The sequence below is a fragment of the Pinus tabuliformis genome, chromosome X (genome assembly GCF_031772625.1).
Source record: "Pinus tabuliformis cultivar Carrire ecotype Pingquan chromosome X, CPIR1, whole genome shotgun sequence".
Classification (NCBI taxonomy): domain Eukaryota; kingdom Viridiplantae; phylum Streptophyta; class Pinopsida; order Pinales; family Pinaceae; genus Pinus; species Pinus tabuliformis.
This window is the reverse complement of record NC_142308.1, coordinates 1,524,069,686-1,525,223,118: the sequence shown is the minus strand read 5'-3', so window position 1 is coordinate 1,525,223,118 and position 1,153,433 is coordinate 1,524,069,686. Positions and strand designations below refer to the sequence as shown.

Genomic DNA, 1,153,433 nt, shown 5'->3' with positions numbered 1-1,153,433 from the left:
AAGAAGATGTTGCTGATGTATAGAAGAGTCCCTAACTAAAAAGGAGACCTGACAGGTCCCTGATCAAGAGGGAGCTTGGATTATATCACCCCTGATTAAAAGGGAGTGACAATTGTGTTTTTCCATTTCATGTGTCATGCGCTAGACCAGGACTAACAACCATAAGTCTAGGTGAAGGCCATGAATGGAAATATCGACACATGATAGACACAACATTCTTGTCTTCACCTGAGAATAAAGAATGGAGGATTGGGTAATCATCTAGCATCTGATGCTCTTTGAGGATGTGTAGGGTATGCAAGGTAAGAGTAGGCAAGAGGACCGATATTCATTTAGGCTTAGGGACCCAAGATAAGAATAGTCCTAGTAGGTCATACTCAGTGAACACCTGGGTGGGTATGTACCTTGAGAGACAATGATAAAGGTGTCTATAAATCATTTGTCTCGCCTACATTGTGTTATGATCTTATGAGAGATAGAGCTGTTAGTCAAGGCATTGCTATAAACAATTTTGGTTACTATGATGATATAATAGATGGGTTACCAACCCGATTCTTCTTATGGGAAATTATTTAGATTGAGAATGACCAAGTACTATTATAAATACCTCCCTAGTTAAGAGGGCTTGTTGAAGAAAGTGTAACTAGGTTTGGTATTTACAAATGTAATTTTGATCTTTGTACTTGTAAAGAAAAACAAATATTATTTTTGTAAATTATAAGAATGAGTTTCTTGCTCTTTGAGTTTGGGAAAGTCAAAGACTCAAATACATGTAAATATATCTTCTTGAGCATATGTGTAAATATATATACTAGTCTAAAAGGCCCTCCAAGACAAGCACAGTCCTCCAAGACAAGCTCAAAGAAGTTTACAAGAAAAACGTTGAAAGAGGATAGTCATGTTGGCCTCAAAAGTATATTTGATGACACGTCAGCTCAGATGACACAAAAGTTCAAGATGACATGTCTTATTTGGGGAGATGCAACAACTATATATACCCATCTAGTTTCACCACATAAGTTCAAATTTTGAGACAAGTTTGCAATCTTGGATGAGTACAGGAAGGAACAAAATTTCGGTGATAAGCTCAGTAATCTCCTTTCTTCACTACAATTTCGGTCTAACAAAAGGTTCATTGTGATATAGCCTCCACATAATTACAGTGGACATCATTACAGGAAGAATAGGTCTACAATCTTGGTGAAGGTTATAGTGTAGGAGATGATGAGATCATGACCTTGAAATTCATGATACATGAAATATCTTGGTGCAATATATATATCCTAGACACAGTAATCATTATGATTATGACAATAGTCATGATAATAATGAAGATGAAGATTTAAGAACAACCATATATATATGAAGACCTCATTGATAAGATAAGGTTCTCGGTGAAGTTAAAGAATTGGTGCATCAAGGTCTTAATGAAGGTATAGCATTGATACAACACTAAGAAAGAATTCAACATAGGAGCTGTGGTGCAACAATGATCTAGATGAAGAAGAAGTCATGGTGCAAAAATGATGATTATGATCTCAGCAGTGACTAAGAAAAGGATTGGTGTCTTGGTCTTGGAGTGGCCTAGTAGGTCAAGGATCAACGTCTTGGTATTTTTCAATTGGAACCTCTATAAGAATAATTTTGTGTGGGTTTTCCTCTCCAAGAGGGAGAGGTTTTGGCCTTGGCAAGATGCGAATATCTTGTGTTCTTGTCTCTTTGTTTTGGTAGCTATTTGATGAACTAAAGAAGACACACACTAATACTAATAAGTGAATATTTTTTTTTTTGTAGGCTTGGTAGGACTATCTGATTTTCGAGTTTACATGTCCATTATTCACCCTGCTATAGGGGGAGGGTAGCAAAAGATTCGAACCCAAGATCTCTGGTTCGGTGAGAATTCATTCCACGACCATCGCCACTTGAGCTACCCCATGCGGACAATAATAAGTGAATATTGATAAGAAGAAAAATTGAAAACACTTTACAAATATTTATCATGCTAAGAAGAATGTAATCTGCTCTAACTACCCTAGATTCTTCAATAGTTAGGTCAATGAATTATTGGGTTCTAGGTTCAAGGAAACATTAAATTGGTATTAGAGAAAAAAACTCTTAAAATTGATCTCTGAATCACATAATAATCTAAGTTCATATAGGGCTGACCATAACCAAGTTTGGTCGTGATCATACAAGGCACACATATTTTTTAGTAAGTTGAAGGAAATCAATTGTACGAGTTGAAAAAATCAATACATTATATGAAGTGGTTGGGTAAATATATTTTTGGGACTGTTTTTTTCTTTTTCTTTTTGAAAGAAAGAAAAAAAAAACGAGAAACGAGGATATGCCTAGTAGTGGTTGACATCTTAGTCGTTAGCCAACCAACCAAGTGTACCCAATAAAAAATCAACCAGATAGGAATAATAGTGGAATAAGGAGGCCAAAGATGACGAGTCTAGTGTGTTCCATGGACAAACCAACACACAATGTGTTAGGAAAAGGGTTCGACAGGTGTAGAATGACAAGGATGCTTAATGGATAGGGTTAGAAGATGGTCAAGATGAGCTAGTGAGGGTGTGGTGCAAGTGGTAGGGCCATGCATAGAAAGCAGAGAAATGCCATCAGTTGGTTGTGACAACACATATATTAGGTTGAGGGTAGGAGACCAAGTGGCATAAGGTTGACGCTGCGACACACCTGTCCATCCCTCAACATAGCGACCAAAGGAAATGGGATGTTGGGTTGAAGTTTACATAGGGGTGACCACGCATGGGCAAACAATCACAAGGGCTTAATCACAGGGTTTTGGTGTTGGTATTGCATAGGTGGAAGATGAACATAAATGCATCACAACCTTACCCAGTCAAAGAAGACTTGGCAGAGAGCTCAAGGTTGCGAGTGGAAATCGGTAGGGAATTGGAGAATTTGTGTCGAGTTGGATCCAATTAGACAAGAAAAGGAGTGAGGCAAGATTTATAGTTGGATCGACAGGGAAAAAAGGGAAGGCAATAGGACAAGTGCAATCAAATTGCAGGAGTTGGGCATTGGTAACCTAACCAGAATAACTACCAGGTAGCTAGGAAATAGTAGTTGTAGATTCGAGAAGTAAGCAAAAGGTGTGGTCAGGGCCCACAAGTGTTTGTCAAAAGAGATGGAAATACATTAGAAGAAATTTCATCCTAAAAGTGGCCTCCTAAGAAAAAATAATAAAACAAAGTTATGGATTTTGGAGGGAAGAGAAGAAAAATGCTTTTTATTGTATTTTTGGCTTATCTCCTTATAGGTTTGCTAAAATTTCAAGTGTAGGCAGTCGTTGGATGAAAAATTAAATTCCACATCCAATGAGCACCCATTTTTTCATACCTTTGAGAAGACTTGCATTGATAAAAATTGATGATACATTAAAAAAATGTGTTGAACACACTTTGTATCTTCAATTTTTATCAATGCAGGTCTTCTCAAGTATGCATAATGGTTACTCATTGGATGTGGAATTTAATTCCATACTTCTGAGAAGACCTGCATTGATAAAAATTAATGATACATTAAAAAAGTGCGTTGAACACACTTTATAATGTATCTTAAATTTTGATCAATGTAGGTATTCTCAGAAATATGCATAATGGTTACTCATTGGATGTGGAATTTAATTCCACATCCAATGAGTGTCTACACTTGAAATTTGAGCAAACCTATAAGGAGGTAAGCCAAAAGTACAATTAAAAAAGGGTATCTTTCTTCTTTCCCTCCAAAATATTTACATATATCTCTTTTTAAATGTAAAGGATTTTGATGACATGGAAATTATATGAAAATTGCATGGACACTTTTAGGTTGAAATTTTCTCTAATGCCAATGTGATTGGTGGAGGTCAACCCTCAAAGGCAGAGAGGGAGACCGTACCAATCAAGGTAGGACAATAAAACTTTTTAGCTAATATTTTTGATTTGGAGATGGTATCAATCGGTCTAAGTTTTGAGGACAGGATGGAGGTCACCTATAATTTCAGTCCATGGAAGGAGAGAATAACATTGGTTCTCATGGAGACAACCTATTAGAGTTTTTAAAAACTCAAGTTACGCCTCCTATAGATGCTATAACACTGACCGTCTATAATTTGAATGACAATAAAGCTACAAATATCATCATCTATGCAGTGAAGGACCATGTGAGCCCTCAAATATTAGGAAAGAATAGTAACCATGAGATGTGGTATGTTGTGATGAGTTTACATATGAGTGATAATTAGAGCAATAAAATGGTGTCGAGGGAAAAGTTAAAAAAACACCAAGATGATTGAATCAAACAAAGTGACATCATATATCACTAGGATTTAGCAAGTTTGAGATGATCTTGGAACTATTAGGGTAGTCATATTAGATAAGGAGCTTGAGTGGGTTCACAAAAAAATGCGATACCTTTGTGACAGGTGTTTTAGTATGAGAGAAACTATCCGATTGGAGCAGATTATGGGATGATTTCATTTAGAAGGAAATCTTGGAGGAGTCATTGTTTAACAAACAACATAAGAATGGGGAAGAAGAAAATCATGCTCTTGTAATCAAGCAACAAGGAGCAAAGGAAAATGTTTGAACAATAGGAATGAGGAGTCAACCTCGCAACCAAATAAGGAATTGAATAAGGTCAAGTGCTTTACCTGTCATAATATGGGACATTATTATTCATAGTGTCTAGAAAGGAAGAAGGGTGGCAAGGGGACTGCTATGATATTAGTTTGTAGTGCTAAGATCTTCCTCATAGTATAAACAAAATTCTTTCATTGTGCTTAAGGATTCATGAATTTTTGTAAGTGAAATGAAGAGTTTTTATGCTAATTTTATGAGAAATTTAATATAAATCAGAAAATAAACAACATAAACATGTATAGAACATCACCAAAAACACACTACAACAAGCACATGATAAAGGAGTTCACCCCTCCTGGGCTACGTCTCCTTGGTTCATCTTCCAATGGCATGAGTCTCTCTATTATGCTCAAAAGTGTAAAAATATGTGTTTACAATGCTCAAATACTTCTGAAACCTACTGTAATTAGTCCAGAATGCCCAAAAATGATCATCTAGCTTATTTTTACAACCCATTTGGTGGAAAATCGAAGAATTTATGCCTCCCCCTTGTTTTTCCATTATTTTCTCCACAAATTACTCCACATCCAATAGGAACCCACAATTTCGCTCCAAAAATTCGCTAATTGAGCGAGAATTTTGCTGCGCAGAGGGCCATAATCCATTGTCACCGAATGTCCATCGTAAATCACAACGATGGAGTACTGCGGTCTTATGGACTGTGAACCAGGGGGTTGATATGAAATTGCGATTCGACGGGCCCGACAAAACTCTTAATTAGAGCTTATAAATGTATTGTGTCCGAGATCCTTTCGCAATCGGCGGAGTACCAGGGCCTTGTATATGCAAGAATTTGCATCGTGATGTGATTTTCAATTGTGATATTGCATCGAAACCCAAACCTGAAGGGGATGATTCTGTAACGCCCACCTGCTTCCCTGTTGCGATGTGCGATATGCAATTATCACATCACAATCTTGATCTTACTGGGGGCCGATTTTGTAACATCTCCCCCTGACGATGTGTGCTTTGAAAAATAAGGGGGACCAATGGTGGCTTGACAGTTGGCTCCTCCCGATTCGTAGATGGAACCTGCTACCTCATCTAATCCTGCCATGTGAGCAAGTCAAACCTGAAATTTTACTTGCTCTAACTTCTGCATACGAGCTCGGATTTGAGTTCTGTTCACACCATTGGAATCAGAATGACTTGCTATTTGATTTGGAGATAAGTTTAACAAGATTATGACACTTTCATTTTTTGAGCCTAATTTTGGGGACCTGATCACTCCTCCCCACTCGAAGCCTTTTGGATCCCAAAAGGATCACTTTCAATTAGTCAACAGGTGAGGGTACAGTTCCCTCACCTTTCCAACTTCTATCCATTTTGATTTTGAAGGAATTGTACCGTTGATCTCCACTCAAAGATAATCGATACTCCCCCTTTTGATGTCCTTGTTCTTCTGTCAAGTATAGTGTTTTGTTGAAGCACATCAAGGACTTTTGGAGAAAAGTCTTCAATAAATGGAATTTGAATATTCTCTCCTTGACCTTGAATCAAATGAGGCTCATACAACCTTAAATTTTCAACATTAAAAAAACATAATTTGCATATATGAAGGAAAATCCAATCTAGAGGCATTGTTAGAATTTTTTCCCAAAATTCTGAATGGACCATATCTAATTGGTTTGAGCTTTTTACCTTCTCCTTGGAGCCTCTATTTTTTAATGTGAAGCCAAAATTCATTAGAAACTTGGACCTTGTGATTTTTACGATGCTTGTTGTGCCTTTATTTGTACTTGCCTTGGATTTTCTCAAGCTGTTCTTGAACCTTTTGGTGTACTAATTGTATTTGTTCAATGAAATTTCTTACTTTGTCTATGTCGTTATGAGCTTCAATAGCAACATCTTTGCCAAGAATAAAATCCAAAGGATATTTAGGTAAGTATCCCATGCATGCCTCAAATGGCGAAGTTTGAGTGGAAGAGAGCTTGGCTCGGTTGTAAGCATGCTCAATATAGTGCAACTGTTCATCCCACAACTTAGGATGCTTGCTGCAATACCCAAGCAAAAGATGTATCACTATTTTGTTCGCTACCTCTGTTGGACCATCTGGTTGTGGATGAAAGGTTGTACTATTTTTCAATTTGGGGTCCATGAATCCCCACAAGTTTGACAAAAAATTTCCCACAAAGCGAGAATCTTGATCACTAACAATGGATGTGGGCAATCCAAAATGCACCCAAACATTTTGAAAGAATAACTGAGCAGTTTTTTCAGCTGTAACTTTCTTTTTACATGGCATCAAAATACACATTTTTCTAAACCTATCCACAACTACATACAAATAATCATGGCCTCTTTTTGATAATGGAAGTCTTCCTAAAAAATCCATAGAAACACTCTCCACAGTCGTGATGGAACCGAAAGTGGTGTGTACAATCCTAACTTCCTATTACTAGGCTTACTGATTGCTGTAATATCCCTTATTAGGAATATTCCTCAAACACAAGCAAAGTCCAACCAGAGATGGACTGAGAGGGCATTTACCAGATATGTCGCTTATGAAAAGAGGATGAGATCCGGAGGCTACTTGGCCCTTTCCAGACTCTGTCTAAGAGTATAGGAGAAAACACACAAGTGGTATAATAGTTGAGAAGTTCAAAGAGATAAAAATGAAAATGGTGCAACATATAACAATACAACCATAAGCAGATACTCAAGAAATGCAGAGAGAAATGTTAAGCCATTTTATTATACTGAGTAATAGAATGAGTACAAGAGGTGATCAGAAAGATGGCACCTCAACTTGCACAAGGCAAGTGAAGAAATACACTTAGAATAGCAAAGGAATGGCCCCTCTCTAAACTGTTTCCAAGCTGCTGGAGAACTGGCGTGCTACTGCTGCTGCTAGAAATCAAATGAGGATTTGGGGCTGATCCCCACCTTAGAAAATGCTGAAACTCTGGAATCAGACTCTACTCTAGAAACCCAAAAAACCCAGAAAGATTTTCTGAAATGGCTGACCCCCGAAAATCACCCCCTTAGGGTTCTGTGCAGTCCCTCAATGCTCTACACTGCCACTGAATGAAACCCTCCAGAAATCTGCCTGAAACCACTGCCAAAATTCCCCAATATGCAAGGGCTTCCCCTGCTCTATCTCTCAACACAAATCCTACTGCAAACCCTCAACCCAACACCCTTGCCAGAAAGAACTGCGTCATCCCTCTCAATGCTGCATAGTCCTCCAAAATTCCAATGAAACTGCTGCTAAAATGCTGATGAAACTACTACTGAAATGCCAATGGAAATACCTTGCTCGAGCAGGCACTCGAAGTCCCCCGGGGCTAAGGGTGAGATCTCTGAACGGAGACACTCAATGCACTAAACAGTGCTACAGACTAGCTAAACAGCCAGCGCGCTCTAAGTTGAAACGACTATCACAAATGCTCATAAGTAAATGATCAAAATGAGGGGACTTCTCTCTCCTTTATAGCCTTTGCTTCTCTCAATCCCTAGGCTCACCTCCTCCAGCGTAATTCCTCCCTTGCCACGTGTTTCTTCATTTCTGCGCAGTCCCTCCAAGTGTCTGCGTGGGCTCTATCTCTGTGTCCCCTTTTTGGCCCCCTCGGCTCCCCTTTAAGTCACAACATTGTGCTACTAGGAAGTGACTTTTATTCTAAAAGTGAATTATGTTCCCCTTCCTCACCTTTTTATTTATAAATAACTATAGAAGGCAAAAATTGAGCAAAATCGAATATTCCAATAAGCCATGGCTAATTAGGAATATTACAGTCTCCACCGACAAAATGTTGCTTGTCCTCAAGCAAACGAAGTGATGGATGCTGCAAGATTTTTTCACTCTCCCAAGTGGCATCCTCATCTGGCAAATTCTTCCACCTCACCAAGAATTCCTGGATCGTCCTACTCCGCAACTGTCTCTCCCTGGTATCAATGATAGCCTCCGGTTGCAACACGAAATGCCCCTCATCATCCATGGGTGGTAGCTCATCTGTCACTGTCACTTGCTGCCCCAATGCCTTCTTTAGGAATGATACATGAAAAACGTTATGAATCTTGCTGCCTTGGGGCAGCTCTAACACATATGTAACCTGTCCAATCCTGCGTATCACCCTGTATGGCCCATAAAAGTGGGGCTTGAGCTTCTCAACCCCCTTCTGCTTCAGTGACAACTATCGGTATGGCTGTAATCGTAGGTAGACCATGTCCCCTACCTCAAACTGTCTCTCCACCCCACCCCTGTTAGCACACAGCTTCTGCTGGTTCTACGATTTAGCCATATTATCCTTGAGAGCTCAGAGGATATCTTCACTCTCTTGGATCCAAATCTTGGCTCTAGGAGCCTTGCTATCACCAAACATCACGTCAGCAAAAGATAAAGGATGATACCCATATAAGGCATAGAATGGTGACATACCAATGGACATGTGATGTGAAGTGTTGTAGCAATACTCCCCCAGATGCAGCCACTTTAGCCATGCTCGCTGCTTCCCACTGACATAGTTATGCAAGTAGCCCTCCAGCCACTTGTTAACTATCTCTGTCTGCCCGTCCGTCTATGGGTGATAACTGGTACTCGGTGTCATCTCCGTCCCCACCAACCAAAAAAGCTCCTACCAAAAATTTCCCATGAAACGACTGTCCCTATCACTGATGATGGTCTTAGGAAGACCATGTAGTCTGAAGATCTCTCTGAAGAACAACTCGGCCACCTGTGCTATTGTATAGTGTGCGGATATGGCAAAAAAATGTGCGTGCTTCTTCAGTCGATCAATGACGATGAAGATAAAATCCTTGCCCTGTACCATGGGCAACCCTGAGATGAAGTCCATCGAAATACTCTCCCACTTCCCCTTCGGAATGGGAAAAGGCTGCAATAATCATGCGGGATGGCTCATCTCTCCCTTGTTCCTCTGGCAAACATCGCACTCTCGGATATGTTGGAGTACGTCCTCCTTGAGGCCCTTCCATGAGAAACTCTCTCTAATGGCCCTGTAGGTTTTGGTAAACCCCTGATGGCCTGCCAATGGTGAATCATGTGATGCCTGGAGTATCTTCTTCTTGAGCTGAGACCCCTCAGTCAAGAAGATCCGTTCCCTGTAATATATGATCTCATCGACCAACCTGTACCTGTCATCTACCACCTTCCCATCTAGAACCTCACATGCAAACCTGTCCTTGGAGTACTCTACTAAGAGTCGAGCCCTCCAGTCTGTATCCAAGCTCATAAGAGACAATGTGGCTAGTCTACGTGAAAGGGCATCTGCTACCATGTTGTTCTTACCCTTGACATACTCAATGTCAAAGTCATATGCTTGGATCTTACTGATCCACTTCTGCTGCCTCCCCTGTAGCTGCTTCTGATCTAAAAGGAATCTGAGGCTGTTGTGATCAGTCCTCACCCTGAACCTGTTACCTACCAAATACTGCCGGAACTTGGCCAATGCATGCATGATGGCCAACATCTCCTTGTCGTATATAGAATACAGCCTCTCGTGCAGAAGGAGCTTCTGGCTCTCATAGGCTATTGGGTGACCTCCTTGCATCAATACTGTGCCGATCCCCTCTCCCGACGCATCACATTCCAAAACGAATGGCTGCGTGAATTTGGCAATGCAAGCACTGGACAATTGCTCATAGCCTCCTTGATCCCGTCAAAGGCTCGCTGTGCTGTATTAGACCAACTGAAAGCCCCCTTCCTTGTCAAATCTATCAGGGGTGCAGCAAGCTGGGAGAAACACTTGACGAACTTCCGGTAGTAAGTAAAAATGCCAATGAATCCCCGAAGTTCTGTCACGTTTCTCGGCTCTGGCCATTTTCTGATGGCCCTGATCTTCTCCTCGTGGATTCTCACTCTTCCCACCCCTATGATGTGTCCCAGATACAACATCTTCATTAACCCAAACTCACACTTGGAGAGTTTGGCATAGAACTGCTGCTCCTGTAAGATACGCAATACTATCTCAATGTGCTGGAGATGCTCCTCCCAAGTCCTGCTGTAAATGAGAATATCATCAAAGAATACCAACACAAACTTCCTCAAGTGACTACGGAAGATGTGATTCATGCAGGACTGAAATGTAGTGGGGGCGTTGGTTAGCCCAAAGGGAATCACCAAGAACTCAAAGTGCCCAAAGTGACACCTGAAGGTGGTCTTGGGAATGTCTTGCTCCCTCATGTGAATCTGATGGTACCCAGATCTTAAATCATTCTTTGAGAAGAACCATGCTCCTCTCAACTCATCCATCAACTCATCCATCCTAGGTATGGGGTAACTGTTATTCAGGGTCTTCTTGTTCAGGGCCCTGTAGTCAATGCACATCCTCAATGTACCATCCTTCTTCTTCACCAACACCACGGAAGAAGCAAAAGGACTCGTGCTCGGTTGAATGTGCCCAAGAGCTAGCAACTCCTGGATAGCCCACTCAATCTCATCTTGATAGGCCTTGGGGTGCCTATAGGGGGTGGTAATTACTACCTCTATGCCCTGCTCAAGCTTGATGGTGTGCTCAAACCCCCCATCCGGTGGCTGTCCTGATGGAATCTCCCCAAACACTATGGCATACCAATCAAGGATGGATTGTATCTCTAGATGTACCATCTTCCCTGTAGTCGCTACCTCTGATGCACGCAGCTCAACTTCCCACTCTATGTCTCCCTTGCAGAAGACTGCCTCTATTTGATGAGCCGAAACAGTTTGAGGCGGATATGTGTGCTATCCCTGTATCTTCTCATGCCTCCCTGTCTTCTCATCTTCCACTCCATATCTAGGGTCTTCCAATCTGTCATGACCTTCCCTAGAGTGATAAGCCACTGAACACCAAGTATCATGTTGGTGTCTGGAATATTGACCACGAAAAAGTGGTCAGTCAATGTGTAGGTGCCATCGTCGCTGAAAGCTCTGGAACATAACGAGAACACATCATGGTCTGATCTCCTGGGACCAAGACTGAAAACCGATCGAACCTCTCTGTCTGTATACCTCTCCGCTCAACCATCTGTGCATCAATGAAGTTGTGGGTTGCCCCACTGTCAACAAAAACTGATACTCACTGGCCACGTACTGTCCTCGGTACACGTAGCGTTAGATACTTGGGAACTCCTCGTAATGCTGCAAGGGCCCCTCCGATGGGTGCAAAGGATGCACCACCTACTGCTGGTGGTGGAGGTTCCAAAGGTCCCTGTACAACATGGCTCTCTCCTGCCTCCACATCATCCTCATCATCCTCTTCTCCATTGCTCTCGGAGAAGACCTCAATAAAATGTGCTTTTCCAGTAGCACATCTATGTCCTGGTGCCCACGACTCTTGACAGGTGAAGCACAACTGCTTCTTCTTCAGCTCCCTCCTGGCATCATCGTCAATCTATACTTGTCCTGGATTCCCCTTTGGAGGTGGAATCCTCACATCCTTCCCCTTAGACTGAAAAGTCTGTCTTTGGGGTTAAGGTGTCCGAGTCCTGAGTAAGACATCCTGTAAGTCCAGGGTATTGCTGATAGCATCCTAGAGTGTGGTTGGTCTAGCGGATTGGACTAAACCCTGAAGTGGCTCTGCTAACCCCTCAACATACATATAGACCCTCCGCGCCGTGGATAGGTCTGGCACCATCATGGAGAACCTCAAGAAATCTGCAATGTAGGTCTCTGGATTCCCTGTCTGTTTGAGCCTCGTCAGCTCAACAAAACGCTGCTCTGGATCCCTCCGATCAAATTACTCCATTAATCTCCTGGTAAACTCAACATATGTCATCACTTTGGAGTGCCCGAGTGTAACCATCCCATGAAACCACCAATCCTGGGCCTCACCATACAAATGCAATGTTGCCACCTTGATGGCCTCTGTCTCCGACATCTGGTTAAGTTGGAAATAAATGTCCAGCTTCTCCACAGAAGACTTTTCCGAACTGTTTGATGAACCATCAAACATAGGCAAGTGGAATCTACTCGCTACACGGTGGGTGTCACCATCATGGTAATGCCGGTACCCTCTGTGATGGTCGCGGGGTCTACTATCCCGCTGGAGCTGAACAAAATCTCTGAATGAGAGAGATTCCTTGAACTCCTGGCCATAGGCCTGATACTCTACAAAATAATCGCCCATATGTCCGGGATCTGCATCCTGCTGGGCTATGGCCCCCATGTCGGCTCCTAAGAAAGTGGGCATGGTAGAGCGTGTAGGGGCATGTGAGGCCACCTGCTGCGCAATATCACGCTACTCTGGAAAATGGTGGGATGCACCCGATCCCTCACCAACCTGGAAAACCTATGGGCTCTCACGCTGTCTGGCCTCTACTACTGTGAATCTTTGCCCCATAGCCTCAATCTGCCTCAACAGATCCTGCACTGATTTGAGGAGCATATCCGCAAATCTCTTCCCATAATCATATGCCATCAGATCCTCCTGCTCTGCGTCCACCACAGTCTCTTTCTGTTCTACGTCTACCACAGGCTCCTCCTGTTCTACGTCCACCACCGGAACACAGTCTTCCCCTCTGTAAGTGTTCTCCAACCTACATTCAGTGTCTCTGTATCTTCGACCTCTGTAACAAATGTAGGGTTTTTCCCCCGGTGTCATAGATTTTAGCTCCACACGCTGAGCCAGATCTATGCTCTATCAGGAATATTCCTCAAACACAAGCAAAATCCAACCAGAGATGGACTGGGAGGGAATTTACCAGATCTGTCACCTCTGAAAAGAGGACGAGATCCAGAGGCTACTTGGTCCTTTCCAGACTCTGTCTAAGAGTATAGGAGAAAACACACAAGTGGTATAATAGCCGAGAAGCTCAAAGAGATAAAAATGACAATGGTGCAACATATAACAATATAACCATAAGCAGATACTCAAGAAATGCAGAGAGAAATGCTAAGCCATTTTATTATACTGAGTAATAGAATGAGTATAAGAGGTGATCAGAAAGATGGCACCTCGACTTGCACAAGGAAAGTGAAGAAATACACTCAGAATAGTAAAGGAATGGCCCCTCTCTGAACTTCGTCCAAGCTGCTGGAGAACGACTATGCTGCTGCTACTGCAAGAAATTAAATGAGGATTTGGAGCTACTCCCCACGTCAAAAAATGCTGAAACTCTGGAATCAGACTCTACTCGAGAAACCCAAAAAAACCCAAAAAGATTTTCTGAAATGGCCGACCCCAAAAATCACCCCCTTGGGGTTTTGCGCAGTCCCTCAATGCTCTGTGCTACCACTGAATGAAACCCTCTAGAAATCTTCCTGAAACCACTGCCAAAACTCCCCAATATGCAAGGGCTAATCCCCTGCTCTATCTCTCAGCACAAATCCTACTGCAAACCCTCAACCCAACACTCATGCCAGAAAGAACTGCATCACCCCTCTCAGTGCTGCGCAGTCCCCCAAAATGTTGATGAAACTGCTACTGAAATGCTGATGAAACTACTGCTAAAATGCCAATGGAAATACCTTGCCCGAGTAGGCACTCGAAGTCCCCCGGGGCTAAGGGTGAGATCTCCGAATAGAGACACTCAATGCACTAAACAGTGCTGCAGACTAGCTAAACAACTAGTGTGCTCTAAGTCGAAACGACTATCACAAATGCTCATAACTGAATGATCAAAATGAGGGGGCTTCTCTCTCATTTATAGCCTTTGCCTCTCTCAATCCCTAGGCTCACCTCCTTCAACGTGATTCCTCCCTTGCCATGTGTTTCTTCCCTTCTGCGCAATCCCTCCAAGTGTCTGCGTGGGCTCCATCTCCGCATCCCCTTTTTGGCCCCCTTGGCTCCCCTTTAAGTCACAACGCTGTGCTACTAGGAAGTGAATTTTATTTAAAAGTGAGTTATGTCCCCCTTCCTCACCTTTTTATTTATAAATAACTATAGAAGGCAAAAATTGAGCAAAATCAAATATTCCAATTAGCCATGGCTAATTAGGAATATTACAATTACACACAATGAACATCCTTTAATAAAACGAGACGCACTTTCAAGCATATGAGGCCAATAAAAATACGTTTGTAGATGTGCCACCATCTTACTTACACTGAAATGACCAACAATAAGAGAATTATGTGGCTCTCTTATGATGTTAAATCTTTCTCCTTGCAAAATACAAAGCTTTCCAAGATGGTACAACAAGTTCTGACACAAATGATAATCCAATTCCTCTACTTGGTTGCCTTGAATCAAGCTTGCATAAACATATTGGAAGTCATTATCTAATGCATATTAATCAATATAAATTTCATGTAAAACATAATTATGCTTAAGTAGTTGCACTAACAATCGGCCTAGAAAGCATATCAACAACTTTATTGTATATACCTTTCTTATACCTCATAACCAAGTGGAATTGTTGAAGGAATCCCATCCGTCAGAAGTTCCTTGATTGCTACAACTTTGATTGAGATTGCATGTATTACAATGTTTGATGATCAGTTTGAATGACTGTTTCCTTACCCATCAGGTAGTGTTTTCATTTTTTCACACTTTGCACCAATGCATACAATTCCTTGTCATATGTAGGATAGTTAATCACTGCACCATTAATAATTCTCGAATGAAAACAGATAGGCTTACCATGATGCATGAGGACTACACCCATAGCGTAGTCACTAGTATGTGTCTGAATCTCAAATGACTGTCTCAAGTATGGAAGTGTGAGTACGGGAGATGTACTGATCTTTCCCTTCAACACATCAAAGGATTTTTGTTGTTTTCCTCCCCACTGGAAAACCTTTTTCATGCTTGTCAACGCATGCAAAAGAGCCGCTATAAGAGAAAACATAGCAATGAATTTCATCTAATATTGGGCTGCTCCCAGAAAACTTCTTACCTCTGTAACTATCTTGGGCCTCGGCCAATTCACAATGATATCATCCTTGGAGGGATCTATTTTCAACTCACCTCCTCCAACAATATGACCCAAGTAAACTAAATAAGTCTTTCCAAACTTGCACTTTGACATCTTAAGATATAAATGTTCTTTTTTCAAGGCATCAAGTACTTTTCTTGCATGCATGACATCTTCAACACAGGATTTACTTAAAATTAAGATGTCATCTAAGTAGACTATAACAAATTCATCAAGAAATGGCCTCAACACATCATTCATCACACACATGAATGTAACAGGAGCATTACATAAACCAAAAGGCATAACTAGCCATTCAAACAAACCCTGTTTTGTTTTGAACTCTATCTTCCAAATGTATCCTTCAACTATTCTAATTTGATGGTAGACACTTCTTACTTCCAACAAAGTAAAATACTTTGCATCTTTCAATTGATCCAGTAAATCATCTATTCATGGTAGTGGGTAATGGTTCTTTACCGTAATTTTGTTCAATGCACGAAATTCCACACAGATGCGTCATGTTCCATCCTTCTTTGGAACCAAGACAATAAGTGAACCACAAGGCAAGGAAGATGGTATGATCATCTTTTTATTCAACAACTCTTGGATCTGCAGCTTAATTTATGCGCTTTCCATCACTGACATCCTATACATGCCAATGTTAGGAAGAGGACAATCTTGTTGCAACTGTATCTTGTGTTGGATTCCTCTCTTGGGAGGTTTGGTTCCTGAAACATCTCATCATATTAGTTAACTACGTCAACCAATTCAGATTTCAAATTTGAATCACAACCTTTAAATGCTTCATTATCAATATCATTTTTTGGTTTGATCATGAGAAGCACAAAATTCTTTCTCGAATTCACCAATTTTTTCATTTACCCTGCATTAACAAGCGATTTTTTTTTTTTTTTGCTATGAGCTCTCACAATATATTCTACTCCATTTTTGAATAAATGATATTTATTTTCATGTCGATGGAAGATAGCCTTTTTGTCATAAAGGTACGGGCTGCCCAAAACGATGCCACAAATATCTAATGACACAACGTCAAGCTCCACTTCATTTATGAATTTTGCAGTGATAGCAAATTTCAGTTTATATTTTCTCGTAACTTGCAATTGCGCATTGTCACAATCCCATCCAAGTGGATAAGGTTTATGATGTGGAACAATTTCCAGATTTAAACTCTTGACCATGTTTTCAAAGATAAGATTGTCTTGAGATTTTCTATCGAACAATGTATCAATCTTGTTATGTTTTGAGATCACCCTTATGTGAAACAATTATATTCTCCTCTTTTCATTTGGCATTTCATTTTGTGAGTCTGAAGAACTAGTGTTGGCAATGGATTATTTTCCTTTTAACCCCATGGCTGTGATTTTAGTTTCATCACTCGAATCATAGCCCAAATCCTATTGAGTGGTTGTAGTTGTCTTCTGTTTTCCCTTGTTGTTGTTTATTTTTGGTCTCATTTTAGGATGAAGCTTCCAATAGTGAGCTTCATCGTGACCCTCTCTGGAACAGTGTTTGCATGTAATTTTCTCTCATTTTTTGATAGACGCATTTTTCTTTGCCTTCCCTTTGAAAGCCTTTTCTTTTCCCTTACTCTTAAATGGCTTTTTACTACCTTCTTCTGGGGCATTTTTCCCTCTTGCCTTAAGATCAGTGGCTTGCACAGACACATCATCTAGATTATTGGGATTAAACATTAAGATAGTATGCCTAAGGTAACTGTGTAAACCCCCTATGTACTTTAGTAAAGTGTCCTATGACTGCAAATCTACACCTAACATGAGAGACCTTTTTCTAAATTCTTGGGTATAATCTTGCACATTTTGATCTTTAATTTGTCTAAAGTTCTGCCAATTCATGACGTCTTTCTACATATAGGCTAGAGGGTAGAATTGTCTTTTAATTGCAACAATGAAATCATTCCAAGAAATTGAGATCTTACCATGTTTTTTTTATCTCCTCTTGGGTATTTGATTCCCACCACACTAGTGATACACCCTCCATTATCAAGGAAGCTAACTGAATCTTTATGCCATCCTCTTGAAGGTTTTGAATCCTGCAATAGACCTGTTGGGCACCAAATTGGCCTATCTTTTCCCTGCATTTCCACTCCTCTTTTCATCCCTTTTGTATTCATCCACATATATTTACTGTGTAAAACTATGAGGTAATTCCCTTTTATCGTCTCTTGGGATATTTAATTAATGAAGTAGAGTCATGAGGGTTTTACCTTTGCGAACCACCAAAACATGTGATGACCGCAAATTATGGAGCATAGGTGTTGACCGCATGGAATATCGCAACAGTTTTGCGATTCACAACAACTGATCGACCACGACGAAAAAACATAACTAATTTGCAGCTGTTCTCAACCCGTTTTGGATCATTCTTGTTCTTGCTCTCTTGGCACTAGTGCTGTGATGAAACTGATGTATATCTTTGGGCATATAGTTGCCAGGTTTTGGGGAGAGATGTTATTCTCCTTTGTATTGTATAAAAGATGGGTCATTCCTGTATCAAGGGTTAGTCAGACCCTGCATTGTATTGTAACAACATTATTCAGATTAATAAGATACAAACCTTTTTGCTGATCTATCATTCGCTGTGAGTAACACAGCCCTGATTAGAGAGCTAGGCCCGCTCTTCTGATCAAGTGCTGCGTGTTTCCTTGTTTTGTGTGTATTGTTTATCGCTGTGTTTATTTCTTGTTTGTTGTTGCAGATTCCTTAGATAACTGTGAATACCTTTTTAAGTTCTACAGTTGAGTTGTGATTTCTGTTTCAACAATATTTTGATTAGTAATCATGAACCCTTGGTCGATGACAGACTGTAACCTTGCCCCTGCATATACCTTGCGTGTTGCCTTGAAAAGAATACGCACCCGGATTGATACATTAATGTAGGAAAAGGGGTGGATAAATTGTTCATAATTGGACACCAACATTTTTGCACCATTTCCGGGGAGGCTAACGAGGTGCAAGACACGATCTGTATAAACCAGAGGGTCAATCTCTCGTCTTTGGGAGAGAATGAGCTTTCTCACTCTGCTCCAAGTCCTGAGCGTAGGTATTTCATTTATTTCATGCTTTTTATTGTTTTCCTATTTATTAGGGCCGATCCCTTGTCCTGGGGAGGGAGGAGTCCTTTGACACCCTGCTCCAGTCCCTAAGCTTAGATTTCCCTAACATTTTCGTTGTTTTGATTTCAAGAAACCCAATCTCTCGCCTTGGGGAGGGAGGGGTCCTCTGACACCCTACTTCAGGTCTTGAAGTGTTAGGTTTTCTCATGTGTGTGTTATTTTCTTGGTTGGGTTCTTTTCCCGGGAGGGAGGAGTCTTTTGACGCCCTGCTCCAGGCCCTGGACCCTAGGTTCCTGTTTTCTTTTCTTTTTTCTGTTAACTGCCCTCTTTTCAATGTGATCTCTTGTCCTGGGGAGGCAATGGTCTTTTGACGCCCTACTCCAGGCCTTGAGCATTGTGGTTTGATCACAACATCTGTTGTCACACCAACTTGTATGAATAGAGAGCCAAATAAAAGGGGTAGAGGGAGAGCCCCAAAGAAGGGACGACAGGATTTGGGAAAGAACACCTATATCTAACAAATCATTAGAAAAGATGAGACAGAGGCATCTTCCCGTGCAGCCTTGAGGCCAGGTGCGTAGACAAAATCTGAGGGACAATCTGTAGATCAACTAGTGGTGTTAATAGCACCCCCTATTAATTCGATACAACAGACCCTTCTAGCACCCGGAGAGACAAGCAACAATATGTCTGTTAAAGGGATCTCGTTGCTTGTAATAGAAGAAGAAGAAGTTGCAAGTAAAGCATCCGAAGGAATGGTCCATCCCAGTAGGGAAGAAGGAGTTGCAGAGAGAAGATCCAAAGGGTCCAACCACTATGACAGGGAGGAAGAGGTTATAGAGACATTTCTATCACCAAAGCATAGAGGGAGCGTTGTTAAGGCAACTCGATCCCCTGTGATAAAAGCCCTTCCTGCGAAGCCTGCTGAAATCCCTAGTGAGTACTGGAGGATATTTGTGGCACCTACAACCTCTACTATTGACTTCCCAATTCGGGATTTAGGGACTGGCGCATCAACAAAGCCCATTCCTTTAACAACTTTACACAATTTCCATGGGCTTACTTCAGAAGAACCTGACACGTTTTTGTTTGAATTTGACATCATGTGTCGAGGGTATGATTACATAACGGATGCTAAGAAATTGAAAATCTTTCCTGCTATGCTAAAAGGGACAACCTTGCAGTGGTTTATGGGTCTTGGGGGAAGGTCTATCAGCACATGGGAGGAGATGAGAGTTGCTTTCTTGGAGAAATACTAGGAGTATTGTAAATCACGGGATATTAAAGAAGAGATTTTTAAATTTACACAGAAAGAGGATGAAAATATGGAAGACTATGTGGAATGCTTTAAATACACATTGCAGAGATCAGGTCACTCTGACCTGGATAAGGACATTTTGAAAATTATCCTTCTTCGGGCCTTCCGAGAAGACTCTTTGGAATTGTTGAATATAGTCGGAAAGGGAGATATATCAAAGGAGGACTTTGATACCATCTGTGAGTTGTGTATCCAGTGCTCAAGAGGAGTTGCAAGAAATAAACAAGGGATTCGATCAACAAAAGTATCTGGTGGAGGTGTTACAAAAGCAGAAATTGGGAATCTGTTGGACAACCTGAGGACTGATATCCTGAGTACCTTGTCTGAACAGATAGACATGCTATAGGTAAAACAGAAACAACTGGAATTGGAAAGAACTATGGCCATATTTTTCCCAACATGCAGGAAGAAACACCCACAGAGGGAATGTCCATTAAACTCTGTAGAGGAGTGTGAAATCTGTGAGCTGAATCATGTGACAAGTTCATGCCCATCCTTGCCAGGACTAAAAGCGGTTTTTCAAGGGATAGGCGAAGAGATGGAGCAACTGTACTTTATGGGACCTAAAAAGCCATGGAAACCTCGACTGTCAATGGGAAATCAAGGTATGTTTCCGGATCCATCTCAATACTTTAGAAATTTTAATATGGGTCCCCAGACCATGCCTTATCCGCCCATGTGGCCCCAATACCAGTTTCCACCTTGGCAGCAGTGGGCTCCTCAAGTTAGTTCAAGTTCCTCGTGGGCTCCGAACTAGTAGGGACCTTCTCCTCCTGGTCAGTTTCCCTAGTCAATGCACAACAACAACTTCAGTTTCCCTCTAATGTGACCCTTGGTAATCAACCTCTTCATCCCCAACTCCCTATCCAACCCAATCCGAATCCTAACGATAAAAGGGCTCAACAAGTTGACACCCTCAACCTACCTTCATACAACATCTCTACCATAGAATTCTATGAGATGCATTTACAATATGGGTGGACAAGATGCTCAACCCTCACCAAGTATCATTGAAAAGATTGAAAGTGAGGAGAAGGAACCAAAAATGGTTGAAGGGGAACCAAACCGAGTCAACAAACATGATACACCTCCTCAACTGCCAGTTACTCAAAAAAACCAAGCTGAACTGCCATATCCAGAAAGGTTGGCTGTGAGTAAACCAACCCCTCAAGTTGAGTTTGATTTGTTAGGGGACTTATAGAATTTATTTGTCAAGATTCCCCTGTTTTAAGCTATGAGGGACATACCTGTATATGCGAAAAATCTTAGGGAATATTTTGCTAAGAAGCCTAAAAAGAAATCAAGAGACCCGCTCACCATTCACATAATGGGGAAGCTATCAGATTTCATGATGGGAAGGTCCATGCCTGTAAAGTATGGGGATCTTGGGAACCCAATTTTAACTGTGCAAATTAATAGGGTAGAAATTCCAAATGTACTGGTAGATTTGGGTGCTGCCATAAATGGCATCACTACTGAAACCATGCATGCATTAGGACTTCATAATTTGAAACACACACCTACAGTGTTAGAACTAACAGATCGATCTATAGTGAAACCAGTAGGGAAGTTAGAAGATATCACGATTTCGGTTGATTCATGGCACTACCCTGTGGAATTCCTAGTAGCAATCTCCTGCTGGAGGCCATCCCCTGATTCTGGGAAGACTGTGGCTGGAAACCAAAAACGCTTATATTGGGTGTCGGTCTGGACATATGATCATTTCGAATGGTCAAATCACTAAGAATCTAGTGTTATATCCTGCCACATAACCTAACCCATCAGCAAAATCAGCAGGCCACAAAAAATCTTTATACGAGAAAGAGTCTGAATTAGAAAATGAGGAGTTAAGACCAGTTCTCACTATTGGACAGGCCCTCCAGTTGAAAGCCAAAACAAAACATGACACAATTACTACCTTTATCAGTGATCCTTGTTCTGTTTTAGATTTGAATAAGCAAATCCTGGAGTCCTTCTTGAGCTGTGAGACTCAGGAAAGTATTGGAACAACAGATGGATTTGACAAGCTACCTACAGCTGCACCCTATGACAGTATTTCCGTGGAAATAGAACTAGGAAAAGCCCTGAATATCAATCCAGATCTGTTAGATTCCCAGAAAAAACAAATCTTGGATGTTATTTGGAAACACAAAGAATCCTTCACCTAGAACTACTCATATATGAAGGGAATTATTGCTAATATATGCACCCATCACATATACATCAAGGAGGACTGTCGTCCTGTGAGGCAACCCCAGAGAAGAATGAACCCTGCTCTGAAAAACATTGTTAAGGAAGAGCTCCAAAAGCTGCTGGACGTGGGATTTATCTACCCCATTTCAGACAGCCAATGGGTTTCTCCATTGGTAATGGTCCCTAAGAAAAATGGTAAATGGCGAATATGCGTGGACTACAGAGAATAGGTTAAGGCAACTCAAAAAGATCATTTTTTGATACCATTCATTGACCAAGTCTTGGATACATTAGCTGGGAAGAAGTTTTTCTCCTTCCTGGACGGATTTAGTGGGTACAACTAGATCCAAATAGCTCCTGAAGATCAGGATAAGACCACATTTACATGCCCTTGGGGAATGTTCACATATAGAGTCCTCCCATTTGGTCTTTGTAATGCACCTGCAACATTCCAAAGGGTAATTTTAGGGATTTTCTTTGATCTGATGGATGATAGTGTTGAAATTTATATAGACGATTTCACAGCATATGGAGATTCATTTGAAGATGCATTGGGGAAGCTATAAAAAGTTCTTAAAATATGCAAGCAGGCGCATGTCTCTTTAAGTACAGAAAAATGCCATATGATGATGAATGAAGGAATAGTCTTGGGACATTTGCTTTTGACTGTAGGAATCCGGATGGACCTAGCCAAGATAAAGGTAATACAACATTTTCCAATACCCAAAACACCCACTCAGGTACGTAGCTTTATCGGTTGTGCTACTTATTATAGGGGCTTTATAGAAAATTTTGCTAAGACAACACATCCACTTTTTCAATTACTGACAAAAGATGCAGAATTTGTGTGGACAGATGACTGTGATGCAGCCTTTGTGAAGATCAAGGAACTGGTATGTAGTGCTTCGATCCTTAGAGGACTAGACTGGGCATTACCATTCCATATTCATGCTGATGCTTCCCAGACAGCAGTTGGGGCAGTAAGTGGATAAGGTACCATATGCAGTTTACTATGTTAGTAAGAACTTGGCTCTTGCTGAGTTAAACTACACAGTGACTGAAAAAGAATTCCTTGTTGTCATCTACACCATCAACAAGTTTCGACACTATATCACTGGTTACCCCACCTTTGTACACATGGGTCACGCAACCATCAGGTATCTAATGAATAAACTCGTTACTCCTGGTTTCTTAACTAACCACAAAGCTCTCATCGATCTGCTCTGATCGTCTTTTGTCGTCTCTGGGATGCTTACTATATTTCCAACCATATCGTATTCCTCACTAACCGATCTTCCTCAACTACCTCTAAAGGCTCCATCCCACATGACAAGGTGTGAGTGTCGAATCTTAAGACTCTTAGATCACTATTGTTGGATTATATGAAACAAGATATTCGTCTGTTAGGTGGGGTTATGCAGAAAGCTCAAGAGATTTATTGGACTCAATACAAAGTGGATATCACCACTTGCTTGACATTGTCAAGGCTAGCTCTTAGCATTTATCGTATGAGCTATTACGATCCAAAGAGTTGGCCTATCTATATCCCATCTATTTCGTCATCTACCTAGTTGTCTGCTACTTCAATAATTTGATATTACCATAATAGATAAACCAGGGAAGGAAAACATGGTTGCTGATTTTCTGTCTAGATTAGAAAATAATGCCAAAGGTACACCTATCTAAGATAGCTTTCCAGATGAATATCTTTTTGCAATTTCCGCTAACTCTGTGGTATGCAGATATTGCTAACAATCTTGCTACAGGGAAGGTACCTCATCATTTGTCATATAAGGACCAACGGAAAATTATTCATCATAGTACCCGATATTTGTGGATGGAAGGATACCTCTTTCATACAGGGGTTGATCAACAGAGTTGACACTGTGTATCAGAGGATGATATCTATGAGATATTGAAGGCTGCCCATAGTGGACCTTGTGGAGGACATTTTGCAGATAAAATAACAGGCCACAAGGTGCTGCAAATGGGATACTACTGGCCTTCTATCTTTCGTGATGCTAGAGATTATGTCCGAAGATGTGACAGTTGTCAATGGATGGGACAACCTAGGAAATCAGATGAAATTCCATTATAGCCCTAGATAGTCCTTGAACCTTTTGAGAAGTGGGCCATTGATTTCGTTGGACCCATCAACCCACCTTCACATCAGAAGGTTCACATCCTGGTTTGTACTGATTATGTGACTAAGTGGGTGGAAGCCAGAGCAGTTGCAAAAGCAACAGAACAGGTGGTGGTAGATTTTCTGTTTGAAGAGATTTTTGCCCGATATGGTACCCCGAGATAATTTGTTTCAGATGGAGGAGCACAGTTCACATCCCACATGATAGAGAGGCTTATGCAGAAATATGGGGTTAAATACAGAGTGAGAACTCCTTACCATCCCCAAGCGAATGGATAGGTAGAAAGCACAAACAAGGTATTGGAAAATATCTTGACAAAATTTGTAGCAAGTCATCGCTGGGATTGGTCACAGAAACTTCCAGAAGCTCTTTGGGCATATAGGATGACATGGCGGAATACAACCGGGTTTTCACCATTTGAGCTAGTCTATGGGAAATCCCCCTTGTTTCCAGTTGAATTGGAGATCAGTATGCTTAGAACAGCTTTAGAAGTGGGATTAGACTTATTAAAGGCCCAAAAACACCAGTTGGAAGAGCTCAATGAGTTAGACGAGATACGTTAAGTAGTTTTCTAGAGAACCACTGCTATCCAACAACAGAGAACAAAATGGCACGATAAATTTATCAAGAATAAGGTGTTTCATACAGGGGAGTGGGCATTGTTATATGACTCCCAGTTCAAAGATTTTAAAGGAAAGATTCGCACTTGTTGGATGGGACCCTATGAAGTGGACGTTGTATTTCCAATGGAACAGTTAGATTGGTTACAATAGATGAAAATCATACTTCCTTCCTAGTGAACAGACACTGTCTAAAGTTATACCACCATGCAACTTCTAAAGATGCCTTCATCAAACATATTTCTGATACATCCAGTTTGATGGTTGTTGGTGCAGAGAATGCTCCCTCTGCCTTCAGTTAAAATATATAATAATAATAATAAATATATGTTGTTACTACTTACTTGTTTGTCTTTTTGTAGGAATAAGAACTGAATTATGACAAGGAGAAACTGAGAAAATTTTCAAGTAACAGTCGTTGCTATTACTCCGTCGGTGCTGTTACTCTGCCGTTGCTATTACTCCATCGATGTTACTCTTCCATTGCTGTTACTTCGCCATTGCTGTTACTCCACTATTGCTATTACTCTGTCGATGCTATTACTCCGCCGGTGTTGTTACTCCGCCATTGTTGTTACTCCATTAGTGCTGTTACTCTGCCGTTGCTGTTACTCCACTGTTGTTGTTACTCCGTCGATGTTGTTACTCCACTGTTGCTGTTACTCCGTCGGTGCTGTTACTTCGCCGGTGCTATCACTTCACCGTTGTCGTTACTCCGCTGATGCTGTCACTTCGCCATTGCTGTTACTCTGTCGTTGTTGTTATTCCATCGGTGTTGTTACTTCGTAGCTGCTGTTACTCCACCGTGCTATTACTTCGTCGGTGCTATTACTCTGTCGGTGCTGTTACCCCACATTTCTGTTACTTAGCTGGTGGTGTTACTCTGTCGGCGTTGTTACTCCACATTGCTGTTACTCCACTGGTTATTTTTGCTGTTACTCCACCGCCAAGTACGCCTTCATTGACTCTTACAGATTTAATTAAAATATTCCAAAGAAGAGACTAGTACGTGCCTTAGATGACCGCATTTAAGTTGGGGGATGTCCCGTCATAAAGAAATGATGTCATACCTAAAATCATAATCATATCATATCATTACCAAATATAATGAGAACGGAAACCAAAAATTGTGCGATTTTGTAATCATGATTCCTACGCATTGGGATTTTAAATCATACGCCAAGAAATTTACCGGTCATTTCCCCAGTAGGCTGTATTCAATTACCATAATCATTCACTTGTACTGCCACACCCTGCCATTATTTGCTATGTTTTTCGAGGTGTACCAACCATTATTATCATTCTTTTACCTCGCGACCACCATGATAACAATATTGTCATCGTCAGTTGGGTTGTTGTTACTCTCCCCCTACCAACCGACTGTATCCATCGTGTTGATCCAGTTCTTAGAGCGATGGGTGGATTGGTTGTGCGCCATGAGCCGGAGGGCATGACAATGGTAAAAAACAATCCAGAAGTATGGCAGGTTTTTGAAAATTCCGGGTGGAACGTATATTTCGACAAATTGCAAGGGTGTAACGAGGTGATTGCGATTGAATTTGAACTCAATTTAGAGGAAGGGATATCTCGGGCTTGGGGAATAGAAATCCCTATTATAGAAGAAACCATTGTAGAGGTCAGCAGGATACCCCAGTAGGGGCATAAATGGTTTTCATGAAGAACCGCCATTCTGGAGTTCCCCAAAGCGTTCTTGCAGGCCGGAGAAAATGTTGTTCAGAAACGTCGTGGGTACGACCAAAGTTCATTACCACACCCATGGGGTGAGGTAGCAGGTTTTGTAATGAGATACATAACCTGCGAGGGGAGGTATACCACCATGTTTAAATACCATTTCAGAATATTGGCTCACCTCCGGTTCCCACAGGCGGAAGCCTTCTCATTGAATATGCCTTTCTTCTTGTTAAGGAGTCTCTAGATGATGGTGTACTCTGCTTGGCGTTCGCGATAAGTGGCAGCGGTAATTACCAACCATGTTCTGGTCTGGATGTTAGTCATGCATGCAATTGATCGATTTCAAATCCTGTGGGAAACATTCTGGGATTCTATAGAGGAAGAGATAGCAGCTGCTAGAGCCGCTAGAGAAGAAGAGTTGTAAGTGATGGAGGAAGGAACCAGAGCAGAGGATGAATACATAGATCAAGAGGAACCATAGGAAATGGAGATGGAACTTGAGCGGCTGGAACATAATCAAGAGCGTGAACCAGGGAGGATAGTCAAGGCTGCTCCACAAGAACCAGCCTCGACCACAGAATGAATGGAAGAATAAGCGCTGCAGTAAGGGGCTAATATAGAAAGTTCCACCAGCACCATGACCGAGGTTGTCCCTCAACAACCAGCCTCAACCATGGAGCCAATGGAGAAAATCAACAACACTATAATAAGTGAAGAGGGACCACATCAGGCTAAGGTGGAGGAATTCGTTAATATTGCGGCTGGGGGTGTCCCACAAGAACCACCCTCAACCATAGAACCAATGGAGGAAGACGAACCAGAACTAGAGGGGCCAAAAGCTAAAAGAACTGTGGGGCCAACAGAAGAAGAGGCTATGGGTATAATAGATGGAATTGATGTGATTATGCAAGAATCCATCTGTATCAATGCTGTGCTGGAAGAAACAATTCCAGCATCATTTGTTCAAGAACTGTTGGACACAGAAGGTGGTGTTACACAAGAATCACCATCAACTTGTATGACCCTGGAGACCACATAAGAATTAAATGTTGGGATTGACGCTATTCCAAAAGAAACAACGTCAACCTCATAATAGGGGACTGCACAGTCAGGGGTTTTAACCCAGAGCAGAGACCGTGTAGATAGAGGGAAAGAGCCCGAGGCCACAACTGGGGCTGAGATAGATCAGGTAGGAAAATTCTTTCATTTTTCCTCTTATTTCTCCATTCCAAAAGGGGAAAGGGTGTCTCGCTCCGCCTGACACATAGAGGAGGATGTGGCCTTTCCACCAATTTTGAAGTATGATGGGTTGAAGAATGAAGCATTTGCCATAGGTTTGTTGGTCGCAGATCCCCACAAATACCTTTCTCAGGAACCTAGAATAGAGGAAGAGGCAGATGTTTTTGAAACGAGGGAACCTAGAAGGGAAAGTCTGGCTGAACCACTGATGGACATCCATCGAGTGAGCCCGCCACCTATCAAGATAGATTTACAATAGGATGAGGCAGGAGACAGCGAGGAAATGGCTACTCCCCAGGAAGAGAGACCAAGCAAAGAAGCCCCGTTGATTAACCCTGTGGATACTCCCTCAAGTAATCCACCACCTTTCGAACCGACTGCAGTACCAGATGAGGTGGTGGTCAAACAAGAATGGGTAGAATTGTGTGAACAATGAAGGCTGCCTATGAAGCAGAAATATCAGCTTCAATTCAAAGAAACGATGTGGCTCAAAACATAGGTTAAGAGGCTGAGAAAACAGATGCACCGGTTGAAGAAACAAGTGAAGAAATACAAGTGGTGGGCTAAGAAGCCCAAAACCATGATGGCTGAAGCAGGGACACAGGTAGATGAAGTGGCAACAACTTCTGTTGCCACTCAGACAGACCCGATAGAATATTTGTTTGAAGGTTGTGAGTTTTCTTTGATGGTTGAGGTACAAACCTGGAAATCCTTCGCGATGCGATATTAGAATGAAGTGAAGAAAGCCAAAGAATGAGCATCCACCACTATATTTGAATATGTGGAGCACATTGATGTAATGAAATTGAGGCATGAAAAGCAGCAACTCAAGGTGGAGCGACTGGAAAGGCAAGTAGTAGAGTTAAAAAGCGATAAAGAGAAGATGCTCAATTTAGCACAGGAAGTGATGGCATGTCGCCCTCCCGCTTCTAGTTACTCTTTATTTTTTCTTGAATGCTTTCTTTTCTTTTTTTTGGAAAGCATATAGAAAGAAATTAGTCATGGGATTGAGGATGGTGTACAATTCCTCCAGATATTGAGAGCCCATGATGTTCCAACTTAGCATTTGATGTGTGAGCTTTACATGCATGGGTATCTCTTGCGTGTTGAGAGAGAATTTAATCTGGTTCCGTATGTAGGGGACATTAATTTAAGGGTCCTCACCTCTTACACTTTTAATCAGATAAGCTGGCAGAAGGCTTCTGACATGTTCGAGTCAAATCAGGCCTTGAAGCCTTTTATGGTAATAGGAGAACCCAAGAGATCAGTGACTATGTATAATAAGCACACTACATTTTTGGAAATTATGGGAAATAAGGAACAGATGTTGAGGACACAAAAGTGGTGCATCGATCTCTGTGTCATTCAATTGGTCACATTTCAAGCTAAGGCCCTAGATAGTTGCCAGAAAAGATGGATGATGTCACCTACATCTGTCCAGAATACAGAACCATTTGGAGCACCAAATTTTGCACGAGCACTCAGCAGGGTGCCAAGATAAGTGGCATGCATCCAAACATGTGGGGTCTGGTGGATGGGAATTTGATTTCAGTACCCTATCCTATGGTTACCAGCAAAACACTACACCCCAACATATAATGTACCAAATGATTGGTGGAAGAAAGTTGTCCTCTCAGAGGGGTTTAAGGTCCTAGGAACAGAAATGGCCGAGGAATATGATCTTGCCTGGCTTTAGGAAGCACACAACCTATCCAACCCAGACCTGCGGAGACAGCAAGCTACATGAGGGTGTGTAGAAGGATAGTTGGGGGGGAGATGTTGGGCACCAAATTGGCCTATCTTTTCCCTGCATTTCCACTCCTCTTTTCATCCCTTTTGTATTCAATCACATATATTTACTGTGTAAAACTATGAGGTAATTCCCTTTTATCATCTCTTGGGATATTTAATTAATTAAGTAGAGTGTTTTACCTATGCAAACCACTAAAACATGTGATGATTGCAGATTATGGAGCATAAGTGTTTACCACACGGCATATCGCAGTAATTCTGCGATTCACAACAACTGATCGACCACAATGAAACAACATAACTGATTTGCAACTGTTCTCAACCCGTTTTGGATCATTCCTATTCTTTCTCTCTCAGCGCTAGTGCTGTGATGAATCTGATGTATATCTTTGGGCTTATAGTTTCCAGGTTTTGGGGAGAGATGTTATTCTCCTTTGTACTATATAAAAGATAGGTCATTCCTGTATCAAGGGTTAGTCATACCCTGCATTGTGTTGTAACAACATTATTCAGATTAATAAGACACAAACCTTTTTGTTGATCTATCGTTCACTATGATTAATGTAGCCCTGATCAGAGAGTTGGGCCCGCTCTTCTGATCAGGTGCTGCGTGTTTCCTTGTTTTGTGTGTATTGTTTATTGCTGTGTTTATTTCTTGTTTACTGTTGCAGATTCCTTAGATAACTGTGAATACCTTTTTAAGTTCTGCAGTTGAGTTTTGTTTTCTGTTTCAACAATGTTTTGATTGGTAATCATGAACCCTTGGTCGATGACAGACTGTAACCTTGTCCCTGCATATACCTTGCATGTTGCCTTGAAAAGAATACGCACCCGGATCGATACATTAATGTAGGAAAAGGGGTGGATAAATTGTTCATACCTGGAAACCAACAAGACCTCCAACTAACAAATCCAATTATCAAGCTTCTTTGCATTCACATCACCATTATACATGGAAAACTCAAATTTAACATCAAGTTTTTAAAAAGGTGATTTACCAGTTCCTTTTGAAGAATGATGATGAGCATGAGTAAGGGTTGTGTTAGTGGAAGAGGGTGAAGATGCTTGTGAAGAAGAAGACGAAGAAGGTGGTGGAGAGGGTGGAGGCTTCTCTCCATTCCCATTACCTCCTTTTCCATTACGTCCTCTTGAAGAGCCTTCTCCTTTGGGAGGTTTGGAACTTTCTCCTTGAAACCTGGTATTCCTCTCTTCATAGAGGACCTTCACCATATTTGTCATATCAAATAAAGCCTTTTTGAAGGTATTCTCATATTCTGTCATGTTTGTAGGTTCTCCTTCATGAGACATGATCTATGGAGTCTCAACTGCAACTTGAGGCTGAAATGGTGTTGGATATTGTGCAACCTTGCTCTTCTTCCCCTTGACCCAACTTCAGGGCTTCCAACCAACTTTCCTTCACCTCTTTTGAGTTATAACCATGTAAGCATGACATAACTTGCAAACAATTAAATCATTCTTTCACAAAGAAAACCTAGTGCTCTGATACCAAATTGATCTGATTTAGAATATTAGTTTGCAGTGTTAAGATCTTCCTCAGATTATAAACAAAATTCTTTCATTGTGCTTAAGGATTCATGAATTTTTTCAAGTGAAATGAAGAGTTTTTATGTTAATTTTGTGAGAAATTTAACATAAATTAGGAACTGAACAACAACATAAAAATGTATAGAACATCATAAAAAACACATAACAACAAGCACATGATAAAGGAGTTCACCCCTCCTAGGCTACGTCTCCTTGGTCCGACTTCCCATGGCTTGGGCCTCTGTATTATGCTCAAAAGTGTAAAAATATGTGTTCAAAATGCTCAAATGCTTCTGAAACCTATTCTAATAAGTCCAGAATGTATAAAAATGGCCATCCAACCTCTTTTTGCAACCAATTTGGTTGAAAACTGAAGAATTTATGACTTTCCCTTGTTTTCCCATTATTCGCTCCACAAATTGCTCCACATCCGACAGGAACCCACAATTTCGCTCCAAAAATCTGCTAACCGAGCGAGAATTTTTCCACGCGGCGGGCGATAATCTGTTGGCACTGATTGTCCATTGTAAATCATAATTGGCAGAGTCTTGCGGTCTTATGGACTGTGAACTAGGTGGGTGATATGCGATTGCGATTTAGCGGACCTGACAAAACTCTTAACTAGAGCTTATAAATGTATCACGTCCGGGATCCTTTAGCAATCAGTGGAGTACCGTGGTATTGTATATGTGGGAATTCGCATCATGTTGTGATTTGCGATTGTGATATTACATTGCAACCCAAACCTACATGGATCGATTTCGTAACGCCGACCCGCTTCCCTGTTGTGATGTGCAATATGCGGTTCTCGCATCACAACCCTGATCTTGTTGGGGGTCAATTCTATAACATCTCCTTTCACCGATGTATGATTTGCAAAATTCGGGGACCAACAGCGACCTGCCACTTGGTGCCTCCCGATTCGTTGAAGGAACCTGCCACGTCATCCAATCCTGCCATGTGAGCAAATCAAACCTGAACTTTGACTTTCTCTAACTTCTGCATACGAGCTCGGATTTGAGTTCCGTTCGCACTGTTGGAATCAAAATGACGAGATATTCGATCTGAAGTTAAGTTTAACAAGATTTTGACACTTTGATTTTTTGAACCTAATTTTGAGCACTTGATTAGGGACACAATTAACTATAATTGCATCAAAAAAATATCAGGAAGAGTTCTCTAGGAAGTTTGAAATTTAGTTCACACTTATTTCCTACCTTTCCTTAAGCACCTTACATGTTGGTGCAGGGCTACTAGATAATGGACCCATATGACATATGAAAGAGGCATGAGAGCTAATTAACAACTTGACTGAGTGGGACTTAGAATTGCATGTGGAGTTTAGTTTTGATACCAAACATGCAGTTGAAGGGGGTAGGAACAATGATATTCCAACTTGAGTTAGGATCCAGGTTGGAAGTGAAGGATGTGCTATGCGTGCTAGAACTTAGTTAGATTTCTTCTTAGTCTCTTTGATATAGAAGAAAGGGAAATGTTCCAGAATGAAAAAACACTAATCAAACCCATGGGATCTAACTCTGATGAGGACCATGTCCTTGGAGTTAGAGAGAGAAACATGTATAGGCTAAAGGGATAGCCTATTCGAGCAATGGAAAGAAGCAAAGTAGTGATAGGGAATAAGGAGAAGGTAGCTTTGAAGGTTGAGCAACTTAAAGGGAGTCAACCTTTAGGTTCAGGTTTGGAGGAGAAATTAGTAAACTACTACAAGTTTGTCAAGGAGGTATCTTAGTATGAGATGACCTGATAGGATGTTCAAGTGATCGGGATCTCGTCAGCTACCAGAATTAACCAAGATTTTTTACTTCGATGATTGTAGCAGAATTGCATATGAAAGAGCATGAAAAACCACACGTGCATACTGTAAAGAAGACGAAACATAAATACAACCATCAAATCAAAGAACAAAAACACATTGATAACGAGGTTCACTTAGTGTGGGTTACTTCTCCAGGCCCTGGTGTCAAGAGTGGGGATGCAATTTCATTAAATGATGCAAATGGTGATGATTATATACATGGTATGTTCTTTTTCATTACAATGATGAATACCCTCAACCATAGTGGCATGTATCTCCATGAGACGTTCTCAGGAACTCTCACTCATATGGGTAAATTCCCTCAACAAGAGTGGCATATCTATCCATGAGACATTCTCTCTATAGGAAATATCGCTCGTATGGGTCCTACTTCAGTATGACAAGCTAATAAAATCTCACATGATGTGGCATACAAGTATCCATCAACATAATGATAATCAGGGATCTCGACAACAAAAACATCATCTCAATGAATATGAAGAAAAGCATGACATAACTACATCATATACCTCCATTTTTGGGGATGGCCTAAAAATGCAAAGCTCAGTTGCTGAAATGGAAACCACTGGTAAATTTGTGGCACGAAATCGTGTCAAATGACTATAAACTTGGCCCCTTTCTGACATCGTCAAATTCTAGACCCTCAAGCATCTTGAAGATTCCCTTAAAGATTGCTACCTAAAGGTGGCCAAAACATCCGCTGCTCGGATGAAGATTATGAACACATCCTTGTTCTCCCTGTGAAATTATGTGAAAAATGACTATAAAGTCGGCATCATTCTCTCTCGATAAAAAATCAGCCTCCAAGGGAAGCTTTTAGATCCCACAAGATTTTTAAAAGATTCCTTTCTTCTGGATACCTGAATTTTTGGTGCTCAAATGGGGAAACAAATTGCACGGTTGGACTCCTGTCGAGAAAATGTGCAAAAATGACTATGATCTTGTCACATTTTGGCACAGGCACCTCTAGCCCTCTAAGGGAATTTTTTGGCATCAATTGATTCTCCTTGCTCATGGTTCCACTTCTCCTCTTGGGAAAGGCTCTATGGCTCCTCCAATTCGCCACACCGCTGCGTGGTCAACTAAATGATTAGAGTTTAAATACACTTTTTCTTGGCAGAGCCATGAAATAACGAGCCCGTGGCTCATTGGTAGCAGAGTCAACTAGGTCGGCAGAGGTCTCGGTTTCGAATCTCCCACCTCCCATAATAGTCGATTGTTTTATTAAATGCGGTAACAATTGGTTGGCGTGGTTGGCATAGACCCAACGTTACGATACGCTGTCTATCAACAGTCACAAATGCTTGTAACATTAAACAATGGTTATACAGTTTCATTTTACGTGGTGGCATGTGGTTTGGTTGCACATATTGTGGTTTGTTTGTTGTAACGGTTACATATGGAGCCGTTCGAGTGGTGGGCCGACCCATCAGGCCAGGCGGGTTCAAACCGCGTTGGCTCCGCTCCTTGCCACTTGTGGAATTATACATGGCATATGGTCATGGGTGGGGATCAGGTCACCCGTGGCCTCGACCCATCGCAATTTTATTTTTATATAATATATACCATAACAATGTTGACAGGGGTGGCAACTCGCCCCCCATTTAATATTTTTTTTTGTTCTCTTATAAAACATTAGTTTAAAATTTTCAGCCCAAAAATAAGGGCCACTGGGAAAATTAAGTTGGTGACAAATTCACCCATTTCGGTGGCTAGATTCCATGTGCTAGGTCACTGCCAAATTGTTGCGTCATTAAGCATGCCACTTGGCCAAGTTTGACCGAAATTTTGACCACGAATATTTGGAGCATACAAACTCATATTTGTGTTCCATTTTTACCATTGGAATCAGGGTGACGAACACTATGATCTGGTTCTAGTTTCACTTCAATATGAGGACTTTGATTTTCGACCTATTCTAAGCCCTCTTTGACTTTTGAATGTCTCTAGAGCCACCTGGATCATTCCTCCCCACTGAGGAGCTTTTGGTCCTCCAAAACCATGAACATAATTCTCAACTTTTGTGTTACATTTTTTGCACCATAAAGTTTCCTGATAGGTCACCCTTCCTTCTCCTTCCTCCTTGTTCTTCGAAGCCATAAGTTATGAGCTGACATCTGCATCCTCTGCAAACTTGTATTACAATATTTGCAATTACATGCTCAATTAAATGACCAATCATGACCCAAGCATCCCCATACTTGCTAAGAGTTCATAGGACACTCTTTGGTCAAGTTTACATCAGAATATAATTCAATACCCCAACTATCAACAAAAGGCCAAAACACTGTTGTTGCTTTAATAAGTGATGGAAAACACATCATCACAATTACATTTTAAGTTTAAACACATTATTTACAAAATGTTGCCATGACAAGATACCATATCTAGTAAAACCATCTCTTACTCAACAAAGTGAACCATGAGGAGTGTGGTGGTTTTGCTTGTTGAACATCTTCACCAATTGGTTTCTGCATGGGCGCTTTGTCCTTAAGATGCTGCTCTAGATGGAGCCTCCAACATGTAGCTCTTCGATGACCACCTCTGTTGCAATGACTACAAAAAGTCTTCTTCCTCCATACCCGCTTTACCTTCTTCCTTCCATGATGTGGAGAAGGCCTTCCATGCCTCATCCTCTTTCTTGCTACCATTCTCTTCTAGAACTCCCCAACCACATGATTATGTAAACCACAAAAAACTTGGTATTTTACGCCATGATTTCTGCTCATCATTAAGGTGGTTGTAATCAAAATGAACCTTAGAGTAATGAAACTTGTTATACCTATCTGGACTGTCTATGATGCGATTATGGTGATGAGATCTTTCCTTAGCTCTCCCTTTGCGATGTGCACTGTCATGGGAGGATGGTGATGTGTTCCCATCATTCTCTTTCCTTGACTATTTCAATAATGTCTTGGAAGCTTCTAATACCTTTGAGAACTCTCCTTTGGTGTACCCCAAACTTGGAAATTTATGTCTTTGTACAACCTCTAATGGCTAAGTCATACCTTGGCCATTAATTGCATCATTATATACCTCCACTTTCTGGGATGGCCGAAAAATGCAAAGCTTAGCTAGTGAAACAGACACTGCCACTGAATTCATGGTGCGAAATCGTGTCAAACGAAAATAAAATTGGCCCCTTTCTGACATTGTCAAATTCTAGACCCTTTGGCATCTTGAAGATTCCTCCAAAGATTCCTTCCCGAAGATGGCTGAAAAATCCACTGCTCAGATGAAGATTTTGAGCACACCATTGTGATCCTTGAGAAATTATGTGAAAAATGACTATACAGTCGCTACCATTATGTCTTGGTTAGAGATCAACCTCCAAGGGAATCCTTTATATTCCATAAGATTCAACAAAGATTCCTTGCTACTGGACAACTAGCTTTTTGCTGCTCAAATGGGGAAACAAATTGCACGGTTGTAATCTTGGAGAGAAAATGTTAAAGAATGACTATAATTTTGTCACATTCTGACACTTGTACCTCTAGCCTTCTAATGGAATCTTTTTGGCATCAATTGATTCTCCTCGCTCATGGTTCTACTTCTCCTGGGCAATGTTCCCCCACTCCTCCAATCTACCTCTCCGCTGCCCGGTCGTTTGAATGATTAGAGTTTAAATACATTTTTCTTGGTGGAGCCACCATGGAACGGACCCGTGGCTCGTTGGTGGCGGAGTCAACTAGGTCGACGAAGGTCTTGGTTTCGAATCCCTCACCTCCCATAATAGTCGATCGTTTTATTAAATGCGGTAATAATTGGTTGGCACGGTTGGCGTAGACCTGAGAGTTAGGATACACGGTTTGTCGATGGTCATAAATAGTTGTAACATTAAATAATGTTTAGATAGTTGCATTTTATGTGGTGGCATGTGGTTTCATGTTGCACGTATTGTGATTTTTGTTGTTGTCACGAGTACATATGGAGCTATCCTAGTGGCGGGCTGGCCCACCAGGCCGGGCGGGTTCAAACCCCACCGGCTCCACTCCTTTCCACTTGTGGCATTCTAAATGGCGTATGGTCATGGGCGGGGTCCGGGTCACCCACGACCTCGACCCACCATAATTTTATTTTTATATAATATATAACACAACAATTTAGGTAGGGGCGATAGCTAGTTCGCCATTTAATATTTTTTTTGTTGTTTTCTTATAAAACATTAGTTCAAATTTTTCGCCAAAAAATAAGGGTCATTGGGAAAATTAAGTAGGTGACAAATTCACCCATTCTGGTGGCCATATTCCATGCCTCAGGTCACTACCAAATAGTTGCCTCGTTAAGCCTGCCACTTGGCCAAGTTTTACCAGAACTTTGACTGCGAATATCTAGAGCATACAAACTCAGATTTGAATGTCGTTCACACTGTTGGAATTAGGGCGATGAGTACTACGATATGGTTCTAGTTTCACTTCAATTTGAGGATTTATTTTTATTTTTGACCTATTCTAAGCCCTCTTTGACTTTTGAATGTCTATAGAGGCACCTGGATCATCAAGAGTAGTATACTTCTAGGAACTAGTTTAGGGGGAGCATGAATTCGAGAATTTTTCTAGACTAGGTGATAGGGAAGGCTTTCGGTTCATAGGGATTAGCTATGGAAGCTGATACAATTCTAGAATTGAAGCAAGTTTTAGGGGGAAGAAGTATCTCCCTCATTAAGAGAGTGTTGATGTTTGTAGCTTAGGCAAGTATTTGTACATAATCCTAAGTGTCTAGGTGTGTAGAAGTCACCCAAGATCTCCTTAAGACACTTGCCCGAATGTAAACAAGTCGCTAATGTAACTTAGTCTAAGTTTTAAACTTAGGAAAATCTCATAATTGTTGTGGGGAAAAGTATCCAACACGGAATGACCCTATCCCACTCTAAGGGTGATAGTTCGTTAGCAACAGCTGAAGCAAAGCTATCTAAAGTTACTTCTTTATGACATGCAAGAGATGAAAGGAAGAGATCCACTTACCGATGTCTTGCGCAAATGGTCGATCCAATCTCCTCTATTTGCCGCTCGCTCCCAGCTCCAAGTCTTCTCACGGGCCCAGCTACACGAGATCCTGCGAACAAGACAAGAAAAGGAAACTACAAGAAGCATGCATTCATAATTGATTCAAGGATTAGCATAAATCAAATACGCAAGTAAGACAATACACCATTGAAACACATGCGAACAGAAGAACCTCAAATTCTTTATTAATATAAGGAAGTAAGGTTCAGGCGGTGATACAACCATGAGAGGTCCAATCCAGCATCACCTTCCCGACGGAAAGAAATCTCCTCTTCACCTCCCTCAAGCAATCACCCAATACTCTCAACTGTAAACCAACATCAATTCTTTGCACAAAATTCCGGCCTCTAGATCCCATGGGATGAGATCCTTATATAGAGTTTTGGAGTGAAGATAAGTCAGCTTGATGTGTGACTTGTTGTCCTCTTCAACTCCAGTTGTTCTTCAGTCCTTGAGTCCACTCGGAGTTTCTACCTTCCACTTGGAGTTTTAGAAGCTCTTAACTCATCATTAGGCGAATCTTCTGATCCAAGTGTCATTTTGGAAGCTTCCTGGGCACTGGCACATTGAGAAAAGATTCCTCCACATGTCAAAGTACGCCCAGCGCAGGTAGCCTTTGTTGCACTTGCTATGCAGCGCAGGTACACCATAGAGCTTTTGACATTCATCGCAGATGCTTAGTGGAGCAGCTGCTTTGATCCAAAATTGACCTGTTTTTGAGTGTTTTTCAGTGGAGAACTGATCTGTAGTGCTGTGGTTTGCTGACCTTGTTCCTCTAGGGGTAGGAACAACATGTTTAGGGACTTTGGATCCCTCAAATTATTGACATTTCATGCTCTATGCTGTAAGGCACAAAAATGTCTATAACAGTTGCCCCCTAAAGTATGAGGTCGTTTATCGGGTGAAATGCTTTATTAGGAGGATCCGAAGTTCATTCAATCGTCGGGAGGTGACCTGTAACAAAATACAATACAATACATTATCTTTTCATACTTTCTTTTCATGATCTAGCTGATGCGGGCATTTCCCATGCTCAGCTTTATAAATACATTTGCTGTACATAAATAGACGATCGTCTGATAATAGACTGATAATTCTCTGCTTTTAATTATCATCCTTTTAGTAGGATGATCATCTGCTGCACATGTCTATGTTTTTATCTCCTGAATATATATCGCAGCCCGGATGGATGAAACTAGATCTGGGGTCTTCAAACTTGTCCGATCTTCACTCTAGTACAAGTCGATCCATGTGAGAATTTCTTGAAGTCGAACATGGAAAGACATCGCTTGATTACCAGTCAATAATGTAAACTGTTAACAAGCGCGAGAGGAATCACCGATAATGATGATGACCCTCAAGGTACTGCAGCACAATTCACGTGGCGTGAATATAGGATCTGACGTCGAACACCTCGCAAAGTCTCCTGGTCGAAGGTCATTAATGTATACCTATCGCCGGAAGTGAGAAACTTGCCATTGAGGCATGCAAGCTTCAAAGTACTGAGTGGGTGTTCCTAGATCAACTTCTTGGATAATGAGCTGATGTCGACAAGAAGTGATCCGTCAAAGGAGGGCCTTAATGAATCCCACATCAGTGACATGGAACGAAGCTAGTGATGATGGTGAAAACGATCTGTGAAATATGATTCAGGGTGGCGGTCATGGAAGGATGAAAGATGATGTATGGTAGTGGATGGGACCCGGTTGACACTTTCTGAATGACATCTCTTGAACATATAACGACACTGATGTGATGGATCGGTAGCATTACCCCATGTATGGATGGTATGGCGAGACCATGGTGAAGGAACCGGCGAATGATAATAACCCAACCCGATATTTACGGAGGCAAAAGTGTCATGTTAAAGAGCGACTTGCTACCATTAAGCTTTGAGGTTCTCCCAATTTTTCCCCAGTCATTTCTGACCAGTACCTCTTTATTTTTGTCAAGCTTGAGGAGGATAACATATGCTTGTTCTATAACCTGCCCTTCGGGCAAGCCCATCGCTATGTTTTAACGAGCCTAGCGATAGGGAAACTCGTTCTCGTCTAAAGACAAGTTTGTCGCTATCTAATATTTTTAACAAGCCCAGCGACAAAGACAACTCGGTCCTTTTCATCTTTAGAGAGTCTGAAAAGGGTACATAAAGTGGACTCCAGGGGTCCTTTTTCGTCATCTAATCCCTTAAGTCCGAAAAAGTATAAAACAATACAGAAGGGATGAATGTTCGATATCTTTATCGAGCCGAACTAGACAAGCGCTCGATCTTTTTGTGCAATAATCCCTCAGGTCCAAAAAGATTAAAATCTAGAGGAGGGATAGCTCTTCCGGTCCTTTTAACGAGCTGGAAGGCCAAAACTCGGCAAACTTTTCATATTTTACAAGTCAGTGAAAAGAGCTCAAAGAAGACTCGTCTTTTGAGGAACGAGTGATAAACAAGGATAGCAGCAGATTCCAGGTACAGGTTGGAATTTTCCAATCACGGTAGTATTACAAGGATGGCTAAGTGAAATCACTCTTCGCAGCTGTTCCTCAAAATAGGTAAACAATCAAGTGGATGTGAATGATCGGCCAAATGAAAAGTGGAGGTGACGGTGCACAAACACGACCAAGGCTTTTATGGCTGATGAATTTACGGTCTCAAATGGTTATTTACCAGTTCATTTTTTCTGGATGAGCTTGAACTCTGGGGGGAAGCCTGCTCACATGCTTATGTTTATTTTTTAACGAGCATGAAGTCCGCGTTAAAACTGCTCGGATCTTGCGTTTATTTTTTAACGAGCATGAACTTTGCCAAAACTGCTCGTTTTTACCAGTCATAAAGTAGGAAGGTCTCCTGGTAGGTTGCTCGCTATTTTTTAAGGAGCTTCATCTCGCTATGCTTTGTTCCATATCCTCTCTTTATGCAAGCTAGGTATCGGCTAATCCTACGAGTTTAACGGGTTAGACCTACAGGTTTAAAGGGGGGACCTAAAAAACTAAAAAACAAAATAGCCGCCCGTGCTTGCATTCCAAGAGGTTTGCATGCCCCCAGGTGTAAGTCTAATTTCAAGGTCGCCCCTACTTGTCCGTCAAAAACCCTTGTTTTCAACGGGTGAGGCTTACCTCTTTCTGGTTACCCAAAGAATGGTTTTGTTTGCTGCCGCAAATGAAACTCTTCCTTCGGCGATGTCTATCATTAGGTTACACAAAGATGGTTACAATTTGTTGCAGCAATAGAATCTCTTTCTTTGGAGGCTGCCCCTACTTATCCTTTAAAACATTTGTTTTAACGGGTGAGGCTTGCCTTTTACCCAAAGATGGTTACTACTTGCTGCCGCAAACGGATCCCCTTCTTTGGCAGAGCCTACTTATTTAGACAAAGGTGAATGACCTTTGTCAAACAAGTAACCTTGACAAAAGAATCCTGTTCCAGAACAACCCCATTCCTAACTGCCCCTTCTTCTGCATGAGAGCTCTTGCCGGCTCTTCTGTTTTACGAAGATGAAGGAGGGGATGGGGTACGGACTAGTCATATTCTCCCGCGGAAATTCTACTTTACACCCAAGGTTTTTTCTGACCCCAGCAGACCAGGATGCATGCCCCCTGGGTTTCGGCCCTACTTTCCCGAATCACTCGCACTCATCAGGAAGAAGAACCGGAGGTAGAGACCTTTCTTGATCAAATAGACCATTCAGGATAGGTATGTGACTATTTGCGATGCGTGATCCCGGAAATGAAAGTTGGTCTACGAGCTTGACCATTCTTCCTTCGTATGGAAAACACATTATTCAAAAGAGTGAGGAGACTATTGCTTCCATGCAATATATGTAGTCTCATCCAAGGAGTAGGTTATAATCCAAGGGTCCTTGGATGACCATCAAGTTCATCTTGATAGCCTTCCCTTTCAAGGTAATAGGCACATTAGGTAGAATCCCTAATGGTCGACTGGTTCCTTTGTCAAAACCCGAGAGATTCCTTATCTCAGGCAAAAGCGCTGGGCAACCCAGTGCTTTCCAAGCAATAGAGGACAGGATACTCACAGATGCCCCTTCATCAATGATAGTCCCAGCCATCACCATTTTGTATATTTGGACTATAATTCTAAATGGTATACTGGCTGGTAACCGGGGTCTGCCTAGTTGGTTCCAATCAAAGGACGCAACCAGGTTGCTTGGTGGTGGGACCGAATATACGGCCGGGTATGATCCTGACGATGCTCCTTCCTGCGATAAAGGAGTGGGCACATTGCCCTGATGTTCATCAGAATCGGTGTTGATGAAAAGAATCTGGACGGTGTCATCCTTACTCTCTTCGGTAGGGGTGTCAGCTGAAGATGAATCCTCAGTGACCGTGGTATTTGAAGATGAAACTTCTGAAGGGAGAACCGGGTCAACTGCCGTTTCGACCTTCGGACTTTCGTCCGGTCCGGATTCAGTAGGTTCACTTTCAGTGACTGACACTTCAGCTGGCCCTATGAGCGGGGCAGCTGTATTTTCGACCAACGAAGGACTTGGCGCGAGTTTTTGGTATCCAGGAGGAAGTAGCAACGGTGCAACCGGTTGATCTTCCAAAACTCTCTTTGCTTCGTCTAAAAAGGGACAACGGTGGAGGGTGTGATTGCCTTCACACAGTTCGCAGGGGAATCTCATTCCCCTTCGTCGTCTAGAACCTTCACTTTCGTTGGTCGACGGTAAGCATTCAACCTGGTTGTCAAAGGTTGACGCTTCCGAACTGTGCAAACGAGGGGACCAGTCCCTTAGTATCCGGGGAATACTGGGACAATCATGGTGGAGGTGGTCCCCTCTACATATGACACATGGCGATTTGGGCCCGGTCCATGCTGTGTGTGGATTTTTGTTAGATGCCTTTTGCTTGCCCCCAGGCGCCTTTGGCTCCTTCTGCTTCTTTTCTTTCTTCTTCTTTTCCTTCTTCTTTTCTATGGGAGCTCCGCTTTCGGCGGCCTGACCTTTCGAAGAAGAAGGATTGGAGGAAGGCTTATAAGAAGTGGAAGGCTGGAGGGTAGCTCTAGACTGGTCTAACTGTTGACTCGACTGTTCAGGAACCGTGGTGTTCTGAACTACAGTGGTTGAGAATAGCCAAACTGGCAGGCCATTTGTCAGTCCTGGAAGCGACAACGTGGCCATGTGGGGCGCACCAACTTCTCCCCAAGAGGAGAAAGGGCTAGGGTTCCCATCATGTGGAATCCCTTGGTTGGCGTGTTCCATGTTCTCAACCTCAAGATCAACGCAGGAATAAGGGGTGATTATGTTCCGTTTAGAATGAATTTTATATGACGACGCTTTAGACACAACTTGCTTTTTCAATTTTTAAGAGTCGAGAGAAAGCTAAAGATGACTCTAGTCTCCTTCTATGTATTAACGAGCCCGAAGTGACAAATGCTCGGATGGACTTTTTCAGTTATAGAGTTTGAAAAAGGCCAAAAGAAACTACTCTGGAGTTCTAGGCAGAGGGTGTGCCAAACCTTTCGCGAAACCACAGAATACGTTTTACGGTACGAGTGGTCGATCTTCGTGAATGCTGTGTTCACTGCATCGCGATCAGTAGGGCAGCCGACACGGCTTCCTATGGATAAAGGCTTTGTTCCTATAGGGGTCCCCCAATATACGCGATGGTACGCGGGGGCACAAGTCCGTATTAGTGCTATCGTCCCTCAGGAGGAATCACCCACCTTCGTAGAGATCGACAGTCACTATGTTTAATGATGTCGGTTCACGTCTCTACCTAGACCTCTACTGTGTTTCGTTATGTTTCAAAGCGTTGTTATGTAAATTCAGTTCGTTTTAGGTTGATCTTGCTTAGCAGTTTGCCTTTATGGATCACCACGTGATGTATGATACAACTCCTAAATGCAGTCTAAGAATGATAAGAAAGCTTTTTCAATTCTTTCAACTTATGAAAATCTTAACTACTGAAGGAAAAGAAAGACATCATCTTTTCAAACAGATCATAGAGCACACACTGATGCACTTTCCTAAATCGACATGCAAACTGTCAAAATGCACATGCACAATGCAAGTATTTCTTTTCTTCTTCCTTAATGTTGATGTATTACAAAAAGAAAGCTGTTGTATAATTTCGAATTCAATTTCAAGCGAAAGCAAACAAGTTTTTGTCCAATAATCAAAATAACACCTTAAGATTCACTCGTTTCAACACAAGAAATACTGAAATTCGAACCATATAACGAAAGCAAATGTTCAAGCAGCTATGAACAGCAATAAACTAGCTCTTAGAATCACAACGACACTTTCTTACAGGCCTAGATCCAAGAGGTCACAACAAGACTAGTTCACTTTCGCTACGGGAAACTGTGAATGAAAGCAAGAAATACAATAAGAACAATCACGGTTTCTTCATACAACTGAGGCGGAATGAAGGCAAAGAAAGGTAGTTTCAGCTGGGTATACAGGTTGACAACAGGCTGCAAAAACAATATTGAAAACTGGGCAACAGACAGTAGGGAACCCCAGTTGCACAAGGCAAAACTGGATCAGCGCAGGTACTGCACTGTCAATCTGACATGCAGCGTAGGTAGCCCCTTCGGGACCTGCGTTGCAGCGGAGGTAGCCTTTGCTGCAGCTGCACTGAAGAGACAACTCTCGTCTCTCTCAGATTCCGGGTCACAGTTTGCTCAAAAATCAACTGTTTTTGGCCAAATCAGAGGCTATCAATCAAGTATACTCTAGAGGATGATTGAGGAAGATGAACACTATCACAAAGAGCTAAAAATAGTCCTTGTGGATCATCTCTTCAAATCATAAACATGCCCAGCACTGAGCTAGAGTAGCTGCCCTCTACTTTGCATTCGAAGGATTCGAATGCAGTTCGATTCGGTACTCCCTTTGTTTAGGAAATGAATAGCAAGAAACACAAGCTACCAACAAGACACGATCCCCAGCGGAGTCGCCAGTCTGTTGTGGGGAAAAGTATCCAACACGGAATGACCCTATCCCACTCTAAGGGTGATAGTTCCTTAGCAACAGCTGAAGCAAAGCTATCTAAAGTTACTTCTTTATGACATGCAAGAGATGAAAGGAAGAGATCCACTTACCGATGTCTTGCGCAAATGGTCGATCCAATCTCCTCTATTTGCCGCTCGCTCCCAGCTCCAAGTCTTCTCACGGGCACAGCTACACGAGATCCTGCGAACAAGACAAGAAAAGGAAACTACAAGAAGCATGCATTCATAATTGATTCAAGGATTAGCATAAATCAAATACGCAAGTAAGACAATACACCATTGAAACACATGCGAATAGAAGAACCTCAAATGCTTTATTAATATAAGGAAGTAAGGTTCAGGCGGTGATACAACCGTGAGAGGTCCAATCCAGCATCACCTTCCCGATGGAAAGAAATCTCCTCTTCACCTCCCTCAAGCAATCACCCAATACTCTCAACTGTAAACCAACAACAATTCTTTGCACAAAATTCCGGCCTCTAGATCCCATGGGATGAGATCCTTATATAGAGTTTTGGAGTGAAGATAAGTCAGCTTGATGTGTGACTTGTTGTCCTCTTCAACTCCAGTTGTTCTTCAGTCCTTGAGTCCACTCGGAGTTTCTACCTTCCACTTGGAGTTTTAGAAGCTCTTAACTCATCATTAGGCGAATCTTCTGATCCAAGTGTCATTTTGGAAGCTTCCTGGGCACTGGCACATTGAGAAAAGATTCCTCCACATGTCAAAGTACGCCCAGCGCAGGTAGCCTTTGTTGCACTTGCTATGCAGCGCAGGTACACCATAGAGCTTTTGACATTCAGCGCAGATGCTTAGTGGAGCAGCTGCTTTGATCCAAAATTGACCTGTTTTTGAGTGTTTTTCAGTGGAGAACTGATCTGTAGTGCTGTGGTTTGCTGACCGTGTTCCTCTAGGGGTAGGAACAACATGTTTAGGGACTTTGGATCCCTCAGATTATTGACATTTCATGCTCTATGCTGTAAGGCACAAAAATGTCTATAACAATAATTATTATGTTGCCTAACTAAGCTAAAGAAACTTAGGAAAATTAAATTAAATTACATTAATGATTATGGTTTAATCTGAAACATTGATCTCAAGTGAGGCAAGATCTAATTTCGACCATCAATCACTTTGGAGATTAGGGTTAGGGATTTATATCAGTGAAAAGTTATAGAAGTAATGTTAAGGAAAGGAGAAGACATACCATATAGTGACACTAGCATTTGAGAGGGATTATCTCAAGTGAAGGGTGTGATACTCTAGTGTTTCGTGTTAGAGGAAGTGCAAAAGGAAAACATTGGAGATTCAAATTAGCCAAGGAGATTGAGGGCACATTTGAGGATTTCTCTACTAGGTTCAAGGAAAAATTAACATCTAACCCACACCATGGCCTCCCAAATCGAAATCATTGTATTGAAGATAAGCATCCTATGCACAAAACTTGTTATCTCTTAACAATGTTCAAGGAAAAATTATCAACCCTTGGCCAAAATAATGTAAGCTACCTCCAGTGAAGTGATAGGTCTCCATTCCCTTATGGTGTCTCTAGAAGTATTATTGGGACATAAACATCTAGTTGATGTTTTGATATAGGTTACTAGGTCAATTCCCTTACTATTCAAATTGTTATATTTGTGGGAAACACAATGGATTCAAAAGCATATTCTTTGTTTATGCTTAATTTATCACACTTGGAGTAACCTAACGTCCATAGTATTTTCCATTTTCTTTCGAATCTCTACTATGAGGAGTCACCTAACTTCCATGGCCTTTTCCATTATGTTTGGAATCTCAACCCTTGTTATATGAGGTGATAAAAGTTAGCTTTTTTGTTGGACATTTTTCTCCATCACATCGTCAAATTCATGAGAGGATGATAGAGAATGATATCTTAGATGTTATTGGGTGTTGAAATAATCTAAGTGGACTTTGGAAGAGGTGGGTATCTTTCAACTAGAAGATATTCATAATACTATTCTCTAAGAAGACATTTTTTTTGAAGTTGGAGGTGCAAAATAAAAAGTAGTGCATTGTCACAATGGTTAGGATTTAGCTTGTTACCATTTAGGGATTTCAATTATAAGGTGATCCCTCATTCCCAGATTGGGGTGTCTGTGGCAGAAAATGAAGTGATGGGTGGTAGATGTGGCTTGGATTATAACCACCTCCCTTCTCCACATGCCACCAACTATGATTAACCTTTATTACTTGTGTCGATCAAGATTCCACCCTCCTCGAATTATGCCCCACATTAATCTCCCTCTTTTAGGTTCCTCCAACACCTTCATTGAGGTTGCTATCTCTAGGATTGTGGACATGGCTTCGATTTTTACTCTGGTCCACTTATCCATGTAGTTTCATCCTCCCACCACGAATTTCGACTGTGATTATCCTTCTCCAGATTCCTCACATGGTCTCCTCTCCCTTTCCTTTCTCTCACCTTCATTGGAATTGACATAGGGGGTTTGCCCCCCTTTCCTTTTTCTCGCCTTGACTGAAATTGACAAAGGGGGATTGTTTCATCTCTATAATTTCTAAATCCAGCCTCTTTATTTAGGATAACATCACTCTCTTCTTCGACTTGAATTTCATGTTCCCCCCTACTCTGGGTCTCCTTAGACCTGTAAGTTTCTTCCTCCCTTTGACCACTATGACAAAATAGGGTGCTTGTTGCCACATAGAAGGTGGTGGTTAAGACAATGTGGGAGGATGATGCACTTTATTCCACAAAGATGTAACATCCTCCTCCAAAATCTACCCAAGAAACCGAACAGCCTGGGTAAACATCCCACGAGAGGCCACTATGATATGATTCAACATCTTAAGTCACGTTAAGGAAGTGGAACCGACGGAAACACACCATACATACATTCAATATCAGCATTAGGACCCTAAGGAACCAATCCAACCTTTCTACCAACCAGCCCTTGGGTGCCACTAAGATTTTGGACCACTTGACCTCTGGACGCTCTCATGCTATGGGCATTCCAACATCCAGGGACCTTTGGACGCTCTCACAGGCTTGCAAGCCAATGCCCAGGGATTATTTTGCACAATGCTGTTCCATTGTCCTCGGGATGAGCCACATTTTCAGGCCCAGAGCCTAAGTCACTGCCCAAAACTTGTGATGTCTTTTGGAATCCATTAAACACATGATGACAATAATATTAAATCAAAACTAACTCCAGGACTAGGCTTGACCATCCCCAACTGGGACTAACATTCTATCAATCACTTGGCATCAATGCAATCTAAAGGTGTAAACAATAGATCTAAGCATAGGGGTTTCATACTTATCACATTAGCTGCAATTTCATCCATTAGGCCATAGATACACTGTTCATTCATATACAAGTAAAAACATGACGGGAGCCATACATAGCCACTATCATAATACACATTCATAACCATCATAATAACAACATAAATACCAATGAAATAACAACCATATAATCCACATATAAACCAATATAATACTCATGAGATAAAAAGGATAAATAATTTCATATTAATGATGCAAAAGCCAACCCGGTATGGGACTACCAAGTTCCACCTGACCGTAGAATGGCCAAGCCAAATATCTCTTCAACCATTCACCCCCGTGCCATATTGGAAGAATGAATGTGGGATCTCATAGAACACATCAATCCAAAATCATCCAGGGCTTCTAGAGGCCATCCACCTCAACCCATCAAACAGTGATTCCACCTCATGACCGGACATCACAAAACCAACATCATATTGGTCTCTATCCAAGCCTTCCAGGGCTTCTAGAGCATTTTACCAACCAAGGGTTCTAGGACTAGTAACTCAACCCACAAATTTTACCGGGCTTCCACAACGTTTTTCTAACCAGGGGTTTCAGGACTTGTAACTCAACCCACAAAAGTCTTCTAGAGCGTTTTTCCAACCAAGGCTTCTAGGACTAGTAACTCAACCCAAGCTGTTACAGGGCTTCCAGAGTGTTTGTCCAACCAAGGCTTCCAGGACTAATAATTCAACCCAAGCTAAGGAAACATGAGAACCAACTAAAACAAAAACAATGAAATAAACCCATAGTCTCCATGGCTATCTGAGAAATGGAAAGGCTAGGAAATCCATTATCAATCCCAACCATCCTCCATGCCAATGAAAAATCATAACCAACAAACCAAATGCAAATGCCACGCATGTCAAAACTAGTGAGGGAAACATACATGAAACTTGGTACCTGCAAGAAAAACCCGTTGTAGTTGTTGATCCCGATGTCCTCTTATGATTTCTTGCTCTTCATTTGCCTTCTTTCTCTAAAACTACAAATATTCCACACTCTTCAAGGGTGCTCCATGAAAACTCTAAGTGTCCAAGAGTATGAGAGAGAGAGAATAGAAAGAGCTCCAAAACTAAACTGACATAATCTTACCCATTGATCCTCATAAGCCTTTTTATTAATGACGCCTCTATTTTCTTAATTTTCCATTATTTGCTTCATTTTCCTCCTCACATGAAACATGGGACCTTTCACCTCTCTTTTCTCCTAATTTCCATTATTTTCATAAATAAAATGCTAGTTAATGCCTCTTGCCTTTCCAAAGCCTTTGCCATTGCCTTTTCTAATTTCCTTAGCCATAATAAACCAAATGAACACCCACTAGGATGTTTTACCCACCATTCATATTGGAATATGTGTCCCATGACCGTGGTATTATATATTTTTACATGGATATTTAACCAAGGATGTTACAAAACCCTCCCCCTTGGGAAAACACCGTCCTTGGTGTTCAATGACACCTATAACCAGAAAGACCGCTGAAAACAAAACATACTAACCATGGAGCTTTATAGCATAGCTCATTGCAGTATTTACAATGATCGTCTGCTAAAACATAAAAAAACATACCGTTTATTGGAGCTTTATAACACAACTCATTACGATATTTTCAATATCAACCACATATACTTAAGCACATTTTCTTCAACCAATAATAACCATACTATTTGTGGAGCTTTATAAACTAGATCGATATAATATTTACAATAATATACACATATGTACATATACACATTTTATCATCCAACAAATAAAAGGATATGATGCTTGTATCAATCAATAAGGGAATCTAGAGGCTCACACCTCCACCCTCAAAAGTAGTTCCATGGTTCAAATCCTTCCCAGGAAGTCCATAATCCACTGCCAAAGTCAAAGTTGCATCCAATGTCCAATACTATAATCCTGCGCCAGTTTTCCTCTCAGTGAATAGTTATTGGCACATTGTTCTAGGGCGCATTCCCAATGTGCATATGATTCCATCTGGAAATTCTAATTACCCAAACAAATCCATCCTCAACCTTCCCTTCTCTACTACACAATCCCTCTGGAAATCCAGCCACCCCCTTCGTGATGTCGCACACCTTCCAAGTTTTGCTGGCACCCCGATTCCAGGCAATCCATCTCTTGGCAAGGATTCCTCACATCGGAAGATACAAAAACAAAGGCATACCCTTCCTAAAACCATCATACTAAACATAACATGCTCATGGAAATCAATGGACATTATTGGGTACCAGTGTCCCACAATGACCCTGCTCCTGAATACTTTACCAACATACTGTTGCATTTTCCAATTCCTTTTGTCGTTACAAATTCTTGTAGTTGATTTCAACCACCCAACTGGGCATGTTCATGCATTCTTGTACCAAGCACATAATTTTCATTAGATTTAAAATAAATTGAAATAACTTCAAATGATACCTCATTGGTAGCTCATCAATAAGGTACACTTGCAATTCTCTTCGCTTCTTGTCACAACAAGTCAAACTAGCATCTTCGACCAAATCATCGTGTATAAACATATCACCTCAGGTTAGCTCAATATACAAGCATCATAGATCAAAATCATGAATCACATGCAATCATCATAAACCATAATCATAGATCACATGCATAATAAAACTAAAATAAAATGTTGATACTTATCCTTTAATCTATAATTAGCTTTTACCTTTGTATTTATTCCATACACACTCCAAATCGGTTTTCACACTTGACAAACACCCGATGACTTCTCCTCAACAATCTGCACATACACATAGTGTGCATCACACACATACAACCACACACGACATACAACACCATGCCATACATGCATCTACACCTGACACAACATATAGACATACATCGAATGTACAACACAACACAATAAATGCGCCTACACTCGATGTACACCACCACACAGTACATACACCTACATCCAATGTGCAACACATCATAATACATGCGATTACACTCGGTTTACACCACCATACAATATATGTACTACACAAAGTACAACACAACGACTACACATGTCGCGATACCACAACTACGTCATGCACATACATAGTACCGTATGTACACAACAAAACATGTACGACATGCACATAATACCACTAGTACACTAATACCACATGTAAAAAATGTACACATTACCACCTATACATAGAACCACCTGCACAATATGTACACAATATCACATATACACGATACCACCTGCTCAACGTGTACACAATGCCAGATGTACATCGTACCACCTGTACAACATGTACACAATACCACATGCAGAACATGTACACGACACCAGATATACACAACTTCCACATGCACGACATGTACAAAACATCACATGCACACATCACCACATGTACAACATGTAAACAACACCACATGCTCACAACACCACTTGTACAATCATGCATATCACACCATATGTACATAGCACCATATGTCCAACATGAACGCAACACCATATATACATAGCACTACATATACAATATTCACATAGCACCATATGTACACTACATATCCAACATGCGCACAACACCATATGCACGCTACACCACATATCCATCACACACACAGTACAATATGTACACAACTCCGCATATCCAACATATACATAGCACCATCTATACCCAAAACTGCATATGCAACATTCACACAACACTATCTGTACCACCCTGTAGATAACATTGCATAAACAACATGTAAACACACTATATATGCACAACACCGCATGCACACAACATCACAGATGCAACATGTACAACATATACAACATATGCACAATAGTATTACCACACATCAACAACCACATTGTCTCTACCAAGGAACCTTGCTTCCAATGTCTCTCTGCCATCCATGCTTATATTAGCATGCCACAAAGCACATTGTTTTCATTCCACTGAAGTATCCTTCAACGTTACCTGTCATAACATGAACATATGAATAATACAAGCATACAATATTAATTCATATCCACATGATACTGACCTCATATATTTGTCATGACTACTCTTCCCACTTGATTCCTCATAAACCAAGAACCTCTTCATACCATTCATCTGCATAAGAAATCATTCCTCCAGAAGAATATTCCCTGACAACCCTTTCAGACAATGGTATGCATATACATATATACATATAAACATTAGCATAAAAACAATCATGATCCATGATGACCCTGTCAGACATGACATATATACATACATACATACATGTATACATATAAACATCAACATAAAACAATCATGATCCCTGATGACCCTGTCAGATAAAAACATGCATACATACATATATGCATATAAACATTAGCATAAAGCTATCATGATCACAACATAATTACTAGATATCAAGGTCAAGGTTAAGAGAACTTCCTTTATCTGTGCACACCATGCATAACATTGAGAACAACTATTCCCAACATAGCCAAGGAATTTGATGCCTTAAATCCATTTACTTCACCTTTCCTATTACCTTTCTCATGACTATACTTCCACTATCCATTTACACCAATGGACCGAACCAATCCAACTGATGGTCATATTCTTACCTTCAACTTCCTTACTCATACACCGAGCTTCATCCAGGTCTTACATTACCTGCTAAGTTTCATTCAACTCTCCCTGAGCTCCATTAACTTTCCTCTTTCACAACCAATTCCCAAGGCTTTCAAAACAATAAAGGAAATATCGAGAAAAAAACAAGAAGAAAACCATGGAAAACCAACAACAATATGCCACCACAATAAAGTGGCATGGCCATGCACAAGAAGCAAACACAACCGCAATAAAGCACAATAAATCACCAAAAGACCAAAAGCACAAGACTGGCAACAAACACCATGACTCCATCCCTATGGTTCCCAGTGCTTCCAAGGGAAAACTAAACCTAAGCCTTCTTCAAGATTTCATGGCAGCCTCTTTTACATGTAATCGCTTGCATCATATTACCATCAACATATAACTGTCAGTGTATAAATAAATATAAAAACATACTAGTTATCTTACCTTGCCATGCCAAGAAAGTTACCTTGTAGATGAACACATTTGTGCCATATCTCAAGGGAATTTGATTCCCTTGACATATCCACCTGTAACTAGAGACTAGCTAATATACCTGTCAAATACATGTTCATGAATATAGCACATACCCACATAATGTCAGACGAAATCAATGTTAAGAAGACTTTCAATATGTAAAACACTCATTCGTTTGGAATTAGGATTTCCAAACATAGCCAAAGGAATTATTTCCCAATTCCTTTCTTTTACCTTTTTACTTTGTTGTATTGAGTCTTACTATGCATTGTCACATCACCCAACTGTTAGTTATATAAACACATCAACTATTACCTTGGCAAGTTAATACCAAGAATGTCTCCCTGCAACTGCTCACACATGTCAACTACATGTTCCTAATATAAAGACAATCATATCTATCAATTTGAAAACATTTACCAAATATAACAACCATGTCATAATCCATAGTTAACTCATAGTTATTAGACATAATGCTACAACTGTCACCTATTATAATCAAGTTCATATCAACTGTCTCAACACATATGTATTAGTACAATCATCCTAAAACAATATCATTTCTGCAATAAATTTTATAGACACATACTGATATCATTCAAGTAATCAAACATTCAAACAATAGATAGACATCATAATAGACATCAAACACTCAAGCAATAAATAAATGACATAATCAAACATTCAAGCACAAAGTAGACGAAATAAGCAAGATCATATCTTAATGTATCTAAGGGGATGCTATCTTGTCTGCACAATAAATCCATATTAGCATGAATCAACTCAAATATAAATAAGGTCATGATATCCATAATAGTCACTAGCTAACATGTTCACATCATAAACTCATAAACAATTATCATTCATACATAATAATCACATCTACACAGTCAATCTAGACTAGTATGACATAATATCACATCATATTAACTCATACCTAAATTTCATAACCCTAACCATTTTCATATGCCAATCCAACTTCGTATGATACATATAACAACAAGATCTTAATGTAATAACCCTAACCATCAATTTATCTAACCTAAAACAACAATAGCAATGCATACCACCACAAGTTACTATCATTCATGAGTATCTGACACGTGCATATAACTACACTAATCAAATAGCATCTATCATGTATGTAACCATAAAATCAATGGAATAAAAGGAATACACATAACCATAATGCATATAACTATCCTTAACCTACATACCTGCAAGCCCAACATATAAACTTGTATGACGACATGCTCTTGGCTCGAGGTCCAATGCTGCAACTTCACTTTAATGATTTGCATCTCCTGTTCTATCTCATCTAACACATTAGCATCATAACATACCAATATCATCATGATGACCTAATTGCATCCAATGACCTCATAATGCTTTTTTGACCTACTATACATGCATAAATATAACCATGAAAATGCATGCATATAAACACCGACATGCATGGCAATGCATATACACCCATACACTCATAACGAAACATCCCACAACAACACCACCAACCTTTGCATGGCGCATCACTACAACCATGATCAACACCATGCAAATGCAACAAGCACATGGACTACAAGCACAAGAAATACATATGCAACCAACATGAATGCATGACCAATACACAAACCATCTAGTCGAAGGGGTGAACCATGCTCTGATACCACCCTATAACACCCTCCTCCCACATCTACCCAAGAAACCAACCAGCCGAGGTAAACATGCAATGAGAGGCTACTATGATATGATTCAACCTCCTAAGTCATGTTAAGGAAGTGGAATTGATGAAAGCACACCATACAGAGATTCAACATCAACATTAGGACCCTCACAAAGCAATCCAACCTTTCTGCCAACCAGCCCCCGGGTCCCACTAAGATTTTGGACCACTTGACCTCTGGACGCTCTCATGCTATGGGCATGCTAGTGTCCAGGGACCTTTGGACGCTCTCACAGGAATGCAAACAAGCGTTCAGGGATTATTTTGTATAGTGTTGTGCTAACTTCCACGGGATTTGACCCACTTTTTTAGGCTTAGAGCCCAGGGCACTGCCCAGAAATTTTGGTAACTTTCGGAATCCATTAAACACATGATGACAAGACTAGTAAACCAAAAACTAACTCTAGGACTAGGCCTGACCATCCCCAGCTGGAACTTACATTCTGTCAAACACTTGGCATTAATGCAATCTATAGTTGTAAACAACATAGCTAAGCATAGGGGTTTTATACTTATATGGGATTCACTATGAAGCATTGTTTCCTTATCACATTAGCTATGGTTTCATCCATTAGGCCATAGATACATTTTTCATATACAAGTAAAAATATGATGGGATCCATACATAGCCACTATCATAATACACATTCATAACCAACATAATAAAAAAAAATACCAAGGAAACAAAAACCATATAATCCACATATAAACTAGTATAATACTCATGAGATAACAAGGAGAAATAACCTCATATTAATGATGCAAAATCCAACCCAATATGGGACTACCATGTTCCAACGGACCGTAGAATGGCTGAGCCAAATATTTCTTCAACTATTCACCCCATTTCCATATTCCAAGCATGCATGTGGGATCTCATAGAACACATCAATCCAAAATCATCCAGGGCTTCCAGAGGCCATCTACCTTAACCCATCAAGCAGTGATTCTACCTCACAGTCAGACATCACAAAACCATCATCAAATTGGTCTCTATCTAAGCCTTCTAGGGCTTCCAAAACATTTGTCCAACCAAGGCTTCCAAGACTAGTAACTCAACCCATAACTTTTACTGAACTTCCATAGAATTTGTCCAACTAGGGCTTCCAGGACTAGTAACTCAACCCACCAAGGTCTTCCAAAGTGTTTGTCCAACCAAGGCTTCTAGGACTAGTAACTCAACCCACACTATAATAGGGCTTCTAGAGCATTTGTCCAACTAGGGCTTCTAAGACTAATAACTCAACCCAAGCTAAGGAAACATAAGAAACAATCAAAACAAATCAATGAAATAAACCCACAGTCTCCATGGCTATCTAGGAAATGGAAAGGCTACGCAATCCACTGTCAATCCCGACCATCCTCCATGTCAATGAAAGATCATAACCAAAAAACCACATGCATATGCCACGCATGCCAAAAATAGTGAGGAAAACCTACATGCAACTAGGTACTTGCAAGAAAAACCCACTGTAACTGTCGATCCTAATGTCCTGTTGCACTTTCCTACTCTTCCTTTTCCTTCTTGCTCCAAAACTCCAAATATGGCACACTCTCCAAAAGTGCTCCAAGAAAACTCTAAGTGTCCAAGAGTATGAGAGAGAGAATAGAGAGAGAGCTCCAAAAATGAACTTATATAAGCTTACCCATTCATCCTCATAAGCCTTTTTATTAATGAGGCCTCTATTTTCTTCATTTTCCTCCTCACATGCAACCTGTGACCTTTCACCTCCCTTTTTTCCTAATTTCCATTATTTTCATAAATAAAATGCCAATTAATGCCTCTTTCCTTTCCAAAGCCTTTGCCATTGCCTTGCCAATTTCCTTAGCCATAATAAACTAAATGAACACCCACTAGGATGTTTTACCCACCATTCAACTTGGAATATGTGTCCCTTGACTGTGGTCTTATATATTTTTACATGGATTTTTAGCTAGGGTTGTTACAATAGAATCCTATTCCTATCGTTATCAAGCTCACATCTTTCTTGAAACTCAATTGAAAATCAATGCAGTTGAAGAGGAGGTGCTCCAAGATTGTCAGGGAATTATCGAATCTAATATTCTAAATGGTGTTGCATCATGGAGTCCAAACACTTAGAACACTAGGGGTTTTTAGAATTGCTAACTATATACTGTTGATTTATATTTGCATGTCGAATTACTTCTTGGGAAGGTTCTTATTGATAGGAGGGAGGCACAGGACAACATCATGCACACGTTGGAGGAGTTGACACTGTTGATAATGGATGTGGAGGTTCATCTGGCACGTCTATAGATGGGTTTGCCTCTAGGTTCTATGGCGGCGCTCCCTTGCAAGGCCGCATACCAACCCATAAATTTGGACACCTCCATGTCTTCTTGATTTATATGTTTCTCCTTACTATTGTTATGTTTACTCCTTTAAGAAAATTGATCTCCATGATGTTCACTCTAAAGGGTGATTTTCCCACATGTGGGACAATATTTTTTCCTTTTAGTCATATGTGTTTAGTGTTGGACATGCAAACATACATAGTTAACTATCCATAATTTCGTGTTTTTATTCATTGGGTTTCCCCTCTACAGGGCACCAAATCTCTCTAAACTCTCTATATGTTGGGTGTTGTTTTCCTTAGAATTTTTTTGGACAATGATTGACTAGCAATTATTCTATCTCTGGTCTATTTTTCTATGTGGTAGGCCAAAAACAATTAGTAACTTTAATAGGCAGTAAATTCTTGTCAATAAAAATTTACAAAAGGAAAAAAAAAGAAGTAGAAAAAGAAAAGAAAAAGTGATCCTCATAAAGTTTATAATGTGACAAGTTATTGAATGACTTTATAAAGGGCGAGCTTCTTTGTTATGAACCTTTTTTTCACGGTATCTGGTGAACTAGTAACTTTGAAGGACTGTTCTGGGCAAGACACATGATTGAATCACAATGACTGCTACTATTCACCTCAATATCAAGATATTAAATTTTTTTTGCCCCTTCAGGCTTGTAGCAATTACTCATCACTATTTTGAACCTGTTCTAATTCTTACCATAGAAGCTAACATGTTTTCAGAGAATAGAACCCAACTAGAGAAGAAATTAAACCTATTAGCTACCACTCAAATTATTGTTATTTGATATATATATATATATATATATATATATATATTTCACATTTCCATTTAAAAATATTTTATAATAAAAAAGAAATGTTATAATTAATAGAAATCTATATTTTAATTATATATACATAATTTTTTAATGAGTTTATTTTTATTTTTATAGTTGAATATTTATGTAGGAAAGTTACACAAAGTAAGTAAATTTAGAGGCATATTTTTTCTTACTTTAGTTTGTTTATAGAATCACTATTTAAGAGTACTTAAGCTGTTAAAATAAGTAGATGATGGCACTTTATTTAAGTTGCATCAAATTTTAATATAGTTAATTTTTTATTAATTATAACTGTAGGTTTTAATCCCGTATAGAAATTACCCGCATACGAATTCTAAAACATAGAAAATAAACAATGTGAGAGCATAACACATAAAACACATATACACAGAGATTTTCCCCTGGATCCCAAAATTGGGACTACCAGATTGATTTTTCATTATGTTCCTTTCAATGTTACAATACATATATATACATGCTGAAGCATCCAATACCATGGACCGAAAACCATCACGCCCAAAACCATGTTGAAAACCATGCACAAAACCATAGGTAGGTTTTCCCATCTAATATAGGGTTCAAAAAAATTTCCTTGGGGCGCTGTCCTGGACCTCGTAGAGGGGGGCTACCCGCCCCCCTCAAACCCCCTAGACAGGGGGGGTTGCCGCCCCCCTTGTGACCCCCCCATTGCGCAATTGGTGCAACAAAGGGGAGGCTCCGCACCCCCGTGACCCTCCACTACACAATCAGCGCAATTAAGCGGGGGCTTTTCCCCCTAACCCCTCAGTTAAATAGGAAAGTTAATCGTGGAAATAGTATAACACAACCCAACACTAATTTGAATTATAACCATTTTATATAAAAAACTTTAAAAATCAATAACATCAATAATAAAAATTATATTTATATATAATTTTTTTACATTTTATTTTTACATATATAAAATTTTAACAACATAAAAATATTTATAGATAAAAAATATAAAAAAGGGTCTATTCACATAATTTTTGGTGTACTTTGTATCAAATTTAAAACAAGTTCATAGAAGTTGAAGTTAATATATGATAAAGTTTGTTTGATTTGTTTTTAAATATTAAATATTATTTTATATTTTAATAATATATTGGTAGAAATTAATTTATTAAAATTTGATTTTATATTTCATAATATATGATGTATGAGAAAATTGTTTTAATAATAAATGAATAATATATATATATATATATATATATATATATATATATATATATATATATATATATATATATATATATATGAGATAGCTTTGGTCGAGTTTTTGTTGCTAAGTATTTTGTTATAAGGGAAGTCATGGGTCAAATCTCCTCGACGCCCTTGGGATTAAGATCGACATATTAGGTTGGTGGGTAGATCTACCCAAAGTATTGCCCGTGGATGTAGTGAACACTCAATGACCGTAAACCACAATTGAAATATATATATATATATATATATATATATATATATATATATATAGTTTTTCCAACCAAATCCAATAACATTGTAGTGTGTGAATTTGCATTTATATTATAAAATGAAAATTATAATAGTGATAAATTTGGATTCAATATAAATTAGTATGATTTAAATAAAATAATTTCAAAAGAATATTTGTAATAAAATAATAAAATTACTTTTTATTAAAAATAATTTTGTATTTTAATATTGAGAATTGGGGTAGGGTGATGGAGGGGATGGAGTATGATGATGTTATTGAAATTATGATTTTAAGTAAAAAAAATATTTATAGCTATGAGAGTTTTAGTGGATACAACACTTTTTTTGTGGTTAGATGGCCACATCAGTTAAATCTTTGTCTTCACTCCCACTCCATGCTCCGAATATCACTTCTTTTAACTCATTGGTTGCAAATGGGCCGTAGTACCGGAAGGAAATGCCTTCTCGCTTTGTCAAGAAGTTGGAAGAAATTCGAAAGGTCAAGGTTTTTGTGACAAAATTAAGAGCATGAGCCTTGCAATCGGACAGATGTGGCTTGGTAGGGCAATTCATGTGGATATGGTCCTCCTCGTGTTATGTGAGGTTGGGGGTTGAAAAACATTGGAAACCCATGATCAAGGGTTTTTCACTTCACCTTTTTGCGGAAAAAGTATTTCTACCTTTTTTTTCAAGAACAAGGATGATTGAGACTTGATTTTTTGAAGTGGGCCATACTTCCACAAGGGTTATATCTCAATCGATAAGCCCAAATTTTAACTTTGAAAGTGAAGTCCCATCTTCCATCCTTTTTTAAGTGAAGCTCCCTTTTTCCCCTGCATTGCTAGAATGATACTACTTTCAGAATATCAACAATACACTTGGAAATCATACATTGATCCAACTAAGCCACCAAAGGGGCTCCTCTCCTATGCAAGGATATACATGGAGGTATATCTAGATAAGGGGCTCCTAACAATAATAACCCTAAGTATGGATAATTGGACCCATATTCAAGAGGTTAACTATGATCAAATTCCTTTTAAATTCAAAAATTTCCATGAATATGGCCACTTTGCAAGAAGCTAAAAAAGGAAGTAGGAGAAACAAAAAAAAAGGGAATAAAGGAGAACAATGGGAATAGAAAAAAAGGAAAAGAGGATCAACTAAACAATAGAAAAATCCACCAAAGTAGCCAGTCCAAAAGGGTAACAAAGGGAAAGGACTAGCTTCCCTTACGCAATCCATTATGTGGGGAGGGGAGGATCTAGTAAAGGCCAAAATGAGGAAAATAATAGTTTTGAAGCTCTCAATTTGGTGACCAAATAAGGGGAAATTCTCGAAACCCATGTACAAAAACATGTACAAGATTCAGGACTAGGGTGTGAACTAGAGAAAAATGATGAATCCATACTGCCATTCGAAAATGACCCAATATCAAAGAAACAAATAGTAGAATCTTCCTTAAAAGAGGAACAATTCTTATCCTCTAAAAGCTCCAAATTGGGGCCTTCCTTTCCAAGCTTAGTTGACGAGAAGTTGGAGGTAGAGAAGGAAAAAGAATTAGAAATACTCCAACAAAAGGTTGGTCGGTGGACCAATAGAAAGAACATGCACGAAAAAACAGAGAAAGATAAAGAAATGGGAACATTGGAAATCTCAGATCCAAAAGTAAGAGGATATATAAACACAAGAAAAAGAGGAATCTCAACCCCTCAAAAGGGGATACTATGACACAGTAAAAGGCGCAACCCAGAAGACAATGCAGACGTGACTACTTCGTGACTGTTAGAGAATAAATAGCGACAACCTCAGATCAAAGGAAAAAAATGAAAGTTGGACTGGAGCAAGGCCAGATCTATCACTCAGAAGGGTGGGAAGGCTACAGGAGTAGTCTAACAACTTCTAGAATAGAGCATGCTACCCAAACAATAAGGAAGACAATAAACAAACAAAACCAATCAACACAAAAGACAAAAGACAAGTCCCCAGTGGAGTCACCAACTTGTGACACAGGTAAGTTCCCTCTACGGATAGAGGCAACCCCTCTAGCCCTAGAGTGGGTCTAGTCACTGCAAAGACAATACCAAAGCAAATTTCCTTAGAAAGTTGGTGTTATGAAGGCCTACCTTCAGTTCAATGTTCGGTGAAGTCCTTGTCGTGTTGCTCTAACTCTTGTTCTTCTAGTCGCTTATACCTGAAAACAACATATAGAGAAACACCACAAACACAGTAGAAAACAACCAACCAATCAACTTGAAGAGTCAAGGAACCTCAAGCTATCGACATACAATTTAACACATGATATAGGAAACAAGCTATTGATTTGTATTAATATAAATCAAAGTAAAACTTACAACCGAGCCTTGATGTCGTAAGCCTCCTCGAAGGGTCCTGTCGGAATGTCTCCGTAAGCATTTACTTGTGAACCGTCTCCCAAGGGAACATATAATTCTCTCTTTTGTCCAAACTCAATCCAACTCTACTCAAACATCCCTCAAACCAAAATACATATGAGGCTACTTCCACACTCCAATAACACTCTCTACCTCTACTCCTCTCTTAGGAACCTGAAGCTATCATATTACATCTAGCTATCATCCAGTTACATCCAAGCTAGCTGATATCATTCATGGAGGAGATATTTATAGGAGGGAGAGGTCCCATAAGAGATGGAAGGAAGAGCTTATCTCTTAGGGAGGTTGCACAAAAGGTGGAACAACTATCCCAGAGGAGAGAGGTGAGCTCAACTGACCCAACAACCAGCCCTAGGACTGCCCATGAAGCAATTTCATCTCAAATTTTCGACGAGTTGTTGAAAAACTTTCCAAATCTGGCTCGTCGTGGGTGCAACATAGGGACAGAGCGAAGACTTCGCTAGGGCTAGTGTTAACTTGACCATCTTTGTGGGAGGGATAACTTCTGACCTACGATGACCCAGAAACTTAGGTAAAAAGGGGTCTTCTTCAGGGATAATGAATTGAGACATTCTTCCTGAGATTGCAAGGAAGGTAGTGACACATAATTGGAAACATGACACAACACAGATGTCAATAACATGGACCGACAGTATTCGAGATTAGGGAATGTAGAGTTAGTTAAAAATTACTATGTAACAGATGCCCCCTAAAGCATGAAGGCCGAGAGAGTGGGAGGGGTGAAATTCTTTACGAATCCATAACCAAAACAGAATGTCCTCACAGAGAACTTGCAGATGCAAGTACAACTGATATCTATGATACATGAGTACATAGTGAAAGGAAATACATGTTCATAAGGCATGGGCATAGCCATCCAGAAGATAAACATAAATGGTCTGTGGTATGGACGCAACCACCCAATCAGAAAGACCACAAAAGAGACTTAGGTATGGTCACAACCAAACAATCAAACGAGTCATGTATGAATCAATCCACGCAACCTGGACTTGTGTAATCCGAGCCGAGGGCCTTGAATCCCAATTTGACCATGGTATAATTTCTAATATGCGAATAGGTGTGTTGAAGTCAAGCATACTAGAAAATCACTTGACTACCAGCCAATGATGTAAACCATTAACAAGCGCGAGAGAGACCACCAGTAATGTCAATGGTTCTCAAGGTGCTGCTAGTACAATCCACAACATGTGAAGAATGATCTGAAGTTGAACACTTGTGAAATCACTCGATTGAAGACTAATGATGCAAGCCTATCGTCGAATGCGAAGAACTTGCCATTGAGGCATGCAAGCTCTAAGGTACCAAAAAGGAGTCTCTAGATCAACTTCCTGGATAATGAGCTGAAGTCGACAGGAAGCGACCAGTCGAAGGAGGGCCATAATGTTTCAAACATCATCCACGCGAGACAAAGGAACAATATGAATGTGAATGAGACAGAGAATCTGAGGAAGGTGTGTAAGGCTACAAACTACAGAAGGATTAAGCTCTTGAACTTATCATCGACACGACTCCGGAATTTGGTAGCATTTTGGTACCAAGGGATCAAAGGTCATGACGATGTAGCAAGGATCAGATGGAAGGAGGAAAAATGAATAATCCAAAACCTGAAAGGCCAACGATAGAATGAGGATATCCCAACCCGACTTGAAGCAGAAAGAGTGTCGATTTCCAAGAGTGACAAGTTGCCGTAATAACTAATACTATCAACATAATGTTTCCAAATTCCCCCCCCACCATTTCTAGGGAGTACCTCATTTATTTTTGAAACATAAGATTGAAGGGGTTAGCATATGCTTGTAATGTAAGTTCATCCTTCAGACGAATCTAACTTAGCGATTTTTAACGAGCCCTAGGAAGGAGAAGCTTGATCTTGTCATGGTGACGAGTCCAATGTCGTCAGGGTTTAACGAGTCCGACATAGGTAAAACTCAAAGTCTTTTTCATGTTTAGAGAGTTTGAAAAAGACACGGAAAAGAAAACTCCAAAGGTTCCTTTTCATAAATTTGTCCGTCGAATTTGAAAGGGTAGAAAACAACACCCAAGGGAACCTATTGACCATGAGAGATCAATGTATACCTTTTTTGTAAATAATATATCCCAGCCTGAAAAAGGGGTAAACTTATACTGGGTAGATGATGCTTTGCAACCTTGAACGAGTTCAAAGCGACAAAAGCTCGATGACCTTTTCATGTTTCGAGAGCCAGAAAAGGGCTTAAAGATGACTCCAAAAGGGACTTTTTCGTGTTTTTACTGAGTCCAAAAAAGTATAAAATATAACTCGCAAGTTAGTCACCAGAGCTCGTGAAACCTGTTGCTACAAAAACACAAGCGTAAGATCCATCTTTGATATAAAAATACGTGAAATATTAAAAAATAGACAAAAACCCTAATTTACAAATCCTAATTTGACCAAAAAGGCTTATAAAAGAGTCATTTGGTAAAAATCAAATTACTTTTCACTGTTTTACCTAAGAGTGAAAAAATTTACCCTTGTGCATTTGAAATTTCAACGGTCGACTGGAGGAAGATCAGAACCTTGTCAGCAAATTCGTCCGGCCCAGGTAGGCACTAGTCGATTTCTTGTACATTTAGATAGATAATATTTCATTTTTAATGGTATGAGCCACCACTTAGGAAGGATTTAGGGCCGACATATTCGTGGCGGTCATTGCGAGTCGCCAGCTCGGGACCGCGACGACCCAAAATTTTCCACAGGGAGAAAACGGGGTCTTCGCGACTGTACACGAAAAAGTCGCGAAGATCTTGATTTTCCTAAAAGGTAGATTTTGGCTCGACGCACCTGTTAGAAAAATAGGCGCGCCGAGTGCCGATTCTTGATATTTCTCAAAACTTAAGCAATTTCCTTGGATTTTAAGCACAAGTGGAGTACTTATAATCATCTATGTGTGTATGCAGGAAGAAAACATGGTGATTGAGTGGAAGGAACCAGAGCACAGTGGCAATGATGAATTAGACATGGGGGACCAAAACTGCCTGGACGTACTTCGGAATTGCGGTCTGCTGGAATTCTTCATGGTGCCCTGTCTGAGGGCGCAACCGGACCTACTCCAATATCTGGTTGAAGTGTGGGATTCGAATGAGGGGAAATTCAACATTTGAGGACATAAGCTGGAGATTGAGGCAGCAAACATTTACTTCTTGACGAGGTTGACATGGAGGGGGAAAGGCCCCACATGACTAGGACCCAGATCACTAGAGAAACCATGGATATGATGATGGGAAGACTGTGTCTAGAGGAAGAGAAGTCAGATAAGGGAGGAAAACTCAAGATTGCAACCATTAGAGACTTGTCTCTCCGAGTCCTCCTCTCTACCATCACTAGAGAAACTGGCTCACAGGCCCCACATGAGGCCACCAAAACCCAACTGTGGCTGGTAGCCGACTGTATGGATCCCACCGTCTTCAACTGTGCTGAGGTCGTGGTTGATAACTTAAAATGGCAATTAACAAAGTGCCATCGAGGGGATGTCAAAAAGTTCAGGTATGGGTCCATTACCGTATCATTCATCCTTGAGCATCTTCCTATCTTCCAGAGACAGGAAGCAATCGTAGCATGGATGACTCCGCGGGAGCCATGGATGACTCGGTGGGCAATGCTGATGCCTCGAGGAGGCGGGGGTCAACATATGTCATGGAGACCCGAGTTTTTCCAATGGTTAGATCATCAACTTGTCATTGTTAAGGACTAGCCATATGCTGGGATAGATTTCAGGGGTGATCCAGATTTAGTACTTCCCCCTGGGGAACACCGGGACAACATAGGTAACAAATTTTTATTTTTAAATATTTTGTAAATTTTTATCATTTTTTACATATGTTCTGATCACTATGTTTCAATCTTGCAGATGTTGGGTCGAAAAGGCCTGCAGGTTTGTCTTTGATTGCTTGGAGAGCTGAGCGGGAGTTTGAGATTCCTCCTCCCGGTGGAGATGTAGAGGACGAGATTGCTTGTGACCTAGAGGGGTTGACGAAGGGGATCCCAGACTACGTGAGATTCGAGGATGTCCCTCGACAGTACCAATGACACATAGTAGGGGTGTCGGGCAAGATTCACCGACTACTCAGATGTGTTGTCCGAGTAGTCGTGTGCTATAGAGAGCACCACGTAGATTAGACTCCTAGGTTTAATTTCTGCAATTTTGAAAGACATGTTGTGTTGCGATGTAACCCAAACATATATTTTTTGAGCACTGCAATGTGCAACAATTGATACACACACATATATATATATACCTTTGTTTTTCTATATTGACATATTATGTCTTTAATGATTTACTTTTATAAATGTCGCAAATGTTTATCTAATACATGATGTACTAATGCATCAGTTAATGTATTTAGTCTTCTAGGAATGTGTCGATACGTAACATAATCAAAATTCCTTTCCACTAAATGAACATGTAAATACGACCTTAAAATTTGAGGGTTTCTGACGAAATAATGTCTGTTGAGTTGAAGAACAACAAGCTGTGAATCCAGATTCATGATCAATGCACGAATATGGAGGGTAGCAACCTCGGTTAGTAATTCAATGACTGCACTATATTTAGCGACATTGTTTGTAGTAACTCATATACAAACACCTTGAAGATCTACCAACTCACTATGAGGATCGTAGATAACCCATGCTGCGGAGGAAAGATTTCGGGTACTACGATAGGCACCATCAGCAAAACCGACATAAGGTGCGACATACATCTGCATAAGAAGAAAAAAGGACACAATAAGGGGCAAACACTTACACATGAAGCCGAACATGTACAAAATGAAAAACACATTTATGTACATGGAAATTCATGAAAGACTCATGCATACTAGAAGTTTCATTGCATGCCCCCCAGCATAATGACTCAAATCGAGGTACATGGCCCTAAGCTTCATTTCATTCAGCGAGATGGATGGAATGAAGGTTCACTTTCGAGATCCTGGAAAGACTCGATTGGGATGTTATGAGATCTTAATCAAAGAATTGATTTACAATAGGGAGTTGTTTCATTTTATAACGAGGTTGATACATTAAAAGAACTATCCTCGGACACCTGTTTCATTTTTTAACGAGCTAGACATAAGACAAGGAACTATGCTCACGTCTCGTGTTTCATTTTTTAACGAGGTTGACACCAGACCAAGGAATCTCCTCACTGATGCCATTCATGGACCATATGAGAACATGGCTCCCAAGAGGTCTTCACTAGACGGAAGGATCATGCTCCAGGAGGAATATATGTCATTAGGTACCAATGACAGATCGGGTTCCAATGCCCTCAATACATGATGTACGAGACCATCTGCGTGATCATTAAAAGATGTGGAGACGGAACGGGTAGCCACATAATGGACCTGTGGCGTAGAAGGTACTGATTGAAAACAAGATCCGATAGGGGATGATGGTTGCAAAGGAGGTACCTGGTGACCAATGAACGACAATTGATCAATAGTCACAATTCTTCCTTCGTGCAGAAAACAAACCACATGGAAAAGTGAAGAAACAAGAGCTCCCATGACATAAATATAGTCACGTCCAAGGAGAAGATTGAAATCTAACGAACCTTGGATGACCATCATGTCTATATAGACGGTCTTGCCTCCCAAAGTAATAGGGAACTTTGGAAGGATCCCTAAGGGTTGACTAGTTCCTCCGTCGAAAGCCAACAGATTCTGGGTGACAGGCACAAGCTGTGGGGAACCTAAAGCTTGCCAAGTAGTGGAAGACATGAGGCTAATAGACACACCTTCATCCAATAGAGTGCCAGGTACTGCCATATTATAGGCGTGTACTGTGATCTGGAAAGGCACATAAGATGGGAGGCGAAAAGTAGTCAAGTGAATCCAATCGAAGGAAACAACATAACTACTTGGTGGGGGTATCGTATGATTGCCCCCATGCTCTTCAGGAATAGAAGAAGGACTCTCCTGAGCAACCGGGACAAGAGGATCACTCTTTGATTCATGAGAATCTAAAGAGATGAGAAGAACATGAGCAACATGATCATTATGCACTTCCGGAAGAGAGTAAGCAACTGGTGGTGAAGCCAAGTCGACACTCTCTTCGACCAATGGTTGGTCGGGAACAAACACTAGAGATTCAGGCTCAGGAAGAGCAGGGTGGGTAAGAGATGAATCTAAGTCAATCTCTTTACCAACCAGGGGAGGGTCAGAAGAAAGCCTCTGATAACCAATAGGGACTTGGGGATGAGAATCCGTAAGGTTTTCTGAAACTTTGGAGGCTGTATCCATAAGAGGACAAAGGTGAAGAAGATGTTCTCCTTCACATAACCTAAAAGGAAATCTAGTATTCCCTTTCTTCTTACCATCTCTAGCCAAGAGCGTAGCATCGACATGATCTCTAGAGGTCAATGAGGATGGTCGATCGAGGTTTTGAGACCATACCTCTAAGACTCTTGGAATGCCAGGACAGTCTCAGAGGAGATGATCACCCTTACACAAATTGCAAGGGAATTTGACCTTCCGTGGAGGTTCAGAAGGTTTGCCGATAAGAGGTGCATTTGGAGTAACATTTGCATGGTTGGCCCCTCGCTTAACCGACTTCTTCTTCTTCATCTTATTTTTCTTATTCTTAGACTCCTGGTTACTAGATTTGAAACTTTCATCAGGCGAAGTAGACGAGGAAGGTGAAGAAACATGGGAATAAGGCAAGGAGTCAACTTTAGAATCACAATGGCATGATTTGAATGAAGGAGATGGTGGGGCTAGAGTTGAGACACTAGGGATTACTAAGGTTAAAAATAACTAGACGGGTAAACCAATGGTTAACCCAGGGAGGGACAACGTTGCCATATAAGGAGCACCAACGTTTCAAAAGGAAGGAAAAGGACCATGATTCCCTTCTAAGGGGAACCATTGACTGGTAGATTCCAGAAATGTTGCCATTAGAATCGGCTCTAAATAATCACTAAGGAAATCAACTGTTACCAGGAATGTTTCGTGGGAAGTTAATTTTAGAACATTGAAACAAAACTTTGCCTTTTCATGTTTTAAGAGTCGAGAAAAGGACAAAAGGTGACTCTATCACTTTTGATTGGAAATGAGCTTGAAAGGACAAGTGCTCAGATGATCCTTTTACTTTTAAAGAGTCGAAAAGGAACAAAAGTGACTGCTTTGGAATTCTAGGCAAAAGGTTTACCAGACAAATCGTAAAACTGCATATACACCCTGGTAATAAAATGAAAGAGAAAGGACCAAGGACTTCCCGTATGGCAGTCAATCATCCTGAATGCTGTGTTCAGTGCGTTGTGATCCGTAAGGCGGTAGACTCAGATTCCTATGGATAATAGAATGATAACCTGGAGGGGTCTCCCAACATATACTTGATGGTAAAGGGAGCACAAATCCGTACTAGCATCTATTGAATCACAGAAGGAGGAATCACCCAACCTTAGTGAAGACAATAGCAACTAGGTTTAACAACGTAGGAACACGTCTCTAGCCCAGACCTCTAGATATATGAGCATTAGGTTCCAATGTGTTTTTAAGTCCATTCAATAAATTTTAACAGTTAATATTGAATTAAGTCTCGGTTTTAAGGCCCTATCAAATGTATCTTTATGACACTAAATGAGAAAAAAGACCATTCTCGTTGGATGAACAACTAGCTAAGGAAGAGTGAGAGGTTCAATGCATAACAGCTGAATGGCAAACAAGCAAACCAATCAAAGAAAAAAGAACACTTCTATCATTTACTCAAACTTGCAAGCAATCTGAACAAGAAAAAATGAGAAACACACTTTTTGCTGCAAAAATCGTCTTCCAAACCTTAATACAAGATGAATGAAATTTTTAATTTTTTCAAGTAAATGATAAGCAACTACATGCAAAAATGAATCAAGGACTCAAAACTAAGGAAATAATCCTTTTTACAAAACTGGAAAACTGTCTCATTGACTGGGAAGCAAAGTGATTTATGCCAATAAAAGGAAGGAGACCGAACAAACAAGATAAGGAAGTTCGGTGACCAAATGCCACACACCAATCAAGAGGATGACAAACAATGAAAAGGAAGAAGCCTCAAACAACGTGAGAGATTATACCAAGCAGAGTCTAAAGATCTCAATGAATGAGTGACCCAAGCAAACCAAGCATTCGAGAAACCCTAAGGTATTTAGGTCACACAGTTCAGGAGGGAGGATTTGAAAAGACTTGAAAATCGGAATCGAAAATCTTAACAAGCAACACTTTTGACACAACAAAGAGGAGAAAAACAAGCTTTGAGGATAGAACACACTGGCCGATCAACCAAACAAACTTGAAAATTTGACTTACAGGAATCATCTCAAGTAAAACAATAGCAACATGCGCCGAAAACAAATCATTGCACGTCCCTAATTAAGCACTTTGCGAAGTCATCGCGAAAGTACATTAGTTAGCTGCGTTGAGCTGATTTTAGGACTCGTCACGACTGTTAGACAATTCAATCGCACCGTAAAATAAAAGACGCAACCCAGAAGACAACGCAGACACAACTACTTCGCGACTATTAGAGAATAAACAACGACAACCTCATATCAAAGGAAAACAATGAATGTTGGACTGGAGCAAGGCTATATCTATCACTCAGAAGGGTGGGAAGGATACAGGAGTAGTCTAACAACTTCCAGAATAAAGCATGCTACTCAAACAATAAGGAAGACAATAAACAAACAAAACCAATAAACACAAAAGACAAAAGACAAGTCCCCAGAGGAGTCGCCAACTTGTGACACAGGTAAGTTCCCTCTGCCAACAGAGGCAACCCCTCTAGCCCTAGAGTGGGTCTAGTCACTGCAAAGACAATTCCAAAGCAAATTTCCTGAGAAAGTTGGTGTTATGAAGGCCTACCTTTAGTTCAACATTCGGTGAAGTCCTCGCTGTGTTTCTCTAACTCTTGTTCTTCTAGTCGCTTATACCTGAAAACAACATATAGAGAAACACCACAAACGCAGTAGAAAACAACCAACCAATCAACTTGAAGAGTCAAGGAACCTCAAGCTATCGACATACAATTTAACACATGATATAGGAAACAAGCTATTGATTTGTATTAATATAAATCAAAGTAAAACTTACAACCGAGCCTTGAGGTCGTAAGCCTCCTCAAAGGGTCCTGTCGGCATGTCTCTGTAAGCATTTACTTGTGAACCGTCTCCGAAGGGAACATATGATTCTCTCTTTTGTCCAAAAGGATTGATGCTAGAAAGTTCTCAATCCAACTCTACTCAAACATCCCTCAAACCAAAATACAAATGAGGCTACTTCCACACTCCAATAACACTCTCTACCTCTACTCCTCTCTTAGAAACCTGAAGCTATCATATTACATCTAGCTATCATCCATTTACATCCAAGCTAGCTGATATCATTCATGGAGGAGATATTTATAGGAGGGAGAGGTCCCATAAGAGATGGAAGGAAGAGCTTATCTCTTAGGGAGGTTGCACAAAAGGTGGAACAACTATCCTAGAGGAGAGAGATGAGCTCAGTTGACCCAACAACTAGCCCTAGGATCGCCCATGAATAATTTTCATCTCAAATTTTTGACGAGTTGTTGAAAAACTTGCCAAATCTGGCTCGTCGTGGGTGCAATATAGGGACAGAGCGAAGACTTCGCTAGGGCTAGTGTTAACTTGACCATCTTTGCGGGAGGGATAACTTCTGACCTGTGACGACCTTGATACTTAGGTAAAAAGGGGTCCTCTTCGGGGATAATGAATTGAGACATTCTTCTTGAGATTACAAGGAAGGTAGTGACACATAATTGGCAACATGACACATCACAGATGTCAGTAACATGGACCAGCAATATCCAGGATCAGGGAATGCAGAGTCAGTGACAAATTACCGTGTAACAACTACCCATACAAGAAATATTTAAGTTGTTAAAATAACTAGATAATGACACCCAATCTAGGTTATATCAACTTTTAGTATGTTTAATATTTTTCTTGTTTCCTCTCAATTATAATTTAAATTATGATCGTCTTATAAAATAAACTTTAAAAATCAGTCACATCAATAATCAAATTTTACTTTATACACAATTTTCTTACATTTTACTTTTACATATATAAAATTTTAATACAATATAAACATTTATAGATAAAAATTATAAAAATGGTCCATTACCATAATTTTTCTAACCCAAAATTTAAATGTTTCTATACTTTCCATCAGATTTAAAAAATAGTTCATAGAAGTTAATATATGATTAAGTGTTTTTTTTTTTAATTAAAATTAAAATTTTATTTTATATTTCAATAATATATTGATAGAAATTAATTTATTAGAATTTGATTTTATATTTCAATAATACATGATGCATTTGAAATTATTTTAATAACAAATGAAAGTTATTGAGTTTATAATAATAATAATAATAATTTATAAATATACTTGTCGAGTATATATATTGTGTGGATTTTAATTTATATTATATAAAAAAATTATAATAATGATAAATTTGGATTTATTATTGATTAGTATGATTTAAGTAAAATAATTTAAAAAGAATATTTGTAATGAAATATTAAATTTACTTTTTAATAATAGTGAGTATTGGAGTATGATAGTTGATAGAGGGAATGAAGTATGATGATGTTATTGAAATTATGATGTTAAGTAAAAAAAGAAAAAGTATAGTTCTGAGAGTTTTAGTGGATATAACACTTTCTCTTTGGCTAGATGGCTAGATCAAGTGGATCTCCTTCTCCACTCCCACCACATATTCTGAATATCACTGCTTTCAATTCATTGGTTGCAAATGGTCCATAGTACAAGAAGGAAAAACCTTCTCATTTTGTCAAGAAGTTGGAAGAAATTCCAAAGGTCAAGGGTTTTGTGCCACGATTAAGAGCATGAGCCTTGCAATTTGTTAGATGTGGTTTGGTAGGAAAATTCATGGGGATATGGGCCTCCCTGTGTTTCGTGAAGTTACGAGTTGAAAAAAATTAGAAACCCGTGATTAAGGGTTCTATCACTTCACCTTTTTGTGGAAAAGGTTTTTTACCTTCTCTTTCAAGAATAAGGATGATTGGGACCTGATCTTTCGAAGTGAGCCTTACTTCATTGATCCAACTGAGCCACCAGAGGGGCTCTTCTCCCATGCAAGGATATGCATGGAAGTAGATCTGGATAAGGGGCTCCCAATAACAATAAACCTAAATTTGGATAGTTGGACCCATATTTAGGAGGTTGACTATGATCAAAATATTTTTAAATGCAAAGTTTTCCATGAATATGGCCACTTTGTAAGAAGTTGAAAAATGAAGTAGGAGGAACAAGAGCAAAAAGGGAATGAAGGAGAACAATGGGAATAGAAAAAAGGAAAAGAGGCCTAACTAAACAATAGAATGATCCATCAAAGTAGCTAGATCAAAATGGGAACAAAGGGAATGGACTAGCTTCCCCTAAGCACTCCACTTCAAGGGTAGGGAAAAGATTTAGTAAAGGAAAAAACAAGAAAAATAACAACTTTGAGGCTCTCAATTTGGTGACTGAAGAAGGGAAATTCCTTGAGACAAATGTACAAAAACAGGTAAAAAATTCAGGACCAAGGTGTGAACCAAAGAAAAATGATGAATCCATGCCACCATTATGAAATGAGCCAATATCACACTAACAAATAATGGAATCTTCCTCGGAAGAGGAACAATTCCTCTCCTCTAAAAGATCTAACTTGGGGCTTTCCTTTCTAAGCTCAATTGACGAGATGTTGTAGTTAGAAAAGGAAAAATAATTAGAAACGCTCCAATAGAAGGCTGGTTAGTGGACCAATAGAGAGGTAAGGCACAAAAAAACGGAGAAGGAATATGGGTCCAACTATCCAGATTTAGGGATATAGAAACACAAGAAAAGGAAACTTAGCCTCTCAGCAAGGGGCTACTCATAAAAGAAGTATTTATGTTGTTAAAATAACTAGATAATGAAACTCGTGTAAGTTACATCAACTTTTAGTATGGCTAAATTTTTTCTTGTTTCCTCTCAATTGTAATTTGAATTATAACCGTCTTATTAAATGAAATTTAAAAATCAATCGCATCAATAATAAAATTTAACTTTATACTAACTATTTTACATTTTATACATATCTTTTGAAGAAGAAGAAGAAGAAGAAGAAGATTTTTCTCAATGTTTCTGTAATTTGTATCAAATTTAAAAATAATTCATAGAAGGAGAAGGAGAAGGAGAGGGACAAGGAGAAGGAGAACCGCCAAGAATAATAATAATAATAATAATAATAATAATAATTTACATGATTTTTCTGTTATGAAACCAACTCACAAAAAGATAGAAAAGATAGATCAACACCTTATAAATAAGCCTCTTCGAGGGGGCAACCTCCTTTACATTACACAAATGAATAATTCTTGGATGATACACATGACAAGAACTCCTTTCTATATATAGGAGTCTAAGGGGTCATAATATAATCAAAGCCGACATAACAATGATAATGTAAGGGCACAACAATAACAATAGCGAGCTTCTATGGGGCACAATAATAGCAATATGAGGACTACATGGGCACAACAATATAATAAAGGGGTTTTACTAATAACAATAAGGGGTTACACTAGTAGTATAGGGGCCTAACATCCCCCTCTCCTTCAAAAAGTGTTGTCCTCAACACTTGAGTAGTTCTTGATGCTTCTATATAAAATTCTTGTCCTCCCATGTCAAATCTTCAGCGGGTAAGTTCTTCCACTTGGTGAGATACTCTAAAATTGATCAATTTCGTAGCTCTTGGGTTCTTGTTTCTGTGACTGCTCCAGGTTCCAATATGATTTTTCCTTCCTCATCAAGTTTTGGAAATATTTTTTGAACTGAGATCTTCTGCAACTTTTGAATGATTGGCCACACTTCTTCGTCCTTCTTCCATTCATCACTTGCCTCATTTATCCAATCTGGTTGGATAATAGAAATAACACAAAACAATGCTTCCGCATCCTCATCCTTTCTTGAGAGTGAATCTGCAACAACATTTTTCTTCCCTTTTTTGTAGATGATTTCAAAGTCATAACACAACATATTTGTGACCCATTTTTTCCGTTCTTCTAAAGATAATCTTTGTTCTAAAAAGTATTTAAGACTATCATGATCCATTTTTACCTTGAAGTGTCTTCCCCTTAGGTAAGGTTTCCATTTCTTAAGTGCATGTAGTATTGCCAACATTTCCTTCTCATAAATAGCTTGCTTGAGATATAACTGTAAAAATACCCAGTCACCTACATCAAAACTTCTTTCACTACGATGTTGATATGCCTGTTGTTTCATTCGATTCTGCACCAAAGTGGCGCTATCCTTTAAAAGTTGGAGAACTTGTTGATGCTCGATGTGATCTTTCACTGCTTGAATCTTTTTCTTCTTGTTATGTCCTTCTAACTTGAGAGTTTGAGGAGTGGTAATTTCTTCCAATGCATTACAAGATATGGTTGAATTCATTTCTTGATGCTCGATGTCATCTTTCACTTCTTGAACATTTTTCTTCTTGATATGTCCTTCTATCTTGATAGTTTGAGGAGTGGTAATTCCGGCCAATGCATTACAAGATATGGTCGGATTCATTTCTTCTTTTTTGATGTGATCTTTCACTTCTTGAACCTTTTTCTTCTTGATATGTCCTTCTATCTTGAGAGTTTGAGGAGTGGTAATTTCTTCCAATGCATTGCAAGATATGGTCAGATTAATTTCTTCTTTCTCTGGGGTTGGTTCCTGGTGTATATACTCTTCTTTTGATGTTTCTTGACCCTTTTCTTCCTCCTCTCCACAATCATTGTAAAATAATTTCTTCTCAGCACACTTATGACCTTTAATGTTTTTGTTATCACAATTGTAACAAAGCCCTTTTTCTCTTTTTTCTTCCAATTGTTGTGGTGTAACCCTTGTAGGTTGTGGAAGGCTAGGAGAAACAACACTTCCATCTTTATAGTTGTGAGGGGTAGACTTCCTTGTTGCCATAATTTTTCTTTCCACTTTGTAACAAAGCTATTTTTCTCTTTTTTCTTCCAATTGTCGTGGTGTTGCTCTAAAGAAGGTGTTGCTCTTTGTATCCTCATAATGTGCAATCATTTCCTCCATGAAAATTGACCACGTAACAAGTTGTTTATGAGAACAAAGCCCTTTATACCATAAAAATTGATTTGGTTCTAAATATGAAGATGTAAAACATACCTTTTGTAATAGTGGTACACCATGTAGATCAAAATATTGCTCCATCTGTAGTATCCAATTTACAAGATCCTTGCCATCAAACTTCCTCATATTGCCTTTTCTTGATTTTGGGATCTCAATCTTGAAACGACTGTAACTTTGTAATATCGGATCTTCTAGTTCTAAAATCGCGACCTATAGTATCCGTCTGCATCCTCCTTCCAATGCCACAAGTCTGATCGAAATTGGATTCTCCAAGAAAGAGTTATGCACAATCTCCCAAGATGACCTGATTATATACCTTTTCAGAAGAGCGAACATGTATGAAGTGCCACGTGTCACTTTTTTGACCTTCGGATCTGAAAAGTATACACAAAAAACTATAGTCCGTCCTGTTTCTGTAACTTCTTACAAAATTTCAATTTGAAGAATTTGAAGAAGAAGAAGAGCCAATTTACATGATTTTTCTCAATGTTTCTATACTTTGTATAAGCCTTAAAAATAATTCTTAGAAGTTAATATATGATTAAGTTTGTTTGATTTGTGTTTTTTTTAATATTAAGTTTAAAATTTTATTTTATATTAACTAATTTATATTTCAATAATACATTATGTATGGGAAATATATTTTAATAATAAATTAATTATCTCTCTCTCTCTCTCTCTCTCTCTCTCTCTCTCTCTCTCTCTCTCTCTATATATATATATATATATATATATATATATATATATATTATATATTATATATATATATATATATATATATATATATATATATATATATATATATATATATATATATATATATATATATATATATTATTTTAATAATAAATGAATAATATGCAATAATTTATAAATGTAGTTGTTGAGTATAGCCCCAAGGGTTAGCTTAGTTGGTCAAGTTTTCGTTGGTAAGTACCTCACAAGTTGGGAGGTCACGGGGTAAAATCTCCTCTACGCCCTTGGGGTTAGGCCCTGCTTGTTTGGCCGTCAGGTAGATCCCTTCGGGTTGATCTGCCTGGATTTTTCTCGTGGATGTAGTGGCCACCCAGTATCTGTGAACCACCCTTAAAAAACAAAATATATTTGTTGAGTATGTATATATATATATAAAATCAATAACATTATGCATTATAGTGTATGAATTTGAATTTATATTATAAACTGAAAATTATAAAATGATAAATTTGGATTTAATATTGATTAGTATGATTTAAGTAAAATACCTTCAAAACAATATTTATACTAAAATACTAAAATTATTTTTTATTAAAAATAATTTTGTATTTTATTTTGAGTATTGGAGTATGATGGTCAGAGGGAATGAAGTATGATGATGTTATTGAAATTATGATGTTAAGTGAAAATAATATTTATATCTCTGAGAGTTTAGTGGATAGAATACATTTTTCTATGGCTAGATGAATAGATCATGCAGATCTCTGTCTCCACCCCCACCCCATGCTCTGAATATCACTGCTTTTAACTCGTTGGTCGCAAATGGCCCGTAGTACCAGAAGGAAAATCCTTCTCATTTTGTCAAGAAGCTGGAAGAAATTCCAAAGGTTAAGGATTTTGAGCCACAATTAAGAGAATGAGCCTTGAAATTGGATAGATGTGGCTTGGTAGGCCAATTCATGGGGATATGGCCCTCCCCGTGTTCTATGAGGTTGTGGGTTGAAAAAAATTGGAAACCCATGATCAAGGGTTTTGTCACTTCACTTTTTTGCGGAAAAGTTTTTTTTTACCTTTTTTTCAAGAACAAGGATGATTGGGACCTGATATTTGAAGTGGGCGTTACTTCATGGGGGCACAAGGGTTATACTTGATCAATGAAGCCAAAATTTTAACCCTAAAAGTGAAGTCCCATCTACCATCCTTGTTTAAGTGAAGGTACCTTTTCCGCCCTTCATTGCTAGAATGATACTACTTTTAGAAATATCAACAATATGCTTGGAACTCATACATTGATCCAACTGAGCCACTAGAGGGGCTCTTCTCCTATACAAGAATATGCATGGAGGTAGATTTAGATAAGGGGCTCCCAACAACAATAACCCTAAATCTAGATAGCTGGACCCATATTCAGGAGGTTGACTATGATCAAATTCCTTTTAAATGCAAAGTTTGCTATGAATATGGCCACTTTGCAAGAAGCTGAAAATTGAAGTAGGAGGAACAAAAAAAAAATGGAAAGAAGGAGAAAAATGGGAATAGAAAAAAGGAAAAGAGGCCCAACTAAGCAAATTATAGAACAACCCATGAAAGTAGAAAAATCAAAATGGGAACAAAGGGAAAGGACTAACTTCCCCTAAGCAATCCACTCTGTGGGTAGGGAAGGGATCTAGTAAAGGTCAAAATGAGAAAAATAGTAGCTTTGAGGCTCTCAATTTGGTCATTGAAGAAGGGGAAATTCTCGAAACCAATGTATAAAAATAGGTACAAAATTCGAGACTAGGGTGTGAACCAGAGAAAAATGATGAATCCATGCCACCATTATAAAATGATCCAATATAAAAGCAACAAATATTGGAATCTTCCTCAGAAGAAGAACAATTCCTCTCCTCTAAAAGATCCAAATTGGGGCCTTCCTTTCCGAACTCAGTTGACGAGAAGTTGGAGGTAGAGAAGGAAAAAAAGTTAGAAAGGTTTCAATAGAAGGCTAGTTGGTGGACCAATAAAGTGGCAAGGCATGAAAAAATAGAGAAGGATAGGGAAATGGGAACACTGGAAATATCATATCCAAAACTAAAAGGATATAGAAACACAAGAAATGAGGAAACTCAACCCCTCAGCAAGGGGATACTCATACAAGAAGTGTTTAGGTTGTTAAAATAACTAGATGATGACACCTGGTCTAGACTACATCAACTTTTAGTATGGTTAATTTTCTTCTTGTTTCTTCTCAATTATAATTTGAATTATAATCCTATTATAAAATAAACTTTAAAAATTAATCACATCAATAGTAAAATTAATTTTATACATAATTTCTTTAAATTTTACTTTTACATATATAAAATATTAACACAATATAAATATTTATAAATAAAAGTTATAAAAAAAACCAATTTACATAATTTTCCTAACCTAAACTTTAAATGTTTCTGTACATTGTACCAACTTTAAAAATAGTTCATAGAAGTTAATATATGATTAAGTTTATTAGATTTGTTTTCTCTTTTAAGTTCATAATTTTATTTTATATTTTAATAATATATTGATAGAAATTAATTTATTAGAATTTGATTTTATATTTCAATAATACATAATGCATTAGAAATTTATTTTAATAACAAATGAATAATATATAATAATTTATAAATATAGTTGTTTAGTTAAAATATTATAATTAAAGTTCACAGGGTTTTGGATAAACGGTGATCAAGTGCTTTGTTAAGGCACTCGATGTGAAGTTATCGGTTCAATTTCCCGTTTTGATCGGAGTGATATATTGGACATGATGAAGATGTAGTCCTGCCAAGCTTACAATTTTATTATTATTATAATTATGTGTGTGTGTGTGTTGTTCTAATTAAATTCAACAGCATTATAGTGTGTGAATTTGAATTTATATTCTCAAATTCAAACAACTTATCTCACCAAAGCATTAATGGTAAGAAAGATACTTGAACATAAAAATAGACTAATCCCTAAGCCTAAAAGGAACGAGAATATTTATAAATGAAGATCTCATTCCAGAAGACCAAAAGGTCAAGGAGGAAAGAAAAAAGGAAAATGGGAAATCATTAGGAATAGAAAAGCTATTATTAGAGACAAGAGTCCCAAACACGAGTGATAAATAGGGAATAACATCACTCCAGATCCTCTTCTGGAACAGTCGTGGTTTTCCATGGTGTAAAGGTCGTATGTTAAGTTGGATTTTGAGTGATATTGATCTTATTATTTTAGTTGAAACTTGGGAGCATGATGAATCTAGGGTCCCTCACCTTGACAGATTCACTCTTTGGTAAGCTTGGAATAAGAAATCCTCCAGGAGAGGTTTTGGTGCTATAGCCTGTTATATTAGAAACACTATTTCCTCTCACATCCGAATTCATAAAACTGACCCCTTAAATCAATACATTTGGATCGAGATCTCTGATTCTACAACTAATAGGATCTTTCTTACCCCTATAAACTCTACATCCTATAAGAAAAACAACCTGGATAAGAATTTTCCTTTCAATACCTTAGAAAACGATATCTACAACCTAAGGAATGAAGGTAATATCCTTTTTCTTGGGGACTTTAATGCTTAAACTGCTACTAGCCAAGATATTATGTTAAGTAACAACTTTAACCCCGACCCCTTGTGCCTTGACAAGGATGGTAACCTAGCTAATATATGCAAGAGAAACTCTGAAGACATAATCAAGAACTTATTTGGCGCTAAGCTCCTCAAACTTTGTAGTTCTCAGGACCTAATCATTTATAATGGTATTAACAAGTGGCCTCTCTCTAGTCAGATGACCTGTTTCCATGGGTTGGGTAGCAACGTCGTGGATTATGCAATTTATGACACCCATGTCCTCTACTGTATTACAAAATTTGAGCTACTTATCGGGAGCGAGCCTGACTCTGACCACATAGATTTGTCTTTATCCCTCAATCTTGTTATGCATACCACCCACTTGCAGGAGACTAGTGAAAGCAAAAGACACATTCACTTCGATATAGTAATGCTGACCTTTTCTTAAGGGATTTAGAAAGGGACATAGGCTCCATGAATTATAGTAACAACATTGATCAAATATACTACCATTTTACTACTACCCTTTCCACTACCATTAACAAGTTCTCTAATGAGACATTGTATAAGAAGAATTATAGAAATTCCAATCCTTGGTATGACAAAGATTGTAAAATTTCCAGGAAAGCGATTAGAGACACCCCTAATGAAATAATTAAGCTCCAGAACATAAGTATATACAAAGTTATCATCAAGAGGAAGAAGATGTCATATATTAAAAACAGACAAGTGCATCTTCTCCACCTTTCTAAAATTGCACCCAAAAAGTTTTGGCGGAATGTGATTGTTCATAAAACTAAAGATAATCATTCTATCCCCTTAGAAAATTGGGATAAATATCTTAAGAATTTATATGACTCTCTAGAAACCATGGGCACTGTTATCACTCTAGGAAACTCTCCTAGGTTGCAGCTCGGAGATGCCTGATAACATATAATCTTCAATATTGTTCTCTGAACTATTGGAATAAATGATGGTTTGGATCAAGCTAGATAACCATTTCAACTATGTTTTAACTCAAGACATGCATGAACACCCTCAGCTTCAAGGCTTTAGACCACTAATGCTCAATAGTTTGTAGATTCAATGAATGGATGGAGAATACTGACCATACCGGTAGATACATACATAAACATAAATGAATAGCTAGCCACATGCAACAAATGAGAATACTGACTGTACCGGAAGACGCATATATGACCACATATGAATGGTTAGCTACAAGCAGTAAAGAAGTTTGCAAATATAATTTATCAAAGCAGAGATAAGATGACAGTTATCTGGCCTTAGACACAAAAGAAAACATGAACGAATTATTCAAGTGCAAGCTTAGAACAAAAGATAAATGGACATTGAACATATAACATCAAAAGAAGCTTGTACTACTAATGAATGAAGATGAGAATCTTGAGTAACAAAGTCTCTATAGTCTCTAGAAGTTTGAACCTGTATTACATCTTACTAATAGCTATTTATAGCCTGTTTACAATGCTCCTGAGCTCTAAAAGGCTCAGAGTCTTAATCTGTCTAATCTGTCCCTTAACTGTTTGATCTCCTCAATGGGAAAGCATGGCTCGGAGGTTTTCACCTTCTGACAGACGAATAACCATCTTCAGATATTCTGGATATTTTGCTGCGCTGTTTGGGAGCTCTCTTATGTCAGAGATGCTCCATGACCATTCTGTTTGTTGGGATGGGCTGCGCTGTCTGCACCATGATCTATTTTTTTGTTGTGGTTATGCTGTGCTGTAGATGCCCATGATATTTGTATTTACGGGCTAGTTGCGTGTGCTGTGGCTCCATGATCACTTTCTGACCTCTGTTTTCCCTGCAAACTATCTCCCAGATTATACTATGTGGTGGAAAGGTTCCTTGGGCTTCTGTTTTCCCTCTAACGGTTGAGAGTGACTGTTTCTTTTGTTAAACACAGAAAAACACAGAAATACTGTAAAAATCACGCCAAGCTGTTCCTTTCAGACTTCAAAAGTCCTTAAACGTGGCTTATTATCCTATTAGGTCTGCCCTTTGGGTCGCTGTCGCCTATCGCAGGTGGCCTGGTCCCTTTATATTTTCCCCGTATTCGGAAATACGTAAAACACTGAAAAACATGAAAATTGGCTTTTCCTGAATCCCAAATTTTATATATTTCACTTCCTGGACCCTTTTGGGTCTGGGCTTTATTGCATCGGCGCTGCCCAAGGCTCCCTTTGTATTTTCATTTAAACAATGAAAATACACAAAAACATTAAGAATTGGGCTTTCCGCGGACTTGAAATATGATACAATATTGTTTATAACCCCATGGGGTCCGGTTATCAGGTCGCTGCCACATATATGTAAAGGCCCCACCCCTTGGTCAATGCCGATGCGATCTGATTTCAATCGCATATCGCTCCTGCCCCGGGCCGTTTGTAAGCGCTCCATGCTATCTTCGATAGCGATCGTCGATAGCAATCGCCATTTCCTTTGGACCCGGGCTGATTTTTGCTGATTGCCTATGCCGATGTGACCCACCGATCAGATCTGGACTGTTGATTGGACAGATCTGATGACTACTGTGCTTTGACTGTTTTAAGCCTGCGCTTTTGGTTTTTCACGATTTTCAAGCATTTTTTGCCTCCCGCTAGTGTATTTACGCCCTTCCAAGGGCTCTCCTCTTGCGCTGTTTTTGACCTTGGGGTGATTTTGAGCAGATGCTGAAGATTTCAAGAGCATTTAAATCATCCCTTGGGATGATTTTAAGCAAATTTGGAAATTTTTAAGAGCATATATGGATCCAATTTTGGGCCTTTTTCTAGCGAGGCTAACATGCACCATATTAAACACTCCTATTAAGGAAGATATATTTTCTCTGGAAGATGTTGAGCTTGGGATTAATAAGCTCTCTAATGGGAAAGCTAAAGATATTGAAGGATAACAAGCTGAGATATTTAAAATGGGAAGATTTGTTCTCATTCCTCATCTCCACAATCTTCTCAATTTGGCTGTAAAGCATGGCTTCCATAGGCTTTGGAACAAAGCCTTGTTGTGCCTATCTTTAAAAATGGGGACAATATTGTTCCCTCTAACTACATGTCCATTATGATTAGCCACATCCTAGCCAAGCTTTATGGGCTCATTTTAGAAAAGAATCTTAGCCTTTGGCTTAAGAACCAGGATAAAAGGGCTAAAGGGAAAGCTAGTTTTAGGAGACAAAAATTGACTATCGACCACCTTGTCACTCTCAAGATAATTGCAGAGAATGTCACAATACTAAAACCGATCTCTTCTGATGTCTTGTGGAATTTAGAAAAGCTTTCAACATTGTCCCTTGAGATTAGCTCCGGGAGAGACTTGAAGAGATCATGGTTCCTCCTGAACTGAGGATTGCTATGATCCGCCTCTACAGGACTTCATTGCCAATCTTAATGCCAATGAAGGGTGGTCTAAAGATATTAAATTCAATATCAGGTTTAAGCAAGGGTGTCCCTATCCCCTACCCTTTTTGGTATTTACATCAATAAGCTAGAGGAGTGTCTAGAAACTGCGGGTTGCAAGGGAACCGAACTTGGTGGAATAATCATTACTCTTATCCTTTATGCTGATGATATCATTCTTCTTGCAAAAAGCTATGATGACCTAGACAAGAAGCTTAAGACTCTTCATGTCTACTACTCCAAGATGGGTATGACTATTAATACCAAAAAGACTAAACTCATGATCATTAAATCCAAAAAGATCACCCATAGTAGTTTCATCTATGATAACCATTGTCTAGAGAATGTTTATTCTTATAAATATTTGGGTATTGAATTTCCTCATAAGTTCAACTGGAATTATAGCATCGAGAAAAAAGATGTTGGAGGTTGGAAAGCTTATTATGAGCTTGAAAAAAATTGTAAATTGGTTGATCTTTACATTTGGAGTAAAAAAAGGTTCCTCTTTGAGACTCTCGTCACTCCTGTTGTCTTATACGGGTGTGAATTTTGGGGTTACAGTATATCTGGAGAGTCGTGGAGAAATATTGAGATGATCCAAAATAAATTCATAACCTATAACGTCAAGATCAAGGGAAATACTCCCTATCCTATCCTCTTTATTGAAGCGAGCTTGTCCCCCATTGAAAGTACAACCATGTTTAAATATTTGATGTATAAGAAGAAGCTTTAAAACATGGAATCCAAAAGGCCTTCAAAAATTTCTTCTAACTTTAGTCAAAACCCCCACCTACGCTTCAAGTGTGGGTGGGATATGGATGCCTAATCTTGGCTCAACCTTTGGGGGATTAAGGAGGAAATCATAATGGGAAGCAAGGATAATATCAAAGATACTATTAACTCCAATTTTAAGGACAAGATGTGGGATGGTAAGGAGATGGAGGGTAAAAGGAAGCAAAGATACTATAAGGAGGTGATAAACCCCACCCTTGATAACCAAAATGATCTCTCCATGTTGATTAGCACTAAGAAGAAAATGAAAATCACTAGGATAAGAACTAGTTCTCATGAGTTTCGAAGTGATATTGGGCAATGCTCTATTCCCAAGACTCCCTGGGATGATAGAATCTGTCAGATTTGTGATACTAAGAAGGTGGAAGATGAAAAGCACTTCCTTTTAGACTATCCATATTTTTCCCACATCTGCTCTTAATTCCCTATCATCAGACATACCTCCTATCTTCTTGAATTATTAATCCAACCCAACTATAACGAACTTGGAGCGCTTCTTTCCCTTCTCCTTGATCACAAAAGCAAGATTTTGAAGAATGACAATTAAACTCTTTCTTTTCTTTTATTTTCTTGAAGTCCGATAGACCACATTGGTCTTAGTGGACGTTAATCATCATCATCATTATAAAATGAAAATTATAATAATGATAAATTTGGATTTCATATTGATTAGGACGATTTAAGTAAAATAATTTCAAAATAATATTTGTAATAAAATTATTTTTTATTAAAAATAATTTTGTATTTTAATATTGAGTATTGGAGTATAATAGTTGGTGGAGGGAATGAAGTATGGTGATCTTATTGAAATTATGATGCTAAGTAAAACAATATTTATAGTTGTAAGAGTTTTAGTGGAGACAACAATTTTTTCTGTGACTGTATGACCAAATCAATAGGATCTTCATCTCCACTCCCACCCCATGCTCTGAATATCATTGCTTTTAACTCAATGGTCACAAATGGGCCACAATAACAAAAGGAAAATATTTCTCATTTTGTCAAGAAGCTAGAATAAATTCCAAAGTGTTGGGTTGTGTTATATTCTTCCCACGACTAGCCCATGTAGTTAACCGGGGGGTGGAGCCCCCCTTCATTGTGCCGATTAAATAGCCGGGGGGGGGGGCGGGTCATAGGGGGTTTGAGGGGTGCAGGTAACCCCACTCTATGGGGTCCGGGGCAGCGCCACGGAAAATTTTGGTTTTGGAACCTATGTTAGGTTGGGCGGACCCACCTATGGTTTTGTGCATGGTTTTCGCACATGTTTTTGGACACGATGGTTTTCGGTCCATGTTTTTGGACGGGATGGTTTTCAGTCCATTGTATTGGTTGCTTCAACATGTATAAATATGTATTATAACATTGAAAGGAACATAAGAAAAATTCAAGCTGGTAGTCCCAGTTTTCGGATCTAGGGTAAAATCTCTGTGTATATGTGTTTTATGTGTTATGCTCTCGCATTGTTTATTTTATGTGTTTTAGAATTCATATGCAGGTAATTTCTGTATGGGGTTAAAACCTACATTTGATATCAGAGCTATTTTGGCTTCAAGGGGACGCCTTTGTTGTTGAGGGGTTTTGCTTAGGCCTGTGGTAGACCCTGTTCAGTGGAGATCTGCGAGATTGATTCTGGTGGTGAAAGAAGATGGCGGGCAGTGGAAAGATAGAGATCAAGAAATTTAATGGTCAGAGTTTTGAGTTGTGGGAACTCAAGATGGAGGATCTGTTGGTGGATAAAGATCAGAGGATCGTGGTAGATCCGGGTACTAAACCAACAAGAATGTCCAATGAAGAATGGAAGAAATTGGATCGGAAGGCAAAGAGCACAATACGATTGTTTGTCTCAAATTCAGTATTACTAAATGTATCAGGGGAAGCTACGACGAAGGCTTTGTGGAACAAGTTAGGGACTTTGTACCAATCTAAGTCTTTGGTGAATAAACTGTTCCTACAGAAAAAGCTATATAACCTGAGGATGAATGATGGAGACTCGGTGACAGAACATCTAAATGCATTTAATACTGTGGTAAGTCAGTTATCATCTGTTGATATCAAAATTTCAGATGAAGATAAGTGCATTAGTTTGTTGTGTTCTCTACCAGATTCGTGGGATAGTCTGGTTATTGTAATAGGTAGCAATGAAACTGCCTTGCAGTTTGATGAAATAGTCTCATCCTTACTGATGGAGGGTATGAGACGGAAAAATATGGAGAGCTAGAGTGGTGATGCCTTATCTGTACGAGGACGGTCCTAGAACAGAAACAAAAATAAGTCATCGAGTGGGAGATCTAAATCTCCAGGAAAACCTGTAAAGGTGGTGTGCTGGAAATGCGGAAAGGAAGGGCACTACAAAAGGGACTGCAAATCTAAAGCTCCTGACAAAGGAAATGGATTTGATGATGCTCCTTCTGTAGAGGCGAAAACCACCTCAGATGAAGGTGGGGATGTGTACTTGGCTTCTTCAAGTACACATGTAGATCATGAGGCATGGTTTATTGACTTAGGTGCATCCTTTCACTTCACTCCCCATATAGAGTGGTTTTGCGAGTATGAGAAATATGATGGTGGTGAAGTCTTCTTAGGGGATGATAGGAAGGCTAGAATCGTTGGTCGCGGAAAAGTAAAGTTGAAGTTGCAAGGTGGAAGGGTTAGAACACTTCTGAGTGTTATAGATATTCCTACATTGGCCATAAATTTGATTTCTGTAAGCAAGCTAGATGATGTAGGTGTAAAAACAGTGTCCGAGAAGGATACTTTTAAGATGGTTCGGGGAGCATTGGTACTGATGCAGGGAGTTTGGACTATAACTCTGTACAAGATACAAGGTAGCACTGTTGTTGATGGGTGCAACAGTTCTGTGGTTCCTGAAAGTGGAGCAGAAAATCTAGTGGTCTCTGGAGAGAAGACCATGTTGTGGCATCAAAGGCTTGGACATATTAGAGAGAAGGGCCTTCGAATACTTCATGGTAAAGGTATGAGTAATAGCTCTTTGGATTTTGATTTCTGTTAAAATTGTGTATATGGGAAGCAGAATCGGGTGATTTTCCCCTCTGGTGGTAAGAGGTCAAAACATATATTAGAGCTTGTGCACAGTGATGTGTTTGGACCTATGAAGATTCCATCACTGGATAAGTTTGTGTACTATGTATCATTTATAAATGACTTCTCAAGGAATACATGGATATATTTCCTTAAGAAGAAATCTGAAGTCTTTGACAGGTTTAAAGAATTTAAGGCTCTAGCGGAAAACCAGACAAAGAAGAAGATAAAGGTGTTGAGGACAGATAACAGTGGAGAGTTTTGTAGTAAGGAGTTTGAAGAATTCTGTAAGAAGTGTGGTATAGCACGACAGAAGAATACTCCATATACACCTCAGCAAAATGGAGTTGCAGAAAGAATGAACAAGACGTTGATGGAAAGGGCAAGAAGCACGCTCAGTGGTGCCAGGTTAGGATAGGAATTCTGGGCAGAAGTGGTGGAGACATCATGTTACCTGGTTAATAGATCACCTTCATCAGCGTTGGAGGATAAGACTCCAAAAGAGGTATGGACTAGTAAGAAACCCTCTCTTTCACATCTGAGGTATGTGATGCATATGTACATGTTCCAAAGGAGAAATGAACCAAGTTGGATAGTAAATTTGAAAAGTGCATCTTTATTGGGTATAAGGATGGTTTAAAGGGTTATAAGCTTTGGAACCCAACAACAAGGAAGGTTGTGTACATCTGAGATGTGGTGTTTAGAGAGGTGAAAGATGTTATTAAACATGAAGTCCAACCAAAGGAACCTGAGAAGATAGAGTTTGAGCTAAAGGAGGAAGAATTAGACTCTATAGTAGAGGAGGAATCAAAATATGGAGAGCCACAAAATCCGGGTGTAAGAAGATCAATTTGAGAAAGAAGGCAACTAGAAAGGTATAGTCCATATGCTTTCTGTTCAAATTTTGCTTTATCTATTACTGATAATGATCCCAGAACTATGAAGGAAGCAGTAGATTTAGAGGATGGAAAACTCTGGAAAGAGTCCATGGTTGATGAAATGGCATCTTTGCACAAAAATGAGGCTTTGGATCTGGTGGAGTTGCCGGCTGGAAGGAAACCCATTGGAAGCAAATGGGTATTCAAGAAGAAGACAAATGCATAAGGAAAGGTGGAGAAATACAAAGCTCGATTGGTAGCAAAAGGTTATTCCCAAGTGCCGGGAATCGATTTTGGTGATATTTTTTCTCTTGTTGCCAAGGTAGCTTCTATTAGATTACTTTTATCTGCTGCTGCTACTTTTGATTTTGAGGTAGAATAGATGGATGTGAAGACAACATTTCTTCACGGGGATCTAGAAGAGGAGATCTACATGAAGCAACCTGAAGGCTTTACGGTGAAGGGTAAGAAAGAACTGGTATGCAAGTTAAAGAAGTCTCTGTATGGGTTAAAACAGTCACCAAGGATGTGGTATCAAAAATTTGATACATTTATATGGGGACTTGGCTTTACCAGAAGAAAAGTAGATCACACTGTGTATTTTAAATTAATTGGTGACCGTGTTATTTATCTGGTCTTGTATGTGGATGATATATTGCTTGTTGGAAATGAAAAAAGAAATTATCGTGGATTTGAACACCCATTTGTCCTCCAAATTCGACATGAAAGATCTTGGTGCTGCAAACTATATTTTGGGCATGGAAATTAAAAGAGATCACGCAAAGAGGAAGCTCTGGTTAAACCAGAGGAAGTATGTCGAGACAATATTTCAGAGGTTTAATATGCAGGATAGTAAAACGGTGAAGGTTCCTATTCCTGTAAGGGTAAAATTATTTGTTGAACAGTGTCCCAAGACACAAGAAGAGGAAGAGGATATGTCGAGTGTTCCATATGCAAGTGTAGTCGGTAGCCTGATGTATGCGATGGTCTGTACTAGACCATACATTGCACATGCAGTGGGAGTATTGAGCAGGTTTATGTCAAAACCAGGGAAGGAGCATTAGACAACAGTGAAGCGGGTTTTTAGGTATTTGCATGGCACTAGTGATTATGGTTTATGCTACCAAGGAAGACCAAGATTGGACAGAGTTTTAGATATCCGTGGCTTTGTTGATGCGGACTGGGCTGGATATCTAGATCAGAGAAAATCTACAAGTGGGTATGTGTTTAACCTATTTGGAGGTGTAGTCAGTTGGATGAGTAAGAAACAATCTGCAGTGGCACTATCAACTACAGAGGCAGAATACATGGCAGCCACTCATGCAAGCAAGGAAGCAGTTTGGTTACAGAGATTGTGTTGAAGTATGGGGTTAGTACAGGGAGCTATAAGGATAGACTGTGACAACCAAAGTGCAATTTTCTTGGAAAAGAACCCTGCGTACCATTCAAAGACAAAGCACATTGATGTTCAGTATCAATTTGTGAGGGATATGATAGAAGACAAAAAGGTGTTGCTGGTAAAGGTGGACACTTTGAAGAATACTGCAAATGCATTGAAAAAATCTGTGAGCTCTGAGAAGTTCTCTTGGTGTAGAGAAACAATGGGTGTTGCAGGGCTGGATAAATGACTAAGCTCTCTTGTGGCCCCCCGTGGAAAGAAAACAACAAGTGGGAGAATGTTGTGTTGTGTTATATTTTTTCCACGACTAGCCCACGTAGTTAATCGGGGGGTTAGAAGGGGGGCGGAGCCCCCCTTTGTTGCGTTGATTACTTAGTGGGGGGGTCATAGGGGGTTTGAGGGGTGTAGGTAACCCCACTCTATGGGGTTCAGGGCAGCGCCCCAAAAAAATTTGGTTTTGGAACCTATGTTAGGTTGGGTGGACCCACCTATGGTTTTGTGCATGATTTTTGCACATGTTTTTGGACGCGATGGTTTTCGGTCCATGGTTTTGGACGTGATGGTTTTCGGTCCATGGTATTGGATGCTTCGGCATGTATAAATATGTATTATAACATTGAAAGGAACATAATGAAAAATCAAGCTGGTAGTCTCGTTTTTCGGATCCAGGGGAAAATCTCTATGTATATGTGTTTTATGTGTTATGCTCTCGCATTTTTTATTTTATGTGTTTTAGAATTAGTATGTAGGTAATTTCTGTATGGGGTTATAACCTACATAAAGGTTAAGGTTTTTGTTCCACAATTAAGAGCATGAGCCTTGCGATTGGCTAGATGTGGCTTGGTAGTCTAATTCCTGGGGATATGGCCCTCCCCATGTTCTATGATGCTGTAGGTTGAAAAAAATTGGAAATCCATGATCAAGGGTTTTGTCACTTCACCTTCTCATGGAAAGGGTTTTTTTACCCTTTTTTTTGTGAACAAGGATGATTAGGACTAGATCTTTCGAAGTGGGCCTTCCTTCATGGGGGCACAAGAGTTATATATCGATCAATGAAGCCAAAATTTTAACCCTGAAAGTGAAGTACCATCTGCCATCCCTGTTTAAGTGAAGCTCCCTCCCCCAACCCCCCTACATTCCTAGAATAACACTACTTTAGAAATATCAGTAATACACTTGGAACTCATACATTTATGCAATTGAGCTAACAGAGGGGATCTTATCCTATGAAAGGATATGCATGGAGGTAGATCTGGATAAGGGGCTCCCAACAACAATAACCCTGAATTTGGAAAACTGGACCCATATTCAGGAGGCTGACTATGCTCAATTTCCTTTTAAATGCTAAGTTTATCATGAATATGGCCACTTTGCAAGAAGCTAAAAAATGAAGCAGGAGGAGCAACTGAAAATGGGAATGAAGGAGAATAATGAGAATAGAAAAAATGAAAAGAGGGCCACCTAAACAATATAAAAATCCACCAAAGTAGCTAGATCATAATGAGAACAAAGGGAAAGGACTACCTTCCCTTAATCAATCCACTACGTGGGGAGTGGAAGGATCTAGTAAAGGCCAAAATGAGGAAAACAATAGCTTTGAGGTTCCCAATTTGGTGACTAAATAAAGGGGAAATTCTTGAAACCAATGTACAAAAATAGGTATAAAATTTGAGACCAGGGTGTGAAGCAGAGAAAAATGATGAATCTATAACACCATTATAAAATGATTGAATATCAGAGAAAAAAACAATGGAATCTTCCTTGAAAGAGGAAGAATTCCTCTCCTCTAAAAGCTCCAAATTGGGGCCTTGTTTTTCGAGCTCAGTTGATGAGAAGTTGGAGGTGGAGAAGAAAAAATAATTAGAAAGGCTCCAACAGAAGGCTAGTTGGTGGACGAATAGAGAGGTAAGGCATGAAAAAACAAGGAAGGATAAGGAAATGGGAACACTGAAAATCTCAAATCCAAAACTAAAAGGACATATAAAAACAAGAAAAGGAGGAAACTCAGCCCCTCAACAAGTGGATTCTCATATAATAGGTAAGTAATGAGGGATCTCTTCTAGAATTATAGGGGATTGGTGTTAACAAAAAGGTTGGAGGAAGTGAAATATTTGATCAAGAAAGAGAGACCCTTAGTTCTCCTACTCAAGGAGACAAAAATATGTGATCTAGAGGTCTGCCAAAATCAAAAAAGGATTTGCAATGGTAGTGGTATTCTTTTCGTTAGTGCAAGAGGAGCTTCACATGGGATATACACCATGTGATCTCAATCTTGGCTTAGATTGTTGGAATCTAGTTCAACCTCTCACTAGTTGGCTACTTGTTTTATACATATTCCTTCAAATAAGGTATGCTACTTTGTTAATATTTACATTCATATTCAATTCAGAGAAAAACATGATTGCTGGAATTCCTTAATGGCCCTTGGGGACATGATTTTTGGATCAAAATTCATATTGGATGGCTACTTAAATACAACTCGGTATTAGTGGGAGAAAAAGGGGTATCTCACATTCAATATTAGTTCCAGTAACATTTAGAAGACCTTATCCAAAAATTAAATTTGTTAGATATATCACCTTCCCCTAACAAATTCACTTGGAGAAATAAGTGGACTAGACCAGGCCATATTATTACTTAGTTAGACATATTTTTAATTTTATATTCATTCTTATCCCAAAAAATATTGGTTAGATCCATAATCCTTCCCTGGATTAACTCAAATCACACGTTGATTTCTCTTGACATCTCAAAAGACATTGACTTTGGGCCACTACACTTTCATTATTTTTTGATTTGGGAAAACTCACCAAAATTCAACAATATGGTAAAGAAGGTTTGAAGTGAGTGGGTATTGTGAGGCCAAATTATGATATGGGAGAAAAAGATCAAGAACTTGAAGCTTTCATTAAAACATTGGGCTCAATACCAACAATAAAAAAGACAACGAAAGATACAAGTACATGAAAATAATGGAAATTATATAGGATAAGATGGAGAATGGGTTAGTGACACATGATTTACTACAAGAAGAAAGAGAAGAATTTGCATCCTATCATAAAGATGTCAAAGAAGAATAAGAGATTTTGCGTTTAAAATATCAAAGAATTATGTTAAAGGATGGATTTATGAACACAATTTCTTTCACAAGCAAGAAAAAAATCAAGTCTGGAAAAACAATATTAAAGAGATTGTTGAAAGAGGTATACAAATTTTAGATTTTGCATCACTAAAAGAGGATGCGGTCCATCACTTCAATGATTTGTTAGAGACACAATCTGTGGTATCCCTGAAGCGAAACAATTAATGCTAGAACATATGCCTGCATTTATTTCACAGGAAGATAATGCCATGCTCAGAAAAGAACCCATTGAAGAATAAATCCACCAAGTTATATTTTCCTTCAATCCGAACAAAGCATTGGGACTAGATGGATTCTCTGCTCATTTTTACAAAGAATATTGAGAGATAATAAAATTTTATTTTTTGCAGAATGGTGGGTTATACTTTAAAGAACAATTGTATGTGTTGGGGGGGGGGGGGTTAATTCTTCCTTTTTATGCCCGATCCTAAAAGATCTAAATCCTGATTCCTTTTCAATATTATGGTCTATATCACTCTGTAATGTCTCTTATGAAGTGATCTCAAATATTTTGACCAAAGTATTAAGCCTATTTTGCCTAGAATTATCTCTGAAAATTAGGGAGGATTCATGCATCAAAGACAAATATTTGACAATATCATGTTTATTCAAGAGACAATCAAATGCATCCAAAATAAGGAAGACAAAGGCATGATCATCAAACTATATATGTCAAAGGCCTTTGATAGAGTAGGTCATGAATTCCTCTTCAAATTAATGTACAAATTTGGCTTTGATGCTAAATTTATTCCTTGGGTTTCTTTCTGTATCAAAGCACCATGAATTGCCCTTTTGGTTAAGGGAAGAGTGGCTTGTTTCTTCTGAGCCTTTTGATGGCTTCATCAAGGATGCCCTCTATCTCCTTTCTTATATATTATCTTGATAGATCCTCTTAGCTGCATGTTGGAATATAAAAGGAAATGTGCGAGCCTTATGAGAATTAGAATTGCTAGAGGTATCAAAAAAATCAATTACTCTCAATTTGCTGATGATACACACTTGTTGGGGGGCACGTCCACAATAATAGCTAGAAGGTTTTTTTTTTTTGGATTCCTTTCTTGAAGCCTATGGAGGCAAAACAAACTCAAGGAAATCTCATATTTATACATGGAATGTATCATTAAGGAAGCAAAGAAAAATTGGAAGAATTTTGGGTTTTCAAATAGTTGAATCATGGAAGGAATTCAAATATATAGGAATTCCAATATGCTTGAAATCACATTCATCTCAAGCATGGGAAGGAGTCCTAGAAAAATTTAAAGGGAAATTTTCCTCTTGGGGATCTTGATGGCTCAACCTTGTTGGGCGTGTTGTTCTTATGAAGAAAATTCTCTCTGATTTGGATTTATACCAATTTTTACCTCTCCTTGCTCCATAGTACATCCTTTCAACTTCAGCGAAAGAAACTCACAAATTCCTATGGGAAGATAGTAAGGAAATCTCCAAAAAATTCCATTTGCTTAAATGGGCTCTGATGAAGGCCCCTAAAAATCATGGGGGTTTGGGAATATGAGATCCATTGCTAATGAATAAGGAAATAGGAGAAAAACTAGTTTGGATATTTTTCATCCAAGAAGAAGACTAGTGGAAAGTAGTCTTGAAGAAAAAATATGTTCAAGGAGAAAGAGCTCGATGTCTAGAATCCATATAGATAATTAAAGGATGTTCCTTGGTCTGGAAATTATTTGTTTCATCATTCCCCCTCATCCACTCAGGGATGTATTGGAATCTAGGAAATGGTAACAATATTAATCTATGGACTGATAAGATTATGGACCAACGACCTCTTGAGCGATTTCTTGAATTCCTTCCCTTGTGAGAATATTTTTGTGCTCAAAGGAAATTTACATTGGTTGACATCTCCAATTGGGACGAAGATGGAAATTGGATGAATTCAAACTTAAGGAATGTTCTATCAAATCTCTAGTGTTTGGATGCCAAGCTCCATGAATGATTGATAGGTTGTGCACCTTGGAGAAAGGGGGATAAAGATCAAATTGGTATGAATGCTTCAAATTATTTAGAAAAGGAAGAATACGTGGCTTTTCTCTTTTAATCCAATAGTGCCTCCAAAGCTCAACATTTGGAAAAAAATATGGAAGACTAATGCTAATCCAAAGGTGAATTCCTTCAGTTGACTCCTTGCACATAAGAAAATATTGATAGTTGAGAACCTTAGAAAGAGAGACATCCATTTCCCCTCAAGATGCTTTCTATGCAAGAATAAAGTGGAAGATATCTCTCATATTTTTTTGGAATGTGAGTATACAAAAAAGGTATGGATGGAGGAAACATCTCCTCTCCACGGTAGGGTTAAATGACACTCTACTCTGCAAGAAATCTTCCCCTCTTGGGAAAGTACAAAGGTAGTCTTACATGAAAACCTCTTCTCAAAACGTAATTGGAAACCCTTCCCAAATTTATATGCTAGAAATTTTGGCTTGCTAGGAACAATGCAATATTTAATAATAAGCATACTCCTCCCCAAAGAATTACAATTAAAGGATTATCATTGCGTGTCGAATTTGAATCTCAAAAGAAAGATCTTATCTCCCCTACGAAAGAGTTGGATTAGACGAAGCATGTATGGCTCAATAAATTGGTAGGTATGGATAACAACCCAAAAATTACTCATTGGAATCAACAAAAGATGAGATAATGCTGGAATCTTAGAATGACAGATATAGAATTCAAACACTAGAAGAATAGTAGACAAGGATGGATTCTCTATTTGATGGGGCATCCAAATGAAATCTAGGAGTGGTAGGAAGGGGATCTTTGCGGCTTTGAAGATGATGAAGTGTATAGGTACTCATGGGGACTTGGTCATATGAAAAATAATCAAACATAACTTCATGGTCTTTATCAAGGTCTCTTGATTGCTAAAGAAAATCAAGTGCAAGAGCTCACAATCCTGGGAGTTTCCCTCATTTTGCAACATTTAGTTAAAGGCTTAACGTTGAAGGAGAAATCTATGGAAAATATCATGAAAAGAGCACGAAAAATGGTGAAACACATTCCATCAATAGCATACTCATGTAACATATGACCATAACAAAGAAGTAGACACACTTGCTAATGATGGATGCAAATTGAAACCAGTGGAATTTTCACATCAATGGCCAAATTAGACAATCAATTATCCCTTAATGGAGCCTCCTTAGGACTCTAGCAAGTTCATAATCACCAAGGACTTTATTATCGATCAATAGTTTCATGTTTTGTAAATATGTATTATGTTGCGACACTTCGGTAAGGTTTACACCTACAAAAACCCTAACTTTGTTTCTCAATAGTTTGCCCAGGAAAAATTAACATATCTCTTGAATAAGAGAAAAGTGATAGAAAATTTGAAAAAGTTACTATTTAATTCTTAATGTATTTGCAGCGAGCCAAACACATTTATGTAATATAAATATTATTTTCTGTTAAAAAAACATTTTATACGATGAATATATATATTTTAATTTTTAAAAACCATTTTAAATAATAAAACTCAAAAAAATTATAAGAAATATTTATCATACAAACAACAAACAACATATCACATGTAAAAATTAAATTATGGGGAAGAAAATAACAATATTTATTGAAGTACTTATTCTAAATTCAATATATCGAGAATTGATTTTAAATACAGAAAGTAACAATATTTTTTTCAACCACAAAACCTGAATTTATTTTTAATTTTTTATTAAAATAATTTAAAAAATTATATAAAGAATATTATCATTATAAAATATTAAAATAAAATATATAATATCAAACATAAATATTCTAGAATTTTATCGAGCCTAAATGTTTGAGGGAATTTTCAATTTGAAAAAATAAATACTTCAAGGTATTCAACTAATGATGGCACTCTTCACCTAATGCCATAAATCGATTCATGCATATTAATGTGCTATTAAAGGGAAGGGAAATTTGGATACTTTTCATTTTGTAAGAATTTTTATTTTATTTTATATTTATTGAAATGTTCAAATAAGTTTTTTTTATGATCGTAATGGAGTTAATGAAACGAGATGTATGATGGTTTTTTAAATGAGTTATGATTTATTTATATCTATATATATAATTATTTTTAGAAATAATAAAAATTAAATGTTTTAGAATTTAATAGAGACGAGATGTGTAGGCGTAATGTAATGTAAATATCTCAATATTTTTAAAAGTTGGGAAAAATACGTATAGAAAAAAAATTAAAAATAATTGTTGGCTTCATATGTTTTAATTAATATTCAAATTAAAACATATATAAATATAAAATGTAAAATGTAAAATATAACATAAAATGTAAAATGTAATGTAACATAAAATGTAAAATGTAAGGCAAAATGTAAAACACAAAACTACCAATTTGACAAGAAGGAATTGGTTTATATCTAATGTAAAGCTAACATACTATTGTTTCTTTAACATGTTATTTCTTTATATATTATTATAGGTGTAATAATCAATAATATTGTTTATTATTAATCGAATATATTATAATAATAATTATCTCCATTGCAAGTATTAATATATTAGACTTTACATATATTATTGATTACATAGAGTGACAATTCTCAATCATATGGATGGAGGGGGGAGGGAGAGGGAAAAAAAGAGATACAAAGAGAGGGAGAGATATATAGAGCAGGAGAGAGTGGGGGGCTGTTAATTCAGCAGTTCAAGGAAAACTTCCCTCCTTTGTACAATCTTCCTCATCGAGAGAGACCCTTCCTAGCTTTTGGAAGAATTTAATTTGCTTAAGGAAAAATGTATTTTTAAGGAGGAAACCCACATGTGCACAAAAGTACAGGTCAATTTTAAGAGGAATTGGACTTCCTTGGAAGCATATAAACATAAGACAAATTAACCTCATTTGGACATCATCTTCTAGAATTTTCTCTCTTTCTTCTTTGGACTGGTTCGTATAGGTTTGAAATTGGTTTGTGTAGTGCCCTGCTTTAGTTGACTAACAGTGATATGACATTAACATTTGTTTAGCCCTAAGGCCCACAGTTTATTCTTTGAGGACCTTAGGTTGAGGATCCAGACACATGAATCTATTGTTAGTGGTTGTGATGTTTATGTGTGTTCTCCATTGATATTATGACGATGATAGCATTAATGGTTATGTATGTTCTCTATTGGTATTGTGATGATTGTAGCATTAATGGTTATGAATGTTCTCTATTGATATTGTGATAACTGTAGCATAAATGGTTATGTTTGTTCTCTATTGGTATTGTGATGATTGTAGCATTAATGGTTATGCATGTTCTCTATTGATATTATGATAACTATAACATAAATGGTTATGTTTGTTCTCTATTGAAATTATGATGATAATAACAGTAAAGGATATGGATGGTCTCTACTGATATCATGATGATGATAGCTTTGATGGATATGTATGTTCCATTGATGTTATGATGACTATAGCCATAATAGATGTGTCCCCTATGTTAGCTACTTACATTAGTTCTGGTTCACAATGAACAATGATGCGAATGACTATGTGATGTTGATGATGCTATTATGGAAATGACTAACAATGAGAAACTTTGTTACTGATGATTATTGCGTATGACAGGAAACCACTAGAGGCACTCACATATGATGAGTTGACGACACCTGGTTTGATGAAAATTAATATTTTTTCTTTGAAATTCTAAGTCAATTTTAAAACCTGCTATATATATATATATATATATATATATATATATATATATATATATATATATATATATATATATATATATATATATATATATATATTCTGATGATATGTTAGTGTTTGCAGGCACATATTAGTTTCTCGGCCGAATGACTCACATATGGGTGATGGGGTTGTACACTTGGATGGAACTACATGGGAGGGGTGGGACAGTGTCCCTGATCATACCCGCTAGCACTCCTGCTGTGACTTGGGTTGGAATGGTTGAAACACCTTCGCCTTGAAGATCACGATGTCGTGAGGGAAGGTTCCAAATTTGGGTCACTCATGAGGATATCACTGGGGGGGCGCACATCAAGGCAGATTCCTTGATCCTCGACACCATTAGTCTCACTATGGCATGCAACATAAGAGATGATTGTGGTCTACATCATTGCACCTATAATTTCTCCTTGTTGCCACTAGATGCTTGAAGGCCAAGTGGCATGGAACCCTTGGAACTTCAAGGGAATTTCTTGAAGGGCATGACCAACTTGGAACCATTGGAATCACAAATAAACTGTTAGGCGTGGCACCCTTGGAACTTCAAGGAAAGTTCTTGAAGAGCACGACCAACTTGGCACCCTTAGAATCATTAAAAATAAATAAATAAATAAATATAATCAAGATATGAAAACTCTGTAAATTCACATCAAGCGGTAATTGATGTAAGAACCAAGGTAATTAAATCAAGAATAAAATTTGGGTTAAGGGGATCATAGGAAGAAATAAAATATTTTACCTTGAAAAATCTACCTTCCCATGTCGGAAAATATTAAGTAGATAATGTACTTAAGTAACTTAATTAGGTAAAAGGGGGAAAGAGGGACATAGATGTAAGTATAAATATTAATCCTAAAATAATTAAAACTAATTAAGAGAAGAGGGTGGTGAATTAAAATAAGATTAATAAATTAAATTTTAGAGGAATTTAGAGAACCTCCATGTGGTAACATTGAACATAAGAATATCCATCTAAGAGGAAAATTGAGTTAAATTAGGGAGTAGTTAGGTGATCAAATATGCGACTTATCAATTGACTTTAGTAATGAACACAATCGAAGAAGTAGAAAAGGGGGATCAAGAGACAACTAGGAGAAGAAATAGGAAGTCTTGTTGGGGGGGAGGAAAAATATATTTCTAAATTAAAAACAAGAAGAAGTGGGGCAACTAAAGGGCACAACATGGCACCACCACAACAACCAACTCCTACCACCCCACCCAATGATGGGGAAAACATCACAACACTAGAACAAATACCAACTGGAGAAGTGTTGAACTTAATGAGATCGTTCCAACACATGTCTGAGGCATTAATAAATCGTTTGGAACGGGAGCATGGAGGACTTGTCATACAAAACTAAGTACCCCAAAACACTACAAGAAATGATGTACGTCGAGATTTGGAAAAAGTGAAATTTCCAGAGTTTTGGGGGTCCACGGATGGTTAATCTGTAGAGGCCTGGTTAGAAAACATGGCTATGTGCTTTACCCTGAGAGATTACACCTCAAACATGAAGGCGAAGATGGGTATATTCCAGCTAAAGGGAAACACACTACTTTGGTGGAAGACAATATTAACCCAATTGGGGATGGATATATCAGAAGTAACTTGCGAACTTTTTGAAGAAAAATTTAGAGAACATTACTTTCAGAGGAGTTCCTTGAGAGGCAACTAAATGAATTCAATGCATTAAAGCAAGGGAGTCACTCACTACCAGAGTATGAGGCCCGTTTCAAGGAATTACTCCGTTATGACCCTCACTTAAACATAGAGAAGCTCAAGGTGAACAAAGTTGTGTATGGAATAAATGTTAAAATTCGAGTCAAGGTTAAAATCTTAATGCCTCGCATCTTGCACAAGGCAGCTCAATGGGCGATCATTGTAGAGGAGGAGATGGTGAGTAGTGGACCTAGTAAGTCAACAAGGCCCACAGGATGAAGAGTACTAAGTGGAAAAAATATGGAACATAGAAATTTGCAAAGGGGTCCTGTGCTCAATCATTAAAAGTGGTCAACAGGAAATCAAAGAACACCATATAGGCATCTAGCTCAGCATCTACACAGGGTAGCTCAACAAACTTGTCAACCACAACAACATCGACCTATGCGACAGTACCAAGTCACACCACCTCAACACCAATCCCAACAGTCTGGCTCTTTCCAACAGAGTTCCAGGCCAACTCCCAGTTTAGTTGGTAGTAGGATCCAAGCTCCTAAGTGGGGATGTTGGACTTATGAAGGTCCTCACTACGAGAGGGATTGCCCTCAAAAGACAGGAAATACCAACTCAACTAAGAAATAAAGTACAGTGGCGGATCTGGGGAAGGCTCATCAAATCCATGCAGCGGTGAACAATTGCCAGGTCGAACACCAGTCCAATGTGTTGGAAACCTTAGGTAATATTGATGGTATGAGTTTTGTCATTTTAATAGATCCAAAAGCTACTAATTCCTTTATTTCTCTAAATGCATTATCAAGGATTAAACATAAAGCAATTTCACAATATGAATTTATACATGTAGAAATGGCATGTGGTATGAAAAGAAATGTAGGAAGGATGGTAAAGGATTGTGAGGTGGACCTAGGTGTACGTAAGACCAAGATATCCTTGTACTCTACAATTTTAGGAGTCTACGACGTAGTTATAAGAATGAATTGGTTGGAACGACATGAGGCCCTCCTAGACTGCAAATACAAGATTCTACATTTCACAGATGATGACAACCAAAGAAAATCATTGAGGGGAAAGAACCGAGGTGTGTCCCTGAGGTTCATCTCCTCCATGCAAATAATGAAATATAGGAAAAAGGGATGTCAAATGTTCTCGATGGTAGCTCTAAATGATAAGGGTGATTCTGAAAACCTTGATAAACATCCAATTCTTGTTGAATTTAAGGATGTATTTCCCGAAGAACTACCTGGGCTACCCCCAAAAAGGGAAATTGATTTCACCATCGACCTTAAACCAGGCACTGAGCCTATTGCAAAGGCACCCTATCGTATGTCGGCTCCAGAGCTAAAGGAATTGCAAATCCAATTAAAGGAATTGTTGGACTTGGGGTTCATACGACCTAGCATATCTCTATGGGGAGCCCCTGTGATTTTCGTTAAGAAGAAGGATGGGTCTTGGTGACTATGCATTGACTACCTCTAGTTGAACAAAGTGGCGATAAAAAATCAATACCCTCTTCCAAGGATATATGACTTTTTTTATCAAATGAGGGGGGAAGCTATGTTTTGAAAGATAGATCTAAGGTCTGGATATCATCAGTTGAGAATCAAGGAAGAAGATATCTCAAAGACAACCTTTAAAAAAAGATTTGGGCATTATGAATTTGTACTTTTACCCTTTGGACTGACAAATGCCCCGGGTGTTTTCATGAGTTTGATGAATGGAATATTTCAGGATTACTTAGACAAGTTTGTACAAGTCTTTATCGATGACATCTTGATCTACACAAAGACCCCAGAAGAGCATGAAGAACACTTGAGGACAGTTCTACAATGTCTTAGAGAAAACCATTTATACAGGAAGTTGTCAAAGTATTCCTTTTACCAAACCAAGATTCATTATCTTGGGCATATTATCTCTGGGGATGGTATCACATTAGACCTGACAAAGATCGAGGCCATCATGGAATGTCCAACACCAACCAATGTTCATGAAATACGAAGTTTCATGGGCATGGAAGGGTATTGTCGTAGATTTTTTGAAAGGGTTTTCAAAGGTAGCAAGCCCCATTATCGAGCTCCAAAGAAAGAACAAGAAATTCATTCGGACTGAAAAATGTGAAGAGGCATTCCAAAGGTTAAAGATGTTATTAACGACAACACCAATTTTGACGGTGCCGAATATGGAACAAGAATTTTTGGATTTCACTGATCTACACAAACCATGACCTAGAAATGGCAGCAATTGTTTATGCATTGAAGATTTGGAGACACTACCTTCTAGGAAGGAAGTTTGATCTTAGGACTGACCATTGTGGGCTACACCACATATTCACTCAAGACCAATTAAATGCAAGACAAAGACAATGGTATGAGCTAATTAGTGAATATGGTTTTGATATTACTTACATGAAAGTAATGGTAAAAAGGGTGGATGATGCTTTAAGTAAGAGGCCTCAGATATTTTTAGTGATTCCCTTAAAGACAAATTTGAGGGAGAAATTGCTTGACTTACAATTTAAAGACACTTGGTATCAAGAGGTTAGCAAAAGTTTGAGGGAGGATGAAATGAGGGTCCCAAAATATGAAGAATACTCCCTTGATAATGATGGGCTACTACGATTTTGGGGAAGGATATATGTGCCACCGAATGAAGATATACGCCAATTAATCTTGAATGAATCACATCGCGCAGTATACATGGCACACCCTGGTGTTAAGAAGATGAGTGTAGACCTAAAACCACTCTTCTTTTGGAAAGGGATGAAGAAGGACATCGTAAACTTGGTAGCAAGATTCTTAGAGTGTTAACGAGTAAAAGCTGAACATAGACATCCAGTAGGGTTATTACAACCCCATGAGATACCAAAATCTAAATGGGAAGTTATATCAATGGACTTCATTGTGGGACTACCAATGACCTCAAGAAGACATGATTCCATATTTGTAGTGGTGGACACATTGACCAAGAGCGCCCATTTTATACCAGTTAAGACTACATATAAGGCACCAAAGATAGCCAAAGTTTTTATTGATGAGATTATGAGATTGCATGGAGTGCCTAGGAAGATCCTATCAGATAGGGGAGCAATGTTTATAAGAAGGTTTTGGACCAGTTTCTAAGAAGCCTTGGGAACCCAGTCGAACTTTAGCACTACTTATCACCCTAAGACAGATGGGCAGATGGAGAGGATTAATCAAATCCTCGAGGAAATTCTATAGATGTATGTGATGGACCAACAAAAGAGATGGGAGGAGTTTTTACCCCTCATGGAATTTTCTTACAATAATAGTTATTAGAGTTCCATCAATATGGTACCATTTGAGTTTTTGTATGGAAGACCTTGCAGAACACCTCTTAGTTGGGATCGACTAGAGGACCAAGTATTAATAGGACTAGAAGTGGTGCAAGAGATGGAAGAATAAATGACTATGATTAGGGGGAGGCTAAAAGAAGCACAAGATCGACAAAAGAGCTATGTTGACGCCCATCGGGTAGACCGAAGTTATGAAGTAGGAGATAGGGTTTTCCTGAGAGTAAGGCCCCTAAAAATCTCTATAAGATTTGGAAAGGGAGAAAAATTATCTCCATGATTTGTGGGACCTTTTGAAATCTTGGAAAGGAAAGGGCTGGTGGCATATAGGCTTTCCCTACCCCCGTATTTAGTGCATATGCATGATGTGTTTCATGTTTCTACGTCATTATATTTCAGATCCTTCACATGTTATTGCCTTTGTTTATTTGTAGGTTTCGGACGAGGGAATCCTAGTGGACAAACCAGTTCGCATACTAGACCAATGAAATTTGTAGCTTAGACGACAATTAGTGGACTAGGTTAAGGTCTAGTGGGACAATTATAGTCCTAGTTCAACGACTTGGGAGGATGCCGAGGAGATACATCACCATTTTCCTTACATATTTCAAGTACTTCGAGATAAAGTCTATTATTAAGAGGGGGTGTATGTAGTGCCCCGCTCTAGTTGACTGACAATGCTATGACATTAACATTTATTTACCCTAAGGCCCACACTTTATTCTTTGAGGATCTCAGGTTGAGGATCCAGACACATGACTCTATTATTAGTGGTTGTGATGTTTATGTATGTTATCCATTGATATTATGATGATGATAGCATTAATGGTTATGCATGTTCTCTATTGGTATTGTGATGATTGTAGAATTAATGATTATGCATGTTCTCTATTGATATAATGATAATTGTAGCATAAATGGTTATGGTTGTTCTCTATTGGTATTGTGATGATTGTAGCAATAATGGTTATGCATGTTCTCTATTGATATTATGATAACTATAGCATAAATGGTTATGTTTGTTCTCTATTGAAATTATGATGATAATAGCAGTAAAGGATATGAATGCTCTCTACTAATATCATGATGATGATAGATTTGATGGATAGGTATGTTTTCTATTGATGTTACGATGATGATAGCTTTGATGGATATGTATGTTCCATTGATGTTATGATGATGATAGCCATGATGGATGTGTCCCCTATGTTAGCTACTTACATTAGTTCTGGTTCACAATGAACAATGATGCAAATGACTAGGTGATGTTGATTATGCTATTATGGAAATTACTAACAGTGAGAAACTTTCTTACTGATGATTATTGAGTATGACAAGCAACCACTAGAGGCACTCGCATATGATGAGTTGACGACACCTCATTTGATGAAAATTAATATTTTGGCTTTGAAATTCTAAGTCAATTTTGAAACCTTATATATATATATATATATATATATATATATCTATATATATATATATATGTGTGTGTGTGTGTGTGTGTGTGTGTGTTGTGTGTGTGTGTGTGTGTGTATGTATGTATGTGTGTGTGTGTATGTATGTATGTATGTGTGTATGTATATGTGTATATATATATATATATATATATATATATATATATATATATATATTCTGATGATATGTTAGTGGTTACAAGCACATATTAGTTGCTTGGCCGAATGACTCACATATTGGTGATGGGGTTGTACAATTGGATGGAACTGCATGGGAGGGGTGGGACAGTGTCCCTGATCACACACGCTAGCACTCCTGCCGTGACTTGGGTTGGAATGGTTGAAACACCTTCGCCTTGAAGATCACGATGTCGTGAGGGCATGTCCCAAATTTGGGTCACTCATGAGGATTTCACCGGGGGCGTGTGCATCAAGACGGATTCCTTGATCCCCAGCACCATTAGTATCATTATGGTAGGAAACATAAGAGATGATAGTGGTCTGCGTTGTTGCACCTATACTTTCCCCTTGTAGCCACTGGATGCTTGAAGGGCAAGTGGCATGGAACCCGTGGAACTTCAAGCGAATTTCTTGAAGGGCATGACCAACTTGGAACTGTTGGCATCACAAATAAACTATTAGGCATGGCACCCTTGGAACTTCAAGGGAAGTTCATGAAGGGCACGACCGACTTGGCACCCTTGGAATAATTAAAAATAAATTAATTAATAAATATAATCAAGATATGAAAACTCTATAAATTCGTATCAAGTGGTAAATGATGTAAGAACCGAGGTAATTAAATCAAGAATAAAATTTGGGTTAAGGGGACCATAGGAAGAAATAAACTATTTTGCCTTGAAAACTCTACCCTTCCCATGTTGGAAAATATTAGGTAGATAATGTACTTAAGTAACTTAATTAGGTAAAAGGGGGAAAGAGGGACATAGATGTAAGTATAAATACTAATTCTAAAATAGTTAAACCTAATTAAGAGAAGAGGGTGGTGAATTAAAATAAGATTAATAAATTAAATTTTAGAGGAATTTAGAGAACCTCCATGTGGCAACAACCAACATAAGAATATCAATCTAAGAGGCAAATTGAGTTAAATTAGGGAGTAGTTAGGGGATCAAATATGTGACTTATCAATTGAATTTAGTAATGAACACAATCTAAGGAGTAGAAAAGGGGGATCAAGAGACAACTAGGAGAAGAAATAGGAAGTCCTGTTGGGGTGGAGGAAAAATATATTTCTCAACTAAAATTTAAGTAAATAATTTTGGAGATCCTTGGTGAGAGAGTGACACATGGGTGGGCGAATAATCAAACTATTGGATTAACAAAAATAATTAATTATGCATGAAATGCCAAGTGTCACCTATGAAGACTCATATAAAAGAAGGGGCAGGCCATGGGAGAAGGGACTTTTCTTTTACCCTATTGTTGGATGGATGAGACTATGTCAAAGTAGTGACTACGAGCTATAGTGAGTTTGGTGAGGTAGAGGACTTTAGAGAAGGGACTCTTGAGCCAAGGAGTGCTCTCCTCTACCAGCTAATACATTTCCTCCATTGTACAACCCCATTGCAGCTCGGGGGTCTGCGGGGAAGGAGAGTACCCAAGGAGTAGGCTGGGAGGTCAACCAGTGGGTCATTGCATTCGGATTAAGCACGTCAACATTCACACTTGGAGGTGACTGACAACAAAGGAGTGCAAGTAGCGACAAGTCAAGATTGAATCTCATCTCCTGGTGAATGGTACCTATGTTATTATAATGTTCTTTTATATGACTTCATTATGGCTTTAGTTAATAACATGTAAAATAGATGATATGTTCAATGTAGTGAAATTCATGGATGTTTTATATAAGTGCTTAATATTTTTGAGTTCCCAATGCTAGTTTCTTATGGTTGTATTCTTAGTTAAATAATAATAATAATAATAATAATAATAATAATAATAATAATAATAATTAAAATTAAAATTAAAATTAAAATTAAAAATTAGGGTTGGTCTCTCCAGTTTGTACAAGTCTGAAATTGTAGTGTTCGAGCTCACACGTGCGAAAATATATTGTTCTTGAGTTGTAGGTTGGTTTTTGGAAATCTTGGCTGCAATCACTCACTTGATAGGGTATTTCCTATATTTGGAGAGCTTCAGCCACACTCACTATCACTGAGTCTGTGCAACTATGATCTTTATTATGTTGACCGTTGACCATAAAATTTGAAGATTTTGACTTTGATTAGACTTGTCTACAGGGTGCATCTATTGGATATTGTTTGATTGGATTTTGGATTGACTTTTACTCTTCATTGGTGAATTGGAACATTGTACTCTCTTTATTGAACATTTTATGACAATCTAATAATAAGAATAATTTGAAAGGGTTTTCCCTATTGTGGGGTTTTCCCTGTTGTGGGGTTTTCCCTGGTATTTGACCAAATCCTTGTGTCTCTTATTGTTCTTGATTGCCTTCTACTGTATATTGCATTTACTGCTCTATATACAATTTCTATTGATCATTGGAAGATTAAAACATGTTGAAAGATTACTAATTAAATAAAATGATTGGGCTAAAGTGATTGTAACAACATATAACAATGGAAAATTAACAGGGGGGAGAGAGAGAGAAGGAGAGATGGAGGGAGATAGTGACAAAGTTGGAGGGAATAGGGGGAGAGAGAGATGGGGGGAGAGATAGAGGGAGGAAGGAGACAGACAAAGAGAGAAAAAGGAAGAGAGAGAGGAGGGGAGATAGAGAGGGAGAGAGGGAGGGAGAGAGAGATGAAGTTGGAAGGGGAGAGACATGGCAAGAAGAAAAAAGACATATAGAGATAAAGGTGGAGAGAGGGGAGGAGAGAGAGACGAAGTTGGAAGGGGAGAGACATGGAAAGAAGAACAAAGACATAGAGAAATAAAGGTGGAGAGAGAGGGAGGGAGACAAGGGGAGGAGAGAGAGATAGGGAGATATAGAGATGGAGAGGGGAGAGAGGGGGAGAGAGAGAAGGAGAGATGCAAGAGATATTGAAATATTTGGAGGGAAGAGAGAGAGAGGTGGGAGAGAAAGGGAGAGAGAGGAGGAAAGAGGTAGGGAGAAAGAGATGGAGTAGGAGGGGGAGAGAGGGAGGGAAGAAGAAATACATATATATAGAGAAAGGTGGAGAGAGAGAGGGAGGGAGTGACAAGGGAGAGATGAGAGAGAGGGAGAGAGAAAGAGGGAGGGGGAGAGAGATAAATATATATGGAGAGAGAGTGTGTATGTTTTAGGGGTGAGATAGAGAGACACAAGAGAGATGGAGGGAGATAGAGATATAGATGGAGGGGGAGAGAGGGAAGAAGAGAGAGAAAAAGGGAGAGAGGAATGAAGATAGACAAATCTTGGGAGAGAGAGTATTTGTATTTAGTGGGGGTGAGATAGAGAGATAAAGAAGGAGAGATGGATATATATATATATATATATATATATATATAGATATATATATATATATATATATATATATATATATATATATATATATATATATATATATATATATATATATAGATATATGGCAGGGTGAGAGTGTTAATTTAGCATATCAGGGAAAATTCCCTCATTTCGACAACCTTCTTCATTAAGAAAGACCCCTCCTAGCCCTTGGAAGAATTTCATTTGATCAAGGAAAAATTAATTTTTAATGTGAAAATCCAAAAGTGCACAAAAGTTCAAGGTATCTTTAAAGATAGATTGGGTCTCCTCCAATGCATATAAATAGAACTCATTAGCACCTCATATGGATACATCACACACTCAATAATTTTTCTTCTGTTGAAGGTTCGATCTATTTGAAAAATTGTAGGTCTTAATCCACATGTGCGAAGAGGAGAGAGAGAAAATTTCAGAGGGCTGAAATCCATCTTTGACTAATGTTGAATTTTTGTGTTTGGGCATAGTTTGACATGGCACTTTTTGGACTGTTTTGGAGGCCGAATTCTTGGGCACAAAGATCGAGGTTTTTTGGGCACTTCGACTGCAGTTGACTACATATGTGACAATTGACTTTCTCTCTATATTGACCAAGTTAAACCAAGTTGTTTGGCACTGTTTTGAATTCAATTTGACTAGCTTAGAAGGCTGAATATTTTGACCTTTGGCCGAGCTATATTGGAGGTGTTTAACCACTTAGTTTTGGACTGGTTAGGGAATCTTTGACTACTGTTGACTTTGACCAAAATTGTAGATTGCACTGTTTGACTAGATTTGACTTTTGGGCTCATCTCTTGGATTTTGTATATTGGTTGGTTGGAAAGTCAAATTTGTTGACCTTTGACTCTTGATTGGTGAATTGGATCATTTTACTCTCTTTACTGAACTTTTTATGACAATCTAATAAGAAGAAAAAATTGAAACGGTTTCCCCCATGTGGGGTTTTCCCCTAGTCTTTGACCAAATTTAGTGTCTCTTGTTATTGCTCTTGATTGTCTCTTACTGTTCATTGCATTTACTGTTCTATCTACAATTTCTATTAATTATTGGAAGATTAAATTGCTTTGAAAGATTGCTAATTGAAGATAATAACTGGGCTAAAGTGATTGTAATAACATAGTACAATGGAAAATTAACATGGTATCAAAGCTAAGGTGAGGACAAGCCCAAGGAGACAAGAGATAAGAGCAATCATCTTTGAAAGAAGCTGAAGGAGCCTATTTGACTTGGTCAAGATATCTACCTCTTACTTTAAGGATTCTGAGAAGCTGAGTGACTCATGAAACTTTGTTTCTTGGAATATTAGGTTGGAAGTGATATTGGATGAAAATGATGTCTTGGAATATGTGGAAGAAAAGCTTCTTGTACCTCCAGAAAATTCTCATGTTGCTGTCAAATTCAAGTACAAGAAAGGTGAGCTCAAAGCCAACAAAATTCTCATTGATGGTTTGCAAGATCATTTTGTTAGGTAAACTTGACTCAAGATAGAGTCAAAGTTGATCAGGTTAAACAGTGATGGTTTTGGGGCACATGGTATTGTGCACCCATAGTATTCTGCCCGTGGTATTATATGTAATGGAGCTTATAAAAGGCTAGAAGGACTTCATTGTAATGCAAGACCTGGAGGTGAGCGGTGAAGGCTCACTTGGTTGGATTGGCCAAGGTTTTGGCCAATGCTAATGAGATCTTATTAGGTTTGGTTTTTCCCCGGATTTGGGGTTTTTCCGGATAAACATTTGTGTTTATGTGTTTATGGTTGTTGCTGGTTATTTTTATATTTATTACTCTCAGTAATTATTTATGTTATGTAATTTATTCCTCTCACTCTAGCTCTTACCCCCCTTAGAGTTTTTACCTGGGGTATTGTTAACCCGATACCCCCCTATCACCTAGGTCTAACCCAGACTTTACCAGTGATCACCGAGGGGTACACATGCCTTACCAGGTCTTATAGTAGTATGCCCATTTACATGCAATAATTTTGACTTCATTAATTTTTTTTTTTTTTTTTTATTGTTGCGGTGATTCTAATCCATCCTCTCTCAATTTGATTTGCTCAAAAACTTCTATCAAACCACTCCAACTGTGAGGCCGATGAGAACCTCTTAGATTCCAGCACCGGTGGCATCAAGTAACACAAAACGAACAATTTTCAAAGCCGCATGAACAATTTTCTTCTGCTGACCTTCTTTAAATAGCCGCATGAATCCCGAACAATTCGTCAGCATGTTCCAAACCGGTAAATATCGCAAATGCACTGTGATCCCTGGCAGTTACGACACTATCTTCCGCACATTCTCCTCAAGGTTCTTCCGCGTACGATTGTTCCACCATTATTTTCCAGACCCAGATCTGTAAAAAGGCTGCATTGATCTCATCAGGCACTATAAACCCCTGGCATCAAAGAATCCCTTTGAAGCCAATATCTGGCTCTGATACTAGTTGTTAAGAAATTTACTGCATAACATAAATAATTACTGAGAGGAATAAATATAAAAATAACCAGCAACAACCATAAACACATAAACACAAATGTTTATCTGGGAAAACCCCAAATCCGGGGAAAAACCCAACCATAATGAAATTTCATTATCCTTGGCCAAAACCCTGGCCAATCCGACCAAATGAGCCTTCACCGCTCACCTCCAGGTCTTGCATTACAATGAAGTCCTTCCAGCCTTTTATAAGCTCCATTACATATAATACCACGGGCAGAATACTATGAGTGCACATTACCATGTGCCCTAAAACCATCACTGTTTAACCTGGTCAACTTTGACTCTATCCTCAGTCAAGTTTACCTAACACATTTACTTGTTTATGTTGGCAACATGGAGAAGTATAAGGATATTTATGACAAGCTGGTTGGGATGTATGAGGTCAAAAACTTTAATCACATCCTCTCCTTGAAAAATCAACTCAAAGAGATGAAGATGAAAAAGGGAGAATCTATACAATGTTATGTCATGAGGGTATCTCGCCTGAAGGTTCAATTGCAGATTGCATGAGAGCCTATATCTGTTAAAGAGCTAGTGATGGTGACTCTTAAAGGTCTTCCTCCTATTTGGGAAACCTTCATTACTACTATAAGAAACGATAATGTACTTAACATTTCATGAGCTCGTTGGTAAATTAACTCAAGAGGAGACCATGATGATTGCCAGAGGAAGGATTCAAAAGCATGAAGAAGGAGATCCCTCTGCCTTTTTTGCTCAAGACAAGAAGAGAAAAGTAAGAGGAAGACCATATGGTTCAATAAGGCCTTCCCCTAAATCAAAGGGATCCAAGAGAGGAGGAAGTGTAATTTAATTCTTTAACTGCCACAAGCATGGTCAATATGCTTGAGAATGTTTGGAAAAGAGAAATGATTCAAGATCCAATTGCAACAATAATCGAGGCTTCAACAACAACAAGTTCAATAATCGAAGAAGAGGAGATGATTGAATAAGAGGAGATGATAGAAGAAGGGATGATAGAAGAAGAAGAGATGCTTCGAATGATCACGTAGAAGGCCATCATCCTCAAAAGAGGTCAAGAAACTTCACGTATGAAAATAATGCGGCTATTAGTCAATTTGAATATATACTTTCTTATGCTCTTTCTCAATTCCTCCCCTTCAAATTTGTATGATATTTGGTTTGTAGTGTTGATGGTCCTGGACCCGCCAACATTCAGGGGATCACCCCGGTAGGGAGTCCCAACTAGAAAACACACCATTTGGTGAGGGAGTCCCATCCGGTATGATGGTCCGATTTCCATTGTCTTAAGGATTTGCCTCAAATCTTGCTTATCAGCACAGGAGAGTGGTTTTCTATTCGAGAAGTGAGGTTCGTGTGCCTGGTGAGTGCTAGTGTACTCGTGTCGATGGTTCATTCACTGTAAAGGGGGAGGGTGAAAGTGAGTCCCAAGTTGGTTGGGATGCAGTCCCAACTCGGCTAGGAACACAAAACACAACAGGACATGCACAACTTTTGGAGAAGCAGTCCACACCGATGCGCTAGTCACAACATAAAAGGTAAGATAACACGTACAACACTCAACAGATGAGTCCGAACGAGTGCAATGGTTGTTACAACAAGCTTCATGTGAAAGGTCTGTTTGATGTCCGTGAGAGTAGTCTACACAGGTGAGAAAATGTTAACAACATATACAACACATTTCCATTAATAGATTATGTACTACAACAAGTGAAATAGTTTAGCTGTAGAACATAAGTTGAAGCAACATGCATTACAAGTGTTAAATATTAGTCTTACAATAGATACAATACATGTGTGAAAACATGTTAGCTCGTTAACATGCTTCTGAATTAAGCGAAAGTTCCAAGACACATCGTTACACGATACATCACTAACCCTGAGTGTGGGGCGTTGGAGCCACTACTTACTCCTCAAAGAAAAGATAACAAACTCTCTTGGCTATGTGGGAGGAGCTGAGGTGAAAAGTACCTTGCATGTACAAATGAGGGGGTATTTATAGCCAAGAGTGAAACTGACCCCTGTGGTTGTTCGACTACCCTCATGACTATTTGACTTCCATGAATTTTTGACTTACATGACTCTTTGTTCAAAAAGTGGGTTTCTTGGACTTCCACGTTACATTACATTGATTGACAACATAGACCATAGTAGATATGTGGGTGACATGACTCATGACATGACTCGACATGACAGTGCTGGTACATTAGTGCTATTGCTGGAGTGCATGTTGAGCTTCAGTGCTGCTGGGTGATGGATGTTTTCATGGTGTATAACAACTTCACCTTCGCATGGTGAAGTGCAGGAGTCTTCGATGGTCTTTGGTTTTCTTGATGAAACTTTGGCATGTTGTTCCTTGCTTGCATGTTGGAAGGCTTGATAGGTTCATTTGTTCAACAAAGGTGCATGTTCGTCTATTCGTTCGTTGGTGAGCACATCTCTTCACATGCATCGTTTGTTTATCCATTGGTGAACTTGTCCATCTACATGTGCTCCCTTCATTCATCCCATTCGTTGTCTTTCCATGTTTGTTGGTGTACTTGTACCTGAAGTCACTCATGACGAGACGACATCAAATCCAAAACCTCCTAGTCTACCATGACACATGGTCATTTTCGAATATAGGTGTCAGGGAGAGGTAGCAAGGTTGTGAAGCAGGATGATGGGTTCGGGCAATGCTGATGAAAAATGCGCAAGAGTCACTGAGTGATGGAGACGGGTGATTTGATTCGGCAGTGACTGCCTAGAAGGTCTGGCTCGGCTGGGAGGCAAAATTGTACAAATTTTTGGAGGGACAGTCCGGGCTCTAGGAAGGCAAGGTAGGTAGGATCTGCGCAGTTTCTAGAACAAGAGGACAACAGGGGCTGGAAGGCAAAATTTGTGCAATTTTCTGGAGGAACAAACTGGGTTGTAAGGAGGGTCAGCAGGCAGGGATTGCACATTTTTTTGGGAGGAACTGCCCAGGAGACTGGCAACCAAAACTGTGCAATTCCCAGAGGGAACTGACAGTTGGCTATTGGGGTCACTAGCAGCCAAAACAACACAATTCCCATAGGGAACAGGCAGTTGGCTGCCTGGTCACTGGCAACAGAAAACTGTGCAATTCCTGGAGGGAACTTGCAGTCTGCTGCTAGGAGCTGCTGGTAGAAGAAACTGCACTAAGGTCGGGAGGCCGACTTGTTGATTATCTCTCTGCAATTTCTAAGCTGAGCTAACTGTTGTGCAACAGAAGGTCTACTCATGAAAACTGCGCAATTTCAAATAGTTGGTCAACTATCAAGATGTCTGACTGGGAAAACTGCGTAATTTTCTAAGGGATACAAGGACAGGAACTTGGTGTCTGTCCAGCTTATCTGCACAATTTCCTCAGTCAGCTGAGTGAGTAAGGTCAGTGGCCTTTGTGCAGTTTTTGAGGGGAGTTAGTCCAGGGGTGACTACTGGGTCTGACTGTTTGGGTGGCCAGCATGAGAGTTGATTGAATTGCTTGTGGGTAGCACAGCTTGAAAATACTAGCTTGGTGCTTCTGTGTTGTTCTGGTTGACATTCGATCGACTCGATGGTAGGGTGATGGTCCGACTGTCAAAGGAGGGTCTGGTCATCAGAACTTCAGTAAAAATTATTAAGTGTGTGAACGATCGAAAGATGCATAGGTGATCATACACACTCACATGACTCAATGACAAAATGACTCAAACCATTCAGACACACGTGTTCAACATGACTAACCGACGGTGCAAGTGTCAAGTGTGATACTCGTGATTAACCGTTCATTGATCAAGACGACGCTTGCACGAAAGTGAATGTGACTCTGTGTTTGAGTGCGATATATGCTTTCATAGCGAACACAAAAAGCACATACAAAGTGAAGGCTTTGAGCATAACTAGAACATGGTCGCAAGCATAACTTAGACACCATGATGCAGAAAATTGAATGAAATGAACAAGCAAGGCGGATGAAAAGACTCCCACGGGCTCAAGGAGTGATCCTGAGGGTGTGCAATCATCAAGTGAAACTCTCAAGGGAGGCTCCGAAATTGGTGCATACCAAAATTTTGGAGTGTGGTTGTAGCCACTATAACACTTGGCGACACATTGGTAGAACTCTAGCTTATCTGTTTCGGTCCATTGCTAGCGCAGGGCCTTGGTATTTTGGGGAGTATTGAATCGCTGTGCAGGTTACTTTAGCTTCCCCATTTACCCCATGGATGTACATGGTTCACCCTTTGCCAACTGGGTCAAACAAAATCAAAAGTTTAGCTTAGATCTCAGCATTTCGAATCCAGGAAGGGTAGTTTAGCTCGTGAGTTGAAGATTTTCAGAGTATAAGTTTTCATCTCTGGTGTTGCTCTGTTGCTAATAGGCCTGGAAAATACCCCGGTGGAGTCACGCAAGAACACACACATTTCTCCACTGCCAAGGAGCCTAGTCAGTACCCCGATGGAGTTGAATGCTACACCTCTCTGCGTAGGAAGCCTTTCTCTTCTTTCGCCTTTGTATTTTTCAAGAGCACTATACATAGGCACTTATTTATTTTTGGGGCGGAAGAGGGATCTTGACTTATTGAGAGCAGAAGAGGTTGTTCCTTTAAAGAATCATGTAAGACCTCTGACATAGGTTTGCTCGTTTAGATTTTCCCCTTCTCCATTTCTACTAGTTGGATGAGCTTGAACACATAGAGTAGAAGGCTGAGTACAGGCATGGGGCTTCCCAGTGTGGACATAGGTTCACGGTTGGATCAAAACTTCCCTTGCAGATGGTTCATATTTTCCATCAAGACTTCATTGGCTGAAGGTTACAACCAAGCATAGAGAAGGCAGACACAAAATTTTCCAAGTGTTGCAGTGTCACAAGTTTCTTTCAATTTCAGCCACATACTCTATTCAAAAGCCAAAATGTAGTAGTCAACAACACTTTTTTTTGGAAACAAAAATAATAATATATAAAACAAACAAAACGAATGTGAACAAAAATAGTAAGTAGAATCAAACAAAGCAAAAACAAAGATAATATGCAAAGAAAACAGGACGAAAACAACAAGTAGCAAGCAGAATATGTACATGGCACGGGCGCAACCTGACCTACTGAAAATAATGCTTGAGATCTTGCCCATTGATAGGAAGGTTGTCAATCCTCCTGCTAAGTGGTTGCAAATGATATTTGTGTGGGCCAAGCTTCTCGTAGACCAGTGCAAGTCCACCAGGCTCCGCTACCAGAACCTGGTGGCATTTCAAAAGACCTTCAAGTGAAGACAACACCACTGTTTCAGGTATTGCGTGCAACATGGGATCAAATGACGCACGGGTTAGTTGTTTTTATTTTGGGAAGAAGTTTCGAAAGTCAATGTATAAGTGGATTTTCCTGGATTACTTACGTGCAAGATTCAAACTAGAAAACCAAGTATGATGACAAACTTTGCGAGTAATCCAATCACCCAAAATGTTAGTCCATTTTTCTGTAAAAGGAGTGAAAACAACATGTATGTGTTACCTGGTCTTCGCTGCAATGGCTTGTCTCATCCTTTACTTGGGATCTCATGTTGGATTTCTTGCATTTAGTGTGTACTCAGGTCATCATCTACCCATGCAGACCCATCCCGGTACTGTTTGGTCAAGAAGTCAAATATTTGTTGTTGTTGCAGCGTGTAAATTGCATCGAGGTTGGCCATCTTATGATCATGATAGGTTCCTAGGATGCTTTGTTCATTCGTAGCATTGGTCCTTTGTATGTTTAGCACGATAGCTTCATACTCAACATCGTTGTTTTTTCATTTGAACTTCAAACAACTCGAAATCATGCATCGTCTGTTGTCTTGGATGGCTGAGATACACTCGGTCCTTAAGCCATAATGTGTTTCCGATTTGTCAAGACTCATGGCCCACAAATCATCTGTACATGGACCATTTGGCGTATTAGTACTAATGCTACTACTGCTACTATCGGAAAAATAAACTGTACAAGTTTCATTACGATCAATTTGGCAAGGAAGGAGTCCCAACTGTGTGTCTGATGAGGTTGGAGCTGGCTGTGCAGGATAACACTCCAATGTTGTTTCCAGGAGGCAGTTGCCAAACATGAGTTCTGCAAAGGCCAATGGTTTATTCTCGCCATTAAGGGGAGTGACATTGTGTTTCATATACCTCTCTGATAACACACGGATTTGGTTGCATTTTCCCTTGTACAAAAGCCACATGTGAGACTAGTCTGTAGCAAAATATCCATCTAGCTTGCTGGACCAGTCTCTGCTGAGTAGCAAGCCATATGCTTTTGGTATGTCCACAACAAATATGTTGATGCATTGGTGGACTTGACTGTCATGAGATAGTCGGATGATCACGTCTCACAATTCACCAATGGCTGGTACTAATGTTCAGTCGAGTTGGATGATTCTCGTGGATGTTTTGCTCCATTGTGCATTGATCTTCTTAGCAATGGAGAGTGGCATGATGTTAGCTATCACACTAGAATCAACCAAAAATTTGTGAACATTGTAATTGAAAACTTAAAATGAAAGCAGGAAAGGGGGGCAACCTGAGTTTGCTTCTTCCATTCGAAGTGTATTGAGCACAGTGGAAAGTGACCCGGGAGGTGTGCCTGCTCCCTTGCTGGTAGAGGCTGCACTGTCTACTCCCGTCTATCCAAACACACTTAACAGGATATCTCATTGACTCTGGACTTTGGCTAACTCAAACAAACTGATGTTAACTCGATTTTTCTTCATGTCATTAGCTATGTTGTAGTCCAGAGGTGGCAGACTCACTGAGGTGTCCGGGGCAGAACAAATGTTTGTGTTGTCTGGCGGAGTGTTTTGCAACTTGCTACTCATGCATGTACTCTTATCTACTACTGTCTTCTCGGACTTTCTTTGTGTTTTTTGCTTTGAGGTGGCCGGTGGACTAGCCTTCTTTATCAGCAGTCTCACCTTCTCTTGCATTTCCCCAAGTGTAGGGGGAGCCCCTTTACTCCTAAGGTTGTAATGATCATTTTTCTTTTGGGGCTGCTTCTTGGTGTTCATCTTCGAGATTACTTGTGAGCATTGATATGTGTTCACCACATGCCCAGAACTTGGTGTTTCATTAGGTGCAACCACTTCGTCATCGTCAGTGTCTTCTGCCTGCTCCTACATATCACCTTCCACATCAAGTGTATGACTGCAGGCAGAGCTAACGACTCGCTTCTAATACGAAAAAGAGTTCTCAGGGTGATACTCTTCATGGAAGGAACAAAACTTAGGATCTGCGCATTGATCGAGTTGGAACACAGGTTTTTGCACAGTTTTTGAAGTGAACCAGTTGTTGCTTGATGAGCCAGTTGATGAATTGTTTGCCTACCTCTGTTTGGGCAGATGGATGCTAGCAAATGTGTCCATTTTCCATTGCTTGAGTTCGGACATTTCATTGGTCAAGTTCTTGACAAGGCGAGTGAGAGTCTCAATATCAGTTGCTTCCTTGTCTTTACCCTTGTTCGTTGTTGCTTGGGGCTTCTTGCTCGCATCCTTAGATTCTTTCATTGATTCATCATCTTTGATGCCTCTGACTGTGCGCAATTTATTTTCAACAGCAATGGCCTCTTCGCAACTTTCCAAAAGTGTTGGTTTCACAGCTTGCTTGACAAACTGTGCAATGGTGGTTGGCAGTGTGGACATGTAATAGTCAACAATGATGGAGTCATGAGGTTTAATGTTTGATGCAAACTTGTTCAAAATACGCATAAACCTCTGATTGAAGTCTTTCACTTTCTCTTTTCCCTCCATCTCAAGGCTTCCCAATTATTTGAGTAGCATGTTTGGGGTCTTGTCATCAACAAACTTTTCAAGGAACATACATTTCAAAGCACCCCAGTTCTATATGGAGTTGGCTAGAAGGATGTGATACCAAGTAGCTACGTGGCCATCCAAGGTACATGGGAATAATCTACATGCTACGTCATCATAACATACCTCAAGGGTCTGCAGATGTAGGCAGAAGTTGTCTAAGTGGTCTTCTGCCTTCACCGTGCTATCAGGGTTGAACTTGATGTTCATTCTCTCTGCTCCCTTCGGCATCTTGTGCAGAACAACTGGGAGAGCCAATGGTCCCTGAGTCATCCATTCAAGATTTGGATGAACCATCTCTTCTTCTTCTTCGTCCTCTTCCTCTCCTTCAGAGTCTGATGGTTCCAGATTTGAGTCTGTCGATTCATCTCCACCTACACCTCCTCTGTTTCCTTCCCCTTCGCCTCCAATACTAGAGTTCGATCCCATGATCACAAGAGTGCCTTTTTCGTCTTGCGGGAAGATTGGAGGTTCCTCTTCGTATTCAATAGATTCTTCTAGACCTTCAAGCGTGGCAAGGACTGCTTCTTCCACCGATGATACAACAACTCATGTGGGAGTGGCTTTTGGCTGTCTAGATGTTTGTAGAATATACTGTATGCCTGGGATCAATCCGAATTATTTCGTGAACTAGCGAGTGATGGGATGGACAGAGCGAAGGTGTTGATATGAAATCTCGTGTTCAATTCTAGGAGGTGAGGAGTAACCAACTACAGAGTCACATGAAGTTGAGAGGGAGTGCAAGTTACTGCCTTGACCAGATGGTTGATGAATGAGTTTGAGGTGAATTTCAGCCATGTACAACTGGCTGCCCTCCTTCTAGCGCTAGAAATGTTGATGGTGCTGGACCCACCAACATTCAGGGGATCACCTCGGTATGAAGTCCCAACTAGACCTCACACCGTTTGGTGTGGGAGTCCCATCCGTTATGATGGCTCGGTTTCCATTGTCTTAAGGATTTGCCTCAAGTCTTGCTTGTCAGAACAGGAGAGTGGTCTGATTTTCCTTCGAGAAGTGAGGTTCGCGTGCCTAGTGAGTGCTAGTGTACTCGTGTCAATGGCTCTTTCACTGTAAAGGGAGAGGGTGAAAATGAGTCCCAAGTTGGTTGGGATGCAGTCCCAACTTGTCCAGGAACACTCAACACAATAGGACATGCACAACTTCCAGAGGAGTAGTCGACACGGATGCGAAAGTCACAACATACAAGGTAAGATAACATGTACAACACTCAACGGATGAGTCTGAACGAGTGCAATGGTTGTTACAGCGAGCTTCATGTGAAAGGTCTGTTTGATGTCTGGGAGAGTAGTCTACATGGGCGAGATGAAGTTAACATCATATACAACACATTTCCATTAATAGATTATGTATTACAACAAGTGAAATAGTTCAGATGTAGAACATAGGTTGAAGCAACATGCATTATAAGTGTTAAAGATTAGTCTTACAACAGATACAATACATGTGTGAAAACGTGTTGACCTGTTAACAGGCTTCTAAAATAAGCGAAAGTTCCAAGGCACATCATTACACCATACATCACTAACCCCGAGTGCGGGGCGTTGGAGCCACTACTTACTCCTCAAAGAAAAGATAACAAACTCTCTTGGCCATGTGGGAGGAGCTGAGGTGAAAAGTCCCTTGCATGTACAAATGAGGGGGTATTTATAGCCAAGGGTGAAATTGACCCTTGTGGTTGTTCGAATACCCTCATGATTGTTTGATTTCCATGAATTTTCGACTTACAAGACTCTTTGTTCAACATGTGGGTCTCTTGGACTTCCACGTTACATTACATTGATTGAAAACATAGTCCATAGTAGAGATGTGGGTGACATGACTCATGGCATGAATTGACATGACAATGCTCGTACATTCGTGTTGTTGCTGAAGTGCATGTAGAGCTTCAGTGTTGTTGGGCGATGGATGTCTTGATGGTGTATCACAACTTCACCTCCACATGGCGAAGTGTGCGAAGTCTTCAATGGTCCTTGGTTCGCTTGATGAAGCTTTGGCATGTTGTTCCTTGCTTTCATGTTGGAAGGTTTGATAGGCTCATCTGTTCGCAAAGGTGCATATTCGTCCGTTCGTCTGTTGGTGAGCACATCTATTTGCATGCATCGTTCATTCGTCTGTTGGTGAACCTGTCCTTTTGCATGTGCTCCCTCCGTTCATCCCATTCGTCGTCTTGCCATGTTTGTTGGTGTACTTGTACCTACAGTCACTCATGACGAGATGACATCAAATCCAAAACCTCCTAGTCTACCATGACACATGATCATTTCAGATGCAGGTGACTAGGAGAGGTAGCAAGGTTGTGAAGTGGGATGATGGCTCCAGGAACTACTGATGAAAATTGCGCAAGAGTCACTGAGTGATGGATACGGGCGATTTGAGTCGACAATGATTTTCTATGAGGTTTGGCTCAACTCAGAGGAAAAATTGCACAAATTTTGGGAGGGATAGTTCGGGTTGCAGGAAGGCAAGGTAGGCAGGATCTGCATAGTTTCTGGAACGAGCGGGCAATAGGGTTTGGAAGGCCAAATTTGTGAAATTTTCTATAGGAACATGCCGAGATGTAAGGAGGGTCAGTAGGTGGGGACTGCACAGTTTTTGGGAGGAACTGCTCGGGAGATTGGCAGACAAAACTGTGCAATTCCCAGAGGGAATTAGCAGTTGGGTGCTGGGGTCACTGGCAGCCAAAACTGTGCAATTCCCAAAGGGAACTGGAAGTTGGCTTTTGGGGTCACTAGCAACCAAAACTGCACAATTCCTAGAGGGAACTGGCAGTTGGATACCTGGTCACTGGCAGTAGAAAACTGTGTAATTCATGGAGGGAATTGGCAGTCTGCTGCTAGGAGTTTCTAGTAGGGGAAACTACACTGGGGTTGGGAGGCTGACCTGCTGATCATCTCTATGCAATTTCTGAGTTGAGATGATTGCTGGGTAGCAAAAGGCCTGCTCATGAAAGCTACACAATTTCTGAGATGAAAAATTGGTCGACTGTTCGGATGACTTACTGGGAAAAATACGCAATTTTCTAAGTGAGACAGGGATGGGAACTTGGTTCTGTCCGACTTGTCTGTGCAATTTCCTCAGTTAGTTGATGATTAAGGTTAGTGGCTACACAATTTTTGAGGGGAGTTAGTCCCGGGGTGACTGCCGGGTCTGACTGTCCAGGTAGCCAACATGAGAATTGATTGAATTGCTTGTGGGCAACGCAACTTGAAAAGACTAGCTTGGTGCTTTAGCGCTCTTCTGGATGACAGTCGATCGAGTCGATGGCGGGGTGATGGTCCGGTTGTCAGAGGGGAGTCTGGTTGTCAAAATTTCAACAAAAATGACTAAGTGTGTGAATGATCGAAAGATGCATAGGTGATCATACACACTCACATGAATCGACGACGAAACGACTCAAACCATCTAGATACACATGTTCAACATGACTAACCAATGATGCAAGTGACAAGCAGGAAACTCGTGATTAACTATTCATTGATCGAGATGACGCTTGTGCGACAGTGAATGTGACTCCGTGTGTGAGTGCGATAGATCCTTTTATAGCAAACACAACAAGCACATATGAAGCGAAGACTTTGGGCATAACCAGAACATGGTCACAAACATAACTTAGACACCAACATGCAGAAACTTGAATGAAATGAACAAGCAAGGCAGATGCAAAGACTCCCATGGGCTCATGGAGTGATCTTGAGGGTGTGCAATCATCAAGTGAAACTCTCAAGGGAGGCTGTGAAATTGGTGCAGGCCAAAATTTTGGAGGGTGGTTGTAGCTGCTACAAAAGGTAGATAATGGGGCTTTTAAACATTTCCCTAGATATCTAGAAGTCATCTCAAACCTAGTTGAGAGGGAGTAAAATTTTAAAATCATCCTTGGAGACAACACTACTCATCCCGTGAAGGGTTTTGGTTCCATCAAATTTCATTTGGACTCTGGCGAGTTCAGTATTCTCCATGATGTGATGTATGTTCTGGGACTAAAGAAGAACTTGGTATCCATATCTTCCTTGGATGAAAAAGGTATGAGAGTAACATTCATTAAAAAAAAATTCCTCACATGGCCTATGGAATCCTGCATGAGGGATGCTTTTACCTTGGGATCTAGAATTAAAGGACTTTATAACATCAATGGAAGATCTATGCTAGCAATGATCAATGACATCAATCATCAAAGTAAGCCATGGCACTAAATATTGGTACATCTACATTATGCAGCCATACCGAAATTGAAGAAGTTTTTTTTTGGGATGTGCCAATGGAAAGAAGACAAGGGGACCATTCCTCTCCAACAAGAACAAGATTAACGATATTCTTCAACTCATTCATTCTGACCTCTATGGACCCATGCCAATGCACTCTCTTGGTGGCCATCTCTACTACATAATCTTTATTGATGACTTCTCTAGGAAGACATTGATATTCTACTTGAAACATAAGGATGAGGCTTTTGATATGCTCGAAGACTTCAAGGCGCTGATAGAAAATCAAACGTGGAAGAAGATCAAAGTCTTCAAGTCCGATAATGGTGGAGAATATACATCAAATGAGTTTTTTGAATTTTGCAAGAAGGGTGGAATCAAGAAGGAACCCAAGCATAATGGTGTGGTTGAAAGAACGAACAGGTCTATCATAGAAGTTGCTTGAGTTATGCTTCATGATGAAAAGTTGTTGAACTTCCTCTGGGGAGAAGCTATGACTACAATGGTCTATGTTCAAAATTGAGTTCCTCATCAAGCTTTGGACAACAAGACTCTCGAAGAAGTATTCATAGGTGTGAAGCCTAATATTGGACATCTTAGGATATTTGGTTGTCCTGTATACTTTCATGTGCCAAAAGATAAGAGGAACAAGCTGAAATCCATCGAAAAGAAAGGTATGTTTGTTGGATATTGTGAAAATTCTAAAGCATTTAGAATATATATATCTTCCCAAAAAAGGATCGACTTTAGCAGGGATGTAACTTGCGATGAGGATGCTGACTTGGAAAAGCAAGGGACCTTCCTCTGCCTCATTTTGTTGAGAAGAGAGATGATGAAATGAACCTACTAGAAGGTCATTCTATGAACGAGCCAGAAAAATAGGTTGAGGATGATCCTACAAAGCCTATGGACCCCTTGGATCCTCCTCCAAGTAATCCCCCTTCCAAGAAGAGACCATTGTGGTTTCGTGACACCTTACATGATGTTGAGAGACATGTTCTTGCCACATGGACCTTTAGAGAAAGTAAGAAGCCATCCTAGTACTAGGGATACGTTTTAGCTACGAGCACTATCATCCAGCTAAAGCTCCTACTTTTGAAGAAGTGAAATAACAGGATTGGAAGGATGCCATGGCCAAAGAGTATGAATCGATGGGATGTTGTTCTAAGATCTAAAGGAAATTCTGTAGTAATTTCAAAGTGGCTATACAAGATCAAACATGGAGATGATGGAAGCATTGAAAAGTATAAAGCAAGGTTCATGGCTCAAAGTTTCTCCCAGAAAGAGGGAGAAGACTATGATGATATATTTGCTCCTGTTTCCTGCTACACTACGATGAGATCGATTATTTCCATTGCTGCTAGTCAAGGATGGACCCTTCACTAGATGGATGTAAAGATGACATTTCTTCATGGCATACTACAAGAAAAAGTATATGTTGAGCGACCTCAAATATTTGAAGTAAAGGGCATGAAGATCCATGTTTGCAGGTTGATGAAAGAATTATATGGTTTGAAGCAAGCCCCCAGAGCTTGGCATACTTGCATTGACACTTACCTGGTGAAGCTTGGATTCACGAGAAGCAGTTTTGACTTGAACCTGTACTTCGAATTGGTCCAAGGTATGCCTTTGATTTTGGTTCTATATGTTGATGATCTATTCTTGACATGTAGTGAGCCCCTGATGCTTGAGTGTAAGAGGGAGATGGCCTTTGAGTTCGAGGTGAAGGATCTTGGTATGATGCATTATTTTCTAGGATTATAGGTGTGGGAAAGACCTGAAGAAATTTTCCTTTCTCAAGGAAAATATGTCGTAAATATATTGGAAAGATTTGGAATGGTACAATGCAAGTCCCTAGACACACCAATGGAGATGAACTTCAAGAAGTTGTGAGGAGATGCTGCTGGACTTTACTTGGAAAACCTTCTGAGTACTAACAGTTGATTGGGGCGATGATGTTCCTTGTGAACACCCATCTAGACATATGCTTTGCAATGAACACTTCAAGTCAATTAATTACTGAGCTCCTTCATGCACACTGGATTGCTTCCAAACACGTACTAAGATATCTACATGGGACGATTAACCTTGGTTTGAGATACACAATCGAAGATGTATGACTTCATGGGTAGACCGATGATGACTTGGTTGGAAATGCTATTGACAGGAAAATCACATCTGGATGATGCTTTAGTTTGGGTTCCACCATGATATCTTGGATGAGCAAGAAACAAAATTCCATGGATTTAAGAACAACCGAGGCAGAATACAATGCTGCTAGCATGGGTAGATGTGAGGCATTTTGTTTGAGGAAGCTCTTTAGAGAGTTGTTTGAGTAGGTCCTAGATACAACCGTGACATATTGTGACAGCAAGAGTGGGATTTGATTGGTAGAAAATTATGTATTTCATGATAATTCCAAGCACATCGATATCATGTATCATTATATTCGAGACATCGTGCAGAGAGGCGCTGTGAGGATCCATCACATTTCGATTAATGAGCATATATCAGATATACTCTCCAAGGCTTTACTGAAAGGGAAGTTCTTGGTCTTTAGAGAGTATCTTGGATTGAAAGTTGTGACCCTCCTTGGTAAGGATCCCCACTGATCGAGAACACTGAGCATGCTCTTCCCCCCTATTGAGTTCCCAGGGTGGGAATGTAGCAGTAAGGGACACTAGGGTTGAGGGACCTCTAGAAAATAGGATAGGGCATAAATCCTTATCCTTGTGGTAAAACGATCTCGCTTATTGTCGCTTTGACAGAGTATATTCAAGTTGCTATCCTACCCACAAGCTTGGCTTATTGGGATTGGACCTCCCCATCTGAATAATGGGTGGAGGTGACTTGAGATAGGGTGTGTATCCTTACCCATGTGGTAAGTTGATCTCACTAAAGTCTTGGATGTAGGTGTTCTACAACTTGAGTCTTAAGGGTCTTGGTGGAGGATCAATGAACAATAGGACAAAGTGTGATCCTCAAGTCGATATTTCCTATTGCCACTAGACGATAAGATAGTGTGTGATCCTTGGGTAGATCTTGCCTATTGTCCCAGGTCAATAGGATAGAGTGTGATCCTTTCCTTTGTGGTAAGTAGATCTTGCTTATTAATAGAGCGTGGTAGATGTAGCTCCCCTATGATGTCAACTTCTTCTTCTTGTAGATTTGAGAGTGTTCAACATAAATGAGCAAAGATGAGCAGAGATGAGCAATGATGACATTTGAGTTGACGATGATGAGATATTTGAGATGGGACATATGTTTCCATCGATAATTTCTCCCTAACTAAGAGGGAGTGTTAATTTGGTAGATTAGGGAAAAATTCCCTCCTTTGGACAACCTTCCTCATAAAGAAATACCCCTCCTATCCCTAGGAAGAATTTAATTAGGTCAAGGATTTTTTTTTTCTTAATGTGAAAACCCAAAAGTGCACAAAAGTTCAGGCTGGCTTTAAAGACAAATTGGGTCTCCTCCAACGCCTATAAATACAACTCATCAACACCTCATTTGGACACATCATTCACATATTAATTCTTCTTCTCTTGGAGGTTCGATCTATTTGAAAAATTGTAGGTCTTGATCCACACATGCGATGAGGAGAGAGGAAATTTCAGAGGGATGAAATTTGTCTTTGACAAATGTTGAATTTTTGTGTTTGGGAATAGTTTGATATGGTTTGATTTGGTATTTTTTGGACTATTTTGGAGGCCGAATTCTTGGGCACAAAGATCAAGGTTTTTTGGGAACGTTGACTATAGTAGACCACAAAATTTGACTTCATATGTGATAGTTGACTTTCTCTCTCCATTGACCAAGTTTGATTGAGTTGTTTGGGGCTATTTTGACTTCAGTTTAACTAGCTTGGAAGGCTGAATATTTTGACATTTGACTAAGCTCTTTTGGAGGTGTTTGACCATTTACTTTTGGATTGGTTAGGCATCTTTGACTACTGTCGACTTTGGCCAAAATTGCAAATTAGATAGTTTGACCATATTTGACTTTTGGGTTCATCTCTTTGATTTTATATATTGGTGAATTGGATCATTGTACTCTCTTTGCTGAACATTTTGTGACAATCTAATAAGAAGAAGAATTTGAAAGGGTTCCCCCCTCGTGGGGTTTTTCCCTAATCTTTGACCAAATTTAGTGTCTTTTATTATTTCTCTTGATTGTCTCTTACTGTTCATTTCATTTATTGTTCTATGATCTATCTACAATTTCTATTGATTATTGGAAGATTAAATTGCTTCCAAAGATTGCTGATTGATGATAAGACTTGGGCTAAAGTGATTGTAACAACATAGAATAGTGAAAAGTTAACAAAGAGAGAGAGAGAGAGAGATGGGGGAATGAGGGAGGGGGAGAGATACAAGGATATATGAAGGGAGATAGACACAAAGATGGAGAAGAGAGATATAAGGAAGAAGAAAGAGACACACATAGACAAATATATATATATATATATATAGATATATATATATATATATATATATATATATATATATATATATATATATATATATATATATTATAATATTGAACATTATTAACCATAAAGGAAGAGGAATTAAGACTTTTACAAAAGGTAAAAGAAGTTGGATTTAGAAAGTCATAAATATTTTTGTTTTTCACTAAAATAGATGCATTGATTTTAGTGTAAATATTGATTTCTAATCCTATTTGATTGCTTGCACTAGATGCATTGATTTCAGTGTAGTTGTTGATTTTTAATTTGATGTAACTAGATGTATCATGTAAATTAATTTCAAAGTAATTACGCCGTAAGGCGTTCCCATTTGAAATGAATTGCCCCAGCCGCCACCGTGTTTTATTGCTGATCGTCGATTTGTGGTGTTAGAAGATTGAATGAACTGTGATCATTGATCCAAAACTGTTCAACTGAACGGTTAATGAGGAAGCGAAACTGAACGGTTAATGAGGAAGCGAAACTGAACGGTTAATGAGAAAGCGGAAGCGGGACGGACGCACCGCCAGCTTCGCAGCTGATATGTGCTTGGCTCGCACTGCCAACTAGGGCTCTGCCTGGACTCGACCTCTGGTTTTGCTGTCAATCTTGTTGTTGGTAGGGTGTGAAGACACAGAGAGTACGTTGTGCAGGCGGCGGAAGATCGCGCGTTCGAATTCCAGTAATTTATGTGTTACTACTGGTGTCATGAATTTCATATGTTTTCCCCTTTTATTTTCCTTATCGATTTCGACCATATTATGATAACTGGGGTTGGAGTTATTATAATTATCCTGAATCACCGACGGGTTTGTTTGCATTGCACATTCTTCTGTAAATACTACAGATGTTAGGAGAAACCTTGAGTGTTATTGAGGTACTGGTTTCTATTCCGGGTTTTGTTAGAGAGGCTGGAACTCGGGTTTTACTCTTTATATCACGCATTGAAAATCCCTTTGTGGCGAAGTTTAGTAATATTACTGTATTTTAATGCACTTGGAAAACTATTAAATTGTGTGCTGAAGATTACAAGTGATGGAATAAACAATTCCTTTCATTTTATTCTGATCAGCGAAAACAATCGCTCCCTGGCTTCGGAAAATATGCTCTGGTGTCGATGGTTGAACTGCATAATACGGACTTTCTTTGGCTTACGACACAGGCCTGTTAGGTTTCTATTTTGCACGAACGTAACCCCATCCTTTTTGACATGTCCCCATCCTTCCTTTTTGACGTGCCATTTGAATGGGGCAGGGCACAACCAGAACGGAACCCTGGCGGATGGCTTAACTCACCAATGGTCCATTAGAAACAACCCGAAATTGTGTTATAAGTGGCGTTAAAAGTTTTGGAAAATGCTAATTTTGATTGTTGGTATCTTTTGCTCAACAGTTGGTTGGTATGACTTCTGTCCTTCTGCAGAAGGACAGTAAATCTGTCATCAAAGATTAGACTGACCCTGCAACTGTGGAATTCCCTGTCAGGTAAAACCCACATGTTAACATGCACTAAGCTTCCTAGCTGCACCGCAAAGCACATTCAGTTTCGCTTGGGGGGCAGGTTTGAGGAGTAATGATTCCACCAAATTCTTCTGCAGCTTGCACCCTTCTTCAGCACATTTTGACGTGTCATTATGGTGGGGTGGACCACATTTAGAATGAAACAATGGGAGATGGTCTAATGTTCTGTCAACCTCACCAGCGAACCAATGTCCTGTTGGTGAATCCACACTTGATTTTGGAAAAAAAGAAACCTAATATTGTCTTCTGTGATCAAGGTAATGTCCTTCCTCAGGCAGAATCCACACTTGATTTTGTAAAAGATCTTAAGAGTAGCAACTGTGGAATGCAGAGAGAGTTAAGGAGTTTGGATGTGCTCCTGGCATGCCATGTGATATAGAACTTTAAATGCTTAATTAGTGCAATAAGTTAAAACATGATATGTTCTCGGAGCCAACTTAGATTAATGAAAATCTATGGAAGCAGGGGCATTGAAATTGGATAGCATAAAGAGACTGGGATCTCTTTGATTGCACTTATGTAGAAGCCATATAATTCTGACATGAAGCACACAAAGATTTTCTGGCACCAACCAAAAGAAGCACCAACCTCCTAAAATGACTTTCTGGCACCAATCAGGATGAGGCACCAACCTCTTAAGAAATATAGGCACCATCTTGATAAATGCTTAATAGAATTCCTTGATGATGACTTTAGCTTAGTTTTGTACTGCTCCTCTATTCTGTTTATGTTTTGCAGTGAGATAAATTTCTGCCTTGATCTACTTTTTTTTCTTTCAAATATCATTTTCATCTTAAAATAAATCTAAACTCCTAAAAACAATGCTCTGTAATTAAAATTCCCATCAATCAAATGGAACTATAAATTCCAACAAAGTTCTTACTAGATTTAAAAAGAATTTGTAGAGTTTTACACTATTTAACTCACTTCTTGACACTTCATTAATCATCGACCATGCATTTGTAATTAGTCCATTTGCGTACTAAAAAGTCATCGAGCCTATCAACAAACTCATCCTTGCCACCATGCCCTCTTCATCCTATAATTCTTGAAACCAGGAGCAGAAATTACAGTAAAATAATAGTGAACTGCCTAAATTTGGACTCCGCATAGATCAGAGCCCAGGTTTGGGCCTCAATAAAAGGAAGGCCTCGTACACAGAGAGAACTGCAAGAAAAAGGTTTCCATTTAGATATGAAAGAAACTAACATACATGTCTGCAATATTCCACCCTAACTTCAGATTCCAGCACACCACCTTCACAAATAGTGAGACCGGGCCAGCAGAACAATGCCAATGCAGAATCACTGATAAAAATACCATATGCAAAGCACAGAAAATAATCACAGAAAACAGAAGCTTATAAACCCATCTGTAGCATCCACCCATGCTATTATGACAATTGGCAACAGATGGGTGGGGCACTAGGCCATGGATAGGAATTCGATTAAGCCAAGGATGGATACTCACAGATGGGAATGGTATTAGGCAAAAGATAGATATTCATACATAGGTATCCAACCCTGATTAAGAATGGAAATCATAGATGGGTATATGCTTGCATTTTGAGATAGTCATATTACAGACTGGGGATGGAAATTCAGAGTGGGTATGAATGGGACCAAGTATGGAACTTTATAAATTGGTAGACTGCCAGAAACCTGATAATTATATTTTATAGACTGATTAAACATAAAACTTTGATTGAGACATCAATTAGATTATTAGACTATGCCAAGGATGGATATAGAAAGATGGGCATGATATTAAGTTAACTGGGGATGGATATCCAGAAATGGGTAGTGCATTAGGCTGAAGTTAAACAAATTTAGGATCCACTGAAGCAAGTTTTGTATGGACTGATTCATATTTGTGTAGTCACTTTATAAAATCCATTTGAAACCCAATCTTTTAGGTAAACAGGGTCTATATTAGCTAAAATGCACCTTCAAAGATAGAAAGAAACTACAACTCACTCGACAGCAAATATTAGTAGTAAAGGAACATGGAAAGCCCATTTCCACTGCTCAAGCACTGATCAGTTTATTTATTTGGCACTGAGAAGCAGACATGAATCCGACTTGAATGAACAGGGCGACTGATGTTTGTACCTTTAAAAGCGCCTTGTGTGGGGAAAATTCCTAACATCTATTGGACACCATCTATGATTTGTCATTGAAAAGGAATTCCTGGTGGAGGTGATGTGGGCCTTCTGAAAGAACTTTGAAACCTACATTGCCTCTACGGCTTTATGAATGCTTTCTTCTAAAGGCGATGGGGTATAGTCGTTTCAGTAGTCCAATCTTTTCATGGTTTTTTGCCGAAATGAATCAATCAAATTCCCATAATCCGCTGTTGGACCCCTAACTTGTGGCCAGTAAGCTCTCACCAATCCATCCCTTGGTTACAGTGCAGATTTTACTATTCGATCTATTTCAGGGTCTACCCTAAGTTTAGTTCAAACGCCCCGCATTTCCTGTGAATTTTTGTTTCAATTTTCTAGAAATCCGAAACACTGACTCCATCCCAGAACATTTGAAATTTTGTGCAACTGCTAACTACCCCATGGGGATTCGGGGATCTCTAAAATTATCGCGATGCCAGATATTTCAAATCAAGTAAGGTATCAAAAACTGTAAATCGATAATCCGAAGAAACTGATACGTCTCAGTGAGCGTTTAGATTATCTGAAAGAAACTTAAACGTCTCAGTGAGCGTTTAGATTAGGGCTCTATTTCATGAGGTTGACAAAATATAGTATAGATAAAATGCTGCTTTTTTCTTACCCAATAGGTGAGATTAATAAACGATTTTACCTTGATATACTTGTAATTTCTATTGATTTGAGTGGCTGGTTTCATTGAACATCATCAAGTACATTAGTTCACAGGAAACCCAAAAAGATGAGATGTTCATTGTCGTTGAGTACATCATTACAATACATTTGGTGGAACTTTCACTTTGTTGGGACAGTGTTTTCGTTGCTTAAGAGGCCCACACCAACCCTCATCTACAAGATGTCAGGGTTTATCTGAGTAAAAACATGAATTGGGTGTTTGACCTTTCCACATTGGTAGGTAATTGATGTTTTGATAGATAGAAGATGGACGCAGAAACATTTTGTTTTTTTTTTTTTCCTTTGTAATTTGGCGATATGATTTTTTTCATGAGCCATTGATGGGCTTTTATTTAAATTGTATGTTTTAATCCTAAAATGAATTTAGTGTCTTTTTTGTAAATTTATATCATAAAACTATAATTTTCTGATTTGTAAAATAGATAAAATATAAATATATTTACTCTAAAAATAACAAACAAACAAAAAATATGTAAGAAGAATACAAAATATATAACACTGAATATATTTGAATGTGGATGCAAATATATTTGAATTATTAGTCATTTGCACAAAACCGAGGTACATATTATGTAAGCTGAATATATAATATATAATACTGAATATATTTGAATGTGGATGCAAATATATTTGAATACAACTCGAATTATCAGTCATATGCACAAAACCGAGGGACATAGTGCGAAGGAGTTGATAAATCATTCTTAAAATTTATGTTTAATATTTTTTATTTTATAAAATTTTTATTATTATATTAAATAAAAACTTATTTTATATATATATATATATATATATATATATATATACGCCGTAAGGCGTTTCCATCTGAAATGAACTCTCCCAAATGCCCTTCTGTCCTAATCGTAGCCGTTAGATTTTTTGTTAGACGATTGAACAAAAATCATCCGTCTAATTTAATAAAAAATGTTTTAAAACATTAAAATACCCTTAAAAAAACTCCGCTCGACATCTGTGCGCTTTTTACGGAGGAGTTACAGGTAGAGTCCATTTGAATTCTTAGTGGAGTTTATGGCAATGAACAATGCTCTCCGCTCCACATATGTGCGCTTTTTACGTAGGAGTTCCAGGTAGAGTCCGTTTGAATTCTTCATGGAGGTTATGGCGATGAACAATGACGCCACTAGAATGCTCACAAGGAGAGAATTCCAGCGAAAGGAGCTCAGAGAAATGTGGCGCTAGCGGCCTAAGGTCAATGGGAGCAGGCCCAGGGCTGTGGTGTTGCAGAGCTTCAAACCACCAAAGTCGGAATGCCAGAGACATCCACCCTAGCTTTCAACAATGTCCATTCACATGTTGCTATTTTTCCACACACTACTATTATTTACAAAATATCCATATTCAAAATACACATAACTAATACTTTCAACTCTAACTCATTATCATCCACCCTTTCTTTCAACAATGTCCATTCACATGTTGCTATTCTTTCACAAACAATTATTATTTACAAAATATCCATTTCCAGAATACACATAACTAACTATTGCAATTGTAACTCATTATCATCAACCCTTGCTTTCAACAATGTCCATTCCCATGTCCCTATTATTCCCCACTCTATGCTATTCTTCCCCACTCTATACATGTCCCTATTCTTCACCACTCTATGCCTTACGGCGTTTCCTTTGCAACATAAGGTGCAAATGCTAGTTATATTAATATTTCACATTGATTTCAGTGTAAGCACAAAAAATTACTGATAACATTCATTGATTTATGTGTTACAATGATCAACCATAAATAAAATACTTAATTTTTCATCTTAAATAAAATATTCGCTTACCTGAAATGTTTGATTCTTGAAATTGTAAAGTATTTGTAAATGAATACATTCTTATTATTCTCATTTTCCATCAATCAACATTGTTAGTCACTTTGCATTCAAACGAGGTAATAGAAAACAACTACCATTTGAAACTTTGGGTTTAACGCTCCATACATCACAATGATGATTTTGGAGAAAGCGATTATTAATATTGGAGAACAAGAGAGACAAGGTATGATGTTTTCTACAATGTTGAATTAAAGATTTGAATAGTCTATGATTTCAACCACCCTTTTCATATGATTGGTATGAAAATATGACAAAACTAACAACATGACAATACAAACATTAGAGGAAAATAGTTTGATATTGATCACAATGAAGACCATTTTTAATTGACTACATTCTTATTATTCACATTTTCTATCATTTAAAACTGTTATATTCACTTTGCATTTAAAATTTTTATTTAATTGTTTTTCATCATTCAAGATATTAACAACCTCTATCATTGTTGAATTGAGGCTTCTGTGATCCATATCAAGTTTATGAGAGACTTTTCGGCATAAATCACAAGAAATTTCATTTGTCGATGCGTTTCAAACCAACTAGTGTGGTTCATAATCAGGACAAGTTGAAGAGTCAGATCTAGATTACAAGTTAAATAGTCAGAGTAGAACATCCAATAGTAACTAACTAACGGCTATATTTGACTAGAAACGGCTAGTTAGACGGGACCCAAGGAAAAAGGGGGGGGGGATAACATGTTTATTTATTTATTAATTTATAATTAATAAATAAATAATTTATAATTAAAATAATTGAACAATTTAACATATAAGTATATCTAAATATTTAGAAATTCTAGAGGTTTATTCGTATACGTAAATTTATAATAAGATATATATGTATATTTATAATAATTATTTAATAGTTAACTCGTCTTTTAATTCATTAATACTTTAACCCCTATTATTTGATTAATTATTTAAATCCTTAATATTAACTCCCAAAAATTTTAAAAAATAATAAATAAATATGTTATCCCCCCCTTTTTCCTTGGATCTCGTCCAACTAGTTGTTTCCATTCAAATATGGCCGTTAGTTAGTCATTGTAGCTGTTTCCTAGTCAAATATAGTCGTTAATTAGTTACCGTTGGATGTTCTGCTTTGACTATTTAACTTGCAATCTAGATCTAACTCTTCAACTTGTCCTGACGATGAACCACACTAGTTGGTTTGAAACGCGTCGACGAATGAAATTTCTTGTGATTTACGCCGAAAAATCTCTCATAAACCTCTATCATCTCAACAAATTGAGGTAACTAAGCAAACTTAAAATTAAAATGACTAGATTAATCTTAGACATATTTAACATATTCAAAGTGATCAGAATAATTAATTTTGACCGTGCATGACTAAAAGTAGCCTAGATCCATCTTAACCCCGAATTTATCAAGCGTTGAGGAGGATCAAATCTCTCAAGGTGCAAACCTTCCTCAAGTTTTACACTAAAAAAAGGGGTTTGCAGGTCGAGAGATTTGATCCCTTTCAACACTTGATAGATCCAATGTTAAGATGGATATAAATAATATATTAATTTTACATGTTGGATATATTAATGTTATTATTGTGAATATATAAAAATATAATGCATGTATAAAAGTCAAGTTTGTTATAAAAATATGTTGTATTCAATTACGAGAAATGAGAAATGGTATGGTATTTTAAGCTTAGTTTTATTTTTATTTAAAATTGTTGGAAATACTGAGAGGGGGGTGAATCAATATTTCTTTTCAACTGTTATTGTTATCAATTTAGATTATTTACAATTTTAATCAAAGAAATGATTTTATTAAAATATAGAAAAATATTAAATACAATATCAGATGAATTTTGCCAAGAACCAACTCGGACTTTGATGAGGCTCCAACCTCTAGGGCCCCAACACTATCTTACCAAGGCACCGACCTTGAATTTAGGAGCACCAACTCCAAGGACACCAACCTTCCAATTCTGAGGCACCAACCCCAAGGGCTCTGACCCTATAGTGTTACTCTGTCAAGAAATGTTTGATTCCATTATACTGCTCCCAAGGACTTCTTTACCAGACCCTGTCCTTATAGTCTTTGTAACAGGTCGTTGTCTACCTTATGGCTTCACTTCGGGTTTGAGCCTTCCAAGATGAACCCAGTCAAAAGATCTCTCTATCTTTAGCTTCCTTCTTCACTCAAACTTTAGCTTCTGCTGCACCTTCGACATCTCCTAGATCTTCACCTTTCTCTGTTTCTTCAAGTTCACGACTTGTGAGTTGTTTCACTTTCTCTGTAATGGATACCAAAGATCAATGTTCTTCAACTTTAATGTTCCGGTGTATTTCTCCTCTGATCAACCTTTGGCTTCTTCTCCTCTGTTACTACTCGTCCTTTGGTTTTCTTTGAGTTCACAAGTTGTGAACTATTAATTCCTTTTCTATGTATTCTAATGCCAGAGATTGATGCTTAAGGTGAGGTATTTAGCTTGTATTTATATGGGTTTCGTCAATACCTAGAGGACACATCCATTTGGAAGGAGAGGACGACTTATCCAATTACTCATAAACTTGTTTATTTATCGAACATTTCATAGGAGAGACCATACCCATATGAGGTCCCACATCCATGCCATCAATCAGAATCGGAACTCATGAAAATCCCACAATTGCAACCCTATGGCTTCACGATATAACATCCTGATACCCCTACTGTCGATGGAGCAGATGAGATATAATATCAAACAACTTGTTAATAAATCTGTTGGGTCCATAGCTTCATCGCAATAACAACTTTCAGAGGTCTCTTACAAGTCATGCTCATAACATAGCTGATTGCCCTACTGCTGAAGGAGCGGATATAATATTAAACAGTCATTAATAAATCTGTTGGGTCAACAACCTCTATTGCAATCGGCAGTTTGGCTGCGTCAACCCTTAAGACTTGAGAAATGACTCTCGATGAGGCAGGCACGATATTACATAAAGGTGTATTCTAATGGAGCGGTCGGGTCCGCATATTATATCGCAATCAATGTTTTGAATGAAACATCCCTTTATGGTTTGCGATTATGTGACGGATGCGATATTATATTGAGTTGTATTATAATGGTGCATCAGGTCCGAAATGATATCGCAATCGCAAATTTTGGGCAGTGATACATGATAAAGCCGTCGATAAACTGCTGATATAATTCCTTCGATGCATTGTGGTCTTTAAAGAGTTTTCACTATTTATTATTGTTAACTCCTCCGTTATGGCTCTTACTCTTGGGTTCTCGCTCCTATGACTTCTCTTCTCTCTTCCACTCTTCCGATAGCTCTTTCTCCGCTACGTGTTCCTCTTTTCTCCTTTAGATGAACTTCTTCCTCTCTCTTTGGCTTCACGATGATTTCTAATGGCTTCCCTAATGGCTTTCCTCCTTGGCTTCTTTCTCCTGTTGCTTCACAGATCTGCTCTCCTTGGCTTCACATCATCATTTAGTATCCATAATATTGCCATATTGACATCAATGACAATCTAGAACAACAATCTCCCCCTTTGTCATTGATGGAAATTTTCTTCTTCTCCCCCCTTTGACATCAATGGAAAATGGAGTACACAAGGACTCCCTTGTCTAACTGCTCCTCCTGTCAAACTGCTCTCCCTATCACACGACATTTTAAGAATTGGTTTAGTGTGATGCTAAAGAAATAACCCCCATATTTTGATGAATATGTTCAAATGCTTCTCGAGGAATAAGTTTGGTGAAAATATCTGCAATCTGTTCCTTGGTATTGATATATTTCAACTTGATATTCTGTTCAACCACTTGTTCATGGAGAAAATGATAGTTTACTGGTATATGTTTGGTTTTTGAGTGCTTCACTGGATTTTTAGTGAGACTGATAGCACTTGTGTTATCACAATAGATGGTGATTGGCTATTTAGTTTCTATGTTGACAACCTTCAAAGCTTCCTTCATACATAGTATTTGTGTACAACAGTCAACTGTGACTATATATTGAGCTTCAATTTTAGAGAGAGATATAGATGATTGTTTTTTGCTGAGCCAAGCTACTAGGCAATCTCCCATAAAAAATGCACTTCCACTGGTGATTTTACAATCATCCATGCTTCCAGCCCAATCAATATCGGTATAAGATGTCATTGTAGTATTTGTGCTTTTGGGATACCAAAGACCAAAGTCAAGAGTTACTTTCAAGTATCTGAGAATTCTTTTCACAACCAGCATGTGGGATTTCTTAGGAGCTGATTGAAATCTTCCCACCATTCCCACTGCTTGCATAATGTCGGGCATTGTAGCAGTTAAGTATAAGAGAGCTCTAATTATTGACTTGTAAAGAGATGCATCTATGATATGAAAATGGGGCTCTTAGGCTTCTTGTTTAACTTACAAGAACCTCTCCCACCTCCAAAGCTTGAATTATTCCCAAGTATATTCGATTAACCAATAAGGAAATATGAAATGCTTGAAAATATAGGAATATGCTTGTATTTATTGTTGGCTATTTGTTTGCTTTAAAATCTGCTATGTATGCTGATATTTAAATGTGCTTGAACATATACATAAATGCATATAATAGCAAAAAATGTAGCAGTAAAACAAACACATGAGACAACAATTTAATTAGGAGTTCACCCAAAACTCTTGGGTTTCATCTCCATGAGCTCTAGTCAACTTGACTAGGCTCTCTGGGATTATGGTATTAGTATTTTACAAGTCTTGACTCAACTCCTGTTGTTCTACACATAGACAGTGGGTTCAAACACCATTTAATCCCCTCTGGCTCTTGAAGCTCTGGCTCTTGGCTCCTAGCTCTTGGCTCTGGCTCTTTGGCTCTGGTTCTGGCTCTTGGCTCTAACTCTGACTCTTTGGATTTTTGGCTCTCCACTCTGGCTTCTTTCTGCCTTCTACAACCTTCAGCTCCTGGCTTCACTTTAACTTCAAGTGACCCCAAAGGCTCCCTCAGCTGCTCCTTTTTCTTCCTCATTGCCTCCTTGGGCTTCTGTGCTGCTCCTTTTGCCTTGGCTTGGCTTTCAGCAACAGACCGTCTTCAAAAAAAACTCGGCCACCAACATTAACTCAGCAACAAACATAATTTGGCCACCGTTCTACAACCCAGCAGTCCTGTTTCTTTGCCGTTCTATGGCTTTTAAGCCAAATCGCGCTGCCTGTTTATCTCCCCTCTTGAGCTCTCTATCTTCAAGTCATCATCCCTTCATTTTCCTCCTCTGAGCGTTAGTAATCATTGCTAAATGCTTCTTGGGATGGATGCCACCTATTTGGTAACAGACAGGGCAATCGGTGCTTAAAATTCCTTTGAGCAATCATTTTCTGTTTACACAGAGAAACGCTGCCAAACACAGGAAAATCCTCAGAACACACAGCTCTGGAATTTAAAGTTTTATAATCCTAATTTATATCCCTATCGGGTCCGGTTAGGGATCACTTATCGCAATCGCAATTGGACTGCCCTCTTATTTTTCATTTAATAAATGAAACAGGCGAAATACATTAAAAATCGCATTTGGTGGATTTAAAAATATATATATATTTGCATTCCAGAATTCTATCGGGTTCGGCCATATCGCATCGCTAGTCGCAATGGCCCTTTGGCTACCCCTTTGGTATCGCCGACGTTGATCCACCAATATTGGCGATCACAGTCGTACTATCACGCGCACACACACACACACATATATAACATGGCCACTCCATTGTTTTCACCGATGGTGATCACTCCATCACATCACCCCAGTCCAGCGCACTATGCCTCTGATCAAACCCGTCGATCACCGCCGATGCGATATGCTGATTGGATTTGGACCTTTGATTGGCTAGATCTAATGACCCCTGTGCATTCATTGTTCTAATCTCCGATAGGTTCATTTTCATTGTTTTCTCATGGTTTTGGGGTCCCGATAGTGTAATGCGATAAGTCCAAGAATAATCCTCTCTCGATGGTCTTGCCCTTTGGGGTGATTTGGAAGACTTAGAGGGTTTTTAAACCCATTATTCAAGGGATTTTTGCCTTTTTTTCCTTTGAAAAAGGGAAACTTCATTTTATGATAGCTTTCCCATCTGAAGTCCGTTTTCGCCCATTTAAATTGCGTTGGATTTAAAATAAAGGGATCCCTACCATGAGACTATGTCTGAGAGCAACCTGCGATTTTAATTTTCCTCTGATTTACAAAGGATTTGTGCCATTTGGCACCTTTCACCTCTTGCATGAAGTCTTTTAGACTTAGAGGTTTATCCGGATCCATTTTTGGATCACGCCTTCCCACTAAAATAATTTTTGGTCTCCAATAGACTGATTTACTTATCTGAACAGTAAATGAGAGTGACTCACCCTCTTCTTTAAACCTCCTTACACTTGCCTATGCATAGTGCCTCTGAACCAGAGTTTCTGACCACTTCCCTTCTTTGGATGGGTTGGTCTTTTTGAGAAGAACTGTCTTCCTCCTTGCCTTCCTACAGAACTTCTACTGAAATGGTCATAGAAGGTAGTGTGAGATTCTTTGCCTTAATCATTGATCCAAGGTGGCTCAACAAATGTGAAGTACATCTGCTCCACAAAACTTTCATTTGTACTTGTTTGACAAGCTGTGTTACACAGTAATTTGTCACTGTCTTCATACTAGTCTTCCTACTGTGTCATGAGTCCAAATCATTCATGCTCATGCTCTCTGATGTTGCTAAATGACCCACTTTGCCAAAGTTTTTTCCATCATCGCGATTGTTGTAAAAATAAACACGCTGATGAGCGCTCCAAAACAGACCAAACGCGCTACCATCGCGGAAGTACACGTGATTCCTGCGATGGTCGAATTTCATGAGATAGCGCGACTGTTGCTTATATTTGATCGCGCTGACATGACTTTCTCCGTTATGCAGTAGCGATGTCAACGCTCCAGTATAGTTATGCACCCGCGATGATCCAGTCTGGGCAAGTTTGTTCTAACAGCCGGCCTTCCAGATGACTCCAGACTTGGTTGTTGGCCTTGTATATGTCGCCCACCCTTCTCTGGCATATCTGTTTCGTCATTTGAGCCACCTTCCTTGGAGATAAGCTCATCCTCCCACCATTCATGGAGACTCCTTCTCCTATTTAAGCCTCCACCATTGCTATGAGCTGCTAGTTTTGGAATTCATAGTGTTTGGAGTGTTGCTGAGAGTGTGTGAGCTTGATAGGTAGCTGGTGTGACAAGTGTGGGATTGTTAGAGAGCTTAAGGAAGGTTGTGAAGTGTTTTGATCTTGTATAAACTTGTGAGTGAGAGAGTTTTGTCTTGGGAGATCTACCTTCAAGGGTGAATGCTTGAGGAACTTGCTGGCTGGACCCTCTTGAGAAGGATTTGACGTCAGAACTATGGTTGTATTCTTCTTTGTTTATCAATAATAGACGATTATCATTATGGTTCCACTCTTATTGTCTCTATGATGGTTTTTGAGTTATATCCTTTCTGACTGATATATAGTTGCATCCATTGGATTTTATGCTTGTGTTTGTATCGTTCTTTGTATGTGCAGGTGTCCATGCACGAGGATCGTGGGGATTGTGACCGGCCAGAGCAAAGGAACGGGAGCGACGACTCTTCTACAAGTACTAGCGTTGGAATCCAGGTAGGCCCTCATCATCGGTCTTTGATTTGCAATTAGGAACCTGCGTGTTAGCGTTGTTTGATTGTTGCTAGACCCCATTTGGGCTAGTAGGGATCACCTCAGTCCGCAGAGGGGATTTACCTCCACAACAATTTGGTGACTCCACTGGGGATTTACCTTGTTGTTTGATTTGTAAACTTTAGATGGAGCCTGAAGCACGGCCAAGTAGCCTTCGAAATGCTATTTCTATGCATTAGCGAAGTAGATCAACGCCACTTCAGTCAATCTCCGGTTTGGTTTACGAACTGAACAACTTGGAGCTGGATTTTGTCCTTTTATGTTCATTCTTTCCTTGAGCTTGTTTTTGGTCTCTTTTCAAAGTTTGGGGATTAGTTCTCTGTTTCTTGGTTTCCTGGTTCGGTCTGGGAGATGCCTTGTTTGTTTAAAGATTGATTGTCTTGGTTTGGGAGTTTTTGGCTTGATTGTGGCTGTTTTTGAGCATCATCGCGGTTTATAATTAAACAGTCGCGCTGTCATCGCGCAACCCTTTCTGTGACCTCCTGATCATCGCATTAATACACCAAACAGTCGCGACAGTTCTGTAAATCGGACCATCACGGGTAAGGCGTGTACTTCCGCGCTGACATCGCATTGTTGCTACGCGTAGTTCTTTATCAGCGCATTGTTGCTGTGTATCACCCGCGCTGATTCCTGTAGAATTGAATTTCTTCAATTCTACCTCCTGAGCCTGTTGGTCTTGCTATCCCCTACTGTCCTCACTTGGTTTATGACTTGTTCTTCACTGTCTGGAGGTTGAAGCACTCTCTTGTGAGTCTTGTTGAGCGAATCGTGCCTTTTTGCTTTGTAATCTAGTTTTATTATTCCAAGTTTGTTGGATCAGCTTTGCTTGGTTACTCGTTTGTAAAGGTTCGTTTACTGCTTTCTATTTGTTTGATTGAGCCTTCCTCTTTGCTTGCTTTTGCTTGGTTGTTTAAGTGATCGTTATTGAACCAATCTTGACATTGTTTTGATTTCTTTTCACTACCTGGACACGGATCACAATTGTTTGGGGTCAACCGGTTTTTCACATTTGTTTGTTATTATTTCTCAAAGTTTGTTTAATGCACTTTGCCATCAACAAAAAGAAAAATCTCTTTTGCTTTGTATTAGTTAATGAGAACTAGAAGCTTTTCATTTTGATTAGTGATTAGTGATCTCAAAGAAAAGTTTGTTAAATTCCATTAGCTGCATTAGGGAAGTTATTTGTTGTTTTGTGATCATTTCGTTTGCGTGAAAGCCTTCAAACCCTCTTGTAACTAGCATTCATCGAATGGAATGACGTATTTTGGCATATAGTTTGCATTTAGGAAATTTTGAGAGATTTCATACGGTAAGGCCTGAAAACCGAAACCTAATACAAGATCAACCTTAAAATGAACTGAATGAACCTAAAAACGCATTGGAACATAACGCTCACTGTTTAGAGGTCTAGGCTAGAGACGTGCTCCGGCGTTGTTAAACCTAGTCACTTTTGTTTCACTTAATGTTGGGTGATTCCTCCTTCCGTGATGCAATAGTGGTCTAGCACGGATTTGAGCTCCCACGTACCGTTGAGTATATGGGGAGACCCCACTAGGTTATCATCCTTTATCCATAGGAAGTCGTGTCTGCTGCCTTACAAACCGTAACGCACCGAACACAGCATTCGGGAAGATTGACTGCCGTACGGAAAGTCCTTGGTTTTCATATGACTGCCAAGGTGTATATGCAGTTTTACGGATTTGTTTGGTAAACCTTTTGCCTAGCTCTCCAGAGTAGTCACTTTCATTCCTTTTCGGACTCTCTAAAAGAAAAGGTCCATCTGAGCACTTGTCACTTCAGGCTCATTAAACACTCGAAGGTGACTAGAGTCATCTTTTTGTCCTTTTCTCGACTCTTAAAAAATGAAAAGGTCAAGTTATGTCCTTGCGTCCTAAAATTTATTCGGCCACGATTCACATTTACCTGGTTAGATCTTGTTTGCGTTAGTTTGAGTAGGGTTCTTTCTCGTTTGGGATGGCAACTTCCCCGGAGTTTACCAACCCGGGCATCCCCTCTGATGGGAATCCTGGTCATTTCCCTCCTTTTGGAAATGTTGGCGCTCCTTACATGGCAACGTTGTCCCTTCCAGGGTTAACTGTTGGGTTGCCTATTTGGTTGTTCTCAACATCTCTGGTCCCTACCATCTCAACTACTGGTCAATCAGTTCCTCCACCCGAAAAACATCATGTTGATTCTAAGGTGGACCTCTCCCCTTCTTCGCCTGTTTCTACGTCCTCATCTTCTACTTCGCCTGGTGAAAGTCTGGATTCAAGTAACTAGGTGGCTAAGAAGAAGAAGAAGAAGACGAAGAAGAAGAAGTCTCATCAGCGAGAGGATAAAAGTGCAGTGACTACTCCAAATACACCTCAAGTCGAGCCACCTTCTGCTCCTCGGCGGAAGGTCAAATTTCCTTGTAGATTGTGCAAGGATGACCACCTTCTTCGTGATTGTCCTGGCATTCCCAGGATCCTTGAAGTATGGTCTTGCGATCCGGCTCGTCCCTCATTGTCCTCTGAAGTTCATGGCGATGCCACCCTATCAACTGACAACATTCAGAAGAAAGGGAAGATTCGAATCCCCTGTAGACTATGTGAGGGCAATCATCCCCTTCACCTTTGTCCGCTCATGGATAAAGCTTCCGCTATCTTGGAAAGTCTTACAGCTTCCTCACCCCAACTTCCTGTTGGTTATCAGAGGCTCTCTTCTGACCCCCTCCTTGTGGACAAAGAGATCAACTTAGATTCTTCTCTTGTCTGTCCTCCTCCTTCCGAACCTGGCTGTGCCAAGCCTGTTCCAGACCAACCATTGGTCAGAGAGAGTGTTGACTTGGGTTCACCACCTGTTGATCACTCTGTTTCGGAAGAGCATCATGCCCATGTCCTTCTCATCTCCTCAGATTCCCCTGAGTCCAGAAATGACTCTCCTATCGCAGCTGCTCCCGAAAGTCCTTCTTCGGTTCCTAGAGAGCATGGGGGCAATCATACAATTCCCCCACCAAGTAGTTTGGCCATCTCCTTCGACTGGAGTCACCTGACTGCTTTCCGCCTTCCATCCCATGTGCCTTTCCAGATTACAGTACTTGCCTAAGATAAGGCAGTACCTAGCACTGTTTTGGATGAAGGTGCGTATGTCAGTCTTATGCCGTCCACTACTTGGCAAGCTTTAGGTTCCCCGCAGCTTGGGCCGGTCGCACAGAATCTGTTAGCATTTGACGGGGGAACTAGTCAACCTCTAGGGGTCCTCCCAAAATTTCCTATTACTTTGGGAGGCAAAACCGTCTATATGGACGTGCTGGTTGTCTAGGGTGCTTTAGATTTTAGTCTTCTCCTTGGCCGTGACTATGTTTATGCCATGGGGGCCCTTGTCTCTTCGCTTTTCCATGTGGTTTGCTTTCCACACACCGGAAGAGTCGTGACTATAGATCAATTATCGTTCTTTAGTCCCCCGGTGTCTCCTGCGCAGCTACCACCCCCTCCTGGTTTTTACCCACCGGTTGTGTCTGCCCCACCACAGGTCAACTACGTGGCTACCTACCCCGTGCCTGTATTCCATGATGATGCCGTCGTGCATAATGTCCTGGGGGCATTGGGTCCTGACTTCCAAGATGTTGTCCTTCCACCGGGAGTACCATTCTTGGAAGTGACGACTTCCTGTTCATTATGATGAAGTTCGTTTGGAGCACAGTTCCTTGTCTTGTGTCAAGCTCGTTAAAAAATGAAACAAGGGTTATGAGGATAGTTCTTTCACTCGGTCAACCTCATTAAAAAATGAAACAACTCCCTTTCCAAATTGAGTCTTTGATTAAGATCTCGTAAAATCCAAAGTCGAGTCTTTCCAAGATCTCGAAGTGAACCTTCATTCCATCCACCTCATTGAATGCAATGAAGCTTGGGGGGCATGTACCTCGATTTGCGTTATTATGCTGGGGGCATGCAAACTTATAACAAGCATAGTTTTTCGTTTAAAGCTTGTGTAAACATGAAACCAAATCCAAGCAAAGTTCTCCATGGTTCAAGCTTATGTAAAAATGAACCCATACCTGATTTACATCTCGTGATTTCCACTTTATCCTTTAAATTCTGCTAGATGAGCCTTGGTTGTTTCATTCCATTGCTACCCTCTCTTTGGCCGATCATATACTCTTACTTGGTTGTTTTTCCTTTCCTGAGGAACTGCAGCGATGAGTGGTTTTAATAGCCAGCCTCTTGACCATTACATGTTTTGAGCAGTTCCACCATTGCCGGAACCAGTTGCTACCCTTTATACCACTCGTTCCTCTAGGACGAGTCACCTTTAAGCTCTTTTCTGACTCGTAAAATATGAAAAGATTACCGAGTATTTTTCCCTTTTTGACTCGTTAAAGAAAATAAAAATTGAGGTTTGCTTTCAGCTCCTTTCCGACCATTTAAAGACGAAAAGATTGCCGAGTTTTTCCTCTTGACTCGTTAAACGTAAATAAGAGGCGTTGTCTTTAAACTCTTTTCCGACTGTGTAAAAATGAAAAGATTGTCGGACCTTTGTCATTTCAGGTTTGTTAACGGTGACGAAGCGACGTGGTTTCGATCGCTTTTTTACTTTTTCAGATCGAAATCACTAATGAAAAGTACTCCTCGATCGTAATGATCGGGCGGTTCTTTCGAGAATTGTTTCATACTTTTTCGGGCTTGAGAGACACAACTTTACGAAAAAGGACCCCCCTTGGAGTTTACTTTTCTGCTGTCTTTTCAAACTCTCTAAACATGAAAAGGCGCCGAGTTTTTCCTTTGTCAGACTCGTTAAAACTTAATGACATCGGAGTCTGTCAAAATGACGCTTTTCAAGCATATGCTATCCCCGTCATGCTTGTCATCAAAAAATAACCGGGGTACTCGCCAGCAATGGTGGGGAAAATGGAACCACAATCATTGTCATGTCGGCGGTATGTCGCTCTTGAACATGGCACTTGTCTGCATTCGTGTTTGGGTGGGAACATCTCATCTTGTATTTACGCTTGCCTCCGTGGGTTTGGGTTACCCTGTTTGACCTCTCATCTGCTCATTGCCTTGTCACCATGACCCCTGATCGTTTAATGTCAAATACTGCCAAGTCCACTATTGTGCCGTCGATATGTTCAAGAGAAGTTGACCTCTGCAGAATACTCAACCTCCCTCTGATACCTCACACAAAACATCTTATCCTTATTTGTCTCGTGCCGATGATGTGGGAAACATTATGGCCCACCTTCGATCAAGGTCACTTCCTGTCGACTTCAGTACATTATCCAGGAAGTTGACCGAGAGACTCCCTTTAGGTGCCTTGGAGCCTGCATGCCTCAATGGCAGGTTCTTCGTGTTCGACGCGAGGTTTTCATCATTGGCCTCTGATCGAATGATTCTACGGGTGTTCGATGCCAGCTCACTGATTCGCACGTCGTAGATTGTACCTATAGTACCTTGAGGAACATTGTCCTTATTGGTGGTACCTCTCGCGTCTGTTAACAGTTTTCATCATTGACTGGTAATCAGACGATGTTCTTGCATGTTCGACTTCAACTCCTATATTCACATGCTTGAACTTGTACTTTGTTCGGGTCGAGATGGAGCGCAAGACCCTGGATTTTGTCTATTGAGATCCAGGTTGCGATTTTGTGGATTATTATGATCATTACATGACTCGTTGATGGATGGCTACGACCATACCTGAGTTTTCATGGATGACTGCGACCATACCTTTATTATCATTATGGTCTCACTAGCTGGGTGGCTGCGTCCATACGACAGACCCATTTCGTATGTCTTTTGGATGGCTGCGCCCATGCCTAGACTACATGTACTTGATTATCAGAGATATCAGTAGTACTTGCGTGCAGGTTATTCCTAGTGGTGTTCCAGTTCAGTCAGTTTCGTAAAGCATTTCACCCCTCCCACTCTCTTGGGCTTCATGCTTTAGGGGGCATCTGTTACACAGTAATTTGTCACTGTCTTCATACCAGTATTCCTACTGTGTCATGAGTCCAAATCATTCATGCTCATGCTCTCTGATGTTGCCAAATGACCCACTTTGCCAAAGTTTTTTCCATCATCGTGACTGTTGTAAAAATAAACGCGCTGATGAGCGCTCCAAAACAGACCAAACGCGCTGCCATCGCGGAAGTACACGTGATTCCCACGATGGTCGAATTTCATGAGACAGCGCCACTGTTGCTTATATTTGATTGTGCTGACATGAATTTCTCCGTTATGCAGTAGCAATGTCAGCGCTCCAGTATAGTTATGCACCCGCGATGATCCAGTCTGGGCGAGTTTTTTCTAACAGTCGGCCTTCCAGATGACTCCAGACCTGGTTGTTGGCCTTGTATATGTCACCCACCCTTCTCTGGCATATCTGTTTCGTCATTTGAGCCACCTTCCTTGGAGATAAGCTCATCCTCCCACCATTCATGGAGACTCCTTCTCCTATTTAAGCCTCCACCATTGCTATGAGCTTCTAGTTTTGGAATTCATAGTGTTTGGAGTGTTGCTGAGAGTGTGTGAGCTTGATAGGTAGCTGGTGTGACAAGTGTGGGATTGAGAGAGATCTTAAGGAAGGTTGTGAAGTGTTTTGATCTTGTATAAACTTGTGAGTGAGAGAGTTTTGTCTTGGGAGATCTACCTTCAAGGGTGAATGCTTGAGGAACTTGCTGGCTGGACCCTCTTGAGAAGGATTTGACGTCAGAACTATGGTTGTATTCTTCTTTGTTTATCAATAATAGACGATTATCATTATGGTTCCATTCTTATTGTCTCTATGATGGTGTTTGAGTTATATCCTTTCTGACTGATATATAGTTGCATCCATTAGATTTTATGCTTGTGTTTGTATCGTTCTTTGTATGTGCAGGTGTCTGTGCACGAGGATCGTGGGGATTGTGACCGGCCGGAGCAAAGGAACGGGAGAAACGACTCTTCTACAAGTACTAGCATTGGAATCCAGGTAGGCCCTCATCATCGATCTTTGATTTGCAATTAGGAACCTGCGTGTTAGCGTTGTTTGACTGTTGCTAGACCCCATTTGGGCTAGTAGGGATCGCCTCAGTCCGCAGAGGGGATTTACCTCCACAACAAGCTACCAACAACAATTGTTAACAAAACAGGCATAGGACAACAACTGGATGGACTAACTCCTTCTTCAACAAAAGAAACATATTTCACATCTTGTGAACACCTCCATGTCTTACATCTGCATACAAATGATGGACTAGATGACAAGTCCACAAAACATGCCTTTAAAAAAATGGCCCTTCAAGACAAGCATGTAGAAAAAGACCATTAGGACTCTTTTTCCAAAATATGAAACTTTCATCATTTTCTCCATTTGGAGACCAAATTAACTTCTTTCAAGTCAACATGGCATCCCATGCAATGCATGCATTTCATCCCTCAACTTTCACTTAAGCACGCTGTACTTTCGAAGTTGAAATGAAATATAATGTAGATGCATCAATAGACATGCAGTCTTAATCAGATAAGAACTCTAACTATTCCTTACCAATCCATTTCAAAGGTACTACCTTTGCTTGCACATCAACATCAACATGTGAATCATTTTGAGACACATCATTCATGGAATCTTCACTTCTATTTCTCTTTCCACTTTCTTCAGCTTGGGTGGAAGCATTGTTGGATTCAATGTCCAACACTTTGCAGCAAGATGTCCTTGCTTATGGCAGTAAGTGCACTGCATGTGCATCCTCCTGATAGCATGATTTACCTTGTCCAATGGACCTTTGGATACTTGCTTCTTTTCCTTCTTCTGCTTCCTGTATGCGGCCATTTTCTTCCAACATCTAGAAACATCATGGTTATCCAAATGACAAAAGGAACATGCAACTCTTTCCCCATACTTATGTGGAAATTTATCATGCTTTGAAAAATCAAAAGGAATATGATTAGAACCAGATTTATACCTGCCTCTTTCACCTTTATTGCCTTCATGAGGAGGTGAAGCAAATGATGAAGTGGCCCCCTTTGGAACACCATCAAACTCTTCAAGGATGTTAGAGTCTCCCCAACTCTCTGGTCCAATTGTGTGCTTTTGAACACTTGCATCCTGCAATTGATGTTTCAAGCTATTGCATTCCTCTTGAATACAACCTTCACACTTTTGAGGTAGAGGACATGAACTGAAACTCCTCCTTGGGACTCTTTCAATGGCTTTCATGGCAGATTTGGAATTCTCTCCGTAAGACTATCCATAGCCAAGGCCCAAATATTTAGGCCTTTCCTCAACCATTATTGGTTCAACAATACCTTGTGCATGCTTTCCCAAGCCCTTTCCTTCATAGCCCATCTTGGACATTAGCTTGGAACCTATGCCTTTAGTATGTTTCTCAAAAGAACCAATACAATTATTCTCAGAAGAAATTGAAGACAAACTGGAATGGCTTACCTCTTCTTCAAGCTGGTACTTGAGTAAGGCTTCTTGGGGAACAAAGAGCTGTGTTTCCAACTCATGCATCCTCTTTAGGTTCATATTTGCAATATGAAGTTGCCTCTCCATTTCCTGCAATTTGTTAGCAAGCAACTGCTTCTCTTCCTTCAAGACCCACTTATAGAAGTTGTCATTATGCCAATGAACAAAAAAAAATTCAACAAGATAAATAAAGAGCTTATTTAAGCAACCTCTTGCAATAAACCTCTTATGCTTTGGATTGTTTTGAGGTCCTTGGGATAGAAGAATGCCTTCAGCTCATCTTCCTTCTACAAACTCAGCAAATAGTCAGTCTGCAAAGAAGCATACAGTCAACCTCTTGTTGTTCAAACACCTTTCAGACAAGCAATCTTTGCTCTGTCAATCAAGCATTCTGATATAATCCTTCTTTGAAGGTGTGGTTAACCAAACTTAAGCTTTGATACCACCTGATCTGAAAATGGGGCTCTTATGCTTCTTGTTTAACTTACAAGAACCTCTCCCACTTACAAAGCTTGAATTATTCACAAGTCTATTTGATTAACCAATGCGGAAATAAGAAATGCTTGAAAATATAGGCATATGCTTGTATTTATTGTTGGCTATTTTTTTGCTTTAAAATCTGTTGTGTATGCTGATATTTAAATGTGCTTGAACATATACATAAATGCATATAACAGTAAATAATGCAGCAGTAAAACAAACACATGAGACAAAAGTTTAATTATGAGTTCACCCAAAACTCTTGGGCTACGTCTCCGTGAGCTCTAGTGAACTTGACTAGGTTATCTGGGATTATGGTATTAGTCTTTTACAAGTCTTGACACAACTCCTTCTGTTCCACACATAGACAGTGGGTTCAGACACCATTTAATCCCCTCTAGCTCTTGAAGCTCTGGCTCTTTGGCTCTGGTTCTGGCTCTTGGCTCTGACTCTGGCTCTTTAGCTCTGGCTCTTTAGCTTTTTGGCTCTCTGCTCTGGCTTCTTTCTACCTTTTGCAACCTTCAGCTCCCTCGCTTTTCACTTGAACTTCAAGTGACCCCAAAGGCTCCCTCAACTGCTCCTTTTTCTTCTGCGCTGTCTCCTTGGGCTTCTGGCTGCTCCTTTTGCCTTAGCTTGGCTTTCAGCAACAAACAATCTTCAACAACAGCTCAGCCACCAACATTAACTCAGTAGCAAACATAATTTGGCCACCATTCTACAACCCAACAGCCTGTGTCTTTGCCATTCTGTGGCTTTTAATCCAAATTGCGCTGCCTGTTTATCTCCCCTCTTTGGCTCTTTGTCTTCAAGTCACTGTCCCTTCATTTTCCTCCTCTGAGCGTTAGCAATCATTGCTAAACGCTTCCTGGGATGGATGCCACCTATTTGGTAACAGACAGGGAAATCGACACTTAAAATTCCTCTGAGCAGTCATTTTCTGTTTACACATAGAAACGTTTCCAATCACGGGAAAATCCACAGAACTCATAGTTCCGGACTTTAAAGTTTTATAATCCTGATTTATATCCCTATCGGGTCTGCCTGGGGATCACTTATCGCAATCGTAATTGGCCTACCCCTTTGTTTTTCGTTTAATAAACGAAACAAGCGAAATACATTAAAAATCGCATTTGGCGGATTTCAAAATATACATATTTGCATTCCAGAACCCTATCGAGTCCAGCCATATCACATCGCTAGTTGCAACAGCCCTTTGGCTTCCCCTTTGGTATCACCGACACTGATGCACCGATATCGGCGATCACTGTCAGACTATCGCGCGCACACAGACACACACACACACACAGATATATATATATATATATATATATATATATATCTAACATGGCTGCTCCATTGTGTTCGCCGATGGCGATTCGCCGATTTTAGTAATCGCTTCATCGCATCACCCCGATCCATCGCACTATGCCTCTGATCAGACCCATTGATCACCGCCGATGCGATATGCCGATTGGATCTGGACTGTTGATCGGCCAGATCTGACGACGCCTGTGCATTCATTGTTCCAACCTCCGATAGGATCATTTTCGTTGTTTTCTCATAGTTTTGAGGTCCCGATAGTGTAATGCGATAAGTCCAAGACTTCTCCTCTCTCAGTAGTCTCGCCCTTTGGGGAGATTTGGAAGAATTAGAGGGTTTTTAGACCCATTATTCAAGGGATTTTTGCCTCTTTTTCCTTTGAAAAAGAGAAGCTTCATTTTATGATAGATTTCCCATATGAAGTCTGTTTTCACCCATTTAAGTTGCGTTGGATTCAGAATAGAGGGATCCCTGCCATGAGACTATGTCTGAGAGTAGCCTGCGATTTTCATTTTCCTCTGATTTACAAAGGATTTGTGCCATTTGGCACCTTTTACCTCTTGCATGAAGTCTTTTAGACTTAGAGGTTTATCTAGGATCCATTTTTGGATCACACCTTCCCACTAAAATAACTTTTGGTCTCCAAAATACTGATATACTGATCTGAACGGTAAATGAGAGTGACTCACCCTCTTCTTTCAACCTCCCTACACTTGCCTTTGCATAGTGCCTCTGAACTAGAGTTTCTGACCACTTCCCTTCTTTGGATGCGCTGGTCTTCTTGAGAAGAACTGTCTTCCTCCTTGCCTTCCTACAAAACTTCTACTGAAATGGTCATAGAAGGTAGTGTGAGCTTCTTTGCCTTAATCATTGATCCAAGGTGGATCAACAAATGTGAAGTACATCTGCTTCACAAAACTTTCATTTGTACTTGTTTGACAAGTTTCCAATAACAACTGTTAACAACAACATGCATATAGACAACAAGTAGATGGAATAACTCCTGCTTCAACAAAAGAAACATATTTCACATCTTGTGAACACCTCCATGTCTTATATTTGCATACAAATGATGGACTAGATGACAAGCCCACAAAACATGCTTTTAAACAAATGACCCTTCAAGTCAAGCATGTAGAAAAAGACCTCTTTTTCCAAAAGATGAAACTTTCATCATTGTCTCCATTTGGAGACCAAGTTAACTTCTTTCAAGTCAACATGGCATCACATGCAATGCATGCATTTCATCCCTCAACTTTCACTTAAGCACACTGTACTTTCGAAGCTGAAATGAAATATAATGTAGATGCATCAATGGACATGCAATATTAATTGAATAAGAACTCTAACTATTCCTTACTAATCCATTTCAAGGGTACTACCTTTACCTGCACATCAACATCAACATGTGAATAATTTTTAGACACATCATTTATGGAATCTTCACTTCCATTTCTCTTTCCACTTTCTTCAGCTTTGGTGGAAGCATTGTTGGATTCAATGTCCAACACTTTGCAACAAGATGTCCTTGCTTATGGCAGTAAGTGCAATGCATGTGCATCCTCTTGATAGCATGCTTTGCCTTGTCCAATGGACCTTTGGATACTTGCTTCTTTTCCTTCTTCTGCTTCCTGTATGTGGCCATTTTCTTCCAGCATCTAGAAACATTATGGTTATCCAAACCACAAAAGGAACATGCAACTCTTTCCCCATACTTATGTGGAAATTTATCATGCTTTGCAAAATCAAAAGGAATATGATTAGGACCAGATTTATACCTGCCTCTTTCACGTTTATTGCCTTCATGAGGAGGTGAAGCAAATGAAGAAGTGGCTCCCTTTGGAACACCATCAAACTCTTCAAGGCCGTTAGAGTCTCCCCAACTCTCTAGTCCAAGTGTGTGCTTCTGAACACCTACATCCTACAATTGATTTTTCAAGTTATTGCATTCCTCTTGATTACAACCTTCACACTTTTGAGGTAGAGGACATGAACTGAAACTCCTTCTTGGGACTGTTTCAATGGCTTTCATGGCAGCTTTGGAATTCTCTCCATAAGACTGTCCATAGCCAAGACCCAAATATTTAGGCCTTTCCTTAACATTTATTGGTTCAACAATACCTTGTGCATGCTTTCCCAAGCCCTTTCCTTCATAGCCCATCTTGGAAATTAGCTTGGAACCTATGCCTTTAGTATGTTTCTCAAAAGAACTGATACAATTATTCTCAGAAGAATTTGAAGGCAAACTAGAATGGCTTACCTCTTCTTCAAGCTGGTACTTGACTAAGACTTCTTGGGCAACAAAGATCTATGTTTCCAACTCATAAATCCTCTTCAGGTTCATATTTGCAATATGAAGTTGCCTCTCCATTTCCTGCAATTTGTCAGCAAGTAACTGCTTCTCTTCCTTCATGGAATTCAACTACTTTCTAAGCATGATGTTATTCCTTCCATCCTCATACATATCTCTCACCATATCAATCATGGTGGACAATTCTTGCTTCATGTCTTCATCAAAGAGTCTCATGAAGAATGTAGAATTTGAGGACCCACTTGTAGAAGTTGTCATTATGCCAATGAACAAAAGAAACTTCAACAAGATAAATAAAGAGCTTATTTAAGCAACCTCTTGCAACAAACCTCTTGTGCTTTGGATTGCCTTAAGGTCCTTGGGATAGAAGAATGCCTTCAAATCTTCTTCCTTCTGCAAACTCAGCAAATAGTTAGTCTGCAAACAAGCATACAATGAGCGTCTTGTTGTTCAAACACCTTTCAGACAAGTAGTCTTTGCTCTGTCAATCAAGCATTCTGATATAATCGTTCTTTGAAGGTGTGGTTAACCAAACTTAATCTTTGATACCACTTGATCTGAAAATGGGGCTCTTAGGCTTCTTGTTTAACTTACAAGAACCTCTCCCACTTCCAAAGCTTGAATTATTCCCAAGTCTATTTGATTAACCAATGCAGAAATAAGAAATGCTTGAAAATATATGCATATGCTTGTATTTATTGTTGGCTATTTTTTTGCTTTAAAATCTGTTGTGTATGCTAATATTTAAATGTGCTTGAACATATACATAAATGCATATAACAGTAAATAATGCAGCAATAAAACAAACACATGAGAGAGAAATTTAATTAGCAGTTCACCAAAAACTCTTGGGCTACGTCTCCGTGAGCTCTAGTCAACTTGACTAGGTTATTTGGGATTATGGTATTAGTCTTTTACAAGTCTTGACTCAACTCCTTCTGTTATACACATAGACAGTGGGTTCAGACATCATTTAATCCCCTCTGGCTCTTGATCTTAGCTCTGGCTCTTTGGCTCTGGTTTTGGCTCTTGGCTCTGACTCTAGCTCTTTAGCTCTGGCTCTTTGGATTTTTGGCTCTCCGCTCTGCTTCTTTCTGCCTTCTGCAACCTTCAGCTCCCTAGCTTTTCACTTGAACTTCAAGTGACCCCAAAGGCTCCCTCAATTGCTCCTTTTTCTTCTGCACTACCTCCTTGGGCTTTTGCGCTGCTCCTTTTGCCTTGGCTTGACTTTTAGAAACAGACAGCCTTCAACAACAGCTTGGCCATCAAAATTAACTCAGAAGAAAACATAATTTGGCCACCGCTCTACAACCCAGCAGCCCTGTGTCTTTGTCGTTCTGTCGCTTTTAAGCCAAATCGCACTGCCTGTTTATCTCCCCTCTCGAACTCTCTATCTTCATGTTGTTGTCCCTTCATTTTCCTCCTCTGAGAGTTAACAATCATTGCTAAATGCTTCCTGGGATGGATGCCACCTATTTGGTAATGGAAAAGGAAATCGACGCTTAAAATTCCTCTTAGCAGTCGTTTTCTGTTTACACAAAGAAACGCTACCAAACACGGGAAAATCCGCAGAACACACAGTTCCAGACTTTAAGGTTTTATAATCCCGCTTTATATCCCTATCAGGTCCGCTTGGGGATCGCTTATCGCAATCGCAATTGGCGGATTTAAAATTATATATATTTGCATTCTAGAACCCTATCGGGTCTGGTCATATCGCATCGCTGGTCGCAATAGCCCTTTGGCTTCCCCTTTGCACACACAGATATATATATATATATATATATATATATATAGAGAGAGAGAGAGAGAGAGAGATAGATATAGATATATATATATATATAACATGGTCACTGCATTATGTTCGCCGATGGCGATCCGTCAATTTCGGCGATCGCTCCATCGCATCGCTCTAGTCCATCATGCCATGCCTTTGATCAGACCTGCTGATCACCACCAATGCAATACGTTGATCAGATCTGGACCGTTGATCAGCCATATCCGATGGCCCCTGTGCATTCATTGTTCCAACATCCGATAGGCTCATTTTCACTGTTTTCTCATGGTTTTGGGGTCCCGATAGTATAATGCGATAAGTCCAAGACTTCTCCTTTCTCGGTGGTCTCTCCCTTTAGGGAGATTTGGAAGACTTAGAGGGTTTTTAGACCCATCATTCAAGGGATTTTTTCCTCTTTTTCCTTTGAAAAACTGCAACTTCATTTTATGATAGCTATCCCATCTGAAGTCCATTTTCGCTCATTTAAGTTGCGTTGGATTCAGAATAGAGGGATCCCTGCCATGAGACTATGTCTGAGAGCAGCCTCTAATTTACAAAGAATTTGTGCCATTTGGCACCTTTTAACTCTTGCATGAAGTCTTTTAGACTTAGAGGTTTATCCAGGATCCATTTTCGGATCAATATACCATGGGAGGGGGGGGGATTCATCATTTTTTCTTAATTTGCAGTTTGTGGTCATTGGTGTGCTCATAGGTGCTCATTCTTCCATTTCGTATCTTTTACGCATGTCTTTGATATATTTTGTTTGAGAGATAAACATACCTGCTGTGGTTTGTGATACTTGTAGTCCAAGGAAGTAGGATAGCTCACCAATCATTGACATTTCAAATTCTTTTGACATATTTTGAGCAAACTCATGGCTCATTTAATCATTATTGCTAGCAAAAATCAGATCATCAACATATACAAGGGTGATTAGTAGTTTATCCTCATCCATCTTCATGTAGAGATTACTTCCTGCCACCCCCTTTTTGAAGTTTTCTTGTTGTAGATAGTGATCCAATATTGCATACCACACTCTAGGAGTAGGTTTCAAACTATATAATGCCTTTTTCAAGTTACATACAAAGTCTTTTCCTTCTACTAGATCAAAACTTTCCGGTTGCTCCATGTAGATTTCTTCCTTGCGTTCCCCATTCATAAATGTTGATTTTACGTCCATTTGATAGAATTTGAATCCTTTTGAGCATGCAAATGCCAAGAACATCCTTATAGCTTCCATACGAGCTACTAGTACAAAGTTTTCTTCTAAATCGATTCCTTCAATTTGTGAATAACCCTTACAGACAAGTCTTGCGTTATTTCTAATGATTTTTCCATCTTCATTCATTTTGTTTTTGAAAACCCACTTAGTTCCAATTATTTTTTATCCTTTGGATGAGGTACCAGCTCCCATGTCTCATTTTTCTCAATTTGAGACATTTATTCTTCCATGGCTTCCACCCAATGAGGATCCTTACTTGCTTGAGTAAAACTTTCTAGTTCTATCATAGATAGGAGAGAAACATCATTTTTCTTTCATGTACTTGTCACCCTTCTTCAGGTTTGTATTCCTTCATATACATTGCAAATAATCTGCTCTTCTGGGTGATGTTTTTGGAGGAATTCCACTTTTGAAGGAGTTTGAGATGGTTCTTTTTATTTTTGTTTTTCTTGATTTTTTCCTCCTTTTCAGGTTCTTCACTTTCTTCAATAAAAGGGGTCAACTTCATGATCTTTAATTTTCTTTTCTGGAAGGCCTTCATCAATCTTTACATCAATTCTTTCCACTATTTTCCATAATCGATTACTGTAGCACTTGTAAGCATTTCTTCTGGTAGAATATCCAAGAAATATTCCTTCATCAACCCAAGAATCAAATTTTCCTGGTGAGTCATCATTGATCTTTATGAAGAATTTGCTTCCAAAAATCTTGAAGTATTTTACTGAAGCAGGTCTTCCTTTCCATAATTCATAAGGATTCTTCTCATTATTTGGTCTTAGTTGAGTTCGATTCAAGGTATAAACTGTTGTCCCGATTGCTTCCTTCCAAATTTTTGGCTACAAGTCAATTGCTAGTAACATAGTTCTTGCCATTTCTTGAACAATTTGGTTTCTCCTTTCAACTACCCCATTTTTCTTAGGTGTTCTAGCAATAGAGAGTTCTCTTTCGATTCCATGTTCGTTACATAATTCATCAAATTCTTTGATGTGAATTATCCCCCTCTATCCATTCTAAGACATTTAATTTTTGAGTCCTTTTCATTTTCTACAAGAGTTTTAAGATTCTTAAAGAATTCAAAGGCTTCAAATTTATATTTTATGAAATATACCCACATCATTCTAGTATAGTCATCAATAAATAAACCAAAGCACCTTTCTCCTTGGAGTGCTAGAGTCCTGGTTGGCCCACATAAATATGCATGAATGATCTCAAGAGGATTTGATGTGGAGAATTCCTTAGTTTTGTGGTTTGCTCTAGTTTTCTTTCCATGTTGACATGGGCCACATACAACTTGATCTGGTTTGAACATTTTTGGAATGTCGCTTATTGCATTGATTTTGCTGATATTGATCAAGTTATCAAAACTTGTATGCCTCAGTCGCTTATGCCACAATCGGATTTCATTTGTTTGACTTAGATAACATTTATCTTCTTGAATTGTGTTCAGAATGTAGACATTATCTGATGTTTTAACTCCTTTTGCCACAAGTTCTCCTGAGGAAGAGTTCCTTATTTCACAATTTTTAGTGTCGAAGACAACATTATGTCCTTGATCATAGATTTGGCTAACACTAAAGAGATTGTGTTTGAGCCCATCTACCAGCAAATCATTTTGAGCCTTTCCTTTTCCATTAATAAGGGCAATGGTCCCTTTTCCAACAATTTTGGCAGACCCACTCCCAAAGGATATATTTCCTTCATTTTCGTTTAATGAGACAAACTTCCTTTTTTCACGTGTCATATGTCTGGAGCACCCACTATCCACAAACTAAAGATTTTCATCACTATGAGCACATAGAGCTAGACAACATTTATCCTTATTGGGATTTTCATCTTTTGCTTCTCTACTTTTGAAGGGGAAATTTTGTTCGTTATGTCCATTATCATTACAAAATGAGCAAATTGGATCAAATTTGGCCAAAGGATCAAAAGAGTTGAAGGTATTGATTTGTCCTTTCCCTTTGACACTACATGGTTTGTTTTTCTGATCCTTCAATCTTGGTGCTTCATTCTTACGAGCCATGCAATCTTTAGCTTGATTACCAAAATTTTTACAATAATAACAATGCCCAAGATAGATAGTTTGGTACTTGTTATAATAGCCATGATTTGAATAAACCTTCTTTCTTGGAGTTTCTCTTTCTTCATTCTTTGGATTTGAATTGGGCCTTTGATGAAACGATTTTTCTTCTTTTGGATTGCTGCAAAGTACGTGGTGTAGCTTTTTGCATGATCCTTAGCACTTGTTGATTCTTCTTTAAAACCGATCCGAGACTTGTCACTTTGAGATTTATGAGTATTGAGAATGTGATCAAGTGTTTGAGAACTTTGCCAAATTCTTTTGATTTGTTGCATTTCCTTTTTGGGAGATACTATTTCAGCTTCATGTCTTTCACATATAATGTCCTCCCTTCTTTTAGCTTCCCCTTTGTCCATTTTAAGAGAGATAACCTTCTTCCGTAACTCCTCATTTTCTTCTATGGTAATTATCATTAATTCATTTGTATCTTCTTGGTTTTCCTGTCTTGGTTCATCATCTACAATGAATTCCATAAATAGTACTTCCTTGCTTCCAACATAGTCATTCTCTTCATCTAATTCATCATTACTTTCTTTGTGATGCAATATATATTTGGATGATTTCTTCTTAATGACCACATATTCATCCTCATCATATTCATCATGTTTAGAAAGGAAATTCTTCTTAGTAAATCCTTTCTTTTTGTATATCCTTCCTTCCTCATCATCACCATCATGCTTATGAGGACATTTTGCAGCATAATGACCTATTCTTCCATAATTGAAACAAATAATAGGATGCTTACCTTTTAGCTTGGATCCTTTCTTTAGTCTTCATACAAATTGCGCCAATTCGGATTCAACATTAGTCATCACTGCTGTTATTCCATCATTTTCTTTTTTATTTTGAGGCCTTGAATGTTGCATCTTTGGAACTTGGGATTCCTTTTCTCATCTCATAGGCAATGAGGATTCCATGAAGTTCATCCATTTTGATTGTCTAGTTCTCACATTTCTTCTATAACACTTATTTTGGAGTCAAATTTGTCTGGGAGAGATCTTAAGAACTTTTGAACAAAAATGCTTTCTTCAATATTTTCTCCCAATCCTTTAAGAGAGTTGACTATTTCAGCTACTCAGAGGAAGTATGATGCAATATCTTCTTCATCATCCAATTTCAGACTTTCGAACTGCCTCCTATGAGTTTGAAGCTTTGCCTTCTTAACCTTGGAGTCCCCATCATATAAGATAACCAGCTTATCCCATACTTCTTTGGCCGAGTCACAATTCAAGACTTTCGTAAACTCAGAATCAATAATTCCACTAATAATGGAATTTAGAGCTTTGGCATTTGCAATGTACACTTTCCTTTCATCTTGATCAGTAGGAAGAGTGGGAGGGGCATTGTACCCATCAAAACAACATTCCAAATTTCAAGTCCAAGGGAAATTAAGTAGTAAGACATTCTCTTTTTCCAAAAACCAAAATTAGTACCATCAAGCAAGGGAAGTGTTCCTATCATTTCTTGATTCTTCATTGTAACTAAGAATCCTTCTTCCAACTGTTAGGCTAATTCTGAAGAAGCTGGCTCTGATACCAATTGTTGGAAATACTAAGAGGGGGTGAATCAATATTTCTTTTCAATTGTTATTATTACCAGTTTAGATTCTTTACAATTTTAATCAAAGAATGATTTTATTAAAATATAGAAAAATATTGAATACAATATCTGATGAATTTTTCCAAGCAACAACTTGGATTTTGATGAGGCTCCAACCTCTAGGGATCCTACCCTATCTTACCAAGGCATCAACCTTGAATTTAGGAGCACTAACTCCAAGGACACCAATCCTTCCAATTTTGAGGCACCAACCCCAAGGGCTCCGACCCTATAGTTTTACTTTGTCAAGGAATGTTTAATTGTATTATATTGCTCCCAAGGAATTCTTTACCAAACCTTGTCCTTGTAGTCTTTGTAATAGGTCGTTGTTTTCCCTATGGCTTTACTTCGGATCCAAGCCTTCCAAGATGAACCCGGTCAAAAGATCGCTCTGTCTTCAGCTTCCTTCTTCGCTCGGCCTTCGACTTCTGTTGCACCTACGACGTCTGCTCAACCTTCGGCTTACTCTGTTTCTTCAAGTTCACGAGTTGTGAGCTGTTTCACTTTCTCTATAATGGATACCTGAGATCAATGTTCTTAAACTTTAATGTTCTGGTGGATTTCTCCTCTGATCGACCTTTGTCTTTGTGAGGACCACATCCAGACTATATACATTTTTTTTTTTTTTAAACAGCAAATACAACCAGAAAAGAAACGCATTGAAATTCAAATTTATTTAGCACACGCATTCCTGCCACTCCTTTCAGGAAACATATCATAACATTTTCATACTTTTAACTAAGATTAATAGTAATGAACACTACAACAAAACAAGCAATTTGCGCCAGATTTAGCACCAGATTTTAGTGTATTTTTCTCTCCATTGGGATGATCAACCTGGCACTAAATCTGGCTCTATTGTACAATTTTTAAAGCGTCCTTTTTTGCACCAAATTTTGCATCTTTTTTTACGCCAAATTTTGCATCATATTTTGCACCAAGATTTGCATTTGGTTTTACAACAGGTTTTGCTTCTAGTTTTGTGCCATTTTCTGCATCTATTTTTGCATCATTTTTTGCTTCCTGTTTTGTGCCATTCTTTACTTCTATTTTTGTGTCGTAATTTGCATCGCGTTTTACACCATCTTTTGCATCTGATTTAGTGCCCATTTTTGCATCGTTTTTGTGCTAGTTTTTGCCTCTACTCTTATGCCATTTTTTGCTTCTAATTTTGTACTTATTTTTACATCTATTTTTGTATCAATTTTTCTGCCTTTTTTTCCACCATTTTTTGCATCTAATTTTGCACCATATGTTGGATCTGATTTAGTGCCAATTTTTTCATCCATTTTTGGACCATTTTTTCCATATGCATTTTCATTTCGTTTGTCTCCCTTTTTTGCATCCTATTTTGCACCTGATGTTGCATCATTCGGTGCATCTAATTTAACATCATTTTTAACAACATTTCTTACATCCAATTTTGCATCCTTTTGATCATCTAAATTTTCACCCTATGTTAGACCATGTGTTGCATCCACCTTTCAATCCCATTTTGTGCCTAATGTTATGTTCAATTTTGAGCTATTTTTTTCATCTACGTTTGCATTTGTTTTTTCACCAAATTTTGAATCATTTGTTGCACCTCATTTTTCATCCAATGTTGCATCCGAATTTGAGCCATTTTATGCCCATTTTCGCACCATTTTTTCTACTTTTATGTCCAATTTTCACCATTTTTTATGTCCAATTTTCTATCCTTTTTGGTATCTAATTTTGCATCCTTTTTGGCATCCAAATTTGCATCCTTTTTTCTGCCACATTTTGCGTCCACGTTTGCATCTTATTTTGCACCTAGATGTTGGTCTAAATTTTCATCTAGTTATGCATCATTTTGGGCATCCTTAGTTCCACCCTTTTTTAGTCCCATTTTGCTTCTTGTTTTGTGTCTTTTCTTACATCCTTTTTTCACCCAAATTTTCATCCTAATTTTACACCATTATTTGATCCTCATTTTAGTGTCCATTTTTACATCCTTGTTTGCACCCAATTTGGTATCTTTCTGTATGCCCTATTTTGTTCCCTTCTTTGTGTCTAGTTTTACACCCTTTTTTAATTCTACTTTAAAACCCTTTTTGTCTCATTGTTTGCATCTTTTTTTTATGGCTAGTTTAACATCCAATTCTACTCTCAAATTTGCATCGATGGTTACATCCACTTTTGGCTTCTTGTTTAGAGTTTTACTTTTACTTCCATTTTACTAATTTTATTACATAGTGAAATATATTACAGTTTCTAAATATCATTTTGCTATAGGATTTAATGCACAGTTAGATGAACATAAAACCCTCTCAGTTTATCACAGAAACCTAATATAGACTGATTAAGAGAAAGGTTGTTCTAGGGTTCAAGATTCTTAGTAGATCAAGGTGTAGAGTATAGATTAAGAAAAGAAGAATGAATTCATGTCAGTCCTCGCATGCAGGTCTTATTGGAGTTTTTAGTGTTGCTGGGAAGCGCTCCTGGATAGCTCCAAATCATGGTCCTACACACAAGAGAGAGAACAAAGAAAACTTCACAACATAATATCTTGATAATTGAAACTATCGTAAACATATAAATATTACTGAATAAAGAAATATAAACCAAAATGCCATACATTCATTAGTTAAATAGGATAAATACAGAATGAATAGTAGCATATGGAAGGAAGAACGACTAATATATATTAATAAAGGAGTTGGAGGAAAGTTACAACCATCAGATACAGTTGCAACAACACCTTCCCCCAACTCCTAGCTCCAAAACTCTCCATCTCAAGATATATCTCAGCAGCATGACAATACATGAATTCCCATTATTTCCTCAATGGCCAAGCCTCGAATATATAGGAATGTGAAGGCTATGAAGCTTTCCCAAATTCCTCATTAGTTCAATCTTGGCAAAAGCTTTTGGGTGAATAATGTTTCCTCATATAAAAATGGAATTTTCCACTTTTTAGATGCTTTTGTGCTTAGGAAAAAGCTTCCCCATGCTTTATGGCTCTTTCCCACTTTTGTATGCTTTTATTTTTTAGGAAAAATCTAAATATGAGGATAAAGAGATCACATTCCACCATATGAGTTTCCGCAAGTGAACAAGAGAGTGTAGTTAACTCAAGCTTTTTTCATCACATTAGAGGAATTTTCATTTGAAAATGTTAACATTGAATTTCCATGTCATAATGTGTAAGCCAATCAAAATCCTTTAAAATTTAAAAGACATATAGTTGTGACTAGGCAGTGGATTTTTTTAATAATATAACTTACCTAATTTAACTATGAATGCTGCCCAAGTGACCCAAAACTATATTAAATATTAAAAATAAATTTAATATCTTAATCTATAAAAGTTAGAATATCTAGAATATTTTTAATGAAGGGTAAATCATGGCATGTTAAATAAATAAATTTAAATATAAAATCCTAAATCCTAAATTTAATTTAAATTTTAAATTTACTTTCTTAATTTAAATCTTATGTATTGATAAATTAATTTAAATATAAATTATAAATATATGGTTCTTTTGATAAAAGTGCATTTATTTGAGTAACTTAAATTTATATTTTAAATTTTCCTTTTAAATTTAAATTTTCTTAAATCTTGTGTTACTAAATTAATTTCAATATAAAATACATGTAGATGGTTATTTTTTATAAAAGTGACGTTTATTTTGGTAAATTAAATTTAAATTTAAATTTCCTTTGACTTTTAAATTTGCTTTTGAAATTTATATTTTATTAATTCTTGTGCTAATATATTAATTTAAATATAAAATACATATACAGTTATTTTGATAAATGTGACAATCTTTTGGGTAGTTTTGGTAAAAGAATATAAAATGATATATTAAAAAATTGTCTACATGGCATAATTTTATTAGTTTCTTAATTTTTTCTTAGGTGGTTATTATTTTGGTAACAAAAGTTAGATGAAGGGGACAACTTGTTATAGACTAGGATCCCGTGGTCCTCATGGTATGTAACTTGTAGGCTTATATAGTTTAGGAGAAAGGGGTATTTCAACTAACAACATAGTATTCTCCTCCAAAATAATGAGGAGGTATTTTCATGTATAACACATTTAAGAATATATCACAATTCAAATTCATAATTTAGTATTTGTAAACAAATTTAAGGGTAATTGACAACATTCATAAAAAATATATCAGTATCCTCATATATAACAATTCTCCATGAAAAAATCATTGACAATTTTCAATATACATATATTACTACTAAATCAACATCTATTGCAGATATCATTATTCCAAGGTAAATTCACAACATTACATCCAAAAATAGTGATGTCATCATACATAATCATTCTCCATAAAAAAACATTGATAGGTTTCAACACATATATAAAGTAACAAGATAATACTAACACTATCCTCATCATCCTTAATCAAATCAACTAAGATTCAAATTTGTGATTATCATATCAAAATATTTCATGAACACCATTATTCTAAGGTAAATTTACAACATCTATCAAAAGATAGTAATATCATCATACATAATAATTCTTCATCAAAATAATGTTGATAATTTTCAATATATACATAAAAGGACAAGAGAAAAATGATAATATCATCATCATATTTAATCAATCAACTAAAAGTCAATGTAAGATTACCAAATAGAAATTTTTGATAGATATCATTATGATAAGATAAATTCACAACATCCATAAAAAAATAGGAATCTCATCATACACAATAATTCTTCATAAAAAAATTGTAAAAAAATTTCGACATATTCACAAGGTAACAAGATAGTATCATCATCATTATTCAAATAAACTAAAATTCAAATGTATGATTACCATATTAAGACATCCAACTAAATATAAAAAATAACGCATGGCTAGCTAGCACCACGAAAATCATAGCCAAACTCATCCTCATGATCATCATCGTGACCATCTTGATAATGTCATCCACATAATCATCACCAATGCCATCACCATCCTCATCATCATGATCTCTAATATATGATGTAACCTAAACATAGTCTATATCATCATCTTCGTGGTCATTACCTATAGTGTTCTAGAAAAAAACAATATTAGATCTTAGTACTAATTCTATAGCAAAATGCATATTTTTATTACAATGCTAACAATAAAATGAGGTAGGACATAATAACATTTAATAGTACTAAAAATAAAATGAAAATATGGCTTAAGATGTATTGGAGATCCAACTAAGATTACACTTGTAATTCACATTAAGTAGTAGAAGCATTTTTTAATCCATATGAAGTAGGTACCCATTTGTTCTTCATATTATATTGTGAATATAGACAAATATAGCTTAACACACAAATATAACTTGTTAAGTTGAATTTATGGATTTAATTAACACAAATATATTAAACTACACTACAATAAAAATTCGAATTATTAAGGATATTTGGATGGGTAATAAAGGTGATTCAAATTTTCTACTGAGTTTATTCATTTTTGTGATCAATAATAACTTTCCCACACGCAGGTAATATTTTCCCCATATAGGGAATCCCTAATGGCATAGGGTCCCTATCATTGTATTGTTGTCATCGTTATCATCATTTAATCATCATCCTCATTGCCATTGTCATCGTCATCATATTCACCATTGCCACCACTATCATAGGTCATTTTTGATGACGATTATCATCATATCTTCCTTGGTTTCTAATATATATTTGTATATGATGATGATGAGAAAAAAAAATCATTGGTCATAAAAGGTTACCATACTAGACTATCTTTAAAGGTAGATCAAATTATTTTTTTGCACACTTCCAAAACATATGGTTTCTATTCCAAGGTAGATCTTGAACACATTGATGAATGCAACTTTGTCTTGGATGTATCATCCAAGCATTCGGTATATTTACAAGTTCACTTGTCATTTTCATTGTTTTTTAAAATGTTAAATATTTTCACGCATGATATACTGAATAGTTAATGGACACTACAAATAGTTTCCAGTACGGTTGATATTATTCTACTTATATGCTCTTTGTAACTGAACAAAATTATTAATTTTGTCTTGAAAATTAGACTTGTAGCACAAAGAAAATGGTTGGGAATTATTTAATGACTATATCAATTCACAACTACTAACAATTGTTTTTTCTTTCTCCTTAAGTTTTGTAACCCAATTTGACTTAAATTTGCTTAACAGTGAAAAACCATTTGTCAATACTTCAGGTTTTACAAAATTCCTATAAACAACTATATCTACTTGGTAATCTAAAAAATATCAACAAATTCACAATCTCATATATTAGTCAGAAGAGGCCATCGTCAAAGTGAATCAAATACCAAGAATGATCTATGTCTGCTAAAACCTATAATCACATTGTTTCCTTAATAGCAACTAAAAACTTCTATACCCAGTTGTTGAACTTTTGCAACCAATTATAAACCTTCAACAAGAAGTAGTTTTCTAACGAGTATTATTGCCATATCTTCCTTGGTTTTACGAGGAAAAAGAAATAAAATTTCATGTGTTATCAAAGGTAAACCAAATTCATTATTTGCATACTTCCAAACCTAGGGTTTCGTATCCAAAGTAGATCCTAACCACATCAATGAAACAAACTTTGTTTTTATGTATCATCCAAACATTATGTACAATTACAGACTCACCTCTAATCCATTGTTTATAAAAATGTTGAATATTTTCATACATGATATACTGAACAGTTGGACAATGAAAATAGTTGTCATCGTTATTCTTCCATTTATATGCTTTTTGCAACTTATTTGAAAGAGCAATTTTGTCCCAACAATTATACTTGTAGCATAAAGAACATGGTTAATACATATGATTAGACCAAAAACTAGTTACTACCAAAATTCAACCAAAAACAATATTACTTCATAAAAATAGAATTAAAAACAAAAAATATAAAAACAAAAATTTCCCAAATTAAAAATAAATAAACGATAAACTTTTTTTACCAAAATTTAGTGATTTTTTTAGTGCTAATACTAACATCACCATTACAACAAGATATTTTTCTAGTGCTAATATTGCCATTACCACAAGATATAAGAGGGATATAATGCAAAAAGTTTAATAATAATATGTATGTAGAAGATGGTCTTCAGACTGGTGAATTCATGATAATCAATGGGACTACAGTCAAAATAATTGGATGTTATTTACTTTTTTACATAGATTGTCAAAATAATTGCATAAATCGATTTTTTTTAACCAAAATTTAACAAAAACTTTGCTAGTGCTAACATTAGAACCACCATTACAACAAGATATCTTTCTAGTGTTGACAACACCATTATAGTAAGATACCTCAAGAGAGACAAAAAATTTAAAAAGTATGATAGTAATACGTATCCAGAAGATGGTATTGAAACTAGTAATTGTTCACGAATCCATAAGATTGTAAGGTCATTCTCATTATCATAATCATTGTCATCATCATCACCATCATCCTTGTCATTGTTATTTCCATCATTACATTATCATCATAATCACCATTCATGCCATCATCATCATCATTATGGACATTGTTTGCAATTGTTCATAATTGTAGATGTTGTAAGAAATATCATCAACCCAAAAAATGTGATCAGTGCTAGAAAAGGGTTGTTTAGGACACATTGATATACGTAAGAGAAATAACAACTCTATTTTTGACAGATGATCGATGATGATCATCATCACCACCATTATCATCGTCATTGTCATTTTTATCATCCCCATCATCATCATTAATGTAATTTCTATCGACATTGTTGTAATCATGCATCATCATCATTCATGCGATTATTGTTTTTGATGATGACCTAGATGAAAATAATGATCATGACACCAAAGATAATGCTTATGATTATGACAATGACAACATCTAAAATTGGGAAGATTCGCCAACGTCATTAGCATCGTCATCATCATAATCATTGCCATCATCATCATTGTCATTGTAACCACTATCGTCTTTATCATCATAATCACAATTCATTTCATCGCCATCATCTTCATTTTCATCATTGTCAATATTATTGACATTGTCATCAATTGTTCATAATTGTCAATGCCATAAGGAATATCATCAATGCAGAAAATATGATGAGTGTTGGAAAAGGGATGCAAAAGCGAACATAGAAATGGGGGCAACAATAGAAGTAAAATTGGATGAAAAGTGGATACAACATAAGTAGATGCACAACAACATGAAAAACCTGACACAAAGGTGGATGCAAAAGTAGATGCAGTTGTCAATGCAAACTTGGATGCAAACATGAAGGCAAAAGTGGAAGCAAACATGGGTCCAATGGTAGGTGTAAAACTTGGCACAAATTGTGGTGAAACAAATGTGGATGCAACAACGGAAACAAAAGTATATGCAAAAATGGATGAAACAAAAGTGGATGCAATAGGGGATGCAAACGTGGAAGCAAATGTGGTTGCAATGGTAGGCACAAGATATGGTGCAACAAAAGTGGATGTAACAATAGACAAAAAATATGCAAAATAAGATGCAAAAATGGATGTAAAAGTGGAAGCAAACATTGATGCAACAAGCAAAACAAAATTGGATCCAAAAAATGGATATAATGTAATTAGATGCAAAAGTAGATACAAAACGAGATGCAAAACCCAATGCATAAACCTGACATAAAAGTGGATGCAAAAATAGATGCAATATTTGATGCAAAAGAGGATGTGAACATGGATGCAAAATTGGAAGCAAATGTGGATACAACAGTGAGTGCAAAACATGGTGCAAATTGTGGCATAACAAAAGTGGATGTAATGATAGATGCAAAAAAAGAATCAAAGTATGATGCAAATGAAGATGTAAAAAGGGATGCAAAAAGTGAAATTTAAAATGGGTGCAACAGTGGATGCAAAATTGTGTGCAAAAGTGGATGCAATAGAAGTCGATGCAAAAGTAGATGCAAAACGAGACACAAAACCCGATGCAAATCCCAGTCCAAAATTGGATTCAAAAAGGGATGCAAAAATAGATGTAGTAGTTGATGAAAACCTAGACGCAAATGAGGATGCAAACGTGGATGCAAAATTATAATCAAAAGTGGGTGCAAAAGGAGGTGCCAAACTAGGCGCTAATTGTGGCACAAAAATATTAGATGCAATAGTGGGTACAATAATAGATGCAAAAGAGGATGTAAATATGGATGCCAAACAAGAGGGAAAAGTGGATGCAACAAAAGTAGATGCAAAATTTTATGCAAAACTAGACACAAAACTCGATGTAAAACTTGGCGCAAAAGGGATGCACAAATGGATGCAAAAAATGATTTAAAAAAGGATGCAAAAAAGGATGAAAAAGTCGATGCAAAAGTTGATGCAAGTGTAGGTGCAAAAAGTGGATGCAAATGAGGATGCAAAAGTATGTCAAACAAATTAGGTGCCAAACTTGATGCAAAACCTGGAACAAAACCTGGTGTAAAGGATGACACAAAACTTGGCATAAAATTTGGTGCAAAACGTGGTGCAAAACCTATTGCAATACCTGGTGCTAAACTTGGTGTAAGATTTGGTGCAAAACTTGATGCAAATTTTGTGTCAAGTTTTGCACCATATTTGATAAATGGATGCAAATAGCACCAAAAATGGGCTCTAGATGCAAAAAAAGAAGTAAAAAGGGACGTTAATCGCTGGTTTTGTTGTAGTGGAAATACATATGTACCATTCACCAGAAGGCGAGACTCCACTTGCTCAGCTGTTGCTGGTATTCCCTTGTAGTTGGTCACCTCCGCGAGTGAATGATGACGCACTTGATTCGAATGCGAAGACCCATCGGTTAACCTCCCAGCCTACTCCTTGGGTACTCTTCTTCCCCGCGGACCCCCGAGTTGCAATGGGGTTGTACAATGGAGGAAAGCACTAGCTGGTAGAGGAGAGCACACCTTGGCTCAAGAGTCCCCTCTCTAAAATCCTCTACCTCACCAAACTCACTATAGCTTCGTAATCATTGCTCTGCAATCATCTCATCCATCCAACAATAGGGATCCCCCCAAAAAGTCCCTTCTCCCATGGCTTGCCCCTTCTTTTATAGGAGTCCTCATAGGTGACACTTGTCATGTCATGCATAATTAATTTTTTTTTATAATTAAATAGCTTGATTATTCACCCACCCATGTGTCATTCTCACATCAAGGGTCTCCAAAAATTATTTACTTAAATTTTTATTTAAAACTAATATTTTCCTCACCTCAAAAAGATTCCTATTTCTCCTCCTAGTTGTCCCTTTATTCCCCCTTTATATTCCTTAATTTGTGTTCATTACTTGAAGTCAATTAATGAGTCAAGATTTTATCCCCAATCTACTCCCTAATTTAACTCAGGTTATCTCCTAGATGGATATTCTTATGTTGGTTGTTGACACATGGAGCTTCTCTACAATTCTCTAAATTTAATTTATTATTCTCATTTTAATTCACCTTCCTCTTTTCTTAATTAGGTTTAAATTAGTTTAGGATTAATCATTATCCTTACAATTATGTTTGTCTTTCCCCTTTTTCCTAATTAAACCACATAATCTTCCTAGTATTTTCCAACATGGGAAGGGTAGAGTTTTTAAGGTACTCTATTTTATTTCTTCCTATGATCCTCCTTATTCCAAGTTTTATTTTTGATTTAATTACCTTGGTTTCTAATCATCATTTACCCTTGATGTAACTTTACCTAGTTTTCATTCCTTACTTATATTTATTTATTATTATTTATTTTTACTGATTCCAAGGGTGCCAAGTTTGGTTGTGCCCTTCAAGAACTTCCCTAGAAGTTCCAAGGGTGCCACACCTAATAGTTTATTTGTGATGCCAAGGGTGCCCAGTTTGGTTGTGCCCTTCAAGAAGTTCCCTAGAAGTTCCAAGGGTGCCACACCTAGTAGTTTATTTGTGATTCCAAGGGTGCCAAATTGGTCATGCCCTTCAAGAAATTCCCCTGAAGTTCCAAGGGTGCCACACCACTTGCCCTTCAAGCATCCAGTGACTACGAGGGGAAAGTATAGTGCAACGTCATAGACCACTATCATCTCCTATGTTTCTTGCTATAGTGAGACTAATGGTGTCGGGGATCAAGGAATCCGCCTTGATGCGCGCCCCCCGGTAAAGTCCTCATGAGCGACCCAACTTTGGGACCTGCCCTCATGGCATCGTGATCTTCAAGGCGAAGGTGTTTCAATCCTTCCAGCCCAAGTCACGGCGGGAGTGCTAGTGGGTGAGATCAGGGACTCTGTCCCACCCCTCCCATGTAGTTCCATCCACCTGTACAACCCCATCACCCATGTGTGGATCATTCGGTCAAGCAACTAATCTGTGTGTACAACCATTAACATATCATCAGAATATAGTTAAACATATATGGCAGATTTCAAGATCGACTTAGACTTTAAAAGATAAACTAATATGAATTTTCATCAAACCAGGTGCCATCGACATGTCATATGTGAGTGCCTCTGATGTTTTCCTGCCATACTCAATAATCATCAGTAACAAGGTTTCTCAATGCTAGTCAATTATCATAATAGCATCATTAACAATTCCTGGTCATTCAAATCATTGTCCATTGTAAGTCTGAACTAAAGGAAGTAGGTAACATAGGGGACACATCCCTCATGGCTATCATCAATAATCATTAATGGAAACATACATATTCATTAAGCTATCAACATCGTAACATCGTAGAAATATACCTGTCCATCAAATTTATCCTCATTATGCTTTTGGTAGAGCGCATACATATTCTTTACTACCCTCATCATAAATTCAAATAGAGACCAAATTAACTATTTAATATTGCAATCATCAGAATACTGATAGATAAGATACATAACCATTCATGCTATCATAATATCAATGGAAAGCATTCATAAACATCACAACCATGAATATCTCAATCGCTAATAATAGTGTCATGGGTCCAGATCCTCAATCTGAGGTCCTCGAAGAATAAAGTGTCTAAGATAATGTCGTATTAAGGTCAGGAAACTAGAGTGGGCACTACATACACCCCCTCTTAACAATGGACTTCGTCCCGAAGTCCTCGAAACATAAAGGAAAACGACGACACATATACTAGGAATCCTTCCTGAAACTATTGCTAACCTTCTGGTAACAGGCATCTCTGATTTTTTTAAATTAAGCACATTTTTTCTTAAGGAATTAAAATCAATTAACAAATTCGTTTTCATCTTCTGGATTAAGTAATTTTCTCAACTAATTTATTTATTATTATTTTTATCATTTTTACCTAATTAGTTCTATTAGGCCCTCATGAAACATTGTCATAAAATCTAATGCTTCTCATTTTCATTCCTTTAACCTCTTGAATATTCAAGAGTGTCTTTCAAGTATAGTTCCTTCGAACATGAGCTTGAGATGTAATGCCCAACAATTGTCCTTGTTATGATCATCCTTCATACTATGTTCATAATGCAAGTCTTTTTTTTTTTTTTTGAATAATTTAACTTTAAGTAAAATGTCAATATGTGGATTTACTAGCACAAAAATACAAATAACAAAGCACCAATGAAGAGAATAACATGCCTTAGTTTTCACTAGATCAAAACATATTAGACTGTCATATATCCAGGAAACATGATATCAAGGTCCACACAAACTAATTGCTTTGGATTTACAAACTAACTGAATTATCATCGCATTACACCTCTTACTTACTATACAAGTCCATGCTGACACTGATCATTTCAAAAGAAGCACGTGTTACTCAAACATCTCAAGGAAAATAACTTAGAGCAATGTTTTTCAGACTATAAACGCTTAAGGCACATTGCTCTTGCCATTGGTAGCAATAACATATCCTTGATCAAAGAGACTGGTTGAGGATTTTGAAATTAATGAACCAAAATTCCCATTCCCGGTTCCAATTCATCATCTTAAAAGGAGATATCACTTACAAAAGCTTTGATATAAATTTTCATTCTGCAATACAAATTTTATTTCCTCAGGCACTCAAAAATAAGCAGAATGTTTGTATCATATTTTAATAGCCACTCCCAATGACTACTTTGTTGTCTGAAATAATATGTTTATTTTATTTTTCATTTATCATCTAACAACCCAAAAATTTGTACAAGGAACAAACCAAAAATAGATTGCTTCAGTTGATAACTCTAAAGCACTGGTGTAGAGAATTGAAGCAAGATAATATAGATTCAAACTGTATTAGTTAAAAGCATAGAAAGGATTTTTAACGATTAAGGGTGTTATTTAATACTAACATTGTTTTATCCCCAAAAACAAGATTCATTTCAAAGCTTTATCTAGAGAGGAAACGAATAGACTCATAAATACCACAACTCCCTAATGGAAGTAAGACTCATCAGTATTAAAAATCTGTGTTTTAAATCAAAGGATCACCATAGCAGATTGAAATAGGGAATAGAATAGACAGCTTGGGATTTATTTTCAGCGATAATAAGAGACATTAACAATCAAGGTTCATAAGCTATGTTATTAGAATCATTTAACATGTTAAGAAACTCTAGCATAACAGAGGAATACTTTAGCAGAAATGACATTTCAGCATATCTGGAATCTTTTAATCATATGATAGATGAAGGAGCTAACAGTAAAGGCCTTAAATTCAACCTCAATGACCAAAACATTCGAAAAAAAAAAAAAAAAAAACCGATTCCAATATGAAACAAGATTGTTGGCGAACATATAAACAGGCTGCATTTTCGATAGATTGAAAATTAGCAAAATCATGAAGTCAGCATTTGGCATGCATCTACCCCATGCCAAATGGAATGTCTTAAATGAAAACCAAATAATTTTAGAAGTATTTCTACACAACTGGAAAATTTTACTGTATAACAATCTTTATTAGACTATATGGTCTATTTAGCAAAGCAGTAATTTTAACCACGCATCGTCTTTCATGCTAAAGTAAATGTCCTTAATGATTGGATGAAAGGGTGGTGGTGAGGTGGGAAGCCCCTACACTTGCAAATAGTACAATAATTGGGACGTTGGTGATGTGAGACCGGGTAAAAGTACTTTGTCAAACAGCAGAGTACGATACAACATGCAAATTCCCAATATGGTTATGCTAAACCTGCTACTTCTATGGTGGACGCTTTAACGCCTTCTCAAGACCTGGGAATCACTCAAAGCTCGTAGATTCTCACTCTATGATTTTACATAACACAAAACCATGCACTATATGTATATATACATCTAATATTACGTTGTGCTATAATGCCACTAGCCACCCCTTCCATCATGTTATGCACTTTCCGAATTAATTCAAAGCACTATGACTTATCATAGGTTACCAATCTACTTTTAGTGTGACTTTGGATTAACGTTGAGTATTGTTGTGTTCTTATGTGGAGTTAGTTTAAATCATCCATCCGACATGTTGTCAAATATCTCACAATTTCATATAACCAAACAATAGACCCATGTCTAAATGTAAATGTCTAGAACGCTATGACCTACGGTTCCTTGGAACATCTCAAATTCCACATGTCATGCATAGGAGGGGCTAGTGATATGTTTTCACTCGACAGGTGTTTGATCCTTTTCGTCACTTCTTAGGGTTTTTAATCGGACGGTCCTGTTGCGAGCATCACAGTTAAGGTAACCAAACCTTTCCCTCCGCCGCAGCAGAATCTCCTTTACGATCATTTGCGATTTTCATTCTCTGTGGGAGAACTCTACAATTATAAACCAAAAACTAATAGGTATTATCACTTAATAATGCATGTCGGTGTATATAATGCTTTCCTGCAAATGCATTTATCCAACTTTCCATTATCTTGATATATCTACCTTTAACTATGTTAATTTTTTTTTTGTCATTATATTTTTGACATATGATCATCCTGTTAAGTTGTCATGAAACAGCAAATCCTATCGAAAAGGGAAAATGCCATTTCCTTGGATAATTCAACAACTGAAGGGTCAAGCTTGTGGATTGAAAGTATTTGATAAAGGGCCAAATAGCCAAATGACATACAAGCATTATGAAATAATCTTCACAGAACAGATATATGATACAAGATCATTCAGAATTTAAGAGGACCTTTCAGGAAAAGATATGCACAGAATGTAAAACAATAGAGAGAAACCCATGTCTAAAATGATCATTGACTGTATCGAATGGCATTGGTAGAAGTATGGTGCTCCAGATAACCATAAACCAATACTATAGCTCTATTTCTGCATTAAGAACTAGCAAAGAATCCAAAAAGTCATAAAGGCAAAGTTTTCTTGTTACATTACAAAACATTGAACAAAGAAGTCAATCAAATCAAACAAAGAGAAGCTCAAACTCCCTGTGAGATTACAGGAAGAGAGCAGAGAAAGAACGACTAAGTTTGGCATCTAACATTCAAGGTGATGTAATTGAAAATCTGTTGCCTATGGTGGACAATTTTGAAAGAGCCAAAACACAGATTAAGATATAAATCATAAATATTACAATGTATAATATTATCATGATTGTAATATGCTCCTATGTTGCTTCTTGTTGTTCTGGTCCATTTTCAATTGTTCTAATTGGAATTAGTCTCAGTTAATCCTTTACCATTGATAAACAATAAGACCTATTTAGACATTGCATGTACATAATCACTCTTTGCTGGATCATTCTTTGTTGTTGGATAAAATTAATCTTAAATAAGGCTGAACTCTTGGAATCAAACTTCATCTACCAGCAAGGGGTTTATTCCATTATAAATTTGATAAATTCTTTATAGAAGTTTCAAGAATAAATATAGTTCTATTACTACTATTATGATTTAAGTTTATATATTAGATTACTTTTTATTGTATCAATTTATAGGGAACCAAAATGAGCAAGCTAAACATCAAGAGAAAAATCACAATAAGTCAAGAAAGTTGAATACTTAATAGAAACTAAAATAATTAGAATTACACTATAAATTTTTATTGGAAATTTTATTTCAATTAAAAATAATACCTTCAATATATCTCACTTAAATTCTCCATGGCAAAACAACCTGCTCGAAAACATTAAAATATCAAATAATTTACAGACCAAAATACTCGACCAACCGCACAGAATCCATAAAATTGTAAATGCAATTGAAATGGAAAATCGTTGCAAAGAAAATTGAAATACAAATATCGAAGAAAGATATTTTAAATATTCTAGATTTACCCAATTTTAATGAATGGAAAATGTCGAATGTATATGATTACATGTTCCATGTTTTAATGAATGGAAAAGGCTTCTGAATACTTTTCAACAACTTTATTTTTCTTTGCCAATAAAGCAGAGAAACAATATATGTAGGAATTAATTGTGACAACTGAGAGTTCTACGTCACCATATAAACTGGTAAACCCAGAATACAAAGAGAAATATGTTCAAGAATTCCTTAAAAAGAAAGCCAGTAAGATGGCTAATGTCAGGCAATTGGAAATTGAATTGAAAATATAGAAACTGTTTAAGATATGCCTTGAACCCCTGTTATTTTCTTAAACTGTTTAAGATATGCCTTAAACTTTTTTATTAAATATTTTTATAATGCTTATTATTACTTTTATGAACCCCTGTACGAAAATAGTTTAGCAATGTAGGCACGAAAACAATTTAGAAATGAAGGAGTCGTCAATCCTATCATTCCAATTTACTTTACAGATTGGCTTCCATTAGACGCTAATAATGCTCCTAATTTGCCTGGAGTATTTATAAACAGTTCGTAGAAATCATGAAAGGATTTAATGTTAATGTGGTCAATACTGTTGGAAAACCATTTGATCCCATGCTACACGAAGCAATTATGCGTGAGGAAGAAGACTGTCACTGACTACCATTTTTATGTACAAATATCTCACTTTAAGTCATGACAAATACAATCACCTCCCTCGAAATTAATGACTGCCAGATCTACCAACTTCTTACCCTCATTGGGCCCTAAAGCACTGAACGTTTTTCTCCATTTGTCCAAAACAAATTTGCATAGATCTTGAGCATTGAGTCAAATCAAACACTTAACAAACAAAGCTAGACATCGCTTTGTTGTAAAGAACAAGCAATATGTTCCTTAGGTCAAGCGTAAGTAGGACGGTTATATAATTGCCCATAAAATAAGGTTGTATCAGGGCCAAATATAAGTGACATACTGTCAAATAGAAGTGACAAACAATATGTTTCTTAAGCCTGCGAAGAACATAGATTACTACCATTTTCAAGTCCAAATATGCAAAGTCGAAAGACTGCCAGAGCCATCAACTCATTAAGCCTTCGGTCCTCCCATACATTTGTCCAAAACAAATCTAGGTGGAAATAAATCTCGACCATTGAATCAAATCAACCACTTAACAAACAAACCAAGGCGTGGCTTTCTTGTAATGAACAAACAATATATTTCTTATCCCAACTAAGTGTAAACACTACAGTTATACAACCGGCCTATAGAGTAAGATTGTGAGACCTGTAACAGCATAGCAGGTTACAAATTCTACCATAACTGGATGAAATATTACCACCTCTGACACATCTAGGTGACCCGGAAAACGCAATTTTTTTTTATCATCACACCTTATCGGAGGAACCAAGGAATGTATTGTTCCTGTAATAATATATTATTACAATGCATCAGTGCCAAATAGATTTCATTATCTGGTTATGTACCTGTTCACCAAATATATTTAGGACTCTGTTTATGAAATCATTCAGCCACTAGTTACATCACACAAGTAGCCGATGCCTGTAAAGTTTTTCTTTTGAGTCTTGACACATATTACTAATTATATCTGAGCAGCAGGTCTGTCATTACTCATTCTGGAAGTATAAGAATAGAATGTTAGTCACATTTCCGAAAGATCTGCTCACATTTATAAGAAGAATTCCAGTCAATGCTTATTTTCAATAAAACTATCAAGGTGCCATGCTTCCGTGATAGATGGTCTTTAAGTCTTCACACTATGATCCTTATGGAATTAGGAAACAGTATACAAAGGATATTATTGTTGGATAAACAGCTGATGAAGTACAGTTAATGAGATGGGATGACATATTGTGTTAATTGAGCACACTAAAATATTTGGGCCATGCAATGATCAATCTAGGTGTTTGGAAACACGGAAGAAATTCAATCAGACATACTATGTGCAACAAACCAAGGCTTTGTTGTTGACATGCACACATCTGTTCTGATAATTCCTTACTATGTGGAAATGATGATGGATGTCAGTGTGCAAGGTGGAATTATGGAGCCAGAGCTGTCATTTCTGTTGCAAGGAACTTCTTTCCAGGATTGGTAAAAAGGTGAAGGTGTGAAGAAGAAGCTGGCTCTTTTCAATTTTGTGAACCTTCTTGTTGTTTTGCACAGTGTTGTGGGCCTAGTTGTAGTTTTTAAACAATTAGGTTGCCTTATACTCTTGCTCTTTTAGAAAATGATAAGCCATTTTAAAATATTGTTAAAAACAGTGGCTGTGAAAACTTCAATTCGAGTCTATATAGAAATGTTATAATGAGAATTGCGAAATTCTGCAAGCACTCAGAGTCTTCTCTGTGGAAATCAGTGTTACAATACAGCTAACCAGATCTTTTGCTGCTGCTATATAAAGACAGGAAGGGAAGGAAGTTGGATTATACGGATGGAGAGGAACCATTGGGTAACTGTTGGTGCTGCTTTATTCAGTGTGTTCCTTGGATGGTCTTCTACGGGCTGGAGCATGTACAACAGATCTGGTTGCTTTCTGTTACAGTGGCAGAGGATCCGTACAACATTAATTCAGATCTGTAGGTGACGGTACATCACGAAATTTGGCTTCCAGCAGTAAGGGCTCATACATGCATGCGCCAGCTTTAGATAGGATAAGGTTATCAATATTCTTAATCTCCAGTCATGCATGTAGGTTATCATTATCCTTAATCTCCAGTCATGCGTGTGCCACAGCTTTAGATAGCATAAAGTTATCATGTCTTTAGTCTCCAGTCAAAGTAGATAGATTGCTGAGTTTAGTTCAGTCGTACTTTTAAGCAATTTATCTACTTTGAAGTTTGACATTTAGCTTCGGCCCAGATACCAAGATAATCTAAAGTCTTTCCTTGGATTGCACTACCTCATCTTCAGGTTGATCCATATATCTAGGAAATAGATCTAATTTTGAACACGTAAGTGCGTCTTCTTAATTTGTATACCAAACCAGAATTCATGAAATTTAAACAGAGATGTTTTAGATTTCCTCGGCGGATATAATTTCAAAGAAAAAAATAGGGCAACAGTGAAAATTGACGAATTTGTGAGCAGAGATTATTTAAAATCCCCCGCCAGACGAAATTTCAAGGGATAAACGAAGGAGGAGGTCGGAGTTCATCACATTAGTTAGAGATTTTCATCATATTATTTAACAAAACTAGCCATACATGCATGGGCCCATAGGCCTCAAGGGTTCAACATAGCTCTGATACCAAGTGTGAGGACCACATCCAGATTATATACATTTTTTTTTTTAAACAACAAATACAACTAGAAAAGAAACGCATTGAAATTCAAATTTATTTAGCACACACATTCCTGGAAACATATCATAACATTTTCATACTTTTAACTAATATTAATAGTAATGAAATACATATGTACCGTTCACTAGAAGGCGAGACTCCACTTGCTCAGCTATTGCTGGTATTCCCTTGTAGCTGGTCACCTTCGCGAGTGAATGATGACGCACTTGATCCGAATGCGAAGACCCACCGGTTAACCTCCCAGCCTACTCCTTGGGTACTCTTCTTCCCCGCGGACCCTCGAGCTGCAATGGGGTTGTACAATGGAGGAAAGCACTAGTTGGTAGAGGAGAGCACACCTTGGCTCAAGAGTCCCCTCTCTAAAATCCTCTACCTCACCAAACTCACTATAGCTGCGTAATCACTGCTCTGCAATCATCTCATCCATCCAACAATAGGGATCCCCCCAAAAAGTCCCTTCTCCCATGGCTTGCCCCTTCTTTTATAGGAGTCCTCATAGGTGACACTTGTCATGTCATGCATAATTAATTATTTTTTTATAATTAAATAGCTTGATTATTCACCCACCTATGTGTCATTCTCACATCAAGGGTCTCCAAAAATTATTTACTTAAATTTTTATTTAAAACTAATATTTTCCTCACCTCAACAAGATTCTTATTTCTCCTCCTAGTTGTCCCTTTATTCCCCCTTTATATTCCTTAATTTGTGTTCATTACTTGAAGTCAATTAATGAGTCAAGATTTTATCCCCAATCTACTCCCTAATTTAACTCAGGTTATCTCCTAGATGGATATTCTTATGTTGGTTGTTGACACATGGAGCTTCTCTACAATTCTCTAAATTTAATTTATTATTCTCATTTTAATTCACCTTCCTCTTTTCTTAATTAGGTTTAAATTAGTTTAGGGTTAATCATTATCCTTACAATTATGTTTGTCTTTCCCCTTTTTCCTAATTAAACCACATAATTTTCCTAGTATTTTCCAACATGGGAAGGGTAGAGTTTTTAAGGTACTCTATTTTATTTCTTCATATGATCCTCCTTATTCCAAGTTTTATTTTTGATTTAATTACCTTGGTTTCTAATCATCATTTACCCTTGATGTAACTTTACCTAGTTTTCATTCCTTACTTATATTTATTCATTATTATTTATTTTTACTGATTCCAAGGGTGCCAAGTTTGGTTGTGCCCTTCAAGAACTTCCCTAGAAGTTCCAAGGGTGCCACACCTAATAGTTTATTTGTGATGCCAAGGGTGCCCAGTTTGGTTGTGCCCTTCAAGAAGTTCCCTAGAAGTTCCAAGGGTGCCACACCTAGTAGTTTATTTGTGATTCCAAGGGTGCCAAGTTGGTCATGCCCTTCAAGAAATTCCCCTGAAGTTCCAAGGGTGCCACACCACTTGCCCTTCAAGCATCTAGTGACTACGAGGGGAAAGTATAGTGCAACGTCATAGACCACTATCATCTCCTATGTTGCCTGCTATAGTGAGACTAATGGTGTCGGGGATCAAGGAATCCGCCTTGATGCGCGCCCCCCGGTAAAGTCCTCATGAGCGACCCAACTTTGGGACCTGCCCTCATGGCATCGTGATCTTCAAGGCGAAGGTGTTTCAACCCTTCCAGCCCAAGTCACGACGGGAGTGCTAGTGGGTGAGATCAGGGACTCTGTCCCACCCCTCCCATGTAGTTCCATCCACCTGTACAACCCCATCACCCATGTGTGGATCATTCGGTCAAGCAACTAATCTGTGTGTACAACCATTAACATATCATCAGAATATAGTTAAACATATATGGAAGATTTCAAGATCGACTTAGACTTTAAAAGATAAACTAATATGAATTTTCATCAAACCAGGTGTCATCGACATGTCATATGCGAGTGCCTCTGATGGTTTCCTGCCATACTCAATAATCATCAGTAACAAGGTTTCTCAATGCTAGTCAATTATCATAATAGCATCATTAACAATTCCTGGTCATTCACATCATTGTCCATTGTAAGTCTGAACTAAAGGAAGTAGGTAACATAGGGGACACATCCCTCATGGCTATCATCAATAATCATTAATGGAAACATACATATTCATTAAGCTATCAACATCGTAACATCGTAGAAATATACCTATCCATCAAATTTATCCTCATTATGCTTTTGGTAGAGCGCATACATATTCTTTACTACCCTCATCATAAATTCAAATAGAGACCAACTTAACTATTTAATATTGCAATCATCAGAATACTGATAGATAAGATACATAACCATTCATGCTATCATAATATCAATGGAAAGCATTCATAAACATCACAACCATGAATATCTCAATCGCTAATAATAGTGTCATGGGTCCAGATCCTCAATCTGAGGTCCTCGAAGAATAAAGTGTCTAAGATAATGTCGTATTAAGGTCAGGAAACTAGAGTGGGCACTACAGTCTTCTTCTCCTCTGTTTATGCTCGTCCTTTGGTTTTCTTCGAGTTCACAAGTTGTGAACTATTACTTTATTTTCTATGTATTCTAATGCCAAAGATCGATGCTTAAGGTGAGGTATTTAGCTTGTATTTATACAGGTTTTGCCAATACCCAGAGCACGCATCCATTAGGAAGGAGAGGCCGACTTAACCAATTAATCATAAACTTGTTTATTTATCGAACATTTCATAGGAGAGACCATACTTATATGAGGTCCCACATCCACGTCGTTAATCAAAATCACAACTCGTGAAAACCCTGCAATCGCAACCCTGTGGCTTCACGATATAACATCCCGATACCCCTACTGCTGATGGAGCAGATGTGATATAGTATCAAAGAACTTGTTAATAAATCTGCCAGGTCCACAGCTTCATCACAATCACAACTTTCACAGGTCTCATACAAGTCATGCTCATAACATAACCGATTTCCCTATTGCTGACAGAGCGGATGAGATATAATAATAAACAGACGTTAATAAATCCATCAGGTCCACAACCTCTATCGCAATCGACGGTTTGGCCGTTTCAACCCTTAAGACTTGCGAGATGACTCTCGATGAGGTGGACACGATATTACATAATGGTCTATTCCAATGGAGCAGTGGAGTCCACAAATTATATCCCAATTGACGTTTTGAATGGAGAATCCCTTTATGATTTGTGATTATGCGATGGATGTGATATTATATTGAGTTGTATTACAATGGAACAACGGGTCCACAATGATATCGCAATCACATATTTTGGGCGGTGATACATAATAAAGCCGCCGATATAATTCCTCCGATGCATTGTGGTCTTTAAAGAGTTTTCATTGTTTACTACTGTTAACTCCTCCGTTATGGCTCTTACTCTTGGGTTCTCGCTCATGTGACTTCTCTTTACTCTTCCGCTCTTTTGATAGATCTTTCTCTAATACGTGTTACTCTTTGCTCCTTCTGATGAACTTCTACTCTTTGGCTTCACGATGATTTCCAATGGCTTCCCTAATGGATTTCCTCGACTTCTTACTCTTGTTGCTTCACGGACCTACTCTACTTGGCTTCACATCATCATTTAGTATCCATAATATTTCCATATTCACATCAATGACAATCTAGATCAACAAAAATTGTGGTTCTAATTTTTTTTTTAAGGAAGAGATGCTTTCAAGTTCCAACATTTTGATATTTAATTTGAAATTATAAAATACATTTAGTATTTATAATAGTATAATGTAAATAAATTATATTGTTTATTTCTTTTATATAATTTATTTTTGTTAAATTAAATATTATATTTAATATTATTGAATAAATTAATGATGATATTTTATTTTATTTTAAATTGTCGGTATTGTTTTTGTTTTTAGTGAGAAAATTAATTTTCTCTTTCTGTTTAGATAATTATTTCCTTCTTGTTATGCACACAAATTGAGTTTGTTATTATAAATGTCTTATATGGAATAATGATAATTCTTTTGGCTTTCAAGTTTAAAGTGGCTTTGATTTTATTTGAGATTATGTGAATTTTTGGAAGATATTCCTTAATAGACATGGATTTGAGTGTTTTTATACTCAAATTTGAGCATTATAATATGTGTTATATTTATTATGATGAGGTGTACATAAAGATGATACAAAACATTACTTTTTAATAATCAAGCCTTAAAAGGAAAGCCTTGGTAAATGACTTACTATGTAAAAATGTGGAGCTTATAAAACACACAAATTGACCAAACACTCTGCAACTTCCAAATCAATTGCCCATTAAGTGTTACGAATATGGCCAAGCTTGACTCAATGGTGTACAATAGAGTATACTTTACACAAGTTTTATAATTTTCACTCGAAACTCCACTCCTAATCACACCATGTAGGTCTCGACAAATGTTCATTTTGAATAATACTTTTATGAAATGACACCAATTATCTCTATGATGGTGCACTAATCAATGGAGAATAGGACATACTCACATGCCAAAGTTTGTCAATCATTATACGAGTGTCCATTTTCATTCCATAAGTCCCTCCAAAAAAAACCTTTATTGCTTAATCATTGTCCCTAAAAACATGGAGGATCAACAATATTGGTGTCTTGAATTCCCCACCTCCAAATATGATAGCCAACAAAATCCCATCCAACACCATTACTAGTGCTTTGCCATCAAACCAGCATTACCACCTTCCTCCAAGCAAACCAAATAATTGTGAAGATAAAAGTGTCTATTATTTTAACCTATTGGGGTCTTGAAATAATATCACATAGAATAAAGGTCCCTCGAATCTTCATAATATGTTGAGTTATGAGAAAATTGTGTCTTGGACAAAACTTTCCTATAATGACACCATTTTGACCCCTGATCAATATGTAATTAATTATGTGTAGCATTATTATATTTTGGCATGCATATTTTATTTACATGACAAAGTTGATTTGGATAGGACAAAAGCATTTTATATGTACTTATTTTTAATTAATGAAATATATAGATAGCTGCCAAGGCACAAGTACCCACATGAACCCTGATACCATGATTGGGGAATAGTCAGGGGTCCTTGAAGGGTTCAACTTGTAACTAAATCGTAAGCCACCCTTTACTAAAACACTTTGAGCTGATTTTTGAATTTGAAATACCTTTTCCCCCTTTCCCACAATCTTAATTAAAAATATAGCAGTTAGAAATATCTCCCCACACAATTATGGAGGATGGTTTGGTGGCAAAGTTCCATTGGGAAGGGTTTCCACTGGTGGATCCACTTGACATACTTGTTAAGTCATCCGCAACTCTGATGGACCATTAAATTGGGCCCTGACTATCATATTTCCCAAACCACACTACAATGTTCAATACGCTCGATCCAACATGAATAATTTACGAGCACCGACTTGCCGGGACTAGACTCTTCCTTGTGAAAATGTGTAGCAATCACAATACCCATCGATTTGGTTACTGGTAAAGGAAAATTTACCCAGCGTCAAATTTCTGCACATGATAGGGGAAACTGTCCTGACATTAAGGTTCGTGAGTTATGGCCCAAGGGCCTAAAGTTGTGATTCTTCACAATCTGGTTTGGTGATCAATAGAGGAATAAGCACCCATAGCACCAATTCATACATTGTTGAGACAAAAAAAGGAGCAAATCCCTAAACCAAATTTCACATAATTTGTCAAAGCTAGACATGAAATAAAGTACTAGTCAACCCTGTTTCGTTCCCCTCTTACATACACTGCTTAAAAATGATTCAAGGAGATTAGTCTACCAATTTGTCTAAATGTGAAACTCATAGGTGACATATCTACAACTAGTCAAAGAGTGCTACAACCTGACCATTAGAAATCCTCAAAGCAATATGAGTCAGTGATCCTAGATCACTACTATCAAGTAAAAGAGAAGATATAAACACTGTCATGACCATAGCATTAACCAACATAGCCCACATCTTTATTTCAACCATAGGCACGCAAGGTAGTTGTAATTCATAAGTGTGGTAAAAATATTCCGAGTTCAAGCATTCTATACAACCATAGATTTATGAGGTAACTTGTCACCTTAGAGTGTAATAGTAAATTTAGGAAATTATTTACAAACATTTGAGATATTCTACAATTATGCATATGACAATGCATTACATAGTTCAAGCATACAATCCATATTCATAAACACATAAGACAACTGGTCAGTCATTAACATAACAATGAGTTTCAAGCAATCACTCAGGAACATACAAGATTATGCATTAATCATAAGCACAATAAGGAATCTCAAGTAGGTTCTTGCACAACCACTGCTGTGTTTCACCTGGTAAAGCGTAAGTAAAGGTTGGTCGGGTGCTACCACATGTATTCTTGTTGACAGTGCTAGACCCGCAAAGTTGTCAGGGGATCTCCCTGGTAAGACCTCAAACTGTTTGAAGTAGGAGTCCCAACAGTGGGTAGTAAAGATATGCCTTGACTACGATAGTGTGCAGAGGCAAGCAAGATATCCTTATCGAAAGCAAGTGTGTGACCTTGTAATGAGTCAGGGGAGATGCATGGGGAGGTTCTGACACAGAGTGGGGGAAAATAAGTGTATCCCTTAGAAGCCTGTAGTAGTACGCAGCCTGAAAGGAACACATGAACTAAATGACATCACAAACTAGAAACCATAATCGTCGACAATCCAAAGTGATGAGTTAAACCAACAACTCACTTAAATAAGATTCATACAATCACATATGGAATATTCGATACATAAATGCGTAAGTTAAAACTACATACATTGCTAAAGTAACCAGAATAATCGCACTACAATAACAACATATGCATGAAATGTGTTGGCTCTGTTATATTATATAAAAGTGAAAGTTCCATCCATACATACAACCATGACAACCACTAGCCCCAATAGTGGAATGTTACAGTCAACACCACTTCCTCCTCCAAAGAGATGTACTCGCTCTGCACTAAAGCCAAGGCCTGTCACTATACTCTCCAAGCCATCTCTAAGAAATACCTAGCAAAAATTTGGCTCCCAAAAGCCCCTGTTCTATGAGATATGAGGTTCTATTTATAACAAAGGGTAGGTTGACCCTTGGCATTGCCCTTTGTGACTCTTGGACTACCCTCATGACTCTTAAACTTCATTACATAACTCATTACATCACATGTGATTGTTTGCACTCCACTAATAACACTTGGAATTTCACTTTACATCATGTTTACAAAAACAATACATTTTTCCACATATACCCATGGGGACAAAATGGCTTGATTCAACCAGACAAGACAACACTAAGACTCAAACAGTTGTGGAAAGACCAACCGTATCAACATCCTCTCCATGATCCTCGATGACAAACTAATGCCATGCTTAGTAGTACGCAACGGTATCTGCATACTCTTTGATGATGTCTTTCTGGAAATGAACTCTTACCTCCATTGCTCTCAGGTATACTTATTTGGAACCTCTGTCCAACTTGTCCTGCAACAAGCGAAACTTACTCCTGAGAAAGGCCGAACAAACGATGTACATCCAGATGTTATCTGTGCTAGTCGTCATGAGCATCCCCTGATCAAGGTACACGTCGAGCTCTAGTCTGACTTGGTTCTTCTTTTTGGCCTCACTGAGCATACCAATACATTGGTGATGAGCAACATGAGTTCTTCATAGTTCCGGATCAGACTCTGGGTGCGCGCTTTGTCCAACTCTACTTGCGGCTTCATCATCTTGTGCAAGTGAAGCGAGGCTCCCTTGTATCTCATTGTCCAGGTCTATACATGATGAACAACAACATGTATATTTATGAGTGTTCATGCTATCTTGGTGTAGCGCTGCTGATGACCATCTAGATGGAAAACTACCTTGTGCAAGGTGATGAACCTGTCATACAGTTTCCACGTGACTGCCTCAAGAGCCAATACTTCAGCAAGTATCAATTTCTTCATTTCTTCCCCGACGGATCCTGTTGATTGTTCCTCTTTCTGATTGGCTGCTTGCAACTCCTTAGCCATACACTCATTTTATGCTGTCAAAAACTTCACACTCGAGCTCGTGGCTTCGGCATAATCCTTTGTAGCATCTGCCAAGGCAGCTGGTTGTCTTCGTATATCTGACACCCTCACCCATTATTCAAAGTGCACAGGTGATGCATGCTCATTCGGAGTGTGTGATCTACGTGCTTGTACAAATTTGTGTTGTGATTCATCAAAGGCTATGTTGTACACATCTATTACTGGATTATCCTCAAGGAGAATGGTATCCCCTTGCTCACTTGGGAGTTGCTCTGTTGCTAGAGCCGGGGAAGCCTGTGGGGTGACCTTGGTTGCTTTTAGCATGAGGACGGTGTCCTGATCCTATTCCGGCTGCTCCATCTCCATGTCCATATTTCTACTATCAGTTCATCTTGTGGAGCAAGTTCCTATTCCTGTGGCTACTCATCCTGTTCCTCATTTGTTGTTGGTTTATGGTCTTCAACCTATATTGGCGTAGTTTGCACTGTCTCTGTGCCTTGCACTTCCTCCTGTTCCTGTTCATGTTGTGCTTCCTTCTCTCTTCTGCGCAACTCTTGTTCTTCTTTGAGATTCTACTATACTTCCTGCAAATTCCTCTCTACCTCTTCCAGCCTTTGCTTCTCCCTGTTTCTTTGCACTATTCCCTTGTCGCATTGTCGCTTTTGTTAGGGTCCTATGATTCATAGGATCAAATTATGATTGAATATTTTCTTTCAATGTATCCAATTGCAAATAATATTTCATATTGCAAATGATTTCCAAAAAAATATTTAAATAAAAAAAATGAAAAGAGGGTATATGAAAAATAAAAATAAAAAAGAGGAAAGAAAAAATAGAAAAAAAGAAAAAAAATGAATGATAAAAGGACCCCATAAAAAAATAAAGTGTGAAAGTGATGCAAATTCAAATGCCACTGAAATGAAATAGTTTGTTTTGTAAAAAAATTAGGATGTTGTGTGCAGCTTGTTTAGAAATGCCACAATCATCATTCCTTGTTTGAAACATACAGTCTAATCATGTTCAAACAAATTTCAATTTTGGTTGTTAGATTAGAGAAAATAATTTGGCCAAACTGTTTAAACTTGGCTAAAAATAGTTAGGTAGATTAGGTGAATAAATTGATCCAACAATTTAATCTGGATCAATGAATTAGTAGGGTTAGGTTGCAGTTAGATTAGATGATTTTCCCTTTTAAAGAAAATAAAACAAGGGTCTGCACCTCTAAATGCACCCTTTGTCAGTCAAAATTAACCTTAGTCTAGGGGAAAATGGAAATGAAAGAGGTTGAAATAAACAAAATTCATGTTTTGGATCGTCCTAGGTTTGGCGCAAAATACATTTTATCCAAAGTTTGGAGCTCACGTTATAAAGTCACAAGCAACAAAAAGGCTTGTTGTGGAGTGTTAACCTCCCCCATGATCAAGCCGCAGAACATTATTTGCAGCTAGATCAACGACGCTGAAGGCCTTTCCCCCTCGGCCTTGTCTATCTTTATCGATGAAGGGGAAGGGGTTCGAAAAGGTGGTTTCCTCATCTGACCCCATGCCTATGTGTCGCCCTCCCGTTTTTTCACACCCCCCACCATACTGTTGGCATTATGATACAAGTGTTGTCCTTGATGGAAACTCACTCACAGGTCAGTTTAGTTTTGATGCAAGGCAACCCATAGTGTAACATATCCATTTAGATGTAATAGGGCATTGGTACAGAAGAAAAGGAAGATGGAACTAAAGTCTACTAATCAGAATGAATAAGTTGAAGGTAAAGGATGTTGAAAAGAAGTTTAAGATTTATACGTAGGTCCACTTAGTCAAAACAACGTATACACGCAGTTCCATAGAACAAAAAGAGCATATATGTATACACACACTCCCGCAAGAGGAAAATCAAGTACATGTTGGAAAATCAAGGAATTTCAAGAGTAGAGAATACCAGGGGTCAATACCATGGTATTAGCCCACAATATTGAGCGGAGTAACGACTATTTGATTCCGCCCAAGAATACCATAGTCCTAAGTGGTTGTGGTCCGAGGTACTGAGAAAGGCCTAAAACTCTATAAGGAGGAGAAGATCATAAGGCCAGTGTGTGCAAGTGAAAAGGGTTTCAAAGGAATACTTCTATCTGAAGTATATTTTATGTTGCAGGGGCTATGTTGGTGATTTGATCTGAAATATTTTGTGCGCCTTGAATTCAATGTTAGATCAGCATCATGAGATCTGAAATGACTTATCATTGAATGATCTGATATTGGTTGGGCCAGATCTAATTGTGTGCACTTGTTTTATTCTTTAAATGTCATGACTTAGGTTTTTCTGAAGCCCGGAATAGCAGTGAAGTTATGAGTTGATATTTGCAGATCTGTATGCTGGTTTGTCTCGATAAAAGCGCGTGTACACGTAGGTTCTACTCTTCCAAGTAGCATATACAAAGGAAAAGCCCTTTCTTAAGGTCTGACTCGTCTATCTGATTAGTTCTGTTGTTTTACTACTGTCTGTCAATGAAGTCTTCTTAGATTTGAATGAAAATGTGAATGCATAAGGAGTATGATATCTGATTGTTTGATTGTATAAGTGAGAAGGGTGATCTCTGCTATTGCCTATATAAAGCTCTGTAAATTGACAATAGATGTTCAATATATTGCTGGTTGGTACAAACTTGATTCAAAAGTTTTGATTTTTAGTAGTTTTGAACGTAAACGCAGATTTGATTAAAGGAAGCAGCATATACACACAGGTTGGGTTCAGTAAAGTAGTGTATACATTTTGATGTATGATTTTTGAGGTTGCAGCTGGTTCTAAATGATGATGCAAGTTTATGGGTTCAGCACAGTGTTCTGGTGACAGTGATCTCACTGTTCAGATTAACTGATTATTGGTTGATGCAGTTTGAAAGGTCTGATGGGTCTAGTATGAAAATTTGATGAAACGAGGCCTTCATATTTATTGTTTTGTACCAGGAGTGTACACTCTGAAAATTTATGAAACGTGGTCCCTGGAGGAATAGAGAGAAGGTCGTAGCCTTCTGTAGGCCGACGCCTACGTACTAGTAAACACATTGGCTAGAACAAGAGCTAAGGGGTTGTAGCTCCCTTCCAGTAGAAGCTAGAAAACAAGAGAAGGTTGTAGCCTTCTGTAGGTGGGTGCCTACGTATTGGTATGAGTCTGCACCAGTACAAGATTGTAAACAGATTTTCTTATTATTAAAAGAAGACAGAGATGACAACAACAGGTGGTTTTCACCCACATTGGGTTTCCACCTTAAATCTTCGTGTTCATGTGTGTTGCTTATGTGTGATGGTTTGATCTTTTTTTACTGCACTATTTAATAAGTTACATATGCACTGGTTATAGATCAACACATGATAAATTAGCTAAATCACAAGTTCTCTAGGTATACGCTGGTTTCACTCATCATAGTAGCATGTACATGCTAGTTCACTTCACAGAAGTAGCATATATAAATCTGTTTGGGAAATGAAAAATTATTGATCTGATAATACTGATTCACCCCTCCTCTCAGTTTTATTTCCAACAATTGGAATTAGAGCAGGTCCTTCAAAAGAAGCTTGATCACTTGAAGGAAGATATTTCAAGATGAATAATCACGAAGGCATGGGATTCATCAGACCACCAATCTTTAATGGGAGCAACTTAGTATATTGGAAAATAAGAACCAGAGCCTATCTACAATCTCTTGGAGCTGATGTTTGGGAAATTGTGGAAAGAGATATCAATTTCCAGCAGAAATTCCTACAAAATCTGCATTTAAGAAGCTATACGAAACCAATGCCAAAGCTGTCAATATGTTACTGGGAAGTCTCTCAAAATCAGAATTTGTCAAAGTCATGCAGCTCAAGGCAGCCAAAGAAATATGAGACAAAATCATTCAGAGCTACGAAGGAGACTCTCAGGTAAAACATGCTAAGCTTCAAACTCTCAGAATTCAATACGAAACTCTTAAGATGCATAGTGATGAGAGTGTTGCTAGTTACTTTTTACGTATAGATGAGATTGTTAATTGTATGAAGAATTTGGGTGAAGAGATAAAGGAAGTTACTTTAGATGAGAAACTTTTGAGATCTTTTTCTTATAAATTTGAGTCAAAAGTGTTTGCCATAGAAGAAAAACAAGATCTTCAAACTATTACTGTGAGTCAACTCCATGGAATCCTAATTGCCTTTGAAATGAGAAAAGGAGGTCCATCAGATATGAGAGAAGCCACTTTTAAAGTGTCAGCAAAGGGAAAATAAAAGGAAGAGCACAATGAATCAGAACACATTTCAGAAGAAGAAGATGAGGTAAATTTTGTTAAGAAGCTTCAACGGGGTTCCAGAAGATTCAGAGGTAAGCTACCTTTCAAATGCTTTGCTTGTGGTAGAGTTAGCCATTATGCTACCAAATGTCCTCATAAAGATAAATATGAAAAAGGAAAGGAATATGCAAAAGGAAATAGAAAACAGGTTGTGAACAAAAGGAGTTACTATACGCATGAAGATAGTGATGGCTTATCCAATAGTGATGTAGATGAAACTGGCCAAGATTATAGACTACTAATGGCTTATGACAATGATGATTTCTCGGATACCTTAGAAGAGGAAGAAATTCTTGAAGAAATTACTAAACTCAAAATCTGTTTAGAAGAAAAGAATATGATCATCGATACCTTGACTCAACAACTCACTGAAAGAGAAAAACACAATGAAAATCTAGAATGTGAAATTGTGGGTCTAAGAAAAGAACTTGAGAAGACAAAATCTCTTAATCTTAGATTTTCTAAAGGATCTGAAACTTTAAATGAAATCATCAAAGTTCATCATTCTCCTCTGATCAAGACAGGTTTTGGATATACTGAAGAATCATCTCAATCACAAAAGCCGTCAACCTCCACCAGAAGTTATCTTAATGCAAAAAAGACCAGTGAACAATATGTCAATCGTCAACAAAGGCCTAAAATTACTCATTAGGTAAATCATACTCAATTTAATCCAAGGATGAATATCAGTGGAAGCTTCAACCAACAGGTAAACAATGCCAAAAGATTCTATAATCGCAAAAACTTCTTTAATGGGCAATGTTTTTCATGTCATAACTTTGGGCATAAGGCTTCTCAATGTGTTGCTTACAAAACCATCATGACTAGAGAAGCACGAAATCAAAAAGGTGTAATAGGAATCAAGAAAAGTTCATATAATAACTTTTCTCCTCTTGAAAATGAAGTATAATGTTCGATATGTAACAAATTTGGTCATGAAGAATCTGAATGCAGGAGCATATTTTGGCCATCAATTCAAAAGGAGAAAACATCATTAAATCTAAGATATGGAGAAAGAAGGAATCTCAATCAGAAAGATATGGCTTAGCTCTGTATGCAGAAGGACAAGAAAACCAGTGGTACATCGACAACAGATGCTTCAAACACATGACATGTGATAAAGAGAAACTTCATTCATATAATGCTTTAGAAAAAGAAAAGAATATCTCATTTGGAAATGACACTCCAGCTATCATTAAAGGTAAAGGTTTTGTCTTCCTGAAAGAAAAGGTTAAAGCTGGAAATGTCATATATGTAGATGGTTTAAGGCATAACCTGTTGAGTATCATTCAAATGTGTGATCAAGGAAATGAAATTATGTTTCGATCAAACAGAAGTGTGGTTCATGAGCTTGATACAAGAAAGACCATGATTAAAGGAACAAGAACTCCAAACAACTTATACATACTCAAAGGAGGACAACAACAATTCTATCTAAGAAAAACCGATGAAAACTGGCTATGGCATAGAAGATTGGGACATCTAATCTTTTCTCAAATAAGAAAAGCATGCAGGCTCAAGGCAGTTCGTAATCTTCCAGATATCAGCGTCCAATAAAATACCATATGCAAACCATGTCAAGTCGGTAAGAAAACTAGAGTTCACTTCAATGAAAAAGAAGGATCAACAAGTAAGCCTCTTGAACTCATCCATATTGATTTATGTGGACGAACAAGGAAAAAGTCACCTCGTGGAGAAGAATACTTTATTTTATTTATTGATGATTTTTCCAGGATGTGTTGGATAGGTCTACTAAAGCATAAAGATGAAGCATTGAAAAGTTTAAAGCCTTCAAAGTTTTAGTTGAAAATGAATCAGATCGAAAAATAAAATGTCTCAGATCTAATTGAGGGGGAGAATTCATATCAGACGAATTCTTTGACTTTTGTGAACAACATGGAATAAAGAGGCAATTCTTCGTTGCAAGAACTCCTCAGCAAAATGGCATGGTGGAAAGAATGAACATAACAGTTCAACAAATGGCTCGAGCAATGTTTGATGAGTTGGGAACTCCTGCAACCTTCTGGGGTGAAGCTGCATTTTCTGCCGTGACTATTCTCAACAAAGCAAATGTTTGGATAAATAGCAATCAAACTTGTTGAAATATGGCAACAAGTATATTCTAATTTAAGTTGTCCTTGAATTAAATTTTTAATTAAAACCAAATTTAGCCTTAACAGCTACTTGGAAATAATTAATTAATTTATTTTTAAATTAATTAGTTAGAGAAATTCAAGTTAGAAGTCTTTCTGAAGTCATGAAAGAGTTATCCATTAAATTAAGGAGATAAGATTGAGTTGTATTTGAGTTGTAATCAGTTAACTCAGTTTACTACGTTAAGTCTAGTTAAATTAGTTCCAAACTATTTGAGGAACTAATAGTGAGTTAACAGTCAGTTGATGCATTAATGCACTCAACTAGAGCTACTCCAGTTAACTGAAGATTCCCTCATCAGAAACTCATGCATGTCTATTATGAGAAAGACCCAATTGATATTAATGTTCAAGGACAATGTACTATCAGTTGCATGTGTTTTCTCATGGAGAAAACTCATGCATGTAGTCAAGGATTCATCCTTGAGGATTGCACAGTTTTGAAGGCTTGTTTTTCCACTTGGTAATAGGCTAATCATCCACAAGGAACAACGCAAGGAAATAGGAGCTTGGAGGGTAGAGAGGAAGGCTAGATAGAAGCCAATATTGCATGTGAACATCTGTGAGGATTGTACTGAGAGTTGGCTAGCTGTGAGAGCTAAGGCTTTGTATAATTTCTATGTATTTCCACCATGTATGATAATACAATAGTGTGGGGTTTTTATTTGAGACTTTCCCCAAAGTATTTTCATGTGTATTGTGCCATTGATTCTTCTTCTTCTAATTATATTGTTCAACTCGATCTTTAAGCTTCCACAAATTGATAGTAGAAGTAGGTTATAGTATTCTGATTTGATTTATATTGCATTATCGGGTTAACCTATCACAAATTTTCTACATGGTATCGATGCTATGAACAGTATACTGAGAAGAGAATTCGAAGTTTGAAGTTGGGGATTGCAGGTGTAAATCAAATTCATATCATACTTCAAGGTTAGCCAATGGTGTTCTATGGCTTGAGACTCGAGTGTGCCTTGGAAGATAGCTCGAATTACATAGCATGGAAAGATAGAATGGAGGCTGCATTAGAAGACAATGGCTTGAAGGAATTCATTGATCAAGAAATTCCAAAGCCAGCTTCAACTAATGCACAAGAGTTGGCTGAGTGGAAGAAGTGTGTGTCGAAGGTGAGATGGATCATCCTTGAGGGAGGTCGATACCATATTATCTCGAGTCTCCATGGGAAGGATACTCCAATTTCAATGTGGAAGACATTGAAGGACCTCTACCAGAACAATAGTGACCAGAGGAAATTGGTGCTCAAGGATAAGCTTCGAAGAATCAAGATGGAGAAGGGCGATATTATTTCCACATATCAGAACAATTTCACGACCTGCAAAGATGAGCTTGGTAGTGTGGGAATAACTACTGCCGAAGATGATATGGTGAGCCTCGCTCTCCTTGGCCTTCCAAAGAGTTGGAATAACTACCAGGACTCTGTGAATGGAAGGGAGAAACTACCAGATTGGGAACAACTATGGTCAGATCTTATGCAGGAGGAGATCAGGAGGAGCACACGAGATGGTTCTTCATCCAAGAATGATGATGAAGAAAATTTGGCCTTAGCAAGTGAGGCAAGGAAAGGGAAGGGGAAGGCTTCCCATTTCAAATCGAATTCTTCTCATGGAGGGAAGAAGGGTGACATGTCTAAAGTAAGATGGTTTAATTGTCACAATATGGGACATTATGTGGCTAATTTCCCATTGAAGAAGTCCAAGAAGGGATCCTCGAAAGGATTGGAAGGCGAGGCATTAGCCTCTCAGTTTGAAATGGACTTTACCCTCATTACATGCATGGTGTCATCGATAATGGGTTGTGTCTGTATCTTGACAGTGGAGCCTCATTCCACATGACCCATGATAAAAATTTATTCAGTGCCTTGGAGGAGAAAGACATCAAGATGTGCATAGAGATGGGTGACGAAGAAAGGTATAGTGTTTCAGGAGTGGGCACAGTTGCTTTTTAGAGGGAGCATGGATCTCCTCTCACCTTGACATATGTGATGTATGTGCCTGGACTGAAGAAGAACTTGGTATTGGTCGTGATATTGGAGGAAAAAGGCTACGATGTTGTCTTGAGTAAAGGAAAGGCGTTCCTAAGACACATAGACACGGGTCAGACCAAGAGGATAGGGATTCAGGTGAAGAAACTCTATAAACTAGAGGTAGATGATTGTGCAGAATTGAGTACGAAAGCAGAATTGGTGAAAAGACAAGACATTGATGAGTTGTGGCACAGGCGGTTGGGCCATTTGCACCATGGGGCTTTGAAGATAATGCAACAGATATCTACAAGACTTCCCAAAGGTAAACTTGAGCAAGTTAACACATAAAAGGTTGTACCTTGGGAAAGTACACCAAGTCTTCCTTTCATGATCGAGACAGTCGAGAAGAGGCTATCTTAGCAAGTTCATACTGATTTTTGTGGACCATTCTCGACAGAATCCACAGCGAAGCAAAGGTATCATGTGATTTTCATTGATGACTATTCTCGTAAATGCTAGATTTATTTCATGCAAAAGAAGGACCAAACTTTCACAAAGTTTTGTGATTTCAAAGCTTTGGTCGAGAAAGAGTCAGGGAAGAAGATCAAGGCCTTGAGAAGTGACAATGGTGGAGAATATGTCTCTCAAGAGTTTAAGGACTTTTGTGCAGCAAAAGGAATTAAACGAGAGTTTATGGCACCTCATAACCCACAACAGAATGGGGTGGCCGAGAGGAAGAACAGAACTGTTGTAGGGGCAGCACGGGCAATGCTGCATGACCAAGGCCTACCACTTCACTTTTGCGTTGAGGCATGAAACACAATAGTCTATTTGCAAAATAGAAGCCTGTGTCACATACTTGGGATGAAGACACCAGAGGAAGCTTTCTCCGGTAAGAGACCAGATGTGGGTCACTTTAGGATCTTTGGCTCATCAATATATTGCCATGTGACAAAGGATGCACAGAAGAAGCTTGAGCCGACAGCAGAGTTTGGGATATTTGTGGGGTACATTGATACACCTCACAATTATCGGGTGTACTTTCCCACCAGTCAGAGGACAGTGGTTCGCAGAGATCTCAAGTTTGATGAGCAGAAGGCCATGCGAGTTTCCTTTGAGAGGGAGCTCCAACTACAGGGTGTGGAGGAACTGTTGGTTCCTAAGGAGGAGGAGGAGCCTCAGACTGATGCAGAGCAGCCACATGCAGAGGTTCAAGGAGTGGAGACATCCACTCAAGCAGAGTCTTCCAAAGATGGATGGAAGTGCACAAGAGAAGCTGACAGATTGTTGGAGGATGCGAGAGAGAATGTGGGAGCACCATCTTCTCAGCACAGACAAAGGAGGTCACTTGAGAGGTACACTGGATACATGGCCCTTGCTAGGGAATGTGCTGAGACCGAGCCATCTTCCTTTGAGGAAGAAATGCAACAGCCAATTTGGGTTGATGCTATGGTGGGGGAGTATGAATCCATAGTTCGTAACAGTGTTTGGGACATGGTTCTGAGACTAGAGAACAAGTCAATTGTGAGTTCCCATTGGATTTACAAGGTAAATCAAGCTGTTGATGGTAGTGTGGAGAAGAATAAGGCAAGATTTGTTGCCCGTGGCTTTTCACAGGTCGAGGGGATTGACTATGATGAGAATTTTGCTCCTGTCGCAAGGTACTCATCTATCAGATCTATGTTGGCACTATCAGCACAGATGGGTTGGAAGATCCATCAGATGGATGTGAAGATTGCATTCCTCAATGGCCAGATTGAGGAAGAGGTGTACATAGAGCAGCCGGAAGGTTTTGAGACCTTTGATTGTGAGTCGCATGTGTGCTGACTCAAGAGAGCATTGTACGGGCTGAAGCAAGCACCTCATGCTTGGTACACCACGATAGACAACTACTTGACTGGGTTGGGCTTCACAAAGAGTGAAGTGCATGCGAACTTCTACCACATTGTGGTGAAAGGTAAACTGTTGATCATCGTACTTTATGTTGATGATCTCATATTGACTGGTGATGATCAGTTGATCATGTCTTGCAAGGATGACCTTGCAAGAGAATTCGAGATGAAAGACATGGGTTTCATGCATTACTTCCTTGGCATGGAAGTGTGGTCGAAGGATGGGGAGTTGTTTGCGTCTTAGGGAAAGTATGCCAACGAGATACTCAGGAGATTCTACATGGATAAGTGCAAGCCCATGCAGACTCCTTTAGCAGGTAACTGGAGGAAGGATATTGCTACTTCAAGAGAAGTGGTAGAGGCTACCATGTACAGGCAACTTGTGGGTTCACTGACGTACTTATGAACACACGACCAGATATGTGCTATGTGGTGAACCATCTGAGTCAAGCGATGGTTCAGCATACCAAGATGTTTTGGAAGGCGGCAAAGCATGCATTGAGATACCTCAGAGGCACATCTCAGTATGGATTATGGTGCAGACGGATAGAGGGAGTGAAACTACATGGCTTCATTGATGCAGATTGGGCAGGGAGTCCATTAGATCAGAAGAGCACATTAGGAGGGATTTTCAACCTAGGGTCAGGGACAGTTTCTTGGTACAACAAGAAACAGAGGTCGATTGTGCTCAGCTCGGCAGAGGTAGAATACATGGCTGCAAGTCAGGCAGCATGTGAAACCATCTAGATGCAGAAAATCCTAGTTGGTTTGTTTGATCAGAGGATGGATCCAACTGTGATCTATTGTGATAATCAGAGTTCTATCAAACTCTCTGAGAATCCAGTATTTCATGATAGGTCCAAGCATATCGACATCCGGTATCATCATATCAGAGACTGTGTAGCAAGAAGGATCATGTTGCTACAGTATATTTTGACAGAGGAGCAAGATGCTGAAATTTTGACAAAGGCATTATCAAAGTGTAAATTTGAGTTCCATAGAGACAAGATCGGGGTGGCAGATAATCCCTTTCTTGTTGAGAGGGAGTGTTGAAATATGGCAACAAGAATATTCCAATTTAATTTTTCCTTGAATTAAGTTGTGAATTAAGATCAAATTTAATCTTAACAGCTACTTGGTAATAATTAATTAATTTATTTTTAAATTAATTAGTTGGAGAAATTCAAGTTAGAAGTATTTCTGAAGTCATACAAGAGTTATCCCTTAAATTAACGAGATAAGATTGAGTTATATTTGAGTTGTAATTACTTGACTCAGTTTACTAAGTTAAGTCTAGTTAAATTAGTTCCTAACTGTTTGAGGAGCTAATAGTGAGTTAACAGTCTGTTGATGCATTAATGCACTCAACTAGTGCTACTCCAGTTAACTAAAGATTCCATCATCAGAAACTCATGCATGTCTATTCTAAGAAAGACCTAGTTGAGATTAATGTTCAAGGACAATGTACTATCAGTTGCATGTGTTTTCTCATGGAGAAAACTCATGCATGCAGTCAAGGTTTCATCCTTGAGGATTGCACAGTTTTGAAGGCTTGTTTTTCCACTTGGTAATAGGCTAATCATCGACAAGGAACAGCACAAGGAAATAGGAGCTTGGAGGGCAAAGAGGAAGTCTAGAGAGAAGCCAAGATTGCCTGTGAGGATTGTACTGAGAGCTGGCTAGCTGTGAGAGCTAAGGATTTGTATAATTCCTATGTATTTCCACCATGTATGATAACACAATAGTGTGGGGTTTTTATCTGAGACTTTCCCCAAAGTATTTTCATGTGTATTGTGCCATTGATTCTTCTTCTTCTAGTTATATTGTTCAACTCGATCTTTAAGCTTCCGCAAATTGATAATGGAAGTAGGTTATAGTATTCTTCTTTGATTTATATTGCATTATTGGGTTAACCTATCACATATTTTCTACAAAACTCCATATGAACTTTGGTATGGTAAGCCTCCTACTATAAAACACTTTAGAGTGTTTGGAAGAAAATGTTTCATCAAAAGGATTGATGAAAAACTTGGTAAGTTTGAACTGAGAGCAGACGAAGGAATTCTTCTTGGTTATTCATCCATAAGTAAAGGATACAAATTTTATAATAAAAGACTTCGGAAAATTATTGAAAGCATTGATGTCATAATTGATGAAGCATGCAGAAATCTGGAAAAAGAGAAATCAACTGAGGAATATGACAGTGAGGAAGTTGGGGAATGTTTTCCCGCATCAAATCAAAATGATATAGAAGAAGCAACCAATGAAGCACCAGAAGAATATACAATAGACAGGGAAAAGACTCCATCCAGGGATGTTCAAAAGAATCATCCAGAATCTCAAATTCTAGGAGAAAATGGGGCTAGAGTAAAGACAAGAAGAACTCTTACAGAGACCTCAAGCTATCTAGCATTACTATCCTCCACCGAACCTCGAAATGTAAATGAAGCCTACAAAGATGAATGTTGGGTCAAGGCCATGGATGAAGAACTTGACCAAATTGAAAAGAATGATACTGGGGAGTTAGTTCTTAGACCTCATGATAATAATGTTATAGGAACAAAATGGATATTTAAGAACATGCTGAATGAAAATGGAGAAGTTATTAGAAACATGGCCAGACTTGTTTGTAAAGGGTATTCTCAACAAGAAGGTATATATTTTGAAGAAACTTTTGCACCTGTTGCTAGACTTGAAGCCATAGGGATGTTTCTTGCTCTTTCTAGTTTTAGAAAATTCAAAGTATATCAAATGGATGTAAAAATCAACCTTCATTAATGGAGATTTAGAAGAAGAATTTTATATTGAACAGCTAGAAGGATTCATTCTTGGAAATGATGCAAAATTCATATGCAAGCTTAAAAAGGCTCTCTATGGCCTGAAACAGGCTCCAAGGGCTTGGTATTACTGCCTTGAAAAATATCTACAAAAACAAGGTTTCACAAAAGGCTATGTAGATAACAATTTATACACAAAGGTTGAAAATGATAAATTGCTAATTATTGTTGTTTATGTTGATGATATCATCTTTGGTAGCAATGAAGAATCCATGAGTCAAAATTTTGCTTCAGTAATGTAGCAAGAATTTGAAATGTCCTTACTTGGTGAACTTCAAGAAAATCCAAAACAACATTCCTATAGGTCCTCAACCTTGGGTGTTTGGCAGAGTATTCCCCTTTAATATGTTTTATTATTAGTTCAGAATCTCCATGAATTGAAATTCTCTTGGCACCTAGATTCTTTAAAAGTTGTAACCCTAAAATTAAGGCTTCATATTCAGCTATGTTGTTAGTACATTGAAAGTTTAGCTTATATGAATGGCCTTCTGAGTGACGAGTTTGTGAATTTGAAACCCATACACATGCCCCTAATCCTTCTTCATAAACAACCCCATCAAAACTTAAATTCCATAAAGGTTCAATTTGTTTATCATGCTCTATCATATATGTTTTGCATTTCTCAATCTCACACAAATCAGTTTTTGCATTGGCAATTTGTTCATGTATGTTTCCATCATTGTACAAAATAAAAGAATCAAGGTCTGAATGGATTGAATATAGGATAATTGTGGGGTTTTTCCTTACTAGTAACCACAAATTTCATAAGCTTTTCCCTGTACAGTCTCCTCTACTCACCAAACACTAGAATGTAGCATAGGTCATATCAATTTGGAGGGTCCCTTGGAGTTTAGCTCCCCATGAGCGAGACAGTAACATGATGTATGTTAACAAAAAATATATCCATCACCATGCTCTTGGCTGGTATTTGTACTAAGTTAACACATAAATCCTTAATGAGCCCAAGGCATTTTACTTTACTTGAATCAAACGAATACAGATCCTTGTATCGTCTAGTGATATCTAGTCCCAATTTTTCCATGATAACCTTAGGCATGAGATTGTGAGAGGCCCCTAAGTCAAGCATTGCGTTGTGTAAAATTTTATCACGAATGTTTAAACTAATGTAAAAAGGAGGTACATATCCATCTTGGATTTTTCCATCAACTTGAGGCCTAGACAGTATTTCTGGTTGATCATCAGATACTTTGATTGTATTTGTATCTTCTCCTATATTTAAGGCTTTCATCTCTTGTGATCTATATGCAGTTTTATTCATAAGTTTTGTTAGAGGAATGGATAGTTTAAGTTTTTCCAATTCATGTTCTATATTGAATGATGTTTGAGTATTGTTTAAATTGAGGGAATCTTGTTTTTCAACCAAGTCCTTTTGGGAAACATCTCTTTGTTGGCTTGTAGAGGGACTATCAGTTTGTGTTGCTTTGAATACAATATCATATGTTTTTTGGGTTGGAACATCTGCATTCTTTTTAGCATGAATGTCAAGATTTTTCTTAGTAGGGGTATCAAGTACCTTTTTATTGGGAGTATCAACATTCTTTTTAATGGGATTATCGATTGTTTTCCTACTCCTTAGATTATATTGCCTATGGACTTCCATAACTGTATTTCCAAACTCTTTCTTATAATCTTCGGATTCCTTGGGATCTACTTCATCCTGTGACAGTAAGAATAGGACTTGTTCATGTTGAGTAAGCAATGTAGAATCATTGTCATTTACTCCCATTAAGTTGATTTGAGTATCATTCATGTCTTCAGCTATTTCTCCCTCATCATCTGTATAGTTCTCTCGAAATGGAGGTCTAACCTGCTGATTTGGACATTTTTGTTCCCTTTGTTTGATCTGGGGTGGGTTTCTCCTAAAATTGGGATTTCTGATTTGGGGAATAGGTTGGTTTTCTCTAGGAGGAGCCCTATCGGTTTTACTTATCTTATCCATCTCTCCATGGGTCTAAGTAGATTATCAATTTTATATTAGATGGAGAGAAGGAGGAAGGTTCCTCTTTGATAGTAACCCTTCTTTCAGTTTTTAATTTGTCTCTTTTGGTTAATAAATTAGCATCGACTTTAAGGGCATTAGCTTAATCTGAATTATTCAATAGAAATTTGAAGGAGATAATTTATTTAGACGTACACTCTGATCTTGGTTATGAATAGTTTCAATGTTTTCAACTAAGATTAAGTAAAAGAATTCTTAATTGCTCTTTACTTGATTGAAATATTTTCTCTTCTTCTTACTCATTTCATTTAAAATTAAAGAATCCAATTATTTTGGCTACCTCTCCCTGTGAAATCTATCTGCAAAATACTGAAATTGATCCATACTTTAAGGAACAGACTCCATAGCCCAATGGTAATCTAGACATCAACCAACCATACAATACAAACCAATTCACAAATCAAACCTTAAACTTCATAACTAGCCTAAGATCTAAAAACAAGCAAATCTAAATTTTACAGAGAGATCCCTCTCTGAAGTTGGCAAGGCTAGATCCCAGCTTCCAAAGTGGTTTTGTGGTTACCTGTTAAGATTAGGTGTGTTCTATGCTAGAGCAATTTATTTAAATTTTCATAGTTAGCAATCACATCAGCATTACGATAAACTACAGATAGAACATAAATATAAAACGCAGAAGACAAGCCAAGACAAGAGGACACAAGATATGGCGCGAGCCAGGGACAAACCCCACAATGTGTGGGGAAACCCTTTGATCAAATCTTCTTTTATCTTCAAAGTTCAGCAGAGAAAGAGAGAGAGAGAGATAATACATTTACAATAGAAGTCAACACTTTGACTTATCTGGATCTGAGCATAGTTTATTTCCTATAACAATGAGATCAGTTGAAGACATTCTGCTTCAACTGAATCTCCCAGGTGACGACTTCACCTATCCATTTCGTTCATCTGCTGCACCTTACCGTGTAGCACCATCATGCTGCATCACGCATCTTCATGCTGTTCATGATCATTGTACTGCCCATACATCGAATTGTCCATGACTTCATACTTCATGCTGCCCATGTGTCATGCTACTTCATGATTTCATCATACAACCCATACTTGTGATTACTAACCATGACAAGTGTATATATAATCATGACTGCCCAACGTATATACATGTCCAACGTATATATATATAACTTATGTACTATAGCGTATATTGTCCAACGATTACTGCCCATCGGCTGTACAGTCTAGCGTATATATAAAGACCATACACATAAAGACCAGATACATATTAAGACCCTATATACTACTGGAGCAAGATCATACATATCGAGACCCTGTCATATAACACTAATGCCATACATCTTTGTATCAATTTTCACACCAGAGCAATATCACATACCATCACAGTATCGCAATCATATGCCATTGATGGATGCCATTATAAACAGGGATATCATGCGAATGTCATACCACATCAAAGAGACGAATGTGAGACCATATACCAATGCGATTGTATAAAACCTCCGCAGCCTCGGCGAATATACATAAGAGACATTTGCATACTCTGTTTGTATATATAAGAGTCTTTGGCATCCTCTACGTGTATATATATAACCTCTGCGATGTGTACAAGACCTCTGTGACTTATATAACATTGCATAAAACCTTCGCGGCTAATATCACTCCTCTGCCATGCATACAAGACTTTTGCAATGTGTATAGGACCTCTGTGAGTTATATAATATTGTATAAAACTTCCGCGGCTAATATAACTCCTTTGCGATGCGTACAAGACTTCTGCGACGTGTACAGGACCTCCATGACCTATATAATATTATATAAAACTTCTGCGGCTAATATAACTCCTTTGCAATGCATACAAGACTTCTGCGATTTGAATTGATGCCATAACATGATGTGTGAACTCAAAAATTCCAGGTCATTATCCATAGATGCAAGAGTCCTGTAGCAAGCTAATCCATAGATGCAAGAGTCCTGAAGTGTTAATTTTGCTTCATTGCACTGGTTTCATAACTGCGTATATATCCATATTATATGACTGCGTTGAATGCCTACGTGTAAAGTATAGGGCATGCTGTGCATGTAACATGTTTGCTGCATTGTATGCCTGCGTGTAGTAGGGCTAGCTGTGCGTGTAAAATGTTTGCTGCGTATATAGCTAGGGCATCATCCACGCATAAGCTATGGCATCATCGAATGTATCTTCTTGTGTGTCTCTCCTTCACCAAAAACCCAAGACGTGGTGAGGAGAAGATCACACGAAGAGTGTGTAAATGATATCAAATCCTCATCTATTTGTACCACAACGAGGATGATGAATAGAGACGTCGGTTGGGCTTCTAGAGCCTACATAAGGGCTGGTCGGCTTGATAATAATTACATAAACAAATAAATTCATATCTCCATAAATACTTATCGGAATCGGATGATCTTTGGATCAATCCTACACCTCTCGACGAGAGGGATCCAATAAAAATATCAGCTGCCATAAATAAGCCGACCCACATGGAGTTTGGCCCTAGTTGCCAATTTAACACTCCCTCTCAACTAGGGAGAACTCCATCCATTGATCCATAAGTCCGACTGTAGTATCTCTGCCATCAGTGCCCTGCACTGTTCTGCCCAACTCTGCTCAGCTCTGTTGGCTCTGCTCTACTCTGCTCTGCTCTGCTGGCTTTGCTCTACTCTGCTCAGCTCTGCTGGCTTTGCTCTACTCTGCTCAGCTCAGTGCTGCTGGCTCTACTAGCTCTGCTCAGCTTTGCTAGCTCAGCTCTGCTCAGCGCTGCTGGCTCTGCTCAGCTCTGCTGGCTCTGCTGGTTCTGCTCTGCTCAACTCTGCTCAGCGCTGCTGAACTATGAAGAAGAAGAATTGATCGAGAATGTCTCATACCATTCTCCACTGACACGAAGTCAGACTCAGAGTGCGTACCACTGGTCCCAGACCAGTCTCAACCGACCCAAAGTCAGCGTCATAGTAGGTACCACTCCTACTACTGGTCTCAGACCAGTATCGCAGTCTCAGAGAGTGTACCACTAGTCCCAGACCAGTATCGCAGTCTTAGAGAGTGTACCACTGGTCCTAGACCAGTCTCAGCGGACCCGAAGTCAGCGTCATAGAATGTACCACTCTCACTGGTCCTAGACTAGTACTGCACTGACACGAAGTCAGTCTCGAAGTATGTACCACTGGTCCCAGACCAGTCTCAGTCGACCCGAAGTCAGCGTCATAGTATGTACAACTCCTACCACTGGTCCCAGACTAGTATCACAGGCTTAGAGAGTGTACTATTGGTCCCAGACCAGTCTCAACCGACTCGAAGTCAGCATCATAGTATGTACGACTCTCACTGGTCCCAGACCAGTATCATTGATCCCGGATCAATGGAGGACATCCTAGTGTGGGGAGTACGGTAGATACAACGATGCATCCATCGGTAATACTATGGTCCCTAACTTCATTTCCCTGCTCATTGATCAGATGAGAGGTACTTCCCATGAGTCCCAGATTGCATGGGTAGGATGCCTCGACAGGAGAACTTAATCAATCTTGTCCTCACAGGAGAACACATCAATCCTGCTACAATCACCATGGAAAACACATCAATCCAGGCTGCCATGGAGAACACATCAATCCAGGCCTCACAGGAGAACACATCAATCCTGCTACAATTGCCATGGAGAACACATCAATCCAGGCCTCACAGGAGAACTAATCATCCTGCTACACAAGAGAGCGAATCATCTTGTCCCACAAGAGAGCAAATCATCTTGTTCCAGCGCGCACCACCAGGGGAGGGTGAGTCACCCTGTGGTCGTATGTTGCTCCATTAGAATTGCAAGCCCCCCAAAGCTCCCAGAGCTCAATGTATGCAACATGCAAGACCCTTTTACAAAGGCCTCTCGACGACTCCAAGTCATTCGGGAAAATCACAAATTTGGTCTTTCCTCAGGGCTCTGTCTTGTACATCATCTCAGTGCAATGGAGCCTCCTTGATCATCGACTTACCATATCCCAGATAAGGCAGTATTTGATGTCTATCTGCTGGAGCAATTGTCAAATACAGGATTCCTCAATAATCAAATCCCATCTCTGGTTGTCACAGAAAATCACAGTGGTATTCATCATATGTACAAACAGCTCACTGAAGAGCTTCAGAAACCATATTGCCTCACAGAAGGCCATACTATCAGCAATGTATTCTGCCTTGGTGGTGCTCAGAGTCACCGACTTCTGCTTCCTGCTCATCGAGGCATATTCAAAAGAGAAACAACACTGAGAAGTGCTCTAGTGATCCTCCATACTGCCTGCCCACTCATTATTCGAATAATCATGTGGTTTCATATTTCTGGCAGTGTATCTCAATTCATGAGAGATTGTGCCCTGAAGATATCTTAGAAGATTCTTAGCACCAATCTAGTGAGGCTCAACCAAATATGAGCTCACCATGCTAACTGCAACATAGATGTCCAGACAGAGGTTCTCCAAGAACATCAACGCGAATGAGTTTATGAAACTCAGAGGCATTTCCAAAATCTGGTCCGACATCATTACCATATAACTTTTGAAAGTTAAGATCCTCGAGGCAGTCACAAGCTTGCAGCTTATCTTCCCACATTTAGAATCCAACTCCCTCTATCTCCTATAAATGAGAGGGTCTGCACCTGTCAGACATAGGTGTCGGTACGAGAGGTTTATCATCCACAACCTTCGAGTAATGGTTTGGATCGGTTTCACTCCTAGTGAATCTCAGCTGCATTAGATAGCTATCAATACTCTCGTACTATGCCCGAGGTGTTTTTCTTCAAGCCATAGAGGGCTTTCTTCCACCTGTACACATGAGATTCCTTGATCATGATTCTCAAACTCCTCGGGTTGTTCCAAACCTGTGAACCTGCTGCATGAGGGGAATGGTCCCCTTATAATATTTTCCTTCGGTACATGTACCTTCATAGTTATTTTTGAATTCAGGCATCCTAGTCACCATCTGACTCACAGACCTCCGGTGCTGAGTCAATGGACATGGTCCCCAGTGGACTTCCTGCAACTTGATACAACCCTGAACTCAAAAACATCTTTAAAAGATCTATTTTCAAACACGTACCTTTCCATTGATAAGTGCCACCCTGTAACCTTTGACTTCCATTTCCAAGATGGACATCAAGTTCGATCAGGTACATAAAAGAGATTTTGGGGTTCCTTGCTTTCGTGGAAGAGTCGACCATTTCCTTGATGACCTACATTACCAGTCATTCTTTTGATCATTGAAGATGTCCCAGGAATGATTGTTATCTTCATCAAGAGATGTGTCTCTGCCATTCAGACACTCCTTCGCATAACGGCTGAACTTATTTCAGCAAGGCATTCACCTTTCCTTCCACCCTTAGATCCGAACTTCCCAATGAAGTGATCTTAAGATGGACCATCAGAATCTTCCGCTGCGCCATTATAATAACATTCTCTACTTTGACTTCACCCTAGGTGAATTATGAGGAACCCATTGATCCTTCTGTCTTGTCCCAACTCTCTTCGATGATTGCTCTTTCACTCTTGCTTGTGTATTGTCTTCACCTCAGCTCTGATACCATGTTAAGATTAGGTGTGTTCTATGCTAGAGCAATTTATTTAAATTTTCACAGTTAGCAATCACATCAGCATTACGATAAACTGCAGATAGAACATAAATATAAAACATAGAAGACAAGCCAAGACAAGAGGACACAAGATATGGCACGAGCCAGGGACAAACCCCACAATGTGTGGGGAAACCCTTTGATCAAATCTTCTTTTATCTTCAAAGTTCAACATAGAGAGAGAGAGAGAGAGAGAGATAATACACTTACAACAGAAGTCAACACTTTGAATTATTTGGATCTGAGCATAGTTTATTTCCTATAAAAATGAGATCAGTTGAAGGCATTCTGCTTCAACTGAATCTCCCAGGTGACAACTTCACCTATCCATTTCGTTCATCTGCTGCACCTTACCGTGTAGCACCATACATCGAATTGTCCATGACTTCATACTTCATGCTGCCCATGTGTCGTGCTACTTCATGATTTCATCATACAACCCATACTTGTGATTACTAACCATGACAATTGTATATATAATCATGACTGCCCAGCGTATATACATGTCCAGCGTATATATATATATATATATATATATATCTATATATATATATATATATCTTTTATATATATATATATATATATATATATATATATATATATAACTTATGTACTATAGCGTATATTGTCCAGCGATTACTACCCATCATCTGTACAGTCTAGCGTATATATAAAGACCATACACATCAAGACCACATACATATTAAGACCCTATATACTGCTGGAGCAAGATCATACATATCTAGACCCTGTCATATAACGCTGATGCCATACATCTTTGTATCGATTTTCACACCAGAGCAATATCACATACCATCACAGTATCACAATCATATGTCATTGAGGGATGCCATTGTAACCAGGGATATCATGCGAATGTCATACCACATCAAAGAGACGAATGTGAGACCATATACCAATGCGATTGTATAAAACCTCCGCAGCCTCGGCGAATATACATAAGAGACATTTGCATACTCTGTTTGTATATATAAGAGTCTTTAGCATCCTCTGGGTGTATATATATAACCTCTGCGATGTGTACAGGACCTCTGTGACTTATATAACATTGTATAAAACCTCCGTGGCTAATAGCACTCCTCTGCGATGCATACAAGACTTCTGCGATGTGTATAGGACCTCTATGAGTTATATAATATTGTATAAAACTTTCGCGGCTAATATAACTCCTCTGCGATGCGTACAAGACTTCTGCGACGTGTACAAGACCTCTGTGACCTATATAATATTGTATAAAACTTCTGCGGCTAATATAACTCCTCTGCAATGCATACAAGACTTCTGCGATTTGAATTGATGCCATAACATGATGTGTGAACTCAAAAATTCCAAGTCATTATCCATAGATGCAAGAGTCCTGAAGTGTTAATTTTGCTTCATTGTACTGGTTTCATAACTACGTATAGATCCATATTATATGACTGCGTTGAATGCCTATGTGTAGAGTATAGGACATGCTGTGCGTGTAACATGTTTGCTACGTTGTATGCCTGCGTGTAGTAGGGCTAGCTGTGCGTGTAAAATGTTTTCTGCGTATATAGCTAGGGCATCATCCACGCATAAGCTATGGCATCGTCGAATATATCTTCTTGTATGTCTCTCCTTCACCAAAAACCGAAGACGTGGTGAGGACAAGATCACACGAAGAGTGTGTAAATGATATCAAATCCTCATCTATTTATACCACAACGAGGATGATGAATAGACACGTCGGTTGGGCTTCTAGAGCCTACATAAGGGTTGGCCGACTTGATAATAATTACATAAACAAAATAAATTCATATCTCCATAAATACTTATCGGAATCAGATGATCTTTGGATCAATCCTACACCTCTTGACGAGAGGGATCCAATAAAAATATCAGCTGCCATAAATAAGCCAACCCACATGGAGTTTGGCCCTAATTGCCAATTTAACATTACCTTTGTAGTTTCTTTAACAACCTCAGAAATTACAGAGTGATAACAACCTCTTTGCATCTATCTCCAAAGATACTCTTTCCACAAGTGGGTCTTCCTTAAACTTGTAGCTTTGCTTCGTCTCTGTGCTTTCGACAATCTTCCTCTTGCCTTTGTCTTGCACAGGTTTGCTGCTTGCTGCTCCCTGTGGTGTTGTTGCCTTGAGTGCTGCTAGCCATTCTATTGCCATGCTGACCAGTTCATTGAGCCTAGAGGAGTTATAACAATATATCCATGGGTCTTCCTCTGGCTAATGACACGCCCTGTGGATCCAAGAATAGTACACTCTCGCACAGTGGTCCCTGCATAAGCCATGTGGATCATACAGATTGAAACTCTTGGTGCCGAACTTAAACTTATTAAAGTTATTGACCTCGACATCTACGTCTTTCAAACTCCGGATCGCGTACAACCAAATTTGTAAAAGAATCATAGGCCATGGTGCCTTCTTCTCCCTATGCAATCCAGCTGATAACCTTGTCGAGATGTTTTATGTAACCTCCTACATGACTAGCATGTCCATGGCAAACTTCGACAACACATGCGGAACCTTCTCCGCTCTATACATCTTGATGAAGGTGCCATCAGCTGAGGCATACCAATCTACATTGTTCAGGAATGCCTCTGTTGCTGCCTGGGACATGCAAGGCGGATCTTGTTCAAAGATCATAGTGTATAGAGGGGTGATGAAGTGGTCAAATAGTCTAGCCATGACTCCTCGGTAGCTGCAATCTGAGAGCATCTTGCAATATACGTTTACAACATTCTCTGAAGGTGTCCATGCCAAACCCATGCCAAGAAACTGTTGACGGGCACATATTGCATCGAGAAGGTAGGTAGACATGAAGAATCTTGCTTGCTGATCCTTGGGCGGACTTCGGGCGCTGCATACATGCACGTTCAGCTGAAGAGCCAACATGTCGAACCAATTGAACAATTTTCCTTCACTTGTTAGCTGATACTACATAGCAACGCAACTCTACGGGAAGGTCACGGTACCCCCTTGGCAACACAAGCGACATGCAAAGATGACCAAGAATTGATAAGCCTTCCTGAGTGTCTTCGTCTTGTAGATTTGGTTAGGTGCCGTCTTGAACTTTGATGGCTCCCTTACACAATGATTCAAGATGTCTCTTGTATTCATACTGCTGTTGGGAGTATAGAACGGTGCATCCATCCTATTCACCGGCTGTGGCAAATGATATATCTGTTGATAATATTCCATCCTGAAGGAAGCAAGCTCTGCTCCACTAACACTGCTCAATATCATTGTCTCAGGATTAGTGTGTGAGAAAATCTAGTGGATCACGTCTGTGCATGGGAAGGTGGGATATGTGCATACAACCTTGTACAATCCTGACTTATGAATATTGACATAGACTTGTCAGTGCTCCAGATTCTCCTCAAAGCTTCATGCGAAAACAATGTTGATGTCTTTCCATGTGATCTTGATGTCTTTCTCAATGAACAAGTGTGTGTCTGTGTACATGAGCAAACTCATAGACCCCTACTCAACCACATCTCCAGTACTGATTTCCACTGTCTTTTGATCCAACTCTCTTAGAGGCCATGATACATGTACTACTGAGAAGTTGCTCAAACACCTGTGGTACCTAGAGATAGAGAAGACACTCACGAGAAGAAAATGTTAGCTAAAAACATAAATCAACTTGAGAATCAATCGGGCAACAAACTGGTGACTGTTGGGCAAGATTGTGCAACATTGACTCCAGGAGGTTGGGAGACTGTCAGATGGAACTGTGCATTGCATAATGTCAGTTTCTAGTGATGCTCACTGCCCAATGGAATTGCACAATGCATAGTCCAGTGAGGCTCACTGCTGACTAAAACTACGCAATGAGTAGAATCAAGTTGGGTTGCTGGCTAGAACTGCACATTGTGCAGTTCCAGTGGGTAGGACTAGGGTACTGCCTCCCAGGATTGCCTAGAGCACAACCGGGAGGCAGTGTGGGAAGTCTTTGCGCAATTCCTAGGGGAAAGACAGAGCCTTGATTGCCAAGAATGCGCAGAGCATGTTGGGAGACACAAGATCTAGGCCAAGACAACCCAGATCTTCCAAATGGAAACTTGAAAACGCGAAGGACTGAATGTGTGTACAAAGTTGGTCCAAATCTGAGTGAATAGACATGCATGCAATTCAAGCAAATGCAGAGGTGTTTTGCATTACCTTTCCTTAGTGTTGCATGAATAACACTTTTTCTGCACTAACGATCGTCGTTGCGGAAACTATCTTCATGAGCCTCATTGTTTTCTCGTTTAACTGATTTTTGCACTTGCTTGAATTGCATGCATGTCTATTCACTCAGATTTGCACCAGCTTTGTACACACATTCAGTCCTTCGCATTTTCAAGTTGCCATTGGGCAGATCTGGGCTGTCTTGGCCTAGATCTTGTGTCTCCCAACATGCTCTGCGCATTCTTGGCAATCAAGGCTCTGTGTTTCCTCCAGGAATTGCGCAGAAACTTCCCACACTAGCTCCCGGCCATGCTCTAGGAAATCCTGGGAGGCAGTGCCCCAGTCCTACCCACTGGAACTGGGGCACTGCCTGCCAGGATTGCCTAGAGCACAGATGGGAGCTAGTGTGGGAAGTCTCTACGCAATTCCTAGAGGAAAGACATAGCCTTGATTGCCAAGAATGCACAGAGCATGTTGGGAGACACAAGATCTAGGCCAATACAGCCCAGATCTGCCTAATGGCAATTTGAAAACGCGAAGGATTGAATGTGTGTACAAAGTTGGTCCACATCTGAGTGAATAGACATGCATGAAATTCAAGCAAGTGCAGAAATCAGTTAAACAAGAAAACGATGAGGCTCATGAAGATAGTTGCCGCAACGACAACCGTCAGTGCAGAAACAGTGTTATGCATGCAACACTAAGGAAAGGTAATTCAAAACTTGAAACAACACTTCTACAAGTTAAAACACATTGAAACGCCAACAATCGTTCAATAAAACAAGGAAAACAACACTCATACAAGCCGAAAAATAAAAAGCGAAAAAAAGTGGCAAAAGGCATGAAAAGAAAAACTTACCCGAAAAAGTTGTGCCGACTATGTTGAAGGTTCCTAGATGCCTCGGGAATGCTAGAGCTCCAAGATCAAATGTGAAGAATGAGCTCTAAGGCATTGTTTAAATAGATTTGGCGAAATTAGGGTTTATGACGTGCATGCCACAAATCTAGGAAAAAGCGACACTTGGCAGGGAGTTTCTAAAATCGACTTTGCATGTAACTCTTATTGCTAAAAATAGATCCCTAAAATCTAGGGATGCTTTTTCACTTTTTTCTTTTTTCTTTTTCAGGAAAAGTTGCTCGACATGCAAGGAAGGATTGCACAATTCTGGAGGGAATTGGACAACCTGTCGGCACATGCAACAGACAATCACTGAGGGAAAAATTTTGCGTTGTTTCTAGGTTGAGTGGTCTTGGCTGGCTGGCCAACTCTGCGAAATTTTCTAGAGAAGTGTTGTTGGCCAATTCTGCACATTTTTTCAGAGCAGATAAGCTAGCCAGTTTTGCGCATTTCTGGAGAGAAGTGCAGTTGACCTGGCTTGCTCTACGCAATTTTTGACTGGAGAGAAGTTGTTGGGTTGCTCTGCGAAATTCCTGAGGGGAAGATAGACTGCCCTCCAGGATTGTGTTGTTTTACCTAACAACCCATTGACCAGATGTGAACCAAGTGCTGGGTCAACTTGCAGTTGACCGACGGGACAAGTGAGCAAACACAAGTTGTTAAGTGTCAGATGAAATCAAATAAACACAAGTACCAGATCAGTGTAGGATAACTGTTATGATTTCGAGGAGGGTGGTTGTAGCTGCTACAATAATTTTATAATTCAACATGCATAAAAATTATACTTATTTATGTGTGTTAAGGTGGTTGGAAACTAAATTAGGGATTTCCACTCTCCACCCAATGATAAGCCAGCTACATCACAACTCTCTTGCAGCTAACCACCCTCGAGCCAGATCCAAAGTCTGAGGGGATGTTTCTCAAGGAAATTCATGCCAAATATTGGTTTAGATGGGGTATTGCTCAATCCAAGAGATTGAATCCATTGTCTAGGTGGTTTATCAACTATCTTTTCATAGAAAGCATCGAAAGGGTTTGCATTCCACTATCCTAGTGGTTTATCAACTACTCAACAAGCACCATAGTGACTCATATTTCCTTGTCCAGGTGGTTTATTACCACAATGCTTCAACCATCCATTGAGCCTCCCAGAGACCACACAAGCTTAGACTACAAGTCCAAAGACCTCAAACAATGCATCAGGATGACACTTGAATACTCAAAGCTCAAATCAAGCACAAGCTCCATAAATCAGTTACAAAATGTTTCAGCCTCCCACTAATATTGCTCCATAGATCCACATGATTCCATGAATAGTCTTGAATTTTTATGTCCTATAGTGAAAGGGAGAGCTCATGCACAAGAACCAACATTAGAGTTTCCTCAACTATGCATTCCTCTCTTGCTGAGCACACTATTGTTTCTCATTGTCTCTCCATGTGTCCAATGTCTCTCTCTTCCCTTGTCGTTGTCACTTCTACCCTTTTTCTCTTTTGGGTCATTTTCCTCTTCCCAATCTCATCTTGCCATTCTAAGTGGCAGCTCCTTCACACTGCCTTTTTCTTTTGATTATCAAGGGCTGCTTAGTTTCCTCCTCAATTTTTTTATGGTGATGGGCGTCAACCTCCCTTCCCCACCACCCCAATCTCGTCTCTTTAATTATGTCAAGCGGTGGTGGCTTCAATCGACATACAACTAACTTCTCAAATTTAATTCAAGCTAAATTGTGGCTCTACACTTCTTGTAGCAAGTCCCCTCCCTCAAACTTGGATCTGTGCATCCCTTCCTTCATGCCAACATTCGAAATTCAACTACTAATATTTTTAATTATACACAAGTTTTGTCCCAACCAGTTGTGGCTTTCATGTTCATAATTACAAATACAAAAACAAGGGTAGACACGGGGTCATGACACATGTGAGTGCAGTAGTCAAAGAGAAAAGGTATGGTCCACAAAATGTTCTAATGACTCACACGTGTGGAAATCGAGTGGTAAAAAACACAATGATATTTTTCACACAACATATTTGAACAACAACATAACTAGGTCAATTCTTTATCGATTTTATGTTATATGCCCATTTCAAAAATCTTATGGCCATTTTGAATCTAATGATGTTGAGCTGGCAGAATTCTAGGTACTTTGTCAAAATATAGTTTCCCCTGAAGTTAAACACCCTAAAAAATGTTTTGTAAGCACCTCAACAACCTTAAGAAATGGTTAGTGTAGAAGTGATGATGTCAATACCTTTGTGATGATGTCAATGCATTTTAACAAATCCTTGGGAAGTGACACATATCCAATGCAATGTCATGGATCCCAAAAAATATTGCACAAATCCCAATGAATACATATCCATTTACCTATTGGTACATGGATCCAAAGGAAATATCACATATCCCAATGCAAGTTTATAGATCCCGAGGGATAGTGCACAAATCCTTATTGGGGAACCCACCTATAACAATGAATCAAGTCCTAAAATGCAAGTCATTATGTAATGCACACTAGGTAATCTCTTAAAGCATCATAACATAAGTTAATTTGGTAAATTGCATAAGTTTACCATGGTGGGACATTCCTGTCCTTATTACATTTGGTAATTCCTATGCAAGATCTATTTCCTAATTCACTTAGTTAAAGATAGGTAAAAATGACGAATACAGAAAAGGGAGAGGGACTTCATGTATTGACCCTTAAAGTCAAATACTATGATGTAAAAGGTCTTCTAGCTTATCCAATTATCTTTTTGGAGCTATAAATCTTAATTTTATACATGCAATCCTCTTAGGGGAGGATTTGCTTAGAGTTACATGTTAATTTTTCTTAGGGATATATTGTTCTTTGCTTTAGATACTTGCATTTCATTATATACACATTAGATTCACTCCACAACACCATAACATTATTCAACAACATATGCAGTTATATAAAAAGAACAATATCATCATCAATGCAACAAAACATAAAGGAATAATAGAAGAAAAACATTCACACATAGAGACACTAGTGATTGGTCGGAGACTAGGGAAAAACCCCACAAGGGGTGAAACCCTTTCAAATTATTCTTATTAGATTGTCATAAAATGTTCAACAAAGAGAGAGTACAATGATCCATATGTTCAACGACAAAACATATACAACAAAATCAACTAAACAACATCCAAGAGATGAACACAAAAATACTAATAATCAAAACCATGATCTAGAGACCCGCAGTCAACTATCAAACTCTGTAGTCAACAAATAAAATGAAACCCTAGTTTCCAACCGCACGAACAAAGTGTACGTGTGTGCAATTGAAACTCTCAAACCACACAAATAAGCCTGTGTGCCTACAGTTGCAACCAAAAATTCCCTGTGGCAACCTTGCGGTTGCAAATCAAAACCCTAGATCACATGTGCGAGCTTCAAACCCTGCAATTTCAGACCTGTACAAAACAATCTCAATGAACCAACCACAGAACCATGCGAGGAAAAACAAATAAAGAAGAATGATTGATGATATCTAAATGAGGGTCACTTGACTTGTATTTATAGCCATCCAAGGGTGTCCAGTTTCCTTTTGGGTTGACTTGTTCTTTTTGTGCACATGGGGGTTTGCATATTAAAATATAATTTTCCTTAACTGAATTAAATTCTTCCAAGGGATAGTAGGGGTATTCCTTGATGAGGAAGATTATCCAAAGGAGGGAATTTGTCCTCGAGCTGCCAAAATTAACACTTCCTCTCAACTAGGGAGAAATTACCGACTGCAACATATGTCTCATCACAAGTATCTCATCATCATCAAATGTCGTCTTTGTTCATCTCTGCTCATATATGCTTATCCTTGCTTATATTTAATCATCCCATCTCATATCTTCTTATCCCTACTTATCTCTACTTATATGCTAAACACTCTCAAATCTAAAAGAAGAAGAATTTGATATTGGAGGGGAGTTCAAGCTACCACCCTCTATCCATCGAGGAGAACATCTCAACCCGTAATCCAATGAAAATGAGGAAGGTCCTATGGGACACTCTCACCTCAAATAATCTCATAGCGGAGCATACATCTTCCACCCTATTCGAGCAATAGGTGAGGTACAATATCTCATCCATCCTATTGTTTCCCGATCTTCCCAACAATGACCCTCAAGAGTCATGTGGTAAAACACCTTGCATCATAATCCAACTTGGGTGAGTGTTGGGTCCCTATAATACTAGTGATTACCCCATTACTATTGTAGTTATACCCCTTATTTATATTGTTGTGCCCCTATTACCCCCATGTTGTTATTTCTGTGCCCCATGGAATCCCTCTATTGTTATTTTTGTGGCTTTATATTATTATTGTTAGGTCGGCTGGATTATATTGTGACTCCTTAGACTCCTATATATAGAAAGGAGGTTTTGTCATTTGTATCATCGAAGAATTGTTCATTTATGTAATGCAAAGGAGGTTTCCCCCTCGAAGAGGCTGAATTATAAGGCGTTGATCTATCTTTTCTATCTTTTCTTGAGCTGGTTTCATAACATTTGGTATCAGAGCTTTGGATTCTAGGGTTTCGCTGCTCCAAACAGGTCATCGTGGAATTTTCACTATAACATTTTTTCTGTGACGTTTCAGAAGTCGCAAAAAAAACCCATTTGAGAAGAAATCGCACTTAACCTTGGGTGCGAATTTCAGAGATTTTCGCGTGATATTTGCAGAGATATGATATGAGGAAGTTGGTCTTTTTGCAGACTCCTGAATTACATTCAAAACAGGTGACCTGAGGAAAATCATCATAACTTTCTCTCTGGGGATTGGATTGAAATTTTGTAAGAAGGTACAGAAATAAGACGGATTTTAGTTTCTTGTATGCATGTTTCAGATCCAAAGGTCAAAACAGTGACTCGTGGAACGTCGTACAAGTTCGCTCTACTGAACTAGTCTATAAGAAAGTCATTGTGGGAGATTTCAAATAACTCTTCCTTGGAGAATTCAATTTGGGTCAGACTTGTGGCATTGGAAATAGGACACCGAGGGCTACTACAGCTCACAAATTCAGAAGTAGATGATCGGAAAGTACAAAGATACATCAGAGGCAATATCGAGCTCCTACAAAGTGAAAAAAGGTGTGTAGATTTTCTTAAATTTTTGCTTAAGCTTGGTTTGAAAATTTATTTTGAAGGAATTCAAAGGGCATAGTAGAGCATTATTATTGGTAAATGATGCCCCAAGGAAAGAAAATGCAAACACCTAGTAAGGAACCTGAAAGCTCTAGCATGACTCATGAAGAAGAGGAAGAAATGCAACATGATATATCAAAATTACAAGACCAAGTGCAACAACTGTCCCTTGCACAAAAAGGAACATAATCTAAGATGGATGGTTTAAAGAAAGATGTAGAAGCTAAGATGGATGGTTTAAAGAAAGGTGTAGAAGCTAAGATGGACTGTTTAAAGAAAGGCGTAGAAACTAAGATGATTGACGTGGAAGCTAAGATGGATGATTTGAAGATAGATTTGAAGACAGACATGGACGAATTAAAGATAAATATGAATAAGTTGCTACAAGAAATGGTACCTAAGGGTGAAAGGGTACTAAAGGAAACTCATGATGAGAAAAAAAGAAATGTTAATCATGATTCCATAGACGCTAATGTTGGATTGAAGACTCACCATATTCCAAAAATCGATATGAGGAAGTTTGATGGCAAGGATCCCGCCACATGGATATTACAGATGGAGCAGTTCTTCGATCTCAATAATGTGCAAAACACACAAAAGGTACGTATGGCAACTGTATATTTGGAACCAAATCAGTTTGTATGGTATCAATGGCTTTTCTCTCGTAAAAAATTTATCACTTGGGAAATTTTTACGGAAGAATTGATAGCACATTATGAAGATACAAAAAGCAACACTTTTTTTAGCCAATTGATAAGTCTCAAACAAAAGGGTTCAGTAATGGAGCACATTGAGGAGTTCCAAAAATTGAACATAAGGGTAAAAGATATTCCAGAGGAGCATAGGATTGATGTGTTCATAGGGTCTTTAAAGGATAATATCCAACATGATGTTCGCCTTTGGGAACCTGATTCATTAGAGAAGGCATTCAGGTTAGCAAGAAAAATGGAAAGCAAAATTATGGCAACTAGGAAGCATACCACTCACAACTATAAAGACGGAAGTGTTGTTGCCCCTAGTCTTCCACAACCTATAAGGTTGACACCACAACAATTGGAAGAAAAAAGAGCAAAAGGGCTTTGTTACAGTTGTGATAGCAAATACACTAAAGGTCATAAGTGTGCTGAGAAGAAATTATTCTACATAGATTGTGAAGAGGAAGAAGAAAAGGAGCAAGAAAGGTCAAAAGAAGAAGATATACTCCAGGAACAAAGCCTAGATGAAGAACAAATAAATCCGACCATATCTTGTAATGCATTGGTGGGAATTACCACTCCTCAAACCATCAAGATAGAAGGACAAATCAAGAAGAAAAAGGTAATAGTGTTGATTGATTCAGGAAGCACCCACAATTTTATTCATTGTAGGGTAGCAAAAGAATTGAATTGCTTCCTATATCCAGCACCAGAGTGTCAAGTGATGATTGCAAATGGAGGAACAATAAATTGCTCTGGAAAGTGCCATAATATCAAGCTATCCATGGGAGAATATGTATTGACTAGCCCAATGCTTTCCATTCCAATGGGAGGTGTTGATGTTGTACTAGGAGTCCAATGGCTACAATCCTTGGGTACAATAGCTTTTAATTTTCATCAAATTTTCTACGGAAGGAAAGGAAGTTGAATTAAGGGGTATTGCAGGGAAACCAGGAAAGATAATCAGCTCTAATGGTATGACAAAGCTTCTAAAAAAGGAGCAAAGAGGTGTAATTGCACAATTATGTTCGCTAGATGTTTCCACATCGGAATCATCTATTTCTCCAGATCTCCAAAAAGTCCTGGACAATCATTCCAAGGTATTTGAGACTCCCAAAGGTCTCCCACCTATGCGTGATCATGATCATGCTATTCATCTGATTCCAGGAAGTGTTCCTCCAAACATCAGGCCGTACAGATATCCCTATGTCCAAAAAAGTGAAATTGAACGTATGGTTGCAGAAATGCTAGAGGCTGGTATAATTCAACCAAGTCAAAGTTCTTTCTCTGCTCCAGTAGTATTGGTGCACAAGAAGGATGGATCATGGCGCATGTGTTCGGATTATAGGGAGCTCAACAAGCTCACTATTAAAGATAAGTTCCCCATTCCTGTCATTGATGAATTACTGGATGAATTGCATGGATCAATTTACTTCACCAAGTTGGATCTTCGTTCAGGATATCATCAAATCAGAATGAAGATTGAAGACATTCCGAAAACGACATTTAGAACTCATGAGGGTCATTATGAATTTTTGGTCATGCCTTTTGGCCTTACCAATGCACCTTCAACATTTCAAGGTTTGATGAATTCAATTTTCAAACCATTCCTTAGAAAATTTGTGTTAGTATTTTTTGATGATATACTAATCTACAGCAAGTCTTGGAAGGATCATGTTGAACATGTTGACAAGGTGCTACAACTATTGGAGGAGAAACAATTATATGCAAAAAGATCCAAATGTTTCTTTGGAGTCCAGGAGGTGGAATATTTGGGTCATATTGTATCTCATGAAGGAGTTAAGGTAGACCCTAGCAAAATTAAAGCCATTAAGGAATGGAAAATCCCCACATCCATAAAGCATCTGCGAGGATTTCTTGGGTTGACAGGGTATTATCGCAAGTTTGTTAAGAATTATGGGAGAATAGCAGCACCTCTAACAACATTATTGAAGAAAGATGCATTTTCATGGACTCCAGAAGCAACAAAGGCCTTTGAACATCTTAAAGAGGCAATGTGCCAAGCACCGGTCTTAGCTACACCGGACTTCACAAAAACCTTTATTGTGGAATGTGATGCTTCAGGAAATGGAATTGGTGCTGTTCTAATGCAAGATGAAAGACCCATTGCTTTTGAAAGTCGTCCAATCAAGGGAAAGTTTTTAAGCAAAGCTATTTATGAGAAGGAAATGTTGGCAATACTCCATGCACTTAAGAAATGGCGACCCTACCTAATGGGAAGACACTTCAAGGTAAAAACGGATCATGATAGCCTTAAATACTTTTTAGAACAAAGATTATCCTCTGAAGAGCAACAAAAGTGGGTCACAAAGATGTTGGGTTATGACTTTGAAATCATCTACAAAAAAGGGAAGCAAAATGTGGTGGCAGATGCACTCTCAAGAAAGGATGAGGATGTGGAAGCATTGTTGTGCGCCATTTCTATTATCCAACCAGATTGGATAAACGAAGCAAGGGAGGAATGGAAGAATGATGAAGAAGTGTGGGCACTTATTCGAAAGCTACAACAAGATTCCAGTACGTCTGATACATTTAGCTGGAAAATGATTCGTTATGGTACAAAGATCGCTTATACCTCTGTAAGAATTCCCAGCTAAAACAAAAGATTCTTATGGAATTGCACACTTCTCCCTTAGGAGGGCACTCAGGATTTTTAAAAACTTACCACAGGGTTAAGAAGGAATTTTTTTGGGATGGCCTTAAATCAGATATTCAAAAGTTTGTGGCGGAATGTTTGGTTTGCCAACAAAATAAAGTTGAAACAATTAAGACACCGGGTCTATTACAACCTTTATCCATTCCAAGCCAACGTTGGGAGGAGGTTTCAATGGATTTTATCACAGGTTTACCCAAGTCTGAGGGAAAGAGTGTCATCATGGTGGTAGTTGACAGACTTACCAAGTATGCACACTTTTGTGCATTATCACATCCATTTAAAGCCAGTACAGTTTCTACTGCATTTATGGAAACAATTCAAAAGCTACATGGAAACCCAAAGATTATTGTAAGTGACAGAGATCCCATTTTCCCTGGAAATTTTTGGACAAAATTATTTTCTTGTCTTGGTACTCAGTTAGCTCATAGCTCATCTTATCATCCTCAATCTGATGGGCAAACTGAGATAGTAAACAAATGTTTGGAAGGATATCTTCGTTGCTTTGTATCTGATAAACAGACACAATGGGTCAAATGGTTGCCTTTGGCTGAATGGTGGTATAACACTTCCTTCCATACAGCAACAAAAATGACCCCATTTATGGCACTTTATGGGTATCAACCACCATCCATCACATCATATTTAAGAGAAAATTCTAAGGTTCAGGCAGTGGAACATCACATCGAACATCAACAACAAGTCCTCCAACTCTTAAAGGATAACCTCGTGTTGGCACAAAATAGAATGAAACAACAGGCAGATCAACATCGCAGTGAAAGAAGTTTTGATGTAGGTGATTGGGTATTCCTACGGCTACAACCATATAAGCAAATGTCCCTAAAGCAAGCTAAGAAGGATAATAAATTATCACCAAAGTATTATGGTCTATACAAGGTGTTGCAAAAGATTGGTACTATGGCATACAAATTGGAGCTTCCTGCAGCTTCTCGATTGCACCCAGTTTTCCATGTTTCATGTTTAAAGAAGGTTATAGGCAACAAGCTCCCAGTTCAAACAATATTTCCAAACTTGACGAGGAAGGAAAAATTATATTGGAACCGGAAGCAGTCACAGAAACAAGAACTCGACAGCTACGAAATCGATCAATTTCAAAGTATCTTATCAAGTGGAAGAACTTATCCGCTGAAGATTCCACATGGGAGGATGAGAATTTTATGCAGAAGTATCCAGAACTACTCAAGCGTTGAGGACAACACTTTTTTGAAGGAGAGGGGCATGTTGGGTCCCTATAATACTAGTGATTACCCCATTACTATTGTAGTTATACACCTTATTTATATTGTTGTGCCCCTATTACCCCCATGTTGTTATTTCTGTGCCCCATGGAATCCCTCTATTGTTATTTTTGTGGCTTTATATTATTATTGTTAGGTCGGCTGGATTATATTGTGACTCCTTAGACTCCTATATAGAAAGGAGGTTTTGTCATTTGTATCATCGAAGAATTGTTCATTTATGTAATGTAAAGGAGGTTTCCCCCTCGAAGAGGCTGAATTTTAAGGCGTTGATCTATATTTTCTATCTTTTCTTGAGTTGGTTTCATAACAGTGAGATACCCAACTTACCAAAAGTAAGGATCACACACCCCCAATCCCTCTCAACTTGTTGGCCAAACGAGGAGCCACAGTCCAAACAAGCCCAACTTCTGGGTATGATGCAAACTGGGGTATACTCTACCAGACCAAGATAGGGGAGCAACATCTTCCACCCTATGGGGAAAATACCCTATTGTCCAAAGATCCCTTAACCCTAGGAGCCCTAAATCTCAATTCCTTACCCTGGGAGCTCAGACAGGGGGGGAAGATATGGCTCAGTATCCTTGATCAACCTTGCCCTCTCTAGATCATAAACATATCAACATGCTCATATATGGTACTTGCTTAAACAACTCACGAAAGAGTTCAACGATACTTCCTCATGCATTATCAAGAGCAAAAATCCTTTGATTTCATGTTCATGCAGTACATTACATCAAATATCATGTTAGAATAAATACATGCCACAAAAGAATACCTTATTCATCCTCCCTCTCACAGAGGTAGCAATCACAAGCCTAATCTTGTCTCATACAACAACAATGTCTCAACACAAGGAGACATCTCAGTCCTCGCAAATTACAAGCTTTTTTGCCAACCAGATTCCACTCTTTATTGTCACAATGTATCACTGTAATATCCAAACCCTGCTCCGACAACTCTCCAAAGAGCTTACTTAGCCAAACTGCCCCACATCTAGCCATGCCAGCAACAATGTACTCAACCTCAACCATGGTTAAAGTTACAAACTTCTATTTCCTGGTCATCAAAATGCCATGGCAGATCCCAAGCTAAGGCAACACCCATATGTGATCTTTCTATCAATAATGATTTCCAGCCTAGTCAACATTAGTGCATCCATGCAATCGTACATCTCCTATAGTATATCTTAGACCAAGAAAGATCATCCCATGCAAATATCTCAAAAAGTGCCTGTCAAAAACCAAATGTGTATGAAGTGACTTAATCATGAATTGACTCAGATCGTTCTCTGCACAACATATGGTTAGATGGTTGTTACAAGGAACAACAATGCTTAATCAACTGACGGTTTCCAATTCAACAATATCTCTGCATAACTTCTTGAAATTAAATTTCATCGAGGTGTCCAAGGATTTTCATTTCCACTTTCCAAACTTCTCTCCAATAGCTTAACGATATAGTTTCTTTTTCCAAACTTCTAATCCCATAAGGTAATTCATCATGCCAAGATTCTTCAACTCAAACTTCAGAGGCCAACTCCCTCTTAGTTTGATCATCATAGACTCATTATCTGTCAAGAATAGGTCATCAAAATATAAAATCAAAATCAAAGTCATACCTTAGACCACTTTGATTGACACATCTTTTAGGATTTACCAAGTAACTGTCAACGGAGACATACCAGGGTTGGTGCTTGCTTCAAACCATACAGTGTTTTTTACAAACATAATACTAACCAAAGCAATATACTCAATATCAAAAAAATCAATATTGTGCAATTAATTTTGTTTATCAAACCAAAACTAATATCAAAACCATAAAAGTTTCTGCCAATATCACAAACTCTTTGGACCAAGTGCTAGGAAGATCTCACGCTGAAATATTAGGTTACAATCTTATCTATTTGTTCTGTTAGCAATTTCATCAAGAAATTTCAAACTTCATCAGGCCATCCACATAATCATGACATAAATTATATACATCAAGGATAATTGCTATAAGTTTCATCCATTCATTAAGATTTTTGCAATAAAAATCACTACATACTGAATCGTAACAATTTATACTTCAACCAATGTGCCAATTCCAATGATGCCAATACAATATCAATTACTGAATAATATTAATCACTGAGAGTTACTATGCCCATGCTATCATGTCACATCAAGTCAAATCACCATTATCAAATACTAATTTTGATCAGTACCCTAACTTGTCATCATAGTGAATTCAATCAAGCCATAAGCCAAAACATATCTTTGAATTGTTAAGCTTCATGTCAAAATCCTAAGTCATCATCAATTATCCATGTCAATATTGCTCATCTATACTAAGTCAAGTAAATAAACCAAATATTGTTAAGCCTCTGCAACTGTTACCAAATATTGTCATATACTAGCTCTAATGATCAAGTTAAGGCAAACAACATATTGATATGCATATTTTGTTGATCAGTGGTTGTCATTAATGTCAATCCAAGCAGCACTAGGGGTTACCCTGATCTTGCATGGGAATTTTGACTTGAAAACTTACTCTATTATGAGTCAAGGATCTTCTAGATGGATTATACTTGTCGAGATGTTTCCATTGATATATGCCACGCCAAGTAATTCTTCACGATTTGAGAGATATTCGTGTTTGAAGTTAGTAGCCCCAGTTAGTGGGCTAAAACCGTATGGGGTTGTGGCATGGCACTCATAATTGGTTGTGATCATTGAATAGTCAATAATTAATAAAAGAAAAATTCTCCTAAAATCCCTCCAATGTTCACTTGTTGAAGACCCTCTCAATTCAAGACATTCATATAAATATTGACCCTCATATCCTCCTCTAGTAGGGATTTTGTGGCTTCAAACAAGTCATCGTGGCATTTTCGCTATTTTTTTTTTTTGTGAAGCTTCAAAAGCTGAAATTAAAACCCATTTGAGCTGAAATCTTGATGAACCTCGTGACTGAATTTTAGATCTTGGTTCGCTATATTTTCAGAGATATGATCTGAGGAAGTTAGGTTTTTTGTAGGCTCCTGAATTCCATGTCAAATAGGTGACATTGGGAAAATCGTCATAACTTTCTCTCTGAGCATTGGATTCAAATTTCGTAAATATCCATAGAAAGAGGACGGACTGTAGTTTGTTGAGTAGATTTTTCAGGGCCGAAGGTCGCAAAAGTGACACGTGGCACTTCGTACAAGTTTTCTCTACTGAACTAGTCTATAATCAGGTCATCATGGGAGATTGGGAATAACTCTCTCTTGAAGAATTCAATCTTGATCAGACCTGTGGGGTTGGAAAGAGGACTCAGAGGGATACCACAGGATGAAATTTTAGACCCTCGAGATCTGAAATTACATAGATACAACAAATTCAATATCGAGCTCCTAGAAGGCAAGAAAAGTCATGCATTCAAGGATCACTGCAGTAAGGACCACACGTCAACAGTCAAGGGTAAGTCTCCTACATCAAGGTATGTATGATTAGTGTTTCCATTTGAAATATGAGTATCATCTCTGACATATGTTTTTGTAGGACAACGTAAGTATATACAGGGTCTCAATTATATTTCTATGTCTCTATATGTCACACTTAGTTTTGATACCACATTTCGGATGTCCTATTCTTGATACTACACATTTGATGCTACACCAAGTCTGCTAAATCTATATGATGTTGTAAGTTCATGTTACTTGTCTTGTCATAGTCGATAGAATGGTCTTTGTTGTTGTACTTATAACTTGGTTCATCACAAGTCCAGGGTTTGTCATTAGTTTTTATTGTATATATCTTTAGGTTAGTTTTAGATATAGTCGTGCATAGAGTCCAAGCCTATATCAAGAGTGGGAGTCTTTGTCTACTGCTGCAACAAGTCAACCAAAAAAGTGACAAGCACACTTCAGGTACACATTGTAATTTTAATTTGTATTTATTCATTATTATGCACTTACATGTGTTTTGCAGGCATAGGTAAGTTGAAGGATATTTTGTTTTGTTTTGGGATTGGTTTTGGTGGACAAATTTTGCATGCAAGTAGAAGAAGATTCAAGTACAACTTCAAGAAATAATTCAAGAGCAGAAGTATCAAACCAAGGGAAGCATTGCAGTGGGACATCCTTTGAAGACATGACAACCATCCGTATATTGTGAAGAAATGTCAAGGCCAAGAGTCATCATTGTAAAGTTGTAAAAGAGTCATTTGTAAAAGTGTCATCATTGGAAGAGTCATTACCATAAAAGAGTCAATCTGTCTAAAGTTGAAAAGGCATTATTGGGAGCTATATGATTCTCTGTTGGGATGATGTCATGGTTGGGTTGCAGGTCATAGTGTGATTGGGTGTTCAGTCAAAATCATTGTAAATCATATTGTATCATGGATCGTTGTCCCTGGTGTTGACATAGCAAATCAGATCAGCTTTCCTTTGGAATGGCTAGTTTCGACGAGTTTTAGAGGATCCTGTAAGCTGTTATATATGTTGAAAGATTACTTCTCGGAGGAAGACTTCAATTAAATCAACAAACGAAACAACTAACCTATATGTCTCAAATCCTATCTACACTAATTCTAACTACTTATGCTAGTCCTAACTATTCTAATCTATCCTGCAGGAGCATAACAAAAGGAAGTTAAACATCATATATAAATTCCAAGTCCTAATGAATCAGTTACTGGTTCACATATGAACAAGGTTGTATTAAATCTTAATTGCAATCTAATTACTTATACAGGAATACACATTCCTTTCCATACAAATAAAACTTGCAACTGATGCTTAACAAGGTCTCGAATCAATTATTGTTCATGAATTAACCATGGTAACAAATCATATTTGAATAACCAAGACTAGTCATGAACTGCCCATTATCAATATGCACAAAACAAATCACATTTATATTTATGCCAGCAATGACACCCTGATTCTAAACACACCAAACAATCTTATTTATTCACAATAAATCAAAGCTATTCTGCCCAAAGGAAGTCCTCCCCTCATTTCGGAGGTAATACTTATACAAAAGCAACTGACCCTCAGTCTTCCCCTGACTTTTCAACTCCCTCCTCTTTTCAATATACAAATTAAAATATACAGGCATAGACCCGATCAGTGAAACGACTGACCCGTAAAGGCCATATCTGTTGAAGCATTTCATTTCCTGGGGAAATGAATAGATGTCGGTTGAAAGGAGGAGGTATGCGTGTCATTTCTTCAAGATAAGGCTCGAGACCGCATAACCTTCAGAACACACAGTTAACACGTGGAAACATGACTGCCAATGACTAAAGCCGAATCTTTAGATAGAACACACCCGCATATATAAACTCTTCGGATCCGCTCATGCATCTTTTACCTGGAGCCATACTTGATTCTTATGCATCTGTTCTTCGAACACGTTTGCCTTCTCTCGGTCCTCTCCTACAGAGATAACCAACATCAGCTATGTTTATGAAAATATGATAGAAATGCTTAAAAACACAAATCTTACCTTCATTAAAACGTTTATAACATCAAAAGGAACAAGTGTGAAAGAATCGGCCCCTGGTTTTTTATTCATGCATTGATTAAGTCTCGCAAGCATAAATCTGATTTACATTGAAAATCGTCGCATAACACAGAACTAGATCCAAAATCCGGACTTGAAATATTATAGACGGGAACCCATACCCTATCGGGTTTGTGAAACACTATCACATCGCATCGTTTCAGTGGGGAGGAATTGGGCTTATTAAATTGCCAAACTCTGATATTGCGATGGTGAAAGCGGACCCGAAATCATATTATGCTGCACGTAATCACCTCGACGGGTCTGTTAGATTACAGAGTGCCTTGTGTATGGGCCTTGGGTTCTGCTGATTACAATATGCGATAGGCCGGACCCGGAAATATATATGCCGCGGTTAATAGTCCCAGCGGGTCCACCATATCGCATATCGCCTTATGTATAAGCCCTGAACTCTTCCGATTGCGATTTTCGATTGGGGAAGCAGACCCGACAAATGCATGTGTTATGTTTAATAATCGCGGCAGGTCCACCATATCGCGGAATGCCTTATGTATGGGCCTTGGCTTCTGCCGATTGCGATTTGTGATTGGGGAATGGACCCGACGTCATATGTGTTATTGTTAATTGCATTTGAAGTCCGGAAGGTCCTTTCTTAGCGGATGCGAAAGAGGAAGGCGCAGTATAACCGTGGAAATGGAGAGATTGCAATAGCAATAGAGGCAGGCATTGAGAAATGTATAGAGACCGAAAGAGCGCTGAAAAGGTAAGTTACATATGTTTGCAAAGTATTTCTGTTACAAAAGTATTGTAATAGAAATAGCGGTGTGATAGAAGGTTTTGTGGGTTGAGTCCACATTCGACCATGGTAAAGAGTGGGGGTTGGTTATATGTGCGGGCATAGAGTAACATGAATGTTTATGAGGATTGAGAAAAGTCCCAATGACAGAACATGAATGGAGGGCTAGACTGGGTTAATGAATCATGCCACAGAGATTTATTCAAGGGGTCTTACCATTAAGAATTGAAGATTTGACTTAGCACAGATTTGAAATCCCTGGGATAAAAACAGATCATTTGGAGAGTTATCATCGGAGAAATTAAAGATCAAACTTCTATGGGACCCATTCAAATTGGCTGCCAGAGCGTGTTTTAATAGGGTGGTGATTGTGGCCACAACAAATGGTGAACCATTAGGCGAACCGGTTATCTCTGTTTCCAAATAAACCTTGGATCAATAGAACATCAGGGTGTTAAGATAAACTTGAAGCAAACTGTATAGATGGACAGACATGGGTTCCACTTCAACATTAATTGCTTCAGGCGGGATACAGACAAATAGCTTATACTCACTGATAGGGTTTTGACAGGAATTCTCCAAAGGTAGAATTATGGGATTTATTGACCCTCTTTTACTTGTTTTCTACTTTCAAAAATCCTTTTGGGGCCATCACTGGTCTGTCAATACCTATTTAGGTGTGTACCTCAACTCTTTATCGCTCATCAAATTTGATGTAGATCTGTTTATCTGCACTTTATGTAAGAATTTAGTGCTATACTTTTGTGTGATTGAATGGGGTGCAACCATGGATCATGCCATATTTTTAAACTGCTTAAGCAAGGTTGGGCTTGCTGTGTCAATCGGTACTCTGAGTCCAGCAACAGTCCCTACTCTAACCGGCTTCCCAAACAACCTGTTCTTCTAGATTGGCACAAAGACTTAACATTTCATTTTTTTTTTTTACATAAGTCCTTCCAGTTTCAGGCACAAGGACTAGAGCACAATTGGATTTACCACAGGATATATGAAAATGAGCTTAGCCCATGAAAGGAGGTTTACTTATAGATGACAAGTATTGTAAAACTTAGCATGGTGGACAGGACCAATGGAGAATAATTGCAAACCTTACAGGCAAGTATAGGCTAGGTCTGAGTGGGATTTTAAAAATGCAGCGTTCCGCCATGCCAGTCCAGCTATGGTTACACATTTTTTCGTTTTATAAAGATGCCCCTACATGCTCCAGGTATCCAGGTTATCAACAGATCCTACCTAGTTCCCAACAGATGCTAATGAGTGGCCTCGATTTAAATTCCACCATTGATTTTCCAGTTCTCATAGGCTCATTGAAATTTTGCTTGATTTGCAAGGTAACGATGAATTTAGGATTGGTCGGCTCATCAACAGGTTAATGAGGGAGGCGAAAAGCTGAAGGTGGTGAATGAGGGAAATCTGGAGAGAGTTGTAAAGGTGAAGACGAGGCTAAAGGACTGAAATCAATTGGCTGAAAAGAACTGAAATTCAAAAGGAAAATAAACTTTGTGTAAAACAAGAAAGGATAGGACGAAAATGTAACTAAGCTAACAACAAAAATAAAATGAATCCTAACCTACTCAAGAGGTAACCACCATGTGGTGGCTACTGGAAGTATCTCTTAAGATGCTGGCTATTAGCAGGGAGTTTTTCAGTTTCTCCCTGTAAAGTTTTTAGTCTGTAAGTTCCCTGACCGATTTTTTCTTCCACTTGGAATGGACCCAACCATAAGTGTTGGAATTTCGTGTGCTTACCTTTTAGCTCACTCAGCTTGTCCCATTTCAAGACTAGCTCTCCTACTTGGTAATCTTTATCACCTACCAGATGACGGTCAAACCATCTCTTTACAATCATTTGGTGATTTCTAAATTTATTTTTGGCTTTATCTCTCAATTCCTCCAACCTCACCAGTTGGTTGATCCTTTTCTGAAGTAAGACTGAAGGGGTCCCTCTCGAAGCTTGGGAGAGCTGTAAAGAGGGAAGGGTAACGTTAGGAGGTAGGATGGTTTCCTGTCCATAGACGAGGAAGTATGGGGAGTTTCCTAATGCTACTTTTGGGGTGACCTTATCGGCGCAAAGGGCGTTTGTTAGAGCATTGTGCCAATTAGTATGGTTGTCGGCGACAGATTTACGGATTATGCAGATGAGGTTTTTATTTGAGGACTCTGCAACTCCATTCCCCTGGGGGTAATAGTTTGATGCATACCTTATGTGAATTGATTTATCAATAGAAAATTCAGTCAATTTCAGTGATGCAAAGTAAGAAGCACTGTCAAATATGAGAGCGTCAGCAATGCCAAACCTGCTGATAATAAATTTCTCAATAAATGATATTACCTCATCTTCATTTAACTTCTGAAGCGGGATGGCTTCGGTCCATCTGGTGAAGTAGTCGATCGCCATGAGTATATATTTATGCTACTTTGAAGAGTTCAGAGTGATCTCACCTATGACATCTAGGCCCCATTGCTAGAACGGGCGATAAGTCATAACTGGCCTGAGAGGAACGACTGGCTTTCTTTCTCGTATTGCGGCAGTTTGACATACCTTGCATTTCCGAGCGTAGGCATGCGAGTCTCTGAACATTGTGGGCCAATAATATCCAGCTCTTAATATTTTGTGAGCAATGATCTCTCCTCCATAGTGACCACTTGTTGGGCCGTTGTGCATTTGTTTCAAGACATGATCGACATCATCCTTTTCCAAACATCCAGCCAGATTCCATCATAATTTTTTCTGTATAATGTGTCATTGGCCAAGTGATACTAATTAGATTTGAATCTGAGTGCTCTCCTTTGTGATGCATCCATGTGTTCAGGACATGATCCCTGTGTGAGATAAAAGTGTATGTCGTAATACCATGACTCAGGATCCAAAAGGGCTTCTGACGTTTCGCGCTCACACATCAGCATCTCATTAATCCATAGGGGCTCCTCCCTGAATTCCACTTGTGCATTCTGTATGCTCTGCGCTTCTTGTTCTTCGGATGCCCCTTCTTTATCCACCAAAGCTTTTGCCACGAGCTCACACAATCCCTGCCCTTGAACTATGTTCGTCGGCTTAATCTCGAGGTCGTATCCTTGAAGGGTGGTTATCCAATTCCCTCTCCATTCACCCATTTCCTTATGCACAAAGAGGGCTCTTATATCAGGGTGGAGAATGATTTAGTCCTGGCCTTTAATAAATAAGGGCGGAAATTTTTTACGGCTTTAAAAACCACAAAACCTTGTTTCTCCATGTTTGGGTAGTTTAGTTTTGCTCCCTGAAGATTAGAGCTCAAATAAGAAATAGGGACTTCATCGCCATCATCATTTTCTTGGGTGAGGATTGAGGCATATGAAACATCGAAAGCGAAAGTGTACAATAAGAATTCCTTGTCGAAATTGGGGCTGACCAACGCAAGAGCTTCTGCAATGGACTCCTTAATTCGCTGAAACGATTTCTTGGCTTCATTGCTCCACATATAGACAACGTCTTTCTTCATCATTAGTTGTAAGGGATGCACTATTTCTGCGAAACCTGAAACGAATTTCCTAACGAAATTAATTTTCCTGAAGAAAGATTGCATTGCCTTTTTGTTTGCAGGGGGTTGTATTATCATGATGGTCTCTATTCTTTTGAGATTGATAACAATCCCTTCTTTAGAGAGGATGTGACCCAGTAGTTTCCCTTCTGTAACTGTGAAAACGCTCTCCTTGGGGTTCAACGATATTCCATACCTTCGACATCTTTCAAAAATTTGTTTCAGGTGATAGGTATGATCCGTTTTGTGATACGAATACATAGTAATGTCATCCATGTACACTACTACTGATCTGTTAATCAATCCTTGAAAAGCTATGTCCATAGCTCTCTGGAATGTGGAGCCCGCATTAATAAGTCCAAAAGACATTTTACGATATGTGTAAGTGCCCCATTTAATGTTGAAGGTTGTCTTGAGTTGATCTCCATTCACCACCAACACTTGATTATATCCCGAAAAACCATCCAATAGGGACAACATTTCAGACCCAGAAATGCACTAAAGAATGTGTTCCATACAAGGGAAATGATAGTTATATTTCTGCGATGCTTTGTTCAGGTTTCTGAAATTGATACATAACCTGATGTCTCCATTTTTATTTCTTATTGGCATGAGATTAGCTACCCAACAGGTGTGCCTAACAGGAAAAATGATTTTGGCATCCAGAATTTTGTTTAATTCTTTCTTCACCAACGGTTCCAAGCTTGGATGTATCATGCAAAGCTTTTGTTGGTATGGCCTAGCATCCTTCTCCAACAGAATCACATGCTGCATAACGTTGGTATCAAAGGTTTTTAAGTCGCCATATGTCCATGCAAAGACATCCTTGTACTCTTTAAACAAATTAAAAAACACAACCCTTTCTTGTGGAGAGCATCCTAAGCCCAAATGAACAATTTTTGGGTCTTCTTTGGTTCCAAGGTTGACCGATTCATACTTCATGGATGAGCTATGCATTTTGCAGTTAATTGGCTTCTTGAATTTATCATGTAGGTCATACAAGTGCTCCATCTTGACAACTGACTTGGGAATTATATTGGACTGATCCTCTTCCTCATCTTCCCTTTCATTCATAAGCTTGTCATGCTCTTTTTCATCAATGACTACATTTTTGAATGTCTTCTCGTAGTGCAGGAACTCAAGGATTTGCTCGTCATCTTCGAACACCTGCCAATTCGAGATGTTATCAGGCATGGATGGTATGAAAATCAATTCAACATAATATTTATTCTTGTTTAATCTAAGATCGGGCAAAATTTTTGAAGCTATACTAGCCATCAGATCGGCATCTCATTTTTTCCCTCCAGGTATGTATGTGATATTAAAAGAATCAAAATTGTCATTTAAGCTCCATACCTCATGTTAGTATATTACCAGGTGTGGCAAATTGCAATGTATCCTTTTCCTTACCTGGTCTACAATTATCTGTGAGTCACCAAAAACTTTAAGATTTTCACCTTCATATCAATGGCTTTCTTCAGGCCCTGCAGCAAGCCTTCATATTCTACCGTTTTGTTGGTGCACGCGAACTCCAACCGGCTGGCCATCAAATGTTGGTTCCCTTGCAGGTCAATGAGAATTCTCCCAACACCTGCACCTTCAAGGAAGTTAGAGCCATCAAAATAGAGTGTCCAAAATATAGAATCTAATGTTACATCAATTGAACTGCTTTCTACAAAATTAGTCCTATCATCTACTATAATACAGGATAATTCATCAGTTGGATTGTAGGGGAGAGCTTCCAACTGTGTGTTTGTCACAGTTTCTTCAACTGTCTCTGCATAGAATTCTCCAAAACAGGTTTCCATGGCACAAACGTCGAAACTATAATTCCCAAGGATAGAGTTGGTAAACATTACAAGTTCATTGGGGCCATTTAGTTCCGTCACCACATACTTCATGTATCTCTCTCGATCAACCCTCAGCATATCACCTTTTCCCTTCTAAGGCAGCAAGATATGGGACCAATCAGTTGAGAAATATCCATTCAATTTCGCTGTCCAGTACCTACTGAGCAGCATTCCATAAGCCTCGGGTATGTCGACTACCACTATGTCAATGACTTGTGTGTACTGTGGTTTGGTAGCCATCCGAACCAACACATCTTTCAATTCCCCAATTACTTTCACATTCGTTCTGTCCAATTGCATAATTCGAGTTCCAGTTTTCTCGGGTATTACGCGAAGCCTTTTAGCAACAACATAAGGCATAACGATGGATGAGGCACCAGAATCTACCAAGCAATTGTGTACGTTCATGTTGAAGATTTCAAATGTGGTAAGGAAAGGTGGAGTCATGGATTTTTATTTCCTTCCTATCATGGCTGCACTGACATCTTGGAGCGTTTGATTTATTTTTGACAGAGTGGCTTCCATGGCTGGTGGCTTTTGGGATGTACTAGAGGTACTAACGGGTCTGGATACCAAAGTTTTGGTTTGACTACTTGGATTGGTGAGAGATTTGCAATTATGTTCATTCATTGCTTTCAAGAACAGATCTCTTTGCTACGTTAAGTTTAGCAAATTGAAGTATGTGATATTAGCTCTGGATTTCTTAAGATCATCCATAATATTGTTGTAAGGACCACATCCAGACTATATACATATCTTTTTTTTTAAATCACAGCAAAATGCAACTAGAAGAGAAACACATTAGGAATTCATTTCAAGAAACATATCATAACATTTACATACATTTAACTAAGACCAAAATAGTATTGCAACACATATGTACCGTTCACCAGAAGACGAGACTCTGTTTGCTTTGCTGTTGCTAGTATTCCCTTGTTGTCGGTCACCTCCGTGAATGAATGGCGATGTACTTGATCCGAATGCGATGACCCACCGGTTAACCTCCCAGCCTACTCCTTGGGTACTCTTCTTCCCCGCGGACCCCCGAGCTGCAATGGGGTTGTACAATGGAGAATTTCAATAGCTGGTAGAGGAGAGCACTCCTTGGCTCAAGAGTCCCCTCTCTAAAATCCTCTACCTCACCAAACTCACTATAGGATCGTAATCACTGCTTTGACATCATCTCATCCATCCAACAATAGGGTTCCCAAAGTCCCTTCTCTCATGGCTTGCCCCTTCTTTTATAGGAGTCCTCATAGGTGACACTTGGCATGTCATGCATAATTAGTTATTTTTTTTATAATTCAATAGCTTGATTATTCACCCACCCAAGTGTCACTCTTTCATCAAGGGTCTCCCAAAATCATTTACTTAAATTTTAATTTAAAACTAATATTTTCCTCACCTCAACAACATTTCTATTTCTTCTCCTAGTTGCCTCTTTATCCCCCTTTTTATTCCTTGATTTGGGTTCATTACTAAAGTCAATTAGTGAGTCAAGATTTGATCCCCTATCTACCCCCCTAATTTAACTCAAGTTATCTCTTAGATGGATATTCTTATGTTGGTTGTTGCCACATGGAGGTTCTCTACATTTCTCTAAATTTAATTTATTATTCTTATTTTAATTCACCTTCTTCTTTTCTTAATTAGGTTTAATTAGTTTAGGATTAATCTTTATCCTTACAATTATATCCCTCTTTCTCCTTTTACCTAATTAAACCACATAATCTACCTAGTATTTTCCAACATGCGAAGGGTAGAATTTTTAAGGTAATCTATTTTATTTCTTCCTATGATCCTCTTAACCCAAGTTTTATTTTTGATTTAATTACCTCGGTTTCTAACATCATTTACCCTTGATGTAAATTTACCTAGTTTTCATTTCTTGATTATATTTATTAATTTATTTATTTTTAATGATTCCAAGGTGCCAAGTTTGGGTCGTGCCCTTCAATAACTTCCCTTGAAGCTCCAAGGGTGCCACGCCTAACAATTTATTTGTGATGTCAAGGGTGCAAAGTTGGTCGTGCCCTTCAAGAAAGCCCCTTGAAGTTCCAAGGGTGCCATGCCTAACATTTTATTTGTGATGCCAAGGGTGCCAGGTTGGTCGTGCCCTTCAAGAAATTCCCTTGAAGTTACAAGGGTGCCACGCCACTTGCCCTTCAAGAATTCAGTGACTACGAGGGGAAAGTATAGGTGCAACATCATAGACCGCTATCATCTCTTATGTTGCCTGCTATAGTGAAACTAATAGTGTCGGGGATCAAGGAATCCACCTTGATGCGCGCCCCACGGTAAAATCCTCATGAGCAATCCAACTTGGGGGCCTGCCCTCATGGCATCGTGATCTTCAAGGCGAAGGTGTTTCAACCCTTCCAGCCCAAGTCATGGCGGGAGTGCTAGTGGGTGAAATCAGGGACACTGTCCCACCCCTCCCATGTAGTTCCATCCACTTGTACAACCCCATCACCCATATGTGATTCATTCGGCCAAGCAACTCATCTGTGCCTGCAACCATTAACATATCATCAGAATATAGATAAACATATATAGCAGGTTTCAAAATCGATTAGTATTTCAAAGATAAAATAGTATAAATTTTCATCAAACTAGGTATCGTCAACTCGTCATGTGCGAGTGCCTCTGGTGGTTTCCTGCCATACTCAATAATAATCAGTATCCAGGTTTTTTCAGTGTTAGTCATTGTCATAATAGCATTTTTACCATCACCTAGTCATTCACATCATTGTTCATTGTGAACCAGAACTAATGTAAGTAGCTAACATAGGGGATACCTCCATCATGGCTAGCATCATCATAACCTTAATGGAACCATACATATAGATCAAAGCTATCATCATTATAACATCAATAGAAACATGTTTATCCTTTACTACTATCACCATCATGATATCAATAGAGAGTACACCTAACCATTAATTATATCATAATCATAATATTAATAAAGAACATACATAACCATCACATTCACTGATAATAGAGTCACGTTTCTGGATCCTCAGCCTGAGTTCCTCAAAGACTAAAGTATGTAAGATAATGTCATAATAGAGTCAGGAAACTAGAGTGGGAACTACATACACCCCCTCTTAACAATGGACTTCGTCCTGAAGTCCTTAGAACGTAAAGGAGAAACGAGAACACATAATCTTAGGAACCCTTCTTGAAACTCTTGCCAACCTTCTGATGGGCAAGTTATAATTTTACCAAGGTATCTATACCACAAATTCCGTTATAACTAAAGGACTATATCTGTGATCATTGCAACCCATAATTATTTATGTATTGAGAGACAACAAAACAAGAAGTAGGACAATCACAATCAATATTCATCTCATGGTACAAATTAACATATGATGCATTCGACCAAGTAAAGTCATTCACACACTGTACTCTTGTAGCTTCCAATTATAGTAGTTCATTTCAAACTACGTCTATATGACCCTATAAGTGACAATGTCGGGGATAATATGTAACAAAAAGTGATTTGTATGCTCATCATTGCATCTGTCAAAGTTCATTGTCATAAATGTTGCAATAATATTGTCGTATAAGAAAAGAGCATACAAGTATTATTATTATTATTATTATTATTTTAATGGTTGCGAATGAATTTCCAATCCTATTTCAAGATTGAAAAGAAAAGTCTCTTTTCAAGCTAATATATGGTATTGATAATATATAGAGGTATTGCTTGAGTATCAAAACTCACTCGAGCAATGTATGAGACCCTTAAAACAAGCTCTTGCTTGGTTGTATATTTCACCATTTTTATGCTTTCACCTAAATTTTCCGAAGTGGAGAACTTATGGGACATAGGTCTCAAGTTCAATTCTTACTGATGATAGAAGGTACTCTTGCAGCAGTCTAGTCAACTGCGTGAAATAGTTGCCTAATTTAATTTATTTGCTGGCGTAAGACTTATTGATCACTATCTACTGAATATTTGGCCAAATTATTTCTGAATACTTCAATAAAAGTAAGGGGAATTTGCAATAAGATATCTTTTCTCAGTAATAAAATAATTCTAGAGCATACAGAGGCCTGGATATGAACTGAGCAACAAAACTTAACAATCATAATCTGAAGCTCCTGTACCAAATTATGCCGAGAGAATCCCTTTTTGGATGATTCACTCTTACAAATCCCGATGTCTGAATATTTGACCAAATTTATCCGCCAAAATGATTCTCCACATTTTCACATACACCTCATATTATCAAAGTACACAACCCTTCAGCTGTGAACTTAAAAATAAAAATTTCACTACTAATATTGTTTCATAAAACCATGAGAAAAATGCTTTATACAAATCACAAATCATTGTACACATTGTACACTTATGAATAACTCATTTCGTGGAAAATAAATGGGGCATAATCTGGACAGCAGTGATGGCCATAGAAACCATTTGCTCATTCCTATGGCCAGTTCGTCGAGTTCTCCAACAAGAGAGACACCTGTTTTTCAAAAAACGATATTCAGTCTCACAATTATATTGCAGAGACTTGGTTAACCTTATGTCCTATTTATTTAATTTTTGTTATCCACTAAACATTAAAATCTACTTCAACTACATCGCGAGATGTAGGTTCAGTTTTCGGGGATACAACGACGTGTTGTCAGTTCAATGGAGGGATGGTTCTTTTGAAAAAGCCTAATCATTGGTCAATGATTTTGATATATACATGTGATAATTTATAAATTCAGGTACCTTTTAGAAGAAAATAAAACTTATGTACAACAGTCATTTATGGTATAAATTAAAATATGTTATTCTCTGATGGTGTTTCCCATGTCCCAATTCAACTGTATTGAGAGACATATTTATTTTAACAAACAACACATGGCCCTTTTGCAAAATCAATGACAACTAGTTTTGAATTGGCCTGCAAGATTGGCGTCAGGGGATCTATATCAAAGCTAGTCTGGCTCTACCATAGTGCGGTAATCTCTGCTACAAAGTTGCCATATATCAAACACACTTGACCTTCTGAGTAAAAGAAATTAACAAGACAGGTTCCTTTTGATGAAAGAAGCTGCGCTGGTTAAATGTTTTACAAAACCTTTCAATGCTCGTTTTATACCATCCCAGCACTGGGTTTTATGGGAACTATGTCCATAGTGCAAGTATTCACACTGGAGCAAAATATTACATGAATCACACTACGCTTTCAAACTAAATGTCACGTCATTAGTTACGGCTAAATGTTACTTCAATAGATATGTTGAAGAACTGTAAATAATATAGCATTCCTCCAAAAAAAACAAACACAAACTATATTTTGAACATGAGTCTACCGTCTTCTACTGCAGATTTTGTGTTATCTAGACTCTAGGATTTTAGAGGGGCAATTATAATTTCTCAAATAATAATATTTCTTACTAATCCAGGCATCGTTTTCAAGAAAAATAAAATAGGACAAAAGAAAACCTGCTCCGCCATCACTAAAACAAAACAAGATGTTCCGACGAGATACAGACTTGATTACAGATATGATATGTTTCAGCCATGTCAGCAAAGGACAACCATCGGTAAAATGGTACACTTTAGTCACTTTCTTGTTCTTTGCATGCTTTAATTGATTATCTATTTGAAGCTTTTATATTTTTGCAGTGCTTTTCCCTCACTCCGCCTTGAGTTCGAGGCAATCTCGAGAGAGCTCTTCCCTGTCCGCACACAAGTTTTTCTCCATAGCAATGCCCAAAAATACTACTTACTTAATCTATTAATGTTTTGAGTAAGCCAAACAAAATGGAAAACCATGATCGCAATAAATTGACATAATATCTCATTCTACATCGAATATTAGAATATTTGACAAAGCTTTCAGAAATTACAAATACATACTAGAAGAGCGTCACATACAATACATGAATATTTTTGCATCAAGGGACACATTTAAACTTCAATTATTATTTACAAGTTGTTTATGTGATATGCATTCACAACTATCTTCGGTAGTCAGAAGAAACTATGCTTTGTTGCTTGAAACTAGTATTAAGAAATATACAAGAGATTGAAATTTTTTTACAGTCTCTTCAAAACACACAAATACAAGAAGAGTGTCACATATAATACATTATTTATTTATTTATTTATTTTTGCCTAAGGACAAACCTAAACTTGAATTATCATCCCCAAGGTGTCTTCATTTGGTATGCACTACACAGACAGTTACTCCCTATCAGCTAGAATAAATATGTTTGTTTATTCGCTATTCGCATTAGTTCTCAATTTTTGTGAAGTCATTTTGAGAAATACACTTCAAGGTTGGGCTGCACTATATAAGATGGATTTCTTTTAGCTTTCGTTCCAACTTTGAGGTATTTATTTAAATTTCACCGAGACTTACATATTACCTGGTATATTTTAGAAAATGCCATTCAGATGAGGCAGACCACAACAAGAATAGAACCCTTGTATACAGTTTTATATTCTGTCAATCTCACTACTCACAACTGAACAGTTGCCTTATTAGTTGGTTCTCGATATTTACAGTTTGGGAAAAATGTGTTTAATTAAAAGGCACAACGATCAAGGTTGAATGTTCCATGACTATGCCAAGACCGTATTATAGGTTTAGGCAACTTAAACTTGCTCAAATAACAACAGAGATAGCAACATTCAGAAAAAAAAATATGAAGTTTAATAGATATTGGTCTTGTATCAAAGTACTGCTATACGAAGAGAAAGCAAATTGCTTAAAAGATGCAAATCCTAAGAAGAAAAATTATATGCTGTTTACTTAAAATCCATATTGGTTGCCAATAATACACACGAACATAAAAGTCGAGGTGTAAATGCACTGAATCAGCTCACTAGCACCTTTGAAGTCACTTTCCTGTATTTTTCATTTTCGTACATCCTCAATATATGCTTCCCTATTAGTGTCTTTTTTAAAGAAAGGTTAACTTCAGCCACCTCCGATGGAAGTTCTTCTGTTGGTACTAGATAGGTGCCATATCCCACTGCGCATAGTATAGGACCAGCAAGTGTAGCAAATGTCAAGTCAGCTGTAAATTTGTTGCCACAAATGAAAGGCCGGCCATCAGCAAGCACATTATCTACATCCATATGTTGCTACTGGAAAATTATTTTTTTACTAGCACCTCTTGAAATATACGATGAATCTTATCAAGAGAATGATCTTTTGTTGCAGGCCTGCTGCAACCAACAAATCTATATATCGCCGACTTTAACGATGGCATTAAACACCAAGTTAACAACCTTTCCCCAAAATGCAACCCTTGACTTAAATCTTGAAACTGTGTCTGTCATAGAGCAGATAACAATATGCAAATTGCCTGACATGAGGACCCAATATCTCATTGAATTTTGAATCCCATTTTTGCACAGACTGCTCAAGGTTCAACGGATACAACCAATCCGAAATATGTTCAAGATTGATTAATCAATGCGATCTGAAATATGATCAAGGTTAATTAATCCAGTTAAAATCAATTTAAATAACGGTTCGAAGTACATTTCTCAGCTCGGTTCTAGATCTGAGATGAGATCAAAACTGCTGTTACACAGTTTGTTGCATGCTAATCAAAATCTGCAAACACCGCCCATGTAGTTCAATACAAACTGTCCACGTTGCATTTTGAAAACGTAAAGTTGTGAAATTTATATAAAAGGATATGCCAGTGATTTTATTGTCATCTTGATTACACTTAATCGTACACTGTCCACATACCATTTTTAATCTCGGAATAGTTTGTCAGCACGATCTCATCGCGTGGTTTCCGGAACACTTTAAAGCGATTTCGTGCTTTGATTTATCTGGAATTCTGCAGATCTTTTAAGCAGAAGCTTATATTTATTGAAGGTTGTCAGACAGCTCAACTTCCATTGTAATAATTAAGATTTGGCTTGGGTTCTTCACCGTCATGGGAGAACGTTGAGGGCCAAGTGTTTAATGCTCAAACAGAACTAAAAGTTTTAGTTTTCATTAGGTGGCACCGAATTATCCAGGTCAGAGAAATCCATTGAAACCATAACATAGAAGTCCAATTGTATGCCAACCTAAGGAATGGCACAAATGGCAAGGTATGAGTTCAAGTGTTTGATGCCACAAGTGTCAGAGCGTCGATTCCCAAACAAACACGCAGATCACCTTCAGCGAATATCAAAGTGGGGTTTTAAACAAAGAACATATGTTACCGGGTTTCGTATCCAAATTTCATAGTAAGCGTTGCAAGAATCGTGTTAATATATGGACCGTGAAGGATAATTTTCAGAACATATGTGCCCAGGTGCTAGTTTACAAGCAATATCGAACGTCAGTTGTGCATTTGAATGCCAAATGACATGTACTCATCTTTCTGAAGGGGGTGTAGATTTAGTACAATGCCCAGTGTTTGTAAATAATTATCAAATGCCCAATTATTGTGACCTTTGTAGCGATATCTACAGAGATTGTCCCACAAATGTTCTCTTATATGAGATGGTTCTACATCAGGAAGAACTTGTGATAGAAACACACAAGACGTCAATTAATCTAAGGGGCATTTATGACAGATAAAGAGATGAAGGAAAATGCATAGTTTTCCAACCCCAGCCATCTCGAGGCAGTGGATCCTGTCGTTATAGGAAAAACTAGGGCAGAGTCGTATTATTCTACTGACAAGGATCAGATAAAGAATATGGGGATTTTGATTCATGGAGACGGATTTTTTTTTTTTTTAAACCAAAAATAAATTTGCAGCTTATTAGAGAGAGCCTTGAAAGGTTACCATACACAATTTCAAGGTAGAGTGTAGTAGATATTTAACAACTAGTCATGCATGCATGGGCCCATAGGTCTCAAGGGTTCAACTAAGCTCTGATACCAAGTGTAAGGACCACATCCAGACTATATACATATCTTTTTTTTTTAAATCACAGCAAAATGCAACTAGAAGAGAAACACATTAGGAATTCATTTCAAGAAACATATCATAACATTTACATACATTTAACTAAGACCAAAATAGTATTGCAACACATATGTACTATTCACCAGAAGACGAGACTCCATTTGCTTTGCTGTTGCTAGTATTCCCTTGTTGTCGGTCACCTCCATGAATGAATGGTGATGTACTTGATCCGAATGTGATGACCCACCGGTTAACCTCCCAGCCTACTCCTTGGGTACTCTTCTTCCCCGCGGACCCCCGAGCTGCAATGGGGTTGTACAATGGAGAATTGCAATAGCTGGTAGAGGAGAGCACTCCTTGGCTCAAGAGTCCCCTCTCTAAAATCCTCTACCTCACCAAACTCACTATAGGATCGTAATCACTGCTTTGACATCATCTCATCCATCCAACATTAGGGTTCCCAAAGTCCCTTCTCTCATGGTTTGCCCCTTTTTATAGGAGTCCTCATAGGTGACACTTGGCATGTCATGCATAATTAGTTATTTTTTATATAATTCAATAGCTTGATTATTCACCCACCCAAGTGTCACTGTTTCATCAAGGGTCTCCCAGAATTATTTACTTAAATTTTAATTTAAAACTAATATTTTCCTCACCTCAACAAGATTCCTATTTCTTCTCCTAGTTGCCTCTTTATCCCCCTTTTTATTCCTTGATTTGGGTTCATTACTAAAGTCAATTAATGATTCAAGATTTGATCCCCTATCTACCCCCTAATTTAACTCAAGTTATCTCTTAGATGGATATTCTTATGTTGGTTGTTGCCACATGGAGGTTCTCTACATTTCTCTAAATTTAATTTATTATTCTTATTTTAATTCACCTTCTTCTTTTCTTAATTAGGTTTAATTAGTTTAGGATTAATCTTTATCCTTACAATTATATTCCTCTTTCTCCTTTTACCTAATTAAACCACATAATCTACCTAGTATTTTCCAACATGGTAAGGGTAGAATTTTTAAGGTAATCTATTTTATTTCTTCCTATGATCCTCTTAACCCAAGTTTTATTTTTGATTTAATTACCTCGGTTTCTAACATCATTTACCCTTGATGTAAATTTACCTAGTTTTCATTTCTTGATTATATTTATTAATTTATTTATTTTTAATGATTCCAAGGTGCCAAGTTTGGGTCGTGCCCTTCAAGAACTTCCCTTGATGCTCCAAGGGTGCCACGCCTAACAATTTATTTGTGATGTCAAGGGTGCAAAATTGGTCGTGCCCTTCAAGAAAGTCCCTTGAAGTTCCAAGGGTGCCACGCCTAACATTTTATTTGTGATGCCAAGGGTGCCAAGTTGGTCGTGCCCTTCAAGAAATTCCCTTGAAGTTCCAAGGGTGCCATGCCACTTGCCCTTCAAGCATTCAGTGACTACGAGGGGAAGTATAGGTGCAACATCATAGACCGCTATCATCTCTTATGTTGCCTGCTATAGTGAGACTAATGGTGTCGGGGATCAAGGAATCCGCCTTGATGCATGCCCCACGGTAAAATCCTCATGAGCAACCCAACTTGGGGGCCTGCCCTCATGGCATCGTGATCTTCAAGGTGAAGGTGTTTCAACCCTTCCAGCCCAAGTCACGGCGGGAGTGCTAGTGGGTGAGATCAGGGACATTGTCCCACCCCTCCCATGTAGTTCCATCCACTTGTACAACCCCATCACCCATATGTGAGTCATTCGGCCAAGCAACTCATCTGTGCCTACAACCATTAACATATCATCAGAATATAGATAAACATATATAGCAGGTTTCAAAATCAATTAGTATTTCAAAGATAAAATAATATAAATTTTCATCAAACCAGGTATCGTCAACTCGTCATGTGCGAGTGCCTCTGGTGGTTTCCTGCCATACTCAATAATAATCAGTAACCAGGTTTTCAGTGTTAGTCATTGTCGTAATAGCATTTTTACCATCACCTAGTCATTCACATCATTGTTCATTGTGAACCAGAACTAATGTAAGTAGCTAACATAGGGGATACCTCCATCATGGCTAGCATCATCATAACCTTAATGGAACCATACATATAGATCAAAGCTATCATCATTATAACATCAATAGAAACATGTCTATCCTTTACTACTATCACCATCATGATATCAATAGAGAGTACACATAACCATTAATTATATTGTAATCATAATATTAATAAAGAAGATACATAACCATCACATTCACTGATAATAGAGTCACGTTTATGGATCCTCAGCTTGAGTTCCTCATAGACTAAAGTATGTAAGATAATGCCATAATAGAGTCAGGAAACTAGAGTGGGCACTACAATTGTAATCAATGTTATAAACAGGGTGGGGCTGAGTAAACATACTTGTTTTTCCATTCTTAGGTGGTATTTTACCATTTTGATGTTGGAAATAATACTGAGAGGGGGGGGGGTGAATCAGCATTATCACATTTATAAAAATTTTCATTTCCAAACTCTGATTCATATATGCTACTTCCAAAACTTCTTATGATTATGTTAATTGATCTTCAATGAGTGCATTAGAACATTATCAACCATATTATCAGTTAACAAATGCAGTAACATAGAATAGATCATCACACATGAGGCACACACATGAACACCATGATATACAGTGGAAACCCAATGCGGGAGAAACCCACCTGCTGCAAGTCATCTCAATATTCTTTAATAAGAAAATCCTTTTACAATATTTTGTACTGGTGCAGTCTTATACCAGCACGGGAGCTACAACCCCCTTTGCTCTTGTACTAGCCGATCCATTTACTAGTACGCAGGCTGCTACCTGCTACAATGCTCCAAAGATTTCCTTTAGCTCTTGTACTAGCTTAGATACTAGTACGTAGGTGCTGACCTACAATCTTCTCTCCTCCAGGTACCACGTTTCATCAATTTTCAGACTGGATACACTGAAGCACAACACATAATCTGAAAGGCCACATTTCATCCAATTTTCATACTGGACCCAACAACAACATAAACAAGCTTCTGAATCACCCAAGCACTAGATCCATACATATACAAGTGAGTCATCAACCAGATCTAGTCCATCAGATCACATGAAGATAAGTCATTATGAACCTGATCCATTCATCTATCAAAAACTGAAACAAACTCTATCACTTCTCAGAATACTGTCATAATATCAGAAACCAGACATCACTTCAAAACCCAGAACACAACAATGATAAACATGGACAGCTAAATATATTTCAAGAGAAGTACGCAGCTTCACCCATGTAATGCCTGCGTACAGTACGCACTGTTCCCAACTGAGCACCTGCGTACCCACGCACTGTGCCTCAAAGACTTCCTGCGTACCTGCGCTCTATGTCCAATGAACTGCATGTGCACCTCCGCAGCTGCAGCGCTTCTGGTCCCGCGTATCTGCGCACTTGCGACGCTTCTGTGCCTGCGTATCTCCGCTCTTTTCTTTCACTGTACCTGCATACCTTCGGGTATAGATAATTTCAAGACTTCAAGAATAACCCAGACAGTCAGATCTACAGATCTGATCATGCGCCGAAGAGATCTCAATCTATCAGTAGATTTGCCTTATTTAGATCTAGACATTACTCCCAAGAGATCATAATATTTCAGATCTAGCTCTCATAAGATGTTCAACCCAAAAGCATACACAAGCCAAATGGTCTCCTTTGCTTTATATAAGCAGGCTCTTTCTCAAATCATGGATCAATACCACGGGCCAAAACCATAATAACACAATACCGTCGGCTAAATACCAAGGGTTCAACATAAGAAACCCCACGTGTGCTTTTCTCTTCCTTGAAGTGAGTGCACTGGGGGTACGCACCTCCTGAACGGGATAACTGCGGGTATGTATGCACTTTATGTAACACCGGCCTGCGTGTACGCATCTTCTGAACTGTGCTCCTGCGTACTTCTTAATTTTCAACATTTTGAGAGCCTGATCAGAGCAATGCCACGGGTGTTGCCATCAAGTACAACATCTGTAACGTAGAGCCATACCAGAATCATAATGCCAACAATCTCCCCCTTTGGACTTGATGGCAACCTCAAAAACTTTAGCTTCATTCTCCCCCTTTGACATCAAGGGCAAAGGGTTATGCTCCCCCTAAGAACATGCTCCCCCTGAAAATGAACCATGAAAGAGATAGAGACATATTGCAGCTATATTTAGACCAGCATCCATGATCTCCTCCTGTACATCCTCCATAATGCCAACAATGCATTATATGCTCCCCCTGAACCTGTGCCATTTTATCTTCAATCAAACCGCAACCCAGCACATGTACGCATGTACCCCAGATGAACCTTGCGTACAACCATCAATCAGAAGAGTTTCAATAAGATGATGCATCAACAACCCCCAGCTTTTGCCTGAGGTATTCAAAAGTCTCTATGGGCAATGGTTTGGTGAGTATATCAGCAACTTGTTCCTTTGAAGGAACATACTCCAACTTGACCTTCTGTTCAAGCACTTGTTCTCGGAGAAAATGATACTTGATTGGTATATGCTTGGTTTTTGAACGCATGACTGGGTTCTTTGAGATGCTGATTGCACTTGTGTTATCACACAAGATGGAGATAGGTGGTGTACAAGTGATTTGAAAATCCTGCAAGGTTTGCGTCATCCAAAGGAGTTGAGTTCAGCAAGATGCAGCAGCAACATATTCTGCTTCAGCTGTAGACAAGGCAATCGAACTCTGTTTCTTGCTGAACCAAGATACTAATCTGGAACCCATAAAGAATGCACCACCACTTGTGCTCTTCCTGTCATCCACGCTTCCGGCCCAATCTGCATCTGTATAAGCATGAAGTGTGAGATCTGTATCTCTAGGATACCATAAGCCATAATTTTGTGTCCCTTGAAGGTATTTGAAAATTCTCTTCACTGCCTGAAGATGAGTCTCCTTTGGATTTGCCTGAAATCTTCCAACTATTCCTACTGCATGCATGATGTCCGGTCGGGTACCTGTCAAATAAAGTAGACTTCCAATCATAGATCTGTAGGTTGGTTGATGTACTGCTGCAGATTCATCATTTGCACTGAGGCTACATCCTGTGACCATAGGTGTACATACCGGTTTTGCATCTTCCATGACATATTTCTTCAAAATCTGTTTGAGATACTTGGTTTGAGATAAAAAGATTCCTCCTTCTTTTTGTTGGATTTGCAAACCAAGGAAATATGTTAGTTCTCCCAGCAAGGACATTTCAAATTCTTTCTGCATGACCAAGGCAAAGCTTTGACTCATAGCTTCTTCATTGCTGCCAAAGATAATGTCATATACATACACAACAAGTATTAGCAATTTGTCATTTTCAACTTTTATATAAAGATTTCTATCTGCTGATCCTTTTGAAAAACCTTGTTGATGAAGATATTTGTCCAAACGATAGTACCAAGCCCTTGGAGCTTGTTTGAGACCATAGAGAGCCTTTTTCAATCTGCATACAAGATTTGGATCATTTCCAAGAATGAACCCATCTGGCTGCTCAATGTATATTTCTTCTTCCAAGTCTCCATTCAGAAAGGCTGATTTCACGTCCATTTGAAATACTTTGAAGTTTTGAAAGCTTGAGAGAGCAAGGAACATTCGGATGGCCTCAAGTCTTGCAACAGGAGCAAAGGTTTCTTCAAAGTCTATTCCTTCTTGCTGCGCATACCCTTTACAAACAAGTCTGGCCTTGTTTCTAATTACTTCTCCATTTTCATTCAATTTATTTTTGAAGACCCATTTTGTATATGCCATGGTGCTCCAATCTGATAATGCTCTTTCTGAGAACAAGCTGAGATGTCTGCTCTGCTATATAGTGTTGTTCATGCTCAAGCTCCCCCTGACTGCAAAAAGATGTTCTACAAGAAGAACATGACTCTATATATCATAAATGACCTTCCTATCACCAAAAGACTCAATACATACATTCATCACAATGGTGATACATCAAAAGTTTACATATGATAACATCATTCATCCCAGGCATAGTGGGGAAACATAGGCCTTTACATGACCTGAAGAGATAACTACAAAAGAGACACACTATTACATAAAGACCAATCACCTAAGATAAATATCAGCAACAATACTGTATGATTTGCTTCATAGTATCTGTCAACAACAAGGTATGTCTGCATCAACTCATTCATAACCATCCAGATCTACATGAACCAAGAATCATCAAATGGAAGCATCTGTTCGAAACAACCTATCATCATATAGGTAAGATCATGTCTCCAACAATGCAACTTTGAATAATCATCCATGTATCCAGCCAACAATCCTCATCCTTATATGTGTCAAGAACAATAAAGACTCCATGCAAGCATCATTAGAGAATCAACCACAAATCTGATCCAAGAACCATGTGAACAACTCATAACCATAACAAGATGAAACATAAGCATTGTCACCAAGGACCATAATTCCAACAATGCATTAAGAACATATGCTCCCCCTAAACAGGTGCCATCTGTCAGATCTGATCATGCATATCAATAAGAAGAGTCAGCCAATAAATGCCTTAAGACAGGTACGCAATTTTTCTTTATCTGCCCTGCGTAGCCATGCACTTCACCTTCTGCTCCCCTGCGTACACCCGCAGAGATCCTTCTGGTGTACTGCATACATACGCAGACAGTCTTCAACTACACCACGTACCCACGCATCTGTTCCATCAGTTGCGCCGCGTGCTCCACGCACCTCTTCTTCTATCACGTCGCGTCCTTCCGCATGTGCTCTTCTGATAAGCCACGTACCTCCGCACAGGGACTGTGCCTTAACTTGCATACATCCGCACCCGGTCTTATGCTCTGCTGCGTACACCTGCACTTTCACAGTGAATGATCTACGTACCTTAGATTAGGACCCAATTCAGATTTCCAGATCTGATCTTGTGCTCGAGAGATCATACTTCATAGATCAATTTCACTTTTCTTACTGCCTTTCTTCAATCATATACGCGATTGTGCAGTATCCAACTCGCGTATATATGCGACTTCCCTTTATGGAGTTTGCATATGAGATTCAGGACACTGAAGTTTTGTACTTTCAGCTCCCTCTGATTCTGGTATGTCTGTACATTGTGCTGTACCACCTTTTTCTGACTGTACTTCCTTTTTCCTCCATATCTTCAAGCGTGATGATGACATTTTCTCCTTTTGATATGGTGCCCACACTTTGTTCCTGCATTCCTTAGCTATATGTCTAAGCTTGTTACATGAATAACATCTTACATGTTTCATATTCCTCCTGTAACAATCAGCAGCTTTGTGACCAAACATATTGCAAGCAAAGCAATATCCATAAAAGTACCTTGATTGAGATGACCTTTCTGCATAATGGTCTTGAACTCTTCTTCTTCTACATCTAGCTGCAACATGTCCTAGATTATGACATACATAACATTCAACATTATTCATAGGAGGAGTAAAGGATTTTCTTTGAGGAATCTCTTTCCTTGGTTGATGATGAGATGGATCTTTCATTTCTTCGTTGATCACTTTAGATTTCTCTTTAGAGTTCCTTGCCTCACCTTGTGAACTAGATTCACCTTCAACAGATTCATGGAAACCAAGACCAGTCTTTATAGCAGGAGACCTTTGACTACTAAGAATATCATCCAAGACTTTAGAGCTATCTTGAAATCGTAAAAGCTTATCCTTTTCTTCTATTTTACCTTTCAAGATATTTACCTCAACCTGAAGCTGTTTTTCCTTTTCAAGAGATTGCTTTTTCAAATCTTCTTCAGCTTTTCTTCCTTCTTCCATTTGTTCCCTTAGTTTGAGAATCTCCTTTTCTTGTTTTTCATTCAGATCCTGCTGTATTTGATGAACTCGGAAGGCACATTCCAGGCTGATGACTTCGTTGTCTTGTTTTTCAATTGCTTGATGTAGATCTTCAATCTGCTTCTTTGATTCTTCAAGATCTCCTTTTAGTGAGAGGATTGTAGCTTCAAGACTTTCATAGTAGCTGGATCTATCTCTGAGTTTCTTGATGGTTGTGTCCTTTTTATTGACTTCATTTCTTAGAGATGTTACTTCATCCTGCAACTTTTGACATTGGTTTTCCTTGTCCTTAAATAACTTTCGTTGAGTCTTAGCAACTTCTTTGAGGGCACCATCCTTTATGTCTAAAAGTTCTTCTTGAGTTCTAATTTTGTTTTTCAGATCTTTAAATTCTGCCTCTATTTGATATTTTTCTTGTTCACCCATAAGAGCAAATTCAGTAGTTTCGCTATCACTTCCATCTCTTTCACAAGGAAATATAGCTGGAACATCAGAGGATAACACATTCATACCTGATAATGATTCTGAATCTGAAGAGCTTCTTATGCCTAATCCCCAATCGATTCTCCCACTGTCATAATTCTTCTGAGATGCCTTCCTTTTCTTAGGTGCTTTCTTCTTAAGCTTCTTTCCCATTGTTCCACAGATCTCCTTCAAGCGATCAAGCTTTTATCAAAGGACCTGCTCTGATACCAATTGTTGGAAATAATACTGAGAGGGGGGGGTGAATCAGTATTATCACATTTATAAAACTTTTCATTTCCAAACTCTGATTCATATATGCTACTTCCACAACTTCTTATGATTATGTTAATTGATCTTCAATGAGTGCATTAGAACATTATCAACCATATTATCAGTTAACAAATGCAGTAACATAGAATAGATCATCACACATAAGGCACACACATGAACACCATGATATAAGGTGGAAACCCAATGCGGGAGAAAACCACCCGCTGCAAGTCATCTCAATCTTCTTTAATAAGAAAATCCTTTTACAATATTTTGTACTGGTGCAGTATTATACTAGCACGGGAGCTACAACCCCCTTTGCTCTTGTACTAGCCGATCCATTTACTAGTACGCAGGCTGCTACCTGCTACAATGCTCCAAAGATTTCCTTTAGCTCTTGTACTAGCTTAGATACTAGTACGTAGGTGCTGACCTACAATCTTCTCTCCTCCAGGTACCACGTTTCATCAATTTTCAGACTAGATACACTGAAGCACAACACATAATCTGAAAGGCCACATTTCATCCAATTTTCATACTGGACCCAACAACAACATAAACAAGCTTCTGAATCACCCAAGCACTAGATCCATACATATACAAGTGAGTCATCAACCAGATCTAGTCCATCAGATCACATGAGATAAGTCATTGGAACCCGATCCATTCATCTATCAAAAACTGAAACAAACTCTATCACTTCTCATAATACTGTCATAATATCAGAAACCAGACATCACTTCAAAACCCAGAACACAACAATGATAAACATGGACAGCTAAATATATTTCAAGAGAAGTACGCAGCTTCACCCATGTAATGCCTGCGTACAGTACGCACTGTTCCCAACTGAGCACCTGCGTACCCACGCACTGTGCCTCAAAGACTTCCTGCGTACCTGCGCTCTGTGTCCAATGAACTGCCTGCGCACCTCCGCAGCTGCAGCGCTTCTGGTCCTGCGTATTTGCGCACCTGCGACGCTTCTGTGCCTGTGTATCTCCGCTCTTTTCTTTCACTGTACCTGCGTACCTTCAGGTATAGATAATTTCAAGACTTCAAGAATAACCCAGACAGTCATATCTACAGATCTGATCATGCGCCGAAGAGATCTCAATCTATCAATAGATTCGCGTTATTTAGATCTATACATTACTCCCAAGAGATCATAATATTTCAGATCTAGCTCTCATAAGATGTTCAACCCAAAAGCATACACAAGCCAAATGGTCTCCTTTGCTTTATATAGGCAGGCTCTTTCTCAAATCATGGATCAATACCACGGGCCAAAACCATAATAACACAATACCGTCGACTAAATACCAAGGGTTAAACATAAGAAACCCCACGTGTGCTTTTCTCTTCCTTGAAGTGAGTGCACTGGGGGTACGCACCTCCTGAACGGGATAACTATGGGTATGTACGCACTTTATGTAACACCGGCCTGCGTGTACGCATCTTCTGAACTGTGCTCCTGCATACTTCTTAATTTTCAACATTTTGAGAGCCTGATCAGAGCAATGCCACGAGTGTTGCCATCAAGTACAACATCTGTAACGTAGAGCCATACCAGAATCATAATGCCAACATTTGAGTCGCCTTTGTTGCAGTCGGAGATGTATTATCTTTCTGTGGACAGATCACAATTGGACTACTCTTGGAATCACCACTAGGTCTACCCTTCTCAATAGGAACTTTAGGAGCGGATGCCTTCAAAGGGTGAAATTATTTGTCTGGTCTACAGGCTTCATCACGCCCACAAGTGGCCCCTTACTTCGTGTGTGGATTTCATTAGTGTGGATTTCTGCGGTACCATTTCCTTCGTCATCATCGTTCTCATTTGTATAGAAATCCCACAGTACATTGATTTGAGATTCTTCATCCAAGGGCTCTTCTACTTGGTATTCTTCCTCATTTTCTTATTCTGGCTCCAGCACCACTATAGGTTCTTCGTTGTTAAGGAGTGATCCGATAAGAGCTAGCTCTTCCATATTTAAATTCCCTTCATTGGGTGGAGCAGGCAGTGCAAGTTGACCATGACCACCTTTTGTCTTCTTACGATAGAAAGGTTTGAAGGATTTTTTGTTGTTATAATCTCCTCCATTCCCACTTGTACTCTCTCTAGAATTCCTTTTCATATCGATGACTATGTTTGTCAATTTCTTAATGATCTGATGCAAACCCTCCACATCTGTGGTATCTTTTTCTTTGATTTCAGCCCCTTTGTTATCACTTCCATTATTATTCTTGGATGATTGAGAGGCTTTCTTTTCTTCGGTTGTATGATGACATGTTGTGAGACTGATCATTTCATTCTCGACTTTTACTGCTTCATCGATAGCACCCTGTAAGGTTTGTGCGTTACTCCTTTTGACCCACATCGTAGTAGGGACAGGGAGAGCAGTGATGTAGAATTCCATGAGCACCTCCTCAGTAGGTCTAGCATTAGCTGGGATTCTGTTGAACCGGATGTTAAAATCCTTGACCTTTTCTTTGGCTTCCATTTTCAAACGAGATAGTTCTAAAACTAAGGCCATAGGTGTTTTGTCATCACCAAACTTGTCTAAAAAGGCCTCTTCAAAGGCAACCCATTAGGTGATCGATCCTATTCTCAAGCTAAAGTACCATGTGAAGGCCACACCAATCAGAGTAAAAGGGAATAAGCGACATACTACATCTTCATCGGCTACTCCTAACATGCGCACAACCAGGAAGAAAGAGTTAATATGGTTATCAGCAATGTCTCCCCGCTCAGGGTTGAATTTACGTAGTACTCTTTCTGCATTCTTGGTTAAGGGATGTTGCTGCCCAGGTACCGCTACGACATCTTGAGCGAGCCAGGAAGGGAGTGCTCCTGGAGGAGGTGGGAGTTGGTTCCCACCAGGTTGAAGTTGATTCCCACCTGGAAGAGGAAAGTTAGCCATATTATGGATATGGAGGTTTTGGTTGAAGGTTTCTTCAAGGCGCTCATTATTAGGATTACCCAAATCGGGCCAGGGATTACCTTCAGAGAGTGGACCCTTAGGAATTTCTTCCCAAGGAGTTTTGATACTTTGCAAGGACTCTAGCACAATATCTTCAAGAGACGGGGCTGCAGATGTCTCTTCGTTTATGGAACAGATCCTTGGCTTTCTTTTAGTTGTAGGAGGTAAAGAGTGAAAGATGGAGAGTTGAGAGAGGGAACAAGCGTAAGCCCGAGTAAGTACTCTGACTGGTTGTTCTTGAGTGACAGGATACTCCCACAGTGTCTCTTCTTCGGGTGACCCAATCACGTCACCTAGAGGGATCTCTCTTTCTTTGAAATGAAGCTTTTCCAAATGGGAGGAAGGATCTTTTCGACCTTTATGATCCATGCATTAATCTTTTCGAGTCCATGCGCGAAATTTATAGATGAAATCATAAAAAGTTGTGGACAGTGGTTCAGGCCCTCCTTCTAGCGCCAATTTGTTGACGCTGCAAATGTTCGCTATGTCAACAAGGGGAACTAACCCGATTGTAGACCCCAATCAGATCTTCTTTCTTTTGGAATGGCTAGTTCCGACGGGGTTGAGAGGATCACATAAGCTGTTATATATGTTGAAAGATTGCTTCTCGAAGGAAGACTTCAATTAGATCAGCAAACGAAACAGCTAACCTATATGTATCAAATCCTATCTACACTAATTCTAACTACTTATGCTAGTCCTATCTATTCTAAGCTATCCGGCAGGAGCATAACAAAAGGAAGTTAAACATCATATATAAATTCCAAGTCCTAATGAATCATTTACTGGTTCACAGATGAACAAGTCTGTATGAAATATTAGTTGCAATCTAATTACTTATACAGGAATACACATTCCTTTCCATACAAATAAAACTTGCAACTGATGCTTAACAAGGTCTCGAATTAGCTATCATTCATGAATTAACCATGGTAACAAATCATATTTGAATAACCAAGACTAGTCACGAACTGTCCGTTATCAATATGCACAAAACAAATCACATTTATATTTATGCCAGCAATGACATCCTGATTCTAAACACATGAAAGGAGAGGCAAATGAATCTGAAAAAGGCTCTTTCCCAACCAAACAATGTTCTTTATTCATAATAAATCAAATGTTGTTTTTCCCAAAAAAGTTCCTCCCCTCATCTTCGGAGTTAATACTTATGCAGAAGCAACTGACCCTCAGTCTTCCCCTGACTTTTCACCTCCCTCCTCTTTTCAATATACAAATTAAAATATATAGGCATAGACCCGATCGGTGAAACGGTTGACCCGTAAAGGCCACATCTGCTAGAGCATTTCATTTCCTGGGGAAATGAATAGATGCCGATTGAAAGGAGGAGGTATGCGTGTCATTTCTTCATGATAAGGCCCAAGACTGCATAACCTTCGGAACACACAGGTAACATGTGGAAACATGACTGCCAATGCCTAAAGCCGGATCTTTAGATAGAGCACACCTGCATATATAAACTCTTCAGATCCATTCATGCATCTTTTACCCAGAGCCATACTTGATGCTTATGCATCCGTTCTTCGACCTCGCTTGCCTTTTCTCGGTCCTCGCCTGCAGAGATAACCAACATTAGCTATGCTTATGAAAATATGATAGAAATGCTTAAAAACACAAATATTGCCTTCATTATAACATTTATAACATCAAAAGGAACAAGTGTGAAAGAATCGGCCCCTGGTTTTTAATTCATGGATTGATTAAGTTTCGCAAGCGTAAATCCAATTTACATTGAAAATCGTCATATAACATAGAACCGGATCCGAAATCTGGACTTGAAATATTATTGTTGAGTCCCAAACTTGCATCTTCCCTATACACCTTTTCAACCTTATTTTCCATTTACTTGACCCACCAAGCTGTCAAATCATTGCATATTAGTTTAAAAAGAGCTTATAAAATGGTTTCCTAACTATGTCTTGTGACTGCTATTTGATTTATATTTTTGTTCAATCAGTTGCAGAAACTTGTCACTTTCCGCAGCCAGCTCAAGTTTCCGTAGCCATTTTGTTGAAGACTATGTTACAGGTGTCCACTGGAGAATCCGGCCACATGGGCAAGCTGCAAATGATGTGTACATGGAGCGTGTCCCCTTGGTTCAGCCGAATCACTCACAAACAGCCATGGTCAAGGGCAGTCAAAGCAGTGGTCAAACCAAGAGTTTTGCAGTGGCACGACTCTGTTTTTACCACATGAAGATTTGCATGGCAAGTTCCTCAATCTCCGAAGGTGTGCTAACACCTGTGGATCGATCCGTGAACCAAATCGAACAGCCACCACTCCTTAGATTTAATTGTCACGACTACCATACTCCTAGATCTTAGGACGTGGTTATTCATGTGTCTGTTTGGCAGCACAAAATTTAGGAATTAGTTATAGCATCCTCAGTTATAAATAATGCGTTATCATACACTTGATAGTTAGCTTTTTATCTGTAATCTTGAATGTTTTTACGAGCCCACTATGCCGTGCTCTATCTTTATCTTATGACTGCACTTTAATATATGAGAAGACAATGTTCTTAAGTTCAATTTGTGACTGAGTATTGATTGGCCGAGGTTGCAGAGGGCCCCTGTACACCAAGGCTCTGTAACTACTGTATAGTTTCTCGCTTTCTTTCATTATGTTACTTCTTTCATAATCGTTTGCTTGTATATATTACACTGTTCTGATATTCATGTTAACTGTTGTCCATATTTTCTTTTATGCTTTCTCATGATTGTTAACTGATCAGTGTTTTTCTTTCAGGTTCTTGTAGATAGCCCAGGCAATTTCACATAGTTTTTAATGACTAATGACAAGAAATCATCTTGTCCTTCTGCTGATTTATGTTCTGAGTTTTAATTCCAGCATTGTCATTCCTTTCAATTTTGTTTTTCTTATTTACTTTCCTGCAATTTAGATCTCATATTACTCCATTTGTTTATGATTACCTCCTATAGCCAGAGCAACTCAAATAGTGAGGAATCAGAATATTAGTTGATGTAGTATGATTTAGTTTACTTTTTTGCAAGTTAGTGATTAGATTACTCATGTCATTTTCAGGGATTGAAATATGAATGTGTAGTTTAATCTTAGTTTCATTTTATGCAATTTCATTTCATGTAATTTAGATATCAGATTACTCAATTTGTTTATGATTACCTCCTATAGCCAGAGCGAGTCGAATGGTGAGGGGTTAGAATATGAGTTGAAGTAGTGTGATTTAGTTTGCTTTGCTTACAGTCTTTGAATTGCTTTGAGTTCAGTTTTTATTTTCTTTTTATACAACAGTAAGGATACTGGGCTTCATTGTTACTAGCCCACTGTTTTGGTACAATTTTATTTTCTTTTAGGAATTGATTTCATCACAGCAAGTTTTGAAACCTTTTTGAGAACTTTAAAGTTTGGAAAATCATTGTCGAAGTCACCATTTCCATCCATACTTGACTTTCAATTCTGCCATCTCACATCAGGAAATCAACAAAAGATAAACCCAAAAACAAACCAAAAACTCAAAAACGACAAAGAAATAAGAAATTGGTTATCTTGCATATACAGTGCATTTCACTTCAGCAGTTTACGACTCTCGGATTGACATTTTAAATAGCAATTTAGGACACACTAAATTGACCAAACATTTTGGCGCCGTTGCCGGGGAAGTGAAACTAGGTAGCCAATTTCTTAAAAAAAAACAAGAAAATTTCAAGGAAGGTAAAAATTGATAACTTCTCAAAGTATGCTCTCCTCTTGCACCCAGTGTGATCTGGAGGATCAGAAAAGAGAGTTATTGGTTTAATAATTTCTTAAGTATGCTCTCTTCTTGCACCTAGAGTGACCTGGAAGATCAGAAAGAGAATTATTAGCTCGACATGAAGAAAAATTAAAAAAAAATGACATGCGTAGAGCAAGAGATTCTAGGGGAAGGTTTTTACCTAGGGCCAAGAGTTCGATTTTTACAACTCCATCTACTTCAAGGAATAAACAAGAAACACCTCCATCATCTCCAACTCACACTCCTAGCCTTAGGATTCCTGGAATTCAAGAGGCAATAGTTGAATTAGGAGACTCTCCCACACTATCCACCGAATCTGAGTTAGGAAAAGACCCTTTCTTTACTTCTATAGGAAAACACATTGTAATTGAGGAAGTAGAATCACCTGAAGAAGAAGAGGGAGAAATTCCTCCTCGTTCACCATTGGTAGAAGAACCAGAGGACTCTGAGGTCTTTGAGGAAACTATCATGACAAAGGAAGTAGTAAACGGATTTGGTAGAGGTAGAGGTAGAGGAGGAGGAGAAAACAATGGAGGAGGTAGAGGTAACAATGGGGGAAATAGGGATGGAGATAACTCATTTGGATTTCCTATAGTTGATGAGCATTCTCGAGCAACAATGAAAAACATCTCACCATCTGTCCTCCCAAACTTTCATGGGTTACGAAACGAGGATCCTGAAACATTTCTATTTAAGTTTGAAGTTGCGTGTCGAACTTATGATTATCTGGAAGACTCTCAAAAACTCAAATTGTTTCCTTCAACATTGAAGGGAGCTGCTTTGAAATGGTTCATGGGATTAGTCACTCAATCCATTAGAACTTGGAATGATATGAAACAAACATTTTTGGATAGATACCTGGACTATTGTATGCCCACAAATCACAAGGATGAGGTATTCAAAATGGTGCAAAAAGAAGATGAAAACTTGGAGGATTTACTTGAAAGATTTCAATACAACCTGAAAAGAGCAAAAATGAATAACTTAGATGAAAAAAACTTGAAATCCCTTCTATTAAAAGCCATTAGAGATGAATGGATAGATATTTTGAACATGATGGGAAAAGGAGATATATCTCAACTTCCACTTCATGATATAGCAGAGCTATGTGTCCATCTCTCAAGGGGAAAATCTAAAACTGGAAAAGGGCCTAAAGATCCTTCTCTCATTAGAGCAAACAAATCTGCAACTGGATCAGTAAGTAGGGCTGGGATTGGAAACATGCTTGATGAATTCAAAACTAATATTTTAGGGAATCTTAGTGAGCAACTAGACACCCTTAAGATACAAAACAAGCAGAAAGCAGAAGCTGAAGGTTTGGCCATCTTTTGTCCAAAATGTAGGAAGAAACATGCTCTAAGGGAATGTCCCTTGGATGCAAAAGTTGTAGAAACATGTGTGATTTGTTCAGAAAACCATGAGACCAAGGATTGTCCTTGATTTCCTAGGCTCAAAGCTGTCTTTCAAGAAGATCCAAATTCAATTGAGTCTCTCTGTTTTGTTTCAAGGAGACCTTGGCAGGGGCAACAAAATCAAGGGTTTAACAAATCTATGAACTTTCAACCCCCACCAAATTGGAATCCTTGGCAACAACCTTGGTCCCAACCTCAAAATCCTTTTCAATCATGGGTACAAGGTATGTAAAATCCTTATGGGAGATTTGCTCAATTTTATCAATATCCTCCGTCTTCTCAAAATCAACAAGCTCCACAACTTCCAAATAAAAATCCACAACTATCATTGCCATTTCCACAACAACAACAACCTTCTCAACAGAATCCAAATTCTCAACTCCTGCTTCCATTCCAACAGAAGACAAACCAACTACCTTCCCAGCCATTGCGAACCCCAACAATAAAAACCCTCAAAATGCTTACATGGTAGAAGGACAACAATTTCCTACCTATATGATTGTTCCTCTTAATGATGTACAACTCAGATCTGGTAGAGTTTTAGACAAGCCTTCTATAGATGCTCAAAAGCAAAGCATTTCTGAGGAAGATTCTCTTGAAGCCAATAAAGGTTCTGAAGCACCTCTTCAAAACCCAAGCACTCAAAAAGAAAAAGAAAAAGAGTCAACCCTCACAACTCCTATAGTCGAGAAACCTGCATCTTCATCCACACCTCCTTTTCCTGAAAGATTACAAATTGACAAAGGGGTGGAAAAACAAATCTTGTTGCCTGACTGTGATTTTCTAGATGAATTAAAGAATGTTTGTATCAAGATTCCCTTGTTACAAGCCATTAGAGAGATTCCTATTCTAGCAAAAACAATAAAGGAGTTGAGTTTTAAAAGACCAGGAAGGAAACCAAGAGATACAAGAAGAATCCACTTGGTAGGAAAAATTGCAGATATCATGATGGGAAAAATTACTATGCAGAAGTATGTAGATCCCGGTAATCCAATTGTCAAAACACATATCAATGGGGTAGAGATTCCAAATACTTTGATTGATTTAGGGGCTTCTATCAACATTATGAGTAGACAGACTATGGAACAGCTAAAACTTCCTAATCTTCTTTTTACACCTACTTTACTACAACTTGCAGATCGATCAATTATTAAACCAGATGGTGTATTAGAAGACATTTCAGTCTCCTTAGATTCTTTGGAATATCCAGTAGATTTCATGATTTTAACTCCCAAGAGTAATCTAGGAGGACACCCACTCATTTTAGGAAGACCTTGGCTAGCCACAGCTGATGCTTTTATCAGTTGTAGATCTGGGGATATGTATATTTCTGATGGTAATTCGACAAAGAAATTCAATTTGTATCCTCCAACAAAAGCAATTACAGAAGTAGGAGATAATGAATGGGTTGACGATGAGGACACTATACAACCCGTCTTTACCATTTCTGAAATCAGTGAAGATAGTCAAATTCTGAACACATTAGAAAACTTTGAAACATCTTCAGAATATGACCACACACAATTTCAGTTAGATTCTGACATTGAGTATCTATCATCTAGACAAATGTCTCTTTACTCTATGGAAGAGTTTGGTAGTTCTGCCATTGAGATCTTTCCAGGTAAAACACTGAATATCAACAAAAACTTGGAAAAATCACAACAAGGAGAGCTAACCAAAATCTTGCAAAAACATTCTACTGCATTTGCATGGGAGTATACTGATATGAAAGGTATTGACCCTAAGACTTGTATTCATCACATCTATATTGAGGAAAACAGTAGACCAATCAGACAATCTCAGAGAAGGATGAATCCAAACCTTAGGGAGATAGTGAAAAAAGAGCTCCAAAAACTACTCAATGTAAACTTCATTTATCCAATTTCAGATAGCCGATGGGTTTCTCCTTTGGTTATAGTACCTAAAAAGAATGGTAAATGGAGGGTATGCATTGATTACAGGGAATTGAATAAAGCAACTTTGAAGGATCACTTTCCTTTACCCTTTATCGATCAGATATTAAATACTCTAGCAGGCAAAAAGTACTTTTCATTCTTGGATGGTTTTAGTGGCTATAATCAGATTTAGGTAGCACCTGAAGATCAAGATAAGACCACATTTACCTGTCCATGGGGAACTTTTGCCTATAGAGTGCTTCCTTTTGGATTGTGTAGTGCACCCGCAACATTTCAAAGGGCAGTACTAGGAATCTTTTCTAATCTAATCCATGATTGTGTAGAGGTTTATATGGATGATTTTACAGTTTATGGTGATTCATTTGAAGAGGCATTAGAGAATTTAGAAAAAGTCCTTATAAGATGTAAAGAAAAAAACCTCTCATTGAGTCATGAAAAATGCTTTATGATGTTTACTGAAGGTATTGTTTTGGGACATCATATTTCAGGGGATGGGATTAAAGTTGATAGATCAAAAGTTGAAGTCATCTCCAAATTGCCTATTCTAAATTGTCAAAAATATGTTAGAAGTTTTCTAGGGTTTACTGGATACTATAGAAGATTTATAGAAAAATTCACCAAAATAGCATCTCCACTCTTCAAATTACTTACAAAAGACTGTGAATTCAAATGGGATCCTGATTGTCAATCAACATTTGAAACTTTGAAAACAAGAATATCTGAAGCACCCATTTTGAAAGGACCAAATTGGAAACTTCCTTTCCATATTTCTACAGATGCTTCAGATACAGCTCTAGGAGCTGTGTTGGGTCAAAAGGATTTAGTTCCTTATGCCATTTACTATACCAGTAAAAATTTGACTCCCACTGAGTTGAACTATACTGTGACTGAAAAAGAGTTCTTAGTTGTTGTTCATGCAATCAATAAGTTTAGACATTATATCACAGGCTATGAAACTTTTGTCCATACTGATCATTCTGCAATTAGATATCTAATGAACAAACCTGTTACTAATGGCAGAGTTACAAGATGGCTCTTACTTTTACAAGAATTCAATATTACTGTATTGGATAGACCAGGGAAACAAAATACAGTAGCTGATTTCTCGTCTAGGATCCAAAATACTAATGAAGATTCTCCTGTAGAGGATAAGTTTCCAGATGAATATTTATTTGCAGTAACTACTAAGACTCCTTGGTATGCAGATATTGCTAACTATTTGGTTACAGGGAAGCTACCTCCACATTTATTTCCTAGTGAAAAAAGAAGAATTATTCAGGAGAGTTCAAATTATTCATGGATTTCTAACGAATTGTTTAAAACAGGGCTAGATTGTGTGATCAGAAGATGTGTTCGGGAAGATGAAATTCCTGACATTCTCAAGGCATGTCATGATGAACCATGCGGTGGACACTTTGCTGACAAAAGGACGACCTATAAAATCCTTTCCTTAGGATATTATTGACCTTCCATTTTCAAAGATACAAAACAATATGTCAGAAGGTTTGACAGCTGCCAAAGAGTAGGGAAATCGACTCTTTCAAATGAAATGCCATTACAACCACAGGTACTCATCGAACCCTTTGAAAAATGGGCTTTATATTTCATTGGACCCATTAATCCACCAACTAAACAGAAGAAGTATATATTGGTATGCACTGATTATGTCACTAAATAGGTAGAAGGCAAAGCATTACTTTCTGCTACTGAAAATTCAGATGTTAATTTTCTTTATGAGGATATTTTTACTCGTTTTAGTGTCCCAAGAGAAATTGTGACAGATCAGGGAAGTCAATTTACAGCTAACTTGATGGAGATTCTGATGGAAGAATACAAAATCAAGCACCGAAAATCTACTCCTTACCATCCGCAAGCAAATGGCCAAGTGGAGTCTACAAACAAAGTTATTGAGAACATCATCACCAAAATTGTTCATCTACACAAAAGAGATTGGGCAAAAAGGCTTCCTGAAGCCTTGTGGGCCTATAGAACTACATGGAGGAATACAACAGGACATTCTCCCTATGAACTCGTTTATGGGAAAGAAGTCCAGCTCCCCATTGAGTTTCAAGTCAAGACTTTCAAGATGGCAATTCAGTTGGGGATGAACCTATCAGAAGCCCAAAAGCACAGAATGGAGCAGCTGAATGAGCTAGATGAGATTAGACAAGAAGCAATCTTAAGAACTGATCTAGTTCAACATCAAAGAGCTAAGTGGCATGACAGATACATCAAAGAGAAAAAGTTTCAAGAGGGAGATTGGGCACTACTGTTTGATTCCAAGTTTAAAGACCTCAAAGGTAAATTTCAGACCCATTGGCTTGGGCCATATGAGATTGACAAAGTCTTTAGCAATGGAGCGGTAAGAATCAAGACCATTGATAAATTTCAAACTCCTCTTATTGTGAATGGCCACAGATTGAAAATTTATCATAAGCCACTCTCAAAAGAGAAATTTGTCAAAATGTTTCAAGAGAATTCTGCAATAAGGCTGGTGAAGAAGAACCCTTCTTCCCCACCAGCCTAACCATTGTTTCTTTCAGTTCAAAAAAAATAAAAATAAATAAATAAATAATAATAACTTGTATAAGCCTGAAAACCAATCACTGATTGGTGGTCTTCCACAGAAAATGTAGAGTGAAAATCAGGGACACCTAACACTCTATATTTTCCAAAAAAATTCTCCCCTTCTTTTTCACTCCACTTCAGTTGCCATTCCACTCCATCTCCATCTCATTTTCATTTCACTTCTCTATGCTTCATCTCACTCCATTTCATTCATTTTATTTCATTTCATCAATAAATGTCTCTTTCAGGACCATTTCCACTCAGTTAGTTATTATCTAACTATCTTTGTTCAGCCAAGTGGGTGCTCTGTCAATTTCCGCAGCTGGAAGCAATTTCCGCAGCCAGAAGCAGTTTCCGCAGCCACCGCTCTGTTTTTCAAATTTATAGTCAAAGTGTTAGTGCAATAATCATAAAAATGCAGGTGTGATTGAGCATATGCTATGAAGACATGGAGCATCTCCAGACATCAATAAAGAGCAGTTGATTAAAGGCTAATGGACAACAAATGACAAGGATTCCAAAGGTATGAGAAAAAATTTCTTTCAAATAGCAATTAAAGGCACAATTTTGCATAGTTGTCAAACCATAAAAGCTCTACTATGTGCAATTATTATCACGATAGCTCCATTACCCATTATCATCCCACAACATTATTCCATAAACCATACATTTATTCCTTAATGGTCTCATGATTGATTTTCGAGTTTAACTCATAGTCGACTGCACTTTCATACCCCACTTGTAATCATGAGATGTGACCTATTTCATTACGGCTCCTCTCCACTGCATTTTTTCGCAACCATTCATTAAACGTGTAACATTTCGTACGCAGCCGTTCAATTCAAAATCCCGACTCCACTCCATTTCCTTACCATTCTGTTAAAACCATCTTTTTCACATACGTCTGCACTTCATTTTGTGAACTCACCTCAGCTGCTCATCCTCTGTTTCCGCTTGCAGTTCCGGAACATTCCCGTTACCTGTTATCCTCCAATTGCAGCCACTGTATTTTTGCCATAAACCCTGCAACCGAGCCACCTTACCTCTGCTAAACCCTCACACGCAATTGAATTTTCAGTTGAATTTCAAAACAGAGGAAAGAATGGGACGATTACTAAGGGCAGAACCAGAAGGACCTAAATATCTAGAAGGTTACCCCCAAGTAAAAGATTTGTTGAAGAAAGCGAAATGGCTACGCTTCATTCAAAAATTTAAGGGCCATAACAAGGAGGTAATGAAAGCCTTTGCACGATCTTTCGACAGCCAGATGGTGGAAATTGGAGACTTGAAGTTCACAGTCACTGAAGCAACAGTAGTAGCTGCCACAGACTTGCCCCAGGAAGGTGAGCGTTGGTTTAAAAACAAAAGTGTGGACGGGTGGGCATGGAGAATTATGCTACGTAACCCAGGTATGGACATTACTGTGTTTACAAAAGGAATTCATGTTCATGCATTGAAAGAAGAATGGTCCAGCTTACTTTTAATCATCCAAAAGTTTATCACTTGCGAAGGACGCTTTGGAGCAATGTACATGTATCATGCTAGGCTATTGATGAACTTCTTAGAGAGTCAAACTCTTAATTTGCCTTATTTCTTACTTCTGAGTTTGAAAAAGATGAGTACCACAGTCCAAAATAACATAGGAAATATAGAACCTCATTTATACCATCATGGACTTGTAAGGATTCTCATTGAAGACCAACTAAAGAAAAACAAAGATACTTGGGAACGGTTCTTAGTAAGAAATTACTTTCAAGAGCCATCTGAGGCACCTGAAAGTAGTACACCAAAGACACCGAGAAGGAGTAGGAGAAAAGAAAAGAGTGCCATAGTCCAAGACTCTCCTATTACCAAAACTCAAGAAGTTGGTCAAAAAGAAAAGGAGAAAAGAACTAAGGACAAGAAACAGAGAAAATTGAAAGGCAAAAGAAACATAGAAGAAGTCTACCAATCACCTGAGCCATCTATAGAGGAAGACTATCAAACATTTTTTGAGAGACTAGTGCATCTTCAAAAACAAGCTGCTACAGCAAAGAAGAAGGAAAAAGGAAAATAGAACATAGAAGAAGGGAGTACTAGTCCACAGTATTTAAGAAGAAGCAATAGGCTTAGAGGAAGGGGGAGTAAAACACAAGTAAAACGACCCCACTTCATTGACTTGGGTGGGGAAACACCCGAGAAACCTCCAGCTGGCCGTAGTCCACCTCGTCCTTAGCCAAGTATTGAAACTAGTCCTCCACATGTTGATGAAAGCCCTTCTCGGCCAGAGCTAGAAAGCAGTCCTCCTCCTCAACAAGACTTTGAAGTCAGTCCAAGAAAAACACCCGAAATAGATCCAAGTCAACAAGAGGTGTATGATTACCTTGAATCTTTAGAAAAGACAGCTGCAGGCCCGAGTACATCAACCACTCTGCCCCACATGACACAAGATGCACAAGTCCAATCCTTAAAGCAAGAAGTGTTTGAATTAGAGGTTCTAAACAGGCATATTAAGCAAGAAAATGAAGCACTTAAGGAGCAGAGCAAAGTGGACAAAATTATTCATGATAATACTATGCTTCATTTGGGACTATGGCAAAAGAAGAACAAGAAACTAAAGAAAAAGTGCAGAAAGTTGAGCAGAGAATTAATCAATCTCAAATTCAGATGTTTGATAAGGAAAACCAGGGTGGTGGTAGCACCAAGAAAGAAAAGAAGAGGACTGGATGTACTAGTAGAGGCTTCAAAACATATGGATTAAAGGGGAATGACTAAAATTTTGGTTGCATGAGGACATGCAACACCTTCACAGTGGCCCAAACTTGCATCTTCCCTATACACCTTTTCAACCTTCTTTTCCATTTACTTGACCCACCAAGCTGTCAAATCATTGCATATTAGTTTAAAAAGAGCTTATAAAATGGTTTCCTAACTATGTCTTGTGACTGCTGTTTGATTTAGATTTTTGTTCAATCAGCTGCGGAAACTTGTCACTTTCCGCAGCCAGCTCAAGTTTCCGCATAAATTTTGTTGAAGACTATGTTACAAGTGTCCACTGGAGAATCTGGCCACATGGGCAAGCTGCAAATGATGTGTACATGGAGTGTGTCCCCTTGGTTCAGCCGAATCACTCACAAACAACCATGGTCAAGGGCAGTCAAAGCAGTGGTCAAACCAAGAGTTTTGCGGTGGCACGACTTTGTTTTTACCACGTGAAGATTTGCGTGGCAAGTTCCTCAATCTCCGGAGGTGTGCTAACACCTATGGATCAATCCGTGAACCAAATCGAACAACCACCACTCCTTAGATTTAATTGTCACGGCTACCATACTGCTAGATCTAAGGACGTGGTTATTCACGTGTCTATTTGGCAGCGCAGAATTTAGGAATTAGTTATAGCATCCTCAGTTATAAATAACGCGTTATCATACGCTTGATAGTTAGCTTTTTATCTGTAATCTTGACTGTTTTTACGAGCCCACTGTGCCGTGCTCTATCTTTATCTTATGACTGCACTTTAATATATGAGAAGACAACGTTTTTAAGTTCAATTTGTGACTGAGTATTGATTGGTCGAGGTTGCAAAGGGCCCCTGTACACCAAGGCTCTGTAACTATTGTATAGTTTCTCGCTTTCTTTCATTATGTTACTTCTTTCATAATCGTTTGCTTGTATATATTACACTGTTCTGATATTCATGTTAACTGTTGTCCATATTTTCTTTTATGCTTTTTCATGATTGTTAACTGATCAGTGCTTTTCTTTCAGGTTCTTGTAGACAGCCCAGGCAATTTCACATAGTTTTTAATGACTAATGACATGAAATCATCTTGTCCTTCTGCTGATTTATGTTCTGAGTTTTAATTCCATCATTGTCATTCCTTTCAGTTCTGTTTTGCTTATTTACTTTCCTGCAATTTAGATCTCATATTACTCCATTTGTTTATGATTACCTCCTATAGCCAGAGCGACTCAAATAGTGAGGAATCAAAATATTATTTGATGTAATATGATTTAGTTTACTTTTCTGCAAGTTAGTGATTAGATTACTCATGTCATTTTCAGGGATTGAAATATGAATGCGTAGTTTAATCTTAGTTTCATTTTATGCAATTTCATTTCATGCAATTTAGATATCAAATTACTCAATTTGTTTATGATTACCTCCTATAGCCAGAGCGAGTCGAATGGTGAGGGGTTAGAATATGAGTTGAAGTAGTGTGATTTAGTTTGCTTTGCTTACAGTCTTTGAATTGCTTTGAGTTCAGTTTTTATTTTCTTTTTATACAACAGTAAGGATACTGGGCTTCATTGTCACTAGCTCACTGTTTTGGTACATTTTTATTTTCTTTTAGGAATTGATTTCATCACAACAAGTTTTGAAACCTTTTTGAGAACTTTAAAGTTTGGAAAATCATTGTAGAAGTCACCATTGCCATCCATACTTGACTTTCAATTCTGCCATCTCACATTAGGGAATCAACAGAAGATAAACCCAAAAACAAACCAAAAACTCAAAAACGACAAAGAAATAAGAAATCGGTTATCTTGCATATACAGTGCACTTCACTTCAGCAGTTTACGACTCTTGGATTGACATTTTAAATAGCAATTTAGGACACACTAAATTGACCAAACAATTATAGACGGCTATGTTGCAGGAAATGTGGGGCAGGGGTGCGTTTCCGTACGAAAACGAGTACGAAACGCTGAAACGCATTTGGTACGACCGTGAAACGCGTTTCCAGCCGTACTGCCGCATTTCACGAAACAGAAATGTGCCCAGTACGACCGGAAACGTGTTTCACTGCCGTACGACCCACGTTTCAGCATTTACTTGTGTGTTTTTTTTTTAATTTATTCCTAGGTTATGCTAGTGACTTCTAGCTACTTCTAGATGGCTGTCTAAAGTTATAGAAGTGAACTTTTTCCCTAGTGTTGATATGCAGTTCATCAAGAAGTTTGAGGCATATGCAGTTCATGGTAATGTTAAATTCTTTTTATTTTCATCCTTTTACTTAAATTTTTAACATTACCATGAAATGACTCAGGATGTTTGAGAGTGGTTTCCCCCTCATTGGATTTTATATGGAGAAAGTAGAATTTTAGATCTCACTCAAAATCCAGCAGACTTATCTGTTTTTCAGGATTTCAGGATTGGGGGGATTGCAATGCTTCCATTGGATTTTATCATGTACTAGGGTATGGAACTTGTATTTAATCAAGAAAACCAAGCCCTCTATGCAGGGGAGACTCCCAATAATCAAGAGCATGTAGGGTACTAAGGTATGAAATTTGTATTTAATCAAGAGCACTAAGGTCGTTCGACTATATAGGAGGAGACTCCCAATCAAGCACGAGACAAGAAATTAGAAATTTCTCGTGGCTGATTTTGGATATTTCTATTTTCATTATGTGATCATTCATGAGTAAATGTGATGTAAATTTAGAGACTTATAGTTTATGCATTTACAATTGACAATTTTATCATAATGTAATAAATTAGAATGTATCATATATACTTTATGATTGCACATATTTCTTAAATGTCCTAAGATATATATATATATATATATATATATATATATATATATATATATATATATATATATATTAAATTTGGGGAGGTCGCGTTTTGTATTGCTTCCCATTTTGGAAACTCGCACCTGTTTCCCCGTTTTGTGCAACCTAGATATACGGGAACCCATACCCTATCATGTCCGCGAAACACTATTGCATCGCATCGTTTCAGTGGAGAGGAATTTGGCTTATTGAATTGCCGAACTTTGATATTGCGATGGCGGAAGCGGACCCGAAATCATATTATGTTGTGCTTAATAACCTCGGCAGGTCCGTCAGATTACGAAGCGCCTTGTGTATGGGCCTTGGGTTCCGTCGATTGCGATATGCGATAGGCTGGACCCGAAAATATATATATTGCGGTTAATAGTCCTGACGGGTCCGCCATATCACATATCGCCTTATGTATAAGCCCTGAACTCTATCGATTGCGATTTTCGATTGGGGAAGCGGACTCGATAAATGCATGTGTTATGTTTAATAATCATGGTGGGTCTGCCTTATCGCAGAACACCTTATGTATGGGCCTTGGGTTCCGCCGATTATGATTTGCGATTGGGGAACGAACCCGACATCATATGTGTTGCTGTTAATTGCATTTGAAGTCTGGAAGGTCCTTGCTTAGCAAATGTCAAAGAGGAAGGCGCAGTATAACCGCGGAAATGGAGAGATTGCAATAGCGATAGAGGCAGGCATTGAGAAATGTATAAAGACCGAAAGAGCACCGAAAAGGTAAGTTACATAAGTTTGTAAAGAATTTCTATTACAAAAATATTGTAATAGAAATAGCGACGCGATAGAAGGTTTTGTGGGTTGAGTCCACATACGACCATGGTAAAGAGTAGGGGTTGGTTAAATGTGTGGGCATAGAGTACCATGAATGTTTATGAGGATTCAGAAAAGTCCCAATGACAGAACATGAATGGAGGGCTAGACTGGGTTATAAATGAATCATGCTGCACAGATTTATCAAGGGGTCTTACCATTAAGAATTGAAGATTTGACTCGGCACAGAGTTGAAATCCCTGGGATAAAAATAGGTCATTTGGAGAGTTATCATCGGAGAAATGAAAGATCAAACTTCTAAGGGACCCATTCAAATTGGCTACCAGAGCATGTTTTAATAGGGTGGTGGTTGTGGCCACAACACCTGGTATGGGAATCCACACTCTTGTCTCATTTTAGTGATTATAGGGTGGCAGGGAGGTGTTAGGCTAGTGCATGAAGTCGCTTACAGGTTGGATCTTATGAACACTTCAGGGTGGTAGGTTGGTCTAGGATGTTGGGGCATCCATTCAATTGACTACTGAAGAAACCAGGGCATTGGGATGTCCTTCCAGTGGGAGCTGGAGAAGAATTATTTTTTAGAATTCTAGGATGTTGTTGCTTTCATTTCAGTTGGGGCTGAAGATTAAAAAATTTATTAGAAAAACGTTTGGTGGTTTTTGACCTGGAGGGGTTTTCCACCTAAAATTCTTGTGTCTATTGTGTCCTTTTATTTACTGTTATTACTGCATAAACATTAATAATAATTGAAGATTAACTAATGCCTTGAAAATATTTAAAAGTGCTAATTGCTAAGAATTATTGATTCACCCCCCCTCTCAGTATTTCCAACATATTTCAATCCCCTGCAAACACAAGATTAGCCAAGAAATTAACTTTCTCTATAATAAGTCAAACATTATATAGATCTTAAAAAATTCCCTGCTCATAGAACTATCCATCATATGCTCCATGTTTGAGATTATGTTTTAATCTTGGTGTGCTCCTAGTCTCATGCATAAAATTGTAGCTTTTGAATCCTACAGGCTCAACCACACCCATAGGCCTTCTTTCGTGTGGTTGGGAGGCTTATTATTGTACTCCTAAGAAACCAAATTCATCCTCCCTATCCCTTGTCTCCCTAATCGTACACAATTCTCTAGATATGTGTTGATTCATGACTCTAGCGTGCCTTGGCACATGGAATTCGATGGGCACGCAAATTTGATTTCGAGACATGTGTCCCTCTAAAAAGCATGTCTTGCAGCCCTTAAAACCCGATTTGGGCCATTTCTCACTCATGCTTGAGTGTCTCTCTCATTGTGGTTGTGTGGAAGTGACTAACAAAGGGTTTGAGAGCATTTTGGAGGTGATTCAAGCAACATGTAAGTGCATTTTTCTTTTTCTTTTTTGCATTTTTGCTGTTAGCAGTTTGCATGTCCATTTTTTTACAAGTTTGTGCATTTTTTCTTTATTTTTTTACAACATTCATGGCTCAATCAAGGGAAACAGGGAAGGGGCAAAGGAAGGGGAAGAATGTCCCCATTGGTGATGCCCCTCCTGTTCCAATTTCATAATGGTATGCAAGTGTTCCTTCTATTGGTAGTGGGGTTACAACAACAACTTCAATGTGGAGGGAAAAATAAATTTAAAAAGAAAATATGCTCAAGAAAGCAAATATCCCTTGTGGAAGTATGTCACAAGAGATCAAGGGCCAAGCATCAAGTTGAAGGGAGGAGGAAATGTTGCTTGGATATGACTCTACTGCAAAAATCATTTCAAGAGCACTTACAAGAATGATGACCCCCTTCCATTCTTGAGGAAAAGCAACAAAAAATTTTCATTTGAGAGTTTTGGTGGGGGTGTGGGTCAAGTAGCAAAAAGAAAGGCAATGGCACTTGGTCCAATGGACAAGATTTTTCAAAAAGAGGGACGAGAAGAGCTTGATATCACCATTGCATTCTTTTTCTATCTGAACTTCATATCCTTTAATGTTACATGCTCACCTTTATTTCTTGAGAGTGTCGAGCTCTAACTCAAGGGGCTCCGTCAGGGTATGTGCTTCTTGGGTCAGAGAAGCTTAGAACCACATTGTTAACTAAGGCAAAGAAAGAGGTGGACAAAATGCTTGAGCCTATTAAATCAACATGGCCAACATCTAGGGTTAGTATTGTTTTTGATGGATGGATAGATCCAGAACACCACCCGCTCATCAACTTCACGGTGTCTTCCTTGAATGGACCCATTTTCTTGAAATCAGTGGATGCACTTGGACAAAACAAGGATGCACAATATATTGGTGAGTTGTTCATTAAAGTTATTGAAGATGTAGGTGTTGATTCTTGTGTGCAAATCATTACAGACAATGCACCTGTTTGCAAGGTCGCTGATGTAGGGACCAACCCTATACTAAAAAACAATTTGACAAATACTAAAAATACAACCATAAAAATAACATTGGGAACTCAAAAATCATTAAGAAATATATACAACTTTCTTGAAATTCTCTTTATTGAACATATCATCTAATTTACACGTTGTTAACTAAAACCATAATGAAGTCATACAAAATAATACTATAACAACAGATACCGTTCACCAGGAGACGAGATTCAAACTTGACTTGCTGCTATTTTCCTTCCTTCGTTGTCGGTCGCCTCTAAGTGTGAATGTCAATGTGCTTAATCCGAATGCAATGACCCACTACTTGACCTATCAGCCTACTCCTTGGGTACTCTCATTCCTCGCGGACCCCCGAGTTGCAATGGGGTTGTACAATGGAAGAATGTATTAGTTGGTAGAGGAGAGCACACCTTGGCTCAAGAGTCCCCTATCTAAAATTCTCTACCTCACCAAACTCACTATAGCTCGTAGTCACTACTCTGACATAGTCTCATCCATCCAAAAATAGGGTAATCAAAAGTCCCTTCTCCCATGGCTTGCCCCTTCTTTTATAGGAGTCCTCATAGGTGACACTTGGCATTTCATGCATAATTGATTTTTTTTTTATAATTCAGTAGTTTGATTATTCACCCACCCATGTGTCACTCTCTCATCAAAGATCTCCAAAATTATTTACTTAAATTTTAATTTAAAAATAATAATTTTCCTCACTTCAAGAAGATTCATATTTCTTCTCCTAGTTGTCTCTTGATCCCCCTTTTTTTTACTCCTTAATTTGTGTTCATTACTAAAGTCAATTGATGAGTCAAGATTTGATCCCCTATCTACTCCCTAATTTAACTCAAGTTATCTCTTAGATGGATATTCTTATGTTGGTTGTTGCCACATGGAGGTTTTCTATATTTCTCTAAAATTTAATTTATTAATCTTATTTTAATTCACCATCCCCTTCTCTTAATTAGGTTTAACTATTTTAGGATTAATATTTATCCTTACATTTATGTCCCTCGTTCCCCTTTTTACCTAAGTAAACTACATTATCTACTTCATATTTTCTAACATGGGAAGGGTAGAGTTTTTAAGGTAAAATATTTTACTTCTTCCTATGATCCTCTTAACCCAAGTTTTATTCTTGATTTAATTACCTCGGTTTCTAGCATCATTTTCCTTTGATGTGAATTTACCTGGTTTTCATTTTTTATTATATTTATTAATTTATTTATTTTTAATGATTCCAAGGCCACCAAGTTTGGTCGTACCCTTCAAGAACTTCATTTGAAGTTCCAAGGGTTCCACGCCTAACAGTTTATTTGTGATGCCAAGGGTGCCAAGTTGGTAATGCCCTTCAAGAAATTCCCTTGAAGTTCTAAGGGTGCCACACCACTTGCCCTTCAATCATTTACTGGCTACAAGGGGAAAGTACAGGTGCAATGATAGAGACCCTATCATATCTTTTGTTGCCTGCTATAGTAAGACTAATGGTGTTGGGGATCAAGGAATCCGCCTTGATGCGTGCCCCCCGATAAAATCCTCATGAGCAACCCAACTTTGGGTCCTACCCTCATGACATCGTGATCTTCAAGGCAAAAGTGGTTCAACCTTCTAGCCCAAGTCACGGCAGGAGTGCTCATGGGTGAGATTAGGGACACTGTCCCACCCCTCCCATGCAATTCCATCCAATTGTACAACCCCATCACCCATATGTGAGTCATTCGGCCAAGCAACTAATCTGTGCCTGCAACCACTAACATATCATCAGAAAACATATATAGCAGGTTTCAAAATTGACTTAGAATTTCAAAGATAAAATAATATAAATTTTCATCAAACCAGGTGTCGTCAACTCATCATATGCGAGTGCCTCTGGTGGTTTCCTGCCATACTCAATAATCATCAGTAACAAGGTTTCTCAGTGTTAGTCATTGTCATAATAACATCATTAACATCACCTAGTCATTCGCATCATAGTTCATCGTGAACCAGAACTAATGCAAGTAGGTAACATAGGGGACACATCCATCATGGCTATCATCATCATAACATCAATGGAAACATACATATCCATTAAAGCTATCAACATCGTAACATTAATAGAAAACATACCTATCCATAAAATCTATCATCATCATGATATCAATAGAGAGCATACATATCCTTTACTACTATCATCATCATAAATTTAATAGAGAACATACATAAACATCACAACCACTAATAATAGAGTGATGTGTCTGGATCCTCAACTTGAGGTCCTCAAAGAATAAAGTGAGGGCCTTAGGGCTAAATAAATGTTAATGTCATATCACTGTCAGTCGACTAGAGCGGGGCACTACATACACCCCCCTTAATACTAGACTTCGTCTCGAAGTCCTTGGAATAGGTAAGGAAAACATTGATGCATCTCCTTGGCGTCCTCCCTAGTAGCTGAAATGGGACTATAATTGTTCCACTGGAGCTTAACCTGGTCCACTAATGCTCGGTCCTCTAGTCGATGCCAAATGAGAGGTGTTCTGCAAGGTCTTCTGTATAAGAACGCAAATGGCGCCGTCTTGATGGAACTCTGATAACTATAATTGTAAGCAAATTCCACGAGGGGTAAAAACTCTTTCCATATCTTTTGTTGGTCCATCACATACATCCGAAGCATGTCTTTAAGGATTTGATTAGTCCTTTCTATCTTCCCATCTATCTCAGGGTGATAAGCAGTGCTGGAGTTCAACTGGGTTCCCAAGACTTCTTGGAAACTGGTCCAAAACCTTGCTATAAACACTGCTCCCGTATCAGATATGATCTTCCTAGGCACTCCATGTAATCTCATAATCTCATCAATAAAAGATCTAGCTGTTTCTGATCCCTTATATGTAGCCTTAACTAGTATGAAATGGGCTCTCTTGGTCAACGTGTCCACCACTAAAAATATGGAATCATGTCTTCTTGAGGTCATTGGTAGTCCCACAATGAAGTCCATTGATATAACTTCCCATTTTGATTTTGGTATCTTTCCACTTTTACTCGTTGACATTCTAAGCATATTGCTACCAAGTTTACAATGTACTTCTTCATCCCTTTCCAAAAGAAGAGTGGTTTTAGGTCTACACTCATCTTCTTAACACCAGGGTGTGCCATGTATACTGCGTGATGTGCTTCATTCAAGATTAACTAGCGTATATCTTCATTCGGTGGTACATATATCCTTCCCTGAAACCGTAGTAGCCCATCATTATCAAGGGATTATTCTTCATATTTTAGGACCCTCATCTCATCCTCCCTCAAAATTTTGCTAACCTCCTGGTACCAAGTGTCTTTAAATTGTAATTCAAGCATTTTCTCCCTCAAATTTGTCTTTAAGGAAATCACTGAAAATATCCAAGGCCTCCTACTTAAAGCATCAACCACCCTATTTACTGTTCCTTTTATGTAAGTGATATAAAAATCATATTCACTAATTAGCTCAGACCATCATCTTTGTTTTTCATTTAAGTGGTCTTCAATGGATATGTGTTGTAGCCCACAATGGTCAGTCTAAGATCAAACTTCCTTCCTAGAAGGTAGTGTCTCCAAATCTTTAGTTCATAAACAATTTCTACCATTTCTAAATCATGGGTTGTGTAGTTTTCTTCATGGGTTCTGAGTTTCCTTGATGCATAGGCTATTACTCTTCCTTCTTGCATCAACACACAACCCAACCCTTCCTTGGAGGCATCAATGCAAACCAAAAATTCTTGTTCCATATTCGACACCTTCAAAATTGGTGTTGTCGTTAATAACACCTTTAACCTTTGGAATGCCTCTTCACATTTTTCAGTCCAAATGAATTTCTTGTTTTTTTTTTTTGGAGCTTGGTAATGGCGCTTGCTGTCTTCGAAAACCCTTCGATAAATCTACAATAATACTTTGCCATGCCCATGAAACTTCGTATTTCATGAACATTGGTTGGTGTTGGCCATTCCATGATGGCCTCGATCTTTACCAGGTCTACTGTGATACCATCCCCAGAGATAATGTGCCCAAGATAGTGAATATTGGTTTGGTAAAAGGAACACTTTGACAACTTCCCGTATAATTGGTTTTCTCTAAGACATTGTAGAACTATCCTCAAGTGTTTGTCATGCTCTTCTGGGGTCTTTGAGTAGATCAAAATGTCATCGATAAAGACTTGTATAAACTTGTCTAATTAATCCCGAAATATTTCATTCATCAAACTCATGAAAACACTCGGGGCATTTTTCAGTCCAAAGGGTAAAACTACAAATTCATATTGCCCAAATCTTGTTTTAAAGGCTGTCTTCGGGATATCTTCTTCCTTGATTCTCAACTGATGATATCCCGACCTCAGATCTATCTTTGAAAACACAATTGCCCCCCTCATTTGATCAACAAGTCATCTATCCTTGGTAGAGGGTATTGATTTTTTTATTGGAATTACCAAAAACCCTAATATTAATAATAAGCATAGGTAATTATTGTGTTATATAACATACCACTAGAATAGGGTAATTATTATCTTACATGCATGTATAATAGGGATACCCATTCAAAATCATACTTAATTTGGGATTACATTAATGACTATTTATATATAAGTGCTTATGGTATGACACAATGTTATACCTTACTATATAAGATATCTAAGAACAAGTATTAATATTGAAATAATATATAATAATAAATTCCTTTATTATATGGAAAAATAATTAAATCATTAAAAAAATGTAATGATTTTGAGAATGTTAAACTAGAGCTATTTGAGATATTATTTACATTCAGGTAAAGAAGCATATTTACCGATAGTTACTGTCCACCATTTTTTATAATAAAAAAAAAAATTATGTGTGGAAGAAGAAATTTCGAAAATTTGGAATGTCTTTTAGAATGAAGTAAATGAATGTAAAGAATATTTAAAAATAAATAAATTTCATAAAATTTATAAGATGTGAATTTAATTAAATTCCAATGGTAAAAAGTAATTTTTATTCAATATAATAACTTACTTTCTTCTTTTACCCAAAACAAACTATAATAACTTGAAACTTTCCATTACTTTATTTTAATAGTTAAAAACAATCTTTAGTTGAAGGTTTGAGTTCTCACATGCAAATACAATAATTTTTTGTTACCCTGTCCACACAAACTGGGAGCGCACAAGCCAATCATTTAAAACCAAAATAAGAGCAAATCGATTATAGGAATTCTGAGCAGATGTGCATTGCAGTTTTTCCAAAAACTGAAATGCTCAAGGTTTTGAATTCTTGAAATTTTAGAAACGTCAGTTGTTAGCTAAACCTCCCCTATCCACACACACTGGGAGTGCACAAGCCAACCATTTAAAACCAAAATAAGAGCAGATCGATTATAGGAATTCTGAGCAGATGTGCATTGCAGTTTTTCTAAAAACTGAAATGCTCAAGGTTTTGAATTCTTGAAATTTGAGAAACGTCAGTTGTTAGCTAAACCTCCAATATAGGAAATGGCACCTGCTTGGTCAAGCAATCCATTCTTGGTAAATGGAATTCAGAAACAAGTTTCTCTTACCCAAAACTGTTTATTGACTTTAAGAAACACATTTTTATCTCTGGATGAATTTTTACTCAATTTTATTTAACATTTAAATTAGATAAATATTGTTTTTATATTTCTCAAGTATAAATCGATTATTTAAACACAAGTATAAAAAGAATTACAGTGTAAAAATTGTGTTCAAAACATACACTTACAACTTGTAAAACTTGTTAAACTCAGAAAATGGCACCGTATTACAGCAAAAGCAACTTTTCAGCGTGAAATCTCAAATTCCTCTGTTTGGTAGTTCATGGATTCCTGTACATTATTCTCAGTATTAATGTTGGCATTGCTTTTGCTTACGTTAATTTCCCCACTCTTGGGTTCTAATGCATTTCGCATGAACTTAAAAAATCTGTGCTCCTTTGATGTCGCCGATGTCTACTTCTTTAGCCCTGGAATAAATGTTAGGAATTGCACTATTACTCTTTTGTTTGTGCTTGAAGATTGTTCTCAGGTTCCTTGGAGATAGGAGATCCCCTGCTACATTCCGCCCAGTGAGTCATGAAATCCCGAAAGGAAATCTCGTCTGAAATAACGTGATGAATACTGGCTCCGATAGAGAATCCGCCTCCGAGAAAATTGGTCACCTCCAAAACAGAAGTGCATGGAACAAATCAATTGATTTCCATACTTAGGTTTGGTTAAAGGTTTCATGAGCTTAATCAGGCATATTGACTTCTGAAATTTTCTCTGTTTAGCTAATCTACCTATAGGCTGTCCAAGATTTGGGCTATCCCAAGAAAAACAGATGCACTATGAGTATCTACGAGTTAATTAAGAACAAAGGGTTTGGTTGTTGCATTTATCTGAGGCCATATCTTAACAACAGATCGTTACAGTCAGCATCATGAGATCCCAGATCCATTACCACTAGTTGGCAGCGTTCTTTCATTTTCTCGTCGGTTGTCTTCACAGATTTAACTGATCATAATTAAATCCTTCCATTTGAAGTGTGGAAAATTTATTATTTTCAATCTAATTCTTTTTTAATCCCTTGTAGGCAAGCAGGCAGATTACTCAAGACTAATAGGCCAGGCTTCAGCTTGACTATACTACATTGCACCTTTTTTTTACACTCTTCTTGCCCAAAATGCCCCCAACTTACAGTGTTGAATGAATGGAAGAACGAGGGAGGCTTACAATAAAGAAAGAGCTGAAGATTTGTTGGATGGATGGGTGGGCATACAACAAGCATTCACCAGCCTTATATTTAGGAATTCCTCTAGGTAGGGTACCACTATGAATATTGTCCTAGGTCGGATACGATTCAGGATGCGCAAGCAGGCTCTCCTAAACAATAGTGAAATAATTCCTTTCGTTGCATTTCCTCTCCTGAATGACTCCAAAACACATTAGAGTTGTGTTATTGCATGGTTCCATAAGCTATGTTTCGCTATTGCAGGGTCTTCCTTACTTCAAAGTCCAATTCAAATGCTTTATGGGGGTGGCCTTCGATAGACTGGAGTTACAGAGAAGGCCGAAAGCTAAGGCCAGAAGGTAAGCCCTTTTTTTTTCATTCTCATTCCAAGGGTTCGCCTTTCCCACTGGCAGAGGCCTCAGAGTTATGGGATGAGGGTAATCCTGTGAGGAAAAGTCGGAAGCACAAATGCATCAGGGTTAAGCCGGATAAGGTGAATAAGTAACCGCAAGATTACATTGGAGTCTGTGATTCTTCTGAGATTTTTTTTTTTTTTATTGATCGTCCTTATGACTAGGATATTCAAAAAATAAAAAGCTATGGAACTTTTAGGAGACTTGAATATTCGTGAATTCAAGTTTTTAACTAATATAATGGCTTAATAATTACTCAATAACAAATTTTTATTTATTTACTAAGCATTTTATAAAATCCTTTAATTTAATTGTTTTTAAATGAAAATTAAGCTAAATAACTTTTGAGATTATTAAAATTATATATATATATATATGTATATGTATGTATGTATATATATATTTTTTTGTATAAATTTTTTACAACTTTTGAATTGTAGAGACCACAAAACTTAAATCTATAATTACAACTTATCTTTTCAAAATTTAAAAATTTACTTTAAAATATATCAAAAAGTTAAAAATACACAAACTAAATAATCTTTATAAAAATATCAATCGAATATCAACAACACGAAAATAATCCAAAATTTTAACTATCATGAAATTTTCATAACCGGTAACCTGAAAATGAAACTCCAAGCATGCTCTTAAGATTCAGAATTCTATCCATGTCCATGAAATTATTGATATACTTTTAACTTAGGGTTTCGATTTTGACATTTTCACCATATTCTGGAGAGGTTTCCTTCATAGATAGAAAGGTAAACTTTGAAGACTCATTTTGGAATAAATAAAAATATGCTTTGTTGAGATTAGGTAAAGGTTTTTTTTTTTTTTAAATAAAAGTCCAAAGAGTGAGCTTTTGAGCTTAAAATAATTAGAGTATGCAAGAGGAGAGAAATTAAAGAAACAAGTTGAGAATGAAGCCAAAAAAAAGGGTCCATAGGTCCTAGAGGTTGAACCCGATCTAATAACAAGTGTAGGGACCAACGCTATACTAAAAAACAATTTGACAAATACTAAAAATACAACCATAAAAATAACATTGGGAGCTCAAAAATCATTAAGCAATATATAAAACTTTCTTGAAATTCTCTTTATTGAACATATCATCTAATTTACATGTTGTTAGTTAAAACCATAATGAAGTCATACAAAAGAATACTATAACAACAGATACCATTCACTAGGAGACGAGATTCAAACTTGACTTGCCGCTATTTTCCTTCCTTAGTTGTTGGTCGCCTCCAAGTGTGAATGTCAATGTGCTTAATCCAAATGCAATGATCCACCGGTTGACCTCCTAGCCTACTCCTTGGGTACTCTCCTTCCCCGCGGACCCTCGCGCTGCAATGGGGTTGTACAATAGAAGAATGTATTAGCTGGTAGATGAGAGCACACCTTGGCTTAAGAGTCCCCTCTCTAAAGTTTTCTACCTCACCAAACTCATTATAGCTCGTAGTCACTACCCTGACATAGTCTTATCCATCCAAAAATAGGGTAATCAAAAGTCCCTTCTCCCATGGCTTGCCCCTTCTTTTATAAGAGTCCTCATAGGTGACACTTGACATTTCATGCATAATTGATTATTTTTTTTATAATCCAATAGTTTGATTATTCACCCACCCATGTGTCATTCTCTCATCAAGGATCTCCAAAATTATTTACTTAAATTTTAATTTAAGAATAATATTTTTCCTCACCTCAAGAAGATTCTTATTTCTTCTCCCAGTTGTATCTTGATCCCCCATTTTTTTTACTCCTTAATTTGTGTTCATTACTAAAGTCAATTGATGAGTCAAGATTTGATCCCCTATCTACTCCCTAATTTAACTCAAGTTATCTCTTAGATAGATATTCTTATGTTGGTTGTTGTCACATGGAGGTTCTCTATATTTCTCTAAAATTTAATTTATTAATCTTATTTTAATTCACCATCCCCTTCTTTTAATTAGGTTTAACTATTTTAGGATTAATATTTATCCTCACATTTATGTCTCTCATTCCCTTTTTTACCTAAGTAAACTACATTATCTACTTAATATTTTCCAAATAGGAAGGGTAGAGTTTTTAAGGTAAAATATTTTACTTTTTCCTATGATCCTCTTAACCCAAGTTTTTATTCTTGATTTAATTACCTCGATTTCTAACATCATTTGCCCTTGATGTGAATTTACCTGGTTTTCATTTCTTGATTATATATATTAATTTCTATATTTTTAATGATTCCAAGGCTTCCATGTTTGGTCGTACCCTTCAAGAAATTCCCTTGAAGTTCCAAGGGTTCCACGCCTAACAATTTATTTGTGATGCCAAGGGTGCCAAGTTGGTCGTACCCTTCAAGAAATTCCCTTGAAGTTCCAAGGGTGCCACGCCACTTTCCCTTCAAGCATTTAGTGGCTACGAGGGGAAAGTATAGGTGCAACGACAGAGACCCTATCATATCTTATGTTGCCTGCTATAGTGAGACTAATGGTGTCGGGGATCAAGGAATCCGCCTTGATGTGCGCCCCCTGATAAAATCCTCATGAGCGACCCAACTTTGGATCCTGCCCTCATGACATCGTGATCTTCAAGGCAAAGGTGGTTCAACCTTTCCAGCCCAAGTCATGGCGGGAGTAGACACTGTCCCACCCCTCCCATGCAATTCCATCCAACTGTACAACCCCATCACCCATATGTGAGTCGTTCAGCGAAGCAACTAATCTGTGCATGCAACCGCTAACATATCATCAGAAAAATATATAGCAGGTTTCAAAATTGACTTAGAATTTCAAAGATAAAATAATATAAATTTTCAACAAACCAGGTGTCATCAACTCATCATATGCGAGTGCCTCTGGTGGTTTCCTGCCATACTCAATAATCATCAGTAACAAGGTTTCTCAGTGTTAGTCATTGTCATAATAGCATCATTAACATCACCTAGTCATTCGCATCATAGTTCATTGTGAACCAAAACTAATGCAAGTAGGTAACATAGGGGACACATCCATCATGGCTATCATCATCATAACATCAATGGAAACATACATATCCATCAAAACTATCAACATCGTAACATTAATAGAAAACATACCTATCCATAAAATCTATCATCATCATGATATCAATAGAGAGCATACATATCCTTTACTACTATCATCATCATAAATTCAATAGAGAACATACATAAACATCACAACCACTAATAATAGAGTCATGTGTCTGGATCCTCAACCCAAGGTCCTCAAAGAATAAAGTGTGGGCCTTAGGGCTACATAAATTTTAATGTCATATCACTGTCAGTCGACTAGAGCGGGGCACTACAACTGACATGATTGTGGAAGCTAAATATCCACAAGTATTTTGGACACCTTGCATTGTCCATTCCTTGAATTTAGAACTTAAAACCATTTCTTATGATGTTCCTTGGATTGGAAGTGTTATTGAGGACACACGACATATCCATAACTTTGTACAAAATCATACAAACACCCTCACAATCTACAAGGAGTACACCCATCTATCATTGTTAAAGATTGCAGATACATAGTTTGCCTCTTTATTCATAACGTTGAAGGGGTTGAGGGAGGTCAAGACCACTCTTGGGGCCATGGTTATTTCAAAGTTTTGGTCTTTTTGGAAAAAGAGAGATCAAGCAACATCAAAAAGAGTCAAGGACATAGAGTTAGATGATTCTTGGTGGGAGAGGGTAGATCTCACTATTAAGATCATGGACCCTATCATTGCTTTGCTATGATTTGTAGATACAGACCAACCCATCCCAGGAGAAGTTTATGAGGGATGGGATTCCATGATTGAGTCTATGAGAACCATTATTTTACAGAGTGAGTGCCCTAAGCATGAGACGTCATTAGAGGCCTTCTTCACTACCATACATGATATTCTTGTCATCAGATGGGACAAGAATTGCACACCTTTGCATTGTTTGGCTCACTCATTGAACCCAAAATACTACAACCATGGGTGGTTGAATGGTGGACCTTCTTGCAGATTCCCTCCTCACATGGATGATGAAATTTCACAGGGGAGGAAGGATGCATTGAGACAGATATTTCAAGATGGAGCATCCCTTGATGAGGTGGAGGATGCCTTTGCAAATTTTTCCATTGGCACTGGGCAATTTGCAAGCTATGATATGATTAGAGACAGGGGGCTAAGAAGCCCTATTCTTGGTGGGAAACTCATGGGGCAACAAACCCTCCTCTACAACAATTAGCCATGAGGCTCCTCTCTCAGGCAACTTCATCCTCTTGTTGCGAGAGGAATTGAAGCACATATGAGAATTTGTATAGTGTCAACAAGAGCAAGCTTGAGTAGTCCAGGGCAAAGACAATGGTGTATGTGCACACCAACCTTCAACTTATTTACAGGTAGAGGGATGAGTGGTTGAAGAGAAAGACAAAGATGTGGGATGTTTTTCTTGATGAAATGGGTTTGGACAACAATGTTGAGTTGGCATTGGCCAACTTGGATCTTAATGAACTAGTGCTAAAGTCTATCACTTTTGATGATGGTGATACTCTTGAAGGGTCATCCTCCACACCAGCAGGTGCAAAGATTACATTGGATACAAAGGAGGAGGATGCAACAGAGGAGAATAGTGGTGGCCATGAGAGTGATGCTAAGTTTGATGATGATGATTGATGAGCTACCTACTACTTTGTAGTTGTTTTGTATTTTCTATTTCTATTTTCCATTAGCATTGCTACTACCTATGTAACTTATTTTGATTTTGAGGACTTAATGAGAAAATTGTAGTTTCATGTCTTTTAATTAATGAATGGATTGAATTGATTTACAATGAGCAATAAAGCTCAATAAATAATACAACTGTATTTACAGAAACAACAAGTTTCTACTAAGAAAGTAGAAACAAGAAGTTTCTACTAAGAATATAGAAACAAGAAGTTTCTAACAAGAAACTTCTAATTACAATCATAGATGAGCATTAAACACTAAAATAGCATTATTCTAATACCCTCCTTTAATGCTCAATCTATTTACAACACCTATAGACCCTCTGAATTTTACAAACTTATCAGGACCAAGAGGCTTGGTGAAGATGTCTGCTGGCTGCTCCATTGTGGGAACATACAACAATTGAATGGATCCGTCTTCAACACGCTGTCAAATGTAGTGACAATGAGTTTCCACATGCTTTGTTCGTTCATGGAAGACTGGATTCTTGGCGAGTTTGAGCACTCCCTGATTATCACAGAACAAGGGAGTAGGACCTGCCTGGGAAACATGCATATCTGCAAGCATACGTCAAAGTCAAACTGCCTTGCAAGATGCCTTAACTGCTCCCCAATACTCTTCTTCTATCGAGGAGAGAGCCACTGCCTGCTTCTTCTTACTAGCCCATGTGACAGCGCTGGATCCTAGACTAAACACATACCCAACTGTAGATTTATGGTCATCAACCGAACCAGCCTAGTCTGAATCTGTGTAACCACTGAGTGTAGGATCTGAACTCCGAGTGTACAGAAGTCCATAATTAGGAGTGCCTCTTACATAACGCAGCGCACGCTTTGCTGCTATCCAATGATCAGCCTTAGGAGCTAACATGAAGCATGAAATGTAGCTCACTGCAAAACTGATATCAAGTCGAGTGGCAGTAAGGTAGATGAGGTTGCCCACTAACTGCCTGAATAAAGTTTGATCCACAAGTGGTGAGGATGATTGAGCTGAAAGTTTGAGCCATGGTTCCATAGGAGTCGTGGTAGGTTTGCAATCCTGCATTCTGAACCTGTCCACAAGATTTCTGGCATACTTGGACTGAGAGAGAAAGATGTTGTTCTCAGTCTGCCAGAATTCCACCCCTAAATAGTAATGAAGAAGTCCCAAATTTTTCATGTCAAAAGTGCTGCAAAAATCCTGTTTAATCCCATGGATCGAATGTGCCGAACTGCTAGTAATGATAAGATCATACACATAGACAACCACAAACAGAATATCATCACCAGTATGTTTGATATACAGGTTTGCATCAGATGGACTCTGCTGAAAACCATGATCTGTTATGTACTTGTCAATTTTCATGTACCAAGCCCGAGGGGTTTGTTTCAGACCATAGAGTGCTTTGACTAATCTACAAACTTTCTGTTCTTGACTGACAACCTTGAATCCTGGAGGCTGCGTCATGTAGACTTCTTCCTGTAAGTCACCATTCAGAAAAGCACTCTTTACATCCATCTGATGGACTTTCCAACTGAATTGAGCTGCTAAGGCAAGAACAAGCCGTATGGTACTCATCTTGGCTGTAGGAGCAAAGGTCTCCTCATAGTCTATGCCTTGCTTCTGTGAGAATCCTCGAGCAACAAGGCGAGCCTTATACTTGTCGAGGGTCTCGTCAGCTTTGTATTTCACTTTATACACCTATTTGCAGTGAATGGGCTTCTTCCCTGTAAGAAGATTAGAAAGGGTCCAAGTGTGATTCTTTTGAAGACTCTGGAATTCTGCTTCCATAGCTTGTTCCCACTCAGGTATACCCTTAGCCTCTGAATAGGTTTGAGGCTCAAAAACATTGTGTAAGTTAGCCATAAGAGAAAAATTTACTGTGGGCTGTTGTTTGCTCTTATTTCAGGAAGTTCTACCTTTAATGAGCTCATTATCCCGGAGATCACCAATAGTTTTAGCCCACTATTTAGGCTGGAGAGTAGAAGAACCAATATCAGGAGTGGGTGGAGGAGGCTCAGGAACAACAGGAGCAACAAGAGGAGGATTATTTTCCGGAGGAAGCTCAGGTAGTGCATCATCAAATACTGATGCTGCATCATCCCTCCCATCAAGTGGACCTAACGGAAGAAAAACAGTGTGAGGCTGATCCTCAGAACACTGCTCAGAAGGAGGAGACGGAAAGAATCCTCTGTCTTCATCAAACACTACATTCCAACTAAAGCTAAGATGACCAGTGTCTATATCTATCAGCCTATAGGCCTTGTGGTGATCACTATACCCTGTCATCTGTTGGCATTATGATACAAGTGTTGTCCTTGATGGCAAATCACTCAAAGGTATGATACAGGGGATGGAAACTCAATCAGAGGACATATCTTAGTACAACAGGTCAAGAGAGAGATATAAGCAGGTTAACCTTGATAAAAGCGCGTATACATGCAGGTGAGAAGAACAAAAGGCGTGTATGTGTACACACGCAGGTTCACAGAAGGAAAGGCGCGTACATATTGGAAAACTAAGTTTTGGTCCGTGGTATTTGGTCCATGGTATTTTGGTATTGGTCCGTGATATTTGGTCCGAAGTGTTGATCCCAGGTATTGGGTCCAAGGTATTGTTTCTACATGGTTTTGGACCATGGTATTGAGAGAAGCCTAAACCTATATAAGGAGAAGATCATTAGATCAAGGGGATGAGCAAGAAATGTATGTCGGACAAAAGGGTGAAGATCTAGTATGCTAGTTATGGGTTTGTGATGCCTGGCTCGATTTGAATCAAGTTGGAAATGGCAGCGAAGGTATAAGTAATTATCTTTAGATCTGTACGCGGGTTCTCTCTGGTGAAAGCGCGTGTACACGCGGTTTTGACATAGTCAAGTAGCGTATACATTATGAGATTTGATGTTTCAGGTTCTAGTGGTTTTGGGCTCTAGTTTGTGTTTTGGTAACTGTGTTTTGGTGACAGGATTTCAGTGATTCAGTATTGGGTAATTCAGATGATGCAAGTATAAGTTGATGATTGTATTGCAGTGGTGATTATTTTGTATTTATGGATCCAGTCTGAAAATTTATGAAACGTGGTCCCTAGAAGAAAAGAGAAGGTTGTAGCCTTCTGCAGGTAGCAGCCTGCATACTGGTATAAGACTGCACCAGTACAGAAACATTGTAAAAAGAAGTTTCTAATTGAAAGAAGATAGAGACGAATTGCAGCAGGTGGTTTTCACCCACATTGGGTTTCCACCTTATATCATGGTGTTCATGTGTGTTGCTTATGTGTGATGATCTGTTCTGTTATACTGCTTCTGTTTACTGTTCATATGGTTAATAATGTTCTGATGCACTCATTAAGGATCAACTAACTGAATCATAAGTTTACTTGATATACGCTTGTTGCATTACATACAGTTGCGTATACACGCGGTTTGTCTTATCTAAAGTAGCGTATATGAATCTGAGTATGAAAATGAAAAAGTCATATTGATTTGATAATACTGATTCACCCCCCCCCCCCTCTCAGTATTATTTCCAACAATTGGTATCAGAGCAGGTCCTTTAGAAGAAGCTTGATCGCTTGAAGGAAAGATCCATCAGAATGAGTAATCAAGAAAGAGAGGCATCCATCAGGCCACCAATCTTTGATGGGAGCAACTTTGTCCACTGGAAGATAAGAACCACAACATATCTACAATCACTTGGAACGGATGTTTGGGGAACCATGGAAGGAGGATACACATATCCATCAGCAATTCCTACAGATACAACAGAGAGAAAGCAATATGAACTCAATGCCAAAGTTGTTACTGTGTTATTGGGAAGTTTGTCACAATCAGAATTTATGAAGGCCATGCATTTCAAATCAGCCAAAAAAATTTGGGACAAAATAATTCTAAGCTACGAAGGAGATGAACAGGTAAAACGAGCAAAGCTTCAAACTCTCAGAATACGATATGAAAATCTTAAAATGCACAGTAATGAAAGCATAGCTAATTAATTTCTGCGTATAGATGAGATTGTCAATTGTATGAGGAATTTGGGTGAACAATTTAAGGAAGTTTTCTTAGTTGAAAAGGTTTTAAGATCCCTGTCTGCTAAATTTGATTCCAAAGTTTCTGCCATAGAAGAAAAGGAGGATCTGCAGAAAATCACTATGTCGCAGCTTCACGGAATCTTAACTGCTTTTGAGATGAGAAAAGGAGGACCATCAGATATGAGAGAAGCTGCATTCGAAGTATCAGGAAATGAATCAGGATACATTTTAGAAGGAGAATATGAGGTAAATTTTGTCAAGAATCTTGAACGAGGATCTGGAAGGTTCAAAGGTAAGCTACCTTTCAAATGCTTTTCATGTGGTAGAGTTGGTCATTACGCTGCTAGATGTCCTCATAACAAAGGAAAGATGTCTGAAGAAGGTAATAGAAGTTATTATACTCATGTTAAAAGTAATGACTCATCCAATAGTGATGAAGACATTAGACTTCTCATGGCATATGAAAATAAGGACGTAGAAACAGAAGAAGTTACCAGATTAAAGGAACAATTGGAGTTAGTAACCAGAGTAAGGGAGCAATTGCAGGATATAGTAAAAGATCAAGGCATAACAATTCAGAGACTTGAATCAAAGATCCTCTCTCTAAAAGAAGATCTTAAAGAATCAAAGAAGAAGAATGAAGATGCTCTTGAAGAACAAGAACATGAAGTGATCGAATTAAGGCAACAAGTGGAAGAAGGAAGAAAAGCTGAAGAAAACATAAGGAAGCAGTATCTGGAAAAGGAAGAACAACATCAGGTTGAGGTAAATATCTTAAAAAGTAAATTAGAAGAAAAGGATAAACTGTTACAATTTCAAGATAGTACTAAGATTTTGGATGACATTCTTGGTAGTCAAAGATCCCCTACTATCAAAACTGGTCTTGGCTTTTATGAATCTGTTGAAGGTGAATCTAGCTCACAAGGTGAGGCAAGGAACTCTAATGAGAATTCTGAAATGCTCAACAAGGAGAAGAGAGGACAACCTCATCAACAGCCAAGGAAAGAAATTCCTCAAAGAAAATCCTTTACTCCTAACTATGGACGTGACAGACAATTATTTCCTTCATTGAATAATGTTGAATGTTATGTATGTCATAATCTTGGACATGTTGCAGCCAGATTTAGAAGTAGAATGGTTCAAGACCGTCACACAAGATCATCACATTCCAAGTACTTCAAAGGATATTGTTTTGCTTGCAATATGTTTGGCCACAAAGCAATTGATTGCAATAGAAGGAACATGAAACATGTAAGATGTTATGCATGTAACAAGTTTGGACATAAAGCAAGGGAGTGCAAGAGCAAAAGTCAAACTCCAAAGCAAGAGCACTATACATCATCACAATTCCAGGAATTGAAGAAGACAGAATTAGAGACAGAAAGGTGAGACATAACTCAGTTCGCTGCCATAATAGACACAGGGGAAACTGAAAGTGAAGACCTTCATTATTCCATTTTGCATACATTGATATAATGAAGATAAGTCGCGTATATACGCGATCTAGAGGCTGCAGAGTCGCGTATATGGAGCTCAGAAGAAAAAGGCAGCAAAACAGACTTAGGAAATGGTTTGGTCATGGTATATGATGGTTGGCACAGGTTCAGGGGAGCATATACTTCAAATAATGCATTGTTGGCATTATGGTTAGAAGTCTTTGGTGATGATGCTTATGAGGCTAAATGATACATCTTGCTGTTTGATCAAAGGAATGGTATTGCAGGTTTGGATGCTGATGCTTATGGTGCAGATCATATATGGTGTATGATAGTGGCTAATGACTATCATGGTCTTGAATGGATTGTTGGTCTTTGTTATAAAGACCTTGCATGTGCTCAGGGGGAGCATGGACAAATTGATACATCTTGGCATATACAAAGGAGGAGCTCAATTAGGGATTTCAATAGGTACTCAGGGGGAGTATGGACAACAGAGGGAGAGAACTTCTTGGTCTGCCCATTGCCCTTGATGTCAAAGGGGGAGAGTGACTTGGTGTGGTGGTTGCCATCAAGTCCAAAGGGGGAGATTGTTGGCATTATGATACAAGTGTTGTCCTTGATGGCAACTCACTCAGAGGTATGATACAGGTGATGGCAACTCAAATAGAGGACAGATCTTAGTACAACAGGTCAAGAGAGAGATATACATAGGTTAACCTTGATAAAGGCGCGTATACACGGGGGTGAGAAGAACAAAGGCGCATATGCATACACACACAGGTTCACAGAAGGAAATGCGCGTACATGTTGGAAAATTGAGTTCTGGTCCGTGGTATTTGGTCCGAAGTGTTGATCCCAGGTATTGGGTCCAAGGTATTGTTTCTACATGGTTTTGGACCATGGTATTGAGAGAAGCCTAAACCTATATAAGGAGAAGATCATTAGGTCAAGGGGATGAGCAAGAAATGTATGTCGGACAAAAGGGTGAAGATCTAGTATGCTGGTTATGGGTTTGTGATGCTTGGCTCGATCTGAATCAAGTTGGAAATGGCAACGAAGGTATAAGTAATTATCTTTAGATCTGTACGCGGGTTCTCTCTGGTGGAAGCGCGTGTACACGTGGTTTTGACACAGTCGAGTAGCGTATACATTATGAGATTTGATGTTTCAGGTTCTAGTGGTTTTGGGCTCTGGTTTGTGTTCTGGTAACTGTGTTTTGGTGACAGGATTTCAGTGATTCAGTGTTGGGTAATTCAGATGATGCAAGTATAAGTTGATGATTGTATTGCAGTGGTGATTATTTTGTATTCATGGATCCAGTCAGAAAATTTATGAAACATGATCCCTATAAGAAAAGAGAAGGTTGTAGCCTTCTGCAGGTAGCAGCCTGCGTACTGGTATAAGACTGCACCAGTACAAAAACATTGTAAAAAGAAGCTTTTAATTGAAAGAAGATAGAGACGAATTGCAGCAGGTGGTTTTCACCCACAGTGTGTTTCCACCTTATATCATGGTGTTCATGTGTGTTGCTTATGTGTGATGATCTGTTCTGTTATACTGCTTCTGTTTACTGTTCTGATGCACTCATTAAGGATCAACTAACTGAATCATAAGTTTACTTGATATACACTTGTTGCATTACATACAGTTGCGTATACACGCGATTTGTCTTATCTGAAATAGTGTATATGAATCTGAGTATGAAAATGAAAAAGTCATATTGATTTGATGATACTGATTCACCCCCCCCCCCAGTATTATTTCCAACATCATCATGAGTTTCTGGCTTTTGGAATCCAACTTAGAGCACTTAACGGCTGGAATCCAAACATATGCAACTGAGCCAAACACTTTGAGGTCACTGATCTGAGGCTTATGTCCAGACCAAACCTCTTCTGGAGTCTTCCCCTTAATAGCTTGAGTAGTTGATCGGTTAAGAAGATAGACAACAGTAAACACTACTTTAGGCCAAAATTTGTTTGGAACACTCCTGTGTTGTAACATGGAATGAGCCATTTCAACAACCGTACAGTTGAGACGTTCGACAACATTGTTCTGCTGAGGAGTGTAGGGTGTAGTTAACTGGTGTTTGATGCCATGGGTATCACAGAAGTTGGAGAAAGCAGAAGAACAAAGTTCCCCCCCCGTTACCTATCCTAAGAGTTATGATATTACAACCAAACTCTTTTTCAACGAAGGACTTAAACTTCTGAAAGATACTAAATACATCAGATTTATGTTTTAGAAAGTACACCCACATCTTTCTACTGAAATCATCTAGAATAAGCAAAAAATATTTGCAACTAGTAACTGAAGATGTATTCATAGGACCACAAATATCAGCATGAATTAACTGGAGTACCTTAGATGCGCGCTAAGGTTCTCCATCCTTGAATGAAGACCGATGTTGCTTGCCAATTTGACACGCGCCGCACACTCCCAACTGCTGAGTCTGAATATCAGGTAACCCTGACACAAGTCCCTCCCGAGAGAGCTAAGAGAGATACTGAATGTTTAGATGCCCATATCGCTGATGCCACAGAGTGTTGATGGAAAAAACATGAGCTGCTAGAGCCACTTCTGGAGAATCACCAGTGTTAAGAAGCCTGTATAGACCATGATCCTCTAGGCCAACAACGACTGTAAGACGAGTCTCCTTGTCAATAATGGAGCACTTGTGCGCACTAAACACTACATCAAGTTGAGGAGAGTTCCTCATAATTTGGTTGACAGACAACATATTAATTTCCATACTAGGAACATAGTACACATTCAGGAAGATGAGTGTGTGCCGACTAGACTAGATGTGAACTATACCTTTGCCAACCATTGTGTACTCTTCACCTCCACCGAATACCACGGAATCACTGAAAGGTGAGAAGTCAATAAACCAGTCACACCTGTGAGAAAAATGACGTGATGCACCAGAGTCAATGTACCAGGCAGAAGACGGGGGATGATCTGAGGACCTCTTAGCCATAAAGGCGTAAAAGGCAGAGTCCTTCTACTCAGAATGTTATGAAACATTCATTGTCTGATGAGACCCTCCTTGTTTCTTCTATTCAGAAGCAATCCTCTGTCGGCAATCTTTCTACATGTGGCCGAACTTGTGATAGTAATTACACTACACAGTTTTTTTCTTAGCGGGATTAGACAACTGAGAAGAACCTTTCTGTTGAAAGGACTGAGAGGACTGATATTTGGCAGCAAAAGCATTTTCTGAGGAGGCTGATGAAGCACCACTACCAAACCACTGTTTCCAACGATCCTGCTGCAGGAATTTGGTGCATAAATCTGGAAACTTCAGATCAACATTAGTGGTGGTAATGTTGAATGTTTCTATGAAGTGTTCATAAGATTTCGCTAGACTTTTCAGGGTGATGACTACCATATCTTCTTCCTCCATGGTCTGACCAATGGCTTTGAGCTGATCTCGAATGTCTTTAATCTTGTTAAGATGTTCTTGTAAAGACATATGTTTGTCCATCATGATGGAGAACAACTGATTCTTTAGAAAGAAAGCTCTGCTCTTGTCGGATGTCTCATGCAATTTCTTCAAATGTTGCCAGATTTCGACAGCTCTCTTGTCGGAACGAATCTATGGTAATTGATCATCAATCACAGAGAGTTTGAGAAGCATAACAACCTCTCGATTTCGATCATCAAATTTATCTTAATCGGCACCAACTGTACTAGGATGGAGCTCTTTGCCCAAAACGAGCTAGTCAAAATGCCTATATTTAAAAATGGTCAACATTCTTTATCTCTAGATGTTATAATTGGTACCATCAAAGCGTTGAATGCCCTCCAACATCAGATTGGTTAGCAAGGCCATCTACACATTTCCCAAGACATGGAAAACAACAAAGGAGCCTGGCACAGATTTCAATGCAGATGCCGGCTGATCCGGACAAAATTTGAAAAGTGTTGGAAACAAAATTCAAATCTGTTGAATAAAAAATTGAGGCATGGAAAACGATGCACCCAGAAAATTCTGACAGGTGCGTTGCCCAGGAAACACTGAATCTACTGCTGGGACCAAAAAAAAAAAAACCAAAATTGACTTCACCGCCTTCTCATACAACCGTAAAAGTGACAATAGAGGCCTTCAACATTTCGTTTCAGCCTTTGGTAATGAAGACATCCCCCATAATTAAATACGCTAGCACAGAACTACACAACGGTCCTCAGACTACCAACCAACACATGAAATACACAATAGAAATAACGATTTGGCACCTCGCATTTGTGGCTATTAACAGATATAGAAATGTCACTCCCGCACATATAAAAATATCATACACTGCTAAGAAATTGTTGGGGGTGTGACCCATTTGCATACTAAGCCATGCGACTGCTACACGCTGTCCAACACAGCCTCAGACAACTCCAGCAACCAACATGCTGTTGGAACCATAGTGTATGATGGCACAGATATCCGTCTAACCCTCACTCAGCTGAAAGCGCTTGCCGTGGTAATTCCACAGTGAAGAAGACAAGGGCAGGTAACAATGGATTCGGGGGTAGGAGGTTCAGTTGGGACTCGCATGCCGTCTGCGAAGCCAGAGATGTTGCCTGCGCTTGGTTAGGGAGCTCAAGAATGAGCTTTGTCGGAGAAGCTCAAATCTCTGTTGGCGCCTAAGTGTAACGGGCACACGATGGCAGCCCACGAGAATGTCATGGCCACGCTGTTCAACGTCTTAGCGCTGGATGAAAACAAGATGAAAATCGTTGCCTCTAGCGCAATTCCAGCGCTGATGGGGCTGCTCTAGGATAGCAAATTGTGCGGAAAGAAAGATGCGACCTCGACATTCTTTAATCTTTGCATAAGCCACAAGAACAGGGGGGCCGCGGTAAAGACTGGCCTTGTGGCGATGCTCTTGAAAATGAAACAGGCAAAAATGAACCGCTTCAACACCGCACCAAGAAAACTTGCAGAGAAACATATCACCCACCAAGGAGTAGAATGCGCTACCGTACTCGAAGACGTCCCAGATTCTAGAAACAGGTACTCTCGGATCGAACAGGAAATTCAATGACCAAATGTAGAGAGAGAGAATTATCAGAGACACACAACAACAGTTGAAGTTCCCGCTGCTATAATAATGTATCGATCCAGTAGAGAGCAATTTCGAAAAGAAGCACAAAATTTTTCAAACAATGAAAAAATTATTTCGAAAAAAATACTCGAGCTCCAATACCATAATTAATGAATGGATTGAATTGACTTACAATGAGCAATAAAGCTTAATAAATAATACAATTGTATTTACAGAAACAACAAGTTTCTACTAAGAAAGTAGAAACAACAAATTTCTACTAAGAATATAGAAACAACAAGTTTCTAACAAGAAACTGGTAATTACAATCATAGATGAGCATTAAACACTAAAATAGCATTATTCTAATATCTTTCTCCTATTGGATAATTGATGAAATAGACACGATTGTATTTGTATGCATACTGTTACATTGTACAACTTACAAATTTTAAATTTACAATGCAGAATATAGATCTATGTCTGAATTTATATATATATATATATATAAATGTGTCCTATGTGTCATGTTTTGGGGGGTCTACGTGCCCCGTGTCAGACACTCAAATTTGCGCGTCCCGTGTTCCCGTGTTAGGTGACTTAGCCACACCCTTAAGTCTTTCTCCTAATGATTGGGGCTTGGACTAGGAGAAACCTTCTTTGCTAAGTTCAAAACTTGCCAAAACCTTTTTCCACAACATCAAATGTTTATTCATGACCAAAATTCTTCCTTTTGCAGTCAAATGTCTTCTTTTCAAATAATGATAGGTGTTAAAATATCATGAAGAGTTTCTCCCTCTGGATGGGAAACCACTTTAGTGATCATCATTCAAGACATCAACCTATCTATCATAATACTGTCATGCATCAACAACACTGTCAGGTTATGAAATCAAACTATATGCAACATAGTCATAACATATTAGCATCAACTACTTCATCATCACATATGAACATGACATCAAATTTTCATCAAGTGTTAGTGTCATATAATTAGGGCAACTAACAAGTGTATCATCATACTTCAAGGATCATAATCACTTCTTTATCAAGTCAGGGCATCCATTCACAATTTTTAATCTTATCAAAAACTAAACAAGTTCAACAAGAAGACCCTGATTATCACAAGCATTTAACAATAGTATTAAGTTACAATATATCAAAATTAATGAACCTAGGAAGTTCATGTCTAAAATGTAAGATATCACATGCACTATAGATCAAACTTACTTTCATATGCATGCATAAGTCACTTATGAAGGTGATATTCCCATCATAAATGAGGGCATAACTTGCCTTCCAATCTTGCAGCTAAATCATAACATTGAGACAATACACCATACATACCTTGCAATATTTAGATACTTGTGCAACTTGTAACTCTTATTTGTCATTGGCAGTTGTAATTTCTGGATGCTACTTTGAAACCTTTTCATCAGATACCACCAATTCCTTTCACTAGCTTTCCTTTCCTGCACCTTATATGCTCCTCAAAAGGTTCTACTTATCACATCTCATCTAGAGGTTATTAGATGCTCAAATATTCATGCAAGAACTATAAGCAATGATCAAAACAATAAATCTAAACAAGAACAATATGACAAAGAATTAACATAAATCTAAAAGGCATGTATCTTTCAATGAGAAGTGATTATCCCCCTCTTGAACCAAACTTCAAGAATCATTATTGTCCATTATCCATGTAACAATGTTTCCTTCAATGATTCCATCCACCTCATCAACAATTAGGCCTAATTGAGGCTATCCCATCTAGGGTTACGCTTAAATCTAGCACAAGTGCTAGAACAACTTCTCATTGATCATGCCAGGGTTTCCAAACTACAAAATTCAAGCCTTTATCTTATCCCAGGGTTTCTTCCAAATCCTTACCTCATGATATCCATCAAACCCTAATAACCAAATTCCCTAGGGTTTCCTTCAAACCCTAGTATTGTTTTAAGTTTCCTACACCTTCTCTTACTCTCATTAACGGTGTCTTAACAAGGGTGATCTCAATGACTTTCTTCAACTCAACTTTGATACCATGTTAATTTTTCTTAGGGCTATATTGTTCTTTACTTTAGATAATTTCATTTTATTATATACACATTGAATTCATCCCACAACATCATAACATTATTCAACAACATATGCCATTATATAGAAAGAACAATATCATCATCAATGCAATGGATAATAAAGGAATAATAGAAGAAAAACATTCACACATAGAGACACCAGTGATTGGACGGAGACTAGGGAAAAACCCCACAAAGGGGGAAACCCTTTCAAATTCTTTTTCTTATTAGATTGTCATAAAATGTTCAACAAAGAGAGAGTACAATGATCCATATATTCAACTACAAAACTTATCCAACAAAATCAACTAAACAACATCCAAAAGATGAACCCAACGATACTAATAATCAAAAGCCTGATTCATAAGCTTACGATCAACTGTCGAACTTTGTAGTCACTTGATAAAATGAAACCCTAGTTTCCAACCGCACAAAGAGAGTGTACATGTGTGCGGATGAAACATTCCAACCACACAGATAAGCTCGCAGTTGCAACCATAAATTCCCTATGGAAACCCTGTAGCTACAAATCAAAACCCTAGATCACACGTGCGAGCTTCAGACCCTGCGATTTCGGACCTATACAAACCAATCTCCATGAACCAACCTCAGATTTGTGCGAGCCAAAACAAAGAAAGAAGAATGATTGATGATCTCCAAATGAGGGTTACTTGACTTGTATTTATAGCCATCCAAGGGTGTTCAATTTCCTTTTGGGCCAACCCGTCTTTTTTGTGCATGTGAGGGTTTCCATATTAAAATATATTTTTCCTTAACCAAATTAAATTCTTTTAAGGGCTAGTAGGGGTCTTCCTTGATGAGGAAGATTGTCCAAAGAAGGGAATTTGTCCCTGAGCTGCCAAAATTAACATTACCACCTCAAAACTTCATTTTATTCCCACTTTTTGTATTTTGTATTTTTTATTTCTTAGTCCTTTTCTTTAGATATGTAATTTTTAACATAAAACTTGGCAGATGAGCTTATAAATGAGGTGGCATAACTCTAACTTCATTATTTTTTTATTTTTTACTTTTCATGCTCTTTACCTCTAGTGTATTTTTGACTTTATTTGACTTTTTCTTACATTGTTCTTCAATTTGTTCTACTAAACCTTGCTGGATGACATATAATAAGTAAAAATGAGCAATGTTAATATCCTTTTCTGAAATGATATAGAAGTGAAAAGGGAAAGATGAGAAGTGTCAAGTATGAATAGGATATGAAGTATGCTAACTAAACTAGATATCTCATAGTACAACTTGGCCCAAGTCTTGACGCCACTTATTTAAGAATAATTATGTGCCCCCCATGGCATAATGTGACAAAAGAATAAAATATATATTTTTAGGAATTGCTATTAGATCATATCCAATGTTTATTATATTTGTGACTAGTTAATAAACCATCACACCATGTCTAAGCAAGAAACCAACACATGACAGTATAACACATCAACTAAAATAAAGGTCATGCCTAAAGTACGTTTGTGAATGCACACATCTAATGTGTAAGGCATAGGAGCCAATATACCATGGCATTCATTTGAATGAACTTATCAATGTGGAAAAAGTCGAAATCAAGATTAAATCGGCAAGGGTCCAAAAACTAAAAAAGTCATTAAAGTTGAGAGGTTTTTGAAAAAGTTAGCAAAATTAAAAAATACAAAAATATTCATTTAAAAAAAAAATTAAAAATTTGTTAAAGAAACTACCCCTCACGATTTTTTGGAAAAAATCCCGATTTTATCCTGACTTTTTTGATAAAATCCTGATTTTATCCAGACTTTTTCGATAAAATCCCAATTTTATCTTGACTTTTTCGATAAAATCATGACTTTTTCAAAAACAAATTAAAAAGTCGTTAACGAAACTACCTCACTCACGATTTTTTGGAAAAACTCTCGATTTAGTTCCGATTTTTCCGATTTAATCCTGGCTTTTTCGATTGGGAAAAAATCGCCAAAAAGTCGACTAATAAAATTGGCTAGTCCAAAAATCGGACTTTGCCGATTTTATCGCAACTTTTTCCACATTGGAACTTATGAATGATGTCAAGCATAGATTGCCATGTATCCAATAGAATAACTAAATGAACAAGCCTACAATAGAAAGAATAAGTACGAGAGCTCATTCAAGTAGCATCATCACACCTACTCTTATTTCAGTCCCCAAGCTCAAACAGTCAAGGATCCATTATCCTAATGTATTTTCCACACTTACAGATTGCTTTAAGGAAACTAAATATGTTTTTCTACATTTTTTTGTGTTATTTTCCAGATCTAGAGATGTAGGACAATGTCAAGCTTCTCCAAATCAAGTGGCAATCAAGGGTAGATCATGTCACTTGGTATTTGTACCTTTCCCTCACTATCAAGCATCCAAGGTAACCATTTATTGAATATTTTGAGTGAATTTTGCTTATTGGTTTGTATTTTCTACAATTAAATATCACTAGTCTTTTAAGATCATTGGTGAACTGTGTAGATTTGGATACTCATCGTAATATCTAGTTGGCCTAAAGTGAGAGGAGAGTGCATTGAGGTGACAATGGGTGCATTTTCTGTGTGCTTACCATTTAGTACCTTGACCGAACCTTGCCAAGTCTGCTAGTCCATGCAATAACATGAGTCAACACCCTTGAAAGTTCATTATTGAAACCTTGAATCACTTACCCCAAAGGTTCATTACTAAAACTTTGAATCACCTACAGATTTCCACATGAAGATAGTGGATCACTAGCTCAGACTGAGGGGGATTACAAAACGTGAAAATGAAACTTTCCTTCGAATTATGCAGACTCCTTTGGTTCATTTAAACAAAGGTATTTCCAAGTCATAATACGGAGTAATGCAACTATGCTTATCGGTGCATGAAAACCTTTATAAGATATAGAGAGTACGTCTGATTAGAAGTTCCTAGTGAGTTTCCAATAGTTCTTATAGTTGATTATAAAGATTAGCAACTTGAAATATATATATGTTTGTGCTTACGTAATATTAACTACAACTAATAGGAATGCTTGACAATACATTATTCAAATTGATGTACAATTATAGTAAGTAGAAAAAAACCCAATTTCTTTTCAGGTACAGTATTATTAAACTCTATTGTAGAATAAAAGTGAGAAATTCCCCTCTAGTAATGAATCTTCACCAATTTAGTGAACGAAATTGCTCATTAACAAGTACAAAGATGTCGATGGTACAACGATGGCTACTAAAATTGCTCATTAACAAGTACAAAGATGTCGATGGTACAACGATGGCTATTATTTGTTGGAATGAAGAACGTCATGTGCTTCACAATACCTGCATAGAACAACATATATTTTTTGAGATGAAAGATCAACAAAGAGCGATTGTAAGTAATCTCCAAAATACAACATGTGATAAAACATGAGTTTAATTTGTGTTTAAAATAAGATCGATAAACCATTCCACCATTATATAGACGTCCTCCTAACAAATAGTGGATAATTTGATTCAATTAGTACAAGTGTTTTTCCTCTTCTTAGCAATGAGGAACAACTAGACAACAATAAATAGAACTAGGAGCACGTCTTTAGAGAAAATTCCAACCTGAGTACATCAATTGATAACATATCATTGCATGTGACATCTAATTAAATGTGATGCCATAATATGATAGTGATGAAATGTCTCGACATTGTGAAAATTTTCAGTTCTCATACAAGGATCATGACAAACATACCTCATCTTTATTTAATGAAACGTATTAGGGAATCTACGACCTTCCCTGGCCTGAACGATGGAGAGTACACACGATACACAAAACATTAGATGGAAAATCTTGTTAAATATATCATCGAGTGAGTATTTGCTAATGAAACATTTGTAGCCAAGTTAATTCCATTACTGGAAATAAAATAGTTTCAAGCACACTGAAGACTTTCAAGATATACTTACCAATCCTCTTGTGGCATATGGCCAACTTCCTCTAGCATATCAACTGTAATGGTACTGATATTGTTTTTTTGAAACGTTTCTGCTTCTGATTGACGCAAATACTTATCTAATTTCCCCCATGCTACTAATATTGGAATATCCCACCTATGCGACATGATACCAGAGACACATTAGTTGAAACTTGATATGCATGTATGTGTTAAATAATCAAAAGAAAAATTTTCACAAAGAATGATGTACCTTACTGAAAAGATAACAATAGGATTATAAGAAAATCATTACCCCATAAAAGTTCTACGACTTACACTTTCATTCTTGAAATTGACAAAGATGACATTGTAGTTTAGACTTTAACATTTTCTAATGATTCTTATATCCAATGTATCAAAACCTTCATTACATCTTAAATTTTAGTTACTGTGTTACCTATCATATTGTATGAGGAGATTGTGATTGTTTAGAAATCTAGAGGCAGCAAGTGTAGTTGATTTCTCTTGTATTGATAATTGTTTGTGATGTGATTTTATTTCTTTAGATTAGTTTTTTTCTTCTTCATTATTATTAGTGTTTTCTTCATCAAACAGCTACCAAAATCATAAGGAACAATGAAACAAAAGAAACAAGATATAGGCGATTAGCTAGGGCCAAAACCTTTCCAATCTTCAGAGGAAAACTCACAAAATTCATCTTATAGAATCTTCAATTGACGAATTCCAAGGCCTAAACCCTTGATCGAAAACCCCTCCCAGACCAAGTCAATGCCTTTCCTTGAAATACCCTTCTTCCACAAGATCAAACTAACTTTCCAGTAGCAACAACTTCTCCTTCGACCTCCTTTTTCAGACCTGCAACTTCTTGACTGTAATTCGGCCTCATTGCAGAAACCCTAGGCTGCACATGTGAGCAAGAACATGGAGGAAGAGTCTTCCTTTCTTCTTTGCTTGATGTGATATCTCTTCTTCAATGTCTTGGCCTTCAAAATGATCCTTTTTCCACCCAAGATCGGACCTCTAGAGTGACTGTAGTATTCGGTCTTTTTGCAGCAGTGAAGCCCTAATTTTCTTCGCACGCGTGAGATATTTTAGCCCAGAAATAGATCCAATCTTCTTGGTCTTCTTTTTCCTCCTTCTCCGCACTTTCTTCCTTAACTTTAATGCTTGATCGATGATTTATTGAGGGAGGCCGAGTACTCCTATATATAGGTTTTTCTCCATGCTTGTAGGCCGCTTAACTTCACTCCTAGGCTGACATGATCTCTTGATAGGCCGACTTGTATGTGGCATATTGACAAGGTCTTGGAGGGTTTGTTTGACTCATTCTTTGACTTCAATATTTTTCTTACAATATGTAACATGCCCACATGGGTCTCTCATACATGACAATGACTCTTAATGACTTGATGACTCTGTTGTCGCACAAAGTGTCTAGACACCGTGACAATGCTCAGAGTAAGGGTTGTCACTCTAATCTTTACTCACTCTGTTTAGACTCTCTTCTAGCAAGTCAAGGGGGGGTAGTCCCTAAGGTTAATGTATGAGGATAGCCTATGGAACACAGGCTTTAGGAGATTTTAAGGATGAGCAACTTGATGAATTTAGAATAAGTTTCCGTCAATTGGGATAGATAGACCCAATCACAAAATAAAAATGACTACAGACCAGTGTCTTTAATTTGAATTAACCAAAGACTAAATAAATGACAAGTCACCCAGAGAAATTTATAATGTGGCAAAGTGACGATCATGAACAATTAAATATAACATGCTCAAAACTTTAACATGCAGGATAATCTAGCGAAATTATTTTTCTTCAATAGTCAATATGATTTAAAACATTTATCGCACTTTGACCATAGAAAAATCATGAAAATGCTTTTAATCACTGAATAACACCAAGGAACTTTAAATTAGTATTTTAATTATTCCTTAGGCAATTAGTTAAATGAAGAAATCGAAATCTATTAATGTGATAGAATTAAAATGAATCGAAGTTAAAATGAATCAAAAGAGTTAAAAATTAAAATTTTAATGGGCTATACGTCACATTAAAATATTAAATGTGAAAATGAAAATCCCTTTTAATTTAATTCCTTAGTCTTCAGAATTAGATTTTTTTTCGTTTTTTTAATTTTTTTTAGAATTTTTAAACGTTTTGGATTTTTAAAATTTCTAATTTTTTTTTTTTAGAAATTTTTAATGTTTTGGATTTTTAATATTTTTTTGAATCACAATCAAAATCATAAATTTAAAATAAAAAGGTGAAATGTGTTGGGTATTGAAAATGTCATTCATTTCCATTACATTTTTACTATTATGTCCATTATATCACCTCCATTTCACTACTATGTCACCACATTCATCTCACTTTCATTATCATTGGACCACATTTATGCTTTTCCAAACTTTATTAATTCTAAGCCTTTTTAAGTGAATTTGTGGTTAAAAATTAGAAAATAATGTGCATATGCTTATACCTAACAAGTGGGTTGAGATTGTTGACATGTGTAGGTCAAAATGAGACTTTTAGAAAACCTATATGTGGACCCTATGGCCAAATTCGAATTTGAATGGAAAGAATAATGAGATCATGAGGATATGTGTCACATCTCCTAATTGTATTGAAACTCTAAAAAGACGTGTTTTATTAGTTCTTATTTTGATTAGGACTCTAGAGGTAGAGAAAGAGATTCATGGACTCTCACTAATGAGATGACTTCTCATTTTTTTGTATAAATAAGAGATTTCACTCTTTCATTTGTTAGCTTAGTTTGGCTTTTTAGTTCTTTAACTTGGAGTTTGTAGTTCTTCCTTGATGGCTTTGGAAAGTTTTGGAGAGCTTTGTTGTACTTTATAATTTTGAGGAATTTGAATAAAGCTTTGATGTTCTCAACATGGAAGGAGATGTGAAGTAGATGTCATGGAGCATATTAGAATGTAAGGTAGAGTAGATTTTATTTTGCAATTTTTCTTTGATTTCATTTATGTATGTCATTTTATTGCTTTCAAGTTTGATAGTTTAGAGTTTCCATTCATGCAAGTGTGTTCAACCGGTTGATTGTAGATTAGTTTTTCTTTACATGTTCTTGTATTTGCTTATTAGTTTTTGCTTGAGCTTTTTAATGTAGTTTTTGCATCAAGTAATGATATGGGATTTGCTTCTCTGCTGAACTTTAGCTTTTAAATTTCAGCCGTTATGCTTTGATTTTAATGAGATTTGTTTGCTGCTATTAGCTAGTTTAGATATCAAGTTCTTCATGTTATTTGACGTTATCTCCGGTGCCATGGCTTAATCCGAGAAGTTAATTGGCGAGCTATCGGATTATAAGTGAAGTAATTTGATTTTTCTTTAATCTGCAAGTAGGTAATTTAGATATCAATTCTTCATGTTATTTGACGTTATCTCCGGTGCCATGGTTTAACTCGAGAAGTTAATTGATGAGCTATCGGATTATAAGTGAAGTAATTTGATTTTGCTTTCATTAATCTGCAAGTAGGTATTTTAGATATCAATTCTTCATGTTATTTGATGTTATCTCCGGTGCCATGGCTTGACCCGAGAAGTTTATTGGCGAGCTATCGGATTATAAGTGAAGTAATTTGATTTTGCTTTCATTAGTCTGCAATTTTTGGTTTTCAGTGTTGTAGTTTAGATTTTATTTCTGTAATTAGATAGACAGCAAATACAGTGACCTCATTTTCAGTACTTCATCTTTAGCTTGATTTATGCAGCTACATGTTTACACTTTTGTTCAAGTTTTGATTTTATAGATAGCATGTTTTGAGATCTTTGAAGTGCTAAATTCGAAAATTATCATAAGAAGCATAAACCTTGTTTTCAACTATACATCTACACTTGATCTTTAAAAGCATTCTTAAAACTTTCAACTAAGATTTCCCTTGCATTAGAATACTTTAGGAGACCAACAAAAACAAAACCCCAAAACAACATAAATTATAAAACAACGAAGTAAGAAAAAGAGTTAACTAAGCACACATGGTGCACCACACTTCATCAGTTTACGATACCCGGATTGATAATTTATGTAGAGCAATTTAAGACGTTAAATTGACTAGACATTTTGGCGCCGTTGCCGGGGAAGTGTAATTAGGAGACCTTATTTCTTACATTTAAAAAAAAAATAATAATTTCTTGAGTATGCTCTTTTCCTGCATTTTGTGTGATCTGGAGGATCAGAAAAAGGATTGTTATGTAAAAAAAAAAAAGAATGAGACAAAATAAACTTCATCATTTCAATTGATTCAATAAAAAAAATATAAAAAAACAATAAAAAACAATTAAAAAAAAATGAAACCCAACTGCTTTGATAGATTCAGCTGTCCAAGATTGACTGGTTATGGTTTGTAGTGGTCCTCAAAACATTGTGTCCTATTTTAATAAGATTTTGCAAATTAGTTGCGGAATGCAGCTTGATTCCGCAGCTAACTATGAATTTCGCAGCTAATTCCAAGGTTTAGCAGGTTATAGGCATCCAATGAAAAACCCGACCACATGGGCATCTCCAGAATTGTCCTGACATGGATCATATCCTAGTCACCCAACCTAGATTGATAAAAAATTAGCTTAAGACCTCAGTCAAAGTCCTGTTTTTAATATATTTTACTTGAAGTCTTTGCTGCCTGAAATCGAAAATCATTAATCATTCTTATAAAATTTCACAATTTTAGAGAAAAAAAAAGAAATAACCAATAGATATCCCCAATTCCAGTTTCCATTATGGCCTCAATAGAAAATCTGCATTCCTGTTTGATGCTTTGGCCTTAAAACAAATCTGCAAAGAACATTAAAAAAAAAATCAAAAGTGCAAATTCAACAGATAGAATTGTTTGCACTGTTGTAAAGAAAAATAAGATGAGGCCAATTGAAATAAAGAAAAAAAACTCTTGTAAGGCTTTCAAAATAGTGTTTGCAGTTTCCTTGGGTTGGTGTTATGAATCGCTCTCAAGCAGATATCAACAAAAGTGTTGAATGGGTTGTTGCAAGACGAAGAGAGCTGGAATATTTTTCAAATAATTCAGACTATAAACATATAGCACACAGAATGAGATTAGAACATCTTGCGAAGATGTTCTCAAAGCATCTTGAAACTGTAATTAAGTCACCATTCCAAGCCTTTAGTCATTTACCAACAAAACTATTGTTGATATTGAAATAGAGTTGAGTCGACTTGGGAAACTGATTGCTTATGATGCTGAAGGACACTTGTATGCCATTTTGGAGATTTGTTTCACTGGTTCATACGCTGAGAATACATCTGAAAACAATTTTTCTCTCAGAAATTCATTTCACAGCCGAATGCAGCAACTCAGGAAAAAAGTAAAACACTGAAAAACATCAAACTTCAACTGCACGATCTGGCCAAACGGAGACGAATTTGAGAAAAATAAAACATGAGTTTTTTCGGGGACAGGGTCAATTAAATAACCCAGAAATGGTTTTAAGAAATTCACAGTATTTTGGGAGAAATTCTCAGTTCTCTAAAGTCTCTTTTTGCATGCCGTGTGAAGAAAAATGAGTTTAAATTAATGAACAGGCTATTGATTCAATTCGGCGTGATTGGAGAGGGGAATTCCGATTTGGGAATCAATTGTGTGGTGGCATTCAAATCCTCATTACACGCCTTCTGTATTTAATAAACTCATACTTCATCTCACACCTGTCAGACGTGATCTGTTTAACGACTATCCCTATGCTCGGCGTTTTACTTGCTAAAACAACGACACAAGAGTTGGTACTCATGGCTAAATTGGGTCAAAAGAAAGGATCCTAAGTTGGTGCTGTAGAGTGAGTTTACTGGCCTCCTTCCCAGAGATATGGTCGGGTGAGCGATCACTTGTTATACTTTCAACCTAAAACGAAAACGTTTACATGTTTGATTTTATTATGACGTGCAAAAACACTGCAATGAAACGACCTCTGTCAACCTGTAATCCCATAAAAAAACTAATCAAGCTCATGACTATTTTCCACTTCATCTTTATCAAACTACACTTACAGCTAGGTTGGATTATATGCTTTGGTTTTAAGCAATTTGAGTAAATCAACAATTAGCATACAGTGGAATCCAGTTTCTAGAATTCCTTTAATCAGTAGTCTTGAAAACTATGCTTTGGTACCAATGGATCTTGCTACTAATCATACAGAAGTTGGAGGATTGCATGTTGCATTTCAAAACTGATGGTTTACTGTCTTTTAGCTATGGGATGCAGCCTGATTCCGCAGCCATTTTCATACCTCTATAGGTTATAGGTGTCACGAAAAAAACCACATGGGTAGCTGGGAAAATGTCAGTACATGGATGGTGTCCTATCCATTTGATCCAAATCAATGGGGAAGACCCCGGTGAAAAGGAAGTCAAGGTGTGTGTTACCACTAAGTCACCACACTAAGTCGCCGCATGTCAAGAAAAAAATAATAATTTTGAATCAATGAAATGAATAAGTTATTTGCTCACTTTTCTGAAGGTATTGATTAATTTTGAACTAATGGTGAAAGATGAATGGCTAACTTCTATTCAATATTTTTAGCTACAGATATTGCGCACATTCTGCAGCTAAAGTCATTCCGCAGCTAAAAGATCTCATTGTTCAAATCAGTCTAACTTTCTTATACGAAATCAGATTTTGATGATTCAAGTATCATTGGAAAGATCTCAACAAGATCTACACAATGAGAAATCCATCATTAGAGTTTGAAACGGTAAATAATGAAATAAATTGCTAAAAATAAGCAACATTCAATTGGAGGCACTAATTCCAAAGCAGGTATAAATTCTTTTGATTTTTCCTTTGAGAACTTGTTTCATTAATACAAATTCTTAGTTTTGTGTGTAAATATCATAACTAGAGAGATTGATCACCTCTCTCCTTTGATAATCTTACATTCCATTGCAGAACAAGTATTAGTTTTTTTTTATAGGTTCCAGGAGGAAGGACAAATGATTACAAGAGAATGATGTCTCTTTAAGAGACCAATTTGTTTCATAAGAGGATGATCAGCAACAAAGAGGAAATGCATTGATGCAAAATCAGATTCAAACACTTGAAAAACTTTCAGATACTATTGTCTCCATCACATCCATACCTCATAATAAACCATTCATCTCATTTTCCTCCATATTTTCCATTTACATTCACATACACTTTCCATCTCTTTTTGTCCATTCATAACCCACAAATAAAAGCAAGAGACTCATTCACATGCTTATTGCCCATTGCCATTTCTGCTCTCCATTGCCATCTTCCATTTTCATCTTTCCTTTTCTGTCATTTTCATTCCGCAAATAAGCCCTGCTTCAATGCAAATTATTGAGTCCATAGTCTTTTGAGTCTAAGTTCCTTGGAAAGACACCTTGAGGCTTGCATGCCTTAATGGCAAGTTTTCATGCTGACAAACAATGGGAATACATTAATGTCCCTTGTTCATCAGATCTTCTAGGTGACTCGACATCCACAAAACTATTCGTACCTAGCAAGATGTGTTTGGGCATCTTGACTCTCATTGTCATCAATGGTGAGAGTTCTCGTGTTGACTAGTGGCATCCATCAATGGCCACTAAGTCAACAATTTCCTGCTATGTTCAACATTAGAATATCTTTTCATATAGTAGGAATTGTGCTAATGAGTTTTGATGACATGAAGACTATTATTTTCAGCATTTTGGAGCAGATTCAACAAGTTTTAATAGAAGCAATAAAAAGTCATCATAACTCTTTATCCATGACTCTTCTTGTTCAGCCACTTGAAGAAGAATATGATCAGAATTTTGCAGCTACCACACATACAACTCATCCATTCCAAAGGGTAAGTTAAGGTACATCATTTTTTAACTTTTGAGCATAGAATTCCATAAAAAGCTAGAATGATAATTGTTGGAAAACGTCTCTTCTTCATTTCATAAAATTTCCAATACCATCAGTTGGGGGGGAAATGCATTCATCTTCACATTTTGCCATGTCCATATCATATTCAAGAGTCCACATACTTCCAACATATATTACTATTACATTGTTATTATGAGCATACAATGGCTTTTCAAAAAGTGCCTAAAGGATAAATTGGATACAAACAAAATTATGGTTGTCACACAAGAACCAAACATCATGCAATCCAACAATAAAGATATACTTTGTAACAATAATCAAAATATCATTACGCAAAATTCAAAGATCAAAATAGAATGCAATAAAAAAATGGTTGTAACACAAGAACCAACCATGTTGCAATTCAAGTAAAACACTTTGCAAAAATATGAAGTTATCAAATGATATCATGCAAAGTTAAGCCAGAGCTCAACGATCAAAAGAATTAATGTAATATATATGCATGAGGACATGCAATAGCTTCAGTTGGGGGGTATGTTGCGTCTTGAAAATGTCATTCATTTCCATTACACTTTTACTATTATGTCCATTATATCACCTCCATTTCACTACTATGTTACCACATTCATCCCACTTTCATTATCATTGGACCACATTTATGCTTTTCCAAATTTTATTAATTCTAAGCCTTTTTAAGTGAATTTGTGGTTAAATATTAGAAAATAATGTGCATATGCTTATACCTAACAAGTGGGTTGAGATTATTGACATGTGTAAGTCAAAAGGAGGCTTCTAGAAGACCTTTATGTGGCACCCTAAGGTCAAATTCGAATTTTAGTGGAGAGAATCATGAGATCATGAGGATATGTGTTACATCTCCTAATTGTATTGAAACTCTAAGAAGACGTGTTTTATCAGTTCCTATTTTGATTAGGACTCTAGAGGTAGAGAGAGATTCATGGACTCTTATTAATGAGATGGCTTTTTATCTTTTTTTATAAATAAGAGATCTCTCTCTTTCATTTGTTAGCTTAGCTTGGCTTTCTAGTTCTTTAGCTTGGAGTTTGTAGTTCTTCCTTGATGGCTTTGTAAAGCTTTGGAGAGCTTTGTTGTACTTTGTAATTTTGAAGAATTTGAATAAAGCTTTGATGTTCTCAACATGGAAGGAGATGTGAAGTAGATGTCATGGAGCATATTAGAATGTAAGGTGGAGTAGATTTTATTTTGTAATTTTGCTTTGATTTCATTTATGTATGTCATTTTATTGCTTTCAAGTTTGATAGTTTAGAGTTTCCATTAATGCAATTTTAATTCATGCAAGTGTGTTCAACCGGTTGATTTAGATTAGATTTTCTTTACATGTTCTTGTATTTTCTTATTAGTTTTTGCTCGAGCTTTTTAATGTATTTTTTGCATCAAGTAGTGATATGCGATTTGCTTCTCTGCTGAACTTTAGCTTTTAAATTTCAGTTGTTATGCTTTGATTTTAATGAGATTTGTTTGCTGCTATTAGCTAGTTTAGATATTAAGTTATTCATGTTATTTGACGTTATCTCTGGTGCCATAGTTTAACCCGAGAAGTTAATTGGTGAGCTATCAGATTATGAGTGAAGTAATTTGATTTTGCTTTCATTAATCTGCAAGTAGGTAATTTAGATATTAATTCTTCATGTTATTTGACGTTATCTCCGGTGCCATGGCTTAACTCGAAAAGTTAATTGGCGAGCTATCAGATTATAAGTGAAGTAATTTGATTTTCCTTTCATTAATCTGCAAGTAGGTAATTTAGATATAAATTCTTCATGTTATTTGACATTATCTCTAGTGCCATGGTTTAACCCAAGAAGTTAATTGGCGAGCTATCGGATTGTAAGTGAAGTAATTTGATTTTGCTTTCATTAGTATGCAATTTTTGGTTTTGAGTGCAGTAGTTTAGATTTTATTTCTGTAATTAGATGGACAGTAGAGACAGTAACCTCATTTTCAGTACTTCATCTTTAGCTTGATTTATGCAGCTGCATGTTTACACTTTTGTTCAAGTTCTGATTTTATAGATAGCATGTTTTGAGATCTTTGAAGTGCTGAGTTTGGAAATTATCATAATAAGCATAAACCTTGTCTTCAACTATACATCCACACTTGATATTTATAAGCATTCTTAAAACTTTAAACTAGAATTTCCCTTGTATTAGAATACTTTAGGAGACCAACAAAAACAAAACCCCAAAACAACATAAACTATAAAACAACGAAGTACGAAAAAGGGTTAACTACGCACATATGGTGCATCACATTTCGTCAGTTTACGATACCCGGATTGATAATTTATGTAGAGCAATTTAAGACGTTAAATTGACTAGACAAAATGAAATCAAGTATAAAAAAAAAAAAACCAAGACAAAATTGAATTGTTAAAAATTTAAAGTCCAAACAAACAATCAAATGAAAATATAAAAGTCGGAAATAAAAAAAAGAAGACAAATCAAAATTGAAATTGAAACTCAAATGAAAACGCAACTACATTAACCCTAACCATATCATAAAACGAATAAAAAAAGGAAAGAAGGAAAAGTCGAATGAGTAAAAGGAGCTAACTCTAACATACACAAAATACCAATGTTCCACCTGTTGAAGTTTTTAAGTTTACTTAATTAGAAACCCTCCATGCACTTTATCTGATTTATTCCTACCTACTTGTTATTTTCCTTAACAAGTTATTTACAATGTAAATACTGAAAATAAACACTAGTGCATGCTCAACATATTACAAATCGGCAACTAAAAGAAATAAAAACAAACATACCATATGACGCCATTATTTTTGAAATAATGTCCCCAGACAAACCCAATGTGAGAAAACCAGTGCAACTATTTGAGGGTTTTCTTATTAAGCAATATCAGAGTACAATCTGGGTGCCGAAATTGGCCTACCCAACAAAGAATTTCCTTGGTAGTAATACCTCTCAATTTCTGACAAATTTTCTAGTTGAAACCCCAGATAATCCTTCCGGCAGCTACTCAGCACAAATCTGCTCCAAAAACCCCAACATCAGCCTCTCTCTAGACTCTGTCAGCCCCTCTCTGTCTCACGCTGGCCCTGCATCAGCCCTGGGATGCCTTGAATCAGCTCTCTGTCCCTCTGCGTCAGCTACGCTGGCCTCTCTAAGGCTTTGCGTAGCGCCTGGCTACCTCTGTATGGCCCTGCGTGAGCCCTGGCTGGCTCTGCGTCACTCTCCTTGGCTACTGCGCTGCTATCTCGACACTATCTCTGCCTCTCTGCCTCTTTGTACTCAAATGCCCCTCAGCTGCATCTCCCGATCACTAATTCTATCTCTCTTAGTAAACCATGCTCTAGAGAATAGAATGACTAATCACTCTGGTGTATTCTCCAAGTGACCCTCAAGCCTCCTCTTATACTTTTCCTGTTGACATCTCAATGGCCGAGATTAAGTCCTTAATCAACGGCTAAGATTAGATCTGGCTTGATCCATGTCATTTGGACCGTTCTAACACAGATTCATATTAATACATATTAAGATTTTATTTTCCCTAAAAATATTAACTATTTTAATATCTCCTGATCTGTTTAGAATCTGCCCAAACCCTTTCTAGGTATTGGAGATCTTATGTGCCCCAATTTCTCACCAAATTTCGTGGCTAGAGCACATCCGATGCTACCCCAAATCAACACCACCAAGACTCCGGGACGGGGAGATGCCAGTGCGGGGAGACGCACAAGGGGGACGTGTGGGAGTACCTTCAAATTTTATTGAAATTTAAGGGGGACGAGGGGATGTCGGGGTATATAATTTTTTTTCCTTTTTAATATTTATATATATTTCAAATTCCTATTCAATAATGAAAGCATATATATATATATATATATTTCAAATTCATATTTAATAATGAAAGCATAAATAGAATGACACATACATAATTGAATTAAGAAATGAAATACTCTGATCCATATTTATTATTCATTATTCACCATTCTAGAATCTAAATTGATTTAAAATTAAAATTCATCATTTATCATTCTAGAATCTAATTACTACTAAGAAAAATAGACTATAATAGATGCTGAAATACTAAATTGATATAACTAAAACTCAAAAACAATGTAGTGACGAGTCTAAAAGTCACTCTAAAGTAGACAGAGGGCTTGGTGCGCTTGATTAAAGACTAATTCTATACCCTTGTACATGACAAAATGCAATGGAAACATTGTAATCCATCAAATCCTGAATTCTTGAAAAATTGTTGAGTCTGCTGGATTTTGAGTGAGATCTAAAATTCTACTTTCTCCATATGAAATCCAATGAGGTCGAAACCACTCTCAAACATTCTAGGTCATTTCATGGTAATGTTAAAAATTGAAGTAAAAGGATGAAAATAAAAAATAAAGGAGAATGCCACTTTTACTCTAAGAATTTAACATTACCATGAATTGCATAGCATTAGTAGGGAAATATGGTCAAATACTAGGTTTTCCCTGTCATAAATCATTGTGTACAAGCAAATTTAAGTGGGGATGCATAGACCATTTTGAGGGGGGACGTCTAGGCATCCCCCTTTTGGGGAGTCACGTCCCCCACATTGGGGAGGCATCCCCCTTTTGGGGAAACGTTTGCCCAGACGTTCCCTTGTCCCGGGTGCGAAGGGTGCGCGCACCCGACCCTGGGGGACGCATCCCCATGGAACACTGCAAAATACAAATGAGATCAATAGAAAAGGGTCGATATGTCTTATTGTTTTTGCAGGTTGGAATGGCGGCTAGTAGCTCGAAGCTTCGATGGTAGCGTTGGAGAGGCGGAACTGGACTGACGATGGGTTTGAAGGATGTAGGTTGATGTGGGCAGAAGGAGACAACAGACGCAGCAAGGAGGTCGGACAAATAAGGAGGATGTGGGCAGCGAAGAATCGCAGAGGATGAAGGATGTTGTGGGTTAGGGAGTGAGGGTGAATGGAGGGTTTGTTGTGTTGGCATTATGATTCAAGTGTTGTCCTTGATGGCAACTCACTCAGAGGTTGGTACAGGTGCTCAGAGACTGGTACAGGTGATGACAACTTAACTAATGGACAGATCTCAGTACAGCAGGACAAGAAAGAGATATACGCAGGTTCAGCAAGGCGAATCAGCGTGTACACGCAGGTTGGCTTCAGCAAAAGCGCGTGTATGTGGAAACGTACCTTTGGTCCATGGCGGTTAGTCCTTGGAAGTTGTGCCTATGGTTTCGGACCATTGTGTCTTGACGGGCGTGTCGATCCCTAGTATTGAAGTTGATGGTATTGTGTTACTATGGTTTTGGCTCTTGGCATTGAGCAAGGCCTAAGGCTATATAAGGAAAAGATCACTAGGCCAAAGTGTGCAAGTGTGAGCAAGTGTGAGTGATGAAGATCTGAGAAAGTGTGTGATCCAAGTGCTGGTTATGGGTTGGTGATCTGAACCAAGGTTTCACCCATGTGGAGGATGATGAATGATGGAACGAGATCTCAAGGCTTGGAATGATTATCTTCATATGGTTTGACTCTGGATAGACTAGATCTACTGACGCATGTTTATTATTATGATCTGGGTATGCTTTGATGTCTGATATAGCTGCAGAGTTTTAAGGTTGAATTTATAGATCTGTACGCGAGTTGGTTTTGGTAAAAGAGCGTATACACGCAGGTTGGGGTCATCCAAGTAGCGTATACAATGTGAAGTATGATATTTGAAGATGGAGTTGGATCTGGTTGTTGTTATGTTGTCTGGTTGTTGTTGACAGGGTTACAGTGATTCAGAATTGGGTGTTTCAGTGATTGATGATGCAGGTTGTACTACAATGATGATTGTCTTATGGATCTAGTATGAAAATGTATGAAACATGGTCCCGGGAAGATCGTAGGCCGGCACCTACGTACTGGTAAACATATCAGCCAGTACAAGAGCCAAGGGGGGTTGTAGCTCCCTTCCAGGAGCAGCTGGAAAACGAGTGAAGGTTGTAGCCTTCTGTAGGGTTGGCACCTACGTACTAGTAAATGGATCGGCTAGTACAAAAGCTATGAGGGTTGTAGCCCTCTGCAGGTTGCAGCCTGCGTGCTGGTAAATGACTGCACCAGTGCATTGTAAAAGAAGTTTCTTATTAAAGAAGAAAGAGACGAATTGCAGCAGGTGGTTTTCACCCACATTGGGTTTCCACCTTATATCATGGTGTTCATGTGTGTGGCTCTTGTGTGATGTTCTGTTCTGTTATTCTGCACCTGTTTACTGTTAATATGCTTAATAATGATCTGATGCATTTACTGAAGATTAAGATAACTGAATTATAAGATCTCTGGATATACGCGGGTTTCATTAGACACAGTAGCGTGTACACGCGGGTTCACTTAATTGAAGTAGCGTATATGTTTCTGAGTATGAAATAGAAAAGTTTGATTGATCTGATAATACTGATTCACCCCCCCTCTCAGTATTATTTCCAACAATTGGTATCGGAGCAGGTCCTTCAGAGAAGCTTGATCGCTTGAAGGAGATTCGTAGAACAATGGGGAAGAAAGCACGTCAAAAGAAGAAGACAGCTCAAAGGAACAATGACAACCTGTCGTTGAGTGGAAGCAAGTATTCAGATCCTGAAGCACCTCAGATTGAAGATGGACAAGCAAATGAAGCATCAGATCAAATCATAGATCAACAAGATCTACCTAGCAAAAGGGAGAATGCCCTCAAGGAAGAAATCATCAGATTAGAAAATCAGTTGGAATGTGCCTCCAGAATTCGAGAAATGCTGCTAGCACTGAATAAAGAGCAAGAAAACGAGATCCTCAAACTAAGGCATCAGTTGGATGAAGAAAGGAAAGTTGGAGAGACCTTGAAGAAGCAATGTCTTGAAAAAGAAGAACAACATCAAGTTGAGGTAAATATCTTGAAAGGTAAACTAGAAGAAAAGGATAAGCTTTTACGATTTCAAGATAGTTCTAAAGTCTTGGATGATATTCTTAATAGTCAAAGATCTCCTGCTATCAAGACTGGTCTTGGTTTTCATGAATATGTTGAAGGTGAATCTAGTTCACAAGGTGAGGCAAGAAACTCTAATGAGAAATCTGAAATGCCCAAAAAGGAACAACCAAGGAAAGAAATTCCTCAAGGAAGATTCTCTACTCCTAACTATGGACGTGATAGACGATTATTTCCTCCACTGAATAATGTTGAATGTTATGTGTGTCATAATCTTGGACATGTTGCAGCCATATGTAGAAGAAGACGGTTTCAAGACCATCATGCAGAAAGATCATCACATTCAAGATACTTTAATGGATATTGCTTTTCTTGCAATATGTTTGGCCACAAAGCTGTTGATTGCTACAAGAGGAATATGAAACATGTAAGATGCTATGCATGTAACAAGTTTGGACATAAAGCAAGAGATTGCAGGAACAAAGCTCATGATAAGAAGAAATCATCAACATGCGTGAAGATATGGAAGAAGAAGGAAGTTCAGTCAGAAAGATGTGGCACAGCACAGGGTACTCAGCACAGCACAGACATAACAGACTCAGGGGGAGCTGAAGGTATAGAACTTCAGTGTTCTGATTCTCATACGCAAGTTTCATGAAGACAAGTCGCGTATATACGCGAGTTACAGGCTGCAAAGTCGCGTATATGGAGAAAGGGCAGCAGAACAGACCCAGGTTCAGTCATGGTTGGCTCAGGCTCAGGGGGAGCAGAACAGACTCAGGAAATGGTTCAGACATGGTTGGCTCACACTCAGGGGGAGAATATTCTTCGAATAATGCATTGTTGGCATTATGGTTAGAAGGTGTTGATAAAGTCTATGAAGCTAAATGATACATCTTACTGTTTAGGAATGGTATTGCAGGCTGATGCTTATGGTACAGATCATGATGCTGTTGGTGGCTTTCATAAGTCTTGGTCTAGATATTTCATCACTATGTCATGTATCTCTTTTATGATGTCAAGGTCATGTAACGGCCTATGTTGGTTTCCCCACTATGCCTGGGATGAATGATGAAATGTTCATGTATTATCATGTATCTTCACATGGTTAGGTGAATGAGTCAATATTGGGATATCCCCACTAGGTTGGGTGATGAATGTATGTTGAGTCTTTTGATGATAGGAAGGTCTTCTATGATGTATAAGTCTTTGTTCTTTTTGTAGAACATCTTTTACAGATCTTGCCTACAGTCAAGGGGAGCATGAACAGCACAATTCAGCAAGAGCAGGATGGATAGATTGGTACACTTTGGCATACACAAAGGGGGAGCACATTTGGAGATTTCAGCATGTACTCAGGGGGAGTATGGACAGCAGTATGGACAGCAGAAGGTATACCAAGGAAGAGAATATCTTGGTCCACCCTTTGCCCTTGATGTCAAAGGGGGAGAGTGACTTGGTGTGGTGGTTGCCATCAAGTCCAAAGGGGGAGATTGTTGGCATTATGATTCAAGTGTTGTCCTTGATGGCAACTCACTCAGAGGTTGGTACAGGTGCTCAGAGACTGGTACAGGTGATGACAACTTAACTAATGGACAGATCTCAGTACAGCAGGACAAGAAAGAGATATACGCAGGTTCAGCAAGGCGAATCAGCGTGTACACGCAGGTTGGCTTCAGCAAAAGCGCGTGTATGTGGAAACGTACCTTTGGTCCATGGCGGTTAGTCCTTGGAAGTTGTGCCTATGGTTTCGGACCATTGTGTCTCGACGGGCGTGTCGATCCCTAGTATTGAAGTTGATGGTATTGTGTTACTATGGTTTTGGCTCTTGGCATTGAGCAAGGCCTAAGGCTATATAAGGAAAAGATCACTAGGCCAAAGTGTGCAAGTGTGAGCAAGTGTGAGTGATGAAGATCTGAGAAAGTGTGTGATCCAAGTGCTGGTTATGGGTTGGTGATCTGAACCAAGGTTTCACCCATGTGGAGGATGATGAATGATGGAACGAGATCTCAAGGCTTGGAATGATTATCTTCATATGGTTTGACTCTGGATAGACTAGATCTACTGACGCATGTTTATTATTATGATCTGGGTATGCTTTGATGTCTGATATAGCTGCAGAGTTTTAAGGTTGAATTTATAGATCTGTACGCGAGTTGGTTTTGGTAAAAGAGCGTATACACGCAGGTTGGGGTCATCCAAGTAGCGTATACAATGTGAAGTATGATATTTGAAGATGGAGTTGGATCTGGTTGTTGTTATGTTGTCTGGTTGTTGTTGACAGGGTTACAGTGATTCAGAATTGGGTGTTTCAGTGATTGATGATGCAGGTTGTACTACAATGATGATTGTCTTATGGATCTAGTATGAAAATGTATGAAACATGGTCCCGGGAAGATCGTAGGCCGGCACCTACGTACTGGTAAACATATCAGCCAGTACAAGAGCCAAGGGGGGTTGTAGCTCCCTTCCAGGAGCAGCTGGAAAACGAGTGAAGGTTGTAGCCTTCTGTAGGGTTGGCACCTACGTACTAGTAAATGGATCGGCTAGTACAAAAGCTATGAGGGTTGTAGCCCTCTGCAGGTTGCAGCCTGCGTGCTGGTAAATGACTGCACCAGTGCATTGTAAAAGAAGTTTCTTATTAAAGAAGAAAGAGACGAATTGCAGCAGGTGGTTTTCACCCACATTGGGTTTCCACCTTATATCATGGTGTTCATGTGTGTGGCTCTTGTGTGATGTTCTGTTCTGTTATTCTGCACCTGTTTACTGTTAATATGCTTAATAATGATCTGATGCATTTACTGAAGATTAAGATAACTGAATTATAAGATCTCTGGATATACGCGGGTTTCATTAGACACAGTAGCGTGTACACGCGGGTTCACTTAATTGAAGTAGCGTATATGTTTCTGAGTATGAAATAGAAAAGTTTGATTGATCTGATAATACTGATTCACCCCCCCTCTCAGTATTATTTCCAACATGTTGTAGCAGGAATGGAGGACGCTTTTCGAGCAAGGAGGGACGGATTAGGAAATGGAAAGGAAACAGAAATGGCAACAGGCTATGGGAGGATCTGAGGTGAGGGAAAGAGATCCGAGGGCAAGGCGAACGCGGATCTGTTGGGACAAAAAACCACAGAATGAGGAGGAAATAATGTCGCAGAGGTGGGAAGTGGAGCGAATGGATTGGGGTTTGCAGATTCGGCAACTGCAAAAGCTGTGGCTCTTAAAAAAAATTCGAAATATTCTAGAAAAGCTTAAGATGAAGATAGTAAAAACAAATTCGAAATAGTCTGTTCAGAAAACCCCAGGAAACAAAGAAATTGTAGCCCAAAACTTACGATAAACCCAAAAAAACGAATTTCAAACCAATGTATTTTTATGCTTTAGTTTATCAATGAAAACCCTCATTAAATTGTTTCCAGATTTTTAAATTTAAATTTTAAAACCCTTGGACTGCAAAAGATTGGATAATATTTCTGCAAAATGATGTTGATGAACCTCAGAGATTCAAATCTTACCCTCCAGGGCCTAGATATGGACTCTACGCAGTTTTCTTATTCAGATCTGTAGCTGCACGACAAGAAGAAAACACCCAAATGATATATACAATGATAAAACTAAAACCCAGAAAAACCCAAGTCAGAAAATCAAAAATAATTACAGATCTATGCACAGGAGTGGCACATCTATCAGATATGGGGAGTGTGAGTCCAACTTCGCTCCTAGATTTGATAATCGAAGGCTCTCAAAAGCCAAATTTATCAATTTCGTACATAAAATAATGTTTTTTTTTTTTTAGATTTTAAAGGAGGTGCTTAGCTCAAAGCCCTTCACGCATCACCAATAAAATTCTTATGATAAGCCTAGATTAAATTTAGCTGGGCTCTTTAGAAAATACGGATTGGGAGTTGGCTAGTCCAACTGAAAACTTCTCCGAAACACCGATGATCTAAAAATCAAGACTTTCTTGCAAAACTCAATTCAACCATCAAAATAGAGCGAGAAAACAATAATAAAACTCAAACAAACATAGATATCTGCTTTTACGTTCAGAATTTAGATTATTATTCAAACCCCAGCGATTGAGAAAGATACCTGTACTCAAATCACCCTTCAGAAGCTATTATCAATGGCTAAAAAAAAAATTACACATTAAAAACGACACATCTTACAGTATTTCCACGAAGAGTAACACCAAAGAAGATTAACCCCAAAGTCTTTCTTTATTATTCAAAAACGATTGCACGAGAGTTGTTCACTTAGCACACGACTCAAAGGTCGGATGAATTGACTGACAAATGACTTCCTATTTAAAGATAAATCCTCCAACGGTTAGTTTGAGTGATCCTCGTTAAAGCAATTTTTGAATTAATTTCCCCAAAATTTTGACTTTGACTTAGCCCCAAGTATCAAAGGCTTAAAATTTATCAAAACAATTAATTTACCTTAGTCCTTAGATCTCTTAAAATTTATTTTTTAAGGACCACCGAATTTTGCCTTTGGAGAATTTAAATTCACCTAGGACTTAGAATTAATTACATTTCTAGCTTAGGATTTTAATTAATTTTTGGCCAGAAAATCTAATTAATTAACTTATGAGGGGATAAATTAGTTTTCCAATCTTAAAGACACTTTACATCATGATTTTCATATTTTTTACATCTCAAGGGGGAAAACCTATTTGTAAAAGACTCTCACAGACTACCCATTTCTGCGACACAAATATAATTCAACAGACCAAGCAATTTGTCATAAAATAACCTAACCAAATAGTTAGGATATTCCCAAATCACTTTTACATAGACTCAATCTAGAACACTAGGACTCACCTAAGATCCCAGTGACAAAATCCATTCCCGCTTTGGGGTAAGACTGGAGGAAAACTCTGCCGACCATTTGAGAATGGATCGGTGAGACAAAAAATCTTCCGAAATGTAGATCATCATCAGAAAAGTAGGTTTACCTAGGCAATTACATACATGACACAAATTTGCTGAGATTATTTACATCATATACATGCATAATGGGTTTACATTATAACATGATAATCAGGCTGATGATGATAGTTGGATGGCACATCGATTAGGCACTATCCCTTTTGCGAAAGAAAAGGGGGTGTACTGCTATGGGTCGTCAAAACGTAGTGGTCAATAGACTCAATGACAAATCCTAAGAGCCCTCAATGGGAGTTTGACCTAAAAAATAAATCTTCTTGAGCATTTAACCCATGCCTCAAGATCAAAAATAATAAATTTAATTTTCTCATTAAATCAAATACATAAAATCATGATTACATATGTCATTATAAAGACCGAACCTAACTACATATTTCAACACTCCCTCTTAACTAGGGAGGTGTTCATAATCCATACAAGGTACTTGGACATTCTCAATCTGAAGAATTCTCATAAGAAGAGTCAGATTCGTAACCCATCTGTATAACATCATATCATTCAGCATTGTCACATAGCAAGGCCTTGACTAACAATGCTATCTCTCCACAAGATTAGAGCACAATGCTAGTGAGACCAATGATTTATAGACACCTTCATCATTGTCTCTCAAGGAGCATAGCCCACCCAGGTGTTCACAGGGTATATCCTTTTAGGACTATTCTTATCTTGGATTCCCAGTCCTCAAAGAATATTGGTCCTCTATGACTACTTTTATCTTGAATGTCCTACCACATCCTTAAAGAGTATTAGATGCCAGATGCTCACCCAATCCTCCATTCTTCCTGCCCAAGTGAAGACAAGAATGATGTGTCTATTTTTCTCTCTCAACTAGGGAGGATATACCCATTCCTATGAAGGAATGTACCCAAGCTCCCTCTTAACTAGGGACATATTTCTAGCAACAACTCTTTCTAGGTGGAGATCATGGGGAAATCAGCTGCTTGAGGGGCTCCCTCTTTCGATGTCATGAATTTAATTTTCTTTGTGATGGAGCCTTGACCTTTGGGACTTTTTCTAGGTCACAAACCATCCATCACTTTTATTTATGAATCTGTTAGTCATGTCATTATTCCTTTCATCGGAAAGTGATCCATTAGTCCATATCTTTCCTTCATACCTTGCTACCTTCTTCACATCATGTTTCCTTCAAGATATCCCATCCTTCCACGCGAGTATGAGTTGTATATGACATCCGCACTTCTCTTTGGGTAGCCTTGTATTAACCCATCCAGATATTGTTCAAAAATCAGAAATTAACATCAAATAAAAAATTACCTTTTGTTATGGCCCTTCAGCATGACATTTGCTTACTGCAACATCAACATCCTGCATTCATATTGACACATCTCCAAGATATTTATTTGTCAAGGGTCTTCTTTTTTTCAGTCTTTTCTAAGGCCTTCATATTCTTCCCATGTGTGAAAATTTCAAAACTGAAATCCTATTGCAGCAACTGGTATTATCTATCCTAATTGTTAATTAATTTAACAATTTATCTGCTAGTTTATGATAGATTTTTCGGCGAAAATCACATGAGAAACCATTTGTCGACGCGTTTCGAACCAACCAGTGTGGTTCATCGTCAGGACAAATTGAAAAAACAGATCCAGCTTCGCGTGTTAAAAATGAAGCTGGATTTGTTTTTTCAACTTGTCCTGACGATGAACCACACTGGTTGGTTCGAAACGCGTTGACAAATGGTTTCTCATGTGATTTTCGCCGAAAAATCTATCATAAACTTGTTATGGATCACAGAAGCCTCAACTCTACAATTTATCTGCTACGAAAAATATTGAAATAAACATACTGCAACCTTCACAAATAAAATACTGTGGAAAAATAATGTGCCGGACACTGAGAAATGGTGGCAGACACATAAATTATGAGACAATTATTTTTGGACAAATGTCCTCGGAAAATCCCAACTTGGGAAAACCGGTGCAACAATGAGGGTTTTTATTATTATACAACAGTGAAAATTGGAGTACAATCTGGATGTCTGAAATCGGCAATCACAACAAGAAAATCCGCGCAAAATTATTGAAGGGAATTTACCCTTCCTCCACAAGCAATCTCGACAAAACTTGCCTACAGAAAACTTGGCCTCCTAAAGCTTTTGTGTCACCATCTGTGCTAGATTGCACAGTCACTATGACGTCTAGTCTCTGACTGATCTATGATGAAGTCGTTCTTCCTTCTATTGTTGAGAAATTCGTCTCTTCGCCCTCTGGATCTGAGAATGATTTTCTCTCCAGCAAATCGAATTGCCGTCTCTGAGGCTACTGCGCTGAGCTCTGCACTGCCTCATTGGGATAACTCGGCCCTCTTGCTTCTTTCTCTCCGGATCTGGAAAACTTCCTCTAGATTGTTGTTCCTGCCCCTCCTCACTCACTCCTTCGATCTCTGGCTCTCTTTGACCACTGATTGTTGCTACTCTGGAAATCGATCTGCCAAGAAATCAAACTACTCAAGTAATGTCTCCATCACCACATCGACCTCCTCTTGGATTCCACTATTGGAGCACCAACGACCAAGATTAAAACATAATCGATGGCTAGGATCATATCTGGATCGATTTGTGTGAGTTTCTAAACTATTCTCGCATTATCTCAATTAATACTGATTAATTAACAATATTCCCTAAGTTTAGACTTCAGAAATATTTAAAAAACGGTTAATAATCTAATTGAGACAGTTCTATGTGGAATTTCCAAAAACGATTTCTGCGTTATGGAGATCTCATGTATTCTAGCCTCTCCACCAAATTTCGTGGCTAGAACACATTCGATGCTACAAAAACTAACACTCCCTCTTAGCGAGGAATGTATTCTAGTGCTGCACACCCTGCCACAACACTTTGTCTCTGTATCATCTCCTGTCACGCTACTGATGTTTGGTTGTTGCTGCCCACCAGCGATTGGATAACTTTGATATACGTTGCATCTGCGTTGTTGCTGACACTGCCATACAGCATCTGCACTGTAACTCCCTCTCATCTGTTGCTGCTGCAACTACAACATCTGCGACTGAAAATCATCCAAAACACTGAATCCACTGTGTTCAGTATGATGCATCTGTCTCCCGGGTCTTTGATTGCTACTAGCATTTGAACTGCCACTGAAGAATCTGCACTGCTGCCAACTTTGCATTGAGCCACCTCCTTTGCTGTCAACACTGTACTACAGTCCCCACCATCTAACTGAAACTAATCTAAAACGTAGCCAAGTACTGATCCATGAGGTGGACTCCTCAAGGACCCTGCTCAATCGCTGTAGTTCTCTGGGACTACAATACCAAATTTCCCCACCTCACTCTTGGAGGTATATTTGCAAACATCACAAAGTATTCCTCCAATGTGGAGGACAATTTATCAATTTCTGCAGAAGTTGCCTGCTGGTCCTGCTTCTCCTTGTCCTTCTTCCTGAGAGGACACTGGGTATTGTAGTGACCAAGCTCACCACAACTGAAGCATTTGACGTTTGACAAGTTTGTTTTCTTTTTCCTCTGCTCCCCCTACCCCTAACTGGGAACCTTTGATGCGAGGGCCACATTCTCCTCCTTCATCACCTTCGATCCACTACTGTTGTTACCATTGATGGACCTCTTTAACATAGCTCGTCTCAACTCCTCCCGTTGCAAATCGGCCACCATCCTGTCCCACTCTGCTAGCCTATCTCTACCCAATATGCGTTGGATAAAGACCTGCCACTCCTCTGAGACATTGTTGAATGCCAATCGCACTAGTTCCGTGGGTTGAGGTGCTACCCCAATAACTGACAACTGATCTCAGACCCCCTGAATCTTGGTAAGGAAGGGATCTATGCCTTCCCCTTCTACATCCGGATGCATCTCAACTTCTCCTCAAGAAACATCTTCCGCTGCTCGGAATTTCCCTAGTATAACGTGGAGAGAGCATCCCACATCTGCTTGGCAGTATCTTTGCCAACTATATGTGAGACTATATGATCCCGGACTCCATCCAGGATCAACTGCTTTGCTCGCGCCATCTCCTTCTTGTATTCTTTTTGTTAATCTACATCTTGGGGAACTGCCACTACGTTATCAATGTAGGCTTTCAAGCCATATTCATCTTACAAGGAAGGACATCCTAGCCTTCCATATGACATAGTTGGAAGCTCCATCCAACCTATCTTGATCTGTTAATTTTTGGTATGTTCTATGCTTAAGAGCAATTTACTTCAATTTTCTTATTAGCCCAATATCAATATCCAACTTAGCAATCACATCAACATGATAGTAAATGCAGATAGAACATAAACATAAACAGTAGAAGGCAAGCCAAGACAAGAGGACACAAGATGTGGCACCAGCCAAGGACAAACCCCAATGTGGGGAAACACTTGATCAATTCTTCTTATATTCTTCAATAGTTCAGCAGAGAGAGATAGTAAAAAATTTAAAAATCTGATAATTTATGACAATAGCATTAAAGCCCTCACCAGAAAAGTCAACGTTGGTCAAACAAGTCAGATTTGACCTCCAAATCAGCTTGGTCAAAGTCCAGTCAACTCGGCCTTCAACAACAAGATGAATCGGCCCAAAATAGTCCGAAAATACTCAGTGAAAGTCTAGTCAACTGAAGTCAACCCTACGCTAGCCCTAGGACAACCAATGTTGGTCAACGCAAGGTCAAAGAAACCTCAGAATCTATGCCCAGAACAACAACCTGCCAAGGAGAAGACCCTCACCCACTCACAATCAAGAGGAGGTCAATGCTGTCAAAACAACACTTAAATTCAGTCAAACTGGTCAATGCCACCCAAATAGAAAATGCCCTCCTTCCTTCGTACATGTGAGAGAAAGTTGCCCTTATCTGTGAACCCAATCAAGTGAGGAGAGAGAGAGAGATGTGTGAGGATGAGATGGTGAAATAGTGCCATGAGGTCTCCTCCTTTTATATGCAACAATGAGGTTAAGTTGGAGGTAAAAATGTTTGTTTTGCTTGCTGGGCGACCTTCACAAATTGTCAATAATATAAATAAATTCATATCTCCATATATACATGTAGGAATCAGATGATCTTTAGATCAATCATACACCTCTCGGAGAGAGTAATCCAAGAAAAATATCAGATGCCATAAATAAGGTGAGCCATATGGAGTTTGGCACCAACTGCCAATTTTAACACTCCCTCTCAAATAAGGAGAACTCCATCTGCTAGTCCATCTGTCAATCGGTACTATCTCTGCCATCAATGCACTGCTCTGTACTGTTTTGCTCTGCTCTGTTGAACTATGAAGAAGAAGTGATTGAGAATGTATCATACCATTCTCTATTGTCTCGAAGTCAGTCCCAGATAAAAGAGAGTGTCTCATACCACTCTTACTAACCCAAAGTCAGTTCGAATAAAGAGAGTGTGTCATACCACTCTTACTGATCCGAAGTCAGTTCCAATTGACCCCAGATCAATATCATCCTAGCATGGGGAGTACGGTAGTAAATGATGCGTCCATCTGTAGTACTATGGTCCCTATCCTCATTTCCCTACTCATTGGTCAGATGGGAGGTACTTCCCATAAGTCCCAAACTGCATGGGTAGGATGTCTCAGCAGGAGAAGGATGAACCACTCATCCTGCGTACATGTCGCCACGGGGTATCACAGGGTAAGGCTGAACCACTTACCCTGTACACAACAAACCACTAGGGGAAGGCTAAACCACTCACCCTATGGTTGCTCATCGCTCCAAGAAGTACCCCAAGCCCCTCGGAGCTCAATGTCTATATCATACAGGACCCTCATAAGAGGGTCTCTCCACGACTCCTAGTCGTTCTCGGAAAGTCAAGAATTTGAACTTTCCCAGGGGCTTTGTCAGAATATCGGCGACCTGCTCATCAGTCCCAATGTGTTGGAGCCTTATTGCTCCTCATTGTACCATATCTTGGATAAAGTGGTACCTGATGTCTATGTGCTTGGAGTGATCATGAAATATCGGATTCTCTGATAATCGGATCCCACTCTGGTTGTCGCAGAGGATCACGGTGGTAGCCAACACATGTCCAAATAGCTCACTGAAGAGCTTCCTCAACTAGACAGCTTCATAGGAGGCCATAATCGCAACTATTTATTCGACCTCAACAGTGCTCAAAGCAACCGACTTCTGCTTCTTGCTCATCCAGGATATCAAAGCAAAACCCAAAGAGAAACAACACCCAAAAGTGCTCTTGCAATCACCACACTGCTTGCTCAATCAACATCAGAATAACCATGCGGCCTCACATCTCTAGCAGTGTTTCTCAGACATGAGTGATTGTGCCCCGAAGATATCTCAAAAGATTCTTAGCACCAATCCAATGTGTGTGATGAGGCTCAACCATATATTGGCTCAACGTGTTAACTGCAAAACATATATCCAGACAGGAGTTCACCGAGAACATCAGTGCTCCTATGAGTTGACTATACTCAGAAGCATTTCCCAATTCAGGTCCGGCAACATGACCGCATAACTTCTTAAAGTTAAGCTCCATCAGGGTAGTCATGGGCTTGCAGTCCACCATCCCAAATCTTTCCAATATCTTCACAACACATTTCCCTTGAGATATGAAAATTTCTCCTATCTTTTGCCCAACCTCCAACCCTAGGAAGTAGTGCATTAGTCCTATGTCCTTCATCTCAAATTCGAAAGCTAGCTCCCTCTTACATTTGTGAATGAGAGGGTCTGCACCAGTCAGAAAGAGGTCATCCACATAAAGCACTAGTATGAGAGGTCTATCATCTTCAACCTTAAAGTAAAGGTTCGGATCGGCTTCACTCCTTGTGAATCCCAACTTCATCATATAGCTATCAATCCTCTCATACCAAGCCCGAGGTGCTTGCTTCAACCCATAGAGAGCTTTCTTCAACCTGCACACATGAGATTCCCGATCATGAATCTCAAACCCCTCAGGTTGTTCCACATAGACTTCCTCTTTAATCGAACCATGCAAGAAAGCTGTCTTGACATCCATCTAATGTAGGTTCCATCCTTGCGATGTAGCAAGGGCTATGATCGAGAGGATGGTGGTGTATCGAGCAACAGGTGCAAATATCTCATCGTAATCTACACCTTCCTTTTGAGAGAAGCCTCGAGCAACAAAGCGAGCCTTGTACTTTTCTACACTCCCATCAGCTCCATGCTTGATTTTGTAAAGCCATTTAGAGGTGACAACCGATTTTTCCTAGGGTCTAGGGACCACATCCTAGACATCATTCTTCATAATGGACTCGTATTCTTCATAACATCCTTCCATACTTGATGCTTCACGGCTTCTTCGAATGATGCAAGCTCATTTTGAATGATAGTGCTCATAATGGTCAAGTATCTCTGATACCTAGTCGGCTTTTTGCTTTCATGGAAAGTCCCCCTTGGTGCAATATGTCTCTAGGCATCTTCGAGAGTCTCCCTAACCCAATAGGGCCTCTTCTTGGAGGAGGAGGGCTCTTGAGGAGGAGGATCAATAGGATCCAAAGGTTCATCAACATCAGGCATCGTTTCATCTTCTTTTTCACCTTGCTTTCTGGTGTCAGCGTCTTTATCCTTCCTTGGTATAGGAAGGTTGTCAACCTTGCTAAGAGCCATATCTTCGTCAAAGGTGACATCATGACTTATCTAAACTTCCATTTGATCAGCCACAAAAATTCTATAGCCCTTAGAATTTTCGCTATAGCCCACAAAGATGCACCCAATTTGCTTCTTTTCTCTTTCGGCACAGAAATTATACAGGACTTCCAAAAATTTGAAAATGAGAGACATAGGGTTTCTTACCAGTGATCATTTCTTCAGGGGTCTTGGAGTCCAATGCTTGATGAGGGCATCGATTTTGAACATACACGACGGTATTCACAGCATCGGCCCATAGAAACTTCGAAAGCCTTTGATGAAGCATAGCACGCACAACTTCCATAATAGTATGGTTCTTCCTTTCAACCACACCATTCTTCTCAGGAGTGCATGGTATGGTAGTCTCCCTCTTAATGTCAGCTTCTCTGCAATAGTCATGGAATTCATTGGATTCATACTCGATCCCATTATTAGTCCTCAATATCTTGATTCTCTTCTCGGATTGATTTTCGATCATGGCTTTGAAGTGACGGAACCAAGTGAACACTTCATCCTTCTTTTTCAAGAAGTAGATCCAAGTCTTGCGAGAATAATCATTCGTAAAAGTGAGATAATATAAATATCCTCCCAAAGAGTTTACAGGCATCATACTAAAGATGTTGGAATGGATCAGCTGCAATATATCAGTGGTCTTCCTATTACTAGAGGGGAATGGTCCCCTTGAAATTTTTCCCTCGGCACATCCCGTACATATACCTTGATGCTCTACTTTGAACTCGGGCATACCTGTCACAATCTGTCTCACATCGGGAAGAGCCTTATAATGAAGATGGGCAAACCTTTGGTGCCATAGTTCAAATTGTAGAGATGTGTCGCAAGACAATGCCCCTAATGGAATTCCTCCAACTTGATACAAAGTGTCAACCCAGAACCTAAGAGTAAAAGCATCGTTAAAATTCATTTTCCGAACACGCACCTTTCCATCGATGAATGCCACCTTGTAACCTTTGTCTTCCATTGCCAAAATGGACACTAAGTTCTTCTTGAGATTAAGTACATATAGAACTTATTGTAAATGAATCGTGTTACCTTGATTCAATTGAAGGGTAACATTCCCTACACCCTTTACGGAATAGGTGGCATTGTTTCCAAGAATAATCTCCAGGTTTGTCTCATTTTCTATCAAATTAGAGAGAGCTTCCTTGTATCTGGTGAAGTGCCTTGAAGCACCACTATCAATAAGCCAATTCCCCCAAGTGTCTGGAGGAGAGGCAGTGGAGATGACCGATATAAGATAATACTCCTTTTGCTTATTGTTAACAACATTAGATTCTTCATACCTGGAGTTCCTTGCTTTCTTGGAGGGTTGACCATTTCCATGATGTCCTGCATTCCTTTTTCCTTTGCCACTGAACCTTCCATTCCTTTGATTGTTGTTGAAATTGCCCCTAGAATGATTGTGATCATCATCATGTGATGTGTCCCTTCTATTTGGACACTCCCTTGCATAGTGGCCAAACTTATTGCAAACAAAGCACCTACCCTTCCTTCCACCCTTAGATCTGGGCTTTCCATTGAAATGACCTTTAGACCCTGCATTATTTCTCCTTTTGGCATGAGCGAAGAAAGCAATGGGGTTGCCTCTATTAGAAGGCATTTCTTGCTCCACCATTCTTGTTTCTTCTTGAATGCATCTTGACATCAATTATTCAAATCTCGAAATTTGATCATTATTGAGAATAGTGGTTCTAAATATATACCGCTTGGGTGGGAGCCCTCCAAGAGTAGTGATAGTAAGTTCCTTGTTAGGAATGCCTTCTCCAATTGATAGAAGATCATTCTTGATCTCAGTGATCCTTAAGAAGTAGGATTGAATATCCTCGCCCTTGCCCTTCTTAATATCCTTCAACTTATTTTTGAGGAACAAAATTTGATTTGCATCACTAACTTTGAACATGCTTACCAATTTGTCATATATCTCCTTGGAGGTGTTCAAATCAGAGATGTAGGCCACCAGACGCTTGTCAATGGAATCTCTAATAATCTTCTTAGCTTTGACTTCAGCCTTGTTGTACTTGCTCTTTGTAGCAGCTGGTGCATTTGATGGAGGCTCAACGATTTTACCCTTTACATAATCCAACATTTCTTGTTCTTCCAATGTTAGATCAAGAGACATCTTCCATCCGTGATCGTCAGACTTTTCACAGAGCTTGTCTTCTGCCGAGAAGTGGGATGAGGAACCCATTGAGCCTTTTTTCCTTGTCCAACTGTCTTCGGTGATTGCTCTTTCACTCTTGCTTGGGCTTTGTCTTCACCTCACCTTTGATACCATGTTAATTTTTGGTATGTTCTATGCTTAAGAGCAATTTACTTCAATTTTCTTATTAGCCTAATATCAGTATCCGATTTAGCAATCACATCAACATGATAGTAAAATGCAAATAGAACATAAACATAAACAGTAGAAGACAAGCCAAGACAAGAGGACACAAAATGTGGAACCAGCTAGGCATAAACCTCAATGTGGGGAAACCCTTGATCAATTCTTCTTATATTCTTCAATAGTTCAAAAAAGAGAGATAGTACAAAATTTACAAATCTGATAATTTATGACAGCAGCAGTAAAGCCCTAACCAGAAAAGTCAACGATGGTCAAACAGGTCATATTTGACCTCCAAATCAGCTCGGTCAAAGCCCAGTCAACTCAGCCTCCAACAACAAGATGAATCAGTCGAAAACAGTCTCAAAATACTTAGTCAAAGTCTGGTAAACTAAAGTCAACCCTACGGCCAGCCCTAAGACAGTCAATGCTGGTCAACACAAGGTCAAAGCAGCCTTGGAATCTGTGCCCAAAACTGCGGCCTGCCAAGGAGAAGACCCTCACCCAAATCCATAGTCACGAGGAGGTCAACACTGGTCAATGCTGTCAAAACAACACTGAAATTTGGTAAAACTGGTCAACTGTGCCCAAACAGAAAATGCCCTCCTTTCGCACCTGTGAGAGAAAGCAACCCTTATCTGCGTACCCAATCAAGTGAGGGGAGAGAGAGATATGTGAGGATGAGATGGTGAAATAATGCCATGAGGTCTCCTCCTTTTATATGCAACGTTGAGGTTAAGTTGGGGGTAAAAATGCATGTTTTGCTTGCTGGGCGACCTTGACAAATTGTCAATAATATAAATAAATTCATATCTCCATATATACATGTCAGAATCAGATGATCTTTAGATCAATCCTACACCTCTCGGAGAGAGGAATCCAAGAAAAATATCCGTTGCCATAAATAAGGTGACCCATATGGAGTTTGGCCCTAGTTGCCTATTTTAACATAATCACGAAGCGTCGCAATGGCCATCTCAACGAGATTTCGAAAACTCCCTCTTTCCTTCCGCTTGGTCTTTGCTCTGCTATTCGCACTCCCTTCTAGAGTGAGAAGATCTGCTCACAACTACTGCCAATCTGCAAGGAAAATCCAGTGTTTGAGACTAGAAGTTCCCTGAGGAAATTTTTACCTCAAATGTGTTTACTTCTCTCTCTTCCACTCGATGGTAGCTCTGCTCTAGCGAACTGCAACAAAACCCTCTGCGTCTAGCTAGAGATCTACCCAACGAAAAATCTGAGCTGCTCCCTCTGCCTCTAGAATTACTCGATCTAGAAAATCATTTTTTTCTACTTTGAAAAATCGAGTTTCCTCAAGTAACTTGGCCTCTTGGAAAAACACTGCGCTGCCTTTGGGAATTTCGGCCTACTGCTCTTACTGAACAAGGAAATTCCTTCTTTCACTTCTGAGCTCTCTGACTGATCAAATACGCTCTAATACCATGTAAAAATTTCAAAACTAAAATCCTATTACAACAAGTGGTATTATTTCTCCTAATTGTTAACTAATTTAAAAATTTATCTGCTATGACAAATATTGAAATAAAGACACTACAACCTTCACAAATAAAATACTGCGGAAAAATAATGCGTTGAAGACTGAGAAATGTTAGCACACACACATAAAATATGAGACAATTATTTTTGGACAAATGTCCCCGGAAAAAACTCAACTTGGGAAAACCGGTGCAACAGTGAGGGTTTTTATTATTATGTAACAATGAAAATCAGAGCACAATTTGGATGCTTGACATTGGCAATCCACAGCAAGAAAATCTGGGCAAAATTATTTAAGGGAATTTACCCTTCCTCCACAAAAAATCCTGACACAACTTGCCTACAGAAAATGCGGCCTCCTAAAGCTTCTGCGTCACCCTCTACGTTGAATTGCGTAGTCACTATGATGTCTAGCCTTAGACTGGTCTTTGATGAAGTTGTTCTATCTTCTGCTGCTGAGAAATTCGTCCCTTCCTTCCTTTGGATCCTCTGCCTGACCTCTGGATCGCAGAACGATTTTCTCTCCAGCAAATCGAACTACCCTCTCTGAAGCTAGTGCGTAGAGCTCTATGTTACTTCACTGGGATAACTCGATCCTCTTACGCTGTCTCTCCGGATATAGAAAACTTCCTCCAGATAACTGTTCCTGCTTTGATCTTTGGCTCTCACCGGCAATTGACTGCTGCTACTCTGGAAATTGATCTGCGAAGAAATCAAACTACTCAAGTTCCATCACCACATCGACCTCCTCTTATAATCCACTGTTGGAGCACCAACGACCAAGATTAAAACATAATCGATGGCTAAGATCATATTTGGATCGAACTATGTGAGTTCTAGATTACTCTCGCGTTATCTCAATTAATACTTATTAATTAACCATATTCCCTAAGTTTAGACTTAGGAAATATTTAAAAAACGGTTAATAATCTAATTGAGACACTTCTAGGTGGAATTTCTAGAAACGATTTCTGGGTTTTAGAGATCTCATGTATTCTAGCCTCTCCACCAAATTCCGTGGCTACAATACATTCGATGCTACAAAAACTAACACCATGGAGATATCAATTCTAGCATCTCCACCAAATTCCGTGGCTAGAATACATCAGATGCTACAAAAACTACCACCATGGAGATATCATAGTCAATTGTTTTTAGTTATAGGATGTTGATTGCCTTCTCCATAGTTGCATTTCATGGTCTCTTTCCTTTTTCTTTATCCACATATTACTTCCCAGGAATCCCCAATCATAGTTCCTTCATTTCGTCAACCACCTCATATTCCTTCTAAGGATATATTATGTTGATTTCATCTAGTTAATATGTGACCCATGCCTTTATGCATCCTGTTACCCACCACCTGTGGGTAGTGTATATAGGAGGAAAATTTTCTCCTAGATGTTCCTCAGCTGGCAACCAACAACCCCTTGCAGCCTCCAAATAGCTAGATGTGCCATTTTCTCCACCACCTGAGCCAGCCATGCAGCCCCTCACCCATCTGTTATGAATGCATGTTTGAAGGTGGGCCTCGCATTCCCAACGATATGATTTTTCATTGGTATGTTGATTTGGGGTATCATCGGATGCGCTCTAGGCCTCAAGTTTTGAAGGGAGGCTTGGGCACATGTATTCCAAAGAACCCAGAAAACGTTTTGGGAAATTCCACCCAAAAACAATTTTATTAAAATAATTAATAATTTTTAATGGGCCCCTAAGTTTAAATTTAGGAAATTAAAAATATTAATGAATATTAATCTAATTGTGGGTGTAACTTCTAGAAGAAGACGAGGATCAAGCTAAAATGATCTTAGCCATTGATTAGCTTTTAATCTGGGCCATTGAATGTCAACGAGAAGATTATTTAAGGAAGCTTGAGGGTCATTTGTAAGACACACCGAGAGATCAAGAGATCAAATTTCTAAAGTGAGAAGTTCTCAGGAGGAAATTCTGATAAAGTATATTTCTTGCAGTGAAGGGCAGTGAGTATCCAGAAGAAGGAAGTTTTCCTGGGCTGGAGAGTACAAGGCAGAGAGGGGGTAGAACAATGTCTGGAGAGAAGCAAATGCTAGCCCATGCAGAGTTGACGGAGTGGCAGTGCAAGCCTTAGAGGGAAATCGAAGTCCTATTGAGGAAATCGAGTTTCAGTAGCCAGGAGCCGGGGTATGAGATCGGGAGGTAGAGATTCAAATTTTCCAGCCAGCAAAGGTTCTAGAGAAGGAGCAACGTGATACCCAGTAGGGGTGACACAGGATCTGTGTGGGAGTGATGCAGTTATGTGCAGAGGCTATGCAGAGGGTATGCAGAGGCTCTTGTTTAGTGTGATCGGACTCAGATTCTCCCAATGACAGGGTGAGAGCACTTCACCATTCGTTTTGTCCAGTTTCTCTCTGTATCGGGTTGCTAGTTGAACATCTAAGAATTGTACTTAGATTTACTACTGCATAATAATAAAACCCCCAGAACTACTGCACCAGTTTTCCTGCATTGGGTTTTTTCGGGGACATTTGTCCAAAAATAACAGTGTCATTTGTGTTGCATTTTCTTTCTTGCTCAGTGTCTTGTTTCCGCATAATATTTAATTAAGTGAAGGCTGCAGTGTATATGTTTCGATATTTGCGGTAGGAAACTGCAAATAATTTGGTTGATTAATTTAACAAATAGAAGAAACAGTATTGGTTGCTGCAGTAGGGAATCCGGTTTAGGAATTTTCACATGGTATACTTGAGTAATTTTCTTTACTTGTCATGGGCACTTTTAGGCATGAATTGGTGGGGGGATTCAGCGGAAAGAGTGGGTTAGGTTTCTATTCTTGTCTCCACTACCCAATTTTGCGGTTACCCTTGTATCCTGGTCCCGTGGGATCTCCTTTACTGACCATTTGGGTGTTGTGTTGGAACCACATGAGAAATCCTGATTTTAGTTGCATGATCCAGCTTCCCAATACCACATACATCACTCATGTTCCACTCATTTTAGCCCCATTCATCTATTTTCCCATTTGGGTCCACATGTGTCCACCGGGTCCATGTAGCATTAGCCTCCCCCTCCCCTTGTCCACACCTTGGGTCGGGCCTGTAATGATGCCCCGGAGGTTGATGCCGCTAAAAAGAAAAGAAAAGCATAATTTGGCCACTCTCAAGCAGGACATGTACCACAAAATGCAAAATATGGCCAGGACATACAAATTTCGCACGTGGGAAAAAGCCAAACATAAGCTCTACCCCTTTTCCATGGCTATCACCCTGGTTCCTATGGGCCCTACATGAACCCTCTCTATCATTAAGGAATCCATAATTGTCCCAACCCCTGGTGGGTGATGAATTGCCCCAGTTTAAGGGGGTATCCATTGCTACATATTACACATCATGCTCTCATCCCCTGGAGCCTTGAGTAGTTATGAAGAAAAGTCAATTAAAGGAAAAAGACATATGAAGGAGGGTGGAAAAAAAAGGTCGGGGTAACTCATGTACCATGATTTTCTCCCTCCTACACTCACATACTCAGGTGTGGGCTTCCCTTATTATAGCTACCCATGAACCTTGACATGTGGTCTGGATGATTCCCCTGATCCCCACTCCATTCCATTATTATATCACTTTCCACCTACCACTTAAAGGATGTACCATGGACATGTCACCCCCCCTTTAGAGGTTGAAATCACCTAATAGGTGTTGATTTGGGGTAGCATTGGATGTGCTCTAGCCATGAAAATTGGTTGAGAGGCTAAAGCACATGAGATCTCCAAGACCCAGAATGGTTTGGGAAAATTCTACTTTGTGAAGGAGATATTAAAATAATTAATATTTATAATGGGTTCCTAGGTCGAAACTTAGGAAAAAAATATTAATGGGTATTAATATAAAACTGAGTTAGAAGGTTCTAAATGACATGGATCAAGCCAAACCTAATCTTAGCCGTTGATTAGAGAATTAATCTCGGACGTTGAAGACTCAACAGAAAAAGTTTAAGAGGAGGCTTGAGGGTCAGTTGGAGATACACCAGAGTGATCAGTCAGTTTGATTTTCTAGAGCGGGGTTTGCTAAGAGAAATCGAACTAGTGATCAGAGTTGCAGCGAGGGGTAGTGAGTACGAGGCAGAGAGGCAAAGATAGTGCCTGAAGACCAGTGCAGAGGCAGACGTAGAGCCAGAGGGAGCCACGCAGAGGCCAGTAGTGACTGCGCAAAGGCCAGAAGGGCCTGCGTCACCCACACAGAGGCTGCAAAAGTGACACAGAGGGCCAGAGAGGTTGCGTAGAGACTAAGAGGGCTAACGCAGAGGGTTTTAGGCTGACGCAGAGGCTAGGAGGGATGACACAGTGCTTCAGATTGTGCTGGAGAGGGTTTCGTGGGGTAGACTTTCAGAATATCTGCTTTCGAAGAGAGGTATTACTGCTAGATTATTTCTCTGTTAGGTGAGCTAGTTTGGCACCTAGTGTACTCGAGAAAAGTTGCTTAATAATAAAACCCTCAGAACTGCTGCACCGGTTATCCCAAGTTGGGTTTTTCTGGGGATGAATGTCCAAAAATAACGGTGTCCCTTGTGTGTTTGTCTATTTCTTTCAGTTGTTGATCTGTAGATGGTTGAGACTATATTGTGTTTATTTCAGTGTTTGTATGGTTAAATAACTTGTTAGTAATTAAACAAGTAGGCAAAAAAAACCAGAGAATACAAATAAAATTTCTAACAGGTAATACTTAGAAATTTCAACAATAGGGTCCTTGGTTAAATCCATATTGAGCTTGGAGACACTTGTACATGCCAAAGCCCACTGTGGAAGGGCATGCCACCATGAAGTGCCCTATTGATCCCATGACTTGTAAGTTTTGTTACTTGAGTATTCTAATGACATGTTGTATTGGAGGGCAAGGGGACACATCGGATCTTATACAAGATTGCAAGTGGGTTTTCATTTGGGGCTTGGTCTCCCTATATGCGGTCCTAGCCCTCCAAAGGGCCACATTGGCACTTGTAGGGTGGGCGTTGAGAGCCATGGGCCTCCACCATAGCTGATATTACTTCATGGATCCCCAACGATGATAATTGATTGCTCGTGTTCCACCTTTTTGGATGAGGACAATGCACCTGCTTCACAACGCCCAGTTGGCTCCACACTTGCACCATACACTTGGCAGATGTTCCAGGGTTTAGAATATGTCGCCCACTACAGAAGGAGGGCTTACATCACCATCTTAGCCCTTACAGATGGTCTACAGGAATTTTTGATCCACTTGGAGACCCATGAGGATATCCTTGTGGCCCCCACACCCACTGGAGAGCACCATAGGTTCTTGCTTAGAAAATAAGGGGCCAACCCCTTGTCAACTATGTTGGGAGTCCATTTCTACATCATGGCACCCTTGGACTTCATTAGGTCTCCTCAAAGGCCCAATGACTTATTTTATTGATCATTTGGCCCTCTCGAGAGGATTATTTATGTATTATTGAGCTATTTGGTGGGCTTGTCACTAAAAGTATTGTTATGATGCATATTATTTTATTTTTGGGACTAAATTAGACCAATTTCACTAAATCGAATTCATTAGAGAGTGTATAAATAGAAGTGAAATGAATCATTTGGATCATCATCACTTGGATTGGGTCTCTCTCTCTCTTGTGAGATTTTCGCTATCCTTCTTGGAGGACGAATTTGGATGTAATGGATAAATTTTGATGTTTGTATATCTCTCTCTTGTCTTGGTGCTTCATTATCGACATACTATGATCATTGGATATACTCTTTTTGCACATGTAAGTACTCTTTTCATGCTTATTCTTGTTATTTACTTTATGACATTGATGTTGCTGGGATTTTCGCTATACTAGATCTGAAATTTACTGCTTTTCTTATGCGAAATTGTGGAAATTTAGTCTTTATAGCGTTGCATCATCTTATGTATCATGTGTAAAGGGGTGAATGTTCCTAGAGATTGTTTCTATTGAACATATCTTGATAAGTCATCTATTATTGCACATTGAAGTATAAACTCTTCTAGCAGCTACTCTCATGCCCTTATTGCCATGCGAAGTTGTCTAGGAGGCTCCTTGATTGGGTGAAGTTCTTCTAAAACACAAATTTCATCTTGACTCCATATTCCCCAAAGGATTAGGCACTGATCCTTCCATAAGGTGATCATTTTCAAAGAGAATTCCTCTCACCTTCCCCTCTCTTTCTAGGCCTAGCCTCCATAGGTGACCTAGGGCATCGATTTTCTCACGATTCACCCATCCAAAAAGTTCGATCTCTTGCCCACTACTACGTTGTTGTGTTTTCTAGAGGCCCTCCAAATTTGAAGCAATTCTAACAGTGGGATCTTGAGATATTGCAAGTCCTAGATTTGAGATTGATTATTTCCCTTGGTTTCCCTTGGCTAGTAAGCTCATTGGGATCATTGCATCAAAATCACCAAAAACTTCTCCTTTGATCCCCTTCTCCCCCTCAATTAGGTCAAGCACACCACTAATTGATCAACTCTACCCCCTTGACCTAATTTTGGGTCTGTTGCATTCATTTTGTCAAAGTTTTGAGGAAGCAGATGTACCAATTTTTTCAAAGGATGGATATCATCAACCATCATCATATTGTGTCTTTGTAAACCCATTATGCAAATTTGCAATGTAAATGATGCTAGCAAGACCATGTATGTATGTAACAACCTAAGTAAGCCTATTATTTTGGCAAAAATTCCATCCTAGGAGGATTTTCGTCTCACTAATTGATTTGTGTTTCTAAACACAGATGGTCGACAATTTTTTTCCTTCTAGCCTCACCCCAAAGTTAGAGTGTCGTTTGTTGTCAAAGTCTTAGGTGAGTCCTAGTTTTTTAGTCGAGTCTTATGTAAAAGTGATTTGGGAATAATTTAAGCTAATTCGCTAAATTATTTTATTACAAATCACTTGATCTACTAGATCATGTTGTGCGGAAAAGTTGGGTGTGTAATTTGAGGGTCTATATCGAACGGGTGAACCCCCTTTGAGGGTTGAAAATGTAATCATCTTATGTAAAAAATATTTTTGTGCATGGCCCCTCATACTTAGACACCATGGCTAAAATATTAGAGGGTGGAAAAAATATTTAATCCCTTCAAGTGTCAATTAATTAATTTTTTTGGCAAAAGATAAATTAATACTAAGCCAAGAAATTAATTAATTAGAGTCAAGTTTACAATCTTAGAGAAATTAAATTCTCCAAGTGTAAAAATTCGTGAGAGTCAAAAAAAATAATTTTTGGAGGTCCCCCACCAAGGGAATATTGAAAATTTCAAGAAAAATTGGACCCTTGGCACTTTGTGGTCAAGTCAGTGAATTTTTTGAGGAAATTAGCTCAAAATAATTAATTTTGAGCTAATAAAAAATGGGTTAAATGAAAAATTCGAAAATTCTTCAAAAATAAATATTTGCAGTGGTGGAGATTAAAATATGATCAAATATTTTTCGATAGACGAGATTATTTTCACGGGGATCAAGCCAACTAGCTGTTCTTTTTCCACTTGGAAGATTTATTTATAAATTGAAAGTCATTTGTGTCTCAAGACATCTGATGTTTGGCTAAAGAAAATTCTGCAGAAAAACAGATGTAACGCTACTGTCCTGCTAGGAACATTTTTTTTGAATCGTAATAAATACTTTGGGTGCAGTTCATGATGTTTACTATTTACTGATTTGTGGTATGTACTAGGTATGAGCTTTCCTATATTGTGCTTAAAATTTTAAAAGTTTTTTATTCATTACATGGTGATAAGAACATTCTATTGGTATATTTTGGGTATATCTTATGTGATCTGATTCGCCATATGTATAACAAGCTTTCTTGAAGAAAATATAGTGCTTGTAGGTTCCCCAATCCTTGAGCTCCAAGTTCGAAAACTATGGACATAGGCTGACCTTATTTGGACTCTAAATATTTTTATGGTTTATCCAACTTCGTTAAGGCTATAACTTACATTTATTTTCAAAAGTATACTTAGCCATTTATCAAAAAATATCTAAAAAAATTATTTCTCAAAATTCCTTTTAAAAAACATTGTATATTTGTACATTTGTAAATAAATTTGTATAATATATTTTGTAAATTATTTTTTCTATTTGGGGTTTTGAGATTTTTTTGTATATATTGGGGTTTTGGGTATTTGTAAATTTATTTTTGCATTAGTGATCAAGCAAAAAGTGTTGGATTAGAGCTAGATTTAGGCCCTTGAGTGTAAGATCTAGTCTCCAAAATTTTTCTAGAGCCATCTATTGAAGGAAATCTGAATCAAATAAAATTTTCAGAGTTGGGGTTTCAAGATTTAGGGCTCCTAAGCCCGGATCTACCGTCTCTAGGGCCAACGTCTTCCTCCTAAACCTTTGCGTTAGCCCTTCTAGGGTCTGCGTCACCCCTTCTAGCCTATTGGAGTTTGGCCATAGCCCCTAAGGTCCCCGACCTGCCCTCTTTCCCTTGGCTGTAGACCTTGTGGGTTGTAGACCTTGTGGCCCTCTCCTAGCCTTTGTCCCTCCTCCTCGTCCACTCAACCTCCCTTCTCCTCTCCGTTTAACCTCCTAGCCTCCTCCTTATCCCTCTGCTCTCTCTCCTTGGCACTCTCCTTTGCCACTTTCCCCTCTTCTCCTTAGCCGCAACCTTCTAAGGGCTTGTGATAGGCCCTTTTGGCCTTAGAACCCTAGGTCGTAGGCCTTAGGGTCTCTCCTTAACCCTCGACTCCCTCCTTTATCCATGTCGTGCCTCTTGTGGGCCCCACGACAACCCTTTAGGGCTCTTACCCTAAGTCGTTAGGCCTTCCTGGGTCTCCTCCCTTAAGCGCATGCTTATCTAGGTCTTTTTCCCTTCAATGCTAGCCCTTTAGTGCTTAGCGTTAGCTTCCCTTGGCTATGATTTTCCCTCTCTTCCATCCCCGTGGGAAAGTTTCATTTTGGGACTGAATACTTGGTGTGTTTTACAAAGAAATTGGCTCTAAGTTGGCGTTTTCAAGTGCCAAGTGCTTTGAAATATTTTGGGCATTTTGGGAAAATGATCTACAAGGCTTTGGGCTTAGGATTTGCTCTTTGAACCCTCACTTTATCACTGTTCTTCAGCTGTCATATTTATTTTACAACAGTGATCTAATGCTGAAATTTCTAACTCTGACACATTAGAAATCCTTCATGCACTTCACTGATTTATTCCTACCTACTTGTTCTGTTAATTAACAAGTTATTTACCATGTAAATACTGGAAATAACTACCAGTACATGCTCAACACATTATAGATCATCAACTGAAGGAAATAGAAACAAAAACACAAGTGACACCGTTATTTTTGGACTAATGTCCTCGAAAAAATCCAATGCGGGAAAACTGGTGTAGCTATCTGAGGGTTTGATTTATTAAGCCGTTTCAGAATACAATCTGGGTGCCAAATCTGGCTCACACAACAGAGAAAAATATCGGTAGTAGCACCTCTCTACTCGGAAGTAGATATTCTGACTGAAACCCCAGATAAACACTCGACAACTTCACAGCTCTAATCTGCCCCACGAAACCCCAACGTCAGCCTCTAGGGATTGCATTAGCCTTTCTCTGGCCAGTTCCAACTGTTCCCGGCAGTTCTAGCTTCTGCCCTCTGCGTCAGCTTTCCCGACAGTTCCGATAGTTCCCAGCAGTTCCGGCTTCTGCCCTCTGTGTCAGCTTTCCTGGCAATTCCGGTAGTTCCTGGTAGTTCCGCCTGTTCCTGACACTTCCAGCTTCTTCCCTCTGCGTCAGCTTTCCCTGCAGTTATGGATTTTGCCCTCTGCATTATCTTTCCCCGTTGTTCCGGTTGTTCCCGACAGTTCCGACTTCTTCTCTCTGCATCAGCTTTCCCGGTAGTTCCGGTTTCTACCCTTTGCGTTAGCTTTCTCGGTTGTTCCGGCAGTTCTGGCTTCTGCCCTCTATATGGCTACTGCGCTGATCCTCCTGGTGCTATCTCTACCTCTTTGCTTCTGCATTCACTGCCCCTCAGCTGCAACTCTGATCACTCTCTCAACTTTCTCAACTCTGATTGTCCAATTTGCCATTTCCAACTTCTGCTGCAACAAGTCATTTTCAGCCTTTTGTTGCTGAATGATCTCCTTTAGCTCTAAGCTAGGAGAGCTAATATCAAGGTCAATAATATCTATGTCCGGATCACCTGATGGCCCCTCATCAATCATGGGCTGCTTGCCTCTCTCTTGTACCTGTGCTGCTGTCGAAAGCGAGGCCCCTTCCACCTGATGTGGAGATAACACTCGCTGTGCTGATGAAGAAGGCGAGACCCCTTCCCCCTGGTGTGGAGATAATACTCGCCGTGCAGATGCAAATAAGGCCCTGTGGCCTCTCTGGTATGTAACACATGCTGGAGTGCTGACATGCTCGGGCTCTGGAAAGTGAAACTGATGTGAAGGCCCTCCCTCATCATGGACAATCTCAGGAGGTGGCTGTGGCACCATGAAGAAGTCGCGAGAAATGAAATCCTCCCAAGCAATACCCTGCTGTGCCAACTGATGCATCACTATGATCTCGATAAGTGCATAATGATATATACTTTTGTGTTGATGTGCGGGGTTCTTCCTTTGCACTACGGGCACCATCTTCTCTTTATTTCGGCACATGAAAAATGGAATGTTCATCATTCGTACCCGGGTGAAATGCATCAACAAACGGATATGGTACGAATATAAACGTGAAAATCTGCCCTCGCAAGTGAAATAGCGCATAATGAGCCTCATCAAGGGTGCATACTCATCCCTTAGGAATCTGAAAGGAAAAACAACAGTTAGGTGTCTCATGCACTCGGGTTTGATATATGGTTGATAATGAAATCTGTCTAGCTGCTGGCGCTTGTTCCACTCCTCCCCAACATTTGGTATCCCGGTGGCTTGAGCAACAATTTCAGGTGATAGGGTGAAATCCACTCCTGCAAGGTTCACATGACCATTGTGCAAATGTAGGACAAACAAGCGGACTAGTTCTTTGTGGTGTTGAATTTGTGAGATCCTCTCACAATATCCAAAACATGATTGATACTGAAAACATGTCATTGCAAGTGGACAAGCTTGCAACTGAGCCAAAGAAGTGGGCTCCTCCCTGACATGCCGACCACCTTTACCACCCTTGTGATGCCTCCTTGGCACTTCTACCTCCGGTGTTGAATCACTGTCATAACTCTGCTGATAATCTGATTCGGTTTCTGACATGGTTTTGAAGGCAAGATGGCTGAAATGTATTGCTGACTTTGCACCCAATTAACTGTTGTTTGACTTTTTCAAATGTTGTCACCAAGGGGACATAAATACAAGGGAATTGTTAGGGATAGGGGAACATGAGGGAATTAGGGACAATAAACATAAAGAAGGAATTTAGGGAAGGCAACATGGGAAATCACAAAATTGTGGGATTTTAAGGTGAAGTAGGGTTTGGGAATTTAGTAGGTTTTAGGGATTTTAGAGAGGAAAATTATGAAATTTTATTGGGAAATTTGAAGGAGAATGTTGATGAAAATAAGGGAAAAGAGAGATCACAAATGGGCAACCTTGGACAGCAAAAAAAATTTGAAACCCTAGCACCATTAAGTTTTTAAATCTTCCACAGCAATGTAGGGTTTTGACTTCTCATTTTCATGGCATTTAAACATATTAATTTCTCATTCATCTTGCAAAACCAAATCTAGCCATGGAGGAGAGGCCTACCTGCAATTTGTTTGAGAGAAAAGACGATTTGATAGCTTGCTGGCAGTTTGTTGGGCGAAAAACCCAACGCGTAACGCGCCTCGCCCAACGTGTAGCGCGCCTCTGACGTGTAGAGCACGAGCAATTTTGCTCTGAGAAAGGCAGCCTGATGCGTAGCGCGCCCCTGACGCGTAGCGCGCCCTCCCTGACGCGTAGCGCGCCCCTGACGTGTAGCGCGCCCTCCTTGACGCGTAGCGCGCCCCTGACGCGTAGCGCGCCCTCCCTGACGCGTAGCGCGCCCTCCCTGACGCGTAGCGCGCCTCTAAAACTGCCCAATTTGCTCAATGACTCTTAAAATCGCCTTTGCAAGGATTCACTTAGCTTGTGAGAGGCAAATGAGTTGCTAATGAAGAGTGATGTGCTTTTATAGGCTTCCTTTAGATTTTTATTTGCCCAAAACCCACTTTATAATGTTTGAGTGTTGACATTTTTTTGAATTAATTGGCTCTGACTTCTAGTTTCCTTTCTTTGAAAAAAAAATGGTTGAAATGATGATTTCTTCTGAAATTTTTTGCAGGGATAGCTTCCAAGATGCTTTGGCAAAGGAGACCAAGGTTGCGCTTCAACATTTGGATAATTTGAAATTTTGACAATTTTTACAAAAACAAGATAATGACCTTTGTTTTTCAAAAACAGAGTTTTGAAAACAAGGTGAAAATTTAGCTGTACAATAGTGAGAATTATTGAAATGATGTTCTATGAAGGACATCCCTCTGGCCTGCTGGTCCTTTATGACCTCTCAAGACAAAAATTGACTCAACCCTAGACCTAAGACCTCGAAACTTAAAGCAAGATGAATGACCCTTTGAAGATTTTATTAACTTAAAAAAACCTGAACCAGCAGTGCCAAACAGGAGGGGAATAAAAGACACAAACTCCCTCCACCAGGATTATGGCATGCCTAACAGAATGCAACATGATCACACTGATGGGACACCTAATCATGAAATGCAAAGAGCTTTGATCTCTGGTGGAGGGCTACTAGACCGACTCTAACATTGGCTCCAATGGGGATGGTAGCTCCTTGGAGATGCCAAGAACCTCAGACCTCTGGGAGAGCAGGCCAGTGCTTTCAACCATTGGGCGATGGAGTCATTATTTACTCATTTGACACAAGCTCTGACAGTTTTAGTGACTGCAGATTTGACTGAAAATTGGACACAACTTTGACCCAAACTAACTCAATTGTAGACAGAAAATGGACTGATAAAAACACCTTGACAAACCTCAAACCAACCAATCTTCATCTTCAGAATTATAGCCTTCACTGCGGGCCCCAGACTGAGGATGAAAGATCAGTACACACATACGATAAAATAAGAGGAAAACTGTATGTACAATGATGGTGACAAGAACAGAAAATGCTCAGACATGGTACCTCTTTAGCAGCCGACCATTGATCGACCCTCCGGGATAATCATCTCCGTTCATTTCCTTGAGAAAAAAAGCATTTTGGCCACGATATGCTGCAATCTTGTAGGGACCCTTCCATAAATTGTCAAATTTGCCGTGCTTCCCTTTGTCTTCATTCGGAGCATCCCACTTCAAAACCACATCATCTATTTGGAAGTCATTTGGTTTTGCTTTCCTGTCATAAATCTTCTTTATGCGCTCTTGCAACTTGAGAGTATTGTGAAGAACCTCCTCCCGTGTCTGCTGTAAATGAATCATTTGATTAATCCGCCTCTACATGGGATCTTCCTCACTACCAGCTTCTTGAAGCAATTTGACCACCGGAATAGCAAGCGAAGTAGGAAACACTGCATCTGTCCCATACACCAACTCAAAAGGAGACATGCCAATTGACTTTTTCTGACTTACCCTATCAGCCCACAGTGCATTCACTAACTTTTTATGCCAGCTCTTCTTATTGATTTCCAACAACTTTTTAATGATATTTACCAAGGACTTATTTGAAGATTCTGCCAACCCATTTCCTTGCGGATGGTAGGCGGTAGAATGCCCCAAGCTGATATTGTATTTGTAGCAAAAGTCAACCATTCTTTTTGATTTGAATGCTGCTGCATTATCTGTAATTAACTTGGACAGCCAAAACGTGACAGTATATTATTTTCAAGGAAAGAAATAATTACCGCATCCGTGGCCTGCCGGGTGGGAATGGCTTCAATCCATTTTGTGAAGTGATTTGTAGCTGTCAATATCCATCTATGTTGTCCTGATGATGCCGGATGAATCTTGCCGATAAAATCCAAACCCCACTGCTGAAATGGTGCGCTGACTTCAATTGGTTTGAGAGGCAATGGTTGTAATTTCTGTTTCCCTTGAAAAATTTGGCACTCGTGACAATTCTTGACAGCTTTATATACATCTCAAAACAATGAAGGCCAATAAAAACCTGCCCTTAGGATCTTATTTGCTGTAGTCTTCCAAAACAAATGGCCCCCGCAGTCACCTTTATGAAAATCTTCCACAACTGTTTTGGCTTCCTCCTCGACCAAACAATTCAGCAATATTCCACCTAGGTCTTTCCAATATAGTGCAGATTTGAGAATGCAAAACTTGGCTGCTTTCAACTTCAATGTCCTACTTTTATTTCGAGGCATCCCGGGAGGTGAAGACAAATTTTGAAGTACATATATAATATCAGCATACCAAGGAGAAGAAATAAAGATGTCAGATACCTGTTGTGCTGAATTCTCCTCATCTTCATCGGACATGGCAGCTATCAAATTGATATCTAGGACGTGGAGATTAGTTTCAGTCATCAATTTGGCAAGACCTTGACCTTTGATCAGCTTAGTGGGTTTAATTTCCACATCATACTCTAATAGTGCAGCAATCCACCTACCGCGCCTTCCTTCCGGTTCTTCCTATACTAAAACATCCTTTACTGCTATGTTAGGAACATATGCGATAATGTGGGAATTTAATATGTACACATGGAAATCCTTCAAGGCCTTCACAAGCGCAAGCGCTTGTTTTTCGATGATGTTATACTTCAATGCTCCATCCCTTATAATACGGCTGAAGAAAGCAATAGGCTTCTCAACTCCATCTCTTTTTTGCATTAGTACAACTGCCAATGTGTGCTCAGAAGAAAATGAAAATAAAATAAAATCTTGTGTGTAATCCGGACTGATTAGAGTAGGGGCTGAAGATAGAACCAACTTTACCAAATTGAAAGATTTTACCACCTCTTCGGTCCACTTTAGCTGGCTGTCCTTTTTCAGCATGCTTGTGATTTCTCTAAGATGTTCGGCTAGATTCGGAATGAAGCGATGCAGAAAATTCAACTTACCACTAAAGGACTGTATTTCTTTTTTGTTCCGAGGCTGCTCGATTTGCTGAATAGCTTCAACACGTGCAGGATCTATACGGATGCCATCTTTGGAAATGATGTGGCCCAAGAGCTTTCCTTCACTCATGGCGAAAAGACTCTTCTTTGGATTCAGCGAAATACCATATTTTCTGCACTTTTGAAAAACCAATTTCAAGTGATATAAATGTTCTTCATCAGATTTCGAAAATACAGTCAAATCATCAAGGTAAACAACTAAAAAGACATCTTTCTCGTTGGCAAAGGCCATATCCATCGCACGCTGAAAAGTGGCACCTGCATTTTTCAAACCAAACGGCATCTTTGCATAATGAAATGTTCCCCATGGAGTAGTGAATGCAGTTTTGTCACGATCATCCTCATTCACCAAAATCTGATTGTACCCGGAATAGCCATCGAGTAGCGACATCCTTGATGCTCCAACTACTCGCTGCAGTATATGATCCATCTTGGGCAACGGATAATTGTCTTTTAAAGACACCTTATTCAAATTTCTGAAGTCAATGCATAAACGGATCTCACCGGTCTTCTTTCTTACGGGTACCAAATTGGATATCCAATCGGAAAATCTGATAGGTACTATGATTCCAGACTTGTACAACCTATTCACTTCTTTTTCTATCAATGGCAGCAATTTAGGATTGGTTCTCCTCAATTTTTGACGGAAAGGTTTCTGATTTGGCTTTATAGGAATAGTATGCTGAATGATATTAGTGTCATATGTTTTCAGATCTGAATAATCCCATGCAAAGACATTAGAAAACGAAGATAACAATCTGACATACTCCTTCTTTACCTTTGGTGACAACGACTTTGATAGCTTTACCATCTTGGGATTCTCAGCTGCTCCAATGTTTACCTCTTCAACACCTTCTTCAGTTGGTCTCAATGTCGGTTTGCGGGCCACATCATCTTGATCAAACAGCTCTTCCAAAGGAATCAATCCTTTAGGAATAAAATTGTCCTTAAGTTGCAGCACATCCATTTGATTTACTTCATCTAATTCTGTATCTATGGAAATGTCTTTAAACTCACCTTCAATCTGCAGAAAATCTTTAATTTCTTCATCATCCTGGAAGACTTGCCAACATCTTTGATTATCCGGAACTGTGGGGCGGTGTTTCACATAAATCTCAAATTTGTTGCTGGAATTCATTGGAATTTTTAAGTTACTTGCTGCCTTGGCCAGCGCATCCGCAACACCATTTTGTATGCGGGGCACACATGTCAAAGTATGTTCAGAAAATAATTTCAAAATATCTAGGACAGCATTTCGATATGTCCTCATACGAGGATGCTTGGCCTGAAACTCACCTTTAACTTGCTTTATCACCAACTCGGAATCACCATAAACTGCAATCTTCTTTTCTTTCAACTTGCGAAGAATTTTAAGGCCAGCAATGAGAGCCTCATATTCTGCCTCATTATTTGAACAATCGAATGCTAGTTTATAAGAACACACTCTCACCTTGCTTGGGACTTTGTCTCGGGCAGAAAAGGGACTTCGAATCCACACACCAATACCAGCACCATCGCTGCCCACAGCGCCATCGAAATCCATGGTCCAAAGACCATCTTCATCTTCTTCCAACTGCTGAAACTGTGTTGCCTCTGTTTTTTCTGTTTGCTGCCCCTTAGCTTCAGCTGTTTGCTTCATGGCAGCTGGCTTTTCTTCTCTTTCCTTTTGCAGAACTTCTCTAAAATTTTCAGTAATCTCTGGTATATCCTCTGCCTGAACTAACTGACTATCTATCTCATTAAAATTATCAGCAAACAAAACAAACGACTCCAAATCTGTATGTACATAATTTACAGGATGATTTATTGGCTTTTCTTTGCTAGTTATCATGTATTTCATCTTTTGCTCCCGATATAACTTTCTCATTTGACCGAAGACTGGAATTGTAGCATAAGAAAAATCTAGCTGAAGTGTACCTTTCAACTTAGCTCCCCAAGACCTTGAAAGAAACATACCAAACCGCGGAGGAATATCCGCCACAACCACATCCATCAAGACATTCTTAGCTGGAATTTGATCTAGGCTTACCACCAAGTCCTTGATCAATCCAATACACTTTACCCGGCTGGAATCAAATGAATACAAATCATGATATTTTCTTGTGATGTCTAATCCTAGCTTTTCCATGATTTCTTTCGGCATCAAATTGTGCGAAGCACCCGAATCAAACATAGCATTATGTAAAACATACTCGTGCAACCTCAAACTGATATAGAAGGGAGGAACATCACTTTCAGGAGACTCACCATCTAAAGCAGGCCCAAAAATTAATTCCGGCTGATCATCTTCTACATTTACCGTGTCAAGCATTGGATCAATATTCAGAATTTTGGAAATTTGTCCTCGGTAGCTGGTGTTTTTCATGATTTCAGTCAATGGAATAGACACTTTTAGCTTTGAAATTTCATTTTCCAAGCTAAATGCTGAAACCTTTTCACCTTCTTTGGCCGGGACTTCTCTTCTTTCAACTTTATCCCTCATTGTGCTTGGTGGCTGATTTACCTTATCTGCTGAAGATGATTGACCTGCTGGGGGATCAATTATCTCTTTTCCTTTTCTCTGTGGGGAAGCTGAATCATTTTTTGCTGAAGTATCTTTCTTCTTCTGAATGGGATTTATGGGAACAGCTCGATTTCTTAATTTTTTCTGCTGAGCGGACAAAGCATTGGGATATCCTCTTTGGCACTCCTCCGATTCTTCCTCAAGTGCTGCATCATTTGATAAGATATAATTCTCATCTTGATGGATGATGGAGTTTCTCACAAATTCTTCTTCTTCTGTAATATAGGTAGGCAAATCATCAGGAGTGAAAAAATGATTTTCCGCCCCGATAGCATCACCTTCATCCTCGTATTCTTGGCTAACAAAATTCTGCTGAAGAGGAGGTTTTATTTGCTGCTGAGCTGCTAACTCTTGTGCCCTTGTTTCACGCTGCTTAATTCTGTATTGTGGCTGCTACGGACATCGGAAATTAGGATTGCGAATCTGCGGTTCCGGCTTGTCGAGATGAGCGTTTTCAAGCATCCTTTCTACCTTTTCTACCTTGCGAAGGAGCTGATCTGATGTAGAAGCTTCTTCTTTGATTGTCACTCTTTTTTCGGCTTTCATCCTTGCTCTTTTATCATTCAAATTTGCTTCAACACAAACAGCGATTTTCTGCATATCCTCCAAGGTAGGCGGATCTCTATCTCGCAGTGAATAAGCCATCTCCGGATCAAAGCCATCCGGGAATTTGAGAAGAGCTGATTTTCTAGATGGTCTTAAATCATCTGGAATAGCATTGTAAACTGTGTTAAATCTGATAATGTAATCTTGGACAGACTCACCATGATTGTGTTTGAGATTGTTGTACTCGGCATTGATCTGAAGTGGATCCTTTATGATTTCCCATCGATCTAGAAACTACTTCTGAAGTTCATCCAATGTGGGTATGCTTCTAACTATCAAACCTCTGAACCATTTTCTTACTTCTCCTCCGAATGTTTGCACAAACAAACGCATAGTTACATCTTCTTCATCTATCTCATATAGATCAAAGAAAGTTGTCATTCTGTCTATATGCTGCTGAGCGGAAACACCTTGAGGAGTGCCATCAAACATGGGAATTTTACTCTGATAATCAGCTGGCATATCATGCAGATTTTGAGGAAGAGCGAGAGGGGAAAACCGGGCAGCCATTGCTTTAGGTAGATTGGGTCTAGGAGTAGTAGGTGGAGTAGGTGAATGAGGGGTATAGGGAGGTGTAGGCGGAGGAGAAGCGATATGGGATGAAGAGGGAGAATTGACTGTAGATTCAGGATGTGTGACTATAGGGGATATAGAAATAAAAGGAGGATTGGTCTGTTCATGCGGAACAGAAGCCGTGATAGTAGATCCAGTATTGACAGATATATTTTCGAGGAAATCAGCAAGATTAGTGACTTGGATATCTGTCTGAAGGTGTCTTAGGATGAAATTTTCAACCAATTTATTGTGTCTCTCGATTTCAAGGGCAGCAGCAAAATCAGGGTTGAGAACTAGAGAATCAAGTGCACTTTCAGATTTGGTTTTGAACAGGGACAACTCAAAACTCTCGTCAAAATCAATGTCTTCAAGATACTTAAAAACAGCTGGACATGAGTGAGATTTGAATATATGACTAGAATCTGAAGCCAGCTTGGATATCAAGGAACAAATAACCAATCAGCCTGTGAAAACTCTCAACTTTATCATCAAAAGTTTCAGAGTTTACAAATGTACTGGGGTAAAATGCAAATGAAGTGCTGTATTCACAAGCTCACGGAGATGGACTGAAGAAGCGTTTATCTACTTCCGCTTATGCAAAGCAAAAGCGTTTCGAAGGCTACCTAGCATAACTTCAGGCTCCGTCTAAGACTTATGAAATAAACACATCAACCCACAAACAAGTTGTTCTCCCCAGTATGGTCGCCAATATGTTAGCGCTTGAATTTGGCCTCAGGCTGAAAAAGACAAAATCCAGGGCAACATCAAACCACTTAGCCTCGTAGCTAGCCCTACGGGGACAGGAGAGGGCTCTCTCCGTGTCTATCTCGGAAAAAGGTCTTCAAAGGGCTGAGATGACCAATAAAGAACACTAATTTTAGGCTAGTAAACTGATAGGGAAAGTTTGATTTTAAATTTTTAGGGTTTTGTTGGAAAACTGAGCACGGCAATTTTGGGTGCGGGGATGAGACACAGTTTTTGCAGAGGTCTTTTTGGGGCAAGGTAGGAGATTGTCTTGATGCCTTTGAAATAAATGAATGGATAGATATGACCGGTGAGGAGCTAAGGAGAGCAAGAAACCATCGAGAGTTCTCCTTAAACAGATGAAAACATAGATATTAAGCAAACTTAAAGGCAGAGCATAGAAACCATGAATTCTACCTTAACACTTCATTTACTTAATTTGCAGAAGAGAAGAGCAGGAAAATGATGCACATAACAAACTTACAAGTACATGAGAGAAACACACCATCAACACAAATCACCACAGGAATCCCAAATAGTGCTGCAAAACCCTGGTCTTTCCTTTGCCAAAATTGTAGAGATACAAAGAGTAATACAGTCTAAGCTTATCCCTCAAGAGTCCAACCATGAAAATGACTAAGAAAATACATAATATAGGCAAGCTAACACATTCCCTTGCTTCTAGGGGTCGAGCTCATCATCCTAGGAGCTGTTTCAACCAATTCTAAACTGAGCACTACAATCTAGGCAATCAAAACAACTTGCCTCTATAAGCTAGGAAACCAATTCATTCATTAATTTTTTGCCATTTTATGAATGAATCTTCTAGAATAAGTAAATAAGTGTCATGTCAACATGAAATTACATTAATTACATCAAGGAGGGTGAAAAATCCCACCAAAAGTCAAAACTGGTCAAATGCTGTCTTTTCCTGAGCTGAAGGTGAAAAATTGAGAAAATGTCCTGATGCGTAGTGCGCCATTTCTCAACGCGTAGCGCGCCTTTGAGCCCACTTTTGGGGCACTTCCCGGCATCCAAATGAGGCACAAATGGGCTTGTTGGAAAGGTCTAGATGTCTACTCTCCAGCCCAAGGGAAATTTCTCAATTTGGTGGCCATTTGCCCCTCCAAAAATGCAATCTCCCAAGACTGCTTCCTGTGTGTCCAAAAAGTGGTAGAAGGTCATTTTTTGCTTGTTTTTTGACCTTTTGGGGGCCCAAACCTCAATGCAATGTCTTGGCAGTGGCTGAGCAAGTGTAATTTGTCATGACAAATCCAAAAATGCTGAGTTTTTGTGAAATGGACCTCCCCAACTTCAGGGTAGCGCGCGGCGCGCTACGCGTTGAGGGCAAAAACCTGTTTTTAGCAAAAAAAATTCAAAATTGACCAAAATTGCTCCAAATTTTCTGAATTTTGAGCTGGGGGTGTATCATTGAGCACCATGCTCCTTCAAGGTGGCTTTAGCCAAAATCTGAAGTGGATCGGGCCTTTTCCTCTGTTTTAGTGCCTTGGCCAAGCGTGCTTTGAGTACCTTCATTTTCGCTTTGCACACATGCATGCGGGCCCAATAATGATTCTTCATGTGGCGGAGCATATCTTTGTCCCTGTTTGCCTTGGCTAGCAACTTCTCTAAATGAGTGTTCACCCGAATGAGCATAGACCCTTGCTCAATAGGTGTCAAATCACCGGGTCTCTTGCGAGCCAAGTTCCGGTCTTCTCGGATCCTCCGCAACTCATCAAGAGTGTGTTCATCCTCTAACTGTTTGTTGCGCTGCTCTAAGTATGTGATTGTCCAATTTGCCATTTCCAACTTCTGCTGCAACAAGTCATTTTCAGCCTTTTGTTGCTGAATGATCTCCTTTAGCTCTAAGCTAGGAGAGCTAATATCAAGGTCAATAATATCTATGTCCGGATCACCTGATGGCCCCTCATCAATCATGGGCTGCTTGCCTCTCTCTTGTACCTGTGCTGCTGTCGAAAGCGAGGCCCCTTCCACCTGATGTGGAGATAACACTCGCTGTGCTGATGAAGAAGGCGAGACCCCTTCCACCTGGTGTGGAGATAATACTCGTCGTGCAGATGCAAATAAGGCCCTGTGGCCTCTCTGGTATGTAACACATGCTGGAGTGCTGACATGCTCGGGCTCTGGAAAGTGAAACTGATGTGAAGGCCCTCCCTCATCATGGACAATCTCAGGAGGTGGTTGTGGCACCATGAAGAAGTCGCGAGAAATGAAATCCTCCCAAGCAATACCCTGCTGTGCCAACTGATGCATCACTATGATCTCGATCAGTGCATAATGATATATACTTTTGTGTTGCTGTGCGGGGTTCTTCCTTTGCACTACGGGCACATGAAAAATGGAATGTTCATCATTCGTACCCGGGTGAAATGCATCAACAAACGGATATGGTACGAATATAAACGTGAAAATCTGCCCTCACAAGTGAAATAGCGCATAATGAACCCAAGGATGCATACTCATCCCTTAGGAATCTGAAAGGAAAAACAGCAGTTAGGTGTCTCATGCACCCGGGTTTGATATATGGCCGATAATGAAATCTGTCTAGCTGTCGGCGCTTGTTCCACTCCTCCCCAACATTTGGTATCCCGGTGGCTTGAGCAACAATTTCAGGTGATAGGGTGAAATCCACTCCTGCAAGGTTCACATAACCATTGTGCAAATGTAGGACAAACAAGCGGACTAGTTCTCTGTGGTGTTGAATTTGTGAGATCCTCTCACAATATCCGAAGCATGATTGATACTGAAAACATGTCATTGCAAGTGGACAAGCTTGCAACTGAGCCAAAGAAGTGGGCTCCTCCCTGACATGCCGACCACCTTTACCACCCTTGTGATACCTCCTTGGCACTTCTACCTCCAGTGTTGAATCACTGTCATAACTCTGCTGATAATCTGATTCGGTTTCTGACATGGTTTTGAAGGCAAGATGGCTGAAATGTATTGCTGACTTTGCACCCAATTAACTGTTGTTTGACTTTTTCAAATGCTGTCACCAAGGGGACATAAATACAAGGGAATTGTTAGGGATAGGGGAACATGAGGGAATTAGGGACAATAAACATAAAGAAGGAATTTAGGGAAGGCAACATGGGAAATCACAAAATTGTGGGATTTTAAGGTGAAGTAGGGTTTGGGAATTTAGTAGGTTTTAGGGATTTTAGAGAGGAAAATTATGAAATTTTATTGGAAAATTTGAAGGAGAATGTTGATGAAAATAAGGGAAAAGAGGGATCACAAATGGGCAACCTTGGACAGCAAAAAAAATTTGAAACCCTAGCACCATTAAGTCTTTAAATCTTCCACAGCAATGTAGGGTTTTGACTTCTCATTTTCATGGCATTTAAACATATTAATTTCTCATTCATCTTGCAAAACCAAATCTAGCCATGGAGGAGAGGCCTACCTGCAATTTGCTTGAGAGAAAAGACGATTTGATAGCTTGCTGGCAGTTTGTTGGGCGAAAAACCCAACGCGTAGCGCGCCTCGCCCAATGCGTAGCGCCCCTCTGACGCGTAGCGCACGAGCAATTTTGCTCTGAGAAAGGCAGCCTGATGCGTAGCGCGCCCCTGACGCGTAGCGTGCCCTCCCTGATGCGTAGCGCGCCTCTAAAACTACCCAATTTGCTCAATGACTCTTAAAATCGCCTTTGCAAGGATTCACTTAGCTTGTGAGAGGCAAATGAGTTGCTAATGAAGAGTGATGTGCTTTTATAGGCTTCCTTTAGATTTTTATTTGCCCAAAACCCACTTTATAATGTTTGAGTGTTGACATTTTTTTGAATTAATTGGCTCTGACTTCTGGTTTCCTTTCTTTGAAAAACAATGGTTGAAATAATGATTTCTTCTGAAAATTTTTGCAGGGATAGCTTCCAAGATGCTTTGGCAAAGGAGACCAAGGCTGCGCTTCAACATTTGGAGAATTTGAAATTTTGACAATTTTTACAAAAACAAGATAATGACCTTTGTTTTTCAAAAACAGAGTTTTGAAAACAAGGTGAAAATTTAGTTGTACAATAGTGAGAATTATTGAAATGATGTTTTATGAAGGACATCCCTCTGGCCTGCTGGTCCTTTATGACCTCTCAAGACAAAAATTGACTCAACCCTAGACCTAAGACCTCGAAACTTAAAGCAAGATGAATGACCCTTTGAAGATTTTATTAACTTAAACAAACCTGAACCAGCAGTGCCAAACAGGAGGGGAATAAAAGACACAAACTCCCTCCACCAGGATTATGGCATGCCTAACGGAATGCAACATGATCACACTGATGGGACACCTAATCATGAAATGCAAAGAGCTTTGATCTCTGGTGGAGGGCTACTAGACCGACTCTAACAGGAAGCAGGACCACACAACCAAAATCTGGGTTTCCCATGTAGGGTCATCCCTAAAGCTAGTATCCAGTAAAGTAGATCCCACGAGACTAGGGTACAAGGTTAACCATAAAATTGGGCAGAGGAGATAAGAGTACAGACCTAAGCCAGTCACTCCGTCGAATCCCCCCACTAATCCATGCCTAAAAGTCTCCATGACAAGTAAACAAAAGTATCCAACAACATAATGAAAAGTCATACCTTCAAGTTTGGCAAGCCCACCTTTAAACATACGATCATAATAGATTGGCGAGGGACCACATGGCTGGCTCAAGTGGCAGAGAAATGGCACATCAAGCTATTTGGTGGCTGCAAGGAGCTGCTGGTTGCCAGCTGAGGACCATCTAGGTGAAATTTTTCTCCTATGGTGTTCACCCACAAAGTGGTGGATAACAAAACCAACATAGAACCAACCAAGGCTTCCAGAGGCCAAACCATCTCAACACTCAAGCACAATGATCTCACTTATATGGTCCAGAAATCACTAACATCAACCAGATTGGTATCTATCCAAGTTGTCCAGGGCTCCAAGAACTAGTAACTCAACCCACAACCTCCAGGAAACCTAAGTTGTTTCAGGGCTTCAGAGCACTTGTCCCAACCCATAGGCTCCAGGGACTAGTAATTCAACCCAGAGCCTCCACGGAACCCAAGCTGTTTCAGGGCTCCAGAGAATTTGTTCCAACCCATAGCCATAGGAAACCAGAGAACCATTCAAAAAACCAAAATGGGGAACCCACTACACCATGGCTATCCAAGAAATGGCAATAAAAGGCTAAAACCATTGTCAATCCAGGCAAATCTCCATGCTAACGACAACACATCACCAAGGAACCACATGCATATACCATGCATCCAAAAACCAGCAAGGAAAACACATATTCAACTTGTTACCTGCAAAATAATCTTGTTGTAGCTGCTGATCCAACTGTCTCCTTGCGCTTCCTTGCTTTCCTTGCTTGCTTCTCCAGATCCAAGTGAATGCTAGAGTGCTTCAAGAATACTCTAAGTGTGTAAGAGTGTATGAGAGAGAGAATGAAAGCATAGAGCCAAAACTCAACTAACAAAAGGTATAATGACCAAAAGCTGTGAACTTATTCTTTGATGCCTTTTTATTATTGATGTCTCATTTTTCTTCATTTTCCTTCATTTTTCCTCTAATTTCCCTTGCATGCAAGTTTGCGTCTCTTCACCTTCTTTTTCTCCTATTTTCATAATTAAATGCCATTTATTGCCTCTTTGCCTTTGCCAAATTACATAGCCATTAATTAGCCACAAGTGATGCCCACTATAATGTTTTCCAAACATTCAACTTGGAATATGTGTCCCATGACCTTGTTTTTATTTGATTTACATGGAAAATCAACTAGGGGTTGTTACATTTGCATTCACAAAATTGGGAGCATTATAGAAACTTAGAAACTGGGAGTCTCTTGGATGAAGAATAACCCCAAAAATATCCTTCTCAATTACTGTTGTTGAAACCCTCTTGTTGTCTCACTAAAAATTCACCCAAATCAATGTTTGATTTGTGTCCAATGTTTCCCATCAATTTCCCTTTATAATATCTCATTCACTAATGAATGGGTAAGATTAGAAGTTATCTTGTCCCAATCAATGGCTAAGATCACCTTAGAAACTCTTAAGAAGCTTCTAGAGGTGAATTGGTCTTATCCCAACTAATGACAATTAATTAACCACTTTCCCTAATTTTTAACTTAGGAAATATTTAAAAATCACTAATTGGCTTAATCAAGACATTTTCCCTAGGTGAAACTTAGGAAAAATTACATGGGATTGGAGATAATTAATTCCTCCATGTTCCTAGCCTTAGTGACACCTCTCAAGGCTAGAACACTTGTCCATGCTATAATATTTAACACACATATGCTCCTATAAATAGCAAAAACACAAATACCTTATGAGTGGAAACCTTTAAGGAAGATAGCAGATAGTTTTGCAATTATAGTAGTGAGAATGTAATGCAAATACTACAATCCTATGATGCAGGAAACATTGGCAGAGGGGGCGTTTCAGAGGGGGAAACGAAACGAAACGCGTTTCCCCGTACCGTACGGCCTGGAAACGCGTTTCTGGCCGTACGGCCACGTTTCCCGAAACGAAAACGTGGCCGTACGGGCCGTTTCCAGGCCGTTTTCCCCCAAAAAAATACTTGTTTTTAATTTTTTTTATTTTTTTTAATTGGTTTTTAAATTTTTTTAGGGTTTCTAGGTTATTCTAGAAACCTAAACTAAAGTTATAAAAGAGCAGCTTCTATCATTCTCTCATCACACTATTCAGCAAGTCGTTTCTCTTGGAGATTGGCAGTTGTTTCAACTAGGGTGTTTTGAGCAGTGAGCAAAGTAGATTTCAGTAGCAGGAGAAAGAGATTTCAGCAGCAAGAGAAAGAGATTTTAGCTGGAGATTTCAGTAGCAGCAGATTTGGGTCAGCTACAGCCATATTTCTCTTCTCTTTTCTGCCATTTCAGGGTAGTTTCAGCCACAGATAATTAATTTGGGTAAGCCACATTCATTTTTTTAGTTTTTTCTTACTATTTCTTCAATTTTTCTAGGGTTTAGGCAGCCAAAAATATGAAAAACGTTTTTTATTGATAGATCTGTTTTTTAAATTTATTTTTGCAGCAGATTTGGCTCAGCTACAGCCATATTTCTCCTCTTTTCTGGCATTTTAGGGTAGATTCAGCCACAGAAAATTAATTTGGGTAAGCCATATTCATTTCTTAGTTTTTTTCTTACTATTTCTTTAATTTTTCTAGGGTTTATACAACCAAAAATATGAAAAACGTTTTTATTATTTACAGATTTTTTTTTTAATTTATTTTTGCAGCAATGGCTTCCAGCCAATCTGCAGCAGCAACTTCAAGCCCTAGGGCCAACCCAAGGGCTGAATATTATACTCTTTGGAGGCATGTGACGAAGCTTCAAAGATGTGGAGGTGGTGGCTCATGGGAATGGCGATGCAATCTTTGCAATAATACGTACAAGGGCTCCTACCCAAGAGTGAAGGCGCATCTATTGCATGGAGGAGGACAGGGGATTGCAGGTTGCACAAAAACATCAGATCCGTTGGTAAGGAGGGCATATCAAAGAGAGCAAGATGAGGCGGATGGTACTAAGAGAAGGCATGATGACCTTACTCAAGCTCCATCTAACATTGAGCCAAGGATTGTAGTTGAAGCAAGAAAGAGGAGAGCTGGTCACACTCAAGAACATGAACAACCAGCACCCAAAAATACCAGAGGCCCAACATCCCATTCAGTTCAGGATAGCAGAATTGCTAGATTGGTGAATGTGCAAGCAAGAGAAGAAGCTGATTCCAGAGTGGCCAGGTGCATTTATGCATGTGGTATCCCATTCAATGTTGTTCGCTCTCCTTACTGGAAGGATATGATAAGGGCAGTTAACAAAGCTCCTCAAGGGTACAAGGGGCCCAACTATGAGAAAGTCAGAACCCAGCTTCTCAAAAATGAGAAGGAACTTGTGGAGGACGTTTTAGCTCCAATTCGTTCTTCCTGGACTAGCTCTGGGGTTACCATAGTCTCAGATGGTTGGACAGAGATTAGGCGCAGACCATTGATAAATATCATTGCCACTTCCCCCAAAGGAGCAATGTTTATCAAGGCAGAAGACTGCTCAGGAGAGGTGAAAGATGCACAGTTCATTGCTGATATTATTATAAAAGCTATTGAACAAATAGGGCCTAACAGGGTGGTGCAAGTTATCACGGATAATGCACCAGTTTGCAAAGCTGTAGGTTTAATCATTGAGGGGAGGTATGACCACATCTTTTGGACACCATGCATTGTCCATAATCTGAATCTGATCTTAGAGGAGATCGACAACAAAGTTTCCTAGATAAAGGAAGTCACAGGGGAAGCAAGGGAGATTATCAAATTCATCACCAACCACCACCAGTCTCAGGCCATATTTCGAGAGTACTCCAAATTGGAGTTGTTAAAATTTGCTGAGACAAGATATGCCTCAAACTTCGTGATGTTGCGCCGCCTTGTTGAGGTTAAGCATGCATTAGTTTCTATGGTGGTGAGTCAACTTTGGATTGAGTGGAGACAAGCAGATTCAGAGCGGGGATCTATGGTGTGTAGATTGTGCCTTGATGAGGATTGGTGGAGCAAGGTAGATTTCTTGCTAAAGTTCACAACCCCTGCATTTGAGCTTCTCCGGAGTGCTGACACTGACCAACCTTTCTTGGGAGAGGTATATGATGGCATGGATTCCATGGTTGAGAAAACTATGGAAATCATTTCGCAGGAGTCTCCACAACTTTTGTTTGTTGATGATCATTTTGCTAGTTTGATCAAGAAAATCATTGTTGACAGATGGAACAATTTCAATACACCATTGCACACTTTAGCACATGCTTTGAACCCCAAATTTTATGATGAGGAGCTTATTGCTAAAAGCAATGGGAAGAGGAAGGCACCCCATAAGGATAGAGAGGTGGCTACTGGGGTGAAAAAAGCACTTATGAGAATGTTTCCTTCTCATCTACATAGGGAGGTAAAGGAGGAATTTGCCAGTTTTGCTGTAGGAATAGATGATTATGCAGATATATCAGCTTTGGAGGAGAGAAGCACCATGAATCCAGTTAGGTGGTGGATTTGTCATGGAGCAAATGGTGTACATTTGCAAAGCCTTGCCATTCGTATTCTTTCACAAGTGGCAAGCTCTTCATCAGCAGGAAGGAATTGGAGCACTTATGGTTTCATTCATTCTGTGAAGCGCAATAGGTTGGGCTCACAGAAAGCAGAGGATCTTGTTTATGTGCACTCCAACCTTCGCCTTGCATCTCGTAGGGCTCCAGAATACAATAGTGGTCCTTCTAAAGAATGGGATGTGGATGCAGAAAATCCTGATTTGGATCTCTCTCTTGCTGCCCTGAATATTGAGGACGATTCTGGAAGTGGAATTGGTGCATCATCTTCTTCAGCACCACCATCCACTGTTGAGCATTCTGCTGCTTCTATTTTTGATGAGGATTGTTATGATGAGGATTAGTCTTTTGTGACTTGTCTCTATAGTTCTTGCAGCCTTATAGTCTTTATTGTACTTGCAGCCTCATATACTAATATAAATAAAGGCTGATTTTGGATTTTCCAGTTCCTATATTTTTATTTTCATTATGTGATTATTCATGACTCATGAGTAAATGTGATGTATATTTAATCTTAATGTTTAAATGTTATAATGTAAAATTGTAAATGTATCATTAATGCTTTATGATTGCACAATGCACATATATATATTAATAATTTTTAAATATTTTTAATATCTATATATATATATATATATATTCGCTTTTCCCCGTTTCCAAAATTTGGGGAGGTCGCGTTTCGTATCGCTTCCCGTTTCGGAAACTCGTTTCCATTTCCCCGTTTCGTGCAACTTAGCTACAATCTCAACAAAAATATGATATATAACAAAGATAACACCAACACAAAACAAACATAATCAAAATTATTGGTAGCTTTTCCAATAAAAAAATGGTTAAAATCATCATGAGCACTGTACTCAATAAAGGAGGGGTGAATCCACATGAAAGACTCATCCCCAATCTCTAAAACCAACTAAAATTCTTTAGATCAATTTGAAGTCCTTAAAATTGAAGTAGAAATTCAACTATAAAACTCTTCAAACTTTCTCAATTGCTAAAATCAGTTGAAAGCCAATATTCAAAACAACAAACCCTAGAGAAATCTTGAAACAATACAATGAAGAAGAAAACCACACTATAACCTTCTAAAATGAAAGAGAAAACAATTTCAATGATTGAAAATAGAAACTGAGTTTCCAAATGAGTTGTATCAAAAGATTGAAGACAGTTTCTTTTTGGTAGTGGGCACAAAAACATGTGGTTATTTTCTCCAAAATGCACTTGGAGTTATGATTTTTGCAGAACCCCGCTATGCAATGGCAGAATTAGAAGAAGGAGATATATCGGCCCATTTGAACAATTATGAGGAATTGAAAACGCTTTGTATTCGGATAAGAAAAGATAGAGACCCCAGCGTCATCATATGGATAGGGACCTGTACTACAGAAATAATAAAAATGGATTTGGAAGGTATGGCACCCAAATTGGAATATGAAGTTTGATGCTAAGTTTTCGAAAAACATACAAGTTTCTTGGTTGTGCACAAGTGCGTATAAATACTTACAAGGGTTTTTTAGGTTTGGTTGAATTTTAACCAAGTTGTTGAGATTTTTGAGCAAGTCACTTGTATGGTTGGTAAGACAACTATTCTCGGTGAGTCCAATTCTCGTACCTTAAGATAGATCTTAGAGTGGAATTCAAGAATACTATAAACGAGAAGAAAAAGATGACCGTATCTTGTGTAAACACCTCAAAGCAAATTTATTATCAATATATAATTTGAGAATATCAACTAGGATCAAATACATAGGCGAGACCAATAAAACACATGCCCAAGGGCTCAAGTGAATTATTAAACAAAGCAATAGTGGATATGAATGATGTTTTCTCTCAAGAAAAGTACCCTCTTTTATGGTCATAGTACAAGGAGGAGAGTATTTATGTGTAACAAAATCCCAACATAGGGATATGGTACTATACTAGTAAGACTTGCAATTATGGACATCACATAGAGAACCACAAGCCAAAAGAGGGCCCATAAGACATGATAGTCGAAATGGGAATCAATTCATCATTTATTCATGTAAACATTTCAAAGGAAAAAAACATTTATAGGAATTGAGAGCTACCTAGTTATTGCATATATCCAAATTCATGACAAAGTGAACATTATGAAATTTGAAATTAACAAACTATTTTACCTTCCAGAAGAAAATCCACCTGCAATTCGCGATGTCAAATCCTTGAAAGTATATTTCCGTGTAGCCTCAAGAAGAGCTGCATGTTGAATCCATTTATGTATAATATGAGCAAGGATTCAAAAAAAACAAATAACAAGTATAGTTAAAGAATGTTGATTTCATACAAGATCATAATTCATTGCATATGATAACGACTCTTTCCATCTATCTACACACATATACAAGCATATATTCCTCCCTTTAGCATTGGGAATAGAAAAAAAACGTATGGTAGGAAGACTCATCACTTTATTACCTTGTTTTCTCCTAGGCTAAGAAGTTTCCATGGATCAAGAATCAAGATGACTACTTCGTTTATGTCGACTATATGGTCTACCTTGTTACAGAGATGTCATATGATTAATAGTAAATCGTTATATTGTGGTTTTTAAAAATATGGCATTTGTAAGAAAATAGCAGCCCCGAGAGATAAGTGCTATATATATATATATATATAAACATGGTATATATCAAATTCTCCCTAGAGGAAAAATCTTGACTTGACTTCACCAAGGGGAAAACTTGAATAAACTATTTGGAAGGCTACCCATTGTCATTGTTTTTTCCTAACTCCACACGTACGGTTAGCATGGAGAAAATATCTAACTCCACTTGGTGTCTCCTTGGGGGCAAGCTGTGAGTTGGGGTTGTTACCCAGTTTCAAACTCCTCTATCTAGGCTCTCTCCTAGTCAAAGCCAAGGGCGGTAGACCCTAAGGAAAATCTAAGGTTTAGTTAGTGCTTCAATAAGCAAGTTCTAGAAGATAAATGAGAAGTTAGCCAAGAGATACATCAACCACTTGAACCATGTAAATACTTCAACAAGTAAATAAGATCACCATGAGCATATAGAGATAACCATTTATGAACAAATATATAAAGCAATGATACCAATATGAAAGATACTTTGCAAGAAATAAAATGATGAGACCAGTGCCAAATAAGTAAACTTGCAAAATGAAATGCTCAAGGGAAGAAATAGTACTTGTAAAGTAAGAACATGCAAGTGAAAAAGATAGCAAGTAAAATGCTTGAGATACAATTGTACTTGAAAGTAAGATTTGCTCACATGAAATATACTTGAAAGTAAAATTGCATCAATAAAATAAGAGATACTTCAAGATAAGCGAGCTTCAATAAAAAATATTTCAAGTACAGGAATGTAAATGCTTGGAAGTAAATTCAAAATATTTGCAAGTATAAAATGCTACTTGAAGATAAATAATGCTTGAAAATGAAACTTGATCAACTATGACATGGGATAACTTCAAGATAGCATATATGTTAAATTTTAGGTATGTTCTATGCTAAGAGCAATTTATTTCAATTTTCACAGTTAGCTCCATATCTTTTCCAGATTAGCAATCACATCAGCGTTAAAATAAACTGCAAATAGAACATAAACATAAATCGTAGAAGACAAGCCAAGACAAGAAGACACAAGATGTGGCGCTAGCTAGGGACAAACCCCAATATGGGGAAACCCTTGATCAATTCTTCTTTTATGTTCTTCAAAGTTCAACACAGAGAGAAAGATTGTACATTTACAACATAAGTCAACACTTCGACTTATCTAGATATGAGCATAGATCATCTCCTATAATGATGATACATGAGATCAATTGAAGACATTTTGCTTCAACTAATTCTCCAAGGTGATGGCTTCACCTAACATAGTGTTGCAGCTTGTGCTCATGTTGCACTCGTCACTATGCTGAACCGAGTCACTGAGTTACTCCCATCTGCTCCCATCATCATGTTGCTCCTTACTAATATGCCCATCATGCTGCATCATCCATCATCATGCTGTCTCATTCATCATCATGCTGTTGGGATCATCATCCTTGCTGCACCTCTGAGATCATCACTACTGCATCAAGAACTTCATTGTTGCTGCAAGGTTCTTGAGAGCATCATTGTTGCACCATGACTTCTCCTTGAGATTATTACTCAGATGATCTCTGCACCTATGAAGATCACGACTGCACATTACTGTAGGATGAGATCATTGTGAGATCATGATCCTAGACACTGATCCTTACCAAAGCTGACTCTCCTTGACTTGGTGACCATTGCTTCTTTCATCATGCTGAGACTGTAATGATCATACTACTTATGATCCTTATCATCTTGACTGCCTCCGAGATATTTATTCATATCAACTATTGACATTGTATGTTTCCCTTTATAGGTATGCCAGGAAGCTCTTGATCAACACTGAAACCTACTTCATCATTGTGGTTATGCCGAGACAGTAGCATATACATATATGAGACTGAGATGACACCCAACGTAATCCTCATTAAGCCGAGACAATGTGCAAAAGAGTAGATTTGCTATAGGTAATTTGAGTCACTGTTGTTCATATCTAAACAGCCACAGGGATACCACCGAGATCTATATGTCAAGACTGATCCTTGTCTGCCGAGATTGTCATCATGAGGATTAGATCTATTCCGAGATTGTATCTAGCCCAAACTTCAACTCACTACAGCGTCCTCACACGAGGTCATTTCTGCTCCATTTATCCGGGATCATGACTGCACCTAAAACCCAAACGAGGTGCAGTCAAATCCTTACTGCGGCTCTACACCTTCATGCGAGATTTCAGAGGTAAATGCGAGATTCTTTCTTTGCGTGAACATGTCTCCTTGACTGCGTGAACAGGTCTCCTTGCTGTGTTTAGATGTCTCCATTGACTGCGTATAAGGTGTCTCCATTGACTGCGTTTTAGTTGTCTCTATTAACTGCGTTTAGATTTCCTCATAAGCCTGTGGCTTACTGCGGCTAGGGCATCATCTACTTAGCCCAGCGTACTCTTAGTGTCTTTCTCCTTCACCAAAAACCCAAAGACGTGGAGAGGAGGAGATCACATGAAGAGTGTGTGTCCCAAATGACTTCAAGTCCTCTCCTATTTATACTAAAACGTAGCTGATGAATAGACATGACTATTGGGCTTCTGAGCCTACACTAGTTGCTGGCCGACACAAATAAATTCATAACTCCATGAATACTTATCGGAATCAGATGATCTTTAGATCAATCCTACACCTCTTGATGAGAGGGATCCAATAAAAATATCAGCTACCATAAATAAGATGACCCACATGGAGTTTGGCCCTAGTTGCCAATTTTAACACTCCCTTTCAACTAGGGAGAAATCCAGCTGCTGATCCATATGTCCAACTGTACTATCTCTGCCATTAGTGCCCTGCACTGCTCTGCTCAGCTCTGCTTTGCTTAGCTCTACTCAGTTCTGCTCAGCTCTGCTCAACCATGAAGAAGAAGAATTGATCGAGAATGTCTCATACCATTCTCCACTGACCCGAAGTCAGTTTCAAAGTATGTACCACTCTCACTAGTCCCAGACTAGTATCATTAATCCCAGATCAATGGAGGTCATCCTAGCATAGGGAGTACTGTAGATACAACGATGCGTCCATCAGTACTACTATGGTCCCTATCCTCATTTCCCTGCTCATTGATCAGATGAGAGGTACTTCCCATGAGTCTTAGACTGCATGGGTAGGATGCCTCGACAGGAGAACTAATCATCCTATCCACAGGAGAACGAGTCATCCTGTCCAGTGGATGCCACGGAGAACTAATCATCTTGGTCTACAGGAGAATGAATCATCCTGTTCCACAATCGCCACGGAGAACGAATCATCCTGGCCCACAGGAGAACTAATCATCCTGTTCCACAATTGCCATGGAGAATGAATCATCCCGGCCCACAAGAGAACTAATCATCCTGTTCAGCGCGCACCACCAAGGGAGGGTGAGTCACCCTGTGGTCGTATGCTGCTCCAATAAGAACCCCAAGCCTCCAAAGCTCCTAGAGCTCAATGTATGCAACATGCAGGACCCTTTTACAAGGGTCTCTCGATGACTCCAAGTCGTTCGGGAAAATCACAGATTTGATCTTTCCCCATGGTTTTGACAAAGTGTAGTGACTTGTACATCATCTTAATGTGATGGAGCCTCCTTGCTCATCGACTTACCATATCCCAGATAAGGCAGTATCTGATGTCTATCTGCTGGAGCAATCATCGAATACGAGATTCCTTAACAAGAGAATCACAGTGGTATTCATCATGTGTACAAACAGCTCACTTAAGAGCTTCTGCAATGCAACTTCACACGAGATCATACTTGTAGCTATGTATTTGGTCTCAGCAGTGCTTATAGCAACCGACTTCTGCTTCCTGCTCATCCATGATATCGAAGTAGAATCCAAAGAGAACCAACACTGAGAAGTGCTCTAGTGATCCTCCACACTACCTGCCCAGTCAACATTCGAATAATCCAGCAGTGTATCCCAATCCATGAGAGATTGTGCCCTGAAGATATCTCAGAAGATTCTTGGCATCAATCCAGTGAGGCTCAATCAAATATGAGCTCACCATGCTAACTGCAAAACATATGTTGGATGGAAGTTCACAAAGAACATCAACGCGAATGAGTTTATGAAACTCAAAGACATTTCCCAAATCTGGTCCAACATCACTACCATATAACTTCTGAAAGTTAAGATCCACGAGGCAGCCATAGGCTTGCAGTTTATCATTCCGCATCCGGAATCCAACTCCCTCTTACTTCTGCAAATGAGAGGGTTTGCACCTGTCAGAAATAGGTCATCCTCATAAGGTGCCGGTATGAGAGGTCTATCATCTACAACCTTCGGGTGACGGTTTGGATTGGTTTCACTCCTAGTGAATCTCAGCTTCATCAGACAACTATCAATCCTTTGATACTAAGCCCGGGGTGTTTTTGCTTCAAGCCATAGAAGGCTTTCTTCCACTTGTATACATGAGATTCCTGATCATCAATATCAAAACCCTCGGGTTGTTTCAAACCTGTGGACCTACTACATGAGGGGAATGGTCCCCTTGTAAGATTTTCCTTCGGTACATCTCAGATATGTACTTTCATGCTCCTTTTGAATTCAGGTGTCCCTGTCACCATCTGACTCACAGACCTTCGGTGCTATGTGTCAATGGACATGGTTCCCAGTGGACTTCCTGCAACCTGATGCAACCCTGAACTCAAAAACATCTTTGAAAATTCTATGTACCTTTCCGTCGATGAGTGCCACCCTGAAACCTTTGACTTCCATCGCTGAAAACGACACCAAGTTCTTCTTGCGATCAGGTACATAAGAGAGATTCTATAAATGAATTGAGTTACCCTCATTTTCTTGAGGGATAACATTGCCTACATCCTTTCCGGGATAGGTGGCATCGGTTCCAAGTATAATCCCACAATTGTTTCCATCTCTACCAAATTAGAGAGTGCACCCATCTATCCGATGAAGTGCCTTGAAGCACTATAATCAATAAGCCAGATTCCCAAAGAATCTAAAGGAGAGGGCCAATACAAGATAACACTTCTTTATCTTATCATAAACAACATTTGATTCTTCATACCTAGGGTTCCTTGCTTTCTTTGAAGAGTCGACCATTTCCTTGATGACATGCATTACCTGTCATTCCTTTCATCATTGAAGATGTCCCAGAATGATTGTTATCTTTATCATATGTGTCTATGCCATTCAAACACTCCTTTGCATAATGGCCGAACCAAGGCATCCGCCTATCCTTCCACCCTTAGATCTGAACTTTCCAATGAAGTGATCTTTAGGTAGGCCATCAGAAACTTCCGCTGCGCTATTCTGATAATATTCTCTGCTTCGACTTCAACCTTGGTGAATTAGAAGAGGGATGAGGAACCCATTGACCCTATTGTCCTGTCCCAACTGTCTTCAGTAATTGCTCTTTCACTCTAGCTTGGGCATTGTCTTCACCTCAGCTTTGATACCATGTTAAATTTTAAGTATGCTCTATGCTAAGAGCAATTTATTTCAATTTTCACAGTTAGCTCCATATCTTTTCCAGATTATCAATCACATCAGCATTAAAATAAACTGCGGATAGAACATAAACATAAATCGCAGAAGACAAGCCGAGACAAGAGGACACAAGATGTGGTGCTAGCCAGGGACAAACCCCAATGTGGGGAAACCCTTGATCAATTCTTCTCTTATGTTCTTCAAAGTTCAGCAAAGAGAGAGAGATAGTACATTTACAACAGAAGTCAACACTTTGACTTATCTAGATATGAGCATAGATCATCTCCTATAATGATGATACATGAGATCAGTTGAAGACATTTTGCTTCAATTGATTCTCCAAGGTGACGACTTCACCTAACATAGTGTTGCAGCTTCTGCTCATGTTGCACCTAGTCACTGAGCTGCTCCCATCTACTCCCATCATCATGCTGCTCCTTACTAATATGCCCATCATGCTGCAGCATTCATCATCATGTTGTCTCATTCATCATCATCTTGTTAGGATCATCATCCTTGCTGCACCTCTCAGATCATCACTACTGCATCAAGAACTACATTACTGCTGCAAGGTTCTTGAGAGCATCATTGCTGCACCATGACTTCTCCTTGAGATTATTATTGAGATGATCTCTCCACCTATGAAGATCACGACTGCACATTACTGTAGGATGAGATCATTGTGAGATCATGATCCTAGACACTGATCCTTGCCAAAGCTGACTCTCCTTGACTTGGTGATCATTGCTTCTTTCATCATGCTGAGACTGTAATGATCATACTACTTATGATCCTTATCATCTTGACTGCCTCTGAGATACTTATTCATATCAACTATTGACACTGTATGTTTCCTTTTACAGGTATGCCGAGAAGCTCTTGATCAACACTGAAACCTACTTCATCATTGTGGTTATGCCGAGACAGTAACATATACATATGTGAGACTGAGATGACACCCAATGTAATCCTCATTAAGCCGAGACAATGTGCAAAAGAGTAGATCTGCTTTAGGTAATCTGAGTTACTGTTGTTCATATCTAAACTGCCACAGGGATACCACCGAGATCTATATGCCGAGACTGATCCTTGTTTATCGAGATTGTCATCATGAGGATTAGATATATTCCGAGATTGTATCTAGCCCAAACTTCAAATCATTGCAGTGTCCTCACACGAGGTCATTTCTGCTCCATTTATCCGTGATCATGACTGCACCTAAAACCCAAATGTGGTGTAGTCAAATCCTTACTGCGGCTCTACACCTTCATGCAAGATTTCAGAGGTAAATGCAAGATTCTTTCTCTACGTGAACATGTCTCCTTGATTGCGTGAATAGGTCTACTTGTTGTGTTTAGATGTCTACGTTGACTGCGTATAAGGTGTCTTCATTGACTACGTTTTAGCTGTCTCTATTGACTGCGTTTAGATTTCCTCATAAGCCTGCGGCTTACTACGGCTAGGGCATCACTACAACTAGGGAATCACCTGCGGCTAGGGCATCACCTGCGGCTAGGGCATCAATTATTGTGGCTAGGGCATCATTTACTGCGGCTAGGGCATCATCTACTTAGCCCAGCGTACTCTTAGTGTCTTTCTCCTTCACCAAAAAACCAAAGACGTAGAGAGGAGGAGATCACATGAATAGTGTGTGTCCCAAATGACTTTAAGTCCTCTCCTATTTATACTAAAATGTAGATGATGAATAAACATGACTATTGGGCTTCTGAGCCTACACAAGTTGCTGGCCGACACAAATAAATTCATAACTCCATGAATACTTATCAGAATCGGATGATCTTTAGATCAATCCTACACCTCTTGATGAGAGGGATCCAATAAAAATATCAACTGCAATAAATAAGATGACCCACATGGAGTTTGGCGCTAGTTGCCAATTTTAACAATAAACATAAGAGATATTGGAATGATTTTATGTGTGATGTAAAGTGCTCTTGGTTTATTTTATTACCTATTTTGAGGTGAAACTTCCTCTCTAGACCTTCACCCTTATAAGGATAGGGATGGTTGCAAGGAGCCTCGAGTGGAGAATATTAGCTTCATTAGTGAGTATCCACCTAGTCTACCAAGTCAATTCACGTGCAAGTGCTCCAACGCTGGACTAAGACAACCCTAAATTGCCAAGTCACGTGTTTAACTTTCTCCAAACTTGGGTAAATGAATATTGAGGAGGGTGTCCTATTTTCTATACAACCAACTTATGTTGGAGGTTGATTTTAGTGAACAAAAATGATCAATTGCAAATACTTCAGATTTGAAGAGTGCTCAAAGAAAATTGCAAATGAAATGAGACAAATTGCAATGAGTTAGTAAGCAATCTAAATCAAATGAAAGCAAAACTATCTATAGAGCATGTAATTGGAAATTAGAAATTTTGCATGTAAATGAAATTAAACTAGCATGAAAGAAGATACTTGCATGGAAATGAGATCAAACTATGAGAGCATTAACATGTAAATGATCAAGTAAAACTTAGCATGTAGTGATAGTCAAGTGAGATAAAGCATAAAATAACCAACTAGCTCAAGATAAAATGCGCGTTAGTGAATGGATAGAGCATGCAACTAGATCATGAAAGTCTCATAAGCATAACATGAACATTAGCATGAAACAAAAGAAAATGTAAGCTAGTCAACTTACGAGAAATGTAAAGGAATGAAAGAGGAAATTACAACAAGCACATTCAAGACCTCCTTTCCCTCAAAATAGAGAGTGATGTGATGCCAAGGGGAAAATCCCCAAGCTCCCAAAGAAAAATAGTTTTTCTTTATTAATGATGTGAGTGCCCTCTTATAGAAATGGACTATTTTGGGAAGTTTTTTACAATATTTTTGAAAAGCAAGACTACTCTTTCCCAAGAGTTACAACGAATGATCAAGAACTACTTTTGAGAAATGTTACAAGAAAACTCTCCTTGAGAGAGACTTGAAAGTCTTGAATGAAAAAATGAAATGTAAAAGTTACAACTCCTCACAACTTGTGAGGCTTTGGAACAAGAAAATGAGTAGCGAAAAGAAGGTGGTAGTCTTGAAGGGTTTGGATGTGAGAAGGCCTCCAATATATGCACTTTAGTTCTCCTTCTCCAATCAAGTTTGCTTCCAAACCTTCTCCAATTCGAATCTATCTCCAAACCCCTATACAACAGCGAGAGGATAAGTTAGCACACAAGAGAAGCAAAAGGCTGAAATATGCAAGGAAAACTTGAGTGCATGTGATGGAAAAAACTTATGGATTAAAAGTTAATTCGAATGCACTTATAATACAACAAATTCCTCCACTAAACCAACTCGCATGAGCTGATTTAATGAATGAAAGTTGGGACTAAGCCAGGGTTGCGGGTGAGAGGCCCCCCCCACTCCCCCCGCAAATCCACTTCCGATTCTCACTCCCTACCTTTTTTCGCAATTTTTTTTTGCAAACACGTTCCAAACGCAATTGTTTTTCAAAGAAACAATAATTTTTTAGTGGGGCAACCTAATGATCAAGCCTATGGCCCTAGTATTGATATGCAATTCATGGTAATGTTAAATTCTTAAAGTAAAAGTGACATTCTCCTTTATCTTTCATTTTCATATAAAGGAGAATGTCATTTTTACTTGAATTTTTAACATTACCATGAAATGACTCAAAATGTTTGAGAGTGGTTACGACCTCATTGGATTTCATATGGAAAAAGCAAAATTTTAATTCTCACTCAAATCCAACAGACTTATCAGTTTTTAAGGATTTCATGATTTGAGGGATTGTAATGTTTCCATTGGATTTTGTCATCTCTGTATGGAAATTGTATTTATTCAAGAGCACCAATCCCTCTATGTACCTTAATGTTAGTAACATTGGTTGTCGAACTCCTCTATCATGACCCTGCTAAAAATGTGCCCATCACTCAAACAAAGCCTTGACTTTACATGCTATGTTTTTTCTATCTTATGTTAATGCTTAGAGGGTGATATTAATGACAAAGAACCCATGATAAGCAATGATTTTGATGATATTTAGGTATTTGTTGTAGCATGATTTTTTGGATGTTAGAGGCAAAGCTTGTGCCAATTGTACAATCTTTGTCGGTTAAGGTGCCTCCCCAATGACTGCAAGCTTAATCACGAACCTCCTGAATCTTGGTGAGGAAGGGATATATGCCTTCACCCTTCTGCATCTTGATGCTTCTCAACTTCTCCTATAAGAACATCTTCCGTTGCTCAGAAGTATCCTGATATAGTTGGTCAAGAGCGTCCCACATCTCCTTAGCAGTGCCTTTGCTAGATATATGTGAAACTATATGGTCTCAAACTTCATCCAGGATCAACTGTTTTGCCTTCGGTATCTCTTTCCTATACTCCTTCAGTTGATCTGTGTTAAGTTATGGTATGTTCTATGCTTATAACAATTTACTTCTTTTTCTTATTATATTCCACCGATTAGCAATCACATGTACGTAAAGTAAAGTGCAGATAGAACATTAAACAATCGACAGAAAACAAGCCAAGACAAGAGACACAAGATGTGGCGGCTAGCCAGGGACAAACCCCACAATGTGTGGGGAAACCCTTTGATCAAATCTTCTTTTATCTTCAATAATTCAGCAGAGAGAAATAGTACAATAAATCTGATTCATATCAGCAGTAGCAAACCCTAGATCAGTAGTATCAGCATTAGCGGCTTCATTATCAAACTAGGGCAGACCATATCTCACAAACCGACCGTCGGATTGACTTCATTCCACCAACAAAAGTTTCGACTTCCAGAGCAGGTTCAGATGAACCTACAGCGCAGTTCAGATGAGGAGATCTTCTAGGCCACGCAAGTCAATCTTTACTTCTGCAGTTGCAACTTCAGTTTCAGCAATTTCCGGCTTCAAACTAGGGCAGTCGATATCTTGCAAACCGTTTGTCGGATTGACTTCATTCCACCACCAAAAGTTGTGGCTTTCAGAGGAGGTTCAGATGAACCTACAGCGCAGTTCCAAAGAGGAGATCTTCTAGGCCACGCAAGTCAATCTTTACTTCTGCAGTTGCAGCTTCAGTTTCAGCAATTTCCGGCTTCAAACTAGGGCAGTCGATATCTTGCAAACCGTTCGTCAGATTGACTTCATTCCACCACCAAAAGTTGTGGCTTTCAGAGGAGGTTCAGATGAACCTACAACACAGTTCCAAAGAGGAGATCTTCTAGGCCACGCAAGTCAATCTTTACTTCTGCAGTTGCAGCTTCAAATTCAACAGCTTCCGGCTTCACATGTGTGAGAGAGAGAGACCCATTTCAGCGCAGTAGAGAAGAGACTCATATCTGCGCAGTAGAGAGAGAGAGATGTGATGAGATGAGTGAGACCAAATGAGGAAAATTCCTCTTATATTTATACACAACGTTGGTGGGTGAATAGATGCGACTGTTAGGCTTCTGAGCCTACATGAGTTGTAGGTCGGCTTGATAATAATTCCATAATCAAAATAAATTCATATCTCCATGAATACTTATCGGAATCGGATGATCTTTATATCAATCCTACACTTCTCGACGAGAGGAATCTAACAAAAGTATTATCAGCCATGAATAATATGACCCACATGAAGTTTTGCCCTGGTTGCCAATTTTAACACTCCCTCTCAACCATGGAGAACTTCATCTGCAATCTGTCTATCGGTCGTTACTGTTCATCCATCAAATGCACTGCCCTGTACAGCCTGACCCTTGCCCTGCTCTGCTCTATTCTGCATGTTTTGCTTTGTCTTGTTCTGCCCTACACTGATCTGTACTGTTTTGCTCTGTTCTGCTCTGCTCTTGCATTGTTCTGTTCTGCTCTGTTTTTGTCCAAATTATGAAGAAGAAGAAAGGATCGAGGATGTATCATACTAACTCAAAGTCAGTCTCAGAGTATGTACCACTGGTCCCAGACCAGTCTCAACCAACCCGAAGTCAGCGTCATAGTGAGTACAACTCCACTGGTCCTAGACCAGTATCATCCTCCACTGACTCAAAGTCAGTCTCAGAGTGTGTATCGTTGGTCCTAGACCAGTCCCAGCCAACCCGAAGTCAACTTCATAGTAAGTACCACTCCTACCACTAGTCCCAGACCAGTATCATTGATCCCAGATCAATGGAGGTCATCCTAGCGTAGGGAGTACAGTAGTTACAACGATGCGTCCATCGGTAATACTATGGTCCCTAACTTCATTTCCCTGCTCATTGATCAGATGAGAGGTACTTCCCATGAGTCCCAGACTGCATGGGTAGGATGCCTCCACAGGAGAACTAATCAATCCTGTCCTCACAGGAGAACACATCAATCCTGCTACAATTGCCATGGAGAACACATCAATCCAGGCCTCACAGGAGAACACATCAATCCTGCTACAATTGCCATGGAGAACACATCAATCCAGGCCTCACAGGAGAACACATCAATCCAGGCCTCACAGGAGAACACATCAATCCTGCTACAATTGCCATGGAGAACACATCAATCCAGGCTGCCATGGAGAACACATCAATCCAGGCCTCACAGGAGAACACATCAATCCTACTACACAGGAGAGCGAATCATCCTATTCCACAAGAGAGCGAATCATCTTGTCCCACAATAGAGCGAATCATCTTGCTCCAGTGTGCACCACCAGGGGAGGGTGAGTCACCCTGTGGTCATATGTTGCTCTAGTAGGAACTGCAAGCCCTCAGAGCTCCCAGAGCTCAATGTATGCAACATGCAGGACCCTTGTACAAGGGTTTCTTGCCGACTCCAAGTCGTTTGGGAAAATCACAAATTAGATCTTTCCTCGGGGCTTTGACAAGGTGTATCAACCTGTACATCATCTTAATGTTATGGAGCTTCATTGCTCATCGACTTACCATATCCCAGATGATGTCTATTTGCTGGAGCAGTTGACGAATACGGGATTCCTCAATAATCGAATCCCACCTCAGGTTGTTACAGAGAATCACAATGGTATCCAATGTAAATCCAAACAGCTCATTGAAGAGCTTTCGCAACCAGACTGCCTCACATGAGGTTATGCTAGCAACGATATATCCTGCTTCGGTGGTGCTCAAAGCCACCGACTTTTGTTTCCTGCTCATCCAGGATATCGAAGCAGATCCCAAGGGGAAACAACACTCGGAAGTGTTCTTACGGTCCTCCACATTGCCTGCCCAGTCAGCATCTGTGTATCCAAATAGTCTCACATCTCTGGTAGTGTATCTTAATCCATGAGAGATTGTGTCCTGAAGACATCTCAGAAGATTCCTGGCATCAATCCAGTGAGGCTCAACCAAATATGAGCTCACAATGCTAACTGCAAAACATATGTTCGGACGCAGGTTCACCAAGAACATCAATGCGAATGAGTTTTTGAAATTCAGAGGCATTTCCCAAGTCTGGTCCGACATCACTACCATATAACTTCTAAAAGTTAAGATCCTCGAGGTAGTCACAGGCTTGCAGTCCATCATACCGAATCTTTCCAATATATTTACCACATATTTTCCTTGAAATAGGAAAATTTCCCTTGGCTTCTGCCACACTTCAAGTCCTTGGTCCTTCATTTCAAATTCAGAAGCCATCTCCCTCTTACATTTGTGAATGAGAGGGTTTGCACTTTTTTAAGTTATGGTATGTTCTATGCTTATAACAGTTTACTTCTTTTTCTTATTATATTCCACCGATTAGCAATCACATGTACATAAAGTAAAGTGCAGATAGAACATTAAACGATCGACAGAAAACAAGCCAAGACAAGAGACACAAGATGTGGCGGCTAGCCAGGGACAAACCCCACAATGTGTGGGGAAACCCTTTGATCAAATCTTCTTTTATCTTCAATAATTCAGCAGAGAGAAATAGTACAATAAATCTGATTCATATCAGCAGTAGCAAACCCTAGATCAGTAGCATCAGCGTTAGCGACTTCATTATCAAACTAGGGCAGACCATATCTCACAAACCGACAGTCGGATTGACTTCATTCCACCACCAAAAGTTTCGGCTTCCAGAGGAGGTTCAAATGAACCTACAACGCAGTTCAGATGAGGAGATCTTCTAGGCCACGCAAGTCAATCTTTACTTCTGCAGTTGCAGCTTCAGTTTCAGCAGTTTCCGGCTTCAAACTAGGGCAGTCGATATCTTGCAAACCATTCGTCGGATTGACTTCATTCCACCACCAAAAGTTGCGGCTTTCAAAGGAGGTTCAGATGAACCTACAGCGCAGTTCCAAAGAGATCTTCTAGGCCACGCAAGTCAATCTTTACTTCTGCAGTTGCAGCTTCAGTTTCACCAGTTTTCGGCTTCAAACTAGGGCAGTCGATATCTTGCAAACCGTTCGTCGGATTGACTTCATTCCACCACCAAAAGTTGCGGCTTTCAAAGGAGGTTCAGATGAACCTACAATGCAGTTCCAAAGAGGAGATCTTCTAGGCCATGCAAGTCAATCTTTACTTCTGCAGTTGCAGCTTCAAATTCAACAGCTTCCGGCTTCACATGTTTGAGAGAGAGAGACCCATTTCAGCGCAGTAGAGAAGAGACTCATATCTGCGCAGTAGAGAGAGAGATCTGATGAGATGAGTGAGTCTAAATGAGGAAAAACCCTCTTATATTTATACACAACGTTGGTGGGTGAATAGATGCGACTGTTGGGCTTCTGAGCCTACATGAGTTGTAGGTCGGCTTGATAATAATTCCATAATCAAAATAAATTCATATCTCCATGAATACTGATCGGAATTGGATGATCTTTATATCAATCCTACACCTCTCGACGAGAGGAATATAATAAAAATATTATTAGCCATGAATAAGATGACCCACATGAAGTTTTGCCCTGGTTGCCAATTTTAACACTCCCTCTCAACCATGGAGAACTTCATCTGCAATCTGTCTATCGGTCGTTACTATTCATCCATCAAATGCACTGCCTTGTACAGCCTAAACCTTGCCCTGCTCTGCTCTATTTTGCCTTTTCTGCTTTGTCTTGTTCTGCCCTGCACTGATCTGTACTATTTTGTTCTGTTTTGCTCTGCTCTTGCATTGTTCTGTTCTACTCTGCTTTTGTCCGAATTATGAAGAAGAAGAAAGGATCGAGGATGTATCATACTGACTCAAAGTCAGTCTCAGAGTATGTACCACTGGTCCCAGACCAGTCTCAACCAACCCAAAGTCAGCGTCATAGTGAGTACAACTCCAATGGTCCCAGACCAATATCATCCTCCACTGACTCAAAGTCAGTCTCAGAGTATGTACCACTGATCCCAGACCAGTCTCAACCGACCCGAAGTCAGCGTCATAGTATGGTACAACTCCTACCACTGGTCCCAGACCAGTGTCATTGATCCCAGATCAATGGTGGTCATCCTAGCGTAGGGAGTATGGTAGTTACAACGATGCGCCCATCGGTACTACTATGGTCCCTAACTTCATTTCCCTGCTCATTGATCAGATGAGAGGTACTTCCCATGAGTCCCAAACTGCATGGGTAGGATGCCTCGACAGGAGAACTAATCAATCCTGTCCTCACAGGAGAACACATCAATCCTGCTACAATTGCCATGGAGAACACATCAATCCAAACCTCACAGGAGAACACATCAATCCTGCTACAATTGCCATGGAGAACACATCAATCCAGGCTGCATGGAGAACACATCAATCCAGGCCTCACAGGAGAACTAATCATCCTGCTACACAGGAGAGCGAATCATCCTGTTCCACAAGAGAGCGAATCATCTTGTCCCACAAGAGAGCGAATCATCTTGTTCCTGTGTGCACCACCAAGGGAGGGTGAGTCACCCTGTGGTCATATGTTGCTTCAGTAGGAACCGCAAGCCCTCAGAGCTCCCAGAGCTCAATGTATGCAACATGCAGGGCCCTTGTACAAGGGTTTCTTGCCGACTCCAAGTCGTTTGGGAAAATCACATATTAGATCTTTCCTCAGGGCTTTGACAAGGTGTATCAACCTGTACATCATCTTAATGTGATGGAGCTTCCTTGCTCATCGACTTACCATATCCCAGATGATGTCTATCTGCTGGAGCAATTGACGAATACGGAATTCCTCAATAATCAAATCCCACCTCTGGTTGTTACAGAGAATCACAGTGGTATCCATTGTAAATCCAAACAGCTCACTGAAGAGCTTTCACAACCAGATTGCCTCACACGAGGTTATGCTAGCAACAATATATCCTGCTTCAGCAGTGCTCAAAGCCACCGACTTCTGCTTCCTGCTCATCCAGGATATCGAAGCAGATCCCAAGATGAAACAGTACCCGGAAGTGCTCTTACGGTCCACGACAATGCTTGCCCAATCAACATCAGTCTATCCAAGTAGTCTCACATCTCTGGCAGTGTATCTTAATCCATGAGAGATTGTGTCCTGAAGACATCTCAGAAGATTCCTGGCATCAATCCAGTGAGGTTCAACCAAATATGAGCTCACAATGCTAACTGCAAAACATATGTTCGGACGGAGGTTCACCAAGAACATCAATGCGAATGAGTTTTTGAAACTCAGAGGCATTTCCCAAGTCTGGTCCGACATCACTACCATATAACTTCTAAAAGTTAAGATCCTCGAGGTAGTCACAAGCTTGCAGTCCATCATACCGAATCTTTCCAATATATTTACCACATATTTTCCTTGAGATAGGAAAATTTCCCTTGGCTTCTGCCACACTTCAAGTCCTTGGTCCTTCATTTCAAATTCAGAGGCCAGCTCCCTCTTACATTTGTGAATGAGAGGGTGTGCACCTGTTAGAAAGAGGTCATCCACATACAATACCAGTATGAGAGGCTTGTCATCTTCAACCTTAAAGTAAAGGTTAGGATTGGCTTCACTCCTAGTGAATCCCAGCTTCATCAAGTAGCTATCGATCCTCTCATACCATGCTCGGGGTGCTTGCTTCAGCCCATAGAGAGCTTTCTTCAACCTGCATACATGAGATTTTCGATCATAAATCTCAAATCTTTCGGGTTGCTCCACGTAGACCTCTTCTTTGATCGAGCCATGCAAGAACGCAGTCTTGACATCTATCTGATGTAGGTTCCATCCTTGTGAAGCGGCAAGGGCTATGATCGAGCGGATGGTCGTATATCTGGCAACAGATGCAAATATCTCATCATAGTCTATACTTTCGTTTTGGGAGAAACCTCGAGCAAAAAAACGAGCCTTATACTTTTACGTGCTTCCATCTGCTGCATGTTTTATCTTGTAAAGCCATTTGGAAGTAACAACAATCTTGTCCTGGGGTCTGGGAACTACTTCCCAAACATCATTCTTTATGATAGACTCATATTCTTCGGTCATAGCATCCTTCCATACTTGATGCTTGACGGCATCTGAGAATGACGAAGGCTCATTTTGTATGATCGTGCTCATGATGGTCAGGTATCCTTGATACCTATGGGTTTCTTACTTTCACGAAAGGTTCCTCGGGGTGTAGCATGTCCTTCAGCATCATCAAGTAACCCCATAAGCCATGAAGGCCTCTTCCTAGAAGAGGAAGGCTCATATGGAGGAGGATCAATCAGATCCATGGGTTCTTCTACATCAGGCATTGATTCATCATCCTTTTCTTTCGATTCCCTGGTGTCGGCTTCTTGAGAGCTCCTCAAAGTCGGAAGATTGATCACCTTGCTGAGAGCCATATCTTCGTCAAAGGTGACATCATGACTAATTATGACTTCCCTTTGACCGACTACATAGATTCTATAGCCTTTAGTATTTTCACCATAGCCCACGAAAATTCCCTTCTTTCCAGATGCTCCCAATTTATTTCTTTTCTCTTTCGGCACATGAAAGTATACAAGGCTTCCAAAAATTTTAAAATGAGAAACATCAGGTTTCTTACCGGTGAATTTTTCTTCAGGAGTCTTGGAACCCAATTCTTGATGAGGGCATCGATTTTGTACATATATGGCAGTTTTTGCAGCTTCAGCCCATAGAAACTTAGGAAGACTTTGATCATGTAGCATGGCCCGGACAGCTTCCATAATTGTGCGGTTCTTCCTTTCTGCCACACCATTTTGTTCAGGAGTATATGGTGTAGTAGTCTCCCTCTTGATGCCAGCCTCTTTACAAAAATCATGGAACTCATTAGATTCATATTCAGTCCCATTGTCAGTTCTTAAGATCTTGATCTTCTTTTCGGTTTGATTCTCGATTCAGGCTTTGAAGTGTCGGAACCAAGGGAACACTTCATCCTTCTTTTTCAAGAAGTATATCCAGGTCTTTCGAGAATGGTCATCTGTCCTCTTTTTTGATTTCCCGCATTCCTTTTTCCTTTGTTGTTGAATTTTCCATTCCTTCGATTACCATGAGAGGGATTTTGATCATCGTCACAGTGAGAGTCCTTTCTATCAGGGCATTCCCTTGCATAGTGACCTGCTTTATTGCAAATGAAACATCGTCCTTTTCTTCCACCCTTAAATCCAGCCTTTCTTTTCGATTTAGACCCAGAATTATTTCTTTTCTTAGCATGAGAAGAAAAAGCAGCAGGAGGACCTTTAGGCAAGGGCATTTCCTGCTCTTCTACCCTTGTTTGTTCTTGAATGCATCTAGCCATTAATTCCTCGAAACTAGGAATTACATTATTGTTCAGAAGAGTAGTCCTGAACACATACCATTCAGATGGTAATCCTCCGAGAGTTGTGAGTGCCATTTCTCTGTCAGTAATGGTTTCCCTAATAGATAGGAGATCGTTCTTGATCTCGGTGATTCTTAAGAAGTACGCTTGCATACTTTCATCTTTACCCTTCTTGATTTCCCTCAACTTATTTCTAAGAAACAAAACTTGATTTGCATCATTAACTTTAAATAAACTCACCAGTCTGTCGTAGATTTCCTTGGAGGTGTCTAGATCGGAGATGTAGGCCACCAAGCGCTTGTCGATAGAGTCCCGGATGATCTTCTTTGTTTTGACTTCTCCATTTTTGCATTTGTTCCAGGCAGCAACAGATGCATTTGATGAAGGCTCAACAATATTGCCTCTTACATGGTCCAGCACTCCTTGATCTTCAAGGGTTAGATCGATAGACATCTTCCATCCGTGATAGTCAGTTTTCTCACGGAGCTTGTCTTCCGCAAGAAAGAGTGTTGAGGACCCCATAGTTCTTTTACGATAGCCTTGCCAATCTTCTCTTCAATGAGTGCTCTTGCTCTTGCTCGGGCTTTGTCTTCACCTTAGCTTTGATACCATGTTAAGTTATGGTATGTTCTATGCTTATAACAGTTTACTTATTTTTCTTATTATATTCCACCGATTAGCAATCACATGTACATAAAGTAAAGTGCAGATAGAACATTAAACGATCGACAGAAAACAAGCCAAGACAAGAGACACAAGATGTGGCGGCTAGCCAGGGACAAACCCCACAATGTGTGGGGAAACCCTTTGATCAAATCTTCTTTTATCTTCAATAATTCAGCAGAGAGAAATAGTACAATAAATCTGATTCATATCAGCAATAGCAAAGCCTAGATCAGTAGCATCAGCATTAGCGGCTTCATTATCAAACTAGGGCAGACCATATCTCACAAACCGACAGTCGGATTGACTTCATTCCACCACCAAAAGTTTCGGCTTCCAGAGGAGGTTCAGATGAGCAGTTCAGATGAGGAGATCTTCTAGGCCACGCAAGTCAATCCTTACTTCTGCAGTTGCAGCTTCAGTTTCAGCAGTTTCCGGCTTCAAAATAGGTCAGTCGATATCTTGCAAACCGTTCGTCGGATTGACTTCATTCCACCACCAAAAGTTACGGCTTTCAAAGGAGGTTCAGATGAACCTACAACGCAGTTTCAAATAGGAGATCTTCTAGGCCACGCAAGTCAATCTTTACTTCTGCAGTTGCAGCTTCAGTTTCAGCAGTTTCCGGCTTCAAACTAGGGCAGTCGATATCTTGCAAACCGTTCGTCGGATTGACTTCATTCCACCACCAAAAATTGCGGCTTTCAAAGGAGGTTCAGATGAACCTACAGCGCAGTTCCAAAGAGGAGATCTTCTAGGCCACGCAAGTCAATCTTTACTTCTGCAGTTGCAGCTTCAAATTCAACAGCTTCCGGCTTCACATGTTTGAGAGAGAGAGACCCATTTCAGCGCAGTAGAGAAAAGACTCATATCTACGCAGTAGAGAGAGAGATGTGATGAGATGAGTGAGTCTAAATGAGGAAAAGCCCTCTTATATTTATACACAACGTTGGTGGGTGAATAGATGCGACTGTTGGGCTTCTGAGCCTACATGAGTTGTAAGTCGGCTTGATAATAATTCCATAATCAAAATAAATTCATATATCCATGAATACTTATCGGAATTGGATGATCTTTATATCAATCCTACACCTCTCGACAAGAGAAATCTAATAAAAATATTATTAGCCATGAATAAGATGACCCACATGAAGTTTTGCCCTGGTTGCCAATTTTAACACACTTGTTAGAAAGGGGTCATCCACATACAACACCAGTATGAGAGGCTTGTCATCTTCAACCTTAAAGTAAAGGTTAGGATCAGCTTCACTCCTAGTGAATCCCAGCTTCATCAAGTAGCTATCGATCCTCTCATACCATGCTCGGGGTGGTTGCTTCAGCCCATAGAGAGCCTTCTTCAACCTGCATACATGAGATTTTCAATCATAAATCTCAAATCCTTTAGGTTACTCCACATAAACCTCTTCTTTGATAGAACCATGCAAGAACGCGGTCTTGACATCCATCTGATGTAGGTTCCATCCTTGTGAAGTGGCAAGGGCTATGATCGAGCGGATGGTCGTATATCTGGCAACAGGTGCAAATATCTCATCATAGTCTATACCTTCCTTTTGGGAGAAACCTCGAGCAACAAAACGAGCCTTATACTTTTCCGTGCTTCCATCTGCTGCATGCTTTATCTTGTAAGGCCATTTGGAAGTAACAACAGTCTTGTCCTGGGGTCTGGGAACTACTTCCCAAACATCATTCTTTATGATAGACTCATATTCTTCGGTCATAGCATCCTTCCATGATGCTTGACGGCATCTGAGAATGATGAAGGCTCATTTTGTATGATCGTGCTCATGATGGTCAGGTATCCTTGATACCTATTAAGTTTCTTACTTTGATGGAAGGTTCCTTAGGGTGCAGCATGTCCTTCAGCATCATCAAGTAACCCCTTAAGCCATGAAGGCCTCTTCCTAGAAGAGGAAGGCTCACTTGGAGGAGGATCAATCGGATCCATGGGTTCTTCTACATCAGGCATTGATTCATCATCCTTTTCTTTCGGTTCCCTGGTGTCGGCTTCTTGAGAGCTCCTCAAAGTTGGAAGATTGATCAGCTTGCTGAGAGCCATATCTTCGTCAAAGGTGACATCATGACTAATTATGACTTCCCTTTGACTGGCTACATAGATTCTATAGCCTTTAGTATTTTCAACATAGCCCACGAAAATTCCCTTCTTTCCAGATGCTTCCAATTCATTTCTTTTCTCTTTCGGCACATGAAAGTATACAGGGCTTCCAAAAATTTTAAAATGAGAAACATCAGGTTTCTTACCGGTCAATTTTTCTTCAGGAGTCTTGGAACCCAATGCTTGATGAGGGCATCGATTTTGTACATATACGGCGGTGATTGTAGTTTCAGCCCATAGAAACTTTGAAAGTCTTTGATCATGTAGCATGGCCCAGACAGCTTCCATCATCGTGCAGTTCTTCCTTCCCACCACACCATTCTGCTCAGGAGTATGTGGTGTAGTAGTCTCCCTCTTAATGCCAACCTCAGGTATGCCTGGGTGAACCAATTGTAATATATCGGAGGTCTTGCTTTGGCTTGAGGGGAATGGTCCCCTTTTGAGATTTCCTTTGGCACATCCCGGACATACACCTTCTTTCTCTACTTGGAATTCGTGCATCCCTGTTACCATCTGTCTTACATCGGGTAGAGCTTTCTAATGAAGGTGGGCAAACCTCCGATGCCAAAGTTCGGACTAAAGAGTTGTGTCACAAGACATGACACCTAGCGGACTTCCATCGACCTGATATAATGAATCAACACTAAACCCAAGAGTAAAGGCATCTTTAACATTATTTTTCCATATACATACCTTGCCATTGCTGAAGGTTACCTTGTAGCCTTTGTCTTCCATTGCCAAGATGGACACTAGGTTCCTTTTGAGGTCAGGTGCATTTAATACATCCTAGAATTTCTAGCCTTCTTGAATGCTTGTCCTCTTCCTTGATTCCCAGCTCTCCTCTTACCTTTGCTGTTGAATTTGTCATTCCTTTGATTGCCATCAGAGGGATTTCGAGTTGCACCACTGCATACTGTACCATGCTTCTCTAATCATGATTATCATCATGTTGCCCATGTCCATGATTTTATCCATCATAATGCTGCTCAAAATAGTGTGCATCATCATCATGCTATCCTATATGTCCATGATCTCATGTTGCCCTTTATCGCAAATGTAACATCGTCATTTTCTTCTAGCCTTAGGTCCAGCCTTTCCTTTTGATTTAGTCCCGAAATTATTTCTTTTCTTTGCATGAGAAGAAAAGGCAGCAGGAGGACCTTTAGGCATGGGCATTTCTTGCACTTCTTCCCTTGTTTCTTCTTGAATGCATCTAGCCATTAATTCCTCGAAACCAGGAATTACATTATAGTTTAAAAGAATAGTCCTGAACACATACCATTCAAATGGCAATCCTCCAAGAGTTGTGAGTGTCATTTCTCTGTCAGTAATAGTTTCCCCAATAGATAGGAGATCGTTCTTGATCTCAGTGATTCTTAAGAAGTATGCTTGCATACTTTCATCTTTACCCTTCTTGATTTCCCTCATCTTATTTCTAAGAAACAAAACTTGATTTGCATCATTAACTTTAAATAAACTCACCAGTCTATCGTAGATTTCCTTGGAGGTGTCCAGTTCAGAGATGTAGGCCACCAAGTGCTTGTCGATAGAGTCCCGGATGATCTTCTATTGTTTTGATTTCTCCATTTTTTTCATTTGTTCCAGGCAGCAGCAGATGCATTTGATGGAGGCTCAACAATATTGCCTCTCACACTCCTTGATTCTCAAGGGTTAGATCGATAGACATCTTCCATCCGTGATAGTCAGCTTTCTCACGGAGCTTGTCTTCGGTATGAAAGAGTGTTGAGGACCCCATAGTTCTTTTGGGATAGCCTTGCCAATCTTCTCTTCAATGATTGCTCTTGCTCTTGCTCGAGCTTTGTCTTCACCTCAGCTCTAATACCATGTTAAGTTATGGTATGTTCTATGCTTATAACAGTTTACTTCTTTTTCTTATTATATTCCACCGATTAGCAATCACATGTACATAAAGTAAAGTGCAGATAGAACATTAAACGATCGACAGAAAACAAGCCAAGACAAGAGACACAAGATGTGGCGGCTAGCCAGGGACAAACCCCACAATGTGTGGGGAAACCCTTTGATCAAATCTTCTTTTATCTTCAATAATTCAGCAGAGAGAAATAGTACAATAAATCTGATTCATATCAGCAGTAGCAAACCCTAGATCAGTAGTATCAGCATTAGCGGCTTCATTATCAAACTAGGGCAGACCATATCTCACAAACCGACCGTCGGATTGACTTCATTCCACCAACAAAAGTTTCGGCTTCCAGAGGAGGTTCAGATGAACCTACAGCGCAGTTCAGATGAGGAGATCTTCTAGGCCACGCAAGTCAATCTTTACTTCAGCAGTTGCAGCTTCAGTTTCAGCAATTTCCGGCTTCAAACTAGGGCAGTCGATATCTTGCAAACCGTTCGTCAGATTGACTTCATTCCACCGCCAAAAGTTGTGGCTTTCAGAGGAGGTTCAGATGAACCTACAGCGCAGTTCCAAAGAGGAAATCTTCTAGGCCACGCAAGTCAATCTTTACTTCTGCAGTTGCAGCTTCAGTTTCAGCAATTTCCGGCTTCAAACTAGGGCAGTCGATATCTTGCAAACCGTTCGTCGGATTGACTTCATTCCACCACCAAAAGTTGTGGCTTTCAGAGGAGGTTCAGATGAACCTACAGCGCAGTTCCAAAGAGGAGATCTTCTAGGCCACGCAAGTCAATCTTTACTTCTGCAGTTGCAGCTTCAAATTCAACAGCTTCCAACTTCACATGTGTGAGGGAGAGAGACCCATTTCAGCGCAGTAGAGAAGAGACTCATATCTGCGCAGTAGAGAGAGAGAGATGTGATGAGATGAGTGAGACCAAATGAGGAAAAGTCCTCTTATATTTATACGCAACGTTGGTGGGTGAATAGATGCGACTGTTGGGCTTCTGAGCCTACATGAGTTGTAGGTCGGCTTGATGATAATTCCATAATCAAAATAAATTCATATCTCCATGAATACTTATCGGAATCGGATGATCTTTATATCAATCCTACACCTCTCGACGAAAGGAATCTAATAAAAATATTATCAGCCATGAATAAGATAACCCACATGAAGTTTTTCCCTGGTTGCCAATTTAGGTGCCTCCCCAATGACTGCAAGTTGAATCACGAACCTCCTGAATCTTGGTGAGGAAGGGATATATGCCTTCACCCTTCTGCATCTTGATGCTTCTCAACTTCTCCTATAAGAACATCTTCCGTTGCTCATAAGTATCCTGATATAGTTGGTCAAGAGCGTCCCACATCTCCTTAGCAGTGCCTTTACTAGATATATGTGAAACTATATGGTCTCAAACTTCATCCAGGATCAACTGTTTTGCCTTCGGTATCTCTTTCCTATACTCCTTCAGTTGATCTGCATCTCGGGGAACTGCCACCACATTATCCACATAGGCTTTCAGGCCATATTCATCCAGCAGTAAGGGCATCCTAGCCTTCTAGATGACAAAGTTGGAGGCTCCCTCGAACCTATCCAGATCTCTAAGCCTAGCTATGGCCATCTCTGAATCTGATAAAAAATCTCCCTCTTCCTCTGCTTTGTTGTTGAATCTGCTATTCGCACTCCCATCAAGAATGAGAAAAACTACCTGCAGCAACTGTCGACTATAACTGGGAAAATCAGATTTCTGGGCTAGAAACTTTGTTAAAATTGGCAACTAGGGCCAAACTCCAAGTGGGTCATCTTATTTATGGCAGTTGATATTTTTCTTAGGTCCCTCTCATCGAGAGGTGTAGGATTGATCTAAAGGTCATCTGATTCCAATAAGTATTCATGGAGAGATGAATTTATTTGTGGTATGGGACAATTTGTCAAGGTTGGCCAGCAACCAAATAACCCCCATGTGTGCTCAACGTTTTAGTATAAAAGGAGGTGACTTGATAGTCATTTGTACACACACTTCACTCTTGATTTCTGTCCACTTGTTTTGGGTTTTAGTGGAAGACAAGTCTAAGAGGAGGAAGCCCTAAACACAGGTCTAGAAGGAGACCCTATTCGTAGTAAAAGAAGTATGCCCTAGCCACAGGTCTTGTGAAGGTTTGGCCGCAGTTCAAAGGGAGATATAGCACGATGAAGGAGGCCTAACAGTTGTCCCTAAACGCAGTCTTATCATACCCTAGATGCCCTAATCTATACGTTGTTTGAGACAACCCTTAGATGTTGGAAAAGAGATACCCTAAACGCAGTAAAGAGGTTCCCTAAATTGTTGTCTAAAGGATGCCCTAAGTAGCAAAGAAGGCAGGGATAACGTGGGTGTCTTAGGGTTATTGGAGCCTCTTGGTGACTGCGTGGAGGGTAGTTCTATGCTACAGCCAAGCCGAGTTTGAAAAAGGTAACAGGCAAGTCTGTGAGGGCAGAAAGAGGTAAGGTATCACTATTTTGGAGGGTTGTCAGGGTGCCATAGAGATCTATGGTAGGTCGTAGGCCTAGCCACTACAAAACAGGGCTGCGTGTAGGCTTGAGAGGCTGCCATATGCCTAAAGAAACAACATATGGAGGCAACACTTTACCTTGACTAGGCCACAGTTATTTGGAGGTTGTTTGTGTGGGTTGATAAGGATTGTTGCAGCATGCACATGCCCTAACCAGGAACAACAATACAACAGTATTGCAACAATGATCGTGTAGAGTGTTGGATCAAAGTTTTGACGCAGTCAACCCTAATCCTATACAGACTTGGAGCAGCATAGCAGGATGTATAGTGCACATAGGAGCAACAATGAGTACATGTTGTACAGTGCAACATAGTGCACATAGGAGCAACAATGCATAACATGATGTACAGTGCAGCATATGATGGTGCAGCATGGTGTAGATCAGTGTTGCTGGACATTGGAGCAGCAATGGGACAACATGGTAATGATGGGCATATAGCAGCAGCGAGAATGCATACAGCAGCAGGATGATGAGGTATTGCAACATCAGGATGATGAGGTATTGCAGCAGCAAGATGATGAGGTATTGCAGCATGCATTTGGGTGCAACATAGTGCAATGAAGAGCTCAGCATAGTGTAGCAATACAATGATGGGTACAGTCATGATTAGTGAAGCATGATGAGATGTAGCATAGTGATGATGGGTGCAGCATGGTGCAGCACAATGAGGTGCAACATGATGATGAGGTGCAGCACAATGATAGGTTCAACATGGTGATGGAGTCACCTTGGAGAATTAGTTGAAGCAACATGTCTTCAACTGAGTTCAGCTACCTCATGTATCATCTTCTTAGAGATGATCTATGCTCTTATTTAGATAAGTCAAAGTGTTGACTTATGTTGTATATGTACTATCTCTCTCTCTCTTTGCTGAACTATTGAAGAACATATAAGAAGAATTGATCAAGCCACATTAGGGTTTGTCCCTGGCTAGCCCTACATCTTGTGTCCTCTTGTCTTGGTTTGTCTTCAGCGATTTATGTTTATGTTCTATTTGCAATTTACTATTATGCTGATGTGATTGCGAATCTAGAAAAGATATTGAGCTAACTGTGAAAATTGAAATAAATTGCTCTAAGCATAGAACATACCTAAAATTTAACAAACTCCCTGAGAGAAATTCTCTGTGTGTGCACTTTCTCTTCCACCCAACATTGATTCAGCTGCAAAACCCTTCTACACCCAAGCAAGGAATCTGCTGAGCGATATTCTGAGCTACAGTTGCCCTTCTGCCTACTAGAATCCCTCGAACTAGCAAGCCAATTTTTCTGCCAACCTGCACTGAAAAATTGAATTGCTCAAACAATTCGCACTGCCTGGCTAGGCTCTGTGCAACCCTAAGAAAATTTCTCCTGCTACTCCCTCTGAACAACGAATTTCTGCTTTGCTTCTGAGCTTCCCATCTGATCAAAATCGCTCTGATACCATGTGAAAATTTCAACTATCGCAGGAACTGGAAATTATTCTTCTAATTGTAAATTAATTAATAGTTTATTTGCTACGACAAATATTGAATAAATCACATTGCAACCTTCACAAATAAAAATACTGCAGAAGATCAACTAGAAACTAAGAAAATACTGGCACACACACAAAAATATGACACTATTGTTTTTGGACAAAAGTCCCCAGAAAAAACCAACTTGGGAAAACCGGTGCAGCCACTGAAGGTTTAAATTATCAAGCAGTAATGAAATAATCCGAGTACAATCTGGATGTCGAAAACTAGAAATCATGCACACAACATACTGGGCAAAAATCTAGTGAGGAATTTTTCTCATCCCACAAGCAATCTGGTATTGAAGACTGGCCTCTAAAACCCCTCCACGAATTTCCCTATGTCATCCTCTGTGTAGGCACAAATCCATATGGCTAGATCTCACACTGAGTTGCCTCTTCAACTTGCCACTAACTCTGAACAGTGAAAATGTTTCTCCCGGCCTATGCGAAATTTTCCTGCCTTGGGAACTTTGAAACGACTTCCCAAATTTGCAAATAGAACTGCCTTTTAGAGGCTTCTACGCAACCCTTGCGCATCCTCTCTGTAGTTGTCTCTGCCTCTCTGCAAAGTACTCTTCGAAACTAGAAAATATTCCTTCATATCACTATCCCTATCCCTCTCTATCTCTGCTTCCCTTCTTTGGCTCGAACTCTTATGGCAACTACTACTGCTCTCTGGGAAATCAATTGCCCAAGGAAATCGATCTCAAGTGTGTGTTCTCCATCTACCCATCGACTTCTTCTTATAATCTTATGTTGGGACTCCAATGGCCAAGATTAAAATTTTATCAAGGACAAAGATTATTCCCTAGTCGATTCGTGTGAGTTTCTAGATGATTCACACCTTTCTTAATTAATATTGATTAATTAAACCCTTTTCCTAAGTTTAGACTTAGGAAATCATCCATAAAAGATTTATGGGTTATGGAGAACTCCTGTGTTTTAGCCTCTCCACAAAGTTTCGGCATTACAACACCTCCGATGCTACAAAAGCTAACAAAAGTAAGGTTGCGGGAACTCAATACAAATACTTCAATGATTTCAGCCGAATGTATATGTTTGTTGCTTCATCACTCAAGACAAATGTTGAATGCTACAAATGCCATAACTATGGACACATATTTTGTTTTTCCACAATAATGGAATCTAGGTTAGAGTCTTAGAATTGCTGACACTACCAATCCAAATATCACAACAAACTACTTTGCACAGTGGAATATAAACAACAATAAATCAACACATGCACAATTATAGAAAACCTTTTACAATTTTAACAACCCGATTTCGTTATATTAACAAACTCTAATATACAATTGTTTAGGGCTCCTGTACCATGGATAATGGCCCTCATATATCCACTAATACAAGGAATACAAACTAGGGCTTTGTTGTCAACAAATATGACAACCAAACTGCCCTGAACAAGATACACTAATGGTCTAGTTGATGTAGTGCACAATCATAGCTCCTCTTGTCGTACCCTGAACACAACTTCTAGTCCATCTACTCCCAATCTGCAACTCTGCCTTTATCAATGGTCTTGCTCCTTTAGGTCACTGAACATGACCCATAAATCTGCCCTCTAGTTGATCATTTGTCTATCAATGCATCAACACTTCGGGTCTTCTGTTGAGTTGTTCACAACTCCATTTGTGAACAACTCTCAATTGCCCACTGCTGCTCCTCAGCTCCTTTGGGACTTCTTCCCTCTAATGCCTTCTTGTGATGCTCCAATGAAGACAAATTTTGGGCTAGAGGGTTGCCACCTATTGCTGTCAAATATCCTTCTTCAACAATGAACCTGGGATGGTCAAACTGCTCCCTTTGACCTCTTTCTTTAGTCCTTCAAAGATTAGTCCCTGAGCATCCAAATCCGCCTCTCCTAGCAGTCCTCTCTGTCCTTCAAGGGACTGCACTGGTTAGGGCACACATGTAGCTTATGCTAGCCCTTCAACTGTGGTTTAATCACCTTCAAAAGTCTGCAGTCTCCTTCCCTTTACAAGCCTCTGCAATCTGCCGCCTTAGAAAATTGCGACAACCACCTGTTTAGGCCTTTACGACCCTCTCAAACAACACTATAGTGGCTCGACCCTATCTCCTCAAGTCACTGTGCTTCTTGGCCTATACAAACAGAAAGATCCTCCACAGAAAGATGCACAGAACTACTCCTCCCTTGCTCTGTCTGATCTGTGTCCTACTCGGCTTAGACAGTCATGAAAGATGAGCCCAAAACAGATCTATCTCTCCTCTTCAATAAGCTCCTAAGTTTTGCGGCCAAGGCAAATGTATTCCTCCTATCTGAGTTGCTCTTGTGTTGCACTTGGATGTCCCTCTAAGCCTCAATGACTTCCTTTACTTATATGCTTCTCTTTGGGCTTGAACAATCTGTCATGAGGGCTACTTCTACCCTAGCCGACTTGTCTTTTCTTGTGCAAGCCCAACTGTCACACAAATAAATTATTATCTTACAAACTACATGTCCTTTCTTGGTGTTTTTTGTGTCCCCTAGCTCCTTTTGGGTCCTCTACAATCTCCAAGGGCTACATGTCCAAAACTCCTAGTGGTTTCACACCCAGAAGCTTGGGAACAAAGACCAAATCTTGGGTTCTAAGCCCACAAACCACTTTTGTTGTGCCCATTCCTCCAATACCCCGAACCCTAGGGCATGGAGTACCTCCCAAGCTACCAATCTCAATTAGCAAGGGAGGTACTTCCAAGACTAGGAAGTAAGTCATCATCACTATCATTGTTGGCGACACTAGCCCAACTCCTGCCACTCATAATTGCAACAAACACTGTAGCATGAACTATGGCCTTGGAAGTGTCATTGCCACTGGAAGCCTCTGTCTTCTTCTTCTGAAATTCTTTCAGGCCATTCCATAGTTCCTTCTTGCTAGTTGTACAAGCACCCTTGCTCCCCATTGATCACGCACTCTTCTTGGGCTACACATTCTCCCTTTGAACCTACAAACCTCGATTAGAACTTGGTTCCCTCTAAACCTCTGGAACCTAGACCTTCTCTTCCTTCTTCTTCTCATGATCTATAGGCTTGCCTGTTAGCCTATATAGACCATGCTCTCTAACTCCAATTACAACACCTGTGGAGCTAGAGCCTTTGGGCCAGAGTCTTGCTTTCCCACCCTAGAATAGCACCTCAAACCCCTTCTACTCGATTGCTGAGACAGAAAACCCACTATATCTAAGTTCTAGTATGAACAGTACATCCTGAACTCGCTGGCTTGACTCCATCTTGAATGGCACAACACCTGATCCTATTATCTCTTTCTGACTCTTGTCGCCCAACACCATGTGCAACATTAAGTCCCACTCAGATAGTCTTGAACATGTCCTATGAACCTGTTGTGTGCTTTGATGCACTACTGGCCACACACCATGTAGCCTCGTCGATGGTACCCTGAGAGAAATGAGAAATCAAGGGAAAGTCCTCACTCTCCAATCTCCTGGGGAGGTTATCAATCTCGGGAGAAGTGGCAACACCTGCGACCTTCTTCCCCTTCTTCTTTTGATCATCTCCCAACTTCTTCCTCGGACACTTCGTCGAATAATGACCAAAATCACTGCAATTGAAACACTTGATCTTACTCAAGTCCTTCTTGCTGCAAGAGCCACATCATCATTAGAACCCTTCTTGTCCAGATGAAAATCCTCATCTCACAATTCTTGCCAAGTGAAGTCATCCCACAATCTGTTCCAGTTTGGCATCTGGTCCCTGGAATTGATCCCCTTGATGAACGACTTCCACTTTGGAGTAAACCCCTTCAAGGAAATCTTCACCATCTCAAAATCTAAAACAATCTCATCGATGGCGGCAAGCTCATCTCGAAGCTGAGACAACCCTATCAGATACAAAGTCACTCCCTCACCCTATATCATCTCGGTGGCCTTCAACTTATCCTGTAATACCAATACCCGGTTCTCATTCTTATTCTGGATCAGATTCTGAAGAGCTTCCCACATTTCATGAGCAATGTTCTTCCTGGATAGATGAGGCATTAATGAATCCTTGACACCATCTAGGATGGTCAACTTCGCCTTCGTATCCAACTCTTACTACATTTCCAACTCCTTAGGGTCAGACGACTTCTTGATCACTTTCTCGGTAAAGTCCCAGATCTTGTTCACCATCAGAACCAACTTGATTATTTCCTTCCATGGACTATAGTTGGACAACCCTTCCAACCTGTCCTCATACCGTAGACCAACAGACAACTTCGACATTGTTGTGAGCCCTTCAACAACAATGTGACCAACTCCCTCTTAAGTTGTACTTCGTTGCGCACAGTCTAATTCACTGGCCCTTTAAAGTAGTTCTGAAACCATGTTGTTTCTCCAAGATACTAGAATCTAGGTTAGGGTCTTAGAATCACTGACACTACCAATCCAAATATCACAACAAACTACTTTGCACAGCGGAATATAAACAATAGTAAATTAACATGTGCACAAATATAAACAACTTTTTACAATTTTAACAATCCAATTTCGTTATATTAACAAATTGTAATACAATTGTCTAGGGCCCATGTACCAGGGATAATGACCCTCATACATCCACTGATACAAGGAATACAAACTAGGGCTTTGTTGTCAATAACTATGACAGCCAAATTGCCCTGAACAAGATACACTGACGGTCTCGTTGATGTAGTGCACAATCATAGCTCCTCTTGTTGTACCCTGAACACCATTGCGGGTTTGTCTGCTCCTAATCTACAATTCTGCCTCTATCAATGGTCCTGCTCCTTTAGGTCATTGAAGTCGGGTTACAAATCTGCCCTCTAGCTGATCATTCGTCCATTAATGCATCAACACTTCAGGTTTTCTATTGAGTTGTTCACAACTTCGTTTTTCAACAACTCTTAATTGCCCACTACTATTCCTTAGCTCCTTTGGGACTTCTTCCCTCTAATTCCTTCATATGTTTCTCCAATGAAGACAAACTTTGGGCCAGAGGGCTGCCACTTATCATTGTCAAACATCCTTCTTCAACAATGAACTTGGGCTAGTGAAACTAATCCCTTTGACCTCCTTCTTTATTCCTTCAAAGATTAGTCCCTGAGCATCCAAATCTACCTCTCCTAGTAGTCCTCTTTGTCCTTCAAGGGACTACATTTCAGACTCCCTTGAGAACCTATTTTTTGCCCTCCAACAACCTTAAGATGCCCAACCACAAACCATCCAAACTAATCCAATCTTGGACCCAACACCTAGCAACAATACAAGAATAACATACCTTGCAAAATCTTGTGCATACCTTTGAAGTTTTGCTCACTGGTTAGGGCACACTTGTAGCTTATGTCAACCCTCCAACTGTGGTCTAATCACCTACAAAATTCTGCGGTCTCCTTCCCTTTACAAGCCTCTGCAATCCGCTTCCTTAGAAGACTGCTACAACCACCTGTTTAGGCCTTTATGGTCCTCTTAGACAATACTACAGGGGTTTGGCCCTCTCTCATCAAGTCATTGTGTTCTTGGCCTATACAAATAGAAATATCCTCCACAAAAAGATTCACAAAACTACTTCCCCCTTGCTCGGCCTGATCTGTGTCCTACTTAGCTTAGACAATTATGAAAGATGAGCCCAAAACTAATCTATCTCTCCTCTTCGCTAAGCTCCTAAGTTTTGTGGCCAAGATAGATTTATTCCTCCTATCCCAACTGCACTTGTGTTGCACTTGGATGTCCCTCTAAGTCTCAACGACTTCCTTTACTTTTATGCCTCTCTTTGGGCTTGAATGATCTGCCATGAGGGCTACTTCTACCCTAGCTGACTTGTCTTTTCTTGTGCAAGCCCAACTGTCCCACAAATAAATTATTATCTCACAAACTACATGTCCTTTCTTGGTGTTATTTGTGTCCCCTAGTTCCTTTTATGGTCCTCTACAATCTCCAAGGGTTACATGTCCGAAACTCCTAGTGGTTTCACACCCACAACGTTGGGTGCAAAGCCCACAACTTGGGTTCTAAGCCCACAAACCACTTTTGTGATGCCCATTCCTCCAAAACTTCGAACCCTAGGGCTTGGAGTACCTCCCAAGCTACCAATCTCAACAACATAGCTCGCGATTGTAGGTACAAGATAGAACCTTCCATGAATGACAACCCTAATATCAAGTACAAGATGATCTAGAGAAGAAAGCAAATGCAAGAAGACCAAGAAAATGAGAAAGTCTCAGCAATCATGCTTTCAGATTTTGTAAATCCAAAAGAGCATGATCAATCTTCGATAGAAGATGTTGAAGTTCAGGATGATCCGGCCAAAGAGTTGGTTCATACGTTATTTTGAAGAATTCAACATGTTGACTCCTTGTCCTATGAATGTTGAATAGAGGGAGTCTATGTAGCAATAACTATGATTTTAAGGATCTATATTTGACAGGTTAACAATTAACAAATATAAAGAAGCTTATATTCAGCACTATGAGTAGTTTCAGTGGGGTAACAGTTTTGGCAAGAAAAGTTGATCCATATTTACAAGTAGAACCAACAATAGAAATTTGTATGAAGCATAGCATGAAAAGGGGAGATAGATTGTTTATTACAGTAAGCATTAAGGAGGAAAAATAATTAAAGGAAGACAAAAGAATGCATTTCGTAAGGGGGAGCATAGGCAGGTTACAAGTCCACAAAATTAGGTATTTTGTTAGGGGGAGTCACCCTTTGTCATTGATGTCAAAGCGGGAGAGAAATCAAGTGAAGAAGATTAAGGTATGAAGTTAGGGGAGTTGTACTCGCAAAAGAAGTAAGTGTGTTGCCATCAATGACAAAGGGTGAGATTGTTGAATGGTGTTGTCATTGATGCCAAAAATAGTTAATGAACACTCTTAATATCTGTCTGGATTGCATTAGTTGGAAGCTCCAATTGAAGGATGGTTGGAACCCTAGCTCTAGGGTTTGGATTCCCTGGGCGATGGACATACCCTACACTTGTTAGAGATTTTTGAAGAAGCAAATAACTAAATTGGTCTTAGAGATCATCGCCATTTGATTCTCCTTGTCAAGCAGATTCTGGTGGTATGTGGCATGCCACAAGAGCCTGTGCGGTTTGGGAAAAATGCTTGTTTGAAGATAAAGGACCCAACTTGCGGGCTAAAACCCCAACACCATGATGATGAGTGTGCTAGCATTTCTCAACTTCCATCGTTTTATTTTTCCACGGAATTTTATTTGTGAAGCTTGCAGTGTATTTATTTCGATATTTTCTGTAGTAGATAAATTGTTAATTAATCAACAATTAGGAGAAATAATATCAATTGCTGCAATAAAATTACAATTGGGAATTTTCTCATGGAATCAGAGTGCAATTGATGAGCCAGAGAGCTTAGAATAACAAAGGAAAAGAACTTCACTGCTCAGCAAGGGCACCAGGCTGAAATTCCCAAGGGCAGCATAGTATTCTGCCAGGAGGCCGAATTGCTTGAGGAAAGTTTGATTTTTTTTTAGAATGGGGCAAAAAAATTTGGTCCTCCTAGATCGAGTATTCTAGAGTCAGGGGGATTAGCTTAGTACTTTTGTTGGGCAGATCTCTAGCTGGACGGAGAGGTTTTTGTAGCAGTTCGCTAGTGCAGAACCAATGCTGAGGTGGAAGAGAGAAGACCGCACAGAGGGAAAATTTTCCACAGGGAACTTCTAGTCTCAAGAAGTTTGATTTTCCTCAAGCCACAAACCTAGTGTGATTGGCACTCAACAGTGTCTTAGAGGAGTGGTAGGTCTTTGTCCAAAGCATATTGGGCAGAGATAGGCTACTAGACTAGGATAGAATGTGGGCCGATTTGCAGCAGGAGGAGTTGAGAGGAGCTTTTTTAAAGAGCTCCATTAGTGGTAGCAGTAACAAATCGAAGCAGGTAAAGGAGGAGGAGAATGTGGCCCTCGCATCAAAGGGTCCTAGTCAGGGACAAGGGGAGTAGAGAAAGAAGAAGAAAATGTCAAAGGTCAAGTGCTTCAGGTGTGGTGAGCTCGATCACTACACTACCCAGTGTCCTCTCAAGAAGAAGGACAAGGAGGAGAAGCAGGACCAACAGGTAGCTCCAACAGAGATTGATAGGCTTTCCTCTAGGCTGGAGGAAGACTTTGCTATGTTCGTTGATATCCCTCCAGGGGTGAGGTGGGGAGATTTGGTGTTGTAGCCCAGAGAGCTAAAAATAATTCGCCACAAATAGATCTACAATAATGGTGCAATGGACCTTCCAAAACAAACTAAAAATCAAATCACTGCAACCTGTGAACCCTGAATGGATCCACCAAAGGAAGAAATGGGTACCCGCCCACACTCACTGAATCACCTGAGAGTATCTGTCCCGGGGCTATTGTTGAAGTAGAGAACCACGTTCTCAAACCTCTCCACAAGAAGAAATCTCAAATCCAAGATGTCCTCCCATGGCCTACTCTTCCTCTTTTATAGATTTGGTGGATCCCTCTAAAACCTCCTATTTTATTACTATTTTAATCATGCAGTACTTTTCCCTCTTTTATTTTAATTAAAATATTATTTTTAATGCAGGAAAATGGTAAATTGGCCATCATGTCTCCCTATGTCACTGAAACTCTAATCTAACCATCCCATCATGTAGATCTTCTCGTTCCAGTCCCAATGAGCTATTACACTAAGGTGTTCTGCCACGTATTCCTCCTGGAATGCCACCTTAAACATAATTAATTGAGTCAAGCCCATTAATAACTCAGTTTTCTGAAAGTTGTCGGAATGTGCCAGAACGAAAGGCAAACCGTGCAGATGATGGAATATACCAAGCGAATGCCATCAAACCTCATAGAAACTCCTCAAAACTCCATTAAAACCCCTAATGACATAACCTGCTCCACTAACCAGGCCATCACCTGCCCTGGAAATCCACCCTGGCTGTACTACGAAGAAGAATAAAATGGGGACATGACAATCCTCTCGCCTGAAGATTTTTTGCCCTCAAGCAATTCAAATCTATGGACCAATCTGGTGGCCCAAAACAACTGAGACCCAATGCTTGGATCCCATACGAACCACTAGTCCACGTCACGCCTTCAAGCTATCAAAACATGACTGAGACCTTAATTGCGGGGACGAGACATCTTGGGTCAATTCCGACTTAGGCGCTAAAGTTTTTGACCACACTGGGATACCTCTGACGCAACCACCGTGTATGGGCAAGATCGTGGTTTTCATGATGTCGCTAGGCTGACTACTCCATCAATACCAATTGCCCGTATGATGAAAATGATCAACGGTGGACATGCAATAAGCAAGTGTCAAATTTGTCTGAGCCGCTGAAGGGTGAAATTGCTTAATGTATTTGCTCCCTTGATTTGGCGTTGGCTTGAACCACTGAGGGAGGTTACTACATTGATCGACTTGTTAGCCGAGTGGGGCAACGGAGACACCCATTCAAAATCAGTTATCTGTGGATTCAAGGACTCTGTCAAAATTCCCCATGTCATATCTCCATTTTGAGACGACAAAATATGTATATACCTCTGACGGTAGTTGCAAAACGAGTGATTTAGTGCCATCACCACCGGTAGCTGATCGTTGAAGCCATGATTGTTGTAAGTGTGGCTTGATCGCTACGACAAAATTGTCACATTGAAAGCACTGAATTAGTAGGCCAATTAGACCAGTTAGATGTGGGACAAACTGTATTGAACCTTGGAGGCCGAGATAATTCCTTGTGGTTTATTCCGTGGCTTGTCTGGAAGCCGAGAAAATTCTGTGGATTATTGCGCACATAGAGAAGGGTGCAAATGAGAGCGTATTATCTCCGTCAACATTCGTCGATGCTGCGGCGACTAAGATATTGTGCAGTCCGGTTGCAGTTGGATGTGAGGAGAAGGGCCGAGACCGATTTTCAATTACCTGTGGAAACCAAATGCGTTGTGCCTCACGACCACAAGTGGGGGCCACACGTTAATCTGAGACAAGACAGAGAATCCCAGGTCTGAGTCAAGCAAACATCTAGATCCAAGTTTCCATTTGGAGCCAACAGAGTTTTTGGACATCCATCGAATGCTGAATATTGATATTTATGGGTCGTGGCATTCTCCAGGGACATTACAGTCATCATTGATCCTTCACTGTTTTAGAATTGATATGTATTATAGGCTACAAACCAGAGGTATTTGTGGGTATGGCTAGACTAAGGTCGAGCTTCTCCCTTGATAGCTGGTGGCGAGGAATTTGAACGTCAGTCAACTTGATCACATAGAGTGCTATTATTTTGGATGTCAAAATATCATTGGTGCCAGTTAGAAGGCCGAGAGGCTCTTGGTCATAGTCCGAGATTATAATTGGAGGAGCATGACGTTATTGAGAAATCAAGGTGTTGTACACTTACGCACTTCAAAAATCAAAACGAAGTTGCATTGCCTAACTGAAGATTATCGTTTGTGGCCAAGTTCATGATGTGAGGATCGAGTTCCTTTATGTGACCAGAACGAGTTCCTAAAGGAGGCACAACAAGCTAGAAGACCAATATTTGTGGCTGCGTCCATTTCAAAAAGAAAACATTGTTGGTCGTTTCGGAAGAGCTAAGGCACTAGGTTCCTTTTTCCTTCCTATGTATTGATAAAACATATATATCTGCTTTATATTCATATTTATGCTTGTAGCAACAGTGAATTGTTATTTCTGGGTTATGAGTTTAATTACTCAACTACTTGTAGAATTTCGTATGGTTGAAATATCATTTGCATATGCTTTCACCTACAACAACATGTCTTTAAAACTGTTTGACAAAAAATCCTAAAAGCAATACATCGAATACACAAAAAATAGTGGCATAACAAAGCTATTTCACAGAGGAATCTTGCAGTAGGCAGATTTTTGAAGACAATTTCTGAAAGTAGAGATTTCCTATAGCATCTTGAGGATAGATTGTTTTAAAAAAAATAAAAAAATTGTTGGTCCAAATAGGTTGATATACTTGTCATCATTCAGTAAAACATGGATCAAGCCTTCCTAAACTCCCTTGATAACGTAGCAGCAGCAAACAATAGACCCTTCTCAAAAGGGGTCTATGCCATTCTTCAGAGAGAGCAACCAAAAGATGTGCAGAAGGGGCAGGAAAGAGGACACAAAACATTTGCACTTGGGACAAATTTGAAGCACATGAGGGGCACATGGAAAGTTATCTTCAAACTTAAGGAACTAGATGCCCTCCTTTCCAAAGTCAGTCAATTAGAGGGGAGAAGTTGATGTGGGCTTTGAAACGAGCCATGCTAGCTTTAATGCATCCCATGTTCTTGGAGGAACCTTCTGAAGGGGTTAAACTTCCAGTTGTATCTTGTCTAAGTAACATCATGAGACTAAGCGCCCCTATAGCTCCTTACAATGATGATGCTATGAGGAGAGTTTTCAGACTGATGATAGAAACTTTCTGAGACTTGGACAACAGTGCAAGCTCTACCTTTGGGAAGAAGCTTGATATTTAAGAGGCATGGCCATGAATAGGACTTATGAGATCCTGTTTGATCTAGAGTGTGATGATTTGATCATAGAGATGTTCCAATGCTTCTTCAGCGCTAGGAAACATCATCCTGACAGAGTCATAGCACACATGCAGTCCATCTTGTCCTCATGCATGAGAGGTTGTGATGCATTTGGCGGGAATTGTAGTTTTGACTGTTATCTGTTTGGAGGAGAGAGCAATTGGCATCACCTGCTACTTATGAACTAACCAAGAGGTTGGTTGAGCGGAACATTGGGCTGTTCAGGGGGCGGTTGACCAGGGAGGAGCTGCTCACGTTTGGGGGATCATGTAGTAGGAATGAGTTGAGGAGGAAGGGACTTTGCTTCATCTGCAAAGGACCTTGGGGACTAGACCACTCATGTTTGGGTGACGCTGAGGAGGTGATAGAGGTAGAGAAGGAGAAGATTCCTCCTAATTTTTAGGGTGAGGATTCTTCTTTGGACGAGTCCATGGATTCATACGATGATACCTCTGAGGAGCACGAGCAGTCATATAGAGTTAATGACAGTAGCCCAGATATGCATCCATGTGTGGTAGAGGAGTATGATGAGTAGCCAATTGTTCCCATGAGGGGAGGAGATCCGAGAGAAGAAGAGCGATTGATGATTCAACATAAGGAGCACATAGAGGAGCATGAGACAGATGATACACACAGTGTGCGAGATGGGCCAGTTTTGGAGTGTCAGGTAGTGGCTCATATTGAGCCCATGATGGAGGAGGAGCAGACACCCTTGGGGCCAGCCATTGGAGTGGACTAGACAGATGTGCAGGCAGCCTCCAGGGAGGCAGTATTTGCAGACACTTGTCCTCAGGAGATGTTGGAGATTGACAGGGTAGTCTTGTAGGAGGCTAGTAGATGGCAAGAGTTGTTGGAGGTGGCAGTGCATCCATCTTTGGGTCTACCCATTGATGAGGTGCAAACAGATGTAGTGGCAACTAGCAAAGCTGCAACATATTCAGGCAACAACCCTCTCTAAGAGTTCATAGACAGGGCTTGCAGCACAGTTTGCCCACTTTTTCCCATTAGAGGGAGAGAGGCAAGATTTCTTGGACATGTTTTGATTGTCCAAGTAGAGCATCAGGAGTTGAGCATGGACCAGTATCAACATAGCAGATGTATTCCTTGCACAAGAGTCCATGCATTGGATTGGCAAGAGATCATGAGCTGGTACCCTACTAATGGATTACCATTTTTAGTCAAAGGCATTGTATTGTAGGAGCCCTTAGAGGTGAGTGATATTACATGCTTCAATTGGCAATAGGATGTGGGTTGGGCACTCATCAGTGATTCAGCATAGCATCAACATGATGAGATTGACCTTGGTTTATGCGAAGAGTTGGATTGGAGAGAGGTGATAAGTTGGTATGCAGTTGGTGGGGCAGCATTCACAGCTGGAGCCATGGAGCATTGATGCTCCTTCTTGGTGGCATTGGGATCCAGGTGGATCTACTAGTAGTAGGTTGAGTCAGAGATGGACATGGGATCCAGGCACTGGAGAATCCAATCATGTTCCGATAGCTTGGAGGCGTGACAAGGACCAGTGGTTCGTATGGGATCCAGGCATTGGGTCTCAGTTGCATTGGGCCACCAAATTGGTCCATAGATTTGAATTGCTTGAGGGCAAGCAATCTTGGGGTGGGAGGACTGTCATGTCCCCATTTTTATTCTTCTTCATCGTACAACCAGGATGGATTTCCAAGGTAGGGGATGGCCTGGTTAGTGGAGCAAGTTATGTCATCAAGGTTCCGACGGAGTTTTGAGGAGTTTCTATGAGGTCCAATGGCATTTGCTTGGTATATTCCAACATCTGCACAGTTTTCCTTTCGTTCTGGCACATTCTAACAACTTTCAGAAAACTGAGTTATTAATGGGCTTGACTCAATTAATTACGCTTAAGGTGGCATTTCAGGGGAATACGTGGCAAAACACCTTAGTGTAATAGTTTGTTGGAACATGAACGAAAAGATCTACATGATGGGATGGTTAGATTAGAGTTTCAGTGACCTGGGGAGACATGATGGCCAATTTACCATTTTCCTGCATTAAAAATAATATTTTAATTAAACTAAAAGAGGGAAAAGTGCTCCATGATTAAAATAATCATAAAATAGGAGGTTCTCGAGGGATCTATCAAATCTATAAAAGAGGAGGAGGAGGCCATGGGAGGACATCTTGGATTTGAGATTTATTCTTGTGGAGAGGTTTGAGAACGTGGTTCTCTACTTCAGCAGTAGCCCCAGGACAGAAACCCTCGGGTGATTCAGTGAGAGTGGGCGAGCACCCATCTCTTTCCTTGGTGGATCCATTCAGGGTTCACAAATTGCAGTGATTTGATTTTCAATTTGCTTTGGGAGGCCCATTGTGCCATTATTGTAGGTCTATTTGTGGTCAGTTTTATCTCAGGTATCTCAGCTATTTTGTTATTCCAGTGTGTAAAACTCCAGTTTATATATTATAATAAAGCTGAGATTGTTTTTGCTTATCGTGTTATGGAATTGCATGCATTTTATCTGTTATATTTTACATGGCAATCTTTTGTTTATGAGTAGAAATTTTATGTAAATGGTTTGTTCCAAATTTTCTTTAGTTGGGACATTACAGAAATGATCGTAGCCATTGATTAAATTTTAATCTTAGCCATTGGTGCTCCAACAAAGGATTATAAGAGGAGGTCGATGTAGTGATGGAGAATACACTTGAGAAGTTCGATTTCTTGGCAGATCGATTTCTAGAGTAGCAGCAGTCAATTGCTAGAGAGAGCTAGAGATCGAAGCAGTGTGAGAGGGTCAGAGATAGTGAGTCTAGAGGAAGTATTCCAGATCCAGTGAGTGCATTTGTAGAGAGGTAGAAGAGCCATAGAGAAGCTAACGTAGAGGCAACACAACAACGTCTAGAGGAAAGTTTGATTTGATGAGAGGGAGAGATGTCTTCAGTTCCAGGGCTGGGAAGGAGTCCCAAAGTGCTAGAGAAGCATCTTTCCAGCTAATATAAGGCAGAACAACTTCATCAGAGACCAGTCAAAGGCTTGACGTCTAGATGGCTACGCAAAGGCTGATGCAAAGGGTCAAGAAGGCCGAGCTTTTGACGGCAAGTTGTGTCGAGAGTTTTCCTGTGGGGTGAGGAAAATTCCTCACTAGATTTCTGCCAGTATTTTTCTTTGTAGGATTGCTAGATTTCAGCATCTAGTTGTACTAAGAATTTCTCACCATTGCTTAATAATAAAACCCTCAGTTGCTGCACCGGTTTTCCCGCATTGTGTTTTATGGGGAGTTTTGTCCAAAAACAATTGTGTTAATTTTATGTATGTGTGCTAGCATTTCTCAGCTTCCAACATTTTATTTTTCCACAAAATTTTATTTGTGACGGGTGCAGTGTATTTATTTTGATCTTTTTCATAGTAGATAAGATGTTAATTAATTAACAATTAGGAGAAATAATATTAGTTGTTGCAATAGGATTCCAGTTGGGCATTTTCACAATATGAATTCATCCTCCAACCTAGAAGACAAATTGTCAATCTCTGTCAAAGATGTTGCTTGCTCATGCTTCTCCTTCTTGTCCTTCTTCGTCTGAGGACACTGGGTACTATATTGACCAAACTCACCACACCTAAAGCACTTGATCTTCAACAAATCCTTCTTATTCTTTTCTCTTCCCTATGAGCCTTGTCCGAACTGGGACATTTCTTTGCCTTTCCCTTCGATGTAAGGGCTACATTTTCCTCCTCCTTCAGACTCTTCGATCCTTTGCTATTGCCACTAAGACTACTTTTGACTAGAGCAAGTCACATCTCCTTTCCTATGTGAAATTTGCCCATAGTTGATCCCAACCTAGTAGTTCATCTCGTCCAGTGATACCTTGGACGAAAGTAGCCCATTCCTTGGTAAGGCAATTGATAGCTACACACACCAGCTCATCATCTTGAGGTGTCTCTCCATTTGCGGCAAGCTCATTCCGGACATCGTAAATCCTGGTGAGGTAGGAAGTAACGCCTTCTCCCTTCTGCATCCTAGTGGTTCTCAACCTCTCCATTAGGAACATCTTCTGATTTTCGGAAGAATTTCGGTAGAGTGATACGAGAGCATCCCACATCTCTTTGGTCGTATTCTTGACCACTATGTGTGAGACTACATGATCTCAAACTCCATTGAGAATCAACCGCTTCGCCTTGGCCATCTCCTTATTGTAGTTCTCTAGTTGTTGTGGGTCTGTCAGTACAGCTACAACTCTCTCTGCGTACATCTTCAGACCATGCTCATCTAGTAGGAAAGACATTCTGGCCTTCGAGATACAATAATTCGAGGCTCCATCTAGTATATCCTCATCTTGAAGTCCTGCTACTGAACAAATCAAACTCTTCCTGCCACCTGCAACTGGAAAATTGAACCCTGTGTAACAATTCGAATTATCTGGCCAGCGTTTGCGTAGAGTCGCAGACCCAAAGGAAATTTGCTCAGACTCCCTTTGAATTGCGAAATTTCTCTCTCCGTCTTTGAGCCTTCGATTTGTTAAACTTGGTAATGATACCATGTGAAATTTTCCTTAAATTGCAGGATCTGGAAATTTATTCTTCTAACTGATTAATTATGCAGTTGATTTGTTACGATAAACAATGAATAAATCGCACTGCAATTCTTCACAAATAAAAAATGTTGCGGAAATAAAATGCTGGAAACTAAGAAATATAGAGCACACATACAATAAAATTGACAGTTATTTTTGGACAATTGTCCCCGGAAAAGTCCAATGTGGGAAAATAGATGCAGCAAATGAGGGTTTTATTATTATCCAACAGTGAAAAACTAAGTACAATCTGGATGCCAAAAACTAGCAATCCTCAGTAAGGAAATCTGGCAAAATTATTAAGGGAATTTCTCCCTCCTCCACGGGCAATTCCAATACAACACCACTCAAAAAACTGGTCATCCAAAACCCCTGCACAGGCCTATGCGCAACCTATAACTCATATGCCTGGAATCTACCCCTGAGTCTGACGTCCTGCCTGCTGCTGCTACTGGAAGTGATCCTCTGGTCCTCTGGAAAATTTTCTCAGGCTCTTGAAGCTGAATCGACCCCCTGCTCAGCGAAATTGATTTGCCACTCTGAAGCTACCTATGTAGTTCTTGCGCAACCTCTAGTGGAATAACTTGGCCTCCTACTGCTGCCTCTCTGGAACTGGAAATCTTCCTTTGGACTCACTGTCCCTGCGTCACCTCTCGCTCGAACTCTCTCTGCTCAGTTGTTGGAAGTTCAATCTCTGCCAAGGAACTTGATCTCTTGTGTGTATTGCTCCAACCCCATCAACCTCCTCATATAATCTCTCGTTGGCTCACCAACGACAATGATTAAGTCCTCATAAATGGTTAAGATCATCTCTAAGTCAATCAATGTGAGTTTGTAAAGAAATCTCACTTTTCTCAATTAATTCCTGTTAATTAATCACTTTTTCTAAGTTAAACTTAGGAAATATTTAATTATCGACTAGTTAACTTAATTGAGCCATCTCTAGGTGTTTTCTCCTTAAACCTTTTCTAGGTTTTGGAGTTCTAGCATTTCTAAGTCTCTCTTACCAAAGTCGAGACTAGAACACCTTTCCAATGCTACCGAACCATAAAAAACTAACACCCTACAAGGATGAAACATATTAAGTCAGTTTGCTATCTTTTCTCCTTGGATTGCCTAGAAGATTGGGATGTTAAGGATTGAAATATTGTTCTCGTTATGTTGTTGCTTTGTTCCCTCAGGCTGAAAATTCACTAGGTTAAGATCCATGAAGCCTCTAGCTAAAAAAGTTGATATTTTTGTTTTGCATCAAGTTATTTGTATTAAAAATATCCATAGTGTGCATACCTAGAGGAAAACATACAAATAAACTATGTAGATATGTCTTATCCATTGGTATTTATTGTTGGAAATACTAAAGGGTAAGTGAAGGGGGGGGGGGGGGGGGGGGGCGGAGTTGAATCAGTGTTTCATAAATATCAACAATTTAAGTATCAAAGCAATTAACCAATAACATCACATCAAAGGAACACAAAATAATAAATATATATGAACAATATATTTATATTACAAGGGAAGCTACAACTTCCTATTTACCAACCACTACTGGAAGGAGTTACAACCCCTCGTTTACCAACATCCATTGGAAGGAGGCCATAACCTCATGAAGGAAGCTACAACTTCCTTCACTAGCACCACCCTGCCACCGTATAGAATAAAAGAAAATAAAAACTTCTTGGTCTCTTCAATTTACCAACCACTACTGGAAGGAGTTACTCGTTTACAACATCCATTGGAAGGAGGCCATAGAAGGAAGCTACAACTTCCTTCACTAGCTTATAGAATAAAAGAAAATAAAAACTTCTTGGTCTCATGTACCAAGGATAATGACAATTACAACAACATTCAATCACTACTATCTCTCCTAGAACAAGTTCAATTTTAGATCTGCTCCAATAAGTATGTCATTGTAATTCTGACCTATGCAACTACATGTGCTCTTACATTGAGTTTTAATTCTGTCTCACAACTTCTTCAACAAAAGTTGTTTCAAATCTGCTACAAGAGCAACTTCCACAAGACTTAGTGATACGTCAACAAGAGTTTCTCCAAATTTACTACAAATATGCTACAAGGACAAGTAACAAATACTACTCTAGAACATGTACAAGGCACACACCATCCAAAGTTTCCTTAAGCGAATTACTAGAATGCCTCCTCCTCACACCTGTATATAGTGCATTCTGACTGTAGAGTAGACTGACATGTCCATTGGCTGGGCCAACATGTCCATTGGTTGCACTGGCTTGTGCAATTAGCAAATGTATAGTGAATATTCAAAAAATCATTTCTTCTCAACTGTGAGGAGTTAGAGGGAGTTCCATATACTGTTAGAAAGGTCTTGGAATAATCTTTCCAACCATGTATGTTATACTTTCATTTGAGCTAGGTAAATGGAATAAAAAAGCATTCAAGGATAGGGTATCCAATGTCGCATCAAAAATCCAAAAATCATTTCTCTTCAACAGTGAGGAGTTAGAGGGAGTGCCATATACCGTTGGAAAGGTCTTGATCAGTGCTACATGATGATGTAGTCCTTCCTTGAAATTATTTTGGCTTTGACCACCTTTTCCTTGTTTTTATTTTGACTATCAATTTTGCATTTGAGGGCTTAAACCCTTGTACTCTTTAGGGCTTATTGAACTATTATCACATGCTTTCATCATCCCAAAGCTAGGGCATCATCCCTAAGATTATGGCTTTGACATCAATGACATCATTACTCAACAATGACCTGTTCACCTTTTGACATCAATGATCTCCCCCTTTGTCATTGATGTCAATGCTCATGCTCCCCTCATCTCCATGTTTCACTTCCTTCGTCTCCATGTTGCAGTTCCTTTTCTCTCCCCCTTTGACATCAATGGCAAAGGGTGACTCATGTCTTTGGGGTTGCTCCCCCTAAACATATGGCACGCAACATGACTTTTGTCTTCTTATCTTTCCCTTCTTTATTATCCTTACGGTTCTTTTGCTTTGTTGCAATCTTTTTTTGCTCTACTTGGTCTAGAACGTATATGTTATTTGGTCTTCTTGCCGTTGTTGCAACCAATCTTCTTGAGACTTCCTCTCTAATTTCACACTTCCAAGAGTCAAACAAGAGATTATACCCTTGATCACACATCTTGCCAACACTGAGAAGATTGTGCTTCAAATTTTTAACTAGCAAAACATTTTGTGCTTTCATATGTTTGCTTCCAAGACTTGCTACACCTTTTCCAAGTATCTTGACAAAAGATTTGTCTCCAAATGCAACAATGTTGCTCTTCTCTTTTTGGCTGACAAATTTCTTTTAATCTCTAGTCATATGTGTCGAGCATCCACTGTCTATGTACCATTCATCTTCTTTATCTTCAATGATCAATGTTAGATTGCAATTTTCCTTTTTTTTCTTCTCCCATGTCATAGTTGGCTTCTTTGTCTGCATGATTGGAGCATTCTCTTTCACAAGCCTACAATCTTGTGCCTTGTGTCTAATATTATTGCACTTGTAGCATACAATGTTTTGGTTCATTAGTGGTTCAAATGGATTGTAGTTTATGTTGGCAAATCCATGAAAAATCCCTGATCTATGGTCATTTCTTGCAAATCCATAATCATTTGTGCTTCTTACATAATTATATCTTGTACTGATCTTATAATGGATTGCTTTATGTCTAAAATTTCTGCAAGAGTAACAATGACCAAGAAAAATTTCTCACACCTAGGAGAGTGGGATGATATTCTGAAGTTGTTCTGTCTTGGAAGAGCTTTAATCCACTATTGATTAGAGGCAACAACATTTTTAGACTCCCTTTGAGTTTCTTCCATAGGAGGGTTGGAGCTTGTGTCTTCCTTGCTTGAGGATGCACCTATATAGCTAGGACCTGTTTTATCACTTGATGGTCTTTGACAGCTGAGAATGTTATCCAACACTAGTGATTTGTTTAAGTTCTTGTTAATCTTATCAACTTCAGCCTTCAATGTTACAACTTCCTCTTCAAGCTTCTTACATTCTTCTTCTTTCTTCTTCATCTAGGTCTTCATCACTTCCTCAATTCTCTTTGCTTCTTCAAGATGGACCTTTAAAGAAATATTTTCTTCATCACACTTTTCTAGTAGGATTCCCAATTCTCTATTTTTATTTTCAAGCTTGGAATTTTCTATTTCACTATTCTTCAATTTCTCCTTAAGGTTTTAATCTTCTTGTTTAGACTTTGAATATTTTATGAGTCCCCATAAAGAATTTATTCTCATATTTGATTCTTCATCATCTGAACCATTGACCTCTTCATCATGATGATCATTATCTTGATTTTCTTGGGTTATGAAGAGAACTTCTCTTGCATCTGGTTCTTCTATATCACTTTCATTTGAAGAGTTGTTGTCTTCTTTGGAATAAATATTTTTCTTGTGGAAGTTTTTATTTTCCTTAAAAGGACATCTCTTAGCATAATGACTTATTATGCCACATTCAAAACATTTAAAAGTAACTTACCTTTGTGTTTTCTGGTTCCCCTTTTTAGCTTCCTGATGAAATTTTCTTCTTCTACATCTGAATCATCATTTGGAGTTCCTTCAACCTTGAGTTCTTTATTTCTTGTCTTCCTTGTGGCTTTAAAAGCTTCTTCTTTGGTTGATGGTTTGTCTTCTGTATCTATTCTCATTTTGTATCCTATAAGAGTGCTATGTAATTTTCCATTGTCTTCTTAATCAAGTCCTTGGTTTCTTCTATGGCAGATACTTTGGCATTGTACCTCAAGGGAAGCGATCTCAGAACCTTTTGTATGATCAAGGGATCTTCAAATTCTTCTCCTAATCCTCTGATGGAGTTGAAAACTTCATCTACTCTGAGTAACTAAACCACAATATCTTCTTTTTCATCCATTTTCATGTTAGAAAATCAGAAAGGCAAAAAGATTTTCTTATATTGATAATTACTTGTGATATTCTTGTAGTCTTATTAACTTTCTTTATGTTCTTCTTTTATTTTCTTTTCATCAAGCAATCATCAAATCAAAATATGAAGATCAATGGCACCAGATATAGGCACCTAGCTAGGTCTAAAACCCCTCTATAGGGGAAAACCCAGTCAAACTCTTCCACTAATAGACTCAAATCAAGTTGAGACAAACCAAGACCTTAGATCAAACCAAAAGACCTTCCTCCTCCACCAAGTCAGCTTTCCAAGATGATTCTGCAAGCTTTAGTATTTTCCTCTTGCATCCCAGCTTCAACTTAGCAACAACACAGATTTTCAACCCCCAACTTCTAGAATTTCAGTCCTACTGCAAATTTGAAATTTCGGCCTCGCTAGCAACCCAGAAACTTTGCACGTGTGGTAGTAGAGAGAGAAAAATTTGACTTCTTTTTTCTTGACAAAGACTGCATTCTCCTTCGCTAGGGTTTTCTTCTTCTTCCTTGAATTTCGCACTCTTTTTCCTTCACCAACAATGACAGATCGAACTTGTTGTGAATGTGCTCCAGATGAGATCGAGTTGATGTCTTTATATAGTGGTTTCTGCCTCTTAATTAGGCTGACTTGTCCAGGTTAAAGCTAACTTGGTGGAGGAGCCCTAGACAACCTAATTTACATCAAAATAAATTTCTTTATTGATAGATAAAGCCCAAGAAGGGTCTTTTGCATGATGACAAGAACAAGGAATCTTGACATAAACACTAGAAGCCTACAATGGAGGCTTTGACCTAAAAATCATTGATTCAAGCATGAAACCCATGCTTTAATAAGTTAATTTTTTTTATAATAAAAAATCTTTTTCTTTCTTTTGATAAGTACATTACGTCATGACTCAAATACAATTATGAAGACCGACACTAGTTATATTTTTTCAACACTCCCTCTTAACTAGGGAGGTATTCATAATTACATATATACAAAGGTACATGATATATCTCAAAATGATATGCTCTATGAAGAGTCACAACACACACAATGCTCCAAATTAAATAACTGACCAAGGTACTCTAATTGGGTGGGAGTCGGGACTAAGGTTTACTCAAGCTTTAGCCACTCTAGGTACCATCGAGCTTTTAATATCTAACACCAACCTAGGAATCTAGGTGCATATCCAAAGTCAAAGCTCCAAGACTAATGCCACTGTCCCTACTTCGGGATCTATACATCAACCAGTTAGGTCAGCTAGATGTCCTCCCAAGCATCTTGTCCCCACAAGATGCTTTATCTCTCCTTATCAACTAAACCACATATATCCATCAATCCAAGCATGCTTCAAACGTTCAACCTTTTATGGAGAGATCTTGCACAATCACAACCCTAATCAGTAATAAACCTTCAAATCTATATACAAGTAAACAAACCTTCAAGGTCCTTAATCATTCTGATGCTAACTTATATTATCATCAAGTTATTCAAATACATCTGTCGGAAGCTTTCTTTCTTCTTTCACTTCTTTAGTAGCACCAGATACAGCGTCAGTGCTTCTCAAGCCTTTTATTTGAAAATCTATTTGTAGTACTTTCATTTATTCTACAGTTTCATTCTTTCTTCAAGGTATTTACTATGACTGTCATAATATGTCCTCTCTCTTAACTGGGGAGATATACCCTTTCTTCTATCTAACCTCCCTTTCAACTCAATAATTTCCTTCTTTTATAGCATTAGAGAGACTTCAACCTTTCAAGGCTTCACTTCTTTCTCATGGCATCAAGGTCATCTTGATCATCATCATTCTTATAACTTCATAACACTCATTATTATTATTGTCTTCAATTATGAGCATATTCAACATCTTGAAGAGTATGTACCTACAAAACTTAAATAGCAAGTACAACCAAATACAAATATACAGAAACATGAAATCAATTATTACAATGGAAGCATCAAAACATTGAAGCTTTTAGACATCAAATACCTAAACCTAGTTAGGTTCATGATCAACAAGGGTTACATTCTTTATCTACTAGACTTCAGCATCTTGCTAGAATTTTGTCATAAACCATAGACTCCATCTATGAGGCATAAAACCTTAGATATTAGAAACTCAATCAAAATATCAATCTAATCATAAAGTTTCAACAATGTGCTTTTAGAATTACGTGTAAAACTCTACTATGGTTTATTGCAAACCCTAGATTTCAAAAACTAAAATATCAATAATTAATTTAGCATACCAACATTTCATTTCTATGGTTTCATTTTTATTTCCTTATATCAATTTCTTTCTATATTGTAAACCCTAGATCCAAGCATCAAATTCCAAAATTAGATAACAATTTTGACCAGGCTATGGTTTCGATCATATGGAAGAATATACCCCTAGGTTTTCATTCCTAGGATCTTATTATAGCTATTACAAAGGGTTTTGTTCATAAAACATAATTATCCAAACCCTAAAAATCCAAGGTTTCATTATATCTCCTAGACATTAACAACAAACCCTAAAGGACTAGGGTTTTAACTATGACATTACCAAAATCCTAAACTTCAAAAGAGTAGGATTTCTTTATATGTTCTAGACTTTATCAACAAACCCTAAAAGGAATGGGGTTTCATAATTAACATTGACATACCCTTAGCATTAAGAGGCTAAGGTTTTACAGTGAACCCTAAAGGTTAGGGTTTCACAAAAATGATCAAATAACAAGAGATAGTATAACAAGGATAGATTCAATCTAATGATTAATTACCCTAACAAGAATCTTTATGATTCAAAACCCTAGACATAGGAATGTTTCCTATGTTAGTAATATAACACAAATTTCAAATGAGAATGATCATACCTATAGTATGAAGAAAGCCTTGCAACAAATCTTGTAATCTATGACATACCTTCAATTTTCTTTAACAAACCTTCTAGGACATCAATTCTTAAAGGGCTTCCTTTGCAACATAACTCCTTTCATGCCTTAAGTTTATCCTTTGAAGTTTCCTACATAACCTTTGTGTATTCTGCAAGCTCTCCTACCAAGGAAAATATAAAGAAAATATTATGAGTATGCAATACAAACAAATCTCAATGTGAGAAGGAAACCAAACATAAAAGATGAAACAAACAACAATATACTTATCTTTTGGTAAAATGGCGAAGGATTCCTCTTAATCCAATCCTTTTGAGGGATACCTACAACCTTTCAAAATCAATTCAAGAATTCCTAACAAGACATATTAGATCTATGAGCTCTAGAAATCAAAATATAAGAGAAAACATTGCAAAACTTAAAGTAGAAGGATATGTATCACTAAGAGACTTTAGCAAATAAGTCCTTGACTTCAGATTCTTCAGTCTTGTTTTTCAAGGGTGGAGCTTCATCGACAACATTTGCATGTTCTCTTTCCCTCTTTTTATTTCTTGGATTTTTCATGAGTGGAGCTTCATCGACAACATTTGCATGTTCTCTTTCTCTCTTTTTCTTTCTTGGATTTTTCCTGGGTGGAGCTTCACCGATAACATTTGCAGGTTCTCTTTCTATCTTTTTATTTCTTGGATTTTCCGGACATTGACTTTTGTAGTATCCCGTCTTATGACAATTGTAGCACTCAATCTTTGATAGATCAACTTGCTTCTTTGGTCCTTTGAACTTTTTGTATACACCCTACTTGTGATAAGCAGAGTAGGCATTTCAAGTGTTGTTTTCTTCATCTTCCTTTTTGTTACTTACTAATGAGATGTGGGCTTCTTCTTGACTGCATTCATTTCACATTTGTTCAAAGATTCGAGTATCCTTCTAACTGCTAATTCCTGATGCAAAAGAGCTCCAAGATTTTGGAAGACCTAGTAGTGCAGCAATCACAAGTTCTTTTGGTTAGAAAATTGGAAAGGAAAAAATATTTTTTTATATTGATAACTACTTGTGATATTCTTATGATCTTTATTATGTTCTTCTTTTATCTTTTCATCAAGCAATAATCAAAGCAAAAACATGAAGATCAAGGACACCAAAAGTAGGCACTCATCCAGGGCTAAAACCCCTTTATCGGGGAAAACCCAGTGAGAATTCTTCCTTCAGTAGATTCAAAATGAGATAGACCAAGACCATAGACCATTGAATTTCCTCCTCCATGGATACAACAACTACAACCATCAATAGTCTCTTCTTATCCAACAACTATAACACAACATCAAAACAGAAATTTAAGCCCCAATTTCACCAGAATTTCGGCCCAGCTTCAAATTTTCGGCCTCCCAGCTTCTTCAGAATTTCGGTCCTGTGCAATATTCAAGAACTTTGCACGTGTGGGATAGGAGAGAGAAATTTCAACTTCTATACCATCAGAGAGACCACCTTCTTTTCCCTTAGAGTTTTCTAGCTTCCTGCAACTGCAGATCGAACTTGTTGAGATGCTCCTTCAAATGAGGTTGAGTTGATGCCTTTATATAGGTGATTTTGCCCCTTAGTTAGGCCGACTTGTCCTTCTTTGTGGCCGACTTGGTGAAGGAGGCCTAATTGACCTATCTTACATTAAACTAAATTTCTTTCTTGACAAATAAATCCCAGGAAGGGTCTTCTACAATATGACATGGACAAGGACACTTGGCATAAACCCTAGAAGCCTACAACTGAGGCTTTGACCTATAAACAGTTGACCCAAGCATGAAACCCATGCTTTAATAAGTCAATTTTATTTATAATAAAATTTCCTTTTCTTTCTTTTGACAAATACAATACATTATGACTGAAATACAATTATGAAGACTGACACTAGTTACATTCTTCAACAATCCCTCTTAACTAGGGAGATATTCATCATTACAAATATATAGAGGTACATGGAATATCTCAAAATGAACTACGAAGATTTGTAGCACACTCAGTGTTGCGGACTAGAAACCTGACCAGGGTATTCTATCCAGGTGGGACTAAGGCGACTCAAGATTTAGCCAGACTAGGTACCATCAGGCTTTTAAACTCTACAACCAACACAAGGATCTAGGTGCATATCCAAGGTCGGAGCTACATGACCAACGCCACCCTCCCTCTTTGAGATCTAGACATCAAACACATAGGCCGACCAGATGTCCTCCCAAGCATCTTGCCATTAGATGCTTCATCTCTCCCTAATAAACTAAATCAGATATATCCATTTGTCCAAGCATGCTTCGAAAGTGTTCATCTTTCTTATGGAGAGATTTACCTATACAAACACAACCCTAATCAATAACATTCAAATATATATATACAAGTAAACGCAAAACTTCAGGGTCCTTAATCATCCTGATGCTACTTATATCCATATACATCTTGTCGTAAGCTTTTCTTCTTTTATTTCTTCAGCAACACCTAATACAACCTCAGTACTTTGCAAATCCATATGTAGACTTTTATTCAATCTTCGGTTTCCTTCTTTCTTCAAGTCATTTACTATTCCCTCCCTCTCAATTGGGGAGATGTGCCCTTTCTATCCAGGGTCCCTCTTAACTTGGGAGGTCAATAGCTTCCTTATTTTATAACATCGGAGAAACTTCAACCTTTCAATGTTTTATGGCATCAAGGTTTTCTTGATCATCATCATTCTTATAGCTTCCTTCATCATACTCATCTTCAATTACAAAAATCTTCAGCATCTTAAAGATCATGTACCTGTAAAAACTTATTAGCAAGTACAACAAATTACAAATATATAGAAGTATGAAGATAACTAAATTATATTACTATAATGGAAGCATTCAAACATTCAAACTTTAGGCATCAAATACCTAAACCTAGTTAGGTTCATAATTGATAAGAGACACATCTTTTACATACTAATCTTCAATTTCTAGCTAAGGTTTTTGTCATGAACCCTAGACTCCATCTTTGAGACATATAGACTTAGATATCAACAATTTAATAACAATCCAATCATATTACAATATGTCTAAGGTTTCAATAATATACTTTTTAGAATTACATGTCAGACACTAGTAGGGTTGTTGCAAACCCTAGATTTTATCATCAAAACTAAATCATATCAAAAACAACATCATCATATCCTAGAATATTAATCTCTACTAGAGTTTTGTTACAAAACCTAGATTTTTTTAAACTAAAACATGAGCATCAACAATTATGTTAGCATACTCGCATATATCTGGAATTTCATAATCATGCATTAGTATCTCACAACAATATCTACTTAGTAAACCCAATACAAAAAAAATAATACATCAAAGTTAGATATACAACAATTTTGACTAGACTAGAGTTTCGATCAGACAGATGAATATACACCTAGGATTTCATTCCTAGGACATTATTTTAGCCAATACAAGGGTCTTGCCTATAAACCCTAATTCACCAGACCCTAAAGATCAATGGTTTTAATATAAATATATAACCTAAACATTAACAACAAACCCTAAAGAAATAGGGTTTCTATCATAACAATACCAAAACCCTAAACATCAAAAGAATAGGATTTTTAGACTTTATCAACAACCCTAAGAGGACTAGGGCTTCAACATTATAGACTTGCCCTTAGCATCAAGATGCTAGGGTTTTATAGTGAACCCTAAAGGTTAGGGTTTCACAAGAATGTCAAAATGATGGAATGACAAGGGTAGATTTAATCTAAAGATTAATTACCTAACAAGAATTTTTATGATTCAAAACCCTAGGCATAACAATGTCAGTAATGTAAAGCAAATTTCAGAAGGGAATGAACATACATTTTCTATGAAGAGAACCTTGTAACAAAACTTTGTAGATTAAGATATACCTTGAATTGTTCTTTAACAAACCTTGTAGGACATCAAACCTTGACGGGTTTCAATAAAACTTCTTCTATGGTTCAAGACTATCCTTTGAAGTCTCCTCAATAATCTTGAGCATTTAGTAACCTTTCCTAGCCAAGGAAAATAGAAGTAAAAGGTTATTAGCATATAATATGAACAAATCTTGATCTGAAAGGGAAACCAAACATAAGAGAGGAGACAAGGAGCAAGATACTTATCTTTGGTAAGATGATGGTGACTCCCTCTTAATCAAATCTTGAGGGATACCTATAACTCATCAAAACAATTCAAAAATGTTCTAACAAGATATGTTAGACCTAAAAACTCTAGAAATAAAAACATAAAGGAAAAACAATTCAAAACTTAAAATAGAAGACTAAGAGAGATATGAGAGAGAGGACTCAATAGTATAAGTCCTTGGCTTCTGATTCTTCAGTCTTGTTCTTCTTGGGTGGAGCTTCATCGGTAACATTTGCTTGATCCCTATCTCTCTTCTTATTCTTTGGATTCTCCGGACATTGATTTTTGTAGTGACCCATCTTGTGACAATTGTAACATTCAATCTTGGATAGGTCAACTTTCTTCTTTGGTCCTTTGAACTTCTTAAAGGTTTCCTTCTTCTTGTGATGAGTAGAATAGGCATTAGAGGTATTTTCTTCTTCATCCTCCTTCTTGTTAATTACTAATGATATTCGGGCTTCTTCTTGACTGCATGCATTCCACATTTGTTCAAATGTTGGAGTATCCTTCCAACTGTTAAGTCTTAACGCAAAGACACTCCAAGATTTTGGTAGTTCTAGAAGAGCAGTAATTACGAGCTCCTTTTCTGGGACAACTTCATCTATTGCTTGGATTTCATCTTTGATTCTGGATATCCTTATAAAGTAGGATGATACAGTATCATCTTTCGTCATCTTAATAGTCCTTAATTCATTCTTGAGGCTTGCTATTTGACCAATGTTCTTGATAGTGAATAATTTGGAGAGAGCCTCATACATTTCTTGAGCGGAATTTATGTTGGATATGTATGGAATTAGGTTTTCCTTAACTCCATCCACTATTAGGTTCATAGCCAAGATTTCAGTTTCTCTGAACTTTGCTTTCTCTGCTTCATTTGTTTCATCTGTAGGCTTCTTGATTTTTGTTTGAACAAGATCCAAAACTTTGTTCTTTTCGAGGATAAGATCTTGTTAATCAAGGTTGTCATTGATGACTATATGACATTATCAAGATGGCAAAGATTCTTATGATTCCTAACCCTAACCCTAGTTTATGTTACCCTAATCCTAGAACTCTCAAACCCTAACCCTAGCTTTACTAAACCCTAATGGCTAAATGAAAACCCTAATATGCTCAAACCTATAACCCTAACCCTAAAGCATATTAATAATAGGATACACTAATAAAAGTAGTATTGATGGGTTATAAGGACATGAATAAATAATAATAAAAAAAGGTCCCACACACAATACACAATACACGTTCACTCCAAAATAGACAGCGAAAGTGGCACGGGATTTTTCTTTGGCTAATACGCACAATATGAAAGCCCCGTGGTAATATTTTAATTAAATTAAAATTGTTTTGTCGGCTTTCCAAATTTGACTGGTCGGTTTCAAAGTTTGAACGTGGCTAGCATATATATATTACGGCACAAGTTCATTTGGATGAGACAAGATTTTCCAACGAAGATATCGAAGCATAGAGAAGAACAGTTCACATCTCGTGAACTAAACTATCGAGGAAGCTTCCAGAAAAAGACTGCGTCTATCTGAGGTTGACCAAAGAATCAGAACGCGTGGTTCATTTTTTTGTGCAGATTGGACTAAGGACTGCGTCTATCTAAGGCTGACCAAAAAAAATCAGAACACGTGGCTCATTTCTTATGCGGATTGGACTCGAAGTTTAACGTGGAGCGTTGTTGCAATCAAAATGTGTGGCACATTTTCTATGCGCATCAAACTTAAAGATTAACGTGGCGCATTGTTGAAATCAAAACGTGTGGCTCATTTTGTATGCGGATCAGACTTGAAGACTAACGAAGTGCACTGCAGTAATCAGAATGATTGGCTCATCTTCTATTCGGATTAGTCTTCAGAACGGTTGGCTCGGATCTCTATGTGAATCTGTTAAAACAATACAGTGGACTCAGACAGTGCCCCCATGGTCTCATCACCTATCGGACAACAGTGCCTTTAAATGTTGAACAAAGCATTCAATTTTGGTATTGTTTCTTTACACAAATTTATGTGACAGTGATTCAATCATTGTACAGAAATCATTGTGATTGTTGAGCAATGAACAAGTATATTTGATGGACAGTGAACAATGAAGTAAAACAAGGACGAGTACGCAACAAATCCAAAGAGTTTTTAAAGTAATGAAGATAGTGAAGAATATGCCAAGAACATTCAAGTAAGTACTTTATACATTCTCTATTAAACAAAAGGATTGGTGTCCTTTGGGTAGGTGCCCATAAACACAAGGTTGGTGCCTTGGAGAAGATAGGTTCGAAGCCCTAGAGGTCGGAGCCTCATCAAAGACCAAGTTGGTGCTTGGCAATAATTGTCATACAATGTATTTATTTTTTATTCAATAAAATTATTCTTATACACTTCTCTGATTAACTTGTGAAGAATTTAATTGTTAATAATAACAATTGAAAGAAAATTTTGATTCACCCCCCTCTCAGTATTTCCAACAATTGGTATCAGAGCCAGCCAACTTCTTTATATCAATCTAATAGCTGGAAGAAGGATTCTTAGTCACAATGAAAAATCAAGAAGTGTCAAGAAGAATTCCTCTGTTCGATGGCACAAATTTTGCTTTTTGGAAAAAAAGAATGTCCTACTACTTAATGTCCCTTGGACCTAAAGTTTGGCATTTAGTTTTTAATGGGTACACACCTCCTTCCACTCTTACAACAGATCAAGACGAAAGGAAAGCTTACATTGCAAATGCAAAAGCCTTAAATTCCATCACTAATGGAATCATTGATTCTGAATTTACAAAAGTCATGAATTGTGACTCGGCCAAAGAAGTATGGGATAAGTTGGTTAGCTTATATGATGGGGACTCCAAAGTTAAGAAGGCAAAGCTTCAAACTCATAGAAGGCAACTTGAAAGTCTGAAAATGGATGATGAAGAAGATATTGCACCATACTTTCTCTGAGTAGTTGAAGTGGTCAACTCTCTTAAAGGATTGGGAGAAAACATTGAAGAAAGCACTATTGTTCAAAAGGTCTTAAGATCCCTCCCAGACAGATTTGACTCCAAAGTGTGTGCTATAGAAGAAATGAAGGATCTAGATACTCTCAAGATGGATGAAATTCATGGAATCCTCATTGCCTATGAGATAAGAAAAGGAAGCCCAAGTTCCAAAGATGCAGCATTCAAGGCCTCAAAATCAAAAAAGGAGAAAGAATGGAATACCAACAATGATGACTCTGATGTTGAATCTGACTTGGCGCAATTTGTACGAAGACTAAAGAAAGGATCCAAGCTAAAAGGTAAGTACCCTCTTCTTTGTTTCAAATGTGGAAGAAAAGGTCATTATGCTGCAAAATGTCCTCTTAAGCATGATAGTGATGATGAGGAGAATTCTAATAGAATGGTATACAAAAAGAAAGAGTTCAATAAGAAGAATTTCTTCTCTAAGCAAGAAGAGTCCGATGAAGATGAATTTGTAGTCATCAAAAGAAAATCAACTAATCGCAAAGGAGCTAATGATGATGAAAATGACTACGCTGGAAGCCAAGAAGTATTATTCATGGCTTTCACAAATGATGATGATTTAGGACTAGAAGGAAATATAGATGAATGGTTAATAAGTGCCATTGAAGAAAATGAGAAATTACGAAATAAAATTATTTCTCTCAAGGTAGAAAAGGAGGAAGCAAAAAGAAGGGAAGATCTCTTGGAAAATAAGCTAAAAGAAAAGGAACAAATATGTGAAAATCATGAAGTTGAAATAGTATCTCTAAGGAAGGAATTGAAGCAAGTCAAAAGGAGTTGGGAAAGCTCTCAAACACTTCACGTTATCCTAAATGCTCAAAAACCTCAATATGACAAATCTGGGATAGGTTATAAAGGAGAATCATCAAGTACTAAGGATAATGCGAAAATCTATGCAGACATACCTTCCAGCAACCCAAAAGGAGAAAATTCATTTCAAAGGCCCATCTCAATTCCAAAGAATGAAGAAAGAGTAACTCCAAGGAAGAATGCTGATTCAAATCATGGCTATTACAACAAGCACAAAACTATCTTTTTTGGGCATTGTCATTATTGTAAAAATTTTGGTCATCAAGCTAAACATTGCTTGGCTCATTAAGAATGAAACACCAAAATTGAAAAATCAAACAGACAAACCATATGATCTCAAAGAACAAGGACAAATCAAGACCTACAACTCTATAGATCCCTTGGCCAAATTTGATACAATTTGTTCATTATGTAATGATAATGGACATAATGAACAAAATTGCCCCCTCAAAAGAAGAGAGGCAAAAAATGAGAATCCCAATACAGATAAATGTGGCCTAGCTCTATGTGCTCACAGTGATGAAAATCATTGGTTTGTGGATAGTGGGTGCTCCAGACATATGACAGGTGACAAAAGGAAGTTTGTCTCATTGAACAAAAAAGAAGGAAATGTATCCTTTGGAAGTGGATCTGCCAAAATTGCTGGAAAAGGAATTGTTACCCTTATTAATGGAAAAGGGAAGGCTCAAAATGCTTTGCTAGTAGATGGGCTCAAACACAATCTCTTAAGTGTTAGCCAAATCTGTGATCAAGGACATAAAGTTGTCTTTAGCACTAAAGATTGTGAAATAAGGAACTCATCCTCAGGAGAACTTGTGGCAAAAGGAGTTAGAACATCAGATAACATCTACATTTTGAACAAAATTCAAGAAGATAAATGTTACCTAAGTCAAATAGATGAAAGTTGGCTATGGCACAAGCGATTGGGACATACAAGTTTCGATAACTTGATCAATATCAGCAAAATCAATGCAGTATGAGGCATCCCAAAGTTTTCAAGCCAAATCAAGGTGTATGTGGTCCATGTCAACATGGAAAGCAAACTAGAACTAGCCACAAGACCAAGGAGTTCTCTACATAGAAACCTTTGGAGATCATTCATGCTGATTTATGTGGACCAACTAGAACTCCAACAATCCAAGGGGAAAAGTACTTTGCTTTATTTGTTGATGACTATACTAGAATGATGTGGGTATATTTCATAAAATATAAATATGAAGCATTTGAATGTTTTAGGAATCTTAAAGCTCTTGTAGAAAGTGAAAAAGATTCTAAGATTAAATGTCTTAGAACAGATAGAAGGGGAGAATTCACGTCAAAAGAATTTGATGAATTCTATAAAGTACATGGAATCGAAAGAGAACTCTCTGCTGCTAGAACACCCAAGCAGAATGGGGTAGTTGAAAGAAGAAACCGAATTGTTCAAGAAATGGAAAGAACAATGTTAATAGCAACTGAATTGCAGTGAAAATTTTGGAGAGAAGCAGTCGGAACAACAATTTATACCTTGAATTGAACTCAACTAAGGCCAACTAATGAGAAGACTCCTTATGAATTATGGAAAGGAAGACCTACTTCAATAAAATACTTCAAGATTTTTGGAAGAAAATGCTTCATAAAAATCAATGATGACTCATGAGGAAAATTTGATTCTCGGGTTGACGAAGGAATATTCCTCAGATATTCTACTAGGAGCAAAGCCTACAAGTGCTACAATAATCGACTACGGAAAATAGTGGAAAGCATTGATGTGAAGATTGATGAAAATCTTCCAGAAAAGGAAATTGAAGATCATGAAGTTGACCCTCTCATTGAAGAAAACGAAGAAGAACTTGAAAAAGAGGAAAAAGATCAAGAAAAACAAAAGGAAAAAGAACCATCTCAAACCCCTTCAAAGGTAAAATTCCTCCAAAAACATCACCCTGAAGAACAGGTTATTGGCAATGTAGATGAGGGGATACAAACCCGACGAAGGATGACATGTACACCAAGGAAAAATGATGTTGCTCTCCTATCTATGATAGAACCAGAAACTTTTACTCAAGCAAGGACCCTCATTGGGTAAAAGCCATGGAAGACGAAATGTCTCAAAACGAGAAAAATGAGACATGGGAGCTGGTATCTCGACCAAAGGACAAAATATAATTGGAACCAAGTGGGTGTTCAAAAACAAAATGAATGAAGATGGACAAATAATCAAAAATAAGGCAAGGCTTTTTTGTAAAGGTTATTCACATATTGAAGGAATTGACTTTGAAGAAACCTTTGCACCAGTAGCTCATATGGAAGCTATAAGGACGTTCTTGGCATTTTCTTGCTCAAAAGAATTCAAAATCTATCAAATGGACGTAAAATCAACATTTCTGAATGGGGAACTCAAGGAAGAAGTCTACATGGAGCAACCAGAAGGGTTTAATCTAGTAGAAGGAAAAGATTTTGTTTGTAAGTTGAAAAAGGCATTATATGAGTTGAAACAAGCTCCTAGAGCTTGGTACGCAAGATTAGATCACTATCTACAACAGCAAGGGTTCAAGAAAGGGGTGTCAGGGAGTAATCTCTACATGAATATGGATGAGGATAAGTTATTAGTCACTCTTGTCTATGTTGATGATCTGATTTTTGCTAGCAATAATGATGATATGAGCCATGAGTTTGCTCAGAATATGTCAAGAGAGTTCAAAATGTCGATGATAGGAAAGTTATCTTACTTCCTTGGACTACAAATATCTCAAACCACAGTAGGCATGTTCATATCTCAAGCAAAATATCTTAAGGACATGCTTAAAAGATATGGAATGGAAGACTGTACACCCATGAGCACACCTATGACCACAGATTGCAAATTAAGCAAAGATGATGACTCTCCTCCGGTAGATGCAACTCATTACATGTCAATAAACGGAGCCCTCCTATACTTAACTGCTACGAGACCTGACATTATGCAAGCAGTAGGAATGGTGGGAAGATTTCAATCAACACCTAAACAGTCCCATTTGCTAGCTGTAAAAAGAATTCTCAAATACTTGAAAGGAACTCCTAATTTTGGACTTTGGTACCCTAAGAGCTCAACTCTTACTATGATTGCATACACCGATGTTGATTGGGCCAGATGTGTCGATGATCGAAAATGTACTAGTGGAAATGCATTGTTCCTAGGAGATTGTCTAGTATCTTGGCTCAACAAAAAACAAACATCCATATCACTATCTACAGCTGAAGCCGAGTATATAGCTGCTACAGATTGTTGTAGTCAAATATTATGGATGAAGGAAGCTCTGAAGGATGTCAATATAGCTACCAACCAACCAATCACCATCTATTGTGATAACACAAGTGCTATCAGTCTCAACAAAAATCCAGTAATGCACTCAAAGACCAAACATATACCAATCAAGTATCATTTTCTGCGTGAACAAGTAGATGAACAAAACATAAAGTTGGAATATATCAATACCAAAGAGAAGATTGTTGATTTTTTCACAAAACCTCTTCCTCGAGAAGCATTTGAACATCTTCGCCAAAAAATGGGGGTTATTGCTCTAACATCACACTAAGCTGATTCATAAAGATGCTGCATGACAGGGGGAGTATTGGGGCACTTCGTTTGCCATTGATGTCAAAGGGGGAGAGATTGTTGAAAGAACAAGAATATTGTCATAAATGACAAAGGGGGAGATTGTTAATCAAGGTTGTCATTGATGACAATATGACATTATCAAGATGGAAAATATTCTTATGATTCATAACCCTAACCCTAGTTTATGTTACCCTAATCCTAGAACTCTCAAATCCTAACCCTAGCTTTACTAAACCCTAATGGCTAAATGAAAACCCTAATATGCTCAAACCTATAACCCTAACCCTAAAGCATATTAATCACAGGATACACTAATAAAAATAGTATTGATGGGTTATAAGGACATAGATAAATAATAATAATAAAATGGTCCCACACACAATACACAATACACGTTCACTCCAAAATAGATAGCAAAAGTGGCACGGGATTTTTCTTTGGCTAATACGAATAATATGAAAGCCCCGTGGTAATATTATTAAATTAAAACTGTTTTGTGGGCTTTCCAAATTTGACTGGTTGGTTTCAAAATTTGAACGTGGCTAGGATATATATATTACGACACAAGTTCATTTGGATGAGACAAGATTTTCCAGCGAAGATATCGAAGCATAGAGAAGAATAGTTCACATCTCGTGAATGAAACTATCGAGGAAGCATCCAGAAAAAGACTGCGTATGTCTGAGGTTGACCAAAGAATCAGAACGCGTGGTTCATTTTTCTGTGCACTTTGGACTAAAGACTGCGTCTGTCTGAGGCTGACCAAAAAAAACAGAACGCATGGTTCATTTCTTATGTGGATTGGACTCAAAGTTTAACGTGGAGCATTGCTGCAATTAGAATGTGTGGCACATTTTCTATGCGGATCGAACTTGAAGATTAACGTGGCACATTGTTGAAATCAGAACGTGTGGCTCATTTTGTATGCGGATCAGACTTGAATACTAATGAAGTGCACTGTAGTAATCAGAACGATTGGCTCATCTATTCGGATCAGTCTTCAAAACGGTTGGCTCGGATCTCTATGCAAATCTGTTAAAACAAATACAGTGGACTCAGACAGTGCCCCTATGGTCTCATCACCTATCGGACAACAATGCCTTTAAACGCTGAACAGAGCATTCAATTTTGGTATTGTTTCTTTACACAAATTTATGTGATAGTGATTCAATCACTGTACAGAAATCATTGTGATTGTTGAGCAATGAACAAGTATATTTGATGGACAGTGAACAATGAAGTAAAACAAGGATAAGTAAGTAGCAAATCCAAAGAGTTTTTAAACTAATGAATACAGTGAAGAATATGCCAAGAACATTCAAGTAAGTACCTTATACATTCTCTATTAAACAAAAGGATTGGTGTTCTTTGGGTAGGTGCCCATAAACACAAGGTTGGTGCCTTGGAGAAGATAGGGTCGAAGCCCTAGAGGTCGGAGCCTCATCAAAGACCAAGTTGGTGCTTTGCAATAATTGTCATACATTGTATTTATTTTTTATTCAATAAAATTATTCTTATACACTTCTCTGATTAACTTGTGAAGAATTTAACTAGTAATAATAACAATTGAAAGAAAATACTGTTTCACCCTGTTGACCACTACGTGTCAACTACCCATAGCAGTACCCCCCTTTTTTTGCAAAAGGGATAGCGCTTGATCGACATGTCCATGCCATTCGACTATTATCATCAACCTGATCATATTATTTTGTAAACCCAGCCTACATGTCTAAATTTGTAAATAATCTTAGCAGATCTGTGTCACGTATGTATTTGCCTAGGTGAACCTAATCTTCTAGTGATGATCTACGTTCCGGAAGGTTTTTTGTCTCACCGACCCATGGTCGGCAGAGTTTTCCTTCAGCGTAACCGCAAAGCCAGAATGGATTTTGTCATTAGAATCTTAGGGGAATCCTAGTGTGCTAGGTCGAGTCTATGTAAAAGTGATTTGGGAATAATCCCAACTATTTGGTTAGGTTATTACAAATTGCTTGATCTACTAGATTATATTTGTGTCGCAAAACTAGGTGGTCTATAAGGGTCTATGTCAAATGGGTTTTCCCCCCTTGAGATGTAAAAATGTAAAAATCATGATGTAATGTATCTTGAGGGTTAGAAAATGTTTTATCCCCTCATAAGTCCTAGGTCCTAGGTGATTTTTCCAAAGGCTAAGTTCGAAGGTCCAGTTAAAAAAATAATAATAATAATAATAAATAAAAATTAAAAAAAAATGAAATAAAATAATAATAAGTCAAAGTTTTGAGGAAATAAATGCAAAATTCTAAACTTTTATATTAAAATGTGAAATTTCCTCAACATTTAAAATTTTCGACGGATGAGATTAAAAGAGATTTTGATCCTCATCGACGGTCGAGATCACTTTGACATGGATCGCTTGAACTAGCCGTTGGGAAATTTACCTTTAAATAGGGTGTCAGGGGTCATTTGAGATCATTCGATCTGTGAGTCTTGTGCTAAAGAAAGCTCTCTTGTAATCTTTTTTCCTGTGCAATAAAGAAAGACTTTGGGGTTGAAATCTTGCTGGTGTTACTCTTCTGGAAATGTTGTAAGATGTTTTATTTTTTTGCATAAATTTAGTTTCAGCCATTGATGATAGATTGATGAAGAGTGATTTTAAACACAGGTATCTTGTTTAGTCGCTAGGGTTTGAATGATAGCTAAATTTCTGAATATGATGGCAGGGATCTCCATTAGATTTGGATTTTATTGTTGTTTTCTTCCTCTTTGTTAATGGTTGAATTAAGCTATGCAGGTAAATCTTGATTTTGAAGATTAACGGGCATTTGGGGAAGCTCTTGGTTGAACCAGCGAACTCCCGAGAAGCGTTTCCTGAAGAGCCCAACTAGTTTTGATTCTGGGCTTGTCATTAGAAGAAAAAAATTGTGAATGCATGAAAAGTTTTCTAAAGCACCTCATACTGAACTTAAAATTTTGAAAATATTTCTGTAGCATACTAATAAATCTGGCTATTTAGAGCCTTTAAACTGTGAATATTGTAATTTCTTTTTACTGGTATTAGGGTTTTTAGTTTTTGCATATTTTATCTCTGGGTGTTTTGTTTTGCCATTGTAGGTTGCAGGTCTGAGGAAAATTTTTTGTTTGAAGCCAGATCTAGGCCCTAGAGGGTAAGATCTGGCCTCGGGATCAGCGCTTGCAGGGTTTTTCTAAAAAAAAAAATTTGAGGGTTTGATCAGCTCTCTGCTATTGCTCAGGGTTTCATTGTGTTACTGGAACATTTTAAAATTTTTAGGGAAAATCTGCGTTCTGTTTTATATATTTCCACAGTCATTCCAAGATCCACATGCAACTCAACTCCTCCCTCTGCGGCTATCATCCAGCACTCCGCTCCCTCCTTTGTTGAGCCAGCCATCTGTCGTCACCACCATTCTCCCTTCACGTTGCCTTCCCTACACAGCTACCTCATATCCATCTTTAGGCAGCTCCTTGCTGCCCAACATCCAACTGTGAAGAGATCACAGTTCTACCATATAGCTCATTGTGCTTACCTCCAAATCTCACGCAGTCTACTCCATTACAAACCCCTTCACTCTGCGTTTTGCCCTTGGTTGTGTCCGTTCCATCTCCACGCTATCCATTGACTGGCCATCGGTCTCCACTCAATCTACCTTCAAGCTTCAGACCTGTGCGCAATCACCTATCCCTTTGCTGCCATTCATGTGCTTCTACGTCCGCCCGATCCCCAGCTCTCCTCGTTGTTGCCCATCCTCAAACCCGTCGAGCTGCTAGCTACCATCTTCCAAGCTCCCAACGCTGCCATCGAAGCACCCTTCCACAGGCTCCTTGCCCGTCACACCTGAACATAATCAAACGACAATAATACACTTCAGCCCCTTTTCTTTATTTGCATTAAGATAGTTTCGTTTTACATTTTTTTTTTAAGAGTTAGGGTTAGTGTAGGTTTGGTTTTATAAAAAAAAGGAAAAAATTTAAAAGAATTCGATTTTCTTTTTCTGTTATATATTTGATTTTATTTTAGGTCTTATTTTTAGAATTAAATTTTAGTTTAGAATAAAATTTTAGTTAGATTTTGGTTTTAGGTTTATTTTATTTTATGTTTTGTTTTAATTTTAAATCTAGAACTTTATATCATAAAATATATATATATATCATAAAAAGTTTATTTTAGGTTTTGGTTTGGTCTCATTTTAGAATTTTATTTTATGATTTTGATTTTAATCATTAAAAGTAAAAAAAATTGAAATATTTTGTCACATTTAGTCTTGGCATATTCACTCAAGGATTTGTCACATTTACAATTTTGGTGTATCTTTTCCGCTAAGGCTAAAAATTTTAATGTGGGATTAATATTTGTCATTTTTATATAGTTAAATGCGCTTAAATTTTATCTGAAGATTAGCTATCTGAAAGTGGTGAATCATTTTATGAACTGGTTAGCATTTGAATTTCATGGTTGAATAATGAATTTTGATCCTTTGAAATTTAATTACTAGAGCTCTATGCATCTCTTGAATACCTTACATCTGGTGAAACTAATTATTGCTTGATTGATTTAGTGTTTATCATATGCTAGACATTCCAGTAAATATCTTCAAGCAATTGCTAAAAGGTTTGTTTATATTTATATTTCCTAAGCATCGAATCAATTATTCGATTCCACTTCATCTAGCAAAGGCACTAGTACTAAACATTTAAAGATCCAATCAAGTTTTAAAATCAATCAAGTGCTTGTTTCCCTTGCTGTGTCTCCCAAGCCAGTTGATTATTAGTTGGTCTTCTTTTATCCCATAGGGTCTACCCCACTTAGCCTAGGGAGACGGCTTAAATGGAGAGATCGGGGATCAGGGTGACAGCCCTCGGTCTGAGCATTGTCGCGTTGCCTAGACACTTTGCGCGACAACATTTTTTGACGCCGCTGCCGGGGATAGAGTTTTTTCTGTTCTTGGTTTCCTCAACATTCGACTCGTTTCTTTCCTCTCATCCTTTCTTGTCTTTGACTCCCTTCTTTCGAGTTTTTTCCGTGTTATATTCTCCGTCTGGGTGGCGACTCTACTTCATTTATCCTCTGCAAGAGAATATACTAGAAGACATCCAAGCAGTTTGTTTAATCCTACTCCTGATCCTGAAAGGGCTCTCAAGGTACGATTACACAAACTCTCTTCTCGAACACTTCTTGTTAACCTCGGACAAGAAGCCCTCTCTAATATCCGCTTGCTTTTTACTAGCCTGGTCGAGCACGACGTCATGGACATATTCGCCCCGTGTAACTTTGCTAACATTCAGGGTTATCCTAATGATATTCCAAAGCATGGAATGGATAAATTTCCTATCTTTCAGGGAGATAATGCAATTAGTGCTAATTCACATCTGAAAGCTTTTAGTTCATGGTTGGGGAAGTACGCAAGGGCTGCTGATTTTAATCATGAAGATGTTAAAATGACCCTTTTTGTTTTGACCTTGGAGGGTGATGCTTTAGATTGCTTTATGGAAAAGCCTCAAAATTCATTTGATTCCTTACAATCGATTGTTAATGCCTTTAAGGAAAAGTATGGAGATAAGAGAGAAGGAAGACACCTCGTGAAAGCTATCAGCATAATCAAAAAGAGAGAGAATGAAATTGCTGAAGAATTTAATAAAAGGTTTAATGATATTATTAAAGAGTTACCTCAAGATTATAAACCTACCGACAAATCTCTTCGAGAATTTTATATTGACGCCTTTAGCCCTGAGCCTTCCTATGAGTTGAGACGCGCGAAACTTCATGATTATAGGGCTTGCCAAGCCTTAGCAATAGAACTTGAAAGGACAAGGCAACATCCGGGAAGTCTGAGATCCCAAGTTTCGATGGGGTTGCTACGAAACTAAAAGAACCTAAAGGAAAAGCGGTTCAAGAACTTGATAGCGAGCTAACTCAGAAGATCGAAAGCATGGAAATTAATCAAGCGAAAATAACATCTAACCATGCTAAGGAGATAGCTACTCTGCAATATAGATTGGTCCAAATGGAAAGAGCGCAAACTCAAAATTTCCAGCCTAGAAATAATAATAATAATCGAAATAATAATTGGCGAAAGAAGGGTCAATCTAGTGAACAGAAACCTCCTAATTTGCTTACTAATTTGGTCGATGATGCTCCGCCTTACTGTCGGGTTTGTGATGCTCTTCATGAAGAGGCTACTTGCCCCATTGTTAGAAGAATTTTGGATAATGGAATGTTTGGGGTAAGTGATCAAATAAACGTAGTGGGTAAAGAGTTTCCTTTGTCCATGAACGACTGGATTGAGGTTAAGGAAAATAGTCGAGATGTTATGCATCCTTCATCAGTTTTTGGTATAAATAATCTTGAAAATGAAGATGACATTTTGGCTAAGCTATATGGCGAAAAGCCCTCTCCAGAGCAAATAATGGAAATTGCTAGAGACAAAGGTCTAACTTATCAAAGAAGGGATAAAGATCAGAGCCGGAATCCAATTCCTCCTCGAACCTTTAACCCAAGTTTAGACTTTGGATTAGATGTCGATTTGGGAAGTTGGTTTAATAATGCGAAAATATGGGTTCCTGTCTCCGAGATTGTGAAAATCCCTTCCCAGAGAGATAAGTTACTAAAAGCTATTCAAGGTCCTCAAGCAAATATTTCTCAACAGAAGACCCCGGAAGTTGATTTTCACGATGCTCCCATATATTTGCAAAGTTTAGATTCAAAGAACAAGGATCATCAGCCTTTCTTTATCACTTTGATGGTTAATGGGTATAAATTGAATAATTGCATGCTGGATTCTGGTGCATCAGCTTGTGTCATGACTAAGAGGGTCATGGAACAGCTTAACTTAAGAGTTTCTAGACCCTATTACAATATATGTGCCATGGATTCTAAAAAGATTGAAGTTCATGGTCTAATCAAGGATTTACAGGTTCACTTATCAGTTTACCCTGACATTATGATTGTTATGGACATTGTTGTTGTTGATGTGCCTGATGCTTGGGGTATGCTTTTATCCAGAAAATGGGCCTCTGATCTAGGAGGAAGTATTCTGATGAATTGGTCATATGCTATGATTCCTTCTCCTAAAGGTGATGGCTTTGTGAGACTCAATAGAAAGCTCGAGAGAAAATTCCATGTTGAAGATCCTAAGAGACCTCATAATGAGATAATTAAAGAATAATCCGACATTGGGAATTATGCTATCATGTCTAATTTCATAGTTCCTCCTGGTGATAAGGTCGAGAAAAAGATTAGGGATCTCAATGATAAAGTTTCGTACATGTATTTTGATGGTGCATCGTCTAGACATGGTAAAGGTGTGGGTATAGTTTTGAAGTCTCCCCTTGGTCATATTTTCAAGTTTGCCTATCGATTGGAATTTGAAGCAACCAACAACATTGTTGAATATGAAGCTTTGTTGTTGGGTCTTGAATTGGCAAAGGCTCTGAGGATTAAGTTGCTTAGCATTAAGGGGGATTCTGACTTAATTATCATGCAACTTAAAAATAAATTTACATGTAAAAATCAAAGGTTAAGGAATTATCGAAATGCTATATGGGATACTATGGAACACTTTGATGCCCTTGACCTTGAGGCAATCCCAAGAGAGCATAATAGTTTGGCAGATGAACTTGTCGTCGCTGCTTCTACTTTGCAATTGTCTAATGAGCTAATAAAGGATAAGATCAAAATGGAAGTTATAATTAGACCGTCTGTTCTAGATAACTCATAGCATTGGCAAATCTTTAATGATGAAAAGCAAGTGATTCGTTTTCTTGATAATTTGGATGAGTTTGAAAATTTTCGAATAGATTCCAAGGAGGATGGATCTAATGATCATGAAGATATCATAAATCCTACTCCTAGTAATGTGGTTGCTTTAGAACAACACTTTGATCGGCATGATGCCACAAAGTTGAAAGAGGAAAACAAAATGGATCTAGGCGAATACATCGAGGTAAACATTGGTACTCCTGGGGATCCAAAGATTGTTAGAATTGGTAAGGGTACTAATGTTGAGGAAAGAAAAAAGTTAACCAATTTACTTTATGAGTATCGGGATGTTTTAGCGTTTTCTTATGATGAGTTGAAAGGTTATAGGGAGGATGTCATGGAACACACTATCCCTCTGAAAGATGAAAATGCTAAACTCTTTCGCCAGAAGCTTAGGCAGATTAATCCTAAATTAGCCACTTCGGTTCACAAGGAGCTTTCGAAGATGCTTGCGGCAGGAATTATCACTCAAACGAGGCATTCAACATGGTGTTCCAACCTGGTGATTGTTAGGAAAAAGAACGATACAATAAGGCTTTGTGTCTACTTTCAAAACCTTAATCTAGCATGTAAGAAAGATAATTACCCTTTTCCAAACATGGAGACTCTATTGCAAAGAGTAACTGGTTCTGGAATGATGTCATTGCTAGATGGTTTTTCTGGGTATAATCAGGTACGGGTTAAGAAGGAAGATCGTCACAAAACCACATTCACCACACCATGGGGTACTTTCGAATACATTAGAATGTCGTTTGGATTAACCAACACTGGGGTTGCGTTTCAAAGGGCTATGGATTATGCCTTCAAGGGTTTTATAGGGAAATTTATTGAAAATTACCAGGATGATCTTACTGTTTTTTCTAAGGATGGTATCAGTCATATAAATCATCTTAGGCAAGTTTTTGATAGATGTAGAGAGTACGGGATTTCCTTGAACCCGGCTAAGTTTGTTTTTGGAGTAACTGAAGGGAAGTTACTTGGTCACATCATTTCTAAGGATGGAATCAAGATTGATCCTGAAAGAGTTGAGGCAATCCAAAAGATTCTTCTTCCCCATAATCTTAAATCCCTTCAGTCTTTCCTTGGAAAAACAAACTTTCTTAGAAGGTTTATTCCAAATTATGCAGAAATAGCTAAGCCTATTCAAAGTCTTTTGAAGAAAGATGTAAATTTGTTTGGCAAGAAGATGACAAAAAGGCTTTTCGAGAAATCAAAGGCGCTATTACAAGAGCCCCTGTCTTAGTTAGTCCCGATTACTCTAAAGATTTAATGATTTTCTCTTTCGATTCTGAAGATACCATTGTTGGTGTCTTATTACAGAAAAATAAAGATGGTCATGAGCAGCCTATTGCTTTCATGAGTAGAGCACTTCAAAATTCTGAATTAAAATACAATACCATGGAAAAGAAAGCCTATGCCTTAGTCAAATCTCTTAAGCGTTTCAAAACTTATATGGGTTATTCTAAAATCATTGCTTTTGTCAGATGCACATGGAATGTGTACAGTCAAATAAGGTAAAGCATGAATACATTTTCTATTACAAATGATATACATTTATAATACATGGGAGTGACCATTGGATTCCATATTCCAAGGTCTCTTGGACTCCCTTTGACGGTTTATCTTCCACACCATAACCCTTAGAGGATTAGGTGTCCAACATTACCCCCCTTAATCCAAAGGGTTATGTATGAGTCCAAGAAGAGAGCTGTAATACAAAATGTGCAAAAATGCATGGTAGCGCTAGGTTGAATGTGCTCTTTGAAATGTTGGTATAAAGGGCGGTGGTTTAAGGATGACCACCAACACTGGAACGCTTAGTGCAGTTCCTAGAACTCTTCCAATTCTGGCATGAAGCTGAGGTCTTCTACTAGAGGAAGTGCTCCTAATGTTTTGAAGAGGGAAACCTTCAACCATGAAAGGGAGGTATCACTCTGCATAAAAGGTAGAACCTCAACCTGAAAAGGGAGGTCTCAACCTGTGATGGTTTAAGGATGACCAACAACTCTGAAATGCTTAATGCAATTCCTAGAACTCTTCCAAAACTGGCAAGAAGCTGAAGTCTTCTGCTAGAGGAAGTGTCCCCAATTCTTTGAAGATGTATCATCGACTGAAGGCATGCTCATGGGCATATTTGTCTCAAGCTACAAACCTGAATCTCGTATGGAAGGTTGTGGCTCAAGCTCGCTTGATGTGGCTTTGAAGCTTGTAGATGACCATCATTCCCCCCCCCATCAGATACAAGGTGAGAAGATGAAGAGATCTCAACTGCAAGACTTTTCAATATTCAACAACAAATCTTGTTGTATGAGCGAAATATCTTCTTGGCTATTCAAGCCCATTGCCAAGAAGTGATCCATCCAAGACGAATCTTTGTTCTTGCAGGAGGTTTGTCTCTGAAGCATCTATTTGAAGAATGACTAGTTTTATGACAATGCTTACATGGATGAAGATCAAAACAATGATCTTTCATATGGCCAACTCGGTCACAGTGTTGGCATTTCACAATTTGTTGTTGTTGTTGTGGAAGAAGAGCAAAATCTGGAACAGCTGAAGGTGAACTGTCATGAAGGAATCCAGCACTCTGAAACTGGATGGGCTTTGAGTAATCTGGAATCTGAAAGGACGTGTCCTTGTCATATCCAAGACCAGTTTTGTGCTTGTTATGGAGCTCTTCCCAAGGTCCGATGATGGGCTTGGGAACTGCAGACTGAACTTCTACTTCTGCATGCAAATCTGCTTTTGAACGGGGCACTAAATGTGATTCAACCTCAACTTTATATTCTTGATGCTCATGGGAGTCTGTTTCAATATTCTGAACGGGTTCAGAATGACTACGCTTATGTTGAAGCTCATCTCGTTAGAACTGAGATTCTAGTTGCAGAAAATCAATCTTTTCCTGTGCATTCTACAGACAATTTTTGATATCGGAAAGATGGTCCTTGTTGATGTTTACCATCCCATCATCATTGGACTGTATCAAAGTATTTAATAAATCTAGTACATCATAAATTAGAGCCATTTTCTGGGCTTTAACAAGCAATGTTCCAATCAACTAGCAGCAATCACTGTGATGCTAAAAGAACACTACTTTCATGAACCATACATACTTATGCAACAGTCAATATAGCAAGTAATCAACAACTCTGGAATCAACAAGTCAATACCTCTTTTCTTCAAAACTATAATGTCATTATCCTCTCAAGAGCGGGTTCGATCCATACAGAGTTCAAATCGGGGCCTCAGAAGATGTTGAAATCCCGTCTCAAGTCAGTCGATGTAGAACATAGTCGTAATTCGATAATCTGGCTTTGGTTTGGGCATACATCCAACAGATTTCTTTGATCTGATACTATTAAGTCACTCAAATTTAAGCCTTTAATTCTCACAAACTAGCGCAAAATTTTATGATCGTTTTCTTGTAACAATCAACACGTTGATCTGGAGGCTTTATCAAAGAAGTGGCAATGGAAAAGAAAACATGTATTTATGTCCAGCAAGTGTAGAGGAATAACAATTACTCGAAAATTCAAGCTACAACAAGAGTTACTTTCCCCACATCTACAACTAGCTTCACTTTATTCAAGGAATACTTATTAACTATAAATTATGCTTGTTATTCTACAAATACTTCAGGTTGAAATACATTGCAAGTGACATTTATTCTCGCTGTCGAATTATAAGGATTGATGTAGTCAAACTCCAGGTCTGATAAGAATAGAATCTGGTATATCGCACAAAACCGATTTCATAATGCACAATATAAAATGAATCCCCAGAAATTTACACACAGAACCAATGAGGCTCTAGCCGCGAGTCTAGAGATCGCTATAGAATCTGGTCGGGTCCAATACACTCCTGTACATTTGGCCATAGCTCTTACCAAGGACAAAGGTGGTAGTCTCCGTCAAGCGATTTCATCTACTACAGGTGGAGAGGAAACTGTGGAAGCAGTACAAAGAGTCCTTTGATAGGCCTTGAATCAAGGATGCTTATACCCCTCAATTCACGTACCAACGATACAACTTCAGCAAAGCAATCATTATATATAAGAAAAAACCTGTGCAAAGTGTCAAATTCGCTTCGATCCCATATATCTGTGACAAATACACCATGCTTCATTTGTTCCTTGCAGCATCGAGACGATGAACCACACTAGTTGGTTCGAAACGCGTCGACAAATGATATTCTATGTGATTTACGCTGAAGAATCTCTCATAAATTGATATGGATCACAGAAGCCTCAACTCGACATTTAATGGTTGTTTCACATCCCATCAAGATGATAATGCATGGAATCAATGGCAGGAGCAACGAAATGGAAAATGGTTCGTCGTCACCCAGCTTTGCACTGCCAAAGTAGACACAGCGCTTCTTGCAACGGCAACAACTGCTTCATTCAGATCAACCTTCCTCTAGTGACAATGCTAAAGAAGAGGATGAGGATAAACTGGGTTCTCAGAATAGGCACCAACTAAGCAAATGCAAAGACTCCAAGGACTTACCCAAGGAACTTGTTGAAAATCTGGAAGCTACGCCAAATATTGCAACTTTACCAGGTGGTCACTTTGATATTCAAAACATGAGTGTGGACACATTAATGGATGAAGTAGTTTCATGTATAGTATCAAGTATGGATGATTGCACTGACTCCGCAGATCTTGTATCCGTAAAATCTTCGGAACATCAAAATATTGATGCTAATTGTATCACAAAGGGTATTTCTGAAGTACTGCATAGCTCAGATATTAGAACTGCAAGCAGGTATTTTGCGGATGCCCATGTTCGTGCCACCAGTTTTACTATCATTAAAAAAACCAACATGGTTGCTAGAAATGGTGACCAAGAGATATGTAGAAGAATAGGTGAAAGTTTAGATGTGGATCTCATGGAGTAAATCGGTAAATGGAAAATGAAGCTCTGAGAAGTACATTCCACGTGAAATTCTTTCCATTCTGAAGAAAGCGAATACACTTAATGGGTCTTGCCAAGTGCCTTTAACAGAAAGTGAAAGAAAGGACACTCCTAGTAAAGAGGTGAAAGGGTAGAAGAACAAATCCAACGAGGTAAGTAAAAGTGGTTCTCAGAATTCATGTGCTACTCCTGTAAATTGGTAGCTGATTGCTACTCAGGTGCATTTGAAGAATGAGAAGATACAATGATAGTTCCAAGAACTAGTTAGTGCCGAGCCATCAAAGAGCAGAAGTGCCTAGGTGCAGCAGAGCAGCAATAGAATTTCTATAAATAAGGAAATGCCAGACAAATTCTGGAAAGAATGCAGCGCTGACAATCTCTGAAAATGCCCAGGCATGGCTTGTGCTCTAATACCATGTCAGATGCACATGGAATGTGGACAGTCAAATAAGGTAAAGCATGAATACATTTTCTATTACAAATTATATACATTTATAATACATGGGAGTGACCATTGGATTCCATATTCCAAGGTCTCTTGGACTCCCTTTCACGGTTTATCTTCCACACCATAACCCTTAGAGGATTAGGTGTCCAACAACTTTTGTCCCACATTCTGTTGTTAAAGATATATTAACTCAAACTGATTACCTAGGGACTCGTGCTAAGTGGGTTACTAAAATACAAGAATATGATTTAGAGATTAGACCCACCAAGCTAGTCAAAGGCCAAGGCTTGGCTCAAATGTCGACCGAAGGTAATGAAAAGGCTCTTGGTTTGATTTGTCTTAATGATCTATCTTCGCCTAAGTTGCAAAGATTAGGAGAGCATGAGTGGTACAAGGACATTATTTATTACTTGTTAAATCTTACATGTCCTAACCATTTAGTTGCTCATAAGAGAAGGGCTCTTAGATTAAAAGCCACTAAGTATTGCCTTATGAAGGATGGCCTTGGATGGAAAAATCCTGAGGGCATAGTACTTAGATGTGTTGATGAAATTGAGTCCAAGAAATTAGTTTCTGAGTTTCATTCAGGATTTTGTGGTGGTCATTATGCTGCTAGAACTACTGCCCACAAAATTCTAAGAGCTGGTTATTATTGGCCTTCAATTTTTTCTGATGTGCATAAGTTTGTTAGAAGTTGTCAAGCCTGTCAACTGTTCACTGGGAAACAAAAGCTTGCTGCCCTGCCCTTACAACCTGTCGTTGTGGAGGCACCTTTTCAGCATTGGGGTCTGGACTTCATCGGGAAGTTTCATGAAAATTCTAGCAATGGCTACTCATGGATTTTCACTGCTATTGATTATTTCACTAAATGGGTCGAAGCCATCCCTGCTAAGAATGCCACTGAAAAGGTCATTATGGATTTCATTGAAAATAATATCATTGCTAGATTTGGTGCCCCCGCTAAGATCACCACTGATAATGCCAAGGCTTTTAGTTCTTTTTTCATCCTTTTGTTTTAAGTATGGCATTGTCTTATCTCATTCATCAAATTACTATCCTCAGGGTAATGGTTTGGTTGAATCAAGCAATAAAAATCTTATAACCATTATCAAGAAGATAGTAGGAGATAATAAGCGATCTTGGGATAGCAAAATCAAGTATGCTTTATGGGTAGATATGATTACTAAAAAGAAAGATACCGATAAAAGTCCTTTAGAATTGGTTTATGGCTTGGATGTAACCTTACCTGTGCACCTGAAATTGCCAGCTTAACAGCTCCTTCAGCATTTTTCCACTAATAACGATGTTGTTCAAAATAGAATAGATCAGATTGTGGAGTTAGATGAAGCTCGTAGGACAGCTTTTGATACTATATGTAAAAATCAATCTAACATTAAGAAAATCTTTGATAAATCCTCTCGATCTAGATCTTTGCAGGTTGGAGATATGGTACTTCTTTGGGATCGCAAGAATGAAAAACCAGGAAAACATAAGAAGTTCGACCATTTGTGGCTGGGACCATACATTATTCGAGATATCGCTGGACCAAACTCATTCCACTTGAGCAGATTGAATGGCGAACCACTTGATTTACCTGCAAATGCCCAAATGCTCAAGTTGTTCTTCAAAGATAATATCTGATGCCATGGGGCATCCTCTGTATTGTATTTCTAACCCTACTCCTTGTTTTTTCAGCATTTTCATTTCTATTTTAGGATTAGATTTACTTTTCATGTTACTAGATAGTTAATAAATGAAGAGCTTATATCTTTCCTGTGCTTAATGTTATATGATGATTTTTGGATGGACGCTACTTATGTTTTATTGTGTGTTGCGTGGATGTAGATTCTGGATTCTCACATTCCTACAGTGTAACAACGTGTCCCCAAGTAGAGCCAGATGTTGACCACTACGTGTCAACTACCCATAGCAGTGCCCCCCCTTTTTTTCGCAAAAAGGATAGCGCTTGATTGACATGTCCATGCCATTCGACTACTATCATCAGCTTGATCATATTATTTTGTAAACCCAGTCTGCATGTATAAATTTGTAAATAATCTTAGCAGATCTGTGTCATGTATGTATTTGCCTAGATAAACCTAATCTTCTAGTGATGATCTATGTTCTGGAAGGTTTTTTGTCTCACTGACCCATGGTTGGTAGAGTTTTCCTTCAACCTAACCCCAAAGCTGGAATGGATTTTGTCATCAGAACCTTAGGGGAATCCTAGTGTGCTAGGTCGAGTCTATGTAAAAGTGATTTGGGAATAATCCTAACTATTTGGTTACGTTATTACAAATTGCTTGATCTGCTAGATTATATTTGTGTCGCAGAATTGGGTGGTCTATGAGGGTCTATGTCAAATGGGTTTTCCCCCCTTGAGATGTAAAAATGTAAAAAACATGATGTAAAGTGTCTTGAGGGTTAGAAAATGTTTTATCCCCTGATAAGTCCTAGGTCCTAGGTGATTTTTCCAAAGGCTAAGTTCGAGGGTCCATTTAAATAAAAAAATAAAATAAAAAATAAAAGTAATAATAAAAAAATAAAAAAATAGTAAATAAAAAAATAAAAATGAAATAAAATAATAAGTTAAAGTTTCGAGGAAATAAATGCAAAATTTTAAATTTTTATATTAAAATGTGAAATTTCCTCAACATTTAAAATTTTCGACGGATGAGATTAAAAGAGATTTTGATCCTCATCGATAGTCAAGATCACTCTGACATGGATCACTCAAACTAGCCGTTGGGAAATTTACCTTTAAATAGGGTGTCAGGGGTCATTTGAGATCATTCGATCTATGAGTCTTGTGCTAAAGAAAGCTCTCTTGTAATCTTTTTTCTTGTGCAATAAAGAAAGACTTTGGGGTTGAAATCTTGCTGGTGTTACTCTTCTGGAAATGATGTAAGATGCTTTATTTTTCTACATAAATTTAATTTCAGCCATTGATGATAGCTTGATGAAGAGTGATTTTAAACAAAGATATCTTGTTTAGTCGCTAGGTTTGAATGATAGCTAAATTTCTGAATATGATGGCAGGTATCTCCATTAGATTTGGATTTTACTGTTGTTTTCTTCCTCTTTGTTAATGGTTGAATTAAGCTGTGCAGGTAAATCTTGGTTTTGAAGATTAATGGGCATTTGGGGAAGTTCTTGGTTAAACCAACCAACTCTCGAGAAGCGTTTCCTGAAAAGCCCAGCGAGTTTTGATTACGGGCTTATCATTAGAAATTTTTTTTGTGAATGCATGAAAAGTTTTCTGAAGCACCCCATACTGAACTTAAAATTTTGAAAATATTTTTGTAGCATACTGATAAATCTGGCTATTTAGAGCCTTTAAACTGTGAATATTGTAATTTTTTTATTGGTTTTAGGGTTTTTAGTTTTGCATATTTTATCTCTGGGTGTTTTGTTTTTCCGTTGTAGGTTGCAAGTTTGAGGAAAACTTTTCGTTTGAAGCCAGATCTAGGCCCTGGAGGGTAAGATCTAGCCTCAGGATCAGCTCTTGCAGGGTTTTTCTAAAAAAAAAAATTCGATGGTTTGATCAGCTCTCTGCTATTGCTCAGGGTTTCATTATTTTACAGGAACATTTTAAAATTTTTAGGGCAAATTTGCATTTTGTTTTATATATTTCCATAGTCATTCCAAGCTCCACACGCAGCTCAGCTCCTCCCTCTGCGGCTATCATCCAACACTCCTCTCCCGCCTTTGTTGAGCCAGCCATCTGTCGTCACCACCATTCTCCCTTCACGCTGCCTTCCCTACGTAGCTACCTCACATCCATCTCCACGCAGCTCCTCGCTGCTCAACATCCAACTGTGAAGAGATCGCGGTTACGCCATATAGCTCATCGTGCTTACCTCCAAATCTCACGCAGTGTACTCCATTACAAACCCCTTCACTCTGCGTTTTTCCCTTAGCTGCATCCGTTCCATCTCCACGCTATCCATTGACTGGCCATCAGTCTCCACTCAATCTACCTTCAAGCTTCAGACCCGCACGCAATCACCTATCCCTTTGCTACCATTCACTTGCTTCTACCTCCGGCCGATCCCCAGCTCTCCTCGCTATTGCCCATCCTCAAATCCGTCAAGCTGCTAGCTGCCATCTTCCAAGCTCCCAACGCTGCCATCGAAGCACCCTTCCGCAGCCTCCTTGCCCGTCACACCTGCACGCAATCAAATGACAATAATACACTTCAACCCCTTTTTTAATTTGCGTTAAGATAGTTTGGTTTTACATTTTTTAGAGTTAGGGTTAGAGTAGGTTTGGTTTTATTAAAAAAAAGGAAAAAATTTAAAAGAATTCGATTTTCTTTTTTTGTTATATATTTGATTTTATTTTAGGTCTTAGTTTTAGAATTAAATTTTAGTTTAGAATAAAATTTTAGTTAGATTTTGGTTTTAGGTTTAGTTTAGTTTAAGTTTGTTTTAATTTTAAATCTAGAACTTTATATCATAAAATATATATATATATATATATATATATATATATATATATATCATAAAAAGTTTTTTTTTAGGTTTTGGTTTGGTCTCATTTTAGAATTTTATTTTACGATTCTGATTTTAATCATTTAAAGTGAAAAATTTTGAAATATTTTGTCACATTTAGTCTTGGCATATTCATTCAAGGATTTGTCACATTTACAATTTTGGTGTATCTTTTCCGCTAATGCTAAAAATTTTAATGTGGGATTAATATTTGTCATTTTTATATAGTTAAATGCGCTTAAATTTTATCTAAAGATTAGCTATCTGAAAGTGGTGAATCATTTTATGAACTGGTTAGCATTTGAATTTCATGGTTGAATAATGAATTTTGATCCTTTGGGATTTAATTACTAGAGCTCTATGCATCTCTTGAATACCTTACATCTGGTGAAACTAATTATTGCTTGATTGATTTAGTGCTTATCATATGCTAGACATTCCAGTAAATATCTTCAAGCAATTGCTAAAAGGTTTGTTTATATTTATATTTCCTAAGCAGCGAATCAATTATTCGATTTCCACTTCATCTAGCAAAGGCACTGGTACTAAACATTTAAAGATCTAATCAAGTTTTAAAATCAATCAAGTGCTTGTTTCCCTCGTTGTGTCTCCCAAGCTAGTTGATTATCAGTTGGTCTTCTTATATCCCATAGGGTCTACCCCCCTTAGCCTAGGGAGATGGCTTAAATGGAGAGATCGGGGATCAAGGTGACAACCCCCGGTCTGAGCGTTGTCATGGTGCCTAGACACTTTGCGCGACAACACACCCCCCTCTCAGTATTTCCAACAGATCTATCCTATTTTTCCAGGCCTTGTAGTTGAAGTAACATTGCACGAAGCGGGGATGAAGCTTGGATGTTTTTTTGAAGTGGGAACGTGGAAGCGTCATTGTGAAAATTCGGAAACCCAAATCCTATTGCAGCAACTAGAAATAATTCTCCTAATTGTTAAATTAATTTTAACAAATTCTTTATTGTGTGCTATAGCAAATACTGAATCAATCACACTGCAACCTACAGAAATAAACTGCGGAAGAAATAAATGTTGAAAGAAATACTAGCACACACACATAAAATAACACAGTTATTTTTAGACAAATGTCCCTAGAAAAACCCAACTTGGGAAACCAGTGCAGCAGCTGAGGGTTTTATTATTATGCAGCAGAGAAATAATTTTACAACTAGATGCTAAAACTGGAAATCCTACAGAGAAAAAATTGACAAGAAAAATCTAGTGAGGAAATCTCCTCACCGCACAGGCAAATTCGGGCTCTGACCTCAGCTCAAATTGAGCTGTCCAAACTAGCTCTGCGCAGCTACTACATCACCATAGCGTAGTCACTTCTGCAATCAACTTGGAACAACTTCTCCTCAAGTTGTCTGGTCTGCTACTGTCTGGGAAAATGTCTCTCTTGGCCTCTGGAACCTATGCCCAGCTTCTGGCATTGAAACTCTGCTTCTCCCCAGCAGTTTCGAAATTGCCTCCAGAGGCTACTACAATACTTTACATCAACCTCATTGTGGCTCCTTTGCCTCTCTGCAAACGCACTCACCAAAACTAGAATTCTTCCTCTGGCTTCACTGTCCCTGCCCCTCTCTCACTGCTTCGATCTCACTAGCTCTCTCTCCGGCAACTAACTACTGCTACTCAAGAAATCGATCTGCTCATGAAATCAAACTGCTCAAGTGATTTCTCCAAGCCCCATCGACTACTTATAATCCCCTGTTGAGACTTCAATGACCAAGATTAGATCTTAATCGATGGCTAGGATTAACGTGAAGTCGATATGTGTGAGTTTCTAGAACATTCACACCTTAACTTAATTAATTATGACTAATTAGTCATATTTCCTAACTTTACACTTAGGAAATATTTAAAAACTGAGTAATAATCTAATTAAGTCATTTCTAGGCGGAATTTCCAGAAACGATTGTTGGGTTTTGGAGATCTCATGCATTCTAGTCTCTCCACAAAATTTCAAGGCTAGAACACATTCAATGCTACATAAGCTAACAGTCATTTCCCAAAAATCCAGGAAGTGAAACATCTCGGAAGCGCACACTATATATATATATATATATATATATATATCATGAATACCAAATTAGTTGTAGAAGACATGAAAACATGCATATTTACATAAATTAAGATAGATATGGCATCCATAATTCCATTGTGCATCAATGATTAATTATTTGAGCATCAACCATCTAGACTCTACCAATTACAAACATACATCAAATTTTTAAGCATATTATAAAACATAAAACATTTAAAAGATAAGATCATCAAACATTCAAGTAACTTGGTCAACATTAGTCATGTCCAAAATTCAAATAATAATGTTTAGAAAATAGGCCACTTGGCCACCACCAAGACTCAAGTACACACTGAACTAAGAAGAGTAAGACAAAAAAGGTCAAATTCACAACAACCCTACAAGTCTAATCTATGAGAAAAGTAGTAAACTATGAATATATCTACTAATCTCTCCCCCTTCCACCATGAATAGCACATGAGCCTCCATGTGGTGGCAATGGAGAAGATGGTGGCTCTGGAAGTTGTGGCAGTGACTGTGGAACTAATGAAGATGAAGCCCCTACTGTTGGTGTTGAAGCATGGAACCTGGAAACCAAGGGACCGGATGGGGGCAACATCTCAACTCGATCATCATCATCCTAGATGAGAGCATCCTCCAATTTCTCTAATCGCAACACTCCATCCTTCAAATTGGGCCCCTCTAGATTTCTGTCCCAAACCTTAAGGTCTTTATTAGTCTTTGCATCATCACAGTAATGGGACAACAATCGCAAGTTGCAGTGAACACAAACCAAGCTCTCTACTTGGTCTAAATTTAACCTATTCCTTTTAACACTATGGATGAAAGAATAAGAGCTCCAACATCTCTCTAAAGAAGAAGTGTTTACCACCTGTGATGTTAAATTGGCAACTAGGGCCAAACTCCATGTGGGTCGGCTTATTTATGGTAGCTGATATTTTTATTGCATCCCTCTCGTCGAGAGGTGTAGGATTGATCCAAAGATCATCCGATTCCGATAAGTATTTATGGAGATATGAATTATTTTTTTTAATGTAATTATTATCACGCTGACCAGCTCTTATGTAGGCTCTAGAAGCCCAAACGTCATGTCTATTCAAACCATACGTTTTTGATATAAATAGATGAGGATTTGATGTCATTTGAGAACACACATTCTTGATGTCATCTCCTCTCCACGTCTTGGGTTTTTGGAGAAGGAGAGTCACAAAAAGGAATACGTTGACCTAGTTTGATGATGCCCTAAATCCAACATAGTCATAACCTTATTCGCTGTTCATGGTGAAGCCGCAGATGGAAGGAGCCCTACCACAACTATACGCAAGGCATAAAGACTCCTTATATGCTATCACATACACAGTTCATGGAAGACAATTATATGTTGTTCATACGCTGTTCATGATGACCTCTTATACGCAGTTCTTGGAAACATCCCTAATACTAATACGTTGTCCATACAAGTCACAACGGGTAGCCGTTGTAATATGGTAAAGCCGCAGTTTCTACAAGTTGATCAGACAATCGATACGTTGTTCAATGAAGACCCTATCCACACAGTCTCTACACGTTAAGCGGAAAACTCATACGTTGTTATGTATATGCGGAAAACTCATACGCTGTTACTTATATGCGAGGACTGATATATAACACTGTCATGGCAACGACATTCACTCTGGTTTATGCGCAGGAAATGGACATATATACGCTGGGCATAGAAACGTTGGTCATAGGAATATATACGTTGGGCATAAATAATGGAAAGACAATATATATTGGAACGTAGGTAATATAATGCCACGCATTCAACACAATATATATTAGAACGCAGTCACATATATGCATGTAAACGCAGTCATTGGAACACAGTCATGGATAAGTTGTGCAATCATATATACGGTGCAGTCATGGATACACTGGGCAGTCAAGGCTCACAGGTAAGAAGGAATATGCTGTTCATCATGGAGTCATATAGACGTCATATATATATATATATATATATATATGGAGTGCGGTCAAGACAGCAAGTGTAAGGAATATGCTGCCCAGTTCAACGTATGGGATACAGTCATATCCCTCAGCAAACCCTATATGGAAATAATATAGCCTAGCTGCTTTGCTAGGCTGCAAGCCATAGCAAGCAGCTAACGCTGATATGTATATGACCTCCATAATGAAGCAACAGAAGGGTATTATGAGCAGCATGATGAGCTGCATAATGGGAAGTAGTATTGCATGATGCATGAGCAAGTAGCTAAGTCTGATATCAACAGAGGCAAATTGTTGCAGCATGATGAAGCAACGAGAAGGCAGAGGCAGCAGCATGGTGGGCAGCACTATGAGATCATGTGCATGGGCAGTACAATGATACATTAGCAGGGGCAGCAGCATGATGATGATGCACATTAGTTTGAGCAGCATTATGATGGATAAGATCATGGACATGGGCAGCAGCATGGTGCAGTATGCAGTGGTGCAACTAGAGGACCAGATGCAGCACGATGATAGGTATCAGTTGAAGCAGAATGTCTTCAACTGATCTCATCGTTATAGGAGATGATCTATGCTTAGATCTAGACAAGTCAAAGTGTTGACTTCTGTTGTAAATGTACTATCTCTCTCTCTCTCTTTCTCTGTTGAACTTTGAAGATAAAAGAAGATTTGATCAAAGGGTTTCCCCACACATTGTGGGGTTTGTCCCTGGCTCGTGCCACATCTTGTGTCCTCTTGTCTTGGCTTGTCTTCTGTGATTTATATTTATGTTTTGTCTACAGTTTACTTTATGCTGATGTGATTGCTAATATGGAAAAGAAATTAAATAAATTGCTCTAGCATAGAACATACCAAAATTTAACATGGAATCAGAGCTGAGGTGAAAACAATGCCCAAGCAAGAGTGAAAGAGCAATCACCAAAGACAGTTGGGACATGACGGAAGGATCAATGGGTTCCTCATAATTCACGTAGGGTGAAGTCGAAGCATAGCATATTATTAGAATGGCGCAGCGGAACTTTTGTTGGCCTACCTAAAGATCACTTCATTGGGAAGTTCGGATCTAAGGGTGGAAGGAAAGGCAGATGTCTTGGTTACAAGTTCGGCCCCTATGCGAAGGAGTGTCCAAATGGCAGAGATGCAGCTCATCAAGGACACGGCCAACTCTTCAAGGAAGCAAGGAACCCCAGGAATAGAAGTCGAAGTTTTTAAGGTGGCATTCGTCGATGGAAAGGTACATATTTGAAAATAGAATTTTCAAAGATGCTTTTGAGTTCAGGGTTGTATTAAGTTACAAGAAGTCCACTAGGCACCATGTCCATTGACACATAGCACCGGAGGTCTGTGGGTCAGATGGTGACAGGGAGGCCTGAATTCAAAAAGAGCATGGAAGTACATGTCTAAGATGTTCCGAAGGAAAATCTTACAAGGGGACCATTCCCCTCATGTAGCAGAACCCACAGTTTGAAACAACCCATGGAGGTTGAGATTCATAAACGAGAATCTCATGTATACAGGTGGAAGAAATCCCTCTATGGCTTGAAGCAAAACACCCCGGGCATAGTATGAGAGGACTGATAGTTGTTTGATGAAGCTGAGATTCACGAAGGAGTGAAACCAATCCAAACCATTATCCGAAGGTTGTGGATGATAGACCTCTCATACCAGAACCTTATGCAGACGAACTATTTCTGATAGTTGCAGACCCTCTCATTTGCAGAAGTAAGAGGGAGTTGGATTCTGGATGTGAAATGATAAACTGCAAGCCTGTGACTACCTCAAGGAAGTTATCCGGTAGTGATGTTGGACCAGACTTGGGAAAGTTCTTGGTGAACTTCCATCCAGACATATGTTTTGTAGTTAGCATGGGGAGCTCATATTTGGATGAGCCTCACTGGATTGTGCCAAGAATCTTCTGAGATGTCTTCAGGGCACAATCTCTCATGGATTGAGATACACTGCCGGAAATATGAAACTACATGATTATTCGAATGCTGATTGGGCAGGCAGTGTGAAGGATCACTGGAGCACTTCTTAGTGTTGTTCCTCTTTGGATTCTGCTTCTAAGTAGAAAGCAAAAGTCGGTTGTTATAAGCACCACCGAGACCGGATACATATCTACGAGTATGATCTCGTATGAAGATGCCTGGTTGGGGAAGCTCATCAGTGAGTTGTACACATGATGAATACCACTGTGATTCTCTGTAACAACCAGAGGTGGGATTCTATTATTGAGGAATCTCGTATTCGACGATTGCTCCAGCGGATAGACATCAGATACTACCTTATCTGTGATATGGCAAGTCGATGAGCAAGGAGGCTCCATCGCGTTAATATGATGTACAAGTCGATACATTTTATCAAAGCCCTGGGGGAAAGATCAAATCTGTGATTTTCTCGAATGACTTGGAGTCGTCAAGAAACCCTTGTACAAGGGTCCTGCATGTTGCATAAATTGAGCTCTGGGGGCTTGCGGTTTTTAGTGGAGCAACATACGACCAAAGGGTGACTCACCCTCCCCTAGTGGTGCACACTGGAACAAGATGATTCGCTCTCTTGTGGGACAAAATGATTCGCTCTCCTATGGACAGGATGATTCGTTCTCCTGTGAGGCCTGGATTGATGTGTTCTCCATGGCTATTGTAGCAGGATTGATGTGTTCTCTTGTGAGGCCTAGATTGATGTGTTCTCCATGGCGATTGTAGCAGGTTGATGTTTTCTCCTGTGAGGCCTGGATTGATGTGTTCTCCATGGTGATTGTAGCAGGATTGATGTGTTCTCCTGTGAGGCCTGGATTGATGTGTTCTCCATGGCGATTGTAGCAGGATTGATGTGTTCTCCTGTGAGGCCTGAATTGATGTGTTCTCCATGGCGATTGTAGTAGGATTGATGTGTTCTCCTGTGAGGCCTGGATTGATGTGTTCTCCATGGCGATTGTAGCAGGATTGATGTGTCCTCCTGTGAGGACAGGATTGATTAGTTCTCCTGTCGAGGCATCCTACCCATGCAGTCTGGGACTCATGGGAAGTACCTCTCATCTGATCAATGAGCAGGGATATGAAGTTAGGGACCATAGTAGTATCGCTGGATGCATTGTTGTATCTACCGTACTCCCTACGCTAGGATGACCTCCATTGATCTGGGATCAATGACACTGTTTTGGGACCAGTGGTAGGAGTTGTACCATACTATGACGCTGACTTTGGGTCAGTTGAGACTGGTCTGGGACTAGAGGTACATACTCTAAGACTGACTTCGACCAGTGGAGAATGGCATGAGACATTCTCAATCAGTTCTTCTTCATAGTTCAGCAGAGCTAAGTTGAGTAGAGCAAAGCAGAGCCAGTAGAGCTAGCAGAGCTGAGCTGAGTTGAGCAAGCAGAGCTGAGCAGAGCTGGGCAGAGCAGTGCAGGGCACTAATGGCAAAGATAGTACAGTCGGACTTATGGATCAACAGATGTAGTTCTCCCTAGTTGAGAGGGAGTGTTAAATTGGCAACTAGGGCCAAACTCCATGTGGGTCGGCTTATTTATGGCAGCTGATATTTTTATTGGATCCCTCTCGTCAAGAGGTGTAGGATTGATCCAAAGATCATCCGATTCCGATAAGTATTTATGGAGATATGAATTTATTTTGTTTATGTAATTATTATCAAGCCGACCAGCTCTTATGTAGGCTCTAGAAGCCCAAACGTCATGTCTATTCAAACTATACGTTTTTGGTGTAAATAGATGAGGATTTGATGTCATTTGAGAACACACATTCTTGATGTGATCTCCTCTCCACGTCCTGGGTTTTTGGAGAATGAGAGACGAAAAGGAATACGTTGACCTAGTTTGATGATGCCCTAAATCCAACGCAGTCATAACCTTATTTGTTGTTCATGGTGAAGCCGCAAATGGAAGGAGCCCTACCACAGCTATACGCAGGGCATAAAGACTCCTTATATGCTATCACATACGCAGTTCATGGAAGACAATTATTCATACGCTGTTCATGATGACATCTTATGTGCAATTCTTGGAAACAACCCTATGCATCCCTAATACTAATACGTTGTCCATACAAGTCACAAAGGGTAGCTGCAGTTACATGAAGGGTGGCCGTTGTAATATGGTAAAGCCGCAGTCTCTACACGTTGAGTAGACAATAGATACACTGTTCAATGAAGACCCTATCCATGCAGTCTTACACGTTAAGCGGAAAACTCATACGCTATTATGTATATGCGGAAAACTCATACGTTGTTACGTATATGCGAGAACTGATATATAACGTTGTCATGGCAGCAACATTCACTCTGATTTATCCGCAGCAATCGGACATATATACGCTGGGCATAGAAACGCTGGTCATAAGAATATATATGCTAGGCATAAATAATGGAAAGACAATATATATTGGAACGTAGGTAATATAATGCCACACAATCAACACAATATATATTAGAACATAGTCACATATATGCATGTAAACGCAGTCATTGGAACGCAGTCTGGATAAGCTGTGCAGTCATATATACGCTGCAGTCATGGATACGCTGGGCAATCAAGGCTCACAGGTAAGAAGGAATACGCTGTTCATCATGGATTCATATAGACGTCATATATATATATATATGGAATGCAGTCAAGACAGCGAGTGTAAGGAATATGCTATCCAGTTCAAGTATGGAATACAGTCATATCCCTCAGCAAACCCTATATGGAAATAATATAGCCTAGCTGCTTTGCTAGGCTGCAAGCCATAGCAAGCAGTTAAGGCTGATATGTATATGATCTCCATAATGAAGCAACAGAAGGGTATTATGAGCAGCATGATGAGCTGCATGATGCATGAGCAAGTAGCTAAGGCTGATATCAACAGAGGCAAATTGTTGCAGCATGATGAAGCAACGAGAAGGCAGAGGCAGCAGCATGGTGGGCAGCACTATGAGATCATGTGCATGGGTAGTACAATGATACATTAGCAGGGGCAGCAGCATGATGATGATGCTCATTAGTTTGAGCAGCATTATGATGGATAAGATCATGGACATGGGCAGCAGCATGGTGCAGTATGCAGTGGTGCAACTAGAGGACCAGATGCAACATGATGATAGGTATCAGTTGAAGCAGAATGTCTTCAACTGATCTCATCGTTATAGGAGATGATCTATGCTTAGATCTAGACAAGTCAAAGTGTTGACTTCTGTTGTAAATGTACTATCTCTCTCTCTCTTTCTCTGCTGAACTTTGAAGATAAAAGAAGATTTGATCAAACGGTTTCCCCACACATTGTGGGGTTTGTTCCTGGCTAGCGCCACATTTTGTGTCCTCTTGTCTTGGCTTGTCTTCTACTATTTATGTTCTATCTGCATTTTACGATCATGTTGATGTGATTGCTAATCTGAATATTAATACTGGGCTAATAATGAAATTGAAGTAAAATTGCTCTAAAGCATAGAACATACCTTTGTTGCCTAAAATTAACATGGTATCAGAGTTGAGGTGAGGACAAAGCCCAAGCAAGAGTGCAAAAGCAATCACCAAAGACAATGGGACAAGGACAAAAGGTTCAATGGGTTCCTCATCCTACTTCCCGGTTGAAGACAAGCTCCATGATAAATCTAACTATCATGGATGGAAGATGTCTCTTGATTTGACCTTGGAAGAAAAAGAAGTGATGGACTATCTGCAGGGTAAAATCCTTGAACCTCCTTCAAATGCATCGGCTGCTGTGAAGACCAAGTACAATAGGGCAGAAGTCAAAGCAAAGAATATTATCAAGTATTCAATTGATAAGCATCTAGTGGCCTACATCTCCGAATTGCAGACCTCCAAGGAGATCTACGACAGGGTGGTCGACATGTTCAAGATTAGTAATGCTAATCAAATTCTATTTCTCAAGTATAAGTTGAAGGATATTAAGGAGGAAAAGGACGAGGATATTCAATCCTATTTCTTGAGGATTACTGAGATCAAGAATGATCTACTCTCGATTGGAGAAGTCATTCCTGATAGGGAACTTACTCTCACCACCCTTGGAGGACTCCCACCTGAGTGGTATGTATTTAGAACCACCGTCCTCAACAATGATCAAATTCTGGGGTTTGAAGAATTGATGTCGAGATGCATTCAAGAATAAACAAGAATGGTGGAGCAGGAAATGCCTTCTAATAGAAGTAACCCCACTGCATTCTTTGCTTATGCCAAAAGGAGAAATAATGCAGGGTCTAAAAGTCATTTCCATGGAAAGCCTGGATCTAAGGGAGGAAGGAAGGGTAGGTGCTTTGTTTGCAATAAGTTGGCCACTATGCAATGGAGTGTTTGGGATACATTGCATGATGATGATCACAATCATTCTAGGGGCAACTTCAACAACAACGATCAAGGAATGGTAGGTCCAATGGCAAAGGAGAAAGGAATGTAGGAAATCAAGGAAATGGTCGACCCTCCAAGAAATCAAGGAACTCCAGGTATGAAGAATCAAATGTTGTTAACAATAAGCAAAAAGAGTACTATCTTATATCGGCCCTCTCCACTGCCTCTCCTCCGGACACTTTGGAAATTGGCTGATTGATAGTGGTGCCTCAAGGCACTTCACTGGATACAAGGAAGCCCTCTCTAATCTGATAGAAAAGGAGACAAACTTGGAGATCATCCTTGGAGACGATGCCACCTATCCCGTGAAGGAGTGGGGAATGTTACCCTTCAATTGAATTGAGGTAACACTATTCATTTGCAAGAAGTACTATATGTACCTGACCTCAAGAAGAACCAGAAATCTATCTCAACGATGGAGGACAAAGGATTCAAGGTGGCATTCATCGATGAAAAGGTACATGTTTGGAAAAGAAATTTTAAAGATGCTTTTAATCTTGGATTCAGGGTTGACACTTTGTATTAAGTTGGAGAAAGTCCATTGGGAGCCATGTCTTGCGACACATCTCTACAATCTGAACTATGTCACCGGAGGTTTGCCCATCTTCATTATAAGGCCCTTTCCGATGCGAGACAGATGGTGATAAATATGCCCTAGTTCAAAGTAGAGCATGAAGGTGTATGTTCAGGATGTGTCGAAGGAAAACTTACAAGGGGACCATTCCCCTCGAGTAATAGCAAGACCACAAATATATTGCAATTGATCCACTCCAACATATCTAGTATGATGCCTGTAAACTCTTTGGGAGGGTACTTATATTATTTCACCTTTACGGATAATTATTCTCGCAAGACCTGGATCTACTTCTTGAAGAAGAAGGATGGAGTGTTCACCTATTTCCGACATCTCAAAGCCTTGATCAAAAACCAATTCGAGAAGAAAATCAAGATATTGAGGACTGATAATGGGACCGAGTACGAATCCAGAGAAGCTGGCATTAAGAGGGGGACTATAACACCATATGGAATACACCCCCAAGCATAATGGTGTGCCTAAAAGGAAGAATTGCTCTATTGTAGAAGTTGTTCATGCCATGCTTCACGATCAAAGCCTTCCGAAGTTTCTATGGGCTGAAGCGGCAAATACTTCCGTCTATGTTCAAAACCGATGCACTCATCAAGCATTGGATTCCAAGACTCCCAAAGAAATGTTCAATGGTAAGAAACCCGATGTCTCTCATTTAGAATTTTTCGAAGTCCCATATATTTTCATGTGCTGAAAGAGAAAATACGCAAATTGGGTGCATTTGGGAAGAAATGAATCTTTGTGGGCTATAGTGAAAATTCCAAGGGATATAGAATTTATGTGGCTGGTCAAAAGGAAGTTGAGATAAGTCATGATGTCACCTTCAACGAAGATATGGCCCTTAGGAAGATAAACAACCTTCCTATACTAAGAAAGGACAAAGAAGCTGACACCGTAAATCAAGGTGAAAAATAGGGCAAAACGATGCCTGATGTTGATGAACCTATGGATCCTATAGATCCTCCTCCTCATGAGCCCTCCTCCTCCAAAAGGAGACCCTCATGGCTTAGGGAGACTCGAAGATGCCGAGAGACACATTGCACCAAGGGGGACTTTCCGTGAAAGTAAGAAGCCAAACAAGTATCAAGGATATTTGACATCCATGAGCACTATTATTCAAAATGAGCCTTCATCATTCGAAGAAGCCATGAAGCATCAAGTATGGAAGGATGCTATGAATGAAAATAACGAGTCAATTATGAAGACTCATGTATGGGATGTGGTCCCTAGACCCCAGGACAAATCGGTTGTCACTTCTAAGTGGCCATACAAAATCAAGCACGGAGTTCACGAAAATGCAGACCCTCTCATTCACAAATGTAAGAGCGAGTTGGCTTCTAAATTTGAGATGAAGGACCTAGGACTGATGCACTATTTCCTAAGGTTGGAGGTCTGACAAAAGCCAGGTAAAATTTTCCTCTCTCAAGGAAAATATGTTGTGAAGATATTGGAAAGATTTGGGATGGTGGACTACAAGCTGTTGAAGTTTCTAAGTTTACTTAGTTAGAAACCCTCCATGCACTTTATCTGATTTATTCCTACCTACTTGTTATTTTCCTTAACAAGTTATTTACAATGTAAATATTGAAAATAAACACTAGTGCATGCTCAACATATTACAGATCAACAACTAAAAGAAATCGAAACAAACACACCATATGACACCATTATTTTTGGACTAATGTCCCCAGAAAAACCTAATGTGGGAAAATCGGTGGTTTTCTTATTAAGCAATATTAGAGTACAATCTGGATGTCGAAACTGGCCTACCCAATAGAGAATTTCCGTGGCAGTAATACCTCTTAGTGTCTGACAAATCTCCTAGCTAAAACCCTGGATAATCCTTCCGACAGCTACTCAACACAAATCTGCCCCAGAAACCCCAACGTCAGCCTCTCTTTGGACTGCGTCAGCCCCTCTCTACCTCACGCTGGCTCTGCATCACCCCGAATGGGTCTGCGTCAGCCCTAGGAGGCCCTGCGTCAGCCCTCTAGCCCTCTGCGTCAGCTACGCTGACCTCTCTGAAGCACTACGCAGCTCCTGGCTGCCTCTACGTGAGCCCTGACTGCTACTGCGTCACTCTCTGGCTCCTGCGCTGATCTCCTTGCACTATCTCTGCCTCTCTATATTCACTGCCCCTCAACTGAAACTCTGATCACTAATTCTATCTCTCTTAGCAAACCCTGCTCTAGAGAATAGAATGACTGATCACTCTGGTGTATTCTCCAAGTGACCCTCAAGCCTCTTCTTATACTTTTCCTGTTGACATATCAATGGCCGAGATTAAGTCCCTAATCAATGGCTAAGATTAGATCTGGCTTGATCCATGTCTTTTGAACCATTCTAACATAGTTTCATATTAATCCACATTAATATTTTATTTTCCCTAAGTTTAGACTTAGGGACTCCATTAAAAATATTAATTATTTTAATATCTCCTGAACTGTTTAGCATCTGCCCAAACCCTTTCTGGGTATTGGAGATCTCATGTGCCCCAACTTCTCCACCAAATTTCGTGGCTAGAGCACATCGATGCTACCCCAAATCAACACTACCTCTTAGCGAGGATTGTGCTCTAGCAATACTCCTCACTGAGTATTGCTTTGATCATCCAACATGGTCCTTGTGCTGATGTTACTAGGGCTGCTACCCACCATCCTCTGCACTGCTATATCTTGTATTGCTAGCCATGGTTTTGCCACTGCCTCTGCTGCATCTGTACGACAGCTCCCTCTGCATCCGTGTTGCTGCTGGTCCTTTCTCCCAGCACTGCATCCACACTGCACCTCCTCTCATCATGTTGCATCGTGTTGCCCACTACTGCACTGCAACTCAGTTACTGAGAAGTAAGTAACTGATATCCCAATCTGAACCTCTCTATTGGGCTAGAGACACCCACTGATGCTGACACTCCCTCTACCGCTGACAAGTGTTCCCTCTCCAACCCCTGCACTGCTGCAACAACTCCCTGCATCTCGTATCGTTGCACACCTCTCTGTGCCATCCTGCAATGGTGCAACACTCCTGTGCCTCTCGCACTGCTGCAGCTTGCTAGCCTCGCGTTGTCCTGGGACTCCTGCACTGTAGCACTCTTTGCCGCTCCATCGCATCCGTCTCTACCCACTTAGCCAGTCTTGCTACTCCTCATCGGGGCTCCCGTAGCAAGGTCTAATCCAAAAGGTTGGGTACCTTGAGGATCCAGCCCCTCATCGCTTGTAGTTCGCCTGACTACAGCTCGATGTCTCCCCACGTCTTCTCAAGTGGTGTGTGTGGACTCATGGTACAGTCATTGTCTGTCAAAACTTCCTTCTCTGCCTCTGCTGGCACCGCCTTAGTCTCAGAAAAGTCTCCCTTACTCTTCTTCCTTGGAAAGTGGGTCGCATAATGACTCAGCTCCCCACAGTGGAAGCACTTGATCTTAGAGAGATCTTTCTTCTTCCGCTTTTCCTGCTTTCCCTCAGATGTTAGGGCCACGTCTTCCTCCTCCTACTTGACTTTGATCCCCTTGCTGCTGCTACCTGTCTTGTTAATTTTATGGTATGTTCTATGCTTAGAGCAGTTTACTTATCTTTCTTATTATTATCCACGGATTAGCAATCACATGTACATAAGTAAAGTGCAGATAGAACATTAAACGATCAACAGAAAACAAGCCAAGACAAGAGACACAAGATGTGGCGGCTAGCCAAGGACAAACCCCAATATGGGGAAACCCTTTGATCAAATCTTCTTTTATCTTCAATAATTCAACAGAGAGAAATAGTACAAAAATCTGATTTACATCAGCAGCAGCAAACCCTAGATTAGCGACATCAGCATCATCGGCATCAACGGCATTAGTATCATCGGCATCAGCTGACTTCACCAGCATCATCGGCTTCACCGACATCACCGGCATCACTGGCATCATCGGCTTCACCGACATCACCGGCATCACTGGCATCATCGGCTTCACCAGCATCATCGGCTTCACCGGCTTCACTGGCATCATCGGCTTCACTGGCATCATCGGCATCACCGCTATCATCGGCTTCAGCGGCATCATCGGCTTCACCAGCATCATCATCATCGGCATCACCGGCATCATCGGCATCATCGACATCATCGACATCAACTTAGGATCTCTCCTCCTACTAAAACCCAAAGACAAGTAGAGAGAGGAAGAGATCCAAGTGTGTGCTGAAATGACTTGGAGTCCACTTCTATTTATACTAAAACGTAGAGGTTGAATAGACATGACGTTTGGGCTTCTTGAGCCTACATAAGTTGTAGGGGTCGGCTTGATAATAATTCCATAATCAAAATAAATTCATATCTCCATGAATATTTATCGGAATCGGATGATCTTTAGATCAATCCTACACCTCTCAACGAGAGGAATCTAATAAAAATATTATCAGCCATGAATAAGATGACCCACATGAAGTTTGGCCCTAGTTGTCAATTTTAACACTCCCTCTCAACTAGGGAGAACTTCATCTGCAATATGTCTGCCGGTCGCTACTATTCATCTATCAAATGCACTGCTTTGTACAGCCTGACCCTTGCCCTCCTCTGCTCTATCCTGTCTGTTCTTCTTTGTCTTGTTCTGCCCTGTATTGATTTATACTGCTCTGCTCTGATCTGCTCAGCTCTGCATTGTTCTGTTCTGCTCTGCTTTTGTCTGAATTATGAAGAAGAAGAAATGATCGAGGATATATCATACTGACTCAAAGTCAGTCTCAGAGTATGTACCACTGGTCCCAGACCAGTCTCAACCAACCCAAAGTCAGCGTCATAGTGAGTACAACTCTTACCACTGGTAGTGCTAGAAGCACGGGAGTGTTTCACCATTGCAGGATGGCACAGAGAGGTGTGCAACGATGCGAGATGAAGGGACTTGTTGCAACAATGCAGAGGTCAGAGAGAGAGCACTTGTCAACGACAGAGGGAGCTTCAACATCGAGGGTGTCTCTAGCCTGACAGAGATGTCAGAGTTGGGAGATCAGTTACTTACTTCTATAACTGGGTTGCAGTGCAACAGTTAGCAGTGACAATGCTATGGGCAACATGATGCAACAAGATGAGAGGGAGTTGCAGTACAGATGCAGCAGTGGCAGTGGCAGGGCCATGGGTAGCAGTACAAGATGCAACAGTGCAGATGATGGGCAGCAAGACTAGTATCAGCACAGGGACCGATGCCAGATGATCAAGGTGATGCTCAGTGAGGAGTATTTCTAGAGCATAGTCCTCGTTAAGAGGGAGTGTTGATTTGGGGTAGCATTGGATGTGCCCTAGCCACGCAATTTGGTGGAGAGGCTAAATCACATGAGATCTCCAATACCCAGAAAGGGTTTGGGCAGATTCTAAACAATTGGGGAGATATTAAAATAATTAATATTTTTAATGGATTCCCTAAGTCTAAACTTAGGGAAATTAAAATATTAATGTGAATTAATATAAAACTGTGTTAGAATGGTCCAAAAGTCATGGATCAAGCCAGATCTAATCTTAGCCATTGATTAGGGACTTAATCTTGTCAGTTGATCTGTCAATGAGAAAAGTATAAGAGGAGGCTTGAGGGTCACCTGGAGAATACACCAAGAGATCAAGATTTCAACTTTTTGGGGTTGGCTTTGCTGAGAAAGTTGAGAGTGATCAGAGTTGCAGCTGAGGGCGGTGAATATAGAAGTAGAGAGGCAAAGATAGCATCGCGAGGATCAGAATAGTAGCTGGAGAGAGGGACGCAGAGGGCAAAAGCCGGAACTGCCAGGAACAGTCGGAACTGTTGAAACTGCCATAACTGTCGGGCACTGCCGGAATAGCCGGAACTGCCAGAACCGCTAGGAAAGCTAACGCAGAGGGCAGAAGCTGGAACTGTCGGGAATAGTCAGAACTATCAGGAACTACCGGAATAACTAGGAAAGCTGACACAGAGGGCAGAAGCCAGAACTACAAGGAATTGCCAAAACAACTGGGAAAGTTAACGTAGAGGGTAGAAGCCGAAATTGTCGGGAACAACTGGAACTTCTAGAAACTGTCGGAACTGCCAGGAAAGCTAACGCAAAGGGCAAAAGCCAGAATTGTCGGGAACAGCCAAAACTGTCGGAACAGCCTGGAAAGCTAACACTGAGAGCAGAAGCCGGAATTGTCGGGAACAGCTAGAACTGCAAGGAGAGATGACGTTGGGGTTTCGTAGGGTAGATTAGAGCCGTGGAGTTGTCGGAGTGTTTATCCAGGGTTTCAGCCGGAATATCTGCTTCCGAGTAGAGAGGTGCTACTACCGAGATTTTTCTCTGTTGGGTGAGCCGGATTTGGCACCCAGATTGTATTTTGAAACTGCTTAATAAATCAAACCCTCAGATAGCTGCACCATTTTTCCTGCATTGGGTTTTCTGGGGACATTGGTCCAAAAACAACGGTGTCACTTGTGTGCTTGTTTCTATTTCCTTCAGTTGATGATCTGTAATGTGTTGAGCATGTACTTGCATTTATTTCTAATATTTACATGGTAAATAACTTGTTAATTAACAGAACAAGTGGTAGGAATAAATCAGTAAAGTGCATGAAGGGTTTATAATGTGTCAAACTTCAAAATTCGAATAGATTTCCCTCCCCTGTTGCTAGATCTCTACTCTGATACCACGTGAAAAATTCTGAACTGAAATTCTACTGCAACAACTGATTTATTTCACCTACTTATTATTCACATTAAGTTATTTACGAAATCCCTTCAACAAATATTAAAATAAATTCTACTGCAATTATCACACAAGTACCCAAAGAAAAATACATGCACAAGAACCAATCACATCAACACAGTTGTTTTTAGACAATTGTCCCTGAAAAACCCAATGTGGGAAAATCAGTGCAGCAAATGAGGGTTTTATTAATCTTCAACATCAATTTCTTTTACAAGGAATGATTTTATAGAGAAACTGAAAGAAAACACTTGAGACTTTCCCTTTGAGACTTTCTGACACTTTGGAGACCCTGCTCCCACTCTTGTGTCACTCTGCGTGGCTTAGCATGGCCCTGAGTGGCTTTGCATCCCTCTGTGTCAGCCAGCGTGAGGGATGCGTCTCTCCTCTAGACTGCATTGTCTCTCACTGTCCTTGCCTCACATCCTCCTCAGTCACTTCCTACTGCTAATGCGCTCCTCTACCTCCACCCTACAACTCTCCCTCTGAAATCAATCTCATTTACTTGAGAATCGATTTTCCTAGAGATACTAAGTATCTGCCGGTGTGTCCCCAAATGATCCTCAAGTCTTCTCTTATATTTTTCCTATTGATGAATCAACGACTGAGATTAAGTCCCTAATCAACGACTAAAATTAAAACAGACTTGATCCTTGTTTCTTAGAAGCTTCTCACCCTTATATTTATTAATACCCATTAATATTTTTATTTTCCTAAGTTTAGACTTAGGAACCCATTAAAAATATTAATTATTTTAATAACTCCTCATTCAAGTGGAATTTCTCAAAACAATTTCTGGGTCTTGGAGATCTGATGTGCCTTAGCCTCTCCTCCAAATTTCAAGGCTAAAGCACATCTGATGCTACCAAAAATCAACAGCCAATGAGTAGGGAAATGAGGATAGGAACCATAGTACTACCGATGGACTTCGGGTCAGTAAGAGTGGTATGAGATACTCTCTTTTGATTGGAACTGACTTCGGGTCAGTAAGAGTGGTAATGCATCTTCTTCTTTGATTGGACTAACCTCGGGTTAGTAGAGAATGGTATGATACATTCTCAATCACTACTTCTTCATAGTTCAGCAAAGCAGAGCTATGCATTGATGGCAGAGATAGTACATACTGGCATGTGGATTAGTAGATGGAGTTCTCCCTAGTTGAGAGGGAGTGTTAAAATTGGCAACTAGAGCCAAATTCCACATCGGTCATCTTATTTATGACAACTGATATTTTTTTGGATTTCTCTCTCCGAGAGGTGTAGGATTGATCTAAAGATCATCCGATTCTGACATGTACAAATGAAGTTATGAATTTATTTTGATTATGGTCAAATTGTCAAGGTTGGCTAGCAAACTTACGTAGGCTCAGAAGCCCAACAGTCACATCTATTCATTCTCAATGTTGCATATAAATAGAAGGCGACTTAGTCTCATTTGGACACACTCATCTTCACACTTCTCTCTCTCTCTCTCCTCATTGATTGGGTACGGATTTCTAGGCCTCTCTCTCTCTCCACGACCAAAATTTGAGGAGAGAAAAATTTTAGGAGGCCGAAATTTCAGGGGAGCGAAATTTCAAGAGGTCAAAATTTCAAGAGGCCAAAATTTCATGAGAGAGAGACTTCAAAAGGCCGAAATTTCAGGAGAGCGAAATTTCAGGAGGCCGAAATTTCAGGAGACCGAAAGTTTCAAAGGCCGAAATTTCAGGAGACCGAATTTCTGGACAGTTTGACTAAGTGTTGACCAGCGTTGACTGCAGCTAGCACTGACCGCAGATGAGCTATTTGACCAAAGTTTGACTGGGCTGAATTTCACTGTTTTGAGGGTTGTTTTATCTTGTTGTTTGGAGGTTGAAGTTGATTGAGGTTGACCGATTTGTTGAGTGTCAAATCTTCCCTATTGACGAGCGTTGACTTTTCTGGTTGGGCTCTTTTGCTGCTGTTATAAATTATAAGATTTGTAAATTGTACTATCTCTCTCTGTTGAACTATTGAAGACTAAAAGAAGATTTGATCAAGGGTTTCCCCACATTGGGGTTTGTCCCTAGCTGGTGCCACATCTTGTGTCCTCTTATCTTGGTTTGTCTTCTACTGTTTATGTTTATGTTTATGTTTATGTTCTATCTACATTTTACTATCATGTTGATGTGATTGCTAATCTGAATATTGATACTGGGCTAATAAAGAAATTGAAGTAAAATTGCTCTAAAGCATAGAACATACCATTGTTACCTAAAATTAACAAAAAGAATACCTCCAAGCAAAGTCAAAGACATCCCCTTGTAGCGAAAGCCTTCAAGCAGCAAAATCGTGAAGAAATAGATAAGTCGGCCTCAACTCTTCATGTCGGCCTCAAGTCAGCTCAAAAGGAGGAGACAAACTCCGATATAAGGAGCCATTAGACCTCCTCAACGTAGAAGATAATCATCTCTAAAATCAGCGAGATAGAGGACATAGAGGACAAGTAAAGGGTACCAAAAATGGAAAGTCTAAGGGTCTCTAAGTACAACGAAGAAGAAGGGAAGAAGAGCGAAGGCTTGGATTGTTTATAGGGCTAGAAACAGTGACCCGTGTGAAGAAGAAGGACTATATGTGGGTATAACAGCAGTAACATAACAGTCAAGTATCCATCTTTGTTTGGGCTAGATCTTAGGCCTACAAGGCCTCTCACTCAAGCGATGAAGTCCCTCTCTCAAGCGAAGACAAAAAGGGCCTAAACTACAAGCTAACCTATCACACGTGCGAGAATTTATGGTTGTTGTACAGTCATATCAGTTTGCATAAATATCTCAAGAAGTATTTCTTTGGAGCAAGAAAAGGGTGTCTCCATAAGCAAAGGACATCACCAAGAATTGAAGGAACACCTCATCTAGAAGCTCACATAAGCAAGGTCTATCTCTAGACAAGGAACGAAGAAGAAGGTCAAAGTGTTGGGGAGCAAAGTGTCGGAAGAAGGAAGACTAAGTGTCGGAGAACAAAGTGTAGAAAGGAGGAAGGACTTGACTTGTGCTTGGAGGCCATCCTAGTCAAGGGTCTAGGGTTTGGCATTGATCAATACAAAAGCTTCAATATGATAAACTTACCAAATGGTTTTCCTCTCTAAGAGAGAGGTTTTGGCCCTGGCAGAGAACCAGCATTTGTTCTTGTCTTTATGTTTTTGGTAACAGTTTGATGAAACACGCACTCTAATATTAAGAAGAAGATCAAGCTAAGATAATTGTAAAAGTGCTTCACAAATTGTTATCAAGTCAAGAACAATCCTAATATACATACTAGCCCGTGATTCTTCAACATCTTCTTCGATGCTCTACAGTTGGAGGCTCCTTCTAGCTTGTTGTCTGACTTTATTGAGGTTGCCATTGACTTTCTAATGTTTTTCCTTACTAGATAATAGGTCCTCCTCTTCTTATATGATCCTTCTCTTTGATCCTTTCAATAGATCTTTAAGCTGCCTTTTTCTTTCCTCCTTCACCTGAGATCTGATACCATGTTAGAAAATAAAAAAGGCGGAAAGATTTTCTTATATTGATAATTACTTGTGATATTATTGTAGTCTTTTTAACCTTTTTATGTTCTTTTATCTTCTTTTCATCAACCAATCATCAAATCAAAACATGAGGATCAACGACACCAAATATAGGCACTCGACTAGGGCTAAAACCCCTCTATAGGGGAAAACCTAGTCAAACTCTTCCACTAATATATTCAAATCAAGTTGAGACAAACCAAGACCTTAGACCAAACCAAAAGACCTTCCTCCTCCACCAAGACAACCTTCCAAGATGATTCTGAAAACGTCAGTATTTTCCTCTTGCTTCCCAGCGTCAACCGAGCAACAACATAGAATTTTCAGCCCCAACTTCCAGAATTTCGACCCTTCTACAGATCTGAAATTTCGGCCTCCCAAGAACCCAGAAAATCCACACATGTGGTAGTTGAGAGAGAAGAATTCAACTTCTTTTTGCTTGACAAAGACTTCCTTCTCCTTCGCTAGGGTTCTCTTCTTCTTCCTTGAATTTCACTCTTTTTCCTTTACCAACAACTGCAGATTGAACTTGTTGTGAATGTGCTCCAAATGAGGTCGAGTTGCTGCCTTTATATAATAGTTTCTGCCTCTTAATTAGGTCGACTTATCCAGGTTGACGCCGACCTGGTGGAGGTGGCTTAGAAGACCTAATTTACATCAAAATAAATTTATTTCTTGATAGATAAAGCCCAAGACGGGTCTTTTGCATGATGACAAGGACAAGGACTCTTGACATAAACCCTAGAAGCCTATAATGGAGCCTTTGACCTAAAAATCGATCCAAGCATGAAAACCATGCTTTAACAAGTCAATTTCTTTTATAATAAAAAATTCTGTCTTTATTTTGGTAAGTTCATTATATCATGACTCAAATACAATTATGAAGACCGTCACTAATTACATTTTTTCAACATCTCAAACTTTCAAACTGAGCTCTATACTTTTGAAGTTTGACCTTATCTTCATACAGATTTTTTAGATTATCCCATACCTCTTTGGTTGTGGTGCAGGACATCACCTTGAACTTAATGGTTCTTGACAATCCATCCATGATGGTATGAAGAGCTTTTGAATTGCAGCTAAACAACTTCTCCTCATCAGGATCAGTTGGAGGATATTTAGGAACTTTGTATCCATTTACAATGGAGAGCAAAACATCCACTCCTAAAGCCTTCAAGTAGGTTTCCATGCAATTGCTCCATAGTGGATAATAATTTCCATCAAACACTGGAATTGTTCTTGAAGAGATGCCTTCCATTTCCCTATTTGCTCACGATTTTCCCTCCAGTGATTAGACTTATAAAGGGTAACCGACTCTGATACAAATTGTTGGAAATACTGAGAGGGGTGAATCAGTATTTCATAAATTTCAACAATTTAAGTATGAAAACCTAAGTCACCTGACACGGGGATTCAGGATTCGTAGGATTCGGGATTCATGGTGTCGGATTCGGACACGTTGACCCCCCGGAACAGGACACGTAGGATTCGTTATATATTATTTTATTAAAAAATATATATGTATATATATTAAAAATTAGATATTTCTTACACAAATTTTAATTAATGATACAAATTTATTGATTTCAAACATAGATCTTCATCTATAGCTATTAGCATGCATAGTACATACAAAATTCAAATACATGTCAGTGGTACTGGTCACATAAATCATGATTCATAATTCATAACTAAAAGACAACTTACAACTACAAGATAGTAAGGTAAACACACTGACAACTGTAGTTTTCTCATTAAGTCATCAAAACAAAATATGTTACATAGGTAGTGTTGGTGCAATGCTAATGGTAAATAGAAATAGAAAATATAAAACAACTACAGGTATACAAGCCTCAAGGCATCAATCAACATCAATGTCCTCATCATCATGGTCCCCATTGCTCTCCTCTCTATCCTCCTCCTCTCGTGTATCCATAGTCGCCTCTGCATCTGCTGGTGTGGAGGATGACCCCTCTAAGTCATCAAATCTAATAGGCTTTAGCACTGGATAATTGAGATCCATGTTGGCCAATGCCAACTCAACACTGGTGTCCAAACCCATATCATCAGGAACAATGTTACTTGGGAGCGGGAGCGAAAGCGGGGAGCGGGAGCGACATTTTCATAAGCTCCTGGTTTGGTGCTTTTGATTAAATACGAGTTCCATACCCTAATACATGACAAAATTCAATGGAAACATTGCAATCCCCCAATCCTAAAATCCTGAAAAACTGATAAGTCTGCTGGATTTTGAATGAAATCTAAAATTCTACTTTCTCCATATGAAATCCAATGAGGCCGAAACCACTCTCAAACATCCTGAGTCATTTCATGGTAATGTTAAAAATTTAAGTAAAAGGATGAAAATGAAGATTAAGGAGAATGTCACTTTTACTTTAAGAATTTAACATGGTACCATGAATAGCATATCAATACTAGGGCCTAGACTTGATCATGAAGCTGCCAAAACGCTTGCCAAATGAAAATATGCGTGGCTGTAATGACCAAAAGCAGTCTTTTCATACCTGCGCAGGTCACTTTTTGAGCCTAGCGAGTCCTGGAAAACAGGACACGATTCCCAAAAACGTGATACGCTGAGAAAATCGTGACACGCAATCGAATTCAACGTGTCAAAAAAGGGCACGACATGTCATGGGTTTTGGACACGAATCGGGAGAGAATCGCGTCGGACACGATGGATTCGGGATTCGTGGGACCTATAGGACGAATCCGGTTACTTAGATGAAAACAATTAACCAATAACATCACATCAAAGGAACATATATAAACAATGTATTTATATTACAAGGGAACCTACAACTTCCAGTTTACCAGCTACAACTTTAAGGGCTACAACCCCTTGTTTACAAGCATCCACTGGAAGGAGGCCACAACCTCCTAAAAGAAGCTACAACTTTCTTCCCTAACACCATCTTGCCACCCTATAGAATAAAAGATAAAATAAAAACTTCTTGGGTATTGGAATTTTATAGGTTCGGTCGGTCTTCATAATTTGTATTAGCCCTCCAAAATTGACAAAATATAAATTGGCTTCAAGTTGGCTTTAAAATAAGTGAAATTTAAATTTTCAAAATATAAATTTATGCCTCCAAAATTGTAAAGTTGGCTCCAAGTCGGCCCAGCCAAAGGGACGTGTCCATTCAGGCTCCCTTGATCACTATATATAAAGGCAATTTGACCTCATCTTTTGGACATCCAATTCAGATGATCTGAGGCTTATTTTGGATCATCATAAGGATGAGTTTGAGGCATAATCTAAGGGAGGAAGAGGATGAAATCTGAGGCAGAGAGAAGAGGATGAAATTTGATGCAGGAGGGTAAATTTAATCTTTGTTTGATCACTAGTCAGTTTGATTTGTTTTCACTGGAAAATTCAGATTTATCTCTTGTTGAATGGACAAATTTCTCTAAAGAAAGGCTGTTGGGTTTTTCCCCTAGTTTGGGATTTTCCGTGGGTAAATTTTGTGTTTCTTGTGTTTGGTTGTCTCTTCATGTTTTTACTGTCATCATTGTTTTAATGTTGAAGATTTCCTATGTATAATTTCTTAATGATGAAGTAACACAAGATAAACAATGAAGAAAATAATTGGAAGTAATTATTTCTTAAGGAAATCCTAAAATTTCAACAACGGGCTCCCGTACTAGGGACAATGACCCAATTACAACTACATTCAATCACTACTATCTTTCCTAAAACAAGTTCAATTTCAGATCTGCTCCAATAAGTATGTCACTGCAATTCTAACCTTAAATGCAGCTACAGGTGCCTTTACACTGGCCTTTAATTCTGTCTTGCAACTTCTTCAACAAGACTCGCTTCAAATTTGTTACAAATCTGCTACAAGGGCTACTTCCACAAGACTTAGGGATAGGTCAACAAAATTTGACCCAAATCTACTGCAAATATGCTACAAGGACAGGTAGCAAACACTACTCCAGAACATGTACAAGGCACGCACCAAAGCTCTGCTTTAGAGTACTCCAAACTTCTACAAGAACACCTTCAAGAGCTGCTCCAAACTTCTACAAGAATAACTTCAAGATCCACTCCAAAATCCTACAAGAATAACTTCGAGATATGCTCCAAAATTCTACAAGAATGATACCAACAAAACTTCAAAAACTGAGCCAAAATCCATTAAAAATGTGCCAAAAATCCTTCCATTGATAGCCTTCCCAATCCAACCTCTCCTCACTTCCAGTTCATGAGATATGAACCCTGTCCCAATCCAATCTCTCCTCACTTCCAGTTCATGAGATATGAACCCCAGAAACACTTCTTTTCTTCGATTGTTTCAACACATCCAAATTTTCCTTGAGAGAATTACTAAAATGCCTCCTCCTCATGCCTATATATAGTGAATTCTAGGTCTAGACTGGGCTGACATATCTACTAGCCCAACACGTCCATTGGTTGGACTGGCTTGTGCAACTGGCAGAATGTATAGTGAATATTCAAAAAATCATTTCTCCTCAACTGTGAGGAGTTAGAGGGAGTTCCATACACCATTGCAAAAGTCTTGGAATAAAGTTTCCAACCGTGCATGTTATACTTCCATTTGAGCTAGGTAGATGGATTAAAAATGCATTTAAAGATAGGGTATCCAAATGGAGTATCAAGAATCCAAAAATCATTTCTCTTCAACCGTGAGGAGTTAGAGGGAGTGTCATTTACCATTGGAAAGATCTTGATGAAGGCTATGTGATGATAAAGTCCTTACTTGAATTTTCTTTGGCTTTGACCACCTTTTCCAGGATTTTATTTTGACTGTCATTTTTGCATTTGAGGGCTTAAACCATTCTGCTCTATAGGGCTTCCTGACTATTATCACATGCTTTGATCATCCGAAAGCTAGTGCATCATCCCTAAGATTAGGACTTTGAAATCAATGACATGATTACTCAACGATGACCCATTCACCTTTTGACATCAATGACAACTTTCATCCAACATTTATACTAGTTGCAACTCCCAAAATTTCTTCCATCACAACTAGATCAATGATCCCAAATGGGAATTATCATTGTTTTATTGTAAGCCAACTTGTCTCCCCAAATATCAACATTGTGATACAGTATGTAAATTGTCCGAGTCCTACATTAATTGCAATCATGCTTCCAACATGATTTTGGTTAATATATTCTCAAACAATGCCTTTCATATGTAAATATTCTCATATTTTAAAAGGATTTAAGGTATCCTTCAATATTCAAAATATACAAGAGTTTTGTTCATTAAAGATATTTCAACAAAAACCATCATTTCTCAAGGCATTCTCTTTTAATAAGTAACCAGTTTAAGAAGGAAACAATACCTAATAAATACAACAATACACCTTTGGTTCTTATATCTAGAATACATACTAATGAGTCGCTTGCACTCCTAGAGGTGAATAAAATGGAAAGAAACTCTAAAGTTGGTAATATTTCCAGTTGGAGAAAAAGAAAATTAGTATAAAAGATAGCAGAAGAGAAATTTCAATAAAAGAAAGATGGATCGTAGTTGATTAGTTTGTATCCTCAAATCGATTACAAAATGATTCCACTTCCTTGTGCTTAATTGTCTTCCAATGACATATAGATCTGTCTGAGAAATATGAGGAATCCAGAAAACAAAAATAGGCAAAGATAGAATTAAGAAGCAAGATCACCTCTAAAAAACTATGTCACAATATCTATCAAGGCCTCATACCTTAATGAGCCATTATAAATGACTACAAAAAATTCTAAAAATGCAAGAAACCTCAAATTGATCGATGTAAAAATCCGTATTTTAACATTCATTTTTAATTGGAAGATAAGGCAAAGAATGAACATACAAAATCCAGGGCCACTGCTCGATAGATAAGGTAGTCGATACACATCTGCCTTTTCATCTTTAAGTACGTAACTGCAAGAACATCATCAAATTTCATTTAAATATCTACAAATATTTTCAATGATTAGAGAAATGTCTATAGGATAATTATAAAATTTTAAGCTTTTCAAATAAATTCTATCAACATCAATGATTTCTTGGCATCAGCAATGATTAAAAGGCACAATGCATGCATAGAATCAGTAGATATTTGTTATTCAATATCCTTGTCATTCTTTATATCCATCTATGATTCATAAAATGAGAGACGGTAAAACCAACAAATGCATAGATAAAGGTGTGAAAGCAATAGTCCCATTTCATATATAAAATCAAACAGATTTTAAAGCAAGAAAATATATAAGGAGTTTTAAGGGGCCTTACTAAAGTGCCCCATTCAAATTCATTGATTTTTGAATGATTATGTGGTCTTTACTAACACGTGTAGTTTTTAGTAACATGACTTCAAGGTTAAACATATATGTTGAGAAAATGTTAACATGAAGAAACAAATAGTCTTACATTTACCCTACATTATTTGACCTTTTCATAAACTATTTTCAGCATCACATACAAACAAAGAATTCATCATTCATTTATTGTTGCGCACTCTTAAGCCATAAAAGAATAATCCAACTATAGGGAAGCCCTTGCAGTGACGATCTTAGATCACCCCAAAGAGTGGAAAGTGTTGGCGCTTTGTATAGTCTGACCTGGGTTAATGCGCAAAGTGCATCCAACAAACCCCCACTGGATAGTAGCCCTTTTAGAATCACTTGCAAAACAGGTGAAGTCTCACCTAAGGCATCAATAGGGACTTCAAGAGCCAGGCTTTTGCAACAACAAAGGGAATTGGAATCAAAGATATATGAACATCTTACAATGCTCAACTCATGATTTGTATGCTAACTCATGTGGTAAATACTCAGAACTAAGAACGAAACATTGACAAACAAAAATAAAAAAATTTAAATAGGGGTGCCTAAATTATTCATTGTGTTGTAATATGCTTAACATTGAGCCATAACCTACCAAAATCACATATGATTAAAACAACATGCAAACATCTCATAAACACAGGAAAATGGGACACGACAGCCTTCAACTATCTTCTATCACTGATAAAAAGGATTGTTGGGCACAAGGTTACAACATTACAAAATCACTCCATCTCGACTCACAAGCCTAAATATTATAACATTACAATACTACAGTGACAACGCGAAGCCAGCAAAGACAAATCAGGGACCAACTCAGGGTTATACGACTAACCAACCCCTTAGTTATCCAACTCTCTAACCTGAGTCCCTTTGGCATCCGCCTATTTATACATAATGACATAGTCCCAAGCCGACTTTGATACCATGGAAAATACTAGGGACAACAACTACCATGGGCAAATAGATTAGTATTGATAATTTGGACCAAATCAAAAATTCGTTCGAAGATGCAGTCAAACTTAACCATTCTTTCCAATTTGCTTCGCGCACTGCTCCTCACTGCAAGTTCTCCTTTTTGTGACAATTTTGTGCACTACCAATGTGCATGCTAGTCTCTCTGAGCTATTTCTACTCCAACTTTCTACGCACAACTCCCAAGACTACCTCAAAACTTCAACATTTGTTCAACTTCTTCCCAAAACTAGCCCCAACAAGCTCCCAACACTCACCTATGGCTCATCCCGAGCCACTCAACCCTTTTGCGATTCCATAATTCTCTTAGAACCCCTTCCTTCACAAGGCTCAACACTTATCACATCCTGCACACTTATCTATTCAATGTTGTTGCTTATTCTTGTGGCATGATCTCCTACAAAAGCTTATACTCTTGCACTTTTACAAAGATCTGCATGCCACCTCTCAGCGCATGTAGGGTCGATTCCTTTTGGATATTTTAGTCAATACAAGATCGGCCAAGGCGACACGACCATTTGAAATCCATCCACAAGTGTGGGCTATGGGCAACATCACTATAAGCTATTTGAACCAATCTTGAACTTGGCTTCCTTGTTGACACCTCTCCATCTAGAACTTCTCTCTGAGCTACCTCGCCTACAACTGACAAGCTATGAAACTTCTCCACAAACTACATAACCACAATCGGATCTCTTGACACCACATCTCCAAGCATCTCTATTCTCAATCCTTCTTTCCTTGCAACCAACTAAAATCTCCAGCAGGGCCTTACATTGTATGGCACAACAATGCTAATTGTCTCCTCTCTCACAGTATCCCCCATATCTCTCTAATAGAATGAAATAACATAATTGCTCCCATGTGCTATATAGGCATCCCGATGTACTATGACATAATTTAAACGATATCTCCTTAGATCTAATTTGATGTGACAATTAATGGCATTGAGCTAAGGACTTGTATGGCATGTGCTAAAACCGATAGTTGTCTCATCCACAACCACGACTGCCATATACACTCTCGTAAAGAGACCCTTAGTATGCTAACTCACTCGTTGAAGTGATGATAACATGGCTCATCATTCCTCCCGCAGGCATGTCATTTTGCTGACATAATTCGGACTCACTTTCATGTACTCTATCGGCATCCTACTGCATGTTGCTATAGTAACCAAGCAACACAACACATGGTCATTCTCGGTCCCATCCATGGTTTGTTCTCTCCTCAACAATTGTCACCCACCTAGTCGCACTATCCCCCAACACTGCATGTTGCACGCATCTGCGATGTAACTACACACTAGACTCCTGTGCACAGTACTTTCCGTCGTGTAGTGGTTTTATTTGTCTACAACAACAACTACAACTATGACTTTTGTTGAATGGTGTTGTCATTGATGTCAACCCTGGAGTTTGACTTTGACTAAACACCTGGTATTTATGTCAAACTATTAATGAACGCTCTTAATATTTGTCTGAATTACATCAAGTTGGAAGCTCCACTGAAGGATGGCTGGAAACCCTACTTCTAAGGTTTGGGTTCCTTGGACTAAGGATATACCCCTTACTTGATAAGGGTTTTTGAAGAAGCAAATCCTAAGTTTGCTTTGGAGATCCTCATCATTGAATTCTCCTCGTCGAGATGTTTCTGACAGTATGTGGCATGCCACGTAGTTCTTCACAGTTTGAGAGATATTTGTATTTGAAGTGGAAGACCCAAGTCAATGGGTCAAAACCCCACATGGAGTTGATGTGGAAATCCTCCATTTACCAACATATCATTCAAACCATGGGTATTGGGTTTTCATCAAAATTTAAGGTTAATATAATTTTTGAAGGGCTTTAAGGACAATTTTTTTATCTACAAGGGGTTTTTGGTTTAAAATTCCATCTATATCCTTGGATTTCATCCATCTCCTAAAGGTATAGATTGTATCCTTAAATGTCAAGTTAAAATAAAAATTAAATTTCAAAAGAGCGTATACCTTCCTAAAATACCCCCAATAGCCACTTAACTAGAAGCTCCTTTCCTATCCTTGAAATCTATAAAAGGGCATAGGTTCTTCCTCAAAAGATAATTGCTTCAACACACAATTTGATGATACTATTCTGAAATAACTTTGGCCTTCCTAGTAGACAACGAAAATCAAAAGCTATGGTTTCATGGAAATTTGTTGAGAGTTTTGGTTCTTTGTCTTTTATTTGGTCTTTGGATATTCGTTGGGTTTACCTTTGGCAGGGATTTGTTTTGGGGTTTGTTGTCACCATCGAAAGTAAAGAACTCTAGATCTCAACCCTCAATTAGGGCATCATTTCTAAAGCTCAATTGTTGCACCCTCGACCTAGGGTTTCCACAAGCTTAAGGCTCAAACAACACATGAATCTCTGCGTTCTAGGCCTTAGAGTTCTTCGAATTACAATAGCAAAACAAGGCCTCAATCTTGGAAGAAGTTGCTAAAGCATTCGATTCTTAAAGCCATTGTGGCATGTTTGCATTCAACTATTGTTGTTGTCTCAAGCATCCTCGGTAGTACCTTTCTTGACAATCAACACACCTTGTTTTAGCAATAACAAGTATTCAACTGTCATACCACTGAAGTGTAAGTTCCAGGGACACACACCACCTGTAGTATTTCAATTTTCGACATGATTTGAGACTACCTTGTATTACTGTTGGTATCATATCAAACGCTGAGGATGCTGGTATATACATAAATATTTGCCTACACACCTAATTTAGTCAAAATATTTAAAGTCACTAAGTTATGTTAACACTACTTAAATTATGTGTAGATTTGATTGAACGTAGTTTTCTAGAAGTGATCCTTGAGCTGAGTTTATTGTAGATATGAGATTCTTTCATATTGCACCTTCATTGGCTAAATTTATGACTGTCTCATTTTATAGCAGCCTTACTACTTCCAAAGGTTGTAAAATTTTGAATTGCCACAATCTTGGGTCTAGGTTAGAATCTTAGAATCTCTGACGCTACCAAACCAAGAATCTCAACAAGAACTGCTTTGCACAGTTTAAAATATAAAGCAGTAAATCACATGTGCACAAGTATACACAATTTTTAACAAAATTGTTCAATAACGTACAACCCAATCTTCATTATATTAAACCAAATTTGAATAATACAAGAGTCTATGGTATACAAGATATAATGACAATCTTCGCTGAAACTTCTTTGTCGTATCTTGTCATGTCGGTCCTGTTGACCACTAGAGTGGCACTATAGATTTTTTTGAAGACTCCATGCCCAAGGATGTACCAAAAGGCTACTTGTACCATCAGAGATCATCATATTACCATAGTTTCTAAACTCTACTTCTTCTTCTTCTCACTTTCTTCTTCAGTCCTCAGATTCCGCAGCCCTATGGGGATATTGTAGAAATGTCACTAGCATGATGAATAAATCCATGTAACAGGCCTAGGGTGTTGGGACTCGATCAACAAGCAAATACACCTTGGAGTGTTATTTTTACTTGGTTAATTATTCCTGCTTTTTAGCGGCAAATAATTTTCTAGGTTTTTTCACTCACTACATTACCCCAAAGCCGGGGTGATGGCTTGAAGGTTGAGCCCCTAATGCATCTTAGTGTCTAGAGTCAATGTATATTACCATGCTAGGTCATCTCTAAAATTTTACGGAATTTGACTAAATCTAAGTAGGATCTTTTAATAATTAAAAATTTTCTACAAAACGGGATTTTTTAATTAATTTCTATGTAATGATGTCAATAAATGGTCTTAGGCAATGTTACTTGGGAGCGGGAGCGGAAGCGGGGAGCGGGAGCGGAAGCGGGAGCGGGAGCGACCATTTTCAGAAGCTCCCGGTTTGGGAGCGAATCCCGGAGCGATTTTTTAAAAATATATATATATATATTATATTTTTTTAATTTTTGATACATATATGTCAACAAAAACATGTAGAATGATGAATTAGATATAAAAAACATAAAAAAGCATAGATTGAACCATATAACAACAATAATCTAGAAGTTATTATCTTCATCAACCACGTCCGCAAGTTAGTAACATAGTAACATACAACATATTGAGTCTCATGATTCATCAATCTTAAAGTTTCAAGCTTTCAAAATTCAATATATAACATTTATCATCATTGATCACCAAAGTTGTACTTGTAAGCTAAGTGTAACCATTACAACAAATAATATCTAACATGAAATGAAATGTTATAAAATGAAATGAAATGAAACAACTTTCAACTTTCATGAAGCATCATATTCATAATTCATTACTAATGAGTTATAATTGCCAACTTCAAACTTAAATTGTCATATATTGTTTAAAAAAATATCATAATAAATATGAAAGAGTCAATAGTTATAAAAGCTACTAGAAACTAGAAAAGAGAAGTAAATCTATTATCTATTTCTTATGCTTGGGCCTCTTGCCACCACGAGAAATGTCTAATTTTTTAGTCTTGTTGCAAAATCAGGATCTTTGTCATTAATATCACCCTCCAAGCATTAATATCCAGAGGTATCTTTGTCATTACCTTTGTATCTGTATAGGGATCTTTGTCATTAATATCACCCTCTAAGCATTAACATAAGATAGAAAAAGCATAGCATGTCAAGTCAAGATTTTGTTTGAGTGATGCATACATTTTTAGAAGGGTCATGATAGAGGAGTTCGACAACCAATGTCACTAACATCAAGGTACATAGAGGGATTGGTACTCTTGATTAAATATGAGTTCCATACCCTAATACATGACAAAATTTAATGGAAACATTGCAATCCCCCAATCCTGAAATCCTGAAAAACTGATAAGTCTGCTGGATTTTGAATGAAATCTAAAATTCTACTTTCTCCATATGAAATCCAATGAGGACGAAACCACTCTCAAACATCCTGAGTCATTTCATGGTAATGTTAAAAATTTAAGTAAAAAGATGAAAATGAAAATTAAAGAAAATGTCACTTTTACTTTAAGAATTTAACATTACCATGAATAGCATATCAATACTAGGGCCTAGACTTGATCATTAAGTTGCCCCACTCAAAAACTATTTGTTTCTTTCAAAAAAAATTGCATTTCGAACATTACTACAAAAAAAAAAATGCAAAAAAGGCAAAACGCTCCCGAAAAGGCAGGGAGCGAAATTTTTTTTAGGGAGCGCGCTCCCGAAATCGCTCCCTTTTCGGGAGCGCGCTCCCGACCCGCTCCCGAGTCACTCCCGCCCGGAGCGCGGATCGGGAGTGGGAGCGAGGGGGGGGGGTGCTCCCCCGCAACACTGGTCTTAGGAAATGCTTGGGGCGTGTGACTACTCGAAATTCATCCTCAGAGACTCATCATTATTTTAGGACCCACTTTGAGGGTCCAAAATCGAATTATAGTCCCTCTGAAGCCCATTTTTCTAATGTCAATGGCAAAAATGAGAAAAAAATTCAAAAAAAAAATTGCAAAAATTTACAATTCTTTCCAAAGTCAAAATAAGTCAAATTTTGATGTGGAAATTAAGTGGAAGCACAAGAAACTTATGTAATGGATTTGATTTAATTCATTAAGCCAAAGTATAAGTGGATGGGGGTAGACCCTACCTTACTCCTTGTGTACGCATAAGTTGGGAACTTTGCACATGTCGATTTAAAAGGCACACACTGGATTGATCTACGTATACAAGTCAACACAAGAGCAAAGCATCTCAACGTATGGCATGGATTTGATCAAGATTATTTGGGAGTATGTCTTCACTTCACTCCACACATGTGCGTAGCCCTAATTCATTACAAGCAACCAACTCATACAACAGATTGCACAGTCACGCACAGCTCCACGCAGCCAATAAAAGTTCAACACAGGTGTCAAAGAAATCAACATTTGCAATGAAGGAATCAGTTCAGATTTGATTGTGAATATTGTGGAGTTTGTCTCCACATCTTACACATGTTATGTTGCCCATCTACTTCATGATCCATGCAAATCAGATCAACCTCTACGCTGGCAGCTATATACAAATTTGATTGGCAGCGTTGGTTGTAGAGGTCTCAAATCACAGGTTTTAGTTGGAGATTTGTGTGGGAGTTTGTCTCCCTTTACCCACTCGAAAGACATACTTGGCAAATCACAGAGGTATGCATAATGGAAAGTGAGATACGTTGGCCTGAACAAGAGTATACACTACCACATTTCATATTTAACATCACATATGTTTTGGTCTCTCATACACTTGGAGTTCAATTTGGCTTTGTGATCTCCACCATTTCTCCACTTGTCATTTGATTTCGCAGTGGGATTTTCTCCCAGGTTCTTATAAATGTAACCCAACTCTCATTGTTGAGGATGTGTTAATTTTAGGTATGTTCTATGCTAGAGCAATTTATTTCAATTTTCATTGTTAGCACATTATCTTTTCCAAATTAGCAATCACATCAGCATTAAAGTAAATTGCAGATAGAACATAAATATAAATCGCAAAAGACAAGCCAAGACAAGAGGACACAAAATGTGGTGCTAGCCAGGGACAAACCCCACAATGTGGGGAAACCCTTGATCAATTCTTCGTTTATGTTCTTCAAAGTTCAGCAGAGAAAGAGAAGAGAGAGAGATAGTACATTTACAATAAAAGTCAACACTTTGACTTATCTAGATAAGAGCATAGATCATCTCTAAGAAGATGATACACTAAGTCACAGGACACGTCCTCCAAGGTCCCGTGTCCCGTATTTTACATGCCGGACACGAAAATGGCCCTAAAACGTGTCGAAAACGTTTTTCATCGTGTCCTGTAAAACGTAAAACGTATTCGCCGGTTTTCGTCGTGTCCTGCATCTGGAAAACGCGTATTCCGTTGATCGAAAACGTTGCCCTAACGTTTTTCTTCCGGTTGAATACGTACCCCACTAAAAAGTGTAGTTTAAAGCCCACGCAATGGATTTTTCCCGGTTCTTTTCGTCGTGTGTTGTCGTGTGGAGCTGTTGTGTGTGTGGAGCTGTCGTGTGGAGCAGCGAGTTGTTGTTTGAACTGAGTTTGGAGCAGAGTGTGGTGCCGATTGTGCTGTGCAGCGTTCAGGCTTCAGCGTTCAAGAAAACCGGCTTGTAAACCCCTAAACCCGTGTTCAAACTTCACGTTTACGGTTTTGTAAATTATTTGATTAATCATTATATAATTTATATATGATTGATGGGGTTTCCGTTTACTGTTTCTAAGTTATAAACTTATAACTTATTTGTGTTGCGGCTTCCGCTTGCCCCATTTCTGAAATCTGCAAACTCAGAACTGTTTTCAAAATTAAATGCTTGTGGGATCGTTTTCTAATGCTAGTATGTCTACCAGCTTTGCAGCCATGTCCATGTGCCGTAAATATCCCCTTGTTTGATCCATTCTGTAGGTTAAGGATGTTTTTATTATGTTTGTCATTAAACTGACCTGCTCCTTCATTAATATCTACATTGTTATCAGCCTGCACTTCCTTATGTGCTTTCATCACTAAGGGTTTCCATTGTTAAAAATGACATTTTTCCAAAGGACATTTCCTAATCTGGAGCTTATTCTGAAAGTTGGTCATTACAAAGTATAAAGGAAGTAGATACTGGAATAATGAAAATGTTCTGAAAAACTTGAAAATAAAAAATAATACCACAAACACAACTCCATGACAACACTCCAATGGCAAACCTCAGAAAACAGGATTTCTGTGCATACAAGGTCAATTTATAAGATGGAAATTCTTCAGCCACCCTGTAAGTCCTAAAAATGCAGTCACTAAAACATAAAATACAAGTTAATCTGGAAGTCATCATGACATGCACTTCCTGGGAGAAAACCATAATTAATAGAAAATTGTAGGCAAGCTACTGGTTTTCAGGGTTTCACAGCCTACAAGCATCGCAGTAGACAAATTTAAATGGGCCTTGCTTGAAGGCTTCCAAATGGTCTCTCAAAATATTGACTGCGCCTTGTAGGCAATTTTTAGCAAGGATAGAAAGTTGTTGTTTCACTTCTGAAATGCCCTCATCTGCATGTTTGACATCAACAGCTTCATCTCTGGGGCAATTTGAGTTGTTTTGCTCAATTTGTATGCACAAGTCTGCCCCTGGAGCAGCAGATCCATCATTCGTTTGTGTGAGGGTAGAGGTATCCTAACAAATATCACCATAGCTACCATCAAAATGTATCCCCAAAGGTCTGTCTCAAAATCAATCTTAAAATATCATGCAGAGTTGCCACTAGTGCTCTTATTTGTCTTCTAGTGTTCACTGTTTTCTGATATTTGTTGAAGGTCCAGATTAAGGTCTAGGTGAAGTTAAAATGACATGTCAAGCATCTTAGAAGCTGTGGTGCTTTGTGTGGTGTTTGAAGGTCTTTTGGGTATTTTCTAGTATATAATATAGCTAATTGTTTAACTTTAAATTTTAATTGTTTTTTTTTTGTAGGTGAAGGTGTGTGGACTTTATAACAGCAAGAAGATTAATGGCTCAATCATCCAAGGCAGCCAGCAGAGGTCAAAGGAAGGGTGGTGCTTTTCGTAGTCCCCCCACTCCAAGTGTTTCTGTTTCACCTTCTCTTGGTCATAGTGCCCCAAGTGCTTCAAGTGAAGCTGTAGGTGCTTGTCAGCCGACATTAACATATGATGCTGTTGCAGCAAGACAACAAGCACAACTAAAAAAATACCCTCTCTGGAAGTATGTAACCAAGAAGCAAGGGCCAAAGGCTGGTGCGGGAGGGAATGTGCTTTGGTCTTGTAATTTCTGCAAGGGTGAATTTAAGAGCACTTACTTTCGAGTTAAGGGCCATTTGTTGGGCCTTCCTTGTGGAATTGGAGCATGCAAAAAGATCAGTCCTAGAGAAAGAATGGATTTGGAAAGGGAGGATGCAGCTGGCTTTGGGAATGTGGTGGCAGCAAGCAGGAAAACTAGTAAAAATGAAGATCCTCTTCCATTCTTGAGGAATGCTAATAGTAGTAGATTTGGGAGAGAAGCTGAAATTCAGCCAACAAAAAAGAGGGCAGCCCAAACTTGTGGTGGTCCAATGGACAAGATTTTTCAGCGTGAGCAGCGAGATGAGGTTGATCTTACATTGGCATTCTTTTTCTATCTCAACTTCATTTCTTTTAATGTTGCACGGTCTCCTTTGTTTATTGAGGCTTGTCAAGCTCTAGTTGATAGGGCTCCAATTGGGTATGTGCCTCCAAGTTCAGAGAAACTTAGAACCACATTGTTAGTTAAGGCAAGGAAGGAGGTGGATAAAATTCTACAACCTATTAAATCATCATGGATCTCATCTAGTGTCAGTATTGTTTCTTATGGATGGACAGATACAACACGCCATCCTCTCATCAATTTCATGGTATATTCTCAAAATGGACCGGTTTTCTTGAAAGTAGTTGATGCTCTTGGACAATACAAGGATGCACAATATATGGGTGAGTTGTTTATTAAAGTTATTGAAGAAGTAGGCGTTGAAAGTTGTGTGCAAATCATCACAGATAATGCACCTGTTTGCAAAGTAGCTGGCTTGATTGTGGAAACTAAATATCCACAAATATTTTGGACACCATGCATTGTTCACTCTTTGAATTTAGCACTCAAATCTATTGCTTCAGATGTGACATGGATTGGCAATCTTATTGAGGATGCATGCCATATCCGAAATTTTGTGCAAAACCATACCAATGCTCTCACAATATATAAAGAGTACAGACATCTATCATTCTTGAAGATTGCAGATACTCAGTTTGCCTCCTCATTCACCATGCTTAAGAGGTTGAAGGAGGTGAAAGCCGCTCTTGGGGCCATGGTTATTTCAGATCTTTGGCATTTTTGGAGAAAGACAGATCAAACAACTTCAAAAAAGGTAAAGGACATAGTGTTAGATGATGGTTGGGAGAGGGTGGATCTTACCATAAAGATCATGAACCCTATCATTTCTTTCTTGCGGTTTGCAGACACGGACCAACCCATCTTAGGAGAGGTTTATGAGGGTTGGGATTCCATGATTGAGTCTGTGAAGACTATTGTTATGGAGAATGAGTGCCTTGCATATGAGACATCAGCAGAGAGCTTATGGTCCACCATACAGGATATTCTTATCTCTAGGTGGGATAAGAATTGCACACCTTTGCATTGCTTAGCTCACTCTTTGAATCCCAAGTACTACAGTCAAGAGTGGCTCTGTGGTGGGACCTCACACAGATACCCTCCTCACATGGATGGAGAGATTTCACAAGGGAGGAAGATAGCATTTAGAAGGATATTTCAGGATAACACATCTTTTCTTGAGGTGGAGGAAGGCTTTGTAGAGTTCTCCACTAGCACCAGGAGATTTGGGGGGTATGATGTACTTGGAGATAGGGGGGTCAAAGGTGCCTATGCTTGGTGGGCAACTCATGGAGCAGCATGCCCTATTCTACAACAATTAGCCTTGAGGGTCCTCTCTCAAATTACTTCATCTTCTTGTTGTGAGAGGAATTGGAGCACTTATGGGAATCTATACAGTTTGAAAAAGAGCAAGCTTGAGCAAGCCAGGGCGGAGACAATGGTGTATGTGCACACCAACCTTCGTCTTATTTACAGGCAGAGATAGGAGTGGTTGAAGGGAAAAACAAAGATGTGGGATGTGTTTCCCGATGATATGGGCTTGGATCACAGTGTTGAGTTGGCATTAGCCAACATGGATCTTAATGACCCGGTGCTAGAGCTAGTGACTTTTGATGATGAGACACAGTATCTTGAGGGGTCATCCTCCACACCAACAAATGCAGCAGCAAATCTTGGATTGGGCATAGAGGAGGAGGATGGAGTACAGTCAGATGGCAGTGGTAGTGATGGTGACTATGACATAGAGGACATGGACTATTGATAGAGTGATGAGTCATGGACCAGTACCAAGCTATGATATTCCTACTTATTTTGTATCTACTCTTTTGTATTTTCCATTGGCATTCTCTCAGGAGTCAGTATCTACTATCTATGTAAACACTGAACAGTAATACATTTTGATTTTGATGACTTAATGGAAAATCTGCATTTTATGGTTTTAATATCTAAGTTCTAAATTTATAGTTAGTAGTCAGTACTTAGTAGTTTACTAATTTCTTATGTGATTGTAAGTTGTACATGAACAATGAACATTGAATATTCAAGAATCAAGACCAAGCATATCACATTCTAATTTCTAAATAGTAAATTTTGATTCTATTTATTTTTTTAAAGTGAACTATGAACTTTGAGAAGTAATTATATTTTAATTTGATTAGATAAGATGCAACCTGCAATTTAATATGGATAAAAAACTATATATATCTATATATATATATATCTATATATATATATATATATATCTATATATATATATATATATATATATATATATATATAAAACGTGTCCCCCGTGTCCTATTTCCAGGTCGTTGCATTTCGTATTGAATACTCGCATTTACGTGTCCTCCGTGTCTCGTGTCCTCGTGTCATGTGACTTAGATGATACATGAGATTAGTTGAAGACATGCTGCTTCAACTGATTCTCCAAGGTGATTCCTTCACCTATCATTGTGTTGCATTTCGTCATCATGCTGCACCTCACCGCGCTGCACCATGATACACCCATCATCACTGTACTACATTATGTAACAATGCTGCACCATGTTGCCTTCCCGGCAGTTCGGGTTGTTCCCTATAGTTCTGACAGTTCCGGCGTTCTCGGCAGTTACTGCAGTTCCAGCAATTCCGGCTTTTTCGGATTTTCTGGCAGTTCCGGCTTTTCCAACAGTTCTGGCTTTTCAACTTTTTCGACATTTCCGGCAATTCTGACTTTTCCGACAGTTCCAGCTTTTCTAACAGTTCCGGCTTTTCCGGCTTTTCCGACTTTTCCGGCTTTTCCGACAGTTCTGGCTTTTCCGACAGTTCCGGCTTTTCCGGCTTTTTCAGCTTTCTAGATCAGGGCAACGTTATCCCTTAGGATCTCTCCTCCTACTAAAACCCAAAGACAAGTAGAGAGAGGAAGAGATCCCAAGTGTGTCGAAATGACTTGAAGTCCTCTATATTTATACTAAAACATAGATGATGAATACGCATGTCTATTGGGATTTTGAGCCTACTCAAGTTGTTGGTCGGCTTGATAATAATTCCATAATCAAAATAAATTCATAACTCCATGAATACTTATCGGAATCGGATGATCTTTAGATCAATCCTACACCTCTCTATGAGAGGGATCCAATAAAAATATCAGCTCCCATAAATAAGCTGACCCACATGGAGTTTGGCCCTAGTTTCCAATTTTAACACTCCCTCTCAACAAGGGAGAACTTCATCCGCTAATCCATATGTCCGACTGTACTGTCTCTGCCATCAGTGCCCTGCACTGCTCTGCTCAGCTCTACTAGCTCTGTTGTCTCTGCTCTGCTCAGCTCTACTCAGCTTTGCTGGCTCTGCTTTGCTCGGCTCAGCTTTGTTGGCTCTGCTCTGCTGAACCATGAAGAAGAAGAATTGATCGAGAATATCTCATACCATTCTCCACTGACCTGAAGTCAGTCTCAGAGTGCGTACCACTGGTCCCAGACTAGTCTCAACCGACCCAAAGTCAGCGTCATAGTGGGTACCACTCCTACCACTGGTCCCAGACCAGTATCAACTGACCCAAATTCAATGTCATAGTGGTACCACTCCTACCACTGGTCCCAGACCAGTATCATCAGTCTCAGAGTGTGTACCACTAGTCCCAGACCAGTCTCAACTGACCTGAAGTCAGCATCATAGTATGTACCACTCTCACTGGTCCCAGACCAGTCCTCCACTAACCCGAAGTCAGTCTCAGAGTATGTACCACTGGTCCCAGACCAGTCTCAACCGACCCGAAATCAGCATCATAGTAGGCACAACTCCTACAACTAGTCCCAGACCAGTACCATTGATCCCAAATCAATGAAAGTCATCCTAGCATAGGGAGTATGGTAGATACAGCGATGCATCCATCAGTACTACTATGGTACCTATCCTCATTTCCTTGCTCATTGATCAGATGAGAGGTATTTCCCATGAGTCCGGGACTGCATGGGTAGGATGCCTCGACAGGAGAACTAGTCAGTCCTGTCCTCACAGGAGAACTTATCATCCTGCTACACAATCGCCATGGAGAACACATCATCCAAGCCTCACAGGAGAGCTAATCATCCTGCTACATAATCGTCATGGAAAACACATCATCCAGACCTCACAGGAGAACTAATCATCTTGCTACATAATCGTCATGGAGAACACATCATCTAGACCTCACAGGAGAACTAAACATCCTGCTACATAGTTACCATGGGAGAAATAATCATCCCAGCCCACAGGAGAACTAATCATCCTGTTCATAGCGCACCACCAAGGGAGGGTGAGTCACCCTGTGGTCGTATGTTGCTCTAGTAAGTACCCAAGCCCCCAGAGCTCCTAGAGCTCAATGAATGCAACATGCAGAACCCTTATAAGAAGGTCTCTCAATGACTCCAAGTCGTTCGAGAAAGTCACAAATTTGACCTTTCCCCGGGACTTTGACAAAATGTCTGCGACCTGTACATCAGTCTCAATGCGATGGAGCCTCCTCGCTCATCGACTTACCATATCCCAGATAAGGTTGTATCTGATGTTTATCTGCTAGAGCAATCATCGAATACGAGATTCCTCAATAATCGAATCCCACCTCTGGTTGTCACAGAGAATCACAGTGGTATTCATCATGTGTACAAACAGCTCACTTAAAAGCTTCTGCAACCATGCAGCTTCACACTAGATCATACTAGTAGCTATGTATTCGGTCTCGGCGATTCTTATAGCAACTGATTTCTGCTTCCTGCTCATCCATGATATCAAAGGAGAATCTAAAGAGAACCAGCACTAAGAAGTGCTCTAGTGATCCCCCACACTGCCTGCCCACTCAGCATTTGAATAATCATGCAGTTTCATATTTCCGGCAATGTATCTCAATCCATGAGAGATTGTGCCCTGAAGATATCTCAGAATTCTTGGCACCAATCCAGTGAGGCTCAACCAAATGTGAGCTCACCATGCTAACTGCAAAAAATATGTTCGGACGGAAGTTCACCAAGAACATCAACGCGAATGAGTTTATGAAACTCAGAGGCATTTCCCAAATCTGGTCCAACATCACTACCATATAACTTCTGAAAGTTAAGATCCTCGAGGTAGTCACAGGCTTGCAGTTTATCATTCCACATTCGAAATCCAACTCCCTCTTACTTCTACAAATGAGAGGGTCTGCACCTGTCAGAAATAGGTCGTCCTCATAAGGTGTCGGTATGAGAGGTCTATCATCCACAAACTTCGGGTAATGGTTTGGATCGGTTTCACTCCTAGTGAATCTCAGCTTCATTTGATAGTTATCAATCCTCTCATACTACGCCCGTGGAGTTTTGCTTCAAGCCATAGAGGGCTTTCTTTCACCTGCATACATGATATTCCTGATCATCAATCTCAAACCCCTCAGGTTGTTCTGAATCTGTGGACCTGCTACATGAGGGGAATGGTCCCCTTGTAAGATTTTCCTTCAGTACATCTCAGACATGTACTTTCATGCTCTTTTTGAATTCAGGCATCCCTGTCTCCATCTGACTCACAGACCTTCGGTGCTATGTGTCAATGGACATGGTCCCCAATGGACCTCCTGCAACTTGATACAACCCTGAACTCAAAAACATCTTTGAAAATTCTATTTTCAAACACATCACTTTCCATCGATGAGTGCACCCTAAAACCTTTGACTTCCATTGTTGAAATGGACACCAGGTTCTTCTTGCGATCAGGTACATAAAAGAGATTCTGCAAATGAATTGAGTTACCCTCATTCAATTGAGGGATAACATTCCCTACACCCTTTCCGAGATAGGTGGCATCAGCTCCAGGTATAATCCCACGATTGTTTCTATCTCTACCAAATTAGAGAGTGCACCCATCTATCCGATGAAGTGCCTTGAAGCACTACAATCAATAAGCCAGATTCCCAAAGAATCTGAAGGAGAGGGCCAATACAAGATAACACTTCATTATGTTATCAGAAACAACATTTGATTCTTCATACCTGGGGTTCCTTGCTTTCTTTGAAGAGTCGACGATTTCCTTGATGACCTGCATTACCTGTCATTCCTTTGATCATTGAAGATGTCTCTGGAATGATTGTTATCTTCGTCAAGATGTGTCTCTGCCATTCAGACACTCCTTCGCATAATGGCCGAACTTATTGCAACCAAGGCAGCCGCCTTTCCTTCCACCCTTAGATCCGAACTTCCCAATGAAGTGATCTTTAGGTAGGCCATCAGAAACTTCTGTTGCGCCATTCTGATAATATTCTTTGCTTTGACTTCACCCTCAGTGAATTTGAAGAGGGATGAGGAATCCACTGATCCTTTCGTCCTTTCCCAACTGTCTTCGGTGATTGCTCTTTCACTCTTGCTTGGGCAATGTCTTCACCTCAGCGCCGATACCATGTTGATTTTAGGTATGTTCTATGCTAGAGCAATTTATTTCAATTTTCACAGTTAGCTCATTATCTTTTCCAGATTAGCAATCACACCAGCATTAAAGTAAACTGCAGATAGAACATAAATATAAATTGCAGAAGACAAGCCAAGACAAGAGGACACAAGATGTGGCGCTAGCTAGGGACAAAGACCACAATGTGAGGAAACCCTTGATCAATTCTTCTTTTATGTTCTTCCAAGTTCAGCAGAGAAAGAGAGAGAGAGAGATAGTACATTTACAATAAAAGTCAACACTTTGACTTATCTAGATAAGAGCATAGATCATCTCTAAGAAGATGATACATGAGATCAGTTGAAGACATGCTGCTTCAACTGATTCTCCAAGGTGACTCCTTCACCTATCGTTGTGCTACATTTCGTCATCATGCTACACCTCACCGCGCTGCACCATGCTACACCCATCATCACTGTACTACATTATGTGCCATTGCTGCACCATGTTGCCTTCCTGGCAGTTCGGGCTCTTCCCTGCAATTCTGACAGTTCCGGCTGTTCTTGGCAGTTCTTGCAGTTCCGACAATTCCAGCAGTTCTGACATTTCTGGTTGTTCTCGGCAGTTCCGACAGTTTTGGTTGTTCTCGGCAGTTCCAACAGTTCCAGCAGTTCCGACTTTTTCGGCTTTTCCAGTAGTTCCAGCTTTTCCGACAGTTCCGGCTTTTTCAGCAGTTCCGGCTTTTCCGAGAGTTCCGGCTTTTCCGGCTTTTCCGACAGTTCCGGCTTTTCCGGCTTTTCCGACAGTTCCGGCTTTTCCGGTAGTTCCGGCAGTTTGGCAATTCCAGCTTTTCTAGCAGTTCCGGCTTTTCTGGAAGTTCTAGCTTTTCCGAATTTTCCAGTAGTTTTGGCTTTTCCAGCAGTTCCGGCTTTTTCGGTAGTTCCGGCTTTTCTGGTAGTTCCAGCTTTTCCGGCAGTTCCAGCTTTTCTGGCAATGCCGACTTTTTTGGCTTTTCCGGCAATTCCAGCTTTTTCAGCATTTCCGACTTTTCCGACTTTTTTGGCTTTTCTGGCAATTCCAGCTTTTTCAGCAGTTCCGACTTTTCCGGCTTTTCCAGCATTTCCAACAATTCCAGCTTTTCTGGCTTTTTCGGTAATTCGGGCTTTTCTGACTTTTTTGGTAGTTCCAGCTTTTTTGGCTTTTTTGGCAGTTTCGGCTTTTTCCAGCTTTTTAGACAGTTTTGGCTTTTTCAGCAGTTCCGGCGTTTCCGACTTTCTAGATCAGGGTAGTGTTATCCACTAGGATCTCTCCTCCTACTAAAACCCAAAGACAAGTAGAGAGAGGAAGAGATCCCAAGTGTGTCGAAATGACTTGAAGTCCTCTATATTTATACTAAAACGTAGATGATAAATAGGCATGTCTATTGGGCTTTTGAGCCTACTCAAGTTGCTGGTTGGCTTGATAGTAATTCCATAATCAAAATAAATTCATAACTCCACGAATACTTATCGGAATCAAATGATCTTTAGATCAATCCTACACCTCTCGATGAGAGAGATCCAATAAAAATATCAACTGCCATAAATAAGCTGACCCACATGGAGTTTGGCCCTAGTTGCCAATTTTAACAAGATGGTTTTTGAAGCTTGTTCTTATTGTTACTATGTTGAAATTGTTATTGAGCTAAATAAAGTGAAAGTCTTTGGAGTTACTAGCTTCTCTTGTGGTGCATTCAATCGTTGATGAGGTATACATGTTTCATTTGATGTTGTTGTTCATTTGATTTTACATTGCTATCTAGTTTTTTTTTGTGCATTTTCCTGAGGGCACTATTATCTAGCGAGGGGAGATTTGCAACTATCTCAAATTTCCTTTGGGCTTGGTATATTTTGTGCTCTTTTTGTAGCTTATTATTTTCAGTTGAATGACAAACTCGACTTGGCCTCTATATGCCAAGTCTCTTTTGCACTAAAAATTGGTTTGCAGACATTTGTGTGTTCAAAGGATAGGTTGCGAAGCCTATTGGAGTGTGAGGACTTCTTCGGTTGGAATAGTCACCTCCAAGGATATCAAAGATCCCACAAGTTGTTCAAGCCAACAATCTCATAAGACATCAAGAGATTTATTTAAAAGGGGGTTTCATGAGCCCTTTGCTTCTTTTCCATCTCTAAAAAATCATATATTTTCTTCTCTCATTTGTGCACATATTGATTTTATCTAGCATTTGAGGCTAAGTTGTTGGATTTAAATCCTAACTCTCACTCACTAAATCAACTCTTTCAAGCTGATCTTAGTGAGGGAATTTGTAATATAAAGTGTATTTTATACTTGCATTGGGTTTCTAACTCTTTCTTTCTCATGCATGTGATTTCCTCTCACATATTTCAGCACTATTTCTTTTGCATGCTAACTCTTTTGTTTGCTTGCCTATAGGTGTTCTTGGAGGCAATTCAAGTTTGAAGAAAGGGAGCTGAAGCATAAGCTAAGGAACCCTTTTCCATTTGGAACCTCAAGTCCAAGTACCTCTTTCTTATCACTTCACCTCTTCTTCTAAAGCCTCATTCTTTTGAGGAATTGTAACCATTATTCACCTCAAGGGTTTAGGCCTTTACTTTGTAACATCTCACAAGTAAATCTTTAAAATCTTACACTTGTAACTTTGGGAAAGAGTAAGTTTAAAGTGCATATTGTAAGCTCTTCCCAAGCCCCTCATTTCTATAAGAGGGCCTCATTTTCTAATAAAATAAAATTTATGTTTTGAGGGAGCTTGGGATTTTTCCCATGGCATCCCCCTTCCTCATTTGAGGAGGGAATTCTTGTGGGTGGACTAATTTTTCTTTTAGTTTTTCTTAGCTTTCTAGCACTTAATTTCATTTTGCACATGCTTAAAATTAACACATTTCACTCCACATGCAAATTTTCCTAATCTTGTATTTAAATTATCACATGCATAAGCTTCAAACTTGTAAACTTGAGCTCATGTGTAAACACTTCATACTTTGGCAAGTGGTAATTGTTTCATAATTTCTTCATGTACATGTTCCACTACTTGGTCAATTTATGATATATGTCATGGAAACTATTGGAGCATTATCATTTTTTTGAAACAATTGTAGCTTAAAGCAATCTATTTCATTTTACTTGCATATTTTCCATTTAATGGTGCAAACACATATAAGCTCCTTTACATTTTAGTCTCTCAAGTTTTGCAACTCTCTTATTTCTCTTTGAAGCATGTAGTATTATTTTAATTGGGGAATTAACATAATTTGCACTTCATCTAAGCATTTTAGTATAGGGAGGCCCCAAGCCTCACTAAAATTTTACCTCCAACATAAGTTGGTTGAAGTAAACATCTTAGGAACCCTCTATTCATTTATGGACTCCTCACTGTGAGACCCAAATCTTTGGGCGAGGGTGAGGTCTGAGAATTGAAGAGTTTAATTGCAATCTTGTTGTAGAGGTAGTTAATAAAATTAACCAATAACACTTCCCATCACTTTTACTTTATTTGTCTCTTGATGTTTTGAGTTGTTATATTGCAAAATTTATTTTCAAGAAACATTTCAAAGCAAGTATTGTGATTCTTCAAAATTGGTAATAAGTGTTTTCATTTCATGCTCAAATCTAATTCCATATTGACATCTTGATTTAGCATTTAGCATCTACTATTTTACTTTTTTTAAAGTAATTTTTCTAATTGTTGAGTTTTGGCAAGATAAGTTTTGATTCATAAATTGATTTTATATCTTGCAAATATCTTGTGCTAACATATTTTGTTTGCATTTCAAGGTTACTTTGCTTTCATTATTGGAAGCATTCCATCTTTACTTTGAGTAAATATATCTTTTATTTTGTCAAGCAAATTCTTTATAAGGCACTGGCTTTATAGTTTCCTCATGTTAATGATTTTCATTGTTATTGCTCATATCATATTTTTCTCATATATCATTAAAAGTAATCCATTTTCACTATAACACTCTCCTAGAACCTCATATTGTTTTTAACTTAACTTTTCATTAGGGGCCACCACCCCTTTAGCTAACCTAAGAGATAGCTTAGACGAAGAGAGAAGGGATTTAGTGTGACAGCCCCTTCTCTGAGTTCCTTGCCACCAACCACACTTTGTGGGGTTGAAGGCTTTTCTCACCAACCTGTAGGTAGGTGTAGGCGGCAAGGTCAACAGGTCCTTCGCACCCATACTACTCAATAGTTGCCCCTTAGTCCTTCAAAGGACAACACATCGAGACTCCAAGAAGGCTGTCACCTAACACTACTGCAAGTCACTTCTGTTGCGTGTACATTGGCTGATTCAATCTACTCTCTAGGTTGGCCAATACTCGAGCTCCAAACTGTCAGGTTAGCAGTAACCTTTGTCCATCAAGGTACTGCACTTCGGCACCAATATTCACGCAACCTTCAATTCCTCTTCGTCATTTCAAGATAGCTTGCCAAGAGCTACTTTGGGCTATCAACACATTTTCCTCCACCAGACCAATGATTCTTGATACTTCACTGCAAGTTCTTCTCCTAGGATGGACTTTTGACCACCATGAAAAGTCCTCCAAATGGCACCCACAGGCTGCAAGGTAAACTGATCCAAAATATGACCCAAAAACAAGGATCCAACACACATTAAAACTATTGTCTCAAGTCTACAATAATGTTGTGGTGACTGTGACTGGTTAGGGCATCTTGGACTGTTGCAGCAACCCCTAAACAAACACCCAAACAACCCTTCTTGGCTACGACCTACCCTTGGAAGTGTTGACTCCCTTGGTTGTTGTTTTGGGCATAGACAACACTCAATACAACCTACGCTACCCTCAAACAGTCAGGTAGTTCTTGCAGCTTACCCACAACAACCTATGCTACCCTCCCAAGGCTTCTCCACCCAAGAAACACCTCAAACAACCCTAAAACAACCTTCCTTTGCCTCGACCCTTTAGGGAGGTGCCTCAGCGTCCCTTCCAGTAGCTCGGCCCTCTAAAGAGACCCTGAAACAGGCTTCGTTGGCCCACATTGTTCAGTCCTCTTTTGCTGCGGTTAAGAAAAAGTTATTCCTCCTCTCCAACGGGTTTATCTTCAAGTGTGTGTTGCACTTTTGGATGAGGAAATGACTCCTCCATCACCTTCTATTTATACATCAATAGAAGGGCTCCTCCAACTTCATAATAGGGTTTTAACAGCTGTCACATGTCTTCTTAACACCAAGCTGACCTAGACATACATGTGCAAAACCCAATTATAAACTTAAAAAATTCATATCTCCATTTCTACAACTCGGAATCGGATGATTCTCGTTACATTAGATTCATTTCGCCGAGAGATATCAACCTCATCTATCACATGTCAAAATGTGCTCATGGTTTTGGCTCAAATCCTGATGGGTGCAAAACCCCTACCTTCGGTTCCAAGCTCACAAGTGACTCTTGTGGTGCTTTGTCCTGCAATCCCCTAACCCTAGGGCTTGGACTACCTCCTAAGTTACTCAAAAATCAACATATATATATATATATATATGATCATTGGTGGATCTTGTATACAAGAAGATAATGAAAAATTGGAAGTGAATTGTTGACAATGAGACCTTCGTGTATTTTTGACTGCATCACCTTGACAGTGACATTATACCCCTTTGACAATACCTTCTTAATGTTGTAGGATTGCATGATCTTGTTGACAATAATGAATTTGTAGTAACTTTGTGATACCATTGTAAGTTGTCTTGAAGATGTCATCTGTATGTAAAACAATGACAATACTCTTGTATTTTAAGCTTGTTGGGAAGATGAGGCATTGACAATTTGACAACCTTGATATAGACAAAGAAACAAGTTGACTGATACAACAATAACCTACAATGACCTCTAACTATGATAACAAGACAGTGACTTTTGGTAATATCTAGTAAGTGCCCTTCACAGTGACACTTGTTATGCCTTGACTTGCCAAGCATTGATGACAGTGATCATCATGATAATACCTTGAATACATGACAGTGATTAGGGTTTTGGTAGTTGATGCTTTGTGATGGTATGACAACAGTGTTATGACAGTGATCTACATGAGAGTGCATTTGGTAATTGACAGTGTATTTTGGTACTTGACAGTGTTCCTTGTACATGACAGTTTCCTTGTGATGATAACAATTACCCAGGGACATCGTGTGGATGTCAGCTTGATGGCATGACAATACTTGACTGACATGACACAGTGATACTTGACAGAGTTGGGTTTGGTATATCAATAGCTGTGACAGTGTGAATACAACAGTATTGTGTAGTAGTCATTTGATGTGGTAGCTAGGGTTTGATGTGTAGATTGTGCAGTGGTTTGATTTGTGTTTGTGATTGAGTAGAGGTGATGCAGGAAAAACCTGCGATACCCACAGTGTGCATATAAAATGCATAATCTCATCTGTCCCAGGAATTTCAATGGCCAACGTGGTCAAACCTTCATTACTTAAGGTTTAAGCCCCTTTAATTAAATCTCATGCAGAACGATTTAACAAATAACCCCAATTTGACCTTTAGTTAATCCTTTGGTGAAAAACCTTATATCTCAACCCTTCAACCTTTATAACACCCTTGGTTAATTCTTTACCCGTGCATATTAACCAAACCCCACTCTACGTGCCAACTCATCCTTTATCGCAATCGCGGAGTTTCAAAGGATTCAATAGAATTTGTATTCAGAACTCCCGATTTGTGATATGCGATTTCCCTTTTCCACCATTGATTTCGTCCACCAGATCAATGGTTGTCGCAATATCACATCACACCAACATGTGACTTCATCACCTCTCGCATGCGATATGCGATAACACAACCGGTCTTCAAATGAAATAAAACCGTGCCTATAACATTCTCGAGTCCGCTCTCCACAAACCTTATCACTTCAATCTCCATCGCCGATCTTACTTTTAATCCGACAGTTGATGTCTTCTCCAATTAACAGAGTTGCTCGGTGATCCTGGGTCATAGATCAAAACCCATTTGATCCGACGGTCTGTAATGATATCGCATCGGGAACTTGTGCGACACTTACTCGCCTCACGGAGCCGATAAGGATTATACAACCTTAATCTATAAATGTTCGGGTCCGCCCTTGAAGTTAAAGTTCGATCTCTTTACAGCCCAATATCCGTTGGATGACGGAGGCCATTAAATCCTACGGTCTGCAGCCCTTCAACTAGCACGCGGGTTCACAAGCTCTCAACCCCCGTAGTTGACTATGACATAAGCATTGACTGTGGGATCAACAATTAGGATTTACTATGGGACTTCAACCACAATCAAGGGAATTTGTTCTCTCCTACCCCATACAGTTGTTGATCACCGTCGATTCACCAGATCTGATCTGACGATCCAGATCGATTCCCACCTTTCACCTTCCGTAGGTACTTGGATTTAATCTTCGTCGTTCATTTCTTTCTCTTATGTTGTACGACTTAATCTTGGTTGCCCATCGCCTTCAGCCTTGTTCATTGATGTTTAGGTCCAACGACTCCTATGCATCGCTACCTCATTCCTTCGTCCTTCGCTTTACTTTGTTTTTACATCATTTCTTCAATGTTATTTTGTGGTTTCACTTTCTTCAGAGTTCTGGTCCTCCGTTGTTCTGCTCCATAACTTCCTGCTTAACTTAGCTCCGCTTGTGGCTTTATGCTTCCTTCTCCTTACTGTAACATTAAGGGCTTCCTCCTGTACTGTCTGTGTGTACAAAGCTGTAACACCTCTCTGTTATTCTTCTGTATATTTCGCCTCTGATGCTGCACATGCAACTTCTGTTACATAGAACTTACTCTAGTTCACACACGGATTATAACTAAATTACTCCACACACCATAAACTCAGAATCGAGTTGTTTGTGTTAATAAACAGGTATTTACATAGTTTCTTCTCTCATGCCTGATTTCTAATATCATTGGCATAGTTTCTTCTCTCAGGCCTGATTTCTAATATCATTGGCCTCTGTTTCACAATCTGCCCGTAGGCTTACAATCAAACTCTTCACACTCTAACTCCTAACTAACTAGCTAACCCCTGACTATGCCTTTTAGGCTTACATTTATACAAAAGGAGCCTATAACCAATTCCTGGTTTAGATCCATAACCTTCTCAACAAAACCCTAAAATCTATTCCTTATCTCTAAGGATCCGCTCTAATCCACAAAATCATGAACTAACTCCTAATCTAATTTTTACAATTAATTCTCAAATCTCTCAACTATCCTGATTCTCTCATGTTCTCCTACATGCGAGAATATTTACTAATATGCCTCACTATACTCAATTAAATCCCTATTCTAGCTTCTCTCATTAAAATCACTCAAAACCTTAATAATTACATTAATTCAAAACATAGGAAACCAACTTCCTTGAAAACACAAGACCCCCTATGTCTACTAAAATACAATGATATTATTGAGTTGAATGCTCCTGCATCAAGAGGCAGGATTGTGTTTGAGGTATGATTGTATAGTGGTTAGTTTGAGCAATGTTGAGCATTGAGGTTTCCAGGACTTGACAATGATATACATATTGAGCAGAGCAACAAAACTTTCATTACAGCGTCTTCATATTGATATTTTAGTGCAGGGGGTCCAATCTAAAAATTGTGAAACATGGTCTACCGGCTGAACAGGGTGGTTGGGTGGTGCAAGGCAGGTGATTGGAGTGACCCTTAGGTTGGAGCCTAAGAACACATCAATTTGGTGTTGGAAATATAACTAGTTCCAGTGTTCATAGTTGTTACTGTATTCATTTCAATATGTATCTTATGTAACAAACAAAAGAAGAAAAAGAAAAGTTATTATTTTAAAGCATAGGTTTCATGCTCATTATTGATGGTCTTCTAGGTAAAAGCATGTTCTTTGTGCTTCTAGGATTTGTTAGGTCATAGGATTTATTGTCATGAGTCAAGAAAGTCAACATCATGTTTATAAGACCCTTTCGGGTAAGATGTACATTGTAAAAGAATATATTTTTGAGTTTAGAAAGTCCTGGAAGCTTCCTAGTACAAGTCAGGCCTAACAGAGACATGTCGGCCTAGAGAGGGGCTATTTGATCTCTTAGAAAGGCTATATATAGAGGCATCTTCGACCTCAATTGGGAACTCATCATCTCAAATTTGATTTGCAATAAGAAGGACAAAAAAGTAGAGTGAAGGACAAGGAATCAAGGAGAAAACCTAGCGAAGGAAAGAAGACGGGTTTTTGGGCATTTTCTCTCACACGTGCGAGTTTCTGAAGCAGTGGCATGGGCTGAAATTTCTGAAGTAACTGCAGGTCCGAAATTCTGCTATAGGAGGGGCCATATTTTGAGATTGGCGCAGTTTTGGAAGGGTTTGTCTCTAGTTGACTTGGTTTGACGTTGACCTAATTGGAAGGCCTATTTTGAGGGTTGACTTGGTGTTGGAAGTTTGGGTCTTTGTTGTCTCATTTGAAATAGATTCTATAACAAGAGATGAGTTTTTTTGGGTTTTCCTCTTGGAGGGGTTTTGCCCTAGATTGGAGCCTAATATTTGTGTCCATTGCCTTTACTGTCTTGATCTTGATATTTGTTTGATGAAAGAGATCTAATACAGAAACACAAGAAGAAAAATAAGATTCACAAGTATTAAGGAATAAGGAAAATCTGAATTAATAGCTGCCACATTGCATTTTCCAACATGGTATCAAAGCTAAGGTGAACAAGAAGGCAATTGGAAGGATCATATTGTGGACACAAAAGGGATTGTTTGAAGAATTAGGGTTTCAACAAGCCTCAAGTAAGGCTGAAAATTGTAGGTCTGAGTAGCAAGAGACCGAGTCGTTGTTACAAGTTGATAGAAGAGCATATATTTTGTTTTAACCTCGTTGACCTTGGAAGGATCTGTCTCACTCAAAGGAGGAACTTTTAAAGAACTATCTTGTACCAGAACTAGGGTTTCTGAAATAGTTGTAGAATCGAAGGTGCAGTTGCAGGATCAAAGCTAAGGGTCGAAGTTGAAGATGGTAGTTAGCTGATGCAGGATTGAATCTTGCTAATTTGACCTACTTCGAAGACATGCTTGAAAGAAACATCAAAGAATCTTGGTATCATTCATTAAGCTAAAGGTATCTTAGAAGCGCATCTTGCTAGGACATCATTGAAGTCCCTTTGAAGATCTTGAAAGCCTCAAGATAGTTGGAGACATCATCAGAGAAGTGAAGATTCTTGATTGACAAGTAAGTATCATATTGTTGCTCTATGTCTAAATCTAAAGGTCTTATGGGTTCTTTCTGCAAGGAAAGCAATAAGCTCATTGGCTCAACAAATTTCCTAGCATGGAAGAAAAGGATTGACCTGACACTTACAGAACATGAAGTGATGGAATATGTCCTTAGTGAAGTTACTGAACCTAGCAAAGACAAGACTCAAGAACTAGCAAAATATAAGAAAGGGGAAGTAAGGGCACAAAGGATCATTGTTGAATCCATTAAGGATCATCTAGTTCCCTTTGTTGCTAATTTAAAGACTTCTAAGGCTATGTATGACAAGCTAGTAAATTTGTACTCTATAAGTACATCAGGGCAAAAGATGTCTTTGAGAAATAAGCTATACAAAATGAAGAAATCAAAGGATGAGGACATGGCCTCCTTTCTTATGAAGATTTCTCAAATAAGAGATCAGTTGTAGGAGTTTAAGGAGACAATTTCTGATTCTGAAATGACCATATGTGTGCTAAATGCTTTGCCACCAGAATGGAGTAGTTTTGCAACGAGAATTAACTCTAAGAAGGACTCAACTCCTTTTGATGAGTTGTGGGCTTAATGCATCCTAGAAGAGACTAGGATCAAGGGAAAGGATGATATTGAATCAAATGAGCAAGCTATGTCCAAGAAGAAGCAAGATATGACCAAGGTTCAATGCTTTGGATGCAATAAGTTTGGACACTTTAAGAGGGATTGTCCAAACAAACAGAACAATAACAAAAAAGGAAAGAAGGAAATCTCACAAAACTAAGGAGATGAGAGAACCTAAGAAGAAGCCGAAGAAACAAGACATCAAGGATCTTTACTATTGAAGAAGGTGTTGAAGGAAGTGTAACTAGGTTTGGTCTTCATAAATGTACTTTTGATATTTGTACTTATTCAAGAGAAGAAATATTATTTTTATAATATATGACAATGAGTTTCTTGCTTATTGTAGTAGGTCTAGCACATGTCAAAGTGCTATAGGTTAGTCAAATAGTCAAGAGAAAATATTGAAGGCATTAAGGGAATGCTACACTATGTATAAATATGTATTAAAGTCAAAAGAAAACCTCCAAGCAAATTCAAGTCTACTCCTAGGCAATAGCACCTTCAACAAGCTCCTTCAAGCATTCTACAACACCATGGAAGCTATCCAAAGTTTGCTCAAAAAGTCAGCCACCAAACTGCCCTCAAAGTCGGCCTACAATTAAGAAGACAAGTCAGCCTAAATGCAGTCAGTCAAGTCGGCTTAAATGGAGGGACAGTCCTCTATTTATAGAGGTTGTCCACTCCAAAGACAATGCATCAATTGTGCTCTGAAATCCGCAAGAGAAAGAGATCAAGAAGGTCGAAGGAAGCCAAGGTAAAAGGGGCTACTAGGGCAGCGAAGAGAAGAGGAGGAACAACGAAGAGTAAGGGACTGTTTCTAGGGTATACACAGTCACACGTGCGAGGGAATGAAGGACAGTCTGCAGCCATAATAGCAGTAAGATCATAGTTGGATATTTTTGTTTGTTTTGGGCTAAAACTAGGCCCATAAAGGCCTCCTACTCCAACGTGGAAGAAGGACATCTGTTTGTTTGGGGCTAAAACTAGGCCCATAAAGGCCTCCTACTCCAGCGTGGAAGAAGGACATCAAGCAAAGTAAGAAAGAAGGAGACCGAAGTATAAAGAATTGTTTCTAGGGCTAGAAACAATCACACATGCGAGGTATAGTAAGGGTATGCTTGAGCCATAACAACAGCTAGTGAACAGTTCATTGTTTGGATGAGAGATCAAGCCTACAAGGACTCCCAAGCCTAGCGAAGGAGCCTATCTCTCTAAGGTAAAAGGACTCTAATTAGAAGACGAAGTGCTAGAAGACAAAGTGTTGGAAGAAGTGCCGAGGTATATGGTGTAGAAAGGAGTAAATACTTGACTTGTGCTTGAAGGATCTCTTTGTCAGGGGTCTAGGGTTTGGCATTAATCAATAGAAGCTTCAATAAGAGAAATTCTCTAAAGGGTTTTACTCTCAAGAGAAGAGAGGTTTTGGCCCTGACAGAGAGCCAACATCTTGTGTTCTTGTTTTTATGTTTTGGTAGCAGTTTGATGAAGTACACACATATGCACTAATAAGAAGAAGAAGAAGAATAAGCTAACAAGAAAAGTAAAAAGACTCCACAAATTGTTATCAAGTAACGAAGAATCACACTACACTACTTTGCCCTAGATTCTTCAACATGGTTTCAGAGCTAAGGTGACACATCAAGGAAAGGGAAACTCAAGAACACTCATCAAGGAGAAGCATCTACAAGATTGAAGCATCAAGCCTAGAAGTCTCAATCACTTCAAGGTCAAGAAGGGTCTACAATCCATCATTCATCAAGAAGGTCTACAAAGATAGAAAAAGAGCCTTATATAAAGGCACCCACAAAGAAGAGTGGATTGAAGCAAGACCAACATCAAGCTACAAGTCTTCAAGCCAACCTCATCACCAAGCAAGTCCACTTGAAGAAGGCAACTTGAAGAACATCAAGATCCAGGGAAGACAAATCAAAATCCTTCAAGGAGGAAGCAAATCCATTACATCTCAAAATCTATCAAGTACATGTCCACTTTTGAATATATATCAATGTCTTTTTGCAAGGAAAGCAACAAATTGGTAGGTACTAATAACTTTCTTGCATGAAAGAAGAGGACTGATCTACTACTCAAATAGAATGAACTCCTAGACCATGTCAAATGAAATATCACTATCCCTGCTAAGGAACAGACTCAAGCCTTTGCCAAGTACAATAAGGATGAGACAAGAGCTCAAAAGATTCTGATAAAATCAATCAAAGACTCTCTCATTCCTTATGTCTCCAAGTTTGAGACATCAAAAGAAATTTATGATAAGCTAGTAGCGCTATTCCCGATATCCACAACCAGAGAAGTCATACCTCTGACGAATGAATTATACAAGATGAAGATAATGAAGGAAGGAATAGCTCCCTACTTCATGAAAATCTCTGAAATGAGAGACCAACTTCAAGAGCTTGGCAAAGTCATGTCTGACAAAGAGATGACAACTAAAGTACTCAATACTCTACCTGAGGAGTGGGGAAACTTCACATCTAGCATATATGCCAAGAAAGAAGCAACCACTCTCAGTGAAATGTGGTCTCTAAGCAGGACATAGGAAACCAGACTTAAGACAAAAGAAGATGTGGGATCAAAGTAGCAAGCATTTGCTACCATGGCCAAAAGAAAGGGTAAATTTGGCAAGTTTGGTCCAAGAAAAACAAACATCAAAGACATGTCCAAGAACCAATGTTTTGGATGCCAAGAATATGGACATTACAAAAGGAATTTCCCTAAGTTTAAGAAGGACAACAACAACAAAAGAAAGATGGAAGAAGCTCACTTGACTCAAGAGATGAAAGAAGAAGGAAAGAAGCAAAATCCTCTGGATCTCTACTATGACTAGGTCAAACTCTTTACTTCTAGACTTCTTTCGAAGTTTTGAGAAGGATAGGAGCATCTAGGAATAAATTAAAATTGCATGGCTAGAATCATCCTCTAGAATCTAGAAGCATGATGTACATAGAATTCTAGATACTCATGAAGATGTAGCATTTAGAATAAGAATAAATCATGCATGGGTGAAAATATCTTCTAGAATATAGGAGCATGGTAGATATAGCTCAAGATATTCATGTAGAAGAAGCATACCTAGTATAGACCTCATACATGATGAAAGAAAATTGATCATGATAAGAATCTTAGAAGACCTACATCATCAAAAGAAAGGAAACGTTTGCAAGGCAAGGATCTTTAAGATCCTATGATGGAATCTTCAAAAGAAGGTTCATGGACCAAAGCAAATGTCTCATTGGGAATCCCATTCATGGGTTTCAAGAAAATAATGATATGCAGGCAAGCTAAGATGAAGCAAGAAGGGCCACACCAAAGGATGATCAAAGGAGAATCAAGATGAGGTATGTATGCATCAAAGTTTAAGTCATGTTTTCATTTGTATATTATTGAGTCATGGGTATAGTTCTATAACATGATCAAGCATGAAAGAATCTCTTTCACCAAGAATATGCTCGAAGGCATGTACCAATGCAATGAAGGTCAATAAAAGAATATGCTCACATAAGGAGCATAAGATTGTTGACTAAGAAGCAAGAAGAAATGTTGACAAGTCCAGAAAGAAAGCAATGAAAGAATGCTCTCACAAAGAAGCATTAGATGGTTGACCTATCTATCTGAAAATAGGCTAATGAAGAAAGAGATCAAGCATGTGAAGAACACCATGATCACCAAGAATCACTATCCAACAAAATGCCTTAAAATATATCTCCCGAAAGAAGGCAAGACAACTTTGATAAAGGAAGAAAGGACCCTTAACATCTATGAAGGCCTTGGAGATGTAAAAAGTGCAGATAACTTATTCTACTCCACAAAGATGTCGTGACGAAGAAGCCATCCAACAAAAGAAAAGGCAATGTTGAAGCAATATCAGGATGAAGTCATGATTGGCTACTACATCAAAACATGTAATCAAGCAAGTACAATGGAGCATCCATGAGAAGAGTATTCCAAAGCATGGACAAGATGACAAAGGAGTAGCCAAGATGACAAGAAAAACCTAATAGTCATTTTCCACGAAGCAATGACATGACAAACCAAGAAGGACAGTGATCAATGGATGGTGCCCTACCTAGAAGAAGTTCAAACAAAGACTTCATGACATCAATAAAGGAAGGAGATCAAGCAACTGAATAACCCATGAAGAAGAAGCTATTGATGAAGGAAAGAGTCCCCAGTTAAGAGGGAGCTCTGACAGGTCCCTGATCAAGAGGGAGTTTTGGATCACCCCTGATTACAAAAGAGTGACAATTGTGTTTTCCATTTCATGGGTCATGCACTAGGACTAACAGTCGTAAGTCTAGATGAAGGCCATGAATGGAAATGTAGACACAAGTTAGACACAACATTCTTGTCTTCACTCAAGAAGAAAGAATGGGAGGATTGGGTAATCATCTAGCATCTGATACTCTTTGAGGATGTGTAGGGCATCCAAGACAAGAGTAGGCAAGAGGACCGATATTCTTTGAGGGTTGGTGTTAATTTTAGGTATGTTCTATGCTTAGAGCAATTTATTTCAATTTTCGCAGTTAGCGCAATATCTTTTCCAAATTAGCAATCACATCAGCATTAAAGTAAACTGCAGATAGAACATAAACATAAATCACAGAAGACAAGCCAAGACAAGAGGACACAAGATGTGGCGCTAGCCAGGGACAAACCCCAATGTGGGGAAACCCTTCATCAATTCTTCTTATATGTTCTTCAATAGTTCAGTAGAGAGAGAGAAAGATAGTACGTTTACAACAGAAGTCAACACTTTGACTTACCTAGATAAGAGAATAGATCATCTCTAAGAAGATGATACATGAGATCAGTTGAAGACATGCTGCTTCAACTGATTCTCCAAGGTGACTCCTTCACCTATTGTTGTGTTGCATTTCGTCATCATCTTGCACCCCACCATGCTGCACCATGCTACACCCATCATCACTATGTTGCATCTCATCATGCTTCATTAATCATGACTGTACCCATCATTGTATCGCATTATGTGCCATTGCTACACCATGTTGTTGTACTAACCTATGCTTTGGCTGCACCTTTCTTGCTTGTTGTCCCTAGCATACTTGTTGTACCTAGAATGCTTGTTGTCCTTAGCATGCTTGTTGTTGCATGCTAGTTGTCCCTTGCATGCTAGCTGTAACATTGCATGCTTGGTGTATTTGCTGCTAAGCACCATACAACTGTCCCAATGTTAGTTAGTTGTCCCTTGCATGTTGCTCTCCTTCGGAGACAGATGCTCCGACAGTTCCTGGTAGTTTTGCCAGTTCCGAGCAGTTCCGGCTGTTCCCAACAGTTCCGACAGTTCCTGGTAGTTCCGGCGGTTCCAGCAGTTCTGACAGTTACTGGCAGTTCCCGTACTTCCAATAGTTCCGGCTGTTCTCGGCAGTTCCCGGTAGTTCCGGTAGTTCCCCGCTATTCCTAGCAGTTCCAGCAATTCTCGGCAATTCCGACTTCTGCCCTCTGGATTAGGGTAGCGTTATCCCTTAAGATCTCTCCTCCTACTAAAACCCAAAGACAAGTAGAGAGGAAGAGATCCCAAGTGTGTTGAAAATGACTTGAAGACCACCTCTATTTATACTAAAACGTTGAGCACAAGCGGGGTTTATTTGGTTGCCGGCCGACCTTGACGAATTATCCCATAACACAAATAAATTCATATCTCCATGAATACTTATCGGAATCGGATGATCCTTAGATCAATCCTACACCTCTTGATGAGAGGGATCCAAGAAAAATATCAACTTCCATTAATAAGATGACCTACATGGAGTTTTTCCCTAGTTGCCAAATTTAACAGTTGGGAACCCAAGATAAAATAGTCCTAGAATGTCATACTCGGTGAACACCTGGGTGTGTATGTACCTTGAGAGACAATGATGAAGGTGTCTATAAATCATTGGTCTTGCCAGCATTGTAGCTTACGGTCTCGTAAAGAGATGGGGTTTTTAGTCAAGGCCTTGCACTATGACAATGCTGATGAATATGATGCTATAATAGATGGATTGCAAATCTGGTTTCTCTTATGTGAATACTTCAATATTGATAATAGCCAAACACCTTGTGATGTTGTATGAATACCTCCCTAGTTAAGAGGGATTGTTGAAGGAAGTGTAACTAGGTTCGGTCTTCATAAATGTACTTTTGATATTTGTACTTATTCTAGAAAAGAAATATTATTTTTATAATATATGACAATGAGTTTCTTGCTCATTGTAGCAGGTCTAGCACATGTCAAAGTGCTATAGGTTAGTCAAATAGTCAAGAGAAAATATTGAAGGCGTTAAGGGCATGTTACACTATGTATAAATATATATTAAAGTCAAAAGAAAACCTCCAAGCAAATTCAAGTCTACTCCTAGGAAATAGCACCTTCAACAAATTCCTTCAAGCATGCTACAACACCATGGAAGCTATCCAAAGTCTGCTCAACAAGTCAGCCACAAAACTGCCCTCCAAGTCGGCCTACAATTAAGAAGACAAGTCAGCCTAAATGCAGTCAATCAAGTCGGCTTAAATGGAGGGACAGTCCTCTATTTATAGAGGTTGTCCACTCCAAAGACAACGCATCAATTGTGCTAAAATCTGCAAGAGAAAGAGATCAAGAAGGTCGAAGGAAGCCAAGTTAAAAGGGGCTACTAGAGTAGCGAAGAGAAGAGGAGGAACAACGAAGAGTAAGGGACTGTTTCTAGGGTATACACAATCACACGTGCGAGGGAATGAAGGACAGTCTACGGCCATAATAGTAGTAAGATCACAGTTGGATATTTTTGTTTGTTTGGGGCTAAAGCTAGGCCCATAAAGGCCTCCTACTCCAGCGTGGAAGAAGGACATCAAGCGAAGTAAGAAAGAAGGAGACCGAAGTATAAAGGATTGTTTCTAGGGCTAGAAACAGTCACACATGTGAGGTACAGTAAGGGTATGCCTGAGCCATAACAGCAGCTAGTGAACAGTTCATTGTTTGGATGAGAGATCAAGCCTACAAGGACTCCCAAGCCTAGCGAAGGAGCCTATCTCTCTAAGGTAAAAGGACTCTAATTAGAAGATGAAGTGCTAGAAGACAAATTGCCAGAAGACAAACTGATGAAGAAGTGTCAGAAGAAGTGTCGAGGTATATGGTGCAGAAAGGAGTAAAGACTTGACTTGTGCTTGGAGGATCTCTTAGTCAGGGGTCTAGGGTTTGGCATTGATCAATAGAAGCTTCAATAAGAGAAATTCACTAAAGGGTTTTCCTCTCAAGAGAAGAGAGGTTTTGGCCCTGGCAGAGAGCCAACATCTTGTGTTCTTGTTTTTATGTTTTGGTAGCAGTTTTATGAAGTACACACATATGCACTAATAAGAAGAAGAAGAAGAATAAGCTAACAAGAAAAGTAAAAAGACTCCATAAATTTTTATCGAGTAACAAGGAATCACGCTACACTACTTTGCCCTAGATTCTTCAATAGAAGGTACCCTTCCTATCACGTTCTTTAGGAAATTGGTCTTTCCTTTTGAATAGCATGCATTGTTGATTAAGAGAATCTTGTTTTTGTAAATGCATAGCATCATGTGATAGTAGCATATTTAGAATATATTTGATTAAGTTGCTTTGTAAAAATCATCTAGTCTTTTAAAATTGAGAAGATTGGGACCATGTTGCATAATGTTCATCCATGCATTGCCTAACATTATTTTAGAGGTAGTCATTTTGCTAAGATGGATTATCAAAATCCTACAAGAGCCATCATCTTGGAAGGCTCCTGGAAGAAGCATTATGACTAGGAGTCTAGGATAGTATACATTCCATATAGTATGGAAACAATACTTTTGAAGGATGAGGGGATGCGTTGGTCAAGTTACTGGCTCACTATAGCTAGATGATTGTATAAGAACATAGGAATGCATATTTGAAGTAATTTTTGGGTAGGATTCATATGTATAAAATCTTATAAGAAGAAGTTGGTCATGAAATATGCTTTGTATATATGATGCTAAAAAGATGAATTTGACTTTCTTTAGAATCAATAATGGATCAAGACTTTCTCTCTAGATTGTATAGAATAATCATCAACATCCAGTATAGTCTCTGGAAGAAAAATTGTAACTTGGTAACCAAGTTCGATCCTTGGGCACTCTAATGCATGAAGGAGGGTTCGTGTGGAGATGGGCCATGAGCAAGTTAATGCCTTGGTGAGAAAGCTATCACGATGAGGTAAGTCCATGTTGGGTCCCTATAATACTAGTGATTACCCCATTACTATTGTAGTTATACCCCTTATTTATATTGTTGTGCCCCTATTACCCCCATATTGTTATTTCTGTGCCCCATAAAATCCTTCTATTGTTATTTTTGTGGCTTTATATTATTATTGTTAGGTCGGCTGGATTATATTGTGACTCCTTAGACTCCTATATATAGAAAGGAGGTTTTGTCATTTGTATCATCCAAGAATTGTTCATTTATGTAATGTAAAGGAGGTTGCCCCCTCGAAGAGGCTGAATTCTAAGGCGTTGATCTATCTTTTCTATCTTTTCTTGAGCTGGTTTCATAACATTTGGTATCAGAGCTTTGGATTCTAGGGTTTCGCTGCTCCAAACAGGTCATCGTGGCATTTTCGCTATAACTTTTTTTCTGTGACATTTCAGAAGTCGCAAAAAAAACCCATTTGAGAAGAAATCGCGCTGAACCTTGGGTCCGAATTTCAGAGCTTTTCGCGCGATATTTGCGGAGATATGATCTGAGGAAGTTGGTCTTTTTGCAGACTCCTGAATTACATTCAAAACAGGTGACCTGAGGAAAATCGTCATAACTTTCTCTCTGGGGATCGGATTGAAATTTCGTAAGAAGGTACAGAAAGAAGACAGACTGTAGTTTCTTGGGTGTGTGTTTCAGATTCAAAGGTTGAAACAGGGACTCGTGGAACGTCGTACAAGTTCGCTCTACTGAACCAGTCTAAAAGCAAGTCAATGTGGGAGATTTCACATAACTCTTCCTTGGAGAATCCAATTTGGCTCAGACTTGTGGCATTGGAAAGAAGACGCAGAAGGCTACTACATATAGCAATTTCAGAACTGGATGATCCGAAATTACAGAGATACATCAGATTCAATATCAGGCTTCTATAAAGTGAAAAAAAAGGTGTGTAGTTTTTTTTTAATTTTTGTGTAAGCTTGGTTTAACGGAATTCAAAGGGCATAGTAAAGCATTATTATCGGTAACTGATGCCTCGAGGAAAGAAAATGCAAACACCTAGTAAGGAACCTGAAAGCTCTAGCATGACTCATGAAGAAAAGGAAGAAATAATACATGATATATCAAAATTACAAGAACAAGTGCAACAAATGTCACGCTCACAAAAGCTAACAGAAGCTAAGATAAGTGGCGTGGAATCTAAGATAAATGGCGTGGAATCTAAGATAAAGGGCATGGAAGCTAAGATGGAGGATTCGATGGCAGATTTGAAGATAGACTTGAAGACAGACATGGAAGAATTGAAGAAGTTGCTACAAGAAAGGGTCACTAATGGTGAAAAGGTAGTAAAGGAAACTCATGATGAGAACAAAAGAAATGTTAATCATGATTCCATATATGCTAATGTTGGATCGAAGAATCACCATATTCCAAAAATCGATATGAGGAAGTTTGATGGCAAGGATCCCGCCACATGGATATTACAAATGGAGCAATTCTTCGATCTCAATAATGTGCAAAACGCACAAAAGGTACATATGGCAACTGTATATTTGGAACCAAATCAGTTTGTATGGTATCAATGGCTTTGCTCTCGTAAACAATTTATCACTTGGGAAATTTTTACGGAAGAATTGATAGCACATTATGAAGATACAAAAAGAAACACTTTTTTTAGCCAATTGATAAGTCTCAAACAAAAGGGTTTAGTAATGGAGCACATTGAGGAGTTCCAAAAATTGAACATAAGGGTAAAAGATATTCCAGAGGAGCATAGGATTGATGTGTTCATAGGGTCTTTAAAGGATAATATCCAACATGATGTTCGCCTTTGGGAACCTGATTCATTAGAGAAGGCATTCAGGTTAGCAAGAAAAATGGAAAGCAAAATTATGGCAACCAGGAAGCATACCACTCACAACTATAAAGACGGAAGTGTTGTTGCCCCTAGTCTTCCACAACCTATAAGGTTGACACCACAACAATTGGAAGAAAAAAGAGCAAAAGGGCTTTGTTACAGTTGTGATAGCAAATACACTAAAGGTCATAAGTGTGCTGAGAAGAAATTATTCTACATAGATTGTGAAGAGGAAGAAGAAAAGGAGCAAGAAAGGTCAAAAGAAGAAGATATACTCCAGGAACAAAGCCTAGATGAAGAACAAATAAATCCGACCATATCTTGTAATGCATTGGCGGGAATTACCACTCCTCAAACCATCAAGATAGAAGGACAAATCAAGAAGAAAAAGGTAATAGTGTTGATTGATTCAGGAAGCACCCACAATTTTATTCATTGTAGGGTAGCAAAAGAATTGAATTGCTTCCTATATCCAGCACCAGAGTGTCAAGTGATGATTGCAAATGGAGGAACAATAAATTGCTCTGGAAAGTGCCATAATATCAAGCTATCCATGGGAGAATATGTATTGACTAGCCCAATGCTTTCCATTCCAATGGGAGGTGTTGATGTTGTACTAGGAGTCCAATGGCTACAATCCTTGGGTACAATAGCTTTTAATTTTCAAGAACTTTTCATCAAATTTTCTACGGAAGGAAAGAAGTTGAATTAAGGGGTATTGCAGGGAAACCAGGAAAGATAATCAGCTCTAATGGCATGACAAAGCTTCTAAAAAGGAGCAAAGAGGTGTAATTGCACAATTATGTTCGCTAGATGTTTCCACATTGGAATCATCTATTTCTCCAGATCTCCAAAAAGTCCTGGACAATCATTCCAAGGTATTTGAGACTCCCAAAGGTCTCCCACCTATGCGTGATCATGATCATGCTATTCATCTGATTCCAGGAAGTGTTCCTCCAAACATCAGGCCGTACAGATATCCCTATGCCCAAAAAAGTGAAATTGAACGTATGGTTGCAGAAATGCTAGAGGCCGGTATAATTCAACCAAGTCTTCTCAGCTCCAGTAGTATTGGTGCACAGGAAGGATGGATCATGGCGCATGTGTCCGGATTATAGGGAGCTCAACAAGCTCACTATTAAAGATAAGTTCCCCATTCCTGTTATTGATGAATTATTGGATGAATTGCATGGATCAATTTACTTCACCAAGTTGGATCTTCATTCGGGATATCATCAAATCAGAATGAAGATTGAAGACATTCCGAAAACGGCATTTAGAACTCATGAGGGTCATTATGAATTTTTGGTCATGCCTTTTGGCCTTACCAATGCACCTTCAACATTTCAAGGTTTGATGAATTCAATTTTCAAACCATTCCTTAGAAAATTTGTGTTAGTATTTTTTGATGATATACTAATCTACAGCAAGTCTTGGAAGGATCATGTTGAACATGTTGACAGGGTGCTACAACTATTGGAGGAGAAACAATTATATGCAAAAAGATCCAAATGTTTCTTTGGAGTCCAGGAGGTGGAATATTTGGGTCATATTGTATCTCATGAAGGAGTTAAGGTAGACCCTAGCAAAATTAAAGCCATTAAGGAATGGAAAATCCCCACATCCATAAAGCATCTGCGAGGATTTCTTGGGTTGACAGGGTATTATCGCAAGTTTGTTAAGAATTATGGGAGAATAGCAGCACCTCTAACAACATTATTGAAGAAAGATTCATTTTCATGGACTCCGGAAGCAACAAAGGCCTTTGAACATCTTAAAGAGGCAATGTGCCAAGCACCGGTCTTAGCTACACCGGACTTCACAAAAACCTTTATTGTGGAATGTGATGCTTCAGGAAATGGAATTGGTGTTGTTCTAATGCAAGATGAAAGACCCATTGCTTTTGAAAGTCGTCCAATCAAGGGAAAGTTTTTAAGAAAAGCTATTTATGAGAAGGAAATGTTGGCAATACTCCATGCACTTAAGAAATGGCGACCCTACCTAATGGGAAGACACTTCAAGGTAAAAACGGATCATGATAGCCTTAAATACTTTTTAGAACAAAGATTATCCTCTGAAGAGCAACAAAAGTGGGTCACAAAGATGTTGGGTTATGACTTTGAAATCATCTACAAAAAAGGGAAGCAAAATGTGGTGGCAGATGCACTCTCAAGAAAGGATGAGGATGTGGAAGCATTGTTGTGTGCCATTTCTATTATCCAACCAGATTGGATAAACGAAGCAAGGGAGGAATGGAAGAATGACGAAGAAGTGTGGGCACTTATTCGAAAGCTACAACAAGATTCCAGTACTTCTGATACATTTAGCTGGCAAAATGATTCGTTATGGTACAAAGATCGCTTATACCTCTGTAAGAATTCCCAGCTAAAACAAAAGATTCTTATGGAATTGCACACTTCTCCCTTAGGAGGGCACTCAGGATTTTTAAAAACTTACCACAGGGTTAAGAAGGAATTTTTTGGGATGGCCTTAAATCAGATATTCAAAAGTTTGTGGCGGAATGTTTGGTTTGCCAGCAAAATAAAGTTGAAACAATTAAGACACCGGGTCTATTACAACCTTTATCCATTCCAAGCCAACGTTGGGAGGAGGTTTCAATGGATTTTATCACAGGTTTACCCAAGTCTGAGGGAAAGAGTGTCATCATGGTGGTAGTTGACAGACTTACCAAGTATGCACACTTTTGTGCATTATCACATCCATTTAAAGCCAGTACAGTTTCTACTGCATTTATGGAAACAGTTCAAAAGCTACATGGAAACCCAAAGATTATTGTAAGTGACAGAGATCCCATTTTCACTGGAAATTTTTGGACAGAATTATTTTCTTGTCTTGGTACTCAGTTAGCTCATAGCTCATCTTATCATCCTCAATCTGATGGGCAAACTGAGATAGTAAACAAATGTTTGGAAGGATATCTTCGTTGCTTTGTATCTGATAAACAGACACAATGGGTCAAATGGTTGCCTCTGGCTGAATGGTGGTATAACACTTCCTTCCATACAGCAACAAAAATGACCCCATTTATGGCACTTTATGGGTATCAACCACCATCCATCACATCATATTTAAGAGAAAATTCTAAGGTTCAGGCAGTGGAACATCACATCGAACATCAACAACAAGTCCTCCAACTCTTAAAGGATAACCTCGTGTTGGCACAAAATAGAATGAAACAACAGGCAGATCAACATCGCAGTGAAAGAAGTTTTGATGTAGGTGATTGGGTATTCCTACGGCTACAACCATATAAGCAAATGTCCCTAAAGCAAGCTAAGAAGGATAATAAATTATCACCAAAGTATTATGGTCCGTACAAGGTGTTGCAAAAGATTGGTACTATGGCATACAAATTGGAGCTTCCTGCAGCTTCTCGATTGCACCCAGTTTTCCATGTTTCATGTTTAAAGAAGGTTATAGGTGACAAGCTCCCAATTCAAACAATATTGCCAGAACTTGACGAGGAAGGAAAAATTATATTGGAACCGGAAGCAGTCACAGAAACAAGAACTCGACAGCTACGAAATCGATCAATTTCAGAGTATCTTATCAAGTGGAAGAACTTATCCGCTGAAGATTCCACATGGGAGGATGAGAATTTTATGCAGAAGTATCCAGAACTACTCAAGCGTTGAGGACAACACTTTTTTGAAGGAGAGGGGCATGTTGGGTCCCTATAATACTAGTGATTGCCCCATTACTATTGTAGTTATACCCCTTATTTATATTGTTGTGCCCCTATTACCCCCATATTGTTATTTCTGTGCCCCATAAAATCCTTCTATTGTTATTTTTGTGGCTTTATATTATTATTGTTAGGTCGGCTGGATTATATTGTGACTCCTTAGACTCCTATATATAGAAAGGAGGTTTTGTCATTTGTATCATCCAAGAATTGTTCATTTATGTAATGTAAAGGAGGTTGCCCCCTCGAAGAGGCCGAATTCTAAGGCGTTGATCTATCTTTTCTATCTTTTCTTGAGCTGGTTTCATAACAGTCTAATATTTGTGTTATTGGTTATCTGATTAACATACTATTTTGCTACCTAGAAAGATAATGCAGGAAAACTTAGTGACAATTGTGGCGAGTTCAACGGTATGGATTGAAGATATGATCCTTGCAACTATGAAGTCAAGATGTTTCCATCTTGGGATTGAAAGGTAGTAGTGCGAGAAGATAACCTGAAGTTCGAGTTCGTACAATAACAAGGAGATCACTTTCAAGAGGAAGCTATGATCAGCCTGAAGATTGGAAAGGCTCAATATAATAACTTCATTGTTGTTGACGAGATGAAAGTGATGTGCAAGATTGATGACCTGGATCCTATCACAAGATTGAAGAAAGAAGATGGCTCCATGATACCTCAGAAGGAAGCAATCTCGATATAATGAGATGTGAAGGAAAGAGGGAGCCATGCAGCTGTAAAGAACATGCAGTTGATACTCTTATGAAGACAAGCTATAAGGCTTGTCGTGTTGACTTCCCAAATAGAAAGGAAGTTTGGAATTTCCTCTAGATTTGAGGAGTGAAAGAGTCTCTTTGAATAGGAGCATGGATCTATTCCCTGGTCAAGAGAGAATAGGGATATCCTCTCTATGTGAGAGGGACTGAGGTTGGACATCACATATGCATTCTCTTCTTCATGTGTCAAGCACATGACTAGGACTAACAGTTGTAAGTCTAAGTGAAGGTGTTAAAATTGGCAACTAAGGAAAAACTTCATGTGGGTCATCTTATTCATGGCTGATAATATTTTTATTAGATTCCTCTCGTCGAGAGGTCTAAGATTGATATAAAGATCATCCTATTCCGATAAGTATTCATGGAGATATGAATTTATTTTGATTATGGAATTATTATCAAGCCGACCTACAACTCATGTAGGCTCAGAAGCCCAACAGTCGCATCTATACAAACACCAACATTGTGTATAAATATAGGAGGAATTTTCCTCATTTGGACTCACTCATCTCATAACATCTCTCTCTCTCTCTACGGCGCAGAAAAGAGTCTCTTCTTTACTGCGCAGAAAAGGGTCTCTCCCTCACACATGTGAAGCTGGAAGCTGCTGAAACTGAAGCTGCAACTGCAGAAGTAAAGATTGACCTGCGTGGACTAGAAGATCACCTCATATGATCTGTGTTGTAGGTTCATCTGAACCTCCTCTGAAAGCCGCAACTTTTGGTGGTGGAATCAAGTCAATCCGATGGACGGTTTGCAAGATATCGACTACCCTAGTTTGAAGTCAGAAGCTGCCAAAACAGAAGCTGCAACTGCAAAAGTAAAGTTTGATCTGCGTGGACTAGAAGATCTCCTCATCTGAACTGTGTTGTAGGTTCATCTGAACCTCCTTTGGAAGCCGCAACTTTTGGTGGTGGAATCAAGCCGATCCGACAGTCGGTTTGTGAGATATCATCTGCCCTAGTTTGATGATGAAGTCGCTAATGTTGATGTCGCTGATCTAGGGTTTGCTACTACTGATGTGAATCAGATTTATTATACTATTTCTCTCTGTTGAATTATTGAAGATAAAAGAAGATTTGATCAAAGGGTTTCCCCACACATTGTGGGGTTTGTCCTTGGCTAGCCGCCACATCTTGTGTCTCTTGTCTTGCACTTTACTTTATGTACATGTGATTGCTAATCTGTGGAATATAATAAGGAAAAGAAGTAAACTGTTATAAGCATAGAACATACCATAACTTAACATGGTATCAGAGCTAAGGTGAAGACAAAGCCCGAGCAAGAGCAAAAGCAATCACCAAAGAGAAGATTGGCAAGGCTATCCTAAAAGAACTATGGGGTCCTCAACACTCTTTCCTGCCGAAGACAAGCTCCGTGAGAAAGCTGACTATCACAGATGGAAGATGTCTATCGATCTAACCCTAGAAGATCAAGGAGTGTTGGACCATGTAAGAGGCAATATTGTTGAGCCTCCGTCAAATGCATCCGCTACTGCCTGAAACAAATGGGAAAATGGAGAAGTCAAAACAAAGAAGATCATCCGGGACTCTATCGACAAGCACTTGGTGGCCTACATCTCTGACCTGAACACCTCCAAGGAAATCTACAATAGACTGGTGAGTTTATTTAAAGTTAATAATGCAAATTAAGTTTTGTTTCTTAGAAATAAGCTGAGGGAAATCAAGAAGGGTAAAGATGAGAGTATGCAAGCATACTTCTTAATAATCACCGAGATCAAGAACGATCTCCTATCTATTGGGGAGACTATTACTGACAGAGAAATGGCACTCACAACTCTTGTAGGATTACCATCCGAATGGTACGTGTTCAGGACTACTCTTCTGAACAGTAATGTAATTCCTGCTTTCAAGGAATTAATGGCTAGATGCATTCAAGAAGAAACAAGGGTAGAAGAGCAAGAAATGCCCATGCCTAAAGGTCCTCCTGCTGCCTTTTCTTCTCATGCTAAGAAAAGAAATAATTTCGGGACTAAATTAAAAGGAAAGGTTGGACCTAAGGGTGGAAGACAAGGATGATGTTACATCTGCGATAAAGCAGGTCACTATGCAAGGGAGTGCCCTAATAGAAAGGACTCACACCGGGACGATGATCGAAATCCCTCTGATGGCAATCAAAGGAATGATAAATTCAATAGCAAAGGTAAGAGGAGAGCTGGGAATCAAGGAAGAGGACAACCATTCAAGAAGGCTAGAAATTCCAGGATGTATTAAATGCACCTGACCTCAAAAAGAACCTGGTGTCCATCTCGGCAATGGAAGACAAAGGCTACAAGGTAACCTTCATCGATGGCAAGGTATGTATATGGAAAAATAATGTTAAAGATGTCTTTACTCTTGGCTTTCGTGTTGATTCATTATATCGGGTCGATGGAAGTCCGCTAGGTGTCATGTCTTATGACACATCTCTTCAGTCCGAACTTTGGCATCAGAGATTTTTCCAACTTCATTATAAAGCTCTACCCAGTGTAAGACAAATGGTGACAGGGATGCTCGAATTCCGAATAGAGAAAGAAGGTGTATGTCCAGGATGTGCCAAAGAAAAGCTCAAAAGGGCACCATTCCCCTCAAGCCAAAACAAGACCTCCGATATATTACAGTTGGTTCACTCAGGCATATCTAAGGCTGGCATTAAGAGGGAGACTACTACACCACATACTCCTGAGCAGAATGGTGTGGCGGAAAGGAAGAACAATATGATCGTGGAAGCTATCTCTATGGATAGATGATGCCTGATGTGGAGGAACCCATGGATCTTATTTATCCACCTGAACCTCCCTCTTCTAGGAAGAGACCTTCATGACTTAGGGGGATACTTGATGATGCTGAAGGACATGCTGCATCCTAAGGAACCTTTCATGAAAGTAAGAAACCTAACAGGTATCAGGGATACCTAACCATCATGAGCACGATCATACAAAATGAGCCTCCATCATTCTCAAATGTCGTCAAGCATCAAGTATGGAAGGATGCTATGACCAAAGAATATGAGTCTATTATGGAGAATGATGTCTGGGAAGTAGTTCCCAGACCCAGGACAAGACAATTGTTACTTCAAAATGTCTTTACAAGATAAGGCTGCAATAGATGGAAGTACGGAATAGTATAAGGCTCGTTTTGTTGCTCGTGGTTTCTCCCAGAAGGAAGGTATAGACTATGATGTGATATTTGCACCAGTTTCCAGATATACGACCATCCGCTTGATCATAGCCCTTGTGGCTTCACAAGGATGGAACCTACATCAGATGGATGTCAAGACTGCGTTCTTGCATGGTTCGATCAAAGAAGAGGTCTATGTGGAGCAACCCGAAAGATTTGAGATATATGATTGAAAATTCCATGTATGCTGGTTGAAGAAGGCTCTCTAAGGGCTGAAGCAAGCACCCCGAGCATGGTATGAGATGATCAACAGCTACTTGATGAAGCTGGGATTCACTAGGAGTGAAGCCGATCCTAACCTTTACTTTAAGGTTGAAGATGATAAACCTCTCATACTGGTGTTGTATGTGGATGACCTCTTTCTAACAGGTGCATGCCCTCTCATTCACAAATGTAAGTGTGGCAGAAGCCAAGGGAAATTTTCCTATCTCAAGGAAAATATGTGGTAAAGATATTGGAAAGATTCGGTATGATGGACTGCAAGCCTGTGACTACCTCGAGGATCTTAACTTTTAGAAGTTATATGGTAGTGATGTCGGACCAGATTTGGGAAATGCCTCTGAGTTTCATAAACTCATTTGCATTGATGTTCTTGGTGAACCTCCATCCGAACATATGTTTTGCAGTTAGCAATGTGAGCTCATATTTGGTTGAGCCTCACTGGATTGGTGCCAAGAATCTTCTGAGATGTCTTCAGGACACAATCTCTCATGGATTGAGATACACTGCCGGAAATATGAAACTGCACGATTATTCGAATGCTAATTAGGCAGGTAGTGTGGAGGATCACTGGAGCACTTTTTAGTGTTGTTTCTCTTTGGATTCTGCTTCGACATAATAAATGAGCAAGAAGCAGAAGTCAATTGCCACAAGCACCGCCGAGGCAGGATACATATCTACAAGTATGATCTCGTATGAAGCTGCCTGGTTGGGGAAGCTCTTCAGTGAGCTATTTGATCACATACCACTATGATTCTCTATAACAACCAGAGGTGGGATTTGATTATTGAGGAATCCTATATTCGTTGATTGCTCCAGCAGATAGACATCATCTGGGATATGGTAAGTCGATGAGCAAGGAGGCTCCATCGCAATAAGATGATTTAAAGGTCGATACACCTTGTCAAAGCCCCAAGGAAAGATCTAATCTGTGATTTTCCCAAACGACTTGGAGTCGTCAAGAAACCCTTTTACAAGGGTCCTACATGTTGCATACATTGAGCTTTGGGAGCTCTAAGGGCATGCAATTCTTACTGGAGCAACATACGACCACAGGGTGACTCACCCTCCCGTGGTGGTGTGCACTGGAACAAGATGATTCGCTCTCTTGTGGGACAAGATGATTCGCTCTCTTGTGGAATAGGATGATTCGCTCTCTTGTGTAGCAGGATTGATGTGTTCTCCTGTGAGGCCTGGATAGATGTGTTCTCCATGGCGATTGTAGCAGAATTGATGTGTTCTCCTATGAGGACAGGATTGATTAGTTGTCCTGTCGAGGCATCCTACCCATGCAGTCTGGGACTCATGGGAAGTACCCCTCATCTGATCAATGAGCAAGGAAATGAAGTTAGGGACCATAGTAGTACCAATGGACGCATCGTTGTATCTACCGTACTCCCTACACTAGGATGACCTCCATTGATCTGGGATCAATGGTATTGGTCTGGAACTAGTGGTAGGAGTTGTACCATACTATGACGCTGACTTCGGGTTGGTTGAGACTGGTCTAGGACTAGTGGTACATACTCTGAGACTGACTTCATGTCAATGCAGTACTGGTCTGAGACCAGTGAGAGTGGTACATACTATGACGCTGACTTCGGGTCGGTTGAGACTGGTCTGGGACTAGTGGTAAACTCTCTGAGACTGCGATACTGGTCTGGGACCAGTGGTAGGAGTGGCACTTACTATGAAGCTGAACTCGGGTCAGTTGAGACTGGTCTGGGACCAGTGGTACGCACTCTGAGACTGACTTTGAGTCAGTGGAGGATGATACTGGTCTAGGACCAGTGGAGTTGTACTCACTATGACGCTGACTTCGGGTTGGTTGAGACTGGTCTGGGACTAGTGGTACATACTCTGAGACTAACTTTGAGTCAGTATGATACATCCTTGATCATTTCTTCTTCTTCATAATTCGGACAAAAGCAGAGCAGAACAGAACAATGAAAGAGTAGAGCAGAACAGAGAAGAACAATACAGATTAGTATAGGGCAGAACAAGACAAAGCAGAACAGGCAGAATAGAGCAAAGCAGGGCATGGGACAGGCTGTACAGGGCAGTGCATTTGATGGATGAACAGTAACAACCAATAGACAGATTGCAGATGAAGTTCTCCTAGCAACTAGGGCAAAACTTCATGTGGGTCATCTTATTCATGGTTGATAATATTTTTATTAGATTCCTCTCGTCGAGAGGTGTAGGATTGATATAAATATCATACTATTCTGATAAGTATTCATGGAGATATGAATTTATTTTGATTATGGAATTATTATCAAGCCGACCTACAACTCATATAGGCTCAGAAGCCCAACAGTGGCATCTATTCAAACACCAACATTGTGTATAAATACAAGAGGACTTTTCCTCATTTGGACTCACTCATCTCATCACATCTCTCTCTCTCTCTCTCTCTACTGCGCAGAAAAGAGTCTCTTCTCTACTGTGCAGAAAAGGGTCTCTCTCTCACACATTGAAGCTGGAAGCTACTGAAACTGAAGCTGCAACTACAGAAGTAAAGATTGACCTGTGTGGACTAGAAGATCGCCTCATCTGAATTGCGTTGTAGGTTCATCTGAACCTCCTTTGAAAGCCGCAACTTTTGGTGGTGGAATCAAGTCAATCTGACGGACAGTTTGCAAGATATCGACTGCCCTAGTTTGAAGCCGAAAGCTACCGAAACTGAAGCTCCAACTGTAGAAGTAAAGTTTGACTTGTGTGGACTAGAAGATCTCCTCATCTGAACTGCATTGTAGGTTCATCTGAACCTCCTCTGGAAGCCGCAACTTTTGGTGGTGGAATCAAGCCAATCCAACGGTCGGTTTGTGAGATATCGTCTGCCCTAGTTTGATGATGAAGCCGCTAATGCTGATGCTACTGATCTAGGGTTTGCTACTGCTGATATGAATTAGATTTATTGTACTATTTCTCTCTGCTGAATTATTGAAGATAAAAGAAGATTTGATCAAAGGGTTTCCCCACACATTATGGGGTTTGTCCCTGGCTAGTCGCCACATCTTTTTTCTCTTATCTTGGCTTGTTTTCTGTCGATCGTTTAATGTTCTATCTGCACTTTACTTTATGTACATGTGATTGCTAATCTGTGGAATATAATAAGGAAAAGAAGTAAACTATAATAAGCATAGAACATACCATAATTAACAGAAGGCCTTGGAGAGAGAATGGTGGAGGATTGGATAAGCATCTGTGGTTTCCTTGAGGATAAAGCATCCAATAAAGCAAAGATATTATTGTCACTCAAATTGTACACTAGATTGCAACAACGCTCAGGACAGGGCCTGTCACTCTAATCCCTACCCTCTCTGTTTAAGTTGTCTCTTAATTGTAGACTAAGAGGGGTAGTCCCTATGGATAAATAGAAGAACTACTTTTTGGAAATAAACAAGTGAAGGAGACACAACTAAATGGCCTAGCAACTTGGTTTAGATTAAAGACAAGTATGATTATTTAAGCACAACTTAATTAGATTTATTGAAATTGTTAGTTAGAGACCACTGCCTTAGGAGTTAATTTCTTGCACAATATGAATTAAACTTCCAAGTTACGGATGAACATTTGTTGCAACATGCAAATCTATCCTGTATGAAGTGCGAGATCTAGATCTAAGTGAAATGCAAAATCTTGGTAGATTTTAGTTAAATTCCCTATCTAGGTGAGTCCATTCTCTCAATTGTTTTGAAATTAGTCTCGAATGTAGGTTGTAGAGAGGAGTCCAAAGGAAGGGGGCTAAGGCATCATTAACAATAACTCTCGTGGAGTTATAACCACCCAAGTGCCTCTGTTTCCTACAAGCGATTGCCTGTAAGAAAACTGGAAGGTCACCTGTGTTAACCACAAACAAGGGTCTAAACTTCACAAATTGGGTGAGAAAGGTTGTCCTATCTTCTTATAACAAAGCTTGCACTTGGAGATACATTTTATGAATGCACTTCTAGTCCTAGAATGAAATGCAAGATGTAAGTGAATGCCTTAATGAAATTAATTCACCGAAATAAGTTCCTCAAACAAGATTTATTTGATTTCCAAATACTTATTATCATGGACAATTAGTAAGAGGAACTTGGAATTGCAATTTTATAAAGGAAAGTGCTTTAAGATATGATACCCAATTTTGCAATATCAAAGTGACAAGGTCATTCAAAAGGAAAACACTTTGAATTACTCCAATAAATCAATGCTTAATATGAGAGCCATGTAGAAATTTCTCATTTCCCACCCCGGTTTTCAGTTTCTCCTTATTTCTCCCATATAGTTAATTGTCCTTTCCCATAACCATACATTTAACAAGCTGGAAAAAATAAATTTGCTGAAAACACAAATTCTGGAAATTTTACAGAATGCTGGAAATTGCATAAATAAAAATCAGCAGTAATAAATAGCCATTAAAACACATTTAAACACTGAGATTTTTGGTCAATGTGACCCTGGAAAAACCCCCTACAACTCTTGGGGAAAACCAGTTTGAGAGCTCTTTTTTATTTCTGAAAAATGTCTTTTTACAGTAAGAGAAATATTCAGCAAAAATCAGCAAGAAAACTTTTACAACTTATCTCAGCCTTGCTGAAACTCAGCCTTGCTGAAACTCCGCCTTGCTGAAACTCCGCTCTGTTGAAACTCCGCTGCACAGACTTACTGAAACTCCGCCCTGCTGAAACTCCGCTGCTGAAACTCCGCTGCTGCAACTCCGGTCTGCTGAAACTCCGCTGCTGAAACTCCGCTGCTGAAACTCCGTAGCTCACTGTCTAGAAATCTCCCTTGCTCTCTTGCTCTCCTTCTCTCAATCTGCTCATGAAAGAATTAATGACCTTTTCCTTCTTTTCCTCCTTTAATCTAACCCCAAGGGACTTTTGGGTGATCCCTAAATCCAATGGCTGAAATAGATTGAGATCTAAGGCTAAGATTAAATGTTCATTTAAATCTCACTTTTTATTTTTTAATTCACCCCTTTAATAAAGACCCACTTAGTCATTTATTTCCAAAGTCACTTTTCCTTTCTAATTTTTCATTGACTTTATAAAAATCACTTTAAAATTAGACTTAGTAACTTTATCACTTAAAGTCACTTTTAAATTAGATTTAACTTTATAAAATTATAAAGTCACTTTAGGAGAAAAATTAAATTCTTTTGGACACTTTTCCCTAGGCCAAAGATCAAAGCCTAAGGGAACCACCTGTCCTCCGGTACCAAATTTCAACACTCCCTCTTACCGAGGAAGGTGTTCCTCACCACACCCATCTTGTCTCTGAAGTAGACATGCTTGCCCCGTGGTAAGGCTTTGGTAAGAATATCTGCAACCTGCTCATCAGTGGAAATATACTCAAGCTTCATAGCTCCCTTCTGAACATAGTCTCTGATGAAATGATATCTGATCCCGATATGCTTTGACCTGCCATGAAATACTGGATTCTCCGTGAGTTTAATGCAACTCTGATTATCACAGTAAATCACTGAAGGTCTCAATGGCTGACCAAATAAGCCAAACAACATCTTGCGAAGCCAGATAGCCTCACAACTAGCTAGACTGGCTGCCATATACTCTGCTTCCGCTGAACTCAGTGCTACTGACTGCTGCTTCCGGCTGAACCATGACACTACTGCTGAACCCAACCCAAAACAGCACCCTGAAGTGCTCTTCCTATCAAAAGCACAACCTGCCCAATCAGAATCAGTGTATCCTGCCAATCTCACTCCATCTCCCTGCCTGTAGTCCAGACCATAATCCATTGTCCCCTGCAAATACCGCAAAATGTGTTTTGCAGCCACCCAGTGAACCTTCCTAGGCTCACACATAAACTGACTCATCGTGTTGACTGCAAAACAGATATCTGGTCTAGTGTTGACCAAATACATCAAGGAACCAATCAGCTTCCTGTACAATGTGGGATCCACCAACTCGGAATCCGAAGCATGAAGCTTCTTCCAGTTGGTGATCATCGGTGTCGACATGGGTCTACAATCCACCATGTGGAATCTGCTAAGGATGTCCACAATATACTTCCCCTGCCCCAGGAAGACATGCCCCTCCTCCTGCCACACCTCCAAGCCCAAAAACTAATGCATCAAGCCGATGTCCATCTCAAACTCCGTCGCAAGATCTCTCTTGCAGTGCTCTATGAGTCTCTGTGCACCTGTAATGACCAAGTCATCCACATACAACACCAGAATGAGAGGCTCCTCACCAATCACAATAAAGTAAAGGTTCGGATCTGCCTCACTCTTTGTGAAACCCATCCCCTGCAAATATGTATCTATCCTGGAGTACCAAGCTCTGGGAGCTTGCTTCAGGCCATAAAGGGCCTTCTTCAGTCTGCACACATGGGACTCCTTCCCATGCACCTCAAAGCCCTGTGGCTACTCAATGTACACCTCCTCTTGTATGAAGCCATTGAGAAATGTAGTCTTCACATCCATCTGGTGGATCTTCCAACCCATCTCTGCTGCTATCGATATAATGGAGCGGATCAAAGTATATCAAGCTTTGAATTTCTCAATGCTGCCATCTGCAGAATGCTTTACCTTGTAAAGCCATCTGGAAGTAACCACGGATTTGCCCTCAGTCCTCGGCACCACCTCCCAAACATTATTCTTCATGATAGAAGAATACTCCTCCTGCATGGCCTCTCTCCAGACCTGCTGGCTAGCTGCCTCCTCATAGCTAGAAGGCTCAGAGTCAAGGATGCTGGTAACTATCGCCATATAGCTACAAAACCTCTCAGGTGGTCTACTCTCTCTAACCGGCCTCTTCGGCTCAACAACAGATGAGGCATCTCTCAAGGTGTCCTGAAGCCACTTGGGCTTCCTCTTCCCTGAGCGCACTTCTCCCACCGGAGAATGAAACTCCTCCTCCTCATCATCATTAGGAGCCTGAACTCCTGACTGTCTGTCTACTATCCTCCTGCCTGCACCTGAACCTGTAGAAGCTGAGGTACCGTGTGAACTGTCCATCAGTGGACTCCCTAGTGAACTGCTCTGTGAACTGCTCTGCATGCTGCCTGGAGCACCACCCCTCTGGTTCGGTGAGCCATTGCTCACTGACGGACCTGACATCCTCATAGATGTACCTCTTGATCCTCCTGATCCCTGCGACTGACTCAACTACTGCTGAGGGTCTGGCTGATCCAGATACTCCAACTCCCGTGACCTCCTAAAGGCCCTGTCCTCCTCGAACTTCACATCCCATCTGACAACAACTCTCCTCTGTGCAGGAATGTAAATCCGAAAGCCCTTTGAGGTCTCACTGTAGCCCACAAAGATACCCTTCTCTGCGGTGGGCTCTAGTTTGGTCCTCTTCTCCTTGGTATATAGGAGTATGTAATGCATCCAAAGATATGAAGATGACCAATATCAGGCTTCTTCCCAGAGAAAGCCTCCTCCGGAGTCATGTGCCCCAAGGCAGGATGCGGACTCCTGTTCTGAAAGTAAACAGCTGTGTTGCAGGCCTCTGCCCACAAGAACAATGGCAACCCCTGATCATGTAACATGGCTTTGGCAGCCCCTATGATGGATCTGTTCTTCCTCTCTGCAACCCCGTTCTGCTGGGGGTTGTAAGGAACAATGAACTCCCTCCTAATGCCTGCCTCCGCACAATAGTCAACAAACTCTCCAAGGGTGTACTCTCCTCCATTGTCCGACCTCAAGGACTTGATCTTTCGACCTGTCTGTGTCTCCACAAGAGCTCTGAACTCCTGAAATCGCTTGAAGACCTCACTCTTGGTCTTCAAAAAATAAATCCAGGTCCTCCTGGAGTGATCATCAATGAATAAAACATAGTACTCATATCCACTCAAGGAAACATGAGACATCCGACCGCTCACATCGGAATGAATCAAATCAAGTATCCCAGTTGCTCTGCTATCACTGCTGAGAAAAGGGGATTTGGCAAACTTGCCCATCGCACAACCTCTGCAAGTATCAAAGTGATCAGTACTGAAATCTGGCACACATGTAGTGATCTCCCGCAATGTCCTCAAGGCTCCATGATACATAAGTCCCATCCTGCGGTGCCAAATCTCACACAGCTCAGAACTGCTAGCTCTGCTGTCAGTACTACTGCTCAATGCCAAAAGGGGTTGGAATGCAAACTTGTACACCTTTACATGGCGTACACCTATCACTCTAGCCGAATCAGCTGGAGTGCCCCTGGGATACATCAACACCTGTCCTCCCCTGAACAGTACCTCATATCCTCTGTCCTCCAAAGCTGAGACGGATATGAGGTTCTTCCTCATCCCTGGCACATAAAGAACATCTGACACTTTCAAGGGAGGTTTGGACTCCCTCTGAAATGTCAATGTCCCCAACCCGACTGCTCTAACAACTCTGTCATCACCGAGTACTACCTCTATATCAGTGCCACTCTCTGAAAGCTCTGAGAAGTACTCACAGACTCCTGTCATGTGACGTGAAGCCCCACTGTCCACATACCAGACACCTGAAGATGCTCTGCTAATCGAGGGAAAAGCATGCTCCCTCTGAACCTGTGTGGCAGGTGATCCTGCACTAGAGGACTCACACGTAGTGAATGCAAACTCCCGGTCAAAACAACCTGCAAAGTCCTCAATCTCTACTGAAGCTGCCACGTCCTAGTTCTTCCCCTTCTTCTTCTTCTTCTCCGGACACACAACTGCATAGTGTCCCATCTTTTGACAATTCCAACACTTCACCTTGGAATAGTCCTTCTGTGTGTTCCCCTGTTTACCTTTACCTTTGCCTTTGCCCCCACCACTGCTTGTGGAAGCCTGCTTCTTCTCTTTGCCTTTCTTGCCTCCTCCCACCAGTGCTACATCCTCATCCTGCTCAACTAGCTTGGCTGCCCCAAGCTGACCTTTCCTGATCTCTGTCTGAATGCAATCATCCCAAAACCTCTCCCATGTGGGAAGGGTCTCACGTGCACAAACCCCATCAGCAAAGTTCAACCATGAACGGGGGAGGCCATTCACTGCAATCCGCACCAACTTAGTGGGTGGAATGGCCTCTCCAATCGCTGCCTACTCATCTCTCACATTAGTAATCTTTGTGAGATATCCAGCTGCACTATCATTACCCATCTTAATATTCGTCAGCTTCTCCTTCAGGACCATCTTTCGGTTGTCATTAGTACTCTCGTAGAGATTGGACAATGTTGTCCACATCTCATGGGCATTGCTCTTTCCTCTCACATGACGAATGCAATGGTCTTTGATTCCGTCTAGAATCAACCTCTTACCCTTGTTGTTCTTTTTATTATAAGCTGTCAACTGAGTAGCATCAGTAGGCACAACAACAAGGTTCTGTGTGGTATGACCCATGATATCTCAGACTTCTGCCTCCTCAAAGATACTCTGCATTCTCTCCTTCCAAACACTGTAATTTGTATGCCCATCTAGCCTATCCTCCACCCTCAATCCCAATGACATCCTGCTGTCCTAAAACTGAAAAATAGCACTGTTGTAGTAAAGATAAAACTGTTATTTATGAAAAAAATCAGCTTGCTGGAATTTTCTGAGTGAAAAATCAGCCGCTGTAATTTTTCCTTTTGCTGTCCCAAACTGTCCTTCAGCACTCAACCTCTGATACCATGTAGAAATTTCTCATTTCCCACCCCGGTTTTCAGTTTCTCCTTATTTCTCCCATATAGTTAAATGCCCTTTCCCATAACCATACATTTAACAAGCTGGAAATAATAAATTTGCTGGAAACACAAATTCTGGAAATTTTACAGAACGCTGGAAATTGCAGAAATAAAAATCAGCAGTAATAAACAGCCATTAAAACACATTTAAACACTGAGATTTTTGGTTAATGTGACCCTGAAAAAACCCCCTACAACTCTTGGGGAAAACCAGTTTGAGAGCTCTTTTTTATTTCTGGAAAATGCCTTTCTACAGTAAGAGAAATATTCAGCAAAAATCAGCAAGCAAACTTTTACAACTTATCTCAGTCTTGCGGAAACTCCGCCCTGCTGAAATTCCGTTGTACAGACTTGCTGAAACTCCGCCTGCTGAAACTCCGCTGCTGAAACTCCGCTCTGCTGAAACTCCGCTGCTGAAACTCCACAGCTCACTGTCCAGAAATCTCTCTTGCTCTCTTGCTCTCCTTCTCTCAATCTGCTCATGAAATAATTAATGACCTTTTCCTCATTTTCCTCCTTTAATCTAACCGCAAGTGACTTCTGGGTGATCCAAGTGACTTTTGGGTGATCCCTAAATCCAATGGCTGAAATAGATTGAGATCTAAGGCTGAGATTAAATGCTCATTTAAATCTCACTTTTTATTTTTTAATTCACCCCACTTTAATAAAGACCCACTTAGTCATTTATTTCCAAAGTCACTTTTCCTTTCTAAGTTTTCATTGACTTTATAAAAGTCACTTTAAAATTTGACTTAGTAACTTTATCACTTAAAGTCACTTTTAAATTAGATTTAACTTTATAAAATTATAAAGTCACTTTAGGAGAAAAATTAAATTCTTTTGGACACTTTTCCTAGGCCAAAGATCAAAGCCTAAGGGAACCACCTGTCCTCCGGTACCAAATTTCAACAAGCCAATTAGAGCACAATTATCTTGAAATGAGATTGGTAATAGTGATTTCCCAATGTGTGATTAGATGCAAAGAGAACAAGATCAAGGCATTCAAGGGTTCTTTTTACCACCTTAGAGATAAGCAAGACTTCATAAAAGCAATCATTTTAGCACTTTACCATTAGCTTAGAAAGAGATCATAATGTTCTCAAGACCTAGAAATGAGTTCTTATGAATGTTAAGCTTTAGAAAGGATTTTTCTTACTACTGTTAGCTAATATATCAGACTTCTAAATGTTCATATCAGACCTCAGAAAAATTATATCAGACCTCAAAATTTTATATCAGACCTTAAGGTACATGTATAATGTCATCAAATGAAAAGCAAAAATGTCTATTTAGCTTATGTAATGTCTTAAATGCATCTTAGGGCTATTATAGATGATTAAGTTGAGGTATTTGACTGCTGTTAAGAGCTACTTCAGATTTGATTATCAAAACAGAGAGGAAAAGAGAAGAAGAGGCAAAACCTTAGGCCTTGAGGCCTTGTTGGATGGATAGATGAGGTTCTTATATGCACTATAGCTCCTTCAAACACCTGCAACACAAATTTTAGAGTGATAAAATCCCAAGATGATAGATCATCCCTCTTATGACTGAAGTTAGGGCTTCAAGGGTTGATTGATGAATTAATGAGACCTCGAACCCTTGAAATCCTTCCTCAAACTAGAGATAGGTCTGCAAAACAAAGTGTTAGCTTGAAAACCAATAGATTAGTGGCAAAAATGATATAGAAATCAACTTCAAACCCTTGCCAAACTTATCACAAGCCTGCAAACACCAAGATTAGTGACAAAACCAAATGCCAAAGCAGTGTTGTGGGGGAGCGCTCCCCCCCCTCCCCCCCCCTGATCCCGCTCCCAATCCGTGCTCCGGGCAGCAGCGACTTGGGAGCGGGTCAGGAGCATGTTCCCTAAAAAAAAAATGCTTCGTGCCTTTTCGGGAGCGTTTAGCCTTTTTTGCAATTTTTTTTTGTAGTAATGTTCCAAATGCAATTTTTTTTCAAAGAAACAAATAAGTTTTGAGTGGGGCAACTTCATGATGAAGCCTATGGCCCTAGTATTGATATGCGATTCATGGTAATGTTAAATTCCCGTTAATCTTCATTTTCATCTTTTTACTTAAATTTTTAACATTACCATGAAATGACTCAGGATGTTTGAGAGTGGTTCCGAGGATGTTTGAGAGTGGTTCCGACCTCATTGGATTTGATATGGAGAAAATAGAATTTTAGATTTCATTCAAAATCCAATAGACTTATCAGTTTTTCAGGATTGCAATGTTGCCATTGAATTTTGTCATGTATTAGGGTATGGAACTCGTATTTAATCAAGAGCACCAATCCCTCTATGTACCTTGATGTTAGTGACATTGGTTGTCGAACTCCTCTCTCATGACCCTCCTAAAAATGTACGCATCACTCAAACAAAATCTTGACTTGACATGCTATCCTTTTTCTATCTTATGTTAATGCTTAGAGGGTGATATTAATGACAAAGTTCCCTATACAGATACAGAGGTAATGACAAAGATACCTCTGGATATTAATGCTTAGAGGGTGATATTAATGACAAAGATCTTGATTTTCCTACAAGACTAAAAAACTAGACATTTCTTGTGGTGGCAAGAGGCCCAAGCATAAGCAATAGATAATAGATTTACTTGTCTTTTCTAGTTTCTAGTAGCTTTTATAACTATTGACTCTTTCATATTTATTATGACATATTTTTAAACAATATATGACAATTTAGGTTTGAAGTTGGCAATTATAACTCATTACTAATGAATTATGAATATGATGCTTCATGAAAGTTGGAAGTTGTTTCATTTCATTTTATAACATTTCATTTCATGTTAGATATTATTTTTTGTAATGGCTACACTTCATTTACAAGTACAACTTTGGTGATCAATGATTATAAATGTTATATATTGAATTTTGAAAGCTTGAAACTTTAAGATTGATGAATCATGAGACTCAATATGTTGTATGTTACTATGTTACTAACTTGTGGACGTGGTTGATGAAGATTATAACTTCTGGATGATTGTTGTTATATGGTTCAATCTATGTTTTTTTATGTTTTTTTATATCTAATTCATAATTCTACATGTTTTTGTTGACATATATGTATCAAAATATAAAAATATAAAAAAATATATATATTATATAAAAAACGCTCCGAGATTCGCTCCCAAACCGGGAGCTTTTGAAAATGTCGCTCCCGCTCCCCGCTTCCGCTCCCGCTCCCAAGTAACACTGTGCCAAAGCCACAAATAAGCCCACAAACAACTACAACTATGCAAAAAGGCCAAATAGGCTTGTGGCCTAGGGTTAGAAGCCCTATAAGGCCTGTGGTGGCTACCATGAAAAGGCCTCTAAGGCCTACAGCAAGGAGGATTAGGGTCTCTAAGGCCTGCGGCCAAGAGGAAAAGCCCTCAAAAGGGTTGCTACAATGGAAAACAAGCCCTTTAAGGGTTGCTGCCAAGCGAAAAGTCCCTAAAAAGGCCTGCAGCTAGCCTTCAAGAGGCTAGGTACCCTGCAACAACAAAAAATTTAAACCTTTACCTTAGAAACACTACAAAAAATGCATCCAAGGGTTGCGGCCTCCTTTTCTGAGCTAGAGATTGAGCAAATTGAGCTTGGAAAGGTTGGATCTAGCACTCGAAACCTCGGATCGGGACCTCACACTTGGACGTCTTGCTTCTTTGGGTTGGACAGCTTCTCTAGAGGCCTACAAACCCACAAAACCCTAGCCGTCTAGGCTAGTGAGGCTAAGGCTCTCCAAAAAATTGATTTCTACTTTTGGGATTGCACAGTAATCAACCACAGAGAATTGTGCAATGACTGTGTTGACCACTCCATGTCAACTACCCCATAGCTATACATATTTTCGCGCATGGATTTCCATCATGTCCGAGCACTCAGATGATCCACAGATTCATCATTATTAACTATATGTACACTGGAGTTTTGTAAACCCATTCTGCATTTTGTAATGTAAATGATCCTAGTAAGACAAATGTATGTAACAACCTAGGTAAATTTATTTTTCTGATGATGATTTCTATCCTAGGAGGTTTTTAGTCTCATCGATTCATGTGTGTTTCTAAACACAGATGATCTGCAGAGTTTTCCCTCCAGTCTCACCCCAAAGCTAGGGTGGATTTTGTCGTCAGGATTTTAAATGAGTCCTAGTGTTATTTATCGAATCTCTGTAAAAGTGATTTGGAAATAATTCTAACTATTTGGTTAGATTATTTTATTACAAGTCACTTAATCTAGTAGATCATATTTTGTGTCGCAGAAATGGGTAATTATTAAGGGTCTATAACAAACGGGTGTTTCCCCTTCATGGGTTAAAATTGTAATATTTCATGTAAAAAAAATATTTAGTGCATGGTCCCTCATAGTTAGACATCTTGGTTGAAGATTAGAGGGTTGGAAAAATTAATAATCCCCTCATGGGTCAATTCATTAAAATTTCTACCAAAAATAAATTAACAAAATATTCTCCCAAATTCTCACAGATGTGCATTAACTTCACAAATTCGAATTTCCAAGTAAGAAGCTTTCTCATTTAATGCTAGAAATTCGATTTTATTTGAGCACGTCCTTTCCTTGATTTTAGGAGTCCACATCACCTTGGGACTTCACTTTAACTCTCCCGTAATTTTCCACCTCATTTCCACAACATTGAGCATGTGTGGATATTTATTTTTCTCCATTTATTGAATTTTTGGCTTAATTAATTGCCAGATTTTCCACTAAACTTAAGAAAACTGGGTTTTGAGGGTTAAAAACATATTTTTAACACCTCAAAGTGTGTCATAATAGAAAGTTGAGGGTGAGAGGTGTAAATTTCATTACTCATATCCAATACAACTTCTCTAGACGTCACTTATTACATTACAAGTACAACTTTTATTGCAATTTCCGTAGTGCAGAAAATTTTAAAAATTAAAAAATGACTAACTGGACCTAACCAAATTCCACGAAATTTTTTTTGTTATCTAGTATGGTAATATACTTCAACTCTAAACACTAAGATGTGTTAGGAGCTCAACCTTCAAACCGTCACCTCAGCTTTGGGATAAAAAGTGAGTAAAAAAACCCAGAAAATTATCCGCCCCTGAAAAAGAAGAGACAATTAACCAAATTAAAAAAACACTCCAAGGTGTACTTGTTTGTTGATCGAGTCCCAACATCCTAGGCCTGTTACAAACTCAAAACTCATCATTACTAGTATCACTTATTACAATTCCCCGTAGGGTGTGGAATTTGGGTACAAGAAAAATGATGAGAAGATAGAACTAGAGTTAAAAAAACTTTGTTGACTGATGATATCTGATGGTACAAGTGTCCTCTAGATCATCCTCGGGCATGGAATCTTCATTTAATCATCAGGTGCCACTCCAGTGGTCAACAGTTCCAACAAGTTTTCCTTTTTCTAACCATGTTTACGGACTACCCCCCTAATTTGTCTAAGAGAGAGCTTAAACGGAGTGAGTAGGGAATAGGTGACAACCCCTACTCTGAGCGTTGCATCGTAAAATTACACCTTGTAGGGTTGGAAACTTTTCCCACACTTGAGGTGTACATTTTAGGTGACAACACAAAGTATCATTTGATTTGACATCATGTAGAGGCCAAGACTATTCACCTATGACATTGTTCCATAAATGAGCAAATTGCAAACATCTTCACCAAAGCACTTGGAAGATAAAAGTTTGAAAGATTTATAATGATGCTTGGACTTACAAACACCCCTCTCAGATTTAGAAGGGGGATGTTAGATACCTAATACTTTGAGATTGGGTGAAATTATGCAAATATCTAAATAAAGAAATTCCATTGGTTAGAATAGGTAAAGAACTTGGAATCTAAATCCCAAAGGTCACCATTCTACTTGTATATAAAAATATTTATCTTAATGGAAATACAAACATTGGGAACCTTCCTAGCCTGACAAACAATGACAACACTTACATAAGAAAGCAAAATGCAATAAAGAGTTTGTCACAACTATAGAAATTGTACACTCTATATTCCATTAGATATCTACACAAGTACACGGAATCAAAATTGGTATATATAGATGGACTTATTGGTCTAGTGGTTGGAGTAATTGTTAGAATTGGCAACTAGGGCCAAACTCCATGTGGATCATCTTATTTATGGCAGCGGATATTTTTCTTGGACTCCTCTCATTGAGAGGTGTAGGATTGATCTAAAGATCATCCGATTTCGATAAATATTCATGGAGATATGAATTTATTTGTGTTATGGGACAATTCGTCAAGGTCGGCCAGCAACCAAATTACCCCCATGTGTGCTCAGCATTTTAGTATAAAAGGAGGTGACTTGATAGTCATTTGTACACACACTTCACTCTTGATTTCTCTCCACTTGTTTTGGGTTTTAGTGGAAGAGAAGTCTAAGAGGAGGAAGCCCTAGACGCAGGAGGAAAGGAGACTAAGGGAGCTACCCTAGAGGAGATGCCCTAGCCCTAGACACTATCTAAAGAGACCTAGACACAGGCACTATGGACACAGTCATGAAGGATGATTATCATTGGAGAGAAGCACCTACACTGCCCTAAAGGAGGCTCTCCTACGCAACCCTAGAAGAGGCCTTATCACAGATAAGGAGACGTCCTAATTGCAGTCACGAAGGAGAAACCTTATCACAATCATAGAGACCTTAACGCAGTCACAAAAGAAGACCTTAACGTTGTCTTAAAGGAGAAGCTTTAACGTTGTGAAGGAGGCTTCCATAACGTTGTATGGAGAGGCCTAAACGCAGGTCTAATGTTGTTGTTCTAGAGTGCCCTAGACGCAGTCATGGGAAGATAAAATCACAGTCATACGCTATCACAAATGAGGCTATTCGTCACAGCAAGGAGAGGCTTAAATACACGACCTTAGGAAGACTCTATACGTTGTCCAATGAAGGTCTAAAAGAGCCCTAGCCGCAGTCAATAAGTAGAGATCAACTTACAGCTAGCCGCAGTCCTAATGAGGGGATTCTAGTCTCACCCTAACTGTTGGTTGTGGAGAAATCTGGCCGCGGTCCTTATGGGGTTGATTTGTTGACTATGGGATAACATTAAGGCTACAACCATGTGCCCTAACAAACAGGGTTGGAGTAGCATGGACTGCTAATGTGTGAGGGTAGGTAGGACTGTTGATGGCCTAACCTATCCATGATAAAGGTTGTCCAATCTACTGTTTGAATGTCATCCAATGTAGCAAATAGAGAATCCTCTAAACAACATGATGATGCAGTTCAGCAAGGAACAGCAGTATGAGATGTGACAACATTGTGATAAGGTGCAGCATGATGTGGAATGTTGTTGCATAATAATGGGCATCGTGACAAAGTGAAATACAACATGTTGTGTGTAGCACTTGCAAGGTACAGTAGGAGGTAGCATTGGTGAGTGCAACAAGATGATAAGGTACAACAAGATGATGTTGTACAGGGAGGTTCATCATTAGGTGCAACAGTATGATGGGTGCAACAATGGTACAATGGTACATGGTTGAGCAATGGTACATGGGACAACAATGGTACATGGTGCAGCAATGGTACATGGGACAACAATGGTACATGATGCAGTACAGGCATAATGATGATCGGTGCAGCATAGTGCAGCACAGTGAGGTGCAGCATGATGATGAGGTGCAACACAATGATAGGTGCAACAGGGTGATGGAGTCACCTTGGAGAATCAGTTGAAGCAGCATGTCTTCAACTAAGTTCAGCTACCTCATGTATCATCTTCTTAGAGATGATCTATGCTCTTATTTAGATAAGTCAAAGTGTTGATTTCTGTTGTATATGTACTATCTCTCTCTCTCTCTCTGATGAACTATTGAAGAACATATAAGAATAATTGATCAAGGGTTTCCCCACATTAGGGTTTGTCCCTGGCTAGCGCCACATCTTGTGTCCTCGTCTTGGCTTATCTTCTACGATTTATGTTAATGTTCTATCTGCGATTTACTATTATGTTGATGTGATTGGTAATCTGGAAAAGATATTGAGCTAACTATGAAAATTGAAATAAATTGCTCTAAGCATAGAACATACCTAAAATTAACATGGTATCAGAGCTAAGGTGAAGACAAAGCCCAAGCAAGAGTGAAAGAGCAATCAGCAAAGCCAGTTGGGAAAGGACAAAAGGCTCAATGAATTCCTCATCCCTCTTCAAATTCACCAAGGATGAAGTCGAAGCAAAGAATATTATCAGAATGGCGCAACGGAAGCTTCTGATGGCCTACCTAAAGATCACTTCAATGGGAAGTCCGCATCTAAGGGTGGAAGGAAAGGCGGATGCCTTGTTTGTAATAAGCTCGGCCATTATGCTAAGGAGTGTCCGAATGGTAGGGACACATCACTTGATGATGATAACAATCATTCCCGGGACATCTTCAATGATCGGAGGAATGACAGGTAATGCAGGTCATCAAGGAAATAGTCAACTCTTCAAAGAAAGCAAGGAACCCCACGTATGAAGAGTCAAATGTTGTTTCTGATAAGATAAAGAAGCATTATCTTATATTGGCCCTCTCCTCTAGATTGGGAATCTGGCTTATTGATTGTAGTGCTTCAAGGCACTTCATCGGATAGAAGGGTGCACTCTCTAATTTGGTAGAGATGGAAACAATCGTGGGATTATACATGGAGTCAATGCCATCTATCCTAGAAAGGGTGTACGGAATGTTACCCCTCAATTGAATGAGGGTAACTCGATTCATTTACAAGAATCTCATTTATGTACCTGATCGCAAGAAGAACCTGGTGTCCATTTCGGCAATGGAAGTCAAAGGTTTCAAGGTGGCATTCTTCAATGGAAAGGTACGTTTGTAAATAGAATTTTCAAAGATGCTTTTATTCATGGGTTCAGGGTTGGCAATTTGTATCAAGTTGCAGGAAGTCCATTGTGGACCATGTCAGTTGACACATCTCATCTATAGCACCGGAGGTCTACTTATTATGGGGCCCTACCCAATGTGAGTCAGATGGTGATCAAGATGCCGTAATTCAAGAAGAGCATGAAGGTACATGTCCAAGATGTACCGAAGGAAAATCTTACAGGGGGACCATTCCCCTCATGTAGCAGGTCCACAGGTTTGGAACAACTCGAGCGGTTTGAGGTTCATGATCGGGAATCTCATGTATGCAGGTGGAAGAAAGCCTTCTATGGCTTGAAGCAAAACACCCCGGGCTTGATATGAGAGGATTGATAGTTGTCTGATGACGCTGAGATTCACTAGGAGTGAAGCCGATCCAAACCATTGCTTGAAGGTTGTGAATGATAGACCTCTCATAGTGGCACCTTCTAAGGGTGACCACTTTCTGCCAAGTGTAGACCCTCTCGTTTGCAAAAGTTAGAGGGAGTTGGATTCTGGATTTGGAATGGTGAACTGCAAGCCCGTGACTACCTCGATGGAACTTAACTTTCAGAAGTTATGTGGTAGTAATGCCGAAAGAGATTTGGGAAATGCCTCTGAGTTTCATAAACTCATTTGCATTGATGTTATTGGTGAACTTTCATCCAGATATATGTTTTGCAGTTAGCATGTTGGGCTCATATTTGGTTGAACCTCACTGGATTGGTGCCAAGAATCATTTGAGATATCTTCAGGGCACAATCTCTCATGGATTGAGATACACTACCGGAAATGTGAAGCTGCATGATTATTCTGATGCTGATTAGGCAGGCAGTGTGGAGGATTGCAAGAGCACTTCTGAGTGCTGGTTCTCTTTGGGTTATGCTTCGATATCCTGAATGAGCAGGAAGCAAAAGTCAGTTGCTATAAGCGCCGCTGAGACCAAATACATAGCTACGAGTATGACCTCGTGTGAAGCTGTCTAGTTGCGGAAGCTCTTCAGCGAGTTGTTTGTACACATGATGGACACCACTGTGATCTTCTGTATCAATGAGGAGGATTCGATTGTTTAGGAATCTCGTATTCTATGTTTGCTCCAGTTTATAGACATCAGATACTACCTTATCTGGGATATGGTATGTCGATAAGCGAGGAGGCTCTATCACATTGAGACTGATGTACAGGTCGCAGACATTCTGTCGAAGCCTCGGGGAAAGGTCAAATTTGTGACTTTCCAGAACGACTTGGAGTCATTGATAGACCCTTTTATGTGAGTCTTGTATGATGCATGCATTGAGCTTTGGGAGCTTCGGGAGGCTCGGGGTACTTCTTGGAGCATCAAGAAACCATAGGGCGACTCACCCTCCCCTAGTGGTGCATTGTGTAGAGGGTGAATGGTTCAGCCTTCCCCTGTGATACCCCGTGGCGACCTATGGACGGATGAGTGGTACTCCTGTGTATTGAAGTTTCTAAGTCTACCAGTTAGAAATCCTCCATGCACTTTACTGATTTATTCCTACCTACTTGTTCTATTAATTAACAAGTTATTTACCATCTAAATACTGAAAAAAAATCCAACATATTATAGATCATCAACTGAAGGAAACAGAAACAAGCACACAAATGACACTGTTATTTTTGGACTAATGTCCCTGGAAAAACCCAATGCGGGAAAACCAGTGCAGCTATCTGAGGGTTTTATTATTAAGCAGCTCTTCTCTGAGTACACTGGGTGCCAAACTAGCTAACCCAACAGAGATAAAAAAAATCTGGCAGCAATACCTCTATTCGGAAACAGGTATTCGGAAAGCCTGCTCCACGAAATACCTCTCCAGCACAATCTGAAGACCAGTGTCAGCCCTGTTGGCCTCTACGTCAGCCTGAAACCCTCTGCGTCAGCCTCTTGAGGCTCTGCGCAGCCTCTCTGGCTCTCTGCGTCATTCCTGCAGTCTCTGCGTGGATGACGCATGCCCTTCTGGCTCTGCGCAATCTCTACTGCCTCTGCGTGGCTCCCTCTGGCTCTGTGTCTACCTCTTTCTGCTTCTGCACTGGTCTCTCGGCACTGTCCCTGCCTCTCTACCTTGTACTCACTGCCCCTCGCTACAACTAATCACTGATTCTATTTCTCTTAGCAAACCCCGCTCTACAGAATAGAATGACAGATCACTCTGGTATATTCTCCAAGTGACCCTCAAGCCTCCTCTTATACTTTTCTTGTTGACACATCAACGGCCAAGATTAAGTCCCTAATCGACGGCTAAGATTAGATCTGGCTTGATCCATGTCTTTTGGACCATTATAACACAGTTTTATATTAATTCACATTAATATTTTAATTTCTCTAAGTTTAGACATAGGGACTCCATTAAAGATATTAATTATTTTAATATCTCCCAAACTGTTTAGAATCTACCCAAACCCTTTCTGGGTATTGGAGATCTCATGTGCCCTAACCTCTCCACCAAATTTCGTGGCCAGAGCACATCCGATGCTACCCCAAATCAACATTGTCGAGGCATCCTACCCATGCAGTCTAGGACTCATGGGACGTACCTCTCATTTGGCCAATGAGTAGGGAAATGGGGTTAGGGACCATAGTAATACCGAAGGACACATCGTGTATCTACCGTACTCCCTATGCTAGGACAACCGACATTAATCTGTGATCAATTGGAACTGACTTCGGGTCAGTAAGAGTGATGTAACTCACTCTCTCCTGGAACTAATCTAAGATCAGAATGAGTGGTTTGAGACACTCTTTTGATATTGATCTAGGATCAATGAAACTGACTTCAGGTTAGTATGAGTGGTTTGAGACACTCTCTTTTGATATTGATCTAGGATCAATGAAACTGACTTCGGGTCAGTAAGAGTAACATAAGTCACTCAATTTTGGAACTGATCTGGGATCAGTAAGAGTGGTATGACACACTCACTTCATATGGGACTGACTTCGGGTCAGCAGAGAATGGTATGAGACATTCTTGATCAATTCTTCTTCTTTACGGTTCAACAGAGCAGTGCAGGGCACTGATGGCAAAGATAGTACAGTCTGGCAAATGGATCAGCAAATGGAGTTCTCCCTAGTTGAGAGGGAGTGTTAAAATTGGCAACTAGGGCCAAACTCCATGTGGGTCATCTTATTTATGGCAACTAATATTTTTCTTGGACTCCTCTCATCAAGAGGTGTAGGATTGATCGAAAGATCATCTGATTCCAATAAGTATTCATGGAGATATGAATTTATTTGTGTTATGGGACAATTCGTCAAGGTCGGCCAGCAACCAAATTACCCCCATGTGTGCTCAACGTTTTAGTATAAAAGGAAGTGACTTGATGGTCATTTGTACACACACTTCACTCTTGATTTCTCTCCATTTGTTTTGGGTTTTAGTCGAAGACAAGTCTAAGAGGAGGAAGCCCTAGACGCGGGAGGAAAGGAGACTAAGGGAGCTTCCCTAGAGGAGATGCCCTAGCCCTAGACACTATCTAAAGAGACCTAGACGCAGGCACTATGGACGCAGTCATGAAGGATGATCATCATTGGAGAGAGGCACCAAAGGAGGCTCCCCTATGCAGCCCTAGAAGAGGCCTTATCACAGATAAGGAGACATCCTAATTGCAGTCAGGAAGGAGAAACCTTATCACAGTCATAGAGACTTTAACACAGTCACAAAAGAAGACCTTAACATTGTCTTAATGGAGAAGCTTTAACGCTGTGAAGGAGGCTTCCATAACGCTGTATGGAGAGGCCTAAACGCAGGTCTAATGTTGTTGTTCTAGGGTGCCTTAGATGTAGTCATGGGAAGATAAAATCACAATCATACTGTAAGAGCCCTAAATTCAAAATACCAGAATATGTAATTTAAATACAGAATTTAAATTATTTATCTAATGAATACCAACCAGTCTGCTCTGCTACAAATCTTTCTGTTCTGCTACAATTCTTGTTCTAGCTGCGTTACCAAAACAGCCAAAACCTCCCTGCCGAACTGGGTACAACCTAGGTACTCAGTCTCAGAATGCTTTCCAATCGAAGCAATCTGATCCCCCGTGCCCAAAAACTCCAGTACAATCAAGACTCCTTCCTATCTGTGCCTCTGTGTTAAAATTGTTCTCCTTCCTCCCTTCAATACTATGCTCCCAAGCAGCAAAAAGATCCCCCATTCAGTCCTACTCCCTTCTCCCTTTTATTTCTTAGAACCACCGCTTATTTATCTTTCATTTACTTGGCTGTGTGCCCCCTGTCTTATTACATGGCTCCTTACCATTAATTAAAGAGGGAATCATGTTCTATTGACACTCATCACTTATGTAGCATTTTTGTGATTAATATTTATTTAATATTTTATTATATTATAACTTTTAATGTTTAACCTTTAGTATAAAGTTACTTCTTTTATAACAATATACTCCTTTTAAAACTTAAGTAATTTAAATTTAGAACCTTTGGATAATATTCTATGGTTACTTATTATGATTACGACACATACGAAAATACATATTCTAGTATATTGTTTTTTTGTGAGTTAGATATTTATTTAATATCTTCAATAATTACATCATTTATCCTCTGCTTAAAATGTCTTATAATTTAATATGACTACTAGTGCAGTGTAGATGACGCATGCATGTGTAGCTATCATATGCATGCATTGTCTACATGCTAAGAATTCCCATTCTGTTTATAGTGGTAGATGGGTCATTACACATACGCTATCACAAATGAGGCTATTTGTCACAGCAAGGAGAGGCTTAAATACACGGCGTTAGGAAGACTCTATACGCTGTCCAATTAAAGTCTAAAAGAGCCCTAGCCACAGTCAATAAGTAGAGATCAACTTACAGCTAGCTCCAGTCCTAATGAGGGGATTCTAGTCTCACCCTAACTGTTGGTTATGGAGAAATCTGGCCGCAGTCCTTATGGGGTTGACTTGTTGACTGTGGGATAACATTAAGGCTACAGTCGTGTGCCCTAACAAACAGGGTTGGAGTAGCATGGACTGCCAATGTGTGAAGGAAGGTAGGACTGTTGATGGCCTAACCTGTCCATGATAAAGGTTGTCCAATCTACTGTTTGAATGTCATCCAATGCAGCAAATAGAGAATCCTCTAAACAACATGATGATGCAGTTCAGGAAGGTACAGCAGTATGAGATATGACAGCATTGTGATAAGGTGTAGCATGATGTGGAATGCTGCTGCATAATGATGGCCATCATGACAAAGTGAAGTGTAGCATGTTGTGTGCAGCACTTGCAAGGTACAGTATGAGGCAGCACTGGTGAGTGCAGCAAGATGATAAGCTACAGCAAGATAATGTTGTACAGGCAGGTGTAGCATTAGGTGCAGCAGTATGATGGGTGCAGCAATGGTACATGGGACAGCAATGGTACATGATGCAGTTTAGGCATAGTGATGATGGGTGCAGAATGGCGCAGCACAGTGAGGTGCAGCATGATGATGAGGTGCAGCAGGGTCATGGAGTCACCTTGGAAAATCAGTTGAAGCAGTGTGTCTTCAACTGAGTTCAGCGACCTCATGTATCATCTTCTTAGAGATGATCTATGCTCTTATTTCATAAGTCAAAGTGTTGACTTCTGTTGTACATGTATTATCTCTTTCTCTCTGCTGAACTATTGAAGAACATATAAGAAGAATTGATCAAGGGTTTCCCCACATTGGGGTTTGTCCCTGGCTAGCGCCACATCTTGTGTCCTCTTGTCTTCTGCGATTTATGTTTATGTTCTATCTGCAATTTACTATTATGCTGATGTGATTGCTAATCTGGAAAATATATTGAGCTAACTGTGAAAATTGAAATAAATTGCTCTAAGCATAGAACATACCTAAAATTAACAGTGATACAATATGTCACCATGATATAAGAGTTACAAATAGAAATATAAATGTCTCTCAAAATTAGAATTACAATTACATTAATGTGTGTTTTCACTTTACCAAGGTAATTCCCATCACTAGTGAGTTTGCAAATTAAAGTACATAACCTAAGAGCAAAGTAATGTATCAAATCATTTTTAAGCACAATGACCATGCCAAAATCAATGGTTACTAATTAAGTGCTAAAAGGGGGGAAAAATTCAAGATAATGAAACTACAGTTTGAAATACATACGGGCTGCCTCCTTCAACAAATCTCTCAGCAATTATTGGTGTTTGACATGTGAATTCTCCAAGAAATGGAAACCTAATGAAACATTAATCAAGACCAGGTCAAAATCCAAAAATAATATAGTTCTCAACAAATCTCTTTGCAATTATTGACATTTGAATTGTCCAAGAAATGGAAACCTAATGAAACGTTATTCAAGAGTCAAGAGTAAGTCAAAATCCAATAATAATGTAGTTCTTAAGTTATGAATACAATTTCTTGCAATTGAGTTAAATGCAATAAATAATTGACATCTTGACAAACCTCCCAAGCAATAATCTGTGATAACAGTCTTACAACTATATTGTGAAATACAGTTAATACCTCACAAGAAATGGAAACCTATTGAATCATTATCCAAGATCAAGTCAAAATCCAAAATTAATGTAGTTCTCAAGTTATCAATACAATTGAGATTCCATACTTTTTGATAAGCCTCCCAAGCAGTAATCTGGGACAAGTGTTGCAACTATTTTATGAGATACAGTTAATACTGCACACTGATACATATTGCTTACAATTTAACAAGACTTCGTATCAATATGTAACATGTAATCTAAGTTCTTCAATTCTCACACAGTTATTTAAGCTCATCAAATTCATTTAGTTATGATGCATAGTCTTGTTCGTTTTAAAGATAGCGTGCACATTCATAGTAATCCATATGCATAGAATATGCAATTATATTATATTAATGCTATTATGGCTAAACAATGCAAGACTACGCTGGGATAGGATTCCCAAAAACAGACCTACATATCATGCTCTGCCACATCATTTCTCAAATACATTACTGATAATGTTACAGGCCCAGAATGGCAGTATAATCAAATGACATTTAGCTTCACCTTAGTGTTACATAACAGTCACGTGTCATGTCACACACATTAACATTAAATTTTGCATGATATAAAAGTGCATTTAAGATTAATGCAGGAGCTCAATATCCCCCTTAGAAAATCTCTAAAAGGGCTCTCAGCATCTCCAAAATCATTCTGTTGTAAAAACTATTGTTTGTTGCAAAAGATTCGAGCACTTGATGTTTGTGTTCTTATCTCTCCCTTTGACAAGCTACAGTTGCTGTGAAACATAACACATGATATAAATCTAAGTGCCCTTTTCCCTGTTTTTGACTTTCTTTCTCAACTATTAGGTAAATGACCCTTTTTCTATTTTCTTCCTCTGCTATTGTGTTTTTCATTACCCCAAACTGTCTCTCTACAATAACTGGAGGATTTCTTCAAATTACCCTCGACCAAAAGGTTTTTAAGTTACCCCCTTTTAATTTTTCTAAGCCCTGGAAATCGATTTAGAGTGCCAATGAATTTTAAACCCATAATTTAATTTTTGGTTTAATGTTCTCTTGTGCAAATTATTAAGAGTTTCCAGCTATTTATTTGGTCAATTTTCCACTTAGATACGATTTTTTCTTGCATTGTTAGTGGCACCCTTTGGACCACACATGTGAAGTGATTAGTGTATATTAGAGTTGGTTACACTTGATTTGACAATTTGTTGAGGTTTTTCTGAGTTAGTTATGGCCACACATGTGATGGAGTGACTTTCCTCTTGGTATCGTTACTCCACATTGTTGAGAAACCAAGAGCTAGATAGATTAAAGCTTGATTCCTCTTACTTGATAATTACTTCGAATATTAGTTGTCTTCTTTTTTAATTTATGTTCTCTTTATCAAACAATTATACAATACTTCAAAGCATAAAGATCACAAAGAAACAAAGAACTGTTGAAATATGTAACTAGGTTTAGTCTTCATAATGACATATGTAATCATGATCTTATGTATTTGATGTAAAGAGAAAAATAAAATTATTATTGTCATTCTTGAGGCATGGGTTGCTGCTCAAGGTTATTTGATTTATAGGTTGAGCACTCATTGAGTGCTTCTAGGGCTTGTCAATGAGTCTACAAGTCAATTGAGCCAGTGTCATGTATGGAAGACCCTTTTGGGCATGTTACATATTGTAAAAGAAAAATTTAGAAGTCAAATTAGAGTCAAAGACTCTCCAAGACCTTGTCATGGTGCTTGTTACCGCTCAAACTAGCAGGGGTCCTAGGAGAGGATCCTATAGAACACCTACTAGGTCAAGGAACAACAATGGAGCGATAGCCCACTGTCACCTCAGCTAAGGCTCTCAGCTCTTTACGAACTTTCACCGATGGGAGGAGACCCAGTATAGGGGGAATCACTAGGAAGGATGGATATATGAATGGATAGAGAGTGATTCCTAAGGCCTATTCACAAGAGAGGCTCAATTAGATAGCTTACTTGCTTAAAAAGCAATGTGATGGGCTCTCTAGGAAGGGCTAAGAGGATTCTTAAGCCCGGGTTTTGGAGGATATGCCTTAACAAAGGGCCTCCTAGACCTAAGGATCCTTATGGAGAATTGGCCTTTATGTGATCTTTGTGAAATCAAAGTTGTAAAGTTGCGGGACCACACACGACCAAGTGGACCCAAAATTAGGTCAAGGGTATGGAGTTGATCAACCAAGGAGGGACTTGACCTAATTAGGGAAGAGAAGAGGACAAAAGGACAAATTTTCTTTTAAAGATTGAATATAATGATCCAAATCAGGACACTAGCCAAGGGAAACCTAGGGCAAGAAATGGTCTCTGAACTAGGGCTTGCTATATCTCAGGATCCCACTGTCGGAATTGCTTCAAATTTGGAGGGCCTCTAGAGATAACCCCAGCACAGTAGTGGACCAAAAATTGAGGTGTTTGGATGGCTACAATAAATTTCGTTGGATGCCCTAGGTGACCTATTAGGGCTAGGCCTAGAAAGAGAAGGAGAAGGTGAGAAAGATATTCTTTTAAGTGACCACCAATGGTTGGATCAGTGCCTTGCCTTTGGGAGAGATGGAGTCAAGGTGAATTTGTGATTTGGAGAGACTATACCCAATCAAGGAGGCCTTTAGGCAACTTCGCATGGCAATTGGGGCATGAGAGCAGCTACCCAAGGACTTTATACTTCGATGTGCAATGTTTGATGACTTATCAAGGTATATTCAAATAAAATAACCTTTAGGGACATTCACCCATTCATACATGATACATAAAAAGATGCACACTTCAAAAGATCAAAATTCCCACAATTTCGCAATGAATAGTAGTAAATTTCAGACCTAGAAGCGAAAATCCTAGCAACATTCATATGATATGATAAGTACAGGAATAAACACTAAAACGAGATCACTTAGATGTGCAAAGAGTATATCCAATCATCAAATCACGACAATAAGAAAGCAAGGTGTAGCGAACACATTGGTCAAGATGGAAACATGGTGCAGCAATGGCACATAATGCAGTAATATGATGGGTACAGTCTTGATTAATGAAGCATGATGAGATGCAACATAGTGATGATGGGTGCATCATGGTGTAGCCATAATTTTAAAAACCGGTGGAAAAAACTGGTTACCGGCCTAACCGGCCGGTTGGAAGGCTGGCCGGTCGGAACCGGTGGAAAAACCCGGTTTAAAGCACCATTTGCCCGGAAATATGCCCTAACCGGTAAAAACCGGCCGGTTTAGGGCGGAACCGGCCGGTTTATTGCTAACCGGCCGGTTTATGGACAGGCCGCCGGTCAAGCAAAAAGCGCAGCGGTTTTTTGGAAATGAGGGCGGTTTAGGGGTTTTGGGGGTGAGGGAAAGGGATTTTCCCTCCAAAAACACCCTCACACTTGCTATAAGACACCCCTCTCACTCTCATTTGTCTCACACAACTGATTTGGAGTGTTTGTGAGTGTTTGTGAGTTTGTTTGTGAGCTTGGAGAGTGTGGAGTTTTTGCTGAAGTAGTCATCTTGGAGTTGGAGTTGGAGCTATTTTGGAGATAGTGTGTAGCTATCAGTGGAGTTGCCATCATCAAGAGGAGGCTAAGGGAGCTACTTTGCATTTCCAGGTAAGGATTTGCACTTGATAATTCCTCATTTGGGTCTACTGTCCATGAATTATTTTTTTTGTGCTATAAACTTCTCACTTCAATGATCTATCATCTATGCTAAGCCCATAGTTTTAAAAACCGGTGGAAAAAACCGGTTACCGCCTAACCGGCCGGTTGGAAGGCTGGCCGGTCGGAACTGGAAAAACCCGGTTTAAAGCACCATTTGCCCGGAAATATGCCCTAACCGTAAAAACCGGCCGGTTTAGGGCGGAACCGGCCGGTTTATTGCTAACCGGCCGGTTCCGTCCTAAACCGGCCGTTTATGGACAGGCCGCCGATCAAGCAAAAAGCGCAGCGGTTTTTTGGAAATGAGGGCGGTTTAGGGGTTTTGGGGGTGAGGGAAAGGGATTTTCCCTCCAAAAACACCCTCACACTTGCTATAAGACACCCCTCTCACTCTCATTTGTCTCACACAACTGATTTGGAGTGTTTGTGAGTGTTTGTGAGTTTGTTTGTGAGCTTGGAGAGTGTGGAGTTTTTGCTGAAGTAGTCATCTTGGAGTTGGAGTTGGAGCTATTTTGGAGATAGTGTGTAGCTGTCAGTGGAGTTGCCATCATCAAGAGGAGGCTAAGGGAGCTACTTTGCATTTCCAGGTAAGGATTTGCACTTGATAATTCCTCATTTGGGTCTGCTGTCCATGAATTATTTTTTTTGTGCTATAAACTTCTCACTTCAATGATCTATCATCTATGCTAAGCCTATGAACTCTCTAGCTCTATGCTATCAATTTTTGTAGCTTGCATGTGCATTTTTTTTCCTACATTTATCATTGGTTTTCCATGTTCCTTAGCTGCAATTTTTTTTTTAAATGGCAGATTTCTTTGCAAATTGTTATTATTTCAAGCAAACATGGCTCCAAAAGGAAAGGACAGTGCATGGGTTCATTGTGATGTAATTGAGGGAAAAATGATATGCAAATTATGCCATAAATCTATTGGAGGTGGGGGTATTCTTAGGTTGAAACAACACTTGGCTGGGGTAAGAGGCCAAGTAAAGCCATGTGATGCACCAAAAGAACTATTAGGTCCTATTAGGGCAGAATACATTGCCAAGCTTGAAAAATTTTATGAGGATAAGGCTAGGGAGAAGGCCATCCAAGATGAAATTGCAAGGAAGAGGGAATTAATGGAAGCCATGAATCTTATGAAAGAGAGTGGGTATGATGATTATGAGATTCAAGACTCCACTTCTATCCCTTCCACCAATGACCCCTTTCACTATGTTCATCCTTCTGTTGGAGTTGGCTAACCATCAAAAGGAGCAAAGAGACCAAACATCCAAAGTTATTTCTCATCTTCTGCCAACATTGCCTCTTCTAAATCTAATCCCACTTCCTCCCAGCCAAGTTCTCAACCCACTTTGGATCAGCATTGGAAAAAACAATGCAAAGAAACTTCTCACCAATACATTGCTAGATGGTGGTATGATTCAGATATCCCATTTAATGCTGCTCGCTCACCTTATTACCAAGCTATGTGGGACTCTGTTATAGCTGCAGGAAAGGGCTTCAAAGGCCCTAGTATGCATGACTTGAGGGGAGCTCTTTTGCAAAAAGAGATATCTTCCATTGATGAGTATTTGGCTGAGTTTAGAGAGTCATGGGTCAAAACAGGTTGTTCCATTATGTCAGATGGATGGACCGATGGAAAGAACCGCACTATCATTAATTTCCTTGTTTCTTGCCCTCAAGGAACCATGTTTTTGAAATCAGTTGATGCATCTGATAGGGTAAAGGATGCAAGCCTTCTATTTGAGCTTTTGGATAACATTATTCAGGAAGTTGGGGAGCAGCATGTTGTGCAGGTCATCACTGATAATGCCTCAAACTATGTTCTTGCTGGAAAGATGCTTGAGGCCAAATATAACACCATATTTTGGACTCCATGTGCTGCACATTGCATAGACCTCATGCTTGAGGATATAGGCAAGGTGGAGTGGGTAAAAAACACTGTAGAGCATGCCAAGTGCATTACAAAATACATTTACAACCACTCATGGGTATTGAGCCTAATGAGGAAACACACTGGAGGCAAAGAGCTTGTTAGGCCTGCAATTACGAGATTTGCAACTCACTTCCTCACGTTGCAATGTCTCAATGGTCAACATAGAAACTTGCAGAAAATGTTTTCCTCTGATGAATGGTCTGAATCTCGGTGGGCTCGTAGACCAGATGGAAAAGGCACCAAAAAGAAAGTGTTAGACACTTATTTTTGGAAAAGGTCTGTAGAGCTTGTGAAAATTACCGAGCCCCTTGTTAAGGTGCTAAGGTTGGTGGATGGGGAAAGATTGGCCATGGGCTACATTTATGAAGCTATGGATCAGGCAAAGGAGCAGATACGGGCAGCTTACAATGACAGGTTAGCTAAATATGGCCGTATATGGGAGATCATTGATAACAGATGGAACAATCAACTCCATCGTCCTATACATGCAGCCGGGTATTTTTTGAACCCAAGGTATCACTATAAAAATCGGCTAGGAGATCAGCATGATGGGGAGGTCAGAGCTAGATTGATTGATTGCTTGGAGCGCATGGTCCCTAACCATGTAGACCAGTTGGATATACATAGACAGCTTACTATTTTCAATCAAGCAAGTGGTACTTTTGGCAAAAACTTGGCAAAGATGGCAAGAGATGTGGACCAACCAGGTAAGCAATTCCAATTTCCATTTTGTTTTTCATTTCAAGTTAAAATTGTTTACGTTCTTTACAATTCAAATTATAAACTAAGTTACTAATTATTGTCTTTTTCTTTGCAGCACATTGGTGGGAGTCATTTGGTGGCCAGTGTCCTCAATTGCAAAGGTTTGCAATTAGAGTCCTCAGTCAAACTTGCAGTGCTTCAGGTTGTGAGCGCAATTGGTCTGTTTTTGAGCGCATACACACGAAGAAGAGAAACCGTTTGGAACAAAAACGGTTAAGTGATCTTGTTTTTGTGCAATACAACCTTCGACTGAGGAGGAACCAAATGATGAGCAAATCACCTGATCTAGATCCCATTGTGTTGGACGATATTGATCCAACATCAAAATGGGTGGAGGAGACTGAAGATCCTGTGTTTGAGGCTGATTTTGATATCGACATGGCTTTAGCGGAGGATGAGGCAGATTATGTGGCGGCATCAGAACCAGGATCAGTAGCGGCATCAAGGAAAGGCAAGGAACCAATGGAAGGCACTAGTCGTGCAGGTCGAAAAACTCGTGCTTCCATTAGGTCCACTTCTATTGTCATTGGTGGCATTGATACTGATGTTGCAGATGAGGCAGAGGCATCCTCAGACTCTGAACCAGATGATGTCTATGTAGCTCCTGATGATGATCCTGTGTCTAGTAGTGGTGATGGACTTGATGATTGATCATGTGTACATTGTAGACTTGTAGTAGGCCAATGGCCTCATAGCTTGCAGCATTGTTTTTGGACTTTATAGGCCATTTAGAGCCTCATTTCTTATGTATTTTGCTATTTTGTCGATGATATGTATTGCACTCGGTGCCATTTTGATATATTCACCTTTGCATGGTATATAAATGAGCAAACTTTGCATATTTTGTCTCTATTGGCTTGGAATCATGGTTTTACATCTTAAAAATAGTTTTGTTTCATTAAAAATTAATTATTTAATGTATTTTTTAAAAACCGGTTCGTTTAGACCAAACCAGTCCCGGTTAGACCGGTTCCGGTCGGTAAACCGGTTCATTAGGTGGACCGGTCCGGTCACCGGTTCCGGTTTTAAAAACACTGGGTGTAACGCGGTGAGGTGCAACATGATGACGAAATGCAGCACAACGATAGGTGAAGGAGTCACCTTGGAAAATTAGTTGAAGCATCATGTTTTCAACTGATCTCATGTATCATCTTCTTAGAGATGATCTATGCTCTTATCTAGATAAGTCAAAGTGTTGACTTCTGTTGTAAATGTACTATCTCTCTCTCTTCGCTGAACTATTGAAGAACATATCAAAAGAATTGATCAAGGGTTTCCCCACATTGGAGTTTGTCCCTGGCTAGCGCCAAATCTTGTGTCCTCTTGTCTTGGCTTGTTTTCTGCGATTTATGTTTATGTTCTATTTGCAGTTTACTTTAATGCTAAAGTGATTGCTAATCTGGAAAAGATATGGAGCTAACTGTGAAAATTGAAATGAATTGCTCTAAGCATAGAACATACCTAAAATTAACATGGAACCAGAGCTGAGGTGAAGACAATGCCCGAGCAAGAGTGAAAGAGCAATCATCGAAGACAGCTGGGAAAGGACAAAAGGATCAGTGGATTCCTCATCCCTCTTCAAATTCACCAGCAGAGAATATTATCAGAATGGCGCAGCGGAATATGGCCTACCTAAAGATCACTTCATTGGAAGACCAGATCTCAGGGTGGAAGGAAAGGTAGATAACTAGTTCGGCCATTATGCGAAGGAGTGTCCGAATGGCAAGGACACATCACTTGATGATGATAACAATCATTCCAGGGACATCTTCAATGATCAAAGGAATGACAGGTAATGCAGGTCATCAAGGAAATGGTTGACGCTTCAAAGAAAGAAAGGAACCCCAGGTATGAAGAATCGAATGTTGTTTCTGATAAGATAAAGAAGCGTTATCTTGTATTGGCACTCTCCTTCAGATTCTTTGGGAATCTGGTTTATAGATTGTCGTGCTTCAAGGCACTTCATCGGATAGATGGGTGCACTCTCTAATTTGGTAGAGATGGAAACAATCATGGGATTATACTTGGAGTCGATACCACCTATCCCGGAAAGGGTGTAGGGAATGTTAACTCTCAATTAAATAAGGGTAACTCGATTCATTTACAGAATCTCTTTTATGTACCTGATTGCAAGAAGAACCTGGTGTCCATCTCGGAAATGGAAGTCAAAGGTTTCAGGGTGGCATTCATCGATGGAAAGGTATGTGTTAAAAAATATAATTTTCAAAGATGCTTTTTCTCATGGGTTCAGGGTTGGCAATTTCTATCAACTTGCAGGATGGTCCAATGGGGATCATGTCAATTGACATATCGCATCTATAACACCGGAGGTCTACCTATGGGGCCCTACCTGATGTGAGTCAAATGGTGATAGGGATGTCTAAATTCAAGTAGAGCATGAAGGTACATGTCTGAGATGTACCGAAGGAAAATCTTATAAGGGGACCATTCCCCTCATGCAGTAGGTCCACAGGTTTGGAACAACCCAAGGAGTTTGAGATTCATGATCAGGAATCTCATGTACACAGGTGGAAGAATGCCCTTTATGGCTTGAAGCAAAACACCCCGGACATAGTATGAGAGGATTGATAGCTGTCTGATGAAGTTAAGATTCACTAGGAGTGAAACCGATCCAAACCATTACCCGAAGGTTGTGGACGATAGACCTCTCATAGCGGCACCTTATGACGACGACCTATTTCTGACAGGTGCAGACCCTCTCATTTGCAGAGGAAAGAGGGAGTTGGATTTCAAATGTGGAATGATAAAATGCAAGCCTGTGACTACCTCGAGGATCTTAACTTTCAGAAGTTATATGCCATATGGTAGTGAGGTCGGACCAGATTTGGGAAATGCCTCTAAGTTTCATAAACTCATTCGCGTTAATGTTCTTGGTGAACTTCCGTCCAGACATATGTTTTGCAGTTAGCATGGTGAGCTCATATTTCGTTGAGCCTAACTGGATTGGTGCCAAGAATCTTCTGAGATATCTCTGGGGCACAATCTCTCATGGATTGAGATAAACTGCCAGAAATATGAAACTGCATGATTATTCGAATGCTCACTGGGCAGGCAGTGTGGAGGATCACTAGAGCACTTCTCAGTGCTGGTTCTCTTCGGATTCTGCTTCAATATCATGGATGAGCAGGAAGCAGAAGTCAGTTGCTATAAGCACCACCGAGACCGAATACATAGCTACGAGTATGATCTTGTGTGAAGCTACATGGTTGTAGAAGCTCTTAAGTGCGCTGTTTGTACACATGATGAATACCATTGTGATTCTCTGTGACAACCAGAGGGGGGATTCGATTATTGAGGAATCTCGTATTCAATGATTGCTCCAGCAGATAGACATCAGATACTGCCTTATCTGCAATATGGTAAGTCGATGAGCGAGGAGGCTCCATCGCATTGAGACTGATGTACAGGTCGCAGACATTTTGTCAAAGCCCCAGGGAAAGGTCAAATCTGTGACTTTCTAGAACGACTTGGAATCGTTGAGAGACCTTCTTATAAGGGTCCTACATGTTGCATGCATTGAGCTCTGGGAGCTCTAGGGGCTTGCGGTACTTACTAGAGCAACATACGACCACAGGGCGATTCACCCTCCCTTGGTGGTGCGCTATGAACAGGATGATTAGTTCTCCTGTAGGCTGGGATGATTAGTTTTCCTGTGGCAACTGTGGAACAGGATGATTAGTTCTCCTATGGGCCAGGATGATTTGTTCTCTGTGGTGACTATGGAACAGGATGATTAGTTCTCCTGTGGGCCAAGATGATTTGTTCTCCGTGGCGACAGTGGAACAGGTTGATTAGTTCTCCTGTCGGCCAGGATGATTAGTTCTTCGTGGCATCCACTGACAAGATGATTCGCTCTCCTGTGAACAAGATGATTAGTTCTCCTGTAGAGGCATCCTACCCATGCAGTCTGGGACTCATGGGAAGTACCTCTCATCTGATCAATGAGCAGGGAAATGAGGATAGGGACCATAGTAGTACTATCGATGGACGCATCGCTGTATCTACCGTACTCCCTATGCTAGGATGACCTCCACTGATCTAGGATCAATGAAACTGATCTGGGATCAGTATGAGTGGTCTGAAACACTCTTGTGACATTGATCTGGGATCAATGAAACTGATCTAGGATCAGTATGAGTGGTTTGAGACACTCTCTTGTGACATTGATCTGGGATCAATGAAACTGATCTAGGATCAGTCTGAGTGGTTTGAGAGACTCTCTTGTGATATTGATCTAGGATCAATAAAACTGACTTCGGGTAAGTAAGAGTGATGTGACACACTCTCTTCAGATGAAATTGACTTCGGGTCAGTAGAGAATGGTATGAGACATTCTCGATCAATTCTTCTTCTTCATGGTTCAGCAGAGCAGAGCAGAGCTCAGCAAATCAAAGTAGAGCAGAGCAGTGCAGGGCACTGATGGCAGAGATAGTATAGTCGGACATATGGATCAACGGATGGAGTTCTCCCTAGTTGAGAGAGAGTGTTAAAATTGGCAACTAGGGCCAAACTCCATGTGGATCATCTTATTTATGGCAGCTGATATTTTTCTTGGATCCCTCTCATCGAGAAATGTAGGATTGATCTAAAGATCATCCGATTCTGATAATTATTCATGGAGTTATGAATTTATTTGCGTTATAAGACAATTTGTCAAGGTCGGCCAACAACCAAATAAACCCCACATGTGCTCAATGTTCTAGTATAAATAGAGGTGGCCTTCAAGTCATGTCAACACACTTGGGATCTCTTCCTCTCTCTACTTGTCTTTGGGTTTTAGTAGGAGGAGAGATCCTAAGGAATCATGTTACCCTGATCTAGAGGGCAGAAAGCCGAAACTGCCGGAAAAAACGGAACTACCAGAAAGTCGGAATTGTCGGAAAAGCTGGATCTGCCGGAAAAGTTGGAACTGCGGGAAAAGCTGGAACTGCCGGAAAAGCCAGAACTACCGGAAAAACCAGTGGCGGAAAAGTCGGAACTGCCAGAAAAGCTGGAAAAGCCGAAACTGTCGAAAAAGCCAGAACTGCCGGAAAAGCTGGAAAACCCAGAACTGCTGGAAAAGCCGAAAATGCCGGAAAAGCCAGAAATGCCAGAACTGCGGGAAAAGTCGGAACTGCCGGGACTGTTGGGACTGCCGAAACTGCCGGGAACAACCGGAACTGCCGGGAACAGCTGAAACTACCAGAACTGTCGGGAACTGCCGAAATAGTCGGAGCATCTGTCTCCGAAGGAGAGCAGCATGCTTGGGACAGTTGTATGGTACTTAGCAGCCAATACACCAAGCATGCAATGTTACAACTAGCATGCAAGGGACAACTAGCATGCAACAACAAGGGACAACAAGCAAGCAAGGTGCAGCCAACACATAGGTCAAGATGGCAACATGATGCAGCAAGGGCACATAATGCAGTACAGTGATGGGTACAGTCATGATTAATGAAGCATGATGAGATGCAGCATAGTGATGATGGGTGCAGCATGGTGCAGCGTGGTGAGGTGCAGCATGATGACGAAATGCAGCACAACGACAGGTAAAGGAGTCACCTTGGAGAATTAGTTGAAGCAGCATGTCTTCAACTGATCTCATGTATCATCTTCTTAGAGATGATCTATGCTCTTATCTAGATAAGTCAAGGTGTTGACTTCTGTTGTAAACATACTATCTCTCTCTCTCTCTCTCTCTCTCTCTCTCTCTACTGAACTATTGAAGAACATATAAGAAGAATTGATCAAGGGTTTCCCCACATTGGGGTTTGTCCCTGGCTAGCGACACATCTTGTGTCCTCTTGTCTTGGCTTGTCTTCTGCGATTTATGTTTATGTTCTATTTGCAGTTTACTTTAATGCTGAAGTGATTGCTAATCTGGAAAAGATATGGAGCTAACTGTGAAAATTGAAACACTGTTTGCAGGTCTGATCAAGCAAAAAATCACCCCATCTATGCAATAGATCAGGATTTTGGTTGCTTTCAGTTATCATTGCAAAATTCATCAAACACTCAACTTGCCATCGAAAATACAATTTCCAAACCTAAAATTGTAAAATCAGATATCTGGAAACTTTATTTTGATGGCTCTTGCTCAAAGGAAGGAGCAGGAGTAGGGATTGTTTTAATCTCACCAAATAAAGAAAATATTACTCAGTCATGTAAACTTGAATTTGAAGTCACCAATAATGTGGCTAAGTATGAAGCTTTTCTTCTTGGTCTTGAACTAGCTAAGAGTCTAAAGGTTCAAAACTTGAGTGTCTTTTCTGATTCTGAACTAATAGTCAAGCAAGTTAGAAACCTATGTCAAACAAAGCACCCAAGACTTAGATCTTATAGAAATGAAGTTTGGGATACAATTGAAAATTTCTTTCAAGGATTTAACATAACTGCTATACCCAGGGATGAGAATATGCATGTTGATTCACTTGTTGTTTCAGCAAGCTCTTTCAAAATCCCTGAGCCAATATTGTTGGAATATCAGATTCAAGTCAAGTACAAACCATCAATTCTCGATAACCTTAAACACTGGTAAAATTTTGAGGATGATGAGCAGTTAAAATCTTTTCTTCAAGTCATTGATGAATTTTCAAATATGCAAATTGAAGAAGATCAAAAAGATGTCCAAGAATCAAATCAACAGAGCCCAGACACTTCATTTAGTCCTAAAATTCTTGATCATGATATCATTCAGTTATCTAATAATTTTATTCCCAAAGGATTAGTTCCATTGGAAAAACTATTTGATAATAATGATGTCTCCAAAAACCCCTTATCTAATTCACCTGAAGAAGAAATTGAAGAGTGCAATATTGGGACTTTAGATGAAGTTAGAAATGTTAAAATATCATCATCTTTGCCTTTGGATGTTAAAAAGAAATACTTGAATCTTCTTAAAAATTACAAAGATGTTTTTGTCCGGTCTTATAATGAATTAAAAACTTATGATACATCTTTGATTGAGCACAAAATTCCATTAAAACCAGAGGCAAAACCCTTCCAACAAAAATTAAGAAGAATTATTCCAATACTTCTTCCAACCATTGAGAAAGAACTTAAAAAGTTGCTTGATGCTCATATCATAGTACCTTTGAGGTATTCTGACTGGGTGGTGTTGACCCTACCGCCTACACCTACCTACAAGTTAGTGAGAAAATCCTTCAACCCCACAAGGTGTGGTTGGTGACAGGGAACTTAGAGAAGGGGCTGTCACACTAATCCCGACTCTCTCTATTTGAGCCATCTCCTAGGTTAGCTAAGGGGGTGCTCCCTAATGAAAGGTTAAGTTAAAAGATGTGAGCTTCTAGGAGAGTGTTATAGTGAAAATGAATTACTTTTAAGGATTTATGGGCAAATATGGAGTGATGTTAAAATTGGCAACTAGGGAAAAACTTCATGTGGGTCATCTTATTCATCGCTGATAATTTTTCATTAGATTCCTCTCGTCGAGAGGTGTAAGATTGATATAAAGATCATCCGATTCCGATAACTATTCATGGAGATATGAATTTATTTTGATTATGGAATTATTATCAAGCCAACCTACAACTCATGTAGGCTCAGAAGCCCAACAGTCGCATCTATTCAAACACCAACATTGTGTATAAATACAGGAATTTTCCTTATTTGGACTCACTCATCTCATCACATCTCTCTCTCTACTGCGCAGAAAAGAGTCTCTTCTCTATTGCACAGAAAAGGGTCTCTCCCTCACACATGTGAAGCCGAACGCTGTTGAAACTGAAGCTACAACTGCAAAGTAAAGATTGACCTACGTGGACTAGAAGATCTCCTCATCTGAACTGCGTTGTAGCTTCATCTGAATCTCCTCTGAAAGCCGCAACTTTTGGTGGTGCAATCAAGTCGATTCGACGGATGGTTTGCAAGATATCGACTGCCCTAGTTTGAAGCCGAAAGCCGTTGAAACTGAAGCTGCAACTGCAGAAGTAAAGATTGACCTGCGTGGACTAGAAAATCTCCTCATCTGAACTACGATGTAGGTTCATCTGAACCTCCTTTGGAAGCCGCAACTTTTGGTGGTGGAATCAAGCCGATCCGACGATCGATTTGTGAGATATCATCTGCCCTAGTTTGATGATGAAGTCACTAATGCTGATGCTGCTAATCTAGGGTTTGCTATTGTTGATATGAATCAGATTTATTGTACTATTTCTCTCTGTTGAATTATCAAAGATAAAAGAAGATTTGATCAAAGGGTTTCCCCACACACTGTGGGGTTTGTCCCTGGCTAGCTGCCACATCTTGTGTCTCTTGTCTTGGCTTGTTTTCTATCGATCGTTTTGTGTTCTATCTACACTTTACTTATGTACATGTGATTGCTAATCTGTGGAATATAATAAGAAAAAGAAGTAAATTGTTATAAGCATAGAACATACCATAACTTAACATGGTATCAAAGTTGAGGTGAAGACAAAGCCCGAGCAAGAGCAAGAGCAATCACCGAAGAGAAGATTGGCAAGGCTATCCTAAAAGAACGATGGGGTCCTCAACACTCTTTCCTGCCAAAGACAAGCTCCGTGAGAAAGCTGACTATCACGGATGGAAGATGTTTATTGATCTAACCCTTGAGGATCAAGGAGTGCCGGACCATGTAAGAGGCAATATTGTTGAGCGTCCATCAAATGCATCCACCTCTGCTTGGAACAAATGGAAGAACAAAGAAATTAAAGCAAAGAATATCATCCAAGACTCTATCGACAAGCGCTTGGTGGCCTACATCTCTAAACTAGACACCTCCAAGGAAATCTACAATAGACTAGTGAGTTTATTTAAAGTTAATGATGCAAATCAAGTTTTATTTCTTAGAAATAAGTTGAGGGAAATCAAGAAGGGTAAAGATGAGAGTATGCAACCATACTTCTTAAGAATCACCGAGATCAGGAATGATCTCCTATCTATTGGGGAGACTATTACTGATAGGGAAATGGCACTCACGACTCTTGGAGGATTACCATCCGAATGGTACGTGTTCAGGACTACTCTTCTGAACAATAATATAATTCCTGGTTTCGAGGAATTATTGGCTCGATGCTTTCAAGAAGAAACAAGGGTAGAAGAGCAAGAAATTCCCATGCCTAAAGGTCCTCCTGCTACCTTTTTCTTCTAATGCTAAGAAAAGAAATAATTCCGGGACTAAATCAAAAAGAAAGGTTGGATCTAAGGGTGGAAGAAAAGGACGATGTTACATCTGCGATAAAGCAGGTCACTATGCAAGGGAGTGCCCTGATAGAAAGGACTCACACCGGTACGATGATCAAAATCCCTCTGATGGCAATCAAACGAATGGAAAATTCAATAGCAAATGTAAGAGGAGAGCTGGGAATCAAGGAAGAGGACAACCATTCAAGAAGGCTAGAAATTCCAAGATGTATTAAATGCACCTGACCTCCGAAAGAACCTGGTGTCCATCTCGGCAATGGAAGACAAAGGCTACAAGGTAACCTTTAGCGATGGCAAGGTACGTGTATCAAAAAATAATGTTAAAGATGCCTTTACTATTGGGTTTCATGTTGATTCATTATATCAGGTCGATGGAAGTCTGCTAGGTGTCATGTTTTATGACACATCTCTTCAGTCTGAACTTTGGCATCGGAGGTTTCCCCCCTTCATGTAAGACAGATGGTAATAGGGATGCCCGAATTCCGAGTAGAGAAAGAAAGTGTATGTCCGGGATGTGCCGAAGGAAAGCTAAAAAGTGACCATTCCCCTCAAGTCAAAGAAAGACCTCTGATATATTACAGTTGGTTCACTCAGGCATATCTGAGGCTGGAATTCAGAGGGAGACTACTACACCACATACTCCTGAGCAGAATGGTGTGGCGGAAAGGAAGAACCGTTCGATTGTGGAAGTTGTTCAAAGACTTTCGAAGTTTCTATGGGCTGAAACTACAAACACCACCGTATATGTACAAAATCGATGCCCTCATCAAGCATTGGGTTCCAAGACCCCTGAAGAAATGTCACCGCAAGGTGAACAATCTTCCGACTTTGAGTAGCTCTCAAGAAGCCGACACCAAGGAACCGAAAGAAAAGGATAACGAATCAATGCCTGATGTAGAAGAACCCATGGATTCGATTGATCCTCCTCCACATGAGCCTTCCTCTTCTAGGAAGAGGCCTTCACGGCTTAGGGGGCTACTTGATGATGCTGAAGGACATGCTGCACCCCGAGGAACCTTTCGTGAAAGTAAGAAACCTAACAAGGAGCAGAGATACCTGACCATCATGAGCACGATCATACAAAATGAGCCTCCATCATTCTCAAATGCCGTCAAGCATCAAGTATGGAAGGATGCTATGACCAAAGAATATGAGTCTATTATGGAGAATGATGTTTGGGAAGTAGTTCCCAGACCCCAGGACAAGACAATTGTTACTTCAAAAGGGATTTACAAGATAAAGTTGCAGTAGATGGAAGTACGGAATAGTATAAGGCTCGTTTTGTTGCTCGTGGTTTCTCCCAAAAGGAAGGTATAGACTATGATGTGATATTTGCACCTATTGCCAGATATACGACCATCCGCTAGATCATGGCCCTTGTGGCTTCACCAGGATGGAACCTACATCAGATGGATGTAAAGACTGCGTTCTTGCATGGTTCGATCAAAGAAGAGGTCTACGTGGAGCAACCCGAAGGATTTGAGATTTATGATTGAAAATCTCATGTATGCAGGTTGAAGAAGGCTCACTATGAGCTGAAGCAAGCACCCCGAGCATGGTATGAGAGGATCGATAACTACTTGATGAAGCTGAGATTCACTAGGAGTGAAGCCGATCCTAACCCTTACCTTAAGGTTGAAGATGAAAAGCCTCTCATACTGGTGTTGTATGTGGATGACCTCTTTCTAACAGGTGCATACCCTCTCATTCACAAATGTAAAAGGGAGTTGGTTTCTGAATTTGAAATGAAGAACCAAGGACTTGAAGTGTGGCAGAAGCCAAGGGAAATTTTCATATCTCAAGGAAAATATGTGATGAAGATTCAAAAAAGATTTGGTATGATGGATTGCAAGCCTATGACTACCTCGAAGATCTTAACTTTTAGAAGTTATATGGTAGTGATGTCGGACCAGATTTGGGAAAGTGCCTCTGAGTTTCAAAAACTCATTCGCATTGATGTTCTTGGTGAACTTCCATCTAAACATATGTTTTGCAGTTAGCATTGTGAGCTCATATTTGGTTGAGCCTCACTAGATTGGTGCCAAGAATCTTTTGAGATGTCTTCAGGACACAATCTCTCATGGATTGAGATACACTATCGGAAATATGACACTGCATGATTATTCGAAAGCTGATTAGGCAGGTAGTGTGGAGGATCACTGGAGCACTTTTAGTGCTGTTTCTCTTTGGATTCTGCTTCGATATAATGGATGAGCAGGAAGCAAAAGTCGGTTGCCATAAGCACCGCTGAGACCAGATACATATCTACGAGTATGATCTCGTATGAAGCTGCCTGGTTGGGGAAGCTCTTCAGTGAGTTGTTTGAACACATACCACTGTGATTCTCTGTAACAACCAAAGGTGGGATTCGATTATTGAAGAATCTCGTATTCGTCAATTGCTCCAACAGATCGACATCATCTAGGATATGGTAAGTCGATGAGCAAGGAGGCTCCATCGCATTAAGATGATGTACAGGTCGATACACCTTGTCAAAGCCCCGAGGAAAGATCTAATCTGTGATTTTCCCAAACGACTTGGAGTCGTCAAGAAACCCTTGTACAAGGGTCCTGCATGTTGCATACATTGAGCTCTGGGAGCTCTGAGGGCTTGCGGTTCTTACTGGAGCAACATACGACCACAAGGGTGACTCACCCTTCCCTGGTGGTGCGCACTAGAACAAGATGATTCGCTCTCTTGTGGGACAAGATGATTCGCTCTCTTGTGGAACAGGATGATTCACTCTCCTGTGTAGTAGGATTGATGTGTTCTCCTATGAGGCCTGGATTGATGTGTTCTCCATGGCAATTGTAGCAGGATTGATGTGTTCTCCTGTGAGGCCTCGATTGATGTGTTCTCCATGGCAGCCTGGATTGATGTGTTCTCCATGGCGATTGTAGCAGGATTGATGTGTTCTCCTGTGAGGGCAGGATTGATTAGTTCATCTGTCGAGGCATCCTACCCATGCAGTCTGCGACTCATGGGAAGTACCTCTCATCTGATCAATGAGCATGGAAATGAAGTTAGGGACCATAGTAGTACCGATGGACGCATCGTTGTATCTACCGTACTCCCTACGCTAGGATGACCTCCATTGATCTGGGATCAATGATACTGGTCTGGGACTAGTGGTAGGAGTTGTACCATACTATGACACTGACTTCGGGTCGGTCGAGACTGGTCTGGGGCCAGTGGTACATACTCTGAGACTGACTTCGTGTCAGTGCAGTACTGGTCTGGGACGAGTGAGAGTGGTACATACTATGACGTTGACTTCGGGTCAGTTGAGACTGGTCTGGGACCAGTGGTACACTCTCTGAGATTGCGATACTGGTCTGGGACCAGTGTTAGGAGTGGTACTTACTATGAAGTTGACTTCGGGTCAGTTGAGACTGGTCTGGGACAAGTGGTACGCACTCTGAGACTGACCTTGAGTCAGTGGAGGATGATACTAGTCTAGGACCAATGGAGTTGTACTCACTATGACGCTGACTTCGGGTTGGTTGAGACTGGTCTAGGACCAGTGGTACATACTCTGAGATTGACTTTGAGTCAGTATGATACATACTCGATCATTTCTTCTTCTTCATAATTCGGACAAAAACAGAGCAGAACAAAACAATGCAAGAGCAGAGCAAAACAAAGTAGAACAATACATATCAATACAGGGTAGAACAAGACAAAGTAGAACAGGAAAATAGAGCAGAGCAGGGCAAGGGTCAGGCTGTACAGAGCAGTGCATTTGATGGATGAATAGTAACGACCGATAGACAGATTGCAGATGAAGTTCTCCCTAGTTGAGAGGGAGTGTTAAAATTGGCAACTAGGGAAAAACTTCATGCGGGTCATCTTATTCATGGCTGATAATATTTTTATTAGATTCCTCTCGTCGAGAGATGTAGGATTGATATAAAGATCATCCAATTTCGATAAGTACTCATGGAGATATGAATATATTTTGATTATGGAATTATTATCAAACCGACCTACAACTCATGTAGGCTCAGAAGCCCAACAATTGCATTTATTCAAACACCAACATTGTGTATAAATACAGGACTTTTCCTCATTTGGACTCACTCATCTCATCACATCTCTCTCTCTCTCTACTGCGCAGAAAAGAGTCTCTTCTCTACTGCGCAAAAAAGGGTCTCTCCCTCACACATGTGAAGCCGGAAGCTGTTGAAACTGAAGCTGCAACTACAAAGTAAAGATTGACCTGCGTGGACTAGAAGATCTCCTCATCTGAACTGCGTTGTAGGTTCATATGAACCTCCTCTGAAAGCTGCAACTTTTGGTGGTGGAATCAAGTCAAGCCGACGAATGGTTTGCAAGATATCGACTGCCCTAGTTTGAAGACAAAAGCTATTGACACTGAAGCTGCAACTACAGAAGTAAAGATTGACCTGCGTGGACTAGAAGATCTCCTCATTTGAACTACATTGTAGGTTCATCTGAACCTCCTCTGGAAGCCGCAACTTTTGGTGGTGGAATCAAGCCGATCCGACGGTCGGTTTGTGAGATATCATCTGCCCTAGTTTGATGATGAAGCTACTAATGCTGATGCTGCTAATCTAGGGTTTTCTACTGCTGCTATGAATCAGATTTATTGTGTTATTTCTCTCTGCTGAATTATTGAAGATAAAAGAAGATTTGATCAAAGGGTTTCCCCACACATTGTGGGGTTTGTCCCTGGCTAGCCACCACATCTTGTGTCTCTTGTCTTGGATTGTTTTCTGTCGATCGTTTAATGTTCTATCTGCACTTTACTTTATGTACATGTGATTGCTAATCTGTGGAATATAATAAGAAAAAGAAGTAAATTGTTATAAGCATAGAACATACCATAACTTAACAAGTGAGCAACTTGAAATAACAATGCCAATCGCTAATATGATTAAAAACCATAAAACCAATGCCTTATAAGGAATTTGCTCAGCAATTTAAAGATATATTTGCTCAAAGTAAAATGCAATGCTCTCAAAAGAGAAAACAAAGTAACCCTGAAATGTAAATAAGAATTGTTAACACAAGATATGTAAGATACAAAATTCTTTTGAGATAATCAACTTTATAAATCAAAACATGTGAAACATATCTTGCCAAAACCCAAAAATTAGTAATTAACTTGGAAATGTAAAAGAAAGGAAGTGCTAAACCAAGACATCAATATGCAATTATACTTGAAACATGAAAAGAAAACACTTGTTTGAAATGATTACAATAATTGTTTTTGGAATAGACTTTGCATATGAAAACTCAAACCATCAAAAGACAAGTAAAGTAAATGTAATGGAAAGTGCTCTTGGTTAATTTTATTAATTAGCTCTACAACAAGATTACAATTTAACTCTTCAATCCTCAGACCTCACCCTCGCCCAACGATATGGATCTCACAGTGAGGAGTCAATAGAAGAGTAGAGGATCCCTAAGATGTCTACTTCAACCAACCTATGTTAGAGGTAAAATTTTAATGAGGCTTGGAGCCTTCCTATACTAAAATGCCTAGATGAAATTCAAATTTTGTTAACTCCCCAAATTAAAATAATGATACATGCAAATGCTTCAAAGAGATTGATTTGCAATGCTTGAAAATGAAATAGTGTTCAACATAAGTTGCAATTATAACTTCAATTATAGGAATAAAATTAGCTTTCAAGTGTTGCATGTGTTTCATCAATGAATTAAAATGATACAAGTAATTTCTTGAAAGTAAATTTTTTTTGAAATAACCAATGACAATAAATTGCTCCAATATTCAAGATAACAATGTAGCATAAAATTGAAGCATGTATTCAAGTGCTCATGAAACAACTTACCAAGGTAAATGGAAACGAATCAAAGTTTGTTAAGAATATAAAATGCTTGCATGTAAAGGATGAATTGCTCAAAGTAAAGTGTAAGCTTGTAGCTTCAAGCAACAATGACATAGAGAATGCAAAGCTCAAATGAAATTGTAACAAACTTTAACTTAATGAAATGTGATAGTGAGGTTGTGTTAATTCCCAATTAAAGCATGCAAGTGAATGAGGTATGAAAGCCTAAACCATACAAATATCTATCCACCCAAGAGAGGCCTCCTTCTAAATGGCGAGATAGGATACCATGGGAGAAATCCCAAGCTCTCACAAGCAAGTTAGATCTTTTATTAATATTAAAATGAGAAGAGGACCCTTCAAAGTTCTCAACTATACTTCAAGGAGAGTCCTCACAAAAATTGCTTGAAACTTGGACACTAGACCTCTTTTCTTGAGAAAATAGTGACAAGATCTCACAAAACTTATGCAAGGGAAACAAGGTGTGAGTTTCCTCCAAATGCACACGGCTTAGAGAGGAAAATGGGCAGCGCTCTGGTGAACTCGACTTGGCCAAAATAAGCCTCAAAAGGGCTCACGAAATCCTTGGAAATCGAACCCCCAACACTTGCCAAAGGTCCCACAAACACTTGTTAGATGTTGTGGGAAGTTGCTCTTCAAAATCTGCCACACAAGAGTTAGCAAACAATCCAAACAATGGCTGCAAAATAAGTTAAGTATTAATGGAAAAATCAGCAAGATAAAATGTATATGTATAATTATAATTTACAAAAGGCTAAACTAAAGAGTGAGAGTAAACTCTCGTCTTTGCTTAGCCATCTTCAAGCTTTTAGATAGCAAATGAAAGAAATGAAGTACAATGTTTTTTTTAAAAGAGATTTAAATTTAGAAGTTTTCGGCTTGTGTAAAAACTATGTGCCGAAATCCCTGCAAAACCACTTTGTAAGATAAGACTATGAAGCTTCAAAGAACAAATGAGAGCTCCTTTAAGAATGTATCAAGAGTGGGAGGGTCTCTCCAAAGACTTCCCCTCATGCTTGATTTTGTATTCCCAAAAAGATGTTCCCTCTTCAAAACTTCAATCAAGAATTAATTCCAATAGATTTAGCAATAAACAATGATAAGAAACTCTAGAGATTTATTTAAAACCAACTAGAGCATTCTATACCTAGAACATACTTCTAAATCAAATGTCAATGCAAGATAGCTCTACATTAACAAATCTACAAGAGCATATGGAAACAAATTAAATCAAAGCATGAGTAAAAGGAATTATACCAAAGCTCAACAATTCATCACATTCGAAAAAGAGGAACACCTCATGAATGAAACCCCAAAGTCTTTATTGATATTTCTAGAAGTGTACAAGGCAGCAACGCTTCCGCAAGCACAATAGCTAGTTACAATATTATACAATGTGAAAGCTCGTGGCTCTATTATATAGAGAGTTGGGAGCAAATCCCAATGAAGAATGACAATGACAAATGGCATTGGAGCCAATCCCAATGTAAAAGTGATTAAACAAGTGGCATGAGGTGACAATCCCAAAGAAAAATTCGAGTTTGTTGAATGGAGCTCCAATGGCAAGTGTAAAAATCGAATTCTGGCAAGTGGACATCATTTTCTTCTTCCCTTCTCTACCAAATTCAAATTTTATGGTGGAATGACAAGTGTATATGGGTGGTAACCCATGTGGGGACAATTTCTCACAAAAATCTCCACCAAATATTCTCCCAAATCCTCCCAAATGTGCATTAGCTTCACAAATTCGAATTTCCAAACAGCTTTTTCATTTAATGCCAGAAATTCGATTTTATTTGAGCACATGTCCTTTCGTTGATTTTAGGAGTCCACATCACCTTAGGACTTCACTTTAACTCCCCCATAATTTTCCACCTCATTTCCACAACATTTAACATGTGTGAATATTTATTTTTCTCCATTTATTTAATTTCTGGATTAATTAATTGCTAGATTTCCCACTTAATAATTTTAAGGATAATAATAGTAATTATAAAATAATAAATAACAATAATAAGATTCACAATAATAATAACATTAATAATAATATTAATAAAGATAATTATGATAATAATATTAACATTTATAATATGAGTGGTATTAGCAATGGTAATAATAAGGACTATATTAACATTGCCATTAATAATGATATTAATAATAAAACTAATTTCTTTATTGATAAGGAAAATATTAACACTACTAACAATGCCAATATTGATAATAATGATATTAACATTGGAAATAATAATGGGATAGTAAATAAATATTGTTCTAGGATATTAATGAATAATGATAATAGGTTAACTGGGCTTAACTTGCTTAGAGACATCAACTCTAAATCGAGGAAGAGTCATTCAAATGGTGTTAAACCTCACCCTTCCTCTCAGAATAATAATAATAAAGTGGTGAATTTATCTAGCTTTTCTTTTCCTCCTTCTGTTTTTAGTGTTTTAAGCAAAGGTCTAAACTTTGCCTTGGCCCCTAAGAAGATCCCTGTCGATGATATTATCTGTGACGTGGAATTTGGGATTCGGGGTTTACCTAATAGTATTAAGAATACTATTAGGCGGGATTGTGTTGTTATCCTAAGGAAGGCTAAGCCTCCTAAGAGTAACCTTAGCAGGGATGAATTTGAAGCCCTTAAATCGTTAAATCAGAACAAAGATATTGTTGTTCTGAAAGCTGACAAGGGTGGGGCTGTGGTCATTCTTAATAAGGTAGACTACTGCAATAAAATGCTAGATCATCTTCATAATAGCGGTAGTTATAAGAAGCTTCCCAAAAACCCGTTAAAGAGGATCTCCAGGATTGTGGCCCATGCCATTAAAGCCAGTGACTCTGTGAGTCCACTGCACCATAAACTCATTGAGAGCAATCCTATCACGCCTAGAATCTATGGGCTCCCTAAAATCCATAAGGAAGGAGCTCCCCTTAGGCCTATCGTCAACACCATTGGAGGTCCTACCTATCTTCTTGCTAAGTTTCTTGCCTTGAAGCTTAAGCCCTTAGTTGGTCATACTCCGTCCTTCGTTAAAGACTCGGCTTCCTTTATTGAGGAGCTCAAGGACATCAAGCTTGACTCTTGTGACATTCTGGTCAGTTTTGATGTTGTTTCCCTCTATACTTGCATCCCTATTAATGAGGCCTTGGACGTGATCTACCGTCTAACTGATCCTGATACCGCTCGGTTAGTTGAGATCTGCCTCACCTCTACCTTTTTCAGTTTTGAAGGGGAGTTCTTTGAGCAAACTTGTGGGGTTGCCATGGGCTCACCCCTATCCCCTATTGTTGCTAATCTTTTTATGGAGGATTTTGAATATAAGGCTCTGAACTCAGCCTGTCTCCTTCCCAAGCTCTGGAAAAGGTATGTAGACGACACGAATGTCATCTGACCTCATGGTGTGAGGAGTTAGATCTCTTCTTCGATCATCTCAATAGTCAATCCTCGGCTATTAAGTTCACTAAGGAACAAGAAGTCGATGGTTGCCTCCCTTTCCTTGATATTCTTATCTCTAAGAATGAGGATGGTTCCCTCTCCCACCAAGTATTTCGCAAGAAAACTCATACGGAGCAGTATCTTCATGCTAGTTCCCATCATTTCCCGGCCCAGAAGTTGGGGGTTCTCAACACCCTTGCAACTCGTGCCTTAAGGATCTCTGACAAAAATAGCTTCGATGAGGAAAAATCCCATCTCCTTAATGTCTTTGTCGAGAATGGTTATAGCAGACACTTGGGACAAAAGGCTTTCCTCAAAGCAGCTAAGAATTCGTTTACCAGGAAGGAGCCTAAAGAGCGAATTCCTGGAGTCCATCTTCCGTATGTTCAGGGGACCACGGATAAGATTGCGAGGGTTCTTAAGAGGCATAATATCCCCGCAACGTTTAGACCTCTTAACACCATTCGTAAATCCCTAAGATCTGTAAAGGATCCCATCGACCCCAAAGACATGAAAGGGGTTTATATTATTCCTTGTTCTTGTGGGACCCCCTATATTGGTGAGACTGGTCGCTCCATTAATCAAAGGATTAGTGAGCACGTGGCTGACCTAAAGCATATGAGAACTAAATCTTCCGCGTTAGCAGAACATGTAGCGAAAACCAATCATCATGTCTGCATCGAGGAGGCTAGTGTGATTGCTAGAGTGTCTCAATTCCATCACCGGAAATTTAGTAAAGCCCTTGAGATTGAAAAAAGGCCGATCAATCTGAATAGAGAGGATGGCTGGAAGATTAGTAGTTGTTGGGTCCCAGCCCTCTCCTCCTAGTCGTTTGCCTTCTTTCTCTCCCTTAATATTTGTTTTTTATTAAGTTTGTGATTTCTATCAATTTATTTTTTATTATTATTACTATTTATTTATTATATATATATATATATATATATATATATATATATATATAGATATATTTTAACTTTATCTATTTATTTATTTATCTATGTTATTATTATTATTTATCTTTATTATTTTATCTATTATTAATATTTATTTTAAACTTTGTGTTTCAATTTTGATTTAATTATAATTTATTCACTAAAATTAATTTCATATTAGTTAATTTATTTAAACTATTAATGGTTCTTAATATATTTAGTTTTATTTATAATTATGTATTTTACTTATTGATTTTTGTGTAGTCTCTTTGCGTATTAATTTTATTTTAATTTTTAAAAACTAATTTTTAAAATTAATCTAATTTTTAATTTAAAACTAATATACTTTTGGTTCCTTAAATTAATTGTTATTATTGTAATAATTTTATTTTATTATTATTATTAAACTCTTTTTCTTTTTCTTTTTTTTTGACAATCATTTATTACTCCATGTTTGACGTTTATAAGAAATAAATAAATAAAATAAAATAAAAAAGTAATTCATTTTATATAATTTTTAATTTAATTCATTTTAATTTTTTCAACATATTTGAAATTATTTATTTTTTGATTTACTTATTAGTAATTTTAATTTTAAAAAGAAAATATTATTGACTAACTATTAAAAAAATTTAAAAGTAATTCATTGTATATAATTTTTAATTTAATTCATTTTAATTTTTTCAACATATTTGAAATTATTAATCTTTGATTTTCTTATTATTAATTTTATTTTTAAAAGAAAATATTAATAATAATAATAATATTATTATTATTATTATTAATTTCCCTTTATCTCGGTCAAACTAGCCGTTATCATGTCATTTCTAGCTGTTTTTTTAGTCGTTAAGTCATGGATTCTCTGCCCTGTCTATTTAATGTGCTAAATGTGATCTGCTCATTCAACTTGTCCTGATGATGGACCACACTGGATGGTTCGAAACGCATCGACATAAGTTTTTCTATGTGATTTTCACCGAAGATTCTTCAAAAAAAAATTGATATGGATCACAGAAGTCTCAGTTCAATAACCTTCTCAAAATTTAGAAGAGAATCCACAAGAACCTTCTTCTTTAGATCAAACCATTCTCATTCATATAGATCAGAAATATCTACTCTTTGATTGGCATTTTGATATTGTGCAATTTCTTAGAGATTTTCAATGTCCAGCTGAACTTGACTTAAAGCGGTGTGAAGCCATGAAGCTCAAAGAAGTTAAATATTGTATTATCAATGGTAATCTATACTAGAAGGATCCTCTCAATATCCTTCTACTCTATTAGACTGAAAATGAAACAGACGGAATTATAGGTCAGTTTCATGCGGGGTTTTGTAGTGGACACTATGCCTGGAGAGCAACAACTTACAAAATTTTAAAAGGAGGTTTGTACTGGCCCATATTGTTTAAAGAAGTTGGAGCAAGAGTTAGAAGTTGTACCAAATGTCAAATATTTGAAGGAAACAGAAGTTGTCAGCACTCCCTCTTGTTCCAGTATTGTTTCAGGCACCTTTTCTACAATGGGGGTTGGACTTCATAGGAGAAATTCATCCACATTCAAGTAACTAACATAGATGGATTCTAACTGCTACAGACTATTTTACCAAATGGGTAGAGGCTATACCTGTTAAAAATGCAATTGATATTGTCGTAATTAAATTCCTTGAGGAAAATATTTTATCGAGATTTGGATGTCCTCAACAGATTGTTACAGACAATGCAACAGCTTTAAACAGGTTAAAATGATTGAGTTCTATCAAAAGTATTCAATTCTGTTACATCATTCTACACCATACTATCCACAGGGTAATGGACTAGCAGATTCCTCCAACAAAAGCTTAGTTAAGGTCATTAAGAAGACTCTTGAAGACCATAAAAAGAGTTGGGATAGTCATTTGATCTATGCAATTTGGGCAAACAAAGTTTCTCCCAAGAGGTCCACAGGCAATTCTACTTTCCAATTAGTCTAGGTAAGGAAGCGGTTTTTCTCACTCATTTAGCTTTACCAGTGATGAGATTCCTTTAGGAATCTTATGAAGAAATAGATGATTTTTCAAGAAGGATTAGTCAAATGATTTAGTTAAATGAGAATAGGGATGAGATTGAGTATAAGCTAAGGAAATATCAAAACAAGATGAAGAAGTTGTTTGACAAAAAGGCCAGAGAAAGAAATTTCAAGAAAGGAAACCCGGTGCTTAGATGGGATACAAGAAGGGAAGATAAAGGCAAGCATGCAAAATTTGACAACCTCTGGTTTGGTCCATTTAGCATCGCAGAAGTCAAAGGAAATAATACATTCATCCCGTAGAATTTGGAAGGACAGTGTTCCTCATTGCCAGTCAACGAGAAATACTTGAAACATTATATCCAATATTAGATTTTCATCCATTCATTCATCATTTGTGAATATCCTAAGAGTCCATTTTATTTTGAAAAATTGCAAGTGTGTAATTATTTCAGCAAAGACTCCATAGCCCGAGGAGAAGGCACTTGGATCTACTTGTTCTCTGCATCCCACAGGAGGAAGCAGTCCCTAGTTGGAGCCAATGTTGTAACATTATTTGGTTTTGATAAGTTAGTATATTTATCAAAAATAAATTCAAAATGTTAAGTTAGGATATGGATGAAAAAAAAAATGTTCGGACAGTTGTACATTTTATATATATCCATATCAAATAAATGTTAGGAGTTAGTTTCCCTAAAGAATGAAGGCAAAAGAAAACAAAAAATGTTATGGAAGCAAAAAGAAAATAAAAGCTTTGGTTTCAAAAAGAATAAATTCAAAGGCTGCTTGTTTAAATGCGCCACACTAGAAATGTTAAATTTTTATTAATTGATGATTAATTTCCCCTAAAAAGGTATTAATCTTTGTTATAATCTTTTGACATTAAACTTTATGTTATATGGCGCATATATTTTTGTTTAGGCCAAAGTCGCTAGTCGACAAAACATCTTGTCGGCTTTAGATAAAAAGCACGCATCATCAAACAGTGGATTTACTCCCTGCCCAAATCAACGGCGAGGAGAGACTTCACACCCCCCTCGCCCATTTCTCGTTAACGCAGGGGGGAGGGGAGGGGGTCCGAAAAGTTGTTTTAGTGGCGGACACCCCAACCTTACGTGTCACAACCTCACAACTCCACACGCCCCCCTTCCCCCCCACTCAAAACCACAAACCATTTGTTACCACCTCTGAAATCCGTCAATGGTTTTCTTCCGCCAATGGTTCTCCACCCCACGCTTTGACCGTTATCCCTTGACCAATCCAACACCGCCACCTCACAATCATGGGTTCCTTAATGTGGAGGGGGCTCATCTAGGGCCCAAAGAAACCAGGGTGATGGCCATGAATGAGGGGTAGAGATCATGATCGGCTTTTGCCCACGTGCTAAATTTGTATGTCCCAGACATCTTTTTCATTTTGTGGTACATTTCCTGTCGAGAGTGGCCAAATTGTGCTTTTTCTTCTCTTTTTAGCTGCATCAACCTTTGAGGCATCTTTCCAAGCCCGATCCAAGCTGTGGACAAGGGGAGGAGGAGGCTAACCCTATGTGGACCCAGATGGGAGAAATGATGAATGGGGTTAGAATGAGTGGAAGGGAGCGATGTATATGGTGTCAGGAAGTGGTACCATGCGACCAAAATCAAGATTTCCCACGTAGTGCCAACCTTAAAGCTAATGGCCAGTAAAGGAGATCCCACGGGACTAGGATACATGGCTAACCACCAAATCGGGCGAAGAAGACAAGGGTACAGACCTAGCCCATTCTAAGGAAAATTACTCAACTATACCAATGAAAAGCCATACATTTGGGGTCGGGAGGCCCACCTTCAAACATATGATCATAACATATGGGTGAGGGACCATATGGCGGAGATTGCACAAATCCTGAAGGACTTAGATTCTTCGAGTTGCCGGCACTAAGGGAGCTGTGCATATTTTGATTTGTGGAGATGGTGGGACGCTGGTTCTGTAAGTGCAGAACAATGTCTAAGGAGACTGAACGAAGGTATAAGGAAGCACTACCTTGACAGATTTCTAGCCAAGAAATCTAGATCTGGGGTGCAGCGGCAAAGGAGGATTGGAGAGGAGTGATTCGACGGTTGACCAGAGGATTTCCAAGAGGGAAATCAGGACTCAGAGGGAGTCTAGAGAAGAGGAGCAGAGATCAATGTTTTAAAAAACGGCCGAATCGAATCCGAAACGGCCGAGTTGATCCGAGTCGTTGGGATTTTTTGTGACCCGGCAGAAAAAACGGAACGGGAGGCCGAGTCATGACTGACTCGGCCGAGTTATTGCATGACTCGGCCGAGTCAGTCATGACTCGGTCAACCCGGCCATTTCCGCAATAACTCGTCCGAGTCAATGAATGCGGCCTGTAACTCCAAAAAAAATGCGATTTTTCATATTTAAAAAAAAAAAAAAAAAAAAACTGTTAGCTGAGTGTTGGGGACTCCAAGGTGTTTTCTAAATTAGTTAAATGCTATTTGGGGTCCATTCCCCTCTCCTAGTATTGATATGCTATTCAAATTTCATGGTAATGTTAAATTCTTAAAGTAAAAGTGACATTCTCCTTAATCTTCATTTTCATCCTTTTACTTAAATTTTTAACATTACCAGGAAATGACTCAGGATGTTTGAGAGTGGTTCTGGTCTCATTGGATTTCACATGGAGAAAGTAGAATTTTAGATTTCATTCAAAATCCAGCAGATTTATCAGTTTTTCAGGATTTCAGGATTGGAGGATTGTAATGTTTCCATTGAATTCTGTCATGTATTAGGGTATAGAACTCGTATTTAATCAAGAGCACCAATCCCTCTATGTACCTTGATGTTAGTGATATTGGTTGTCGAACTCCTCTGGGATTCGCTCCCAAACCAGGGGCTTCTGACCACCTTATACCAAGACTCTTCCGTGCAGCGGAAGATGTTATTAGAGAATCAGCTGACGCAATATCAGATGCAGAAAGGGGAGGAGATAGATCCATTTCTTCTCAAGTTGCAAGGGATTCATGACCATCTTACTTCAGTGGGGTCTACACTGGATCTAGAGTTCATGGTCACGACTGCCCTGAATGCAGTCACCGAGGACTAGGAGATGTTTGTCCAAAGCATTTTGGGCAGAGCGACTCTCCCCAGTTGGGAGGAGATGCAGGAAACTCTTCAACAAGAAGAGCTCAGGAGATTGACCAAGGCAGGGAGTAGCGGTAAGGGAGCCTAAATCAAGAAGGAGGAGGATGCAGCTCTCGCATCAACAGGACAGCAAGGGCTACAAAAGAGGAAGAAGAAAGACATCTCCAAGGTCAAGTGATTCAACTGTGGGGAGTTGGGACATTATGCCTCTCAGTGCCCCAGGAAGAAACGCAAGGGAGAAGCTTCTGACTCAAAGGTTTCTCTAGCAAAGGCGGAGAAAGATGTCGAGACTGATGACGATTGTGCCATGAGTGCTCATGCGCCTCTAGAGAAGAGGTGGGGTGATCTGGAGTTGTAGCTGAGCGAACTACATGCAGGGGTAGGATCCTTGAGGTGCCCAAACTCTTGGAACACATCCGGCTACGGGAGCCCTTAACGACAGTAGCATAATCATGGGTGTCAGTTGGAGCAAGGTGTGATGGAGTGACAGTGGCAGAGCTAGAGTGCCAATGTCTATAGCAGCGCAGCGGAGGTTGCCGCAGCGCGAGAGGCACAGAAGAGGTTGTAGCAAAGCAGTGTCAGCAGAGGGAGCACAAGATAGCAGCAGAGGCAGCTTCAGCTCACGAGGCTTCCAGACTGACCAGGATGTCATTGTTTGGGTGAAATCAATTACTTACTTCATGGTAACTAAGTTGCAATGCAGCAGTTAACAGTGGCAGTGCTATGGGCAGCATGAGGCAGCATTTTGAGAGGGAGCTGCAGTACAGATGTAGCAGTGGCAGTGGCAGTGTCATGGGCAGCAGTACAAGAAGCAACAGTGCAGTGGATGTGGGGCAGCAGGCCAAGCATCAACACAGAGGACCGATGCAGAGGATCAGTGTGATGCTTCTATGGTGAAGCATTGTTAGAGAACATTCCTCACTAAGAGGGAGTGTTGATTTTGGGTAGCATCAGATGTGCTCTAACCTTGAAAATTAGTGGAGAGGCTAAGGCACATGAGATCTCCAAGGCCCAGAAATCGTTTGGAGAAATTCCACCCAGATGAGGAGTTATTAAAATAATTAATATTTTTAATGAGTTCATAAGTCTAAACTTAGGAAAATAAGAATATTAATGTGTATTAATAAAATATGGGTGAGAAAGTTCTAAGTGACGAGGATCAAGCCAGTTCTAATCTTAGTCATTGATTAGGGACTTAATCTCAGTCGTTGATTGGTCAACGGGAAAAGTATAAGAGGAGGCTTGAGGGTCAGTTGGAGATACATCAAGTGATCAAAGAATTCGATTTTCTAGGGCGAGGTTTGCTGAGGAAATCGAGTTAGTGATCAGAGTTGTAGTGAGGGGCAGTTCAGCAAGGGATTTTCATCTGAGGCTGAGGAATACATAGTAGAGAGGCAACGCAATGCCAGGAGAGAGAATGCAAGCCCTAGAAGGGTTGATGCAGAGGATGCAGAGGCTGGCACTCGGCCTCAGAGGCAGCGCTAGGGAGATTCTGTGGGGCAGACTGGGAGCATATCAGCGAATTCTGAGTCGGGATAGGATGATGTAGCTCCTGGAGGAGTGACGCAGTTCCAGAGAAGCGCTTGGAGCAGCTTTCCCTGTCGAGCATAAGGAACAGTCAGAGTCGTTGTGGGGTTTGATGATTGATCATCTGTTTGCTGATTTGCCGGAATATCTATCTCCGGATAAAGGTACTACTGCCAAGGATATTTTCTGTTGGGTGAGCCATTTCTGGCACCCTAGTTGTATTCACGAAATCTGCTTAATAATACAAACCCTCTATATGCTGCACCAGTTTTCCCGAATTGGGTTTTTCCGGGGACAATTGTCCAAAAATAACATTGTCCCTTGTGTTATTGTCTCTGTTTATTTCAGTGCATGATATGTATATTTGTGAAGGTTTCAATAGTGTTTACTTCGATGTTTATGCAATTAAGTAACTTGTTAATGTAAAGAACAAGTAGGAGATTGTAAACCAGTAATTGCAGTAGTGGTTTCTGATGTGTTAGATTCAGGAATTTTCACACTTCCAATATTTCTACATATTTAAGGATTAAATTTGTAACACTTGGTGAACACATTTCATGGCATGATTCAAGTTTCTAGTGCAACTTTATCGAACGTTACATTTATCACTTTGAGCAAGAATAAACCTACTTCTTAATCACATCTAGATCTGGTTCATATTGCTGATATGAGTGATTATTTATGAGCATTGTCATAATGATTTTGGATACATTATATGATAAAATCTGCAATCTCGAATTTATTTTAAAGTTTTGTGGATAACTATCTCATATCATTATTATATGTTTAACAACAATTGCTCATACATACTCTTGAATCATTCAAGGACTCTCTTTTGTGACCGCATTATTGGGATCTAGCACATTGATCAAAACTGAATTAATCAGACAAGAGTGACAATCACAATTAATCTTTACATGGAGTATGTCACTCATGTACTCTCATACTTGCTAAATGAATGAAGTTTTGTCCAATGTTCTTGGTTTCATACTTTTCCCTTAATCTTCAAGCAATAATGTGGCATATCTAAATATTCATTTGGCAAGCATTTTCCTCATGGTTGAATTTTCATGCACAATATTTACACACTTAGGATTCTTCAATTTATATGTTCATAGGCTATCTTATCTTGGTAAATTAAGCATCTCATGTTTTTCATGTGGGCATAATTTCCTTGATGCAAATTAAACATTTTGTGGTATATTGTACAATTGAATCAAATCCTTTAAGCAAGTCACACTACAAATTTCACTCCTCCTAATCTTAAGACAATCTTGCATGCTTCATGATGCTTTGATCGCATAACTTAAAGCAACCGACTTGATTGGATTAATCACATCAATTGAACTATTTTCATTCTGCCACACTACAATGTTTGGTTTAGTTGATCCTTTAGGGCACCCCCTAGCCTACGACCCTTTTTCCTTAGTCGAAACTTCAAAGTGAGAGGCAAGGCCATTGAAGTGATAGTTGGCAGCTTTCTTAGTAGTTGTCTCTAGGCTCTCATGTTTTATAGTAAAACTTTTTCACATTGAGAGAGTTTGAATGGTAATAGCAGGCATTCTTGGTGCATATTAGTAAGTTTATATTGCAGGTTTGGATTGTCAAAGTCAATTAGGGAGCCATGGAGGAGGAATCTTGATGCCTTGGAAGAGGTATTCATAAACCCTCTTTGTCACTTTTTCTTAGAGAAGAAACACATTTAGCCAATTACATACCCTGCTGTCCATCAAACTGTCTTTTTGACACTTCCTTGGCTAAACATTTGCTGTTTACGAGTATCAAGAAAGTCTGTATATTGGTTAACCCCTGGTGCAGTGCCACCTGCTGTCCAAAAATCATTTCCAAAGGCGTGCATCCACATGCTAATCTCTTCATTTGGCTGACAAGGAAAATGTGGATTAAACTGCATTACAGGATTCTCATACACAATGTGCTGGACCCAAAACTCAGTGTATATGGATATCACATGACCCTTCACCACAAGATGCAGCCAACATGAGTTACAGTCTAGGTTTCCCCTTAAAATATTTTCCTCATGTAACTGGCCACTTCTATTAACTTCCATAAGAACAAGGCCAGCCTTGAAATTTGATGTACCATTTTCATCTGAGGGCTAGATTGAGAGCCTCTCTCTCTTGCTCGAAACCAAGGTCTTCCACCTTTGACCTCAAACTTTTTGACTCCATATACCCAAGATTGATAAGACACTAGTCCTTGTGTGTCAATCTTTTAAAATTTTATCTTTTTCTTCTATTTTATGATAAACTAGGGTTAGGTTATGGCAAAATATGCATTAAATAGCATAAAACACCTTAAATATCATAGTCCTAGGGTTAGGTTTTGCATCTCTTAAATTGAAAAAGGAAAAATATCATTTTTATGCATTTTTCAGCCATAATTCTAGGGCTGACGTCTAGGGTTTAATAGTTGTTTTGTGCATTTTCAGCCATTAAAAATTTGTTGTAATCTTTTCCCTTGTTTTCCCTTTAAATAGCCTTTGATAGTTTATTGTTTATCATCAATTGTGGTCTGTTTTGACTATTGCTGTCATAAATTTTGCATGCTGTAAATTGTCCTTCTTTTAAACACTAATTTATAACAACAATCATTTAATTAAGGTAGCATGTGTTTGGAATCTATTTGAGTGTATCCAAGACTTATCTCAGGTTCTTTGAACTCACTACCTCATTTCACCCAGAGCGTTATCTTATCAGATATTATTTTGGGGTGTCTAATTAATAGAGTCCTTAGAGGGTGTTTAGCCTACCAATCCTTGGGTTACTTACTCTTCAAGACCTGTTGAGGAAGCCTCCCTTAAGGGGATAATATCCATCCACAGAACAACAAGGGAACAGCCCCTAAGGTGACAATGGTGGCTGATCTTCTTGTTGCCATTAACCTGGAATGCTTAGTGAGACTTTGCACTAGGCTGCTAGATTTTGTGGCAACAAGTACTTAATATAATGAAGTAACAAAATATATCAAAAACACATCAAAGCTGACATGCAAAAATGAAAGGTTAGGCAGATATGTTAAAGAATAGTCTACTGATTGCAAAACTATTGATAGCAGGACATTTGAAATATAGTGAGCTGGATTTAAATAATGGTCATTTATTTACATTCAGTTTCCCTTAAAACAAAACATGAACAGCTTTATGATCAATCGTCATATAAATAAATAATACTTCAGCCCTGATACAAGAACCTGGTTCATATGCCTCAAAATAAGGATGCATTCAGGGAAAAGTATGAGACTTGTACATGTAACTCAAAGCTTCAAAATGATCTCAATTGAAGTAACAAGAGAATCTGATTTCCTACCTTAACTGCCAGAACAAATTTGGAATAGAAGCTGAAGCAGTCAGTGGGCTATTTAAGATGACAAGCTTCGATATCCTGTTCGGATTCTTCAATGCCCATGTCAATCCATAAGAGCCTACAAGAAATCCCTGCAGGAAGAATGTTTCCTTCTATAATGAGGATATTCTCATTAAAGTGTACCAAGAACAGCAAGAAAGCACATGTATCTGATTGGATATAATATTTACCTAGCACAAGTGTTTAAGTGGTCTGTGATTACAATGGCATTAAACCCAAGAACAGGTGATGAAATTTATAGAAACTTAAAATGTTCACATTTTCAAGGAAAAAAATATTTTAAATAAGAGCATACCGTCTACTTAAAAATCAAACTAGACACACCTGAGTTACCAAGAAAAAAGGTGAATCAATGCACAACTCACTCAACAGCTTGTCAAATTCTTCATGATATGCCTCCTCTGTAACATTACATAATACAAGTGATTATAGCAATGATTCAATTTTAACACCTTATTTATCATCTCCCATTCGAGGAGTACAGATATTCTGAAAATTGGGAAAAGAGAGCATAACAGCAGCTATTAACTGACCTGTGTAGGGAAAGCCATATCCTGGTTGAGGTTTTGAACTGAATCCAAATCCAAGCCAATCTGGCGCATAGCAGTGGTAACCAGCATCTCCCATCTAATATACAACAAATTATGCACAGAACATGGTGGAACATTTTTTAACAGTGTACAGAGAGAGTCTCGCCTTACAGATTCATTCAAACAGAAATCAGATAGAGCACTTTATAGTTTCAACACATATTAAGATATCTTCTAAATGGCACATCATGTCAAGGTCTATATATATGCATATTGGATTTGCATTATAGGAGTCGGCCAGGACAATTTTTCATTGGATGGTTGTTAGGTGTGAATGTCCATTGGTTTGTATGTTGGTTGTAATATTCCCTTTATTTATTATTTAAATTCCCAAAAAAAATTCAATAAATTTCCTTTAGAAAACATTCAACGATTTCTTCCAAGAACTTTAACCAATTTAAAAAAAATTATAGAGCCAGCAATCACAAAGATTGTAAATAAATCCAGTGCAAAAACCCAGCTATTTTATTTATATTTTTAAAAGGAAAATTACATCAAATGTTATTTGGAAGGAAACCTGGAGAATAGGTACACTATAGAAACTCGGCCCTCTTCAGAAATTTTTATCTGGCTGGGCTCCTCTGTCTACAATTGCACCCTGCTTCAGCCCTGTTACCCACCAAAATTAGGTGACCCCATAGGAGAACTTTTCTCCTAGCTATCTCTTCAGCTGGCAGCCAGCAGCCCCAGGCAGCCACCGATATAGCCTATATATTGTGCCATTTGATCTCCGCTCCCAGCACCAATCACATGTCCCCTCACCCATTTGTCAAGATTATATGTTAGAAGGTGGGCAATCCAAACCAAAACATATGTTTTTCATTGTGCAATCGGGTGCTTATGCTTGTTTTTCTTGGACATTTTGGGCATGGATTATTGGGTGACTTGGAAGAAGGGCGGGCTTTGACTGTGGTTTTGCTCCTTCACGTTAAATGGGGTGTTAATCCTCAATTCTAGTCCCGTGGGATCTCCCCTACTGGGATATAGGCTTTAGGAAGGGCACTACTTGCGAAACCCCGATTTTGGTAACGTGGTACCATTTTCTTGTTTCACATTTTCCCTCCGCACATTACAAGCCCTATTACATCATGTTCCTTCTCTGGGTCCACATGACCACTGAGTCCACAAGGCACTGGCACTCCCCCTTCCCTTGTCCACATATATGGGTCGGGCCTGGAAATGTTGCCCCAGAGGTTGATGCAGCTAAAAGAAAGTTAAAAGCATATCATGGCCACAAGCAAGAAACAAAAGAAAAGAATATTATAAAATGCAAAAGATGGCTGGGACATTAATTAGCACGTGGGCAAAACCCAAACATGAGCTCTACCCCTTATCATGGCCATCACCCTGGTTCCTAGGGCCCCATGAGTGCCCCCACATCATTAAGGAACCCATGCACGTCCCAACCCTTGGTGGGCGATGAACTGCCCCACCTTAAGGGGGTAATAACTGCTTTACATCATTCACAACATGCTCTATATTCCTGTCGCCTTGAGCAGTAATACAAAGAAAAAAAAGGCAAATAAAGAAGGGTAGAAAAACAAAGGCTAGGGTAACTCATGTATCCACAATTGCTCCCTCCTACATCTATATACCCAATATGTGGACATCCCTCATTATTGTTATCCTTGTACCCATGGCATTTGGCCTTGAGACCCCTGTGACCCCATCCATTTCATCATCATTCATATGCCACCTATCAATTAAAGGATGTACCAAAGACCTATATTTCCCCTTAGGGGCTAGGAACACCTAATAGGGTTCATTTATTAACCACTCCTACGGTCCTACCTAGGGAGGTAACACTACTTCGAGATCAAAGCCCCAAATTTGGTATGGAAGCCCCATATGAAGTCACAACGTGCCCTTGATTACAAGCTTGGTTCAATTAGATGCACTGATGAATTATTGTACCTGTTGGTGAGGATGCAACACTGAATATTATATGTGATTGGCAAGTAGTTTCATCATGGGTTGGGCAACTTAATTGGGGCCTTATTCCACCAAAGGATCATATTGACACCCTTGGGTAAAGCATTGAGAGCCACGGGACTCCCATCATGTGCACAGCATCATTTCATGCCATGGGCACCTTCAACACCCTCAGCGATCTACACGTTGTCCCACATTATTCACGAGATGATGCACTTGGACCCGTGTGCCCCAGTCGGCTGAGCATTTACCACGTCGTGTGGCAGTTGATCCAAGGCCCAGAAGAAGTTTGTCTCACCCCTTGATACATGGGAGGGCAAGCACCATTGTCAGAGCCCTTAGTATTTGAGCATTACAAGCTATTCTATCATCAAGAGACCCATTAGACCAATCCTTGTGCCCCAAACATAAAATCGAGGCCCACATGATGACTTACATGGAGAATTGGAGGTCATCCCCTAGTTCGAGATTTATGGAGCCCTCTCTCACATTTTGGCACAAAGAGGACTCAACATTGCCTTCCAACGACCCTACATCAGCATGATGTCATCATTTTTAGCTTGCATTTGGATGGCTAATTCATATTTTTGTAAAGCTACTTGGTTGGCTTATGACCAAGGGATGTATCTTGCCCATTTTTATAATGTTGAGGGGCTTGTAGGCATAATTCAACCTAGTAGAACACATATAAATAGAAGATCATTTCATTTGGATTGAATCATCATCATCACTTGGGAATTTCAGCCTCTTAGGCTAATTCGCACTTGTTCTTGGATTGGCTATTGGAGTATCCTGGATGCATTTTGATATTTGGAGCTGATTTTTTATCTTCTTTTGGAGCTATCTCTTGGATTATGGATGGATATATTGCATGTCATCTTGTAAGTGACTTTTGTTGAAATTTTGCTTTTGAAATAATGTCTAATCTTTGGAATTGTTGCAATTAGATCAATGTTACATTATGCATTTTGTGAAGTTAAATTTTGAAAGTTATTTGGATGGAAATTGCATATATTATTCATGTCATGACATGCAATGAATGTTCCTAGTGGTGTTACATTGATTTTCTCCATAAAACTCTATATTTCTGGAGTGGGTAATTATTGAGGGTTAGTACCTAGGGCATCAATTCTTGACCTCCTTAAAGATAATTTTGGCTAATCTAAAGCATCTAGGACTCCATATGCCCAAAGGACAAGGCACTAGTCCAAGTCGTTGGTGATCAAACTTAGATTTTCTCCATAAATTTCCTTTTCTAAATTTCGATCCCCTAAAATAGAACAGCTAGGCTAGGGCATTGAGCGAATTGCACTAGAGAGCGATTTGGTGGATTCCAAGAACCTAGACACCAAGACTAAGGTCTTATCTTCTTGACCTCAAAGTTTGGTGGACATTTTGTTACCACTCAAACTAGCAAGCGACCTAAAGGGTCAAATGTTAGGCCAAGGGCAACAAATGGAGACTTAGCCCACTGTCACCTCAGCTAAGGCTCCCTACTATTTATGGACTTTCATCGATGGGAGGAGACCCGGTATATATGGAGTCACAAATGAAGGATAAATCAACAAATGGATATAAAGTGATCCAAACAATCCATTTCCAAAAGAGAGTCAAAGATGGAGCTTGCTTGCTTTCTAAGAAAGGTACAATGCCTTCTAGGAGAAGGATGTGGGGATTTGAGAGTTAGGTTTAGGGAATATGACTTGTAAAAGAGTTTCCCAATCCCTAAAATCCTTATTGAAATTGGTATCCCAGATGGTTCTTGAAGAATTGTCTTGTCAAAGGGGTGGGACCACACGGGACCAAGTGGACCCAGCCTAGGCTAAGAGGCAAGAATTTAGCAACCAATGATGTTCTTAACCTAGACAAGGAAGGGAAAAGGATCAAAGCAAGAATTTTCACTTAAAGGTGTCAAATTGATCCTATGACGCACTAGCCTTGGGGATACCAGGCCAAAGTTTGATCTCAAAGCTAGGGCTTAGGTTATCTCACAACTCTACCATCCGAATGGCTTCAAAATTGGAGGAGGGACACACCAATGCAGAAGAGGCTAGGAGATCGAACTTTTTGGATGGCTACTTTGTCAGGAAAATGATGCCCTAGGTGACCCAACTTGGCTAGACTTAGAAGAAGGTGAAAAGAGTTGATTTTGGAGTGACCATCTAGTTGATTTTTGGTAGCATCAAATGTGCTCTAGCAATGAAAATTGGTGGAGAGGCTAAGGCACATGAGATCTCCAAGAACCATAAATCATTTGGAAAAAATCCACCCGGATGAAGAGATATTCAAATAATTAATATTTTTAATGAGTTCCTAAGTCTAAACTTAGGAAAACTAAAATATTAATGTGTATTAATATAATATGGGTGAGAAATTTCTAAATAATGAGGGTCAATCCAAATCTAATCTTATCCGTCGATTAGCGACTTAATCTCGGTCAATGAATCGTCAACATGAAAAGTATAAGAGGAAGCTTGAGGGTCAATTGGAGACACACCAAGAGAGATCAAGAATTCGATTTTCTGGGGCGAGGTTTGTTGAGGAAATTGAGTGAGTGATTAGTTGCAGCGAGGGGCAGTTCAGCAAGGGATTTCGATCCAAGGTTGAAGGATACATATCAGAGAGGCAACAAAATGCCAATAGAGGCAGCGTAGAGCCTAGGAGGGCTGACGGAGAGGCAACAAGGGCTAACGCAGAGGCTAAGGAGGCTAGCGCAGAGGATGCAGAGGGCTAAAGAAGCTAACACAGAGGCCGTAGAGGCTAACACAGAGGATGCAGAGAGCTTCAGAGGTTGCGCTGAGGTGATTCTATGGGACAGACTGAGAGTTGATTGGCTGACGCAGAGCCAGAGAGGGTGACGCGGTTTCGAAGAGGGCAATGCAGTTCCAGAGGAGTGCGTGGAGCAGCGTTTGTTGATCAGTGGTTGTCATTGATGTCAACCCAAGCAACACCAGGGGCTACCCCGATCTTGCATGGGCATTTTGACTTGACAACTCATATTATTTTGAATCAAAGATCTCCTCAATGGATTCTACTCGTCAAGATGTTTCCATTGATATATGGTATGCCTCCCAGTTCTTCACAGTTTGAGAGTTATCTGTGTTTGAAGTCGGAAACCCCCATTAGTGGGCTAAAACCCTAGGGGTTGAGACATCACCTTATTCCCCAACGATTGTCAATATATGACAGGGATTCTCACCATAATCTCACCTCGTATAAGTTGAATAAATTGAAAATCCAAAGATAGTAAACCAATCATTGACTTTACTCTCGGGTAGGACCATATGCACTAAGCCAATCATTGACTTCAAAATTTTAGTGGACAAATATTAATAAGCGTTAGTAATTAATTAAATTAAGGGTAATTATGAAAGCATCATCTTAGGAAGCATTTTAAATTAATTCTATCCCATAAAAAGTATCCCTCCTACCTTAACAAATACTATCTCTTCCCATAAGGCTCACGGCCTCCCTTCCTTAGCACAGAAGACCTAAATAAATAAATTAATCTTTTAATATAATTAATTGAAACCCTCTAATATGATAATATCTAACGAACGGTTACCTATAGAGCCCCTTTAAATCAAACATTAGCCTATAAAAAGAAGCATTACATATTATTCTTCGTGATGCACCAAAAATGAATATCAATTAAGGGGCTAGCTCTGAAATATTTTTCGCTAACCTTTGGGCTACTAACGCAGAATTCTATTGAGGATAAGGTCTGACATTGTGAGTTGTTTGGAGGTTCGTTTCATCACAGGGAATTCTGTTGTGGACATCAAAGGATTAAATGACCTCTTAGGACTGTTTGAGATATGATTCTCTATACTTGTGGCTCGTTGTTATTTCAGGTCTGCATTAAAGAAAGAGCGAGGGTTCTGTATAGAGTGTTGGCACAAATTTGTTTTCATTGCAGGTCTATTTGTCAAAGAAGAGCGAAGTTTTTGTGGGAGTATATAGTGTATTGGCACACAAAAAATTAAGTTGTGTTGTACCTTTCGGTCTTCATCTAAGGAATAAAATTACTACAGAACAAAATTACTCAAGGATCTGAAATCTGTGAAAAAACAGTGACTATTTACATTAAGGCTTCGACTGGTATCTTGGATGTATCATCTTTTGGCATAAGATAAGGGCATCATTACTGCAGCACATTTCAAGCTTATGACAGTGCCAAGTTAGGGCTTGTATCTGTGACATAGACAATACTTCAGACATCCCTTTTGCAGCATATTTCAGAGATAAGGTAAGTTTGTTTGCATTTATTATTTCATAGTGTATTTGTATTTGACCAAATTTGTACAGATAAGAAGATCAATTTAGCATTTCAAGTTGTATCAAGGTAATCCTTTTGTGCTTTAGTTTAGCAAACACTTTTATAGTATTTATTGCAGACAGGTCCGTTGTCCTATTGTCCTTCAGTACTATTCACTGCTAAGCCTTCAATGATATTTATAATTTAAGGGGATTTTGTATACAATTTTTTTGGTCTTTCAGGATTCACATGAGTTTTAGGTATTCTTGCATTAATCATTTGTTGCAGGTAAAGGTAAGTATTTGGGCATAAGGTATTTACATTTTACTTTTTAAAGTTGGGGTTTCGCTTGGATACATCTTACTTGCAGGTGCAGACCTTCTCCAAGAACAGATCATCCACATTGCCTACAGCTGTGAAGACATGAGATGATTCAAGGACAACATCAAGTGAGCATTCAAGAGCTAAAGTATCAAATCAAAGGAAGCATTGCAGCAGGACATCCTTTGAAGACATGACAACCATCTGTATATTGTGAAGTGTCAAGGCCAAGAGTCATCATTGTAATGTTGTAAAAGAGTCATTTGTAAAGTGTCATCATTGGAAGAGTCATTATTGTAAAAGAGCCAATCTGCCTAGAGTCGAAAAGGCATTATTGGAAGGTATAGGAGTCTATGTTGGGATGATGTCATGGTTGGGTTGCAAGTCAATCTGCCTAGAAATTCTTCCTGTACTATCTGGTTTATTTCTTCCTACTTGATTAATTACTTATCAAGTTATTTACCATGTAAATACTGAAAATAATCACAAGTACAGTATCGACATCTACAGATCATAAACTGAAAGAAAACAAGCACACAAGTCACACCGTTATTTTTTGAACCAATGTCCTTGGAAAAACCCAATGCGGGAAAACCGGTGCAGCTATTCAGAGGGTTTTATTATTATGCAGTTTTCATAATACAACTAGGGTGCCAGAAATGGCTCATCCAACAGAGAATGCCCTCGACAGTAGTACCTCTCCTCAGAGACAGATATTCCGGCTGAATAATCACTGGATGAACAATCCCACAGCAACAATCGCAGCTCCCACTGCTCTGCATCACTCTGATAGGGACTACGTCACCCTACCCGGCTCACCAGCTCCCATTCTGTCCCATGAAATCCTCCCAACGCTGCCTCTTGGCCCTGTGTCAGCTCTGCTAGCCTCTACGTCATCTTCTGGAGCTTTTGCGTCAGCCCCTACACCCTCTACATCTCACATGTTGGCCTCCTCTGGCTTTGCGCAGCTCCTGGCTGCCTCTACGTCAGCCTCTCCTAGCTCTCCACTGTCTCTCTCGTACCAACTTTTCCCTTCTGCTCTGTATTCACTGCCCCTCGCTATTGATCATTGATTCTATCTCTCTTAACAAACCCCACTCTAGAGCATAGAATTACTGATCACTCAGATGTGTTCTCCAACTAACCCTCAAGCCTCTTCTTATACTTTTCTCGTTGGTCCATAAACAGTCGAGATTAAATATCTAATCAACGGTTAAGATTAGATTTGGCTTGATCCATGACTTTTGGACCCTTCTAACCTAGTTTTATATTAATACCCATTAATATTTTATTTTTCCTAAGTTTAGACTTAGGAACTCCATTAAAAATATTAATTATTTTAATATCTTCCAAACAGGTTAGAATCTGCCCAAACCATTTCTGGGTCTTGGAGGTCTCATGCGCTTTAGCCTCTCCTCCAATTTTCATGGCTAGAGCACATCCAATGCTACCCCAAATCAACATTCCCTTTTAGCGAGGACTATGCTCTAGTAATACTCCTCACTGAGTATCACCCTGATCATCCAGCATCGGTCTCTATGCTGATGCTAGGCCTCCTTGCCCAACATCCTCTGCACTACTGCATCCTGTACTGCTACCCATGGCCCTGCCACTGCCACTGTTGCATCCATATGGCAGCTCCCTCTGCATATGTGTTGCTACTAGTCCATACACCCAGCACTGCATCTTCAATGCATCCCCTTCTCCTCACATTGCATCGTGCTACCACATACTGCTACTGCACTGCAACCTAGATATTGAGAAGTAAGTAACTGATCCACCCAATATTTGACATCCCTGTCAGGCTAGAAACACTCCCGATGCCGAAGCTCTCTCTGCTGCTACCAAGTGCTCCTTCTACTGACCTCTGCACTACTACAACAACTCCCTGCATCTTGCACCGTTGCAACCCTCTTTGTGCCATCCTACATCGTGCAACACTCTCGTGCCTCTCGCACTGTTGCAGCCTGCTAGCCTCGCGCTGCCCTAGGACTCCTGCACTGTAGCACTCTCTGCCGCTTCATCTGCCCACATCCACAAGTCCTGCTACTCCTCTTCGGGGCACCCGCAGCAAGGTATAATCCAAGAGGTTGGGTACCTCAAGGATCTTGCCCCTCATCATTTGTAGTCCTCCTGACTACAGCTCGATGTCTCCCCACTTCATCTCAAGTGGCACACGAGAACTCATGGCACAATCGTCATCCTCCTCGACTTCTTTCTCCGCCCTCTCTGGTGCTACCTTGGTATCGGAAGCCTCTCCCTTGCTTTTCTTCCTTGGACACTAGTTCGCAAAATGACCCAGTTCCCCACAATGGAAGCACTTGACCTTGGAGAGGTCCTCCTTCTTCTGCTTCTCCTGCTTTCCCGCAGATGCTAGAGCTACATCCTCTTCTTCTCCTTCTTATTGAAGTTTCTAAGTCTACCAGTTAGAAACCCTTCATGCACTTCACTGATTTATTCCTACCTACTTGTTCTGTTACTTAACGAGTTATTTACAATGTAACTACTGGAAATAAACACTAGTGCATGCTCAACATATTACATATATCAACTAAAGGAAACAGAAACAAGCACACAAAATGACACAGTTATTTTTTTACCAATGTCCCCAAAAAAACCCAATGTGGGAAAACCTGTGTAACTATCTGAGGGTTTTCTTATTAAGCAATTTCAGAGTACAATCTGGGTGCCTAATCTAGCTTACCCAACAGAGAATGCCCTTGGCAGTAGTACCTCTCATGCTGAGACAAATATCCCGTCTGAAACCTAGGATAAACCCTCCGGCAGCTCCTCAGCTCCAATCTGCCCCAAAAACCCCAGTGTCTACCCTTCTGGACTGCGTCAGCCTCTCTCTACCCAACGCTGACCTCTCTGAAGCATTTCACAGCTCCTGGCTACCTCTACGTGAACCCTGGCTACTATTGCGTCTCTCTCTGTGGCTCCTGCATTGATCTCCCGGCACTATCTATGCCTCTCTCTCTCTGTACTCACTGCCCCTCAGCTGCAACTCCGATCACTGATTCTATCTCTCTTAGCAAACCCCGCTCTAGAGAATAGAATGACTGATCATCTGGTGTATTCTCCAAGTGACTCTCAAGCCACCTCTTATACTTTTCTCATTGACATATCAATGGCCGAGATTAAGTCCCTAATCAACGGCTAAGATTAGATCTAGCTTGATCCATGTCTTTTGGACCATTCTAACACAGTTTTATATTAATCCACATTAATATTTTAATTTCCCTACGTTTAGACTTAGGGACTCCATTAAAAATATTAATTATTTAATATTTCTCAAACTGTTTAGAATCTGCCCAAACCCTTTCTGGGTATTGGAGATCTCATGTGCTCCAACCTCTCCACCAAATTTCATGGCTAGAGCACATCTGATGCTACCCCAAATCAACACTCCCTCTTAGGGAGGAGTGTGCTCTAGTAATACTCCTTACTGAGTATCACCCTGATCATCCAGCATCGGTCTCTGTGTTGATACTAGGGCTGTTGCCCATCATCCTCTGCACTATTGCATCCTATACTGCTACCCATGGCTATGCCACTGCCACTGTTGCATCCGTACTGCAACTCCCTCTGCATCCGTGCCGCTGCCCATGGCTCTGCCACTGCCACTGTTGCACCTGCATTGCATCTCTCATCATGTTGCATCATGTTGCCCACTACTACACTACAACTCAATTACTGAGAAGTAAGTAACTGATCTCCCAATTTTGACCTCTCTGTTGGGCTAGAGACCCTCCTAATGCTGAAGCTCCCTCTGTCGTTGACAAGTGCTCCCTCTCTGACCTCTGCGTTGCTGCAACAACTCCGAGCATCTCACACCGTTGCACACCTCTCTGTGCCATCCTACACTAGTGCAACACTCTCGTGCCTCTCGCACTGTTGTAGCCTGCTAGCCTCGCGCTGTCTCGGGACTCCTGCACTGTAGCCCTCTTTTCTGCTCCATCTGCATCCATCTCTACCCACATCAGCCACTCTTGCTACTCCTCTTCGGGGCTCCCATATCAAAGTCTAATCCAAGAGGCTAAGTATCTTGAAGATCCAACCCCTCATCACCTGTAGTCTGCCTGACTACAACTCGATGTCTCCCCACTTCTGCTCAAGTGGCGTGTGTGTACTCATGGCACAGTCATCATCTGTCTCCACTTCTTTCTCTACCCTTGCTGGCGTTGCCTTAGTCTCGTAAGACTCTCCCTTACTCTTCTTCCTTGGACACTGAGTCGCATAATGACCCAGCTCCCCACAGTGGAAGCACTTGATCTTGGAGAGATCCTTCTTCCGTTTTTCTTGCTTTCCCTCAGATGCTAGGGCAACATCTTCCTCCTCCTCCTTTTTGAATCTGATCCCTTTACTGCTGCTTCCTACCTTTGTCTGTTGTCTGATCGCTTCTTGGCAAAGAGTCACCCACATCTCCTCCTAAGGTGGAAGGGTCCCTCTGCCCAGCATATTCTGGACAAATAGCTCCCAATCTTCTGAGACTGCATTAGAGGCTATCCTCACCATCAATTCCTGATCTGGCATGGCTACTATGGAAGTCAACTGATCTCGAGTCCCATTCAGTCCTCCGAGGAAGGTGTCAATCAGTTCTCCCTTCTTCATCTGATATGACCTCATCTGATTTTCTAGTAACATCCTTCTCTGCACAGAAGTATGCTAATACAATTTCTCTAGGGCCTCTCACATCTCATTTGTCGTTTCCTTCTCGGCAATGTGTGGTACTACACGGTACTTGACCCTGTCAATGATGATGCTTTTGGCCCTCGTGATTGCCTCCTCATACTTGTCGTTCTGATCTGGGTCAACTGGGATAGCTATCATCCTCAAGGCGAAGTGCTTGACATGATTTCTGTCAAGTACGGATAAGATTCTGGCCTCCCAGACTGTGAAGTTTGAGGCTCTATCCAGTTTGTCCTGGTCTCTTACTCCGTGTAGTGCCACGCTGCTCTGCTACTTCCCTCCTGGAAGTTCTCGATGTGACTCCCTCTGAGTCTCGATTTCCCTCTTGGAAATCCTTCTGCTGATTTCGAGATGCCCCTTACTCTGATCGTCTGTGCAACCGCACCACTGATCCGGATTTCTCGGCTAGAAAACCTCGATAGCAACTCCCTCTTCCTTAACCTTGCCCTGTCAGGTACTGTTCTGACTACAGTACCTCACCAGCTCCACTCTGCAATATTCCCACAACCTTCTAAACCCCAATAACCTGAAGGTGAGAGCTCCTAGGCTTTGCGCAATCTCAGCCCAACAACCCGGCCTCCTCGGCCAATTGCATCACAGCCCTCCCAGCTTCTGCGTGGCTCTGCGTGAGGCTCCCTTTGCCTTCCTTAGCCTTTGCGCTGCCACTTCCCGTCTCACCCTTGATGACACAGGCACTGCGTCACCCTCCCCTTGTTGTTGCTCTGCTAAGAACAGCTTCTGTCACTCGGGACAACTGTTTTCTGTTGTTATTGCTCCGCTTGGCTGATGTCCTTAGTTCTCTTGTGATCTGCAACCACGCTCTGATACCATGTTTTAGTTTCTAAGTCTACCCGTTAAAAACCCTTCATGCACTTTATTGATTTATTCCTACCTACTTGTTCCGTTACTTAACAAGTTATTTACAATGTAAATACTGGAAATAAACACTAGTGCATGCTCAACATATTACAGATCATCAAATGAAGGAAACAAAAACAAGCACACAAAATGACACTGTTATTTTTGGACCAATGTCCCCGGAAAAACCCAATGTGGGAAAACCAGTGCAGCTATCTGAGGGTTTTCTTATTAAGCAATTTCACTATACAATCTGGGTGCCTAATCTGACTTACCCAACAGAGAATGACCTTAGCAGTAGTACCTCTCAGTCTGAGACAAATGTCCTGGCTAAAACCCCGGATAAACCCTCCGACACCTCCTTAGCTCCAATCTGCCCCATAAACCCCAACGTCTGCCCTTCTGGATTGCGTCAGCCTCTCTCTACCCAGCGTTGGCCCTGCATCACCCTGAATGGGTCTGTGTCAGCCTCAGGAGGCCCTGCGTCAGCAACGCCTACATCTCTGAAACACTGTGCAGCTCCTAGCTGCCTCTGCGTGGCCCTGCATGAGCCCTGGCTGCCTTTGCGTCTCTCTCTCTGGCTCCTGCGTTGATCTCCCAACACTATCTCTGTCTCTTTGTCTCTCTGTACTCACTGCCCCTCAGTTGCAACTCCAATCACTGATTCTATCTCTCTTAGCAAACCCCGCTCTAAAGAATAGAATGACTGATCATCTAGTGTATTCTCCAAGTGACCCACAAGCCTCCTCTTATACTTTTCTCCTTGACATATCAACGACCGAGATTAAGTCCCTAATCAACAGCTAAGATTAGATCTGGCTTGATCCATGTCTTTTGGACCATTCTAACATAGTTTTATATTAATCTACATTAATATTTTAATTTCCCTAAGTTTAGACTTAGGGACTCTATTAAAAATATTAATTATTTTAATATTTCTCAAATTGTTTAGAATCTGCCCAAACCCTTTATAGGTATTAGAGATCTCATGTGCCCCAACCTCCCCACCAACTTTCGTGGCTAGAGCACATCCGATGCTACCCCAAATCAACACTTCTTGATCCCGATCCCTTTATCGCTACTCCTCGCCTTGGTCAGCCATCTAATCTCTTCTTGACGAAGAACCACCCACAGTTCTTCCCAATTTGGAAGCTTCGACCTACCCAATATGCACTCGACAAATACTTCCCAATCCTCAGAAACTGTGTTCATTGCAGTCCTCACCAACATCTCTTCATCCAGTGTGGCCCCTATGGAAGTCAGCTGGTCCCGGATCTCCTTCAATCAACCGAGGAAGATATCTATCTTCTCTCCCTTCTGCATTTGGTATGACCACAGTAGATTTTCAAGTAACATCTTTCTCTGCACGGAAGTATGCTGGTACAAGTTCTTCAGAGCCTCCCAAATCTCATTTGCCATATCCTTTTCGGCAATATGCGACACCACATGATCCTTGACCCCATCAACGATGATGCACTTCGCCCTGGCCATTGCCTCCTCGTACTTCTCACATTCAGTTGGGTCAACTGGGATCGCTATCGTTTTCAAGGCGAAGTCCTTGATGTGATATCTGTCTAGAATGGAAAAGATCCTAGCCTTCTAGACCACAAAGTTGGACGCTCCGTCCAACCAATCCTGATTTCTCAGCCCATTCACGACCTTCTCGTTGCTCCTCTTTTGACTCCTCTGAGTCTCTCAACTTCTCGTCTGGAAGTTCTCAGTTTGACTCCCTTTGAGTCTCGATTTCCCTTCTAGAAATCCCTTTGCCAATGTCAAGTTGCCCTGCTTCGATCATCTATGCAACTGCACCACTAATCCGGATTCCGTGGCTAGAAATCCACCTCGACAACAACTCCCTCCTCCTTGGTCTTGCCCTATTATGTATTGTTCTGACCACAATACCCCACCAGCTTTGCTTCGCAAATTACCCACAGCCTCCTATGCCTCAGCAACTAAAGGATTGAGCTAGTTGGCTCTTCGCAATCCCGGCAGGGGCAAATCAGCTCCCCCATCCAACTGCGTCAGCCCTCCTGGCCTCTGTGTGGCTCTACGTGAGCCTGATTCTGCCTCCCTTAGCCTCTGCGCTGCCTCTCTCTAGTCCAAAATGATGACGCAGTTCCTCTGCATCACTCCTTCCTTTGTCGCCTTCTACAATGATCAGCTTTGTCACTCAGGACAGCGAATTCTGTTGCTAATGCTCTGCTCGGCTAATGCCTTCAGTTATCGTTTGATCTACAACCACGCTCTGATACCATGTTGGAATTTCTAAGTTTAACTTGTTAGAAATTCTTACTATATTATCCGGTTTATTTGTTCCTACTTGATTAATTACTTATCAAGTTATTTACCATGTAAATACTGAAAATAAACACAAGTACAATATCAACATCTACAGATCATCAACTGAAAGAAAAACACACAACTGACACCGTTATTTTTGGACCAATGTCCCCGAAAAAACCCAATGCGAGAAACCGGTGCAGCTATTCAGAGGTTTTCTTATTATGCAGTTTTTAGAATACAACTAGGGTGCCAGAAATGGCTCACCCAACAAAGAATTCCCTCGGCAGTAGTACCTCTCCTCGGAGATGGATATTCCGGCTGAATAATCACCGGATGAACAATCCCACAACAACAATTGCAGCTCCCACTGCTCTGCGTCACCCTACCCGGCTCACCAGCTCCCAGTCTGTCCCACGAAATCCTCCCAGCACTGCCTCTTTGCCTTGCGTCAACTCTATTAGCCACTGCGTTAGCTTCTAGAGCTTCTGCGTTAGCTTCTGGCGCTTCTACGTCAGCCCCTAGACCCTCTATGTCTCACACGCTGGCCTCTCCTTGCTCTCCGCAGCTCCTAGCTGCCTCTGCGTAGCACCTAGTTGCCTCTGTGTGAGCCTCTTCTAGCTCTGTGTTGTCTCTCTCGTACCAACTCTGCCTCTCTGCTATGTATTCACTGCCCCTCGTTCTTGATCACTGATTCTATCTCTCTTAGCAAACCCCGCTCTAGAGAATAGAATGACTAATCACTCAGGTGTGTTCTCCAACTAACCCTCAAGCCTCTTCTTATACTTTTCTCGTTGGTCCGTCAACGGCCGAGATTAAATCTCTAATCAACGGCTAAGATTAGATTTGGCTTGATCCATGACTTTTGGACCCTTCTAACCCAGTTTTATATTAATACCCATTAATATTTTATTTTTCCTAAGTTTAGACTTAGGAACTCCACTAAAAATATTAATTACTTTAATATCTCCCATACCGGTTAAAATCTGCCCAAACTATTTCTGGGTCTTGGAGATCTCATGTGCTTTAGCCTCTCCACCAATTGTCATGGCTAGAGCACATTTGATGCTACCCCAAATCAACAGGATGTCATTGTTTGGGTGAAGTCAATTGCTTACCTCTCAGTAACTGAGTTGTAGTGCAGCAGTCAGCAGTGGCAATGCTATGGGCAAAATGATGCAGCATGTTGAGAGGGAGTTGCAGTACAGATGTAGCAGTGGCAGTGTCATGTGTAGCAGTACAGGAAGCAGCAGTGCAGGGGATGTGAGGCAGCAGGCCAAGCATCAGCACAGGTACCGATGCGGAAGATCTGTGTGATGTTTCTATGGTGAAGCATTACTAGAGAACATTCTTCACTAAGAGGGAGTGTTGATTTTTAGTAGCATCGAATGTGTTCTAGCCATGAAAATTGGTGGAGTGGCTAAGGCACATGAGATCTCCAAGAACCAGAAATCGTTTGGAGAAATTCCACCCGTATGAAGAGATATTAAAATAATTAATATTTTTAATGAGTTCCTAAGTCTAAAATTAGGAAAATTAAAATATTAATGTTTATTAATATAATATGGGTGAGAAAGTTCTAAATAACGAGGATCAAGCCAGATCTAATCTTAGTCGTTGATTAGGGACTTAATCTCGGCCATTGAATCGTCAACAGGAAAAGTATAAGAGGAGGCTTGAGGGTCAGTTGGAGACACACCAAGAGAGATCAAGAATTCGATTTTTTGGGGCGAGGTTTGTTGAGGAAATCGAGTGACTGATTAGTTGCAGCAAGGGACAGTTCAACAAGGGATTTCGATCCAAGGCTGAAGGATACATATCAAAGAGGCAACAAAGTGCCAGTAGAGGCAGCGTAGATCCTAGGATGGCTGACGCAGAGTCTAAGGAGGCCAGCGCAGAGGATGTAGAGGGCCAAAGAAGTTGACGCAGATGCCGTAGAGGCTGACGCAGAGGACGCAAAGAGCTTCAGAGGCTACGTTGAGTTGATTTCGTGGGACAGATTAAGAGGTGATGGGGTGACGTAGAGCCAAAGAGGGTGATGCAGTTCCGAAGAGGGTGACACAGTTCCAGAGGAGTGCATGGAGCAACTTTCGCTGTCCAGCACACGGAACAGTTGGAGTCACTGTGGGATTGTTCATCCGGTTGTTGATCAGCCGGAATATCTGTCTCCGAATAGAGGTATTGCTGCCAAGCATATTCTCTAAAGGGTGAGCCATTTCTGCCACCCTAGTTGTATTCATAATCAACTTAATAATAAAACCCTCTATATGCTGCATTGGTTTTCCAGCATTGGATTTTTCCATGGACAATTGTCCAAAAATAACGGTGTCCCTTGTGTTGTCTCAGTTTATTTCAGTTGGTGATCTGTATATTGTTAGGATATTCTGACACATAGGAAATAGTTAAGTATAACTTGGTCTAATATAGAGTTAGGTAAAGTGTGTTTATTTACTATGTACTTTTGTAACTTACAATCCGACAGTCACGATATGTTCTAGGCATGAAGCACTCTGACGGTTCATTCTCTCCTCGGAATTACCGACACTTGATCCGTGGCTTAACACCCGATTGGTCCATGATCTCTATTTAAAGAGCATGGAGGGTCATTTGTAAGGTGATCGTTCATGAGAGAAGCTTATGTAAATTTTCATTCTTTTATTAATAAATTGCCTGAAGTGGCCGCGTTGGCTCAGGTCGTGGACTGTTTCCCTCTTTGAGGGTTTTAGCCACGTCAAGAATACTGGTGTATTGATTTGTGATCTGTTTGTAAGCGGTGCCCTCTGGTGTTTTATCTGACGAACTTACCCTGTAAATCCCTACATGGTATCAGAGCTATTTGAGGGCCGCATCCATTGGTGATCCAAATCCGAAGCCGGTAGAACTGCATCCGACTGTCGTGTCCTAGATCTATTGTTTCTAACCGCTTTCGGGCCGAGAGGACTGCTCTATTGTGTTAGGAGTATCTGTTCCAGTGAGTAACCCCTTTCATTTCACGCCTAAAGGTTTCTGGTAGCCATAGCTACGTCATTTTTAAGATTTGGAGGTATACAGTGTTTATTTGCAGTTTCAGTTATTCATCTCTCTGTTTATTTCAGTTTATTTAGCTCTATGTTTTTTTTATTCCCTAATCTATACCTTTCATTTCTGCATATGCTCTTTGCTCTGCGACTCTGTGTGATCTAGGCAAATCAAAAACAAAAAGGAAGGATTTTTCTCATGCGCGTGCTCTTTTCCGCCGCGCCTTAGTGTGATCTCAGAAAATCAGAAACATTGAGGAAAATATTTAGGTTTTGGCAAAAGCTAACTTCAAGCCATAAGGTTTTTTTTTTGTATGTTTCTGTTGGGTTGTGTGGTTTTTTGTTTTGTAAGCAAAAAGAACTTTTTCAAGTAAACACGCACCCCAAAGCTTCAGTGACTAAAAAAAAACCCTTTCCTCTTTTTCAAAAATTACTAACCTTTTAAACTAGCTCACTTGGTCCAAAGTTACTTTATGAAAATAGAGGTCTTGAGTTCAAGTCTTTCTTTTTGTTGAGTTACTTTTTCAAAAAGCACATGTAACTTATGTTTTGAAGTTACTTTATGTAAAAGTGTTCTCACCCATTGTAAAAAGTGAGTCACTTATATTTCTAAAGTCTCTTTATCTTTTATTTAAGTTACAATTTAATGGGCAGCTCATAAAGTACCATTGTAAAAGTGACTTTCATTTATTTATAAAAGTGGGTCACATAATTTTTTTTTTAAAGTGAGCTAATTAGATTAAGTTTGGAAGGAGGGGGGGATTTTTTTTTTAAATATAACATTATCATTTACTTCTGCACATTCACTCACTTCATGGGCATCTTCAACAACTTTTCTTCAAAAATCCATAACTTCTTCATCCGGAAGCCGTTTTCAGTGCCGTTTTTTTAATCAGCCTAATTTTTCGAGATCTTTCCATTGGAACACTTAGTTGCAACATCTACAGCTTAGTTTCTGTTAAAATAGAAAGTCCATGCCAAGTTATTGTTGACAGCACCAACTACTTCCAATGGTGGTCCTATATTGTGGATTTACTTAGAAGTAAAGGTCTTTACAGAATAGCCTCAGGCCAAAAAACTAAACCTAAAGATAAAGATATTGCAGCCAAATGGGAAAATAGGCAACGTCAAGCACGTGAGTTGATAGGGATGTTTATTTCTCCAGACCTTAGATTCAATATCGCAGAACTTGATACCCCTAATGAAGCAATGAAACAACTCACTAAAGTTTTTGGAATTAAAAATGAAATTAGAGCCCATCAACTCGAAAATGAGTTGCTTACTTTGAACCCCAATAATTTTTCTTCCATTGAATTTTTTTGTCCAAATTCAAGACCCTTAGACTTCTCTTCGAAGGTGTTAAGAAAGAAGATAGTAGCCTTATCTATTCCATTCTTACTAATTTGGGACCAGCCTACTCTGTGTTTGTTTCCACTTTCCATTCTACTAGAGAAGCTTTTATTTCTCAAGGACAAAACTACAAGGCCCCCACTTTTGATGCCTATTGTGATTTTTTAATAAGAGAACAAGAAAAACTCTTACATCTTGGTCTTCTTAATCTTGGAAACTCTTCTAAGAAAGCCTTAGCCACCCAGCAACATCCAAATTCAAAGAATCCTAAGAAGCAGTATCCTAAAAAGACAAACAAGGGTCCTAAGAAATTTCAGACTCAAAATGAAAAATCATTTCAACAAAATGATAAGAAGGCTGATAGACATTGCGACTTTTGTAATTGAGATGGCCACTTAAAATCCAAATGATTTAAGAAGATGGAAGCCTTGGAAGCAGCAATGAAGAAGCATAACATCCATTTGGAGCACTCTTCAACTTTAACTTCATCTTTAGAAATAACACTTTTTGCATGTGGTTGTCAAGAATCTCGGTCTGGTTATGCACTAAATGTATCTTCTTCTTCTCATTCTCATGAGTGGCTCATTGATTCTGGAGCTTCTTATCACATGGCCAAAAACAAAGCCATGTTTTATTCTTTAAATGATTGTAACATCAAAAATATATATGTTGGTGATGATAGATCTCTTAGTGTTGTAGGGACTGGAACTATTCATCTAGACAATGGTCAATTTAATGATGTATTATGTGTTCCAACCTTATCCTACAACCTTCTATCTGTATATCAGATAACTCATTCAGGTGAAGGTAAAACCGTTGAATTTTCACCTCACGATGTTGTAATTAAGGACCTAAGAGATCCTAAACAGATTTTAGCTACTGGCATTGCTGATGATTCTACAAGGTTGTATAAGTTTAACAACTTTGGGTCATCAACTCTTCCCTCAGTATTTGTTGCTCATAATGATGAAGTGAGCAAACTTTGGCATGAGCGATTTGGTCACTTAAACTATCGCTCCCTTCAAAATCTATGTAAAGAAAATATGGTGACAGGTCTTCCTATGGTATCTTGCAGAGATGGTGTTTCTTCCGGATGTGTACTCGAAAAACATCATCGAGATAGTTTTGAAAAACCGTGCCGCCTCAGCCCTGTTGACCACTACGTGTCAACGACCCATAGCAGTGCACCCCCTTTTTTCGCAAAAGGGATAGTGCCTGATCGATGTGTTTATGTCGTCCAACTATCATCATCAGCTTGATCAACATTCTATAATGTAAACCCAGACTGCATGTGTATAATGTAAATAATCTCAGCGAATCTATGTCGTATATGTAATCACCTAGGTAAACCTACTTTTATGGTGATGATCTACATTCCATGAGGTTTTTTGTCTCACTGATCCATTCTCGAATGGTCAACAGAGTTTTCCTTCAGCCTTACCCCAAAGCCGGAATGGATTTTGTCACTGGGATCTTAGGGGAGTCCTAGTGTTCTAGATCGAGTCTATGTAAAAGTGAATTGGGAATAATCATAACTATTTGGTTAGGTTATTTTATTACAAATTGCATGATCTGCTAGATTATATTTGTGTCGCAGAACTGGGTAATTTATGAGGGTCTTTTGCAAATGGGTTTTCCCCCTTGATATGTAAAAAATGTGAAAATCATAATGTAAAGGGTCTTGAGGGTTGGAAAAATAATTTATCCCCTCATAGGTTAATTAATTAAATTTTATAGCCAAAATTAATTAAAATCCTAAGCCAGAAATTTAATTAATTCTAGCTCCAAGGTAAATTTAAATTCTCTAAAGGCAAAATTCGTCGGTCCTTAAAAATTAAATTTTAAGAGGTTCAGGGACTAAGGTAAATTAATTATTTTGCTAAATTTTAAGCCTTTGGTCCCTGGGGTTAAGTCAAAGTCAAAATTTTGAGGAAATTAATTCAAAAATTTAATTTTTGAATTAATTACAATGCATTTAATTCAAAATTTCGAATTTCCTCAGGAATTTAAAATTTCAACGGATGAGATTAAAAGGAATTTTGATCATCATCAACAGTCGAGATTGCTTTGACGAGGATCACTGGAACTAGCCGTCGAAAGATTTATCTTTAAATAGGAGGTCATTTGTCAGTCAATTCATCCAATCTCTAGATTGTGGACTAAGCTCTCAAGCTCTCTTGGGGTTTCAACGTGTTGTGGTGTTTCTCTTCATGAATTTATGGTAACATTGTTTTAATTTCTGTCAAATGTTATATGAAAACCATCAATCAATAGCTCTCTTAGAATAATCTGAATACAGGTATCTTATTTAGTTTGTTGGATCTAGGATAACATTTTTAATTTTGATTGAAGTAGCAGGTATCTCTATTTCTTCATAATTTTATTGTTGTTCTATTTCTCTACTTGGTCTGATGGTTGATCTAGTGTTTGCAGAAGATCTCTCAGGTTCTCATTGAGCGTTTGGGGATAGTCCTCGGTTGGACCAGCCAACTCTCAGCACATATTTGTTGAAGAGCCTACTTCATATAAGCCTCGGGATTTATCTAACGATTAATCTTTTTTTCTACAGGGCATTTTGGGGCTAGAACCTCACTAAAATTTCAAAATCTTTTAAATATGTTGTAGAAAAATAGCTAGCTCTGGTTAGAAAGAGCCTTAGATCTACAGATCTGGGAGTGGAGTTGGACTCATACTCAGATCTGATAGATTTGTAGATTATTTGTATAGATCTATAAATTATTTTTATAGATTTATAATTTACTTTTGTAGATCTGAGATTTGTGTAGCATAATTTTGAATTCTAACATTTGGGTTTGGGGATTTTCTCTATTTTTGTATATATTGGGTCTTGAGTATTTCGATTTTGCCTGTGCAGGTATAGATCTGAAAAATTATCCAAGGATATCTTCAGATCTGAGCCAGATCTAAGCCCTGGAGGGCAAGATCTGAGCTCAAAAAATTTGTTTGCAGGGTTAAAAGCGACAAAATCACTCATTTAAAGCTTCAGATCCAGATCTTTTTCTCATAAAAATTGCAAGTGATTGAAGACTGAATACATCAGTTCAGAAATAAAGTTTTGGGCATTTAAATCCTCCAAGCCCTGTCGTGGATCTGAGCCTCCTCCTTATCTTCCATCTGCAGCCCCTTCCTTGTTGTTCCAGCCCTCAACCGAGCCTCCTTATCTCTGTTGCTGCTCCCTTAAGCCTCTCACTGCCTGCTGCAGTTTTCATCACACTCTAGCTATGTTCCCTGTTCCCTGTATCATCTTCCTAGACCTTCAACACAACCTTCATTTGTTGCCATAGCCCCAATGCAGGCCTTGGAGGGCCAATAAAATTCACTTTTCTCTTTCTAACCCTCATTTTAGGCTTATTTTAAGTTGACAGTGATTTCTGGGCACTGTTGATTCGTTTTGCAGAAGTCTCATGTGGTCTTGGAGATCAAATTTTATGATTGCAGGTGGGATCGTCAAAGGAAGGCCTTGGGCCAAGTGGTTTGAGTTTTGGCCATCCTCTTCTCATTACTTTTTCTCATTTGCAGTATGAAAACATTTGTTTGCAGTGGTATTAAGCTCATGACATTGGCCTAAAAGTCAAATTCTGCATTCATCTAATTTCATTCTCTAATTGCTGTTTGGCATCTTCATAATCTGCATTTTGAGGTTTGATATACTGCTTCTGAGGTCTGAAAATATTTGATCTGAAATACTTTATTGCAGATCCTAATCACATTTAATAATCATGATAATCAGTCCTAAAAATACTAAAAAAATCAAGTAAACATCCTAGCTCCTATCTCATGCATTTAATCATTATTTTGTTTTCTATTAGCCACTGTCTTGAGTTGTTACAAACTTTGTCATCACAGTTCTGCAACACTGTTTGGAAAGAGACATTAAGGACACTGTTCATTGTTGCTCATTTGTATTTAGTTGCAAGGACAACATTGTTGTTTCAGGACTAATGCTTTGGGGAAGTTTTTTGATTTCTGGGATGATCATTGTTACTTGAGCATTGCTCTTTTCTCTTTTAAAAATTATGCTCAAGTCTAAAATATAATCAAAGTTGATCATACATTGCAGCATGCTAATATGAAACATTAATGCCGTGGATTGATCTCTCTTGAGAGTGATGTATTTAGGGAATTGGATAGCTGAATTGGTTACTTCTAAGAGTCAAAGATAGCCTTGTTACTCATAGCTGTGAGGATATAAGGATTGCTCTTATTCGCTTTAAGACTAAGAATTGTGGTTGTAGGTTTGCCTTGGTCATTGGAAAAGAAAAACACTTCTAATCTAGCTCATATTCGTTTAAGGATCTGTTAGCACTCCAAAAACTCTCCTAGGTTGTAGCTCGGAGATGCCTGGTAACATATAAATCTTCAATATCGTTCTCTGAACTATTGGAATGGATTGGGGTTTGGATCAAGTCAAATGACTGTTTCAACTCTGTTTTCACTCAAGACATGCATGAGCACCCTCAACTTGACAAGGCTTTCGACCACTAATGCTCAATAGTTTATAGATTTAATGAATAGATGGAGAATCCTAACTGTACCAGCAGATACATACATAAACACATATGAATGGCTAGCTACAGAAAGTAAATGAAGCTTGCAAATCTAATTTATCAACGCAGAGATAAAATGACAGTTATCTGGCATTAGACACAAACAGAAACATGAATAACCTATTCAAGTGCAAGCTTAGAACAGAGGAGAAGATGGCAATTGAACATGTAACAACAAAAGAAGCTTGTATTACTGGAATGAAGATGAGACGTGTTGACCTCTACTGGTCAACTACCCATGCAGTACCCCCCCCTTTTCTTTGCAAAAAGGGGCAGCACCTGATCAGCATTTCCGTACCATCCTGCAGTCATCAGCAGCTTGATCATTTTGATTGTAAACCCAGTCTGCATGTATGAATTGTAAATAATCTTAGCAGACATGAGTCGTGTATGTGTATTGCCTAGGTGGACCTAACTTTCTAGTGGTAATCTACGTCCCGGAAGGTTTTTTGTCTCACCGATCCATGGATCGGCAGAGTTTTCCTTCAAACCTGACCCCAAAGCCGGGATGGATTTTGTCATTAGAACTTTAGGAGAATCCTAGTGTGTTGATCTGCTAGATTATCGTTGTGTCGCAGAACTGGGTGTTTTGTGAGGGTCTGTATTAAGTGGGTTTGTCCCCTTGAGATGTAAATTGTAAAGAGTCATCATGAAATGTGTCTTGAGGGTTGAAAATGTTTTAAATCCCCTCGTGAGTCATAAGTCCTAGGTCCTAGGTGATGTTTCCGAAGGCTTAGTTCGATGATCCATTTAAAAAATGAAATAAAATAATAAAATAAATAAAAATTAAGAAATTTAAAAATTTAAAAAAAAAAAAATAATATTAATAAATAATAAAAAATTTAAAAATTTAAAAAAAATGAAATAAATAAAAAAAATTTAAAAATTTAAAAATAATAATAATATTTTAAGTGAATAAATCGACGGATGAGATCAAGAGATGTCTTGATCCTCATCAACAGTCGAGATCATTTCTACATGGATCATTCGAACTAGCCGTTGGGATCATTTCCTTTATATAGGGTCTTAGGTGGTCATTTCAGATAATGAGATCTGTGAGTCAGATACTGAAGAAGCTCTCTTGTAAATCTATTTCTGGTTAATAAAAGAAGACTTTGGGGTCCATATCTTGCTGGTGTTACTCTCTTGAAATGCTGTGAGATTGTTTAAATTTTCTGCATATTTTCTTTTCAGCCATTAATAATAGCTTTTTGTAGAGTAGTGTGGGCACAGGTATCTTGTCCACTTGCTAGGGTTTGAGTGCTGTTAGGGTTTCTGAAGTAATGGCAGGTATCTCCATTACTGTTTGAGATCTAGCAGCATTTTTGCCCTCTTTATTGACGGTTGTTTTGAGCTGTGCAGAAAGCATTTTCTGAAGGAATTTTGTGGGCGTTCGGGGAAGTTCTCGGCTGAACCAGCCAACTCCCGCAAGCATTTTTTTGCTGAGCCCAGTTGGATTTGATCCTGGGTCTATCATTCGGTTTATTTTTCTAATTTGCATGAGAGATTTTCTGAAGTCCTTCACATTGAAAATCTGAAATCTTTATTTCTTTAAAATTTTCCTGTGCTCATTGCTGAATCTGGCTATTAAGGGGCCGAAAATCTGTACATTAATCAGCTGTTTTAAGGTTTCAAATTTTTTTTTTTCTGATCTAGGGTTTCAAATTTTTTGCTTTGCGCAGATTTAAGATTAGGGTTTTTTTTATTTGTTGTGCAGCTGCTCAGCCAACAGATCCAAGCCACAGGAAAATACCCAGCACGGAACCAACCTCGATGACCTGTCATGCACTGGATCTCACACGTTTTCAACCAGATCCGTCATTTTCTTTTGGGTTTTGTTCAGATCGCATGAGTTCCGGGGATGCAGTTTTATTTGATGATTAGAGCTGTCTCTGTTTACATATCAGAGTGTGGATAAAACCGAACGAGTTCTAACACTCTGGCATCTGGAGACTAACAACCCAAAATCATATTTGCCGTCGAAGGCCGTCAGAATGTCCATTTGAAGCAGAGAATCAAATCGATTTTAGGGAAGCCGATGAGTAAGTATCAAGGCGATTCAGGATTGACTGTCAATATCCCGCCATCAACCTGCGCACACACAAGGTGATTAAACGACACGGCCCAGGTAAATTTTTTTTATTTTGACTGCGTTAAACCTTTAAAATCGATTTTTTCACTGCAACTGTCTGTGCAATCGTGTTTATACTCTTAATCTGTTGTGTTCTGGTCGAAGCTAGTCTACGCATCAGGGTTACGATTTATGTTTTTTTCTGACAATTCAGCTCATCTGAAATCGATCCGCAGACCCATCACCGTCAGTTCCTCTCACTCATTCATCGATTTTTGTTGACTGCGTATTGTTGAAAATTCTCCAGCGTATGCTTCAAGACGGATTCGCGACCTTTTTGGACTGTATTATTTTTCATTGATTTGTTGAAGGTCCGTGGCTCAGTGCGTATTGCAGCCGTAAGGGTTGTAGCATTTCCGCCTTGCCAGCGTTTTCCCGTGGGTCGTTTAGGGTTCCATCTGAATATGCTTGGCACTGTTGCGTCGTTCTTTTTATGCTTGAAGTCTTATTTGCGTGAGCAGACAAGTGAAATTGTATTTTGTTTGAGTTTTTTTGGATAGGCTAGCGTAGATGTGTTAGATTTTAATTTGTTTCATATAGTTACGATTTCAGATTTTAGATTTTGATTTAGTTATTTAGATTATAGTTTAGGTTTATATATATTTTTGCATAATTTATTTATTAGATTTTAATTAGATTTTTAATTAGATTTAAATTTTGGTTTTAGTTTGGTTATAAAATTTAAAAAAATAAAGGGGCTTTTTTATTTACGATTAAATTTTGTTTAATTTAGTTTAGTTCTTTTTTTAGTTTTGACTTTGATTTTAATTTAGGATTTTATTAGGAATCATTTTATTTAGATTTTATTTAAGTTTTTTTAGAGTTTAGACTTAATATTTGTATAGTTTTATATAGATTCAAATTTTATGTTTTAGATTTGTCTTTTAGTTAGATTTCAATTTATTTTTTAAAGTTTAGTTTAGAGTTAAGCTTAGTTTTAATTTGATTTTGATTTAATTTTTGTTTTAATTAGATTTTATGTTTAAAGTTTTTTTTCATAAATTTTAGATTTAGATTTTTTATAAAAAAATAAAAAAAATTGAAAAAGATTTAAATTTTTTTTTTTTTTTTTTTTGTGGAAAATTCTCTTCGTCAGATCCAGTCATTTTCGGGAATCGTTATATCTTTTATGCTGAGATCTAAAATTTTCAAGTCGAGATACGAATACGATGTCTGGTTAATAATTCATGACTCGTGGTGGTTTTAGGCTTTCATCTTTTCAAAATTTTCAGTTGTTGGATATCGTTTTGGTCATTTTAAGAGCATTGTGATTTAGCTGATGACAAATGATTGCTGTTCACAGTTTATATTTCTATATCATCTAACAAGTAATCGTTTTAATAACAATCTCTTAAGGCACTGGTCTGCTAAATTAATCAAATCCATCGAGTGCTTTTTATATCGTATCTCGTGTCTCCCAACCAACTGGTCGACAGTTGGTCTCATCATCTCACAGGGACTACCCCCCTTAGCCGCGGGAGACAGGCTTAAACGGAGGGATCGGGGATCAGAGTGACAGCCCCCGGTCTGAGCGTTGTCGTGTCAATCCGCGCGACAACAAGACGCTGGGAGGAACAAAGTATCCACAGTCTCCAAAAGTTGAACCTCTATTACTCTGAACTTTCAACCATTTATAGGCTTTTTACAATACTCTCGAACTCTCTAAGGCTCGAGATGTCTTAATCTATCCCCTCTGTCTTCTAACTATTTGATATCATAACTAGACAAACATGAGCTCAGAGAGCTCTATTTCTAACAAACACAGTAACAAAATTCTGGTAATTTCGCCATGTTGTCAGGTGGTTCGCTCATGCCAGCGATGTTCCATTATCATTTCTGTTGGTTCGGCTACATTGTGCTATTGTTTTTTCCCCTTTCGGCCATGCATTCTGTTATTTCATTTCAACTGTCCGACTATCAAAAAAACTGACAAAGCCAACAAATTTCCTCCTCGGGTGACTGGTGGGAAGTGGGGTACGGGGGCCATTGGATCGGGAGGAATGGGCAGAGGAGATCAATCGCTAGAGGCTTGAAGTCGTGGCGGGAGCGGAATAAGTCTGAGCCGTCAGATCTTAGATGGGTAGATCGAACAGCTATCGGGCGGAGGAGGTGCTCGAAGGATAACGCACGAGAGCGATTTACTCAAGCGAAAATGGTTTATATCGGGCTGTCATCGGGCGGTAAGTGGTAAAGGTCGGAGCCCGCCCGATTCCATTCATCGAGCACCACGTAGCAACGAAGGAGAGAGAGGAAACCGCTTTATCGGGCAGGTATCCCTCCCTCTTGTTGCTCGAGCGATATGCGCGATAGCCGTTAGATCTGGCAGAAATGACCTAACGGTGGTGATTGGTCGAAGCAGGTGAGCATATAAAATTGGTCGGATGAAGTGTGGACCGTCAAATCAGTGGGAAGATCGACAGTGGGGGACACGAAGGTATGGGACGACGTCGATAAATGTGCAAAGGGGCGCATATGGACAGAAAGGTAAAGTTTTTGGGGGCTTTTGCGCATTAGTGCATGTTTTCATGCGCTCTGAAAAATAATAATCCATAGGGGGCAAAAATGGATTAATTCGCGTAGGGCCAAGGCGAAAGTGAGTTTTGTTATGATGTGAGGGTTGGGTTAAGACATGAGTGAACGTGGATGGGAGTGGATGAGTGAGAAAAGTGAGGTGATGGACCGTATGGGAACCTCTCCACGTTAGCAGAATAGACCATTTCCCTCTTTTAGTCTTCAAAATAGCAGCACTGCACCTCAGGGCTAACATGATTGACTATAAATGTTTAACTATCATTGCATGCATTTTTGGATGACTTAATTTCACGATTAGAAGTCTAACATACTTGTTGCAGAAGTCTAATATATCATCTGACATTACTATCTCTTGTCATTTGCTCAGTGAAGTGCTTCATTGGTCACTCATGCTTACACCATTTGATATTTTTACTTCCTAATCGCTGCATCACATGAGCAAAATCATCTTTAATAAAAGCATTTGAAATTGTCTCCAGCAAATCTAAAATTAATCCTTGTCGATTACCTAATGTTTCATTGAGTAAATGGATCTTGATTATTTCAATTGGTTATTGAAGCATATGGTATCATTGTTATCTAATTGAAGCCTTGTCATTTGCTGCGTCCCTCATCTGCTTGCCAAGTTATACTTTTTTGTACTTGTCACTTATCTTATAGCATCGTTGTATCATTAAGGTGAAAGTACATTGTTTTATTCTGCAATTTATCCATTGTGCATCTTGTGCTAACTTTCCCTTGCAACATTGTTTACCTTGAAATTTGAAGTTATTCTCATTGTTCATTGAGCACTATTGTTTAAGGCACCGGTCTCACAACATTAATCCAAATTGTCTAATCTAATTGATATCCTAAAAGCATTTCTCAATCAACCTCACTTGCATCTAATTTAAGTCAAGTTATTAAGATAATCCTCAATGCATCTCCTCGAACTTGTTGGCTCCCAACAAGTTTTCCTTCATCATCCATCTTTCACCCCCTAGGGACTACCCCCCTTGACTTAACTAGGAGAAAGTCTAAATGGAGTGAATAAGGATTAGAGTGACAACCCTTACTTTGAGCGTTGTCGCAGTGCCTAGACACTTTGTGCGACAACATGCCCCTTTACAGCTTGTGCATAGTGATTTATGTGGTCCACTTCCAGTTGTTTCATTCTTTGGCTACAAGTATTTCTTAACTTTCATTGATGATTTCTCCAGACGCACTTGGGTATACTTCTTAAAACTCGAGTGAAGTATTTAACATGTTCTTGGCCTTTAAGGCCTTTGTTGAAAAACAATCTGGACATCAAATTCTTAAGCTAACATCTGATAATGGCGGAGAATATGTTAACAACAAATTCATCAATTTTTGCACTGAGCATCGAATTCAAATGCAACATACTGTTCCAGATACTCCACAACAAAATGGTGTAGCTGAAAGGAAGAATCGCACCTTAAAGGAAATGGCTAATTGTATGCTTCAATCTAAAAGACTTAGTCTTAATTTTTGGGCAGAAGCAATTAATTTTGCAAATTACATAGTAAATCGCACTCCTACTAAGTTTTTAAAGAATATCAATCCAAAAAAAGCATGGAGCTCAATTAAACCAGATGTAAGTCACTTTCGTGTTTTGAAGTGAAGAATGGGCCCATATTCCATATGAGAAACATAAAGCTTTAGAAACTAATAGTGAAAAATGTATTTTTGTTGGATACTCTGAAGATGTCAAAGGATATAGACTTATTCCACTTAAGTCCAAAAATGTTATCATTAGAAGAGAGTTAAAGTTTGCTGAAGAGAATATATCGGCCTATAAGCCTAGTTCGGCTAATGTGCCAGCTCTCTCTATCCCTTCTACTTCTGAAAATATTTCTTCTTCAAATGATGACAGAGAGGATGACAATCCTCCCCCACCTTCTCAGGATCATCCTTCGGCTCCTCAGCTTCCAAAATGGGCCTGTGCTTCTTGGGATGCAGCAGGTGCTCTTGTAGGTGATCCTACAAATCAGCTACGTACACGTTCTCACTTCGATAGAGCCTCTTCTTCACTGGCTCAAGCTTCAGAAAATTATGATCCTGACACCTTTGCAGAAGCTTTATGCCATCTAGATTGGGATGCAGCTATGAATGAAGAATATCTTTCATTATTGGCAAATGATACATGGGATCTTCTTCCTCTTCCAAAGGGACAAAGACTTGTTCCATGCAAATGGGTTTACAGAACCAAGTTTGGACCGGATGGAAAAGTTGATAAACATAAAGGCTTAAAGCTCATCTTGTTGCTAAGGGTTTTTCACAAGGTGAAGACATTGACTATACTGAAACCTTCTCCCCTGTTTCCAAAATGAACTCTATCCGCCTTGTTCTTTCCCTTGCTGCCGCTTTCAAATGGGAAGAGTCCATCAGATGGATGTTAAATCCGCCTTCTTGCATGGGGACTTGCATGAAGAAATCTATATGGAACAACCTCCTGGCTTTATACAAACAGACTCCATCCTTGTATGTCGGCTTAAGAAATCCTTTTATGGTCTCAAGCAAGCCCCTCGGGCTTGGTATGCCAAAATGGATAGCTTTCTTTTAGATATTGTCTTTTCTAGGTGTCATTCTGACAATACTGTCTACACCAAGAAAGTGGGTAAGTCTCTTATCATTCTTGTTCTTTATGTTGATGATCTTATCCTTACTCGTAATGATCCCAACCTTATAAAACATGTGAATTCTAGCCTTAAAACGCAGTTTGAAATGACAAACTTAGGACACTTGCATTATTTTCTTGGTCTTCAAGTCTTGCAATCCAAGGAAGGTATTTCCCTTTCCCAGTCCAAGTATGCCTGTGATCTTCTGCGCCACTTTCACATGGAATACTATAAGTCAACCCCTTCTCCCTTTCAGTCTGGAGCGAAACTTTCAGTCAGTTTTACTTCCCCTGAAGTTGATGCTACCTTATATCGTCAGCTTGTAGGAAAACTTTAGTATCTGACCCATACTCGTCCTGACCTTTCCTTTGTTGTTGGCCTTATTGCTTGGTTTATGCAAAAACCACATGAAAGTCATTGGAAAGCAACTAAAAGAATACTTCGTTATGTTCGAGGTACAATTCAGTTTGGGATTCATTACAGTGTAGAAGCATCTCCTCTATTGGTTGGTTTCACTGATTTCGATTGGGTTGGTGACCCTGATGATCAGAACTCTACTGCAGGTTATGTCTTCACTCTTGGTTCTGGGCCTATTACATGGGCTTGCAAGAAACAAAGTGCCATTTCTCTTTCTTCAGTAGAAGCAGAGTATTGTGGCACCATAGAAGCTAGTAAGTAAGCCCTGTGGCTTCGTCAGATCCTGTCAGAGTTTGGCTTTCAACAACAACATCCGACTACACTTTGGTGTGATAATCAAAGTGCCATTCAACTATGCAAAGATCTAGTCCAACATCAGCGCAGCAAACACATTGAACTACACATGCACTTCATCAAAAAGCTCATTCATGACCATGTTCTTGAAGTGCAATATTACTCAATCGATGATCAAGTTGCAGACATCTTTACAAAGGCTCTCACAGAGGCGAAGTTTACTAAACTTCGATTTATGGTTGGAGTTCAAAAATTGTCACTAAGGGGGGATAGGCTCTAATGCCTCCTTCCTTCTCCTATTGTGTCATATTTGTACATCCTTCAATCCTATCCCAAGTTGTTCTTAAGGGGGTATGTCAGGATATTCCGACACATAGGAAATAGTTAAGTATAACTTGGTCTAGTATAGAGTTAGGTAAAGTGTGTTTCTTTATTATGTACTTTTGTAACTTACAATCCGACGGTCACGATATGTTCTAGACATGAAGTGATCCGACAGTTCATTCTCTCCTCGGTATTACTAACACTTGATTTGTGGCTTAACACCCGATTGGTCCATGATCTCTATTTAAAGAGCATGGAGGGTTATTTGTAAGGTGATCGTTCATGAGAGAAGCTTATGTAAATTTTCATTCTTTTATTAATAAATTTCCTGAAGTGGCCGTGTTGGCTCAAGCCGTGGACTGTTTCCCTCTTTGAGGGTTTTAACCACGTCGAGAATATTGGTGTATTGATTTGTGATCTGTTTGTGAGAGGTGCCTCTGGTGTTCTATCTGAGGAACTTACCATATAAATTCCTACATGGTATCAGAAGGTTTCATTTGTGTCACTTCAATATTTATGCATTTAAATAACTTGTTAATGTAAAGAACGAGTAGGAGATAGTAAACCAAATATTGCAGTAGGGGTTTCTGAAGTGTTAGATTCAGAAATTTTCACACACCTCTTGGTAGATCAGTGCCTTAGTCTTGGGAGAATGGAGTCTAGGATAAATATGAATGAGGACCTTGTTTCTTAGTCAAGGAGGCCTTAAGACTACCTCACTTGCCTTCTAGGGAAAAGGGAAGCAACCTTACAGCTTTATACTTCGACTTGCAAAAGGTGATGGGTTATCAAGATGAATTCGTTGATAGAATTATCCCTAGGAAATTTCATTCAAAATTACATGGCCCATACATTGAGAGATGCTATATAGAGACAAAATTCCATAATTTAAGCAGTAAATGCATGCAACAGTTAGCCCTAAAAATAGTGAATCCAATCCAATGTATAGGACGATAAAATAAGAATAGCATTAAAAGCATGTACTTACATGTAATAGAACATATCCAGCCATCCACAATTTGACAATAGAGAAGCTCCAAGATAAGCTAAATCAAATCCAAACATCAAAATTCATCCATAAAGCTCCAATTCATACTCCAAGAAAAGGTGCAAAATATTGATTTCTAGTAGCATCGGATGTGCTCTAAGCCTCAAACTTTGTAGGGAGGTTTGGACACATGTATTCCAGAATACTCAAATCATTTTGGGAAATTCCATCCAGAGACACTTTTATTAAAATAATTAATTATTTTTAATGGATGCCTAAGTCTAAACTTAGGAAATTAAAATAATTAAAGGGTATTAATCAAACTGGGGGTGAAACTTCTAGAAAAAAACGAGGATCAAGCCAAAACGATCTAAGCCATTGATTAGAATCTAATTTGAGCCGTTGGTTCTCAATGAGAAGATTATAAGAGGAGGCTTGATGGGCATTTGAAAAACACATCGAGTGAGAGATCAGAGATCGAATTTCTCAAGAGAGCAGTGCAGCAATTTCCGAAGAGAGATCGAAGTGATTTCTTGCAGTGAGGGGAAGGGATAGTTTCCGAAGGAAGGGTTCCTGATCCGGGAATACATTGCAGAGGAGGAAAAGAGAGATCTAGAAGAGGCAGCGCAAAGGCCACGTTGGGTAGCATAGAGCCATGCAAAGGCAACGCAAAGCCTAAGAGGAGATCCAAAATTTGTTGGAGAGTCGAGTTCTAGAGCCAGAAGCCGGGGTGTGAGACTGGGAGGGCAGAAGTCGAAGTTCCAGAAGCAAATCGATCAGCCAGAAGGAGTGACGCAGGCCCCAAAAGCTATGACGGAGAGCAATGCAGTGATTGCGCAAAGGCAGCTACGGGCTCTCCATTCAATCGTTGGATCAATGTTAGATAACCAGTGATAGTGTGAGGTATATCTCACTCATCTCTATGACAGTCAGATTCTCTGTATTGGATAGCCAGCAAGGCATCCTAAGATTGTACTCAGAAATTACTGCTTAATAATACAAACCCTCAGTTGTTGCATCGATTTTACCACATCAGGTTTTTCCAGGGACATTGATCCAAAAATAACGGTGTCACTTATGTGTTATTTATTTCTTGCTCAGATTTTTGTTTCCGCATATTAATTTAATTAGTGGAGGTTGCAGTGTATTAGTTTCGATATTACTGTAGAACACAGTAAATAATTTGTTCATTTTTTTGACAAATAGAAGAAACTAATCAGTTGCTCAATAGAAATTTGGGTCTTCCAAATTTTCACATGGTATCAGAGAGCAAGTGAAGCAAGAGAGCAGATCGGAAGAGCCTAGTGCTGAAGAGGAGGGAGATCGAAGTGCTGCGTAGGTAGCAAATCAAATCCCCAGAGGGATTGCACAATCCATGCCAGGAGGGCAAGATTTTTGTGGAAGATCTCTCTTTGAGTGAGTCGACAGAGAGGTGAGATTTCCAGATCAAAATTTGTCAGCGGCAGAGGGAGTACCGCAGCAGAAGCTTCAACGCAGAGCAATTTCTGGTGAGACACAGTTTTCTGTAGCAGTTGCTGGGGCAGAAAGACATCAGAAGAGATAAGGAGACACTATTTTGAGGGAATTCTTCCTCAGAATACTTCAGCCAAGAAGTCCAAATTCTCATTTGCTAAGTACTAGTAGAGAGGAGCAGATCTACTAACTCCAGCAGGGAGTGCGTAGGCCAACCCAGCAGCAACGCAGAGGAGATAGGAGGCAGTTCAACATTTTGTTGGCAAAGATGGTAGCTAACGGGCTAAGATATCAAGATCGGTTGGATGAGGCATCCAACTATGTGATCTGGAAGGCTAGGATCTCATGCCTTCTAGATGAGCATGATCTCAAAATGTACGTCGATAGTGTGGTAGTTGTATCCGGTGATGCAGATCCACTCAAAAAGTAGAAGGCCGGGATGGCGAAGGCCAAACAATTGATCCTCGATGGAGTGAGGGATTATGTTGTATGTCACATTGCTAGAAAAAGGACAGCCAAAGAGATGTGGGATGCCTTGGCTACGCTATATCAAGGATCTTCCGAGCAACAGAAGATGTACTTGGACGAGAACTAAGATCAGCTAGGATGGAGAAAAGGGAACGCATTGATCCGTTCTTGTCAAATCTTTAAGAAGTCTGAGATCAGTGGGCAGTCATAGGATCAACACCTCAACCTACAGAGATGGTAAGGTTGGCCCTGAATTCAGTTTCAGAACAATGGAAAGTGTTTGTCCAAATTATCCTGGGCAGAAAGAAATTGCCAGAATGGGAAGGAATGTGGGCCGCTCTTCAGTGGGAAGAGATGAGGTGAGACTTAGTCAAGTGCAAACGCGATGGCAGCAGTAATAGTGGGACGAAGCCCAAGGAGGAGAAGAGAATGCAGCCCTTGCATCTAAGGGGCAGTAGGAGCAACGGAGAAAGAAGAAGGATGTCTCAAAGATCAAATGCCTCCGTTGTGGTGAACTTGGTCACTACGTCACACAATGTCCTCTCAAGAAGAAGGATAAGGATGCGAAACTGTGAAAATTCCTCAACCGGAATTCCTACTGCAGCAACTGATGATATTTCTCCTATTTGTTAAATTCCTTCAAACAAATTACTTGCAATTTCCTGCGGCAAATATCGAAATACATACACTGCAACCTTCACTTAATTAAATATTACGCGGAAACAAGAGATTGAGCAAGAAAGGAAATACAACAAAATAACATTGTTATTTTTGGACAAATGTCCCCAGACAAACCCAATGCGGGAAAATCGGCACAACAAATCTGAGGGTTTTATTATTATGCAGTAGTAAATCTGAGTACAATTCTTGGATGCTCAACTAGCAATCCAATACAGAAAGAAACCGGACAAATTGAATGGTGAAGTGCTCTCACCCTATCACTGGGAGAATCTGAGTCTGATCACGCTGAACTAGAGCCTCTACGTAGCCTCTACGCAAAACTGCGTCACCCCTGTTGGGTATCACGCTGCTCCTTCTCTAGACTGTCTATTGGCTGGAAAATCCGAATCTCTGCCTCCCGATCTCACACCCCGGCTCCCGGCTACTGAAACTCTATTTCCTTAGCACGAATTCGATTTCCCTCTAAGGCCTACGCTGCCACTGCGTCAGGTCTGCGTGGGCCAACGTCTGCCTTTCTCTGGACGTCATTATGCCCTCTCTCTGCCTCGTACTCTCCGGCCCAGGAAAACTTGCTTCTTCCAGATACTCACTGCCCCTCTCTGCAAGAAATCTACACGATCAGAATTTCCTCGTGAGAACTTCTCACTTCAGAAATTCTATCTCTTGATCTCTCGGTGTGTTTTCCAAATGACCCTCAAGCTTCCTTAAATATTATTCTCGTTGACATTCAACGGCCCAAATTAGAAGCTAATCAATGGCTAAGATCATTTTAACTTGATCCTTGTCTTCTTCTAGAAGTTACACCCATAATTAGATTAATACCCATCAATATTTTTAATTTCCTGAGTTTAGACTTAGGGACCCATTAAAAAATATTAATTATTTTAATAATATTGTTTATGGGTGGAATTTCCCAAAGCGCTTTCTAAGTTCTTTGGAATACATGTGCCCAAGTCTCTCTGCAAAATTTGAGGCCTAGAGCACATTAGATGCTACCCCAAATCAACACTCCCTCTTAGCGACGAATGTGCTCTAGCAATATACGTTGTTGCATACTGAATGTGCTATAGCAATATATGTTGTTGCTACAATAGGATTTCAGTTTTGGAATTTTTACATCAAAGGTGTATAAAGTGAGTTTTACTGGTACTCCTCCTGAGGATAAAAATCCGAGAAGAGTAGGGTACTTAGGTTGTGGTGACAGTGGGCCTCTATCCCAGGTGTTGTTGTGTCCTCTAGCTTTTGCCTCTTTACAATGCCTGCTAGTCTGTGCAGCAACACATCCATTGAGGATAGAAGTATATGTATTGAATAGTGTATAAAAGAATTGAAATGAGATTGTTACAAATGAGGGCCCATTTATATACATAGGAAGGTGCCCCTTCATGAATGGTCATGTCCTTAGAGACATACCCCTTCTATACTAATCATTATTTAACTAGTTGTTATTATGATTATTATTATTTATATTTATATTATTTTTATATTCATAACAAGTTGCTAAAATTCTGACTGAGCCCTTGGCAAAAGGGAAGTTCGAGGCATTCAAAGACAAACATGCATTGGTACAGAATTCCTTCTTCACTAAAGGGAGTGTTGGGAGTTATAACTCAGATAGGAACTTCTACACATGTTCGGTGTGAACATGTGAGAAGTAGTTCGAGATATTTTTGGAAAAGTTATTTACAAAAAGTTATTCTAATTTTGGAAAAGTAATTCTATTTTGTAATTAACTTTAGTTAAAAAGTGAAAGTCTTAGTTTTAGCAATTGAGTCTAAATTTGTACATGGAATAATTTTAAAAATAGATTCTTTGCTAAAAATATAATGGCAGGGCAAGGTAGAGGGAAGAGACGCATTGATTCTTCATGAAGACAGATTTGCCTGAAGTTGAAGAAAGAGGCCGCAGAAAGGAGAAAATAATGCAGCAGTGAAAAGAGCTACCCAACAGTGATTGCAGGTTGTAATCTAGCCCAGCATGAATTCCATAGTCATATGGACAGACAATACAGATCCATACAGTCATATGGACAGGTCCATATAGTCCGTACAGTCATATGAGCAGAGTCGTACCACAGATTTTCAGACCTGTTTTGTAGTTCTCATTCAACAAGCAGAAAACCTTGTTTTGAGGTGTCCTTGTAAGTTTTGAATCATTAATGATAAGTTGACTTGAAGGACATATCGTGTTTAGTGTTTTATGCTTCCATGGTATTTTCCAACCATCTGTGCGATTGATGCATGCTAATATTTTTTATTTCTGTATAGTGTGAATTCAAGATCTGATTTATTCAATAAAGAAGCATAGGACAGCAGTCACCTAGGGTTTTGAAAATTTAGAAGGGAGGTTTGGTCACAGTTGAACAGCTGAGGAGATCAATAACCAGAGGAGAGTAAGCCGTGACAGGAAGAAGCGGATCAATCAACGATCCAACAATTTGGAGGACCATACAGCAACAGCTATATAGCAGGTCCATATGGATACAAACAAATGTCGTACAGTTGTTGTTCCCCAATTTCTGTGTAGCTTGTACCCTATTTGGAAGTCATACAGCTTAGTTCTTGTGTGATTTCACGAGGTCGTACAGCTTCTAGGTTTAAGCAATGTGTGGAGGTTTCCTTATAGGATTTTATTAAGAAATGAAACATTGATTTAGAAGAAAAAATCAACTATGCATGTGTGTATTAATTTATGCTTCTGTTATTTACTATGTTCCAGCTACTGTGTGATTGTTATTGTGTTCAGAATTTATCTCTATGTTAATTAAATTCTGCAATTGATTTATTTGATTGAGAACACAAGGATAGCAGTCACCTAGGGCGGGAAAATTAACAAGGACCTAGACATTGATTTACATGCAACAAAGAGGTCCGCTGCCATTAGCATATTAGTTACATCTAAAAAATACACAAGGAATGCCAGTGGGTGTTCCATCCCAATATCATTGCAAACAGTGTAAACTCAGTTGTGTCTAAGTATATGCTTGTTGCATTCTAATTGAAGGCAAAAAAGGTCAGTAGAAACTAGTGTTGAACATAATTTCTCTTCCCAGGTTATTGCATTCTTGAAGAAGGCAGAATGTCAATGGGAGCTAGCATTGAATGTAATTGACTGATTTCTCTACTTAGGTTGTGGTTTCGAAAGACAAGAACAGACTTAGTGAGGATGTAGGCGTGACATTGATATATCAGTAGTATAAATGAACTCAAAGTATTCCCAAGAAGCATATTTACAAAACACAGGTTCACATTTACACATGGTGATGATGATAAAACTCAATGTTAATTAGCTCTCTTTTCTTTTCCTTCATACCCCATCATGTCCATATCACCTTCTCATGTCCACTTCCATTTCCACATATTACACTATACTACAACAAGCTTTATTTTATCAAGGCTTACCTTCATTTTCACCTTAAGCCCCCACTCCATAGCCTTGAGAATCCGACTTTTGGGATACCCTTCTTGTGCTAGAGAAGAGCTAGCCTAAAGTGAGACGAAGAGCTCTCGCAATATGATAGTGGTCAACCTTCATGAGTTACACAAAGATATCCCCTTAGCACTCAGGATTTTTGTGCTAGTTTTTGCTTTACCAAGCACTATTGTTGTCTGTCGACATGATTTATCCAATGACACACACACACACATATGATCAATTGCAGCCCCGTGAGTTAGCTCGGTCGGCTGAACCATCCACCAAAGGTATGTTGTCGATGTGGAGGCCATAGATCATGGGTTCAAATCCAGTTGTGTCTCAGGGTTACTAGCCATTGTTGTGCCTAGTGGTTGAGCTGCCCTCCATCCTGATATTTCAAGGAAGAAGGGCAATTGTACAAGGTTTTCCCTAGAAATATATATGTGTGTGTGTGTGTATGTGTTAATTATTCTGGATGCATGATGGGGTGTTGTAGGCAGAATGGCAATATGTTAATACCAGAAAGAATTTGTCTAGGTGACACTAACACAAAAATTTGAGTCTTAACTTTAATGCAACAACAAAGAAAGAGAGAATGTGGACAAATAAATTAATAATTGAAATAGAAAAAACAAGACCTAAGCCATCACAACTTGATAACTATAGGATATGTCTGGGTGGGTGTGTGTGTGTTTGTGTGTGTGATCAATTAATTGTTTTGGATGCATGATTGGGTGTTGTAGGCAGAATGACAATATGTTAATACCAGAAGGCATTTGTCTAGGTGAGACTGATACAAAAATTTGATAGTCTTAACTTTAATGCAACAACAAAGAAAGAGAGAATGTGGAAAAATAATTGAAATAGAAAAGACAAGACCTCAGCCATCACAGCAAGATAGCTATAGGATTGAGTTGGTGCTCCATGTATAAAAACAATTGTTCCAAGCTGTGTGTCTGATGATCCTGCAATTAAACAAAATAAAATACATTTGTAGCAGTAAGAGATTAAATCCAAAGATAAATTTGTTAGCAAGAAAATTAAATATATGAATACTTGTCACCAATAGTTTTTCAAGAGTTCAATTATAATTATTCTTCAAAACAAAGCAATGATCATGTCTTTCATTTCCTTCAAATCCGAATTCAACAAAAGTATTCTATACAACCATTTCTCATTTATGATCTTTATAAACAATAGTAGGAACCTAAGTCACATGACACGAGGACACGAGACACGGAGGACACGTAAATACGAGTATTCAATACGAAACACAGCAACCTGGAAACAGGACACGGGGGACATGTTTTATATATATACACCAAAATATAGTTTTTTATCCATATTAAATTGCAGGTTGCAGCTTATATAATGAAATTAAAATATAATTACTTCTCAAAGTTCATAGTTCACTTTAAAAAAATAAATAGAATCAAAATTTACTATTTAGAAATTAGAATGTGATATGCTTGGTCTTGATTCTTGAATATTCAATGTTCATTGTTCATGTACAACTTACAAGCACATAAGAAAATAACTAAAGTCTCATCCTATTGATTTTCTCTACCCCTCTTGCGAGAAAATGCCACAGCTTTCCCTTTCCCTCTAGATGTAGATGTTGGTGCTGGTGGAGTTGGCAGTGGAGTTTGCTATGCTCTAGAAGCTGAAGAACTAGAAGTAGGAGCTATAGGAGGTAGACCACTTCCTCTACTGGTGGCAGGGGTAGCCGAGGCAGGTGGTGTCACCTGGAAACATTACAATCTCCCAATCCTGAAATCCTAAAAAATTGATAAGTCTGCTGCATTTTGAATGAAATCTAAAATTCTACTTTCTCCATATGAAATCCAATGAGGCCGGAACCACTCTCAAACATCCTGAGTCATTTCATGGTAATGTTAAAAATTTAAGTAAAAGGATGAAAATGAAGATTAATGGTAATGTCACTTTTACCATTCATTTTCATCCTTTTACTTTAAGAATTTAACATTACCATGAATAGCATATCAATACTAGGGCCTAGACTTGATCATTAAGCTGCCCCACTCAAAAATTATTTGTTTCTTTCAAAAAAAATTGCAACTTATGCAGGCAACGTTTTCTATCAACGGAATACGCGTTTTCCAAATGCAGGACACAACGAAAATTGGCGAATACGTTTTACATTTTACAGGACACGATGAAAAACGTTTTCGACACGTTTTAGGGCCGTTTTCGTGTCTGACACGTAAAATACGGGACACGGACCTTGGAGGACGTGTCTTGTGACTTAGGTAGGAACCATTGGAGTTTTTAAGACTCTAGTAGTTGTTTGACAATCTAAGGAACTAATTGATTTTGCATGGTCTTTGTTACCCACCAAAATGGGTAACACTACAGGAGAAAACTTTTCTCCTATTCTTCACATCCAGCCATGCAACCAGCAGCCCGTGACAACCACCACTACTTGATGATATGCCATATATATCCACCACTTGCATCTGTTGAAGAAAATGTAACTAGGTCTTCATAAATGTAATTTTTTATCTTTGTACTTGTAAAAGAAAAGAAATTTATTTTTGTAAATTATAGAAATGAGTTTCTTGCTAATTGCATAGGTCTAGCACATGTTAAGATGCTATAGGGTAGTCAAAGAGTCAAAAGAAATATCGAAGACCCTTAAGAGCATGCTACACCATGTATATTTATGTATTAGAGTACAAGAAATAACTCCAAGCAAAGTCACAAGCCTCCTCCATATGTCCGCATCATAAAAGGAAGCAATCCAAATTATAGTCATCAAGTCGGCCTAATAGGAGGGGCAGACTCCTATATAAAGGGTCATACAACATCACAAAAGAACCATCATCTCATCTCTGAAATCAGTGAAGAAGGAAGACAAGTAAAGGGTATAAGAAGGACAAAGAAAGGTGTCTCTAGTGCAGCAAAGAAGGAAGGAAGAAAACCAGGTTTTATAGGGTTGTCTTAAGGCCTATTACAGTCACACGTGTGAAGGAAGTGTTGAAGAATCTAGGGCAGATAGAATTAGTAAGATTCTTCTAGACTTGATAACTATGTGTGAAGTGCTTTTACAATTTATCTTAGCTTGATCTTCTTCTTATTATTAGTGTGTATTTACTTCATCAAACTGCTACCAAAATCAAAGAGACAAGAACTCAAGAAGTTGGAATTCTGCCAAGGCCAAAACCTCTCCCTCTTGGAGAGGAAAACCCGCACGTAATTCTTCTTATAGAGATTCCAATTAACGAACACTAAGACCATGACCCTTGACCTACTAGGCCACTCCAAGACCAAGACACCAATCCTCTTCTTTGTCACTGTTGAGATCATCATCACTACTGCTTCACTGAAGTCATCATTATTGTACCTTCAATGAGATATTCATCATAACAATGAGATCATTGTTCCCGCACCATTGCCACACCTTTACTAAGATCTTCACCTTGTAATTCTGTCTCCATCAAGATCATGACTATATCGAGATCATAATTGTGTCCAAGATAAATGCTGAGATAGAGTGTGATACTGTGGGATCACCGAGATCCTTGTCATCACTGCTACCCATCCGAATTTATAGTCTTGTACCCATCTGAAATTCAGTCCTACATCCATCCTAAATTACAGTCATCCACCCATACGAAATTACAGTCTTGCGCCCATCCGAAATTACAGTGCTTCACCTATCCTGTACTTCCTCCATGTTAAATTATGGTGTGTTCTATGCTTAGAGCAGTTTACTTATTTTTCTTCTTACTAGCCACAGATTAGCAATCACATATACATTAAGTAAAGTGCAGATAGAACATTAAATTATCAACAGAAAACAAGTCAAGACAAGAGACACAAGATGTGGCGACTAGCTAGGGACAAACCCCAATGCGGGGACACCCTTTGATCAAATCTTCTTTTATCTTCAATAGTTCAACAAAGAGAAATAGTACAAAATCTGAATTCTGTAATTTTATATCAGCGGCAGAAAACCCTAGATCAGCAAAGTCAAACTTGGTCAAACTAGTTGAAATTGACCTCTAAAATGCTTGGTCAATTTCCGGTCAACTTGTCCTCGAACAGCCTGAAGAAACAGCGCTTGAACAGCCCCAAAAGTTCAGTCAATTTGCAGATTTCCGAAGTCAACTTGCAGCCCTAAACTAGGGCAGTCAAACCAGAGGTCAAATCACCTCGATTTTCATGCCAAAAATTGTGCCCTGCCTAGGAGAGGCAACCACACCCAATCCGCACTTCTGGAAGGTCAACGCTTGGTCAATGCTAGTCAAAGAGATGACCTTCTACCCTAGCCTCCTTTCTGCATCTTCCTTACCCTAGGACGTCTTCCTTTCAGCCACACGTGTGAGAAAGAGAGAGACTCCTTTTATGCGTAAGAGAGAGAGAAGATGAGTGAATTGAATTGTCCAAATGAGAAGAATGCTCCTTGTATTTATATGCAAACATTGAGGTGGAATGGACTGTTGGGCTTCTGAGCCTACATAATTTTGTTGGCCGACCTTAACAATTTGTCCATAATCAAAATAAATTCATATCTCCATAAATACTTATCGGAATCGGATGATCTTTAGATCAATCCTACACCTCTCGATGAGAGGAATCTAAGAAAAATATCAAAAGCCATAAATAAGGTGATCCACATGGAGTTTGGCCCTAGTTGCCAATTTTAACACTCCCTCTCAACTAGGGAGAACTTCGTCTGCAATCCATCAAACCATCATTGCTATCCATCCATCAAATGCATTGTCCTGTACAGCTTGACCCCACTATGCTCTGCTTTGCTTTGCTCTGCTCTGCTCGAACTATGAAGAAGAAGAAATGATCGAGGATGTATCATACCATCCTCCACTGACCCGAAGTTAGTCTCAGAGTGTGAACCACTCTCACTGATCCCAGATCAGTATCATTGATCCCAGATCAATGGAGGTCATCCTAGCATGGGGAGTACAGTAGATACATCGATGCGTCCATCGATAGTACTACTATGGTCCCTATCCTCATTTCCCTGCTCATTGATCAAATGAGAGGTACTTCCCATGAGTCCCAGACTGCATGGGTAGGATGCTTCGACAAGAGAACTAATCATCCTGTCGATAGGAGAACGAATCACCTTGTCCAGTGGATGCCACGGAGAACTAATCATCCTAGCCTACAAGAAAACTAATCATCCTGCTCCATAATCACCACGGAGGATGAATCATCCTGGCCCACAAGAGAACTAATCATCCTATTCCACAGTCGCCACGGGGTGTCACAGGGGAAGGTTGAACCTTTACCCTGTACATAGTGCACCACCAGGGGATGGTGAGTCGCCCTGTGGTCACATGTCGCTCCAAGAAGTACCTCGCGCCCCCTGGAGCTCCCAGAGCTCAATACATCATACTCGACCCTCATAAGAGGGTCTCTGAACGACACCAAGTCGTTCTCGGAAAGTCAGGAATTTGACCTTTCCTAGGGGCTTTGTCAAAATGTCGGCGACCTGTTCATCTGTATCGATATGTTGGAGCCTTATTGCTCCTCGCTGCACCATATCTCGAATATAGTGGTACCTGATATCGATATGCTTGGAGCGATCATGAAATACGGGATTCTCTAATAAACGGATCCCGCTCTACTTGTCACATAGAATCACGGTGGTATCCAATGTAAATCCAAACATCTCATTGAAGAGCTTTCGCAACCAATCTACCTCATAGGAGGCCATGCTAGCAACAATGTACTCTGCCTCGGTGGTGCTCAAAGCCACCAACTTCTGCTTCCTACTCATCCAGGATATCGAGGCAGATCCCAAAGAGAAACAGCACCCGGAAGTGCTCTTTCGGTCCACCACACTGCCTGCCCAATCAGCATCAGTATACCCAAGTAGTCTCACATCTTCGGCAGTGTATCTCAACCCATGAGTGATTGTGCCACGAAGATATCTCAACAGATTCTTGGCACCAATCCAATGTAAGTGGTGAGGCTCAACCATATGTTGACTCAATGTGTTGACTGCAAAGCATATATCTGGACGGGAGTTCACCAAGAACATTAATGCTCCGACGAGTTGACGATACTCGGTAGCATTTCGTAAAACAGGTCCGGCAGCACTACCGCTTAACTTCTTGAAGTCAAGCTCCATTGGGGTAGTTACGGGCTTGCAGTCCACCATGCTGAATCTCTCCAATATCTTCACCACATATTTTCCTTGAGATAGGAAAATCTCCCCTGGTTTCTGCCAAACTTCTAGTCCTAGGAAATAGTGCATAAGTCCTAGGTCTTTCATCTCGAACTCAGAAGCCAACTCCCTCTTACATTCGTGAATGAGAGGGTCTGCACCTGTTAGAAAGAGGTCGTCAACATATAGCACCAGTATGAGAGGCTTGTCATCTATAACCTTAAAGTAAAGGTTAGGGTCGGCTTCACTCCTAGTGAATCCCAGCTTCATCAAGTACCTATCGATCCTCTCATACCATGCTCGGGGTGCTTTCTTTAGCCCATAGAGGACCTTCTTCAACTTGCACACATGAGATTCTCGATCATAAATATCAAATCCTTCGGGTTGCTCCACATAGACCTCCTCTTTGATTGAACCATGTAAGAACGTAGTCTTGACATCCATCTGATGTAGGTTCCATCCTTGCAAAGCAGCAAGGGCTATGATTGAGCGGATGGTGGTATATCGGGCAAAAAGTGCAAATATCTCGTCATAGTCTATACCTTCCTTCTGGAAGAAGCCACGAGTGACAAAACGAGCCTTATACTTTTCCGTACTTCCATCAACTGCATGCTTTATCTTGTAAAGCCATTTTGAAGTGACAACTGCTTTGACCTGGGGTCTGGGGACCACATCCCAAACATTGTTTTTCACAATGGACTCATATTCCTCGGTCATAGCATCCTTCCATACTTGATGCTTGACGACATCTTTGAGTGACGAAGGCTCATTTTGGATGATCGTGCTCATGATGGTCAAGTATCCCTGATACCTGTTCAGCTTCTTACTTTCACGGAAGGTTCCTCGGGGTTCAATGTGTCCTTCAGAATCATCAAGTGTCCCCCTAAGCCGTGAAGGCCTCTTCCTAGAAAAGGAAGGCTCTTGCGGAGGAGGATCAATAGGCTCCATAGATTCCTCCACATCGGGCATCGTCTCATCTTCTTTTTCCTTCGTTTCCCCGGTGTCAACTTCTTTAGATCCCCTTAAAGTAGGAAGATTGTCTACCTTACTAAGAGCCATATCTTCGTCAAAGGTGACATCATGACTAATCTCGACTTCCCTTTGACCAGCTACATAGATTCTATAGCCCTTAGTATTTTCGCTATTGCTCACGAAGATTCCTTTCTTTCCAAATGCACCCAATTTATTCCTTTTTTCTTTAGGCATATGTTAATATACAGGGCTTCCAAAAATTCTAAAATGAGATACATCAGGGTTCTTACCGATGAACATTTCTTCGGGAGTCTTGGAACCCAATGCTTGATGAGGGCATCGATTTTGTACATATATGGCGGTATTTGCAGCTTCGGCCCATAGAAACTTCGGAAGTCTTTGATCATGGAGCATAGCACAGACAACTTCCACAATTGTACGATTCTTCCTTTCCACCACACCATTCTGTTCATATGGTGTAGTAGTCTCCCTCTTAATGTGAGCCTCTTTGCAAAAGTCATGAAACTCATTGGATTCATATGCAGTCCCATTATCAGTGCTTAAGATCTTGATCTTCTTCTCCGTTTGATTCTCGATCAAGGCTTTGAAGTGTCGAAACCAAGAAAACACTTCATCCTTCTATTTCAAGAAGTATATCCAAGTCTTGTGAGAATAATCATCTGTAAAAGTGAGGTAATATAAATATCCTCCCAAGGAGTTCACAGGCATCATACCAGATATGTCTGAGTGAACCAACTGCAATATATCAGAGGTCTTGCTTTGGCTTGAGGGGAATGGTCCCCTTTTGAGCTTCCCTTCGGCACAACCTAGACATACACCTTCTTGCTCTAATCTAAATTCGAGCATCCCGGTCACCATTTTTCTTACATCGGGTAGAGCTTTACAATGAAGGTGAGCAAACCTCCGATGCCATAGTTCGGACTGAAGAGATGTGTCACAAGACAAGACACCCCGCGGACTTCCACCGACTTGATATAATGAATCAACTCGAAACCCAAGAGTAAAAGCATCTTTAAAGTTCTTTTTCCATACACATACCTTGCCATCGCTGAAGGCCACCTTGTAGCCTTTATCTTCCATTGCCGAAATGGACACTACGTTCTTTTTGAGATCAGGTACATATACCCTGATTCAATTGAAGAGTGACATTTCTTATGCCTTTCACGGGATATTTTGAATTCTCTCCAAGAACAATTTCCAAGTTCGTTTCCTTCTCTATCAGATTATAGAGAGCTTCTTTGTAACCAGTTAAGTGCCTTGAGGCACCACTATCAATAAGCCAATTTCCCAGTGAGTCCGGGGGAGCAGTAGTAGATAGAGCTGCTAGTAGATAATATTCATCTTGCTAATTGTTAACAGTGTGTTGTGGCCACAACCACCACCCTATTAGAACCTACTCTGGTGGCAAATTTGAATGGGTCCCCTAGAAGTTTGGTCTTTCGTTTCTAACTGGAGTTGTCACATGGAATTATGTTTTCAATTCTTAATGGTCAAGATCCCCTTGAATAAATCTCTGCGGAATGATTTATTTATAACCCAGCCCAACCCTTCATTCATATCATTTCATCGGGACTTACTCAACCCACAAAACCTTCTATCACGTCTTTATTTCTATTATAACGCTCTTATAATAGAAATACTCTACAAGCATGCATAACTTACCTTTTTCGCGCTTCCTCGGTCTTTACACATTTCTCGAAGCTTGCCTTTATCGCTATCGCAATATTGCAATCTCCGCGGTCACACTACGCATTCCTCTTTTGCATCCGATGTGCGATGACCTCCCTGACTTCAAATGCAATTAACCACATCCATATCCTATCGGGTCCGTCATTACATCGCTCCATCACATATCACATTTTACATTGGTTAAGGGCTAAGGTCTACCTCCCATGAATAATTGCGATCTGATCAGGTCTCCGATCGCATCGCACATTGCAGTCACGCTTCATTAAGACCCAAGATCCATTCACTCGCAATTGAAACATCGCGATGCGATGTTCATTTAAGCTTCTCCACCGCTGATCAGAGAATATGATCCAACGGTCAGCCATAATGTCGCTTATCGCAAATCGCAATTGGCACTTTCAACCAGTGCATTGGCCCAAGCTTCAACATTCCGCGATATGGCAGACCCGCCGGGATTATTAAACATAACGCATATATTTTTTCGGGTCTGGCCCATCGCAAATCGCAATTGGCGGAACCAAGGGTGATGTTGCATGTGACTGCCCACTATGGTGTGCAATTGCGATTTGATCGCATTGCAACCTTGGCTAAACCAGGGGTCGTTTCACCATAGTCCATCACTTTATAAAAGTTTAAATGAGGGCAAGATTTGTTTTTTTGGGGCATTTCTAGCATATTTTTCATAATCTTAGCTAATGTTAATTATTTCTGCAGGCGAGAATCAAGGGAAGACAAGCGAGGTCGAAGAACGAATGCGTAAGCATCAGGAGTGGCTGCGAGTAAAAGACGCATGAGCGGATCCGAAGAGTTTATATATGCTGGTGTATTCTATTGAAGATTCGACCTTAGGCGCTCACGGTCGGGTTTCCATGTGTTGCCTGTGTATTCTGAAAGTTATGTTGTCCCAGGTTTTATCATGAAGAGATGACACGCAGTCATGCTCCTTTCCTTCGGCATACATTCATTTCCCCAGTAAATTAAACACTCCAACAAATGTGGCCTCGACGTGTCAGCGGTTTCACCGACCGTTCTACGTCTGTATATTTTAATTTGTATATCGAAAAGGACAAGAAGGGGAAAAGTCAGGAGAAGACAGAGGATCAGTTTCTTTCTGTATAAGTATTACCTCAGGAGATCAAAAGGGGACTTTTTTTTGGGCAGAACAATGGTCGATTTTATTGTGTTAATAAAGAAGATTGTTTCGGTCAAGAAGAAGCCTCTTTTTGTTTCAAATTCATTTTCCTTTTTTTATGTTTAGAATCAGGGTGTTGTGACTGGCATGAGGATATATATGTTTTGTTTTTGTGCACAGTGATAACAGACAACTTATGACTAGTCTTGGTTATTTGAATATAATTCGTTATCATGGTTAACTCATGAGCGGTCTCTGATTCGAAGCTACATTAAACATTAGTTGCAAGTTTTATTTGTAGAAACAGGAATGTGTATTCTTGTATGAATAATTAGATTGCAATTAAGCTTAAATACAGCCTTGTTCATCGGTGAACTCAGTAATTGATTTACTTGGACTTGGAATCTATATATGATGTTTAATCTCTTTTATTATGCTCCTGCAGGATAGATTAGAATAGTTAGAACTAGCATAAGTAGGTAGAATCAGTGTAGATATGACTTGATACATATAGGTTAGCTATTTTTTTTGTTGATTTAATTGAAGTCTTTCTCCAAGAAACAATCTTTCAACACCTATAACAGTTTACGGGATTCTTTAAAACCCGTTGGAACTAGCCACTCCAAACGAAAGCAGATCTAATTGGGGTCTGCAATCGGGTTGGTTCCCTTTGTTGGCACAACGAACATTCGACGTGACAACATAGTGTAGGATTCATACCTGGAATTTCTTGCCTTCTTGAATGGTTGTCCTCTTCCTTGATTTCCGGTACTTCTTTTACCTCTGCCATTTGACCTGCCATTCCTTTGGTTGCCTTGAAAGGGATTTTGATCATCGTCTTGGTGTGAGTCCCTTTATCAGGGCACTCCCTTGCATAGTGACCCGTTTTATTGCAATTGTAACATCGTCCTTTTCTTCCACCCTTTGGTCTAGCCTTTCCTTTGAATTTAGCCCCAGAATTGTTTCTTCTTTTAGTATGAGAAGAAAAGGCAGAGGGATGACCTTTAAGTATGGGCATTTCTTGCTCTTCCATCCTTGAATGCATCTGGCCATTAATTCCTCAAATCCAGGAATTACGTTATTGTTGAGAAGAGTAGTCCTGAATATATACCATTCAGATGGCAGTCCTCCAAGAGTTGTGAGTGTCATTTCCCTGTCAGGAATTACTTCCCCAATAGATAGGAGATCGTTCTTGATCCCAGTGATCCTTAAGAAATATGCTTGCATACTTTCATCTTTTCCCTTCTTAATTTCCTTCAGCTTATTTATAAGAAACAAGACTTGATTTACATCATTAACTTTAAATAAACTCGCCAGTCTATCGTAGATTTCCTTGGAGGTGTTCAGCTCGGAAACATAGGCCACCAAGCGCTTGTCGATAGAGTCCCGGATGATCTTCCTTGCTTTGACTTCACCCTTGGTCCTTTTGTTCCTAGCAACAGCGGATGCATTTGATGGAGGCTCAACAATCCCGCCTCTCACATTGTCCAATACTTCCTACTCTTCTAATGTTAGATCGAGAGACATCTTCCATCCGTGATAGTCAGACTTCTCACGGAATTTTTCTTCAGCAGGGAAGTGTGTTGAGGACCCCATGATTTCCTTTTACGATAGTCTTGCCGACCTTCTCTTTGGTGATTGCTCTTGCTCTTGCTCTTGCTTGGGCTTTGTCTTCACCTCAACTCTGATACCATGTTAAATTATGGTATGTACTATGTTCTATGCTTAGAGTAGTTTACTTGTTTTTCTTCTTATTAGCCACAGATTAGCAATCACATATACATTAAGTAAAGTGCAAATAGAACATTAAATGATCAACAAAAAACAAACTAAGACAAGAGACACAAGATGTGGCGGCTAGCCAGGGACAAACGCCAATGCGAGGAAACCCTTTGATCAAATCTTCTTTTATCTTCAATAGTTCAGCGAAGAGAAATAGTACAAAACCTGAATTCTGTAATTTTATATCAGCAGCAGCAAACCCTAGATCAGCAAAGTCAAACTTGGTCAAACTAGCTGAATTGACCTCTAAAATGCTTGGTCAATTTTCGGTCAACTTGTCCTTGAACAGCCTCAAGAAACAGCCCCAAAAATTTAGTCAATTTGCAGATTTCTGAAGTCAACTTGCAACCCTAAACTAGGGCAGTCAACACCGGTCAAGCCAGACATTATATCACCTCGATTTTCGTGCCAAAAATTGCATCCTACCTAGGAGAGGCAACCACACCCAATCCACACTTCTGGAAGGTCAACGCTTGGTCAACGCTGATCAAAGAGATGACCTGCTGCCCTAGCGTCCTTTCTGCGTCTTCCTTGCCCTAGGACGTCTTCCTTTCAGCCACACGTATGAGAGAGAGAGAGGCTCCTTTTATGCGTAGGAGAGAGAGAGAGAAGATGAGTGAATTGAATTGTCCAAATGAGAAGAATGCTCCTTGTGTTTATATGCAAACGTTGAGGTTGAACAGACATGACTGTTAGGCTTCTGAGCCTACATAAGTATGTTGGCCGACCTTGACAATTTGTCCATAATCAAAATAAATTCATATCTCCATAAATACTTATCGGAATCGGATGATCTTTAGATCAATCCTACACCTCTCGATGAGAGGAATCTAGGAAAAATATCAGAAGCCATAAATAAGGTGATCCACATGGAGTTTGGCCCTAGTTGCCAATTTTAACACTCCACCTATACGAAATTCAGAGAGAATCTGAGTTCTCGTATTCTGCACTTCCTGTACCCATCCGAAGCTCTAAAACACTGTGATTCCATCCGAAAATCTCAGATGAATTCGAGATATGTCTCTGTGATTTGCGGATACCTTAGCTGGGTATTTATAGTTGTTTCATCCCCATATTTAGCCGACCTGTCAGTGTGAACAGATGTGTCTCTATTTGCAAGCCGACATGACTTTTATTTAGTTCATTTGTTGGTCGACTTCATCCAGAGGATTGTGCTTGTCTTGGAGGGTTGTTCTAGACATTCGGTTTGACCCATATACAATACACATAGGCTCAAGAAGAGCTCTTCAATTTTCTTTTGACTCTTTGACTTTCCTATACGTATGGAATGAGCAAGAAACTCATTTATATAATTTACAAAAATAATATTTCTTTTTCTTGACAAGTACAAAGATCAAAATTACATTGACAAATATTGAACCTAGTTACACTTTTCTTCAACACTCCCTCTTAACTAGGTAAGTATTTACAATGGTACTTGGTTATTCTCAATCTGAAGAATTTCTCATGAGAAGAATCGGATTGGTAACCCATTTGTATAGCATCATAGTAACCAACATTGTTTCCACAGCAAGGCCTTGACTGACAACTCTATCTCTCATCAAATCAGAGCACAATGTTGGCGAGACCAATGACTATAGACACCTTCGTCATTGTCTCTCAAGGTACATACCCACCCAAGTGTTCAATGAGTATGACCTTCTAGGACTATTCCATGTCTACTTCATGCCATCACATCATTATCTCATGGATTCCATAGGTTGGAATTCTTGTTGAAAACCTTGCTTCCTCTCTAGATTAGAGAACCCTTCGATGAGGATTCCATCAAAGAATTTAGAGGATCTTGTATATCCCCAACTGGCAGATGTTTCCTTTTTGACTTGATGTATGATGAGCCTCAGATGACTCCTTTCTTTTCTTCAATGTCCACTAAGGTTCCCAAGAGCTATATACCCTACATGTTTGTTTGCCATGGATTTTGTCCTTCATGATTCCCATGGTGATGTCACAAGCTCTTGTTTCTAATGCTTCCATGATGCCATGATGCATCTTATTATCATTGTCATATGTTATAACACAAGATTTAGGAGCTTATGATAGGACCCTTTTGTGAGGGATATTATCTTACTCATAAGAGAGATTTGTTACTCCCTCTTTCCTTGGCCTTTTTCTTCAGCTTCCTCATTCTTTCAGTGATATGAGCTTCCAAAATCTTTCTATAGCATTGAATCTTAGTTATACTTATTCTATCTTGTTTGAGGACCAACCTTGCCTTTCCTTTCTACACATGGTTGAGTTCTTTAAACCTTCAATATTTTTGTATAGGGAGACCAAACCCTAAATGAATACCCACCTGCAATCCTGCATAAGATCCAATGTGTCCCCTTGCCCTCCAATACAAAAAATCTTTATAATAATCAAGTAATGATGCTTGCAAGTCATGGGATCAATGTGGCACTTCATGGTGGCATGCCCTTCCATAATGGGTTTATGCATGTACAAGTGTCTCCAAGCTCAATAAGGGGTTAACCAAGTAACCTATTAGGTAGTTTCAGCCTCTAAAGTGGGCAGCATGTCCATAGTACATCCATTAAGAGGTAGGTGGCAGAGATATAATAATGGAATGGAGTGGAGATCAAGAGAATCATCTAGACCACATGTCAAGGTGCATAGGTAGCTATAATAAGGAAAGCCCGCACCTAGGTATATGATTGTAGGAGGGAGAAAATCGTGGTACATGAGTTACCCCAACCTTTGTTTTTCCACCCTTCTTCATATGCCTTTTACCTTTGATTGATTTTTTTCATAACTGCTCGGGGCTCCAAGGGATGGAGAGCATGATGTGTAATATGTAACAGTGGATACCCCTTTAAGGTGAGGCAGTTCATCGCCTACCAAGGATTGGGACAGTCATGCGCTGCTTAATAATGGAGGGGGCTCATCTAGGGCCCATAGGAACCAGGGTGATGGCCATAGATAAGGGGTATAGCTCATGTTTGGCATTTTCCCACATGCTAAATTTGTATGTCCCAGCCATCTTTTGCATTTTGTGGTACATTTCCTATTGAGAGTGGCCAAATTATGCTTTTTATTTTCTTTTTAGTTGCATCAACCTCTGGGGCATTGTTCCAGGCCCGACCCAAGGTGTGGACAAGGGTAGGGGGAGGCTAACCCTATGTCGATCCAGTGGGCACATGTGGACCCGGAAGGGAAAAGAAATTAATGGGGCTTGTTGACCACTACGTGTCAACTACCCATAGCAGTATTATTAAAGTTTCTAAGTTTACTTAATTTAGAAACCCTTCATGCACTTTTCCTGATTTATTCCTACCTACTTGTTAATTTTCCTTTAACAAGTTATTTACAAAGTAAATACTGAAAATAAACACCAGTGCATGCTCAACATATTATAGATCAACAACTAAAAGAAACAAGAACAAACACACCACATGACACCATTATTTTTGGACCAATGTCCCTAGAAAAACCCAATGCGGGAAAACCGGTGCAGCTTTCTGAGGGTTTTCTTATTAAGCAATATCAGAGTACAATCTAGGTGTCATAACTGGCCTACTCAACAGAGAATTTCCTTAGCAGCTATACCTCACAATTTGAGAGAAATCTCCTAGTTGAAACCCCGGAAAACCCTTCCGGCAGCTCTTCAACACAAAACTGCTCCTGCAACCCCAGCGTCTGCCCAATCTAGACTGCGTCGTCCCCTCTCTGTCTCACGTTGGCCCTTCGTCAGCCTTTCTTGGCTTGCGTCAGCCCCAGGAGACCTTGCGTCAGCTCTGGGAGCCTCTGCGTCAGCTACGTTGGCCCCTCTGGTGCTCTACACAACATCTTGGCTGCCTCTGCATGGCCCTGCGTGAGCCCTTGCAGGCTCTGCGTCACCTCCTTGGCTACTGCGTTGCTCTCCCGGCACAATCTTTGCCTTCTCTATTCCTTTGTACTCAATGCCCCTCAACTGCTCTCCCGATCACTGATTCTATCTCTCTTAGCAAACCCCGCTCTAAAGAATAGAATGATTGATCATCTGGTATGTTTTCCAAGTGACCCACTTTTCCTGTTGACATCTCCACGGCCGAGATTAAGTCCCTAATCAACGGCTAAGATTAGATCTAGCTTGATCCATGTCTTTTGGACCATTCTAACACAAATTCATATTAATAAGCATTAAAATTTTATTTTCCCTAAGTTTAGACTTAGGGACTCCATTAAAAATATTAATTATTTTAATATCTCCTGATCTGTTTAGAATCTGCCCAAACCCTTTCTAGGTATTGGAGATCTCATGTTCCCCAACCTCTTCACCAAATTTCATGGCTAGAGCACATCTAATGCTACCCCAAATCAATACCCCCTTTTTTTCGGAAAAATGATAACACCTGATCGATGTGTCTGTGCCATTCAGCTATCATCATCAGCCTGATTATCATGTTATAACATAAACCCATTCTGCATGTATATGATGTAAATAATCTCAGCAGATCTGTGTCATGTATGTAATTGCCTAAGTAAACCTACTTTTCTGGTGACGGTCTACATTCTGGGAGGTTTTTTGTCTCACCCATCCATTCTCGGATGATCGGCAGAGTTTTCCTTCAGTCTTACCCCAAAACCGGAATGTATTTTGTCACTAGATCTTAGGCAAGTTCTAGTGTTCTAGATCGAGTTTATGTAAAAGTAATTTGGGGATAATCCTGACTATTTGGTTAGGTATTTTTATTACAAATTGCTTGGTCTGCTGGATTATATGTGTACGGAAATGGGTAGTCTGTGAGAGTCTATTACGAATGGGTTTTTCCCCTTGTGATGTAAAAAATATGAAAATCATGATGTAAAGTGCCTTGAGGGTTGGAAAAATAATTTATCCCCTCATAGATTAATTAATTAAATTTTTTGGCCAAAAATTAATTAAAATCCTAAGCTAGAAATTTAATTAATTCTAGGTCCTAGGTAAATTTAAACTCTCCAAAGGCAAAATTCATCGGTCCTTAAAAATTAAATTTTAAGAGGCCCAGGAACTAAGGTGAATTAATTATTTTGATGAATTTTAAACTTTTGATCCCTGGGGTTAAGTCAAAGTCAAAATTTTGGGGAAATTTACTCAAAAATTTAATTTTTGAGTTAATTAAAATGCATTTAATTGAAAATTTCGAATTACCCCAAATATTTTAAATATTTCAACGGATGAGATTAAAAGAAATTTTAATCTTCATCAACGGTCGAGATTGCGTTGACGAGGATCATTCGAACTAGCCGTTAGAGAATTTATCTTTAAATAGGAAGTCATTTTGTCAGTGGATCCATCCGATTTCTGAGTCGTGTGCTAAGCAAAAAGCTCTCGTGTAATCTTTTTATGGATAATAAAGAAAGACTTTGGGGTTAAATTTCGTTGATGTTGCTCTTCATGGAAATATTGTAAGATGTGTTGTTTTCATGAATAAATTTTTTTTAGCCATTGATGATAACTTCTGAAGAGTGATTTGAGTACAGATACCTTGCTCAGTCATTGGGGTTTAAGTGATAATTTAAATTTTGAATTTAATAGCAGGTATCTCTATTTATCTTAATTTTATTATCATTTTCTCGCTCTATTTTAATGGTTGGATTGAGTTTTGCAGAAAAATCTTGATTTTTAGATCCTCAAGCGTTAGGGAAAGTTTTCAATTGGACAAGCTGTTAAAATTGGCAACTAGGGCTAAACTCCATGTGGGTCATCTTATTTATGGCAGCTGATATTTTTACTGGATCCTTCTCATCGAGACGTGTAGAATTGATCTAAAGATCATCCGATTCTGATAAATATTCATGGAGTTATGAATTTATTTATGTTATAAGACAAATTGTTAAGTCAGCCAGCAACTTATGTAGGCTCAAAAGCCCAATAGTCATGACTATTCATCATCTATGTTGTAGTATAAATAGGAGAGAATTTGAAGTCATTAGAGACACACTCTTCATGTGATCTCCTCTCCACGTCTTGGGTTTTTGGAGAAGGAGAAACACTAAAGAATATGTTGGCCTAGTATGATGCCCTAGCTGCAAAAGATGCCCCAATCCAACGCAGGTCATATAGACATCTATCCGCAGGCAAATGGAGACACCTTATCCACTGTAAATGAAGACATCTATTCGCAGGCAATAGAGACACTTTATACGTAGGCAATGGAAATATATCAGGTGCACGAATTGAGCCAAGGTATGTAGCCGCAGTGATAACAAGCACGGAAGAGCCGCAGTAAGAAGTAGAGCCGCAGGCATAGCACGTAAGAGCCGCAGGCATACAGTTAGCCGCAGTTATGAAACCACCGTCAAGACATCTAGCCACAGTATGTTGATCTATACGCATACGCAGTCAAGGGAGATGAAGACTCTATACGCATACACACTCAATAGATGTATACACTCATACACAGTCATGAAGACTTTTTATATGTAGAGACTATAAGCAGCCACAGCTAGCCACTGTCATGAAGAGGAGCCGCAGTCATCTGCCAAGGGTTTGACTGCACCTCGCTATAGGAACAGCCATCAACTTGGGTGCTTAAGGAACAGCAGGCTCAACATATAAGTAGATATACATGCATCTCAGGTGCTCTCACAATAGTGCTTTATCTTGGCACTTATTCCATACGCAGTCACAGCGAGGAGAAGGTTTAGAGTGATACAGTCAGATCTGTAAGGATATGACTTATACTTGGGTATATAATAATAACAAGGAATGATCTCTGTGATATGTTCTTAACTGCAGTCTTACGACAGCTATAGGATCATCTCTTGATCTCGATATAACTCTCATATCTCAGTGAATGGTGGTATAAAAGATGATCTCACAAACTTGATCTCGATGGCACTAATGTGAATGTGCATTATGATGATCTCAGCGGAAGGAATGATGAAGGAAGATGCAGCATAATGGGCACGTTAAGTAAGAAGCAACATAATGATGAGTAGGGCTGCATGATGAAGGAAGATGCAGCATGATCGGCAGCATGATGATGAGAACAGATCAGGGCAGATCAGTCATCAAGGTCCAGCACTATGATGGTACAGCATGGTGCTACATGGTAAGATGCAACAAATGGACGAAATGCAACCCTACGATAGGTGAAGTCGTCACCTTGGAGAATCAGTTGAAGCAGAATGTCTTCAACTGATCTCATGTATCATCGTTATAGGAGAAGATCTATGCTCAGATTTAGATAAGTCAAAGTGTTGAATTCTGTTGTAAATGTACTATCTCTCTCTCTGTTGAACTTTGAAGAACATAAAAGAAGAATTGATCAAGGGTTTCCCCACATTGGGGTTTGTCCCTGGATAGCGCCACATCTTGTGTCCTCTTGTCTTGGCTTGTCTTCTGCGATTTCTATTTATGTTCTATCTGCAGTTTACTTTAATGCTGATGTGATTGCTAATCTGGAAAAGATATGAAGTTAACTGTGAAAATTGAAATAAATTGCTCTTAACATAGAACATACCTAAAATTAACATGGTATCAGAGCTGAGGTGAAGACTATGCCCAAGCAAGAGTGAAAGAGAAATCACCGAAGACAGTGAGAAAGGACAAAAGGATCAGTGGATTCCTTATCCCTCTTCAAATTCACCAAAGGGTGAATTCAAAGCATAGAATATTATCAAGACTGGCGCAGTGGAAGTTTCTGATGGCCTACCTTAAGATCACTTCATTGGAAGACCGAATCTCAGGGTGGAAGGAAAGACAGATAACTAGTTTGGCCATTATGCAAAGGAGTGTCTGAATGGCAGGGACACATCACTTAATGATGATAACAATCATTCCAGGGACATCTTTAACAATCAAAGGAATGACAGGTAATGCAGGTCATGGCCGACTCTTCATAGAAAGCAAGGAACCCCGGTATGAAGAATCAAATGTTGTTTCTGATAAGATAAAGAAGTGTTAACTTGTATTAGCCCTCTCCTTTAGATTCTTTGGGAATCTGGCTTATTGATTATAGTGCTTCAAGGCACTTCATCGAATAGAGATGGAAACAATCGTGAGATTATACTTGGAGCCGATGCCACCTATCCTAAAAAGGGAGTAGGGAATGTTACCTCTCAATTGAATGAGGGTAACTCGATTCATTTATAAAATCTCTTTTATGTACATGATCGCAAGAAGAACCTAGTGTCCATTTCAGCAATGGAAGTCGAAGGTTTCAAGGTGGCACTCGTCAATGGAAAGGCACATGTTTGAAAATAAAATTTTCAAGATGTTTTTGAAGTTCAGGGTTGTATCAAGCTACAGGAACTCCACGGGGGACCACTGACACATAGCACCAGAGGTCTGTAGACTGTGAGTCAGATGGTGATAGGGAAGCCTGAATTCAAAAAGCGTGAAAGTACATGTCTAAGATGTACCGAAGGAAAATCTTACAAGGGGACCATTCCCCTCATGTAGCCGGTCCACAGGTTTGGAACAACCCATGGAGTTTGAGATTCATGAACGGGAACCTCATGTATACAGGTGGAAGAAATCCCTCTATGGCTTGAAGCAAAACACCCCGAGCATAGTATGAGAGGATTGATAGCTGTTTGATGAGGCTGAGATTCACTAGAAGTGAAAAAAATCCAAACCATTACCCGAAGGTTGTGGATGATAGACCTCTCATACCAGCACCTTATGCGAACGACCTATTTCTGACAGGTGCAGACCCTCTCATTTGCAGAAGTAAGAGGGGGTTGGATTCTGGATGTGAAATGATAAACTGCAAGCTTGTGTCTACCTCGAGGATCTTGACTTTCAGAAGTTATATGGTAGTGATGTCGGACCAGATTTGGGAAATGCCTCTGAGTTTCATAAACTCATTCGCGTTGATGTTCTTGGTGAACTTCCGTCCAGACATATGTTTTGCAGTTAGCATGGTGAGCTCATATTTGGTTGAGCCTCACTGGATTGGTGCCAAGAATCTTCTAAGATATCTTCGAGGCACAATCTCTCATGGATTGAGATACACTGTCGGAAATATGAAACTGCATGATTATTCGAATGTTGATTGGGCAGGCAGTGTGGAGGAACACTAGAGCACTTTTCAGTGTTGGTTCTCTTTGGATTTTGCTTTGATATCATGAATGCGCAGGACGCAGAAGTTGGTTGTTATAAGCACCGCTAAGATCGAATACATAACTACGAGTATGATCTCATACGAAGTTGCCTGGTTGAGGAAGCTCTTTAGTGAGCTGTTTGTACACATGATGAATACCACTGTGATTCTCTATGACAACCAGAGGTGGGATTCGATTATTGAGGAATCTCGTATTTGATGATTGCTCCAGCAGATAGACATCAGATACTGCCTTATTTGGGATATGGTAAGTCGATGAGCAAGGAGGCTCCATCGCATTGAGATGATGTACAGGTCGCTACACTTTGTCAAAGCCCCAAGGAAAGATCAAATTTGTGATTTTCCTGAACGACTTGGAGTCGTCAAGAGACCCTTCTAAAAGGGTCCTACATGTTGCATACATTGAGCTCTGGGAGCTCTGGGGGCTTGCGGTTCTTACTGGAGCAACATATGACCACAAGGTGACTCACCCTCCCCTGGTGGTGCGCACTAGACAGGATGATTCGCTCTCCTGTGGACAGGATGATTCGCTATCCTGTGAAAAAGATGATTCGCTCTCTTGTGTGGACAAGATGATTTGCTCTCTTGTGGGATAGGATGATTCGCTCTCCTATGGACAGGATGATTCGCTCCCCTATGGACAAGATGATTCGCTCTCTTGTGGGACAGGATGATTCGCTCTCCTGTGGACAGGATGCTCTCTTGTGGGATAGGATGATTCGCGCTCTTGTGGGACAGGATGATTCGCTCTCCTGTGGACAGGATGATTAGTTCTCCTGTTGAGGCATCTTACCCATGCAATCCGGGACTCATGGGAAGTACCTCTCATCTGATCAATGAGCAGGGAAATGAGAATAGGGACCATAGTAGTACCGATGGACGCATCGTTGTATCTACTGCACTCCCTATGCTAGGATGACCTTCATTAATCTAGGATCAACGATACTGGTTTGGGACCAGTTGTAGGAGTTGTACCCACTATGACACTGACTTCGGGTCAGTAGAGGACTGGTCTAGGACCAGTGGTACATACTCTGACACTGACTTTGAGCCAGTAGAGGACTGGTCTAGGACCAGTGAAAATGGTACATACTATGACACTGACTTTGGGTCAGTTGAGGACTGGTCTGGGATAAGTGGTACACACTCTAACACTGACTTCGGGTCAGTGGAGAATGGTATGACACATTCTTGATCAATTCTTCTTCTTCATAGTTCAGCAGAGCAGAGCTGAGCTGAGTTGAGCAGAGCTGAACAGAGCTGAGCTGAGTCGAGCAGAGCTGAGCAGAGCTGAGCTGAGCAGAACAGAGCAGTGCATGGCACTAATGGAAGAGACAATACAATTGAACATATGGATCAGTCGATGGAGTTCTCCCTTGTTGAGAGGGAGTGTTAAAATTGGCAACTAGGGGCAAACTCCATGTGGGTCATCTTATTTATGGACGCTGATATTTTTATTGGATCCCTCTCATCGAGAGGTGTAGGATTGATCTAAAGATCATCCGATTCTGATAAGTATTCATGGAGTTATGAATTTATTTATGTTATAAGACAAATTGTTAAGTCGGCCAGCAACTTGTGTAGGCTCAGAAGCCCAATAGTCATGACTATTCATCATTTATTGTTAAGTTATGATATGTTCTATGCTTAGAGCAATTTACTTTTCTTTCTTATTATTATTCATAGATTAGCAATCACATGTTCATAAGTAAAGTGCAGATAGAACATTAAATGATCAACAGAAAACAAACCAAGACAAGAGACACAAGATGTGGCGGCTAGCCAAGGACAAACCCCACAATGTGTGGGGTAACCCTTTGTTCAAATCTTCTTTTATCTTCAATAATTCAGCAGAGAGAAATAATACAATAAATCTAATTTATATCAGCAGTAGCAAACCCTAGATCAGCAGCATTAGCATTAGCGGCTTCATCATCAAAACTAGGGCAGTCGATATCTTGCAAACCGACCGTCGGATCGGCTTGATTCCACCACCAAAAAATGTGGCCTTCAGAGAAGGTCCAGATGGACCTACAGTGCAGTTCAGAAGAGGAGTTTTGATGGTCAACGCTGGTCAAAGTTTGGATTTGCAGTTGACGCTTCCTTCCACATGTGTGAGAGAGAGTCTCTTTTCTGCGCAATTGAGAAGAACCTCTTTTCTGCGCAGGAGGGAGAGAGAGATGTGATGAGATGAGTGAGTGCAAATGAGGAAAAGTCCGCCTGTATTTATACACAACTGTTGGTGTTTGAATAGATGCGACTGTTGGGCTTCCGGGCCTACATGAGTTGTAGGTCGGCTTGATAATAATTCCATAATCAAAATAAATTCATATCTCCATAAATACTTATTGGAATCGAATGATCTTTAGATCAACCTTACATCTCTCGACGAGAGGAATCTAATAAAAATATTATCAGCCATGAATAAGATGCCCCATGGAGTTTGGCCCTAGTTGCCAATTTTAACACTCCCTTCTCAACTAGGGAGAACTCCATCTACAATCTGTCTGTCGGTTGTTACTATTCATCCATCAAATGCACTGCCCTATACAGCTTGACCCCTGCTCTGCTCTGCTCTATCCTGCCTGCTCTGCTCTGTTTTGCCTGCTCTGCTCTGTTATGTTTTTGTCCTGTTCTGATCTGCTCTGCTCTGCTCTGTTCTGCTCTGCTCTGCTTTGTTCTGTTCTACTCTGCTTTTGTCCAAATTATGAAGAAGAAGAAATGATCAAGGATGCATCATACTGATTCAAAGTCAGTCTCAGAGTATGTACCACTGGTCCCAGACCAATCTCAACCAACCCGAAGTCAGCGTCATAGTGAGTACAACTCCTACCACTGGTCCCAGACCAGTATCATCCTTCACTGACTCAAAGTCAGTCTCAGAGTGCGTACCACTGGTCCCAGACCAGTATCATCCTCCACTGACTCAAAGTCAGTCTTAGAGTGCGTACCACTGGTCCCAGACCAGTCTCAACCGACCCGAAGTCAGCGTCATAGTATGTACCACTCCTACCACTGGTCCCAAACCAGTCCTTCACTGACCCAAAGTCAGTCTCAGAGTATGTACCACTGGTCCCAGACCAGTCTCAACTAACCCGAAGTCAACGTCATAGTGGGTACAACTCCTACCACTAGTCCCAGACCAGTATCATTGATCCCAGATCAATGAAGGTCATCCTAGCATAGGGAGTATGGTAGATACAGCGATACATCCATCGGTACTACTATGGTCCCTAACTTCATTTCCCTGCTCATTGATCATATGAGAGGTACTTCCCATGAGTCCCTGACTGCATGGGTAGGATGCCTTACAGGAGAACTTAATCAATCTCGTCCTCACAGGAGAACTAATCATCCTGCTACACAATCACCATGGAGAACACATCATCCAGGCCTCACAGGAGAACTAATCATCCTGCTACATAATCGTCATGGAGAACACATCATCCAGACCTTAAAGGAGAACCAATCATCCTACTACATAGTCGTCATGGAGAACACATCATCCAGACCTCACAGGAGAACCAATCATCCCGCTACATAGTCGCCATGGGGTGTACATGTACACCACCAGGGGATAGTGAATCCCCCTATGGTCATATGTCACTCCAAGAAGTACCCCGCACCCCCTCGGAGCTCCCGGGGCTCAATGCATCATACAGGACCCTCATCGGAGGGTCTTTGAACAACACCAAGTTGTTCTCGAAAAGTCAGAAATTTTGACTTTCCCTAGGGGCTTTGTCAGAATGTCGGCAACCTGTTCATCTGTACCAATATGTTGGAACCTTATAGCTCCCCACTGCACCATATCTCGAATATAGTGATACCTGATATCGATATGCTTCGAGCAATCATGAAATACAGGATTCTCTGACAAACGAATCCCACTCTGGTTGTCACATAGGATCACGGTGGTATCCAATGTAAATCCAAACAGCTCACTGAAGAGCTTTCGTAACCAGACTGCCTCACAGGAGGCCATGCTAGCAGCGATATATTCTACTTCGGTGGTGCTCAAAGCCACCGACTTCTACTTCTTGCTCATCCAGGATATCGAAGCAGATCCCAAGGAGAAACAGCACACGGAAGTGCTCTTACAATCCTCCACATTGCCTGCCCAATCAGCATCAGTATGTCCAAGTAGTCTCACATCTCCGATAGTGTATCTTAACCCATAAGTGATTGTGCCATGAAGATATCTCAACAGATTCTTGGCACCAATCCAATGTATGTGGTGAGGTTCAACGACATGTTGACTCAATGTGTTGACTACAAAGCATATGTCTAGACGGGAGTTAAATAAGAACATTAATGCTCCGACGAGTTGCCGATACTCGGTAGCATTTCGCAAAACAGGTCCAGAAGCACTACCGCTTAACTTCTTGAAGTCAAGCTCCATCGGGGTAGTTACAGGCTTGCAGTCTACCATACCAAATCTTTCCAATATCTTCACTAGATATTTTCCTTGAGATAGGAAAATTTCCCCTGGCTTCTGTCATACTTCAAGTCCTAGGAAATAGTACATCAGCCCTAGATCCTTCATTTCAAATTCAAAAGCCAACTCCCTCTTACATTTGTGAATAAGAGGGTCTGCGCCTGTTAGGAAGAGGTCATCCACATATAGCACCAGTATGAGAGGTTTGTCATCTTCAACCTTAAAATAAAGGTTAGGATCGACTTCACTCCTAGTGAATCCCAGCTTCATCAAGTAGCTATCGATCCTCTCACACCATGCATCGACTTCACTCCTAGTGAATCCCAGCTTCATCAAGTAGCTATCGATCCTCTCACACCATGCTCGAGGTGCTTGCTTCAGCCCATAGAGAGCTTCCTTCAACCTACATACATGAGATTTTCGATCATAAATCTCAAATCCTTCGAGTTGCTCCATGTAGACCTCTTCTTTGATCGAACCATGCAAGAAAGCGGTCTTGACATCCATCTGATGTAGGTTCCATCCTTGTAAAGCCGCAAGGGCTATGATCGAGCGGATGGTCGTATATCTGGCAACAGGTGCAAATAACTCATCATATTCTATACCTTCCTTCTGGGAGAAGTCACGAGCAACAAAACAACCCTTATACTTTTATGTACTTCCATCTACTACATGCTTTATCTTGTAAAGCCATTTTGAAGTGACAACTGTCTTGTCCTGGGGTCTGGGAACTACTTCCTAGACATCATTCTTCATAATAGACTCATATTCTTCGGTCATAGCATCCTTCCATACTTGATGCTTAACAACATCTGAGAATGATGAAGGCTCATTTTGTATGATCGTGCTCATGATAGTCAGGTATCCCTGATACCTGTTATGTTTCTTACTTTCATGAAAGGTTCCTCGGGGTGTAGCATGTCCTTCAGCATCATCAAGTAGCCCCCTAAACCATGAAGGCCTCTTCCTATAAGAGGAAGGCTCAGGTGGATAAATAGGATCCATGGGTTCCTCCACATTAGGCATTGTTACATCATCTACCCATAGAAACTTCGGAAGTCTTTGATCATGGAGCATGGCACGGACAGCTTCCACAACCGTACGGTTCTTCCTTTCGCCACACCATTCTGCTTAGGAGTATGTGGTGTAGTAGTCTCCCTCTTAATGCCAGCCTCATATATGCTTGAGTGAACCAACTGTAATATGTCGGAGGTCTTGCTTTGGCTTGAGGGGAATGGTCCCCTTTTGAGCTTTCCTTCAGCACATCCTAGACATACTCCTTCTTTCTCTACTCGGAATTCGGGCATCCCCATCACCATTTGTCTTACATCGGGTAGAGCTTTATAATGAAGGTGGGTAAACCTCCAATGCCAAAGTTCGGACTGAAGAGATGTGTCATAAGACATGACACCTAGCGGACTTCCACCGACCTGATATAATGAATCAACACAAAACCCAAGAGTAAAGGCATCTTTAACATTATTTTTTCATATACGTACCTTGCCATCGCTGAAGGTTACCTTGTAACCTTTGTCTTCCATTTCCGAGATGGACACTAGGTTCTTTTTGAGGTTAAGTACATATAATACATCTTGTAAGTGAATCGTATTACCTTGATTCAATTTGAGAGAGACATTGCCTACACCTTTCACGGGATATTCCATACTATCTCCAAGGACAATTTCCAAGTTAGTTTCTTTCTCTATCAGATTATGGAGAACTTCTTTGTAACCAGTGAAGTGCCTTGAGGCACCACTATCAATGAGCCAAATTCCCATTGAGTCCGAAGGAGCAGAGGTAGATAGAGCAGCTGGTAGATAATATTCATCCTGCTTATTTTCAACAATGTTGGATTCTTACCTGGAATTTCTAGCCTTTTTGAATGGTTGTCCTCTTCCTTGGTTTCCAGTGCTCCTTTTACCTTTGCTATTGAATTTTCCATTCCTTTGATTGCCATCAGAGGGATTTTGATCATCGTCCCGGTGTGAGTCCTTTCTATCAGGGCACTCCCTTGCATAGTGACCTGCTTTATTGCAAATGTAACATCGTCCTTTTCTTCCACCCTTAGGTCCAGCCTTTCTTTGATTTATCCTGGAATTATTTCTTTTCTTAGCATGAGAAGAAAAGGCAGCAGGAGGACCTTTAGGCATGGGCATTTCTTGCTCTTCTACCCTTGTTTCTTCTTGGATGCATCTAGCCATTAATTCCTCGAAACCAGGAATTACATTATTGTTCAGAAGAGTGCTCATGAACACGTACCATTCGAATGGTAATCCTCCAGGAGTCGTGAGTGCCATTTCCCTATCAGTAATAGTCTCCCCAATAGATAGGAGACCGTTCCTGATCTCGGTGATTCTTAAGAAGTATGCTTGCATACTCTCATCTTTACCCTTCTTAATTTCCTTCAGCTTATTTCTAAGAAATAAAACTTGATTTGCATCATTAACTTTAAATAAACTAATCAGTCTATCGTATATTTCCTTGGAGGTGTTCAGGTCAGAGATGTAAGCCACCAAGCGCTTGTCGATAAAGTCCCGGATGATCTTCTTTGTTTTCACTTCTCCGGTTTTTCATTTGTTCCTGGCAGCAGCGGATGCATTTGATGGAGGCTCAACAATATTGCCTCTCACATGGTCCAACACTCCTTGATCTTCTAAGGTTAGATCAATAGACATCTTCCATCCGTGATAGTCAACTTTCTCACAGAGCTTGTCACCGGCAGGAAAGAGTGATGAGGACCCCATAGTTCTTTTAGGATATCCTTGCCAATCTTCTCTTCGATGATAGCTCTTGATTTGCTCGGGCTTTGTCTTCACCTCAACTCTGATACCATGTTAAGTTATGGTATGTTCTATGCTTAGAGCAATTTACTTTCTTTCTTATTATTATTCATAGATTAGCAATCACATGTGCATAAGTAAAGTGCAGATAGAACATTAAACGATCAACAGAAAACAAGCCAAGACAAGAGACACAAGATGTGGCGGCTAGCCAAGGACACACCCCACAATGTGTGGGGAAACCCTTTGATCAAATCTTCTTTTATCTTCAATAATTCAGCAGAGAGAAATAGTACAATAAATCTGATTTATATCAGCAGTAGAAAACCCTAGATCAGCAGCATCAGCATTAGCAGCTTCATCATCAAAACTAGGGCAGTCGATATCTCGCAAACTGACCATCGGATCGACTTGATTCCACCACCAAAAAATGCGGCCTTCAAAGGAGGTCCAAATGGACCTACAGCGTAGTTCAGAAGAGGAGTTTTGATGGTCAACGCTGGTCAAAGTTTAAATCTGCAGTTGCAGCTTCAGGTTCAATAGCTTCCTTCCACGTGTGAGAGAGAGTCTCTTTTCTACGCAGTAAAGAAGAGCCTCTTTTCTGCGCAGGAGAGAGAGAGAGATGTGATGAGATGAGTGAGTGCAAATGAAGAAAAGTCCTCCTGTAATTATACACAATTGTTGATGTTTGAATAGATGCGACTGTTGGGCTTCTGAGCCTACATGAGTTGTAGGTCGGCTTGGTAATAATTCCATAATCAAAATAAATTCATATCTCCATAAATACTTATCGGAATCGGATGATCTTTAGATCCATCTTACACCTTTCGACGAGAGGAATCTAATAAAAATATTATCAGCCATGACTAAGATGACCCACATGGAGTTTGGCCCTAGTTGCCAATTTTAACATCTATGTTTTAGTATAAATAGGAGAGAATTTGAAGTCATTAGAGACACTACATGTGATCTCCTCTCCACGTCTTGGGGTTTTGGAGAAGGAGAAACACTAAAGAATACGTTGGCTTAGTATGATGCCCTAGCTGCAGAAGATGCCCTAATCCAACGCAGGTCATAAAGGCATCTATCCGCAGGCAAATGGAGACACCTTATCCGCTGTAAATGAAGACATCTATCCGCAGGCAATAGAGACACTTTATACGCAGACAATGGAAACATATTAGGTGCACAAATTGAGCCAAGGTATGTAGCCGCAGTGATAACAAGCACGGAAGAGCCGCAGTAAGAAGCAGAGCCACAAGCATAGCACATAAGAGCTGCAGGCATACAGTTAACGCAGTTATGAAACCACCGTCAAGACATCTAGCCACAATATGTTGATCTATACGCATACACAGTCAATGGAGATGAAGACTCGATACGCATACACAGTCAATACATTGTATACGCTCATACACAGTCACGAAGACTTTTTATACGCAACCATAGTTAGTCGTTGTCATGAAGAGGAGCCGCAGTTATCTGCCAAGGGTTTGACTGCACCTTGCTATAGGAACAGTCATCAACTCGGGTGCTTAAGGAACAACAGCCTCAGCATATAAGTAGATATACATGTATCTCAAGTTCTCTCACAATAGTGCTTTATCTTGGCACTTATTCCATACGCTGTCACAGTGAGGAGAAGGTTTACAATGATACAGTCAAATCTATAAGGATATGACTTATACTTGGGTATATATTAATAACAAGGAATGATCTCCGTGATATGTTATTAACTGCAGTCTTATGACAGTTATAGGATCATCTCTTGATCTCGATATAACTCTCATATCTCAGTGAATGGTGGTATAAAAGATGATCTCACAAACTTGATCTCGATGGCACTAATGTGAATGTGCATTATGATGATCTCAGCGGAAGGAATGATGAAGGAAGATGTAGCATAATGGGCACGTTAAGTAAGGATTAGCATGATGATGAATAGGGTTGCATGATGAAGGAAGATGCAGCATGATGGGCAGCATGCTGATGAGAACAGATGAGAGTAGATCAGTGATCAAGGTCCAGCACTATGATGGTACAGCATGGTGCTACACGGTAAGATGCAGCAAATGGACGAAATGCAACCCTACGATAGGTGAAGCCGTCACCTTAGAGAATCAGTTGAAGCAGAATGTCTTCAACTAATCTCATGTATCATTGTTATAGGAGAAGATCTATGCTCAGATTTAGATAAGTCAAAGTGTTGACTTATGTTGTAAATGTACTATCTCTCTCTCTGTTGAACTTTGAAGAACATAAAAAAAAGAATTGATCAAGGTTTTCCCCACATTGGGGTTTGTCCCTGGCTAGTGCCACATCTTGTGTCCTCTTGTCTTGGCTTGTCTTCTGCGATTTCTGTTTATGTTCTATCTGCAGTTTACTTTAATGCTGATGTGATTGCTAATCTGAAAAAGATATGAAACTAACTGTGAAAATTGAAATAAATTGCTCTTAGCATAGAACATACCTAAAATTAACACCAACCAACTCCCGATCTGTGTTTTTTGAAGAGCCCGACCAAATTAGCTTCGAGCTTATCATAAGATTTTATGTGTGATACACGAAGAGTTTTTAGTTAAGCACCTCCCTTAAAATTTAAAAATTTAATTTTTGTGTGGGAAATTAATAGATCTAGTTGTTGAGAGCCTTAGATTATCAGAGCAGGGAGCAGAGTTGGACTCATACTCCTTAGATCTGATAGATCTACCATTCTTGTGCATAGATCTATAAAAAACAAATTATTTTTTTTTGGTTTTCTGACTTGGGTTTCTGGGTTTTTTTATTTATTTATTTTTTGTATATTTGGGTTCTGGATGATTCTGTTTTCAGGTACAGGTTGCAAATCTGAGAGAGAAGTTTGATTTGAAGCCAAATCTAGGCCCTGGAGGGTAAGATCTAGCCTCTAAACCAATTTTTGCAGCGGCATTATTTTTGCAGTCCAAGGGTTTGAAATCTTTTAAATCTGAAAAAAAATTATAAGTGTTTCGCTAATAAATCTGAAGCAGAACACATCGACTTAATCAAAAGTTTCTCGGAAAATATTTAAGGTTTAATTGAGCTACCATTTTCCTCTCTATCTGCTACATTTGAAATTTCTTTTTCTCTAAAAAATTTGAAAATCGTTTTTCAATTCTGCTGCCTGGGGTTTCTCCTTGTTCCTGCGTTTTTTGTTTGCTGCCATCAAAACCCCCTTTTTTTTCCTCTTGCTACCCGCAGTTTCCATCCTTTTAATCATTTTCTCCTCTTCCTCAAACCCTCGTTGTTCACAAACCTGCGTAATCCCTTACTAATGTCATTGTGCCCCCTTTTTCCTGTGATTTGCTCCTCTCTCTCTCACCTTCCACCCTCAACCCTCATCTTTTCCTTCACTCATTGGCACCTCAAAACTGCGGCATCTTCTCTGCAATCCATCATTGCCCAAGTCCCCTCATTCGGCCTACGGTTCCCTCCTCTACAGTTGCCTCTTCGAAACCCCTTGCGGCTCCTCCAGACCTGCAACCCACGTCCCTTCCTTCCTCTCTCGTGAGCTCGTCCCTCATCCCACACTGCTCTACCTGCAAACCATGTCTGCAGCTTCCCCTTCTTCCTATCCATCGCTCCTTCATCATACGCAAGCTCAATCCCTCGCTGCCCTCCCACTGCTCTGTCGAGCTGCTAAGCTGTCATCATTCCAACCTGCAAATGCAAACGCAAACCCAACACTTCCATTTTTTATTTTTATTTTCATTTGTATTCACTTTTAGGTTTTTATTAGTTATGGTTAGCATATTCGATTTTTCTTTTTTTATTCTCATTTTATTGTTGAGTGAGGCTAGATTTTCAATTTGATTGTTTATGTTAGCTTAGGTTTAGGTTTTTCTAACAATTTCGATATTTTTGGGTTTCATTTATTTATTTTCTTTTCGGTTTTCTTATTTCGAATCTTTATTTTTATGTTTTCGAAAACTTAGAAAAAACTAATATTTCTGACATTTGATTTTCTTTTTTTTTTAACCCTTAGATTTTGTTCCTTTTTTTATTTTTGATCTAAAATCTAAAATTTAAAATTTAAAAATTTAAAATAGAATTAAGAATAAAATAAATTAAGGAGGATTTCCACTTTCACATTAAATATTTTAATGTGGCCTATGGCCCATTAAAAATTTAATTTATTAACCCTTTGATTTGTTTGACTTCTTTATTTATCACATTAAAGTTATTGCCTAAGGAATAATTAAAATGCTAACTTAAAATTCCTTGGTGTCTTTGGTGTTAAGTGCAAAATCTTGATTTTTGTGATTTCTCTATTGTCAAGGTGCGATAAATGTTTAAAAATCATATTGACTGTTGGAGAAAGATTATTTTGCTAGATTATCTTGTATGCTAAAGTTTTGGGCATTTTACAATTAATTGTTCATGATCGTCGCTTTGCCACATTATAAATTGCTCTGGGTGACTTGTTATTATTTAGTCTTTGGTTAATTCAAATTAAAGGCATTGGTCTGTAGTCATTTTTATCTTGTGATTGTGTCTTATTTTAATCTATCTATCTCAATTGACCGAGACTTACTTTAAATTCATCAAGTTGTTCATCCTTAAAATCTCCTAGAGCCTGGAAAGATTTCTATGAGTTAGGGTTCCCCGCTGCTGCGCGCGCACCTGAAGCCTGCGACCGAGCCTTGGCCTGGGACCGACTGATCGAGCTGCACCATGGATCCTTCGGATCCGCCTGGTGGGGATCCGGAGCTGCAAAGAGCTTTCTCCATTCTTGTAAAGTCTCTCCCTCCGCAAAGACCTAGACCAACAGCAACAAAGTTTGTGAAGAAGCTTGATGTATTACAGGAAGTCCAACTGCCTCCGACCATCCCACGCATGGCAGCCATTTCCTTAGCAGAGAAAGGGTTAATCGGGCAATTTACAGGACTATGGCCATCACCCAGAACAGTGCAAAGATGGGTCGAACGAAACTGGTCGGACAAGATCCAGGGTAAAATATCCATCAGATTCTGTGGCAGAGGATATTTTACCTTTCATTTTGAAACCAAAGAGGATAAAGATCTAATATTCAGAAACGGGCCTTACTTTATGGACTCCAGGGGCCTCTACCTCAATAAATGGACTCCGGATTTTGATCCAGAACTTGATATACCAAATGCGGTTCCAGTCTGGGTCAGACTGCCTCATCTTCCTCTTCACTGCTGGGGGGACGATTCGGTTAAAGCAATAGGAAATGCGGTTGGAAAATACATAGACCGCAGTGAACCTAAAGACAACATGCAGGCATGTGCGCGGATTTGTGTTGAAGTTGATCTGGGCCGAGGACTGCCGGAAGCAATCAAACTGAAAGTAGATGACTGGTGCCATATACAGCAGTTGGATTACGAGCAGATACCCTTCAAATGCAAGGTATGCCACGAATACGGACACTTTGCAAATAGATGCACTAAAATAGTTAATGTAGAATCTGATGAGCAAGATGGGCAATGGGAAACTGTAAAAAGGAAAAAATCATCTCCTCCCCTCAAATCTATGGATACTGAAGCCCCTGGTCCTTCCCATCAGCATCCTTCCCACCAGCAACCTTCCTCCTCCTCCCAGCAGCCTCCCCTTCATCAACCCTCCTCTCCTCCTCGGATTCCCGATCCTCCTATCCCTCCATCTTCTAATCCCTTTGCGATCCTCTCTGAGGATGATACCGAGCCTGATTTCCCCTCCTCTGATCCTCCCCTCCATCCCTCTCCCCCTCACATCTCTCAGCCCTCTCCTGATACCCCCGCCACTAGGATTACCAGAAGCTCTTCAAAGGAACATGGAGCACCCAGCGGTATCCCAAAAAAACATGGGCCTGGCAGAAAATCGGCCAAACAACAGAGAGAAGAAAATACTCAGAAGGGCATTGCCATGGGCTCTCAGACTCCTATAGAATCCTTCATTCTTGGACACTTGGATAAAAAAAATAATAACAAAGGCAAAGAGAGGTGAGCACCTCTCCATGTAACCAGTAAATCATGATGAAAATACTATCTTGGAACAGTAGGGGATTAGGGCACCCCTCCAAGATAGTAGCCCTCAAGGACTTAATCCAAAGCGAAAACCCTGAAATCGTTCTTATCCAAGAAACAAAGCAAGATCAATCAGAAATTAATAGAGTTATAAGTCAGCAAAAGCGTTACAGTGGATGTGCAAGCGAAGCAAGAGGAGCCTCAGGCGGCATTCTAACTATGTGGGATAGTAATAAATGGAACTGTGACTCCACCAGAATACATCAGAACTGGATCTGTGTCAATCTAGAAAGCAAAACAGGTGGCTCAAATGTAACAATTTACAACATATACGCTCCGAATCAGTACAGAGAGAAAGAAGTGTGTTGGAACACATTGGAAGCAAGTATAGAAGAAGAGCAGGACAACAATCTCATTATAGCAGGAGACTTAAATCTGGTAATGCACGCTAACGAAAAAAGAGGGGGAAATTTCATCCCAGATCCTTTCAGAAATCGACTTGAGAGCATTATGCAGGAGCAAGACCTTGTCGATATCAGGCCCAAAAACCGTAGGTACACCTGGAGTAACAGAAGAATAGGAGCCGGCAATATCATGGAGCGTCTTGACAGATTCCTTATAAGTATAGCATATCTGTCCACCTTCACTACTGGTCAGTCAAATATTCTCAATGTTTCTGCCTCTGATCACTATCCAATAACACTCACTCTTCATAGTCATTGTCAGCTAGGACCTCTTCCTTTCAAATACTGTTCCATTTGGAATCGTTCCCCTGCAGCAAAAGATGTGGTGCGGCAGACTTGGATCCGACATGTAGAAGGCTCCCCAACTTATATTTGGGAGACAAAATTAAAGAGAGTAAGACAGGCTCTAAAAAATTGGGCAAAGAACAATTACCAAGAGCCCGAGGTGAACAAAAAGAAAATTAAGCAAGATCTAGAGGAAGTGCAGCAAAGCATTGAAGCCTTTGGGCTGTCTCAGCAAGCCAAAGAGCATGAAACAAGACTATACTCTTAGCTGAGTCAAACTATAAGGGATGAAGAAACAAAATGGAGATTGAAATCAAGGCAACTCTGGTTGCAGGAGGGAGATAAAAACACTTCTTATTTTCATAAGCAGGCTACAGTTCGAAAGGCCAGAAATACTGTGAGCACAATTAGGGACAATGAAGGGAACAGCTACAATACTCAGGATTCTATAAAGGAAGCAGCCACCAAACACTTTAAAAACCTTCTGACTGAGGATAAAGATGAGGAGGATTACTCAAGTATGCTACAGCACCTGTCTAAAGGAGTCACACAAGAAATGAACAACAGTCTCAAGAAAGAAGTAGAAGAAGAAGAAATCCAAAAAGCAATTTGGAGTCTACACCCAGATAAAGCTCCAGGACCTGATGGGTTTCCAATCAGTTTTTATAGAGAGTACTGGCAGATGATCAAAAAAGATCTCTTAAAGATGATACGTTGGGTTTTAAAGAAAGGCAAAATGGGGGGATTTACCAACTCTACCTATCTAGCTTTAATTCCTAAAGAGAATAGACCTTCCACTTTTTCAAGATTTCGGCCAATATCTTTATGCAACTCAGCATACAAAATAATATCAAAAATTCTGTCATCCAGGCTCAAGCCACACCTCTCTTCCCTGATCTCAGAAAATCAAGGGGGCTTTCTCCCCAATAGGCACATTACTGACTCCATCCTTCTTGTGCAAGAGGCCATCCACTCAAGCTTAAGCAGAAAGGAGAAAGGGTTTGTCCTAAAGCTGGATCTTGCCAATGCTTTTGATAGGGTTACGAATTCCTTTCTGTTTGCTGTCCTTCACAAAATGGGATTTGACTCCTCCTTCATCACAATGATCAAAGCTTGTATATCGGACCCCTGGATCTCCCCTCTGATTAACGGGAGGCCGTGTGATGCTTTTCAATCCTCTCGAGGCCTTAGACAAGGCTGTCCCCTGTCTCCTTACTTGTTTATCCTCATGGCCGAGTCACTCAGTCAAACCCTGGACTTCAACCGGAGAATAGGTCTAATCACTGGCATCAAATTTGAGCAAGGAACAAAGAACATCAACCACTCTCAATTTGTTGATGATACCCTCCTAATAGGAGGAGCGTCCATCACTATAGCAAGGCGCTTTAAGAAGATCTTAGACCAATTCATGGATTACTCAGGAGGGAAGGTCAATCAGTTAAAAAGTTGTATATATGATTGGAACACTTCAAATCATACCATCCATAGCATCGCAAGTATATTTGGAGTCTCCTGCAAACTAGTCTGGAACCACTTCTCCTACTTAGGGATGCCAGTAAGTATGGGACCGCTGAAAGCTGATACCTGGAACGAAATCCTTGACAAAATAAAGAGAAAAATCCAACAATGGGGCACCATGTGGCTGAACCCAGCAGGACGACTTGTTCTTCTAAAATCAGGTTTGGCCTCTCTTCCCATATACCGTTTCTCTTTATACCAAGCTCCTGCTGTTTTCCATCAGAAAATGGAAAGAGCCCTCAGGCATTTTCTTTGGCAAGGAGGGAAAACGGAAAAAAGAAAATTCAATCTTGTAAGTTGGAAGAATGTCATTCAGTCTCAGGAAAAAGGAGGATTAGGAATAAGATCACCAAAACTGCTAAATTTAGCTCTTGGAGCTAAAATAATATGGAGAATGATCACAGGGCCCACAGCGTGGTGGAAGCAGGTTTTAGAAGCAAAATACTTGAATAGCACAAGGCAACAACTCCTGGAGGCTAATATACCCAACAGAGATAGTATAAAAATTTGGCAACTCTGCAAGAAGGCCATATCCTTTATGTCTCAGAATATTTCAAAGGTCCCAGGAGGGGGAAGCAGCATCAATTTCTCCACAGACAGAATTCTAGGGCAGCATCCCATTGGATCAAAAATGGAGGTAATCCCTGCCATAAACTGGCTCAATGGCAAAGGAATATTGTACTTGGCTCAAATATCACAATGGGACAATCACTCTCAAGCATGGATAGGTTGGAAATTCCCGGATTACCCTAGAGAGCTAGACACTAGTCTCATTGCCCTAAAGAATCTCCTACACAGCAAAGCTCCGATCCAAGAAGGTAAGCAAGATGGATATCGTTGGGACCCAACCGGAACTCAATACACGGCTAAAGCTGGTCATCAACTATTATGTGACAGCAGCTTCCCACAGGACATATGGAACCAATGGAAACTTGTATGGAGAGCAGAAGCACCCCCCAAAGTCAAATTTTTCATTTGGCTGCTCCTGAAAGGGAAAATTCTAACAGCTGAAAATTTAAAGAAAAGAGGCATAATGGGGCCATCCAGATGTCCAAACTGCTGTAGATCTGAGGAAACAATACAACACCTGTTTATAGATTGTCCGGTGGCTGATGAATGCTGGAAAAAGATGGCCTCAATAGGGGATGCTTCCTGGGAGCCTCAGGCAACTATAGCAGAAACGATTCACAAATGGAGGAAGAACTGTCCATGGAAAGAGAAAAGGAGTAAATTGACGCAGAGGATATGGAATACCATACCTCTAACCCTCTTATGGCGCATCTGGTTGGCAAGAAATGGAAAGGTCTTCCAGGAGAAAGGCTGTAACATCAGAATTATGTGCCACAAGGCAAAGATGCTAGCGGTGGAGACAGTCACAAACCACACCAAAGGCAAGATCGAGGCAACTAATTATAGCATGGAAGAGAGAAACCTGATCAGTTATGTCCAAGAGAATATTACTAGTGCTCAGGAAACAAACCAAGGAAGGATACAAACGAAAGAAACAAACAGGGCATGGAAGTTGAGGTTAAAGGAAGAGGAATTTGCGAATTGGTTGAGAAACTGTAACAGGTTCTACTTATTTTTTGATGGTGCTTCTAAATCGAACTCGGGCCAAGCCGGTGCAGGGGACCTAATTTGCAACGCTAATGGAGAAAGAATACTTCAATTCAAATGGGGGCTGGGAGAGATCTCCAACAACAGGGCAGAGGGATTGGCATTGTATCAGGGCCTCACACAGCTGCTAAAGTTAGGGATAAGGAAGGCAATGGTGTTTGGGGACTCAGCAATAATTATTAGGCTTATGGCGCAGAGGCAGAGCACGCCGAATATCCTTCTCCAACAGATAAATCATAGGAATCAGACCCTTCACGCTTCAATGGAAGAGGTCATATACTATCACATCCTACGTGGACTGAACAAGGAGGCTGATAAGTATGCCAACAGGGCATGCGAGCGCTCCAAGGGTAGCTTGAGTTGTAACAATAATACCTCTTTCCAACCGTTACCATGAATATTCAATATCTAGTCAACAGCAGGTGTACCTCAGATGACAGAATCAATGACAACAGACAAGTAATCAGTGCAGATGACAGAGCAGGTAAGGTAGGCAGGATTTGGATCAGAAATAAGATTGGGAGATCGATTCAGCGCATGGGAATCAAGAGAAGTTCAGGAGAAAATCGTCCTAGCAGACAGATCTCATACGCAGTTCAAGATATGCATTTGATCATTTGGTGGAGTACTGGGAGACGTGGATGGGCATCTTCCCGCCCTCACAGCCTGCGAATGGACCCTATATATACCCTGGGTGGCATGACCCTTCAATTCATAGAGAAAGCTTGTGTCCACGAGCATCAGAATATCATCGCTTCCGCCTATCTCCAAGCAGCCCGAGGTAGCTACCATAGCGCTCAGCAGAATCACAACAACCCTGCGCGAGCTGTGGTTGTAGCCTGTTGTAAGTGGAGAGCTCAGAGGTCCCGCGCTAAAGAGGCCGGCAACATAGACAGGAAATATCAAGCGTCAATGGATCGTCCAGAAGACTGCTTCCACTGCAGAGATCTTCAGGCAGAGTTCGAGGAGTTGCGAGCACAACAGCGGGCCCTGGAGGATCAAGTTCGAAGTCTGGAAACAAGACTGGAAGATCAGTACAGAATTCTTAATGAGAAGTATCGGGCAGAGATCAATCTTTTCCTACATAGAGTCAATTCCTTACATGAGCAGTTCAGCAACTTGGCCAATAGGTGCAGCCATGCAGAAGAATCGATAACTGTCCTCAAGTTCATGATGGACAAAAAGTTCAAGGATGTTCTTTCCTCTTCTAGTGCAAAACAGAATGAGCCAGACCCATACCAGAAGCGTCCACAGCAAGGAAGATTAGTCATATAGAAATAGATTAATTATGCTATGTAGTTGTAAATTTTGGTGTTTGCAGTATGTAAGGATTTACAGTAGTACAAGAAGCCTCAGAGGCAGGAATACTAGAACAAGGATCAAGGAAGTGACCCTTTTTGTAATTCCTTGGATCCAGAATGCTCAGGAAGCACTATATGTATGGCGAACTGCCTCTTCCTTTTTTCAGATCAATATATAGCAACCGAAATTTGTCTAAAAAAAAAAAATCTCCTAGAGCCTGTGTTCCACAAGCTATCCTCATCCATTCACCTTAGGGAATACCCCCCTTGACTTATCTAGGAGAGAGTCTAAACGAAGTGAATAAGGATTAGAGTGACAGCCCTTACTCTGAGCATTGTCGCGGTGCCTAGACACTTTGTGCGACAACAGGGCTTAAATGAGTGGAAAGGGAGTAATGTAGGTTGTGTTGGGAAGTGGGACCAAGCAACCAAAATCAGGATTTTCCCATGTAGCACCAACCCTAAAGCTAATGGCTAGTAAAGGAGATCCCATAGGACTGGGATACAAGAGTAACCACGAAATTTGGGCAGTGGGGACAAGAATACAAAACTAACCCACTCTTTCCACCAAATCCCCCCACCACTTCATGCCCATGACAAGGAAAACTACTCAACTATACTAATGAAAAGCCATACCTTTGGGGTCGGGAGGCCCACCTTCAACATACATTGATAACAGATGGGCGAGGATCCACATGGTTGGCTCACGTGTCAGAGAAAATGGCACATTGAGCTATTTGGGGGTTGCAAGGTGCTGTTGGTTGTCGATTGAGGACCATCTAGGCGAAAAAATTCTCCTATATACACTACCCACAAGTGGTGGGTAACAAGACCAAGCAATAGGAAGCACAAGTTTGTGCATGGAGCTTGTGAGAGAAAGAGTGTTCAAGAGAATCTTGCGCACAGGTTGGTAGAGGGCCGCAGAGATCAACAGTTTTGCAGAGGTTTCAAGCTTAGATCAGGCAGGAAAGACAGTTGTATCTTTCAAATTGAAGTAGTTGTATTTTGTAAGAGATCAATTACTCATTTTTTGCTATCAATAAAATTCTCAAACAAGCAGAGTGTTTTCCCAGTTTGGTTCCCTAGACAATTTTGTGTTTTTGAATTGTGTGACTATAATTTTATTAGTGTTCCTATTCCGCTACAAGTAGTAGAGAAATTATATGTTTATATGAGAAGAAATTTTATTTCAGATTGCTCATATTAGCAAATTAGAATTTTGTGGATTTTCTACAGGGCTTGTAATATAAGATGGAGAGTTGTAAGTATGGAATAGGGAGAGATGGGGCTACGTTGTCTCAAATATGGTTTCCCAAATAGTTCCCCTCCTATACTCGTTGTGCCATTATAGGAGGTCCCACTGGACTAGGATTGAAAATTAACCCCCCATTTAAGATGAGGCGTAATGTTCCAAATTGAAATTTACAGCTAATAACAAACACATGAACCAGGCTATAGCAAGTAAAATCATAACCACGCATGCACCATCAAAAACACCAAGAAACTGGGCAAATAAGCTGAGCCATTTTATTAAATTATGAGTTGTAAGGAGTACATATAGCAAGGAACAAGTGCACTTGAGTTTGCATAAGCAAGCTGGAGCAAACCCAAGTTGAGGAAATGACCCCAAGACCTATGAAACTTCGGCCCAATGTCCTTCTGTGCAGACCCAGAAATTGGCAACTGTTGTTGCACTAGGAATGCTAAGAATGACCCTCTATGATGCTCGGAATCACCTAACAACACAGTTGTAGCTTCTCCCAAAAATACTCATCTGAGCCCAGAAAGGAATCTACCCCAAACCAACCACCTGGAAAACCCACAAAATGGTGCAATCACTGCCTAAATAATAAAAAATTACTGCTCGACAAAAAGGAGATTTATGACCTGAATACTGCCTAAAAAATTCTACAAATTTAACGCTAGACTCCTTTGAACAAAACCACAAAAACCCAAAAAGTGTTTTGGCTAATTCTGACCTTGCAAAATTGCTCTATTTTGGCACTACCCCTGCTAAACAAAGGTTGCGTCCCCCAGTGATGAGATCTGCTGAAATCCTCATTATTTCTTCTCAATCTGCAATACGAATGATAAAGGAAGTTTTCCCAGATGTTGGGGAGAAGTCTCACATCAAATCCCAGCACAAGATAGCTGAAATCAACTCCACAAAAATGTTGTCCACTGACCCCCTGCACAGGCCCTAGGAAGATAAATTCGTTCCTCTCAAAGGCAGCAATCTCTAACCCCGAAATTCTCCACAAAGCTTAGTCTTCCCTTGGAGCAGCTTCTCTAAATTTCTCTCGGCAAACACCCCATGGAAAATAGTTGAAATAAGTGGCACGAGTTCCTCTACTATGTCCTCCTTGGAGCACGAAATAGTTGGGGGGGGGGGGGGTTGGCTGAAAGATGCTCCCAAAATTCCACAAGCCTCCCTTCAAATGTAGCAGCAAATTTACCTCCCTAGGGTGGCACTCGAAGTCCACCGAAAGAAGGGTGAGTTCTCCCCTTGGAGAACTTTGTGCTAAACAACACTTGTGACCTAGCTGAACAACTTGAGCAACAATGTGTAAATGTCAAATTATCAAAGCTATCAATTGTTGCCCCCAACCTTCTATTTATAGTTGTTGCCTTACCTTTCCTTGTGGGTCCCTCCAAATATTTCGACCACCCTTCACTAGCAATTCAATTTTCTCCCAAGTGGTGCGTATTTCTTGTGGTTGTGGCCCCCACATTCCACCAGCAAAAAAAATTTCTATTTCTCCGAAGTCCCATACGCCAAAAATGTCTCCAAGGCTCAAGTTACAAAATTATGCTATGCTTAGCACCTCCTCAATAAACTCCATTAACTCCTTTGGATGAAAAATCAAAATTGGGGACAATACATGAGGGAACAAGATCACGACCAAAACCCTTATTTCTTCCAAGTCACCCCATAATCCATGTCAAATGCCCAAAATACAAACAAGCATAAGTGCCAGATTGCAAAATGAAAAGTACCTTTTGATAAGAGGTCGACCTTCCAACATCAGCTCTTGCCGAATGGGCAAGGAAAGATATGACTGATGTAGGTGGCAGAGATATAAGCGGCACATCATCATCAGCTACTAGTAGTTGTATGGGGCTGCCAGTTGCCGGCTGGAAGAGATGATAGAAGAAAATATTCTCCTATGGGTTTACACAATTTGGGTGGGTAACAGTAGGATTGGAAATTATGCCTGGATGAATTCCTACAAGGACTTATGTTTAGTTGAGGGTTATTGTGAGGTATCTAGGCATATCTTTTGAAGTAGGGCTTTGTCCAATGACCATGTGGGATTCTTGTCTTTAATGGTTTTAGAGTAAGCTTCATGTGTGGCATCATAAGGACCTCTTGTTTCCTAGGGAGTTGCTAGTGGCTCGGAAGATTCTTCAAGCCTCTCACATTTATTATGTGTCTCATTGGTTCCAGGTTGGGCTCAATTTCGTCATGTAGAGCACATCTTGAGGTCCTACTTGTGGTCAAAGTATGGTGGGAAAATAGGTTATCTTTTGGTCCCTTGGGCCATGTGTATCATGCCTGTTGTTGCTCAGATTGTACAGGCATTATGACAACGACTCAGGTCAGGGGTTGTCACTCTGATCCCTAACCTCTCCGTTCTTGCTGTCTCCCAATAACAGGATATGAGGGGTCGTCCCTATGTGAAGATGAAAGACAAGTTGGCAACCAACAAGTCTGGGAGACACGATTGAGTGGCTTAGCTACTTGGTTAAATTTAGCAAGGTTAAAATATTAGATTAGATTGAATTGTGAGACTAGTGCCTTATGGAGTCAACTTCTTGCTTATTATCAATTAAATGCCAAGTAACCGGATGGACAATCCCTGCTTAAATGCTTCACTAACCTAAATGAAATGCAAATCCTACCAACTAGGTGAAAATGCAAAATCTTGGTTAATTTTAAGTTAGATGCCTATTTTAAGTGTGACCTTCCTCTTAACTGTTTTGGAATCAGTCTCTAGAGTAGGTTGCGGGATGGAAGCCAACGGGAAGCAAGCAAAGGCTTGATTAGCAATGCCTTCCCGTGTGTTCCAACCACTTGATGCCTCCAGCATTGCAGAGATTATGGTTCTGACGACTGCAAGGTCACCGTGTTAACCACTAAAGAGGTTTAAATTCCTCAAGCTAAATTTGAGAAAGGGTGGCCCTAAATGTCTATCAACCAAGCTTATGCTTGGAGGTAAGTTATTAGTGCAACTAGAGTTAAAATGCAATGCAAGGATTATGAGTGTTTCTTGGGTTAAGATTGCTTAAGATTCTAAGTACTTTAGTTATGATTAGCTTTTATGACAATATTACTTAACAATAGATAGAAAGACAATCTTAACAACAAGAATGTGCCAAATTATTTAGTGCCAACACTAAACAAAAGATCAATTCAACTCAAGACAAAATTATCTTCCACAAGATGCTTAACTAGTGCCAATGACAACAATATAAAGCACTTATCCACTTCAATGATTCAGTATGGAATGCCAATGACAATGACTTGAGACAGTTTGAAATCTTCCAAAATATTTTTGATAAGCCTCGGTATTGCAACAAGAATGTTGCAACTCCCAAGGCTACCAACTTTAATTATCAACCCAGGGCTTATACAAACTTAATAGGTATCGGCATTATATGTGCAGCATACAATGTGTCTTTCCATTGTTGTCATGATGTAATGGAGTACATGTACTGAAGTCAAATCCTAAACTAATTGCAGAAAATGAAATGCTCGAAATGGGAACCTCAACCTATTGCAAGAAAGAAAGTACAAGGAAAGAAACATATTCTAGTTGCATAAAATAACGATTATGAACTAAATGTCAATCGTTACATTTCAAAGACTTTAGATCCATTAACAAAGTTCATTGGATGTGGCAATCAATAAAATCATCATTGTATTACCCATTTCATAAATCTATCCATTAGCCCAAATTGCTAAAATGTTTTACGTGGGTAAAGAAGCAAGACCTAAGTGGTCTTTAGTCTTCCCTAATCATTGATTTAGACCCTAGGGGTCTTGATTCAACCCTAAGGGGCAATAACCAATATTCTTTACTGGATCTGGGCAAGTATATGCATGTAGGAAAGCTACTATAGGGTTTCCTATAGTAGTACTACATGAAACAATAGATTTGCTATAGGGAGTTATAATTCATCGAATGACCAACCAAATCAAATCCAAATTGGATAAGACAAATTTTGTTATTGACTAGGATGTCTTAGGTCTCCATTCCAAGTGGAATCACTCAAAAAGACTTTTGTTAACCCATGCTAAAAAATGGCAGAAAATTACTAGTCTAAAATCTAGAAATTTGAGAACTAGTGAGCTAGTAAATCTATCAAATGCCTAACCTAATCAAGTGAAAATGCAATGGATTAATTTTGTTATTAACTAAAATGTTTTTGTGATCTAATGCAAGTGTAACCAACTCTATTGAAGCTCGTTAGCATGCTCTGAAAATTAGCAGAAATTCACTGTTATTTGCCACAAAGGAGTTCCAGAAATCTAGATTTGGGAATAAAAGAACTAATCCAAGTAGCTCAATGATTACTATGACCTCCCAAAGCTATTCCAATGATAAAATGATGTTTGTAATCCTGCAAAAGAACTTACTTCAACCATTTAACCCAATCCTACAACAAAAAATCATTAATACTAAATGCAGAAATAGGAAAAAATAAGAACAAGAGATGCATGTGAATAAGAAGTGAAAAGAAGAAAAGTAAATGATACAAAATAGTTTTGAGACTCCTAGGATGGCCAAGCCCAAGGAAACCCAAAGTCCTATGAAGGAGACCAAAACTTAGAAGCTAAACATGGCACCAATCTTCATTTCCATCAATACAATTACATCCCTGCAAGAAATGAAAGTGCAGTTGCAAAAATACAAGTTCTCTCCACAAGAAGACTAATAAAAATTCACCCCTAGAGGAAAATTCGACTTGGTACTTATACAAAATGATTAAGAATCATTCCCCATGAAAAGAGGAAGTTTTCCCCACCAAAATCCCTTGATTAGTGGATCTAGCTCCCAATATTAGGAATCTGCATTAAATGGTAGGGAACACATTCCTAGATTTTCTCAATCATTGGAGCTCCACAATCTGTGCCATAATTCCATAATATCTTGTTGATTTATTATTTAATAATGATCCTCCTGTAGTAGAGAGTAGGTCCCTAGATTATCTCTTCCTCCAAATCTCCATAATCTGCCCAATATTCTCACAATATTCCACAAAAATAAATAATATTAGCCACAAATATGAAATTATCCATAAACCTTCCTAATGAACATATTAAAGTTAAAAATACATTATCTAATGCAAAAATAGAGGTTTAACGTGTTGGAGGATGGTCAGATGGGCCTTAATTTATATATAATTTAGAGGCATGGGCCTTAATTTATGTCTAATTTAGTGGCCTCTCTCTTGTGCATTCCTCGATCCTTTCTCTTAAGAATCTTGGCTATAATTTCTACACAGACAAGCACAAAAATGTAGTTGTTCTTTTTCATGATTATTTAACAGTCTTTCAAGAAAAAACATAACTTTGATCTTTGCAAGTGAACTCTATTGGCTTGTAGATCCATTTCATTCATATCCTCGCCCTTGAAACCTTCATTCCATTTTCACTCATTTTTCCAAAACTGTTTGTAGATAGAAAAAATCACAGTGTTTCTTAAGATCATTAGCCTGCCTTCTTCCCCTTATTCAAGATGGGTTCTTGAATATTTTTTCAGTTTGGCAAGGTCTTCCACATCCTTTTCCAACCTTCTGCTACCTTGATCCACCATTTGGACACCTTTGAAACCTTCAAAATGCCTTTACATGAGAACTAGGACATATTCTAGTAATTTACTGTAAAAACTACAAGAAAACCTGTAGCAATGATAGTCTGAGCCTAGGGTAGGCCCTCAACTTGACTTCCATGCCTTTCTCCCATTTCTATAACATCGTTTAGGCCTTGGACAAAAGGTAGAAAGAGATTAGAGACTTCTTGGAAAGCCTCTTTTCATCACGTAGTTTTAGTTATGTTTAATGGTGAATGTCTTCTTTCCTGTTGTTGTCTTCTTCTTCTCTTTTGTGGCCTAGATGATTGCCTAATGGCCTTAGAGTTCTCTGTTTTGATTAGGTCTCTCTTAGGCACTACCATTTTTGGTTTTAGCACAATTTGTTCCTTTCTTCCTTCTTGTAGTAGCGTTCTGCCTCCCTGTAGCAGTGATTAATTCTTCCTTCGGGGTCTTTTAACTGTATGGGAGTGATGACAAATGATGTAGGGGGGTTGGAGGATCATGATAGGGCTCAAAGGGGTAGTGTAGGTTTGTGAAAATGGAGAGGATGCTCTGTTTGTTTTTTTCAAGAAATTTTCAGGGTGAGACAAAGTGTAGGGTTTGTTCTTGAAAAATATTGATTTTTTTGTTATGAAATGGGATGGATGAATGATGGATAGATAGTGGATATGAAGTGGATAAAGGGCTTGGAATGCTTTGGCGACTTGGACTTTGCACAAATTTCCTTTTTTAACTATTATCTCCATTCCTCGAAATCATCACCCTTCATAATTTTTCTTTTCCACATTGTTGAGTGAAGGAGTGAGCTGCAATTAACTAGTTGAAGGTAGCTGAGACTGTTGACCCATCTTTAGCTTATAAAACCTCATCTCTCATTCATTAACAACAAATTTCTAACTATAATATGCTCAAGAGAAGAGGTCAAGAATATTGCATACCTATACCTACATGATGGTTGTTGGAGAGACATGCATGTTGCTGTTGAGTTGATGATTGATCCATGATCCTCTGGAGGTGATAATTTCCTTTGTTTGCTTCTGCACAGGTCTTCATAGCTTGGTGATTCTAAACTTCTGTCTTCCAATTACCATGAGCAAGTTATCCTAGTCAAATCCGGCTTTCTTGGAGTGATGGGTTTGTCCATGGGTGATGTTCACCTTCCCTATACCTTATTCCACCATTAGACACCTTTCCCACACTTCATTCTACCTTTCCTACCATCTCCTAAGCTTTCGGTCTGTTTCTTGTAGTAAAACAGGGCATCCTGTAGTAGTACTACAAGAAACAACAGATTTGCCTTGTTTTGTCCATATCTCCCAAACGGTAGAATCGATTGACCTGAAATTTTCTAAGCATGTTGCCATCATCCTTCTGCACCTCCCCATAAAAAAATTGGCCAATGGATACATGAATCTCAAGAAAATTAAAAATGGTTGAAGTTGATGGAGGTTAGTTTCTTGGAAACCGTGCACTGGAATTTGTTGAAATTGCTTGGGCATGTTACCACCATCCATATGCATCTCCCCATGAAACAACTTTTTAAATGGATGTACAAATATCGAGAAAAATAAAAAATGGTTGTAGGTGATGGAGGTCGATTTCTCAAAAACTGCACTGGAATTTGCTGAAATCGCTTGAGCATGTTACCATCATCCATATGCATCTCCCCCTGAAACAGCTTGGAAAATGGATGCATTTTTTTCAAGATATGACAAAAATAGTTTTCTGCTCTATGTATTTCTGTTTCCTGTAGTAAAACAGAGCATTCCTGTAGTATTTCAGGACAGCAAGGAAAATGAGTGGTAAAAGCTTGGGAATGATGAGTGGATGGTGGAAATAGATGAGGGTGATGGATTTGCATGGCCTTGGTCCTTTTGGAGCGTCAGAGCAAAGGAGGAGAAAGTCTAAGTTTGACTTCCTTTTACTAGAATTTTGACCATTTTTTCTTTTCTTTGGTGCCAACTTATTTTTGTTTCTTGCAGATGTTGGAGAGCACTTACATTCATCATAGAGATACAAGGAGAGAAGATTTTTATTTTTTTCCTCTAGGCATACTAGTCGCCTCAATGAGGTTTTCAACTCATAGGTCTGCCTAGGTGCCTCAAAGGAGGTTTTCACCTAAGATCTTTTCTTTTTCTCTTTTTTTTCCTTTTTCCAACCCATTCACTGCCTCATGGAGGTTTTCAATCGATGAGCCAATCGCAAGGGCCTCAAAGGAGGTTTTCACTTGAGATTTTTATTTTCTCTTATTTTTCATTTTTTTTTCTAATTTGTTTTCTATCCTACTCTACTTGAAAAACAAATCTCTTTCAAGTATAAGAATACTTCCAATGGCGCCATGTGCCCATCAAGATGACAAATAAACTGATGTGTGGGCTTGAAATATATGCTTTAACATGTACCTGAATTTTAGAGACCAAATGCTTTGACTTTGACAATATCAAGCATAGTTGAACAAGAGTGTGATGCTCCATCTTGTTGATTTTCTGGAACCAAACCTCAACATAACTTTGATGCCCTTAGTTTGCTTGCTTATCTGGATCATTCTTCATGTCTTCTTATACAATGACCTTCAAATCTTCCTCTTTTTGTTGATTTTTTTCTTGAATACATGGAGGATTTGGTGGTAACCACGAGGGAATTTTCTCAATCTCTGATTTTGAAGTTTGCTCTTAATCAAGTGCAGCCCATGATTCTGTGCTCCTCTTTTGAATCTTCTTTTTCTGCATGTTGTCCTTCAATGGCATCAAGAGAATCTCTTTTTTGTAATACTCTTCTTCCAAGCTGAGATGAATACCATTGAGATCAAGAGGAGATATTTGGAAGTGTTGTACCTCAGCATTATAAGTGGGTTGAACTACTTCATTCTGTGGGTTTGGAAATGGTGGTACAGTTAGTTGAGTGGGAGTGGATATTTGAGATGGATGTGATTGGGGTTTTGGTTGGGGTGGAGGTGAATGGTAGGGATAACATGGAGTTGGTATGGAGGATATTGAAGAAAATATTGAAGATATTGTGGATGGCTCCCATAAGTTCCTTGCCAACCTTGTTTCCAAGATTGGTTTTGGCGTTGAGATGGCCAATGTTGCCAAGAAAAGGGTGTCTTCCAATTACTTTGAGATGGATGTGCATAAGCTTGAAATTGTGAACTAGGCTTTTGCATCATATCAGGTTGAATAGGCTGCCATGGTCCTCTTGGAGTTACATAACATAGTTGCATTGGCAATTGACTTGCTCCATTGTCCTCTTGGTAGACTTCCTTCAACCTTGGTAATGAGGGCCAATATTTAATAGCATGTGATTTTGCATGGACAACAAATATCAACATCTTCTTTTTCTTCATCTTGCCTTCTTAACATTTCTACTTGTTTGGTTAGATTGCTAAGAATTTATGTTTTAAAGTCATCAAACAAATTTCGAAGTTTATCTTGACTTAACGATCTTGATGCTAATTTACTTACTCTTGCCCTTCCTCTTGATATGTGTTTTTTCACAAAATTCTTCAAAGGATAATTGGTATACATCACCTCTTCTCATGAGATCAAGCAGATCAATCCATTCATCCCTAATTGTTATAAGTAAGAGGGTTTTTAGTGTGTCAGATCCTAAATAATGTAGTTTTGCCCTCTTAACATTATACATGAACCTCTCCATTAGACCTCCAGGCTCTCATCTTCTTTTTGATTCAATCTAAAGATTTCTTCTTTAAGATCATTATTTTTATATTTTTCTATAAATGTCTTTTGCATCTTACTCCATGATCTTATTGAATTAGTCCTTAAACTCATGAACCATTTAAGAGCTCTATCCTTCAATGTTACCGGAAACAATCTCAATTTTTGAATGTTTAATAAGTAACCATAAGATCTACAAACAATTTCAAACTCAAAGAAAAGGGTTTTTGGATCCTCTAACCTCATACCATGGAAGTTTGGAAGAGAAGATGGAGGGATGTTTTTCATATGCACACTGATCTCAATATCTTGAATGGGAAATCCAATAAGATCTTCTTTATTGTCATCATCTCCATCAATTTCTTCTACATTCTTTGCCATATCTTCTTCTTCTACCTGCAAAAGTGGATGATGATGTGGCTCTTACTGCACCACGTGATCAAATGGGCGAGGGTTGGTGTTGGAGAAGTATTTTTAATTTATTTATTTTTGATACGAATGTTAATGCAATGCAATTTCCTATTCTTCAAATGAAAGATGCCTAATGCAATTTCTTGTTTTTACAGAAAGTAAACTAAATCAATTAACTAGGGAAGAAAACAATGCATATTTTGACACCTCCCTGGCAACGGCACCAAAAAGTGATGAGCCTCGGTATTGCAACAAGAATGTTGTAACTCCCAAGGCTACCAACTTTAATTATCAACCCGGGGTTCATACAAACTTAAGAGGTATCGACACTATATGTGCAGCATACAATGTGTCATTCCTTTGTTGTCATGATGTAATGGAGTGCATGTACTGAAGTCAAATCCTAAACTAATTGCAGAAAATGAAATGCTCGAAATGGAAACTTCAACCTATTGCAAGAAAGAAAGTACAAGGAAAGAAACCTATTCTAATTGCATAAAGTAAAGATCATGAACTAAATGTCAACCATTACATTTCAAAGACTTAGATCCATTAACAAAGTTCATTGGATGTGGAAATCAATAAAATCATCATTGTATTACCCATTTCATAAATTTGTCCATTAGCCCAAATCACTGAAATGTTTTGCATGGGTAAAGAGGCAAGTCCTAAGTGGTCTTTCGTCTTCCCTAATCATTGATTTAGAGAATAGGGGTCTTGATTCAAACCTAAGGGACAATAGCCAAGCTTCTTTAGCAAATATGGGCAAGTATATGTACAGAAAACAACAGATTTACTATAAAGAGTTATAATACATCGAATGACCAACCAAATAAAATCCAAATTGGATGGGACAAATTTTGTTATTGACTAGGATGTCTTAGGTCTCCATTCTAAGTGGAATCACTCAAAAAAACCTTTGTTAACCCATGCTAAAAAATGGCAGAAAATTAATAGTCTAAAATCTAGAAACTTGAGAACTAGTGAGCTAGTAAATCTATCAAATATCTAACCTAATCAAGTGAAAATGCAATGGAGTAATTTTTGTTATTAACTAGAATTTTTTTGTGATCTAATGCAAGTGGAACCAACTCGATTGAAGCTCCTTAGCATGCTCTAAAAAAACGCAGAAATTTATTGTTATTTTCCACAAAGGAGTTCCAGAAATCTAGATCTGAGAATAAGAAAATTAATCCAAGTAGTTCAATGATTACTATGATCTTCCAAAGCTATTCCAATGATGAAATGATGTTTTTGATCTTGCAAAAAAACTTACTTCAACTATTTAACTCAATCCTACAACAAGAAATCAATAATACTAAATGCAGAAATAGGAAAAAATAAGAACAAAAGATGCATGTGAATAAGAAATGAAAAGAAGAAAAGTACATGATACAAAAGGGCTCTGAGGCTCCTAAGATGGCCAAGCCCAAGGAAACTCAGAGTCCTATGAAGGAGACCAAGACTTAGAAACTAAACATGACACCAATCTTCATTATTTTCATCAATACAATTACATCCCTGCAAGAAATGAAAGTGAAACTGCAAAAATACGAGTTCTCTCCACAAGAAGACTAATAAAAATCAACCCCTAGAGGCAAATTCGACTTGGTACTTATACAAAATGATCAGGAATCATTCCCCGTGAAAGGAGGAAGCTTTCCCCACCAAAATCCCTTGATTAGTGGATTTGGCTCTCTTAATTTTAGGTATGTTCTATGCTTAGATCAATGTATTTCAATTTTCACAGTTAGCTCAATATCTTTTCCAGATTAGCAATCACATCAGCATTAAAGTAAACTGCAGATAGACCATAAACAAATCGTAGAAGACAAGCCAAGGCAAGAGGACACAAGATGTGGCGCTAGCCAGGGACAAACCCCAATGTGGGGAAACCCTTGATCAATTCTTCTTATATGTTCTTCAATAGTTCAGTACATAGAGAGAGAGATAGTACGTTTACAACAGAAGTCAACACTTTGACTTATCTAGATAAGAGCATATATCATCTCTAAGAAGATGATACATGAGATCAGTGGAAGACATGTTGCTACAACTGATTCTCCAAGGTGACTCCTTCACCTATCGTTGTGTTGCATTTCGTCATCATGCTGCACCTCACCGTGCTACACCATGCTGCACTCATCATCACTATGTTGCATCACATCATGCTTCATTAATCATGACTATACCCATCACTATACTGCATTATGTGCCATTGTTCCACCATGTTGTCATACTGACCTATGTGTCAGCTACATCTTGCTTGCTTGTTGTCCTTTGCATGCTAGCTGTAACATTGCATGCTTGGTGTATTTGTTGCTAAGTACCATACAACTATCCCAATGTTAGTTAGTTGTCCCTTGCATGCTGCTCTCCTTTAGAGGCAGTTCCCAGTAGTTCCGCCAGTTCCCAGCAATTCCGGCTGTTCCCGGCAGTTCTGGCAGTTCCAGCTGTTCCTGACAATTCCCGCAGTTCCGACAATTCTGCATGTTCCCGGCAATTCCAGCTTCTGCCCTCTGCGTCAGCTTTCCCGCCTGTTTTGACAGTTCCGACAATTCCGGCAATTCTGGTAGTTCCGACTATTCCCGGCAGTTCCAGCAGTTTCGGCGGTTCTAGCTTTTCCAGCTTTTCCCGGCAGTTCCGGCTATTCCTGGCAGTTCCAGCAATTCCCGACAGTTCCGACTTCTGCCCTCTAGATTAGGGAAACATTATTCTTTAGGATCTCTCCTCCTACTAAAACCCAAAGCCAAGTAGAGAGGAAGACATCCCAAGTGTGTTCAAATGACTTGAAGGCCACCTCTATTTATACTAAAACGTTGAGAAGTGGGATTTATTTGGTTGTTAGCCGACCTTGACGAATTGTCCCATAACACAAATAAATTTATATCTCCATGAATACTTATCGGAATCGAATGATCTTTAGATCAATCCTACACCTCTCGATGAGAGGAATCCGAGAAAAATATCAGCTTCCATTAGTAAGATGACCCCCATGGAGTTTGGCCCTAGTTGCCAATTTTAACACATCCTCTCAACTAGGGAGAACTCCATCCGCTGATCCACATGTTCGACAATACTATCTCTGCCATCAGTGCCCTGCACTGCTCTACTCTACTTTGCTGAACCATGAAGAAGAAGAATTGATCGAGAATGTCTCATACCATTCTCTATTGACCCAAAGTCAGTGTCATCTGAAAAGAGTGTGTCACATCACTCTTACTGACCTGAAGTCAGTTTTATTGATCCCAGGTCAATATCACAAGAGAGTTTCTCAAACCACTCATATTGATCCCAGATCAATGGAGGTCATCCTAGCATAGGGAGTATGGTAGATATATCAATGCCTCCATTGATAGTACTACTATGGTCCCTAACCCCATTTCCCTGCTCATTGATCAGATGAGAGGTACTTCCCATGAGTCCCAGACTACATGGGTAGGATGCCTCGACAGGAGAACTAATCAACCTGTCCACAAGAGAACGAATCATCCTACCCCAAAGTCGGCATGGGAGAACTAATCATCCTAGCCCACAAGAGAACTAATAATCATGTTTCACAGTTGCCACGGGAGAACTAATCATCCCGACCCACAGGTGAACTAATCATCATGTTCCATAGTTGCCACGAAAGAACTAATCATCCTGGCCAACAGGAGAACTAATCATCATGTTCCACAGTTGCCACGGGAGAACTAATCATCCTATTCATAGCGCACCACCAGGGGAGGGTGAGTCGCTCTGTGGTCATATGTTGCTCCAGAGAGTACCCCAAGCCCCCTAGAGCTCCCAGAGCTCAATGCATGCAACATGCAGAACCCTTATAAGAAGGTCTCTCAACGACTCCGAGACGTTCGGGAAAGTCACAGATTTGACCTTTCCCTGGGGCTTTGACAAAATGTTTGTGACCTGTACATCAGTCTCAATGCGATGGAGCCTCCTTGCTCATCGACTTACCATATCCCAGATAAGGCAGTATCTGATGTCTATTTGCTAAAGCAATCATCGAATACGGGATTCCTCAATAATCGAATCCCCCCTCTGGTTGTCACAGAGGATCGCGATGGTATTCATCATATGTACAAACAGCTCACTGAAGAGCTTCCACAACTAGGCAGCTTCATACGAGATCATACTCGTAGCTATGTATTCAGTCTCGATGGTGCTTATAGCAACCGACTTCTGCTTCCTGCTCATCCATGATATCGAAGCAGAACCCAAAAAGAACCAGCGCTGAGAAGTGCTCTAGTGATCCTCCACACTGCCTACCCAGTCAACATTCGAATAATCATGCAGCTTCATATTTCCAGCAATGTATCTCAATCCATGAGAGATTGTGCCCCGAAGATATCTCAAAAGATTCTTGGCACCAATCTAGTGAGACAACCAAATATGAACTCACCATGCTAACTGCAAAACATGTGTCTGGACAGAAGTTCACCAAGAACATCAACACGAATGAGTTTATGAAACTCAGAGGCATTTCCCAAATCTGGTCAGACATCACTACCATATAACTTCTAAAAGTTAAGATCCTCAAGGTAGTCACAAGCTTGCAGTTTATCATTCCACATCTGGAATCCAACTCCCTCTTACTTTCTTAAATGAGAGGGTCCCCACTTGTCAGAAATAGGTCGTCCTCATAAGGTGTTGGTATGAGAGGTCTATCATCCACAACCTTCAAACAATGGTTTGGATCGGCTTCACTCATAGTGAATCTCAGCTTCATCTGACAGCTATCAATCCTCTCATACTGTGCCCAGAGAGTTTTAGAGGGCTTTCTTCCACCTGCATACGTGAGATTCCTGATCATCAATCTCAAACCCCTCGGGTTATTCCAAACCTGTGGACCTGCTACATGAGGGGAATGGTCCCCTTGTAAGATTTTCCTTTAGTACATCTCAGACATGTACTTTCTTACTCTCTTTTTTTAATTCAGGCATCCCTGTCACCATCTAACTCACAAACCTACGTGCTATGTGTCAATGGACATGGTCCCCAGTGGACTTCCTGCAACTTGATACAACCCTGAACTCAAAAACATCTTTGAAAATTCTATTTTCAAACACGTACCTTTCCATCGATGATTTCCACCCTGTAACCTTTGACTTCCATTGTTGAAATGGACACCAGGTTCTTCTTGCGATCAGGTACATAAAAGAGATTCTGTAAATGAATCGAGTTACCCTCATTCAATTGAGGGGTAACATTCCCTACACCCTTTCCAAGATAGGTGGCATTGGCTCCAAGTATAATCCCACGATTGTTTCCATCTCTACCAAATTAGAGAGTGCACCCTTCTATCCAATGAAGTGCCTTGAAGCACTACAATCAATAAGCCAGATTCCCAAAGAATCTAAAGGAGAGGGCCAATACAAGATAACGCTTCTTTATCTTATCAAAAACAACATTTGATTCTTCATTCCTGGGGTTCCTTGCTTTCTTTGAAGAGTCAGCCATTTCCTTGATGACCTGTATTACCTATCATTCCTTTGATCATTGAAGATGTCCCTAGAATGATTGTTATCTTCATCAAGAGATGTGTCTCTACCATTTGCACACTCCTTCGCATAATGGCCGAACTTATTGCAACCAAGGCATATGCCTTTCCAAGGTTGCATAAACGGGGAAACAGGTACAAGTTTCCGAAATGGGCACGGGTACGAAACGTGACCCCCCCAAATTTTGGAAACAGGGAAACGCAAATATATATATATATATAGATATTAGGACATTTAAGAAATATGTGCAATCATAAAGCATATATGATACATTCTAATTTATTACATTATGATAAAATTGTCAATTGTCAATGCATAAACTATAAGTCTCTAAATTTACATCACATTTACTCATGAATGATCACATAATGAAAATAGAAATATCCAAAATCAGCCACGAGAAATTTCTAATTTCTTGTCTCATGCTTGATTGGGAGTCTCCTCCTACATAGTCGAACGACCTTAGTGCTCTTGATTAAATACAAGTTTCATACCCTAGTACCCTACATGCTCTTGATTATTGGGAGTCTCCCCTGCATAGAGGACTTGGTTCTCTTGATTAAATACAAGTTCCATACCCTAGTACATGATAAAATCCAATGGAAACATTGCAATCCCCCCAATCCTGAAAAACAGATAAGTCTGCTGGATTTTGAGTGAGATCTAAAATCCTACTTTCTCCATATGAAATCCAATGAGGGCGAAACCACTCTCAAACACCCTGAGTCATTTCATGGTAATGTTAAAAATTTAAGTAAAAGGATGAAAATGAAAAATAAAGGAGAATATCACTTTTAATTTAAGAATTTAACATTACCATGAACTACATATGCCTCAAACTTTCTGATGAATTGCATATCAACACTAGGGCAAAAGTTCACTTTTATAACTTTAGACAGGCATCTAGAAGCAACTAGAAGGCATTAGAAAAACGTAATTAAAAATTAGAAGACAAATTAATAATTAAAAAAAGTCAAGTTGCATGTGGAAACAGCGTTATATGGCCCACAAACGCGTTTCCGGCCGTACTGGCCACGTTTCCACCTCGAGAAACATGCCAGTACGGCCAGAAATGCGTTTCTGGGCCGTATCGTACGCGTTTCCGTACGGAAACTCCTCCCTTGCCAGCATTTCCTACAACTTAGTGCCTTTCCTTCCACCCTTAGATCCGGAATTCCCAATGAAGTGATCTTCAGGTAGGCAATCAAAAATTTCTGCTGCACTATTCTGATAATATTCTCTACTTCGACTTCACCCTTCGTGAATTTGAAGAGGGATGAGGAATCCACTAATCCTTTTTTCCTTTCCCAACTATCTTCGGTGATTGCTCTTTCACTCTTGCTTGGGCATTGTCTTCACCTCAGCTCTGATACCTCAGCTCAATTTATTTCAATTTTCACAGTTAGCTCAATATCTTTTCCAGATTAGCAATCACATCAGCATTAAAGTAAACCGTAGATAGAACATAAACATAAATCGCAGAAGACAAGCCAAGACAAGAGGACACAAGATGTGGCGCTAGCCAGGGACAAACCCCAATGTGGGGAAACCCTTGATCAATTCTTCTTATATGTTCTTCAATAGTTCAGCAGAGAGAGAGAGATAGTATGTTTACAACAGAAGTCAACACTTTGACTTATCTAGATAAGAGCATAGATCATCTCTAAGAAGATGATACATGAGATCAGTTGAAGACATGTTGTTTCAACTGATTCTCCAAGGTGACTCCTTCACCTATCATTGTGTTGCATTTCGTCATCATGTTGCACCTCACCGAGCTGCACCATCCTGCACCCATCATCACTACATTGCATCTCATCATGCTTCATTTATCATGACTGTACCCATCACTGTACTACATTATGTGCCATTGCTGCACCATGTTTCCATACTGACCTATGTGTTGGCTGCATCTTGCTTGCTTGTTGTCCCTACCTTGCTTGTTGTCCTTTGCATGCTTGTTGTTGCATGTTAGCTATTCCCTTGCATGGTAGTTGTAACATTGCATGCTTGGTGTATTTGCTGCTAAGTACCATACAATTGTCCCAATGTTAGTTAGTTGTCCCTTGCATGCTGCTCTCCTACGGAGACAAATGCTCTAGTTGTTTCGACAATTCCGGCAATTCCGGTTGTTCCCTGTAGTTCCAGCAGTTCCAACAATTCTGGCTGTTCCCGGCAGTTTCGGCTTCTGCCCTTTGCGTCAACTTCGCCCCTGTTCTGGCAATTCCCGACAGTTCCAACAATTCCGGCAGTTCCGGCAATTCCGGCTATTCTCGGCAGTTCCGGCAGTTTTGGCTTTTCCGGAGGTTCCGGCTGCCGGAACTGTCGGGAAAGCTGACGCAAAGGGCAGAAGCCGGAACTGCCGCGAACTACCAAGAACTGTCAGAACAGCCAGAACATCTGTCTCCAAAGGAGAACAGCATGCAAGGGACAACTAACATTAGGACAGTGGTATGGTACTTAGCAGCAAATACACCAAGCATGCAATGTTACAGCTAGCATGCAAGGGACAGCTAGCATGCAACATCAAGCATGCTAAGGACAACAAGCAAGCAAGGTGCAGCCAACACATAGGTCAGTATGGCAACATGGTGCAACAATGGCACATAATGCAGCATAGTGATGGGTACAGTCTGTTGACCACTACGTGTCAACTTCCCATAGCAAGTACACCCCCTTTTCTTCGCAAAAGGGATAGCGCTTGATTGACGTGTCTGTGCCATTCGACAGTCATTGTCGACTTGATCATATTATGTTGTAAACCCAGTCTGCATGTGTGAATTGTAAATAATCTTAGCAGAGCTGAGTCATGTATATAAATTGCCTAGGTGGACCTAATTTTCTAGTGATAATCTACGTTCCGGAAGGTTTTTTGTCTCACTGATCCATAATCGGCAGAGTTTTCCTTCAGCCTAACCGCAAAGCCGGAACAAATTTTGTCATTAGAATCTTAAGGGAATCCTAGTGCGTTGATCTGCTAGATTATATCTATGTCGCAAGACTGGGTGGTCTATGAGGGTCTACGTCAAATGGGTTTCCCCCCTTGAGATGTAAAATTGTAAAAGTCATGATGTAAAGTGTCTTGAGGGTTATGAAATGTTTTAATCCCCTAATAAGTCATAAGTCCTAAGTCCTAGGTGATTTTTCCAAAGGCTAAGTTCGAGGATCCATTTAAAAATAAAAATAAAAAATAAAAATAAAAATAAAAACAATAAAAAAAAATAAATAAATAAAAGATATAAATAATTAAAAAATTAAAAAATTTTAAAAAAATTAAAAATAACTATAAAAAAATTAAAAAATAATAATAATAATAATAAAATAAAAAATAAAATAAAATTTAAAAAATAAATAAAAAAATAAAAAAAAAATTGAAAAATAAAATATAAAATAATAATAAGTCAAATTTTTGAGTAAATAAATGTAGAATTTTAATTGTTTAATATATTAAAATGCATTTAAAAATTCGACGGATGAGATTAAAAGAAATCTTGATCCTCATCAACGGACGAGATTAGTTTGACATGGATCACTTGAACTAGCCGTTGGGAATTTTTCCTTTAAATAGGGTGCTAGGAGTCATTTGAGATTTGGATCTGAGTCTTGTGCTAAAGAAAGCTCTCTTGTAAACTTTTTCTGGTGCAAATAAAGAAAGACTTTGGGATTGAAACCTTGCTGGTGTTACTCTCCTGAAGTGCTGTGAGCTGTTTTATTTTCTGCATAATTTTATTTTCAACCATTAGTAATAGCTTGATGTAGAGTATTGTTGAACACAGGTATCTTGTTCACTTACTAGGGTTTGAATAGTAATAGAATTTCGGAAATAATGGCAAGTATCTCCATTGCATCTGGAATTTAATACTGTTTTTTCCCTCTTTATTGATAGTTGAAGTGAGTTGTGCAGGAAACCATTATCGAGAAAATCAGTGGGCGTTTGGGGAAGTTCTCGGCTAAACCAGCACCCTCCCGCAAAGCATTTTCTTGTAGAGCCCAGCTAGTTTTGATTCTGGGTCTGACATTTAAAGTTTATTTTTTGAATTGCATGAGAGATTTATGAAGTATCTCATAGTAAATCTGAAATTCTGAAAAATATTACCGTGCATAATGACAGATTTGGCTGCTTAGAGCCTTTTAACTTGTGAAAAGTTGTAATTATTTAGTTAAATTTTGGGTTTTGTCCTTGCATATTTTGCTTCTGGTTTCCCTGTTTTTGCAGATTGCAGGAAGAGATTTCTTGTTGGAAGCCAGATCTAGACCCTGGGGTGAGATCTGGCCTCACAACCAGTTTTCTACAGGGACATTGTTTTGTTGTTCAAAGGTTTCAAATTCAGTCATCTTCAGATCTAGAAAATTGTTGCATGGTTTCCATCAAAGGCAAAGGAAGTTAAAAATTTTAAGGTTTTAGAAGAAGTTCCAAGCTCCATATTCCTCCATCAAAACCCCCCACACAGGCCTCTATTGCTGCTACCTCACACAAATCCATCTTTAAATCCTGCAAAAAGCACTGTCATTCAAAGATTCAACGTAATAGCTTATTTCACCTACGCCAAATCCTTTCATTGCAGTTATCCTCAAGCTACACGCAGCTCCAACCTGCGTTTCCAGCTTTCTCCACGCCTCCCTCCAGCTTTTCATTATCTCTCTGCCATCCCTCACGTCCACGTGTTGCTTCAGCTCACCTCAGACAATCCATTCTGAAATTATGTGTTACCCATTGCTTTTCTCCAGACCTGCGTGGTTTCCTCAATTCTGCCCTTCGATTTGCCTGCCTTTTTCCCTTCCTACACAATTTCAGCTCCATCTTGTCTGAGTTTTGGTCTCTTCTTCAAAGCAGAAAACCGCTCTCTTTTCCCTCACGCAGTCACTCCAGCCACTTGCGTGTTTACCTCTCCATGCTACATTTCTTCTGCGTATTCCCTGCCATTGAAACTTCTCTAGCTTGCGTCCCAATCCGTGGCTCTGTTATCCTCTGCGTCTTCATCATATCTCCAACTCGCAGCCACGTTCTTCTCACCTGCAAACACGTCAAGCAGTAAAAAAAAAAAAATCGATGAGTTAGAGTTAGTATTAAGCATATTGCGATTTTGGTCCATTGTGTAGTTTTAGCGTAGGTACGTATGTTGTTTTATTTTTGGCTAGGGTTTTAGGCATTTTTTATTTTCATTTGGTTTATTTTGTTTAGAGTTACAATAAACTTTAGTTAGTTTTCATTCGATTTATTTTGGTTAGCGTATCATTTGTTATGAAGCGTTTTTTTTTTAACATATATAAAATAAATAAATAAATCGATTTTAATATAGTTAGCATAGTTAGTTTTAGAGTTAGATTTTGTTAAGTCTCAGATTTAGATTAAATTAACAGTTAGGATTTGAGTTACTTTTTTTTAACTAAAGAAAACAATAATAAAAATAAAAATAAATAAAAAAGGTTTGTTTTAATTTAGTTTAGATTTTAGTATTATTTTAGATTTAAAGTTTCATTTATTTAGTCTTTAGTTGGCTTAGTCTTGTTTTATTTGAAAATATAAAAGTATTTTGGAAATTTTTGCCAGTTTCAGTCTTGGCTCAGGGATTTGTCATATATATTTTCTGTTGAGGCTAAAATTTTGATGTGGGATTAATGTTTATCATTTTCATGCTTGAATGATCATTTAAAGATTCACTATATGAATGTGATTTCTGGTTAGCATTTAAAATTACATGGTTATTTAAAGCATTTAATCTTTCATATTTTTAATTGCTGGAATATTGTTAAGCCATTGAGCATTTATCGATTATCTCGCATTTGGTAAAAGTAATTTTTGTTTGAGTTATTTGATGGTAAATGATTGTTAATGAGCTCATATTTCTGCAAGCATTTGATAAATAATCATTCAGCCATTAACTCCACAAGGCACTGGTCTATTAACTTAATAAAATCAAATAAGTGCTTGTTTTCCCTCATGTCTCCCAACCCAACTGGTTCACAGTTGGTCATACATTGTCCCATAGGGTCTACCCCCTCTTGCCACGGGAGACAAGGTTAAACGGAGAGATCTGGGATCAGGGTGACAGCCCCCGGTCTGAGCATTGTCGTGACAATCTGTGCGACAACATTTTTTGGCGTCGTTGCCGGGGATAGAGTTTTTTCTGTCCTTGGTCCTTTCCTTTCGAGCTTTTCCGTGTTTCACCTCCTGTCCGGGTGGCGACTCCACTTCATATATTATCTACAAGAGTATATACTAGAAGACATCCAAGCAATCTGTGCAATCCTGCTCCTGATCTTGAAAGGGCCCTCAGGGTACGATTACACAAACTCTCTTCTCGTACACTTCTTGTTAACCTCGGACAAGAAGCCCTCTCTGATAGCCATTTGCTTTTTACTAGTCCAGTTGAGCACGACATCATGGATATGTATGCCCCTTGCGATTTTTCTAACATTCCAGGGTATCCCAATAATCTTCCATCACTTGGGATAGATAACCTACCTAGCTTTCAGGGAGATAATGCGATTAGTGCTAATTCGCATCTAAGAGATTTTAGTATATGGATGGCTAAGTACGCGAGGTCTCTTGATTTCGATCATGAGGATGTTAGAATGACTCTTTTATTTTAACCTTGGGAGGCGATGCTCATGAGTGGTTTACGGAAAAGCCTCGGAATTCATTTGATTCCTTACAATCGATCATTGATTCCTTTAAAGAAAAGTATGCTGATAAGAGAGAGGGAAGACACCTTGTAAAGCTATCAGCATAATAAAAAAGAGAGAGAATGAAACTGTTGAAGAATTTAACAAAAGGTTTAATGGTATTGTTAAAGAATTACCGCAAGACTATAAACCTACAGACAAATCTCTCCGAGATTTTTACATTGATGCCTTTAGTCCTCAGCCATCTTATGAATTAAGGCGTGCTAGACTTAATGATTATAGGGATTGTCGGGCCTTAGCTATAGAGCTTGAAAAGGACAAGGCAGCATCTGGGAAGTCTGAGATCCCAGGTTTCAATAGGGCTGCTACGAAACTAAAAGAACCTAAAGGAAAAGCAGTTCAAGAACCTGAAAGCGAACTTGTTCTCAAATTGCTCCAAAAGATTGAAACCATGGAAATTAATCATAATAAGGAGATAGCTACTTTGCAAAATAGGTTGATCCAAATGGAAAGAGCGCAAATCCAAAATTTCCAACCTCGAAATAATAATAATAGAAATAACAATTTGCAAAAGAAGGGTCAATCTAGTGAGCATAGACCTCCTAATCTGTTAAATAATTTGGTTGATAATGCTCCTCCTTACTGTCGGGTTTGTGATGCTCTTCATGAAGAGGCCACTTGTCCCATCGTTAGAAGGATCTTAGATAACGGGATGTTTGGGGCAAGTGATCAAATAAATGTAGTGGGTAACAAGTTTCCTTTGTCTATGGATGATTGGATAGAGGTCAAGGAAAATAGTCGTGACATTATGAATCCTTCATCAGCTTTTAGTATAAATAACCTTGAAAATGAAGATGACATTTTGGCTAGGTTATATGGTGAAAAAACCTCTCCCGAGCAAATCATGGAAATTGCTAGAGATAAAGGTTTGACCTATCAGAGAAGGGATAAAGATCAGAGCAGGAATCAAATTCCCCCTCGAACTTTTAACCCTGGTTTAAACTCTGCATTAGATGTCAATTTGGGAAGTTGGTTCAACAATGCGAAAATCTAGGTTCCTGTCTCCGAGATTGCTAAAATCCCTTCCCAAAGAGATAAGTTACTAAAAGCTATTCAAGGTCCTCAAGTAAATACTTCTCAACAGAAGACTCGGGAAGTTGACTATCACGATGCTCCCATATATTTGCAAAGCTTAGACGCGGATAACAAAGATCACCAACCTTTCTTTATCACCTTGTTAGTTAATGGATATAAATTGAATAATTGCATGTTGGATTCTAGTGCATCAGCTTGTGTAATGACTAAACGGGTCATGGAACAGCTTAACTTAAGAGTTTCTAGAGTCTAGACCCTACTATAATATATGTGCCATGGATTCTAAAAAGATTGAAGTGCATGGTTTGATCAAAGATTTACAAGTTCATATATCAGTTTACCCAGACATCATGATTGTTATGGATATAGTTGTTGTTGAGGTGCCTGATGCCCTGGGTATGCTTTTATCCAGAAAGTGGGCCTCTGATCTAGGAGGAAGCATTCAAATGAATTGGTCATATGCTATGATTCCTTCTCCTAGAGGTGATGGTTTTGTAAGACTTAATAGAGAGCCCGAAAGAAAATTCCATGTTGAAGATCCTAAGAGACCTCACAATGAGATAATTAAAGAGCAATCTCACATTGGGAATTACGTTATCATGTCTAATTTCATAATTCCTCTTGATGATAAGATTAAGGATCTCAATGATAGAGTTTGGTACATGTACTTTGATGGTGCATTGTCTAGGCATGGTAAAGGTGCTGGAATAGTGCTTAAGTCTCCCCTTGATCACATTTTCAAGTTTGCCTATCAATTAGAGTTTGAAGCAACAACCAATGTCATTGAATATGAGGCTTTGTTGTTGGGACTTGAATCGGCAAAGTCTTTGAAAATTAAGTTGCTTAGCATTAAGGGGGATTCTGATTTAATTATCATGCAGCTTTAAAATAAATTCACATGTAAAAATCAAAGACTAAGGAATTATTGAAATGTTGTGTGGGATATTATGGAACATTTTGATGCCCTTGACCTCGAAGCTATCCCAAGAGAGCAAAATAGTTTGGCAGATGAACTTGCCATAGCTGCTACTACCTTCCAGTGATTTGATGAGCTAATTAAGGATAAGATCAAAATGGAAGTAATATTTAGACCATCTGTTCCAGATAACTCAGAGCATTGGCAAGTCTTTAATGATGAAAAGCAAGTCATTCGTTTTCTTAATAGTTTGGATGAGTTTGAGGATTTCCGAATAGATTCTAAGGAGGATGGATCTTTCAATCATGAGCATATCATAAATCCTACTCCTAGGAATGTGGTTGCCTTAGAGCAACATTTTGATCGGCATGATGCCATGAATTTGAGAGAAGAAAATAAGATGGACCCAGGCGAATATCTCGAGATAAACATTGGTACTTCTGAGAACCCAAAGATTGTTAAAATTGGTAAAGGTACTAGTGTGGAGGAAAGAAAAAAGTTAACTAATTTACTTCGCGAATATCGAGATGTTTTAGCTTTTTCTTATGATGAATTAAAGGGCTATAGGGAAGATGTCATGGAACATACTATCCCCTTAAAAGATGAAAATGCTAAACCCTTTCGCCAAAAACTTAGGCAAATTAATCCTAAGTTAGCCCCTTTGGTTCAGAAAGAGCTTGCGAAAATGCTTGCAGCAGGAATTATCGCTCAAACAAGGCATTCGACATGGTGTTCAAATCTAGTGATTGTTAGGAAAAAGAACGGTACGATAAGGCTTTGTGTCGATTTTCGAAATCTTAATCTAGCATGCAAGAAAGATAATTACCCTTTGCCAAACATGGAGACTTTATTGCAAAGAGTAACCGGTTCTGGAATGATGTTGTTGTTAGATGGTTTTTCTGGGTACAATCAGGTGTGGGTTAAAAAGGAAGATCGTCATAAAACCACATTCACCACACCATGGGGTACTTTTGAATACATCAAAATGTTGTTTGGATTAACCAAACGCTGGAGCTACATTTCAAAGGGCTATGGATTATGCCTTCAAGGGGTTAATCGGGAAATTTATTGAGATTTACCAAGATGATCTTACTGTATTTTCTAGAGATGGTATCAGTGATATAAATCATCTTAGGCAGGTTTTCGACAGATGTAGAGAATACGGGATTTCTTTGAATCCAGCTAAGTCTGTTTTTGGAGTAATCGAAGGGAAATTACTTGGCCATATCATTTCTAAGGATGGAATCAAGATTGATCCTGAAAGAACTGAGGCAATCCAAAAGATTCCTCTTCCTCATAATCTTAAATCCCTTCAGTCTTTCCTTGGAAAGACAAATTTTCTTAAAAGGTTTATTCCAAATTATGTAGAAATAGCTAAGCCTATTCAAAGTCTTCTGAAGAAAGATTCAAAATTTGTTTGGCAAGAAGACGACAAAAAGGCTTTTCAAGAAATCAAATGCGCTATTGCAAGAGCTCCAGTCTTAGTTAGTCCCGATTATTCCAAGGATTTCATGATTTTTTCTTTCGCTTCCGAAGATACCATTGCCGGTGTCTTGTTACAAAAGAATAAAGATGGTCATGAAGCCTATTGCTTTCATGAGTAGAGCGCTTCAAAATTCCGAATTGAAGTACAATACCATGGAAAAGCAAGCTTATGCCCTGGTCAAGTCTCTTAAGCACTTCAAAACTTACGTGGGATATTCTAAAATCATTGTTTTCGTCCCACATTCTGCTATTAAAGATATATTAACTCAAACCAATTGCTTAGGGACTCGCGCTAGGTGGGTTACTAAAATACAAGAATATGATTTAGAGATCAAACCCACCAAGCTAGTCAAAGGCCAGGGTTTGGCTCAAATGTTGACTGAAAGTAACGAAAAGACTCTTGGTTTGTTTTGTCTTAGCGATCTATCTTCACCGGAGTTGCAAAGATTAGGAGAACATGAGTGGTACAAGGACATAGTTTATTCCTTGATGAATCTTGCATGTCCTAACCATTTAGCTGCTCATAAGAGAAGGGCTCTTAGACTAAAAGCCACTAAGTATTGCCTTATGAAGGATGGCCTTGGATGGAGAAATCCTGAGGGCATAGTACTTAGGTGTGTTGATGAAAATGAGTCCAAGAAATTAATCTCTGAGTTTCATTCAGGATTTTGTGGTGGTCATTATGTTGCTAGAACTACCGCCCACAAAATTCTGAGAGCTGGTTATTATTGGCCTTCAATCTTTTCTGATGTGCATAAGTTTGTTAGGACTTGTCAAGCCTGTCAACTGTAAACTAGGAAACAGAAACTTGCTGCCCTGCCCCTACAACCTGTCATTGTAGAGGCACCTTTTCAGCATTGGGGTCTAGACTTCATCGGGAAGTTCCATGAAAATTCTAGCAATGGCTACTCAAGGATTTTGACTGCTACTGATTATTTCACTAAATGGGTTGAAGTCGTTCCTGCTAAGAATGCCACTGAAAAGGTTATTATGGATTTCATTGAAAATAATATCATTACTAGATTTGGTGTCCCTGCTAAGATCACTACTGATAATGCCAAGGCTTTTAGTTCTTCAGAGTTTTCATCTTCTTGTTTCAAATATGGCATTATCTTATCTCATTCATCAAATTACTATTCTCAGGGTAATGGTCTGGCTGAATCAAGTAACAAGAATCTCATAACCATTATCAAAAAGATAGTAGGGGTTAATAAGAGATCATGGGATAGCAAAATCAAGTATGCTTTATGGGCAGATAGAATTACTAAGAAGAAAGCTACTGGTAAATCTCCCTTTGAATTAGTTTATGGCTTAGATGTAACCTTACCTGTGCACCTGAAATTGCCAGCTTATCAGCTCCTTCAGCATTTTTCTACTAATAAAGATGTTCAGAATAGAATAGATCAGATTGTGGAGTTAGATGAAGCTCGTAGGATAGCTTTTGATGTTATATGTAAAAATCAATCTAACATTAAGAAAAGCTTTGATAAATTCTCTCGATCTAGACCTTTGCAGGTGGGAGATATGGTGCTTCTTTGGGATCGCAACAATGAAAAACCAGGAAAACATAAGAAGTTCGACAGTTTGTGGCTGGGACCGTACATCATTATAGATATAGCTGGACCAAACTCATTCCACTTGAGCAGATTGGATGGCGAACCACTTGATCTACCTGCAAATGGCCAAATGCTCAAGCTGTTCTTCAAAGATGATATCTGATGCCATGGGGCATCCTTTGTATTGTATTTCTAACCTTACTCCTAGTCATTTCAGCATTTTATTTCTGTTTTAGGATTAGATTTACTTTCCTTGTTAATAAATGAAGAGCTTATATTCTTTCATGTGCTTAAATGTTATATGATGATTTTTGGATGGACGCTAATTATTTATGTTGTGTGTTACGTGGATGCAAATTCTGGATTCTCACATTCCTACAGTGCAGCAACGTGTCCCCAAGTAGAGCCAGATGTTGACCACTACATGTCAACTTCCCATAGCAAGTACACCCCCTTTTCTTCGCAAAAGGGATAGTGCTTGATTGACGTGTCCGTGCCATTCGACAGTGATCGTCGACTTGATCATATTATGTTGTAAACCCAGTCTGCATGTGTGAATTGTAAATAATCTTAGCAGAGCTGAGTCATGTATGTAAATTGCCTAGGTGGACCTAATTTTCTAGTGATAATCTACGTTCCGGAAGGTTTTTTGTCTCACCGATCCATGATCGACAGAGTTTTCCTTCAGCCTAACCCCAAAGCCGGAACGAATTTTGTCAATAGAATCTTAGGGGAATCCTAGTGCGTTGATCTGCTAGATTATATCTATGTCGCAAGACTGGGTGGTCTATGAGGGTCTACGTCAAATGGGTTTCCCCCCTTGAGATGTAAAATTGTAAAAATCATGATGTAAAGTGTCTTGAGGGTTAGGAAATGTTTTAATCCCCTCATAAGTCCTAAGTCCTAAGTCCTAGGTGATTTTTCCAAAGGCTAAGTTCGAGGATCCGTTTAAAAAAATAAAAATAACTAAAAAAAATTAATAATAATAATAATAAATTAAAAAATAAAAAATAAAATAAAATAAAATTTAAAAAATAAATAAATATTTGAAAAATAAAATAAAATAATAAAAAATAATAAGTCAAATTTTTGAGTAAATAAATGCAGAATTTTAATTGTTTAATATATTAAAATGCATTTAAAAATTCGACGGATGAGATTAAAAGAAATCTTGATCCTCATTGACGGTCGAGATTAGTTTGACATGGATCACTCGAACTAGTTGTTGGGAATTTTTCCTTTAAATAGGGTGCTAGGGGTCATTTGAGATTTGGATCTGTGAGTCTTGTGCTAAAGAAAGCTCTCTTGTAAACTTTTTCCGGTGCAAATAAAGAAAGACTTTGGGGTTGACATCTTGCTGGTGTTACTCTCCTGAAGTGTTGTGAGTTGTTTTATTTTCTGCATAATTTTATTTTCAGCCATTAGTAATAACTTGATGTAGAGTATTGTTGAACGCAGGTATCTTGTTCACTTACTAGGGTTTGAATGGTAATAGAATTTTTGGAATAATGGCAGGTATCTCCATTGCATCTGGAATTTAATACTGTTTTTTCCCTCTTTATTGATGGTTGAAGTGAGTTGTGCAAGAAACCCTTATTGAGAAAATCAGTGGGTGTTTGGGGAAGTTCTCGGCTGAACCAGCCAACTCCCGCAAAGCATTTTCATGTAGAGCCCAGCGAGTTTCGATTCTGGGTCTGACATTTAAAGTTTATTTTTTGAATTGCATGAGAGATTTCGGAAGTATCTCATAGTAAATCTGAAATTCTGAAAAATATTACTGTGCATAATGACAAATCTGGCTGCTTAGAGCCTTTTAACTTGTGAAAAGTTTTAATTATTTAGTTAAATTTTGGGTTTTGTCCTTGCATATTTTGCCTCTGTTTTCCTGTTTTTGCAGATTGCAGGAAGAGATTTCTTGTTGGCAGCCAGATCTAGACCTTGGGGTAAGATCTGGCCTCACAACCAGTTTTCTACAGTGAACATTGTTTTGCTGTTCAAGGGTTTCAAATTCAGTCATCTTCAGATCTAGAAAATTGTTGCAGGGTTTCCATCAAAGGCAAAGGAAGTTAAAATTTTTAAGGTTTCAGAAGAAGTTCTAAGCTCCATATTCCTCCATCAAAACCCCCCACACAGGCCTCTATTGTTGTTGCCTCACGCAAATCCATCTTTAAATCCTACAAAAAGCATTGTCATTCAAAGATTCAACGTAAAAGCTTATTTCACCTACACCAAATCCTTTCATTGCAGTTATCCTCAAGCTACACGCAACTCCAACCTGCGTTTCCAGCTTTCTCCACGCCTCCTTCCAGCTTTTCATTATCTCTCCACCATCCCTCACGTCCACGTGTTGCTTCAGCTCACCTCAGAACAATGTTGCATGAAACGGGAGCGAAGCGGAAGCGTTTTTTGGAAGCGGGGACGCCGAAGCGTCATTTTCCAAAAATCTAGGAAGCGAAGCGTCCGCGGAAGCGTCTGCTATATATATATATATTTTTATATTTTTTTGCATTTATACTCAAAACAAACATCCCAAATACCAAATTAATTGTAGAAGACATGAAAACATGCATATTTTTGCATAAATCAAGATAGATATGGCATCCATGATTCCATTGTAGTTACAAGTATGTACAACAATCATCTATATTCTAGCTATTACAAACATACATCAAATTTTTAAGCATATTATAAAACATAAAACATTTAAGCATATTATAAAACATAAAACATAGAGCATATTATGATTTATCTAGCAAGTGAGCAACTGTCAACATTTGTCATGTCCAAAATTCAAATAATAATGTTTACAAAATATGTCACTTGGTCACCGCCAAGCCAAAAAGGTTCAAAATTCAAATTCACAAGTCTACAAGTCTAATGAGTAATCTATGACAAAAAGTAGTAGATTGTGAATATATCTACTAATCTCTCCTCCTTCCACCACGAATAGAACGTGGTGGCGGGCCTCCACGTGGTGGCAATGAAGAAGATGGTGCCTGTGGAAGTCGTGGCACTGAAAGTGATGAAGAAGAACCCCCTGCTGTTGGTGTTGAACCATGGAACCTAGGAACCAAGGGACCAGATGGGGGTGGGGGTGGTGGCATATCAACACGGTCATCATCATCCTAGAATCGCTCAAAAAATTCATGCAAAAAAAAAACACTAGTTAACAAAAAAATTAAAAAACATGAATTAGAGAAATGCTTTATAAGGGAAAATTGGAAAATTCATACCACAATGGACATAGCTGGATAAGAGCATCCTCTAATTGCTCTAGTCGCAACACTCCATCCTCCAAATTGGGCTCCTCTGGATTCTTGTCCCAAATCAACAAGTCTTTATTAGACTTTGCATCTTCACAGTAATGGGACAACAATCGCAAGTTGTAATGAACATAAACCAAGCTCTCTGCCCTGTCTAAACTCAACCTGTTCCTTTTAACACTGTGGATGAAAGAATAAAAGCTCCAACACCTCTCTGCAGAAGAAGTGTTTACCACCTGTGATAGCACCCGCAATGCCAAACTTTGTAGAAGTGGAGTACCCCCTCCATGCATGTTCCACCACTCAAGAGCAGAAAAAGTCTCTCGATCTTTAATTGCATGCATGCTCCCAAATGGACCAGTGTTGAGCGTATAGTTGCTCACCTGTCTCCGTACCAATGCAGCCTCCTCCTCATCAGGGATTAATTTACTCAATGCAGCCATATATTTTTGGTGAACCTCTTGATCTTGGTGTGGTTTTCTCCTGCTTCCCCCCCCAGGTGCTGGTGTTGAAAGCCATGATGGATGATAGTATTTAGGTGTCAAAACATATGCTAATGCATGCAATGGAATATTTAGCATTTCCCATCGGTTTTGCACCTCTACACGAATATAATTGTACAAGGTGATATCTCTAGGCTCAACAATGTCTTTAATCTGCCCCAACATGCTATCCATTTGCTCATACACCTCCCCAATTACTGGTCGATCTGAATCTGCAAACTTGATCATGTAATAAATTGGTTTGGTGAATTGCAAAACATATTTAACCTGTCCCCAAAAGTAACTGTCAAGAACAGTGTCCTTGACTGCATTAGCACCATCTATGTCAGTGTAAATTTCATCCCATGTTTCAGCACACACCAGATTAGTTAAAGCTTGTCTCACCTTCACTAGCCGCCTAAAGGTGAGGTAATAACTAGCAAATCTTGTCTTTGCAATTTTAAGCAATTGCAACTTGGAGTAAGTGCCATAGAAGTAGTTTACCCTTGTATACCCTGTGATGAATTTAATGAGCTGCTTCCCTCTCCTGTAAACCTCAGCAATCCACCCACATTCTTTGTGTTTCACAATATCATGCATCAAAAGGTTCAATGTGTGAACCAGGCACCCAGACCAAAAGATGTGTGGATGAGTACGCTCAATAATTTTTCCTGTTGCCTTACAATTTGCTGCATTATCTGTGATCACTTGAACCACATTATTCGGACCAACATCTTTGATTGATTTCAATAGGAGATCTGCAATGTTTTGTGCAGATGCAGTGATGGAGGAGGAGTCATGACATGCAATAAATACTGCACCACTAGAAGAAACACCAAGAACATTTATCAAATGTTGGTTTCTAATATTTGTCCACCCATCTAATACAATGGATACCCCAGAATCTACCCACTCATTTGTAAAACGTGTCAAAGCTCTTTGAACCTTAGCTTTTTCTCTTTCTAATAACACTGTTCTAGCTTTCTCATAGTTGGGGGCCTTGTATCCTTTTGGGGCTTCATTGATGGCCTTTACCATTTCATGCCAATAGGGAGAGCGAAGCACATTGAATGGTACACCGCAAGCACAAAGAAAACGGACTATCTTTCCATCCACATCATCCCTCCCAGCAACATTAAGGAAATCCCCTATTGTTCTTCTACCTCCAGAGCTTGCAGAAGTACCATGAGGAGATGAGCAACTACCAAATTTAGAGGTTGCACTTGATTCAGAATGAGTTTTTTGTTTCTTGTTTTTTTGTTGTGCAGCCATCTCTATTTGGATGTATTTTCTTCTTTCTTCAGTTGAAATGTTTGGGCAAATTTGTACCCCCACAGAACCCTTTTTTTCATCACTGTCCAGCACCCCACAAAGATGCCTCCTCAGACGGGTATATGAACCACAATATGGTTTTCCTCCATGACAACCATGAGGGCACACAAATTTGTAAGATCCACCACCCTTTTCCCCATCAAGTTTGGTCACATAGTTCCACAAGGGTGTTGATGTAGCTTTCCCATCTTGTGTTTCAGTGTCCCCTTCAAGTTCATCCCCTTCCTCTTCAAACCCTTCCTCTTCATCATACATTGGGTCACTACTATTAGGACCATCACCAATGTCCTCTTCTGTTTCTTCCCTTCTATTCCTCTTGCCATCATTAAAACCAAGAGTGGAATGATACATAGAAGCCAAAAGAACACCATCTTGGAATATGGATATAGGTGGTGGACAACGGCAACCTGTAAATAAAGGAGCAAGTAGAAACAATGGGAAAGAGTAGGAGAGGGAGGAGAAAAATACAAAAAAAATTTCAAAAAAACAAGGGAGTTTGGGGTTTGAACTTACCTCTTTAGCTCTTGTAGATGAAGTCCTCCAAGCTCTTGCTCCAAGCTCCTCCTCCTTCTCCTAGCTCCTCCTCCTTCACTCCTCCAAGCTCTCCTCTCTTCTCCTCTCCTTTCCTCTCTTCTCTTCTCCTCTCCTCTCTTCTCTTCTCCAACTCTCATAAACTCAAAGTGAGAAAATTAGGAATGAATGGGGGCTTTATTCTTTTCATTCCTCACCTTAACCTCACTCTAACCTCACCCTAACCCACCCCCTTAAGTTGAGTGAACATAACTTAAAAAAAAAATTAAAAAAAAATTGTTTTTCTCCCTTGGGCGCGCCCCTTTCCGCCGAAGCGTGCGTGAAGCGCACGCTTCCTGCTCCGAAGCGCCACGCTTCGGCGGCCCAAAGCGCCGTACGAAGCGCGCTTCGGAGCCGGCGCTTCGGAAATTCCAGGAAGCGCAAAAAAATTCCCGAATCGCGCTACCAAAATTCCGAAGAGCGCTTCGTACGGCGCTTCCGTACGGGGCGCGCTTTGGAGCTTCGATCCGGGGGGGGGCGCTTCGTGCAACACTGCCTCAGACAGTCCATTCTGAAACTGTGTGTTACCCATCGCTTTTCTCCAGACCTGCATGGTTTCCTCAGTTCTGCCCTTCGATTTGCCTGCCTTTTTCCCTTCCTACACAGTTTCAGCTCCATCTTGTCTGAGTTTTGGTCTCTTCTTCAAAGCAGAAAACCGCTCTCTTCCCTCACGCAGTCACTCCAGCCACCTGCGTGTTTACCTCTCCACGTTGCATTTCTTCTGCATATTCCTTGCCATCGAAACTTCTCTAGCTTGCGTCCCAATCCATGGCTTTGTTATCCTCTGCGTCTTCATCATATCTCCAACTCACAGCCACGTTCTTCTCACCTGCAAACACGTCAAGCAGAAAAAAAAAAAAAAAAAAAAAATCGATGAGTTAGAGTTAGTATTAAGCATATTGCGATTTTGGTCCATTGTGTAGTTTTAGCGTAGGTACGTATGTTGTTTTATTTTTGGCTAGGGTTTTAGGCATTTTTTTATTTTCATTTGGTTTATTTTGCTTAGAGTTACGATAAACTTTAGTTAGTTTTCATTCGATTTATTTTGGTTAGCATATCATTTGTTATGAAGTGTTTTTTTTTAAACATATATAAAATAAATAATAATTTTAAAAAAAAAATCGATTTTAATATAGTTAGCATAGTTAGTTTTAGAGTTAGATTTTGTTAAGTCTCAGATTTAGATTAAATTAACAGTTAGGATTTGAGTTACTTTTTTTTTTAACTAAAGAAAATAATAATAAAAATAAAAATAAAAATAAAAAATAAAAAAGGTTTGTTTTAATTTAGTTTAGATTTTAGTATTATTTTAGATTTTGAGTTTCATTTATTTAGTCTTTAGTTAGCTTGGTCTTGTTTTATTCGAAAATATAAAAGTATTTTGGAAATTTTTGCCAATTTCAGTCTTGACTCAGGGATTTGTCATATATCTTTTCTGTTGAGGCTAAAATTTTGATGTGGGTTAATGTTTATCATTTTCATGCTTGAATGATCATTTAAAGATTAACTATATGAATGTGATTTCTGGTTAGCATTTAAAATTACGTGGTTATTTAAAGCATTTAATCTTTCGTATTTTTAGTTGCTGGAATATCGTTAAGCCATTGAGCATTTATCGATTATCTCGCATTTGGTAAAAGTTAATTTTTGTTTGAGTTATTTGATGGTAAATGATTGTTAATGAGCTCATATTTCTGCAAGCATTTGATAAATAATCATTCAGCCATTAACTCCATAAGGCACTGGTCTATTAACTTAATAAAATCAAATAAGTGTTTGTTTTCCCTCGTGTCTCTCAACCCAATTGGTTCACAGTTGGTCATCCATTGTCCCAGAGGGTCTACCCCCCTTAGCCGCGGGAGACAGGCTTAAATGGAGAGATCGGGGATCAGGGTGACAACCCCCAGTCTGAGCGTTGTCGTGACAATATGTGCGACAACACAGTCATGATTAATGAAGCGTGATGAGATGCAGCATAGTGATGATGGGTGCAACATGGTGCAGCGCGGTGAGGTGCAGCATGATGATGAAATGCAACACAATGATCGGTGAAGGAGTCACCTTGGAGAATCAGTTGAAGCAGCACGTCTTCAACTAATCTCATGTATCATCTTCTTAGAGATGATCTATGCTCTTATCTAGATAAGTCAAAGTGTTGACTTCTGTTGTAAACGTACTATCTCTCTCTCTGTTGAACTATTGAAGAACATATAAAAAGAATTGATCAAGGGTTTGCCCACATTGGGGTTTGTCCCTAGCTAGCGCCACATCTTGTGTCCTCTTGTCTTGGCTTGTCTTCTGCGATTTATGTTTATGTTCTATCTACAGTTTACTTTAATGTTGATGTGATTACTAATTTGGAAAAGATATTGAGCTAACTGTGAAAATTGAAATAAATTGCTTTATGCATAGAACATACCTAAAATTAACAATTTATGTATAATTTAGAGGCATGGACCTTAATTTATGTCTAATTTAAAGGCCCGTCAATTTCAACAAGGTAAATGCCCCTACAACAAGATTATCAATGATTACTTAATGCCAACTATCAAGAGATGCTCAATTAGATTCAATGTTGCACTAATCGTTATCGAGCTAATTTCGGCGCAAGGAAAAAATCAGAAAAAATCGTAAAAATCGGGAAAAAATCGGTAATAATCGGGAAAAAATCGTAACATACAAAAATATTCAATTTTTTTAATATCTAAACCATCTACAACATAAAATAAATACATTGACACATAAATATGATAAAAGAACTAATATATAAGATGTTTAATATCATTTCTAGTGCTAAATCACACATAGCAGTGAATCATGTCCGAAATAGTAAGTCCTAACTCCTGAGTCCCAACTCAACCTCAAAATATCAACAAAAAATATAATAATGTATCTCATGAGTCATATCATGAGTCATAATGTCATATACAATGAAATGAACAAAATAACTAAAGTATAATACTATTGATTTCCTCTGCCCCTCTTGCGAGAAAATGCCATAGCTTTCCCTTTCCCTCTAGATGTAGATGCTGGTGGAGTTGGTAGTGGACTCTACTGTGTTCTAGAAGCTGAAGAACTAGGAGTAGGAGTTATAGGAGGTAGACCACGTCCTCTACTGGTGGTAGAGGTAGCCCGGGCAGGTGGTGTCACCTCCTCCTCTTGTTGCTCTGCCTCCTCCTCCTCCTCCTCCTCCACCTCCACTACATCCTGCACTAACCAATCATCAACAGACTCCATGAGAGGCCTCTCGGCCTCAACCCTCCATGCAGCAGTGGTGTCAATCCCATCCAATGAGATGGCCTCCATATCGGTGTCCTCTCAAGTTGCCTCACCTACAATCGAAGATTGTAGTAGACGTAGACCGTGTCATTAAGTCGCAGGGACTCCAACCTGTACAAAGATCATGAAATAATAATTATAAAAAAAATATTGTTTAATGAATTCAAAAAATTATTTGGAAATTTGCAATATTTTAAATTTTTAAGTGTTAACCTATTGTGCTTCTTGTTGTGTATTTTTTCAAATACACTACAGTTGCGCTCACATCCTGAGGAGCTACATGTTTGGCTGAGGATTCGAATGGAAAGCTTTTGCAAAAGGGGGTACCCTAGCACCATACATTCTCCACCATGCATCTACAACAAAATTACAAATAAAATTTTAAATAAACATAAGAAAAAAAATAGAATTTGAGGAGACAATGAAATTTGAAACAAACTAAAAAATACCTGGCATTTTAATCATCCTATCAGTCACAGCCATGTCAAAGCCAAATGTGCCACCTGCCATCCTATATGTCTCAATTTCTTTAGAGATTTCTGTACATTCTGCTGGAGATCGCACCATCCTCTGGACACGGGTTAAGAATCTATCCATGATCTCAGCATCAAATACGAATCCACATGCGTAAGAAAATGCGGGGTTCAGGTAGATCCCAACAGCATGAATGGGATGATGGAGTGTGTTGTTCCATCGTTCATCAATCACTCCCCATAGGAGGATTTGTCTCTGAAACCCCTCATCTCCCTTATCATCATAGTAGGCTCGAATAGATTCATTCGCCCTATCCATGGCCTCATACAAATAACCTATTGCGGGCTTCTCACCCACAACTAATCGAAGAACCTTTACCAAAGGTTCAGTAACGGTGCACACCTCCTGCAGTCCCGCCCAGAAGTCTTCCTGGTATGAAACTAGTCTACATATGGCCTCTCCCTCTGGTTTGCGGCTCATTGTCAAACCACGCCACTCCTCTGAAAAAACATTCTCTTCACGTCCCACATAGAATTCAAGAAGGATTGAAGAGATATGAAACTGGTGGCAAACCATATAATCGTAGGGCGCACCAACTCTTTGTTGTTGGTGAATTTTCTCATCAAGCTAAGCACATATGTATGACTATATATAAATTTTGTAATGCTTTTGGATGGCTCAACAATATCTTTGACAAAGGAAATTTTCCCTATGTCCTCCAACATCAAATCAATACAATGTGCAGCACAAGGTGTCCAAAATAAAGTAAGATGTCTGTCCATAAGCATCCTGCCAGCAACAACAACATAATTTGCAACATTGTCCGTTATGACTTGGACAACATTTTCTACACCCACCTCCAAAATAAACACATCCAGCAAATCACATAAAGTTTTTGCATCTTTGATTTGTGCAGATGCATCAACAGATTTGATAAACATAGTCCCCTTGGGACAACTAACCAAGAATTTTATAAGGGTTCTCCCCTTTTGGTCAGTCCAACTATCTGACATCATAGTGCATCCTGTTTGTGCCCATGATTCCTTGAAATCCTCCAATCTTTTGGTGCAGTCAAGCTTTTCATTTTGAAGAATCCGACCTCTAATGTAATGATAAGAAGGGATTTTGTACCCTGGGCCAACAGTTGCAATACCATCAACAGCAGGCTGGAAAAATGGATTATTCCTTACAATGTTGAAAGGAATATCACTCCAAAGGAGAAATTTGGCCAGCAATTTGTCAGCTTGTTCTTTCTTAGTTTTTTTAAGCATTGAAGTGATAGATGGTTGTGAACCAGGTGTGGTTCGAAGAACAAAAAATGATGAGGCAGCTACCGGGTTGGTTGATGCTTCAGTAGAACCACTGCCACTTCCTTGTTCAGCTGACTTTGTTAGTTGCCTCTTCATTTCTGCTTTGGCCTCTCTAGTGTGGTCTAAATTTTCCAATGATCTCATGGCTTTTCGAATGATTTCAGGATTTGTATTTGTGCAAGGCCCTACATCAAATCTAGGGATTTGTGCAAGGTGATACTTCAATCTGTACACCCCCCCCCCCCCCCCCGACATATGGTGCCCACACAACTTGCAAGACAAGTTTATTCTATCATTCCCTCCATCAGGTTCACCAAATTCCCACAGAGGGTCCAATTTCCTTGGCATGTTTGACTTTGAACTTTGAAGTTGAAAACTTGAATGGTGATTCGGTGAACCTATGGCAAAATAAAGATTACAATTTACAAGTTACAAACTTACAATTTACATTGTACAAAAACTAAAAAAAAATTACATGCAATTTAAGAAATTTTAAGTTTTAACAAACAAAATGAAAATCAAATGACATTGGACAAATGTCAAAAACCCCATTCCAAACCCAACCAAAAACATCGAAAAAAACAATGGGTTATCCAGATTCCAAACCCACCAAAAACATAGAAAAAAATCAAAACAAAGTTACAAAACACAAAACGTTGGTGCCCATACCGGTTTTATGGAGAAAATTCGTTTCCTCCTTAGCTCACACTTCGTTTTTCTCCTCCAGTTAGCGGATTCAACTCCAAAATTACCAAGAGCTCACTCCAAGACTCCAAACCCCCGTCGCGCGTCTGTCTGCTATCCAAATGAAAAAAAAAAATCATGTTTTCCTAGTTATAAATCGCGCTACCCGACATAGCCACAATTTTTTCATAAAAATCGGCCAAAAAAATAAAAATCGTTTTTATCGTGCGATTATATCGTGATTTTTTAAAAATCCCGATTTTACAATTTTATCGCTGTTTTTTCACGATTAGTGCAACATTGATTAGATTAGAACCAAGGACACTTAGAATTTCAATACCAATGTGTACTTATCATTCATAAATGGATATCATTATTAAAGCAATAATGATCACGTGAGAGTGCCAATTTTCCAATTAGATTGCCACTTAAGAGAAACAAGATACTTCAATGCTAAATTAAATACTTCAAGCAAGGAGTACTTAAAACTTAATGTCAATATCAGATTACCATTCACTATGATATTCGATGGTTATATGAGTAAGTTTACTGCAAAGAGAGATTTTTTAGAGCTTACACAAGACAAGCAAATGTTAGATCTCAATGCTCAACAATCCTTCTTCACAATAGCATTTAAAATAATGAGAGCACTTGTATAACTTGCATTCCAATTAATGAGCAATTATTAACCTTTTACGATAGCAGTAAGATTATGTATGACAGCAGTAGGTAACTAATGAAAACAGTGAGTTACTAGTATGTCAAAATACTTCTAGATGCCAAACCAAAGTTGCCAATATGAAATTGTGAGTTGACTAGCCTTCTTATGATGTAGCTTTAATATTATATCAGATTTGATCACACTTGTTATGCAGAGATATCAGTCATGAAAACTTGAAGATTTATGCCAAAATATTAATGCCCAAGTTGTTGGATTTTACAATATGCTAGATATCCTACCAATCAATTCTATGCCTCTTAATTGCGTTTATCAGTGATATATCAAATTTTATTACTCTCATTATAGTCAGCAATAAACCATGAAACAAGCCTAATGATGAATGCCCAACTTAAGCAATTAACTCCCTAGTATGTTAGACAACTTACGAACTTGTTTTAAACCAATTAAAATAATATTTTGCCACTGTTATGAAGTAAATGTGACTATTGTAGCAAAACAGAGATAAGAGGATAAGGATTAGAGGTCAAACCAAAGGCCTTAGGTCTAGAAAAAGCTTGCCAAACTTGCTCAAATTTTTCCAAGGGCTGGAACACCTACAAACATCAAAATTCGAGCCAATTTCTCCTGTGAAACCCACCAGTATTCAGTCCAAAAATCAAATGACCAACCAGAAGATGAATGAGGGAAAATGAGGGCTAAGAGGAGGGCAAAAGGCAAGGGAGAAAGGCCTTGTAGGCCTGCGAATAAGGCCTAGAGGCCTAGAAAACCCCATGACAGAGGAGAGAGGGCCTAGATGGACCCACGACAAGACTAAAAGGTTGTAGTCTAGCTTGAGGAAGGGGCCGAAAGGCCCTAGAGGGTTATGGCCTAGGGCTTTAAGGCCCTTTAGGCCTACGGCTTGCTGAAGGCGGGAGGCCGAGTGGCTTAGAGGCCACAGCCACGCCTACCAAGGCCTAAAAGCACCACAACTAGGGGAAAAGGGAAGGTCGAGGCCTCTAGGGGCCTACGGCTAGCCTTAAAAGGCTGACGCAGGGGGCCAAGGAGGTTGGACAGCTGGGAGAGAGGAGGACACTAGGCCTAAGAGGCCTGAAAACTTGAAACCCATGCCAAAAAAATTACTTTGCTTTAGATCTTCAATTTTACTGCTAAATTCTTTAGTAGTTAGCCCTGCAAAAATTTGTAGAGGCTAGATTTTACCCTCAAGGGCCTAGATCTAGCTTTAATCTAGCAATTGTCCTTTGACCTCAACTGCAAAAATAAATTTACAATAGCCCAAAACCCCAATATATACAAAAATTTAAAATCCCAAAACCCCCGAAAACCCCAGTTGCAAAACAAGGGTTGAAAATAAAATAATTTACAAGTTAATTATATAAAATATATTTACAAGATAATACAACCGTACAATGCTTAGAATAATTTTTTTGTAAATTGTGACAATGACTAAATGTATTTCGAAAAATAAATGCCAAACCACAGCCTTAGCGAAGTTAGAAAATCATATAAAATATTCAGAATCTAAACATGGGCAGCCTATGCCCACAGTTTGTGAACTTGGAGCCCAAGGGTTGGGGAACCTGCAAACACTATATATTTTCTCTAAAATAAACCATTAGAACATACAATGAACCGAATCACCTAATGTAAGCCCAAAACTTACCAATAGAATCTTCATATCATTTACAATGAAATAACAATTCAATTAAATTTTAAAGCACTATATATGAATGCTCATACCCAACACATACCACAAATCAGCGAGACAAAGACACCATGAAATGCACCCCAAAGTCTTTTATTATGATAATCAGAACATTCCCAGCAGGACAGTAACTTTACATCATCTTTTACAAATTTACATTAGCCAAAGATCCATTGGCTTGAGACGCAGATGATCTCTAATTTATAGATAAATCCTCCAAGTGGAAAATAACAGCTAGTTGGCTTGATCCCCATCAAAATAATCTCGACCGTCGATAAATCTTTGATGATCTTTTAATCTCTACCGTTGAAAATATTTATTTTTGAGGAATTTTCGAATTTCTCATTAAAACCATTTTTTATTAGCTCAAAAATAATTATTTTGAGTTAATTTCCTCAAAATTTTGACTTTGACTTAACCACCAAGGTCCAAGGGTCCAATTTTTCTTGAAATTTCCAATATTCCCTTGGTGGGGGACCTCCAAAAATTAATTTCTTTTAGACCCACGAATTTTTCCACTTAGAGAAATTAATTTCTCTAACATTTTAGTTTTTTACTCTAAATTAATTAATTTTTTGGCTTAGGATTTAATTTTATTTTTGCTAAAAAAATTAATTAATTGACTCATGAGGGAATTAATTATTTTTTCCACCCTCAAATATTTTAGCCATGGTGTCTAAATATGAGAGACCATGCACTAAAACATTTTTATATATGATTTTACAAATTCAACCCTCAAAGGGGGAGTACCCGTTCGTCATAGACCCTTAAAATACACACCCAATTCTGCGACACAATATGATCTAGTAGACCAAGTGATTTGTAATAAAATAATTTAGCCAATTAGCTTAAATTATTCCCAAATCACTTTTACAATAGACTCGACTAAAACACTATGACTCACCTAAGGCTTTGACGATAAATTCCACCCTAACTTTGGGGTGAGGCTGGAGGGAAAAATTTTGTTGATTATCTGTGTTTAGAAACACAGATGAATCAGTGAGACGAAAAACCTCCTAAGATGAAATATACCGCCAAAATCATAGGCTTACCTAGGTTGTTACATAATAAAATGGTCGTACTAGCATCATTTACATTATAATTTTGCAAAATGGGTTTACAATGACATAGAATAGACTATTGGTTAATGATTATGACTTCAAAAAAATTCCTTCAAGCTTCCAAATCCTGCTTCCTTGGAATGTTGAAAAAATGGGTGCAACAATGCCCAACAATGAAAGTAGGCTAGGATTCACTGATGTTTCTACTTAGGGAAGCATTCTCACTACCAAGGGAATGGTGTAGTGCGACTGCTCCTTTGCAGGTTTTATCTCACATCGATTGATGAAATCTCAACATGTTGGCCATGTTTGAGGGGCTTTCCATCTGTGTGATGTTATTTTTTACCACCACGTATTACAGGTCTCTAGTTCAATTATCTTTAAGAGTATTTGGACAGCGTGGAAGTCAACCTCAACCCTAGTTAGCTGGAATTCGAAGGGAAGAAAGGCAGGTTGGGATCCCTATTTGGAGATGAAAGTCTTATGATACTTGTATTGTAGAATTGTCACACTTCCATGCTCAATGTTTAAAAAAGAATACCATTTTCTTTTAGCAGGTTTTGTGGGATACAGTACTATAGATTAGCATACCTTAACATGGGAGCATGGTTTTCTTCCTATAGGCGGACCATCTATATCAATTTATTACTGAAAGAATCAATTTGCTTCAAATTTACTTAATCAGGTATGAACACATTTTTGTAATCTTTCGTCCATTTTGGAAGTGCAGGCCCGATTTCAAATAGAATTTGTTAACCAGGCAAAAAGTCACATGGCCTCTTATGCAACTTTTTAGGATAATTCCCTAGGAGGACACATACAAAATAATATTGCAACATCATGACCATATTGGTGATTGGGAGTGAAGTTTTGGTCGAACTCTGCAGCAATATGATTCACAAAGGATATATTTAATGTTGCATCAGTGGAATGCATTACATCCTATTCTAAATGCTAGATGGGTTTCAACTGATCCAAAAGATAGGTAGGTGTGTAGATTGCACAAGATTTGGTTTGTTCGCCTTCCCTATAATTGTGGGTTTTTGCATGTGTTAAATTTTAGGTATGTTCTATGCTGAGAGCAAATTTACTTCAACTTTCCATATTAGCTCAATATCAATTCCAAATTAGCAATCACATTTAGCATGATAGTAAAATGCAAATAGAACATAAACATAAATCGCAAGAAACAAGCCAAGACAAGAGGACACAAGATGTGGCGTCAACCAGGGACAAACCCAATGTGGGGAAACCCTTGATCAATTCTTCTTATGTTTTTCAATAGTTCAACAGAGAGAGAAATAGTACATATACATCAGAAATCAACATTTTGACTTATCAAAATAAGAGCAGAGATCTTCTCTATGAAGATAACACATGAGATAGCTGATCTGAACTCAGGTGAAGACATACTGCTTCAATTGATCCTCTAAGATGACTCCATCACCATGTTGAACCCATCACTATGCTGCACTTCATCATCATGTTGCACCTGACACCATGCTACACCCAATCACTGAGTTGCTCTCATCACTATGTTGCTCCCATCACAGGGCAGTACCTCATCATCATGTTGTACCCATCAAGTTGCTCTTCATCATCATTATGTTGCATCCTTCATTGTACTATGCAGACTGCAATAAATCGTCATCATGCTGCTGCAATACACTCTTGTTCATCATCATGGTGTTGCATCATGTTGCATCCATTGTGCTGTACCATACTGCACCATGCTGCCCACAACAGTTGCTGCATTCATCAATTCATTCATTAACCATGCTGCATCCATCCAAATATGCTGCATCTAAACATGTTGTCCATCATCACTGTGCTGTACACTGCAATACTATCATGGGACAGACTTAGCTGCTTGCTATGGCTTGCAGCCTAGCAAAGCAGCTAGCTGTAGCAACCCTTCAAATCAAGCTCATCACCAATATGCCCAGACAGTCCTTAACATGCTATCATCTACAGCATCATGACAGCAATACAAGACTACTAATGGGCCTCTCTTAACATCAGATAAGGGCTGCATGACAGCTTCTAAACGATGGTAGTCCTTTCTTCCACGCCGGAAGTTCCACTACCCTTGGTTAAGGGTTCCTTCTGCGTGTTGCGTATTACAAACAATGATTTTTCTGCCAGCGTATAGGAGACTTTGACTGTGTATAAGGGTCAGCAATTAGGGCTCTTTAGAACAGCGGATTAGACCTTCACACGCTGCTGGTTAAGGCCTCTCCCTCTGCGTCTTAGCTCATCCTTTAGGACTGCGGCTAGGGTAACATAGGACAGCAGCTAGGGCTCTCCTTAGGACTCTGTAATGTCTCCTTATGCTGTAGATAAACCCCTTATTGACTGCATCCTAGGGTACATAAACATCTCTCCTTGCCACGTTATAGAAGCCCTTTTTGGACAGTGAATGAGCCTCCCTAAGTCTCCTTCGTGACTGCGGTTAGGGCATGTTTCCTTGACAGCATTTAGACTTCTTTTGGACAGTGTTGAGTGGCATGTAGAAACTCCCTCCTTGCTGCTAGGAGACCCTCATCTTGAGTGCATATAAGATAGCGTAGAGCCTTCTCCTTTTGACTGTAAGTAGGGCTAGGGCATCTCCTCTTAGGGCTGTGTATAGACTTTCTTTAGATAGTGCCTAGAGTTAGAGCAAACCCTCTAAGGCAGCGTATTCTCTTAGTGACTCCTACTTCCACCAAAACCCAAAGACAAGTGGAGAGAAAGAGATCACAAGAAGAGTGTGTGTCCAAATGACTAGCAAACCACTCTTTTTATACTAAAATGTTGAGCACAAGTTGGGGCAATTTGGTTGCTGGCCAACCTTGACGAATTGTCCCATAACACAAATAAATTTAATTCTCCATGAATACATGTCGGAATCGGATGATCTTTAGATCAATCCTACACCTCTCAACGAAAGGAATCCAAGAAAAATATCAGCTGCCATGAATAAGTAGACCCACATGGAGTTTGGCCCTAGTTACCAATTTTAACAGCATGGCTTTTCATCTATCATGGGATCCCCTCTAAGGCTAGGTAAGAAAAGAGTGGGCAGTCTGAAGGTATCCAATGTTTGTTAGTGTTCCCAGATGGTGAAACATATCTTTTGGGATTGTCAATTTGCTAAGAAATGTTGGAAGTATATCCAAGACCAGTACTCAGTTCTCCTTGAGGGTAGGATTCACTGGCAGAAAACCCTATTTGGTGATTGTAGTTATCTAGTTCAACCCTCTTTCGTGCAATGCCCAAGATTTTCTGCTCTATTTACCCTTTGGAAACTCAGGTGGAGGTCTATTTTTGAGCATGAGGTCAGTTATTTACCTGCTTTTCATAACATGTGGTAAGATATCACTAGTTATTGGCCAAAGACACCTTACTGATAAAAGATGCAAAAGCATTAGATGCAATAGCTTATTCTGATTTTATTTCTGCATTAGTAGTCTTGGCGAAGAGGATATAAGTTCCATCGTATATACCATTCCACAATTTTAATTTTCTGTTTGTAAATACTTCTATGTAAATATATGTAACATATTTTCTACAAAATTAATTTCAACCTATGACAAATTCATCTTTCTAGAATACATTAATATCGCATGGATCTTTCACATTTGTTTCATCTCATCATGTGATTCAGGGAAAAAACCTTCCTAGATGGGAGGGCATGCAATGTACTTAATTATCATTATTTATAAAGGGTTGTGTCTCTTAGCTAAATTGTGACTCTTAGGCATTGTAAAAGACAGTTTTTGACCGCACATCATTCATATCTATTATTTAATTATTTGTCCTTTAGACATCATGGGCTTGTCCTTTTCTTATGGAGGCTCTCATGACCACAAGGTACAGGATACATGCATTCTAACACAGAAAAAAGCTCTAGAAACTACAGAATAACAGGTATATTAACTAAAACAAAATTATAGTGTTGATTTATAGCTTCTGTGTTTCTGTTCATTTGATCAATAATTCAAAGACAGATCCATATGAATTTCTCAAATATTTCTGGAATTTTTCAGCCTTCTCCAAATAATTTTTAACTTTGCAGACACGAAATTACCTGTTTCTCTGACAAACCATTTGAACTTTCCAACCTGAACATAAGAGCCATAATCCCTTCCCTTGTTCTCTATTCTCTGCGCCCAAGTGAGTTGAACAAAAGTCAAGAAACATGAAATACTCCTGCAAATAAATGAACACAAATAAACTGAAATTATGTATGTAATTGTACATGCTTTATGATACATGTTTAAGCCACAAAAACACAATTCAAGTTTTCAGAAGCCTTATTATTCTTTATTTCAGTTATATATATATATATATATATATATATATATGACATTTGTCATATGAACCTACTAAAAATTTTTGAAATTACTTCCCAAATCCAAAATATATCAACAAGCTATATATGACACTGGAAATTTCAATCATTACGACACAACTCTCTCTTCTTTACTACAGAATAAACAGCCCATAAATTGAGTTGACAGGTTTTGGATAGATAAATGATCAGGTTTCAATGGGAATTAAGGAATCAGAACAAGTGTCCACACAAAAAATAGATAGACCTGTTGCACTGTTTTTGTCAAAGTTCCAAAGAAGCGGAAGTATCAATTTTTTCAACAGGATCGGATCATCTATCAGTAGTTTATGTGTCATTATGAACCCATTCTGCAAGTTATATAATGTAAATGATGCTAATAAGACTGTGAATGTATGTAACAACCTAGGTAAGCCTATTATTTTGGTGAGAGTTTCATCCTATGAAGTTTTTCGTCTCACTGATTCATTTGTATTTCTAAACACGGATGGTCGGCAAAGTTTTTCCCTCCAACCTCACCCCAAAGCTATGGTGGAATTTTTCGTCAAAGTCTTAGGTGAGTCCTAGCATCTAGTCGAGTCTTATGTAAAAGTGATTTGGGAATAATTTAAGTTAGTTGGCTAAATTATTTTATTACAAACCATTTGGTCTACTAGATCATGTTGTGTCGCAGATTGGGTAGAAAATTTCAAGGTCTAAACCAAACGGGTATTCCCCCTTTGAGGGTTGAATTGTAAAAAATCTTATGTAAAAAATATTTTAATACATGGTCCCTCATACTTAAACACCATGGTTAAAATATTAATCTGTGGAAATAACATTAAATCCCCTCAGGTGTCAATTAATTAATTTTTCTAGAAAAAATAATTAAATCTTAAGCAAAAAAATTAATTAATTATAATCAAATTAAAATGTCTTAGGAAAATTAAATTCTCCAAGTGGAAAAATTTGTGGGTCTTAAAAGAATTAATTTTTGGAAGTCCTCCTCCTAGGGAATATTGTATATTTCAAGAAAAATTGGACCCTTGGACTTTGATGGTTAAGTCAAAGTCAATTTTTTGAAGAAATTAGCTCAACATAATTAATTTTGAGCTAACAAAAATGGAATTAAATGATAAGTTCGAAAATTTCTCAGAAATAAGAATTCAACAGCTAAGATTAAAAGATGATCAAGTATTTTTCGACAGCAAAGATTATTTTAACGAGGATCAAGCAAACTAGCCATTATTTTTCCACTTAGAGGATTTATCTATAAATTACAGTCATTTGAGTCTCTAGCCATCTAATTTCTGGCTACGAAATTGTTGCTAAAGCATTGATGTAACATTATTGTTCCGCTGGGAACTTTTATTTCTATCAAAATAAAAACTTTGGTGTGCAGTTCAAGGTGTTCAGTGTTCGTTGATTTCTGGTATGTGTTGGCTACGAGCTTTTGTTAAATTATGGTATGTTCTATGCTTAGAGCAATTTACTTCTTTTACTTTTTATTAGCCACTGATTAGCAATCACAACATAAAGTAAAGTGCAGATAGAACATTAAACGATCGACAGAAAACAAGCCAAGACAAGAGACACAAGATGTGGTGGCTAGCCAGGGACAAACCCCAATGTGGGGAAACCCTTTGATCAAATCTTCTTTTATCTTCAATAGTTCAACAGAGAGAGAGAGAGATAGTACAATATCACTAATCAGTGATTTACAACAGCAGTAATAAAACCCTTGGACAGCAATAGTAAAAGTGATCAATCAGCTCCCAAAATGTCTTCAAGACAACCTAGGAGAACTCGGTCTCCAACAGAGGTAGTGGCAGCCCAAAACAGTCAAGGTAAGATGGTCAAAACAGCAGTGCATGCTACAACATACTGCAGCCAGCCCTAACCAGATAACGCAGTCATAAATGTGCCCTTAAACAGTCAACGCAGACCTGTTCAGCACTTCGGCTAGCCTAGGAGAGGCTGCCCACACAAGGCCGCAGTCAATGGAGGCAATGTGCTGGTCAACGCAGGCCTAAACCATTTGTTGCACCTTCCTGCGTCCTTGCTGCCCTAGTTGTGTCCTCCTCCAATGCTGCCCTAGTTGTGTCCTTCTCTTTCCACGCTGCCCTAGTTGCGTCCTCTCTCCTTCGTATACCCAAGAGACAATGGAAGAGATGAGAGGTAAGATGAGTTGAGATAATGACTCAACCTCTCCTCTATTTATATGCAACGCTGGGCAAGAGTGCCACACACTTAACTGCTGGCCGACCTTGACAATTTGTCAAGTAATTACTAATAAATTCATATCTCCATAAATACTTGTCGGAATTGGATGATCTTTAGATCAATCCTACACCTCTCAACAAGAGGAATCTAGGAAAAATATCAGCTGCCATAAATGAGGTGACCCACATGGAGTTTGGCCCTAGTTGCCAATTTTAACACTCCCTCTCAACTAGGGAAAACTCCATCTGCAATCTGTCTGACTGTCGCTACTATCCCAGCATCAAATGCACTGCCCTGCACAGCTTGGCCCTGCTCTGCTCTGCGCGAACTATGAAGAAGAAGAAATGATCGAGGATGTATCATACCATCCTCCACAGACCTGAAGTCAATCTCAGAGTGTGTCATACCACTCTCACTGATCCTAGATTAGTATCATTGATCCCAGATCAATGGAGGTCATCCTAGCATAGGGAGTACGGTAGATATAACGATGCATCCATCAATAGTACTACTATGGTCCCTAACCCCATTTCCCTGTTCATTGATCAGATGAGAGGTACTTCCCATGAGTCCCAGACTGCATGGGTAGAATGCCTCGACAGGAGAACTAATCATCCTGTCCACAAGAGAACGAATCATTCTATCCAACAATCGCCACAGGAGAACTAATCATCCTAGCCCACAGGAGAACTAATCATCATGTTCCACAGTTGCCACGAAGAACTAATCATCCTGGCCCACAGGAGAACTAATCATCCTGTTTCACAGACGCCATGGAGAACTAATCATCCTGGCCCAGAGGAGAACTAATCATCTTGTTCCATAGTAACCACGGAGAACTAATCATCCTGGCCCATAGGAGAACTAATCATCCTGTTCCACAGTCACCACGGGGTGTCACAAGGGAAGGTTGAACCTTTCACCCTGTACATAGTGCACCACCAGGGGATGGTGAGTCGCCCTGTGGTCGCATGTCGCTCCAAGTACCCCGCGCCCCCCTGGGGCTCCCAGAGCTCAATACATCATACTCGACCCTCATAAGAGGGTCTCTGAGCGACACCAAGTCGTTCTCAGAAAGTCAAGAATTTGACCTTACCCCGGCTTCGTAAAAATGTCGGCGACTTGTTCATCTGTACCAATATGTTGGAGCCTTATTGCTCCCCGCTGCACCATATCCCGAATATAGTGGTACCTAATATCGATATGCTTGGAGCGATCATGAAATATGTGGTTCTCTGATAAACGAATCCCGCTCTGGTTGTCACACAGGATCACGGTGGTATCCAATGTAAATCCAAACAGCTTACTGAAGAGCTTTCGCAACCAGAAAGCCTCACAAGAGGCCATACTAGCAGCAATGTACTCTGCCTCGGCGGTGCTCAAGGCCACCGACTTCTGTTTCCTGCTCATCCAGGATATCGAGGCAGATCCCAAAGAGAAACAACACCCGGAACTGCTCTTTTGGTCCACCACACTGCCTGCCCAATCAGCATCGGTATATCCAAGTAGTCTCACAGCTCCAGCGGTGTATCTCAACCCATGAGTGATTATGCCACGAAGATATCTCAGCAGATTCTTGGCACCAATCCAATGTGTGTGGTGAAGCTCAACCATATCTCGACTCAACGTGTTGACTGCAAAGCATATATCCGAACGGGAGTTCACCAAGAACATCAATACTCCGACGAATTGACGATACTCAGTACAATTTCGTAAAACAGGTCCGTCAGCACTACCGCTTAATTTCTTGAATTCAAGCTCCATCGGGGTAATTACAGGCTTACAGTGCACCATACCGAATCTCTCCAATATCTTTACCACATATTTTCCTTGAGATAGGAAAATCTCCCTTGGCTTCTGCCAGACTTCTAGTCCTAGGAAATAGTGCATCAATCCTAGGTCCTTCATCTCAAACTCAGAAGCCAACTCCCTCTTACATTTATGAATGAGAGGGTCTGCCCCTATTAGAAAGAGGTCGTCAACGTACAACACCAGTATGAGAGGATTGTCATCTCCAACCTTAAAGTAAAGGTTAAGGTCGGCTTCACTCTAGTGAATCCCAACTTCATCAAGTAGCTATCGATCCTTTCATACCATGCTCGAGGTGCTTGCTTAAGTCCATAGAGGGCCTTCTTCAACTTGCACACGAGATTCTCGATCGTGAATCTCAAATCCTTTGGGTTGCTCCACATAGACTTCCTCCTTGATCGAACCATGCAAGAACGCAATCTTGACATCCATCTAATGTAGGTTCCATCCTTGTGAAGCAGCAAGGGCTATGATCGAGCGGATGGTGGTATATCGGGCAACAGGTGCAAATATCTCGTCATAGTCTATACCTTCCTTCTGAGAGAATCCACGAGCGACAAAACGAGCCTTATACTTTTCCGCACTTTCATCAACTGCATGCTTTATCTTGTAAAGCCATTTCGAAGTGACGGGGACCATATCCCAAACATCGTTTTTCATGATGGACTCATATTCCTTAGTCATAGCATCTTTCCATGCTTGATGCTTGACAGCGTCTGTGAATGACGAAGGCTCATTTTGGATGATCGTGCTCATGATGGTCAAGTATCCCTGATACCTGGTTGGCTTCTTGCTTTCCCGAAAGGTTCCCCTGGGTGCAACGTGCCCTTCAGCGTCATCAAGTATCCCCTTAAGCCATGAAGGCCTCTTCCTAGAAGAGGAGGGCTCTTGCAGAGGGGGATCAATAGGATCCATAGGTTCTTCCACATCAGGCATCACCTCATCTTCCTTTTCCTTTGGTTCCCTAGTGTCAACGTCTTTAGATCCCCTTAGAGTAGGAAGATTGTCAACTTTGCTAAGAGCCATATCTTCGTCAAAGGTGACATCATGGCTAATCTTGACTTCCCTTTGACCAACCACATAGATTCTATAGCCCTTAGTATTTTCGCTATAGCCCACAAAGATTCCTTTCTTTCCAGATGCACCCAATTTATTCCTTTTCTCTTTCGGCACATGAAAATATACATGACTTCCAAAAATTCTAAAATGAGATACGTCAGGTTTCTTACCAGTGAACATCTCTTCGAGAGTCTTGGAACCAAATGCTTGATGAGGGCATCGGTTTTGTACATATACGGAGGTATTTGTAGCTTCGGCCCATAGAAAATTTGGAAGTCTTTGATCATGGAGCATAGCACAGACAACTTCCACAATTGTACGATTCTTCCTTTCCGCCACACTATTCTGCCCAGGAGTATATGGTGTAGTAGTCTCCCTCTTAATGCCAACCTCTTTGCAAAAGTCATGGAACTCATTGGATTCATACTCAGTCCCATTATCAATCCTTAAGATCTTGATTTTCTTTACAGTTTGATTCTCGATCAAGGCTTTGAAGTGGCGAAACCAAGTGAACACTTCATCCTTCTTTTTCAAAAAGTATATCCAAGTCTTGCGAGAATAGTCATCTGTAAAAGTGAGGTAATATAAATATCCTCCCAAGGAGTTCACAGGCATCATACCAGATATGTCTGAGTGAACTAATTGCAATATATCAGAAGTCTTGCTTTGGCTTGAGGGGAATGGTCCCCTTTTGAGCTTCCCTTTGGCACATCCAAGACATACACCTTCTTTCTCTACTCGGAACTCAAGCATCCCTGTCACCATTTGTCTTGCATTGGGTAGAGCTTTATAATGAAGGTGAGAAAACCTCTGATGCCATAGTTCGAACTGAAGTGATGTGTCACAAGACATGACACCCAGCGGACTTCCTCCAACCTGATATAATCAATCGACTCGAAACCCAAGAGTGAAAGCTTCTTTAAAATTCTTTTTCCATACACGTACCTTGCCATCGATGGAGGTCACTTTATAGCCTTTGTCTTCCATTGTCGAAACGAACACCAGGCTCTTTTTGAGATCAGGTACATATAATACATCTTGTAAATGAATTGTATTTCCTTGATTCAATTGAAAAAGTGACATTCCCTACGCCTTTCACGGGATATTTTGAGTTGTCCCCAAGAACAATTTCCAAGTTGGTCTCCTTCTCTATCAAATTAGAGAGAGCTTTTTTGTAACCAGTGAAGTGCCTTGAGGCACCACTATCAATAAGCCAATTTCCCAGTGAGTCCGGGGGTGCAGTAGTAGAGAGGGCCACTGGTAGATAATATTCATCTTGCTTATTGTTAACAACATTAGATTCATAACTGGAGTTTCTTGCCTTCTTGAAGGGTTGTCCTCTTCCTTGATTTACGGCATTTCTTTCACCTTTGCCATTGGACCTACCATTCCTTTGATTGCCTTGAGAGTGATTTTGATCATTGTCTCGGTGTGAGTCCCTTTCATCAGGGCACTCCCTCGCATAGTGGCCCATTTTATTGCAATTGTAACATCGTCATTTTCTTCCACCCTTCGGTCCGGCCTTTCCTTTGGATTTAGCCCCGGAATTGTTTCTTTTTTTAGCATGAGAAGAAAAGGCAAAGAGATGGCCTTTAAGTGCGGGCATTTCTTGTTCTTCCATCCTTGTTTCTTCCTGAATGCATCTAGCCATCAATTCCACAAATCCAGGAATTACATTGTTGTTGAGAATTGTAGTCCTGAATATATACCATTCAGGTGGAAGTCCTCCAAGAGTTGTGAGTGTCATTTCCCTATCAAGAAATACTTCCCCAATAGATAGGAGATCACTCTTGATCTCAGTGATCCTTAAGAAATATGCTTGCATATTCTCATCTTTGCTCTTCTTAATTTCCTTCAGCTTATTTCTAAGGAACAAAACTTGATTTGCATCATTAACTTAAATAAGCTCACCAGTCTATTGTAGATTGTCCTAGTTGTGTCCTTCTCTTTTCACGCTGCCCTAGTTGCGTCCTCTCTCCTTCGTATACCCAAGAGACAATGGAAGAGATAAGAGGTAAGATGAGTTGAGATAATGACTCAACCTCTCCTCTATTTATATGCAACGCTGGGTAAGATTGCCACACACTTAACTGCTGGCCAACCTTGACAATTTGTCAAGTAATTACTAATAAATTCATATCTCCATAAATACTTGTTGGAATTGGATGATTTTTAGATCAATCCTACACCTCTCGACAAGAGGAATCTAGGAAAAATATCAGCTGCCATAAATGAGGTGACCCACATGGAGTTTGGCCCTAGTTTCCAATTTTAACAACTTTCCTATGTTGTGCTCGTAAATGATAAAATTTGTTTTTCATTAAATGGGGATAAAGTCATTCTATTGATAGTTTTGGGTTAATCGTAGATGATTTGATTCGCCATATGATTAACATATTTTCTTGAGATATATACAGTGTTTGCAGGTACCCCAATCCTTGGTCTCCAAGTTCACAAACTGTGGGCATAAACCGACTTTGTTTGGATCCCAAATATTTATGTGGTTGATTTAATCTTCATTAAGGCTATAGTGTGCATTGGGTTTCTTAGGTATTTTTTGCCATTTATCAAGGAAAAAAATCCATAAAAATTATATCTCTAAATTTATTTCAAAACCCTTGTATATTTATAAATTTTGTAAATAGATTTATAATTTAAATTTGTAAATTATTTATGCTAATAGGGGTTTGGGGATTTCAAGTATTTTATATATATTTGGGGTTTTGGGTATTTTATCTCCATGTTTTGCAGGTAAAATCAAGAGAAGAAGCTGGAATATAGCTAGATCTAGGCCCTTGAGAGTAAGATCTAGTCTCTAGAATTTTTCCAGGGCCAACCATTGGAAAATTTTCAACAAAATTTAGATCTAGAAGAGAAATTATTTTAAAGCAAGGGTTTCATTTTTAGCGCCTCCCGAGCCCAGATCCAGCCTCCTCCTCCTCTTGCCTTGCATCGGCCTTCTTTCCTCCTGCATTAGCATTTTAGGACCTTTTAGGGCAGGTCGTAAGCCTTAGAGGCCTCAACCCTCCCTGCACTGAGGGTTTAAGGCCAAATTTGGCCTAGATGTGGCCTAATTGTTAATCTAGGTTGTCATTGATGTCAATATGGCAGTGTTTGTGATGGCAAATTCTTGTGACATGTGAGGTTGCCCATTGATGCCCATTGATCATGATACTGCTCATGGAGGATCCAAGGATTGAATATAGGCGTAATAGAAATAGTGGAACCAAGGAGGAAAGATATTGGAAGTCGTCAGAAGAGAAAGATTAAAGAGGAGAAACCATCGTGAAGCCAAAGAGTAAGAGGAAAAATTTATCGGAAGCCATAAAAGAAGAGCTATCGGAGCAGTGTATCAGAAGTCATAGGAGTGAAGAGAAGCCACAGGAGCGACAAGCCAAGACAAAGCAGATCTATTGCATATGCCAAGAGTAAGAGCAATATCAGAGGAAGGAATAAATCGTGGAAACCTTTTAAAAGTTGGCAGCACATAAACCGGAGGAGTTTACATATCATATCAGCGGGTTCTATTATATGCCACTGCACAAAACCCTCGACTGCGATATACAACACAGACCCGATAGCTCCATTACAATACGACTTAATGAAACACTACATCCGCCACATCGCAAATCTTTTTAAAGTTGTTGTCACATTCACTGTTGATAATATCGGCGATATATCGGCGATATTCGGAAATATCGCGATATTTTCGGCAAAACGATATATCGCCGAGAAAATATCGCGATATTTTCTGTTTTGAAAATATCGCGATATTTTCAAAATATCGGCAAATATCGGCAAAATATCGCGATATTTTGAAAATATCGGCTATATTTAAAAATTTGAAAAAATTATTTTTTGCTTGCCGATTGCCGATATTTGCCGATATTTTCGCCGATATTGCCGATAAGATATTTTCTGGACCCTCGCCGATATTTTGCCGATACCGATATTTTCAACACTGGTCACATTAAAACCCCGATTGCGATTTGATAAGCGGACACGATCGCTCCATTAGAATACACCGTTATGTTATATCGCATCCGCCTCATCAAAACTTTCATATCACAAGTCTTAATGGGATGTCACGTTAAAACGTCGATTGCGATATGTACTGCAGACCCGATGGTTCATTATAATACACCTTAATACTATATCACATCCATCGTATGAACTTTCATATTGCAAGTCATAAAGGTCACGGAAAAACCTCTGATTGCGATATAATATTGCGGACCCGCTCCACCACTATAACATGACTTTATACAATATCGCATCTGCAGTATCACTAGTTTCTAAGGGATGTCAAACCGCCGATTGCAATAAGGTTGTGGACCCGACGGATTTATTAACAACTGCTTAATATCATATCGCATCCACTCCGTCAGCGGTAGGGGAATCGCTATGTTATGTGCAAAATTGCGATTGCGGGATTAAAGGAATAACTCCAATTTTCATGAATGTTGCGATTGCGATTAATGTGGGACCTCCATGTGGGTAAAGAAGCTCTTATATGGTTTTCGTGAATAATCAAGTCTATGGATGAAAGACTCTCCAATATATATTTTTAATATGCAAGTCAGCCTCCCTCCAATAGACATGTCCTTTGGTCATTGGTGAACCTAGTATAAAAATGAGTTAAAACACTTCACTTCAATGTGTGGATCTTGGGCATCAATAACAAAGAATAAAAACAGTTCACAACTCGTGAACTCGAAGGGAGCTGAAAGACAAGCGAAAAGAAAAACAGCGAATGTAAGCCGAAGGTTGAGCGAGACAGAGAAAGGAACAAAACCGAAGGTCAAGCAAGTGAAGAAGGACACCGGAGGTCCACAGAGGAAGACGAAAGCCGAAGATCGAGCTTATTTTGACTGAGTTATTCATTAAAAGGATCGGAAAGGATCGGACCTATGATGAATCTGTTAAAGCACAGCCCCCGATCTGTTACAAGGACTACATCAACATGATTGTTTCTAATTGAACGCACAACGTGAAGCCATGACGTTCACACCTCTGAAGTACTCCTGAAGTGTACTCCTGAAGCAGTTACTGCGACAGTTAGAACAAAGGGTTGAAACAGAGAATTGTTTGTGTACAGAACTTAGTATAGTTCATTGTAGACGCCTGAAGTTGTGTGAAGACTATTGAAGACCATGATGCATTAGTCATCATGCGATAACCTTGGAAAAAGTGGTTGGCTATAATGAAGAGCATTGGTGACACCTTTTATGAGACAAGGTTGTCATTGATGATGTAGCATGGAGACTACAGTTAATCTGTAGATTGATAGAATTCAATGAAGAAGATTTTGGGAGCAAAGAATTACTACCAAACATATCTAGACAAAATATAGCAGAGGGTCGGAGCCCTTGGGGTTGGTGCCTCAGAATTGGAAGGATTGGTGTCCTTAGAGTTGGTGCTCCTAAATTCAAGGTTGGTGCCTTGACAAGATAGGGTTGGTGCCTCAGAATTGGAAGGATTGGTGTGCTTGGAGTTAGTGCTCCTAAATCCAAGGTTGGTGCCTTGACAAGATAGGGTCACAACCCTAGAGGTTAGAGCCTCACAAAAGACCAAGTTGGTGCTTGGCAACAAGTTGGAAGGGTTGGAGCCCTATATATTGTACTTGATTCATTATAAAGATTATATTAATAAAAGCATTTATTCCTATTGCTTATTTTGTGTTCTAAATATAATTGATTCAACTGGTATAAGTAACAATTGAAAAGGAACTCTAATTCACCCCCCTTCTCAGTATTTCCAACAATTGGTATTAGAGCCAGTACATTCACTCAAAGCCTAACAACTTGAAGGTTGATCAATTAGAACACAAATGGAAAAGCCAAGGAAGAAAGTCTCCAATCCTCCTAAAGATGTGTCTCCCTCAACCACCGAAGTTGAAATCAATCAATTTGTATAGGCTCCATGGTTTAATGGAAACTCCGATATATGGGAAGCAAGAATGAGGAACTTCTTAAAGACTCAAGGCATTGAAGTTTGGAAATCAGTGATTGCTGATAGCATGATGAATGAAGAATCCACGGAGTACAAGGCAAAAGCAAGGAAGGAAATCTCGAATGGGTTACCAGATTCTATAAAGGACAATTTATAAAAGTGTTTGTCAGCAAAGGGTATATGGGACAAACTTCATGACCTTCACACAAAAGGAGCATTGACCATGACCACTAATCAAGAAGATGATGGAAAGCAAGAAGGAAATCCAAAATCCATCACGTGTCCAAACAACTCATTGAAGAGCTTCCACAACCATAGACCTTCACACGAGGTCATACTCGAAGCTATGTATACAGCCTCGGCGGTGCTTAAAGCAACCAACTTCTGCTTCCTGCTCATCCAGGATATCAAAGCAGAACCCAAAGAGAACCAGCACCCAGAAGTGCTCTTGCGATCCTCCACATTACCTGCTAATCAGCATCAAAATAATCATGCAGCTTCACATTTTCCGCAGTGTATCTAATCCATGAGAGATTGTTCCTTAAAGATATCTCAAATGATTCTTAGCACCAATCTAGTGAGGCTCAAACATATATGAGCTCAACATGCTAACTGCAAAACATATATCCAGACAGGAGTTCACCAAGAACATCAATTCTATTCTGAGTTGACGAAACTCAGAGGCATTCCCCAAATCAAGTCCGGCAGCACTATCGCATAACTTCTTAAAGTTAGGCTTCATTGATGTAGTCACGGGCTTGCAATTCACCATTCCAAATCCGGAATCCAACTCCCTCTTACTTTTGTAAGTGAGAGGGTCTATACCTGCCAGAAAGAGATCGTCCACATACAGTATGAGAGGTCTATCATCCACAACCTTAAAGCAATGGTTTGGGTCAGCTTCACTCTTAGTGAATCTCAGCTTCATTCTCACACCAAGTTCGAGTTGCTTGCTTTAAATTCATAGAGATTTCTTCCACCTACATACATGAGATTCCCGATCATGAATCTCAAACCCCTCGGGTTGTTCCAAATCTGTGGACTTGCTTTTACATGAGGGGAATGGTCCCCTTGTAAGTTTTCCTTCGGTACATCTCAGACATGTACCTCCATGCTCTTCTTGAACTCAGGGATTCTTGTCACCATCTGACTCACATCGAGTAGGGCCCCATAATAAAGATGGGCAGACCTCCGGTGTCGTAGAAGAGATGAGTCACATGACATGGTCCCTAATGGACTTCCTGCAACTTGATACAAATTGCCAACCCTGGACCCATGAGTAAAAGCATCTCAAAAATTCAATTTACAAACACGTACCTTTCCATCGATGAATGCCACCTTGAAACCTTTGACTTCCATTGTCGAAATGGACACCAAGTTCTTCTTGACATCAGGTACATAAAGAACTTCTTATAAATGAATCGTGTTACCCTCATTCAATTGAGGGGTAACATTCCCTACACCCTTCCCGGGATAGGTGGCATTGACTCCAAGTATAATCTCCATGATTGTTTCCTTCTCTATCAAATTAGAGAAAGCTTCCTTCTATCCGATGAAGTGCCTTAAAGAACTACTATCAATAAGCCAGATTCCCAAAGAGTTTGGAGATCCGTGCTTCTTTGAAGAGTCGACCATTTCCCAGATGATATCATCATCAAGTGATGTGTCCCTTCTATTCGGACACTCCTTCACATAATGGCCAAACTTGTTGCAAGCAGGCATCTGCCTTTCCTTCCATTCTTAGATCCGGACTTCCATTGAAGTGGCCTTTAGGTAGGCCACCAAACGCTTCCGCTATGCCACTCTGATAATCTTCTTTGCTTCTACTTCACCCTTGGTGAATTTGAAGAGGGATGAGGAACCCATTGAGCCTTTTGTCCTTTCCAACTGTCTTTGGTGATTACTCTTTCACTCTTTCTTGGGCTTTGTCTTCACCTCAGCTTTGATACCATGTTAATTTTAGGTATGTACTATGCTTAGAGCAAATTTACTTCAATTTTCCATATTAGCTCAATATCAATTCCAGATTAGCAATCACATTTAGCATGATATTAAAATGAAGATAGAACATAAACATAAATCACAGAAGACAAGCCAAGTGAAGAGGACACAAGATGTGGTGCTAGCCAAGGACAAACCCCAATGTGGGAAAACCCTTGATTAGTTCTTCTTATGTTCTTCAATAGTTCAGCAGAGAGAGAGATAGTACATATACATCAGAAGTCAACACTTTGACTTGACAAGATAAGAGCAAAGATCTTCACCATGAAGATAACATAATGAGGTAGTTGATCTGAACTCATGTGAAGGCATGCTGCTTCAACTGATCCTCCAAGGTGACTCCATCAGCATGCTGCACCCATCACTGTGATGCACCTCATCATCATGTTGCACATGACACTATGTTGCGCACCCAATCACTGAGATGCTCTCATCACTATGCTGCTCCCATCTCTGAGCGATACCTCATCATCATGATGTACCCCTCAAGCTACTCTTCATCATCATTATGCTGCATCCTTCATGTTACACTGTGTTGTACACTTCATTGTACTATGCATATTGCAATACATCCATGCTCATCATCACGATGCCGCATCATGTTGCATCCATTGTGCTGCACCATACTGCACCATGCTGCCCACAACAGTCAATGCATTCATTATCCATGCTGCATCCATCCAAGTAAGTTGCATCTAAACATATTGTCCATCATCACTGTGTTGTACACTGCAATACTGTCATGGGACAGACTTGGTTGCTTGCTATGGCTTGCAACCTAGCAATAGCAAAGCAACTAGTTGTAGCAGCAAGTTAGTAACCCTTCAAATCAAGCTCATCACCAATATGCCCAGACAGTCCTTAACATGCTATCATCTACAGCATCATGATAGCAATACAAGACTACTAATGGTAAGTCTTCCTCCATGACAGCTTCTAAACAATGGTAGTCCTTTTCTTCCACGCTGGAAGTTCCACTACCCTTGGTTAAGGGTTCCTTTTGCTTGTTGCGTATTACAAACAGTGATTTTTCTGCCAGCGTATAGGAGACTTTGACTGTGTATAAGGGTCAGCAATTAGGGCTCTTTAGAACAGTGGATTAGACCTTCACACGCAGCTAATTAAGGCCTCTCCCTCTGCATCTTAGCTCACCCTTTAGGACTGCGGCTAGGGTAACATAGGACAGCGTTAGGGTGACTGTGTATTAGGCCAGCGTATAGATCTCACTACAGTGGATAGAATCTCCTTATGACAGCGAACATTAGGAGCTGCTTGAAGCCTTCTTTAATTGCAAATGAAGGGCAGCTTCTAGTGTGGAATAAGCCCAATAGTTAGAGCGAATTAGCCTTCTATTGGTGTAGATAAACCCCTTGTCCACTGTGGCCTAGAACAGCGTGTTAGGGATCTCTTTTAGGGCTTAGATAAGGCAGTGTGTAGATCTCTTATGGACAGTGTTAAGGTCTCTTCACCATGACCGCATTTAGGGCAGCGTTAGGGCATATAGGGACAGCGTTGAGGTCTTCTACTGAGCTGTAAGTAGGGCTTCTTCATCTCAGCATTTAGGCCTATTGCAACCAACATATTCTAGTCCCTTGATTGACTGCGTCCTAGTCCCTTTTAGTTTAGGGCATGGCAGACCTCTTCTTAGGGCAACGTATCCTCTTGAGGACTTTTCCCTTCCACTAAAACCCAAAACAGTGGAGAGAAGATATCACAAGAGGTGAGTCACAAATGACTTTCAAGGCACCTCGATTTATACTAAAACGTGGAGGACAAGTGGGGGTTATTTGGTTGCTGACCGACCTTGACGAATTGTCACATAACACAAATAAATTCATATCTCCATGAATACATGTCGGAATCAGATGATCTTTAGATCAATCCTACACCTCTCGACGAAAGGAATCCAAGAAAAATATCAGCTGCCATAAATAAGTAGACCCACATGGAGTTTGGCCCTATTTTCCAATTTTAACAAACTTCAACTTATCAAAAGAGACTTAGATCTCCTAGAGGAATCCACACGAGAGAGAGATAGATAGCCCAAATTTTCGATTTTCTCTTTTTCTTCTTCTTTCTCCAACTTCACACTCCTTTTGCCTTTCTTTCTTACTTCGCACTTTTCCAACTCTTTCTTCTGGATATCGAACTTGTGTGTGAGAGAATGAATACTTCAAATGAATTCGAATTGCTCTGTATATACTATATATAGCCTTCTAGTGTGGTCGACTTGCCCTTCTTGAAGCCGACTTGATCTCCTTGAGGCCGACTTGGTGTGGAGGGGACAAATAGCATATTTGACTCAATATTAATTCTTTTTACATGATTCAAAAGCCCAAGAAGGGTCTCTTTAAATGGACAATGACTCTAATGACTCAAAATAAATCCTAGAAGTCCTCAATGGGGACTTTGACCTAAAACATGATGACCCAAGCATGAAACCCATGCTTTAATAAGTCATAATAATAATAATAAAAAATTTATTTTCATTCTTTTGATAAATACATTTTATGAAGAACAAACCTAGTTACATTCTTCAAAATTTTATTCTAGATTATCTATTGCATGCATTACTCATATATAACGTGTTAATGAATGTCCTAGTGGCGATCTTTCATTAGTTCCCCCATGAAAATCCATTTTTCCATTGCATAGATAATTGCTTGAAATGTTGGTTCTAGGGCATCTAAAATTTGGCCTCCTTAGTGATTATTTGGCAAATCTAACACATCATAAACTCCATACTCCCAAGGAATGAGGGACTGGTCCATTTGGTTGGTGATCAAAGTCTCTTTTAATCCATAATTTCTCTTTCTTTAAATTCGGCCCCTTTAAGGCCAAGTGAGCTAACTAGGGCTTGGTGCGAATCCCTAGGCAAGGTGAGTTTATGGGATTGGAGAGCCCAAACATCAAGGGGATTGTATTTGCCACAAAATCTATTTTTTTGGTGGGCATCCACTTCAATCTTGTTCATAAACTTTCTTGCCCTAGTTGTTTGCCCTAAGAGGGAACCCTAGTTTAGTCTTGCTTCAACTTAGGGGCTTCTTTGAAGGTTTCATGAGCCTTGGTCTTGCTAATATACATTATTGGAAACCTTTTCTCTTAGGCTTGACTTTTGGTCATTTCAACACTTAACAAATGACACAAACCCTAGGTCTTGTGCCATCAACCCTATGCCTCTACATGAAAGAAAATTGCCTCCTCTTGGAGCCTTGAGCCTAAATTGTGACTTTCTTGCAATAAGCCTCATCGTGTCACCTTGTACCCTAACCTTAGAATATCAATTAGTTGACCTTCTCACATATCAAGATTCCTCCCATCGGTGAAAATCCATAAAGAGCAGGGGGTTTTGGCTGTGGTGACAGTTAGTCATCACCCCATTGTTGTCACTTGATCTAGTGTTAGCCTTGTACGATTCCCCTCTCCAAGGCCTACTAGATTTTGCAGCAATAGGGACACAAAGACAGCTAGGTGACAAAGGACCTGTGAATAGTGGCAGCAGATGGTTCATAGCACATTGAAGTGGACAGAGTTGACAACTAGGGTGAAAAGTACCCATGATGGTATGAATACATATTAGAAACAATTGTTGGTGGTGGCACAGATGGCAAATGGTACAATAGTGGCAGAGGCGTGAACATGGATTGATCAACACGAATCCTAACTAACTTAACCCACATTTTTTGCCAAATTGATGGATCAATTGAATAGTGATAGACACACCCAAAATCAGCCCAAGGTAGGGCTATGATACCAATATAATAATCAGTTCTTATTTATTCTAAAATGGGCAGAGATATATCCACAAATATTAATAAAAGGTTGAATAATAAATGATGATTACAATGAGCCTCATAACAGTGTTGTTCATAAGGTGAAGGAATGTGTGACCCTTGATGTTTCATTAACCTCACTCTTCTTCTTCTTCTTCTTCTACTTCTTATACCCCTTAATTGCTATAATTTGGACACATCGATCAGCAATCTTGAAGCCTTCTTTAAGACTCAAAACAAAACAAATGAACATGATAAGATCATGACCACTACGGTGCACATAGGGCAGCAAACCTTCATATGGGGGATTGCTAATACTTGGCATTTGTCACCTTCAAACCAACAACTTGTCACTTGGTGGGACAACTTCAAGGACATCATTTTTGCAGTCTTCAACTTTTGTTCATTTTAATTTTCAAGTCTTCTTTTATTCAATCTAGCGTTTGTGTGTTTCTCCTTATCTATTTATGAAACTCTATTTTTTTCCTTGGAATAAAACCATAATTTCATTGCAACTTAAAAGGAATTACATTTTGCAGATGCTAGAAGCATTCAGTATGAGCAAGACTATAGTCTTGTGAGAGCAGATTAATAGCCTCTTAGCTCTAAAACAAAAATAAAACATAAAAATAAAAACAAAATAGAAATTGAGTGTTATAATAGTCACTTAATTTCTCTTTCCTTTCTTTGGACCTTCTACCATCCCCCTGAAGGTGGATCAATAAGTACAACTACCAACTCAATCACAAACAACACAGGGGGTTGTTCCTTATCAAAATTTGAACTTTCCAAAACATGGACTCTCTTCAAACCCACCAACACATCCTCTTTTTGTGCAACAGCTCCAGGATTATCAAATTCAAGGATTGTTTTTGTTTCTATAACATTTTGCATGGGTTGTGTGGATTCATCAGGATTCTGAGTGCTAATATCATTGTGTTTGGGAGGGTCCTCCTTGACTTCCTCTTCTTCATCCTACAAAAAAATGGGATCAAAGGGTTGCTAGTCTTTTGTTTTACAGACATACCCCTTTTTTCTTTTTTGGGGTTTTTAGCCCGTGGACGAGAACCCTGTAAGTGTCCTGTTTGGAAACATGTACAGCATCTGAATGTTGTGTTTTCATAATCCAAAGTTTGGATCCATTGATAGGATCTATGTTTCAGCAATACACAGTCAGGTAGACCTTTACTTAGGTCTATTTCTACAAAGATACAAGCAAAGGTAAATAAACCTTTCTTTGTTATTTCAACATCCATTTTTTTGAAAGTGCCTAAGGTATTGTCAATGTCCTCTAGTTCCTTGTGATGCCAAAAAGGAAGAGGAAGATTTGGCAACCTTACCCAGACTGGCATCTTTGTTACTAGTAACTACCATTGTTAAAGAATCAAACTCCAAAAACCAAGGAGTTTTTGAGAAATCTAAAGGGCAGTGATTAGAGTGATTTATCTTTCTTTGATAATTGCTTGTGATGTCTTTTACTTATCCTACTTATTAGCTTCACTTATTATTATTATGTTTGTGTATCATCAAACAGCTACCAAAAACAAGAAGAACAAGAACACATAATATAGGCTGCAAGCTAGGGCCAAAACCTCTCCACTTGAGAGGAAAACCTGCAAATCCCTTCTCTTCCTTATAGATTCTTCAATTGATGAATTCCAAGACCTTTAGACCAAGACAAATACCCTCCAAGGCCAAGTCCAACCTTTCCAGATGATGTGCTTTCCTTGTCCAAGTCAAACCCAGTCAAATCTCTTCCAGTAGCACAACTTCGACCTCCAGCTGCAAAATTTCGGCCTCTACTGCAGACCTGAAATTTTCAGCCCTCCTGCAATTGTTGCTGCCACACATGTGAGCTTCTTTTAGCCTCCTAAGACTTCCTTAGACCTTCACTTGGCTTTCTCTGACTTTGGAGCTTGAGGATGGCTTCTTGTGACCTTCACTTGACCTTCTTGCCTTCTCTTCTTCAAGATCGAACTTGTAGAGGAAAACCCTAGATATACTACAGAAACCTTAGCCTTCCTTCGCACGTGCGAGAGAGAAATAGCCCAAAACCAAGATTTCTTCGTCCTCTTCCTTCTTCACTGCCTTTTTTCCTCTTCTTCCTTTGCTTGAATGAGTGAGAGATGAATGTGCTCCAAGGAGTTCAAGTTTCCTCCTTTATATAGGCTTCTCAAAGGTGGACGTGGCTCCTCAAATTACGCCGACTTGCTAGCTATCAAGCCAACTTGATATTGGAGGGTATTTTGACACTTTTAAGGACAAAAATAAATTTCTTTACAAGTTACAACGTGCCCAAAGGGGTCTTCAACTCATGACAATGACTCTTTTGACTTCTTGACCTAGGAAAACCCTAAAATCACTCAATGGGTGCTTGACCTATAAAATAAAAGACCTTTAGCATTAAACCCATGCTCCAAAAATAATAATAATAATTTTCTTTTATTTTACAATTTACAAGAATCAAAAGTACATTTCATATTTATGGAGACCGAACCTAGTTACACATTTTTCAACAGGAGTGACGAAGAGCCCTGCTCTTCCTAAAAACCAAGGCCCTTCCTTCAAGACTTTTCTAAATCTTCCTAGGAGTCAAACTGTACAATAAAAAACCCTTTGAACAAAGATAAATGTCACAGTTTTTGGCCTAGGCTATAAAAACCCATTGATGCAGTGCTTTGAATCTTGGCGAGAATCCATTAAATCTGCAAATGACAACCCTTGACTGGAGAACAGAGAAGAGATGATTTACCTCTTTATTATTGACATCCAGTGCTGGTATTTGATCTAGTTTTTCAACAATATATGGTCTTGGAAGGGATGAAGGTTGATTTGTTAAAATGGGCCCCTTATTTCGTGCCACATCCTTGTATGAAGCTGAAGAAGTTGGAGTTCTAGATCCTATTGCACCTCTATGCAGCCTCAGCAACATGACAATGGTTGGAGTTCCTAGAAATACTATAAGCATGCAAATGTAATAGATCATGCATCTGTTTCCCTTCACAAATTAGGCGTTGCATGGCTATAGGAATCCCCAAGCGATTCTCCAATGTTTGCTTTAGGGACGCCAATGTGTTAATTTTAGGTATGTTATATGCTTGGAGCAATTTATTTCACTTTTCACAGTTAGCTCAATATCTTTCCCAGATTAGCAATCACATCAGCATTAAAGTAAACAGCAGATAGAACATAAACACAAATCGCAGAAGACAAGCCAAGACATAAGGACACAAGATGTGGCGCTAGCCAGGGACAAACCCCAATGTGGGGAAACCCTTGATCAATTCTTCTTATATGTTCTTCAATAGTTCAGCAGAGAGAGAGAGATAGAGATAGTACATTTACAACAAAAGTCAACACTTTGACTTATCTAGATAAGAGCATAGATCATCTCTAAGAAGATGATACATGAGATCAGTTGAAAACATGTTGCTTTAACTGATTCTCCAAGGTGACTCCTTCACCTATTATTGTGTTGCATCTCGTCATGATGTTGCACCTCAATGTACTGCACCACGCTGCACCCATCATCACAATGCTGGACCTTATGATGCATTGTTGACCCAGTGTTTAGCACTGTTGTACCTTGTGCCACTGCTACACCATGTTGTCACCCATGTGCTTGTTGCACCATTGTTGCTTTGTGTACTTATTGCACCAAGTACCATATTGTTGTCCCAATGTGCTTGCAGCACTATGCTTGTTGCACCTTGTTGTTGTTGTTGTCCCATGTACCATACTATTGCAGCACCATGAACTTGTTGCACTAAATACAATTGTCCCATGTACCATACCACTATGTACAGCCACCATGTACTTGTTGTTGTTGTTGTCCTATTGTGCCATTGTTGCACAATGTCATAGCTGTCCTAATCATTGTGTTGTCCCAACATGCTGTTGTCCTAACATGTTGTTGTCCCAACATGTTGTTGTCCTAACATGTTGTTGTCCCAACATGTTGTTGTCCCATCATTGTGTTGTCCAATGAGTTTGCAGCACCATGTACCTTTGCTGCCATGTCACAACTGTTGTCCCATCACAGCTTGCTATGCTTGCCATGTTGTCCAACCATGCTTGCCAAGTTGTACATGCTTACACTGATTCTTCTAACAACACTCTCATCATCAAATTATCCTCATACTTATACTTGAATGTTGGTGCACTGTTGTAGTTCTGCAACTCTGGTTAGGGCATCAATAGTACCCTAACAACCACCTCTAAACTCGGCAACAGTCCTTGAAAAGAGTGTGGCTTACCTCCCTTGAGAAGTTGTTGTCCATACATCCCTTCACGCTGTCTAGGGCAGCCTCCACGCTGTCCCTTTGACCCTTTATACGGCAGCTAATACTCTGCTATCCACACAACCCTTCACATTGTCTAGGGCAACCTACACGTTGTCCCTTTGACCCTTCATGTTGTGGCTAAGACTCTCTTGTTTGACTGTGGTTAGGGCTGAATTAGACCAGCGTTTAGGGCTGGATTAGATCAGCGTTTAGGGCAGCCTTTTAGGTCTGCGTTAGGGTTGCCTTCCATCTGCGTCTAGGGTTGTAGGCCTCCTTCTAGACTTGCATAGAGACTAGCGTATAGGTTAGGGCTCCTTCTTGATATCGTTAGGGCTTCTCTTCATGACTGTGTCCTCTAGATTAGGGCAATGTATTTCTTCTTCTTGACTGCAGCTACGGCAGCCTCATTCCTCCAACATCTAGGGCTACCACTCCTAGATTTCTCTTCCACTAAAACCAAAGACAAGTGGAGAGAAATCAAGATAGAAGTGTGTGTAGAAATGACTATCAAGTCATCTCCTTTTATACTAAAACGTTGAGCACATGTGGCGTTTATTTGGTTGTTGGCCGACCTTGACGACCTGTCTTATAACACAAATAAATTCATAACTCCATGAATACTTATCGGAATCGGATGACCTTTAGATCAATCCTACACCTCTCCATGAGAGGGATCCAAGAAAAATATTAGCTGCCATAAATAAGATGACCCACATGGAGTTTGGCCCTAGTTGCCAATTTTAACACTCCCTCTCAACTAGGAAGAACTCCATCCAGTGATCCATATGTCTAACTGTACTATCTCTGCCATCAATGCCCTGCATTGCTCTGCTCTGCTCTGTTGAACCATGAAGAAGAAGAATTGATCGAGAATGTCTCATACCATTCTCTACTGACCCGAAGTCAGTTTTATTGATCCCAGATCAATATCACAAGAGAGTGTCTCAAACCACTCATACTGATCCCAGATCAGTTTCATTGATCCCAAATCAATGGAGGTCATCCTAGCATAGGGAGTACGGTAGATACAACGATGCGTCCATCGATAGTACTACTATGGTCCCTAACCCCATTTCCCTGCTCATTGGCCAGATGAGAGGTACTTCCCATGAGTCCTAGACTACATGGGTAGGATGCCTCGATAGGAGAACCATTCATCCTGTCCCTAAGTCACCTCGAGGTATCACAGGGGAAGGCTGAGCCATTCACCCTGTACACAGCGCACCATTAGGGGAGGGTGAGTCGCCCTATGGTCGTGTGTTGCTCCAGTAAGTACCCCAAGCCCCCCGGAGCTCCCAGAGCTCAATGCATGCAACATGCAGGACCCTTATAAGAAGGTCTCTACACGACTCCAAGTCGTTCGGGAAAGTCACAAATTTGACCTTTCCCCGGGGCTTTGACAAAATGTTTGCGACCTGTACATCAGTCTCAATGCGATGGAACCTCCTCGCTCATTGACGTACCATATCCCAGATAAGGTAGTATCTGATGTCTATCTGCTAGAGCAATCATAGAATACGGGATTCCTCAACAATCGAATCCCCCCCTGGTTGTCACAAAGGATCACGGTGGTATTCATCATGTGTACAAACAGCTTGTTGAAGAGCTTCCACAACCAGGCAGCTACACACGAGATCATACTCATAGCTATGTATTTGGTCTCAGCGATGCTTATAGCAACCGACTTCTGCTTCCTGCTCATCCAGGATATCGAACAGAACCCAAAGAGAACCAGCACTCGGAAGTGCTCTTGCGATCCTCCACATTGCCTGCCCAGTCAATATTCGAATAATCATGCAGCTTCATATTTCCGACAGTGTATCTCAATCTATGAGAGATTGTGCCCTGAAGATATCTCAGAATATTCTTGGCACCAATCCAGTGAGGCTCAACCATATATGAGCTCATCATACTAACTGCAAATCATATGTCTAGACGGAAGTTCAGCAAGAACATCAACGCGAATGAGTTTAAGAAACTCAGAGACATTTCCCAAATCTGGTCCGGCATCATTCCAATATAACTTCTTAAAGTTAAGATCCTCGAGGTAGTCACGGGCTTGCAATTTACCATTCCAAATCTGGAATCCAACTCCTTCTTACTTCTACAAATGAGAGGATCTGCACCTGTCAGAAATAGGTCATCCTTAGAAGGTGCTGGTATGAGAGGTCTATCATCCACAACCTTCGAGCAATGGTTTGGATCGACTTCTCTCCTAGTGAATCTCAGCTTTATCAAACAACTATCAATCCTCTCATACTAAGCCTGGGGTGATTTGCTTCAAGCCATAGAGGGCTTTCTTCCACCTGCACACGTGAGATTCCCGATCATGAATCTCAAACCCCTCGGGTTGTTCCAAACCTGTGGACCTGGTACTTGAGGGGAATTGTCCCCTTGTAAGATTTTATTTCAGTACATCTCAGACATGTACCTTCATGCTGTTTTGAATTCAGGCATCCCTGTCACCATCTGACTCACAGACCTTCGATGCTATGTGTCAACTGACATGGTCCACAATGGACTTCCTGCAACTTGATACAAATTGCCAACCCTGAACCCATGAGTAAAAGCATCTTTGAAAATTTTATTTTCAAACACGTACCTTTCCATCGATGAATGCCACCCTGAAACCTTTGACTTCCATTGTTGAAATTGACACCAAGTGCTTCTTGCGATCAAGTACACAAAAGAGATCTTTGTAAATGAATCGAGTTACCCTTATTCAATTGAGGGGTAACATTCCCTACACCCTTTCCGGGATAGGTGGCATCGGCTCCAAGTATAATCCCACGGTTGTTTCCATCTCTACCAAATTAGAGAGATCACCCTTCTATCCAATGAAGTGCCTTGAAGCACCACAATCAATAAGCCAGATTCCCATAGAATCTGAAGGAGGGGGCCAATACAAGATAACGATTCTTTATCTTATCAGAAACAACATTTGATTCTTCATACCTGGGGTTCCTTGCTTTCTCTGAAGAGTCAATCGTTTCCTTGATGACCTGCATTACCTGTCATTCCTCTGATCATTGAAGATGTCCCTGAATGATTGTTATCATCATCAAGTGATGTATCCCTACCTCGAACACTCCTTCGCATAATGGTCGAACTTATTACAACCAATGCATCTGCCTTTCCTTCCACCCTTGGATCTGGACTTCCCATTGAAGTGATGTTTAGGTAGGCCATCAAAAACTTTCGCTACGCCATTCTGATAATATTCTCTGCTTCGACTTCACCCTTGGTGAATTTGAAGAGGGATGAGGAATCCATTGATCCTTTCGTCCTTACCCAACTATCTTTAGTGATTGCTCTTTCACTCTTGCTTGGGCATTGTCTTCACCTCAACTCTGATACCATGTTAATTTTAGGTATGTTCTATGCTTAGAGCAATTTATTTCAATTTTCACAGTTAGTTCAATATCTTTTCCAAATTAGCAATAACATCAGCATTAAAGTAAACTGCAGATAGAAAATAAACATAAATCGCAGAAGACAAGCCAAGACATGAGGACACAAGATGTGGCGCTAGCCAGGGACAAACCCCAATGTGGGGAAACCGTTGATCAATTCTTCTTATATGTTCTTCAATAGTTCAGCAGAGAGAGAGATAGAGATAGTACATTTACAACAGAAGTCAACACTTTGACTTATCTAGATAAGAGCATAGATCATCTCTAAGAAGATGATACATGAGATCAGTTGAAGACATGCTGCTTCAACTGATTCTTCAAGGTGACTCCTTCACCTATCATTGTGTTGCATCTCATCATCATGCTGCACCTCACCGTGCTGCTCCATGCTGCACCCATCATCACAATGTTGGACCTTATGATGCACTACTGACCAATGTTGCATTAATCGTTATCGGGATTAAATCGGCGCGGGGAAAAAATCGGAAAAAATCGGAAAAAATCGTAAAATCGGTAAAAATAGGGAAAATTTGTAACATACAAAAATATTCATTTTTTTTCAATTGTTTTAATATCTAAAGCATCTACAACATAAAATAAAAACATTGACACATAAATATGATAAAAGAACTAATATATAAGATGTTTAATATCATTTCTAATGCTACATCACACATAATAGTGAATCATGTCCTGAATTGAAGTCCTAACTCATGAATCCCAACTCAGCCTCAAAATATCAACAAAAAATATAATAATGTATCTCATGAGGCATATCATGAGTCATAATGTCATATACAATGAAATGAACCAAATAAGTAAAGACTAATACTATTGATTTCCTCTGCCCCTCTTGCGAGAAAATGCAATAGCTTTCCCTTTCCCTCAAGATGTAGATGCCAGTGGAGTTGGCAGTGGACTCTGTTGTGCTCTAGAAGCTGAAGAACTAGGAGTAGGAGCTATAGGAGGTAGACCACGTCCTCTACTGGTGGCAGAGGTAGCTCGAGTAGGTGGTGTCACTTCCTCCTCCTCCCCCTCCACTACCTCCTGCACTAACCAATCATCAGCAGACTCCATGAGAGGCCTCTCGGCCTCCACCCTCCATGCAGCAATGGTGTCAATCCCATCCAATGAGATGGCCTCCCTATCAGGTGTGCTCTCAAGTTGCCTCACCCACAATCGAAGATTGTAGTAGACATAGACCATATCATTAAGTCGCTGGGAGTCCAACCTGTACAAAGATCATGAAATAATAATTATAAAAAAAATATTGTTTAATGAATTCAAAAAATTATTTGGAAATTTGCAATATTTTAAGTCTAAGTTGCACGAAACGGGGAAACGAGTATGAGTTTCCGAAACGAGAAGCGATACGAAAAGCGACCTCCCCAAATTTTGGAAACATTTGCAATCATAAATCATATATGATACATTTTAATTTATTACATTATGATAAAATAGTCAATTGTCAATGCATAAACTATAAATCTCTAAATTTACATCACATTTACTCATGAATGATCACATAATGAAAATAGAAATATCCAAAATCAGCGACGAGAAATTTCTAATTTCTTGTCTCGTGCTTGATTGGGAGTCTCCTCTTACATAGTCGAACGACCTTAGTGCTGTTGAAATTTGGTACCTGAGGACAGGTGGTTCCCTTAGGGTTTGATCTTTGGCCTAGGGAAAAGTGTCCAAAAGAATTTAATTTTTCTCCTAAAGTGACTTTATAATTTTATAAAGTTAAATCTAATTTAAAAGTGACTTTAAGTGATAAAGTTATTAAGTCTAATTTTAAAGTGACTTTTATAAAGTCAATGAAAAATTAAAAAGGAAAAGTGACTTTGGAAATAAATGACTAAGTGGGTCTTTATTAAAGTGGGGTGAATTAAAAAACAAAAAGTGAGATTTAAATGAGCATTTAATCTCAACCTTAGATCTCAATCTATTTCAGCCATTGGATTTAGGGATGACCCAAAAGTCACTTGGATCACCCAAAAGCACTGTTTTACAACCCGCCCGTTTCGACTCCGACTCGGCCGTTTCGAACCAAGTCATTACCCTGAACATTGACCCGGCCAGCGACCCGGCTCGGTTGACCGAGTCACATATGACTCGGTCAACCCGGCCGGGTCCGTTATGACTCGGCCGAGTCAATGTAGGGCCGGCTGGGCAGCGAAACAGTTAGAAAAATTTCACTTTTTTTGTGATTTTTGATAAAGTTAAATTCAGTTTATGGATTCCAAAGGGTAATGGTAATTTGTTAAATGCTTTTGGGGTCCATTTCCCCCTCCCAAACCCTATTTAAGACAGCCAAATGCTCTCATTCACTCACAGCAGTCTTATGCATTTGAGTGAGAGTCTTCTTTGAGAATTAGTGAGCAGTTCTTGAGCTTGTTTTGGGGCAGCAGTGAGGAGTCTTGGAGGAGCATTGTAGCTGGAGTGAGGAGCTTCTTGGGCAGCCATTTGGAGCAGCATTGAGGAGCTGATTCTTGGAGCAAGCTTGAGGAGGGAGTTTGTGCCTGGAGGTATTTTTTTCCACCTCTATAAATCTGTTTTTGCTTAGTAAATTTTAGGTGCATATCAAGAAAGCTTAGAGAGTGTTTTTTGTCAAATAAATTAACATTGAATCAATTTTTATTTTTTTTCATTTTCAGATTGTTTTCCTAGTCAAAAAATGGCACCTAGAGCAAAAGATCCTGCTTGGGCATATATGTTGAAATGGTTGATAATCAGATGCATTGCAAGTTTTGCCATAGGAAAATTAAGGAAGGTCCTGGAGGGATTAATAGGCTGAAACAACACTTGGCAGGGATTAGAGGCCAAATTACCGCATGTACCTCTGATGAAATTGATGAGATTAGAAAGAATTTGTTGGCCAGCTTTGAGAAATTTAAAGAAGATAAGGCTAGGCAAAAAGAGATACAGGCTGAGATTGGGAGGAAGAGGGAGATACAAAGAATGATGGCTGCCAACCCCCACTATGATTTTGAGGGTTCTTCCTCTATCCCTCAAACTGAGGCATCCAACCCTTTCCGTTATGTTCCTCCCTCTTTTGGTTCTGTTCAAGATAAGGGAAAGGGTAGAATGAAGGGTGATGTGACTATCAAAAGTTATTTCACTCCCTCCTCTCCATCAGATGCACATGGTCCTGAAGTTAGTAAAGGTCAAATTCAGCCCACTTTAGATGACCATTGGAAGAAAGAATTGAGGGAGACTGCTTGTGACTACATAGCTAGATGGTGGTATGATGCTGATATCCCCTTTAATGCTGCTCGTTCACCATATTATGAGCCTATGTTTGATGCCATACATGCTGCTGGAAAAGGCTTCAAAGGCCCTACTATGCAAGAGCTAAGGGGGTTCGTTTACAGAAAGAAATTCAATCCATTAATGAGTATTTGCAAGATTTCAGGGACTCATGGGCAAGAACAGGGTGTACCATCATGTCAGATGGATGGACTGATCAAAGAAACCGTACCATCATAAACTTTCTTGTCTTCTGCCCACAGGGAACCATGTTTTTAAAATCAGTTGATGCATCTGATAAGGTAAAAGATGGCCACTTGTTGTTTCAGCTATTGGATGAGGTTATTGAGGATGTGGGGGTGGCTAATGTTGTTCAAATCATCACAGACAATGCCTCTAACTATGTTCTTGTTGGTAAACTGTTAGAGGAAAAACACAAGACCATCTTTTGGACCCCATGCGCTGCACATTGCATAGACCTCATGCTTGAGGATATTGGAAAATTAGATTGGGTCAGAAACACTGTAGATAATGCCAAAAGCATAACAAAATTTATCTACAATCATACACTGGTTTTGAGTCTCATGAGGAAACACACTGGAGGCAAGGATATTATTAGGCCTACCATCACTAGATTTGCTACACATTTTTTGACATTGCAATCTATGCTTTCCCAACATAGAAACTTGCAAAAGATGTTTTCCAGTGATGAATGGAATCAAAGCAATTGGTCTAACAAACCAGAAGGCAAAGAATTGAAAAGGAAAGTCCATGATGAAACTTTTTGGAGAAAGGCAGCAGAGATTGTGAAGCTTGCTGAGCCACTAGTTAAGGTGTTGCGGTTGGTGGATGGGGAAAGGTTGGCTATGGGCTTCATTTATGAGGCTATGGATCAAGCAAAGGAGCAAATAAAGACAGCATACAAGGATAGAGTGGCAAAGTATGGGCCCATTTGGGCAATCATTGATGAAAGATGGAACAATCAACTCCATCGCCCTATACATGCAGCTGGGTATTTTTTGAACCCACGGTATCATTATAAAGCTAAGGAGTCAGGAGCTTTGAGGGGGGAGGTCAGAGATGGACTGGTTGATTGCATTGAACGCATGATCCCATCAGAGTCTGATCAGCTGGAGATACATCAACAGGTCACATCCTTCAGCAATGCAACAGGTACCTTTGGGAAGAACCTAGCAAAGATTGCAAGAGAAGCAGATGAGCCAGGTAAACAAAAATTTCAATTTTCAATTTCTTAATGGTTTTACAGTTTTACTTTTTTTATTAAAGACTAAAGTTTGTTAAATCATTTATAATTTGAAAGTTAGATATAATTTGTAATTTTGTTGAGCTTCAGCCTTCATCTAACTCATAATTCATTACACTCCTATGTTTTTTGCAGCACAATGGTGGGAGGCCTTTGGTGGCCAGTGCCCTCAATTGCAAAAGTTTGCAATTCGTATTTTGAGTCAAACTTGCAGTGCATCTGAGTGTGAGCGCAATTGGTCTGTCTTTGAGAGGATTCACACAAAGAAGAGAAACCGTTTGGAGCAAAAACGGTTGAATGATCTAGTTTTTGTCCAATACAACCTTCGGCTCAGACGGAACCAATTGCTGAACAAAAGACCTGATTTAGATCCCATTGTGTTGGAAGACATTGATCCAACATCAGATTGGGTAGTGGAGAGTCGTCCACCAGAGTTTGATCCTGATGAGGATCTTGATGAACTTGAAGTTGAACATCCACTTCAGCCTGTTCAGTTGAATGCAGATCCCAATCCACCAGCCTCAGTCTCACAGCCAGCAAGGAGTAGGACTCCAGTTGTAGGTGCTTCCTCTGCTCAGCCACGACAGAAGCGCAGCCGCATATCTACTCTATCTCAGCTTGCATCTGCTGCACAGCCTGCTAGTGGTACTGGCACCACTTCTACAGTTGCAGTTGGAGACGATGATGAGGAGGAGGAGCCATGGGGCCCCTTGTCTGACTCTGATGATGATGATCCAGAGATTGGTCGAGATGATCTTGGCTCCTCTGGCAGTAACTACTAGCCAGTAGTACTAGTATTGGAGTCTGGTCACCATCACAGTTTACTTTTGTTGTAGAGGCCATTTCTAGCCTCCTTGGTCATTTGTATTTTGTTTTGAGTCTTTGATCATGTATGACAGTTGACTATGTATTGCCATTGGGTACCATTTTGATATAATGGATTGGTTCATGAGCCTACTTTGATCATATGTTGTCTTCCATCTATATTATAATGCTGTGTGTTTGGAAACATGAATGAAAATCTTTAAAATTATGTTTAAAATATTTAAAATTATGTTTTTTTATAAAAAAAATAAATATTTAATGTATTTTTTACAACGACCGAGTCATTGAAATCGAGTCGGCCGAGTCATTATCGAGTCGGAGTCGGAGTCGGAGTCGATCCTCGGCCGAATCGGAGTCGGAGTCGGAGTCGTAAAACATTGCCCAAAAGTCACTTGGGGTTAGATTAAACGAGAAAAAGGTCATTCATTCTTTCATGAGCAGATTGGGAGAAGGAGAGCAAGAGAGCAAGAGAGATTTCTGAGCAGGGAGGAGAAGGAAACAGCAGTTTGGCACACATTCCAAGGCAGCAGTTGAGTAGATTTGTACAGCTGGTTCAGCACACAATGAAAGGCATTTTGGCACGATTTTCGAGGAGTGGTTTGCACAAAAATCGAGGAGCAGTTTGCTGTGAGGCATGGAAAAGAGATAAGTTGTAAATTTGCTCGCTGATTATTTTGCTGAATATTTCTCACTGTGAAAAAGGCATTTTCCAGAAATAAAGAAGAGCTCTCAAACTGGTTTTCCCAAGAGTTGTAGGGGGTTTTTCCAGAGTCACATTGACCAAAAATCTCAGTGTTTAAATGTGTTTTAATGGCTGTTTATTACTGCTGATTTTTATTTCTGCAATTTCTAGAATTTGTGTTTTCAGCAAATTTATTTTTTCCAGCTTGTTAAATGTATGGTTATGGGAAAGGGCATTTAACTATATGGGAGAAATAAGAAGAAACTGAAAACCAGGGTGGGAAATGAGAAATTTCTACATGGTATCGGAGCTTGAACGCTGAAGGACAGTTTGGGACAGCAAAAGGAAAAATTACAGCTGCTGATTTTTCACTCAGAAAATTCCAGCAAGTTGACTTTTTTCATAAACAGCAGTTTTACCTTTACTACAGTAGTGCTATTTTTCAGTTTTAGGACAGCAGGATGTCATTGGGATTGAGGGTGGAGGATAGGCTGGATGGGCATACAAATTACAGCGTTTGGAAGGAGAGAATGCAGAGTATCTTTAAGGAGGCAGAAGTCTGGGATATCATGGTGCATACCACACAGAACCCTGTTGTTGTGCCTACTGATGCTACTCAGTTGACAGCTTATAATAAAAAGAACAACAAAGGTAAGAGGCTGATTCTAGACGGAATCAAAGACCATTGCATTCCTCATGTGAGAGGAAAGAGCAATGCCCATGAGATGTGGACAGCATTGTCCAATCTCTACCAAAGTACCAATGAGAACCGGAAGATGGTCCTGAAGGAGAAGCTGAAAAACATTAAGATGGGTAATGATAGTGCAGCTGGATATCTCACAAAGATTACTAATGTGAGAGATGAGTTGGCAGCGATTGGAGAGGCCATTCCACCCACTGAGTTGGTGCGGATTGCAGTGAATGGCCTCCCCCGTTCATGGTTGAACTTTGCTGATGGGGTTTGTGCACGTGAGACCCTTTCCACATGGGAGAGGTTTTGGGATGATTGCATTCAGACAGAGATCAGGAAAGGTCAGCTTGGGGCAGCCAAGCCAGTTGAGCAGAATGAGGATGTAGCACTGGTGGCAGGAGGCAAGAAAGGCAAAGGGAAGAAGCAGGCTTCCACAAGCAGTGGTGGGGGCAAAGGCAAAGGTAAAGGTAAACAGGGGAACACACAGAAGGACTATTCCAAGGTGAAGTGTTGGAATTGTCAAAAGATGGGACACTATGCAGTTGTGTGTCCGGAGAAGAAGAAGAAGAAGGGGAAGAACCAGGACGTGGCAGCTTCAGCAGAGATTGAGGACTTTGCAGGTCGTTTTGACCGGGAGTTTGCGTTCAATACGTGTGAGTCCTCTAGTGCAGGATCACCTGCCACACAAGTTCAGAGGGAGCATGCTTTTCCCTCGATTAGCGGAGCATCTTCAGGTATCTGGTATGTGGACAGTGGGGCTTCACGTCATATGACAGGAGTTCATGAGTACTTCTCAGAGCTGTCAGAGAGTGGCACTGATATAGAGGTAGTACTCGGTGATGACAGAGTTGTTAGCGCAGTCGGGGTGGGGACACTGACATTTCAGAGGGAGTCCAAACCTCCCTTGAAAGTGTCAGATGTTCTTTATGTGCCAGGGATGAAGAAGAACCTCATATCCGTCTCAGCTTTGGAGGACAGAGGATATGAGGGGCTGTTCAGGGGAGGACAGGTGTTGATGTATCCCAGGGGCACTCCAGCTGATTCAGCTAGAGTGATAGGTGTACGCCATGCAAAGGTGTACAAGTTTGCATTCCAGCCCCTTTTGGCATTGAGCAGTAGTACCGACAGCAGAGCTAGCAGTTCTGAGCTGTGTGAGATTTGGCACTGCAGGATGGGACATATGTATCATGGAGCCTTGAGGACATTGCGGGAGATCACTACAGGTGTGCCAGATTTCAGTACTGATCACTTTGATACTTGCAGAGGTTGTGCGATGGGCAAGTTTGCCAAATCCCCTTTTCCCAGCAGTGACAGCAGAGCGACTAGGATACTTGATTTGATTCATTTCGATGTGAGCGGTCGGATGTCTCATGTTTCCTTGAGTGGATATGAGTACTATGTTTTATTCATTGATGATCACTCTGTTAGTGTCGGTCATGATGCCCTCCATCGGTGATCAAAAGCTCTTTGCATTACGCATAAGTAGGTGTCTCATCAGTATCAGTTTTGCATCCCGTTAGGCATGCCATAAAACTGATGGAGGAGCTGGTCCTTGTTCCCTTCTTGGCTTTGCTGGATCAGGTCATATCATTTAATGAGCTTGTGTTACACTTGTTTTATTTTTGTCTTGAAGTCCCAAGTCTTAGGTCTAGGGTTTTGGTCAAAAATCACTGCAAGGTCATGAGTCAGAGGTCTAATAGTCCCCAGCAAGTCGGAAGGAGGTATGTAAATATGTTTCATTGATATTTTCATCAGGTACAGCTCATTTATACCTTGGATTTAAAAACCCTGTTTTTAAACCCAAGGTCATGTGAAATTTGCAAAAAATAAGGAAAATTTTCAAAATTCTTCAAAATGCCGGCAATAACCCTGGTCTCCTCGCCAGAGTCCATCAGATGGTCAACCTGCAAAAAGAACGGAGTTAAAGCACTCAAAAGATCAAATTCAGGACAAAGTGAACTCAACACAGTGTTAAAAGTGAATGTCAAAACAAAAACATTAGAAAGTGGGTTTGGTAAGTTAATTTTTTCAAATTGGGCCTATAAAGAGTAAATTTCCCTCTAAACAGCCTCATTATGCATTTGAGAGCTTGCAAAAACGAGTGAGAGGTCAAAAGAGGCGATTTGCAGAAAGTTGGAGTCATTCTCAGGGGCGCGACCACTCAGGCTCAGTGCGCGACCAGTTGGGTAGGGCGCGACCACTCAGCGACCCCTCTGCAGTGTATTTTTCTAAAGGGCGCGACCACTCAGGCAGGGCGCGACCACTCAAGCTGTCTTCTACAGAACCACTCCAAATCGACTAAATCGCCCTCTTGCTTGCTCAACTGATCGAGGTAGGGTCTTCTAACATGCTGGATGCTTGAAATCAAGGATGTTGGGCTTGTGCTTATATATATTTGCTACCAAGAAATGTAAGGAGAAATGGATTTGGGTGATTGCTTGTTCATGTAGGCATTATGCTAGGGTTGATGTTTTTTCAAGGCTTTAAATCCCTATTTATTCCCTCCTTGTTTCCTATTAAATTCACAAATGTCATAATATGTTTATGTCTTATCTCATTTGCAATAAATACTAAATCTCTCATCCCAAAATTCCTAAAACCCTATCCCTCCCCCAAATCCCTTTACAAAACCCTAATGCCCTTTCATGTATTCTACCCAAACCCTAATACTCTCCACACGGCAAGGAAAATAAATGAACAACAGCAAGGATAAAAAATGTTATGTAAAAAGAGAAAAGAGCAATAATATGGCAAAATGACCAAATAAAAAAAAGATGTTGCTGTGCATAGTCATTGGAAAATAGAAGACACACTGCTGTTGCATATCCATAGCAAAAACAAGAAAAATGCAGCTGTGTATATGTATAAAATGGACATATTGCTGTAAATATTGTTTGCAAAAGAATATTGTTGTGTCTCCCCCAAAACTAAGCCCTGTTTTCCTCTCTACCCCTTCCCTAAAATCCTGTTCAATTAAGATCCCTTTTCCCTTATGACAAGATGTAAAAGAAGCCTTGTTCCCCTATGACTAAATGTACATAAAATCCTTTGAAAAACACTGTTTACCTTATGATGTACATTGAAAAAACAAAAAACTCAAAGGAGCAAGCTATTTATGCTGTCCTATACTCCTGTTGCAAATGCATGTTCTTTCCTTTGATGACTATCATACGTATTTTCCCTAATAAAGTATTTCTTTGCAAATGATTTCCTAATGATGGAAGATGAGATGATATGTTTGACATTTTGTGAATTATCCCTTAAAATTCCCTATTTTTATATGTTTCCCTTTCCTTATGAAAAATCCCCTCCCCTAACATTTCCTTCATGATTTTGTTCCCCTTGAAAATAGCATACAACTCAGTATTTTTGCAGGCAAGGGCAGCTGTTTACTCTATCTATTTTCTCCACTTTGCTCAAAAGCACCATGTCAACCACTGAAACCTATGAGCAAGGTGATGACCGGTCTTCTTCCACAGAGGTTGAGGTACAGCGGAGGCCTCGTAGGGGAGGCAAAGGTGGTCATCATAAAAGAGAGGAGCCCAAGAAATTTTGAGAGTTTTGAGGCATTTTTAGCATTTTTGGGAATTTTACAGGTTTTGGCCATTTGAGTGGTCTCACCCCGCGCGCGACCAGTCATGGGGAAAGCTCAGAATGGGGAAAACTCTACATTTTTGGAATTGTCATGCAAAAATACACTTGCCTATGGATGGGTTTCAGATTTTATGGAGATTTGGGCTTCCAAAAGCTCAAAATACATGCAAATTTTGACTTTCTGCCCCTATTTTGAGTTGCAGAAAGCTGTCTTGGGAGAAATGACTTTTGAGGGGTCAAATCAACTCCAAATTCAGAAATTCCAGTGGGGTTGGAAAGTAGACTCGCAGACCTTTCCAACGAGCTATCTTGCACCTGATTTGGACACCGGGAAGGCCCTCAAACAGAGCTGTGAATATGCGCGACCAGTCAGAGTGATGTGCGCGACCAGTCAGGGAAATTTCCCTGTTTTGACCAGTTCGGCCAGCAAAACACTGTTTTCATCTTGGTTGACTTTTGAGGCATGTAAATGATGGATTTTTGTGTAATTTTCATGGCATTTAGATGCTTTTACTCTCCTTCATCACTTCTAGAAGATTCTTTGATGTAAATGGTAAATATTTAATGCATGGATAGGTTCCCTAAGTTTTAGAGGCAAGTTGTTTTGACTGCCTATTATCTAGTGCTCAGTTTAGAATTAGTTGAAACAGCTCCTAGGAAGCTGAGCTCGACCCCTAGAGGTGGGGAAAGGAGTTAGATCATCTATATTATGCCTTCTCTTGCTCATTTTCATGGTTGGACTCTTGAGGAGAAGCTCCTATTGTATATTTTACTTGTATCTCTGCAATTTGAGGAAAGGGAAGACCAGGGTTTTGCAGACATCATTGGGATTCTTGTGGACTATTGTGTTGATGGTGTGTTTTCTTATTGTAATTGTAAGTGTGTTTATGTGTTCCATCTCTTTCTTTACTGCAGCTTATTAAACAAATGAAGTGATAAAGTTTGAATTCATGCTTGCCATGCTCAGCTTTCAAATTTGTTTAATGTTTATGTTTTCCACTGTCTAGAGAGGATTCAAAGTCATTGTTTGCCCTCTTTAGCTTCTCTTCTTTCTTCTTTGATCATCCATCTCAGCTAAAGGCATCAGCACAAACTCCTACCTTGCCCCAAAGACCCACCTGCAAAAACTGAGCTCAATCCCCGCACCCTGAATCGCAATCCCTCCAATTGCCACCAAAAACACCAAAAACTTTAAATCAACCCCCCTTATCAGTTTACTAGCCTAATATCAGTGTTCCAAATTGGGTCAGCTCATCCTATTGAAAGATCTACCGAGTTTGACCGGAGAGAGCCTTCTCATACCCCGTAGGGCTAGCTACGAGGTGAAATGGTTTGATGTTGCCTTGAAGGTTTACCTTCCTCAGCCTAGGGTGAAATCTCAAGTGCTAACACACTCCAGGAGGACCTGGATTTATTTCTTGAAGACCAAGAGTGAGGTCTTCAAGCGGTTTCAGGAGTTCAGAGCTCTTGTGGAGACACAAACAAGTCGGAAGATCAAGTCCCTGAGGTCGGACAATAGAGGAGAGTACACCCTTGGAGAGTTTGTTGACTATTGTGCGGAGGCAGCCATTAGGAGGGAGTTCACTGTTCCTTACAACCCCCAGCAGAACGGGGTTGCAGAGAGGAAGAACAGATCCATCATAGGGGCTGCCAAAGCCAGGTTACATGATCAGGGGTTACCATTGTTCTTGTGGGCAGAGGCCTGCAACACAGCTGTTTACTTGCAGAACAGGAATCCGCATCGTGCCTTGGGGCACATGAATCCGGAGGAGGCTTTCTCTGGGAAGAAGCCTGATATTGGTCATCTTCATATCTTTGGATGCATTACATACTCCTATATACCCAAGGAGAAGAGGACCAAACTAGAGCCCACCGCAGAGAAGGGTATCTTTGTGGGCTACAATGAGACCTCAAAGGCCTTCCGAATTTACATTCCTGCACAGAGGAGAGTTGTTGTCAGACGGGATGTGAAGTTCGAAGAGGACAGGGCCTTTAGGAGGTCACGGGAGTTAGAGTATCTAGATCAGCGAGACCCTCAGCAGCAGTTGAGTCAGTCGCAGGGATCCAGTGGGCAGGGATCAGGAGGATCCGGAGGTACATCTATGAGGATGTCAGGTCCGTCAGTGAGCAGTGGCTCGCCGAGCCAGAGGGGTGGTGCTCCGGGCAGCATGCAGAGCAGTTCACAGAGCAGTTCACTAGGGAGTCCACTGATGGACAGTTCACACGATACCTCAGCTTCTACAGGTTCAGGTGCAGGCAGGAGGACAGCAGACAAACAGTCAGGAGTTCAGGCTACTAATGGTGATGAGGAAGAGGAGTTTCATTCTCCTATGGGAGAAGCATGCTCAGGGAAGAGAAAGCCCAAGTGGCTTCAAGACACCTTGAGAGATGCCACATCTGTTGCTGAGCCGAAGAGGCCGGTCAGAGAGAGTAGACCACCTGAGAGGTTTTGTAGCTATATGGCGATGGTTACCAGCATCCTTGACTCTGAGCCTTCTAGCTATGAGGAGGCAGCTAGCCAGCAGGTCTGGAGAGAGGCCATGCAGGAGGAGTATTCTTCTATCATGAAGAATGATGTTTGGGAGGTGGTGCCGAGGCCTGAGGGCAAATCCGTGGTTACTTCCAGATGGCTTTACAAGGTAAAGCATGCTGCAGATGGCAGCATTGAGAAATTCAAAGCAAGGTTTGTGGCTAAAGGGTTCTCCCAGGTAGAGGGAGTTGATTATGAGGAGACCTTCGCTCCCGTGGCTCGATATACTTCGATCCGCTCCATTATATCGATAGCAGCAGAGATGGGTTAGAAGATCCACCAGATGGATGTGAAGACCGCATTTCTCAATGGCTTCATATAGGAGGAGGTGTACATTGAGCAGCCACAGGGCTTTGAGGTGCATGGGAAGGAGTCCCATGTGTGCAGACTGAAGAAGGCCCTTTATGGCCTGAAGCAAGCTCCCAGAGCTTGGTACTCCAGGATAGATACATATTTGCAAGGGATGGGTTTCACAAAGAGTGAGGCAGATCCGAACCTTTACTTTATTGTGATTGGTGAGGAGCCTCTCATTCTGGTGTTGTATGTGGATGACTTGGTCATTACAGGTGCAGAGAGACTCATAGAGCACTGCAAGAGAGATCATGCGACGGAGTTTGAGATGAAGGACATCGGCTTGATGCATTACTTTTTGGGCTTGGAGGTGTGGCAGGAGGAGGGGCATTTCTTCCTGGGGCAGGGGAAGTATATTGTGGACATCCTTAGCAGATTCCACATGGAGGATTGTAGACCCATGTCGACACCGATGATCACCAACTGGAAGAAGCTTCATGCTTCGGATTCCGAGTTGGTGGATCCCACATTGTACAGGCAGCTGATTGGTTCCTTGATGTATTTGGTCAACACTAGACCAGATATCTGTTTTGCAGTCAACACGATGAGTCAGTTTATGTGTGAGCCTAGGAAGGTTCACTGGGTGGCTGCAAAACACATTTTGCGATACTTGCAGGGGACAGTGGATTATGGTCTGGACTACAGGCAGGGAGATGGAGTGATATTGGCAGGATACACTGATTCTGATTGGGCAGGTTGTGCTTCTGATAGGAAGAGCACTTCAGGGTGCTGTTTTGGGTTAGGTTCAGCAGTAGTGTCATGGTTCAGCCGGAAGCAGCAGTCAGTAGCACTGAGTTCAGCGGAAGCAGAGTATATGGCAGCTAGTCTAGCTAGTTGTGAGGCTATCTGGCTTCGCAAGATGTTGTTTGACTTATTTGGTCAGCCGTTGAGACCTTCAGTGATTTACTGTGATAATCAGAGTTGCATTAAACTCACGGAGAATCCAGTTTTTCATGACAGGTCAAAGCATATCGGGATCAGATATCATTTCATCAAAGACTATGTTCAGAAGGGAGTTGTGAAGCTTGAGTATATTTCCACTGATGAGCAGGTTGCAGATATTCTTACCAAAGCCTTACCACGGGGCAAGCATGTCTACTTCAGAGACAAGATGGGTGTGGTGAGGAACACCTTCCTCGGTAAGAGGGAGTGTTGAAATTTGGTACCGGAGGACAAGTGGTTCCCTTAGGGTTTGATCTTTGGCCTAGGGAAAAGTGTCCAAAAGAATTTAATTTTTCTCCTAAAGTGACTTTATAATTTTATAAAGCTAAATCTAATTTAAAAGTGACTTTAAGTGATAAAGTTATTAAGTCTAATTTTAAAGTGACTTTTATAAAGTCAATGAAAAATTAGAAAGGAAAAGTGACTTTGGAAATAAATGACTAAGTGGGTCTTTATTAAATTGGGGTGAATTAAAAAATAAAAAGTGAGATTTAAATGAGCATTTAATCTCAGCCTTAGATCTCAATCTATTTCAGCCATTGGATTTAAGGATCACCCAAAAGTCACTTGGGGTTAGATTAAAGGAGGAAAAGGAGGAAAAGGTCATTCATTCTTTCATGAGCAGATTGGGAGAAGGAGAGCAAGAGAGCAAGAGAGATTTCTGAGCAGGGAGGAGAAGGAGACAGCAGCTTGGCACACATTCCAAGGCAGCAGTTGAGCAGATTTGTACGGCTGGTTCAGCACACAGTGAAAGGCATTTTGGCACGATTTTCGAGGAGTGGTTTGCACAAAAATCGAGGAGCAGTTTGCTGTGAGACATGGAAAAGAGATAAGTTGTAAATTTGCTCGCTGATTTTTTTGCTGAATATTTCTCACTGTGAAAAAGGCATTTTCCAGAAATAAAGAAGAGTTCTCAAACTGGTTTTCCCCAAGAGTTGTCAGGGGTTTTTCCAGGGTCACATTGACCAAAAATCTCAGTGTTTAAATGTGTTTTAATGGCTGTTTATTACTGCTGATTTTTATTTCTGCAATTTCCAGCATTCTGTAAAATTTCCAGAATTTGTGTTTTCAGCAAATTTATTTTTTCCAGCTTGTTAAATGTATGGTTATGGGAAAAGGCATTTAACTATATGAGAGAAATAAGGAGAAACTGAAAACCGGGGTGGGAAATGAGAAATTTCTACAAGTGCTCTTGATTAAATAAAAGTTTCATACCCTAGTACCCCACATGCTCTTCATTATTGGGAGTCTCCCCTGCATAGAGGGCTTGGTTCTCTTGATTAAATACAAGTTCCACACCCTAGTACATGATAAAATCCAATGGAAACATTGCAATCCCCCCAATCCTGAAATCCTGAAAAAAAGATAAGTCTACTGGATTTTGAGTGAGATCTAAAATTCTACTTTCTCCATATGAAATCCAATGAGGGCAAAACCACTCTCAAACATCCTGAGTCATTTCATGGTAATGTTAAAAATTTAAGTAAAAAGATGAAAATGAAAAATAAAGGAGAATATCACTTTTACTTTAAGAATTTAACATTACCATGAACTGCATATCAACACTAGGGCAAAAGTTCACTTTTATAACTTTAGACAGGCATCTAGAAGCAACTAGAAGTCACTAGGATAACCTAAAAATAAATTAGAAAACAAATTTAAAAAAAAAAAAAACACAAGTAAAAAGTTGAAACGTGAGTCGTACGGCCCTGAAACGCGTTTCAGGCCGTACTGGCCATGTTTCAGTTTCGTGAAACGTGGCAGTACGGCCTGAAACGCATTTCAGGGCTGTACCATACGCGTTTCAGCGTTTCGTACCCGTTTCCGTACAGAAACGCCCCCTTGCCCTACGTTTCCTGCAACATAGTTTTAAGTGTTAACCTGTTGCACTTCTTGTTGTGTATTTTTTCAAATACACTCCAGTTGCGCTCACATCCTGAGGAGCTACATGTTTGGCTGAGGATTCGAATAGCAAGCTTTTGCAGAAGGCGTACCCTGGCACCATACATTCTCCACCATGCATCTACAACAAAATTACAAATAAAATTTTAAATAAACATAAGAAAAAATGAAATTTGAAAGTTGAATCAAAGTATGAAGTTATGAACTTGAAGAGACAAGGAAATTTGAAACAAACTAAAAAATACCTAGCATTTTAGTCGTCCTATCAGTCACAACCATGTCAAAGCCAAATGTGCCACCTGCCATCTTGTATGTCTCAATTTCTTTGGAGATTTCTGTACGTTCTGTTGGAGATCGTGCCATCCTTTGAACATAGGTTAAGAATCCATCCATGATCTCAGCATCAAATATGAACCCACATGCGTAAGAAAATGCGGGGTTCAGGTAGATCCCAACAGCATGAATGGGACGATGGAGTGTGTTGTTCCATCGTTCATCAATCACTCCCCATAGGAGTTGTCTCTGAAACCCCTCATCTCCCTTATCATCATAGTAGGCATGATTGGATTCTTTCGCCCTGTCCATGGCCTCATACAAATAGCCCATTGCGCACTTGTCACTATCAACTAATCGAAGAACCTTTACCAAAGGTTCAGTAACGGTGCACACCTCCTGTACTCCCGCCCAGAAGTATTCCTGGTATGAAACTAGTCTGCATATGGCCTCTCCCTCTGGTTTGCGGCTCATTGTCAAAGCACGCCACTCCTCTGAAAGAAACATTCTCTTCACATCCCACATAGAATTCAAGAGGGATTAAAGAGATATGAAACTGATGGCAAACCGTGTAATGGCGGGGGGCACCAAATCTTTGTTGTTGGTGAATTTTCTCATCAAGCTAAGCACAGATGTATGATTATATATAAATTTTGTAATGCTTTTTGATGACTCAACAATACCTTTGACAAAGGAAATTTTCCCTGTGTCCTCCAACATCAAATCAATACAATATGCAGCACAAGGTGTCCAAAAAAATGTAGGATGCCTCTCCATAAGCATCCTGCCAGCAGCAACATAATTTGCAGCATTGTTCGTTATGACTTGGACAAAATGTTCTGCACCCACCTCCAAAATAAACACATCCAACAAATCACATAAAGTTTTTGCATCTTTGATATGCGCAGATGCATCAACAGATTTCATAAACATAGTCCTCTTGGGACAACTAACCAAGAAGTTTATAAAGGTTGTCCCCTTTTGGTCAGTCCAACCATCTGACATCACAGTGCATCCTGTTTGTGTCCATGATTCCATAAACTCCTCCAATCTTTTGGTGCAGTCAACCTTTTCATTTTGAAGAATCCAGCCTCTAAAGTCATGATAAGAAGGGATTTTGTACCCTGGGCCAACAATTGCAATAGCATCAACAACAGGCTGGAAAAATGGATTATTCCTTACAAAGTTGCAAGGAATATCATTCCAAAGGAGAAATTTGGCCAGCAACTTGTCAGCTTGTTCTTTCTCAGTTTTTTTAATCATTGAAGTGATAGATGTCTGTGAACCAGGCGTGGTTCTCGGAACAAAAAATGATAAGGCAGCTATAGGGTTGGTTGATGCTGTAGTAGAACTAGTGCCACTTCCTTGTTCACCTAACTTTGTTAGTTGCTTCTTCATTTCTACTTTGGCCTCTCTATTGTGCTCTAAATTTTCCAATGATCTCATGGCTTTTCGGATGATTTCAGAATTTGTCTTTGTGCAAGGCCCTACATCAAATCCAGTGATTTGTGCAAGGCGATACTTCAATTTGTACACCCCCCTGACATAGGAGAAAATTCGTCTCCTCCTTAGCTCTCACTCTGTTTTTCTCCTCCAATCAGCAGATTTAGCTCCCAAACGACCAAAGAGGTCACTCCAAAACCCCGTCGTTGTCGACGTGCCACTCTCTACTGTGCAAATGAATTAAAAAAATCACGTTTTTTTGTTATATAACCCGCTGTTGGTAAGGCCAATGATTAATTGAGGTCAAATCGCGATTTTTATGAAAAAATCGCCGAAAAAAATGTGTATTAATCGGTCGATAATATCGCCGATTTAAAAAAATCATTATTTTACGATATAATTGCGATTAGTGCAACACTACTATTGACCTAGTGTTTAGCACTACTGCACCATGCTGTCACCCATGTGCTTGCTGCACCATTGCAACTTTTTGTACTTGCTGCACCAAGTACTATACTGTTGTCCCAATGTGCTTGCAGCACTATGGTTGCTACACCTTGTTGTTGTTGTTGTCCGATGTACCATACTATTGCAGCACCATGAACTTGTTGCACTAAATACAGTTGTTCCATGTACCATACCACTATGTACAACCACCATGTACTTGTTGTTGTTGCTATCCTATTGTGCCACTGCTACACAATTTCATAGTTGTCCTAATCATTGTGTTGTCCCAACATGCTACTGCCCTAACATGTTGTTGTCCCAACATGTTGTTGTCCAATGAGTTTGCAGCCCCATGTACCTTTTTTGCCATGTCACAACTGCTGTCCCGTCAGAGCTTGCTATACTTGCCATGTTGACCAGCCATGCTTGCCAAGTTGTACATGCTTACACTAATTCTTCTAACAACACTCTCATCATCAAATTATCCTCATACTTATACTTGAATGTTGGTGCATTGTTGTAGTTCTACAACTCTAGTTAGGGCATCAATAGTACCCCAACAATCACCTCTAAACTTGGCAACAGTCCTTGAAAAGAGTGCAACTTACACAGCCCTTCATGTTGTCTAGGGCAGCCTACACGCTGTCCCTTTGACCCTTCATGTTGCGGCTAAGACTCTTGTTTGACTACGGTTAGCGCTGAATTAGACCAGCGTTTAGGGCAGCCTTTTAGGTCTACGTTAGGGCTGCCTTCCATCTGCATCTAAGGTTGTAGGCCTCCTTCTAGACTTGCGTAGAGACCAGTGTATAGGTTAGGGCTCCTTCTTTATATCATTAGGGCTTCTCTTCATGACTGCATCTTCTAGATTAGGGCAGCGTATTTCTTCTTCTTGACTGTAGCTAGGGCAGCCTCATTCCTCCAACGTCTAGGGTTACCACTCCTAGATTTCTCTTCCACTAAAACTGTTAAAATTGGAAACTAGGGCCAAACTCCATGTGGGTCAGCTTATTTATGGCAGCTGATATTTTTATTGGATCCCTCTCGTCGAGAGGTGTAGGATTGATCTAAAGATCATCTAATTCCGATATGTATTTATGGAGATATGAATTTATTTTGATTATGGAATTATTATCAAGCCGACCAGCAACTTGTGTAGACTCAGAAGCGCAATAGTCATGCCTATTCATCATCTACATTTTAGTATAAATTGGCAAGGACTTGAAGTCATCTGGACACACATTCTTGAGGTGATCTCCTCTCCACATCTTGGGTTTTTGGAGAAGGAGAGACACAAAAAGAATACGCTGGCCTAGTTAGATGATGCCCTAGCCTACACGTTGTTCAAGAAGCCCTAACACATCTGAACGATGTTCTGTAATGGAGTCTCCTAGCCGCAGTAAGGGAAGACATTCTTACAATCATCATGGAAACCTATACATAGTTCATGATGAGGATTCTACACAGAAATGTAGGCTCTAGTACGTTGTTCCAAGCAGCTCTAGACGCAGTCAATGGATGCCCTAATTTGCTGTCAAAGTGAGGCCTCAAAAAGCTGTCTAGGAAATGTTAAAATTGGCAACTAGGGCCAAACTTCATGTGGATCATCTTATTCATCGCTGATAATGTGTTCATTAGATTCCTCTCGTGGAGAGGTGTAGGATTGATTTAAAGATCATCCGATTCCGATAAGTATTCATGGAGATATGAATTTACTTTGATTATGGAATTATTATCAAGCCGACCTACAACTCATGTAGGCTCAGAAGCCCAACAATCGCATCTATTCAAATATCAACAGTTGTGTATAAATACAGGAGGACTTTTCCTCATTTGCACTCACTCATCTCATCACATCTCTCTCTATACTGCGCAGAAAAGAGTCTCTTCTCTACTGCGCAGAAAAGGGTCTCTCTCTCACACATGTGAAGTTGAAAGCTGCTGAAACTGAAGCTGCAACTGCAAATCCAAACTTTGACCAGCGTGGACCATCAAACCTCCTCTTCTGATCTACGATGTAGGTTCATCTGAACCTCCTCTGACAGCTACAACTTTTGGTGGTGGAATCAAGTCGATCCGACAGACGATTTGCGAGATATCGACTGCCCTAGTTTGAAGGAAGCTGCTGAAACTGAAGCTGCAACTGCAGAAGTGAAGTTTGACCTACGTGGACCAGAAGATCTCCTCTTCTGATCTGCGTTGTAGGTTCATCTGAACCTCTAAAGGTTGCAACTTTTGGTGGTGGAATCAAGCCGATCTGACAGTCGATTTGTGAGATATCGACTACCCTAGTTTTGATGATGAAGTCGCTAATGCTGATGCTGCTGATCTAAGGTTTGCTACTGTTGATATAAATCAGATTTATTGTACTATTTCTCTCTGTTAAATTATTGAAGATAAAAGAAGATTTGATCAAAGGGTTTCCCCACACATTGTGGGGTTTGTCCTTGGCTAGCCGCCACATCTTGTGTCTCTTGTCTTGGTAGGATACTATGACCAAAGAATAAGAGTCTATTATGGAGAATGATGTCTGGGAAGTAGTTCCCAGACCCCAGGACAAGACAATTGTTACTTCAAAATGGCTTTACAAGATAAAGTTGCAGCAGATGAAAGTATGGAATAGTATAAGGCTCGTTTTGTTGCTCGTGGTTTCTCCAATAAGGAAAGTATAGACTATGATATTTGCACTTGTTGCCAGATATACGACCATCCGCTTGATCACAGCCCTTGTGGCTTCACAAAGATGGAACCTATATCAGATGGATGTCAAGACCGTGTTCTTGCGCGGTTCGATCAAAGAAGAGGTCTATGTGGAGCAACCCGAAGGATTTGAGATTTATGATTGAAAATCTCATGTATGCAGGTTGAAGAAGGCTCTCTATGGGCTGAAGAAAGCACCCCGAGCATGGTATGAAAGGATCAATAGCTACCTGATGAAGCTGGGATTCACTAGGAGTGAAGCCAATCCTAACCTTTACCTTAAGGTTGAAGATGACAAGCCTCTCATACTGGTGTTGTATGTGGATGACCTCTTTCTAACATGTGCATACCCTCTCATTCGCAAATGTAAGAGGGAGTTGGCTTCTGAATTTGAAATGAATAGCCAAGGACTTGAAGTGTGGCAGAAGCCAAGGGAAATTTTCCTATCTCAAGGAAAATATGTGGTGAAGATTCTGAAAAGATTTGGTATGATAGACTGCAAGCCTATGACTACCTCGAGGATCTTAAATTTCAAAAGTTATATGGTAGTGATGTCGGACCAGATTTGGGAAATGCCTCTAAGTTTCAAAAAAAAACTCATTCGCGTTGATGTTCTTGGTGAACCTTTGTCTGAACATATGTTTTTCAGTTAGCATTGTGAGCTCATATTTGATTGAGCCTCACTAGATTGGTGCCAAGAATCTTCTGAGATGTCTTCAGGACACAATCTCTCATGGATTGAGATACACTACCGGAAATATGAAACTGCATGATTATTTGAATGTTGATTAGGCAGGTAGTGTGGAGGATCACTGGAGCACTTTTAGTGTTGTTTCTATTTGGATTCTGCTTCGATATAATGGATGAGCAGGAAGCAGAAGTCGGTTGCCATAAGCACCGCCGAGACCAGATACATATCTACGAGTATGATCTCGTATGAAGCTGCCTGGTTGGGGAAGCTCTTCAGTGAGCTGTTTGAACACATACCACTGTGATTCTCTGTAACAACCAGAGGTGGGATTCGATTATTGAGGAATCTCGTATTCGTCGATTGCTCCAGCAGATAGACATCATCTGGGATATGGTAAGTCGATGAGCAAGGAGGCTCCATCGCATTAAGATGTTGTACAGGTCGATACACCTTGTCAAAGCCCCAAGGAAAGATCTAATCTATGATTTTCCCAAACGACTTGGAGTCGTCAAGAAACCCTTGTACAAGGGTCCTGCATGTTGCATACATTGAGCTCTAGGAGCTCTGAGGGCTTGCAGTTCTTACTGGAGCAACATATGACCACAGGGTGACTCACCCTCCCCTGGTGGTGCGCACTAGAACAAGATGATTCGCTCTCTTGTGGGACAAGATGATTCGCTCTCTTGTGGAACAGGATGATTCGATCTCCTATGTAGCAGGATGATTAGTTCTCCTGTGAGGCCTGGATTGATGTGTTCTCCATGGCGCTTGTAGCGGGATTGATGTGTTCTCTTGTGAGGCCTGGATTGATGTGTTCTCCATGGCGATTGTAGCAGGATTGATGTGTTCTCCTGTGAGGCCTGGATTGATGTGTTCTCCATGGCGATTGTAGCAGGATCAATGTGTTCTCCTGTGAGGCCTGGATTGATGTGTTCTCCATGGCAATTGTAGCAGGATTGATGCGTTCTCCAGTGAGGACAGGATTGATTAGTTCTCCTGTCAAGGCATCCTACCCATGCAGTCTGGAACTCATGAGAAGTACCTCTCATCTGATCAATGTGCAGGGAAATGAAGCTAGGGACCACAGTAGTACCGATGGATGCATCGTTGTATCTACCGTACTCCCTACGTTAGGATGACCTCCATTGATCTGAGATCAATGATACTGGTCTGGAACCAGTGGTAGGAGTGGTACATTCTATGACACTAACTTCGGGTCGGTTGTTACTGGTCTGGGACCAGTGGTACGCACTCTGAGACTGACTTTGAGCCAGTGGAGGATGTTACTAGTCTGGGACCAATGGTAGGAGTTGTACTCAATATGACATTAACTTCGGGTTGGTTGAGACTGGTCTGGGACCAGTGGTACATACTCTGAGACTGACTTTGAGTTAGTATGATACATCCTCGCTCATTTCTTCTTCTTCATAATTCGGACAAAAGCAGAGAAGAACAGAACAAAGCAGAGCAGAGCATAACAGATCAGAGCTGTACAAATCAATATAGGGTAGAACAAGACAAAGCAGAACAGGCAAAATAAAGCAGAGCAGGGCAAGGGTCAAGCTGTACAGGGCAGTGCATTTGATGGATGAATAGTAGCGACCGACAAACAGATTGCAGATGAAGTTCTCCCTAGCTGAGAGGGAGTGTTAAAATTGGCAACTAGGGCCAAACTTCATGTTGGTCATCTTATTCATGGCTACTAATATGTTCATTAGATTCCTCTCGTCGAGAAGTGTAGGATTGATCTAAATATCATTCGATTCCGATAAGTATTCATCGACATATGAATTTATTTTGATTATGGAATTATTATCAAGCCGACCTACAACTCATGTAGGCTCAGAAGTCCAACAGATGCATTTATTCAAACATCAACAGTTGTGTATAAATATAGGAGGAATTTTCCTCATTTGCACTCACTCATCTCATCACATCTCTCTCTCTCTCTCTCTCTACTGCGCAGAAAAGAGTCTCTTCTCTACTGCGCAGAAAAGGGTCTCTCTCTCACACATGTGAAGCTGGAAGCTGCTGAAACTAAAGCTGCAACTACAAATCCAAACTTTGACCAGTGTGGACCATCAAACCTCCTCTTCTGATCTGCGATGTAGGTTCATCTGAACCACCTTTGAAGGCTACAACTTTTGGTGGTGGAATCAAGTTGATCTGACAGACGGTTTACGAGATATCGACTGCCCTAGTTTGAAGGAAGCTGCTGAAACTGAAGCTGCAACTGCAGAAGTGAAGTTTGACCTGCGTGGACCAGAAGATCTCCTCTTCTAATCTGCGTTGTAGGTTCATCTGAACCTCCTCTGAAGGCTGCAACTTTTGGTGGTGGAATCAAGCCGATCCGACGATCGGTTTATGAGATATCGACTGCCCTAGTTTTGATGATGAAGTCACTAATGCTGATGCTACTAATCTAGGGTTTTCTACTGTTGATATAAATCAGATTTATTGTACTATTTCTCTCTGCTGAATTATTGAAGATAAAAGAAGATTTGATCAAAGGGTTTCCCCACACATTGTGGGGTTTGTCCTTGGCTAGCCGCCACATCTTGTGTCTCTTGTCTTGGCTTGTTTTCTGTCGATCGTTTAATGTTCTATCTGCACTTTACTCTATGTACATGTGATTGCTAATCTGTGGAATGTAATAAGAAAAAGAAGTAACTTGTTATAAGCATAGAACATACCATAACTTAACAGGAAACCTTATACTCTGGTCATTGATGCACAGGTCCTGGTGATACTTACACGCAGATAATGGAGACACATTTATATGGTGTTCATGGTTACGTTCATATACTGGTTATACATGACATTTATATCAGTGTTGATAATATCGGTATCGGGAAAATATCGGCGAGGGTCCAGAAAATATCTTATTGGCAATATCGGCGAAAATATCGGCAAATATCGGCAAGCATAAAAAATGCATAATATATTCATTTTTTTCAGATTTCTAAACATATAAAGCAATAACAACATGAACTAAACACATTGGCACATAAATATGAAGAAGGCATTGATATATATGATGTCAAATAGAAATGATACATCAAACTTCAAAGGCGATACCAAATCCTGCTGATCCCTGATAATTGTCCAATCAAGGACTCAAACAAAATAACATCACATATCCTGCTGATCCCTGATAGTGATAAATTGATAATTGTCCAATCAAGGACTCAAACAAAATAACATCACAATGTCACATATCCTGTTGATCCCTGAAAGTGATAATTGTCCAATCAAGGACTCAAACAAAACAACATCACATATATAAAACTTTAAAAGTATTTCATCATCATGAGTTATAAACTTATATGTAGCAAAAGTTGCAAAACAAATAAAACTAGCAGCTATCTATCTGAGACCATTGGCCTCTCCCTAGCAGCGTTCTTTCTGTCTTGTTCAGCAATTGCTTCACGAGTTTTCTGTATAACCTCTGCACTAGAAACCATACAAGGCATCACATCTGCATCATATGCAGAGAGTTTAGCCAGATGGTATTTCAATCATGTAATCCCTCCTGACATCTTGGTCCCACACAAGTTGCATGATATATATGCCTGATTTGCCCCACCAACAACCTCCCCATACTCCCAAAATGGGTCCAAGGCTTTTGGCATATTTGACATTTGTAGTGAACTAATTCAAACCTAGGGCACAAAAAAAACAAAAAATTGGCATTAAACCCCCAACACAAAATGAAAAAATAATAAGTAATAACAACCTCATTTAAAAAAAATTACTACATTATTTGCATTTTGCAATGTGAATGAAAAATGGCAATAAGAGGGTGCATAAGAAAGTTGAAAAAAAAAATGAAGTTTGCTGTCCAAATATGGAGAAAACCCTTGCATTGGTTCATGGGCATGAAAATCATAGCAAATGGAAAAAAACAAAGAAACAAAATGTTGGTAGGCAAAGAGGCAAGCAAGCATAACCCTAAATCTATGAAAAAATCATTAACATAGGGGTTTTTAAGAACATACCTGCTAATGGAAGAAATGAAGTTTGTCTCACTATTCTTCAATCTTTGATCCACAAAAAAATCTTAATTGGTGGTGATAATCGTCGTTTGATCTTCAAACCCTCCTTGACAAGCACCACAAAACTCTTTCCCTTTCTTCTCCAACACTCAGAAACAGAAATGAAGAAGAAAAAAACCAATTTTCATTTTTTGTAGCCACGGAAAAACACGCCCGACGATATTTTATATCGTCGCGCGATATTTTCGAAAATATCGCCGATATTTCGGAAATCGCGCGATATTTTCGGCTGGAGCCGAAAATATCGCGATATTTTCTCGGCGATATATCGGCTCGCCGAAAATATCGCGATATTTCCGATATTCGGCGATATATCGCCGATATTATCAACACTGATTTATATAGTCAACGTGATGCCCTAACACGGGGCAAAGATCTACAAGCAGTTAGACTATATATGAACTTAGCATAATCTATGTATTGGGCTGCAGTCAAACGCAGCATTATCATACGTTCTGGGCTCTTGGCATACTTGAAGGGATGAAGCCACAGTGGAAGAGACATATTATACGCATTCGCGGATGTATACAATCATGGAAAGGTCCCAGGATCTAGCTGCTGTCATAATAGTGTCTAGCCACAGTCGAAGAGTTCTGGCCGCAAAGGAAATCTGTAGCTGCCAAGAGGAATACCAATATGCTGTGTGAAGTACGCAGCCCTGACTCAATAATGGGATTGCGTGGAACTATAGCCTCGCTGCTTTGCTAGGCTGCAAGCCATAGCAAGCAGCTAAGGCTGATATGTATATGAACTAAAGCATGATGTATGGGCAGCATTATGAGCAGCATGATGATATGAGATCATGGGCAGCATGATAGATGAGATCATGGGCAACATGATGCATGTGCAGCATGATGTATGAGATCATGGGTAGCATGATGTATGGGCAGCTCAATGATGCATGAGATCATGAGCAGCATGATGATGCATGATGGTACTACATGGTAAGTTGCAGCAAATGGACGAGATGCAACACTATGATGGCTGAAGGAGTCACCTTAGAGAATCAGTTGAAGCAATATGTCTTCAACTAATCTCTGCCGATATCAAAAGTCAAAGTGTTGACTTCTATTGTAAATGTACTATCTCTCTCTTTCGCTTTCTCTGCTTTACTTTGAAGAACATAAAAGAAGAATTGATCAAGGGTTCCCCACATTGGGGTTTGTCCCAGGCTAGCACCACATCTTGTGTCCTCTTGTCTTGGCTTGTCTTCTGCGATTTATATTTATGTTCTATCTGCAGTTTACTTATGCTGATGTGATTGCTAATCTGGAAAAGAAATTTAAATAAATTGCTCTAGCATAGAACATACCTTAAATTAACAAAAACCCAAGACAAGTGGAGAGAAATCAAGATAGAAGTGTGTGTAGAAATGACTATCAAATCATCTCCTTTTATACTAAAACGTTGAGCACATGTGGGGTATATTTGGTTGTTGGCCGACCTTGACGAATTGTCTTATAACACAAATAAATTTATAACTCCATGAATACTTAACGAAATCGGATGATCTTTAGATCAATCTTACACCTCTATCGGATGATCTTTAGATCAATCTTACACCTCTCGATGAGAGGGATCCAAGAAAAATATCAGCTGCCATAAATAAGATTACCCACATGGAGTTTGGCCCTAGTTGCCAATTTTAACACAATTTATCAAATGCAATAACCCAGATCTGGATCGAGTTCCCTCTGAGTGTCTTAACAAAAACCTAAAACCCTTTCACAGGGTTCAGGTCTTCTAAACTTCCCACCGACCCCGTCGGAGAAGAAAGAGAGGGTCTTTACCTCATATCTACTTCGATCTGAGGGGAATGGTGCAACTTGAGGAGGTAAAGATCATGGGGAAAGGCAGAAACATAAAGATCAACAATGGAAAACTCCCCAAAAGTGCCCATCTCAGCCAATGCACCTAGGGATCCTTCACCCAACTCCATATCTGCAACAGAAACAAGGAAACCCTCCCAAAGCCAATGAAGCCACAAATCAAACCACATAAAAACCTTGGAATCCCAGCAAAAAGCAGCCCCATTCTTCTGGCAAAGAGCACGATTGAACAGGAAGGGGATAAGATGGCCCTCACCAAATGGGATCGGTACAGAAACACGAGATTGATCCCCTGCTCACAGCATGCAAGAGTAAAACATCCAAACCTCCCCACTGAGAAAGAAAACAAAAGCCTATCTCCCCAAGTTTGCAGCAAAAGCCTCTCAACAGCAGCAGATCCTTCATAAAGAGCCTCGACATGCACAACTCCAGATCCGCAGACCTCCAACGACTCTATCTCTCCTTCCCAATTCCAAAAATAATAATATGAAATTTTATTTTACTAAAACCTTTTCATTTTAATTTTAAAATTTCAATTTCCTTGGTGTCTCTTTTTCCTCGAATGTTTGTAAACTTTTTTATTTCTTCTTTCCCTCCTATACCCTTCAATTATTTTCTATGTATATTCTTCCCTACCACTTAGTGTATAACCCTATTTTCAATTTTAATTTTTTCCTTGATGATAAGTAAGTGTTCACTTGAAATGCATTGGCTGAAAATATTTCACTTTGATGATAAGTAAAATATTCACTTAGAAAACCATCGGCTGAAATCTCTCAAATAATAATAAACCAGGATAAGCATTGACAGTATGTCCTGCTGCACAAGCCTCCATGCAAATAAAACTATGACTGTTTTTTTTCAAACAAATGCTGCCCTAAGCAGAGAGATGCCTAGGAAACAGCACTTCAATACCGTTTCTAAGATAGATTTGGCTTGTGTTTGACTTGCGACTCTGAGTCATAGACAAGAGTTGGAATTACGGATATGACTCGAGGCAAACTCGGACGACCTGACTGGATTGAGTTTTCTCAAAGAACAGAGGAGTGACTGAGGCTTTGAACAGCCAGGTAAGACTGCTGATTTCTTACTTTTTAAAGCTTGAGTTTTGTTAGTCTCATTATTTGCGAAAATTAAAAATTTAACTACTATTGACTTTGTTAAGATGCAAAATTAGGAGAAAATGCAAGCTTAAATCAACTTCAATTGCTAATTTTATTATTTGATCAGCCAGAAGAACAATAAAGTTTCAATAAAAAGAAAACAAAAAACCTTGAAAAGAAAGAAATGAGAGTAAAAAAATTCTAAAAACACGAGCATAAGCCAAACCAAATATAGGAATAATTAAACAGAGGACAGAGTGTATATAGATAGATAGATAGTGAAAATAATGGATGGCAGTGGAACTTACAGCTATCATTTGGCCAACATTCCCATCGTCGGCCGGTAAATCAGGTAATTGTATAGCTCCTCTACTGGAAGGATTGTCCGTCACAAACCTAAACGGACTGAATGTATTTTTCGCTTCATCCTTCTTCTCTCCACTCTCGGCTGCGGCCACGACGTAATGGAGTAATTTCTTCTTTGGCAATGTCTTGGCTTTAAAACAAAAGCTCTGCTGTAATGGTGATGAATTTGTTAAGGACGAGTGTAGCGGACAAAAATTTTGGTGTCCCGGTGATAAATTTGAACAGAACGAGTGTAGAGATGGCACTGTAATTGGCATTGCCGGGGCCATTTATCTTCAGAGACGAAAAATTTTGCTATTTCTCCAATCAAATTTAAATTGATGCACTGAAAGTTCGAATCATGAGTTGAATTGTAGCACTTATCGTCGAGACGTCGAGACTTGTGGCCATCGCGTTTCGGTGTGTGGATTTCCGAATGAAAATATCGACCACACAGCACTCTACTCTCGATCAATGAGTTGGCCACCAAGAGCCGTATTCAAGTTTTCAAATTAATAAATAAAACCCCTTCACACTTTAAGACCTCTACCATGTCCCTCTATGCCATTCCTTGAATGTTAAGTTCGAGCTCGAGGTAATGATCAACGGTTTCCCCGTTGCATTTACACAAGCGACTTCTCTTCCCTAGAGTAGTGTATATCTTTGTCTATTTGATGATGTGGTATTATATAAGAAAAGGGTTGAATGCATTAATGAAGAAGCAATCTGCTTTATGAGTTATTTTTAGCTTTATGAATATTAAAATAATTTTTTTCCTTTCTAGTTTGACAAAAACAATGATAAAACATGAGTTTGCCTTTAACTTAAGAGCACATTTTAGCACCTTTTATGACAATGATAAAACATGAGTTTGCCTTACCTTAGAGCACATTTTAGTAGCTTTTATGTGTTTTGGGGATTTTTGGTTGAGTGGTATTTTTAAGGTAATTGTTAATATGGATTTTTTCACAGAAATATTGAATTTACCTGATCCATAATGAATTAAACAAAGTTTTAAGTAGAAATCACATAAGAGAAATTTGTGTTTCAAACTAACAAGTGTGGTTCATCATAAGATGAAGAGGCAAACCATGGCAAAGGCTTAAATAGAGAGCAATGTAGAGACATAATTTCCAAGTAAACTATATTTGAACAATAATATTTTAAATTATGATATTAATTTATTAATATGTTAAAAACAAATATTATTAAGTAATGGCTAGTTTTTGAAAAATAATATTTAAATAATGACATTAATTTATTAAAAATATTAATAGGTAACGGTTAGTTTTTGAAAAATAATATTTAAATAATGATATAATTTGTTATTAAAAATATTAATAGATAATGGCTATATTAAACAGCTAGTTTTTTAAAAATAATATTTAAATTAATTTATTAAAAATAAATATTACTAGTTTTTGAAAAATAATATTTAAATAATATTATTAGTTGATTAATTTATTAAAAATTATTAATAAGTAATGGCTATATTAAACGGCTAGTTTTTGAAAACTAACATTTAAATTAATTTATTAAAACCATATTACTAGCTTTTGAAAATTAATATTTAAATTATAATATTAGTTTATTAATTTATTAAAAACAAATATTAATAAGTAACCGCAATATTAAACAACTAGTTTTTGAGAAATAATATTTAAATTAATTTAATAAAAGAAATAATAATAATAATAATAAATAAAATAAAAGTCAAACTCTAAAGGAGGGAAGTCAAATATAAAAAATAAAAATAAAAAAGTCAAGACCCTAATGGAGACAAGATCATTTGATAAATAAAATCATTAATGAAAATTAAATAAACTAAATTAAAAATAATTAATGGAAAATTAAATAAAATAAAACAAATATATACACAAGCAAAAAGATAGCGAGATTTCTGATAGCGAGAGCTTTGATAGGGAGAAATCTCATCTCCTTGATGTCTTTGTGGAAAACGGATATAGTAGACGCCTAGGTCAGAAGGCTTTCCGTAAAGCCTCTAAAAATGCGTTAATTAAGAAAGAGCCTAAAGAACGCCGTATAGGTGTCCATCTTCCCTATGTCCAAGGAACCACGGACAAGATTGCTCGGATCCTTAAGAGGTATGAGATTCCCTCAACCTTTAGGCCCCTCAGCACCATCCGCAATTCCCTCTGATCGGTGAAAGATCCCATTAACCCTAAGGACATGAAGGGTGTCTACTTGATCCCTTGTTCTTATGGGACCCCTTATATTGGGGAGACAGGGCGCTCCATCCATCAGAGGATTAGCGAACATGCAGCTGACCTAAGACATGGAAGATCCAGGTCTTCAACTTTGGCAGAGCATGTAGAAAAGACCAAGCATCAGGTGTGTATAGAGGAGGCTAGGGTTGTCGCCAAAGTTGCTCAGTTCCATCATCGTAAATTCAGGGAAGCTATTGAGATTGAAAGAAGGCCAATCAATCTCAATAGAGATGACGGCTGGAAGATCAGTAGATGTTGGATCCCCGCCCTTTCATCCTAGTCTCTCTCTCCCCCTCCCCCCTTTTCCCCTCTTCTTTGCTTTCGTTTGGGTCTGTCCTTCATTTTTGTTAGATACTCTTCTTCCTGTTAGATTTTAATAAATATGATCTTAACTATATCAGAACTATAATATATTATTATACTCTATTTAATTAATTGATTAATTAATTAATTTATTATTCTATTTATTTATTTGTTTTTATTTAATTTTCATTTATTTGATTTATTTTTATTTATTTACTTTTATATATATATATATATATATATATATATATATATAATTATTATTATTATTATTATTATTATAGGATTAATACTATATAATTACTATATCTAATTACCTTCTGAATATTTTATAAAGTAAGGTCCTTTATCTAATTAATTTACATTAAATTTATATATAACTTTTTAACCGACCAATAAGTTACCACCATATTAAATTATCTCTTTTAAAAGTTACTAGTTATTTTAACTAACTAGCCCCCTTTATATTTTATTTATATTATACCTTTCAACTATCTTTTATTATTTTTATTTATATAAATATTTTTTCTAATAAAATTTAGTTACTATAACTAACTAGAATTGCCTCACATATAATTTATATTATATATATATATATATATATATATATATATATATATATGGTCCTTAATCTAACCAATTCTTATTAAACTATTAACAGAATCAACATATATAATTATTTCTTTTATAATTTAATTAACGCGAGTTAATTGATCATTTTGACTTTTTAGGCCTTGAGTCAAAATTAGCCGTTGATCAAGATAGCTGTTGGAAGCTCTGCTCAGACTATTTAGCATGCATAGCTAGATCTGTTTCTTCAACTTGTCCTGACGATGAGCCACACTAGTTGGTTCGAAATGCGTTGACAAATGTCTCTCTTTATCTGATTTACGCCGAAGTTCTATATATATATATATATATATATATATATATATATATCCATAGAAAAGTAATCAATAAATAAAACAGGTCAACAATAAAATATGGGGCTGAGGCCCATTAAACAAATAACAAAAATACTAAAAGGAGTTAAGAATGAATAGGATGATAAAATACATGAAAAACACGAAGGATCAAGAAAATAAACTCTAATGAAGAATAAATCAACAACAGATATTATAAAAAGGACGTCAATACCTACATAGATAAATAAACAAACAAAATAAATCCCAAAAACAAGCCTAAAATCTAGGAGGACAAGACAGGGACCCAACTTCTATTAATATTCCAACCATCATCTCTATGCATATTATTGGGTGTTTTTTCAATTTCTAGGGCCTCCCTCAATTTTCGATGATGGAAATGACTAACCCTATCAACAACTTGGGCCTCCTCAATGCAGATGTGATGCTTAGATTTATCTGCATGCTCCACCAAAGCAGAGGAGTGGGTCTTGTCATGCTTGATGTCAGCATCATGCTCACGAATCATTTGATGAATTGAGCGACTAGTCTCACCAACAGGGAGTCCCACAAGAGCATGGAATAACGTCAACACCCTTCATATTCTTTGGGTCCACTGGGTCTTTTACAGAACTAAGGGAGTTCCAAATGGTATTTAAAGGCCTAAAGGTTGAAGGCACCTTATGCTTCCTTAAGATCCTCGCAATCTTGTCAATGGTCCCTTGGATAAAAGGAAGATGAACACCAAAAAATCGATCCTTGGTATCTTTCTTAGCCTTAGGACCTTTTTTAGCTCTGAGGAAAGCCTTAGTACATTGGTGTCTATTATACCCATTATTAAAGAAAACACTTAGGAGATGTGCTTTCTCTTCATTGAGATGGTTTTCATCAGAAACTCTTAAAGCTCTCGTCGCTAAGGTGTTGAGAACACCAAGCTTTTGAGCTGGGAAATGATGAGAATTAGCATGAAGATAATATTGACTTTTTTGTTATTCGAGTAAATAAAAAAAAAAAAAAAAAATTGTTGTAGTTGTCTTTTGATCTCTATGTAGGGAAGAACTGTACATCCAGCTACCTACCTGTAGGTATCAAAAAAACTGTAAAATTTGTTCCTTTTCACTTGGTCTCTTTATGATAGCTATGTAACCAACACTAGAGTTTTGCACATCTTTTATAATGTTGGTTACTTGATGAGGTGGTCGATATTAGTAGAGTTGCGGGTAGAACACTAATAAGACATCATTGTGCCTAAGCTTAGGAGAGGTCCAATGGGACATTAATTTTCTTACTTGGTACCCTACCCAATATTCCAAAAAGGCACATATGCTCCAAGTGTAGAGCAACCTTATCATTTTAAACATGGCTCTATGATGACAAATTATGCATGATCACCACTCCCTTGTTTCGAAAAACAATGGATGAATCTATATACACTTAAAAATAATATTTTTATAATAGTTTTGAACATGAATGGAATATATTCTATGAATAAATATCGTGTTGCTCCAAAATTAATAATCCATTTTTTTATGTTACATGGTGGGGTGGCCTTCCAAGTAAACAAGTCTAGCAAAAGATGACTAAAAAGATCCATGGCCAAGTTCTAAGTTGCTTCTATTGTCTTATGATACCAAAATAGATGCTTGAGAATTTTGGCCTCACCATATAAAGTAGGAGTGAGTAAGGGCACTCCTAGATAGTACACATTATTCTTACAACAAGGGCTCCATGCAAAGATGGGCCTCCTTGGCTCCGGAGGAGCATTGTAAATTTTCCATAGTGCATACAACCTAGCAAACAATTTAAAGTGAAGTTTCCAAACTTAAATAGCATCCTATTTTTATTGTTGGAGTCTAGTTGAGTGATTCAAAGTCATAGTAGGGTTGAGGAATTAGGGCATCCATGCTTATAAATAGCTCAATTCACTATACAAAGTGAATGATTTGGTGTGATATATAAGCTTAGCAATTATGTAGGACACCACATAAACATTGATGTGAATAATTGAACAACAAATAAATTTTGAATTAATACTAACATAGTGAAGTGTATAAAAAAATTACAAACAACATAAACCCTTGACCAATAAACCAAACTCATATGTTAGGTCCCTATACTAATAGTGTAACCCCTTATTGTTATTAGTGCAAATCCCTTATTGAATTATTGTGCCCATACAATCCCCATGTTGTTATTATTATGCCCCATAGAAGCTCACTATTGTTATTGTTGTGCCCCTATAATATTATTATTATGTAGGCTCTGATTGTATTGGAACCCCTTAGACTCCTATATATAGAAAGGAGGTCTTGTCATTTGTATCATCCAAGAATTGTTCATTTGTGTAATGTAAAAGAGGTTTTTCCCTCGAAAAGGCTGATTTTTAAGTCGTTGATCTATCTTTTCTATCTTTTTGTGCGCTAGTTACATAAATTTGGTATCGAAGCTTTGGATTATAGGGTTTCGCTCCTCCAAATAGGTCATCATGGAATTTTTGATATAACTTTTTCTCTACGAATTTTCAGAAGCTAAAACAAAAACCCATTGATCTGAAATCGTTCTGAACCTCAGATTCGAATTTCAGATCTTGTCTCGCTATATTTTCAGAGATATGATTTGAGGAAGTTAGGGTTTTTCCAAGCTCCAGAATTCCATCGCAAATAGGTCGTCGTGGCATTTTCTCTATAATTTTTTTCTACAAAAGTACAGACTCTAAAATTAAAATCCATTTGAGCCGAAATCTTAATGAAGCTCAAGCCCAAATTTCATATCTTGTTTCGCTATATTTTCGGAGATATGGTCCAATACATTTAGGGTCTTTGCAGGCTCCCGAATTACATCCCAAACAGGTGACCTGGGGAAAATCGTCATAACATTCTCTCTGAGCATCAAATTGAAATTTTATAAAACTTTACAAAAAGAGGACGACATGTAGTTTTCTGTGTATCAGATTCAGGTCCTAAGGTTGAAACAGTGATACGTGGAACTTCATACAAGTTCGCTCTACTAAACCAATCTATAATCATGTCATCGTGGGAGACTTAGCATAAGTCTTCCTTGGAGAATCCAATCTTCATCATACTTGTGGGGTTGGAAAGATGACTCAAAGGGCTACTGCAGGATGCAATTTTAGGCCTTGGAGATCAGAAATTACAAAGATACAAAAGATTCAATATCGAGCTCCTACAAAGTGAAAAAAAGTGTGTAGTTTTTTTTTAAGTTTTGCGTAAGTTTGGTTGAAAGATTAGTTTGAAGGAATTCAAAGGGCGTGGAAGCTAAGACGAATGGTATAGAATAAAAAATTAAAGGTAACATGGAATATTTGAAGACATATTTGACAAAGTTGCTACAAGAAATGCTTAGTAATGGAAAAAGGGTAGTAAAGGAAACTCAGGATGAGAACAAAAGAAATGTTAATCATGATTTCATAGACTCTAGCGTTGGACTGAAGACCCACCATGTTCCAAAGATCGATATGAGGAAGTTTGATGGCAAAGATCCCGTAACATGGATGCTATAGATGGAGCAATATTTTGATCTCTATAATGTGCAAAACACACAAAAGGTACGCATTGCAACTTTATATTTGGAATCAAATCAATTTGTATGGTATCAATGGCTTTGCTCTCGTAAACAATTTGTCACTTAGGCAAATTTTACGAAAGAAATGATAACACATTATGAGGATACAAAAAGAAACACCATTTTTAGCCAATTGATAAATCTCAAACAAAAGGGTTCAATGATGGAGCACATTGAGGACTTCCAAAAATTGAATATAAGGGTAAAAGATATTCCATAGAAGCATAGGATTAATGTGTTCATAGGGACTTTAAAGGATAACATCCAACATGAGGTTTGCCTTTGGGAACTTGATTCATTGGAGAAGGCATTCAGGTTGACAAGAAAAATGGAAAGCAAAATTATGGCAACAAGGAAGCCTGCCACTCACAACTTGTAATATTCCTAACCCAAAATATTCCTCAAACCCAAACAAAAACTCCAACCAAATATGTGCAAATGATATAATAAACCCAGAAGTGATAAAATAACAGTGGAACAACATATAATAATGTAAACCGGAAATATAAGCATATACACAAGAAATGCAGAGAGAAATGCTAAGCCATTTTATTATATTGAGCAATAAATGAGTACAAGAGGTGATTAGATAGATGGCACCTCGACTTGCACAAGGCAAGTGAAGAAATACTCTCAGAATGACAGAATGGCCTCTCTGCATGGATGTTGCTGATGTGTTAATGCTGTTGCTAGAAAACAAATGATGATTTGGGGCTACTCCCCTCCTCGGAAAAAGATGAAACTCTGGAATCGGACTCTACTAAAAAAACCCAGAAAAACCCAGAAAGATTTTCTGAAATGGCCGACCCCCGAAAATCACCCCCTTGGAGTTCTACGCAGTTCCTCAAAGACGCTGGTGAAACTGTTGTTGTAATGCTGATGAAACTACTGCTGAAATGCTGATGAAACTACTACTGGAATGCCAATGGAAATACCTTGCTCGAGCAGGCACTCGAAGTCCCCCAGGGCTAAGGGCGAGATCTCAGAACGAAGACACTCAATGCACTAAACAGCGCTGCAGACTAGCTAAACAGCTAGCGTGCTCTAAGTCGAAATGACTATCACAAATGCTCATAACCAGAATAATCCAAATTAGGGAGCTCCTCTCTCCTTTATAGCATTGGCCCTTCTCCAAAACCTTAAAGCCCAAGCCACCTATCCAACTGCGCAGTTCCAAGTGTCTGCGTGGGCCCCCATCTCTGCGTGGTCCTTTGGCCTTACCCCCTTGGCTCCTCTTAAGTCACAACGTTGTGCTACCTAGGAAGTGACTTTATTCTAAAGGTGAGTTATGTCCCCCTTCACCTTTTTATTTAAAAATAACTATAATAGGAAAAATAGCGCAAAATCGAATATTCCAATTAGCCATGGCTAATTAGGAATATTACAGTCTCCCCGGGCAAAATGTTGCTTGTCCTCAAGCAACTGAAGTGATGGATGCTGTAAAATTTTCTCACTCTCCCAAGTGGCATCCTCATCCACTAAATTCTTCCATCACCAAGAATTCCCAGATCGTTCGGCTCCGCAACTGCCTCTCCCTGGTTTCAATAATAGCCTCTGGATGTAACACCAAATGCCCCTCATCATCCATGGGCGGTAGCTCATCTATCACTATCACATGTTGCCCCAATGCCTTCTTCAGACATGATACATGGAAAATGTTATGAATCTTGCTGCCTTGGGGCAGCTCCAACTCATATGCCACCTGTCCAATCCTGTGTATCACCCTGTATGGCCCGTAAAAGCGGGGTTTGAGCTTTTCAGCCCACTTCTGCTTCAGTGACGACTGTCGATATGGTTGTAATCGTAGATAGACCAAGTCTCCTACCTCAAACTGTCTCTCCACCTGACCCCTGTCAGCATACAGCTTTTGTTGGTTCTGCGTTGTAGCCATGTTATCCTTGAGAGCTCGGAGAATATCCTGACTCTCTTGGATCCAAATCTTGGCTCTCGGAGCCTTACTAGCACCAAGCATCATGTCAGCAAAAGATAAAGGATGATATCCATACAAAGCATAGAATGGTGACATGCTGATGGACATGTGATGTGTAGTGTTGTAGCAGTACTCCCCCCAGATGCAGTCACTTCAGCCATGCCCTTTGCTGCCCACTGACATAGTTACGCAAGTATCCCTCCAGCCACTTGTTAACTATCTCTGTCTATCCGTCTATCTGTGGGTAGTAACTGGTACTCAGTGTCAACTCTGTCCCCACTAGCCGAAAAAGCTCCTGCCAAAACCCGCCCAAGAAACGGTTGTCCCTGTCACTGATGATGGTCTTAGGAAGACCATGTAGCCTGAAAACCTCTCTGAAGAATAGCTCAGCCACCTATGCTGTTGTGTAGTGTGCAGATATGGCAAAGAAATGGGCGTACTTCATCAGTCGATCAACAACGACAAAGATACAATCCTTGCCCTGTACCATGGGCAACCCTGTGATGAAGTCCATCGAAATGCTCTCCCATTTCCCCTACGGAATGGGAAGAGGCTGCAATAAACCAGCGGGATGGCTCATCTCCCCCTTGTTCCTCTGGCAAACATCGCACTCCCGGATATGTTGGAGTACGTCCTCCTTGAGGCCCTTCCATGAGAACCTCTCCCTGATGGCCCTGTAAGTTTTGGTAAACCCCTAATGTCCTGCTAATGGTGAGTCATGTCATGCATGAAGTATCTTCTTCTTGAGCTAAGATCCCTCAGTCAAGAAGATCCAGTCCCTATAGTAGATGATCTCATCAATCACCATGTACCTATCATCTACCACCTGCCCATCCAGAATCTCACATGCAAACCTGTCCTTGGAGTACTCTACTAAAAGTCGAGCCCTCCAGTCTCTATCCAAGCTCATAAGAGACAACGTGGTTGGTCTACGTGAAAGGGCATCTGCGACCACGATGTTCTTGCCCTTGACATACTTAATGTCAAAGTCATATGCTTGGATCTTGCTAATCCACTTCTGCTGCCTCTCCTGTAACTGCTTCTGCTCCAAAAAGAACCTGAGGCTATTGTGATCAGTCCTCACCCTGAACCTGTTACCCACTAAATACTACCAAAACTTGGCCAATGCATGCATGATGGCCAACATCTCCTTGTCGTATATAGGATACAACCTCTCGTGTGGAAGGAGCTTCTGGCTCTCATAGGCTATAGGGTGACCTCCCTACATCAATACTACGCCTATCCCCTCTCCCGACGCATCACACTCCATCTGATGGTACCTAGATATAGCTTGCTTGCCTATGTTTGATGGCTCATCTATGATGTATCTGTCCATCTGAATGCCCCCTTCTTCGTCAAATTTGTCAGGGGTGCAGCAAGCTGTGAGAAACCCTTGACGAACTTCCGGTAGTAGGTACAAATGCCAATGAACCCCCGTAGTTCTGTCATGTTTGTTGGCTCTGGCTAATCTCTAATGGCCCTGATCTTCTCCTCGTGGACTCTCACTCCATCCACCCCTATGATGTGTCCCAAATACAACATCTCTGTCAACCCAAACTCACACTTGGAGAGCTTGGCATAGAACTGCTGCTCCTGCAAGATACGCAACACTGTCTCAATGTGCTGGAGATGCTCCTCCCAAGTCCTACTGTAAATGAGAATGTCATCAAAGAATACCAACACAAACTTCCTCAAGTGACTGCGGAAGATGTGGTTCATGCAAGATTGAAATGTGGCTGGGGCATTGGTTAGCCCGAAGGGCATCACCAAAAACTCAAAGTGCCCATAGTGACACCTGAAGGCGATCTTGGGAATGTCATGTTCCCTCACACGAATCTGATGGTACCCAGATCTCAAATCAATCTTTGAGAAGAACCGTGCTCTTCTCAACTCATCGATCCTGGGTATGGGGTACCTGTTCTTCAGGGTCTTCTTGTTCAGAGCCCTGTAGTCAATGCACATCCTCACCGTACCGTCCTTCTTCTTCACCAACACCACGGAAGAAGCGAAAGGACCCGTGCTTGGCTGAATGTGCCCAAGAGCCAGCAACTCCTGGATAGCTCGCTCAATCTCGTCCCGATAGGCCTTGGGGTGCCTATAGGGGGTGGTAATCATGGCCTGTATGCCCTGCTCAAGCTTGATGGTGTGCTCAAACCCCCGATTCGGTGGCTGTCCTGGTGGAATATCCCCAAACACTATGGCATACCGATCAAGGAGAGACTGTATCTCTGGATGTACCGTCTACCCTGTAGTCCTTGCCTCTGATGCACGCAGCTCCACTGCCCACTCTATGTCTCCCTTCCGGAAGATTGCCTCCATATGATGAGCCAACACAGTCTGAGGCGGATATGTGTGTTGTCCCCGTATCTTCTCATGCCTCCCTGTCTTCTCATCATCCCACTCCATCTCTAGGGTCTTCCAATCTGTCGTTACTTTCCCTAGAGTGATGAGCCACTGAATACCCAATATCATGTTGGTGTCCGGAATATCGACCACGAAAAAGTGGTCAGTCAATGTGTAGGTGCCCATCGTCACTGATAGCTCGGGAACATAACGAGCACACGTCATGGTCTGATCTCCTGGGACTAAGACTGAAAACCCATCGAAGCCCTCTGTCTGTATACCTCTCTGCTCAACCATCTGTGCATCGATGAAGTTGTGGGTCGCCCCACTGTCAACCAAAATTGATACTCGCTAGCCACGTACTGTCCCTCGTACGCGTAGCGTCAGATACTTGGGAACTCCTCGCAATGCTGCAAGGGCCCCTCCGGTGGGTGCAAAAGATGCACCACCTGCTGCTGGTGGTGGAGGTGGCAAAGGTCCCTATATGGCATGGCTATCTCATGCCTCCACATCCTCCTCATCATCCTCTTCTCCACTGCTCTCGGAGAATACCTCAATAAAATGTGCTTTGCCAGCAGCACATCTATGTCCTAGTGCCCACGGATCCTGACATGTGAAGCATAACCGCTTCTTCTTCAACTCCCTCTTGACATCGTCCTCAATCTGTACTCGTCCTGGATTCCCCTTTGGAGGTGGAATCCTCACGTCCTTCCCCTTAGACTGAAAAGGTTGTCTTTGGGGGTAAGGTGTCTAGGTCTTGGGTAAAACATCCTGTAAATCTCGGGTCCTGTTGATAGCGTCCTGGAGCGTAGCTGGTCTAGTGGATCGGACTAGACTCCGAAGTGGTTCTGTTAACCCCTCAACATACATATAGACCCTCCATGTTGTGGAGAGGTCTGGCACCATCACAGAAACCCTCAAGAAATCTACAATGTAGGTCTCTGGGCTCCCTGTTCGTTTGAGCCTTGTTAGCTCAACAAAATGCTGCTCTGGATCCCTCTGATCAAATCGCTCCATCAGTCTCCTGGTAAAATCAGCATATGACGTCACTGTGGAGTGCCCCAGTGTAACCATCCCATGAAACCACCAATCCTGGGCCTCGCCATCCAAATGAAACGTTGCCACCTTGATGGCCTCTGGCTCCGACATCTGGTTAAGCTGGAAATAAATGTCTAGCTTCTCCACCCAAGACTTTGCCGAACTATTTGATGAGCCATCAAACATAGGCAAGTGGAATATGCTCGCTGCACGATGGGTGTCACCATCATGGTAATGTCAGTACCCTCTGTGATGATCGCGGGGTCTACTATCCCACTGGAGCTGAACAAAATCTCTGAATGAGAGGGCTTCCCTGAACTCCTACCCATAAGCCTGGTACTCTGCAAAATAATTGCCCATATGTCTGGGCTCTGCCTCCTACTGGGCTACGGCCCCCGTGTCTGCTCCTAAGAAAGTGGGCATGGTAGAGTGTGTAGGGACATGTGAGGCCACCTGCTGCGCAGTATCACGCTACTCTGGCAAGTGATGGGATGCACCTGATCCCTCACCAATCTGGAAAACTCGTGGGCTTTCACGCTGTCTAGCCTCTACTGTCGTGAATCTTTGCCCCATCACCTCAATCTGCCTTGACAGATCCTGCACATATTTGAGGAGCATGTCCACAAATCTCTTCCCGTCCTCATTTGCCATCTGCTCTGCATCCACTATTGGCTCTCTTTGTTCTGTGTCTACCATAGGTTCCTCCTATTCTGCGTCCGCCACAGGAACACAGTCTCCCTCTCCGTAGGTATTCTCCAACCTACGTTCAGCGTCTCTGTATCTCTGACCTCTGTAACAGATATAAGGTTTTTCCCCCGGTGTCATAGATTGCTAGCTCCACAGGTTAAGCCAAATCTATGCTCTGATACCACTGTAATATTCCTAACCCAGAATATTCCTCAAACCCCAACAAAAACTCCAACCAAATATGTGCAAATGATATAATAACCCAGAAGTGATGAAATAACAGTGGAACAACATATAATAATGTAAATCGGAAATATAAGCAGATACACAAGAAATGCAGCGAGAAATGCTATGCCATTTTATTATACTGAGCAATAAATGAGTACAAGAGGTGATTAGACAGATGGCACCTCGACTTGCACAAGGCAAGTGAAGAAATACTCTCAGAATGACAGAATGGCCTCTTTGCATGGATGCTGCTACCGTGCTGCTGCTGCTGCTAGAAAAAAAATGATGATTTGGGGTTTCTCCCCTCCTTAGAAAAAGCTGAAACTCTGGAATCGGACTCTACTAAAAAAACCCAGAAAAACCTAGAAAGCTTTTCTGAAATCGCCGACCCCCGAAAATCACCCCCTTGGGGTTCTACGTAGTTCCTCAAAGGGGCTAATGAAACTGCTGCTGTAATGCTGATGAAACTGACGTTGAAATGCTGATGAAACTACTGTTGGAATGCCAATGGAAATACCTTGCCCAAGCAGGCACTCGAAGTCCCCCAGGGCTAAGGGCGAGATCTCCGAACGGAGACACTCAACGCAGTGCTGCAAACTAGCTATACAGCCAGCATGCTCTAAGTCGAAATGACTATCACAAATGCTCATAACCAGAATAATCCAAATGAGGGAGGTCCTCTCTCATTTATAGCATTGGCTCTTCTAAAAACCCTAAAGCCCAAGCCACCTATCCAACTACGCAGTTCCAAGTGTCTGCGTGGGCCCCCATCTCTGTGTGGTCCTTTGGCCTTCCCCCTTTGGCTCCTCTTAAGTCACAACATTATGCTCCCTAGGAAGTGACTTTATTCTAAAGGTGAGTTATGTCCCCCTTCACCTTTTTATTTAAAAATAACTATAATAGGCAAAATAGAGCAAAATCGAATATTCCAATTAGCCATAGCTAGTTAGGAATATTACACAACTATAAAGATGGAAGTGTTATTTCTTCTAGCCTTTCACCACCTCCAAGGTTGACACCACAAAAATTGGAAGAAAAAAGAGAAAAAGGGCTTTGTTACATTTGTAATAGAAAATACACTAAAGTTCAAAAGTGTGTTGAGAAGAAATTAATTTACATAGATGGGGAAGAGGAGCAAGAAAAGGAACAAGAAACGTCAAAAGAAGAAGATATACACTAGGAACCAATCCCAGAGAAGAAGAAATGAATTTGACCATATCTTGTAATGCATTGACAGGAATTACCGCTCCTCAAACTCTCAAGATAGAAGGGCATATCAAGAAGAAAAAGGTAATAGTGTTGATTGATTCGGATTGTACCCATAATTTTATTCATTGTAAGATAGCCAAGGAATTGAATTGCTTCCTATATCCAGCACCAGAGTGTCAAGTAATGGTTGCAAATGGAGGAACCATAAATTTCTATGGAAAGTGACATAATATCAAGCTATCCATGGAAGAATATGTCTTGAATAGTCCAATGCTTTCCATTCCAATGGGTGGTGCAGATGTTGTACTAGGAATCCAATGGCTACAATCTTTGGGTATCATAGCTTTTCATTTTCAAGAAATTTTCTTGAAATTTTTTTTTGGAAGGAAAAGAAGTTGAATTAAGGGGTATCAAAGGGAAACCGGTAAATATAATCATCTCTACCAACATGACAAAGCTTCTAAAGAAAGAACAATAGGGCGTAATTGCACAATTATGTTCACATCGAAATCATCTATTTCTCCAGATCTCCAAAATGTTCTGGACAATCGTTCCAAGGTATTTGAGACTCCCAAAGGCCTCCCACCTATTCGTGATCATGATCATGCTATTCATTTGATTCTAGGAAATGTTCCCCCAAACATCAGGGCTTACAGATATCCATATGCCCAAAAGAGTGAAATTGAAAGTATGGTTGTAGAAATGCTAGAGGTTGGTATAATTCAACCTAGTCAAAGTTCTTTCTCCGCTCCAATGGTATTGGTACACAAGAAGGATGGATCATGGCACATGTGTCCAGACTATAGGGAGCTCAACAAGCTTACTATTAAAGATAAATTTCCCAATCTTGTCATTGATGAATTATTGGATGAATTACATGGAGCAATTTACTTCACCAAGTTGGATCTTCGTTCAGGATATCATCAAATCAGAGTGAAGACTGAAGACATTCCAAAAACATCATTTAGAACTCATGAAGGCCATTATGATTTTTTGGTCATGCCTTTTGGCCTTACCAATGCACCTTGTACATTTCAAGGTTTGATGAATTCCATTTTCAAACCCTTCCTTAGAAAATTCGTGTTAGTATTTTTTGATGATATACTAATCTACAACAAGTCTTGCAAGGATCATGTTCAACATGTTCAGAGGGTGCTCAAACTATTGGAGGAGAAACAATTGTATGCAAAAAGCTCCAAATGTTTCTTTGGAGTACAAGAGGTGGAATATTTGGGTACTAAGTTAGCCCATATTATCATCCTCAATCTAATGGGAAAATTGAGACAGTGAACAAATGTTTGTAAGGATATCTTTGTTGCTTTGTATCTAATAAACAAACATAATGGGTCAAGTGGTTGCCTCTGGCTGAATGGTGGTATAACACTTCCTTCCATACTGCAGCAAAAATGACCCCATTTATGGCACTTTATGGATATCATCCACCGTCCATCACACCATCTTTAAAAGAAAATTCTAAGGTTCAAGCAGTGGAAGGTCACATCGGCTCACTTTGGCGCGGAATAAAATGAAACAACAGGAAGATCAACATCGTAGCGAAAGAAGTTTTGATGTAGGTGACTGGGTATTTCTACGACTACAACCATACAAATAAATGTCCCTCAAGCAAGCTAAGAAGGATAATAAATTATCACCAAAGTATTATGGTTCATACAAGGTGTTACAAAAGATTGGTACTATGGCATACAAATTGGAGCTTCCTGCATCTTCTTGAGTGCACCTAGTTTTCCATGTTTCATGCTTAAAAAAGGTTATAGGTGAGAAGATCCTAGTTCAAACAATATTTCCAGAACTTGACGAGGAAGGAAAAATCATATTGGAACCGGAAGCAGTCACAAAAACAAGAAATCGACAGCTACGAAATCGATCAATTTTAGAGTATCTCATCAAGTGGAAGAACTTACCTGTTGAAGATTCCACATCGGGGGATGAAAATTTTATACAAAAGCATCCAGAACTAATCAAGCATTGAGGACAACACTTTTTGAAAGAGAGGGGCATGTTAGGTCCCTATACTACTAGTGTAACCCCTTATTGTTATTAGTGCAACCCCCTTATTGTGTTATTATGCCCATATAATCCCCGTGTTGTTATTATTATGCCCCATAGAAGTCCACTATTATTATCATTGTGCCCCTAGGACAACTTAGACTCCTATATATAGAAAGGAGGTCTTGTCATTTGTATCATCCAATAATTGTTCATTTGTGTAATGTAAAGGAGGTTGCCCCTTCAAAGAGGATGATTTTAAGTTGTTGATCTATCTTTTTTATCTTTTTGTGAGCTGATTTCATAACATCATCTAACCCCATATAAAATATCATGATAAATACAAATAATCTCACAAAGAGAAGGGAAAGTGTTTCATCCCCTATTTGTTTATATTTTTATATTTACCATAAATTTAAAGAATTTAAATGTAACACACCAAATCCTCTTTATAACTTTATGACAATATGGGGTATCCAAACTCAACCTCTTAAGTTACCATAAGGATGTGGGGTTATCAAAATTCCTCTTCTTTTAACCATCTCAAACGTCACTTTTTAGGCCATCATCTTCTTTGCTTGTTGAGAGCATTCCAACTATGTAAATTTCATTAAATTCCAAGCTTTTGATACAAGGTTATAGTCGTCAAAAGTTTCATTGATTATGCCACATTAGCATACCATAAAGTGACACATGGCAATAGTGTGCCCATGTGTCTCCACGTCATATTGTTCCATGTCCTCTGAGACGTGGCTAACACATGGTAGTTTTGTGCCAATGTTTCACCATTGTATAATGACACATTCACAAGCCAGACACATGGCTTGCCAAGTTATATCCAAATTTGGGTCATCATTTTTCCAATATTGTAGCTATTTCCCATTCTTTTAGATTCTTTAATTACCAACATTTCCAAATTGATCTGGATCTACGAAAGGATGTGTTGTCGCTTTTTCTAGCACCTATAGCACAAGTGCTTCAGGAGATATAAAAAGCTTCCTAGAGACAGCCTCTGGGTTGATTTTAGACCAATGCCTAGGACATCTTAAATAGAGGAGTGCATTTGAGATTATCTGAGGGATTAGTTGCACTCCAATTGTCATGAATATTAAAAAGGAGAATAAAAGGGGGCTTGGTTCAATAGCCCTTCATCAAGGTAGACTCAAGCCAATACATGGATCCAAATGTTCAAGGGGTAAATCGGGCCAACCTCAAAGATAAATGCCTGGTTCTGGTGGCCGACACACAACAATAAGAAGATTAATATTGACGTTGTAGTAAAGTGAAGAGGAGGAAAGAAAGGAGGGAATTCAATGCATAGGGCTACCAACAGAATCCTAAGCAACAATGTTCCAGCATAAATATGGAAGAGGGAGGAGATGAAAGAGTGGAAGGAGTGGAGCGCTAGTTAGGGTTTCAGGCCATGTACTCATGGGCATATTTGTCACCAAAAGCTTAAGAAAATATGTGCACATTACAGGTACTTAAGTAAATCTGTAGCTAACACAGGTATTGTTGCTACTTGGTAACAAATCTACAACCATGAACAAGGGGGAAACATGTGACTTCATCACACTATTTTAGAGAAAGAAAAACATATATGGAGTGAGATTACAAAGGGGAAAACATACTGCGCATTGCCATGATTGGAATCACCAAAGAGTTTCATTAATATTCAAAATGAGTCCCATTCACCAATCCATTTGCATACAACAATCTATAGCTCGAGTCCCTTATGAACAAGCAATTAGAACCAAAATGGAACCAAAGAATTTGGACCACTGCGGGTGCAAAATTCTGGAACCTCTATTAAGTGTTTCTTCCCCCTATGTATAAGAAGAGGGGGAACTGGAATTAACAGTTACAAAATATACCAGCTCAAGCTCCAACTATCTAATAGACCAGCTGTCTCTGCATGTGAAGGCCTAGATGCCTAAAATGATTACATTTGGATTTGATTCTGTTCTTGGAAATATATAAATTACAGAAATAAAAAAGAAAAAGGAAAACATAATAATGATGGGAGGAAAATATCTCCCAAACGCCCCTGTTATGGCCTCTGCTCAGGCCACGTCTCTGCCTCAATGATCCATCCAATCTGCCTGTCACTTTCGGTCTTAACAACTTTAATTCTTCGCTTACAGGAACCGGAAGCGATCACCCATGATGGCCATAACATGTCCTAAGCATAGTTGCCAACTCATCCGTCCCTTTGGCCTTCCCTATATTACGCTATCAGAGCTTGATATGCCCAGCAGTCTTTCCACAGTGCAATATCGGAGAAGTCCTATATAGCTCTCTGTGCTTTGCCTCAGCCCCGCGTCCTTGGTTCTTTGAGTTCCCATTGACCGTGGGCCAACCCTTATATCGGAGCTCCCTTATTGGTGATTTTCAATCGAGTATTTTAACTTGGAGTTGCGACATTTCAATTTCGTCGATCGCCGACTAGCCTTCTATGTTTAGCCTTCGCCCTTCAATGGATCTTTAACTCTTTATGTGACTGCGGACCAGCCCATGTATCAGAGCTCCCTTATCAGCGATTTCCAATCGAGGGTTTAACTTGGAGTTGCGACATTTTAATTTCACCAATCGCAGATCGCCGATAGCCCTTGGTTCCTCGGTTCTTTATGTGGCCACAGACCAACCCCCTTATCGGAGCCCCTTTATCAATGGTTCATAATCGGCAAATTCCTTGTGATGCACAATGCGCTGCCACCTCCGATCGTCGATTGTCAGTTGATGACATCATCAGTGCCACGTGTCGCTTCCTGAGTGGTGACACGTGTCTCCTGGATATGCCCCCATAGGACCCTTGAAAATGCCAAATCTGCATGCCATGTGTCCTTTGTACTACCACGTCATGATGACGTCAAATGCCACGTGGCTTTGTCGAGACCAATAGTATTCTGCCATGTGGCCCCTAGAGGAGAGAGAAAGGGTCCGTCTGCCCTTGGTTTTTCACTGCAAACCTTTGTTAAATTGTTTTTGGCCCTCCCAATGTTTTAACACCATCAATGTATTCCTCCGGCAACTTCTTAAGAGTGGTCTGTTGGACTCGTTGATCACCAATTTGCGATATCGATGATCGTTGATCGATGGTTTTACCCCAAACCTCTTATTTCCTCGCCACTCTCTAGACCCATTGATCACTGATTTGCGACATAGGTGATCGTTGATCACTGGTTTTACCCCAAACCTCTGATTCCTCGTCGCTGCCTGGACCCACCAATCATCGGTTTGCGATTCTTTCCTCCTTTCAAAGGTGACAAAACCCCCATATTTAATAGGCGATATCTTCTGATTCTTCGGTCCATTTGAGGAGTTCCATATACCATTGGAAATCTTATTCTGAGCACTATCCAATGGAGAGGGACCGATTTAGCTCAGAGAGTTTCGGTGGCTTGGAATATGGCTTCAAACTTCACTACTATTTTTTACTTTGGACAACTAAAAACTCATAATGCAGTGAGTGAGAACATTGGCTCCAATTGGGGATAGTGCCTTCCTCGCAAGGTGCTGAGAACCTGCAGACCAGTAGCCTTCACCATTGGGCATGGAGTTAAAAATATAATGAACTTATACAACCATAAAATCTCCATGGGACTTTATTTGTTGGGAGTCATTTCCTCATCAAACTAAAATGCGGAAATAAAAATTCTAACTAGAAACTAAATGCTCAGCTAGTGTGCTTATTTATTTACAATTCCTACTTACGTATAGGGCATCAATTAACCTAAGTGAGTTCAACCCTCCAATGGAGCCAGGCCAACATTTTGGTGTTTGACCTAACGCCTCCATGCTACTAAATTTTAAATATTATAACTAACATGCACCATGAAATATCTTTGGACCAAAATTTTGATATGTGCCCCCAACTTGGTAGTTGATGTTCAGCTCTTTCAATCTCCTTCATGAACATACTAATGGGGTTATGTTCTTGAAAATTAGTGGTTAACATGTGTATGCATGCCATAAGAGCTTCATACCAAAGGTTTGACACATACCTTGGAATAAATTTATACTGTTGCAGGCCAAAGAAAGATACCATGTAGTCAGCTACTAGATCATGGAACTGATGAGGAAAATTAGTAGTTGTCTCCCTTTCTTGAACAATTTTCAGGGATGAATATTTTTGCAATAGGTAGCCATAAACTTTTCTTGGCTTTTCAACTTTGGGCTCTTCTTGAAAAATTTGTTGCTAGAAGCCCTTTCTCTACTTGTTTGTAAGTAAATCCCTTGGATAATCGTGACCATCTCATCCTCCTAAGAATCATATGAATCATAAATCGGAGGAGGTTCTTGAACTTATTCTCCAGGTGAAGGATGTGAATCGTAAACTGGAGCCTCTTCTTTCTGTGCATCTTCCCATGACTGGGACTGTTGTAGTTCTGCACCGCTTGACTTCCCATTAGGGTCATACTCATCATAAGAAGGAGAATCATCAAATTCGGCTGAATAAGATCTTGGAGGCTTTATTTGCAGCTTGATGATGTGTCTTGCTTTGCTTTCTTGATCATTGTGAAAAGCTTCTTGATGTGAGTAGATATATTCTTAGAATGGAGTTTCACAAACATATCTAGCACGATCATTTACCTCAGGATATTTTCAACATTAAAATGTGTGCATCAATCTTCAAACATAGCATTCGGTGGATATAATCTTTTGCAATAATGATTGAATGCTATATGAAAACATTTTAGGGAAGATATGCTGCCACGAGGTATTGTTTTGTACCAAACTCTAGCATCTTCGTATAAAATATACATGAACAATTTCATTTTTACACCTTCAAGAAAAATACCCTGTTGTTCCATGCATTCATGAAAATCTTTGAGGTGTTGGTCAGGCCTTCTATCTGTGTTTCCACTAAATCTAGGAAAATAGGTATTCCATTCATGAAATGAAGGAACATGATTGGGATAATCAGTAATAAAAGAAAAATCCAGTGGGGAAAATTGGTTGGCCAGGAATGCAAGAATGGCCATTTTGAAAACCCCCTAGGTGAGTGATCTCAGGTTCAAAGGTGGGGAAAGTTTTCGGATGCTTTATTATCAGAGTGAGTATGAGGCTGCTTGAAAGCCAGGATGATAAAATAAAGATATAGACAATGGAGTTGCCAGGATGTTTACCATCAAATTGAAAAAATGGAGTCGCCAAGGCTAGAGATCTTCAACCCACACTTCCCTTGATCACCTAATAGAGGGAATGTAAAAATTTGTCGTACCCAAGGAAAAATATTCTAATATGTTCCCCAGCAATGACACATTCACAGGTGGAGTTATAGCACTACAGGAGTTGTGGAGCCTTGATTCTCCTTCTTGGCGGCATTGGGATCCAAGAGGATTTGCTGATGACAGGTTCCATCTGAGATTGATCTGGGATCCGGGCGTTGACGAGCCCATTCATGGTGGGTTGACACAGGAGCAAAGCGTCACCCAGTGGTTCATATGGGATCCTGACATTGGGTCTCAGTTGCGTCGGACCACCATATGGGTCCACATATTTGGATTTCTTGAGGGCAAGAAATCTTGGGGTGGGAGGACTTTCATGTCCCCATTTTTATCCTTCTTCATAGTGCAGCCAGGGTGGATTTCCAGGGCAGGAGATGGCCAGGTCAGTGGAGCGGGTTTATGTCATCAGGGGTTCTGATAGAGTTTTGTGGAGTTTTTATGGGATTTGATGGCATTCGCTTGGAATATTAAACCATCCGCACAATTTCCTTTCGTTCCATCACATTCCAACAAATTTAAAAAATCAACATTATTATTGGGCATAACTTAATTAATTATGCTCGAGGTGGTATTCCGAGGAGATTAATTAGTGGAACACCTTAATGTAATAGCTCGTTGGAACCAAAACAGGAAGATATACAGGATGGGATGGTTAGATATGAGTTTTAGTGGCCTGAGGAGACATGGTGGCCAATTTACCATTTTCCCACATTAAAAGAATATTTTAATTGAAATAAAAGAGGGAAAAGTGATCCATGATTAAAATAATAATAAAATAGAAGGTTCTAGAGGAGTCCATCAAATCTATAAAAGAGGAGGAGGAGACCATTGGAGGACACTTTGGTTTTTTATATTATTTCTTGTATGAGAGGTTGAGGACCCAATTCTCTACTCCATTGGTAGCCCCAAGATGAAAACCCTCAGGTGATATACAGAGATTGGGCGAGCACCCATCTCCCCTTGGTGGATTCATTCAGAATCCATAGGTGTAGTGATTGTTCTTCTATTTTAGTTTGGATATCGGAAGGTCATTCCCATATGTTGTAACTTGTATTAACATCTATTTATATATAATGAAACTGGATTTTGGTTGCTGCATTTCTCATTGTTCCTCGTGTTGTGATCTTTTAGTGAGATTTTCTGCAATTTATAGATTTATGGCTCTGGTTTTAGATGGCAATATTATGGAAAATGCATGATAGTTTTATATGAAGTGCTTGTTCCAAAAATTTCTGATTTGGGACATTACACATCTCATGATAGGCCTATGAGAAGGTTGAAGAAGGAGGCTTGATTAGCAAGGCATAGTCAAACTCATCAATGGCTTAAGGAGGCTCCATTGTTTATTTTTAATACGCCATGCACTATGAAGAGGAGCTCTCCTTGGTCTAGCATTGTGGGGACGTTGAAGGAGGAAGGATGAAGGCTTCAAGCTTCAAGACTACGCCATGCAACCTGTTACCCACCATTTTGTGGGTGATATCTCTAGGATAAAAAAAAATCTACAAGAAGGTCCTTAGATAACAGCCAACAGCCCCTTGCAGCCACCAACTCGTTCATTGTGCCAATTCTCCGGCACCTGAGCCAGCCATGTGGTACCTCACCCATCTTCCTTGATCGTATGTTTGAAGGTGGGCCTCATGAACCTAAAGGTATACCTTTGTTATAGACATTTTTGTGCCTTACAGCTATAAGCATGAAATGTCCATAATTCAAGGGATCCAAAGTCCCTAAAGATGTTGTTACAGCTCCTAAAGGAACAAGGTCAACCAATGACAGCTTCTCCCAGAAGTTCTCCAACAAAAACCACTCAGAAATAGTCAATTCAGGATCAATTCAGAGGCTCCACTAGCTTCCTGCGTTGAAATGCAGAAGTTACACTGGCTAGGTGCACTGCAACGCAGGTGGAAGCACTACCAGGGTGCGCTGAGCGGGAAATGACAAATGGCAAGCTCATTCAACAAGGTGGAAAGACCCTGGAAGCTTCCAGAATCTTCTCCAATGACACTTGCCTCAATGAATTCGACTAGTGATGAGTAAGAGGTTCTCAACCTCCAAGTGGAAGTAAGAACTGACAGAGAGAAGCCACAAGTCAAAACATAAGCTGACTCATCCTCTCTGCTTACATCTATATATGGATCTCTCACCCAGAGGTTCAGGAGGCTGGAATTTTGTACTTTGCAGAGAATTGTTGTTGGTTTGAGATTGAGATTAGTACATTGGGTGATTTATGCTTTGTTGGAGGAGAGGAAGGGATTCCTTTGCTGGGAGGTAGATGTTGGATCGGGCTTCACTTGGTTGTGTCTCCTCTTGGACTTTATTACTCTATCAATAAACTATTTGAGTTTCTCCTACATGCTGTGTACCAATGATGTTTTGTTATGCTTACGTGTTTAGCTTAATCTGATCTTGAGCTTTTTATGAATGTATATCTGTATCTTCTTGTAGTTTCTCTCTCTTGTGATTTTACAGGAATTCGGTGAAGCTGGGCCGGTGAAGGAGCAAGGAGCTGGGAGCTACTGAAGAGAGGAGTGATTGGATCAACATACTAGCGGAAGACACCGGTTAGTTACATCCTTCTTCCTCATTTACATCTCATAAAGAAGAATACTCAATTAGTTTACTTCGTTTGTTGCTAAGGCACTATCACCTCTTAGAGTGGGATAGGGGCATTCCGAATTGGATACTTTTCCCAACAACAAATTGGCGACTCCACTCGGGATCGTATCTTGTTGGTTTATTTGTGTTTCTATTGTTGTTCTTCTCATAAACTCAGGAGTGCCGAATCGAAATGCATTTGCCATTTTCAAATGCAAAGTAGAGATCTGCCACTCTAGTCCACTCACTGGGCCTGTTTTTATGATCTGAACGAACTGATCCTCAAGTGCTCTAACAGCCCTTTGTGATAGATCTTAGTCCTCCTTTAAATCATCCTCCTAATTGTACCTAATTGATAGCTTTGATCCGGACAAAAACTGTAGATTTAACTGCAAACCGTGACCCAGAACCCAGAAACAACTCTCGTTTCTGCTTCAACGCAGACTCTGTGAAGAGGTTCTGCATTTCAACGCAGGTCCCGTGAAGGATACCTGTGCTGAAGTTCAGTTTCTCTGTGCTGAGGGTGCACTGATCAGCCTTTGCCTTGTGCAGCTGTGGTTCCCTGCTTCTTTTTGCTTAGTTTTATCTCTGTTTTTTGCAGCCTGTTATCAGTCAGTGTACCTATCTGAAACCCCTTTTCTTTGCCTCAATTCCGCCTCAGTTGTATAAAGAAACTGTATTTGTTCTTTGTGTATTTGTTACATCATTTGCAGTTTCCCATTACAAAAGTAAACTAGTCATACTGTCGCCCTTAGATCTAGACCTGTCGTAAGTGTCGTTTTGATCTTAGGAGTGAGTTTGTTTGCTGTTCACAGTTGATTGAGCTTTTACTTTTGTCGTTTGGTTTAAATTTATGCATTTCTAGTGTCGAAACAAGTAAATCATAAAGTGTCGTAATCGTCTTTTTGATTTCGAAAAAGGAACTTGTTTATGTTTTCACTTGAAATCGAATTCAAATTTGTACAACAGCTTTCTTTTTAGGCATCAATATTAAGAAAGCGAAAACAAATACATGCATTTGTGCATTTGCATTTTGATAGTTTGCATGCTTTGATTTAGGGAAAAGTGCATTACAATGTGCTCTATGCTCTTTGAGAAAAGTTTGTGTCTTTCTTTTCCCCTTGTAGCTAGGATTTTCATTGTTGAAAAGATATAAAATCTTGCTTATCATCTTTAGACTGCATTTAGGAATTGTATCATACATCTCGTGGTGATCCAAAAAGGAAAACTTCTAAGAAAGATCAACCTAAAATAAATTGAATGAACTTAAGAACGCTTTGTAACTTAACGCACAACATAGAGGTCTAGGCTAGAGACGTGTTCTGGCGTCGTAAAGCCTGGTGACTGTCGATCTCGCTGATGGTTGGGTGATTCCTCCTGAGGGACGATAGCGCCAGTACGGATTGTGCTCCCACGTACCGTCGAGTATATATTGGGAGACCCCTATAGGCATAAAACCTTTATCCTTAGGAAGCCGTGTCGGCCGCCCTACTGATCGCAATGCACTGAACACAGCATTCGGGAAGATTGACCGCCCGTACCTTAAAAAGTATTCTGTGGTTTTGCGAAAAGTTTGGCACACCCTCTACCTAGAACTCCAGAGCAGTTCCTTTTGGCCTTTTTCAGACTCTATAACGGAAAAAGTCCATCCGAGCATTTGTCACTTCGGGCTCGTTAAAACATCGAAGGAGACTAGAGTCATCTTTAGCTTTTTCTCGACTCTTTAAAACTGAAAAAGCAAGTTGTGTCTAAAGCGTCGTTAAAATTTATTTTAAACGGAACAATCACCCCTTTTTCCTGCGTTGATCTTTAGGTTGAGAAAATGGAACCCACCAACCAAGGAATTCCCCTTGGTGGAAATCCTAGTCCCTTCTCCTCTTGGGGAGATGTTGGTGCGCCCCATATGGCCACATTGTCGCTTCCAGGACTGACAATTGGCTTGCCGGTCTGGCTCTTCTCAACCAATGTCGTTCAGAACACCACTATTCCTGAACAGTCGAATCAACAGTTAGACCAGTCCAGAGTTGCCCACCAGCCTTCTACTTCCTCTAATTCTTCCTCTCCTCCTTCCTCTTCGCTTGACGGAACTGGTAAAACAAAAAACCAAGTTCCTAAGGAGAAGAAGGAAAAGAAGAAGAAAGAGAAGAAGAAGAAGGAGCCAAAAGCGACTGGGGGCAAACAAGTGTCGTCTGACAAAAATCCACACACAGCACTGACTAGGCCTAAATCGCCATGTGTCATATGCAAGGGAGACCACTTCCAAAGAGATTGTCCCTGCATCCCTCAGATACTAAGGGACTGGTCTCCCCGTTTGCACAATCCGGTGGCATCAACCTCTGATAGCCATGTTGAATGCATACCGTCAACTAGCGAAAGTGAAGTCCTTGGACAAAAAGGGAGAGTTAGATCCCCCTGTAGACTGTGCGAAGGAAATCATGCCATCCACCGTTGTCCCTTCTTAGACGAAGGGAAAAGAGTTTTGGATGATCGTCCGGTTTCACCGTTACGACTTCCTCCTGGATATAAAAAACTCTTGCCGAGTCCTTCGTTAGTTGAAAATCCAGCTGGCCCGCTCAAGTGGTCAGCTGAAGCGCCGGTCATTGAAGATGAACCAGCTGAATCCATACTCGACGAAAGTCAAAAGGTCGAGGCGGCAGTTGACCCGGTCTTGCCTTCAGAGGATTTATCTTCGAATGATACAGTCACTGAAGAGGATAAAGATGACACCATCCAAATTCTCTTCATCAACACAGACTCCGATGAGCACGGGGGCACTCCCCCCATTCCTTTATCGTAGGAAGGAAGTTCGTCAGAGCGATACCCGGCCGTTTACTCGGTCCCACCACCAAGCAACCTAGTTGTCTCCTTCGACTGGAACCAACTAGGCAGACCCCGTTTGCCAGCAAGCATACCATTCAGAATTATCGTCCAAATATATAGAATGGTCATGGCTGGCACCATCATTGATGAAGGGGCATCTGTGAGTATCCTTTCCTCCACTGCTTGGAAAGCACTCGGTTCGCCATCGCTTTTTCCTGAAATGAGAAATCTGACAGGCTTTGATAAAGGAACCAGTCGACCTTTAGGGATCCTCCCCAATGTGCCTATCACATTGATAGGGAAGACCGTTCAAATGAACGTGATGGTCGTTCAAGGACCCTTGGATTATAATCTACTCCTTGGACGAGACTATATATATTGCATGGGAGCCATCATCTCCTCACTCTTTAGAGTAATGTGTTTTCCGCACGAAGGAAGAGTGGTCAAGCTCGTGGACCAACTTTCATTTCCCGGATCACGCATCGCAAATAGTCATATACCATCCCTAAATGGTCTCTTCACGCTAGAAATGTCTCAACCCACGGTCCGTCCTCCCGATGAGCGCGAGTAATTCAGAGGGATATGACTGGAACCCAGGGGGCATGCGTCCTGGTCTGCTTCGGCAGGAAAACTTTGGGTATAGGGTAGGTTTCCGCGGGAGAATATGACTAGTCTGTACCCCGCCCATGCTGGAAGAGGGTTATTCTAGAATAAGATTCTTTTGTCAAAGTTATGTGTTTGGCGCTCATTGTCACTCACCTTTGTCTGCTTCGGTAGGCATCGCCGAAGAAGTGTTTCGTTTGCTGTGCAAATGATGCAATCTTTGGTGACCTGAAAGAGGTAGGCCTCTCCCGGTTAAAAAAATGTTTTTCCTGCAAATTGAGGGGTAACCTTGAAACTCTATTTTATACCTGGGGGCATGCAAACCTTTTGGAGTGCAAGCAAGGGGCGGCTATTTATTTTTTAAATTTTTAGGTCCTCCCTTTAAACCTGTAGGTCTAACCCTTTAAACTCGTAGGATTAGTCGTTTCCGAACTTGCATAACGAAAGGATGCGGGGCATAGCTTTGTAAGGCGCAAGCTCCATAAAAAATGGCATCTTACATGAGACATTCTTATCATATGACTGGATTATCGAGCAGTTTTAGCGCATAGTTCATGCTCGTTAAAAAATAAACATAAGATCGAGCAGTTTTAGCGCATAGTTCATGCTCGTTAAAAAATAAACATAAGATCGAGCAGTTTTAGCACATAGTTCATGCTCGTTAAAAAATAAACATAAGGCCGAGCAGTGTTTTTCCGCGTTTAAGCTCATTAAAAAATGAACTACCCTCCGGTAAATAACCACTGTGAATGTAACATTATCAGCCATTAAAGCCTTGGTCGTGTTTGCACCGTCACCTCCACTTTTCCATTGGCCGATCGTTCACCTCCATATGATTGTTTACCCATTTTGAGGAACAGCTGCGAAGAGTGATTTCACTAGCCATCCTTGTGACACTGCCGTGATTGGAAAATTCCAACCCGTACCTGGAATTAGCTGCTACCCGTTTTATCACTCGTTCCTCAAAAAACGAGTCTTCTTTAAGCTCTTTTCATCTGACTCGTAAAATATGAAAAGATTGCCGAGTTTTGGCCTTCCAGCTCGTTAAAGCGACCGGAAGTGCTATCCCTCCTCTAGATTTTAATCTTTTTGGACTTGAGGGATTATTGCACAAAAAGATCGAGCGCTTGTTTCGTTCGGCTCGTTAAAACTATAAAAAATTCATCCCTTCTGTATTGTTTTATACTTTTTCGGACTTAAGGGATTAGATGACGAAAAATGACTTTCGGAGTTGACTTTACGTACCTTTTCAGACTCTCTAAAAATGAAAAGGACCGAGTTATCTTTGTCGTTAGACTCGTTAAAAACATTAAATATCGACAAACTTGTCTTTAGACGAGAACGAGTTTCACTATTGCTAGGCTCGTTAAAACATAGCGATGGGTTTGCCCGAAGGGAAAATTATAGAACAAGCATATGTTATCCTCCTCAAGCTTGACAAAAATAAAGAGGTACTGGTCAGCAATGACTGGGGAAAAATTGGGAAGAAACTCAAAGAACTTTATTGGTAGCAAGTCGCTCTTGAACATGACACTTCCACTCCGTGCCTGAGTCAGGTTGGGTTGTTTCATTCACCGGTCACATCGCCATGGTCTCGCCATTCCATCCACCTTTGGGGTAAATGCTACCAATCCATCACACAAGTGTCGCCGATATGTTCAAGAGAAGTCATCCAGAGAAGTCAACCGTGTTCCATCCACTACCATACATTATCCTTCATTCTTTCATGACCGCCACCCTGAATCATATATCATCAGATCGTTTTCACCTCCATCAAAATCATTTGCTCCGTTCCGTGTCACTGATGTGGGATACATCAAGGCCCTCCTTTGACGGATCGCTTCTTGTCGACATCAACTCATTATCCAGGAATTTGATCTAGGAACACCCGCCTCAGTACTTTGAAGCTTGCATGCCTCAATGGCAAGTTTCTCACTTCCGGCGACAAGTATACATCAATGACCTTCGACCGAAAGATTTTGCGTGGTGTTCGACACCAAGTCCTTTATTCACACCACGTGAATTGTACTGCAGTACCTTGAGGGTCATTATCATTATCGGTGATTCCTCTTGCGCTTGTTAACAGTTTACATCATTGACTGGTAATCAAGCGATGTCTTTCCATGTTCGACTTCAGAACATTTCTCACATGGATCGACTTGTACTTAGAGTGAAGATCAAACGAGTTTGAAGACCCCGGATCTAGTTTCATCCATCTGGGCTGCGATATATATTCAGGAAAAATAAAGACATTGACATGTACAACATTGCAACACAGACAATCATCCTACCAAAGGATGATGATTTCAGCAGGATCATCAGTCTATCATCAGACAATTGTCTGTCCTATGTACATAAAAATGAATTTATAAAGCTGAGCATGGGAATGCCCGCCTCAGCTAGATCATGAAAACAGTATGAAAAATAATGTATTGTATTGTATCTTATTACAGGTCTCCTCCCAGCATTGAATGAACTTCGGATCCTCCTAATAAAGCATTTCACCCGATAAACGGCCTCATACTTTAAGGGGCAACTGTTATAGACATTTTTGTGCCTTACAGCTATAAGCATGAAATGTCCATAATTCAAGGGATCCAAAGTCCCTAAAGATGTTGTTACAACTCCTAAAGGAACAAGGTCAACCAATGACAGCTTCTCCCAGAAGTTCTCCACCAAAAACCACTCAGAAATAGTCAATTCAGGATCAATTCAGAGGCTCCACTAGCTGCCTGCATTGAAATGCAGAAGTTACACTGGCTAGGTGCACTGCAACGCAGGTGGAAGCACTACCAGGGTGCGCTGAGCGGGAAATGACAAATGGCAAGCTCATTCAACAAGGTGGAAAGACCCTGGAAGCTTCCAGAATCTTCTCCAATGACACTTGCCTCAATGAATTCGACTAGTGATGAGTAAGAGGTTCTCAACCTCCAAGTGGAAGCAAGAACTGACAAAGAGAAGCCACAAGTCAAAACATAAGCTGACTCATCCTCTCTGCTTACATCTATATATGGATCTCTCACCTAGAGGTTCAGGAGGCTGGAATTTTGTACTTTGCAGAGAATTGCTGTTGGTTTGAGATTGAGATTAGTACATTGGGTGATTTATGCTTTGTTGGAGGAGAGGAAGGGATTCCTTTGCTGGGAGGTAGATGTTGGATCGGGCCTCACTTGGTTGTGTCTCCTCTTGGACTTTATTACTCTATCAATAAACTATTTGAGTTTCTCCTACATGTTGTGTACCAATGATGTTTTGTTATGCTTACGTGTTTAGCTTAATCTGATCTTGAGCTTTTTATGAATGTATATTTGTATCTTCTTGTAGTTTCTCTCTCTTGTGATTTTGCAGGAATTCGGTGAAGCTGGGCCGGTGAAGGAGCAAGGAGCTGGGAGCTACTGAAGAGAGGAGTGATTGGATCAACAAACTAGCGGAAGACACCGGTTAGTTACATCCTTCTTCCTCATTTACATCTCATAAAGAAGAATACTCAATTAGTTTACTTCGTTTGTTGCTAAGGCACTATCACCTCTTAGAGTGGGATAGGGGCATTCCGAATTGGATACTTTTCCCAACAACAAACTTGTCATTTGGTAATTGGTTATTGTAGTTTTCTTATCATGGAAATTTCTGCGCATGGATTAATGGGAGGATTCGACCGAAAGAATGGGCTACATCTGTGCTCTTGTCCCCTAGGCCCCTTTTGGATATTAACTTTGGATTCTAATCTCGTGGGATCTCTTTTACTGACTATTTGTCTTTAGGGATAGTATTTCATGGGAAACCTTAATTTTTGTTGTGTGGTCGTGCTCCCTCATCCACATATATTACCCCATTTCCACTCATTATCACCCCATTCATCATTTCTCCCACCTGGGTCCACATTCCTCCACTAGGTCCACACAAAGCTAGCTCCCCCATTTCTGTTGCCCACACCTTAGGTTAGGCTTGGAATGATTCCCTAGAGCTTGATGTATGTTAAATTGGCAACTAGGACCAAACTCCATGTGGGTCAGCTTATTTATGGTAGCTGATATTTTTATTGGATCCCTCTCATCGAGAGGTGTAGGATTGATCCAAAGATCATCCGATTCCGATAAGTATTTATGGAGATATGAATTTATTTTGTTTATGAAATTATTATCAAGCTGACCAACCCTTATGTAGGCTCTAGAAGCCCAAACGTCATGTCTATTCAACCTATACGTTTTTGGTATAAATAGATGAGGATTTGATGTCATTTGCACACACATTCTTGAGTGATCTCCTCCTCTCCACGTCTTGGGTTTTTGGAGGAGTGAGACACCAAGAGTAATACGTTGGCCAATGGTGATGCCCTAGCCGCAGGTCGATCTATGCAGCAAACAGAGACACCTATACGTTGTCAAATGGAGATATCTCATACACTGGAATGGAAGATCTTATACGCAATTATGGAGACCCAGCCGCAGTCATAAAGGCATCTCAACGCAGTGGATCACAGTGAAGTTATCTTACATGTTGACTTCTTGTACGCTGTTCACAAGTCTTCTCATACGCTGTTCTGCTCCTGGAAACATATGTATACACACAGTGAATCTAGTAGCGTGGTTACACAAGGCACGTTGTGAATCTGGTAGCATGGCTATACATGCAAATATATATATGCAGTCTATATATGGACTGCTGCAAATACCCTAAGTCGTAGTCAACGTGAGAATCTGCTCCTAAAGAGTCACAATCATTATCCACGACACAGCAACAGATATATATATACGCAGCCAAAAGAAGAACTGTTCACGCAAGTTTCCATACGATGTAATATGCACAACATAGACACCTTATCCAACGCAGTCATGAAAGAGATATACGCAGATTAGGGAAGACATGTAAAATGCAGCCAAAAGGAGAACTGTTCTCGCAGTAAAAGAAGACATGTTCACGCAGCCATAAAAGAATAGAATTCACACGTGAATATATTCAGATGGTCTCGTTGTAATGAGGATTCCACGTAGACATGGAAACTCATGCAAATATATACCCTGTCTCACTCAGCATTATACGCCGTCACACACAACATCATACGCTGTCACAAGCAACATCATAGACCTTGTCTAACGCAGCAACACTTACACGATGTACGCATAACATATACACAGTCATACGCTGTTCATGAAGACTGATGGAGACAGTCATTACACGCAGTCCATGTAGATAGTCAACGTGATATCTAATCCATTGTCATAAAAGGAACAACTGCAATCATATAAGGAACAACTACGATGGAGAGCAGGCATAATGGTTGCCATTGTAGATGGAAGAGCTGCAAATGGAGGCACTATAATATATTGTTCAAGCAACTCTATTCACAGTCAATGGAAACATCGAAGAGCATCAAGGAGACCTACTTTGTTGTAGGTGATAGCATGATGTTAAACCAGCACAATGATGCTACTGATAAATGGGTAGCATGATGATAACCAGCACAATGATGCATAATGATAAATGGGCAGCATGATGATAAACAAGATCATGAGCAGCTTTATAAGGCCATGGAAGAAGCAGAATGATGTATGAATGAACTGCATGATCTATAATGATGCATGATGACATGGAGCATGAGAACATGGACATGGGCAGTAGTTGAATGAGAACATGGACATGATGCATAGCAGCATGATGATAATACACATCTATAAGGACAACAGCATGATGATGATGCATATTAGTATGGGCAGCATGATAAGATCATGAACATGAAGGGCAGCATGATAAGATCATGGACATGGGGGGCATGATGATTATCATGATTAGTACAGCATGGTGCAATATGCAGTGGTGCAACAAGAGGACTAGATGCAGCATGATGATAGGTGAAGGAGTCATCTTAAGAATTAGTTGAAGCAGAATGTCTTCAACTGATCTCATTGTTATACGAAATGATCTAAAGCTAGATCTAGATAAGTCAAGTGCTAACTTTTGTTGTAAATGTACTATCTCTCTCTCTCTCTCTCATTCTCTGCTAAACTTTGAATAACATAAAAGAAGAATTGATCAAGGGTTTCCCCACACATTGTGGGGTTTGTCCCTGGCTTGCGCCACATCTTGTGTCCTCTTGTCTTGGCTTGTCTTCTGCGATTTATATTTATGTTCTATCTACAGTTTACTTTATACTGATGTGATTGCTAATATGGAAAAGAAATCAAATAAATTGCTCTTGCATAGAACATACCTAAAATTAAAAATGTAGCTAAAAAGAAAAGCAAAATAAAAATTGGCCACATTCAACAGGAAAACGTACCACAAAATGCAAATGATCCGAATTGGATCCATGAAAATTATCAGAGTTCTATGACTGTATCAAATCATGACAAACTTCAAAACTTGTGAACAATGAGCTATCAGGAAGACCTCTGGGCAGTGGCAGTTTGTAGCCAACACGGAACGACGAGGACCTCGGTCAAAGCGCGTTGACCGAGGCCCATGGAGACCGCGCAATGGCGCAAACTAGCAAATGGGAAATCTAGATCAGAAAACGGAGGACATTTCTGATGCGTAATTAGTGTTGTTGGGCAAAACCCCTCGAAATGGAAAAGCCTCGAGCGCTCGGTCACAAGGAAAACCCGAAAACCATGGGAAAAGCGCTAAACTGAAAGGCGGGTCCCGCGCTCCAAAACCAGCGAAATATCAGAGGTGTTTTGGGTGGTAAGCGAGTTTGTCAGGAGGACGAGCGATGCCATACAACGAATGATGCGTGTCCGGCGGATGAGAGAGAAAATCGCTCTCATCGCGGGCTAACATCCGAGCAAGTCAACCGTGTGATAAGAGCAATAACCGTGGGATCTGGAGGCCCCAAATCTAATGGCGGAGATTGTGCCCGATGGGAAATCAGATTCATAGGAGAATTAAGCTACAACGCATAAAGGTTTGAAGTCTGATTTGACCACTGAGCTGGCAGATGAATCATTTCACAAAGTAATTGAAATAACGAACCGTTTGAGGAAGAGCTGGTGCTCAGTTCGTGAAGGGAAAAGTGGCCACCTCCCTGTGAAACGTTACACAGTGGCGATGACGTAGAGGTAGGGAATTCCAAGCGAACAACAATAAGCGATCCGAAGAGACGGAAGAGGAAGCGAACAGTCATGAGACAGGTTAAGCCATGAACAGACAGAGAAGAAGAAGAAGAAGAAGGAGAAAGGAGACAGAGAGACAGAATAGAGAGCGAAGCAAGAAGCAGAGAACATAAGTCGAGTTGACCTGCAGAGCTAAGGCAACATCGAGCAGACAGAACTAGGCTTGAGAGGTTCAAGCAATCCCTGTGAGGATATCTGTCGGGAACTGAGTACCAGATTGGACTCATCCCATTAAGACCAGTAAGGTCGAGACTTGGTAAGGAAGAGTTCGTGTACTCTAGTGGATTGGGGAATCCAAGTACCACCCTACTAAGCATCATTTGTTTCAGGAGACTCAAATTGAGCTCCTCATTGTAAAAACTATGCTTAAAGACATAATAAAGAAGGCCACCGCTGAAAGCTGGACCAGGAGACATAGCCCAGGAGGAGTGGGTGAACTCCTTATTAAATTGTTGTGTCTTTGCATTTACTTACTGTGTTTCTCTTATTGTTTTCCAGTGTCTGTGTATTTTTCAATCTTATCGATTCGTTGCCTAAGATAACATCAACACACACCAGCACATGAGTCTGTAATACCTTCATTAATTAATTAACTGAGATCACTCACAAGTGATATTCAAATCAAGTGGTATCAGAGCTTTAGGCTGTTAAGGTTAGACAATCTTGTGCTGGATTTTAGTTGTTCAATGCTAACTAGATCAAAGCTCAAATTAGGAAGAGGAGAGTTGGTTGAAACTAATCCTGAAATTGGGAGAGTCTATCCTCACAAGACAATGTCAGAGGAAGGTTCTGTGGGGCCATACCCTCAATTCATAGATAGTTTCCTAGCCATAAGGTCCATGGTAGAGGAAATGTATAAGGACTTTAGAAAACACAAGGATGAAGATTCATCAGGCTCCAAACAAGACAAAGGAGAAGATGAGTCTCTCCTCCACGACCACTCAAAAGGTAAAGGGAAAGAAGAAAGCTTTCTCACACCTCCTAATAGCCCTGAACATAAAAAGAAGACATATTTGATTAAACTAGATGTTAAATTTGATTTACCAATATATGATGGAGAGTTGAATGTAGAAAAGCTGGACAATTGGATTAGACAAATTGATGTTTATTGTAGAGTGCAAAGTATCAACTCAGACAAGAGCAAGATTCGGTTGGCAAGCCTGCGCCTTGGAGGCACTGCCTTGGTTTGGTGGGAAGGCAGGACCCAAGCTGACATGAAGAGACATGGTAAGACTATTTCTGTCTGGAGTGAATTTGTTTTTGGAATAAAAAAGCAGTTCTATACATTGGCCTACATGCAGCAAGCCATGATGAGCTGGCAAACTCTTTGACAATTGAAAGGGAAAAGCGTACAAGGTTACACAAGAATTTAGAAAGAGAGCATTGATTATAGGAATCTCATTAGACTCACCTGAGACTCTGTTGAAGTACATCAGTGGTCTACACAGCTACATGAGGCACACTATCCTCATGTTTAATCCCACTAGTATAGATGAGGTATCTGTTCAAGCTACTCATCTAGAAACTAGAGGAAAGAATGGAAACCCAGAAGTTGGAGGATCATCCCAACCCACTGCAAGTAAGAATAAGGAGAAAAGAAAACAGAAATGAAAAGCAAGGAAGGCTAACACTGCACAGAAAAGCAAGGCTTCATGCACTCACTGTAAGAAGGATGGGCATGATGATGAGCACTGTTGGATTCTGCATCCGGAACTAAGACCTAAGTAGTTTGAGGGCAAGAAGAAGAAGATTGTTTTAGCTATTCAGAAAGATTTGGGGTCAGACTCAGGAGATGAAACAACCATTGCAGCCACAGGTATAAAAGGTAAGAATTCTGAAGCATCTACTAGTAATTCTGCACAATCTACTATTGATGAAGAAAACAAGAGAAAAAGACATGAGCTTTTCCATATTCGAGTTATTTCCAAACATCAAAAAGATTGATACTTTGTTTGATAGTGGCTCACAAGTAAATTTAATTTCTGAAGCAATTGTAAACAAGTTGGTATTACTGACTACACCTCACAAGAAACCATACCCATTAGGATGGTTAAATGATAAAGCACAACTACAAGTGACTAGGCAATGCAAACTCAAGTTTTCTTTTGGGTCAGCATTGGTATATGAGGTTGAGTTAGACATAATTCCTTAGGATATATGTGGAATTGTTTTAGGAAGTCCTTACTTGTATGACAGAAAAGCTATTTTCTATAGAGCTGAGAACAAGTATCTACTTTTTAAAGATGGAATCGAATACTTTGTAAGAGCTCATAAGCTCAAGAATAATTATACTCTCATAAACTCAGGGAGATGAAACGAATGATAAATTCATGCAAACAATTTTTACTGATGGTTGTAAAGGAAAAGAAACCTGATAAAACCAATGTATTTGAGGGCTGTAATGCTAAACAACAAGCTAATTTAGAAAAAGTTGTTTCATAGTATGATATCTTGTTTCAAGAACCTAAAGGTCTGCCACCCAAAAAGGAAAAAGTGCATGATTTTATTTTGCAACAAGATGCTCCATTTCCTAACATAGGAATGTACAGGTTGTACGCTTTAGAGAATGCAGAAATCAAGAAGCAGGTGCAGGAGTTGCTTGAGAAGGGGTTCATCAGACCTAGCACATCACCATGTGGGTCACCAATCGTTTTGGTGAGAAAGAAAGATGGCTCGTGGAGAATGTGCATTGATTACCGAGCACTGAATAAGATAACAATAAAAAATCGTTATCCCCTTCCTCGCATAGATGATCTATTAGATCAATTGAAAGAAGCTATTTATTTTTCCAAGTTAGACTTGCATAGTGGATATCATCAGGTCAGAGTGGCAGAACAAGATGCATGGAAGACTGCTTTCAAAACAAAGCAGGGATTGTATGAGTGGTTGGTTATGCCTTCTGGCTTAACTAATTCTCCTGCTACTTTCATGAGAATAATGAATGATGTACTCATATATTTTCTTGATGATTTTGTTATTGTGTATCTGGATGACATTCTAATATTTAGCAAAACATGGGAAGAACATTTAAAGCATGTTAAGCAGACACTAGATGTTTTTAAATGAGAAAAACTTTATGTTAAGCTCTCAAAATGTGAATTTGGCAAAACATCTTTGAATTATTTGGGACATATAGTAGGGGGTGGTGAATTGAAGATAGATCCCTCTAAGGTGGCAGCCATTGTAAACTGGCCTAAACCCAAATTTGCTACAGAAGTTAGGAGCTTCTTAGGAGCAATAAAATATTGGAGAAAGTTCATTTCTAACTTTTCCTTAATTGCAGCTCCCTTACATGCTTTAACAATATTGAACAAGGTGTTTCAGTGGGGAGGCAAATAGCAGAAAGCCTTCGACACCTTGAAAGAAAATATTAGTACAACACCTGCACTAGCATTGCCTGATCTTCAAAGACTGTTTGAGATCCAAACGGATGTCAGTGACTATGCCATGGGAGCAGTGTTGACACAACACAGTAAACCCATATGTTATCATTCTGAGACAGTTAATTCTGTAGTAGTTAACTATCCTACATATGATAAAGAATTGTATGCATTAGTACAGAGTGTGAAAAAGTGGAAACATTACTTAATGGGCAAAGAGACAGTAATACATATTGATCATCAACCACTTCAATATCTACACTCCCAAACTAAGTTGCAACAATCAAGACACTATAGATGAATGGGTTTTCTACAACAATTTCATTTAGTCATTAGATATAAAAAGGGCATACACAATAAAGTTGCAGATATGTTATCTAGACCCATTATAAATGCATCTAGTATACTTAAGCATAATTTTGTGTTACATGAGAGCTACATTGAACAATATGCTCAAGATATAGACTTTAAAGATGTATATGCAACCTTAAGTCAGGGCAAACGAGTAGAAGAATTGGATTATCATGTAAAGGACCGACTCCTATATCATTGTGGGAAGCTATGCATTCCACAAATTGAAAGAGTAAAGATAATTCGAGAAGCACACACTTCTCTAATATCAGGTCACTTTGGGGTAAGTAAAATAGTTTCACAGCTGCAAAGATTTTGTTATTGGCCAAAAATGAATGAGACAGTTTCTAGATATGTAAGAGGGTGTACTATGTGTGCTAAAAGCAAGCCCAACAATAAAAAACTAGGCTTATACACTCTATTACCAGTTCCTTCTCATCCTTGGAAAAGTGTTTCCATGGATTTTGTTAGAGGACTACCTAAATCTAGGAAAGGTCATGATTATCTGTATGTTGTTGTGGATAGGTTCAACAAAATGTGTATTTTGATACCTTGTAATAAACAGATTACAGCTGAACAAACTGCAAAACTATTCTTTCAACATGTATGGGTTCATTTTGGATTACCCACTTCCATTGTATCTGATCGAGACACCCGATTTGTGAGGAAGTGTTGGTCAAGTCTATGGGAACTAATGGACACCAAACTGAAGAAAAGCACAGCTTTCCATCCACAAACCGATGGCTAGACAGAATTAGTTAAGAGGAAAGTGATCCAATTACTCAGGGGATATTGCAGTAAGCATCCTAAGCTTTGGGATGAACATTTGTGTTATGTGCAGCATGCTTACAACCAAGCAAAACATTCTTCTACACAGAGATCTCCTTTTGAGACCTATTTTGGTTTCACACCAAGGTCTCCTTTGGATTTTGTCTTTGGTAAAGACACCACAATTGAGGGACACAATGATGTGGATAGGGAAACTAGGTTCATTGAACAAATCCAAGAGATCCACCAGGCAGTACATGAACAACTGGAAAACAGCCAAGCCAAATACAAGGCAAGGCATGACAATTATCAAATGGAGCATAGTTTCCAAGTTGGTGACCAAGTCTGGTTGTATATCAGCAAGGCCATGATGGAAGGTGAAGGTAAAAAGCTAAAGCCTATCAGGTATGGACCTTCCAGGATACTTGAGAATATTGGTGAGAATGCTTTTCGCCTTGATCTACCAGCTTACATGCACATCTACTCCGTCATGAATGCAGATTGCTTGAGATTGTTTGAACCCTCACTAATTGAGGATCCCGAAGAGCAGAGTCCTTCTATTGATGACCTGCTACTTGAATATCTTAATGAATTGCAGCAAGACACAGTTCTGGACAGGAAGGTGAGAACGACATGCAGGGGAGATGTTGAGTACCTCAGAGTTGGGCTCAAGGGCTCAAAGCTAAGCAGTGCAAAGTGGATAGAGATTGGACAAGTAAGACAATTGTACCCTCACTTAATCGATGCTTGAAAACCAACTTTTGGTGGTCCAAAATCTTCTTCAGTGGGAAGGCCGTGATCCGAATTGGATCCATGAAAATTATCAGAGTTCTATGACTGTATCAAATCATGACAAACTTCAAAACTTGTGAACAATGAGCTATCAGAAATACCTCTGGACAGTGGCAGTTTGTAGCCAGCACGGAACGATGAGGACCTTGGTCAAAGCATGCTGACTGAGGCCCATGGAGACCGCGCCGTGGCGCAAACAGGCAAATGGTAAATCTAGATCAGAAAATGAAGGCCATTTATGATGTAATCGCGCATTGCTGGGCAAAACCCCTCGAAATGGAAAAGCCCTGAGTGCTCGGTCACAACGAAAACCCAAAAACTGTGGGAAAAGCGCTAAATTGAAAGGCGGGTCTCGCGCTCCAAAATCGGCGTAATATCGGAGGTGTTTTGGGTGGTAAGCGGGTTTGTCAGGAGGACGAGTGATGCCATACAACGAATGACGCATGTCTGGCAGATGAGAGAGACAACCGCTCTCATCGTACGCTATCGTCCGAGCAGGTCAATTGTGCGATAAGAGAGATAACCGTGGGATCTGGAGGCCCCAGATCTAATGGTGGAGATTGCGCCCGATGGGAAACCAGATTCAAAGGAGAATTAAGCTACGGTGCATAAAGGTTTGAAGTCTGATTTGACCGCTGAGCTGGCGGATGAATCATTTCACAAAGTAACTGAAATAATGAACCGTTTGAGGAAGAGATAGTGCTCAGTTCGTGAAGGGACAAGTGGCCACCTCCTTATGAAACGTTACACAGTGGCGATGACACAGAGGTAGGGAATTCCAAGCGGACAGTAGTAGGCAATCCAAAGAGATGGAAGAGGATGCGAATAGTCATGAGACAGGTTAAGCCACGAACAGACAGAGAAGAAGAAGAAGCAGAAGGAGAAAGGAGATAGAGAGACAGAATAGAGAGCGAAGCAAGAAGCAGAGAACATAAGTCGAGCTGACCTACAGAGCTAAGGCAACATTGAGCAGACAGAACCAGGCTTGAGAGGTTCAAGCAATCCCTGTGAGGATATCTCTCAGGAACTGAGTACCAGATTGGACTCATCCCATTAAGACTAGTAAGGTCGAGACTTGGTAAGGAAGAGTCTGTGTACTCTAGTGGCTTGGGGAATCCAAGTACCACCCTACTAAGCATCCTCTGTTTCAGGAGACTCAAATTGAGCTCCTCATTGTAAAAACTATGCTTAAAGACACAATAAATAAGGCCACCAATGAAAGCTCGACCAGGAGACGTAGCCCAGGAGGATTGGGTGAACTCCTTATTAAATTGTTGTGTCTTTGCATTTGCTTACTGTGTTTCTCTTGCTGTTTTCCAGTGTCTGTGTATTTTGTAATCTTATCGATCTGTTGCCTAAGATAAAATCAACACACACCAGCACATGAGTCTGTAATACCTTCATTAGTTAATTAACTGAGATCACTCACAAGTGATATTCAGATCAGCAAAAGATGGTCAGGACAAACACATTTAGCACGTGGGAAAAAGCCAATACATGAGTTCTACCCCATCATCATGGCCATCACCCTAGTTCCTATAGGTTTTGTTAGAGTCAATATTTGCATACTGCCATCAGTGATAAAAAATCCTATTTTCATATTCATCTTAGGGTTGCACTCAGAAATTTTTGTCATTCCACCTAGGTCCTCATTCAAAAATTTACTCATTGATAGTAGCCCTAGTAAAGAAAACCTCACTCTCCCTCAAAAATAAATACTTGTTGGCCCACCTTCATGTCTTACTGAGCATACATCAATCATAAAAGCTCATTTCATCGTGTCTTTTAGGTCAGTCAAGTCAACATGGAGTCTGGTCATCAAAGGTTTTCATTAGGTCTCTAGGTTTCATTTTTCCAAGGTCCAATAAAACACCATTTCAATGCATAAGGCAGGAAAAAGTATGAGAGTGAACAAAATAATATCCCTTTTTCATTTAACGAGGATTTGCAGACATGTTACCATGGTTTTCAAAGTTTTAATTTTGATTTCAAGTAAGAGTTTCATTCTAGATTGTAATTTTATTCCAGAAACACAGATGTAATTTTTTTTTCTTTTGTTTTGTTTTATTTTTTTTTTTTTTTTATGTCATTATATGTAATAAGTAAATTTTCTCAAAGCTGCCAACTTAGTTCCACATGCCAATTGGACAATAAATGTCAAAACAAAAAGTGTCTACTCCAGCAATTGATCAATCTGCAACGAAAAAGAACAAGGTAAAAGGGTATCAGTGCAATGTTTCAAAGGCCATTTCAAACATTAGCAAAAGGGTTTTAAAATCAACAAAATCAAGTTTCATCAAGTATTTGAAACCCTCAAGACATTCACTTACTCCTCATTTTCTCTTATGATGGTCGAGGAACCTCAGCAAAAGAGAAATTTTCGAGGTTGATAGGTGGAAATAGCAAAACAAAGTCAGGCACTGCGCACACATCAAAGGCGTCGCAGACACATCAAAGGCACTGCGGACGCGTCAAAGGCATTGCAGACTCATCAAAGGCACTGTGCATGCATCAAAGGCGCTACACATAGGGCAGATAGGTGTTGCGCACACATCAAAGGTGCTGCGCATAGAGCAGTCAGGCGGTACGCATCCATCAAATGCGCTACGCACCTGTCAAAATTCATTTGTAATCTCTCAAATTTCGTGCAAGTGCTCCAAACCTTCAGCATATGGTTTCTTAACCTCCTAACAAGTAAGTAAGACCTTATTATATCCTCCTTACATTTCACAAGTCATTAATTCATGGTTTTAAGTTTCTTGTGTGAAACTTGGAGTTCTCAAAACTTGAAACCCTAGTTTCATTCCCACACCTCCAAAATTGTTCCTGTAGACCCTACAACACCTTCTTACATCAGTATTAAACCCATACCTACCCCTACGCTATCATTTCCTAGTCCCTAAACCCTTTTCCCATAAAACCCTAAGACTTAGGTTTCCAAAATTCCTAGGTAGACTCTACCATAAACCTATAATTTAATAATCATTCCCAACTCCCTTGACATTTTCACCTCCCACGGCTCCATAATCCCTCCCCTCATCTCCTCAAATTTGTATAGCCCTATCCCTATTCTCTAGTCCTATTGTCACTTCCCATTCCCACCTACCTTATCCGTAGGGTTTCTTAACCAAACACTATGGAGGAAGACAGAGACGATGAGGAAGAAGACCAAATGCCAAGAAAGAGGCCCAGGACTAGAGGGCTAAAAAGAGCTCTAGAACTAGAGAAGCAGAAAGAAGCTGAACTAGCCAAGGAGCTTACCTTAGATGAGCAATTTGCCATAATGATCAATGAAAACAAGGGGCATTGGTTTGAGAGAGTTAACAACCATCTTGAGAAGCTCCTGAAGAAATCAAAGAAAGACAATGGCATATAGAGGAGAATGGCAAAATATTATTACCGAAGAAACTAAATAGCAAGGTCAAAACTCAAGATAGTAAAGTCAAAGCTTGAAACCCTAAATATGCAAGAGGAGAAGAGAAAGCTTGATATCCTTGCTGAGGCCTCTTTCCATGCTTGACATACTTCATCAACGGCTCATATATCAATTTTGACAAGTTTTTGGGAATTTTTTCGATTTTTTGGGTTTTTGTGCAAACTTTGACATTTTTTGGCATAGTTGGACTGTCCTATCCGCATCACCCTAGGCGTTGCACACCTTCTAAAATCCTCCAAATGAAAAACCAAGACCACCATTGGATTCCAAAGGCAGTAAACATGCAATTTTGACGATTGACACATCAAAATTGGGCAATCTGACAGGGAGAAATGAACAAAAACACCTAAAAAATCACATCTCTGCCCTCTTTTTTGGCTAGGCGATGTGCACAGGAGCAGTCTTGGGATATTGACTTTTTTGAGGATCAAATATTATTATTTGTTGGAACCAAGTACATTTATGGAAAATATACAAGACAAGCTTTCCAATGAGCTATCCTGAGCTCAATTTGGACATCAAGAACCCCTTCAAAACTCAGCTGGAAGATGGCGCTACGCATAGACCAATGGCACTGCGCATAGACCACTGGCGCTGCGCATAGGACGCCTGATTTTTCACTGTTTTTCTCCAGATTTGATTTTCATCCTTGGAAATCAAATTTTTACTGATGTAATTCTTGTTGTAAATTTAATTATGGTCTTTTTACTATTACCTAGGGTAAATGCATTAGGTAAATAGACTCCATCAGGTGTAATGAATTAGTTTCATTGTAATTAGGGATGAGTCATTTGACCACCCTACACTCTAGCTACCAGTTCAGATTTTGGTGGAAGTGCTCCTCCTCTCTTGGATTGGACCCCTGAGGGTGGGAGGGGTTTGTTTTGAGGTCTATATCTTGTATTTTTCAGTCTTTTCAAAGGTTGGACTTAGTTGGATGTTGTACTAGTGATTAGAGACACTATTGTATCAAATTTTGGCCAGTATTAATAGACGAGTTGCAGCTATTTATTTGGGATACATGTGGTATGGTTGTTTAGCATTGTTTCTTATTTGTTATCATTTGTATGAATGTTTTGTAAGTTCATAAACCATTTCATGTCTGTTATATGGTAATTTTCAAGTTGATAGGTAGAATACATGTTTTCTCATGCTTTGTTTTGGGAAAGTTATCATAATTTGTCCACTTTCTTAAGTTTAGGAAGAATACATCTCATATGCTCTTCCTAACTCCTCATCAGTCTTAAACCATCTCAACAAATCACCTTTTAAGTGTTAAGCCTTCTTCCTACCTTGCCCCTTTGGACGTCTGCAATCATATCTCATTTGCCCTGGCCTAGCCTCTTGACCTAATATCCTCATCCAACTATAACCCCACCAAATCAAATCAAACAACCCTTTGCACTTTATACCTAGCCTAAAACCCTAATCCATCCAGCCCTCTTGGTTGTGATTCTTTGGAGAGAGCCCTCTCCAGCCTGATATGGCTAGCTACCAAGTCAAAAGATTGGTATGTGGTTACCTCAGCTGGACTCTTCCTCAGCCTTGGAGATCCAGAGGAGTGATAACAGGTTCTATGAACCTCCTTCATCATATAGGAACCCATGATTGTCCCAACCCTTGGTGGGCAATGAACCACCCTACCTTAAAATGCACACATCATGCTCTTACCCCTTGAGCCCTGAGTAGTTAATCAAAGAATAATCATAAAAAGACAAAATGCATAAAAATAAGGGTGGAAAAATCAAGGTTCGGGCACCTCATGTACCATGATTGCTCCCTCCTATACATTATATACCCAATTGTGGACTTCCCTTTTATTAGCTACCATTGTGTCCCAACATGTGGCCCAGGGCTGCCCCTTTCCATCCCTTACTTCATTCACCTCTCTATCACATACCACCACCTTTTAAAGGATGTACCTTAAACATATTATCCCTTTTAGAAGTAGAGGCCACCTAATAGGATACTTGTCTAACCCCATTTGGAGTTTGGAGATAATAGCACATCCCGAAGCCCATTATGGATGGACAGGCCATTATGAAGTCCCCACCTATGGTCCATGGTTTGTAAGCTCTTTTACTTAATTTCTTTGATGACTTGTTGTACTGGAAGGCTAGGGAAAGCATTAGATCTTATGCAAGATTACAGGTGGTCTCCATCTTGGGTTTGGTCTTCCTATACGGGGTCCAAACCCTCCAAAGGGATACATTATCACATGCAGGGTGTGTGTTGAGACGCATGGGCCTCCATAGCAGTAGAAAACACTCCATGGATTCTTAAGGGTGTTCACCTATTGAACGCGGAAGATGCACCTGCTCCACCTTTGTGAAGACAACCCCACAAATGTACCATGCCCTTAGCAGCTGACCCAAGAATTGTAGGATGCTGTGGCATCACCTACACCATTATCGAAGCCCTTACAGATGATCTACATGCATCTTTGACTCATTTGGAGATCCACGAGGTTGTTATTGTTCCCCCACATCCACTGGGAGCACCACAAGTTTATTGTTTGGAGAACAAGAGGACAACCCCTTGTCCATCACTTTTGAGGGTCCTATTCTTCATTATGGCATAGATGGACCTCATCAGGTCTCTTTGAGGGCCCTATGACATGTATTATTTATCATTTGACCTCTTGCTTATTATTTCATTTGTGAGCTATTTTGTTGGGCTTGTCACCAAAAGTTAGGTTATTAGCACATTATTTTATTTTTGGGGATTATGTAGGCCTTAGAGACTAATTCGAACTCCTCATTGGTGTATAAATACAAGTGAGAAGAGTTCATTTTCTCATCATCACTTTGGATTAGATCTCCTCTCTATCTTGAGAATTTCACACATTTTCTTGGAGGATGATTTGGAGCATGGATAAATTTTGATGTTTGGATTTTGTTTATCTTATCTTGGAGCTTTTCTATTGTCAAATTGTTGATGGTTGGATATGTTCTATTATGTGTAAGTACATGATTTTAATTCTATTCTTATTTTACTTTGTCATATACATTGGATTCAAAATTTCTCTATTTTAGGGCTAATTGTTGTATGCATTTACCACTCAAATTGTGAAATTTTGTCTCTATATAGAATCTCTCAATGTATGGGCCATATAATTTTGAATGAAATTTCCTAGGGATAATTCGATCAACAAATCCATCTTGATAAGCCATCACCTTTTGCAAGTCGAAGTATAAAGTTGTAAGGTTTCTTCCCCTTGTCCTAGAAGACAAGCGAAGTAGTCCTAGGGCCTCCTTGACCAAGAAACAAGGTACTCATTCATATTTATCCTAGAATCAATTCTCCCAAGACTAAGGCATTGATCTACCAATAGGTGGCCACTAAAAAAATAATTCTTTTTCACCTTCTTCTAGGTATAGACAATTTGGGTCACGTAGGGCATCAATTTCCTGACAAAGTAGCCCTCCAAAATGTTCAATCTGCTAGCCTCTCCTGCGTGGGTGTGTCCTCAAGGCTTCCTCCAATTTTGAAGCCATTATGACAGTGGAGTTGTGAGATAACCCAAGCCCTTCAAGATTAAACTTTTCGCTGGCATCCCCAAGGCTAGTGCCTCATAGGATCAATTTGATGCTTTAAGTGAAAATTCTTTCTTTGATCCTTTCCCCCTCCTTGTCCAGGTTAAAAACACCATTGGTTGCTAGATTCTTCCCCCCTTAACCTAGGTCGGGTCCACTTGGTCCCGTGTGGTCCTATACCTTTGAAAGGTCAATTCTTCAAGAGCCATTCAGGAAGTCAAGTTCAATAAGGATTTTTGGATTGGAAAATTCCTTCATAAGGTATATTCCTCTAAACCTAACGCTCAAGTCCTCACCTCCTTCTCCTAGAAATCTTTGTACCTTGCTTGACAAGCAAGAAATCTCTATTCATGAAACCCATTCTAGGAAAAGGATTACAAGGGTCACTTCATATCCATTGGTCAATTTATCCTTCTCAAATGACCTTCTATATATACTGGGTCTCCTCCCATCAGTGAAAGTACGTAAAGAGTAGGGAGTCTTAGATGAGGTGATAGTGGGCTAAGCATCCATCATTTCCCTTTGATCTAGTAGTGGCCCTTTAGGAGTCCCTTTTATGATCCCTGCTAGTTTGAGCAGTAACACGCCCTAGAAGGAATGAGAAGAAGACTTGAAAACACAATTTGACTAGTCAAGGGCTGAGAGGAGGCTTCCTACTGCACCATGTGTTGAAGAGGAAGGGTCTAAGCAAGGTTTGAGCGCAAATCGCATAGGGGAAGAGGGAAGGATGAATTCTTCGTGCTTCATGACAGCGTCATGCGCCCTAAGGGAAGAGGGAAGGATGAAGGCTTCATGCTTTGTGAATGCGCCATGCACCCTAAGGGAAGAGGGGAGGATGAAGGCTTCGTGGTTTGTGACTGCGCCATGCACCCTTAGGGAAGAGGGAAGGATGAAGGCTTCGTGCTTAGTGACTATACCATGTGCTTTAAGGGAAGAGGGAAGGATGAAGGTTTTGTGCTTTGTTATTGTGCCATGCACTTTAAGGGAAGAGGGAAGGATGAATGCTTCATGCTTTGTGACTGTGCCATAAGGGAAGAGGGAAGGATGAAGGCTTCATGCTTCATGAGTGCGTCATGCGCCCTAAGGGAAGAAGGAAGGATGAAGGGTTCAGGCTTTAAGATTGTGCCATGTTCTCAAGAGGAGACAAGGTTTCTTGGCTTTAGGCTTCAAGACTGTGCCATGCGCCCTAAGGGAATAAGGAAGGATGAAGGCTTCAGGCCTCATGAGTGCACCATGCACTCAAGAGGAGACAAGGCTTCTTGTTGGGTGCATTTTTCAAGGGAAGGAACTCTTGTTTGTCCAGAGTACACTTTGTTGTTCTAAAGTGCACCTTGTTGTTCTAAAGTGCGCTTTTTTTTCCAAAGTGTGCTTTGATGTCCCGAAGTGCGCTTTGTTGTTCCAAAGTGTGCTCAAATGGTCCTTGTTCTTTTGAAGTGCACTCAAATGGTCCTTGTTATTCTGAAGTGTGTTTTTTCACTATGTGTTTGAAGTACACTTACTATGAGTTTGGAGTGCGCTTAGGCTTGGGAGGGTGCAGTTCTCTCCAACAGTGGCTACTTGTTCATCTGGAATGCGTTTTTCATTGAGGGAGGCAACAAAAGGCTAGGTAATTTATCCTAGGAAGTACTAATGCACTATGAGAGGGAGGAGACCTTAGAAAAGACTTAGTGCACAAGTACGGGAGGAAAAAATATGTCAATGAGGCTCATGAATAAGCTACACTAATCTCCTAATAAGAGGGCTAACACCTTTATAAGTTGCATTGAGCAGGAGGACCAAGAGTAGCTCTCAAAATGGCTAAGTGTGGGACCAACAAAGTGGGAGAAAGAAATGCATCCTAACATAAATCAAACATGGATCACATACATAAATGCCATCAATACAAGTCAACGGAATGCACAAGACTCATGAATATTAACAACACCTTGAAACGTGTTGGGTCCCTATAATACTAGTGATTACCCCATTACTATTGTAGTTATACCCCTTATTTATATTGTTGTGCCCCCATTGCCCCCATATTGTTATTAATGTGCCCATAGAATCTCTCTATTGTTATTTTTGTGGCTTTATATTATTATTGTTAGGTAGGCTGGATTATATTGTGACTCCTTAGACTCCTATATATAGAAAGGAGGTTTTGTCATTTGAATCATCGAAGAATTGTTCATTTATGTAATGTAAAGGAGGTTTCCCCATCAAAGAGGCTGAATTCTAAGGCGTTGATCTATCTTTTCTATCTTTTCTTGAGCTGGTCTCATAACATTTGGTATTAGAGCTTTGGATTCTAGGGTTTCGCTACTCCAAACAGGTCATCGTGGTATTTTCGCTATAACTTTTTTTCTGTGATGTTTCAGAAGTCGCAAAAAAAACCCATTTGAGAAGAAATCACGCTGAACCTTGGGTCCGAATTTCAGAGCTTTTCGCCTGATATTTTCGGAGATATGATCTAAGGAAGTTGGTCTTTTTGCAGACTCCTAAATTACATTCAAAACAGGTGACCTAGGGAAAATCGTCATAACTTTCTCTCTAAGGATCGGATTGAAATTTAGTAAGAAGGTAAAGAAAGAGGACGAACTGTAGTTTCTTGTATGCATTTTTCAGATCCATAGGTCGAAACAATGACTCGTGGCACGTCATACAAGTTTTCTCTACTGAACTAGTCTATAAGCAAGTCACTGTGGGAGATTTCGTATAACTCTTCCTTGGAGAAACCAATTTGGGTCAGACTTGTGGCATTGGAAAGAGGACTCAGAAGGCTACTACACATCAAAATTTTAGAACTGGATGATCCAAAATTACAGAGATACATCAGATTCAATATCAGGCTTCTACAAAGTGAAAAAAAGGTGTGTAGTTTTTTTTTAAATTTTTGCATAAGCTTGGTTTGAAGGAATTCAAAGGGCATAGTAAAGCATTATTATCGGTAACTGATGCCCCGAGGAAAGAAAATGCAAACACCTAGTAAGGAACCTGAAAGCTCTAGCATGACTCATGAAGAAGAGGAAGAAATGCTACATGATATATCAAAATTACAAGAACAAGTGCAACAAATGTCACGCTCACAAAAGCTAACAAAAGCTAAGATAAATGGCGTGGAATCTAAGATAAAGGGCATGGAAGCTAAGATGGATGATTTGAAGACAGATTTGAGGACAGATTTGAAGACAGACATGGCAGATCTGAAGACAGATTTGACAAATTTTCTACAAGAAATACTTACTAATGGTGAAAAGGTTGTAAAGGAAACTCATGATGTGAACAAAAGAAATGTTAATCATGATTCCATAGACTCTAATGTTGGATCGAAGACCCACCATATTCCAAAAATCGATATGAGGAATTTTTATGGCAAGGATCCCGCCACATGGATATTACAGATGGAGCAGTTCTTCGATCTCAATAATGTGCAAAACACACAAAAGGTACGTATGGCAACTTTATATTTGGAACCAAATCAGTTTGTATGGTATCAATGGCTTTGCTCTCGTAAACAATTTATCACTTGGGAAATTTTTACGGAAGAATTGATAGCACATTAAGAGGATACAAAAAGCAACACTTTTTTTAGCCAATTGATAAGTCTCAAACAAAAGGGTTCAATAATGGAGCACATTGAGGAGTTCCAAAAATTGAACATAAGGGTAAAAGATATTCCAGAGGAGCATATGATTGATGTGTTCATAGGGTCTTTAAGGGATAATATCCAAATGATGTTCGCCTTTGGGAACCTGATTCATTAGAGAAGGAATTCAGGTTAGCAAGAAAAATGGAAAGCAAAATTATGGCAACCAGGAAGCATACCAATCACAACTATAAAGACGGAAGTGTTGTTGCCCCTAGTCTTCCACAACCTATAAGGTTGACACCACAACAATTGGAAGAAAAAAGAGCAAAAGGGCTTTGTTATAGTTGTGATAGAAAATACACTAAAGGTCATAAGTGTGCTGAGAAGAAATTATTCTACATAGATTGTGAAGAGGAAGAAGAAAAGGAGCAAGAAAGGTCAAAAGAAGAGGATATGCTCCAGGAACAAAGCCTAGATGAAGAACAAATAAATCTGACCATATCTTGTAATGCATTGGCGGGAATTACCACTCCTCAAACCATCAAGATAGAAGGACAAATCAAGAAGAAAAAGGTAATAGTGTTGATTGATTCAGGAAGCACCCACAATTTTATTCATTGTAGGGTAGCAAAAGAATTGAATTGCTTCCTATATCCAGCACCAGAGTGTCAAGTGATGATTGCAAATGGAGGAACAATAAATTGCTCTGGAAAGTGCCATAATATCAAGCTATCCATGGGAGAATATGTATTGACTAGCCCAATGCTTTCCATTCCAATGGGAGGTGCTGATGTTGTACTAGGAGTCCAATGGCTACAATCCTTGGGTACAATAGCTTTTAATTTTCAAGAACTTTTCATCAAATTTTCTACGGAAGGAAAGGAAGTTGAATTAAGGGGTATTGCAGGGAAACCAGGAAAAATAATCAGCTCTAATGGTATGAAAAAGCTTCTAAAAAAGGAGCAAAGGGTGTAATTGCACAATTATGTTCGCTAGATGTTTCCACATTAGAATCATCTATTTCTCCAGATCTCCAAAAAGTCCTGGACAATCATTCCAAGGTATTTGAGACTCCCAAAGGTCTCCCACCTATGCGTGATCATGATCATGCTATTCATCTGATTCCAGAAAGTGTTCCTCCAAACATCAGGCCGTACAGATATCCCTATGTCCAAAAAAGTGAAATTGAACGTATGGTTGCAGAAATGCTAGAGGCTGGTATAATTCAACCGAGTCAAAGTTCTTTCTCTGCTCCAGTAGTATTGGTGCACAAGAAGGATGGATCATGGCGCATGTGTCCAGATTATAGGGAGCTCAACAAGCTCACTATTAAAGATAAGTTCCCCATTCCTGTCATTGATGAATTACTGGATGAATTGCATGGATCAATTTACTTCACCAAGTTGGATCTTCGTTCAGGATATCATCAAATCAGAATGAAGATTGAAGACATTCTGAAAACGACATTTAGAACTCATGAGGGTCATTATGAATTTTTGGTCATGCCTTTTGGCCTTACCAATGCACCTTCAACATTTCAAGGTTTGATGAATTCAATTTTCAAACCATTCCTTAGAAAATTTGTGTTAGTATTTTTTGATGATATACTTATCTACAAAAAGTCTTGGAAGGATCATGTTGAACATGTTGACAGGGTGCTACAACTATTGGAGGAGAAACAATTATATGCAAAAAGATCCAAATGTTTCTTTGGAGTCCAGGAGGTGGAATATTTGGGTCATATTGTATCTCATGAAGGAGTTAAGGTAGACCCTAGCAAAATTAAAGCCATTAAGGAATGGAAAATCCCCACATCCATAAAGCATCTGCGCGGATTTCTTAGGTTGACAGGGTATTATCGCAAGTTTGTTAAGAATTATGGGAGAATAGCAGCACCTCTAACAACATTATTGAAGAAAGATACATTTTCATGGACTCCGGAAGCAACAAAGGCCTTTGAACATCTTAAAGAGGCAATGTGCCAAGCACCGGTCTTAGCTACATCGAACTTCACAAAAACCTTTATTGTGGAATGTGATGCTTCAGGAAATGGAATTGGTGCTGTTCTAATGCAAGATGAAAGACCCATTGCTTTTGAAAGTCGTCCAATCAAGGGAAAGTTTTTAAGCAAAGCTATTTATGAGAAGGAAATGTTGGCAATACTCCATGCACTTAAGAAATGGCGACCCTACCTAATGGGAAGACACTTCAAGGTAAAAACGGATCATGATAGCCTTAAATACTTTTTAGAACAAAGATTATCCTCTGAAGAGCAACAAAAGTGGGTCACAAAGATGTTGGGTTATGACTTTGAAATCATCTACAAAAAAGGGAAGCAAAATGTGGTGGCAGATGCACTCTCAAGAAAGGATGAGGATGTGGAAGCATTGTTGTGCGCTATTTCTATCATCCAACCAGATTGGATAAATGAAGCAAGGGAGGAATGGAAGAATGACGAAGAAGTGTGGGCACTTATTCGAAAGCTACAACAAGATTCCAGTACGTCTGATACATTTAGCTGGCAAAATGATTCATTATGGTACAAAGATCGCTTATACCTCTGTAAGAATTCCCAGCTAAAACAAAAGATTCTTATGGAATTGCACACTTCTCCCTTAGGAGGGCACTCAGGATTTTTTAAAACTTACCACAGGGTTAAGAAGGAATTTTTTTGGGATGGCCTTAAATCAGATATTCAAAAGTTTGTGGCAGAATGTTTGGTTTGCCAACAAAATAAAGTTGAAACAATTAAGACACCGGGTCTATTACAACCTTTATCCATTCCAAGCCAACGTTGGGAGGAGGTATCAATGGATTTTATCACAGGTTTACCCAAGTCTGAGGGAAAGAGTGTCATCATGGTGGTAGTTGACAGACTTACCAAGTATGCACACTTTTGTGCATTATCACATCCATTTAAAGCCAGTACAGTTTCTACTGCATTTATGGAAACAATTCAAAAGCTACATGGAAACCCAAAGATTATTGTAAGTGACAGAGATCCCATTTTCACTGGAAATTTTTGGACAAAATTATTTTCTTGTCTTGGTACTCAGTTAGCTCATAGCTCATCTTATCATCCTCAATCTGATGGGAAAACTGAGATAGTAAACAAATGTTTGGAAGGATATCTTCGTTGCTTTGTATCTGATAAACAGACACAATGGGTCAAATGGTTGCCTCTGGCTGAATGGTGGTATAACACTTCCTTTCATACAACAACAAAAATGACCCCATTTATGGCACTTTATGGGTATCAACCACCATCCATCACATCATATTTAAGAGAAAATTCTAAGGTTCAGGCAGTGGAACATCACATCGAACATCAACAACAAGTCCTCCAACTCTTAAAGGATAACCTCGTGTTGGCACAGAATAGAATGAAACAACAGGCAGATCAACATTGCAGTGAAAGAAGTTTTGATGTAGGTGATTGGGTATTCCTACGGCTACAACCATATAAGCAAATGTCCCTCAAGCAAGCTAAGAAGGATAATAAATTATCACCAAAGTATTATGGTCTGTACAAGGTGTTGCAAAAGATTGGTACTATGGCATACAAATTGGAGCTTCCTGCAGCTTCTCGATTGCACCCAGTTTTCCATGTTTCATGCTTAAAGAAGGTTATAGGCGACAAGCTCCCAGTTCAAACAATATTGCCAAAACTTGACAAGGAAGGAAAAATTATATTGGAACCGGAAGTAGTTATAGAAACAAGAAATCGACAGCTACGAAATCGATCAATTTCAGAGTACCTTATCAAGTGGAAGAACTTATCCGCTGAAGATTCCACATGGGAGGATGAGAATTTTATGCAGAAGTATCCAGAACTACTCAAGCGTTGAGGACAACACTTTTTTGAAGGCGAGGGGCATGTTGGGTCTCTATAATACTACTGATTACCCCATTACTATTGTAGTTATACCCCTTATTTATATTGTTGTGCCCCCATTGCCCCCATAATGTTATTAATGTGCCCATAGAATCCCTCTATTGTTATTTTTGTGGCTTTATATTATTATTGTTAGGTCGGTTGGATTATATTGTGACTCCTTAGACTCCTATATATAGAAAGGAGGTTTTGTCATTTGAATCATCGAAGAATTGTTCATTTATGTAATGTAAAGGAGGTTGCCCCCTCGAAGAGGCTGAATTCTAAGGCGTTGATCTATATTTTCTATCTTTTCTTGAGCTGGTAATTTATCCTAGGAAGTACTAATGCATTATGAGAGGGAGGAGACCTTAGAAAAGACTTAGTGCACAAGTATGGGAGGAAAAAATATGTCAATGAGGCTCATGAATAAGCTACACTAATCTCCTAATAAGAGGGCTAACACCTTTATAAGTTGCATTGAGCAGGAGGACCAAGAATAGCTCTCAAAATGGCTAAGTGTGGGACCAACAGAGTGGGAGAAAGTAAATCAAACATGGATCACATACATAAATGCCATCAATACAAGTCAACAGAATGCACAAGACTCATGAATATTAACAACACCTTGAAACGACAACCAAACGAAACCTATTTCTAAGTGTGACTGTTGAAACGACACATTACAACACTTATAACACAAGTTATGACAAGAGTGATGACTGTGACCAAAGGGTGTGCTAAGCTATAAGAATGTGTCTGTGCATATTCCAATGATATGTAGGACCATGTAATGCAGAAGGGTGAGCCAGAACTACTTTGGTGATATGTAAGGTGTGACACATGCAGAAGTGAAAATAATAAAAGTGATACCTTCGACAGGAGGAAAACATAAAGACAACACTTGCAAAATGAAAACAACCTTGAAAGTGATAGATGCCAGAGTGAAGATAACATGAAAATGGCACTTATTAAAGTGGAATCAAGCAAAAGTGATGGTCATAAACATGAAAGCAAAACTTGTGAAGGGAAAGGTGCGCAAAACCGGCAATTGGGAAAACTCACCAAACTAAAAGTACAATTGCAATCAAAGTGAGGGAGGTTGTCAACGGAAGTGTGCACTAACTATCAGCATGAGTTGAACATCACACAGGAATTGTCTTGATGGATGGTGTTTTTCCTATTCATGCTTGCATAAAGAAGTGTGCTCATGAACTCATCGAAGACTGAGCATGTGTGTGCAAGTGACTTTAATAGTTGGAACTAGAGAAGGAGACTTAAACATTTTGCAAAACATCAATCGACCATGAAGGGACCATGGATGACAGATCGTAAGATCCTTAGTAGGCTCCAAAATTCAAGAGTGGGAAAATTTTTGGAGTGTATTGATCGCAGCATCAACATATACTTACATTAACATCTCCAATAATTTAGTTCTCTAGGTGATGTTTTTCCACAAATTTAGAAGTTTTTTTGGATGGAGATTCTTCTTATTTTGCTTGTTCTTCCTTTATAGTAGGATTTTCTTGGTCCATGTAGATGGTATCTTCTGAATTATCATTTGTTTATTATGCGTCTTTCTCTTGCCAATCTTTGTCTATTCTTACGTCAATACATTCCACACCTTTGCATAGTCTTTTATTATAGCATTTGTAAGATTTTCTTCTTGTTGAGTATCCAAGGAAAATTACCTCATCTACTCTACGATCAAATTTTCTCAAATTATCATAATTTATCTTCACGTAACACTTGTTTCAAATTTTTTTAAAATACTTATCTAAAACTATCATGCCTTTCCATAGTTCATATGGTGTCTTATCGCTATTAATTGGGAGTTATGTTATGTTCATGATGCAGAATGTTGCAACAACTGGTTCTCTCCAATACTTATCTGGTAATTTAGCCTCTAACAACATTATTCTTGATATTTCTTGCACTAAGTTATTTTATCCCTTTACGACTCCATTTTGTTGTTGAGTTCTTGCAATTGAAAGTTGTCTCTTGATTCCATATTTTTTACAAAATTCATTAAAATCATTTGAGGTAAATTCACTCCTCTATCTGATCTTAAACATTTGATTCTTAGATCACTTTCATTTTCAACTAAGGCTTTGAATGGTTTTAAAGTATCTAGTGCTTTTGATTTTGCTTTAATAAATGCAACCCAAACCATTCTAGCATAATCGTCAATAAATAGCACAAAGTACCTTTCACCTTGTAGGATTGGTGTTCTTGTTGGTATGCATATATTTGCGTGAAGAAGCTCTAGTGTTATTGATGTCGAACACTCATTTGAATTGAAGATCATTCTTGTATGCTTTCCATGTTGGAAAGATTCACAAATTTTACTTGTTGATTTCAATATTTTGGGCATATCTCTCACTGCTTGTGTTCTGTTGATTTTACCAAATTGTCAAAGCTCAATTGTCCTAAATTTTTATGCCATAACCAACTCTCATATGTCTATCCAATTTAGCATTTTTTTCCTTGAATTGCATCAAGAACATATATATTGTTTGGAGTCCTGATCGCTCTTCCCACTAATCTTATTGAATTAGTCTTCCTTATTTCACAATCTTTAGCATGAAAAATGTGATCATAACCTTGATCGCACATCTAGATCACACTTAAAAGATTATGTTTGAGTCCTTCAACATACAAAATATTTTGTCCTTTATTCCTACCTTTGTCAAGGCTTACAGTACCTCTTCTAATGATTTTTGTTGGTCCATTGTCTCCAAAACTCACATTTCCTCCTATTTCTTGTTTAAGAGTACTAAATTTCTTTTGATCTCTGGTCATGTATATAGAGCACCTGCTATCAACGTATCATTAACTTTGATTGTTTTGAGCATACATAACTAGTCCAAATTTTTTCGTTTGTGGTTCTTCCTATTTTTTCTTCCAAAACCCTTCTCTTGATTTTGTAGGATAGTCTCGTGCTATATGTCCAAAATTGTTGCATCTATAACACTCTATATTATACTTGGATAATGGAGAAAATGAATTATGATTTTTGTTATTGAAGCCATTAGTATATTTGAATGTGTTATCCACAAGCTTATTCCTATAGGTTTGATGATAACCTCGTTCACAAATATTATAAGCTTTACACTCCATTGCTTGATGTCCAAATTGTTTTCATATAAAATTAGTACCAAGAAAAATATTTTGATACCTCGTTGTGTATGATTTCCTTAGTGGAACATTTCCTCTACATTTGATCGAATTTGGAGAAGATTATTGGTCCTTTCCCCTTATCGTATTTTTCCTACATTGTGAATGGACTTATTGAGAGAATTAATATAGTGTTTTGGTGTAGTAGTGTTTCCAGAGTCCTCCTGAATTATGCCTTTGCTCTTACTAGTATTGGATCTTTCAGGATTTTCTTCAACTTTTTTTCCTGGTGACTTGGGGTTTGCATCTTGTTTGTATGAAGTCTCACCCATATAACCAAGAACAATCTTGTCATATGATGATCTTTGAATGTTGAGAATAACAACCCGGGTTTGAGATATTTTCATGTTTTTATTGAGCTTATCTAGCTCTTTCCTAATGAGACAATTTATGCTTCAATATTTTCATAATTTTCTTCCTTTTCTTTTAGTTAACTATTAAACACTTATTCCACTTTTTTTGCTTCCTCTTTTTCAATCTTGATGATGATGATTTCCTTGCATAGTCTTTTTTTCTTCTTCCTGAGGTTACCAATCTCTTCTAATGCATTTATGAGTTCTAATTCAAGATCCACTACACCTTCAACACCTTCTTCTTTTGATTTTTATTTTTGCTCCTCTTTGGAGTAAAGATTTTTCTTTTTCAAATATTTTCCTTTGAAGACCATTTTTAGGGTGCTTTCTCATCATCACTTTCTTCCCTGAAAAGAAACTTACCAGTAAAATGTCCTATCTTACCAATATTAAAACATATGAAAGGTAAATTACCTTTGAATCTAAATCTTTTATTTAGTTTCCTTACTAGTTGATCCATTTTGTATTAGAGTCATCACTAGAATAGTCACCAAATTTTCATTTTATTGACTTCTTATATGCTTTGAATGTTGCTTCCTTATGTGATGAGTCTCCCATCCTCACTTCGTATGTGGAGAGAATTATGTGAAGCTTGTCCACTTTTAGATTATCCAAATCCTTTAATTCTCCTATGGAAGATACTTTGACATCAAAATGTAGAGGAAGAGACCTCAAAATTTTTTGAACAATTGTTTTTTCTTCAAAATTTTCACTAAGTCCTTTGAGAGAATTAACAACTCCATCTACTTAAAGAAAATAAGAAACAACATCTTCTTCATCACTCATTTTCAAGTTTTCAAATTTTCTCTAGAAAGTATGAAGCTTTTCCTTCTTTACTTTGTCATCTCCTTCATAATTTCTCACAATCTTGTCTTGCAGCTCTTTAGTTGATTCGAATTTCATAACTTTAACAAATTATGAATCTAAAAATCCACTTAAAATGGACTTCATAGCTTTTGCATTGGATACATAAGCCTTTCTCCCATCTTGATCGGTTAGAGGAGAATATGGAACCTTATATCCACCTATAACAAACTTCCAAACTTCTGTACAAAGAGACATCAAGTGGGTTTTCACTCTTATCTTCCAAAAGGAAAAATTTGTTCCATCAAAGAAAGGACTTTTTATTGATGCTTCTCGACTAGCAATGGCCCTTGTAAGAACTTCTTCCAAAAATTAGACCGATCTCAAATAAGGCTGGTCTGATACCAATTGTTAAAAATACACATGATATTGAGAGGGGGGTAAATATATATCACTCAATTTTAAACTTTTTCTCTTTATTAATATTTAAAAAAATCTCATCACATAATCAACCATCAACACAATTCTTAAACACGGTAATTAAAATGAAAATCCAGACTTGAAGAAGAAATGATTTTCAAACAGTCTTCAATATTACAACTAGTTGTGAGGACACTAATCGTTTGTAAGCACCAACTTGCAAAAAGAATAGGCTTCAACCTGTCACGAAGATGAGGATACAATCCTCAGTAAGCACTAACCTATAGTTTTTTGAATGTTCAAGAGAAAGTATTTAGGCTTAGAACTTGTTCAAAAGAAGCTTTTCCTTCTTGGAAGCTTGTACCCAAATCAAACTAGAATTCGGCCTCCATAAGGACTTCAACTTGGTCTCCAACAAAGCTCAGCCTCCAAGTAGATTAGGTCTATAATTTGGACTCTGACCAGGACTGCAACTCGACCTCTAACTAGGAGTGCAACTTAGCCTCAAACCACGATTGAAACTTAGCCAAAAACTAGAATATGTTTAATAGAAATTAGTCCAACGACCCCTAAACTAAGCCTCCTTAACAATAGAACTCAACCTCAACAGGTCTCAAACAAAATAAAAACCCTTCCCAAGAATTATACCAAAAACCCTTACACAAAAAGCTTCTCCTCATCAGATTCACTTCACTTCTTGTTGGTTCATGAGGTATGAAACTCAATCCTACTTCTTTTCTCTCATAAAAGCATATTCGAATGCTTGAGAAGTGGCTAGAAATTTTCCTTCTCACACCTATTTATAGTGCATCTAGGGTCTAAGGTAGGGTCAACTTGTCCACTGGCATAATGTAGAATGAATATTCAAAAAATGATTTCTCCTCAACCATGAGGAGCTAGAAGGTGTGTCATGTGTCATTGGAAAGGTATCATAATAATATTTCCAACCATATATCTTATGATCCAATTTTATCTAGATAATTTGAGTAAAAATTCCATCAAAGATAAGGTATCCAAATGGGGAATTGTTGTACTTTGGTTGGGTCATCTCAAAAAAATATTTCATATCTCCTAATTCCTATGGAATTAGAGGGAGTGCCATATATCTTTGGAAAGGTATTAGAATATGGTATTTTACTATGTATCTTTCTTTTTCATTTGGCCAACCTTTGACATCACCCATATCACCCATTTTATGGCAAATAAAAGGGTTTTGAGTTGATAGTCTCCCATTTGGAGTTTGAAATTTTCACATCTAGCCCCATATTTCATCATACTTCCACTGTAAATCATTATTGAAAGTTGTACACTAGATGTACAAAACAATGGGTTTCTTTTTCCACTCATCTATGAATAAAATTGTGAGTATTGCCACTATCAATAAGGAATACAACTTTGTAATGCTTGATGTAGCTCACGAGTTTCAATGTTTTTGGAGTCAAAATTCCCAATAATGCATGCAAGGAAATTAAGGATTCTTCATTGGAAAGGTATCATAATAATATTTCCAACCATATGTCCTATGCTCCAATTTGATCTAGATAATTGGAGTAAAAATTCCTTTAAAGATAAGGTATCTAAATGGGGCATGCTTGTACTTTGGTTGGGTCATCTCAATAAAATATCTCATATCTCCCCATTCTTATGGAATTAGAGGGAGTGCCATATATCTTTGGAAAGGTATCAGAATATGGTATTTGACTATGTATCTTTATTTTTCAATTGGACAACCTTTGACATCAATAAGAACCATTTTCCACATCACCCATATCTATGGCAAATAAATGGGTTTTGAGTTGATAGTCTCCCATTTGGAGTTTGAAATTTTTACATCTAGTTCCATATTTCATCATACTTCCATTGGAAATCATTATTGAAAGTTGTACACTGGATGTACAAAACAATGGGTTTATTTTTCCACTCATTTATGAATAAAATGGTGAGTATTACCAATATCAACTAGGAATAAAACTTCATAATGCTTGATGTAGCTCACGAGTTTCAATGTTTGTGGAGTCAAAATTCCCAATAATGCATGCAAGGAAATTAAGGGTTCTTTATAAGGAAATGGAGGTTCAATATCTACGTGATTTGGAGTGTTGATGTCTTCAAACAACTCATGTGTCTCTTCGGTAATTATGTCTTAAGTTATTTGATTCATGTTCATTCCAATTAGGAACAATTTATATCATTTACACATGAACCAAAGCATATTTTTCATCACAATTATAAAAAACCCCATGTCTTTGGTAGTCTGTCATGCTTTGTTGGAAACAACATTTATAGTTTCAAGGGATTATTAGGGGTTGTGTTTGGGGAATTAACTTGGGGAATATGAGTGCAGAGAATGAATATTGAATTTCAATGTATGCATTGATCACCATCTTAGCTTCCAACTTCATTTCAGTTGCTTTTAACCATGTATTAGGATGTTGCATTCTAACTTGTGCTCAAATATCCTCCTTGATGCCATTAATGAAACATTATTTATATAAGGAGCTTGTTAAGTTCTTTGTATGGGTGGCTAATTTCTCAAAGGCTATCCTAAATTCACTTATTGGGCTTCTTTGGTGTAACTTGGTAAGCCACCCTAAATTCTTTCCAAACATGCATGGATAGTCTTAACAATTTGAATCCATGCAATGTAGCCTGGGTAAGATTTTTTGTGCCATTTCCACCATTTTCAAAATTTCAAATATGAATGCAAGACTTGCACCTTAATTTTCTTCATGTTGTCAATAATTCTCTAGAGGGTGGAGTAATGTTCTATCTAGATGACCCATTCTAATGGGTTACAATGATAAAACTTATTGAAGTCCACTTTAGGAGAACAATCCCATACTTTATTATCCATTAAACTATTGTTATGCAACCTTTGAGAGGGTTGTGGTTGGATATATAGCCTCAAGTTAGTAGTTTCTTTCTAGTGTCACTAAATATGATGTGTTTTTAGTAATTTCTCTTTTAGTATGACTTGACCTAGCAGACCTCACAACTTCTTAGTGCATAAATTTTCATTGTTTTGGATAATGACTACTAATTTTTCAACTCCTTTTCATCTAACTTCTCTAATTGTAGTTCAATTAGGTTAATTCCTGTCGATTTTGTTTCTCCTTCTCATCCAACTTCTCTAATCTCTCATCCATCTTCCTAAACTAGTTTTCTAGGTTGTTCAGCCTGTCTGAAGTAGAGTGAGTGTTCATGTTGTCTAGGGAAGTATGAGATGGTTTATAGGAATTTGATGAAGAATGTAACTAGTTTCAGTCTTCATAATTGTATTTGAGTCATGATGTAATATATTTGTCAAGAAAATTATTATAATTTTTTTTATAAGCATGGGTTTCATGCTTCTAGGTTAAGCCTCCAATGTAGGCCTTTAGGTTTGTGTCAAAATTCAAAGTCATAAACCCTTCTTGGGATTTACATATCAAGAATTAGAATTATTTTGTTTTAATTTCCTCCACCATCAAGTTTACCTACCCACAATTCAAGTCGACCTAGTAATGGAGCCTCAAACAACTATACATATATCCATGAACTCGACCTTGTTTTAGGGGAAGCAAGAAGTGATTCAGTTTTGAATTTCAAAGTAAAGAAGAAGGTGTGAAATACTAAGGGAGGCATCTACCCAATCACCAAAATGACTAGCATAGAAGACATGAAGTCTAGAGAAAGAAGAAAAAGTCTAAAATTTGGTCACATTCTATTACTCATGTGATGAGACCAATATAGTTGTAGGACCGAGCTTCAGAGAGGGCCAAAATTTTGTTGAAGAGTTGATGTTGGATAAAGGAATATTTGACTAAAGGTTTGACTTGGGAGGCCAACATGATGGATGAAGGAGAGTTTGTAAGGTCTTGGTTGTCTTAATATTATTTGAATATACTAGTGAAAGAGTTTGACTGGGTTTTCCCCTTCACAGGGGTTTTGCCCTGGCTTAGTGCCTATATCTTGTGTTCATATTATATAGTTGTGATCTTCATGTTTTTGTTATTTATTTGATGATAAAGAAAACTAATGTAATCAACAGATGAAAGATTTATTATCACAGGTAAATGTCAAGTAAGAGTAATAACAAATAATATTGCCCTAATGTTGCCCTAATGGATTTCTCAACAGAGTTATGGTTATACTTCATGAGAGAGCTCACTAAAAAATTGTTATTGGGTCCTAAGGACAAGGGAGTTTTAGGTGTTATAAATCTCACCTAGGTATTAGAGATTGGTGTCCCCTAGTGTTTTTTTAGTGTACTATTGTAGCAAGATGGTTGATTAGCTTATCTAAAGCTAGTTTTAGATATGCCTAGAGCACTTCCTATATACGTAAAGATAAATGGAAGTGATAATTCATATATAGGTATTTTCTGATGCGGTACTACTGGAAGGGGTACCAATAATAATAACAAGTGTTTTCAACAATGTGACTCCACTTGTATTTCTTTTGTGTATTCCTCCCCTGCCATAGTTTTACCCATTGAATGAAAAATCACTATGTTATTTAAGGATGTTGAAACATGTCTCTAAAATAAAATTTAAAAATGAGTTTTCTAACCCAAGAAAATTCTCTAAAAAATACTAGAAAATAACTTATGCAAGGTAGAGTTTGAGGTAGAAAATGTAAAATGATCACAATTTTTGTTATACTTCTCATATTGGCTATTATGGTTCCAATTATGAAATCACACACCTTATATGGATTTGCAAGTATTGGTCTAGATGAAGTCTATGCTCTCTATCAAAAGATATCCAAACTATGAAATATGTGGTCATCACTAGAAAATAACTTAAAAAATTTGTCAATTTTAAATTGCAAATAAGTTCACTCCCTAGACTCATATTTGGATTTTTATTTTTATTTTTTTGTAAATTGGGTAGTATTTTGAGAGGAATTTTATTTTTGGTTTTGATTCTCTAAATTTTGCATTGATAGTTTCAAAATTTGACTCGAATGCTACCATCCTCTTTTTCCATAAAAAATCGCCAAAAATAAATCTCCCAACTTGCATCCAAATTTTTTATGACACCCCTTTCATTACCCCAAATTGTGTAATGTAATTAAGAACATATATTGTTGGGGTGCCAACATTGATTTTATGATTTTAAACTCTATTATATGATGTAATGTTTATTTTTATTTATAAAAAATACTAGAATTGAAGAAAGGGGACAACCAACAAATTATGCTGCATTAGGGAGGGAGAAAACTTGACTAGGGAGGAAAATATGCAAGAGAGGTGGGAGAAATCCTATCCTTGCTTGAATAAATATTATTTTCCCTTGATGTGATGGTTGGTATTCCCAAGAAACTTCTAGCAAAATATTGGGAAGATGAAGGGTCAAGGTGTGATTATAAATATAAGAGGGAGGAGAAATCAAGGGGTTCTTAGTTCTCATTACTTATTCTTGGTTCTTAAGCTTCTAGTTTTTCTCTCTTCTATTTCCCTCTCACTCAAAAATTTGGATAGGAAATAGAAATGGTGGAAAAACCCACAGAGGTTCAGACCTTGTGAGAGTTAAGAGATGTGAGTGAAATCCTTTGTGATAGAGGTTGAGTTTTTCCTATGTGTGAAGGAGAGTGACCTTCAATTTTTTTGTTAAATCTGGTCTGAAAACTGTGTGCTAAATCCCTGAGTTTGGTTATCCCTTGAGGCATCAAGATATTGCACGAGGGTGGCTAGATGTGAGAAAAATTGTGCACAACTTGCATGTGTGTCTCTCACACTTGCATTCCATGTGCTTGTTGCATTTGTGTGATGTTGTTCATGGTTGTAGTGATGTCGTCATGTGAAACTTGAGGTTGTTGTTGTGGGATGCAACGTCGTGAGTGTATGACTGGTTACATGTCGACTTATATCGCTTACATGTATCATAATAGTATGTTTGGTTGTAATCATGCTTCTTGGTTACATTCTTGTATGGTTGATTGCATGTATCATTCTTGAAGGTTTGATTTCAAGTATTGTTCATTCATGCTTTATCATATGTGTTTATGCATATGTGTGGATGGTTATGCATCGCTTATGCATCTTCATGTTTGCATGTGATCATGTGTATAGTGACGTAATGATAGTGGTTTTCATGCATGAGGTCTTGGTGTGCTGTTGCTGAGGTCATGCATTGATGGTTGGACTCTAGCTAGAATGATGTGTATACGGTTTTGTACTCATGTGTTATATGTCTATATGCAATTGTTATGCATGTATGGTCTTGGTTATAGGTATGCATGAATAGTAGGTCAAACATGTCTTATGAAGTCATGGTATGCAATTTAGGTCATCATGGTGCTATTGGTTGTTATGATGCTAATGTGTTGGTTGAGATAGAGCAGTAGATGCAGATCATCATAATGAGGTTGCAGCATTAGACTTTGGGATAAGAGCAGATCGTCATATAGGTTTGCGTGTTGGGCATGCAGGTAAGTAAGTTAAGGATTGTCATATGCATTAGGTTTATGTACATGTCTTTTGATGTTATGGTTACATTCATGATATATGCTAGTTGATTAGTGTAGCTATATGCACGTGTTAGATAATCAAGAATGATAGTTGTTGGTCACATAAATTGTCAACCCGAGGAGGTCTTTTTATTTCAAAGATAATAACGCACTGGATATGCTCAATTTCAAAAGCGGAATCGATGTTGTAGTAAAAGAAAGATACACACCTGTTAAATTCATCAATCTACTAATTCACACTCTACTTAATCAAAGCTGAAGTCAATTAAATTATAGCAGAAACGATTTCTCTGTTACAGCAAAGGAAAATCAATCTACAAAGAAAGAAATCATTCAATCATATCAGGAACAGGACCCTATTCCTTGGTGAGGAACTTCAGCACCTGCTGCCTGGCACTTAATCACACTGTAAGAAAAGTAACTTTAAGAGATCAAGACCCTATTCCCAGGAACAAGAACCTTCAGCACTTGTCCTCTTGTTTCTAATCACACTGTAGGCAAAGGAAAGCAATCAATGGGAGCAAGACCCTATTCCTTTATGCAGGAATCTTCAGCACATGCTCTCAACATCATTCATTCGTGCATTTGATACGTGTAGCGCTAAGAAACAGAGTATTGCAAAACTGTGTAACTAGTGTTTCAACAACAGAATTAAGGGAAGTGCAAACACATAAAGAAATAAACAAACTACAGGAACCAAAAGGGTGAATCTTGTGAGGAAGGCGGGCCCTTTCCTTCTCACAAGATTCCCCAGGAGAAAGAATTAAATTGAAACGCTCAAAAGAAGATTTTATTCATCTGTCAAAGTAACTGATACATTACAGAAGGAGACTAGCTCCAGTTCTCACACAATACTCTCCTGTAACTTACAATTCAACCCCCCTCTAATGATGATGTCTCCTCTTTTTAAAGAGGAGACATCTTTTACAATTTACATGAGAGCGAATCTTCATCATCTCGATTCTGTTTTCTTTTCCAAAACAGGACTATTCTGTTCTTTCAAAAAGAGACGCTGTTACAACCGAGACAACAAAAGTGCTATCTTCAGGATAATCTAGGTAACCGTATCTTCGTGCTGCTGCTACTATTCCACAAAAAGTTCTTCCAGAATCGCAAATTACGCATAACGGGATTTGCGTGCTTGACGGCTGTTTCAGCAACTGAGTCAACTGTTTCAGCAACGGAGTCAGCTGTTTCAGCAACGGAGTCAGCTGTTTCAGCAACGGAGTCAGCTGTCTTAGTAACGGCCGCTCGTTCCCAACAAGGCATATAACTTATCTGCGATCTTTGACTTGTGTTAGCAACAATGCACTTCAATTAATGATAAAATATAAGAGTATTGCGGAATTAAATGTAAGACAGATTAAACATATAATAAAGAAGAGGTTTCTATATACCTTGGGATAAAGTGGATGAAAAAGACAATGAAGTTCATGGTTTAAGAGTAGAGTGGTGTCAAAATATATAGCAAAAATGATACATAGTGGAGTCCTAACATCCCCCCCAGCTAAAAATGTTGCATGTCCTCAGGCAACCCCTAGTCTGAATCAGAGTCTGAGTACTGGGACTGAGCATGCAAATTACTCAAGCAGTAGCTGGAGAAGGTGGCATCTGTAGGAGCTCGGAATCCGCTGTTGGTCTGCAAATGTTGCCATGCCAAGGCTTCCTCTCTGTCAGTCAACTGGTAATGACATTGATATTTGTCTGAAGGCAGCCATAAAATTGGAAAACGGAAATGATACCCGATCCAGTTTACTCCATAATGTTGAATGCAATCAATGTACTTAGGGACCCTGGATAATGCAGCTTGAAGATTGAGAGGGTTAAAAGGATGATACTCCTGTCTTTCCTTACATGACTGCTGCCAAAAGATATCATTGGCCTTCAATGCAGCAGTACCCTTCATTCTAATGTGCTGTTGACACTTAAAAAGTATTGAAGCCTGTAATTGCTGCATGTACTCGTTCATTCCTGGCTTCTGCAAGAATTCATAATATTGTGCTATAAACATGGCTGGGCCTACAGGCTCTGGTCTAATCCACAGGAGTTTATTCTCCTCATTATGACTGCTTGCAGTGAACGCAGTCTGCCAAGTGAGCTGGTTAGACAAAAACGAAGCAAATGCTCTGATTTGTATATCTCCTGCAATTGGAATAAGATTAACTCTCCTATCTTCAGGAATGGCCTCATTATGAAGGTAGAGTTCGCACAGGAGATGCTGGTCACTTTCAGGGGCCTCCTTAAAGGTCTCAACAAATTTCTCTGAATTCATTAATTCATATGGTCTGCCATTTGCTATTGCTTTTAATTGGAAATAAACTAATCGTTCAGAAAGAAAGAGAGAGTAGTTTACAGAGGGTTTGCGCGTAACCATCAATTTCCGCACTAATGAAAACATCAAGGCTATCTTTGCCTTAGACTCTCTGGCTTCCTTTTTATACTCCCTGTGCTCTTGCATTATTTGGTCCCAGCTATCCCAGTTGGCATATACATGGTTCTGCCATTGTAACTTATGCTGTCGTAATATTATATCTTGTTCTTCAGCATATTGCTTCTTCCATTTGTTCATCTGTTCCAATTGATTCCATGGCAGAGTCTGTGTCTTGGCATCAGAAGTAGTGGGTTGGGACATTGTTTCCTCTGTCTGGATGGCTGCATCAGAAGTAATGGGTTGGGACGTTGTTTCCTCTGTCTGAATGGCTGCATCAGAAGTAATGTGTTGGGGCATTGTTTCCTCTGTCTGGATGGCTGCATCAGAAGTAATGTGTTGGGGCATTGTTTCCTCTGTCTGGATGGCTGCATCAACCTGCAAAGGATGGGATATCTGTGGTTTGATTTCTTCTTCTTGCTTTATAGAGGGTCCTACTGGTTCTTGTGGAGCAGTAGGGCATTCCTCTTTTATTCCACCTGTCGTAGATGTTTCAGGGAGCTGAATTTTAACTACTTTGTAGCCTGCATCCTGGTAAATGCTGCCACACTCCTTGCACATATATTCCATACATGGCTCCTTATTTTGCATTGAGGCTACGTGTGCTAATGTATGGAGATTCAGTTCTCTTTCAAAAGCCTCTCGAGCCATGGTTAGTTCAGTTTTGTAAGCTTCTAATTCAGACTTCAGGAACTCATTTTCCTCCAGTAGAGATGTCATAGTATGTGAACCTTGTGTGCTGATTGGCTCTGTTGGAATATTTTGTTGACGCACAGTCGTAGCTGGTTCTTGTACCACAGTGGGTGGTTCTTGTGCTCCAGTGGGTGGTTCTTGTGTTTCAGTCACTGGTGATTTCCCACTATCGTCCTGCTTGGTGTATTCTTGTGCCTTAGTGACTGGTTCTTGTGTTTCAGTCACTGGGCAAGTGACTGGTTCTTGTGGAGCAGTCACTTCTTGGCCCATAAACAATGTCATATTATCCCGGGACACTGGTTCTTGTATGGCAGTGCCTTCGGACGAGACGGGTTGGGAAGTTTGGGATGGGGATAAAGGTTTTAGTAGAATAGTGGCAGGGTCAGGGAAAATGGAGGTGGATTTTGTCTCAACAGTCGTTTTCCTTTTTCTTTTTGATAGGAAGGCAGCAAAATTACTGCCTTTCCTTTTCTTTGAAAGGGAGGGTTTCTTTCTGGGGACAGGGTTTTCCGGAGGGGTAAGAATTTGAGATGTAGACCTTGTCCGTGGTCTGGAGCCTGCGACTGTTGAGGTTTTCTTCTTTTTCTTAACGGGTGAGGAAGGGGGTGTTAGAGAGTCGTCACTAGGGACCGAAATAGTGGAGGCAGTTGGCTCTGCTAAATGAGGCGAGCTCGGGGTTGGGAAAACTGGGGAATGCGGAATTTCTTCCTGTTGTTCTTCATGAGGAATTTCTGGAATGTCATGAGGACTTTCAGATGGTTGGGCTGTTTGGTCCTGCTGAGGAATTTCCGGAATGTCCTGAGAATTTTCGGGTGGTTGGGGAATTTCAGGTGCTTGTTGAGGAATTTCGGGCGGCTGGGGAATCTCAGGTGGGGCGTGCAGAGGGGGATTTTGCTGAGCAAAACCCCTCTGTATCAGCAACTGGCATAAACGGTGATGGGTAAGGGATGACATTGGAGATTTAGCTCGTTTACAATAATAAGACATGTTTTTAATACAACCAAGCAGATAATAGGGGATATTAATCAGTCGTCCATTCCTCAAGTGATTCATCAAAACAAAATCATGATTGTACACTACCTGATAACGCCCCTCACATGTTAAGTAGTGTTTGATGAACTCTGCCACTGATGGCCATGGTTGAGGAAGTGAATGCAGACTAACCCCGCGGCCTCTGGGTTCCACTTGCTCATCCGGGTGCAGAAATTCTTGCTGCGCGTTAAGAACGACCTGCTTCCTGCTAAACCAGCGAGTACCCTCAGCTGGCAACCCTGATACCTGAACTATGTCATCCTCTGTCACTGAAATGCGAACCCCTTGGACCACTGAAAAATTGTCTTCAAGGTTTTGTGCAAATTCTAAGACTTGTTCCTGGTTAAATTCCCCCAACCTTTCAAAATATACTGTCCATCCCGCTTGTTGGAAGATCTGATAGACTTCAGGAAACAATTGAAGAAGACTTATGGAGCCGGGCTCATGTCTAACGGCCGACCCTCCCATGGCTGTAGCTTTGAGTTTTCCGCAGAGGCACCGACACAGTAAACACAGACCCTGATCGCGCTAGTTGTTGCAACAGAGGCTGCATAGTCTAAATGACGGCAGAAATAGATATGACAACGGGCGGCAGCTTGGTTCATGCGAAATGATTGTTCTATTTTTGGAATTCCCCCCCCCTACGTATGGTGTAATAATGATTGGACGTGTAAAGATATGCAATCATTATAAATGAAATCCTCTCTTTAATATGATTTAACCGAATTACATTAAAACCTTATACCTTACATTTTACCTTTGATTTAATAATTCGAAGTGTCGGTTGCTTCAAAATAGCTTTAATGTACATGGAAGAATCTGTAGATTTTTTTAGAACGGGAGTGTAATTGAATCTGGTACGTGCTGAATAATTTTCACCAAAAGGATCTGAAGTATAATCGTGGAGAACCAGAAAGCTCATATAACATCAAAGAGGGATACTGTTTTGATGATAACAAGTTGCTGAAACTGGTGTTTGAGCAACTGGAAAATGAACGATACGTTGCTGAAACAGGTGTTTCAGCAACGGGAGAAATCAATAATACGTTGCTGAAACAGGTGTTTCAGCAACGGGGAAAATTAATGATACGTTGCTGAAACAGGTGTTTCAGCAACGGGAAAAATCAGAGAAATGGGATGAATGACTTAGGTCTGTGAATGGAGAAAATATTTGATAAGGGATCATTTCAGCAGTAAGGGGTGGGAAATACTGACTGAAGGAGGATATTTCAGGGATGGTGGGAGTGGGAATAATAGAAATAATGTGGGTATGGAGGGATATTGCTTTAGGAAAAAGGGTAAAATGATGGGAAGAAGCTTCTTGATTTAAAGCTTCAGATCTTCTCATGATGAATTTGTCCTCCTTATTGCTTTTTCCAGAATCTGCAAAATTCAATTGTAATATGCCAATCCTTGACAGGGATTATTAGTGCTAAATCTAATCTAATACTAAAAATATAGTGCAGAAAATTAAGTGTTGTGAGGAGCAGAAGACTCCCCTAGAAAAAGATAATGAATATCAGTCATGCAAGCAGTCTTGAAATCCTCTTTAGAAACAGGGCGCTTATATAGACGGAGCCTATGGCCATTGACTAGTAGAGGTGTTTTAGCATCATCAATTGTTACAAGTCTTACCGTTCCGTTTGGAAAGACATCATCTACTTCATATGGTCCAAGCCAACGTGTACGTAGCTTTCCCTGAAAATTTTCAAACCGAGAGTCATACAACAAGGCCCAATTACCTTTTTGGAACTGCTTGTGTTTGATAATTTTGTCATGCCACTTCATCCTTTGTTGCTGTATCATGTTTGTTTGATGAATGGCATCTAATCTCTTTTCATCCAACTCCAAAAGCTGCTGCAATCTAGCTGTCTGCACATCATTCAAATCAAGATTAACAGCTAAAGCAGTCCTTAAAGTTTTAATTTCAAATTTCACAGGAAAAACAACATTTTTACCGTAAGATAATCTTCAGCAAAATCACATAGCGAATCTTTTGTCGACGCGTTTCGAACCAACTAGTGTGGTTCATCGTCAGGACAAGTTGAAGAACCAATCTAGCTTAGCGTGAATAAATAGAGTGTGCAGAGATCCCAACGGCTACATTTCTAACGGCTAATTTGACCAAGAGACCCTGGTCAAACTACTAAAAAATTATTATTCAATTAATATTTCTCTAAAAAGATAAATATAGGTAAATATTTGGTAAATTTTAAAATAATTAGGTAAATCTACTGGTAAATTTAAAATAATTAGGTGTATTATTCTTATTATGTACCTATTTTAATTAAGATGGTTATTATATCCCTTAATATATCATATTTAAATATTATTCCAATGTAAAGGTACCAAACCCTATTTTTCTACTAGATAGTTGTGTGATAATTAATTCAAGGTCTTTGGTAAGTTAGATCTATACCAAATTTAATATTTTAATTAGATTGGTCATTAAGTCAATCAGCTAAATAACTAAATAATAATCTAAATCTTCTATTATTATTATTAGAGAATTAGCTATATTAGGTGAAAAATATAACTAATATTATGGTAAATCATAATTACCTAATAATAGTTATTCCAAGGTGAACTATTATTACTAATAATTTAAGGTCGATAGTTTATTATTAAAACTAATGTTATTGGTACCTAAAACATTAAAAATATTTTTATTCCAAATTTATTAAGGTTAATAGTGTCATTATTATCTAATATACGTTAGGTCTATATCATATTTATTATTTAAATAGATTGGTCAATAGATTAAAAGTTTATTACATAATCTAAATCATCTTGATAGATCTAAACAGTTTGTTCAACTATAATTCCTAGAATCATAATCCAAATTCTATTCTTACTTATAATCCAAGGTTGATGAGTTTATTACTAAACTACTATTCTGGTATCTTTAAATCTACAGGTTAAACCACTATTTATTAAAAAGAATATTTATTCCAAATTTTTATTAAGGATAATCATATCAATACTGATAATTATTGATATTTATAAGGTTTAAATTTTTTTAATAAGAATTCGTTTAAGGGAAACTTAATTTTTAAGGTTAACCTAGGGATACTTAAATAATATAATACTAATAAGCCCCATATATACAATAATAGCTCGAAACAAACTCAACCGTTCCAAGATCATAGGACAAAACCGACAAAAGAAATTAAAGGAGGTGGAAGACAAAAACCCTAAGACCTAACAAAAGGAAAAGAGAAGGCTAAGAAGACAAGGCTGGGACCCAGCAACTGCTAATCTTCCAGCCATCATCCCTATTAAGGTTGACCGGCCTTTTTTCGATCTCCAGGGCCTCCCTAAATTTGCGATGGTGAAAGTGCGCAATTTTGGCAATGACTTGAGCCTCCTCTATACACACATGATGCATAGTCTTTCCCGCATGCTCAGCTAGGGCCGAGGACTTGGTCCTTCCATGTCTTAAGTCAGCCGAATGCTCGCTAATCCGTTGATTAATAGAGCGACCAGTTTCACCAATATAAGGGGTCCCACAGGAACAGGGAATGACATAGACGCCCTTCATGTCCTTAGGGTCAATCAGGTCTTTCACCGACCTGAGGGAACCACGGATAGTGTTGAGAGGTCTAAAGGTCGCGGCCACATCGTACTTCCTCAGAATCCTTGCAATCCTGTCCGTGGTTCCTTGGATGTACGGAAGGTTCACACCCATGATATGATCCTTGGAAACTTTACGAGTGGATGACTCCTTCTTAGCCTTGAGGAAGGCTTTTTGACCGAGGCGTCTATCATAACCATTCTTCTCAAAGACATCCAGGAGGTGAGCCTTCTCCTTTTCTAGGCTCTCCTCATCCGAAATTCTAACAGCACGGGTGGCAAGCGTGCTAAGAACACCTAACTTTTGAGCAGGGAAATGGTGGGAAGAAGCATGCAAGTATTGCTCAGTATGCGTCTTCTTCCTATACACCTGATGAGAAAAGGAACCATCCACCTTTTTAGAGATGAGAACATCCAAGAACGGAAGACAACCATTCTCTTCTTTTTCCATCGTGAATTTTATGGCGGCGGATTGGTTATTAAGGTGACAGAAGAAGCGATCGAGTTCATCCGGACCATGAGACCAGACAACACCAGTGTCATCAACGAATCTCCTCCAAAGCTTTGGTAAGAGACGAGAGGAGGCCAAAGCCTTCGACTCAAAATCCTCCATGAAGAGATTCGCGACAACAGGGGACAAGGGGGAGCCCATGGCAACTCCGCAAGTTTGCTCATAGAATTCTCCCTCGAAGCTGAAAAAGGTAGAGGTAAGGCACAGCTCAACTAACTTGGCCGTGTCAGGGTCAGTAAGCTTATTAATCACCATCATGGCCTCACTGATAGGAATGCAGGTATAAAGAGAGACCACGTCAAAACTAACCAAAATGTCCTCGGGTTCAATATTAATATTCTTGAGATCCTCAATAAAAGCAGTCGAGTCTTTGACAAAGGACTCAGTCTGCCCGACCAAGGGTCTCAATTTTGCCGCGAGGAACTTGGCCAGGAGGTAAGTCGGACCACCGATGGTATTGACAATGGGTCTCAGGGGGACCCCCTCCTTATGGATTTTAGGAAGACCATAAATCCTAGGAGTGATGGGGTTACCCTCAATAAGTTTCTGGGCTAGAGGAATCGTGGAATTGCACGACTTGATCGCAAGAGCGACTGCTCTGGAAACCTTTTTGAGGGGATTCTTCGAAAGCTTCTTATAACTCCCGCTATTACTAAGATGGTCCAACATCTTATTCCTGTAATCCTTTCTATCCAAGATCACAGCAGCCCCACCCTTATCAGCTTTTAAGACCACGACGTCACGATTATTGTTCAGGCTTTTTAAAGCCTCGAACTCGGCCTTGCTGATATTGCTGCGGGGAGGCTTAGCCCTCCTCAGGGTAACGGCACAATCCTGCCTAATCGTGTCTTTAATCTTATCAGGAAGGTTCTTAATGCCATACTCCACATCGCAAATGATGTCTTCAATCGGGATCTTTCTGGGGGCTAAGGCAAAATTCAGACCTTTCCCTAAGAGACTAAAAACTGCAGGCGGGAAGGAAGAGCTCGACAAATTTACCACCTTATTGCCCTGAGGAAGGGAACCCGATTTACACACTGACATACCCTTTACCATAAACCAATTCATAGGGAGAAAAACCTGTAGTGTTTCTCCAAGTAGTCCTGTAAGCCCATAATGCCTCAGGGAGCCTTTGGGACCAATCCTTTCGGTTGTCCTTCACTGTTTTAGTTAGAATGGCCTCTAAAACTTTGTTTGTGCTTTCCACCTGTCCATTGGCCTGGGGGTGGTATGGTGTAGTCATTCTATGTTGAATATGATATTTGTGAAGGGTAGATTTAAAACCATGAGAATTGAATGGAGGTCCTCCATCAGTAACTAGCTCTCTAGGAATTCCAAATCTAGTGAAAATCTCTTCAAATAAGAAGGCTAGAACAGCCTCTTCATTGGCTCTAATAAGTGCTTTGGCCTCCACCCACTTAGTCATATAGTCTGTGCAGACTAATAAATAGGTTCTTTGATTGGATGGAGGGTTAATGGGTCCTATGAAGTCCAAGGCCCATCTTTCAAATGGTTCGGAAACTACCTGGGGGTTTAATGGCATTTGGTCTCTATTATTGGGTTGACCCATTCTCTGGCAGCTGTCACAAGCCCTTACATACTTCTTTGCATCCTTGAATAATGAGGGCCAATAGTAACCCATCCTCAGAATTTTATGTGCTGTTCTTTTATCAGCAAAATGGCCTCCACAAGGGCCATCATGACAAGCTTTCAATATGTCGTACACTTCATCTTCTCTAATGCATCTTCGGATCTCCTGATCAAGCCCAGTATAGAAGAGACACCCGCTTATCCAGCTGTACCTGGCACTTTGTTGAACAATTCTTCTCTTTTCTCTATATGACAGGTGTGCTGGTAGTTTTCCTGCAACCAAATAATTAGCAATATCTGCATACCATGGAGAATGAGCAGAAACTGCAAACAAATATTCGTCAGGAAAACTATCATCTACTGGAATATCATTGTCAGTTTTTAACCGTGAAAGAAAATCAGCCACCACATTTTCTTTACCAGGCCGATCTACAATTGTAATATCAAATTCCTGCAATAATAATAGCCATCTGGTAACTCTAGCATTTGTGACAGATTTGTTCATTAAGTATTTAATAGCTGAATGATCAGTGTGCACAAAAGTAGGATAACCAGTGATATAGTGTCAGAATTTATTAATGGCATAGATTACTGCAAGGAACTCTTTCTCGGTAACTGTATAGTTAAGCTCAACAGGGGTCATATTCTTACTGATAAAGTATATAGCATAAGGAAGATGATTTTCCTCTTGTCCCAAAACCGCTCCAATAGCAATGTCTGAAGCATCAGAAGATATGTGAAACGGAAGATTCCAGTCAGGCCCCCTCAAAATAGGAGCAGTAGACAACTGATGCTTCAGCTCTTCAAAAGCTTTCTGACAAGAATTAGTCCACTTGAATTCAGCATTTTTCATAAGCAATACAAATAATGGAGAAGCTATTTTAGAGAAATCTTTAATGAATCTCCTGTAATAACCAGCATGTCCCAGAAAACTTCTCACATCAGTTTGAGTTTTAGGAACAGAAAGATTCTGAATGACCAATATTTTAGATGGATCTACCTGAATACCTTGAGATGAAATAAAATGTCCAAGCACTATTCCCTCACTCATCATCATATGGCATTTTTCGGTACTTAAGGAGAGGTGAGCTTGTATACATCTTTTAAGTACTTTCTCAAGGTTTTGTAATGCCTCTTCGAAAGACACACCATAAGGGGTGAAATCATCCATAAATATTTCCATACAATCATTCAGCATATCGGAAAAAATTCCTATAACAGCTCTTTGAAAAGTTGCTGGTGCATTGCACAACCCAAATGGAAGAACTCTATAGGCGAAAGTTCCCCAGGGGCTTGTGAAAGTGGTCTTTTTGGTCTTGGGGTGCAATTCTTATCTGATTATACCCACTGAATCCATCTAGAAAAGAAAAGAATTTCTTCCCTGCAAGGCTGTCCAACACCTGATCAATGAAAGGTAAGGGAAAGTGATCCTTTTGAGTAGCTTTGTTTAAAGCTCTATAGTCGACGCATACCCTCCATTTCCCGTTTTTCTTAGGAACAATTACTAACGGGGAAACCCATTCACTGTCAGATATGGGGTATATAAATCCTGCGTTAAGCAATTTTTGAAGTTCTTCTTTAACAATTTCTCGTAAATTAGGATTCATCGTCTTTGGGGTTGACAAACAGGTCGGCATCCCTCTTTAATGTAAATTCGGTGAGTACATAATTCAGAAGAAATACCTTTCATGTCCGTGTAATCCCAGGAAAATGCCTCCTTATATTCGTGCAATAACTTCATTAGTTGCTGTGTTTCAGCATCTGTTAGATCAGGATTTATGTTTAATGTCTTGCCGGGTTCAATTTCAACTGTTATGCTTTTAGATGAGATCGTGGTTAAAGTTTGGGATGAATCTTCAGGTTCAATCTTTTCTTGTGCATCAGTTTCAAAAATTGCAGTTAATTGATTGTGTGTTTAAGCAATGACAGAAGAAGGTTCACAAATAAAATTATTGATTATCTCATCCTCTGTATTGTCTTTAAGAGTTAAAGCTTGTCCTATAGTTAGAATAGGCTGAACAGCATTATCATCATAATCCATCCATATAGAATCTTCATTATTGACTACTGGCGTAGCGTGAGGATAAAGAGTTAATTGTTTTGTTTCATAACCATTAGAAATTGTCATTGAACCAGATCTGCAACTAATAAATGCATCAGCTGTGGCCAACCATGGCCTTCCTAGAATTAAGGGATGTCCCCCTAGCTTTGTTTTAGTCTGCAATACAACAAAATCAGCTGGATATTTCCAGGATTCGACTGAAATGAGTAGGTCTTCAACAATTCCTTCTGGTTTAATTGTGGAACGGTCAGCTAACTCTAAGATGGTGGGTGTATCTCTGATTGTGTTATTCAGCTGTAACAATTGTGAAGTTTCCAGAGTCATTATATTAATTGCTGCACCTAAGTCTACCAGAACTCGGGGAATCATTGTTTTACCAATCTGAACTGTGACAGTAGGATGGCCAGGATCACCATATTTTACAGGAGGGGTTTTTCCGGTCATTAATGCAGACAAGTCTCCCATCACATGCACTGTAAGGGGATCCTTGGTTTTCCTACCAGGTTTCTTAACACAAATATCCCTTAATGTTCTGGCATAAATTGGTACATCTCTTAATGCTTGTAAAAGTGGAATTTTAATATACAAATTTTGCAATTCCCCCATAAAATTAAAAGCAGGTGTTTCAGTTGTTTTGGTTAAAACCAAACGCTCGGGGAATGGTGGTTCTGTTATTTCAACATTTTTGTTAGGAGGTGGTTGAGCTTCTTTTTGTTTCTCGGTTTCATTTTTATCTGAATCAGTTATGTCATCAATAATAGGCTCTACTATTCTTCCAGATCTCAAATGAATATCATTACATTGCATAGTAGGAAATATAGACTGATTCTGAATATCAATGACTTGCACAACTTTATTGTTGGGGTTAGGATTTGGTTGCACAGGTAGTTGGGGTCTCATTTGGTTGTTTGGCGGAGCATTTGATGGCAGAGGGAGTGATTGTTGGAATTGAGGCAATTGATTTGGGTACGGGAGTGATTGACTATTCCAATTTGGGTTCCAAGGATTAAAAGGAGGTGGCTGCTGTGGAGGCCAAGGAGTCCACATTGAAGGGTCAACAAAGGGAGGGTTTTGCATTTGCATGGGTGGGAAATTCATTTGATTGAAAAGTGGGTATTGCATTTGGTTGAAGGGGGGGTAACTTTTTGGCCAAAAGCAGAATAATTGTTCCAACGATTAAATGGCATACCAGAGTTCGTACCTTGCCCTTTAGGTTGCCATTGTCTTCTTTGAGTTAGCAGGTAAACTGCTTCAGCTTCTTCTTCCGTTGGCTGCAACGCTGCTTTTATTCCTGGTAGAGATGGACACTGTTCTGTCTCATGATCTTTCTCACAAAGGGTGCAAATTGGTATTTTATCTCTTGGGCATTCCCTTAGTGGATGTTTGTCTCTACATTTCGGGCAAAAGACAGCCAAAGTTGCTTCTGCTTCGGCCTGCTTCTTCTTAACCTGCAAAGTGTCAATCTGCGAAGCAAAAGAACTTAACATTTCGGTTTTAAATTCTTCAAGTAATGCTCTTGTTGCTCCTCCATTGGCTGATTTCTGCACCCTTGAATAGGTGGAATCTCTTATTCTGTTTCTTGCAGCTCCCCTAGAGCACCTTTTAGCAAGTTCACAAATCTCATCATATGATTCTTTAGATATATCCCCCTTAGCAAGCATATTTAACATATTTAGACAATCATCCCTTAAACCTCTAAGTAATATTGTTTTACGAATTTCCTTACTTATATCCGGATGATCAGACCTCTGTATGTTGTACTGCAGCCTTTCTATGTAGTCCTCCAGACTTTCATCCGACTTTTGTGCCATATTGAACAGTTCATCCTTCTTCTCTCTCGTCCGGCAGTAGTCTTGATATTTAAGCAGAAATTTTTGTTTCATCTGCTCCCCTGTTGTGATTACCTGACTTCCAAGGCTCATGAACCATCTTAAAGCATTCCCTTTTAAGGTGGCTGGAAACAGCTTCAACTTTTGAGCATTAGTAACATAATCATAACTTCTGCATAATATATCAAATTCAAAAAGAAATTCGTCAGGATCTTCAGTGGATAAACCATGAAAGTTAGGTAGAGCAGACAATGGAATATTTTTCATTGTTCCTGCAGGGAGATCACTGATGGGAAATCCCAAGGTAGAGAGGGAATTTTCATCCCTTCTTTCTTCTTCAGGACCTGCACGTCCTCCTCCAAAGAGGAAGGCATCATTGTTATCTTCCATTGTTGGCCCTCCTACTGCACTTTCTCGATCGTCAGAATCCTCTATTGGTTCTTCAATGTTCTCTACCGGTCGTCCAACGCTTTCTACTATTTCCTCAATGTGTTCTACTGATCTGCTAATACTTTCCTCTGACTCTTCAGCACTGACTGCTGGTTCTTCTGTATTTTCAGGACCCACAACTTCCTCTGTTCTGTAATCTGACTGAGGGGAACGCTGGAATTTTGATTTCCGAGAACTTAATCTTTGTGATGATTCAGCCTTCGATACAATCTCGTCAATAAAAGTTTTTCGTCCTCCCCAGCCCTTGCCACCTGTGCGGTTATTTTTCTTCTGGTTTCCTCGTCCTCTCATACAATCTGCACATTAAAAAGAAAAGATGAATGCTTTTGAAATCTATAATTACCTTTCCCGGCAACAGCGCCAAAATGTTGGTCGCTCTAATTGTTTTCACAATTCGAGCTCCACATAAATTGTCAACCCGAGGAGGTCTTTTTATTTCAAAGATAATAACGCACTGGATATGCTCAATTTCAAAAGCGGAATCGATGTTGTAGTAAAAGAAAGATACACACCTGTTAAATTCATCAATCTACTAATTCACACTCTACTTAATCAAAGCTGAAGTCAATTAAATTATAGCAGAAACGATTTCTCTGTTACAGCAAAGGAAAATCAATCTACAAAGAAAGTAATCATTCAATCATATCAGGAACAGGACCCTATTCCTTGGTGAGGAACTTCAGCACCTGCTGCCTGGCACTTAATCACACTGTAAGAAAAGTAACTTCAAGAGATCAAGACCCTATTCCCAGGAACAGGAACCTTCAGCACTTGTCCTCTTGTTTCTAATCACACTGCAGGCAAAGGAAAGCAATCAATGGGAGCAAGACCCTATTCCTTTATGCAAGAATCTTCAGCACATGCTCTCAACATCATTCATTCGTGCATTCGATACGTGTAGCGCTAAGAAACAGAGTATTGCAAAACTGTGTAACTAGTGTTTCAACAACAGAATTAAGGGAAGTGCAAACACATAAAGAAATAAACAAACTACAGGAACCAAAAGGGTGAATCTTGTGAGGAAGGCGGGCCCTTTCCTTCTCACAAGATTCCCCAGGAGAAAGAATTAAATTGAAACGCTCAAAAGAAGATTTTATTCATCTGTCAAAGTAACTGATACATTACAGAAGGAGACTAGCTCCAGTTCTCACACAATACTCTCCTGTAACTTACAATTCAACCCCCCTCTAATGATGATGTCTCCTCTTTTTAAAGAGGAGACATCTTTTACAATTTACATGAGAGCGAATCTTCATCATCTCGATTCTGTTTTCTTTTCCAAAACAGGACTATTCTGTTCTTTCAAAAAGAGATGCTGTTACAACCGAGACAACAAAAGTGTTATCTTCAGGATAATCCAGGTAACCGTATCTTCGTGCTGCTGCTACTATTCCACAAAAAGTTCTTCCAGAATCGCAAATTACGCATAACGGGATTTGCGTGCTTGACGGCTGTTTCAGCAACTGAGTCAGCTGTTTCAGCAACGGAGTCAGCTGTTTCAGCAACGGAGTCAGCTGTTTCAGCAACGGAGTCAGCTGTCTCAGTAACGGCCGCTCGTTCCCAACAAGGCATATAACTTATCTGCGATCTTTGACTTGTGTTAGCAACAATGCACTTCAATTAATGATAAAATATAAGAGTATTGCGGAATTAAATGTAAGACAGATTAAACATATAATAAAGAAGAGGTTTCTATATACCTTGGGATAAAGTGGATGAAAAAGACAATGAAGTTCATGGTTTAAGAGTAGAGTGGTGTCAAAATATATAGCAAAAATGATACATAGTGGAGTCCTAACAATAGTAACCTATAGTTGTATGCATTATTATTGTTGTTTTATATTAGATAACCTGATGATTATGTTATACGTTGTTGATGAGTATGTTATAGGTTAACTTGTTGTTGCTATATGCTAGTGACTTGATGATTAGGGTTATTACATTAATATCTTGATGTTATATGTATTGTGTTAACTTGGATTGGCCTATGCAAATGGTTATGTTTGCAATATTCAGGTATGAGTCGACTTCTTGTGACATGGTGTTGTATTAGTCTAGACTGATCATACATATGTGATTGCTATGCATGAACGACAAATTTTTATAATCTTATGATGGGAACATGCTAGTTAGTTACTATTATGGATATCATGATCTTATTTATGTTTAAGCTGATGTGTTGAGAAGTTATATTATGCTAACTAGATTGATTGTGCAAACAAGATTGCCTCCCCTAAGTTACATTAAGGTATGAACTTGTTTATGTCATCTACCTTGTGCTTGACTATTTGATTAGGAAATCCCTTCGGTGTTTGAGTGTTTGGTGTCTAGTTGATTTATTTAACATGGTATGTTTTCAAGTTGGTTGAATGTTTGATGAATTTCATAATATCAGTATGCATTCCAATGATATTATTTTAAGATGATTGTACTAATACATATGTCTTGAGACAGTTGATATGTACTTGAGTATAGTAGGTGATAGTTGTAGCATTATGTCTAATGACTGTGAGTTGACTACGGATTATGACGTGATTGTTTGTAAAGGTTGCTATCAAATTGATAGATATGATTGTCTTGATATTTGGAATGTGTGATTGACATGGGCAAACAATTTCAGGAAACATGATTGGTATTAGTATGACAATGTAATAGTTGATATGTTTATATAACTAACAGTTGGGTGATGTGACAGTACATAGTAAGCCTCGATTGCAACAAGGTAAAAAGGGTAAAATAAAGGAATTGGACAAGAATTCCTTTGGATATGTTTGGAAACCCTAATTCCAAATGAATGAGTGCCTAGCATACATGAATCCTTCTTAACCTTTATTTTGTCTGACATTATGTGGATATGTGCTATATTCATGAACATGTACTTGGCATATATATTAGCCAGTCTCTAGTTGCAGGTGGATCTGTCAAGGGAATTGGAGTCCCTTGAGAGATGGTGTGGATGTGTTCAGTTGCAAGCAATGTGTTTGGCACAACAACGTAACATAACTAGTATGTAATTATGTTTATTTATGCACTTACAGTTATGTGTTTATGGAAATATGATGTAGGGGATTGCATGGAAAGAAATTGCCATGAAAGTTTGAAAAAGGCTCTGGTTGAGCTTTCCTTGGGAACCATGGGGATTGAGTAATGATGTCTGTTGTTATTCTTGTGCTTTTTGTCTTTTGTGATTGTTGCACTTGATTTGCGATTTTTTTATGTCTAGTATACGTTCATAACACTTTGTTTGTGGAGTCGTTTTGTTATTGGTTTTCATGGTTTTCTTCTTGTTTGTTTCTTGTGCTTGCATTTTAATTTTTGAGTCTTGGGAATTGGTTGAGAAAGAGGAAAGTTAATGGAGCTCGGGGAGATCCGTGTGGTACTCGAAAGGTAATGTAAGATTTAGATGAATCTTAGTGCATGAGTAAGCGTAGCGGAAGGTAAGACTATGACAATCGGTAGGACTGGTACAGTCCATTATGGTAAATGGACGACATCAATACAAACATGAGAAGGGTAACCAGAAAAGGTAAAGTAAATGGACATGAGGTGTCATATGGTTTGACCAAGTTAGTAACGGTGGTTCTCAATGTTGTGTATTTTGTGCACAAATAAGGAAGTTTTCTTAACCTAGACATTATGTTATCTGGTAATTATGTTATGACCATGATTATGCTTATTTTTATATATGTATACATGCATGTATGTGTGTCATTTTCTGACAAGATGATGATTGTTTTATGCTAATGATTATATATGTATGTATGTATCTATGTCAATGTTTGACAGGGTTGCCAGGGATCGTTCGTGTGGAGGAATGATTTCTTATGCAGGCGAATGGCATGAAGAGGTTCCTGGTTCATGAGGAATCAAGTGGGAAGAGTAGCCTGACACATCTATGAGGTCAGTATGATGTAGTTATGAGTTGATATTATGTGATTATATTATGTCTATGGTACAAACATGTTATACCAAGGGATGCATCAGCAGAATGAAAGTCATTTGGTCCATGGCATGCTAGGATAAGCATGGGTGACAGAGAGACCCTAGAAGCAAGGTTACCTAGTAGAGACAGTGTGATTTGGATGTGTGGTACTATTGTTGTGCATATGTTGTATATTTAAAAAAAAAATTGTGGGAAAAACCTGTTATCCTTTTTATAACCAATGTTTCATACTAACTAAGTGAGTCCATCATCAGGGCAATGTGATCTGCATATGTTGTATATGTTGTACATGTTGCATCTGTGATGTTGTGTGCATGCGGTGTTGCATATATATAGTGTGTGTACATGTTGTTTATGTAATGTTATGTACAAGGTGATGCATATATTGTTGTGTGAATGTTGCATATGCAGTGTTGGGTATAGATGGTGTTATGTATAGGTTGTATATGTAGTGTTGTGTACATATGATGCAATGTACATGTTGGATATATATTGCTATGAACCTGTGGTGTTGCATACATGTTGTACATATGGTGTTGGCATGATTGTACAAGTGGTGTTGTGAGCATATGGTGTCGTGTACATGTGGTACAAGTGGCGCTGTGTGCAGGTGGTGATGTGTACATGTCATGCATGTGGCAATGTGTACATGTGGTGTCGTGTATATGTCTTCCATGTGGTATTATGTACATGTTGTATTGTGTACACGTTGTACATGTGGTATGATGTACAAGTGGCCTTGTGTACATATTGTGCAGGTGGTGTCGTGTACATGTGATGCTGAGCACACTTTGTTTAGGAGAAGGCACTGGGTGTTTTTCGGGTGCGGCAACCAATCCGGAGTGCGCATGAAATAAGGACAAAGGTGGAAGCCAAGGATTGATTAAAGGATAAGTGTAAATCAGTTTCCGGATTCATATCACATTTGGTTGTTGTTGTAATCGATGTTTCGAACCAGCAACGGTGGCTCATCATCACGATGAGAAAGATTTATGAAAGACTGGTCTACCACTTAGTTCAATAAATAGATGTTTGAGATGAAGAGCCGACAGTAATCTTAGAGAGTTGTAAAGTTGATTAATAATTTAATTATTAAATTAAAGTTTACTTATTACATTAAAATTAATTATAAATTATTAAATTAAAGTTTGATTATTAAATTAAAATTCATTATAAATATGATTATTATTGAATTAAAATTTTATTAAAATTAATTAATTACAAATTAAATTAAAATTTTTAGAGGGGTATTTTAAATTTTAACATTATATAAGTTTATTTATTAATTTTTTTTAATAAATTAAAGTTTGATTTAAAATTCATTAAAATTAAAATTAATTATAAATATAATTATTAAATTAAAACTTTTATTATTAAATTAAAATTCATTAAAACTATAATTAATTTTAATTATAATTATTTTTTATTATTAATTTAAAATTCATTAAAATTAATTATAAATACATTTTTAAATTAAAATTAAATTAAAATTAAATTAAAATCCGAGATCTAAGATAAAGGATAAATATCAATATTTTATTTCAGTTTTATTATGCATGTGATTAATGATTATGGTCTATGATGATTACATGTGATCTATGATTCTGGTTTATGATGGTTACGTGTGATTTATGATTTTGATCTATGATGGTTGTGTTTCAAGCTAACTTGATGTGATATATTATACATGATGATTTGACCAAAGATGTTAGTTTGATTTGTTATGACAGGAAACAAATAGGATGCAAGTGTACCTTATTGACGAACTACCAATGATGTGCGATTTGAGCTTATTTCGATTTATTTGAATTTAATGGAACTTATGTGCTTGGAACAGGAATGCATGAACATGCCAGTTGAGTGGCCGAAATCAACTGCAAGAATTAGCAGGAAAATGTAGCAATACGCTGGTAAAGCACTGCAGGAGCAGGGACATTGTGGCACACTAGTACCCAATAGTGTCCATTGATTTCCATGAACATGCTATGACCAATATGATGGTTTGAGGCAGGTATATGCCTTGGTTTTATATCTTCTGATGGGAGGAAGCCTTGTGAACAGGATGGACTTTCCTAGATGGGGGTGTCAGCAGAACTTGGAAGGTGAGTGACCGCATGGAAGGGGATGACTGGATTGCCCGAGGGACTGTATAACAGAGAAGGGAACGTCACAAATGGATTTGTTTTGGTCATTAGCATTGCAAGATGGAATCAGATGCACATTGGGAGTGCACCTTGGAATAATGAGCCAGTAAATGTTCACTGAGAGGACAAGTGGCACGAGATTGTAGTGTTGGACAATGGATGTAGCTTTGATTGTGGCAGTGGATTTTGGACTTCATGAGAAGGAGGCGAATCTTGGTATTACTTTGAGGGTGGAAGTATGATCCTCTAGATTCCCTTGTTCATTGATACGAGCATCATATCCTTTTATTTGTTGGTTGAGCAAATGTGCATATGTGTGTATTATTGTAAATACTGTAGCGAGTTGGATTTATAAATTTCCATAGACAGTATGGTTATTTGTTGCTTGAAGCAAATGCGTATGTGTATATGTGGTTATTTTAAATACTGTAATGAGCTATGTTATAAAGCTCCAGTAAACGGTATGATTGTCATGTTTCAACAATGGTCATTGTAAATACTCCAACGAGTTGTGTTATAAAGCTCCATGGGCAGTATGCTTTGTTTTCAACAGTTTTGTTGGTTATAGGTGTCATTGAACATCGATGATGGTGTTACCCCAAAGGGGAGGGTTCTGTAACAACCCTAGTTAAAAACTCATGTAAAAATATATAAGGCCACGTTGATGGGACACGTATTGCAAGATGAATGGTGGGGGAAACATCTTGATGGGTGTTGATTCGGTTTATTATGGCTTAGGAAATTGACAAAGGCAACGACTAAGGCTTTGGAAAGGCATGAGGCATTAATTGGCATTTTATTTATGAAAATAATCGAAATTATTATAAAAGGAAGGTGAAAGGTCACAAGTTGCATGTGAGAAGGAAATTGAAGGAAAATAATGGAAAATGATGAAAATAGAGGTCTCATTGATAAAAAGGATTATGAGGATCACTTGGCAAGCTCTTGGCTTAAGCTTAGTCAATGTAAGCTTTTGACAGGTTTTGGTGGAGATATATTCGATTCTATTCTCTCTCATACTTTTGGAGACTTGGAATTTTCTTGGAGCACTCTTAGTGGGTGTGGGATACCTTGATTCTTGGAGCAAGAAGGCAAAGGAAGGGTAGGAAAGCGCAAGAAGGCATCAAGATCAACAACTACATCATATTTTCTTGTAGGTACCGAGTTTCATGTATGTTTCCTTCACTAGTTCTGGCATGCATGGCATATGCATGTGGGTTATTGGTTTTGATGGAGGATGGCCGAGATTGATAATGTATTGCATAACGTTGTCATTTCCTGGATAACCATGGACATTGTGGATTTATTTTCATTTTTTTTGTTTTAGTTGGTTCTCATGTTCCTTAGCTTGGGTTGGGTTATTAGTTCTTGGAGCCTGGGTTGCAAAAATGCTCTAGAAGCCCTGTAACAACTTGGGTTGAGTTACTAGTCCCATAGCCTTGGTTGGACAAACACTCTAGAGCCCTTGGTAGGTTGAGTTACTAGTCCTGGAGCCTTGGTTGGATGAACGCTCTCGTGCCCGACAAAAATTGTGGGTTGAGTTACTAGTCCTGGAGCCCTGGTTGGAACAAACACTCTAGAGGCCTAGATGGTTGGGATAGAGACCGACCTGATGATGGTTTTGTGATGTCCGACCGTGAGGTGGAATCACTGTTTTATGGGTTGAGGCGGATGGCCTCTAGAAGCCCTTGATGAGTTTTGGTTGATGTATTCTATGAGATCCCACATTCATGCTTGGAATATGGCACAAGGGTGAACGGTTGAAGAGAGATTTGGCTCAACCATTCTACAATTGGGTGGAACATGGAAGTCCCATTATGGGTTTGGATTTTGCATCATCAATAACAAGTTATTTCTCCTTGTATTTCTATAAGCATTACACTGGATTATATGAGGTTTATATGGATGTGATTTCATTGGTATTTTTGTCCCTATTATGTTGGTTATGTATATGTTTTATGATAGCAGCTATGTATGGTTCTCATCAGGTTTTTACTTGTAATTGAATGATTAATGTATCTATGGACTAATGGATGTAATGGAAGTTAATGTGATAAGGCCTCAATGCTTCATGGTGAATCTCAGATAAGTATGAGAGCCCTATGCTCAGATATGTTATTTACACCTGTAGTTTACATATTCGTGATATGTTTGATAAAATGTCTATCATGTCTAGTAGGGGTCCAGTCAAGGTATTAAACAAGTATTTTCTTTAGTACTATCATTTCCATGTTATTTTATTGTTCTGAAGAGATGGTTCAATTTTGGGAAGTGACCTGGGCTCTGGGCCTAAAAAGTGGCTCAAATCTCAGGGACGCTGGCATAGCATTGACAAATTTAGTCTCTGGACATTGGCAGGCAAGCCTGTGAGAGCGACTTTGGGTTTCTGGATGCTATCATGCCTATAGCATGAGAGAAAAATGAGGCTCAATTTGTCCAAAAGTTTAGTAGCGCCCAAGGGAAAGTTGTCTGAAGTGTTGGATTGGTTCTTGAGGGTCTTGAAGCTGATGTTGAATGTTTGTATGGTTTGTTTCCTTCGGTTCCACTTCCTTAACATGAATCAGGAGGTCAAATCATATCATAGTGGTATCTCATTGCATGTTTACTCTAGCTGGATGGTTGCTTGGGTAGATGTGAGGAGGGTGTTACACCATTAGAACTCTTTTTCCTATCCCTAGGATCACCATGATTTATCCAAGTCATTGAATGCATTTCATGAAGAAATATGAGGTTTTGGACGGGTTGTGTGACTTCTACAGAAAAGAGACCAATCTTGTATCAACCTACACAGATCCAACAAAATCAGAAGTAGAGGACTGTCGCACCTTGAGAATAAATATTTGGCCATCCTTAAGCATCAATGAGGCCATCCTTGAAATTTTAAGAAGACACACCATCCTTGAGAGGCAGTTGTAAGGTCACTAACCCACCCCAACAACACCAGTAGATGAAACACTTGAATAAACTACATTAAAAAGAGACTCCATTGGTCAAACACCTATTAGAAAGCATCATCAAATTGTTTTGTTCAAATGAGGACCAATGCATGAAACAAGAGCATGGAAGATAACACCTCCAAAAATTAGTAGACCAGCCACCATTTTCAAGCAGCATGAAGATATCAAGGCAGCCAAAGATCATCAAGTAGGCAAAAATATGCGTTGTTCTTGACCTCTCCTCTTGAGCGTATTATGGCTAAAAATTTGTTTTAAATGCATAAGAGAGAAGGTTTTGTAGGTTGAAGATGGTCAGTAGTCTTTCTCACCGTCGAAAAATTAATTGAAGTTAACTGCCTCTCTTTTGTAATACATCGAAAGAATGAAAAACCAAAGTGAGTGATGAATACGAGGGTGGTCCATTGAGCCTATGATAGAAATTTAGAGGTGGTAGGTGGGGTCCAACTAATACAATGCGCTGAGCTCACCACCAAACACAAAAATGGAATAAAAGTGGGCCCTGACTCCATTTGCACCAAAATTTCATTCCAAAAAAGGTAAGAAATGCCAACTACATCATCAAAAGTTGAGCTAGCTACTACCAGGGGTCCCATAGATTGCCACATAAGAGCTCTAAGGTCGAATACTAACTGCTATAGGATCATAATTCAGTGCTACAGTATTGCACACAACTGCTACAAGATTTGGACTGTGTGCTACATGATGCAGGCTATGTACTACAAGATTGTCTTAAGAGGTGTAAAGGAGCCCAATCTGAGTAACAATCTTCTCAAAAATCTAAAATTTTGAAGGAGTCGGCAAGGAAGGGGTAAGTACTTGATCCTCCTCACCTCTTGCAAATTAAAAAGTCTGTGAATTCTTGAAAAAATCCTTCATTGCATATCCTATAATAGAACCCTGAAAATGAAAGAAACTGAAGTGTGAGGTTTTTCTCTTGTAAAGATGAGCATTATAATAGGAAGATGAAATGTGTTGAGATTAGCATGCAATTTTTTTCTCTCTCTCACCAAACCATCAAAAAGTTAAGGAGGCTAAAGCCTCATGTGGCACATAAAAAAATTGTATTTTAAGTTAAGGAGGCATGCAACTGGTGTTGGAGGAAAAAGCAAACCAAGATATTTCTTTCATATACCATTATAGAGGGGATATAGGACCCAGAAAGTGTTGTTACAATATTAGAATACACTGCTACATTATAAGACAATGTGCTGCATGATCAATTCAAGGTGCTACAGGAAAGTACATAAAGCTGAAAAAAGCCTAATTTTGAATAGCTTTGTCACCAAAACCTTGGAATTCAAATGAGGAATATCAAAAGGGAAGTACACATGATTCCTTACCCCTTTTGGACAAAAAGCCTTCTATTTTTTTTTTTAATTTTTTTTCAATAGTACATCCTATAGAAATTTATGATAGAAGTTTGAGAATGAAAGGAAGATGAAGTATGGATGTTTCTTTTGAATTGAACATGATAAGAAGGGGAATTGCAATTTTTTTGAGTTGAGCATGAAATTTTCCCTCTTCCAAGCAGCAAGCAAACTATTGTTTTTACCTCTGTCTCAAAAACCCTCATTGCACAAAATTCTCTAAAACTTATAGCAGAAAGGGAGAATTTCCTTTCCAACTTTGAAAAGTTGTATTGAAGACTATGAGGGGTGGATTTAACCATAGAAATCCCACAACCAAGAATAAGAAGAAGGGAATAGAAGGAAAGTAGGCATCCACCATCAAAATAGCTAATCATAACCGCAGAAATCAAACCAAAGTGATTAAAAGAGTTTTTCCAAGGGGTCTCTGATCTCATCGAGCTTCTGTCCAAGGCCTAAAAGAGGTTATATAAAGGTAAGAGGAAAAAATTAGGCCTGAGGGGAAATTATAGTCAAGTCCTGATGGATTTTGTGTGGTGGTACAGGATGTTACAAGTCTTCTACAAGATGCTTTTTATTTCTACAAGATTTTATCTCAAGGCGTTTTGAGGGTTCTAAAGGTGGTATAATGGTGGAAAAGGTAGCAAGAGGTTGGAAAATGACGTGGAAGACCATGCCAAAAATATAAATATTCAAGAACCCATATTGCACAAATGGAAAAAGGTAGAGTAGTGGTCTCTTTCTATGCACAAATAATTTTGGAAAAATGAGTGAAAATGGAATGAAGGTGTCAAGGGAGATGGTGTGAATGCAATGGAGAACTTACAACCAAGCTTATTAAGAGAAAGGATTGAGAAATGTGCAAGAGAGAGGCCACCGAGGCCATGAATGAGGCACAATTAGGTCACTAAGTTGCTTAGAGGATGAGCAACACTTTCAGTAGGGACTATGATGGGCCTCCAAATTAGACATAAGTTAAGGTCCATTTGACCATCCTTCTACACATTAAACCTCTGTTTTTGAATTAGATGAATCTTTTTAACTTTAAAATGTTCATTATGAATGTTTAGAGATAATTTCATATTATGTGCCTAATATTATGTATTTTTATAGAATATTGAGCAGATTATGAATATTTGGAGGCTGAGATAATCTAGGAATGTGCTTTCTATCATTTAATGTTATGCCACCATCTCACAAAATAGAAGAATGAGATAGATCAATGACTTCAAAAGTAGCCTCTTTGAGGGGGCAACCTCCTTTACATTACACAAATGAAAAATTCTTGGATGATACAAATGACAAGACCTCCTTTCTATATATATGAGTTTAAGGGGTCACAATATAATCAGAGCCGACATAACAATAATAATGTAATGGCATAACAATAAAAATAGTGGGCTTCTATGGGGCACAATAATAACAATATGGGGACAACATGGGCACAACAATAACAATAAGGGGCTAGAATAACAATAATAATAAAGGAATACACTAGTATTATAGAGACTTAACATGCCCCTCTCCTTCAAAAAGTCTTGTCCTCAATGCTTGAATAATTATGGATGCTTCTGTATAAAATTCTCATCCTCCCATGTGGAATCTTCAGTGGTTATGTTCTTCCACTTGATGGGATACTTTGAAATTGATCGATTTCGTAGCTGTCGAGTTTTTGTTTCAGTAACTGCTTCATGTTCCAATATGATTTTTCCTTGTGAAGTTCTAGAAATATTGTTTGAACTGGGAGCTTGTCACCTATAACCTTCTTTAAGCATGAAACATGGAAAAGTGGGTGCACTCGGGAATATGCATGAAGTTCCAATTTGTATACCATAGTACCAATCTTTTGCAACACATTGTACGTACCATAATAATTTGGCAATAATTTATTATCCTTCTTAGCCTACTTGAGGGACATTTGTTTGTATGGTTGTAGTCGTAGAAATACCCAGTCACCTACATCAAAACTTCTTTCACTACGATGTTGATATGCCTATTTCATTCTATTCTACACCAAAGTGAGGTTATCCTTTAAGAGTTGGAGAACTTTTTGTTGATGCTCGATGTGATCTTCCATTGCTTGAACCTTAGAATTTTCTCTTAAATATGATGTGATGTGTTATCACTCTAATATTTCTATAGAATTGTTAAGAAAGAAATGATTAGAGGTAACCACAAACCAACTTTGGAGATTAGGATCTAGCCTTCCTAATTCTTAGAGAGGGCTCTCTCTTTATGATTTGACTTTGTTTAGTTAATTGGTTTTAGATTAGTTATGATTGTACTTGAGTTTTGAATTAGATTTGGTGGTGAGATCACTTACTAGATGGATAAAGGGATGTTTTTTACCATTGGGCTATGGGGTCAAATGTCAAGCAAATAAGACTGGATCAAGTTCTTAAAACAGTGTCTACATGGCAAGGTAGCTGAGTTATTTCAGATCTTAAGGCTGGATGGTGAAGTTGGTTTCAATCAGATCCAAAGAGCAATTAAGGGTTCCTTAGGCCGTATTGTGAAAGAAATGAAAGAGGTCAAGCGGGAAGGGAGAGCAATTAAGGATTCTCAGATCCAGATATCAGAAGAAAACATAGAAATGATCAACTTCTCAAAACAGAGTGTACTTAAACAAATTCTGAGATAAATTTCCAGTTAATTCATTCACTTTAGATAACATGTAAGTTTGTGAAATACATAAGAAGATAACAAATTTGACAAAGAAAATACTTCACTATAATAGCTCAACACATAAATCCTGTAATGCAATCTTTTTATTACTCAGTCTAGTCTGCTGACTTGAAAAATTGGTACAATAACCCTCAGGTTTATGATTAATACAAATCTACAAATGTATAGCAATCCACACTCAATACTTTGAATTATGAAGTATTTATACTAAAGTAGTTTACAAAATATCCCAAACTGTCTTGGGAATTAATCGAGGAGAAAGAAATATCTTCATGCAAGAAGATAGAGACATATGTTCAACTATTGTATGCTGTCCATGTTTATTAGGTTGTGCTGTTCTTTATGCTATGATATTTCGCTGTTTATTCTCTGCCTTTCTGTATGTCTTCACGCTCACTCTTCTTTGTACTTTGACCTTTCATCTGATACACTTTCAATTGATACTCTTTTACCTAGCCGATCTGTCATTTTCCTTTTACTGTGCTGTTTTTGCCCTTACTGTACATTTTTACATTTTGACTGTGTATTTTTTATACAGTACGTCATTCAATTTCTACCATTTGTCTGCATTTGGTAATTGGATATTTACCATCTTCCTGTATATTTCATCTGCCTCCGTGTACTTGGCAAAAGTGGGTTTATTTACAAAAAGGTGTTTTACCTCATGCTGGAGGTAAAACAAGTTCTCAAAGGTCTGATACAGGACCTTGCCAGTAGGCATCCCCTTCATAGAGGAAGTGTTTACCTGATCCCTTGCCACTTCTCTAATTCTTCTGTTGTAGTCTTCGTGTGGCATCAATTTTTCATTTATTACCAAGGGATTTGGTAGACCTTTCTGCCTCAAAACATCAAACTTAACCATGAACCTGTCTATAGCCAATAACATGGTTTGGAATTTATCTTCAAGGTTCATCATCAAATTCCTCTTGGTGAGGACCTTTTTTACCTCTAGTATTGTGCCAGTCCTGTTAGGTATCTCCAGCTCCTGTAATTCATATTTGTTCTTGGAGTTGAGGAAATGAATTATTCTAGTGGCTTCCTCTGGCATGTCTCCCAGTTCTGCTTTAACTCTCTGTATGGATTTTCTAGCCTCTTTCACTAAGTCTTTTTGCTCAAAGATTACTTGAATGGATGGCCAAATATCATTGACAAAGTCAATGATATTGGCCCATAACTATTCCTTAGCTTGGCCAAGTGGCTCCTTTAATGTCAACTCTTTCTCTAAGCTCTTTATCCTTTCATTCATTCTGGTTGCCTTCTGTACTTCTTCTTTATGCATAATCTGGGCAAGCTTATTGTCATTCTCCAGAATCGTTATCTTTTCCTTAAGCTTGTTTATTTGTGTGGTCTGAATGGACATGTCTTCCATTGCCTTGACTAACTTACTTGCCTCATCACCTAGCTGAGCTGCTGCTGTTATCAAACCTGTTGCTGATGTAGATGTTGTAGAAGCTGGGAGGGTTATAGCTAGTAGAGTTGTAGGAGCCAATGATGCTGCCAAAGTGGATGATACTGTTGTGATAATTGTTGGAATGATAGTGGTAGGGGCAATCTCAAGGCTGGCCTGTTTCAGCTGTATCAAGCTGTCCAACTCCTTCTCCATCTCTTTCAACTGATCATTCAATTGTAAAATGAGGTCCATCATTTCCTCCTGATGTGTTTGGCTCTCAAGGACCTCTTTTGTCTGTGGATGCTCTGAATGAGGAAGTTTGAGTTGTTTTTTGAGAGCAACAATGTCCTCATTCTTTTTCTTTATTAACTTCTCAGCAGCCTTGATATCATTGGGATCATGTCCCAGCTCAATCACCAAGTCTTCCAGTGACTTGATCCTGTTGTCCTTGGCCTGTGAGGAGGCCTTTTCCAATTTGTATTGTGTTATAATGTTGTCCAATGAACTTTGAAGCTTATGTGCAGCCATAGCTTTACTTGTCAAGGTGGAATAGATCATCTCACCTGCTTGCTTGTGGAACTCAATTTGGTTAATGGGATGAACATCCTTGGCCAAAACCTCAAAATCTGTTTTCCTGTAGTCAGCTGATGTTTTCGGCTGCTGGACTGTAGGTTGCATGAATGACATATGCATTTTTCTTGTTTTGATGTCAAAGGCTGACATCAACCTGCTTTGATTTGCTGGTGTCTGCTTGAAGTATTGGGCATAAGTTTCAACCTTCAACTTCTCATTCCTCAACTTGATTTCCTTGTATCTATCTTTGATGTCCTTTTCTTTATCCACAGGCCTGGTGAATGAAGAAACCTCAACACTGAGCTGTCTCTCAATAAGTTGAGTGTTTGATGTTGAGGGTTGGTGAGTTTCTCTTGAAGCTACTATGCCTTTGCTTCTTTCCACCATTGTATCAGTGTCAGTGATTTCCACTGAGTCAATGGTGTCTTCCTGTTCAGTTACAGGATTAAGCTTGGGCCTCTTCTTGTAACTGATCTCAAACTGTTCATCTGTGGTTTCCATAGCTGAAATGGAACCTTCTTCCTTGTTTCTCTTTGGATTCTTGTCTTCATTTGCTGGAGTCTATAAAATAGGAGGAATATTCATTGGTTCTCCTAGTTCTGGAACCTGCAGGAAGGAACTTGTATCAATTTGTTTTTCTACATCAATCAATGTATTTTCTACATCAACTATAGTACTGTCCATGTCTATTAGAGTGTTTTCCAACCATTTTGATTGGTTGGCAAACCTCTCAATGTCTGGTCTGGGATGATGGATGAAAGGTCCCAATTTGACCTTTATCCTTAGCTTGTTTATGACTCCATGAGGGTCATACTGCCACATAAAGCTGTTCTTGAAATTCATTTGTTGCAAAATCCTATCTACCTCTGGTCCAGCTTCTCTGGTATTACAAATGAAGGGGCCCAATTGATTTTTCATTTTGAATTGGGTCTTCTTCCTAGCTGATAGGAAGTTGACTTCATCAGAATTTATAATCTACCTAAAGTATTCTAGTGCAAATATCCTCATGGGGAGGTATTTGGGCAGTTTGTAAGGGGCAAGTTGGCATCCATAAATTCTTATTTCTGTGTGGTTCTGGTACAGATACCAGTCTCCCACCTTACTGTTCTTTTCCAACTGTAACACCCTTTTGATCTCTTGATTGATTCTGGGCTGAGGGCTACTGGTTATCATACTTATAACTGGATGGAAAAATGAACCAATGAAGTCCTTGAAAGTGAATACAGTGGAGTACTTTTGGATCAAGGGTGTCCAATATATAACTGACCTTGGATTTCCTTTGGTATCCAATTTCTGAATGCTGACAGGGAATTTATCTGACTGGTAGTACAAGAACATATGAAATAAAACTAAAGAATACTTGAAAACTCTCTCAGTTGGTAGTTTGGTGAATTGTTCATGCATCCTATCTGCTATGAACTGAGCATAGTTGTAAATTACAGCAGGAGGCTTGCCTGGGCTAAAGATGGAAAGGAAAGCAAGGACAACCTCATCCACATGTTCATCTGTAGTGTATCCTAGAATGTAGGAGAGCATGGTTATGATTTGTCTGCCTCTCTAAAAAAAGATGGTGGCAGTGTACGGAGGAGTTTCTGTAGGAGTATGACACTCCTATATGATGAAAGTTTGGAAAATTTCGGCTATCCTAGGAGGGTCTAACTTGGTGTAGAGGTCAAGAAAGCCTTCAATAGAAAGGGGGGTCTGATTTGGGCTTGGTTGGACTTGCAGCATTTGGTTAATGGATTTTGTAGTGATGGTGAATAAAACTTGCTGGTCAGGGGTGACAATAGCTCTTTGGGTGGGAATGTAGCAAGCATGACAGAAGTGGATGATTTTTGGGAATGGGTGCACTTCTGGAAACAAATACTTGGGAAAATTAGACTCCCAAAGGTGAATGTCATCGTTCTGGTTCAAGAATTTGTCCTTACTCCAGCAGTGGAGCTTTAGAAGGTAAGCAGGGGAAGTAGTATCCTTTATTTGAAAGTACCGGTCTACTAATGCAAGGTGGTCGATGTCCAGGTGAGGGGTTTGTAGAGGTCTCACGTCCATAGAGGTTTGGGAAGCCATAATTGGGTATACAGATATGAATTAGTCTTGTAGTGGATTCAAGAGTGAGGTTTAGAAGCTCTGGTAGAGTGGGAGGGTAGTTACAGTCTGTAAAAGAAGGGTTTGGGGTATACAAATAAATTTCTCCTCAATTCAAGCAAGTTTCTTAATTAATTTCAATTAATTAACCATTCAATTTTAACTGTGCGTTTTCAAATTCACAGGGTCGTTCTAGTTTTTCCAAGAATACCTGGAAATTGATGGTTTGGTGTGCAGACTGGGTTCAGTGGTGAATGCAGAAGGTATTGTGGCTTCAACTGTGAACTGGTCACTTCAATTAGGTATCCGGAGCTTCTTCAGGTGGTAGAGGGTGGTCAAATTGGTCATAGAGGTTCAGGGTGTCGCAAATGGCTTAACAACAGTTTACAGTGAAAATGCAAGAAAAGAGCAAATTGGGGCTTTTTCGGCCTTTTAATGGGTAACGATCACATTTTGGCATGGAAATAATCAATGAACAGTGGGTAGTTTTTGGTTTGGGCGGGGAGGTGGTTTTCTGGGCCATCACACCACTTTTGGAGGGCGGGTGGTATTTTTCGCGAGCACGCGATCTAGCCTGGTGCCTCCATGTAGTAGAACAGTGCCCAGGAAAAACCACGAATCTCGTGTGCTCTCGGGTTGTTATCGGTCGGATAATGAATCCGCACGATATGACTGTACATTGTCAGATCTAGGGGTAGGAGATCGGAGGGCTATCGCGCAGTTGAGTTGCACGGAGGGAATCGGGAAAGGGATTTGCGGGGCCCAGGATTTAATTACAGTTAATTGTAATTATTTAACCAATAATGTCAGGATTTTCAATATAAACATATGGTTAATTAGGTGGGACCATGGGTTATGTAGTGGGGTTTTTTAACTACACCAGGGGTTGGTCGGTTAAAAATGGTATCGAGAAAATATGAAGCAGGGAAGTTAATTAGATAAAGCGGGGGCAGAAAAACTTAGGATAAGGTGGTTTTTTATGGGTTTTTTTAGGGTAAAGAAGGGAAACTAACAAGGGATAAAGTGATATTTGTAATGGGGAATGGGTTTCACACTGGGGAAAGGAGTTTTGGGAAGGGGGGATGATTTTTGAAGGGTAATTTCTAGGGAATGTGTGAAACCAAGGGGTAAGGGTCAAAATGAAGGGAAAAAAGGTATTTTATAAGTAATGAAGAGATAATAGGGAAACTAGCAAATAAGTATGTGGAGGTATAGTGAAATGAGGGGAGATTAGTTAAACAAGCTTGGTGGATATCCTTTGCTTTCTCATAAATCCTCTTGCACATGAAACATAGGAATAAGCATGATAAATGTGCTTTTGACTCAACAACCTTGTGCATTTCCAACCTTTCTTCTACCTACCCTTTATTTATCCTAACATTTTCTCTTCGTTTATTGGGTGCATTTGAGCTTGTTGACCGTTTATTTCCTTTTCTTTTGACAAGCAAACTATCTAATTCTAACCTTATAACTTCCAATGGCTCAGATTAAATTGATGAGCTCATTTTTATTCTCTACCTAACTACTGATCTGCCAAGGTTAAACAGTTTGGCTAGATCTTTATTCTCTATCTACTAACATGAAATTTAAAAGATGAATGAGTCAAGATTAAGCTATTTGACCATCATGTATTGTGGCATTTCTGAAAAGCTGCACACAACCTTATTTTGCATAGTAAAGTAAAAAGTAGTGGCATTTGAATTTGAACACTTCCATGACCTGTTTTATTTATTTTTGGGGTTCATATTTTTCACTTTTTTTGATCTTTTTTCCTTTCTTTTTGTCCTTTGATTATTTTTTTAGGACATACCCTCTTTACATTTTTTAATTTTTAATATGGAAAACATTTTGCAGCAAGCAAAAGTATATACAATATTACAAGACTAACCATAACCAATTCAAAATTATGAATCCTATTATTATAGGACCCTAACAGTGGCTCCACATGGGGATGGCATTTCCTGGTGAAATGTCAAGAACTTTAAGATCAGTAGCCTTTGAAACTGTGACTGTAGTTAGCTTGTAAACTGCTCTTCTCTGATTCTGATTTTTTCATACTTATGATGGTGAACCTCTCAAAGCTCATGGCCTTCTCTCCGGGCTTCAACTTCAACAGATTACCATCCAATCTAATATAAAATCTGCAATGTTATGTACAATGAGAAAAGTAAAATGGACTAATGTTAATCTGTGGATAAGTAATGCTTCAACATCCTACCATTGACTGGTCCTCCTGGTAGATCTATTCCATATAACTGTCTTAAGAAAAATGCATTGTTGCCTCTGTAAACATAAATGATATAAGGGCCTTGCCATAGGGAATCAAATTTTCCATGTTTACCTTTGTTTTCTCTTCTAGACTCTCATTTGAGAACTTTATCACCTATGTAAAAATCACCAGCTTTGGTCTTTTTGTCAAAAATATTTTTGATTTTATCCTAGATCACTTGTGATTTGACATAGACTTCTTCTCTGGTTTGCTACAGGTGTATTGTCTAATTTATCCTTCTTTGGATATCATTTGGTTCTAATTGCAACTCTTGAATGATCTTCATCACTGGTACTCCTAAAGAGGATGGAAAAACAACATCCGTACCATATACTAGCTGATAAGGAGATGTACCAATGTAATTTTTGGTAGTTAGTTTGTTCGCCCATAAGGCATTGACCAACTTTTTGTTCCATGTCTTCTTGTTGTCTTCTAGTAGTTTCTTAATGATATTAACAAGAATTTTGTTTGAGGATTCTGAAAGTCCATTACCTTGAGGGTAATAGGCAGTGGAATGGCCAAGGGTAATGTGATATTTGTTACAAAAGTCTACCATTTTCTTGGATTTAAAAGTAGTCGCATTATTAGTAATGAGCTTTTGGGGGCATCCAAATCTTGACAGGATATTGCTTTCAGGGAATGAGATAATGACAGAGTCTATGGCTTATCTAGAAGGGATGACTTCTATCCATTTAGTAAATTTATTAGTGGCTGTTAAAATCCATTTATGTTGGGCCGAGGAGGATGGGTGAATGTCTCTAATGAAGTCTAAACCCCATTGTTGAAAAGGTACTTTTGTGGATATGGGTTTGAGAGGTAAAGGTAAGAGCTTCCTTTTGCCCTCAAATATCTTACACTTGTGACAAGAGGTCACATGTTTCTTAACATATGCAAAAAGGGTGGGCCAGTAAAAACCCGCCCTCAATGTCTTGTCAGAAGTTGTTTTCCAATATAGGTGTCCTCCACAATCTCCTGCATGAAATTCTTGCATAATTTTATCAACTTCATCTTTCAATAAACAATTTAATAGAATTCCACCATTATCTTTCCAAAATAAAGCATTTTCTATGATACAATATTTCATTGATTTCATTTTTAAAATTCTAGCTTTAGTTCTAGATAAACCAGGAGGAGCTTGTAAGTTTAATAAGACAAATATGATATCTGCATACCAAGGTGAATCTGTAAAATTTTCACTGATCTGTTCAGTCGCCATCTCTTCCTGATCATCTAGGGCACCAATGAAATTTATATCTAAGGCCTGACAATTCGATTCAGCCATGAGTTTAGCTAAACCTTGGCCTTTGATAAGTTTTGTAGGCTTTATTTCTATATCATATTCCAAAATAGTGGCAATCCATTTGCCTCTCTTTCCTTCAAGCCCATTTTGTGTCAAAATGTCCTTTACTACTGAATTTGGAACATAAGCAATGATGTGTGAATACAAGATGTATACTCTGAAATATTTAATAGCTTTCACTAAAGAAAGTGCTTGTTTTTCCATTATCTTGTACTTTAGTGTAGCATCTCTTAAACATTTACTGAAACATGCAATAGGTTTCTCATATCCTTGATCATTCTTTTGAAACAAGACTGCTCCAATAGTATGTTCTGAATCAAAAGAAAAAATTATAAAATCTTTTTGAAAATCAGGACTTATGAGGACTGGTGTTTTGGTAAGGGCTTCATTGATTGCCTCAAAAGACTATTTAGCCTCTACTGTCCACTTAATTGCTGAATCTTTCTTCAACATGTTGTTCAACTCTCTAATTAATTTTGCTAAGTTTGAAATGAATCTCCTAAGAAAATTTATTTTGCCTAAAAATGACTGTAATTCTTTGATGTTTCTAGGATGAGTGATGGTCAGGATTGCCTCTATTCTAGCTGGATCTATTATAATTCCATCCTTGGATATTATGTGTCCCAAGAGTTTACCTTCTTCTAGACCAAAGAGTGTCTTTTTGGGATTTAAAGAAATACCAAATTTTCTGCATTTAATGAAAACTCTTCTTAGGTGATCCAGATGTTCATTATCTGATTTTGAAAACACTGTAATATCATCTTGGTAGACTACTAGAAAGTCATGAATTTCTTTGGCAAAGGCTATATCCATAGCTCTTTGGAATGTAGCACCTGCATTCATCAATCCAAAAGGCATTTTCAAATACATGAAAGTACCCCAAGGAGTAGTAAATGTAGTTTTTGCTTGATCCTTTGGTTGAACTAAGATTTGGTTATATCCAGAGAATCCATCAAGTAATGAAATTTTGGATGAGCCTACTACCCTCTGAAGAATATGGTCCATTTTTGGGAGAGGATAGTTGTCTTTAATGAGACTTTTTTCAAGTTTCTGAAATCAACATAGAGTTTTATTTCTCCTATTTTCTTCCTAGCAGTGACTAAGTTTGAGACCCAAACTGAATATCTAATGGGTGCTATGATATGTGCATCATACATCCTTTTTAATTCCTTTTCAATGAGTGGCATAAGAATTGGATGAATTCTCCTAAACTTCTGTTTAAAGAGTTTATGGTATTCTTTGATAGGTATCTTATGTTGAATTATGCTAGTGTCATAAGACTTAAGGTCTTCATAACTCTAGGTAAAGACATCTTGAAACTCTTTGAATAGGTTTATGTACTTCAGTTTTTCGTCTAGAGGTAATGCTTTGGATATTTTGATAAGCTTGGGTTTTTCTTCAGTTCCTATGTATGTTAAATTCTTCTATATCTGCTCTATAATCCTCCCATGTGGAATCTTCAGCAGATAAGTTCTTCCACTTGATAAGATACTCCGAAATTGATCGATTTCGTAGCTGTCGAGTTCTTGTTTCTGTGACTGCTTTCGACTCCAATATAATTTTTCCTTCCTCGTCAAATTATGGAAATATTGTTTGAACTGGGAGCTTGTCGCCTATAACCTTCTTTAAACATGAAACATGGAAAACTGGGTGTAATCGAGAAGTTGCAGGAAGCTCCAATTTGTATGCCATAGTACCAATCTTTTGCAACACCTTGTACAGACCATAATACTTTGGTGATAATTTATTATCCTTCTTAGCTTGCTTGAGGGACATTTGCTTATATGGTTGTAGCCGTAGGAATACCCAATCACCTACATCAAAACTTCTTTCACTGCGATGTTGATCTGCCTGTTGTTTCATTCTATTCTGTGCCAACACGAGGTTATCCTTTAAGAGTTGGAGGACTTGTTGTTGATGTTCGATGTGATGTTCCACTGCCTAAACCTTAGAATTTTCTCTTAAATATGATGTGATGGATGGTGGTTGATACCCATAAAGTGCCATAAATGGGGTCATTTTTGTTGCTGTATGGAAGGAAGTGTTATACCACCATTCAGCTAGAGGCAACCATTTGACCCATTGTGTCTATTTATCAGATACAAAGCAATGAAGATATCCTTCCAAACATTTGTCTACTATCTTCGTTTGCCCATTAGATTGAGGATGATAAGATGAGCTATGAGCTAACTGAGTACCAAGACAAGAAAATAATTCTGTCCAAAAATTTCTTGTAAAAATGGGATCTCTGTCACTTACAATAATTTTTGGGTTTCCATGTAGCTTTTGAATTGTTTCCATAAATGCCATAGAAACTGTACTGGCTTTAAATGGATGTGATAATGCACAAAAGTGTGCATACTTGGTAAGTCTGTCAACTACCACCATGATGACACTCTTTCCCTCAGACTTGGGTAAACCTGTGATAAAATCCATTAAAACCTCCTCCCAATGTTGGCTTGGAATGGATAAAGGTTGTAATAGACTTGGTGTCTTAATTGTTTTAGCTTTATTTTGTTGGCATACCAAACATTCCGCCACAAACTTTTGAATATCTGATTTAAGACCATCCCAAACAAATTCCTTCTTAACCCTGTGGTAAGTTTTTAAAAATCCTGAGTGCCCTCCTAAGGGAGAAGCGTGCAATTCCAGAAGAATCTTTTGTTTGAGTTGGGAATTCTTACAGAGGTATAAGCGATCTTTGTACCATAACGAATCATTTTTCTAGCTAAATGTATCAGATGTACTGGAATCTTGTTGTAACTTTCGAATAAGTTCCCACACTTCTTCATCATTCTTCCATTCCTCCCTTTCTTCGTTTATCCAATCTAGTTGGATAATAGAAATGCCGCACGAAAATGCTTCCACATCCTCATCCTTTCTTGAGAGTGCATCTGCCACAACATTTTGCTTCCCTTTTTTGTATATGATTTCAAAGTCATAACCCAACATCTTTGTGACTCATTTTTGTTGTTCTTCAAAGGATAATCTTTGTTCTAAAAAGTATTTAAGGTTATCATGATCCGTTTTTACCTTGAAGTGTCTTCCCATTAGGTAGGGTCGCCATTTCTTAAGTGCATGTAGTATTGCCAACATTTCCTTCTCATAAATAGCTTTGTGTAAATACTTTCCCTTGATTGGACGACTTTCGAAAGCAATGGGTCTTTCATCTTGCATTAAAACAGCACCAGTTCCATTTCCAGAAGTATCACGTTCCATAATAAAGGTTTTTGTGAAGTCTGGTGTAGCTAAGACCGGTGCTTGGCACATTGCCTCTTTAAGATCTTTGAAGGCCTTTGTTGCTTCTCTAGTCCATGAAAATGCATCTTTCTTCAACAATGTTTTCAGAGGTGTTGCTATTTTCCCATAATTCTTAACAAACTTGCGATAATACCTTGTCAACCCGAGAAATCCTCGCAAATGCTTTATGGATGTAGGGATTTCCCATTCCTTAATGGATTTAATTTTTCTAGGGTCTACCTTAACTCCTTCATGAGATACAATATGACCTAGATATTCCACCTCTTGTACTCCAAAGAAACATTTGGATCTTTTTGCATATAATTGTTTCTCCTCCAATAGTTGTAGCACCCTGTCAACGTGTTCAACATGATCCTTCCAAGACTTGCTGTAGATTAGTATATCATCAAAAAATACTAACACAAATTTTCTAGAGAAGGGTTTGAAAATGGAATTCATCAAACCTTGAAATGTAGAAGGTGCATTGGTAAGGCCAAAAGGCATGACCAAAAACTCATAGTGACCCTCATGAGTTCTAAATGCTGTTTTCGGAATGTCTTGAGTCTTCATTCTGATTTGATGATATCCTGAACGAAGATCTAACTTGGTGAAGTAAATTGATCCATGCAATTCATCCAATAATTCATCAATGATAGGAATGGGAAACTTATCTTTAATAGTGAGCTTGTCGAGCTCCCTATAATCCAGACACATGCGCCATGATGCATCCTTCTTGTGCACCAATACTACTGGAGCAGAGAAAGAACTTTGGTTAGGTTGAATTATACCAACCTCAAGCATTTCTGCAACCATATGTTCAATTTCACTCTTTTGGGCATAGGGATATCTGTATGGCCTGATGTTTGGAGGAACACTTCCTGGAATCAAATGAATAGCATGATCATGATCACGAATAGGTGGGAGACCTTTAGGAGTCTCAAATACCTTGGAATGATTGTCCAAGACTTTTTGGAGATCTGGAGCAATAAATGAATTCGATGTGGAAACATCTAGCGAACATAATTGTGTAATTACACCTCGTCGTTCCTTTTTTAGAAGCTTTGTCATACCGTTAGAGCTTATTATCTTTCCTGGTTTCCCTGCAATACCCCTTAATTCAACTTCCTTTCCTTTCGCATAAAATTTCATGAAAAGTTCTTGAAAGTTAAATGCTATTGTACCCAAGGATTGTAGCCATTGGACTCCTAGTACAACATCAGCACCTCCCATTGGAATGGAAACCATTGGGATTTTCAATACATATTCTCCCATGGATAGCTTGATATTATGGAACTTTCCAAAGAAATTTATCGTTCCTCCATTTGCAACCATCACTTGACACTCTGGTGCTGGATATAGGAAACAATTCAATTCTTTTGCTATCTTACAATGAATAAAATTGTGGGTACTTCTTGAATCAATCAACACTATTACCTTTTTCTTCTTGATTTTTCCTTCTATCTTGATGGTTTGAGGAGTGGTAATTCCAGCCAATGCATTACAAGAAATGGTCGGATTCATTTCTTCTTTATCTAGGCTTTTTTCTTGGAGTAGATCCTCTTCTTTTGACCTTTCTTGCTCATTTTCTTCTTCCTCTTCACAATCTATGTAGAATAATTTCTTCTCATCACACTTATGACCTTTAGTGTATTTGCTATCACAACTGTAACGAAGCCCTTTTGCTCTTTTTTCTTCCAATTGTTGTGGTGTCAACCTTATAGGTTGTGGAAGGCTAGGGGCAACAACACTTCCATATTTATAGTTGTGAGTGGTATGCTTCTTGGTTGCCATAATTTTGCTTTCCATTTTCCTTGCTAACCTGAATGCCTTCTCTAATGAATCAGGTTCCCAAAGCGAACATCATGTTGGATATTATCCTTTAAAGTCCCTATGAACACATCAATCCTATGCTCCTCTGGAATATTTTTTACCCTTATGTTCAATTTTTGGAACTCCTCAATGTGCTCCATTATTGAACCCTTTTGTTTGAGACTTATCAATTGGCTAAAAAAAGTGTTTCTTTTTGTATCCTCATAATGTGCTGTCAATTCTTCCGTAAAAATTTCCCAAGTGATAATTTGTTTAAGAGAGCAAAGCCATTGATACCATACAAACTGATTTGGTTCCAAATATAAAGTTACAATATGTACCTTTTGTGTGTTTTTCACATTATTGAGATCAAAAAATTGCTCCATCTGTAATATCCATGTTGCGAGAGCCTTGCCATCTAACTTCCTCATATCTATTTTTGGAATATGGTGGGCCTTCGATCCAACATTAGAGTCTATGGAATCATGATTAACATTTCTTTTGTTTTCATCATGAGTTTCCTTTACTACCCTTTCACCATTAGTGACCATTTCTTGTAGCAACTTATTCATATTTATCTTCAATTCTTCCATCTTATCATCCATGCCATCTATTTTAGCGTCCATGCCATTCATCTTAGCTTCCATGCCATCCATCTTAGCTTCTACACCTTTCTTTAAACAGTCCATCTTAGCTTCTACACCTTTCTTTAAAACATCCATCTTAGCTTCTACACCTTTCTTTAAATCATCCATCTTAGCTTCTACATATTTCTTTAAACCATCCATCTTAGATTCTGTTACTTTTTGTGCAAGTGACACTTGTTGCACTTGGTCTCGTAATTTTGATATATCATGTTGCATTTCTTCCTATTCTTCATGAGTCATGCTAGAGCTTTCAGGTTGCTTACTAGGTGTTTGCATTTTCTTTCCTCGCGTCATCAATTACTGATAATAATGCTTTACTATGCCCTTTGAATTCCTTCAAGCTAATTTTTCAAACCAAGCTTATGCAAAAATTTAAAAAAAATTACACACCTTTTTTCACTTTGTAGGAACTTGATATTGAATCTGATGTATCTCTGTAATTTTCAATCATCTAGTTCTGAAATTACGATCTGTAGTAGCCCTCTGCGTCCTCTTTCCAATGCCACCAGTTTGATCCAAATTGGATTCTCCAAGGAAGAGTTATGCATAATCTTCCAAGATGACCTGATTATAGAACTTTCCAAAAGAGTGAATTTGTATGAAGTGTCATGTGTCACTGTTTCGACCTTTGGCTCTGAAAAATATATACAAGAAACTACAGTCCGTCCTTTTTCTGTACCTTCTTACAAAATTTCAATTTGATGCTCAGAGAGAAAGTTATGATGATTTTCCCCATGTCACCTGTTTGGAATGTAATTCAGGAGCCTACAAAAAGACCAACTTCCTCAGATCATATCTCTGCAAATACAGTGCGAAAGCTCTGAAATTCGGAGCTGAGGTTTAGTGCGATTTCGTCTCAAATGGGTTTTTCTTTTGCTTTTGAAACGTCACAGAAAAAATGTTATAGCAAAAATTCCACGATTGTTATAGACATTTTTGGGCCCTACAACCCCAAGCATGAAATGTCCATAATCCAAGGGCTCCTAAGTCCCTAAAAGTGTTGTTCTAACCGCTAAAGGAACAAGGTCAACAGATTACAGCTTCTCCCAGAAGTTCTCCATGAGAAACTGCTCAGAATTGGTCAAAACAGGATCATTGCAGCTGCTCCATTGGCTAGGTGCATTGCATCTCACCCAAATACACTGTGAGGGTGTGTTGCATTTCAAAAGTCCCTTCTGTGGGGTGCGATGGGCGAGAAATGACAAATGGCAGTGTCATTCCGCGAGGTGGAGAGGCAATGGAAGCTTCCAGAATCTTCTCCTGTGACACTTGCCTCACTGAATTCGACCAAGGATGAGTAAGAGGCCATCAGACTCCAAGTGGAAGCAAGAACTATCAGAGAGAAGAAACTAATCAAATCACAAGCTGACTCATCCCCCTTACAGATATCTATATATGGATCCCTCATCCCAGAGATCCAGAGGCTGGAATTTTGCATATTGTAAGGAATTGTTGTTGGTTTCTTGAGACAAACATCAGATTGTTGGGTGATCTAAGCTTTGTTTGAGGTGAAGAGGGGCTTCTTTGCTGGGAGGTTGATGCTGGGTCAGAACAACTGGTTGTAACTCCTCTTGGCTCTTTTCTTGTTTATCAATAAAAGCTATTTGAGTTTTCCTCCATACTTTTGTGTCATTGATGCTTGTTACATTTGTATGGTCAATTTAAATATGATCCTAGATTGTTTATGATTATAGATCCATGTCTTTGTATAGTGCTATGCTTCTGTGATCTTACAGGTACTTTGTGAAGCTGGGCGTGCAAGGGAGCAGGTAGCTGAGGACTATCAAAGAAGAGAGGGATCAAATCAGGAGATTAACGCAAGATAGAGGTTGGTCTTTCTGTTCCTCTCTATCTATAATTCATAAAGGAAAAACAAAAGTAGCTTTTCTCTATTTGTTTCTAAGGCAGCTGTCACACCTTAGTGGGATAGAGCAGTTCTATATAGACACTTTTCCCTGTAACAAAATAGCGACTCCGCTGGGGAGATAATTAGTTTGTTTGTTTATCATTTTTTGTTGTTTGTTTCATAAACTTACAAGTAGCATTCGAACTGCATTTGCCATAACAAATGCAAAGTAGATAACTTCTGCTTCAATCCATCCACTGGATCTGTTTATGATTTAAACAGCTAATTCACAAACTATCTGATTGCCCTTGTGATAGCTCTTAGATCCTCCTTAGATCTACCCCTGATTGTTGCATTACTGATTGCTTTTTGCCCTGCTAAAACCCAAGAACTGAACTGCAAACTGTGACCCGGAACCCGAACAGAGTCTCGTTTCTGGCCTAGTGCAGGTACTGTTCAGAGATTCTGAATTTCAGCGCACTTCCCGAGTGGATAACCTATGCTGCATTTCAGATTCTCTGTGTTACAGGTGCGCTGATCAGACTAGCTCTGTGCAGTTGTGGCTTCTGTGGTCCATTCTTTCCAGTTCTATTCCTGAATTTTGCTGCCTGTGATCAGTATATGTCTGTTTGAAACCCCTTTTCCTTGCTGTTATTCCGCCTCCTTTGTACAAAAGAACTGTAGATGTTTTTGTGCGTTTGTTGAGTCATTTACAGTTCTCCTTTGCAAAAGTAGCATAATCGTACCGTCGTCCTTTGATTTGAAACTGTCGCAAGCGTCGATTTCAATCGTAGGAAAGAGTTTGATTGCTGTTGATGGTCGATTATCCTGTTACTATTGCTTTTGGTCTGAATTTGTAATTTTCTAGTGTCAAGAACAAGTATTCATTTCAAAATCGTAAGGTGTTGTGATCGTCTCCATTTTTTGATTTTGAAAAGAAACTTGTTTATATTTGTCGCTTGAAAAGAAATTCAGAATTGTGCATCAACTTTCTTTTTAGCATTCATATACTAAGAAAGTCGAAAACAAATACATGCATGTGCATTTGCATATAGACAGTCTGATTGGCTTGATTTAGGAAAGTGCATTTAGAGTGTGCTCTTTGCTCTTTGTGAAAAGATTCTGTCTTTCTTTTCCTTAGTAGCTAGGATTTTCATTGCATAAAGGAGATAAAAAGTTTGTTTATCATCTTAGATTGCATTTTAGGAATTACATCTACATCTCGTGGTGAAATCGAAAGGCAAACTTCATAAACAAGATCAACTTAAAATAAATTCAATGAATCTAACAACGCTTTGGAACTTAACGCACAACATTTAGAAGTCTAGGCTAGAGACGTATTCCGGCGTCGTAAAGCCTGGTAACTGTTGTTCTCACTGATGGTTGGGTGATTCCTCCACTTTGAGATGATAAGTGCCAGTACGGACTTGTGCTCCCACGTACCGTCGAGTATATTTTGGGAGACCCCAATAGGCTTAATCCTTTATCCATAGGAAGCCGTGTCTACCGCCCTATCGATCGCAATGCACTGAACACAGCATTCGGGAAGATTGATTGCCGTACTGTAAAAAGTATTCTGTAGTTTTGCGATTGGTTTCGTAATCCCTCTACCTAGATTTCCAGAGCAGTCCCTTTCGTTCCTTTTCAGACTCCTTAACGGAAAAGGTCCATCTGAGCACTTGTCACTTCAGGCTCATTAAAAATCGAAGGAGACTAGAGTCATCTTTTGTTTTTTCTTGACTCTTAAAAACTGAAAAAACAAGTTGTGTCAAAGCGTCTAAAATTCATTTAATTCGGAAACATACTTCCCCTTTATTTTAGTTGATCGAGTAATCCGCAATCGTGGAAGAAAGTCAATTGAAACCCCGTCGTTCGCGGAGGCTTACGAGTCAACCGCCTTTGTCTCCGGAATCGAAGCCAGTACGGACAAAGCGAACTCGTTTAACCGGTTCCAAATCTCCTGTTAAAGTTAGAACAAGTGTTCCAACAACATCAAAGACTCCTGTTACTCCAAACATTTCTGGAACCCCTGCCTCTATAGAAGAAGTTCAGCAACCACAGAAGGACAGTAATACTGATCCTAGTCTGAGAGTAAACACTTGTCTTACCGAACGAGTTCCATTTTCAACCGGTTCGGAGAGTCTTTCTCTTCAAACATCTGTCGCTGCCGATTCCATACCTTCTTCGACACCAGAAATATTCTAAGGACCTGACGGTCTTCCCCTTCCACCTGGTCTGATTGCCATAGAAGAGATTGTAGAAGATCCTCCAACGAGTACTCCATCGCAATTTGGAGTCAGGATCACTCTATATCCTTCTTCATCAGAAGTTAGTCTACCACCAGCGGAAGTTCCTGTAGAATCGCTAGGTAATCTTTTGGATAGACTACAAATGTCTGAACAACCGTCAACATCTAGGACTATGTCGTCTGACACAGCGACGGCAGAACTCCCTGCTATCACTCCGACAATGTTCGCCAGTATACCATCTGTCCTGACTAGCTCTCAACCGCTAGAAGGAGCCCACTCAGGGGCCATTTCCACAGTGTGGTCTGTTCCCGTTTGTTCATCCGGAATAATATCCGGAAACTCTTATGTTGAGTCTCAACAAATTGATCCATTTGGAGGTCAATTTTGGCAGTCCGGCCCCCAAGGGCAAACCATTCCCTTGAGTTCTGGGTTACCACCGTATGGGGGGCGGTATACCCTTTCATTATCCCCTCCGGGAGGATATCCATATGGGAGTTCACAACAACATTCGGGTTATACTGGAATTACCTCAAGCGGTTGGGTACCAATACTACCTCAACAACCAAGAGTTTTATATTCGATGCAACAATGCTTACCTATGTCAAATATACCAACTACGCCAGCTATTGTGACAGTGTCGCAAGTTCAAGCGCTGCCTGTTGTATGCCAACCTTAGGTTTCTCAGGTTGTAATGCAACAGCCCCTTGACCCTGCGACTCAACCACAATCGCCGATTGGTGGAATGACACAGGTTCAAACGGGTATAATTACCCCTCATCTTGGTCAAACTGTTAGTATCAGGCAACATCACATGGCTTCACAACCATGGCTAGTGCAATACCAACAACCGCAATTCCAACAAGTATACCAAGGTTTTGAGCAACAAATCTTTGCAAATAGTGGACAACCGTATATTAAAAACGGTCAAAATCAACCATTTTACAATGGTCATGCCCACCAACCTTACCAAAGTTACCAGCATCAAATGCATTATGCCGGTATGCAAAGACCAACTGCTCAGGCAATCCCATCTTATTCTGGGTATGCTTCGCCTAACCTGAATCAACAATTACCCTTTGTGGCAACTTTAGAGTTACTTGATTTAAATCGCTTAACAAACGATCCAATCGCTTACGCCCCTTGGTGGCTAGCGATTCCGCATAAACTTCCATCATATATTCCTAAATTTAATGGAAATCCGGGTGAAGATCCATCGAATCACGTGATGACCTTTCATCTATGGTGTTCATCAAACACCCTAAATGATGATTTGATAAGACTTCGCCTCTTTCAGAGGACGTTAACGGGTCCAACAGCAAAATGGTACATCGAATTGCCTAGAGCTTCGTTCGACAACTTCAGTACCTTAGCCACAACCTTTTTAACCCATTTTCAGTTACCAATAAGGTACGAAACGGGAACAGAACTTCTTACCCACTTCAAGCAGACAACGGCCACTCACATATCTGATCATATACATGAGTGGCGACGTCGTCATAGAATGGTAAAAACGTATGTCCCCAATCAGCTCCTAGCTGAATGGTTTATCAAGTCATTACTACCTTCCATCACGGAAGACGTGGCAAAGGGGGGAGTCGTAACAGAAGAGCAAGTTATCGCTCGTGCCCAATATTTGGACTTGATTTACACTCAGTCCGGCACGCTATACGATAAAATACCTGACGCCTCTAGGCCGGAATTCTCAATTCCTCCTCCTCCTAAATAAAACAATGACTCTCATGCCGACGATGGCGTGATTGGCACAACAGACACGAAATCGACAAAGGCTACATCCAAAAAGGCCCGTAAGATTTCAGGTCAAAATGCAAAAGATGAACTTCTTGCTTCGGAAGTAAATGCCGTATCAACAGATAAAGGCAAAGAAACCAAACAACCAGGGAGCAAGAAGAAAGGCAAAGGAAGAAGAAGAAACAGGAGGAACCATCACCTGAAAAATCTTCTTCAAACCCTCTTGGAGACAGGAAACCAAAAAATCCATGCTTCATATGCGATGAGGATCATTGGACCGCAAATTGTCCACACAGAGCCGAGCTTAAGAAATTCTTGAAGAATTCAAAAACCTCTGCGGTGTTAACTGATCCGTTTCCAAATCTAGGAACAAATCTGGTTGAAAGTGGAAATGCTTCCCCGTCTCAAGTGCTAATGTTGTCGGTTTCAAAACAACAAAATGATGCTTTGATATCGACTAGGAACAAAGATTATGGGAATCCACAGCTGTCGAACAATAAAGATAAAAATCAACCTAGTAGTTCGACAACAACTTCGATAGAAGTTGCGCCGCCCATCATTGTTGAATTGACAATAAAACCGCCAAAGGGAGTAGTACACAAGTCGACGTTTAATCCCCACGCTAGAGCGGCACAACATTATAATATAGTGGAAGATTTGGCCCAATCGCCATCCGCTATGTCGACTCTTGAAGTACTACAGAATTGCCCATCCCAAAGGCAGGCTTTATTATTAGCCATTGGTGGGATAGACCCAAAGGATTCCAATCTTGTATCCTTCGACCATAAGGGATACGATCCTCAATTACCAGCTCAACTAGCTTTCCTTGTTCAAGTGAAAGCCCTCAACAAAACTGTTCATCGAACAATTATTGATGAGGGAGCATCTACATGTATTATGTCGATGAGTTGCTGGAAAACTTTAGGATCTCCAACCTTGTCGCGATCTTCAACGACATTAAAAGCATTCGACGGAAGGACATATACCCCATATGGTATTCTAAGTAACTTGAAAGTTGAACTAGGAGGGAAAACAATAGAAATAGATGTTGAAGTCATCGATGGAAATCTTGATTACAACATCCTACTAGGAAGACCATGGATATATGCTATGGTGGCTGTTGTGTCGACCTATTTTAGGAAGATTGCATTTCCCTTTCAAGGAGGGATTACAATCGTCGATCAACAAAACTTCCTCCCCAATGGTTCTCAAGTTACAGGAAGCATTCCCATGATCCATGGAAGCCCCCATTCGCTTCAAAATATCGGAGTAGGCCTACTAAAAGATCCTATATTAATGGGAACTTTCGTCCTTCCACCTCCAATCAACCTGGCGGAAGTAGCGTCGGTAGGAACCTGCAATATGATATCTTCTAAAAAGATCTCAGAAAACGATATCAACATGGATCATGCAATGGTTTTTCCCCCAAGCCCAACGGAAATATTGTAGCAATCAATGTTCCTAGCATGGGAGGCAAACCCAAATCAATGCTCATCAAGCATTTGGATAGATAGGTCTAAAGAATATGGTACCCCTTCAGATCCTTGGTCGCGAGTGCATGTCACCGACGAAGGAATTATCCAATCAATGGTAATTGAAGGGGCACCATGGAATGATTCCCACCATCGTTCCCTTCTTCCGGATTGTGGAGAAGATACTCAAGATGACCTTTATCATCCTTCAGTCTTTGATTTCCTATCAAATATTGTAAACACGACTGGAAAGATCGAGCAGTTTTAGCACATAGTTCAAGCTCGTTAAAAAATAAACATAAGACATGAGCAAATGTTTCCACCCGTGTTTAAGCTCGTTAAAAAATGAACTATTCCCCGGTAAATAACCATCATGAATGTAGTACTTCAGCCATTAAAGCCTTGGTCGTGTTTGCACCGTCACCTCCACTTTTTCATTGGCCGATCATTCACCCCCATTTGATTGTTTACCCATTTTTAGGAACAGCTGCGAAGAGTGATTTCACTAGCCATCCTTGTGACACTGTCGTGATTGGAAAATTCCAAACCTTACCTGGAATCAACTGCTACCCATTTTATCACTCGTTCCTAAAAAGACGAGTCTCCTTTAAGCTCTTTTCAACTGACTCGTAAAATATGAAAAGATTGCCGAGCCATTGGCCTCTCCAGCTCGTTAAAGGGACAGGAAGTGCTATCCCTCCTCTAGATTTTAATCTTTTTGGACCTGAGGGATTATTACACAAAAATATCGAGCGCTTGTTTTGTTCGGCTTGTTAAAAGTATCGAAAATTCATCCCTTCTGTATTGTTACGCCGTAAGGCGTTTCCCTCTGAAATCAACTCCCCTCTCTGCCTACCTGTCATTTTGTAAGCCACACGATTATATGTTAGACGATTGCAACAATTTCAGCCGTTGATCGTTGATTCAAAAGGGTTTCCCAAATGGTTTGGGCGTTTCATTTGGCATCGGATCGAATAGTTTCATCCAGGCAGCTGAACCGGGCTCTAGTGCTACATGCGTCCCACTAACCCTGTCATTCCCTACCTGAACACTTTCGTTATGCACATCAGGGCATATGTTTCTGTTGGACATTTTATAGAAGAGCTCCATACCCTCGTCCAACTTCCCTTCTTTGCAAAGACCGTCCATCAGAGCAGTAAATGCAATAACATCAGGGTTATGCCCTTCGTTTAGCATCTGATACAACAGTTTCTTGGCCTCTCGGAGCTTACCTTCTTTACACAGTCGATCCATGAGGGCAGTAAATGTGATTGTGTCCGGCTCATAACCCTTCTGCAGCATCACAGCTAACAACCCGAATGCCTCGTAGGTTTTCCCGATCTTGCAGAGCCCGTCTATTAGGCTACTATATGTAAAAAGATCGGGAACTTGTTGTTTGCCCACCATTTCTTTGAAAACTTTGACAGCATCCTCCATCTTGCCCTTCCTGCAAATCCCTTTGATGAGGGTACTGAAGGTTATAACATCTGGAATATAGCCATGTGTTTCTATTCCTTCAAACACTTTGAATGCATGATCCAGTCTACCTGTTTGACAGTGAGAATTGATGATAATGTTCAAAGTTATCAGATCTGGAAGAATCTCTTTTTCCCCCATAAGTCTGTAAATGGACAGCATTGATTCATGTCGACTTTGTCGGACTAGGGTACTTAACAAAAGGTTGCAGGTCATGAGAGAGGGGATGTATTTAGATTCAGCTGAAGGCAGATGCTTGAAGGTGTCCACCGCCTCTTGAAGCCTGTTGGCGTGGCAAAGTTTTTTGATGCGCATGTCTGCAGAGGCATTGAATGCATGGAAGGGATGTCGAAACATAAATACAAGCAACATTTTCAATCTGTACATGTTTCTCCAGGTACTGTAACTCCCAGATCATTTTTTATTTCTTGTGACAGTTGTAAAGGGGCGTCAACATTTCATTCTGAGTACAAACCCATGAGATTATGTTCCTCTTCCATCGAAAATGACGCATATCCATTTCAGAATCATGGTGGCAAACCCTCAAACGAAGAAGTCATGGAGAATAGAAGTAATGAGTGCTTAGTGTCAGGCCAATTAGACGAAAACCAGGATTTGTTATATGAGGAATTTAGTAATCTTTCAGAAACCCAAACAGATGGTGTTCGACGTAAGGATGGATTAGGAACCACAGATGATTCGAAGAGTGACACGACATAGTTTGGGGTGGAGGGAAGGGCTTTGCAGGGGTTTAAGTGCTGTTCCGATGTGGTGGGCAGGGTTGGGAAATGGTTCGAGGGCAGGACTGAAGACAAGGGAATTTGAGAAAGCTGAACAGTTCTTCAGGGACTGGTCTTCTGGGAAAATCTTTCTGGGAAATACTACAAATGTTTGTTCATCTAAATCAGAGCCTGATTGACAGCAACCGAAGGATTTCTTCTATATTAGTCGTGAGTGTGAAGTAAAAAATCATTTTGAGGACCCACTGGGTAAAAGGGACTGCTCTCCAAATAATTTTCCTGAAGGAGTGCTCATTAAAGGGTTATTAGATGATAAGTGCATGGATCCTTGCAGAGAGAATGATCAAGTTCAGAGGCTACGCAGTTCTTACATGTATAATACATTAATTGATACTTATGGGAAGGCAGGCCGCCTAAAAGAAGCTTCCAAGTTATTTTCTGAGATGTTAAAAGAAGGAATAGGCCCAAATGTTGTAACATTCAATACCATGATTCACATCTGTGGATCTTATGGATATCTTGACGAAGCAGATGCCCTTATGGTGAAAATGGAAGAGCTTCATTGCTTGCCTGACACAAGGACGTATAACACTCTTATAGCATTACATGCTCAAAATGACAATATTGATAAAGCATTTTGTTACTTCACAAAGATGAAGGAAGCAGGACTCGTTCCTGATACTGTGGGTTGTCGAACTATTTTATATGCATTTTGTATTAAACACATGGTCAGTGAAGTAGAAGCTATTGTCAGGGAGATGGATGGATTGGGCATTCATGTGGATGAGTACTCCGAATCAGCTGTTATTAGGATGTATATAGATCTGGGGATGCTTGAGAAAGCATGGGCATGGTTTGAAAGGTTCCATCTTGCTGGAGGAATGAGCTGTGAATGCTATGCTGCCAATATTGATGCATATGGGGAACAGGGTTATTGGTTAGAAGCTGAAAAGGTGTTTAAGCGCAGTCAAGAAAGAGGCGAGGGTCAAACTGTATTAGAATTTAATGTCATGATTAAGGCCTATGGGATTGCAAAAGTCCATGACAAGGTTCTGAAGTTGTTTGAAAGAATGGAAGTTCAAGGGGTTTTGCCTGACAGATGTACATATGCTTCTGTCATTCAGACATTTGCAAGTTCAGGACTTCTAGATGAATCAAAACACTTTATTACCAAAATGCAGGAAGCAGGGTTTGTGCCTAACTGTTCATCATTTTGTGCTGTTATTGCCGCCTATGGAAGATTGGGTCGCGCTGCAGAGGCAGAGAAGACGTTTGAAAAGATGGTTAAAGCAGGTGTGGAGCCAGATGTTTTTGTTTATGGTGCCTTGATAAATTCATTTGCTGAAGCTGGATGTGTGGAAGAAGCTGTACGTTACTTTCAAATAATGCAAAATGCTGGTTTTGCAGGGAACTCTGTGGTGTATAGTTCTTTGATTAAGGTTTATAGTAAACGTGGTCTTTTGAAGGAAGGACAAGAAACGTACAAACGCATACAGGAATTGGGTGTTGAGCCAGATGCCTTTTTATCAGGCTGTATGCTTGACCTTTATGCTCGCACTGATATGGTGACTGAAGCACAAGAAGTGTTCAAAGTCTTGAAGGGAAAGCAGCAGGCAAATGAATTTTCTTTTTCCATGATGTTGTCCTTATATAAAAAGAATGGAAGGCTTAATGAAGCCACTGAAATTGCAAAGGAAATGTTAGAATCGGGATTTCTTACTAACGTTCTTTCTTTTAATAGTGTCATTAGCCTGTTCATTGCAGATGGAACTAACATTTCATGTGCTGGTTGAACTCCCTATTTATCTCATGCTGGAGAGATTACCCGCTCGAAACCCTTCGCAGACAGTAGTGATGGCTTCGCTGGAGTTTCGATTCCCTGATTCACACAATTTCCCTACAGGTATAGCCTTTATCATGCCCTGAGGTGTTTAATTTAGATTTTAGCTCAATTTCCCATGTCTAATCTGAGTTAAATTTACTGTGATGTGTAGGGTTCCTCCCAGGTTGCCCGAATCCATCACGCAAACGACTTCCCTGCTGAATCCGAAGACCCCACAGGAAAATTTCTGTTCTAATGTGGAGCGTAAACCCTGGTAAGTGACGACTGACAATTGCAAGAATGCGTAAACCCTGGTAAGTGACCACTGACAATTGGAAGAATTCGATTTGTTCTCCGGTTAGGGTTTTACAATAGTTTCCTTATTTCTGCTCTTGGTTGCTCTGCAGGGTGTTATTTCTGCTCTTGGTTGATCTGCAGGGTGTCAGGCCCTCTACCGCGAAGGCTAATTTTAGCCACAAGAACGGGGTTGCCTCAGGAATAACTTGGGAATCTGGTCTTTTATGTCCTTCACCATTTCAGGTGCTTGCTCACATTCTGCTCTTTATTAGGTTGCTTATCTGGATTATTAAACCTTCAATTCCTGGAGGGTGCCATAAGGTATATTGCCAAGAGCAGGACTCAGGAGCTGAACCCGAGGAATATTAAAAACGTCAAGATCTGGATGAGCGCAGCGCTGAGTCGTCAGAATGACTGCAATTCGGCTCTCAAATATGTTAATACTACCCAGGCAGTTGGAAGATCCATGCAAGAACTCATTATAGTTATGAACTTCACTAGTAATGCTCTAAGCATGGTCGATGCTCTGGATACTTACGGGAAGAATATGGTCATATGGAGGCCTCCCAAAACGGAGAGATCATTGAATTTATCTAGCACTGCAGATTATTCCCATCATTTCAATAAAATTTTGGGTGTATCAGAGGTAAATGAATTGGTTCCCGACGTTACTGTTTCGAAGGATGAATCTTCCATGAGCATTCAACAAGCTGTGAACAATGCACCGGATTATTCTGAACGGAGATTTGTGATACGTATCAAGGCTGGGGTTTATGAGGAGATCGTTAGGATTCCTCCCAATAAGACTAATATCATGTTTGTGGGCGATGGCATGGATAGGACTGTGATCAGGGGGTCTATGAGTGTGCCGTCCTTGCCTGGTGTTCCCACTACATATGACTCTGCAACTGTTGGTAATACTCATCCTGGTTCCTCTTTCTTCTCCTTCATATCAAGTTAATTTTGTTTGCCTGAGTTTGGTTATGGTATTGTGTTTAATGATGGTGTGATTCCTGGCTGATTTTACATGCCTGAATTCCATGTGTTAGACCTATGAACCAAAGGAATCCTACTGAAGTAGTTAAAACCTCTTTGATTTGAAAAGCAAATACCCATTAAGCTAAGTAGGTTAGTTCCAAGAACAAAATGGAGGTGTATTCTACAACCTGAGTTGTGTCCACTGCCCCACGCCCCCTGCTCCCACCAAGCGTGTATTGAATCAAATCCATGCATTTGGTACATTTATGATATAATATGGATACTGCACTCAGTGTGCAGCTTCAGAAATCCCAAATACATATTTCCAGTTTAGCTTCAGAAATCCCAAATGCATATTTCCAGTTTATCCAAATAACATAGTGTTTTGGCTTTTGTCAATTTTACTCGAAATCCAATGAGCTAAGCTTTACAGCCTCTAAGAAAGAGGGAAATAGTCATAGACACAATACAGCTAGAAAGGTTCAGGCTGTCTATGTAAGAGGGAAATAGACACAATACAGCTAGAACTGTAAGAGATGGCTTCTTATTTCAATGCTTTGAGTAAGCATCCCTGACTATGTACGGGAGATCGTCTTTAGACCAAGTGTTGACCCTGGCTGTCGAAAAAGAGTCTCCATCATAGGCTTTGAAGCTCCATGGCTACTAGCTTGTGCAACATGTTATTGTTGCTACGGGGTAGTGTAAACTATGTAATGTCTTAAGAGCAGAAACGATTCATCATGCAAAAGGGATTAATAAAGTTTAGTAAAGCAAGAACTTTTTTGAACTTTATGGTTTAATGCCATGGTCCTTTTATTGAAAGAGTGGTTGTCAATGATCAAGTTTGGTGTCTTGAGTCCCTTCTTTAATATTATTTTATAAAAGTTGGCCCTTTTCCTCTGCCTTCAAATTGCAGGGAAGATGGTATTTTTGAATATGCAATTCACATTCCTACAGCGAACTCTTAAGCGTGTCTTCATGAAAATGGCACGTAGCACGGTCAAAGAGCAGCTTTGGTCTTGGGTTGGGTTTGATTCCTAGCTTGTAAAATTTTCCAGATGTTGTAGTTCGAACTTCGAAGATGAAAGTACAAAACATTGGTAGACAAACTGCTTAAGAGTCATTAAGCATGTAAAGGGTTAACGGCTGAGTATTACATTTTGTGTGAAACAAGAAAACAGGAAATTAACCGTTTCCCTGAGAAAATGCTTCAGGGACTGCTTGCCAACCTACTTTCTCTATCCAGGACTCTGGCTTCTTTTTTGGTGACTTGTGTACAAAATGCGGTTGATTGCTGCGACTGCCAACTTGACACCACGTACAGCTCTAGAAGAAGATCAGTGAGAGCTTAAGAACATGTGTTTCTTCCGGTTAAAATCCAGAGTAGTGTGGATTATGTATGCTTTTGTATATTTTAGTAGTACAATGGCTGCCTGAAGGATCCAATGGCTACTTAAAGGTAGGTCCCTTGTCGCACAAACAAAAAGATATTATACATCAATTTGGTGTCTCGGTTGGCTGTGACCTTAAAAGTTGGATTATTAATATATATCCCTAAGGGACTGGCACCCCTCTCAAAAGTTTGTAGACCTCTCAAAGGTCTGCAAGTCTGGTCATGGATGCAACTACCTTTGATACAGTTGCATATTCTTTTATGGATCCTCTTAATGAGCCCAAAGGGGTCTAATCACTTGTCCAAATCTTGTAGTCAAGGAATGCAGACAGAAGGTGTGCCTTGCCCATCATGTTGCTTACAACTGTTGCCTGAAAATGCCAAAACACAATGCCAATGCCCTGCATGCTAGATAAAGTTAATAACAGTCTGAAGAAAGGTATAGATATAGATGACAAGACCTCCTTCCAGGGAATCAAAATGGAAAATGACGCTTAAATATCCAATCAACGAATTAGAATTTCACCACTGAAGTTCAACCCAGATTAAATTGCTTGCTAGGAAATGTTGATCTAGAAATCATCAACAAGAATTCAGATGGGAGAAGAGAACAGTTGAAATACAAGATTGCTTTGAATGCACTCTGTCAATTGCTAAAACAAGAACAATGCTTTTCTTTAGATTGTGGGTTGTTCAAGAGAGGAGAACTATAATATTTATTTCTGCAGATTCGGTCCTCTTAAGGAATTTAAAACAGAAAACATTTAAAGATAGTTTTACATTTTAAGGATAAAATATCTGGAACCTTTCATCATGACACATGTAATGTCATTTAACAGGCATTGAGCTTTGCAAGTTTGATCCTCAGGTTACACCGCAGTAGAGCATAATTTCCAGGGTCATACGCTAAAATTATAAATTGGATCCTGGGGTTCTGCTGATAACTGTACAAGTATGTATATGTTATTTTCAGACAGAAATGGTTTCCCTTGTGAAATCATCTCCAAATCAGCTACAACAGCAGGGAAGGTTTACTCAACATCTCAACTGCAAGCTCTCTCCACGAGAGCAACGACTGACAAATGATGCAAGGTAAGCTTCTGAAGATGTAATCTAAGGTTAGATTTTTCGATTTTCTTTTGGATTAAATTTAATATGGTTCATTTGTTTTAAAATGGGTCCCACGATGTCACCTTGCTGAAGCACCACTTTTCTTCCCTTAAAAGCAAAGATTAGCAGGTTCATTGCTCCCTGTACACTGACAAGGAGCAATGCATCCCTCTTGTCCTTACTGCAAGGAGCAATGATTGCCTAATGCCCTTCAGCAGCAATGACCTGGTCAAGCTTTTAGATTTGTTCATTTTTTAGGGGATCACTTTGAAGAGGTTTGAATTTTCAATTACCTCATCTAATCGCTTGGGAACTCGTACTAAACTTTGAATTCACTAGGACAAAGGGTCTGGAATCATCCTCTCCTCTCCTCTCCTCACCAAGTCTATATAATGAAGTCATTCCTAAGGGACAGAAAGAAAGCTCTCTCTAAGATTTTTCAGCAGCATGTAATTATCTCTCTCTGGAGTGGCTTCATTATATAGACTTGGTGAGGAGAGGAGAGGATGAATCTAGACCCTTAGGTCTTGCCATTGCCAGCCCACAGCGCTTTCCAGCCTTGTTCTTTCATCACTGCTTTTTCTCATAGTAATGATAAAATTCAACTATTTTGATTCATTGTAATGTATGGTTCAAAATGCTGGTATGAAAAATATATGAAAAAATACACATAAAAATTGAATACACATAAAAATTGTTACAGATGTATAGTAAAGGACTGGAATTTCCCTTTAGATTCAATTTATTGTTTTTATTCAATAATTATTTACTGGATGCATATAAAAATAAAAAACAATGTTTAATCCTTAATTTTTAAACAAAAATATAATAAATTTAATTAGATTGAACATTTGCAAGGCACTTGTTTAGAAAATCCAATTCTCTTAGGTTTGGGTAGATGCAAATTCAGAATACTTATGACTGAATGTTGTGACTAGAGGAGAGCTTGCTTGTTGGATTCTCAGGCATATCCCTTACAAAGAAATAAGTCATGTTTTGCTGCAGAAATACCGTCTTTACTTGAAGAGACTGAACGGTTTGGTTCCGGCACCATATCCAGTGGCTTCGTTCTAGAAAGGAAGATCTTTTAGAATCCCATCAATATCAATGTTTAGAACAATTTTCACTGCCCACTCTGAAGGGCAATGCATTTGGACACCTAGGTAAAACCTGATAATCATGTGTGTAAAGCAATGCTTACTGAACAACACCCTCCCAAACAATCCCAACTACAATAGCATTCTTTCTTTTTTTGCAGCTGCTGTTGATGAAACATGGTGGTTAAATTATATATGGCGGTCCACTAGGTCGCCATTCAATCCATGTCATAGAGTACTTCCAGGTATATGATTAATGTTTGCTAATGCAACATATGTTATTAAGGCATCTTACAGTTTATTCAAGTCTCATTGAATTTAGAAACTTGAAATGTCCTGGACAGGCTATTGAAGGTGTGACAAAGATTACTGATAAATGTAACCCTGCAACATGGATGCTAGAAATCAGATCTAGAGCTGTTGAGGAGCGCCTTGAGATAGATTTTGCCGAAATCAATAAGAAGTCTCCTCTTTTCCAGTAAGTCTAGATCAAACGCTCTTATAATGCCCATAACATATTTCAAAGAAATATGAATATCATATTCATGGATGTGCTATGGAAGAAAAACGGGAGGTTATATTGAGGGGGATATACATATCTCTGGTTTTCCAAAGGTACAGGAGACATTTGTCAGGGTTTCAGATTATTGCGAGCAAAATGATATTCACTTTCCTCAGATAACAGTATGAGAATCAGTAGTGTTCTCTGCTTACTTGCTCCTTTCACCAGAAATAGATACCAAGAGCAAGCAAGTAAATATTTATGGTGATTTTAATCTTAAAAATATACTCCTGATGCAAGAGAAATGTTGAGAGCCGCTTATGAACCACCTGTGGACTTTAATATAGTTTCTTTCTTTCATTCTTAATATTGGGTTTCCTAAGATTGAGATTGTTCTATTTAACAGATGTTTGTGGATGAAGTGCTGGAGCTTGTAGAGCTTGATAGCTTGAGAGACACATTGGTGGGTCTTCCTGGTGTGACTGGTCTATCAACTGAGCAATGGAAGAGACTAACCATTACTGTAGAACTTGTTGCAAATCCTTCAATCATATTCATGGATGAGCTGACATCTGGTCTGGATGCCAGAGCTGCAGCTATCGCGATGCATACAGTTAGGAATACAGTGGACACAGGCCGAATTGTAGTATGTACTATCCATCAGCCAAGTATAGATATTTTTGAAGGATTTGATGAGGTAAGATACATCTCTAACTCCTTACAGGTTGTTAATATAGCCAAATCTTAAATTGCGATCAGACACCCACAAAAAAAATATGAAAGCATGCATGAGACCACATGTCATGGAAGGAAAAATATTTTTCACTAGAAATCCAAACCACTGACAATAATCATAGGGGGCCAATTGGTAGTGATGTATCTAGAGTTCGGAGAGCTATATTTAAATTTCAAATCCAAGGCCATGGAGTAAAATATTTAATATCAAAGGTCTTCAGCAAAATGGCTAGTTTTGAAAAGGTTATAAGATGGATTGTAGGAAGAAGTAGATGGTTTTGTAAATTTCTAGAAAGGAAGATCTTTTAGAAGCCCACCAATATCAATATTTAAAACAATTTTCACTGCCCACTCTGAAGGGCAATGCATTTGGACACCTAGGTAAAACCTGATAATCATGTGTGTAAAGCAATGCTTATTGAACAAAACCTTGCAAATATTTAATGATGCTTACTTTCCCAAACAATCCCAACTACAATAGCATTCTTTCTTTTTTTGCAGCTGTTGTTGATGAAACAAGGTGGTCAAATTATATATGGCGGTCCACTAGGTTGCCATTCAATCCATGTCATAGAGTACTTCCAGGTATATGATTAATGTTTGCTAATGCAACATATGTTATTAAGGCATCTTACAGTTTATTCAAGTCTCATTGAATCTAGCAACTTGAAATGTCCTGGACAGGCTATTGAAGGCGTGACAAAGATTACTGATAAATGTAACCCTGCAACATGGATGCTAGAAATCAGCTTTAGAGCTGCTGAGGAGTGCCTTGAGATAGATTTTGCTGAAATTTATAAGAAGTCTCCTCTTTTCGAGTAAGTCCAGATCAAACGCTCTTATAAGTCGCACTCACCATTGCTTATATATTTTCATCAAAATATATATGTGTATATCTTTATATTTTTGTTCTACTCTCCAATTTTGTCCCGAATTTTTTCCTTATCCTTGCCCAAAACTTGGCCTCCCCAAATTTTCCTTGATTATGCATCTGGTAACGCTTGGAGGGAGCTGTGCTAAACGCCATCTCTTTCTTTAAACTGTTAGAAGCCCCCCAAATGCCCTGTTTCTTTCTGTATCCATGTATACCACTAGGCTATATGTGTTCTCTGTGTTGGTGAAGTGATAACATGGAATTTAAATGCCCTACTAGGCTACATGTACTGGGCTGTCAAATTGGCCTCGTGAAACTTGAAATCATGATAACTAATTTGGAATTGCGATTTTTTATCTGCTAACACTAGAGTGCTGGGACACACTCATCATCAAGCTATGTACACCATACTTCTTAATAAATGAATAAACTGTGGTCTAATTGTTAGCAGGTCTCATTTGTCTAACTGTAGTTACTAGCCATCAAAAGCACAGAAAAAGATTTAGAGCTAATGCTAAATGTGTATTAGCAGGGTTTTGCTTGGTAGAGTTTCTTTGACTGCTGGACAGGGCACCATCTATGCTGATTCTTGTATTGTAGAATCTTCTTGACAAACAGTTTCCCTTGAAACCTGAGACAACCTTCTAACTCAACTCATATGTCTTTGACCTAGGAGGGAGGTATTATTATATGGTACCTAGTAACATCATACTCCAACTCCACATCACCTGGAGTCATCTTTCTTTTTCGGGTCGAGAAAAATATTGTCCCACAGTTTAGGCGTTCCAAGCATCTTGCTAGCCCCTTGCAGATTTCCTCCCTCTTCCCAGTTTTTCTGGATGGACGACAAGGGTAGTAACCAACTGCTCGCTGAAATACCAGCTGGTAACCCCAAGGTATTTAATGAGATTTTCTCCCGTGAAGGGCCACCCACCCCTTGGGATATAAAATCGTGTTATTTGTTGTTGTTATTGATATGGATGAATAGTTTATGTCCTAGACTTCCTTTTGTTCCTCATATCCTGAATAATAATCAATCTAGATGGTATCGTATGTGCTGCTTCAAAAAGAGAGATTTACAGAATATATATCTTGTCGAACAAGTCATAAATGACTTCTGGTTATTCACAATTGAAGTTGGGTGGTTGTTTAATCCACAATCCAATCTATTATTTTTCTAGTATGCCGTCCCTTTCCTACTTCTTGCTACCATGGATCGTCGAAATCAGTGTATTGCTTGCTTGCTTTTACATTTGAGAATTGTAACCCACTACGGACTAAAGTTACACAATTAATTTCCTTTGCAGAACTTGAAAAGCACATACCTGATGCACATGTTTTGATTTCTATGCCTTTCCACCCGGCCTATGTGACAACAGACAGGATCAAGAAGGCAAAGAACTTAAAGCTTCTTTTGACAGCTGGTGTTGGTTCTGATCACATTGATCTAAATGTTGCAGCAGCCGCTGCTGTGACTATCGCACAAGTTACAGGTACTATTTCTGAAATTATACCGCTTGTCACTGCCCTGTTCACGCTATGGACATTTTGGTATGAACAAGTTTCTGCAATGATTCTTCATAATTTAACTGACACCTTCTTCAAAATTTTTTACAACAAGTAATGTGGTGTCCGTGGCAGAAGATGAGCTAATGCGCATTCTCATATTGATGCGAAACTTTGTGCCTGGATATAAGCAAATTGTTGAGGGTGATTGGAAAGTGGCAGCAATTTCTTACAGGTCATATGATCTAGAAGGGAAAACTATTGGTACTATTGGTGCAGGGCGTATTGGCAAAGAACTACTTAAGCGTTTGAAGGTATTCATTCTTAGGATCTAGTACTACTTCATGATGTTGGAAACTTCTTTTCAAAAATCAGTGCTCCATAATTCTTATGCATGCATGCTGTTTGTTTCAAAATTTCAACCTAATAATAATAAACATTACATGATGTTGAATTGAATTGCGTTCCTTTGTACAACCCTTCAATTGTAAGCTTCTTTACCACGACCGTCTTTCTATTGGACCCAAATTGGAAAAGGAAACTGGAGCAACATTGGAGACAAATCTTGATGAAATGCTACCTAAATGTGACGTACTTGTCATTAATATGCCTCTTTCTGACAAAACTAGGTGCGCCTTATCACAATTTCATAAATAATCTCTCCCATTATTCACTCAGACATCAATAGCACCTATATATTTTATACAACTTGTGAAAAAAAACCTAATTATTGTTTCTCTTGCCCTTTCCTTTTGGTTACAATAGGGGAATGTTTAACAAGGAAGGTGTTCTCTACGAATCCTAGCTTCTCTCTCAGAATCTTAACATCCCCTTTGCAAAGGGTTTCATTAGAATGACAACAACCCGCATTTAAAGCATTTCTCCACCCCTCTCCTAATTAGAAATACAATTTTGGGTTCTCTACTAATTTTCTCCGCACCCATTTAATCTAACAATGGACATAGAGCATGTATATTTATACCTGTGTTGGAAATACCATTTTATACTTTAATGTTTATTATTTTTGTTTTATTATTATTACTTGAATTTCTTCTTAACAAGTGGTTGTGTTTCTTTTGGTTTTAGTGAAAATATGGGCTCCAATGTTGGCTCTCTTATTATGGAGTATAATTCATCTTTGAGAATTTTTCAATTATTAAAGTAGGTTAGTCAATTGCTTAAAATATTAAATTTATTTCAAAAAGTTTTTGTTACTTTATAGGTTAGACACTGGCTTGAAATATTAAACTTATTTCAAAATGTTTTTGTTACTTTATAGATCAGATTTCTTGGCTCTATGATGAAAATAATGAAGGGAAAATACATGTTAATATGTTACTTGTGCTCTTTGACTGAAAAATACACGGTGAGAGAAAAATGCACATTATGCTAATTGAGGAATGTTTTTCGCTTGTCGAACTTATAGTATTGAATTTAACACACTAACACTTTACAACAATGAACTAACAATATTCGTGATGAAAATAGCAATATGGAAGATTTTTCTGCATAATGAGAAAGGCAATATGGAAGATTCCGATCACGTTCCAAGGCATTTCTTAAAATGTGGATGTGACAAAAGGTTGTTGTGGAAGTTGTTGTTTGTATATGGGAAATTTCTTGATCATTGTGTATAATCCTAATGTTGATAAATATGTCTACTAAGTGTTTCCAGTTAATGGGGCATTGATTTGAGCGTTCAATATATTTTCATTCTTTATCAAAGTATTCTTTTGTTGTATTTGTATTTTTCAATTTATGCCTTACGGCGTTTCCTTTGCAACATCTAGTGCAAATGCTAGTTTTATACTTTTTCGGACTTAAGGGATTAGATGACGAAAAAGGAATTTTGGAGTTACCTTTACGTTCCTTTTCAGACTCTCTAAAATTGAAAAGGACCGAGTTATATTTGTCGTTAAACTCGTTAAAAAAGATTAATAGCGACAAACTTGTCTATAGACGAGAACGAGTTTCACTATCGCTAGGCTCGTTAAATCATAGCGACGGGTTTGCTCGAAGGGAAAATTATAGAACAAGCATATGTTATCCTCCTCAAGCTTGACAAAAATAAAGAGGTATTGGTCAGCAATGACTGGGGAAAATTGGGAAGAAAACTTAAAGAAACTTTGTTGGTAGCAAGTCACTCTTGAACATGACACTTCCACTCCGTGTCCGAGTCGGGTTGGGTTATTTCATTCACCGGTCACATCACCATGGTCACGCCATACCATCCACATTTGGGGTAAATGCTACCAATCCATCACATCAGTGTCGCTGATATGTTCAAGAGAAGTCATTCAGTGAATTCACCTGTGTCTCACCCACTACCATACATTATACTCCATTCTTTCATGACCGCCACCCTGAACCTTATATCACCAGATCGTTTTCACCTCCATTAAAATCATTTGCTCTGTTTCGGGTCATTGATGTGGGATTCATTAAGGCCCTCCTGTGACGGATCACTTCTTGTCGACATCAGCTCATTATCCAAGAAGTTGATCTAGGAACACCCCATTCAGTACTTTGAAGCTTGCATGCCTCAATGGCAAGTTTCTCACTTCCGGCAACAGGTTTACATCAATGGCCTTCGACCGAAAGATTTTGCGTGGTGTTCGACGCCAAGTCCTTTATTCACACCACGTGAATTTCACTGCAGTACCTTGAGGGTCATTATCATTATCGGTGATTCCTCTCGCGCTTGTTAACAGTTTACATCATTGACTGGTAATCAAGCGATGTCTTTCCATGTTCGACTTCAGAATACTTCTCACATGGATCGACTTGTACTTTGAGTGAAGATCGGACGAGATTGAAGACCCCGGATCTAGTTCCATCCATCCGGGCTGCGATATATATTCAGGGAAATAAAGACATTAAATATACATCATTGCTGCACAGATAATCATCCACTCAAAAGGATGATGGATCTATCAGAATCATCAGTCTACACTCAGACGATTATCTGTCCTATGTACATGAAAATGAATTTATAAAGCTGAGCATGGGAATGCCCGCCTCAGCTAGATCGTGAAAATAGTGTGAAGATAATGTATTGTATTGTATCTTATTATAGGTCTCCTCCCAGCATTGAAAGAACTTCGGATCCTCATAATAAAGCATTTCACCCGACACCAAAAGATTAACGGCCTCATACTTTAGGGGGAAACTATTATAGATATTTTTGGGCCCTACAACCCCAAGCATGAAATGTCCATAATCCAAGGGCTCCTAAGTCCCTAAAAGTGTTGTTCTAACCCCTAAAGGAACAAGGTCAACAGATTACAGCTTCTCCCAAAAGTTCTCCATGAGAAACTGCTCAGAATTGGTCAAAACAGGATCATTGCAGCTGCTCCACTGGCTAGGTGCATTGCATCTCACCCAAATATATTGTGAGGGTGCGTTGCATTTCAAAAGTCCCTTCTGTGGGGTGCGATGGGCGAGAAATGACAAATGGCAGTGTCATTCCGCGAGGTGGAGAGGCAATGGAAGCTTCTAGAATCTTCTCCTGTGACACTTGCCTCACTGAATTTGACCAAGGATGAGTAAGAGGCCATCAGTCTCCAAGTGGAAGCAAGAACTATCAGAGAGAAGACACTAATCAAATCACAAGCTGAATCATCCCCCTTACAGATATCTATATATGGATCCCTCATCCCAGAGATCCAGAGGCTGGAATTTTGCATATTGTAAGGAATTGCTGTTGGTTTCTTGAGACAAACATCAGATTGTTGGGTGATCTAAGCTTTGTTTGAGGCGAAGAGGGGCTTCTTTGCTGGGAGGTTGATGCTGGGTCAGAACAACTGGTTGTAACTCCTCTTGGCTCTTTTCTTGTTTATCAATAAAAGCTATTTGAGTTTTCCTCCATACTTTTGTGTCATTGATGCTTGTTACGTTTGTATGGTCAATTTAAATCTGATCCTAGATTGTTTATGATTATAGATCCATGTCTTTGTATAGTGCTATGCTTCTGTGATCTTACAGGTACTTTGTGAAGCTGGGCGTGCAAGGGAGTAGGTAGCTGAGGACTATCAAAGAAGAGAGGGATCAAATCGGGAGATTAGCGCAAGACAGAGGTTGGTATTTCTGTTCCTCTCTATCTATAATTCATAAAGGAAAAACAAAAGTAGCTTTTCTCTGTTTGTTTCTAAGGCAGCTGTCACACCTTAGTGGGATAGAGCAGTTCTATATAGACACTTTTCCCTGTAACAACGATGAACTGTTTGGAGCCGCGAAACCCTAGAATCTAAAGCTCTGATACCAAATGTTATGAAACCAGCTCACAAAAAGATAGAAAAGATAGATCAATGCCTTAGAATTCAGCCTCTTCGATATTATAGGCGAGGTGGTAGTAAATGAAGGTGTATTTACAGTTTTTGAAGATTCTGGAGAAAGTTCGGAGGCAGCAGCAGTGAGGGAAGCTAATTCAAATGATTGTTGAAGATAGGCATCATCTATATGGCTTATCAATGTAGAGGTTAAATCTTCTAGTTTGTCAAAAGTTTCCAGCACAAGTTTATCTAAATCTGAATGCATAAGCACCTTTTTTGTCTCAATGAATTGAATAAAATTAGGGTCTAATACAGCTTCATGAATTTCATTTTCTGATTTAGTTCTAAATAATGAAAGGTCAAATGACAAATCAAATAGAATATCCCCTAAAGTTGATAATTCCTCGGGGATTGAATTTGATTTAACTAACTCGCTACTACTTGCTTGAGTTTCTACCTTTTTTGATTTCCTTAAAATTCTGTCAGGGTCATCAACTATTGTAGCATGGTTTGGATTTGGATTTTCCCTGGTATAGTGAGTGTTAGGACTCAGAATTGACCTATTTTGACCTTATATTTTTGCCATAATATTATCCTTTTCATTCATAAGTTGTAAGCTTTGATTACATAATGACTTAATCTCCCCAAGGTACGAAGTAACTTTCCGCATATCTATATGTTTAATTGTTCATTGCATATTCGTGAGTATCTTTATATTTATCTTTGAAAAGCTGACTAAGTTGCCAAGTAATTGTCTTAAGCCTGCAGTAATTATAATTTATAGTTGTTGTAACACCAGAAACAACAACTACACAGTTGCTGCAACACCAGAAACAACAACTACGCAGTTGCTGCAACACCAGAAGCAGCAACTATGCAGTTGCTACAGTCAGCAACAGCAACCTAAAGCAGGCTATTTTGCAACAGCTGGGAATAACAAACAGCAACTATCTGAAGGACGCTGACGCGGCATGATCACGCAGCTGTCTAAAGCGGGTAGAACACAGTTACCATTGCCTAAATCAGGAACAGCATGGGGAAACGATAAAGGAATGCGAGGATCCCAAGAAGATGGTCGAAGTTGGTTATCAGCTGTGTAACAGCCAGAACCCAAGAAAGAATATATTATTATACTGTTGTAACAACGTTCTGTAATTCTTATTTTTGATAAAATGGGTTAACTGAATGAACTGTAATAATCTATTGTAATAGATGTCTCCTCTATAAAGAGGAGACATCTACATTAGAAGGGGGGTTAATGTGTGATCTGTAAGTGAGATTTTGAAAGACATCAGCAAGTCTGAACTTTATTGTACTTGAATCTTTTGGCAGATGAATAGAAGATTGTTCTGAGCACTTAATCTAGCCTTTGTGCCTGGGGAATCTTGTGAGAGGGACTGGGCCCACCTTCCTCACAAGATTCACCCATTTACTTTTCTGTCAAGTGTGTAAGTGTGTGATAGTTTCTTTCTGCTGGTACTCTGTTTGGATTCTGTAGCATTACCTCTGGTATTTCCGTTTTGCTAGTACTCTGTTTCATTAATTGCTTGAAGTTGTGCAAGAATATTTCACCGGTGAATTAGAGTGCAGTGTGTGTTAGCAATCTGGTTACAGGGGCAGGTGCTGAACGTCCTCACCTAAGGATAGGGTCCTGATCCTCTGCCAATAGAGCATCCATCATTTTTCTTTTCAGATTTGTAATCTTAATTAATTACTTTCATCAGTACTGTGATAACTTAGCGTAAGGATTACGTATACTACAGCTTTTTAATGCTTTTAGGATTAAGTACATACAGTACGCGGTAGCCTTTGGAATAAAAAGACTTTCCCAGGTTGACAATTAATGTGGTACTTGATTGTTTAATCAATAAACAATTCAACTAGCCAACAATGAGTCTCTTTGGGAGCCCTAATTTTAGTTTTTTAATTGTTTTTTGAAACTTTCTAACCACAATTCTAAAATGACCTTAAGGGGCAAGAGATGAGAATTGAGATTTCCTTAAATTTTTATTAAACTGAAGATCGAAGTTCCCCAATATGGTCACCAATATGTTATCACTCCAATATTTCTCTAGAATTGTTAAGAAAGAAATGATTAGAGGTAACCACAAACCAACTTTGGAGGTTAGGATCTAGACTTCCTAATTCTCAGAGAGGGCTCTTTCTTTATGATTTAACTTTGTTTAGTTAATTGATTTTAGGCTAGTTATGATTGTGCTTGGGTTTTGAATTGGATTTTTTGGTGGGATCACTTACTTAGAGGGATAGAGGGATGTTTTTTACCATTGGGCTATGGGGTCAAATGTCAAGCAAACAGGACTAGATCAAGTTCTAAAAACAGTGTCTTCAGGGCAAGGTAGCTAAGTTATTTCAGATCTTAAGGCTATATGGTGAAGTTGGTTTCAATCGGATCCAAAGAGCAATTAAGGGTTCCTTAGGCCAGATTGTGAAAGAAATGAAAGAGGTCAACCGGGAAGGGAGAGAAATTAAGGATTCTCAGATCCGGATATTAGAAGAAAACATAGAAATGATCAACTGTTTAAAACAAAGTGTACTTAAACAAATTCTGAGATAAATTTCTAGTTAATGCATTCACTTTAGATAACATGTAATTCTGTGAAATACATAAGAAGATAAAAAATTTGACAAAGAAAATACTTCACTGTAATAGCTCAACACATGAATCTTGTAATGCAATCTTTTTATTACTCAGTCCAGTCTGCTGATTTGAAAAATTGGTACAATAACCCTCAGGTTTGGGGTATACAAATAAATTTCTCCTCAATTCAGGCAAGTTTCTTAATTAATTTCAATTAATTAACTATTCAATTTAAACTGTGTGTTTTCAAATTCATAGGGTCGTTCTAGTTTTTCCTAGAATACTTGGAAATTGATGGTTTGGCGTGCAGACTGGGTTCAGTGGTGAATGCAGAAGGTACTGTGGCTTCAACTGTGAACTGTTCACTTCAATTGGGTATCTGGAGCTTCTTTAGGCAACAGAGTGTGGTCAAATTGGTCATAGAGGTTCAGGGTGTCACACATGGCTTAACAAAATTTTAAAGTGAAAATGCAAGAAAAGAATGAATTGGAGCTTTTTTGGCCTTTTAACGAGTAACGGTCACATTTTAGCGCATAAATAATCAATGAACAGTGGGAAGTTTTTAGTTTGGGTGGGGAGGTGGTTTTCTGGGCCATAGCACCGCTTTTGGAGGGTGGGTGATATTTTTCGCGGGCACGTGATCTAGCCTGGTGCTGTCACGTAGCAGAATAGTGCCCAGGCAAAACTGCGAATCTCGTGTGCTCTCGGGCTGTTATCGGTCGGATAATGAATCCGTGCGATATGGCTATACACCGTCAGATATGGGGGTAGGAGATTGGAGGGCTATCACGCAGTTGAGCTGCATGGAGGGAATCAAGAAAGGGATTTGTGGGGCTCGAGATTTAATTATAGTTAATTGTAATTATTTAACCAATAATTTTGGGATTCTCAATATAAACATATGGTTAATTAGGTGAGACCATGGGTTATGTAGCGGGGTTTTTTAACTACACCAGGGGTTGGTGGGTTAAAAAGGGTATCGGGAAAATATGAAACAAGGAAGTTAATTAGGTAAAGCGGGGGCATAAAAACTTAGGATAAGGGGGGTTTTTTATGTGTTTTTTAAGGGGAAAGAAGGGAAATTAACAAGGGAGAAAGTGATATTTGTAATGGGGAATGAGTTTCACACTAGGGAAAGGGGTTTTGGGAAGGGGGGATGATTTTTGAAGGGTAATTTCTAGGGAAGCGTGAAACAAAGGGGTAAGGGTCAAAATGAAGGGGAAAAGGGTATTTTATAAGTAATGAAGGGATAATGGGGAAACTAGAAAATAAGTATGTGGGGGTATAGTGAAATGAGGGGAAATTAGTTAAAAAATCTTGGTGTATATCCTTTGCTTTCTCATAAATCCCCCTGCACATGAAACGTAGGATTAAGCATGATAAATGTGCTTTTGACTCAGCAACATTGTGCATTTCCAACCTTTCTTCTACCTACCCTTTATTTATCCTAACATTTTCTCTTCATTTATTGGGTGCATATGAGCTTGCTAACCATTTATTTCCTTTTCTTTTGATAAGAAAACTATCTAATTCTAACCTTATAACTTCCAATGGCTCAGATTAAACTGATGAGCTCATTTTTATTCTCTACCTAACTACTGATTTGCCAAGATTAAACAGTTTGGCGATATCTTTATTCTCTATCTACTAACATGAAATTTAAAAGATGAATGAGTCAAGATTAAGCTATTTGACCATCATGGATTGTGGCATTTCTGACAAGCTTCACACAACCTTATTTTGCATAGTAAAGTAAAAAGTAGTGGCATTTGAATTTGCACACTTCCATGATTTGTTTTATTTATTTTTGGGGTTCATATTTTTCACTTTTTTGATCCCTTTTCCTTTCTTTTTGTCCTTTGATTATTCTTTTAGGACATACCCTCTTTACATTTTTTAATTTTTAATATGGAAACATTTGCAGCAAGCAAAAGTATGTACAATATTACAAGACTAACCATAGCCAATTCAAAATGATGAATCCTATTACTATAGGACCCTAACATGATGGACAGTGGATGATATCCATAAAGTTCCAAAAATGGGGTCATTTTTGCTGCAGTGTGGAAGGAAGTGTTATACCACCATTCAGCTAGAGGAAACTATTTGACCCATTGTGTTTGTTTATTAGGTACAAAGCAATGAAGATATCCTTCCAAAATTTTGTTCATTATCTCAGTTTTCCCATCATATTGAGGATGATAAGATGAGCTATGAGCTAATTGAGTACCCAGACAAGAAAATAATTATGTTAAAAAATTTCTAGTGAAAATAGGATCTCTGTCACTTACAATAATCTTTAGGTTTCCATGTAGGTTTTGAATTGTTTCCATAAATGCAGTAGCAATTGTATTGGATTTAAATGGATGAGATAATGCACAAAAGTGTGCATACTTGGTAATTTTATCAACTACCACCACGATGACACTCTTTCCTTCGTACTTGGGTAAACTTGTGATAAAATCCATTAAAACCTCCTCCCAAAATTGACTTGGAATTGATAAAGGTTGTAATAAACCCGGGGTATTAATTGTCTCAACTTTATTTTGTTGGCAAACCAAAAATTCTGCTACAAACTTTTGAATATCAGATTTAAGGCCATCCCAAAAAAATTCCTTCTTAACCCTGTGGTAAGTTTTTAAAAATCCTGAATTCCCTCCTAAGGGATAGGTGTGCAATTCCAAAAGAATCTTTGGTTTGAGTTGGGAATTCTTATAGAGGTATAAGTGATATTTGTACCATAACTAATCATTATTCTAGATAAATGTATCAAATGTACTGGAATCTTGCTGCAACTTTTGAATGAGTTCCCACACTTCTTCGTCATTCTTCCATTCATCCCTTGCTTCGTTTATTCAATATGGTTGGATAACAGAAATGACACAAAGCAATGCTTCCACATCCTCATCCTTTCTTGAGAATGCACCCACAACAACATTTATCTTCCCTTTTTTGTAGATGATTTCAAATTCATAACCCAACATCTTTGTGACCCATTTTTGCTGCTCTTCTGAAGATAATCTTTATTCTAAAAAGTATTTAAGACTATCATGATCCACTTTTACCTTGAAGTGTCTTCCCATTAGGTAAGGTCACTATTTCTTAAGTGCATGTAGTATTTCCAACATTTCCTTCTCATAAATAGCTTTGTGTAAATACATTCCTTTGATTGGACGACTTTCAAAAGCAATGGATCTTTCTTCCTGCATTAAAACAACACCAATTCCATTTCCTTAGGCATCACATTCCAGAATAAAGGTTTTTGTGAAGTCTGGCATAGCTAAGACTAGTGCTTGGCACATTGCCTCTTTAAGATGTTCAAAGGCTTTCGTTGCTTTTGGAATCCAAGAAAAATGCATCTTTCTTCAGTAATGTTGCTAGAGGTGCTGCTATTCTCCCATAATTCTTAACAAACTTGCGACAATACCTTGTGAAACCGAGAAATCCTCATAGAGGCTTTATGGATGTGGGGATTTTACATTCCTTAATGGCTTTAATTTTTCTAGGGTCTACCTTAACACCTTCATGAGATACAATATGACCCAAATATTCCACCTCTTATACTCCAAAGAAACAATTGGAGGTTTTTGCATATAATTGTTTCTCCTCCAATAGTTTGAGCACTCTATCAACATATTGAACATGATCCTTCCAAGACTTGTTGTAGATTAGTATATCATCAAAAAATACTAACACAAAATTTCTAAGGAAGGGTTTGAAAATGGAATTCATCAAACCTTGAAGTGTAGAAGGTGCATTGGTAAGGCCAAAAGGCATGACCAAAAATTCATAATGACCCTCATGAGTTATAAATGTTGTTTTCAGAATGTCTTCAGTGTTCATTTTGATTTGATGGTATCCTGAATGAAGTTCCAACTTGGTGAAGTAAATTGCTCCATGTAATTCATCCAATAATTCATTAATGACAAGAATGGGAAATTTATCTTTAATAGTGAGCTTCTTGAGCTCCCTATAATCTAGACACATGCGCCATGATCTATCCTTATTGTGCACCAATACTACTGGAGTAGAGAAAGAACTTTGACTAGGTTGAATTATAGCAACCTATAGCATTTCTGCAACCATATGTTCAATTTCTCTCTTTTGGGCATAGGGATATCTGTAAGGCCCGATGTTTGGAGGAACACTTCCTCGAATCAAATGAATAGCATGATCATGATCATGAATAGGTGGGAGGCCTTTGGGAGTCTCAAATACCTTGGAATGATTGTCCAATACTTTTGGAGATATGGATAAACAAATGATTTCGATGTGGGAACCTATAGCGAATATAATTGTGCAATTACACCATGTTGTTCTTTCTTTAGAATCTTTGTCATGTTGTTAGATTTGATTATCTTTCCTAGTTTTCCTGTGATACCCCTTGATTCAAATTCCTTTCCTTCCAAAAAAAATTTCAATAAAAGTTCTTGAAAATTAAAAGCTATCGTGCGCAAAGATTGTAGCCATTGGACTCTTAGTACAACATCAACACCACCCATTGGAATGGAAAACATTGGACTATTCAACACATATTCTCCCATGGATAGCTTGATATTATGGCACTTTCTAGAGCAATTTATGGTTCCTCCATTTGTAGCCATCACTTGACACTCTGGTGCTGGATATAAGAAGCAATTCAATTCCTTTGCTATCTTACAATGTATAAAATTCTAGGTACTGACCGAATCAATCAATACTATTACCTTTTTCTTCTTGAAATGTTCTTCTATCTTGATAGTTTGAGGAGTGGTAATTTTGTCCAATGCATTACAATATATGGTCAGATTCATTTCTTCTTTCTCTAGGGTTTGTTCTTGGTGTGTATTCTCTTCTTTTGATGCTTCTTGCTCCTTTTCTTCTTCCTCTTCATAATATATGTAAAATAATTTCTTCTCAGCACACTTATGACCTTTAGTGTATTTTCTATCACAACTGTAACAAAGCCTTTTTGCTCCTTTTTCTTCCAATTGTTGTGGCGTCAACCTTTTAGGTTGTGGAAGGATAGCGGCAATAACACTTCCATCTTTATAGTTGTGATTGGTAGGCTTCCTTGTTGCCAAAATTTTTCTTTAAATTTTTCTTGGCAACTTGAATGCCTTCTCCAATGAATCAGGTTCCCAAAGGAAAACCTCATGTTGGATGTTATCCTTTAAAGTCCCTATGAACACATCAATCCTATGCTTCCCTAGAATATCTTTTACCCTTATTCAATTTTTGGAAGTCCTCAATGTGCTCCACCATTGAACCCTTTTGTTTGGGATTTATCAATTGGCTAAAAAAGGTGTTTCCTTTTGTATCCTCATAATGTGCTATCATTTCTTCCATAAAAATTGCCCAAGTGATAATTTTTTTACAAGAGCAAAGCCATCGATACCATACAAACTGATTGGGTTCCAAATATAAAGTCGCAATGCATACCTTTTGTGTGTTTTGCACATTATGGAGATCAAAATATTGCTCGATCTGTAGTATCCATGTTACAAGATCCTTGCTATCAAATTTCTTCATATCAATCTTTGGAACATGGTGGGTCTTCAATCCAACGTTAGAGTCTATGAGATAATGACTAACATTTCTTTTGTTCTCATCACGAGTTTCCTCCACTACCTTTTTGCCATTAGGAAGCATTTCTTGTAGCAACTTTTCCAAACCTCGTTTCAAACCTTCCATGTCTTTCTTTAAATCTTCAATGTTTACTTCTAAACCATCCATCTTAGTTTCCATGCCATCCATCTTAGCTTCCACACCATTCATCTTAGCTTCCATGCCTTTCTTTAAGCCATCCATCTTAGCTTTTGTTACTTTTTGTGAGAGTGAACTTTATTGCACTTGGTCTCGTAATTTTGATATATCATGTTGCATTTCTTCCTCTTCTTCAAGAGTCATGCTAGAGATTTTAGGTTGCTTACTAGGTGATTCCAATTTTTTTCGGGGAATCAATTAATGATAAATATGCTTCACTATTCCCTTTAATCACTTCAAACAAATTTTTAAAACCAAACTTATGCAATTTAAAAAAAAAGACTACACACCTTTTTTCTCTTTGTAGGAGCTCGATATTGAATTTGTTGTATATCTGTAATTTTGGATCTCCAAGGTCTAAAATTTCATCTTATGATATCCTCTGCATCCTCTTTCCAACCCCACAAGTTTGATCCATATTTGATTCTCCAAGAAAGTGTTATGTTAAATCTTCCACGATGACTTGATTATAGACTGGTTCAGTAGAGAGAACTTGTACAAAGTTCCACGTGTCACTGTTTCGACCATCAGACCTGAAAACAATACACAAAAAACTAAGTCTATCCTCTTTCTGTAACTGTCTACGAATTTCAATCTGATGCTTAGAGAAAAAATTATAATGATTTTCCCAAGGTGACCTATTTGAGATCGAATTTGGGAGCCTGCAAAAACCCTAACTTCCTCAGAGTCCTGAGGTTTATCACTATTTCAGCTCAAATGGGTTTTAATTTCAGCATCTAAAGCTTCATAGAAAAAATTATAGCAAAAATTCCATAATGACCTGTTTGAAGTAGCGAAACCCTAGAATCGAACGCTCTGATACCAATTGTTAAGCAACCAACTCTCAAAATAGAAGAATGAGATAGATCAATGACTTCAAAAGTAGCCTCTTCAAGGGGGAAACCTACTTTACATTACACAAATGAACAATTATTGGATGATACAAATGACAAGACCTCCTTTCTATATATAGGAGTGTAAGGGGTCACAATATAATGAGAGTCGACATAATAATAATAATGTAAAAACACAACAATAAAAATAGTGGCATTCTATTGGGAACAATAATAACAATATGGGGACAACATGTGCACAAAAATAACAATAAGGGGCTACAATATCAATAATAATAAGGGAATACACTAGTATTATAGGGACCTAACATGTAATGAAGATTCCTAGTGTTGGGAACTAGATCCACTTTTTGAGGGATTTTGGAGGGGAAAGTTGCCTCCTTTCAAGAAGGATGCTTCCCCATCTATTTTTATAAGTACCAATTGGAATTTTTCTCTAGGGGTATGTATTTGTTAGTCATATTTTGAAGAAAACTTGTTGTTTAGCATTTCTACCTTCATTTTCAAAAGAGATGTACTTGGATTGATTCAAATAATGAAGTTTGGTGCCATTTTTAGCTTCTAAAGATTGATTTCCTTCATAGGACACTGAATATGCTTGGCCATCCCAAGAGCCTTAGAGCCATGTTGTACAATTTCTCTATTTCCTTTGAATGTCTTTTTCACTTGCACCTCTTGTTTATGCATTTAGTGTTCATTCTTCATTTGATGTAGGTTATATTGGTTAAATGATTGAAGTGAGTTGTTTTGAAGTTTATTTATGAATTCACAAGAATGATACATCTTTAGAACAACCTTGCAAAGTCATATCCATGATTTCTCTACTTGGATTGGTTTACTAGTTCATAATTTTGGAATTTCTGGAAGTATCTTGTAGCAAAACACTAGTAATTTTCTGCTAATTTTTAGCATGCATTAACGAGGCTATTTTGAGTCGATTACACTTGGATTGAGTCCTAAAAACGTTCTATTTAATAACAAAATTTACCCCATAACATTTCCACTTGATCAGGTCAGGCATTTGGTAAGTTAACTAGCTCACTAGTTCTAGAATTTATTGTTTTTAAGTTAGTAATTTTCTGCTATTTTTTAAGACATCTTAACAAGAATATTTTCGAATGGTACACTTGGATTGAAGTCCCATAACATCTTACATAGTAGAAAAAATCACCCCATCTCATTTTCATTTGATTTTCTTGGGCATTTGGCAAGTTAACTCGAGCATTAGAAATCATGTAGCAATCCCGTAGCAATCCTTTAGAAATTTATTTCCAAGATCTTCCTTGCCCAAATTCACTCCAAATTCATGGTAGAAGTATAGTTATAGTCTATGAAGGCTCTAGGACCACTTTGGTTGAGCTGAGGTTTGGTCAGGTCACCATTTATCTCTTACATTTATTGCTTCTTGAATGCTGATTTCTGCAATTAATCTAAATTTCCTTTCCGCAATTTGCTTGATGCAAAGTGTGATTTCCTTCTTGCAAGAGTAATCTCAGACTTTCCTTTCCTGCAAAATAGAATATAATTCATTTAATTTAATTTCCTTTCTAGCAAGATAGATTATATTTACTTAATTGTCATTATGCTTTACATTTTTGCAAATAGAATAGATTTCCTTTATGCCATTTACTTTCGAGCAAAAGTAGAATAGGTTTGCTTATGGTTATTTACCTTTTGCAACTTAGGATTGGAGGCTTACTTAGATCTTTGCTCATTTGAAGTTGTTTTTTTGCCTTATTTCAGTTGCATCAAAGGGAGTCATACTAGGAAGAGGAAGGTGTATGTTGCACATACAGTGTCGGCCCCTCTTAAGTTTGTACGAACCCTGGCTTGATAATTTAAGCTGATAGCCTCAAGAGTTGCAACAGTCTTGTTGCAATACTGGGGCTCATCACTTTGTCCATATCCTACTGCACCATGCTATGATACATGCTTCCTTTTACTGCCACTGAGCCTTGATATGTGCTGCTACATACACTCAGTTGTTAATGCATTACTGAAATAAAAATACATATTCCATTGGTCATCTTACCAAGTTAAGTCAAACACATTATCCTACAAATGTTCACACATCCTTACAATTATTATTAGCCACAATTAAAATTATGCTACTGCAAATGTTAGAATTCAATCCTTGATCTAGACTAAAAACATAATTAAAATCAGGCCCTTTACCGAGACCATCATTACCATATTAGATTAGCTTTTAGACATTTTAGAAGAATTATGCCTTCTTATTAATGCCATTGATAATGGCATCAACAAGCTCAATGGGTTCAGTTAGGAACCACATGTATCTATCATACTTATAATTTTTCACATTTACAGAATGCATCATAGGAACTGCATGCAATCGCAAGTTATCACATAACCATACTTTACACTGTTACACCCAACATACATTTGCACTTGCAAATAATCAACATACAATCCATGACCATAGTGCTATAACTAACACCTACAACAAGAAATTTTGGCTCTATACATACACACACACACACACACACACAAACAACTATGTGATGCAACACAAGCAACATAGGGATTTCCCCAATCCCTCATATCCCATGCGTATTCATCTCAAGTGTGTAACAACACACCTCTTAAACAATCATGCACAAAACCATGCAGGTAGTTATGCAAAAACTAAAGAAATAACAAGCATCCATGGTCATAGTAATAGACTATCTAGACCTTCAACATGCCCAATAGCAATCTCATTCAATAGAAATGCATTTTTCAATAAATCAAGCATACCATAACATCCTTACAAGTAACATACAAATTGAAATCAAATGTTATAAATAACATGTAATCATAACCACATTCAGCTACAACAGTTAAAGCTAGAGCTCCACCTTAGCTCCCAAGATCCAAGCATTGGACCTACTGCTCTATTAATTTTGTAACAGGGCACCAATTTATCCCCAAGGGTCTAGAGTTGAACTTTTGCCTACATTTCTTCTACGATAGAGCCCATCCAGTCCAAGTGTTGAATCTGGAAGCTTTAATACCACTCTATAACATACCTCCTACTATCCCTAGCCCCTACTAAGGGTAGAAGTAGGCAATTGCTTTATTAACCTAACCTCCAAGGTTTAGTTATGGTAATGGGGTCTAAATTTTTTTAGTTAATTCAACCTCCTCAAAACTTAAAATGGATGACATTGTTGCTTTCGCTTCATCGAGACCTTTCCAACAATATAAAATTTGCTTCAATATGATGTCTAGATCAAATATATGGCCGTTCAAATTCAAATTTTGACTTATCTCATCTCGCCACATCATCTAATCTGTCATGTGGTGCCCTCATGGCTATCCAGGTCATCTGCCATGTCATCACCACATGGAAACTTCCAACCTGCTCATACTAGGTCACAACCCCCTTTCAACCATTCCAAACGTTGTGCGGGCCCTCCTCTTGCCACCTCACTAGGAATAAAATCTTGGCAGGATTGCACTGCCCACCACAAGAAATTATCAGGGATGAAGCGTCGATGTTACATGGATATGCCATGTCATTCCACCATGTCAAACTTCCATCTTGACTTTATTGGAGAGAGATTTTTTCCAATCACATACGATTACCACCTTTGTGGACCCCTTCCACCATGTGTCACGTCAATTTATCTCATAATTGTGTGTATGGGATCCACCATGCCACATCACCTCGAGGATTAAATCACAGTGGGATTGCATCTAACTCCACAAGAAATCATTGAGGACAAGGGGTAGGGGTGAAGTCTGTGGCCTTTTCTGTTGAGGTGACATCACCTTCCATGTGGCTACCCTTTGGGTGTGCCACATGTCACCCATTTACTGGCCACTTGGCCCCACAAAACCCCTAAAGCTGACTGACATGTGTCCTACTTCCTATTTTCCACATGGCCCTAAGACTATGTCACTTAACATCATATCTATGGGTCCCACCAGTCCTCCTTTGCAGAATAAAATACATTTTCATGTTATAAAATATTATATGGGGTCATTCGTCGGCTCTCTAAGTGTGGGGAAATTGACTCCACTATGCCACCTCGCTTGACACTTAAATCCTAGGAGTTCCATCCTGACCTCCCTTTGAAACCTCCAATAAATTTTCATAGGGGTCCATCCAACAATGGGGAGCACTGCCCAAATCAACAACAAAGGTCGGATTTGGTGATACCCTCAATGCCACGTCATCTCGACGATTTAATCCAAGCAGGTTCATCTTTGTCTCTTTTTGAATTCTCTAGGGTAATTCCTCTAGGATGGTAAAATTATTGTCTCTCGACGGCTTTCTCCCCATCTAATGACCATACCTTCACAAAAATTGGTCATGTGCATGATTGTATGGCAATAACGCTCGAGCCTCTGCTCGTTCGGGCCCTGAAGTCCTAGCTCATGTCATAAGCGATTATGTGAATGTTTGGGGCTTTTCCTCACCCTCAAAGCTCGATCACGATGGTTCTATTATATATGTCCTACTATGATTTGAGGGATAGGACCTTAATGTATTAAGGCTCAGCCTTGCACGGCCAAGCACATATATGTATTATGAAGCTCTCTAGAGTGATCCCTCTTGAGACTTAATGTTTGCGTATATCTCTCCTAAGTATTCAATACGGGTCGACACAAACCATTCAACACACACACACACACATACATACATACATACATACATACATACATACATACATACATACATACATACATACATATACATATACATACATATACATATATATAGAAAAAGGAATCTAACAAAGATCTATCTATCCATTCATACTTAATCCCATTAGGCTAGAGAAGATGATGTAAATTGACCTTTCACACAAGCATCACGATCGATCCAAATCCATGGCTATGGTACTTTGTAATTCTGACTACAATAGCACCAAACCTATTTAAAAATAGGCTCTTGAAAAATCCATCCTACCTATAGGCACTTCCATGAATAATGCAGTATATCATTCATTAATCATAAAGTAAAGAAAGAAACATTTAGTTGCATACACAAGGATCCATGTTGACTAATAATCAACTTTAGAAAATCCCTTAACAATAAGACTATGTAATTCTCAAACACAAAGATCCTTAGTTAAATATAACAATTAAACCAAGGAGTGTCACACACACCATAACATAATAATTAAGTGCTTTACAAACATTGGAAATCATGCAGTTTACCAAAAGTAGATCAACAATTGCATGGATCTCCAAATCCCTCAAACCATGAGAGTAATCATACAAATATCTCAACATATCACATAGGATTACACATTCCTCATGCATGCAGGAAATCACATTCCCTATTATAACACAAGCATTGAACCAATACATTGAATCAAAACCAATACATGCCTTAAGCCAACATGTTAAACACATTTTGAACATTCAAGGTGCAAAGCTTTAGTGTCACTTATTTCAGAATTTGAAAGGTATGGCGGCTGAGATTGAGACTTTCACTCTCCACCCAACCTTAGACACATTGCAGCCAAACCTTTCTTGCAGAAGTCACCCCCCAGCCTAATTCCAAAACTTGAGGATGAGTTCTTAAGGTATTAAACCAATGCTGTCAGTTGAAATGTAACAACCCCAGGTTGATTTTCCATGTAAACAAATAAGACCAAGGTCATGGGACACATATTATAAGCTGAATGGATGGGAAAACATTATAGTGGGAATCAATTGCGGTTTATTATTGACTATGGAAATTGACAAAGGAAAAAGGCAATAAATGATAATTTAATTTGAGAAATAAAGGAAAATAGTAGAAAAGGGAGATGAAGAGGCACAAATATGTATGCAAGGGAAAATGAAGGAAATTGAAGGAAAAGAAAAGGAAAAGGAAACAAAAGGAGAGGGAGAACATTCTATGTCTCTCTTAGTCACACATACACTCTTACACACTTAGAGAACTCTTGGACCATTCTAGAATTCACATGGACATTGAGGCATTCTCACTTGGATTTGGAGAGAGAAATCACTTAGACAAAAGCAAGCATCCAAAGAAATTAGTGGGTAGCAAAAGAGAAGGTTGGGAAAACAACTACATCAGGAGAACATTGTAGGTAATGGGTTGCATGTGTAATTTCATTGCTGAGATTTGAATGAATGGTGCATGCATTTGATTATTTGATTGCTTTGTTGCCATTGGCATGGTATTTTCCTGAATTGATAGTGGTTTCATCCTTGCCTTGTCATTTCCTAGATAACTATGGTGTAGCGAGTTCCTTGTTGTGATTAAGCTTTAGATGGCCGTAGACTTTGGATCCCAGTGAGGTGGTATTAGGAAAATTCCAAACGCTCGAGGGTGGAGATGGGATTTCTCCTAGAACTCTTGACATATGGTTGGAGACAGGAAAATTACTCTGGGTAGGGTGAAGAAAGGCGGAGGCATCCAAGCTTGTTTGGTGTTAGTGATTTATGGATCGGTTTAGGTGAAATCACTATGGTTAAGGGTTGAGGTGGTAAGGCCTCTAGAAGCCTTGGTTGGTTCTGTTATCTCAAAATCAGATCCTGATAGGCTGCTGGTCAGGTTGACTCTAAGTAACTATTTCAACCTACTTTAGGTTGAGGCTTAGCCTCCTCAACCTGAGAGGGCTCTCTCTTGATGGATTAATGATTTTGATTAAAGATAAGATGGCTAACTCTTATAGAACAACTGTGAAAAATATGAATGGTGGAAACACATTAAACAAAACTATCCATTGGGCTTATGGAGTCAAAAACACCTCAATATAACAATGAACTCAACCCTACATGGAAGTCAGGGCATTCAGCATTTAAACATTCAGAACATAAACTCATATGGGACCACATAGTTTATAAATGTATACAGGAAGTCAGAGCACATTCAGTGAATTCTGAGTGATTATACATCCATGCCACTATAAGAATTAAGAAAAGGACAACATCACATATTCTGAACATAAAAAATCCTTCATGAATCCTGAGAAGTAAAGTCAAGCATGTATTACTGAAAATGAGTCTTACATAGGCCAAATACAAGCTTTTCCATAAAATTTCCAACCCCTTGTACATCAGCTCTTCTGCTATATATAGAGCTCTTTACACAACTTAGATTCCTCTTCTAGGATGAGGAAAATTCGAATTCTACCTGACCTGACACCTAATGACACTCAAAACTAACTATTAAATGCAAATGACACCTAACTAGCAGTCGTAGAGACCTAATACAACTAGGAGTGTAACTCCTTATCATGATTAAAACAACCTTATCTAAGAATTAAACACTCCTTTTGACACATAAAACTCCATGAAGTCGAATTTGATGAAGCCCATAACCTTCCAGTTGGCCCTTGATGACTCATCCTTTTGTTGTTCCTAGAAACTAGGAAATTGTCCCTTGCTCTGTTCTGGCTGAAAAATAGGTCTTGGGACAGAGCTCATAACTTATCATAAACAATGTATTTGGAAAAAATGAAGGAGGCTTTTGTGAACCAATACAGGCTTAACAAAAACCTCTCTTGGTTTTTTGAAACACCATTCCTACCGTCCAGAATATTTCTTTGAAAAACAGGTGTCAAACAGAGAAATATGCCTGTGAAAAACTTGCACCTACAACAGTTTCGTAGCGCAAGTTTGATAATTAATTTCTCTCAAATCATAATGGATTTGAAGAAAGTGGAAGAGGTTTTTGTATTTCAGTATCTTATTAATGAAAACATCTTTCACATTTTATAGATAAGCTTTCAAATGCTCAGAAACGCTTCTAGAAGTTGACTAGTAAAAACAGGGAAACACAACTCCTCCTTTTTAGAGTTTCATTCTTATGCTCCTCTTCGAATCCTTCTGCTGACCATGCTGTCTCTTTAATCATATGAAATGCATTAAATCAACCATGAAATATGATCCCACACTTGAATTAAGACAAATAGCTCCTTTAATGCTGCCTGAAGCATCATCTAGCTATGAAACAATTTCCACTTTTATAACATGTAACTTAGAATTCAACAAAAATGTCCTCCTTCTACTTGTTTTGCCCTTGCTGAATGTTGACACTTTGTAATTGATCTTTTGCAGAGATTCCCCTTTGAAAATATTTCCCTTTGTCTCTCAAAATTGGTCCACTAATTCATAATATGCTCCTACAGCAGTTTCGTAGCGCGCTACGAAACTGCTGATATTAGGCATCACTTACCGCAGTTTTGTAGCACGCTACGAAACTGCTGTGTAATTACAAAAACACAGCTTTGAACCAAAATTTTTCATTTTGAGCCTTTTGCTATCTTCAAATGTCTCTTTTCATGTGCCTTGAAGCTTTTCAAACTGAATATATATATATATATATATATAGACCCCATTCTTCAAGGTATGTATGCAATATGTAACCTTGGCATTTGTGAAAGAATCTTCAAGTAACAAGGAAGAAGAGATGTATACCAATCATTGGCAATGAATACAATATCCTCCTCATAAGGTCTACTAAATGTTCACTATTTTGCTCTGATTTAAAGATTGTTCAGCTGTTGCCACATCTACACAAGGCAGAATGCGGTCAAGGGCGGTATTTTCTATTGAAGGTGCTTCAGTGTGAATATTTTTCCCATTCTTTCCATATGCTTCCACAAAACACCAATCAGGAATATCTGTTGTGCCAATCAGGAACCATCCTTTTCTCTGATATGCTCCCAAGAGTAATTACTTTTAGCTGTCTCTGCAATCTTAGCCAAATGATCATGGGTAAAAGTAGTGCCGCATGGGTTGCTTGGATTGATAATAACCATTGCCACTGTGTTGCTGTCTGCAATTGTATGAATCCCTGTGTAATGCATCAAACTAAATTGAGAAATTTTTGCATTAGTATTCTTAAGTGATAACAGTGGCTCCACTTGGGATAGTGTGCTCCTGTAGTACACTAAGAACTCGTAGGTCCAGTGCTTTGTCCATTTTATGAAAAACATAGATTTGCTTGACGAGCATTCCTTTCCAACTTCTTGGGCCTTCACCTCGGGCTTAAACTTGATGATCATTGTGAGAGAAAGAAATCTACCACTACTGAAAAAAAATGCTCAGTCAACCTTGAGCTTATTTGCATTTTCCTACCTACCTACCCTATCAGCTGCAAGCTCCACTTGTAGCTCAAGCAACATGATATTTCCAATAAAGCCAATCAATTGTCCTCTCTGATATTGGAGGCTCTTGACTGCATTCAACCTCAAAATAACCATGGTAGTGAGATGACCAAATCAACCTATAATGTATATGATCTTCATAATGCAAATGAAATTGAAATACTGATGTGCAAAACTTTGCCATGTATTCATTTATAGGGTCAAAGAAAACATGGTTATTTTGATAATCATCATAACATTCTATCTCTTTAGACAACTGATCCTTAGCCACACAAAATTCCTTTGATGTGCTATCCAACTGCATTTCTGCATGATTCCCATAGACAATGTAATTTTCCTCACTATTGTGATCATTCTTTGATGTAAGCTGCTGCAAGGAATCACAAAAATGAACAACCTTTTCTTCTGCCTGAGGATTATAAAAAATTTCTTCCAGTATTTCTTCTTGGTGTTTGCAATCAATTTCATATTCTTTATGATCAAAAGAATGACAAATCTGCTGCATCTTTTCATTCATATCAAAGGATGAAACATGGTTTTCACAAGTAAACCCCTGCTGATCTTCATGCTGCGTTTCATGAGATGTTATACTTTCTTCTTGGTGTTGAAATGCATTGTTATGAAGAGCCTCTAAAATTTCTTCATCCATAAATTCATCATCATCATAACAATCCTCCAAATATTGAATAAAACTCGTAGAATGTTTACAACAATCTTTGACCAACAATAAGGAGGGATGACACTCTTTATACATGTCATAGAACACATCATGGAAATCAGCAAGAGAATATAATGAACCATTTTCCAAACTTTTATACCAAGACCATGCTTTTCCTTCTAAAGTGGTCATAAACATCCTCATGAGACAATCCTCAGGAAAGTGAACCTTAAGATTGCGTACATGCATATGAAACCTAACCAAATGAAGAGCAGCATTGTCTTTCTTTTCATCTTTGAATATCGAAAGATCCTCTAACCAATCAACCTTTGGCATAAGATTTGGAAAACCAGGGATATGAGACCGATTCATAGGAGCATACCTGGCATTCATTCTTGCAATGGAATTCATCCTAAAACTTCATCAAGCTACTGATCTTCTAGCAGTGGAGTCACCTTCCAATTTCTTATTTGATGTGTGGAGTCGCCAAGGTAGTTTTGCAGCCTCAAATAGATGTCTGAGCTCCTGCTACCTTCAGAAGTTCAACCTCTTAATTTCGGGAATGAATAGACTTCAGGCTCCCGGCAGACGCACCAAAATGTTATCTCAAAATCAGATCCTGATAGGCTGCTGGTCAGGTTGACTCTAAGTAACTATTTCAACCTAGTTTAGGCTGAGGCTTAGCCTCCTCAACCTGAGAGGGCTCTCTCTTGATGGATTAATGATTTTCATTAAAGATAAGATGGCTAACTCTTATAGAACAACTATGAAAAATATGAATGGTGGAAACACATTAAACAAAACTATCCATTGGGATTATGGAGTCAACAACACCTCAATATAACAATGAACTCAACCCTACATGGAAGTCAGGGCATTCAGCATTTAAACAGAACATAAACTCATATGGGACCACACAGTTTATAAATGTATACATGAAGTCAGAGCAAATTCAGTGAATTATGAGTGATTATACATCCATAGCACTGTAAGAATTAAGAAAAGGACAACATCACATATTCTGAACATAAAAAATCCTTCATGAATCCTGAGAAGTAAAGTCAAGCATGTATTACTGAAAATGAGTCTTACAATAGGCCAAATACAAGCTTTTCCATAAAATTTCCAACCCCTTGTACATCAGCTCTTCTGCTATATATAGAGCTCTTTACACAACTTAGATTCCTCTTCTAGGATGAGGAAAATTCTAATTCTACCTGACCTGACACCTAATGACACTCAAAACTAACTATTAAATGCAAATGACACCTAACTAGCAGTCGTAGAGACCTAATACAACTAGGAGTGTAACTCCTTATCATGATTACAACAACCTTATCTAAGCATTAAACACTCCTTTTGACACATAAAACTCCATGAAGTCGAATTTGATGAAGCCCATAACCTTCCAGTTGGCCCTTGATGACTCATCCTTTTGTTGTTCCTAGAAACTAGGAAATTGTCCCTTGCTCTGTTCTGGCTGAAAAATAGGTCTTGGGACAGAGCTCATAACTTCTCATAAACAATGTATTTGGAAAAAATGAAGGAGGCTTTTGTGAACCAATACATGCTTAACAAAAACCTCTCTTGGTTTTTTGAAACACCTTTCCTACCGTCCAGAATATTTCTTTGAAAAATAGGTGTCAAACAGAGAAATATGCCTGTGAAAAACTTGCACCTACAACAGTTTCGTAGCGCAAGTTTGATAATTCATTTCTATCAAATCATAATGGATTTGAAGAAAGTGGAAGCGGTTTTTGTACTTCAGTATCTTATGAATGAAAACCTCTTTCAAATTTTATAGATAAGCTTTCAAATGCTCAGAAACGCTTCTAGAAGTTGACTAGTAAAAACAGGGAAACAAAACTCCTCCTTTTTATAGTTTCATTCTTATGCTCCTCTTCGAATCCTTCTGCTGACCATGCTGTCTCTTTAATCATATGAAATGCATTAAATCAACCATGAAATATGATCCCACACTTGAATTAAGACAAATAGCTCCTTTAATGCTGCCTGAAGCATCATCTAGCTATGAAACAATTTCCACTTTTATAACATGTAGCTTAGAATTCAACAAAAATGTCCTCCTTCTACTTGTTTTGCCCTTGCTGAATGTTGACACTTTGTAATTGATCTTTTGCAGAGATTCCCCTTTGAAAATATTTCCCTTTGTCTCTCAAAATTGGTCCACTAATTCATAATATGCTCCTACAGCAGTTTCGTAGCGCGCTACGAAACTGCTGATCATTAGGCATCACTTACAGCAGTTTCGTAGCACGCTACGAAACTGCTGTGTAATTACAAAAACACAGCTTTGAACCAAAATTTTTCATTTTGAGCCTTTTGCTATCTTCAAATGTCTCTTTTCATGTGCCTTGAAGCTTTTCAAACTGAATATCTATATATATATATATATATATATATATATATATATAGACCCCATTCTTCAAGGTATGTATGCAATATGTAACCTTGGCATTTGTGAAAGAATCTTCAAGTAACAAGGAAGAAGAGATGTATACCAATCATTGGCAATGAAGACAATATCCTCCTCATAAGGTCTACTAAATGTTCACTATTTTGCTCTGATTTAAAGATTGTTCAGCTGTTGCCACATCTACACAAGGCAGAATGCGGTCAAGGGCGGTATTTTCTATTGAAGGTGCTTCAGTGTGAACATTTTTCCCATTCTTTCCATATGCCTCCACAAAACACCAATCAGGAATATCTGTTGTGCCAATCAGGAACCATCCTTTTCTTTGATATGCTCCCAAGAGTAATTACTTTTAGCTGTCTCTGCAATCTTAGCCAAATGATCATGGGTAAAAGTAGTGCCGCATGGGTTGCTTGGATTGATAATAACCATTGCCACTGTGTTGCTGTCTACAATTGTATGAATCCCTGTGTAATGCATCAAACTAAATTGAGAAATTTTGGCATTAGTATTCTTAAGTGATAACAGGTTCTATTTTGGTTTAACCCATATGATCCCACATTCATGCTTGGAATATGGCACATGGGCGATTGGATGAAAAAGGGATTGGTTCAACCCAATCTATGTTAGGGTGGTACATGGAAGTCCTTGACTTGGTTGGATTTATGCATATGTAATTACGTATTATTTCTTATTAAGATCAATGCACATTTGTATGGGTTATTGACAATTGTGTTGATTTTATGATTGGTTTGTCATGGATTTATTCTGGTTAAACGCTGGTTATAGGCATGATACAATCTTCTTGTATAATGTGCTCATGTTATGGATCTTGCTTATCGCTTGATAAGTTATTGAATGGTATATGAATGCATGGGCTAACAAGTGTTGTTGTAGCTAGTTTTAGAGGCAATTGAGCCTTCTTGATGTTTCTTTGATGAAGTTAAGAAGACATTGAACATATATGCATTCTTGAACTATATATTATCATGTTTACCATGTCTTTGATGAAATTTTTAGCATGCGTTTGGAAAATTATGAGCAAGATCAAGCCTTAATATTCATCATACTATCTTATTATCATATTATATTGAGTTCTATAAATTTATGGGTTGTTCTGGGTAGTTGGCTAGTAGCTAGCCCTAAAAATATGGATCTGGGTTGATAGCCACACCTTCTGAACTGAGAGATTTCATTTGCAACTACATAGAGGAAGGCCATTGTGTGCGATGGGAGATTTCCAACTGCATGCACAACTTGGCATGCATGCCGTTGGGATGTAGGGTCAGGAAAAATGTTAGTTTCATCCTAGGGAAAGGTAATCAACAAATGTTGTCTAGTATCTGGGTGATGTGGTGCTCCTAGGAGGTTGCAATATGTTTCCGGTTTGAAAGCCACACTTCCATAACTGGAAATTTGATGTTAGGTCATGTCATAGTAACTATAACTCATGTTTACCCCGGAGAGCTTGTAAAAGCATCTAAATGTGGGATGGGGTATTACAGGGTGGTATTAGAGCGAGGTTGCAGCACTGGACCTCGAGGTAAATGCAGATTGTTATGCATGCGTGTCATTTGTCTATATGTTATTATGAATGCATGTTAGATAATTATTGTTATGATATCCATGTATGAGTTGGTATGCTTGTGATGTTGTATCATGTTAATCTCGATTGGCCTGTGTAGATGCCATAACCTCCCCTAAGATACATTGAGGTATACTTTTTTATTATGTTTTTATTTAGCTAACAATGACATGTTGCAGGAAATAGAAGGCCAATTGATGAAGAACATATTACTTTAGTACAATCCATATGAATCTCTGTACATGCTTGAAGATACATTGGTAGGATGGGAGAGATTAGTTGAGAAGCAGGGAGGGGTACATTCTCTTGGTTTGGCAGGCATTGAGAAGTTTGAAGGAAAAAAATGTGATTTGCAAGGCATACAATGAGCAGTCAATTGAGGCACAAGAAAGGATTTCCAGAGCTCAAGAAAAGAAAGCCGAGGTTAATGCAGTCATCCTCCAAAGCCTTTCATATTTGCAGAAGTAGGGATTAGTCACGGAAAGGAAGAAAAGAATAATGGTGTAGATAGAAGCAGGCCTCAGAAAGGGTACAAGATGGACATAAATGATATAGTAAAGAGTGGTAGATCCTTGGACACACTTGAGGGGAGGACTAGCACCCATGGATTTTATTTTAGCTCCAGTTTTGAGAGATATCAATGCCATCACCACCAACATCCTTATAGGAGGAGTGAGAGGGGGTACATGCTAGATTAATTCAAGAAATCCAAGCCTCCTACATTTGATGGAGAAATGAAGAAATCAGAAGATGTAGAAGCATGGCTGCTTGGGATGAAGTAATTCTTCATATGTCATGATTATTCAGAAAACATGAAAGCCAAGATAACTACCTTTAGTCTCAAGGGAAACACAGATATCTAGTGGGAAGATGGTAAGCATGTCAGAGGCATCATAGAAGAGGAGTTGATTTGGGATGAGTTTGAAATAATATTTAGTCAGAACTACTTGTTTGAGAGGCACAATGATGGAAAGGCCAAGGAATTTTATGAGCTTAGGATGGTTTCCATGAAAGGTGAAGAGTACACAACCAAATTTCTAGAGTTGTTGAGATATGTGCCTTATCTCAAGGATGAGAAAGAGAAGATCCAAAGGTTCATCAACAGGTTTCCAGTAGCGTTCAAATACCATATTGAGTTTAATGAGCCTCAGTCATTAGAGGAAGCCATTAGAAAGCTAAAACATTTCTATGAGTAGACAAAGCGAAAGCTTGAGTACAAGCATGACTGGAAAGATAATGAGAAGACTAAAGGAAAATGGCCTAAGAAGTGAGGAATATCTAATGATGTAGGTGACAAGGAAATGTGGCAACTCATAAGAAATTCAATGCAGATGATCGAGGACATGGGTCTCAACCTGAGGAGCAACAGAATAAAGGTGATGATAGAAATCATTTGAGATGTTGGACCTGTGGTGGAGATGATTGCATCAGGGATTGTCCATCACATCAGGGTGGCAGGCCTCATATTTGCAATGCTCAAGAGGCACAGAAAATTGGGGATGTTGGTTAGAGCATTCCCCGAATCTATGTAGTAGTGGATAACAGACAAGCAAATCATTAGACATCTATTATGGAGATGGAAGGTAAGCTTTGTGATCAAGTTGTTTATATTTTTATTGACTTTGGATCAAATCAAAGCTATATTAGTCCTCACCTAGTGGATCAATGGCGGTTGAATAAAGAAGTGCATGTAGAATCTTTGTTGGTGCTGTTGGCTATAGGGACCAAGAGAAGAGTTCATCACTGGGTGAGATCTTGTGCATTTGAGCTTAATGGAATGCCTTGATCAACACAGATAAATGTGCTTCTTTTGGGTTCATATAGCATGATTTTGGGCATGGATTGGCTGTTCATTCAAAAGACTAAGGTAGATTATTATAGGTCCGATAGACCAATTTGGTCTCAGTGGACGGTAACCACCATCATCATCATCATCATCATCATCATTATGACAAGGCCATTGAGTGCTTGGATGAGGATGGAGAAAAGAGAGTCTTGCAGGGAAAGAAGAAACCTACATCAGTGAGAATCGTTACAACTATGCAAGCTAAGCATTGCCACAAGAAAGGATGTTTATTTTTTGTAGTACATGTTTCCAGTGACAAAGGGAAGGAAGATGAGGATGATGGAGTCCTAAGGAAGTACACTTTTTTGCAGTAGTTTCAGGATGTGTTTCCTGCAGATTTCGGAGTTGTTGCTTCATACCAAGGTGGATTTCTCTATTTAGTTGATGCTAATGGTGTTGGAAATACTGAGGTGGGAAGGTGAATCAGTATTTATTTTTAATTGTTCTTTTTATCACCAAAACATATATATATATATATATATATGGAACACAGAAATAGATATCTGAAATAAATGATTTTATTAACACAAATAGTGCAATGAAATAAATACAATATATAACTGGTTGCAATCAGTTTCCAAGCACCAACTTGGAATTTTGTGAGGCTCCAACCTCCAAAGCACCAACTCTGTTCTTCCAAGGCAATAGTTCTGCACTTGGGCTCACCAACTCCCATGGATTCCAATCCTTTCAGTTCTAAGGCTCCAACCTCGTGGGCTCCAACTCAAACCTGGTATAAACTATTTTGTTGTAGTTCTCTGCTCCCAACTGCTGAGCTTCTGCTTCACTCCTGTTCTCCTTCTTCTCTTGCCTCTACTACCTCTGTTGCCTCTACTTGAACTTCAGCTTCCTCTAACACTGATTATTCACACCCACTTCCTTGTTTTTTCCTGTTTTTGTATTCCTGATGCCTCTGACTGTTCATTTCCGCTTCCCACTGGCTCTTCAGTTTCTTCAACGCCCGCTTCAGCTTCCTCTACGCTGGCTTGTCCTTTGGCTTCCCTCTTCTTTATTACTTGGACTTTTCGGTTTCCTCTGCGCTGGCTTACCCTTCGGCTTCCTGGCTTTTCGGTCACTGTGGTTTCCTCTGCCTCTTTGTGCCCACTGCTGCGTGTTAAAACTATAACAGAGCCCCTTTTTCTTTTAATGATAATAGGCATACACAAGATTTTATTGTTTAACGGAGAGACTGTACCAATCAGGATGGACCCACATGCCATGTTCCAATCGCAATCGCAATCGGCTTTTGTTCAGGCCTCCTGAACTATCGGAAATGTTATCATAAGACTTTTGGCCTAAAAACCTCGTGCAATACAATTATTCTTATACCACAAGTGGTATTTTGGAAGGGGCATAAGTGAGAATTGGTATTCAGCGGATGGATTTCGATTTCACTCGATAGGCGACACGTAGCAGTGGGAAGGAAGAGGATACTACTTTTTTGGGCGGGTATTCCTCGAGCTATATGTCCACCCAAAATATATGTAGACCGTTGGATCTACAAAGGGATGATCAATGGTGGAGGGTCGGATGCTCAGGTAATGCGGGCCCACCTTTTTATGGTTGCAAATGTAATACACTGGAATATAAGAAAAACAATAAAGGGTAGAATTCAAATTTATTATGCCCGCATTTATAACTTTATCGGGTCCGCAGTGTATATCGTAATCGGCGCTTTCAGAGGTGCAAGGCCTTAAGCACTTGTGATATGTCGGATGTGAGATAACAATAGACCAAACTGTAATGTTGCATCAGGTCTGCAACATTCATCGCAAATGGCGCTTGCAGGAGGAAAACCCTTTGTGTATTGTGATATGGGATATGATATTAAATCATATTTCATTGTTTCAGTGGGTCCGCATGTATCACAGTTATATGATATTTATATATATAATGCAAATTTGCATGTTTTAAGGCGCTAAGGCTTAGAGCCCCGAAAAGCTGAAATACACTAAAAACATTCTTTGGAACACTTTGGTGGACTTCACTGTTTATGAACCCGAACTTATGTGTTTCGTCGGATCTGCACATATATGTCGTTGTCGGGGGTTTGGGGTGATGGCACATAACCGAACCACCGATTGTCATATCGTCGATATATATATCTTTCTCCCCTCCGATAGTGTATTCAAATATAGCTAAGTTTTCTGTCTTCGATAGTGTAAATGCATATATATATCTAAGTTTTTCTGCCTCTGATAGTGTATATAGCCTATATATATGTGTTTGCACCTCTGATAGTGTATTTGGCCTATATATATGTGTTTACGCCTCCGTAGTGTATTTGCATGCATATACACTATATTTCTCCCAATAGTTCCCGATAATGTATTCTTTGGAATTCATTGCTTCGATAGCTCTGTTTTCTTCCTCCGATGAATTTTTCTACTCTTTGCTCCTCTGATAGCTCTGTTTGCTCCTCTGATGGCTCTGTCTGCTTCTCTTGGCTCCTCTGATAGCTCTGTTTACTCCTCTGATGGCTCTGTTTGCTCCTCTTGGCTCCTCGAATATTGCCATATTGACATCAATGACAATCTATGTCAACAATCTCCCCATTTATTATTAATGACAATATTCTTCTTCTCTCCCCCTTTGACATCAATGGCAAAGGAATGATACAGACTCCCCCTGTAGATCTGCTCCCCTTGTCATGCAACGTCTTTATGAATGAACTTGAGTGATGATAAAGAAATAAACCCCATCTTTTGACGAAGATGTTCAAATGCTTCTCGAGGAAGAGTTTTTGGGAAAATATCAGCTATCTGCTCCTTAGTATTGATATATTCCAAGATGATGTTTTGTTTAACTACTTGTTCATGAAGGAAATGATACTTGATTGGTGTATGTTTGGTCTTTGAGTGCATCACTGGATTTTTTCTGAGACTGATAGCACTTGTGTTATCACAATAGATGGTAATTGGTTGATCTGCACCTATGTTGACATCTTTTATAGCTTCCTTCATCCATAGTATTTGAGTACAACAGTCTGCTGCAGCTATATACTTGGCTTCGGCTGTGGATAATGATATGGGTGTCTGTTTTTTGCTGAGCCAAGATGCTAAACAGTCTCCCAAGAATGCGTTTCCACTAGTACTTTTCCAATCATCTACACTTCCAGCCCAATCAACATCGATGTATGTAGTTACAGTCAATGTTGAGCTCTTAGGGTACCAAAGACCGAAATCAGGAGTTCCTTTCAGATATCTGAGAATTATTTTTACAGTAACAAATGGGATTGTTTAGGAGCAGATTGAAATCTTCCCACCATTCCTACTACCTGCATTATGTCGGGTCTTGTAGCAGTTAAGTATAGAAGGACTCCAATTATTGACCTATAATGAGTTGCATATGTTGCAGGGGAGTCATCATTTTTACTCAATTTGCAATTTGTGGTCATAGGTGTGCTCATGGGTGCATAGTCTTCCATTCCATATCTTTTAAGCATGTATTTAAGATACTTGGCTTGAGATATAAACAATCCTACTCCGCTTTGAGATACTTGTAGTCCAAGGAAGTGAGATAACTCTCTTATCATTGACATCTCGAATTCTCTTGACATGTTTTGAGAAAATTCATAGCTCATTTCATCATTATTACTAGCAAAAATAAGATCATCAACATAAACAAGTGTGACTAATAACTTACCTTCATCTGTCTTTATGTAGATATTACTTCTTGCCACTCCCTTCTTGAAGCCTTGTTGTTGTAGATAGTGAGCCAATCTTGCATACCAAGCTCTGGGAGCTTGTTTCAACCCATATAATGCCTTTTTCAGCTTACAGACTAACTCCTCTCCTTTCGTTAGATCAAACCCTTTTGGTTGCTCCATGTAGACTTCTTCCCTGAGTTCCCCATTCAGAAACGCTGATTTTACGTCCATTTGATAGATTTTGAATCCTTTTGAGCAATCAAATGCCAATAACATCCTGATATCTTCCATACAACTACTGGTGCAAATGTCTCTTCAAAGTCAATTCCTTTAATTTGTGAATAGCCTTTGCAGACAAGCCTTGCCTTGTTTCTGATAACTTGTCCATCTTCATTCATTTTATTTTTGAATACCCACTTGGTTCCTATTATGTTTTTGTCCTTTTGGACGAGGTACCAGCACCCATGTCTCATTCTTCTCAGTTTGGGACACTTCTTCCATGGCTTTTACCCAATGAGGATCCTTACTTGCTTATGCAAATGTTTTTGGTTCTATCATGGATAGAAGAGCAATAACGTTTCTCTTTGGTGTAATTATCATCCTTCTTCAGGTTTGCATCCCTTCATCTCTATTGCCAATAATCTATTCTTCTGGATGATATTTCTGGAGAAACTTCATCTTTGAAGGGGTATGAGGTGGTTCTTTTTCCTCTTCTTCTTCTTTCTGATCTATTTCTTCTTCTTCAATGATAGGATCATCTTCATGTTCTTAAATTTCTTTTTCTGGAAGGTCTTCATCAATCTTTATATCAATGCTTTCCACTATTTTCCTTAGTTGAAAATTGTAGCACTTGTAGGCTTTGCTCCGTGTAGAGTATCCAAGGAATATCCCTTCATCAACCCGAGAATCAAACTTTCCCGATGAGCCATCATTGATTTTTATTAAGCACTTGCTTCCAAAGATCTTGAAGTATTTTACTTAAGCAGGTCTTCCTTTCCATAATTCATAAGGATTTTTTCACAATTTGGTCTTAATTGAGTTCGATTCAAGGTATAGACAGCTGTCCCAACTGCTTCTCTCTAGACTTTTGGTTGCAAGTTTGCTGATAATAACATTGTTCTTGCCATTTCTTGAACTGTTATGTTTCTTCTTTCATCTGCCCCATTTTGCTGGGGTGTTCTGGTAGCAAAGAATTCTCTTTTAATTCCATGTATATTACAGAACTCATTAAATTCTTTTGATGTGAATTCTCCCCCTCTATCTGTTCTGAGGCACTTAATTTTTGAGTCCTTTTCATTTTCTACAAGTGCTTCTATATTCTTAAAACACTCAAATGTTTCAGATTTATATTTTATAAAATATATCCACATCATTCTAGTATAGTCATCAACAAATAAAACAAAGTACATTTCTCCTTGGAGTGCCTGATTTTTGGTTGGTCCATGATGAGCCCCATAAATGGGTAATTATATGGGCTCATTTTGCCTCCTAACATAGTTTAATCAACCATTCTCTTATCTTATTGCATGTTTTTTGATTATATTTATGGTTATGGAGTGAGTTGGGTTGGTTATGATGCCATGGAGTCTAATATGTGTTTAATGCAGATTTTTTGTTAAATTTTGAAGACAAAGTCAAAGATTTAATGGAAAATTGGCAGCAATAATTCGAAGAGGACAAAGGAGAGGATTTATAGGAGGGAATCCCCCTCATTTATTACTCCCCACTTAGAATTCTCCTTCATACAGCTCGGAGCACAAACAACCAAATCAATGCACTAGGAGGTAGCCGAGCAAGTGGAGGATAACTTATGTTTATCTCGAGTTTGGGAGCCAAGCCTCCCTGATTTTGAGGAAGCTGTTGGAAGCTTCATTTGTATAAATAGAGAGGCCTAGGGCCTCACTAGGAGTTGGTCAGATTTTTGTAGAATTTTTGTTGCAATTTTGCTCTGCTCAATTTCGAGCTTACTTTTGGTGACAGCTTCATGTAATCCTATTACTATTTTGATAATAAAGATGAGATTCTTCTTGAGCTAGCACTGAGTTACCTCAGAGGGCTAAAGCTCTTGGGTTAGGGCCCAATCCAAGCAACTAAGCTCCTCTTGTTTGTATTTATATGCTTTGTTTCAGTTTATGGATTGGTTGTTGTTAGATGAATTTCTTTCTTGGTTAAGAATATGTTGCTTTTGGTGATTTAGAAGGTTGTTTCCATTTGTGTTTCCCATAGCAGGTTAAGCGGTGATATAAAGAAGATAAAAGGCCAAAATAGTTCCTTGGCCTCCTTTCCTCCCTTTGGGATCATGAACTGAGGCCAAGAACCTATTGCTGCCACAAAAACACATATTTTCCTTCTCCATAGGATTCCTAGTGTAGCGGGTTGTTAGAAGGTTAATGCTTTGATTTAGATCTATTTCACCAAGCTCATTTCTATCTTTACAATAAGTCTTCTTCCATGCTTTCTCTCATTATAGCGTTTTTCAACATTTCTTTCCATAGCTCATAATGTAAATTAACTTAATGCAAAATTCTGTTTTTTTGATGTACTTAATTTCCTTGCTTGCTTGATTTCAATATTTGACTGTTAGATCTTTTGAAATAGATTTATTCTCATAGCAAGTCAGCCTTTCAACCATCACATTCTCTCCCTGATCTATTCCCTACAGGTCGCCCAAATTTCACCTCAAATCTGCGTTAGGTTTCTGTGTTTTTCCGTAGGATTTCTTCCTCTCTCCCAACCATCTTTCCCTCTCATAGTGATCCTTAGTGAACCCTAGGTTCCCTAACACATCATCCCAACCTTCATATACCTTTCCACCCACTCTCACACCTTCAAAACTTTCAAAATTTCTCTCGACATCCTCCTATAGACCTCTTGTAGATCCCCCATGTCCTCATGTAGATTTTCCTATAGGTTTTCTTTTGAAGGCCTAGTGTGGAAAAAGCCTCCAGAAGGCCGCCCGATACCTCCTAGGACCCATCTATACCATCCTACATCTCCTCAAATCCCAAAGTCACCTTCAAACACCACCTATTTGCTTCCACCTTCACACACAATAAAATACATGCAAGCCAATTTCACATAAAAATACATAAAAATCCAAAAAGATGTTTTTTGCTCATTTACTTCTAGAAATAGCTTGAGTAGACGTTGTTTACTTCCTTGAGTATGTAATGGCATTCATTTCATGGTTTTCATAGTGCTTTCTGCAAAAGTAGGAATAGGATTAGTTGGTTAAATAGGGTTTGCTAGGTTTACTTTGCATTTCTGTCTTTTTCCTTTATGCAATTAGAGTAGCCTCTATAGAGTAAGCTTGCCTTTATTTCATCACACATAAAGCTTTTTCTGGAATCCATAGAAGTTGGCTTGATCTCCTAGTGATCTTGCGTCAGCTAACTAAGTGATAGCCTGTAGTAAGAACTAGTACTTGTGCATATAGCACCGTCGCTTCCAAGTTTGTTACGAACTACCGGGTTGATAAGAGTAAAGTAGGTAGCCCAGAAGTTGCAACATTATTGCTGCAATACTGGTGCTCACCAACTTTTTGGCGTCGTTGCTGGGGAAGCATCAGAGTATTTTGTGATTACTGCTTTCTTCTATGTTCTATCACAACATTCTGCTAAGTAGTTTAATTCAACAAAAGTAGAATAATTGTTTCTTTCAGTTTCTGCATTTCCTTGCTTTCCTTTTCAATTCTGCAATTTCCATTTCAGGAAAAGTAGAGTAGTTGTTTCTTTCAGCTTCTGCATTTCCTTGCTTTCCTCTTCAGTTTGGCATTTTCCATCTGAACAAAAGTGGATTGGTCATTTCCTTGCTTTCAGTTCTGCATTTCATTTGCTTTCCTTTTCAGTTCTACATTTCATTTTAGTTAGTTGCAATTTTTTTGTTCAATCAATTTCAGTTTTGCAGGTACAATTAGTGAAAAAAACAAAAACCAACCAAAAATATTTCCTTTCATGCCTCGTAGGAACAAAGATAATTCAGGAAAATTCTTGCCCAACACCCCCACTACATCACATAGCCAACCTTCTCTCCTCTTTGGTGGCAGTGATCGAGAAGAACCTTTAGGTGAACAACCAGAGATATTTGAAGAACCTATAGGGGAAGAAGAAGATGAAAACATCCCTCCTGAGCCAATGCTTGAAAACAGAAATGCTAGGGGGAATGGAGAAAGAATAGAGGGTACCTTTCCCATCCAGGAGACTAATGCGGACACCAAAATGAAGAATATAAGTCCTTTAGCCCTACCTCACTTCCATGGTTTGACTACAGAAGATCCTGACACCTTCTTGTTTGAGTTTGTTGTCATTTGTCGAACCCATGACTATGCAGAAGATGAGAAAAATTTGAAACTATTCCCTTCTACTCTCAAGGATGCAACATTATGTTGGTTCATGGGGTTACTTAGCAATAACATCACAACTGGGGCTCAGATAACAAATATCGAGACTGCTGTAGGTCAAAAGATACTAAGGAAGAAATATTCTGAATGACCATGGGAAGTAATGAATCCTTGGAAGATTATGAAGAGAGGTTCCAGCTCAGTTACAAAAGGGCCAGGTGCACACTTGACCCTGAATCTCTAAGGTTGGTTCTGCTTAGGGGAATCCCAGAAGACCTTCTAGACACCCTCCATCTACTGGCCGGGGAGACATCTACCAACTACCTTATGAAGACATAAAGACTATCTTTAGAAACCATTCTAGAGTAGTCAAAAAGAGAGGTAGGGGGAGTCAACCCATAGCCAGTACCTCCTCTTCCAATTCATCCATCAAAGGTGAACTTAGAAACATGTTGGAAGACTTCAAAAGTGAGATGTTGTAGACTCTTGCCATGCAAATGGATACCTTGCATATCAAAAGGAAACAAGAGGAAGCAGAGAGGGCTTTGGCCATCTTTTGTCCTAGATGCACAAGGAGGCATCCTAGGAACGCGTGTCCATTGAACTCTATAGAGGTTTGTTTAGTCTGTGAAGAAGATCATTCTACAGATAAGTGCCCTTCCTTGCCCGAACTTAAAGCTGTATACCAGGGGGCTGAAGGAACCACTGAACCACTCTATTTCATGAACCAAAGGAGACCACATGGACCCAGACCATACCACCAGGGGATGCAAGGGACATCTCAGGCATACTACAACCCCAACCAAGTCACTTTCATACCTTCCTGGGGCCCTCCTGCTCATCCTTCCTGGTCCACACCTCCTCCTTTATCCTTTCCATCTCAATATCATGCCCAACCAACCGCTCATTCATTTCAATCCTATGCTCAACCGCAACCTCAGTGGAATGCATCTTATTAGGGGTGGAGGCCCCAATACAACTCTCCTCCCACTCTTTTGCCTCCACCACTGTCTCAACCACAACCATTGCCTCCTGCTCCACCAAGGCAACCCCAAATGCCTGCCAAGTTGAACTTGAACCCAAACAACAGATAGGCTTAGCAAGTATATAGTGGGGAACCATCATGCCCAACTTATGTTGTGGAGATTTAGGATATTAACCTACGATTTGGGAAGGTTCTCCGAGATAGCCAACCTCCACCTAGGGAGGTTGAGGAACATAAAGAGGAAAGTGAACCTAAAGTAATTCCACCCTTTCTTGAGAGACTATCCGGGACAACACAACTTGCCCTAGAAGAACTGAACTTCTGGGAGAATTGAAACAGTTATGTGTGAAGATACCACTTCTTCAAGCCATAAAATATGTGCCTATATACAATAGGTTGATCAAAGAGAAGTGCTTTAGGCATCCAGGAAGGCGCAAGAGAGATGCCCCAACCATCAATGTCATAGGACAACTATCTGACCTGATGTTGGTGCAGGTAATCTGTTCGAAATATCTGGACCCTGGAAGCCCAGTAGTTGATGTCCACATCAATGGCACCATGATCCCACATACCTTGATTGATCTAGGAACTGCCATTAATGTGATGACAAAGGACACAATGCTCAAACTTAACCTCCAGGGCTCCTCAAGGAAGACCACGACAGTACTGCAGCTAGCAGATCGCTCCACCGTGACCCGTGAAGGGATTGTGGAAGATGTGATGGTCTCCATTGATTCCTGGGAGTACCCTATTGATTTCTTAGTTCTCCAACTGAAGGCAAAGCTCGCTAGGTATCCTCTCATCCTGGGAAGACCCTGGTTGGCTACTGCCGATGCCTACATCAGCTGTCACACTGGGAACATGACAATCAAGAACGGGCATATGTCCAAACTGTTAATCATCTACCCTCCTGCCCAACCCTTGCTAGAACATGATCTACCTCTCTGGTTGGAGGAGGAGGATGAGGATGAAGTCTATTCCACACCACTTCGTGCATTAGAAACCGCCATGGGGGGAAACCGCAAGATGAGGATGATATCATTGAAAATGTAATTCAGAATCCACCCCCCAATATCTTACCATTAGAGGACCTAGTAAAAGAAACCCAAGACAACCCCTTAACTGATCTATGTGTGGTCGACCCGACCTCCATCTGTGTTAAGAATATAGATTTCGGCCCAAGAAGAACCTTGAAAATCAATCCATCCCTATCCCCTTCCCAGGAGAAGGAGCTATGCAACTTATTGAGAAAACATTTAGATGCCTTCGCCTGGAGTTATAAGGAGATGAAGGGAGTGCACCCTTCAATATGTACTCATCATATATACACTAAGGAAGATTGCAAACCAGTCAGGCAGCCTCAAAGGAGGATGAATCGAGCACTTAAAGACATTGTTAGGGAAGAGTTGCAAAAAATTACTTGATGCAGGATTCATCTACCCCATATTTGACAATGAATGGGTCTCTCCTTTGGTGCTAGTGCCAAAGAAAAATGGTAAGTGGAGAATCTGTGTCGACTATCGGGAATTGAACAAAGCCACTAGAAAGGACCATTTTCCTTTGCCTTTCATACATCAAGTGTTAGATGGTCTGGCGAGGAAAATTTTTTTCTCCTTCCTAAATGGGTTTAACGGGTACAATCATATTCAAATCAGCCCGGAAGACCAAGATAAGACCACTTTCACTTGTCCTTAGGGTACCTTTGCATACTGAGTCCTTACTTTTGGTTTGTGCAACGCTCCAGCCACTTTCCAAAGAGCGGTATTGAGTATATTTTCTAAACTAGTTCATGATGCAGTGGAAATATATATGGATGATTTTACTCCTTATGGTTTTGACTTTCAGGAAGCTTTATCTAACCTAGGAAAAGTTTTGGACAAGTGTATTGAAATGAACCTGTCCCTTAGTCCAGAAAAATGTGAATTTTTTATGACTGAAGGGACCGTTCTAGGTCATGCAATATCTCAACAAGGATTGCAGGTGGACCCCAACAAAGTTGCCATCATCCAAAGGGTCCCACCTCCTCAAAAGGTGAGAGATGTCAAAAGTTTCCTAGGCTTAGCTGGATATTACAGAAGATTCATTAAAGATTTCAGTAAGTTAGCCTCTCCGTTGTTTGGTCTTCTAGGTAAAGATGTCGAATTTGTATGGTCGGAACACTGTCAAGAAGCCTTAGATACCTTGAAGAGTAAACTTGTGACTGCCCCAATTTTGAGTGCCCCAACTGGGCCCTACCTTTCCACATCCGCATAGATACCTCAAACAAAGCAATAGGAGTAGCCTTCGGACAAATTGATGAAAAGTTACCTTATGCCATATACTTTATAAGCAAAAATTTGTCAAAGGCAGAGTTAAACTATACAGTGACCGAGAAGGAACTTCTAGCTGTTGTGCATTCTTTAAACAAATTCAGACATTATATCACAGGCTATTAGAAATTCGTTCACACTGATCATGTTGTAATTAGATATTTAATGAACAAACTGGATGTAAATGCTTGCATTATTAGATGGTTGCTTTTACTGTAGCAGTTTGATTTGACCATTGTTGATAAACCTGGTAAAGAAAATGTTGTTGCTGACTTTTTGTCTAGAGTAAATTTGCTTGCAGGTGAAGAAGGAATGGTGGATGATCAAATTCCAGATGAACACCTATTTGCTATCTCAGTACTCTCTCCATGGTTTGCTGATATAGCAAACTACTTGGTTTCAACACAGTTCCCACCACACCTGTCCTCGAAGGATAAGAGCAAGATAGTGAGGAAAAGCGCCCCTTTCACCTGGATTGGGGGTAATCTCTTCAAACTTGGCCTAGATCAGATCTTGAGAAGATGTGCAATGGAGGAGGCTGTTTTTGACATCCTCCTGACCTGTCATGATGGGTCGTGTGGAGGTAATTTTGCAGCAAAGACAACTGCCTTCAAAATCTTGCAAGTAGGATACTATTGGCCCACTCTTCATCAAGCTGTGAGGAGATACACCAGCCAATGTGATCGGTGTCAAAGGATGGGGAAACCTACTCCAAAGGATGAGATGCCCATGCAACCTCAAGTGACCTTTGAGCCATTTGAGAAGTGGGGCATGGACTTTGTGGGTCCCATCAACCCTCCTTCAAAACAGAAGCAATACATCATTGTGTGCATTGATTACTTAACAAAGTGGGCAAAAACAAAAGCAATCAAAGCAAAAACAAAGATAAAAGTAGCTGAGTTTTTGAGAGAAAACATATTCTACAAGTTCGAGTATCCAAGAGAATTGGTCACAGATCAAGGCAGTCAGTTCACTTCCAATTTGATTGAAGACTTTCTCACACATCATAAAATCAAGCACAGGACTTCCACCCTTTACCTTCCACAAGCCAATGAGCAGGTGGAAGTCACTAACAGAGCTTTGGAAGGAATTCTGACCAAGGTAGCGAGCAGCAACAGAAAAGATTGGGCAGACAGATTAGTTGAGGTCACCTGGGTCTACAACACAACATGGAAGACCACCATAGGGTTCACACCCTATGAAATGGTCTATGGGAAGAAGGTTTTACTATCAATAGAATTTGAATTCAATACACTAAGGATGGCAGCTCAGCTAGACCTAGACCTTAGCTATGCGCAGAAGGAAAGACTACTCCAGCTCAATGGATTGGATGAACAAAGATTGCAGGCCCTTCTCCACACAGAGGTAGTTCAGCTTCAGAGGAAGATATGGCATGACAAAAATATCAAGGAGAAGAAATTCCAAGAGGGATATTGGGCACTGCTCTATGATTCAAGGTATACAGACTTCAAGGGCAAGCTGAGGACAAGATGGCTGGGACCCTACACTGTGGAAAAATGCAATGACAATGGTTCAGTTCTGATTAGAACCATTGATGAGGAAGCCATCCCCATGCTTATCAATGGAAATAGGTTGAAAATTTGAAAGAAGCCCCTCTCCAAGCGAGAGTTCATTGAAGATCTGAATAAGACAACGATGGTAGTGGAGCATGTCTTAGCCTTCAATTCACCCACTCACTGAAGAAACATAAAATAGAAATAAAAAAACAAGGACTCAAGTGAAAACCTCCATGAGGCGCTTGAGTCCCATCATTGGGTTGAAAACTTCTTCCGAGGCGGCCTAGTGATGCCAAAAAAAAAAAGAGAGAGAAGAAAAAGAGAATAAGATCTCTAGGTGAAAACCTCCCTTGGATGCACCTAGGGTAGGCAATTAGGGTGAAAACCTCATTGAGGCGCTCTAGTTGTTTTAAAAAAAAACAGAGAAAAGAAGAAAAAGAAAATTGAATTCTAATGTGCATTGTAGGTTTGTAGGAGGACCACAGGGAGCAAGAGAATATGCCACAGAGCCTATTTCATCTCCTCCACACTCTTCTCCATCATTTCTAACCTTTCTTCCACCTCACTGTGTTTTTTCCGGAAACTGTGTGTTTTACAGGAGGCCCTATGTTTTCTACAAGAGGCTCCTGTAGGAATCACAGAGAACCAGAAATGGTTCCAAAAAGCAGTTTGAGGGGCTGGGAAGCTTCATGAAGAGCATGTAAACCCTCCTATAGCTATCAACCCTCCTTGCCATCCATTCCACACTTGCATCACATCATCATCATCATTTTTCCCTTCCTGTCACAGAAAACACAGAAAACCGGTTTTTAGAAAAAACAAAAAATAGAGGAAGCAACACCTCAAATCTCACCTGCAGCTTACCTAGTACCTCTCCATCTCCATCAGTATCTCTGGCATCATCCTCACCACTCCCAACATAAGAAAATCAGGTAAAATTTTAAAGGTAGAAGCAGCTACAAGAGCTCTTGTAGGAATTCCTGTAGCAGCTGATTCCATTAAAATCAAGCCACAACAGCAAAAGAAGTGCAACCATGGGATTGAAGGAGACATATGAAGTTAGATCCAGCTAGAGGACCTGCATAAGACAAATAACCACACATCAGACATCAGAGAGCATGCAACAAAGGAAATACAAGCATGCAACAACAAAAGGAGCCAAAATACCTCACAACACATACATTCGACTTACAGGTAAGTGACTAACCCGCTCCTCTGTTGCATTTGTGTAATTGAAAGATATGCATAAGTGAATAAGATGTTTAGGGTTGAATGAGAAAAGGTGGCCAGTTAACTTGGCAACCTTCATCCAGTTGACTGCACTCATCTGAAGATTCCACCACACGTGCGCATAGTCAACTTAGAGAAAGATCCCAAGGACAGGTAGTGGAGGGTTTGCAAACTCCGATGCAATGATGACAAGTGATTGTGGGAAGAAACCATGATGACAAGGCAAGTGGGGACCAATGGTCTAGATATGGCAACGTACATTTGTGCCAGCTCACCCCATCACCAGAAATATCTAAAAGAAGAAATAAGTACTCCTCCTCGAAACTCCTTCACCACCTTTTCTTTCATTCCATCCTCGTCCACTTAGCTGCAACAAGCTCCTTGTCACCCCACAGCCTCAAAACCATCATTCTCCATCGCTCTCATCCATCCTCCTACTATCGGCGTTCTACAAGAGCACTTACAGGTTCTACAGGAGCACTTACAGGTTCTACAGGAGCACCTACAGGTAGTTCTACAGGAGGGGCAGTGAGTTGTTTTTAAGGAGAAAACACGGGTTTTTTTGCTCGATTTCTGGCTTGAGGAGGTAGGTTCTATGCATACCCAGCTTGATTATCAATATGTGCAAGGAGTGATATCATTTCTAAGGAGGAATTGAGTCCATAGAAGAAGAGGAATTACATAAAATTTTTCTGCCTGTTTTCTTAAAAAAAAAAAAACAACACAGTTTTCCTCTGTTTTCCTGTTTTCTTCAAAATTCTTGTCTCCATATCTACATTTGGTGTTCAAAAGGGGTATAAGAACAATGAAAGGATGATTCATGAGGAAGAAGCCCACCAATTCAACCAGGCTCCATGAAAATCCCCAAGTAGTAGCCATATTCACTAGGGCAAATTGGATGACATTTTTTGAGAAATTCCGAGGGTTTGATGAGGAAGTTGCTTAGGAATTTGTCCTTTCTTTAGTCCCTCACTCTAGAACCCATGCCACTGTCACTCTTAGAGGTATTTCCATGGAAATCACCCCAGAATTTATCAGTAGGATTACTACCCATTCTCTTGGATTGCCTTGGAGCAAAGATGAAAAACCAATTGGATAGGCTGCCAAGAAAAATTTCTTCCAAAACAATGAACATCTTGTAGAAGATAAAAATGGAATTAGAAGGATAAGCATACCCGACCCTTGGGATGAGGTCAGTTACCAAATCATCAAATATATTTCCTGTGAAGGGAGGTATAGCATAGTCTATGGCTACCATTTTAGAATCCTCCATGAGCTGAGATATGGCATGGACACTCCAACACCCCAGAAACTCAACATCCCCTATTTTCTCCTGCAGTGCCTCATAGACTCCAGCATTAAGTTAAAGGCAGGAGGTCTAGATTAGCTGGCTCACCATGGGTTAATTAAAATTTTAGTGGAAGAAGCCCTCCATACATTCTCAATCCCCATAGCATGGGAAATTTTCCGAAAAATGACAGCAGAAGATGACATAAAGGCCCTCACCTATGATATTAGTCATTCTGATACTGAGGAGGAAGAGCAGCAAGAGGAAGAAGGAGAAGAAACTAAGGAACAAGAAGGGGAGAAGAAAGAAACCAAAATAGAGCAGGGAGAAACAAAACAAATAGAGGAAAAGAAAGAAGTAGGAGAAAGAGGGGCAAAAAAGATAGAAGTGTCTCCTGGGACCCTAGAAAGAGAGGCAGTAGCTGCTCTCACTACTCTCAGCACCCCAATTAAACCAAAACAAAAGAGGAAGAGGTAGACCTCAATGTATTTCAGGGTTAGAAAGAGCACAAGGATCAAAACAAGGAATCCCCAACCTTCTTCTAAAGTGCCTATTGTTATTTAAGATTCACCTTCTGCCCAAGGAAAGGAATCCCCTTCCAAGGCACCTATCACTTATGAAAGGGGGACTCCTAGATCTCCCACATGGAAGGAAAAATTAGAACTATAGGACTCAAAAACAGTTCTATGGGAGGCACAGACTGTTCTACAAGAGACCCTGTCAAGACTACAGGAGACTGAAAAACTTGAAAAAAGGATAGAAGGACATCCATAGGGGAAGGAAGAAGCAACAGAGGCACAACAACCTGACCCTAGCCTAGTCTGGGCTCTTACTACAATCTTCTTGAGAGGGGAAGAACCATTCCACAAAAATTTGCAATCCCACTTTTCTTTGAGTTGGAGAAAGAAAGAATAAGGACCCACAGGTGGATGCAAATAGCCAAATCCAAGGGAGTTGAGGATATTGTCCATATGGAGAATCAACTCAGAGAAATGAGCAGGGAATTAAGTGCTGTCAGACATAGAGAAGCAATCACAAGAACTCACCTTGAAATAGAAAATGAATTGCTAAGAAGACAACTACAAGAAAAAGAAACACAATTGGCATGCATGGCCAGCTGGTCCATGGAGGCACTGCAATGTAGAACACCAGTAAAATCATATGGATTATGCCTCAAGGACCAATGGCTACAGTTTCAGATAAAGACTTTGGCACAGAGAGGCACAATGCATTTTCAAGATTACAGACAATTTATGGACCTGTGTGACCATAGCTCATCAGAAGACAAGGCAAAAATAGCAGAATTCTATCTGCATAACATGGCCCTCATAGACATGAATGCGTGGGGCCCCAGTGCTAGGCTAGGGGACTTGCAACTAATGGCCATGGCATCATGGATGAATCATGAGGAGTTAAGGGCAGCAAAAATAAGAAAATTGATGATAAAGGAGCAGAACAAGCCCTTAATGATCAGAGCTGAGCCATCAGAGCCCATGGCTCTCATCAGCACACGCTGGCTGCTTGCTAATAATCCTCAAATTGCCCCTAAATATATCAATGATCAGGCTCAAGAAATTACACATTTTGAGGATATGGAAAGATTACTTGGGGATGACTCTATTCATGCCTGTATGAGGAGGTGGAACACCTTACAACACAGTTTGTAGGTCAGGGAGTACCACTTCCCAACAAGGATGAAAGAGGCATTAAGGAGAGTGCCAATGTATAAGTTCTCCATGCAGAATTTGAAGGTCAATTGGATTGGCATCAAATTGAGTCCCCCACTGCTGCTAGGCATGCTAGAAGGTAGAAAAGAGGAAGAAGAGCTATAGCAGTGGGAAGAGGTAGATAGAAAGGTAGGATTCCATGACAAAGAAGAAGAGCTCACATCATAAGCATGGGATGTTAGGGAGGCCACAAGGGCCATCAAAGATGAGGAGATGGACTAAGTTTCTCAAAGGATGAGCAACACCTTCAGTAGGGGGGTGATGATGAGCCCCATAAATGGGTAATTATATGGGCTCATTTTGCCTCCTAACATAGTTTAATCAACCATTATCTTCGCTTATTGCATGTTTTTTGATTATATTTATGCTTATGGAGTGAGTTGGATTGGTTTTGATGCCATGGAGTCTAATATGTGTTTAATGCAGATTTTTGTTGAATTTTGAAGACAAAGTCAAAGATTTAATGGACAATTGGTAACAATAATTAGAAGAGGACAAAGGAGAGGATTTATAGGAGGGAATCACCCTCATTTATTACTCCCCACTTCGAATTCTCCTTCATGCATCTCGGAGCACAAACAACCAAATCAATGCACTAGGAGGCAACCAAGCAAGTGGAGGATAACTTATGTTTATCTCGAGTTTTGGGAGCCAATCCTCCCTAATTTTGAGGAAGTTGTTGGAAGCTTCATTTGTATAAGTAGAGAGGCTTAGGGCTTCACTAGGAGTTGGTCGGATTTTTGTTGCAATTTTGCTCTGCTCAACTTCGAGCTTACTTTTGGTGACAGTTTCATGTAATCCTATTACTATTTTGATAATAATGATGAGATTCTTCTTGAGCTAGCACTGAGTTACCTCAGAGGGCTAAAGCTCTTGGGTTAGGGCCCAATCCAAGCAGCCAGGCTCCTCTTGTTTGTATTTATATGCTTTGTTTCAGTTATGGATTAGTTGTTGTTAGATGGATTTCTTTCTTGGTTAAGAATAGGTTGATTTTGGTGATTTAGAAGGTTATTTCCATTTGTGTTCCCCATAGCAGGTTAAGTGGTAATAGAAAGAAGATACAAAAGGCTAGCAATAGTGCCTTGGCCTCCTTTCCTCCCTTTGGGACCATGAACTGAGGCAAAGACCCTCTTGTTGCCACAAAAACACAGATTTTCCTTATCCATAGGATTCCTAGTGTTGCAGGTTGTTAGAAGGTTAATGCTTTGCTTTAGATCTCTTTCACCAAGCTCATTTATGTCTTTACAATAAGTCTTCTTCCATTCTTTCTCTCATTATATCATTTTTCAGCATTTCTTTCCATAGCTCATAATGTAGATTAGCTTGATGCAAAATTATGTTTTTTTGATGTACTTAATTTCCTTGCTTGCTTGATTTCAATATTTGACTGTCAGCTCTTTTGCAGCAGATTTCTTCTCACAGTAGGTCAGCCTTTCAGCCATCACATTCTCTCCCTAACCTATGCCCTACAGGTCGCCCAAAGTTCACCTCAAATCTGCCTTAGTTTTCTGCGTTTTCCATAGGATTTCTTCCTCTCTCCCAACCATCTTTCCCTCTCCTAGTGATCCTTGGTGAACCCTAGGTGCCCTAACACATCATCCCAGCCTTCATCTACCCCTTCCACCCACTCTCACACCTTCAAAACTGCTCTCGGCATCCTCCTGTAGATCCCCTGTGTCCTCCTGTAGATTTTCTTGTAGGCTTTCTTTTGAAGGACAAGTGTGGTAAAAGCCTCCAGAAGGCCACTCGATACCTCCTAGGACCCATATACACCATCCTACATCTCCTCAAACCCCAAAGTCGCCTTCAAACACCACCTATTCGCTTCCACCTTCACACACAATAAAATACATGCAAGTCAATTTCACATAAAAATATATAAAAATCCAAAAAGATGTTTTTTACTCATTTACTTCTAGAAATAGCTTGAGTAGATGTTGTTTACTTCCTTGAGTTGGTAATGGCATTCATTTCATGGTTTTCATAGTGCTTTCTGTAAAAGTAGGATTAGTTGGTTAAATAGGGTTTGCTAGGTTTACTTTGCATTTCAGTCTTTTTCCTTTATGCAATTAGAGTAGCCTCTGTAGAGTAAGCATGCCTTTCTTTCATCACACATAAAGCTTCTTTTGGAATCCATAGAAGTTGGCTTGAGATCCTAGTGATCTTGCGCCAGCTAGCCAAGTGATAGCCTACAGTAAGAACTAGTACTTGTGCATACAGCACCATCGCTTCCAAGTTTGTTACGAACTACAGGGTTGATAAGAGTAAAGCAGGTAGCCCAGGAGTTGCAGCACTATTGCTGCAATACTGGTGCTCACCAATCCACATAAATTAGCATGGATGATCTCCAAGGGCTTTGATGTAGAGAGCTCCTTGGTCTTGTGGCTGGTTCTGGTTTGCTTTCCATGTTGACATGGACCACATACTCCTTGATTTGGTTTGAATAGCCTTGGGATGTCTCGTACAACTTTAATCTTGTTGATATTGATCAAATTTTTGAAGCTTGTATGTCCAAGTCACTTGCATCACAACCAAATTCCATCTGTCTGACTCAGGTAGCATTTATTTTCTTGAATCTTGTCTAGAATGTAAATGTTTTCTGGTGTTCTAACCCCTTTCGCCACAAGTTCCCCTAAGGAAGAGTTCCTTATCTCACAGTATTTGGTGCTAAAGACAACATTATGTCCTTGATCACAGATTTGGCTGACACTTAGGAGGTTGTGTTTGAGCCCTTCTACTAGCAGAGCATCTTGATCTTTTCCTTTTCCATTGATAAGAGTAACAGTTCCTTTTCCCACAATTTTGGCAGATCCACTTCCAAAGGACACATTTCCTTCCTTTTTGCTCAATGAGACAAAATTCCTTTTGTCTCCTGTCATGTGTCTAGAGCACCCACTATCCACAAACCAATGATTTTCATTATTTTGTGCATATAGTGCCTCACCACATTTATCCATGTTGGGATTCTGACTACTTGTTTTTCCTCTCTTGAGTGGGCAGTTTTGTTCAAAGTGTCCATTATTGTAGCATAATGAGAAAATTAGATCAATTTTGGTTAAGGGATCAAATGAATTGAAGGTTTTGATTTGTCCCTATCTTTTGGGGCCATATGGTTTGATTATTTGATCCTTTAGCTTTGGTGTTTCACTCTCGCGAGCCATGCAATGTCTGGCTTGATGAACAAAGTTTTTACAATGAAGACAATGTCTAAGAAAGATAGTTTTGTACCTATTGTAGTAGCCACGGTTTGAGTCGGTTTCCCCCCTTGGAATTACTCCCGCTTCATTCTTTGGATTTGAGATGGGCCTTTGATGGAATACTGGCTTGTATTTACTGTAGTATCCATGATTCGAATCCATCTTCTTCTTTTGAGTTATTCTCTCTTCATTCTTTGGATCTAGGATGTGCCTTTGGTGAGATACTTTTTCTTCTTTTGGGTTGCTGGAAAGTGCATCGGAATAGCTTTTCGCACTATTCTTAGTGCTTGATGATTCTCCTTTAAAACGTATTCCAGACTTGTCATGTTGAGGTTTTTGACTTTGCAGTATAGTCTCAAGTATTTGAGAGCTTTTCCAACCCTTTTTAACTTGCTCCAATTCCTTCCTTGTAGATACTATTCCGGCTTCATGTTCTTCGCAAGTCTCTTCTTTTTCTTTTAGCTTTGTTTCCAAGATATCTTCTCTTCTTCTTGTTTCCTCATTTTCTACCTTGAGAGAAATGATTTTATTCCGTAATTTCTCATTTTCTTCAATGGCACTTATTAACAGTTCATATACATTTCCTTCTAGCCCTGAGTCATCATCATTTGTGAATTCCATGAATAATGTTTCTTGGCTTTCATCATGGTCACTTTCCTCATCTAATTTGTTTTTGATGACTACAAATTCATCCTCATCAAACTCATCTTGCTTAGAGAAGAAGTTCTTTTTATTGATCCCTTTCTTTTTGTACACCCTTCTTTTAGAATTTCCTTCATCATCACTATCATGTTTATGAGGACATTTTGTAGCATAATGACCTATTTTTCCACATTTGAAATAGATAAGAGGGTACTTAACTTTTAGCTTAGATCCTTTCTTCAGCTTTCGTACAAATTGAGCCAATTCGGATTCCACATCGGAGTCATCACTACAATCATTCCTTTCTTTCCCCTTCTTTTATTTTGAGGCCTTGAATGCTGCATCTTTGGAGCTTGGGCCACCTTTTCTCATCTCATAGGCAGTGAGGATTCCATGGATTTCATCCATCTTGAGAGCATATAGATCCTTTGCTTTTTCTATGGTGCTTATTTTGGAGTCAAATATGTCTGGAACAGATCTTAAGACCTTTTGAACAATGGTACTTTCTTCAATCTTTTCGTCCAATCCTTTAAGGAAGTTGACCACTTCAGCTACTCGGAGGAGGTATGCTACAATATCTTCTTCATCTTCCATCTTCAGACTTTCAAATTGCCTTCTATGAGTTTGAAGCTTTTCCTTCTTGACTTTTGAGCCTCCATCGTATAAACCAACTTGCTTATCCCACAATTCTTTGGCAGAGTTACAATTCATTACTTTTGTAAACTCAGAATTAGTGATTCCACTAGTGATGGAGTTCAAGGCTTTTGCATTTGCAATGTAGGCTTTCCTCTCGTCTTGATCTGTTTGAAGAGTGGTAGGAATTTGGTACTCATTTAGAACGAAATGCCAAACTTCAGGTCCAAGGGACATTAAGTTGTAGGTCATTCTCTTTTTCCAGAAACCAAAGTTAGTCCCGTTGAACATAGGAGGTTTTCCTGATGCTTCGTGATTTCTCATCATGACTACTAATCCTTCTTCAAGCTGTTAGGCTAATATGAAGAAGCCCGATCTGGTACCAATTGTTGGAAATACTGGGGGGGGTGAATCAGTATTTCTTTTTAACTGTTCTTTTTATCACCAAAACATATATATATGGAACACAAAAATATATAGCTGAAATAAATGCTTTTATTAACACAAACAATGCAATGAAATAAATACAATATATAACTGGTTGCAATCAGTTTCCAAGCAGCAAATTGGACTTTTGTGAGGCTCCAACCTCCAGAGCACCAACTCTGTTCTTCCAAGGAAATAGTTCTGCACTTAGGAGCACCAACTCCCAAGGATTCCAATCCTTTCAGTTTTGAGGCTCCAACCCCGTGGGCTCCAACCCAAACCTGGTATAAACTATTTTCCTTTAGTTCTCTGCTCCCAAAACTACTGAGTTTCTGCTTCACTCCTATTCTCCTGCTTCTCTTGCCTCTTGTGCCTCTACTGCCTTTGTCTGAACTTCGGCTTCCTCTAACGCTGATTATTTGCACCCACTTCCTTGTTTTTTCCTGTTTTTGTATTCCTGATGCCTCTGACTGTTCGTTACCACTTCCCATTGGCTCTTCAGCTTCTTCAACGCTCGCTTCAGCTTCCTCTACACTGGCTTTTCCTTTGGCTTTCCTCTTCTTCATTGCTTGGGATTTTCGGTTTCCTCTGCACTAGCTTACCCTTCGGCTTCCTGGATTTTCGGTCGTTGTGGCTTCCTCTGCCTCTTCGTGCTCACTGCTGCGTGTTAAAACTGTAACAAAGCCCCTTTTTATTTTAATGATAATAGGCATACACAGGACTTTATTGTTTAATAGAGAGACTGTACCAATCAGGATGGACCCACATGCCACGTCCCAATCGCAATCACAATTGGCTTTCGTTCAGGCCTCCTGAACTATCAAAACTGTTATCATAAGCCTTTTGGCCTAAAACCACGCACAATACAATTATTCTTATACCACAAGTGGTATTTTGGAAGGGGAATAAGCGGGAACTGGTATTCAGCGGATGGCTTCCGATTCCACTCGGAAGGTGACACATAGCAGTGGGAAGGAAGAGGATACTGCTTTTTCGGGCGGGTATTCCTCGAGCTATATGTCCACCCGAAATATATGTAGACCATTGGATCTACAAAGGGATGATCAATGGTGGAGGGTCGGATGCTCAGGTAATGCGGGCCCGCCTTTTTATGGTCGCAATTGTAATACACTAGAATATACAAAAAAACGATAAAGGGTGGACTTCAAATTTATTACGCTTGCATTTATAACTTTATCAGGTCCGCAATGTATATCGAAATTGGCGCTCTCAGAGGTGCAAGGCCTTAAGCACTTGCGATATGTTGAATGCGACATAACAATAGACCAAAATGTAATGTTGCATCGGGTCCGCAACATTCATCGCAATTGGCGCTTGCAGGAGGACAACCCTTTGTGTATTGCGATATGAGATATGTTATTAAATCATATTTCATTATTTCAACGGGTCCGCATGTATCGCAGTTATATGATATTTAAATATATAATGCCAATTTGCATGTTTTAACGTGCCAAGGATTAGAGCCCGAAAAGCTGAAATACACTAAAAACATGCTTTGGAACACTTTGGTGGACTTCACTGTTTATGCACCATAACTTATGTGTTCCATCAGATTTGCACATATATGTCGTTGTCGGGGGTTTGGGGTGATGGCACATAACTGAACCTCTGATTATCATATCGCCAATATATATATCTTTCTCCGCTCCGATAGTGTATTCCAATATAACTAAGTCTTCTGCCTTCGATAGTGTAAATGCATATATATAAGTTTTTCTACCTCTGATAGTGTATATAGCCTATATATATGTGTTTGCACCTCCGATAGTGTATTTGGCCTATATATGTGTGTTTGCACCTTCGATAGTGTGTTTGCATGCATATACACTATATTGCTCCCGATAGCTCCCGATAGTGTATTCTTTGGCATTCATTTCTCTGATAACTCTGTTTGCTTCCTCCAATGGCTCTGTCTGCTCTTTGCTCCACCGATAGCTCTATTTGCTCCTCTGATGGCCGTGTATGCTCCTCTTGGCTCCTCCGATAGCTCTGTTTTCTCCTCTGATGGCTTTGTTTGCTCCTCTTGGCTCCTCAAATATTGCCATATTGACATCAATGACAATCTATGTCAACATCACTGGGTGAGACCTTGTGCATTTGAGCTTAATGGCATGCCTTCATCAACACAGATACATGTGCTTCTTTTGGGTTCATATAGCATGATTTTTGGCATGGATTGGTTTTTCATTCACAAGTCTAAGGTAGATTGTTATGACAAGGCCATTGAGTGCTTGGATGATGATGGAGAAAAGAGAGTCTTGCAGGGAAAGAAGAAATCTATATCAGTGAGAATTGTTACAACTATGCAAGCCAAGCATTGCCACAAGAAAGGATGTTTATTGTTTGTAGTACATGTTTCCAGTGACAAAGGGAAGGAAGATGAGGATGATGGAGTCCCAAGGAAGTACCCTTTTTTGCAGTAGTTTCAGGATGTGTTTCCTGCAGATTCCAGAGTTGTTGCTTCATAGCAAGGTGGATTTCTCTATTTAGTTGATGCCAAGGGTAGCACCAACATCTAAGGCACCTTACAGGATGAACACACTCGAGTTGGTGGAACAGAAGTTGCAACTTAAAGAGATGTTTGATAAGGGATACATAAGGCTAAGTGTGTCTGCTTGGGGTGCACCAATGTTGTTGGTAAGGAAGAAGGACGATACTCTCAGATTGGCATTGATTACAAGAATTTGAACAAGGTGACTATCAAGAACAAGTATCCATTTCCAAGGATTGATGATTTGTTTGATCAACTGAAGGGAGTTGTAGTGTTGTCAAGATTGATCTGATATCAGGATATCATCAATTGCACATCAAAGAATAAGATATTTAAAAGACTTCGTTTCGTAAAAGGTATGGGCACTATGATTTCATGGTGGTTCTTTTTGGGCTTACCAATTCTCCAACCACCTTCATGTGTTTGATGAACAATGTGTTGTGCCCTTATCTGGATAAGTTTATGATAGTCTTTGTTGATGATATATTGGTATTTTCAAAGAATGAAGAGGAGCATGCAGGGCACCTAACAACATTGTTGAGATGGTTGAGAGAGCATCAATTGTATGCCAAGCTTAGCATGTGCAACTTCTTTCATACTCAAAATTCATTACTTGGGAAATATTGTTTCTAAGGAAGGGATTACAGTGGATCTGGAAAAGATTAAGACTATCATGGAGTGGCCAACTCCGAGGAATGTGGATGAAGTTATGTTAGGCCCCTATACTACTAGTGTAACCCCTTATTGTTATTAGTACAACCCACTTATTATATTGATGTACCCATGTAGTTCCCATATTGTTACTATTGTGCCCCATAGAAGCCCACTATTGTTATTATTGTGCCCTTACATTATTAATGTTATGTCGGCTCTGATTATGTTATGACCCCTTAGACTCCTATATATAGAAATGAGGTCTTTTCATTTGTATCATCCAAGAATTGTTCATTTATGTAATGTAAAGGAGGTTGCCCCCTAGAAGAGGCTGATTTCTAAGGCGTCGATCTATCTTTTCTCTCTTTTCTTGAGCTGGTTTCATAACATTTGGTATCAGAGATTTGGATTTTAGGGTTTTGCTGCTCCAAACAGGTCATCATGGAATTTTAGCTATAACTTTTTTTCTGTGACGTTTTAGAAGTTCCAAAAAAAACCCATTTGAGAAGAAATCACGTTGAACCTCGGGTCCAAATTTTAGAGCTTTTTGCGCTATATTTGCGGAGATATGATCTGAGGAAGTTGGTCTTTTTGCAGACTCCTGAATTACATTCTAAACAGGTGACCTGGGGAGAATCATCATAACTTTCTCTCTGAGCATCAGATTGAAATTTTGTAAGAAGGTACAGAAAGAGGACGGACTGTAGTTTCTTTTATATATCTTTCAGAGCCAAAGGTCGAAACAGTGACACATGGCACTTTATACAAGTTCGCTCTTCTGGAAAGGGCTATAATCAAGTCATCTTGGGAGATTGTGCATAACTCTTTCTTGGAGAATCCAATTTGGATCAAATTGGTGGCATTGGAAAGAGGACATAGAGGGCTACTACAGATCACAATTTCAGAACTTAAAGATTCAAAAGTACAAAGTTACAGTCATTTCAAGATCGAGCTCCTAAAATCAAGAAAAAGCAAGATGAGGAAGTTTGATGGCAAGGATCCGGTAAATTGGATACTTCAGATGGAGCAATATTTTGATCTACATGGTGTGCCACTGTTACAAAAAGTATGTATTTCATCTTCATATTTAGGACCAGATCAATTTTTATGGTATGAAAGGCTTTGTTCTCGTAAACAACTTTTTACGTGGTCAATTTTCACGGAGGAAATGGTAGCACATTATGAGGATACAAAGAGCAACACCTTCTTGAGAGCAACACCACAACAATTGGAAAGAGTAAAAGGGCTTTGTGACATATTGGAAAGAAAAATTATGGAAACCAGGAAGCATACCCCTCACAACTATAAAGATGGAAGTGTTGTTTCTCCTAGCCTTCCACAACCTACAAGGGTTACACCACAACAATTGGAAGAAAAAAGAGAAAAAGGGCTTTGTTACAATTGTGATAGAAAATGCACTAAAGGTCATAAGTGTGCTGAGAAGAAATTATTTTGCATAGAATATGAAGAGGAGGAAGAAAAGGATCAATAAACACCAAAAGAAGAGGATATACGCCAGGACCCCACCCCAGAGAAAGAAGAAATGAATTAGACCATATCTTGTAAAGCATTGGCAAGAATTACCACTCCTCAAACTCTCAAGATAGAAGGACATATCAAGAAGAAAAAGGTGCAAGAAGTGAAAGATCACATCAAGAAAGAAGAAATGAATCCAACCATATCTTGTAACTCATTGGTCGAAATTACCACTCCTCAAACTATCAAGATAGAAGGACATATCAAGAAGAAAAATGTTCAAGAAGTGAAAGATCACATCGAGCATCAAGAAATGAATCTGACCATATCTTGTAAAGGATTGGAAGAAATTGCCACTCCTCAAACTCTAGAGATAGAAGGACATATCAAGAAGAAAAAGGTTCAAGCAGTGAAAGATCACATCGAGCATCAACAACAAGTTCTCCAACTTTTAAAGGATAACGCCACTTCGGTGAAAAATCAAATGAAACAACAGGTAGATAAACATCGTAGTGAAAAAGGTTTTGATGTAGGTGATTAGGTATTTTTACTGCTACATCTCAAGCAAGCTATTTATGAGAAGGAAATGTTGGCAATACTACATGCACTTAAAAAATGGCGACCTTACCGAATGGGAAGACTCTTCAAGGATGAGGATGTGGAAGCATTGTTTTGTGCTATTTCTATTATCCAACCAGAGTGGATAAATGAAGCAAGGGATGAATGGAAGAAGGATGAAGAAGTATGGCCACTTATTCAAAAGTTGCAAAAGATCCCAATTCAAACAATATTGCTAGAAATTGAAAAGGAAGGAAAAATCATATTGGAACCTGGAGCAATCAAGGAAATAAGAACCTGACAGCTACGAAATCGATCAATTTTAGAGTATCTCATCAAGTGGAAGAACTTACCCGCTGAAGATTCCACATGGGAGGACAAGAATTTTATACAGAAGCATCAAGAACTACTCAAGCATTGAGGACAACGCTTTTTGAAGGAGAGGGGCATGTTAGGCCCCTATACTACTAGTGTAACCCCTTATTGTTATTAGTACAACCCACTTATTATATTGATGTACCCATGTAGTTCCCATATTGTTACTATTGTGCCCCATAGAAGCCCACTATTGCTATTATTGTGCCCTTACATTATTAATGTTATGTCGGCTCTGATTATGTTATGACCCCTTAGACTCCTATATATAGAAAGGAGGTCTTTTCATTTGTATCATCCAAGAATTGTTCATTTATGTAATGTAAAGGAGGTTGCCCCCTCGAAGAGGCTGATTTCTAAGGCATCAATCTATCTTTTCTCTCTTTTCTTGAGCTGGTTCCATAACAAGTTAGATCATTCATGGGACTAGCAGGTTATTACAGGAGATTCATCAAGAGCTTCTCTAATATTGGCTATCCTATCACATCTTTGCAGAGGAAAGGGAAGAAGTTTTAAGGGACTACTGGGTGTGCAACTAGCTTTGATCAATTGAAGCATTTGCTTACAAATGCTCTAGTTTTGAAGATTGTAGAGCTTGATAAGGAGTTTTTTATTTGTATAGATCCTTACACGGAAGGACTTGGTGGAGTCCTAATGCAAGAAGGGCAGGTGGTTTTCTATGAATAAACCAAGTTGAATGATCATGAAAAAAACTATGTGACTCATTATCTTGGGTTTGCAGTGATCATTCATGCATTGAAGATGTGCAGACATTATATTCTTGGCAGGAGGTTTGTATTGATAAGTGATCATAATGGATTGACATAATTGTTTGACCAACCCAATCTAAATGCAAGGAAATCAAGATGGTTGGCTAATCTCAATGAGTTTGATTTTGAGACCAGGTACATTAAAGGCAAGGAGAACTAGGTTGCAGATGCTATTAGTAGGAGAGTGCAGGTGAATCATATTTAAGCTATGAGCTCTTATGGGACAAATTTATAGGACCGGATCTTACATGTAGGGAAGCATGATGAGAAGTATCAATAGATGAAGAAGAGATTGTAGATAAAAGGTGAAGGTGATAGGGATGAGGAGTACAACCTCATGGTAGATGGGTTGGTTAGATTCAAGAGCAAGATTTATGTGCTAGATAACAACGAGTTGAAGTTTATATTGCGAGAGTTTCACGTCAAGACATATTTAGGCCACCGAGGATATCATAAGAATTTGAAAACTAAAAATAGGTTCTACTATTGGTCGAATTTGAAGAAAGAGGTGGTTGAGTTCGTTGCAAGGTTCTTGGACTATTAGCAGGTGAAAGCTGAATGCAAGCATCCAAATAGTCTATTGCAACCTATTCTAACTACAAAATGGAAATGGGAGGTCGTTTCCATGGACTTCATTACGAGATTTTTGAGGACATTGACACAACATGATTCCATAATGGTTGTGGTTAATAGGTTGAGAAAGGTATCTCACTTCATTGCAGTAAAGTCTACGAATTCATCTAGTGAAGTGTCTAAGATCTTCATTGGGGAGATAACGAGGTTGCATGGGGTTCCCAAGAAAATTATATTGGATAGAGATGCCAAGTTTACTTCCAAGTTTTGGAAGTATTTTTTTGCAGGCTTGGGAACAAAGTTAGCTTCCAATACAACCTATCATCCACAGACAGATGGACAGACAAAGAGGGCTAACAATATTCTTGAGGATATGTTGAGGATGTATGTCATGCATCAACATAGGAGGTGGGAAAAATATCTTCTATTGGTGGGGTTTTCTTATAATAATGGGTATCAAGAATACTTACAAATGAGTCTATTTGAGGCTATCTATAGGCGAAGTTGTAATACTCCTATTAGTTGGAGTGATATAGTGAATAGGGTGTTGATTAGACTGGATATGTTGGTTGAGATGAAACATGAGATATATGAAATTAAAAGGAATTTAAATGCAATATAGGACAATCAGAAGAGTTATGCGGATCAAAATAGAGCATTCAAGGAGTTTTAGGTTGGGGAGCATGTGTACTTTCACATCAAGCCCAAAAGGAGCTCCTTGAGGATTACGTCATGTGCCAAGATGGCATCTTGTTATTGCGGGCCTTTTGAGATCCTTAAGCAAATTGGACCAGTGACCTATAGTCTTGCATTGCTACCAACAGTGGAAGTCCATGATTTTTTCCATGTTTCATTGCTTAAGAGATATGTATAGGATGATGATTATGTGATCCATTGATATGTATTGTAAGTGGAACCAGAGGGAGAGTTCTAGCCAGAGCCACAATTCATATTACAGTGGAAACAACTCATGCTCAATAACCTAGCAATAGAGCAAGTTAAAGTTCAATGTAAGTATGTTAGGCCCGATGAAGCTACACTGGAGATGACTGATTAGATGTAGGCAATATATCCTTCCTTATTTATTGGTTGAAGCAAATGAGTTTTTGGTGTGTGTGTGTGTGTGTGTGCATGTCATTGTAACTATCACATCGAGTTGTGTTTATAAAACTCCAATAAGCGGTATGTTTGTCATGTTTTTAACAATTGGTCATTGTAAATACTACATCAAGCTATGTTATAAAGCTCCACAAGTAGTATGTTTCGCTGGTCATAAGTGTCATAGAACACTGAGGTGTTGGAATTATGTCTAATGTATTGTCCTTGATGATAACCTACTTGATGAAGATGTCCTTGATGTCAACTTGCCTATAATATGATGGTTATGGAACTAATGCAGATATTAGGAATATTGGTACAAGATGTTACAAATAATAAGGAAAGAGAAATAACAGTGCAGTGATAGATGCATGAAAAATGTGAAGTTTGAGAAAGTATATCTGTTTCTATGAAGAAGAGTCACATACATATGTAGGTCATGTGAGCAAAATTTGCATACATAATTTGAACCATGGAAATATGGATAGCAGGGGTGATTACCATGATAATTTCCCATAGTAATTGAAGGGACAATGTCTATTTGATCCTGTCAACAAATACCATCAACTTACCAAAGGATTTACCTAAGGTATTGGCAAAGGAAAAACCTATATAAGGAGAAGAAGGTCAAGGAGTTGTGTGTGCAAGGTAATGGGTTATTTTATATGTGATATGATCTGAAACAAGTGTGCACCAAGGAGCAAAGAGAAGGCTCATATATGAGAAATATGAAAGTGCATTAAGTACTAATGATTATACTTGACTGATTTGAATATCTAATAATGCAATAACTATTTGAATGCACTTGAAGTAATTTTTGATTTGATAGTAAGGTATTGGAATATGTGTGGTGTTTGCAATGAAGGTTTGATTCTATGATTTAAAATCTGCACATATCTTTTCTTAAGTAAGCTCACGTACATACGCGGATCTTGTTCAGTACTGTTGCATATACATTCTATGATAATTTATTTAGTATGTTGAAATATATATGCGGATGTTGTGTGTTGTAGTGGCATATACACGCAGATTTGCGTATATGTACTAGGGGTTTTCATTTACTACCTGATGATGACAATTGATGATATTTGTTCTATTTGCTACCATCTATCAATGCTGCCTTGATATGCATGGTTTGTATCTCATAGTGTTAACTGGGTTGATTTTATTGTGGATTGGAATATTGGTTAGTGATGATGCTATAGGATGTTGATCTATGATTAAGTTGCCATTGTGACTCAGTATGACAATAAATTAGAGAATGATATAGTGATTTAGTTTTAGCATTTAGTGGTTTGAGATATGTATGCACGATGCATTTAGAGGAAGCACGTATATACACGATTATACTTCAGAATAAACACATATATTCTGAAGTTAATGTCTGGTCAGAGTTTGCAATATTGCTTGATGATGACAAGTTATGTTCTATTTGTTGTTGTCTATCAGTGATGTCAATCTCTACCTGACATTGTTGATTAGATTGGTTGTGCATTGATTTGATTTGGTTGGAATGGTTGGTTGAGGTTCAGTTTAGTGAATAGTTTGCTTCAGTATTTAGTGATTTGATGCTTCAGTGATTCAGTTGGTTTATAGTGCTTCAGTGATTTAGATTTTGAGATTAAATATTTCAGTTTGGAATATTGGTTTGGTCTTATTGTTGATGTGGGACCAATGTGAAAATTTGATGAAAGGTTGCCTATAGGTTGTTTTATTACTGTTTAATAGGTGGATCTAGTGTGAAACATTCTGAAATGTGGTCCACAAGGTGCTGAGTGTTGTAGCCTTTAGTGAGGGGGTAGGAGCTCCCTTTCTGTAGGAGCTAGTAAATGAGATTAGGGGGTTGTAGCTCCATTCCAGTGGGTGTTGAAGAATGAATGGAGGTTGTAGTCTCTTGCAGGTGGTGCCTACGTGATGGTAAGATTCTACACTAGTACGTTATGTAATCAACATTTTCTTTATATCATAAGAAAGAAGAAAGAGATGATGACAATCGTGGTTTTCTCCCACATTAGGTTTCCACCTAAAATCCCGATGTTTTATGTTTGTTGCTTATGTGCTGTGATTTATCTGTTCTTTACTGCATTTTGGATGGTGAATGAATTAATATTGTAATGGTTAAGTTAACTCATTGATGAAAGATATGACAAATTAATTAAACTGGATGTATGTTGTTTGCATTCACTAGAGTCACATACACACAGAGGTTACATGAAGAACTATAGCATATAGAATTCTCAATGTGAAATTAAAAGTTAAAGTGAATTATTAATACTAATTCAACCCCCGTCCCCATCCCCCCAAAGTATTTTTTCTAACAATTGGTATCAGAGCAGGTCCCTTAGAAGAAGCTTGATCACTTAAAGGGAGATCTATCAATATGAGCAATTGTGAAAACTAATAGTGCCAAATATTCTTCCAATAATGAGGATTATGAATAAGATCAAAATTGTCAATTACTTATGCCTTTCGAACAACAATGTGTAGATGAGTCCGATGATTACTTTATGGATGCTCTAGAAGAAAATAACAGACTCAGGGTCATAAATAAGGATCAATAAAATGAATTCAGTATGTATAAATAAAGCACCCTTATTGAAGAAATAACTAAGCTGAAGATATATTTAGAAGAAGCTAAATTAGTAGAAGAAGATTTGAAGAAACAAGTCTAGGAAAGGGAAAAGCATTATGAAAACTTAGAACTTGAAGTTGTGGGCTTAAGAAAGGAACTTAAGAAAGCAAAATCTATAAATCTTAGATTTGCTAAAGGATATGAAACTTTAAAAGAAATCATTAAATTTCAATGTTCTTCACTAATCGAGACAATTCTTGGATACAATCCAAATCAAAATGGTGAAACATCATAAGCTATGAAATATTTTGAAATAGGTACAAAAAGCTATGTTAATGCGGTAAAAGGAAGCAATCATCATAATTATAGGACTCAATAAGAGAATGAAGGGTCAAACTTGTAACAACCCTGGTAAAAATCCATGTAAAAATATATATAAGACCAAGGTTGATGGGACACTTATTCCAAGTTGAATGTTGGGCAAGACATCCTAGTGGGCATTCATCTGATTGTTTATGGCTAAAGAAATTGTTAAAGGCAATGGCTAAGGCTTTAGAAAGGAAAAATTGCATTTTTGGCACATTTATTTATGAAAATAATGGAAATTAGGAGAAAAGGGAGGTGAAAGGTCATAGGTTGCATGTGAGGAGGAAAATGAACGAAAATAATGGAAAATGAAGAAAATAGAGGCCTCATGCATAAAAAGGCTTATGAGGATCAGTTTGTAACCTTTTGTCAGTTGAGTTCTGGATCTATCTCATTATTCTCTCTCTCTCTCTCATACTCTTGGACACTTAGAGTTTTCTTGGAGCATTTTGGCATTGGAGCAAGAAAGGCGAAGAAGACAAGAATAAGCAAAGATCAAGTAGGGAAAGGCAAAGAAGACAAGAATAAGCAAAGATCAAGTAGGGAAAGGCAAGATCAAGTAGCCACAAAAAGCTTGATTGCAGGTATGAACTTGCATGTGTATTTTCATTGCTATAGTTGGCATGCAAGTGGTTATTTTCTATCATGGCATGAGTTTTACTAGGTGTAACAATGCTTTCAGCCTAGCCTTGCCATTTCTGGATAACTATGGTGTGATGGGGTTCTCATGTTTTGGTTGAGTTGGATTGCTGAATGGATTCGAAGCTGAGTGAGGTGGATCTATTAAATGATAAAACACATGGCCTTGTAACCCCTGATCCAGACTATGGGTTATAGTAAAGCTAGATTTTGTGTTGCCTCGGATGGCATAGGAATCATTACCGGTGAATGGCATGGATATACAGTAAAGCCAAGAGATGGTTTGCTCTCCGTTGGGCCTCATAATCTCGGGTTTGGGATATGTGATAAAGCCTGGAGAGTGGGTCTCGGTTTAGGGCCTAGTGATCTAGGTTTGGATTGTGGTAAAGCCAAAGATAATAGGAGGCAGAAAAATTCCTCACGGTGTAGGTGGAGAAATCCAATGGCATCCATGCTTGTTTGGCCTAGTGATCAAGTGGAGATCATGATAAAGTCTCTTATGATGTTTATTATGTTGGCCTAGTGATCTAGGATGGATTACGATAAAGCCTAAAAATAGTTGATGGGGGTGAGGTGGTTTAACCTCAGTATGCCCTGGTTGGTTCTTTTGGTTTGAGTCCCACATTCATGCTTGGAATATGGCACGGGGGTGAATGGGTGGTCTATTGCATTCATTAATGAGAAATTCATTCCCTTGATTTCCATGTGCAAATGTATTGATGTATATGTGGGTTTTGATGGCTGATATATTTATGGTAATTCTGTTCCTATTCTGCTGGTTATATGCATATTTTATGACAACAACTATGTATGACTCTCAACATGTTTTTACTTGTAAATGAATGGATAGTGTATCTATGGCCTAATAGATGATAATGCAGTAAATGACATGATGGAACAATGGTTCATAGCAATTATCAGATAAGTATGAGATCCCTACACTTAATTATGTTGTTTACACTTGTAGGTTACATGTTGATGATATGTTTGATGAAATGCCCAACATGGCTAGCAGGGGTATGATTATGGTCTTCTTCAACTTATTGCTTTTTCATTATTGTTTCCCTATATTTTTAATGATTTCAAGCAATCACTCCATTCTGGGCAGTGGCTTAGGCTATGGACCTGAAAAGGTGGCTTAAGTCTCGGGGTCGCTGGCAGGCAAGCCCGTGAGAGCAACTTTAGCTTGCTGGTCGCTCCCTTGCCCATAGCATGAGAGCGACTATGGTCTAAGATATCCAGAACAATACTGGGACCCAAGGACAGGCTGTTTGAGTGGCTGACTTGTCTCCTGAGGGTTATGTTGATGATGTTGGATGACAGTGTATCATGTTTCCGTTGATTCACTTCCTTAAAGTCACATAGGAGGTCGAATCTGATCATAGTAGCCTCTCGTCTCATGTCTACCCAGTTGGCATGGTTACTTGGGTGGAGGTGGGAAGAGGCTGTTATAGAGTGGTATCAAAGCATGATTCACTCCCTATGCTAGATGGATGGTGTGTGTTGGCCATGCATGCTATCAGTTGCTTGTGTGTCTCTTACACTTGCATTTCACATGCTTGTTGCATTAGATTGATGATTTATTATAGTTTTTATGGAGAATTTTATATTTATTTCATGAAATGTATTTGTCATGAGTATGTGATTAGTTGCATATAGATTATATGCCACTTACATGTTGATTTTATGTCAACTACTTACATACTTGTATGTTAGGTTACATTCTTTAATATTTTGATTACATGTATTAGTCTTGTAGGTTGATTACAAGAATTGATCGCTTATGTTCGACTACATGCATTTATGCCTATGTGTAATTGATTAGGCATTACTTATGCATGTGAAAGTGTGTACAATGGAGTAATGGTTTTTGTCATGCATGAATTCATAGCATGCATTGTTGATACGGCCTTGCATCTATGACTGGACCCTAGCTAGAGTGATGTTTATATGTTGATACATTTATTTGTGTATGTCTATATGTGATTATGATTATGTTATACATGTATCACACTGATGTGGTGATCTTTCAGACAAGGTATCCTCCCCGAAGTATGCTAAGGTATGTTGATTTATTGTGATTTGGTTTATATGACATATTATGCATTGCAGGAAGAAATATCAAATGGCTAGCAAGATGGTTGACTACAAAGACTCCTTATGAATCCGAAGAGTAGTATGGTGTTGGAAATCCTTTCGATTTGGTAGTTACATTGAGAAGTTTGAAGGAAGATATAAGGAGTTGTAAGGCAGATAATGACCGAATCATATAGACACAAAGAAACAAGCAGAGGTTAATGCAATACTTCTTCGGAGTTTGTCAGACTTGCGACAAAAAATGCCATTTTGGATTAGCCATGGACATGAGGATGGAACTAATGGGGCATATGGAAGTAGGTCTCCTAGTAGACACAGGTCAGATAGATCTGATACAGTGAGAGATGGCAGGTTGTTGGACACTCTAGATAGGAGGGGCGATGAGTGCAAGTACTATTATAGTTCTGGTTCTGATAGACATCTTGATCGTCATTGCTATCATCCTTAAAGAAGGAATGATAGGGGATACTTGCCGGATGAATTCAAGAAAGCGAAAACACCTACTTTTGATGGAGATATGAAGAAGCTGGAAGATGTAGGGGCTTGGATACTTGGATACTTGGGATGAACAAATTTTGTGAGTTTCATAATTACAGAGATAACATGAAGGCCAAAGTAGCAATCTTCAGCTTGAAAGGTAAAGCAAACATTTGGTGGGAAGATGTGAAGCAGGTCAGAGACATTAGGATAGATGAATTGAGTTGGTGGGAGTTCAAGAGGATTTTCAGGAAGAAGTACTTGTCAGAAAGGTACTACGACAGTAAGGCCAAAGAGTTCTATGAGCTAAAGATGGGATCAATGACAGATGAAGACTACATGACCAAGTTTCTGGAGCTATTGAGGTATGCACCGTATCTTACGGATGAGAAGGTTGAAGTTAAGACAATTGTTAGTGGTTTTCCATTAGAATTTAGAGATCAGATTTAGTATGATGAGCCTCAGTCACTTGAGGAAGTTATTGGGAAATTGAAGCATTTCTATGAGCAGTCAAAGTGTAAGAATGAGTCTCAGCATGGATGGAAAGGAAGGGACAAAGGTAAAGTTAAATGACAGCCTAAGAGGACAAGGCCTTTGCATGTAGATGAGAAAGAGAATATGACACCACAAAAGAGATTTAGTGCAGCTAGACAGGGACATGGGTCACATCAGAAGCAACAACATAGAGGTGAGGGCATTGGTCGGTTGGAGTGTTGGACATGTTGTAAGGAGCACCTTAAGAGAGATTGTGCGCAAAATCAAGGTGGAAGGCCTCAGATATACAATGCACAAGAGGCATAGACTGTTGGGGATGTTGGTCAAAGTATTCCACGTATCTATGCAGAAGTGGACAACATGAAGGCATAACACTAGGAATTTATCATTGAGATGGATGGTAAGATTTGTGATCAAGTTATTTCTATTTTTATTGACCCTGAATCTAATTATAGCTATGTTAGTCCTGACTTGGTGGATAAGTGTGGTTTTAGTAATGAATTGCATGCAAAGTCTTGGTTAGTGCAGTTGGATATAGGTACAAAAAAGTTAGTTCATCTTTGGGTAAGAGCTTGTGCATTTGATTTGAATGGTATGCCTACCGCAACACATTTGAATGTATTACTGTTGGGTTCATATAGTATGTTGTTGGGCATGGACTGGTTGTATCTTCATAGGACCAAGATAGATTTTTATGACAAAGCCATTGAGTGTGTTGATGACAATGGGGAACCAAGAGTCTTACAGGGTAAGAAGAAAGCCACATCAGTTAGGATGGTGACAACTATGCAAGTGAAGCGTAGTCGCAGGAAAGGGTGTATGTTGTTTGTAGTACACATTTCTAGTGATAAGGGTAAGGAGGTTGAGGATGCAGATGTGTTGAGCAAACACCCAATTTTACAGTAGTTCAAGGATGTATTTCCTGAGGACATTACAGAGTTTCCACTTCACAAGGAGGTAGAATTTTCTATCGAGTTAGTGCTAGGGGAAGCTCCAACATCAAAAGCACCTTATAGGATAAGCACACCCGAGTTGGTTGAGTTAAAGTTGCAGTTAAAGGAAATGTTGGACAAGGGGTACATTAGGCCAAGTGTATCACCTTGGGGCACACCGGTCTTGTTTGTGAAGAAGAAATATGGTACTCTTAGATTATGCATTGATTACAGGTAGTTGAACAAAGTGACTATCACGAATAGGTACCCTTTACCGAGGATTGATGACTTGTTCAATCAGCTGAAGGGAGCAAAAATGTTCTTAAAGATTGACTGAGATCCAAATAACATCATGTACGCATCAAAGAGGAGGACATTTACAAGACTGCATTTAGGACCACGTATGCGCATTATGAGTTTGTTGTTGTTCCATTTGGCTTAACTAATGCTCCAACTACGTTTATTCGCCTAATGAATAGTGTGTTATGTCTGTATTTGGATAAGTTTTTTATTGTGCTCATTGATGATGTACTGGTATATTCTAAAAATGAGGAAGAGCATACCGAGCATTTAGCATCAATGTTGAGGTTGTTGAGGGAGCATCAGTTGTATGCTAAGCTCAACAAGTGCAGTTTATTTCAGACTGAGGTACACTACTTGGGACATGTTGTCTCCAAGGAAGGCATTGCAATAGATCCAGAGAAGATAAGGGCCATCATGGAGTGGGTATCTCCTAAGAGTGTAGATGAGGTGAGATATTTCATGGGTCTGGCAGGATATTACAGGAGGTTCATCAGGAAATTCTCGCATATTGCTTATACCATCACATCATTGCAAAGGAAAGGTAAAAAGTTCAAATGCACATAGGAGTGCGAGGCTAGCTTTGAGAAACCTACGCAATTGTTGACACATGCACCAGTGTTACAGATTGTGGATCCAAACAAAGAGTTTGTGGTATGTACAAATGCTTGCAAGAGAGGTCTTGGTGGAGTCCTTATGCAAGATGGATAGGTGTTATGTTATGAGTCCTGGAAACTAAGCGAGCATGAGAAAAGCTACCCGACAGGTGATCTTGAGTTAGCAGTGATCATAAATGCATTGAAGATGTGGAGACATTATCTTCTTGGCTGGAGGTTTGTACTTATGAGTGATCATATTGGGTTGACGTATTTTTTTGACCATCCGAATCTAAATGCCAGGAAGGCTAGATGGTTGGCCACGATTAGCGAGTTTGATTTTGAGATCAGGTACATCAAAGGTAAAGAGAATATGGTGGTAGATGCTCTCAACAGATGGGTACATGTACATCACTTGGCAGCGATGAGCTCCTACGAGACAGACTTACATGATAGGATCTTGTAGGTAGGTCAACAGGATGTCAAGTATATGGATATTGTGTACAGGTTGTAGTAGGGTGCTGGTATAGGTACATGTGATATTAAAGTCATAGGTACATGTACATGTAGTTGTATAAGTATAGGTGGTAGTACAAGTACAGGCACAGGTGCACATGGTATGGATTATTGTCTTAGATTGGATGGATTGGTCAGGTTCTGAGACAGGGTATATGTGTCAGATAACAATGAGCTCAAGGAGGTGATCTTGAGGGAGTTTCATGTGAAACCTTATTCAAGTCACCCGGGTTATCAAAAGACATTGACAAAAGTGAAGAGATATTATTATTGGCCGAATTTGAAGAGGGATGTAGCAGAGTTTGTGGCAAGGTGTTTCAATTGTTAGCGAGTAAAGGAAGAGTGTAAACATCTAGGTGGACTACTACAATCGATCGCAATTCTAGAGTGGAAATGGGAGGCCATTTACATGGATTTCATCACAGGGTTGCCGAAGATAGTAAAACAACATGATTCCATCATGGTAATTGTGGACAAGTTAACAAAGGTTGCACACTTCATCCGGGGAAGTCTATGTTCTCAGCTAGTGATGTGGCACAAGTATTCACCAGAGATGTAGTTAGACTACACGGTGTTCCAAAGAAGATTGTGCTAGACAGGGATGCAAAGTTCACTTTCAAGTTTTGGAAGGAGTTATTTGCAGGTTGGGCATAGAGTTTGCCTTCAACACGACTTATCATCCATAGATAGATGGAAAAATAGAGAGGGTCAACAGGATATTAGAGGACATGTTGAGGATGCATGTGATGCATCAACAGAGGAAGTGGGAAGAATATCTCCCTTTGGTAGAGTTCACATACAAAAACATTCATCAGGAGTCATTGAGGATGAGTCCTTTTGAGGCATTGTATGGACAGAGTTGTAACACTCCTATCAATTAGAGTGATCTAGTTAGCAGGGTATTGATTGGACCAAATATGTTGGCCGAAATGGAACATGAAATGCAAGTGATCAAGAAGAATCTAAAGGCAACATAGGATAGTGTTGTGGCCACCAACAACCCCCCTCCTTATTTAGTATTAGAAATAACACTAGGTAAGTGGGGACCCTTAGTAAAAAATTCAAAAAATCAATTAAGGCTCATGTATTTTACTCAAAGAAACATCGTATCGCGCAAAGAAGGATAGGACATTTCCTTATGAGTAAAAATGATAAATTGTGAGATTCCGATGCGAACCCCATCGCATCGCATGCATTAATAAGCACTCACATTGGAAAACCTTAAAAAATCGCCGATATGCGATATCGCATATCGCATATCGCAAAATTGCAGGAAAGACACATAACGATTATAACAATACTGCGACCCGCGATATTGCGATATTGCGATCCGCGACCTTGCGATAGCGCGATCAAGCAACCTTGTGATAGCACAACACGATGAAATTGCGGTAATGCGATAACAGCGAAATGCGATAATGCGATACAGATCGCAGAAACATTCCATCGCAAATTTTCCCGGCTCAATATTCAAGAAATTTTTTCCATAAACTAAGAACTGGATATGCGCTTTAATGATAATTAATGAATTATACGACAGTTGTTAATGAAAGATGGTTTTGTGTTTTTCGAAGAGTCAGTTCACGTCAGGTGGCATGTTTTTGTACATCCGTAGAGTTTAAGGCTTTCCTGTCGATTTTTATTGTCATTACTCTTTCCTCACTTGTGAACTGCAGGAACGAAAAACAAAAGTTACCCAAAGCGATGTGCAGGAAACTATGAGGAAAAAGGGTAACGCTCCAATGTTCAAAGACAGAGAAAAGACGCCCTCATAAACAGATACCGCATGCAACAGAGCCGCAGATTCACAGAACACTGCTAAGCCATCCATTACAGATCTTTCATTTACAACCATGGTTGAATGAGTATTGAATGATGCTGATATCAACAGGCAGTTTAATGACTCAAGGTCAAGAGCTCACGAAAGCATTACTTTTGCAAAATTTGAAGCTTTATACCCAGTGAAGAAAAAGGCGCTAAAAGCGAAAAACGCATCAGAAGAGCCCAGATCAAAGAACGGAGGCAGTTTCCGATGCGCGATTAGCGCCTAGCGCTAATCGCGCATCGCTGAGAAAATTGCTCAAAAAGCAAAGCCTCTAACTGCTTAGTCATTTGTAAGCCCGAAAAATGCAAGAAAGCAATGGTAAAGAACAAACTGGAAACAGAAAGCTAGAGAAAAAGGCAGAAGCAATTCAAGGGTTAACCAAGTTGAACTTGGATTATTACTGGGCATACGCAGTAAATCCACATAGTCAGAGGATGACTCTCGAGTATATCATCGATCTTGCCGAGAAGGTGGTGCCAACTCTTACCATTTATGTTTGATTAGCTCAACCAAAAGCGGAAGACAATCAACCGACTCTACCCAGGCAAAATACTGAATGCTTGCAATATTAAGGAGCAAATGCAGAAATAGTTAGATATTAGATTTAATTTTTAGAAATAGTTTTGCTTAGAAAAAGGGCGGTCATTTAAACTGTATCCTGAATCTATGTAATTAATTTATTTAGTTAGTAGTATTTAAACCCTTCTCATGCATTTAGAGAAGGGTCTAGAAATTTATCAAAAACTTGTCCTCAGAACATGCACTTTTTCACCCTCAGAGGAGGTTTTGGTGAATGAATGGATCAAGATTTGTTGATGTTTGCATTTGATATCTGCTACTGATGTTGCACTTCTGTACTCTTAGTGGATGTTAGAGCAAGGAGAGATAAATCATTGTTGCTTGAAGCTTATGAGTAGGACTAGTCATAAATGGTACTTTTATCTCTTGACCATTTCTGCTTATATGTTAAAGTAATATACAGGTTTTAGTTGTTTATGTATTATTGCATGAATTCCTGAGTTATCATTTGGCACTTTTGTACGGTGATAGCTATTTATTTATGCTTAATGTATGAATAGATCATTATGCGATATGTTTTTCACAACTGTTTCATCTAACTTTTTATGCGAAGTGGTTCATATTTATTGATTTCCTTTCTTATAATCGCTGAATGATCTTTATTACCAGTTGTTATTTGAAATCTCTTTAGATCGTATAATAGAAGAATTACATCCCGGGTTAGTATAGATTAAGATTTGCTGTTTATTAGATTACAATAGCATAGAATTAGATTAAAATTAGAATTAGAACATCTTAAATAGGAATTTTTAGATCAGCAACATTGAATTCTACACACACACACACTCATAGATTGGGAAACTAGTCCCATTATCCCCAGTCGGACCCGCTATACCAAATGGATAAGGAGCTGCCAACCAAGGTTTAGACCGAGCGGGTATCCCCCTTGTTGTCGACCTGATTTTCGGGGCTTCAACAGATAGGCAGAAGAGTTATAAAGTTAGGAATAGGTTGTTCAAGGAGTTCCAGGTTGGGGAACATGTGTACTTGGGTATCAAACTGAAGAAGAGCTCCTTGCGGATTGGATCATGTGCTAAGTTGGCACCACAATTTTGTAGACCCTTTAGTATCACTGAGAGGATTGGGTCATTAGCCTATCGACTTGCATTGCCTCCGACAGTGAAAATACATGATGTTTTCCATGTATCTTTGCTTAAGAAGTATGTTAAGGATAACGATCATGTGATTTATTGGTCTGTATTGCAGGTGGAACTGGACAGAGAATTCCAGCCGAAGCCTCAATATATATTGTAGAAAAAGGTGCTCATGCTCTGGAACTGAGCAATCGAGCAAGTTAAAGTGCAGTGGAAGCACTTTGGGCTCGATGAAGCTACATGGGAGATGGCTAATCAGATGTAGGCTAAGTATCCTTCCTTGTTTTTAGGTTGAGGCAAAGAAACTTCGATATGGTGGTTTGGTATATGCTTTGATATGGTGGTTTGGTATATGCTTTGATATGGTGTTTCAGTATATACTTTGATATGGTGTTTTGATATATGTTTTGATATATATATATGATGTGGTATATGTTTTCGGTATATATTTTTGGTGATGTTGTTATATGTACATATGCATATGGATGTAAATACAACCATGAACTATCTTATAAAGCTCCACTATGCGGTATGGGTGTTATGTCATTATGATTATGTTATTATGCTATCATGTGACTATGTTATCATGATGTTATAATGTCATGTGGGTTGGTAATCAGCAGGATGATCATTGTAAATACCATAATGAGTTGTGTTATAAAGCTCCACTATGCGGTATGTTATCACGTTGCCATGATGTTTTTCTTTTGAACATGTATTTCATTGTAAATACTGCATCGAGTTATGTTATAAAGATGCGTGAGAAATATGTCTTCTTCTAACATGTTGCTGAGGTATATTTGTGATTGAACACCGAGGACGGTGTCCCCCACGGGGGAGGGTTCTGTAACAGCCTTGGTAAAAATCCATGTAAATATATATATAAGACCATTGTTGATGGGACACTTATTCCAAGCTGAATGTTAGGCAAGACATCCTAGTGGGTGTTCATTTGATTGTTTATGGCTAAGGAAATTATCAAAGGCAATGGCTAAGGCTTTGGAAAAGAAAAATGGCATTTTTGGCACATTTATTTATTAAAATGATGGAAATTAGGAGAAAAGGGAGGTGAAAGGTCACAGGTTGCACGCAAGGAGGAAAATAATGGAAAATGAAGAAAATAGAGGTCTCGTGCATAAAAAGGCTTCTGAGGATTAGTTGGTAACCTTTTTTCAGTTGAGTTTTGGAGCTCTCTTTATTCTTTCTCTCTCTCCTGGTCTTGTACACTTAGCATTTTCTTGGACAATTTTGGCATCGGAGCAAGAAAGGAAAAGAAGACAAGAAGAAGAAAAGATGAAGCAGGGAAATGTTGGAAATACTAAGCGGGGGGGTGTGAATCAGTATTTATTTTTTGTTGTTGTTCTTGTTATTACCAAAAGCACACACACACACACACACACACACACATATATATATGAACCATAGAAACAGATAGCTGGAATTAATGCTTTTATTAACACAAAAAACAATGCAATGAAATAAATACGATATATATATATATATATATATATATATATATATATATATATATAGATAGATATATAACTAGTTGCAATTAGTTTCCAAGCTCCAACTTGGACTTCAGTGAGGCTCCAACCTCCAAAGCACCAAGTCTGTCTTGCAATAGTTCTGTACTTAGGAGCACCAACTGTTTCAGTTTAGTTCAGAGGCTCCAACCCAAACCTTGTATCAACTATTTTGCTGCAGTTTTTTGCACCCAACGCTGCTCAGCTTTTGTCTTTCTCTAGTTCTACTGCTTCTCTGGTCTCTCTTGCCTCTTTCCTGTTCTTCGGCTTCCTCTGCACTGTGCAAGTTCACCGACTCTTCTGGGGATGCGTAGATTCATTAGAGAGATACAAATAATACACAGAAAACACATCTTCTCGGTTAACTGTAACAACACTCCTTTTGACAATGATTGTAAGCATACACAGAGTTTTTTAGTTTAACAGAGGTGTTATGCCCCAATCACAATCTCCATCGCCATGATGCACCCCATTTAACTGGTGTTTAGCCTCCTGAATCATCAGAGCAGTTATCATAGGCCTTTTGGCCAAAAAACCCCGCGTAATGCATAAAACAAAATATACAGGAATATACGAGGAACACAGCCAAAAAACTAAAGGTCAGACTTCAAGAATCCATACACCTGCATTAATACTGTATCAGATCCACTCCTCCAAAGTTTCATCACAATCAGCCCCAAACCTTTTCCACATGATCCATGCCTTTTCCTTTTAAATGGAAATACTTTGAAAAAATACACCAAAACACTGGTTTTTACCTTTTCATATTCACGCACTTACCGTACTCCAAAGTCAACACACCAAGCATTTGTGACCATTGATCTGGAGCGATGAGATCTGATGGTCCAGATCAAATCGCCTTATCGGTGATCGGAGGTCCCAATAGACTGCACTATCGGCACTCTGCCTTTCGTTCGATGCGTTATCGCTGATTGCAATCGGTGATTTACGATGGCGCTTAACACTTAATACACTCCCGCTTCGATATGCCGATGCGATGTAAGTCCCGGACTCGATTGGATCCCAAAACTCCCGTGCATATATTTATAAGTTCGCAATCCTCCTCAGATAGTGTATTCGCCATAGAGCCCAGTTTTCCGCCTCCGATAGTATAAGGCATATATACGTGAGTTTTTGGCCTCCGATAGTGTATTTGCCATGTATTTCATAGTTTTGCCTGCCGATAGTGTTAAAGCATGCATACATGGGTTTCACGGGCCCGATAACATATATATATATATATGAGTTTAGCTTTCGATAACTCTGTCTATTGTTAAATGCATGCATATAAGCTCTCCGATGGCTTTGTTTGCTCTGTCTGCTCCTCTTGGCTCCGTTTTCTCCTCAAATATTGCCATATTGACATCAATGACATTCCACGTCCAACAATCTGCCCCTTTGTTATTGATGGTATTATTCTTCTTCTCTCCCCCTTTGACATCAATGGCAAAGGAATGCATACGAACTCCCCCCTGTGAAACTGCTCCCCCTGTCCTGCTACATATTTATGAATGAACTTGAGTGATGTTAAAGAGATAACCCCCATCTTTTGACGCATATGTTCGAATGCCTCTCGAGGAGGAGGTTTTGTGAAAATATCAACTATCTGTTCCTTAGTATTGATATATTCGAGGACGATGTTTTTTTCAGCTACTTGTTCACGGAGGAAATGATACTTGATTGGTATGTGTTTTGTCCTTGAGTGCATCACTGGATTTTTATTGAGACTGATAACACTTGCATTGTCACAATAGATGGTAATTGGTTGACCTATACATATGTCAACATCTTTTAGAGCTTCCTTCATCCATAGTATCTGAGTACAATAGTCTGCTGCAGTAATATACTCGGCTTTGGTTGTGGATAATGATATGGATGACTGTTTTTTGCTGAGCTAGGATACTAAACAGTCTCCTAGGAAGAACACATTTCCACTAGTAATTTTCTGATCATTTATGCTTCCAGCCCAATCAACATTGGTGTATGCAGTTACAGTCAGTGTTGAGCTCCTTGGGTACCAAAGACCGAAATCAGGAGTTCCTTTCAGATATCTGAGAATTCTTTTTACAGTTAATAAATGGGATTGTTTGGGAGCAGATTGAAATCTTCCCACCATTCCTACTACCTGCATTGCAGTTTCTGGTCATAGGTGTGCTCATGGGTGCACAATCCTCCATTCCATATCTTTTGGCCATGTCTTTTAGATATTTGGTTTGAGATATACACAATCCTGCTCTGGATTGAGATACTTGAAGTCCAAGGAAGTGAGACAACTCTCCTATCATTGACATCTCAAACTCTTTTGACATGTTTTGAGAGAATTCATGGCTCATTTCATCATTATTGCTGGCAAAAATCAAATCATCGACATAAACAAGAGTAACTAGTAACTTACTTTCATCTGTGTTTATGTATAGATTACTTCCAACCAATCCCTTTTTGAAGCCTTTTTTTTGTAGATAGTGATCCAATCTTGCTTACCAAGCTCTAAGAGCTTGTTTCAACCGATACAAAGCCTTTTTCAACTTACAGACTAAGTCCTTTCCTTATGTTAGATCAAACCCTTATGGCTGCTCCATGTAGACTTCTTCCTTGAGTTACCCATTTAGAAATGCTAATTTCACGTCCATTTGATAGATTTTGAATCCTTTTGAGCAAGCAAATGCCAAGAAAATCCTGATAGCTTCCTTACGAGCTACTGGTGAAAATGTCTCTTCAAAGTCAATTCCTTCAATTTGTGAATAGCCTTTGCAGACAAGCCTTGCCTTGTTTCAAATAACTTGTCCTTCCTCATTCATTTTATTTTTGAACACCCATTTATTTCCTATTATGTTTTTGTCCTTTGGACAAGGTACTAGCTCCCATGTCTTGTTCTTCTCAAATTGGGACATTTCTTCTTCCATGGATTTTACCCAATGAGAATCCTTGCTTCAGCAAATGTTTTTGGTTCTATCATAGATAGCAGAGAAATAATGTTTCTCTTTGGTGTGATGGTCACCCTTCTTTGGGTTTTCATCCCTTCATCTCTGTTGCCAATAATATGTTCTTATAGATGATATTTCTGGATAAACTTCATCTTTGAAAAGGTATGAGGTGGTTCCTTATCCTCTTCTTCTTCTTCCTCATCTATTTCTTCTTCTTCTTTAGGTTCTTCTTCATTGAGAAGATCATCTTCATGTTTTTCAATTTCTTTTTCTAGAAGGTCTTCATGAACCTTTACATCAATGATTTCCACTATTTTCTTTAGTCGAAAATTGTAGCACTTGTAAGCCTTACTCCGTGTAGAGTATCCAAGAAATATCCCTTCATCAACCCGAGAATCAAACTTTCCTGGTGAGTCATCCTTGATTTTTATGAAGCACTTGCTTCCAAAGATCTTGAAGTACTTCACTGAAGCAAGTCTTCCTTTCCATAACTCATAAGGATTTTTTTCACATTTTGGTCTTAATTGAGTTTGATTCAATGTATAGACAGCTGTCCCTATTGCTTCTCTCCAGAGTTTTGGCTGCAAGTCTGCTGCTAATAACATTGTTCTTGCCATTTATTGGACTGTTTGGTTTCTTCTTTCAATTACCCCATTTTGCTGAGGTGTTCTAGCAGCAGAGAATTCCCTTTTAATTCCATGAAAATACTTACATGCATCATTGACCAATGAGATTGTAGCGCGGGTACTAACATTCCGGATCGTTGCATTTCCATATTACAAAACTCACTAAACTCGTTTGATGTGAATTCTCCCCCTTTTTCAGTTCTGAGGCACTTAATTTTTTAATCTTTCTCATTTTCTACAAGGGCTTTTAGATTCTTAAAACACTCAAAAGTTTCAAATTTATACTTTATGAAATAAATCCACATCATTCTAGTATAGTCATAAACAAATAACACAAAGTACCTTTCTCCTTGGAGTGCCTGATTTCTAGTTGGTCCACACAAATCAGCATGGATGATCTCTAAGGGCTTTGATGTAGAGAGCTCCTTTGTCTTGTGGCTGATTCTGGTTTTCTTTCCATGTTGACATGGACCACATACTCCTTGATTTGGTTTGAACAACCTTGGGATGTCTCGTACGGCTCTAATCTTGCTGATATTGATTAGATTTTTGGAAGCTTGTATGTCCAAGTTGCTTGTGCCACAACCAAATTTCATTTGTCTGACTCAGATAGCATTTATTTTATTGAATCTTGCTTAGAATGTAAATGTTTTCTGGTGTTCTAACCCCTGTCGCCACAAGTTCCCCTGAGGAAGAGTTCCTTATTTTATAGTCTTTGGTGCTGAAGACAACCTTATGTCCTTGATCACATATTTGTCTGACACTTAGGAGATTATGTTTGAGCCCGTCTAATAGCAGAGTATCTTGAGCTTTTCCTTTTCCATTGATCAGAGTAACAATTCCTTTTCCCACAATTCTACCAGATCCACTTCCAAGGACACATTCCCTTCCTTTTTTCTCAATGAGACAAACTTCCTTTTGTCTCCTGTCATGTGTTTGGAGCACCCACTATCCACAAACCAATGATTTCCATTATTTTGAGCATATAGAGCCAGGCCGAATTTATCCATGTTGGAATTCTTACTACTCGTCTTTATTCCTTTGAGTGGGTAGTTTTGTTCATAGTGTCCATTATTGTAGCAGAATGAGCAGATTAGATCAAATTTGGTCAAGGGATCAAATGAATTAAAGGTTTTGATTTGTCCCTTCCTTTTGGGGGCATATGAATTGATTATTTGGTCCTTTAGCTTTGGCGTTTCACTTCTGCAAGCCATGCAATGTCTGGCTTGATGACTGAATTTTTTACAGTGAAAACAATGTCCAAGAAAGATGGTTTGTACCTATTGAAGTAGCCACGGTTTGAATCGATTTCCTTCCTGGGAATTACTCCTACCTCATTCTTTGGATTTGAGATGGGACCTTGATTGAGTACAGGTTTGTATTTGTTGCAATACCCATGATTTGACTCCACATTCTTCTTTGGAGTAATTCTCTCTTCATTCTTTGGATCTAGGGTGCACTTTTGATAACATACTTTTTCCTCTTTTGGATTGTAGGAAAGTGCATCGGCATAGATTTTCGCACTATTCTTAGTGCTTGAGGATTCTCCTTGAAACCTATTCCAGACTTGTCATGTTGAGGTTTTTGAATTTTTAGAATAGTCTCAACTATTTGAGAGCTTTTACAGCCCTTTTTAATTTGCTCCAACTCCTTTCTTAGAGACACTATCTCGGCTTCACGTTCTTCGCAAGTCTCTTCTTTTTCTTTTAGCTTTGCTTCCAAGAGATCTTCTCTCCTTCTTGTTTCCTCTTTTTCCACTTTGAGAGAAATGATTTTATTCCACAGTTTCTCATTTTCTTCAATGGCACTTATCAACAATTCATCTACATTTCCTTCCAGCCCTGAGTCATCATCATTTGTGAATGCCATGAATAATGTTTCTTGGTTTTCATCATCGTCACTTTCCTCATCTGATTTCTTTTTGATGACCATAAAATCATCCTCATCAGACTCATCTTGCTTAGAGAAGAAGTTCTTCTTATTGAACCCTTTCTATTTGTGTGTCATTCTTTTAGAATTTCCTTCATCATCACTATCATGTTTATGAGGACATTTTGCTACATAATGACCTATTTTTCCACATTTAAAATAGATAAGAGGATACTTGCCTTTAATATTAGATCCTTTCTTCAGCTTTTGCACATATTGAGCCAATTCGGATTCCACATCTGATTCATCACTACAATCATTCCTTTCTTTCCCCTTCTTTGACTTTGAGGCCTTGAATGCTGCATCTTTGGAGCTTGGGCCACCTTTCCTCATCTCATAGGCAGTGAGGATTCCATGGAGTTCATCCATCTTGAGGGTATCTAGATCCTTTGCTTCTTCTATGGTGCCTATTTTGGAGTCAAATCTGTTTGGAAGAGATCTTAATACCTTTTGAACAATGGTACTTTCTTCAATTTTTTCATCCAATCCTTAAAGGGAGTTGACCACTTCAGCTACTTGAAGGAGGTATGCTGCAATATCTTCTTCATCTTCCATCCTCAGACTTTCAAATTGTCTTTTGTGAGTTTGAATCTTTGCCTTCTTGACTTTTGAGTCTCCATCATATAAGCCAACTAGCTTCTCCCACATTTCTTTGGCAGAGGTACAGTGCATGACTTTTGTAAACTAGGAATCAATGATTCCACTAGTGATGGAGTTCAAGGCCTTTGCATTTGCGATGTAGGCTTTCCTCTCTTCTTGATCTGTTGGAAGAGTGGTAGTCATTTGGTATTCATTTTGAACAAAATTCCAGACTTCAGGTCCAAGGGACATCAAGTAGTAGGTCATTCTTTTTTTCCAGAAACCAAAGTTAGTGCCATCAAACAAAGGAGGTCTTCCTGATGCTTCGTGATTTCTCATTATAGCTATGGATCCTTCTTCAAGCTATTAAGCTAGTAAGAAGAAGCCTGCTCTGATACCAATTGTTGGAAATACTAAGAGTGTGGGGGTGAATCAGTATTTCATTTTTTTTATTGTTCTTGTTGTTACCAAAAGCACACACACACACACACACACATATATATATATATGAACCACAGAAACAGATAGCTGGAATTAATGCTTTTATTAACACAAAAAACAATGCAATGAAATAAATACAATATCAATATATATATATATATATATATATATATATATATATATATATATATATATATATACTGGTTGCAATTAGTTGCCAAGCTCCAACTTGGACTTCAGTGAGGCTCCAACCTCTAAAGCACCAACGCTGTCTTGCAATAGTTCTATGCTTAGGAGCACAAACTCCCAAGGATTTCAATCTTGTTTGGTTTAGAGGCTCCAACCTCTTGGGCTACAACCCAAACCTGGTATCAATTGTTTTGCTGCAGTTTTATGCACCCAACATTGCTCAGCTTCTGTCTTTCTCCAGTTCTCCTGCTTCTCTAGTCTATCCTGCCTCTTGCCTGTTCTTCAGCTTCCTCTCTCATAGATTATACATTCAACAACCCACACTTCTCCTTGTGTTTCTGTTTTTATGTGTTTCAGGCACCTCTGACTGATCATTTCCGCTTACACCGCCTCTTTGGCTTCCTCCTTAATCGCTGTGGCTTCCTCTGCGTTGTGCAAGTTCACCGACTCTTCTGGGGACGCGTAGATTCATTAGAGAGATCCAAATAATCCACGGACAACACATCTTCTTGGTTAACTGTAACAACGCTCCTTTTGACAATGATTGCAGGCATACATAGAGTTTTTCAGTTTAATGGAGGTGTTATGCCCCAATCGCAATCTCCATCGCCATGATGCACCCCATTTAATTGACGTTCAGCCTCCTGAATCATCGGAGCAGTTATCATAGGCCTTTCGGCCAAAAAACCCTGCATAATGCATAAACACAAATATACAGGAATATATGAGGAACATAGCCAAAAAACTAAAGGGCGGACTTCAAGAATCCATACACCCGCATTAATATTGTATCGGATCCGCTCCTCCACAGTTTCATCGCAATCGACCCCAAACCTTTTCCACATGATCCATGCCTTTTCCTTTTAAACGGAAATACTTTGAAAAAATACCCCAAAACACTGGTTTTTACCTTTTCCTATCGGCGTGCTTACCGTACGCCGAAGTCAATGCGCCAAGCATTTGTGACCGTTGATCTGGAGTGATGAGATCTGACGGTCCAGATCAAATCGCCTTATCGGTGATCGGAGGTCCCAATGGACTGCACTATCGGCGCTCTGCCTTTGGTCCGATGCGATATCGCTGATTGCAATCGGTGATTTACGATGGCGCTTAACACTTAATACACTCCCGCTCCTATATGCCAATGCGATGTAAGTCCCGGACCCGATTGGATCCCAAAACTCCCGTGCATATATTTATAAGTCCGCTTTCCACCTTCAATAGTGTATTTCCCATGTATTTCATAGTTTTTCCCGCCGATAGTGTTAAAGCATGCATACATAGGTTTCACGAGCCCAATAACGTAAATATATATATATATATATATATATATATATATATATATATATATATATATATATATATATATATATATATAGTATATATATATATATATATATATATATATATATATATGTGAGTTCAACTTCCAATAACTCTGTCTACTGTTAAATGCATGCATATAAGCTCTTCAATGGCTCTGTTTGCTCTGTCTGCTCCTCGAATATTGCCATATTGACATCAATGACAATCTGTGTCCAACAGGAAAGGCAGGATCAAGTAGCTACAACAGGCTTCATTGCAGGTATCAACTTGAATGTGTATTTTCCTTGCTAGAGTTGGCATGCATGGAATTGAATGTGGTTCTTTTCTATCATGGCATGGTTTTTTCTAGGTGTAACATTGTTTTCAACCTAGCCTTGCCATTTTCGAATAACCATGGTGTGATGGGGTTCTCATGTTTTGGTTGAACTGGATTGCCAGATGGATTCAAAGTTGAGTGAGGTGGATATATGAAATGATAGAACACATGGCCTAGTAACCCCTAATCCAGACTGTGGGTTGCGGTAAAGCCAGATATTGTGTTGCCTCAGATGGCCTAGGATTCTTTTGTAGTGGCTAAAACCACCCTCCAAAATTTTGGTTCGCATGCAAATTTCGGAGCCTACCTTGGATCTTGCGATTGATGATCCTTGGTCACTTGTTGGTAAGCTGATGATTTCAAGCTCCCCTCCTTGATCTTAAGAGTTTTCTGTGTTCTCATATTTATGCAACATGTGTCATCTTTCGACATAGGGGTTGTTGTTTTTCATACAAAGGGAATGTTGTTTGCTTCAAGGGAAAACATGTGTGCATGAGTGTGTTGAAATGTGGCAACAAGAATATTCCAATTTTAATTTGTCCTTGAATTGAAATTCGAATTTAGTCTCACCAACTACTTGAAAAATAATTAATTAACTCATCTTGAGTTATTAGTTGGAGAAATTCAAGCTAGAAGTCTTTGTGAAGTCATGCAATAGTTATACCTTAAATTAAGGAGATTATCCCTTAATTAAGGAGATAAGGATGAGCTGTAATTGAGTTGTAATTAGTTAGCTCAGTTCACTGAGTTATGTCCAGTTAAATTAGTTCCAAACAGTTTGAGGAATTAATTGTGAGTTCAGTTAGTTAATGCATGCATGCATCAAGCTAGTGTACTCCAGATAGCTAAAGATTCTCTCATAAATAACTCATGCATGTATATTCAGAGAAAGACCCAGTTGAGATTAAAAATAGGGACAATGTACTATCAGTTTCTAGAATTTTCCTATAAGTAAAACTCTTGCATGTAGAAGGAATTCATTCCTTGAGATTTGTGTAGTTTTACAGGGTGTAAGATCAGTGTGAGTGATCAGTGTTACACATGGTAACAGTAGGATCACCCAGGAAAAATTGTGCTAGGAAATAGGAGCTTGGAGGGCAGTGTGGAGGACTTAAGGAGAAGTCTATTTTTCCTGTGAGCATCTATGAGGATTGTACTGAGTGCTAGCTAGATGTGAGAGCTAATGCTGTGTGTAATCCTGAGATATTTCCACTTGTATGATAATATAGATAGTGGGATTTTTAGCTGAGGCTTTCCCCTGAGTATTCTTCCATGTTTCATGTGCATTGATTCTGCTTTTGGTTATATGTGTTCTACTTGATCTTGCTCAAATCTATTAAGCTTCCACAAGTTTGATTGTAGAAGTAGATTAAAGTATTTAGTTTTAGTTTTATTGCATTATCAGGTTAATCTACAGTGAGAATTTCTACATGGTATCAGAGCAAAGGTTATCAGAGCTATGAATAGTAAATGGAGAAGAGGATTCGAAGTTTGAAGTTCGGGATTGCAGGTACAAATCGAATTCATCTCATACTTCAGGTTGCTCAATGGAGTTCTATGGCTTGAGACTCAAGTATGCCTTGGAAGGCAAATCGAATTACATAGCATGGAAAGATAGAATGGAAGTGGTATTAGAAGATAATGGTTTGAAGGATTTCATTGATCAAGAAATCCCCAAGCCAGTTGCAGCGAATTCACAAGAATTGGCTAAATGGAAGAAGTGTGTGGCGAAGGTGAGACAGATTATTCTGGAGGGAGTTCGAGACCATATTGTCTCGAGTCTCCATGGGAAGGAGATTCTGTTTTCAATGTGGAAGACATTGAAGGACCTCTATCAGAATAGTAGCGACTAGAGGAAACTGGCGCTCAAGGATAAGCTTTGGAAAATCAAGATGGAGAAGGGCGATACTATTTATACATATCTGGACAAGCTCACCACCTGCAGATATGAGCTTGGTGATGTGGGAATAGCTACTGCCGATGATGATATGGTGATCCTTTCCCTCCTTGGTCTTCCAAAGAGCTGGAATAGCTACCAGGACTTTGTGAATGGAAGAGAGAAACTGCAGGATTGGGAATGACTGTGGTTAGATCTCATGTAGGAGGAGATCAGGAGGAGGAATCGAGATGGTTCTTCATCAAATAATGACGGTGAAGAAAATTTGGCCTTAGCGAGTAAGGCAAGAAAAGGGAAAGGGAAGGCTTCCCATTCCAAATCGAATTATTCTCATGGAGGGAAGAAGGGCGAAAAATCTAAAGTGAGATGCTTTAATTGTCATGAGATGGGACATTACGCAACTATTTTCCCATCGAAGAAGTCCAAGAAGGGATCCACAAAAGGATCGGAAGGTGAGGCATTAGCCTCTCAGTTCGAAATGGACTTTACCTTCATCGCATGTATGGTTTCTGTTGGCTGGATAAATCGATTTTGTGGACAAGGCCGATCTCCTTAGTATCATAAGATAGTCTAGCAACAAACAGACAAACAAACCTATCTTTCTCTATACATATGCGATTTATAAGTAGATACTACAGAGTGTTAAGATCATACCTTAGATCCAATGCTTGTTCATAGTAGTCATATTCTAGTCATTTGAAAAAGTTAATTTTGAAGACCTACAATCACAAACAAGCAAACATTAAATAGCACCTACATAGAAAATATTATAAATCATGTCTATTATGGTGATCAAGGAATCCATAAAATAAACCATAAATTAAAAGCTTATTGAGAAAAACAAATATATTTGTATTAACTTTGAATAGTATAAGAACCTTACAACCTTTTTAGCCTTGATGTTGAACAAGTTCTTCCTGAGGTCCAAAACAAGAATTTCCTTTACTTTGACAAATCTTGCACTCTTCCAAATGAGATCTTAGAGGTATGTAATATCTCCTCATAAAAACTCAACTAAAGAACACTAAGTTCCAATAGCATTTTACCTCAAAAAATATTAAGCTTCCAACCCCCCAGTAACCAGCTCAATGCTTCCTTTTATAGTGCAGAGGAGGAGGTTACTGGTCCACCTATGAAGGGATAGAATCCTCCCTCAAAGGGATAAGCTCCTTATATCAAGGGATTAGCTCCTTAAGGTATGCGATAGATGAACCTTAAAAGAGCAAACTTGCCACCTCAAGATTCCTTCCAGAAGCTTCTAGAAATAACTGAAAGTGGGTTTTTCAGAGTATATTTGCACCTTTTTAACTTTTACAGGGGTTCGCACCTTTAACATAGAGACAGTGCGGTCAAGTGCGTAGGAGACATGACCATTCGGTGCGGGACTGCAGGTAAGACAAAGAGAAAGTGCAGAACTAGAGTTTTAAAGACTTTTGAGAGCTTTTCTCTTATTTTCCAGACTTGATATGAGGAACTGATGTTTTAGACTTGCAGAGGAGGAAAGTATTAGTGGTAATAACTCACACAGATAGCAGAATCAAGGTGACAATTTTTAGTGCAACAGATTGCCCCCTAAAGTGCGAAGTCTGTAATAGATGAAGATAGAGTCTGTCATGTATGAAGAGTGAAGTACTTTATCATTTCAAGGATCATCTTGTGGACACCCCAGTCGGAACCTGTAAAAACATTCAATGCAATATATATATATATATATATATATATATATATATATATATATATATATATATATGTTGACATATCATCGCTGAGGTAGGCATTCCCATACTTAGATCAAAACTGACTAGAAAATTGACTAAACTGTTCTGATATAGGAATGATTTTGTAATACATCAAGAGTATAGACATGTGTAGACACAGTATGGACACAACCATCTGTTTATGAATAGTCCACTGTATAATGAATAACAAAATTCCTCGCAGCTTGGATGGTAGAAACTCGATCCAGGGTCTTGATTTTCGCTTCCCGAACTAGTACGATTCTATCCATGTGAATGAATGTGTCGAAGTCGAACATGGTAGAAACCACTTGATTACCAATCAATGATGTGGACTGTTAACAAGTGTGAGAAAAACCACCAGTAATGTCAATGGCTCTCAAAGTACCCAGTACAATCCATGAAATGTGAATAAATGAGCTGAAGTTGAACATGTCATAGAATCAACCGATCGAAGGTCAATGATGCAACCTATCGTCGAAAGTGAGAATGCTGCCATTAGGGCATGTAGTTTTCAGGGTACTAACAATTTCTAGATCAACTTCCTAGATAATGAGCTGAAGTCGATAGAAAGCGATCCGTCGTAGGCAAGCCCACAACACAAAATCATAGATCAAGTTTTGAGGAAATATATTGGCAAGGACTGACTCAGGGATGGTCAGAATGGATGACAGATATCTCATAGAAGAATGGTTTGTTTGAACTATTCTTTTTAACACATAACAACACTGCAGATGGTTTGGTGACAATTGACCCAAAGCTAATACCCAGAAACCGGCTGAAGACTTTCAATGTGGTTTGATTAACTGTTAGGCAAAGAATTTTCCCAACCCAGGTGAACAAAAAGTGTTGTGTTCAAGAGTGGTTGACTGCTTTTTTAAAAAACAAGTGTAACAAACAGGTTCATTTTTCTCTCTTTTCCCCCACCATTTCTGGCAAGTACCTCTTTATTTTTGACAAGCTTGAGGAGGATAACATTTGCTTGTTTATAAGCTCATCCTTCAGATGAGTCCAACTTAGTTTAAAATTCAAACACTAAGAAGGAGTGGTTCATTCCTGTTTAAAATTGAACAGGTCCTTTACTGTTAAATTTTAATGAGTCCAATATAGGAAAAACTCGGTGTTTTCAATTTTAGGGAGTTAAAAGAAAAACTTAAGAAAACTCCATGGGGGTACTTTTTCGTAAAATAATCCCTCAGGTCCGAAAAAGGGTAAAATAATACAGGAGGGATGACATTTCCAATACTTTAATGAGTTGGAAAAGACAAGCGCTCGATAATATTTTCATATTTAACAAGTTTGGAAAGGGTTTAAAGAGGACTCTAATGACCGCAATTAGTCAACATATACCTTTTTCGTAAATAGTCCATTTCAATCCGTGAAAGGGTAAACTTATACTGAAGGGACGATTATTCATTTATTTTAACGAGTCCAAACAATCAAGTGCTCGGCAATCTTTTCAATTCTCGAGAGTCTAAAAAGAGCTTAAAGAAGACTCCAATGTTTCGCTTTTTCTTAAATTTTTGAAAGAGTTCGAAAAAGTGATAAAAGTATGCTCTTTGTTGAAAAATGATCAATTTCCCCAAAAAATCCAATATTTTGCACAAAAAATCAAAACATTACACATACCTATTTAAGATAAATAAAAATGTTTTTAAAAAATTTACCTTTTTAAAGTGAAAAATAAATAAATTAAAAATTCATTTATTTGAAAAAACTTATAAAGAGGGCTTTTCTATCTTCATTTTTACCATTTGAGTTCAGAGTGAGAAGTGAGAGCTTTTGGGTAAAAAAGTTCCTGTGAAGATTCTGGAAAAGCCGTTCGTCTGAATCGAAAACCGTCAGCTCCAGGTAATCCACGTCCTCAACTTGCATTTCATCCATTTACATTTCGTTTTTAGGCTTTAAATTTGATTTTTAAAGGAAAAATAGGTTTAAAAAATCGCTCGCAGGGGTCCACAGGTGCAACACGCGGGCCCTGCAGACCTCGACTTTTTTCTATAAAGAAAAAGGTCGTGGGTCCGCACCTATTGCTCACAACCCGTGTGGACCTACGCACTGTTTGTAAGCAGTGGGTGCGGACCCCGCACAATGAATTTTAAAACTTAAATTTCTCCAAATTTGCCCAAAATTTTTCGAACAAGCTTGTTCTAATATGTCTTTTTATGCATTGTAGGACATTCAAAATGCTTATTTGGCGAGAACGCGAGCACGAGGATGTAGATTATGCCGCAATGAATGATATGCCCACATTGCAGGCATTGAGAGCATGCAGATTGTATAAGTTCTGGGCCATACAGGGCATGAGGGCCCAAGTAGACCTCCTGACATGGCTGGTAGAAAAATGGAACACACAGGACTAGTGCTTTGTGATTGGTGGCCACCAGCTCAAAATCGAGCTGGAGGACATATACTTTTTGCCTAGTTTGTCCAAGAGGGGCAAACAATTATCTCTTTTTGGAACTAGGCCAGGTGGCCAGTCTGTCGCTAGTCTCCGATTGGAGTTTTGCGATGATCAAGCAGACCCCAAGGATAAATTGATTGATATTAAAACTATCATCCGTCCTGAGCGTAAATCTATTGCATTCACTATTACCAGACTATATGGGAGTGCAACATTGCATGTGGCTACTAGATCCCAGATGCAGATGGCTATAGGCTGTTTTCGAGGCACCATATACAACTGGTGCGAGGCGGTGTTGGCAAATGTGAAAGGCCAACTAAATAGAGTAAAGAATGGACAACTGAAAAACTTTGGATATGGATTTATCGTAGTCAGCTTTGCTCTAGAGAGGATCCCCATGTTAGCCCTGCAACATATTCCTGTTGATGCTGGTCTTCCTCGAGAGCCTAGAATGGTTCGTTGGGTTGCTTTGATGGCCTGTCACCCTAAGGAGGGCACAGAGGTTGTTCGATTTTCACCTGAATATTTTTGTTGGTTGAACAAACAAATTTTTGTGATTCATGACTTTCCATATGCTAGGATGGATTACCGCGGCAACCCAGACATGATTCTTCCACCACGAGAGAAATGGGATGATTTAGGTAAAAATCATTTTCAATACTTTCTAAGTTTTAATTTCTTTTTATATTTTAAATTTTCAAAAACTGACAATCAAAAGTTTAAATGCAGATGTGGGTCCACGATGACCATCTACTCTCCAGCCTTATGAGAGGAGATAACCAGCTGCAGCAGCACCAGCCCCACAGGACCAATCAGCAGAGATCCTAACCAACTTGGAGCATCATCTAGAGTGTTTGACACTAGATATTCCAGAGATTGAGATAGATGATATTCCACTTAGGTTACAGAGATATGTGATTGGGGTCCCTGGACATTTTAGGAGGTTCCTATGTGGGGTGGTTCGAGCAGTAGTTTCTTATCGTGATCATCGCTAGGGATAGGATGATCGATTTTGTAGACTCACGACATTTTTGTCTTTTTGTATTATCATTTTTGCCAATAATAAGGTGTTTTTCAACCTATGATCGAAGACGATGTATTTTTTGAAACACACTTCTATGTTATGATATATCATTATTACCGGCTATCTCGTGTAACATGTTATCGAATGTTATTAAATTTACTATTTTGATTATTGCAAATGTCTATTTATCATACTAGAAGCAACTGCATCTGCTAATGTATTTAAATGTCTTGGAATATGCTGATATTCAATGTAATCAAATTCACGTTCCAAGAGACGAACTCTCAAAAATAACCTTAATAACACTGGATTTCTAATGGCATAAACCCTATTAAGTTGTAATACAATGAGTTCAGAATCCAACCTATCGATCAAACTCCGAATCCCAAATGAGATGGATTTAGATAATAACTCAATCACTGCACTATACTCTGCAATGTTATTCGTTGTTTGACCGAGGCTTACCCCATGCATAGACACTAGCTCATCAAAGGGTGAATAGATAACCCAAGCTGTGGAAGAAATGTTCCGTGTACTACGAAAAGAACCATCAACGAAACCAATGTATGTTTGAAGAGACGTCGACATCTGCAATATCAAGAGTAAAATCAAGATAAGTAGGAATAATGATAAGAGAAATCTATAAACTAGGCACACTTTTATAATCTAAACACACAAGCTGTAAAGAAAATAATCTAACAAAAAATCTCCACACAAAATTTAAGCATAATATCTTTTTAGATAAAGTCCATTTCTAGGTTTACCCAAAGAGACACTGTCAAAATATATCAATTCATAAGCCCCTTTTGCCAGCTTTCGTTTAACAATGTAAGGACCATGACACATAGGTACAAATTTTCCAGCACCTAGCCTATCCTTCGCTTGATCATATACTAAAACTAGGTCTCCTTCTGAAAAATTATGAGGTGTAATACTTCTGTCGTACTGAGCTTTCATTCGTTTGGCATGAGTCTCGTTTGCTATTGTAGCAGTGCGTCGATTCTCATCTAGCTGAGCTAAGTACAAAAAACGTTTCTCTTCTTCAGAAGTAGCTCAGAGTAATTCTATGGCTAATTGTAATGATGGAATTTCGCATTCAATAGGTAACACTGCTTCCAAACCATAGACCAGTTGAAAAGGAGTGAAACCAGTCGATGTTTTCACTGAGATTTGATATGCCCAAAGTGCTGAAAATAGCATGGTATGCCAATTGGATTTATGAATACCAATGATTCCTTTGATCATAGTGACTAAAAATTTATTGATAGCTTCAACAAGACCATTAGCCTGCGGGTAATATGGAGTAGAACTATCGTGGCGCAGGCCAAGTTGATCTGTCAGTTCAGTCATCATGATATTTCAAAAGTGACTTCCATGATTAGTAATAATAGCTTGAGGAACATCGAATCTAGCAATTATATGATTGAGCACGAAAGTTGGAGCAGTCTTGCCATCTGCCAAAAATGTAGGCATTGCCTCGGCCCACTTAGTAACATAATCTACCGCTAGGATAACATACGCATGCCCCCCGACCGAGTGAGGGTTACATGTAATAAAGTCAATACCCCACTTTGCGAAATGACCGACAACAATTATAGGGTGAAGAGGAGCGGGTGGAGCACGCATTTTATGATCAAATATTTGACAATTGTGGCATTTCTGGATTGCATAGATACAATCTTTGAAAAAGGATGGCCAGAAATAACTAGCACGCAATATATTTTGGGTTGTGGCATGCCGAGACATATGACCGCCACATGCTCCAGAATGACAGTCATTCAAAACCTTTTCACCTTCTTCATGAGTTAAACAACGTCGGAAAACAGAATCCGCTCCACGACAATAAAGTGTATCACTAATAATATTGTATTTTTGGGATTGGAAACGTATTTTCCGTTGCTGAGATCGTGAGATTTCAGGCCAAAAAGATTGGGTTTGGAGATAAACAATAATATCTCCATACCAAGGATCAAGAGTACTGATAAGAAACAAGGATTCATCCGTAATGGGCTGTTCCGCCATAGTTTCAGTATCAGTACGCGAGAAATCACACATCAGTTCAGTGAAACCCAAAGATTTCTTTGCCTTGGATTTTTCAAATTCCAAGTCAAATTCCTGCAGGATAACTATCCATTTGGAATACTTTCCCCCTAGCAATTGTTTAGTCAAGATATACATCATAGGGTTATAGTCAGAAATTACTGTGGTTTTGCGTAATAAGATGTAGTGATGAAATCTTTGGACAACTTGGACAGCTGCCAAGGCCAATTTCTCCACATGCGAATATTTAAGCTTAGTCGGATGTAGAGTTCAACTAAGATAGTAAATCACATGTTCATTGTTGAATTCATCTTCCTGAATTAAAACTATCCCAATGGTGGAATGAGAAGCGGCGAGGTACAAAAAGTAATCTTGGTTGTAATTGGGAGGATGCAGTAACGGCGCATGGGTTAACACATGTTTAAGTGCATCAAAAGATTTATCAGTGATCTCATCCCAAAAGAATGGAATATTCTATTTTAACAACCTGGTAAAACCTTTCGTTATCTCGGCATAGCTAGGAATGAAACGACGTAAAAAGTTTGCTTTCCCTTGCAAACTTTGGAGTTGGCGAAGAGTCGAAGGAGGAGGTAGATTAACGATAGCTTGAACCTTCGAGGTGTCGACACGAATGCCAGCCTTTGATACGACAAATCCCAGTAAGTGACCCCTTTCTACACAGAAAACACATTTGTGTGGATTCAACTGAATTTGATAATGCTTACATATCATAAAGATAGCTCGTAAATGAGTGAGATGATCAGCTCTACGCAATGAGTGGGCAGGTAAATCATCGAGATAAGGTTACACAATGTGCTTGATCTCATGAAATGCGTAAGACATAGCCCTTTGAAAGTTGCTCCAGCGTTCTTCAATCCAAAGGGTAATTTGCAATAAGAAAATGTACCCCATGGGCAAATGAAAGCTGCTTTAGCTTGATCAGCAGGGAGTATGTTGATTTGATTGTAACCAGAAAAACCATCCATAAAGGAGAATATTTCACTGCCGACACAATCATCAATAATTTGATCGATATACGAGGTTGGATAATTGTCTTTAGGACAAGCTCGATTAATATCCCTATAGTCGATACATACTCTTATCGTTCCTTGTTTTTTTATTGACAGGAATAAATTTCGATACCCAATCGATTAAAGGAATTGGATAAATGAAACCTGCACGAAGTAATTTCTCAACTTCGGCTTTGATAGCAGCGGATTTTCTCGGATGTATCTGACGTAAGCATTACCGAATAGGTTTAGCATCCGGGTATGTTTTAATTTCATGGAAAACAATTGATGGATCGATTCCTGGCATTTCTTCATATGACTAGGAAAAACTTCACAGAATTCTTGAAATAGGGCTTTATAAGTTTGTATTTCATTGTCCGTACAAGAAGCACCTATATGAATGTTTTTAATAATTCCTGGCTTAAGTGAAATGTCAATAGGAACCGTTTGAGAAATATTTTCCAAATTTAACTCAGAATCAAAATGTTGCAACGGATTCTGTGGTTCTTTGACATAGTCAGTGATAAAAATAGAAGAAAAATAATTTTCAAAATGATCAAGCTCAGGTAAAAATGAAGATTAGTGATAAAGATCTTCCCATGGTAAATCATCAATAGACAAAAGTTCACGAATCTGCTCATCAGTATGAACAAGATCAGGAAATGTTGATGTAGCTGAGGTTGATATCGAAAGTGATTCCCCATGGACCACATTCATTGGATAAGTTTCGGTTGAAGAAGGATCAGAAAACGACTGTACAACCTGATATGCAATTTCAAAAGGACTCAAAGGCATCGTGTCATCAAATGAATCTAGCTAGGAATCAGAAGGTACGATCCAAGGATCATCAAAAGTAACAATATTCGATGAAATCATATGAATATTTTCAATAGAAGGCGATACATTAGGAGGAGGGAAGGAAAAAGTTCCTAGTAAACCAGAATCTTTAATCAAACCTACGCCAACATCCTTGTAAGGGATAGTTGTTTTATTAATGTGCTGAATACTATTTGTAGACGCTGGGTCGGATGAGAAATAAGTCAGCTAGTCTATCGTAATGATTTTTCCGTTATGAGGAAACTTGATAAGCCGAAAAATTGATGAAAAAATAGCAGTCATAGCATAAGACCAACTGCGACCCAAGAGAAGGTTGTAATCTAGAGGGGCATCAACCACTTCCACATCTAGATTTACGGTTTTGCCTTCGACCCCTATAGGTAAATCCTGCAAAATACCAAAAGGATGGAACCCTTCACCATCAAAAGCCTTTAGAATTGTTGGAGACTGATTGAGTGTGGGAGAACCAAGCGATTTCCAACACTGGATCGACATAATACACGTAGAAGCCCCTTCATCAATCACAGTCCGAAAGCAAGGTCTGTTTTTGACTAAAACTGGAATCTAGGAAGCCATTTGATGAGGTAGGTGAGGTGTACTATTCTCTAAATCGAAGATTATTAGGTTCGAATCCTGAATATCGATAGCTCCTATAGCAGACGATAGTAATTTACGCTGTACTGGGCATGATTGCAGCACTTCCAAAGCTGACATTGCTGAAGGGGAAATAGCTAAATATTCAACAATGTGGTAATTCTGAGCAGCTCTCACATGTGGATTGAAAGCTGATTTACGAAGTACACCTTTAACAGGTGGTTTGATTACTAAGTTAGGGTTGGGTTTCTTGATTTGTAGTGGATCGGAACCAGGAGGAGATGTAGTTGATGTGTTTGAATTAGAAGATTCTGCTTATTTACCACCAACAAGATTTTTACTGCCATAATCTTGCGATCGTGTCACAATCCTGACATGAGACATCATCATAATGGGTTCTTCTGAGGTATTTGAGGAAGAACCAATCATCTTACTATCTTGAGTAGGAAAAGGATCCTTCAAGACAACAGGCGTTTGAGAACCTTTAACGAATTTTGAAACCTGTGCTCGATGTGGGAATTCTTTGGTAAAATGATCCTCATCGCAAATGAAACAAGGATAGCGAGGTTTCTGTTTTTCGTTAGTAGATTCATTTTTATCTATTTTATCTTTTGAATTTTGTTTGTTTTTCTTCTTCCCCTTCTTTTTACTACCGGATTTTGATTTGGTCGTAGATGATTCTACGACATGGATGTTGGCAGAAATTTCAGTAGAATAATCTCCTGTCGGGGAATCTGGTAAAGTTATTATAGGAGAAGAATTCTTTGAAGATTTCTTACTTTTAGTACTAATTTAACCAATCATACCATCAACAGCATGAGACCCTGAAGGAGCTGCAGTTATTTGACCGTGTTTTGGAAGATCGGGGATTTTTTCATGTAAAGTACCTGACTGCGTATAGACGAGGCCAGGGTACTGAGCCTGAGCATGACTTGCTCTTCAGTAACAACTCCTTCCTTAGCTACTTCTTCAGTGATTTTGGGTAACATTGATTTAATGAACCATTCCACTAAAATTTGATCTGGAATGAAAACTTTCACTAAACGCCTTCTACGTCGCCATTCATGAATATGATTAGAAATATATGTGGATGTGGATTGTTTCAGTGAAGTTAACAGTTCTGTGCCATTTTCGTATCTGACAGGCAACTAAAAATGAGTTAAGAAAGCTATGGCTAACTGATTGAAATTATTAAAAGAGCCTCGTGATAACTCAATGTACCATTTGGTGGCAAGACCAATAAGAGTTCATTGAAAAAGATGCAATTGATATTTGATAACTAAGACCCGGGTTTTCTAAAAAATTTGTCAATGATAAATACCAAGCGCCACTCCTAAAAGGACTGTAGAATATTGATTCATGCTCCCTAAGATTTAAAGTCTGTTGGTTTTCGGGAAGAGTTACGTCTTCGTCTGGACTAACAAGTTCTTCAGTAGAAATGAGGCCAGAAGGAAGATTTTGAGAAATGATATTTCTTACCCTAGGTAAACCAGGATCACTAGAAGTTGGAGTAGCAAATCCTGAAGATGGTTCCAAAACAGCAGGTTTAGTGTCAAGCTTAGAAATTTCAGGTTCTTCAGCTAATTCAACTGAAGGAGAAATACTACCAGTAACTTTGGAAAATAAAATTGGCTCTTGAATATACTTTGTTGTTTGTATTCGATAATCAAGATGAACAATTAAAGATGACTCTCCAGCTTCTGGTGATCCAACTCTACTGTCACTAGGTGATACGAGAGCTCGCGGCCCTTCAAGTTGTCTTGGTGTATACTTAGGAGGTTTCCCCTGAAGTCTATGAGATTGTCTCGGTAATTTGGCCACGATTAAATATTAATTAATCACATGCAAACAAAGTAAATTTTAATAAAAACACCTAAAGTCTCTAAAGAAACAAAAAACTAAATCACATGCCTAAAAAATATAAGAGTTCAAACCACACACAAACAGTAACTTCCCGTACTAAAAACCCTAGTTGGCGATGAAATCCAACTTAGTAGAAGTTTAATACAGAAAGGGCAGTTGGAACAGTTACCCCGACAACCTGCTTAATGAAACAGACTGGCACAAGTTTCTTCACATAACCATCTCGAATGAAGAGAACCCCCCAGAGAGTCCAAGTGAGTCTAGTCGACGTCTGCTCCAGGTACAGTGAGATCTTTCCTTCACCGTCACCTTAGGAAATAATCTTAAGTTTATGGACACTAAGGTTACCAACAATAAAAAAATACAACTGGGGGGACAGTCTACGATTCAATCTACGCACAAGGGCAGAGTAACAAAGCTCAATCCCCTTGAAGGCTCCTTGACATGGTCAATCTGAGGTTAACCAACAAGTGACCCCAGGCTCGTCGACAATGGTTAATCCGAGGTTTACTGTTTATAATACGCGCAAATCTTTTATCTTTCCCAATGAAACAGAATTGATTGTCTCAAAGGTTCGGACATGATCTCGTGATTGACTCCTTTAAGAGAAGATTCCCAGAATGTATCAATTACAATTGTATTTATTTCCTGCAGCAAGATGTATATACTTGTTTGTTTTAACTATCTTGGAGAGTTAATTACTCCCTACTCCAAGATACTAGCCGAAGCTATATTGGTGATAAGAGCCCTAGAAATAGATTACTATTTTAATTAAGCGTTGCTTTTATGGGTTGTTCTTTAATTCGATAGGTATGGAAATGAAACTTTGATGGTGTCAGGACTCGACTCCAAATACACTAAAAAATGCACCTAAAATGATAAACAATTTTTTTTTTCTTTCAATGAAATTCTAGTTAAAAGAAAGAGTTCGAGAATGCGATTCTTTAAGAAACAGTTCTTTCTTTCAACATGGAAATGGAAAGAAAATATTTTTGTCTTTTTAATAAGAACTCAAAACGAGACAAATAATTAATGCTCAGAATAAATCCCTTTCCCTTTTTCAAAACTTGAAACTACGAAAAAAAACAATTTACTTCAAAAGAGATCTACAAGTTCTAGAAAAACACTCAAAACTACAAAAACTAATTTTGAGATCTAAAAACTTTAAAAATATAATTGAATAAAAGCTTCAATTCTTTTTGAGGACGTTTTACTTAGTTGTTCAGTAAACTAAGGATTCATTTGCACAGAATAACAAACCAATCAAAAACATCCAGATATGTTTTATTTTGTAAAAATGAAATTCAGAACTTATAACAAAGTTTGTTCAAATATTTTCAACGAGAAAACTAAATCTATTTCTCACAAAGGATAGATTTCACAACCAAGTCAGACTCATCAAGAAGACGAAAAGACACCAGGGTGATCTAAGGTTTCTCAAGCTTCTGGTCTTTGAGTCACTACAGAGACAAAGTGAAAACCACTCCAAGCATGCAAAACTTCTAGAAAATCATTCAAAACAAAAATACTATCGGAACTCACTCACAAGAGATTTTTGACAGGAAAAATACAAATCTGGGTAAACACTAAAAATCCTAAATCAAACCTAAACTTAACTAGAAGAAGATATCTTAAGTTTTTCAAAAAATTTTAACAGGGTTCGCAGGCTCCAGAAGCAACATGTGCGGTCCCGCATTGTTTACTGAAGGAAAAATGCGGAGATACCCGCACTATTTGTAAAGAGAAAGTGCAGTCCCAAGAAAACTTCAAAAAAAAAAAATACTTCCAGACTTTGAAAGCTACCCAAGCTAGAATACATCAATAAAAAACCAGAAAATAAGACAATTTTGTCAAGTCAAAACAAAGGAAAACCAAAAATCAATACCATCCCCACCGGAGTCGCCGATTTGTTGGCCGGATAAATCGATCTTGCGGAAAAGGCCGATCTCCCTAGTATCAGAAGATAGTCTAGCAGCAAACGGACAAACAAACATCTAGCAACAAACGGACAAACAAACCTATCTTTCTCTATACATATGCGATTTATAAGTAAATACTACAGAGGTGTTAAGATCCTACCTTAGATCCAATGCTTATTCATAGTAGTCATCTTATAGTCGTTTGAAAGATTTAACTTTGAAGACCTGCAATCACAAACAAGCAAACATTAAATAGCACCTGCATAGAAAATATTATAAATAATGTCTATTATGGTGATCAAGGAATCCATAAAATAAACCATAAATTAACAGCTTATTGAGAAAAACAAATATATTTGTATTAACTTTGAATAGTAGAAGAACCTTACAACCTTTTCAGCCTTGATGTTGAAAAAGTTCTTCCTGAGGTCCAAAACAGGAATTTCCTTTACTTTGACAAATATTGCACTCTTCCAAATGAGATCTTAGAGGTATGTAATCTCTCCTCATAAAAACTCAACTAAAGAACACTAAGTTCCAACAACATTTTACCTCAAAAAATATTAAGCTTCCAACCCCCCAGTAACCAGCTCAATGCTTCTTTTTATAGTGCAGAGGAGGAGGTTATTGGTCCACCTATGAAGGGATAGAATCCTCCTTCAAAGGGATAAGCTCCTCATACCAAGAGATTAGCTCCTTAAGGTATGGGATACATGAACCTTAAAAGAGCGAACTTGCCACCTCAAGATTCCTTCCAGAAGCTTCTAGAAATAACTAATAGTGAGTTTTTCAGAGTATACTCGTGCCTTTTTAACTTTTACAGGGGTCCGCACCTTTAACACAAAGAAAATGCAGTTAGATGCGTAGGAGACATGAGCATTCGGTGCAGGAAAGTGTGGAACCAGAGTTTTAAAGACTTTTGAGAGCTTTTCTCTTATTTTCCAGACTTGATATGAGGAATTGATGTTTTAGACTTGCAGAGGAGGAAAGTATGAGTGGTAATGAACTCACATAGATAGCAGAATGTTAAGGTGACAATTTTTAGTGCAACAGATTTCCCCCTAAAGTGCGAAGTCTGTAATAGATGAAGATAGAGTCTATCATTTTTGAAGAGTGAAGTACTTTATCATTTCAAGGATCATCTTGTGGAAACCCTAGTCGGAACCTGTAAAACATTCAATGATATATATATATATATGTTGACATATCATCGCTGAGGTAGGCATTCCCGTACTCAGATCAAAACTCACTAGAAAACTGACTAAACTGTTCTGATACAAGAATGATTTTGTAATACATCAAGAGTATAGACATGTGTAGACACAGTATGGATGCAACCATCTGTTTATGAATAGTCCACTGTATAATGAATAACAAAATTCCTCGCAGCCTGGATGGTAGAAACTAGATCCAGGGTCTTGATTTCCGCTTCCCGAACTAGTACGATTCTATCCATGTGAATGAATGTGTCAAAGTCGAACATGGTAGAAACCACTTGATTACTAGTCAATGATGTGGACTGTTAACAAGTGTGAGAGAAACCACCAGTAATGTCAATGGCTCTCAAAGTACCCAGTACAATCCATGAAATGTGAATAAATGAGCTGAAGTCGAACATGTCATAGAATCATTCGATCGAAGGTCAATGATGCAACCTATCATCGAAAGTGAGAAAGCTGCCATTAGGGCATGCAATTTTCAAGGTACTCACGATTTCTAGATCAAATTCCTAGACAATGAGCTGAAGTCGATAGAAAGTGATCCGTCGTACGCAAGCCCACAACACGAAATCATAGATCAAGTTTTGAAGAAATATATTGGCAAGGATTGACTCAAGGATGGTCAAAATGGATGACATATATCTCGCAGATGAATGGTTTGTTTGAACTATTCTCTTGAACACATAATGACACTGCAGATGGTTTGCTGACAATTGACCCAAAGCTAATACCCAGAAACCAGCTGAAGACTTTCAATGTGGTTTGATTAACTGTTAGGCAAAGGATTTTCCCAACCTAGGTGAACAAAAAGTGTCGTGTTCAAGAGGGGTTGACAGTTTTTTTAAAAAACAAAGTTTAATAAACAGGTTCATTTTGCTCTCTTTCCCCCCACCATTTCTGGCAAGTACCTCTTTATTTTTGACAAGCTTGAGGAGGATAACATTTGCTTGTTCATAAGATCATCCTTCGGATGAGTCCAACTTAGTTTAAAATTCGAACCCTAAGAAGGAGTGGTTCGTTCCTGTTTAAAATTGAACAGGTCCTTTATTGTTAAATTTTAATGAGTCCAGTATAGGAAAAACTTGGTGTTTTTCAATTTTAAGGAGTCAGAATAAAAACTTGAGAAAACTCCATGGGGGTACTTTTTCGTAAAATAATCCCTCAGGTCCAAAAAAGGATAAAATAATACAGGAGGGATGACATTTCCAATACTTTAACGAGCTGGAAAAGACAAGCGCTCGACAATATTTTCATATTTAACTAGTCTGAAAAGTGTTTAAAGAGGACTTTATTGACTGTAATTAGTCAACGTATACCTTTTTCGTAAATAGTCCATTTCAATCCGTAAAAGGGGTAAACTTATACTGAAGGGACGATTATTCATTTATTTTAACGAGTTCGAACAATCAAGTGCTCGACAATCTTTTCAATTTTTGAGAGTTTGAAAAGAGCTTAAAGAAGACTCCAATGTTTTGCTTTTTCGTAAATTTTTGAAAGAGTTCGAAAAAGTGATAAAAGTATGCTCTTTGTTGAAAAATGATCAATTTCCCTGAAAAATCCAATATTTTGCACAAAAACTCAAAACATTACACATACTTGTTTAAGATAAATAAAAATGTTTTTAAAAAATTTACCTTTTTTAAAGTGAAAAATAAATAAATTAAAAATTCATTTATTCGAAAAAAAACTTATAAAAAGGGATTTTCTAACTTCATTTTTACCATTTCAGTTCATAGTGAGAAGTGAGAGCTTTTGGGTAAAAAAGTTCCTGTGAAGATTCTGGAAAATCTGTTCGTCGGAATCGAAAACCGTTAGCTCCAAGTAATCCACATCCTCCTTAACTTGCATTTCATCTGTTTACATTTCATTTTTAGGCTTTAAATTTGGTTTTTAAAGGAAAAATAGGTTCAAAAAATCGCTCGTGGGCCCTGCAGACCCCGACTTTTTTCTATAAAGAAAAAGGTCGTGGGTCCGCACCTATTTCTCACAACCCATGCGGACCTATGCACTGTTTTTAAACAGCGGGTGCGGACCTCGCACAATGAATTTTAAAACTTAAATTTCTCCAAATTTACCCAAAATTTTTTGAACAAGCTTGTTCTAATATGTCTTTTTATGCATTATAGGACATTCAAAATGCTTATTTGGCGAGAACGCGAGCACGAGGATGTAGATTATGCCGCAATTAATGATATGCCCACATTGTGGTCCTTGAGAGCATGCGGATTGTATAAGTTCTAGGCCATACAGGGCATGAGGGCCCAAGTAGACCTCCTAACATGGCTGGTAGATAGATGGAACACACAGGACCAGTGATTTGTGATTGGTGGCCACCGGCTCAAAATTGAGCTGGAGGACATATACTTTTTGATTGGTTTGTCCAAGAGAGGTGAACAATTATCCCTTTACGGAACTAGGCCAGGTGGCCAGTCTATCGCTAGTCTTCGATTGGAGTTTTGCGATGATCAAGTAGACCCCAAGGATAAACGGATTGATATTAAAACTATCATCTGTCCTGAGCTTAAATCTATTGCATTCACTATTACCAGACTATGTGGGAGTGCAACATTGCATGTGGCTACTAGATCCCAGATGCAGATGGTTGTAGACTGTTTTTGAGGCACCATATACAATTGGTGCGAGGCTGTGTTGGCAAATGTGAAAGGCCAACTAACCAGAGTAAAGAATGGACATCGAAAAAAATTGGATATGGATTTATCGTAGTCAGCTTTACTCTAGAGAGGATCCCCATGTTAGCTCCGCAACATATTCCTGTTGATGCTGATCTTCCTCGAGAGCCTAGAATGGTTCATTGGGTTGCTTTGATGGCCTGTCACCCTGAGGAGGGCACAAAGGTTGTTCGATTTCCACCTGAATATTTTCGTTGTTTGAACAACCAACATTTTGTGATTCAGGACTTTCCATATGCCGAGATGGATTACCATGGCGACCCAGACATGATTCTTGCTCCAGGAGAGCAATGGGATGATTTAGGTAAAAACCATTTTCAATACTTTCTAAGTTTTTTTTTTTTTTTAAATTGTCCAAGACTGACAATCAAAAGTTTAAATGCAGATGTGGGTCCACGAAAACCAACTACTCTCTAGCCTTATTAGAGGAGACAACCAATTGCAGTAGCACTAGCCCCATAGGACCAATCAGCAGAGATCCTAACTGACTTGGAGCACCATCTAGAGCGCTTGACACTAGATATTCCAGAGACTGATATAGATGATATTCCACTTAGGTTACAGAGATATGTGATTGGGGTCCCAGGACCTTTTAGGAGGTTCCTATGTAGGGTGGCCTGAGCAGTAGTTTCTTATTGTGATCATCGCCAGGGATAGGATGATCGATTTTGTAGACTCACGACATTTTTGTCTTTTTGTATTATCATTTTTGCCGATCATAAGGTGTTTTTCAACCTATGATCGAAACGATGTAATTTTTGAAACACACTTTTATGCTATGATATATTGTTATTACCGGCTATCTCGTGTAACATGTTATCGAATGTTATTAAATTTATTGTTTTGATTATTGCAAATGTCTATTTATCATACTAGAAGCAATTGAATCTGCTAATGTATTTAAATGTCTTGGAATATGCTGATATTGAATGTAATCAAATTCATGTTCCAAGAGATGAACTCTCAAAAATAACCTTAATAACACTGGATTTATAATGGCATAAACCCTATTAAGCTTTAATACAACGAGTTCAGAATCCAACCTAACGATCAAACTCCGAATCCCAAATGAGATGGATTTAGATAATAACTCAATCACTGCACTATACTCTGCATTGTTATTCGTTGTTTGACCGAGGCTTACCTCATGCATAGACACTAACTCATCAGAGGGTGAATAGATAACCCAAGCTGCGGAAGAAATATTCCGTGTACTACGACAAGCACCATTAGAAAAACCAATGTATGTTTGAAGAGATGTTGACATCTGCAATATCAAGAGTAAAATCAAGATAAGCAGGAATAATGATAAGAGCACTCTCTAAACTAGGCACACTTTTCTAATATAAAACACACCAGCTGTAAAGAAACTAATCTAACAAAAAATCTCCACACAAAATTTAAGCATAATATCTTTTCAGATAAAGTCCATTTCTAGGTTTACCCAAAGAGACACCGTCAAAATCTATCAATTCATAAGCCCCTTTTGCCAGCTTTCGCTTAACAATGTAAGGACCATGCCACATAGGTACAAATTTTCCAGCCCCTAGCTTATCATCCGCTTGATCATATAATAAAATTAGGTCTCCTTCTGAAAAATTATGAGGTGTAACACTTCTGCCATATTGAGCTTTCATTTGTTTTGCATGAGTCTCGTTTGCTATTGTAGCAGTGTGTCAATTCTCATCTAGCTGAGCTAAGTACAAAAAACATTTCTCTTCTTCAGAAGTAGCTGGGAGTAATTCTATGGCTAATTGTAATGACGGAATTTCGCATTCAATAGGTAACACTGCTTCCAAACCATAGACCAGTTGAAAAGGAGTGAAACTAGTCGACATTTTCACTAAGGTCCGATATGCCCAAAGTGCTGAAAATGACATGGTATGCCAATTGGATTTATGAATACCAATGATTCTTTTGATCATAGTGACTAAAACTTTATTGATAGCTTCAACTAGACCATTAGCCTACAGGTAATATGGAGTAGAACTATCGTGGCGCAAGCCAAGTTGATCTGTCAGTTTAGTCATCATGATATTTCGAAAGTGACTTCCATGATTAGTAATAATAGCTTGAGGAACACCAAATCTAGCAATTATATGTTTGAATACGAAAGTTGCAGCAGTCTTGCCGTCTGCCGAAAATGTAGGCATTGCCTTGGCCCACTTAGTAAAATAATCTACTGCTAGGATAATATACGCATGCCCCCCGACCGAGTGAGGTTTACATGTAATAAAGTCAATACCCACTTTACGAAAGGACTGACAACAATTATAGGGTGAAGAGGAGCTAGTGGAGCACACATTTTGCGATCAAATATTTGACAATTGTGGCATTTTCGGATTGCATAGATACAATCTTTGAATAAGAATGGCCAGAAATAACCAGCGTGCAATATCTTTTGGGCTGTGGCATACCGAGACATATGACCGCCACATGCTCCAGAATGACAGTCATTCAGAACCTTTTCAGCTTCTAGATGAGTTAAACAACGTCGGAAAATAGAATCTGCTCCACGATGATAAAGTGTATCACTAATAATATTGTATTGTTGGGATTGGAAACGTATTTTCCGCCGCTGAGATCGTGAGATTTCAGGCAGAAAAGATTGGGTTTGGAGATAAACAATAATATCTCCATACCAAGGATCAAGAGTACTGATAAGGAAAAAGGATTCATATGCAATGGGCTGTTCCGCCACAGTTTCAGTATCAGTACACGAGAAATCACACATCAGTTTGGCAAAAACCAAAGATTTCTTTGCCTTGGATTTTTCAAATTCCAAGTCAAATTCTTGCAGGATAACTATCCATTTGGAATACTTGCCCCCTAGAAATTGTTTAGTCAATATATACATCATAGGGTTACAGTCAGAAATTACCGTGGTTTTGCGTAATAAGATGTAGTGACGAAATCTTTGGACAGCTTGGACAGCTGCCAAGGCCAATTTCTCCACATGTGAATATTTAAGCTCAGTCGAATGCAGAGCTTGACTAAGATAGTAAATCACATGTTCATTTTGAATTCATCTTCTTGAACTAAAACCATCCCAATGGTGGAATGAGAAGCGGCGAGGTACAAAAAGTAATCCTGGTTGTAATTGGGAGGATGCAGTAATGGCACATGGGTTAATGCGTGTTTAAGTGCATCAAAAGATTTATCAGCAATCTCATCCCAAAAGAATGGAATATTCTGTTTTAGCAACCTGTTAAAACCTTTCGTTATCTCGGCATAGTTAGGAATGAAACGACGTAAAAAGTTTGCTTTCCCTTGCAAACTTTGGAGTTGGCGAAGAGTCGAAGGAGGAGGTAGATTGACGATAGCTTCAATCTTCAAGGTGTTGACACGAATGCTAGCCTTTGATATGACAAATCCCAGTAAGCGACTCGTTTCTACACAAAAAACACATTTGCGTGGATTCAACCGAATTCAATAATTCTTACATCTCATAAAGATAGCTCGTAAATGAGTGAGATGATCAGCTCTACGCAATGAGTGGGCAGGTAAATCATCGAGATAAGGCTGCACAATGTGCTTGATGTCATGAAATGCGTAAGAGATAGCCCTTTGAAAAGTTGCTCCAACGTTCTTCATTCCAAAGAGTAAATTGCAATAAGCAAATGTCCCCCATGGGCAAATGAAAGCTATTTTAGCTTGACTAGCAGGGAGTATGTTGATTTGATTGTAACCAGAAAAACCATCCATAAAGGAGAACATTTCACTGCCAGCACAATCATCAATAATTTGATCGATATAGGGGGTTGGATAGTTGTCTTATGGACAAGCTCGATTAATATCCCTATAGTCGATACATACTCTTATCGTTCCTTGTTTTTTGTTGACAGGAATAATATTCTATACCCAATCAGTTAAAGGAATTGGATAAATGAAACCTGCATGAAGTAATTTCTCAACTTCGGCTTTGATAGTAGCGACTTTTCTTAGATGTATCTGACGTAAGCATTGCCGGATATGTTTAGCATCCGGGTATGTTTTAATTTCATGGACAACAATTGATGGATCGATTCCTGGCATTTCTTCATATGACCAGGCAAAAACTTCACGGAATTCTTGAAATAGGGCTTTATAAGTTTGGATTTCATCGTCCGTACAGGAAGCACCTATATGAATGTTTTCAATAATTCTTGGCTTAATTGAAATGTCAATAGGAACCATTCAAGAGATATTTTCCAAATTTAACTTATCAAAATGTTGTAGTGGATTCTGTGGTTCTTTGACATAGTCAGTGGTAAAAATAGAAGAAAAATAATTTTCAAAATGATCAAGCTCAGGTAAAAATGAAGATCGGTGATGAAAATCTTCCCATGGTAAATCATGTTAGGATATTCCGACACATAGGAAATAGTTAAGTTCAACTTGGTCTAGTATAGAGTTAGGTAAAGTGTGTTTCTTTACCGTTGTACATTTTGTAACTTACAATCCGACGGTCACGATATGTAGTGATCCGACGGTTCACTCTCACCTCGGTATTACCGACACTTGATCCGTGGCTTGACACCCGACTGGTCCATGAGTTCTATTTAAAGCGCATGGAGGGTCATTGTTCGAGTAATCCGTGCATGAGAGAAGCTTATGTAAATTTTCATTCTTTGATTAATAAATTGCCTGTAGTACCCACGTTGGGACAGGCCGTGGACTGTTTCCCTCTTTGAGGGTTTTAACCACATCAAAAATACTGGTGTATTGATCTGTGATCTGGTTGTGAGCGGTGTCCTTTTGGTATTCTTTCTGAGGAACTTACCCTGTAAATTCCTACATGGTATCAGAGCTATTTGAGGGCCGCGTCCGTTGGTGATCCAAATCTGAAGCCGGTAGAACTGCATGCGGCTGTCGTTTCCTAGATCTGCTGTTTCTGACTGCTTTCGGGCCGAGAGGACTGCTCTGTTGCGTTCGGAGCATCTGTTCCAGTGAGGAACCCCTTTTGTTTCACGCGAAAAGGTTTCCGGTAGCCCTAGCTGCGTCATTTTTCAGATCGGGAGGTATACAGTGTTTTTTTGCAGTTTACTATTATTTTCTCTCTGCTTATTTCAGTTTCGGTTTATTTAGCCTTTTTTTTTAATCGGATCTATACCTTTCATTTCTGCGTATGCTCTTTGCCCTGCGACTCTGTGCGATCTGGGCAAATCAGAAACAGAAAGGAAGGATTTTTCTCATGCGTATGCTCTTTTCCCTGCACCTTAGTGTGATCTCGGAAAATCAGAAACATTGAGAAAAATATTTAGTTTTTCGGCTAAAGCTAACTTTGAGATTTTTTTTAAAAATTTCTAGTTTTTTGGCTAAAGCTAACTTCGAGCCGCAAGGTTCGTTTTTCTTTGCATATTCGTGTTGGGTTTTGTGTTTTGTGTTTTGTAGGGAAAAAGAGCTTTCTCAAGGCAAGCACGCAAACCAAGGCCCCCCCCCTCTCTCTCTCTCTCTCTCAATTTTTTTGTATAGATCAATTGGTTCAAAGCTATTTTAAGAGAGTAGAGGTCTTGGGTTCAAGTCTCCATTTTGTGGGGGCGGATTTTTTCATTTCCGCACATTCGCGCACTTTGCCGGCAACGTCAACAATTTTTTTTCAAAAAGCCATAACTTCTTCATCCGGAAGCCTTTTTCAGAGCCGTTTTTTTTAAAACCGCCTATTTTTTCGAGATCTATCCATTGGAACACTTACTTTCAGCATCTTCAGCTTCAGTTTTTAAAAAAAAATGGAAAGTCCATGCCAAGTCATTCTTGACAGCACTAACTACTTCCAATGGGTAGCCTACATGGAAGATTTACTTAGAAGTAAAGGTCTCTTCAGAATAGCCACAGACCAAGAGAAGAAACCAAAAGATGAAGACAAGGCTGCAAAATGGGAAAATAGACAAGATCAAGCACGTGGTTTGATAGGGATGTCTATTTCTCCTGATCTTAGATTCCACATTGCAGAACTTGAGACTCCTCATGAAGCATTAGAAAAACTCGCTAAAGTTTTTGGGATTAAAAATGAAATTAGAGCCCATCAACTTGAAAATGAGTTGCTTACTTTGGATCCTAATAATTTTTCTTGCATTGAAGATTTCTTGTCCAAATTCAAGACCCTTAGATATCTCTTGGAAGGTGTTAAAGTTAAGAAAGAAGATGGTAACCTTATTTATTCCATCCTTACTAAGTTGGGACCAGCCTACTCTGTATTTGTTTCCACTTTCCATTCTACAAGGGAAGCTTTCATTTGTCAAGGAAAAGACTACAAGGCCCCTTCCTTTGACTCCTTTTGTGATTCCTTAATAAGAGAACAAGAAAAACTCTTACACCTTGGTCTTCTTAATCTTGGAAACTCTTCCACAAAAGCGTTAGCCGCCCAGCAGCAACCAAATTCAAAGAATCCTAAGAAGTCATATCCTCAAAAGAATGGTCCTAAACCAACTCAGCCTCAAAATGAAAGATCATTTCAGCAAAATGATAAGACCAATAAAAACAAATGGAAGAAGACTGATAGACATTGTAACTTTTGTAATCGAGATGGCCACTTAGAATCTAAATGCTTTAAGAAGATGGAAGCCTTGGAAGCCGCAATGAAGAAACATAACATCCATGTGGAGCCTACTTCAACTTCAACTTCCGGAATGGCACTTTCTGCATGTCGTTGTCAATCATCTCAGTCTGGTTATGCATTAAATGTATCTTCTTCTTCTTCTCATTCTCATGAGTGGCTCATTGATTCTGGAGCCTCTTATCACATGGCCAAAAACCAAGCCATGTTTTCTTATTTAAATGATTGTAACACCAAAAATATATATGTTGGTGATGATAGATCTCTTAATGTTGTAGGGACTGGAACTGTTCATCTAGACAATGGTTAGTTTAATGATGTATTATGTGTTCCAACCTTATCCTGCAACCTTCTATCTGTCTATCAGATAACTCATTCAGGTGAAGGTAAAATTGTTGAATTTTCACCTCATGATGTTGTAATCAAGGATCTAAAAGATCCTAAACAGATTCTAGCTACTGGTCTTGCTGATGATTCCACAAGGTTGTATAAGTTTCACAACTTTGGGTCATCAAATCTTCCCTCAGTATTTGTTGCTCATAATGATGAAGTGAGCAAACTTTGGCATGAGCGATTTGGTCACTTAAACTATCGCTCCCTTCAGCATCTATGTAAAGAAAATATGGTGACAGGTCTTCCTATGGTATCTTGCAGAGATGGTGTTTGTTCCGGATGTGTACTCGGAAAACATCATCAGGACAGTTTTGACAAACGTGCCTCTTGGCACGCCTCAGCCCCTTTACAGCTTGTGCACAGTGATTTATGTGGTCCTCTTCCTGTTGCTTCATTCTCCGGCTGCAAGTACTTCTTAACTTTCATTGATGATTTCTCCAGACGCACTTGGGTATACTTCTTAAAACTCAAGAGCGAAGTATTTAACACATTTTTGGCCTTCAAAGCCTTTGTTGAAAAACAATCTGGACATCAAATTCTTAAGCTAAGAACTGATAATGGTGGAGAATATGTTAAAAACACATTCATCAACTTTTGCACCGAAAATGGAATTCAAATGCAACATACTGTTCCATACACTCCACAACAAAATGGTGTAGCTGAAAGGAAAAATCGCACCTTAAAGGAAATGGCTAATTGTATGCTGCAATCTAAAGGACTCAGTCTTAGTTTTTGGGCCGAAGCAATTAATTGTGCAAATTATATAATCAATCGCACTCCTACTAAGGTTCTAGAGAATATCACTCCAGAAGAAGCTTGGAGTTCCATTAAACCAGATGTAAGTCACTTTCGTGTGTTTGGAAGTGAAGCATGGGCCCATATTCCAGATGAAAAGCATAAAGCTTTAGAACCTAAGAGTGAGAAATGTACTTTTGTTGGATATTCTGAAGATATAAAAGGTTATAGACTTATTCCATTTAAGTCCAAAAATGTTGTCATTAGAAGAGATGTAAAATTTGATGAAAATAAATTGGCCTGCGAGCCTAGTTTGGCGGATGTGCCACCTCCTCCTATCTCTTCTACTTTTGAAAACATTTCTTCTTCAGATGATGAAAGCGAGGATGATAATCCTCCCCCACCTTCTCAGGATCCTCAACTTCCAAGATGGGTCCGTGCTACTCGGGATGCAGCAGGTGATCTTGCCGGTGATCCTACAGATCAGCGACATACACGTTCTCAGTTTGAAAGAGCCTCTTCTTTACTGGCTCAAGCTCCAGTAAATCATGATCCTGACACTTTTGCAGAAGCTTCAGGCCATCCACATTGGGAAGCAGCTATGAATGAAGAATATCATTCATTGATGACAAATGATACATGGGATCTTGTTCCTCTAGCAAAGGGACGCAAACTTGTTAGATGTAAATGGGTTTACAGAACCAAGTATGGACCAGATGGGAAAGTTGATAAACATAAAGCTCGTCTCGTTGCTAAGGGCTTTTCACAGGTTTAAGGCATTGACTACACTGAAACCTTCTCCCCTGTTGCCAAAATGAACTCTATCCGCCTTGTTCTTTCCCTTGCTACCTCTTTAAAATGGGAAGTCCATCAGATGGATGTTAAATCTGCCTTCTTGCATGGGGACTTGCAGGAAGAAATCTATATGGAACAACCCATTGGCTTCATACAAACAGACTCCAGCCTTGTTTGTCGACTTAAGAAATCCCTTTATGGCCTCAAGCAAGCTCCTCGGGCTTGGTATGCCAAAATGGATAGCTTTCTTTTAGAATCTGGCTTTTCTAGGTGTCATTCTGACAATACTGTCTACACCAAGAAAGTGGGCAACTCTCTTATCATCCTTGTTCTTTATGTTGATGATCTTATTCTTACTGGTAGTGATCCCAACCTTATAAACCATGTGAAGTCCAGCCTTAAAAAGAAATTTGAAATGACAGACTTAGGACACTTACACTATTTTCTCGGTCTTCAAGTCTTGCAATCCAAGGAGGGTATTTTCCTTTCCCAGTCCAAGTATGCTTGTGATATTCTTCGTCATTTTCACATGGAAGACTGTAAGCCAGCCCCTTCTCCCTTTCAGTCTGGAGTCAAAATTTCAGTCTCTTGTACTTCTCCTGAAGTTGATGCTACCTTATACCGTCAACTTGTAGGAAAACTCTTGTATTTAACCCATACTCGTCCTGACCTTTCCTTTGCTGTTGGCCTTGTTGCTCGGTTCATGCAAAACCCCCGTGAAAGTCATTGGAAAGCAGCTAAAAGAATACTTTGTTATGTTCGAGGTACAGTTCAGTTTGGGATTCATTACAGTGCCAAAGTAGCTCCTCTATTAGTTGGTTTCACTGATTCTGATTGGGCTGGTGACCCTGATGATCGGAAGTCTACTGCCGGTTATGTCTTCACTCTTGGTTCAGGACCTATTACATGGGCTTGTAAGAAACAGGCTGCCATTTCTCTTTCGTCAGCAGAAGCAGAGTATCGTGGTGCCGTGGAAGCTAGTAAGGAAGCCTTGTGGCTTCGTCAGATCCTATCAGAGTTTGGCTTTGAGCAGCAGCATCCAACCACACTTTGGTGTGATAATCAAAGTGCCATTCAGCTATGCAAAGATCCAGTCCAGCATCAGCGCAGTAAACACATTGAACTACACATGCACTTCATCAGAAAGATCATTCATGACCATGTTCTTGAAGTGCAATATTGTTCAACCGATGATCAGGTTGCAGACATCTTCACAAAGGCTCTCACAGAGGCAAAGTTCACTAAACTTCGATATATGCTTGGAGTTCAGGAAGTTGTCACTAAGGGGGGATAGGCTCTAGTGCCTCCTTCCTTCTCCTATTGTGTCATATTTGTAAATCCTTCAATCCTATCCCAAGTTGTTCTTAAGGGGGGATGTTAGGATATTCCGACACATACGAAATAGTTAAGTTCAACTTGGTCTAGTATAGAGTTAGGTAAAGTGTGTTTCTTTACCGTTGTACATTTTGTAACTTACAATCCGACGGTCACGATATGTAGTGATCCGACGGTTCACTCTCACCTCGGTATTACCGACACTTGATCCGTGGCTTAACACCCGACTGGTCCATGAGTTCTATTTAAAGCGCATGGAGGGTCATTGTTCGAGTAATCCGTGCATGAGAGAAGCTTATGTAAATTTTCATTCTTTGATTAATAAATTGCCTGTAGTACCCACGTTGGGACAGGTCGTGGACTGTTTCCCTCTTTGAGGGTTTTAACCACGTCAAAAATACTGGTGTATTGATCTGTGATCTGGTTGTGAGCGGTGTCCTTTTGGTATTCTTTTTGAGGAACTTACCCTGTAAATTCCTACAAATCATCAACAGACAAAAGTTCACGAATCTGCTCATCACTATGAACAAGATTAGGAAATGTTGATGTAGCTAAGGTTGATATCGAAAGTGACTCCCCATGGACCACATTCATTGGATTATTTTCAATTGAAGAAGGATCAAAAAACGACTGTACAACCTGATATGAAATTTCAAAGGGACTCAAAGGCATTGTGCCATCAAATGAATCCATCTCGGAATCGGAAGGTATGATCCAAGGATCATCAAAAGTAACAGTATTCGATGAAATCATATGAATATTTGCAATAGAAGGCGATATGTTAGGAGGAGGGAAGGAAAAAGTTCCTAGTAAACCAGAATCTTTAATCAAACCTACGCCAACATCCTTGTAAGGGATAGTCATTTTACCGATGTGCTGAATACTATCTGTAGAGGCTGGGTTGGATGAGAAATAAGTTAGCTGGTCTATCGTAACGATTTTTCCATTATGAGGAAACTTGATAAGTCGAAAAACTAATGAAACAATAGCAGTCATAGCATAAGACCAACTGTGACCCAGGAGAAGGTTGTGATCTAGAGGGGCATCAACCACTTCCCCATTTAGATTTACGGTTTTGCCTTCGACCCCTATAGGTAAATCCTGCAAAATACCAAAAGGATGGAACCCTCGGCCATCAAAAGCCTTTAGAATTGTCGGAGACTGATTGAGTGTGGGAGAACCAAGCGATTTCCAACACTGGATCGACATAATAAACGTAGAAGCCCCTTCATCAATCACAGTTCAAAAGCAAGCTCTGTTTTTGACTAAAACTGGAATCTAGAAAGCCATTTGATGAGGTAGACGGGGTATTCTCTAAATCAAAGATTATTAGGTTCGAATCCTGAATATCGATAGCTCCTATGGTAGACAATAGTAATTTACGCTGTGCTAGGCATAATTGCAGCACTTCCAAAGCTGACATTGCTGAAGGGGAAATAACTAAATATTCAACAATGTTGTAATTCTGAGCAGCTCTCGCATGTGGATTGAACGCTGATTTATGAAGTACACCTTTAGCAGGCGGTTTGATTACTAAGTCAGGGTTGGGTTTCTTGATCTGTAGTGGATCATAACCAAGAGGAGGTGTAGTTGATGTGTTTGAATTAGAAGATTCTGCTTCTTTACCACCAACAAGATTTTTACTGCCATAATCTTGCGATCGCGTCACAATCCTGACATGAGACATCATAATGGGTTCTTCTGAGGCATTCAAGGAAGAACCAATCATCTTACTATCTTGAGTAGGAAAAGGATCCTTCAAGACAGCAGGCGTTTGAGAACCTTTAACGAATTTCGAAACCTCTGCTCGATGTGGGCATTCTTTGGTAAAATGATCCTCGTCGCAAATGAAACAAGGATAGCGAGGTTTCCATTTTTTGTTAGTAGATTCATTTTTATCTGTTTTATCTTTTTATTTTTGTTTGTTTTTCTTCTTCCCCTTCTTTTTACTACCGGATTTTGATTTGGTCGTAGATGATTCTACGACATGGATGTTGGCAGAAATTTCAGCGGAAGAATCTCCTGTCGGGGAATCAGGTAAAGTTATTATAGGAGAAGAATTCTTTGAAGATTTCTTCTTACTTTTAGTACTAACTGAACCAATCATATCATTAGTAGCATGAGACCCTGAAGGAGCTGCAGTTATTTGACCATGTTTTGGAAGATCAGGGATTTTTTAATGTAAAGTACCTGACTGCGTATAGACGAGGTCAGGGTACTGAGCCTGAGCATGACTTGCTCTTCAGTAACAACTCCTTCCTTAGCTACTTCTTCAGTGATTTTGGGTAACATTGATTTAATGAACCATTCCACTAAAATTTGATCTGGAATGAAAACTTTCACTAAACGCCTTCTACGTCGCCATTCATGAATATGATTAGAAATATATGTGGATGTGGATTGTTTCAGTGAAGTTAACAGTTCTGTGCCATTGTCGTATCTGACAGGCAACTGAAAATGAGTTAAGAAAGCTATAGCTAACTAATTGAAATTATTAAAAGAGCCTCGTGATAACTCAATGTACCACTTGGTGGCAAGACCAATAAGAGTTCGTTGAAAAATATCAATCGATATTTGATAACTAAGACTCGGGTTTTCTAAAAAATTTGTCAATGATAAATACCAAGCGCCACTCCTAAAAGGACTGTAGAATATTGATTCATGCTCCCTAAGATTTAAAGTCTGTTGGTTTTCGGGAAGAGTTACGTCTTCGTCTGGACTAACAAGTTCTTCAGTAGAAATGAGGCCAGAAGGAAGATTTTGAGTAATGATATCTCTTACCCTAGGTAAACCAGGATCACTAGAAGTTGGAGTAGAAAATCCTGAAGATGGTTCCAAAACAGCAGGTTTAGTGTCAAGCTCAGAAATTTCAGGTTCTTCAGCTAATTCAACTGAAGGAGAAATACTACCAGTAAATTTGGAAAATAAAATTGGCTCTTGAATATACTTTGTTGTTTGTATTCGATAATCAGGATGAACAATTAAAGATGACTCTCCAGCTTCTGGTGATCCAACTCTACTGTCACTAGGTGATACGAGAGCTCGCGGCCCTTCAAGTTGTCTTGGTGTATACTTAGGAGGTTTCCCCTGAAGTCTATGAGATTGTCTCGGTAATTTGGCCACGATTAAATATTAATTAATCACATGCAAACAAAGAAAATTTTAATAAAAACACCTAAAGTCTCTAAAGAAATAAACAGCTGAATCACATGCCTAAAAAATATAAGAGTTCAAACCACACACAAACAGTAACTTCCTGTATTAAAAACACTAGTTGGTGATGAAATTCAACTTAGTAGAAGTTTAATACAGAAAGGGCGGTTGGAACAGTTACCCCGACAACCTGCTCAATGAAACAGACTGGCACAAGTTTCTTCACAAAACCATCTCGAGCGAAGAGAACCCCCCAGAGAGTCCAAGTGAGTCTAGTCGATGTCTGCTCCAGGTACAGTGAGATCTTTCCTTCACTATCACCTTAGGAAATAATCTTAAGTTTATGGACACTAAGGTTACCAACAATAAAAAGTACAACTAGGGGGACAATCTATGATCCGATCTATGCGCAAGAGCAGAGTAACAAAGCTCAATCTCCTTGAAGTCTCCTCGACATGGTCAATCTGAGGTTTACCAACAAGTGACCCTAGGCTCCTCGACAATGATTAATCCGAGGTTTATCGTTTATAATACGTGCAAATCTTCTATCTTTCCCAATGAAACAGAATCGATTGTCTCAAAGGTTCGGACATGATCTCGTGATTGACTCCTTTAAGCGAAGCTTCTCAGAATGTATCAATTACAATTGTATTTATTTCCTACTACAAGATGTATCTACTTGTTTGTTTTAACTATCTTGGAGAGTTAATTACTCCCTACTCCAAGATATTAGCGTAAGCTATATTGGTGATAAGAGCCCTAGAAATAGAAAACATTACTAGATCAATTTTAATTAAGCTTTTCTTTTATGGGTTGTTATTTAAGTCGATAGGTGTGGAAATGAAACTTTGATTGTGTGAAGACTCGACTCCAAATACATTAAAAAATGAACCTAAAATGATAAACAATTCGTTTTTCTTTCAATGAAATTCTAGTTAAATGAAAGAGTTCGAGAATGCAACTCTTTAAGAAACAATTCTTTATTTCAACATGGAGATGGAAAGAAAATCTTTTTGTATTTTTAATAAGAACTCAAAACGAGACAAATAATTAATGCTCACAATAAATCCCTTTCCCTTTTTCAAAACTTGAAATTACGAAAAAACAATTTGCTTCAAAAGAGATGTACAAGTTCTAGAAAAACACTCAAAACTATAAAAACTAATTTTGAGATCTAAAAACTTTAAAAATCTATTGAATAAAAGCTTCAATTATTTTTGAGGACGTTTTACTCATTTGTTCAGTAAAATAAGGATTCATTTGTACAGAATAAAAAACCAATAAAAAACATCCATATATGTTTTCTTTTGTAAAAATGAAATTCAGAACTTATAACAAAGTTTGTTCAAAGATTTGCAACGAGAAAACTAAATCTATTTCTCACAAAGGATAGATTTCACAACCAAGTCAGACTCATCAAGAAGACGAAAAGACACCAGGGTGATTTAAGGTTTCTTAAGCTTCTGGTCTTTGAGTCACTACAGAGACAAAGTGAAAACCACTCCAAGCATGCAAAATTTCTAGAAAATCATTAAAAAAAAAATACTATCGGAACTCACTCACAAGAGATTTTTGACAGGAAAAATACAGATCTGGGTAGACACTAAAAATCCTAAATCAAAGCTAAACTTAACTGGAAGAAGATATCTTAAATTTTTCAAAAAAATTTAACTGGGTCCACAGGTTCCAGAAGCAACAGGTGCGGTCCCGCACTGTTTACTGAAAGAAAAATGCGGAGATACTCGCATTGTCTGTAAAGAGAAAGTGCGGTCCCAAGAAAACTTCAAAAAAAAAACAAAAATACTTCCAGACTTTGAAAGCTACCCAAGCCAGTATACATCAACAAAAAACTAGAAAACAAGACAATTTTCTCAAGTCAAAACAAAGGAAAACCAAAAATCAATACCATCCCTAGCGGAGTCGCCAATTTGTTGGCAAGATAAATCGATCTTGCAGACAAGGCCGATCTTCCTAGTATCAGGAGATAGTCTAGCAACAAACGGACAAACAAACCTATCTTCCTCTAGACATATGCGATTTATAAGTAAATACTACAAAGGTGTTAAGATCCTAACTTAGATCCAATGTTTGTTCGTCGTAGTCATCTTCTAGTCGTTCGAAAGAATTAACTTTGAAGACCAGCAATCACAAACAAGCAAACATTAAATAGCACCTGCATAGCAAATATTATAAATCACGTCTATTATGGTGATCAAGGAATCCATAAAATAAACCATAAATTAATAGCTTATTGAGAAAAACAAATATATTTGTATTAACTTTGAATAATAGAAGAACCTTACAACCTTTTCAACCTAGATGTTGAACAAGTTCTTCCTGAGGTCCAAAACAGGAATTTCTTTACTTTGACAAATCTTGCACTCTTAACAATGTAAACTTTGAAACAAGAACTATAAACTCAAAAAGAGAACTCTATCCAAAAAACCTCGAAAAAACATGAAAAACAGTGCTAAAAACGAAAAGTTTGTATACTAGAATGATGGTTTTTTTTAGGGTCAATTTTGAACATGTTTTAAAAATGACAGTGAGAATGAATTTTTTGTGCAAAAATTGTACAAAAAACAGTCTGAAAATGAAAAGTTCTAATAATGGAACGATGGCTTTTTTTTTTAGGGTTAATTTTCAATATTAAAAAAAAATGCTAGTAAAACCGAATTTTTATGTGCAAAAATTGTGCAAAAACACCCTCAAAATGAAAAGTGTTGATGCTCGAATAACACTTTTTATTTTTGGGTAAATTTTTTACGTTTTGAAATAATAGTGTAAAAGATTTTGTTATAAATCCAAAAAACATTAAAATTTCAAAAAAAAAAAAAATATAAAATTAAAAATAAAAACAATGAAAAAAACAGAAAAAACAAAAAGTTAAAAAAAAATACCAAAACATATATATATATATATATATATATATATATATATATATATATATATATATATATATATATAAAAAACAAAACATAAAATTAAAAAAAAAATCAATCATAAAAATGTAAAAAAAAAAAAACCAAAATTAACCTATAAAATATTAGAATTAAAAAATAAAAAAAATTTAAAGGAATAAATAATAAGAAAAAATTATTTTCAATATATATATATATATATTTTTTTTTAATGTGGTAAACCATTAAAAAAGAAAAGAAAAAAAGGGACGTTTTAAAAATGTTAGGATATTCCGACACATAGGAAATAGTTAAGTATAACTTGGTCTAGTATAGAGTTAGGTAAAGTGTGTTTCTTTACTATGTACATTTTGTAACTTACAATTCGACGGTCATGATATGTAGTGATCTGACGGTTCATTCTCTCCTCGGTATTACCGACACTTGATCCGTGGCTTAACACCTGATTGGTCCATGATCTCTATTTAAAGAGCATGGAGGGTCATTTGTAGGTTAACCGTCCATGAGAGAAGCTTATTTAAATTTTCATTCTTTTATTAATAAATTGCCTGAAGTGGCCGCGTTGGCTCAGGCCGTGGACTGTTTCCCTCTTTGAGGGTTTTAACCACGTCAAAAGTACTGGTGTATTGATCTGTGATCTATTTGTGAGCGGTGTCATTTGGTGTTCTGTCTGAGGAACTTACCCTGTAAATTCCTACATGGTATCAGAGCTATTTGAGGGTCGCGTCCGTTGGTGATCCAAATCTGAAGCCGGTAGAACTGCATCTGACTACCGTTTCCTAGATCTACTGTTTTTGACTGCTTTCGGGCCGAAAGGACTGCTCTTTTGTGTTGGGAGCATCTGTTCTAGTGAGGAACCCCTTTCGTTTCACGCGAAAAGGTTTTCGGTAGCCCTAACTGCGTCATTTTTAAGATCTGGAGGTATACAATGTTTATTTGCAGTTTACAGTTATTTTACCTCTGTTTATTTTGGTTTCGGTTTATTTAGATTTTTTTTATTACCATATCTATACCTTTCATTTCTGCGTACGCTATTTGCCCCGCGACTCTGTGAGATCTAGGCAAATCAGAAACAGAAAGGAAGGATTTTTCTCATGCGTATGCTCTTTTCCGCTGCGCCTTAGTGCGATCTCAGAAAATCAGAAACATTGAGGAAAATATTTAGTTTCCGGCTAAAGCTAACTTCGAGCCATAAGGTTCGTTTTTTTGTATGTCCGTGTTGGGTTTTGTGTTTTTTGTTTTGTAGGGAAAAAGAGCTTTCTCAAAGCAAGCACGCAACCCAAAGCTTCAACCCCCTTCTCTCTCTCTCTCTCTCAAAATTTTTGTATAACCCACTTGGTCCAAAGCTAATTTATGAGAGTAGAGGTCTTGAGTTCAAGTCTCCTTTTTGTGGGGGCGGATTTTTCATTTCCGCACATTCCCGCACTTCGTCGGCATCTTCATCAAATTTTCTTCAAAAAGCCATAACTTCTTCATCCGGAAGCCGTTTTCAGAACCTTTTTTTTGAAACAGCCTAATTTTTCGAGATCTTTCCATTGCAACACTTAGTTTCAGCATCTATAGCTTTAGTTTATGTTAAAATGAAAAGTCCATGCCAAGTTATTCTTGACAGCACCAACTACTTCCAATGGTGGTCCTACATTGTGGATTTACTTAGAAGTAAAGGTCTCTACAGAATAGCCTCAGGCCAAGAAACCAAACCGAAAGATGAAGATAAGGCAGCTAAATGGGAAAATAGGCAAGATCAAGCACGTGGGTTGATAGGGATGTATATTTCTCTAGATCTTAAATTCCATATTGTAGAACTTGATACTTCTGATGAAGCATTGAAATAGATTACTAAAGTTTTTGGAATAAAAAATGAACTTAGAGCCCATCAACTTGAAAATGAGTTACTCACATTGGACCCCAATGATTTTTCTTGCATTGAAGATTTTTTGTCCAAGTTCAAGACCCTTAGACTTCTCTTGGAAGGTGTTAAGGTTAAGAAAGAAGATAGTAACCTTATCTATTCCATTCTTACTAAGTTGGGACCAACCTACTCTATGTTTGTTTCCACCTTCCATTCTACAAGAGAAGCCTTCATTTATCAAGGACAAGGCTACAAGTCCCCTTCCTTTGATTCTTTTTGTGATTCTTTAATAAGAGAACAAGAAAAACTCTTACACCTTGGTCTTCTTAATCTTGGAAACTCTTCTAAGAAAGTGTTAGCCGCCCAATAGCAACCAAATCCAAAGAATCCTAAGAAGTTGTATCCTAAAAGGAATGGTCCTAAACCAAACAAGGGTCCTAAGCAATTTCAGCCTCAAAATGAAAAATCATTTCAACAAAATGATAAGACAAATAAAAACAAAGGGAAGAAGACTGATAGACATTGCAACTTTTGTAATTGAGATGGCCACTTAGAATCCAAATTCTTTAAGAAGATGGAAGCCTTGGAAGCAGCAATGAAGAAGCATAACATCCATTTGGAGCACTCTTCAACTTCAACTTCATCTTCAGGAATGACACTTTCTGCATGTGGTTGTCAAGCATCTCGGTCTGTCTATGCACTAAATGTATCTTCTTCTTCTCATTCTCATGAGTGGCTCATTGATTCTGGAGCTTCTTATCACATGGCCAAAAAAAAAGCTATGTTTTCTTCTTTAAATGATTGTAACACCAAAATATATATGTTGGTGATGATAGATCTCTTAGTGTTGTAGGGACTGGAACTGTTCATCTAGACAATGGTCAGTTTAATGATGTATTATATGTTCCAACTTTATCCTACAACCTTCTATCTGTATATTAGATAACTCATTCAGGTGAAGGTAAAATCGTTGAATTTTCACCTCACGATGTTGTAATTAAGGACGTAAGAGATCCTAGACAGATTTTAGCTTCTGGCATTGCTGATGATTCTACAAGGTTGTATAAGTTTCACAACTTTGGGTCATCAAATATTCCCTCAGTGTTTGTTGCTCATAATGATGAAGTGAGCAAACTTTGGCATGAGCGATTTGGTCACTTAAATTATTGCTCTCTTCAGAATCTATGTAAATAAAATATGGTGACAGGTCTTCCAATGGTATCTTGCAGAGATGGTGTTTGTTCCGGATGTGTACTCGGAAAACATCATCGGGAAAGTTTTGAAAAACGTGCCTCTTGGCACGCCTCAGCCCCTTTACAGCTCGTGCATTGTGATTTATGTGGTCCACTTCCAGTTGTTTCATTCTCTGGCTACAAGTATTTCTTAACTTTCATTGATGATTTTTCCAGACGCACTTGGGTATACTTCTTAAAACTCAAGAGTGAAGTATTTAACATGTTCTTGGCCTTTAAGGCCTTTGTTTAAAAACATCTGGACATCAAATTCTTAAGCTAAGATCTGATAATGGCGGAGAATATGTTAACAACAAATTCATCAACTTTTGCACTGAGAATGGAATTCAAATGCAACATATTGTTCCATATACTCCACAACAAAATGGTGTAGCTGAAAGGAAGAATCGCACCTTAAAGGAAATGGCTAATTGTATGCTTCAATCTAAAGGACTTAGTCTTAATTATTGGGCAGAAGCAATTAACTGTGCAAATTACATAATAAATCGCACTCCTACTAAGGTTTTAAAGAATATCACTCCAGAAGAAGCATGGAGCTCAATTAAACCAGATGTAAGTCACTTTCGTGTTTTTGGAAGTGAAGCATGGGCCCATATTCCAGATGAGAAACATAAAGCTTTAGAACCTAAGAGTGAAAAATGTATTTTTGTTGGATATTTTGAAGATGTCAAAGGATATAGACTTATTCCACTTAAGTCCAAAAAAGTTATCATTAGAAGAGATGTAAAGTTTGCTGAAAATATATCGGCCTACGAGCCTAGTTCGGCGGATGTGCCACCTCTCCCTATCTCTTCTACCTTTAAAAATATTTCTTCTTCAGATGATGAAAGTGAGGATGAAAATCCTCCCCCACCTTCTCAGGATCCTCCTTCAGCTCCTCAGCTTCCAAAATGGGTCCGTGCTACTCGGGATGTAGCAGGTGATCTTGTCGGTGATCCTATAGATCAGCAATGTACACGTTCTCAGTTTGATAGAGCCTCTTCTTTACTGGCTCAAGCTTCAGTGAATTATGATCCTGACATCTTTGCAGAAGCTTCAGGCCATCCAGATTGGGAAGCAGCTATGAATGAAGAATATCATTCATTATTGGCAAATGATACATGGGATCTTGTTCCTCTACCAAAGGGACGAAAAATTGTTAGATGCAAATGGGTTTCCAGAACCAAGTATGGACCAGATGGGAAAGTTGATAAACATAAAGCTCGTCTTGTTGCTAAGGGCTTTTCACAAGTTGAAGGCATTGACTACACTGAAACCTTCTCCCCTGTTTCCAAAATGAACTCTATCCGCCTTGTTCTTTCCCTTGCTACCTCTTTCAAATGGGAAGTCCATTAGATGGATGTTAAATCTGCCTTCTTGCATGGGGACTTGCATGAAGAAATCTATATGGAACAACCTATTGGCTTTATACAAACAGACTCTAGCCTTGTATGTTGGCTTAAGAAATCCCTTTATGGTCTCAAGCAAGCTCCTCAAGCTTGGTATGCCAAAATGGATAACATTCTTTTAGAAAAGAGCTTTTCTAGGTGTCATTCTGACAATACTGTCTACACCAAGAAAGTGGGCAAGTCACTTATCATTCTTGTTCTTTATGTTGATGATCTTATCCTGACTGGTAGTGATCCCAACCTTATAAACCATGTGAAGTCTAGCCTCAAAAGGAAGTTTGAAATGACAGACTTAGGACACTTACATTATTTTCTTGGTCTTCAAGTCTTGCAATCCAAGGAAGGTATTTCCCTTTCCCAGTCCAAGTATGCCTGTGATATTCTACGCCATTTTTCACATGGAAGACTGTAAGCCAACCCCTTCTCCCTTTCAGTCTGGAGTCAAACTTTCAGTCACTTGTACTTCTCCTGAAGTTGATGTTACCTTATACCATCAACTTTTAGGAAAACTTTTGTATCTAACCCATACTCGTCCTGACCTTTCCTTTGTTGTTGGCCTTGTTGCTCGGTTTATGCAAAACTCACGTGAAAGTCACTGGAAAGTAGCTAAAAGAATACTTCGTTATGTTCGAGGTACAGTTCAGTTTGGGATTCATTACAGTGCCGAAGCATCTCCTCTATTGGTTGGTTTCACTGATTCCGATTGGGTTGGTGACGCTGATGATCGGAAGTCTACTGCAGGTTATGTGTTCACTCTTGGTTCAGGACCTATTACATGGGCTTGCAAGAAACAAGGTGCCATTTCTCTTTCTTCAGCAGAAGCAGAGTATCGTGGTGCCGTAGAAGCTAGTAAGGAAGCCTTGTGGCTTCGTTAGATCCTGTCAGAGTTTGGCTTTCAGTAGCAACATCCGACTACACTTTGGTGTGATAATCAAAGTGCCATTCAACTATGCAAAGATCCAGTCCAACATCAGTGCAGCAAACACATTGAACTGCACATGCACTTCATCAGAAAGCTCATTCACGACCATGTTCTTGAAGTGCAATATTGTTCAACAGATGATCAAGTTGCAGACATCTTTACAAAGGCTCTCACAGAGGCGAAGTTTACTAAACTTCGATTTATGGTTGGAGTTCAGGAAGTTGTCACTAAGGGGGGATAGGCTCTAGTGCCTCCTTCCTTCTCCTATTGTGTCATATTTGAAAATCCTTCAATCCTATCCCAAGTTGTTCTTAAGGGGGGATGTTAGGATATTCCGACACATAGGAAATAGTTAAGTATAACTTGGTCTAGTATAGAGTTAGGTAAAGTGTGTTTCTTTACTATGTACATTTTGTAACTTACAATCCGACGGTCACGATATGTAGTGATTCGACGGTTCATTCTCTCCTCGGTATTACCGACACTTGATCCATGGCTTAACACCCGATTAGCATGGAGGGTCATTTGTAGGTTAATCGTCCATGAGAGAAGCTTATGTAAATTTTCATTCTTTTATTAATAAATTGCCTGAAGTGGTCGCGTTGGCTCAGGCCGTGGACTGTTTCCCTCTTTGAGGGTTTTAACCACATCAAAAGTACTGGTGTATTGATCTATGATCTGTTTGTGAGCGGTGTCCTTTGGTGTTCTGTTTGAGGAACTTTCCCTGTAAATTCCTACAAAAAAAGCATTAAGAAAAACTAAAAAAATAAAATAAAATTAAAAAAAAACTAGATTAAAAAAATAGAAAAATAACAAAAAAACGGAAAAAAATTAAAAAACTACGAAAATTAAGATTAAAAACATTTTCAAAAAACTCTAAAAAAAATATGCTGAAATTAAAAATAAAATAAAAACCCGAAAAACAATTAAAATTTAAAAAAATACATATTTTCAAATTAAAAAATAAAATTAAATAACATTTAAATTTCGATTTGACAATGATTTAAAATTTGGATTTAAAAAAAAATAAAAAAATAAAAACATTAAAATTTAAAAAAGCTAAAAATATTTTTGATATTTTTTAAAATAACATTTAAAATATTTAAAATATATATATTTTATATATAAAATTAAAAAAAAAAACATTTATAATATATATATATATATATATAACAAAATTTATTTTTTATTAAAAAAAAAAACAATTTTATCGGCCACCGCCCCCACGGGCGGCCGGGTGGTGGCTATTCGATTCCGAGAATCGAATAGCCACTTCTTGGCCACCCCCACAGGCAGTTGGGCAGTGGCTATCCGATTCTCGGAATCGGATAGCCACCACTCAGCCGCCTGTGGGGCTGGCCGGGTGGTAGTTATCTGATTCTCAGAATCGGATAGCCACCACTTGGCCACCCGTTTCGGAATCGGATAGCCACCACTCAGCCGCCTGTGGGGGTGGCTGGGTGGTGGTTATCTGATTCTCAGAATCGGATAGCCACTGCTTGGCTACCCGTGGGGGTGGCCGAGCGGTGGCTATCCGATTCTGAGAATCGGATATCCACCTAAAGGGCAGTTAGGGAGTGGTTATCTGATTCCGAGAATCAGATAGCCATTGCCTAATTGCCGGTGGGGGTGGTTATCTGATTCTCGGAATCGAATAGCCCGCCCGACGGTCCGTTGGGGTGGCTATTCGATTCCGAGAATCGAATAGCCATCTCCCGGATGCCCGTGGGGGTGGCTATCCAACTCTCAGAATTGAATAGCCATCGCCCAGTTGCCCACGGGGGTGGCTATTCGATTCTCGGAATCAAATAGCCACCGCCCAGCTACCCGTGGGGGTGGCTGGGTGGTGGCTATCTGATTCTTGGAATCAGATAGCCATTGCTTGGCCACTTGTGGGGTGGCCGGGCAGTGGCTATCTGATTCCGAGAATCAGATAACCACCCCCATGGGCAGCTGAGCGGTGGTTATTCGATTCCGATTACGGGAACTGATACTGTTATGCTTTCAATATTTGTAATATGTGATTTTCACATTAATTTTTAAGTTAATCATTATTTAAAAAAAGTGATTATTATTATTATTTTTTTGACATGAAATTCATTAAAAAAACTATTATTTAACCATTTCTAGTTAAAATTTTCGTATAAAAATTGTGATTTTGACATGTCAATTCTAGCAAAAAATTATCAAAACGTGTAGTTTTTTAGTTATATTTATGTTAAAAATAGTTATTTTTATGTCCATTGTTAAAAAATATTGTTTTTTAGAAACAATTATTTCATGTGGATTGAAAAATTAATTAAGGATGTATAAATATGTACAATATCGAAACTTCAAAATATCGACCTTCTAATTTAAAAATGCAAAACAATAAAAAACTCACTACAAAAAAATTAAAATAAAAATAAAAACAAGAAAATATGAAGAAAACAATCACTTCAAAAATGATTAAATTTACAAAATAATTATTTACATTACATACATTAGAAAATTTAAAGTAAAAAAATAAGTCTTTTAAAAAAAGGGTCTGATGCAGAATTACCACTTTTTTAAATCAACATGAAAATCACTACCATTATAAAACACAATGTACATAAAAAAATTAAAGTGCCAAAACTATGCTCTAAAAAAACATGAGTGTTCTGCATCACCCATTTTCAAAATCAGGTCACTTTTTTGCTATCTCTACGAAACGAGTAACAGTATCAGTTCCCATTTCAAAGTTTACATTGTTTCTTCCAAATGAGATCTTAGAGGTATGTAATCTCTCCTAATAAAAACTCAACTAAAGAAGACTAAGTTCCAGCAGCATTTTACCTCAAGAAATATTAAGCTTCCAACCCCCCAGTAACCAGCTCAATGCTTCTTTCTATAGTGCGGAGGAGGAGATTATTGGTCCACCTATGAAGGGATAGAATCCTCCTGCAAAGGGATAAGCTCCTCATATCAAGGGATTAGCTCCTGAAGGTATGGGATACATGAACCTTAAAAGAGCAAATTTGCCACTCAAGATTCCTTCCAGAAGCTTCTAGAAATAATTGAAAGTGAGTTTTTCAGAGTATACTCGTGCCTTTTTAACTTTTACAGGGGTCCGCACCTTTAACACAGAGACAGTGCGGTCAGGTGCACAGGAGACATGACCATTAGGTGTGGGACCGCAGGTAAGACAAAGAGAAAGTGAGGAACCAGAGTTTTAAAGACTTTTGAGAGCCTTTCTCTTATTTTCCAGACTTGATATGAGGAACTGATGTTTTAGACTTGCAGAGGAGAAAAGTATGAGTAGTAATGAACTCACACAGATAGCAGAATGTCAAGGTGACAATTTTTAGTGCAACAGTTTCATCGACAGTGGGTTGTGTTTGGTATCTTGACAGTGGAGCCTCATTCCACATGACAGGTGATAAAAGTTTATTCAATACCTTGGAGGAGAAGGACCTCAAGATGTGCATAGAGATGGGTGACGACGGGAAGTACTGTGTGTCAGGTGAAGGCACGGTTGCTTTTCAGAGGGAGCATGGAGCTCCTTTCACCTTAACAGAAGTGAAGTATGCACCTGGACTGAAGAAGAACTTGGTATCGATCGAAATGTTGGAGGACAAAGGCTACGATGTTGTCTTCAGTAAGGGAAAGGAATTCCTAATACACATAGCCACGGGTCATACCAACATGATTAGGATTCGAGTGAAGAATCTCTATAAACTAGAGGCAGATGATTGTGTTGCATTGAGTTTGAAAGAAGAATTGGTGCAAAGCCAAGACATTGGTGAGTTATGGCACAAGCGGTTGGGCCATCTGCATCATGGGGCCTTGAAGATAATGCAACATATCTCTACTGCACTTCCCAAAGGTAAACTTGACAAAGTTGACACATGCAAAGGTTGTACCTTGGGAAAGTATGCCAAGTCTTCCTTTTATGATTGAGACAGTCGAGGAGAAGCGATCATAGAGCAAGTTCATACTGATTTGTGTGGACCATTCTCGACGGCATCCACTGCGAAGCAAAGGTATTATGTGATTTTCATTGATGATTTTTCTCGTAAATGCTAGATTTATTTCATGCAGAAGAAGGATCAAACCTTCTCAAAGTTTTGTGATTTCAAAGCTTTGATTGAGAAAGAATCAAGGAATAAGATCAAGGCCTTGAGAAGCGACAACGGTGGAGAATATGTCTCTCAAGAGTTTAAGGACTTTTGTGCAGTTGAAGGAATTAAATGGGAGTTGACGACACCTCATAACCCATAGCAGAATGGGTTGGCCGAGAGGAAGAACTGAATGATTGTAGGGGCAACGCGGGCAATGCTGCATGAACAAAGCCTACCACTGCATTTTTGGGCTGAGGCATGCAACACAACGGTCTATTTGTAGAATAGAAGCCTGCATCGCATACTTGGGATGAAAACACCAGAGGAAGCTTTCTCCGGTAAGAGACCAGATGTGGGTCACTTCAGGATCTTTGGCTCATCGATATATTTCCATGTGACAAAGGATGCACGAAAGAAGCTTGAGCCAACAACTGAGTTGGGGATACTTGTGGGGTACACTGATACACCCCACAACTATCTGGTGTACTTCCCAACTAGTCGGAGGACAATGGTTCACAGAGATCTCAAGTTTGATGAGTAGAAGGCCATGCGAGTTTCCCTTAAGAGGGAGCTCCAACTACAGGTTGTAGAGGAACTATTGGTTCCTAAGGTGGAGGAGCCTCAGATTGACGTGGAGCAGCCACATGCAGAGGGTCTAGGAGTGGATACATCCACTCAAGAAAAGTATTCCAAAGATGGACGTAAGCACACAAGAGAAGCTGACAAATTGTTGTCGGAGGTGAGAGAGAATGTGGGAGAACCATCTTCTCAGCGCAGACAAAGGAGGTCACCTAAGAGGTACACTAGATACATGGTCCTTGTTGGGGAATGTGTTGAGACTGAGCCATGTTCCTTTGAGGAAGCAGTGCAGCAGCCGATTTGGGTTGATGCTATGGTGGAGGAGTATGACTCCATAGTTCGGAACAATGTTTGGGATGTGGTTCCAAGACCGTAGAACGAGTCAGTTGTGAGTTCCTGTTGGCTTTACAGAGTAAAGCAAGCTACTGATGGTAGTGTGGAGAAACATAAGGCAAGGTTTGTTGCTCGTGGTTTCTCACAGGTTAAGGGGATCAATTATGAGACTTTTTCTTCTGTAGCAAGGTACTCATCTATCAGATCGATGTTGGCACTATTAGCACAGATGGGTTGGAAGATCCATCAGATGGATGTGAAGACTACATTCCTCAATGGCAATATTGAGGAAGAGGTGTACATAGAGCAGCCAGAAGGTTTTGAGACCTTCGATTGTGAGTCACATGTGTGCTGACTCAAGAGAGATTTGTACAGGTTGAAGCAAGCACCTTGTGCTTGGTACACCAGGATCGACAACTACTTCACCGGGTTGGGCTTCACAAAGAGTGAAGCGGATGTGAACCTGTACCACTCATGGTTAAAGGTAAGCAGTTGATCATTGTACTTTATGTTGATGATCTCATATTGACAGGTGATGATTAGTTGATCATGTCTTGTAAGGAGGACCTTGCAAGAGAATTTGAGATGAAAGACATGGATCTCATGCATTACTTCCTTGGCATGGAAGTATGGTAGAAGGATGGGGAGTTGTTTGTTTTTCAGGGCAAGTATGCCAATGAGATACTCAGGAGATTCCACATGGAGAAGTGCAAGCCCATGCAAACTCCTCTAGTAGGTAACTGGAGGAAGGAGGATGCTACTTCGGGAGAAGTAGTAGAAGCTCCTGTGTACAGGCAACTTGTGGGTTCATTGATGTACTTAGTGAACACATGACTAGATTTGTGCTATGCGGTGAACCAGCTGAGTCAAGCTATGGTTCAACCTACCAAGATGTTTTGGTAGGTGGAAAAGCATGTATTGAGATACCTCAGAGGCACATCTCAGTATGGATTATGGTATAGATGGACAGAGGGAGTGAAGCTACAGGGCTTCACTGATGCAGATTGGGCAGGGAGTCCATCTGATCGGAAGAGCACTTCAGGTGGAATTTTCAACCTTGGGTCCGCGACAGTTTCTTGGTACAACAGGAAACAAAGGTCAGTTGCACTCAGCTCCACAGAGGCCGAATACATGGCTACAAGTCAGGCAGCATGTGAGGTCATCTGGATGCCAAAAATTTTAGTTGGTTTGTTTGATCAGAGGATGGATCCAACTGTGATCTATTGTGATAATCGGAGTTGTATCAAACTCTCTGAGAATCCAGTATTTCATGACAGGTCCAAGCACGTTGACATTCGGTATCATCATCTCAGAGACTATGTGGTGAGGAGGATTATGTTGTTGCAATATATTTCGACTGAGGAGCAAGATGTTGACATTTTGACTAAAGCATTGTCAAAGTGTAAATTCGAGTTCCATAGGGACAGGATTGGGGTGGTAGATAATCCCTTTCTTGTTGAGAGGGAATGTTGAAATGTGGCAATAAGAATATTCCAATTTTAATTTGTCCTTGGATTAAAATTGAGAATTAAAATTCGAATTTACTCTCATGAGATGATTGAAAAATAATTAATTAATTCATCTTGAGTTAATTAGTTGGAGAAATTCAAGCTAGAAGTCTTTTTCAAGTCATTCAATATTTATCCCTTAAATTAAGGAGATTATCCCTTAATTAAGGATATAAGGATGAGTTGTAATTAGTTAGCTCAGTTAAGTGAGTTATGTCCAGTTAAATTAGTTCCAAACAGTTTGAGAAACTAATTGTGAGTTCAGTCAATTAATGCATGCATGCATCAAACTAGTGTACTCAGATAATTGAAGATTCTCTCATAAATAACTCATGCATGTCTATTAAGTGAAAGACTCAGTTGAGATTAAAGACAGGGACAATGTACTATCAGTTGCTAGAATTTTCCTATAAGGAAAACTCTTGCATGTAGAAGGAATTCATTCCTTGAGATTTGCGTAGTTTTACAGGGTGTAAGATCAGTGTGAGTGATCAATGTTACACATGGTAACAGTAGGATCACCCAGGAAAAACTATGCTAGGAAATAGGAGCTTGGAGGGCAGCATGGAGGACTTAAGGAGAAGTCTATTTTTCCTATGAGCATCTGTGAGGATTGTACTGAGTGCTGGCTAGCTATGAGAGCTAAAGCTATGTGTAATCCTGAGATATTTCCACTTGTATGATAATACAGATAGTGGGGTTTTTAGCTGAGGCTTTCCCCTGAGTATTCTTCCATGTTTCATGTGCATTGATTCTGCTTCTGGTTATATGTGTTCTGCTTGATCTTGCTCAAATCTATTAAGCTTCCACAAGTTTGATTGTATAAGTAGATTAAAGTATTTTGCTTTAGTTATAATGCATTATCAGGTTAATATACAATGAGAATTTCTATAGAGTGGCTGTCACCACATAGAAATGTTTCACTCCCACTACACACACTCTTGTCATGAAGGTTGTTGCATTGAGCAAAGTATGTCTTATGCATTCTGGATGGTCTATGTTGTGTTACTAAGTGTCTGTGTGCAATCACGTTGAGTCCTATCACTGTTTACATATGTTTCATTGATCTCACACTTAACCATTTTCCTGAGCAACCTAGCCTCATCTAGATTCCCTGAACTGCGTGCTTCGCTTCTGAAACAATCAAGGTCCTCCCTTTCCTGCTAAAACCCTGTAGTGCACAAAGACACCAACCTCCATTTTCCTGAGCAACCTAGCGTCATCGAGCTTCCCTGAACTTTTTGCTTTGCTTCTACAACCATAAAGGTCCTACCTTGCCTACTAAAACCCCGTAGTGCATAGAGACACCAACCTCCTTTGCCTGCTAAAAACCTATAGCTCACAGAGACACCAACCTCCCTTTCCTGCTAAAACCCCACATCCCGAAGAGACCCCATCCAACACTACTCTCTAAAAATGCTCAGAGCAGTCAAGCAACCAACACTGCTCTCCAGAAATGCGCAGAGCAGTTCAGCTGCACTGTAAGCAGAAATTGCGTAGAGGTGTCCTCCCAGGACCCCCATCCCACAACAGTGTCCTGTGCCTCAAAACTGCGCAGTGTTGTCCATGCTACCCTATCTAGCTTGCATGCATAAAATACGCAGATGGGCCTCTCAGGGCCTCATTCCAGCAACAATCACTATCCACTGAAATTGTGTAGATCTACCTCTCAGTGACTACAGGAAAAGGTGACATGCTGAAATTGATTCCAAGGAGTTGAGGAGAAGGGACAAGGAACCAAGCAATGGAAAAGATCAGGACAGAATGCAAACTTCGTCAGATGCATGATCATCTTGAGGGTAAGTATGGTAAGTAAAGAACACCTTTTGAAGTACACCTCTTAGTTGAGTTTGCAGGATTGCTTGTCATTGTCATATCATCCTATCCTCAGTAACATGGATGTGCGCAAACACGAAAAGTCATTTTATATGTTTCTTCTACATGTCTTTCTTCCTTTTCACTTGTTTGACCAATTGCCATGTTCGACATGTTGATTTATATGTCATGCTTGCAACCTCATTATGGTGATGTTGAGGGTTGCGTTTGAGTTGTGCTTGCTATATAAAAATCTATTGCACTCACACACAAGGTTGTAAGCACTATCACACAAGTGTTGTCACGATCGTCTGAATGTCTATCTTAAGTGTCGTGCTTGTCGCTTGCACCCATTGGTCAGTCACATTGAGTGTATGTTGTCTTCATGGTTCAAGGTGTCTTGTTGTCGAGTCATGTTGAGTGTGTGTTCACAAGGTCATGCATGCACAAGTTCACTCGCTCACACACTTAGTAATTTTACTGAAACTCTGTCAACCAGACCACCCCCCAACAACCAGACCTCCGCTGAGCTGCACTGCACAGCCTTAGCCCTCAGTGATCATGTACTGCTGCCTAGAATTGTGTAGAGCTTGAGGCTACCTCCCAGGCAGTCTGCACTACATAATCCTGCAATCGAATCAACTAACTGTCACCCAGAACAATGCAAAATTTTCTCAGTAAGCCATCTCAATCTGCGCTGCTCGCAAGCAAATCTATCAAGCCTCCTGTTGGTCAACTAGAGAGTTTAACCGGGCAGTGAACCCAGGCTTCACTCCTCCAAAAATTGCGTAGAAGCTACTAGCATACCCGCTTCCACTGAATGAAGAAATTACACATACATGCCAGACAGAAACCCATCGCCTGTCATCGCACTGTCCTTAAAAATTGCGCAGTTTTGCCAGCCAACCACTCTATCAGCCGACCTGCTTCTCCTCCTAAAAACTACACAGTTTTCATGGGCTGCCTCCCAGCTGCTAAAGATCCTGCTTAGCCCATAAACTGCGTACGGATGTCCTGCAGGACAACCTCCTAGCTCTGTGTAGTTTTCGCCAGCAGCCTCCCGCAGCTTGTTGCCAGCCTCCCCAGAGAATCTACATAGTTTTCACTGCCAGTGTCCCCCTACTACCTGCACTGTCTCCCTAGAAAAATTGCGCAGATCTGCCCTCCAACCAAGCCAGATCCCATAGAAAGTCACTGCTAACCTAGACTTCCCATATTAGCCTCCCAGTGACCTCTGCGTAATTTTCCTTGACAGTTCTCGGAGCTCACATCCCGGCCTGAAATGTGCTCTGCACAGTTTCAGATCCTTCTCCTCTCTCTTAGTCACCTGCACCTGAAAACGAAATATGATACATCATGGTAGACTAGGAGATTTCTGGATTTGATGTCATCTCATCATGAATGATTGGAGACACATGTACATGGATGAGATATGGTGTGTAGACGAACATGATGAACAAGGAGCACATGATACGAGACTTGTTCACGAACGAACAAACACAAAAAGCTACCAAGTAGCAAGCGAAGGAGACACATGCACATGCATGAATTATCAAGTAAACACCAAGACCATCGAAGACTCCGCAGACCTTGCCATGCAGAGGTGAAGCTATGATAAACCAAGAGCACATTCATCACTCAACATCAATGCAGCTTGACACGGATACCAATAGCAACATGAACATACCAGCATTGTCAATTGAGTCATGTCATGAGTCATCTCGACCACATGACTACTGTGGGCCATACCATTGTAATCAATGTAATGTAATGTGTAAGTCCAAGAGACCCACATGTAAAATTGAAGAGTCATGTAAGTCAAATAGTCATGAGGGAAGTTGAACAATCACAAGGGTCAGTTTCACCCTTGGCTACATATACCCCTCATTTGTACATGCAAAGGACTTTTCACCTTGGCTCCTCCCACATAGTCTTAAGAGTCTGTAATATTTTATTTGAGGAGCAAGCAGTGGCTCCAATGCCCCGCTATTGGGGTTAGTGATGTAATGGTGTATGGATGTGTCCTGGAACTTTCACTAAATTCAGAAGCTTGTTAACAGGCCAACATGTTTTCCCACATGTATTGTGTTTGTTTGTAAGACTATTCTTTGGACGATTGTAATGCATGTTTCTTTAACATGTATTGAAAAATTGAACTATTTCGGTTTTTTTAGTACATATTCTATTGGAAATGTGTTGTATCAGTTGTTAACGATGTCTTTCCCATGTGGGCTATCCGTTGGACACTCGACAAATTCATTCTTGTAAACTTGTTATAACGGTCATTGCACTCGTGTGGACTATTCCGTTGGGTGTTGTACGTGCTATTTGTTCACTTTGTGTTTGTGATTGCCGCATCTATGTGGAGTACTACACCAAAAGATGAGCATGTCTTGTTGTGTTGTTTGTCTCTAGCAGAGTTGGGACTATTCCCTTTAAACCCGAGACTCACTTCCACCCTCTCCCTCTGCAGTGAAAGAACTTTGATACAAGTGGTACTAAGCACTCACCAGGCACGCGAACCTCGTTGTTCGAAGACAAAGAAAACCACTCTCATGTGCTAACAAGCAAGAGCTAAGGCATATCTTTAGGATAATGGCAATCGGGCCATCATACCAGATGGGACTCTTACACCAAACGGTATGAGGTCTAGTTGGGACTTCATACCGGGGAGATCCCCTGAATGTTGATGGGTCCAACACCATCAATAGAATCCTTATCGTTGAATGGCATGGATATATGGTAAAGAAGAGAGGTGGTTTGCTCTCCATTGGGCCTAATAATCCTAGGTTTGGCATATGCGGTAAAGCTTGGAGAGTGGGTCTCGGTTTAGGGCCTAGTGATCTAGGTTTGGATTGCGGTAAAGCCTGAGAGACTAGGAGACATGAAAATTCCTCACGATGTAGGTGGAGAAATCCGGTGGCATCCATGCTTCTTTGGCCTAGTGATTAGGTGGAGATCACGGTAAATCCTGTTATGATGTGTTCATTGTGTTGGCCTAGTGATCCAGGATGGATTACGGTAAAGCCTGATTCCTGTTGATGGGGGTGAGGTGGTTTAGCCTCAGTATGCCCTCGTTGGTTCTTTTGGTTTGAGCCCCACATTCATGCTTGGAATATGTCACGGGGGTGAATGGATGAAGAGAGATTTGGCTCAGCCATTCTATGGTGAGGAGGAACGTGGTAGTCCCATCTCCAGTGGGTCTATTGCATTCATTAATGAGAAATTCATTCCCTTGATTTCCATGTGCAGATGTATTGATGTACATGTGGATTTTGATGGCTGATATATTTATGGTAATTTTGTTCCTATTATTCTAGTTATATGCATATTTTATGACAACAACTATCTATGGATCTCAACATGTTTTTACTTGTAAATGAATGGATAGTGTACCTATGGCCTAATAGATGATAATGCAGCAAATGAAATGAGGGAACAATGGTTCATAGAGATTCTCATATAAGTATGAGATCCCTACACTTAATTATGTTGTTTACACCTGTAGGCTACATGTTGATGATATGTTTGACGAAATTCCTGGCATGGATAGTAAGGGTTTGGTTATGGTCTTGTTCAACTTATTTCTTTGCATCATTTTTTCCTTGTATTTTTAATGATTTCAAGCTATCACACCATTATGGACAGTGGCCTGGGCTCTAGGCCTTAAAAAGTGGTTTAAATCCCAGGGTCACTAGCACATAATTGGAAATTTTGGTCCCTGGACAATGGAAGGCAAGCTTGTGAGAGCGACTTTAGGTTACCGGTTTCTCCCTTTCCCATAGCATGAGAGTGACTATGGTATAAGAGATTCATAACAACAATGGGACCCATGTACAAGTTGTCTAAGTGGCTGACTTGTCTCCTAAGGGTTTGGTTAATGATGTTTGATGGCTATGTGTGACGTTTCTATCGACTCCACTTCCTTAAAGTCACATAGGAGGTCGAATCTGATCATAGTAGCCTCTCATCTCATGTCTACCCAGTTGGCATGGTTACTTGGGTGGATGTGGGATGAGGGTTGTTATCTCAAAATCAGGCCCTGATAGGCTGCTGGGCAGGTTGACTCTAAGTAACTATTTCAAACCTACTTTAGGCTGAGGCTTAGCATCCTTAGCGTGAGAGGGCTCTCTCAAAGGGTTAATGATATTGATTAAAGATATGGATAGATGGCTAACTCTATGGTTTGTGATTTTATATGTTTGTAGATTGGAAGATGGAGACTTGCTACCATTGGGCTATGGAGTCAGTGACAGAGATAAGGATAACAAATAGCTCTTCTTATAAAACTGAGGCTTGTATATACTTCAATGAAAGAGTGACACATTCAAGAAAGTCTCAATAACTTGAAGTTCATAGGAGTCAGAACATGTGGGCATGAATTCTGAGTAATGATACATCAAGGTATTCAAAAGGAAAGAATTTAAAGTGATAGATCAGAGTTTAATACCTACATGGAAGTCAGGGCATTCAGCATTTAAACATTCAGAACATAAACTCATATGGGACCACACAGTTTATGAATGTATACAGGAAGTCAGAGCACATTCAGTGAATTCTGAGTGATTATACATCCATACCACTGTAAGAATTAAGGAAAGGACAACATCACATATTCTGAACATAAAAAATCCTTCATGAATCCTGAGAAGTAAGCATTAAGACTATGAAAGTAAAGCATTTCAAAGATAAAATATGAAGCTCACTGAAGTACACTAAGAATCTCAGCTTCAGAAAAGTCCAACTGCTTCTGTATATATCAATCCCTGCATATCATTTACAAAAGTAGTCTTTTTCTCTAACATTTTCCAACCCTGATTACATTGCTGTTTCAGCTATATATAGAGCTCTTTACATAACTGAGATTCCTCCTCCAGCATGAGGGGAATTAGAATTCATCCTACTATGACACCTATTGATACATAAAACTAATTATTAAATGCAAATGACACCTAACTAGCAGTCCCAGAGACCTAATACAACTAGGAGTGTAACTCCTTATCATGATTCAACAACCTTATCTAAGAATGTAAAGCATTATTTGACAACTTGAAACCTCAAGAAGTCGAATTTGATGAAGCCTCCCACGTGGTCATCTGACTGCTGAAGACAAACCCTAGAAATTAGGGAACATGTTTCCTTGTTTTTAGGTTTAGGATCCCTGAAAATGGCACGTGGGACAGAGCCTTTATCTCCTCATCCATGACACATTTTTTGAAACTGAAGGAGGTTTTTGTATTCCATGCTGTCTAGAACAAAAACCTCTCTTGGATTTTTAAAACACTTCTCCATCTGTCCAGAATCTATCCTTGAAACACACGTGTCAAACAGGAAAAATCCGTTCTCTGAATTTTGGGTTTCAAAGAAAGCTTATTATCTCCCAACTGAAAACACTTATGAAGAAATTGAGATAGGTTATTGTAGTAGGAGAGTTGATGAAGATAAAACTCCTTCATAATTCCAAAATACCCTTTCATGTGACCAGAAACTGATCTTGAAAAAGGCTGCTAAAACCAGAAGACAAAGCTTGACTTTCAGCAGTTTCATAGCGCAAGTTTAACCATAAATTTCTCCCACCTCAGAACGAATTTGAAGAAACTGAAAGAGGTTTTTGTAGTTTGGTATGTTATGAAGAAAAGCCTCTTTTAGTTTTCAAAATTCAGTTCTCAGCTGCTCAGGACCCCTTCTAGAAGTTGACTAGTAAAAGCAGAAAGTAGAGTTTTTTATGCTGAAACAGCTTTTTCAGGGGTTTCGTAGCGTGCTACGAAAACTCCTAGTTCAGTGATTTCGTAGCTACTTTCAAAATTTCTCCAAAATGATGTGAGATATGAATTATAAACACCTGTTAAGACTTCTAAAACATGGAATGAGGCTGTCAAACATTATTTGGAAAAGAGATATGATCTTAAAAGACTTCTAACCTTATGACCTAACCCTTAAAGCATGAAATGACCTAGAGACCCTTTAACACCATGAATAGAAGAAGGGTTTGTAAATGAGAATGACACTAATTGTGATGAGATGACTCAAAAATTATAAGACTATGACTAGAAACAAGGCAACTTTCCAAAGCTTAGAGACAAAGATTTTAGGGTGATAACAAGGGTGTTACAAAACTATTCTCAGTCAAAACAACCTTTCTATGAATAAATGGCAAGCTACTCAAAAAGTTATTATACTTCCAGGTACTCTTACTTCAATGGTCAATGCTTCACCTGTCACAAATTTAGTCACAAAGTAGTTCATTGTGTTACTTATAAAACGATTATGACTAGAGAAGCAAGAAAACAACATAATGGAAATAGGACAAAGAAGTCTTCTTTTAATACTTTCTCCCCTCTTCAGAATGAAGTTGAATGTTATATTTGAAATAAATTCGGTAATGAAGAAACTGAATGCAGAAGCATGATGAACTCATCTTATCGACATGAGCAGAAAATGGAACCTCCCAAGGTATGGAAAAAGAAAATTTCTTCCTTTTGAAAATTATGGTCTAGCATTGTATGCAGGAGATCAAGAGAATCAATTGTTGGGTTGTGTTATATTCTTTCCATGTAGTTAACAAGGGGTTTGAGGGGCACCCATAACCCCACTTTATGGGGTTCGGGGCAACGCCCCAGAAAATTTTGGTTTTGGACCATATGTTAGGTTGGGCGGACCCACCTATGGTTTTGTGCATGATTTTCGCACATGTTTTTTGGACGCGATGGTTTTCGGTCCATGGTATTGGACGCGATGGTTTTTGGTCCATGGTATTGGATGTTTTGGCATGTATAAATATGTATTGTAACATTGAAAGGAACATAATGAAAAATCAAGCTGGTAGTCCCGGTTTTGGGATCCAGTGGGAAAATCTCTGTGTATATGTGTTTTATGTGTTATGCTCTCACATTGTTTATTTTTTGTGTTTTAGAATTCGTATGTAGGTAATTTCTGTACGGGGTTAAAACCTACATCAATGGTACATTGATAATGGTTGTTCAAAGCATATGACAGGTGACATAGATAATTTTGTTTATTTTAATGAAATTAAGAAAGAAAAGAATGTGAATTTTGGTAATAACTCACCTGCTACTATTAAAGGAAAATGATCTGTGGTATTAAAAGAAAAGGTCAAGGATGAGAATGTATTATTTGTTGATGGGCTAAGACATAACTTTTTAAGTGTTAGTCAAATGTGTGATCAGGGGCATGAATTTATTTTCAAATCAAAGAATTGTGTGGTAAGAAATTTGGATACAGGTAAGACCATAATCAAGGGAACCAAAACTCCAGGCAATGTCTATATCCTAGAAGGCGGCAAAGAACATTGTTTTTTGAGAAAATATGAAGAAAGTTGGATTTGGCACAAAATATTGGGACACCTCAGTTTTTCTCAACTATACAAATCAAGCAATATGGGAGTATTTCATGACTTTCCAGACATTTCTCCACCTGAAAATAGTATTTGCAAATCATGTCAATTTGGTAAGCAATCCAGAGTTTAGTTTAAAGCTAAAGAATGCACTTCAGGTAAACCCCTTGAACTTGTTCACATTGATTTATGTGGACCTATGAGAAAGAATTCTCCTCGTGGTGAACAATACTTCATGATATTGATTGATGACTTTACAAGAATGTTTTGGGTTGGTTTACTAAAGTATAAATATGAGGCATTTGAAAAGTTTAAAATATTCAAGGCTATGGTGGAAAATGAATTAGAACTAAAATCAAATGTCTTATATCTAATAGAGGAGGAGAGTTTATATCAGATGATTTTTTAAATTTTTGTGAACAACATGGCATCAAAAGACAATTTTCCATAGCTAAAACTCCTCAACAAAATGGAGTGGCAGAAATAATGAACAAAACAATTCAACAAATGGTGCATGCCATGCTTGATGAATCAGGAACACCTCACACCTTCTAGGGAGAAGAAATACATACTGCCATGAATATACTTAACAAATCCATGTTCGAGTAAACAATGATAAAACTCCATGTGAACTTTGGTATGGTAAGCCTGAAACTGTCAAACACTTTAGAATCTTTGGAAGTAAATGTTTCATAAAGAAAAATGATGATAATCTTGGAAAGTTTGAATCCAAAGCTGATGAAAGAATCCTCCTCAGATACTCTTCTAGAAGAAAATGATATAAACATTATAATAAAATACTCCAAAATATTGTTGAAAGTATAGATGTTGTGATTGATGAAGCATCTACAAGTACCAAAAGGGAAGCACAATTAGATGACAAACCACTCCCTACTAAAATCCAAGAAGTTGTTGGAGAAGAAGAAAGAGAAGCATAAAAAGAAGGAAATGAAGATAGAGGTATGTCAAAAAAGAATCCATCAAGGTATGTTAAGAAAAATCATCCTGAATCTCAAATTCTAGGTGATAAGGAAGTGGGAATACAAACTAGAAGAACTTTTGTTGGATCATCTAGTCACTTAGCCTTACTATCCACAATTGAACCTCAAAATGTGAATCAAGCAAGCAAAGATGAATGTTGGGTTAAGGAAATTCATGAAGAACTTGATCAAATAGAAAGAACCATACATGGGAACTTGTACCAAGGCCTCATAATAAAAATGTAATTGGGACAAAGTGGGTGTTTAAGAACAAACTAAATGAAAATGGAGAAGTAATTCGAAACAAAGCAAGACTTGTATGCAAAGGCTATGCTCAACAGGAAGGGATATAATTTGAAGAGACATTTGCACCTGTATCTAGACTTGAAGCCATAAGAACGTTTCTTGAATTTTCTAGCATTTGTAACTTTAAAGTATATTAAATGGATGTTAAATCTGCATTTTTAAATGGAGACCTAAAAGAAGTTTATATTGAACAACTTGAAGGATTCATACTTGGAAATGATAAAAAACTTGTTTGAAAACTTAAGAAGGCATTATATGGGTTAAAACAAGCTCCTCGTGCATGGTATTATTGTCTTGATAGGTATCTTCGGCAACAAGGGTTCAAGAAAGGATTTGCAGATAGCAATTTATATATCAAATATGACAAAGACAAACTTTTGGTAGTAGTGGTTTATGTTGATGACATCATATTTGGAAGCAATGTTGAATCTATGAGTCAAGGATTTGCTTCAGCTATGCAACAAGAATTTGAAATGCCTTTACTTGGGGAACTAGCATACTTTCTTGGTCTTCAAGTTCGTCAAACTAAAGAAGGTACATTTCTTTGTCAAACCAAGTATCTCAAGTAGATTATGAAGAAATATGGAATAGAAGATTGTAAACTTGTGTGCAAACCAATGGTAACATGATGCATTCTCAGCCAAAATGATGACTTTCCTACATTTAATCAACTTGAATATAGATCTACGATTGGAAACTTGCTTTATCTTATTGGGACAAGACCAATTAAGACCAAACATTATGCATGTAGTTGGCATAGTTGGACGATTCCAGGAAAATCCTAAGGAAACTCATCGCACAATAGTTAAAATGATATTCAAGTATCTACAAGGCACACAAGATTTCGGTCTATGGTATCCAAAAAATAGATTTTGCACTTCATGCTTACATAGATGGAGACTAGGTAGGTAATGTTGATGACCGTAAAAGTACTAGTGGAGGAGAATTCTATTTGGGATCTCGCTTAGTTTCTTGGTTCAGTAAGAAATAAAGTTCCGTTTCTTTATCAACTTCTGAAACAGAATATGTTGTTGTTGCCTCTTATTGTACTTAACTGCTATGGATGATCCAAAAATTGCAAGACATTCAAGTCACTTGTACTCAACCTATACCTATTCTCCGTGACAACACTAATGCCATAGTATCTCTAAAAATACCATCTTGCACTAAAAAACTAAGGACATCCCAATCAAATACCATTTTCTTAGAGAGCAAGTTCTTGAGTAAAATGTCAAGTTGGAATATGTTCATTCAAATTAACAAGTTGCAAATTTATTCACTAAGCCTCTTCCATGTGATTCCTTTGAATATATCAAACATAAATTAGGAATGTTTTTTGCCTCTTCATTCTACTAATTGTTCTAACATAACGGGAACATGCACGTCATGTTTAGGGGGAGCTATGGATATAAAGAATCAACCATTTATATTTTTTATGCAGATCTTTTGGAAGACAATTGCGTGTATATGCGGTTTTTGATCTCGACATTCGTATACGCTTCTCAGTACAGAAACATAAGTGTAACATATTCATGGGGAGCTTCTCATATGCTTCCATCATTTCATGATTAACATTCTGGTTCTAACATTGGTTTTCTATAGTTTGTTGGTGATGAACTTATGTTGCTTAGGGTATTGGCTCATGAGTAATATTGAGATGTTGCAATATCTTTGATATGCCTTTTGATTGATGAGAAAGATATGATGTGAACAGATGATGAAGAGTTTACACAGGTTCAAGGGGAGAAAATTCCATGCGTCTAATGGTTCATTGTTGTCATTATGGTTTCTTGAAATTTCCTTGTTACATTAAGATGACTACAATTTCTATTGTTTCTGCTATTATGCCAAGTATGTTGCTGCTGTCAGATTCCTATATGGTGTTTGGTAGTTGCTGCTGACTATCATGGTCTTGCTACAAAGGATCCTTCATTATTAATATTTTCGTTTATGGTTATAAATGTCATGTATGTATTTTGATGTACATGCCATGAAAAGACCCATGTTGTAATCATTGTAAAATTCAATTATGTATGGGCTATTGGGATCAAGTCATGCTATGTATGTAATCCCATTGTTTTGGGACAGTGATGTAACATTTGGGTCCAATATGTAAACCCATTTTGCTAGGTGATTGATGTAATCATGGCACATAGAGTCATTTGTCAAAGGAAAGGTCATATATTTCCAGTCTTGTACTTCATATATTCAAAAGGTACAACATATGCTTAAGGGGAGCAGGTCAATATTAGATTTCATGGTTCATATCAACATATTAGAATTACAAATATGAGCACTACAAGGGCAATACTTAATTCAATCTAATTTCTCCCTTTTCCCTTGATGTCAAAGGGGGAGAAAAGCCTTGGTGTTTGCATATGTGTTTGCATGTGGCTTCCAAACACAAAAGTGGTTGACATCAAGTCCAAAGGGGGAGATTGTTGGAATTATGTCTAATTTGTTGTCCTTGATGGAAACCTACTTGACAAAGATGTCCTTGATGTCAACTTGCCTATAATATGATGGTTATGGAACTAATGTAGATATCAAGAATATTGGTACAAGATGTTCCAGAGAATATGGAAAGAGAAATGGTAGTTCAGTGAAAGATGCATGAAAAATGTGAAGTTTGAGAAAGTATACACAGTTGCTATGAAGAATAATTGTGTACATACATAGGTCATGTGAGAAAAAGTCACATACATAATCCAAACCATAGAAATCTGGATACCAGGGGTCATTACCATGATAATTTCCCATAGTAATTGAAGCAGCAACATCTGTTTGATATTGTCAACAAAACCATAAACTTTACCAAAGGATTTACCTAAGGCATTGGCAAAGGAAAAAACTATATAAGGAGAAGGAGATCAAGGAGATGTGTGTGCAATGTAATGGGTTATTTTATATGTGATCTACTCTGAAATAGGTGTGCACCAGGGAGCAAGGAGAAGGCTCAGATATGAGAGATCTGAAAGTGCATTAAGTACTAACAATTATACTTGACTGATTTGAATATCTAATGATGCAAGAACTATTTGAATGCACTTGCAGTAATATGTGGTTTGATTGTAAGGTATGTGGAATATGTGTGGTTTTTGCAGCAAAGGTTTGATTCTGTGATTTAAGATCTACACGGGGGTTTTCTTAAGGAAGGTCGCGTACATGCGCAAATCTTGTTCAATACTATCACGTATACATTTGGCAATAATTTATTCAGTATGTTGAAATATATACATGGATGTTGTGCATGGTAGTCATGCATGTACATAAAGTTGTTTTATGGAAGTTATATATATGTACTAGGGTTTTTCAATTGCTTCTAGATAATGACAGTTGATGATATATGTTCTATTTGTTGCATTTTGTCAATGATGTCTTGATATGCATGGTCTGTATCTAGCAATGTTCATTGAGTTGATGTGATTGTGAATTGGAATATTGGTTAGTGATGATGCTACAAGATGTTGATTTATGATTAAGTTGCCACTATGACTCAGTATGATAGTAACTCATAGAATGACAAAGTGATTTAGTTTTAGCATTCAATGATTTGAGATCTGTATGTAGATTTGTTACACAACATTTTGTCACTGTCCCTATTCCTTGATCCTGGAGGACCTCTACAATGAAATCCGCATGCTTTTCCTTCATGAAGAAGCTCCCATTGTGTCCCTCTTCATGAGTAGATCAATTCCCTGTTGCACCATTTCCCCTGAAACTTTTGTTTTGCGCAGTTCACAAGACCGACGCTAATGGCATTTGTATCCCCCACGCAGATGTGTAGAGATTAACACTATCCCTAGCATTGACCGGAGCAATTGAGTTGTGTTCCAGTCATGTCGATCCTGTTATGGAAAGTTTTTTAAATTAGGAGGCAAAGCTTCCAGCTCTAGAAGCTTCGTAACAAAAGTTTGGTAAATGGTTTGCCTGGATGGGGTCGAGGATGTCAGTTTGGGCTCCTTTCCCTATAATGATGGAACTACCACAAGGGATAAGCCCTTCTCCCATGAGAAGAGGATCCATCTCCCATCCTTTCATCCTATATAAACCTCCCTTCTTCCCAAGCACAAGCTAGTGTTAATGTTGGTATGCTAGTGATATTTTGGTTTGGAGTAAACAACAAGCTATTCTTAGTTGTAGCTATCTAGTTGTGTGAGGAAGAAGTGTGATTTGGTTTGGAGTGAAGCCCAAAGGGAAGAGCCTTAAAAATATTGTGGATTGAGGCCATCATGGAATACTAGCAAAAGTGTGTGGGAACCTAATCTTGTCAGAGGAGGACTGCAACGTCAATACAATGGTTGTAATCTCTCTTTGATATTAATATATGCAACTATCGATTGATTTCCTACATGATTTTTCATCTTACATATTCATGGCTTAATGTTTCTTGACTTGTTAAGTAGGTTGAATTACAATTTGTCTATTATCACGATCGTTGTTTGCTGTTGTTTACTTGTTTCAGGTGCTTGAAGAAGGAAGCGAGAAATAACTGGAGCAAGCAAGCAAGGACATCATCAAATGGGATAAGAGTACTAAGAGGTAGGCCCTCTTAATTGATTCTAACCTAAGGAAATCTTCCATAGAATGTATTTGTTGTGGCTAGACCAATTATCGGGCTAGAGGAATTTGTTTGTGTCCGCACTTATAATTTTATTTCACCACAAGATTGCAATTAGAGGAAGCACGTATATACACGATTATACTTCAAAACAAACACGTATATATTTTGAAGTTAATATTTGATTAGAGTTTTTAGTGTTGCCTTATGATGACAAGTTATGTTCTATCTGTTGTTGTTTGTCAATGATGTCTATCTATACCTGACAATGTTGATTAGATTGGTTGTGCATTGAATTGATATGTTTGGAATGGCTGGTTGAGGTTCATTTTAGTGATTAGTTTTCTTCAATATTTAGTGGTTTGATGCTTCAATGATTCAGTTGGTGTACAGTGCTTCAGTGATTTAGATTTTGAGATTCAGTATTTTAATTTGGCATATTTGTTTAGGCTTATTGTTGATGTGGGTCCAGTGTGAAAACTTGATTAAAGGTGGCCTATAGGTTTTTTGATGATTGTTTGATAGGTGGATCTAGTGTGAAACATTATGAAATTTGGTCCACAAGGTGTTGATGGTTGTAGCCTTCAGTGAGGGGGTAGGAACTCCCTTCTAGTAGGAGCCAGTAAACGAGACTAGGGGGTTGTAGCTGTAACAAACTTGGTGAAAATTGGATGCAGATTTGACTTTGCAGTGGATTTTGGATTTCCTGGGAAGGAGGTGGATCCTCGTATTACTTTGAGGGTGGAGGTGTGAGCCTCTAGATTCCCTTGTTGCGGATGCAGGAATCATATTATTTATTTCCTGGTTGAGAAAATGTGCATATGTGTATTTGTGTATATGTGGTTATTGTAAATACCATAATGAGCTATGTTATAAAGCTCTAGTATGTAGTATGTTGTCATGTTGTAATGATGTTTTGATTTTGAGCAGGTATTTCATTGTAAATACTACAACGAGTTGTTTTATAAAGCTCCATGGGCAGTATGTTTTGTTTTCAACAGTCATGTTGGTTATAGGTGTTATTGAACACCGAGGATGATGTTCTCCCAAGGGGGAGGGTTCTATTACAGCCATGGTGAAAATTCCATGTAAAGATATATAATACCACAGATGATGGGACATGTATTCCAAGATGAATGTTGGGAAAGACATCCTAGGGATTATTCATTTGGTTGTCCATGGCTAAGGAAATGGATAAGGTTTTGGAAAGGCATGAGGCATTAATTGGCATTTTATTTATGAAAATAATGGAAATTAGGAGAAAAGGAGGGTGAAAGGTCACAGGTTGCATGTGAGGAGGAAAATGAAGGAAATATAGGCCTCATTAATAAAAAGGCTTATGAGGATCAATTAACAAGCTCTTAGCTCAATCTTGGTCAGTGTAACCCTTTATTAGTTTAGCTTTGGAGCTCTCTCATTATTCTCTCTATCTCTCTCATACTCTTGGACACTTAGAGTTTCTTGGAGCACTTTGGCATTGGAGCAAGAAAGGAAAAGAAGGCAAGAGGAAGCAAATATAACGCAGGGAAAGGCAAGATCGAGCAGCTACAATAGGTTTCATTGTAAGTATCAACATGCATGTGTATTTTCCTTGCTAGATTTGACATGCATGGGATTGCATGTGTTTCTTTCTACCATGGCATGGGTTTTGCTAGGTGTGAAAATATTTTTAGCCTAGCCTTTCCATTTCCTGAGAGCTTTGATGAGATGGGTTCTCTCATGTGGTTTGTGTGGGATGGCCAGATTGGATTCAAAGATGAGTGGGGTGGATCTCCGAATTAACAAACACATGGTGGTAGTGGTACTTGAACCAAACTGAGGACACACGAAGCCACTGGCCTAGTAACCCCTAAACCAAAGTGTGGGTTGTAGTAAAGTCAGATTGTGTGCCTCGGTGGGCCTAGGAATCCTTGCCGGTGAATGGCGGGATATACGGTAAAGTCAAGAGATGGATTTTCTCTTCATTGGGCCTAGTGATTCCAGGATCGAATGCATGGTAAATCCTAGAGAGTATGTCTCAGTGTAGGGCCTAGTGATCCCTGGATCAGACTGCGGATGCACGGTAAAGCCTAAGAGACTAGGAGGCCCTCAAATTCCTCACAGTGTAGGCAGAGAACTCCGGTGGAATCCACATTGATTGGTGTTTTTTTTATGTGTTCTATGAGTCCCACATTCATGCTTGGAATACGACATGGGGGTGATTGGTTGAAGAGAGACTTGGCTGAGCCAATCTATGGTTGGGTGGAACCTGGTAGTCCCATCATTGGTTGGTTCATTGCATTTATTAATGAGAAATTCATTCCCTTGATTTTCATGTGCAAACGTACTGATGTATATATGGATTTTGATGGATGATATGTCCATTATATTTTTGTTCCTATTATGTTGGTTATATTTATCTTTTGTGATAATAGCTATCTATGGCTCTCAACAAGTTTGTACTTGTATCTAAATGGATAATGTATCTATGATATAATAAATGATAAGGCAACAAATGACATGAGGAAACAATGGTTCATGACGATTCTCAGATAAGTATGAGATCCCTACACTTAATTCTGTTGTTTACACCTGTACGTTACATGTTGATGATATGTTTGACGAAATGTCTGTCATGGCTAGTATGGGTCCTGTTATGGTCTTGTTCAACTTATTGCTTTTACATCCTTGTTTCCTTGTATTATTACCAATTTTAAGTGATCATTCCATTATGGGCTGAAAAAGGTGGCTCAATTCCCGGAATGCTAGAAAACAGAGCGTTAGTTTAGAGACTAACTCAATTAGGCAGTGTTTGGGGAGCATTATAACTCGCCTTGGTAGTGTCTGGGGAGCGTTACTCCACCTTAAGTTTCTCAAACAGTAGTAGGGCCCAGGGAAAAGCTGGTTGAGTGGTTGACTTGTCTCCTAAAGGTTTTGTGGATGATGTTGGATGACTGCGTGTGATGTTCCGTCAATTCCACTTCCTTAAGGTCACCTAGGAGGTTGAATATGATAATAGTAGCCTCTCGTCTCATGTTTACCCTGGTTGGTAGGGTTGCTTGGGTGCATGTGGGAGGAGGGTGTTACAGAGTGGTACCAGAGCATGGTTCAACTCTCAGACTGAATGGGTTGAATATGTGTTGGTCATGCATGCATGTAGTTGCATGTGTGTCTCTTACACTTATATACTTGTTGCATTTTCTTGATGATGGATTAGGGTTGTAGTATGGTTATCATGGAGAATTTGATGTTGATTTCATGAAGAGTAATTGACATTGGTATGTGACTGACTGTATATGGTTATCCATCACTTACATGTTGATTTTATGTCGCCTACTTACATCCTTGTATGTTAGGTTACATATTGAATATTTTGGATTACATGTATCAGTCTTGTAGGTTGATTACAAGAATTGATTGCTTATGTTTGACTACATGCGTTTATTTGTATGTATAGTTGATTAGGCATTGCTTATGCATGTTGATGGTTGCATACGAAAATGTGTACGATGGAGTAGTGGTTGTCGTCATGCATGAGGTCATGGTTTGTGTGGTTGGTATGGTCATGCATTGATTACTGGACTCTAGCTATAATGATGCATATATGGTTTTGTACTCATGTGTTATATGTCTATATGCAGTTGTTATGCATGTATGGTATTGGTTATAGTTATGAATGAATAGGAGGTAAAACATGCCTTGTGAAGTCATCATATGTAATGTAGGTCATCATAATGCTATTGGTATGTTAGGATGCTAATGTGTTGGCTGAGATAGAGCAAGAGATGCAGATAATCATAATGAGGTTGCAACATTAGACTTTGGGGTAAGATAAAATCATCATATAGGTATTGTATGTTTGGTATACAGGTATGTAAGCTAAGGATTGTTATATGCACTAGGTTTATGTTCATGTATTTTTATGTTATGGTTATATACATGATAGATGTTAGTTGATTAGTGTAGTCATATTCACGTGTTAGATTGTAATGAATGATAGTAACCTATGGTTGCATCATTGCTATTGTTGTGTTATGTTAGATAACTTGATAATTATGTTATATGATGTTGATGAGCATGATATATAACTTGTTGTTGTTATATGCTAGTAAATTGATGATTAGGGTTATTACATTAAGATATTGATGATATATGTATTGTGTTAACCTGGATTGGACTATGCAGATGGTTATGGTTGCGATATTCAGGTATGAGCCGACATATTTGTGATATGGTGTTGTATTAATCTATATTGATCTTGCATATGAGATTTTTATGTATGAATGAAAATTCTATATGAGTTTATGATGTGAACATGTTAGTTAGATACTGTTACGCATATCATGATCTTATGAGTACTTGAGCTGATGTGTTGTAAAGTTATATTGTGCTAACCAAATTGATTGTGCAGACAAGATCGCCTCCCTTGAGATACATTAGGGTATCAGTTGCTTATGTCATATATTTGGTGCTTGATTATTTGATTATGTCATCTATTTTGTGCTTGATTATTTGATTATGTCGTCTATTTGGTGTTCGAATGTTTGGTGTCTATTACGTTGTTTGGTTGATTTATTTAACATAGTATGTTTGCAAGTTTGTTGAATGTTTGATCAATTGTACTAATACATATGTGAGACAATTGATAGGTACTTGAGTGCAGTAGGTGATGGTTGTAGCATTATGTCTAACGACTATGAGTTGACTATGTATTACGACGTGATTGTTAATCTTGGTAAAGGTTGATTTCAAATTGATAGATATGATTGCCTTGATATTTGGAACATGTGGTTGACATGTGTAAATAGTTGTAGGAAACATGCTTGGTATTAGGGTGATAAGGTAACACTTGATGTGTTTATATAACTAAAAGTTGGGTGATGTGACAGTACATAGTAAGCCTTGATCAAAACCAAGTAAAAAGGTAAAATGAAGGAATTGGACAAGAATTTATTTGGCTATGTTTGGAAACCCTAATTCCAAACAAATGAGTGCTTTGCCTATAGGAAGTCTTCTTAACCTTAATATTGTCTGACACTATGTGGACACATGCTATATTCATGAACATGTACTTGACACGTATATTAGCTAGTCTCTAGTTGCAGGCGGATCTGTCAAGGGAATTGGAGTCTCTTGAGAGATGGTGTGGATGTGTTCAGTTGCAAGCAACATGCTTTGCATAACAAAGTAAGGTAACCAGTGTATTGTTATGTTTATTTATGCACTGATAATTATGTGTTTATGGTAGTATGATGTAGGGAGTTGCATGGCAAGAGAGGTTTCCATGAAATTTTGAAGAAGGCTTGGGTTGAGCTTTCCTTGGGAACCATTGGGATTGAGTCATGGTGTTTGTTTCCATTCTTGTGATTTTGGCCTTTTATGAATTGTTGAGCTTGATTTGTGGTTGTGTTTATATCTGGTGCAAGGCCTTGTCACTTTGTTGTGGTGTCATATTGTTATTGGTTTTCATGGTTTTCTCTTGTCTTCTTCTTGTCCTTCCTTTTATGTTGTGAGTCTTGGGAATTGTTGGGAAAGATGAAAGTTGATGGAGCTCAGGGAGAGCTATGTGGTACTCAATAGGTAATGTAATATTCAGATGAATCTCTGTGCATGAGTAAGCAAAACGGAAGGTAAGACTATGACAATCAATTGGACTGGTTGGGTCCATTGTGGTAAATGGATGGTGGCAGTACAATCATGAGAAAGGTAACCAGAAAAGGTAAAGTAAATGGATCTGAGGTGTCAGTTGCCTTGGCTATGATTGGGAATGATTGTTCTCAATGTTGTGCATGAATAAAGGAATTTCTCTTAACCTAGACCTTATATTATCTAGTAATTATGTTATGATCATGATTATGTTGATGTTTATACATGTAGGTGCGTATGTATGCCATGTCTAACAGGGTGATCATGAATTATGATTATTTTATGCTAATGTTTATATGTACATATGTATGATGTTGATTGAAGAGATCATTATTATTTTATGATGTATATATGTATCCATGTATCTATGTTACTATCTGACAGGGTTGTCAGGGATCATTCTTATGGAGGAACGATGGCTTATGCAGGTGAGTGGCATGAAGAGGTTCATGGTCTATGAGGAATCAAGTGGGAAGAGTAGTCATGACAAACATATGAGGTCAGTATCATGTGAACATGAATTTATATTATATTCTTGTATTATGCCTATGCTTATGTTATGAACAGGTTGTACCGAGGGATACATCAGCAAAGTGAAAGCAATGTGATTTGTGACATGCTAGGATAAGCATGAATAAGACACTAGAAGCAAGGTTTCTTGCTAACGGCAGTGTGGTTTCGGATGTGTAATGATTGTGCGCATGCAGTATTGTGCATATTTAGTGTGTGTACATGTTGATTATGTAATGTTATGTACATGGTGTAGTACAGATAGTGTTGTATGAATGTTGCATATTCAGTGCTGGGTAGAGATGGTGCTATGTACATGTTGGATATGTGGTATTGTGTACATATTGTACTTTGTGCATGATGGGTATGCGGTGTTGTATGCATATGGTGCTCTGCACATGTTGGATATGCAGTGTTGTGTATAGATGATGCTATGTACATGTTGGAAATGCAGTGCTATGTAAGGGTGGTGTTGCATGCATGTAGTAAATTGGTACTATGTACATATGATGTGGTGTGCATGATTGTACAAGTAGTGCTGGGTGCATATGGTGTTGAGTACATGTTGTACAAGTGGCGTCGTGTGCAGGTAGTGTTGTGTACATGTCATGCATGTGGCACTGTGTACATGTGGTGTCGCGTACATGTCATGCATGTGGTACTATGTACATGTGGTATTGTGTACACGTTGTACATATGATGCGATGTACATGTGGCATTGTGTAGGCGGTGCCGTGTACATGTGATGATGTAAACATGTTGTGTAGTTGGTGTAGTGTACAAGTGGTAATGCGTACATGTTATATATATGGTACTGCTGTACGTGTGGTATTGTGTGCGTGTTATACATGTTGTGTTGAGGTCATGTGGCAGTAGGTGTGTGCATTTTGTAGGTCCATGTATTATGTGGTGTTGTACATCGGGTATATATGTATTGTGTTGTGTTGTACGTCAGGTGCAGGTGTATGTATTATGTTATGCACTAGATGTAGGCATATGTATTGTATTGTATACACTAGGTGTAGGTGTATGTGTTGTATGTCAGGTGTAGGTGCATGTATTGCATGGAGTTGTATGTCGTGTGTGGTTGTATGTGTGTGATGCACACTATGTATATGTGCACATGGTTGAGGAGAAGGCACTAGGTGTTTTTCGGGTGTGGCAACCGATCCGAGGTGTGTACAAAATAAGGACAAAGGTGGAAGCTAAGGATTGATTAAAGGATAAGTATTAGTGTTTTATTTTAGTTTTATCATGCATGTGATTTATGATTCTGGTCTATGATTATTACATGTGATCTATGATTTTGGTTATGATGGTTATGTTATGAGCTAACCTGATGTGATATTTTATACATGTTGATTTAGTCAAATATGCTAGTTTAACTTGTTGTGATAGGAAGCGAACATGATTGCAAATGTACCTTATTAACGAGCTACCAATGAGGTATGATGTGATTTTTTTAAAATCTTATGGAAGCTATGTGTGTGGTATAGGAAGCATGAACATGCCCAGTTGGGTAGTTGAAATCAACTACAAGAATTAGCAGCAACAATGAAAGAAATTGGAACATGCAACAGTATGTTGGTAAAGCACTTCAGGAGAAGGGCCATTGTGGGACGTTGGTACCGAATAGTGTCTATTGATTTCCATCATCATGTTATGACTGGTATGATGTGTTGAGGTAGGCATATGCCTTGGTTTTTGTATCTTTCGATGCAAGGAAGCTTTGCTAAGGGATGGACTGCCCGAGATGGGGGTGCCAACGAAACTTGGAAGGTGAGTGACTGCACGAAAGGGGTGACTAGATTCCCGAGGGACTATGTAGCAGAGAAGGGAAGGTCACATATGGATTTTTTTTGGTAATTAGCATCACCAGATGGAATCGAATGCACATTGGGAGTGCGCCCTGGAACAATGAGACAATAGTTGTTCGTTGAGAGGACAAGTGGCACGGGATTATAACACTAGACATTGGATGCAAATTTGACTTTGCAGTGGATTTTGGACTTCCTGGGAAGGAGGTGTGAGCCTCTGGATTCCCTTGTTGTGGATGTAGGCATCATATTATTTTATTTGTTGGTTGAGAAAATGTGCATATGTGTATATGTGGTTATTGTAAATACTGTAATGAGTTATGTTATAAAGCTCTAGTATACGGTATGTTGTCATGATGTTTTGATTTTGAGCAGGTCTTTCATTGTAAATACTGCAATGAGATATGTTATAAAACTCCATGGGCAATATGTTTTGTTTTCAATAGTCATGTTGGTTATAAGTGTCATTGAACACCGAGGACAGTGTTCCCCCAAGGGGGAGGGTTCTGTAAAAACCCTGGTGAAAATTCCATGTAAAAATATATAATACCACGGATGATGGGACACGTATTCCAAGATGACAGTTGGGCAAGACATCCTAGGGGGTCTTAATTTGGTTTTTTATGGCTAAGGAAATTTGCAAAGGCAATGGCTAAGGTTTTGGAAAGGCATGAGGCATTAATTGGAATTTTATTTATCAAAATAATGGAAATTAGGAGAAAAGGAAGGGGAAAGGTCATAGGTTGAATGTGAGGAGGAAAATGAAGGAAATAGAGGCCTCATTAATAAAAAGGCTTTTGAGGATCAGTTGGCAAGCTCTTGGCTCAAGCTTGGTCAATGTAACCCTTTGTTAGTTGAGCTTTGGAGCTCTCTCATTATTCTCTCTCTCTCTCTCATACTCTTGGAAACTTAGAGTTTCTTGGAGCATTTTGGCATTGGAGCAGAAAAGGAAAAGAAGGCAAGAGGACGTAAAGATCAAGCAGGGAAAGCCAAGATCAAGTAGCTACAATAGGTTTCATTGTAGGTATCAACATGCATGTGTATTTTCATTTCTAGATTTGGCATGCATGGGATTGCATGTGTTTCTTTCTACCATGGCATGGGTTTTGTTAGGTGTGACAATATTTTCAGCCTAGCCTTGCCATTTCTTGATAGCTTTGATGAGATGGGTTCTCTCATGCAGTTTGTGTGGGATGACCGGATTGGATTCGAAGATGAGTGGGGTGGATCTCCGAATTAAAAAAACACATGGTGGTAGTAGTCCCTAAACCAAACTGAGGATGCACGAAGCCATTAGCCTAGTAACCTCTGAACTAGATTGTGGGTTGTGGTAAATCCAGATTATGTGCCTCGATGGGCCTAAGAATCCTTTCTGGTGAATGGCGGGATATACGGTAAAGCCAAGAGGTGGATTTTTTCTTCGTTGGGCCTAGTGATTCCAGGATGGAATGCACGATAAAGCCTAGAGAGTATGTTTCGGTGTAGGGCCTAGTGATCCCTGGATTGGACTGCGGATGCACAGTAAATCCTGAGAGACTAGGAGGCCTTCAAATTCCTCACGGTGTAGGCGGAGAACTCTGGTGGCATCCACATTGATTGGTGTTCTTTTTATGTGTTTTATGAGTCCCACATTCATGATTGGAATATGGCATGGGGGTGATTGGCTGAAGAGAGATTTGGCCCAGCCAATCTTTGGTCGGGTGGAATGTGGTAGTCTCATCACTGGTTGGTTCATTTCATTTATTAATGAGAAATTCATTCCCTTGATTTTCATGTGAAAATGTACTAATGTATATATGGATTTCTGTTCCTATTATGCTAGTTATATGTATCTTTTGTGACAAAAACTATGCATGGCTCTCAACACATTTTTAGTTGTATCTGAATGGATAATGTTTCTATGATCTAATAAATGTTAAGGCAACAAATGACATGAGGAAACAATGGTTCACGACGATTCTCAGATAAGTATGAGATCCCTACACTTAATTATATTGTTTACACTTGTAGGTTACATGTTGATGATATGTTTGACGAAATTCCTGTCATGGCTAGTAGGGGTTTGGTTATGGTGTTGTTCATCTTATTGCTTTTGCATCCTTGTTTCCTTGTATTCTTACCAATTTTAAGTGATCATTCCATTCTGGGAAGTGTCTTGGGATCTGGGCCGAAAAAGGTGGCTCAATTCCTAGAATGCTAGAAAGTAGAGCATTAGTTTAGAGATTAACTCACCTGGGCAGTGTCTGGGGAGCATTATAACTCGCCTTGGCAGTGTTTGGGGAGCGTTATAACTCACCTGGGATGTTTTTGGGGAGCGTTATAACTCACCTGGGAAATTTTTGGGGAGTGTTATAACTCACCTTGGCAATGTCTGGGGAGCGTTATAACTCATCTGGGCAGTGTTTGGGGAGCATTACTCTACCCTAAGTTTCTCAAACAATAATAGGACCTAGGGACAGGCTGTCTGCTTGGCTGAATTATCTCCTGAAGGTTTTGTGGATGATGTTGGATGAATGTGTGTGATGTTCATGTTAGAAAATTATATATTATAGAGCAATGGAACACATAAAATATTGCAGAAATATAAACACAGAAAACACATAAAACAAGATATACGTGGTTCACCTAGTTTGGGCTACGTCCACGGAGAAATAGCCAGTCCTTCCTTTCATATTATCCAACAAACTGAAGATATACAACCTACAACATATCCGTTGTAATTATCTCTTCGCTCTCAATCTCATCTCTCTTCCCCACTCAGAATACAAATCTACATAGACGCAATACAATTCCCTCATATATAGCAAGGGGTTGCCTTCTATGGAAAAAAAACCCTAAATTAAACATAACTTCTACTGTCAAATCTCCGCCTAATGAACGAACCAGATTGACTATGAAATTACAACATTTTACAAGGCAATTTTACATCTATTTTTAGCTTTGCGAGCGCTGCCCCTGTTCCCCTGCCTAGGGGGGGCTCCCAAAGATCGCAGCCGCCCCCCGCCCCCCTGGACCCCCCTTGCAACAAATATTTTACGGGAAGCATTGCTGCCCATTAAGAACTGGGGTCCAATGCGGCAATACCTTTGAATACAGAAGATAATCAGGTTCCACACCCAACAATTCCGTCGATTCCACTTCGTTAAGGTCACCTAGGAGGTTAAATATGATCATAGTAGCCTCTCGTGTCATGTTTACCTTGGTTGGCAGGGTTACTTGTGTGGATGTGGGAGGAGGGTGTTACAATAGCTCCCTTCCAGAGGATGCTGGAGAATGAGTGGAGGTTGTATCGTCCTATAGGTGGGTGCCTGCATGCTAGAAAGAGTATGCACCTGTAAATAATGTAATAAATATTTTCTTTATATACTAAGAAAGAATACAAATATGGAAATAAAGATGGTTTTCTCCCACATTGCGTTTCCACCTAAAATCCTGGTGTTATATATGTGTTCCTTATGTGCTATGATTTATCTGTTCTTTACTGCATTATGGATGGTGAATAAATTAATAATGCAATGGTTAAGTTAACTCACTAATGAAAGATGTGAAAAATTAAGTAAACTAGATATATGTTATCTGCATTCACTAGAGTCGTGTACACATGCGGGTTACATGAAGAACAATAGCATACAAAATTTTGAATGTGAAATTTAAAGTTAAAGTGAATGAAAATTACTGATTCACCCCCACCCCCCTTAGTATTTTTCCTAGGATGAGAACTATGTTCCCCCAAGGGGGAGGGGTTTATAACAACCTCGAGTTGATTTTCCGAGTGGCCACCCACCTATCCCACTTGGACCCCCACAACTGTCTCTTCCAGTTTTTCAGATTCCATAATTGTAGCACAATTTACTATTTTTAGCAGTTTTTCAGGTCCTGAACTTCCAGAGCCATTTTGAGGCCCTAAACGACGTTTTTTGGGAAATATGGGAGCAACATGGGTCCATTGATTGATGTTCATCTTCCCAAAGTTGTAGTGCTCGGAAAAATCTTTCTAACAAGCTATTGTACACATCAAACAGAGATAGTATGCCAAAATTACGACCCCGGGAAATTGATGTACCACTTTACCCAAACGGGGCCCACAATTTGGCGTTTCATCTTCTAGGGTTAGGTTTTTGGATGCTTAGGGTTTTCTATTATTTCTTAACAATAAATATGCCTTCGAGCCTCATTGTAACACAACTCAAAGGCATGTAGCCACCACGTCTCTTCTCAGAGATAAGCTACCATCGCCCTAGCTGGTTTATTTCCATTTCTGTTTGTAAGCATATTTCAGTATTTTATATTAATGAAATGAAGTATTATTTCCACTGCATCTTTATGTATATGGTTACTTCTATATTTTGTTGCATTCCTCTTTAAATCCATTTCAGTGGTATCAGAGTGGTCTGCTTTTTTTCTTTGTTTTTATTTGCATGTCCCCAACGAGGTTGGGATATAAGGAGTTAGGGCTTGAACTGATCAAACCTTTGCAAGACCAGCCTCCCGACGGCCTCCCATGGTGGATGAAAAGAAAGACGAGGGGGTAGGAGATCCTATCAAAATATTGCTCGAAGAAGCCCTCGAGCGACAAAGGAACGCGATGATGGACAACTTTGCCCAGATCCTTTAGCGGCTACCCAGGGGCGACGCACCAGCTTCCAACAGCTACTTTGGAAATGCCACCCCGTTTAAGGTACAAGTTAATTTTGAAATCCCCATATTCAAGGGTTAGATAGACGTAGATGTCATCGATAAATGGTTAAATATGCTAGAGGGTTATTTTTCTGTTCATGAATTTTCGAGTCGGAAAAATATTATTTTCGCTCTTCTCAAAGCAGCCCCCCACATCAAGGACTGGTGGGAAACCTTTTCAGCCACACCCACTTGGGATTCCTTCCATGACGCCATCAAGGAGCAGTATTACCCTGTCAAAATCTACGAGGACAAATACATAAAGTGGACCACGCTGCGATAGGGAAGGGACCAAGATGTTCCGGAGCTCACAAATAGTTTTCATACCCTTCGCACATAGTTGGGTATCAAAGATTCTGAGCTGCATTTGGTACTCAAATACTGTGGCTGTCTACATAGATACATCTAGGAAGAGATGGAGTTCCTGAACATCTCCTCGCTCGGATGGCGTACCGATACGCTGTCAAAATTGAGCAGAAGTTGAAACAAAAGAAGCGAGACTTTGGATCTGCAAATATGAAGACCAAAGGACAAAGCCAAGGCGGGGTGACCCAAGACAACCCATCAAAGCCACAAGAAAATAACAACACCACGAAGCCAAAGAAGGACACATGAGAGTGGTGCGAGTTCCACAACAGCCCACTCACAACACAAGTGAGTGTTGGACCAAGCAGTCGCTGGTGGTTGAGTTGAAGGCTTCAGAACCAGATGCATGTTCCGACCTTGAGCTAGAAACCGACAAAGGGAATGGCAAAGGGAAGAAAATCATTGATGCGGAGCCCAACATCACTGTTGCTACTGCCAAGATCCAGAAGAATGAACCCGAAGATCCAGAGGAGGGGAAGCGTATTTTCCACTCACAGATGTGGGTGAAGGGTTCGCCGTTGCAATTCATTGTCGACAGTGGGAGCCAAAAGAACCTCATTTTAGAAAAGGTTGTGAAGCAGTTGGGCCTACCAACTACACCACACCTGCAGCCGTACAGTATCGGGTGGCTTCATGAAGGACAAGATCTCCGAGTTTGCCAACAATGCCGCCTTCCCTATAGCATCAAACCATTCACAGATGAGGCATTGTGTGATGCTACACCTCTGGATGTTTGTGATGTATTATTAGGCCAGCCATCCTTGTGGAGGCGACATGCTATGTATGAGTCAAGGCCTCGTGCTGTTATTATTTCTTTGGATGATTCATTATACAAGATACTGGAGGTAGCCCCACCTACCGCCACCTCTTTGATCACTGCTAAGAAAGGGAGCAAGCTCATCTCCCAGATAAGGAAATTCATCTTCTGTCTAGTTCGCTCCCAAACTAAGGGGAAGATCGTCACCACATCCATGACCCCCACGAAGGGTTCCTCCATGCAGCAACAACAACAGATGGATACGGTCAAGAAAGAACACAGGAACAACTTCTCCTTACCCACAGGGTACCACACAACCTTCACGTGGGCGACAAAGTTTGGTTACATATGCAGAAAGAATGCCTTACAAGAGCCCATCAGAAGCTTAGACCACTTCGACATGGTCCTTACAACATTACCAAGGATGTGGGAAACAATGCTTTGGAGCACAAAATTCCTCCATTCCTTCACCTGCACCAAGTGTTCAATGTGTATTGCCCTCGACCATGCTTCCCACCATTACTGGAGACATCCGAGATTGCAGAACAACTCACCAAGGACCAAGTTCAGCAGATGGAGGAACTCAACGCAATGGGGAACATTGCTTCCTAAGGGGGGGAATGATCCAGGTAGATGTTGGTGGCCACCCACCTATCCCACTTGGACCCCCACAACTATCTCTTTCAGTTTTTCAGTTTCCGTAATTGTAGCACAATTTACTATTTTTAGCAGTTTTTCGGGTCCTAAGCTTCCAGAGCCGTTTTGAGGCCCCAAACGACGTTTTTTGGGAAATCTGGGAGAAACATGCTTCAATGGACCAATTTTCATCTTCCCAAAGATGTAGTTCTCGGACAGATCTTTATAATGAGCTATTGTACGCATCAAACAAAGATCGTATGCCAAAGTTACGACCTCGGGAAATTGAAGTACCAATTTACCCAAACGGGGCCCACAATTTGGCGTTTCATCTTATAGGTTTAGGTTTTTGGATGTTTAGGGTTTTCCATTATTTCTCAACAATAAATAAGCCTTCGAGCCTCATTGTAACACAGTTCAGAGGCATATAGCCACCACATCTCTTCTCAGAGATAAGCTACCATTGCCCTAGCTGGTTTATTTCCATTTCTGTTTGTAAGCATATTTCAATATTTTACATTAATTAAATGAAGTATTATTTCCACTGCATCTTTATGTATATGGTTATGTTTGTATTTTGTTGCGTTCCTGTTTAAATCTGGATCAGTGGTATCAGAGTGGTCTTCTTTTTTTTTCTCTGTTTTTCTTTGCATGTCCCCAACGAGGTCGGGATATAAGGAGTTAGGGCTTGAACTGGTCGAACCTTTGCAAGACTAGCCTCACAAATCCCGATGGCCTCCCATGGCAGAGGAAAATAAAGATGAGGGGGTAGGAGATCCTATCAAAATCTTACTCGAAGAAGCCCTCGAGCAACAAAGGAACGCGATGATGGACAACTTTGCCCAGATCCTTTAGTGGATACCCAAGGGCGACGCATCAACGTCCAACAGCTACTCTAGAAATGCCACACCATTTAAGGTACAAGTTAATTTTGAAATCCCCATATTCGAGGGTCAGATAGACACAGATGCTATCGATAAATGGTTAAATATGCTAGAGGGTTATTTTTCTGTTCATGAATTTTCGAGTCGAGAAAAGATTATTTTCGCTCTCCTAAAAGCAACCCCCCACGTCAAGGACTAGTGGGAAACATATTGCGAGCAGAAGGATGAAAGTACAGGCTCACTATTTTCAGTCGCACCCACTTGGGATTCCTTCCGGGACGCCATCAAGGAGCAGTGTTACCCTGTCAAAAGCTGCGAGGACAAATACAGAAAGTGGACCACGCTATTGCAGGGAAGGGACCAAGATGTGCCGAAGTTCACAAACAATTTTCATACCCTTTGCACATAGTTGGGTATCAAAGATTCTGAGCTGCATTTGGTACTCAAATACTACGCCTGACTACATAGATACATCCAGGAAGAGATGGAGTTCTTGAACATCTCCTCACTCGGCACAGCGTATCGATACGTTGTCAAAATTGAGTAGAAGTTGAAACAAAAGAAGCGAGACTTTGGATCTGCAAATCCAAAGACCAAAGGCCAAAGCCAAGGTGGGGTGACCCAAGACAACCCGTCGAAGCCGCAAGAAAATAAAAACACCATGAAGTCAAAGAAGGACACAGGAAAGTGGTGTGAGTTCCACAAGAGCCCCATTCATAACACAAGTGAGTGTCAGACCAAGCAGTCGTTGGTGGCCAAGTTGAAGGCTTCAGAATTAGATGCATGTTTCGAACCTGAGTTAGAACTTGACAAGGGGAATGGCAAAGGGAAGTAGATCATTGATGTGAACCCCAACATCACTGTTGCCACCGCCAAGATCCAAAAGAATGAGCCCGAAGATCCATAGGAGGGGGAGCGCCTTTTCCACTCACAGATGTGGGTGAAGGGTTCGCCGCTGCAATTTATTGTTGATAGTGGCAACCAAAAGAACCTCATTTTAGTAGAGGTCATGAAGCGGTTGGGCCTACTGACTACACCAAACCCGCAGCCGTATAGTATCGGGTGGCTTCATGAAGGATGAGATCTTCGAGTTTGCCAGCAGTGCCGTCTTCCCTACAACATCAAACCATTCATAGATGAGGTATTGTGTGATGTTACACCTCTGGATGTTTGTGATGTATTATTAGGCCAACCATACTTGTGGAGGTGACATGTTGTGTATGAGTCAAGGCCTCACACCGTTATTATTTCTTTGGATCATTCATTATACAGGATACCGAAGGTAGCCCCACCTACCGCCACCTCTTTGATCACTGCTAAGAAAGGCAACAAGCTCATCTCCCAGACTAGGAAATTCATCTTCTGTCTAGTTCGCTCCCAAAGTAAGGGGAAGATTGTCACCACATCCATGACCGCCGCGAAGGGTTCCTCCATGCAGCAGCAGCAGCAGAGGGATATAGTCAAGAATGAACATAGGAAAAACTTCTCCTTAACCACAGTGGTACCACACAACCTTCACGTGGGCGACAAAGTTTGGTTACATATGGAGAAAGAAAGCCTTACAAGAGCCCATTAGAAGTTCAGACCACTCCGACATGGTCCTTATAGCATTACCAAGGTTTTGGGAAACAATTCTTTGGAGCACAACATTCCTCCATCCCTTCGCCTGCACCAAGTTTTCAATGTGTACTACCATCGACCATGCTTCCCACCATTACTAGACACATTTGAGATTGCAGAACAGCTCACCAGGGACCAATTTCAGCAGATGGAGGAACTCAACGCAATGGGGACCATTTCTTCCTAAGGGGGGAGGAATGATCCAGGTGGATGTTGGTGGCCACCCACCTATCCCACTTGGACTGTGACAACTATCTCTTTCAGTTTTTCAGTTTTTGTAATTATAGCACAATTTACTATTTTTAGCAATTTTTCGGGTCTTGAACTTTCGGAGCCATTTTGAGGCCCTAAATTATGTTTTTTGGGAAATATGGTAGCAACATGGGTCCATGGACCCATGTTGCTCTTCCCAAAGTTGTAGTGCTCAGACAGATCTTTCTAACGAGCTATTGTACGCATCAAACAAAGATCGTATGCCAAAGTTACGACCCCGGGAAATTGATGTACCAATTTACCCAAATAGGGCCCACAATTTGGCGTTTCATCTTCTAGGGTTAGGTTTTTGGATGTTTAGGGTTTTCCATTGTTTCTCAACAATAAATAGGCCTTCGAGCCTCATTGTAACATAGTTCAGAGGCATGTAGCTGCCGCATCTCTTCTCAGAGATAAGCTACCATTGCCCTAGCTGGTTTATTTCCATTTCTATTTGTAAGCATATTTCAGTATTTTACATTAATGAAATGAAGTATTATTTCTGTTGCATCTTTGTGTATATGGTTATCTCTGTATTTTGTTGCGTTCCTGTTTAAATCCGTATCAACACATATTCCAAGCTGAATGGAGGGGAAAACATTATAATGGGCATCACTTGTGGTTTATTATTGGAAATGGCATTAGATAAGGAAAATTAAAATAAATGATAATTTAATATGAGAAATAAAGAAAAATAGGAGAAAAGGGAGATGAAGAGACACAAATATACATTCAAGGGAAAATGAAGGAAAATAGAAGGAAAGGGGAAAAGGATAGGGAGAACATTCTATGTCTCTCTTAGTTACTCTAGCTACTCTTAGTCACTCAAACACTCTTATGCACTTAGAGCACTCTTGAAGCATTCTAGCATTCACTTAGACATTGAGGTGTTATCACTTGGATTTGGAGAGAGAAAGAACTTCGATAGAAGCAAGCAGGCAAAGGAATTCGTGGGCACCGAAAGAGAAGGTTGGAAAAGCGGTTACAACAAGAGAACATTGCAGATAACACGTTGCATGTGTGATTTCATTGTTGATATTTGAATACATGGTACATGCATTTGATTATTTGGTTGCTTTGCTACCATTGGCATGGGATTTTCCCTTATTGACACTGATTTTAGTCTTGTCTTTCCATTTCCTAGATAGCCATGGTGTAGTGTGTTCCCAATTGTGATTAAGCTTTGGATGGATGGTAGACTTTGGATCCTAGTGAGGTGGTCTCAGGAAAATTTCCAAGGGTCGACGGTAGAGATGGGAATTCTCCTAGAGCCCTTGACGGAAGGGTGGAGATAGGAAAATTCTGCTGGAAGCCCTGATTGGTTCTATTTTGGTTTAACCCATATGATCCCACATTCATGCTTGGAATATGGCACAAGGGTGATTGAATAAAGAAATATTTGGTTCATCCCAATATATGGTTAGGTGGTACGTGGAAGTCCTTGACTTATTTGGTTTTATGCATATGCTATTATGTCTTATTTATTATTGAGATCAATGAGCATTTGTATGGGTTATTGTGTATATTTTATGACTGTTTTGTCATGGATTTATTCTGGTTAAATGTTGGTTATAGGCATGATATAATCTTCTTGTATAATGTTCTCTTGTTATGGATCTTTCTTATGGCTTGATAAGTTATTGAATGCTATATTAATGCATGAGCTAACAAGTGTTGTTGCAGCTAGTTTAAGAGGGTGTCGGGCCTTCTTGATGGTTTGAATAGATATGCATTCATGGCCTATATATTGTTATCACTTAGAACCATAGTTCATGTATGTAATGTTGTCCACAAGTTTCATATAAAAATCTTCAGTTTTGTGAATAGGTTTATATGTGTGTGTGTCACTTTGAAATTTGAATTTCAAAAGGTATTGATGTAAGTTCGTGTAAAAAATCGTTAGATACCCTCTATCATTGTCAGTTAAGGCATGTCTTGTCTTGATTGCGTCATTAGTACTTTGCGCAGTTTCGCAGCGCAATCTGTTTGGTCAATTTAGCTGCGCAATGATGTTTCCATCTTTTCGCAGCGTACTGTTTACCAGCCATTTCGTAGCGCGTTTTGTTAAATCTTAACTACCTGCGCTACGAAATCGGGGTTTCGGGGTTTTTGTAGCGCCTTTTCTTGAAATGTCAAATCTGGGAGGGGTGAGTCATAGGTCCATTCATGTTTGTCAGTTGATGTCCTCTCCAGGTCATGATAAATCATCATTCCGCCATAAGGTCCAGAATCACGCATATGAATATCATCTTAAGGGATTTTATGAGGTATGGTTGTGTCATAATGTGTTTTTCATAATGTGTAAACATGTCTGCTGTATGAGAAGCCCGAGTTCTCATTTAAAGGGATCATTGCAAGCGAGCCTGCACTCCAAAGTCGAGATTGTTTTCGAGCTGTAGCTGCTATTAGTTCCCTGTGTGAAGATATTCGAAGCAAGATGGAAAAGAGGGAACATCGATCCGGTAAGTGCCTGAGGACAGAGCCAGAGGGGCTTGATGTTACACTCAGGGATGAAGGTGTAGCAAGAGCCTTTCGAAATGCTGGTTGCTGGAGGTTCTGCGAGAAGTTGAAGGGAGGACATGCAGAGGTAACGAAGGCTTTCGCATTGAATTTTACTGGATTGAATTCAAAGGTGTCAATGTTAGAATTTCCTGTGTCTCCTGAAGCCATTTCCATTGTCACTGAAATTCCGAGGGGAGGTCAAGAATGGTTCAAAAACTTTAAATTCGACATGAGTCCCTGTAAAGAGTTTTTGAAGGAACCGTATGCAAATAAGGACCTCACCAAAGCGGTGCCAAGGAGTTACATAAAAGAACATTATGCTATGCTCCTCACATGCATCCAGAAATACCTAACATGCGAGGGAAGGTACAATAAAGTTTATTCCTATCACTTCAAACTTTTGTTGCATTTCACAGGTAAGGCTTCAATAGATATCCCTTTCTATTTGTTCAGAAGCATTAGTAAAATGTGTGATAAAATCCAGTTAAAGAAAGATGGTTGTGAAACATCCTTGTTTCATCATGGCTTGGTAAAGTTGCTGGTATTGGATGGTTTACAAAAGATTGGCAGAGATTGGGATTCATTGTTTTTATGGCCAGCTTTCCAAGCAAAACAGGCCTCACTCCATTGCCTGTGAGAGAAAGGAAAGAAAGGAGTGAAGAACCTACTCTGGCTGAGCTCAGAAAAGAGGTGACAGACCAAAAGAAGCCTAAAACCAAGTTAAGGAAATCAGAGAAGTCAGTGGCAGCAAAGGAGACACCTAAGTCATCATCTAAGGAGACACCTCAGTCATCAAAGCAGAAGATCCAGAAAAAGAAGGATGAAGCTAAACCAAGTGAAGTTGAAAAGATTTCAAGGGTGAAAACCAGAGGTCAACTAAACAAGGAGAAAGGTAAGTCAATTACTGTGGAAGAAAGCTCTATTTCAAAAGGCAGTTTAAGTGACTTACTTGAAGCTATTGAACTTGAGCAAGATCAGCCAATACAGATTGAACCAATAGAGTTTGAGCAAGATCACCCAGTGCAGCCAATGCATATTGACCTCACTCAATCTTCACCCGAAAGTACCAAGAAACCAAGAGCTTCAAAAAGGTTGAGATTTGAGGAGCCTAGTAAAGAATATGCTTTCAAGCCACGTAGGCCAGTCACAAGAAGACAAATGAAAGAGGTGGAGAAAGCGCAGAAAGAGAAGGCACCTTTAGAAGTGCCTAGTACAGATGTACTTGAGGTTTTGACCAGAACAGTTCATGCAACCAGAAGTAAAAACAAGGGTAATAGAGTCATCATCAGCCAAGGTGGAAATGTCATTGCTATCAAGCAACAGGCAGGAACAACACAAGAAGAAGTGCCTCAGATTAAAAATATTTCTAAGGAAAGGGCAGTGAGATATGCAAATTATAAAAAGGCTGTAATAAAAGGCAGAACAAGTCTAATGAGCCAAAATGACTCAGTGTCTGATGCATATTTGTGGACAGTGCCAGCTCTGAAGCAGGAAAAAATCATGAAACAGATGAACACAAGCTTAAGAGCAGAAAACAAGGCTTTGAAGGAAGAAGTCAGCAGTTTGAAGAAGAAGCTAGGTAAACTAGCTGATTAATCCAAGAGGAAATTTGCTTTTCAAGTTTTGATAAATTTTGGTTGTCATCATTTTGAAACTTTTTGGATCCCTTACACCTGTACAAAGTAGCTGAAGAAATCACGAAGTTAAGTCATCAGTGCTTTAAGATTCATATGTTCTGTTTTGATTACCTACAGCAGTTTCGTAGCGCGCTACGAAACTGCTGTAGATGACTGTTTTATGAGAAAAAATGAAATTGATGCTGAGGTCAGCAAATATTGAAAAGGATGACTCGAGGCCAGCATGGAGATTATACAAAGCTATCCAGATATTCAAAAGGTGACAGGTGTAAGTATTGAAGGAAAAGGTGAAATTTTTGTTAAAGTCTTCCTAAAGTTACTTTATAGCCGAAATTTTAGGGTTCTGGTAGGGTAACCAAAATTTTGAGTGGTACACCTGTTCAGCTCACAAAGTGTCCAGATCATAAGACATATTGGATTATGCGTGGTTATTAAAGGAATTAAATGGCTTGGAGCATAGTCTTTTAGTGCATAAAGACTAATGGGAGGCAGAGACCATGAAAATAGGGCACAGATCTTCATCAACTGATGAGTCATCCACACAACAAGTATCCGAAGCTGCTCGTTCAGTGAATGTTTCTCCAGCATGTATTGGCTATTACTGAAATGATACAGGTGTCAAAGTTCAAGAAAGCATCAATGCACACGAGGAGATAGACTTAGAGTTTCAATGGGAATGGGACTCTATGTTTTCACAGCGCAATACCTTTGTAATTAATTAGTTTGTTTAGATATGAATAAGGCAATTAATGATAGGATTTCGAGCTCCCCTCATGCTGGAGGAGGAGTCTCAAGTAGTTGTATTTTTGTTTTCCTATATATAGAAATGACTCTGATGTAAAAAAGGTTGGAGATTTTATAAAAAAACAGAGTTTTTATCAGCTTGTGTAAGAAGACTTTGACAGTAATACAAGAGTTACTTTTTCTTCCCAAGATTCATTATATGTTTATGGCTCAGAACATGTGTGGTTTTGTCATTATCTTTTATGTATTTTACAGCTCACTAAATATGCAATCACTCTGAATTCGCCTAGTGCTCAGACTTCCTGTGCTTATTTATGAGTTGAGTTTTTTGGAGAAATGTTTTGAGTGTTAAACGTTATATGCCTTGGCTTCTATGATTAAGTGATCAATAGTTTACTGCAGAAGTGAATGACTCCATGAGCCCAATGGAAGAAGTGTTGTTTTGTGTTTCCAACCAGCTTTATTTTCATAAAAGTGTGAAGAGTTAGCCATCTGTTGTTGTGATTGATTCTTATCAAAAGTCTGTGAGAGAGCCCTCTCTGACTAAGGAGGCTAATCCTTAGTCTAAAGTCTGGTTGAAAGAGTTACATAAAATCTTGTTTGGTTGCAGCCCTTAGTACTGATTTTGTGATAACATATATTATCATGTTTACCATGTGTTTGACGAAATTTTTAGCATGTGTTTGGAAAATTATGAGCAAGATCTAGCCTTAGTATTCATCTTAGTAACTTATTATCATCTTAGATTGAGTTCTGGAAAATTTTGGGTTGTTCTGGATAACTGGCATATAGCTAGCTCCAAAAATCTGGATCTGGGTTGCTAGCTACACCCTTTGAACTAAGAGATTTCAGTTGCAACTGCATAGAGGAAGGCTTGTGCATGCAACTAGAGCTTTCCAAATGCATACACAACTTGGCATGTGTGCGGATGGGATGTAGGCTAGGAGAAAAGTTAGTTCCAACATAGGGCAATGTCATCAACAAATGTTGTTTGGTATTTGGGTGATGTGGTGCTCCTAGAAGGTTGTAGTATGTTTCTTGTTTAAAGACCCCAATTCCATAGCCAAAACTTAGATGTTGGGTCATGTCATAGTAACTCTCAGCGCATGTTTACCTGGGAAAGCTTGTAAAAGTGAGTAAATGTGGGGTGGGGTGCTACATGAAACAAGGAATCCAGAGGACCATCTTCCATCTCAGAGGGAAAAATAGAGGTCCACCATGTTTTCCTTTCAATTACTTCAATAAGACTTGTGGCTCTACCATTACAGGTTGAAGCAGGGAATCCAGAGGCTTACCTCCACTGAAAACCAAATGAGGGAATCCATAGGTGTTGAAATACTAAGAGGGGGGTGAATCAATATTTCATTCAATTTTTATAGTTAAAGTCAGTTAATATTTTTCACAATTACAAATAGAAAGTATATAATGGGAATTTTATTAAGAGCAAATAAGGACACCAATCCTCATTTTTACAATAGTTTGAGTACAATAATGTTGAGGGCTCCAATCCTTCAATCCACCAGGCTCCAACCTATTTCCAAGCTCCAACTTGGGCTTCATGAGGCTCCAAACATATCTTCCTCAAGGTTCCAACCATGTTTTTAAGAGGCTCAAAGCCTTCAACTTTTAACAAATAGACTATATGAATGACTTACTTCAATAGTTGAACAAATACTCCAACACGACTACACTAGACTTCCAACTTGTCCACTATCCAAGATCTGAGCTTGCTTGAATGAATCAGGATGATTCTTATGCTTTATCACACTGCTTTTTGGAGGGTAGTTAATGAACCATACAATATTGGGAGAATATTTCTCCTTTTTCTTCTTTTTCCGCATTACCAAACACCTTTCTCGCTTCACGAGAGATCAAAATATTGTACGTTTGATAACACTTCCTTGCCCCCCGGAGGGACAAGCGGCTTCGCACCTTAAATATTATTACTTTATACGGCACTTAAACCTTTGCTATGAACTTGGTCAGCCTAATAGCAGGCAGTTTGATGGGATGGACAGCTACCCTCTTGTACTATGCTCTTTTCTTTAGTGATTCACTATCAAAATATGGAAAAGTGTCCACGATTTCCCCACCAGGACCGACTCCCCATCCTAGCGTAGCTAGATGGGGAAGCAGAATCAATCCTTGTTCATACATAGGTTTTTCCGGTACGAAATGAGCCACTTCGAATAGGTTCATTGCTCTGGCCCAGAATACAATTAATCCGGCATGAGCCACGTGAGCCCCAAGCAATTTACCCGACAAATTGATAAGTCGGGCATTACCTGCCCACCGCAGGAGCACAGCCAGGATCAGAAGCAAAGATCCCATTACCATAGCCAGATCGAGAGCCATATGTCATACGAAAGTCATATGTCATACGAAAGCCATGTATGTTCAGCATAGCGCCAAACAGGCTAAGCGTGAAACACAGGCTAAGCGACCCAAGGTATTAAGTGTAAGCGGGTTCTTAGGACCACTATAGGCGGAAGAAAAGCCCATAGCAATAGAAAGCAGGACAGCCAATCGCCAACCTCCATCCAAGCACAGCCTATAAGAGCAGCCCCAAGGTAAGACTAGTCAGAACTAGCTGCTGCTACCAACACGAATGTGATAAGACCAGTTTCCCATCCATCAGAAGCATAGGAGGTAGAGCTAGTTTACTTTGTTTACCCGGAATCAGTGAATGCGCCAGTTTATGGTGCCAGTGAAGCAGCACCCGTTTCAGTTCGAAAGCTAGTAGTTTCAGATCCTTCCGTTCGAGAGTAAGAGGCGGCTAGAGCATATAGGCACAGGTGGTCGGGGCAAAGGCGGAAAGCCAATTTTGACAGGTAGGGGCGCTTCCAATTACACTTTTTGGAGGGAGTGGAAAACATACCCTTAGTTAGTTATTGGGGTAGGGATATGGCCAGGCAGGCAGGCAGCTTGGATTATCGCATTAAGCTGGACGGTTAGGGCACTTCTTGCTTGATCGGATGGACGAGGATCAACTTCAATTGAGTGGGGTAATGGGGGAAAGCCATTTGGACGAGGTCCGATCTTTTCGAATAAACCATTGGGAGTGGGGACTATACCCCTATTTCTTTTTAGATATTTTCTCTCTCCATATTTCTCAAAGCGTATCTGGGGGTTGGTTCATCCCGGCCCGAAAAGAGGCACGATAGTGCTGCTACGACAAAGCCTCATTCCTTCCTGGCTGAAGCACTAGGTGAAAAGATGAAGTAGGAGAAGATCTCTAGGTGAGTAAGGTGGGTACTACGTGAGGTGATGGTGCGCTGTATGTGATACTGGATGTAGGCTGGGTGAATCTCGTCTCGAGAAGAGGATAGTGTAGTAGCAACTAAGCTATTCATGAAGCAAGTGGTCTAGGGAAAAGGTCTAGTGATTCAGGTGGGTAGGTAGTTAAGAAACACATAAGTTAAGGAGCTACGCGGGTAAGAAGGTTGGTTTTATGCCATCCATACTGTACTGATATTCCTGGTGGAATGAATGGGAAAGGCATCGTGTATCACTCCATCGTCCTAGGGTGAAGGCAAGTAATAGAAGGGTAAGACGATCATCCATCCCATCCATCTGTTGCTTCTAAGGTAAGGGATCATAGCATTCCCAACCGACTTACTACGTGCATTAATGGTATCGGGCTAAAGGTCTAGTTGCTGTATTCTACTGATATTCCTTCCTGGCTTCATTCACTGCCACTGGGTTGGGCAGCACTCCATCAACTAGGGGGAGTAATCAATAAGGGTAAGGTTGGTGGATCCAGTCTGGTAAGTCTCTAGCAGTCCCCACTTGATTAAGCAATTCATTCAGCAACAAGTGTATAGGGCAAGTGCAGGTATAGGTGGTATTCAGGTGGGTAAGGTGGGTATCCGGATAGCAGGCACATGAATTATAGGGCTTCTAAAAGTCAATACGACTGGTCTAACTAAGCTCAGTGCGTACCCAAGCGCGTAAGATATTATAAGTAAGGCAGTATGGAATCCAAGGGTAGTTCCCCACGCACGAGAATTCTACGACAGGTAATCAAAATGCTTTTTTCAAAGGTCGGAGGATTCTCCCTCTACAGAATAATCAGATACCTCAACCTCTATCGCTACAGAACCATGGGGGGAATTTCAGTTTACCTATCTCAATAAAGTATACGATCGGTTCGAAGAGCGTCTCGAGATTCAGGCGATTGCGGATGATATCACCAGTAAATATGTTCCTCCTCATGTCAATATATTTTATTGTCTATGGCATCAAGATTTCCAAAGTTCAGCCAAGGCTTGGCTCAGGACCCAACTACTCGTCGTATTTGGTTCGGTATTGCTACCGCACATGACTTTGAGAGTCATGATGATATTACCGAAGAACGCCTTTATCATAAAATTTTTGCGGGACACTCCAAGATCCTTTTTCGAACCTGCTCTGCTCCCATGTGAGGAGATGGATAAAGACATCCCATCCGTTGCACTGATCCAAGGGCTGTTCGTAGTGGGGGGGTCGAAGACCAAGGAGTTATTTTTATTTACACCAAGCATTCTTCTATTCTTATGACTAGATCCAATCTACTAGGCCCTATGGAAAATGAATTGATAGAATTTGATTTCACGTTATTCCTTTAGGGAATAATGAGGAGATCCTATCGATTGCTGCACCGGCAAACCCCTTCACAAATTGTCGAATGTAATCTTCTTACAGGGTGAATGAATTCTCAATCAGTACGATTGGATCACCTGGCATTATCTTTTTATCTTTCTCTCAATTTACTTATTGGGTGGGGGGGGCTTTTGGTCGAGCACCTAAAGGTCCTATTCTTGCCATTTTAGGAGGCGGAGGTTTTGTAATTACATATATAATTCATTCATGCAGAATGACATATCTCGAATGGTGGAGATAGAACCAAACGGATCACCGAGAGAGCCAGACCAACCAAGTCCCCCAGAGTAGTCACACAGTCGCGAAGAAAGAACCACCCCATCATTACTACCCGAGAGAGGAGATGTACCCCATTGCCATATGAGAAAAGAATGGCTCGTGTAGACCTTGGGATGGCTTTCTTGAATTATGGTCCATTAGAAAACGTTGGTTGGATGGACAGGCTTCAGATAGCTTCGCAGTGACAACCTCTTACGAATGTGTGGGATAGGTGGGAGGTGGGGAACTATCAATCCTGGAATACCACTCTTTTGTCTAAGGATGCCTAACCGCTTCTTTCTCTAGATTGATTCTCAGGGCGGGACACTGCAAGGTGGGTAGTTTATCTGGGGCGGATGCCTCCTCCGAAGAAAATGCCAAACGCTTCGGTCCAACGGGAATGATGAGACACGACGAAATGACAAGATAAGGTGCCCCGGGAGCTTGTGCCCCCCCCCACCCCCCCATTTGGAAATAAGGGAATTCGGGCCTGTAGCTTTCCCCGCCCCCCCTTCGTCGGTTGGTGCTTGTGGGGGGGGTGTTCCACCCGAGGCAGAAATTGGGCTTGAAGCGCGTTCTCTCGCCAACCCAATGAGTCGACTGCTGATGGCTGTTGATCACGGCTACTACCGAAAAGCTCCAATGAATATGAATCTTTCACATGGAGGAGTGTGCATTTTCATTATGGGTGTGATTTTGTCGCGCGACCCGTGGCTGGCTTATGTTTCGACCATAATTGCTGGAGGGCCCACGCCTCCTATTTCTTCAGGACGGGCGGCGTGAACTCCGGTTCAATTCGGGTATTCAATCCCGCCACTGAGATGCTCAGTTGACTCCTGAACCTTTATTGATAGGAAGATGGCTCATCCCCAAATTCGTGCATGAGGGTCGGGAACTTTATATGAACCAATGTGAATGGGTGTAAGCCCCGCTGCTCGGAGACACCCAGTGCTGACCAAACCGAGAGCGGCGGAGCTACGCTTGCTCCCAAACCCAAACATAGGTCATGGCATCTAGCCCTTTTCGCAATCAGGTGTGGGGAAGATGTGTTCCAACCTGAACATTCCTCCAGTCCAGTGCTTCGCTAGCCGACCTTTCGATCTGAGTCGGTTCCGTCGTTGTCGGTGCTGGCAGAGATCAAATTGACACGACGAGCTAATTCCCCAGTTTAGCTTATGCGTAATGCGAGTAACCTGAGCACCAACCACCAATATTGCGCTTCGATCGTGTTACTCGAGCTGCTCGATTCAGTCTCGATGAAGAGGATAAAGACGCGCTTGCGATTATTAGACGATGCACCATCAAGAGGTGTTGCAATTGGTTCGTGAATAAGTTTGAGGTAAGATTCATCCATCCAGACGATAACCCCGTGAAGTTATCACTATGTAAGTCTTCCACTGCTCACTCTATCCGAACCTACGCCCACGGGTATAAAAATAGGCTACCAATTCCCTTACGGGAGACCTACACATATGAAACCAGCAGCGGTCTAGCCAGTGATCAATCCTTCTTCCTTCCGTCCCGCCTTGTCTTGTCCCAACTAGGCTTTCTGTTGTAAATAAATCCGATCAATCATCAATCGGTGCTCTTGTTTGTTGAAGCATATGGTTTGCTATGATTTGCTCTTGTATCGGGAAGCAGACTCCTCCTCCTCCTGCGTATATGAGAATGTTCTCGAATTTCTTATTCTCGAGAAAAACGGCCATAATGAAGACGCTTACTGTATGCTCTGGATTTGATGCATTTCCATCGTAGTGTCTGAATAGAGACTGAGATTTCATCTCGAATCATACCAAGAATATTTGATCAGATCATTAAATCATTTCTTTCTCTTGAAATTCATTCAATTCTTACACACGTCTCTTTTTGGGAGGTCTACATCCATTATGTGGCATAGGGGTTACGTCACGTACAAAACTTAATAGTATGCCACTTCTACGAATGGTTCGTAATGCTGTATCTCTCCCTCGACCAGGGCCACTTATCATAACTTCTACTCGTTCCATACCCCGATCCATTAATGCACGAATAACATTTTCTGCTGCAGTCTGGGCAGCAAATGGTGTACCTCTCCTTGTACCTTTGAATCCACAGGCACCAGCAGAAGACCTCTGTTCGTTTCATCAGCTGGTCACTCTATGGCTGGTAAGACTGGTCACTCTATGGCTGGTAAGACTGGTCACTCTATGGCTGATAAGGCTTATAAGGCTGGTCACTCTAGACAGCGTAAGATTTATAGTGTGGGCATTGGTGGGCTGGTAAACAACCTAAGCGTTAGGCTGGATCGAGCCTATTTTTGAACCATAGAAGTGGCAAGTACGACGGATATTCCGAATACCTGGGTAGAGAAATTCTCTGGAGTTGATCCATCCTAGCTAAAGGCGAACCTTTGGTTCGTTCTCTTTCTTCACCTAAGATCATCACATGGTTTTTGAGACCCAAGATTTTCATATTGGGACAAACACTCTTCCTTGCCTCTAGTTCCGTTCTGGTAACATATCACAAAAATGCAATCTACCGGCTATGCATATTAGATCTACATCTGGACCAACGTTTGCTTTAATCTACCCCACTATTTTATAGAATACACATATTTCATGGAATGCGTTCTGGACCCGCTTGGATCACATCTGGGCAGATAGAAGCCGGACGAAGAACGATTAATCGTTATGCCCGTCGTGGCGGAAAAATATGGGTACGTATATTTCCCGACAAACCTATTACAATGAGACCTGCAGAAACACGTATGTTTCATACTTGATAATTTAAATAATTTTGATAATTTAAATAATTTTGATAATTTAAATAATTTTAATAATTTTAATAATTTTGATAATTTAAATAATTTTGATAATTTTGATAATTTAAATAATTTTGATAATTTTGATAATTTAAATAATTTAAATAATTTAAATTATTTAAATAGTGAATGGGGCTTATCGTTCTCTGATCGAAGTTATCCGGAAAAGACTCAAAAAAATATAAATGGGTTGGTTGGACAAAAGATCGATCCGTATGTTACAATCGGATCGTGGCGGGTATAGTTTAGCGGTAAAAGTGTGATTCGTTACATTATCAACTCGAATAATGGAAGGATCTTTTACATGGATCTTTGATCCATCTAAAGCTCTATTTCCAGATAGGTTCAAAACCTCCCCTATACCATCCATCCAGAGTTCATATGTTACACAACTTCATATACTTTACGTTCCCATATTAGAGTATAGTGCTTCACTTCTTTCCATTAAAACAAATGCCCGTTGGTGTTCCAAAAGTGCCTTTCCGAGCCCCTGGAGATGAAGATGCAACTTGGGTCGACTTATACAACCGACTTTATCGAGAGAGATTACTTTTTTTGGCTCAGGATATCAATCACGAGATTGCAAATCAACTCATGGGTCTCATGGTATATTTGAGTGCAGAAGATTCAAATAAAGATATTTTCATGATTGGCGGGATGGAAGCCTTTACTTTTTGGTTTTGCGCCTTGATGCTTGCTATTGGGGGAAGTGCTTCACCGGACGGAAGGAGGTAGTAGTGAACCGAAAGAAAGCTCGGTTACACCTGATGCGGTTTCACTTTAGCCCCCACAGTTTTCGAATTGCCCCGTTCCCCATATCCACGAGACAATCTAGTTATTGAGGTTATCAACTTGCCACAAGAAAGAGACTAAGTTATTGAGTTTTTTCTTCCCTAGTTTCCAACATATGCGGAAAATTATGTTTCCAAGTTTCCGCCAGATGAGAGAAGGAACACAGCAATGGCCGAGAGGAAAGAAAAGGAGGACCCTATTGAACCAACATAACCGAGAGATGAGAAGGACCCCAGAGCAAATGGCTTCTTTGTGTAGTGAGTAGTGAATGTCATGCAGCGAGTGAGCGAACAGCTTATGTGAATGGCTTCTTTGGGTGGTGGTTTCTGTGAACCACTTCGTGCAGGCAGTGAATTATTGGTTGGTTTCTTGAATGATTTGGCGGGATCCGCAGATGTAGTGGCCGGTGAACCACTGATTCTTTATCCGCGAATATTCAGACAAACCCGAGCTTGGATGGAACCGAACAAGATTTGGCGAACGAATAGGAGGGTGAAAGGGTCTATTACTTATAAAGTAAAAGGAGGTTATCCAGCAGCAATCGCAGGTTTTACAACTCTCCCTCCAGGGAGTCAGAAAACAGTTTGGCAGATTGGTCGAAGTGTGAAATGGAAACCTTCTCAAAGTGACAGTTTCTTAGAAAGGGAAGGGTGAGGAAGAATGGCTCACTTGACAACGGCCCCCCACTTAAAGGACTTAGGAAGGCAGAATAAAGGTGGGTGGTGCCTTCTCTTTTTAGCCCTGTCCTGTTCCCTTCTCGCTAACCCGCTTGCTTTCGTTCTAGCCAGCAGAAAATCAAAAACCTCTATCTATTCTTTCTATCTATTGGTCCACCTTTGCGTACAGAACCCTCTGTCGAAAAAACCTGACCAGCGTTGTGAATGGCTCAACCAAGCTCCCTGACCTGAGAGTTTCAATATCCGTCAGACATGAGAGATATTTTGCTTGGATCTCCACGATTTAGATGGAATTGTGAATCTATCCCGCTTCGGTGATGATATAGAAAGAAGTATCCCATATCGAATTTATCCAGAGGCCCACCCCATGACCCTGGAATGATAAGGACTAGTCCGTCCAGATCCTGACATGATCATTCACAGTTCACTTACTATTGGATCGGGACTGACGGGACTCGAACCCGCAACTTCCGTCTTGACAGGGCGGTACTCTAACCAATTGAGCTACAATCCCAATACAGTGGCTTGCATTCCATCCAAATAGGGGGTACTAGTCAGGTCCAAACGGAAATACTTCGGTCAGCTAGTCCACAATAGGGAGCTTTACAGCTGATGATATTCACTATGGAAACTCTATTGAAAGGCTTGTTTCTCTGGCACTGGGGCTTATTAAGGCCTTCCACCCAATGGGGTACTAGTCCAGCAGGTCCAAATAGGCGACTGAGGCTCAAAAGTCACTCTATGCTTATTAGGCACCCACGATATCCCCGTGGTTTGGGAGGTCTACACTGGTCACTTATTCATTTTCAAGTTTCTATTATATATATACTTATTATTATATGATGCACCCTACTGGTGCTTAAGCTCCTGCTGCCTCTATATCTGGAACTAGGGACGTAGTTACTGCATCTGTATCTGGACGAGATAAACATAAATAGAATGCTAGCCTGCTTTCAAGTCGGTAACTAACTACAGAAACCCCCTACGCGTTTGGTAGACTGGCAGATGTGGGTTCTTACCAGCAAGCCTTGAACCCCAAGCCTGATGGACAGGACAGATTGAGCTCAAGCCAGCCAAAGAACCCCAGCAAGCCAGCCTTTAATGGGAGTGAGTTCTATCAAGCCAGCTATTAATTCCCAATCTAAAAGCAGATCTCATCTGGATTAGATATCTCTATTATAGGGATTCTCTCGATATCAAAAGGGCCCTCGACATTGGCATTCATGCATGGGTTGAGTGTCCGTTCTCTTCCTTCAAGTTTGAATGGATGGGTCGAGCCGAAGAATCGAGGACCGGAGGGGCTCGACTGTCAAGGAGAGGACCGGTAGGGGCTCACCATTCCGATGGTGAGGCCCGGTAGGGGCTCGACTGTTAAGGACCCTTTAGGGGGCTCGATTGATAAGGAGAGGAGAGGAAATTCCCTTTTCCTATACCATCCAGCCTTACTGATACGCCAGCCAGACATCCCCCATTAATCCCATCTTTTTCAATAAAAACGCGTTCTATCACGCACTTCTAACCTCCAATTGGGCCCACCCTGCGCTAGGGTAAAAGTGTGGCGAGACAGGGCACTAAAATGGCTATTTTATAGGTTTATACCTCACCTTCTAAGCACCCTCTCTATATTGACCGCTCCTTGAAGTCACCTGCTATCCGCTCTTTCAGGATGAAGGGGAGCAGTAAGGAAGGGGAAAGGCTCGCTGCGGGATGGATGGGGTCGCTGGCTTATATCGCAGAGTACCTGTACCCGAAACCGACACAGGTAGGTAGGTAGAGAATACCTAGGGGCGCGAGACAACTCTCTCTAAGGAACTCGGCAAAATAGCCCCGTAACTTCGGGAGAAGGGGTGCCTCCTCAGGAGGTCGCAGTGACCAGGCCCGGGCGACTGTTTACCAAAAACACAGGTCTCCACAAAGTCGTAAGACCATGTATGGGGGCTGACGCCTGCCCAGTGCATTCCTCTTTCCATTCCAAATTCAAGAATACGACTGATACGATTCATTGGTCTGTGCGCCTCTCTTCTCACTTTCTCGTACCCCCCTGTTCCCCGGATACAATTTGATTCTCCTACGGCCGAATCCCAATTTGTGGGAACCATTCGATGGCTTCCTTATGAAAACATCAATTTGTACACGGGTATAGATGGTATCCCCCCATTCTCTGTGGTATTGACCACATTTTTAATCCCTATTTGCATTTCAGTAGGTTGGTCCAGTACGGAAAGTTATGGGAAAGAGTATGTTATAGCATTTCCAATTCGCGAATTTCTCATGATCAAGGCAAGAACGGCCGACCTCCCTCTCCATCCATCGGTTATGTCGACTACGAGACGATGGCGCCCCTTCCTTATTAAGGAGAGGAAATTCAAGGTGCGAAGCCGCTTGTCCCTCCGGGGGCAAGGCTATCCTCCCTCCCCTTATTATATGGCTATCGTGCCTTTTGTATGTAAAGCAAGCCGGATTATAAAGGCTCAAGATCAGCCTCATGAAAATCTTATATTCCCTGAGGAGGTCCTACCCCGTGGAAACTCTCTTTAATGGAACTATAGCTTTAGCTGGTCGTGATCAAGAAACCACTGGTTTCGCTTGGTGGCCGGTAATGCCCGACTTATCAATTTGTCAACTAATAAGGCCGCCATCGCTCGACTGTTAAGGCCGCCATCGTGAGCCTGTCGAACTCTTTTTTAGTTACTTATTTGAGAGGGGCCACCCAATAAGTAAATTGAAACGTAGTCGCTTGTCCGCACCTCGCTTTCTGTTTACTTTACCATGACGTTATTTAGGATGCTTTCCGTTCCCCCATTACGCTCTCAGTAACCTTACCTGCCCACACATCACCACTTTCATTTGGTCGTAATCACACTTATCGCTGCTAACGCTTGCCTACATTTTCACCAGTTAATTGCTAACACTCATGGTTGAAGGATCGATACAGCTTGCCCCCTTGTTTCATGGCTACCGCAAGATCCACCATGATTTGGAAGGAGCGCTACCACTCGAGACCCGGGAGCAAGGAAGGAATAACCTGCCGCATAGATAGATGAGTGGATACCGAGTTTTAGCTGCTGCTAGCCGAGACACTGATTTAGATAGACGAATTGTTGTTCCATCCCCAGAGATCCAACTTGGGGCAGCAACCCTCGAAATGTGATTTATCCCACCCACCTGAATAAAGGTCCACTCGATTTGCTCCGACCATAGGACCTTTAGGTACTCGACCATAAGGGAGAGGGAGACGGAAGGGGATTTGCTACTACTAATTACTACTGACTCGCTACGTAACGTATTCCCCGGTATGGGTTCACTTATCATTGGTATGGGTTCACTGCCTACGTAACGTATTCCCCGACTAGCTACGTAACGTACTGTGCGTATGACTTTGAGGTGTCGGAGTGCTTGCCTACCTAGAGCTTGGGATAAGGTCGAAAGGGCTGGGCAAAATGTACGATCAGTAATGTACGATCAGCTGGGCTAGTGGGGGCTAGGAAGATACATACTTTCGGGTTGAAGAGGTGGGAAAGGTCATCTACCTGGCTGGAAGTACTTGTCATATGGTGAGGGAGAGGAAGAATGGCTCGACCATCATAGCAGGGTTGGGTGTGTCAAGTCGCCGTAAAACGCAAGCAAATGCCCTCTCCTCTCCTTATCAATCGAGCCCCCTAAAGGATCCTTATCAGTCGAGCCTGCTTACGCATCCTTTCAGACGATTTCTGAGGTCTACGCTGGTACCCCAGCTTGGGTGTGTAAAATCGCCGTAAAACGCACGCAAATGGCCTTTCAGACTAGATTCCACGGGGCTCTGGAAAACTACCGCAACATAGGCTAGCTAAAGAGAGATAGATCGAGTAAGTCTACATTGAATTATATGCCATTACGATCTGAATCTCTATTTTATGAAGCCGCAACTACCACATGCTCATATATAACAATGACTGGTCTTTCTTCTCTCTCTAGCTAGGAAATCACTATCATTATATGTCATTACGCCATACTGAACCTAAACTACTACATGCTCATATATAACTAACTACCACCATGCCCAGGTACGTTAGTGACTCGACTGATAAGGACCCTTAAAATGCAAGAAGAGGTTAGGGAAGTCAAGGGGGCTCGACTGATAAGGAGAGGAGAGGAGAGGAGAGGTCCGGCAGGGAGAGGTAACGAACGCTCGACTAAAAGGCCGCCATCGCTATGCTTTAGCAGAAAATGCATCCGGTCCTTATCAGTCGAGTCACTAACGTACCTGGGCATGGTGGTAGTTAGTTATATATGAGCATGTAGTAGTTTAGGTTCAGTATGGCGTAATGACATATATAATGATAGTGATTTCCTAGCTAGAGGCAGCCTTGAGCAATATATAAACCCCCAAAGAATGAAGCGATAACTCGATTTGGGGATGCGCTTTAAGGCTCGACCACTATTTACCCACCCAATCCCCTTAGGCGGAGGTTTTCACATCTTTCCCTTAATTTACTTATTGGGTGGTGTTCAAAGATTCAAGTTATTCACTTGTTCAAGCCTCCAAGTTCTTCATTGCTAAAATCTCCATACATCACGGTTCAAGCCTTTAAATTGTTCACACCTCTAGTATTCATCACTGTTCAAAATGTGACTGTCCTTGATCCGAGTTAACACAAAAGGCTGTTATGCACTTGTCCATAGATATGAGCACTTTGACAAGTGACTGTAACATTGACCCTTGAGCCTATATTGATTTGAAATTCTGAGCCTTTAACCAAATCACAATATGAACTTCATAAAACAAAGTTACCAAGATACACAGAATTACCAATAGATCCACACTGTAAGAGTGTCTATTCTAAAATATTAGGCTACAAGTCCGAGGTATATGTTTCTTCCAGAGTCAGACTACCCAAGACGCAACATCACCAAGTCCCAATTATTATATAGGTCCAAGGCATATGTTTCTTCCACAGTCCAAGATACAACAACAAAACATCCCAGTTTATACAGGTATGTCTGAGTTCCATAGGTGGCAGTTACTAGTCCGACTGTTCCATAGTTCTAAGCCTTTAACCGAGCCTCCAAGTGACTGTTCTGAAGTCTGATCTCCCACACGACTGTAGGTCCGAGAACTTTATCATACGTTCGGGCTTCTTCAACATAGGTCTGAGCCAATCTGAGCCAATTTAGGGTATGTCCACAGGTCGAGGATATGTTTGAAGGTATTTGGTTAGTGTCACAGGTCCAACGTAAGTATGTTGAGCACTCAACAATCTGAATTTAATGTCACAAGTCTAATAGTGCTCCGAAGTCTGTTTCTTGACAATTTAAATGATAACCCAATCAAAAAAGTATGACCAATCAATAAAATTTTATTCCTCGACCTCCTTGGTTCATGAGATGTGAACACTTCACCTTTCTATCTTCCTGTGATGTTCTTCACCTTCAACGAATAGACATGTCCCTTTAAGGTGAGGCTGACTTGCACAAGTAGGCTCATGTCGGCTAGGTTCATAAATCATCATTTTCCAACTTGTAATATCATTTTATCTCAATATAAAAGGAGTTAGAAGGAAAGTAAGGGTTCCTTGGAAAGGGGAAAATGTCCTCTACCAGCTGGTCCCAATTTCATCCTTAAATTAGGTCATTTTTCCGTTAATAAAATTATATTTGTGAACTATTGTCATTATTTTATTCATGGCAGCCTTTAGGGATTCAACATATGCTAGGGATTATTCTTTAGGGTTCCAAGTGTGTTCTTCATTTAGAGCATCTTAAGGCTATGGCTTCAAAAATCATCCATGCATCATTATCTTCATTAGTGCTCATATTGACATCAATGACAATTTTCGCTGACAATCTCCACCTTTATCATTGATGGAAATATTATTTCTTCTTCAATATTTTCTCCCCCTTTGACATCAATGGAAAATGGGGTGTCCAAGTACTCCCCCTATCAAGCTGCTTCTTGTCATGCTGCTTCCCCTATCATGGTGCTCCTTCCTTTGTCAATATGTAGTCTTAATGTGATGCAAGAGAAATGACGCCCATATTTTGGCGAAGATATTCAAATGCTTCTCGTGGTAGGGGTTTTGTGAAAATATCTAAAATTTGTTCCTTTGTATTGACATATTATAATCTTAATTTTTTCTCTACAGCTTGTTCTCGGAGGAAATGGTATTAGATTGGAATATGTTTTTTATTTGAATGCATTACCAGATTTTTTGAAAGACTGATGGCGTTGGTGTTGTCACAATAGATAGTGGCTGGTTAATTAGTTTCTATGTTGACATCTTTCAGAGCTTCCTTCATCCATAATGTTTGAGTACAACAATCTGCAACAACTATGTATTCGACTTCAGTTGTGGAGAGAGATATAGATGATTTTTTTTGTTAAGCTAAGATACAAGATAGTCTCCCATGAAGAATGCATTTCCGCTAGTACTTTTTCGATCATCAATGCTTCTAGCCCAATCAACATCGGTGTAAGATGTCAAAGTAAGAGTTGTGATTTTGGGATACCATAGGAAAAAATTAGGAGTACCTTCCAAATACCTGAGAATTCTTTTAACAACCATCAAATGGGATTCCTTAGGATTTGATTGAAATATTGCCACCATTCTTACTGCTTGCATAATATTGGGTTGTGAAGCAATTAAGTATAGAAGAGCTCTAATTATTGATTTGTAAAGAGTTTCATCTACTGAAGGGGATTCATCATATTTGCTTAATTTAAAATCTGTAGTCATTGGTGTGCTCATAACAACACATTCTTCCATCCCATATCTTTTAAGCATGTCTTTAAGATATTTTGTTTGGGATATGAACATACCTGCTTTAGTTTGAATTACTTGTAGTCCAAGGAAGTAAGATAGTTCACCAATCATAAACATTTCAAATTCCTTAGACATGTTTTGAGAAAATTCATGACTCATCTCATCATTGTTGCTGGCAAAAATCAGATCATCAACATATACAAGGGTGATTAGTAATTTATCCTTGTCTATCTTCATGTAGAGATTACTTCCAGCCACCCCCTTTTTGAACCCTTGTTGTTGTAGATAATGATCCAATCTTTCGTACCAATCTATAGGAGATTGTTTTAATCCATATAACACCTTTTTTAATTTACAAACGATTTTTTCTTTTCCTTCTGCTGGATCAAACCCTTTCGGTTGCTCCATGTAAACTTCTTCCTTTAGATCATCGTTAAGAAATGTTGATTTCACGTCCATTTGATAAACTTTGAAACCTTTTGAGCAATAAAATGCCAATAACATTCTTATAGCTTCCAATTGAGCTACCAGGGCAAAAGTTTCTTCAAAGTCAATTCCTTCAATTTGTGAGTATCCTTTGCAAACAAGCCTTGCCTTATTTCTAACAATCTGTCCATATTCATTCATTTTGTTTTTGAATAACTAATTGGTTCCAATAATTTTTCTTTTTTTCTTTTGGATGATGTACGAGTTCCCATGTTTCATTATTTTTGATTTGAAACATTTCTTCTTCCATAGCTTTTACCCAATTACAATCCTTACTGGATTAAGCAAAGTTTTCTAATTCCACCACAAATAGTAAGGCAACATCATTTTTTCTTGGCATATTTTTCATCCTTCTTTGGGTTTGTATTCCATCATCTGCATTCCCAATATCTGTTCTTCTGAATGGTGTTTTTGATTTTATTTTATTTTACTTTTGATGGGGTTTGAGATGGTTCCTTTTGACCTTCTTGATCCTTTTCTTCCTTTGTTGTATCTTCTTCAGATTATTCAAGTATAAAATCTTCTTCATGGACGTCAATTTCCTTTTCTAGAGGTGCCTCATCAATCTTCACGTCAATGCTTTCTACTATCTTTCGTAGTCAATTATTGTAGCATTTGTATGCTTTTCTCCTTTTAGAATATCCATGAAATATTCCTTCATCAACACGAGAATCAAAATTTCCTGGCGAGTCATCATTGATCTTCATAAAGCATTTACTTCCAAAAATTATAAAATATTTTACTGAAGCAGTCTTCCTTTCCATAATCCATACAGGGTCTTGTCATTATTTGGTCTTAGTTGGGCTCTATTCAAGGTATACATTGCTCATGGCCCAATTGTTTCTCTCCAAAACTTGGCTTGCAAATCAACGGCTAGTAACATTATTCTTGCCATTTCTTGCACAACTCTGTTTCTTCTTTCCACTAATCCATTTTGTTTAGGAGTTCTAGCTACAGAAAGTTCTCTTTTGATTCCATGTATTTTACAGAAATCATTAAATTCATTTAAAGTAAATTCTCCTCCTCTATCTATTATAAGACACTTGATTTTTGATTCATTTTCATTTTCTACAAGGGCTTTGAAATTATTAAAACATTCAAGAGATTTGGATTTATATTTTATAAATAATACCCACATCATTCTAGAATAGTCATCTACAAATAGAGCAAAGTACCTTTCTCCTTATAGAGTTGGAGTTTTGGTTGGTCCACATAAATCTGCATGTATGATCTCTAAAGGCTTTGATGTTGAGAATTCCTTAGTCTTGAAGCAAGTTCTAGTTTTCTTTCCATGTTAAGATGGGCCACACACAACCTGTTCTAGCTTTAGAATTTTTGGACTGTCTCTTACTGCACTTGTTTTCTAATTTTAACTAAATTGTCAAAGTTTAGATGTCCCAATCGCTTGTGCCATAACCAACTTTCATCTGTTTGACTCATATAACATTTTTCTTCTTGAATTTTACTCAAAATGTATACGTTATCTGGTGTTCTTACTCCTTTTCCCACAAGTTCTCCTAAAGAGGATTTTCTTATCTCACAATCTTTAGTACTGAAGATAACATTATGTCCTTGGTCACAAATCTGGCTAACACTTAGAAGATTGTGTTTGAGCCCTTCTACCAGTAGTGCGTTTTGTGCTTTTCCCTTTCCATAACAAGAGAAATTGTACCTTTTCCGACAATTTTGGTAGATCCATTTCCAGAGGATACCTTTCCATCCTTTTTGTCTAATGAGATAAAATTATTTTGGTCACCTGTCATGTGTCTTGAACATCCACTATCCACAAACCATTGATTTTCATTAGTTTTTGCACATAAATCTAGACCACATTTATTTGTAGTGGGTTCCTCCTTTTTCAACTCTTCACTTTTTGACATAAGTGGACAATTTTGTGCATCATGTTCTAAATCATTACATTTGAACATACTAGATCATACTTAACCAAAGGATCAAATGAATTATAGGTATTGATTAGACCTTTCTCTTTTGAGCCAAGAAACTTATTTTGATAATTGGTCTTATATCTCCTTGAGCTATTATCCTTATAAGCCTCGAAATGCTTAGCTTGATGACCAAAATTTTACAATAAAAATAATAACCAAGAATAGTTTGATACCTGTTTGGATAGCCTTGGCTTGAAGCAATATTCTTTCTTGGAGATAGCATTCTTTCATTCCTTGGGTTGTTTTAGGTGGATCTTTGTTCTAGGTGGAACACATTCTCTTCATTTGGAGGATTGCAAAGGATGTCAACATAACTTCTTTGGATTTCTTCATTGGCATTGTTTTTTGAACTTGATGATTTACCTTTGAAATCAATTCCAGTCTTATCATGTTGAGGTATTTAATTATTAAGGATGGTATCAAGATTTTGAGAACTTTGCCAAATATTATTAAATTGATTCAACTCTTTCCTTAGAGAGACAATTTCAGCTTCACGTTTCTCACATATTTCTTCTCTTTCTTTTAGTTTGTTGTTTGAAAATTATTCCTTCCTTTCTACTTCTTCCTTTTCTATTTTGAGAGAAATGTCCTTCTTCCTTAATTTCTCATTTTCTTCAATAGAACTCATTAGTAATTCATATATATTTTCTTCTTCTTCTTTTTCGAAATCATCATCATTTGTGAATGCCATGAATAACACTTCATTGCTTCCAGCATAGTCATCCTCTTCATTAGACTCATCATTATCCCTTTTTAGTAGAAAGGTATTTTTAGTTGATTTTTTCTTTGTAATCATGAATTCTTATTCATGAGAGTCATCTTGTTTGGAGAAGAAATTCTTTTTATTTGACCCTTTCTTCTTTAACATCTTCTTTTTGTATTCATCTTCATCATCACAATCATGTTTATGAGGAAATTTTACATCATAGTGTCCTATTCTACCACACTTGAAACAAATGAGAGGATACTTTCCTTTGAGTTTGGACCCTTTCCTTAGTTTCTTCACGAATTGTGCTAGTTCTATTTTAGTATCGGAATCATCGCTGCTACAATTTTTCCTTTTTTCGATGTTTTTGAACCCTTGAATGCAACTTCTATAATACTAGTGTATTCCCTTATTATTATTGTCATTGTAGCCCCTTATTGTTATTGTTGTGCCCATGTTGTCCCCATATTATTATTATTGTGCCCCATCGAGATTGAGATCATAAAAAGTTACAGAGTTACATGCATTTCAAGATCGAGATCATACAACGCTGAAACAAAAAGGTGTGTAGTTTCTTTTTTTTTTTAAATTTGCAATTATCATTCATTGATGACCCAGAGAAAGAAAATGGAAACACCTAGTAATAAACTTGAAATCTCTACTATGACACATGAAGAAGAGGAAGAAATGCAACATGATATATCAAAATTACGAGACCAAGTGTAAAAAATATCACTCTCACAAAAAGTAACTGAAGCCAAGATGGATGGTTTAAAGAATGGCATGGAAGTTAAGATGGATGGTATAGAAGCAAAACTTAAAGACAACATGTAAGAATTGAAGATAGATTTGACAAATTTGCTACAATAAATGTTTACTAATGGCGAAAGGGTCATAAAGGAAACTCATGATGAGAACAAAAGAAATGTTAGTCATGATTTCATAGACTCTAATGTTGGATTGAAGGCCCACCATGTTCCAAAGACTGATATGAGGAAGTTTGATGGAAAGGATCCCGTAACATGGATACTACAGATGGAGAAATACTTCAATCTCCATAATGTGCAAAACACACAAAAGATATGCATTGCAACTTAATATTGGAACCCAATTAGTTTGTATGGTACCAATGGCTTTGCTCTCATAAAAAAATTGTCACTTGGTCAATTTTTACGGAATAAATGATAACACATTATGAGGATACAAAAAGCAACACTTTTTTTATCCAATTGATAAATCTAAAACAAAAGGGTTTAATGGTGGAGCACATTGAGGACTTCTAAAAATTGAATACAAGGGTAAAAGATATTCTAGAGGAGCATATGATTGATGTGTTCATTGGGAATTTAAAGGATATCATCCAACATGAGGTTCACCTTTGGGAACTTGATTCATTGGAGAAGGCATTCAGGTTGGAAAGAAAATTTGAAAGCAAAATTATGGAAACAAGGAAGCCTACCACTCACAACTATAAAGATGGAAGTGTCGTTACCCCTAGCCTTCCACAACCTACAAGGTTGACACTACAAAAATTGGAAGAAAATAGAGAAAAATGGCTTTGTTGCAGTTGTGATAGAAAATACACTAAAGGTCATAAGTGTGCTGAGAATAAATTATTTTACATAGATTGTGAAGAGGAGGAAGAAAAGGAACAAGAAACATCAAAAGAAGAGGATACACACCAGGAATAAATCCCAGAGAAAGAAGAAATGAACCTGACCATATCTTGTAATGCATTGGCCAGAATTACCACTCCTCAAACTATCAAGATATAAGGACATATCAAGAAGAAAAAGGTAAGAGTGTTGATTGACTCGGGCAGTACCCATAATTTTATTCATTGTAAGATAGCCAAGGAATTTAATTGCTTCCTATATCCAGCACCAAAGTATCAAGTGATGGTTTCAAATGGAGGAACCATAAATTTTTCTAGAAAGTGCCATAATATCAATCTATCCATGGGAGAATATGTGTTGAATAGTCCAATGCTTTCCATTCAAATGGGTGGTGCTGATGTTGCACTAGGAGTCCAATGACTACAATATTTGGGTACGATAGATTTTAATTTTCAAGAACTTTTCTTGATTTTTTTTTTGGAAGGAAAGGAAGTTGAATCAAGGGGTATCACATGAAAACTAGCGAAGATAACCAAATCTAACGGCATGACAAAGCTTCTAAAGAAAGAACAACGAGGCATAATTGCACAATTATGTTCGCTAGAGGTTCCCACATCGAAATCATCTATTTCTCCATATCTCTAAAAAGCCATGGATAATCATTCCAAGGTATTTGAGACTCCCAAAGGCCTCCCACCTATTCGTGATCATGATCATGCTATTTATTTGATTCTAGGAATTGTTCCTCCAAAAATCGGGCCTTACAAATATCCCTATGCCCAAAAGAGTAAAATTGAACATATGGTTGCAGAAATGCTAGAGGATAGTATAATTCAACCTAGTCAAAGTTATTTCTCTGCTCCAGTAGTATTGGTCCACAAGAAGGATGGATCATGGTACATGTGTTCGGATTATAAGAGCGCAACAAGCTCACTATTAAAGAAAAAATTCCCATCCCTGTCATTGATGAATTATTGGATGAATTGCATGGAGCAATTTACTTCACCAAGTTGGACCTTCGTTCAGGATATCATCAAATCATAATGAAGATTGAAGACATTCCAAAAACAACATTTAGAACTCATGAGGGTCATTATGTATTTTTGGTCATGCCTTTTGGCCTTACCAATGTACCTTCTACATTTCAAGGTTTGATGAATTCCATTTTCAAACCCTTCCTTATAAAATTTGTATTAGTATTTTTTGATGATATACTAATCTACAACAAGTTTTGGAAGGATCATGTTCAACATGTTGACAGAGTGCTCAAACTATTGAAGGAGAAACAATTACATGAAAAAACCTCCAAATGTTTCTTTGGAGTACAAGAGGTGGAATATTTGGGTCATATTGTATCTCATGAAGGTGTTAAGGTAGACCCTAGCAAAATTAAAGCCATTAAGGAATGGAAAATCCCCACATCCATAAAGCATCTGCGAGGATTTCTTGGGTTGACAGGGTATTATCACAAGTTTGTTAAGAATTATGGAAGAATAGAAGCACCTCTAACAACATTACTGAAGAAAGATGCATTTTGTCGGACTCCAGAAGCAACAAAGGCCTTTGAACATCTTAAAGAGGTAATGTGCCAAGCACTGGTCTTAGCTACGCCAGACTTCACAAAAACCTTTATTGTAGAATGTGATGCCTCAGGAAATAGAATTGGTGTTGTTTTAATGCGAGAAGAAAGACCTATTTCTTTTGAAAGTTGTCCAATCAAAGGAAAGTATTTACACAAAGCTATTTATGAGAAGGAAATGTTGGCAATACTACATGCACTTAAGAAATGACGACCTTACCTAATGGGAAGACACTTCAAGGTAAAAAAAAGATCATGATAGTCTTAAATACTTTTTAGAACAAATATTATCTTCAGAAGAGAAACAAAAATGGGTAAGAAAGATGTTGGGTTATGACTTTGAAATCATATACAAAAAAGGGAAGCAAAATGTTGTTACAGATGCACTCTCAAGAAAGGATGAGGATGTAGAAGCATTTATTTGTGCCATTTCTATTATCTAACCAGATTGGATAAATGAAACAAGGGATGAATGGAAGAATGATGAAGAAGTGTGGGCACTCATTAAAAATTTGCAGCAAGATTCTAGTACATCTGATACATTTAGCTGGAAAAATGATTCATTATGGTATAAAGATCGTTTATACCTATGTAAGAATTCACAACTCAAACAAAATATTCTTCTGGAATTGCACACCTCACCCTTAGGAGGGCATTCAAGATTTTTAAAAACTTACCATAGGGTTAAGAAATAATTTTTTTGGGATGACTTTAAATCTGATATTCAAAATTTTGTGGCAGAATGTTTGGTTTGCCAACAAAATAAAGTTGAGACAATTAAGACCCCAGGTCTATTACAACCTTTATCCATTCCAAGTCAACGTTGGGAGGAGATTTCAGTGGATTTTATCACAGGTTTACCCAAGTCCGAAGGAAAGAGTGTCATCCTGGTGCTAGTTGATAGACTTACCAAGTATGCACACTTTTGTTCGTTATCTCATCCATTTAAAGCCAATACATTTATGGAAACAATTCAAAAGCTATATGGAAACCCAAAGATTATTGTAAGCGACAGAGATCCTATTTTCACTGGAAATTTTTGGACATAATTGTTTTCTTGTCTCGGTACTCAGTTAGCTCATAACTCATCTTATCATCCTCAATCTGATGGGAAAACTGAGATAGTGAACACATGTTTGTAAGGATATCTTCATTGCTTTATATATGATAAACAGACACAATGGGTCAAATGGTTACCTCTGGCTAAATGGTGGTATAACACTTCCTTCCATACTGTAGTAAAAATGACCCCATTTATATCACTTTATGGATATCATTAGTTGTCCATCACATCATAATTAAGAGAAAATTCTAAGGTTCAAGCAGTGGAAGATCACATTGAGAATCAATTTTTTTTTCTCCAACTCTTAAAGGATAACCTCACTTTGGCGCATAATAGAATGAAACAATAGGCAGATCAACATCGCAGTAAAAGAAGTTTTGATGTAGACTGACTAGGTATTTTTTTTACTACAACCGTACAAATAAATGTCCCTCAAGCAAGCTAAGAAGGATAATAAATTATCACCAAAGTATTATGGTCTATACAAGGTGTTGCAAAAGATTGGTACCATGGCATGCATATTGGAACTTCCTGAATCTTCCCGATTGCACCCAGTTTTCCATGTTTCATGCTTAAAGAATGTTATAAGTGACAAGATCCCAGTTCAAACAATATTGCCAGAACTTGACGAGGAAGGAAAAATCATATTGGAACCTGAAGCATTCACAAAAACAAGAACTCAACAGCTATGAAATCGATCAATTTCAGAGTATTTCATCAAGTGGAAGAACTTACCCGCTGAATATTCCACATGGGGTGATGATAATTTTATACAGAAGCATCTAGAACTACTCAAGTGTTGAGGACAACACTTTTTTGAAGGAGAGGGGCATGTTAGGTCCCTATAATACTAGTGTATTCCCTTCTTATTATTGTCATTGTAGCCCCTTATTGTTATTTTTGTGCCCATGTTGTCCCCATACTGTTATTAATATGCCCCATAGAAGCCCACTATTGTTATTGTTGTACCCTTACATTATTATTGTTATGTTGGCTCTGATTATATTGTGACCCCTTAGACTCCTATATATAGAAAGGAGGTCTTTTCATTTGTATCATTGAATAATTTTTACATTTGTGTAATGTAAAGGAGGTTTCCCCCTTGAAAAGGCTACTTTTTAAGTCGTTGTTAGTTGCATAACATTAGAGTTTGGGATCCCTTTTCTCATTTCATATGCAATTAGAATCCCATGAAGTTCGTCCATTTTTAGGTTATCCAAGTCCTTCATTTCTTCTATGGCACTGAATTTGGAATCAAACCGTTCTGAAAGTGATCTCAAAATCTTTTGGACAACTGTGCTTTCTTCATTGTTTTCACCTGGACCCTTGAGTGAGTTGACAACTTCATCCACTAGGAGGTAAAAAGCGGCAATGTATACTTCATCATCCATTTTAAGAATCTCAAATTGTCTTCTATGAGTTTGGAGTTTTACCTTCTTGACCTTGGAGTCTCCATCATAGATAGTAATAATATTGTCCCACATTTCCTTGGCAGATTCATAGTTCATAACTTTTGTAAATTCTGAATTAGAAATTCCACTTGTTATGGAATTTAGTGCTTTGGCATTTTCTATATAATTCTTCCATTCTGATATGTTGGTGGAGAATATGGAACTTTATACCCATCTAGAATTGATTGCCATACTTCTGGTCCAAGAGACATTACATAAAATATCATCCCACATTTCCAAAATGTAAAATTTGTTCCATTAATTTGAGGGATTTTTCCTGAATCCTTAGTGGTAATTATGACTAAAAAACATTCTTTCAGTTGTTAGGCTGATTATGAAGAAGTTGTTTCTGATACCAATTGTTAAAATAATGAGAGGGGAGTGAATCAATATTTCATTCAATTGTTATAGTTAATTCTAGTTAAGGTTTTTCACAATTACAACCATAAAGTAAATAATAGGAATTTTGTTAAGAAGAAATGAGGAAACAAATCCTACCTTTTACAATAGTTTGAGTACAATAATTTTGAGTGATCCAACCCTTCAATCCACCAGGCTCCAACTTGTTGCCAACCTCCAACTTGGGCTTCACGAGGCTCCAACCTCTAGGGCTCCAACCCTATCTTCCTCAAGGCTATAACCTTTCATTTAAGAGGCTCCAACCCCTAAGGCCCCAACCCTTCAAATTTAAAAAAATAGAATGTATAAATGACTTACTTCAATGGTCGAACAACTACTCCAACAAGACTACACCAGATTTCCAACTTCTTCACTGTCCAAGATCTGAATAGGAGCATTCAAAGCTTCAAGTTGTTCACTTGTTCAAGCCTAAAAGTTCATCACCATTCTAGGCTCTAGGTTCTTCGCTGCTCAAATTTCCATACTTATGACTGTTCAAGCCTTCAAATTATTCACACCTCCAATATTCATACTTGATTTGAGTTCCCACAAAAGGTTGTTTATGCACTTGTCCACAGATTTGAGCACTTTTAGTGACTAGAAATTTGACCCTTGAGCCTACACTGATTTGAAATTCTGAGCCTTCAACCAAAATCAAAATCCAAACTTCATAAAACAACGTTACCAAGATAAAAATAATTACTAATAAATCCACACTGTAAGAGTGACTATTCTGCAATATTAGGCTATAAGTCTGAGGTATATGTTTCTTCGACATTCAGACTACCCAAGATACAACAAGAAGAAGTCCCAGTTGTTATACAGGTCCGAGGCATATGTTTCTTCCATAGTCTGAGATACAACAACAACAAGTCCAGTTTATACATGTCTGTCCGAGCTCCACAAGTGGCAGTTACTAGTCTGACTGTTCCAAAGTTCTAAGTCTTCAACTGAGCCTCCAAATGATTGTTCCAAAGTTTGATCTCCCACAAGACTGTAGGTCTGAGAACTTTATCACAAGTATGGGCTTCTTCAACATAGGTCCGAGCCAATTTAGGGCATGTCCACTGGTCGAGGATATGTTTCAAGATTTGTGGTTAGTATCATAGGTCTGAGGTAAGTATGTTGAGTCCTTAGAAATTTGAATTTAATGTCACAAGTCTACTGGAGCTCCTGAGTTTGTTTCTTGATATTTTAAATGATAACCCAATCAAAAAAGTATGCCCAACCAATAAAATTCTATTCCTCAACCTCCTTGGTTCACGAGATGTGAACACTTCACCTTTTTGTCTTCCTGTGATTTTCTTCACCAAATTGGATGATGGAAATGAGGAGTTAGAACTTGTATTTATACTAGTTTTGACCTTCAATGAATAGACACGTCCCTTTAAGGTGAGGTCAACTTGCACAAGTAGGCTCATGTTGGCTAGGTTTAGAAATTATTATTTTCGAACTTGTAAAATCATTTTCTCTCAATCTAAGAGGAGTTAGAAGGAAAGTAAGGGCTCATTGGAAAGGGGGAAATGTACTCTACAATATGGTGACAATTTCATCCTTAATGAGGTCATTTTTCCATCAAGAAAATTATATTTGTGAATTGTCATCATTATTTTATTCATGGTAGCCTTTAGGGATTCATCATATGCTAGGGTTTCTTATTTAGGGCTCCAAGTGTGATCTTCATTTAGAGAATCTTCAACAAGGCTAGGGCTTCAAAAGTCATCCATGCATCATTATCTTCATTAGTTCTCATATTGACATGAATAACATTTTTGACCAACAATCTCCTCCTTTGTCATTCATGGAAATATTCTTTCTTCTTCAACATTCTGCCCCCCACCCCCCCCCCCACCTTTGACAACAATGGAAATATTCTTTCTTCTTCAACATTTTCTCCCCATTTGACAATAATGGGAAATGGGGTGTCCATGTAGTCCCCATATCAAGCTACTTCTTGTCTTTCTTCTCCCCCTATCATGGTGCTCCTTCCTTTTTCAATATGTAGTCTTAATGTGATGAAAGAGAAATGAACCCCATATTTTGGTGAATATATTCAAATGCTTATCGTGGTGTGGGTTTTGTGAAAATATCTGCAATTTGTCTCTTTGTATTGACATATTCCAAAGTGACTTTTTTCTTTGAAACTTTTTCTCAGAGAAAATGGTCTTTGATTGGAATATGTTTATGTCTTTGAATGCATTACCAGATTTTTTGAAAGACCGATGCTGCTGGTGTTGTCACAATAGATAGTGACTGGTTGATTAGTTTCTATATTGACTTATTTCAGAGCTTCCTTCATCCACAATATTTGAGTACAATAATCTATAGCAGTTATGTATTCGACTTCAGTTACGGAGACAGATATAGATGATTTCTTCTTACTGAGCCAAGATACAAGACATTTTCCCATGAAGAATGCATTTCTTCTAGTACTTTTTCAATCATCTATGCTTCTAGCCCAATCAGCATCGGTGTAAGCTGTCAAAATAACTTTAGGAGTACCTTTCAAATACCTAAGAATTATTTTAACAAGTTACCATCAAATCAGATTCCTTAGGATCTGATTGAAATATTTCCACCATTCCTACTACTTGCATAATATTGGGTCGTGAAGCAGTTAAGTATAGAAGAGATCCAATTATTGATTTGTAAATAGTTGTGTCTACCAAAGGGGATTCATCATTGTTACTTAATTTGCAATTTGTAGTCATTGATGTGATCATAACAACACATTCTTCCATCCTATATCTTTTAAGCATATATTTAAGATATTTTTTTTGGGATCTGAACATACCTACTTTAGTTTGAATTACTTGCAGTCCAAGGAAGTAAGATAGTTTTCAAATAATAGACATTTCAAATTCCTTAGACATGTTTTGAGCAAATTCATGACTCATCTCATAATTGTTTCTCGCAAAAATAAAATCATCAACATATACAAGGGTGATTAGTAATTTCTCCTTGTCTATCTTCATGTAGAGATTACTTCCAACTGCCCCCTTTTTAAACCCTTGTTGTTGTAGATAATGATCCAATCTTGCGTACCAAGATCTAGGAGCATGTTTTAATCCATATAACACCTTTTTTTATTTTCAAATGAAATATTTTCCTTCTGCTAGATCAAACCCTTCTATTTGCTCCATCTAAACTTCTTCTTTTAGATCACCATTAAGAAATTCTGATTTCACGTCCATTTGATAAACTTTGAAACCTTTTGAGCAAGAAAATGCCAAGAACATTCTTATAGCTTCCAATCAAGCTATTGGGGCAAAATTTTCTTCAAAGTCGATTCCTTCAATTTGTGAGTGTCCTTTGTAAAAAAGCCTTGCCTTATTTCTAATGATCTGTCCATATTCATTCATTTTTTTTTTGAAAACCCACTTTGTTCCAATAATATTTTTTTCTTTTGGACAAGGTACAAGTTCCCATGTTTCATTTTTTTCAATTTGAAACATTTCTTCTTCCATATCTTTTACCCAGTGATGATCCTTACTGGCTTGAGCAAAGTTTTCTAGTTCTACCATGGATAGTGAGGAAACATCATCTTTTCTTGGTGTATTTTACATCCATCTTCGGGTTTGTATTCCATCATCTGCATTCCCAATAATCTGTTCTCCTGGATGGTGTTTTTGAACAAATTTTTCTTTTGATGGGGTTTGAGATGGTTCCTTTTGACTTTCTTGATCCTTTTATTACTTTGTTGTATCTTCTTCAGATTCTTCAAGAATAAAATCTTCTTCATGGACTTCAATTTCCTTTTCTGGAAGCACCTCGCCAATATTCACTCAAATGCTTTCTACTACCTTTTGTAGTCAATTATTGTAGCATGTGTATGTTTTTCTCCTTATAGAATATCCAAGAAATATTCCTTCATCAACATGAGAATCAAACTTGCCTGGTGAGTCATCATCAATCTTCATAAAAAAATTACTTCCAAAAATTATAAAATATTTTACTGAAGTAGGTCTTCCTTTCCATAATTCATACGAGGTCTTGTCATTATTTGGTCTTAGTTGGGATTTATTCAAGGTATACACTGCTTCCCCAACTACTTCTCTCCAAAACTTGGCATGAAAATCAGCTACTAGTAACATTGTTCTTGCCATTTATTGCACAATTTTGTTTCTTCTTTCAACTACATTTTGTTTAGGAGTTCTAGCTACAAAAAATTCTCTTTTGATTCCATGTATTTTACAGAAATCATTGAATTTATTTGAAGTAAATTCTCCTCCTCTATTTGTTCTAAGACACTTGATTTTTTATTCTTTTTCATTTTCCACAAGAGCTTTGAAATTCTTAAAACATTCAAGAGCTTCATATTTATATTTTATAAAGAATACCCACATCATTCTAGTATAGTCATCTACCAATAGAGCAAAGTACCTTTCTCCCTGTAGAGCCAGAATTCTTGTTGGTCCACATAAATCTGCATTGACTTTAAAATCCCTTCTACCTCCCCTATTGACACCGAGGCCATGAGGATATCATTTTCATATTCCACAACATACCTAGGGAAGATTTGGGTGACCTAGATCACGTCAGCTATTGATATCTCTTTTGGATATTTGAATATATTTTTGAAGTGGTTTCTTCCCATTGAGGCTAGATCAGCAAAGGATTTTTCAATACCTCAATCCTTTATTTTCAATCCCCACATTGTATTTGATTTTTTCATCCCTTTTCCATAGTTTTGATTTTTTTTTTTTTTTTTTAATTTTCGTCCCTTGCTGCCAACCATATTTCTCTACTTTTTAGCCTCCACTTCTCTTCTCTATCATTTAGGATTTTCCTTCATTCTATCTCTAGCTATTTGATCCTTTCCCTCTTCTTGATTGTCTCATAACCATCCACTTCCAGGATCTCTAGATCATCTAATTCCTTTCCCATCCTGCTTAAATCGTCTTCCTCTTTGATATTTTTGAATTTTTCCATTCTACGGTTTCCGTTTTCACGCGCTTTAAGTTCTCCATAAAGGATTGAGCTAGATACACCCCCTGTTCTCCAACCATAGGCCTCAAAGTGGACTTAACCAAATTATTATATGAAGCTTCCTTGAGCCATGCCACATTAAATTTGAATGAAGACCCCGATTTTTGATTAGGTCCTTTCATTTCCAAAAAAATAAGAAGGTGGTCCAGATCTCCTCCTTCTCCCATCCAGTGTCTAAGAAAAGGGATTCTGGATGCCAAGTCCTCTTTTAGAAGAAAGAGATCCAACCTCTTGGATACCCTTGCCTCCCCCACTCTCTTATTCCTCCGATTCAGTCTAGATTTTATCGGATTTATATATAAAATCTTGCTAGAGGATAAGATTGAGTTACTGGATCCCATGTTTCTGATAGGGCCAAGGAGAAGTTTAGATCCCCCCCCCACCACCAAGTTTGGGTTATTCATAACAAATTTTGAGAAAAGATTATTCCAGAATGATACCCCGTCTTGACAAGGCCCATAAATATTCAAAAGCAATAATTTCGAGCATAAATCCTGGGAGTAGACCTCAACTCCCAATACCAGCTCCGTTCCCCAAGAATTTAATAACTTCAGGCTTCCCTCTTTGACTCCCAGAGCCAATCCCCCATATCTTCCTTTGGCATCCATAGTCATGAATGTCTAGCCCATAATCATTTTATTCAGTGCCAATTGGATATCCTCTCCTGCTACGAGGGATTATTGAAGAATTATAACATCAGGACAATAACATTTAAACAAATCCTTTAGTGCTAGTTTTTTAGAGGCACTAGAAAAACCTCAGAAACTAAAATATAACACAATCATTAGGTCACTCGGGATGGGGCCTGTGCTACTCTAAGCACCCTTGTTAGTGATAATTGTTTCTCATCCACTATATCATTTTTTTCTCATAGTTGAGCCTTTGACATGTTGGACTTCCTTCCTCTAGTCTTTCTTGGACCAATCGAAATTGTACGGACTCCCAACCCTCCCACAACTCCCAAAGGAACTACCTTCTTCTCCCGAGGCTGAAGGTTATAATGAGATTTCCCTATAGCTTTTTATAAAGAAATAGGGGGCACAAGGATTAGGGCCAAGGGATTGTTCAGATGAATCTTAGGTATGGAGGTAATGATACTATCTAGGGCATCAATCACAGATTCAACATGCAAATTTTCCAAATGAGGAGGCTTGGAAGGACTAGGCCTTGGGATCAAATTGAGCAAAGACATAAAGGATTTATGAATAGAAGGGATGGGATCAAGAACAATACTCTCCAACTGTGGTGCAGATACAACTTCTCCACTCTCCACTGGATCTGCCCAACCTGACTCCCTAGGAAGATCCTGCTCCCGCTCTACCACTTCCTCCCTCTGCACTTCCTTAGTCCCCTCAAATTCCATCTACCCTTGATCTCCTTCCTGCCTATTCCCCCATTCCTCTGCTTGTGCATTTTCCTCTTCTCTCTTAGGCCGATCTGCAATTCCTGATTCTCCTCTGTGCCTTCTTCTCCTTCTTAACCCCAATGGGAAATATCTATCAATATGCCCATAATTTTGGCATCTGTGACAACGGAAAGGAATTTGTTCATAATATATGATCTGCATGAATTTACTTTGCCAGTCCTTCCCTTGGATTCAAAATTACCATAATTCGTGCTAATATCTTGTCCCTTGTTTCAAGAAATGACATGTTTTCTTCCAGCAATATACCTAGTGTATTTATGATGGCCCTGAACACCTCCTCTGTCCAGAACTGTGGACGTAGTCCTGGGAGACGTATCCAGACCATAATATCTACCACCTTTTTTCTCTAGGCATCAAACACGGGGTTCCATCTTATAAACAAAATTGGTGCTCTGCCAAAACACCAGTTGCATCTCAAAACCCATTCATGTTAGATAATTATATATTACATAGCAATGGAACACATAAAATATTACAGAAATATAAACATAGAAAACTCATAAAACAAGAGAGACACAGATATACGTGGTTCACCCAGTTTGGGCTACATCTGCAGAGAAACAACCAGTCCTTCCTTTTATATTATCTAGAAAATTAAAGAGACACAACCTACAGTAGATTCGCTGTAATTCCCTCTTCGCTCTCAATATCCTCTCTCTTCCTCACTCAATACAGATCTACATAGACGCAATACAATTCCCTCATATAGAGCGATGGGGTGCCTTATAGGGAAAAAAATCCTAAATTAAACATAACATCTACCATCAGATCTCCGCCTAATGAACGACCCAGATTAACTATGAAATTACAACATTTTACAAGGCAATTTTACAGCCGCCCCCCCTATTAGAGTCGGTCTAGTAGCCCTCCACCAGAGATCAAAAGCTCTTTGCATTTCATAGTTAGGTGTCTCATCAGTGTGATCATGTTGCATTCCGTTAGGCATGCCATAATCTCGGTGGAAGGAGTTTATGTCGTCATTCCCCTCTTGTTTGGCACTGCTGGTTCAGGTTTGTTCAAATAAATAAAGTCCTCAAAGGGTCATTCATTTTGCTTTAAGTTTTTAGGTTTTAGGTCTAGGGTTTGAGTCTAATTTTGTCTTGAGAGGTCATCAAGGACCAGTAGGCCAGAGGGATGTCCTTCATTAAACATTTCTTATCATTGTACAACTGAGTTTTTGCCATGTTCTCAAAAAACTCTGTTTTTGAAAACAAGGTCATTATCTCATTTTTGTAAAAATTCTCAAAATTTCAAATTCTTCAAATGTCGAAGTGCAGCCTTGGTCTCCTTTTCCAAAGCATCCCAGAAGCTATCCCTGCAAAAATTTTCAGAAGAAATCATCATTTCAACCAATTTTTCAAAGAAATGAAATTAAAGGTCAGGGCCAATTAAAGCAAAAAATGTCAACATTCAAACATAACAAAGTGGGTTTTGGGCAAGTGAAAAATTAAAAGGAAGCCTATAAAGGCATGCCATCCCTCATTGGTAATTTGCCTCTCAACACTCCAAGAGAATAGTTGTCAAGTCGATTTCAAAGGTCATTGGGCGAATTGAGCAGTTGCAGCAGCGTGCTACGCATCAGAAGAGGCGCGCTACGCGTTGGAGGGCGCGCTACGCATCAGCGTGCAGTTTCCAGTTCAGTTTTACTCAGGCGCTACGTGTTGGGAGGCGCGCTACGCATCAGGCTGGGCACGCTACGCATTGGATTTCTTGATCAGGAAACCGCCAGCAAGCCACCAAAACTGCTTTTCTCTCCAAATCTTTTCAGGTAGGCCTCTAATCATGGTGATTTTTGGTTTGGCTAAGATGAATGAGCAATGAAAATGCAAAAATGCTATGCTAATATGGAGTAAACCCTACCTTGCTGTATCAAATATTAAAAATGCAAATGTGTTAGGGTTTCATTTGAAATTTGCTGCCCAAGGTAACCCATTCTCCCATTCCTCTTTCCCCATATTTTCCTCACCATTTTCCTTGACATTTCCCATGCAAATCATATAATTTCCCTACTAAAAATCATTAAAATTCCTAAACCCTATTAATTCCTAAAATCCTATGTAAATTCCTAAACCCTACTTCCCATTACAATCCTACAAATTATGATTGTATATGTTCCATGTTCCTTTCCTAACATTTCCTTCCACATTTGTTTTCCCTAATCCCCTCAATTTTCCCTTTTCCCTAACATTTCCCATGTGTGTTTGTCCCCTTGGTAACAGCTTTCAAAAAAGTCAAAACAACAGTTCATTGGGTGCACAGTTAGCATTATTTTTCAGTCACTTGCCTCCAAAATCATGTCAGAAACTGAAACAGATTATGAGCAAAGTGATGACCATGAATCAACACCAGAGGTAGAGGTGCCAAGGAGGCATCACAGGGGTGGTAAGGGTGGTCAGCATGTCAGGGAGGAATCCACCTCTTTGGTTTATCTACAAACTTGTCCACTTCCAGTGTCATGTTTCAGATATCTATCATGCTATGAATATTGTGAAAGAATCTCCCAAATTCAACACCACAAGGAATTGGCCCGCTTGTTTGTCCTACATTTGCACAATGGGCATGTGAATCTTGCAGGAGTGGACTTCACATTGTCACCTGAAATTGTTGCTCAAGCAACAGGGATACCTAATATTGGAGAAGAATGGAGCAAGCGCCAGCCGTTGAACAGATTTCATTATGAGCCATATATCAAAACTACATGTATGAGGTACTTAACTGGTGTTTTTCCCTTCAGGTTCTTAAGAGACGAGTATGCACCTATGATGAAGATCATCATTCGCTATTTCACTTGTGAGGGCAGATTTTCACGCTTGTATTCGTACCATATCCGTTTGTTGATGCATTTCACATGGGTACGAATGATGAACATTCCATTCTTCATGTGCCGAAATATAGAGAGGATGGTGCCCTTGGTGCAAAGAAAGAGCCCAGCACAGCAACACAAGAGCATTTATCATTATGCACTGATCAAGATTGTGGTCATGCATCAGTTGGCACAACAGGGTATTCCATGGGAGGATTTCATTTCTCGTGACTTGTTCACGGTGCCACAACCACCTCCTGAGGTTGTCCGTGATGAGGGAGGGCCTTCACATCAGTTTGATATTCCAGAGCTCGAGCATGTCAGCACTCCTCCTTATGTTACATATAAGAGAGGCCACAGGGTCTTATTTGCATCTGCACGGCGAGTATTATCTCCACATCAGGTGGAAGGGGTCTCGCCTTCTGCATCAGCACAGCGAGTGTTATCTCCACATCAGGTGGAAGGAGCCTCGCTTTCGACAGCAGAACAGGTACCAGAGAGAGGCAAGCAGCCCAAGATTGATGAGGGGCCATCAGGTGTTCCAGGCATAGATGTTGTTGATCTTGATATCATTTCTCCTAGCCTAGAGTCAGAGGAGATCATCCAGCAGTTAAGGGCTGAAAATGACTTGTTGCAGCAAAAGTTGGAGATGGAAAATTGGACAATCACTTATTTAGAGCAACGCAACAAGCAATTAGAGGATGAACACTCTCTTGATGAGTTGCGGAGGATCCGAGAAGACCGGAACTTGGCTTGCAAGAGACCCGGTGATTTGACACCTAAGGAGCAAAACTCCATGCTCATTCAGGTGAACACACATCTAGAGAGGTTGATAGCGAAGGCAAACAGGGACAAGGACATGCTCCGACACATGAAGAACCACTATTGGGCTCGAATGAATGTGTGTAAAGTAAGAATGAAGGTGCTCAAAGAACGGTTGGCTAAGGCACTAAAACGGAGGAAAAGGCCCGATCCCCTTCATATTTTGGCTGAGGCTACCTTGAAGGAGCATGGTGCTCAATGATGCACTTCCAGCTCAAATTTCAGGAAATTTTGAGCAATTTTGGTCAATTTTGACTTTTTTGTGCTACACACAGGTTTTTGCTCTGAACGCGTAGCGCGCCACGCGCTACCCTGAAGATGGGCAAGTCCATTCCTCAAAAACTCAGCATTTTTGGATTTTTCATGACAAATTACACTTTCTCAGCAATGGCCAAGACATTTCATCAGGTTTTGAGCCCTCAGAAGGTCAAAAAACATGCAAAAAATGACTTTCTGCCACTTTTTGGACACACAGGAAGCAGTCTTGGGAGATTGCAATTTTGGAGGGGAAAATGGACACCAAATTGAGAAATTCCACTGGGGTTGGAAAGTAGACATCCCGACCTTTCCAACAAGCCTACTTTTTCCTCATTTGGATGCCGGGAAGTGCCTCAAAATTTGTCTCAAAGGCGCGTTCAGGATTGGGGCGCTACGCATCAACACATTTTCTCAATTTTTCATCTACAGCTCAGGAATTCGCCCAACTTTGACCAGTTTTGACTTGTGATGGGATTTTTCACCCTCTTTGATGTAATTAATGTATTTTCATGTTGACATGACACTTATTTACTTATTCTAGAAGATTCATTCATGAAATAGCAAACATTTAATGAATGAATTGGTTTCCTAGCTTATAGAGGCAAGTTGTTTTGACTGCCTAGATTGTAGTGCTCTGTTTAGAATTGGTTGAAAAAGCTCCTAGGATGATGAGCTCGACCCCTAGAGGCAAGGAAAGGTGTTAGCTTGCCTATATTATGTATTTTCTTAGTCATTTTCATGGTTGGACTCTTGAGGGATAAGCTTCTATTGTATTACACTTTGTATCTCTGCAGTTTTGGCAAAGGAAAGACCAGGGTTTTGTAGCACTATTTGGGATTCCTGTGGTTATTTGTTTTGATGGTGTGCTTCTCTCATGTACTTGTAAGATTTGTTATGTGTATCAATTTCCTATTTCTCTTTTCTGCACATTAAGTAAATGAAGTGTTAAGGTAGAATTCATAATTTATATGCTCTGCCTTTAAGTTTGCTTAATATCTATGTTTTCCTCTGTCTAAAGAGAACTCTCAATGGTTTCTTGCTCTCTTTAGCTCCTCACTGGTCATTCCTATCCATTCACTTAAATCAAAGGCTTCAAGACAATCTCCTACCTTGCCCCAAAAAGACCTCTGCAAAAGCTGTGTCTCGTCCCCGCACCCAAAATTGCTCTCCCCCTGCTTTCCACCAAAACCCTAAAAATCTGAAATCAAACCTTCTCAATCAGTTTACTAGCCTAAAATCAGTGTTCGTTATTGGTCATCTCCGCCATTTGAAGACCTTTTGCCGAGATAGACCCGGAGAGAGCCCTCTCCTGCCCCGTAGGGCTAGCTACGAGGCTAAGTGGTTCGATGTTGCCTTGGATTTTGTCTTTTTCAGCCTGAAGCCAAATTCAAGCGCTAACACCCCCTAGACCCCCCCTGCAGCATATATTTTATGGGCGGTGTTGCCAACCCATTATGAACTGGGGTCCAATGCAATGATACCTTTGAAAGCAAAAGATAATCAGGCTCCACACCCAACAATTCAGGGGTTTCTCCTTTACTAAATTTTATCATGAACTAGTCCCTAGCAAGAGTGGTCACGTCAAAATGTTGGTCTAGCACCTCCTTCCATGCTTTGGAAGTCCATTCAATATTTTAATTTGTTGAATATTTTTTTCCCTTGGATCTCCTGACTAAGGTTACCTCTAACGCTTCCATAGCTCTATCTATCTGGATGTCAACTCGAAGAACCAAATTCGAGGTTACCTCTTTTTTCTTTATTAGCTTACCTTTCTTCCTCTTCGCCCTTGAATTCCTATTCCTCCCCGCTTCCCTTGCCTCTGGTCTAGTCACCCTCTCATTGATACCTTCTTTGAAGAGCGGTCCTAACCACCTCTCTGCTATACGACTTCGTTGGGTTAAAGCATTGACTTCCAAGGGTTGTGCCACCTCTCCCGCGAGGAAATAAAAGTCCCTTGCCTCCTGGATTATGAAAGTCTGGTTTATGGCTTCACGTCCTACCGAGATAAGCATAGAAATTCCCTCTAAATTTCTCTTTGAAGTCTCCTAAAACCTCCACTGACTCTTCTAGGTGTCTCCTGAAACCTTGGATAGGTGATTCTTTTGATATCTTCTTTCGATTGGGGTTTCCTTGCTGGGATATGGCCTCTCCAGTCCTCTAGCTTAGCGGACTCCTACATACAATAACATTATCCAACCTTTTCCCCCTAACCACTTTCATGTGTCCCAAATCCCCTACTAGAAATGACTTGAAACCCTCATTACCCATAAAATGCAACTAATAAAATTTCTTCCAACCCTCCCATAAATAAACTAGAAGTATTAAAGAGACTAGGGTTTTTTACACATACTTGGATTCCCACCACTGCCTCCGCTGCATAGTTTTCCAAGAAAAGCGTTTGTTCCTGCCTCACCTCCAGTTCCTTGTCAGTCCCCCAAACCTCCTCCTTTGAATCGCTTATATTCTCCTGCAGGAACCCTAAACAACTTTCCTGATTCTAACCCACTACCAAGCCTCTTCTCTTCCCAGTTGAAAGTCCACTTGGAAGAATCCAAACCCCATACCAACAGGATGTCTTCAGGCTCAGGTTCAAAATCGACAAAATCCCATTGGTTGACCATTTTACCTATCCCCATCTACTGGTTGAAACCTTCTCAGTTAACAATAACTATTGAAACCTTCGTCGGGCGCATGCAACTAAGGGCAGAAGACAAGCACAAGAGTAGTAATAGTAAAACCTCTTTCCTGGCTCGATGCTACCCTATACCTCCATTTATTGCCTCCTCATTCCTAATACCCTCAGCTTTGGTGACAAGTACAAGCCAGGTGTCAATCTCATGTTGTTACTTATCACCATGCATGTTTTCCTCCCTGTTACACGTCCTCCTGTCCTCTGTCATATTCCCGCAGAGATTTACCTCTCATCGCTCGCATTGCAACCCCATGTAAAAGATGTTATGTCTACCATTATAATTATTATTTTTATTTAAGAACTTTTCATTATTTTTTTTAAATTTCTTTGTTTTTCCAATAAATCAAGTCGTTAGTCATGTCTGCTTGTAGATTTTAAATAAAGGTTTTCCCGATATTGCGTCATTTTTCAGAAAACAGTTGAGAGGTATTTTCACTTTAATTTGAAATTCATTACCTATAGTGCAAATTAAACATCCCGAATTCCAAAATTCAATTAGTAATTATCTAAGTTTTCCTCTTCCACACTTTAAAAATTTCAGTTTTTTGTTAAAAATCTAGTCTTAATTGTTTTGTGAAGCCACAATTTGAAACTCTGGAATTCAACTGGAAATAGTTACATTTTTCTCCATAGTCTATAAATTCCATTAAGTACTTATCTTTTAAATATTTTAGCCATGAAATTAAATATTTTTCCATAGAAAATGTTAATTGTTTCTTTGATTTCATATACAGGTCACAAAATGGGAAAGAAGATAAATTTTGTCACCTCGGGGCAAGCTGTTATAAAACCAGCTCACAAAAAGATATAAAAGAAAGATAAACGCCTTAGAATTTAGCCTCTTCGAGGGGGAAACCTCCTTTACATTACACAAATGAACAATTCTTGAATGATACAAATGACAAGACATCCTTTCTATATATAGAAGTCTAAGGGGTCATAATGTAATTAGAGCAGACATAACAATAGTAAAGTAAGGGCACAACAATAACAATATTGGGCTTCTATGGGGCACAATAATAACAATATGGAGACTACATGGGCACAACAATATAATAAGGGGGTTGCACTAATAAAAATATGGGTTACACTAGTAGTATAGGGAGCTAACATGCCCCTCTCCTTCAAAAAGTGTTGTCCTCAATGCTTGAGTAGTTCTCGATGCTTCTGTATGAAATTATCATCCATCCATGTGGAATCTTCAGCGGGTAAGTTCTTATATTTGATGAGATACTCTGAAATTGATCTATTTCATAGCTGTCGATTTCTCACTTCTGTGACTACTTCAGGTTCCAATATGATTTTTCCTTCCTTGTCAAGTTTTGGAAATATTGTTTGAACTGGGATCTTCTGCAATTTTTGAATGAGTTCCCACCCTGCTTCGTCATTCTTCCATTCATCCCTTTCTTTGTTTATCGAATTTGGTTGGATAATTATACCAACCTCTAGAATTTCTGCAACCATACGTTCAATTTCATTCCTTTGGGCATATGGATATCTGTAAGGCCTAATTTTTTGAGGCACACTTCCTGGAATAAAAAGAATAGCATGATCATGATCACAAATAGGTGGGAGGCCTTTGGAAGTCTCAAATGCCTTGGAATGATTGTCCAAGATTTTTTGAAGATTTGGAGAAATTGTTGGGTGTGGAGCCTGATTATCTTCTGTATTCAACAGTTTTAGCCGGATTTATACCCCAGGAAGATTGTACACCCCTCCATGTGGGGGCTAATCCCCCCCTACTGGGGGGTTCGGGGGCAGCGCCCTTGAAGCTAAAAATAGACGTAAAAGTGCCTTGTAAAAGTATAGTAATTTCTAGTCAATCTAGGCCGTTCATTAGGCGGATGATCTGACGGTAGCAGTTATGTTTAATTTAGGGTTTTTTGCCCTAGAAGGAAACCCTTCACTATATATGAGGGAAATTTTATTGTGTCTATGCATATCTGTATTCTGAGTGAGGAAGAGAGAGGAGATTGAGAGCAAAGAGGGTGTTACAACGGATCTACTGTAGGTTGTATCTCTTCAATTTGCTCGATAATATAAAAGGAAGGACTGGTTGTTTCTCCATGGACGTAGCCCAAACTGGGTGAACCACGTATATCTTTGTCTCTCTTGTTTTATGCGTTTTCTGTGTTTATATTTATGCAATATTGTATGTGTTCCATTGCTCCGTAATATATAATTTTCTAACAATTGGTATCAGAGCTGAAGGTCTATTTGGCTGATAAACTCACATGAGAGAAGGGTTCCTGGTTCGAGTGGGAGCAATGACGGAAGATGGTAGGTTTAGGGTTGAAAAATTCAATGGCCAAAACTACCAGCTGTGGAAGATGCAGATGGAAGATTATCTGTATCAGAGAGATCTGTACCTACTATTGAGCGGAAATACAAAGAAGCTGACGAGTATGACAGACACAGAATGGGATATTCTAGACAGAAAGGCACTTGGAACTATACGGTTGTGCCTAGTGGCATTGGTAGCGTTTAATATTTCAAAGGAAACGACAACACAGGGTTTAATGTCGGCATTGGCAAAACTATATGAAAAACCCTCGGCCTCAAATAAGGTATTTCTTATGAAGCGTTTATTTAATATGAAGATGTCAGAAGGTGGATCTGTTGCAGATCATTTAAATGATTTTAATACAGTTACAAGTCAGTTAAGTTCTGTAGGGGTAAATTTTGAAGATGAAGTTAGGGCTCTGTTATTTTTGTGCTCATTGCCAAAAAGTTGGAATGGATTAGTTATGGCCATTAGTAACTCTATCTCTGGATCTAGTACTTTAAAGTTTGATGATGTTGTTGGTACAATCCTTAGCAAGGAAATGCGACGGAAAAGATCTGGTGAGACATCAGGTAATGCTTTGACTGTATAGACTAGGGGAAGAAAAATGGAAAGAGGAAAGAGCCCAGGATATCGCAGTAAGTCAAGAAAAGGCAGATCCAAGTCTAGATTGGGCATAGTGTGCTGGAAATGTGGGAAGAAAGGACACTTGAAGAAAGACTACAAGTCTCAAAAGGGAAAAAAAGGAGACACGCAACAAGAAACTAATCATGAAGCGAATGTAACAGGTGATGTGTTGCAAGATGCTTTGATTCTTTCATTAGAAAATATTATTGATGCCTGGGTGATAGATTCAGGGGACTCATTCCATGCCACACCTGATAAGAAACATTTTCATGATTATGTTCAAGGAGATTTTGGACAAGTTCGATTAGGTGATGATAAACCCTGTAAAATCGCTGGAATGGGTATAGTTTTCATAAAACAGCAAAATGGAAATTAGTGGCTATTGAAGAAGGTAAGGCATGTTCCAGATTTGAAGAAAAATCTGATTTCAACAGGGCAGTTGGGAGGTGAAGGTTTCGTAACTACTTTCACAGATAAAACTTGGAAGGTCACTAAAGGATCCCTGGTAATAGCGAAAGGAGAAAAGTTTGGTACATTGTAATTATGCAATGGTGTTTCTAATTTTGTTAATGCTTTAACCTCTATAGGAGAAGATACAGCATTGTGGCATCATAGGCTCAGGCACATGAGTGAGAAGGGGATGCAGATTCTTTACTCAAGAAATTTGTTACCAGGTTTGAAGCATGTTGATTTAAAATTCTATTAGAATTGTGTTTATGGAAAACAAAAGAGAGTCAGATTCCTTAGAGTTGGGAAAGAAAATAAGAGCGAAAAATTAGAGCTTGTGCATACAGATGTATGGGGACCTGCTCAGGTATCATCTCTTGGTGGCTCTCATTATTATGTTACTTCTATTGATGATGCAACTAGAAAAACCTGGATTTATTGTATTCGAAATAAATCTGATGTATTTGATACTTTCAAGAAATGGAAAGCTTTGGTTGAAAATGAGTCAGGGAAAAGGTTGAAGTGTCTTATATCAGATAATGGAGGTGAATATTGCAGCAAAGAGTTTGATAGGTACTGTTTAGAGAATGGAATTCGCAGAAAAAAGACAGTTCCAGGAACACCACAAAAAAATGGTGTGTCAGAAAGGATGAACAGGACAATCATGGAGCATGCAAGGTGCATGAGATTGCATGCAGGATTTCCTTTACAATTTTGGACAGATGCTGAAGATACTGCTATTTATCTAATAAATAAAGGGCCTTCAAGTTCCTTGGATGGTGGTATTCCAGAGGAGGCATGGACAGGTAAAAAGGTAAACTACTCATTTTTAAAGACTTTTGGTTGTGAAGCTTTTGTCCACATTAACAAAGAAAATAGAACAAAGCTTGAGGCAAAATCAAAGAAATGTACCTTTATTGGATATGGTGTTAATGATTTTGGTTATCGCTTATATGATTATGAAAATCACAAAATCATTAGGAGAAGAGATGTAATATTCAATGAAAAGGTCTTGTATAAGAATCAATTGCAGGAAAAGAAAACGGAGAAAATAGAGAATACATAGTGCTTGACAATATCATAGGAAAAGTGATAGTGCATGAAAATCATAATGATCAACGGCCAGAACAACAACCACAATAGCAACAAGCACTTCAAACACCTGAAAGTGGTGTTAGAAGATCTACTAGGATAAGTAGACCCCCCTGAACGATACTCTCCTTCATTATATTATGTATTGTTGACTGATTCTGGTGAACCAGAATGTTATGAAGAAGCAGTGTAGGTAGAAACTAGGAAGAAGTGGGAGCAAGCCATGAAAGAAGAGATGGACTCCTTAGCACATAACCAAACTTGGGACTTAGTCAGGTTGCCTGCAGGTAAAACAGAATTGCAGAATAAATGGGTTTACAGGCTGAAGGAAGAAGATGGAGGAAAACAGAAGTACAAAGCTAGACTTGTGGTGAAGGGGTTTGCACAGAAGAAAGGTATTGATTTTGATGAAATATTTTCTCTTGTTGTTAAAATGACTTCAATCAGTACTATTTTAAGTCTAGTAGTAGCTAAAGATTTTCATCTTGAGCAGTTAGATGTAAAGACAACATTTCTCCATGGGGATTTGGAGGAAGAGATATATATGCAGCAACCGCAAGGATATGAGGTAAAAGGGAAGGAGAAACTAGTGTGCAGGTTGAAGAAGAGCTTGTATGGCTTAAAAAAGGCTCCAAGGCAGTGGTATCTAAAATTTGACAGGTTTATGTCTGAACAAGGTTATACTAGATGTCACTCTGACCATTGTGTTTATCTCAAAAGGCAAAATGATGGCAGCTATATTATATTGTTATTGTATGTAGATGACATGCTTGTTGCAGGTTGTAACATGCAAGAAATAAATGTGCTCAAAAGGAAATTGGCAAACTCATTTGCAATGAAGGATTTGGGTGCTGCAAAACAAATCCTTGGTATGAGAATAACTAGAGACATGAAGAATCAAAAATTAACATTGTCTCAAAGTGAGTACATAGAAAAGGTGTTGAAAAGGTTTAATATGCAGAATGCAAAACCAGTTAGTATACCTTTGGCTAGCCATTTCAAATTAAGTAAGGAGGTGTGTCCCAAGGCTCAGGAAGAAATGGCTCATATGTCTAAAGTTCCATATGCATCTGCAGTTGGAAGCTTAATGTATGCAATGGTATGCACAAGGACTGATATTGCACATGTAGTGGGAGTTGTAAGCAGGTACATGAACAATCCAGGAAAAGAACATTGGATGGCAGTGAAGTGGATTCTCAGGTATTTGAGAGGTACCACAAATCAAGCATTATGCTTTGGTGGTTCAAACATTGCTCTACAGGGATATGTTGATGCAGATATGGCAGGTGATAGAGATAACAAGATGTTGGGTGTGGAGCCTGATTATCTTCTATATTCAAAGGTATCGCCACATAGGACCCCAGCTCGAAATGGGGGTGGCAACGCCGCCCGTAAAATGTTCACTGCAGGGGGGGTCCAGGGGGGGCGGCTGCGACCTTTGGGAGCCCCCCCCTGGCGGGGGGTTTCGGGGGCGCTGCCCCCGAAGCTAAAAACAACTATAAAATTGCCTTGTAAAAGTATAGTAATTTCTAGTCAATTTGGGCCGTTCATTAGGCGGATGATCTGACGGTAGAACTTATGTTTAGTTTAGGGATTTTTGCCCTAGAAGGCAACCCCTCTCTTTGTATGAGGGTATTGTATTTGAGGCTGTGTGATAGATGTGTATTCTGTGAGCGAGAAACAGAGAGGTGAGACTGTGAGAGAAAACAGAGGATATTTCAGCGGATTTGTTGTAGGTTGTGTCTCTTCATTTTGCTGGATAATAGAAAGGAAGGACTGGCTGTTCGGGGTGGACATAGCCCAAATTGGGTGAACCACGTATATCTGTGTCTCTCTTGTTTTTTGCGTTTTCTGTGTTTATATTTCTGCAATATTTTATGTGTTCCATTGCTCCGTAATATATAATTTTCTAACAACTGGTATCAGAGCCGAAGGTCTATTTGGCTGATAAACTCGCAGGAAAGAAGGGTTCCTGGTTCGAGTGGGAGCAATGGCAGAAGATGGTAAGTTTAGGGTCGAGAAATTTAACGGCCAAAACTTCTCGCTGTGGAAGATGCAGATGGAAGATTATATGTATCAGAAAGATCTATACCTACCATTGGGCGGAAAAACAAAGATGCCGACGGGTATGAAAGACGAAGAATGGAACCTTCTCGATAGAAAGGCACTCGGAACAATACGGTTGTGCCTTGCTGCGTCAGTCGCCTTCAATATTTCGAAGGAAACCACGACAGAGGGTTTGATGCAGACGTTGTCGAAACTATATGAAAAACCCTCGGCCTCAAACAAGGTATTTCTTATGAAACGATTATTTAATATGAATATGTTGGAAGGTGGATCTGTTGCAAACCATTTAAATGATTTTAATACAGTTACAAGTCAGTTAAGTTCTGTAGGGGTAAACTTTGATGATGAAGTTAGAGCTCTGTTATTCTTGTGCTCATTACCAGAAAGTTGGAATGGTTTGGTAATGGCCATTAGTAACTCCGTTTCTGGATCTAGTACTTTAAAGTTTGATGATGTTGTCGGTGCTATCCTTAGTGAGGAAATGCGACGGAAAAGCTCCGGTGAGACATCGGGAAATGCTTTGAGTGCAGAGTCTAGAGGAAGAAAAATGGAAAGAGGAAAGAGCTCAGGATATCGCAGTAAATCAAGGAAAGGCAGATCCAAGTCCAGATCAGGGATAGTGTGCTGGAAATGTGGAAAGAAAGGACACCTAAAGAAAGACTGTAGATCTCAGAAGGGAAAAGAAGGAGATGCACAGCAAGAAAACAATCATGAAGCAAATGTGACAGGTGAGGTGTTACAAGATGCTTTGATTCTTTCTTTTGAAAATATTACTGATTCCTGGGTGGTAGATTCAGGGGCTTCATTCCATGCCACACCTGATAAGAAATACTTTCATGACTATGTTCAAGGAGATTTTGGACAAGTTCGTCTGGGTGATGATAAACCCTGTAAAATCGTTGGAATGGGTAAGGTTCTTGTAAAACAGCAGAATGGAAACCAATGGCTATTAAAGGAGGTAAGGCATGTTGCAGATCTAAAGAAAAATCTGATTTCAACAGGGCAGTTAGGCGGTGAAGGTTGTGTGACAACTTTCACAGATAAAGCTTGGAAGGTCACCAAAGGAGCCCTGGTAATAGCAAAAGGCGAAAAGGTTGGTACATTGTATTTATGCAATGGTATTTCTAACTCTGTTAATGTTTTAACTTCCAAAGGAGAAGATGCAGCATTATGGCATCATAGGCTCGAACACATGAGTGAAAAGGGGATGAAGATTCTTCACTCAAGGAATTTGTTGCCGGGTTTGAAGAATGTTGATTTGGACTTCTGTGAGAATTGCATTTATGGAAAACAGAAGAGAGTCAGATTTCTCAGAGTTGGGAAAGAAAAGAAGAATGAAAAATTAGAGCTTGTGCATACAGATGTATGGGGACCTGCTCAGGTATCATCTCTTGGTGGCTCTCGTTATTATGTTAGTTTTATTGATGATGCAACTAGAAAAACTTGGATTTATTGTATTAAGAATAAATATGATGTATTTGATACTTTCAAGAAATGGAAAGCTTTGGTTGAGATTGAGACAGGAAAGAAATTGAAGTGTCTTAGATCAGACAATGGAGGTGAATATTGCAGCAAAGAGTTTGATAGGTACTGTTCAGAGCATGGAATTCGCATAGAGAAGACAGTTCCAAGAACACCACAAGAAAATGGTGTGTCAGAAAGGATGAACAGAACAATCATGGAGCGTGCAAGGTGCATGAGATTGCATGCAGGATTGCCTTTACAGTTTTGGGCAGATGCTGTAGATACTGCTGTTTATCTAATAAAAAGAGGGCCTTCAAGTTCCTTGGATGGTGGTGTTCCAGAGGAAGCATGGACAGGTAAAATGGTAAACTACTCTATTTTAAAGCCTTTTGGTTGTGAGGTCTTTGTCCATATTGATAAAGAAAATAGAACAAAGCTTGAGGCAAAGTCAAAGAAATGTACCTTTATTGGATATGGTGTTAATGATTTTGGTTATCACTTATATGATTACGAAAATCACAAAATCATTAGGAGCAGAGATGTAATATTCAATGAAAAGGTCTTGTATAAGAATCAGTTGCAGGAAAAGAAACAGGAAAAGGAAAACAAGGAATACACAGTTTTTGATGAAATCACTGAAAAAGTAAAGGTGTCTGAAAATAATAATAATCAACAACCACAACAACAACAACCACCACAACAACGACAGGCACCCGAAACACCTGAAAGTGGTGTTAGAAGATCTACCAGGATAAGTAGACCCCCTGAACGATACTCTCCTTCATTATATTATTTATTGCTGACTGATTTCGGTGAACCCGAATGTTATGAAGAAGCAATGCAGGTTGAAAGCAGGAAGAAGTGGGAGGTAGCCATGGAAGAAGAGATGGACTCCTTAATGCATAACCAGACTTGTGATTTAGTCAGATTTCCTGTAGGAAAAACTACATTGAAGAATAAATGGGTTTACAGGCTGAAGGAAGAAGATGGAGGAAAACAGAGGTATAAAGCTAGACTTGTGGTGAAGGGGTTTGCACAGAAGAAAGGTATTGATTTTGATGAAATATTTTCTCCTGTTGTTAAAATGACTTCAATCAGAACTATTTTAAGTCTTGTAGCAGCTGAAGATTTGCATCTTGAGCAGTTAGATGTAAAGACAGCCTTTCTCCATGGGGATTTGGAGGAAGAGATATATATGCAACAACCACAAGGATATGAGGTGAAAGGGAAGGAGAAACTAGTGTGCAGGTTGAAGAAGAGCTTGTATGGCTTAAAACAGGCTCCAAGGCAGTGGTATCTAAAATTTGACAAGTTTATGTCTGAACAAGGTTATACTAGATGTCACTCTGATCATTGTGTTTATTTGAAAAAACAAAATGATGGCATCTATATTATATTGTTATTGTATGTAGATGACATGCTTGTTGCAGGATCTAACATGCAAGAAATAAATGTGCTCAAAAGAAAATTGGCAAATTCATTTGCAATGAAGGATTTGGGAGCTGCGAAAAAAATCCTTGGTATGAGAATAACTAGAGACAGGAAAAATCGTAAATTAACATTGTCTTAGAATGAGTACATACAAAAGGTGTTGAAAAGATTTAACATGCACAATGCAAAACCAGTTAGTACACCTTTTGCTAGCCATTTCAAACTTAGCAAGGAAATGTGCCCAAAGACCCAAGAAGACATGGATTATATGTCTAAAGTTCCATATGCATCAGCAGTTGGAAGCTTAATGTATGCAATGGTCTACACAAGGCCTGATATTGCACATGCAGTGGGAGTTGTAAGTAGGTACATGAACAATCCAGGAAAGGAACATTGGATGGCAGTGAAATGGATTCTCAGATATCTGAAAGGTACCACAAATCAAGCGTTATGCTTTGGTGGTTCAAACATCTCCCTACAAGGATATGTTGATGCAGATATGGCAGGTGACAGAGATAACAGGAGGAGCACTACAGGATATGTATTTACTGTTGGAGGAATAGCTGTCAGTTGGGTTTCAAAAATCCAAAGTGTTGTTGCACTTTCAACAACAGAAGCAGAGTATGTTGCTGCTACAGAGGCTAGTAAAGAAATGATTTGGCTACAAAGGTTTATGTGTGAATTGGGTAAGGAGCATGATATGGGCACGTTATACAGTGATAGCCAAAGTGCCATTCATCTTGCAAAGAACTCAGCGTTTCATTCCAGGACTAAACACATACAGCTCAAGTACCATTTCATACGATCAGTGTTGGAAGATGGAGAGTTGAAGCTGGAAAAGATACACACTATCCAGAATCCTGCAGATATGCTAACAAAAGTTGTAACCAGGGAGAAACTGAGAATATGCTCAGTTTCAGTTGGTCTTCAAGGATGACGATGAAGATGAGAAACAGCCAGGTCCAAAGAGGAGTCATTGTCCAGCAAATGGAGCAGCGGTGGAGTTGCTACAATCAGTCTCCAAGTGGGAGATTGTTGGGTGTGGAGCCTGATTATCTTATATATTCAAAGGTATCGCCACATAGGACCCCAGCTCGAAATGGGGGCGGCAACGCTGCCCGTAAAATGTTCACTGCAGGGGGGGTCCAGGGGGGACGGCTGCGACCTTTGGGAGCCCCCCCGTGGCGGGGGGTTTCGGGGGCGCTGCCCCCGAAGCTAAAAACAACTATAAAATTGCCTTGTAAAAGTATAGTAATTTCTAGTCAATCTGGGCCGTTCATTAGGCGGATGATCTGACGGTAGAACTTATGTTTAGTTTAGGGTTTTTTGCCCTAGAAGGCAACCCCTCTCTTTGTATGAGGGTATTGTATTTGAGGCTGTGTGATAGATGTGTATTCTGTGAGCGAGAAACAGAGAGGTGAGACTGTGAGAGAAAACAGAGGATATTTCAGCGGATTTGCTGTAGGTTGTGTCTCTTCATTTTGCTGGATAATAGAAAGGAAGGACTGGATGTTCGGGGTGGACGTAGCCCAAACTGGGTGAACCACGTATATCTATGTCTCTCTTGTTTTGTGCGTTTTCTGTGTTTATATTTCTGCAATATTTTATGTGTTCCATTGCTCCGTAATATATAATTTTCTAACACAAGATGAGCACAACAGGGTATGTGTTTACTGTAGGTGGAACAACGGTTAATTGGGTTTCAAAAATTCAAAGTGTTGTTGCACTTTCAACAACAGAAGCATAGTATGTTTCTGCTACAGAGGCTAGTAAAGAAATGATTTGGTTACAAAGGTTTTTGGATGAACTGGGCAAGAAGCAGGAGTTGGGCAGGTTATACAGTGATAGCCAGAGTGCCATACATCTTGCAAAGAACTCTGCATTTCATTCCAAGACTAAACATATACAACTCAAGTACCATTTCATACGGTCAGCATTGGAAGATGGAATTTGAAGCTAGAAAAGATACACACTAGCCAGAATCTTGCAGATATGTTAACAAAAGTTGTAACCAGGGAGAAACTGAGAATCTGCTCAGTTTCAATTGGTCTTCAAGTATGATGAAGAAGATGAGAAACAACCAGGTTCAAAGTGGAGTTATTGTCTAGCAAATGAAGCAACGGTGGAGTTGCTATAATCAGTTTCCAAGTGGGAGATTGTTGGGTGTGGAGCCTGATTATCTTCTGTATTCAAAGGTTTCAGCCAGATGTATACCCTAGGAAGATTGTACACCCCTCCATGCAGGGGGGTGTGGGGGGGACTTGTCTCCCTTGCAGGGGTCTGGGGGGGGGCTAATCCCCCCCAGCTGGGGGGTCTGAGGGCCAGCAGTTCCCCGACAGGGGTTCGGGGGCAGCACCCCCGAAGCTAAAAATAGATGTAAAATTGCCTTGTAAAAGTCTAGTAATTTCTAGTCAATTTGGGCCGTTCATTAGGCGGATGATCTGACGGTAGAAGTTATGTTTAATTTAGAGTTTTTTGCCCTAGAAGGAAACCCTTCACTATATATGAGGGAAATTGTATTGTGTCTATGCATATCTGTATTCTGAGTGAGGAAGAGAGAGAAGATTGAGAGCAAAGAGGGTGTTACAGCGGATTTGTTGTAGGTTGTATCTCTTCAGTTTGCTGGATAATATAAAAGGAAGGACTAGTTGTTTCTCCGTGGACGTAGCCCAAACTGGGTGAACCACGTATATCTATGTCTCTCTTGTTTTATGCATTTTCTATGTTTATATTTCTGCAATATTTTATGTGTTCCATTGCTCCGTAATATATAATTTTCTAACATAAATAGATGATTTCGATGTGGGAACCTCTAACTAACATAATTGTGAAATTACGCCTCTTTGTTCTTTCTTTAGAAGCTTTGTCATTCCATTAGAGTTGATTATCTTTCCTAGTTTCCCTGTGATACCACTTAATTCAAATTCCTTTCCTTCCAAAGAAAATTTCATGAAAATTAAAAGCTATTGTACCCAACGATTGTAGCCATTGTACTCCTAGTACAACATCAACACCACCCATTAGAATGGAAATCATTGGGCTATTCAATACATATTCTCCCATGGATAGCTTGATATTATGGCACTTTTTAGAGAAATTTATGGTTCCTCTACTCGCAACCATCGCTTGACACTCTAGTGCTGGATATGGGAAGCAATTCAATTCTTTGGCTATCTTACAATGAATAAAATTATGGGTATTTCCCAAATCAATCAACACTATTAGTGTTTTCTTCTTGATATGTCCTTCTATCTTTATAGTTTGAGGAGTGGTAATTTCGGCCAATGCATTACAAGATATGGTTGGATTCATTTCTTCTTTCTCTAGGGCTTGTTCCTGGTGTATATCCTCTTCTTTTGACATTTTTTGTTCCTTTTCTTCCTCCTCTTCACAATATATGTAAATTAATTTCTTCTCAGCACACTTATGATATTTTGTGTATTTGCTTTCACAACTGTAACAAAGCCCTTTTTCTCTTTTTTCTTCCAATTGTTGTGGTGTCAACCTTGCAGGTTGTGGAAGGCTAGGGGCAACAACACTTCCATCGTTATAGTTGTGAGTGGTAGGCTTCCTTATTGCCATAATTTTTCTTTCCATTTTTCTTGCCAACTTGAATGCCTTCTCCAATGAATTAGGTTCCCAAAGGTGAACCTCATGTTGGATGTTATCCTTTAAATTCCCTATGAACACATCAATCCTATGCTCCTCTAGAATATCTTTTACCCTTATATTCAATTTTTGGAAGTCCTCAATTGTTATAGCTCAAAATATCACCCTTGGTATTTTTGATGCTTGGTTTATGGCCTAGGGCAACCCCTCCTTCCACACTTGGTCCAAATATTTTAAAAATAGTGTTTTACTTCCTGTACGCTACTTTTCCCTGTGATAAAAACATGTACACATGGGTTCGTTAATACCTAACCCACGTATATGTGTTAAAACACTTAAAAAAATTAAATTTCGTTAATTATGGGCGGATTTCACGGGTTTTACCTGTTTATTACCTCTTAGTGCCCGTGGCCCAACTGTTTCCCAACTATTTCCGAACTAAAAAACTAATTGGGAGAAGTATAAATAGACTTCAATGGGAAGGCCTTAAGGAGGAGAAAAGAGATATAATTACTATACCGAGATTATCCCCTGATCAAGTCTGAAGTATCCTTGTGCTTCAAGCACTTCCCCAAGTTGAGGAAACCCTTGTTTCCTCGAGTGTTGATGTTCTCCCACTTGCTTGAGATATCATGGTATTGGTTATGGAAGGAGGTTGTTGAAGGCTGGGACTGGATGGACCTAGAGGACGGTTCCGCTTGGATTTGAAAGAAGGAGACTCAAGTGAACTCTTTCCGTTTTTATTATATTTTTCTACAATAAAAAGAAACGATGTCTTGTTCCTGAGATTGACCTTGTTTATGCATCAGATGTTGTTGTAATTCATGTATGAATGATTATTTTGATGTATAACTAACCATTTGCTTATATGATATAAAGTCGATTTCACTAAAATGATTTATCTATATGTTGTTATGTATGTTCGGATTGGTTGATTTGCAGATTCGAAGATCATCAGGAGTTGCAGAGGGTTTGAACCCTGCTGGGACTACCCAAACGAAGGACATCCAGGTATGTTCATCCTTACATAGTTTGTTTATTTAAGCATGTTGTCTGAGTTGTATGTGTGTTTCTTGCTGTAGATTACTCTTGCTCTGTTGGGGTTTTGACCCAAAGCCCTAGGGTACTTATTTCCGTAACATCAATGTGCTCCATCATTGAATCCTTTTGTTTGTGGTTTATCAGTTGGCTAAAAAAAGTGTTGCTTTTTGTATCCTCATAATGTGCTATCATTTCTTTTGTAAAAATTGCCCAAGTGACAATTTGTTTATGAGAGCAAAGGCATTGATACCATACAAATAGATTTAGTTCCAAATATAAAGTTGCAATGCGTACCTTTTGTGAGTTTTGCACATTATGGAGATCAAAATATTGTTGCACCTGTAGTATCCATGTTACATGATCCTTGCAATCAAACTTACTCATATTGATCTTTGGAACATAGTGGGTGTTTGTTCCAATGTTAGAGTATTTGAAATCATGATTAACATTTCTTTTGTTCTCGTCATGAGTTTCCTCTACTACCTTTTCACCATTAAGAAGCATTTTTTGTAGCAACTTTTTCAAACGTTCCTTCAAACCTTCCATGTATTTCTTCGAATCTTCAATTTTGTCATTCTTCGAATCATGATTAACATTTCTTTTGTTCTCATTATGAGTTTCCTCTACTACCTTTTCGCCTAGGAAGCCTTTCTTGTAGAAACTTTGTCAAACCTTTCTTCAAATATTCCATCTTAGCGTCCATGCCATTCATCTTAGCTTCCATGCCATCCATCTTAGGTTCCAAGCCATCCATCTTATATTGTATGCCATTCATATTAGCTTCCACGCCATTCATCTTAGCTTCTGCTACCTTTTGTGAGAGTGAAATTTATTGCATTTCGTCTCGTAATTTTGATATATCATGTTGCATTTCTTCCTCTTCTTCAGGAGTCATGCTAGAGATTTCAGGTTGCTTACTATTTTTTTTCCATTTTATTTCTTCGGGGCATCAATTAATGATAATTATGCTTCACTATGCCCTTTGAACTTCAACCTAATTTTTCAACCCAAACTTATGCAAAATTTTAAAAAGACTACTTTTCTTTGTAGAAGCTCGATATTGAATCTATTATATCTCTGTAATTGCGGATCTCTGAGGTCTGAAATTGTTTCCTGTGGTATCCCTCTAAGTCCTCTTTCCAATTCCACTAGTCTGATCAAAATTGGATTCTCCAAGAAAAAGTTTTGCCCAATCTCCCAAGATGACCTTATTATATAGGTTTTTAGTAGATAGAACTTGTACAACGTGCCACGTGTCACTGTTTTGACCTTTGGATTTGAAAAAGATACAAAAAAAACTACAGTCTGTCCTCTTTCTATAACTTACGAAATTTCAATCTGATTCTTAGAGAGAAAGTTATGATGCTTTTCCCAAGGTCGCCTGTTTGGAATGTAATTCAGGAGATTGCAAAAACCCTAACTTTCTAAGATCATTTCTCTGAAAATATAGTGACACAAGATCTGAAATTAGGACCTGAGGTTCATAATGATTTCGGTTCAAATGGGTTTTTTTTATCTTCTGAAATGTCATAGAAAAAAAGTTATAGTGAAAATGCCATGATGACCTATTTAGAGCAGGGAAACCCTAGAAACTAAAGCTCTGATACCAAATGTTATGAAACCAACTCACAAAAAGATAGGAAATAAAGATAAACGCCTTAGAATTTAGCCTATTCGAGGGGGAAACCTCCTTTACATTACACAAATGAACAATTCTTGAATGATACAAATGAAAAGACCTCCTTTCTATATATAGGAGTCTAATGGGTCATAATATAATCAGAGTCGACATAAAAATAATAATGTAAGGTCACAACAATAACAATAGTGGGCTTCTATGGGGCACAATAATAACAATATGGAGACTACATGGGCACAACAATATAATAAGGGGGTTTCACTAATAACAATAGGGGTTACACTAGTAGTATAGGGACCTAACACATGTAGTCCAACAAATGAAGGAAAGGATTAAAGAAGTGGAAGACCAGGAAAGATCCGGAACCAGAGAACGATAATCTGAACACGGCCTTGATCTTTGACACTTCTTTCAAGACACAAGATGAAGGTACGATGAAGTTGGAAGAAATTTACAGTTTTTTTAAGGATAGAGAATGGTTAAAGTCAAATAATTCTAATAGGGAGAAAATTCATTATTTGAGAAGATTAGAAGGATAGAATTACACAAGGTTGTTGCGGGGGCTAAAATGCTTCCTTATTATGACATGATAACATGGATTTTAGCACATGTTTACATTCCTAAATACATAGTTACATATTCTAATAGAAATTTGATAACATCCTGGAGGTCAGACACCCTTGCAACAATTTATAAGCTTAATTATCCTAAGCTCTCCTTTACTACTTAGTTTCTAGATAATTTCAACAATACAATTTTTAAACAAAGTGGCAAGAATTATGATAAAGTCATTAAATAATAGTTTCGGGAAGAGAAAGAGGGGTGAAACTGAAATTATCTAAGGATTACCTTGTTGTCATTTTCAAAAGGCCTTTTAGGTTCATCATCAAAATGTTGTCCATATTATATGGGGAAAAGGAGCTTGAACATTGCAAAATTCAGTGGATATCCTTAATTCACAGTATCCACCATGACTCAAAAAATTTCAATTGGGTTGAAATTCTGTCTCAAAACCTGACAGATTCCCTAAATTTATCAGTTTTATCCCCTCCGAGATATGAACACATGTTTTGTATGTCTGCCTATCTTTTGGACATTTTTATGGCCTCTGTCCCTTTTCGTTTGATTAAATAGAATTATCCCATTTACCATTAGCAATTTGTTCAAAATTATGCTTCAATGTTGTGGGAAAGTAATTATAAATTTCATTTTATGACATTTGCAATTATGTAAATGTCCCTCTACATGAGGTCATTTTTGAGAATGCTCCTCTAAGGATTAGCCAAGAGCTAAAAGAGGCACTTGATCAAATAGGATATTGGTTTGTTGAAGAGTAGTTTTACTATATAAGAATATATGGGAACAAGGTTGGTCCTCATGTATTGTTGAGGTATATTCCTGAGATAATTTCTATTAAAGAAGTAACAATTCAAACAACATTGAATGGTTAAGCATGAAATTTGAGTAAACTTCAGAAGAAAATTTGGCCAAATTTTCCAATTAAATTTAGAAAAATAAATTTGAAGGAAAAAGGTCCTGCATTTTGTTGTAGCATCCATTGTCATTTAAATTTCATTTTCAATTTTATCACAAAAAATAAAAAAATCAAATATTATGTTCTAGAAACAAAAGTAAAAGAGAATGTGAAAGTCCGAAAGTAGTGATTTGTTTAATATTATTGATGGATTTCAAATCTAATATAAGGTGGGGCCCTGACCTGTATGTTAAGGTTCGAGCAGTCTCACAAGATATGAACAAGCATGGGCTCGAAAAGCGGGTGAAGTGCTCTGCGGGGGAGCAACGAGCACGAGTTATAACTCAGGCTCAACCCTCGCAGTTGACCATGACGTCAAGGGGTTTGACCAAGATCTACGTCCTGAGATTGCTGCGGGGGTTCAAGCCCGATGAACATCCTGTACACTCCCTACCCCCGCAGTGGGCCACCCCCATCGCTCCACTCCATCTCAACTCCTCCACATCATCCGCCACCCTCATTCACTATCATCCACCTCATTCACCGTACCCTGTCACCTCATCTACCACTCCATTAATTAGTTACACAAATTACAGGTTTTCCCCCCATTTGAATATTATATGTATAAAAGATAAGCGAAGCCCTGTTGTATTAGTATTTTGTTTTAGTACTAGGCAACCTTGCAGCCAGTTCAACAAATTTGAGTCAGAAATCATCCTGGAAATAGTCATTAGCAACTGTCATCAACAAACAGTCACCATGGCCAAACAAGTAAGTTCCTCATCAGTTATCCATACCCCATTAATGGATGTTGAATGGGATATTTCCGATACCCTCTGTACAATTAAACATCTTTCACTCTACCAAGAGGTCATTCTAAACCATAAGAAGTCTCCTATATTCATGGCAATGGTTAGTTCATGTGTTCTAGCTGCTTTTGTCCCCAGAACTCATTTATTTCCTAAATTTATTCAATGGATAGCCTCAGTAATGTACCCCAAGAAGTGTTTCGTAATGAATCAGTCATGGGAGAATTTTTTTCAAGTAACCTCACAGTTAATACACCAAGCTTTGGATTACCCTGTGTTTGGAACTTACACCACCTTTACTGAAGAATCCCTAATTTCTTATTATGATAACATGTATCCTTAGGAGCTCTCTCATATCACCTCTTTCTTGGCCCCTAAATCTGGTCAATTCTCCCTAGATGGTAATCTCTTCTCTTTAGAAATATTTGCAGTTGACTTAAGACCTGTGTTGCAAGTAATTGCCAAGATTCTAGGGAAAGAAGACTCCAAGCAGGTAGATAAAGTTGTGCTGGGATTTTTATCCTTAATGATGAAGCTTGAGATAGTATGAGATATTCCAACATTCTGGGTAGATGTTATCAATACTCAATTTATGACTTTTCCTCTCATTGGTTCCTTCAAATTTCCTTCAGTCATTACTTATTTATTTCTGTACTAGAACACTGGATTTTTTTTTGATTTGGGACTAAATGTTGTTGATATCAATAAAAAGAAACAATCAATGATATTCTAGACAAACCTGATAAGGGGTGATCCAGGAGATAATGGTTTGTTTGAGTTTACTTCTTTATTCCTTCCAGTGGCTTATAGAATTTTGAGTGGAATCCTACCCCAACTTTCCTTCCTAGAGCTCAAGAGTGTCTTCAATTGAGTAAATATGTGAGATGTGGAGATTGGTTCATCTTTGAAGAGCATGCAAAGATTAGGCTTTATGGAGCCTCTGTCAAGCCTTACAGGTTACCTATATTTATGCCAATGAGGCTTTATGCCCATGAATTTATTAGGTAGAGCTTAAATGTTGATCAAGTTCATTTTGTTCCTATGAATAAAGGCTTCCTCTTCAAGTTCCCTAAAGCAGTGGGACCCTTCATTGTAAATACCAGATAGGCTACCCAAGAGGTTGAAAGATTGTTGAATGATATGTGTCTTTTACAGGTGGTTGAGTGGGCTTATGAACCTCATCAAATTATTTCAAAAAGAAGAATGGATAATGGCTATTCATCCTTTGTACATGAAAGTAGACCTGAAATAGAGAAATTGGCACATGGAAGTTTGCAAAACACTCATGGGAAAGAGATTGAAACCCCTAGCATTACTGAAAAAGGGGACAAGACAGTTAGAGAGTAAGTTATTGATTTGGAAGAGGAAGAATCTAAAGCAGCAAAAAGAACCAAGCTTCAGGATGCAATATCTTCAGCACAACCCAGTTTGGTGATTCAGTTAGGAGAGACAGAAGGTGCCCCTGCTTCTCCATCTTCCAGAGAACTTGTTCATGATCAGGTTCCTTTAGTTCAAAGTATGTTTGCTCAGATCGCTGAGAGAAATCAGAAGGTGAAGTTGAATATGGAAGCTCAAGCTGAGTCTCAGGTAACTCCTGAACAAACTAGATTGTTATCTACCATGGATAAGGAGAGAAGCCAACTTAAAATTGCTTTTTCTCATCCTACTAAAAATTTAGTGGGGTCTGCTAGCAATTTCAAGACTGTGAATTTAACTGTTGACACTCATAAGCTTCCAATACTTGACAAGATCAATTTTCATATGAAAACTGGGCAATTGGTTGTAAATGATCTACATAAGACAAATGCAACAACTGTCAAGGCAGAAAAAATGCTAAATAAGGTAATTCAACAATTAAAGTTGGAGAAAGCCAACTCCAGGGCTTTGAATGCTCAGGTGTACGAGCTAAAGAAAATTATCATTAGAATTGGTGTCAACCCTGATGACCAACCTGCTGTTCAGAAATTATTGCAATATGCCAAGTTAGAGATTGAGGCTTTGAAAAAGAAGTTGAACCTACCTGCAGGTGAGCATCCCATAGCTGCAGGGATAGCTGAAGTGGAAAATGAAAAGGAAAAGCTTCTATAGGATGTGTTGCAGAAGACTGAAGAAGTTTGTTTACTTAAAGAATCTTTGGACAAGCTGCAACGACAGGTGGACACTAATGTTTGTACAATAGAAATTCCAACTAACATAGATGATCCAACATCACAGGTTTTACAGTTGGGAACAAAGCTTAAAATGGTTGAACATGATGTAAAGAAAGCCCAAAGGGAATTGGAAACAACTTGCAAGCTACTAAATTTAAATGAAGAAGAAGCAATAAGGGAGAAAGATAATGCAAAGAAGTACAGGGAAGATCTCTTGAGGGTTGAAGATGAAATCAAAAGGATAAAGGAGAAAATGAAGGGAAATATGTCCTTGATTCAAGCTAGAGAAATCCTATGGGATGAAGTCATTAAGGTTATCAGGGGCATTTGGGACTTTATTGTGATTATATCTCAAGAAAAAACACTATTTTGGGATATGGAAGAGGTGGTCATTAAAAATAAGCAAAAATATCTAGATATATCAAAGTTTGCAAAGAGAATGATAGATTTCATTAACTCTAAATCTACTACGGAGTTGAAGGAACATGACAAGCAAAATAGAACAACATGTGCAATTGATTTATGATTGTAAGAAACATCTACAAAATTATTGCTGAGAAGAAGATAAAGGAGATAAAGGAAGAAGTTTCAAAGTTTAACATCTTGTTTGATAAAAGGGCTAGGGCTGGACTTCCTTCTTGCTGGGATTTACAGGGAAACTTGCTGCCATGGAAAACATATGAGACTTTGCCGGTTGAGGCAAAAAGAAAAGTTGATAACACTCATGAAAAGACAACAATATTAAAAGGAGCCACCATTGTGAACTACTTGAACAAAGATTTTAAGCTTCTTTGGATGGTGAAGACTCTGTTTACTGACAAGGCTACTTATGGTAGGATCATAGCTTGCAAAATATCACTTGATAAGTTGGAGGAAGCACCAAAGTCAAATGTACCATTATGGAGAAAGTGCAATGAATGGATGATAGAGTAGACCAAAGATGCAGCAACAAGACCACATACTCAAGCCACATATTCAAACAAAGAGCAACAATCACCAATCATATTCTAATTTCTGTTACTTCTTGTTATTTTGTTCTCTTGAGAAGAATGAGGTGTATTTTACCCTCCACTGTAATATTTTGTAATGAATTTTACTTTAGACAGTTAGGAGGTAGTCAAACAATTTGATAGTTTTGGTAGTTAACAACTGTCCCATGATGTATAAAAAGAGGCAAAATTATAGGAAAAAGGTCCAAATTTTGAAGAACCTGGAGACTATAATGTTGTATTCTTGATAAATTGATGATTAATGAAATAATCAGAAGTTTTCCACACATTGTTGGGTATGATTTTGTAATTTCTCTGTTATTGTCATCATGTTTCTTCCTTTCTTTAAATATGGTAATGAAGCTGTAGGTATTTATTTACTTATGTGAATGAAGTTAAAATTCCTTAAAAGAGCGCTCCTATATTTAAAGTTCCTACCTCTATATTTCTTCTAAGTTACAGATAATAGTTCCTGTTAAACACAACATATTATCTTTAACTTCTCAAGGCATTCTTCACACAACATTTATATTCAACATCACATGGAATTCTGAGATTTTCATGTCAGCTAATTATTAAGGGTTAAAATTCAGGTCCTTCAGGCCCTTCATATGAGGATACATTATACAAATAAGTGACATGCATAAATAAAATTAATGTCTTAAGCACAATTTCTACATAGCCAGAAAATTGGTTTCTTAAGGGACACCACATTCAAGGAAGTTGAAGAGCCCAAGAGTCTTTGGTTTCACTCATTATCCCATTTTGATTTGACCCTAGTGGGACAATAAATGATCATTACATGGTTGTAAGTTATATTAAAAATTTTACACATAAAAAGCCTCCTTTTGTTGATGCTTTCATAAATATTGATAGTGTTGATCAGATAGTTGAAAGAGGAAAACTAATGAGTATTGAAGACAAGGCAAAAATGCAGGAATATAGAGAAAATAATTATGAGGATTTTCTCAAATATAAAAGTCTCTTGTCTTCTATTTGAATTGAAGATTTAAAATCTCTTGAACTTCTTGTTGTTGTTGCTACAACCACCCTCCAAAATTTTTCCTATTCTTTGATTTTGGAGGCTACCCTTCTATCCACAAGATCTTATCTTTTACTGTCATCAAGTATTCATGATTTGATCAAGACCTATCCTTTTATGTTGTTCTTTTGTTGGATTTTTTTGATATTGATATGATCTTTTTGAGTCACAAGCTACTCTTCTGACTTGAACTTGCAACAGTCTTGGGCTTGCCTCCAAGAACTGTGCAGTCTTGGAAGGAAAGCAAGCCTTGATGATTTAAACCACACAATCCAAAATGGCATCTCAACATTGAGCTTGAGAATTGTGCAATCATGGATGGGATCCCAACATTAAGCTCAGAAACTACGCACTCCATCCCTTGTGCTCAGAAACTGCATAATGCACTGAGTCGAGAATTTTCCCAATTCCCCAGAATTGTGAAATCATTCTTAGCAGTGTGCATGGAAAGTTTCCTGAAAAAGAAAAAAGAGAAAAGAAAAAAAATTGAAAATTAATCCCCAGAAAATAGGGAATCATTATTAGTTTCCCGAAGGTGGCACAACCTCTATTTTTAGAAATTTCTGCCAAGTGTCATTTTTTCCCTTGATTTTAGGCATGCACATCATAAACCCTAATCCACCCAAATCTATTTAATTGATGCCTCTATAGATCATCTTTACATTCGATCTTATATCTCTAACATTCCCAAGGAGATCAAGGAGCCTTTGGTGTAGCTTGCGTCACTTTTCACGGTGATTTTTGATTTTGTCATCTTTTGTCGCTTTTTTGTCACTTTTTGTCATTTCGCTTCTGTGAGTGATATTTTTCTTGTTTATATTCATGGTTTCGGGTGTTTTAACTCATGTTAGCTTGTATAAGTGGTGATTCAATTTTTTGTTTGCCTTGCATAAGTGTCACATCAACTTTCTTGTTTTTGCACACTAGTGATCGTTGTTTTGACGACTCTCATTGCATATTTGTTTTTCCTTCTATTTGTTCAGTTTATGCACTAGATTCATATTGATATATCCATACTTAGTCAGATCTATACTTTAACTTTCATTACCACTTAGATCTCCCTGTTTTCTACACCCTCACCAGGCAAATATGCACTTCACTTGGCCATGCACTGCCTTGCTCAACTGGGTATTGTGCAAGTCTAAGGCTCAAGCTAAGAGCTTGGCCTCTGAGACTATGTAATGCACAGTACAGGTTGGCTCAGTTGTGCATTGTGCAGTCCTAGGTCTTATTCCTACCACCTTGGCCACTGAAACTGCGCATTGTGCAGTCTCAAGCATCAGGCTGCATCACTAGCTGTTGAGACTGCAAAATGCGGGGTTACCTCAGAAAGTCTCCCTCCCTTGATCTTGATAATTGCACAATATCTCTCACCAGCCTGTGTGTTTTCTACTTGATATTGCTTTGAAATTTGATTTGCAAAAGCTAATGTAATCTTGCCTTGAGTTCCTTTTCCTCCTATAGGTATCACAATTGTTGAGCATTTATCTCTCATAGTCACTGTTATCATGGCACCCAAGGGAGCTTCTTCAAAAGATACCACAAAAAGAAGTACCAGGGAAGCAGTATGAGTACACCAGCAAACTTGCTAGTATATTTAGACACTCAACTATTTGTGGAAAAGGAATCATATCTTACATGGCAAAAATTGTATGAAGATTTTTTAGCAAAGAGCTTCAAATCATATCTAGAGGACTGACATGTATACATTAATGTCTAGAAATCATGGCTACATAGGTTTGCATGTTGATATCCATCCTTCCCATGTGAAAATGTTATCAACTGGATTGTTTCACATATTTTTGTGAAGACTATGACTGAGCAATTCCAGCGGAAAAAAGCTTGCGACTTTTCTGGTAGTAGATTACCATCTTATGTACCATTTTCCTGAGCCAGAAATACTCATGGATTCATAATTCTATGCCACCAAAATCCATGTGGGCATGAAATACGTTGTTAAAAGCTGGGTGAAAGAACCATTAAAGTTTCAACAAACATCCACCAACACTTACAAGACAAATTATTTCAGGAGGGCCTATTAGTTGTTGATCATCCTAGTTTGCATAATCTACGACTAGCAGAGCACTGCGACCTTTCCTAAAGGGTGGGAAATATTATTGAACTAGGTTGTGAATGAGGGGAATTCGTTCAATATTTCATACTTTTTGGCTCGATAGTGAAGTATCAATGTAGATAACACCCTAAATCCTCCCAAGGGCGGGAAAGCAAGATTCTAGATTTCCCCATATCTACTTGATGCAATTTGTGCACATAATGCATTTCTTGGCATGAACTAGACTTGGAAACCTCGAGATCCTGTCGTGCACATCCACTGCAGATTGATCTCGGATTGTAGCCATCGAGGAGTAATGGAGAAGCTAACTAACCACTTCCTCATTCCATTGTGCAAAATGATTTTTGAGGAAGACACACCTTGCATGTCACATGAGGCAGTGGAAGCAGTATCAAAGATCACAAATTGGTTTGCCTCTCCAGATGACACCTTCCTTAGAGTGTTTAGTAGTCAGAAGTTAGTGCATATTTTGTAAGGTATGCCATCAACAAGCTTGTCATGCAAGAAGTTTCATATCATCTCTCCACATGGTTGTCAACAGCTTTACACAAGAAGAAGAAAACAACTTGGCCAACTCTTCCTATGAAAATTGGATTATACGAGATCAAGAACTTGAAGTTTATGGATACCGTAGGAAAGGTGATAAATAAGTTTGCATTTGGTACTCAAGACTTTAATCCGTATGATACCTGTGGTATTTGTAAATACCACTGTGTGAGAATTCACTTCCATTGGCTCAGCGGGACATTTCATTGGCCAAAGGAGGATGCATGGAAGAATTGTCATAATGCCTCCAAATCACCTGAGCTGGTCAGTTTTGCACGAACTTCATAGGTGACTCCGCAGAAGGAAGTTACTCCAGAAGTAGTGCCATCATAAGGGAGAAACCCTGTGCAGGATAAGGGAAAGAGAAAGGTTTCTTATAGTCTAGTGGGAGAACAAACTCGCAAGATGAAAGTGGATCCATCTATTATGAAAGAGGATTTAGCAATATAGGAAAAGAGGAAACAAAGGATGTAGAGAGAATAATGGAGGAAGAGGGAAGAGTAGAGGAGATTGGAGGAAGAAAAGCAGAATCAAGAATAAGAAGTGAAGCAGAAGCAGAAAGAAGAAGAGAGGCAAAGTGAAATAGTAGAAGAAACAACACTGAAACAATTTTATAAGTAAGAATAGAACTGACAACCAAAGGAGGAGATCATACAGAGGTAGGAAATGAAGCTTGCTCAGTATATTGAAGAGTTGACAGATATCGTAGACATGGAGGAGGAACTAGAGCCGAGGAATCAAGATGTCCACTTGATGCCTAGCACACAATAGGTCACTATTAAGTCTCCACCACCTCCAACAACAGAGTCATCTCTAGTTAAGGAAGAGGAAGTTGTTCCTCTTGATGATGATCTGGTTATGAAAACCGATCCATTAACAAGAAAAGTATTATAGACTGTGTGAGTTTTCTTATGTTACTCAGTGCAATGGATCGAAAAGATTGCGAATAACACAAACACATAAACAATTTGAAAACAAATTCAAACACATCAACACAACCAAATTTAATAAAGGAGGTCACCAGAATTTCTGGCTACGTCTCCTGGTATTTTCACTTCCAGTGCTGACCTCTTTATTGTGACTTCAAATTTTTGTTACGGGTATGAGCTCGAAAATAGAGTCTCAAATAAGAAAATGAACATCACCACTGTGTTTAGCTCAAGATTTCGAGTCAAATGAGTATAAGCTTGACCATATTTGGTCATTGTGACCTCCAAACCCCCTGGAAAGGTCCAAAACCATAATCCTCTATTATATTTCGGTGATATGGTATTAATATACCACTTGCAGTTGAAATCTGCGGCGAATGTAGGATAATATTATAACATAAAATCAGAGGATTGGCAATCGTGGGGCTGACCCTGACCATCCGGCCTTTTCTTGGTGGTGATCGACACCAAAATAAATACAAGTTTATCATATTCATTACCACTTTGAATTTTCCTCAGACTGAGCACTTCAATCTGTACCGTTGATCTGTCCTGCGTGATCCAACGGCTATCGTGTCGTCCGCTTGCCAACTAGCCTGGATGATCTCCACGATTGATGTAACCCATCCAATTAAATGGCTATCGCGCAATCTTGCTTGAAATCTTGCACGATCGATATCAGACCGAGAGAGTGCGAGAAAAGTGGTTTCCTCGTGCTACGTGTCACACGCTAAGGTTAATCGCGTGAATTTTCAAAAATTGTTTACCACCTTTAGGGCATGCGAGATACCACTTCCCATTTTCTTGGTGGAACTCAAAGAAATTAAAATTCTTTTTAATAACCACATCGCGTCTGTTTAGAACGTTAACTTGCTTGCATGTTTTGACATGATGTGTCGATATCCTCTGAGTGGACGATCACCATTTCCCTGCGATTTTCATTAGTTTTAGCAGTCTGCCAAATTTCTTTCTCACCTGCCACATTGGGATTTCATGCCAATATTGGGAAAATCTAGGCTACCATCTGTCAGCACTAGATTGGCCCATGTGAACCAATCACAAATTTCCACGCCACTTTCTCTGCTGACATCATCTAGAACTTGTGACTCATTAGTGTTGCCATGTGTCCTGCTAACGTAGGCATTGACCATTGACCGTTGACCGTTGACTTGGTTCCTCTTTCATCTGCATTTGAAGATTTTGATCTGGAGGTAAAAATGAATCCATTTTGGATCACTCCTCCCCACTGGAAGCTTTTGGTCCACCAAAAGTTGGTTTTAGCTGTCGAGTAAGTGAGGATAAAATTCCCTCACTTTTCCAATCTCTATCCATCGTGCTTTACTTGGATTTGTACCTTTGAGTCCAACTCGAAGATACTCAACATTTCCCCGTTGCAAAGTCCTTATCCTCATATCAAGAATTGTGTCCTCCTATAGCTCATTGAGATACTCGGGTAAAATATATTCAATGGAAGGTAGCTGATCTTGCTCTCCGGGATCTTCAACCAATGAAGGTTCATACAACCACAAGTTTTCAACATTTACGATGGAATATATCTGCATATAAGCCGATGGATCTAAGCGGAAAGAATTTTCACCAATTTTGTCAAGTATTTTGAAAGGACCATATCTAATTGGTTTCAACTTTTTACCTTCCCCTTACAGTCTTTCTTTGCTGATGTACAACCAGACTTGATCACCAACTTGAAAACTATGCTCAACTCGATGCTTGTCATGTCGCACCTTATACTTTTCTTGACTTCTTTTCAGCTATTCTTGTACTACATGGTGAATTTCCTGGATTCTTTCAATCAACTTGGTTGCTTTGTCCACATCACTATGTCCATCAACTGCTATGTCTTTACCAAAGACAAAATCCAAGGGATACTTTAATATAAAACCAAAACAAGTCTCAAAAGGAGATATCTAATTAGAAGAATGTTTTGCATGGTTGTAAGCATGCTGCACATAACACAAATGCTCGTCCCAAAGTTTGGGATACTTATTGAAATATCCTCAAATCAATTGTATCACTATCCTATTTACCACATCTTTCTGACCATCTGTTTGCATATGAAATGTCGTGCTCTTCTTTAACTTTATGTCCATTAACTCCCATAGACTTGACCAAAATTTCTCGACAAATCGAGAATCTCGATCGGATACAATAGAAGTGGGTAACTTGAAAGAACAAATTTGCAGTTTGTTCAGAAGTATCCTGTTTATTACATGGTGTCAAAATACACATCTTACTGAACCTATCCACAACTACATACAAATAATCATGACTCTTTCCAGACTTTTGCAATCCCCCAAAAAAATCCATGGAAACACTTTCTCAAGGACGAGAAGGAATTGGAAGTGGAGTATACAAGCCTAATTTTCCATTACTTGGCATGCTTGTAGCATACATAGTACATCCTTTAATATATCTAGAAACTATCTCATTCATTCGTGGCCAATAACAGATTCTTTGTAATTGTGCAATTATTTTACTTACACCAAAATGACCTGATATGAGAGAAGTATGTGCTTCTCAAATTATATTAACTCTTTCATTTTGTGGAATGCATAACTTTCCCAAATGATATAAGAGTTTTTCCTTTATGAAATAATCCAATTCTTCTACCTGCTTGCCATGAATTAAAGTTGCATATACATCCTTAAAATCCGTGTCTTGAGAATATTATTAAATGTAACTGATCTGGAATTTATCCAGGACAAAGAATTAAAGGTATTACAGACTCATGTGCATGGACGTGCCTATGTTACTTTATGCAACAGATCAATAAGATTGAGAAATACATAGACACTGAAGCAGTTAGAGAAAACAGGAAAACATATAAACACGACAAGTTTAATAAGGAGTTCACCCAATACTCCTGGGCTACGTCTCCTGGTCCAACCTTCAGTGGTGGCCTCTCTATTATGTTTTCAAAGCAGAGTTTTTACAACAGTGAGCTCAATTTGAGTCTCACTCAACAAATATAAATCAATAGGACTGGATTTGGATCCCCCAAGTCTCCAGAGTACACAGACTCTCCTTACTGAAATGCGACCTCTATTGGTCACACTAGTATGAACCCAATCTGAGACTCATACATGACAGGCATGTACAGAGGAGTTCGCTTGAACCTCTCAAGCCTTCTCTAGAGTACATGGACTCTTTAACTCTCTCTGGCTCTATCTGGCTTAATGTTGTCTTCAGGTCAGCTCGACTCCTTCTCCTGTTCTCTGCTCTTGGCTTTCTGCTTTGACTAACTCTCCTTACTGCTTCTCCATCAATTCATGGCTTTAAAGCCAATCTGCTTTTTTATTGTTCATTTCCGCTTCCTGACGCTTTGGTTCTCCTACCTCTGTTCGTTTGAATTCCTCTGTTTTACGTCATCATCACTATGTAACGCCTTACAAGGAGGTGGCCACCTGTTTCATAATGAACTGAGTGTCAGTTCTGTTGAAACTGTTTGAACGATTATTATTTCCATTTAACTCCCAGATTGCCTGCAAACATGATTCCTCTGCCAACTCATCATTCATGTCGGACTTCAAACTTTTATACAACTCGGACTATTTACCCCATTGAATCCGGGCATCCATCGGATCATATGTCTTCCATCGATCTGGAGCCTCGAGATCCTACGGTCTCCATCCATATTGGGCAAGTAAGTTGCATGACATTTACCCGTCTGGTGTGAGAGGTTTTCTCTCTCTTCCGCCGAATGCATGGCACCTAGTGTGTGGCATCGGGCGGGGCTCGGTTGAAACTTCTTACTGCTCGAAGCCCTTCCGATATCCTGCTAGTTTTCGTGTGGGACCCACCTCTGAGTCACTCGGGGCTTTTTCTTCCCTGAGGGGTTTTCTCGACGATATGTGATTAGAAACTTATCACTAATCACATATCAGAAACCTCCCCTATTTCTCAAAAAGGCTTCCTGTTTTGTTGTTTCGTGGCAGCGCACGTTACCATGGGCCAATGGTCGACGCACTTGACCGAGGGTCCTCGTTGCTTGGCGCTTCTCACAAATTACAATTGTTCAAGGATATTTATAATAAGCTCGACCTTTGTAAGGCTTTGAAACTTTGGCATGAATTTTACAGAGTTATGAAAACTTAGAGAGTTTTTTAGGATCCAATTCGGATCATGGCCTTCCCACTAAAAAATCTTTTGGACCACCAAAAGTTGGTTTTTAAGCATCAATTAAGTGAGGGTACAGATTCCTCGCTTGCCCAATTTCTATCCATTTTACACTACTTGGTTTTGAACCTTTGAGTCCAATCCTCAGGTACTCAACATCCCCCCTGTGCGTAGTTCTCCCCTTCCTGTCCAGAACTGTATCTTCCTGCAACTCATTGAGATATTCAGGTAATAGATCATCAATAGAAGGAAATTGACTATGCTCTTCGGGATCTTCAACCAATGAGGGTTCAAATAGTCTCAAGCTGTCTCCATTAACAATTGAGTAGATGTGCATGTAAGCTGGTAAATTAAGGTGAAAAGCATTCTCACCAATTTTCTCAAGTATCTTGAAAGGTCCATACATTATTGGCTTCAGCTTCTTACCTTCACCTTGCATTTTGTCTTTGCTGATATACAACCAGACTTGATCACCAACTTGGAAACTATACTCAGTCCGATGCTTATCATGCCTTGCCTTGTACTTGGCTTGGCTCTTTTCCAGCTGTTCCTGTACTGCCTAGTGAATCTCTTGGATTTGTTTAATGAACTTGGTTGCCTTTTCCACATCACTGTGTCCATCAAATGCTATGTCTTTACCAAAGACAAAATCCAAGGGAGACCTTGGTGTGAAACCAAAACAGGTCCTCAAAAGGAGATCTTTGTTTAGAAGAATGTTTAGCTCGGTTGTAAGCATGCTACACATAACATAAATGTTCATCCCAAAGCTTGGGACGCTTGCTGCAATAGCCTCTGAGCAACTGGATCACTATCTTGTTGACCACTTCTATTTGACCATTTGTTTGCGGATGAAAAGATGTGCTCTTCTTCAATTTGGTGTCCATCAATTCCCACAAATTTGACCAAAATTTCCCAACAAATCGGGTATCTCGATCAGATATAATGGAAGTGGGTAATCCAAAATGAACCCATACATGTTGAAAGAACAACTTTGAAGTTTGTTCAGCTGTAATCTGTTTGTTACAAGGTATTAAAATACACATTTTGCTTAACCTATCTACAACAACATATAAATAGTCATGACCTTTTCTAGATTTAGGCAGTCCCCCAATGAAGTCCATAGAAACTCTTTCCCAAGGATGAGAAGGAACTGGTAGCGGAGTGTACAAGGCTAGTTTTCTATTGTTGGGTTTGCTTTTAGCACACATGGTACACCCTCTTACATATCTAGAAACTGTCTCATTCATTTTTGGCCAATAACAAAATCTTTGCAGTTGTGCAATTGTTTTACTTATACCAGAGTGACCTGATATTAGAGAAGTGTGTGCTTCTCGAATTATCTTTACTCTTTCTGTTTGAGGAATGCATAACTTTCCCAAATGATACAAAAGTTGGTCCTTAACATGATAATCCAATTCTTCTACTTGTTTGCCATGACTAAAAGTTGCATATACATCTTTAAAATCTATATCTTAAGCATACTGTTCAATGTAGCTTTCATGCAATACTGAATTATGCTTAAGTATAGTGGATGCATTTATGATTGGTCTGGACAACATATTTGCAACTTTGTTGTGTATGCCATTTTAAAATCTGATGACAAGATGAAACTGTTATAGAAAACCCATCCACCTATAGTGTCTTGATTGCTACAACTTAGTTTGTGAGTGCAAATATTGAAGTGGTTGATGATCAGTATGTATAACTGTCTCTTTGCCCATTAAATAATGTTTCCACTTTTTCACACTCTGTACTAATGCATACAATTCTTTATCATATGTGGGATAATTAACTACTGCAGAATTAAATGTCTTAGAATGATAACATATGGGTTTATCGTGCTGCATCAACACTGCTCCCATGGCATAGTCACTGGCATCCGTTTCAATCTCAAATGGTCTTTGAAGATCGGGTAGTGCTAGTACTGGTGTTGTACTAATCTTTTCTTTTAAGGTGTCGAAGGCTTTTTGTTGTTTGCCTCCCCACTGAAACACCTTGTTCAATCCTGTTAAAGCATGTAAGGGAGCTACAATCGAGGAAAAGTTAGAAATAAACTTTCTCCAATACTGTGTTGCTCCTAAGACGCTTCTAACTTCTGTAGTAGATTTGGGTTTAGGCAAGTTTACAATGACTGCAACCTTAGAGGTATCTATCTTCAATTCACCACCCCCTACAATATGACCCATATAATTCAAATATGTTTTGCCAAATTCACATTTTGAGAGCTTAACATAAAGATTCTCTTTTTTCAAAACATCTAGAGTTTGCTTGACATGCTTTAAATGTTCTTCCCATGTTTTACTAAATATAAGAATGTCATCCAAATATACAATGAAAAAATCATCAATAAAAGGTATGAGTACATCATTCATTATTCTCATGAAAGTAGCAGGAGCATTAGTTAAGCCAAAAGGCATAACCAACCACTCATACAATCCTTGCTGTGTTTTGAAAGCAGTCTTCCATGCATCTTGCTCTGCAACTCTGACCTGATGATAGCCATTATGCAAGTCTAACTTGGAAAAATAAACAGCTTCTTTCAACTGATCTAATAGATCATCTATGCGAGGAAGGGGATAAGGATTTTTTTATCGTTATCTTATTCAGTGCTCGGTAATCAATGCACATTCTCCATGAGCCGTCTTTCTTTCTCACCAAGACAATTGGAGACCCACAAGGCGATGTGCTAGGTCTTATGAACCCTTTCTCGAGTAGCTCTTGTACCTGCTTCTTGATTTCTACATTCTCTAAAGCGGACAACCTATACATTCCGATGTTAGGCAATGGAGCATCTTGCTACAAATTAATATCATGTACTATTTCCTTTTTGGGTGGCAGACCTTTAGGTTCTTGAAATAGTATATCATATTCTGAAACAACTTTTTCTAAATTAGCTTGTTGTTTAGCATTACAGCCCTCAAATACATTGGTTTTATCAGGTTTCTTTTCCTTTAAAACCATCAATAAAAATTGTTTGCATGAATTTACAATTGTTTTTCATCTGCCTTGAGTTTATGAGCTCTTACAATATATTCGATTCCATCATTAATGAGTTGATACTTGTTTTCAGCTCTATAGAAAATAGCTTTTCTATCATACAAGTAAGGACTTCCTAAAACAATTCCACATATATCCAAGGGAACAATATCTAACTCAACCTCATCTACAAATGCTGACCCAAAAGAAAACATAAGTTTACATTGTCTAGTCACTTGTAGCTATGCTTTATCACATAACCAACCTAATGGATATGGCTTTTTGTGAGGTGTGGTTAGTAATCCCAACATCTTTACAATTGCTTCAGAAATTAAATTTACTTGTGAGCCACTATCAAACAAAGTATCAATCTTTTGATGCTTGGAAACAACTCGAATATGAAAAAGCTCATGTCTTTTCCTCTCATTTTCTTCATTGTCAGTAGATTGTGTAGAATTGCTAGTAGATGCTTCAGAATTTTTACCTTTTATACCTGTGGTTGCAATTGTTGTTTCATCTCCTAAGTTTGACCCCAAATCCTTTTTAATAGCTGTAGTAGTCTTCTTCTTCTTGCCATCGTACTTCTTGGGTTTCAGCTCCAGATGCAGAATCCAACAATGTTCATCATCATGCCCATCCTTCTTACAATGAATGCATGAAGATTTGGTCTTTTGTACAGTATTTTTCTTCCTCTCTTTCCATTTCTGTTTTCTTTTCTCCTTATTCTTGCTTGCAGTAGGTTTTGATGACCCCCCAACTTTTGGGTTCACTTTCTTGCCTCTAGCCTCTAGATGTGTAGCTTGAACAGATACCTCATCTATGATAGTGGGATTAAACATGAGAATTGTGTGCCTTAAGTAGCTGTGTAGACTGCCTATATACTTCAGCAGAGTTTCAGGTGAGTCTAAAGAAATTCCTCGAATCAAAGCTCTTTTCCTAAATTCTTGAGTGTAACTTTGTACACTTTTCCCTTTTAATTGTCGAAGAGTTTGCCAACTCATCATGGCTTGCTGCATATAAGCTAGTGGATAGAATTGCTTTTTAATTATAGAAATGAATTCACTCCAGACAGAAGAATTTTACCATGCTTCTTCATGTTAGCTTGTGTCATGCCTTCCCACCATATCAAGGCAGTCCCTCCAAGGCGTAGGCTGGCTAGCTTAATCTTACTACTATCTGAATCAATGCTCGGCACTCTGCAATAAACATCAATCTATCTAATCCAATTATCTAGCTTCTCTGCATTCAACTCTTCATCATATTTAACATCTAATTTAATCAAATATGTCTTCTTTTTGTTTTCAAGGCTACTAGGAGGTGTGGGAAGTTTTTCTTCTTTCTCTTTGCCTTTAGAGTGGTCATGGAGGAGAGATTATTCTGCTCCTTTATCTCGTTTGGAGTTTGATGCATCTTCCTCTCTACCTTTCTTAAATTCTCTGTACATTTCCTCTACCATGGCTCTCATGGTCATGAAACTATCCATGAACTGAGGGTCTGATTCCAAGGGACTTTCTTCTGACATTTTCCTCTCAGGATAGGCTCTTCCAATTTCAGGGTTAGTTTCAACCAACTCTCCTTCTCCTAATTTAAGCTTTGATCTAGTTAGCATTCAACAACAAAATCCAGCATAAGCTTGTCTAACCTTAGTAACCTAGAGCTCTGATACCACTTGATCTGGAATTTATCCAGGACAAAGAATTAAAGGTATTACAGACTCATGTGCATGGATGTGCCTATGTTACTTTATGCAACAGATCAATAAGATTGCGAAATACATAGACACTAAAGCAGTTAGAGAAAAAATAATAGGAAAACATATAAAAACGACAAGTTTAATAAGGACTTCACCCAATACTCCTGGGCTACGTCTCCTGGTCCAACCTTCAGTGGTGGCCTCTCTATTATGTTTTCAAAGCAGAGTTTTTACAACAGTGAGTTCAATTTGAGTCTCACTCAATAGATATAAATTAGTAGGACTGGACTTGGATCCCCCAAGTCTCCGGAGTACACAGAATCTCCTTACTGAAACTCGAGCTCTATTGGTCACAATAGTACGAGCCCAATCTGAAACTCATACATGACAAGAATGTACAGAGGAGTTCACTTGAACCTCTCAAGCCTTCTCTGGAGTACACAGACTCTTTGACTCTTTCTGGCTCTATCTGGCTCGATGCTGCCTTCAGGTCAGCTCATCTCCTTCTCATGTTCTCTGCTCTTATCTTTCTACCTTGACTAACTCTCCATACTTCTTCTCCGTCAGTTCATGGATTTAAAGCCAATCTGATTTCTGACTGTTTGTTTCTGCTTCCCGATGCTCTGGTTCTCTTGCCTCTGTCCATTTGAATTCCTCTGTTCTACGTCATCATCACTGTGTGACGCCTTACAGGGAGGTGGCCCTTGTTTCATAACGAACTGAGTGTCAGTTCTCTTGAAAATGTTTGAATGGTCGTTATTTCCGTTTAACTCCCAGATTGCCCGCGAACATGATTCCTCTGCCAACTCATTGTTCATGCTGAACTTCAAACCTTTATACAACTCGACCTATTTACCCCATTGAATCTGGCTATCTGTCAGATCATATGTTTGCCTTCGATCTAGAGCCTTCAGATTCTATGGTCTCCGTCCATATCAGGCGGGTAAGTTGCATGATGTTTACCCGTCTGATGTGAGCGGTTTTCTCTATCTTCCACCAGACGCGTAGCACCCAATGTGTGGCATCAGGCAGGACTCGGTTGAAACCGCTTACTGCTCGAAGCCCTTCTGATATCCTGCCGGTTTTTGTGTGGGACCCGCCTCTGATGGAATCAGCGAATTCCATACAGTTTTTGACTTTTCGGGTCCGGGTCGCTCGGGGCTTTTTCTTCTTTGAGGGTTTTGCCTGGCGATATGCGATTAGCGACTTGTCTCTAATCACATATCAGAAACCTCCCCCGTTTCTCAAAAAGGCTTCCCGTTTTGTTATTTCGTGGCAGCGCGCGTTACTATGGACCAACGGTCAATGAACTTAACCGAGGGTCCTTGTTGCTTGGTGCTGCTCACAACTTACAACTGTTTGAGGAAATTTTTGAAGCTTGACCTTTATAAGGCTTTGAAACTTTGGCATGAATTTTATAGAGTTATGAAAACTTAGAGAGTTATTTAGGATCCAATTCGGATCAGTAACTTTCTTGAATTACCGAATTATGCTTAAGTATTGTGGATGCATTTATAATTGGTCTTGATAACATGTATGTAACCTTATTATGTATGCCCTTCTTATATATGATAACAAGATGAAATCGTTGTATAAAACCCATCCAATTGTAGTGTCGTGATTGTTGCAATTTAGTTTCTGAGTGTAAATATTGAAGTGGTTGATGGTCTGTGTATGATTATTTCTTTACCCATTATGTAATCTTTCCACTTTTTAACACTCTGAACTAATGCATATAATTCCTTATCATATGTCGGATAGTTAACTACTGCTGATGTGAATGTCTCAGAATGAAAGCATATAGGCTTTCTGTGTTGCATCAACACTGCCCCCATGGCATATTCACTTGCATATGTTTCGATGTCAAATGGATGCTAAAGATCTGGCAGTGCTAGTACTGGTGCTGCACTGATCCTTTCTTTCAATGTGTCAAAGGATTTTTATTGTCTGCCTCCCCACTAAAACACCTATTTCACACTTGTCAAAGCATGTAAAGGAGTTGCAATTAAAGAAAAATTAGCAATAAACTGTCTCCAATATTGCGCTGCCCCTAAGAAACTTCTAACTTCTATAGCAGTATTGGGCTTAGGCCAATTTACAATGACTTCGACCTTAGAGGGATCTATCTTCAATTCACCACCCCCTAAAATATAACGCAAATAATTCAAAGATGTTATGCCAAATTCACATTTTGACAGTTTTACATAAAGCTTTTCTCTTTTCAAAACATCTAAAATCTGCTTTACATGCTTTACATGTTCATCCCATGTTCTACTGAAAACAAGAATATAATCTAAATAGACTATTACAAAATCATCAATGAATGGTCTAAATACATCATTCATGACTCACATGAATGTAGCTAGAGTGTTAGTTAAGCCAAAAGGCATAATAATCCATTCATAGAGTCCTTGCTTCATTTTGAAAGAAGTCTTCCATACATCTTGTTCTGCAATTCTGATATGATGGTAGCTACTTCACAAGTCCAATTTAGAGAAGTAAATTGCATCTTTTAACTGATCTAACAAATCATCAATATGTGGAAGAGGATAATGATTCTTTATTATGATTTTATTTAATGATCTAAAATAAATGCACATTCTCCATGAACCGTCTTTCTTTCGCACTAACATAATAGGTGATCTGCACGGTGGTGTGCTTGGTCAAATAAACCCTTGATTGAGCAAATCCTATACCTGCTTCTTTATCGATGCATTCTCTAGAGTTGATAACCTATACATTCCAATGTTAGGTAGTGGAGCATCTTTCTGAAAATAAATCTCATGTTCTCTCTCTCGCTTGGGTGGAAGCCCTTTAGGCTCTTGAAATAGAATATCATAATAAGAAACAACTTTAACTAGATCTGCTTTCTGTTTAGGATTACAGCCTTGGAATGCATCAGATTTATCAATATCCTTTGCTTTTACAATCATAAGCAAAAGTTGTTTACTTGAATTTACAATTCTTTTCATCTGTTATGAATTTATGAGAAAGAAATTATCTTTGAGTTTATGAGCCCTTACAATATATTCAGTTCCATCCTTAGTGAGTTGATACTTATTTTCAGTTCGATAGAAGATAACGTTTATATCGTACAAGTATGGACTTCCTAATTTTAGTATGCTTGGAAAGGACTCTAATGTGAAATAGCTCATTTCTTTTCCTCTCATCATTATCATTATCAACAGAATGTGAAGAAGTACTTGTAGATGCTTTAGAAGCTGTAACCATTGTCTCATCACTTGAATCTGATCCCAAGTCCTTTTGAATAGTAGCAACATTCTTTTGCTCTTTACTCCCGAACTTCTTAGGCTTCAATTCCGGATGAAATGACCAGCAATGTGCCTCATCATGTCCTTCCTTCTTACAATGAGTGATGAAGGTTTATCCTTCTTCACAGTGTTTGTTTTCTTCTCCTTCCATTTAAGTTTCTTCTTGCTTTCATTAGTTTTGGATGATTTCCCAATATCTTGGGTTACATTTTTGCCTCTAGCTTCTAGATGAGTTGCTTGAACTGATACATCATCTAAGCTAGTTGGATTAAACATAAGTATGGTATGCCTCAAATAACTATGAATACCACCTATGTATTTCAACAATGTCTCTAGTGAGTCCAATGTTATGCCTAATGTTAAAGCTCTCTTACGAATTCCTGAGTATAACTTTGAACACTTTTAACCTTTAATTGACGTAGTGTTTGCCAACTCATCATTGCTTGTTTCATATAAGCCAAAGGATAAAATTGCTTTTTAATAGTAGAAACAAATTCATTCCAAGTTGAAATGATTTTACCATGCTTTTGGAGGCCTGCTTGTGTCTTGCCTTCCCACCATACAATTGCGGTTCCTCCAAGTCGAAGCCTAGCAAGCTGGATATTCTTCCTTTCTGAAACAACTTTTTGCGCCCTGTAATATACTTCAATTTGTCTTATCCAATATCAAGCTTTTCAACGTTAAGTTCTCCATCATAAATTGGCAAATCAAATTTTACATCTAATTTGATCAAAGAGGATTTCTTCTTTTTCTTTTTAGAAGAACTAGTTTTATGAGAAGAAGACGATGATGACGATGATGGTGATGATGGAGGAGATGGTGGAGGAATTTTTTCCCTTGTCTCTTTATCTCAAGGAACAAAAAGAAAAGGTTCCTCTGTTCCTTTGTCTGGTTTAGGTGATGAAGTGACTTCACCTTTACCCCTTTTAAACTTATTATACATCTCTTCCACCATTGCATGTATCGTCATGAAACTATCCCAGAATTGGGATTCTGACCCAAGTGGAGTTTCATCTTCCATCCTTCTTTGTGAAAAGACCCTTCCAATCTCTGGATTCGCCTCAACAAGTTCATTTTCACCTCGTCCGAGCCTCAACCTAATAAGCATTCAAATCTCCACACAAACTTGTCAAACCTTAAAAACCTTGATGCTCTGATACCACTTGATCCGTTAATGAAAAAGGTACTATAGACTATTTGTGAGTTTTTTTATGTTACTTAGTGCAACGGATTGAAAATATTGCGAATAACATAAACATATAAAAAATTTGAAAACACATTCAAACACATCAACACAACCAAATTTAATAAAGGATTTCACCAGATTTGCTGGCTACGTCTCCTGGTCCTTTCACTTCCAATGATGACCTCTTTACTTTGTCTTCAAATTGCTGTTACAGGTATGAGCTCGAAAACAAAGTCTCAAATAAGAAAATGAACATCACCACTGTGTTTAGCTCAATATTTTGAGTCAAATGAGCTTGAAAATATTTGGCCACTGTGACCTCCAGACCCCCTAGAAAGGTCCAAAACCATAATCCTCTGTTATCTTTCGGTGATATGGTATTAATATACCACATGCAGTTGCAATCTATGGTGAATGTGGGATAATGCGATAACATAAAATTAGAGGATCAACGGTCATGGGCTTGACCTCGACCGTACCTCCTTTTCCCAGTGGTGATCCTGACACCAAAATAAATACAAATTTATCATATTCATGACCACTTTGACTTTTCCTCAGACTGAGCGCTTCAATCTGTACCGCTAATCTATCTCGCGTGATCCAATGGCTATCGTGTCATCTGCTTGTCAACTAGCCTGGATGATCTCCACCGTTGATGTGACCTGTCCAATCAAACAACTATTGCAAGATATTGTGTGAAATCTTGCACGACCAATATTAGACCAAGAGAATGCGAGAAAAGTGGTTTTCTCGTGCTACATGTTGCACGCTAAGGTTAATCGTGTGAATTTTCGAAAAACCGTTTACCACCTTTAGGGCATGCAAGATACCACTTCCCATTTTCCTTTTGGAACTCAAAGAAGTTAAACTTCTTTTTAATAACCACATCGTGTCCGTTTAGAACATTAACCTACTTGCGTGTTCTGATGTGATATGCGTTGATCTCCTCTGATTGGATGATCACCATTTCCCTGTAATTTCCATCAGTTTTAGTTGTCTGCCAAATTTCTTTCTCATCCGCCACATTGGGATTTCATGCCAATATTGGGCAAATCTGGGATGCCATGTGTCAGCACCAGATTGGTCCGTGTGAACCAATCACAAATTTCCATGTCACCTTCTCTGTTGACATCATACAGAACCCGTGACTCATTCCCGAGTTTCCACGTGTCCTGCTGACGTAGGCATTGACTGTTGACCATTGGCCATTGACTTGGTTCCTCTTTCATCTACATTTGAAGACTTTGATCTGGAGGCAAAACTGAATCCATTTTGGATAAAAAATGTACAATCTATCATATGATGAACTCCAGAAGAAGATTGTACAAGCGCATAAGAAGAATTTTCCAGATGACCTCGCATCACCTGCATTTATTGGAGAAAGGGTGATTATGGCGGACACCAGGGAAAAACCCATCTATGCTGATAGTGCAAAAATAGAGTTGATTGATGAGTACCTTGCAACAGGAGAAAAGGTCTCATCATAGTAAATCCCCTCTACCTGTGAAAATCCACAAGCCACAAATCTGGCCTTATTCTTCTCCGCACTACCATCTATAGCTTTCTTTACCTTGTAAAGCCAATGGGAGCTCACAATTTACTTGTCCTCCAGTCTCGAGACCACATCCAAAATATTGTTTCGAACTATGGAGTCATACTCCACTAATGCATCAACCCAAACCAGCTGTTGCACTGCTTCATGAAAGGAAGATGGCTTTGTCACAAAAAATGCATTCATAAGTGCCATGTATCTAGTGTACCTCTCTGGTGACCTCCTTTGTCTACGTTGAGAAGAGGGTGCTCCAACATTCTCCTGTACATCATCCAACAATTTGTCAGCCACTTTAGTGTGTTTTCTTCCCTCTCTGGAAGACTCTGCCTGAGTGGATGTATCCACTCTTTGAACCTGTGCATGTGGCTGCTCCACATCAATCTGAGGCCCCTCAACCTTATGAGCTAAAAGCTCCTCATTCGCATGTAGCTCAAGCTCCCTCTCAAGGGATACTCACATGGCCTTCTCCTCATCGAACCTGATATCTGTGCGAACCACTTTCATCCAACTAGTCGGCATGTACACCCGATAGTTGTGGGGTGTATCAGTGTACCCCACAAAGAAACTCAACTCTGTTGATGGCTCAATCTTCTTTCATGCATCTTTGGTCACTTGGAAATAAACCGATGATCCAAAAATCTTGAAGTGACCAACATCTGGCCTCTTACTAGAATAAGCCTACTCTAGTGTCTTCATCTCAAGTATCCGATGTGGGCTACGGTTCTGAACATAAACCATTGTGTTGCATGCCTCAACCCACAAGTGTAGTGGTAGGCCCTAATCACGCAACATCATCCTTGCTACCCTTACTATGCTTCTATTCTTCCTTTTGGCAACCCCATTCTGTTGAGGGTTATGGGGTGTTGTAAACTCTCGTTTAATCCCTTTCACTGCACAAAAGTTCTTAAACTCATTGGAGACATACTCACCACTGTTATCATTCCGTAGAGCTTAAACCTTCTTGCCAGAATCTTTCTCTACGAATGCTTTGAAATCACAAAAGTTTGTGAAAGTTTGATCCTTTTTCTGCATAAAAAATACCCAGCATTTATGAGAATAGTCATCAACAAATATAACATAATACCTGTGTTTGGCCGTGGATGATGTCACAAATGGTCCACACACATCTGAATGGACTCTTTCCAGAATAGACTCTGCTCTATTGTCTTTGTCTCCAAAGGAATACTTGGTGTATTTTCCCAAAGTGCAACCCTTGCATGTATCAACTTTCTCAAACATACCTTTGGGAATACCGATAGAGATTTGCTGCAATATTTTCAAATCCTCATGATGCAAGTGGATCAATCGCCTGTGCCACAACTTGTCAGCATCTTGGCTCAACATATTTTCCGCTTTTGAACCCAAAGCAACACAATCCTCTACCTCTATCTCATAGAGATTCTAAACTCAAATCCCTATCTTCTTTACTTGACCCATGGCTATGTGTCGAAGGAACACCTTTCCTTTAGAAAAGATCACATCATAGCCTCTATCCTTAAGCATGTCAATGGATACCAAGTTCTTTGTTAGTCCTGGTACATGCATAACATTCTTTAAGGTGAGTGGATCCACATGCTCCCTCTGAAAAGTAGTAGTTCCCACACCAATAACACTATACTTACCATCATCACCTATCTTGATATGCATCTTGAGATCTTTCTCCTCCAGTTCACTGAATAACTCTTTGTCTTATTTTATGTGGAAAGAAGCTCCATTGTCTAAGTACCAGCTGCTTCCCATCATTGAAGACACCATGCATGCAATGAGGGAAAAGTCCAATTCAAATTGGGAGGCCAAAGCCTTACCCACCACTCCTCCTGAGGAATTCTCCTTGGACTTATTCAATGGAAAATTTGTAGCAAAGCGACCCATCTTGTGACAATGAGAGCATTTAACTTTCATCATGTCCTTCTTCTTACCTCCATGATAAGAATCTAATTTGGAACGAGAAATTTTACTTTTCCCCTTCCTCGCCTTAATCGCTAAGGCATAGTTCTATTCATCATCAGTCTTTGATGAAGATCCATCCCCAGTGTTCCTCCTAATCTCATCCTACATCAAATCCGACCATAGTCGTTCCTAATCTGATAGCTTCTCCTAACCATTGACAGAGTCCTGATAACTATGCCAACTCTTTGGGAGTCCAAGAAGAGCAAGACTCACCATATCCTCCTTGGAAACCGTGATTCCAACAATTCCAAGTTCATCCAGAAATTGAGTGAACTTGCTCAAGTACTTTGGAATTGTCTCGCCTTTCTCCATGTTGATTTTCCAAAGTTTATCCTTCAGTGCCAACTTCCCTTGATCACTGCTATTATGATACAATTCCATCAATGTTTTCCACATAGCATGTGGGGTTTCCTTTCCATGGAGACTCAATACAATATGATCTCGAACTCCCTCAAGGATTATCCACCTTGCCTTCACCACACACTTCTTCCACTCGGCCAAGTTATGTTCATCAGTTGTTGTTGGCTTAGTAATTGCTTGTTCAACAAATTCCTTCAATCCATTTTCCTCCAACACAGCCTCAATCCCGTCCCTCCAGGATATGAAATTCGATCTACCTTCCAAGGAATACTCAAGCCTCAACCCATGGAACGTCATCTGCCAATCCTGAAGTATGTATTGCAAATTCGACTTTCACCTGTAACCTAGAAACTCAAAACTTTGAAATCTTCTGTAGAGACCCGATTTTAAATCAATGATATCTCCCTCATCCGAACTCGATTCAACCAATTTGTTTTTTGGATTTGGGTAGTGTTATCACTCCAATATTTCTCTAGAGTTTTTAAGAAAGAAATGATTAGAGGTAAACACAAACCTACTTTGGAGATTAGGATCTAGCCTTCCTAATTCTCAGAGAGGGCTCTCTCTTTATGATTTAACTTTGTTTTAGTTATTTGATTTTAGGCTGGTTATGATTGTACTTGGGTTTTGATTTGGATTTGGTGGTGAGATCACTAAATTAGATGGGTAGAGGGATGCATTTTACCATTGGGCTATGGGGTCAAGTGTCAAGACAAACAGGACTAGAGCAAGTTCTAAAACTAATGTCTACAGGGCAAGGTAGCTGAGTAATTTCAGGTCTTAAGGCTGGAATGATGAAGTTTGTTTCAATCAGATCCAAGGAGAAACTAAGGGTTCCTTAGGCCGGATAATGAAAGAAGTGAAAGAGGTCAACCGGGATGGGAGAGAAATTAAGGATTCTCAAATCCGAATATAAGAAGAAAACATAGAAATGATCAACTATTCAAAACAGAGTGCACTTAAACAAATTTTGAGATAAATTTCTAGTTAATTCATTCACTTTAGATAACATGTAATTTTGTGTAATACATAAGAAGATAAAAAAATTTCCAAAGAAAATACTTCACTCTAATAGCTCAACACATGAATCTTGTAATGCAATCTTTTTATTACTCAATCCAGTCTGCTGACTTGAAAATTTGGTACAATAACCCTCAGGTTTCTGATAAATACAACCCTACAAATGTCTAGCAATCCACCCAATACTTCGAATTTTAAAGTATTTACACAAAAATAATTTACAAAATATCCCAAACTGTCTTGGGAATTAATTTAGGAGAAAGAAATATCTTCATGCAAGAAGATAGAGACATATATTCAACTGTTGTATGTTGTCCCTGTTTATTTGGTTGTGCTGTCTTTATGATCTGATATTTTGCTATTTATTCTCTGCCATGTTGTTGGTCTTCATGCTAGCTCTTATTTTTACTTTGACCTTTCAACTGATACACTTTCACCTGATACACTTTTATCTGGATGACCTGTCACTTTTCTTCTACTATGTTGTTTTCACTTTGACTGTGCATTTTTATAGCAAGTCATTCGACTTTTCCCATGTGTCTGCATTTGGTAATTGAATATTTACCATCCTCCTATAAATTTCATCTACTTTTGTGTACTTGGAAAAAGTGGGTTTATTTACAAAAGTATGTTTTACCTCATATTGGAGGTAAAACAGGTTCTGAAATTTTTGATATAGAACCTTTCCAGTAGGCATTCCCTTCATAGAAGAATTATTTACCTGATCTCTGGCCACCTCTCTGATTCTTCTGTTGTAGTCTTCTTGTGGCATTAATTTATCATTTATCACCAAGGGATTAGGAAAACTTTTCTGCCCTAGAGCATCAAACTTAACCATGAACCTATCTATAGCCAGCTACATGGTTGTTCATGCAAACTGGGTTCAGTGGTGAATGTAGAAGGTACTATGTCTTTAACTATCAACTGGTTGCTTCAATTGGGTATTTAGAGCGTCTTCAGGTAGCAGAAGGTGGTCAAATTGGTCACAGAGGTTCAGGGTGTCGCAAATGGCTAAGCAGCAGTTTGCAGTGAAAAACAAGCGAAAAGAGAAATTTGGGGCTTTTTCGGCCTTTTAACGGGTAATAGTCACATTTGGTGCAGAAATAATTAAATGAACAGGGGGTAGTTTTTGGTTTATGTAGGGAGGTGGTTTTTTGTGCCATTGCATCACTTTTGGAGGGCAGGCGGTATTTTTCGCGAGCACGCTGTTAGTGCCTAAATCTACCTCAGGCTGAAGAAAGGCAGGTCTAGGGTAACATCAAACCATGCTTAACTTGGTAGCTAGCCCTACCAGGTCGGGAGAGGGCTCTCTCCTTGTCAATCTCAATTAGAATATTGGAAACTAGGGATTGACATGACTGAAATGAATGTTTATTTTAGGCTAGGTAGAGTAGATCAAAGAATTTTGTTTGATTTTAGGTTTTGGTTGTTGGATCAATTGGAGAAGGCAGATTGGGTCCAAGAAATCAACTCAAGGATACAATCATGTCCTGTGGGGCAGGGTAGACAAGATCTTATGTACTAGAAAAGGATTGAGATGGTAGAGTAAGACTGCTGAGGAGTTGCGGAGGGCACAAGAAACTATGAATCCTCTTCAAACAATGAAAACATTGAAAACTAAATGCAAGCCCAAGACAAAGTACTGTAAATCTGGTGTATTTTGTCTATTCACCTTGATTCATTTATTTTAGAAGAAAGAGAGAGGTGTGAATACATATAAAACATCAGAAAAACTCATTACAAAGAGGAAACAATACATAAACTCACTGTCACAAGAATCCCACAAAAATAGCTGTGAAAATTGGTTTTATTCCTTGCCAAACTGCTGATACAAATGTTCAGTGAGTCCAACACTTCTGCCAAAGTCCAACCTTTACAAATGAATCAAAAAGTACATGATATAGGCAAGGAAACTACTCAAGATAGCTATCAAGGTCGAATCCATGAGAAAAGGGGTGGTTTCAACCATATCTAAACTAAGAACAGGGATATAGGCAGTGGAACAACTTGCCTCTAAAACCAAGGAAACCAATTCATTCAGTTGAAAACCACCTTTGACTTGATGTATATACCCTATTAAGTGTTTTACATCCGTAATTACATCAAGTTACATCATTTACCATTTCACCAAGAGAGCAAGAAAAAGTCAACTGTAAAGAAAATTAGGCGAAATCTGGAAAATCAGGCAAAACTGGCAAAATTCATCCTATGCGCAGCGCCACTGATCCTATGTGCAACACTTTTTCTAGGCCAATTTTGGAAGGCTTCCTGGAGTCCAAATAAGGTGTAGGATAGCTCGTTGGAAAGCTTGATGAGTCTACTTTTTTGAACAACTTGAATTTCTAAATTTGGTGTCCATTTGCCCCTCCAAAAATTGATTCTCCCAAGACTACTTTCTGTGTGGGAAAAAAGTGGTAGAGAGGGCACTTTTTAGGTGTTTTTTTCCCTTTTGGAGACCTAGAACTTGTCCAAAATTCTCAGCCATTTTTGAGCTTTCATATTTTTCCATGCTAATTCCAAAAATATAAGCTTTTTTGCAAGAAAGTGTCCCCAACAGGTGCTCCAAATTTCTTGAAAGTTGGCATGAGTGATCCTTGTTAGGTGCTTTGCTGGCCCAATGATGCTTCAACCAAGATCTTGAGTTTGTCTTGCTCTTTCTTGTTCCTAAAAACTCTTCTTAGCTTGGCGTTTAGCCTCTTTTTCCTTGCATTACAAATCTTTTTCCTTGATGATCAAATCTTTGAAACTCCTTGGATTTTGAGCATCCAAGTCTATGACACTCACCTCTTGTGCCAGCGCATGGTCCGCAAGGACAAAATCTCCATAATCACTGTCCATTGGCTTGATTGACTGTAAATGCTAGTGAGGAAAGAAAGGTAGTGTGGGTGACTGATGAGTATGAAGATATTTTCAAAAGAAAGGGAATGAGTGGGATGAGACAGGGATATGAGTGATATTTGATGTAATGTAGGGTTTGAGGGAATAGGGTATGAAGGGGATGACTAGGGTTTTAAGAATTGAGGGCATAGGGTTAGGGTATAGGGTTATGTATGTAAGTAGAGTTTTAGGGAAGTGTATATGAGGGAATGGGAATGGGAATTAGGTTTTTTAGAGAAGTGCCATGTGAGGGAATGGGAATGGGAATGGGATTTGACAAGCTCAATATGAATGGAGTGAGAAAGAAAAGCAAATGACATTTAATAATTTGCAAGAGATGATTTAGCAATTAGCTAGGGTTTGCTCTAAAGGAAAACAAACACATCCAAGCCACCAAACGAAACTTTCCTGAGCAAGGAGGAGTGATCTACTTACTTGAAACAGGCATCAATTTGCTTTTTAGGAAGTTTGGAGGTGTTTTGAGGCAATTCTGCTTCTTGTAACAGGTGCACAATGCATTTTTACAGACCGATTTTGGAGGCCTTCCCGATGTCCAAATTGGGTATGTGATAGATCATTAAAATCATATCGAGTCTACTTTCCAGAACATCTTGAATTTTCCAATTTGGAGGCCATTTTCCCTGTCAAAAGTCAAATCTCCCAAGACTGGTCAAAATGTGCAAAATGAGGCTGCCTAAATGCAGAGTGCTATTGCAGTCAACTTTTGAAGGTCTTCCTAAACTCCAAATTGAGCTTATGATAGCTCATTGGAAATATCTTTGTGTCTAGTTATCATTTGAATCATCAGGAAAGTCATTTGGCCAACCAAGCTAAGGGAAATCTTGATTTTCCCAAGGTCACTTCAGAGGTGCATTAACTCTTCTGAGGCAACTTGTATTTTTGACATTTCTCTAAAACCATGACGCCTGTGTAAAAAATGAAGGAGGTTTTTCTTCTTTGGCCTATTATGGACAATAACCTCTCTCACGTTTTCCAAATTCATTTTTTCATGCTCAGAAACATCATTTTTAGTAAAACCTATCCCGATGTGTGGAACAGGGGATTTGTCAAAATGAAGTGAAATGAAGGGGATAAGGGGCTTATAAATTCTTGAGAAAATTTTGGGAAGTAGGGAGGGATGTTAGGAGAAAGGGGAAAGTGGAATTTCAAATATTGAGTGAGGGGAATGGATCCAAAAGGGCAAAACACAGGCCTAGCCTAGAAAATTGTCAAATTGTAGCAAGAAACTAGGGTTTGTGGGAAAATGAGGAATTTGAGGGATATCAGTGATGGGAAGTGTTTAATAAGGTACTTTAAGGATAGTGGAAGGTATATGAAGATCAAGATACAAGCTTTGTTGATGATTTGACCATCCAAGAGAAATTACCTTTAAAACCCTAGGAGAGGGAAATGAGTCTTACCCAAGCACAATTGAAACACAAACAAGGTGTAAAATGACCCATTGGAACCTGAAATGATGATAAAAACTCTTTGAATGATGGTACACTCAGATGAATAGTGACATGGACCGACACTTGAAAACTTTGGAAGGAGTGAAAACAAATCCTAGACCTAATATCTAGTGACCAAATTTTACTTGAAGATTCTCTGAAATGACAAAATTTGATTGTAACATCCTAAAACCACTTTGTAAGAGCATATTTGATCACTGGTAGAAGGCTTCAAAGAATGACACTAACACACGTGATCTAGCCTGGTGTCGCCACTTAGCAGAACAATGCCCAGGAAAAATTGCGAATCTCGCGTGCTCTCAGGGTGTTATTGGTCGGATAATGAATCCGCGCGATATAGATGTACACCGTCAGATCTAGGGGTAGGAGATCGGAGGGCTATCGCCCAATTGAGTCACACGGATGGAATCGGGAAAGTGATTTGGCAGGACCTGGGATTTAATTACAGATAATTGTAATTATTTAACCAATAATGTCGGGGTTTTCAATATAATCAAATGGTTAATGAAAGGTAGGACCATGGGTTTTTTAACTGCACCGAGGGTTGGTGGGTTAAAAAGGATATCGGGCAAATATGAAGCAGGGATGTTAATTACATTAATGGGGGGGCATAAAAACTTAGGATAAGCAGGTTTTTGTGGTTTTTTGAAGGCGAAAAGGAAATTAATAAGGGGGGAAGTGATATTTGTAATGGGGAATGGTTTCACACTAGGGAAAGGGGTTTTGGGAAGGGGGGATGATTTTTGAAGGGTAATTTCTAGGGAAATGTGTGAAACCAAGGGGTAAAGGTCAAATGAGAGGAAAATGATATTTATAAGTGATGAAGGGATAATGGAGAAATTAGCAAATAAGCATGTGGGGGTGTAGTGAAATGAGGGGAAATTAGTAAACATGCTTGGAGAATATCCTTTCTTTCTCACAAATCCTCCTGCACATGAAACATAGGATTAAGCATGATAAATGTGCTTTTGATTTAGCAACCTTATGCATTTGCAATGTTTCTTCTACCTACCCTTTATTTACCCTAACATTTCCTCTTCATTTATTGGGTGCATTTGAGCTTTCCGACCCTTTATTTCCTTTTCTTTTGATAAGAAAACTATTTAATTCTAACCTTATAACTTCCAATGGCTCAGACTAAATTGATGAACTCATCCTTATTCTCTACCTAACCACTGATCTGCCAAGGTTAAACAGTTTGGCTAGATCTTCATTCTCTATCTATCAACATGAAATTTAAAGCATGAATGAGTCAAGATTTAAGCTTTTTGGCCATCATGTATTGTGGCTTTTTTGACAAGCTGCACACAATCTTATTTTACAAAGTGAAGCAGAAGGAGTGGAATTTGAATTTGCACACTTTCATGATCTATTTTTATTCTCTTTTTGGGGTTCATATTTTTACTTTTTTGATCTTTTTTCTTTCTTTCTGTCCTTTGATTATTCTTTTAGGACATACCCTCTTTAAATTTTTAATATGGGAAAAAATTGCAGAAAGAAAAGGTATGCAAAATATTACAAGATATACATGGTCAATTCAAAATTATGAACCCTATTATTATAGGAACCTAACAGTGGCTCCACTTGGGGATGTCATCCCCTTGTGAGATGCCAAGAACACCGTTGACTAGTGGCCTGATCCATTGGGCTGATCCCAAGCCTGCACATGCTTTGTTATATAATCTGTGTGACTAAAAATATTGAACTGGGACCTTAACTTTTCTGCAAAGTGAAATCTGACACATGCTTTACTAAAATCTAATCTAAAATAAACTTGCTGCTGAAAAGTTGAATTTAATCAAACTGAAATCATACCTACTTACTCTAATCAGTTGTCTAACTACTAGTTAGGTAAAATGAAACAACAAATGCAACCATTCAAGTATGATATACATTGGTGGATTTTTTTGCATTAGCTTGTTTGTGATCGAAACCGAGATTCTAAAACCCAATAGAAATTTGTCAACAAATGAAAATATAAGGAAATATTTGATTTCCTTTGTTGACTCTAAAAACTATACAAAAGGATCTTCCAAAATATATACACTAATTTTCAACTGATTTAAGCAACTGTATAATTGTTCTAGATGGCTTCCATGCCATGAAATTGAAATGTCATTTTTGTCTTTATCCCCCTGCAGATTTTTAGATAAGCTTTGTGATGATATTTCTACTGATTGAAATGTTTGACTGATGAAACCTTTATCATCTTGATCCTAAATCTCATAGTTAGTTAATGGAGAAAATTTTTGATTGCGTCCATCATCTAATATATCAGATATTGGATCATAAAAAGCTTAGAAGGATTGTTGCAACTTATTGCATATAGGTTTGAATGGAACTCCATAGATTTCTACACGCTGCTCATCCTTTTCTTTAGAGATTTTATACCACATTTCCTTTAAAAACTGAAATGATTCAAAACATAGTGGTATAGAACTTTTTTGTGTCATTTGATAAAGTGTTTCAATGAAATTTGATAACTGTAGTTGTGAAACTGAAGAATCTTGATCAAAAGTTTTATTGTATTCTTTGTTATCAATAACAATACCAAAAGACTGCTGATTTTTATTGCTTTAAAGTTTTCTCTGATTAACTGAAATGAAGCAAAACAAAGAGGCAAAGAACCTTCACTTATTTCCAAGTTTTCTGCACTTTCTTCCTCACTTTCATAGCTAATGTGAATAAGTTGATCACTGTTTTCAAGCTGCTAAAACTGAATTTCCTTATTTCCTAAACTAGCTTCTGATTTCTTTGTTAAGTTAGCTTGAAATCAGAGAACATAATTATCATCATACTGATCATATTTAGGAAAATCATTATAATAAGGAATGTCATCAAACATACACATTAGATCAGTAGATTCCTCTTCCACATATTGATCTGTAAATCCATTTTCTGATCTATGGTAGTTGGAATTAGAAGGAATTTGTTCATGGATATCAACCTATTATTTTTCTGAAATAAATAGGTCATGGTGATCTTGCACAAAAAATTTATCTTGCATGGTGATCTTATGTATCATTTCCTCTATTTTTCTTACCAAAATGTCAAGTTTTACCTTTGTAATGTTGTTCTTCTCTGCTTCTGATTTCAACTTTTCTCTTCTAATTTGCAGATTAACTTCTACATCTACTACAATGTTTTGCATTTGTTTAGGAGCTGCTGGGTTTCTTTCTCTTAGCTGAAATTCTCTTTCTGGATCAAATGCTTTTGGATAATGCAAGAGAGCTGAATCAGGAGGAGGTCTTATATTTGATGGCATTGAATAATATATTTGATTAAATCTATCAGAAAATTGTTGTATTGTTTCATTTGGCTATCTTTTCAACTGATTATATCCTTCTATGATATGAAAAAGATTGACTTTGATTATCCATCTATCAAGGAAAATTTTGACAAACTGCTGGAAATTTGATATGCTTGCAATAAGCAGGTTCTTGAAACAAATCTTTATATTACTTTGCAAAGAAAGAGCAAAACTCCTGATAATAACATCATCTTCATTAATCTCACATAGGTCCAAATAATTCTCAAAACCTTGAATATGTTTCTGGGCAGTGATACCATTCTCTCCATCAAAATTGGGGAGATATTTGTAATAGTTATCAGGAAAATCATGGAGTATAGGAGGTAACATGAGGGGCTTATATCTATCAAGAACTTTAAAAGGTACAGGAATATGTATAGAGATTATAAGATTAGTCTTGATTGCTTGAGGCTTCTCAATTGGAAAATGATCTTCATAAGATTCAGAAGAAAGCTGGTCAAATGGATAAGGAGAATATATATTTACAATCTTCAAAGGAAAATAATAAAAAAATAATCTAAGATCTTCTCTAAAATACAATATACATTGAAAAACCTTCTTGATGAGAAAGAACATGATGTCTTGGATAACAATCCAAGTTAGAAATCTGATCTTCCCATATTGTTCTTTCAGGTTCATTCCTATAGTGGAGTATTGATTTTGAAATTGATTTGGAGTTGGAGTCACTAGGTGGATGATTTTAACCTTTGTGTGTCTGATCACTGTCCACCATCATACATCATATCTGATATTTGCATAATCTTTCTGAAGAAAATGTTCTCTTCCCTTGTATGGTCGCCAATATGTTATCACTCCAATTTCTCTAGCGTTGTTAAGAAAGATATGATTAGAGGTAACCACAAACCTACTTTGGAGATTAGGATCTAGCCTTCCTATTTCTCAGAGAGGGCTCTCTCTTTATGATTTAACTTTGTTTTAGTTATTTGATTTTAGGCTAGTTATGATTGTACTTGGGTTTTGATTTGGATTTGGTGGTGAGATCACTAACTTAGATGGGTAGAGGGATGTCTTTTACCATTGGGCTATGGGGTCAAGTGTCAAGACAAACAAGACAGGAGCAAGTTCTAAAACTAGTGTCTACAGGGCAAGATAGTTGAGTAGTTTCAAGTCTTAAGGCTGGAATGATGAAGTTGGTTTCAATCAGATCCAAGGAGGAATTAAGGGTTCCTTAGGCCAGATAATGAAAGAAGTGAAAGAGGTCAACCGGGATGGGAGAGAAATTAAGGATTCTCAAATCCGGATATCAGAAGAAAACATAGAAATGATCAACTGTTCAAAACAGAGTGGACTTAAACAAATTTTGAGATAAGTTTCCAGTTAATTCATTCACTTTAGCTAACATGTAATTTTTTGTAATACATAATAAGATAAAAAATTTGACAAAGAAAATACTTCACTGTAATAGCTCAACACATGACTCCTGTAATGTAATCTTTTTATTACTCAGTCTAGTCTGCTGACTTGAAAAATTGGTACAATAACCCTTCGTTTTTTATCAATAAAACTCTACAAATGTATAGAAATCCACCCAATGCTTCGAATTATGAAGTATTTATACAAAAATAATTTACAAAATATCCCAATCTGTCTTGGGAATTAATTTAGGAGAAAGAAATATCTTCATGCAAGAAGATAGAGAAAAATATTCAACTGTTGTATGTTTTCCCTATTTATTTGGTTGTGTTGTATTTATGCTCTGATATTTTGCTATTTATTCTCTGCCCTGTTGTTGGTATTCACACTGGCTGGTATTTTTACTTTGACCTTTCAACTGATACAATTTTACTTATCTGACTTGTCACTTTTCTTCTACTATGCTATTTTCACTTTGACTGTGCATTTTTATAGCACATCATTCAACTTTTCCCATGTGTCTGCATCTGGTAATTGAATATTTACCATCCTCCTATAAATTTCATCTGCTTCTGTGTACTTGGAAAAAGTGGGTTTATTTACAAAAGGTGTTTTACCTCATGCTGTAGGTAAAACAAGTTTTCAAATGTTTGATATAGAACCTTTCCAGAAGGCATTCCCTTCATAGAAGAATTATTTACCTAATCTCTAGCCACCTCTCTGATTCTTTTGTTGTAGTCTTCCTGTGGCATTAATTTATCATTTATCACTAAGGGACTAGGCAAAATTTTCTGCCTTAGAGCATCAAACTTAACCATGAACCTGCCTGTAGCCAGCTGCATGGTTTAGCATGCTGACTGGGTTTAGTGGTGAATGCAGAAGGTATTGTGGCTTCAACTATCAACTGGTTGCTTCAATTGGGTATCTCAAGTGTCTTCAGGTGGCAGAAGGTGGTCAAATTGGTCGCATAGGTTTAGCATGTCGCAAATGGCTAAGCAGCTGTTTGCAATGAAAAATAAGCGAAAAGAGAAATTTGGGGCTTTTCGGCCTTTTAATGGGTAACGGTCACATTTTGGTGTGGAAATAATTATATGAACAGGGGGCAATTTTGCGTTTAGGCGGGGAGGTGGTTTTGTTCGCCATCACAACGCTTTTGGAGGGCAGGCGGTATTTTTTGTGAGCATGCGATCTAGCCTGGTGCCACCACATAGCAGAATAGTGTCTAGGAAAAACCGCGAATCTCGCATTCTCTCAAGCTGTTATCGGTCGGATAATGAATCTATGAGATATGGCTGTACATCATCAGATTTGGGGGTAGGAGATCAGAGGGCTATCGCACAATCGATTTGCACGGATGGAATCGGGAAAGTGATTTGGCAGGGCTCGAGATTTAATTACAGATAATTGTAATTATTTAACCAATAATGTCGGGGTTTTCAATATAATCAAATGGTTAATGAAAGTTAGGACCATGGGTTATGTGGTGGGGGTTTTTTAACTACATTGAGGGTTGGTAGTGTTAGGTTCCTATACCAATAGGTTTCATTTTTCATGATTGACAGTGGAAGTGCCAAATATGTTCATCTTTTCATGCTGCAAAGGTTTCATATTTTGTAAAAAGGCATTAGTGGAAAGTTAAAAAATGTGAAGAGGGTATGCCCTAAAAGAATTATCAAAGGGCAAAAAGAGTAAATTGGTCAGAAAAAATGATAAAAATGAACCCCAAAGAATGACAAGGAAAGTGGCTATCCAAGATGCCACTTCTAGCTTGATGGATGGCCCAACAGTTAAATCTGGACCATGCCATGTTTAAATTGAGGTTGTAGAATAGAGAAACAATATCTGTCCAAACAGTTCAAGCTTGGTAGATCACTAGCTAGGTAGAGAAATTAAGGAGCCCAACTGCTTAATCTGGGCCCTTGGAAGAGATAAGGGTAGATTTAGATAGGAGGGCAGCCAAAAGAAAAGAGGATAATTAGGGTTTGCAAGTCTAAGTGCATCCATTCAAAAGGGAGAAAAAATGTTAGGTGTATTAGGCTGGGTAGGTAGTATGAGGTTGCAAAAGCAAGGTTTGGATCACATTTGTATTTTCAAACAAGGTCCATCTCATCAAGGAATAGAAATCTCAAGGCAGATGTTTAATGGCAAAACTGTGAAAGCATGTCTAATTCCCCTTCACTCCGCCTAAAAGTTTCTCACTAACACCCCCTTGAGGACTTTGGGATCTGCCCAACCAGTCCTACTTGCACTTCATTCTTTAGAAAATCAAGTCAAGTTTTGGCTTTCCTCAATGAAGAGAAGCCACATTTCTTGTGTAAAAATCACTCTTCCACATTCCATTCACTTCTTATGTCTAAGTTTTAGTCCATAAACTTGGCCTCTGCCCTACTCTTTCACTTCGCAAACTCATATTAACCTCTAACTCTATTATATAGCTCCCTAGTCACTTTCCCATCCCTATTACCACAAAAACTATATAAAATTCCAAAAAACATATTAAATATCCCACCCTATAGCATTATAGCTATGTAACATGGTTTTGGGAGATATTAGTCCATTTGGGACTAATATGAACCCTTCTGCGTCCTAACCCCAGAGTTAGTTTAACCCCTGGTTAAATTAATAACCATTCCCTACCTCTTCGCTCATTGGACTTTGTAAATACAGCTTCCGCATTCATTTTTTAAAGCTTTAATGTTTAAATGTTTAAATAAACATTAAACCACACCACCAACGCATATCCCATAAAAACCCACATTTCCAAAGTTTTGGACCCCCCCTTCGCTTGTAATAAAATATTAATAAAGCGCGGGCCCTGGTCAAAATTTTCACACCACCCCAATTAACCCGCCAGCTGTCCGATCGCCGACACTCCAGATCCAATGATGGGCAGTCGTTTTGAGCCCCCGATCCGCCGGAGGTTAACATTCAGGGGATGGGCAGTTTCCCTGCCGTACCCCCACCATGTGTCGGCCGCCCGGCGTGTTCGGAGGCCCCTCCCCCAATACCGCCTGTGCTCAAAGGTGGTGCGGGGAAAACCGAATACCACCCTCTGTCCCCTGATGTTAGCGCCACGTCTTCGTGACGTCATCAACCTGCGTCGGCCCCCCCACTGCCCTGTGTCACTGCCAGCTCACCCGCTCGTCTCCCCGTTCTGCCACCGTGTCACCACCACGTCTTCATCCGAGTCAGCGTCCACGTCATCCCGTCGTACCCAGGGCCCGCTGATTACGTCATGCTAACGTCATTTCAAAAAGCGCCCAAAAGCGCCAAAAAGTCCCAATTTTCATAAAAACACACAAAGTGACCATTTTGGGTCATTTTCATTGGTTAGTTTGGGAAGCTCCGTGTTCGCTGTTTACGCCGTTTTACCTCCAAAGTTCAAAAATTCGACCAATTGAGCTGCTGCCATCTTCGAATTGGCTCCATCTTTCACCATTGCACCAGCTCGACCACCTTCGGCGACTAAAAACCAGGTATTTGCCGAATTCCATATGTTCACTCCTGTTATTCCCATTTTCTCCATTTTACTCGCTCAATTACCCGCAAATTCCCAAATTAACAACTCTGCCGCACTTAAGTGTTGCCTAAGATTCACTGGTTCCCCCCCTGTTCAAAGAAAATCCTGTGAACCCTCACCCACTTGCAATTTCACCATTAAAAAACGAGTTTTAAGATCGTATTGCCGGCAGAAGCTTCATACTGCCCGTGCATTACCCCTTTTTACCTAATTCCTCTGCGAACTTCCACCTACCTGGGTCAAAGAGAATTTTCATGTCCTCTGCAGTCTGCCCACCCAAACTACCAGCTCCATAAAATTGAAAGGAAGACCTGTTCAAATTTTGCACTATTTGCCTCTCTGTCACATTTTACAAACAGGTGGAGACCATTGCCTCATCTTAACTCAGTCTCCAGTTCCTCTGCTAATCCTCACAAGCAAGTTTTTTCAACCAGTTGCTGCCTTAATCTTTATTCCAAGCACAAATACATCAAAAAGTTTTATAATGGCTACTCCAACAGCTCTTAGTGTCACTCCTATGAATCCACCAAACAGAGAGCTTGAAGCCATGCCTCTTGCTGATAAGGATTACCTCATTCAAGATCTAGTTGGGGACAGAAATCACTTGCAGACCTTCTGCCAGTTGAGAAATAGCTTTCTAAACAACTGTGACATGTATGGTATATGGGAGTCCAATTTGCCTTATTACTTCCTTCCCTCTGTCAATATTTTTCCTGAGATCATCCGCTTATGTGCTGAGAACTATGAGCCAACTCAGAGAGCTGTTAAGTCTCCATCTGGGAGCATACTTTTTCATATTACTCCTGACTCCATCAACCAGATGCTTAACTTCAAACAGACTCAGCTATTGTTTCCTTTCTCCATGAACTATTTGCTGGATGCAGGCTCCAAACTCTCCAGCGCTGAAATTGCAAAAATTACCAAGACATTCATGAGGGCAGACTGCCAGCCTACAAGACCACCTCCATTCCTTTATGTCCATTTCAATGAGGTGGGCAAACTGCTAGTTGATATGATCTCTTATGTGCTGGGTTTTAAAACAAGTGAGCACATTGATGAAATAGTGTTGGTGTTATTATCTGCATACAGTCCAGGACAACCCCCTGCTTACAAGTATAATTATGCCAAGTTCATAGCCAACAAAATACATGACCAGCTAATAAATCTGGATAGGGATGGGGTCTTTAAATATTCATCATATATCTATCATTTGTTCATGTATTACCAGTCTGAATGCTTCCAATGCCCTATCAAGAAGTTGGATTCTAAGGGTGAAAGAAGGTCTGTCATCTTTTGGTCATCAGTTTTCCATGAGGTTCAAAACTCTCCATTTTCCTACTGTGAGTTCATTGACCAGTTTGTATACCCAGTCTCTTGTCTCCTAATGAGATCCCCTCCTCCTAGATTGTCATACGACATACAAAAGACCTTACAGCTGTCCAAGAGTTATAAAATAGGTGATTGGTATCTCTATCAAAATCACACTGTCATTAGAATCTATGGCTGTGAGCTCTGTCCTTACAGGCTCCCAAGATATGTACCAATGAGACTGTTTGCCTTGGAGTACTATAGGCAACTCATTAATTCTGATCTCACTCATTTTCATAGTGCCAAGAAGAAAGCTCACCTGAAATTCAAAGACCATCTAGGCCCCTTCATTATGAACAAGAAAGAAGGTTGGCAAGATGCTGATCAAATATTGAGGGACAAATATAAGTTAAAGACGAGCTTCTGGTGGGTCGCTTATGACCCAGAGGGTTTTATCAGTGCCAGAAGAGCTAAATACAGGCTGCTGGCCTATGACCATTTTAAATTTCCACAAATTGAACAATATGCCAACCAAGATGAGTGGCTGCAAGGCACATTAGTTGAGGAATTGACCCAAGAGGAAATAATGGAGAAAAATGTCAAGGATTTAGAAAAAACTCTTGACTTGGATTCTTTGCAGCAGGTAACATTCAAGTTGCCACATCAAATTGGAGAGGGCACATCTGCTGCTGTAGCCACACAAGCCACCCAAGGACCATCTACATCAGCAACAGGTACAACAAAAGGGAAAGAGGTAATGGATGCAGAGCAAGAAGTGATCACAAAGCAGCTTGCTACTTCAATGGAACAATCTCAAGGGTAGGCTCCTCCACAGCAAACAGAGGCACCACAAGTGCCTGCTTTACACTACCCATGAGGAAAGAGGCAGAAAACGAGACCGAGAAGACTCCACACCTGCTAGTGGGTCTACACAACAGCCTGAAGCTAAAAGGCAAAGGGTTGATCCTCCATTTGAGGAAGAAGTCAGTGAGGAAATCCTTGAAAGTCCAAGGAGAGACAGAGAAGGGAGTCAACAAACACCTACAAGCTCTTTCCAACAAGAGCAAGACAAACAGCATGGCATGGAGGTGTCTTCCTCCACACAGTAAAGTAAGAGGCCAGCTAGCATAAAAGCCACCTTTAAAGAAATTAAGGCTTAAAATGAGCTATTAAGAGTACAATTTTATGACCAATTTCTTAAGGCAACACCTGCCAAGCAGGAAAGGTTGATGGCAGCATATGACATCAAAGAAGAAAAGATGATTCTCAACCACTTTAAGCCCAAGGTTCAGTAGCATCAGACAGCTGCAGACTATGTCAAGGCAAATTTAGAGGTCCTGGACAAGGACATTCACCCCATGGATCAAATAGAGTTACATAAGAAAGCAGGGGAAATGGTCTATGCCACATTGGCAGACAAGGCCACACTGGCCCATGAGTTAAAGGAATCTATGAAGAACACAAATACTCAGCTTGATTTAGAAAGAATGTCCTCCACAGCCAAAGACAACAGAATTAAAACATTGGAGGACATTATTGTGGACCTAGGGCATGATCCTAAGAATCCCAAAGCTATCAAGGCCCTAATGAAGAAAAAGGAGGATGATATTGCTACTCTAAAAAAGCAAATGAGGCTCTCCTCGACTATGCACCCACAAACAATAGAACTGGTGCAAGAGAAAGAAGCTGAGGATACAATGGACCTGCTAATGCAAATGAACGAGAGAATAGTTCAAATGGAGGGAGAGTTGGAGAGAGCTCTGCAAGGCAAGTAGGGAGAGTCGACCTCCCAGCCACCTCAAACTGCTCCTACTACCGCTGCAGCTACACAAGCAACAGTGACCCCTCCTATTATTCCAGCAACTACAACAACTACAGATGCTACAACGACAACAACAACAGCTCCTGAGTCTAGCATAAGCATGGATGAATTGACAAAAGCTGTCAAGGAGCTAGAGCTTCAAGCAACAGAGATAAAACAGGCCAAAGAAAAGTTGGTCGATCTAGAAGGAAAATATGATAAATCCAAGGTGACAGTGGCTGAACAGACAAGGGAAATTAAGGCCCTGAAGGACAAAATAAAGGCCTTGGAGAAGGAGCTGAATTTAGAAAAAACTCTAGCTGAAATAAAAAAGATTTTGTGGACCAGAATTGACCACTCTATCACTAGACAGTGGAAATCAATCCAAACTGTGCATGAAAAGATTGAATTAATAGGCCTAGCCCAAATTGAGAGTCAAAGGGCTAGAGAAGCATTAGGAAATATGCCTGAGCAGGCTAGCAAAATGATTCACTTCCTGAACACTCACACTAAAGAGGAGTTGGCAGCCTTAGACATCAGTAACAGGACAGAAACTGTTTTAACAACAAAAAAGGTGCTGACCCTTAGAAATTTTGTGCAAAGTTTGGAGAGAAAGTGTCAGGAAATGCAGGCAGAGGTAGATGATTACAAGCTGAGGATGGGAGAATTGCAAGGCAAAGGATTTCCCAGCCTATTGACCAGCGCTGGAAGACTGCTGACCCGTGAGCAGTTTGCCACCAGGATGAGTAGCTTTATTTCAAATCAGATCACAACATCCACAAGTACCTCAGAAGAAATAGGACCTCCATCAGGACAAAACCTTTATGACAAGCTGGAAAATTTATTTTACATTGAACATGAAATCAATCACTTGTTTGAGGTCCCACCCAATTTTTACAGGTATACTGAGGCAGATGAGACATTGATAAAGATACGAAGACATCAACTGCCTAAAGAAGATTGGTGGCAAGCAATGCTGGAAATTTTGCCAAAGTGATCTCGGTCCTTTCTCCTTTTGGTCAACCTCAGGTCATCTACAGGTCAAACATAATTGAATACGCAGGCATCAGGCACAACATGAAGACAACAGGCAGAGCAGGTGGGAGCAGTGACTCAGCAAAATGCTGGGACAGCAAGCCCGAAAAGGAAAAAACAGAGATTTAAAAGCGCAGCCCCAGCCGACTCAGTTGGTCAAAAAAGTCAAAATTCTCTGATAGAATGGATAGCTAATACACTAACATTTACTGCAGCATTTACTCTTTCAGCTACTATTCCTCAAGAGTTGGCAAAGAAGTTATGAGCTATTAACTCATCAACTAGATATTTTGTATCTTATTTTTTGTATATATACCTCCCCACAGAATGTATTTGGGGTTGGTGATTTTCTCTCTAAGAAACTACGTTGTAAATTTTCAGACTATCTAATACAAATGGTTGGGAAAGTTCATGGTCTCTGCACCGTTTGGATGTGAAAGTGATGATCTGCATTCTGCTACAGAATTCCTGTGTTGTTTAATGGAACAATAAGTTATTCTAAACCACGTTTTGTCTTTCTGTGTCTGCTTAATTTACATATATGTTTCATTATCTTAGCAATAGAGAAGAAGAATAGCTCAGGACTTGCTTTAATGCACCCTCTGCTCAATCTATGTTGTTAACTATGTTTTCTTCAGAATTAATCATAAACATGAATTCTTAACTGCTCATGTTTACATTGATTCTCTCATTATGAATGCTGTTTAGGAATTCTTAATTGCTTCTAGATAATATTCTCACATTTTCCCTCTATCAGCATAGTGAAAGATCCTTAGCTGCCTTTCATTCCATGTTTCCATCCCATCATATCCCAGATTTGAAGAATTGTTCCATGGATACCTATCTGGCTCTGTAGTGTTACCTCTTCCCCAATAAGCACTTTTAGCTGTATGAAAGCATTGACTCCATTGCCCAATGGTCTAGACTGTTTTGATATTGCATACCAGTTCTGATTGAAATCATCACCCAACCAAATTCAAAACAAAAACCTGTACATCATAACTAGCCTAAAATTACACCAAAACAAAGTTAAATCATAAAGAGAGAGCCCTCTTTGGTTGCATGTAGGCTAGGACCTGTGGCCAAAAGATTGGTTAGTGGTTACCTCGGCCGTATTCCCTTGGGAGTCAAAGGGAACAACCTGAGTGATAACAGGTAGGTTAAAAAGGGTATAGGGGAAATATGAAGCGGGGACGTTAATTACATAATAGGGGGGTATAAAAACTTTGGATAAGAGGGCTTTTGTGGGTTTTTGAAAGGGAAAGGGAAATTAATAAGTGGGGAAAGTGATATTTGTAATGAGGAATGGGTTTCACACTAGGGAAAGGGGTTTTGGGAAGGGGGGATGATTTTTGAAGGGTAATTTCTAGGGAAATGTGTGAAACCAAGGGGTAAAGGTCAAATGAGTGGAAAAGGGTATTTATAAGTGATGAAGGGATAATGGGGAAATTAGAAATTAAGCATGTGGGGGTGTAGTAAAATGAGGGGTATTTAGTAAACATGCTTGGTGAATATTATTTCGTTCTAACAAATCCTCCTGCACATGAAACATAGGATTAAGCATGATAAATGTGCTTTTGATTTAGCAACCTTGTGCATTTGCAACATTTCTTCTACCTACCCTTTATTTACCCTAACATTTTATCTTCATTTATTGGGTGTATTTGAGCTTGCTGACCCTTTATTCCCTTTTTTTTTGATAAGAAAACTATCTAATTCTAATATTATAACTTCCAATGGCTTAGATTAAACTGATGAGCTCATTCTTATTCTCTACCTAACCACTAATCTTCCAAGGTTAAACAATCTGGCTAGATCTTCATTCTCTATCTATCAACATGAAATTTAAAGCATGAATGAGTCATAATTTAAGCTTTTTGACCATCATGGATTGTGGCATTTTTGAGAAGCTACACACAATATTATTTTACAAAGTGAAGCAAAAGGAGTGGCATTTGAATTTGCACACTTTCATGATCTATTTTTATTCTCTTTTTGGGGTTCATATTTTTAATTTTTTGATATTTTTTCTTTTTTTTTGTCCTTTGATTATTCTTTTAGGACATACCCTCTTTACATTTTTTAATATGGGAAAACATTTGCAGAAAGAAAAGGTATGTACAATATTACAAGATATACATGGTCAATTCAAAATTATGAACCCTATTATTATAGGAACCTGTTGTGGTCAGCAACAACCCCCCCCTTTTTTCATTTAGTATCAGATCATGATACCGAATGGATGGGGACCCTTAGATAAATTTTTTAAGAAAAGCTAGACCTTCTTTTTTGAAGTTACAAATCATAATTTAGAAAAGGCATCTTAGATATTTTTCTATGGAAGACGATAGGTATTTTAAAGTCGCGTATGCAAAAAGATAGGAAACATCTCCGTTACTCTTCTAAAATCAAAATACGCGCCACCCTCATGATTAATAACGACATCGCATCGCACCATACTAATGTCCCTAGCGAAAAGCCAAGAAATTCACCGATCTGCGATATTGCGATCGCTAGATCGCACATCGCAGAAGCAAGCGAGACGAGATTTGGCAAGCACTAGGTTTTGCGATCTGCGATATTGCGATCGTGCGACATGCGAGGGTACGTCGACAAATCATAAAATCACCTTAGTATGAATCCTTCGGGCGTGCCTTTCAAAGGAAAAGCCACTTACCATTACCTGACCTGAAATCATGCGCTTTTAATGTTAGTAAGTAAATTGGTTGTCAGTCATTAAGAGGATTAAAGACGCGTGCCTTGTTGGATATTTGCTTCACATAAGGTGGCGTAATTGATTTATCTCTTGCATTTAAAAAACTCTCCCATCACCTTTCTGATCGGACATTCCATTTCACTTGTAATCTGCAGGAACAAAGTGCAAAGACGACTCAGAAAGAAACAAAAAGTAAAATGGGAAAGAAGAACAAGGCTCAGAGCTCCGAAGCAAGAGAGAAGACCAAGGAGATGGCGGCCCTATACACAGATACAGCCTGCAACCGAGATGCAGGAATCTCCACATGGGAAGGCATGTACAGGCTATTAGAAGAGGAGAAGCCGAGAATAATGAAAGTGACTGCCGTTGTAGGTGCACCACGCTCCTCTGAACCAACCCTAGAAGACCTAGCATGTTCATTCCTTCACAGAATAGCGGCAAGGCCTAAGATTCTACCATACACAGATATGGTCAAGTGGATTCTGGATGATGCAGAATTAAACAACAGACAATTCAAGATTCAGGGACATGGGCTCGTGGGATCTTTCGCCGCCCAAGATCTGAAGCTAATGTACCATCTGCCCGAACCGCAAGCGACCTATAATGTAGAATTTCTTAGGAAGTTCGCAATGGAGAACCCAGATCTATCAGACACCACTAAAGAATGGTCTAGAAGAGATGAGCCGTTAAAGAAGGATAAGAAAGGTATGTACAGCACTGGTTCCCTTACTTCTCCATATTGTTTTGCTGCAGCCATGCTGTGTAGGTTGTTTGGTATGCCCGATATCAACAAGTTTTCATCTGAGTGGCTGCCATTAATCGACGCTGCCACAAATTCTGATTTAGTAGATTGGGCTAAAATTCTTTCCGATACTCTATTTACGGCTGTGGTTAGTTACAGGTCCAAAAGATCCTTTTCTCAAAGGGTCTATCCTCCTTTCTATTTGGCTGCCTATGTTATGGATTTTGTTTGCCTTGTATCTAATTTCCCCATTATGGGATGGAAATGGTCTACCCAAGACCCGTTGCCTATTCACGTCTATCACAAAGTCTTGTGGGATTCCCAGTTTGCCCCTCATTTTTACCAGATTTTCCATGGGCTTATATTTCCCATATATAGAATGATATATGGCAAGGACCCCCCAAGGTGCTCTCCCGAAGCCGAGACCGACATCATCTCCATCGCAAGATGGTTTGGGGAAGAATGGTTTACTTACATTCGAGTTTATGGAAGCACTGTACCTCCACATGTCCTACCCTTGTATGTCCCAGATAAGCTTTTGGCTCGAGAAATCGCTTATCAAACCTCCTCCGAAGGCGGCTTAACCAAAGAATTAAAAGATAAGAAAAAGGCCATTTGGCCTCAATTTCCCGTCAATTGTGGGGCCTTCTCTTTATTCGATGTAGGACATGCTTTTGATGAGGTGGAAAACGTGACGTGCCTTCAATTATATAAGTTCTCGATGAGGCCATTTGACCCAAATAAAGTTGCCCAAGAGTTTACTACGAACGTCAAGATAAGAGTGTTCTTCGGACACAAAGATTTGTTTGACGATCTCTTTCAGGGTAAGAGCTCACTCAAAGAGATTTTGCGAGAAGCTCAGTCAAGGTTATCTCCAGGTGAACTCCAGAAATTCACATCATATAGAGATAGAAGGCTGGCCAGCATTCCACTAGAAAGGCTACGAATACCTACTAGAGAGCCAACTCCGAGCATCAGCCTCAGCGAGAACTCCAGCACTTCCAAATCTAAGTCCAACGCCGCGCGAGAAGGTTCCGAACACCCTGAAGAATCTGTGCATGACAAAAGAATTAACGAAGAAGCAGTCAAAGATACAGCTCGGTCCAGTGTAATGTTTCAGCAACAAGTTATCACCTCGCCACCAAGAGATGTTCCCCCTCCTGTTATCGAAGCTCCTCTTGTCACAGCAGAGCTAGATAAAGAGTGGGAGTCCTTCAATGAATTAATCAACCTCGAAGGGCAAGTCCCAAAGACACCCGTGAACGATACACAGGAGGTGCAAGAAGTTGCTCCAACCATAGTCAGCGTTACCATAGAAGCAGAAGATCTCTCCATCACTCCATCCTCAGAACTTCTACTTAACGTAGAAGAAATTCCCCCACTAGATGTGTTCTACAGTCCCCAGCACAAAGCAGTTGTGAGAAGACAAAGAAAGAAAAGAAAGCTTGAAAATGCACTGTCTCAAGACGCTGAACATTTAGACGTCTTGTGGAAAGACCCAAGTAATAATCCTATAGAAAATCTTACGAAGCTGTCTCAAATTGCAGGAGCGTATGCTTCTGCAACTATTGACAAGGCCTCTGAAGTTTAGCAGCTCTTAAAGGAACGAGAAAATCACATACAACTGCTACAACAACAGTTACAGCAAGCCAACGCAAACAATGAAGCTTCCAGACAGCTCGAAAGCTCCAAGAAGACTTCCAACAGATGCAAATAGGCTACCAAAAGAGTCTTGAAGAAAAAGAAAAACAACTGCTGGCGGAGCAGGAAATGCACAGAGATGAACCTAAGCTTGCAGAGTTTATTTCAGAGTCCATCGGCTTGAACGAGCAACTACTGCAACAACAAGAAGAATTGGGGCGTAAAATATCACAGTGGAGGCACTTCTGTGAGCTGAGCGACAAAATCACCAGTCAGGTGGTGGAATTACGAAGCGAATATGATCAGAATGACAAGAGAGTGACAGAGTATCTAACTTGGCAAGACGATGAGAAGGGAAAAAGAGCAGGAGCACCTAGAATTAATGAAAATCATAAAGAAATGCTCTTTAATAAATGGGACGAGCAGATCACGCAGGCAGAGCAAGCAGCAGAGGTAGCAGCGACACAGGCAAGTATTCTTATCGACTGCGTAAATGAAATTTTACACAGGGCCAATTTGATTTCAGAGACCACCCCGGGATACCTACCAAACAAGTTGCAACTGGAGACAGAATGGAGGCAAAAGGCACAAGCAAAAGGGAAAGCTATCCAAGCACTGGCTAGACTGAATTGGGAAAGTTACTGGATGTACCTGGTTAAACCACATAGCCAATGGATGACGATAAAGTGTATCATGAACACAGCCGAGAAGGTAGCGCCAGCTCTTATAGATGTCGTTTTCGCAGCCCAGCTCAGAACGGAAATTAGCCAGTCGACTCTTCTCAAGCCTATGTTAGAAACATGCAACTTCAAAGACCAAGTCCACAAGTAGTTTTATTTAGAATGTTGTTTCTTTTTGTTTTAGTTATATTAGAAAAAGGACGGTCGTTTGAAAA

At 39.1% G+C, this 1,153,433-nt stretch overlaps 4 protein-coding genes and 1 pseudogene across 5 annotated transcripts; 3 read left to right on the top strand and 2 right to left on the bottom strand.

Annotated features, from left to right (window-relative positions):
• Positions 1 to 21,086: 21,086 nt before the first annotated feature.
• Positions 21,087 to 21,596, top strand: LOC149145852 (uncharacterized). The gene has a single exon (XM_089452581.1). It carries the CDS (start codon positions 21,087 to 21,089, stop codon positions 21,594 to 21,596), a length of 510 nt encoding a protein of 169 aa, XP_089308707.1.
• A 220,707-nt stretch (positions 21,597 to 242,303) lies between these two features.
• Positions 242,304 to 294,530, bottom strand: LOC149145851 (uncharacterized; annotated as a pseudogene).
• Positions 294,531 to 301,291: 6,761 nt separating this feature from the next.
• Positions 301,292 to 757,703, bottom strand: LOC149145850 (alpha/beta-Hydrolases superfamily protein). 2 transcript variants are annotated; one of them, XM_089449105.1, is made up of 13 exons: positions 757,117 to 757,703; positions 703,482 to 703,557; positions 618,183 to 618,268; positions 578,631 to 578,724; positions 578,422 to 578,498; positions 578,041 to 578,168; positions 541,961 to 542,032; positions 471,693 to 471,763; positions 364,501 to 364,576; positions 302,594 to 302,737; positions 302,379 to 302,428; positions 301,936 to 301,975; positions 301,292 to 301,883 (listed from the first exon to the last, which is right to left on the bottom strand). In XM_089449105.1, the coding sequence occupies exons 1-11, from the start codon at positions 757,441 to 757,443 to the stop codon at positions 302,386 to 302,388; spliced, it is 1,194 nt and encodes a 397-aa protein (XP_089305231.1). In that variant the 5' UTR covers positions 757,444 to 757,703; the 3' UTR covers positions 301,292 to 301,883; positions 301,936 to 301,975; positions 302,379 to 302,385. The 2 variants fall into 2 exon arrangements, with proteins under 2 accessions (XP_089305231.1, XP_089305230.1); XM_089449104.1 differs by having other exon boundaries at positions 301,292 to 301,975; positions 757,117 to 757,700.
• Positions 757,704 to 873,312: 115,609 nt separating this feature from the next.
• Positions 873,313 to 875,480, top strand: LOC149145849 (uncharacterized). The gene is made up of 3 exons (XM_089452580.1): positions 873,313 to 874,691; positions 874,987 to 875,088; positions 875,222 to 875,480. Exons 1-3 carry the CDS (start codon positions 873,313 to 873,315, stop codon positions 875,478 to 875,480), a joined length of 1,740 nt encoding a protein of 579 aa, XP_089308706.1.
• Positions 874,918 to 878,711, top strand: LOC149145848 (putative pectinesterase/pectinesterase inhibitor 51). Its single transcript, XM_089448460.1, has 3 exons — positions 874,918 to 875,128; positions 875,222 to 876,025; positions 878,322 to 878,711. Exons 2-3 carry the CDS (start codon positions 875,497 to 875,499, stop codon positions 878,363 to 878,365), a joined length of 573 nt encoding a protein of 190 aa, XP_089304586.1. The 5' UTR covers positions 874,918 to 875,128; positions 875,222 to 875,496; the 3' UTR covers positions 878,366 to 878,711.
• The last annotated feature ends 274,722 nt before the right edge of the window (positions 878,712 to 1,153,433 follow it).

Coding starts and splice junctions, on each gene's coding strand:
- LOC149145852 (XM_089452581.1), top strand. CDS start 21,087: ATGAGGGACATACCTGTATATGCGAAAAATCTTAGGGAATATTTTGCT.
- LOC149145850 (XM_089449105.1), bottom strand. CDS start 757,443: ATGGCCCCGGCAATGCCAATTACAGTGCCATCTCTACACTCGTTCTGT. Junction 578,169..578,421: donor CTTTTTTCTTGGTAACTCAG/GTGTGTCTAGTT, acceptor TTCTTCCTGCAG/GGATTTCTTGTAGGCTCTTA. Junction 471,764..541,960: donor TTTGTTGAAGGAGGCAGCCC/GTATGTATTTCA, acceptor ATGTTCTTGCAG/TTACGTACTTAAAGATGAAA.
- LOC149145849 (XM_089452580.1), top strand. CDS start 873,313: ATGGATCCTTGCAGAGAGAATGATCAAGTTCAGAGGCTACGCAGTTCT. Junction 874,692..874,986: donor ACTGAAATTGCAAAGGAAAT/GTTAGAATCGGG, acceptor TGTGATGTGTAG/GGTTCCTCCCAGGTTGCCCG. Junction 875,089..875,221: donor AATGTGGAGCGTAAACCCTG/GTAAGTGACGAC, acceptor GTTGCTCTGCAG/GGTGTTATTTCTGCTCTTGG.
- LOC149145848 (XM_089448460.1), top strand. CDS start 875,497: ATGAGCGCAGCGCTGAGTCGTCAGAATGACTGCAATTCGGCTCTCAAA. Junction 876,026..878,321: donor ATATGACTCTGCAACTGTTG/GTAATACTCATC, acceptor GTCATTTAACAG/GCATTGAGCTTTGCAAGTTT.